The following is a 1,114,976-nucleotide window of genomic DNA, read 5'->3' as shown; positions in this document are numbered from 1 at the left end:
GTTCCTGCTACGCCCATGGTCGTCCTGTCTTTGTGCTTGTGGGCTGGGTGACACAGGCACACAGAGCTGCCCAGAAGACATGAAGCGAAGGGCAGGAATAAATGGTTTCCTGTGGCAGAGAGCTAACAGAAGGGAATGCTGAGGTGCTCTGCCAGGGTCAGCCTAACTTAGTGCATTTGTTAATTTTCTAACAAAAACTGTTAAAATGACAGGAAGGTTAAAAGCATGCTGAAGCAATTTAAGGAAGGGACAAAACAAACACAAGAAAGTCATTGTAATTATCTCCAACTCAGACATTATAAATCCAGGAAATTCGGAAGTAAGATTTAATTTAAAATAACTAAACTGAGATGTGGAAAAGCCCTACACCAACAACACAGAAAGGGACTGCTTTTACAGAAGCTATTCAATAATAATGCAGTGATGATTAACGCATAATAGATACTGTGACTTGAGATCAGAATACAATTACTTTAAATGTTACATTAGATTTTAAAAAATTATAATTTTGCCCCATTTTGACTCTACAGCTTTCAATGGAGTTGAGTATGTAGAATATTTGAAGAAGCTGCATAACAATATTTTTTCCTGGCTAAAAAAGTACTGATACTTAATACTACAGCTATAGGAGAATCCAATCTTAAATTAGTTTTATTTTATAAATATGTTAATGTATTTTCTTAGAATTTCACAGAAAATTCATTCTTCACCCAATCAGTGCTATAATTCCAAAGACACACAACATAGTCTTCCTGTGTAGTGAAGAGACCAAATCACTGCTTAACAGGCAAACTCATCTCACCTTAATGAAGAAAAATGGCTTTTGTAAAATTTGAAAAATTGAATGAACAGCCATGTGGAAAAAAAAAGTTCACCTTCCCCTGTCTAAATCAGACCTTATCAGCAGTTTCAAAGAGACATAAGCAAACCAGGTGGATGGGAAATGCAATGACAAGTGAAATTTAGTGTTGCCAAAGTAATGTATGCAGTAGGAATAATTTATATTCCTAGTAAATTTTAAATTTGCTATTTAAACCTTAAAAAAAAAATAAATCTGGACTACACCTCCTAGAAAAGAGTACAAAAATTTTAAGATACCAAGGAAACCTGTTCTGAAAATGCTACACCAGCAGTGGTTCTTCATCAAAGGGGTCACAAAGCACTATATGCCAAAGATAGAAACTGACCCTAGGGATTAACTAAGTGTAAAGAAATATCTCTTTAAAGAGAGCCAAACGTTTGAGCTGTAAATTTTAGAAAACAAAAATGCAATATCTGCCATGATAAAAGCACCCACAGTAATGATAAAGGTATCCACAGTATCCAAATGTGCTGTAAAAGGAAGTGACTCTTCTTCACAAGCAGGAATTGAAATCTAAAGTGGAACATTGAAAGTTGATTATGAGAAAAACTTTCCCACCCTACACATTCCCTTGTGAAACTCGTTGCTACAAAGTGTTGTTAGAATCAGGAACTCAGAAGCACTCAGGGTAAGATGTGGATACGGAAACTGCTCAGGGTTTTACACTCTATCAACACCAAAGTGTTTTAGAGGGATATAGCCGGACTATTTGGCCATTAACATTATCTCCCTCTTAAATGTCAACTAAAACCTGCTCTTGAGGGGAAATACAAGCTTGGATGGACCAGTCACCAGATTCAGCACCACAAGGTGGGGCTCACCCTGCCACTGGTTCTCTGTGTTTTTGTGGCATAGCCACCTGTGGCTTATTTTAAAAAAAAAAAAAAAAAACAAAAACACAACCCTTTTCTTTGAAACACAGTAACTTTCTAACCATCCACATATCCAAATATACCTTACATACAAGGCTAATTTCTCACATCGATTTCTTAGATTTTGGACACGAAGGCAACAAATCTATTATAATCGTCTTCCATCTAAAGCATGGCTGCAATGGGATGGTGCTTTTTCTTAAAGTGCATCCTAATCACAGATCTGTTTATTTCCTAAAACAAGAAGAGAACACTATATGATGTACTGTTACTTAACTTATTACACAGGTATATAGCATCAGAAGGGGCCTGTTTTGCAGTCCAGTCGTTTTCTTACTTTTTGCTGATTCAGACAACTGTTTCACCTGTTCATACAAGAGATTAGCAGCTTTGGATATTGGCTTGCATTAGTTACAAGCGTGTTTGTACAGTTCCTTTTTCTTTGATATCTGTTGACCAAGGCTACTCTGAAAGTAATAACTTTGCTAAACAAAATATGTCCGCATTCGGGGGTTGCTGGTGATGAGGAATTTAATAGAGCTTTCAATGCTATATGTGAAAGAAACTTAAATGACCATGAGAATAAGCACTTGTCGGTAAAATGAGAAGATTGGGTTCTGCTCCCTGATTTAAATGAAATAACATCTCTTAGCTTGAGCTCAGATTTATGCTAATGTGTTCATCCAGTCCTCAAGAAATCTGCCTTCAAGCATGGATCCTCTGAAATTTTTAGACTAACTCCAAGGCAAATATCCAGCCTCTCAGTGACAGCTTTCTATCTCTTAGCTGGATGACAATACCTGCACAAAATTGCTAAGATGCCATTAAAGTGGGGGTCCTGGGAGAAGACAAGACAGTGAGCACAACACTGCAGTGTCTGGAAGGAAAAGAGACATTGCAGGTTGCTTGCTACAGTCTTGTTGATACAGTACCTCCCTCTGAATTTTTTTGGTGCACCCAGGGTTAGAATGAATCAGCACCACAGCATCAACAGAATATGACTCTCCCCAATAGTGAACACCTGTTGATAATTTAATAGCCTGAAAAACAGCTGAAAAATGAGACTAGGTGCTGGCTGCCAGCACATCTATTCAGAAGTAAATCTTTCCTCTTCAGTGGTAATTCAAGGCATTTACTACTACACTCTTGTTTACAATGGCTTAGCTCTGTTGATATTTGTGTGTGAAAAGAACACCAGAAAAGGAGGCAATGTATTGTCAACCTACTTAAGAGAAGGCTGCCTACCTCCATGGCTGTCAAAACTAGGATTAATCGCATATATGTAAAAACCAAAACAAAACAACAAAACCCAACAACTTAGCAAAAATTGTGGCCATTAAAAAGAAGTCCCCCAACGATATTTTACATGGATGACAGAACTGAGAGGCAAAACCAGATGCTTCGCACCAGAAGAAACACTAGAGAACTGATCTAATCTTGTTCTCATCCCTGAGGAGACAGAAGTGGACATAGCTCTTTTACTGCGGCCTTTGATGAAAAGCATAGAAAGGTCTCACTTCATTTCTAATGTGGAATAAGAACACATATGAAATAATCTTCAGTTCTGTAAAAATATGGATGTCCTTTTACCGGTTTTCTGACCCTCCACTGATGGGTGAGCAGGGGGTTGAAAGGCACCTGCACAACTCAACTGAGTTGCAAAACTTCACCAAGATGCCTGCAGCCATGTCCAAAAGCGCAGTCCAGATATGATATCTAGTTTGAGATTGCTGTTGTGACTCTAACCAGATTTAATCTCTGAAAATTCTGGACAAATGTCCATTTGTGAAATTTCACCAGAGCATATTCTGGAGATTTAAAGGAGGGAAATTCATTATAAAGATGGCACTGACATGGACGGTGAGGACACTGATGCAGATAGTCAGCAATAATGGCTGTACATCATTATAATAGTTGCTTGTGGTTTCCTAAATCAGTAAGGAATCATTGCTTCTCTTTTGGAAGCCATCCTACAAAGAACATAGCCACAAACTTCATCATGGCAATTACAGTTATCATTAACAAAGTCTGAACAGCCTTTGACATGTAGCTTAGTTTAGAAACACAGCACTAAAATAATATCCTGCCCATATGACTTTTTAACAATGCTAGACAACATTGTCTTTTTTATTTATGTGGTGAAATAAAAAAGAAAAAAAACCCAAAAAGTTCATAGAAGAATATTTGAACCATTTTTCAAAGCTTTACAAAAGTCACAGTTCCAGTTCCCACATATAAATCTCAATGATTTGGGGAAAAAAACCCTAAAAACGCTAAGAACATGATACTTCATGGAAAGCTTTGCACAAACTATTGTGACATCTTCATCTATATCCGTCTTTGTTAATTTCTCTTCTTGATAGAAAAGTTTGCATCCTACATTCAGAGTATGGGCATTTACTTACACTTTGAGAGTAGAGAGAAGTTTTCATGAAGTTCCTCATTCCCAAACACTCTCTGGGCCTGTTTGTTCTAATGAAGAACAAGGACAAATTTGGAAGCTTCCAAAACTCCCACCAAAAGTAGTTGTCATTCTCTGGCCAGCTCCAAATGCAGAATAAATTCAGCTTAAGTTCAGGTCCAAGAAAGGAAAGAATTTGTCTCAAAGGTACTGACAGCACACATACATTTAAATATGTCTGGCTAAAGACACTTAAAAATGCACTGCACTTACAAGGCCATGGTTTTCAAACATGGTTTTCAAAGTTTTGGATTAGCCCTCTGAATATTTATTTTGTGTATGGAAGAAACAGACCCATAGCTCTCAGTATAATGGGGAAACGGAGAGTTTAGGGAATGGATAAAGTTAGGCAAGAGATTCAGCTTTGCAAGGTTTATAGAAAAAAAGAGTGCAAGTAAGCAGCAGTTTCTTCTTCAGCATACAGTTGCAAGGGGTCAGCTCGGATGACAAGCAGAGATCATTAGGATTTCAGCATCACAATCAGAGTGATGGGTTCAAAAACTCAAACACCTTACATATTAAGATACTTGGAGGGGAAAAAAATAATAAGGACTGAGACAGTGAAAAGTTTAGGTATTAAAACACGCAGACTCCCTGGTTGATACTTGTAATCAGATTTTGAAAACCATCCCGGAGTAGTATGCCTACTCATCTGTAGCAAGATCTGAACATTCAGCTTGGATATGTTTAGGGATTGCATTTTGAATGTTTTACTGTGTCACTAATTGGGTTTTATTTCTTAATCCATTTCTCATATGGTTATTCTTAGAGGAGGAAGTGTGATTTTTTTTTCTTTTCACTTATTTTGTATTGTGTCACTGAACGTTCTAATTGGAAGTGTTTCACTGAGTAATACAGAGCTGAGTTAGGAATGGATTAGTCACACTGAATATGTTGTTGTTCTCCAGGAAGAGGATGAAAAAGTAAAAGTTCAATTTTAACATATTTATCAATATTTTAAATGAAAAATATTCAAAATTACATTTTAAACTGGTGTCCATCCACAAATCAGTCACTGTGGATAATGAATAAATCTTATCCCTGCTCATTTAAATAAGTTCTAGAATCACTGCTAGCAGAAGTGTATCTTTTTAGGAATGTATGAGATGAACTCTGACCCGTTTGAATTACATGGAGATGGGCCAGTTTTAATAAGTGGATTTTGTTCCTGTCTTTCATTTCCATGAAGACCATGAAAAATTGGACCAAAATACTTGGCTGCCTCTTTTAGCTGGATTTCTACCCGTAGAGTGGGTAAATAACACTTGTGCCAGCAAATGGCCAGGAGCTACAAAATGAGCTGCTGCATGTTTTCATTGGAGGCCAATAAAAATTGAAAAATCAATGACCTCAATGAATTTTTGGATCAGGCTACTTGGAAAGAAAGCATAAAAATAGGTTGGACAATCTTTGTCCAAGTCAGAGTGAGCACATTTTTCACCACTCTTTTAAACAGCAGCAAAGAGGACAACTAGCAAGGCAACCAAGAGCTTTTTCAAAGAACTCATCAGTTGTAGCATAACAGATAATATGACTGAAGGCTCTCTTCATAGAAATCCAGATTTTTATAAAACACTGTGAAGTAATTTCTCTGTTTGCTTCACAAAAGTAAATAATACCATTTAAATATAACAATTTAAAAATACTTTAGAAGATTTTTGTTCCTTTAGGGTAGGATTCATCTCATCTAGGTTTCATTACCTGAAAACTGGTGTTTTGTCTCAGCTAGACACTCTTTGGACACTTCTTGAAGGAATTTTGATAACCATAGAGGCATTTCAGCCTACTGAGGTATGTTGGATTGTTTTGTCCACACACTGTAAAGGGAACAACAGAGGGGAATAGTTTAGATAAGATGCGTAACACTTTAGGCTAATCATGTTAAGCAGAAAGAACCTGGTTCTCCATGCAGGTGAGAAAAGCCTGCTTTAAGTTGCCACACAGTTGCAACTGCAGTGCTGTCTTACAGCTGTGCAGTTACAGAGGAAATGGAATAATCAAATAATAATATAGCAACTTATAAAAGTTCTTGGAAATCATGCTTCAGTCTGTTCTTGTTACAGGAAAGTCCGTTATCTCTAGCCATTTCAAGGCTTTTAGTAACGCACAGTTTATGGATTGCCTTGAGCCATGAGGATACACACCTTAAAAATAAATAGTGAGAGACTGAATTGAAGTTTACAAGCATAGGTGAAAATGTTTTCTTCTGGTCTCATTAGGTAACGGCCTTCCTCAATTTTGAGGCTACTGTCATTTTGTGGACACAAAGGCAAAAGCTTTTTTTGGGAAGGGAGAAGCATTTGAACACCGGGAGAGTCCTGCTAGGAATAAACTTCTCTTTCCATCCACCCATACCAGAGGAAAGATTTAAATGCTCCAGCTGTTTAGGTCTGATCTTCCCTTAGGAAACCAGGAAGGACAGTAACCTCCAGCAATGGAATGGGTGGCTGCTAGCAAGAAATACAAACCTCTTCAACCCTTGCAGTCTGCTCTAGAAGAGAAAAGTGCTGACAGGCCTAGACTAAATGCAGGGTGAAGGAATTAATGGATAGCATGCCCCAGAAAGTCAAAGATTTCTGTTGAGTGGAACAGATCACATGATTGTCACCTTCCTAAATGTGACTTGTGTGAGCAGTTGCTGATGGGAGAGAGAAATATATCACAACACTTGGCATAGATGATATAACTTGCCCACACTCAATTTATTATTATTTCTTCATAATATTTGGTTGTGTTTCTGAGAGAAGATTCTCAGGCAAAACAAGAGAGTACAGGTCATGTTGTCAAAGGAGAAAAAAAAGTAATTACTCTCTTTAAAGTCCCAATGAATAACATCAAAGTCAATGTCTTTTAGAAAATTTTTGTAGCTACACGGATGTTTTAATGATGATTGTATTCTAGTGAATTTTACCATGCATGATGCTTCTATTTGAGTTTTGATTTAGTTTATAACATATCCTCTGCTAACTTCCATCCAGGAAATTACGATTGGTAGTGTGAATTCTGAAGTTGAATATAAAAATTTTTTTGAAATAGAGCAAATGAGTTTTAGGGAAAAAAAAGAAAAAGACAGAAAGTTCATTGAAACTAGATGGTTCATAATGAGGCCCAGTCCCTGGAAAAAGCAGAGTGAGGATGTATATACTACTTTCCTTCACATTAACAGCTCTCTAGTAAGTTATTATCATCAGACCTAGAAAAGATAGTAAAGAAAGTTCTGAAAGAGGAAAAGCAGATAAACTTAGAACATCCAGGCAATACTACCTCCATACTAGGCAGGCAGCAGCTTTTCTGACATTATCAACAGAGATTTCACTTGTACATTGAAATGAACCACATGAGTTCACATTCCATAGGGTGTCTGGTTCAGTATTTACAAGGTGAGGTCTCAGACTGCGTAACTTCCCGTCTTTACTGGTGATAGGGTACTATAGCCAGATTAGACTACATTAATCATCCCACTGTATTTTTAGCTAGGCAACCACAGAAATGCTTTGAAACTAATAAGCAAGGACAGCTGTCTCAAAGGTTTCTGCAAAAGCACGATCCACATATGACATTAGGATGGCTTGTTTGCACAGAAATGTTGGCAGCTATAGCTATTGAGGGTAAGGAAAAAACAAAAATGATTCTATTTTAGCTATGCTGGTATATTGTCTGCATCAGAGAGTACTATTCTAGAGAAAAAGTCACTCTGTTTGGCCATCACAACATTTTACCTCACTAGAGTAAAAACAGGCTGACACCTGATTTTCTCAAACTGGAGAGTGAAGGGATTTTCTTGCCACTTTTTCTTTTTTTTTTTTTAAAGAAACAAAACAAAAACTGTTCTGCAAGTTTCACCAGGGGAAATAAAAGAAGAAAGAAGAGGAATAAATCAATTTTCTCTGTGTTCTTGCTCTCACACCAACACACTAAATAAAGGAATACTGAGGAAAGACAGGTCTAAATCACAGGGGGGAAATATCAAAGCCAAAATAAAATCTTCTGACTGAATTGTAATGTTACCATTTCCCATGCCCTTTCTGGAACATTTTGGAATGAAAGTGTTTCATTCACTTGTCCTGGGTTTTGGTTTTTTTGTTTGTAGGGAAAAAAAAAGGACAAGAATCCGGGGGGAACAATCTTTTCTTGGTGGCTGCAGGCCAGTGAGAGCCATGGGGGAACCATGGGTAGAGAGGAGAGAGGAAGTTGTGCCCTAAGTTTCATATGTGCCACCACACATTTTAATAGCATCCATAGTTATATGCAGACAGCACTTCTTGGATGTGCAGTGGGTGAGGAGGGAGAAGAGGGGGAAAAGCATGGAAACCTGACTGAAGAGCAAGAAAAGCACGCAAGCCTGACTGTTGACTAGCCCATGCTGGCTAATTAACTTACAAGCCAGCAGTCTGACAGAACATAACTTATGAAGAAGCTGTGTGAAGTGAATGCATTTGTTGTGGTAATGAAGTTAGGGGCATTCATTTGATAAGAGGGTCTGTTTAGGGACTGTAAGTCTCCCTGATGACAGTGCAGTTTGGTGGGTGGTTAGAAAAGCGCCAAGCTGCTGTTAAGAGTTGCTCTGCCAGGAATAGTTAAGTGTGGGTTGAAGCAATCATGATTCATGATTAAGTTATGAAAGCTAATCAAAAGTCCTATGGGCTAGCCCTGGACCCCTAGTGTATTCAAAGCCTCTCACAGAAGGTATCTCACAGAAGTCTGTCAGTATGAAGAAGGATGGAGACTAATTTCTAAGGGACCTGAGTGAAATTTGATGGAAAGTGCTCCTGCTCAGTTCTGTGGTTGGTAATATCATTGCCTTTCCATGACATATGCCTGTGAGATTGGCTGGTTTGCTAAGTCTGCTCAAGCAGGTTAGGTATACTTTCAGATGCAAAACCGGATTTGAATAACATATCAGAGTGATTAGGATGCATCAAAAAGTCTTCCCTTGACATGCCCAAGAGCAGAGAGATGCTGGGTGTCCTGCCCTTCTCCCATTTCCCTCTTCCCTTTCTGCAGTCAGATGCATGTGAAGAGTCGATACAGTCAGACAGAGAGGCTACATGTGGGTCACAGTGGGAGATGCTCTCGGACTGGGAAATATTAAGGTGGTACAGCAGGAAACAGGAACAGTAGCTTTAATGTAATCATAATTCATACATTTTCCCTTGAAGCATGAGAATCTGATAATAGTCAGTGCTTGCTGAGCTTTCCAGTTTGACCACAGAGCACGCAAGGTTTATGTGAATCACTGTCAGAGGGCAAGTTTAAATTGTGATAAGTAGCCTATATGTAAAAGCAGTATTTCTGCATCAAGTAATAATGCTGTGTTTCCTGGGAAATGAGTGGTTGAAATGCATCCCTTGTCACACAGTAACACGCACAATAAATGTAATTTTAAATCCATTATAATGCTGCCAAATACATTAAACAAAAATATACAGAGGATTTATCCACCAGAAGATTTACAGATTTCCTGAGTAGTACATCATTATCAGAACTGTCAATTTGAAAATAAAAATTGTCAAACCATCACTGGAACATAATAAAAGCTGTGACAGAAATACACAATAGCTACTAAGGTTTTAAAAAATAAAACCCTCAGCAAACCCACTCTACACACAATTATCGCCTCTGTAGACTGCCAAGGAAGCAGTAAAGTACTGAAGGATACCAAAAAGAGAAACGTGGTATCAAACATAGTTAATATGAGCACCACACCAATTATTACGTGTAAGCGCAATTGAAAAGCAGACTTTTGTGCCTTTAATGGTGGAATCCGGAGGAGCTAGCATCCGAAAGAGATAAAAGCCCAGCTAAAAGATGATCATTTGTTCTCACATGTTTCTAGCTTGGATTTGCATCCCTCATTGGGGTCCTGACTGGTCAGCCTCACACTTGTTAGCCTCCTTGGTTAAATTGACAGAAAGGCAAGAAGTAGTTTTGTCACAGCCTGCAAATGATTTCTCTCATATAGTTTTGGGTGAGCATTTCCTACCTAAAAGCTTACCAGGCTGAGGTGTCCAGATTCCAGGAAGCCAGTCCCATGTCTTTCTTTGATCTGAGAACACTACAATGCCATCTTTTCCTTCCACGTCCTTTATGATCACTTCACCCCATTATTTCCTGATAAACACAAGATCATATTGCAATGCTGTTCCACAAGCCTAGCACTATTGCTTCCTGATTGTCTAGTAATTTAAGCACACCTTTCTCAGCTCCCAGAACTTGTACAGATTTATAAATTGACCCTCCAGGGCATCTGCTAGTTAAAAACAAATCGGCACAAAGCCCATATAAGTGATTCTATTCAGGGTTGATCTGAAATCTGATAGTATAAGATACATACAGAGCTGTCCTATTTCCCTAATTCAGTTTCTTCATCATGCCTGGCCACTCTCTGAAGATAAATGACTATTTATGAAGGAACCTAGGATCATTCACTTTGACATAGTTTCACCACGAGCTCTCTTTCCCAAGAAGCCTTCTTCATATCTTGTTCACTAGTTAAGTCAGATTCACTTGTAAGAAAAGCATGCCCCACTCTCCTTGCCAGAAGACTGACGCCCCTTATCACTTCTCTGCTGTGACATTTTTAAGATACTATACCCACAGGTGTTTGCAAGGAAATTCTTTTGCTCTAGACCTGGTTACTTGCAGGGAAGAGCTTACCCTGTGCTGTTACCGTGTCACTGCTTCACTGGGCTTATGCTTGGATGAGAGTAATTTACTCCATTATTCTTCATGTTAATTACACGTCAACTCTTGGTAAAATTTCATTGACCACAGAAGTAAAAGATAACAGAGGAAGCAGCCAGTGTTCCATTCAAAATGAGAGTTTACAGCTTCGCACTTAGAAGCACAAAGAGATCTGAATAGGTGCTTAATTAACAGATCAGGAGGAGTCACGCTGAACTGCTATGGCTGAGAGCTGAAGCAAGACTATTCCAGATTAAATGGAGCCCTTTATTCAGGGAGGAAAGTTAACCATTTAAATGACTTGGCAGGGGCTATGATTTCTATGTCATCTGAAATATTCATGGTAAACTTGCAAGTCCTAAAAGATCTGTGTTAGGTCCTCTTCTCAGACTTGTACTTGGTAGCAGGCTGGAATGATTATCAGAATATTTTCTGGCTTAAAAAACAATAACTTTACTTTATGGAGGGGTATGGTGGCAGTTTCACTGCAAAACTATTTGAGAAGAACTTGTTACTAACACATCATATTATAACCTTGAAGAAAATAAACAGTAAAATATAGAGAACCATTGAGAGCTTTTCTATAAAATAACTGACCAGACTGAAAGAAAATAAAGGGACTTGTGTTGGATCAGTATTTCTTCAAGAGTTTGGAGATTTGGATGTTAGGGTCTTCCCTCTGGAATTTAATGAAGGCAATGTTAAATTGAGTGTCTCACTGAATTCCTTGTGTTGAGGATCCAGAGTTTTGAAGTCAGCAATTAAATCTGCATTGGCTTAAATGAAACCTACTGAAAAGTTTTGTGTTGTGACACATAACTGAGTGGAATTACTGCAGCGTAGCAAGTTCACTGTGGTTTAGATTAATGCATTTTAGATAGCATTCACTAGTGGCAAAGGATGCTGCTATAGTCAGTTCCTGTAGCTCAGCTGATGCACAATATGTCATTAAACTGCAGTAATTCATTTGTGCATCTTCAAGCTAAGCTTTTCCCGGCTGTTAGTGTATCCTAGATTATGATCAACTTGTGTTATTAGACTGCAACAACTGACCTTCTGTCTGGTTGCAGCTTTATTCAGCTTTATAAGATGCTATTTGGTCTCTTCATACCATGGCTTGTTAATATCATCCTCAAACTGTGGTACTCTATAGACTGATTCAAGCTGATGCCCAGAATGTCCTTAGCTAGCCTGATTATTTATTCTTGCTGGACCTGTACCCCAGACATATATTCCTGTGTATGCCACAGCTACTTTTACAATATCACTATTTATTAACTCCACTTTACAGATGGTAAACTGAAGTGAAGAAGTGTTAGAAAGTGATATTTTGAAGAAGGCATCATACTTACCTCTGCTTCAAAAACAAAAACTGCTGTAGGTCTGGTAACGGAATCGAACTCTCTCAAGCACAAACAGCACTGAAGCCATACACGCACCCTTGTTCATGTTACTGCTGACTTTTGCACAGGAAAATCCCTAAAGCTGAAGCAATTTTTGCAGTATCAACATAATTTGGCTTTATTTGCATGTTGTTCTCCTATCACTTTTGAAATCCTGGCAGCCAGAGATAGGAGTCCTGCTTTGGCTGTGGATATCTGGTCACCCTTGAATGGAGCCAGCAATGCTAATTAATTCTAGCAGTACACAATGCCTTGTTCTGTACTGTCATAATTCACTGAACTGAAGGCAGTGAAAGTTCTACCCCTCTCTGTGAGGTTGCAAGCAAGCACATGATTGGAATATTACTCCATATGTATTTCACATTCTTCTTTAGCCCTGATTTACCTCAAAGGAAAGTTCAATTGCTCGTAATTGGGATAAACAGCAGGTTAATTTAGCTTGCTGAATAGACCTTTAACCACAAAGAAATCTTAATATTTACTGAAAACACCACCAATTTTGTTTATTGCCTTTTAAATGCAAAATAGTTTATATAAACAACTACCTTATCTTCACTTTCTTGGCACCCACCCCCACTCCAAAACCCCAGAAACAAACAAAAATCAAAGCCAATACCTTTCAGTTCCAGTAAGGTTTAACTGCCTAATAGCCTTAAGTGCCTTTGAAAATACCTGGGTTAATGGAAGAAGTGTTTTAATAGGAGGGTTAGTAAATATTTCACACTAGCAGAAAAAGATAGTAATTTAAGAATTCCAGTTGCTCTATTTTAACACTTTTGGAGTAAAGTGACATCTTCAGTACAGATGCCAATTATTTATGTATTCAGCTCCTTCCATCATTGGATTCATCTCCATTCTAGACTCTTGCATAGCATGCTCTTAAAAGAAAAGTGCTAGTGGAACCCAAAACTGGATGGCAAGACATGGCTAAGTGAAAATATTATTTCAGTAACAAGAGTAATGTACTAGAATACTGGGGGGAGGAGGTGGATGGATGACAACGGGGGGGGGGGGGAGGGGGGGGGGACACGACTCAGTAAACACACCCACAGGCTTAATTCATATGCACACCAGTTCATTAAAACCAATTTACTGGTTATCTAAATTTTCCTGTTGGATATTAGCAAGTATTGTGATGGCAGCAGCAAGAGAAGGGTGAGTAATAACCCAACAGTAATCTCCCTAGTGCCTGTAAATAACAAACATTGTTAACAAATGAGTGATGGAGGTCAATGGGCCATACAATCATTAGATGGTTTAATGATATGCTGCAGGTTATCTCAGGGCACAGCGCACTAATGACATTCTCAGCCTTCCCTGCAGCAAATAACCTCTGCAACCCAAGATAAGCAGTCACATTGCACAATACAATACAATAGCAAATGACCCCAACATGAAAATTTCTCTTCTGTTTGACATTTATTGTGCTAGTATCCATCAAAATCTGTCCTGAGAAGAGCACTGTCCTTAAATCTGTTTTTGCTGACTGAGAACCTATTAAAGAGCAGAAACCAAATGTCCTCAGACTTGTGGCTTATGGTTGGAGAAGTAACCAAGTCAGCTGGAGAAGGATACCTAGCATGCAGTATCTTGTCTTGTTTTCCTGGCTGTTTCTTGGTCCTTGCAAAGGCATAGCCCAAGGAGAAGAATTATGAGCACTATGGTCTTTTTTGTGCTGGAAAGCATATTAAAAGATTGTAGCAGACCCTGTAACCTAAAAGTCTTTGAATTTATGAAAACCACTGGGTCACTTATCAATGGCAGGTTTTACAGTAAGGTGGTAACCCAAGTTACCATAGCAGATTTGGCATCAGCGTTTTAGGTAGGTATAAAATGGCAACGTGACTTCAGTGTTACCCCAGAGCTGAAGGGAACCCAGTACCAGGGGCCACATAGTCAGCCAGGGTAGGGAAACACTGGGGGTTTCCAGCCTGACTAGAGCATCAGTATCACCGTACTGTGTGCTAGACCCTACATTACTTACACCAGCAAATAAGAACAGCATTTTCTCTTTGTTACCCCTCCTGTGTGAGTACAGAGAGGTGCCAGTTCAGACCCTCAGTTACTGTGGATGGGATACAGTAAAACTAGAGATGTAAGGCCATGTAAAACAAAGGCATGAACGACACTGTGGCAAAGAAGGGACAAGGCATCCCAGACTTGCAGTTTCTTAGGAGAGGTGCCAAAAATGAAACAGAAGACTCACTTGAATTCTACCATGACAAGGAAGATTAAGTATAGGCAGTATATCTACTTTTTAATTCATTTAAGGTAAGTTAAATATTTATATTTTTTGTAAAACAGCATTTATTTAGTGTTAACAATATTGTAATTTAAAAGAAAAAAAAAACAAAAGCAGTAGAAAAATGGTCTGAGAGCACAAAGGAATGGGGAGTAGAGACTGGAGAACCACTGCATAAGTTACAGGAATTCCCTTTCTCTTGTGATGGGAAGGCTAGCCAGCAAGGTCATGAGCTGGAAACTACTTACTTCCTCTGACTTGTATCACCTGTTAGTCTGTCATTTTTTAATCTCGTAATCAGTTAATGTTTGACTGCAGTAGTAGGGTTCCTACCTATTATCACTGCCTCACCACCCAGTAGTAGTAGATATATATAGCAAAGTCACTTAAAAAGCTGAATTCAGTGTAACCACACTAAATTTCCAACGTCTTAGTATGAGACGAGGATTGTAAACTCTGTAACACAATTGTATCGAAGTCTTAAAATGAAGAAGCAACGTTCTGATGATGAAATACAGTCCTTGTTCCCTCTTCAGAGCACATAGGTACTATGAAATTTCCTTAGCTCAGACTGCTGGAAAAGCCAAACAGAGGGTGTTTTCCACAGTAGTACCCTCTGTTACCATCATCCCGATGAACTATATGAGAAATAATGGACAAAGTTGTAACACAGATCATCTGTTTTTGACAAATGTTATGCTAGACCATTTGTCTGAGAACACCCACGTGCAATTTGCCTGACTTTCTGGGAGGAGGAATGGAGAAAGGAATGTGCACACCTAGCATTTTCCACACACAGAGTTGGTGAGACAAATATAAAGAGGGCAGAAACTGAAGAGACCTTTTTGCTCTCTACATAACATGAAAGGAGGTTGTAGTGAGGTGGGTGTTGATCTCTTCTCCCAGGTCACTAGCAATAGAACAAGAGGAAACAGATTCCAGCTGCATCAGGGGAGGTTTAGACTGGATATTAGGAAAAATTTATTTACTGGAAGAGTGGTCAGGCATTGGAAAAGACTGCCCAGAGAGGTGGTGGAGTCACCATCCCTGGAGGTATTTAGAAGACGTGTAGATGTGGCACTTCAAGGCATGGTTTAGGAGACATGGTAGTGTTGGGTTGACGGTTGGACTTGATGATCCTAGAGGTCTTTTCCAACCTTAATGATTCAATGATTCTATGATTCTATGAATTGAAATGTAACATATGCTGTGGAGCAGACTTGTCCATTTATCAGGCTTCTTGATGGGTAAGATTTCCAAAAGGCTCAGCACTCAATAGCTCCCATTCAGAATAATTGGACCACTTCATTTTGGCGCCAGATAATGTGATTAAGTTACTGAAGATCTCGCTTAATTCACTTGGTCTTAACCCTTCAAAAATTTACTGAAGACCACAAGTAACACATAGAATGTTTTTTTCATGGTACCACAGATTGACAGACCAGCCCATTCTGGTAGCCATGGTATTGCATATGTGTTCCTATAGCCTTGAAGGCCTTCCTAGACCTTCGCTTTGGCAAAAGTAGCTGCCATCCCAGCATCCTTTTGTTGATAATTAAATTAATTTTTGTTGCCTTTATTAAAAAAAAAAAAAAAAGGTAGACCAAAGATGCAGAGAAATGCAACAGAAAATAAATACTTCAGGTGAGATACGGTTTTCTGTATGTCTGTGTGTCATAACTAATTTACTCTGGTGAAATAAGCACAACCTCTTACTGAGGCCTTTCTCACACCTGTAGTACCTCTCCTGCTTACATTCTTTAGGGGTTCATCTAGCACTGCAGTCATATAGGGTCTGTCTCCTTCAATGAGCACCTGCTTCCAGAGAAGTCATAGGAACACCACTCTACTGGAGACTTTGGCTTCCTTGGTTACATTTTGTTGACATCAGCCGAAGTGCAGAAAAGTTATCAGAGAACAATAGACAAATAGACAAGAGGCTGACAGCACGATCACCCCAGTCTTGTTTCCATAGGCTGACAGGCTACAGAGTTGAAGTTAGGCATCTGAAAGCTAGAAAATTATATATCCTGCTAACCGGGAAAAAGCATGTCTTGAGAACTGTAGTTTCTTAGCTGTCCTGAGATTTTTACAGTGCAGCACATGGGGGCACACAATTCACCACTGAAAATCAGAGGCCTCCAAACCATAAAGCACCTTTCCAAGGTTCATTTGTTACACACCAAGCTGGTCACAGCCACCATGAAAGTTCTAGGTTCTTGGGTGTTGCAGAATTAATCCAATTACTTGAAAAACACCTGGGAACAGATGAGAATGTGCCTCCCAAAATAAAATACACATCATATTTGTGGGTATCCACTGTCTATCTCTTGCAAGTGAGATTTCATTCCTTCATAGTGTTAATTCCCACTAAAAATAATGACAGCCAGCAAAGACTCAGTGTCAACAAAATATTAACTTACTGCAAGTGGGTTGCCAGGAAATAAAAGAAGGGCTTAAGGCCAGATAGTCTGCAAGGATTTGACTACCTGGCACAGGAAGGGGAGATTTCATGTCAGAGTATGAACAGGGAATTCACTCTAGACATGCCAGTCAAAACACCTAGATCTCAGACCCAGGAGGAGCCTGTTGCAGCAAGGGTTTTTTCAGTGTGGTACACACAGATGCCCCAAAGCTCCCCCTCACCTCTTCCCTCACTCAGCTTTTCTCTGAGTTGTTTTAATGTGTAGCTAGCATGAATCTTTCAGAGGCCTCCAGAGCCATGCCAAAGCTCTGCAGAGTGGGACTGTGTCCCTGACTGTGCTGCTCATTTAACACCCCTGGGGAGTGAGGGGGGCTAAGCTATGTCTGGAGTACATCACAACAAAATGGAGTGAGGCCTTGGAGTGAAAATGGATGCTTCTTATTTTAAAACTCTGCCTGCATCCCTAATTGTGTGGAGCAGCCTTAGTTTTTATGAAGTTCCCATCCTGGACTTCACCCAACTGTCCAGCTTCTATGACTGAAAGAAAAGTCTTAGGTATAGACTTGACAAAACCCCACTAGCTTATCCCTTTTATGTTGCCTCCCTACAAAGCTGAGATCTGTAATATCTGCAGACCTGCAGTTTATCCCATTTGATTACCTCTAAGTACCTGTTCTTACGTGCTGGAAGTTCCCTCTTTTCTCCCTCCCGTTTCTTATTAGCTAGGTGAGGCATCAAGTGCAAGGCTTGTCTCAAAAAGGCAGATTCATATGATGTTCCCTGATTTTTCCCACTTTTCAGGACACAAAGTGAAACCTATTGAAACAGTCATAGTTTAGTAACAACAGACACAAGAGTTTTGTTTCCCGAGTAGACGACAGCTGTCACTGTAAATGGAAAGGACAACCCAATATGGATGACACATGTATGAGATAGTAAACACGGTAGTGCCTGTGTAGATGTTCCTTCTAATCTGGATAGGATTTGCTACAATAATTTACTGTCCTGCTCTGGAACTCATTCAGTTTTTTATCAAACCTTTCCTAGCTGCAGGGCTTCATTAACTGGGAATTATTTTATTTTTTTGGGGGGGGGGGAGGAGTATGAGGAATTGTCTTAAATGGGAGTTATTCCCTTTTAAACCCCTCAATCTACAGCAATCCATCACATAATTATGTATAATACATTCTAGCGTAACTCAACCTTTGGCCTGCACTACACGGGGGAAATTAACTAGCAGAGCTATTCCATAATAACTTCCGTTATTGCTATTTTGGTATAATTTAACTATTCTGGAATAACTCCCCAGTGCAGACATTCAGTTCCAGAATAAAAGTGATTTTATTCCAGAATAATTACTCTGCTTCGAGGGGGAATAATCATTCAAGAATAAAGTCACTTTTATTTCAGAATCATATATGCGGGCAGTTACTTGGGCATAGCTCCCAAAAAAGTTATTGTAGTGCCAGTTAATTTTCTAATGTACGCAAAAATGTTAGTAGCCTTCAGCAATGCTGTGTCTTATTATACTTATCTTTGTTTACATGCTAATCTGCATAAAATTAAGCACTAAGATTTAAATGGAATCTGTTAAGCTGTGTAAATTTTCTTTTTTACCTTGTCTCACACATAGGCAGTTCAAGATTTTGTAAATGCATATCTAATCTGAAGAAAAAAAGTCTGAATATTTTCTCTGCATAATTTGTATTATATAATCTGTCAGTGCAATCTGAAGTTTATTTTCTGCTGTTCATAAAAATAGTCAAAAAACCGAATAAGCATACATACACACAAAAAACTATTTTAGATTTGGGAACTGACTTGGTAAACATGTAAAATGACGACAAAGGCAACTTCAAAGCAATTATATGGAACAGATCCTCCTAGAAGATAATTCTAGAAGCTATGCTAATGCACATGGAGGTCAGGGAGGTGATCTGAAACAGCCAGCCAGCCAAGGGCAAGTCTTGCCTGACCAATCTAGTTGCCTTGTATGATGGAGTGACTACATCAGTGGACAAAGGAAGAGCTACAGATGCTATCTTTCTGGACTTCTGTAAAGCCTTTGACACCGTCCCACACAACATCCTTCTCTCTAAGTTGGAGAAATATGGATTTGATGGATGGACTTTTTGGTGTATAAGAAATTGGCTGGAGGGTCGCATCCAGAGGGTAGTGGCCCATGGCTCGATGTCCAGATGGAGATCAGTGACAAATGGTGTCCCTCAGGGATCTGTATTGGGACTGGTACTATTTAATATCTTCATCAGTTTTGTAGACAGTGGGATCAAGTGCACCCTCAGCAAGTTTGCAGTTGACACCAAGCTGAGTGGTGCGGTTGACGCACCTGAGGGACAGGATGCCATTCAGAGGGACCTGAACAAGTAGGAGAGGTAGACCTGTGAGAACCTCATGAGGTTCAACAAGGCCAAGTGCAAGATCCTGTATCTGGGTCAGGGCAACCCCCAGTATCAATACAGGCTGGGGGATGAAAGGATTGAGAGCAGCCCTGCAGAGAAGGACTTGGGGGTACTGGGTATAAGCCAGCAATGTGCACTCACAACCCAGAAAGCCAACCATATGCTGGGCTGTGTCAGAAGAAGCATGGCCAGCAGGCTGAGGGAGGTGATTCTGCCCCTCTGCTCTGGTGAGACCCCACCTGCAGTGCTGCATCCAGCGCTGGAGTCCTCAGTACAAGAAAGACATGGAACTGTTGGGGCGGGTCCAGAGTAGGCTACAAAAACAGGCTGAGTGTTGGAGCACCTCTCCTATGAGGACAGGCTGAGAGAGTTGGGGTTGTTCAGCCTGGAGAAGAGAAGGTTGCAGGGACACCTTATTGTGGTTGTTCAATACTTAAAGGGGGCTTATAAAAAAGACAGGCAGAGACTTTCTAGTAGGGCTTGTAGCAATAGCACAAAGTGTAATTATTTTAAACCAAAAGATGGTAGATTTAGACTAGGCACAAGGAAGAAATTTTTTATGATGAGGGTGGCGAAACACTGGCACAGGTTGCCCAGAGAGGTGGCAGATGCCCCATCCCTGGAAACATTCAAGGTCAGGCTGAACGGGGCTCTGAGCAACATGATCTAGTTGAAGATGTCCCTGCTCACTGCAGGGGGTTTGAACTAGGTTACTTTTAAAGGCCCTTCCAACCCAAACTGTTCTATGATTTTATGGTTTGGTGATTCTGTATTTCATTCATAGTAAGGCTACAGTCCAAATGAACCAGAAGTACAAAAGCTGAACCTTGGAGAAAACATTAATTCATTGATTTTCTTAAGCGTAAAGAGTAATAATTTGGGTTTCATGGCTGAAGAAGTTTTTCAGCAGTATTCACTAACATTTTGGTAGTGCTTTAACCAATGCTATGGCAAAAGTTGAAATTTCCAGGTTTAGCATTTGGTTATAGTTCAGACTACAAAGAACCAGCAGAAGTTTGGAGACACATCCCTACCTGGTTAGCCAGAGACTTCATCTGGACTGGTTTGATGTCAAAATAAACATGCATCCCAGTCGAATCCTGACTCTGGCCCAAGTGCAAATTAATGAGCTTTTAATGAGAATTTTTCAGTTCCCCTAGTTTCAGGGATGGGAAACTGGACATAAAAGCAAACAAACAAACAAAAATATTATTTAACCTTAAACAGATTTCTGTCTCTAAATTCAAAGTTTACATTAAAAGAAAAGAAAAAGTAAAGGAAATCTCCTACATAAAAAAATGGGTTTTTGTTTCAATTCAGGTCAGAATGTTAAGTTGGCAAACTAGTATTTATTTGAGGTTAGAAATGTTCTTTCACAGTGATTCTGCTGTCTGTGAAAAGCTTCTGAGCTTCTTCTGTCAGGCACTCAGCACCTGTCAAAAGCAAACCCTTAGCTACTTCTTTTTAATAAACAAAATTATATATACTCTATTTTAAGGGAGTTGGCAGATAGACAGATTGGAGTGTATTTTGAAGAAATAGTAAACTGTTCTTCCACAGTGTAGTTACATCCTGCTTTCACAGTCATTAAACCCTATTCCAACTTTATTCAATCATTTTCTTTCTTTTCTATCAGAAAGATAGCTTTAGACTGAAAATTGCCCCAGTCATGTTGAAAATGAACGAGGACATTTCTGCAAAGTTTGAGGAAATATATTTAGGATTATTCTGGATTTATTATAATAAATTTTGCCTGGATTTTAATCATCTGTTCTTCAGTTCCTTCAAATTTTCAGTGCTATAACCTTGGGATGGGGTGGCTGTATTCAGAATGTAGAGATTATATTTAAATTAATTAAGGAGTTCAATTGGTTTAGTTGGGCTTTTTTAGGGAGAGTTGGCCAGTGACTTCAGGGGCAAAATCTCAAGCCATGTGTATGATGCCTACCTTGTTTTTAAGTTTGTCAAGACACAGAGTACGCCATTGTCACATGACAACCTAAGTTGATTTAAAACACAATTTGGTCTACAGATGTAAAGTAGACGATGCCTTCTGCACATCTCTCCATTCTAAAATTAAACGTATTAATTCAAAATCCATCTCAAAATATCCTACCTGGGGACCACAAGATACTGAGTAGTTAAAAAAAGCCGCTTTACAAGACATGGAGGTTTCATCTGGATAATCAGTGTAGCTACAAGAGTAAGGAAGAATTTATTTACATGGGTATTTAAAACAATTTACATTCTAATCCATTTCATTCAAAGTTGTTTTCATTTAACAGATGGAAACAGTTTTGCAAACAGTGTTTGCACCTGCAGTGTGAGGTAGCTCTTTTTAGCTATACATTTTGTTGACGGTAGACCTACAAAGTGATCTGTATGACATTACGGTGCTCTCTCAGAAGTAACTTTCCGAGTGTTGAAAATGGAAAGCTGACTGAAAAGCATAATAAAATAATACGATGAGCCACTTCCTTGCCAAATTGTATTTTCTATTTTTCACTATGATACCTGAAAGTGGCACATTTGTTTTTACTTTAGCTCTATCATTCAAAAGTAGCCCATTTTTTTGACTTTTAATTGTTTTTATTTTTGCCTGAGAATTTACATGTCTAATTTCAAATCCAAATGAGTTTTTCTATCCCAGATTTAAGAGTCAACTTGATAGAATATCATTATTATTGTAAGAGTGTTTCTTTAAATCTGAACTAGCATTCATTATATTTCATACATTTTTGTTTTTATAAAGCTTGATAATAGTTTCCTATACCAGTAATAAAAGGTAACAAAATCACATGTATTGAGCATATGCTATTCACACAGAGAAAATACAAAGTTTTAGGGTAAAATGAGTGAATAACCTAAGGCTTGTTAAGGGATTTATGGCTCTTTTTAGATGTATGGTTGGTAACAGCCCACTCTGAACACATTCCTGCGCTCATGCCTGATAAAAGGCACAACTAAATCACAATCTCTCTCTTTCAGTAACTTCACTGGGCTGTTCCTGTGCATTGGCAAATATAATAACTGCTGCATTTATACTGCAGACTTCTGGTGGTCCTAGAGCGTGGTGCAGTGATAGAGCAGCCACACATTTTCTTCCAGTGTTTCCTGGCTAGAAATGTGTATTTGTGCTTTATACTTCTAAGTCCAATGCTTTGTGAAGTGTCTGATTTGTTCTGTGAGAACACTACCTGCACAGGAAATCCTGAGAGGTCAGATTTATTGAGTATACTTCAGTTAACATTTGACTGGCACTTCTGCATGTCCAGAGTCAAGCCAAAGTTCTGCTGATCTGACAGGCGGACAGGATGCCAGCATTCCCAGACATGTACCTACATTCCTTCTTCCAATTGGACAAAAATTTCAGCTGGAAAATAAAAGATGTAATTTAGAGAAATCTAAATGTTCCATAACCAAAATAGATGAGTTTGTACTATTCTGCAACTCTTTTTCTAGGTCACCATCATTCTAGAAGGCTTTGAGTCAAGTCATGAAATGTACTATATGTAGGAAACAAAAAGATTTAGTTATATATGTTTAAATGAGGAAAAAACAGATATAATTGGGTGAAGAAAGGGGGAAAAAATTACAAACTTACCCAGAGACCAGAAAGATAAAGCAAACTCCACGCAGACACTTGTACGAGTGCTCCCTTTCATTTCAATCACACACAGATCTCAAGCTTAACGCACTCAGTTGTAGTGCATAACCGTATGCTCATAGGGCTTGTGAATACCCACGCCCAAAGCGTGGGGCTAGAAGCACCTCAGCAGTAAATACCTGCCTGAAACCCTGGCGATGGATATGGGGTATGCTGCTGGTGGATATGGCAGAACTTACCCAATTACTCTCTCTAACAGGGGCAGCACCTCCCTTGCTCCAGTGGCTGCTTGGGCCAGTACCTGCCTCTGGGAGCCCTTGGAAGTGTAAAGGCACTACAGGTCTCTATGAGTGTTTGACAAGGGAATACTAAAGGTTGGACAAGCCATAGCTTCTTCAGTCTCACTTCCAAAGCCCAGCCGGGTACACAACAGGATGAAAGATGGAAGAGACTGGTCAGGTTTGGACACTGACCACTGTGAATTTTTTTCCCCTTATACTTTGAAAGGGATTTGCAAGAAGTGAATTGAGCAGCTGGTTGGAGCTACATTATCAAAGCGCTGGGAAATTCAGCATGTATCATCAGATTTTTGTGAACTAATGTCAGGCTTCCTGAACTGCTCCATTATTTGTGCCCTGTGGGAATGCAGCCAATATTGTGTTGGATTTGCTGGAGCAAATCACAGAACAAAATCTGCTGATGATTTCCTCTTTCATACTCCTTATCTGCCACCCTGTCGCCAGTGATTTCATGAAAGAGCTATCACAGTCCACCTAGATGTGCTGGACACCTGATTTATACTCCATTACAAGGCACCCCCCATTGCTTGGCCTTCTTGCCTTGCCCTTGTATGCATACATGTTTTTGATTAAAGAAAAAATAAAAAAGAGAGGCTAAATTTTCAAAGGTACTCAGCATGTGTTTAAGCCTCTAGATAAACTGTCTGCATTTTCAGGGAGAGTTTGTCTCCTGACAACTTCCACTCATCTGCATTAAGCACCCCTAAAAAATTGTGGCCTTAGGGTGGAGAATGATCATTTTAGACATTCTGGTCCTGTATAGTTAAAAACCAGATGCCTCAGACTGTGGAACAGCCACCCTAAATTGTCCCTTTTACTGTCTAGCGCAAGGAGCTTACTTTGCAGACTATCATACATACAGTGCACCTGCCCTTGCTTCACATCCTGGCTACCCTCGTGAAATTAAAATGTATATTTCCTTTCTCAGATTTCCTCTTGGTATCTCTCCCCCTGTGTCATTGTGTCATACGAGTTGAAGAAGCAGCCTGTTTAACAGTGACACAGAATAACACATCATGTCAAATATATGAAGTATTTTAAGGCATCACAGACCTGGAGGATTTCAGATAAAAAGAAACTACTGTTTTAATCCTAAGAAAAGTTGTAAAAATCCACAGGGAATTTGATGTTTTTACCTGAGATTTAATGGTGCCTCTGATTTCTGTTTAACGCAGAGGCATGTGCACAGCTATGGCTGTAATGTTACGGCTGTAATTGCTATCAGCTTTTCAAGAGTTTTGTTTTGAAAGGTCAGACTTAACATTGTGTGCTTTGGGGATTTGTCACTCTTTTCTTCCTATGGACATTGATGATGGCAGCAGGGTTGAGCCAAAAGATGTCAGTATCTTCTGGTAATTGGCTTTCTGCCAAATGAGAGTGAAGTAAGATTTTCTTTGATTTTCATGTTGCCTTAGCTTCATGGCTTCCCTGATTTTGTCATTTATGATTCTGTGTGGCAGCTGGATACCCAGTGCTGAGGGCTGGTCTACAGAGGGGCTCTGGAAAACTACAGTGAACCACCTAGAGGTTTTAACACAAATTCATATAGAGGGATGAAGGTCAAAGCCCATGTGATGTGCTATTAGGTTACAAGGACGGGCCAGGAACCTCCCATAATATCTTTCTCTTTCTTTTTGCTGGAAATTTATTCCCAGAATGCACTAACAACAGTAACGATGTTAATTAGACTAACTAGGAGACAGAGACACATTTTTTACCCTTTTACATTTTTTTTCTGATTTTTATATTATTTAATCTGTTACTCTGATGAAGACTCATTTTTATTGTGTGCTAAAACACAAAGTTCTCCACAACAGACCACTGCCTAATCATAAGAAAGAGACCCACTGGGGAAAAGGTAATGAGAGGAGGCTCCAGCATAGCCGCAGAAATCCAGTGACTGCTTAAGTATGAAAACTAATTGACGTTTGAGACAAAAAGATAAACAAAGAGGACTTATTAAACTTAGCATTATCAAGGCAGTGCCACTGGATTTGTTTAACAGTTTAGCTTAGGTAAGAAAGAGCAATTCTTTTTATCAGATGCGGGTCCCAAGATTTCCTGCATGACCAGAAAGAATATCTGCTTTGAGAGATAAGTTTTGCACATGAAACAAAAAGGAAGCAACACTTTAAGCCTTTATAAAAGTTCTGGGACTTTAGAGTCACACAAGCAATGGTTTTACAGGGAGGGTGATTTTGCCGCACTCATAATTTAACATTAGTTTCTGGAAGATTTCTGAGGAGTCATATAGAAAAGACGATTAGAAGTTCTTGACTGAAGCTTAGAAAAAACTGTAAAATGGTGTCAGTCTGCAGAATAGAGACAGATCAGTCTCAGCATGTTGGAGAGAAAGCTCAGTGCTCGGTGGACTCGATTACCAAATCACAAATCACACAGAGTCAAAGCAAAACTGAAAGAGCATAAGGAGCCTTAAAAATTCAGCCAAGACTGGACTAGAATAAGGAGCATGAGAAATTGCTTGCTTCCCATTTTGAGCACAAACATAAGTAGCAGCCAATCTTGAGACAGAGCTAAAAACAAATCTTGAAAAAAGCAAAGTTTGTTGTTTTTGTAGAAAATGGATGGAGGCTGAAAATATGCCTGAAACCAGGTTTCACAGAGATAAACTGTAGTGTAGAGGGACAGGAATACACATTAAAAAGCTTACATAGAGGAAAGCTGAACTAAATGTAAATCTGGAAATAATAATGAAACGGCAATTTTCCAGTATATATGCAAAATCCACAGGGCAAAGTCCAAAAATAAATATTTTCAGTAATATTAAAAGTTTGATAACAGGTGAAAAGGTAGAATAAAGAACACAATATGACTTTGTACATATAACTATGCCCAAGAGAACATAAGATCCATGACCCAACATTGTCAGAGATTTGTATATGTTGTATAAGGATCCTGCAATGTTATCCCAGCTATCCAGAAACAATGGTGTCAGGGTCCTTATGCATGAAATGGATATTTTCCAGATAATGCATAACAATTATGCTAAAGTCAGCTAAAGGGTTACAGTCTGACCAGTCTGAATCTAAGCATTTTGCAAGGATTATTATTTTAAATACACCATATCAAGTGCAAGATAGTTACAATCTAATAATCTGTTAGGAAAATTATGTCTGAATTGTTAAAGGATGCTTTTCCTAAAAGGCTAGAAAACACAATTCCAGTCTAATTAGTACTCTAATTAATCCTACCAAATCACTGGGCAGCACCTTTGACATGCACCCTGTCCCTTCCTGAATTGTTGATAGGCAGCTGAGAACTCAGCTACCAGGTAATACTAGGACTTGTGTGACCATAAAGACTATTGTAAAGTTTTATAAACACAAAGAAATGAAAACAAGTTGAAAATGTGTTTTGATGAAATGGACATATGAGCCTGCCATTGTACCAGCAGGTGGAGTGAAATGTAAGAGTGAATACAGACATTTCTCCTGGAGATTTGTCTTCTTTGTAGGAACTGCATTCTGAAGAAGGGAAAGACTTCAGAAAGAAAGAGAAACACCTTCAGCTTATTCCACCACAGTACACAAAGGAAGATGGACAACAAGGGTGTGTTTCCTCTGGCCCAGTCTTTGCCAGCTCAAAAATAGGTCATCTAGCCTGAAACAGAAAGGATTCATCTACAGTCAGTCCTAGGGAAATGTGTAAATTAATCTCTGAAGAGGGGCACCTACCAAACTTCCTTGAGAATAAAGGGAGCCTACAGGACAGCTCAGATTGTAAGTCTAATATGAAGATGGGTAAAATTAGCTGGGATGGATCCCATGAAGAGTTTTGAAGATTCAGATCTCATGAAGGGAGCCAAAGTATCTAACAGCTTTGGCAGAGGTTGCTGATCAGAGCAGTACGGGACTAAAGCCCACAAGGTGCCTCAGGTATCTACATGATGAAAGAGACCTCCAGAGATGTACCCAAGAGTTCTTAATGCATGAACTATATTGCATTTCACTGTGAGAGGTAAGTGTAAACTAATTGCCTGATTAAGGGCACAAAAGGTTTTGACTTACACCAGTAGCTATTAGAGCTTTAACTCGTTTTATAGGCTCTAGAATAAGTGAAACAACATATAATCCTGCTTAGTTACCATGAATGATGAACAAACATCTTCAAACCCAGCAAATTCAGTGTTAAACATGAAAAAGTTCAAACACATTAAGACTTGGAAGCGCATGCTCTTGGCACTAATGAAATTTTGACTTGTCCCTTCGGAATATCATAAAATACCAATGTGATTTCAACAAAACCTCTTGAATATCTTTGACCCAGATGAAATGAAACCATTTTGTTAAAGACAACATGATTTATTTCCCTGACTTCCACTGGCATCAGCAAAGAGAAATTATCTTGCATGGCTGCTCTAATCATGCATGCCCACACCATGAAACTTCACTTCTGTTTTAAGGAGTTCAGTTTAATTCATTGGAACATGTAACTAATGGTATACTTGTAATGCTTTGAAAAATTACTCCTGTGCCCAGACAATAAGTGCTGTCAGCCTGCAGAGGTTACACTGTGGTTTTATAACCCCAGTCCCTTGTTAAGAACAAAACTCAACTTTACGATGGCATGAGCAAGTGCCTCCAAAGTTTAAAGCAAGGTTTCTGCGGGCAGACTCCACTGCTATGCACCCTCCTTCTGAAAGAGTTTCTTTTCTAGAAGCCTTTTACTGTCTATGTCATGCCTTCATTTAATAGCTGTGGCTTCTGTTGAGTTTATTTACTTGCCCCTGCAGCTTTGAATGAAGGACCACTTAAATTTAATTGCTTTCTAATGCAGCTTGAATAGTAAATGTGAGGCTGCTAATTGATAGCTCCTTCACAATGAGGTTTTGTGTCTCACCCTGGCCTGTCCCCTCAGGTGCTCTGGGTAACCTCATTGTTAGGATTGCTAATTCAAAAGGAAATAGATACAGGGAATTCAGATTTGACACTGTACAGTGTAGACTAGCAAATGCGACCTACTTCTAACTTCCAGGGAGGTGTGTTCAGAGGGGAACAAATGTCTGTGCTGAAGACAGAAGGACATGGATTGCACGTCTGCAAGGTTAGGTTGTCATTGCCTACTTATCCCTTACAACCTCATCCTGGTTTGAAATAGGTGTGGGTGAATCAACCAGGAGTTCAACTGAAGACCGAAGCAGATACAGTCACAAGTTCAGCACTCCGGAAGGGTTGTCAAGGGACAACTGGCCAGCAAGAAAAACATCAGCATAAACTTTTCCACTAAGTTGAGCAGCAATGAGCCCAGATGTTGTAAACAGAACTATGACATGATTTTTCTTTCTTTTGAAAAATTCTCAACCACTCTGCCCATGGCAGACTTCACTACCCAGGAAGCCAAAGACTGGTCTTTCGTACTCTTGCCTGGGATGCGGGAGACTGAAGTCTAAGGCTCTGGCCTGAATCAGGCCCTCTCAGACATGTATTCCACTTCCTAGAGGAGTGCCCTGACTACACTGGACCTTAGACTTTTCAGGAGCAGACAACCATCTCACCAATAGCTTTGGAGGAGGGAAGAAGAGTACAGCTCAGACAGAAGGTAAATAATAATTTAGGGACCATACAGATGGCCAGGTTTTAGTCCAAAGGGAAGTGATCTTGCCAAAACAGAAGTAATCATTTTGCATTATTTAAATGGTAATTCAATATCTGAAGATAAAGTCTTTGCTGCAACAAGCCTGGAGAATTGTTCAGGTAGAAGCGGTGGCTACTGAGTGATGCTGCAGGATGTGAGTCAGCACACAGAGATCTGGATGAAACTTTTCATATGAAGTGCTAAAGAGATGCACTGTGCAGTAGCACAGACAGACTGCTTAGGATGCCAATGACGGCTAAAGCACTCGTTTTTTCCCTTTTTAAAAAAAAAAAAAGACACGTAGAAGTTCCTGTACATGTCACACTTAGAGAAAAGCAAGCATACACAGATTATTCTTGTAGTCTCAAGTTTTGCGCTGAATGCTTGATAAGAATACTCTAGGAAAATCAGAAGTGCATATATACACCTTAAAACTATTTCCAGATAGCTGAAGCTATCATTTGACTTATAAAGCCTATTATGAGTTCTTTGCATTAGTATTCCAACAGATATAAAATCAACATCATGATAAGCACTACACTAGATAGTATTCAAACACAATTGTTCAGTTACTTGGGGATTTGGCACAAATTGTACTCTCAAAGAAAAGGGAAAAGGTTGTTCTTTGAGTCATAATATAAAAACTAGTCTGGAAATGACATCCTTATGCTGTGATCATAAGCTCCAAATCCATGGCAGTGTATCCATGTAGTTTTGGAGTCTGCTTCCTGTACTCTGGAAGTGCATAGAGATTTATGTAGCAGCCTTGCTTGTACTGAGTATAACATACAGCACTACATGAAATATTTGCTTATTCAGGTTTGCTGGAGCTACTGATAAGGAACAGCAAGCTTCTACTTGCATATCAGGATTTTCAGTCTTCTATGCTCATGTACAGAATATTATTATTATGTAAGGATTTAACCAGACAACATTTTCAAAGAAAAGCAATAGCCATACATCCTTGCCAGAGATCAGGATTGGTCAGAAAAACATTCAGAGTTTATTACCACGCTTTCTAAACTTTCTGCAAGTCAGATGAATTGCCAGGCAGGTTTTGGTGGTTATTTTTGTTTGTTTGTTTGTTTTTTAAAAAAAGCTGTTCTTCAATAACTATGTTTGCTTTGTAGTTTCAGTGGAGATAAAACAAATGTGCACATGTATGTTTCTGAATGTGCATCTATGCTTTTCTAGTTACTGTATTTATTAATTTCTTCCATTTCTTCCTTTTTCTTTGCATATCTGCCCCACCGTGATAAAAATTGCTGTACTCAAACAAATTCTTCCTGTCTCCTTGTCTTTCTCAGTTCATCCTTTTCTTATGACTTTGGCATCTTTTCTTCTCTGTTGCCATTGCTAAATATTGTTTTCTCTTTCAGGTTCAACTTTTTTGACTCCTTTGCTCCCATCATCACTTTTATGATTCTTCTGTTAAAACCCATCATAAAAATCTTTCCTTTGTTTTCTGTTTTATGTCTCTATCTCCCCTTTCCTTCTTGTAAAAACACTGCCTGTTTTCTCTGGGAGACATTAGGTGTCATTTATTGTTTTAATGCTTTATCACTTTGTTTCCTTTACACTATAGCTTTAGATAACAGAGGATATGTAAAAATATACATAGTTTTGAAATAATTAAATACATTACAAGAAAAAATACAACACAAAAATGAGGAAAAATAGACTGTAGTGAACTATATGGCAAAGGGCAAATGCTGTTAGCTTGTTTTAGTAGTGGACCCTACTGAGCTCCTACCTTGCTCCGCACAACAGCCCTGATAATGCAGTGAACACTCATGGCTGTGTTGTTGTAGCTGTGTGCATGCTGCATATATGCTCTGTATACACCTCTTTCTGCGTGCAGGAGGAAGGAAGAATGAGAAACTATAGGCAACTGTTTAGATCAACTTTTACCTCTTACTACAATATTCCTCTTAAAAATACAAAGTGAAAATGCTGGTCTGGCCTTATAGACATGAGTATTTGCAGTGTGCAGTCCTTAAAGTTTAGGATTTTAGAGGTCCTGCTGACAACCTATCCTCCAGCACCTCTGATTTTCAGCCTCTGCTTTCTGGGCTGCTGTTATCACTCAGCATTTCATTTTAAATTGAATATGCTAATAGGGGATTTCTGACATCAGTAAGTCACAATCACAATAAATCACAGGTATAATCCAGTTGGTCAGAAAATACCTGCAGTATCTGAATTCATTCCTTCCATTGGCAAATACCTTATCATAACACATCATCAGCCCCAGAGTGTAATATCTTTATCAGAAACTTAAGTTCTAAGATGACACGATTTTCTTTTTGTTATTAATGATCAGGTCTGGGTAAATGTGACAGAATATTTCAGGTGAATATTCAGCATTTTCAAGGATGTCTTCTGATTGTTTTCAACCATGAATTTATTGAGTACTGATCATTAGAAATAGTGAAAAATGGATAGTCAGATTGGAGAGAAAACTAAGATTAAATTCATGTTACATGAGGTGGTTTGTTTTTGTTTTGTTTTGTTTTGTTTTGTTTTAAAAAAAGTTATTTTCAACCACTAGGTGAAATTAAATAGGGTCTAGAGCTCAAGTTGTTGCTTGCCCTCCAGTAAGACCTTGTTCTCCAAGCGGGCCCACTCGCATAATAAACGCAATTAATTGAATGACACAATGTGAAGTACGTCTGGAGTTCAGTCCCACATAAAACATCCACTCAGAACAAAATGCCACTGCCTGAAGAGTAAATATTAAGCAAGTTGTTAAAAGAGCATTAATTTATTAATATTTTCTGGAATCTGACTGAATACTTTCTAGTAACCAACAGATTAAACATTACATTTTACAAACTGCTCCACTGCCTGAATGAGTCATTAGATGAAATCATGCATGGTAGTGTACTTCATAAGCTCTTAAACTTTAACTTCCACAGTTTTATCCAGTGAGTGTTTAATGTAAAAAAGACAACATCCTTACCCAGAAAGCCTGTGCCCATTCCCCAGCTGCTGTACATCACTTAGCATTAACCATCCAGGGTGACTGCCCAAACCATTAGGAGAGAAGGTCACATCTGTTTTCACTCTCTTTTTCTGGTCAAAGGACTCTTGTAGCTCTGCTGCATAAAGCCTAAAGAAAAGGAGTGGGAAATGCCCTTTCACACAGACCACCCACTTTCTGAAAAACAGACAACTCAATGACTGTGCACCTCTGTTGGACAGTAAAAGACCAAGAACCCCAAGAGGCAGAACATTATCTTAATATTCATCTGCATCTTCTGCACCTTGTGGGAACATATGCACTTCACAGGCATCTGACCCTCTTGTGCAATAGGGTGTTTCCTGGTAGATCTCCTTAGGTGAATCCTTGCGGAACATACACAGAGGAGTTCCTGATTTCTAGATCAGGTGTAGTTATGAGAAGATAGGTGCCCTATTCAAACAAATCCATCTTCACTTTCTGTATACTATTGTCCTCTTTTGATTTAGTCCTAAAATAGGTCTTCAGAGTCCCAGGTTTCTTCCTTTCTTTCCATGGTGATTGGTATTTTCTGGCATGAGAATTTCAATTGCTGTACTCTCCACTGTTCTGAATCTGCCTTGAGGGCTAAAAGTTCACCCTGTATACATTGCAAGACTCATTTACCTCAGTAGAGCTGTACTGCTTTATGTCAGCTGAAGACCTGACCTACCTTTAAATAAGTTGACAGCAGGCACTCTTTTTAGAAAAAAAAAAAAATTTTTTTGCTACCTTGCTGTACATTGATATGTTCTTTCATTTCTGCAACTGACACCTAAACATTTAAATTCAACACCCAGCAATAACACAGGCAGTGATACTAAAAGACTTTATGTATTCCAAGTAGTCCCTTGGCATAAATACTTGAAGGCTTGGAGCCTAAACGAATACAACTGATGTACATGTATAGGTTTATAAATTCTGTTTATTACATCTTTGTCTGGCCTCTATTTCTTTTCTATATGGTCCTCTGCGTGCAGAAAAAGATGTTCCCCTACAGCTTGTCGTACTTTGGTCCATTTTTGCTATGGCAAGCTGAAATACTGGAATAGGTTTGGTAGCAGTAAATATTTGAGTTTTGTCTTTACAGTGACAACAAACACATTCTAATGAATAATCAAATAAGCAGATATAAATAATTAAGATATTTTCTTGTTATTTTTAGAACATGCTAATTCTCTCTGGATCCTGGCATACAGAACAACAAAATGCTTTGTAAAATCCCCTGTTGTATTATAGAAATGTTACCATTTTTTCTTTTATCACTTGACTTTCAAATTCTTATTCCTTCTTGAAATGCAACACAACAAAGTCAACCTGCCACAGCAGATTTTTAATCAATGACTAATTAACTATTCAGCTTCAATTTAAAACTAAATTTCTTCCCAAAATATATTTTTTTTAAATCTCCTGGATGATTTTTTCCTTTAAAAAAGGGAAGGTTACTTAATTAAACACCACAGGTTTTGCCTTCCAGGTTCTTGTCATTTTTTTGGATGTGGTCTTACTTACTGTGGTAACTGGCAAGCAATTCTGCTACAATAAATCAAAAAGTACAGCTGGGTGCCAAAAGAAAACACTTCCAATGCAGCCCTCCTGTGTAGCCACATGATTTTAACTGATATTGACAAGCAGTACATTATATCTAGGGTTAGAAAATTTAGTTGATATTGAATCACACAAAAATGAAAAATAAATGAGAGCATTTTTCAAAAATAAAACGAAAAAAACATTTTTTTAGAGTTCCCAAGGCTTTTGGGGTGGCCATTTTTCTACCTTCGCACATTCTAACAATAATCCAAAGAGATGCATTCGTCATTTCTGCCAAGAAGGCACTGTGAGCAAGGCACATGATATTTAATAATGCTGGACTCTAATTCTGACCGAGTGTTGTGACTTTCTTTTCAAACCGCTGCAGGTCCTTCATTCATGAGTGCTTCACACACTTTGGCAAAGACGAGATGGTTGAATATATGACATCATTGCTGCTAACACCAGGAAACAAAAGAGGCACATTTGCATGAGAAAAGTGGCTTTTCTGTAGCGGTGAAGAGAGGGAGGGTCATAGGTTCATTCCTCTGCAGGCCATGGATAGTGCTATAAGCTTACCATGCCTTATTCTGTGGGGCTCACAGTCAGCAAATACAGCGCTGGGCCCATTGCTGACTACAAAAAGACCATTATCCCCTGATAATAGTTGTGCTGGCAATGACTTTTGCATCGCACTAGGAATTCATTTCATGATCAACGGCTTTCTGAGAGAAGCACAAACCATTCTGCCTCTTCTTTGTATGGGTTTGTTTGGTGAGGGGAAGGGACCAAGAACAGGGGAAGTTGGATTGGCGACTGCTGCTGTCAGCTAGTCGTTCCCCCCCAAACTACTGACTTCATTTGAACTCTTTATAGTAGCAAATGCCATACACATGCTGTGCAGGGGTAAATAGATGAGGCTTTGGGTCACAGGAGCTCCTCAAAATGCCCCAAGGATCTCAAATCCAATCCAACATATTGCCTCCTGCAGCTCAAGAGGTCCATAGTATACATGGCCCTACATCGACAGGGGACATTTTAGCAACTAAAACATTTCTGAAATCTTGAGTTTCTTTTGAGTATATTTCATCTGATACAGAAGTCTTGGCTCATACAATAGCCTTGAAAAACCTAGGAATTTGCTTTTGGTTCGAGACAAGAAGTAATGATCTGAGACGACAAAGTTACAGATATCTGGAAATATTTTTGAGTGGCTGCACAACAAAATACTCTTCTTAGCTTCAGGGGGAAAATGGGAAGCATGCTGTTCCTTGTCATGACTTGTGTGTGACTAGGAGGGAGAGGACTGCTTTTAGAGATGCTCTGCAGGCTCAGGAAGCACATTCCCTGGTTGTGGAAATAGGCAGAATTTGTGCCATCCCACTTGCTTTCAGCAACATCAGTGTCATTCAACATTGTACAAGGGGTATCAAAAAGACCTGGTGAAATTGCAAAGAGGTACATCTAGGTTTTTTCCATAAAGTGGCATAGTTAATAGGAAGGACTGTAGCTCCTCATGAGATTATAGATCATTCCAGTACTATTTCTTTAAATGGATGTTGAATGGACAGGGCGGAGGTTTCAGACAATTAAAGACATTGAACTCTTTAAAGTTCAAATCAGGCAGCTTTAGACTGTCAAAAGAGTCAGATTAGTCTCTTCTTCCTACTTAAAAGCTGGAAATATCTGTCTCTTCTATACCAAAAAAAGGTCAAAGGTTTTCCCTAACATTTTTACTAGCTAGCTGACCAGACAGCAGCCCAGATATTGCTGCATCAGTAAAGTACTCTGAAAGGGGCACTGTCATCTTAAAACAACAAAAGCTGTATCTAAATTAAGAGTCATAGTAATATTCTAATCTAGTGTCTCAATGAAATAAGATCAGTGATTCCTCCCTATGGATAAAAATCCCAAATGGGCCACAAAATCCACTTGATTTACCACTGCACCCGAGGTGACCCTACCACAACAAACTAGCACATGTTATTGTTGCTGTAATCATAAGCACAAGACACAGAATGCTTCACAGAGCAGGATATTTATATATCCAATGTGTTCAACCGGCTGCTCAAAAGAGCAGATGAGCACAGCATTAGAAAAACACTGGGTGTGTTTGTATGATACGCCTGTGTATATAGTCAACTCAAAACACTCTTCCTCACTTGAACTCAGGCAGTTTCCATTATTTATTTATCTACTTATTTATTTATTTTAGTGGCTATTTGACATCCCTTCTTAAGCTTAGAAAATTAAACCTCCTGCTGCATCATGCAGCTCTCTCCCTGCCATATGGTTGCTCTGATTCATCCCAGCCATCAGCTGGTGCAGTGCACAGTTCAGGGATGTTTTCAGTTTTACCAAATATAAGGGCAGAAGGATTTATTTATATGTTGCTCATCTTTTTGGTGTTCTGGACTTGGATGCGCGAACTAACAACTCTCATTACTCTCCGAATGAATGCTATTTTTGTTCTTTCAGGAGAGCAGTTGACACAGGAGATGGGAAGGAGAAAATGGGCAAGCACCTATCTTTAGGTTGCTTTTGTAAAAGTATTTCAATTCCAATTCTTTTATGCCCAAGGCTGTGAGACCTGTAAATGTAATGCAGCATATTCTCTCTGTTGTAAATTTAACCTAATTCCCTCACTGCAAGTGCAGCTGCATTAAGAAAGAACAGACCATGTTGTGTACAAGTGATCTAAGCTGCAACTGCTAGGGTTTGGTGTTTTATTTACTCCCAGAAAAGTTTATCCAAATGTGTTTTGAAATGTAGAAAATAGATTACATTAGACAGCATTATACACTGGCCTGTTCTGTAACTACCAACAAATCATTCAAACAAATAGCTGTACAGATGGACATGCAGGCAGGAAAAGCATTTTTATAAAGGCACAGGACAGCATTACCACTACGGAGCCTCAATATTCACACTTCCCCTATTGACCAGAGGCAAGGTAATACTTCTCTGCCAAGCCTCAAATCTTGAAGCCCAGAACTAATGCTACCACCAAGGCCAACACCAATATCGCCCATGTAAACAGATAGACCTGCCTTTGTATCCAGAGCTGCTTCAGACAAATGTTGTGAACACATCTGCCAGCCACCAAATTTGCTGAGAATCAAAATATAGTTTACCAAACCTGTTACAACAACATCAAGTCGACCATATTGGAGTTTTGCCCAATCACTAAACAAACCACTGAGAAGAAAGAGTAAGTTGGATTATAACCAGACAAATAAGTGCAGCCGCTGGAAAAACAATGTGTATTTTCACTCTATTTAAAAGCATAGGCCACAGGGTACTTTATCCAATTTAACAAAACATTTTCATGTTCAGAAATATTTGCAGAGGGAAGAAATCTATTTTATGATTAATAAAAGCTGTTTGAATAGTCTGACTGATTAACTTTGTGTAACATTTACACAATACTTTTTGCATACATTTGAGCATTGAAAAGATTTGCGCATGTTAAATTTCATCACTCAAATATGGCCCCGCATGGTTTATAGAATCCATGTAAGGCAACAGGAGGCAATTATCAGAGAATTTTATCTCCTTTATCCTTTTGGAGAGCAGATTAAACATCAGCTATATAACTAACTTTGCATCCTGTTTCAACTAGTGAGGTAAGATATGATTTTGGATGTCCCTACTTCTTTTTCATTGTGTATTCAAGCAAAATAAAAATCTCCGGTCTTCTACCATATAGGATTTACCTTATAAAATTGACTCTTTCTGAAAAAGCAGGTATGTTTCCTAAGCTAAGCAATATTTGAAGGAGAGGGAGGTTGGGTTTCTTGGTGGGATTTTTTTTTTTTAGTTACTGATATAGTCTAAACAGACAAACATCCAAGCATACAAACTCCTCTTCAGGCTTAAAAGAGAAGCAGAGATCTTTGGGGTTAAATACAAGCTAAGAACAATGGCTTTGAATTTGTTAATCAGTTGGATCACTTGAGAGAAAAGGCAGCTGGTACCTCAGGAACAGAGGAATGGCACCTGCAACAAAAGAGATTATAAGATAGCTCTCTCCTGTGGGAAAAAGAGATCGTCAATATATCATCAATTGAACTTGCAGGAATTAATGGGCATGGGTGAAAGAAGGCATAATGTGTTATAAAACTAGTATATCTCTACTCAGTTAATTATTTCTGGTATCCAATAGTGTCATTAATTTTACTTCCGAGGTACTTGTTTTGGAAGTATTTTGCAGGTTTCCTTTGAGGATAAGAACTGAAAAGGCAAAAATTAAATTAATGTTTTGTGAGAAATATTCTTTCTCAGATCTTTGAGTGTATCTGTTTTTCAATTATTCACTCATTCGGGTCTTTAGTAGTTGTTTCGTTTCACACATGTAATTTCCTGGTGGACATTTGATGTGCTTGCTAAAGTATATTACCTAAGGGATGTGTAAGCTCCAGGTCTTGTAATAGGCCAGTGGAGGACAAGGTGTTGTAACAGTTGAGAGGATGTGTTGGCAGTTCTTACATTTGACATCCAGCTGCTGTTATGGGTCTGTTTAGTATATGTTGGTCCATAACAATGCTGCTATAGTGATAAGTTTAAAAAAGATCCACACTGAGGGTTGGATGGCTGTTGAAGGAGATGCCTCTAGGCAAGGGGACACATCTTGCATTTGTAGTGGATTTCAGTGAAAGGCTCTAGATGATAAAGGTGTAATTTATATAGTCTTAGGTACAGCATAAGCATAAGCATGGTGAAACAGACAGTTAAAATACATTCTTCAAGGCAACTCATTAAAAGTCTGCCATATTGTGTAATGCAGCTGTGCCCTCACTGTCAGATATGAAAGGTGAAATTATATGAAAAGAAGTTGGCTGATTTGAATTTCTGAGAGTTAGTGTCCACCCTGAGTACGTCAGGGTAGTCTTAGAGGCTTCCGTAATGTCAAGTGTCAGCATGTGAACAGGTAACATCTGTCACAACTAGAATGATCCTGGTGAAGTTGGTATTATGTTGTGTGGTTTATGAAGGAAGCGTGCTTTGTCCTGCAGCAAGCATGCCCCTTTGACGAGCACAGGTTGGAGGAGGGCAGTAAGAGTGCAATGAGTGGGAATGCAGGGTTTCCCTTGATGGAGTACTGGGGACAGAATAGGAAGTCTTAGGTGCAGGAGGAGATGCTACATAAGATGATAGGAGATGTAGCATCTTCTTCAAGTTGCATCAGCCTGATCAATGTAACCTTTTTGGGTCAAGGTGTTATAGATCTTTGTTTGTTGGCTTAATTGCTATGCAGAGGTGGTGTTTTAAGCAATGCTCAGGATTGTTTTCTGAAACAGGCTGTGATACTACTTATTTATGTTAGATATTTCAATGCTCATTCTTATCCTAAAGTGGTTACTATAGCACCCCAAGGTAAGATTTCACCTAGGCTTGTCAACCAGGTTCCTTCTATAGACTATGGAGAGAGACATTTACCTGCAGAGGCAGAAACATGCCATTCTGTGTAAAGCAGATGGGAAGTACCTTTTGGGGATATCCATGGTACTTCCTTAGGTACCTATAATTACTTGAAAAGACTCCATTTTCTTATCAGACATTCTCTGTCCATTAAGCTTCTCCAAGAAAAAAATGAACTGTTGCTCCTTCACAGGTTGAGATTTACAGGTTTTCTTTTCCAACTTACCAGCATGAAAATGTTTAGTGGTGGTACTCCTCCAAGCTTAAAGCATACAGGATTTCACAAGGAAAGGCAACTCCTCCATAATTTCTGTCAAAACAGCTCCTAACTGTCTTCCACCAGAAAGAGAACTGAAGAAAAACCCACTCACAAAACCCAGGAGTAAATTCCTTATGCTCAGCTGTTCCTATGGCTCCAGGAGAGTGAATGTTTTCAACAGAACTCTTTGATGAGCTGGGCAATCCATCCACAAATATTTACTAAAGAGGTGAGGCTGGCACTGGTGTTTGGTAGTCAGTCTCTATCCAGATGGTCTTGCTTCAGTCTCTGGAGCATTACTGTTGAATTTCTCTTAATTTGCAGTAGCTAGAATTGAGCTAGGGCAACATAAGCTTGCTGCTCATTCTTAGATCCAGGCTATCAATCCTTGGTCTTGCAGCCTTGGCTCAACTCTTCCTTTTTCAACATCTTCCCAGCCAAGAGCTTCCTATTCTGATGGTCTCCCAGAGCTGAGTGAAATTCATCTGGAGTGAGGGAGAAAAGGAATGGGCATCTAAGCACAAGCAGCTCAATCACTGCACTCTTATCCATGACAGATTACGTCAGTCTGATTCCTACAAAATACTGCAGCACACACTGTCTAGCTCTGCCCTGTTATCTTGTCTGTACAGTTTGACTGACTGAAGCATTGTCCAGCAGCCTTTTTTGACAATCATTTCAGGCCCTCTGCAGATTCAAGCAGTATCTGATATGCCTAAACTACATTTTTTTAGACTTTCCTTCCAAAAAAGGCAAAAACCTGACTGTTGCTTTCAATGGAAGCTGAGATGAAGAGAGCCATGTAACCTTAGGAACTGGAAGGCTTCTGTAGTCTGCCTTAATACATCCCTGCAGATCACTATTTCTTTTAATGAGTTTATAATCAACAATCACTATTCCTTTAAAAACCTGAGATGCTCTAAAAGTAAAAATGTCAAAATAACCTCGATCAACCTAATCTGCATCACGTGCTTACTAAATACCAATAATTTCCAGAGCAGAAGTATACCGTACTGTTCCACATCTAATGTTTTATAGGAAAACAGCATATTACTTACATATACCAGAAGTTAGTAGAAAAGAAAACATGGAAGTAGTTGATGAGCTGTTGACTATCCTGATATTCTTGTCAATTGGACAGAGATCTGCATAGTGAAGAAAAATGAAAGGTAATCAAACTGCCAAGCACAAACAAATTTTGCCAGTTTATCTCACTATTGGTGATCAAGCTGCTAATATAACATGGCACTTCAGTTAGCAGTGAATATAATACCATAAGTACCCCAGGCAATTAAAACAAGTGCGATATATTATTCAGTTACTTGCAATTGGCACTTTGAATGACCTGGTGAGCATATAGTTCATACAGTCCATGCAATAGTGGCATTGACCCTAGAAAGAAAACTGGCTACATTTTTGGTGGTTCTCATTTTGTCAACTACAAAATTCTGTCAGGATTGTGTAAAAATCTGCTGAACACAAGAAAAATATGTAGGTGGGTGTTATTAAGAATGGCTTGAAAGACTGTTAATCTAAAATCCAGCTGTTTTTTATTAAAGAATTTAGAAGTATTCTCAAAGCCAGCACCAGCTGCAGGTGTTGCTATGCCATAATTGTGTGGATGCTATGGTAACAGACACTGAAAAATGCCAAGACAGACAGTTTTACATCGCTTTTCTTCATTTGACCATTACATCCACTTTTGATTCATATGCACCTACAAGCTGATGTTTGAGATTCAAGTTCCAATGAATTCAAAATCTGAAAAAAATCCTAATTAAAATATCCATGTTTCACTCAGTTAATATAGAAATGCAGCATACACTGCTGGTCCATGCATTAGATCTCACTATCTACCATCCCTTTATCCTTTAACCCAAATACAACTTTTTACAGCTTCAAAGAATCCTTATGAAAAGTTTTGATAACCAAGTGTGAAAGAAGACATGATTCCAAGATTAAGCCAAGTGGATCTTGGAGACCCAAGAACTGTCCTGTCACTGGTCTACTAGCAAAAATCAAATAAATAAATAAATTTAAAAAGTAAAAAAGACCCAACAAAACTTCATACATGTTCTTCCCTAAGTAACAAATACATAGATGGTAACAAATATCTTGTGTGGCAAGGTAAGGGTTACACATACTTTACATATCTGTTTTGTATGAGGCAAATTGCAGGTCAAATAATGCTCTAGCACCCTACCTTTTAGGCTCTGAAACTAACTCCTCTATCCCTTTAGCTTCACTCTACTTCGAGGGAGTAAAGAAAGGCACTGTTAATTCAGTGTTAAGAAAACAAGAGCAACTAGGCTAGCTGGTATCTGAGCTCAAACAGGTCTGAACAAACCTATTAGCAGTGCAGTTAGGAGGCAGCTAAAATTTAAATTAGATACAAGTGAAGTGATATGGAGTGGGAGAAAGAGCCTAAGTAATTTTCACATGCTGCTGGGATCTAAATTACCTAGACATCTAAATTACCTGGAGTATTTCAGGAATATGATCTAGCATTCATCGTTGGCAGGCTGACGTGCTGCTGAGAGTTTAGAACAAGGAAATGATTGGGAAAAATAATTAAGTGGCAAGGTTTTCTAAAGAAAACATTGGAACAGGACTAGGATTTTATAATTTGGCGATACGTTTTTTCCCCTTGATACTGTACACAAGGTAGTCTGTCTCAGCTCCAAGCTCCAGTGTGCCATGGACCTTACTAAGCTTTACATGGACAGGGGATAAAAGAGTGGAAGAGAGATTAAATATTAAGAATAATTACAATGACCAAGGCTATTTAGTTTAGAAAACAGGACCACCTGAAATAATGAATGGCTTAGGGGAAAGAGGTCTATTACTCCTCCATAACCAGTCCCAGCCCCCTAACACAATTACAAGAGAAAATCTGATTAAATTGGCAGGCAGAAAATGTGAAATGAACAGAAGGGAAAGTGTCTTAAAGCAGCATGTTATCAGCCTATGGAATTCAATGCCACAGGAAATCATTGAGGAAACAGGATTTTAAGAGGGTTATTTGTACCGACAAGTAAAGTTTTGTGCCTACATGAAGTTAGGTCAAACACATAAGTGACTTTAACTATTCAAGGGGTTTGCAAAGAGGCATCTGAGTACATGAATCCAAGGGGAAATCTGCCTTCCGCTGAATTTCACAGACGTCAGATACCAGACTGCCGGTTAGGGCAACCTTCACATTTACAGCTCTCAGGAGCTGTTGAGGAAGGAAGCAGGGGAGAAAAGGACACCCTGGCACTTTGCTCAGACTTTGACTGTAATCAGGATAACATGTAACATCCATGTGAGTTCTTCCTAAAGACACTTAAACTCCAGAGATTTCATACACATGCACCAAAACGCACTGGACATGTGGTGCTTGCCTGTAAAAGCTAGACACATGCTAACTGGCAATGTTGTTCCTCCCTGCTGTTTCCTCAAGGTATAATCATGTACGTTCAGGTATAACACCCCTACACAGAAAAGACTCTGAAGACACCTGGATTTTGTTTTTTTTTTTCCAAATGATCTGCGAGAGTTGGGTAGACACTTGCACACAAAAAATAATTTTGCCAGGTCATGCAACAATGCTGAGAGATTCAAGAAAACAGAGTGAAATTGCCTAAACTTAAAAATTAAAACAGTGTGTTTTCTGTATTATAAGACTTCATTCTGAATAAAAAAAGCAGCATGATGTTGATTGTCTTAGTAAACCACCCTTTTCCAGTACCTTTCAGCTGAGCCCGCAGAAGGAGCCCTCAGATATCCTTTAAAGTAGGTAGGTAACTCTGCTAGCACATTGGACGCCCAGATCCTGAAAAGTTCAACCAGGCTTTCACATTGTCCGTCTGGTTTAATGTCTCATTGGGCCACAATGTCTGGGTCTGGAATAGAAACAGCTCAGCCCACTCACACCAGCATTCAGAGAGATGATGAAGAAAACTGGTACAGGTTCTAAGCGCAAATGCCTGAAATGTCTAGTTTGGGATTTTAATCCATTGCGGCCTTCACTACTGCTAACTGTTCCACTGCCATAGCTTATCCATAAATTTTTATTGTAAAATGATAAAAACAAAAAAAGAAAAAACAAAAGGCAAAACTATAAAGGCGGGTATAAATTAAGCAAACATTGTTGCATTGTCTGATACAAAAATATTAAGTGGAAGAGAAATAGCAAACCAGAGCAAGCCAGAGCTAGGGTTTAAGAAAAGAAAAAAAACCAACAGAAACTGTAGGTCACTAAATAAAAATCTAAAAATGGAACCGAACTTTTGTTGGGTAGAACAGCTACTCATCCCTGCTCCAGCCCTTTTAGTTCAGCTACAAGCCAGTTCTAAAAGGCCCTAACAATTACCAAAACTATACATGGTAAGGAGAAGAGCTGTAGAGCCACCTTCTCCCTTGCAGCAGCTGGAAGAAGGATATCATAAGGCAAAGGATTTCCTAAGCATTTCATTAATATTTTAGGATGTCTATAGAAAATTCCTGGATTTGAGAAATATGACAAGAAAAAGTAACTCAATCTCCACACATATCCCTGTCAGTGAAAAGAGCTGGCCTGTATCCTGATAGTTAGCCCATTTGAGTGGGCTGTAGGAAGTTCAAAACTCTGCTTTTCTGAGGTGTCTTCCTCATCTCAGGGAGGTGGTCTTGTCAGAGCCCACAAAGAAATGTCTCCTTCCCTGGTGGCTCAGTCAATCTTTACATCCAGTGGAAAAGGACCAATTGACAAGACTGTTTATGTAGCTTGGTGGCTAGGGTGCATTCTTCATAAGACTCACAGTAAATGATGGATCTGCCCCACATTACCACATGGCTGCTGGGTATTTTGAACTGTACTCTCAAAGTTTTGTGAAAAGCATGGGAAAGTCTAGATTTCGTTTTGTCAAAATGTCAACTGTTGCTTTTTCTGCTCTTAAAATGGAGGCAATGATATTGTGACAGCTGCAATGTTTCTAAATATGAGATGACACTGACATTTTTCCTCTGCCCTTCTGGGGTGAGACGCTCCTGACCTCAGGTGTGGCATGGGGCAATGGAGAGTGCTTAAACAATGTACTTGCATTGCTTGCATAGCTGCATGGACCAACTCACACCAAACTTGTGATCAACCACATATAACTATTTGCAGATCACCAACATTTCTGAGACATGGCCAGCTTTGTACGTAAGGGACATGTCTATGTCAACCTGTCAGTCATACAATTGAACAGAGAAGCACCGTAATGCTAACTTGGGGTAGCTTTCATTGGCTGGTCCAAGGGTGCTGCCCAGAAAGTTTATGTCCTTACATCATGATGGACAATATGGAAGTCAACAGTTTCCTTAACCGTTGCTCATCAACAGGTAAGATTAATCATTAACAGTGTTGTACCTTGCCTACATGGCAAGTGAGCCTTTTCCCTTTCACACATGCTTAGATTACTTGCCTTCCATTCAGGATTAATTAAACTGATTGATTGTCAGCTTTTATTATTATAACAAAGTTGGTCAGACTTGGTCCATAGTCCATTGTCATTTTATCATCCAATATCCAAAGAACCCTTTGTCACGTGACACCTTCCCGGTCTTCACACAGGATCTTCACTTCAGAGAAAGACAGTTGCAGTCCCACTCCCAGTCTTGTCTTGGCAAGCTGCTTCTTGCCTTTTGTTACTGGGTTTATTTTTATAAGATCTGTTTCATTTGATATTCCCCCTAGTCTATCAGATTTCCAGAATTTAAATGTAATATGTTTGCACAGACTTTAAAACACATTTGCAAGGTGAATGCTAACCAGTTCCAGATTCCTGAGGTGATAAACCCTGTGAATCAATACAAGATCGGCTACCTGTGTGGCTTTGCTTTATGGGAACACAACAGTATCTCCATAATCATAAGCCTGTATATGATTTAAAAAAAAAAAAAAAAAAAAAACAAGAAAAAAGAAGAATGGAAAATAGATGGTGCGGGTGGCAACATGGTACTCTTCTACCAAAATTATTTCCAAATTGCTGAAATGGCAAAGTATTGTCTCATCTTGCCACATTACTTATATCACACCCGACACATAGTCTATTTTAATGTGGTTTTATTCAGGGTTATATTGTTTAGCTTTTGCAAATCAACAGTTATGAGAAAAGGAAAACCAAAGTATTGCACACTGTCTCACATTCCATTAATCCAACTGAAGCGACAGTGAACAGATGCACAACATGTTATTATTCAAGTCATATGATACTTATTTGAATGGGACACTTTGAGCAAGAAAACATTCATAATGCAACGACATTATCGTTGATATAAGGAATATGACTTATTGAAATGCCATGTATTTTTTTTAAAACCAGCTGAAACTAGATAAATTACCAAGAAATCCTACTAGCCAATGTGGCATACACCATTAACTGCCTAAATATGCTTGCACTCTGTTGTTCTGGTTCTCAAGAGATGTTTAAATGTCTAATTCCCAGTGGCATTGCTAGGACTAAGGTACCTATATACCTGTAAAGGTTAAGGTTTCCTATAATGTAAGGATAATATTTTCAGCCCCAAAAGGCATAATTATTACATACATCCTTGCAAAAAACCTTTGCTCTTCCACATCTGCTACATCTCACAATAGCTTTTGTGTTTCTTGTATTTGCTCTTAACTTAGGTGTGGATTTAACTCCCAGGGAAATCAGCAAGGCCTAAACTCAGACCTAAGACTAAACACATGCTAACATATTTTGGATGAGAAAAAAGTACTGAGTTATGGCATTACAGAGGGATAGCTACCCGGTATGGGTTTTGTGGGTTTTCATTTGGTTTTCTAAATTGTTTGATGCATTGTCAAAGTGTCCCTTTTAAGAGCTCTGGAGAAGCATATTTCCCTCTTTTTCTAAAGGTTGCTTTCACCAGTTCCTGCAGAGTCCCTCTAACTATTTAAATAACTACCTCATTTTAATACATTTGACACAATAATGTTCTGCAGCTGCACACAGAAGCCATTGATAAACAGAGCACTGGATTAACAGGCCTCTGAAACTTCCCAACTAAAATTCTAATTTTCTCAGTTACAAAAAAATGATTAAAAAACCCACAGAACCCTAATAAAATATCCATCAGTGCTTTATCATGCATTTACAATACAGATCCAAACAAAATGTTTTTTCAATCAAATTGACTTTCTCAAAGGCATGTAATTGATATTTGACCCTTCTGACACATTTAGAGACACAAATTACCAAGACTTAGGAGATTTCTAAATGACAGGGGAACAGGTCTATTAATGCTTATCTTCACACCTACTTACCTACTACTCAGCTACAGAAAAAGGATTTTAGCATGTTAAACAATTAGAATTCACCTTCAGAGAAGATATGAGCCTATGCCAAGGTTGAGGTTCCAACTTAAGTAGTATTCTTATATTTAAATATCCTCTTTTATATCACTTGAAAGATTATATTTCTGACCTGAACACATCCACTGCCTTTTGTATGCTGCTAAAGATTTCCCAGGCTACTTCCCAGTAATGCCTGATTTCTAAGTCTGAAGTCCTTCAAGGTGGCAAGTGCTGTGGTAGATCTGTATTATAGTAAGAAACTAATTTTTATTCAATTTGGTTAAGGAATTGTGTGAGGAATTTTTTTTTCCTGTGAAAAAATAGCTTGTCAGTTAAATGGAAACTTGCACTAATTATGTTTTTAATCAAATTCACCAGTTTTATAGTAAAAGTCTCACATGTTTCAATTTCAAGCAAAATAAATTGCTTCTGGTTAAGACTTTTGTAGAGGAAAAGCATTACTTCCTAGTTATTTCTAAATTTGCTCCTGATCTAATAAGGGAAGTACAAAAGAAATAAAAGCCAAGAGAATAAAAAATTTATCCATTAATAATTCACATAAAATTGCCCTGCTGGAAGGAGGAATAACCTAAGAGATGCATGTCAGATTACCTTATGCACAAACTTGCCAGATATCACAATGATGGATGTAACATACAAGTACATGTAAGAAACTTTGCCACCCTTGCAGGCAGCTGCAGCACTTTAATGCAGTGTGCTAAATGAAATTTTATGCCCAGAAGATTCCGTTAACTTCTGAGCAATGTAGTCTCAGCAATATTTAAAACTCACTCTGGAAGTCTCCAGCTGGCAGCTATTTTCCCTCACGAAATGTATTTCTCTTTTCCACATTTTAAGTCAATTTTCACTTGCCCCTCTACTGTGGTGGGTCATAGGACGTGGTTCTCTCCTTTACTGATCTTTGCCTCCTGTACCTCCTCCAGTTTTGGACAAATGCTTGCAGCTATCCACCAGCAACTTTCTCTCCCTTTCCTCTGTCAGATAACTCCTGCTTTGGCAGCTTTTTTTCCCAGGTATTGCTTGAGTTGAGGAGCCTATGCACTGCACTGCATAACAGATATAGGGCAATGCCCATCACATGTAATATGGTTTTATTCAGTCAGTACTACTGTTGTTGTTGATTCCTTAATGTATAGTTTCATTCATATCTGCTTTGTTCATCTGTATCATATTTGTTGCTGTACTCTTCTGCTACATGCAAAGAGGTTATGAGAGCACAATGATAACAATTCTCTTTACTTCCATGCATATAAAATCTCAATTTTCTTCCACTGTTCAGAGAAATTCCCTGCCAGGTCTGGGGATGAATGCTTACCAACCCCTAAAGTCCATGGCTACCCATCCTGGCAGGGTCAATTTATGCATATATTTGGCAAAAACAGGTAAACAGTGATTGGGTATCTGCCCCAATCTGCCCCCAAAATGGCAGATACCCTTTTTGCATGTATAGTAAACTTATTGCGAGATAACAGCTAAGAATGGCGATTCATCCTGATGTTCTTGCTCAAAGGCTCATTTGTAGCAACTGTTCAGCAACTCAGCAACTGATGTGTGCCAGAGTTGCCTACCCATTTTCTGCCAAGCAGAACTCACTGATGCATTCACTTGTTCATCAGGATATCCAGGAGCTCCATGTATAGCCTGAGCGTATTTATACTATTTGGGCTGGAAGATGTTAGGTAAATGTGCAACTCCTGTGGTGACAGTATCGTTACGCCTTTAAAATTCCTGTTTAGTTTTCCATTTTTGGAGGAAACTGATTCATTCAAATAAGTGGATTATAAGGCTGGGATTTCCAAAAGCACTTGGCATTGGCCTGTATCAGTTATCTGAACTCCAGGGAAAGTCTTCTATTGACATCAGTGCCACCAGAGTCAGGACAACAAGTGTTTTGAAAGACCCCACGTACATACACATTTATTCAAATTTCTTGTGTAACACTAATTGAAGGTGCACGTATCAGAAGTACTCAGCACCCACAACTGGGAGCAGCTTCTTTACAGAATACAGTCCTTGTCTACAGAAATCAATTATCATTAATAATAATTGGTAGTATTACTGGAGTACCTAGATGTTCTTTCCCACACCAAGTCCTGCACAATAGGCTCTGCCAGAGCACCTCTTGAAGATAAGATAAATCTCCTAGCTTCAGTGGCTCAGAATTGGACCCAGAGAAAGAAACAGTCCGTGATTCAAAAAGCTTATCTTCTAAATAAACAAGACAGACAAAGGCTGGCTGAAAACAAATCTGTCAGACTTGCAGAGACACTCAACACCTGCTGGCTTCTGTTCACTGAGCCAAGCTAAAACAGGGCTCTGATGAGACTACCTGAGTAACTGAATAAAGATGTAAGCACGTGGCAGTGTATTTATATGAATCCTTGGTCACTGTTTTTGTGTGCAGAGGTCCAGAAATATTGCATGTCTTTGTTGAGGGGATATGAGGATAGGATTCTGCACCTATCACAACCCATTAAAAATAATGTACTGGATATTCCCAAGATATCATTGACCACTTTTATTAGAATACTCTTATTTCTTAATTAATATTTTTATTTCAGTTTTAGCCAAGCAAATTTTCTTTATCAGAGGCTACATACAGAACATGCCACATTTGAACTTTTAAATGAAACTAGTCTGGCTGATGAAATCCCATCTGAACAACAGCCTCAGAGCAAGAAAAGAACTGTGGATTCTCCCCTATGTATGGAGGTGTTCAGCCTTTTCAAACCTTGGTAAGAAAACCCTAATCTTTCACTTCTTCTCCCTCTCCTCCTTCAATTTTTAAAAATTTTCTGAGTAAAGAAAGTCTGAGTGTGCACTAAAAAAGTAAAAAAACCCATGACAAAATCTGGCACTGGGGAATTTCTCAGCAGACAGGTATGAAAATCTAAGCACAAAGAGTTCCTAGCAATTTTCCCCATCTGCAGAATAATACACTTGCACCTTTGTGTTCCTCATTGGGCTCAGGTAGAAGAGTTTGACCTGTCGTCCAACTCCAGAAATGTGCTTGAGCTTTCGTTTTGTCAAAGGAAATTTAGAAATAACTCCACTTTCACTTCCATTCAGTAGCAGGATGAGTGGTGCCAGAGGAAGAGAGCACAGGCAAGAAGTGCTGGATTGGTACCTGTCTCTGTGAATAGCTCTTGGTACATCTAGTGAGCCTCACTTTCCTGTCACCCTTCTGGTGGCAACAGAGGGAAAGCATGTCCCCTGAAAGACAGTTCAGGGCTGCTGAGGTGTGAAGTTGGTCTGAACTGCCCTTGCCCGTGAGACTCCACCTCTCTCCACCAACCTCAGAGGGAGCTGACACTGTCTACTAGTAGTCACTGTGAATATACTGCTCTCCCCAAAGGAGTCCCCGGTCAAGACGCTCAGGGGGTCCTGGGCTAGCTGGATCACTGGTGTGAGACCTTAGTGCAGTCTTTATGTCCTACATCCTCACATCTTACCAGCTGCCTCTGTCACACATCCCCCATTGCTGATGGGATACAGCCAATGCAAAGTAACTACAGCAAGAGGAAAGCAGCAGATATAGCATTGCACTGCTATTTCTAGCCCTGTCTTGAGGCCCCTACATTGTACCAGATCAAATTAAGCTCTCCTTTAAGAGAAACAGTCCTTATTAATTTGATGACGTGTGCATACAAAAGTTCTGGATTCCTGAACAACTCCCCCATGCCTCCCCCATAAGCTGAATAATAACCATCTGGTGGAGCAATTTTTAAAAAGTACAGATATGCCAGAATTTGCTTGGCAAGGTTTTAATCAAATTGAGGGAGGTAAACCCGCAAACAACAGTCTCCTTCACTCCACAAGCCTGATTCATCCACAGACACCACCCCTCCTGTGCTCTGGAGGAGGCAGGTGTCCTGTGGGGAAAAAACCACGACAGTGTGTAATTGTTTTGTTAAAAATCATACTTACTGGGAAGCAGGATAAATTCTGCACATATTTGTATTTCTAGCATTTCTCAGCTCCCAGTTCTTGATTCTGAAAACTTCTCAATCTTCTACATTTGTCTCTGTGTGTGTAACTGTAATTATCAGACTCCCCCAGTTTCATTTCTGTTTTGGTTTTCTGTAGTGTAACTTGCTTTTCAAATTTTTATCCAGTGAGTTTCTAGGTGAATATGAACTTTTCAGATTTGGAATAGGGATGTGTATGCACAAAGTCATCTTTTGATAGAGTTTCTTTCACAGTCCCATGTGAAAAAGGATCATTTTGATGCAGGTTGGATCAGGCTCAATCAGCTGGAAAAGATGCAGTGGCTCTACAAAATGTACACTGACATCAAGGCTTTATGCTTTAAAAATTACCTTTGAACAGCTCACCTGTAGACTATTCTGACTCCTTTCCCAGGACTAAGGCTTTTATAGGGCACATTGTAGAGTCACAATTGCAAAAATGCTGTACGCTCCCAGCCCAACTTTGAGAGAGAGAATTACAACATACTCTGGAGTTTCTAAGCCCTCCAGATCTGCTCCTATGCTCACGCAGGCAAGTGTCTGGATTTTTTTTCTGCTGTTGCTTGCTGTTGAGCTGGAATGGGGACGCTGTGTTCCTTTATCTGAATGGGCATGGTCTGTTTTCATACTGTAATGTCAGTGCCACTCCACCCTCCTGAGAACTGGACCCACCCAAGAGCTGGAGCTGTCCTGCACTCATGCGAAGGCATAAGGGTTCCTCTACACCACAAACAAGGCTCCTCTAGCATCGACTGGGGGTTACAGCAATCATCCATCTTCAGCTCAGTTCCCCCCTTTCCAGCCAGTATTTACGCTACTGTTGCTGAATGATAGGAAGGCAGTTAGATGAAAGCAATGGCTAGTCTTTGGTAATTGGCAGCATTCAACAAATACAAGTGTTAGAAAAGATGCTGTGCTTGGCTGAAAGGTCAAACCCCTGCTATCTCTTTATCTTGATGATCAATTTGCCAGAGTTTGCATTTCAAGGATTTTAATCTCTTCCTTACACAAGGGAAACAATATTTCACTTAAGATAGAGGCCCTTCTTCAACACATCTCAAACAGCAAGGTGTTGATTTCAATACCGCATGTCAGAATTAATCAATCTGGTTTTATTTCAAGGTTAGCTAAAGGAATTTTATTGCATTTGAGTAGAGAATTAATGCTATAGAGTAAAAATAGCATATCCACTCAAAGCCAAAATGCTTTGGCTTCTGGAATTAATGAAGAGCCCTCAGCAACCTGTCACAGATTTTGCTAATATTTTGCCTAAATTTAAAAGAATGTAGAAATAATTTGACACCTGAATCAGGAAATGGGGTTGCCCCCTTTCCCCTTTTTTGTGCAATTTTGGGAGATGCATGGTCTGAGCTGCTGGATTAAAAGTCTTTCTTAATATTTAAGTTCTATTAAAAACCTACAAGTAATTGATGAAATATTTTCAGTAAGTCCAATGAGTTGGCTGCTCATCTTGTTTCCCCCATACAGAGAACTATTTGTACAACCCATTGAATCTGTAATCCTGCAAATCGGACTAAATCGCTGCACAAGCCCCATCCACCTTGTTTGTGCTTAGGTACAGTGACTGTATATCAGAGAAATTTTTGTTTCAATGCTTTATCTGAACCCCAGAGAACAAAAGTACCCTCATTTTGTATTTTTTAAGTGCCACTACTTCTGGATTCTGACTCCACAACCACATCGGCATGGTGTAGCATGGGAAGATTTTTACCAGTAATGGGCCCTCTGACAGAGTTATCAGGAAACTCCAAGCACATGGGTAACATTTCCTACCAGAGAAGCAGTGACAGTGTCTGTGCTCATTCAGCTTTTTCCTTCACCCCCCATTCAATTCATCACACTGAATACTCATTCTACTGGGCTGCTAGTTCCTGATAAAAAACAGGGATAGCCCAGGTTACTTCAGGAATATGTCTTAAATCCATTTTGTACTTGAATGAAGAAAAGGATGTTTTGTTTGAGGAGCTAAAAAGTGAGAGAACTTTCCAGGTATCCTAAAAGATGTTACCAGGCTTTGGGTATGTAAGCTGGGAGATCACAGTGAAATCAAGAGAAATCACCCTTGCGATTTATCGTTGACATCCCTGACAGAGCGATACCCATGTTTTTAGAAATGTCTAATGTGACAGAGATTTCCAGGGAGAGATTTACTGGGACTGGTCACAGAACATGGTAGGAACCTTGCAGTATTACAATTTTTTCCTACTACTCCCTCATAACACAACTGTATTCTCAACGTTAAGTGGAGCCAGGTGCTACCAACAGTGCATCTGCCTTGCTAAATATAAAAGCCCCAAGTGGTTAATGGTCTTTTGTATGATGTTCTTCACTTCTGTGTTTGCCTATTGTGAGTAAGTGATAAGGGTAAAAACCTAGTAAATATTAGGCAATTAGGGAGAAGTCAGAGTAAAAACAACAAAGGTATTTCATTAAAAGACTTTTTTTTTCCTTTACATCTGCCTAGGGGAAGTGCTGAAGAACCAGATCCTCCATGTGACTAGATAGTTTGGGACTTGGTTCAGGTAATGTCTCAAATTTAGCTGAAAAGAATTAGTCATTTAGTCCTAGATTTTTTATTGCTAGTAGTAGCAGTAGTAGTAGTATTTTACTGTTTTGCTTTGTTCTTGTTCTGCTTTAGTTTGAAATCAGTTGCATCCCTTTCTTAGTCCAATGCCAAATCGGATATCCTCTATGTAAGTAGTGCATTAAAATGCTTGGGTGAAAAGCAGCTAAAAAACTCTTTCCTTCTTGTATTGATGTCTTTCTCCTCCTCACATACACATCATTTATTCTATAGACTGAAAAGAATTTGTGTCCCAGAAAAGATTAAAGAATTGTATGTGTGCCATAATATTAATCATGCTTCTAATATTATAATAACATTTGGAGAAACTCCCATAACACTGGATCATTTCTAAATTACTATGTTATTTTTCTTAATAAGAGCTTTTATAAAACATTTTTCAACCATTAACAAAAACTGAACACTTGTACATGCCATGAATTTGGTCTACTACAAAAATGTTACTTTTCATTTACAGAAATGTCGGATGCATGATTGAAAAAATGTACTTCTTTGCCATAAGAAAACTTATTCTGTGAATGGAAGCAATAAGTTTTATGAAGCTTCTCCATAGCTTTGATTTTGGCAATATACTCAGCAGAACAAGCTCTGAGACGGGTGCTTGAAAATTGTTGTGTGATTTGGTATACTACTTCTATAGAACTTGTTTAGCATAACTTGCTTAGCATTAGTAGCTAAATTTGCTGAAGCCTTAGGCCGCAAGCTCTGAACTTTCACCTAGATATGTTGAACTTTTACCTAGTTAAGTAAAAGAAGACCCCACAGCTGGTTCAAGCTGGAAGATAAGGAAGCTACAATCATCAACAGAAGTTGCAACCTTAGACATAAGAAAAGAAACAGCCCGCCTAGAGACAATGAAAGGTCCCAGAGAAGAACAGGAAGACCCCAGACCCTAATATTACTATTGGTCCAAACTATCATATGAAGGGTAGGGAAATTAGATTGTAAGGGTGTAATTGCCCAGGGATTTCTTGGTTCAGGGTCCATCTTCGGAGGCACCCAGCTCAAGCTGTAGCACTAATAGAAGAGAACTTTACAGAAGAATTTCCTTTTTGGCTTATGGAACCAGTGGAAACCTAGAGTCAAATCCTGTTATGATGGCTGGCGTGCATAATTTCCATGATACAACAGAGTTCCAAGCACTACTTCAGGAGTTGGCTGAACCACTGGGCTTCATTAGCAATGTAATTGGTCTCTGGTTCAGATGGAAGAATTGCAGTATTCTATGCAGCATGGTAGAGATTACATTTAAATCAGGTTTCTTAAATATGCACATTTAATGTACTTAATTGACTGTAAAATAATTATTCTGTGCTGTATAATTACATTGTGGCAGGGAGCAAGGCTTCTAAACATCTCAAAGGCAAATGATTACAGACCAGAATTAAGACATTATTCTCTCCTAAAATATACAGTAAAACAACAGAAGTGTTTTATCTCCGCAGTGAGGTCTTTGCATCAGACTTGAGGCTATATTTAAGAAGATCCTCTTAACATTTTCTTCCTCTCATTTTCTACCCTTCCTCATGCTATTTTAATTTATCAATACTTACGGAAATACACTTCAAACCATGGGAAGGAATGAGGATTGAAATACCCTTATGGCATCTGTGGCTTTAGCTAGGTCACAATATCTAAAGCTAGTCATGTGAAAATTTCAGTTGGTCAAAGAATCAGGCATCTCCTGAGTGCAATTTGGGACACTTGAGTTGGATGGTGAATGTGGATGGTGTGGCAATATCCCTTTGAACACTGATCTGCGGACTGACCAGAATTAAAGATTGCTTGCATGGAAGATAGGAGAGAAATCTGTTCTCCTCTTATTTGAGAATTTTAGCCTAACCTGGGAGGGGGTGGGGGGAGGGTAGTGTAAGTGGGTGTGCGAGGGAGGAAAGATGGGACTGGGAAAGTCCTCATTTCCCTCAACAGCTCCCACTTATGTGTCTTGCCCATGTCCCACAGGGACAGCGAGGGTTGGTGACTTGCAGGAAAGTGACTTCTCCTTGCACTTGGACAGAAGAACCATTAGCCCTTTTGGCACAGTAGCTGTGCTGCAGACTGAACTGGGACGTTCAACAACACTTTATGCTTCTCCTATCTACTTTTTGCTGGCTTAGAGCTGTCATGGTGTTATTAATCAAACTGCAGCTCCTAGTGAGGAGTTGTATCAGAGGAAACACACTGGGAATCAGAAAATAAGTTTGTCAAAAGCCTTTTTGCCTTATTCTTTACTCCCTGCTCCCCAACCCCCCCAACCCCACCTCCCACCTCCAACTAGCAGAAATTGCATTTTTCTTTGAAATAAGATCCCTCCCTTGAGGGAGAAAAGCCAACTGGGAGCACTAAGCACAGTTATATTTCACAAAAAACTGTAACCGACTAGAAGCCTGATTTCCACAGCCCTCCTCCCCATCTGACACTGGGGAGATGTCAGATCTGACACTGGGGAGATTTATTTGTGAAAGTATCATCAACACAAAGCAGCGTTTCTTCACATAAGTGTTGCCATATTTATTTATAAAGGTCAATAGACTTCTATAAAAGGTTCATCGGGTCTTGTGTCCTCTAACTGGATGCTTGGGGAGGAGCACAGGGTGTTGAAAAACAGTCATATTTTCAACTTGCTTTCCAGCTGGAACTGTTTCAATGCTTCTGATAGTGTTTCCCAGTAGTCACATTCTACAGACCACATCATTCTTACTCCTGAAAGCTTTTTTGGTGTCATTTGACCTTCTTTCACCACCCTGCTAGAAAGACCCACCTTGTAACTGACTAGCCTCATGTTCTGCCTATCAAGGGAATGTGAATTAATGGAATTAGCGCTGCTCCTGCTTATGATGGCTACATGGGCATCTGCATGCTATCATCATGTTAAGAAGAGAAAATTAGCAGATGGAGCAGTGGGAACAGCTGTGTTCTAGGTTAGTCTTATTATGAAGACCTAGTACCTCTTTCTTTCCACTCCTGAAAGGCCTGGGAGACATCAGTTTATTAGACGGTATGTTCCTCTGGGTTACTCTGCAAACAGTGTGCACACCATGAACTGGATGTGATGGGAACATCTTTTTTCCATTACAGACCACAGATGGAGAGAGATCTTTAGAATTGGAACTAGTATTTTTGTTAAGTCCCATGTCTGACCTGCGCTCAGCTACCTCGCTGTGCTTGTAGGTGGCTCACCGCTGCACAGAGGAGTATGGCTTGCCTGGCCAAAAGGCAGGGATATGTTCTCAAAAAATGCAACATTGACATTGAAGTCTAATATTATGTTATAATCACGCAGCTATCAGCCCTGAACCAGAGAAAGCATCTATCCCTTTTTTAGGGAGTTAGACTGGTGAAAACTCTCTCCATCAGGAGGCAGAATCATCTGGAGCTCCACTAAAAATGGGGTGTGAGATCTGGAATGTTAGCAACACTTTTAAATACACAAGGATTGTCATAGGAGAGGAAAACATGATTTATTCTTTTGATTAATAATAAATCATGTTGCCCTTTCAGTAGACATCTTCAATACTTAATATTTGTCACATATCTTAGATAATAGAATACTCCAAATATAACCCATTAGCTTTAAGTACTGGAGGACATTAGCAGAACCGTCTTTTGTATGTAAAGAAAAAACAGGAGACAGATTTGATAAATTATTGGTCATGGAGAATTTGAACAGCCCATCTTCTCCATTCTCCAAATGCAATAAATTTTTTAAGATCAGAGTGTATGTCAAATGGAGTTCATAAAGTGGAAAATGACACTATTTATTCTCATCAAATAAAATGCTGTCAAAATTCATGGCTCTGTGCCTCAGAAATCTGTCTGAATGCTACCGCTATTTTGTGTAACATTTTAGCAACCCAAACGAATAGGGCTATAAACCAAGCTATGCCATCAGAAGTTCTTTTTAAAAAAATTAAAAATCCTAAATTCATAACTCGAAGCAATATTCCAAATTTTTTACTGTTCCATAATGGAAAATAACATAACTTCTCATAATTAGCAGAGATGGGAATTTCTTCTAAAGTCAGCTAAGAAACCTTACCTGGATCAGGACCATCACACACCTTGGAATGAGATGTGGTGACTTTAACCATCTTAACATGCAGACACACATGTGTAATGGCAATAAAATTGTCTTATTTCAGTTTTACCAACATGATATTTCATTGCACTGTACTAGCCAGATTTCTTTAGTATTCATCCAGAAATCACTAGAACAGTAACATGTACTACATGTTCCAGCTTCCAACTATGTTGAGGCAAGTTGGGCCTATCGAGTCCCCAGTCTCATCTATCCAGCTAAAATGACCATTTTGTGATAATACAGACAGTCATCTTGATCCACAATTTTTTTTTGGTGCTTTTTTCCCCTGGAAGTGACCAAGACTGTTTGGCATTTACCATGATTTTCCCTTAGTCCATTAACTTCTGTTCTACTTGTCCATGACCATACCATTTATTTTAAAATATGGGTTTTAGCAGGGGATCATCCAAAAATCCCTCTGCCTACTTGAGAAAGCATCCAAGTTCACTAGATGCAGTCTCTAATGTCATCATCGGTCCTGAAAATAGGCTTTACAGACTATTGTTGGAAAGTGGTCAGAGCAAAGTGCAGTATTGATAGGTAGGGATTGGTGTCCTCTAACTGGTCCTTTTTAATGATGTCACAAACTTTTATTCTCTTCTCACTGAAGTCTAGAAATAGATATGTCTACTGCAGGTGCTCTTTGGAGTGAAGCTGGTTTGCCTCTCAGAAAAGCTTGGATGATCTTAGTAATAGCAGAAGCTATGAAATAATCCCCTCGTAATTGGACTGATGCACAGTGGTGGCTCTATCTTCTGCCTCTGTCCACAGATTCCCTTTTTGCAAATGCCTTTATTGGAAGAATCCAGCTTGAATACAGGTTCATCTAGTTAAAAATCCCAGGTGTAAGATTAATGCCATTGTGGGTAATCTGATGTACCTCAAGAGATGCAGCAGCCTAGTAAAACATCAGCAGAAGTCTCAGCTAAAAATTATGCCCTATATCAGAATGATATAAAATATATAGTCATCCATACTTGTGAGGAGTTCAGCTACAGAGATAGTCAAGGCTCTTTTATGTTTCCTTCTATAATGTAATGCAATGAGCAGCTGGAGATCCTTAAAGGGCTAAATAGAGAGTCGGCTGTTGTTTTTACTACCTGACTCTCTGACTGTAGGTCCCATTTCTCTCCCTCAGTCTGGAGTGAGAGCATCTACCCACTATGTGAGCAAAAACACCAGGTTGGGTTCTGTGACCTAACTTTCTCTCCAGTAATATATATCAATCTGCTACAAGCCCAGAAATGAACCATCACTTGGCCAAGATGCAACAGAAGGGAGGCAGAGCAACTTGCATGAGTGCAATAACTTTCGGCACAGAGCCTCTAGCAGCAATACCTCCTCTTGATGTTAAACAAGAACCAAAGCCAAGTTAAGAAAAACATTTTTTTTTTTCCTTCCAGTTAAAACAGTTTGGACTGAGGCCCATTTTCTTTTTCTCTGCTCTAGCTAGGAATTCTCAGCATTCTTGCTAGAGGAAATATAGTACCTGCGCTTCCTACTGCTGAAGGGTCTGGGCAGAGATGAGCCACCGGTTCCACTGACACATACATACACATACAGATCCGTCTTTAAATTCTCTGTTAAATTTGACTGGTAATCAGCGTGGGTAGTTACCGTCTGATAATTATAAGGCATTGAGATGTTGTTAGCCAGATTTCTCCCATTTCAAGACAATTTTTAATGTTGCGTGACGACAGGCAAGGGATTACAGCCAATTGTGGGCCAGAGGGTGTATAACATACCCGCTAAAATGAATCTGACACTTTTCGGCAACGCAACAGGGTGCATAATGTCCAGTGTGAGCAAATAAGGTTGGGTTCAGAAAATACGGGCCTGTGGGATCACATTTCACCAAACAGAATGCTGCCATTAATATTTATACACTGGAACTTGAGATCTGTGACTCAAGGAAGGACAGCAAGTTTATTATTAATCAGTGAGAAGTGCTGTTTATAGTTCTGCAAAAGAAAAGTAAATCAAATGTCTTCTTTCCACACATGGGCTTTGACAGTAAATAATTATACTTAAGAATGCATATCCTACAGGCCTTTGTAACCCAATGCTACATGCAATAAGGACTTTTCTTTTTTACTTTGGGATTTAAATTCAGCTAATTCAGCTTTTTATGGTGAACTTTCTCAGCAGCACTAGAGACTGAGACAGGGAAAGACTCAAAGCTTAACTTATCAGATTGTACCATGAGAAGAAATTCAAGCTGCAGGGAGCTATTAGCTTGACCTGTCCACACTCCATCACAACGTGCTTCATGTCCTTACTTCAGAAAATGTCATGAGTGTTTAACATATGCTCTCATTTCTCAAAACCAAGGCCATGTATGCTAAAATTAGTGTGCCTTTTGCCATGTGAAAGTGCTTGCACAGTACAGGAACAGAAGAATGCTGTCATGGGTGTGCACAACACTGCTTGCTCAACTGATGCTTCTCCTGACCCACACAGCTCGCCAACAGACTACTGGCTATGGACCAAACCTTTCCTCGTCCTTGTAATACCAGGGTGTTTCCATCCCTGCATCTCACACTGGTAAGCTCCACCTTTTCATATTGTTAGTATACCTGCAGGAAATTATTTTTGCAATTATCAGATGCTTCAGACGCACTCTGACATTTAATCAACTGCAAACACAGCTTATTGCTTGATGTGTTCAAGTGCCATGAACATTATCCTTTAAAGAGCACATGTCTTATTTTATGGTTTAATTGGTTACTGTTAAAATGCATTATATTATCGTATTCATACTTGTATATAATTTCTATTTATTTGCTGTAATTAGCAGATAACATACAGGTATAGAGTATTAGCAGAAATCAAACGTATATAAATTAATCCATTTTAATAATTTACAAATAAAGATATTTTTCTACGTTAATGAAAAAGAAAGAACAGATTCTGAAACAATTAGCAGGTTCTGATGTTATCTTAGAGGACACAGGTGGAGCCAAAGCAAAGCGCATTTTGTTTTTTTAAAAAAAGTACAGCACAACAACTGTTCGGAAGGGCAATGTGTCGGCACCCACTACATTTTTTAAATTCCCAGGACTGAAGTTGTGCAAAAGGGGACTACTCTGCTTTTATTTCAGTGACAGACACAATAGATGGGATTCTATGTACTGCTTTGTCTTGAGCTGTCTTGGATCTCTCTCTTTCAGGAGAGGGGACAGGCTTCAACAGTCTTGTCCATCAAGCTTTGCTGGCTGTGTGTTTGCTCCCACCTCGACAGCCTGTGTAACTTGCAATAACATAATCACACTCACCATGCATAGTAAAGCTGGGAAAGCAAATATTGAGCTCCACTCTAACATAAAGAGATGGTATAATATACACCGGAAGAGACAGATTAGGGCTCCATTCCAATAGTTTCTACATGATGTGCTTAGACATAATTGCGACTTAGACCAGCTGGTCAAAGTGGTGCACAGACTCCTTGTTCTGCCTGGCTCTGGCTCAGTGGTCCTCTGTACTGCAGCTGTTGGGGAATCTATGGACTATTTGTAAGCCTTGCAAAAGGCCATTAAAAATAAGCTGGTTTTCAGTAAACTAAATTCATTTTACATGTCTGATTCAGTATGGTCCTCTTCCAGAATTGCTATCCCTGGAAACTGTTATAAGCAGAAGTGCTTTCTGGATGATAACACAGTGTGGAGGATGCCTGAAACTTGCTGCCAGTGCAATGCTATAATAATATTTAAGACATTAATTCAGCAAACATGCATTGAGACTTGAAGGATGTATCCTTTATCACTGATGTCTGAAAATACAGCTGGGCAAAGTCTTTTCAGAAGATACTATGCTCAGAAATGTGGTTTCATGAATTTTTGGGCTGAAGTTGACAAATTGTTTTGAGGAAAAAATTGTAGGCTCTAACATCAAAGCATTTCAATGTTTTCTGAAGTAGAGTTTTCCACTTTTGATTTGGGGGTGCTGTTCATAATTCAGAATGGAAAAAATCAACAATCTGAAGCCCTAGGAGAACTTATTTACTTTGAGGCTTGCCATCATCTTGCAAATATACTTTACTGTTTCCTGTTGGATTTTTGGTTTAATAAAAGTTTGTTTTCTACCTGCCCAAACCAACACTTTCTTTTTTATTTCACCACCACCACCCTTTTTCACTTTCTGTTCTTTTTATTCATTTCCACTGGCTTCATGTTGCAACCAGGATATAACAGAGTTTCAAAACCTATCAAGTCACAAATGAAAGTCAAATATGCTAATGCTAACTTTAATCATTTTAAAATGTTTGCAGGCAGGATTAAAATGCAGCAATTCCTTTGACGAAGGAAAAAAGGCTGATCAATCCCCGCAGCCAAGCTTATTCACCACCAGCTTTTTTCTAGGGGAAGTGGTTTTTACTCAGCAATATTCTCTCACACATGCAGGCTGGAGACATTCATCGCACTGATTTTGTCTCTGTCCCTTTCCTCCCCCAGCTTCCTCCCAGCTCATACCACATTTCATGGCTGGCTGCAGTGGCTGCATTCTCACAAATCCACATTTATCACTCTCTGCCTACCTATTGGAGCTGCTTCTGTAGTCGCAATTTAGTTATTAATCAGAATCATCTGGGGAGGCACAACTCATCGCTGTTCCCTGTTCTGAGAATTCACCTGGGGATAACATCCATAACCAGATCTTCCAGAACATACATACATGAAAATGCCTTGAATGGTTCTTCCCGCATACATTTTTCTCTCCCACAGGCGTGCTGTGGACCTTCAAGCTCTAGATTATTTCTCTTATTTCAGAGTAGTTCTGCATGCTATTTATTTTGCTATGTAGGAGAATGCAGTTTACCCATCACTGTAGCTCTGATGTAGAAAATACCTTTTCTTTTTCCTTCCAAAAAAGAGAAAGCCAGATGGGTTTTACTTTGAGCGCTTAATGAAATACATTAAAATAGTCTTTAAATAAATGCATTTTAACACTCTGTAAAAGATAATAAAAAGCAATGGAGAATACATTAAGTGGAATATTTTAATTTCAAACTGATTAATTTTGCAGATGTTGACAATCTATTTTGTAACATAATTAGTCAATTTATTAACCACATTATAAATATCAAGAATCACAGGGATAAGAGCATGGCATCCCTCATAGTCTCTGTTGCATTCTGGGTTATATTATTTCTGTTGTTTTAATTTGAGAACTTCAATATACTGAGCTTATTAAATATTACTAAATAAACTGCATATGGATAAAGGGAAGATATGCTAATGATATAAAGATCTTGTGCTCAGTCCTTCTGAAAATATTAGTATCTCTTCCCTGGTCTTTCAGCTGACTGTTCTAATTATGGTTAAAGAGATGAGCTGAACATCATCAAGATCCTGTATAGGAAGCAACACCATGGGAAGTGCTTATGTGCCTGATGCAGATGTATCTCTTTCTCACATTGATAGCAGACTTCTTTTATGTGATGAATTTATATTTATGTTGTGCTACTTATCTGTTGGCATACAGTGGTATTTTCTACTCTTTCATTGCCAAACATGATTCAGATTTCCAGGAGTATCTGTTGGAGCTGGACACCCGGATCATAGAAAGGGGTTTCAGCAAGGCACTCTGCAGAAGATCCTCAGAGACCTTACCAAAATCGTAACTGATTCTGAAAATTTCTGACACCCAAATTGGCTACAGTTTCTCTACTTGACCACATAAGTCTCTCGAGTCTCAACAGCTGTATGGTCACGGCAGGTTTATTCTTTCATACATCTTGTTTTGGAAAACAGCTTTATAAACAAAAAGTTGCTTGTGCAGGTGTTCAGAGAATTCAGGTGTCAGAAACTGGGAATGTCACTGTAGCCAATGTGAGTTTGGGCACATGAATGCATAGGAAACACACTTTTGCCTTCTTGCTTTAAATTTCCTTTGACGCTATATAGCGTAAATCTCATAATACCCTCAGAAATCCCTAATGGCAAAGCTAAAGGCTTCACACCATAAAACCCTTCCAGTCTAGTGTCACAAACACAACTTCACCAAAACCTTCTTCTGCTGATTAACTAGTTTTTCACTTAAACCAGTCATTTAATAGTCCACAAAGTCTGTGATAAAATGCTCTGCTTGCAATTATTGCAATTAGGCATATCTGTCATTTTAAATCTGATTCCGTATGCATCTCCAGAGATTTAATCATTCAAGGTAGATCACCAAGTAGCTGGTTGAATTAATTATTTGAATAATCTACAATTCAGACACTTAATGTTGTACCTACGCATTCCCGTGTGTGCCTGCGTTTTCTACTAGGGTCTATGGAAGTTTGGCAAAGCTACAGGATGGCTTTGCTGTCGGTTGTAACAGTACGAGATAAGGGCACCGTTAATCCATTGCTGCTGTAGCTTCTTCTGTCCCCAGGTAATATGGATTGGCATAAAGACTGTGGGTCTGGGCAGTCAGTTCAAGGCACACAATCAGGAGATGAGAAGCTGAGGCTACATGAAGTTGAATGATCAATTTTAGTTCTTGACTTGTCACTTTTAGCACTGAAAATAAAGGGACCCTGTATCGTAGTTGTGGCTCCTATTAACAAACCCAACATTCTTTCAGGTGGCAAGGGGGAATATTTCAGTCTAGTGGTATAATTTAGAATTAAAATTCACTCAGATGCCTACGAAAGCAGCCACCTAAGGCATTTAAAGGAGCTCAAGGGGACCATCACTGTAACTCTCTTGTTTAATAGTCTTGTCTCTAATACGTCTTTTTAGAAAGGAGAACTGATGACCTAAATCAGTTAACCTAATAAACATATGAATCCCTTGCTCTTAGCCTGCTGAAGGAAGAAACAACCTAAATGCCCACAAAATATCTCCTTTTTGCTGAGAAAACGTGGATGGGAGAATATCAATTAAAGATGAAGGAAACAGAGATATTTGGAGATGACAAACCAGCAATATGCTGCATGGTAGCTGAAAGCATGTAAAACTTGCAGAGGGCAGACCAAAAAGGGAGGAGAATAATACTTTGAATTTGGTGTTATTGTACAGATAGATTTGCAAAATTGAGCCTGCCACATATTAGTGCAATGTGACTTCAAAACGCCATTTTCTTCCTACATCCCATGTTGTGGAAAAGACTGGCAACACTGCATTGTAGCTTGCTTGGTGTAGCATTGGGAGCTTTCTGCCTTCTACTGTTTATCAATATGGTCTCATCAGTGAACTCCTTTCTGAGCTCCAATATTATAGGTAATTGGTTTTCCCCCTGTTGTTCCGGACAAAGTCAACACCTTGTGGCTGTCAGGGTCACGAAAGCCACCGCTTCCAGCTTGCTCTCTGAAGTAGTGTGCAGGCAGCCCAGATGAGATGCATGCAGCTGCCACCCTCCCCTTCAGCCAGGTCCTGCCATTGCATCGGTGGCTGACGATGCTCTGCCTCCTCACTAATACTCATTGCCACGTGTACAGTGCGAAAAGGTTACGCTAGTTTTGGCACCAGGCGGCAAACTTGATGCCTTCTGATCTGAAAGTGCCTCTGCTGATGGACTTTGGAGACCCGTACCTGGCTGTCGTTGCTGTGCCCTGGCACAGGCTCTGCTGTGACCCAACGACTACTAGAGGTGGGCAATGCCAAAAACACTGAAAGAGCTGTTGGCACTGTCACTTGGAAAATGTCAGTGTCCTTCCTCTTCCTCACTCTTCTTCCTCCTCTTGCTTGTAGAAGATAAAGCCCTGCTCTTCCCTTTAGGTACAGAACATTGAGATCAGGAACAGGCAGGGCAGTTCCTGAACTCCACTGAGAAGCTCTGAGTAGATAGTTCAAGATAGTACTGGAAGTACGAATCCTTGAAACAGACTGGACAAATAAGAATGCAGCATCTATTCAAGAAAAGAAAACAACAATCCTCATGATCTTTAAGTCACTCTTGTGATTTGGGATGGGAGAAGACAGCTGACCTGTGATCTGTAATGTCTGGAGGTTGCTGCTTATACTTAATCTTCACTTCCATTAAGAAGAATTTTGTCTTTCAAAATAAGATATGAAAGGAAATTCCAGTGGCTGCTTTCTCCCACATAATAAGGGTAGTAAACCATTAGGTTCATAAAGGTCTATGCCTTAGCAGAGGAGGAGGGATGGATTTCTATTACTGGCTTTCCCTCCCTGCTCTGTTTTTGACTCAATCATGTGCTGATGTAATTTGAACGCAGAAGACACTTGATAAAAGGATGAAGCATTTGCTTACCCCACTGTGCTTGCAGACTACACTGGACTGACAGGGGCATTGCTATTTACAGAGAAGTGGGTGACACAATCCACCCCCGCAGATTTTAGCAAAGGCTCAGGAATGCTGAAGTTTTGGGAGCAATGTGAGACCTCCCCTCACCTCACCTGTGCATCTTGGGGTTGTAGGCAAAGAATATGTCTGCCAGAGCCATGTGTGCCCTTTTACTGATCTGCAGCGATAGAGAGGGTAAGGGCTAATCTGGGAAAATGCAGAGGGGTCTTCCCATCCTCAGCTTGTTTACATGTGTCCTTTGCAATTGTAGCTAATCTTCAAGCAAGCAAGTGCATGTAATAACCCAGTCCTTCCTCACTACAGGGCAAATAGACCGTCTTTTAAGTTCTCACATGTAAAACTTTATTTTTTAACAAGTATTTAGCACACAATTTTTCCAAGTCGTGATGTGCAGCAGGCAGTTCATTAAGATGTATATTCATCTAATTGAGTGTTTTCCACTTACAGTTGAACTAAGGTATCATTTGGTCAAAAGCCAGATGTGAACATATGAAGTGTCACATTCAGAACATCCCAAGTCCTGCAATACGCCCACAGAACTATGTGTTGCAAGGCTGACATTAGCTTGTGAGAAGGGCTCAAACTGAACAGTTATGATCCGCATTTTTACTGTCACCTTATGCACTCCAGAGGCTGTAAACACATGACTCTAGTCAAAGGCAGTCTTTGCTATGTTTTTTTTTTTTTTGCTGATAGGGATAGATTAAAATAATATACATATCACCTTCTACTGAAGCCAGATGATAAATCAGTTGCACACGATCATAAATATATACAACTCTAAAGAGGAATATGAATAGTAAATATATTGTTTAGCACAAAAAAAGGTGGGAAAAAGCAATCTTAAAAATTATGGATGCCATCTGATAAATGGGATTTTGGGGAAGTTCACCGAGCCTGAAATTTTGACAGTAGTCTTAAGTTTAAAACCTGTCCCATAGCAGGTGCATTCTTTACAGCTACTATATATCTATGGAAAGCTGGTGTTTTCTGCGGTGTGACTGGCTTCTTGTTGTATCTTTGTGTTTTGTTTCCTGTAAAGAAAAAGAAATAGAGACTCCCAGGCTGAGATTTTGAAAACAGCCACAATGGGTCTATGTCTGATCCTGTTGAGGCAAATAGAAGCTTTATCTCTGATTTTTGGAAAGGATCAGAGTTGCATTTGCATTGGAGGGCTTAGAAAGCACTGCCCTGTTGTTTGCAATCAGCCCTTTACAAAATTATTACCTGTATTTTATGCTTTACATGTTGTTTCACAACCTTTGTAAAATGATCAGGAGTTTACCATTGGAAAAGGCTGACTTGTGCTTTATAACATGGGAAGAAAACCTACCAAAATGTAGTATGTCTAAATTTAGTAATATTTCCAATCTCTATTTGTCTGGGCTGTCAACTGATAGCTCGTCAGGCTCATAAAGTCACTCATTTGTATGTGTGTCTTCATGGCTGAATCCCATCAAGCCAGCTTTACAGGGTCCTTGCCTAAGAAGCTTGAGTATTTTTCCTGCTTCCAGCAAAGGTGACTCTCAGATGGAGCCCAATACACTTTTCCATAAGTAGTATTTACAAACTGATAGCTCAAAGCTTTTGGAAAAAAAGTTTCTACCATTTATTTTTTCACAGCACTTGCTCAGGTAGCTCTAATCTCTTTGTAAAGATATAATACACAAAAACATTTATTTCAGTATAAATTTTGAGATACAGAAAAACTCCTAAGGAATAAAAGCTGTTCCTTTGCTTCAGGTCAAGCACAAAATACCTATTACTAATTTCTACTTTCTGCGTTTTCCAGGCTATTATTTGGTTCCAGCTTTTCCCTCAAAATTATGCATGCAATTCCCAAGTAGTATGAGAGAAAACTGTTGGGTCAATGGGAATCAATGGGCAAAGAGAAAACATCAGTTTCAATAGGAGCAAATGGTCCAATGGGAAGAAATGCTGACCTTGTTTCTCAAAAAGGCCCCCCACAAAAAAGCCAATGGCAAAGTCAAAAGAACATTTTGCAGGGGAACTAGCCCAGTCTTTGACACATCTTATTTTTTTGCCATCTCCCACCAAAATAAAAAAATTAAAAAGAAAAAGAAAAACAACCAACCAACCCCTGTAGTTTATTTTAAGTGTCCTTTGGACGGCTAAATACTTCAGCCTTCCCAAATGAAGGATGTGATCATCTGAAACATTTCTGTTGCTAAGAAATTTGCTAACACTAAAGCCAGGACAATGTATTCATCGGGTTCTTGCATTCATGTTTAAGGCATCCTCCCAGTGTCCTGTGCCTCCTGTGCTATTGTCAGTTGGCTGAAGGATTAAGCTAATAAGCTGGTTCCTTGCTCTGAAGTGGCTGCAAACAGCACTCTAACCATTTCACCTCTTTGCAGGCTCCCAAGAACAGAGCTGTCTGGGTCAGTGACGTAATAGGGAGTTTCACCCAAGGTAAACAGAATTAAAAAATATTAAGCAGTTATTTCAGCGACCTTACACAGAAAAGTCCTGCAGAACTTAAGTGTTCACCGCTCATCTGTAGCTGGACAGAGCTCCAAACAGTTCATTCAATCAACTAATTTAATAGAGAATGAAAATATTTAAACCACAGTATGAAATGCCAAAAATGTTGAAAAGAAAATGCACAACATGGGTTGTATAAAAGGGTTACTTACAGGTAATATGATTTCCCCATACAGTACTGATTACTGTGGCACAAGTTCAAAGAGTTAAATGATGCATGCTTGAAGAAGTGGCAGCTGATTTTTCCAGAGAATAAGTAAGATACTAGGCTTTTAAAACTGGGGAGTTCACTTGGGTAAGTCTATAATTGGAGAAAAGCACGAGGGGCCAGTAGCCTGAGCACAGGACTGGTCACCAGGAGCACTTGATAAATGTGTATTCCCTGCACAGCTTTGCACATATTTTACATTTCTTCCCTTAATTAGGGGTGGAGAATAATCAAGGCATTGTGAACAAAAATGCATTGAGAATAATGCATTTCAGTCCATGTAGAGTTTTCCAAGAGATCAGCGATGTTCTTGTAATGGCTGAATTTGGACCAATTTCCAGTTATTCCCTGCTAGTAAAGGTATTGTATTTTGCTGAGGCTGGTACACGCTGACCTGTACTTCTGTCTCCACATATGGTGTCCTTTTTCCAGAGAAACTCAATGCTAGCAGGACACCTTGTGATTGATCTTCTTTGAATGTTAACAAGCCAAGAACACACGATTAATAAAATCCAAAGGATGAAAATCTATCTGCCCTCTGCATGATGAATCTGGCCCATAATTCCTCAAATCAAATCCCTCTGTGAAAACAATGGTTGTTCACAGATCAATTTGTCTGTGGATTCAGAGTAAATCAAAAATGAACTGTCCAAAAGCTAAACTTTGAGTCCACTTAATTGAAAAAACATTCCAGTTGTTAGGTCATATTATTCACAGAGTAATTGCATGGCTTGCTTATGCCTACAGTTACAGATTGGCGTCACCATTTTTAAACACTATTTCTAATGAAAGTGGGTGCTTGGCACAGCTGCGGAAATGAGCCATCGCACAAGGATTGAGTTCGATACAGACGTTTGCTGTATGCCCAACCATAGTCTCTGTCAGCCCACTATGGCTTGTTCCTTCAAAGATTTCTTTGTAATGAGTGTTTTGCTCCCAAGCTGGGGAGGGAACGAGATCTCTACCTTGCAGTGGTGGGGCCAAGCAAGAGATCGGTGGGCTTGAGTGAGATCATGTCCAAACCATGATATAAAATAAAATATTTCATGATTGAAATAAAATCACCTTCTGAAGTCTATTCTGACCCACACAGCAAAAGTTCCCCTATCGCTCCAGAGGCAAGGGACTTAGACTTAGCAGTGAGCCATTAATCACAGAATCACAAGTAACTGGCATCGGAAGGGACCCATATGGATCATCAAGTCCAACTCCATGTACGCCCATATACGTCTGTATTTTGAGCTGCAGACACATCATGTCCTTTAAGAGGTAAATCATTATATAAATATTTTAAACAGAAATATATTAATAGAAAAATATGAACAGTTCCTTGTTAGTAGAGTGCATTTTTGTCTACTTAGCTCTACTGCAGCTATTTCAGTGATCTTCTCACTTGCATTCTTCAGAAACATGTATGAAGAAAAACTTCACATTACAGGTCATTTTGATAAATAGTAAATGCTTCTCCTGGGATACTTCTACTTTAGATTACATAAATATAGCCCAGGAAATTCAAAATGACCTGCTAACAGTGCAAGCATAGCAGCTTTTTGCATTTTTGCAAGCCCTTTGCAAATTTTTTTAAATGAAGTATGAGCTGAACTCCAGACACTTAGACATCATTTGGATATTTCCACTGGTTTCTAAGGAGGTAGGCTGTAACTGTTCCAGCCCTGCCTGAGGAACACCAGTCCTGCAAAGCGTTTCAACTGATTCTGCAGCCGACGTGGAATGAGTTGTTTGAGATGGAGGGTGACAGAGGAGGTTCCTGTGATTACAATTAACAAATGACTAATGAAAGGATTTAAGATTGGAGGGTCTCTTGGGTTGCAATTTATTATGGCTGTTATTTTGTTTTTGTTTTTCCAGCCACAAAGAAGATGTTAGGAATATTGCCTTACTTTAAGGGGGGGAGGGGGGGGGGGGGGGGGAGAAAGGAAAGGAAAAGGGCAATATGCAATAAAGAGTTCCTAAAACAATCACAAGTATTCAATCATCTTTCACCATTCTTGTGCAATAGATTTCTTTAACTGTGGCCATGAAGCATGAAATCCAGTAGATACACAGATGGTGATCTTGTTTTAGGATGGTTTTCCCCCTCCAACCCAGGAAGAATTTGGGATCCCAGGCAGTTATACCTATATTGCCTGAACAGTGTAGGAAGAAAGAAGTAAACCTGGAAGAAGAAAAAAAAGCCCTTTACAACTTTGCTGTTGGGAAACAGTGCCCTGGGTTTGTTCCAGTAACTCTTTCATATATAACTTAGAAGTAACTCTGTGAAGACAGACAGGACTTGCACCTTTGCCATCTGGGTGCTCTGCCTGCTATGCTGCCCTGTCTGCTCCATCTCCTGCTATTGCCTGTCCCTGACACTTGAATTCCCTTCTGCTAGATGGAGATTTTCAGCAGCTCGTCTACTACTCAAATAGCCTCTTTTCAAGTCACTAGGGAATTACCACAGGGCCAGACCTTCTCCTCTACCCTCTGCTGCATACTTTTATCGACAGCTGTAACCTCTACACTATTACGCAAATTATGAACTACATCCAACTTTTGAAGGAAAAGTCTGAGCCCAGCATCTTATCTTAAGCACAGGATAGCTTTCTAGTCCTTCTTCCTAGATTTTCAGATGCACCTGATTAAAAACTGTTTTCCTGTCAGTCTGTCCCCTCCATCCAGTATTTGGTATTAGATGGTATAAGCATTCCTCACCTACATTCTCTGTTGAAAATCCTGTGCTGAGACATGTAGAAGCTGCGTCTCTGGTTCCCAAATCAACAACATGGGCATGTGCTCCTAGGGCCTGGCTGTTACACTCTGAGGTGTTATACAAATGAGCAATGCAAAATTGAAACTACTTTTTTTGTTCTGTCCTTCTCCAGGATCATCCCTCTTTAAACTCTTGGAGGGGATTTTCATGCTACACTAACCTGTGCAAAGTCTTCTGTTGTCCTTGCTACAGCGGTGACTGAGTATGAACAAGCACCCTCCGGGGAATGTGTCTACCAGATGATACCTGTCTGGGTCAGCTGAGGATCCAGCCCATGATCCCCAACCACACACCCACAACAAATCCTGGCACCTGCATAGTCCCAGCCAAGCTCTTCCTCAGTACATGTGTACAACAGCCAAGGTACCCTGTAGATCATCTCATATGGTTCAAGCTGAACTATATCAATGCACACAGGGTGAGTGCTGTGCACCCATGGTGGTGAGTAGCCCCAGAACGATCTCTGGACTTTGCGATGCCTCTGGCACTTTTGAGCATGAAGTGCTGTTGGCTAGGAGGGAAAACCTGGCAGGAGGACAGGAAACAGCACTCTGCTGTCTTTATTTAATCACAACCATATTTTGTTCATTTTCATCTGCAGAAACCACTTAATTCAATATGGATACACAGCTACAAGCAAGAGGGAATTAGGCTCACATTTTACAGATCCGGCATCAGTGGAAGTTCATGAGGATTTTGCGAGTTAGCCTGCGCTTGCCAGAAACAAAGAGTGGGAGAATCCCCAAAATGAAAAGCCAGTGTCCAATTTGGCCATTAAAATCTCTCAGAAAAGCAGAAAAGTTTGTACTGCTAAAAATACGCTGCTAGAGAAAAGAGGAGTAAGGCAGAGGAAAGGAGAGCTGAGCCCTAAGAAGCAGGTTTCCAAGAACCTAGTGCAACAAAAACACATTAAGAAATAAACTTCTACTAGGAATGGTGAAAAACAAACATGGGTGATCAGGGAAATGCAGGGATTGATAAAGAAGATAAGTGTGTGTGAAGACGCTAACCTTGCAGATGAAACACTAACCTTGTGTCAATCAGGGAACACAAGGTGCAGCCTTAGAAAAATGCTAGTGAAAATGAAACCAGGACTGTACAAGCTGTGAAGACAAATAAAAGCTTTTGCAGTCATATAAAGTAGCAATCTTGCAGAGGAAACACTGTAAGCTTTGAAAGACAGGGCAAGCATACAGAACCAGGAATCTCAATGACTTCCTTGCATCTGTGCTCACTGGGGAGATTGGAAGAAGCAGGAATAATTTTGCTGCACACAGACAGGGAACGAGAAAAATAACTAACAAGTGAGGAAGGTATCAGAAGAATTAGAAAGGAATTAGATCAGTTAAAAAAACTTCTGATAGTTCCAGGACTTGACAGAAATGGATCTCAGAAGGAAACAGAAACAAACCATTTGCAGACATTTGTGATATGTTCATTGATGCTAGCTAGGGACTAGAGAGATGCTAATCTGACGCCCCCTGTTTAAGATAGTAATGAGGAAGGAACCATGAAAATACAGCCCTTTACAAAAAGGTTATCAGATGTTTTCCAGTGAAATAATTATCTGATCTTGCTGTCTGCTGTGTGGGAAACTGGCAGAGAGTGTTCAATGAATGAAATGCAGATTTAACTCTTTATTTTTGTTCTCTTACAAAAAAAACCCCAGAAAACAAAACAAAACCAAAACTCCCACTGCAACAAGCCTCCAAAGAATAGAAGTTTTAGGTCCAAATTAAGTTTAATCTTTTTTTTCCTCAACTGCCTGTCTGCTGTTATTTCAGAAACCTGGCCTTTAATAAATGTCCTCACAGCCCACCCCTGCTTTCAAGTGGAGACTGCAGTGAAGTCACAAATCCATGATGATGACATCAAACTGTTGCTATGGAAACAATAGCCATGTCACAGATTCAATGTCAGCGTTTCACCAAGATTCAGAAGAGGGCTGTGAATTGCCAAATCTTACTTGAAAGCATGCCCTTTGTAAACAAGTATATGAAACAATAGTTGAAAGATAACACCGACACTCAGTTAGAGACATTTCTATTTTTAATCTTGATGCCTCACTAAAATGTGGTAACTGCCTATAAAACACGGCAGAGCCCTGGTTTGTCTCTTTGCTGGAGAACATGAATACCATCAAACTTGTGCTTGAGCGGTACAAGGAGAATATATTTTACACATTGGATCTGAGATCAGATATTGCCTCTGACACATTGATGCCAGTTTTTTGCACTTACGTTACAATGTGAGATTTTACTTTAAAATTCAGTTCCTGACAACACATGGTTTTATGTTAAGATCATAGCTTTTGCTTAAAATACATTTATGAGGACAAATTTGAAAATATGAACCAACATGCCCTGAAGGAAGATAAGGAGACACCCAAACTTTAAATTTTTTTTCTGGAGAACTCTTTTGTCTTTTAATTCAATCTCATTTTCTCTAGGGCTGGCTTCTGACCTTTTTTTTGTTTGCTGTTAGCAAAACTGCCTGTATGAATTCATGTGAAATAGAACTTGATTATGACAAATAACATACTTGCTCTGCTTACTTTCAGTCACCAAGGATAGAAGCTGACACTTTCTAATACAGTTGTTCTAACTGCTGCACACAACTTTGTTGCTTGGTTCTGTCCTGCTGTGTGACTGCTCTAACCTTGGTGGGTTTACATAATATGTAAAAATGGATGTATAAACCAAAAGCTATGTTTGCACCTTTCAGCTTTTGGGGACTGCCAGAGAAACACAGACAAGCCAGCACAATTATTTTAGTCCAAGGGCCCCTTCTGAATTATAACGGCTTCCTCTGGTTGCTCTGTAAGAATTAGCACCTCCAAAATCTCTGCAGCAATGCAAGGAGGTATCAACTGCTTTCTGCAATGCCTGTTCTGATGGACCCCACAGTGGTCAGAAACAGGGTAGTGTAGAGCTATATCACACCACATCAACATTGCTACCCAGGATTTAGGGCAGATTTAGCAGCTCTCCCTGCAAAACTTTAAGGAGTGTTGGAGTGGAAAGAGTCATTATTTCATAACAGATTTGTTGTGGAGCTAGAAGGACCCTGTGAATGTTCACTTTTTTCAAGACTAATGTTTCTACCACTCCCAACAAATCCTTCACCCTTTTTGTGATGATGGAAGAGACTGTATGAGTTTACCTTCAGAAATACTGTGTTGCCATAAGTAGCACCCTGAGAAAAACAGCTTCTGGGTTCTAAATAGTGCTGCTCCTATTTAAATATTTAAAGCCTTTTAGGAGTTTCAGTAAGAATTTGGTGAGCAAGACAAAAGCTATTTATTGTAACTACATTGCACACAGAGCCTCATCCTTTCTCTTTTCTGTAATACTTTTCCAGCCAGGGTCACAAGAACTTCAGCAGTAAAGCCCACTGTGTTTCAACAGGCTGGACAAAGCACTCAATGCAGTCTTTGATTGTTTGATTGTTTATTTGATAGCTGTTCTTCACTTCGATGTCAGCAGCTCTGATACAGCTGCACTGCCAGATACTATTGTCCAGTTAGGTTTGAACCTCTCCATACCAGTAGATGGTCTAATCAGGATGGCAGGTGGTCATGTAGTCGCCAAGCACACCCTAGTGTGTCCATAACAATGCAGTTTTTGAACAGATTCCACCTTTTTCCATATATATGGATTCTGATCAAAGCAATGGGTGTTTTACTCTAACAAGCTCTTATAAAATGCCAGTCTAATTAAGCTGAGGCAGGAAGATATTTTCTAAACTTATTAGACTTGTTTACCAGTTTAAGTATGGGAAAAAACAAACTCAGTCTGAAGGCATCTTCTGCTGTTGCTAGTTCTGCCAACCATGCCATTGGTGAATAAGCCAGGAACGTATTCCAGCTGTCAATCATACTAATAAGAAGAATGCCATGTGCTATGAACGCTACTGAGCTGAGGTTGGTATCTGGCTTTCCTCAGAGCTTGTTCAGAAGATAGATTTTTTCTTTTTCTTTTTAGAAAACTTACTATTAACCCTCAAATCTATTAATTATTGGCTCATCTAGTAGCTTAGATTTGCCAAAGTTAAATCTTTATTCACTAAACCAAAAGGGTACCAGTTTTACAACATCCTTGGCTATACGCAAAAAGAACAGTAACAGAAAACCCTTGTTTTCCCTTCCCCAAGACTACCTGAAGAGCAAGCATCCTGACAAGCTTTGGAAGAGATGCAAAAACGATCATGCATGGCTATCAGAAACTCCAGTCTGCCTATCCAGCAGTGGCAAAACAGCCAGGCTCTGAATTCTGGAGAGTACTGCTTCGTTACAGCTGTGCTGAAAGGATCACATAAGAGCAAGCGTTAGATCTGTGAGAGAAGCAAAATCAAGCAGTAGATATATGGAGAGAATACAGCGCCCTGAAATGCGGTGAAACATTGTAATTGTTAAATAAAGGGCACGTGCAATTTATTTTAAAATGTAATCTGTAGAAGGAGTGTTCAGCCGTACTAATTTCTCTCAAAGCTTTGCATTTAAGAGTATGTGTTTAGCATTAAGTCAGATTTTCCAATGCCAAAAGCAAAAAGTGACATCGTTTCCAGATGTAGATTTTAGTAGATCATGTCTTGAATAATTAAGGGCTGTCAGATCTGAATGGGCTAGTAATTGAAGCTGTATAGAATAGAATTTATTGCCAAATAATACCAGACCCTCAGTGAAAAGCAGAAATCACATCTCTCTAACACAGGCTTTTTATTCTGGGAATAAGCTTGGAGGTAGAGGTTGAAAACATCAGATTTTCCTTCTAAATGGAAAAGTTACACAAAAAGCTGTTCCTTGGGAACATTCTTTATATGTGCTGTATTATTTGTCTCCCCACATTTCTATATTTTCTTGTTATTTTCTGTAGGAAAATGTATATAAATTATGCACTTTCCCTATGTAGTCAGAGGAGACAGACCTGACCATCAGCTGTTTGTATTCAGCTCAGTGCTGCCCAAAATAGTTTATAGTCGGGTATAAACTGAACCATCAGAAACAGGGTCTCAATCCTTTGAAATGGCAGCAGATCAAGTTCACTGCACAAGCAGGAGCTGAATTTTCAATCCAGAAGGCTGCATCATTGTCAAAAGCTCAATATTATTTAGGTGAGCTGATTTACTAACATGGCATCTAACAAGATTTGTGCTCCAAAGTTTGATTTATACTTTGGATTCATCTTGTCAGACCAACTGTAAATAATATCTGCTAAAAGCAACATTTTAAATGGTTCATTTTTAGTTTGCTTAGATTTCTCATAAGCCTGTAGTAAGGCTACAAGGCGTCTCAAACATCCGACCTGAATTCTGCTTTGTCCTGGGCTACCATGTAGGAAACCAAAAAAGAATGCTGGCAAATGGGACGTGGGTGGCTAGCAAGAACCTGACGCAGCGTCTGCAAAGGCTAAGCCGGTATGCCAGCTCAGGGTAGCCCAGCTCACCTGCTCCACAAGATGGACAGGTCCATGATGGAGGGAAAGGACCAGACTAGTGGCTGGTCTCCCCCTCTTCTCTTCTCTTTACTGACATCTAAGAGCAGGAGTACCTAACGCTGACAGCGTGACTTCACTGAAGCCAATGGCAAAATGGTCCTTAACTGTAGCAGGTCTTTGGTTTTACCCTAGGGGAGAAAACGGCGCAGGAGCCCTTCTCTCAAACTGCCCTACAAAAACCGAAGCGACTTAGGCAACTTTGTCACATCAGTGCCAAGGCTAAATCACAGAGTAAAGAAAGGCAAAAAAGGGCTCTTTCTTTCCCAATCCTGTCAGGCAGCTTCACAAAGTTGTTCTTTCACATGTTCATGCCTTTACTTTTTTATTGTTGGCTAAATCTGAACATGACAATGAAAAAAAGAAGTGTGAGATGAAGAATCTTTTGTTTTTTCCTTTCATATTCTAACTCTAAAAGTGAATGTTAATGAATGAGTAAAATAGAAACACATTTTAAAGATAAGGCAGTGCATTTTCAGTAAGGTTTGGAAGTACAAGTTACAGTTCAGGTACATAACATGAACTTAAAGTAATGATCTGCAGACGGCTTCCCACAGGGAAATCAGTGCTATATATAACAAAGCCAGTTAGCTATGTATTTTTCTGTCTCCAGCATGCTTGAATAGTAGAAGTTCATCAGGGCACAAAAAGAAAATGTAGCAAGGGCAGACAAAGCTCTGCAAATGGCTGCATTAAAAGGCTGCATGTCACAGGACCACATGTCCCATTTCATTTTGGATCCAGTGGCCAACTGGTTAAGCACAGGGTGTCTCTACACTACATTTTCATACCTGTGCTGGACTCAAGCTCCCATAAAGAGACACCACGTTTCTTCAGGTGGGTGGTTTCATTTCAGCAGCTGGCAAAGACAGGTCCTATATGCAGTTCCTGGATGGTGCCAAGTCGCACCAACCCAAGAAAGGAGGAACTGTGTTGCCTCTGAAGTCCATTCCCATGTAATCAAAAGCAGAGCTGGGGCTCAGCATCCTGGCATCTGCTCTAAAGCATCCCCACATCCCAGAACAGCTTCCCTAGCAAAACTCAAATCCTTAGTAGAACGGGTCATTGGAAACCCAACCATTTTTATCTGTGGGATAGAAAGAGATTCTGCAGGTGAGCTGAAAATTCTTCCTCTTTAGTATTGATTGGATGGTCATTTGTTATAAAGATGGTTAAAACAGACAAGCAGACACTACGAATACTGCTGTTTTGCTCTATGAATGTGGAAGCCTCTTTGTCTGCACAGCCTTTATTCCCCAAACAGAGAGGTGTCCAGGTAGATTTGGGGGGGCTATTTTTCCATTTGTTTTTTGTGTTGTTAAAACAGAATATTTCACTGACTGATGGCCAGTTTGTGAAGGCTAATGACATGGTGCCAAATGTCTACACCAGATCCCCACCTCCCATGGTAGGGAAGATAATGACTATACAGTCTGTAACCAGGATAACTCAGCAGTCTTGCTAACTTACCTTGTCAATGGGGAATGTTTATCCTGCACATGCGGGATCAGTTTTACCTCAAGCAGTCTGGCACAGAAGAGTTGATAAATTCACAGCGTGTATTCAAACACTGCTTTCAGCAAAATGTTTACACTTTTATTCTGGGGATGCTCAGATGTGGCTGAAGAAATCTCCACAAAGCGGAAGAGGAGATGGGGCAGTAAAGTACACATTAAAGAGAAGTCATACGTGAATCATGCGTGATCTTTCAGCTGCATAAATATCAAGGCCTTGCTCATTGCACAGTGGAAGGAGTGTCCAGTTCACAGGCAAAATGAATGTGGCTGTACTACAGACGTAGTCTGGACAATAGTAACAATAATGACTATAACTAATAAAAGGAGGCACTACAAACACAAGTAAGCAAATTAGCATGATGTTGCTCAGAGCAACTTCAAAATAGTCCAAGAAAGACGCAAAGACCTGTGTAGCATAAGGAAGGTAAAAGCACCATTTCATCATGCCAAACCAAGAAAATTACCCCCAAAAATTGAATGTACAGCTCTAATTGGTGCAATTGAGAGAGGCAATGAAGATAATCCAGGTACATAATGACTGTGGTGGGAGCATCACAGTGTAACTGCAATGTACTTTTTTTGCCACAGTGTATCATTTCACCACCTCTGTTCCTCTGGAACAAATATATTTATTTGAATTGAAGCACATAGATTCCCAAATCCATTTGTTTCATGCCAAAACCTGCATGCCATCTTCTGTCATTGTGTCAAGGAGCTGCAGTTGTGGATAGCTGTGGTTGTAGGACAGTGTTTGTTTTCAGCTCCATTTCATATCTGCACCCCCAAAATCGGGAATTTGCTCAGTTTGCTTACTTATCTTAACTGGTCCAGGGAGAGCTATGGGGGATGTCCTGCAAGGAGGCATAGTATTTCTTCCCTGAGATGCTTGATGCCAAACATTCTCAGTGAAGGGGGAAGCTGATTTTTCCCTTTCATCATATAAATGCTTCATCTATCATTTTCATCATGTGTAAAATGAAGACAATACCTGTCTTCTTCCCAAAGGCATCATTAGACCCAGCTCACTAGTTTCCTCTAAGAGATTCCCCAGAAATATACAAATGTATTATTATTATTTCACTACTTTCAAGAAATTATGTGCCATCATAAGATAAATACTAAGGAAGTAAGGGAGAGGCAATATAATTTTGTCTGGCATCTTTTTTTTTTCTGTGGTATATGTTCTATAACTAGTCCTGTCTCTGCTAGACACATAGCAGTACGTCTGCCACTACTGTCCTGTGGCATGTTATGTCACTAGTGAGGAGATGTTGTTGAAAATACCTGTTTCTTGCCATATTTTCCAATGGAAATGTTTTCCCCTCTCTTACAGCAACTTTACAAAGATTGTTTTTGTTCATGTTGGGGGAAATGAGAAAGAAAGAAAAATGAAAAGGAGAGAGCTGACATCCCTCCATTATTTTTTTCTTTTAGAAGAGAAATCGTTAGCTTTTGGATAAACATGTTAAAACACTCCTGAAACATTTGTGCCAAAGCACTTTTTCCCTATGAATTTACAAATTTTTTCTTTGAAAGGATTTTCTTTTAAGAGGGCATTTTAAATAAATAAATAAAGAAGCAGACAAGAAAGTTTAACCTGCTTCACTGACCACATATGTGCTACTATTAAAATAAGCAGTATATGTTTGTAATGCTGCTTGATATTTTTCATTAAATATGTACGTGCATTGCAGATCTTTTCTGTAGATCAATGGTAGATCTTTCTAAACTTTTTGTATATAAAATTTTGGGAAAAAGTAAAAGATAAGGGACTGGGAAGCCTCAAGATGCCTACTTCGGCCATTCCTAGAAAGAAACTATGGTAAATAAGGATTTCCAGCAGAATACAGGCATGAATAAACAGAAACAATCTATTTCCATGGAAACAACTCATCTAAAACCTGAACAAAAGAAGCACATGAGTGCTTACCTGACTATACGTCATCTTTAACATTAAGTCAGTGAGGTGAAGCATCCACTGATGGAATGTGGCTGGCTCCCCACAGCAGGAGCACCGCAGTCCCCAGCTGAGGGCGAGCCCCAGCACACAGTCCAAGTATGCCGAGATGGGTGGATATCTCCATCAGAGTGTCCTAGGCCCATGGTGGATGGCAATTAATTCGCTGTTGTAAAAGGGATGGTAACACTAGGAGTATGCCCTTACATACTTCCCTTGTGATTCCGGACAGGGCAGCATGCTTGAAAGACATACTAATCACTGCAAATCAGCTGGGTACTTTGCCTTAACAATTTTATACAACAGCTAGGGAAAGATGTAACTGTATTTATCATAGCAAAAATGTTACAGGCACCCAGAGTGAAGAACACTAGAGCATCTGAATTATGTATTTCCTGCATTAGCACTTTCGTTATTTCCCCCTGAATTGAACTTTTGCGGAAACCTAGAGCAAACATAGAGCAAACAACTCGAGTTGCAAGCACAAATGCATGCTATGTTTGAAGGAGAAATAATGTACTTCTCTTGCTCCTTAAAATAATATTGGATTTTTAAGAGGTTTTATAGACAGTTTACAGGAGCTGGATACCAGCATATCCCACTTGGCAAGGGAGGCAGGCCTCCCTGAGAAACCCCCGTGAGTGGTCTGATGAAAATGAGCTCAGATTTGGCCAAGTGATGAGTTTCTGAGAACAGCATTTTGCATGTATGTGGCAATTTTTTAATATATATATATAAAACCATTCAGAGTGAATATAAGCTGTTCTCTGCATGCATGAGCAGCTAACTGACAGGCAGGCTGAATGTTCACATCTACTGAGGTACATGCTGAATGAGCCATATTCTTCCTTTTTTCACTGCTTAATAAAAAGCACATAAAGAGCCATATTGCTCCACTTGGACTCCTACAATGACTGAAAAATGAGGTTAAGCAAGCATTCGGGGAGCACTGTGATGATTTAGAGGTTGCTACAGACCCAGAAATCTCTGAAGGCCCTGCTGTTTTCTCTCCAGATCTGCAAGCCTGCAGTCACCCCATGCTAAGGCAGCAGGAGGCGAGAGTCCTCCTCCTCTTTAGAAGGAGAAAATACCAGGAATGCCCCAAATCTGGCCTTGAGATCACAGATTGCAGGATTCAAGTATGAACACAGTCACTATCTGGATTCTCCTTGTGGGTTACTAAGGTTGTCCAGTGTAAAGGGCTTTATTAGCTTGTTATGGCCTTTGTGCTAAAAAGACTTCTTTTGTTTTCAGTTCTGTGCTGGATGCACTAGAATATGACTTAATCTTTGTAAGATTAATTCTGGATAACTGTGCTCTTGATTACATTATTTGTCACACTGTACTACTTAAGGAAAAGCAGGCGCTCAGTACAGCTTCTCATATCACAGAGTTCAGCAGCCAAATTTCCAATGCACGCACTCATTTTGTGTCAGCGGAAGGTAACAAAAAAGTGATACTTCCCACTTTTGCAACCAATTTGAAGTGTCTGAGCTGGTCGCTTTGCAGCTGACTGGTTTTCAATGGCCAGGCTGCACGTGACATCTGCATGGGGGAATAGGAGGGTGAGGGATGCTTCCTGTGGGGAGGTGGTCCAGGAAGGAGATCTTGTAGATGCTGGACTCCTCTGTGTGTGACCACTTCAGGCTGCTGGGATTTTGTTGTTCCTAATGACTCCTTGGGCACTCACAACCCTGATTAGTTATATTTGCATTTCTGAGTGTTACATCCTTTTCTCATAGCAGGGGAGGCCAGAAAAACATACAAACTGATCCCATCTGCTTTCCAACACGTAACAACACCTGGCAGTGCTAGGACTCAGAAAAGGATGGAGATCAGTACATTTGGAGGTCATTTCCCTAACTTTCCCCAGGCTTTCACACATATCCTGACTAAGCAAGCAGCATTAGAAATTAAATACTAAAAGATAGTATGGTTACTGTGCTTTACTTTCATAGATTTCCAAGAACTTTCCATAGACAGGTAAGCATTACCTTGATTTGACTGAGAATGTGCCTCTGGGGCACTTGGAGACAAAGTGGGCAGTCCAAAGCTTTAGCAGCTATTATTACTATTTGTTTTCGTATTGTATCACCATCAACAGAGACCCATTCCTGGGTCAGTTCCTTAGTCACTGCATAGTTACAAAACTCAATGACAGTTCATGCGCAAATGAACTCATAACCCAAGTAACAACATGTTTTAACAGCAAATGTATTCAGAAAAGCCTTCTGTCTTTTCTGTTAGGCCAGGAAATGAGGCTTTTTTCCTTCTGTCAAAGGCCTGGCAGGAGTCATCCTTCATTTGGACACATCCATAACAAACAGCTCTCCCTGAGATTGACCACAGACAGTGCAGCAAAAAAATGAATGTTGCTCCTGCACTGAAAGCTGTTTTGGGGTGAAGGGAAGAAGAGGCATAGCATTATCCTGCCGTGTTCCTCACCACCGGGGAGGCCTGCGATGGTCTTTTGAGCACTAAACATTGAGCTGCCTCAGGCTCACTTCTGCTTTCACCTGTCCAGCCATGATCAGGACAGGGCAGAGAAAAGCAAAAGAAAAGTTACCTACAGTATCTGCAAACAGCACTGTATATTTTTTCTAGAAGTTAACAGTAAAACTCTTAATACGACTAGCTATGCATATAAGCACAGCCAGAATGATATCTCAATGTATGTGTGTATTGTGCCAAAAAGATAGACAAAAAAGAAATCCCAGGTGGCCTTGAAATTACAGATTGTGTGCTGGTGGGAGCTTTTAAATTCCTGTGTAAAATATTTCACATTCTGAAGAAAATTATGTCTAAAAATAGGCCTATAAAAGATATGTGATGGCATTGCTCTGTGTGAATTCACGTGCATTTGACAAACATGAGAATCACCAGGCAAACTATAGATTTCATGCAAGATGCTCACAGTCATTTAGTTTTTGTGAATGATCCAAGTTCAGTTCTTACCCTGGAAGAGAAAACATTGATAGAACCCAGAGCAAAGCAATTGTTTCAACATAGTATTGAATCCAAACATGAAAATAAGATGGAAGACCTATTTTCCAGAGCTGTAGGCACACCTAATTAGAGCTCTCAGCTGCAGACTCCGGAGAATCTAAATGAATGGTGAATGATGTATTACTAGAGGAAGTAAAATAATCTGAGGAGGAAGACAAGGCGCAATTTTGTTCTAACAGATTACTTAAAGGTACATAAAGATTATACCAATGTTTAAATGATCTGAAATTCTACCAGTGTAACCAGAAATGTTTAAGCACACTATCAGCACTATAATATCACAGTATTGCTAAATCATATTATAACTTCCCATATGTAAGCCAGCTGCTTTGCACAATTGTTTTAAAGTGCTTGTGACCATACTTTGCTATGGTATGACAAGCTTGTGGTATCTGACAGATGAAAGCTACAGACCTGCATCCAACTAACTAGTGCAAATAAATGTTTTCAGTTTTGAATGGACATTATTTTTGCCCACAGCTTATTGAGAGAACAATAAAATAGTAAGGAGCCGTCAACAGTAACTCAATACTTATGGCTGTGACATAGCTCTCTTGCAGGTGACTGCTACAGGACCGAGACCTCGTTCTTGTGGATGCAGATGGAGGCTGTTTGTGACTTAAAGTGTTCATAAAACACTGGGGGAGCACAAGTGTTCATAAAACACAGATGGGGAAGAGGACAGAGAGACTAAGAATATCCCTGCCAGAATCACATTAGGGATATTCACACTAATGGCAAATAAGTCCACATGCCTCCCCAGTAAAGCTGGGCATTGGCCAGGGGTAATTAGCATGGGTGCCAGAAGCAGGTTGGCGCTGTTGGTAGAGGACTCAAACTGGGCCCCATTGGGTAGCCTTACCAGACTGACACTGGCCAGCTCAAGAGCCTCTTCATGATGCTACACTGGATGATGCAGAAATCTCCTAAATAACTTGGCCAATGGGAATGAAGGCCAGAGAACAGAAGCTTCAATGCCTTTAAAACAAGAGTACCCTCTTCATGACGACTTGCTTAATTTTGATGAGTATCCTGCTCGTCTTTATCCTGCTGTCCTCTTTATGTCTGCTGTCTCCAGCCTTGCAGAAGTAACATTTGAACATGTGGGCTGTTTTCAACCAAGCATGGCAGAAGTGCAAAAGAGATATGAAAATATCTTTTCTTTAAAGCAGACAGAAGAGCAACCCCTTAAGTGCCCTCTGCTGAGGGCCACAACATGAACTCAGCAATATGATTAGGCACTGCAGAAACCAGGGCATTGTGCTTCACTGAGCACAGAATGACTTATGTGTTACTCTGGCAAAAATCGGAGGGCTGCTATGGGAGAGAAACCTGCAATGGCTGCCTTGTGAGACTTCTCCATCCTACCTCCTCTGAACTAGATATGCAGTAAAGGCAATAAACAAGTATCAGCGAGGATGGTGTTGATAATGTTACAAGGTGCAGGCAGCAATGCAAAGAATGGCTAGCCTGAAATCAATCAAAAATAAGTCCAACAAGAAAAACATGGGACAGACACTGATTTCTCCTGACAAGCAGCACTCAAAGTGGATGGAGTGCTGTCACACAAATAATTAAGAGGAAATATATTTGCAAGAGAAGGAAGAGGAAAATAAGTAGATGGAGCTTTAGTCCATTTTAGAGGGATGACCTAAATAAAAAGAAAAAAAGGAAGGTAAATTAAGCCGAAGCTAATGTCTAAGGGAGAAATGCTGACACTGATCTATAATTAATAGACTAATACCTTTTAAAGCAAAGAGAGACCAAATAATCATCTAATGTGATGTCCTGCATTAGAGCTCTGAGGGCGACAGGATTTTGAAATTTTTGACATTCAGCTTTTTTCCACTTAAGACCTAAAGCTGACTATTTGAAAATTCTCCATGAGAGAAAATGTTGAAAAAGTTTGTCTGAACTGAAGAAAATGAATAAAAAATAAATATAATAATAAAATAGTGAAAATTTGGTTTGAGTCACCAAATTTATTTGCAAAAATAAAAGATGGCATCATAGAAGGTAGCATGAAATGCTTTTCAGAATGAAAAACAGACATTTAGCTTTGAAAACATTAAAATGATAAAATTCAGAATTATGGGAAGCTTTCTATCCATCAGAGAACATGTGTGAAATGAGCTTATTTGCCGAGTACTTTGATTCTTATGAGAATAAATTTCCCATGAAGAAAGGTGTTATTCAGATTCTTCTAGGCCCGCCTTTATCCCACATAGGTCAGGCTAGACAATCCTGCCCAAAGCTGACATCTTCCAGCTGTGCAAAGGTAGCCTTTTTAAAAAGACATCTGTTCAGGGCAGAAAAGCATCAAGGGATAAAGAATCCACCATATTCTCAGCATGACACTGAAAGATTATGAACCAAGCACTTAGGAAGCAGTCCAGGGGACCAATGGATCAAAAAAAGATTGACCAAAAAAGGTACAAAATTGTATCCAATTTCTGCAGGTTTTTTAAGAAGAAAAGAAGGCCCCATGGAAGAGGTCTCATGCAGAAGGAGGCAGGTCTTGTCACAAGGATAGCACACAGTGATTTCTGCCAAGTGCTTGAGAAGATGGTAGACCACATCAAGGACTTCCAGTGGAAGGTTTTGCTGATGGCTGAGCTGTGCACTGTGTTGTTTCCAAGGCTACGTCACAATGAGTGAGGGAATATAGCCTCAGGATGGTGCAGAATTCCTGGAGGGTATGGGTTTGGGGTTTTCCCCCCTCTGTCAATGACCAGCAGCAATAACTCATCCACAAAGTTGTGGAGGTGGCTGATGGATGTGAGTGCTGTTGAATCCCCAGAGAAAGCTGAAGCAGCAGGTGGTGGCAAGCAGGGTCAAGAATCACAAAGGTGATTGTCAGGTCATTTAGGGACCCGTTGTGTGGACAAGGACACCTCAGGAAGAGACTTTCACAGCAGCAAAGATAAAAGAAGCTAAACTGTTTTACTTTACACATAAAGAAATGAGAAGCGCCCACCCTGGCACTTACTGAACTAGACAGGAGAGTAAGTCAGGGGTTTTTAACTCCTAATCCTCGTGAATGAGATCACAGTTACATACCCAGCTGGGCATCTTGTGTGCACATGGTTTTCTGTAGGTCTGGCCACAATGTATCCCCCTTGAATGCTTTTTGCATTTAGCCACTCTTCCAGGTTGCTTAATACAATAACAGAGTAACAAAACAAAACAAAACAAAAAAGGAAATGCAAAATATTACGTTTGCACAATTTAGAGGAGTGAAGGACACTCTCGAGTGTCTCTGGTTTTGACCCAATCTACAATTAACTGCAGCATAAAATGTGTGCCAATATAATTGCAATCAGGTTAGAAAATACCGGTTGCTCACCTGTGCATCCTAAAGTAGTGTCTGGGTTGTGCTTTTAAAGCTACATGAAGAGAAACTCAGCTAGAACCTTTTGCAATTCAAAATATTTAGCTGAATGACAAGAAAACGAATCCTTTGCTTATTATTAGACATGATGAAAGATTTCTGAACATCCTGGTTGTTTGTAGTTTTCTTCTGCTCTTTTAATGCAGTGCTACTCTGAAAAATGACTTTGTCAAAAACGTAGCTGTAGCTTTTAAAAGTGAGAAGCGGTTGTGGAGATGCAACACAAAATGCCTTGAAGAGGTCTAATGGTCGGAGGCGCTTCCTCTGCTCTTTCTTATTTCCACACCCTTCAAGGATGGCATCAGGTCTGATGTCCAAAAACTGAGGTGCTCAGAATCATTAGTCTCCCCAGAAAACCTGAGCCAGATTCTCCTTGCTTGGTGTGTCTGTCCTTGGGGCACAATCTGTTAAAATCAGAGGTTATTTCAGACCCTGAAATAAATTTTACTTCTCCCATTAGCTCCAGAGCATCAACAAAGCAGTGGGAGAGTGCAGTGGATGTGCTGGCTTTTTCTGTATGTGCTATCTGTTGAGCACACTGCAAAACAGATGAACTACTACTGCGTTTGACTGTGGAGGCTCCTGGTCCTGCTCTTAGCATCAACTGAGGCACCGGCTATCGCACATCACCAGCAGAATTGCTAAACTCCTGGCTGGCACCTCAGTGAAACTTTGCTGGCAATAGCATTAATTTGCTTCAGGACCCAAAGCTCATACCTGAACCACAGGACCAGCAGCTACCATCCATAGAGAGATGTGGATGGCAGCAGCCTCCCTTCCCAGCTCTGAAAGTCAGGGCAAGGAAGCTAGAGCTAGAAAGTGTGATTGTTGAGGAAAGCAGGGGGTATCCCTGACCTTAGGTGGAGAGAACCAGCATCCCGGGACACACCAGCAATCGCATTCACAAGGCAATTAGAAGCAGTCCATGAGATCTGCTGGAAATTCATTACTCAAGGCGATGTGTGAAAAGGAACAAACAAATGATTCACCAGGAACAGACTGCTAGCAAGGCAAGCAGCTAAGGAAAAGGAACCCTTTTACTTATAAAGGGAGCACTTCTGATGCAGGATTAGTAAGATAAAATAAACATAGCACTCCAGAATGATATTTTGACGGAGCCAATTTTTGGAACCAAATCACATGTTAAGTGGCATGCTTAAGCAGATGCTGGGCAAAATCAACTTAGGGCTGGATTAAAATGATGCTTTGAAATTATTTTAGTGGTTCTTATTGATTAGGAAATGTAATTTTATAGGACAACATTAGGCACAATCAAAATGCTGTCATAAAGATAAAGGTCAGGATATTACTGAGAAATGCTCTTTTATATTTACAATAGTTAACAAAGAAGACTAAAAAGAGTAAAACTAAGCATCTTTTCCCAAGCACGGGCTACTACTTTCCCTTAGTTTTAAGTTAGCAAAATTAAGAGAATTTATTGAAACCACCAAGAGCTGTACACCTCTTCCCCCTTCTGTGAATATTTCTGTTGATATAGCTGTGGAATTTCGTGCTACTATCTTAAATATTTTTCTGATTTCATTTTAGTAGACAGGTGCTAAATTCTGTTTCATCACATCTTGTACTAAACAGTCATGTGCTGAATGTATTTGGCTTAATTTTATTAATTTTGAATAATTAACTCCTCAAATCTGGAAGATTTCCCAGGTTACAAATCCACCTAATAGGTGCCTCAGCAAAGGCAGCTCTGATTTGCAGGGACACAACAAGAACAACATCACATAGGACAGATCCCTGTGCAAATCCTTTCTGTATCTGTGCTCATGTACCCAAAATTTCAGCTGGCATTTCATAGATCTTATTTACCCACTGAGGAGGAGAAGACATGTCCTCTGGTGAGGGAGTCCCAGTAATTAATCGATTATGAGAAAAATGATGGGAAAAACACAGGCAGTGATACATGCTATTGGATTCAAACAAGGGCAAAGAGATGGTTCAAACTCATCTGAGAAAGATGGTCCACCTTCCATTGGCAGAAACAGTAGTTTTTGCACATTGCTAGTGAAAGAAAAGTCACAGAGCAAAATGCTGGTAAAAATTAATTCTGAACTTTCAGAAATTGTTCATCTGGATGGGTTCTACTCCGTTCTCTCAAGTAGTATGAAAACATCGCATTCAGCAAGTTAAAAATATTTCACTTTGATAATAGCTGAACTACATCATTTATTATCAAAATTATATGCTGGATACATGTAATAAAGGAGGTGTGTAAATTCAATATTATCACGCCTATTTTATGCCATGCAAGCTGAAATGAACAGAACTGGAAAAGCAGAAACAAAACACATTCACATTATTGAAATGAAACATTCATGCCTTATCAAAACAAAACAAGAAAATAGAAATGGTTCATTTAAACATTTTCCTGTCAAAAAAATAAGCTGAAATTGACATCCTCCCCTGAAATGTTTTGATTTTAAAAACGCTTCCTTCTCTGCCGGGAAAAAGTGTTCTGCAAAAAAATGTCTGCCTGCTTTCATTGCCAGATACATGCAATGTAGCATTGATTACAAGGTTTTCTTAAATGGAGATCAGTCCTGGTGGATATGACTTGTTCCAAGCCTCTTTACCCCAATTTGGAGATGGAGGCTGAGGTGGTAGCAGAGTCCCTGTGAGAGGTGATTCTTAAAATTGTAGATCTGGACCGGTCAGGCTGTGCACCCAGCAGGTCCTTTGCAAATAGTACAAGAAGGGATCTGAGCATAATGCAATGGTAAATTAAAATGACTGCTGGTGAAAGTGTTTTAACTGCTCTGAAACTACCTGACACTAGCGAGCAGAATATTTTAATATCCACTCCAAAGCTCATTGCTTCCAACTTATAGATAGGCTGGAGGGCCTGACTCAAAGCCCTTGGTAGGTTGGTTTCCATTTCTTGGCTGGAAAGGACTCTGCACCCTAAGAAAACATGACAAAAACATGCATGTTTTATGTGATGCTTGTTCAGCTTGCTGCTCCCTTGAAACTGGTCTTCCCCAGGCACATCTAACCAGCCTGATTTCCCCCTCCCCTTGGCCTATTAACACCAGGTGATAGCTATACTTTCTCAAACACCCAGGCTGAACGTCTGAGAGAAAAAGGTTGCTTTCCTTCCCCTGAGGGCAAATTTCTCCCCAAATCATCCAGAGAAATAAAGTCGACTGAATAAAAATAAGTAGGAGTACATCTGACAGCTCTTTGTATGAGCTCCATAAATTAGTTTATTTCACATCACTTAGTGCACTTCAGGAACGGGAAAGATGAATGTGCTTTCCTATCCCTCTGAGGGGGCTTGTAGCTATAATTAAGAGGGTATTATTGCTGAGGTCTAATTACATTCTTTAAAGTGTGCTGATAAGAGCAAACGAAGAACTGTTTTAAAACTTGATTCCACCACTGGCTTTTTTATCCATGCTAAAAGCAACCAACAATCAAAAAAAACTCTGGTGAAAGCAGATCTCACATGATAGCGTTTTTACCGTTCTTCCCGGCAGGAAGTGTGATGGGAGGGAGGAGCAGAGGAAAAGTAGGCAGAAATTTAGATGTATTTTTGTGCAACTGAAGTTTTCGTTTTGTTGTTTTGGTTTTGGTGGGGATAGGGGTGGGGTGGGTGCGTGTTCCAGTTAAAGAGCTTTTTCATCTGGTATCAGTGGGTTACATTTGTACAACAGTCTCAGTAGGGGCTAGTTGGGTTCATTGCGTGCTAATCCTCATCTGATTAGTACTATTGAAGTCTTCTTTGACCCCTCTTTTGTGTCAACATGTGTGATCAGATCATGAGCAGTTTGAAACCAGCATAATGTGCCTCCTCATTGTCCTATAGCAGGTAGCATACGAAGACTTTACCCTCTGACCGAGGTTTCCACACACTATCAGAGTAAGTAATTCTCACAGCATTTTCCATCCAGATGGATGGTATTCTGCGTGTTCATTTCCTTGAACTCTGATTCTTTGCATGCATTTTTCTCAGACGTACCCAGGGAGTGTACTGCAGTTTACCTAATTTTTCCCTTCTCTTTTTTTTCCTAATGAAATGTTTCTTTGACCTTTAACTAATGAAGGCAGATGACAATGTGCACAAAATGTTTGTCTTAATTGTTTTGGGTGATGTGGCTTCACTATGAAACTTCTTTCAGAAGCTTAATTACTCCCAGCGCTGCATTTAAAGCAAAGGGAAGGTATCAAATGAGACAACGAAGGGAGTTCAGTGGTTTTGATCTTGTTTTCTGAAATCAGGTGATCTCACGCTCTTGCCATTTATTAATACAGATCATTTCCTCCCATTTCTCACAACTGAATTGAGTTGCTGTTTGCATGCTGATGGGGCAAGTAAGTGGGGAACTGTGTTCGTCGCTGCCTGATAATGGATGAACGCTGTTCCTTCAGAGGCAGGCAGTTCCTCTGGAGGCCCTGCGATTTGCCAGAATATATTACATTTTTCCAAGATTATTGCACAGCAGATGATTAATATTGCATGCTCAAATGGCCTTTTCAAGGACTGAAAAGGGAGTGGGGGGACTAAGGAAGAGCCTCAGAAGACTAATTTCCTATCTGCACATTGTGAGAGAAATGCACAATTGCAAACAGCATTTTGTAGCTTACCAGTATAAAAAAGGGAAGCCACTGACCAATATGTAGCCAGAGGAAATATGTCCTCAGTTGCAAAACCAGCAGAGCCCTGTTGAAATCAATGTGGCTCTACTAGTTTGCATCAGTGAAGAATCTAGCCCAGAAACTTTACTGGGGAGGTGCAGCAGGGAACAACCATAGGTAAAGCAGGAGTTTTAGCAGGATGGGGAAATATAGTCCCTAAATCAAGGCCAGTTTGTGGTGTGGACTCTACAGCAGTATGCAAGTGGAAGAAGGATGCCTAGAAAATTTTGGTGCTGTCTGCTCTGCAGTAGCAAAGGACTGTACTTCGTCCCAGTCTGAGTAGGAGAGGTGAGGAAGAGCTGGTAGCTCTCTGCCATGGGCTGTATGGCGTGGAGGAACGGCTTCAGTTGGTTTAGGGTGGCCATGAAATGTGCTAAAGATGTGTATAAGACTACGTTGGCCTTCATAGGTAGCAAAGAGCTCTGCAAAACCCATAGTGGGGGGATGTAATGCTAGTGGAAATGCTTTAGCTGAGTGGTGTAGGTGTAAGAGAGGGTTATATAGATCATTTCTCAGCTCTTGCCTCTCTGGTGCAGCTTGGATCATGTTTTGGCTCTGTTGGAAAGCAAAGCTTTGTGTAAGCACCCCCACATGACTGATCTGGGTTTGGATGGACCTTGGATGGGCTCTGTGCTCTTTACGGCTACAGCAGCAACATTTTTGTAGTGTGTCTTCTACATTTCAGGCACAAGAACTTGAACCAAATTCAGATGTGAGCCTAAATAACGTGAGAAACTGTGTAAACTGATTCACCTCCCCTTTCTTTAGCCCTTCCAGGAGCTATGCTCTGAGCACTTTTGGCTAGCTCTATATATCATGACTCAAAATCTGAGGAGCACATCCAAACTGGAACTGATTCCCCCTCCTTCCACTTGCATGTCCTCCCAGCTGTGCTAGCTGCAGACAGGCTGTGCCATTCCTGAGATGCATAAGTTTTTGATACCACCTTGTTTTGGCCACTGATTTCTATGTCTATTTGGCTTTTACTTCTACTCCCTTAAATAAGCATACTGCTGAAATCAAGGTTCCCTCTAGGGTGATACTGCCAATGTTTTCCTAACTGTCAGAGGGAGAAGCGGGGTGTGTGTGCATGTACTTGGTGTGTACTTGGGTGGACACTTGGGTCTGCTACAAACAAATACAAAGGTTGCATGCAGTGTTCACTATCCTTAAGAGATCAGCCAAAATCACACTTAATATATACACCTGAATGAATGTGTATTATTTCCTTACCTACTCCCTCCTATCCAGGTAGGGTCTGGTAACATATAAGCACCATCCTTTATGCTTCACCTGTGCTGCCAGCTCTGAGTTGAATGTAAGGCCAGGAAAAGTAGTTCAGCCTTCACACTTCTTAGTCCTGGCTTCTCAGGTATGAGTTGAAGAAAGGCTGAGTTCACTGTTGGCTGTGCAAGCAGATTCCTGTCGGGACTTGTGTGTGTCCAATTTTGCATACATTGGACTCTAAGTGTATTTCTACAGGGGTCTTTCTACAGGGGTTACCAAAGCATGTTGCCTAAAGCAAAAAAAAATGCTCAAGTATTTCTGTCAAACAAATGTGATGAGGTCACTATACTTGTGAGGAGACTTTCACTGAGGGTTGGGTTTGGGTTTTGGGGTTTCTTTTAACGAAGCTTCTTCTTTTCATGCTGTGAGTCCAATTTTTTCACAGAACTATTGGTTTGGAAATCCACCTTTTTGTACTTGATGCTTAGTTTATTCACTTGTTTATTGTCTCAGGATGGATACAGAAAACTTAATATAGTACCAAAAAGACCTAGGAGGAATCTGGTTGTAGCATGTGATGAGTGAACAGCGAAAGTTAGCGGGCAAACCCATGTATCCCGTGACCCTTGGCTTCCTGATAGTGTTTCTGTATAGCTAAGCTTGAAAAGATTTTTGTTTTGTTTTGTTTTTTAAAAATCCACATGCGTAAATCGATCGTTCTGAGACTGTTGTGTTACATCGGGGTGGGGGGGGGGGCGGTCAGGACTGTAATCTGGGAGCAATGTTGGCTTGCTTCCTCACCATCAATTATCTGGCAAATATTTGGGAACAGTGAACACTTTCAATAGAAGTTAGATGGGTGAATGAGGGTAGAAAAGGTCATGTTCCAGGTGATTTATTTGTAGGAAATAATTCAGCTACTTCGTAAAACCACTTCTGCATCTGGCCCTTTGATTGCCAAACTATTCATTCTTTCTAATGCAACAAAGAAATGCTTATTTGAAGAAACAAAATAAGGAGTTGCTATAGTAGAGCAGAAGGCAGATAATTTAAACATGGAAAAGCTGCAATGTCATGGGAGATGTACAGAAGCATTCTTTTGTTCCTTTGTCCTTCTCCCCATTGTGGGAACAAGCCAAGTCTTAATAACAAATGTGTTAATTCAGTTTCTAAGTTAGCTATTTGGGAAGGGGTTTTGCACTTTTGGGTGTTTAAGAAAAAGAGATATTAAAATAAAGGGGAAGGAGGCCATAATACAACTTCCATGGTGATAATGTTCTGTGCAGATCAATGAAGAGGATTCATTGGTGTCTGATCACTGGCAATATTGCATGGGGGAGGAGTGCAGGTCTTCTTTCGACTGATGGTAGCACACTGTTTGTGAACAGCACACATTCTTTTGTCCTGTATTTACATAGCTTAATGGAGTTTTAAAAGGTCAAAATCGAAGCAGTATACACTTTGCAGCTGTGAACTATATACAATAGTGTTGCTGCATTCTTAATTGCATCTTCAGAGTGGCGAGTGTTTTATTTCTTCTTCTTCCACCTATGGGGCTTTTGGAGATGAGAACCGCCCATTTTAAAATTTATGAGTTGCAATGGGGACAACAGCCATCTGGCAAGAATGCTTTTAAACCTCTGTCCTCCTTTGTTTGCAGAGGAAGTAGTTGTAAATGGAGTAAATATTCATCACACCAGTACTAATGAAGTTGGATAGCATTTGTTTCAGAGTTATAGGAAAAGAGGGCAAGGAATAGTGCTGGTGGATAATTAAAGACTAAGATTTGGGTTTTGGTGCCCGAAAGCAACTTCTGTTCTACGTTGACTATGTTGAGAGCTGGCTGAAACATACTTAGCAGTGTTTTGGACCACAGCTTGGGACCACAAGACCTCTAACAAGCCCTCAGGCTGTTACCTCTGGAGTGAAAGGCTCAAGCTAGGCAATCACCAGAGGATAGAGACACATATACTGAGTTAGAGTATAAAGGCATCAACTACATTAAGAAACAGGTGTGCAGCATCCTGTGTTTGCTGTAACTAATCAAGCCATCCTAGAGTTGAGTACATGTTGTCTTTTAAATCCTGATTATGGGATGTATTGTCCTTGTCAAACAACAATGTCCAGTATGGAGGGCACCTACAGCAAACTCCCACTCAGCTGTATCAAGTTGTTTCTATCAACTCTTTCCCTGGGCCTATAACATTTGGCATATGAGCTAGTAATGAATCAGCAGCTCTTGTAGAGAGGACATTAGCTCATATTCGTTCTTGCCAATAATTGTTAGCCCTGTAATTGATTTACTTCAGCGTGGTCTATGCATAGACTACACTATCAGCTCAAAGAATTCTGCCATGAAGCTTCTACAGCAAGTCAGACAATCCCCTGAGTTATCCCAGCAGGTCTGATAAGGAGATGCAGTGGTGGAAAGGACCTGCTGTGCTGTTCATTCCCCTTCTAGGCAATCGCTCACCCCCGTGGTTTTCTGCCACGGTCAGAGCACAGACTGCAAGTAGGCAGTTGGTGTTGGTCTTTCTCTGCTCAGCTATTTTTCAAGCTGAAATGAAGAGTGCATTTATTAGCAGTTTTTCATCACTTGTTGCTTGCTGTTAGAGAATCAATTATCAGTGGGATTTCAGCTGTTTATAATATCTGATCACTTAGGTCACTGACAAATTAATAGTTCATTTTAGCTGTAGGGTTTTGATTGTGTTGCTTTGATAACTGTGGGAGCAAAAGGCTGCTTTGTCTTTCTTCAGGAAATAGAGGCTGGCTCCTCTGTTCAGGCTTTTGATAAATTATCCACAATTTATACGGAGGATCTTCTGCATCCCTTGTAACTCTGTAGTGGCTCTGACACAGAAAATGGGTTCCTTCAAGTGTTTTTCCTCAGGGAGAAATTGGCTGGGGAACAGTCACTGGAGAATAAGCTGTTTATGCAACAATTCTCAAGGGGCTACATGGGAGTAACCGTCCTGCTTAATCTCATCGTGCTCTTGGAGAGGTATGTGGCTTCGCAGCAGAGCTCATTGTGCATTTACTATCTCAGGGTTCAGCCACGCAACCCAGGTGATACAGCTTAGCAGGATACTGGGAGTCAGCTGAGGTGCAGTAGCTACGTATGCAACACCCATAGACCCTGCCAAAGGCACTGTAATGCAACTTAACTTAATTCTCATTCCTTGCAGGCCAAATTAAATTATTTCATTGCATCGGCTATTGGCTAAAAACATGACATGTGGTTTTGCCTGTCTGCACATGGTGTCCTGTTAAGGGGTAGCAAATTGCACTCTAGATTAGATCCTCCCAAACTTCCTCAGCATAGTTTGAAACAGCCTTCACAAGGAAAGTTGTTCTGTGACATGCAAGATTGGCCTAGTGCATTACTCTGTAACCTTCTGCTCCAACCAAAAAAAATGTGCATTTTATTTTATGAGAAATAGTGGACAGACATTTCACGTGCACTTAGAGAGTAATCGAGGTGTTAAACTGTATCAGTGTTGGTTAAATATGTTACTGGTTTGTTTTTTGCTTTCATAGAGTGGACAGAACGGAGCTAGCAAAAAAAAAAAAAAATAGGCAGAGGGTAGGAGGGAAGTATAGCCATTCAAGTTTGGGTTTATGGGCTTTTTTTTAAGCCCAGATGAAATAAGAAGAAGGCAGGAGGTCTGTGGACTCCTTATTAATCCACCTTTCATTCATTCCCACTATTGTACTGTCACTATCCTGACTGCACTGCAGGTCCTAAAGGAGACTGTAGCACTAGGGAATGGCTTATGAGATAAAAGTTACTCAGCCTCTGTCCTATTCATTCTTCCTCAATGGACCACAAGAAGACACCCGCTGTAGCTCCTTCCTCCTCTTCCCCCTTTTTTTTCCTGTTGATAAGGTGATATATTTTGCCAAACACAGTGAAAAAGTGGTGTGCAGAGAAACAGGCAGGTCACCCTTTCTGCTGGGACATCTAGGCTGGCTTTTTAACCAAGACTGGAGGGCACCTACTCCTGCTGGGTGCAAATCTCTTCTAGTTCTTTCTTTCCCAAATCAGAATGAAATTCCTCATCAGCTTAATAAGACACAGGCAGTGCCAGTGCCAAGATCTCTTCAATGCCTCCCCTCTGCAGGTCATACCAGGGAACAAGGATGTCAATTCAAAATATTTTTTTTTCTGTTGTCAAGCTGCTGGAGCTTCAAAGCAGTCTCTTACTGTCTGTGCTTTCATGCAGTTTGATGCCTGCGCTTGTGGGGTTTATACGTTAATGCTGGTTTCAGGCAGTCTGCAATAGTTATTTAGCTCATTCCACATAGGGCTAAAACCCTCTAAGAAATATAAGACCTTTTAGTTACTCTTACTTAATTTAGTTCAAAAGATCATCTCACAGGAAGAGAGTAGGGAGATCATTAGTTTCTTAGGTCCATGCGATGGTAGGAATTAAGAGAAGTTGTTCTGCTGCCCTGTGAAGTAGTTAACACAGCACTATGGAGGGGTAGGGGTAAGAAATGGTCTTTTCTGATCTGTTCTTAGGGAAGAATCATTTTCTAAGCACAAACCAGAAAATATTTCTCTTCTGGTACTTCTGAAAACAACTAGTGGAAGCCCTGAACTAACACAATGTAGTGAAAGGCCACAGAGCAGTGAAACACATGTCCTCAAATCCCCTTTCAACCACTTCTTAGAGATCCTAAAACACTGAAGCTCCACAGCCTGGTAATGCCAACTTCAGCATTCAAAACCACCCCTATTTTGACACTTAAAATGTCAGGTTCCTGCCGTCATCTTGCTGTGATTGTGCCATGCCATCATGTCTGAGAGAAGATGGCACAATTCCATCTAAAGACTGCATTTAATCTACTTACGAAAGGTATGGTTTTTCATCCATTTAACTATGGTATCTGGTCAGAGCTCTTCAGAAGGAGTCTTATTTTTTAATCAGTGTTTTGCTTCAAGGACAGGAGGAATTTAAATAAGTGAAAGCTCTACTGCTTCTAGATGTCTTCATGCCATCTCCTTTGAAACAAAAGCAGTAGGTCTGAGTCATCCTTGCAGTATTCCAGTTTTATGCTGAAATCGACGGGGCTTTGCAGGATAAAAGTGGAGTAATGCAGCATTGAATCATCTCAGCAAAAACTTGGGGTCTGTACCATCTACTTATGCAATGCTTTATGGAGTATATTTCTGATTAAACTATGGGTGCCATTACTGTCTTAGATTAGTTTTCAGAACTGCATGAGGGATAACTTCCTCCTAGTTTTCTTGGGATAGCAAGGAAGTGGAAAAGTAAATGTGCAATATTGTCCTTATTTATTTTTAATCTTTTTTTTACTGTGATTTATTGTCTGAGACACTGGATTTTCCCAAGAGCTGTGATTCTTTGATGCGTCTATTCAGTATCACCGTTTATTCTTTCAGGCCAAGAGATTTGAGCTTGTAATATCCAATGTTAGAGTGAAGTTCTTGCAGGCTCAGGGAGTTTATGAAATGGAAGTTCCTCTCTTGTTAAAAGAATTCTGCTTTCCATGGAGAAAATGTCAGGAACATCTTAAAGTCTCTGTTTTGTAAGCACTTTATTTTTATCAATGTCTGTTGAAAACTGTGTAATGGTTTCATATTCTGAATATTGTTTTCTCAGTCTGCAAAGGTTGAGGGAGCGATCAGGACTTATCACACCACCGGAAGGTATTAAAAATATAGAGGGTGACGAGAAAGGCTCAGTCTAACTACTAGCAGAATATAGAAATTAATAATGTGCAGCTTAACAGTTCTGATGCTGTGTCTCTTAGTCCTATCTGTGAAAGCTACAGCAACTGCCTGCCCTGCCATTTAGTCCTCTCATCTACCCCAGCTCACTGCTATTTGTCCTCTTGGCTTGTCCTGGCTTCAGCCTCAGTCCCTAGCCTTCCCCACAGTATCCTGACTTCCAGTAAAATGGGGGTAAGGAAAAAAAAAAGCCTAAAACTATCCAAAAGTGTGGGGAAACTGTTGGAGTTCCCTGTGCAATGCTCCCATCATGCAGAGAAATGAGGTTGTTTAGACACTTACATACAGGCTGTGCTCATTCAAAGATGCTCACACGTCCAGTCCAGGAAGCACACGGATCTAAATCTCTGCCTCTGAACAACAGAGATGATGGAAGTTTCCATGCAAAATTGTTGGCAAATGCAGCCAAATACCATGTGATGGATCACCAGTGCAATCCACCAGTATCGCAAGCCTACAGCAAAAGTGACTGCTGGTAGTTTTTCCCAAATGGCACAAAAATTATGCATGTGATATTCATAATGTCTCCAAGCAGTCTTGAGACTGGTTAGTATGGAAACAAATATAAACAGTTTCTGGTCTCTGCACTAAATATTTGTTTAGACATCTGATTGCAATTTATATGCCTGATAAAATGGATCACTGGGTGTGAATAGATGGCACAGAGCGTACTGTCCTTGTTGCTTAGCTTGAGAGAGACACAGGAAGGTTACTTGGGTTAGAAACTGGGTCAAGCAATCGGCCAAGGAGCTGGGAACAGCAATGTTATGTGCTGTCAAACCCCATCTAACCTGCTAAAAGTACAAGAAGGGCAGGCAGTGATCTTGCCTGTTAATTCAGTGCCCCTGATGATGATGAGACACTACTGAAAACCTTTATCTCATCAACTATATATTTAGGAAAAAAAAAAAAGATATATATAAACATAATCCTATCCTCTAAATGAGGGCAAACTCTAAAAGAAGCCCAGGTATTGTTCTGGGAAATGTTAAGAAACCTTAGCTGAGATAACGCAGATATTTAGAGTGGAGCTTTCTATACCTAGATATAGACACCAACAGTGACAACAGTTAGTCTGTTACCTAAAGCCTTATAATGTATGCTAGTATCGTTTATGTGCAGTAGAAAAATATGAACCCGCTCCCTGAGTAATGGAAATAAATTATTTTAAGCATGACAGTAGAGGTTTGGGTTTATATGTTCTTGAGATTTATTTTTTTCTTTGAGGGACCCTAGTTGTATGTCTTGGTTTTGTTGGTTGGTTGTGGGTTTTTTTGTTTGTTTGGTTTTTTGTTTGTTTGTTTGGGTTTTTTGTTTTATTTTGTTTAAATACAGCTGGTGTTAACAATACTTTGAAACTTGAAAAGATAAAATTAACTGAAACAATGGAGTACAACCTGACTACTTTCATTCCTGAATCAAACAAGAAGCAAATTTTAATTAGACTGTAAGTTACCTAGATTTTTAAAAAATCTTTTTATTTGAATAATGCATTTCTTGTTAACACTCATGATGGGGTTTTGTTTTAATACATAGATTTGCCTCTTTTGACCTGGGAGTTCCTCTGAAATCTTCAGTTTCAATTTGGGCGTCTTCATGTCTGTTGAGGAAGGAACATAATGGTGAAAACAGGCTTTGCAAAACCTCTCAGTCTTGGTTTTCTGCCCAATGATACTCTAGAGGACTTAGTTATATGAATGTGTATGTTCCTGAAACATCAGAGATTAAGAGAAATAGAAATTAGCACTACATTTAGAGGTTTTTCTTCCCTTCAAAAACAGTGCTGCAATATGATCTCCAATTGTTATCATATCAGTTGGCTACGTCTAGTCTACTTCAACTGGCAGGTCTGAAGAAGACCTCATACACAGGAGCTATCAAGGTTCAGCTCCTTGAATTTGCAGTGAATTGAATTTGATGGATCAGTAATCTCATCTGCTTTTGCAATCCCATATCCTTTTGCAAACAGTAACACTGGCCCCCCCTCTAGAAGGATCTTTGAGCTAACGCATGCCTGACCTGTCAACAGTGGGGTCTCCTCTGTAGATGGCTTAGGTGGAGTAGATGGCATAGATGGAGTAGGTGGCATAGATGGAGGCTGCTGGGGCAGTTCTTTGGTATTTTGATCCTGTCTGAATAGAGGGCTTATAAAACATCACCGTTTCCCACAGAACCTGTCCAACAGAAGACTGTTATTTTCACAGGAATTTATGTTATGGGTCCAGTGGCAATATTCACATAAAGTGTTCATTCTCTCTGTGTGTGGATGGCAGGGGACACTGCTTTTAAGACAAGAAGAAAAAGTGGTGGGTGGACAGAGAGGGTTTTTAAGAATCCCCCTCCCCAACAGGAAAGAAAGAATCTTCATTTTGGTTATATCTTCTCATAAAAAATCCTCATGCTTTTTAAACTTGAAATATTTCTTTCTTTTCTTTTTTAGTCCCCTTACACCTTTTGAAGTTTATCAGCATATTGAAAGACAGAGGCTTTCAAGTGTTTGAAGGCTGAGACTACTTTCACTGAAGTGAAGTCACTGGGAGCTTCATGACTAATTTTAGTAAGGAGGGGGAAGGTGAGCAATCCTTGCCAGCTGACATCAGACAGGGAGCTAAGTACCTCCACAATAGCTCATCTGTTGACTATTCACGAATATTTTGCTATCTTTAAATAGGTCCATAAAAGGTGGCTTCTAGACATGCCTCTGAAAATAGAAGGAAACTTGCAAAAAGTTTCCTTGGCAGCTGTTTTTATTTCTTCTTTGTTTGGAAAAACTACCCACTGGTTTCTTGTCTGTTCTCCATCCTGTGCCACTTCTGTCCCTATCCTTCACTTGCATAGCTGCATATGACTAAAGGTCTTTGGTTCTCTGTGATCCAGCTCTTTAAACCACAGAAATGCTGAGTTGAAGGAACCTCTCGAGGTTATCCAGTCTAATCTCTCACTCAGTCTCTCCTTAAATGATATTTGTGCAAGAAACTTAGGAGCATCAATCTTCTTTACCAAGTGACAGCATCTGATGAAAAATTCAGGACATCCGCAGCTATGTGATCACTCCAATTTAAAGCCTGTTCCTCTTGCTTTTCTCCTCTGCTTACCTGTATCTATGGTAGGCTGCCAAGCCTCTCAGATAGCCACTTCTACTTTTTGTTCTCTCCCTCTGTCCTTCTCTCCCTCCCCAGTGAATTGCCCAACTTTTTCCTCAGTTTAAAAGACTTAACTTCTGTTTGTCTCCTCTATAAATTAGTATGTCCCTTTGGCTTCACACAGAGTTTGGTTTTTGGCTTTGGGTTGCTTTTTTTTTTAAACAACTGGGCACAAGACTGTTGGGCACACTGGAAAAAGAGGATAACCAAGCACCACAGAAGATAAGAAGCAGTGCTTTGTTTGCCTTAATGCTGGAGCACTCTAAAGTATAAAAATTATCATCTCCTGAGTCTTCCAGTAGCATACACCAAGATAGCAACTGCACTGCCTGGTGATTATGGTCATAAAAACAGGGTAAGAAAGCTTGCTTGTTCTTTCTACCCATCTCAGAAAAAGAGGACAGCCATACCGTGAGTTTTCCTTGGCTTGAAATGGCTGCCTCTTCCCTCTGCTGTGGAAGATAAAGCCACAGAGATCATACTGGGGCACGTGGGAGGCAGAACGCCACAGGAATAAATGCACTTGCTGCAGCTGCTGCTGCTGAGTTATTGATGCTGGACAAACACAGTTGAAGCACGGATTTCGAGGTACAGCAGACACGGTGAAAGGTGGAGAGGGGGAAGGGTGGGCTGAAATGGTAGGCTTGGGGAAGGAGTCCAAAGCAAAAAGGACTGTGGCGTCTCCTCTGCCAAGGAGCTGTGGTGCTGCTGGGCTTCCAGACAGAGCATGACGGCTAAGACAGCAGCAGAAACACTCATTAGAATGACTGTTTTCTCTTTTTGGACAATTAGCCTGATAATTATGCCACTTATTTATTATAAAAGCCTGCAGTTAATGAATGCTATGCAAGGGAATTAATGACTCTAAATCATTTTAAAAATATACTGAATATGTTATCTTTTTAAATAATAATGTGGAATGTCTTTGTAGGATGTTTAAATAAGTTGCAGATTGCTGTGTCAGGACGCCCTGCTATCCAGACACACTGACCACTGTTCAAAAGCCATACTTGCTTCTTAGAAAGTCAAACATGCATCAAGGAAATATATCTCTTGCCATGGGGCTGGGAGCAGGAACCTGAGGCTACTGCGTGCACTACCACAGCAGGGATGCTCTTCAGCTCTGTAAAAGTGGTGCATGTCAGTCAAGGCCCTGCTAGTGTTTTGCTGCCATCAGCAGCAGGGCAATACGTTGCATGGCTTGGTTTGTGTCCTGCATCTTTGTCAGGTATAGATGGTGCCTTTGCCTACGGGCTGTGGCAGGCCTATTTATGATCTGCTCAGCACAGACTGTCAGAGGCAGTTAAGATACCTTCACCCAAGGAAACATTACTTGTTATTCCCTTGTTATAAAACAAAGGTCATTTGGACTGAAAATACCTCTGTAGCCAAAGTGGGGGAGAGCTTTGTATAACTGCCTGCTGAAGCAGTGTAGGGGCCGTGAGGAGTGGGGAAGGAGCAGAATCTGGAAGCTACCACGGCTACCATCAAAGCACAGATGATAGTTACTGAGTTTGCATGCACAAATCCAGCAGTGTAGCTCTCCAACCCTTAGCCCAGGTTTCAGCTGGCTGATCCAAAGCCCCATTTGGTGCGGTGCAGCTGCATGACCTTGCCTGACTTCACTAATTTTCATTAAAATGGGAGAAAATCCATGAGCTAAAAGACATGCAAGATGAGTGAAAGGGATAGTCAGCAGGTCTAAGGATTCAAAAGGAGAAATACAGACTTGACAAAGGTATAAAACTCTAAGGAAAAAAGCAGGGAAGAAGACGGCAATTTGGCAATGTCAGGCATCAGCCTGTTCTCATGCAGCAACACAGACAACGCCTTCCCTACCCATTGTGCTGGAAGGGATGCAGTGGCTGCCTCGTTGGGGTGGTGAATGTGCCCGTGTTAGCCCATGCTGGATGGCCAGCAGCAGAGCTGCTTCAGCAGTTGCTTTGTTCTCCTACCCTGCTGCCTGCCTGCACTGGTTTATTTTGCCATCAAACTAGTTTCCATCTCTAGGTCCCTGTGCATGCTGAGACAGCAGAGAGAAACAAGTGGTCCAGCAGTGGCTGCTTAGTGCCACACTGCTCTTTTCAGATACCCACAGCCTGCATTAATATCTGAAATGACATGTGAGCCCACGGTAGCTTTATGGAGCTGAGGTTGCTCTCAGCAGGGATACAACTTCAGCGTGGTGGTTGTACAACCCCTGTGCCCCAGCCAAGACTGGGTTTGGGATCTGTGAATCCTAGCTCCAACAGCTATGCTAGTACTCATGCTATGCTTCCCAGCCAACAGTGAGTGATTTGCACTGATTCATATGGAGCAACCTGGCTCCTGGGCAGCTGTGCACCTAAAGTTGCAGTATTTAATACCTCCATTAACTGCTTTTATATCAAAGGGGCAGGATGGAGCACACGTCTATGCATGCCTTGGTTTTGTGATGCTGTGCTATATTTTTAAAGAAGGACAACCTGTTCTGTTCCGTGAAGCAACACCTACTGAATAAGACAAACTAGCCAGGTACTTAAAATAAAGTCTATATGCTTGCCTCATGGTGGCTGACTCCTAATAGACTGAAAACTGTGTAAACACGACAAATCCAATAAAATAAAGATAATTATGCCTTCTGTACCAGGCATTTTTAGAATATGAACAACATGTGTTCAGGAAGAATAAAGCTTCATTGAAACTACAGGGGAAATAATAGCACCTAATATTCATGGGGCTGTAACAAAATATTGTTTACAGATCTCCACTGGTTGTGAAATTATCTATACTGAAGAAACTGGATGTGCTCTATACCAAAGATTGAAGTAGCATAAAACATGCAATATTGTAGTTACAAGGCACATAAAATCTTATTGGATCTGTGATAAATATTTGTGTCTGAGCACTTTTACTATTTTACAAACTACTTTCCCTGGAGAATGGTTAAAGAATACAAGGACACCCTATTCATCAGTTTTAAAGTCTAGCAGTCCCAAGACCAATGACGAGGGTGTAATGTACCTGTTCTCAAAAGTGTCCAATTAATTGTTTAGTTTTATATTGAAAATATTCTTTTTTGATTAAAGCTGCTATCAGTAGATAGATGTACCATCTCTTGGGCTGCATAAATAAAGGTAGAATAGGTCCCTACAGTGATGCTGTTTTGAAATTGAAACCATATATTAAAGAAAACTCCCCATGGGGGATGGGGAGCCCATAGTACACCGTTTAATGGAGACAGAGATACTGCATTCAGCTGCAGTACAACACTCTTAGAAGTTGTTGGTTGGACTTGGAAGAGGCTGTGCTGCACATTTAAAAAGTGTTTACTTAGAAATTCAGTCATGTAGTTCGTGAGATTTGGGGTTGGGGAAAGGGGATATTTGAAGATGGAGATAAGACTCCCTGAGTAGCAAGGAAATGTTTTCTCCAATCATGTATTTTAAACCCTGTAAGGATCTCATCTAGACAAGTAAATTTTTTTTTCATTTCACCTGGCTTTTTATGCATTTATACCTGTAATTTATTAGGTGTTTGTCTGTGTCCATCATTGATCATTCCTGGGTTTAGCCTTTTCTCCCTTCTGAAGAAGTCCTCAACTTTCTTCATGTATGGAAGGAATTTAAAATACTAAAACTAAAATAAATCCTCTCTGTAGATTACTTTCTCTTTTCTTACATCAATTCTCAAGCTTGCTCCTAGCTCAACTCTCCAAAGTAAGAGTTTACCTTCACCTTTTTCTAATAGCATCTTATCTGACAAATTCCTTTTTGTTCACTAACCAGCATGGAGGTTTATCCCTTATTCTTGGAAACAAACATTTCAATCATTCCTCACAGGGGTGCTTGCTCATTACCTTTCAGGTCAAACAGTCTCAGAATGCAGTTTGTGTGTTCACATTGAGTCATCAGTGTGGTTTCTGAAGAATTCATTTGGGGGAGAAAGCAGAAGAGGCTGCTGAGTCACCACATCTGATCTGCCACAGTTATCTTGGAGAGGGGGAACACCTCTGGGCCTGGGGCAAATCTCTGCTGAACATCTGGCTGACGGTATGTAAGAAAACAGAAAGACAAGTTAAAATGCTGCTCATCACCGTGCAGTGCCAGTGCAGGTTTGGTGCAGGGCTAGTGTTATATGATACAAGGAGCTATCAGTACTGCTTGTCTGAACAAGAGAAATCTTCTATCCACCTTTTGGGGAAGGATGGAGTGAGGGAGGAAGGGAGGGAAAAAGAGAAGGAGGGAGTAATATTTTAAGGAACTGATATATCCGCATTGTTTCATGTTGGATGGTTACAAGAACAGCAATATTTGAGGGAAGGTGTTTCTGTTTCAGAAGCAAAGCCAGCTGAAAAGCTACCCAGAAATCTCAGTGTAGCCTCTTGAATTCAGTTCATACAGAGGATTCAAGGACTGCACAACCCTTTGCTCACTTGATGTGATGTGAAATGCCGGTAGTCCGCGCCCAGCAAACAACTAGTGTCCAGGCTGGACATTCCTGAAAAACGCAATCTGTGTAAGGAAGCAGTTCCTTCCTACATCTCAGTAATCAGGAGCAGGGAGCAAGATAGTCTCCCTTCTCCCAGGTGTCACTTATGCCTACATTTGTGCTTTGTCATATGTCTATAATTCCTGCAGAGAAAAGCATCAAAATCTGAATTTCCCATATTTGGGTGTTTATTAATTCTGTTCAGATTTTTAAATAAATAAATTAATATCAAGCTGTAATTTCAAAGGAAAAAGTTGAAATGCATGCTTTGAGTCAAAATTGAAGACAGACTGCTAGACCAACCTTTAATCTCTACAAAATGTAGTATGCCAGCTTAACTCCTTCCTTAATGTATTTGATGCAGAATTTTCTATGCATTGTCTGCAGCAGAAGGCTGGGGTTTTTTGCAGGGTGCAAAAATGGTTTACTTTTTGATCTACAGTGGGCAGGCAGGCATGTAGCAATCAGTTCTTTAGCTGCTAAAGTATCTGAGTCGGTTGATACAGTAATGGAAAACCCCAGGCTAGATCCTTGGTCTGTACCTGAGCTCCAGTGCAGTCAGTAAAGCAATGCAGATTGCTGTCAGGCAGGGGCCTGATCCCTACCCTTTAAACTATGCAAACACTAAAGTTGAAATGTGGTGCTTAGCACTCCCACCCCTTGCTACAGGAGGGAGGGGCAATGCTTCTCAGTCTCGTACCCTTGTTCATCTAGCATCCCTAGGACAACACTGGGGGCCAGTCCTGCCAGCTATTTGTGCACTTGGTAGGTGGGCTGCTTACCATCTTCCCAGTACTCTCTGCAAAGCAGGGGACATGTCTGCTAAAAACGGGGAGAAATATGAGAGCCATCTGACAATGACTAACTGCTGGAACGACACTTTTGCTATGTGTGCAACCCCAGCAAGTACTGCCCTCCTGGGTATTTAGGCACAGGGAATCTCCTGTAGCCCACGCACTCCTTGGCGACATCGCAACCTTGTAAGCAGCCAGGAGGTCACCCATGCAAGCATTCATCGAGACATCTGGGCAAGCCAGAGTGAAGGCATGGGGTCTGGTATGCCAACGGGACATGTTTCTTTAGCCCAGAAGGTCATTATCATGCTCTGGTGTTGTGGAGGTGGAAAATGCTGCTGGTCAGGAAGGCATTACTGAAGAGATAACATAACTGCTGCCTTCCCCCAAGCTTGCAGGCAGAATGGTCCTTAGGGCTCCAGCTTCTTGTTGAGATGTTCAAGGAGCCTCATCAGAGTTATACAGCTTTCTTGATGCTAACTTTTGTTGCTTCCTCTGCTTACGCTCGTTCCTAAAGCTTTTATTGAAGGGAATAGTAAATTAGAAAAAGTTAATGTGCAATAAATTATTTGATTGTGACTATTGCTATCACAATCACATATGCAGGTCATTGTTCTGTTTTGATAGCAATTTTCTGGGAAATTTCTTTGACAAGTTAACATAGTGGGCACTGTTAAAGGCAAGCTGATGGGAGCTCTCGTCCTGAGAATTGCTTTTTCCTGGACAGGAAAAAAAGAGTTTTGTGGGAACATAGCAAGATAACATGTTGGAAGCAAGGGACTGAGATTTCTTCCCTGTAGAATATTATGTTTCCACCAGCAATCATTAAGCAGAATATGAGTGTTTTGTGTTTTCCTTAGCGCCTCGCAAAATAAGAGGCATGTTTTCATCCAGGTTACCAGTGAGAAGAGAGGAAGAGATGATCAGAGACACCAGTTTTTGAGAACACCTACAACAAGCATGATGGAAAGATAGAAAACCCGCCACAAAGTCTCATGTAAGAGAATCAAGCCATGCTTAATCAAAGCTGACACAAAATCAAGACTTTTCAAGGCAATACCTGCAGTAAAAGATAAGTATTCAGACGCTGTCAGTCTCTGCAAACATCTCCTGCATCTCCTGGTGCCACCAGGTAAAAAAAATTCCCCATCAGCAATATGTGATTTTTATTCCACCGTACATGCCGCCAAACAAACCTTTCTCAAAACTTGGCTGCAGAAATTTCTGAGGAAAAGTGAAATATCCAGTGCTTTGGTTCCACAAAGCCATCTCCAAGGAAAAAACACTTGAGAGTGGGAAGCTGGGGAGAAATAAGTTTAGGAAGGGACCACAGAAAAAGGACTGAGATACCAAGGCACAATTTAGAAAAACAGACAAGGTCAAATTTAATCTTTTTTTCTGAAACAGATGTTCACCCCAATAGGTTTCAGCAGGGCTGCAATAAAGTGACCAAGAAAATAATTTGTCCACAGTCCTCAATTATTTTGATGACAAAGGCAGGCCTTGGTGTCCAGAGAGGAAGCAGGCAATTCATCTGCAGACCGAACACAGTCAATGAAAGCAGTGATAGGCTGTTTGGGGCAGAGGTAAAATGACCAATAGAAACTTTTTTTCTTTTTGCTCAAGTTGCTTCCAAAGATATCCTGAGTGCTTTGGTACTCCTTGATCTCTGCGTTAAAATCAACACATTGAGCGAGTGCAACTTTCAGCATAACAAAGCACACATATTGTTCAAAATGCCTATTTTTAAATACTCTATTGTTTGTTTCACGTACCAGATGCTGAGTAAAAGGAGAGGGCTCATCATTTTCAAAAACAAATCAAATAGACCAGAGAAATCTCTTCTGGCTATGAAAAGAGCAGTCCATAAGACTGTTATAAATGCAACTATGCTTTAGCTCTGTGCTCCCAGACTCATTACTTAGTGCTTTCTCCAGACTTCTGTTTGGTGGCCAGTGCTGCTTTAACCAAGTTGTTGGTTACCGCATCTTTTCTTTAACATGATGGGCGCAATGTCTTTAGTGATGGTTTCCCATGTCCATAGGCTTACCCAGTTTAAGTACATGACCACAATTGCTAGTGTTTTCAAACATACTGGATATCATCTGCCTTTGTGGGGGATGTGAGCCTTTCCTTTTTGCCTAAGGTTTTCGGGAGATGCCTCCATTCTACTAAGCAGCACAATATATTATCAGTATAATTGCTGTCATCTTAAAAGGTGTCCTGACTCAATGTCAGCCTCGACAACTTACCTGTTAATTAAAGTCTTGTGTTGTTGATCCTTCCATCAGCTGCCCACTGCTTCTGCTGCCTTTACTACCTGGCAACTTTGCCCTGATAGCTTCACCTTGGGTGGTCACACATGCTGCTTTTCACAGCTGAGGCATCTTCTCACAGTGCCCCACGTTGCTCTAGTGATTGTTGCTGCCTTTCCCTCATATTCCACCAGCCGTTGTTATTTGGTGTATTTTGTCTGGGGTTTCATCTGTCTTTCCCAACAGTTCCTTCTTTAATATTAGAACTATCTTGATCACAAACAATTCCCTCTCTCATTAGGGAATTGTTAAAATTTCCAAAACTATGTGCAAACGACAGACTTCTCAGCAATATAATGTAAGAAATTAATTTCTATTTCTTCTGCTGCTTGATTACTGTCTTGTTTCCTAGAGAAACTGTCTGTCTATTACCTCTTCTTGCCTTGGGCCTCACATACAGGACTGTCCTGCTGGCAACACGTTTTGGTCACTGCTATCAAAAAAAAAAGTTCAAATCTGTTCTTGTGGCATTTTGTCTCTTAAAAATAAAAGAAAAAAAAGTAAGGAGTTTTTTCCAGACTTTATGTCCATATTTAGTTCTGCAGAACTGGACTGTACAGTGAAGGTGTCAGAGTCCAGCTAATATCATCAGAGACTGGGTCCTTGTTGTGGTTATTGGCCACACGTACCTAAGAGCGCTAACACCTCAGTCACTGGGCTTCTCAGACTCCCTTCAGTTTTAGTAGCTCACTGACCATGATCTCAAAGTGATCTTGCATTTTTGGAAAATAGAGTTGATGATAGGTTGTGATTTTAGAAGCAACATGTTAAAGTGCAAAAGCACCTGATGCTTTTTATACTCCTCCTTCAAAGACAGCACTTGCTTTCTTTCAAAGTATAATGTTTGTTTCCCAAAAGGAAATTAAAAATTGTATAACATGTAATTCATGTGATTCACAAACATTTGCATTTTCCAATTATATCTACAAAAGCCTGAGATGCCGGATCTGTGGATGTGCTGAGGAGCACTCAATTAGCTGCTTTTCTAATGTTCAGATGTTAGGTCTCTCATATCTCCCTAGCCTGGTAAGGTCCTCAGGCTATTACCTGCTATTGGTGCTTCGTGTCAGCAGAGAAGTGGTAGCAAGGAGAAGTCCAAAGGCTGGTTGAAGTTCAGGTGCTCAGGAAGTATTTTCTTCAATCCGTTCAGTAGCAGGGAAGAATACTGAATGGAACAGGCAGACCCAGCTGATCAGCACATGGCTCTGAGGCTGGCGTCATCAGCAGAACTTTGGGGTTTTCGATCATGGGGTGGTCAATTCATCACCAGGTCTACTGACATCTGACGGGATGCACCTTTCTCAGAAGGCAAAAAGGGTTTTTTTCTCAGGAGCTAACAGGGCTGATTGATAGAGCTTTGAACTAGATTGGAAGGGGGAAAGGGACAATACCAAGCTAGTCAGTGACAAGCAACAGGATGGCATACCAAAGTTCAAGGAGCTGCGTGATAGTGAGATCCTTCAGACTGCTCCACATAGGGATGGGCACAATGAACCACACTTGAATTGTTTCTACACAAACACATGCAGCATGAGGAATGAGCAAGAGGAGCTAGAACCTTTGGCCTAGCCCCAGAGATACGACATCATTGGCATAAGTGAAACCTAGTGGGATGAGTGCTGTGACTGCTGTGCGATGATGGATAGTTACAGGCTCTTCAGGAGGGATAGGCAGGGCAGGTGAGGCCAGTGGGTGGCATTGTATAGTGGAGAAGCTGGAATGAACAGAGCTTGCAGTTGCAGATGGCACAGCTGAGAGCCTCTGGGCAAGGATTAAGGGACAGAGAAATAACACAGTTGTTGTTTTGGGAGTCTGCTATAGGCCACCCAGCCAGGATGATGACACTGATGTGTTATTCTTTAAGTAACTAAGGGATGCCTCTAAGTCATCTGCCCTTGTCCTTATGGGGGACTTCCACCTGCCAGATGTCAACTGGGAATACCATGCAGCTGGTACCAACAGGTCCAGACGATTCTAAACTGTCTGGACAATAACTTCTTGGTACAGATACTAAGGGAACTGACCAGGAAAGATGCCTTCCTTTATTTGTTGTTTTTTAACAGAGCGTCTTGTGGGTGAAGTGGAGATTGGCGCCTGCCTTGGCCACAGTGGCCGTGAAGCAGTCAAGTTTAAAATCAATGGTGCCAGCAAGACCTCAACTCTGGATATGAGGAGAGCAGGTTTCAAGTCACTCAGGGAACTGCCTAGTAAGGTCACCTGGGAAAAAGCTTTTGAGGGTGCTGGGTTGCATCAGTGCTGGTCACTTTTTAAGTACCACCTCCTAAGAGCACAGGAGCATGCAACTCCAAAGTGGGAAGTCAGGCAGATGAGGCAGAAGGCCAGCTTGGCTGACCAGGGATCATTTCTAGAAATATGGAGAATAAAGAAAGTATATGGCCAGTGGCAGCAAGGTGAGGCAACATGGGAGAACTACAGAGATGCTGTTCACCACTGTAGGGAGGAAATTTGTGTGGCCAAAGCTCAATTAAGGTTAAAGCTGGCCAGTACTGTGAGGGACAATAAAAAGGGTTTTTTAAAATATGTTAATGGCAAAAGGCAAGCCAGAGATAACATTGGCCCATAACTTGATAAACATGGTCACCTTACAAACATAGACACATAGACAAAGCAGAGATGTTCAATGCTTTCTTCACCTCGGTCTTCAACACTGATGGTGGCTCAGGGACCCCAACAGCCCTGGGCTAGAGAACCATGACTGTGGGAATGATAAACTCCCAATCAGCCCTGAACTAGTGTGGGACTTGCTGTTTCAGCTGGATCCCTGTAAGTCAAAGTGGCCTGATGAGCTTCATCTGATGGTACATAAAGAGCTGGCTGATGTCATAGTGAGACCTCTCTCAATGATTTTTCAATGCTCATGGGAATCTGGAGAGGCCCCAGTTGACTGGAAGCTGCCAAACATTGTCCCAGTCTTCAAGAAAGGCAACAGGGGACCCCAGAAACTACGGGTCCATCAGTCTCACTTCTGTGCCTGGAAAAATTTTGAAGAAGATTATTCTGGGAGTTACAGAAAAACACCTGAAAGACAACGCAGTCATTGGTCCCAGCCAGCAGGTGTTCACAAGGGGAAAGTTAACAAACTTAATTTCCTTCTATGATGAGGTTACCCACCTAGCTGACCATGGGGAGCCAGTCAATGTTATCTACTAGAGAGTGTCCAGAGGAGGGCCACAAAGTTGGTGAAGGTTTTAGAGGAGAAACCATACAAAGAGCGGCTAAAGTCACTTGGTTTATTCAGTATGGAGAAGAGGAGACTGAGGCGAGACCTCATTGCGGTCTACAGCTTCCTCACAAGGGGAGGAGGAGGGGCAGGCGCTGATCTCTTCTCTCTGGCGACCAATGATAGGACCCGAGGGAATGGCAGGAAGATGTGCTGGGGCAGGTTTAGGTTGGATATTAGGAAAAGGTTCTTCTCCCAGAGGGTGGTGGAGCACTGGAACAGGCTCCCCAGGGAGGCAGTCACGGCATCAAGCCTGACAATATTCAAGAAGCACTTGGACAACACCCTCAGAGACACGGTGTGAATTTTGGGGTTGTCCTGTGCAGGGACAAGAGTTGGACTTGATGATCCTTGTTGGCCTCTTCCAGCTCAGGACATTCTATGATTCTATGATATCATATGTTGTTTGGAGAAAGAGGTGTTTCAGCAGCCTCATATAATCCTTTGACAAAACAGATCTCTTTCCAGTTCATGAGATCGGACAGGAAACTTGGTCATTTCTTTGCACACAGTTACAGCCCAGCTGACCTGGGATTCTGCCATGCACGGTCTCTGCTTATGGCTTAATTTTAGACCTAGCATGTCAGAAAGATTTAGCATTTGTTCTTTTTTTCTTTTTTTTTTTTTTTTTTTCTTTTTAACATCGGTAACCGTAAATAGTTACACAACACTTGACCCTGGAATGACAATGACCAATGCATTTCACACACTTTTCTTCTTCCTTAGATATTTTACTGTGCTTTTTTTACTTCACGAAGTTGTTTGCACCATTCTCTGCCCCCAGGTCAGGTGTGTATCTGTCCTCATGCTCTAAAAGCAATATACGATAAAAGCAGCTTCAGAAATAACACAGAAATTTAATAAATACTTGCTTTTTAACAGTGATTTCTAAATACCATTTAGGAATAAGATATACATATTTATAAACAGCAATGTCTTTGCTAATAGAAGGTATTGCTCCATGACTGCCTGCCCAAGAGATCTGCAGACCTATAAACCGAGTCTGGTGGTAGGCCTGATGTTCTTTTTATCTTACCCACCTTTTTCTGTAGAGAAAGTCATACCTACATCCACAGCATACCGCAACAACAGGCTGGGGCAATGTGAACTCCATTCATATGGGGAGGAAAATCTTACAGTGCAAAGCATGTATCAGTACTTTTTGCTATACAGCACAGCAGTTCTTGGTGTGGAAGTCTTCATTGCTAGCCTGTATCCTTTGCTGGTGTTTAACATGACCCAACACTATTTGGGAAAGTACATGGCTTTCTAGGTTGTGATCTAATTCTCAAAAAACTCAGAGTTCCACTTTTAGTCTTCTCCATTTGTAAACTTGCACTTATACCCCACGCATTTTACTTACAGCAAAATTCTGTGTGGTGCTCCCTGGAGTCTCGTAAGCTGCTTGTTGCCTCTGCTTTGTAGTGTACCTTTCAAATGAGAGCGCAAGGACTGTGATCCATGATCTAGCCCTCAGCCGGCTTCTGGACTTTCCCCCACCCCCAGCAGAGAGCTTGTTGAAGCCATGGGCTGTCGGACTCAATTATTTGCAAAGCATCTTAATAGGACTTGCAGTTTTCCTAAAAAAAATACCCAAACACCACCTACAAAAAATGCCACTAGGGTCAATTGTCTTTTCTTTAAAATTGGTTTTGTGGAATTCATCTCTCCCCGGGAGATTTGAGGCACTCCTGGAATTACTGCATAATCAACTCATGTCTTCTCTGGGGATTACACTACTATGAAATCAAATAATGTTGTAATCTCGATGCGAAAACCAACTTCAGTCAGCACCTTTGATCTCAAAGATTTGAGTGTGTCACTGAAAGAATTACTTTGAGCCCAATAGTCTTCCAATCAAATTGCAGCAAGCATTGGCTATGATCTCTCCCAAATCTGCAACCCAGGCAAGAAAGGGCCTGGGCAGGTCTTAATGAAAGGCCTCAAAAAAAAGACTTGCATGACATGAGAGAGGTATTTTAGGAACTATTGCTTTCCTCAGGGGCTTTCCATAGGCATAGCACCGCAGTGTGGTTTAGTAACTGCAGAGCTAAAAGGATTACCTGTTCCACTGCTGCATGTAACCATGGTCCAGACCATTTGTGCCCTACAGCAGACCCAAGGCCTTATTTGGAAGAGCTAACTGGCATTTTTTCACTCAAAACAAGACTTTCTGTGCAAAATGGGCTTTCATGGAAAAGACATAATTCTTGTTTCCCTATTTATTTTTTTAAATCTTACAGAAAAACAAAATAAGGAAAATGCACTTTTTTATTGCTTTGGTCAGTCTTTTCTGTTTTCAGTTTCATTTTTCATTGGTAACAAAGAAGGCTGTTTTCACTGGCATTTTTTAAGATGAAAAAAATACCTATGAAAAATAATTGGTGTTTTTCAACTGCCTACATACCAGCGTCCTATAAACGCTAATCCTGCAGCTGAGGCTATTAACCCATATTTTTGTACCCTAGCAAAGCTGTATTGAAATCAATGGAGCAGATCGCATTTGACAGCAAGAATGATTATAAGATCAGTGGCCAATTAGGCAAAAAGACAGCTCAAGACTGTTATGATACTGGGAATTAAAGCACTGTCTTCTTAGGTAACAGAGATGAATCACTGAAAAAGAATCCACATGGTTTTATAGAAAGGAACCAAATACCAGTTATAACATGTTTTAGTGGATCCGGTGGAAAAAAAAATATCTTCTTGACAATGTTTTGTAGAGGTTTCCTAAAAGATTATATCTAGAGAACAGAAATGCGTCACAGCTTTTTGTACTCAGGTTGATATTGGGGTGAGAAAAATACTTGGTTTTAATCTCTACCAGTTTTTCTGTGCATTGTAGTTGCATCTTGTGCTCTACCAAGGGATGCATTCAGCCTGTCTTGCCAACTAGCTTCCACCGAAGTTATAGGAAGTTTTATTTGCTTATCATGCTAGACATAGGAGAACGTTTTTGTACAATGTCTGTGTTTTAGCCACTTCCTTTTAAGTAATCCTTTGCAAGTAGTTAATTATAATGGAAATCTGATAATTTTTTTTATTATTATATTTTCCTGTGGAAAGAAAGGCTAGCCAATCACGTTATTCATCTGTGTTCCCTTACTCCACAAAACTTCTGGACCTTTTTGACCCCTCTAAAGCAATCCTGACACAAGCTTTTAATTTGCTGCAGAGTCTGTGGAAGGAAGCAACTGACCTCTCTGGAAATTACTAAATGAAGGTGATTTGGGGATGAGCAACACTTTGTCAGTCATCAGGGCCACAGTGCAGGAGGGAGCCATTAGAAATAATCTGGCTACACAAAAAGCTCCAGTTGTAGCTTATATTTTCTGGGTACTAAAGCCAGTCTGCTCTCAGATGCAGAGGCATTAGACCTGGCTTGGGCAACTGCAGAGCCCACAGACGGTACAGCAGGTGCTTACAGCATGCAATCCACAGGAAAATGTGTCCCACTGGGTGTTGGGGCTCTCTTGGGCTACAGTTGAAAGAACAAATACCTTCAATGTGCAGAGAAAAAAGAGGCCAAGCTCTTAGCTTGGAAAGTTTGATTGAACTTCTTCAGAATTCAGAATGGAGAAGTTGGATGAATCTTAGAAAGTGATCAGTAATTCATTAAAGGAGCTCTAAATGTTATTAACTCTGAAGAAGTCATGATCTACTCACAGATAGTCTGCAGGTACAAAGAGATGAAATACACCAGAAAATTTATCTGTTGTACAGGAATCTATTTGTTCTAGACATTATTTTTGATATTTGTCGCTTTTTATGTATTTTCCCTTTCATACTGTTTCTTTCTTTTTAAGATTATTTCATATTTGTTTTCTTTTTTTCCTTATTGCGTTATGTGCATGAATAAAAAAAGAAAATACTTGGATGCTTAAACAGCTCATTAAAACCTGTTTGTAATCCTCTGTCTGCAACAAAAACTGCTTCTGCGTTCAACAGCTCAGAATACTGTAGCTTTATCAATCTTCTAAAAAACCTTGTAAATCACTACTGTGGGCTGTCTCCAGTTTCTTGTAAATCAGGTAAATCACAAACCAGATCTCTCAGTAAGATTGTCCAGGCACTTTAACTGTTTGTACAGCTTCTGTCTTCATCCACTCGTCTGATACAAAGCCTTTTCTCCATAATCACTGTGCATACAGCCTGAAGTTTCACCAAATTACTGGAAGGGGCAAGTGACGCTTTCAAAGACCGCATTTTCATGCTTATAAATTTTAGTGGTGTCATCTTGTTTGTGAGATATATGCAGGTCTCCTACAATATCTGTGACATCCATATCCTGCCTTAAAATCACACTGTGCCACAACTATCACAATGATTAAAGGGATTACCTTTTTTTTGTGTGTGGCAAGATTAGAGGAGTTCCATTAAATGGGAGAAGGGCGATGAAGGAGCACAGTTATATATCATGGTCAGTCTCAGGAGGAGGTCTTTAGAGGAGCCCTCCCTGCGCCTCTGAGGTCTTGAGGAGCAACATTTCCAAGGCAAAGGGAGAGTGAGCACCTGGCTCCCACCCTCTTTCTGGGAGAGGATAGAACTGTGTCCTGCTTTCGAAACTGATCTTGTCCTGAAAAAAAGACCTGCAGCGAGCCTACAAAACCTGCCAGACTGACACGACCCAGCTGCGAGGTGATGAGGAACCAGTTTGATGGCGACACTGGGAGTGGCATCACATCCTGGTTGGAGGCTCTCTGGTAATGCACCTCTCTCCATCCTCTTCACCCATCTGTCACCTCAGCTCCTCCCACCTAAGCAATGCTGTAACTTTGCTGCTGAGATTCACAGCATTTTCTTTGCTGTTCCCTTTTCTACCCACCCTCCTGCCCCTGCGCTGACTCTCTTCTTCAGTGTGTCTGTTCCTTTTTAGATGGTGGTTTTGATTGCATCAAACAAGACTTCATTGTTATTGTAGTAGAGACAATAATACCCTTTGTGTGTCTTCTACCTGTAATTATTAAAATAAGGTCTGGGGCTGACTCTGACTCTATAAAGAGTGCAGGGTGATGGTGAAGGGACACAGCTGCAGGGTCTTATGGAAGTCCCAGTGGGCTCCAGTGACTCCATAGTCCTGCTACTTCACTTCCTCTGAAACTGAGACTTGAATACACAGGTTACTGTGCATCTCCTTGTTTGCTGCCCAGCAGAAAGTGTTAGTGAGGATAAGTTTGCAACTCAGAAATCACTCAGCTTAAGCTTTGTACATACTGTAGCTTACAGACCCAAAATGGATCACTAAATTATCTGTGGTTTGCTTGGAAAAGAAAGCAGGGAGAGCATTTTGTGATAGTTCCTGTCTAGCTTCAAGGTTAGCACCGAAGACACCTCCTGAAGCACAAAGAAGAAACTCTGAATCAGAGATGTCACCTTGCCCTTAACATGTCCTGTTTTTCCCAGGCACCAGTACATCTCCCATTAATGTGAGATAGATGGAACAGATGGGCTGCAATGCTTGAGCAGGGACATGGGTTACAAGGAGGCTGCAAGGCTTTGACTTTGACTTAATACTGTTGGCATTGCTTTAATGCTACTCCTTATCTGTCTGGTTTTAAAGGACAGTGAGTCTTTGTAGTAACACCACATCCTAAACTGCTGGACAAAGGGCACCCACTGCTATGTAGTCTTAGCACTTCGGAAAACATTGTAGCTCTCATAAATAAAGACACAATGAGCCATCACCTGGTTTTTGGAAAGTTTGCAGCAGATGAGGATGGCTGAAATCAGAGCATCCAAGTCTTAAAGTCCTTGGTACAATTTTCACTTCTTTAGCACCAGACTGGTAACAGCTTCCGGCTTGTCAGGGATGCTGCAAAGATTAATTCTATGCTTGCCAGTTTACAAGACAATATAAAGCATTATTTTTATTCTAAGTATCACTGTTTAAACTGTAATGCCCCTGAGAATAATTTAAGTGGCTCCCTATCATCTTATGCTTGCATTTACTTTTAAGGTAGATCACATTTACTGTCTCACCCTTGCCCCTAATATTACAAGGCAGGTTTCAGCTGTGGTTTTCAAAAGCAACTGTCTGAGTCTTGTTGTTGGTCACAGCAGAGGGAAGGAATTTGGCGGGGAAGAGGGGGACCCTTCTCTGCTTCCCCTGTCCAGCTTCTTCTTCCCAGTTTCCCAGGCAGTTTTGCTGCCTAAACTCCCTTACATCCCCTGCGCCTACAGAATGGGCTGCGCTTTGCATCCTCCTGCTAATGAGGATAGCAGAAGAACTTAGTTACTCCCAGAGCCATGGAAATAAGATCTGAGCAGCAGCTGTTCTTGGAGTTGGTGGCTCAGCCCTTTCCCTTTCCTGCGTGTTGAAAACTCAAGACCAGTTTCCTATGCCCGTGTGTCTGCTGGCAGCAGGCAAGTTCCTCTCTCATCACCAGAAATGTTTCAGCAAACTTTCCTTCGAATTTAAAGGAAGGTGGGTTTAATGTGTGCTTTTAATGACTCCTTTGCAATGGAGGCCAATTTTGGACTCGGTGATTATTTTCAGATGCTCAAATGCGTTGCCCAGTAGAGGGAGCAGAGGGAGCAGTCTAGCCACTGCCTGTGGACCCCGTACATTTGCAGAAGCACTCAGAAAGGCTTCCCCAGTCCAAGCAATCCTTAAGTGTTTCTCTGCAATCCCACATGTGGGTCAGTATGGGTTAGTGTGTCACTGATCCAAGCAGACACAGTGCCCAGGAAAGAAATAGCCTTTGGCCTACCAGGTCCTGCACAGATGCTGCTGATGCAGCCAGACAGATAGAGCATCAGCTGCTGGGGTCCAGTGCTTAAAAATATTTTCTTAATACCATTTTATTTAAATAATATATACTAATTTATTTAAAGAATCTACAATAATGTTAAAAAATTGTTTAAATATATAGTAATTAATATATGGTCATTACAAACAGAATATTTAATTAAAATAACTTATTATAATAATTACCCTTTGACAAATTTGGATTTGATCCACATGGACAGCATCCTATTTTTCCTAGAGAGCAAAGAGTGGGCATGGCTTCATAAGCAGCTAGAGCATGCTTAATTCTGATCCTAAGGACAATTCCCACCTTATTTTATTTACTTCTGTGTATTGGCCAAGGGGTTTGCAGTACCAAGTCCCCAGTGGGGCTGGCAGCTGAAAGCCTTTTCTGCTTGGAGACTGACCTTGCTTGCTTGAGGTGGGATCGGCACCAATGGCCTACGCTAATGCTACAATAGACAACATAAGCACAAAGTGGAATAGAAGCAGCAAAAATGTCAGTGTCGGAAGACAACACATCATTTTCTCATTACAGTTAGTGCACACCTGCCTCTCACCAGCTTAGTTATGGCTGTGTAAGCCCATTAGGTTGTTGTCTAATAAGTTTGCGATTGTTTATAAAAGCCATTAGATGATACATATTCAGAATATTACTTCATGCATTTGCTAAATAGGAAAACTAAAGATAGCATCAGGTTTTCCTGTAAAGTCTGGCTACACCAAGACAAATCCCCTCCTGTTACAGTAATGCCAAAATCATTAGTGCTATTATATTTAGGTAAATCTGACTTCAACATGATTTTCTTTTTTTTTTTCTTTTGAACTTAAGACAATTAGCTAAACAAAAACTAAACTCCCTAAAAAAGTGTATGTCACAGTAAACTGAAAAACTATTGCATAGTTTATGCAAAGTCATTGAATGAGCCAAATATTTTTTGTTCCCTTGCATCATTTTCATGGATCTAATTTACAGAAATGAGTTCCACTGAAATGAAAATTCACCCCAAAATTTCAGACTTTCATTTATTTAGAAGCAGAAAGGAGGGAGGGAATAATTTTTTTTAAAGTCTTTGAAGAGTTCCTTTCTCTCTGAGTGACAGGAAAAAAAAAAAGTTGCAATTAAAAATCCCACCCACAACAAATATGGAACTAAAGTTTAGAGCCCCCCATTAGGTTCAAGTGTCTTTGGATTAGCCCTCGGGGACAGGCTTTGCTCTGACTTGCTCCTTTCTAATTCCAGAGTGGTTTGAACATGAGCACCTTCATCCTCTGCAAACTTCAGTAAATGAGGTAATTAATCAACGAACTAAATGTGGGCTTTTGTTACTAATTTGTTTTATTTCAGCCTAAACATGTATAAAAGGTGCAAAGCACTGGACCAGAATAGATAATGGAAGAGCATATAGGGAAGCTAGGCTATATTTCTATCTGTGTACAACAACAATAATTCAGGAGCATTTCATACCAGAGGCATGCTTATAAATGAGTTACACAGGCTGAATCAACATTTGAAGTCAATAGGAACAGAGTATGAAAAAAAGATCACGTTATTTCAATTTCAAGAATTACTGGAGAGTAATCAACCTCTGAAAAAAATGTTGTCAGGATTGACACGTTTCCAAAGTGTATCCTGATTTTAGCTAAGCCTTATCTTCTGACAAGCTGGAAATCTTCCAGTTTGTGCTTCGTATTATTAGGCTTTTTCCTCTTGCTTTTTTGAATACAACTATTTTTTTGTTGCACCGTGGTAATTTCAATAGAAGTAAGCGTGTGTTATTCTTCTGGCAGTCATATTCCCTTCAATGACTTTCTCTTAAGTAACAAGGCACTGCAGCAGTATGAATTAAAAGGCTACACATATGCACATCAGGTGGCTCTGATGATTCACAGGAGTGGCAGTTAACAACAGGTAGCTTGGTGCGATGGCTCAACTGCCACAGTTACATTGAGACTGAAAGAGAATACACGTGTGCATTTATAGTTCATTAAAGATGTAGTCTATTTGATCTGTAAGGGATTGCTTCAGATTTTTCAAAAGTATCTGACAGAAAATACCTTTGTTCCCATGAAAGGGATTGGGTTTGCTTTTCAGTTTTTCTTCTCTCCTGGTGCTTTTATTTGCAGCCATTTCAAATCAGAGTTGTCACAAGTGTGATCTTCGGTAAGACACTTGTGTGAGCACCCTTGAGTTCCTCAGCTACGGTGTTTTACATGTTTAAAAGCTCCACAGAGCTACCACCTAGAAAATGAATAGTTGTTAACAACAATCTGAGATGTTAAAAAAAAAATAAGTTCACGGTAAGAACCAGAGCGCTGGCCGTTAGGTCAGCCCAGGGTCTGAACATGTGTGATGATCCTTCAGAAACTTTTCTTCTACTGTGGCACATGCACAAGGGATTTCTCAGGGCACGTGATGTTATGTGCATGGTGTACCCTATCCTTTACAATTGCAGGAGCTGGCGATTTCCTTTGTGCTGCACATAGTTTGCTGCCCTGGGGTTCGCGCCATGGCTGGTGTCTGGTGCTACAGATGCAGCAGATGAAAGCCAGGGAGTTTTGCAACAGGGAGTTTTGCCGCATGCGAAACACAAACTAGAAAGCTAATTAAGCATCACTGGGCTCCCCACTCGCTTCAGCCTTTCGCAGAAATAAGCTTCATTGGGCCTTCCGCAGAAATAAGCACTGTTCCTGGGAGCATAACAGCAGATATTTGCTAGCTGTACAATTAGAAAACTCTTGGAATCATGAAACAGCTTTGTGAAAATACAACTGCAAGCCTTGTTCTCTGCCATTTGACTGCTGGGTGCTTTCTACCATACTAACACATAGTACAAACACACATGCTGAAGTGAACTGAAGGACACAAATTGAAATAAAAGATGTGGAGTTAGTGATGAGAACTGGCTCCTGGAACCTGGACACTAAGCACTGGAATCATCTTGAACCTTCAAAGCCCAAAACAAAAAATTAGCATAGAAGAAGCCCCTGGGGTAGGAAAACAGGAAATCAGGTCTTTTAGGCTTTGCTGGCACTGAGGTATTTGCACACAAATTCTTTGCATCAAGCCAGAAAAAAAATCAGGAAATTGCAGGTCGCAGGGGAAAAGCAATGCAGCTAAGGGGAAAAGATGTAAAACTCAGTTTCCCTTATGTATGCCATTTGGAGTGAGGGGAGCAAGCTGTCTCATACATATGTGCAGGCACATATACCCTTTCTAGTGGTAGAGGTAGAGGAGAGTCTGGGAGGCAAGCACTGCCATGGCTCCTCTGCACATTCATCTCTCCCAGGGGAAACAGCCCCTGCAGCACTGCTGGGACCAAAGCTCATGGGTCCCCTCTCTCTGAGCTGATACACCTCTTCCTTGTTAAGCACAAAAAAGTTCAAAGCCATGATTTAAAGCTCGACAGTGACCCCCTATGAAAACAGGTCAGGCAACTAACTCATCATTAAAAACATTCTTCCCACACCCTCCCTTCTTCATCTCATTCTAAATATATTTCATCTTTATGGGGGTATTAAATACCAACATGCGCTTGTGTGATGCCTTTTGTCGAGGACTCAATGAACCCTTCGGTTTCCCCCTTTCCACTTCATCCAAGCTCCATAAAAAGCCCAGGAAGCATTACTCTAACAGTGTGATGACAGTTTAATTAGATCAAGACTGCAGTGAAAGGGGGAGTATTGGGATCAGAGGTAGTTGTGGATTAGTGGCGGTGTTTGCTGCTCAGCCTTCTTCCAGCCCACCTGCATAGGGGCAGCTTGGGAGCAGCTGCAGCTACTTGCATCTATACCTGCAGGTATTGTGTCCTTTCCAAGGACTAGTGGCTGATCTATATGATGGGGTTACAGCACCAGTCATTTTTTCTTTGCTTTCCACCTCTGAAGCTTATGATACTAAGGTTTGTGCTCAGCACTATCTGAATGAGCAGCAAAGAACGATAATGCAGGTACATTGCAGCCATAATCTCAGCCTCACCAAAATTCCTAGCAAAATTCCCACCGACTTCAGAGAAAGGAAAGCTGTCAACTTCAACTTCCCGTGCTCTGTTTTAAGAATATTTATTCTGGTATCAACAAAGTGCCTTTCCCCACAAAATCCATGACTGTTTAACTTGGAGTTGCAGCCTTTCTTGCAACAGAGACCCACTGTGGCTGTTTTATAGCTCTATAGAGTATGATGGAGAGAAATGAAGCTAGCTGCTGTAAGTAACATCAGGGAGTAAAGTTTAGGCACTTTGACTCCCCCTTTTCCTCACATCTCAGACTGTAATGATTTCCAAGAAATAAAAACAAACTCCTGCTTGTTTTTCAGCACTAGTTTATGTACGAAGGCACACTGGTTCAAGTGTGCACACTCATGAATCCCAGGTGAAGGACATTTTATATACCTTTTCCCAATATTTTATTAAAAAAGGCTAGTTTTCAGCTGGCTATTTAGCAATCTATTTTAATAAAACATGCACTTGCTTATCCTGTGCTTTATTTACTATTTCTTACCATTCAGTTAATGCATTTGTTTTGCAGTATTCTCCATTCTTTGTATTTCTTTTCTAATATTCTTATATATGCATATATAAAGAGGTTTTTTAAAGAGTTTGAGTCTGGAAAGAAATCACTGAGACAATAACACCTTTTTGTCTGATGCCACTACCCGCCGCGTTGTCTCTGTGACACAAATCATCCTCCTTGCTATGCTCTATCTTCTAGAATAGATGTTAGCTAAAATCTTGCTCTAACTCTTGCATTACAGAGGAAATATGGTACAGGGAAACTCTTTCTTACCTTCAGTATTTCCAGTCTTCTATATTTAGGTCCACTTTTACCTTGGTGTCAGCTTTCCTGACCTTTAACGCATTGATTCTCAGTGCACCAGTGCCAAGCAGAGAAGCACTATGTGCCCCATATTCCAGATGGACACCTAAGTACAGAGACTTGCCTAAGGTCACATGGGACTGCTTTTGGGAGATTAAGAACTTAAACCCAAGTCTTTCACACACCAACAACCTACCTCAAGCACCAGACCCATCAGACACTTCAGTTTGCTGCCATCAAGGCCCTGCCTGTCTCTTAATGCAGCCTCTTTCCAGGATATCACCTGGAAAATGCCCAACTCAATGCATGGGGTGCCCACACCCCCACCTCCACCCCTCCAACCATGTTGTTACCCGTTTTAAAAACCAAGTACCAGAAGAAATTCAGGTGATTTATGATGCAAGTTGGATATTATTTCAACTGGGACCGGATGGATTTTCATGTATGTACTGGGTTTATGTGGCAAGGTTTTGGTAGCTGGAGAGCTTCAGGGGTGGCTTCTGTGAGAATACATCAGGAGCTGCCCCCATGTCAGACAGAGCCAGTTCCAGCCACCTCAGATATGGACCCAATGCTGGCCAAAGCTGAGCCCATCAGTGGGCTGGGGGAAATGAATTTCCCCAAGTCAAGTCTGTTTTGCCTGTGACAGTAATTGCTGAGTGGTCCCCCTGACATTATCTTGACCCATGAGCTTTTTGTTATATTTTCTCGCCCTATCCACTGAGGAGGGGGAGTGATAGAGTGGCTTGGTGGGCACCTGGTGGCCAGCCAAGGTTAATCCACCACAATGTAATTATCAGTGCAACCTTCTTTGGTGAGACTATCCACATGACTCCATAGAGGTGCTATGGGTATCTGGGCCGACTTTTGTTCTTCTCTGAGCAAAGATGAAGTTAATTCAGTTAACTCTCGTGTGTCACATTAATACTGCTAGAACTGAAAGGAGGATATAGCCTGTTGAGCTTGTATGATTGCTGCTTTTTGTCTCAATGCAGAGCTCTTGTTTTTATGAAATTTCCTAACAAAAATCTAGCATCAATTCACCTTTAACATCATCTATTTTTTAAACTCCAATAAACGTGACATAAAGTAGAGAGTTAAAGCAGGTTACCTACATGAGTGCTTTGGAGGCACTGAACATCAAGCAGTTTGCCTTTGTCACCTCCCTGCCACTGCAAGCCACCCAAATAAACTTTCCTGTAACTGAGCCAATGGTAAATCTGCAATTCTGAAAGAAAAGCTTCTATCTTTTGGCTTCAGCTATGCTTTTCTTTTGTGTGTATAGCCTATTTATGGAACACTGCTGTTGAACTTGAATGCAAAACAGAAAAGCATTCTTGCCTAGATTGTCTATAAATACCTTCTGGAGGAGCTTAAGGGGTTTTACTGTCGGGTTGTTGTGAAGCCTTCAGTGTGCTGCTTTGCTCAAGTGTTTGTTTATTCCTCATTCAACATCCATCTTCTGTCTTCAGAAAGTGACCTCCTGAAATGTATATCCCACCCCTTTGTATGATACTGCTATTTCTATATAACAAGAACATTGCTGTTGCATGGCCTCCATGAGGCAGGAGACATGCTCATGAAAATTACCTTCTTGGATATAGCAAGGCACAGATGAACATACAGATTTTTTAGAAAACTGACAAAGGAAAGGATCTTAGCTGAAATAATGTCCTAAGTCACCAGACTGGATCAGACTAATGTTTACCTGTCCATATTCCTGTCTCCAACATTGGTCAGAATTGGATACATATGAAGATGATAGAAGAAAATGCACAGCGAAAGTGTTAGAGGATAATTTGCACCTAGGAAAATTTTCCTCATTCATTAGGCATGGATTCATGCCCTCAAGCAGAAAGTTTTCAAGTACTTTTTGAATCCTGGGCTTTGGGTTTGTTTTAGGTTACCTTTTTTTGGTTTGATATCCTGCATAACCATCTCACGTTCATCTTGCTGGGGTATCGCGTGTCAACAAGTTGTGTAGGCTGATCACCCAAAAAACATGTAGTTTCTTTTAGGAGTTTTGATTTACCTGTTTTTCTGACTATTTGAATCTCTTTTGATCTTGAGCTGGAGTTGGGAAGGAGTGAACCCTTCTATGAAATTAATCACTTTGACTTCCCAGTGCATGCTCCTCTGTGGCTTGAAGCAGAGAGGGGCAAGAACAGTTATAAGGCATCCTGCATAATTCAGTCCAAGTTGTATAGGGCATTATAATTGCTCTTTTCTCCTCCTTGTGATTAGGTTGTATGATGTCAGTGAACACTCCTGTACCTTGTGATGAGGTTCTGGCTGAGTTTCACGTTACTGCCCCCACCAGCCTCCAGCAGCGCTGAGGGTGTCACAGCTCTTCCAGCTACCCTTTGGACATCCAGGACTGGAAGGGTTGTTCACAGCAGTCATCATAGTTGAGCAGCCAAATCACAGAGCATACCATCCCAGTCATGAGGCAAAACTGCAAATATTGGTTTTAGAAAATGTGTGTGGAAACGCAAGATTTTATTTACAGCCATGCAAAGGTATGTGCTTTTCCAGAGGTTATTGAAATAGTGAAAACCAAACTCTTAATAGGCCAAGAGCAAATTAAATTTGCTTTCAAATTTAAGGGAACATTCTAGAGGATAAAACTGCAGCCTACACTGAGAGTCGTTTGACACTGGAAATAAGAACATTGGCCATAGCTTTGATAGCAGCAGTGTAATATAGTTAAATTTGCTTGGGTAACCAAACAGAAAATTTCTAAACATAAGTAGAAAATTGCAAGTTAAATATGTTATACTTAACTTTAGATTATCAACCAGTGGCCATATTCACAGATGATTCACTGTTTTTATCTGTTTCAAGTCAGTTGAAAACCAGAGTTAATACATCTCCTTTCTACAGGAATTTATGGCATTTTGACATTGAGGGGAGGGAACACACCTAGAAATAATAAATACTTTGCAAAACAAAATTTAGAGGTACTTGAGTGTATAACAATTTGAGGGTTTTTTCTGTTAACATGTGGTATATGTGCTTCAATTCTTACTTTTACTTCTGTTTAATGTTGCATAATGTAAAATAATTTTCAAGGAAAGCTCCATTCCAGTGAAGTTGAAATGACATAAGAATTTGTCAAACAAGAAGAGTCCTTGGATTGATGCCGCTTAAAGCAAAGCCTGAATAGTCAGAAATCAGCCCCAGAAATGAAATGTTGGCTTTATAAAAAACAGTGGGGAATATTCAATCCAGAAAACATTTCACCCAGTTTTAAAAGGACAAAAATGCCCGCTTGTGAAATTGTGCAAGAAGCTAAACAGGCTGAAATCACCATCTCTTGGGCAATATTATGCTATGGGTTTGTCTGGTTTGGAATTTTTTCTCCTCACCCTGTACAGCTCGAGTCCCGCAAGTACTAAGTGCCTTGTGTATACTGTTGTTGATGTGGCACTCAAGTCGTTGCAGGGTTGGAGGCTGTAAGTAGGTGTGTGCATGTGTGTGTTACCCCTCCAGGGTGCCCAGAACAAAGACACGAAGGTCAAGTCTACCTTGAGAGAAGGTGACAGTAAAAGTGGTATTTTCACCAAGTGTCACCCATTGCCACATTATATTTCATGGGATGTTTGCAAATTCAGGCAAAGTGTCTTCCTGCTCATGCTTCATCACTAGAAATAGTGGTTTTGCAAGACAAATCTTGCCTTCCTTAGAATAGTAGGTTTATGTAGGTGTAAAGGAGAGCATAAGGAGGCCCACTAATAAATCCTCAGTACAAGCCAAAGGCCTAGTAGACTTTTGTGCAACATTTAAGCAAAAGACAGCGTCTTCTGGTTGGCCGTGGAAGTTGGCTGGAGCTTTGTTAATCCTCCCACCAAAGGAGCCAATTTCTGGTAAGGAAATAAAACATTGTATTTCTTTCTGTTTATATTCGGAACACGTCACGTTTAAATTTTGGAGGAAGCTCCAGGACTGGAGAACAGAGAAAATAGTAGCAATAAATAGACATGAAAGGGCGGGATAAAATTGAGGTACTCCAAATAGCATTACTCCCAGATGATGTCAGAGCCTTAATTCTTTAGCTGCTTTCTGATGTGATTTAAATTAGCAGCAGAAGTCAGCCTGTCATTTAGATTCAAGTAACATGGCTAGTGCCCTCAGGCACTAAGAGAGGTCACGTATTGTAAGGCTCAGACAGACTTAGGTTGCCTTCTCAAGACCAAGGAAATAAAACTCCTGTCTTGAAATGCATCTCTCAGGCATTTTGTTACAACAAACTTTGTTTATCTGAACTGCTTCTGAGGGAGGACATAACCTTTCGGCAAAGGTGGAGAAATGCATCAGGAACATTTCCTGGTGTTTTCAGGGCAGGTGGAAACTAAAAGTCAGATGTGACACCTAGCCCCATGCATCTGTGAATCCTTTTTCCCCATGCCTCCTCCCCTTGGTCCAGGCTTACTTGTCAAAGAGAAAGGGACGTTTCATCCAGCTGTTAATGATCTGTGCTGAAGTTAAGTTGGCCACAGTGTGCAGATGTTATTTCAACAGCTTGGTGTGTGCAATTAAATACACACTTTAAAGTGCATAATCTGAGCAGTAGGATTGATTTAACATCAGTGCGGGAACCTTAGCTTTCAGTTTTTGTGAATTATGTGTGTTTGAATTCTGAACCTTAATGCTGTACTAATGTACGCATTTGCATTTAATGACATCCCTAAGCTGAATAGGCCTGCCACCTCCTAAACTCTTAAAAGTTTCGGCTCTGTGAAAACCTCTTGCTGAAAATAGAACAGCAGCTGTTAGGTTTCCTGACTAAAATGCTGTAGGCTTGATCTTGAAAGGAGAAGAAACACAGCATCAACAAGATCTTATGAATCTTTTGACATAGTTTTATGACCATTTTCTTCATATAGTATGCTCCTCATTTCTAAAGTCTAACAAAAGTTAAATAAAAATTGAATTATTTGGTATTCATATTGAAACATTACAGAGGATGCATGACAGAATCACCAAAGAGTTGACAAGAACATAATATTTATCCCAGATCCTTTAAATCTTTTTTAAAATAAATTAACCAAACTATGTAGACAGATCTAAAGGAAGATGTCAGAAACATTCAAAACAGACTGTCAGTGGGGTACACTTGAATTTGCCCCTGACTCTTAGGGGCAGACCCTAATGCCCTTCCCGCTGCTGAGGTGTGCCTTATTCCAGCAGCAGACCCATTGCTTTCGTCGGAGCTGCTGCAAAGCATGAGGTTTTGTTGTCTGAGCTTTTCCTGCATTTATGGAGAGGGTTTGCTTGTGAGGAGGATCATGCCACAGCATTCAGGGCTTGTGATGCCACAGCATTTACTCTCCCAAGTAAGCACAGGGGGGTGCTCACACCAACACTATAGCAACTGGTCTCCTGGGGTGGGAAGAGGGCCACCTCCAGGGAAAGATGTAGAAATCACCATTAACTAGAAGTTAGACTCATAACAGCATGCTCGAGGTTGCTCTTTGGAGATAGTTGTCTCTCCCAAGTACCTGCAGCAGAAATCAGGGAAGCCTAGTCTCCAGCAAGGCACAACAGTTATTTTCCTGCTGCTGCTTGACCTGAACACCATGTTCATGGCAAAGGACAACATTCTCATGCTTTGGTAACCATTTCTCGATGACTTCAGCAGGAATGTCCAAGTGTGGTTGAGGATGTAGGAGTAAGTCCCATCACCATCAGTATGGGCATTGAATTTGACATTTATAAATTTCATAAATTCCAAGAGATTTAAAAATATTTAATTGAAAGGGAAAAAATAGTAATTTTAGTAATATATAAGCACAATTTGCTAACTAGTTGTAATTATTTTTGAAAAATATTTGGTTCAGCACATTAATAGTTATTCTACTTCCCCTTAAAAATTTGACCTAAGCATTACCAGCTTTATCTCAAACTGCTCTAGCCTTGTCTTTAAAAAGTTAATATAAACAATTTCTTCTTTTTAGAAAAAAAAATTAGTAGAATTTCACATCTTTAAAACTGACTTAGTTTTTAAAAATTATTTCACATTTAGGTAAAATGAAAAAATAATCTTTTCCAAGTGAAAGTAGCTTTCAAAGTTCAAAAATACATTGACTCTAATTCTGTTTTTAACAAGCTTTTATAATAAGTTATCTTACTACATGCAAAGATTAGTTGATTTTTAACCTCATAACCACCTGACACATCTTCTTCTTCACAGAAGAAAAATACAACTTTACAGGAATATAAAACATTTCAGTTTGAGGTTTAAGTATGGGCATTAAAGAGAATCCAATTAAAACTGAAAACAAGGGTCTACTAAATTGCCCAACTGTAATAAATTCATTATGTTTGGATAAAGGAAAACATACCAATTTGTAATAAATACACGTGCTTCTTAAGTAGGTTTGTAAAAATAATTAAAGTAGATTAATGTGAGTTCCAGACGTGTTCTCAGTAGTCTGGTGGGTTTAGCAATGAGGAGGTACCAGCACTGCTCAGGGAGGTGGGAGATGTGCAGTAGCAGTAACGCATAATGGGATAACAACCTCATATAAAATTTAAGGCTTCTGTCTAAAAACCAGGAAATAAAAGTAGGAATTGGATGCTTCTCATCATTAAACTTCAAAGACTATACCTTGCATTTCTGTGATTTTATAGCTGCTTTAAATACCAATTTAATGCTAGCTTTTAGCTCCCCTCTTTTACCAGCATGATGCAATAACTGGGGTTAGATATTCCAAAACCTGATGTCCCTATTCCAGCCTCTAGACAATCAAGTTTTCAAAGTGGCTTATCCCTGGCAGTTCCCCAGACAGCAAGGAAAGAAAGGAGGAGCCCTTTTGTTCCAGATACTCTTACAAAACCAGGGTTGCCTTCATGCTTCAGCTACATAGTCCATACTCCAGTAAGAGGCATGGTCAGCCACAAAGTTCATAAGGTTCATAAGGCTCAGACCTGCCCGTAGAATCGCATATTTCAATGCAAATTGATTTTTTTAAAGGACAAGACAGAAGACAGCCAGAATGACTCTTATCATGTTTCCTCTCCTCTCCCCAGTTTCAGGAGCTGATTTTCCCAAGGTTGAGAGGAATATGTTTCTTGTTGGTTGAACAAGAAGGACATGGATTCAGAATGATAAAAAAACAGGATCAAGAGACAAAATAAAACAACAAAAAAAGATTAACCAAAATGGCAGTGATCTCACAGGCCAGGAGAACTACTGAAAATGGCAGCTACGTGCAGTCTTTTCACCAAAAGGGTTTGGTTTGCTAAGAATAATGCTTGAAGTATTTGCATGCAGGCGGTGTCAGAGGGCAGACTTACACAATGATTGGGATTGCGCAAAGAAGCTGATTCATCAAGGTCCAGTGCATTTTTAAGGAGAAAATCTAGAACGAGTGCCATTATTTCAGAGTACATTTCTCACTCACTGAGTCAAGATTCCCAGGAGCTATGAAAGGCAATCATGCAGTTCTCAAGTGATTGGAAATGTCATTATAATGTAAAATGAAGAAAACTTAATCCCCATCACTTTTTCCACAGCTTTTTTCCCGCCTGGACAGATGTTCCTTGTCAGCCTCTTGAAAAATACATGGACCATAATACAGGCTCACCATAGTCACCGCTAACCAGTGGTGTTAATCTAAGTATTAGTTAAAGGCAAGAACAGGAACAGGCAAACTTACTCTAAATAAAACATTGTCATGGTTTAACACCAGAAGTCAACCAAGCACCACACAGCCTTGCGCTCACTCCCCCCCAGTGGCATAGGGAAGAGAATCAAAGACTAAACGTGAGAAAACTCATGGACTGAGATAAAGACAGTTTAATAGGTAAAGCAACAGCAATGCACCTAAGCAAAGCAAAACACTGAATTAATTCACTCCTTCCCATGGGCAGGCAGGTGTTCAGCCATCTCCAGGAAAGCAGGGCTCCATCACGCGTAACGGTTACTTGGGAAGACAAATGCCATCACTCCAAACGTTCTCCCTCTCCTTCCTTCTTCCCCCAGTTTTATATGCCGAGCACAATGCCATATGGTGTGGGATACCCCTTTGGTCAGTTTAGGTCAGCTGTCCCAGTTGTGTCCCCTCCCAGCTCCTCGTGCACTCCCCACCTACTTGCTGGTGGGGTGGGATGAGAAGTAGAAAAGGCCTTGACTCTGTGTAAGCGCTGCTCAGCAGTAACTAAAACATCCCTGTGTTATCAACACAGTTTTCAGCACAAACGCAAAACATAACCCCATACTAGCTTTATGAAGAAAACTAACTCTATCCCAGACAAAACCAGCACACATATAAGTGGCTTGCTAGTCAAGGGGAGCAGAGTGGTGTTCTAAAAAGCAGGAAACAAGGTAAGAAAACATATTGTCTGCATAGTAAATGGTGTAGATGGTAAATAGCCCTGTTCAGAGATTATCATAGCCTTTGAAAGAAAGGGCTAAGGCAGGTTGTGGGACAAATGGGGCTCTGAATCCCAGCGAAAGGACCTCCAAAAGGAGGAACAGCCTGAAGAGCAAAGAAGAGCACAGGCTCCAGATATGTTGCAAAACACAAATCACTCTGGTCCTGTGTCTCCTTGGGATTTTAATCTGCTGGGTACTACCACCTTCCCAAGGCTCCCTGAAGAGTGGAGCTTGGCATGATGAAATGAATAGTTCTAGCTATAGAACTGGTACTCTGAAATTCTGCTTGTGTTTATTGCTCCTCAGACTTGCAAAATACTCAGTCTTGGATTTTCTCAATTCCCATTTAAGCCAGCTCAGCCTACATTCAGAAAAGGTACTTGAGCCAAAAGCTAGTGTGACACAGGCCTCCCCCCGCACCCAACAATTCTTACAATTCTGAAGTCATAGTGACCATCTCTTATTCATTTTTTTATTTACCATTTTTACAGTCCAGTACTTGTCAGTCTAATCACCCTTACCAGGCAAGTGTTTGCTTTATTTTGAAAAGAACAAATTAATTACCCCTTGAGCCCAACTCAGCCAGAGTTTTTTGTTGCCATACCTGTTTTGCCTTGTTTCCCAGTCTAGTTCATCACAGCACAAAGAAATAGCTTTGTACAACCAGGACTACGAATTCTTACATGTGGTGTGTATTTTATCTGTGATAACTGAAAGTCATTACCATTGGTTGGCTTAAGTCAAATAACCTGGGCTCCCTCTAATTCTTAGAGGAGAGGTATTGGCATGTCAGAAAACAACCCTACTTTCATAGCATTAATTGTCAAACTTCTTCTCAGAAAGCCCAGAGATGGGTGTCATGGAGAACTAATTTCCGTCTGAGAAACTGTGGCTCCTTCTAAGTGCTGTGCCACTGTTGCGCAAGTGCAGGGCAGGTCAGAAAGTCTGCAAGATTACTTGAGGATAAAGAATGATTTGCACTAGGGAGAAAGACGTAATGCCTATAAGTAAAAGTCATGTTGCATAAAACAAGCCAGACAGCTTTCAAATCATTAAGGCTAAACCAGAAGTTATCAAAGTCTCTGTCGCCACCTGAGGAATGGCTTCACACATCAGGTGAGGTTCTGCCTGCGATCTTTGGGGAGAGTCATAAGCTTCAATAACCACTAGCAAAACCAGGATCATCTAATACCTGTTAGATTATATAAGTGTATAATAAATCTATATGGTGTGGAATGGAATGGACTGGAACAGGAGAGAAAAGAGAAGAGAAGAGAAAGAGAAGAGAAGAGAAGAGAAGAGAAGAGAAGAGAAGAGAAGAGAAGAGAAGAGAAGAGAAGAGAAGAGAAGAGAAGAGAAGAGAAGAGAAGAGAAGAGAAGAGAAGTATAAATAATTAAAAATATAATAAAAATATAATTCTTATACTAACCCAAGCCTGCTCCTCCCCTTGCCATCATAACAGAGCTGATTTCTCCCATACCGAATGAATCACTTCTGTCACAAACCTGTGACAACGAGCAGGACTCTTCAAAAGGGAGAAAAAGAAAATAAAAAAAGGGGGGAATCTTTCTAACCACAAAACAAGTTGAAACCTGAATTCCTGACTTAGGGCATAATGAGACAATGCTCCAATTTTTTGGCTGCCATGGGAATGGATCATGAATAAGGACTACATATAAAGCCCAACCTGAATAAACCTTATAGGTAAGGAATGATACATTTTAAAAGTGATTGCAAAATGGTAAAACAAGCAGGTATTACCACAGATTTTTCATGAGAGAAACATACTTCTTTGCATTAGCCTCCCACAGAAATATATTGTCCCAGGTTTGTTAATATAGGCATGCTTATGGATGCATTTATAATGTCTTATTCGTTTAGGTGTCTTTATTTTGATTAATTAATCTTTTGCTGTTAGGCTAACTCTTGACATATTTTTCTATTTATTTTTAGAAAGTCCTCAAATTAGAACAGTCTGAAGGGGTGTTGTTACCCCCTTAAAAAATTGCAGTTTCCATCAACCCAAGGCTACTCATGAGTCTGTGTAAATTCAGTGAACAGAGATAACTGAATGCAAAGAGGAAAAATTTAAGAGCAAGCTAGAGAACTAGAAGAAGATGGTGAAGATATCCTTTGTAGTCCAGTTCTCAGATAATACAGTGTTTTGGTCCACCTACCATACAAATAATTTACCAATACTTAAGAATGTAAGAATCATATCGCAGAAGATCTATAGTATAGAAAAACCAGAGTATAAGAAAAAGCTGCGGTGGATCTGCCCATTCCTCCAGTAACCTCCCAACTGAAATACGTGTAGAGCAAGTGAGATGTGGCACATCCCCAGAGCACTCTCACAGATGATGCGCGGTGCATTGCTAGACCTGGGGTAGGTCACCTGGCATTTAATATCTCTTAAAACATTTATTTTTTCTGAATGTGCCCCATCACTTTTTCACATGCAAGTCATCAGCAGCTACACTGCTCTGTGGCTGTGAGTCTCCCAGTCTAATGCCATGTGCCAAGAAAGAGCATTTTCTTTGTTTTGAACATATCCTTGCCTAGTTTCATTTGATGCCTTCCAGTTCTCAAACAGGAAGAGACTTTGATCGCTGTTCCCATTCTCCATGCCTTCTGGTAATTTTGTGGTCCTAAGCCATTTAAAAATAAAAAAATAAATATAATTAAAAATAAAATAAAAAGATGCTCTTTGCTAGGATGCTTTTTCTTACGCACAGCTACACTATAAGGGCTGCATGTACTGACGGCTTTACAGCAGCTGGGAAGGATTTCATGACTGCTGATGTTATGTGGTGAGCCCAACTGAACTGAAGGGGTAATGGGTCTTGCACACTTGTACACCTAAATCATTTATATGCCCTCTTTTTAATATAAATACCTCCCAGAATCAAAATGCACAAATTTACCCAAATCTCACCTGAAGGATTTCAATTTCCCAGCATCTGTGCATTTCTGCATCTAAGATGGCTAAATCCTTAGACTTTGCTGCTTTTCTGGCTGAGCAGGTGGTTCAAGGGTTTTGACATGACCATTTGCAGTTTGGGATTTAATAGCTTCTAGCAGGGAGCTGAAGTAAGATGCCATACTGCACCATCGCTTTCAACTCAGCTCTGACGGTTTGCACAAGCCAAGGATCCGGCCCCAAAGAAGGTGGTTTCTAAATTCATATTTTTCCAAGAGCAGTTATGGAGTGTTTATAAGCCCTGCAAGAGCCTTAAAGCAAATGTGAGAGACTGTCCCTGCTCCTAGACCTCTGCCCATGCCAGGGAAAGCAGCTTTGCTTTAGCTTGTAAAAAGCTCAAGGAAAAACAAAATCACCTCTGTTGGTAAGAGTAGGAGATGGGGCAGGAGTGATTATCCCACAATGCTGTGGGGCGAATGGGAAGAGTCTGGCAGTTAAAAGACTACAAAAGAAACAAAATCACCTCACTTTTAAAAAAACCAACAAACTTCATTATAGTTTATAATACATATATAGCTTAAATTATATATGGTTTAAACATGTATATAGTTTAAAATACAAAATATAGTTTAAAATATCAGAGCGATAGCAACATTAGTGCTCTGACAACTTTTTATCATTTGGGTTTGGCAGTGAGGTTAAAAACAAGCTCGTGCACTGTAGGCACGTTCCGCCTTCCGCTGGGGTCCTAAGGCTCCTGCGGTGAGTGACTGGTGTTCCCCAATGGACTAGGATGCCCTACAGAAGTTGGTGTTCATTGTTTGTCTTTTTTCCAGTGGTACAGCTGCTTTAGCTGCTTTTTCTGTCAGAAACTCCTAATGACTAAAAAAATTGCAGGAGTGTTATTTAAAGGCTACCTGCGGTCGGATTCAAGGCCTGGTTAGCCCACCCACTATTCTCAATGCAAGCACCTTGCTACATATATCGCCATGGATCTCCTGTTAAGGGCTCTGCGTTTAAGCAAATAAGTTATCAACGGGAAACAGGAATGTCTCAGAAATTTTTCCCAGTCATGAAAAATTGGGTTCTCCGGGCTTTTCTGTTCCTACATCCTATGTTTCTCAAAGCGCGGTTGCCTTCCAGCTTCTTCAAGTGCACGATCAGATGCCAAGAATCTGGTGTTCGCTGTGTCCAGAAAGAGCCTGGGTGGGCTCTGGAGGCTCAAATGCAGAGGTGCTAGAGGCAGCATCTCACTGCCCCTCACACTGGGTAGTATTTTACCCTGTAGGTAGCTGCACTTAAACCACTTGCCTTCCAGAGTAAGGAAGGAGAATGATATGAAGAAAAGTCCTCATGCAGCTGCACGAGGAAGGACAATCGTGGCTGTGGATCTCCATGAAGCCAGTTAAGCGCCCCACCACCAGCCTGACAGCAGGGCAGGAGAATGGTTGGTTGCACATTGCCTGTGGTCCAGATCCCCAGCTGCATCCCAGCATGGTCTGCTGCAGAGCCTCAGTGAATCACTCCCAGCATCCCTGTAAACATTTCCCTTCAACAACAGCCCTGCAGGCCGCCGCCGTATATTTGCATTACTGTACAAATACTCTCTGTTGTGCACAATGTAAGAAATCATTGCCCATTGTGTTTCCGCTCCTTTAGCATCTTCTGAAAATAGAATATACACTGAAATATTGTAATGTTGCGCTTCAAGTTTGGGGTTTTTTGATTTCCTTTTTTTGGGGGGAGGGATGCTTTTTTTTTTTTGTGCACTATTTTCAACCTCTTTCAATGATCTGTTGGTGAAGCATCTGTCACTGTAGTTCAACCTTTTGCACCAATGTTGCAGCTTCTTAGGCACTTGAAACGAAACATCTTCTTAGCAGAAGGCTGGATTTTGGCTACCGGCTGGCATACAGGAATTGTTCCACTTACCTGTGAGAGGCAGCTTTTTCTGGGGCATGGCAGGGCCACTGTTTAGCAGCACATGACACTAGGGCAATAAAATAAAAATATTATATCAAGCTGAAAGTGCAGGGTAATTCCAGATGGGCTGAGTGCAATACAGTTCACACTGAGATTTATTTTTCCCTCTGTGCATTGTGCCAGTTTATATCACAGTGGCTTTGGATTTTTCGGTTCACTGAGGAGCCGGCTTCCTGTTTCACTTTTAATTTTTGCATCTGTATTGCTGTAGAAACAGGGATTCCCTTTGGAAATGGTGGCTTTTATTGCTAAAAGCATGACTGCTCTACAGCCACATTCAACCCCTATGATGGTGTGTGTGGATTCATACAACTTACCCCCTTCTGCTACAAAAATAAACCAATCCAGCACCTATGTACTAGTGAAGCTGCACCCCAAAAAGAGGTATGAAAGCATCCCAGCTGTTGCATATAGGAAAGGCCTATAGGACATGCAGCTGTGATGGGATGACTCTGCTTGCCTTTGCAGCTCTGGAAAGTACAAGGAGCAAGCAGGCGAACAGTGAGCTCCAAATGTGTATAGATATATATATGCATGTGTATGTATATATGTATCTCTAAATATATGTGAGAGTGTGTGTGTGTATATATGCATATATATACAGGGAAACAGTACCTGGGTTACTTGGAGAGTAGGTACAGGCAGAGATGGAGAAGAAAACCTGCTGAAAAGTCTTGCCTTTCTGCTGGTAGGGCATGAGTTTACTAAAAGAAAGAGGAAGGAGAAAAAAGGTTTCAAGGAAGAATCCTGGGAACTAAGAAATGCATACATTAATATTACAGAAATACAGGAGTATACAAATCACTGGTTCTGGATGATCTCAAGGTATTGAACTGGTTTCCCTCCCACCTCCCCACCCAAGTAATATAAAAGGGCAAAAAACAACTAACGTTGTAATTTTTTCACAACAATCCTTGAAAAATACATTTGTTTTGATCAACCAAAATCAGCTTTCTGACAAGGACAAAGCCATTAATGACAGAATAGATATTTTCTTTTAAAAAAAGGTAATAAAAAAATCAATTTCTCAATGAGAAGTATTTCAAGAAAAAAAAAAAGCCTGATTTTCTACTATAGCACAGCAATTACTACTGAAAACTCAAAACAACCAGGGACCCATCAATGTATTAGGGAAAGGTGAATATGATATTGATTTTCAGAAGGAAAACAAAAGTAAGGGGTGGAGGTGCTTCCTAGCAAAATAAATCCTTACAAAAAATGAAAAAGCCAATATCAACAGAGTTATCACTGAACACATAAAGGTAAAGGAAGTGTGGCATCTCTGGCACATCTCATAAAAAATATATCTCCATGGAGATTTATATATATGTGTGTGTATGTGTATACACAAACAAGATTATGAAGTCAGTGAGTAAAAGGTATTTGGTAAATGTGGTATTTTAAGATTTTTTTTTTTTCATGGATGCCTATTTTAAAAATATAAACTGATTCACAAACTCTGAAGCCGAGTTATGTATAATACAGAATCAGGTGTTTGCGATCACTCATTAGAAGGAAATCAGCTCTCAAGCATTGACAAACTCTTTTATTTTGTTCTCCTGAAATTTTTCTGCAAGATACTTTTTCTGGTTAAGCTTAGTAACAGTCTCATAAATGCTACGGTTTTGCCATTTTATTGTTTCTTTATTGGCATTCTTAAAATATTCACTTAGCATGTAAGGGAGGTGAAACAATACTGTATCATTTAAGTAACCAACCACATCACAGAAAGTATTAGTATCGAACATATTAATGAAATTTGCCAGTAACTGACATGCTAAAATATGTTTGCATGAAGTGTTTCTTGAAAATTTGCAAGTAAGAAACAAATCAGTATCAATCAGACCATTTGTACGTACTTCATGAAGGAAAATAAGACGCAAATTCATTAATAAATTATTCACCAGCTCTGCTCTCAAGTGTATTGAGAGCTGGCAAGAAGTCCATGGCATAGGGTAATGCTAAATAACAGCACATAAAATGGAGAAGCACCGTCAGGTAGCAGAACGTAGAGATTAGTGGTAGGTCCTGACTTAGTCAACATGCTCATTAACGATCCTAAAGGAGGAGTAAACAGAAACATAATGAAATCTGTGGATACCTGGGAGAAACCGTGCATGCCAGCATCAAAGAAGGGGGAATAATACAAAAGAAATGAGATGCATGGATGTCAAATAAAATAACACTGCATGCTAAAAATCAAATTAAGAAAAACATTGCATGCATACTTAAGAGGAGAACCACAGGCACATCTTAGATTAATTTTGCATCAATTGCCAGGCACCATAGCCAGGTAATAAGCAGAGTAGCTCCATAAAAGTCAGTGGAACAACCAGTGAAGACTGAAGGAAGCATGAGCCTGTTTTCACCAGCTGATGAGCACCCCTTGTTAAGGAAAGTGGCAGAGAGAGCAAAAAGCGGTTGCTGGTGCTGCATGGTGAGATGTATTGTTTGTGTTGCAGAGAGGCAACCTACAGCAAGTCATCATCCTCTATAAGTCACTGCATCGATCACACTACCAGTACTTTTAAAAATTTGTAAATTTACCATGTGAAATGATTAGAGGTGATGGGGGTGAATAATACCGAAGGTATTTTCATAAATCTGTAGCCTTGAAATGATGCACCTAAAGGTGGTATATTAGAAAATTACTTGCAGAATGTTACTTGCCCTGGCTGTCCCACACCCCATACTGAGAAAAGCATTGCTGAGGCCTCAAAGTGCTGTTTTGCCTGCTGTTTTCATTAAGAGCCATTCATGTTTTATTTAGATAGCTTCAATCAATGTGTATCTGTTTTATTTTTCAGTTAAACCCTGCCAGCGTAATCAGCCTCGTCTGCAAATTGTTCTGCATTGTCAGTAAGTGACTGCCTTCCAGTATTGTAAACTTTGTGTAGTTAATTGTTCTTAGAGAATGGGGGAATATTTCTTGGTAGCAGAGTAATCATTTACATGACAATGCAATAGCATTGTGTTTATTTTGAATATAAAAATCATCTCGCATAGTTGTCTCTGGTATTTTTGCTGTTTGGTGCTCTACAGGTTGCCCTAGTAGGGGAAGTGTAGGGGGCAGACACCTGGTTTGATTCTTCAGAAGTAGATTGGGAACAAGTGGGAATGATGGATCAGTTTAGCTGGAAAAACTTGCTGTACTAAGGAGAGGTGCCTGGATATGTTATTAGTTGAAGATAGAAACCAAGTAGTAGGAGTTAATGGCTGTCCTCATGTGTATGGAGTTCGCAGATGGAGTTCCTAAAAGCTGTGTGCTAGGAGCTCTGCTGTTCAACAAGTTTATAAACAGCCTGAAAAGGGACTAATTGTCAAAATTAAAAGGTCCAATAATTATAAAAAAGTTAGTCAGGCTAGTGAAAACAAGGGCTGACCAAAGATTTACCATATTATTTTTGAAGATGGAGAGGCTGGGTAATAAAACAGCAGGTGGAACCTAGTGGAAACAAATGTAAGTGATGCACCTTGGAAAAAGTGACCCAAGGCTCATGAACAAAATGAGCTCTGAGCTGGCTGTAACTGTCAGGAGTGAGACCATGAAAACGTCAGTTTAGTGTTTGAGAATGCTGAATAAGATTGTAGGAGGTTTCAGGGAACAGACAGAGAACAAACAGAAAATACTGTTAAACCCCAGTACAAAACCGTAGTTCACCCCGATTGAACAATGCGTGCTGCTCTGGCCTCTCACCTGTAAACAAAATATGATGAAAAATTCAGAGGAGAGTGACAAAGATGATGAAAGGTGTGGGGCAGTTTCTTCATGACAAATGAGCAAGCAGGCTAGGACTCCTGCTAGGGGTCAGATTTGACTGAGGACACAGGGTAGTCTCTGCGGGACCACAATGCTAGGAGGAGCCAGATGCAGGAGAAACCCATGGGGGTGGCGGGCTGCAGCCTCATCGAGGCTTTGCCAGGGCTGTTTTTATGGGTGCTCAACATCTGCATGGCCTCAAAGGAGAAACAACACCAGATGTGTGGCAGAAGTCCAGAGGGCATTACTAAATCTGAAAAAAAAAAACCTTCCACATGTAGTTGAGAAAGTCCCTGAGACTAAAATGGGTGGGAGAGTACCTGGGAGAAAGCACCATGAGTGCTTGTGCTGTTCTTGCTCCTCCCTAGATGCGTGCTTAGGGGCACAGCTGGAGCGCGTGTGTGATGGTGGGCAGTGTGTGTCAGCTGTTTGCATCCAGAACATGAACCATATGCTGCCTTTAAATCTTCTGAAACTGAGCAGCCTTGCCTCCCTGATCAGACCTTATCTTCAAAATCATGACCGACTTCTGGGACTTCCTTCTGTGCCCGCTTCCTTCTTCTGTGAACCTGAACATGGCTCTTGGGAAGCATTGTGGATTGACAGCTTCAGCAGCTAAAAAAAATAGACATGATAATCAGTGCCAGAGAGGACTGGAAAGAGAAACTGAGAGCTTAATTATGGCTGCAAAGGAATGGGCTCTTTGTATGAGCAATGATAAAATGAAGATAGAGGGAAATAAGTACTGAGCACAGGAACTGCAATCAGTTTCTGGAGACTATCAGTGATTCTGTTTACGGTCATACCAATACAGCCAGAGATTTTTAAAAGGTGCAGCCTAAAAGGCTGCCAAATTGTGCACCATGTGTTCTGCAAAAGCCACAGAATACAAGTAGCTTCAATACAATAGGATAGTGTCAGGGGATGTGTTGCAGTCTTAGTCCAAGCGAGAAACACTAATGTACAAAAAAATCCCTTTGAGGTGATTGTTGTTGTTTGTTTGGGGTTTTTTTTGTTGTGGGGTTTTTTTTTTGTGTTTTTTTTTTTTTTTTAATTTGTTTTCTGTTAATGGCCATAAGATATATGCTAACAGATCCAGCATGGTGGCCTTAGAAAAGAAGTAAGGAGACACTATCATCACTGACACTACTTTTCCACTCCATGAGAATGCCAGACTGAGAATGCAGGAGGCAAATGATCAGCAAACACAGAAAACATAACTACAATTACTTAAAAATTACTTAGGAAAACCAATACAGTACTATGTACATTAGAAAAATAAACCATGCACCTTCCCAAAAACAAGTATAAAACATAGTAAATAAATAAACAACATTCAAAACTCATTGATAGCACGATCTGAATTGGACCTCCTGAAAACTTGGATGGTGGAGTGAAAAAACAACAAGAGCAGCAGTAACAGTGCCCTGTGGTTATTATTAACACATCTATAGAAATGTATGCTCATGTTTAACATTATATACTACGGATAAAAACCTGGCTGGTTATGATGAATGTAGCTGTCTGCAACAGAGAGAGATCGAACTGGATAAACCAGGCGGCCTCTCCTTGCCCAAAATTCTCTGTACAGGAAAGCCAACCATGAAGGGCAGCCAAGTACAGGTATGGACTGAAGAGCTGAAATGCACATTTCTGCCTTGCCCATTATGATTCCTCCAGCTTCTATGTGCAGGATCAGCTCTGCAGCCAGAGTGGACAATTCAGCTTCAACCTCTGTCTAACCCAGGGGCTGGGGTATGCAGGCCGAGGCTGCCAAAGAGTCAAATGAGGGTCCCCACTGGGAGGGTAATATCAACTGCCCTCCCTGAATTAAACAGTAGCTTTATTTCTTTAGGAAAGACTTTTCTCTTTCAATCCAGGTGTAAAAGTAAATATGCTTTTCCTCAAACGTGTAAATGAGACCCAGGGATTTATAAAAAGGGGATGCTTAAGGTCAGAAAAAGAAAAGCCAGCAGTCTGAAGGTGTTAGGTCATGGAGCCAACCTATAACATATCCACGTGTATGTCAGTCCTTGGAAGAACACCGAGGAGCAGGCAACACTAGGGCTTTGAACCCTCCAGGCTAGAGGACAGCCACTTTCCTGATTAAAAGGGAAAACCACCTCAGCTCATCAATAAGATCAGCAGTCCTAGGAGGAATCCTTCGAATCCTTAGTCCAAGACCTTTAATACAGAACAGCATAAGTGTGAACAGCTAGTATTTAACAGCGATAACAAGACAAGCAGCAGAAGTAACTGAAAAAAAAAAAAACAAACAAAACAAACAAAAACCCCCAAAACAAAACAAAAAACCCCAAAAAGCATACATCGCAGTGCAATCGTGTTTTGTCTTGGAACAGAGCGTTGCAGGGGCCAGTGGTGTTACACTGCCCTCAGACTGATCACAGATTTCACGGGTAGAGCTGATAACTCCCTTCTTTGCACACAAATGTTTACCTTCTTCAACATGCAAGTAGACATAAACTACAAGGAGTTTTATGGGCTCTATTTAAAAAGGCTATTCTATGGCAGAGTTTCAAACGGCAGAAGGCAAGTAACTTATAACGTAGATTTACATTTATGATGGGCGTCCTGGATGGATCATCGCAAAGTAGATGTTTTGCTGTTGGCATCGTATTTGACTCTGTTCTCCACTGCCACATCCAGGGTATCCAGTTCCCAGAAACTGTCACGAACAAGCACGTGGCACCAGGTAAGCAACACTGGAAAAACCAGCTGTACTGCAGTTCCCTTGCTGCACAGATCACTTGAGCAAATTGAAGCTAAGACGTACCAGAGGAAAAGGCTATACTGGGTAACGCAAGTGGCTGGATGCTCTGTGCACATTGATGTTCTGAGCTCAAACCACTGCAGATACATCAGCTGAAGTTAGCTGAGGACTGAGCCCAATGGCATTTCATTTTGGAAAGAAAGCTTTTCTTTGTGGTTGTCCTCAGTTTTCAGAAGCAACTGTGCTCTTAAGAGATAAGAACCTGCTGGCAGCTGCCTAGGTTTTGCTTTGAGGACAGAACTGACACCTTCTCCAACTCATTTGTAGCTCAGCAGTTGAGTGCTGAAACAGGAATGTGTTGCTTCTGTTTGCTCCTCTGTCTGAGGGTCTTCATAGACTGAAGTTCTCCATGATGTGTAGTAGTGAAGAGCACAAAAGACCAATGAAAGGCAAAATTCCCATAGCAGTATTTTTTGGAAAATCAGCCTTAACTTTTATGATTGTTAGCAGTATTCAGGGTTTGACTATGACTGGTGAAAGAGCCTTGTGATACAGGGCACATCAATTTGCCAGTCAATTTAGAGGGGCCTGGTACTGGATACAAATCTCCAAAATATATTGAGTGTCACTTCTGAAAAGCAATTCCAATGCTTGGACCTAATTCCCTGCCTACTGCTCTAAGCATCTCTTTAGTATAATGATATTCATATTCTCCAAATCACTATGCTGCTCTCATCTTGGCTCACCAAGAAGCTGTTGTGTATACTAATCTGTGTGGTATGTCCTATACATTAGGGTGTCTGGCTTAATTTGGAAATCTTCTTAAAATGCATACTTGAATTATTGATTGTACAGCTCAGAAGATGAAATGAGATGGGGTGGATTTTAGAGTTATGAATAATAAACTCCTGCTCAGCCAAAGCTATCGAGTGATGAGTTCAAACTCAAAGAGATACTACCACTACACATTTTATACGTGCTAATATCAGGCTACCTACAGTCCTTGCTACGTGTTTGTTCTTTTTCTTAATAGCCATGCAGAAGTAGGGATTAGTGTGTAAGGGATTTAGGAGCACAGTTCCTACTGGCCTGTGGTGAGATTATGCGCCTGAAAACCTCTTTCGAAATCTGCTCCAGATATCGATTGCTGTCAGATTTCCATTTGGCTGAACAGGTGTTCTGAAAGGTCCCTGACCCCCTTTTCTTGTGTGATGGTTGATGTCATTTTATAGTCCAGCCTGTTACCCTTCATGCAAGACGTTAGGCACATCTTGCTTGCTCTTCTTTCCCTTTCAGAATTTGTTTCAGCAAGCCTTTCTCAGCCTCTTTCTTCCCCAGCCCTAATGAGCACAAAACTAATTGGGTTAATCTATAACCATACTTATGAACATCCAAGACTACCCAGCACTGGAGTTGCCTTTTTTTTGCACTGTTACTGTATCAGTACCTTGGTAATGGGGCATCTGGCGTTTCACACAGCCCTCAGGTGTGGGTCCACCGGCCCTCTCTGCATTTCAATCATCTCTTCTGATTTGTTCTGTGCCTCTGCTGGTACTTCTCCGTGTTTTGTTTGCTTTCTCTTCGGCTGCCAAACACTACGCTAACTATCTGAAGATTAGATCTCCCATTTGTCTCGGATCATTTTCCTGTGACCCTATCAGAGGAAGCATTAAAAGATTTATAAAATGAATGTGTGAAACAAGGATGTGCCAATCAACTGTACAGAAGGGGGTAAAAACATTATTTCAGTGACTGCGGATATGAGTTAAAAGAAAACTGAACTTAATAAAAAATCATTCTACTGATTTCTGAAACAGAGCCCAGGAGGCAGAAAGATCATGGAGGAGACCGAAAAGATCAATTGTATGTCTCTGCACAACAACCCATTTCTTAAAGCCCTGATTTTTGGTATAATCCCTTTGGCTATGTTTTGACCCAGTCTTATTTGATTTATGTTTTTGTCTCATTAAATTGTATGCGTGAGGTATCCACTCAAGGCTTCACCTTTATGCACGTTTCACTGAAGGGAGCTCCTGTTGTATTTGGTACAAACCACCCTACCTGGTTTTATTATTTGAAATCTTCAAAAATTGTCTTTGCACTATTGATTTCTTTCTTTTTGGAACCTGATTGACCCCTAACCATAGCATTTAGTCTTCAAAATAATCAGGATAACTTTACCACTGCAGTATAACCTCAAGTGTGAAAGTTAATTTCCTATTCAGTTTAGAGTTTCGCCATTAATACCGTGAATACTAAATTCATACAGCTGCGATCGAAGTCCTGAGAGAGCGCCTTTAAAACGCCAACTTCTTAGCTGTGATCATTTCCTACTTTTGTTTCACAAATGGCTTTAAATCCTCTCACAGTGTTGCAGGAAGAGTGGTTATTTTCCCTTTGTTTCTTCTCTTGATACTGCCTGCCAGGAGATAGGTGAGATAAGTGCTTACAGATGATATCAGCATTACAGCATAGACAGCTAAGAGTACTGCAAAAGCACCGTGCCCAGCAGTCCCCGAGGGGCAATACAGTATTTCTGCCAGTAGCTCGAATTTCTCTCAAGCCCAGCAACAATGTGAACAGGAACCTTACTCTTCTGGACAGCAGCGTAATTCATCCTGCATGTTAATGCTGCGATGGGTGCCGGGGCTGGATTTCCTCTTCTTTTTCTTGGGAGATTTTGGTTTCTTGTAGTGCATAAAGGCTCCTTGGCCCTGGCTGATGGAGCCATGGTAAGTTGCAGCGTGCAGCATATGGCTTCAAGTGCCCTATAGATTAAGGCCAATACATTGGTTTCCTAAGGAGCATGGGCACCAATTATCTATGTGGTGTTGCATTGATCATTTCCAAAGGACATCTTAAGAATGCCATCTTATGAATGCCACAAGAGTAAATCAACAAGCAGCCCAGAAATTACTGTCCACTGCTTTGGTCCTAGAAGTCATTATACCTCTTCTCAACCCCAGCTGCTGCTTTTGCTCTTTATTGAATTTCTCCTGGTTTCCCTGAACTTTTCTGACTTCTACCAGCAGCTGCAACCGATAGACCCCCTTGCCTGCAAATTTGCTGCCAGTCCCAGGGAAACCTCTCTGGTGGCATGGCTTATTTTACTCTGCTATTTCTGTTTGCTGTTGTTTCAGGAATAACTACGTGAAGGGGAATTTAATCACTCTTTCCGTTTAGCCTGTCTGAAGCATACTCAGCACACCCATCCGCTTTAACGTGGCTACTAGATCAAAGCCCCTCCCTTTACAACAGCCAGTTACATCTTCCAGCCTAACTTATCCACACACAAAGAGAGGCTTCAGCCTCTATTTGAGAATATAACCAGAGCTAGCTTTGAGAATTCACGAGTTCAAATTAATGAGAAAAAAAAGAAAACAGCCCAAGTTCTTTAAATATCGGTTCTAGTGACAATTTTTATTTTCTCCCACATTATTTAAGTACTGGAACAACAGAGAGAGGTCATGCTTTCCAAACAGTAGAAATCACTTGAAATTGTACAGGAAGGCTGTATTGTTAGGTTTCAATTAAGCTAAATTATTAATGATTTTTGTGTCTAATTGCCTTATTACCTTGACTACGGACAGATTCAGGTCAGCAGTTCAGATAATTCTTACTCGGGGCCATTTTGCAAACCATGTCTAAGCCACTGGTCACCACCGGTCTTCTGCAACAGGTTTGCACAGTCTTCCCAGTTGCAACGGCATTGTGAGTGCGATCGATCTGGGCATGCACGTCAAGAATGGCAGCTTGCTTGGACTGAATACCACACTTTTCAGGGCATCACCCTATCTGGAACATCTGTGCCAGGAAGTCTTACAGTGTCCCTACTGCCTACACTTCAAGAAGTATTGAAACAGCACCACTGCCTACCGGAAGAGGAGTGCAGCATGAGTATTCCTGCTCTTGAGAACCCATCTTCTGCTGTGCAGGGCTTTGGGCTGAATTATACAGCCTGCAAGGAAATGCATCAACTGCAAGTTAGAGACCAGATGCCCCATGGCACTTTCTGTCCTTCATGCTGCTCTGATGGTGCCAAGCCACTGCAAACCTACTTTAACTGGCCAGTGTGACATGGCTTAACCTACCCCTTAAGTGAAAAAGTTGGTTTTGACATTCCATGTTTTCAAAATAATAAAAAATATTTATTTATTACATTTCCTATGTAATATGGGAGGAGGGCCTTTGTTAGTTTTTTGAAGCTATTCTCACACCTAGAAAAATGGTATTCAAATGAAGGTGAAGGTACATATCAGAGGGAAGGGACTAGAAAAGAAGAAAAAAATATACTGGTTGTCCACAAACCAATTACTATAAATTCCTAGAATTTCACTTGTTATAGAAAGAAAACTCAACATTAATGTAAGAAATGCACTGTTAAGGTACAGAAAGAGTCTTACCTCTGACCTGTATTTGATCCTTATGAAAGCAAGAATTCATGAGAAAAATGCAAGATGTCTTTTAAAAACAGTTTAATTCCAACTGAATCTGCAAAGTCTAAAATACTTTAATTGCATTATGTAGGTACGGCAGGATGTCTCTCCACAACAATTGAAAAGCATTATCAACACGACTCTTTTGGAAATTGAGAACCATAATGCACTCGGTTTTTTCTTCCACTTGCCAAAGGGCCTTCACGGTTTCATACAAGACGGCAGCATAACAGCTGGCCTGCCTGCCCAAGCTAGCCTCAGATGTCAGACTCCCCAAACTGAAGCCAAGTGCTGGGCTATGAGGCATGTGCAGGAAAAGGCAGGAAGGGGTGGGAAACTTCTGCCCGTAACTGGGTTGGAAGCAAAGGGCTTTGGCAAGCTCAGCCCACCCAGTACAGCTGCTGGCATGAACTGTACAGCTGCAGCAATGCTGGGATGAGAGAAGGATCGCACCATCAATCCCAGTTTTAGGTAGTCCTGCCTGAAGCCATAACGAGATATTTCAGCTTCGTCTCCTGCTCGTCTTTGGCACCAAGCAATCGCTGCCTCTGCCCAGCCTGACTTTTGGATATCTACTTCTATATGCGTCTTAAAACTAGCTGTGCTGAGGTTTCCCATGGTAAAATCCTTGGCTGACTAAATTCTGTAGCAGGCTTGTAGCCAAAGCAAGTGGTGGGACAGAAACACATCTGTCCCCATACAATGTGCCCCGCTCTATTGATGAAGAATTTACTCATCCAGGGGTTTTACCAAGGGAAACTGCTAGCTTTCAGACATGTGTAGAGGTAGATACCCAAAAGTCAGGCTAAGCATGTGCCTCGGTGCTGATACCTACTTGGGAACTACTCCTTATTTTGTAATTTTGCTTTAACCCAATGCAAACGATCTTGTTGAGGCTCATGCCTGAAAACGAGAGTGGTAAAAGGCAGCATGCAAAAATATGAGGTGCTCACCTAGTAAGGAGGGATCTCAGTCTGCTTTCCTAAACCAAGGGTGCAGAGGAGATGATGAGAAGGAAGAAAAAAAAATCAGCTTTACTGTCTATTGCCAGTTGTTAAAGAAATCGGTGAGCTCCAATTGTAGGGATTTTAAGATGGAAATGTGGGTTTATGAGGGATGAGTTGAGTTTTGCTGGATCTCTAGCAGGAAGCTAGAGTTTATTTCTATCACTCCATTGCATTTGATTTTTACAGTTGATGTATTTCTGTCATGACAATACTTCACATTGGAAAAAAAAGGTGAAAACCAAACCACATAATACTTCATCAGGAAGTAAAAAAAACACTGTGAAATATATTTTTTTTTGTGGGAGAACTGGTTAAAAAAAGAAAAGGCAAGTCTGAAAAGCATAAATACGTACCAATGAACTGGCCCAGATGACATGCATCTCTGAGAATAAGGTTATTCATTACAGAATGTAATGGCTCAGTGACAGTTGTTTATGGAAGTTCATGGAAATCTGAGAGAAAGCCAGAAAGCAAATAGGACACGGATCTTCAGAAAAAGAAAATGGAAATAAAAGAAAAAAAGAAAAGAATCAGAATCACAGGCAATTACAATTCACTAAACCTAATTTTAATCCATCATAAAATAATCATTTTAATCATTAAAGCTCCACTTCTACCTGGGGGATAATGGAATAATGAGCAGCAAACGATGCAGGCACTGTGGTGCCAGGGTGGTATGTGTGACAAATCCTCCTGAAGAAGGAAATGGATTGGGAACCCAAAATACTGGGTGAACGCATTCAAATAATACAACTTGAAAGAGCGATCTTTTTTTTTCCATGGGAGAAAGCGTTCTAGAAACCTCTAAGGCTGCAATTTGGTTCTGTTACAAGTTTTCTGGTGTAAAACATTGCATTGAATTTGAAGGCCTAAGGGCTGGCCGCCTCTGCAAGTGAAAATATCTGAATGCTGGGGTGATGGATATGGAAAAGAATAGGAGTAGATTATAGAGAGTCTTACAAAATGATAGAGCAGCACAACAAATCAATGCACTTTGGGGTTGCTGTCGCAGGTAAGTTATATCCTTCGACTGCAGAGAATAACTGCTCTTTAAGTAATCACACCTGGGATATGGCATTAAATTGCAATACCTCATTACCTGCCCTTACAAAACATGAAAGAATTTGAGGGAATTCAGACCCAAAGAAGAAAAATTATCAGACTCTTGGAAAGAATGATACACAAGGAGAGATTAAGTAGCTTAAATATATAGCTTATCTAATCAATAATTAAGCAAGGGAAGGATAATGGTTTAAAAATATGTAAGAGAAGGATAATTATTTTGGATGATGCACGGTCCCAGTTCAGCGCAGTGCTTAAACACATGCGCATATCCATCAGCCCCGCAAAACGCCGATGCACGTGATTTCAATGGAGCTTAAGCACATACCTAAATTTAAGCATGCACTGAAGTACTTTGATTAATTGGGGCCATAACCACAAGTAATGGTATGAAATTAAGAAACAGAAAAATGTAGGCTGAACAGCAGGAAAATCTTCCAAACGGCGAGATATATGAGACTGGGGAGTAATCACTCGAGGGAATTGGTGGAAACCTCATTCCTGGATACCTTTCAAGTTTTGCTGGACAAAGTACTGGGAAAATATCCTTTAGGGAATAATTTCGCTGTTGCCTCTGGAGACCACAACTGCACAACCTAACGCAACTTTTCTGTCTCTAGGTTTTTGTGGGCTGGCTCGCAGCATTAAGCCCGAGACATGATTTAATAAGCAATGATAGTGCAACAGGCTGGTGGCCTTCCAAAGCTCTTCCTTGCCTCCCCCAACAATTCATTGGGTTCCTTCCATCTTCACTATATGTAAAGCTACGAGAGAAAAAAAAAAACACCACACTTTAAGTCTAGTGGCACTTTGTCTTTTTTTCACTCACTGACTAAACATTGATTTCATTCTCACCTCTGCATTAAAACAGATATGTAGCAAATAAATATAAAGATATATAGCAAATCTAATTTCAACTTGCAGGGCTTTGTTTCATTCCCAGTGCATGTGTGGTGAATATCATCAGGCAGGTAATTGTATCTTGGAGAATCTCATATCTGTGAGCATCCCAGCAGAGGCAGTATGAAAGATTTGGGGGTTTTGGTGTTTTATTTGTTTTTTTTTGTTTTGCTTTTTTTTTTTTTTTTCATGTTGCCCCTGGAAGAAGGGTTGTTGCAGAAAAGGACTTTCCCAAGGATGTAGCAGTAGATTCTCTGAGGGCTTTTCCCACTGGGGGGAATGATTTTGGTGAGCCAAATCCAAGGCCCGAAACACAACGGCTTCTTAATTGCTTTAAAACCTCCTTTTTCTTAAAGTAAACGCTTGTAGAAGGCTATGCTTCATTCACTCAGACTTCTGGGCGTATTTTGCAGCCTTGTGGGAAAGGCCAGGTGTTCTCTAACATGACTTTGCAGAGGTCTACTGGAAACGGAAACAGTTGAGACAGATCTGTTATAACTTTTAGATTCCTCCCTCCACCCCCCGATTTTCAGCACAATTGACATTCTTCATTTTTGTGATGGTAGTGAGGTGGGCCCTGACTTTGCTATTAGGAAAACAGCATTTATGTTTGTCGGTCCTAGTTTTTCACAGCACATCAATGCACCCAGAATAGCAGTTCTTAGCCTAAAATACACATTCTGTGCCTAGTGATGCAACTAGGAACACGTATGAGCACCTTCCTGACTCATGGTCTGAGTTACCAAACCAGGTTAATTAATTCTTTATCCCACTGAAAAGGATGGTCTTGCAAGGTCTCCCTCATTGGAGATCCTTAAGAACTTGTTAAAGAGACAGCTGGGTGGGATAATAAATGGAGTGGATCTTCCACTGAGGTGGGCTGCAGGGCCTCGTTTGGGCCCTTCTGGCTCTCTTGGCTACATTTTTTTCTTTTTTTTTAATGTTCAAAGCCGGCAGCGCAGTAGTGTCTCCCTGAATACATTTGGTCACTGGGATAAAGTGTGGCACGTTGCATGTGTCAGCATTCAGGCGATTGGAAAATTCTTTGCAATTCTTCTGAGTTTGATTTGTTGGGTCCTTCTCTGCAAAACTAAAAACAAACAATGTGATCCAGGAGGAAAGTATTTACCATGTTCCAGCCAAGCACCATTATTTCCAGAGGTCCCTTATGAGCATTTAAGGTCGCGAACGTTAAAACAAAGGTAGACTTCTTGTGTCCTGTCCCGGATGTCCTCGGCCTTCTGGAGCTCAGGGGATTCACCCTCTCGGGGGCTGTGGGGCAGGGATGGAGTGTGTGCCCCTGGCTGCAGGGCTGCCCTGAGCCCCGTCCCTGGGCTGGGCAGCAGGGAGAGGGTCTGTGTCCAGCAGGCAGGTTGCGATTGGCTGCTTGGCTGGGGACAGCAGGCCAAGCAGCAAACTGGGAGGTGGGGAGTCCTGCGGGGAATGGTTCTGTGCCAGAAACGGTAGGCAGGGCTGCCAATCGCGAGGTGGGGAAACCAGCAGGTGGTGGTTCTGCGCCGGGAAGGCAGGCTGCCATTGGCTGCGTGGCCGGGGAGATCGGGGAGGTACGGAACCCAGCGCGGATGGGTTCCGCGCCTGGCGGGCAGGCTGCGATTGGCTGCCTGGGAGGGAAGCACTGGTGAGGGCGGCCAATCGGGCGGCGGGGGATCCTTTCGGGAGGCGGCTGCGGGGCAGGGGGTGCCGGGGCTGCAGGTGGCCCTGGGGAAGGTGGGGGGCGGCGGCGGGCCCGGGGGGTGGCTCGGCGAGAGCCCCCGGCGGGGCCGAGCCGTGCGGTGCCGTGCCGGCCGGCTGCTAGGTGGAGCCCGCGTCCGCGCAACCCAGATCCGGGCCCTCGCCGCTCCCCCGCCCCTCGGCTCGCCGCCCGCCCGGCTCCGTGCGGCCGCCGCCGGGCCAGGCAGCAGCGCCGCACCGCCCGCCGCCGCCGCCTCCCCCTGCCCGGGCCCCTCTCTCTGCTCCCAGTCCGGCCCCGCGGGGGACGCGGGTGCTGCGGGTCCCGCCGCCCCGGAGCGCCTCCGCCCCCTCCCCGTGTGCGTGTGTGCGCGCCGCGCCGCGCCGCGCCGTGCCGTGCCGTGCCGTGCCGTGCCGTGGCGAGGCGAGGCGAGCCGTGCCGGCGGGGCCGCCCGCCCGCGGCCATGAGGCCCCCCCGCGCCCGCTAGGCACCGCGCGGGGCGCGGCCGCGGAGCCGCCCCCCCACCCCCTCCGCGCCCGCGGAGCCGCCCCCGCGCCCACCCGCGCCGAGCCGCGCCGGGGCTGGCGGTCTCTGCAGCGCGAGGAGGAGGAGGAGGAGGAGAGGGAAGGATCCGGGGTGCTGGCGGAGGCTGGGGGGCTGAGGACCACCCGCTTCCCTCTGCGCGGGCGCCTTTGTGTCCCCTAGCCCCCGTGGAGCGAGGGGCCGCGGGCAGGGGAGCGGATGCAAAGAGCGGCTGGTGCTGAAGAGAAAAAGGGGGATGGTGGAAGATTTCTCTCTTTTTTTTTTTTTTTTTTTTTGGTGGTCTCTTCGGCAGTGGCTGTTCTTCCCCAGCGGCAGCAGCAGCAGCAGCACAGGCAATGACTCTGCCGCATACGAATCGCCTGGCCGGTGGTGCCGGCTCCGGAGACATCACCTTGCTCTGAAGTTGCCCACCTGGAGGAGGTAAATCGGAGCGGGGCTTTGGTCCAGAGGGGTCGGCGACGACGGAGGAGAGGAGGGAGCGATCGTCTCCCTCATCCCCACGCACCCTCCATCCTCCAGGAGGGAGCCTGTGTAGCAGAAGAACACGGTAGAAAAGGAGAGACTTTTTTTTTTTTCATATTTTTTCCTTTTTTTTTAATTTTTTGAAAATTTTTCTTTCATTGAGGGACCTTCCCTGCTTCTCAACCCCCCCCCTTTCCTTCTGGCTGGGGGCTTTGGTACTGTGGCCAGGTCTTCTGACTACCCCCACCCCTGGTTTTAATGGCTGGATTGTGGCAGCAGCTCCCTGCTGCAGGTTGTTGAGGAACTGATGGGGACTTGCATCTCAGGAGCCGGAGGTGACTAAAGGTAACTAACCACCCAGCGGATGGATGCCCACCAGCCCTTGCCTGGCCGTCGGTTGCACCCTTTCCCGGTTGCGTTGGGCTGAAGGGTGCCGGCTGCCCTGGGCGCACGCTTGGATTGAATTATTTTGTAATAAGAACAGTTTCGCTTCGGGGGCCTGGATCCTCCAGGTAACGGGAGCGTCCGTTTGGGTCTGCATGCTGCGGGGGGACAGCGGGGACAAGGGGTGCGCTGGTAGTTGCGAAATGCCTTGTAGGCTCCAGCCGGGTTCGGCCGTGGACAACTAGGGTGGCGAAGGCGGCGGGTGGATGATGGAGACCTGGTAGGTTTTGTTCTTGCTCCCTTTTCTGTTTTTCTATGAAAAGCACCACATTGGACCCGTGGGTTTGCTGGTGTTACACTGAGAAATTCCTGAGTTTCGTGTGTGTGTGTGTGTGTCCCCGCGCCCCTCCTCATGCCCACCTCTTCGCGGATCTCCGTTTCTGTTTAATTGCTGAAGGGTGCCTCGAGAAGCCGTCATTCTCCTGGACAGCAGGAGGCGGAGGGTGGGCGCGGGGCACAGGTGGGGATGGTGCCGAATTGGGGGGTGCGTCAGGGGTCGCAGGTGTGTGGATGCGGGGTGGTAGGGTAGAGGTCTGCGCCCAGCCCAGCAGCCCTGGGCTACAGGTAGGCGCGAGCTTCTCTCTTCCTTGCAGCCAGAGAGGGAAACATGCAGCCCAGGTAGATGCATTGCTGGAGATGTTCAGGGCTTCCCACCTCCTGCCTCTGAGATTGCGTTTGCCGGCTCTAATAGTACAGGGATGGCATTCACCAGAGGGATTTTTGAGCAAGAGGGCCGATATGTGTAGCTGAAAGCAGAAAAATGCTTTTTTTAAATGCCTTTTTTCCCTTTTTTTTTTTGTACTCTAGGTTTATTTGCTTGCTTAATTATTTATTTGCGTTCCCCTGGCAATCATCTTTTGACTGTTTAACTTGGAAATATGGTTGTAAGGCTGATGATTGCTCCCTGCCATGAGCCAGAGAGCTGCTCTTTCCTGTTTCCCAGTCTGCGGAGCCTACGTCGAGCTGGTGCCCTTTATTGCTAATGGAGATGTAGGTACAGTGCCCAAGAAATGTGCCCTTGGTACCTGGGGGATTGCCTTCAGGGCTGAGTTTGATCAGCAGCCTTGTGTCCGGAGTTGTCCATAGGAACAATGTAGCCCCCGCCTCGATGATTTAGTTGGGTCTTTTCCCCACCCTTTCCCCTATAGACATGCAGATGTTTAGTTTTGCAGGAGGGATGGCGAGGTAGAAAAGGAGCTTTTCTTTCTCTCCCTTTCCTGATAGGTGTGTGATTCTTCCCTGCAGTAGTTAAAGCAACTTGTGTACCGCCAAAAGCAATGGATTGTTGTCTGCTTGTCACTGTAGCATCCATCGCTTTAGCCAAAACAACCCACCCCTCGGCTTGTATTTATTTTCCTGTTTAGATCACTCATTAGGAGGTATCAGCATTTCCACTCTCCCAGTCCTGGATCCAGGCAGCTAGCTGCTTAGGAGGAGACTGAGGTTAAAAAAAAAAAAAAAAAGGAGGGGTGTGTGTGTGAAAATGCCATCTGTGCCTTCATATAAGGCAGATAGGTGGTCCGCTAGTTGCAGTTTCTTTCTGTATTACAGCACTGATTACTCCAGAGCGTTGGATCAAGATTTTCAAAGGTGAAAAAAAAAATATCTTTCCTGGAGTTAAAAATACAGAAATTCCATTTTCGTTGTGGAATGCTGTCTCTTAGAGTGCAGCCAATGCTGCCTGCTTAGTATTGAGTACTAGCATGTGCTTTGTAGAGCTCATTTATCATCGTTTCCAGGGGTTCGCGATATGAACAGGCTTCTACTGTGTATTCATTAGGAAAAGTCCTTCCATGGAGTTTTTTATGGGGGTAAACCAGGTGTTGCAGGTTAAACGTGGCTGCTGTCAAAAGTCTGCAGTTGTCACTTAAGAATACCAGACCGGGAAGGGAGAAAATCTGTGCACCCATGCTGATGTTGGGTGGCAAAGTTCAGCTTAGTGTTCCACCATAAAACCCTGTGTTTTTTTTCTAAAGGTGAAACAACTGCTCTCAGATGGCAGGAGTCGGTACCCCTTGTTGTAGTTGAGGTTGCTCCTGTTCCAGCTCCTTATGAGTACTGTTCCCCGATTTAGGCTTAGTTTGCTACAAAGTAACTGTTGTCTTGCTACCTGCTAGCAAAACGTAGGGTGGGTACATATTTCTGGTGTGCCTGTTTCCAGGAGGCCTGAAGTTCTTATAAAGCTGGTGTTGGCCTTGAGTTCCGTGTTATTTTTATTATTCCATGAAATATGAATTATCCTTTTTCTTCTGGGGGCCGTTAGGAGACGATAGGTTTAATCTTGCATTTAATTCCAGAGCAAGCTAAATGGCGATGCAGATTGATGACAGTGAAAACAGAGTCCTGCTTTGAGGGGCAATGAGATTTTAATGGTATTTATTAAGTTTAAGGCTAGCAAGTCCTCGCTCAGATGTTTTGTTTGACGAAAGTAGGAGCTGTGTTTTCAGTTTCTCGGTGCCCTGTGGAGATGACGGAGCAGCTTGTGTCTCAGCCTTGGAAAATCTTCCCTGAGCACTTGCTGGGCCAGTCCGCCTCCTTTGCTGCAGCTGGTGCTTGGCTGTGTGTCCCACAAGTTGGGATGCCATGGGGACCGCGTCCCTCCCTGCGGGGGGTGATGTGGTGGGGATGCTTGGCTTGCCTATCCTGGCGTTAATTGCAGAAGAGAATTTTCTTCCTGCAGCAGGAAAAAAAATTGCCCTGCCCAACAACAAAGCTGGTGTGCTTTGCTGGCTGGGAGGAAAATGCAAGCAGGTTTGTAGGTGAAGATGCAGGCACGCACATTGAGCTGGCTGGCTGATGAGCTGGGTGTCTGCGTGCTGCCCAGTGTTGCAGGGCCGTTATAAAAATAAATAACTATTTAGAGGCAGGTGGACCAAATTATTGGCCAGGACTGGAGAGGAATATGCATGACCTTTAGCTTTGTTCAGCACATCAGCTGGAGGGCCTGATGCTGCCATCAGGGTTTTCTCATTCAGAGCATGAGCGTATGCATCATCAACACAAGTAAATGAGATGCACACGGGAGAGTGAAGTCTTTGTAAATGGAGTAGTCCTGGGAGCGGGTGATTTATTGTTACAGATTTTAATACTAATAGTGTTGGGACTGGTGTAGATTGACTAGGAAACCGCTTCATGTGTGACACAGTATAAAGGATGGGCTGAAGATTGACAAAAGAGGTGGAATTCAGGGAGCAAGAATGGATCAGGGAAAAGCTAAAACATGGAGGATGGGCATGAGGCCTCTTATGCTAGAAGTTGTCTTTTTTTTTTTTTTGAAATTACATTACTTGACGGTTGTGGAAACAGCCCAACACTGTTACTGGAGTGATTTTGACAAAACGTCTTACTCCTTAGAGCATTCTTGCACATCACAAGAGAGGTTTGGAAGAATAACTCAAGAATTATTTTTTTGGAGTGGTAATGATTGTACTGCTCTGAGAGCTAGGCATCGCAGCATCGATGTATTGCTTGGAACAACACTGAGACACTGGGACAGGCCTGTGAAATAAGGATGTGTTTTCCTGCTGCTTTTGATGATGGGCTGCTTATTGGGCTGGGATGCACTTGGTGAGCATTGAAGTTTTGAGGAGACGTTTACTATAGTTCATGTGGACTCCCAGTTCTTCCCTGCTGGTCCCTTTCTCATTCAATAGATGCCTTCCTGCTGGGGTGTGAATGCTAGAAATGCACCATGATGCCAAATTTTGGGTATACATTCGTGCTTCAGTCTCTGCTATGTCTATAGGCAATGCTTTCAGGGCTCTATAGGATGGAGAGCTAGAAAATGTGTCATTTTTAACAGTTGACTCTGCCCCAGGCTGTTTGTAGGAAAGTAACTGTCCCAGGCAAGGCAGCCTGGCACGCTGGCCTCTGGTTGTGTCATCTCCTGGGGTCGTGTCTGCCTTGGCAAATCTCTGTTGCAATCCTCACCAGCACTCAATATCAGGCTCTTTAATCCTTGCTTGGGACATGTGTAAATATGTCCTTTTTTTTGTAGATGCTGAGATGCTCCAGCACTCCCTGATCTCATCCTGGTGCCTGCAGGCAGTGGAAGCTCCCAGCGCAGGCTGCTGAAGTAGGAGGAGGAGCTTGCTTTTAAGCATCTACTTTTAATTCTTGGCTACTTTAATGGCAAGGAAACCACCTCCTACTCAAATCTGTGATGTGATTCCATCAAAGATGTTATCCCATTGCCTGTTTTTAGCCTCCAAGTTTGCAGTGTAATGCTTGCTTTACGTTCCTCACTAGATAATCTCTATAGCGCGCAGTCTGAAATACGTGTGTCTCCTGGGTGCAAGCTAAGCATTCATTTTTAAGACAACTTCTCTAAGGACACCTTGACACTGTAACTTTTACTTAGAAGTCTTTCAGAGAGCCTTCTGATTTTTTTCTGTAAGGTGGATGCATTTAGCCATCACTGCACCAAGCATTTGTAGCTATAGCAAGGTAGCTAGTCTTTTCAGGCAAGAACTTAATTTTAATTGTGTTCTGGACCACTGTTTTACTTACTAAGCACTGCTCAGTGTGGAATTTTTTCCTAGCCTGAAACATCTGTTTTCCTCTGGCAGAGAAATAAGAACTAAACCATTTTCAAATAGCCTTTTTCTTTCTGTCTTTTTTCCTTCCCTTTTTAAACTTTTCATTTCTACTTCTTCAGGCCCACTCCCATCCATGGGAGGTATTGCTGCATCTGCGATGGGGTTCCCGCTGTAGTCAAGGGAGCACTTCTGTTGCCTTCCCTGTGGGGGGGAAGATGCTCGAAAATTTCAGATGTAGTATCTTCTCAAAAGATGCTCCAGAATATCAGATACGGTATCTTTTAAAAAACATTCCCCTACTTCAGCATCATGTTTCTACTAATTGTGTTGTAATGTCTTTGCCAGAGGTGGCATTTCAGGCTGAACAAAGCTGTGTACGCAGGTGAAGACTTGTAATCTGTGCACGCTTCTAAAATCTGCTTATGAAAACAGTCGAAAACTGAAATCAAGACACTTCCATTTGTGACTTGACAGCTTTCGGTTTCAAGGGTCATGAAATAGATACCATTCTGAAGGAAGTGAAGAAGTGCTTGGAAGCTGTCCTAATTAGGCAGTATGAAGTTATTATATATTCCATTTAAATGCCTAATAGTAATAAACTTTTACAAAGCATCTATTGATGTATGGCCTCACACTAGCGGGATTTTTTTATTTTTTTTAAAGCACCTTAGTCAGCATGTGAGTAATTACCTAGGAATTATTTTGGTGGTTACAAACCTAGTGCTTCAGCAGTCTGTAGCACAACTCAGATTCATTGCAGTGGATACCTGACAGGGAACAGCTTTGAAATATTTTACGTGATATTTTGATTACGTTAGATCATAGCTTTGCTATTATTAATTGTAATAACTTCACTGACTTGATTGCAGTTGCACTGATTTATACCAGGTAAGATCATTGATTTTGAGCTTTGCAGCGGAACTATGTGTTTCTAAAACTTACAGTGAAATGCCATAAATACAAAGGATCAACATGAATGTTTTCTTACAGCAATGCAAAGCTGAAATGAAGTGGAATAGGACCCTCTGTACTTTTGTAGAAGTGGTGCGTAAGGTGTAATCATGAATTGTCTTGCTATAAAGTCCTGCGCAAAGGTGCCAGCACTGCACAGCACTGTTCTGAAAGAGGTCTGGTCTAAACCTGGCACCTTTGGCTAAGACTTAAGTGGCTTTATACCAACGGCAAGTAGTTAGCTTGCAACAATCATGCGTACAATGCATATGAGTTTTTACAGTTAGTCCCTTTCCCCCTCTGCGGGAACCAAGAATATAGTTGCAGGGGTGAGGGTGCTGAATGAATGAACGCTGTTTAAAATCAGAGGGATAGAAACATTCTGACTAATGCAGTCTTGGAGCATCCATTTATTATAAGCAGACATATGTAGACTTATAAATATCACAATTTGGGGAACAGACACAGTTCTGATTTTTTTTTGTCAAACTTGGGGAAGTGAAAAAGAGGTATCCAAGAACGATAACTGTACCCAAAACATATGCGCTTTCATCGGTATGTCTGTGTGTGTGCATACATAGGTTTTGTTTGTGAAATGATGGTGCTGATGCAGAGTTTAATTCTGTTTCTGGAAAAACTTCTCTCCCTATTGATTTTCTGATTCTTTTTTGAGTTCTTGAGATGCAGGTGCAGTGATGGACAATAACAACAAAATACTTCTGCACAGGCATGCAGTTTTAAAATGTTCACTGAGTTGCTCTGACACCAAAATAGAACAAGCATGTTTTCAGATATGCTGAGCAACCACACATTTTATCAGAGTTGGTGCCGGTCCTTGCTTGTCTGTCGTAGCAGCCTGTTCCCATTCTGAAGTTGCTGATCCCAAGCCTGCCATAATGAGAATTTTTTTCCCTGCCCTCTGAGTGCAGAAGAGAAGCGTCACTGTGGTGCAGAAGTGCTGTTTGCAGCTTTCTTGGGGATGTTAGCATTTTCCTTCAAGCGAGGAGTGTGTCAGAGTTAAGTACGCTAGCGAACTTTGGGCTGATCTAGGTTAGATGGGGAATTTAGCTCAAAAGATTCCAGCTCCAGGAGCTGCCGAGCTGTTGACTGTTTTTTGTTTAGTTTGTAATTTTTTTTTTTTCCCCTTTTTAATGTACCCGGTGTGTCGTGCTGGCGGGCGCCGGGGGAAAAGGGAAGCGTTAAGCAGAAGCGACACCCCCGGTCTGTTTGACTGGCGGGTCTCGCTGTTTCCAAGCCCTGCAGAGGCACTGCGCTGCCTTGCTATTCCGCGCCCTGTCGCAAACCAAGCCGGGGCTTAAGCCCGTGAGAATAGGGGAGGGACCCGAGCCCAGTTTTTGATGTTCTGCTTGGGTGGGTACCCTGAATACTCAAATGCGTTCCAGTGACAGCTGACCCTGTAAGGAGATTTTCAATAGCGCTCTCAGATTTTTCTCTTTTCTGTTCCCCCCCCCCACCTTGTTTTCTTATTTTTCCTTTTTCCTGTTTTCTCTCTTCTTTTTTCCTTTCTTTTTTCCTCTTCCAAAGACTGCTGGAGGAAAGTGGGGGGGGGGGGGGGGGGGGGGGAACCTAAAGCACCCATCATAGCCATCTTTTTGTATAGATTTCACTGTTGGAGAGAGTTGAGTATTTTAGGGATCCTGTTAACGCCTTTTCTTTAATGCTGCCTTCCACGTGTGTGTATTCCTGACTTGACTCTGTCATTTCAAAATGGTGCAAATTCCCATCACTCACAGGGGGCAGGTTTTTGTTGTTTGGGTTTTTCTTCTCCTGCAAGATATACACTGCAGGTTTTGTATCGAGAGATATTCTCCATGTAACGCAGATCTTTATTTGCCACTTTTTTCTGTGTGTTCTTTTGCATCTTTTGGTTTGTTTATTTCCCCCCCCCCTCCTTTTTTTCCGCTGTAACAAAAGGCTTTTGGATTCTGTCCTAAATGACTTCTTCCAGATAGCCCACCGTAAGTACACAAAACTGGTCTATAATCCTGCAGTAGATGGCTTATCCAGGGAACAGCCATTCTTGTTTCCAGCACACCACAGATTGCTATATTGGGCATTGCACCTCAGTTCAACCTCGTTGGAACTGTGTGTGTGATCTAAAATGTTATTCCTTTGGATATTGCAATCAAGGCCTTTAATCATTTGGAAATGTGGTGTATATATCCCGCTTCCTTCCGAGGGAAATTACGATGTGACTACTGCACTTGCAATTCCCACAGCACAGACCTCTTCAAGAAAATGTCATTTTGGATTATCTTTAATGGGTGCAGGTGTGTGGAGTGGCTGTGTGTCTTTTTTCCCCCCTCTTTTTTACATTTTTTTATAGGAGGACAGTAATACTACAATCACTGCTTTATTTGGTATGACTGCAAAATTATGTGTGTCTCCTTGTGTAAAATTCATCCTGATAGGTGTTTAAAATATAGTGATTATGCTGCATAGAGTGATAACTTGTGACCTTTTGACAAGCGATCCGCAATTACAATCATAATGCACTTTATAGATCTCCTTAAGTAGGTCACCAATTTGCAATGAGTCTTTCTAAAGTCTGTGCAATGCGTTTTGACTGCGGGAGTGGGGAGCGCTTCTCCATATAACATTGCTGATTTTCCAAAGGAAAACCAAAGTGTGACAGGGGAATTATACCTGTGCAAGTATTCTTGTTTAATGAGAAATACAGGTGCACATCACTGAATGCGTGAGCGTATTCCTGCCTGAGCAGCTCTGTGTTTGCAGTGGAGCTGAGATGGTGGGTAAAACTTGAGCACCTGTGCCAAGGTGTTGGCCAGCAGACTGAAGCAGTTGTTTATGCCAGCCTAAACTAAGAAGTTGAAATTTTCCCATTCAAGAGGAGAATCTGGACCTCGCAGTGTCTGGGGGGATGTTTGCAGCAGGGAGAACGGGATACGGTGGGGAATATATCTTAAGAGCTGCCTCGCTGTTTGTCCCCTCCAGATTTGGGAGCAGCAGATGGGGGGTTGTCTTCTCCAATGCCTTTACGCCTGATCACTCCCTCATCCCATGCGAATGAAGGGCAGAGCAGGATAACCCATGGGCCAGGCTGTAAGGGTGAGGATGCCAGCTTTTGATTGACCCTTTTCAAGCTGCAAGCTTGAGCACAGCGAGGGTCCAGGGTTCATGTAATTTGGGGGCAAAGCCTATTCCAGCAGTAGTCATTGTGGTAAAGCTGGAGACTTAAATTAAAAAAGAAATTAATTGCTAAAGAAATAGGCAAGATGGTGAAGAATATCATGGAAGTCTGGTCTGTAATAATATAGATGTATTTTGCAGTAGTAGTAACATAATGTTTCTTTGAGCTGGTTCCTCCTCTTATTACTACAATAAAATAAGTGGCAAAACATATGTTGACCTAGGGGTCCCAAGTCCACTCCTCATTTCTAACTCAAATAGGTCTCTCCTGGGCTGCAGTAGGATCTGTGGTCAAACACCAAGCGGATAATCACGTGTTTTTTTGTTGGTTTTTTTTTTTCCCCTTTCCCCTGTAAACAACTTTTCCTTTTATACTATAGACACTTGTGTGGGTGGTTCCTCGTTGACCACAAAGATGTGTTTTTTTTGTTGTCTTCCTTTTACATTCTCTATTGAATTAGCAGAGCTATGCAGTTTTGTCTGTCACACTTGGGTGGGATACTGCAATGATTTAATTTAAAGTGAAAGAAAGATGTCTTCATTTTAGGGAAAACCATGGCTAAGTGGTGGGAGTAAGCAGGTCTAGCCTCCACCAGAAATCCTAATTAGAAGAAATCCCATGTACGGTTGACCTTGACTATTGAGACAACCCCCAAAGAAGAAAGAGCACTAAAAATTAGTATGCTGCCAGCACTGCACTTTTATTATTTGACATTATTAAGCAAACTTGGTGTGTATTTCTTTTTTGAAGCGTTTGATTAAATGTGTGATCTTATCTTGGTGAAATAGCCCGCTGGGCTGCAGACAGTGGTGTTCAGAAATGAAATTTGTTTAGAGCCTCTGAACAGACATTTATTCAATGAGACCTTTCTTGAATAATAGATGTGACAGTGAGATAGCTGTGCAACGTATTTTTGGGGTTTGGGCTTTTTTTCCTTTGATGTAGGGACTTGCAATGTGATCAGGGGAGACGATAACAAAACTGCACAGGAGTAAGAATAGGATGTAATGTAGGGAAATTATAATCTGTTGTAGAATCAGGCCCCAGTTCTGCTGAGAGTTATTTTTGGGCCAAGCTTTGCACGCTTCGTGACCTCCCTGTTGGCATATTGTTTGGCATATCAAGTGATGCACATACGTATCTAGCTTTGTATCAATAATCTTATCCTTTAGCTAGGGCTTTTAAGATGCTTAAATTTTGTGGAATTAAAAAAACAAACACAAACAAACCAAACAACAAAAAAAATCCAAACTAAAAGAACAAAACCCACAAACAAAATTCCTCAAACAATGATCCAGAGAAACACGGTAGTTGACTCTTGGGGTCGGTGCTGATGTCCTTAATCTGCCCTTTACTTTATAACAGTCCTCTCAAATCAGTGAGACTATGGGAAGGAGGCAGGTCCATGCATAAGGAAGGCAGGATTCACCAGAGGGTGTTCACCTCTTGTACGCGTCCAGCAATGAGAAAATGTGCAATGTAGGAAAATATTCTCATCTTCCTTGTCTTCTTTCATTGGAAGCACAGATCCTGTCGGACCCTCCACTAGGGGAAAATGTACGTTAAATGGGGCTTCCAGTTCTGAAGGATTACCAGAGATGCAATGGTATATATCTGTTTTTCCAGCAAAACAGTCAACTTACTTCATTATAGTTTTCCAAACAGCTCACAGGGATAAGATTTCATTGAACATGTGGACTGCACAGGATTTCCAGCTGTTGATACAGGGATTACATACCTTGCTTTTCCCAAGATGAAGCTGAGAAGGAACATGAACACTTGAGAATGTATTTTTTTGGGGTTTTGTTTTGGTTGGTTTTTTCCCAATAGTGGACTTGTAAGAACATACTGTGGTGATCTCTGAGGGCGAGAGATGTGAATTTTCTGAGCAGCTTAGTGTTCTGCAAAAGAGCCTTTTTTATATAGAAAGTTCTCTTTTGAATGAAAGGAGTCCCAGAGTGCCCTAGCTGTAAAACCGTGTTTTGATCAATCCCCATCTGCCTTGCTGCTCCCCTGCATTGTACAGCTGATGTCTTTACATCAGGTTAGATGGTGATTAAGTGATTTCTCCTTCTAGAGGTAAAACTGAAACCTTCCTTACAGGAGTCGGGAGAAGATGTGAGCTCCGTGCCTTAATGATATACTGAGGTGCTAGCTTAGGACTCCTCCAGCATTTGATGCTCCAGCTGCTCATCTTCCCCACTCTTTGGTTAATGTGGTTGTTTTTCTTAAAAGTTGTAGGGCTTTTAAGACTTTTTGATAACTTTTAATTACGGAGACATTTTTCTTTCCTAGTGCACAGCTAATCCCACCAGATGCCAAACGTAGACTTGCAAGGCTGGGTGTAAAGTGCAGGAATTCATGTGTCTGGGAGCCCTGCGTATTTTGTCATGATGCTTGCCTGAGCTTGAGGGATAACTTCAGCTTGCGAGGTGTTTTGTGTATGTGATATTCTGAGGAATACTGCCTGTAAACATGTAACTTACAGGCGTATTTTAAGGGGCTCTCCCATAGATCTGCAGCTGGATATGAGTTGTCTTTGTAGCAGAGACAGCAAGCCCAGAACCATGGGTCAAAGATCAGCAAACACGATCCTCTTGAGCATCCTAGATGGTGTCCCCAGGGCTGGTTTGGTGCTGCAGCTGCTGAAGCTGCCTGCCATGAAACCATACCTCTGGGATGGTGGTGGGCAGCAGGGAAGGGTAGGAGTCAGGAGAGCCGTGTTTATAACTGCTTTGTTGGTTGCAAAAGGAATGACGGGTGTTCTTGGCTCTGGCATGAGCTCAGTGAGGTGCTGGGACAGGCCATGTCTCATCTCGCTACCTGCATGGAAGCTAGGTCATAATCCAGCTTCCAGAGAAGAAAAAAAGAAAAAAAAGAAAACCAAACCCCCAAACCTTTTCTTTCTGCAGATGAAATTTTCACATGAAAGCACAGCCTGCTAGAAAAAGTAATGGTCCCATTATGATCTGCTTAAACTAGAAGTCGGTCAGGAAAATGAAGATGGAAGTTTCACTGCTCTGAAGTCTACTTGACTTCTACTTTTCTACAGAAGTAACTTGGTCTGAGTAACTCTGTACGTAGTGGTTTCTGAGCAGAGTCTGGTAATTTTTCTGAACTGGGAATGGTAACTTGGTATAATTTTTTTTTTTTGTTTTGCATGTAAATGATGCAGAGCTATAATGTTTCACCTAATTTTGAACTCTTAATGGGACTCTAAAATAAGAAGAAAAATCCATTACAGATAAATTTCTAGGGTGGCTGTTTAAAAAAGGACGTAGCATTTTTTACTAGCATTCTGTTGCTCCTAAAGCTAAGCCAATATTTTTAATTAAAAATAATTACTTGCTACACACGCTGGGTGTGCTGGTTGGGTTGGTACATGCTGTGAAGGCACAAATGATGCTTCTCTTGCTGAGAGATGTAGTGGCCCTTGGCAAAGGTGCATGGGAACAGTGCTGCTCCTGTACCAAGAGGTATTTAATGGTCTTTTTTCCCTGTCTGGAAGTCACCTGTGCAGAACTTGAGGAGTTTGCACAGTTGTGTGGGCTTTGGGCTGCAGTTCCTGCTGAAGGTCCCAGGTGTGCCAGTGCACTCCATGGCAAAAACCAATGCTATGCAAATGCCACAAAGAAGGGAAAGTTTCTCCTTACAACATCACCCTACAACTTGAGGGAACCCACTTGGACAGGCGTTACACAAAACCTATGAGCAGGGGATAATGCCCACACTGGAGGCAGCACAAGGTGTCTTGCTGCAGTGCACCCTAATTATTCCACTTGGTAACACTGCTTACGTTCTACGCCTGTTGAAGTTTTGCCTAATTTTGCTTAACATGCCTAATTTCTGGCATGTTAGAGAGTAAAGACTAATCACAGCTATGCAGTTAAACGTGTGTGTGTGTGCAGTAATAAGGTTTAAAGGTGGCTGTGCAGTTATGTTAAGTTTCCAGCCTCCTCTCTAATTTTCTGCTGATAAGGGAAGAAATGAGGATCCATATGTGCCCTGACGAGTGTCTTCCCTTCCAGTAAAGCAGGAGCTGATACCTGGCTACCCCAGCCTTTTCCCAGCTGGCCTACTCTTACTTTCTTACAGTTTCTCCACTTCTATTTCCTTTTTTTTCATTACACCAGACATCCAGGGTATGTAAAGATGATGCTATTGTAACACAGAGTAATTATTTAAATTAAGTGAGAGGACATCTTTCATTAAAAGGGTGAGATAAAATAATAGCAGGAGCACTGCTTTGTTTAATGCAGGTCTGTGGTCTTGGTACCAAGATTTGAGCAGCTGACAGACACTTCATCATCTGGGAAGGCCTGCTGGGGGCCACAAATTAATCACATCACGATATCTTGACGTTGCCTTGCAATGTTTGTGTTGTGGTGTACAGCTCTAGGTGCTGATGATACTTCATGGCAATAAAGATACTGGCATGTGACGATGGAGGAAGATGAGCAGACAGCCTTTCGGTTGCCTCCATTTTCTGGCTGCAGTGAGCTTACAAAGGGAGGGGATTTCTTTTTTTCTTCCTTTTTGCCTTTCTTGCCACCTTGCATATCGGTTCTCATCTTATCTTTCACTGGCCCGATATGCTAAAATGTAAATGTATTTCCTGTTTTTTCATAATGCTATGGTTTTCTTGTCCTTGTCTCTACACTGCTTTTGTCAGATAAGCGTATAGCGAAGATTCAGTTTTCACTTTTAAACTGAGAAGAAGCCGACTTTCCCTTATTAATTTGGCTTTGGCCAATGCTCTGAAATCTTTGAAGTGGTATGGAAATATCCTTTAGTTTGTGTGCTTGGATGAAGGCCAGCAGAGGTTTCCTTGTGTGGGCTCGCTTTGTTTGTTTTCCTCAAAAACTCTGTGTTGATTCAGGCCAGTTGCTGCTGATACAGTCTTTGGATATGCTGTTTGTAGCTAATTAAAAAAAGCCGCTAATTGAGAGCTGAATGTTGTGGACTTGAACTTTCCTGCATGTTAGCTAGGATAAGAGTTTTCCTGGAAAGTAAAAGAGTGAATCTGCTTGAAGAGGCTTGCAAAGATCTGCGTTCAATTCGGAGGCGCGTATGAAAAGTAATCTAGCGGTGACTTGCAATATTGCTAAAATATGTGGGAAACTGAAGTTTCTTTAAAAAGTGCAATGTCAGTTCACGTGCTTTTAGCTATAAATAATAACTTACAGGTTATTGTTTACATATCATCAACAGGGTCATTGGCTGCAGGTACCAGCAGCAGAAGTATTGATTTCAGTTGTACGAGTGTGGCACAGTGTAATCTCCTAGTGCCACATGATCTGTCTGCTGAACTTCCTTCAGTCCCCGTGCTGACCTTCATCGTTTCATATCTTTTCTCTTTAGACAGCTCTACATAAGAGTGCCATTTTCACTCAGGGAAAATGATGTTTGAACACTCCAGTGGGAAGTTGCATGTGTACAGTGACTTCCCCAAAATCATGATGTACCAATGCCTGTGAATTTTGGAGATACCTTAGAAGTTGTTGCTATTCCAGAAATAACACCTGTTACACGTTGGATATGAAAGGAGCAAAGATACAAACTTTTTTTATTTATTACTTTATGCAGACATAGTGGATGATGCTTGGATACGGCTTCTGTATATTTTCATAGTGACAAATGCTTAGCTTTTCCTTAAAACTTGGCTCCAAATTGCTTGAGCTTCTGCTAGCTGCTTTTTGAAGGGTGTGGTGTTCTTGCGAGTTTACCTTTTTCTCTTCTCCCTGAAACAACTGAACAGAGTTATTTGAGCTGGTCAAGTATGTAGAAAAGCATCCCAGTGAGCAGCCTGCCTGTTCTCCTGCTCCCTGCCCAGTCACTGAGTTGGGCTGAGCCACGCAGAGCGAGATGCTGCCGGAGCTGGAGAGCGTCCACCCGGGGCATATTTGGTGGTCGGCCAGCCGGTCGCTGCTGTAGGCTGCTAGTGGATAAGCCTGAGATGGTTAACAGGCTCATTAGCAAGCTTTTATTGCAGTGCTGAAGTGTGCTGCGCAGGAAGCAGGCATTGTTCTGGCTTGTTTGTTTAGCTAATTGATATTTTTATAATTTTATTCTTTTATTCTGCAGCCCCCTTTTGCTGTGGGATTAGTGTGTGTGGCTTTTGTGGTGTTTTGTTTTGGTTTTGTGGGGTTTTTGGGTGGGTTCTGGTTTGTTTTGGGTTTTTTTGTTGTTTTTAAAAAGGAGAAGGGTGAGGTAGGTTAGTTTCTCTCTCTGAACAGAGATGTCTGTATGCAAACTAATAACTTAAACTGGCCTTCTACCTAATAGAAAGAGGCAGGCACTTCTGAGGCATGATTCCTTGCCTTCTCATGTAGACATTTAAAATAGGTCAGATGAATTGCACCCTAGAAAGCTTATTTCTCTCCACTGACTGTAAAGGAAGCCTAAGGTGACAAATTCAGATGAAGACATTTACATTGTAGATACCTTAAGATGGAGAAGGTGAATCCTGCCCCAGGAAATTAATCTCCTTGGCTTCTAGTGCTTTCCAATTTATACATGAATCTGCGTGATAAGCTGGTACCTGGCGCAGCAAAGCTGAGCCAGCGGGACGTACATGGGGAAGAATTGAAATGGCCCCTGGTCCTCAGAGCTTGTGCCCGGGAGGAGCTCTCACTTACGCAAAGGAGGACTGGCAAGAGTTGAATTGGTGTAAGGCATGTACCTTAAATATCACAAAAATAGATGCGAGTGTGGTGGAATACGAGTGATCCCTCCTGTTAGTTTTTGCGCAGTCCTGTACATTGAGACTGGAACTCCCACCGTGTGCTTTTGTACCTCCATGGCTTTTTTTCCCCAAGAATATGTAGTAGCCTGCAAATCTGAGCAATTGCACTTCTACTCTCCCTTTTACTTTCAAGGACTCAAATATAAAAGTCTGTGAAGGTGCTGAAAAAGCAGATGCTGGGAGACATGTCTGCCTCCACTCATGTGGGAGGGCATTCCTTGGGTAGGTGCCCTGGGATGCTGAGCCTGTTGGCGGGAGAGGAGCTTCCCAGATTGCAGCTCCTGGTCCCTGACAAATTAAGGGTTTATCTAATGAAGCCCTGTCCTATGAACGTGGTCTGCATAGATCCTACTAGCCTCTTAAGACTCAAAAAACAAACACACACAAATTTTTTTACCCGCCTTTCTTGAGTCCCCGAGAGCTGCAGTTTGGACAGATGTTCCAGCGCAAGTTTTGGCTGCTTCCCTTCCACCCCCAGATCAAACCCCTACATTTTGCCATCTGTTTCTGTGGCTGTATGGGGAACCAGGCTGGGAAACAAAGCTCTAATTTTAAAATCTACATTGGGTTTGTAGCTCTTGCTGGGCTGTTTTCGCCTGGGATTGGTTTCCTGGCTGGTTTACAGCTGATTTTTGTGTAGCTGCGTGGTAGTAGCACAAGCTGCGGGACGGTGTGGGGAATGCAGAGCTGCTCAGAGTGTGTGTAAGGTTTTCTCTGGGGTTTTGTTGGTTTCGCAGCCTTCCTGTTTCCAACCGTAGGTGCTCTGAAGGTCAGTCCCCAATATGCTGGCTAAGTCTCTTGCTCTAGGGAACACTGAACACCGCATATATATACATATTGTGTATGTATGTGTGTGTCTAGGCATGTGTACGTATCTATATGTATATAGATATATGTATATATATGTGTGTGTATATATATGTATGGTAATTTGCTAAGCAAGATGTGTTCTGTTCTTTCTTCCCACTGTTTCTAATATACTCCAATAAAACCAGACAGGATTGAACCTCAGCATCATGCAAACTCGTAACTCGCACAGAACTTTGGAGAAAGACATGAGAGCAAACTGCATCTTGCATCTTAAAAGCAGAGCTATATATGCATGGCACACGCCTGAATCCATCAATATTGCAGATACGTAGCACTAAATTCACTCACCCCGTTCCTAATTATTTGGTGCTGGTTTCTTCTCTGCGCTGTTGGTTTTAATTTTTTTTAAGCAGGTGGCTGAATCCTTGAACAGCCCTTTGTTTTGAATTGGATAGAGATGGGGATTTTTAGGACTGTACTATAGTAGCAACACACTGGTGGCTGGGTTTGTCGTGGTGGTTTTTTTTTTTTCAACAGCTGGTATATTTTCTGTGATGCCATTGGTTTTTGGATTTTGCCCTCATTAGAGGACTAAGGGAAGATTTCTTTGTTCTTTAGTCTTGATGCAAAATGGCGTATGTTACTTTCTATAAATAAAAGGAGAGCCGGTAGAAGTATTTAAATACAGCATGTCAGCTAATGATGAAGAAGCATTTAAAACTTCTATTGTTCTGAGTAAGTTTTAAATGAACAATGAAAACAAAGCAGATGTTGCTGAGTGTTTACTTCAGTGTGGCTTAAAAATTCAATTTGTGCTTTACAGTCATAATTGTCAGATCAAATTAAAAAATTGAAGGGAAGCCACATGGGGTTAGATCCAATAAAGGCCTTTATATGACTCATTGCCTCAAAAGAAGTAAAAAAGGGATAATATTACTTGAAAATTTTAACTGCCTTTGCTGGAGATAACCAATTCTGATTCAGGGATTGAGTATGTTCTCTTCAGGGCTACTTGCTAGCCATCGGACTTGGTAATTTTGCTTCAAGTCATCAATTTTGAAGCATATTCATGCCTTGCACAGTCCTATGAAACTATGCGCGTGTTTCATTACAACAACCTCTCTCAGATTTAGGGCATTTTTTACGATTTGTTTGTCTTAACAGTGTAGTCCTGTTGATTTTCTCCAATTGCTGGGGATCTCCATGCATCAAACATCTTTACTTACTTTCGGGTCAGCATTATCCCCCCTAGCTACAGTGTCCAAGCGAGGTGGTTTTGCACAGACCTGTTCCTGAAAATCTCTTGAGGTAATGAAGACACGTGCATTCATTTTGAATAAAATTAATTTGCATAAAAAAACCTTTGAGCAGTCTGAAGGCTATAACTTTGTAAAGTCCCTAAATGTGAGTTCAAAATTTGTTCTGTTCCTCTCCAGGGCAGCACTTGCAGACAGAGCTAGGGTCCAAGGGATTTAACCGTGATATTTTAATGATATCTTAGTTAAATCTTCTTTACAGTAATTTTCCTAATATTTGCAAATTTGGAATCTGAACAAATCCTCCTTTTATGGGAGAAAACTAGGTTTCTGGTTAGAGCTTGCGGTACACTGGGGGCTCTGGTCAATAAGGCTTTAGCATCTGCCTCTGTAAGAAAGAGCCTATTGAGCCTGAATAGCATTGAGGCGTTGCATTAAGACCAGCTTTTCCTACTGAAGGACACACTTGAGTAGACAAGTCCAAGCACTGACTTCTTTCTGAATATCATTCTGTATTTCTGCAAATCTGCTAGTCTCTTGTTGTGAGAATCTTAAATATTATTTTAATGTAGGCTTGTGTTCCCGCTGGTTTTACAGCAGCTGTTAATACAAACTGTTCATGAAGCTGCTCTGACTTCTATAGTGTTGATTTTTAAAAATTCTTATTATTATTTATTTAAAAAATTATTTTTTAAATATGTGAATTTAAAGCTCCATTAGTAAAAATGGGGCATGGGAACTAGCTGGCATCCATATGTGAAAGGACAGTTGTAGCAAAGTAGTCTGTTTATAGAGCAATTAAAAGCTAGAAGATGCACTTCAATAACTCTATCTTAGCAAGACATCAACCTGATTTCTATAGATTGGTAAGGTAGTGTTTTGACAGAGCCACCTGTAGAAAAAGCTTTTTTTAAAGCTGTAATTCTGAGTATGCACAGTCTCTAAGATCCATACTGCCAGAATACCTAGAACGTCTTTAATATGTGGCCTTTATATCTTATGTATTCTTGTGAATAGTATTTAACACTGTTCAGGAGTGGCATATGTGCTTGCTTTTTTCTTGCAGTGTTTTTAATATTTTCACTCTTTTGTTTAAAAACAATCTTAAAAGGAGTATGATAATTACCAGTTATTAACCTTCATTTGCCATTAGTTGTGTTGAAAGCTGGCATCACAAATGCTGTAAGCATTAAGAAACGTTTTAATTAGGTCATTAGATCCTATGTGATTTAGTGATTGCCCAGAGAAAAATGATAACAGGAAGAGGTGTAAACGGGCAGAGTCTTAATTCAACAAAGCATTCATGCAGATGCACTAACAGGGCTTAAATCCTCCCTTGTAGCTGAGCATAGGCTTTGCTGGGTTTGAGTCTGAGAGATTTCCACCTCAAATGGGGAGGGCTCAGCATCTTGGCAGACATCACTGGTGCAGCGCAGCTGGTAAAGTTGGTGGGTTTTGGCTCCATGGGGACCGTTCTTGCATTAGCTGGAAGTGGTGCCTCATGTTGGGAATGTCTGCCTTGGTGCCTCTCCTTTGCTGTGATTTCCTCATTGGGAGTGTTAATCGGTTGGGGAAAAAAAGGAAGGGGCAAAGAAAAGGGAGGGGAAAATGAGAATAAGGAAAAAAAGAAGTAAACTCTGCCTCAGACTGGAAAATGACATCTTGTTTCTCATTTACTGCCCTGAAGTTCAATGGATGCTTTCACTGTGGCAACATGTGTATTTTTATCAATATAATAGAGCAATTCTCTATGCTGGGGAAAAAAAAAAATTTAGTTTCCTAAAGGGCCCATTGACTGCCTGGATTTTCATGTCTTCCAAGTGAATGGCTTATAGCAGGAAATACTGGGTTAGATTTCAAAAGTCAAAAAAAACCTTGGCATTTGGTTGGGGGGATGTCTCTTTGGCCTGCTTTACTAAAAAGGGGAAAAGCTCCAACATACTAGTTTTTAAGACTTGGTTAGTACCCATGAAATGTTGTATTAATGGATTGTAACTTTTTTTTAGAGCACAATCAATAAGATTAATATTTTATCACATATTGTCTTCCCACCTTTAAAAAAATGTTTTGCCAGGAAAGAAAGCTTATTTAATGGTTGTACAGGTCAGTGTGCCCTGTGCCATGCCCTGGTAACTTTTGAACCTATTGCTGAGTTTGATTACCAGGTGAGGAGAGGTCTCAAATTATTTTCATCAAATTCTGCAAAAGCTAGTGCCTAGGTTCTCATAACCTCAGGCTTTTTTTTGTTGTTGTTGTTAACAAGCGGAGACTGGTGAGACTTGATCCTCAAATGATGTATTGAGATGGTGCTTATAGCACCTTCAACGGGTCTATTTATACCACCTGAAGCCTGGCCTTAATTGATGGATTTTTGTACCTTTTGAAGTGATCATAAATTATATGAACGCTTTACAGTCCAAAGTAATAAAAAATCTGAATTGTCACCATTTCTTTCTAATTGTATCGCAAGACAGATTCTGAGTAAAGTATGCACATAAACTTTTAGCCCATTGAAATATGCATATATAATTTAATTTGCATACATTAAATTCTTAGTTTCATTAATGATTTAAGATTCTTTTGCAGTTGGAAGGCTCTGTCACATTTTTTGCTTGATTGAATTGCCTGTTCTATTTAAATCAAGACTTGGTAATATTGCTTGTGCGTTACAGAACGATACTGGTAACTTTGTTAGACCTTTTATCAACATGACTAATTTATAACTGGCTGCAGTGTATTATTAGCTAGAGATATATTACAGTGTAAGGCTTCCCCAGAGTGGAAATTTTAAAGTGCAAGTAAGATGGCAATTGCAGTGGATGTAGGTGAGAAGGTGAAGGAAACAAACCTTGGCGCCTTATATCAAAAGAGCATTTTCATATTATTATTGTTAAAAAGGCAGTAAACTTGATTTGTGGTTTCCCTATGAATAAGAATATTAACTGGTACAACAAATTCAAAGAGTTTTTTTTTTTGTTACGCTACAGCAAAATAATAAATGCAGACTGTTTTAAACAAATTTTAAACAGCAGCATGCTAAATGACTGAAGAGCCTTATTTTTGCCGTTGGCCCAATGCCGGCTTGGAAGCTGCTATTGCTCATGGGCTTTTTCATTTTGCTGGGATTATTTCTTTTGGAAAGTTGTTAGGAGTATTGCCCTGCTAAGACAAGTTAATTTTATTTCTTTTTGAGGCGACTTCCCGTGCCTCAAGTTTACCAATAAGCATCCTTCTGGCACATAGTAAATGTGATTTTAAAAAGGTGGCTCCATAGGAGGCTGTTGCTGTTGGGATGCCATTGGGTTGCATCTTCTCAAAATCTCCAGTTTTTACCAGTTTCTTCTAATCTTCTTGGAAACTGGAGTAGTCTGTCTGATTTTCTGATAACCCAATAATCCTACTTCTGGTAAAGACCAGGAGGAGTCAAAAAACTGCATGGGGCATGTGCTGCTCTTCTGGATGTGTTGTGGTGGGACTTGGCCATGTTCAGAGTTGACTTTCTCATGACAGTGGCTGGGTTTGGTGCTTTTGGAACTTGGGTGGACTTCCAGGATCTCCTGACCCACCTTCACGATGTCGCTGGAGCGAATGCTGGGTGAAGATGGAGCTACTTCAATACCTCCATCTCTTCCTCCACCCAGAAATGCAAATGTATTTCTCCAGAATGGAGCAGCTCACAGAATCCCCATCCAAAATTTAACAAGAACCGTTGAAAGCCTAACCCAAAGCGTTAGTGTCTGGTGGCCAAAAATAACCAGGGAGAAAGACAAGGCTGCAGATTGATTCGAAATGCCTACTAGTGCAGCATCTGTCTTTTTCTAGAAAGAGGTGGAGATACTCCCAAATTCAAGAGGGTGTTTGTCTCTTCAGAGCTACTTTATCTGCGGAGCTCCTGTACCATGGTTTCCAAGTGCTGAAGAAACTAATTGAGGAAATAACCAGTAAGCAGGCTGTGGGAGGTGGCAGCTCCTTTCATGGAGAAAGCAAAGCTGCCATGAAGGAGGGCCTTTCCAGGATGAATGGATGGAGATTCTGAGCAATGGGAAGTCCCTCAAAAGGAAAACAGGGACTGGGGACAAAATGTAAAGCAACAGGTGCTGGGGTAGGAATGGGGCAGCCCTGTGTGTTAGGCCCAGGCATGTGCAGGCTGTTTGGTGGGGTTTTATGATCTCAGTGTTTAATTCATGGGGTGGATGCTTTTTGCATCCAGGTTTGCATCCTGCATTTGATCCTTCTTCCCTGCCTACTGTGTTTGCTGAAATGTGAAGCAAATCTGGACTGTCCTCCCCAAGAGATGGTTGATAGTAAAGGACGTAAATGGGTTATAATTGCCCATGATTACCCTGATCCTGTAGGTGCATGTGTTAGCTGTAGAAAAGAGCGGTCCCATTAAGCTTAAGTGGGACATCTTAGCTATCTAAATGTACACGTGTAGATTAATGTGCTTGCCTTGGTTATAACCTGAGATGTTGGTTAGGGGTCGTCTTGAGTTTCAGAGGTACTGTGATTATAGAGAAGAAAGGATTGAAGAAGGAATAAGAGAGAAAGTGGACAATTACTGAGAACAGAGAAATCATACAGTGCTGAAAAATTCCCTTTTTACTAAGTATCAGATATTCTCAGAGAACATACTGACACTTGCTCTTGAGTATTCCCAGTTTGCACTTTGATATTAATTGAACCAAGGACTAAAATTCCTGCTTTGTTGATTGAGGTTTTGGGTTTTTTTTTTAATTTTAAACTGATTAATGTTTTCATTTGAATAGCACTGCTGACTCTGCAGAAGATGTGATCTTTTAATTAGCAGATGTCAGGATTAGCATTAGTGTTGAGCTGTAATTAGCATTTGTACGCATAGCAAAAGACCCAGGCTCAGCTTGGCAGCAAGGAGAATGAAATTATAGGTAGTGGTGTAACTTGGCGCTTTCCTGCATATCTGTAATGTCTTTTTTGGAAAAGTGAAACCCACAAGTGTCATGATCAAGGCATGAAGTCTAGCAGATTAATTGCTGATAGAAAAATTACATATAAATTATTGGTATGTGTTCTGCTAGTTGAATCATAAGTTTTGTTGGCCTAACAGAATTTAATATATCTAATTGTCACACACGCTCTTAAATTGAAGGCTGCAAAGTGGTAATAGTTTCTTGGCGAGACCACAGCAGCAGCGTACACGGAAACGGATGTCTCTGGGAACGGTATTTTGTAAGTAGAGGAGGCCTAACTGAACCAGGTGACTTTCGGGGCTCTTAGAGTCCCACTTCAGATTAATTTAAAGAACACACGTATGTTGACTTTATGCTCCTATTTGCAGAAGCGAGGGTTTATGTGAACGGGCCCCTATGTGAATGTAGGAGGAAGCAAGAGGCAGTGCATTTATCATAGGTCAGGGCATTACAGAGGGTTCCAGGTAATGTAAGGAATGAAATCTGGACGTCTCCAAGGAAGGAAACTTTTCCTCTCCTGCTGATGAAAAATCGGCATCATCCCAAGTCAATTGAAAGAGAACATAATTGACTAATGTGGGACTTAAAAGCTGATTATCAGTTATTGTAGGGAGATCTATTCAGTAGCATTTTAGCCATATAAAGGAAAAATAGTCCTTTTTAATGCTGCCAGGGTAATTAAGACAGTGGTAATTTCTTTGACCATTAGTCAAACCATTTAGACAAAACTTGGTGGCTCTGCTTTTTGATACATCAAAGGAGGGAAAAAACCCCAAACCTGCTACTTGACTATAGGCAGTTCAGGAATGGAGGTTTAACGTTTGCAGTTTTGGTGCTTGGAAGAAAAAAGGAGCCTTCTGTACAGCACATCTATGATAATGGTCATAAAGTTATAATATAAAAAGAGTTTGTGGTGTTCCAGAGCTGGATAGGAGAGCAGGATCCTATTCCCAGTTTGTGTACCCAGGTCATTCTTTCTGGTTTTGGTTTCCTCATTGCATCTAAACCCCATTGAAATAGGATTAATGATTCTGACCACCTTTTTCAAGTGCTCTGAAATTCATCGCTGACCAGTGCTATATTAATGAGTTGTTTCCTGTTGCTGCTGCTTCTTTGTGTTTCTAAACTCTATTGGAGATAAACAGGACAAAGGAAAAGATAAATGTTATGTATGGGAAGCTATTAAATTATGCTTTAAAAATGAAAATCTTTTGGGAGAAAACAATCAAATCAATTTTTTTTTTCCTTCCCACTTTAAAGCTGAATGTTTACAGGTAATAAAAGTTTCAAAAGCTTATAGCAGCTGCTCCCCTCTTGCATTTCCACCAGGGAGAAGTGATAAAGATTTCGGTATCACCTTGCATGTATAAATAATGCTTGTACGTGTAACCACACCCCCCAAACCAGCCTTTTCTTGCATCCAAACCCCTGCTCGGAAGTGTGGAAACAGCCGTGAGTGATCCTAGGCACTTAAGTTCACTGTTTTGGGTGAGTTTCTATGTTTGCATTTGGACTTCCCTCTAATGCTTTAGGAAAGGAAAAAGAAACGCTATCAAAGGCGAAGGCTTTTCAAGGTGTTGACCTTTCGAGGGAAGAGCATAGTTCATGTGTAGCTGTGTAAACCCTCCGTGATCATTCAGTAAAATAGCATTAAAAACGATGGTGTGTCTGATTTGTCAAATGAAGTAGTAGTACACCTCACCATCCAGCGGAATAAATACAGCTCATGACGGAGGGTAATACTGTCATCATAACATAATTGAAATGATGATATTCCAATGTACAATTCAATAATACTAACCACAGTACTGGAGTTATCGATTTAAACTCAGTTAAAAGCAGTTCACATATTCAGTTCAAAGTATTTCTGATGAATATCAGCTCTGGTAATATGATTTCCTTCATTCAGTAGCAGAAAAGAAGTTTTTATCAGCCTGAAAGATCAGATAAAATGTTAGGAAAGAATTTGTATTTTGCTCCCTTGGCCTGAGTAGACTGACCTCTTAGCAGGGAGAGCACTTCATTTTTTTTCAGTGTACTCATTTCTGGTGCATCCCCAGTTTTTAGCATGCTTTTTTTAAAAAAAGTTATTTGACGGCACGTGTCCAAAGGTGAGGTGTCCTTTTTTGCTCAAAGCAGACGCTGCTAGTTGTAGGTGTGATCATTTGTAATGTAAATGTCTGGCTCCAACCTCTGCGGAACCAGAGGAAAAAGTCTGCGGTAATTACTTGGGTTTTTCCTAGTGTAATTAGCAAGTAATCTGCTGTGACATCTAAGTACAACATGTGTAGTCAGCGCGCGAGTAAATATGTTGTTTAGTGAATTGTAAAGCAATGTTGCCCTTTTTTCAAAGTGGTATTGCAGGAAAGCCTTTTGCATACAATGGCTCTCAAGGCTATTTTTCCCCCGCTCATTCTGCCATGTCCAAAGAAGAGCAATGAAGCTGGTGAATGGTTTAGAGAACAAGCCTTATGAAGAGCAGCTGAGGGAGCTGGGGTTGTTTAGCCTGGAGAAAAGAAGTATCAGGGGAGACCTCATTCCTCTCTACAACTACCTGAAAGGAGGTTGTAGTGAGGTGGATGTTGGTCTCTTCTCCCAAGCAGGAAGTGATAGGATGAGAGGAAACGGCCTCAAGTTGTGTCATGGGGGGTTTAGATTGGATACTAGGAAAAACTTCTTCACCAAAAGTGTTACCAAGCATTAGAATTGGCTCTCCAGTGAAGTGGTTGAGTCACTATCCCTGGAGATATTTAAAAGATGTGTAGATGTGGCATTTAGGGACATGGTTTAGTGGTGGACTTGGCAGTGTCAGGTTTACGGTTGAACTCGGTAATCTTAAAGGTCTTCTCCAACCTAAATGTTTCTATGATTCTAAGAGGTCATTGAAACACGAGAATGTGACGACATAGATAATTTCTTGTGAGGGGAGCTAAAAATATATAGAATTGGCATTTGTTTCTTTCTCATGGCAGGATCAATACTGCAGTCCTAAGGCCAACATCGCTGCTCTTTTTCTTTCTCGTCATCTTCTGTTTCTTCTTTCCTTCCTGTTTTAAATCCACTTTTAAGATGACAGCATGACGATTAATACTTCAAAGATTTAGATCTTGCAGTAAATTTACTAGTTTGTTAGTTCTGTTAGCTATTCCGACAGCTAAGCCTATCAACTGATTGTATACCAGCACTGCTTTTCCTACAGGAGAAAGAGTCTTAGAAGAAATTCCCATGTCAAAGAAAAGAAGATCCAGTGTGCTCTTTTTTTCCTTCCCCCCCGTCTTTCAAGAGTTGTGCTTACCCTTTCCATATCTATAGCTTTTACAAAAAAATTATATTCCCCGCCACCCCATGCCATAAGCTCTACTTTTGTTCATACTTGCTCACACCACCATACTTTTTCTGTGCTTATGTGCCGCCTCCTGCTTTGTGGCAAGTGTTTCACTAGACCTCTAGCAGTCGGAACAAGCCAGCTGTATGCAACCTGCTGAGCCGGCCTGAGATCCTTGCTCTGTCTGAGATTGCTGTGTCACTCTGAGCCTGAAATGTAAGACATTCCACATTGCTTCTAAATGTGATGGCAAGGAAGCAGTTGATAGCTGTAAGCATGTGACAAAAACTTTACATTTAAGTTAGTCCTTGCATTTGACTAAACTTTATTTTTTCCTGTTTGGCTTATTCATAGAGTTACAAACCAGCTTTTTCCTTCAGCAGCATGTCTAATTGGTTTCAGAGGAAGGAAGAAAATGAAGCTGGAGCTCACGGTGAACATTATTCCTCCTTGAAATGTTCCGAATACTTCAATTTATTATGCTGTTCCGGCCCTAAAGAGAAGAGGGCTGTACCCTGAAACACCAAGAAATGAAAAGGGTCTGTACCTGCTTATGGCAAGACCTTGTTTGTCAGGCTACACCTCATTTTCTTTCATCTGTCGCTGCATAAATACCGGGCTGCTTGGGTTGATGGTACCCTACCTGTGCCAAATACAGCTGCTGCCCGACCTGGTTTGCCCTGCCTAGGTCAGGTAATGCTGTAAATGGCTTGGGGAAAGAGAACTCAAACAACAAGATAAGGGTTGTCCTAGAAATGCCTCTTGGTTGGTGACTGAAGGGGTTCAAGCTCAGAGTCAACATCATTAACTCAGCTGGCCACAAATGCAACTAACTTTCAGTTAGGAGTGTAACCTTGAGTGTGTTGTTAATGGTATCTTTGATAAGGCTGTTTTGGAAGAGAATTTCCAATCTCAGACATGCTACCAGAGGTTTTTACTTTTTTTTTTACACTAGGGAACTGTGCAAAAAAGCATTGGGGGAATTTTTATGGTACCCCTCGAAGCAAATTAAACATATGTTTGTGCTTATATATAAAAAACTAATGAACAATGCATTGGGCAGAGTCCTGCTGCAATATGCATTTCTACATGAAGTCTGCAAAGGTGCATCACAAGCAAATTCCTTATATACACTGGCCCCAGCACCAGTCCTGAGAGTGGTTGCATGGGGCACCTCAGCCTGGCCTTAGGTCCATCCCCCAGTCCAGCTGTGCTGGCCAAACGTGGCCCCTGAGCGCTCCCACTCCAGGACTGCTACAAGACAATGCCGAGGCTGTTTCTCCCAGGGAAAATTCACTCCCCTGCAAGGAGTCCTTCTGTCCCTGACATTTCAAATTCCAGCCAATTTAACTCCTCCTTGTAGCTGGGCCTCTTGCCCTCCGTGCCAGATCATTCCTCTGTCACAAATTACCACTGCTGAGCAGTTAAAATTAGAATTTCCCTTTCAAAAGCAAACCTTGCACAGGAATGAGCTTAATGACCATTCGTTTCACAGGGGAGATCGCACTCCATGCTATACCATCAGTGTGCTTGCTTTGTTATATCAAGCATGGAGTTTAAAACGTTGTAGTGAACAGCCCCTTTGCGAGCTCCTGCTTCCTGCCTCCTTGATCGTGGAAGTTAGTCTTTCTCAAAGAGATTTTAAAAAAAAAAAGGGTTTCCTTTGCTTTGCTCTACTGTATGACCTCCCCTCACTTACCCCTGTTTTAGGATTTGTTACAAACTCAGGAAGAACATTTTGAACAGTCTCTAGCGATGATGCTGGTGGGACTTACCTGTGCAGCATCCTACCATAATCTCTTGCCAAAGGTTTAGATGATTAAAACGTACATTCATGGCAGTGTTCAAATGTTGCAAAATTGCTGAATTTTGTGGAGCACAATTGCTATTTGCTGTCACATCGTTCAGAGTTTTTATGAAGTTTTTTTTCTTTGTTAGGACTTTGAAATTTTAAAAAGCACAGCTGATGTGCCCACATCTACTGAGCCCTGACAATCGCACAATATGAGAAATGCCTGCCTAGCAGCATCCTTGTGAGCCTCTTCTCATGGTTGTGCCATGATCCTGCTCTGTAAAAGCACTCAAAAGCTGGGGCTCATTGAAACGATAGCAACGGAAATCAAAATACAGCTCTTGAGGTTTCACTGAGGGGAAACGCTGCTGAATAACAGTGCACCTAGGGATTTAAATGAGTTATTTCAGCGTCCCATCAATTTGGATTTGGTCTTGTTTATTAACGTGGCTGTACAGCCACATTAATTTACTCATGCTTGAGTGAATGAGGGTGGTGAAGTTGCTGGATCTGTCTTGGCTTGGAAATGCGATGTGTTGGGAGCAGAGAGCCTGCAGGTACTATAGTATTGGAAGGATGGTATCATGCAGTGTCTTCAGGCCTCCTGCAAGCCCAGGGATGAAACAGAAGCAGCAATGAACCCTGCAAAAAGAAGCCTGTATAAGGCTGTGAGAATCATTTACTTGAGAGGTGTTCAATGTGCAGGCGAATTACTGTACTGGATGAGATGAGCAAAGGTTTAGCTCTGGGGGGGGGGGAAAGCTGCACTGGTACAAACGGCGTGTGTATAAGCTGCAATGGTTTGGCTGTTTTCACTTCCTGAGATTCATTTATTTGAGGAGGTGGTGGGAAGGAGGTCTGCTTGTGGTGTGGGTGCATGTGCAAATTCATTAGCCTGAGAAAATAACCCCGCCCTAATGATATCGGATCAGTTATTTGAGGAGAAACGCTGACCTTTCCCGTGTTTCGGTGTGCCGGCCCCTCGCGGGAGCGGTTGTCTGAAGGGGTGCTGCTCTGCCCTGCCAGGCAAGGCTGGAGGGCTCTTATCTTCTTCCTTCCGCCTCGGTAACAGCACTTGTCATCTTGCCGCGCATGTGGATTTTTACACAGCTCAGCATGCTTTCCAGCAGACACCAAAATATTAATTATAAAGCTGTAAAAATTAATTGAAACACAGCATAATCTCTGTTAAGTAAGGTCACGGAAATTGTCTTAAAATAGACCCCTCAAGAAACTAGATGAAATCTCTCAATGGAGGAGCTTGGCACGTTTCCTATGCCAGTCCTCTTGAGATGCTTCCTATTGCCATTAAAGTGCATTCAGTATTTCTGTATTTTCCCTTAGAGCACCTGACATTCAGAGTGGCTTTCCTATCCTGCTCATCTCTGCTAACCCATTGAATAGTATTTTGGCCTCCCTTGCCCAGGTAGTGGTGATGGGAGCCAAGCACTAACCCAGCGGTAGGTGGTTCTTTGATTCCCATCACAGATCTAATAATACCTGAATTACCTGTGATGATCTTGCAAGGTTTTAGAGCAGAGTTGGCACAAAACATTTGGTTGTCCGTGCCTACGAAACTGGTCTGGTGAAGTGGTAGAAGGACAAAATCCCATCAGCTTCCCCATGACCGCCGTCTAACTGTTTTATGGTCTTTAGGAATGGCAGCCATGTCTTTTTCATCCCATTTCAAGCCAGCTAGTAGTAAGTCTGGTTAGATTTAGAAGCAGAATGCATGTTTGTGCTAGAGAATATTCTTATTTCATTGAATTGGCTATAAATTATAAATGTAAAAAAAGTTTCAGAAACACTTTTTCTTGCAAATAGATGGCCTGTAACTTCAGTACCGCAATGGGATGCAAGCTAGCATTTTAAGGATGTTGCCAGTGATGTGGTTACTTTAAGAAATTCAGGCTCCTATGTGGTGCGGTAAGCCTTTACTTGCAGAGGCTGTGTGAATGGGATCTCTGATGGTTTGCAATTTGGGTGACACCTGGTGCATTTGATTTTATTTTAAGGTAAACTGCTGTCTGGCAAGGTAAAATCACCTCCTGCAGTCAGAGAAGATCTAACTGGACCAAACAAGCTTCCCAGTGTGTAATAGTGTGACCTTTTTCCATCTCTGGTTTTCTCCTTCAGTGTTATAAAGTCCTTTTCTCTGACTAGAGATCAAGGGCCTGCAGAGAGAGTAACCTTCAAGGTGGGGGTGGGGGGGAGGGGGGAAAGAAATCAGAGCTTCAGGTGAGCAAGATGAGAGCATGGGTGGAGGAGTTGCTGTGTTGTCTGGGTGCTGTGATGCCCTGTGCCTTTCAACCCTGTGCTCCAAAGATGAGCCCTGCTGCAATCGTGTTTGGTCGTCTTTTTTTCTTTCCTGTTGACAAAATCTGTGGGGAGGAAATATGTGTGTGTGAGTCTAACCGTCCTAAAGCTAATAGAGGTTGCTTGGACATCACAGCTAGGTGAGAAATAAGGCTCCATTGTTAGTGCTTCTAAGGTGCTGGCAGCTGCTTACAGAAGCACATCTGGGAAGCAGGTGGAGAGAAATAGTTTCTCTAGGCAGGGCCTGAAAAGAAACACCCAGAGTTTTGCAGGACTGGGACCTACAAGTCTGGAGCAGAAGACTCCTTGAAACACACCCTTAGCATTTAAAAAGAAATGTGATCAGCTTGAGTGGTATCCCTCCTCCTCTTCCCAGAGGGCTATAAATAGGCAAGGCTTTCACCTGTGGACAGTGCATCAGTGCACTGTGGTGGGGGGAAATGTCCTGTAAATGTTGGGAATGGTGATTAATAATATTAATAATGGTGATTAATAGCCCGTCCCTCTTCTCCCACAGAGCTGGTGGTAGGTAAAAGGCTACAGGGCTTTGGTGGGTAGAGAAGGGACCTCGGACCAGAGGCAGCCTGCACTAGGAGATGGTCTCTGCCTTTTGTTTGCTTGTTTTTGTTTTCAATAAAACTTGTGTGGTTTCAGAAGGAGCTTCCTAAGAGAGAGAGGATAGTAGCATTGTGTGTGAATTTTTAATTCACTGATATGATAGAGCTTTAAGAAAAAAACCTGTACGGCTTAGCACTTAATGTTTTTCTGTGATTTTGGTTGATATAAAAGTGGCTTCATGTAGCGTGAACTCCAGGTTGCTGTGGTCTCTGGACTCATGCAGCAGCCAGGGAAGGGAGTATGTTGCAAACTGCAGTGATTAATCCCAGCGGTTTGTTTGTTAGGCTTTGAGGAGGCATGCCTTGCCATGTAGAAGTTGAAATAACTCATTGCAGGAGAAATCTGAAAATCAGACAACAACCTCCTCTTAGATCTGGCTTCACACAAGGCCTTTGAACTGTGCTATATCTATCTCTTTAAAACTTGTGGCTAAACTTTGCAAGAAAAGAGCAATCAAACTTCATGTTGTGATGACAAAGGGTGGACCCACTGTCAGAGTGATTGGAGGCTCAGGTTATCCCCAGCAATTGCCATAATGTGAGTACTCAGCCCTCCTCCTTGCCCTGAAGCCAGCAGACTATAACCCTTTCAGAGAAGAAATGCAATGAGGTTGTGAGCCAGCAGACCCATTTGGAAATGTATTCTTCCTCTGCTGTTGGGCATTACAGCACTAAAAATAAATTAAAAGGCTCCAACGTAGGATATTATTACTAGCTTATGATGCAACTTAGCTGCTGATAGACAGTCTATTATAACAATTCCTTCTGGCTGCTGACAGCTCACCAGGTGCTTGGAAATGTCAGCTACTGCCCGAGGATATATGGAGAGGTTATGGTTTAATTTTCAGGTCTTCCATGCTCTCTGAGTGGAGAGTTAGCTGGGAGTTGGCCCCAGGAGTCTTGCACCCAGCCTGTGTTTCTCAGTGTTTTCTTTAACTACCTCTTGCAGACCTCATTGCTCTGTCAGACTGGTGGGTTTCGGTGCATTATGGTCTCCTGTGCTGGTAGTCACTACTTTTTTGGCTTTATTGAGTCCATCTCAATTTGTTCATACACTGCTACTCCTTTTTTCTTTTTTTTTTTCTTTTCCCTCTTAAGGAAGGACCTGTTCAGTCTTACTGGTATGTTTGGTAACTGTATAATTAGAAAGCTAAAAATAATGTACCAAACCCAGCGGTTTCACAGGAGGAATCCCAGTTTGGCAACACTGGGCTCTGACTCACGTTTGCTTTGCTAAGAGCATTGTCTTTCTGAGCTGCTAGTGTTTGCCTATGTGTGGTGCAGTGTAGCTGAGATCTGGCCATCCGGCCCCAGCTCTGATAATGCCAACATGCTGTGGATGGAGATTTATTACACTCTGTGTTTATTTAGGATTTATTATGAAGCTTACCAAAACCCTACCCAGTGCTCTAAGTGTCTTGGTGTGAGCAGCAATGATACTAATCGAAGAACAAACCTCCCCATCTTTGTCTGACAGCCAGCAAACCTCAGCGCTATCAGCAGTAATGCTTTTATCCTTAAAGATATTACTGCAAGCAGTATTAATTTTTTTAAAAATTATTATCATTTTGCTTCCTTCCATGCAGTGACAGGCCATAAATTCCTCTCTCTCATGCTGGTTTTTATTATTTATTTGTAGTGTGTGAACTCCCAGAATCTGAACCCAAATCAGGACCCCATTAATGCTGGTTCTTTACAGACCCACCATAAGAAAGGAGCTCTGAGGAAGCCTCTTTTACTGCCTAGCTTCATATTTTGAATACGTGCTGTTCTGGGATAGGGTTTAAATTAAGGAAGACGCAAAATAAGAAATAAAGATTTCATACTAGGCTGTTGTGCCAGGTGAAAATCCCCCTGTTGCCTATTTATTATCATTTCTATTGTGTGTCTTCCAGTATGCGCCCTTTTTCATAAGGCCCCATCCCTTAGATTCGTGTGGTCCTAGGGGAATCTCAGCATGTTGGTTGCTTCACCTTGTAAACTGCTTGTAAACTTTAAACTTTTAAACTTGTAAACTGTAAACTTTTGATTATGGATCTTAAATGGTGGCACCCAAATACAAGCAGAAGGACTCCCAAAGTTTTCTTTAATTGTCTGTAATTCTGATCTCCCCTGATCTTCTGGGGGCTGATTTGTGACCTTCAGGCACTGAACACCTGAGGTGCCATCAGGGTGGTGGTGAGTCAGGACTGGCTTTATATCAACTTAAATGCACAGAAAGTTCATAGGGCTTAACTTATTTAGGTATTTACCCCCTTTGTTGTCATTTTAGTCCTCTTTTGGTGATCAAACTCAGTGAACTGCAGAGGAGGGGTAGCTACTTGAAAGTCTTCCTTGTTCTGAATGGTTTCTTTCAAAATTCATTTTGCCTTTTAGGTGAAATAGGGAGTAAATTTACAGCTATGGCTTGTGAGCCATGTTTAGCTTAAATGATAAATCATTAAATTCGCTGCCATTGGCTTTTAAAGGGAGGCAAATGCAGCCCAGTCCTGGGACCACTGAACTTCCATAAATGGTGAATACCGCTAATAAATATTGCGAAGAAAGTGGTTCCAGCTGAAGACTTTTGTCCTTCGTTACAAGTGCTTTTCAAAAACTCTGAAACTAGTTTGCTTTATATATACACTCTACTTTTGGGCATCCTCGTTTCCCAGTGGATTGGCTGGTCCAGTATGCAGAAGGTTTGAGGTCATGTCATAAGGGCAGCAGAGGTGCATCTGCCCACTGGACTGGATGTGCAGATATATCAGTACATGTACCTGCAGAGCAGGAGGTGAACGTGGACCTAAGCAAGCTCAGAACTGAACTGTGTTGTCATCTGCTGGGCCAATGCATCTGCTTTGCTTGTCCTACAGTAAAACTGGGGTGTTGTTCCTGCATGTAGCTTTGTTTCTCCTAGCAGGAGGTCCTCAGGAGCACCGGTTTCAGAATAACCTAGTTGTATGAGTGGGTCCCTGGATGCCAAATGTGCTCCCACATCCCTGTGGGTGTGGTTTCCAGGGAGTTTTTGATAACAGGTTTTGGGTTTGCACGCAAATGTGACTGTTGCCTGTGGGCTGACATTCAATGCTGCTGGCCATATTCATCAAGTGGCTGATAAAGTCAGTGGTGGGTGTCGCCACAAGCTTAAGGGTGCAATATTGCACTGGGATGGGCCCCAAAATGGCCTCTGCTACTGAGAATAAGTCAGGGCCCAAAGAGCAGAGACAAACACGAACTCCAAAACATGGCAGCTTGCCTGGGTTCACTGAGGATGTGTTGGGAAGTTGAAGTCCACGTGCGGCTGAGAGTTTCCCTGCAGGGTGGTGGTGAAGTTGTGTTTTTCCCTGCATTTGAGGCTGAGCTCAAGTAGTTACCTTGGAAGGAAAATAACTGTGTCTTGTCTCGGCTAAGCTTTAGGGAAGAAAAGGAGGGTTGCCGTGCAAGGTGGAGGTGCCCCGGTGGGCAGGGGTTGGGTGCTCTGGATCATGACACACAGTCGAAAACTGACATTTCTGGTCCTATGATGGTTTGCCTTCAGTAAGAGGTAAGAGTTTTGAATTTATTCTCACTGAGTCAGTGAAAGAGGGTATAGCTGTCCTCAGGAGGGAGGAAAAGATGTGTGTGTAGATGTATTTATTGGGGTGACCATGGGTCACTACTTCATTGCCAGAGCACAGTCTGGCTCTTTCACTTTTTTATTTCGTAAAGAAAAAAGCTACAAAACTTTGAAGAGAAGGCTGGGAACACTGATTTGATATCTCAGTGCCTTCCACATCCATGTCGTGCGCAAGCAGATAATCTTTATATCCCATTTTTAAATTCTAATCTGTGATGCTGTAGATGAGGTGTGGGATGATGGCTGACATTTCATCTCATTATTTTTCATATCATATTATTTTTAATCAGAAGCCAGTGCTCAACTTTAAATAAACACTAGTGAGGCAACTTCACTGGTCTCATTGAGTGGTAATATGGATTGTGATGTTATTCTTTGCAGCATAATTAATCGTAATGCCTATAAGTGAAATTTTGACCATTAACTTTTGACACTGTAAACTCATTTTTGGAGAATTGTTAAGAAAAACTTATATGCAGAAGCATTTGTTTGTGTCCAGGATCATGTTTGCACTTGACAGGAATCAAGTGTTTTGCTGCCCAGGCTATAGGTGAATTACTGACCTCCCAGGAATCAGTGGGATTTTTGAGTGATTTTGCAGTCTCTGGCCATTCTTGTCCTCCAGTGTTAGTAAGCTCCTTAGAAAAGAAGAAAAACCTCAGGAGGACTGTGCTATATCAGACTTCTAATTAAATTATTAAAACTTTTCCTTCTTACCCTGTTTTCCAAATTAATTTGTAACTAATCTTCTAACAGAACACAAAATCTGCAGGCCACCTGCAAGAAGAGGGGTTATTTCCATTTAATAATATTTTCTCAACAGAGATACAAAAGAAATGCCCCGCAGAGTTAATCACAAATATCCATTGAGAATAAACATGTGAAATGTTACATCAACAGTGTTCCTACGTATGCAGCGCTCCAAGCTTTGCTGCTATTAATATGTTCAGAAGGCATGGGTGTGCAAAGGAATGAAGATGTTATATGCATATTTATATATACCCACCAACTGTATAACCTACATGCTAGACTTTACATAGCACTGTATCAGTTTCATCCTACTGCTGCCTGCAAGACTGCCCTGGACTTAATTACATGCTAGGGGATCCTTGCAGCATCAAATGGCAAATACATTATTAAAAGGAAGAGCTTGGCAATGGCATGAACTACAGTCAGGAGGGCTAACTGTAAAATTTTGGGTGATGACACACATCTTTGCCAAGCTCGCTTGCCACACAGGTACCCCAAACCATCCTGGCTGCAGCTGTTAGGTCGTCAGAGGGAGGATGGATGGTGTAGCCACCTGAAGTTTATTTAGATAATAAACAGTTCCTGTACAGAAAATCATCCTTAAAAGCTGAGTCCTGGTAATTTCTTCAGAAGAGAACCTGCAGTTGCTTTTGGCCCCAGGAGCAAATCAATTTGCTTGCGAGAGCTGGTGAGCAAGCTGCCTGCTGCTCCCTGTGAAGGAAGCAGTGCTGTGAATTGCTGCAGAGTTGAACTCTGGGAAAAAAAAAAAAAAAATCACCTTTTTTCATGTCAAAGATGGGTTACTTGGGTTACCTGTGGCACAGCAAAGCTACTTTTGCCCCCCTGCCTCCTCTCCCCTCCCCATTTTATTCCATATAAAGCAAGACCCCCTCTGTGGAGGAGAGAAAATTCAAAGCAATGAAAGAACACACCTCTTGGTTCAGACCTGCTTTGTTGGGTGGTGTGTTTTTTTTTTTTTTCCTTTGCAGTTTTATAAACACCCATGTGGGAGCTCAGCTTTAGGTATATCCTATATAGAGGTCTGTGGGTATCTGCTTTACAGACAGGTGCAGCTCTGGCAGTCTCATGGGGCCGCAACCATTCCTAAAATATTTTTGTGTGCTTTTATCTGCAGGAGGAGTTACCTGGGTTTGACTCCTCTGACAGAAGGAAAAAATCATGATCTAGCGGCTTCTAATGCTTCACTGCCCTGCTAGCATGGAGAGTCAGCTCAGATCCCAGCGTGGGGCGTTGCAACCAATGTTTAGCTTCAAGGCAGGAGAGGGGGGTGATCCAAATCATCCCGCTGCCCACTCTGCGCTCCTGGCTGTCTGCGTGTTTCCCCTGTTGTTCAGCATTCATCAAAACGTGGTCCTTGGAGAATGGATTCACCGTGCTCTGCAGGAGCCTCCTGCAGCGCTCGCTGCAACTGGGAAGAGCAGCAGCGTCCCACCTTGGCTCAGCACTCAAGGATGCTCAGGCTAAACTGCTTTTTGGGGTGTGAGGATGGACTTTTACTTGACACCTTGGTGCCTATACTCGATGCAGAGAATATATACATACTCTCCACTTCACCAGCTTGCAGTGATCAAATTCCTGTTTACATACCTGGGTTATGTGCACTGCATATATGTGTTTGCAAAATCTGGGTGCGACCAAAACTGGCATGGCATTCTCCCTTCCTGGTAATAACCCCAAATTTACCTATTTGCTTTTGCAGGTCCCCAGGTGATAACTTAAGATGGTCTCACCTTTTAGGCAATTTGAAATCTAATGTTAATCAGAAATTTTAAGTGGCAGCTTCTGGGCGAGAGACAGGATGCCAAAATCAACATCCATTAAAGTCAACCTTAATTACAACAAAGCCAAGTCCTGTCTGTTCTGACCACAAGCTTTGCATTGGGTTTCCTTTTTACTATTTTTTTTTTTGCCAGTTTGTATTCATAGTGAACCGTGTTCGTACTTGCTTATGTTTTTTAAAAAACCTGATTTCTAATAAATATATATTACATCTTTTTTGAAGGGGGGATTTAGTTTTCTGCAAAATGGAAATCTAAATTCAATAGTTCTTTTTCCTTTTTTCTCAATTTGTTTTTAATTTCTTGATGCAGTCCAATCCTCTTCCTCCTTTTTGTCCAAAAATAATAGCTTTTCCAGAGCATTCTGCTTGCTTGAAATGCTGTATCTACCAGCTTGACCAGATTCCTCTTCCTTGTAATCAGCACAGATGTCATACACCACCTTTCTCCTCACTGGGTCTGAGGCTACAGAGATTTTAATGGGTTTAAAGACAACTTCAGCATTAATAACAGCAATGTTCATTTATTTGTATTGCTTCTGACAGGTTATGCAGATATTGGAGTTACTGTAACATTGTGCGTGCTTCAGATATCAGATGTCCTTTGATAGTTTTACAAGATGTGTTTTGCCTAATTACTTTGTCCCTAATTAATTCAGGTTGTCCTTGGCGTCAGGGCAGCACAGGGTGCACGTGCCGCAGATCCCCAGGAAGGTATTTAAATTCCTGGGCTTGCTGGGGCTTGCAGAAATACTTGCTTTCTCAAATATAAACCAGCAGCATCTCTGCCATCCGTGCCCTGACCGGTCTGGGGGCGCTTGGCTCCTGCTCCTCTCTTGGGTCTTCCCAGCCTTGGTGAGGTGCGGTGGCTCTGGCCCTCCCTGCCAGCCATGGGTGACCCCAGGCAGTGCCCTTCTCCAGCCCCATCCCTTCTCTCCTGGGGTAAATTGTCAGCTTGCCATGCTGGTGGATTTCCCTTGAAAGGGCTTGAGGAAGGGAAGATGAGGTGGGTAGCCTGAAAAAGTGTCCCTTCTTGGGGATTTAACGTGTTAACTGTCATCAGCAGTCGGGCAGTATTGCTCTTATTGCACTAGTTGGGTCGTTGCTTCATAATAGCAAGCACAGAGAAAGTCCTTAAACTCCTGGGTTTTTTTGCTGTTAAGGTTTTTTTTTTTTTTTGTATTTGAGAGTATGTGGAGCAAAAGATTTATTTAAGAATGCCAACAGAAATAAGCAAAGAGTAGAAAATTAAATTAAAATGCGATGGAGGCAGAAGGGAAGAAATGAATCCATTTAAATGAAGGAAAAAAGTGGACTTTTATAATTTCTTTTAATTTTAAGGGCATCAGATTTTAAATATTGAAAATGGGAATAGGCAAAAATTATTTAAAAGAAGAAAAGCCTCTCTTTTTTACCAGTGATGCCAGGCACACTCAGCTGTGTTCACAGCAAGTTTTTCTGTGGGAATAAACTCTGTGTGGTAAGTATCGGCACAGGGCAGCCCGGGTTTTGTTGGCCCCTAGCACAGCACCCGTGTACAAATAAGACTTTGAGCTCTATGGTAATTTAAGGGCTGGGGAACGCAGTAATTACAGCCAGGGAATTGGTATTACACCAAGTTATTTTCTAATTGTACTGTAGTAGACTTGCAGAGTAGAGATTATTTCCAAGCCAGTTCCTCCTAGAAGCTTTCTGTAAGCCCCTGCTTGTGTGTTTGGCAGTAAACTGTGTATTTCCCATCTTCTGTATGAGAAACACAGCTTTTGCAGGAGCGTTGGCTCCACAGGGAAGATGAGCATTTTGGAAGCTCCATCCTGGCATCACTGGTAAGGTGCTTTCACGGAGCAGCTCTGAAAATCACTTACACCTTTCACTGGTATCAATGTTGGCTTCTCCTCATTTTATCTTTTCACCATGTCACCCCTAAAAGGGGCTGCTGCATGCCTTTGATGCCAAGCAGGCAATTAATTACAAGCAGAGTATTGAAAGTTTTTGAAATTTAGATGTCTTGCTCATTCTAGACAGAAACCATAAACTGGGAGGTGAAGGAGACCCAGTGAATCTTAACAAGATTTTGGGGTGAATCTTGCATTCAGCAACACCCTTTGCAGACTTTTGGGTGGACATAGATCATTTTCTAGAGTAAAGCAGAGTGGCTTTTAGATATCCCACATTACAAGGTGATGCAGCTGATGCTGTGGCTATCCTTCTCTCCTGTTTTTTACTGACAGTCCAAAACGGCTTTTTCTCAGGTTAGAGAAAGTTATACCAGCTCCTTCTTCCTGATTAACTGGTTTATACTTCATGATACCATTACAAGTCACATAGTGTTGATGGTAGGCAGCACTCCAAGCTGCATCCCAGGAGCACTGTGCTGGTGGAGCTGAGGACATGTTGCTCTCTTGCAGCATCAAGAGAAGGTTATTTCTCTTGCTTCTCGGTTTCCTGGGTTTGCTTCCATCTGAAGACCCTAAGACAGGCAAAGTTGGTGGCTTGACTGCAAATGAAGTCTGTGCTTTGTTGACTGGTCAGTAGGCTGTGCTCTTCAAGTCCTTCTTGAATTGAAGGAGACGAAGGTAGTTGTGTGCGGAAACATTATTTTACGAGTAAGGAAAATTGTCCCAATCATACTTATCAAGTTTGTTGCTTTTTTTGGTCAACCTGAAGAACCATGTGTCTTAAAAGGCTGAAATTACTCAAAATAACTCGATTTGTAGTTTTGAAAGTCAGTTGTAAAGTAATTTTGTGATCATTTTGCTGACTGAGACAGCTGCATGTTATATTTCTGTTCCTCTTGTCCCATAAGACCTTCATAAAATGAGATCTTCTACCTCATGTGCCTGTCAAAATGACTGCATTTTAAAGTAAATATGAAGACATCAGTGAACATAATTTTCTTTGAGTTCAGTCCAGGCCTAATGGCTTTGACAGAACATCCAGTTAATTTTGCTCTAGGCTTCTGCTGCAATCTATCCTAAGGAAATTACTGGGGATGATCAGATTTCTTTGTTTGTGAGAGATGAATGCTGCTGAGTTGCCTGCTTTCTCCTTGCTGGTGTGGCCACAAGCTGGGGGTCGGCTTACAAGAGAGCTTGCACAGAAGTAGAGGTCCTTCACGTCGAGGAATAGCTGCCTTGGTGTCCTCCTCCCAGGCTGACACTGCAGGTTGGTTTAGTAAGACGTTGGCCCTCTAAATGTGCGTTCCCTGGCCAGCAGTAGGTGCAAAGTCTCAAAGCCCTCCTTGCAGAGATTTGGGGCTGATTCCTCTTGCTCTGCCAAAAACCCTTTTGTTTGTCCTTCCAGTTCTCAGCGGACAACCACAGCACATTGCTTGCCTTGTATTTAAATACCACATGGGTGAATGTAACACATTAACCATTCAGCCATCAGGCTAGCCCCATTTCCCAGCCCCGCAGGCTCATGTGTCGCATGGTGGAAAGTCCTTGCATTTTGCACACCAGCAGTGCTTTGCGTGGACCAGCAGAGAAGCTGATGTGGACCCCTCTAGCCCCGGAAATTTTGTCCAGCTCACGGTTAGGTATTTCGCTGACAACGGTTGGCAGCTGAGCGGAACTGTTGGCATGTTGCAATTAATCCAAAATGGTCTTGCGTTGAATAGCATTTGTGTGCTCTTGGGTGGTGGTTCAGCTGTTTGAACTTTACTGTTTCCTTCTGAAAAGTGGCTTAAAGCTAAGAAGAAATAGGGAGAAAGCTGCTGCTCTTAATAAAGAAAAAATAAAGCGTGTGTGTGCACAATAAGCAAGAAAAATGGAATATGAGGGGAAAGAAGAAATAAAACAATATCCTTTGCTAACTAGGAGTAGGGTTCATGCAACAATTCCAGACCAAGGCAAATCCTCTTTCTTGTCACTTTAACACAGCAAAAGATGCTGCCTTTCCCTCTCCCCAGGTTAGTCCTCCTGCGTGAGCCAGGAGCGCTGCTCACTGCGTGTCTCCTGTGTTCTGTCTTGGCCAGTACAGGACACAAATACATGAAATTATTTGGTGTCGGCAGACTTGAAAACACAGTGTGTTTAGACTCAAAAAGAATATTCTGAACAAACTGGTACGGGGCTTTGATCTGAAACTCCTGTACTCTTGCATTTTAAAAGCAGCAATTTTGTACTTCAAGTCTCAATTTAGTCTTAAAAGGAAAAGGTTGTTTAACCTTAAAAGGAATAAATAAAATGGAGCACAAATTTACTACCTAGCATTGAATATCTTTGCAGAATAATACAGATTTCATTTTCTCCAAAATAGCTTTGGGTTTTTTTCCCCCGATTATTTATAGAAAGTCTTCCTATTTTGTGTTTTCTGTGGAGATAAGTTTTATAACTGGTTCGGTAAACTATTTCACGCTTTCGCTACAGATATCACTGAATTTTAAAATGTTAGACTAAGTTTTCTTAAAAATCCAGCAAATGTAGTCATTTCCCGCAGGAGGCAGGTTTCCATTTTCTCCAGGCTGATACTTCACTGCACTAAGCCTAAGGAGGCTGGGTGCAACCTTGGCCATTCTGGGACTGACTCTGTGTTACTGGTGCTGGTCTGAGCTAGCTGAGCTTTGCTGGATTTTTTGACCTTATTCATCTCCCTGCATATCCACAGGGCAAGCATTTAGCCAGGAATGCAGCCCACCCCCCCCACCCCCCGTATTTACCACTGCGATTTCGGGAGCACCAAGTTGGTTTGCATCAGTATCACACAATCACAGGAATGCAGTTTTCCAGGAGTTGAAAGACTTTATCTTACACGTTATTGAGGTATTAATTTGTTGCTGCAATCAGTTGCTAGGCGGGATTTGCAGAGAGTCCTGAAGGTTGGGAAAAGCTCAGTAGATGCCGTACGCTGATTTTCAGCCCTCTCTGTAAATCACAGGCTTAACCATATAGGTTGTGCTGCACAGCCAGGTATTTAAATCTGCTCAGCCATAGATAATATGTCCTGTTTCACCACTACATGTTACGGCATGCTGAAATCTTGCATAGGTACCTTTTTATCTCAAACAAAAAAAACCCAGCCAACCTCTCTTGAAATGAATGTTTCCATTCCTTTAGTGGCTATGAAAGATGATGTTTCAATCAGAGCCTTGCATTGTGGGTTTCTGCGTTAATGAGATCGAGGGAGGGAACTCTGGAATATGTGAGTGAAAATGTTAGCAGAAATTAGAAATACAGATATTTTACTAAGTATCTTAGTGAGCTTTTTCAATCTCTACCAATTTATCATTGCTTTTTGCTTCCATGTTATTTTCAGTGCCATTCTGGATAGCAGTAATGCAAAGAAAAGCATTACTAGAAAAAAATTGTGGGTTTTTTCTTTGTTTTGTATTATTATTTCCATCTTTTCTTTCTTTTTGTTCTCATCCATTAAATGATAGGAGCTGAAAGGACAGTTAATGTATGAACTTTGAAAAATCCTCCTTTAAATAACATGAAAATTTAATTCTGCATTGCCTTTGGGGAATATTTTTGAAGGTCTGTGGCAAATTCTTGTTGATTTCAGTGGGAAATAGGAGCCTAAACATCTTTTAAAAATCTTTCTGGTAGCACTTAAGGCACTTTACAAGTCAGTGGGATTTGTGCGTTTATGCCATTGAAGCACTTTTGAAAATCACATTTAACTGCTTTGGAGGCAGACCCATTATTGGAAGCTATGGCGATTTGTTTTACAAAGTTGCTTAGGCGCTGCTGATAACCTGAAATGATTGCGGGTTTCCTATTTAAAACAAATTAAAGTCCCCTTCCTTTGGCTGAGGATCATTTTTCACTGCCTTTTCTATTTCGTGGCAGAAGCTGTGGAGGCCCTTCGTGTTTCCAAGAGTAAGGCAGGGCATAAGAAGCTGCTTTTCCCTAAAGTGAAATAGAAATCTTAATTACAAAGACTGAGGAGAAGAAAAGCATTTTTACTGTTAATACAGCGTATGTTATCACTCCTTTGGCAAGTGGGCAGATCAGTTCTTATCTGACTTTCAAAATACATTTGCACTCACATTGATCCAAGGCACTTCTGTGGGGGTGGTTGCAGCCTGCTCGCTGGGAAAGGCGGATCTGGTCCCAGGCTCAGCTGCTTAAATGTACAGAGGCTACTGCTGAACACCCGGGTCAAGGTACGTGTCTGCATAGCCTCGCATGCAGAAAAATCTCTGATTTCCATTTTGGGTGGAGCTGCAGCTTGACATGTATTTTTCCATCCCTTTTTAAAATTATTATTTTTTTCTTTGCATGAGCCTGTACATTTGGGGCAGGAACAGCGGTAAATCTCATAGCAGTGTGTTTGAGAAGGGTTTCGTTGGAGAAATGCTGGATGTACTTTTGGAAGAAGGAATTGTGTCTTGTATCGGGAACATTTTCTGTTTAAGAGTTACCCTGGGTGAAAATTATTCCTTCCTAAAAAAAATTGTCATTTATCCTCTCCTGTCTGCTTTCTGCGTACAACCTGCTTCCCTGGCTGCTGATGGGGTCCAGCCAGAGAAATCGTGAAAGATAGCTGGATGGGAGATGGGTCTCTTGAAAACCTGCCCCTAATGTTAGATAGAGCGTTTTAAAAAAATACGACTCAAACTTTACCAGCTGGAAGTAGTGGTACAGAGTGTGACTATCATTTTCCACCCCCATTAATCTTCCACTGGGGCTCATGGGGATACCTCAAGTCAGAGTTGATGCTAGCCATGTGCCAACCCTGGATTGCACCATCTCCTTGAATCACAGCCTTAGTGTGACATCAATATTAGACTTAAATACAATTTAAAGAACTGGTTTGTAATTAAAAGAACTTTAGAATAGTAAATGCTGGAACAAGCTGGGAAAAAAGAAGAGAGAAAGAAATTTAACTTAGCCTGCTTTAGTTCCTAGGAGAATTTAAACAATATTTGCACCTTAAGTTTAGGAATTAAGGTTTTGTTTTTTGAATACTGCTGCCAGCTAGCATGCTTGGGGTTGCTGTAGGAAAGCTTAGGGATTCACCTACTAAATTTAGCTCTTCTTCGCTCCTCAAGACTTTTGATTTATGTGTGTCTCAAAGCATTTCTGAGCAGTTTTTTCCTGCCTTAAAATACAGGATGATGTAGAAGAGAGAACATAACCCTCCTAAACGCACATACACATTTATCCCCCCTCTCACCAACACTATTTACAGGGATCCTCCAGACCTTGCCAACCTTTTCCATGAGGTTTCTTCAAAAGGGAAGACTTTCAGAGATTTAAATAAATACTTTATTTGAAAAGGTTGTAAAGATAGCAGCTCCTGGAGCAAAGCCCAGCTTTTGCAGGAGTCTGTCAGCCAGGTGTGAGAATCCGTGGGCTGCTGGCCAGTGTAATCCCAATAGAGCATCTCTGAGGCCTTGTGGCTTTGAAGTTTGGGGAAGGAGTCCTGCCATCCCCAAAGAGGCTCTGAAGGTGGAAACAACCATAGTTACTTTAGGAAGGATTCACTGCCTTGATGTTTCGCTGTGGGATGCTCCTGGCATCTCTGCAGAGAGGCTGTTTGCTGCCACGCTGAGGGTCCTGATTTCTCTCTTAACTATTTTTAAGTCTCAAGTAAATGCTCAGTGAGTGATTTTTATAGCACTTCTGGTTTATCTTCCAGACTGTCTGGTGGCATCAGTCTGATTGCTGTGAAATCTCAACTGGTAGTACAAGCGTGTCTTAAAGTAGCAGAATGCCATTGAATTTAATATGCATATGAAGATGTATTGGCAAAGGCTAAATTACATGCTGCTTTTAGAAAATAGAGTGGGATGCCTGTTCTAGCATGAACTGATCCTGAGCTGGTGTAAATTCCCAAGGGTAGCTATTGTGTTTATTGCTAAGGTGGGTGATAAGTTCACATTATCTGTCTTGCTGTGGGAACTAAAGACAACATGTCCCTTGGGGGCTGGCTTCAACTTTTCCTCCCCTGCCATAAAGCTTTGGAGCTGAGCATGGACCTGAGATCTTTCCTGAGGTGGGATGGGTACGGTTTTAGCTGAATCAGACTCTTTTTCTCAAAAAGTAACATTAGCCATTCCTCCAGCTTTTCTACAGTATGGAGAATTATGAATCATTCTGTTAATTTTGATGTACTGGTACCTTGCCTGTAGTGAAATGAACTTTATTGAGTGAGGTTGCTTTTGACCTTTCCAATGATTCTTCTGGTGGTTGTTAGTCCGTTTGGGTGAATGGAGGAGCTGGTGGCCTTGGCAGATCACCAGCTGTGCTCTCTGCTCCATTTGGAGACAGAGATGCTTGTACCAATGTGGCTTTTCATTTTTGCTGTTCAACTTCCATGACACTCTGCTCTCCAAGTGCTGATACAGTAAATCTTTGCTTAGGTCTGTAGTTTTCTAAACTTGTGTGCGGTGCATCATCAGGATGGTGCTAGAGTAATCTGTAAAAGGATGCTTGCTCTGCAGGCAAACATTTCTTATTTGTTTCCACCATTAAATACAGTGCAATATTTTAATATATTTGGCATTGATGCTAACCATCTTGGTGGATAAATAATGCAATTCATCTTGTAATTTTCCCTCCTAAGAAGTAATATAGCTCCCTGATTTAAATACAATCTTCTCTTGAGAGTAATTTGAGTATCAGTTGGCCATGCTTTTATTACTGTCCTCTGGTTTACTGTGAAATGAGGTCGACACCTGAATTTTGTCTTGGGTTTGAAGCTGCTTCTCTTTCAGATAGTAGATGGTGGTGATTCTGTCAGACAAACCCTGTTAAAACGTATTCATTCCTCAAAACAGAAACACAGACAGCTGCTCATTGCTTGTTCATGTCTTGGCTAATTTTTAGAGAGATGAGTTTGTTCTGATTTATTAGCAGCTGTATGATCACTGTCAAAGTGTCTGATTAGTTATTATTATTAATAATAATTTCTTAATTTTAATTCAGTGTTTTATTCATGTTTCTGAATGGCCTGGCATCACTCATGAAGTGTCAACAGAAAATTTAACTTATAACCAATGAGGAAAAAATATTACTCTGAAATAGAGATTTGAGCATCCCTAGCTATAGGAGGAGCCATTTCTTGTCTACTTGCTTATTTTGACCCTCTTTGCTGTCGCAGCTGAGCACGTCACAAATTTTGACATGCAAATCTTCCTGTTATGTTGGTTTACGGGTGAGGAGCTGAGGCAAGGTGATACGCTGAGTCCTGCAGATGCCCTGAGTACATCAGAGTATCCAGCTCCCTTCCCACTTGGCTGTGCGCCCCCCTGAGCCATAGAAATTATTTCTATAGCTGTAACATTAATGTACTGTGCTGGTGGTGGAAAGTGTGATTGCAAAGCAGTACAAGAGCCCTGGGCAATTTATTAACGTAATTACCTGAGCTGGGTGGGTGGAAACTGAGGGTTCTGCCCCCCTCCCAAGGCTTGGGGTACAAGGAGAAAAAACTTGAAGGAAAAAGTCTCTTGGTCTGTGCTTCCCCAAGGGCTAATAAACCACTTTTAACTGCTGCCACCTTCTTGCTAGTTTTCAGTCCCTTTGGCTTTCTAGGAAGCCTTTTGCTGGTGTGCAGGTTAGAAAGTGGTATTCCCATCCTTAACCTCTCCCTGTTAAGACATCTAATCGTAGTTGTCACATGTGAAGAATTCTGAGAAATTTGTTTCCCAGTCAAATGGTGTACCTGCTGAATCTGGTAATGTTTTTTTTCTAAATTCCATTCATTTACTAATATCAAAAGGAAATGTTGCAAGACCAGGGTTTCTTTGCAGTGTGATTTTTTTTGTTGTTTTGCGTTGCTCATGAGAGTAAGTGAAAAGCTGCTTAAGCTGGACTTGAGTCCAAAAGAGGTTCCATTTGGATCTCTTTGTAAACCCTTGCAATAAAGTAATTTTGTGTTTTCCTTTAGATATTTTTGTTCCTACGTGTGGAAAAGAAGAATAGGTCATTGAGATTTCAGCAGCCCTCACAGACCCTAAGGAAAGGTGGAAATTGTGGAAGCATAGGAGGGAAATGCTATGATCTGAAACATGCTGAACTGTTGAGCAGAACCTCCCAGTGAAGCTAGCTGGTAGCCTTTCTCTGCTGGGAAGAGAGCTTTTACAGATATTTAGGGCATGCACTGAACTGTACCACGTGCCAGGAGGATGGGGAGCGGGTGAGGGACAGAGAGGGCTTGTTCCCGTGGCCAGTCAGCTTAACTGCTGGCTAATGATGCTATGTGGGCAAGCAATCTTGATAAGGGAAGATCAAAGAAACAAGATTTTAAGGTCAGTGCCATTTTACCAGCTCCACGCAAAAACCTTGGTGCTGAGCAAGGGCTTCTGTTTTCAGGGCCACCTGGGAAATAGCACTGTATTTTTTTGTCCCCTCCTGGTGGTGGCAGAGCTGGCGGATACTGGTGGAGAGTTAAATAAACCCTTTCCCGCTGAAATACCAGATCTGAAAGGCTATGGTATTTCTCATCTAAACTCATCCATTCAAGCCCAGTTTGAAGGTAGTTTTGTGTGTTGAACAAAATAATAATTCCCCAAATTCTAAGCTCAGATGGCTCAAGCTGAGTGTTAGAAGTCTGCTTTTTAATGTCTTAAGCAGGAATAATTTGTATCCAGAGAGAAAGTAGTCTAGAAATGCATGTATTTAGGTCAGAGCCAGTGAAATACTGATTGTGCTGTGCTGGACAAGATACCTAAACACTTCATACGTTGGAGCTGTGCGTGGACCAACACCGCTGTGGGCTCCAGGGTAGCCTTTTTGGTGGGTGCTTGAGATGACACACAGGAAAGGAATGTTTACTTGATCATTTTAAAATTTTAAAGTCACATGTCTACATAGCTGAGGCATTGTTATGATAAGAATCTTAAAAATTTAAGTAGTATGAAGCATGTATTTGTACAAGATGGGCAAATTTAAACGTTGTTGTTTTAAGGCAAAAGCTATTTCCAAAATTTTTCTTCTTGACGGAAATGTGTAAATATAACATGTATTTCTAAATATAACATTTTTATAAATGACCATTCCTGTTGCCAATAATAGGTCTCATGCAGCACATTGCCATGACACCTGACTAGAAGTAGAAGTTTTTAATAATGTGCAGATAAAGCTGCTGTTGCATTGCATCTTGTGGTCGTTGCCTCCTCGAGTATAAATACACATAATGATGTTGTTTAATGTGACACATCCTGTTTCACCATATTGACATTTCCATTTTAATGCACTATACCTGTCTGGTGAGGCTACCTTTAATGTGCACCAGGAGCATAAAAATCATCAGCAGAAAAGAAAAACAGCCCACTTGAAGAAATGATAGCTAATTTAGCATCATATTATTTCTGGGAAAGTCTTATGCGTGAACGAATGTTGCGGTTTTTCGAAGTGTGCGTCAAACCTCAAAATGTGTTCTGCAGCCAGCATAATAAAATGGCGATTGGGCCATGGAAAAGATGCTGTCTCTCCCAGGGGGAGCATCACTCCTTACTCATTTAGGCTATGGTTCTTTTAAAGGTGGTGTAATCACGGGGTGCTGAGGTTAGATTATGCACGGCCACCACTTAGAAGCTGAATTTCGATCTTTATTGAATTGGGTGGAATATCTTCAACCTGAGATGTGGAAGGAGGGGAGGAAAAGTGTCTAGAGCTGCTAGGGAAAGAGATGTGGAAAGAGCCAGGGCACTTGGGGAATAGGGCTCCCGATACAGGGAGGTGCAGCAGAGTCCGCAGTTTTCATAATGTTGCTGGTTTTTATTTAGCTGTACAATTTGAGAAGAAAGAGGGGAAAACCAGTGATATTTGCCTTTCTTTTAGTGCTCCTGAAGACTACTGAAAGAGTTCTAACTTGCAACACAAAGTTTAATAGAATCCTAGTGCGTCAGGTAAAATACCATCTTTAGATGTCTTGGACAAATAAAATCATACTGCCAGGGTATTCATTTGTGCTGAGCATCTAATTCCCTCCCTGCCCCGTGGGCACCGTGTTTGTATGCTGCAGTATGCAGATTAACTGGAGCTTCATTTTGCTGAAAAAAATCGTCTACATCGGAGCCCTGACAAAGTAAATTCATAACCTTCCCCCCCCCCCCCCCCCCCAAGCAGCGGTGATTGTGCTTTGGGGAGTGTAAATAAGAAGCGACATGGTTGACAGGAGACGCTCTGAATCGGCCCTTGTGTCCCATTGTGTCTTTCACCAATTAAAGGTCATCTGCAGGGCACAGCAGCCCGGACATAGGGGCTAAGCCTATTGTCCACACGATAATGACAGCTGAGATCAGAGGCAGCTGAAAAAATTTGGGGGCCAAACCCAGTTCTCGTATGCCAGCAGGATGAGGGCAGGGTGATGCTGGGAAAGGCACAAGACTGTCCTGCCTAGCAATGCACGGTGGCTACTGGTGCCCAATGCAGCTTGATTTTTTTTTTTTTCCCAAGCTACCACTGGCTTTGTCACTTTCCTCCATCTCTCATCAGGGGGATCCTTTTTGGAGCAGGGACTTCATCTTCCTGTTGGTATTGCTTTGCAGATGGGATCCTGGAGGTGCTGGGGTGATAAGAGCAGACCCACTTTACAATAGCATGTAACCCCAATGGTTTGTTCCTATACAACGTTTCTTTAGAGGATGTCAAAGGGCTTTAAAGGCAGCCACAGTTTGAAGGTTGTGGCACCCTTGCTGGATGAGCTATTAAGGTCTTTGTTTTAGACATGTCAGAACCAAGTGGCAAGATGTTTTTGCTTTGGCGTGCTGAAGTTTCTCTGCCAAGTTTTGGGGTGGGTATGCCATGAGAGTGTGGTGGTGTGGTCCAAGTGATGCTCAGTGCCAAACTGTGCCAGTGCAGAAATCCCTAATGAATGCAGAATTTTGAGGGGTGCAGTGATTTACCCCGTGCTGGGAGGACCATCCCTGATTGGGGGCATCTGCTCCCATGTTTTACTTGCTGTCAGGTTCTTGCATTTTCGGTCTATCTAGTGCTGTTATTTGCCATTCTGGCAATATTAGAAAGCAAACAGTGAAAAACTTGTTTCTCTGCTGGGGAAACCATGTGCCTTTTTTTAGAGGCTCAATACGTAAGAGCAGTGGAAATCAGCAGCTAGAATACAGTCACTGCCCTGCCATATATCTTTACCCATAAATAACCATTGCTGAAGGCAAAAGGCCAATACGGGCTTGATAGGGAGGCATGGTAGGTCAGGGACTGGAATTAGGAGTTTTCTTAAACGTAATGCAGAAGTAGATAGCAGAAGGCTTTCTTTTGAATGTGCAGGATGGGTGAACTCTGACTGTGGTGTTTCTATAGTTTAATGTCAGGTTCGAGTGCAATCTTTTGAATTTGTAGCTGAGATGGAAGAAGTAATGATGCAAACGTGCCAGGCAGCAGAATTAATAACAGGTGTTAAACCGTATTTCAAGAGATGCCACTAGTTGGAAGGCATATTTCTCCAGCCTCTTCAAGCCTGCATTGTTTTGTAGGGGCTTTATTTCATGTTGGGCATGACAATCTGATAGCAGATTTCTTCACCTTATATTCTTTAGGCAACTTCACGATGTTGCTGTTGTATCTTGTGTTGTTTTTTATCATGAATTACATGGGGTTATTTTTTTATTAATTCTGCTGCAGCTCTTGGAATATTTAATGCTAATTTCAGCTTTCATTAAAAATAACTTTCAGCAAGAAAACCTAGCACCCAATGTCAGCAAAAGTGCGCTAAAGCATTTGTGAAGATATGCTGATGAACCTCTCTTGTTCTCTGAGTGGTACTGCTGCCCAGGGGACTGGAGGAGGCTAGGAACTGAAGATGCTCTTTAGCCACAGGTTCCTGCTGCATATTTATTCTAATCGGTGTTTCCTTGGAGAGGTGCGATGAGCTGATAAGGCACCTGTAGAAATTAATGGCAGAGCGACTTTTTTTTTTTCCCTAGTCTGAATTGGATCCTAAGGTGAAACACTGGTTCTTTTGAAAGGATTGCCAAATTCCCATTGACTCGAGGCAGTCAGGGTAGCACAAGCATTTTTTTGTTGCACTGCTTGCAGTACAGTGTTACAACAATTGGCAAAAGAGACACCACAGGCAGTATTGACTTTGGCTGCTGCAGTTGGAAATGCATGGTTTAATAGAATGCATGCCTAAATACTACCTGCAAGAAAAGATAACTGGTGTAATCGTCCTATGCAGGAGTCCCTTACGCTTATCCCTACAAGTGTGTCATGGCCATGTTTTTGGCATAGCTTATCTCATGGACAACAGAGCCTGCAGGGTGCTAAACCCTTGTTAGCCTTTCAGGTAAGCGTCCCAAACAGGCTGAGGAGGGAGCAGAGCTGGATCCATCCCTCAGTGGGTGTCGGTCCCTCGTCCCCTTGCCCAGGCGTGTTGTCCTTCTGATTTATGGTGCCCGCCTTTGGGTTCAGCGTCAGCATCGCTCGTGTCTGCTGTCTAATTTCTCATGCTTGACAACCTTCACGGATGAGCTGGCTTTCCACTTCTTGATCCAGCACACTCCTTGGTTTATTGCTCACACAACAGAGTCTTTTAATTGAATTTATATTTGTTTGGATAGCACTTGTCAGTGTGGCATGAATCTTCATCAGGTTGGCTTGTCTTTTGCCAAGTTCATACGTAACCTTCACTGTAAGCAGTCTGAAACTGGAAGGCTCGTTTCCCCTCAAGGGGAAAGGCAGCTGATTTGGGGTATGGCTGTCTTTTTTCCCATGCCCATCCAGTGCTTTGCACCATCAAGCTCTTGTCCAATACAGGAGACACCAATAAGAGGGTTGTGATTTTTTTTTTTAATGCAAATTGAATATTACTTCAGGGAAGTGTAACTGTGGTTATTTTTAATACTGCCAAAGGAGTGAGCTAAGCCAAGGGACCATAGCTGATGGAAACCGTGGGAGGAAGCGGGGTTGCATGTCAGATGCTCCCCTTTTGCACGTCAGAGGACCAGAGTCTCCCATGGAATAAGCAGCTCCCCCTCTCACAGAGCCTGGGCTGAAAGGCCTTAAGACCTTGAGAATTACTGACACAGGAAACATGGTAACAGTACTGGAAAAGGGATAAAAGAAACAGGACCGTAGTAATTCAGTTAACAATATGTTCAACAGAATACATTCATAACTCTTTCTACTTGGGGACACAATTTGCTTGCTGTATTATGCCAGTAGAGATAACCCTTAATTCCTTTCGTATCCTGTTTTTGAGTCATTTTGTTAAACAAAGGCCTTTGAGTCCTCCTTTGTTGCTGAGAACAAATGGTGAGATTTTGGGGACTGTAGCTACTTTTGTTATTCACAAATTCCAGAGCCTTTCAAAATTCTTCATCATTCACATTCTGGGCTTTACCACACAATCATTCATTATGTCAGCAGCTGCCCGGGGAGTCTCACTTCAGCTCATTCAGCCAAATAATAAGCACTGGGATAACTGCTTCTGCATTAAAATAATAATAAAATAATAAATAGAGGTCCTTGCATGTGCAGAACAATGGGGCTATCGTCTGCTTTTTGACACATCCCTGCTTGGAAGTCAGTGATCAGTTTTGCTCAGCATCTATGTTGAAATGAACCTGGGCATTCAGGAAATCATCTTTTTTCCGAAGGACGCTTCGATATGGCCAAAGTTGCAGAAGGATCTACTTTGGCCTGTGAATCACTGCATAATTTTGCTGATTTCAGTGGGAGTTAAGTTCTGCCCAATTGCTGGGCACTATTTAAACACGTTGTCTTACTTCTCAGACATCTGTTTTATGTTCCAGTCATTTCACAGGAGGATTTGTGGTGCTCACTTGCCATGCCTTTCCAGGTATATTAGCATATATGTGTAGAGGTATGGAGATAACACAGCCCATCAAGCAGAGTATTAGTCATTATGTGGAAGCGGGATTGCAAATGAGTGACCAGCACTGAGAGTTTGTTTTCTTGGTGTAACTGTTTTATTTTTCTAAGTAAGCACATGCAAGGAGCTAATAGTAACGTTAGCACGATGCTTCGTTATTCTTCTTTAGTTAGGATAAGGAATGTAGTTTATGAAGTAAAGTGGGATTTTTCCTTTCCTCTCCTGTGCAGTTTGCACTAGCATCCTGTGCAGATGTATGCAAATTTAAATGTCCGATCCGAGTGCAAGGTATCAGTGCTGCAATCTCCTTGGTAGCTGACTAGTCCAAGCTGGCTTTATACAGACATTGTGCTGTCCCAAAATCTGAAGCGATATACCCTATCTGCACCATGGTCTCGTTCATCTGAGTGGAATTTACATTCTGATTCAGCTGAGCAAAGCAAAGCTGCCTATGGCTTTTCAGGCACATATAGCTTTCGATGCATCAGCCAGGCTGAGCGTGATGTTGCCACCTTTTGCTGAACCCTTCCCGCCTGCACAAAGAGCACCACATGCAACTGAAAACCGCTATTGATTGTGTGGACGCAGCTTGCTCTGTTAGAGGAAGTCATTTAGATGTTTATGGGAGAGGCACGGAAGAAAATCTACTAGTTTTGTGGGTTTTCTTTCTTTTTTTTTTTTTTTTTTATTTTTAAATTGAGAATGAGGACTATATGGAAGCAAACAGATGTTCCCGAAAGGCTGACATTAGCCAATTGTAAGACTGGGTCTGAAAATGTTCAGTAAGGACTTTCCGTCTCAGTATGAATGCAAGGTCTGGACAAAGGTTTCTTATTGTCCAATCCAACTGTCCTCACTCCTTTTCCTAAATGCACTGGGTAACAAAAAAGGAAGCAAGGAGAAAAACATTTAAATTGTGTTTGTGGCTGCTGTTCTTTTTGGTCAAGCACAAAGAGCTTATATTTTAAAATGACATAATTTGTTTTTAAATATTAGGCCAGCAACAGGAGCCACTTGTAACCTGCTGTCTCCGCTGTGCCTTGCAGATAGGGGCATTGCATTTCCAACCCGAACCTGAGCTTTGATCTGCACAGTCTCCAACATTTCTTACCATGACCATGCTGTGGCCTTGTCATTTTTATGGTCAAACCCTTTCTTAGCCTATTCAATTTTTTTTTTAAGCCAAAGGAAATGTCCTCAACTGTTGCACCTTTGGAGGACAGACTGTGCTTTCCTTGGAAACCTGCTAGCCCAAGGGAATCCCCTTTTAGCTGAGAATCCTGTGGCCACACAACTGCTACTTATTTTCCTGCATGGTTTACTGCGGATTTTTTGTGGGTGTGCTGATGGTGGTGGTGGAGATCTGAGCTTCCTAATCCCTTCTGCAACTCTAAACCCAGCCAACACACTTGTCCCAGCCTTGTGAGCCACATTCCTAAATTGTTATGTAGCAAAGAGCCTTCTCTTCTCTCCTTCCACACCCTCCGTATCCCCCAGTTTGGCTCCCAGCCTTATTCTTTCTATTTCCACACCTCCCTACTTAAACCTCTGTAAAGGAGGCTCTCAGCCTTCATGTAGCTGAAGCATCTCAAAAGGGTATAGTTTTCATACTTTCTGGTGGCCTGGGCCCCAGCCTCCATGTCCAGCAGCTCCAGTCTGTAGCTGGTAAAGTAGCTCTTAGTCACTCCACGGCTTCTTCACCTCTTACTCATTTGTCTGCCCAGTCTTTTCTACTCTTTAGGCACAGTTCATGCCTTTACTCTGGTGCTTGTGGACAAGGTGGGAAAAGTCCCTTTTTTTCCCCCAGCACTTTTCTGGAGGAGAGTTGAAGAGTGGTGTGAGTGATGTCTCCGCCTGGGTGAAGTCAATGCTGGGCTTCACCACTGGGGACAGGCAAAGGGCTCTTCTAGCAGTTTGTGGTCTTTTGGGCAGTCTTTGTTAATCTACATAAAAATCCCCCCTTATCTTCTCCAGGACACCCAAGGCATGTTGCAAAGTGAGATGGGCTGCAGTCCACATTGGCAGTTGTAAACATGTTTTGCACTGAAGCTAGATATGCTCAATAAAAGAAAAAAAAAAAAGAAATAAGGCAATAGATTCTGATGGGGAAAAGTTCTTTTGCAAGATTTCCCACTCCTTTTGTTCTTCCAGGTTTTGGGTATGAACTAAAAAACTGAAGTTACACCCGCCTGTGCCATAGCTTCCCAGACCTTGCCCAGCACCCTGCTGCAGTTTCAGTGTTGTATCGGCTTGGCAGAGCCTTGTGCATACATTGTCTGCAGGAGCAGAGGGATGCTCGTACACTGACGTGTGTTCAATGCACATTTTCAAAGCTGGGAATGCAGGCTGGGCACGAAGAGTAAGTCCTGATCCACTTCATCTGTGTTACTCAATTTAATTGCTTAGGCACTCTTTGCAAAATTAAAGACAAGTCTGAGAAGGAACATAATTACACCTTCATGCAATAGCTACACAAGTTATGTAGGAGCTGTGAGGACAAGCGTAATTTCTACTGGCCTGTCCTCTTGACAGGCAGTTTGCTTCTTGTACATGCTGGTGGACACTCCCTAGATTCCCCTGACTACGTTGGCTCAATCTCTGCTGACTATATAAGAAGCCCTGTGGGGATTTAGCCTACTGATGGCTCCATTTTAGCCACCAACCCTTGGCAGCTGAATGTTTCATCTAAGTCTTGTTAGCCTGGGAACTGCTAGGAAATGGTGGTCTGCATGCCAGGAACAGAGGATACTGCCCCATCAGCCTGCAGCTGTGCCACCCCAGGAGGTTGAGAGGCAGGTAGGCGTGGGGGCTACGTGGAGCCAAGCTCCCTCCTTCAGCATTTAACCTGCCCAATGGGAAGCTCACCCTGAAACCTGGACATTGTACCTGGAAATTTGGTTTCCCCTCGGCAAACCTACATGTCAGTCAGGGCTGAGATGACAGTTCACAGAAGAAGGTTTCTCCATTCATGTACCCTCCAGGGTCGCCATTCTGGGGTTTGGGGCAGCTATTGCTCCTTGAGAGGGTCTGGGGTTACAGTGACATAACACACAAAATATGAGTGGCAATGTGTCAGGTTGCAGCAACTTTCCCATGAATTAGGCTTATTATGGGTGCTGGAGCAAATAACGTATCTGCCAGCCCCATTACTGAAATGGACGTGCGACAAGCATGCAGGAAAATAACTCTTTAAAGATATATAAAGATGACTCTGTTAAAACCTATACCTAATTGGTCACAGCACAGCATATGAGCTATCGTTTGAATATCAGCAAGCTGAGAGCTGCTGGAGAAATGGTTGAGTGCGGGGTAGGGGGCAAGGAGCAGTTGGCAGCAAGTCCCCTGCACTCCAGCATCCCTTTTCCCTGGCAAAGGCGGCAGCCGTTGCTGTGGTATGCAGATGTGGCAAAGTCCTCCAGGTAGAGAAGAGCTGCCACTCTGAGGAGCAGCTGCTCCGAAATTGATATTTTCCTCTGCTATTTCCCCCAGCTCTGAATCTCACTGACATCTCTGTGTACGCTGTCTGCCTCATCCAGCCTTCTCATCATACTTGCTTGTTGGGGAGGTGTTTCTATTTTCTCCTTTGAAGAGGTGAGAGTTGAAGGCCTTGGTCTTATTTTTGGGAGCCTCTCTGCAGTGTTTGTTTCCACTTTAATTTTCTTTAGTGTGCTGGGTGACCCATGAAATCAGGCATCCCCCTCTTTTCCCCTGCCCAGCCCCTCCACAGACAAGCTCTGAGCTGTCTCTCCACATCTCCTGCATCTAATGTATTTTGATTATTTTGGGGCATGAGTTTTCATGTTAGTGGAGAAAAATTCCTTTTAATCTTGTATTTCGCACTTTACTTACCAAAGTCAATATTTTTCCCCGTTTCCTGCCTTGGATATAGATACTAGCTGAGTCAAAAGGTGTTGGTTTCAATTCTTGTCTTTTGCAATTCGGTCTGTGGATTTTGATCCTCTCTTTGGTTTCCTACATCTGCTTTTAGATTGGATTAATACATGCCTCCTGTCTCAGCCATGGCTAAGAAACTTCACTGTGGTGTAGGTGTGGATTTACTTTTTCCTGTATTTCTGCTTCTTGGCTACTAAGAAACCCCTTTTCTTAGCACAGCTGGGGGTCTTTGCTGACTTCCAGGGAGGAAAGGCATACCTCCGTTAGTGTCTTTGTTAATCAAGCATCCTGGCTATAATTCTGTTTTGACAAAGAGCACTATTTTGAGGCAGCACCTCCTCTATCATGATCTAGAAGCTTCCTGGCAGGGGTTGTGCTTTCAGGTGGCGAAACCCTACTTTTCTAGGGTCTGCACCTTTGGTTCATTCACATTCCAGTACCTGAGATCACCCGTTACCACTGTTTTTACAGATTCTGGTCCTTGCTCCAGTACCCTTCGCACATCCTTCTCCTTATCATAAGGTTGTGTTTACAGGTGGAAGCATAACTTTTTTCAGAGAAAGTAAGTTATTTTCCTGACGAAAAGTCCTTATTTTTTCAAATGAGAGGTTTGGGGGAAGATAATTGTTTCACATTCTCTAAAATATCATAACCTTTTATTGTTGCAGCTTCACAAAGTATTTAAAAGCAAATCATCATCTTTCAGTAATCAAGGACAAAATGACTCATTATTTGGGTTAATATATTTTAAACACTGGAAAAAAGGAAGTCTGCCTTTTTGCATCCTGTAGCACTTAGATGTAGGGCTGTTGGACTCCTGTGCATGTTTGAGAGCCCATCATCCTTCAGAGATGTCTGACGGGTCATCCCCCTTCTTTCACTGTCAGCTATTTGAGTGCAAGTGCTTTCTTTGTTTTAAGCAAAGGACAACACTAAACTTAAACCTTGCACAGACTGCTTTTTTCTCAGACCAGAGTGGAGCAGCTTTGGCCATAGATCACCCAGAAGGTATTTTGGTTCAGCTCCCTGTCTCAGTTTTCCTCCAGTTTACATGATAATGGAGGCTTTAATTTTGGCAGTACTCTTGGTTTGACATTCCTCTTGCTGCTGCTTTGCCCATCATCAGTGATCTCAGGATGTCCTCAGATCAATGCTGGGCCACTCTTTGCTGAGCCCTGGGTCTTTAGACTGCTTGATTTCCTCTTAACCAGTTGGTCTGAGTTGTTCCCCAAACTGTGTGATCTCCACAAGCTGCAGCATTCCATGGAAAAATGCTGTGTGTCTGTTCTGTAGGACAAAAGCCATTTCTGAAAATGGTCTATGCACATTTGGCCAAATGAGAAAATACCCCTGCGGTGGTGGTCCCAAACCAGGCTAACAAAAGAGGAAGTAGAAATTAAACATATAGATTTCAAAGGAGCAAACCCACCCCACGCTTGCAGTCCGGGGCACTTAACATCCTTCCATTTAACCCACAGACCTGTATTGGCCACATTTATTTAATCCTCTTGCGTCCAGGGGCGGATGTACTGGCAGGGACTCTGTGATCTTTAGCTTTGCAATTAACCCCGTCTCTTGCTCTGACGAGATGCTGGCGGCACATCCCCTCTCCCACTGGCCGCGTGAGTTGCTGGGCTTTCTGGCATCTCCCACCGGGAGGAGAAGCTGCCGTGCTTTCCCACATCTGTGCCATCCCCGGCCTCTTGCCACGTTGTCTGATAACGTAGGCATGATTTTCACCCGTGATCCTGGTGAAATCAGTTTAATGCAAGTGGAGGGCTCAGTCAGAGCTTCATCAGCCCCTGGTTTATCATTCATAGTACATGGAATAATATAACAGCAAGGACAAGGATGAGAGCTGCAAGAGCCACTGAAACCGAGCGGGCAGCTGGGTCAGGATGTGGCCCTGACTGCACACAGCAGGACTTAGGACACGTGCCCAGGCTATCAATAACCAAAACTGTTTTGCATCCTGGCTTTTAGTGATATATTTCTGTAAGAGGGGTGGTTGCTCCGAGTGCTCCCTGTTGGCCTGTGTTCCTAATGAAGGCTACAGCTGGAATCACACGCCCTGAGCTAATGATGGCACTTTTACTGCTGATTTCAGCATTAGGCTAGGACAAGATAATTTTGCAAAGCCTGTGCATGACCACCAACAAGTCTTTAGTGTTACTAAAGGTGTATTTTTAGTTGTGATAAGCTGTCTACATGCAAACAAAGCAAGCAGCAAAATCTTCCTTTCAGTTGTAACAATATTTTTATTTATGTCACTTTTTGTATGTCAGGAAGAAAAAAATCCCATTTCTTCTGCTTAGGTCACTTAGCGTGACAGGATGGGAATGCATAGGCTAGTTTAATTCACATGTCAAAAACTACTATGAGGAGAAAACTGGTCACAAAAGAACAATATACAGGGTATTCAGAAAAGCTGGAGTAACCAAGCAGCAATCTGTTTGAAAGGAAACCTTCTTCTGTACAGGATAAAATTCCTCAGTATAACTATTCTTTGTAAGTTACTCTTCTTGCAGTTTGTGGCTTTGCTTAGTATCAGATTGCCTTCATCTTGCAGGCTCGTGCAACTGGAGTTTATCAGGATTGAGTGACATGAAAATGTTTGCATATTCATAAATTAGTCTTTTTAAGACTTCCCAGGGGGACTCTTAACTATGCTTAGTCTGTTTATCCACTCAAATCCACTGCTACACTGTTTTTAAACTTGAAATCATAACTGCATCTGAATTTCACCGTGAAATAAAATATTGTAAGTGAGGACACATGTTAGCAATCAACACAAGGTCTTTTAAATGAACCCTTGTGCTGCAGGATGGGAGGCAGTTTCCAGGGAAGTATTGACAGACCCTTGATCAGTTGAAGCCCGAGGCACTGAAATCCATCAGTAGGCATGGAGGTTAACGCAGAACAGGTTTCAGAGGTGCTCAGCGCTTCTCAGTGATGGACCAAATTATTTCAGTATCTTAACCGTAGCCGGCTGAGCTTCATCAGGCTGGCTGTGAATTGCATTGTGGGGAAGGCGCAGATGTAAAAGCAAGAAGGAGAATCTGCTTAAATTGCTCATCTGGAGCTATCACAGCTTTTCAGCAGTGTCTGCGTGCCCTCAGGTGCTGACATTTTGACTGGCACCAAATTTTCTGTGTAGAAATGGGTCTTGTTGAATTGTTCCCCTTATCTTACCCCTTCTCATTTTAATACGAGCTTTGGCCTTTCTGTAGGCTTGCTGATTGGATTTGTTCAATTAACAGACTTTCATGTTATAGAAATGAAAAATCATATTTTTTTTAATTTTATTGCAGGATAGCTGAACTGGCCAACTGGGGATGAACTTTTCATTAGATAAGAAGCAATGGATTAAAGTTAGGAGTCATGGCCATGATTCTTCCAGCAGAGTGGAGACCTTGTGCATCGCACTTATTAGAAGTCCAACCTGGGGCTTTTTAAAATAAGTTTCATTTTTAAAGGGCAAGTATACAGCGTTTAAAAAAATTATTCTGACGGCAAATTGCTTTGCATGCTGAAAGAGGTAGTTGTTTTTGAAACAAGCGACTAGATGATTAAAGGTATTTGTTATAGTAGAGAGAAGTATAAAAATCGTAAGATGTGGTGCATTACAATAACAGGGGGAAGCCCTGGGAAAAGTGCTACGTCATAACGTAAAGCACTGCAGAATGGAAGAGCTGGAAACAAAGGCGCAGGAATATCTTTGGAAAGCCTGGTGTAGTTGGCTGAGGTTAGAAAAGGAGGAACACCTCAGCTGTTCTTTTTGAGGGCAGAAGGCAACTTGTAAAACCACCAGGTAAAATTCTCATTTAATATTTTTAATACTTAATAGGACTTCTGTGATTTGTAAAGCTTCAGGCCATGTCTTTTTTTACTATATATATTTTTATTAAATTGAAATTATTTCTACTCCTAAGCCACTATGAAGTTCCTTAATTCATTTGGCATGCCTTGGCCAATACAATAGCGGAATAATAAGAGACACCTCTGATCCTGGTGTGTGCACATTGTACTCTACTGTATAGCAGCCTGCGTCTCGTAGCAGTACTCTCATCTTTGCCTTTAAAGCAATACAATTTAACTTTGCAGGCCCTGTCATCCAGCAGTAGTTTTCTGTCACTGCAGGATACCAGTCGCCTGTTTGCAACTCAGATGCATTTTAACACTTTACCCTGTTAGCTTGCATCATTGTTTGAGGATTCATGTACGAGGGATGCGTAAGCTGAGTTTCTGAACACTGACTTCACTGTCTTGTTTCAAACGCTCAGAGCTATTTTTACCATGGTTACTGTATTTTGGTCCTTGTCTTATGTTTGCTTTTTCACAGATTGAAATATAGGCAAAGGCAAAAAAAAACACAACCCCAAAAAAGAAAACACACACCCATCTTCTGACATCTCCCTATTTTTAAAACACGGTTGGTAGATCTTGTCTTATAGCTAGGTTTGCGTGGGATGTTTTGATATAGTTTTCCCTAGACCACAAAGTTTTATTTCTTTACCCATTTATGGCCAAATTATGTTTGATCTGATGTTTCATTTACCTAGACAGAGGAAGAAAGTTGGAGAGGACACAGAGGACTCAGGAACATGCACAGTTGGAAAAAAATACATGTGTAAGTAAGAGGACTTAAATAGCTTAAAGAAAACAAGAAAAAAGAAAATGAGAGAATAAAGAGAAGCAGCAGGATCTTATGCAGAACATTGGAATGTTCCCATGTGCATGCTTTTTGCTTGTGGATGTGGGAAGTCAAGTCAGTACAGCTGCTGATTTGTGAAGGATCAGAATTTCACCTGTTATAGCTGGGAGTTTCTCCTGGTTTATTATTTTCTGTGTTAGGCTTGTGTGTAGGCTGGATATTTCGGTGGGGAGGCAGATGTTTGGAAATCTGTGCCTCCTTGCTACACTGCAGCTTGTTACAGCGTGGTGTTATTCAATGACTTTGTGGGCAGTTTCACTGTTGCTGAATTTACATTTTGTGTGATTAGATGTGAATTTTTTAGATTAACCATTTTCAAGTTTGTCTTCCTTTTTAAAGGACAGATTGTGTTACTGTTCTTTGAGCTCTAGGGAAATCGTAAAATAGGTTCTGTAAATAATAGATATGTAAAAAAAACTCCATTAAAAAAAAAGTCAGGAACTCTTGATCTTTACAAGATTAAGCTCTCTACCACTGCACACCTGAAAAATGGTTACCCTAAGCAGTCACCAGAACTTTTCAGTGCAAACAGACCAAGTCCCACGCGTGTGCCCCGTTCTCAGTTTCTCCCCTGAAAGTAAAACGGATGTTTCATCTGGGTCGAAGCCCCATGTTCCCAAGCTGGTGTTTGCGCAGCTGCTCCATCTGCAGCAAACCGTCCCATCCAGGTGCCTGGGAGATTTGGGAACATCTGCGCAAGGCTCCGCGTGTCTCTTCTCACCCCACTCCCTCCCTCTGCAGTAGCAGCGATGCTGGATCCCAGCATCCCCTCTCATGTGCTGAGGAGCACAAGTAGGCATTGCGGGCCAGAGAAGCAAAGGAGAAAACTACTTTTGGTGCAGGTTTCCCCAAGGAAAAGCTCTTTTCCTGGGAGCTGGTACTTGGCGGAGAGGCCCATAAAACTGTGTCCAGAAATGGACCTTCACCTTCTTTTCTTTGCCACAGAGCTGTTGCAGCTTGATATGGATCAAGCCCTGGTTCCTCTTTTAATACTGAAAAACTGGTGATCTTATAATATCTGTGACAGTGAGCACAGTTGGGAAAGGAATCCCACCCCAGGAGGTGGCTTTTTTTTTTATCATTGGCTATTTTTAGGACATGTTTTATTTCCTCACCTCAAAGCTAGGTTTTTTTCTTAGAAGGTTAAAGGGCTAGGAGCAAGCAGCAATGCATGGCAGCACGGGGTGTTCTTCTTTTACAATGGTAGTGCTGTTGTGGGGTCAGAGCTGAAAGCTGCGGTGCTTGGCATGGGTGGAGGTGAAGAAAAGCAGAGGAGTGCTGGGAGACAAGGCACCTGCAGCAGGAAGGGCAGTCATTACCTGGCTCAGAGACTTTTAATTCGCAAAAGATGAGATCAAAGGAAAAGCTGTTCGGGCAAGTTGTCTGTTTTTTTTTTTAATGCAAAATGCATCTCCTGGAATAAATTTAGGGTGGAGGAATCAAATGGTAATTTTAATGATGCAGCAAAACGTAATGATGAAATATAGTTCCTCAGGGGCTTGGTTTCATCATAGCGTGTACCTTTAAAAACACAGGCTTCGGGGGTAGAAATTGTAGCATCTATCTGTGCAGGCTTTTATTTGACATGGTTGGGTAGACTATTGAATTCCTACTCCCTGCCTTTAGCTTAGCTGTGTACTATATGTTCTCCACAATACCTCAAGCTGAAAATTGATCTCCAGTCAATACTGTGCGATGATTCGAACCACTCCCGTAATCAGCGCCGCTCATTGAATGAAATTCATCGTGGGAGGTCTGATTATTGTCTCTGCCAGGACTGACCCGACTGAAAGGGCTATCAGACTGTCTGAATTTGGACACTTTGGACAATTGCCATCAGGAATTATCTATGCTCCCAGAAAGGGCTAAATTGAGCAGAGATGAAGTGCTGGTGTTTATTGATTCCTTTTTTTTTTTTAAAAAAAAAAAAAAAACAACAAACTTTTTTCTTCTTTTCCTCCACTCCTCCTGACTAGGTAGAGCGGAGGCAGCTTTAGCTATATGCTCTGGGAATTGAGATAGCATTGCCATCAGTAAAGATGAATCTTTTCTGACCCCATGTCAGATTGTCCGCAGTGCACACCGGAAAATTTCAGGGCTGCTTTTTAAGAAAGACCATTTGTCAAAAATGCTACAGCATGTAAAACAGCCTTACGGTCCTCTTGGCTACATGCTGTGGTCAAGGTAAAACAGAAAAGTGCCGCAGATGGGCTGAGCACTTACCAGTTTGTGTATTGGCCTCAATACACAAGTTCTGGTTCTGCGGGTACAGAGAAGAGGAGCTGAAATCTTTGGGTGCTTGGTTAGAAAGGGGTTCACCATGCAAATGTGGTATCCATTAGGTCACTGGTTGGGACACCCTCGTCTTACGTTATGAAGCTTTCTGGAGCTGTATAAGCAAAAGGGACATACTACACCAGCACAATGAAGGGCTTATTAGCAGTCAGTAATATTTAAACACTTGACACTTGCTTAGGTAATGCCTTTTTTTTTTTTTTTTTTTTTCCTCTTAACCTTTGTACAGGGGTACAGAAAATGGGCATTTTTTTCTCACTTTACTGGTGTGGAAATTTCGGTTATGCTGTTACCACCTGTATCGGGAAACCCTGTTTCCTCCTACAGGTACGCATGCCACTGATCTTTAGTGAAGTGTATTTAAAATAGTGATAACAAATGCAGTGCAAGTATCATAACTGTATCTACTTCACAGAATATTTTTAAAGTTTGTGTGGATCGGGGGATGTCAAGCTTTAATCACAGAAAACCAAAGTAAGGCTCGTTGGTAGAACTACACCGCCATGCACTGTTGCCTGACTACCCGAAAGCTTCATGTAGTAACAGTGCATGGTCCAAGCTTGCTAATGGGACAGTTTCTCTCCCCAGTGACAACTCTTTTGCCTCTGACTCGAGGACCTGGACTGAAATCTTCATTCGCTGCAAAGCTGTCATCGACGGGTATGGACTTTGCTTCAGCTCTGTTTGATGGAGCATGGTGGAAGCTTTAAAGGCATTCAGGGCAAAGTATCTTCATCAAGGGTGTTGTGCCTGTTTGTCACCAGATAACCTCTAGTCTTTTAATAGAGTTAAAGCTTTGTAGGCAGGCTCTGCCCTTGCTTAACGCCATGGCATTGTTCCCATTGGCTTCAAAAGGAGGAAGCACTTAGACTGGGACTCACAAAGGTCCTTAGGAGCGTAAGTCCCATTCATTTCCTGATTTCAGTGGGACTTAGAGTCCTAAATCCCTTTGTGAATCCAAGCTGTAATGCTCTACTATCTAGGCACAAGTATTAACAAGAGTTCTCTTTTTATCCTCTTAGCTTGGTAAGCCTGGAAAGTGGAGCTCCTTATTATCTTCCCTGTGCTCCTGAAATAGTCTGAAAATATGCGTAGCTGTTTAAATATGGAAGTTATCTTCTTACTTGAGTCTGGATTATCTTCTCTTTTCCAGAACTATGAAATCAAACAAGTCTGGATGACCAAGCTCCTTTCTGGGCTGAAACTCTGCAGGGTGGGTGTTGGGTGGAGAATTGGTAACCTGAGTGAAGGGAGAAGAGCACATCAGTGTTTTACCCCCTTTCTGTGCTTCTCCTTTCCACCTGGCTTCGTCCCTTGGGATGTGCATGAAAATCATCTATGTGACAAACCCTTTCCATACTGGTAACCATGCTTTGGAAGAGCTGTGCCATATATGTGCCACAGTATTTATGTGCCATAGTATACACAAGAACTTGGTCCATAGACCCTCTGTAGAAGCCACATACTCTTTGGTGGGACCATAAAAATCAGACGCTTGGTAAGAAGCCTCTAACTGTCATTCTTTCAATGACAAATGAGTATTTTGCATCTGCTTGCTCATTTCCAATTCTATTGATGATGGGCCCAGTACTCAGCTGATGCTAATTAGCTTAGTGCCCCTGAAATCAGGTCAGTGGCAGTGTTGATTTATCTCATATGAGGAACTGATATAAGCTTTCTGGTTCTGGCATTAAACACTTTTCCCTCTGTAGCCATCTTCATCTGTTCAAGAGCGATGTGAGTCTAGAAATTGTTTTGAGTAAAAGAAAGGGCTGTACAATATGTTATGTCAAATGTAAATAATGTATAGGCTTACAGATGATCTAATGATTAGATGTTGGCATATATTCTTGATAGATTATGAATTCTTATCCTATTAATGGATCAACTCTTAGCCTCTGTGATAAATAGCTTTGACAAAAAAGCAAAATGAGAAGATGTATTCTCTTTCCTATGATGATCCTAAGAAACGAAGGAAGTCTAGTTCTCAAAAATCCTTTCACCAAAGTAAACAAACACCCAGTCAACCCACACTTAGCGCAGGGATCTGCTACAGAGGTGCCGCTCAAATCTTACCCTTTACAGCAAAGCATGTTTGCAGCAGGTAAGGCTTTAACTTAACTGATTTTGTGCCAATTTTCAAATCGTAAAGTATAAGGATTCACCATCTTCCACTGTTCCAGAGGGGAACGGGATAGTAATAGTCAGGAAGTTGATGGGAATAGAGAATGTACTGTGGTCTTGCATTTAGGGGCCAGAGATAATGCTGCTGGGCTTAATTTTGCTCCTCCCTTCGTGAGCCATCCTGGCGAGCCAGGATAAGCTTCTCCAGTGAGCACCGTGATGTTGTTTCATTCTCCTGTCATGGATCACTGGTTTTAATGGCTTGTGCCACAGTTTTCTCTACAAACAGGGCCATTCCTGCTTTTATGTCATTTTGCTAAAAATGAGTGAGTCCTGAGTGCTGCATGGAGTTTTATAACGAGAGGTATTGATGAGGAAGGTTATCAGAAGTTTTCTCATCCCTTAAGAGACACATATTCTCCACGCTTGGTATCTGTTTGATTACCTCATATATCATTTGGGTCCTAAAATCCTGAGGGAGGCTCAGAGTACGGCTGCAAAACACTTGGTTTTTTGCAGGGCATTCGGAGGGATGCTTTCCTCTTTCTTGCCGAGTTACCAACTCACGATAGCAGAGAACAACGTTCCAGGAGGATGCACAAAGTACCTCACCACAGCATTTAGCAGTGCTGGCCCAGACATCAGAGAAGGGAGGGCTGGCCTTGCGGTGGGCTCCAGACTGCAACTCAGGTGACCTGTGCTCGCTTGCCATTGATTTTCCATCTGACCTTGCACAACACACACAACCTCCTCCTGCCCCTGTTGGCCACCTGCACCACAGAAACAGCGCTACTGCCTCTTTCATGGTCTTTGTCCTCAGACATATTGAATATATATTGTTCAGGGCAGAAGGGGTTTCACTATATGTGTATGTAGTACTTAGCGGGTGGAAGCTTAGGACTCCACTGGGATTTTTTGGGTACTATGGTAGTGGTAAAATAATGAATGATGTCTTGCATGCTGCTCTCCTCCCACTTTATCACCATTGCCATCCTGACCCTTTTTCTGCCCGTAAAGCTACTATATTGGCCTTGAAATGGTCTCCCATGACCATTAGTCTGTGCAACAATTGATGGGTATCACTGTATCATGTAGCTTATGCAACCGATGGACATTTTGCATTTTTATTCCATTACCAGTTGCAGGTACCTTGATTTGTGAACAGTCCCAGTGTGTAAAATTGTTATTTGCTGAAGCTGTATTAATAATTCAGTGGAGCAGCAGAAAACCTGAAAGAAGAGTAACCCAGCATGCCCTTGAGAAGTTTGAGGTGTTATTCCACCATCAGGAATCATTGTCAAAGCTTCTGCAAACTTAGTCGCATCCTGGCTTGAACGGATATACTGGAACAAAACCTTAAAATGCCGGCTTGAATATCTATAATTAGACTTGCTGGGGAATGGTTTTAGAATACATTAGACTGAGTGGCTCTTAAATAATTTTTTGAAAGCAAATTCATCTGGTTCTCAGAATTGCTTTCTGTAGAAGTGCCAATTGCCATGACCAACAGAGCTCCGGTGACTCTCAGGAATGTATAATTTTAAAAGTTATTAGATATTAATTAAACAGAGCTTCATCGCCTGATGGAATAGCTAAAATATACATTTGCTTTATCATAGGTTGGCAATAAAAAGGATGAATATGTTCTTGGTGGCCAAAGGCACCGCTGTGTATTGCGGAGGCAGCATGCCGCCCCATTGGCTCTTTGGCAGTTTCTTCAGCTCTTCCCTTCATGACTTTGGTGATGAGGCAGGAGCACGACATGGCCAGGTATTGCTTAGGGCATGAGGGGCCTTTCACTCAGGACAGAGGGAATGATCACAATCCCCTTCCAAGAGACAGCCAAAAATTTTATCTTTGATCTTTCATGTTTTTCTTGAGTAGCAGCTTTTCTGAGAACAATGAGCTTGGATCCATCTATTTAATCCAAGGGTCTAAAAGATGAAGCTTTTCCTTCCCAAATTAACATAGAAGAAAAAAAGAAAAAAAAAGAGATGCCTTCTGCATGTCTGTGTTTGACTTTCACTGGCAAGTTCTCCTTCTCCAACTGTTCTGTTGCTAAAACGTGTGCTTGTCGGGGGTGGAGTGCAGGGTTGTAAACACATGATGTTCTCCAAACATCAAGCAAATCTGGCATCCCCCATGCAGTCCCTATTTTGAATCACAACTGATTTTTCTTTAACCTCTCAGAAATAGTTTGAAAATCCATGTTGTAGGCCTGTAAAGGATAAGCATAACATAAGATCCTGTAAGCTTACTTAATTCAAAGTCTTTATGGCTCGTATTCAGAATGGTGCTATAGCACACATCTTCCTTAATTTTTTTTTTTAATAGTAGATATTCCCATTCTACCTTCTCCTGGAATTAACAATGTCTTTGTCATTCGTGATCAAGATAATTCCAGTATTGAAAAATCACTTTTTAAAAATGATTCCACTTTATGCTTGCTTTCTTCCTCCCTGCCCCCTCCTTGTTGGAAGGATTATAAATGTATGAAAAAATGTATGGCTATTCAGGTCAAATTATCCTTCAGCAATGATTTTTTTTGTTTTGTTTCAAGTCTTACTCCGATACCATACGTCAGAATTTTGGAAGCTCAATTTTTCCGATCCTAATGTCACCTCATTTTTTGGCTGCAGGAAGCAACTGTAGCCTTCAAAGGACAGGAGCGGAGGGAGTTTCGTAAGTACAGGAGAAACAGCTGGGATGCCGTGTGCATGCTCAGTGTGCAGATTGTGTGCTGAGACAGGCAAAGGCACTGGATGTAGCTCCACGCAGAAGAGCCAGCATTCTTGGTGCATCCTTGTCTGCTACTCTTCACCATGGCTGGCTTGTTACTCCTGGAGCGTGAAGAACCTAACGTGTGGGCAAGCGTTACGTACCATGCTGCATACCGTCTTCAGCGATGCTGCTGCTCCTTCAGATACCCAAGTGCTGTCCGAGGCGCTGCCTGATGGCAATGCATCCCACCAGCTGCACTGAGTAGGCTCCTTTATCAAGGTGCCACTTGTTTCATGGTGTTTCCCTTTTCCTTGGGCAAGGAGGTGAGATAGCTGAATCTCTTTCAGGGCTGTTGGAAATCCTGTAGGAAAAAAGTAGAGAGCCCTTGGTGGGAAGTTGTCTAGGATCTTCCGCTGTAGCAGATCAGCATCATTGTGCTGATCTCAATTCTTACTGTACCTTCTTTTTATTAAGGTATGAATAAGAAAACCGTAGGTGGTTGTAAGATGTTACTGTGCAGTTTATTTCTCCTAACCTGCTAAAGTGTATCCTTGCCTGAGGCAATACAACATGCTGTCAGATTGTCAGGGTAGAGTTGTAATAAACAAAAAAAAGAAGGAAAAAAACCCTCTTCATTTTGTTCTGGCCTTAAATGCAGCAAGATGGCAAAGAAATCCAGTGTAAACCTTTAGGCAGTCTATGCCTTTATTGCAGCCCTTGAAAATAATCCAGGAAACAAGCATAATTTGGAGTGAGTGGTGAAATGCTGTGTTTCTCTTTAGCGAGCTCTCTGCAGCCTTCAAAGGCAGGGGCAATGACTGGTGGAAAGAGGATTTGTGTGTCGTCGAAGGGCCACCCTTTATCCTAAAAATGACCTGATTGCCTAATTATTTTTTTGTTTCGCTAACCAGCTGTTGTTATAAATAGCAGCGTCATATGGACTGGAAGGGCTGAATGTGGATGTTTTTACATTGCTCACTTTGCATTTCCCTTCTGTACTTCAAAGATTCGTTGTTTGTGGCTTTGTTTTTTGTCTCTCCCGTTTTTCCCCCCAAGCAAACAAACACACACAAACCAAACGATTTTGTCAGAGTTATAAAAATCTCAGGGTTAAGCTGCAGACTTGGCAGTGGAATATCCAAAACTGCTTCTGATTTAGTTTTGTAGGATGGTACCTATCAAGTCCATGATGCCTCTTTTTAAGCAAGCATTATGTACCCTCATCCTAAGCAAATTGCGTGCCAGGTGTTCTGTGTATATGTACATACATCCATCTATATATGTATATGCAGATACGTGTGTGTTTGTATGTATATCCACTAGGAAATTTAAGTAAACTATTTACAACAAGGTCCTTAGCTTGCAATGATATCATGTGGCTAACATTCACTGCACCTTCCTTGGCAGATTTACAAGAGAGCAAGAAATGAGCAGACACCTCTGTGGCAGTGTTTGAGCTTTGTAAAGTGATCTGCTGGCTTTGCCAGCAGCTGCGTTTTCCTAACTCACTTTGGGGCACACCATATGCCCCTGCTAGTGCTCGTGATGGTGCAGGAGCCCTGTTTTGGGGGGGTTGTGACCTAGGGAAAAGGAGGGAGGTTTCGTGTTTGGTTTCTGCTATTCATGGGATGGGGCCACCTGTAGCTTCCTTTTTCCTCTATGGAAGGTATTGATTTGAAGACAGGGTTTTCTGTTGTACATCAGTACCACACTCCAACTTTCATTTGCAGTATTTCTAAATGGCGTAAGGGGTTAAATGCAACCCTGTGTCTGGTTGTAACATGCAAGGAAAAGACTAAAGGGGATTCCCAGCTGTACAAAACACCTGCCTGTGGAAAGGAGGCACCAGGGCTCCCCTACCCTGAAACCATTCCCTCTCAGCAAGGTTAATCTGCTCGGTAGCTGAGGGTAAATGCTTTCTGAAATGCTTCCTGAATGCCAACTGCTCAAGAAGTTTACAAAAGGATGAAATCACAGTGGGTTTTGGTCCTCTCAACCCTGTCCCTTAGTGCTTCTGCACTGCTCTGTAGCCTCATCTCCTGAACCCTATCCCACTGGTCCAAGGAGGGACAGTGGAAGTTCAGTGAGCAGCTTCACAGTATTTTTGTATTCCCTCATCTGTTGGCCTCATATTTTATTCCCTGCAAAGTATTGAAATGCCGAAGATAGTTATTAACATAATTTTAAATCCTTTGTGCTGTTTGTCACAGATGTATTGCTGTGCTCCAGAAGCAGTAATGAATTTATTTTGTCCTTACCATTGCAAAATGTCTGTATGTCTATTTACCTGGGTGGCTCTGCAGATGGGAAGGTGAAGGTTGGAGAACTGCAGCTGCTCGCTGCAGGTTTGGGGTCAGACTTGCCCTCATAGTGAGTGTGTGTTGTGCTCTGTTTACTTGTCATGGTTTCAGCTGGGATAGAGTTAAATTTCCTCATAGTAGCTAGTATGGGGCTGTGTTTTGGATTTGTGCTGGAAACAGCGGTGATAATGTGGAGATGTTTTAGTTGTTGCTAAGTAGCACTTACACTGGTCAAGGACTTTTTCAGCTCCCCGTGCTCTGCCGGGTGCACAAGGAGCTGGGAGGGGGCACACCCAGGACAGCTGAGCCCAACTGACCCAAGGGATATTCCATACCGTATGGCGTCATGCTCAGCATACACAGCTGGGGGAAGAAGAAGGAAGGGGGGGGACGTTTGGAGTGATGGCATTTGTCTTCCCAAGTAACCGTTATGCGTGATGGAGCCCTGCTTTGTTGGAGATGGCTGAGCACCTGCCTGCCCATGGGAAGCAGTGAATGAATTCCTTGCTTTGCTTTGCTTGCATGTGCGGCTTTTGCTTTACCTGTTAAACTGTCTTTATCTCAACCCATGAGTTGCCTCACGTTTACTCTTCCAGTTCTCTCCCCCGTCCCACCAGGGGGGAGTGAGCGAGTGGCTGCGTGGTGCTTGGCTGTTGACTGGGGCTAAACCATGACAAAGAATGGGCTCCCCTTACTTCAGTTGTAGTTGTACGTGCACTAAACTTTTTCAGTGGATCCTGAGCTCTCACTTCAGCTTTCTGATGCATTTTATCTTTCTGGAAGTTCAACTCCCACTTCAGCCTCTCAGATTCAGTCCTGTTCAATGGGGAGCCCCAAACCAGAAAAGGATGCTGTTGGTGACTGGGAAAGCATGAATGCTCTCAATGCCTTCCCCTCAAGACAGCTCAGGTCTTCACAGAAAGCTCTTGGAAACATGTGCATTGAGCAGAAGGGAGCAATGCAAAGGGACTGGATGGGAAGGAGAAAAGGCATCTGGCAGCACAAGAAACAGACAGCATCCTTCTTATGGGGGCGTCCAGTTTGGGAAAGCCAGAGACATGAATTAATTCCTTTTCCCAGGGGCTGAAGCAGAGAAACAGGTAGGTCTCCACTGAAGTGTTGCTGAGTGCTCAGTGCCTCCCAGTGCTTGCCTGCCGTCATCTCACTGGGTGCTGCCAGCTCTGCCTGCTGAGCTCTGTGCGCCTCCCAGCCCCGCTGTATTCTGCTGAATATGCTTTTTCTTTGTGCAGCCGAGTTCATTTTCCTGCAGTGGAGTCCCTTGTGAGGCTCCCTGCCTCAGGAATTTGGCCATCAGCCTTCAGGAGATGCTGCCTGCAGGATTCGAAAATAGCATCCAACCTTCTGCAGGGTCTCCCTGGCTGGGGTAGGTGGACCATCCCTGCACCTTGGCTCCACCAACTTCAGTGCCAAGGTCTACCTCTAGGCACCTCACTCTTATTTACCTGTGTAAAAATTTAACTGGCACTTGGGGTTCTTGGTTTCTCCAAAGCCTAGGCTGCCTCTGGCTGACCTCCAGCCACAGCAGGGGAAGGGAAACCTGGCTGAGCAGTGCCCCTCTCTCAGTGGGGGGAAGGAGTGTTTTGTTCCAGATGTGCACTGGTTCCACGCAGTTCACCAGGGATGTGTTGCTGCCTCCTAGTAGAGCGGAGGAGTTATGCAGGTCCGATTCCCCTGCAGAAGAGCACAATGCTGCTGCCTTCCCGTGCCAGTAAGTTCTTACTTCCTGGGAAACAAAATGGCTAAAAGGAATAAAAAATTTTTGCGGACTTTGGAAGCAAGCCTCTGGCTCAGGGTCCCATTACTTTCTCTTTTCTCTGCCTTACTGGTATTTATGGAGACAGATTTTTTTCATTGTGGAGGAGGTGGAAAGGGGAGGAACGCTCCTAAAATGCTCAGTCCCTTCCTCTTAAATACATGTTCCCCATGTTGTCTCATTTCCAGGCTTAGGCATAATGTAGCTATCGTAGTCTCCCCCTTGGCCTCGTCATGCAGCATAGCATATTTTTGCCCTTAAGCAAGGGAAACAGATGATAAGCTGAAGCTAGCTGTCCTTGTATTGGAAGGGTCGGAGTGGGGCCAGCAATCCCTGCTGCCGTGGGTACGTGCCTGCTACTGACGCCTTGCTTGCCATGAATCCATGCCATGTGCCAGCTGCTTCTTTTCACAGCGATGCAGCATCCTAAGAAGTTGCGGTGTTGGGGAAATGGTCAATGCGCTCTTAGTCCTCTCTTTGCAGTCTGACAATGAGAAGCGAGGAGCTAAAGCCAAGCCAGGAGCAACTAGTGGATGAAGAGCAAGCAAGTGGGTGCCTCAGCCTCAGAAGTACTAACCAAGAGCAAACCCTTTGAAAGTCAAATGTCCTTTCTTCTCCAGTCTAGAAGGCTAAAAGGTCTTGATATCTGTGGAGGGCTCATGGTCCTCACTGGAAGGTGACCTGTTGTGGCCCTTGTGCCCGCTACTCAGTGTCACTTCTCTGCCAGCTGCCCTTCTGTCAGGAAGAAGGCTACCAGTGTGAAAGAACTTTATTGTCCTCACTTAAGGAGCGGTTTATCAGTTAGGCATTGTTTTAAAGCTTTAGACTTTGGCTGGTTTGGGGATCTCCAGTGATGTCAAGTTGTTCAATGTCTATGCTTGTACCTCACCTTCCAGGCATCCTGCTGATATGTCCTTGTGAAGCAAAATGTTACTCTTCATTTCTTGTAGAGGTGAGAGATGACGTATATGTACACAGTTTCTGGGTTTTCTTCAGCTTTCATAGTAGGAAAAGTGCTGACTGATAGATACAGACTCCCATCTTAGACTTCGCTCCCATGGAAATGAATACGGACCTCTGCTATTGACTTCAGAGGATCCTGAGCAACCTTGGCAGGTGAGAATGCACAAGGTATGGTGCAGGTCAGGAGAGGAAATTGGAGGAAAAGGAGTGTTGCTGTATGATATCTGCAAATCAATTTTTAGAGTTGTGTTTTCCCGTTTGAGCGCTCAGCCGAGTAGCCTGCCTTCACCTTCTGTTCCCAAGAAAATAAGAAGGAGAAACCACTGCGTTAGCCAGAAGGAACGTAGCTGCAGGAGGATCACCAAGTGCACCCAGCAGCATTGTCCCTTGTGCCTCATGTTAGCCTGTTTGACATTTGGAGTTCCTGGAAAGCTGTCTGTGTTCATACTCCTTGGGAGGGTTGGTGTTTGCAGAAGTCACGTGAAGTCCTGCTGTGATAACTTTTAATGAGTGCAGGGTGTTGCTCAGGAGGTTTCCTGCCTGCTGTCTAAAATGCCAAACCTCTTGATCGCCCTCAAAGACCTTGCAGCACGTTCAGACTTTCCCACTGCTGAAGTATTCTGCTTAACAAATACCCCCAAAGACAACTTTAGATTAGTATGACTCTGACTGCAGTACGAGGCTATCAAACGATTTCTCTCACCATTTCATTATTTTTCCTTTTGCTCTTTTTTCTAGAAGCGTGGGCTTGTGTCTTGCCTATCTTCCCCTCCACTCCCACGGGAAACACCAGCAGCTTAACCGTTTTCAGAAAGGCAAGTGTGTCCCTCAGTTTGACAAAGTTTGTGCAAATACATATGACTTTTCTAGGGTCAGTAGTGGTTTTGTGGTCCAATCTCCCACCTTAAGCAACTGGATTGAGTACCAAGTTGGACATAGATTTATGTGCTACGTACATAGGAAAGGCAAATAATTTGCCCAGACATCAGAAACTATGATTCCCATGTAGCAGCGATACTAGATCCTCTTTCCTTATAATGTAGCCACTGAGTTTAATTCATCCCTGATGATGAGAGATGTACCGGCTCTTTTCTGTGCCATATCCCTTGCTGTATTCCTGTTGATGCAGTCAGCAACATGCAAGACAATTAAGATTATTTACTCTCTGAAGCGCTGTGACTAAAAGAGAAAGCTGACTTGTAAGCATCTTTGAGGATAAGCCTAAGAACACATCTATCATTGGGGGTGGGGGGGTGGGGGAAGAGAAGCTGCAAAAATGGAAAAACGGTCTAAGAGATCTTGTCTGTAAAACACTTATTTATTTGCCTCTTTTTTTCCTTTTTTTTTTTTTTTCTTTTTCCCCTATTTAGCTGGATGGGATAGTACTTTATGGGCTGTGTTAACTATATCTTGGCTGCAAATTGACTCTGACTTGGACACTGCTATGAAACATAGAGATGAGCCAAAGCGGGATCTTACTGCATGATGTCCAGAGCTGTCGTTGATCTGAAACCCTTGCAGCTTGCCACTGCTCAGGTGGTGGGTGGCTCTCGTCTCAAAGGGGTGCAGGACTCAAGTCAGGCTGAAGCACGTAGATGTTTGGGAATCAAGGGACCACAGATGTGCTGAGCAGGACCACAAATCATGCATTAGCTTGCATTTGCACTGTGCTCTGAAGATGATAAATGCTGTCTTAAATATTCACTTCAGTGTGAATTAAATCCAATAGAAATTTGGTTTAGACTTTATTTTCATAATGTTGCAATTGGACAAACATTTTTTGTGGTGATTTTCTGGTTTTGTTCATTTAAGTATTTATGAAAAATACAGGTAAAAGATTCCATAAAGAAAGAAATTTTGCAGTATTCAACTGACTGTCTTGATTTTCAGTTCTGTGGTGTTACTGTAGCACCAAATCCTGCAGATTCCTTTCCTTTTGTGGCTACAGTGAAGATGTGTATGATGAGGTCGAGAAGAGTAATGTTTGCATCAGGAGTTACCTCTAGTCTCCCACTTTCTGGAGTGGGGCGCAGGCTGATCAGGAATGACTGCATTCGGTACAGTCAGAGCAGGGAGCTGAAATCCTCTGGCTGGTGTTACACAGAAACCCAGGGTAGCTGAGCCATCAGTCCCTTCCAGCCCAGAAATGGGAGAATCTAGGCCAGGATTCAGGGAAACACTAAAAATTAGGCTTTAAAACACAACCTCCTGAATCTGAGACATGCTAAGCCCCCAGTGGCTCCCGTGGGATGTCAAAAGTTGGTTTGGGAACCTCAGCACAACAGAGGATAAGGCTGCTTTATCCAGGTGACTGAAGGCGGTTGGCTTTAGGACTTATTTTGGGAACCCCAGCCTGTGTTTCTGGGGGATTTATCTTCTAGTAGCCCAGACCTGTGTTTGCAGCAGTGAGGATGCTGCCTGCCTGATCGAGGTCTGACATGCAAGGACCTATATGGTCCTAGCAAATGATAAAAATATATAAGGAGGTTTTTTGGTGTTTTTTTCCCCACTCCCAGTAAGCCTTGCTGGGTAAGACAGTTTAATTTCTTTGTGTTCTTCATCCTCCTAATGTGCTGCGCAAAATCTCAGCCTTTAACAGTTTTCACCTTGTTGAATTCACCATGTATATTAGTACAATGAATGAGTCATCTGGCATATTTAAGTGCAAACCTTAGGAGAAGATAGGTCTAAAATTGCCTTTTCTACTGGAAGCTGATAAGCTCGTTACATATGCAAAAAAGGATGTGTATATCACGCAAAGCCAGTATATGACTTGGTAGCGAAGACCAGTCTGAAATACAAAATATATGTAACGATGAATTTAAACACCTTACTAAATCACAGCTGTGCCATTTTATTAGACATTGTTTCATAAACTATGAAAGCTTTAGCTATCATATAAATCTGTCTCTTAATAGGCAGCAGTTACATTTCTTTATAATTTATTTCTCTGATACTGCTCAGCAAAAACGCACCTTCCTGGCAGCTTCGCTTATATACTACATTTTGTTTATCACATCAAGCCAAAATTTCTTGCCATGCTCTCTGCTGGTGCCATGTAAATAACAGAAATACAATCTAGAGGTTGTGAAGATAGGAGTTACAAAGAAGTCCTTGTGTTGCTGGCCCTGAGCAAGGGGTTGAGATGGGCTTCTGCAAGCAGCGTCTCACATTTCTCATCTGGGACCACCCACTGCTTAGGGTTTGCTTAGCGCCAAGAGCAGCAGGACCTCTTACAGCAGTTCAAAATGAACATGATAAATATACATCAGCCATCAGGAATTCTGGTATCCCAGTTCAGACCGGTCGCTGAACTGGGATATTTTATTACCCTAGTGTGATGGTTGCTTGAGTCACTTGTTTGAGATGTGGGAATAGGTGTGAACATCTTTCATAAGTGTTCTAGGAGATCCCAGCTGGCAAGTACCAAATAAATGACAATTTGAGGATGCTGAACATGACCTATGATGCTGGTTAGGTATGCGTACAGACTGCCTTTCAGGGTGGTTCTCACTTCAGTTGTCACCGTCCCCCCCAGCCGTCTGGCATGGAGCAGCAGTTGGCATCCAGGAGCTGTGATGGGTTTGTCCATCCTTCTTTCACTTAGATCATTAGTGTCCCACCACCAACTCCAGTCAATCAAGAGAGTGGTATCCCCCAATCCTAAGTCTACCAAACGTTTTTACATTTTTCTGTGAAGAGTTTTTACTGATAAATCTAACACTGGATGAAAACATACTGCCTCTCAATAGTCTGCTAAATGGCTAGCACTGGCTTTTTTTCATACTGTTTAAACAATTCTATTCTCCCTTTGTCATTTGTTTGATGTTTTTTCAACCAACATTCTTGCTCTAATAAAATATTTTGAACACTGTTTCTCTGTTTATGCTTCTACATATCAACGAAGAAGCACCAGCAGGAATGGGGATAGAGAGAGATTTCTCTGTGATGTTCAGCAGCTGATGCTTTCTGGCCAAATGTCGTCATACAAAAAGAAGAGAAATTTAAAGTTGTTTTTTTATTATTATTTTTTCTGTTGTTCTAATTACTAGCGGTTTGTTTTCTTTTTTTTTAGGTCAAACCATTAGAAAAACTCCTTTTCCATGTTAAGGAAAGCCTGAGCGGTGCTCAGCATTTTAAGAGTTGATGATTACTCTCTTATTCACAGTTGGTTTGTTTTTAGATATAAAACTGTGGTATCCCTTGAGACCTCCTTGTGCAAAACTTCCTTGAAGGAGCACCTGAGAAAAGTGCACTTTTTCTTAGTGCATTTTTTTCTTAATTCAGAAAGGATTAATAATTTACGTCACTTGGGAAAAACACATCAGTTGAAACCGACACGCCTAGAAGATAGTCAAGTTCTGTCGGCTCCAAATGAGTGCAGTTTTCTAGAAGTCAAAAGGGTCTGCAATGTAAGCTTAGAGAGGGTACAGAAACGTCAGCCTGTGGGTTGATGCATCTGTTAGCAAGGACCACCACACAAAAGTTCTGATTTACCCCAAACCAGTCTCTTTGCAATAGGTTTTTCTCACAGCCATCCCATTCAGTGTGTCTCTGTAATTTAAATAAGCAATTTATCTCCTTTAAAAAGTATATGCTTGCCTGGAATACTTTCCTGCATTTTTAATTTCCTTTGCTTGTGTCAGACTATTGATGACATTGCAAAATGAAATGAATATTTGATTGCAGAATTTATAACAAATGCAGGTCTAATTGCTTAAGCCAGTCATGTTTATATATCTGATGCCATCAAACTTCTTTTGGAAAAATACAGCTCAGTTTGGCAGGGCGCTTCACCACATCCTTATTTTTCATCTGCATTAGTTTTATGGATGCTGCTGACACTCCTCAGTTATGTGAAGCTGAGAGGGGAGCTGGCTTGTTTTCCTTCTGCAGCAGTAATGCTAAAGTTTAAGCCCCGTATTAAGGATGGTGTGGCAGCATGCACCAGCGAATCCTGGTATTTTAGAGCATATGTAGAGTTAAGCACATCCTTAAGCTGTGCGGTCGGATGCTTTGCAACACTGAGTAGATGTACCCATCAGCTGAATGGAAGAGAAGTGCTACTAGGAGCATCCATCTTGCCTGAGATTCAAGAAGAAGCTGGGAAAGCGATGTTTTTGCTATTTGGTCAGGTGTCTCAAATGCAAGAGGCAGCTTTGTAACAGAAGGACTCTTCTGTCACGGATATTTAAGCAAGTTATTAAAACACTTATTCTTGTCCTTTCTGTGAAAAATTGTGGTGAGTAGTTGAGAGATGATTTGTTTATGCTGGCGAACTGCAAGTAAAACTTTGTCTTTTATCTTTTAAAAAATTTAGGGTGAAACCAAGCAAGGAAATTTTAAAAGTAAAAAAAAAAATAATTAAGCTGTTGAAAAGAAGTGACCTTCTTAAACACACAGAGAAAATGTGTGTCAGTGAGAGTTGGTTATGTGTGACCTCTGGGAAACAAAAACAAATGACAATTAAAATGCATTTATTTGTTCTGAAGGGAAAACCAGAATTTATTTGATTCTTGGCTACCCTTTTTGTATCGCAATGCACAAGTTAAGGCATTTGATCTTAATTCCAGAAATTTTCCTGAAAAGGGAGGTTTATACAAATTTCTTGGCTGGAGTTGAGCTATTAGCAGCATAGCACCTGTTCTAATTGTGTGGCCATGAGAAGACCTCTCTGTACGGTGGGGTGACGCTTCACCCACATGAGATGGGGTGATGTACATGAAGGCCAGGCTTGAGTGTCTAAACGTTCGTTAAAACTCTTGCAGAGTTATGGAGGAGGATAGCTCCTGAGGATTTTAATGGGATTGTAGGTGTGCAACAGCTGTTGTTAGGTAGACCATTAAAGATACAAGTACCTCATGTCAGAAAAGTTTGCTGGACACGTAGAGCAGCTCTTGCTCCCTTTTGGCTTGGGACGTTTCCAACGCTCAATCCTGGAGCTACTATGAGCCACGGTGTTTCTTTTTGTAAGCTGTTCCACTTTCTGGTGCAAAGAAAAAAATATTTTTAATGCAGAATTCATTTAAAAACATGCACATAAAAAAAAAAAGCCCCTACAGCTGTTTGAAAACTGTTCGGAAGTATGGCATATTAGAAGTAGTCCCAGCTGAAATGGATTATCAGGCAGAGTTCAAGCGAGGAGGTCAAACGTGTAAACTGAATGCAATTTATCTTGTGGCGCTGCAGTTTAACACATGGTTGCAGCAATAAAGAAATAATACCCACATGCACATATTCACACCTAATGATTTAAGGATAACTGGAAAAGGTCTTAAAAGGCATTAAAAGGCTTCTGATGACATCATGCTATCTGGGGTAATAAACCAAAGATGGCTGAAGTCAGTTCCAAAACAGCTCTATCCAGAGATGTCTTTATAAGCCTGCCTTTATATTTCACATCTCAGGAAAAAGGTATTGAACACTAGTATTGCATACTACCTGTTTGAGGGGACACTGGATTTCTTCATGCTACATTTTATTTAGTTTTTTTCACATTTACAGAAATCCTTTAGTGCCCAGGTTAGCTGCATTTACAGATCTTTGAAACTTGTGGGATCCTGTGCCCCTTAGAAAACCCGAAGAAAATTTTGGCAGGGCATGAATGTGCAGTTTCCTTGGTGCCTCTCCTTTTCAGAAAGTTTTATTTTCTGCTTTAGGGGGAGCAGGAGGCTTTTTTCTCCCTCCCTTTTTTAAAATCTTCATCATTAGTTAGAGGACTTCACCCTTAATTTGGATAGCAGATCCTTGCATAGTTGAATTCATGATGGTGTCTGCTTAGAGACCCCCTGCTTCCCTGGTGGCTTCAGATCCTGGTGGCCCAGGATTTCCAAAGCCCATGCTTTGCTGGTGCTGCAATGTTGGTGATCCTTCAGTGCATCGGGACCACATGTGGTATTTTCTTCGACAGGTTGTAAAGCTCATGAAATGAGCTCATAGAAGCTCACTTAAAGGTCATGGATGATGCTTATGAAAATCTGGTTACCCTGGGACTTGTAGATTAGACCATGTTGCCTTGAGACAATGAAGCTTGTTAACAACCTTTAGTCTTGTGTTGGATATTAATATCATCTAAAGTTGTGCATGTGTGTTGATCACGCTATGATATGGGAAGGTATTCTTCTGCACTTTGAAAGATGTTTACTAATGTCACCAAAATAGAAAAGGTGATGGGCCTCCTTATGGAGGAGGAACTGTGACTGGTGAGCCACTTGAATTAAAAGGTCAAGATAATTCTGCATTTCAGTCACATTGGATGCTAAGTTTAATGATAAAGAGCTGTTTTGAAAGATGCTTTAGGTGGCATAAACTCCAGTGAAGTATGTTAGTGTCACATTAATAATAATTATATAGAAGTCTGACAAACTCATCTTGAGCAGCCTCTATTAGACACAATCTAGGAATGAAATTTAAAGTAGAAGGTAATTTCTAGATGCAATTAAAAACTTGTCAGAGAGCAGAAGCAGCCACTTTCTGTCTCATTTTGATTGTAAGCACTATAACAAAGTGGCATTTTCCTTCCTGTAACTTGAGCTAGTGCAGTATCTGATGCAGTTGCATATTTGATGCATTAAGCTCTGATGCTGTTCTCAAAGGAAAAATACCCCAAACTTGTTTTCTGTGGTAGTTTTCTTTTAAGGACTTTTAAAAAAACAAGTCCCTGAAATATCAGTGGCCCTTATTTTAACCATAATCATTTCAAGATGTGATCCCTGCAGAAAACTATTGAGTTGGCGTGTTTGCAACTTTTCCTTATCCTCACATGCCAGTTGCTTGGGGCATAGTAACTGGAGTACGTAGCTGTCCTTCCAGCGCACCCTCCCAGGCTACGTGTTTCTGAACTTTTCCTTTGCTTGTGCCTGCTTATCTTTTATGTTATTGAGGAACTTTATATGTGCAAGAGGTGGAGTCTCCTTCCCTGGGGACATTCAAAACCCGCCTGGACGCGTCCCTGTGCCCCCTGCTCTGGGTGTGCCTGCTCAAGCAGGGGGGTTGGACAAGATGATCTCCAGAGCTCCCTTCCAACCCCTGCCATTCTGTGCTTCTGTGACAACAGCCTTGGGGCTTCTTTGGTTTTAGGCCAAAACCGTTATACTTTGCTGTTTATGTATCCCCATCCACCACTTCCTGTGACCCCCATGTACTTCTGGCCTGGGTAGCCCTTCCTTGTAATCAAGCCATGGATGGACTTTTTAACTGTAACTATCTAGCACCAACGATGAGTTTGTGTATCCCAATCTGATTCTCCCACCTGCGTTCCTAAGAGCCATTAGCCTCGTTTCATGTTAGCAAAATTTGGGGGATAGCGTTAAGGGGAGACCGTCGATGGGGCTAAAATAATTTTTGTATGCTGCTCTCCATGTTTTTATCTTGACACTTCCCACAAGCAGACCATGTAATTGGAGATCTGTGGGTGCTTTGTCCTCATTTCTCACACCACCGGGCTTTTCAAAGAAACTGGTGGGGGCTAAGAAGAGAGAGCTCGTTTTAACTCAGTATTATTGGACTTGATGCCCCACAAAACCTCAGTGCCCATGACTATGCTGGGATCATATCTTAGTTCACATATCACCTGCAACTTGCAGTGACCATCCCTATCTGCTCTCCATGAGGTTCAGTGACATCCCTGTAGGACCATCCCTTTGCGAGTATATTTCCATGGTTCAGGATGCCCTTGGGCTGCAAGCTGTGGTGGACCTTCATGAGTGTGTCCCCAGCTGTGCTCGACAGCGATACAGAGCTGGGGTAGGCGCCTTGCAGCTCTTATTTTTGGTTACGTGTCAGACAGGGCTGCCTGGTGGCCTGCAGTAAAGCTTGAGGGTTAGGCATGTCCCATCATGAAACACATCATGAAGCCAGTGATTTAGATTTTAAAGAAAACTGTTTTGGGAAAGGACAAAAATCTCTAAACCAAAATTAAAATTAACTATGGGTTGAATGTATACACAGGAGAAAAGTTGCATTAACCCTCTTTTATGAGGATGTTTTAAAAAACCCTCATAACATTGACTTAGCATGGCAAAAATTGAGCCAATATATCCTAAGTTTGAATACTGGTGTCTGGTGGGATTTTTGCTCTGTGTGTGTTGTTTTGGTAAAGATTGGAAGAGTTCTAGTGTTGTGTAGTGCTATGCATTTTATGGCACATTTAAATGTCTATAACATAAATAGCTTTACCATCAGAAGACATAAATGTCAGCCTATTGACACTTTATAAAGACACAAATGGAATGTAGCCTGGCAGACTGGTGCTGGTTTTGAGATTTAATAGTACATCTGTATCATTTATCCCAGTGGGAAATAACACAGGATGTTGCCTTGTAATTTTTACTACTGTATAATAAAATGTAACCATAATAAAGGGTGTCTAAGCAAGTAACACAGCAGATTCTGGATTTTGTCCAGTGTGTCTTTACCACTTATCTTAGGTTAGCTTTGCCCCTGAAACTTTAGGCAACATATGATTTTGACTGGCTACAAATTGAATGTGGTTGTCTAATGTGTTACGTATGTATCTGTAGAGAAAGAGACCCTCCTTTGCCAAATGCATCCCACCTCTTAATTAGCTGGTATCAGCAGTGTATTAGTTTGTTCGTCTTTAAATCACTCACATCCTAAGTTGAACTGTCCTTGAAAGGGTCTGGTCTGCATTTCTGCGCTTCAAAAATGTCTTTGCAGGTTGATTGCTTTCCCAAATGTTCTTACGGTGATATGGTGTTATGTGTGAGTAGCCTTTTGATAAAAACTCAAGCAATGATATTTCATCGAAGCATTGTCAGACTCACGCAAATTGAGAGCCGGGATTTGGTAGGTTTATGTTGGTTGAATTTAACTCATCACTTTTTCCCTGCCCAATGCTAATGGGGCATCTTGCACACCTTCCAGCGTGCTCGGGAGGTGCTGTGTCCTGCCCAGTACCGGTCCTTCCCTAGCTGCAGTTTCTGGGCTGTTGCATTGCTGCAGGATGTGGTTTTTTATTAAAGCCATGAGAAGTCTGAGAAAGGACTTGTCATCCATTTAGGCACTTCCACAGGGGCCTGATAATGCAGAAGGGCTCTCCGGGTGCTTTCTAACATCTGGGCTGCAATGTTCTAAGTGAAGAAAAATATGAAAACATTATTCTGTGCATTTGAGAGTACTGCGCATTTGTAAAAAGACAATTAACATAGAAATGAGGGAGGCTTTTGATTCATCAAGTAAATTCAACAGACTGTGTTTCCTTGATTTTCATTTTAATTAGGATTAATCAATTTTATCACCTAAGGCCTTTGCAGGGAATTTACATGAAATAGAAGTCTTTGGTCAGCGGTGTGCTGGTGTAACAGACCCTGCTTGAAGAAATCCAGCTGTGGCAGGTATAACCAGGATTAGATCTGGCAGGACTCCAGTCTACCTTCTCCTCTCGCATTAAATACCTTGCTGTTGCAGGGAACCCTCTGGGTCTTCCAATACCAGGGCCTGGGATTCACGTAGCTGCCTGGTTGCTTGCTTCTAAAACCACTTGGGACCAGTATATTGCTTGGAAGAAAAAACCCTGGGATACCAGGCTGAAATAATGGCTGCTTTCTGCTCCAAAGACAGGCACAAAAAAGTCTTGCTTAACCGCAGCAACTGTTGGTCCTGACAGCTGGGAGCTAGAGCCAGTTGAGACAAAATGAAGCTGACCTTTTTCTCCTCAAACTCAATATATTTCACAGAAGCGTATGGGTTTGGATGGAGTTTCAGAGGTTCTGTTTGATATGTTAGAAGTGGAAAATGAGGGAAGGGAGCCAGGAAGTTATACAGGAAGGAGAGCAGCATCCCAGCGGCCTCGTAAGGGAAGCAGTGACGTTTAAGTGCATGTTCTGCATGATGCAGAGGAGCAGCATGACTCTAACACACCTTAGGTGAGTGTGGCTGTCCTAGCATTGAGCTATGTCCTCTTTCTTTTTTTTGCTTTATATGCATCTCTTTTAAAGTCTTTTTCTTACCCCACCAAGAAAAAAAGATCTTTGAAAACTGTTACAAAACTAAATTAATCTTTCTGGTTTAGTTGCTAGAGGTATTTGTGAGTGGATAAATTTCATCTTGGAAATTGGAGTCATTTGCAAACATGATGGGCATTTTATTTTTATTGTTTTTCTGTACCAGAAATAGATGTCTTGCTATGAATATTTCCATATAACGTGTAAGTGAAAATTTACCTTTCAGTTTGTTTCCTTAGTGGAAAGGATATTATTGTTCCAGAATATACAAAAGGTAAATGTTTTCCTATTAATTATAGAAGAACAAAATTTCATCCATGTGGGGCTTACAACAGTAAGTATCAAGGGTAGGCTTTAAGCTTCTTGTACACTCAAGTAACAGACTTGAAAGCCATTAGGCATATGAACAAGAAGAAAATGGAGACAGAAGGCAAAAAATGCTGAAGGGAAAATCCTACTGAAAGCTCACAAAGCATTTTCAAGCTTATAGAAATGACCTGCTCCGTTCCTGTTACACAGAAGTGTTAAAATGAGAGCAGGCGACCCCTGTCCCCCAAATCATTCATCTGTTATGTCTGTGATGTATTGAGACTGAATCCTTTCCCAGATGCTGCGGATCTGTCGGGTCCAGGGGAAATTAATGGGATTTTACCGTTTGCTTTGAGGAAAAGAGGACTGGACTTTCTCCTGCTGTCTTTGGCAGGAAGGAGCAAGGAGCTTTCCTGTCTGCTCACTTTAAATATTGCGTCTTTTTAAGCTTTTTTGCCAGATAGCCTAACTTGTGTCGCTGCAATATACTGTGTTGGAAAATTACAGAGGTTAATGTACAGCACTGTGATACGCAACCATAATCGTAGACTCTAACGTCTTTTAAATGGTAAACCAAAGACATTTGTAATACGAGTTGCAGTGAATTGCCTGTAACTCTTGCCAGAGATTAGTTTAGCACTGCTTTTAATATTTTATGCACTGAAGTTGTTGCAAAGACTAAAAGCTTCACTCACTTTACACACTAGTGCTTTGTTCTTTCCCTGTACAAAGCACAACAGAAGCACTCTCTTGCTGATGAATTGTATGGCAGGAAGTTTTATTAAATTCCAGTTACACCACCTTGGAAAGATTTTTGTAGTAATCAGTGAAAACTATATCAGATTTATGGTGTCATAACTGGGCCAGGTAGTTAGAAATATAACCTTTTGTAATATCACTAGTTGCATATTAATATATTTAAATATCTAAAACACATATGAATGATGTAGAAGGTTTTGACTTTAAATGTTACTGTAGAGATTTGACCGTACATAATCCCATTAAAATAGAAGAGTACAAGATAAAATGATCCATTTGCAATTATAATTATGCATATTGAGATTGACCATTCCTTAAAAAATTGGAAGTGCAAGGTGGAGAAGGGCACTTGAGCAATCACTCTTTGCTGAAAGCATTGATGGAAGAATAAAAAAATTGAGGGGGATCGATTTGTCAGTAATGTGCACAAAAAAGTATGGGAAGCATTTCTTTGGAAGGTGAAGGGAAGGTAACTCTTTCGCTGTCATGGTTAGCTTTGCTTGGAGAGCCACCACAAAAATACATGATCAAACACAGAACAGCAAGTAACACTATGAACTACTTCAGCTGCTCTTGACGCTTGATAAATAAAGTGTATTAGCTGATCAGCTTGGTATTGGAGAGTCAGCATGGCCTCATGAGTGCTCCACAGAGGAGGTGGGTTTTGTTCTAGCTCCATCAGTGGCCAGCTGTTTGACCTTGAGCAACTATTTTTTTGTCTCCGTGCCTTTCTTTCTGCTATTCCTTGATTGCCTTGTCCTCTTGGAGGATGAGCTCTTCGGGTGAGAGGTTTCTTCGCATTGTGTTGTGTGAACAATGAAGTCTGAGCCTAGCTGAAGCTCAAGGGGCATCTCTGACACAAATTCTAATTGTTAGCTTTAATCACTTTCATCAGAAGAACTTGGTAATGGAGGATGGCAACGTGCGGGATTTGGAGAGATCTGTAGGGTGCATGTTAATTAAGTCACCATAGGTGAAAGTTGCTGATTTGGTTTCATAGGGCTGACGCAGGGGTGCTAATGCCCTGCAGCAACGCTGTGCTGCTTCATATGGGTTTTCATCTCCAAAAGCATGATGCTGGGTGCTCACTCCTCTACTTGAACAGAAGCCAGAAATGAGGTGCTTGGTACGTTTTAGGAAACAAGGCTTTTTCACAAGCCTCGGGCAGGTTGCCTAAATCTTTGTGTGTTTTTTTTTGTGGGTTCCTCTGCCATGAGCATTAATGACTGAAGTTGGACTGCTTGGCTTTTTGCAGCAAAGACAGCTGCTCGAGGGTGAGCCATCCAGCCTTCGTGGATTCTCCTCCCAGCCTTTGCTGTTGCCGAACAGGCAGTGTTTATCGTTGCTCTCCCTAATAGCAGCTTCTGTTTTGGCGCGGGGGTGCAGCAGCACGCCGGTTTGCAGATTAATTGCCTTTCTTCTGGCATCTAGTGATGCAGAGCAGTATACCCTTGTCCGGTTTGGGTGGATGCATTACTCACCATAGCAGAGGATTTAGAAATATTTAGCCATAGGAATGCCAGCAGTCACATTAATAATACCAGGCTATGTTGAAGTATCTACGTTATCCATTTAGCAGCGATCTCTGCAGGTAGAACTCCAGGGTAACGTGGGATGGAGCAAGGGAGAGAAGGTGATTTTGCCTCTCCATTAGCATCTTAAGTGAAACCGCTTGCCAAATTGTCCAGGCGGAGTACCCCAGGGGAAGAACTGGGTAAGAAATGACAAGTGCTTTCTGAGAAGAAGTACTGTGGGTTTTAGAAGGGAGCAGGATAGTCTAGTGGTGTGGAAAGCAGTAAAAGAAAATAAAAACAAGCTTCCCTTGCATATGGGGCAGGTGCTGTACTGCTGTGAGTATTAGCAAGAGTCAGAGATAAAGCAATGTCTCTTTCTTTAGTGTGTTTATTCCATCTTTTAGGTCTAATGCCAAGTCCCTGTAGTTCCTGCAGTGCACCCGCTGCCAGTGAGCGCCGGCTCTCTAGCAAATATTTTGCAAGATCTTTACTGTGCAGGAATCCCTGTATTGTTCCCTTCTTTCTTTAATAAGAACAGCAATTGCCCAAATTACATTTGAAATCTGCATAGAAATAGCATATGGCGGAGGCCAGCTCAAGGTTATATATTTGGCATTTGGGGAGGGAAGGCAAGAAAGATTTACCAGTCAGTACACTCACATTATGATAAAATACAGGTGAGCTGCGAGGAGAGCATGTGCTGAATCCTAAACTGACACAGAAGAGCCTTAAACCACTGTACGTTGTGCTATCTCTAGCCCTTTATGCTCCAAGCAGAAGTGAAATCTGGGGTATCATAAATGAAACAAAGATCTTGTTTTAATTTCATTTTAAAAATAATTGCAATGAGATGGGTGACAAACATTAACTTCTTCAGAGCAGGCAAACTACCATTTCTCTGGTCTATACTGCTGCTATCAAATCAGAGTTATTTTCCAAAAGGTTCTTGGAACCAGGTGGAAGTTTTGCTATAAAACACGAGTGGAGTCGTCTAAACAAATGGCATTTTTCCTAGAAACAAAGTATATGGATGCCCTCATGAGGTGTTGCCTGGTCTGCTCTGCACTTGTAAAAGTGTTTTTTCCTACTGAAATGATATATTTGATCAAAATCCAAGGCTGAAAACAGCTAACATATGGAGACTTTTTCTTTTGTACAGTGAGAAAAAATAGCTGGTCTTATCCTAAGTTTGTCTGTAAATTTCTTAGGTAGTCCAAAGCCGGCTTATTGCTTGCAGAGGCAATTTTGCTGACAGGTAACCTGGAATAGGTCTGTTTGTCTGTTTTTCTTCCAGAGCATCCATACTTGCCTATTAGAGAGAAATCACTCAACCAGCAACACGCATGCTGGACTTTCAAGCCTTGTTTTAAGTTTTAATTTACTTGTCTGACTTCCAAGGTTACTGAATGCAAGCGATTGCTCCTTTACGACATAAATAAGATGAATTATGCTTTGAGGACCAATGCCTCAGCCTCCTTCTTTTCATACTCTCAGGGGAGTACCTGCCAAGGAGTGCATCGAGCTGGGATGAAGCTTTCCTTTTTTGGCATCAGGGATTAAAGTAGGACTATTCTGGATCAGCTGTGCTGTGAAACCAGAGCCCTAGGACCACTTTTTTGGTCTGCAAAGTTTTTAAGGTATAGGATGGTCTAGGGTGTGTGACCGTGGCAGCAGGGGGACAGCTGTGCTGCAGCCCCTGGTAGGAAAGGCTTGGGGACCCGCCGCTGCAACTGGAGCAATTGGCCACAGTTTAACACTAGGTCCTATTTTAATCAGGCTTTATATTTTTTAATTTCAATACACTTCTTTCAAATGAAATGACCTGTGTTCTCCCCTACAGGTTGCAGAAAACAAGCTGGGCTTGTAGTTAATGTTGGGAGCAAAATTCAGGCAGGAGGACTCATTGCTGTTTCCCCTGCATGGGTTTTTTTATTTTATTTTCTAATTGTTTAACTGGGGCAGGATGGGGTTCCGGGGCCCTGTGCTGTCCAGCTTGACTCTGACAAAACTCTTTTCCACCAAAGTTTCATCAGTAGCAATCCGAATTGAAAGGAGCAATTTTTCTTGTGTAATTAATCCTAATAAAACCAACATTTCCAGGAGGCTGACCTGGATCCATGCATTTAATGCTTTTGTCAATTAATATTACATTTAGCATCTAACACTATAGTTAGAAGAAAATACTAAAGATGTAAGGGGACGGAGGAAATTTAAGATGTAACTGCTGAGGAACAGGAATTAACATCCTTACAATCATAATTTATTTTACATTGTTTTCAGACTAGATACTTTATTATTCTGGTGCAGCAACCTCTAAAAATCTCTAGAATAACAACAGTTCATGCGGATCACACTGGGGTCTGTTATGGTGAAGAGACACTCATGTACCTGCACGTGTGTTTGATATCTACTTGTATATCTAAGTGGCTTGGTTTTTTTTTAATTGGCAATGATAGCTTCCACTAAATTTTCATTCAGCCATTGTTGGTTATGTCTTCCTGTATGGAGATGTGCATCAGAGAGAGTAGAAGTTATTACAGGCTTTTTAAAATCAGATCTGTTGACCAAAACAAGTTGTTCGTTGCTGTACCCTCTGGTGCATGTATGGCAGAAAGTTCATGAGTGCCTGGTAAGTCCTCAGAGGCAAGTATAAATGGTTTTTAATTTTTTTCTTTCTCTCTTTGTTTCCAGAAATGCTGAATTCGGTACTCTGCAAAAAATAGCTTGTGGATTTTTAGCACCTGAAGAACAAGCAAAGGTAATTACTGGACCATATACTCTAGCCTCATTTGTTAGCTGTGCTAAAATATTAAGCTCCTTGACCTGATCACATTGCATGAACCTACAGCACCATCTCTGCATATGGGTTTTGTGTGTTTTCAGTTACACAGGCACAGTTGTTTCTTGAGAGTGTTCCTTTATGGAAAGGGAACAGGGGAACAGAGCAGCAGAGCATGAAAATGCTGAAGCGAAATGGTAGGGAATAACACACTGTGAATTTTTTCAGTTCACTTAGAAGTGAAAATAGTAAAAGGGGGAAAAAAAATCAAAGTTTATATGTGCTAACAGGAAAGGCTGAGGACCTCCCCATATTTGCAAGACCACCTAGCGCAGCCTTGCAGCATGTGGGGCAAGTATCACAGGAGGCTCAGTGTTCATCACTCTTGCAGCAGCCTCCCCTTGTTTCCGTGACTGGGTAACTTATGAGGTGGTGCAGCCTGCTCCAGAAGTTGTGAGCTCCTCTGCTGCCTGTGAGCCTGCCGCTTGCAGCTGAGTGTCTTGATCCTCTTGGGTTGTGACATTTTGCTTGGGCAATGCAGCAACAGGGCTGTGGCTCAGTTGCTGGTGTTAAACAAAATGCTGCTCATCAAACTTTCATGAGCCACTTTGCTGGCGGCTGCATCTTGAAAGAATAGGCTCCAAAAGGCGGCAAGGAAAGCTGTGCTGTTCCATACCTCTACCGTCTCCTGTATTTTCTTCCACCTGCTTTCCAAGGCTGAGGGGCGAGCACCCCTGTGATTTTGCACTTTGCTCCTTTTTGGAGCCAAGTGATGTAGGAGTTGGGCAAGGAGGGCATGGCCAGGTTGAAATGTGGCAGTCCTGCTTCAGCTGGTACGTACTTCCAGCTGTATGGTGATCCAGAGGAGGGATCAGGACCCCACGTCTGCCTTAAAGCCTGTGCATGGCTTCATTATTACTGTGGGTAACCTAGGGGAACCTACATGAGTTGAGCCTTTCAGTTAGTTTTTGTAATAATAAATACAATAACTTCAAAGCGAGAAGAAATGTATGTAGATGCTACAGTATGGAAAGCAAAAAGAAATATATGATTCGAAGGTCTCTACATTTGAGTATAGCAAAGCAAGCATAACGAGATTTAAAAACACAGATGCGAAGAGATGCAGATAGGAGATGTTGCAGTGGTCAGGAAAGCTTCTGTATGAACATGTAACATGTTCTTATGAGACACTTCATTTCATTTCTTGGGTTTGAAAAATGCATGTGGGTGACATCTTGTGTTCACTACATCTGCAGTGCCATACTGCTGATAAGTAGCGCGTGCATTTTAGAGGCAGTATATAAGCCAAGATGACAAATGCAAACAAATTATAGGGTGGACCAATGCTGCCTTCTTCATGTATCAGCATTACAATTTGCTGGAAGCCTATCTTCTCACCCCACAAATAGGAGTGCCATCTCAGTTCTCAGGAAGGATGTTGAAACACACTGAAAGGGCTTAAATTTGCAACTTGATTTGATCCCTCTGTATTTTTTTCATAGCGAACTCTGCATACATCAATTTAATGCAAAATTATGTCAGGAGAGGAAAAATAGCAGATAAAGGGAGAAGCTCTAGGAGCAAATAAACGCTTGATCAAAATGCATTAAATTTTTAGAGAACCACACTCTCCTGTAGTTTAGGCTCATAATGTTTTGAATTACCTTCCATGTGCTAATGAATGGGATTCATTTTGTTGGATATTTCCATTAGGATTTACAGTGTCGTTTAGAACTCTGTAAAGCCTTGTGTCACCATTGCCAGCTCATTTTTCTGCACTGGGACTGTGATGTTCAGGCACTTAACATGTACAGGAGGTGTAGGGACTCAAACAATTACTTGATTTGAGTATAAGTTGGTTTATCCATGTCCTAAAGAAAAACTGAAAAATCCGATTTCTTTAAAATAATGGATTTCCCAAGGGGAATAGTGGAAAGGTGATTTATTCTTTTCTCCCCCTCAGTATCCTGCAAATTACAGTAAGACGCGATGTGTTGGCAAAGAGAAAGACTGAGCTGCACTGTTGAGTTTCACTGGTATTTTACTGCTTTTTTATAAGAAGGCGAAATATTAGTCCAACCTATCTGTGCAATGTAAAATTATCTCAACAAATCCAGTTGTTTGTTTATGCTTTTGGTACAGTTGTAAAGAGATTTTTTTAAAAAATCAGTATTTCTTTTTGCAAGTAAGAAACTAAGAATACCCCCAGATTCATCATGGCTAAGTGCTTTCCAAGGGCTTGAAATGAAACTACCCGTGCTTTAATGCATGTGGCTCAAACAGGGGAATTATTCCCATTGGGCTTCTTAAAAGCTGTAGACATTGTTTTAAAGTTTAAGCATAAGAAATATTGTAAGTAGATAAGGGCACGTATATAGCAAAGAAACGGCCGCTCACATTGTTATACTTGATCAGTGAGTCATTTTTGTCAGCTTTTCCTGTTCTCTGTCAGGTGGTTGCACGCAATTCTTTTTTTTCAGCCTATGAAAGGGATCCCACAGAGTCTTTTAGCTCTGTTGATGTTAAGAGCAGGACAAATGCGAGTTCCGTAATTCCTCCAAATTCAGTGGCATCCTTTCATTCGGTACCACACGGCACTAGGTTGCAGTGGCTGAGCAAGGGATGTATCAGATGCATTTCATTGTATTGAAATGATGCTGACTGCTCCGTGTGTGCGCTATCCCCTAGGAAAGGCTTTGCCCCATCTTATGGGAGAGGTGACCTTGGTGGGGGTGTTCAGCCCCACGAAATGGGGGCTTTTTGCAGGTGGAGTGGATTTCATGCTGTGCTGCTGTTAGCATTGGTGAGTGCGGTCCGAAGCTTCAGAAATCGAGACTGTGCTTTTATTCCCTGTGTGGCCAGGCGAAAGTAAGAGATCCCAAGGCTCAAGGGCATGAGAAGCACTTTCTTCTTTTGTTCGCGGTGCCTTTTTTTTTTTTTTAACCAGCTGGCCATGACATTAAGATTTCTAATTAATTTAGAAACCACAGGCAGTTGAAGAGAGTGAGCAATGTAATAACTGGGCCATGGGGCAGAGTAAAAGCACATCAATTATTCAGGCAGTTGCTGCTGCTTATTCCCTTCCCGGAGCTGGGCTGGCTGTCAGTGTGTGTCAGCGATGCCGCTAATGCCCTTCAGAATTTACATGCATAAACAGTGGCCTTTTAAAATCTGCACAAGGATAACTTCAGCATTTCCAATGATAGCTGCCAGCAGTGTGCTCCGTCTGGCGAGCACCGGGGGGCTCCGACCGATATTTCGGGTGCCTAGTTCAAAACTGGCTCTTGGCAGGCGTATCCACCGGAAGCCTCTGCTTTGGAGAAGTTGCTCCTCAAAGAGGTTGAGGGGCAGTCGGAGCCATGGGAAGAAAGAAACAGACCCGCTTTAAAATGCAGATGGTGTCTGAGTGTGTTCTCTCTGGGCAAGTGAAGACCAGCATGTCTTATAATGCATCATCCCCTCCTGCTATTTCCGTGATGTCCCCAAAGTGCATGGTGCAAGGATGCCATGGATGCAACTGGGGTAGGACCCGCTGCAGTTGCTCTACAGGGATGAGAGGTAGGAAGCATCCTCCTCCTCCTCCTGGCTGCTGTGGCTATTTCATGTCTTGCGCTTTGGCTTGGCAGTGAGGAAGTTTGAAAACAAGGAACCTTTTCTCACTGTGAAGAGCTAGATTCACAGGGCTGCAGTGATCATCTTAGATGGGTACACCACAAGTCTCACGTTAGGGATGCCACAGCAAGCAACACAGATTTCTGCATTGAATCAGCAGGGAGACTGAAAACTGGGAAACCTGTTGGATTTTTCTGCTGTGGAGTACAAGCAGAGCACGAAGCCTGCTGGCTGGCTGGCATGGTTATCCCTACTGCTGGAGGCAGTCACCTTGCTTTTTAAAAAGTGAACTAATTTGTGAAGGCGACGAAATAAAATGAGCCTTGCTAATTATGCGTTGTGCCTGTGAAATGACCAGCTTCGGTTTGGAAAATGCTGGCTGTAATTAATGGTGAAAGGCTTTCTTCTCTTGATCTGTGTAGCCATTTATGAATCACTTCTCCCCACGGAAACTTTTAAATCTGTCTCGCTGGGGAGCCTGAGGAGGAACAGGTAAAATGGATTTGCTTTAATAGCTGCGGTTGTAACTTAAACACTTGAAATGATATTAAGCATCGTTCTCCATTAGCATTTCATGTTGATCCTGATGGTATACCAGCCGAGGCTAAGGCAGGATCAGTGTTCATTAAATGGAAGAAACTGAACTCCATAGACAAATGCTTTGGCTAAATGGGGCCTTCATTGCACTGAGAACAAGAATGCAATTAGCTGAAATGTTTGTTTACAAAATCTAATTCCTGGGGAGTATCTTCTCAGATTGCCGCTTACATCTCTTGGGCTGGTTTTGTTGCCAAGGCTTGCAGATTGATGGATTTTGGAAAACTCTGTTGTAGCACCTATAAAATGGATGGGCCAAACTTTGCATAGTAAAGCTGAACACAGCTGAAGAGCAGGGGCTAAGCTGCAGATGTGCCAGGGTTTATTTGTGCATTCCCCCATCTTTTTGACAGTTTACAGTTAGGTGCAATTAATAATAATTATTAGATGTTCCAGATACTAAATGGTGTAGGCTGAGGAGAAGCTGGAAATTGTGCAATCCTGAGTGTTGTTGTTGCTATCCTCCTGTCCGCCATCTGGAGCCTAAACCAGGGAAATCACAAATGGGTTCCAGCTGGGTGAGGATACATCTCTCCCGGGGCACCTGCAAGAAAAGCCTTGCCCTCCTGGTTGGTTGAGAAATATGGACACCCTCAGAAGGTGTCCATCGCAACTGCGATGCGAGTTGTGCTCTGGAGATGCTGCTTCTCCTCAGGTTACAGAAGGAGCCAAGTGGAAACATAACTGCTGTAGTCCAGATATTATGGTTGTTTGGTTGTTTTTTGTTTGGCGGGGGGTGGAGTTTGGGGTTTTTTTTTTTGTTAAATTAAGGCCAGTAACACAGCTGAGAGGTTATACTTAGGTGAAGCAGGAGACAGGGAAAAACTATTCTAGGGAAATGTAAACATGGCTTGTGGGAGCCGGATGAGAAAACTGATTTTGACAAGAAGAAAATGGCTCATGCCACTTTTAATATTGGCTATGCACAAAGGGTGGGGGCTTGGGTGCTTCGTTCTGTGCCTTCGCGCAGGTGATGAAGTGCTGGTGGTGGGGTTCGATTTTGTCGCTGTGTCGGGTTTGTGGAGTGTGGAGAATCAGGCATTTCGAGCATATGTTGATACCAACAAAATAGCACATATTAATTTTAAAGCATATAATAAAACATTGCTTTGCATGCTAGGATATGGTGTGTCAGTATTTATTAGCTCATTTTCTTCTTACTCTGTGCGGCGGCTCTACTTTCTTTGCAGTTATTTCTTGTGGCTTCCTTGCAAATGAATAGGGTGTCTGGACTTATCCATCAGGTGACATTGGGCAAGTAAGCATTTCCTGGGCACATTTGCGTCATGCGTCTGGTGGCAAACATTAAACAGTTACCAGAATAATACAATTTCCTCCCCATTTGCTGAATACAGGATATTAATGGAATAGTGAGTGTAATCTGTTTGGCGATGGCTTATAGTCATGTTAAATGATGAGGAACAGACTAATGAAGACCATCCTGTTGATGGATAAGGGTTACAATTTACCAAGCCCGCAGTAATTGAAATAAAACAAAGCTGCTTCTGCCTAATTCGCAGAGTGGTAGGTGATGCACAGGTATGCCCACACGCGTTGAACCAAGTAGGGCTGTAAAGTGAGGGGGTGAGCTCCAGACCTCTGTGGGAGAGCGGGATGGGATGGGACCACTGCAGAGGCTCCTTACCTGGTTGCAAGAGGTGAAGACTCAAAGTCTTTCAGGCATTTTAGCTGTGACTTATTAATGGGCTTCTTGCAGTGTTGTGGGTCTTGCTGCCTCCTCCTGTGCAAGTGATGCTCCCTGGCAGTGCTTGTCCTCCTTCAGGCAGTGAAAGGGGAATTGCAGGAGTTCTTGCAAGGGGCTTGTCTTTGGGGGTGTGGGGGTGTGTGTGTGTGCTGCTCAGGGTGTCCCTTGGGATCTGATGTTAACATAGCATTTAAAACACCACCTTTTCAGTGTCAACAGTGGAAATGACAGATGCTTTCCTTAATTTGAGAGAAGTGTGTTTGATATTACGTGGTTATGTATGCCTGAGACTCTAATCTCAGTGCAGAGGCCTATCTCCTATGAAACCTAACTGCACTATTAGAAGAAGATCCTGCTAACTTAGTAAGATACATTTATTTGTGTCTTAAGAGGATTTTTTTTTCTGAGGTGAAAGAAATGCTGAACGGTGCCAAATTTGATTGGAAGTGTATTGTTCTTCCCTGTCCCTTCCTCTCTCCCCATGTTGAAACTGTCCTGGAAATTCAAAACACCTCATAAGATTGAGGCACACCAATGTAACTGAAGGCAGGCAGCACTTAACTGAGCTGTAGGGAAATTCATCGTGCAGATGGCTTGAGGACGATTTTTTTTTCCTGTGGAATAGTTAATAGGAAGCGGCATTACTGGCATATTAAAGGTGTAGAAAATCCAGGGGAACGGAAAGCACTGTGGCCAAGGTATCTCCCTTTGATCCCACTCCGCCGTGACTTTAGCAGCCACCCCAGCTGCTATCAGGACTTTGGGGCAGATCAAGGAAAGTATTGCCGGGTATGCTTTGGGATGGAGGAGAGGACCTGGGGCCAGGGTGACCGCAGCTACCCTTTCCCCAGCACCCCCATCCTCTTGGCATCCCACAATGCAGATTATCTTCATATTCTCTGCACTTCCACAGACAGTTACCCTGCTATTAGGAGCTGGGCCTTGAGGTTTCGTACCAGCATGATTTGAATTAAGTCTAATTTAGACAAAAGTTTTAAAAGCTCTCTCCCCTCCCTCCCATGCAAAATAAATTGGAGAGTTTAAATGCACTGTGTCTGGCTTGGAGGCATTTCCCTGTGGTTTATTGCTTCGCTTTTATTGATGGGCTGTGTTTGCTCTCACACAAACTGATTAATTTGAACTCGATGATTTGTTTCACAGAAGTTGTTTGCTTAGGGATGAAGGCCGAATTAAAGGGTTTTCATGGGATGGTAACTTTAGTTCCCACAGACTTCTTCAGATCTCAGTGCCGCTCCCTGCAAAGCTTGTTAGAGACTCAGATAGAGTGACCCTTGGCCAAGCTGCAAAGATGCAACCTGCCAAGTAGCTGTAGGGAGAGCAGGAGGATACGTTAAGATGCAGAGAGCTTTTGAAAATTTCAGAATGTCCTGCCGAAGCAAAATGATGCACCTTTTGAAAAATGTAAGATGATCTGATTCTGCTTGTTAATTTCCAAAAATAAGAACAAAATTGGAACAATCAATCCAATTATATTAAAGTATGAAGATATGCTAAGTACGACATTAGATATGTATTTCTTCACTATAAATACACCCCCAAGGAATCATTCTATTTTTAAGATGAACTTGGTATTATGATAATGTAAAAGAAGTCTATAATTTATAATTCCAATTGGAGGCGAAGAAATTTAACGTGTCAGGTTCTCTATTCATTACCCCAGCAGTCAAGACTAACAGGCTGTTCCTTCACCTTCGCTGTCAATCATTTAGATAGACCAATTATGGATTCAGTTTAAAAAAATGTATATATCAAAAGAGAAAATGCAGCAGAAGAAGGTTCAACATACTAATTTAAAAAAAAAAACCCAACAGGTCTATAAGTGTGCATTTAGTCCTACACTGTATGAACTTCATGGCCAAAACTCTCCAACTATTACTTTGGTCTTTCTGGAGGTGCCATACGGGCTAAGTTGAGAAGCAGCTCTCCACTGTTTGTGTGTTGGAAAAGATCTGGTGGCAGCTGACAGTCACTTCTTGTACCATTTAGAAACACTCACTGCCTGGCAGGTGTTTGTTTGGTTGGTTTTTTTTTGTTAAAAAAGAGAAGGAAATGAAAGATGAAGTCCAATATTGGTATTTGGGTCTTGGTTGTGCAGAGCTGTTCACAGATGCTGGGGGGAAAAAAAAAAAAAAAAAAAAGAGTGCATTCTGGCTGGGTTGCAATTTCTATTAATTTTAAGTGTTAGTTTTTGGAGTTTTGAGCCTTAAGGTCTCCAGTGCAACACTTCTTTAGCACTGAATTTAGAGGGAACCGTTTCCTTTTAAGATGTAGGATATAATTGCATTGACCTCTGTTCTGCCAGTACTAAATATTCGATGTGCTCCAAAAAAAATCCACAGAACTGGAACTGGAAAATCATATTCCTTATTGAGATGCATAAATATAGTCACAGGTCTAGTAATCTTGTTTTAAAGCGGCAGCATTCCTTTGGGGTAAGTTTATTATGACAAAATATACATGGCCAAATTTAAATATAGTTAACCTAATATGATCAGACTGATTTGGAGCGGAGGTAGGTCAACACTAAGTGCTTCTGAAAATCTCATCCCAGCTCTCTAGAGATTAAGGCTCCAAGTGCGGAGCATCAGCCGGAGTCACGCTGAAGAGACAGAAGGGATGTGTCTCAATGGAGAGAGGGTTCAGTTGGAAAGCAGGAGCACAAAACAGACTAGAGGGGTAAGGAAGATCTGTAGCCAGATGGGGAAATATCCAGCTTTGCCCAAGGCACGAGGCTTAGAAGTTAACCCACTTGGTTGCATCTGTGACTCTCTGCTACAGGCAGTGTGTGTATATGGGCAGACTCACTGTTTTTTGAGTGGGTAGGGGCATCCTCTCTTCTTGTGTTTTGAGCAGTACTGCTGCACCGAGGGAGTACAGATGAAAAACTTGAGCTTGCCAGCCCACTTTCTCTTTGGTTTTACTTCTTTTACAAAAAAGGCTTGTTGCAAAGGCAGTGTCCTTGGGATTTGTAACACTCACTGGAATTTCACAGCATGGGAACTCCTTTTTGGTGTAACATTTTCATTTTACTTAAAAGTGCGTTACTATTTTAAGCATTTGAGTGAGTAGAGTCTTGCTGTTGCACATGGGAAGAGGCTTGAGGGGTCTCCTCTTTTTGCCTCTGTGAATAGCACATGCAACTGATTTAGTTAAGGAGTTGAAAACATAAGGTCTAGCAAGGCCATGGAAAGAGTGTCGACACCCTTTGCATGCATGGTTTCCTACTGAAAGAACTGGAGCTGTGTTTCTTTTGAAGTGAGTCTGAGCTTGGCTCCTAGATCACGTGGATGTGATAAGAGATTTGGCCAGATCCAAGCCACACAGCATCAGTCCCTTTGCAGTCAATGGGGTGACTCATTCTGGTATGTCACGCTCAGCTGACCTTGCTCATCACTAGTGCTTCATCCTGCACACATCCAGCCGATGGAGGTGCTTCTCCTGCCAGCCGTGATGTCCCGGCATGAGATGCGTGCAGTCTGCTGGTGCCTTCTCTCCTGTCAGTGCCAGCTGTGTTATTGCAAGCTCCCAGAGGAAGGCATTCTTGCCAGTCTCTATATTTAAAGAGTCACTTTGTCTCCCCTCATAACAGTGGCAGTTTATTCAAGCGACAAAACTGATTCTCCAATGAAACTTTCTCTTGGACCACGTGTTACAATTTTATGAGAAATTTCTGCTATTAAAAAAGTCTAGCATAAGCAATAAGATTAGCCCTTAAAATGCAGCGGCACAGTGCCTTTTAGAAAAGCACACAGCTGCTTTACGTATAACGTGTGCGTGAGTTGAATCTCCTGGTTTGCTTTCCGTGATCAACAGCTTTATACAGGAGCACACACATCTCAGTAAGTGGGTCTAAACCTATTGAGGCTTATCCTTTGAGACTAACTTTTGCGCATCCGTATTATATGAAGCCTGCAAAGGACTGGCAGTACATTTTGTCGGCGTCTGTGTATCCCTGGGCTGGGCCTGGCACCTATATATAAGAAAAAAACCCTGCAAATGCTCAAGGCAGAGGATAGGAAAGAAGCAGCACATTGAGTAAACAGATGGGGCGGGCCAATGTTAAGAGAAGGATGGTTATGGTAAGTGTAATGTGCAGAAGTCACAGTACATCAGCTGGCTAATCAGTGCCGAATGATTTGTAGGCATCTCAGCAGAGGTGAATTTTAAGGAGGTTTGAAGGAGAATAGTGTCATGGCTCTGCAGATTTGTACTCTTCACCTGCAGAAAGAGGGACTCTGGGAAGAGCATGAAGGTTATTATCAGTGGTGCTTTTCTACATATTTTTATATATTCTTATTTTTCTGTGTTCTTTTTCTTATATATTCTTTTTTATTCTTTTTTCTTCACATTGTCCACAGAGTCTCTCTTAATGAGACAGGGTGATCGTGTGCCCAGATGCCACACTACACATGCCAGTTTTTAAACCAGCTGAGATTCTGGCCTGATATTTAGCAGTCGCTTAGTACTTTCATCTTCAAAGTACTGTGTAAACATTAATTAATTCTGCTGGGAAGCACAGAAGAAAGTGCTGCTGGAATAGTTATGCAGACTGCAAAGTTGGGGGAGATGGCAAGGACAGCGTTGCTGGGCTTGGAAGGTCTATACTTACATACATAATTTGGCAAAGGGCCCCACAACAAGTGGTTTCATGGGAGAAAAATCTCCTTTAGGTGCCTGGTTTTTCCACTGAGTGGGTGCTTGGTGTTTCCAATGGAAAGAGGGTATCTCCCTGCTGCTGCTGCCCTGCTTAGGGAGATGGGTGACCTGGGATTTCTGTGCCTACAGCCACCCCTTCAGATGGGTTCAAGCTTGCAGAGACAGTAATGTCTACAGCCAGGCAAATGCTCAGAGGATGCTGGGTGCTAAGGCAGAGAGAGGCCGTGCAGTTGCATGCTTTTCACTTGGAAAATGTATAAACTGCTTGTGGCACAGGCAGATTTGGAGATGCACAGTGCTTGTGGCTCTTTGCATATGCAAAACCATTTTGCCTACATGGACATTGGCTTTGGCAGGAGTGAAAAAGCACAGTGGAACTGTAAAAAGGACCATGAGAAAACCTTTCATCTGCTCTTAAGGACAGTGTCAGCAGCCTTCAGCATGGGCTGCAGTAACCTGCACTGGAGAGGATGAGGAGTGTTCACACACCCCTTGCCACTGCCTTTGCACAGGGAGGACAGCGACAGCTAAGGAGTAACAGCAGCATCATTTCTAGCTGGCACAGTCACCGATGTCTTCCAGCTGTACACCTAACTCCATCTGGCATGAGGTGATCAACACTGCCCATGCTTTGAGACTTGCCTGGAGCACTGCTTTTGAGCAAAGACGCGACTCCACAATATTTTAACACTGAATCCACTCAACCAGTCATTATGTTATTAAAAGGAGCTTTTAAACGATCATGCCTGCTGATGCTGAATTATTAGCAGCAATCCACATGAGCCTTATATGACCTGACTAATGCTGTATCAATCAATTCCAGGGTGAAATAGGTGTCTAGGGGCAAGGAGGTATGCAATTAGTTGGTATTGTGAGGGTAGGTTGGAGTGGGAGAGCTGCTCGGACCAAAAGGGAAGACAGAAGGATGCTTGATGCCAGAAAATACCACGTCTGTGAAGAGACTTTCCTTCCTGGATGTCTGTCGGGGATTGGATGTGAATCTGTGCTTTGGTCTGAAAGCTGGAGGTGAGACATGTCTTCGTATTGAGTGGAAACAGGTCTTTGAACAAAAAGACAGATGCAGGATGACAGGATGGGAGCTGGATTTTGGCTTGACTTCACTGACCTTGCTTGGATGATGAGGTGGGGGGAAGCTTTAAACTTCTCACACAATTCATTTAATAGCACTTAATGCAATGGCAATTTTTAGAAGCTGTGCAAATGCATTTAGAAGTATATTTCTTTTAGCTTTGGCAAAATAGGTAGATAAAATGTTCCTGACTGCAGGTTTACATTCATCGAGATCCATAGGTACCTACTGATAGTTTTCTGAATTTATTTTTCCATTGGTGAGTTAAGGAGCTGAGGAAAGAGAGATCACGGCAGTTACTTTTTCAGTGTGCATGGTCTACACTTTTAAGATAGAAAAATTATCTCTAGAGCTGCACAGCTTTAATTTCCCACTCTTCCTAAGACTGCAGTAGATTAATGCACTGAGAAATATTTCTTTTTAATCTCAAGATATTACCAAGCCTAGGTTTGCATGAAAGGCGAGGCTGGATCTCTTGAGTCTCGCAAGCTGTAATCAGAGATGTTTATATGAAATTTTAGTGGTCCGTCCTATCTTACCATCTCAGGAGTGAAAAAATAAACTTAATGAACCTAGATCAGACAGATTTGTGATGAAGTCCCAAAGAAGAGAGAGGATTTCCAAGTAGCTGTGATTTTGCTGTGTGATTTTAATTTTATGGGCCCCTGTTGTTCAACGTTTTCTTCAGAGTAACTAAGAGTTGCATTAAATATTAAACAAACGGTGTGATGATTCATAAGAGGGTCATGAGCTCCATATGTGAGTTAGAAATTTAATCTCCAGCTGGTTTCACTATAATCCATGTCATATGTCCAGGATCAGAGAACTCTAGTGTCTTCGAATAATTAGTTAGTGATCAAAACAGAAAAAAAAAAAGAAATTCCATTGAAACAATTTTCTCTTAGAAAAGACTGTTTCTTCAAAATAAAATTGCTTGTTAAAGCTCATCAATTTTAATGGCATTTTCTTTTCAGCGGAAGTAAGACAAAAATAATTTGGAAAATGGCAGAATGTCTTCTTGATATTTGCAGAATAATTTTTTTAGTGTAAAATGACTTTCATTTAGAGTTGTAACTTTTACTCTGTTTTAATAGGAAAACAGGAAAGTGAGGCTTTTTCCTTCCATCAAATGTAACCTATTTTAATTAACCTAAAATGACTTTCTTTCTAGAATGTTGTTTCACCAAAAAGGAAAACTTGATTGCTTTTTTCCAATATCTATACATAATTTTTTTATATTAGTTCATGTTAGGGGAAAAAAAATTAAGATCTCCAAGTCTTTTCTTTGGATTAGGAAATTAATTTACCCCCTACTTCCCCACGGAGCCCTGGAAAAATACCTGTCAGCCATTTATCTCTGAGACAAATATACTGAGTTTTTTCCAAGGCCTTGAGGAGATTGCACCCTCCTTCACATGACAATTATAATATAATGCTGGGGGATATCACATGAGTTAAAAACTTGCCCATCCTTTATAGCAGCTACTTACAACACAAAACACACGCACACAAGTCCACTGCTCATCCACAGAGCTTCCCAAGAGGTTTTCCTATGCTGCATGTGGCTTTCAGTCCGCACATAGATGCAGGCGTGGGGCTTAACATGTTGGCTCAGTTGCATCTTGACTTTGAGCTATAAAAGGTTTTTGTTTGGGGCATTTGGAGACTAATTATTGAATCTATGCTCAAGCAATACCTTAAAGGCAGTGGAAGTGGTGGTCCTGTTGCGGTGGGGTATGTTACCTCAGGCATGTCTCTAATTAAGGAGTGTTGCTGTTGCATTTAGTTGATCAAATCATGAAGTGGGTCGTAACGCATGCTTGAACTTAAGAAGCAGGCATGTGGATGCACACAGAATAGAAGTTTTAATGCCTATAGTGTTTACAGAACTTTGAAAATACAACTATACTTGGTCTCTCATGGATGAGGGCTGTCTTTCTTGGTATGTGACTTGGGTCTTACCACTTTGCTCCAAAAGAAGTAGGGTATGGTGTTTCCTGCCAGGATGGGAGGATCCGGCAGGTAAGTAGAGCTGGTGGGATGGGATCTGTGGGGTTACTGGTCCATCCTCCCAGTCAGGGCAGGACTGTTGTCTGTGTGAGACCAACTCAGCGGTGGCTTTGTAGAGCTGTATCTTAGAAACCTTGAAGGATGGAGATAGTACTGTCTCTCTGATGACCTGTCCTGAGGTACTGAATGCTTAATATAAGAGAAATGTGTGTAGACCTGAGTAAATTTTTGGGGAGGAAAGCATAAGGCCCTATTTAAAAAATAAAAGAAAATTAATCTACCTAACTGTGTTAAAAACATGCCATTAGGGAAGCATAAAAATGGTTACGCAAGCAGAAGTTTGGTATGTCGTTGTAAATTAGATAGACAGCTGCAGGATATCGACGGACATATGGCAGGAATGTAAATAGTGTGCTCGCACTTTAGTGACGTCCTGGAAAGCTGTGTGTAAAATTTCTGAAGTGAAAAGAGAGAAGATTATTTCCTGGAAAAGAGAGTTTTTGAGAGAAATAATTGCTAATAAATAATCCATGTCCCTCTGGAAGGTGAAAGTTTTATTTTGGCACTTGCTTAAAAAGCAGCCTCTAATCAGACTGCATTTTCTTGTTTGTCTGACGAGCACCAAGCAAACTGGAGAAGGCGCTGGTTGCATTGTGTAGCTGGAGCCATCACATATCAGAGCTAGCTCCTCCGTGGGACCTGCCTGCTGATTTCAGCATAACTTCCTGGCAGATGCTTTGTGTCTACCAGGATTTTAAGGAAGATGACAAAGAGGAGGGTAAACAGTTGAGTAATTCAAGAGGGAGTGTCAGATTCCACAATGTAAATTCATATGTCAGTGGCCAAAACTCCTCGTTCTTCCACCAAACCGAACACAAGAGTTGCCTGCACACCAGCTGTAGGGCTTGCTGCTACTTAATAGCGACCTTTAAAATAATATCCTAGTGGAATGTAGTACTGTGAGGCACTAATTTTGGCTTATTTTGCAAGGCAGCAAAGCTGTCTAAATATTTAATCCTGTTTTGTTAATAGTTGGCCGTCGTATGTTTTGCTTTGCATAAGGTAATACTATTGAGGCCATAAAAATTCCCAATCTACTGATAGCTAATGTTTGTTTTCATATTATCTAAAAGGTATAGCAAGAGTATATCTTGAATAGCATGCTTGATTTCTGGATGGGTGTCTAGTGACTTAACTATTAAGTAATTCTTGTAAAGTTTGCAGTGGGTCAAATTCTGGTCCTGCTGAGGTCAACAGTAGCTATTCCAGTTTACTTTGTTGGGATCATGCATCTGCCTTAGGGATGGATTTCAGTCCCATAGCTTGTTAATTTTAACTTTAGTCAAAGGGCCAGACTTACTTAGCAGCTTGATGTAAATTTTTTTTTCTGTTAAATAAGACAGTTTCTGAAGAATGCAAAGAAGCTTTTATGGAATGGAAGCAGTGAAAGGAGAGCAAAGAAAATTAAAGATATTCAGACATCACTAACGTTTCAAAGTACATTTCAGAAGGGAGTTTTCTGTAACTGTCCTTCAAAGATGACATGATGGAAAATTTGGTTATTAATCACTGGTGCCATCTCTCTGTGGGGTTCGAGAACATTTTTTTTTAAATAAAGATTAACCTCTGGTTCATTCTACAAAGAATTTTTAGAATTGTAAAACTTTAAGTAACCATAAATTACTTAAAGTGCATGGAGGATTAGTAAGAAAAGAAAAACACTTGAAGCATTGTTCTTTAGGAGGTGAGCTTAGCCTGTGTAGTCATAGAGTTATGTCATCGGTATATCCTTACTGAATAATTGCAAACATATAGCTCAAATCAGTCTCTGGAATCAGCTGACATACAAATATACTATAGGGTGTTTTATTACAGCAGAGCTTGAGAATTGCAAGGCCAATTTTCCATAGAAAAAATTGCTTTAATATGATCTGAGTGCCATGATTTGGTTCATTTGAAATGCTGTAAGTCAAGCTGTTTCCTGATGTTCCTAGCAGGCCTCTGTAATTCCGCATTTATTTATAAAGGCCTAATTTATAATAGAATTTATGCCCAGTGCTTGTAAATAAGAAATTGGAATATTTCTTATGGGGTCTGTCTGCGTGTGGGTATATTTAACAAGATAATTTTCCACTCATGAAGGAGGAAGGAGTGGCTTTTATCAACAGTCATTGCTTTCCAAAAGATACTCTGAAACATGAGAAGTAATCTCTGTTTTCTCCATGCTACCCGCTGGTAGATGAGCAAGGGAGCATGGGCTAGAAGAGAAAATGGAGCATTTCAACACTGCAAGGAGCACTGTAGTGGGCAAACTGTTTCCAGGATAGTTTTGACTTGTTTTCAATCTCTTTGAAATAATGCCTTTAGGTTTTCTGGTGGTAATTTTGTTTTTTCTTAATACTTTTTCTTCTTGGGCTTTTGATGAAATGTCAAAATTTGTGGGGATTTTCCAGTTACAGCTCAGTTTTTGCCCTTCTGGAAAGACTGGACTAGAGATAAAAACAAAGTCAGAGGGCCTGTCTTGCCTTTTTACAGGCTGGAGGCATCATTTCTAGATAGAAGATTAAGGGTGTAAAACTTTTTCAGAAGAGCTTAGCATTCAGAAGCTCCCATTATTCCTGCTATATGTGGCACATTTTGAAAAATGGCTGGAGAAGCTGAGAACTTTTTAAAATTTATCCTTGAATTATTCTACCTATTTTAAAAGTCTGAACTTCTTTTCTTGGATAATACACTAACCTGCTGAGAGAGATGCACGGGGGTGAGGGGGGAAATTAGACAATATCACGTCCCCCCCAACCCCCACCCCACCCCCAACCCCTATAACTTTCTGCAGTGCCAGCTCCTGCTGGCTGGTTGTCTTGATTAACTTATTTTCTGGATTGGTGTAGCTGAAGTTTGCATATAAATTACATGTTTACTAATGCACATTTTCCTTTTCCATTGTTTTGAATTGACAGAGACTTCACCCTCTGGGCTTGCTGTGCTCCACTCTCTCCCATAGAGAGGAAAGCTCAAAAGTCTTTTCCATACTTATTCTCCATTTTAAAATGAAAATGTTACACACCCAAGTTGAGCAGCACAATCTTCTCTAATGCAATATGCAGTTTACACTGAGATCACTTGCTCCTGTGTATAATTTATACGTGAATCATGAATTACGTTTGGATTCTTAGGAAGCGAAAATAAATTGGGTAGAGCCACATCCAATTATGTAATGAATTCCTCATGGTAAAATTTATGTCGGGGATGTTGCAAAGTAGAATGCTGATAAAAGATTTCCAGAAGATTTGTTGCAGTATCGCCTGATAAAAATAGACCTCTGTCCATTTTAGGCATAGAAGAGCCATTTTGATTCAAACAATAAAATATTTAAAGGTGCATGGGGTTGTTTTTCATTGTAGCTTTAGTACCAGTGCATAGATCAAGGAGGAGAAAAAATACTTAATACAGTCTCACCAAACAAAAGCTCTTTCCTAACATGTTGTAAAAAACCTGCAACATAACTCTTTTTTTATGGCTCTAAAAGCACATTCTAGGATGCATCTAATGGATTGTATTTTGAGGAGCTATTTCCTGACCCTGGACTTGACTTTTTTAAACTTGCTGCTAAACCCTGCCTTACCAGGCAAAATATGGCTCATGAGCTTTTATAAGGTCAGCAAACAACTGGTGGCACTGCAAGAAGCATTGGTAATTTCACCTATGTTTGTGGCATTGATTTCTTTTAATAGGTTTTTGTTTGCATTTCCTCCCACATGTTTCTCCTTGTGCCTTAACCTGTTGCTTTTGATTCATTTTTCAGTCAATACTCAACTAGTCCAGGCTTGGGTGGTGTCGTGCATGCATTTTTCAGAGCAGAACATCCCCACTCTTTCAAGAGGGAAGGCCTTCTTCAAAACCCATAACGTGGCTCCTAAAAGCTGCATATTGGTTGCAGCTGAAGGGTGAACAGGTAGATACATCCATGCCGTTAGTATAAAATAAATCTCCTTCTGATGCTGCAGCTCATGTTAGAAAAATTTCATGACAGTGACCAATGACTTGTACCATCTAGACATCAATAGCTATTAAGGGAACACTTCCTTTTCTTTGCTCCAAATTTCCTGCCTCGGCAAATCTCCGTGCTACTTTGCACCAAAAAACCATATGTCTGTGTGGCAGGGAGCTGGCTCCAGCATGGGAAGCAGGAGAGCAGCATCCTAAGAGCTTTGCTTAAGCCACGTGGTATCTTCAAAGCTTAGGATTTATAAAACCAGAAGTCCAGAGATAGGCATTTGAATAAAGAAGGTGTTTTATTTTCCTAAATGAGTAGAACATCTTAGCAGCTCCCATGGCTTAATACCATTTCACTGATTAATTTATCTATTAAGATTGACGATGTGAAACGTTGAAGCACACGGGCGCAGGGGAGAGCCTGGGACTTGCACTTCTAATTCCTGCCGGTTTTCAGAGTTTCCCATGGTGGTTTTAGTTTTGTCAAATGCTTTAAGGGTAAAATCTTGGCCCACTCTCAAGCTGATGATGGGAGGTTTGCCATCATTTTCAACAGGCTGAGGATTTCCTTGAATAGGATTAAAGGGGATGTGTGCCCTGATAGGGTTCAAGGTCAGAGCAAGAAAGAGAATGCCATGACTTTACACAAAACAGCCTTAAACTCTCAGGCAAAGAGCTCTTGCATGGCCTGATGTCACCTCTCCTGACAACACCCATATGGTCCCCTGAAAGAGGGTGCTGGCTCTCCGGGGTCAGCCATTCCCACTACCCCAGTCCCCATATGGATGTATGGAAAGGTGCAGGAGGTGTGGCTGGGGCAACCTCAGAGGAGGTTTCCAACCAGATAATGTGGTCTAGGCAGTCATTTAGGTGACCGTAATTTGTTGTTTGCATCAAGGGCTTTATAATGGGAACATTACCAAACCAAAAGACACGTCTTCTGATGGGCTCTTCCAAAACTCAAACTGAATTATTCCATTCCCCTGTGTTTCCTTTGGTGATGACACAAGTCCAATTTTATCCCATCTGTTTGAAGTGATCTCTGACAGGTCCTGATACCCAGTCCTAATCATACTGAATTTTGTACCAAGTGATTGCCCACTGGGCAGGTCAGAGTGGTGCTGACGGGAGTTGGATGCTCAGGCTCACGGCTCTGCTCTAACTATGGGCTTGTGGGCTTGGTGAAGTTGTCCTGAGCAAATGCCTCTTTGGATATCAAAAGCCAAAACAAAATTAAGCCGAGCTATATGGTTCCTGTGAGTTTACAGCTTTCTCCATAGTCTTAGCTAAGCAAAACTTGATTTTTTTTTCTAAGTGCAAATTCAAGCTGAGACAATAATTAGCATCTTGTTTGTTTGTCTGTCACCTTGAAGGAAGAAAGGTCAAATATAGTCAGCCTGAGAACTACTTTGCCTTTCCCCCTTGAAGCATTTAATTAGATTTTTCATGTAATGTAAAAAAGAGATAGTACTTTGAATATAGCAATCAGAGCTTCGTGGAATGGCTTATCCATTTAAGACATTATTTTTTCCTCCTTTGTTTTCTTGCTGGCTTCATAGCCCAATTTGTAATTTTTCTGAAAAAGTGACAAGTTTAAACACTTAACCCTTCTTGCAAAGGCTAGGTTTCTTCTTTTTTAGAAGGGAAGGCTATAAATCAGCACAATGTACAAATAAAAATATTGCTGTATAAGACAGTAAGAGGCACTTTAGAAAATGCCCAGAATGAAAGTCTCACAGCTTATGCATATTTTCTTTTCCCAGGAATACATGCCTAATTGCTGTATGCATAGCTCTTTGAAAAGAGACATTATTTCTTGGTTTTTGCCATGCTTTTTCACCTGTCTCTCCTGTTTTGGTTTTTTTTTTTTTTTTTTTTCTTTTTCCTTTTTTTCCCTCTCAGAGGACAGGCTTGCTAGATAACTGGAACTGTACATGTTATGCTGTGAGCTCGGTTCAGTGATTTTCATGATGGAAAGCAATTGCCAGGAAGAGAGAGGCAGTAGGCATTGGTGGGTTATGGACCAGGCTTGCTACATGTCACAACAGCTGAAAAACTCAGAACGTATATATTTTTTTTCCTTCAGTCACATCCTGGTTCACTGGAGTTACAGCTGGGAGGATGCTTCCCTTAGTCTCTCTCCTGCAGTGCAGTGGTCCCTCTGGCTGCATAGGGACGGCCACTGATTTTCTTTAAAATCCCAATGCAACTCCTCTGTGTGCCAAATGGACTGATCTACCCTGTGGATATCTTTTACCTACACGCATATACTCATGCACTGTTTCAGCTGTGCATTAAGGTGCACATTTAAACCAAAAAAAGAGGCTGAAACAGCAGAGTGGATTTGCAGTATTACCTGTGTCATGGTATTAAAACTGGAATTTTTCTGAAATTTCTTTCCCGTGTGTGCTGTCCCATCCGTTTTATCTCCCAGACAAACTGGAGTGTGTAACTGCTTCTAATCCAGGTCTTTTTGCTGTCGTAACTTTTACTAATAATGCAAAGCCCTGTAGGGGATTATCCAACCTGAACATTTCAAATTTTAAACTTCAGTAAGTGTTGAGTTTTAAGTAGGGAGAAAAAGCCTTTTGCAGTCATTTTCAAATCAACTTACTATCTGCCCCACCATACCTTCCTTTTCCCCTCCTGCGGTAAAACTGGGGTATTTTTTTTGTGAATGTAAAATGAAAACTCTTGAAGGGGAAAATCTTGCTCATCCTTCCAGTGCATGGAGAGACAGCAAAGCCTAAAAATTCCAGGACGCAAGGAGGACTTTTCAGAATTTCCTGTGAAGAGAAATGCTCCTGTGGACCCTGACCCTAACCAGCATCTTGCAGTCACTAATTGCACCTTACTTTTATATTGGGCACCTAAACCTGCTGGATATAAAGAGGGCAGAGTTGAGGGTCTCATGATTTCAGTCATAGAAGCCACTCTCCAAAATAGATACCATTTTACAAAGGTATCAAAAGCCAGCAGATCTCATTCATAGCAAAAGCTGCTCGGTGGTGAGTTGCTAAAAAATAAATAAATAAAAAGGTAATTTTTATGACAGTTTTGTTTCAATTTAAATACCTAAGTGACGTCTGCGAGGATGCAGAGGCATGCAGAACCAATCGATTATTTCCCAAAACTTTCTTCACAAATGCAGCAGTACTTGGTGTCAGAAATTAAGACACATACCTTAGCAAATGCCCATAGGCTGGAGTCTGTAAAAATGAAGAGAGGAAGACAGATTTACTGTCACACCTGGAAGGGAAAAAAACCCACTCTTAGAAAGTGGGGAAGGCGATAATGGTTTTACTGCAGCCAAAATAGTGCTATGGGGTGTTTATTCTTCCCCCCACCATGGTGGAAATATATTAATTTATATCTGCATAAGACATTTGTATTCACGCTGCTTAGCCAGACCATTAAAATAGCAGTTCAAAAGTCAATATTATATTTAAATGTCAGACATTTGAGATCTCAGTTATTTCTTAGCAAAAGGGCTCCAACTGAGAACAGACTGGCCCATTGTCTCATAGGTGGGAATAGTCAATAATGGGCAAATATGGACTGAATGCGCAGGGTATACGGTGTTTCTTTTATTTATTTATTCAGAATTATTCAACACTTTAAAAAAACCCAACCCTTAATGGGTAATTGATTTCTATAAGCATTTTGTGTTTGCTACATTGATTAGTTGCAATCGTATGAGGCAGTGTATGTTGAAGCACACTTTCTGGTTCTGGTGATGTTTGCCTGTGACTTTGCATTTCATTTCCCTGAACAGGTAAGTTTAAAGTCACTGCAAACATTTTGCCAAGGAAATTGAAGAAGATACCATTTTGCAGTCATTAAAATTGTCTGCTAAGACCATGAAATGGTTTGGTAGAAGTGGTTGGCTTCGAAGGTGGCTCTGGCTGGTTATGCCTGTATTTTCAGTGATCTTCAGTTAACTCATCAGGTTAATGATGAGGAAAAGTCTGTCTGGAGGGGGTAAAAAGTAGCTAGAGGAATATCTGGGTGATGTGGACTCACTGACTTGGTTGTGGAATAAAACATGCACGTTTGTTACTGCAACTCTTCATCTGGCTTTGATGCAGATCTTGTTTCTACTACATCTTGTTCCAGGTGAAAGAATTAAGCAGTCCTACTTACTTGAGTAGGAGCAAGATATTTTAGTAAATAGCTCTCTACTTCATTAAAAGGAGTTCTGCGTGTTCAAGAGTGATCTTATTTATTCTAGAGCAAAACAGGGTGTTGAGGAATTTCTTGGCCATATGTCAAAAAAAGGGAGCAAGGAGGGTGAGAAGCAGTCTTACGCCATCCTTGGTTGTTAGTTCCAGTCAGCTTAAAATGTGCAAATTAATAGTGCAAAGTAAGAGCCAGATTCATATCTGGCGTATGATTAGAGGTGCAGCTGTAATTTGCTTACGATGTATTAAAAAACAAGAACACCTCAAGCTGCATTAGGTGGTGTTGATTGCCAGTTCCCTCTTGCATAAACGCCATTAGATGCCGAAAGTTACAAATTGCTTTAATAACTTTCACAACTGATTGGTAATCACCCTGCAGTTAATGAAATAGGGAAAACACCTATCAATAAATGCATAATTTCCAAGGTGTAGAGACCGTTTTCACAAATTCCATGCTAGAAAGGTCATCTGTTAAGTTTTACTCTTATTCGCATTCCTGTTTTCCTTTCTCAGTTCACAAAAATACACACCCAAGCCACTTTTCCCATGCCTTTTTGTCCAGTGTGGCTTTGTGCATATGCTCCAGTGTTTGACTTCTGGTTACCTCCAAGGAGATCTTTGCAGCTCAGTGGAAGCGATGCTGAAGATAAAGTTTGTCAAAGCTGTTCTTTCTGCGTGTCCATCCAGGCAGATGGGGAATCACGCTGTAAAATCCCATAGCAGTGCACTTACAGCCTTATAGAACCACATGAGCTGGAGAATTGCAATTCAGGATAGACTCATTTGAATGGGGTTGGGTTTTGGTTTTTTGTCCTCCCAAAGTGGTAAGAGTTACGAGAATTGGTCCCATAAAATAGTATTGTCGTTTAAAGATAAAATTAGCGGCCACTAGTTAATGACGTAGGAATTAAATACATGGCACTGCACTGAGTGCAACACTTTACCCCTTGCTGTTGCTAGATTTCGGAGGCATTAATGTCCCTTAACAAACATCTGAAGGTAATTTCAAAGGGTGGGGGAGGTTAGAGAAAAGAGCACAGCGGTGTTTTATAGTTGAGATTGCCTATATATTAGACAGCTCTGACAGAGCGTGTAATTAATTTTCTAAGTGTTTATACTAAAGAATAAATAACTAGTAATACATATGGCACATTATAAATGTTTCAAGTGCACTGTAGTTGGGCTAGATGTTAAGCTATGCCTTTGTTATGGTTTTGAACAGTCAGCATAGGTAAAATTGGCCATTTAGGGTCAGGTTTTCTCAAGTGCGTTTAGCACACGCTTATGAGTCTGACTAAGGTGTCCTGGTTTTGGAAAAGTTTTAACACCCAGGCAGTGTATCAGCAAAATTCAAGAGTGTGGTGGTGGTTTCTGTCATCCTTGCTGTCCTCAAAAAAATCAGCTGATTGCTCCAGCGGTCCCTCTGGACTCAGTATCTAAATGGGTGCTGAGTGCTTTTGAAACTCTGGTCCTTAGCTTTTTATATGTTCTACAGTTTTATGTACAGTGCATCTGAAGAAGAATATGTATGATTCATACACATATACAGGAACCAACACAGAGGGATAATTTTGATGTAAATCTTGGTGCTGTCTGTTTGTTATGTTCTGAAATGTTGCATACAATAATTTAAATATTTATAGATGGTAGTTCAGCTGGTGCTTTGCTTGCAGCATTTGCCTTTTTTCATGTCTCAGTTGAGCCGTTCTTCCTTCCTTCCTTTGCACTGAAAACATCGCCTGTGCCCAGCACTGTCTTTCTGCTTCATCCTCTGGAAAAACAAGCTGTGAAAAACACATCTCAGCGTCTGGGGTCCGATTTTCTGCCCTGGTCACTGAAGCCATACCATGGAGCAGGGCTTCATATCTTTGCTACGTGCTCCATCAGGAATGGAGGTATTTGCTTGGCTTTCTATGGAGTGTGTCCTTTTGGGGCTCCTAAGGCACAGGAGTTTGTTTAAGGGCTCCTTGTATACAGAAAGTAAGTTATGACTATGCTAGATGTGAAGTGATGATTATAAGGGTGTTAACATCTGCATTTTCATGCTGACCACACACAGTGTCTTGGCCTGGCAGTCCCTCCCTCGGGGTTGCTTCAATGCAGCTTCTCTGCACTGTAAAAAAAGGGGCTTTTTTTCCTACTACAGAAGCCCCAAGGTGCCCCAAGAAACTCTTAGGTTTGAGATGTGCCTGGAAAGCAAAGCTGATATAATTAGCCATAGAGGTTTGTGTCTGTCATCAGCACTGGAGGGGGGATTTAATCTACATATATAAAGTTGCATGTTTAGGACATTGCACGTTTTGTATGCTTTCTTTTTTGCTTGTGCTTTAATTCTTCACCGCCTGGCTGGGAGATAGAGAAGCAGTAAAGTTGTCAACATTGAGAAGCGTGGTATAATATTAAAATGCTATAGTTTCCATTGAACAGATGATGGCAAGAAGTTATTTTAATGGGTTTGTTGAGAACTGTGCTTTCAAAGACTCTTAAATTATTGCAGACTCTGCTGCTGGGATACGTATGGGAAACAGCCATTTTAATTAGGAAGATACACTTGGAAATGAGAAGTAATTTTTTAAAGGTAATTTCCTTGTGAGTGTTTTACTGACCACTTGAATTTATTTACCACACAGACCTAGCCATAAAATAGGTATTTATGGGTTAGTTTTTAATTAGAAATAATGGCTGGTAGAGTTGAAGTGATTAATCATCTTCTCCATATAGGCTGCGGTAGTCCTGGTGAAAGACAGTTGTATTGACAATTTAGAGATCTAACTGCATGTTTTGTCCTTAAGCAACATCACCATTAACACAATCACGTTTTGACTTGGAAAAGGAGAAACCAGGCTATCTTATCTAGCAAATTTCACACACAGATGACTAAGGAAATACCCAAGAAAGTTGGATATTTGGCCTTCTGGATGTCACTGACATTCATAAATAAGAGTAATTAAAAGAGTAATCCAGTGACATGGCTTTATTTCTTCCTGCAAATGGCACTTGGAGGGAGTCAACCGGTGATGACAGATTTATGGTAAGAGTATTCATGACAGCAGGCTCTCTGCTGAAACGCTTGGGCAGATAAGTGTGAGTATCGTTTCAGGAAGGATCAGAGATTTTTAATCAGGATTTTCTTTCTTGGTTGAGAACATAGGGATAGAAATTACAAGAAACCCAACTTAACAGCTTTAATGGCCTCAACAGAAAGAGAGTTTGGGGAGTGTAGCACAAGGAAAATTTTGCATGTAATGCCAGTTAGCTTTATTAAGCTTCGCGTTGAGTCATACATCTCCTTTACCCTCTCTGCCCGAGGAGGTTTTTACTCCATATTTTAAAATGCAGTATAGAGGAAACAAGAGCCAGCATGTAGTGCAGTGTACATTTTAGCATGTAAGAAACAAGAGCTAGTGCATATCATTTTCTGGAAAGTAATGAAATGTCATGGCAAGTGCATGAAATAAATGTATTTTTATGTACTCATTTTAGAAATCAATGTAGTGATAAGATTCGGCTTTTTATTAAAGGGCCTTTCCAGAACTCTGCGTCCAAGCGTGAGCTGTCTGACTGCCGCTAATGGCTCTACCTATTTTTTCACTCTGAAGGTATGCTAATTATCTTTACAAGAATCAAGGCACTTTCTTCCTTTTCAGTATCCATAGGAACCCTCTGGGGATGAAAAAGCCTGACATTTTGATTCCCAGCTTTTGTTTTCCTAATCAAAAACAAAGGCATAATGGACAAGAAGAAGCAATTTTGTTCAGTCTTCTCATCACGATGAGTTTTATGATTAGCCCGAATCCCACCGCATTTTATTAAATTGTGCCTGTTTGGGTTTGCAGCATTGCTTCTTCAAGGAGGGCCTGCCTCTGCCCAACTTGTAATAATCTGTTTTCTCATAAGCTCAGTGTTCACCAAGTGAGCCTGAAATTTCTCACTGGCCTGTGTAATTTCTGTGTTTGGTGCAGAAACCAAATTGCTGCCTGCTGGTGTGCTCCCCCTACCCCATCCTGCAGATTTGAGCCCGTCCTTACTAGTGTAGGCAAAAAAGAGGCAGGACTGCATCACACTGCTCGCTGATTTTGTTAACAAAACAGGCTTTGCAAAGCCGCTTAAATTCAATTTGCATTTGGAAAATAAAAACACGGTGTAGCATGGTCCACTGGGAGATTTTTCATGTCACGCAGGTATTTTTTCAGAAGTGGTAATCAAATATTCTGTGCTATACACACGGGGTTTCTGGTTTAGCTGTGGTCCTTTTGTTTCATTTGGGATGAAAGTGAATTGCTGTTGTTGCTTGCCCATTGAAGAAGTCCATTCACAGGACAAGCAAAATGGTAAGCTCCTCTGAAAGTGCTGTTTATTGACTTGAAAACCAGTTGAAAGGCAGTTTTGTCATCCTCTAAAACTTCATGTAGCAGCTCACGTGTATGGCCAAAGCCCCTCCATCTCCCTCCGAGGGAGACCTGCGGTAGTTGACACTGAGCCTAAGCATGTCTGTGAAAGCTACATCATCAGTGATGGGATGAAAAGAGATTTACCGCGTATTTCTCATTTCAATGCCTGCTCATCAGATAAGAGCTGCTTTGTGAACAGCAAAAGTTCCTGGCTTCATTTTGAATGCACAAAAACTGGTGGGATAATTCAGCAGACGTAAATAAAGGTCTCTGGGTCCATGTAGGTACAACTTAATGCCCATAATGTTGCTAAGGTATTTATGTATTTATTTTCGTTCTACCTAACATTGTCTGTGTCTGTCTGCAATGTTTTTCTACTGGTTGTAAGCTAAGAACTTCAATTTACCCTTGTCGAAACCTTCCCAGGCTGAGTTTTCTGGCACTTCTTTTCTATAAAGAGGCTTCTTCTTTTAAATAAAACATCTTTGAATAGTCCTTTTGACTAAGAGATCCCTCATTTCCAAATGCGCAAGGTTTCTCCTCTCTTCCCCCAGAGCACCCTGAATTCAGCACGGAGATGGTGATTGATTTGCATGGGGGTGTAGGAGCGAGCGGCCTCACAAGCCATTTTCTTTTCAAAGGTCTTTAGAAAAAGCTGTGAGCAAGACTTCATTTATTCGTTAGACAGAAATCCTATTTGATAGTTTACAGCCAGTATGTATGAAGTAAGTATGGCTTTCATTAAAGAGGAGACGTGTATTTTATCTCAGCTGAGGGATGGGGAAACATGGGCCATAAAGCCAATATTGTAATAGAGTCTCCCTTTATAATAGCAAGCTGTGTGCTGCACTTCTGAAAAGCCTGGAGTTCTGGGGGCTGAGCTGATCAGAGCTCAGCATGCTTTTTTTTTCCCTGCCTTATAACCCTTGTTAACTTTTCAACTTGTCAAGTACGTGGTGGTTTATGAAATTTTAAAGCTAACAGTGTGCTGTGTGAGGATCACAGCGATACGCTAGACTTTTGAGTGCATCCTGAGATGAATAAATCATGAAGTCACAGAAAGTTGCAATTAAAGAACCCAAACCTGTGTGCTTGAAATATTATACCTGGGTTCACGTGACTTTAAACAAGAGTCAGGGCTGGAAGTGGTCCACACTTGAATTGGAGATCAGCGAAGTGAAAAAAAAAAAAGTATCTGTGGAACATGTGTTTCTTCCAGGGCAGCAGACTGATATTTACTGACCTTAAGTGGAATTATTGTTGATGAAGTCAATTCCCTTCAGCTCAAACAGGTAGACACGATCCCACTGGAGATGGAAATTGCCCGGTCTGGTTTCCTTCTGGAATGGCTTCCTTTTAAGTGAAGATAATCCTTCATTTGATGCTTACTTAGCTGGTGACCTTCCTGTGTTTTGCTGAGTCTTTGTAAAGAAGCTGCAGGTTATATTCATTTTTTGCTAGAATCCCCTATGGCTTTAGCAGTTACATTGTGACTGTGGGTCAGGCAAGTGTTGCATTAACATTTCATCCCATCCCCAGCTCCCCTGTCGCCTTTGAGATATTTCTGATTTTCTGCAAACTTGAGGTGAGTGGCTGATGTGTCTCATGCTTGTGTTGCTTATTTTAGCTTTCCCCTTGAAAAAACGTGGGGGGGAAAAAAAATCCACCATTATGGATCTGTCTTTCAAGAGGGTCTCTGTGGGAGCTGTGCCTTGTCCGTCAGTAGGGACACCCAGCGATTCACATCTTTGACTTCATGTCCATGAGTAATCTCCCTGACTTCAACAGGATTACCCAGGTGTTTAAAATAAGACTGTGTTGTAAAGGTCTGCAGGATTATGAGCCCAGAAAGATTGGTTGTGTGACTAGTCATTGAGATTTTCTTTCAATTTCTCCTTTTATGAGTTTGAAGAGTCAATAAAAAAATAATGCAAAACACATGCATGATTAAGGCAGAGGCTTAGCTGCAGCTATGCCGGGAAGTTCATAGTTAGGGTTTCTGGAGGAACCCTCTCGTGTTTTTTCTTCCTCATGTGTTTGCACTATAAAAAAATTGCGTGTTATGTATCCACATATATGGACTGATAACACTCCATCTAAGGTAATTTTTAACTGAAAGCAAATCTATTTGATCAATCTGGCCAGATCAGGTGGACACACTACTATGCCTTGGTTTCGTGTGGTTTTGTTTTTCTCTCCTCGGTCGTTTCTTGAAATCACTCTTATTGCTGCAGTTTCCAAATAGCTTCCAGCGGTGCACATCTGTATGTGCTCTTTCATCTGCTCCCCAGGGAAAGAAGGATGTGGAGTCGAGTGTTTTGGTTGGGAAGGTTTATATAATCATGCACATGCGTATGCGGGTAATGTATATGTACGTGCTATGCTAGAAACGAGAAGTAAGTGCAAAATTATCCGTACCCTCCGAGCTGGAGATTTGTCCACCCAGAGCAGCTGCCAAGAAACTTCTGCCTCTTCTGCAAGCAAAGTTGACCTAACTGCAAAATTATATACCCCATCACTCCCTGGGTGTCCTGGATGATCTTTATGACCATAAGGGCTACCAAGGACCTTTGCAGTAGTGGCAAAGTACATGACCTCAGCTGGAGCATTTTAAATTTTCTGCAGGCTGAAAAAGGTTAAAAATCACCGGGTGACCTGTGTGTGTAGAGTCCCAGATTTATTCACCCTGCAGTCCTCTGGACCTTTGTGCCAGGTCATCCTCTGGCTCTGATTGCCTTGTGATGCTATGGATGTCCTGGCACCGTCCCTCCTCTTTAGATGCTAAGGGGGTCCATTTGTAAGAGTTTGTATGGGAGATGTTAATACCGGGAAAAGATAATTGGAAACAAACCCACTATGTATACGTATTTCATCTTAATTTCTGAAAATTTATTTTAGATTTCTTTCCCCTGTGAAACATTTTTAAAATTATTATGAATATTAACCTGCTAACAGAACTTCTTTATTTCTGTGAGACGGTATTTGTCTTGGGGATGGAGGCTTATGCAGCTGCAAGATAACATAGAATTTGCATGTACCTAATTTCAGATTTAAAAAAGAAAATCTGTCGAAAGATTTGAGGATGCTGGTGACATGAGAGAGATGTATATATGTCGTAGATAGACATCAGCTGGGAAGAGAGAAGAAGAAACATTTTGTTTTTATCAGTTTCCGTCAACATTGCAGCAAGGAGACGTGTGCAGTAGTGGCAAACACGAAACCTTCAGTAGGAAAGGGAATGGGGAGTCTAGTTTCACATCCTTTCTTCCACAGTGTTTTTCATCTGATTTTACTTCAGCTAATGGTGTGCTTGAACTGTTTTCACTGAGATGTTCCTTAAAGTGGAATAATTTGAGCATGCGGTCGTTCTGCCCTTGTCTCCCCCCTCCCTTCACCGGCTCTTCAGTAATTGCATCCTGGTTCCTATTCATATAGCGTGCTAATTGTTAGAGTTAAGAAATAAGAGACTTGGCAAGATGAAGAAGAATTAAAGTGATTGCCCTTTTGTCTGCAGAAACAATGGAAGCTAATAATTATTCCTGTTATATTTTTGTTGTTAAAACTTCTCTCTCCTGCTCTTGGTTCTGAGACCTCTGTTTTTCCTCTGACAAAAAGCAATCTGATTTGATGTACATCGGCAATACTTCAGAATCCATCACTCACAGCCACAGCATTCCCAGCCTCCTATATATTAACAAGCAGATGTGTCATCCTGCAGACTGCTCAATAATAGATCTTTTTAAGAACTGCTTTTTCCTCTACGGAGTTCAGGTACTCCAGAGCTAGAATTTAAGCACTGCTTTCATTTTATATAGAGATATCAAGAGATACTCAGCTTAAGGTAGAGTTGTATATTTGCATTTGCAGAACATTTTGTCTTCCTTTATTCTCTTTGCAGACACAAGGTTTGGAATGCCAAATAGCTCATCAAGATATACGGTGTGCAAGGAGAAAATAATGTTAATATCTGTCTGTTGTTTTGGTTTTTTTTTCTTTTTAAATCTTCTTCCTTACATTGCTTTCAAAGGAGCCTAAGGAACTCAGAAGTACATGGAACCTAATGTTTCTTTTTGATTTTGTATCATTCCTATAAATTTGACATCAAATTTGATAGGGCCATTCAACATGTCTCACCCTCACTGTTAAATATATAGAGAAATTAAAGCAGCCTTCTAGGAAGACATAATTAAAAAAACCTTAATGACGTTAAGCTTCTTTAAAAAACAAACGAAACCAAAAAAACCCAACAAAAATCAACAAACAAAACCCAACACATTTCTATTCATTCAGCACATGTCTGGACACTGGCTCCTGCACACAGAGTCACTGCTGAATCACAAGTTTTTAAGTCTAGAACTGAACACAGCGCGCACCAGTAGGCTCAGCTGGGAGAGGCGGAGGAAGCCCCTGGTTTCCCCTTGCCTGGATGCTTGCTCCCTGAGGATGCAGGGATGCTGTCCTGGCTGAAGCAACACTTAGGTCTCATGGGCTCACTCCAGCAAGCATCCCCGTGGTTTTTCTTTGCTGCCTTCCAAACCCCTTGTCAAGCAGTTTCTCCTGTCTACACTGGCCAGAACCTTGCAGATTTTGATGAAAGCCAGAAACCTACCTGTTTTCTATTAATTTAGGCTTCTCCTGCCTTCTGCTGAAAATAAACAGGACTTTGACCAGCAGGAGGTGACCCATCTGGAAAAGGGCAAGAACATAAAAATGCATTGGAGGGAAGGGAGAGGGCTAAGAGCTGCTGGGAACGCCAACCAGCTCCCACCCCAAGCCCTTCCCCTGAACCCTCAGTAATTTTAAGAGAAATCAAGCTTTCTAGGACTCTCTCAAAATTGCTAGGTAGAGATAGCAAGGGGCAAGCTGAAGTAAGATGTAAGGCATTCTGGCAACTGCAAAAGTGCTGTAATACAAACAGCAGAGCATGTTACTGTTACTATCCAACTATTACCGAGTTCCTGTATCATCTGGGAGCCCCTGATGTTGAATGGGACCAGATACGCTGGGTGCTGTACGACTGTGGAGCAGAGAGGGGCACCCACCCCAGAGTCCTGCCACTGCAAAGTGTTGTTATAGGCAGGGTGTAGGGAGGTAGTGGGACAGTGATCCACATCAGGGTCAGCCTCAGTATGTCAGAAAGCAATATCTATTAAAAATCGGCTACATAAATGCACTATAGCTGTAAGCAGAGCTGCATGTGTTGATTTTAGTGGCAGTTAGAAGGCCAGGGACGTTTTTTATACCCTACTCAACACATATCTCTGTCTGTAGGACTTCAAAAACAAATGTGGGGTCTATCTTCTGCATTGCAGCAAGGGAGGGGTTTAGGGAAGGATCAGAGAGAGGTTTTCAGTGATGCGTGGCTCTTCTCTGCGTGCCAGTGTAAGAGAAAGCATGTCTATTTAGTTTTCAAATATAGAAATTCAGGGGGAAAAGTTGCTGTTAGTGGCAGAGTAGAAGTACATCTCGGTAGCAGGAGAGGTGATGTTCAAGTTGGAGATAAGCCATGAAAAAACCCCTTTCAGCTAAAAGCACAGCATTTATTCTGGATGTGTGAAGTAGAGGTAACCGCGAAAGAAAAACATGGAAGTGGGATGTGGTCAAAGCAACAAGGTGTGGAAAGGATCTTCATGGCAACGTTTTGAAAGAAAACAAATGCGTCAAGATGATTTTCTGTGAGGCCACAGGAGAGGATGTTGCAGTAACCAAAACCTTCCTTGGAGAGGAAGGGCTCAAACATTTTATGGAGCTGTGAGCTCCATAAAAAAAAAGCTGTGAGTGCCTTCTTGGGCACAGCAAGGAAAATCTGTGCACGTACAGCAGGCCTTAGTATTCCAGGCGTACCCTGGATTTTGGTGAGCTTGAGTAACCTGCTGGGACCACGTGTAAAGCAGGACTATGGCAAGGAGGCCAGCAGTGTCCCTGGGAGTGGAGGGGGAAAGACAAAATTGGAGGGGAATGTGAGTGAGGGACAAAATGCCTCCCAGGCTGCTTCTCGCATACTGGTTAATGTTTCTGCAATAAAACGTTACTGGGAGGAGGGAGAGCTGCATGGCTGGGCTCCCTCGTGCAGGAACAGCATCATTTTGAACTGCAGGGAGTCTGGTGTTTTGAGCTGCGTTATGGCACTCAAGCGGATTTTAACGTGAGACCTTGTGTGCAGTGTGTCATAGTTTCTATTTTGTTTAACTCTGTTGTTTTCATTTTTGAGTGAAACAGTAGCTTCTAATTTTTTTTCCTTGTGTCTACTAATTAGTCACACATCCATCCACTTTCAAGTTGCATTTAACTGCTGAATTTTACCTGCTTTTCCCTAGGCAGCAGGCTGATTGGCATATCTTCCTCTGTCCAGCTGCCAGTGTGCACAAATAATGAAAAAAATCAATTTATCATTCTATCCTTCTTTCAAACATGATTGAAAGCAACCAGTGGGTTCAGAGGTACAGGGTGAGGAAGGAAGACAAATAAGAGAGACCAAAAAAAGGGCAGTTGCATTGCTTTTGCTTCCTTAGAAAACATGCAAAAAAAAAAAAAAAAGTTACACTGCAAAATCTGAGGGAGCTGGAGAAGAATTATTTTTTGTTTTAAAGAAACTTAACTGTTGCTGTGGGGTGGGCTGCTTTTTTCTTGTTTGTTTGTTTGGGTTTTTTCCTATTTAATTTAAATGTGGTGGAACTTCTGCCAAACCTTCAAAGTAATTGATTTTCTTACGCAGTCACGATATTTGCAATTTGATGGGTTTTAAAGCCAAAGGAGTGTTGCCTGCCTTCTGCGACCTGAAAGAAGCTTGCTTGCAAGCGAGGTGTGCGAAGCACCTGTCTTGGTGCAGAGCTTTGGCAGTAGAAAGTCAACTTAAAAATTCCTAATTAATTCTAAAAATTAAGTAATTATGTAAATGTTTGTAATTCTGGGCTGCTCTGAGAAGCTTCGTTAGGAGCAATGCAAGAGCGGGAATTAATTTTACTTATATGTAACAAAGAATGGATGGGTCCTGAGGAAAGGCTGCAAAGTGAAGGAGGGAGAGAGATGCTTCTTCCCCTTTACCAGCTCTGTTTGTGAGATGCCATTTCACAGGGATTTGCTTCCTTTTTGCTTTTGTTTTACGAGGGATGTCAGTGAATATACGGCATGAGATTACGCTTTCATTGTCTGCCATGAATCCCTCGTAAGAATAGGACAGTGTGGAGATGTGCAGCCAACGCTGCATTATAGGGAAGCATTAGAGGCCTCTATCTCCACCAGTAATGACCAATTAATAACCACTGAGATAAACTAACAAGAAGTCAGGACTACTTAGAGCTTTAACTCATTATTTCCTGACCACCCACAGACAAAGAGGCCATTATTTCTATAGTTTTATTTAATGAGTATTTCAGATGAGTACAGGACTCGCTTCACGCCGTGGGGGGTGCTTGAATATTTTGCTTCCAGCCTGTGAGATACCTTTATTAAATCATGTAACTTGAAGAAAATCCCAGATTTCGGTGGTGGCTGGAAGAAGGTTGTTCAATGGCTGCTCAGCTGGGACAGGCTGGTAGGATTTCCGAGAGGACTTGGCACCAGCTTTGATGTTGATGCTCTTCAGCCCAAAGGCAGTGAAATTTCAGGTATGCTTCTGCTTATGCCAAATTTGCTGTGTAAAATGAGGCACAGATCATGCCATCTTCACTTCCATGGAATAGAGTTCATCACTGAAAAGCCCCATAGGTTTTGCTGGGCCAACTCAGTAAGAAAAATAAAGAAATACAGAAGAAGGTGACAGAAGAGGTGTACTCTCATGTCTGTTGAACACCAGATTTTCAAACCAACAGTGAAATGGGAAATTCTCGTATATTTTAATAATTAAATCTGAGAAGCAGGGACTTTAGGTGATATCCTGGCTCCACTTGAAGTTCTGAGTACTTTAACATTTAATGTCCTTAAGATATATATTACATTCTGTATGTTGAGTTTCTTGGGCTTTACTGGGCACCTGGTCTTGTCTCAGAGATGGATGTTTAATGACTGGTACTAATAAAAGTTACTGATCGGTCAGGATGGCAAAGAAGGCAGCTCGGAAGAAGAAAAGGAGGCAGGAAAATCTCAAAAGAGTAAAGAACTGTATTGGACTGGGCAGGCGATGCCGTTAGCAATGAACGGAGAAAGGTAGAGAAATCCAGATATAACGCCACTAAATCCAGTTGCCTTGTTCAATAATAATAAATGCCCCAACCATCAGTTGTGGATAAGACTTTCAGCAGCAAAAGCACAAGTTGGGGGAAATGTGTGGCACCTTAGAAAGCTCTTACAGCTGCTGGGACTGGATTGTTGACACCCCAGATACCTAACTTGTGCTAACGCGGATATTCCTCCACCTGCCACCCTTCTACCTCCATCAGCAGCAATGATTGCTGCTACTGGGAGCCATGAGCATGCCTGGGCAGAATGTGTCCTTTATTTAAAAAAAATCAAGCTCCCGTTTTTATTGCTTCCTCCTGCACAGTCTCACACAATGCAATAGTGTGATCCCTCCAGGTTTTGTAATATGGGCTTCCTTCATCAGGGCTGGGAGGGGTGGTGTTATTAATGAGCTGCTTTGTGTGGCTGCTAAGCAGAGTGGTAGGTAAAGGTAGGTGAATGCCTTTTTGTACTGCCCAGGCATCAAATATAAATGCTTTGTAGTAACAGAAAGGAACAGACAGGGGAGCCCTTGTAAATACATTTAGAAGAGGCTTTGGAGGTGATACAGAAGCAGGTTTATATTTGTGGCTTTAGGAGGGAAGGACAATTAAGTGTTTCCATGCACACCCTGCACTGCTGCTCCCATTCCTGCACCCTGGGAGCCTTGCTGGGTCTCCATGCATCCCTCAAACCCACAGAGAACATGCAGGCCATGGTGCCCCAAAAAGGAAAACGAAGGACAGTGACCAAGAAGTTGTTTTGCTTTGGTGCTGCAGGGAGAGAGCAGGGAGGTTTCACTGGCTGGGCTGCCCACATGTGCTGCATTCAGGCCCCCAGCCCTGCCTTATTCCCCTGGAAGGAGGTGTTATGGGTCCCAGCTGTGGCCCCAGCTGTGCACAAGGAGTTGGAATTTAGCTCTTCTCCTACCAGGAGGCAGCCAGGCTGGATGCTGGAGGGGGTCCTGCTTTACAGCAGCTTGTTGGGGTGCTCCTGGCTGATGATGGTGAGAGGGGGCTGCTGGGGGGGAGGTGAGATACACGAGGCACTGGCTTAGAGATTGCTAATACTAATTGGTAAGAAGAGAAACGTGCTTTTTCAGGGCTGTTTTTGTGAGGCCTGTTAGGCTTTCCCCCTAACAGAAATGGGGTTTGTGTAAAACCAAACTGATGTGTTTGCAGTATAGTCCTAAGTCCATGCCCCTTAGCTGCATCTTTCATGCATGCCTGGCTGGTGTGCGGGGGGTCCTCTCTGCTCCTTTCCACTCCTTGATGCTGTTGCTGCCCCTCCTTTTGCCTAGAACACATGTAATGCTTTCAGTGGTGTTACAAAGGCTGAATGTTCATCTTGGGTATGCAACCCAAAACCAGGCTGTACCCAAACTTAAAATGTTCTTAAATGAGAATTAATAGCTCTTAAAATGAGAGTCCCTGGGTGATGGCTACAGTGTTCCTCAGCCAGAGGTGGAAAGGAGAAATAGGAGATGAAGACTGTATTATTTGCTGCCTCATATTATTGCTCTTTGAAAGGTTTTATAGTGTTTTGGTTACTCAAGAAAAAGCAGAGGCAGGACACAAATAGGCTGCAGATAGCTTTGCGTCTCAGAAGCCCTGCCTTCATTATTATGCAGCGCAAGCGGTTGTTGGCACAAGGACAAATTCCACTGTAAATTATGCGTGATTTACATGAGAAGCTCATTAATTCTCTAACACCGGATTTAGATGGTTTCATTTGTAAAGGGTGTCATTTTAAACACTGCTCAAACATATTGCCTTCTATCTGCTGACTCAGAGTGTGTGCTGAAAGATGATAAACAATAAAGTGTGTATGTGTTTATAATTACATGCACACAGACACACACATTAAAAATGGTATCAATTAGAAGGTATGCTCTGTTTAGCAAGGGTGCCTGCAATCCTCAGATTGGCTGCTTATTTAATGATTTTGCCTGCTTCATCGTTTGCACGTCAGAGACCTTGCAGGTTTTTTGTGTTATGCTTAATGATATGGAGGCAGCACATTTTCATTTTGATTTTTAGTACTGAACCTAGATCCTAATGCTTATTATCTGCTGCTATGGCCCTTGTTTTAAGGACTTCCCCCTCCTGTGTGAGCCTTTGTGCTTTCTCCAGGAGCAGCCACACTCGGTCCTGAACGAGCAGTACAGTTCTGCAGGATAAGCAATAAGCTGGGTGTCTTTTTTGACTTTTTCCTCATATATTCCCTGTTTTTCCCAACTCTGCTGTCATTCAGATGTTTGACTAAAAGAATAGTCAGGGGGGAAAAAAAAAATCCCTCTGTGGAATTACCTGTTTACTGGGGACTTTCTCTCTTGCTCCAGGATAGATATAGCTGATAGGCATACCAGAAGTAGATGTTGCTGCAGCTCGTATGTTGAGATAACATAGTCCATACTTTCTTTTAACGTTGCTTTTGCATTAAGCAGCACGGCCCTTCTGCATTAGCTGAAAGAATTATATGCTCATTTTCAGCTTGTACTTATTGTTTTAATCCAGCATCTGGAGCTACGTGTTCCTTGATATAGGGCTGATGCCAAAATTTGGACCATGGTGTAAGTGTTTTATCATACATTCATGTGCCGTTTGGGTTTAAGTTGCAGCTTATAATTATTTTAAATGGGCAGTTGCTCTTCAGAAAATCTTAAGCTTGACGCGAACAATAAATGCGGGACAAGCTGCCAGACTCACCTTTGAAGTCTCTGGCCTAAGGAAACTGTTCCTTGACATCTCATTACTTTCCTTCTCTTATTAGAAACAAATGTGGACTTCCTACACATAGATGAAATATGGCATGAATTAAGAAATCTGAGGTAGACAGCAGCAAAAGAGGAGAAATTATGCCATGCTCCACTGCAGCTTTGTTTATCGGGATGCAAGTCTGAATTTATTTTTTTATGACTTGTAAGTTAGCACAAGGAAAGAAAAAGGAATTTTTTTTCCTGCAACTATCAATCTACCATCGCATACGCATTTAAACAATTTTGCTACAGGGAAAAGAAAACATGCCTGTCTTAAGTAACCTGAACATCCACAGTGGTGCTTGTTCTTCTGCACGTAGCAGGGTTTTCCTTGCTTTGGGTGAATTTTTTTCCATTGCCTGGAGAAAGTGGTTTTGACTCACAAGGCATGAGGAAATGTAGGACAGGGTTTCAGTGGAGGAGGAGGGAAATCCTGTAGCTCTCTGCTTGTGAACAGCATGCATCAGACCTTCCCTGACCTTTTTTTTTTGGCCCTCAGGCTGAAGTCTTATGTCATGACCTCTCTGCACCGCTTGCAAGGAGTGGATAAATATGTTTTTGAAAATAAGAGTACTGACAACATTTTTTTTTCTGCAGCAAAAATTCTTGTAGAGAAGCTACTTATAAATGTATTTGAGGAAAATTTTGGGGGGGTGGACCCCAAAATCATTATGCTATTTTCTTTTGTCTTCAACAATTTCCTTCTCAGAGAAGAACATCAGAACAACATTTTGTGTAATTTAACTAGAATTGTAAAGGTGATGACTATGCCTTTTTTCCGGCCCCCCCCAACGTATCTTGTACGTAAGATACGTTTAGAAAAACATAGGATGGGATGCACATGGTTATGGACTGCAAATGGCCAGAAATACTATAACAGAAGTAAACACTTGGCAGGAATGAACACTCTTTCAGTGGTGCCACCCTGCATACCCTACATATAAGCACTGACTGTAAACCTTGTGTTGGCTTAATTGTTTTTCTGTAACACTACTTTTTTGAAGACCCAGCGCTCCTCCAAGTATAGCACAAATTCTTCTTATGATGTTGGTTTAGCTTGGCTAAAATTTTGAAATATTTTTTTTTTCTTTTTTTTGGGGGGGGGTGGTGGGGTGGAAAAGTGTGGGTCAGTTTTGTTTGAACTGTCCCAGAATATTGTACCTTCAGAGCGCACTAGTGATTTCAGCCAGCTGCTCCCTTATAGACTGAGAAGGAGGTCTGTATCTGCTGCGAATCTGTGCAAGTATCATGGAAAAATTTATAGGAGCAGTGCCAGATGACACTCTGTGAAAAGCTGACCCCAGCTGTTAATGACGCTCTTCAAGTATCTTGTTGTAATACAACGTTATTGTCCAGTGTAGACAAGCCCTCCATGAGATCTCCCTATCCCCAAACCCATCATGCAATATATTGTCTTTAGTGGAATATTTTAATTCTCCCTAAATTTTTATGAATGTTGTATCAATAGTTCAAAATGCAAGCAGAGTAGCTACTGTTTATTTCTTTGTGAGGGTGAAGGTGAGAGTCGCTTTGGTTTGGGTTATAAACATTGTTTCTGTCCTGAAAAACATACAGCTCTAGGCAGACAAGATGGTGGGATGGGCAAAAGGTGGGAGAAAGGAAGAGTTATCCTTAACTGATGGGGACCCTCTGAGGCAGAAAAAAAAGAAACAAAGATCCCTATTTTTGTAGACTTAAAAGTCTACAAAGTAATCCCATTTGGAGAAGCACAGTGGCATACAGGAGTAAAATTTCCTCTTATTTCTGTAAGGGAAAGCTCTGAGAGTATTTTTTAGCCTATGTTCCCGGTATATAATGGGCCAGGCCTAGCGTTTTCCCAAAATAAAACAAAACACTCTGCCAGCAAACTACTCTCTGTGTCTGTATGTATGTGTATTGATACATACATACACATATATTAAAATAAGAAAAGTATTATCCCATCTTTGCACACTTTTCCATACGAGGATGCTTGGGTTTGGTTTCTGCATGGCGCTGTACATTAGCAGGCATGTATGTAGGTAATTTTGCTCCCAGCCAAGGCACTAAAGAAAATCAGCAGTTAATGTTATGCAGAGTGGAATGAAGCAAGCATGTCACCTGTAAAATGACAAGGTATTAACCTCTTAAGTCAGAGAAATGAGCTGGACAGGCTGGAGTTTTAATCTGACTCTTGACTGTTGTGCCAAATAGATTTCAGCTAAGTGGAGCGAATGTTTATAATTAATTTCAGAGTGGCTTAATTTTTACACATTAAGCAAATTACCATCTTGTTTTAGGCTCTGAAACAGGGAGGCATCTCAGCATGAGTCTGTGTGTGATTTATTTAAAAACAGACTAGCTTAGGGACTCTGAAGTCATGCTTGGGGTTGAGCTGGTGCTTGGCATTTGCGTACTGTGGCCTTATCTCCCTCAAACGGCAGCTTCATGGTGAGGTGAAGTCTGAAACTCTGAGATGCACAGACGAAACTCAAAGGTTATGAGCCTGTCTCTTTTCTCTTTGTGGTGGTTTGCTGCTGGCATAACTCTAATGACATCAGACATATAATGAGTGACACTGCTCTAATAAAGACCTGGAGACTAATGGTGTTTGCAATACCATTTCTCGTCCAGTCTTTGGCTGCTGCTAAAACCTCATTGTTAGACCCTGTCTGCCCTTTCCATGGTTGAACAAACATCAGTTGACCAACAATGGTTCTTGCCTTGGGTGCTTGGGTCCCAATTTATCCTTCCGCCCAACCAGTAGCCAAACCCAGGTCTGCTCATTTTCCAAGGTTGAACAAAATCTGGTTTATAGCCATAGGTGGGAGCTCTGACAAGTTGTGATGTTAATAAACAAAGTGAACAATCTGGTTTTTTTAAGCAAATGAAGAATTACTGTTAAAAGGCCAGGGGAGACTTACTGCAGCACATGACAGACACAGTGATGCTATGTGCAGTTCTCTATAGCGTATGACGTTCCTTGCCTTGGCTTTGCTGGTCAGTAGCTGTTGTGCTACCTTCTCACTGGACCCTCTCCTGCAGTTCACTTCTTCTAGTCTGCCCACACAGAGCAAGTTAATGTTTTCTTTCTGAGTTAGTGGGTATCTTTAAGATTGTTTCTCTTGGGGGCTTTCCCAGTGAATTATAAGTAACTTGTGTTTGTCCTTAAAATCTGGTCCCATTGAAGTTGAGAGAGGGCTGAAAATGATTATGGAGGAAACATGCTAGTTCTTAAAACCCTACAAATAGTGTTTAATTCTCCCCCATCCCCCCTGCTTTTAATTCTTTAAGGTTCCCTAAATAGGAGCTTTTTAAATCAAAGGAGTAAGGAGCAAAAGTGTGGTGCAGAGTTGGTCATTATAACTGACCGGCAAATGTTGGTTGTGGTAACTCAGGTGCACCATTCCCTAACACCCGCTCAGCTTTCTGCATGGCGGTTCCCCAGATGGGACCTGGGGACTGGATGCGAGCTGAGATCAATCCCCAGCCTCTGGCCTCTGCTTGCTGAGGGCTGGAGCTCCACATTGAGCTGAAGTTGTTTGAACTGAGAAATGAAGGCAACGTGATGTTGGGAGCAAGCCTGGATCTTGGGAACATATTGCTCAAATGACCAGAAACTAGGCCAAACCTTGTGCTAAACCGAAGTCAAATGCTGTGTGAGTTTTGGAACACTTTTTAAAAAAAAAAAAGTATTAAAAAGTAAGCTTGAATTGATGATTGACAACTTGTTGCTCTTGTCCTGCTATTTGTACTCTCAGCTTTGTACTTGTGCTGTGCCCCTGAGGTATTGCATTATAGGGAGCTCAGTATGTGCAGTGGAAAGCTGAAAATTTGACCAAAATACCGATGACCTGAAGTGCAAGATTGAGGAGTATTTCTGGAACAAGTAGTGCTGCCATGCTTTGGCCCAGGGTAAAAAAAGAGGGAGGAGGGGTTTTCTCATAAGCTTCTCCTCTCTCTTTTCTAAAGTTTTGCTTGGGATTCTGGCCGGGATAGTTTTGGATGTTACATTATTCATTTTAGTTGGGAACTGTATGTAGGTGCTCCTCCACATCTGTGGCCTCATACAGAGAAAAATTAAGAAACAAAGGAAAAAAATTGTATTGAACTTTCTTGATTTCTGACATGAGATGTGTTAGAGCATGGAGGGGGAAGCTTGCCATGTAGAGCAGAGGAGGAAGCTCGATGAGAAAGAAGGCTGTGCTTTTATTTTTGTACTCTGAAGACATAAGACCCTAACTCACTTTATTTGCAAGGGAAGAGAAAGGATGGTGGGGGCAGGCTTAATTCTGGGATATTTGGCCCAGTGAAGCACTTGCTAGTGATTAGGCCCATCTTGAAATCAGCCTTTTCAGCAAGCACATGATTACTGGGGTTTCATACCTACTCTGAATAGTTAATGTATGATGTCCTTATACGTTATTTTTGTTGCGGCTCATTTTTTTCCTGTAGTGTGGCTGTGCGGGATTTACACACTCTGTTTGTGTTGATGGTGTCTAACCTGAACAGTTTTTGGTATAGAAAGGTTAAGGCTGCTTGTAGGGCTCATGAAGACAGAATAATCGTGCCTGAGACCAGGATTAGTCATGCTAAGCTGTTTGCAGACTAATTTAGCACTAAATCTGGATGACTTTTGTTAACTAGATGCCACCAGTTTAGGCAGCTCTACTTGTGCACCTTGAAATCAAGCTGATGAATTGGTCAGAAAAAGATTACATCGCAGGGCTTCTCCCCTCCAGATATCCTGCTTTCTTTTCTAAATGTGGGCAGGAGAACTGGAAGATATAGCCAAGTGAGCAGAAAATGCAGATCAGCTTCATGCTATTACTGGAGCAAATATCTTTCTATAGGGGGAAAACTGAAAAATTTAGAATATGCTACTAAGGTTTGCATTAGAAATTCTGCACTTCCTTGCAGGAGGTGAAATAGTGCTCTCCTCATGTGCCTGGCGAAGGTGATTGTGAAGAGTTACATTGCACTTGGTTTTCTTTTGATACTGAAACTGGATTAAAAATGTAATGAACGTTACCGGACTTGCTTTCTCCTTTCATGTGTGGGAAACGATCTGACGCTGCTGAGGACAGCATCAAAACTAAAAGAAGTTTTATCTGTCTCTTGAGCTCAAGCCCTCTTCAGGGAAGGGGTTGTTCATCTTTATACAGAGGTGGGATCACTGCCTTCCTCAGCTGCAGCTCTCTAGGTACTGTCACAGTCCTAGTGGGAATTGCTAGATTATTTTTCCATAGTTACATTATTCTGTTATGAGCATGGTTCTCAGTCTGAATTTGGTGGAGCTGAAAACCACTGACAGGGCAAACAGTGAGCAAATATTCAGGGCATCTTGTGGTCAACAGTCTGATGAAAGAAGTGGGCAGGAGTATATTTATGACCCCATAGCCATTTTCACGAACCTAATAAAAGGTTTCTTTGATTTTTCTTTTGCCTTTGACCCTTGGAACTCTAAGGAGCCATATCAAGTATAAGAAAACTTCACTTATCAAAAACTGCTACTAGAGCTGAGAAGTTAAGCCACGTACCTCAGCTGTGAATGTGCTGCACAGTTTTTTTCAGTTTTTCTTTTATTTCTCTTTTCCTCTTGATAGCTCAGCCTTATATCTATATGACTATGATACCCATAGCCAGCGTATGGATATCCTGGAGAACAGCATCTTACTTCTGGTTATTTTTTTCATAAAGATCAGTTAAAGATATGTGTACAGCAAGTAAAACAGTGTGATTTATCACCATCCTCAAGTATTTTTTTTCCCCTCTTAGTTTTTCTGCAATGATGTAAGATGGAAGGAAATATCTTTCCAATTTTAAGAGCTGGTTATGACAAATGAACATTTGCATTGGCCATACACAAGGGAATGATGGCAAGATGGAAGGAAGATGCCACGTGGACCTCGATGAGAAGTACTTTTTATTACTTTAACATGGATGGTGCTCGCTCAGCTTCAGAAGAGAGCTCCCCTGATTGATATTTTTAATGAGCTAGTGGAGAGTATTAAAACTGGCTGCCTATCCACCTACAAGCCCTCAGGGTAGAGAGCTAAATCACTTTAAAGCATTAGAAGTGGAAGAGGTTATCTAACAAGGCATTTTCTCTGGTGTATATGGTGTTCATGTATGTGCATATCACACTTTTTTTTTAGTTTATTTCTCTATTTTCTTACAGAGGAGCATGAGTGACTGTGCTCCCATCAGCAGGCTTGAATAAGTCTTGCCTAGCCAGCAGCCTGAAAACAATATAGCATGCCCAATTTCCTTGCTGGTTTGAGCCACTGAAACAAATTCAGTCTCCTTTATTTTTTTCTACTCTAAGGATATGAAAGGGGAGTGTATGTGGAAGAATGAGTGTTTGTGTGCATGTGCATGGGGCTACGGTTGTACCTGTGTATTTGTTCTATGGGCTGATAAATGTCCAGGATGACCCAGGACCTGGATAGTCACAGGGATACCTGTGAGTATGCTACTTTGTAATAAAAATAAACAGAAAACCTTTGGTAGCAGAACTTAATGGAATCAAGGAAAATATTGGCTTCTAGGTGCTATTTTGAAGTCCTTTTTATCAGAATGGAAGTGGCATAATCAATATGTAGCTCTTTGGCTGTTAACTCCTCAGATTTAGCTGAAATCACGTTAAATGGAATAGATTTTATTCCTGGCTCAGGCAAAAGGGGTTATATTTAACTGAACTCTTCGGAAGTCAACTATTTGGGAGCTGCCAGCTCTTCACAAAACGATGATGCCTGTAGCTGTAACCAAACAAATCATGGTATCGTTTCTTTGTCATTACTGACACGGGCACAGCTTTGTAATGAACTAAACATAAGAAGTTCTGGTGGCGTGCCTCCTGTTCGCTCTTCTTAATCCTCCCATTGAATTCTTTGCCCACATGGCCTTGGGTGAGCCTCGTCATGCATTTCCTATCCTAGAGTATCTTTGAAAGAAACCATCTCCCCTCCCATTGATTTGAAAACCTCTGCTGTAGGCAAAATTACAGGCCAGCATTTTGGGAAGGTCGGGGCTTAGACTGAGTTTGCAGCTGTGGGGAGTATCTGTAACCAGGAGACATGTCCATGGGAGCAGTTTTATTTACCACCACTGCAAACAGCACCTGACAGTTTTAAGTTCACTCAAACCAAGTCAGTCTATATTAGCAATCTACAGGTAAGAAGACCGCAATGATTATTTCTGTTAATTACTGAAAAAGCTATTAATAGGTGGATAGGGAAGGCCTTAGAAGCCAGTATTTCCTATTGCAAAACACTTTTTAAAAATTATTTTTGTTTCTTGCAAAACAACCACCCCACCACACAAACAAAATCCAAATGAAAAACCCTCTTGTGTTCTGGAGATGCTGTCATAATAGAGGCCTCCTAGGTAGCATCTGTTCACACTTCCCACATACTGTGTAAATATATCTACCTCAAGTATTTCATCTTCCCAGAGCTCATGCTTTCCTCTCTTCTCCAAACAAGAAAGCTGGAATCCTCTCCCTCCTTACAAAGCCCACCTCTAGCTTGGCAGGCTACCAGCTTAAGGTTGTTTGGGTTGGGGTTTTTTTTTTTGATAATGCTCCAATTTTAAATTTTGCATAAAAGCTGTAAATGCTTTGGAGTTAAGAATGATCTCATTTTCCCCTTTCCCCCATTCCCCAGGAACATTCCTGATAAGTTACTCTGTCGCACTCTTTTCTGAACAGGGAGAATTTCAGCCATAAATAAAGCAACATTCGAAACTGTAAATAATGTTTGGACAGCTTGCGCTGAGGGCTTCCCAAAGGGAAGAAACTATTTTGTTGTGGCAGTGTATCACAGGGCTGCCCAGTGTCGTGCTGGAAGCCAACGGTGTTGCTTCAGAGCGTGCTGTTACGTGCGCAGAGTGCCTCTAAGTTCCTGCAAGTTGGGTCGTGTTATTTTTTTTCCCCAAGGACTCCTGAAAAATTGGCTTGTGGTATGGTGAAGTAAATCACATTGATTAGAGGAGGGGAAGGGGAAAAAGGAGAATGAAAGCCACCAAATACTAACCGGTGCTAAGACATTCCACACTAAGGCTGAAACTGCAGCCTTATCTCAGGACTTGGTGGAAAAAACCTAAATGGCAGGAACATATGTCAATGACAGATTGCCAACCTTAGCATTTAATTCCTGGCATTTTGTGGGTTTATAGGATTTGCTGACAAAAAGATGAGGGGGAAGGGTTGGATGGGATGTAATTTCCTGAGTGTTCTTCTTGAAGGGAAAAAATCTCAACCTTTCTTCTTTTATTTGAACATATTGGAAACAGCCTGAACAATTGTAGTTTTTCATTAGATTAAATACCTTTGAGTTATGACACTTTCCCTCCTTTAAAAGCAGTGTCCAAAGCATTGGAGAAGTATGCATAATTTAAAGCTTTCCTTATTTGAACTTCATTAGGAGGCAGTCTATTTCTTTCTTCATTTGACACCTCTGAGCTATGTTAAAATGTGTGTGTTTACAAAGATGTGAATAACCCCAGTCTGCCTGTTCTGCAAAAGATGTATAATAAGCGATGTTTTGAAAACTTTTGAGAAGCATGACAGTAAGGATATTAAAAACTAAGCCCTATATTGTACCCAGGTGTTTATTTAGACACTAACTAGCCACAGCATGTGAAAACGTTGTGTACTTCCTCACTTTGCCTTTTTATCTCTAAATCTCTATCTACCTGTTGAAATATCCTTGATCCAAAAGCCTCTAACCTGCTTTTGGCAGGAGCCTTTGACAAAGAACTGTTTTAAGTAATGTAATTGCAAATCCTGCTGAACTCTTGGGAATTTCATCTGGATAGATCTGAATATTATGCACTAAGTGGACAACCTGGAGGAAGCTATTAAAACTTTTGTGGGAAAGCCACGAAACAATTTGAGTATAAATTATTATTTCTTTTGGGTTTTTTTTCCCTTTTGTTTTTTTTTTTTCCTCTCCAGAGCAATTCTGGGAGGAAACATATAGGAATTTGAGGGCTCTTTTTCCTTTGGAGGTATGACCTGTTTCTCTCTTGACCAAGGAAATAGCTTGGGAAAAGGAGAGTGCTGCTCCAATGGAGGGTTTGAAGCATTTTCAGAAAAGGTTCTTCAATATGTAAAATGTCATTTAATATTCACAAAGGCCCTGAGTCTTTTTAAGTGTGCATCAATCTACTGCCATTTCTCTCACTGAGCAAGAGGACATGGAAACAGCTTTTAGGGTTTGGGTGCCAGAGCTTGCAAAGTGCTAGGTTGCACTTTTTCCCTTTTTGCCTCAGCATCCAAGGAAAAGGCAAAGGCCTTATCTCTTGGCTTTGTATCTTCTCAGTGTACACTTTGGTGAATTTGTGAGGTTCCCAGGCATTACAGAAGGAATATACAAACTTAATAGTTTTTCCGTTTATTTCCCCCCCTCCCCCGCTGATGTTGTAAGTTTTGCAGACTGTAAACTCTCTGCTGGTTATGGTGGGCTTCTCCTAAGCTGTGTAAATCTGAGACTACAAAATGTCTCTGGGTCCGAGTTTGTCGATGCACCTTGTAAACTCTGCAGGTGACACCTCCAGTGGAAATTAAAATACTCCATGAGCCCATTGTTTGTTGGCTCAATAGAACCTGAAACTGTTCTAGCAAAATTATATATTTTATAATCTCCATGAGTGAGTTGTTCATTTCAGGGCTCATGAAATTTAAAAGCTAGGCAGGCCAGTCGGCAGTACTTGAAAGCCTGTGAGTCTATCTTTGCAGGTCGAGAGACTTGAAAATCCCTGACAGAGTGTGGATGTCCAGTATAATCTTCATGGAACTGCCATGGAAGGGCTGGGGGAGTTTGCAAAATCTTCTGGTAAACCAGGAGATCATATAACCCCACAATGGCATGCCATTTCTTCTGGTATTCTGTTGGGGCCTTAACACACTGAAATCCGTCCTTCTCAGGCTCATGAGGACTACAAACCCTGTGGTGAAGGCAAGAGGTGTTTTTAATCCTGCTCTGAGGTTCCATGCAACTGCCGCCATCTCTGCTCCATTTCACTTGGTTTCCCCAGCAAAGATTGATTTATTCTCAGCAGTCTTTCCTCTGTGGATTGGGTGACTTAAGCCTGGTCCTTGGAAAAATGCATCTGCCTAAGCAGGTGGAAACCCTGAATAAATGGGTGATTGTACATGTCTCTTCTCTGTAAAATATATTTGAATATCACATATGTAAGCACATACCGTGGTGCTGATGCATCTAGCCTCATGGCGTAGGTGTGAGTGGAGGAGAGAGAAAAGCGTGACTTAGTGCGGTCCACTGGAGTTCAAGAAAAGCAGTGAAGAAATATTTGCTTGCTTAGCCCTGTAGCAAACTCATGATATGAAGTTGAGAGGTCTGTCTTTTTTGGCACGTGCAGGTAGGGGTTTTTGAGGGACGATAACATGCTTGAATGGCATAAATATCACAAGGTGAACTATGTCATGATGCTTACCTGAATGGTGCTTGTATTTAAATCCCTAATTGCTTAGGGGAACAGGCCTGAAAGCCCTTGCTTTCCCCATTTGGGGCAATGGCAAGGCAGAGTTGGTGCACAGAGGGGCTCTAATCTATAGGTGGGTGCTATCTGGGACTCCAGGGCAGGGAATTTTAAGCATTTCCAAACTTTATTCTGTTTTGTTGTATAATGGTGGTTGTGTTCTTTCTGGAGAAACATCTTCCTGGATGAAATCTTTCTCCTGAGGCTTTCGTTAGGATTAGCCAGCAAATGCTTCATTTTGACCATTGAGGACCTAGTCTAGACTCTTGCGGTGGAATTATTTTCCTAAAAGAGACTCACTGACTTTGCTGGCTTGTGTGCGTGCACAGGCACATATGTACATGCATACCTTCTAAATTGTAAATCGCTGTAAATTGCTACCAGCTTTTGAACTTAAGGGGAGGACGGAAGGGCCAACAAAACCAAAACAGGAGAGGAAAAAGCCCACCCTACCTTTCAAGTATCTCAGGGTTTCTTAACAAAACCTGCATGCTTGCAGGGCTCGTTTGGCATTAATGAAGCATTGGCAAATATTTTTGCAGCTGGATTAGTGCTAATGAAAGCCGTTAGTTTTGGAAGGACCTGTGTGCAGAACTGTGTGTTGCCAAATTTCAGGTCCCTGGATTGTTCGGGTCTGGGAGAGTGTGCAGAGGGCTATGGTTAAATGGTTGTCCGGTCCTAAGGCTCTGGGCCAGGCATCCACTGTAGGTGATGTTTGAAGATAATTGCATGTCTAGACCTCTGGCCTACCCTACGATGGCTGTTCGAATGAAGAGATAGTGGATGTTTGAAAGTAGCTTTTTGTTTCTCTTGATGCTATTATGGCCGAAGCGTGTGGTGTTCTCAGTTAAAGGGTAAGAACATGCCGAAGAGTGTGAGAGAAGTCCAGGAGAGCAAGTAATTTTCATTTTCCAGCATTGAGAACTGATGGATAAACGCTGGCCATTCTGCTGTAATCATGAAGGGTTTCACAGCAGCAGAACTGGTGTGTTAGAGGTCCCGGGAAGCAGGACTGGGGCAGCCTGCAATGATCCATGTCATGGCTCGGTGCTGTTGAAGTGCAGTGTGTGCAGGTGGGTATGATGAGGCTGGAGGTGGGAAGGGGAAGTGAAGGGTATAATATTTCCTCCTGCACACTGCTCAGCTGCTTAGTGTGCAACTGATAATTCAGCCTTAATCTAAGTGTCCATCTTTACCCCTAAAAACTAATTTCTTGGTGAAAACAGCAAGCCAGGTACTTCAGAATTTGTCCCTGCTGTATCTCTGGAGCGATACCAGCTCATACCAGGTGGTAGCAGGGTGTTTATTTGTAGAAAGAAAACAACCAAGTTGGGAAACAGTGTTGTTTGGCTTGGGCTTCATCTTTTATATGCCCTGACTCTTGGTTTCTTGTACATTATAATACATAGAGGGTTGTGGCTTCAATTTTGCCCCTGTGTCCTGGAACTGCTGTATGGCCCACTCGGACCATCTGCCTTAAAAGTATTGTCCCTTAATGATACTGCCTGCCTTTGTTTTAGGTTTTGTTCCCTTTAAACTCCTTTTCTAAGAGGATTGCGCAGATAGTGTTCATGGAATATTTTTTTTTAATGTACATTTATTTTGAGGGAATAATGTAAATGTATGGAAGTAGGATGCTATTGTGCAAGAGCCATGATTTATTTAAAGTATTAGAACGGGGAGGGCTTGATTTACAACACTGAATAGTTAATGGGAATAAGTCATAAATTACAACATTAAGCTTACTGGGTGTTTGAGATCCTTGCTTCGTTGTGTGAGTCTGTGGATGGGGGGATGGCAGGTCTGGTTTTTCTGTATGAACCTTGCGGACTTGCATACATTGGTTTTACAGCATTATGTAAATTCACTGAGGCAAAGGGAAACATTTTTAATCCGTGTGTTTTGAAAACATAGGGAATAGAGGAATTTCTTTCCCTCTCTGTCTGTCCCGAACTTCTTCCTCTTTGTCTCTGAAAGCAGCCCTGGTACCTGTGCCTGCAGAGTGCTGCACTGGAGCTTGATCTCCAGGACATAACTCATTGACAGCAGCAGTACACATACAAGGTGGGGAGGTAGCTGGAATGGCCGGTAGGATAAATTGCAAGTTGATGAACTTTACCTTTTTTATTTCCTCAAAGGACAATTTATTATGCAGGTGGCTGTAGGTTTCTTGTGGCTGTAGGGGTCGGCTGTGAGATCCACTGAAAAATGTGGAAGGTAGCTGTAAGCTATGCATGGGGAGACTGATATATATTCACTTTACATCTGAAGCTGTGCCTGGAAATCAATATACTTCTGATCTGCAAAAAATCCCCACTGTTGCCAAAGCCAAGTAGAGCATGGGAGGGAAGACCCAGATGCCCAGCAGACAGGGACTGCTCGGGCAGTACCAGACTTGTTTTTCTCACGCCCTGTTCCTGGGTACCACTGGCAGCCCTGATGTTGGCATCTGGGCGATGAAAGGCAAATGCATCTTTGAAGTGTAATTTTGGGGACAGGAAAATAATGCCACAAGGAAGACTTAGGAGTTTCTGGTTTATGGAAAACTGAATTATTTGCTTCTGATTCTGCTCCCCTGAATTGAAGACCCAGTGAATAAGTACAATATTGATAATGTGTGAATTATTGCCTCTCAAAGTAGAAAAGATGTATTATAGCAAGGATAGTTAGTGATGAAAGCCCACTGGTCATTGGTAAGCCTTTGAATGTTTGAGCTACGTGCACTATCTAAATAATAGATGGTTTGCCTTGGCTAATTATTCTGAGGATGAATCGGTGCAATGCAATCAGATGTCAGAAAAGAAAGCACCCACCCTTGAATGGCAAAGCATAATTGTTATAGACACAATTGATAGTGGCCAGTATTGGACTCATGCTAATGGTTGCTCAAACTGTTAGATGGATTCCGTTCCCCTCCCCCCCTCAGATCTCAGATTTGGTCCGACAGCAGCAAATGTCTTCTCTCAAAGTGTTAGTTTCTTTTTATTTTTTTCCCCTTCCTGTTCTTTTTTAGTCATTTGACAATAATTTAGTACCTTGCTTAGCTTTTTAGTCAGTTGTCTCCCACTCCGGAAAGCCAGGTTTCTTAAGTGCTTCTATGATGCCAAGTTAATTGCCTGAAAATAAGTGCTTGAAGATGGATCAAGTATTGTCTCATCAGCATTCAGCATCCCTGCCAGAGCATGTGGGGGGGGGAAGGGAGGCAACACCAGGAAGGTCTAAAGAAAAGAGACAGGGAACAAAGGAAAGCAGGACAGTCCTGCAAATGGCCCTGGCTAGGGCAAGCCAGCAGAACTCTCCTTGGATGCAGTTGAATCGCTGCTGTACTCGCAGGCTGTCCTGTGAAATGTCATCAGCGCTGCAGTGTGGACATGGGTGGGATTGACCTCCCCTCCCCAAAAATGAGAGGTGAGACTGTGCTTTTGGGTGCCCCCGGTCCTGATTCTTTACAAAGGCGAAAGTTGAAGCACATACCTACCTATTCAGGCAATACTTGTGTTACCACTGCTTTGTTTTCTGTGCCTCTTTATGAAGCAAGGAGTGGGGGCGTCGGTGGTCCTGACTTGTCATTATGGTCAGGATGATATCTAGATAAACAAGCCGTCTTAGAGGTATGTCTAAAATGTGAAGACATGCAAGAGCGATTGTACAAGTTAGAAGTGGGGAGAGCAGGGGAAAAATCACAGCTGGCACCTGTGAGTTCACCTCGCCACTGGTATGTAATGCCTACTGTTTGGTATGTAATGCAGTCAGATGCAGCACAAGACTGGATATAACACGGTACATTTTCCTTCTTTTATTGCCAGGGGTGATATGCAAAAAAAATGAACAAGAGACATAGCCACTGCAATGAAACCATGCTCATTTGAGGTAGGACGGGAAGGTTTTTATAGGGTTAAGCACCCAGCAATCCCTTTTAGGCTTGCAGGGGATTTTGAAGGAGCTGTGGGACTGAGGAGTGAAGATGAATGCCTGACCAACATCAATAATAGCTACTTTGTGCAGCAACCGAAGTGCAAGACAGGTCTTGCTGAAACCCCCTGTGCCTCATTGGTGGGCAGGTGTTGGCAGCTGCCCGTGAGACCATGAATGTGTTTGGGGTACCCAACTGTCTAGCCTTGCTCATCAACCTCGATTTGTGCTCCCCAGATCTGGGGAAAGGAAGGGGACTGCCACCCCCTCCAGACTTGCCAGCACTGCCAGGGCTTTGCTTTATCCTCCTCTGCTACATGCAGCCAGGGCCACTCCCTGGGATTTAACAAATCCTCTATTTCAGGGCCCGTGGGTGTTGGCAGTGCTCTTGTTACCTCCTGCCCCATTCTTTCTCTGATTGCTTATGCTCTGGTGCATTGGACCCTGTTTCCTGAGGGATTTCTTGAAGTCCTCTCTTTCAGGGATCCACGGGGCAGATTTGCCCCAGTGGTGTGTATCTTTGTGCCAGCCCCCTTACCTGACCTCAGTGAGTTTCAATGCCTTTTCTGCTCACCTTTAATCTGCAAGAGCCTCCCTGCTCTGGAGAAGGAGCAGGCTTTTATTCAGATTCATGTGTCGTCAGTGGATTTGTTAACTAAGCTTTCTATGTAAAATCTTTAATAAATGCATTGTCAGCCCTTTAAAGAACCTGCATGACCTTCACATCCCACTGGCAAGGCCCACAGTCAGAAATACTGTTCTTGTACTAGCAAATTTGATATAGGCGCAAGAATGTATGCATAGCTTGTATTAGTCACTTTGGAGAGCACACATATTATTTTAAAACCTTTTCTACCTTTCAGCCCTCATCATCAGAAACATTGCAGTCCTTTATTTGATTAGGCAGCACTGAAAGTAAATAATTATAGTTGAAAGGCACTCTGAAAATATTAAATATTGCTTTAATAAGTGCTCTCCATCTACATTTGTGCCTTTTGTCAGATGTGCAAGCCTCGACTAACACGTCAGCCTTTCTTTACCATTCATCTGTGAATGTTATCCCACTTATCACCTGCATTTTTGAAGGACCTGTCACCGCTGTGTCTGTGCAGCTCTTCCATATCTCATTTGCCAAACAGGTTGGGGCTGGCAATAACCAGAAAGGAGTGTAATGAGCCAGAGTGCCCAGCATGCCTGGTGCGTATATTCAACAGCATCCTGGGTGATAAATTCACACGTATACCTTTGTCAGTGCTCATGCAGTAATGTCAGTTCAATAACATCCCTTCAGGACAATAAGATGGATTTTACATTTATAATGAATGACATAATTTGATTATTGTTGCTAGCAGCAAAGAGGTTTAGAGATAGTCTAGTTCTCAGCCCCGTGAGAAACAGAAATGATGAAAGAAACATTGTGGCATTCCTCAGCACACATTTGATCCATCAATCACCCAGACAAAGTGTGCACTCCTAAACCGTTAAAGTGTGACATCTTCTCCTCAGACTTCTGAGTTTACTTACTTTAAAGCAGCAAGTCAATTAGGAAGCCAAACCTAGGCTTGGAGGAGAGGGGGAGAAGAAAAAACACTATTAAAATACTGACTTGACATGCTTAGGTTTGTTTGATAGGCTAACAGACTGCTAATATTTAATTTAAAAAACCTGGATGCTGTCCAAAGCAAACTTATGAATAGCATAAGTCATATTAAAGCAAACTTTCATTAAGCAACAGCTTTCTTATAATTAGTTTCAGCAGAAGGATACGGTTTCAGAGAAACTATGGCATTTCTTTATTTCGGTAACAGAGCTTTCCGCTAAAGGTTATTTCCAGAGGGTTACTCATCGTGTGGTGTGATGAAATAAATGGGGCACTGATGAATCTGGAAGAAAACCTAGACCAGGAGTCCAGTTCCTCTTCTCTTCCCAACAGTCCCTTGGGCAGGAGCGTTGCAATAAAATTTAACCTCTACGTGCAGTCACCAGGGGGTACTTCAGGGGTGAAGTGTGTTAGTCACAGGGCTCTGTTGGAAATGGCACTGTTAGTTACCAGCTGAATGACTGGGCAGGATGAAAAGTACAAAGACATACAACGTAGATTGGTTCTGAAATGAAATTGTCTGCTTAAATGACAGGCCAGGCTAGTCGAATGGGTGTATTGGAAATAGCTGCTTAAAGATTTGACTGCCACATTTGGTGCTTGCAGCCCTTGTGTGCTCGCGCCCCATCTAGCTGTCGCACCAGTGTGTGCCGTGGCCAGCAGCGGATTGTACGTGCCCCTGGGGTCAGCTGCACTGAAAGTTATAAAGCTTTGTTATCAGAGATTTTGGCCCAGTGTAGTATTTATGCTTTTGCCTTTTGTTTCATAAACTTCATTAAGTTAATTGCTGACGAGGGGAGGAACATGCACAGAAGTATCCAAAGGGAGTTAGGAGCCCAAATATTCTTGCCCAAACTGTCCTCCACTCCTTAATAGAAACACACACACGCAAAAATACAAAATGTATCCCAAAATAATCAGATAACCGTGGTAATGTGTAATTAGTGACTTTTTTTACGTTGTTGTTGTTATTTTAAAGCCTGTGCACTTTCCCAGTAGTTCCAGTGTTGGACCTAGTAAGGTCTCTGCAATGATGAGGAGCAAGGGAGGTTTTATTACTCTTTGAGTATTTATTTTCAATGCCTGTGCCTTAGAAGCCATAATATGCCTGTGTGACAAGTGTTTGTATTTCCTGGGTGAGAGGAATGGGTTGTGGGAGATAAAGGGGTCAATGGGTGGTGTCAGCAAGAAGCGTTGGAGGTGGGCCTTGTCACGAGTCCTGCATCTGCTCCTCAGAGGCATGGGAGTTCATGTTCTTGACAGCTTCCCCTCCAAGGTCTTCAGATTGGCTCTTAATTGGCAAGCTCATTAGCAGGCTCGTTAACAGGAGGGAGAGGGAGCCAAATTTGTATTCTGTCAGCACTTGCTGTGAGGAGTCAGTAATCAAATAGCTTTTTTACAGTGTCTTCTTTGGTGTCTGCTTCTCATGGCTTAGGTTTGTAGGCCTGCTATAAACCCCAATAAATATAACAGCCATTAATAACTGATTGACCAAAAGGATTTATGTAATCACAGGATTACAGATGCTAATTCCTTTCTGCAGTCATGTTTCTGCATTTTATTGATCGGGGAACTGGCTGTAAAACTGATTTAAACTAATAGCATGACAACGCAAGGGTGGGTTTAATGCCACTTAGATGCCAAAAGACTGCCTGGGTTGAGGGATGCTTGGGCTGGTTTCACAAATGCTTGAAGAGCGAGGTGGGAAATGGTTGTGTGTCCTGAGGACAGCTTCTCTAGGAGTTTCGGCCAGCTCACCTAGTAGCCACCTTGGATGAGGTGCCCATACCAGGCTGGTATAAGTCTACCTCCTTGCAGACTTTGAATCTATGACAGATCTGCTCCCCTGTAGATACTTATTTTTTAATTTGAATGTTGATGTCTAGGACCCTGTTTTGTCTTATAAGGTAGTTAGGTTGTTTGGACTTGCTGTTCCCAAATGAGAATTAAAGGGTGTTTCAGCTGAGGAGGTGGGTCTGGGGAAAAGGGAGAAGTGCTGCCCTTCTAGAAGGGAGATTGTGGCTGGGCCATGGAGGCTGGGAGGGCTGGAGCTGCTGGGTGCTGTAATTGAAGGTCATAGAGGAGGACTGGGACTGAGGATGGCAGGCCAAAATAGCTCCTGGGGTGAGTGTGGGTAGTGGCGTACCCCCTCACAGCCTGGCTTGGCATGAGGGGTCTGTCACATGTGGGGCTGTGAGACACCACTTGCAGTAAAGGGGTCACCCAGTCACGACCTTTCCTGCTCCCAAGCTTCTCCAATGGCTATTGTGTGTGTCTCCCCACCACGTTTCACCAGCTGGAGTCAACCCACGAGTCTGAGTCTCTGTCCTCTTCCCCTGTTTGGCGTGGAGTGGTGGGGCTGACTGACACCAGCTGTCAGCTCTTCCACGTATTTGAAACTCATGTTCTTAAAACCCCCTCAAGTCTCTTCCAGAAACTACTAAAGAGCATTTCTTCTGAGGTGTGGTACCCGAGCATCTTTCCCAACTGTCCAAGTCTTTTGCCTGAAATTTGACCTGAATTTTCACCTGAAAACCAAATTAATTTTTTCTAAGATGTTAGTGAAATGAATGCTGGTGCCAGGAAAGTTTGGTTTGCTGAGCACAGGATGTTCCTGCGTAAGTAAGGTGGAATTACTCCAGGTTGCAGAGATGCCATGCATAAGGATCCATGAGATGCTGTAAGGCAGCTTCTTACTATCTGCTAAAGACCCGCAACTCAAGGTAAATCAGAGACCTGGACCAATGAAAATGTCTGTTGGCTTATCAATGCTTTAAGCAGGCTGTGGGAAGTGCCTCTAATGAACCATCTTTTTTCCATCTTAAAGTAAACAAAATTAAGCTGAAAAAACACTGAATAGAAACCATCTGATAGCAGTGGTAGACAGTCAGTGTTTGTAATATGAAATGTGCTCCCAATTCCCAAGGCAGAGGATGCAGGTGCTGCCACGTGTGCAATGCCTTTGAACGCCAAACACAGCAGCTACATCTGAAAGGTATCAAACCCCAAATCTGAGCAGCGGTGAGTGCCTATCAGCTCTGTCAGGCAAAATTTTCTGTGAAAGTGGCTGCTTGTAGAAAACCAGACAATAGGCAGAGATGAAATGCTTTTCATCTGTGTTTCTGTACTGGATGTTTTTCCCCAAGGTCTTTTTTTTTTTCTTCTTCTTTTCCTCTCCCAGAAAAGCAGCACTGACAGCCACGTAGTTACTGTGGATATGAAGAAAACCCAAATAAAAAATAGAAGTGAGCTCGCTGGGCTGATGCCCTTGCTCCCTTGTGTTGCGGCGCAGAGAGCAGAGCTTTTTGTAAAAGCTGTGGATGCTGCATCCTTCCATCCAACAGTAGAAATGATTCCCAAGGGTAGCAGAAGCCTTTGCCGTCCAGCTCTGGGAACAGTAGCCCTGTTGTGCTATTTTGGTAGGCTTCAAGAACCTAGGCCTTCCTAAGAGCAAGGGTTTCTGGATAAGCTATTGCATTTTCCACTCCCACCCTGTTCCTGGCCATATAGCTGCTTCTCTGCTGGGGCTTGTGCATGGGTGGGCACAGCTGAGGGGGAGCTGCCCTTCTGCAAAGGGAATCTCACTTTGTTTGCTTAACACCTCCACATCTTATGGCCTTCCTGGGGCTTAGTTGGTATAAAAAGTAATATCCCAACTTTTTGTGTCTGTTAATTGTCATCTTTTTTTAATTTACCAGCAGCTCAGAACTGAGTCTTACGACTTAAATGTTGTATCTGGGCTCCCTTTCAGGGGACAGCATGAATGAGCAGCAGATGCTGGATTAATGCCTTGTCCTAATCTCCTTTTATTTGCAAATATCCAGTTCGATGCAGATGGCTCTGAACAACAAAAAGCATACACGGCCTGCCTCTGGGGAAAATTAGGTTGTTTGTGGCCGCTGCTGTCTGCGTTATAATCCCCGCTGGCAATTTCTTTTTTTGTCACCAGAGCTGGGGTTCAGTGGCACTTCGAAGGCACAGCACTGGTGAGGTGGTATGGGAAGCAGCACCCCTCTGGGCTCTGAAGCAGGGCAGTGGAAAGAGAAGAGGACTTTCATTAGAGAACAGGAGGTTGTGTTTTTTCTTCTCATCATCCTTTCACCAGCACCATGACAAGGGGGTCAAGACACGCAGCTCATGTGAACATCTCTCCTTGTAGCATGAGATGCCTTCTCATGGCAACGGGCTGACTCTGGAGCTAATTTCAAGCCAGACTGTCAGTTCTCCATCTCAACTGCTGTCATCAAGCTTAGCTGATGTGCAGCAAGGTGGTGCTTATTCGTGGTTTTATCCTCAACTTGTCAGAGCATGATAAGAGAAATCAAATTTTTTGAGAAAGGTGGGGAGAAAAAGCTCGTTATCAGGAGGTAATTAATCATGAAAATCAAATTATAAGATTAATCTTTGTGGCCTGGCTGTGGACTGCCACCAGGAAAATGCAAGAAGCTGCCAATAAAGAATAGACGTTGCAGCAGGAGAGATGAGCCTGAGAGATGAGCATGCAGGCAGAGGTACTGGGTGGTACTGTTAAAATTTGTCACTGCTAGCTACGCAGCAAGAAGTTCTTGCTGTAGATGTCAATGTCACATTGTTAGCCCAAAGTGAAATGCTTTTTTGACTTGCTATCTAAGAAGGCAGGAAATTGCAAAAAAATTAGCTATCAACGAGATATCACTAGGGTACCCAAGCCAGCTTTCTGGATGCTGCCTAGGTAATCTAGGAGCCAGCCTGGCATTTTTTTTTTCTTTTTTTTTTTTTTTTTAATGTAGGCAATTTCTGGGCTATAACGGAGATCTCCTGCCTTCTTATCCCTTTGATGGCACTGCTGCCTGTGAGGCTTGGGTGCCAGGACTGCCTGCAAGACAGTCCAGGGGCGCTGCAGCTCTTGGACCAGCACAGGGAGGTGAGCCCTGAGCAGAAGACTGCAGTGGCTGCAGGTAGTTCAGGAGAGGATCTGATGTCTTTGCCTTTAGAGTTAGCAAAGTCCTTCAGACCTTCACTTTATGTCTGCATGACTGTGAGGGCTGATAGCTCCACTAAAAATAAAAAAATTTAGGCTTCTGCATTGAACACCTTTAAAGGTGGGATTAGTTAGGAAAATTGTTCCTGTAGCAGTTTAAATCATATTGAAAGTATGTGAAGCACAAACATGCTACTACTGTAAATCGTAATTATGATTGCAGTGTGAGACCTGCTTTTGATCAAGTCTATTGTGGCAGCAATAGCAGTGAAGCCATGGCAGGACAAAGCTCCCTTGTCACTCTTTCTGGCACTTGAGTCAGGCTGATTAAACATACTGCAGGTATGTCAACACGTGTTAGATGCATCTTTGACAGAAATATGAATGTGCCTTGAGGCTCCTGCATTTTTCGAAGTATGTAGTTTATCTTATTTAAAGCCTAGAAATTGAAACAAGTTGTGTGCATCTTTTTTCCCCTTTACAAGCTGACAAAATCAGTCCAATATATGGGCCCTCTCCTAAATCCTCTGCCATCCATGGATGTTCCATCAGGTGCGGGCAGTGACGGGACAGAGTCTGACTCTGGAGAGGAAATGGCTGTCTTCTAAAGCAGTGCTTTCAATTTAGCCTTTGCTCCATTTTCCCCTTTTTTCCTTTGTTGGAAATGTTTGTTCTGTAATTGTATTGAAAATTGCAAATGTATTTTGGCTGCATTCTGTAGGAAAAAACCTTGGCCAGTTGTGCTCTCATATGCATGTACCCCTCTAGCTAGATGGCCTGAGTTATCTGAGTGCCTAGCGCATGTCTTTGTCTATGCTGGGCCCTCTGACTTTTACAGCAGTAAGGTTGTTTTGTTAAATAAAAAATTAAATTAAATTTGCTGTTGCCAGATGGCAATTAGGAGATGTCCGGAGTTCATGTAATGACATTTTCTTCTGTCATAACTGCTCGTGCTCTCCAATCCTCTCATCTTTTCATGGCAGACTGCTCCAGGTGGCTCCGTCCAGGTGTAGCATGTCAGGCAGCTGACTTCAGGATCCTCTTGAAAGTAATCTGGTCTTTGCAGTGTTGAACAGACTGTACTTATCTCAACTTTACTTAACCCACTTTTAAAAATACTGTGTTCCTGTCCCTCTCCTGACACATCTCCAGCATTTAATCTGTGTCTCTGAATTCAGGAAGTTAAAGGAGGCTTTGTGGGTGAACGTCTACGTTGGAAGGAGATTTGATTTTTTTCTTTTTTGTTGTTGTTATGGGGCATTTTGTAGAATTGTGCAGTGGATGTTGAATCCCCAGGAGAAAAAGAGACGCAATATAGCTTGAAAGGGCATTGATATTTTGCCATTAGCTCCTGCTGGTTTCATGTGTTGAGACACATCCCTGGGTAGCAAGAATATTGCAAACCGTGTCGCATGTTTTCTGAGCAGGGGTAAAAATTGAGCTTTGGAAGACTGCATGATCCTGCTGCAGAGTAGGGTCCAGTCCCTTAATGAGGTCCAGCTGATGGCCTGCAAGTGGATTTTGGGTGGTCTGGGGAGCAAAGGAGGCCTACCTTGTCCCCAGGGCGGCTGGTGTGATGGCAGAATGGGGATTGTCCCACGGGGCTTGTCCCTAGGTGAGCAGTGGCAATTTGCTGCAAGGCCAGCCACAGGCTGCAGCCACGTGAGCACTGTTGCTCGAGCAGCCGTTGGAGCGTGTCTGGAAGGGATTGCTGCAGGCCAACCCTTGCCACTTCAGTGCAGTCCCACCTCTGCCTGCCCCAGTGCTTTTCTGGTGTTCCTGCCACGGGGTGCATGTTCATACTGACTGATGCTTAGGACAAGTGTCTTGGCACAAGGTTGGCGGTTCTGTTTGTTTTTTTTAGCAAACTGCCGGTGTCTAATAATACCAAGGCTGATAAATCAGTAGTTTGGTACAACAGATCAAGGCAGTGCTGCCTGCTCTAAGAATAACGCCATCTCCAAAGCACATGGAGGACAATTAAATGGTTTTCCAGCAACCTGCTGCCATCTGTGGAAACCGTTTCCTAAAACATGCTGGTAAATGCCTGTGGGAAGAGCCACAAGTCTGTTTGTGTTTGCAAACTGGTACATTAGTCATTGGTCCTGTCTGCAAGGTTAGAAATTGGTAGCCTAGGTGGAAAGACAGTGATAGGGGCAGGGCAGGTACAGAGTGCATGCGTGGGGTAACACTGACTCTTTGGAGGTGGTGAGGAAGGAGAGGCAGCGAGTGCCAAAGAATTGGGAGGTTTTGAATCCTTGGCTCAGCAGAGATGCCTCCCAGAGCATCAGTGTTATTAAGCAGAGATTGGCCATCTTCAAGCAGTGCGGTGGTGGTGTTATTATTAAATGATCTCTGTAGAGATGAGAGGCTGTTATTTCTACAAATTCACTTTAAGCTAGATCCTGCAGTCTCCGTCTGCCTTCAGCAGCTTGGTTTTCTGAATCCCATGGGTTGTGGTGAGAGCAATTTTGTGCTAAATCCTGCTCAGCTTGAATATTGGTGGAATAATCTGGTCTTATTACCCCAAGTTTATATTAAAGCTCTGTAATTAAAAGGGGGAGAGGGATCTTCAAAGCATTCTCCTTTTCATATCGCTATCTCACTCAAGAAATTTATCTTTCCAAGAGAAGCCTTAGCACCGAAGTGTGCATCTGTGCAGAAGGAAAAACAAATACCAACTGACATAAACTCTGTTCTTCCTTGAGGCCTGTGAGATAGCAGCTTAAAATGTGGCATTTAACATCAGCCTTTTCTAAAGGCTTCTGGATAATTGTGAAGGATTCCTTTATTCAGACAAGTCACTTTTCACAGCTCTTCTGCAAAAACTCTGGAGGGGAGGATCAAGAGCGAGAAACCCTTCCCTCTGGTTTGGGAAACACTGCATTAGGAGGTCTGTTTTTAGCATTTGTCTTACCTCAAAACTGATAAGGTTTCAGCTGTCTTGCTCATTTTCTTTCCTTTTTGCTAGAAACTGCTGGGTTCGTGACCGTGAATTCAAAGCTGCTATACTGATACTTGCCATACCCAAGATGAGTCAGGACTTTGAAAAGCCCAGTCCTGCAAAATGATCCATTATTCTGATGACCTCTCCTCATGCGAAGGCAGGGTTAGTCACTATGGTTCATTCTCCATCCTGCCCTCAGGTGTCACTTGTTTTTATATGGAAATTGTGAGCTCTTTGAGGTAGAAACTGTCATTCTGGCTATTTGAAGTTATATCACCCAGGGCAGTGGGGCTCTAAGCCAGGGCCAGTCTTAGTTCTGCTGAAATTATTCCAAGGAAAACATTTTGGTTTACAACTGGAAGGTCTGAAGAAAAAAAATACTTTCAATCATGGTAAACTAGTTCTCTTTTGATGGTCCCAAGTAGTTTTCTGAAAGATCAGGGAGTCAGTTTGAGGCTTATAAGTAGACCAGAATATGTTTTCCATTAGAAGAGTGACCTTAAAGATAACATACAAGTTTTAGTGGTATAAGTGATGAGAAGCACCAGGATGTCAGGGTGGCTGGACAAGGCCAGATCATGTATGAGTTGCAGAGGCATAAGCAGAACACAGGTTCCCAAATCCCAGGTCCTTGCCTTGCCCCACTGTCCATGCAACTTCTCATCACCAAGCTAGGTAAGAAGAAAGCTTTACTTCCATTGGGATATGACAAGCAGCTCACTTTGGTGTGAAGTTAAGCATGGAGAAAGAGAGTTTGAAGCTCGTATGTGCTTACTGGTTTGGGATTGTATGCCCTCTCGCTTCCCTCAGAGAATGCTGAATTGCCACTCTGCATGCTTTGCGTTAAATCAGGTCTTGGGTTAAGACTGTACAAAATCATCCATTTACATCTGGCTTCAAGTTGAAGTCATAAATACTCCTCTGGCATTGTGAAAGAAAGGCGAGGGGGTTATCCCAATTCACAGCCCTCATTGGGGTGGTGCTGACACTTCCCTGAACTTTTCTTGGGGGCTCAAGCTGAATTTCAGATTCATGGTGAAACCTGAATGCAGGTCAGCACAGTGCTGCCTCAGAGATGGCAACAAAACCCCTTGTTTGGTGCTATTTGTAATCTTTTAATTTGTATTCTGGCCTGCTGAGCTCTCCAGGGGGCTGAAATAATGGTGACTGTAACTCAGCCCCCAAGAATGAACCAGTTCCAGCAGGGTCGCTCTCTTCTGTAGCTATTGAGTCCAAATTAAACAATCCCTTTGACCTGTCTTTCCCCCTCTCAGAGGGGCCTTGTAACATGGCACAGACGCAGACAGTGCTTTTAACAACCCAACCAGCACACGTAGGAAGAAGTTTGGTGTAGCTGTGCCCAAAGCTGAAGGTCTGACAGCACCACCCTTCCCTTCTTGCTCCACAGACTGTTTCGTTGAAATTGAGAGTATCTTGGCAGTATGTCTGTTGTGAGGGGCTTAAAAATGGAGCAGAAACAGTGGAAGGTAATCTGATTGAGTAGTATACTCAAAGCAAGGTGCCTGTGGAGTAAGGGGAGCTGTAATCTAGTGGTGGGTGACATGAGAGCTGGTGATTTTGTCTGTTGCCTGCCACAAGTCCCCTAACTTTTCCTGTGTTTCCACCTTCATGACCATTGTGTGCCTTGCTGGCTTGTTTTAATCTCCAGCATGTCACCTATTATTATTATTATTATTATTATTTTATCATTAATTTTCCACAGTGCTTCTCTCTGGATCCCTGTAGCCTAAGTTTTAGGTAGTCATAAGCATTGCTGTTATCCCCACCCTTGCTTGTACTCAAGAATATGTTGTTATAACTCTTAGATATCTCTGAACAAAGCTACATCAAGGCACCCTTTCCCTCTTCTCCCCTTTGCATGGCCTCCAACAGTCCTTGTGCAAACAGCGCGTCTGAGGCTGGGCAGTGCCGGGGTCTTGCTTCTCTGGCCATCATACCTATACTTCTCACAAATAATCTTCATGCGTATGTTTTTGTTTAGTTTGTTTCTTTCTTCTCCCCTCATTTTTGGTGTTGAACCATCAGTGCTTTATTTGAGGTGTTTTGTCCACTAATTGCTCAGGGCTGTTTTGGTCCTGTAGTTACTGGCAGCAAAATGTAAACTTTTTGGATGCATGGGATGTAGGGCAGAGGTGTGTGCCTGCTCCGAGTACTCGTCATCTTTCCCAAATGACTTTTAAATGTGATATTTTACTGGTGTGGATTTTTTTTAGTAAAGAATAAGGTGCGTGGCTGTTATTTAGAACTGGTTTTTTATAGATTATGAATCTATAATATTTTTATAAAGGACTTTTATTAGTAGTAATATACACAGGCTGCAGCTGACTGATGGCCTGATATGTATGAGCTGTCTGCTTCTTACCCAAGTGACCAAACTAAGCTGGGGGAGGAAGCAGAGTTGCAGAGCTGGGAAGGGGACTGATTTAGGATTTTGCACCACTCTTGCTGAGTGCAGTTTTCCACTCAGAAATTTAAGGTGTGCTTTCTCACGGAGGCTGTACCTGCATCTAGGTAAGTGTGTGCACAGATTTGCTAGGGAACATGATACCAGATAACTTGTTTCGGAACACAGTATCTGGGACAGTGCAATGCTAATTCAGGGTTTATAGGCATGTTGCTGTCAGGGGTAGAGTTGTCCTTCTGCTTGCAGGCCGTTTCTGGTGTTATTCTGTCCTATTCCCACACTCTTCCTTTAATTACATGGTAGAAGCAATTGGGCCTCAGGAAATAGGGCTTTTTATGGTTAAAATTTATTGTTCTAATTAAACAACTATGATGGCCAAGATAAAGTTAATATTTTGAGTTAGCGGCTAGGCATCAGTTCCCCATTTATTCATATCCATCAGTACCTCTCTATTGTGGCAGAGTGCAGTTTGGATAAGGTTGTAACACAGCACTTGAAAATGATGAAAGAACATCTACTCAGGCTAAATCCCTGCCTGCCTAAGGCAGTTTTGCAGTTTTGTGGTACTTGGGTGTATTGGCTGTTTTGGCCTTGAGCGCAGTATAAGGATCTACTTCTTAAGAGAGCAGAGTGTTCCTCTGGCTTTGCTGTGGACGCTCAGAGTCTCCCTTCACCATACGCTCGCAAGAGAGCATGGCGGCTGGGGAAAAGGAGTTGTGCCTTTAATGTGGGAGTGGTGTCCACTGGTGGCACAAGCCACCCAAAAGAACTTTTCAGAATTGCCTCTTCCAGCAGTTTCATTGTGAAACTCTCTGTATTTCGTATCTTTCTTGAAATCTCAGCTCCTTCAGTCCTGTTGCTACATGAGAATCACAGCTACAGATTTGGTCTCTGAGCTGTGGAGTGAACCAAAAGAAAGATCAGGCAGCTCTTTTGTAAGGGGAAACATCTCCCCCTCTTCTCCACACCTGAAAAACCTAAAAGGTAAAGGATAATCCAGCCAGTCCTTAAGGGTGTGTGTGTGTGTATTTTTTTTTTCCCTTTTAAAAAAATTCCCAATTTTTGATGCTAAGAACAGTAATATTGGAGAGCTATGCCTGAAAAACAGATGAAACTCAGATGCGTTGGGGAATAGCACTGTGGAGAAAGAACAGACTGAAGATAACATAGACTGCATTTGGCCGACTTGTTTGTTTGGTTGGTTGGTTTTTCTTCCTCCCTCTCTCTTTTCGCCCAGCATCAGGCATGGAGGTGCCAGTTCCAGGAACCAGGCCCTTTGATATTGCAAATTCTTTTTGTTCTGTCCTGTTTCTGTGCTGGCATATGTTATAAGCAGGTGAGTGGAGGCATTGTACCAGGTGAAAAAAAGAGAAAGGATATTTAGCCTTGCATTTGTTACTCAGTCGTTCCTGCATTAGGTGCAAAGTGTATCTTGGGTTCCTTTAAACCTGTGTTAAAGTAATAGGAGCTTAAAAAAAAAATAATCTTGCATGCGTACGTGCACGCTGTTTACTGTTGGTCAGTAAACCCCGGGGAGAGGAGTTTCATCATCTGCTGGCTGAGTGTTTGAAACCAACAAATCCCTCCCCTGCGGAGACAAACCCCTTGCGAACAGTTCATTATCATAGTCTTTGCTTTGCTCTCAAGTTCTTCTTTCCTTCAGAGAAGCACCTATTTAACAACCCTCTTGTGTCAAGGGCCTTGGGAAGATCACTGCCTGTTCCTGGGCTGCGGGGCTGGCGGTCGGGAGGAGAGGGAAGGGTCTGTATGTGTGTGCTGTTGCTCAGCACATTGCTGACCATCCCTTCTGCCTGTTGAAGTGAGCTACTGTGGGAGGTGACAGTATTTCCCACCTCCGTGCTAACCAAGAGCATCGCCGTGTGGGGCAGTGGGATGGCAGCTTTCGCTCGCTTGCTGTACCTGCCCCCTTGCAGGTGGCTGGGATTTGCGTTCTGTGGGAATAAGCATGGCCTTTTGCACAGGAAAAAAAGAAAAATGTTCTTGTGCTTGACCTGCATTGCAGTGGTGCCTGGCAGTTCGCTTTTCCCGCTAATGCTTTGATGTATATTTTCAGAGCGGCTGTGACACTGTGAATGAGGGACAGTGACTGACCTGAATTTTGGTAGAAAAAAAAAGGCAGGCAGTTTCATCAAGTGCCAGAAGAAATAGATAATAGACTCACAAATTATCTTTTATCTTGAGAACCTTACAGTTCTTGTTTCTCTGAACTGCTAGCATGGTTTCCAGTTGTTTTCCCTCTCTGTTGTAAATGGTAAACTCTTCCAAGGAGTAGGGACAGTTATTTCTATGTCGTAGAAGGTGCTAAGATACATTGGTACTTACATAAAGAATGGATGTTTCACCCCCTCCCCACCCCTGCCTTTATATATATGTGTGTGTGTGTTTGTGTGTCTTTCTAATCCTCTGACTAGGCTGTTTCTACAGAGGCAGCCTTTTTATTGCACTGTCTTCTACAGCCATACTTGGACTGGGTAAAAGCTTTTGACCCTTTAATAGCGGTTGGGTGAAGATACTGGATAGGTTGCTATGCTGAAGAGCAGCCTTTCTGCATAGAATCGTAGAATCATTTAGGTTGGAAAAGACCTTTACAATTAAGTCCAACCGTAAATCTGACACTGCCAAGTCTATCACTAAACCATGTCCCTAAGTGTTGCATCTACACATCTTTTAAATATCTTCAGGGATGGTGACTCAACCGCTTCCTTGGGCAGCCTGTTCCAGTGCTTGATAACACTTTTGGTGAAGAAACTTTTCCTAATAGCCAATCTAAACCCTCTGTGACGCAACTTGAGGACATTTGCTGCTCCTTATATGTCTCGTTCTTCAGACCCTTCACCAGCTTCATTGCCCTTCTCTGGACAGGCTCCAGCAACTCAGTGTCTTTCTTGTAGTGAGGTGCCCAAAACCGAACACAGTACTCGAGGTACGGCCTCACCAGTGCTGAGTACAGGGGTGCTATCACCTCCCTACTCCTGCTGGCCACACTATTCCTGATGCAAGCCAGGATGCTGTTGGCCGCCTTGGCCACCTGGGTACACTGCTGGCTCATGTTCAGCTGGCTGTTTACCAACACCCCCAGGTCCTTTTCCTCCAGGCAGCTTTCCAGCCACTCCTCCCTAAGCCTGTAGTGTTGCATGGTGGTGTTGTGAACCAAGTGCAGGACCCAGTGCTTAGCCTTGTTGAATCTCATACAATTGGCCTCGGCCCATTGACCCAGTCTGTAGAGATCATAGGTACATTGGTAGCAAACCTGAGGAAAATGCTACTAACTCCCTCCCCTTTTGCCAACTTACTCAGTTGCCTATTTTCTGTGTTTTCTCTGTTGTGAGTAGTGTTGTGATGTTCCCTCTAGGACACACCTTTCCAGTGAAAAGGGATTGTTAATTTGTCCCTTCTCCCTTGTCTCTGACTGAAAGTCTGTGATTTCACTGTTGCAACCTATCCAGTGCTCAGGTGAAGGTGATGCCAGGGTAGCTTCCCCTCCCTTACATTGGCTGGAGTTGGGCGAAGCGGACTTTGTTTTGTATCTTTGATGCTCCTCCAAACAGTGAGACAAGTTTCTGGGCTTCGTGCCCATCTGTGAGCTGAATTCTCACTTGAACTTCCATCTTCAGCTTGTGAGACTGAAGATTTGTACAGCCGATGGCTACTCCTCCACAGGAAGTGTTGCTTACAGGATGCAAACTCCAAAAGCAGGTTTACTGTTGAAAGATATTTTCAAAATGATTGATTCTTCCAGTTTTGTTTTCTTATTTCCAAGAACCACGTGGGCATTTAATGCTCTCCCTCATCCACAGGAAATGAACTCCCTGTTAAATCAAAGGACATGTGATGGGAGCTCTGTCTCTGTGAAACGCTGCTGGGAAGTGAATAACTTCTGAAGTGGGTTTTGTTTTCTTATTACAGCATGCGCATCCAAGTCCCCCTTTTAAAAAGAGGGAGTGTTTTTGTTGTACTTGTTCAAGTTCCCCAAACTTATCCTTTCTCTGCATGCAGAGAAAGAAGCTGCTTTTGGAGAAGCAGTACTTTTTTGCTTGTATAGCTGTGCATCCCTGTGACATCCAGCCTGGTCCAGTGTTGTACATGGGGGTGCAAACCTGCACAGAGCCTGCCTGGCTATAGAGAGGGCTTCCATTCATCTCCTTTTCTGCTGCTGACACCTTTTAGTTGTGTTCTGCCTTTGTAGGTTTTGCTTAATGTTTGGTATGTCAGGCCAAGGACTATGCCTTTTAATCAGGCTGCAAATCGCTTGGCACTTTTTGAGAATTGTATAATAGTGATTTGCTGTCAACCTCTCAAAGCTGCAAAGCAAGTTAAAATAAATTCTTACCAGAACAAAGGGTGATCACCTTTTGATGAATAAACTCGCAGGCAGTTAACATAGAAACTATAATGTCTCCAGACATCTGTCCTCTCCCTTTTGCCAGCTCTCCATATGGCAGAGTTTGTAGGCAGAGCATAAAAAGGAAATCCCCCATGAAATGTGTTGCTGTGTTTCATGGGACCATTCCCCACCCAGCCGCTGCCATGATCCAACACTGAAATTGGCCCCTGTACATGCAGAATAAGGTGGTGCTTCCTCATAACCAAAGCCCTGCAGGGCTTCAGAGTGCAGAATATACCCACTGACGCAGCCGTGCTCAATGCTCTGCAAGAGATAAAGCTGCTCATGAGCACAACTTTGTTGTGAGGAAGATTTTGCCACTCATGGAGAGAGGTTGCATTGTCAAGGACAGTTAGGATCTTCTAGGTGTAAAAGTAGCTGTTGCCATGCAGATAGGGCACTGTGGATATTTATCAATGTAATTTCCTTGTAGTTTTGGAGTTAGACAACCAGATAGTCCAAAGATTGTTACGGAATACACTGTGCCTCGAAACCCCTGCATCTTCAGGAAGAAAAACAGTTTTGAAAGTTACTTTTGCTTTAAATTGCGATATTCTGCAGGAAGGAAGTTTTAAAAAAAACTCTAGAGCTAGCCAGGAAAGAATATAGGTAGCTGATAGGATGGAGAGGGAGGGAGAAGAGAAAAATAAATAAATAAAAGGTTGCTTATTTGTTTGTTTTTAGTCGTTAAGGGAGAAGTTGCCTCTGATGTGCTCCTGCCTGGATAACTTTTGTCATAAGTTTCTCAGGGGATGATGGTAAAAACTAGTTAGAATATGTTTGCATCCATGTTACCTACTTGTTGTTCCAACCAATGCCAGAGGAGTTCTGTATGCAACTTCCGTGTCTCATTTCCTAAAATCCTGAGCAGCAAAGAGATTGCCAGATTGCCTGATAAATGGTTCTAGGGTAACCGGGTCACAAGGATTTTGTGAGCTCTTGAGGATTAGGGCCCAGGGTATAAACACCTGCTGCTTTTGTGAATCAGCTTCATCACCCTGTTGTGGGAGCAAGTTCCCTGACTTAGGTGGGATGCGGGAATTTCTTCAAGATGTTTCGATTTACTCCTTTTTAACACTGCTGCATGACTTTTGGTCTCATCTGGGGGAACATCAGTGCCCAAGCGACCTGAATCTCTTTGTACATTGTGACTGAGCCCCTTCAATGTTGCTTTGGAAGTTGTGTCAGAGTCTAAGTGATGTGCTTCCATTGTGCACAGGATGTATGGATGCGGAGGATCTGTATTTGGTCCTGCTTTGGCGAGCCTGAATCATTGGTTTCCTTTGCACTACTGGGATAAGGAGACTGGATTTGTGCAGAGTTCTGTAGAAGCAAGGAGGCTTCTCACTAGCATGCATTGTGTTCCCCCTTTTGAGACTGTAAAAGTGCTTGTTAAATTATTGCCAACTAGTAACTAAAGGGGAGGTTGAGATTTGGTAGGCAACTCTGTGTTTGTGGCCCTAAACAATGTGTTGGTTTTACACTGACTTTTACAACGTGAAAAGAAAGTATTCACCTGCTGGTAAGGAAATTAAAGCTCCGGGGGGTGGGGTGGGGGACAAGCAAGGGATCACAGGAGTGGAATTAGGGACAAGAAAAGGGAAACAAATGACTGCTGGCTGCATTGTAATTGAACCTTCTGACCCAAGATTTCTGTATGTCCAAATGTCCTAGGTCAGCCGTATTATAGGTTGAAATCCAGAAGACTTTATTCAGCTTTATTCAGCTGCGAAGGGGAAGTATTTGAATCATAAGACTTTGAGCACAGCTCATTAGTTGAGAGAGAGGATGAAATAAATTGGGGGAGCTATTAACAACAGTGATTAAAATTTATCATAGTGGTACTATAATTGGTACCTCAGCTGAGTGAGAAGTGAAGTACTCCAAACCGGTTGTATTAAGTGTGCATTTCTGAGAGGCTGACGAAGATTTATGGCTTCTTTTCTATAAGTCCCATTTAGTCTCTGTAGCACTACATCTTTTACTGATGCACATAAGAAACAGTTACTGTTAATGACTAGACCATTTCTCTGAAGGGTGTGTTTAAAATCTGATTATTTTGGAGGAGAGGGGGAAGCTTTGTAGATATTGGGCTACCTTTTGTGAAGGCTACACTGTTTTTACAGTATTTCTGTAGGTGTTGGTTGACTTAAATGCAGACTGACTTCTTCACCTAGTGAAGGATGGCAGTCATGTTCTCACCATGCTTTTTGGCCCCCTGCAACCCTTCAGGGCTCCCTGATGGCTTCAAGGCACTCTATCTCAGATAAGGAGGCTTCTAGAAACCATTATTCCTGCCTGCCTGCCTTAAAAGCTGTGTTAGCAGTTTGGGCTCTTGGTACACCTACTGCATCCTGGCCTGTGGTCTGAAAGCAGCATTAGGGACCTCTGTCACTTGTCCCAGGTGGCTGGAAGCCTCCCCCTCAGCACTGGTTTCCATGGAGGGGCACCAGTGAGGATGACTGTTTTGTGCTGTGGGCGTGGGATGGGGCTGCTGGAGAGATTGTGCCCAGTTGCTGTGGGGCCGCTGGGGAGGGTGGCGGGGAGGTGAATTGCTGCTTGGGGGCCACCAGAGTGAGTCTCTGGGGTCAGAGGTTCCCATGGGGCCTGGGGACCCTGGTGGCAGGTGGAAGGAGGCCGTGGGGCAGGCCCCACACCAGCTGGGTGGGCCCCAAAGAGCACATCTGAGTGCCCCAAGGTGCTGCTGTCCCACCAGGACTTTTGCCCTGTCCCCCATGAGGGGGGAGGGAGCAGGGCCGCGGGTGGTGGCTGCAGTGACCAGGCATGGCTTCCCCTGAGGTGCTGCTTGGGGGGTTGCGGGACCTGTGCAGCCCCTTCCTACCCCTGCAGATTCTTCCAAAACCCTCAAATCTCCAACTTTTTAAAGAAATCCCTTTGGAGGCCTTTGACACAGCATTGAAGGTGTCCTCCCCAGCACTCTGTGGGGATGCACTCTGAGGTAGGAAAGCATGAGTAAGGTAGCCCTTTATGTTCCAGGCCTTTTTTAAAAATAATTTTGAAGAAGAGTAAAAATAATTAAAATTTTGTATGAAAAATTGCATATATGTACAATATATGCAAGTTGCATACATATATATTTTTCAGAAGGAGAAGTACCCTTTATATGTCAGTACTTGCTGCCACTGTGATCTTTGAACTTGTAATCTTCTTAAACATCTCCTGACCTTCATAGCTGTCTAGCTGGTATTTATTGTTTTACCGTTGTGTTTATCCCCCCAGCTCTTTTCTAATCCTGCCCTGGTTTTCACCCTGAGACCAGGGGAGTAGCAGGGAGGGAGAGGAAGGTAAGTGCATCCTCAGAAGCCTTTCACCTGGCTGGGAAGATGGGGACATGATAGTGTTCAGTGGTTGACAGGCTTTTTTATCTCTGGATGCATGTTAAAATAAGCCCATGCATTAATTTTACCTGTTTTTGTCCCCACGTAGTGATGTGCTTTCTCCGCACTCGTGTGCGCCCAGCAGGAGCAGTAGTCAGTCGGGTAGAGCATGTCACGAACCTGTCCAGATAGCCTTGTTGAGTTGCCTGAGGTAGTCATAACTAAGAGTTCAGTCTGATAAATCCGCAGCAGAATAATTTAAAAACCAATTTTTATCCTTAAGGTAAAGTATTTTGGCAAATGTATAATGCAGAACATGCTATCAAGGGTTTTTGTAATTATCAAAGCGTAACTTCAGATTTTTAGGGAGTATTAATTAGGAGTTTCAGTCTCCGGTTTTCCATGTTGCAAGGTGATAGAAATGTTTCAGAAAATGAAGAAAACAGCAAGGAATTATAGTTCTACAAGATCAATAGGCTCACGTTGCTGCTCGTTTGGTTAGTGCCTCACCAATATTGGCCCTTTTTTGGGCTTGATTTAGTTTTCTCACTGTCATTACAGCATAGCTTTTCTCTACACCAGAAAGATACAGGTTGCATGTTGTCAGGTTGTGGCGATTTTCACATGGACTGCCTTTGGAATTGCTAGCCTCACAGGCACAATTATTGGCTTTGTGAAGATGAGCTCTAGCTTTGCTGGTTATCCCTGCAATCATTTCTGTTCTCCCTCTGATAACCACACTGTGGTGTTACTGATTATTCCTCTTTGTCCTTTTGCTTGATATGGGAAAACCTTTCCAGATGCTGTTTGGTTAAGAAGACGGAGGAAGATGTTATAAGTGTTGGGGCTTGCTGCATTTCACAGGAACTTTGCCAGTTTAAATTACAGTGATGAGATGTAGGGATGCTGAAGGGCTATGAGGAAGGCTTAGTCCTGGTATAGTCTTGAAGTGTGGACTGCAGGTATTCCCTAAAACTGTATATGTGACAATGGCTTCATTAGATATGGTGAGCCAGTCTGACAGACACCTTCGCTTGAACTGGGTAAAAAACCTGCTGCTGACTGGAAGATTAGTATTCAAAAATGTATCAAAGGTGCTGGCTGTTTTTGCAAGGAAAGGTAGTGTAATGCTGCGGAGTGGAAGGCATGAGGAAGTCCTATGGATCAAAAGTACTATGCTGGCTAATTCAGGATTTGCTCTCTTTTCTTCTTTGTTCCCTTTTCTTTTTTGCTCTCTTTTTCAGACAACGCTGAGTTTTAATTCCAGTTATTGCTGACATGAGCTTTTTAGGTCTGTAGTGTTCAGTTGGACAATGCTGCCATGCATGGCAGGGAAGACTCTGATGACGTATCTCCAGTACCAGTCATCTGTAGATGAGAATAGCAAGACCCAGATTAGGTCAGAGACAGATCAGTGAAAGAACACTGCAGTCTCACACCTCACTTCTTTGAAAGCTAAACATTAGTGCAGGTGTTTCAAGGCAGGTGGGAAACTAAAGTATGTAGAGGGAGCTGAAACACAAGAGTCTTGCAAAGGAAGGTGCTTGACCAGACTGTGTGGCACTTGAGGATGTCAATGCTAGCATGTGCTTCGCTCCCTCATTTTTATTCCCTACTCCCTGCCTTTTTGCCTGAGTAATGCTGAAGTTGGTAGGGATGGACAAAAGAGCATGCTGCATTCCTCCTTACTGCTGGTTCCGGTGACTTTGCTGCCAGGGAGCAGACCCACTGTAGGGCTAGCTGATCTGGTTTAATTGTGGCTAACTTCTAATTACTCAATAAGGAGAATATAATTCTAGGGAGATCTGTGTTTTCAACTACTTTCCACCAATTAACTTTCAGTGATGGGCTGGCCTGTACTTCGCTCAGTCTTGTTTTTACCTACAGTAAAAGGCTTGGACTCATAGTAGTGTTTCTGGGGAAGAAGACAGTGCGTTTGGGACTGAGCCCAGTGGGGTGGAGGTTCTGGGTATTTAAGAGGTGAAGGGTATACAAGCTGAAGTATATTTGGTAGCAGGAAAAAGTGGATTTTGCATTGGAGGAGGATGGGGGAGAAAGGACTTGCCCTTTTGCTGAGGGAAGCGTAATAGAAATATGATGAGGAATCAGGTTCATGGAGGGCCTTCCAGTGACAGCCGTCATGTGCAGAAGGATGGTGATTCCTCCTGGTTCTCATGTCAGCTCATAGTAGGCTGCCCAATGGCCTGACCATTTTATGCAACAGTGATCTAGGTCATAACATTGCACACGTCTTCTCCATTGAGTAGAAAGAAAAGTACTTTAAGTTATTGGAAACTTTGAAGAAGAAAAAAAATCCAGGAGTACTATTTTCTCCAGCAAATTGACTTCTTTTTCTCAAAATCATGTATCAGGCAGAATGTTTCAACACAACTGAAATATCTTCTGTTAAGAGCACCTTAGTTTCTTAAAATGAAATGCCATGAAGTGAAACATTATCAGTAAAAGTAATTTCTAACTGGGTAATAGGAAAAACTAATGTGTAAAGTACTGAAATTGATCATTTGGTTATTTTCAGGAAAACATGCAATTCAGAAAAAAAAATCAGAAAAATGTCATTTGGATCAGCAGTGCTGGGGTAACAGCAAATCTTTATCTTCTGTTGTTCTGGAGGAGACTCTCATATTTCTGATTTTCAAGGAAGAGATGAGGGTAACTTTTCCAGGATATCCCTGATACATGCAGGTTGGTTGAGAAATTCCTGCCGTGCCCCAGTCATGTAAGCCAAGGGGCTCTGGTGCCTCTGAGTGAAATACAACTGTGCTGCTGGGTAACCCAGGATGATTTCCTTGCCTCTGAGGTTATTAACTCCTTCCTCTTCAGGTCATGTGGCTTGTAAAGACTTCAGGCTTGTAAAAACACCTAATTTTCTTGTGTTTGTAGTGGCCTGTGTTTGCTGATCTGACCCCCACCCACATCAGTGGTTTTAATTCCTAATGTAGGAGGAAGAAATCATGCATAACCTCCTTGTTAAAGTCCTGATAGAAAACTGTGTCCCATTGGGGCTCTCCCTACTCTCTCACCCTAAAGCTATCTACAGCTTGAAGTCTTCTGGCGTATAATGCTTTGGTGTAAATTTCCGAAGCATTTGATGCTTAAACTGTTCCTGGTGATCACATCCAATTTACGAATGCTATTTCTGGTTTATTCCATAATGAGACAACCCTGGCTGGGATCTCGTTCTGAGGGCTTGAGTATGATACGCTGCTGAATTATACTGGCTGCATTTGCACTGAACATATGCTTTGGGTAAAGGTAATGTTAAATTGTGCGGTCAGAAGGGACATCGATGCCAGGAGGTAATCTACCCCTCCTTGCCCTCAGAAGACCCGTTCAAGTCTTCCCTCCCTTTTTCTATTATAGTGTAGGCAAAATCTGAATGGTAAAATGTTACTTTGGAAAAAGTTAATTTTAGGTATTGCTCTTTTTGTTGATGATCAGGTTGGGTCAACAGAAGGTCTTGAACTTTTTCTTAACTGAATTAGTTTTCTTTCAGTTCAGACATTGCCTCTTTGGGGTTTCTTTGCTTTGGAAGTGAAACTTATGTAAATGTAAGGTAAGCAGTGGATGAAAGGATCTTAATGTGAAAGGATCTTAATGTCAGATTTTTTAATTTTTTTTTTTTAGCCATCAGTTGGCTCTGTTACATCTGATAGATTTCCCATCACAGGCGATCTGTGTTCTTGCTTGCTCAGATCCACACTGGTGCCAAGTGCTAAACAATGACACTATCTATCTCCCTGCACAATTTGCCAATTTTGGTTACTTTTGAAGCCCAGTGTTCCTGCTTTACCCTTGTAAATCTCCCTTATAGGGAGAACAAAACGAACAGAGGAGTGATTGCTTTAGCAAAATGTTTAGGGCTGATTTCTTTTTGTCATTTAGCCCCTTGTTTTATAAACTAGAGTGCTTACTCCTCTTACAATAAAATAAGTCAAAGTTGTAGTAAAAAGTCGTTGTTTGTTGTTTACCATGAATGGCTTTTCAGATAATTGAATTAAATACTTTATTGCAGTTCCACTTCCAGCTATGACCTTAAATAACAAAGGTTTTACTTGCTGCTTGTGAGGCTTAGGGTGATGTATTCAAAGGCCCTCTCTTGGTTGTGCTTCTTCCTACAGGAATCAGTGGGATTTTGCCAGTGACCTCAGATGAGCTAGCATTTGAGCAGTGCTTTCGAAACCCTCTCCTGCAGAGAAATGTGGTCTTCCTTTCACAGGCAACACTTCAGGAGATACCAAAATTCTCCTCCCTCCCTCCTCCCAGATTAATCCTGCATATCAAACATAGCTACATTTTGGTATTTATAGAGTCCCTTGCAAAATATCACAAGAGACAGGCCCATACATCAGATTAATTATCTTGCTTTTTAGTTGCCAGTGGTGCTTAATTTCTTCTTCGGAATTTAATGGGATTTCTACAGTTAAATTTTTCTCCTTGACTACTGAAACATCTCGTTTTTTCTAGGTGGAAGAACGGCATTAAGTAAGAGTAAAATAAAAAATGGACTTGCATAGTTTATATGCAGCACCACAAACAAAAGTGTTACTGCAAATTTTACTACTATGATACTTAGGGTATATGGAAATGAGACTGTTAACATTATTTCTAAGGAAACAGTAAACAGAGTAATTAAAGTCATTGCAGAGTCTCAGTGGTACAGCCAACCCGTTTCAGTCTGACTGTATTTGATGGTATTTGATTCTACCAGATGCCTGTGACTGAGTTACGTTTACATTGTTTTCTTGATTATTTTTTTTTTTAAAGTTCAATATGTACTTAAAAATGTAAGATGTTATAGAAGTTCATTGTTTCAGTTTGGCGAGCTACAAATAAGAGCATTGTTTTTGAATACAGTTGCTCCAGTCCTGCAATAATTTATATAAAAGATTAATTTCAATCCTTTAATTTCAGGGGGAGTCAAGTAGGAGTAGGATTACTTGGGGAAAAAGGCACTGAGAAAGTTTCAGCGTTTGGTTTGGTTGTGTCCCTGTCTATTCCCCTCCCACCCCAGCCTCCTTCCTTAGATGATACTGCCTCATTTTCTGGGAGATAAGCTTCTGTGCTAAGAACCGCCTTCAATTTTGCTGTGGATCTTTTAGTGACTGTTACTACGTAATAGGTCATTAAGAAGTGTGTTTAATTACAGGCTTACCAAGGCAGGCACATTTTGGATTGGCAAATTTCAAACCAGGTGTATTTTTTCTTTTAGCTGGTTGTTCCTGTTCCTCAGCTATGAGGCGTGAAAAGAGGGCAAGTGTCTCACATTCCTTACTCAGCTGCCCAAGACAATTCTCTTAAAAAGCACGTTTGTCCTGATTGTCCTCGCAATTAATTTCTGCAAGAAAGCACTCAAGGAATTAATTAATCTTAGCCTTTCACCCACCCAAACATTTTATTGTTTAGAAATTTTATAGTACCCTTTAAAAAGCACACATGCTTACTGGAGTTAGTAGCTTGTCTTTTGGAAAAAGCAAGTATTTTGACTCTAAAAATACCTTTTGCAAGAATTAGGGGAGCAGTCTTTTTGGAGCAGAACTGGTCACCACATGGATCTTGGCGATGCCAAGTCATGATGTGAGAGCAGAGGCTTCAGCTGGGAGCTCCTGGTGAAATTCCAGCGGGTTTTAAATGTTCTGTTTAGTTAAGATCCCTCCTGTAGTTTCAGCTGGAAATATCTGGCCTTCATTACACTTCAAAATGGAAGAGAGAAGTGTATGTGGTCTGTATTATACAAATATTTTATCTATCCAGAGTTTCTAGTATAAAATGTTTCCTTTGTATTACCAAGAGAAGTGTTGACTTTCAGCTGGAGCGTGGTGGCCCCTTCGGACTGCAAATCACTGTTATGTATAGTTGTACGATGTTCCTCATTAGAAAGAAGACCAAAGAAGTTGCAGTCTGTCAGCTCATGTTTGTGGGGGGACTGTTGTCTTGGGGTGACACTAGAGTACCTTCACACACAGCTGAGCCCTTATATTTTCACTGGACAAGGATTTAGCAACATTTTATAGCAGATTGGCTGTAGTCTTGCTCTCCAATGTTGTGAAGGCAATAAGAGGGATACTGAGGATATTACCTCATTTCCATCAGGTCCAACAGGAGCTTTGCTATCCCATTTGCTAATGGAGCTTCAGTGCTGATGTAGTAGCTTGGGAAGAGACTGGGTTCACTGCTCACCCTAAAGATCTCCAAAGTACTCCTTTGGAGAGCGCCAAAGCTAAGGCAACTGCAAATTACTGGGGGGTGGGTGGGTGGAACATTTTCATCAGAGATTAGACTGGGTTCAGTTGCTCTCATTGGAAGGGCTGCTTCTGCAGGGATTAAGGCAATGTTAAATATTTACCACTTGTTATCGAAGTCAGCTGGAAGTAGTCCACTTAGTGGCTGAAGCTTCCTTTCAGTGTTGAAGGGCACATGTGGAAATCACCAGCTGCTCTCTACACCTCTATTCTCTGCAAAAGAGGGTTTTCCTCCCATTCTTGGTTGATTGGGTAATACGAGGGAGGAAAGGGGAAGCAGGAAGCAAGCTGTGTTTTACTGTGTTAATGCCCAGGACCTTTCATAACTAGGCTTTGGGTTAGATGGTGACATCTCTTAGAAGAATATAAATAATAACAGAAGTATTTGTGCACAAAATGGGTGCAATAATTAAATGTCTCTCTCTTCCCCCCCAGAGAAGATCAAAGAGGCTGGACTCTTGATTAATGTGCAACAGAAGGCATTAACAGGGTAAAATGTAGAAAAACAGGCACAGGCATTTGCTGTAGGGAACTGTAAATACTTTTTGTTCTGTTATTTGGCCTATTGCTTTTTCTATTATTCCTGTGTATGTAGCTCATTGGAAAATATCACACCTAGAAATTTAGATGCAACATGTATTCTTCTGCATACGTATATCTTACTTTTTTTTATGATGCAGAATGCTGCTTCTGTGTTACTCTCTTGCTTTCCCAGTCTACGGACTGGCTTTGCCTCGCTTGCCTGCTCTTTCTATACTACATCAAGTGCTGTTTGTTTTTCTCCTAGCAACCCACTGGGCTGCTCTATTGTCTCTGGATCTAAGAAGATTTTTTTTTTTTTCCCATTGTAGATATGAATGCTTAAGGTTGACTGCTTGTGTTGAAAAATGAGACAAAGTTTCTCACCCACTAAGACTAATTTTTGAGAATGCCCACAAAAGAACAAATCCTAGCTAGATTTCTTCAACATAGCAAGGTCAGGAGTTTTTCATAGATTTTACGCCTATCCAGACTCTTTCTTAATTTGCATCATTTGGTTGAATAATGTAATCCTCCTAATATTTTCCAAGCCACTTACACTTAACTAATCACTTACACTTATCTTCAGCATAAACCTCATTGATTTTATTTCTCATTGAAAACATCAGTAGTAGCAAATATGATCCTATTAGCTCACAGTCTATTAGAAATAAAATTATATTAAATGTCTTGTGGGGTGTGAAGAGGTTAAGTCAAGGAGAGTCATCTGAGAGAGTCATCCTGGTGTAAAACATAAATCTGGTTTATATTTAAACTACATGTCACCCAGCAGCCAAAAATAGCAATGATTATTAAAACCCAATTTGCTGCTCAACATTAATAGTCATTTATTACATTGTAACAGAACCGAAAGACAATTAAACTTAACTTTTTCCTAGATAACTTTCTTGTAAAAAATGTGTTATTCACCTGGCTTTTTCCATTAATCTCATTTGCCAGTGATTTTTGTTTCATTTGACTGTGTGCACGTGTGCATAGAGTTGTGTGTATGGGTGATTTCTTGTTGTTAGTCTAATTCTTTCAAGAGCAGTACATTTTAAATAGGAAAAGCAATTAACCTTGCTTATACTGCCTGTTAATTTCCTCATCAGCACAAAAAGTGAAGGAAATTACATTTTCTTAGTGTAAAACAAGTAGTATCTGTTACCATCCATTTGAGAAAGGAATAGTAAGCAAGAGCAGAATAAAAAGGCACTGGAGGCACATTTTATAGATAGGAAATAGATCACAGCTTTGCTGATGTTTTCACTGCGATTGCTCAGTCAAATGGCACTCGTTCCCGTTTTTATTACTGCACGTAGTTATACGTGCAAGTAGTGACTGCAGCTGGAGTCAGTCAAAGGCTGAGGAAACCCAGCGTTGTCAAAAGTACTGCTTCCTATTGACAAATGCAGTTGTGAATCTGGTATTTCGGTTCACACGTTGCTGTCTGTCAGGTCCCTGCTGCAGCGGGCCCTGTGAAACACGCCATCGTAGAGGCTAGGCTTTCTGCTTCAGCTCAGCAGTGCTCAGTCCTCTGTAGCTGTTGATGTGTTTAACTTTGCTGTTTAACATTCATATCCAAAGAGCTGTGGCACCAACTGGTCTGTGGAGGAGTGTGCCAAGAGGTGGACATAAGGCAGCCCCGTTCCCCCTTTTCTGAATTGCAGGGCTCACAAAAAAAGAGTTCACCATCATCTTTGCAAGTAAGATTCTTCTCTGGCTTATGCCCCTTTTGGGGAGCAAACAGCTTTGAAAACCTATGCGCCATCCTCCTGTTCCTGGCTGATGTACGGGGAGGTGGAGCCCACCCATATGGGCTTTGGGCTGCCTCCTGATGAGCTGCAGGCAAAGGAGAAATGGCCCCCACCTGCCTTCCCCTGTGCTCCCCAGGAAGAAAACCCACCCCCAAAACTCTATCTTGCTGTGATGGCAAATGGCACTAAACTCTTCTCTCCCTCTATATCAGCATTGGACAATGTAAGTTAGAGAGGTCCTTTACTGCTGGGAGGAGGAAAGGAAGAAAATTAGTGGTGTTTTGAAGGCGGTGGAGCTGGAAGGGAGAGATAGGGTGGATAAATAGATATTGAAAATTATTTTAAAGGCTGCACCCAGATGCATTTAGGAGTATTCCTCCTCTGGTCCCAGTATCGCGCTTCCCTTAAAGATGTGCCGTTTGAACTTTCCTGGAATTTTCTGTCACTTCCTTCGGCTAATTTTCTCCTTGGAGGCTGTCGCTTCCACAGGTTAAAGCAAGACCCAATGCAGAATCTGTGCTGTCATGATTACAGCCATGGTAACATACTTGAATAAATGGGACTGGTATGTATGGGGGAGGTGATGCCTCGAAATACAAGCTCTGCTAATGGTGACAAAGGGAACCTAAATTATGCTGACCATGGTGATAACTTGTCTCCGTTTTCAATGATGTTTTATTTGTCACAGAATAATTGCCAAAGGCTCTGTGGAATGCAAATAAGCATTACGAAAGTATTGTCAAACCCAGGCTTTCAGCATCATGAATCATTCACAGAAAAAAGTATGAGATTTCATTAAAAGTCATGTGAATTTCAAATTAAATAAATATGTTGAGTTATGTTTATTTACCACTGGTTTACTAAGCCTCTGAGCTGCATTTGGGTCCTGTTTTTCAGCTTTTCTCTGTAAGGAGAAATCTACTTGAAAAGAAAGCTGAAATTTTCATTATTGCAAAGAGCTGCCGCATACTGAGAGTTTTGCGATGAAATCATAACTGTTGGCAATACTGTGAGGAGTGCTTGCCTATGTTTTATTTTCCCTCTATAAAGATGTGCCACAAACGAAAACATTTGAGAAAGATGGTGTATTATGTAGGTATAATAAATTTTCAAGAGGATCTTTACACCTCCCCAAAAGTTTGCAGAACACTTGTAGTAATTACTGTATATGATGATGAAATAGATGTTTATTTTTGTAGAACGTAGAATTTGTAGAATGGATTGTTTCAAATGGTCAGCTGTTTATGGTGCTGTGCAGCTTGTGCAAAGAGCTGCATAGATTTACCAAGACATGTAGGGTTTTTATCCCGATGGGGTTTGGAGCGCTGGAGGGGCTGACTGGCTTCTTGCCAGCTGCGAGCTGCTTTAGCAGGTGGTGCTTAACCAGTGAGAGTACCAAGTTTTTCCTGATCAGTTTTCAGAAAGCCCGCTGATCTAGGGGTGGTAATGCAATACAAATATTTGCATATTTTACCACATCCTCAGATGATACCCTGCACCTTTTGAAATTTTGCATGTGTTATCATATATTTGCATACATGCAGGGACCTTGTGAATGTTGTACCTTCCTCTCTTAAATCTATAATGAAGTATATTGCCAAGGATAACCAGCAGGCGTGTAAAGAAAGGCTGGAGCATTCAGTAGCTGTGATATTCATGCGTGCAATTTGGTACAATCTTCTTAAACTTCTGGACCGTGTTTCCAAGACTCTTCCTTTTCTCGCTATTCCTTCCCCCATCCTCCCGTGTGAAGTCACAACATGCGTGAGTAGCTTCACTTTTAGTTTGGTTATCATTTTCTGCTGCAGTTGCTTTGATCCTGGATTGAATGGGAAAACCAACAAGCAGCTGATAGCTTAAGTTCCCCTTTCAACCTTTGGAAAAGCACAAAAGCCTCCATTTCACCTACACAGGAAGAAAAGCTATTATATTCAGCTGGTCTGTATTCGGGTGTGCTCTTATCAAAGGCTTGATTAATCTGAAATGAATTAACTCAGTTAACACTTAAGAGTTATTTTGCAGCGAATCCCATAGCACATCTAAGGAGTTCTTTGTCACTTTGAATTATAGCCTAAACAGGTGGTTGATGAGGCTTGGTTTGAGCTGACAGCGGTTCCTTGCTGCCTCGGCTGCTCCTCTCAGGGGAGCATAAGTAGCACTGCAGTGATACCTGAGAATCTCGGGTGAATGCAAACTTATCAGACATTGTTGCTTGCTTTTAAGGTTTTTAAAATTACTTTTCAGAGTGCTCTGTAAGATATAGAGGAGGACTAAAAGGCAGAACAGTCATAGGTTTTCAGATAATGGATGAAATGAATGTTAATATGCAGGAATGTGCAATTAGGGGCAGAGGTGCAAGTGCTCGTTTTAAACCTTGCTTGGAAATATGGACTTGGAAATACCTTGTAGTTTCGTGCATATGGGGTGAGAGGGTTAGGGAGTCTCCTTGGGAGTTCAGAGCCCCAACAGAGACATGAGAGAGAATGGGAGCAGGGTCTGCAGTACAGAGAGGACATAGATGTGAGCAGGTTGGATGACAAGTTGGTGAGTCCACTCACCCTAAGAAAGCTCACCGGGTCTCTCATAGTGCATCGCATCTAGCAAACTTAAAACCTGAAATGAAGAGTCAAAAGCCATGGCTGCCACTTGATATTTTGAGAAACAAAAGCCTGTTTTCCTGAACTCTGTGAGAACTCTGACTTTATGAGCATTTGCAGAATAGGATGAACCTTCTCCTGGGCTAAATGGAGACAGACAAAGTTTACAGACAACTGAGTTTATGTGTCTCAGAAACATATTCCTCACTTCTTAAAAATGCTCATGGAAAAATCTGCCCGTAAATAACCACGTCCCTGTAGTGGTAACTTAACTGAGTGGCTAGAAGTGAAAGTGCATGTGATTCCATTTTGATGCCAGGAGCGCAGCCTGCTCCTGCCTTGCTCCCCCTGTGTTACACCGTCAGTAACGTCTGTGTGACCTTTTACATGGCAGGTTGTGTTGCTGCCACCCCAAAGCGACTGTGGAGCTGCATCCTGAGTACCTGACAGGGAAAAGGATTTGAAATAGGGTAAAGGTGGAAAAAAGTGGGAAGGGCAAAACTTTTCTTTTTTAGTAATGTTGAAAAATAAAAATGTTTTGCAGACAGCCTGTGACCAAATGTATTGCAACAGTTCTTTTGTTTAGCCATTCATACTGGGAGTGGCAATACAGAACATTCATTTAAGTAAAAGAAATCTTCTAACATTAAATTGCAGTTAATTTACTTCTGCAGAGATTGCATGTTATCTTTTCCTTGCTGGGGTTATTTTTCTTCCCTCTCTTCTTAGTGAAATTCTGAAAATGTTGTCTGGAATAAGTCATCGCAAGAAGCAGATGCTGAGAAGGGGGAATTACATCCATGGTTCCAGGTTGGCCCATCAGCTTCAAGGAGTTTAGTTTCTTCCAAACTTTTTCCCTTGTAAATAGTGGGTTTAATCAATATTTGTTTGAAACATTGTGCTTATTTTCTACTTAGTAAGCAACTTCTGCCAAAGGAGGAGATAAGTGCAAGAATCTTTTCTATTAAGAGTAATATAAAGTAATCCTTGCATCACTGATTTGTTTAAGCTAGTTTTAATATGAGCATTTTCAGGGGTGGGGAGCAAATTGCTGAATGTAAAACGGGATAGAAAAAACAGGGCATTTCTATCTGGCTTTTGCTAATGAGCCCCCTTGTAAAAACGCTCTTGCCCCCCCTGTAACCATACCCCAACTGTCTAGAAATTGCTAGATACCCGAGGAAGGTAGTCAGCTTTTGCCATGTGAGAAGGGTAGTGTCCAGCTTTGTGCAGGTGGAAATGCTCACCTTTGGAGAAAGGCAGTAATGAAGTGGATTTCTGACCGGTTTGGCTTGTGCTGCTCTAAATTCTACTTTGAATTCAGCCTATCTGTTCACTCACCAGATGAACTGGTTTCCTTTTCTTTTTCACCCTCTCTGTAGACTGTTAACAGATGAGCGCAGAAAATGCTCCATGTGCTGCTTGATATCAACTGCTGAAGAACAGACTTGGGTAGATGTTGAGTTTGTCAGTGTATCTATAATGCTCTTTTATGAACGGCGCCTTGACGAATACTTCACTGCTCATCTCTACAGCACAAGGCCTTAGTTTCCTTTGGCTTTCTCCTATTCTGTCAGTGTCACTTTGAGTTGGATTTTGGGAACTGCCAGCATGCAGATCAGGTTCGGGTGATGCTTGGCAGCAGATCAGACCGTGAGGGATTCAGGGCCACCCTATGGGCAGAAAGGTCAGTGAGCTGAAGAACTTTCTTTTAAATCAATGCTGGCTGTTACTTCATGGTTCAAACCCCCTTGGTCAAGTGTAGCCCTTACATTGTTCACTGTGATGGTATATCCCCTTCTTGCATCAGTAAATGTAACGCTCTGCACTGAACAGTTTACAGATCTGTGCTCTATTTTCTCTCTTTGGCTGTACTTTACCTGGAGTTAATCCAAAGATTAAGTGAATTTTGTTTTGCAGGCTGCTTTCTGCATCTCATAGTGCTGCTTGAGAGGGGTGGTGTGACCATTGAGAAAAAGGGTTGGTCCGCTCATTTCCTATCTGGCTGTTCCCCTGCAGATCACAAATGCACTATGATTATTTGATTACATGAAATACAAAACCACCCAGAATTTTGTAGCATTACAGTGTGTTTGATTAATATAGTGGTGCCCCGTGTTGTTAAATAACTCTGGCATTTCTCCAGGCATATTGTGGATTTGTTAAGATTTGTGCATGAGCTTAAGCCTAAGGGGTTGAAGTCTTTGCAGGAGCAGGCTTAAGGGCAAGGTTGTGCCAGTAAGGGTGTGCAGACACAACCTGAGAGGCCGTGTCTCTGGCTTGTTCTACTCTGGCAGGAAGGAAAGTAGGGCTGAGAATATTGGGCCAGATTTACAACCGGAGTAAATGGTGCATAATGCTGAGCTTTCTGTTTTGCACAGGAGCTTTGTGACTGGATGATGCTCTTTCCAGTAGGATAAAATGTTTATTTGTGATTCTGGTGGTTGCAAAACATTAGTTCCTAAAATTAGTGTTTGGACTCTGCAGAGAGCAGGTAAATTTCTTTCCTCATTCAGCCCCAGCCCATGAGACCACAGGAAAAAAAAAAATCCTTGAATCCTATCATGCAGGAATATATAGACAGATAAAAACAATTTGAAAGGGTACTGAGTAAATATTTTGTTGACAATTAGTAGCATAATTAATTTGTGACTTCTTCAGTTTACACCCAAAAACCTTCTACTGCACCACAATGTTATCTCTTTCTAACAGATTTAGATTATCCAGAACTTGATTCAACTTAAAAAAAAAAACATAAAAATCAGAAAGCAAACCTCTACTCCATCACTGCCTGGCTGACCTTTTGCTTCAGAGGAGTGTACCTGAGCTTGGATAGCTTTCCCCATCTCTGTACGCCTTTTCAAATTTTGTAGCACAAAAAGATTCTCACTTTTAAAACTTTACAGAGGATGCTGTAGGAAAAAGCATGCATAAATAATGGCCAGTGGTGTAGCTTGATGTGTACTGGTAGCCTCCTAAAATATAAATGGAAAACTTGATTGCTGTTTAGAATGTATGATTTAAAATATTCATGAGCCTTGTCCCCCTTTGGAAAACAGACTTTAAATACTATCAGTGACCGTTCTGATTAGTCCTAGCTTGAGCAAAGTTTTTTAATTTCTAGGATGTCTATAAAGGAGCCACTTGACTGCATATTGACCTTGGGCTTTTTAGTCACCCCAGTTACAGAGCTGAGAAAAAGCTTTGGAAACTAAATGCTACATTTGAGTGAACAAATTGCAGGGATAGACTACGGAGGAGAGTAGAATGGGAGAATAAAATCTTGGCAGTGTAAGCAGATATATTTATCAGAAAAAAATGCAGCTTCCTTATAGGCTTTGGTTCTGAACAACACGGGGTCTGATTTAGTTGATCAGCAAAGATAGCAGGCAAAACAAAGGCCACTTTGTCATGCCGGAGTTTCAGAAATATACCCACATCACAATGGCATGCAGCACAGTTTTTCATATAGCTTTTTGGCTCAGGCTGGCTTTTTGGTAAGAATAAAAGTTGGCAAAAACAGCTCCTTTGCTCAGAGAAGAATAACTTCTGTTGATCAGAGATTTTTTGAGAGATTTTTAATTAGACCAGTGCTGTGCAGGCTGCAGAGTCTAGGGAGTTCAAAACAGATATGCAAAGTACTTTTCAATTCCTCATATTTTATCATCATTTCAAAGTCAGTGGGGAGCTAAGTCTCAAACTGATGCCATGGTTTAACTCTGTATAGTAGTTGTTTTCCTGCCAAGTTTGAGTCACTGTGGCCATCTAGCCCCTTCTTGAGAGATTAAAATGATGGGAAGCTGGAATACTTTCTCCAATTAAATGAGTGAATGTTTCTATTCAAGCATGGATTGCGATTTCCCCATGCTTTCCTGTAAGCGTGTGGGATGGACAAGACCATTATTTTTTTTAATCCCGTAATAGCTACAGAGCTCAGCTAGGAGTGAGTGACTGAGTCGCTGGCAGTCGCCATAGAAGGTAGCTATAGGGTAAGGGTGACTTTCAGGCACTACTTGAGTTCAAAGCCTGGTCCAGATTAAGTGATGAAAAGCCCTACAGGACACCTCAAACAGGAGGATAAAGAGGCTTTTAAGCATATTGTCAGCAGACATGCTCCCAAACCATATTACTGATCCCACTGCCTGGTATCTTCATATCAGCCTCAACAGCGGAGCTGTGGGAGAAATGCAAAAGGGAGTGAAAGGTCTTAGCAGAAAAGGGAGAGTGTTGCCTGGCTACCTGGGGAAGAACTGGGCTCAGTTTCAGCCCAAATCGTTCAGGACAGGTAGCAGATGTTTACATAGATAATATTTGGCCAGCATGTCCACCTGCATTACATACTGCATAGGAGGTTAAAGAGGTTACCTGGGTGTTTTATCCCCTACACTGGGGCCAGCCAAGCTGGTGTGGGTGTGTTTACATGCATTAAAAAAAGGTTTCTGTTTAAAGGAAGGGGGTGGGGGGAGGGGGTGTTGGGGGGTTTGTGCAGGCCAGGAAGTGCAGCTGTGTCACAACTCTTCAACTGCATTTTCTCCTAAAGCACTGTGCTTCCCATGTGTGCTCACAGGTATAGCCTAGACCAAGTGGCAAAGGGACCTCTCTTGTCAGCAATTTGTTGACTTGCCAGCACACTGGCAAGCGTGCCCTTTCAGGAGCTTGCATTTACTCTTTGGCACGCCTGTATTTGAGGGTTTTGGCTGGGAAAGAAGTGGCTGGAGTGGAAACTTATTTCTGTTTAAGAGATCAACACAGAGCCTAGGCACCTGTTAAACCCATTTTAGCTCTGGAATTTCTGTTGGCTTATGATTTATAGACATCCAAACATTTTCAGAGAGTTGCAGCCTGTTTCAGAAGTCCCATGTACATAGGATACAATGCAATACGTATGGACTTGTTTTTTCTAGTGAACTTTCAAGTCTGTGGACTGTCTCTACCCATGGGCATCATTGTTCAAAACTGCCGCCTAAAGCCCTGTTTTGAGAGAGGAAGCAGAGCATTAGTGATGCACAAATTGGTTCTCTGCACAGGGACCAGTTTTAATTCTTATTGTACGTAGGAACATGCATACACCTGAAAGTCTGGGGGGAAGACATGTTTGCCTTTACAGCTGGTTGCAGCAAAGAAACACAGCAAGACTTGATTGAAAACACCTATCTTGTTGTTTTACTAACTGCATTTTTTCTTCCTTTCTCATTTGTAGGTCTCAGACTCTGGATACTGGCTGTGGGATTTTTTTTTTTAATTATTATTATTTTTGATTGGTTCCCCCCCCCCTTTTGGATGTGAATTGAAGGCCAGCAGTTGAAGTGTTGGAATCAAGGGCAGGAGAACGCTCACCTTGTTTTGTTTGAACCCTCGTTTGCTGGGATACTTTCAAGTCCTCCTTCACAGTCATGTGGTCATCACAGCTGCTGTTCTTCACAATGCTCTTAACACCGTTAGCCCATGGTGAGTGAGAGATGGTGTGAATTTGCCTGTGGGAAGAGAAGAGAGAACAGAAAATAGCAAGGATTTTGCCTATGTCTTTTACCTAATGGTGTGGTTTTTTCCAGGATGTTGATTTCTCTCCCCACTTCCACCCCAGGTCTTTGGATTCCCAGGCTACATTATGACTAGTTAAGTCCTGAAACAAAGAACTCTGGTAACACATAAAAATTTCTGTTATCAAGTTTTGCTGCTGCATTAAGGCAGACTTTCTTCCTCATGCCCAAGCCTATTCTGTTGGCTGTGTGTCACTGGGATTGTCTCTCCTGGCCTCTGCACAGAAATTAATTTCCCTTCTTTGAATACTGCTTAGTACGCGGCTGCGTGTCCCCCTTTAGCTGCAGCTCCAGGGTGGGATCTGACTCATTATCATGTTAGACTGTGACTTCAGCCATGGCAGTGGATGTTCCAGTGCTCTGCAAAAGATGGAGGCTCCCGTAATCTCAGTCGCCCTGAGCCAAGAAGGACAAAAAACCAGTATAGTGGCCTTAGCCTGGCACGCAGTGTAACCCACCCAGCAGTGTGGAGTCATTAGGTATAGCACCATACTGCACAGCTAGGCTCCATCTGAGAACCGAGCTAATGGCTGCTGTGCCGCAGGGATGTATGAGCTGTAGCAGAAAAATTTGGTCTTTTTATTAGCCAGGAAAATGTTAAGTGAAATCTGACATTTAATTCTTTGGTGTAAGATTTTGAGGCCTGGGGTTGGGTTTTTTTTGATATGAGAATCCCAAATGTAGGCCCCAGAAGTAAGTTGTCAGAGTTCATAAGTGCTGAAGGGTTCAAGAGCTCCTGTTTGCAGTGGTGGTTGCGAAATGCTCAGAGCAGGGCTTTGGAAAATCTGGCTGCCTGATTTTCTTGATGCCTAAATGGTAGGTGAGCTCCACCAAGGATCTCATTTTAATTACAGGTCAGTGGGAGCATGTTTGTAAATAACATGACTCCCTGTATGTGGGTTGTGGGCCCCTGCTTTTGAAATATCAGACTTTTTGTGCTTTACATGCACTGTGTATGTGCTGAGACACTAGAGCAAAATTTTATAGTGAAGGAGGAGGTTAAAAAATGAAATATGTATAATTGGCTGAATATACCTATTTATAGAGCACAACCTGTCTGCTTATATCATTTATAACACCTTTGGGCACAAAGGTTATCTGTACTATTGTTCTTCAATCAAAACTCCTTGCTGACTTGAAAATCAGAATGAATATTTAAACTGAGCCAGCCAAGTGGGGTAGAATGAAAGAGGTATTAGGAAAGATGCTCTCCATTCTTCTTCAGGAAAGTGAAATGGTAAATGTTTTGTAAATCTTTATAATTAAACAATATTAACATTTAAAGCAACTAACAATTTAAATATGCCTCTGGCAGTTCTGTTTTAAATTCACAGTGCCTCTGTAGCTGGAAAATCCTGCCTGATAGTTGCAGTAAAGGAAAATGTCACAAGTATCCTAGGAGTCGTATTATGCTACAGATGAGCAAACACCAGAGATGCAGAAACTGGGTGCCTGGAAATATTTCTACCCTTTATGTTCTCCTACAGAGTAAATGTACAGGGTGGCAGCTGTGGTTATTGTAGCAGTCAGTGGTGGTAAATCTGACCACCACACATCTAATGAACACACATATGTTATCTCATCCCTATGAATCGCTAGGCGAAGTGTGGCAGAGGGTCACAGCCACCTTTGAACAGTGGAGAGTGAAGACCTTTGGTCTGAACCAAAGGTCTTGGTTTGGTTCTCCCTGTTTTGATCTCTAAGACTGGCCATGATACAGCTACCATCTCAAGAGTTTGGCCTGTCACCTTTCTTGGGGGAAGCAGGTACTGAGTGCATGTCTGGTTGTTTAAGGGTGGTATGTTCCTGATACTAAATGAAGGAGGAAGACTGCAGTTTAGCTGTGTGATGTGACGTTTGGTATCAACTAGCACTGGGCAGTCAAGCCCATCCAGTCTCCCATGGGGACTGAAGGACATGCGCATAAAAATCAAAATTGTATCGAAGGTTGGAATAAGGAGTCTAATGGGGCTTTCAGTACTTTGAAATCAGAGACTGAATATCTGATGGCTTTCAGGTGCTCTCCCTCGCTGCCCCTCTCCCTGAAAGCACCTGCAGAAGGTTGCCTTAAGTGAATGACAAGCTGGTGGCAATGCAGGGGTTTCTGCTAGCCTGAAGACAGTATATGTGTGTTTAACTACATGCCATAAGCTCACCTTGCGTATAGAAATAGCCCTATTAAGCCCTGCTTCCCCCCACCCTGCCTTTTAATAATCTCCTTCCACAGCATGCCGAAAGCTTTCATATTTTACATTTAACTGGACTCAAGCATTTGGGTTCCTGTTTCATGGGTTGGAACAACTCCTGTCCTGTAGTGATTCCTGGAGTTGATGTGGGCTACTTTTACAGACCGACCCCACTGCATCTCATTTGCTTTTTTAGTTTCCTGACACAGTCCCTCATCTGTAGTCCCTTCATCTACATTACAGACAGATTTCTTAGGCCAGTGATCTCATAAATTTTTGGGGTTTTATTTGTTTGTTTTGTTGTTTTTTGTAGTTTTTTTGAGGTGGGCTTTTTTTTAGCTATCTCATTTCTTGGAATATATTGTGTGTCTTGTGTTGTGATGACAGGTGTGGAGTCAAAGGGTGTATGACTTCAGTGATCTGCAAGACGAAAAGTCGTCTGCCAGGATACTGCCCTGGTACAATGTCATCTGGTTGACACACTGTAGAAATAATGAAATTCTTGCAGGAATCCTTGCAGTTTATTGGTGATGATGCTAATCTGCTGTATCCTAAACACACAAGCACTGTACTGTCTAGTTTTGCTTGGGCTGCTCTGAAACATAGCTCACAAAAAACTGAAACCATGTGAAATACTTGAGATAACAGCAGATTTGAGCAGTGGAGGCTTTCTTTACTGTTGGCCTTCACTTGAATGGAAAATAGCTTACAGCTTGCATAGACAACACAACTAGGACCAGCATGGAAGCCCCCAGAAAGCTATCTCCTCTTCCTGTAAATCCATATGTTGGATAAAACTAAACCTGTTAGACAAAATTAGAGAATTAGCCAAGATAGAAAGCAACAATACCAGGGATGGGGGCGGGGGAGGAACCGTCAGCAACAACAAAAACAAAGGCTGTGCCATCCTTTGCAAGGACTCTGCTATGGAAAGGGCTTTTGCACCCCTGCCTCCTTTTTGCCCCTGTTCGGAAGCTTTTCCCAAAGCATGCAAAGGCCTAAACCCCCTGGAAAGTGCTCTTTGGCTTGCATCCCGCCATGTACACCTGAGCAAACTGATCCTTTCTGCCTGTAACAAGTGGATTTTCCAGAAGCATTTTCTGGAATGAGCAGCTGTTCTCATCTTCCTCAGCCTTCCTTCCCTTGACCCCAAACAAAGCATATTTCTTTTTACCCACAAATGAACACTGTCAAAGTTCACCTGAAATGAGACGACATGACAGGCAGCATCTCCATTTGTGAGCCTTGAGAGATGTACACCTGCTCTGCCACATTGCTGTCATGCTCATGCGTGGCTGAGAGTTGAGATTTAAGACTTCCAGACTGCTAGACAAAAATAGTAATAAAAATAAAAGGATTCAGAACTGCATGCTGTTAATAGCAGGATAGGAAGGATACCATAGTGATCTCTGTGGGGTGAAATTTTGCATTTCTCCAAACAAATAACTTATTTTAGGCTTTGGAAAAGGGGTAAAGGCCTATTGAATGCAAAGATCTTTATCATCCCATCAGATTGTTTTATTACTATTTATTTGAAAATTATTTTTTCAGGATTGTATTGTATGCAGAATTTCACGATGGGCCGTGAAGAGTAGTTTTGTTGTTGTTACCCTAATGCTGTAACAGTCTAATCTAAAATAGGACAGCGATTTATTATTACTCAGATTAAAGCAATAATCCATATCGCCCAGTTTCTGTTGGAGATCATTACAAATGTAATAAAATCAAGAGTCATGGCAATCTGCCTGTTTCTTCTGATGCTAAGTTCTCGCCCTGCAGTTGTGTTGTGAGAGTGAGCTGTCAGTGTCCTGGTTCCTGCTTGGGCAAAGTGTGGTGTCAGTCATGGGGGCTGGTTCCTTCTTGGTCTTGCAGCTGCTTGGGGTTGTTTTTTATATGCTTTAACACTGTATTTGTTAACGGGTTGCAGACTGTTCCCTCCTGATGATCCATAGGATTAGTCATTGCTGTGATTACTTAGGTTTCTTAATCTTTTTCTCCATATATAATGTGATTTTGGGGCTAGAACCACACACTTGCCCAAAGCTAAGCAAGACTGAAGCCAGAACAAGTTAGGCAATAATATAACCAAAACCTGGCTGAAATTAAAGGACAAACAATAGGTATCTGATGTTTTGCTATTACAGCTAGGGCAGGCTAGATGAGAGTCATCTGATACTAGAGCGAGCTGCAGGTGCAGTAAAGGTTTCTTAAATAACTTTGGAGGTACAGCTAGCTAAGTTTAAGCTAAACTAGGTTCTAATTCAGAGAAAGCCTGACAAGTCCTGGAGCCTGTTATTGTTACAAAGCGTAAGACCTTCTACTGACAGTTGACAGCATCAAACTGGCAGGGCTACTGTTGCTGCTGGCCCAACTCTGAACTTCTGAAAAACAAGTTCCCTCCAAGAATTTATTTCTGCAGAGTTGTGGCATAGCTGTAAAGTGACCTTCCTGCATTTAGGGACAGATGCCATCTTGTGTCTCCATATGAGAATTAGTTCGAGATGGGGCTGAACTAATTTATCATTTGCAGAGTAGAAAATGAATTTTGAAGTCCTTTCAAGTCATTGCAGCTGCAAGGAAGAGAGCCTCATATGCTGTCCTGTTTTGACCCTCCACGCTTCCGCTCCATCTTCCCGATGTTTCTGGGAGACAACTGTGGTGAGGGAGGGCTGTGTCTTTGTGAGAAGATGGCGCTCAAAGGCCAGGCTGATCTCTCTAGGCATTAGCGAGTCCAGATGCTGAGCCAGTTTCTGTGGGAACAGGGGAAATATTTATTACTGAACAGCACTGGTAGTTGCCTGGTGACAATGATTCTGTTAAAGCAAGCAGCATTATCTTTCTTGAGGGAATATATGATGCTAGCAAGCTGGTCCTCAGTGACAGAGTGCTGTTTAATGTGAGCTGAACATTTGCCTCACTACTATTTTAATACAGTGGAAATACTGTCACTGCTTAAAATACATACTGTGTTTCTTTTATACTTGTACAAGTGTTATGTTAGCTAGTGAATGGTGGATAATTGCCTTTTACTACAATACTTTTTATACAGTCAAAATGAAATACGAGAGACATGTTTTATTAGTTGTGAAATAGCCAAGTTGACTTCCAGGGTTCTGACTAACTTCATTGTTTTAAAAGATTAATCATCCTTGAAATATTTATAATATTTGCTAGTCTTGGTGAGTTGTATTACCTGCAGCCATGCCACCTTTTCCATAGTGGAACAAGTGACCGAGGAAGGCTTTTCCTGATAAAAGGGGGTGGCTGTTCTATGTATATACTACAGTGCTTTCATTAGCAGCAATGTACTAAAATTGGGAGTATTAAGTTCACCATCTGATGACTGACCAATCTATAAGCTGATAGAGGGTGAAATTCAACCTTGCAAAGACTTTATACACCATTTAATTCTCGCTTAAGCCATTAAGCAGTGCAGAGGTCTGTGTGCAGACTCACTTATTACATATCTAAATTTCACACTAAATAAGGAAGGAGGTTTTAAGGGGATTTTCTGATAATTATTTTTTTTTCTTCACTATTTGGCAAGTGTGTCTGCTCATAGCATCTTCCTGTGTTATGGAGGGAAACAAGATCTTGTACTGTTTTCACTTGCCACGTGTACCAAAGCACGCTTTCCATGGGACATGCAGCCTGTAGCTATCAGCTCAGCTCTAGGTGTGATGAAGCTGGAGCTATAGGATTTGAACTATAGAAGAAGGCTGGTTACCAGGGCCCAAATTAATGCATGGAAGTTATCCTTTCCTGTAGGCTTCTTAACATGTATTACCTACAGCAGCAGGGCATGTGGGTTTCCTTCTGAGCTACAGCAGTAGAAAATGTCCTTGTTCTCATAGCAATAGGAAAGGGGGAGTTGTGTTACCCCGCAGGCCTATAATTTACAATGCTTGTTTCATTTGTAACCATTTTCTGACAAAACTGGTTTCTGATCTCTAGTGACCAACTCTGTGAGCTCAAATTTTTTTTTTGTAGTGTTAATTAAGCCATAAGATGTGACAGCACGTGAATTACAGTGTAGTAATTCACGCCCAGCACATTCAGGCACAAAGATGAAGGCCAAATGGCCTCTGTGCAGCTGAGTGTGAATTATTGTACCATAATTTAATTCCCATTATATTTTACTGTGATTATAAAAATGTTTTTGTTAGTGAACTTATTTAAGAAAAGTTATTTTCAAAACACAGAATTGCAAAGTACAACACAGATCTTGTTACGAAGGGGGTAAGTAGCTTTGGAGAAGAGGAGTTTTGTTGAATCCTGAAAATTTATATTTGTGCAGTTATTAACCTGAGGTAATGGATGGGTGTTGTGGCGCCGACATCTGCTGCCTAAAAGACTGGCCTAACTCTAACTATTCATTTCATATCAGCTGCCAAGCAGTTGCTAAGTAGGATGAGTAGGTTTATTTGTTTCTGACCTGGTCTTGGTCTGATCTGGAAACCTTAGCTTGCAACCAGTCTCTTGAGGCATCTAATCTTTTTCCAGTTCAGGCTAAGCAAATGCATGCGTCAGACACTCTTATTACGGCCGGCACATTTGTGTTTGGTCCTAGCGAGTGCTGAGTGAATAGAGAGGCTGCGTTGCCTGCAGCACTGTGGAAAAGCATGGAGGGACCGGGCTGGTATGCCCGCTGTGATGCGTGTTGGGAAACATAAGCCAACCTGGCAAGTGCCTTGGGTGGTACTGGAGAAGAAGACAAAAAGGCCATGAATGCCTTAAAGAATCTTTCTCAAGATTTCTTTCTGTCTTTTTACAAACCTCTAATACACTTCTTTTTTGCTGAAGACAAGGCAAAGCTCATGCAGTTAAGGTTGCTTAAGGATTAGTGGGATAAAACTCTCTTCCCAATGAACTGTTTTTAAAGAAATGAATGAAGAGCAGCCACGTACTTGGCACATTGTTTGTTGAGATGACAGGATCTCTTGGGCAGTGCTTGGCTGTCTCTTCTTCTTGGGATTCAGGAGGATGTTGAGTTTATTAATCCACACTGATCCTCGTGTGTCTCTCTTTCAGTAGTCCCTGGCTAGCAAGCACTGTTTAGCTAGCCCTGTCCCTGACTAGTCCTTGTCATAGCGAAGCACAGAATAAATAAGCAATAGTTTATTAAAAGTGGGCTCTTCCAAAGCGCTTACTTTCTGAGTAATTTTTACTCATGTTCTCAGCAACTTCTAGCTGATCAGGATATTGGTGGGGCCAGGGCTCTTTCACTTTTGGTGGATATCTGGGGTTTAGGAATACTATAGCGGCCCAGTGAGAAACCATGATAATTTTCCATGTAAGCAGTAAGTGTCTGTGGCATGGTTATCATGGGTTGGCTTTAGATGTAAGTACTTAAAAAAACCAAACACACACACCCCCAAACCAAACAAACAAATGAAGAAAACCTGCCCGACTTTTTAAAAAAAAACACATCAGAATAATCTTTTTATGCATCCTTTTGGAGTTGTTAATCCCAAGCAACCAGGACTAAAAAATTAGTCAAAGCTGGCTAATAGGGGTACAGGTGTCCCTTAATCAATACCCAGAGGTACCATGGAGTACCAGGAATATTTTAACAGCTGCAGCTATCTCTGCATGTGAGAAGACACCTTTTCCCCTGTCTTCCTGGACATGCAGGATACTCCAAAGGGACTGGTGTGGGGCAAGCCAAGGTTGAATGAGGTTGGTGCAGTAGACAGAGAACCAGAAGTGAGCGGCTTGCCTTTCCTCATGGCAGTGAATAGGGGAGATGATTGTGTGCTCATTCCTTGTTTGCTTTTACCGCTTGCATTATTACCTGAGTGGGAAAATGGAGATCTATTTGGGTAATTGCTAACCCTACCTAATACTTCCTTAATGCTAAACTTCCAGATAAAGCTTTTATGTGGTGAAGATGACAGGAAGCTACCAAGGGTTGGAGAGAGCCTGCTGTTCTGGGCTGTGTAAAGGGGTTTAATGGATGAGGCTGTGCATCTTTTCCCCAATAGTTGGATAAATGCAGGACCTGGAGACAGCTTCACAGCCAAAGTAGCTGCATAATGCTAGGGCAGAGCCACCCTTCCCAGCAACACAAGTGGGGAGCCGTGGCCAGGCTTTGAAAGCACAAAAAGCTTCATGTGTCCATCCTTCCCATGCAGCTGTAACACCTCTTTTTTGGATGTGAATATGCCCACAGATGGAATGTCACTCTTGCTCTTTTCCTAATAACTTCAGCTAAGCTTAAACAATTGGATTGGAGTAAAAAAAAAAAAAACCAACAAAAAAACCAAACAACAAATTTCTGAGGGTTGTCTGGGCCTAGTTCTCTCATCCATATAATCTGGGCATGTTGAACTAAAATGGGAAAAAAGTGAGGGAATGAAGTATGGCCACCTTCATTCTCACACCCCCTCCTCAGCTGCTGCTAACCTGCTCCCACAAGATCTGGGTGAATCTGCTGTTTTCCTCTGTTAGAAAGAGCACCCTTGGCCCAGCAAGAACAGCAAGCAGAGGCTCTTTATTGCAAATGAAACTGCTGATTCCCTGGAAGAAATCTCTAACATCCATTTTATCAGCTCCGATGTCATGTTAAATGAATCCTAGAGCCATCTGATGTTTATTACCCCTCGGCACATTCAGTTTTGTTCAGTTGGTTCCTTTAGTGATCGTGATTTCTTGAATTGGTTATGTTGTTTGGTAATGTGGTTTTATTTGAATTTGGAGATCTCCTGCTGTTCAATGAGCAACTCATCTGGGAAAGATGCTCTGGGAAGGGAAGAAATTAAAAGCATGTCAGGGACTTCAGAAGCTTTTTGCCACTTTGAATTTCCCCGATTCCAGGAAATTGTTTGGTGCTGGGCAGCCCCCCCGAATATCCCTCCCAGCGCCTGGCAGGACCATCTCTGTTCTCTTATGAATCTGCTCCAAGCTGTGGGATGCTCAATGGGGTTTTAGCCAACACCACACAGATGCTGCAGTCTGCCCGTTGCAGAGAGCATAGGGCTAGGCTGGTGGGTTTTTGCTTATGGTCCAGTATTGAATGGATACCATAAACTCCAGGAACTGTAATCAGAGAAACATCTACTTTTATATATTTCCTTGTGCTTTGCTATATCGGGCTCCTTTCTGCAGCGCCTGATAGTGTTGGGTGCCTTGCTACACATCCTGAGGTGTTTGTGTCACATAAGATTCATGGATGGGAAAGATCTTCCCCAGTCAGTCTGTGCATTAGAGTGGGCAGAGGAAGAGGTAAGGGCATCATCACTCCCTCCTGTGCCGTAATCTGTAGAAACTGAGATGCCTGATGGATTTTAGAAGCACAGTCAAATTGTTGGTTGTTCTTAAATCTCCAGAAGATTGAGCCATAAATAAATGGCATTTTAATACTGAGTTTTTAGGGTCTGATCCAAATCCCATGGCAAGTCAGTGATTCCATGTAAATGCACTTTGAATCTGGTCTGCTCAGCCCAGAGTGGTTATTTTGTCTTTGCATGATCTTCTCTCAGATCCCTGTGCTTGCAGTGAGTTGACCAAGTTGTGGGCTGCCCGCCTGGCCCAGGAGCTGCAGCTTTGCATTTTGTCCTTATTCTCTTGGGAGACTGTTCTCCTTCAAGCTCTTCTAGGAACAATTAGCACTCATCAGTGCAGCTGATTTAAATGAGGATTTTTTTTCCCTCTCTGCAGCTCTTCTTGCTGAAGATCTGTCTCCAATTTTTAATTCACAGTGTTTTATTTCTATTACTGAAACGCTGGAGGCTGCAGTAAGGGTTGATTTAGTATCAAGAGAGCAGATGACAAAAAGGAAACTAGCTTTGGTATGTCAGCATTGTGTAATACTCCTCTCTCTAGCGTGGTAGAGGGGGAGATGTGCATGTTGGTTTATAAGCAAGGCAGTTAGATGGGCTGCGCTAGTTGGAATGGGGCTGGGAGCTTAGCTCCTTTGCAGTTTAAGGTGTGGATGAGCAAATCCATGTGGCACTGTCTCTACAGACAGAGTAAACTAGGGTAGTGCTCCACAAAGCCAGGGGCTGGTAGTAACTATGCCAGCTGCTGCTTGCCATGCATGTCTCAAAATGCATCATCTCTCTTCCCCTCGCATGTCTGCTCCTCTGCTGGAGGGGAGCATTGGGCACTGATGCTTGCAGGCATCCCCCTTGTTCCTCCAGCAGAGGCAAGGCTCCACTTTGCAAGACAGATTCATGGCCAAGTCCTATTTATCACTTAAAACAATATTTTGCCAACATTGCTGCTCACTTCTATGTGTATGTAATTTGTAGCATGTTTTAAGGAAAAATGCCTACTTGTAATAGTTGTAGGAAAATCCAGGTCATTGAGCTTGTGTGCGCGCGCGTGTATTTATATATATATGCGTGTGTGCTTTAGATGTAATTTTTTCACTGTATATATAAATAAACCCATAGAGAGCTAGTCTATCTAAACTTGGAATAATGCAAGGAACTTTTAACGTGCCTTCATTTCATTGATGTGACTTGAAATCTAGCCTGTCGTTGCAATTCATAATCTTATAGGCATATGCAATTAAAAAATCTTACTATTAGATATTACTCTGGGGGAATTCTGAGGACCAAGAAATCTAATAACGTTTAGTTGTTTTCCTTAATTTGATTGGAAAAAAATAATTTGGCCTCTTGGTCAGATGCCAAACACATAATGAATTTGTATCATCAGCAGACACCTTAGAGTCTCCAAGCCCTGCTAACAAAAGTGCTTGGAAGTCATGTGTTAGAGTATCAGGCAGCCATTAAAAAAAAAAAAAAAAAAAGTACTTGCTTACCTTTATACATGCATCTGACAAAACAGATCTGGGTATAAATTCTGAGAGCTGATGAGCTCTTATTTGTGAGAAGCTATTTTGGCATATCGCTAGTATTTCTACCTCTTCTGACAAAGAGCAGTCGCTGTGAGGCACCACAAGCATGTCCTTGCATCCTGACAGCTACAATCCTTGTTTCAGGTCGCGTACCTGAATTCACAGAGGCCTTAGATTAAAGGGGTGGAAGACAATAAGATGGAGGAGATGAGACACAAAATGGATGAACCTGTATGCTCTGTTTAGTGTCCTTGGGGAACTGAATTAAAAATGGCGCAGGAATCCTGTTTAGTAGAAACCCAAATGGTTTAGACTATTTGTTATATTCTGTGACTTGTAACGCTGGTGCCAAAAACTTCCTAGCAGGCCCCAGAAGGCGGGACTGCTCTGTTTTGATGCCTGGCTTGATGTGGATTCACATTTTGTCCTGTGCATAGGTAATGCTGGCTGTCGCCCATTCACCTATGTAATATCTGAACTCTTCATGTCTTTCTGTCACTAGGGTGTTGAATTGTGGTCTTTCTCTTCTAACCAGCCAGCAGTTCTTGCAAAGCATAGTAACTTAATTATTTAGGGTCTGCACTGATTAGCCTCACATCTTGAGGCTACACAGACTCTCAGCCGTGGAACATCTGGCGACAACCCTGTTTTTTGGGGCCCTAGACCTTGCACAAATACAGCCTGTTTCTTTTTTGGATAGTAAATATATGACAGATGTGAAATTCTCCAGCTCTAGGGAGAGCACTGACATGTTGAACTTCATTATCCCTTGTTCGCCGGTTGGCAAAATGCAACCAAGAATAACTTTTGAGGAGGGCTAGCGTATCCAATATCTCTCTGGAACGCTATTACGGTGGGAAGCTTGAAGGATAAGCTTGGGGCACAGAAAGGTTGATACAAGGAGACGGGATCAGTCTGTCTAGCACTAGTGAAAATGCAGTGTATTAAAAAGGGTAGCTTTTGAAGTCAATGGGAGCTGTGAGGTACAAAGCTCTGTGAGAGTTAGACTTATGACCAGTTGAGGTACCAAGAACATTTTTGTACACTTCACCAGTGTGTGGTGTGGTTTTTTTGGTTGTTTGTTTGTTTGTTTATGGTTTACACTGGGATATGGCAATCTGAATGTCTCATGGACGTGGTAACTGCAGAGCTGCCAAAAGTTCCTTAGTTTTTATAAATGTGTTCATTGGTGGGTATACAGTAATAATGCTTAAAATGCTGCAGCATTATGTGTGAAGCGAAATGCACCCATAAGATGTAGGGTAGCCAGATACACTACCTGGAAAGTAATGGGAATCCTAGTTAAAGCTGAGGGGAAAGAGCTGGTTAGAGCTGGAAGGGAATAATAATGCTAGTTAGAGCTGTGGGAAGAGTTACAGCAAAGGTATTTTTTCTGGGGAAGCCCGGGGGAATGTTTGTTTTGAAGCTGAATATGTGGCTTTGACAACACTTTAAAAAAAAACAAAACTATTTTCACTTGAGTTTGCTGTGATGTCTTGGGTGAGTTGCAAATCCCAGAGCTTCGTGTGTGTGTTCTCTTCTGGTCGGGCTCCTCGTCTGAATGTGTTTCCTAGGGTGATCCACCTCCCCTCAGCAGGCTAAGAGAGAAGGTGCCAGATGTGACCATTTAAGTTAAGCTGTGCAAAATGAAGACCATATATGCAGGCACTACAAGTTCCTCGGTTCTGGAGTGGAGAGTTTGGTTGGTTTCTGCTTTGATTGGATTATAGAGTTCAAAGCAAAGTTTAAGAGAAAATCATGCAAAGAAAGTGAACAAACTGTGAAAGCTATGTACTTCATGCCAGTACAATGATGATATTGTATAGCAGAGGAAGTGAAGGACTTTTCTTATAATAAAGATCCTTAAATAACTTAGAAACATTATAATTGGCTTTCTTTTTTCCCTCCCTCACCTTCATTCCCTTCCCGTTTCCCAAACAAGGGAAGCTTCTCAACACCCATCCCTCCACCTCCCCCTTAAAATACCAAACACAGCAGATCATCTTGTCAGCGGAGAATTGTCACTGTTCCTCAGAGACTGTCTCCAGGGTAACTTTGTTTGCGAGGTCCTCAAGGGGATGCTGCCCTTCAGGCTTTGTTCTGGGAAACAAAGCTTTTGCCTTATGCCTCAAATGCATTGCATTAGAATGCTTTGAATATCTCTGAGCACTCACTTGAACCCTGTAGAACGCACAAGACTGTCATGCCAAAGTGGGGCAGGATTGAATAGGTGTCAACAGGATGTCTTGCTAGCAAATGTAACTGCTTATGTATTAAAATAGAGGTTCAGCGAAGCAAGATACTGGCTTGAATACAGAGGTATCTGGTTTAAAAGCGTGGTCTTTGTTTCAAGAGCTGTGCTGTTCAGAAGAACAGTTCCTCTGTTCATATTGTTCCTTGCTGAGTATTAATTGATGGCCAGTTAAGTAATTGACTCCCTTTCAAATAGAGAGCTGTAGTAAATAATTTATTACTTGACTAGGAGGTTATGTGACGGCTGAGATTGTTGGCGTGGCACATGCAATCTATCACTTTAACAGGCAGAAGGGAACATAGGAAAGCATCTTGCTTAACTCTTCTCCTGCAACTTCAGTGCAGATCCTACATTGACATTAGGAAACTCTTTTCCTGATATACCTGTGTCCAATACAAAAAGACCAGAAAAGTCAGAAAACTTGGCTGTCCTATACTTCTAAGAAATTGTCTGAAGAGATTTCTGTGGTGGTTCTGGGGGGAGATGCTAGTTAAACAAACTTTATCATTCTGAAAAGACAGCTTGTTTCACAGGCAGAGGAAATAATGGAGACTGATTTCTTATTTTTGATTCTTTCCTTCACTGGAGAAGCTAGTAGCACCTGTCTCCACTTCCAGGCTGCTCACTTCCATGAAACTTGCAGAAATTGAATTATTTATGCTCTCTGTCCTTTTTGCCAGACAGGGTTCCAAACAGACAACAGGTTAAAAGTGGTTAGGGGAATACTGTCCAGCAGACGTGGTCTGCGAAGCTCATATTAGCTTCAATACCTTTGGAGAACCAGCCAAAACTAGCAAAAAAATAATCCCTTCTGATATGGAGTTGGTTCATTGCTGACTGCTGCTTCCTTGTGTGGATGGCATCTGCTGGTCCAACTTCTTCCCCTTCTCTGCATTAGAGAACCTGCAAGACTGAGGAGACTCTAATTGTAGGGGTCATAGTCCTCTCTGGCCTTGAATGTCAAAAGTCAGTGTTAAGGGAAACGTGGGCTGTCAGTGTAACACGCAGGTTCAGTCTAGCACTGCAGAGACCTCGTACAGCCATGTGCTTCACGTGACCATTACAGCACGAGTTGTTTTATAGTATTAGCTACTGATTGCGTATAATCTGTCAACAGCACTCATGGCTGAGCATAATGAAGATGCTGTGGAAGCCTTTTCATAGAGGTGGGGATCTGTGAGGCAAACGATATGGCACCATTAAAATTATGTAACGATGCTGTTGAAACGAAACCCTGTAGGGTGCTATTACAGATAGGGCTTCATTTTCACAAAGTTTCTGGACTTGACACTAGTTTCCTTAATTTGACACCTCTTTGTTCAAACAGAATATCAAAATGGCACTTAAATTACACTGTGAGTGAAGAGCTTAATAATAACCATGCAGTGTAATGTGTTTAAATTAAAGCACAGTGTTGTTTCAGTCTGGGGTTTCAGATTTAACTTTCAAATGCTTTTCATCTCTGTATTGCAAATTTGACAGATGCCTTTTATTGGTAGAAGGTTGTAAAGACTATTTTCATTTACCTGACCTAAAGGACACAGAGTTTATTTGCGTTTGGGCGGGAGTTTGCAGCACAGTGAATTAGCAGTAAGCTGATACTTTAGTTCTTGTGTTTTTCAAAAAATAATTCCTCCCAGGCTTTGGACTTTTTTTTTTAAATACTATAATATATTTATACAAAGCTTTTTTTTTTTTTTTGACAAAGAAATCCCATTTTCTATTCAGGAGATCATATGAAAATTTTCACAGAATAATTGGCAACACTCAAAAAAACCAAAATCGTAAAATAGAAACAGAGTAATGTTCTTTGAGACTGCTTTTGTATTCCTTTTTGGATCATAACTTGAATGTCTTCAATTTCACATGTGTAGAATATATCAACTTTGATTTGCAATGCAGACACCCGGTATGCTGTGTACCTTATGGATATGCTTGGTACTATTAGTATTTGTATCCTGTGCTATTTTTATTTTATTCCACCTTTAATTCTGCTGCTAATACAAGCTTAAATCTGCAAAGGCAACAGTGAAAAATTGGGAAATGTTAAAATCCAGGTGTCCTTGGCATGGTGAATCTGACTAAACGGCCTCCTCTGCTGAGGTGCTATAACATTATCAAGCTTGTACTCCAAAGTCTGCTTGCTAGATCATTGCAGAGTATCTAGCACAACATCTTTGCAGGCTAGGTACTGTCTAAGTATGTTTCATTTTTCATGTCATTTAATCTTCCTTGTGACAACATCTATTCCTCTCTGTCGTTTGTTGCTATTTCCATCTGCTTTGTGGTGGTGGTGAGATCAACTGTTTTATCTTCCCTGCAAACATTTCTCCATTAGATTTTTATGGATGCTCTGATTTCCATTTGACGGCTTCACATGGGGGATCTGCGTGAATGCGTCTGAAATGTGGGCAGCGCTCGTTTTTTGGTAACAATGTAGTATTCTTACATGATATATACTGAAACCTCAGAGTTGGCACTTGTAAATGTGAGCGGCATTTCAGTAAGTGAAAGGCAGAAGTTAGAGTGAAGAATTTGAGGAGGGAATAGGCATCTGTGTGTCTAAACACTCCTAACACAGAGTAATTTTTTGCAACTATGGTTTCAGCTACAATCTCTCCCAAAGGTCACTTAGCTGTGAAAGGGAAACAGGAATTGTCATTTTAATTCTGTAAACCTGCCTTTGGGAATGCTGCACAGCAGCAGCACGAATGGGTACTATACCACGTGCTGGATGGGGATCAGTGTCTGAACGTGTCATGGTGTGCTTCATGTGGGGCCCTTCTTGATCACCGGGGTCTTTCTCCTTGGGTGATTCCCAGGTAGGGGAGAAGGCAAAGAAGAACAACTGTAAAACTCTCATGCCCTGGCAATCTCTTGCCCTTTTTGCCTGGGCTCAGAAGGTTTATTCATTTGTTGATTAATCCATTTATTTTCAAAATGGGCTGCCTATTTTCTCTGACTAGTCTTGGATGATGATACATTGAGGAGGCAGTCCTTCTCAGAATAGCACTCTTTTTGGCAGCATTCCTTGCCCTAGGTGATACTTTTCTGCCTGGTGAATAGACTGGTGTTACAGAGTGGTATCTAAAGAGGAGCAACAGCTGGTCTTTGTGTGCATCACTAGAGATGGTAGAGGCATATGGTATCGGGGATACTCTTCCCCAAGGAAGTGAGATAAAAACAGCTAAGCCCAAACTTGTTTTTTGGCTACATCCTTGTGCTTGCTGAAGTCTAAGCTATCAGCCCTGCTCCCTTCCCACTTCTGTGGAGAATAATCTTTGGGTAGGTACAGGGAAACAATTCAGGAAAAATACTTATTTTAAGTGAATTCTGCCCTTAATGGCTCTTATTAAGTATTTGCCTAATACTGAATCAGCTAGTTTAATAGCAAGCGGGGTCATCATCCGCAAGGGTGTACGAGCATAGATCCCTGCTAAGATGCAAATAGTTTCGGAAACATTTGACGTTAAAGACACTCTATAAAAATGCTGAAAACTTTCATAGAGGGAATAATTCACTTGACTCACGATTTAAAAAAAAAAAAATCCTATTTTGAGGTTTGACATTTTTCCTACTGCAGCATGATTCTTCCCATCAGAGCCAGCTGTTGGCTGAGTTTTGGTGGAGACATTTTCAATATGTGCTTGTTAAGAAAACTCTGTACCATTGTGAACACTCAAGGAAATCTCTTATGTTTCATTTGCCCTCAGTGGATGGAGGAACACAGACCCACATGAAAAATGTGATTTGTATATTTGATGGCTAGGCCAGAAATTTGAACAGTATAAGAAGAAAAACAGTTTAAATCATTTGGGCTCGGGGGTGTCAATTTTCCAACTAAGGGGAAACTAACCAGGAGGAAAACTCTTGACTGTTTTAGTCAAGCTCAAATTAAACTATTTTTTCGTCATGAGTCCAAATGAAATTTTATAGTTTTCCCTTTATATTTTTTTTTTAAAAATGATGCTTCAGTGTAACATTCTCCTAGATTATATCAAAATAAACTTCCAGAAGGTACTTGATGACTCTAGAACTGCTTTTTGGGTGACTAGATTATTTAAATGAAAAAAATATTACCATGTGTTAGGCAGAAAAAAACATCTCCTACATCACTAGAGTTGGCATCATTGACATGTGTCTTGTGATATTTTGCGGATTGCATTGTGATATTTAGTGTGTTTCTTAAAAAACTTACTGTGTGGAAATAAGTGATTACCTTAGGCTTTCAACTTCTGTTTAAAAAGAAAAAAACTGTATTGCCTTCAGTCTAGAGCAGGGAGCCTTTTGAAGACATGACCTAATGTTGCTGCCTCTCTAAGACAAATAAGAACTTGGCTTAGGTGATTACTAAATAGCGATGTGTATCTATGAAGTTCTCTTTCACGGTGGGCTTGACTTTGCTGTTTGCTTCTTGTAAGATTCATGTTACTCTTTAACTTAACAAGAATTAGGGTTGCGTCCTAAGAGTTGCGGTCAGCGGAGAGGGACTTAATTTTCTAGAGGCACTGCCTGCATCTTTTTCAACCTAAGCTACATGAGTAATGGCTTAGGCTGTAAAGGACACATGAGGTTGATAGTGGATGTAATTAAGTAATAGGAAAATCTGCATTGCAGAGCTGGTAGGACTGGGCTGTTAAATGCACAAATCCTAAGCCTTCAGTTACTCTTCATACTCCTTGCCTTTTCCCCCATTGCCACCTTCCTACTATTCTTCAGTGCGCCCCTTCCTCTCTCACTAACCAGTTTTCACTCTTGCTTCTCCTTGAATGGCTGCTGGTACATGTGACAGAAATGTGAGCTGGGTCAGGGGGCTGGAACAGCTCAGAAAAGCGATGAGCTCTGAGAGAGATTACAGGGTTTTAAAATAAATGAAAATTAAATTAAACTGCCTGTTTTAGGAGGGCAAGGCAAATGCTTTTAAATTTAGGCATGTGGTGATGTGGGCAACACTTGAGGAATACATTCAGTTGATTTGACATCGTGGGGTAGTTTAGTAATGAATGCCACCGCCTACTAGTGTTTGTTGATGTCAGCGTATAGGAGGTTTTTGGGAGCAAGAGCAAAAGCCCACAGAATGTATAAATAACAAGTAGTGGATGGAAGACAACTTTTTTGTCAGCTCAGAGTATGCTACACACAATAGAAGAGTAGAACATAATAAACAGATTATAAATGGGCAGTATCTAGAACCAAATACATCTGAGGAGCCAAAAGTGAGTGGGTTTTTTGCTTACTATGCAGATTATTTTTCAGTCCTGACTGCTTAAAGCTGGGGTGTGCAGGAAGACAGGTTTTACAAGCACAAGAACCATTTGCTTGTCGTGTCATGCTTGTATGGCAAAGACAGCAAGCACTCAGGTGCCTCGTCTTGGTGGGTTTTGCGTTTTAGGAGGCGATTTGCCCTTCACTTTCTAACACTTTTCTAAGCCTGTTGTAAGACAAAGTTGGTCAGAGCAACTTAACCAGAAGAATGGATGGGGAGCAGCAGAAGGCCCCAAAGGCTTTCAAGACCTGCAGTGTCTGAGCAATGACCTCCGGTGTTCGTGGATACCAAAGGTTACAAAAATGCATCCTTCCATGATACACTTGATAGCTTTGGCTGACTTGGACTAATGTGTCAACTGACAGCCACTGACATGTAAGCAACACAAGCTGTAGACTGTAGAGATAGAGAAATTCAAACCTGAATAATAATAATAATAATATCTTTTTTTACTGTATTATTTCCTACAAACTATGCATACTACTGAATGCAAAGTACATTTGTTTCAGCGTGTACCTGAGTGCAGAACTGTGTTCCTGTTACTGGCTTCTGCAGTCTTGAAATATCAGTAGGCTCCCAACTACTGGGACAGTGCGTTGCCATCAGAAGGCTCATGGAAAAATGCAAGCTCTCGGGGCTAACCAGCTTGTAGGAAAAAAGGTATGAAGGCACCTTTACATGGAGGATAGATGCCAGAAAGGTAGAGGAGTGCAGCATGTGTGTATTTGTCAACATAGATGTCTCTAGAAGTCTATTATTAATTAGAAAAGTGTTCCACTACAAATTATGAAAATTAGCAGGAGACTGATTTCGGTTACTCTCGTTTGCTCTCATTAACACTTTAGCATAATGTGCACTTCAGTCAAATAAAGAATGGAACCTTTTTTGTGCCTTTTGAGAGTGCCTCAAAAAGGGCTTTGATTTATACTCTACTTTTTAGCCTAATTAAAACTGATGATTAAAACATGCAAGTCCCTTAAGATGACTGTGCTAAAGTGATTTTGGTTTTTTTTTTTTTTTTAATAAGCTGAATAACGTTTAACGTTCAGGGTAAAACTGTCTGAAAATGGAATTACAACATCTCATTATGTTTTGTATTTAAACTTAAGTAATTAACATCAACACCGCCACTGATTGCAGATATTATTGTGGAAGATTATACACAGTTACTGAAATCACGTATGAATGACTGTTCAGAAACACACAGCCTTAGGCCTTGCATCTCCAATATTGAATAACAGGGCAGCAGTCCTCATCTCACCTGTCTCCTGTCTTACTCAGGAACTCATCAGACCCAGCTGTGTGCCTGCTGTGCATTTTGGACAGGCAGCCGCTCTGTGTGTGGCGTAGAAGTGCCCAACTGAACTTTACCTGTGTTAGGTCATGTAGTGATGGGAATGAAGGAGCTACAGCAGCAGACATTCGATGTGACATCTTGTGGTTTTGGAGACTAGATCTTGGACTATTTCAGGCTAACTGCCGAATTAAAGCTGCCTTTACATGCTGATTTAGGCCTTAATATTTTCTTGATGACACTTCTCCTCCACCTCTCCTTTTAGAAATCTCAGATTTGCTATTTCTGTTTGAAAATGCAGTCTTGCTTTTGTCTGCATTTATGTTTTTGCTGTTTTGACTCTTAGGTACTGAGGGGTTTACCCTGCATAAACAGAGCTCAGTCCTTCTCCACACTCATAAGGGCTCTTCTAAGTAGTCTGGTTTCAAAGAAGAGCAGAGGCTGTGCAGGAGAAGCTGAAATCTTGGCATGATCTTTATTGTCCTTGATAGCATTATTTCCAGCATTTCTTGGGGCTGCACAGGGGGCTCTTCACGTGCATGGCATCTGTGGAGATACGTGCCGAGGGTGGCAGGAAGAAGGCAGGCCATCATACACGCTTTCCTCCTTTTTGGTGCCATGGCATGCTGCAGAATTCTGCAGGAATGAGCCCCTGGTGATCGGTTCCCAACCCGTGGCTGCTGTATAGGGCGAAAATGTATTTTAAAATGCTGCACTAGCACTCCTGCTTTTTATACGCTCCTGTCGTATTATTTGAGGTGAAGAGGTCTGTTTGGCTGTCACACTTAGAGTGCATGATTTGGTCTGATTTGATTTTGGTTAGTGATTTAGACAAGCCACATCACATGGCTTAGGGATACAAGATACCTCAGTCCTGTCCTTTGTCAGAAGCAGAGTAATCTCATTGCTGGATGGCTTATATGGGAGCTCTGGGCAGCTCAAGTCTCACAAGATCAAACTGAGGATTACAGCCATTATTCCAAATTTTCAAGGCATTGCTCTGGGTCACTTTATCTACATGTGATGGGGGAAGTGGGTACAGTTTGTGCTTGCAAAGCAGAGACAAACATTAACTCTGCTACCATTTTATAAAAGCTCTTGCAAGCCATCTCTTGCAAGAAACATGCATGCATAAAGAGCCAATGCCAAGAGTTGTGTGGTGGACTGGTAGAAGAGTCTGGTGTCCACAGCATCTCGAGTGATGTGGCAGGGTCTGTATTTAACCCAGTGAAAAAGAACAGTGCTTTACCGTTGTAAATTATGTCAAGAATTCACCAGGGGAATGAAGCCTTAACCTTTCTTATTGCATTATGTGGGGGTGTTTGAAGGATTTTAAATAATGAGACCTGCTGAAAACAGTTCTCTTGTATAAACAGAATATAAATGCTGTAAGTGCATGGCTGGTATAATCTTGAGGCTGCTTTAGCTTGTTTGCCTGCTTGACTGGGAACTATGTTAAACCAGACCCTCCACAGGCTGTCTGTTAGATCCTTTACTCCCAGAAATTGCTCACTTGTTCATTTTTGGGCAGGGGTGATCAGATGACTCCTTTTTTGAGGACAACAAATCTATTCTGTGTGCTTCAGGGTCTTCTTGCGGCCTTTGCCATGGTGGTATCCAAACATTTGGCAATATCGCAGGGACCAGGATGACACGGTCTGCTCTTTGCCCAGCAAATGAACTGCGATGACTGGAGGCCATGCTCTAGTTTGGTTATAGTAGTATTTTCTGTAGCTCCAAGATGGATGGCGTGGCCAGGTTGCACATACAAAGGTAACCCTCTAAAACAGGGTGGCTGCCACCAGTTGGCTTGCAGGATATGGTCCTTGGCCTGTCCTAAGCCCTTTGCCTTTCCTAAATGTTGGGAGAAAGTTTTTGCTGCAGCTGAAACCCATGCCAGCATTATGAGCATTAAGAGTTTGTATGTGGGTGATCATGTGCTACTGTTTGTGAGTGTCCTGGCCATGTTTAATTTGCTAGTATAACTGTAATTTCAGTGTTGGGATTGGGTTTTTTTTTGGCAGCATTTACTCTGTCTTGCATACATTATATTCTCACATTGCCCTGTATTCGTGCGTCAGAGGAACGTGGCTTGGCTTGTGCCTACCATGGCAGTTTGCTCGGGTAGACAATCCTGCGTTGGTTTGGAGAACGTCCCACCACTGTATGCAAAACACTAGGAGGTACTTGGTTTTTACTTCAAAAAAAACCTTGCGTGACCACTGGTTTCTGAAGGTGGGTCTGCTTTGCTGTGCTCTGCCTGGGTGAGCTGTGCCCTGCAGCTGCTGATTGGCAGCTGCTCTGAGGCTTCAGTGTAACAGTTGCCACTACATTGAGTAGCACTGAACCAAAATCCCCAAAGGAGACCAGGAAAGATGATCTGGAGAGCAACTGGTCGCCTGGGTCGTATCTCCTACAGAGCTACAAATGCCATGGAGGTAGGGCCCTGCGCTATGCCTCTGGCATCCCTCCAAGGGACTGCCTCTGACCCTCTCCTGTCACCCTCTGGGTTTGCCAGCAAAAGTCTCCCCGGGGCATAGTTCCTGCTGTCTTCCACTTCAACACACCTGGGTTGAGATGCACAGATGAATTTGCTAACGGGCTCTTGGAAAATTTTGGGTCATTGTTTAAATAGTTGGTGCTGTTCTGTGATGTGGACGAGGAGGAAGACAGAATAGGTGATGCAATGAAAGGAATGAAAACACTAATGTGAGGGGGTGCTTTGTGGTGTTTTTTTTTTTGTTTTTTGTTTGTTTGTTTGTTTTGAGAAGTAACCTGCATATTTTCACATTTAACTTCCTTGAAAAATAGGCGGCTTTAGCCTTTTATGCTTAGTAGGTTGCAATGAAATGTAGACGGGTATCTAATGAAACAGAATCTCTAATTTAGTTTACTTGAATTGTTGTCCTTGAAACAAATTATGTTTTCACTCTCTTTTATTTCTAAAAGGAAATCATAATCCCTCATACATTTATCTGAAGCGTAATAGCCTTTTGTTTCTGCTACTCACTCTTCCTTCAGGGGGAAAATAGGTATTAATTCTGCTTAGATTCTGCAGTTAGTTACAGTTTAGCACTCCTTTGTACAGCAAGTGTTGGATTAGCTCAAAGCTCTCAGCTTCATTGTCTGGCACTTTGGGACACGGAGATGCTCTTTGAATAGGTGTAAATAGTAGTTTCTTTGCATGGTAAGTGTGGGGAAGCCTGGATTACTGGGAAGCAGCTTCTGAAACGGGCAGTTTATTCGAGCTTTGTGGTAGAGAGCCCATGTTGTGTTGCTGGCGTATCACGTGTATCCACATTGTCTGCCCCCTTCTCTTGACTGCCAGAGGAGTGAAGAGAGGTGGCAGAAGGGGACATAAAATGCACGTCTTTGGTACTCTGTGGCTCAGCTTCCTTCACATGTTGTGTGGCTCTTTCGACTTTAATATGTGGGTCAGATCCCCAGAGGCAACTCAACAGTAGCTTGCCTCTGACCTCATCCCTTAAGACTAGGGATCAGGGCGATTTGCTGGCCTCTAAGAGCTGGGAAGGTGTTAGTTGTTGGGAGGAATCAAATCAGGCAGTGCTGGAAAACTTGAGAGACAGACAAGTTAAATTTTGAAAGTGCTAGAAAATACCTCCTATTCTCCTAATAATCTTTCTGTGTGCTTCTGAATATAATTAGTACAACATTCATAGCTGAAGAAGAAAGTATCTGATGAGAGATTGCTTTCTTTTACTGTTTTTTGAAGAAGGCTAATGATTTAATTTTCCTTTCACTGTTCCTATACATGGCAGTTAAATAATTTAGTTGTTTTGTTTCCTTATTGGAGGAAGTCTCTGCTTTAGAAAAATGAGATCTGTTTTTACATTTCGTTCTCATAGTAAAAGGAATGTTAAAAGAATTTCAGTGAGTCAATAAAAAATAGCTCTATTACAATAGCTACTAAAGGTGAATTTTAAAATTTATTTTTTAATGAAGTCATGAAAGGCATTGGCAATATTAACAGTGTGCTTAGGTCTCTTTCTCTATTTTTTAATTAAAAATAAATCTTCCTGTTCAATTTATGTTAATGTACTTAGTAAATAATTTGGTAAAGAAAGAGCTGCAGGAATGAGGCTTGGAGTTAACAACCAGAAGGGGAATGCAGTGGACTTCTGTTGTATTGTTTCCTGAAAGACTTTTTTTCTTATCTTCGAAATGTTAGAAGCTCATGGTCATTTAAACAGATCCCCACAGTCAAGGTCACTGTAAACCCTTTGTGCCAGGAGTTAAATGTGCTGTGGACACTCTGAGACTGTCTTGACACACTCCACATTCACAACACTTGCTGCTTCTCATCGATCTCTTCACTGGCTTTCTTTTTCTTCCTGCGTTTTGGTAGAGATTCTTATTGCCTCCTGCTTTATAAGTCACTGAATCATTTCTTTCTTCTTCCTTACCTACTCCCCTCCTCTTTTCAGCTGCCTTTTGTGCAAGAAAACCTGGATAACTTCTTTTTTCTCTATACCTTTTTGCTCTGCCGTCAGTCTCTTCCCTTGTCTCCAGGGTGACCCCTTGCCCTCTTATGCTTGAACTGTTGCTCTTTGTCTCAAGATATGTCAGAAATTAAGTTCTCTGGGGCACAGAGTGTGTCATCTGTGTCATCTTTATTTGCTTGGGAAGGTACCATGGACGTTTACAACAACGCAGTTGTAGTGGTGGTAATGGGGTAAGAGAACAAGAGAGTGGCTAAACTCTGCCTTTGCTGAAAGTGTGTCCTTTTTTATAGTTTTCATGAAATAGCCTGGACTGGGGGGGAATACTGAAGGTCATTAAAAAAACCTGATGAAACACTGTTCCTTGCATCCCTGCCTAACAGGATCTGAACCTATTGGCATTGTATCACTGGCAGGATGCTGGAGTGCCATATTAATGTCAAAAGCAGTGAGATAAATGACAGCCACATGAATTGGGTAGGCGTTTGGGCTCAACTTGAGAGCCTAACATTTTTTTTATAGGTGTGCTTGGGGCAAAAAGGGGGGTAGTATGTTAAAAAGTTACTGAGCTCTGATACGAACTGCTAGGTATGTTAATGTGAACACAAGCACTGCTCTATCTGTAAGGGCTGCATTGCTGGAGAGGGAGTTTAGGGATGCTGTGCACATAGCCTGAAAGGAGATAGACTCTCTGCATATATCAGGTTTTTTTCAGCTGCAGTCCCTTAGCACAAGGGGAGCTGTACACAGGCGGTATGAGCTGCCTACTGATCAGGCACACAACTCCTACTCAGGCGGGAATTTTTAGGGAGGTTTAAGGGAGCTACATCTGGATCCCAAAAAGTAATTAAACACTTCAGCTGACACTGAAATCTATGGGAAGTTAGGAAGTAAATAAGATGTCAGACCTAGAGTGCTTTTGTGGATATCTGTGTTTGGCATTCAGCAGAGCAAAAACTCTTTAAAAATACCAGCTCAAAACTATGTATGGGGTCGGGTTTTCCTGTAATGTCAGTGTGGTACCAGAGGTCATGATGCAGATGTCTTCTTGGAGCTCAGTAGTCTCAGCAGGTGACACAGATGGTGGGCTCTGCCTCCAGAGGCAGCAAGGAAGAAAAAGCATGCTTTGCACCATGCCCAGTTCTTGGAGAGACTGCAATATTTGCTTGATCATGAATTTGTTGAACAGAAATGCTCTTTTTGATGGTAAAATGTTCACCTGCTTTGACTAAGTTATTGTGCTATAACATCACCTTTCTGGTGACAGCAATATTGCTATATTTATACTTTTTAAAATCCTGCTAGAAAATTAGAACTAAGAAAAGTGGTTATTCTTCTTCTGCTGTGTTAGAGAAAACATGGCTTACTAAATTTTTTCTGTGTGGATAATTAGTTACACTTGTACAGCTCCAATAAATGCCATCAAATTGCACAGCTACAACTGTGGTTTAATTTGCCTGAAAAAAACTTCTATTACTTGTGATGATGCGCAAAAAAGATGAATTCTGGGCTGATTTTCACATGCCATGCTTTTTTAAAAAAAAAAAACCAAACAAAAAACCCCAAAAAACCCAAACCCAAAACTAAAGATACCAAGCTGCTTGTCAGACTTGAATCCCACTTGCAGGCTTCTGCTGCACCCAGGCAGTGAAATTGGTAAAGAACTGAAATTGCAGCTGGCTCTGGAGATGTGCATGTTTTTGGAGATAAATGACATTAAGGGGACATTTATGGCCTATCTAATTTTCCACAACTGGCAGCCAGGATATACTGATTTTAAGTAATGTGCGCTTCAGATGATTTTATGTACCAAGCAGGTCTTGAATAAAGTTTGAAATCTGTTTGCTTTTTATTTTATGATGTTAGTTAATTAACAGGTTGCTATATATAAAACCAGGAGTTTTGGGTTGTTCTGCCCTATGGTCAGCTGACAGAAAGTGTCTGGACTTTGCCCCAGGCAAAGTGCAGCCCAGAGAGGGCATTGCAAAGGCATGAGGCAAAGCTTGAAGTAATGGGTGATCTCATTTCCCTGATGAGATTGAAACTTTGTCTTGACAGAAAGCGGGAGACTTGCTAGTATAGAGGAGTTAGCTTCAACCGAATGCTTTGGCACAGCTGCTATCGTAGACTCAAGTTGTCTCAGAGCTGGAGGGGATGACGCTGATCTAAGAGGGAGGTAACCAGCAGGAATATTGAGCTGTGCGTTTATTAAAAACAGGTTTAGTGTGGTGCTCATCACATAAATAGCACTGACTGTATCTTCAAAGCTATAATAAAAGCAATAATAGCTGTGGGGGGAAACATAAGGGAGAGTTTATCAGCAGTAACATTAATAACCCAGGACTCAGGTTTTCAAGCTGCAATTAGGTGCTCAGCAGCTGTGACCTGCTGGAGTTGCCCGTTGCTGTCAATCTTGGGAGCTGACTCCATGTCACAGCTTGCTGATGTCATCCACCCCAAAGGTCTCCTGCAGAAACCGGTCTTTAGTTGCTCAGTGTCAGCTCTGCTTATGCCACATTGCATTTCCTTATGTTAAAAAAAAGCAATAAATTGTTAATATGGCTGTCGTAAATCCAGCTGTTCAGCCAGGCTTGAATGGATGTGATGATCATGATGCTTCTGAAAATTTGTGCTCCCCAAACTGGCAAGGTCCCAGTGCAGGAAGAAATGATTAAACTATTTGATTTTAAAAAACCCTTTTCAGGTAAGGGAATAAAATACTGCAAGAACCTCCTGGGAGTGCTGTCTTTTCTCCATATGGACCTGATAGAGAACAACCAGGTAGATGCTTGCATTTCAGATTTTCCCAGTTGAGTCAAAGTTTGACGGGAGCTGGAAAGGAAGATTATATTTTTTTCAGATGTCTCAAATGTCAGATGCATGGGGTTGAAAATGGCAGTGGTAATTTTAGCTCAGAAGAAAAAGGTTTTGATGATTTTGCTGCTATAACTGCTTCACCTGAGTCTGGATTTGTGTTGTGCTGTGTTCCAGTTGTCAGAGAGGTTACTTTGACCAGAAAACAAAGCAAAACAAAATTCTCCAAAAAAAAACAATGGAGATATCTCTTCACATGCCACAGCTAGTTCCTAAAAAATACATCATTTGCAGCAAGATTTTGCTATGGCCAGTGGGGATTTTTTTTCATATGTTCTCTAAGAAACTGAAATTTATGATAAACATGGTTGTTTTTCTTACAACATCTTCTATTTCTCATATTTAATATTTATTAGAGATGGTTTGTCCCATAAAATCCTAATCTTAAAGGAGCTCAGTAGAGTGTGGCTGTGTGCATGACTGTGACAGTGCAGACTCCCTATCTGCTGAGAAGAGCCAGACTTTTTTGATCATGCCAAAGTGATTTTGAGGGGGAAAAAAAAAAGAAAATTTTCCCATCCTGACTGGAATCAATGTGTAATTTAAGAGTGGGGAAAAGGGTATGAAAATTCATCAGTGAAAATATTGGATTTATAGTATTTGGAAGCACTGCATTTTATTTTCAAAATTTTTAAACTTGATTGAAAAAAAGATTATGTGCTTGGAAATAAAAAAGCATTCAAGATTAATCTTTTCACAGAACAGTAGGCATTGGAAGGGACCTCTGGAGATCATTTTGTCCAACCCGCCTGCTTCAGCAGGCACACCCAGAGCAGGAGGCACAGGACCGCGTCCAGGTGCATTTTGAATGTCTCCAGGGAAGGAGAGTCCACAACTTCCCTGGGCAGCCTGTGCCACTGCTCTGGCACCCTCACAGTAAAGAAGATTCTCCTCATATTCAGGTGGAACTTCCTGTGTTCCAACTTGTGCCCATTGCCCCTTGTCCTGTCATTAGGCACCACTGAAAAGGGTCCGGTCCCATCCTCTTGACACCTGCCCTTCAGATATTTATAAGCATTGATAAGATCATATCCATCCCACCCACCCTACCCCCAAGTCTTCTCTTGTTCAGGCTAAACAAACTCAAGCCTCTCAGCCTTTCCTCATAAGGGAGATGCTCCAGTCCCCTGATCATCTTGGTAGCTCTCCACTGGACTTGCTCAAGCAGTTCCCTGTCCTTCTTAAACTGGGGGGGGCAAAACTGGACACAGTACTCCAGATGTGATCTCACTAGGGCAGAGCAGAGGGGGAGGATAACCTCTCTTGACCTGCTGGCCACACTCCTTTTAATGCACCCCAGGGTACCATTGGCCTTCTTGGCCACAAAGGCACATTGCTGGCTCATGGTCAACTTGCTGTCCACCAGCACTCCCAGGTCCTTCTCAGCAGAGGTGCTTTCCAGCAGGTCAGCCCCCAAGGTGTACTGGTTGGTCCTCTCCAGGTGCAGGACCTTGCGCTTGCTATCGTTGAATTTCATGAGATTCCCCTCAGCCCAGCTCTCCAGCCTGTCCAGGTCTCGCTGGATGGCAGCACAGCCTTCTGGTGTATCAGCTACTCCTCCCAGCTTGGTATCATCAGCAAACCTGCTGAGGTTACACTCTATCCCATCATCCAGGTCATTGATGAATATATTGAACAGGACTGGACCCAGTCACAGACCCCTGGGGAACACCACTAGTGACAGGCCTCCAGCCAGACTCTGCCCCATTGATCACGACCCTCTGAGCCCTGTTGTTCAGCCAGTTCTCAGTCCACCTCACTGTCCACTCATCCAACCCACATTTCCTAAGCTTACCTGTGAGGATGTTATGGGAGCCAGTGTCAAAAGCCTTGCTGAAGCTGAGGTAAACATCTACTGCTCTACCTTCATCAACCCAGCCAGTTATGCCATCATAGAAGGCTATGAGGTTGGTTAAGCATGATCTTCCCTTGGTGAATCCATTTTGACTACTTCTGATGACCTTCTTGTTCTCTACATGCCTGGAGATGACCTCCAGGATGAACTGCTCCATCACCTTTCTGGGGATGGAGGTGAGGCTGACCGGCCTGTGGTTTCCTGGGTCATCCTTTTTGTCCATTTTGAAGACTGGAGTGATGTTAGTTAACCTCCAGTCCTTGAGCACCTCTCCTGTCCTCCATGACCTTTCAAAGATGATGGAGAGTGACTTAGCAACATCATCCATCAGCTCCCTCGGCACTCATGGGTGCTCCCATGAGGGCCTGTGGATTTGTGAGGATCCTGTTTGCCTAAATGATCTCCAACACAATCCTCCTCAACCAAGGGGAAGTCTAACTTTCTCCAGATTTTCTCTCTCACCGCTGGGGGCTAAGATACCTGAAGGTCAGTCTGAGCAGTAAAGACTGAAGCAAAGAAGGCATTCAGTAACTGTCTTCTCTGCATCCTGCATGACCAGGGCACCCAGCTCATTCAGCAGTGGGCCCACAGTTACCCCAGTCTTTCTTTTACCACTGATGTATTTGAAGAAGCCTTTCTTGTTACCGTTGATATCCCTTGCAAGATTTAGTTCCAAGTGGGCCTTGGCCTTCCTTGTTACATCTCTGCATATCCTGACAATGTTCTTATATTCATCCCAAGTGGCCGGTACCATTTTTCACATACTGTAAACCTCCTTCCATTTGAGTTTTCCTACAAGGTCTTTGCTCACCATGTGGGTGTCCTGGCTCCTTTGACTTCTTCACAGGGATGCACCAGTCTTAAGCTCGGAGGAAGTGGTACTTGAATATTGACCTGCTCTCTTGGACCAACCTACCTTCTAGAGCCCTAAGCCATGGGATTCCTCCAACCGGGTCTTTGAAGAGGCCAAAGTTGGATCTCCTGAAGTCCTACTTATTGCCCTGCTTCTACCACGTAGGATCATGAACTCTACCATCTCATGGACACTGCTTCCAGGGCTACCCCCAACCCTCACATTCTTAACTAGACCTTCTTTGTTAGTATAAAGTCCAGCAGCACATCTTACCTTGATGGCTTTTCACCACCTGTGTCAAAAAGTTATCCTGGGTGCTCTGCAGGAACCTCCTGGATTGTGTGCACCTCACTGTGTTGTTTTCCTAGCAAATACCAGCGTGGTTGAAGTCCCCCATGAGAACCAGGGCCTGAGATTGTGAGGCTACTTCCAGCTGCCTGTAGAAGGCCTCGTCGACTTCCTCTTCCTGATCAGGTGGCCTGTAGCAAATGCCCACAACAGTGTCACCCCTATTTGCCTGCCCCTTAATTTTTACTCATAAGCTCTTGACTCGTTCTTCCTCTACTCCAAGGCAGAGCTTGATACATTCCAGTTGCTCCTTCACATAAAGAGCAACTCCCCTACCTCCCCTTGTTGGCCTGTCTTTCCCAAAAATGTATGTAGCCATCCATGACGGCATTCCAGTCATACGAGCTATCTTACCATGTGTCTGTAACTGCAATGAGATTGTGGCCCTGAGACCTCACACAGATCTCTAGTTCCTCCTGTTTATTTCCCATGCTGCGTGCGTTGGTGTGCAGGCATTTCAGAGAGGTAATTGAGCATGCAGCTTTCCCTGGAGGGGTGCACGAGGACCCACTATAGCCATGCACACCTTTGAGGTGGTTGGTGTTCTGACTGACATATTGTAAAGCAGTTAAGGCACCTTTGTGGCTGCTCTGGTTGGCCTGATTTATTCCCCCCTTGGATGTGATGGCATTAGCATTGCTACTTTAGACTCCACACCCTGAGTCCTTCAGTTTAAAGCCTGCCTTACCAAGTTGGCTAGCCTGCTGCCAAAGATTCCCTTGCCCCTTCTAGACAGGTGAATTCCATCTCTCCCTAACAGACTGTGGTTGCTGGGGAAAGTTCCACTGTCATAAAAGCAAAAACCCTCGCAATGGCACCAGCCACGTAGCCAAGAGTTGACTTGCCTTATTCGCCTGTTACCGATACCCATTTTTCTCCAGCTGGTTAAACGGAGGAGAAGGTCATTGGGGCACCAATATTTTTCACTTGCTCATTCCTTTAGAAGATGTTTAAATTAGACATTTTAACAATTTGGAAGTTTTTGGGTTATATGCATTTTATTTTTCCCAAAAATTTTCTTAGAATTTTCGCTCTTGCTATGAACAGATTTAGTTCTGACAGATCACCATTTTCTGATGAAAGAACAAGTTTTGTCAGAACGTTCTGAGCCAGCTCTTCTGGGGGCTATACGTACTGAATAACACTGACTTGACAAGCATACTTTCTTAATCCACGTGTGTGTCAAGTAAACCATAAAAGCAGGTGCATGCTATGCTAGAATAAAATTTCAATTTCTGTGGGTTTTTCCTAACTTTTTGGTATTACTAAGTAACAGTGTAACTTCAAGATGAACCACTAATGGCTTGCAGAACTTTGGTTTTAAACATAATGTAAAAATAGGTGGGTTTGTACACCTTTTTTGTAGCGAGAAAAATGATGAAAACTGGTGTAGTAGTAGTAAACTTTTTGTTAGTATATAGTGTTGTGTGTCATGGAACACATTTATGCTATAATGCATAATTCGCAAATGATTATCTTGTGCGGAAAGAATTTTTACACATGGTAGGCCTTGTAGGATGCATGATTATGTTTCTTTCAGAAAAGCTGCTGTCCTCAAAATTGAAATAGTGGAGGCGTAGCCTGAACTTTTTTGGCTTGTTTGTGTAGTCAACTCTTGTGGTAGATTGAAAATGAACTGACTCTTACCTAGAAAAAATAATTTTAAAAACTGGCTTTAAATCACACCTTTCCCCTCTTCCCCCTCCCTTCAAATAAAGAAAAAGGTATAATACGTTGTAAAGCGAAGTAATGCAAAAAGACTTATAAAGAAGACACCATTTTATGGGTGTCTACCAGTCTTACAGGTGATGATGGCAGAAATACAGCCAGATACAGTAACCCATAGGTGTCTGGTAGGCAGGTGCAACCAAGGCTTGGCCTTAGCCATGCTTTACCATTTACAGGTAGAAATATAGGTGAAAGCTGATTTTTTCAAACCCTTGCTTGCTGGCTCATCTCCTGGATGTGGGCTCCAGAGCCAGGCAGCAGATGCCGTTCCTGCAGCTGATGGCGCTTTCTGCTCATGCTGCACTGTCCTGCTGTGCGAGGTGGTCTCCAATGGCTGCCTGCAGCTTGCTAGCCTTGGGGCTACCCCTCTATGCTAACAGGCACCGGAGGCAGCTGCACAGATACAGATATATAGCTGTCACTTTAGTGGAAATGTGACAGTTTTTAATCATCATTTCTACATCTTTTAAATCACATTGTAAAATGGTGAGCAGAAAGTATTAGAAGGAAGAAACCTTTCCTTTTTTTTTTTTTCAAATACATATTGTTTCTCCTCATCTCAGCATGCAATAACCCTGCCCTGAAAATTTGCAAAGTTTTGTTCCACAAGGCCCTGTGCACCTTTCGAGTTTTGTTTGTCCATGGATTGGCAGTTCACTGGCTTGGAACAACTGTGGGATAGCAGCTAAATCTTCAGCTGACTTCTTGTAGGCTACGATTTTAACCCCTAAGACACTTTGCCCTCACCTTCACACAGTGGAGGCAGCTCCTGAGCACTTATCCTGCAGACAGCAAGGAGGTGAGTGTCATTCATGTAACCTTCATACCTGAAGGGGTGCGTGCGTAGGCAGAAATTTGGGGTGCATGGAATAGGAAATGTAGTCCTGGACCAGGCTGGAAGGTAGTGGTTCTCTTGCTTTTGTTTTTCCCTTTTAAATTTTTTAAATATATTTTTATTACCACCCCCCATGCTAACTTTCAGAGATCATCTTTGCTGTTTTTCAGAAGGCATGTATTTTTCAATGCCCTAAAATACAATGGTACAGAAACTTCAAGAAGCCTGAAAGCCACAATTCCCATGTTCCTTAGGATAGGAGAGAGGGAGAAAGAGTAAGGCAGTAACCAGTTATTCAGGCCTACATATCTTCAGCTGGATGCTACTGTACATCATGTGATTTCAGTAACGTCTGCTAAGCAAAGTGACTCTTTGAGGTTTCTTTGGCTTTATTTCCTCACTGCAATGAAGCCATTTTAGTCCAATAATTTATTGTTTCAGTGACTTTCTTCCTCTCATGGTTCTTCATTGGCTATGTTATTTGAAGACCTCAGCAGCTATTTTCTGAAATTAGCCCAATGATTGCGTCTGTCTAGGCTGTTACTGTATTTCACTACAGCTCTTTATTTTCAATGCATTATATATATTTTTATATAAATATTTAAAACGCTTATAAAATGGCCTTATAAATTCATGCCACTTGGTAAGCTTTTTTCCGCTTTTAGTAGGCAAACCTTGAACGGCAATGTACTGTGTAAAGTAATACCTTGTTAGTTTTATGCAACCTATAGATTTGATTAAAATGTCATAGAAAAGTGCCTTTGGTATGCGTGAGGGAGTGAAGGCAAACCTTTCCTGAATCATTGCGTGGATCTCGTGTGAGGCTTGCTGGGAGAAGCTGTAAAAGCTGAGTGATGTGTATTAATAGAACTGTGCTAGAGATCATGGAAAAGTGTTTTATTATATTCCAGAAATATTGTATCTTTTTTATGGTGATTTAAAATGGCAAGAAGAAAATGAAGTCTTGAAATTAATTTGACTGTTAAAACGTAACTCTGCCGTGAGCTTACAGTAGGACCAGTAGCATAATTAATTCTTCTTACGCACTGATAGAGCTGTTTGACAGCTGCACTGTCTGGCTGGGTGTGGGATAGACTGGATTTGATCAATATTTATTTTATAATTAACCCCTAGATGCTGGCCCACATCCATAAATAAGGGATTTAGAGGTTGATTCCTGCAGGGTTGGAAGTAGAGGGTGGGCTGCAAAAGGTTTTTTGGTGACTGGAAAGCGGAGCAAGATCACACTGTCATGTCGACTCTTCTTCTGTTGTGGTCAGATATCTAGAGACTTTAATACAGTCTTTGGATTAACTGGGCATTGCTCGTTGCCATATGCACCCAGCTATGGGAGCTAGAAGATGGTAGCTTAGTAAAGTACTGAGTATACTGGATTCCTGTGATGTCTAGTATGAGCTGAGCTGAAACTATAGCTTCTTCTGTGCTATTAGGGCTTCTGTCTTCTGCCTTGTTACTATTCATACCAAACAGGTAGGAAGTTAATAATCAGTGAAATCTCTTTTGGTTGACTCAAAAGTTAGTGACTTGGTGGTGCACAAATACAGACCTGTACATAATATTATACTATATATATATATAAAATTCGTGTTCCCATATAAAACAGGACTAACACTATGCCTAAGCAGAGGATAAGGATACACTGGAGCTGAGGTGTCCAGCCTGCCCCCATTTCCACTGCTTTTGTATGAATGCTAAGCCAGGCCACGCTCCTGTGATCACGCTTGACTTCAGTATGACAGCTTCGGAGAGTTGTTTGTTGTGTTTGAATCCTTAGCTTTTAGTGATAGAGGCAGGTAATGTGTGTTGGGCTCCTGTTGAATGTTTCCCTTAGTGATTTTTAGCTTTAGTTGGAGGATTAGCATATGAGATGTGTTCTCCCCGGCTGTCATTGCTACCTCCCTTCAGTGCTATCTTTGAACTCAATGGGAGTTTTAACATAGAGTTCAGGGAAAGCGGTGTTAAGCCAGTGGAAGCTTTGCAAATCTATTCTTTAGGAAATAACTTTTTACACTGATGTAATGATATCTTATTTAATAGAGCAATAGGGTGTAGGGGAGGAGAGAATAACAAGTACTTATCCAGGTTTTCCCTGCACAATAGCTGGGTAGAAGTCAAATTATGTTAATTAGCTCTAATTTCCCCTCTTTCTGACAATCACACTCATTTTTATTAGAAGGACGTTAGAAGACACTTTACCTTATTCTTTCTTCTGTTCCAAGCAGTGAGAACAACCCTAAGGAAAGCATTACTGGGTCAGGCTGAAAACTTGCTGACCCAGTGTCCTGTCTCCAGCAGTAATTAGCAGCAGATGGGGTGAGGGGGAAAGTAGTATGAGAAAAATGGCACATCTGTGATCGTTCTCCTGGCATACATTCTGTTTCTGATGTAAAGCCTTTCTAATCTGGAGATAACATCTGGTTTGTCAGGTTACAGCTACTGGTGGACCTTGTGCTGCGTGAATTTGCCTAGGTCTTTTTGAATGTCTCTTTGGCTTCTACATTATCCTGTGGCAGTGAGTTTCCAAGGTCGTTATATGTAAAAAGACATCACTATGCTTGTTTGAACCTTGCCACTGTAAGTAGTTTATTGGCTTCCCTCATTCGTGGTATTATGAGAAGTACCGGCCAATTATTTCTTATTTACTTTCTTCATACCATTACCGATGTTAGACATTTCAAACATGTCTCTCTGTTGTCTTTGCCAAGCTGAAGAAGCTCCTTTGTAAGGAGGATATTTAGCTTTTGCTTGGGCAGAAGCCATCCCACCAAGTGGTGTGCTGTAGTAACCAGCCTCTGAGTGAAGACTAAATCGGGATTCTTCTGTGATGGGTGCTTCTCGCTAGCATTTGCCCAAACACCAGCTGTTTTCAGCTTCCCCAGCCTGATGCAGCCCTATGAAATGCAGTGGTCCCCATTACATAGTGTGGAGCTGTGCCATGTTAGTGTCGACGTGCTGCCTGACCACCCCCATGCAGGGCCCCAGACTTGGGTTTTCCCTGATTTTGTCAGCTGGCTTGTAGCAAAGGCAGGTCTCAATTAAAAGCAGTGCCGGTGGGATGTTCCAGGCAGCGAGCTCTCCGCTTGTATGGGGAGAGGCTACGTACAGAGTTGCTGTGTTTCAGTTGCCACCACCAAGTCATCTACCGGGTCTTTTTACATGTGTGTGCACATGTGTGTACCAACTCTGTCTCCTTTAGTAGCATGTGTTGCAGGGTTGCCATTTGTGGGGGCTCCCAGCACTGCAAAGAGCCCATGCAACGTGATGGGGAATGTGCCTGCAGAGCAGGAGCATTTGAGCGTCTGGTCTGTTCATCAGCGGCTTTCTAGGCAAAGATTTGGGGAAAATGGATTTATTAACACAAAAGATATTGTACCGTTACATTTCTGATTTGTTTTGTTTTGTTTTGTTTTTTTCTCCTCTTCCATGCCCTTTTCTGTGCTTTGTATTTTTTGTATCCCTTTCTCTTTTTGTTTCTGAAGAAATCTCCATAGCAACCTCCCTGGTATGGGGAGGAAAGAAGCCAGGCTAGGAGAAGCACAAGAGAGGCAGCCTGTGAGCATGGGCAGCATGTGTGCTGTAGTCTGTGCTCTACCTTTGCTAATTCTGTTCCTGAAGTAATGGTTCAGTTTGGTGTATTATCTGGAATATGAAGCATAGAGTACGGCGGTGCCAACGAGACCCACAAGGGGCAAGAATTACAGCAGTGCTAGTTCGAAGGGACATTTGGAGATCTGTAGTCCAACTTCCTGTTCAAAACAGGACTGTTGCCAACTGTACATCAACATGAGAGTGTGATTAAAAGAAGAAAAAGAAAACTGCCATCACCATCAACTAAAGAGCTGTTTGCAAGATCTCAAACACATGAAAAAACTTTCATTTTGAAGAAAATTCTGTTGCAGGAGTAGGGTGATAGAGAAAGGAAGACATGAGTCTGTGCACAGACCTACCTGGATGATAAAGATAAGAAAACAACCATAAAATTTCCTTCCCATTTTATGGGAGAACAGTGACCTCAAGGTATCACTGAGAAGCTGTTGCTGGGAACACTGCCCAAGGCTACCTGGGGTTTGAAAGTGTCCTTGCCCCAGGCAGAGCAATACTGCTTCTGTTGCCCAGAACCAAGATGTGGGAGAAGGCAGAGTTAACTCCATTAACAACTCTGACTCCAGCACATAATTTCTGGAGACATTAAGGACTCCATAGCAGTGAATCCACATGATGCATGCAGGCTAGCCAGGAGGGGTGGTAGAGGGAAAGCTTACTGAAAGACCCAATGAAGGACTGAAAACCTAATGTAGAAGCACACATGGGCTGCAGGAACGCATCGCCCAGGAGGTACAGACCTGCTCTTTCTGTATGTGCAGTGCTAGAGGAGGTTGCCAAACGTTTGACTGCTGTATTTGCAGCTATGCTGAGCGTCAACAGCTCATTCAGTTTGCTCTGGGTTGCCAAGCCAGCTGCTGTGTAATCCCAGCCATGCTGATAAGTGGAAAATATAAGCCTAGGGAAATATGACCAAGCCTTGGTGAGATTCAGTGCACTCATTCTGTGGCTAGCGGGCAAATGCAAGCACGTTGCAATAACAAGCCCATGCAAGAGGAGAGGCTTTTGCCTGGACGTTCGAGCAGCTGATGTACAGCAGTACCACTTGTGGTGGGGTAAGGCTGTAATCTTAGGACAGCACTGGAGAATACCCTGTGGCAGGAGGCAGAACAGACATCTGGGCCCTGTCCAGTATTTGAACATAATATGAGGATGCAACTGAAGGAGGTGAATGTCTACAGGGTGAGGTGAGCATGAAAATAAAAAGAAGCCTCTTCTCTCAGCCTTGTCTCCTACTCCCTCCATCTGTGCAATGCCTGTGTGGCTTCTGAAGCATAAAGCACTGCTAATGCTGGTGGAGAAATCATATTGCACCCCTCGAAACTGCCCCATCCTTGGTGGGCAGCTGACAGCATCAAGAGACCCCTTTAGCCAACTGAGGAGTTGGTCCAAGACCATTAAGAAGGATGCAGAAAAGAAGCTGTTACCGTTGCCAAGGAGAAAAGATACGCTGCTACTTAACTGGTGACAAAAATACATGTTGCTCCGGGTTATGGCAAGCTGACCTAGATGAGTTTCTCAGCTTTCTGACCTCCGGAAGTTATTGTGGTGTTTCTGAGTGCACTCGCCTATCGTGGAAGGGCTTCCAGGCATAGAGATGGTTGTTGATGGCATTCTTATGGCAGGAGCACAAAGATGCCGCAGATCACTGAGAATAGCAATGCCAAGGTCTGTGCGCTCCGAAAGAGGGAACGATGAAGAGCACAGGCAGGCACACCCAACAGAGCCAAGCTCTCTACCACTGATAGACTCTAGCCTCCTCATCTCCTAACCACCATATCTCTGCCCTGGTTCCCTTGCTGAAACAATTGAGGAGGAGAGAAGGAAACAAAAACCAAAAGCTCCCAAACCACTGTGTGGGAAACGACTAAGCTTTTTGGTTGGGCTGAAAGGAAAGGTTTCCTGCAGGTTCTGTTTGTTTATTTATTTTCCATAGCTGTTTTAAATTGCATTTAAAGAAATACAAAAATATCTTTGCAAGGTATTTGTTTTGTTTGGAAGGTATTTCAATGGAGCAGTGTTTGCTGCATGTTTAAAAATGAGAGAGGGAGATATTGTTTGAATATGACTTCCCAGTTCTGGTGTGCCTTACAGACTGCTTTGTTCAGTGTGAATCTGGGCAAATAACGCATTTGATTGAAACAACCGCCGCACACTTCTGCCTATGGCTTTGAAATTAAGTGATGTTGTGGCGGCACCTCTTTATTTAATTCTGCTAATAAAGAGAGTTTAATTTTAGAAACATGGTATTTTGTCATGTCCTTGCCTTGCACAATATACTTGGAAACAAGCTCTGTGTTTACCAGGTTTGCTGTGCTCTGTGTGCATGTGCTGAACAAGGATGGTGATGCAGTAAACATTCACAAAAAATGGGAATTCCCCTCTGACTTAGGGGTCCTGGACCCAAGCCATGCCAGAGGTGGGTTGCCACTATGGAGAAAGGATAATTTCCAGGCCTGTCTCCAGGTGTGACAGATCCATTAACAGGCATCAGTCAGAATAATTTTATATTTGGTCTTGTTTTCTTGTCACCACTGGTGAATGAGGATGGAAGCAGAAAAGGCTGCTGACAAAATGCTTCATGGATGTCAGCTAGGCCTTTGGATGCTTTTTCCTGTACTGCTTAAAGGGTGAGGCTTTTTTATGCAACATTTTTGGGCTGTCAAAAACCCTACCATAGCCTGGAAGAGCCTCTGCTGGGTCTGTTCTAGATCTCTCAGGCTTTATATCTGCTAGGATGGCCTCTCGTGCAGCACTATGGCTGATTCCCAAAGTTCTTTCTGCAAAGAGAGAAATGATTGGGTGGCAAAAAGGCAGGGAAGGCTGATGTGGTGTTTTCCCCTCATGCCCTTGGCTATGTTCACGAACCTCTCAATATGCTGCTGAACCTGTCCTGACTCCTTTGGTGCTGGTGCAAAGACCAGGACTGAGCCAGCTTCTAAATTTGGCTCATGTTGGGCATTCCCTGCAAGGCACGTGCTGGGAGCCATCACTACGTGGGAAAGAAATGGAAGAGGAGGGGGTGAGCACCTTAAAGTTGGTGTGACAGTGAGCATTACAGCCAGGTTTTTTAGGAGCTTATCTCCCACTTTTTAGATGGCTTATTTGTTTAATTCCAGTCAGTTCAGTGAATTAAACTTTTTGCTTCACCTCACTTAACTTCTGTGTGCAGAGAGGCCTAAGCAATTGATATGACTCTTGCTTTTTGCAGCTGTTATTTTCTCAGGCATTTTTTTGATTACTGTTGTCTCTATTGCAGTTGTTTGTTCTTCTGCAAAATGGGAGCAAAGTGCTCCTACTCTGTATGTATTTTATTCCTTTGTCCTCATATGCATCAGTTAAAAAAAAAGGCAAAGAGGAAACAGAGAGAGGCAGGGCTCCCTCCTTGCAGACCTTTGTCTCCAAGGGGCTGGGCTCTCATCCATCTCTTAACAGACATTAAAAGCAGAAAAGCAATATATTACTTTGGATTTACTCTGGAAAAAGCTGATTTTGAGATTATAGGAAAGTCATCTAATTGAGCAACTGAAGAACTGATGAGGCTTGCGATATGGCATCTGTGCCATTTCTGTGCTTGGCTTTTGACATAAAGCCCAACTCGCCCAAGGTGTGATAATATCCTGGCAACACATGCATGTGCTGTTGCACTTGTGTAATGTAAATCTGTAAGTTAACAGTGTAGGACTGCTTCACCAAAGTAACTGTAACCCTAACGCTTTTTTCCCCTCATTTCTGTCTTTTTGACATATTGTCAAATATTTGTCCAAAACCAAACCTTTTGGATTTGATTTGTGGAACAATATTATGATGTACCTATCTTTACTGTAGACTTCTCCTGAAGCCTCTCTGAGTAGCAGCTGATGTGTTCTCTGCAGCCTGTTTATGGTGGTAGTGGTTGGAGTGATTGGCATTCTGTCTTCTCCCTGTCTGCTGGTATTAGTATAAGTATCAAAGAGAGCTGTTTGGTTCCCTTTCTCCTGGGCAACTGCAGGAGTCAATCACCACTCCCCCATGTGAATGGCAACAAAGACAGAGAAACTGTTCGTTGATTCAGAGCAAAAGAGCCCAAGTGGGTGCTTTGATTTCAGAGAAACCCTGCCCTGCAAGGGATCTGCAAGGTTAGTCTGCCAGCGTTCTTCCAAATAGTAACTCCCAAAGTGTTTTGGCAATAATGAAGAGTGAAAGATAAGCAGGCAGCCCTCATGGACAATTTTATGTTAATAACAATGACTTATAAACACCACTGTAAGACAAGTGATAGTCAGACCATCATTAAAATATCTACCTCTGTAGAGGGGCTATGCTGGTGGTAAATGGATTATTGACTTTCGCCTCCTATTTTGATTAAAACTACATACAGGATGTAAGGACTCCAGCAAATCCCAGTGCCTAAGGTGGTAATGTATTCTGTAAATCAATACTATATTAGTAATAAAAATGACCAAAGCATGCATCCATTAAGAATTCATAATAGAAATTTGTTTAGGTTATATACTGTGTGTATTGATTGCTGCTATTTAAAGATGAAGTATGTCTTTCAAGCAGAGTGCTTATATATGTAACTGCCTACATTTTAAATCCATTTATTTTTAATATGAAGATGAACTGAAATAACATAGGGAAATATGTATGAATAGAAGTCAGGATTTTATTGAAAAACATTATGGGAATATAAGTATGCTGAGAAGCCACAAGTAGATGTCCGATGTTGCTGAAACCTAAATATTGGACCTGAGCAAAATAATAAGTAATAGATGTGGCAGTCACGGTTTGCAGCTCCAGGCGTCCAGGTAGCTTAAGTTTTTCATGGCTTTGCTTCTTAACATCGAATTGCTCACCTTTCCACATTGTGGTAGAGTATGTAATGAAACACGATATAATATAGTAATACTGTGCCCTGCTTTGCTCGCGTGGCAGGGACAGATTTGTTGTACTGAGCTGCCAGCAGAATGGAGACCCTGCTTCTACGCAGTGCTGCTGGCTCTCTGCAGCTCCCCGCATCTGGCGCAAGTGTCTGTACAGTCAAAGAGGACTTACGAGACCATACCAGGTTTGGGGACACTTGCAGCACAATGACTGGGAAGTAGGATTTGGAAAATAATGCCCCAGCCCATCCCAGTAGCACCATACCAGGAACGTAAATGCTTCTGTCGTTGATTTGATATTGTAGGATGTACACTGTAAAGACTTTATGGAGCTAGTAGCACCTAAGGCCAGTCAATAAGCTTTGCAGGATTATAATAATTTATTAGATAACCATATAGGAAGGCTGAATTAAAAACAAAACACACGCACACACAAAAAAAACCAAAACAAAAAGCTAAACACACACACAAAAAACCAACCAAACAACCAAACAAAAAAACACACACACACACACAAAAATAACCCCAAAGCAGACAGACCTACTGAAAATGTAGTGCCATACCTATGCCTTCATCCATCCTCCTGAACTTAATCTAGCTGACTGGTACAGGGCCCAGTGCTTCTTCAGCAATGAAGAGGTACCTTCTGTAACAATGAATGGTTGAGAAAACAATTCACATGCCATAGCTACAGTATTTATGTCTCACTGCAGCAAATAAAAAACTGTTTTAGATTACACAGATTATGGTTCATTATGAAAACAAAGCGAGCCTCTGACTGAAATCCCATCTGTTGGTTTGCATTAAGCAATTCCCTTCCTCCTCCTTGCTGTCGTTTATTCCTAGGAATTCTAAGGAGCTGTCCTGGAAAATTTTTTGTCCATTCATGACCACTAGATAAAGGCCAGATACAAACCTCCTTTGCATGGACAAGCTCAGGAGGTATCTGCATAAAAAGTTGACTGAGGGTTCTTTGGGTTTTTGTGTCTGGTTGGTTGCTTGGGGATTTTGGGGTTTTTTTCTTGGTTTGTTCTGGTTTTGGTTTGTTTTTTTTTTTGACTCAGACAGTAAGTTCAGCAGGTTCCATGCTGCCCAATGTGCCTCTCTCTTCCAGTTTTCTTTCTCCCAAATCTTCCTAGATCTTTACAACAGAAAGAGGCTCCTGTGATCAGCAAGCCAGACTGTTTGCACAACAGAGATCTCGCCCAGTAATTCGTGAATCAGGCTCCCGTATCTTCTGTTTGAGTTGTACATATCTTCCAGACAAATGATTTCCAGTTATGATTTAGGGACTTCTCCTGATAAGGAATACATCATATACCTAAGGAAACTGTTCCATGGTAAATTGCTCACACTATTAAAAATATGTACCTTATTTCTAGCCTGAATTTATCTGGCTTCAACTTCCAGCTCTTGCATTTCGCTTGCCTTTTCCTGCTAGATTAAAGAGCTCCCTATTGTTAAGAAATATCTTCCCTCTGTAGATACCTGCAGATTACAGCGAGATTGTAGACTAGTTAGACTAAGCAGCTTTGCTGTCTCACTTGTAAAACTGGCTTTCCAGACTCTACTTGATTGTTTTTTTTACATTATTTTTTAGATTTTCAGAAGTTCTTTCGAAGTTTCTGACAATTTTTTTGAAGTATAGACACCACAATGTACATGTTCCAGTAATGGACGTGTTAATGCCATATGCAGGGCAATTTAATCTTCCCGCTTCTGCTTGTTATTCCCCTCCTTATACTCCCAGAGATCATGTTTGCCCTTTGAGCCACTGTGTAGTGTTCAAATTCTTATCAATCATGAAACAGTCTTGTTTCAGAGCAACTGCTTGCGAGGCTGTGGTTTCACATAATTAACACTTTTTGTATTCCTACGTGGACTTGTATTTGTCTGTGTGAAAGCACGGTCTGCTCGGACAGTGTATAGATCAATCTGCAAAACTGACAAGGTCCATGTCACTACTTAACATTTCATCAATTTTTGCGCTGACTGCAAGTTTGGCAAGCTTTGAGTTTATTTTCTTTCAGATCATCAGGAAGTGTGTTGAATGATACTGGACTGATGAGGATCTTGCTGAACTTCCAGAAATGGTTCAGCGCGGATGAAAATTCCACATTTACATTATTTTTTTGAGAAGCAACAGCTAAAGTATTTTTTCTGTGTGCAGTCGGACACTTATATTTTGGTTTTATAGCCTTCTTCCTGCCCCCCCCCCTCTTTTTTTTTTTTAAAGGCGTGCTGGTAGCAATGTGCTAGTGTCCCAGATTGAATTAAAAACAGCAAGGCGTTCCTAACGGGGTTGTGGGGTTTTTCCAAACTCTAGACAGAAGATATCTAATTCTGCAGAATGAAAAATATTGGGCTGCTTGCTATTATATCTTTCCTAATATCTGATAGAAGAAAAAAAAAATCACTGTGAATTATGAATAAAACTGTGTGCTTCTTTCCAAATGCAGATTGGAGTGAATTACTGAATATCTGTAGGGGGTTGATTTCATGCTTGACAACTGGCTGTCTTTGACCCATACACCTTACCATTTCAAAAATACTGCTGCTTTTCTAAAATTTTTGGAAGCATAACTTTTCTTAATCTCATGGTCCACAGTTGTTTTGTTTGTTTTTTCAGCTTTTATTTCTGCATGTTTGTGTTTCCAAACTGTAATTTGTACTTGTTAGCCACATGGCTGCCTTTGCCTTCATTATTTAAGTGAGGTTAGACTGTTCAACAGAAGAAGATTTTTTCTCATGATTTCAGAGTTGGGGATTTTGTCATCTGGAAACTGACTTCTCAGTTTACTCTCTGCATTTTTAAGCTTAAATCTTTATTTCTGTTTAATTTTGTGTGAAATATTTTAATCTATGAGGAGCTATCCTGGGTAAAACCCTGAAGTATATATGTTACTAGTCAGAACTGTGATCTTACTTTACTTTCCAAGTCAAATTGGTTCATGGCAATTTGGTCTTAGGCATCTGGGGTTTTTTTTCTGGTTTTTTTTTTGTTTTTTTGGTTTTGGATTTTTTTTTGTCTGTGATAAATTTATTTGTTGGAACAGGATCCTATGAAATTATCCAGAGACAGTCTCACTAAAATTTCCTTAACTTTTTATGGTCAAAATTAGGCATCAATACTTTACTGGTTTTGCCAGTCATGGTATGACATGTCCAGCATATACTTCCCTGATAGTAATGCAATGAAAAAATTGCAGAGAGGTATTTAGAAGTTGCTTTGCCTCATCCTTTATCCAAGTTAGGGGCCTTAGGGCAACCCTCCACCATCACAACATCCCGTGTGTTAGCACCTCCACCCAAAAGTAATACGGGCAAACATTGCAGTGCATCAAAAACTACTTTATTTTTCAGAAGGGATAGACACAATAACAGACTTCCTGAGTGAGAGCTTTTGTATTTTGCCCCTGCAAAACAGTTTTTTAACCCTACACAGTTTTGGGTGTTTTGTTACAGAATAGTAGGGGGCATGGAAGAACCGTAAATAGAAAAGTCTGATTTCTTTTACAAAGGTTTTCCCTCACGCTCCAAAAGTACCCTTGGAGGGCAGTGACAGCAGAATGCTTTCCTCAGATACGAATAGCAAACAGGATGATGGAAATATGCAACAATTTTATTCTTAGAAAAAGCAGAACATTCTAGATGTGAAGTATAAATAACTCTAGAAGAACAAGGCTTGAAATAGGTACAGGAAGAAATGGGTATTATGGGTACAGGAAAAAGTTCTTGAAATGAAGCCTTTGTTAGATAAAAGTCTGTTTCTATTTAGAAAGTGCACTTCAATGTACTGTAACATAATTACATTAGAAATTTAACTAATAATCTCCCAGGAAACAGTTCTCTGGAAGTCTTTCTCCATGGCACCTTTTTTCAAGTCTGAGCAATCTCACCCTACTCAGCGCTTGTCAGGCCACACCTGGAGTCCTGTGTACAGTTCTGGTCCCCGCTGTACAAAAAGGATGTGGATAGGCTGGAAGGGGCCCAGAGAAGGGCCACCAAGATGATCAAAGGACTGGGAAGGCTGCCATACGAGGCTAGGCTGGGAGAGGTGGGTTTGTTCAGCCTTGAGAAAAGGAGGCTTAGAGGGGATCTCATCACCATGTACCAGTACTTAAGGGGCAGCTACAAAGAGGATGGAGACTCCCTTTTCACAAGAAGTCCCATGGAGAGGACGAGGGGGAATGGACACAGGTTGCTTTGGGGGAGATTCCAATTGGACACCAGAGGGAAACTTTTCACATTGAGGACAGCCACCCATTGGAATAATCTCCCCAGGGAAGTGGTTGACTCGGCCACGTTGGACAACTTCAAGAGTTGTCTGGACAGGGTGCTGGGCCATCTTGCCTAGACTGTGCTCTTCCTAGAAAGGTTGGACTAGATGATCCCTGAGGTCCCTTCCAACCTGGGATTCTGTGAATCTTTCAGAAAACCTATAGGGAGGAACAGTACAGAAGGATTTGCCAAGGTTTGCAGGTCAGTGCCTGGTAGGGGGTCTTGGTGCCTGCAGGCTGTCTGCCTCCCAGTCTTGTTGGAGGGTACCCCTAACTCTGGGCTGGGGTGCTGGGATTCCTGCCCTGGATGCGATCGCACCCCAACCTCACCTGTCTGCCACACTCAAATAATCCGAGCAAAGCTGCCTAGACCATCTTCTGTCTTGGGAGGTCAAATCTGGGACTCTGTAAGCCTCAGGTCAGTGTTATCAGAGGTCTCCTAAATCTCCCCTGACCAACAGGGACTGTGTGGTTGGGGGTGCTGGATCCCATGTCTCTTCTCACTGATCAGGGAAACTGTCTGCATCAAATGCTGTTGCGTGGTTGAGCTGTAGTGCCCAGGTGTGCCTGAATTAACTTTGACCCCATAGAGAAGGGCCTCGTCTGTGTTGTACCCTTCTGTCTGTGCATCCTCTGGTGTCCCAGCAGCACTGTCTTGTCCAGGGCTTGAAAAAGTCCTGCTCTTTCTGACCCTCTATCTAAAGGGGAAGGAGGGATGGAGTCTTTCATCAGGTTAGTTTGTCGAAAACTTTTCTTTGCCCTTAGCCCTGCTTTCTCTCTCTGGTTTTGTTGGGCAGTTAGATCCTGGTTTTTTGTTGCCAAAGAGATCAGCAAAAGACTTACTTCTTTCATCTACCTCTTGGAGGAGTAGAATTTGAAATAAGATCAATGACCGTGTTTAAAAAAACGAAGGATGGGGGGGAAGTCTTCCATCCATCATAGCTGTTTGCAGTTGTTTTTTCCTGAAGCAAGGTAGATATTTTTTTTAACCATATTTTCGTTGAACTAATGAGCAGTGTGCCCTGTTTGCTACCCATGCTGCATGGCTATCTGTTTCTGTGCCCCCATAGCTCCTGTTTCTAATCTGCACGTATTTCCTCTTCTCTTTAAAGAGGGCACAGACCCTCTTTTTGTTCAACTGTGCACATGGGTGTCTGTGAAGGAGCCCTACACTTTCTTACAGGACAAGTAATAAATCATGATATCCAGCACTGTAGGGACTTTCATAAAACAGTGTTGCCTTTTAACTAGTACCGGGTTGTTATTTTACTGAGCGCAGTGTCTCTGTGCCTATTCATACTTATTATTACTGCTTTTTAAAATGCTTTGTAGACTATTGTTACCCACTTTTGAAGACTAGAGTGGAAAATGAGTGGAAATGTGTATCCTGGTGTCCCCTGGTTACTTTAAACTGAAATTGTAGGGTGGGGAGGGTAGGATTTAGAGCATTTATTGCAGATAAAAATGTCATAAGGTGAGTTTGGCCATGCTGCCATGCCCCAGCTGCTCTGGGACAGCAATGGCAGTCCTAGTAGAGCTGCAGCATAAGCATCACCTCCCTAGTGTGAAGCCCAGGAGCTCTCAGCTCTGTTACAGATCTGTTCACCTGACTCTTCTGGGAGCAGTTAATGTTCAGAGCATTTTGGGAGCCTATAGGTGAGCATTATTTCAGATTTTCATGTGGTTCACCTTGACATGGACAGTATTGTGTGCACATATGTACTATATATACACACATATATATGTATACAGTGTTTCTGAAGCAATATTTGCACAGGCTGCATTAAGTGGAAAATTAATTAACCACAGTGTTTGCTGTGAGCAGGTGGGTGCAATAGGAAACTTCATCACTCAGGTTTTTAGTTGTGTTTCCTAGTAAGTGAACCATTTTGTGGAGTTAATTTAATTCATTAGTTTTAACATTTTGCTATTTGCCACCGAGAAGGGGTATCAGCGGGCAAAAATATGTGATTTCCCTGAAAATCTGCTTTTACTTGGAATGTATTTGCACCTGGAGCAAGTGTGCTTGTTTCAGCTCATTCTCCAAATTTAATTATCCTGTTCTTTATTTTTAAGATTGAGGTGAAGTAAATAATGTTGGCCACTGTTCAGATGAATGTGTATGCTTCTGACAATCTCTTGTTAGCTGCTAGTATATGCCAGGTGAAATCCTTGATCGTTTGAGGTCAGAGGGGAGTTACATCACAGACTTTGGGGAAAGTCACGATTCAGAGGGCTGCAGAGAATGGCTTGCCACAGCTTACTTGCAATTCTTGTTAGCATATCAGCAAAAAGGATCTTAGATCTCATGCCTCTGTTTCTGAGAAGGAGATCATAGATGTCGTGCTATGGAAATCCTCATCCAGCAGCTGGGGACTGGTTTGTGTTTGTAGATTACTCACGGATCTTGCTGATAAACACCCACTGGTGTCTAAAAATCGGTGACCTTTAAGGTGTGCTGAATAGGGGACCCCAATTTTCATCTTTCCATGTAGAAAACCACATTTTCCATTTTGCCTGTTATACATATCATGCATTTATGGAAGTGTTTGTGTATAAATATATATTATATATATATAAAATGGACTGCAATTCTGGGAGGAGGCAAGATCTTAAAGCAGTCTCAGGCTTCTTTATAAAACTTTCACAGAGTTATGGCTAGTGGAAAGAACAAATTCTGTGTTGTTATTTATGGCAGAGACTCAAAGGAGCTGTGATGTCTAAAAGACCAAGAAAAATCACAGTTATTTATTTAACCATCTACAGTTTAGCCATATTACTTCCTGAAGATGGCTAGTCTTCAAGGTCTGGGTAATTTCTTGTAAAATTAACTCTAAAGGAGTCATTCTTGGCCTTCGGTGATGTAAAGCAATTGGTTTAAATGATAAATATTTGAGGCCCCAGATTTTTATACAGGTATTTGAATGACAGGTTGTAATACTTGGGGAGAAATTTTTCTCTTTTGCTGCCTGTATTTTTCTCTGGACAGTTCTTCAGATTTCACACAGTTCTCCTTTCTGGGCAATACAAACTTAAAAATAGATTTACTGCTCTGGTAAACAAGTCTATAAACAGTACAAAGTAATCCTCACTCTGCTGTTCATCATTTCTTTAATAATGCAGATATTTCTACAAGAGCTTTAATGTTCCCCTTCAGAGGCTGCTCAGGGAACTGTAAATCAAAATTACACTTTAACTTTGAGGAGGTGTTACTCAGTAGGAATCTACTATTTGCAGTCACTTTGCTCTTCAGCAAAGCTCCAAATGCATCCAACCTGTCTGATTTGCATCAGCCTTAAAAGGGTTAGTGAACCTGCTGGGTTCACTGGGTCTCTTCCTGACTTTAGGGGTTTGGGGTTTTTTTTGTTTTGTTTTCTTGTAGGGCTCTTTCTTTTTTCCATGTTGTTCTCCTATGGTGAGATAGAAGGCAGATTTAGGCTCTGTTGCATGTGGCCATCCTCCATGGCAGACCATCTCTGACCTCACATATGGGTCTCTGCCTCCTCCAGCTCATCCTCGTCCTGCTTCTTGTAGCTCAGGGCTGCCACCTCCCAGCTCACGGTGATACAAATGACAGAAAAGAGCATGTCCTCAGCACTTGGGCAATATCCATCTGTGGACACCACTAAATCCTTTTGAAGTCCTTTCTGATGACATATCTAAAAAAGCTCTGTTGGTAACAGGAAAGTTATTCCAGATTTGCATTCTTTTAGCAAGGGTAGGAATTTAAGCTAGTGTTTTAAATTGAAACAACAATAAAGTGTAATATTAAATGAAATTATGATTTAATATGAAATCCAAAAATGATAAACAGATTTGTTTTCCTTAATGTTCTTAGGCTAAACACTTGATAGTCATTTATCTAACTGCCTCTATGATAATACCCACTATGGTGGTTTATAAAAGTTTTTATCTGAGATTAAAAAATTAACCTTACTAATGGCTACAGTAGAAAGCTACAGTAATTTAAATTTAAAATTTAAAAATGTTATTACTCAAATTCTACCCACTTCACATTAATTTGTGCTGCATTAGATTTAAGACTTCAAGGCTGTTCAGCAATGTCAGAGTCAAAGCTTCCCTGTTTTGTTTTTGTTTTGGTTGTAGTGGTGGTTTTGGTTTTTTTTTGTTGCTGTTTTTTTGGTTGGTTGGTTGGTTTTGGTGGGGTTTTTTGTTTGTTTTTGGTTTTTTGAGACAGGTTTCTATTGTAACAGCAGTAACTTTGAGTTAGGCAAGTAATAAATGGCACGTGTTTCCTTATTGAAGGCCCTGGTGCAATTTGTGGTATGTGGATTTGTAAAAAGGAGTGCTCCCTGTGGCACAGAACCTAATGCTTCCTTTACTGAGAACACAAGAGTCTCAGTATTATGGACCAGGCTCTGAAGCCCTTATAATTTGAATAATGTCACTGTTAGGCTAGAGGGCAAGTTTAGCATAAGGATTGGTTACACATCTTATGCACGGCACTGCAGGTCTTTAACCACAGATGCTTTCCCTAGCTGTGCACCAATTTCCTACACTTGAAAGATAATTCACATGAAGGAAGACTGTGAATTTAAAGAGAATTCGTATCTAAGTATCTTCTTGTGTGTGCCTTTTGTTACAAATGAGTTGATCCACTGCAAAGAAAAAGCTACTTGGGAATAGCTTTTTCCCATGAGGGGGCCTAAATATTAATGCACTTGCATTCACCTTCCCCTTGGAGACAGCATTTCATTTGTCTGTTGTTCTCAACTTGTTGCTTCTGCTTCAATTAAACTCATTTAAGCAACATTTAGCTCAGGCTGGGACTGTGCTTCTGACCTCTGATCTGAAAGGTAGGTTGTCATGTATTTTTGAAAAGCACGTTAAATTCAGCCTGCCTCCCTTGCTTCTGAAAATTTTTTGCTTCCTTTCTATGACCTTAGCTAACCTTTTCTGAGTTGATTCAACTCTGGCAGCCCATCAGAAACCTCCCTTCGCACCCCACTGCATCCCCCTCCGGTGGTTTAGTTTCTTGGTGAACTACTGAGTTGTCCTGCCTCATTAAAGGGTCCAGGGAGCACCAGAACTGGGTGCAGGTCCAGCAGCTGAACTATGGCTGGAGATAAGAGGGCTTGGCTGTGGGGGAAGCAGGACCCATTCTCCCTTCAACAACAGTGAGCTGGTAGGTTGGCTCACCCCAGACCACTGCCTCTTTAGCAGCATGGAAGGTGACCCTTGGTGATGCCTTGCCTTGCAGTGTGCTCCAGTGTAAATATTAACTGCAGAGGTATTCACCTCTCTAAGTGGAGGATTTGTGAAGGCGAAGGCTTGTCAGAAGAAACGTTTATTGCAGTTCTCAGGGTATTCCCCATCACACACTAGTGAGGCAGCGGCCCATTAGTCCCAGAATATGGGAATGGAGAAGCTGAAAGAAAGCAGATTACTGCTGTTGCACTGTTCTCTTCCACAGGTCTGGTTCAGTTCAATGCCATGTCTCCCTGAGCCAATTTGCCTCCTTGCCTCTCTCCCTTTACATGTCCTCAGCTGCTTCCTACTGTCAGACTCCTCCATTCATAGTTACCATCTCGTTTCTGTGGTCTTGCTGTTTATCACTTCGTCTCCTTTCCTCATAGGGCCTTGCAATGACCCATTTCCCTCATGAACACATATCCTTAGGTGCTAATGCATCCCCTTCACAATTCTTTCCTGTTTCAGGTGGTCTTCTACCAGTCCTCTTTGCTCATTATCTGTGAATTTATTTTCTCTTTTCCCCTATGGGAAGAACTAATCTAAATCTTAGAGAGTCTAAAAGAATCTAACACTTTACTAATGAGAAAACCTTCTCCATACTTTGAGCTAGGGTTTGGGAGAGTGAGGGGAGAGAAGAAGGGTATTTACCAGCTGACCGTGGCAAGGAGATGAGGAATATCAGTGATATGAAGTTTGAGCAGCAGAAGTGCTCCAGGATGTAGCTGTCTGGTGCTTAATCCTCTGGCTGCTGTCCCTGGGCTTTCTGGGCATCCAACAGGTGATGGAGAAGGCCAGTTGTTTCTGCATCACCCTTTTGAGATCTGATCTCTAGGGTGTCTAGAAATATGGAAGAAGGAGATCTGCCATGGAAATAAAAGTAACTTTCCAAGAGGCTTGTGCCTGGGAGCAGAGGCTTGCTTCAGAGGTGTGCCATCTGGGACTCGGCTAATCTTTTCACCGTGCTCCTGTTTGCACCCTTGGCTGTGTCATCTTGGAAAATGCACTGCCTCTGTGTGGGCTTGACAGCCTCTATAGAAACCTCCTCTGTGTTTACTACATCCTTCTCCTGTGTCTCCTCTTCATTGTGGTGGAGGGTGTAAGATATAAATATGCTGCTGAACATCTATTGCATTTTCACTGACATAACCTGGGAGCAAATCCCTAGCAAGTGTCACTTGAGTGTTATAATGGAGGTAGATTAAGTAATTTATGGAACCATAGGATAGTTGACCTCAGCCTCCACAGGGAAAAGCATGAGGTTTTTTTAACTTTTCTTTGGTTGCCTTGGATGGGGTGTTGCATAGCACTGTGTTTCTCTGTCTTTTTTTGTATGCTCTATCTCACCATATAAGAGGATGCTTTTGCAGTTTGTGAAGTCTGTTTGCTGGGTAAAGGGGATCCTTGCTTCTGGTGAAGGTACCCAAAAGAAACTCACAGATTGTTTTGATATCTTCTATAAAATAAGAAAGCCCGAGATAGCCTGGAGGAATGTGGATATTTGATTCACATGGGGAAACCCAGGCTGAAGCCACATTCTTCACTTTGAGGATTATATCTAGTTCTCTTCTTCCTTTCCCTAGCAGATTTTTGAGTGCCTAATGGAGGAGATCAGATGATTTTCCTATTTTTATAGATGAGACAGCAATCAACTGAGGCACAGAGGGGAGAGCTGGGAGTGGAAACTAGCACTGTCCGGCTCCAGCCTTGCGCTGCTGATGGCTCCAGCCATTTGGCCACACTGGCTGCCTTCAGTCTTCACTTCCTCCCCAGGGAGCTCAATATGGACATTGCAAGTGCTTGCTGCAATGTCTTGGCACCAGTCTTCGTCTGTAGGATGCACCTTTAACCCCTCTGCGGGCTGAGAGTAGAAGAAAGGCTTTTCCCTGTCCCGCTAGAAAAGATGCAGAGCTCTTTGCTATTTAATTTGTTGTCAGCATATGTGGAGAAAGTGGGGGAGAGGGAATAGTGTTTCCGTATTTGTATACTCGTCACAAGTTTTCAGACTTTGGACCAACCAGGTTTTTTCATCTTGTCAGAACTAGATTGATAGATGTGAGCAATGAAAGTACTGGGGAATGGGAGTACTGTACATTGGAGGAATGTTTGTTGTCACTACCTTTAACATGAGTTTCTGTTTGCTACTAATATTGTTGTTGAGATCAGAGGCCAGGTATATTTTAGATTAAGGAGAAGGGAGACACAAAAGAAGCACTGAGCTGTTTGCATGCTGCAAATGAGTGCACTAATGAGACTTCATAGGGAAAAGTAGGGCCCTGATTTAGAAAAGCACTGAAGCATGTGCCTCTCTTCAGGGAGTGACAGAGTCGTATAAGGCCTATTGACTCCATAAAGGGGGTTCAGCTCATACCCATACCTGAGTTTGCTTCAGAACTAAGGGGAGGAGAGGGATTTTTTTGTTATTACTTTCTGATTCTTTTTTCCCCCCACAGAGTCAAGGTGAGCGGTGGAAATATTAAGTACTGCAAAACTGCAGACACAGAAGTATTCCTTCAAATTAGTAGGAAACCTCTTCCCCCAGCATGTTGTGTTTGCCTTTGGGAACAGTAAGTCAGGTATTTAGCTGGGCAGACCAAATCATGTGCAGAACTTGTGAAAATAATTATCTATACATTTCCAGCTTTTGTTTCATTGCCCTTAAATATGCACTGAAATTTCACTCTGAAAATTCTGAGCCAGAAGATCATTTTGCTGGGAAAATTGCATATAAAACCTAATTAAAAGCATCATCCCACACTTTTCTTTTAAAAGTACATCTACTAGCATCATGCCTCTAAATGTAACAGCTCAACAAGTCTCTAGCAGCCAAGAAGACACGTAATTTAAAGGCTATTTCAGCATTTGATTAAGCACACAGTGATAACTACAAGCCCATGCCCTGCAGGCATGACAAGAGGCAATTATGTTCTGAGGTCAAAAGCGAGGGGGAGAAAAAGCACAAGATTTTGATGACTGACTTAATTTTCTACCTCCTGAAATTAGCAGAGACAAAGAAGTTCTAAATCGCCCAGATAAAATCCTGTCATTATCTGTTGCAGTTTCACCCTCTGCTCTCACTTTGCCCTGCAGAAGCACAGGAGGATGGTTTTCCACCAAATGGCTGCACTTAGCAAACTGAAGTTGGCACACGTTTAAATGTTAAAAAGAGTGTTTTTCAAAATCTTTAAGTTCTGCCTTCTGTATTTAGATGGCTCTCTGCACATAGGATCCTGGAAAAAGACACCTGTTTTCCAAAGTAGTGAGCAGCCATCAGCTCCTCTTGACTTCACGCCAACAATTAGGTCACTTATTTAGGAGATTAAATAAGGAGCTCAGTGAGAGACTGCAAAGATAGGGAGCTGCTCGAGGGAGAGAGAAGTGTATTAATGAATTAATACAATTGTGCTGTGTATTTCACAGATGGGCTTTGACGTATCTTATTTCATAGCAAAAAGCAAAAAATATGTGCTTCTCACAGGGAAACCAGTAAAAATGTTTAAGATAGATTATCATATAGGGATGCAAGATCAAGAAATGTGCTTACAAGGAGATAAACAGCCAACCTCTAATCCCCCTTTGGAGTATTTATTGCAGAAAGCAGGGTAGAAAAAAAAGACACGCAGAGCAGCTGATTTGGTGGAGGATGGCAGGATGGAAAACACGTGCCATTGCTTTCTCCTATCATATTATATTACAGTCTTCAGCTATTCCTACAGTTTGTCCAGGGTGTTGCATTTCTTTTTTGCTGCGTATCCAGGAAATAAATATTGACTCCATGATGCCACAGTGAGGTGCTCTCATGGTTTAACCCCAGCCAGCAACTAAGCCCCAAACAGACTCTTGCTCACTCACCCCAGTTGAATGGGGGAGAGAATCAGAAGGGTAAAAGTGAGGAAACTCATGGGTTGAGATAAAACCAGTTTAATAAGTAAAGCAAAAGCCCCACAGGCAAGCAAAGCAAAACAAGGAATTCATTCGCTGCTTCCCATGGGCAGGCAGGTGCTCAGCCGTCTCCAGGAAAGCAGGGCTCCATCACGCGTAACGGTTACTTGGGAAGACAAATGCCATCACTCCAAATGTGCCCCCCTTCCTTCTTCTTCCCCTATATATAAATATGCTGAGCATGACGCCATATGGTGTGGAATATCCCTTGGGTCAGTTGGGGTCAGTTGCCCAGGCTGTGTCCCCTCCCAGCTCCTTGTGCATCCCCAGCCTGCTCGCTGTTTTCAGCACAAATCCAAAACATAGCCCCATACTATTGTCTATAATGAAAATTAACTATCCCAGCGAAAAGCAGCACAAGTGTCTGTAAGTGAAAGCTGCCCTTCTGATGGCAAGCAGTCGAGTGATTATGTGAGACACAAAAAAGTGAATTTCAGTGAACAGAAAGCCACATCTAGAAACATTTGCATCTGGCCAGAGGTTCTGTAATGGGAATAAAACATGAGCTCTGATTTTTGGAGAGAGGTGTTTGGTTTTGGTTTGGTATTTTTTTGGTGTACTGGGGACTGACACTCATGCAATTTTAGTAGAGCAATGCTGTAAAGTTTCATGTACAGGAGAGATGTGCAAGATACAGAAAATATGCTCTCACACCTGGTACAGAAACATGTTTAACAGCTTCTACTGAGACTCTGTATTTTCATATTAACTGTGAAATCCTCCACCAGAAGCCTGAAGTAATGCATCATCATTGTTGATAGGGTTGCTGTGAGATTAGGATGCTATGTTTGCCCTAAGACAAACTTCTGTTTTAATCAAACCTTATTGCTGGTAGCAGTTCCTAACGTCTTATTTCCAACAAAACACAAGAGTTAAGATTAGCTGCATATGTAGAGGATTGCTGTTTGAGAAATATACTAGGTTTGCAGGAGTGAATTCCTAGACAGTTAATTTCAGTGATTTAAAGTAGCGTTTTCCTCAACCATCACATGTTTAATGTCTGCTTTCTTTGACAATACAGAATAGTTACTGCAAAAAAAGCATAAGGATTAACAACAAAAATATACTCTGTGAAGGATGTGGGTTGGAGGTTTGAGTTTTGTTTTCTAAAGCGGGAACCGTGAAAAGTAAAGTAGTATTAGCAACCGTCTTTGCCATTCCTGTCCCCTACAGTAGCCTCCCAGAGAATAGGATCCAAATGCCCAAGAACTGGGCCAAACCCAAACAGCTCATATTGACCGTAAACCTAATTTTGCCATTTTCTTGGCAGTTAATAGGAGTCCTCTAAGCACATGGCAGGAGCAAAGAGGGTCCTTGGCCTCAGTGTTCTGCCAAAAGCTGCTAAAGGCCTTCTGCCTCACATGTCTGTGACAGGAGAACTTGATCACAGTAAGAATTTACTGCATTACACAGATTTATGGTGCAATACAAGCTCAGGGCAAAACTGTTTCTCCAGTCTTGGGGAAGGAGGATATCTTACATGATCCAAATCCTAAAGCTATGCTAATTGCAGAAGCCCTTATTCAAGAATAAGTGCATGTCTGTCTTGGGAGTTTGGCCATTAGTCCACACTCTGGCCAATCGGTAAGGATCTGATATTGGAGTAATCCCTGCAAATTTACAGAAATAGGTATGTTTATCTGTCCAATAATACAAATCTAAATGTGACAACTGACAATAATAGAAGGCTTCGCGGAAGTTAGAGTAATGTGTTGGACTGCTGCCTGCCAGACAAACAGATAGAGCAGCCTTGATACCATTAAAAGATACACTGAGAAACATCAGTATGCTTTTATTTCCATAAGCAAACTTGGCGTGTGTGTACCATGTGGAAGTTTTATGGGACAAGACAGCAGCACATTGGAAGGGATTTTTGGTTTGGGGGAGGGTATTTTGGTGTTTTTATAATAGGGCCTGGGGCAAAGTGAGTCATTGAAAGATGCTCGGTGTCAGATGGGCTCTGGATCTGTTGGAGGGTTAAACCTTCCCTGACTGCTCTGTGACCATCACATAGATAGAGCCTTAGTTTATATGCTGAGTTTTGTGGTTGGAAGTAGTACCAGATGGAGCCAGAGGGGCACATCATCCCTGCAGCTGGAAACCTTTTTGGTGGGTGAGTTTTCATTCTCGTGGAATAAGGAAGGGAAGGGGTTGGCTTTTGTTTCAGCTTGTGGCCAGTGTGCTCAGCTGGAAAACAAACATTCAGATCCCAGCTTCACCGTGGATTTCCCATGAAATCTTCTGGAAGGCCTATAACCCTTCTGTGGCTGAGGCGAGAATGACAACCCATAGCTATTTCATATGGATATTTGGGGGATTAATACGTTCACATTTATCAAGCTGTTGAAGATCTTTGGATCAAAGAGGCTGTGAAGATGGGAAATATTATTGCTTGTTGTCATGCAAGTTTATCTACTAATACTTTAGGGCTTTGTTTTCAAGGCATCTCAAAGCGTGTTTCTTTTTTCTTTTGCAAACTATAGCCTGGATTTCTTTTAAAACAGGTAAGATTTCTGAGAACTTTTTAAATTTACTTTACAAGTATGTGCCAGTATTGAACATCCAGGCAGATCCAATGCAAAGCTGAGACTGAACTTTAATCACCCAGTGTCCCATATATTGGCCTTTCCGTGGAAAATAGCACTACAGGGCCCAAACTTTGGGATGGTTGCCAGAGCCCGCAGGCTGTCCCCTGGCATGCTGCAGGCTACAGCAAAAGCCATTAGGCTCATGTTTTCTACAGGACCAAGAAAAGGACCAGGAGCAATCCAGATGTTGTTACATCTGTAGCAGGACAGATGCAGTCTTGCGGAGCAGGTGGGATCCTGGTACTTGGATTGCTCATTGTCAGCAAATTTGCCCAGGCTGATCAGGTACAACACAGGACTGTAATTTTATATATCAAAGCCAACTAGCTTTTCACCTAGTATGCAGAAGTAATAACAGTGCTATAGTTGCTGTTTACCTCTTTCCATAGGGGATTTCTAAAGCCCTGTATAAATGGGATTGTTAGCTTATTTCTGTGATGAGAAAGCCAAGTTGCTGAGTGGAGAACTGATTTCTCTGAGCAGCCGGCAAGCCAGGGATTGGACCCTGTTTCTGCAGACTGTATCTCAATGGTACCGAAACTATCTCAGTACAGCACACGGATGAAACCTGCTGCTAAACGTCATTCCACTTTTAATCCTAGCCTCAGTGTGGAAAGTAAATGTTTGCTGTGTTTCTGTGTTAATCCTTGCAGCTTTCAGCCGTGCCCCGGTCCCCATGGCTGTGGTCCGAAGGGAGCTGTCCTGCGAGAGTTACCCCATAGAGCTTCGCTGCCCGGGAACAGATGTTATCATGATTGAAAGTGCCAACTACGGGAGGACTGATGATAAAATCTGTGACTCTGATCCTGCTCAGATGGAGAATATCCGCTGTTATCTGCCAGATGCCTATAAGATTATGACTCAAAGGTATAGTATTTAATATTCTTTGTTTGCTGACTGTTGGGTTTTTAATCCGCTATGTACACACTAGTTTGTGTGTGTGTTTGTATGAGAAAATGCTGGTACTTAGTCTGTATGTATGTGCACAGAATTACAGCTATCATTGTTAAACTGTGGGTTTAACAGAGTTGGGTTTGCATCACGGAATACAAATAACATTTGCTGTAAGTACTACTAATCAGCCATCTTGATACTCACTGCATCCCAATTTTACCTCTGAAATACCTAAATATCAAGGCTCATAGTGAACGTATAAGTGAAGCCTTTCTCAAATGTACATTCACTATTTTTTGTGCTGTGTTCAAGCAGATGGCCTATAATCTCTCTAAACAATTAATAATTTTCGTTCAGAATAACATTTACATTTTTCAAAGTATAAAGACAAGTCTCCATCATTCATCGTGTTGCCACGCTTAGTTTTAGGGAGGATCCGAATTCCCAGCATTCACACTGGTTTTGCAGAAGACTTGCTAAATTTCTGTATAATAACTATTGCTGTTAAGTGTGGCTACTGTGTCTGGAAAGGGTAACTGAGATACACACCATGGAGTCAGACTCCTGTATTGCAGAGCCAGGGCCTAACAGTTTATTCCAACCTAGAGGTATCCTGGTTATGGGAAGCCTTTAACTGTTGCTGAATTTTTCAGGGTATTTTCTGGCACAAGAGGTGTTGTGGGAAGGATTTGTAAGCTATAGCTCTTGATGTGTTAATTGCATTCAGATTTTCTCCTAATAACTACACATGAATAATTATTCAGTACATTTGGCTGTTAATTAAATAGTAATAGAAATTAGTATTTCAGGGTATTAGTAATGGTATTGACATAGGCAAAGCGTTGCTAACTGAAGTAATGACAACTGTGTTTGCATGGTGACCTAATGGCTACAGCAGTGCAAAGTTTTAATGGAGAATCTTGCTATTGTTTGCTGTGAGACACTTTGCACTAAAAATGGAGTTGTGCGAGCAACAGAAAAGAAAGCGTGAGTTTCTTCTATATTTGACATACTAATGGCTGGTTTTGAGCTCCCTTTAGAATGGCTTCACATCAGGGATTTAGATCTCAAAATGCTGAAAGGCCTAGTGAAAAATGTCCTGGTCACTGCATAGGGCTCCTATAAGCCCATTCTTTAAGTTGAACCCCCTTGCGTAGCTGATTGAAGTCCTGTTCGTAGGTTTGTGCCAGTTATATTTTCAAAACAAACGGAAAAGGTAGCAACGTGCCATCAGCTGGTCCCTTGGATTTGGCATGGTTTTATTGGAATTACTGTAATTCTCCTGTTCAGGTTGTTAGTGGCTTCAAGCAGAAACCCTTAATCCTCTGCATACTGGCAGAGTAAAACCATGTCATTCCCTTCGTGGGCCATTACAGAGTACAAAGTATTAATATTTTCATATATTCGTAGTAGCATCCTCCAGGCACTAGCTTCCAAGCCAAATGGAGAGCTCTGCAATCTTCTGCTCAGTCCTCACGTGTAGCAATTCTGCAATAAACATTAGTCCTTCGGTCAGGGAGGGCACATAATCATATTATCTGCCCACGGTGCTGGGATAAAAATGTACGTTGATTGCTTGGCTCCAGATATCATCACTGTGGACTCAGATGGCTTATCAGAGAATTATCAGGGAAGCACACCTCTGGGGCAAAGCATCTACCCATTTGGGTAGAAAGTGATGCTGTGGAGGATGGCCACTGAGGGGGAAATTTCTTGCAAGGGAAAAGCAAATCCCTACTGACTGAATCTTAGCTGTGGGGCCTTGCCTGATGCAGTTCAGCAGTGAGGAGGCTCAGGAAAGGCTGGTGACTCCTTCCATTTAAGCCATTTGATGATCAGTTTTCATGAAGAAGTGTGCAATTGTGTTATTAATTTGGTACTATTGAGTTTCTTGGAAACAAATATTACCTGGTTCTAGTTAAAAGGCAGTTAAAAGGGGGGAAAATACTCTACTTTGCATTTTTATGTCAGTCAGTCTCATTTCTTTTTTTAATCTCCATTAATTCAAAGAGTTGAAACAGTTTAAAGATAAAACCATTAAAATGAAATATGTTCTTCAGATGCAAACCAGTCTGCCAGTTCACAGCTCCTAGTACGCCTTATGACTGAGTCTCTGAATAAAGTAGTTTAAAAGGAAAATCTTGACAGCCTAGTAGTTGTGGCACTAACTATAGCTTTTTCTTCCGAAAGCTTCTACCTGCAAAATTAATCAATTCAGCAGTATTTGGGTGGTTTTGCAGATGAATGCAGGCTTTAATACAATGAGCTTGTCTTTACTAATGCTGTGGGGTGGTGTCCTGGTTTCAGCTACCTTGAAGAAAATTAACTGTATCCCAGCTGAAACCAGGACAGGTGGGGAAGCAGCTACTGGGAACTAAAGATCCTGGTGACAGTGCAACCGCATGGTAATCAAAGCTGTCTGTGTACAGAAAGAAAAACTATATGCGCAGTGCATGCTTTTTATGCATTGATTAATTATTGCATTCATAAATACACAGTCCCCTTGTAGTTTTATAATAAGTTGTCTAACTGCTGGCAGGTTTTAGTCAGCAATGCTGTACAGCCAACTTAGACACATTATGGCATGGCCGTGGGGAGGGGGAGAGGGAAAAGTGGGAAGAAAATTCTGTGTGAGACAGAGATGATGTTAAGACATGAGACGAGGCTGCGACTGAGCAGATTTATGGTAGATATTAGCAATTGCTCCCTGAGCTCACCCTCCCCCCCAAACAAAAAATTGAACTAGTGTGTTCCTTTCTTCGATATGTTTGTTTAAATTAATTTTGCAGACGAGTACATGGGGTTATTTTGAAAGGGAAAGCCATAAATCTGATGGTGTGTTTGTGGAGCCCCCTGAGCAGAGGGAACACAAGGAGTCCTTACTGCAAGCATTGCCCTGAAAATCTCTAAAATCTTCAGAATATTGCTCTAAGTAAAGAATGTACACACAGCTTGTTAGGGAGCTATTTTATAGGGAATTAAATCTGTGGCCTATTTTGTTTTTTAACTTGCCAGCTCTTCCTTCAAGCATTCAAGCAGCAGCTGCCCATAAAAGCTCAGAATGAGTGCTTTATGGGCTGAAGTTTTTCTGGTATGATTAGAGAAAAATGTATTTCATAGCACGTTTGCATTGGAGAAATGTCTTTTTGAGGGCTGTAACAAACAAATTCTCACCATGCCCATTGTAAACTGTGTGCACTGTACCATAGGAGACTTCGCTAAGTCCTCCCCTGAGCAACTGTACCACAAAATTAACATATCATCCATTCAAACAGCCGGGGTTCTCTTCTAACCATAGGGAGAAGCAGCCTCCCATTCCTGTAAGAGTTGCCTTTGGTTTTATAGTGTTAACGCTGCCATTTAGTCTATTAAAAAACACCCTAAAGAAAAATTTAAAAAAAAAGCTTTCAGCATGCCCTCTTGAATTTCTTGTGGATGCTTTCCACCAAGGAAATACCCAGCTCAGGAAGACAAAATCTGATTACATTTTGCATGCTGGTGATTTCACTGCAACTTACTGGAGCTAGTTGCCTCATAAAAGCACCACACAAATTTAAGGCTGCAACGTGGGCAAAGGAATTAAACATTTTGCCTCTTCCTTCATTCAAACAAATACATCAGTGCCTGCATCTTTTTAAGGCACGTGTTTAAGCATTTTGTGGAATGAAGACCTGCTCACGTAGTTGCCTCTGTTGATGTCAATGGAAGGAAGAAGGTGGATGGATTAGGCTTTGCATGTATGTTTGCAGAACTGTGCACTGTTGATACCACCTTTGTGTTTTAACTTTGTAATTTGAAACAGTCTGTTTTACTAAGCTCGTTATCCTTTCCTGTAGGCTTTAATGTTGAACGTTAAAATCGGGGGGAGGTCCAAGTAGCAAAGCTGGCGTGTAGATACCTATACACAGAACAATTGCATTTTTTGCCTTAAAGGTGAGATCAAAGCTTTCCTTTTGCTTCCCAGAGATCAGGAGTAAAGGGATCCTTGTCTGCCCCATCCATTGTCTGCCACTCTTAAGCTGGAGGAAGGAAAGGAAGGATGGAATAAGACAAAAGCAGCAGGCATAACAGGAGCCAGGGGAGAAATGTTCACAGGTCTCAGCAGCTGTTCCCAAATCCAAAGCAAAATCCCTTCTGCCATTTCAAAAATTGGAAGGTAGACAATGCGGAAAGCTCTTGCTGGAGAACTCTCATATCTCTCAATAACTCGGAGAGCTCAGTTTGCAGAGAGGGCAGCTTGCACAAGTCCTGCCTTTTGCCACGGTAGAGTGTTGCAGAGCTCTTGTGTGCCACTGTTGCCACTTCTGGCTTGGGGATGAGGACTGAAACCTGCTCATCTCTCTCCCCTCTTCTCCCCTGAAGGGAGCAGTGGACTCATTTTGTGTCCCACAGGTGGGACACTTTTTGCCCAGAGCTTCCTGCTGCTCCCAGGACAGAGAAACTGCAGCTCCACTGGTGGAGGATGTGTAGCCTGCACAGTGCAGCAGGACGTGTACCCTCTGCTCCGCTGCAGCTGGTCATGGTGCCATCCGCCCCCAGCAAAGCGCCCTGGTGCGATGTAGGTCAGGGCCCGGCAGGTGGGTGCTGCAGCTCTGCTAGTCTTCTCCGCTGGCTGAGCAGAGAGAGAATTTCTAGTAGCAATGCAGGAGGCACAGCTGGGAGGTACTATATGCCCTGTTGGGCTGCAGTTACTTAGCTGAGATAGTTTCCTTTACGTTTGAGTCTAATCTATGTGGTTTGTCCCCGTGGTTTCAGTGTTGGCATCATTGACAAAGCCTGTAGGTCAAGACCTAGAGTTTTAAAAAAAAAAAGAAAAAAAGTACATTTAAGAGCATAAGACTGTTGTCAGCTGCTCGAAGCTCTCAGATTTCCATATAGTTTCATCAGAGGGCCTGATCCTTTTACGTGAGGAGGGGCACCCACAACTCTCCCAGTAGTCAGAAAAGGATGGCAGCAAGCACTTTGCACAAGGTGGGTGAGAAGAAAAAAATAGTATGAACCAGCTTGCATTACACTGCAAAGATTTTTCATCTCCTGAAGGGCTGTATTTTGTTAATGTTTTTGGTTGATGACCTGAAAAATGCAGGAGTCCGAAACGAGCACCATTATTATTGTAATAATATTGCATCTCATGGTGTGCTGTTATCGATGCTGTCAGCACCTGTGATTTTCAAGACACTTCTCAAATGCCAGTGATCTGCTCTTACGTTGGGAAATAAAGAGGCAGGGTTACCTGTATTTTACAAATGGGATAATTCACGTTGATTATTTGTAAAGTGGCCACCAGTTTTGATGATACCAAGTTTTGGATGTTCTCACAGAGTGTTTTATATTAAGTAGCTCGTCCTGGTGCATGTGGGGAGAATGCTCTGGACAAGGAGAGCTGCAGACCTGGAGGCTCTGTAATGACAAGGCCATCAGCAGGACTGAATAAGCAGACTGCAGGTGAATTGCAGCACAGTTGTGTCAGGCTCTACAAAATTAATGGCATATTTCTCAGAAAACAGCCCCCTGCTTAGACGTTGTCATCACCTGTGACTCAGATACTGAATGCCCCATTTGATAGGAACCCTTCTGCCTTCCCTTGCATCCTGAGTATATTTTGCAAAGACTGCCAAGATAATACTCATTTTTCTAAATTTGTTATCACACAGATGGCATGGGAAGTGCATTTCTGAAGGACTGAGATGTTGCAATGGGAAGCTAGGCTTTTCTCTTTCTGGGAAGCATAAGTCTAGTGCTTTGAGATCATCACATGAAAACCACCAATATGGAAAAATACTGATGTTTCAGTTAAACAGTAGTTGCTGTAACCAGTAGAAATGAATAGTGTTGTTCCCTGGATTCCAATTTTAAAGGCTGGAAAACAAGCCTCACCACTTGGTTAAACAACCTATCTTCTCTCCATGAGAAAGGATATTTTAAAATGAGGCAAAGTCTACTAATCTCATCTGGACCTTGACCCTGTGACAAAGGCACATATACTATTAATAAGAAGGAAAAAAATAAAAAATAATAATTTAAAAAAAACACAGAAGTGCTAGTGGAGCAGTGTGCACTGAGCTTTTGAATCACTCTAAAAAAGGTCGCTACTTCCCAGCCTGTACAGTCTTAATTTATCCTACTGCTTCCTTTCCTGAAAATGCTGTCAGACCCAAGCAGAGGAGTAAATTCTGAAAGCGACAACCCCCTGGAATTGCCCTAGTACTCTAGTAAATCAGGGCTTGTCAGCCCAAGCATCTCAGCTGATTGCAGCTGCCATGGTAACAGATGAGGAGGAGGCAGTAGTTTCTGAAGGTAATTAGGTTCCAAACTGCAGAAGGCTTTGTAGATCAAAAATAATGCTTTAGGCTTCCCTGGGTACCAATTGGTAGCCATGGCCAGCTATAAAACACCCCACTTTAAATAAATAAATAAATAGACAGTTGCATTGTGCTGTGCTGCTGGTTTTAGGTTGCTGTTGGCATGTGACTCCAACGTGCTATCATTTGAAAAAATCCACGCTTAAGTTGAGAAAGCAATGTGCCACACCCAGAGGCCTCCGTGGCCAAAGAAAAAGGCCTCCTTGAAGTGCGCGGGCTGGAGGAAGCTGGAGGAATTAGTTGTTGCCGTTTTCTAAGACTGTTTCAGTTTGTGAGCTACTTTGCTTTCTTTCGGTTTTTTCCCCCCCTCACTGGCCTTAACTGACAAAGAGAAGACATGGGGTAATCTCTGGGATAAATCATGTCTTGAAGTGGCCTTGGAAGTGCTGAACATATGATGTGCTGAAAACCACGCAGGGAAAATCCAGGTTTATTGCTCCATCCATTAGTTTACTAGCGTGAAAGTGGCTGGCGCCAGCCTGTCAGAGAGAAGGGACTGGCCAGCCCTTGGCAGTCTGCCGCATGCAGCTTTTGCCAGTGGGAGAAGACCTACATGAAACATGCTCCTGTCATCTGTTTTTTTCTGAACGTTTGGGGCTTGTTGAGAACAGGGGCTACTAATTTGTACATGGAGAGGAAGCACTGAGTAAAGACAGAGATGTTGCTGACAGTGGCATCCACCGTTTGAAACGTGCTACATTTATAACCACTTTGCAGGAGGTGGGTGAAAGCACATAGAAAGCCGTCCAGTAACCGCAAGGAGGGTGATCAGGGAACATGCAGCTCTAGGCCATTGGGTACTGTTCTCTGCTTTTGCTGAAACAATAAAAAGCATTATCCAAGGTGCCGGAAGAACAAAGTTTAAAGCTGGGCATCTGCGTGCTGCCTATGGCGCCTCCCACACATTGCCTAAATCGCTGAAAAGATGAACATCAAAGATGTTTCTGCTCAGTCTTCTTACATCTTCCTACAACAAAGTGACTTGCCCGGTTGACATGGGGCAGGCAGTGGATATTGTCTACCTGGACTTCTCCAAGGCTTTTGATACGGTCCCCCACAGCCTCCTCCTGGAGAAATTAATGTGTTATAGCCTAGACAAGTGGTCTGTGCAGTGGGTGGGGAACTGGCTGACAGGCCGCACCCACAGGGTAAATAGCTCTTTCTCCAACTGGCAACCTGTCACAAGTGAGGTCCCCCAGGGATCAATATTGGGCCCAATGTTATTCAACATATTCATAAGTGATCTGAACAACAGCATCAAGTATAGCCTGATGAAGTTTGCAGATGACACCAAATTGAGTGGGGAAGTAGACACTCCAGAAGGGAGAGCTGCTCTGCAGGGAGATCTGGATAGGCTGGAGGAGTGGGCCAGCGAGAACCTTATGAAGTTCAACAGGGTGAAGTGTAAGGTCATGCACCTGGGAAAACATAATCCGGGAGTGCAGCACAGACTGGGATCCACCTGGCTGGAGCGCAGCTCTGTGGAAAGGGACCTGGGGGTCCTGGTGGACAGGAAGCTCAACATGAGCGAACAGTGGCTGCTGCGGCCAAGAAGGCCAACAGGGTGTTGGGTTGCATCAAAAAGGGCATCGCCAGCAGAGATAAAGAAGTCATTATCCCCCTCTACTCAGCGCTTGTCAGGCCACACCTGGAGTCCTGTGTACAGTTCTGGTCCCCGCTGTACAAAAAGGATGTGGACAGGCTGGAAGGGGCCCAGAGAAGGGCCACCAAGATGATCAAAGGACTGGGAAGGCTGCCATATGAGGCTAGGCTGGGAGAGGTGGGTTTGTTCAGCCTTGAGAAAAGGAGGCTCAGAGGGGATCTCATCACCATGTACCAGTACTTAAGGGGCAGCTACAAAGAGGATGGAGACTCCCTTTTTACAAGGAGTCCCCTGGAGAGGACGAGGGGGAATGGACACAAGTTGCTCTTGGGGAGATTCCAATTGGACACCAGAGGGAAACTTTTCACAGTGAGGACAGTCACCATTGGAATAATCTCCCCAGGGAAGTGGTTGACTCGGCCACATTGGACACTTTCAAGAGTTGTCTGGACAGGGTGCTGGGCCATCTTGCCTAGACTGTGCTCTTCCTAGAAAGGTTGGACTAGATGATCCCTGAGGTCCCTTCCAACCTGGGATTCTGTGATCTTCAGTCTGCCTGAATGTGACAGCCTTACAGGGCTTGGCTGTCAGATATTTAGTCTTTTTGTCATGAGGCTTAAATTGATTTATTGCATTTGCATTGCAAGATAGTGTATAAGGTTTATTCAGGCTAAATGGACTTATACTATCTTAAGATAACAAAGAAATAATTTAGTTTGAGTAGAAAGATACATGCATGCTCCTTCTCTGGTGAGTCTTCTAGCTAGAAATAATGGCTAAAGGGCTGTGAGGTAAGATGACTTTGAAGTAATGCATCTATATCAGTTTCTTTTGCTTTTTTCTTTCTTCTTGTACAAAAGAGCTCAGTTAGTCTATGCCTGAGGTCAAAACCGGGTTTATACACAGGGGATTGTCTATTCCCCAGGATATTTCAAAGCTTTCATTCAGCACATTTTTGACTGCATCGTTTGTGGAGTCTTTGGAGCTTGAACTTCATGCTCCGTTCCAAGATGTGTAAAACCAGCACTGGCTTATAACACACCCTCTCTGTGTGTATGCCTGGGATTTCTGTACTCCTCTGCAGGGCTGGAAATACTCTCTGCAGACCTCACTCACCTTTGCACGCTTGCAGTTTGGCATCCACAGCCTAGCTTTGCATTTTGTGTGATTGCTCTGCTGATACCAGATGCAAACAGGAAAAAGATGGGTGTTAGGCATAAATCATTCCTTCGCCAGTGTCAAAAATATGGACTGATGCAGTCAGTGTTCCTGGATCATCAGTTCAACATGGTCCTTAAATTTAAGTGTGAGTTTTGTTAGTGGGATGAACTGAAGTTTATTTCAACCTCTTTGGAGAAAAGAGGGAACAAATGGCTTTTATCAGAAGCAGCGACCCAAGAAAAGGTTTTGCTGCCATTATGATTCAGGAGAAGGATTTTATGTATCAGTAAGCGGAGTGCATAAGAGATGCCGGGTCATATCTGTGATGTAAAGGAAGGGCAGGATATGGGATTTATGATTAGAGCCATCTTCTATGCATTATGCATAAGATAATACATTGGTGTCCGTTATATACAGTAGAAGCCTTAATTCAGCTGGGTCCTGCTGACATCGTAAACTGGGAGACAGTGAGTAGTTTATGGGCAGCAACAGAGCCTCCGGACTGAATTATGGCCTCAGCATTCAGTCTGTTACCGGGAGTTGCAGTTCGTAGTAGGCAGTATATTACATGCTTTTACCCAGAGTAGGATTGGTGACAAAGAAGGAAAAAACTTTATTGCAGAGTTGCTGTGAGGAATAGGAGATGGAGTTATGGGCAACAGAACCACAGAAAACTATAAAACTAATGCAAGGGAAGACGGGAGGATTTAGAACTGGGCAGAAGAAAAGATGCCAGAGTGGGAACAGTGTTTCCCCTCACAGTCACTGGTCTGCCCCCATGCCCTGTCCTACCTGCCTTGGGGCAGGAGGCAGCATCCCTTTGTGGACAGGGACTGTCTCTGCCACCCCTTTGCCTTTTTTGGTCCTGATCCCTCATAGAGATGGGCTTTCACCCCAATGCCCAACATTTTTAATATTCTTTCTAGATTTTCTTTGTTAACATTAACTACAATTGCTGCATATTCTTGCTGTCCATATAAATGGCCAAAACCTTCCTGAATCTCATCAAGTCCCTGGTCATGATGACTTCCAGGAGCTCTAAGTCCACACAGATAATAGCTTATTGTGTGAAAAATGATTGCTTTTTGTCAGGTTTTAATTTCATTGCCATCCCTCCTCAGACTGTGAAGACAGAAGCTTCCAAGCTACCTTTTCAATTTCCATTCATTATCTTGTATGCATTTGTCATATTGCTTCTAATTTATCTGCTTTCCAAGGGAGAAAGCTATGATCTTTCAAATATTTCTTCTTATGGGAGTTGTTTTGGGTTTTTATTATGAGTGTGTGAAGGTTCTTGTTGTTTTTCCGTGAGTGCCCTTAATTCTGCACTGCCACGTTTGAGACAAGATGAGCTGTACCGTACACACCGTTCCAGTTCAGGCTGCATCATCTACCTATATAAAAGCAAGAAGATGTTATTTTTCTATTATTATTTTCACTCCCCCCCCTCCCTGCCATAGTGCAGCCTACTCAAATGCTGAAGGTTTTCTTTATTTTAAGCAAAACCTAAAGGACAGAGGAAGGAGAAAAAAATTGTTTGTGATAAATTTGAGAGTTTGAGGCCATTTCTCTTTGGAAAGCCTGCTTCCTCACTTTCTTTCCCCAAGTGGCTTTGATTTACACAGAATGTCCCATTTGACTCAAGAGTATTACAAACCACGCAAATATAATTACGTCCTTCCCCAAAAGGTCTGTTCTGTTCCTGATAAATTATTAGCTCTCTTGGTCACTTGGAACAGATTGTTCCACTTAAATGATTACAGTGGTGGCCAGCTAGCACTGATGGAAAGTAAAGTTTGGTCCTTGATGCAGATCCTAGCAAATATGTGGAGTAAAATATAAAAGCAACCATTAAGTTGGAGCGAGTCAGGTTAGTTCTGGAAAAAAATATAGTGGTTGTTGCAGGTATCTGGGGTCTGAATCATGCATATCAGAGCACTGTGCTTTCATCAGGGCTGTTGGTGGACCGGAGTTGTGCTCAAGTCAGAACCTTGAGTGATTTTCCCATGGGTAACAGAGAATTTCATGTACAAAGGCAGGTGAGACATCTTCACTGTTGATATTTGGGGAAGCAGGGGAGAAATCTTTAGGATCCCTCTAAATCTGCCTGCATTGGAAGTGGCCCTTGGCACCCTTTTGAATTACAGGCAAGGTTGCCAACAGCTGAATGCAGGCATCTAGTATGAGACACCTTATAAAAACCCCAACCCCGTAAGTATACATACACACAAAGAACATAGGTCACCTCCAATGCAGTGGATTAGACTGAGCTCTGGAAAATCAATTTCAGTTGATTAGTTGCACTTGTAGCTAGATGTAAAGAGTTAAAGCCAGGCACCGAACAATGCCGGCTAATGCCTGTTGTGTTGGGCTTCGATCCAGAAAACACTTCAGTGCTTGTGCACGAGAGGAGCTGCCTGAAGCTGGCACAGAGATAGAATTGTTCCAGGAGATCTCTGCAAACTTTGTTTTTGTGGCTTGGATGGCAGAAGCACCTGGTGGTCATCTCTCCAAGTCACTGGAAGTCAAGGTGACCTAAGGGCAACTAAGCAGCCACCTACTTTGCTGCAAGCCAAGCATGTGAGCAGGTGGGCAAGCCAAGGGTGGATCGCATCCTACTGTCACCACTTCCCCAATTTCTAATGACTGCAGTCTTCTATGCCCAGAGGTGGATGAAGTGAAACTGAAGTTGTAAACACTTGTCAATTACTTAAGAACCGAAAGCTCTTTATAAAGAGTAAAGGGAGAGGAAGAGGATGGAGGTCTTCTTTTACAGTGCTTAAAAGGCACCTTGTTGCATCAGCTTACAGATTCAGTGCCAATTAACACAGTGTCCCCCAAAGGTTTTTTTTCTCAAGAGACTTTGGGTGTGAGTAGAAACTTCCTATAACTAAAGTATCCTTCAGGAGGGCCCATATATTTGTGCTAGTATTGACAATAGGTGAAGTAAATTCCTTTATGTCTTAACAGCTTTTCTCTGCAGCTTAAAATTTAAGGGTTTAAAACACCTAAAAGCACCCATTGCAGCCAGGAGCCTGACTTCCACTGAACTGTCACGAGTCCTGGGTTTCCAATGTCCAGAAATTTCTTTTGGAAATGGAAGTTCACTCTTAAGTGGCTCTAGCGCCTTTTAATATTTTGCTCATGATCTAATTTGGCCCTTAAGTATACCAGTTTGGAAACAGCCTGCCTGATATCAAGCTCTGAGTTTTTAAACTCGTATGGTTTAATAAGATTAACTTGCTGCAGTTCTGATACAGTCTTCAGTGAAAGCTTCTTCAATTTAAGAATCAGTCAGAGAGGAAGTAGCCTCAAGCACAAAGGAGGAGTGAGGTGGTGACAAGAATGGGCGTTCCAAGGGCCTTTGTCATCTCACCTTTCAGTAGAGAGCAGAAACCTTTAGCTGCCAAATTAGTGCACCAGGGAATAAAAAAGCATAATTAGGAGATGAAAAACAAATATTCCCTTTTTCAGCTGTCTTCTTTGGTGATGTACACAGATATGCACACCTAGAAATGGATACAGAGTTCAAAAGCTTTCATTTTTGAGACTCTAGAATATGTATTAAAACATGTGGGAACTACATACTTTCTTACATGTCTCCTTGAATTATCAAGAACAATTCACAAAGTTGAGCATGCCCACAAAAATGAATGAATAAGTAGGTCGAATTTGGGGAGTATTCCTGCCAAATCTGTGTTTTGGGGCTTTTCTGCGTAAAATAATTAACTCATGTTTTTTAATCATGTTAGTTTCTTCAAGTGTTTCCTTGCATTTCAGTAGCTGAGCATCTCCACCATGAATTTAATTTCCTTAGGGCTGGATTGGGAAATCCTGATTGTGTAACCTCTTCTCACCCAGGGTTACATCTTAATCCCCTTCCTCCTAGGGAGACACCCTCAAGTTTGGCAAATACTGTGCGATTTTCAAATGTGTACCATATTGATAACACGTATATGGCATCAGGGCCCTTCTGATTTGAATTCTGAGCATGTTGGGCAGTTTTTGTTCTTCCATGAAGAAGAAAATTCTCAGAAGAGTTTCCATGCATAATTTCATTCCCCTATTTCAGCAGGAATAAGGCAGCTGTGAAAGAAGAATGTGAAGTCAAGAGCCCATTGCTTTTTGAATATCACAAATTTTATTAAGGGTGTTATAGGAAGGAGGAAATCTATAGGACATATAGGGCTTTGGTCACAGTCCAGTGTTTTGCTCAGCTAGAAGAGAAACAAAGCTGAAGTGGCTGCAGTGCTAACTTAAAGACATGCTTAGCATTGGCAGCAGGAATGGCTGGAGTGCTTAATCATGAGTATGAGGGCCTGGGGTAAATGTTGGGTAATTTTGAAATCCTTGTGCTGTGACAGGAGCCATCGTCAGCCATTGGTTACCCAGACCTGGTCCAGGGGAGGGTTACCTAGAATAAAATGGTACAAAAATGTTATGACCACACAGGAAAAAAAAAAGATTTTGAGAGACTGAGATTTGCAGGGGTACATCCTTTGTAACCGTGATAAGAGTGTGCCTGTGGCAGCTAAAAATATACTGAAAAGCAAGATGGTCTTCTGCTGAAGTTGTTTGCCATACAGTGTAGCCTGGGTGTCTCTGTATGGATAAAGCTATTGCAGTAATGGTTAATTTGCTTGCAGAGCAAAGAGTAGCCAGCAAATTTTCTTTCTATAGGTTGGCAGAAGTGTACAAGATCTAGTTTGGTACATTAAGTATTTCTTCTATACTTTTTTCCTCTTCCAGATGGCTATTGCCAAAATAGACCGTATACGGTATGATGTTTTAAATACATGCATTCCTTTAACGTGCAACATTTGGCATGTTTGTGTATACATCTAGGTTGACTGCATATATGCAGAGAAGGATGTACATATGAGAAAGTACAGCAACATGTGCACAGAAAAATAGCAAATGACAGCTTTTTTTAAAGTGGAAACTTGACAATTCTTGCCTTTCACATACACAAAGAGTAGAACGGGTTTAAAATCAAGAAGGAAAGCAGAAGCAACTTAACGCCTCTTCAGAAAATTAAAACCAGTATCAACATTCAGAAGACCCCAAGGGTATAACAGCATACTAGCAAGTCCAGATTGTTTTATGAGGTATATATTTGTTGGTCAGTTGTTTTCTTCAAAACCACAAAGCAAGCAAGAATGTTGCACTGCCCCGGTGTCTGTTAAGTCTGTGCTGCTCCACCACACATTAAGGCTGAAAAATTGCTGTCTTAATATCCCACACAGGTGTTGTGACTTTCAGCTCAGCACTTCCAAACGTTTATAACTCCTAATCAATGAGCTGACACTGTGACCAAGTATCCCACTCTTGCCCACGGTGCGTAAGACTGCGGTAGGCAAATGGGGTCCAAGGGAGCTGGCTCCATAATATGCCCAAGAATTTAGCCTTTGCCTTCCAACTGCTTAAATTTTCCCATCTTACACAAGCTTTTCGCTTTATTATCATCTCATTATTAGGCAGTGGAGAAAGCTGTAACTCTTGCTTTAACGCTTTCTATTTCCTCCTGGCTTTACATCTGCTGGATGTTTTTTCTTTCTTCCTAGGAGCTTCTCAGCGTCCTTTTTCTCCCAGGTAATCACTGGGTTTTCTCTGTAACCATGAAACCTGTGCTGTTGTTACATATAAGTAATGCTTATATACTTTTTTTTATGTGGTTGCAGGGACTTTTATGAGACTACGTGGAAGTCTAGGTCCTGAACTTTTCTAGGTGAGCTGCACTTTGCCAACTGCAGTTAGAGTGCCCTGATTTGCGAGTGCTGAGGATCTGCCACATTCCGTAAAGCCTTTGCGTGGCTGCACCAGCAAATACCTTCCACAGGGCTATCACCACCAGGGAGGGCAGCCTCTACTTTCAATGACTTCCTATGACCAGCATTATAATGGGAAGCGGATGGGTAGGCTATCTTTGCACTCAAGTTTGGCACTGAATGGGCAAGCTCTACCTTGGTAGGGTACTTTGCATAACTGGAGAAGAGGTTGCACAGTCAGCTGGTACAGAATTAACATTTTACAAGGCTTTTCTTCTGTGGCTGTGTTCAATCCCTTCAAACTTCCAAGCTCCTGGTAAGGTTGGGCCCTGACTTTGGCTGGGCTGTGCATGTGGCTCTGCCAGTAGTAGCAGATAAATCTGTGTTCATATTCCTGGCCTTGGGCTGTGCCCTGAGATGGGGAAAATCCGGAGCATGGAGGCTCTTCCTGCCATTCTGTCTCAGCTTTGAGTAAGCAGTCATGCTTCGCTGAGGCTCTGAACAACTTGAGATGGTGTACAAAGCAATCTGAGCAGCAAAGCAGAGTGGAAAGTACAGGGATGTATGCACAGGGAGCAAAACCAGATGAATTTACAGGCTGGGAAGCATTGGCCATGGTCAGTGACGTTTCTATCGGTGTTTTGGTGCGTTAAGAGCCTGATTCTGGAGGGGCTGGGGTAATTCAAAGCAGGATCTAACCTATCGCTTTTGAAGGTCCCTTGCTGCGGATTTCAGGAGACCACAAAGAGGAGGGAGAAGGAAGAGAAATGTACTGGGCAATAGAGAGAATGAGAAATGTTTTAGAGTGAAACCTTAATTCGAGGAATTGGTTTTTTTCATCATGTAGTAAATTCATTAGTCATGTGCAGCTATGAAGTTGATTAATTGCTGTTAACTATATATATTGAATTGACGAACAGAGCTTCTTGAAATTTAGTGGCCAAAATTAAGGCCTTGCCAGGCATTAGTAGATTAGACTGCTTAAAACAATTTAATTATTTATCCTGTGCAAGTAGGATAAGATATTACTAGAGTGAGGCCTGTATTGCTCTAGACTTCTTTTAGTATACATGTGATTAACGCTCTGTTTGTAATTCCTTCTAATTGACTAATGGCACGGAGTGGTGGAGGATGGGAAGGACCTTGGCTGAAGCTTAAGAATGTTTCAACTGGGGGAATTTGGGGGGATAAAAAACCCTCAGTCTAGTTTGAGCTAGTGCTCTCTCCCTCTGCTTCCCATAAACTCTATCAGCAGCTGTTTGTAAAGAAGTTAAAGGAGCAAAAGGGAGGCTATTAATAGCACAGTATGTCTGCATTAAAACAGTTTTATGCATATATATACTGCTATTTTTATTGCTGTAGTATGCAGATCAAGTGATGTCCCGTCATGATAGGCTCTGCATATACATAATTCCCCACCTGGAGACCTTAAAACATCAGTGTATTTTTTGTGAACGATCATGTCATGCAGTCATATTATCTCCAAAGGAAATGACTGTGCTGTAAGTGGCTCATCCTCAAGTGCTATCCTACCCAGAAAGAGAAGGAAATAATTAAGATGACATGAATTATGTAAATCAGACTTGAATAAAGAGTGACAGAAGGGCTGGCTTTGACAGCTGGATGTTAAATGAAATTTGTTTCTGTTGTTAGAGATGCATAGACTGTTTTTAAATGTATAATTTATTTAGATTTATTTAAGGGGTGGAGGAAAGAAACAAGAAATCCCTGATGCGGAGAATTGAAATAATGAGTTGTTATACACACATAAATACTCATTACAAAATATTTTATTGGTCTATTTTTGCTGTATTTATAAGGGCATTTTAAGACTCCTTGACTCTGCATTTTACATGCACGCAAATACACGCTGCATTTTACCCAGCAATCCTTACTGCGTGCTTAATTGAGTTAACAGCAGAAAGACGTGAATACTCCTGAATGCTCCAGCATGGCTCTGGGGAGAGAATGAATTTTTCATCTTTTCCAAAAGATAATTTATCCTGAACGGCTGTATTTCAGACTGTGTTTTATTACTCATACCTTTAAGGAAGCCAAAGCTGTAGGTATCAGAAGGCTTTTTACTCTAAGCTGCAAGAGCTTTAGCTATGAAGGCAAAACATCTACAAAGAAGTACTTAAGTTACATTGTAATGGTGGGAGAAAACAGGGGTGGGGGAAAAGAGCCATTTCCAAAAAAAGCCCTTCAGATGGTTGGCTGGGGTAGAATTGATCCTCTGGTTAGGGTCGTGTAGTGCTTTGTCGAAGTGCCCAGCAATACTGCTGACCAAGGATTTATAGAGTGAGGAGAGGAATGATTTCTTCTGTGTTTGTTAGATCGAGTCTTGTCAGAACTAATCTACTATTTGCTCATGACTTTTCCGCTTACACTATATGCAAATACAGGCTATCACTATAAATTTTAATCTTTATAAAGACATTATTTTCAAAATTTGGAGTATTCAGCAGCCCATACTGATTTTTATGGGAACTAAACTAGAGCAGTGCTTAGGACACAATTAGTCCTGAAGCAGGCAACTGTGGTAAAATTTGCCTTCAGGGCAAATTCTTGCCTCCTCTCCTCTCTGATCCTTGCTGTCACTGACTTAGTAGGCTTCACCAGAAATAATATTACACATGTTGTTCTCTATTCTCTTTTTTTGGCATCCTAATATTGTGTTAGAGGTCTTGGGCACCCTTAGGGCAAGTGGCAGAGGTTTCTGTTCTCCTAACTAGCTGCCTTGCCAGCGCTGTGCTTTTGTGTTTCTCTGTGCAAACACCTTCTGGATTTTTTTAAGGCTTATATTTTGGTCCAGTGTAGAGATATCTCTCTTTTTCTGCCTGTCCATGGCATTTACGTTCCTGTATATTTTTTGGAACAAATTGATGTCACTGATCCTTGTGCTGATCCTTTTTGTTGCAGATGTTATTTGATGCCTTTGATTGCTGCTGATAGGCTGTATCTCTGGGTGATTGCCTAATTGCCTCCAAGACACCCACAGTAATATGATCAGGAATTTGTCACTTTGGTCTTGAGAATAACACAATGCGTGGTTTGCTCAGACGTATTTTGTGGCTCTTAGGGAGAACTCAAAACTAAGCCTTCTTCTTTCCTATTTTTTCTGTAAAATCCCAAAGTTGCCTTCAAAGTTGCTCTTACACAGCAAAATGGAGCTAGTTTGCAGTTTGCTGGGCACACAGGCAGAAATGCGTGAGTGACGGTGGCACGGTCAAAAGTTCTTGTCCCTTCTCCACTGCAGACATACTGTGGGCAACTTCAACAGAGGAAAGAGGGCAGCTTCCCATACCCTCCACTCCTCATCCCAGTTCTACCCAGAAACATGCAATGTGTGGATTGCTGGGATAATTCCCATTCTCTGTTGTCCTGAAATGGAAAGCATATACCTGCTCAGGTCAAGAATTAAGTTGCAATAATGGTATTTCATTGTCATGTACCTCTGTTGCCTGTATTGTTGACAGAGAACTGAGAATTTCAGCAGGGCAGTGGGAGCTGAGTTGTACGGTCAAAGCCTCTGGCATTTCTAGTGTTCATACAATTCTGTGTCTTGTGTTCTTTCCCAGAAAGAAGCTGAAGAAAACAGACTTTCCTCAGTTGAGGTGTGCAGTAGATTCTGTTTTCTGAAACAAGAAGTAATGCTATTCAAAAAGTCTTTCCGGTGATGAAAAACTTGATTAACTGTTTGTGTGTCTAGATCTATACCTAGAGGATTGATTGACATGCAAATGACGTGTGAGAATTATTCTTTAATCACTGTTTGCTTGATTATGTTATTCTTCGATGCAAACTGTTCTTTCAGCTTGTCAAGAGAGAAATGCCACCTTGAGATCTCAGCCCTGTGGGCAATTCCCACGGGGCTCAACGGAGGACTCTGTTTCTAGTCATGAAATGCAGGGACTGTTAGCTGAGATTTTACCCACCAGTGCCCTTTCTCCACCAGTAAATGCATGCATTCGGGAGAAGCGTGGGTTCTTCCTATGCTGGAGATGATGACTTTGTACTAGGTGATCACAAGGTGAGGCATCAGTGGCAATGACAGCAGCCTCTCACAAGTGGCACAGTGCAAGGGGAGCCTCTCCCAGATCCTTGGCTGCGCCCTGTGGCTGCATCAGGGCAGCAGGAGAGTTTTGGCATCTTCACAGAAGGAGGGTTATGGAGACCAAACTGGACAGGAAAGCCGGGTGTGACCGGAACCTGCCACATTTTATGTGAAATTGTAATTTGTCCCTTTTCTCTGTAATTTAAAGGCATCAGCTTTTTGACCTTATGGAATAGCAAGTATTGAATAAAACACAGACAGAGCAATTCCTCCTCAGCAAGCCATTTTAATGCTTTGGATCAATAGAAAGCATGAAATGCTTGTCAACGCAGAAGTTCTGGGAAGAATGTGTGGGGGAGACTGACACCATAGATACTAGAGGAATATATTTGTCTCTTGGCTCTCAGAAGCCAAAAGACAGTGATTCAACTAGCATAATAAAAAAATGTACTAGCAGGTCCCATTCAGATTACTAAACATGCCTTTTGTATGCTGAATCAATGTTTGGATGAGTGTTGTGAGCAGGCGGAAGCACCCTGGATAGCCGTTTGCAACTGTTACTGCCCATAACTTTCCGTTTCTGTTCAATTTTCTACTTACAGGTTGCTTGATGTGAAAATGGGTGCTATATATTAATTTTAGCATTAATTTATATGGGACAGGTTACTTGTGAACAGTAAGTAAAATTCTATTGCTGAGAAATATTAGAAAGCCTGGTGTTTGTGACATTCTTATGTATTAAAACACATGGTTACATCAATAGATGCCAAAAAACCATGCTGGATGATCTGTACAGCTTACTTGGTATCCTTTCCACTACCATTAAAAAGATAATGTGAAGGAATGGAGGTGTCTCTATTAGCAGAGTCTTAATTTTAATTAAATGTTGCATCCTTTATATTGTGTAATGAAGATCTTTCTGCACATAAAGGTTTGCATCCGTATCAGATAGCTCTTTCGCTTGACAATTACTTTTGTGTTTTTAGAGAAATTTTGATTGAAAAAAAGCCTCCAAGATATTGTAAGCAACTTTGAGGGAAAAGAGATGTACATGAAAGCCTGGGGAAGGACTGGATCACGTTGTGCAGTGCTGAATGGTTTGGTTTTGTTGGTTTGGGTTTTTTTTGTGGGGATTCTTTGGGGTTTCTCCGTGGGGGGCTGTGTGTGGGTGTGTGTGTGCGTGCACTGGTATTACCTGCTGCGTGCTGTGTACCAGCAAACTGAATTTAGAGAATGGTGAGAGTGCAAAGCATGCAGCAGACACAACCTGGAGGCAGACAGATTTGGTCAGTATTAAATGTGGTGATAGCAGGGATGAAAGTCTGTGTGATTGTTGAGAGAGATTTCTAGGAACGTATTTTGGAAAGGAGCCTGGAGAGAGGATCTGAGGAAGAAAGAAGAGGGGGAAATCTTCTAGGTGAAGGCAGAAGAGCTCACTGATATGGATGCAAACCCTGATGTGGATTGTCAGGCATCTAACGCAGTGATACTCTATGTCCTCTGGGGCATGGAAGAAAATGGAGGCTGTTCCTTACTTCCATCAAATCCCAAATTAGATTGTGCCCATGGGGGAGATGTAATTTAATTATCTCCGAGAACCTCAGCATCGCCAAGACACTGGAGTGGCTTCACAAGCATCCCTATGACTTCACTGTGCATTTGTTATCCTTGCCTGCTCTCCTGTCACACCTCCTGCTTTCCAGTTGATAAGAGCCTCTGCCTTTCCATTTGTTCGATTAAATGCTGTAAATTCTGTGATGAGGGGCAAAGCATTAAATTTCTTGAGCACGTCTGTGTGTCTTATCGTGAAGCTGCTTCCATGTTGTTAACAGTATTTGATTCATATTGAAGGAAAATTGATGATCTGAATCCTCCTCACATAAGGGCTTCATTGTTAACATCTCTTGTTCTCAGTCACCCCCCCACCCCCCTTTTTTTTTTTAACGCCTTCCCATTCAATTTATCAAGCATGCTTTTGGCAATCAAAGGCTAGAAAATCGCTTGCATTCTTGAGGAAGATATTCTGTGTCATTTTATCAAGATGTGGAGCTCCTAATTCTCTGAAGAAAAGCTAAAGAAGTGGGGGCTGTAGCTTAGCACAATCTCCCAAGTCACATTAATGGAGGATTACAGCCAAGGTGACAACAGACCGTTCCTGGTAAAACAAAGCTCCCTCACATGCTCAAGGAGCCGTGGGTAAAATAACCTTTCTCATTGCATCAGTGTTCAATGCCAAAATGCACAGAGCCAGCTCTGGCGCACTGCTCAGGGAGGAGGCTTTGAAATGCCTGACTTCGAAGCCATAGAAGGATTTTGTGTGGATTTAAAAGAATAAGAAATATCAAGGGAGTCGATAGATGAAAGGAAAAAGGCAATTAAAACTGGTCAGATGGCATCAACCCGAGTTCAGATAACCTCCTTCTTTACGGAGAGCAGAATTTCAGGTGGATTTTGTAGGCTGAGTCGGCTGGCTCTGTGTGGGCAGGCTGCTCTCGCCATTAGTACAAACTATATTTTGTTCATGCCTGTAAGATTAATTCAAAGCCTTTGCTGTTGCTTAATACAACTAGTACTGGTCCACTGTTTATGTAGACCTGGTATCAGGACGAGGAGATTTAGGAAAACACAGGGGTGATTAAAGATGCAGTTAGCTGTGGAATGGACCCACGCTTAATTGTAAGTGTGTGCTTAAGAAGTGTCTGGAAGACAGGCTATTTGATGTTTTTCAAATGAGGCTGAATAGATGAATAACCCAACTGAACACAACTTTTTTTGCTGTGTGCCTCTAGTGATGATACATGTGACTCTCTAGTGTTTTGAGGGATTTGGAATTTACTGTTTGTACACCCTCCACTCTAGATGAAGAATGGTAGCATGGTTTTCGGCTCTGTTTTGACAACCAGAGAGAGAAGGCTTGTCATTTTGGAAAGTAGCTTTGTGGGGGCATAGCAGTGAGACTGAATGTTTTGCTGCTTGCCAAACCCTTTAAAGATGGGCTGGTTCACCTAACAGCTCTGAAGAGGAGCTGAGCACTTTGGAGAGTTTGGTCCAGGAACCACGATGGTCATTACGGATAACCTGGTGCTGGATATTTCAGATTTACACAAGCAAGATGCACGCAATTGCCATTTATTGGAAAGAGGATTGAAAATAAAATCATATAAACATAATTGAAGACATCTGTCTGCTGGTTACCATTTCAATTTCAGTACGACTGGTAGGTCTGCCTGCTCTATGGTAACTGTAGCGCACAACAGGAAGGGGTAGGATGGTTAGTTATGCTAGTAGAAGGGGGGGGAATAAGAAAGAAGAAGGAGGGGGGAATATTAAGAAACAAAAAGAAGGGGGGAAAAAATTACTACTCCGGTATCTAATTTAAATGCCTTCAATTATCCCTTGCTTGGCTGCTGTAACCTGACAGTTTTCACTCTGAGGAAGCTGTTTTCTTTGTAACCCCAGTAAGAGTCGAGATTTTTCTCTCGACTTGTTTCTTTCATCGTCAGTGCTTGTCACTGCAGTCCTCCCAGAAAAGCAGGAGAAACCTTTTGTAATGAATTATCAATCACCCTGTATGATTCACTCTATTTTTGTCCTGCTTCTTTCCCTGCCTGCCCTCCACACCCCCCAACCCCCCACCCCCCCCCACCCCCGCCTTTAATGCCCGGGTAGTTCAGCCCCTAACCAGGAAATTCTTGGACATTAATCACCTCCCACCCATCTAACCATTCCATCTGATAGATAATACTGTGGAATAGCTTGAAGGTGTACGGCATGAAAACCATTGGGAAATGGTCAGAAATTGCATTTGGTGGTTTGCCAGCTGGGGTTTTTTGGTGCGGTCCTTTTGGGTTTGACATGGTGATTTTGGAGCATTTGCTTTCCTTCTCATTAGCCAGTTTTGGCTTATGCAAAGATATTAGTGAAATTGCTTTGAGACGCTAATTGCATTCAAGTCGTGAGGTGGGGGGAAGCATAGAAGATCCTGAATAGCCTTCCAGATGCACCTAATATGACAGCAATCTCAAACTAGCAACCTTTTTATTTCTGTAATGTTTTAAATAAAAGTAAACTGATGTTGAAGCTTTTTCTGTTAGTGCTTTCACCCTGTTTTGGTTTATGGTGGTCATAACAGGTAGCATATACTTTGTCCATTAAGGTTTCTTTGTTCTTGTTAGGGTTTTTAGATATTTCTTGCTAATTGTTGGTTAAGTTGCTGCAGCGCTCTCTGCAGAATATCCCGGGATCCAGGCGCTGATCCAGCCTATGGTGCTGGATTGATTTAATCCCTCTGCACAGCTAATTATCTTTTACTTACTGTTTTCAAGATATCAGAGCTAATTACTTGGAGTGCTAGGGAGAGGAGTGGCTTTGGTGTGAACTAGAGAGCACTTAAAATGGAATTGAGAATAATTCTTCCTGCTTTTGTTGTCCATTTGCAATATCACTGCGATAACAGGTCTCTTACTTTGAAGTATTGTTGTAAACTTTAAGTCAGAACCCAACCGTTCCCCACTTTTTGTGCGCTTGCCATGTGCTGTGTATACAGATGCCTTTTCCTCCGATGTAGGTCATAAAGGCGAACTGTCAGGTATGTTTTGTTACGAAAGAGTCACTTATTGTAGCAATGAATTGTCTTCACTAAATTCATTTTCACTCCAACGGCGTTTTCAATGAAAGTTTACAGACACTATAGTTCAGGCAGGCAGCCAACGCAAAAGGGATTTCTGTTTGTATTTCTTTATTTCAGTGCCAAAGGAGGATTAGCTTGTGCTGAAAGGGGGAGAGAGGTGAGCTAGAAATGCTTGACCCGGTCTTTATTAGACATTTGCTCATTATTTTCTTTCGAGTGTTCTGCAAGTCCTCCTTCCCGCATGTGGGCAAGAACAGGTTAAAAACCATGTAGACCTGCCAAAGCTTTACAAATCTCTTTACTAGCTTTGTTAAATCAAGCTAAAAGAAACCCCCTGTATCTTTTTTATTTCCCTTTTATTCCCCAACCCCCACCAACCCCATAGCATTTGGGGTTTTTCTTTCCAGCCCACACATGTGCAAATGTTTGCTTGGTACAGGAGACACATTTTCATAGTTCATTAGCTTGCCTTTCTAGCCCTGGCTTGTCAGTACCCCCGACTCTGCAGTGTGTTCAGAGCTTTGTTGGGTTGCTTGCGACCGTGTTTGGGTGAGTGCTGCAAATTTTCTGTAACATATCTGGTAATTTGCTTGAATGTAGCATAAGTTGGTAGATGGGAACGAGCCTTTGATCTCTGACATTGTGATATCAGCAGGGGAGAAAATAAAAAACACTTCAGAGTCAAGATGTGTTAAATTAGTTGGAAAGTAAATTGACAGAGAGTTGGCAACAAATACATGTGGTAAAATTGCTAACCCTTTGAGTAAAGTATGGGTATTTTCCAGCAGTGGAAAGTAGTTAGCCCTAGAGCTTTTGTCTAAGAAAACTGGTTAGTAAATGCAAGAGCAAAGGCTTAACATTTCTGTTATATATCCAAAAACTTCTTCGGGGATACCACAGCATTATCTTAAGAAAATGAAAGTTGTTAATAGGGCAAGAAGCTCTTCACATCTTATTTGGAATTCTTAACTATTTATTTAAGGCTGCATTTTCTATTAACAGCCTGTCAAGCTACCGTTTCTGCCAAAAGCTCTCCGTGCCCCTCTTTTTGTAAGTCAGTTTGGTTTCCTAATTCCCTTCCCTGAGCTGCATATTAAATGTAATGTAGTTTATTTAACAACCAAAATATTGCACACTGTTGACACTGTCAAATGGACTAGCACAGTAAGGCTTTGAAATCTCTGCAGTATTTTGATGGTAATATACAAAGTATAATCAACAAGCTACGCTGATCCAAAAACATCCACCACCTCCCAAACCCAACCAAAAACCCAAAGTATTTCCATCATCACCTATCAGTGAGCTGGGAATCCCCCTCCTTCGCACTTTGCTGAGGTGGTAAAAGTGGCCTGTAAAATAAGCTAGTAATTTTCATATCCAGTGGCCTTTGTTGAAGATTCTGAAATAGGTATTTAACAAGTGTGCATTGAAAACCTTCTGAATCAGTTCCTAAAAGCCTTCAGCAAGGGTTGTACATTCAAATCCATTTCCAGAAGTCACCCCTCTGGGCAGAGATGCCATGTGATCTAAATAACTTGTGAGCAGATTTCTTCTGCACAAAATCTGACAGCATCTTTTCAGGAGCAGTAGTGGGATGGGTAAATCCTGAATGTATTGCCACAAGGAAATGTAGAACAAAATGGTATCATTTAAACTCAGGCCAGCTCTGAATTAAGGCAGATGCGCTGGACATGGATGAGAGCAGCCAGGGATGGGAGGAAGAAGGAAGATCAGGAGTTAAACCACTTAATCAAGTTGTTGCCCCACAGATGAGTATGTAGGATATGGCCATTCTCTGCAAGTGCACGTGTGGTAGCAGTTTATATGTGTGGTTGCTCCTCAGTCTATACGTGTTTATGGTTTGTTTTTTTTTTTTCTTTTTCCAAGGATTTCTCTGGTTTTAATAAGATCCAACTCAATTAGTGAACTATGGACTTCCTTCCTTAAAACCCCGCGTGCCTAGACTTCCCAGTAGTCTGACTGGAACACATATACCCGAGTAATTTAAACAGGTGCCCATTTGCAGCATAATTACTGTGGTTGTTAATGATAAATAACAGGCTCAGCTTGCAAACCCCAAGAATATCTAATTTGTTTGCCTGCCTGCAATGGATTGTCTTCTGTGAAGAATACAGATGATCCTGCTATTACAAGCCATAAAAAGGAAGTTATTTCAATTCATCCACCCTAGTCCTGGAAGTACTTGCAAGCTATTTGCAGGATCAGGGCCATCATTTGCTTCTATGAGGGCAATTGGTTTTTACCAGCTTTAATGGTATCCCAGTTTTGCAGAGTGGAGAGTAAACCTGCAGCAGCTTTGTGAAGTTTCCAGTGTTAGTGATTTTTTTTCCTCACCTTTAGCAAACTGGCTGGTTTTCCACCTTAATATCTAGCTGATGAAGGCATGTGATATTTAGCCATTTTGATTTTTGAAACAATATTTTTTCACTGTAAAAAGTATTTAAAATACTTTCATCTGAGAGAGAGATTTGTGCTCAGAAATGTCAGCAAAATGTCCCTTCTTTTTAGGGAGTTATTCTTCTTAAATCAGTGCCATGATTTTAGGGGGATTAATGCATGATGTTTACGCATTTGTGTTTGGCAGAACTACTCAGTTAGCAATCAGCTTAGGTTCTTCATAAGGAAAACATGATTCAGGTGAGTCTTGTTTCCTTTTCAGCCATTTCATTAAAAAAACTTATGTCAGAATACTGAAATAATGGTTCACTGTCTATACTCTTTATAATCCCAAACAATTCTTCCCTTTCCCTGTCATTCTTAGTTATAATATGTATCATGGTAAAGAAATGAAGAATTATTATTACAGTGAAGAAATAACACAGAAAAAATAGTACAACAAAGAAAACATCACCACCTTACTGTTAATTTGGAGTTAGGGCATGCATCTTTTCCCATGTATGAATTCCATATTTTTGGTTGATTTGTATGCTTTGCTACCCACAAAAATTATGCAGAACTGAGTAGCAGGAAATGCATTTATATCTAACTGTCTTCCCTTTTTAAATACAAAACCCGTAAAGCTTGGATTTCAATGCATTTTTTTTTCTTATAAAACTCTCCTTTAAGGTATGGCAGACATTGAAAAAATATTACTAATTTTCACTGATAGTTAATCTATTAATCTGAATTTCTTTATCACATCATAGTACTAATCTTAGTAAGCATATGCTTTTATGATTTGAGACCAATACTTCAAACATCTTTGCAGTTTCCCTTTGTGTTTATTAAACTCCATTAACTTTTAAGCACACAAATCCTTTTTTTTTTTTTTTTTGAGATCATGTAGCTCAACAGTTGGTCAAAAAATGTAATAAAAGACACTGCCTTGCATTATATCCTTTGCACTATTGCAGTTCACGATACCATTGCTACTACAAACTTGTGTTGGCATTACACAGGTTTGGTTATAGATGACAAGTTGACAGAGGAAGAGAGGAATTTGGTTACAACTGCATTTTTTTAAGTATGCCAGCCAGAAAAAAGAGATAGAATTTGGTCGACCATTATTATTTTTGTTTTATTTCAGGGAATGGTTTTTCTTTTTGATGACTGAAAACTTGTCTCCCAATAGATACTCCTGGGTACCTTCCAGGGAGCTTGGAGTTGTAAACCTTTGGTCTGCCTAGAGACGTCTTAAAAAAAATCCATAAAGGAAAAAAACCATATAACTATAACATAGCTTAGCATGCAAAAGCTGAGCATTCACGTTAAACCTTCATATATCAGAGAAAACGTGCCTTGCAGGAAATTTAATCTAAAAATTTTTAGACAGTTATATTGCATGCATTTGTTGATACCACATTTGATGCATTGCCTGTGACAGTAGCCTCTTGTGCTAGTGAATATAGTCTTTATTTTGAAACCTGCCTACTAACTGGCGATGGTATTAATTCATATGTGTTAGGAAACTGCTGCATCTTGTTAGATCTGCTGAACATGGAGGAACGTCGGGGTGGACTTGTCAGTAGGGTTGGTAATCCCACTTTGAGTAACTCAAATTGTCAATACAGTGCAAGCGAGCAGTGTGCAGGTGCCTTTGTGGAGAGTTATACTTTGTTAAATATTTCTGATGTGTTTTGAGTTACTTGACTGAATTCCCACTGGGAAGAGCTACGTATTTAAATTCACCTTGGAGTGTGAGCCTGATGTCTTTCTGTTGCTTGTTGCTCTGCTTGCAGCTTCCAGGCTTCTCCTCACCATCAAAGATGTCCAAGTCAAGAATACTAATGATCTGGTGTCCGTTGTAGTTGGAAAGCTTTATAGATAGTTATGCTGTTATCAGTTCTAGCTCCTTCTTGTTTTTTCCCCACCTGAACAACATGATATTCTGCACTTCCTTTGGTGACAGTGATGCTACTGTCTCATATGCCCTGTTGTTAAACAGTCTCCTTTTCTATGTTGTTTATATATTACTGGCCACGCACCCATTTTTAATAGTTCACAGAGTAAATCCATGTTCTGTATCTTTTGGACGAAGCTGCTTTCAGTCGTATCCAAGTAAGCTGCCATTACAGTCTGCCAGAATTTGGACTACTTTTGTTGGACATGTTCTGTAATGGCATAAGAGTTTTGGCACGCTGTGTTGCAGAGAATGATTTCAGTCAGTGCTGTCTAAACACAGTGGATTTCCCATCAATTACACTGCTAAATCTTTGACAGACTCTGCCAATCTTTGGATAAATGCTTCCCAATTCTTCATTTTATCAGCCAAAGGAGGAGAGGGAAATGAGAACTACTTTGCACAGAATGTCCAGTATGGGAAGTGTGTCAAAGTTTTCTTAGCTGACTTTTTCCACAGTTACAAAATGTATGATAGGTTTTGATTGTAGAATAGTCTCTTCAGATGCTTTGCATCAGAAATGTCTGAGTATTGTGTTTGATTATAATTTAAGTTAGTAAATATGTCCTTTTTTTTTTAGTTATTTATATGTATTTTTAAAATGGATGGTGTATTAGGTTTATTTTAACTTTTTAACCAAAGAGCTATTTTTCGATTGAATGAAAAAGGCAAATTCCGGTATATGTAGCACTGAGGATTTCCTTGCCTCGAATCTACGTTTCTATCCCAGGTGTCTTTGAAACAGTGCTTCAGTGATACAGTGCAGGAACCTTCCAGCGTCATGTCCATGACTGTCTGCTTGATTATTTCCTGCTTAGAAATTCAGTTGGATGCTCTGTGGAAGTGAGCATTTAAATGTTCATGGGTTGCCTGGTTGCCTGCACCTTACACACAACATTTTCCTAAACTACTGGACCCTTTCTGCATGTGTGGTACAGTTTCACCAGTGCCTGTACAGTGTGCGCTGCCAGGATTTCTGGACATGCAGTAGCTTCAGCTGGGCTGCCAAATGTCCAGACACCCCTGTGTTCAACACTGTAGATGTACAGGCAGTCCTCAGTCATCTATACAAAATTTCTAGGAAACCTGTGCAAAGAGCAAGTCTTACACTGTGCCCTATTTTCTGTCATACTCAGAATCCTCTCTTCTTTCATTTGTTGGATGGCATCTTCTTGAATATGTTATACCTGTACATTAGATGTGTGTGTGTATATCTGTGTGTATTTTTATAAGTGTATTTTGAAAAAGGTGTGCCCATTTATATACATATACCTATACAATAAGTAAAGTTGTGCTTGAAACTAGGAACTTAGCATTAACATATCCCTGTAGATATTGCTCTGTGTGAATATGTACAGAATTAAATTCTGTTATTAGGAATGGGATTTCATACAGATGTTGTTAACATCTGCACAGAGTGATTGAAACCTTGTTCCTATTAAAGTCATTAACTGTCTACCTATAGGTACTTGGGAATGGTATTTCAATAAGCATAGGTAAGTCATTCAAGGAAACAGGAAAAATGATTGGGGAAAATAAACCTGATTTATTTTATCAAGGCTATTCTAAATTAGCCCTTAAAATAAACATTATTTTCATTGGCTCACTGCAGAGTTAAGTGACCACAAGAGAGAGGAGTCAGAATTCATTTAACAGACCAGTTGGTTGTGGCTTTCAGTGCCGCTGTTACTTGCTTTTATGTGAACATAAGAGTTAAACATAGGTAAATTAATGGAACTGGAGCTGTTTTGAAATGGTTATGCCAAGTGGAAAGAGATGGTTTCTTTTTCAGAGTTGCCTGAAGAGCAGTTTTTCTCTTTTTGGATGAAAACCTAGACCTAGGTCTAACAAAGTGCAGCTTAACACAGGCTCATGGATCTGGCCGTTCCCCTTGCCTTTTGCAGCTCTCTATGCTGCAGACTCCCAGCTGGAGAAAATACACTGCTAAATTGTCAGCATGTGCAAAATGAAAGTTTAAGACAGTCTTCATGCCTCTCCCCTAGCTATTTGCGTCAACCTTTGAAACCCCCTCGCTGTTGTTTTGCTAAACTGTCCCCTTCTGAGGGTGGCCAGGAGGCCAGGATGGGCAGCCTGCCTGAGCCCCTGTGCTGCTGTGGGGTCGTCTCTCTGGGCCATGCTATCAGCTCATGGAAATCTGGGCTGAAGTTTGAGTGTGTTCCCTCCTGTGAATTAATAAGCTGTTACTACTTTACTGTCAACAACTGAGTGGCTTTGAGATTCTTTTTTGGCAGGGATTTTCAGCGTCTCCCCCTCCCACCCATCCTTTAGTTTTTAAAGAAATGTTTTCTTTGGATTTATTTCATGTTAAGGAATTTGTGTTGTGTGCGACAGTCGCTTACAGTGAGGGAATTCTATTTTAATCCCTTGACTATTATTGAACAGAAAAGAAACTTGATCTTTCAAGTTGATGCAGGGAAGCATTAGTGAGAGTAAAAGGATATATTGTTTAAAAACGGCTGAGAAAAGCTTCTGTGTGTATTGCTCTTTCCACCTTTCCTTATCTACAATGGGCTTAGGAGGAGCCTCCTCTCCTTCTTTGGGCTTAGGGGTCTTCATCTTGTCTGCCCTGTGAGGGGCCAGAAAAAGAAGAGAGAGAGAATAGAGGGGAGGGATCTGCTAGCATCCTTTTTGGAGCCTGGTTAATGGCTCAATCCAAAGGCAGAATCCTGTGATGTACAAAGGGGTTAATTAATGATCTGTGCACACAGAGCTGCGGCACTAAAATAGGATTTTCTGCTCTTGATTGTCCACGGTCTTTTTTTTTTTTAATTGTAAGAAGGATGGCCCTTCTCACTTGCTTCCTGCAAGCTTCGATCATGCTGTTAATGCAGCTTCCTAAGGTATGTGCGAAAGCAGCCACAGTCAGTAATTTAGTGATGCAGACACACAGTTGTGACAATATTGAGCAACACCACAAGCATGATTTGTAATGGTAAAGGACTAGAGGATGAACCTGAACATGCAGCACATTTTCAAACCTAAAAGCCTCCAGTCTTTGAGTCAAGTTTATGTTAGCAGATCCTGCTCATCTTTGGATAAGTTTTGGGAAGAGAGATTTTCACAGATGCAACTGAAGGCTGGGGCCTAATTCACTGTTTCATCTATGTGGGGATACTAAAGGAAACTGATTTTGATAGTGCTCTCAAAATGGATTAAAGTCAGTTAAAGGGCTGTAACGGTTACCTCTGACCATCTAGCAGCAAGCCAGTGATGGCCAGAAATGAGTTCTCATGCCCTGTGGGTTTCTGATCAGCAGAGGAATAGAAGATTAAATGGAAATTACAATCCATCTGGAAAGGATTTGTTATCACCCAGGATGGACTGGAGTCAACAAGGGATTTTATTAATTCAATTAATAAAATCTTTTCCCTCTTCCTGCTGAAAAAAAAAAAATTAGATAAGGTGGCTGAAAAATAAGGTGTCAGTGATGGGATTAGAGAGGTTCCTGCAAAATTTCAGTCATTCGCTTTGAATTTAACAGCATTCGAGCTTTCTTTTGGGGCACTAGTGCTTCCCCCGCCTCTGCCCCCTAGTTTCAGGCTATAGTTGTAGACTTTTTTTTTCTAATCAGGCCTGGCCTGTGCCCCTACTTCGGACTATGTAGAGGCCTCTTCTTTAGATTCTATTTCTGGCAGCGTGTTTGGGTGTTTGCCTCCATGTGCCCTTGTCAGCTGCTTCCCCAGAATTAGAGCCCTGCTCCTCCCAGGGTCCGGTCTGCCTCTCCTGCCTGCTAACCACCCATGGCTTGGACCCGGCTGGCTGTAGTCACACAAATCTTACCAGCAGGATAAGACTCGCGTACTGGGTTTTTTAAGCACTCAAAGGTTCATGCTTTCCTTTTATTTTGAACTAGCTCCTTGTCGGCAGGCACACATCAAACTATCTGGGAGTTGCATTAAGAAGTAGGTTTTAGGTAAAAGCTTTATTCGTTCCATCTGTAATGAAGAGATTTGTTGCAAACTCTCCTCTCTCTTTCTTTTGCCACTGACTAGCTCACCCTTTCAGCTTCATGTAAGGCACTCCCTTCCCTACACCCTTTTTAGATCAGGTTTTCTTCATTCCCTCCTTGCACCTTGGGGTTTTTTTTTTTGCTTCTGTGTTTGATTTTTTTTGTTTTTTAAACCACTCCTTGTTCCTCCTAGTGGCCTCCATTGCCACAGTCTTTGCGAAGAAACTGGGTTGTCTTTGTCTCTTTGCCGAGCATCTTCCTGTCAAGTCAAAGCTCCTGATTTTTGTCTGGCTCCTGACCCTAGCACAATTTTGGCTCTGTTAGTTGCTTGTGGGTAAATTAGCTAGTTCTTCCTTCTCCTCGCAGTTCCTTTCCTTTATACATCTCACATGTCCCCCATCAATCACCTTGTGCCAGCCTCAGGCTGGCAGGAGAAGTTGGCACCTCCCGCTTCCCCCCCTCCTCCTGGGGATCCCACTTTTGGGCCATTCCTTTATCCCTGCCGGAAGGACTCGCAGCTTCTTTTTGTGTGGTTTGTGCTCTGCAGGGCTGGCCTGTTCCCTCGCCCACCTCGTTCTGCCCTTGGTGCATCATCCTGCCTGGCAGCCGAGATGTTCCTTCCTCATAACTGCATTGAGCTGCGCTTAGGTGGTCTTTACCCTCTCTGCTTCTTAGTGCCTTACACTTTTTATTGCCTGACTCTTATTTCCTGCTCTAATTCTCCATTAAATCTCTCCTATGCCCTCAGTTCTTATGAATGTTATTCTGATTCAGATATGGTTAGAAAACTATATTTAAGCTTCAGGGGGAAGTTTGGACCACCACCCCACAAAAGAGAAGACTTCCATTATGAGAAGCATTTGGAGGGGAGAGGGTGGTAGTGCTGGTTGGAGTGGGGAAGTTAAAATGACTTTGGAAATCTCAGCCAGCTCTTTGAGATCGGGCACAGTGGTGACACTCTTGAAGATCTCTGTTGCTCTGTTGATAGTCAGAAATATTTAACTTTCCCTGCCTAGGAGGGAGGTCCATCCATTGAAAATTCCTGGCATTCCCACTGCCTCCCCATACCTTTATCCCACCCCTTCTACAATCCTTAGCCAAGCATGACTCATGCTTAGCGATATTATCCAAACAGGGCTGGGGCTCAGGTAAGCTCTCATGACTTTGTGTGCTATTTTTGTACATTGCTGGTTTGAGATGAGAGAAGGAAAAAAGCATTCATGTGTTCATATAGGCATTTAGAGACATGTATGTCTTAACTCTTAGGAAGCGTCATTGGGATCCTTGGAGATATGCTGCGAGCCCACCGTCTCGTAAGCCAATGTTAATGTGCTCTTTTTGCAAGCAGTCTCCATGTTTGTTTGCTTTTTGCTCGGTCAGGGCCTGCACCCTGTGTGCCGCCAGTGGAATCAGCCTTGACTCCTAAGCAGCCTGCAAGTGCTATCTGTAGCTAATTAGAAATCTGCTCTTATGGTCAGGCTTTCCTTTCAGAATGTTAATTAATTTTCCAAACCTCTGTTGTTTGGAGGAATGGGACCACAGTGGCAAGATAAGGAAGATCTGGGTTCTTTTCCAGCTCTGTTACACTTCTGGATTCCCATCCTCCTGCATGCCGATCGGCCCTGTGATAGCTGGAGTGGGGACGTGAGCCAGCCCTGGGAGAAAATGCTCTTGCCTTTCTCCTCTCCATTTGATATTCTCTCTGTGTGTGTCCCCCGCCTTTATTTTGAATTCTCTTGCAGTATCTAATTGATTCTTTATGAGGTCTCTGTGCTCCATTTCTTTCTGTGTAAAAATGTCAGTGCTGTTCAGCACCGTTGCTCTGTGGCAGGAGTCCTTGGGGTCAGGAGACTGGCTCTGGGTTCATGTCCTCTCTCTGTACCCAAACTCCCCCAGGGCAGTCTGTGACCCCTTCTGCCCACACAGCCAGGCTGCTCTGTGACATTTTGGGGTGCGCACTTAGAGCCAGGAGTTGGAGAAGGAAATGCCCATAGCCTCTGTAAAATCTGTAACATGTCATGTTTCTCTCCTTCCACCTGCAACAGAGAGATAACTACTCTTAACCCCTGTGTATCAGATCGGTGTTGAGAGATTTAATTAGCTGCTGTCCACTGGGCTTTGAAGGTGTAAGGTATATCTGAAATATTTTAAAGGTACTACTAAGATTAACCTTGTTGAGTTTTGCTCTCTTTCCTGTACAATTACCATGCAGATGTACACGGTACATGCGCAGATATGAAATAGTTAAGAGTTCTTGTGTGTCCTTAGAAAATACATCTCTTTAAAACATAACAACACATCAAAGTGAATTAAGTCCTTTTGAAATAATCTTTCTTACTGTATGTGTTTAGGACCAGCTGAACCCTCTGAAAACCAAAGCAGGGAGTGAGAGAGGGAGAGGGGGAGAGAGAAAGACACTTATTTATGTGAAGTCTGTCCCTCTGTTCGACTTTGTACAGCCAGAAACTGAAAGAAAGGCTTCACTAGTGTGTCCAAGTTTCTGGTGAATGGCTCCTTTGGGTGCGGAAGTGAGCGCCGTGGATCCTTTCAGCAGAAAGGAACAGTTAATGAGTGTTTCTCTGTTCTGCGCTGCTGGAATGAGACACATCCCTCTTTCTAGGTCACTAAGTTAATCAAGTCAAGGATTTCTGTCTATTGTCCTTCTTATCAGTCACAGCTGCATTTGCATTAGGAAGCTTTCTGTTTCTTTAAGCCTCATTCATGTACTGATTAAATCCCTTTCCAAGGCTGCAGAAGCAAATGTCTAATGTATTATATAGCCATCTCCTGACCCAAGTAAAAACAACATAGAGTAGAATATGTTTAAAAGCAGATGAAAGGAAAAAAAATCATTGCTTTGATTTATCTGATCCTCGGTGATAAAACATTAGGGACAAAACAGGTGGAAGCTTATGTTGCTAATGTGTGATTTTTAACTTGATGCTGGGTAGCGTCAATATCAGCGTGTACCCGAACAATCTGAGGTGGGAAGTGAAATTGCTCTTCTTGAATGTTTGAGTAAGCATTGCTGTAACATCTCACAATAAACAGCAGTAGCCATTGCAATGTATTAGGTAATAAATTGGTCCTGGCAGCACATTTCCAATTTGCAAGGATGATTGAAGGATAAACTTGAGACAAAATGCAAAAATGACTACCGTTGTAACCAAGCAGTTGTAGCTCTTGCTTTTAAAAAAGGTAATGGTCTCCCTATGCAGGTTATGCTTTAGCTTCCCCAGCTGATTCATAGTCTTGATGTTTGGAGGCATAAGCTAAAATATCCATCCTATTGATTATAAATACAGTTGTGGACAAAATAATGATTTCCTTGTCCTCTTGTGACTGCCGCAGCCCTCCCACATCTCAAAGGGGGCACCTTATTGCTTTTTTTTTCTTTTTCCTCTGGATCTCCTGAGTTACCGGGAGATGTTGACCTTAATTTTCTCCCAGTACAATTCTTGCATTTAATGGTGTAGGAGAAATGGCCCTGGTCATCTTCTTACCTTTCCTGTGGCCACTTGTCTGTTTTCCAAACCTTCTTTGACAATGTTGGGAAATACATTTTAGGAAGCAACACTTCGACTTCTTTGTAATAGCATCACCTAGGGTTCCCTGCTCAACAGCTGTACTTACCCTTCCTCATAGATTTTCCTGCAGGTTCCTTTACGAAGGGCCTCTATTGCAGTGCAAGCAATGCCCTGAGGCTTGTTCCATCCTCCCACAGCCTGGTGAGCATGTATAGGTTCAGGTCTTCTGCAGCATAGGAAGGAGTCCTTCTTGTGCTCTCATTTTCATTCACAGTCTCAGACGAATATTCAGTTTCCTTCAGCCCTGCAGAATTCAAGTGCTGTATCCTGAACACACAGCCTCACTCAGAAAGCAGCTAAATGAAGGTCAGCAATGCCAACAGGCAGTGGCAGGAGCAGGGTAAACCTTAAAAGTGGCTATCGCAATACCAGTACAAACAAGGTTGGAACAGCAATGGTTGTCCCAGTGGCTGGTATCTGCAGTTGAGGATTGCAGGGTCTTCTTGGGGAGGAGAAAATCACCCCATAAAACAGGTCTGTGAGCCAGAAGAGGGAAGTCAAAGAAAGCGTATCCCCCAATGAGCAAGACTGGCAAACTGGTAACAACAGATGAGGAGAAGGCTGAGGTTCTCAACAACTTCTCCTCAGTCTTCACTGGCAACCTCTCTTGCCACACCTCTCAAGTGGATGGACCGCAAGACGGGGGCTGGGGAAGCAAGGTCCCTCCCAGCGTAAGAGAAGATCAGGTTTGTGACTCCCTGAGGAACCTGAACATATGATATCTGATGAGATGCATCCCAGAGTCCTGAGGGACTAGATGCAGGGGAGAACTATAGAACAGATATAGTCTAGACTATTATACTAGATATAAGGAAGAAAATTTTTACAACAAAGGTGGTGAAACACTGGCACAGGTTGCCCAGAGAGATGGTAGATGCTCCATCCCTGGAAACATTCAAAGTCAGGTTGGACGGGGCTCTGAGCAACCTGATCTAGCTGAAGGTGTCCCTGCTCACTGCAGGGGGGTTGGACTAGATGGCCTTTAAAGGTCCCTTCCAACCTAAACTATGTTATGATTCTATGAAAACTTCTCATTTCAAACTGGGGGTGGTATTATGAGAGCTACATGCATAGTGGTGTACAAACTGCTCATTTTAAAAGACATTACAGTGCAGTTGGACTAACCTGAAATCTTTTTCCCTTCTCATGAGCCTGCTTCCTGCAAAAGGCTTGGGTTGTCTCTTGCTGAGTAGTTCCTCCTAGGCTGTGGTGCAACCAACCTTTTGTATGCACTTGCTTTTGCATTTTAATGCCCACGAATCTACTCAGACAATCCTCTCAAATACTGTAAGTGTCCAGAATTATGGACAAATGAAGGGCCCTGGGTGGCCGGTTGAGGTACTGAAGATCAGTGGCTCTGCAGTAACTCTCAAATATATACGTACCTACATCTATATCTATATCTATATCTATATCTATATCTATATCTATATCTATATCTATATCTATATCTATATCTATATCTATATCTATATCTATATCTATATCTATATCTATCTATATCTATTTCTATATCTATTTCTATATCTATATCTATTTCTATATCTATATCTATATCTGTATCTATATCTATATCTATATCTATATCTATTTCTATATCTATTTCTATATCTATTTCTATATCTATTTCTATATCTATATCTATTTCTATTTCTATATCTATATCTATTTCTATATCTATTTCTATTTCTATTTCTATTTCTATATCTATATATATTCTGAGGAACTGCATAGTAATCTCAGGCCAATTTGAGGTAGCTGGTAAGCTGTTAAAAGAGGGCTACATTACTTGGTATTTGCTGAGAGCACTTTCAGCTGCTGGAGAGCAACTGTATATTAAGTTAAAAGATGTGAAGAAAAAGCAGCAACTCTTGGAGTTACCTGGAGACCAATTATTCTGTGCTGCAGGAACTTCTACTATTGCAGTGACAATGTAAAGCAATTCTGAATCAACACAAGATCAAATGTTTGTAAATTGTACAGAAAGCTGATTTTTCATTGAAAGAAATGTTTCTGTTGAATCAGGATATTTTGCTTTTCAAAGCTACATGATCAATTTTAACAAAAAATACATAAAATACATTTTAAACTGGAAAGCTTTTTCCTAAATGACAACGTGAATCGACGCATTCCCACATGACATTTTCATTCAATAGTTCATAACTTTCCAAGGGAAAACAGTCCCTCAAAAATATTTGGCTGTGATAAGTGTTTGGATTCAACTGCATTGATAAAGAAACAACATGGTGGTTGTTCCTGTGGATGCATGTGAGTGTCTGAAGAAATGTGGAGACTGGAGCAGCGCAGCGTAGCGTTTGGAGGTAATAGCTCTGCATTCATCAGGCATCAGTGGTAGCTCCATGGGATCTTTACTGACTGAGACCTGCTAAGGATCCGGCTCACTAAATATGCAAGATAAAACTATCTCAAACCTCCAGCGTACTTAGAAGCCAATGACAGACGAACTACAGATTATTTGAGTGGTTTAATTATTCTTATCATTTGTCCACGTTAGCCTGTGGTTTCTAGAACTGCACTTTGATTAAAATTCTTTGATTAAACAGATGACTTGTCAAGACAAATGTTCCTCGCAGCCCTCTGAAGTGTGGTACAGAATCATGAACCTTTTCCTGCTTCAGTTTTCATTGCTGCTTTCTTTCCCACCCACAGCCAAGTGGATTTAGGATGAATCGATAGGGACCTAAACATCTTTTGGAGCAGGGAGACAATGGAATTTCTTAGTAGCTTTTGCAGAAGACCATTGTAATTTTTTAATTGGTGAAACAGTTACAGACTTTTTAGCCCCCTGTTTAACAACAATAGCAAAAAAAAAAAAAAATCACGCAGAGGCCTTGACAAATACGAGCACTCAGCCACTATGTTGTTTTTGATGTTCAGGCTGCATCTGAACAAAGATGTCCAATTCCCTTTGTGTCGCTGTTATCAGGATTTGCCTGAAATGGAGGGCAATATGGGAAAAAGCAGGCAGTGTGAGAGAGGATTTGGAGTGGATGGTGAGGGAGACTCCAGCTTTGTGCCCTTGTAATTATGCTTTGAAGTAATGCAGAGGGATAGTCTTAAAAGCAGATGTTTAAGGGTGTATTGGCACCAGAGGAATCAAGGGCTAAATGGGATTTTCCTGACATGAGGGGGAAGCTTTTGAGAACAACGCTGGACACCGATCCGCAGGCTGGTCTGCAGTGGACCATTTTGCTAACGCTCTTGGTTAACAGCATAGGAAGAAGTTGTGTCACGATGCTAGGACTCATAATTTGAGCACTGACCTATTAGCAAATAATTAATTTTACTAGGGTAGCCAGTTTTACAGAGAGGAGGGGAAAGCTCTGCTAGCAAAAGCCTTCTCTTCTCAGCCTCATTTACTTCACAGTGTTGTTGGGTTGCTTTAGTTTGGATACGGCTATGGCGAAATTGGTTTTTATGAATCAAACATTATTTTTATTAAACAGAAATACTACCCCAGGTTCATCATCATTTGTGATCCTTTTAACAGAGACAGCTAAAGCAGTTTGCTGACTTTGCTCCCTGCGCAGACCTTGGACAGAGGCTGGCTCCTCCAGACAAGGTCCTCTCAGAAGGCACAAGAGTCCTGGATGCATCCCTGATTTCAGAGCATCATTTTGAGCATGAAGGCTATTACAGAGTGTGCAGGCTAGACTACAGACTCATCTGGTCAGGGGTTGTGTTTAAAAACCGGGGGGACTTTGGTCCCCCAGTGGGGGTCTCTCATTGGACTGATGTGAAAATAATCACTCTCGTTGGAAATGATTATGTAATAAGAAATCTCGTCAGATTTGATAAGTGTACAGCTATAATAAAGTAACATAGTGATGTCAGGCCACCAGTGCTGCTGAGCAAATGTGCCATAAGGCCCATTATTTATCTTTCCTTTCTAAAATTTATAGGTGAAAGTTCACCAAACAGGAACAAAAAGCTTTCTTTTTGATGTGAGTGCTTGTCTGCTATTTCACTTGATGTAACAAGTTCCAGGTGAACAGGCAAAATGACTTTCACTCACGTTTTTTTAGATGGAACCAGGTTTTAACACTTACATCATCACAAGAAAGTGCTGACTATTTGTCACATTCAAAAGTGTCCCCTTTAAAAGGGAATAAAAACCTAAAGCAGCCTATGACCCAGTTTTTAGTACTAGGCATTCCAATACTCCTTAGCACAAAGGTAATCGCAGGGACAAAACCACAGTGGGTTTGATTCACTGCAGTGTTCCTGCACTAGGGGACTGGAATTACTGCCGAAATCAATACTGCTATTCCAGTGTACAAACAGAGCCTTGCTGGGGTGAATTTCTTTCCTTGGAAATGAAGTGGGCATGGATTTACTCACCTAGTTGGTAGTCCTCTTAATTTTACTCATGTGAGTAACTGTTCTTGGCAGGGGCATAATAGAGTCTACATTTGTGGCCTGGAGAAATTTATTAGCCTTTTTCTGCAGAGCTATCTGCCTCCCCCCTCCTTTCCAGTGGAAACTGCCTTGTTTGTCACAAGTCATCGCACATCACTGCAGTCCACCGGGGAATGGCAATAATTCAACTACTTGGTACTTGGGTGTGGGTGTCAGGCTTTTCTCTCCCTGTTGTTTTGTGGCATGATTAATGATGTTACTTTGCTTGTTTGAAGGCAGTGGTTAAGAGGGCAGGACGAGTGAAGCCAGGATTGCATGTGATGTAAATGTACCTTGGTTCTTTAGGTGTTAATACCATTCCAGGAGCAGCATGGGTGTGCTTTGAAGTGGAACAAAGGGAAAGCAGGGAGGAAGGAGGAGAGAGGAAGGCAGGAGAGAGCAAGGTCAAAACGCCAGTAGCTGCCCCTGGCAGCTTTTGGCAGCCTCATCTAAAGCAAAATACTGAACAGATCTTGAAAATACTATGCCTAGATGGTAGAAGATGCTGAAAGTTGCTGGAGCAACGGCAGGATGTTTGCTTCCTTAATGTCATTTCCATTTCATTTTTGCTGAGGAAGAGAAGACATCTATTGTCTCTTATAGAAACGGGAGTTGCTCATGTGCTGTAGCGGAGCTGTCTGGGTCCCTGAGCTATCTTTCCAAGGCCTTTACTGGCACTAAATCGTACCCGCAAATATATGTTCAAGAAGAAGAGAAAGGGCTGAGGATGGATGTGATTTGTTAGAGACACCAAGGAAAAAGTCTCAAGATGTGATTCTCTGCATCACAGAGTTGAGAACAGATCTCACTGAAGTTAAAGCAAGTTCGTCGTATAATGTTCAAAGAGGAGAGAGACGCAGAGTTTTGCTTGGGTAGGCACATCAGATCCTGTAAAAGACAGTACCGTGGTGGTATGTCCATGTTCCAGCTGAGTTAGAAATGGCCTGCGTAAGCCCCAAGGGCCACTCCACCAAGCTCTCCGTGCACCAGGTGGGACACATGAAGGCTGCAGTTATGGGTGCTTGAGTGGAAGCGGAGGAAAAAAAAATGGTAACATCCTGAGGTGAAAAGGGTGGCCCTAGGACATTTTAGCCCACTTTCTTTCTTTTTCTCTTTTTTTTTCCCATCCCTAGCATCATTTGGAGTTAACTAAAGTTGTGGTTTTAAATTTGTGTAATTTATTCCTGCTTGGAGACACGTGTTGGTGGTTTAATGTGTCTTATTCAGTGTTATCATGTCAATTAGGAGCAGGTAGAAACTGAACTGATTCTGTCACTCTTAACCAGGGGTTTGTATCAGCTTAACTAAATTAGTTTAATTAAATCAAACTCTGCTTCTTTCCTCAGTCTCCCAAAAAGATGCCTCTCCTTGCGCATATGTGTATGCAGAAGGTGCATGTGTGTGCTAAATGTGTGTACCACCACGTGCAAGCAAGCAACTAACTTTCTAAATATCAACTTGCATATCTGCCTGGGCATTTATAGGTTGCCAATTACTCCGATACCGTCTCTAATGGAGAAATGTAAATCCCTCTATAAATTCAGCTTACTGCTTTGGTGGCTTTGCTGACAGACTAGTAAACAATTTCTATGCAGAGTGTGATTTTCTAGTTTAGGAATGGAGCCACTTAGATTAGAACTCAGCGTTTTAGTGAGAAATGTCTAAAACGTTTACATAACCTATTTACATATGAATGCAAACATTACAGGCTTTATATTAACAGCCCTTGTTGTTGCTCATTACTATGCATAGAAAAAGACATCAGCATTTCTAGTAGCATCTACAAAATTATAAATATGTGATAGAGTAATTACTGATTTGGAAGTCCAAATTATATTAAAATGATTGTAACATCTGTGTCTCCAAAAACCTCTCCATTTGTCAATTCTAATCTTTTATTGCTTAGGCAATAAACATGAGTCTGATGTCTGTTTACACAGCTCTCTATGAATCCCACCCCCCTCCCCCCGCACCCCTCCCCCTCCCTTGAAATTTGGAAAAGAAAGTGGAGGAAGGAGAGGTTTGATACCAAGGTATCGGAAATTGGTCCACAACTGTTTCTTTCACTTTTCTTTACCACTCACCCTCAAAAATATGAGAATTGGTGGTAGTATTTGCAGTTTTATCTGAAGCAACCAGGAGGATCATGCTGGAGCCAATGAGATTTTGCCCTCATGGTAAAAACCACCAAGGGTAGCTCCTTCCAGGAAACAGGGGGATTGGTTTGAGGCTGATCCTCTAGTCTTTTTCCTGCAGACCATAGTCTGAATCAAATTATTGTGAAGCTCCTGTAAGCCAGGGAAGCATTTGGTGTGCTCCATAGCGTGAGTGAATGAAACTTAAACCTTAATGTACTGACCACAATGCAAAGTAGAAGCAGAGACAGGTTCAGATGCCCTTCACTGCAACAGTGCTTTACTTCCAGAGGAGACTCTGTAGGTCTCAGCAGGTTTGGGTAGCAGATTTCACACATAAGTAAATAGTAATAAAAGTAATTTACTTTTTTTTTTCATCTGTGGCTCTCAAAAGACTTTTCAGGAAGGTCAGCAGAATTCTTCCCGTTTTGCACAAGAGCGGAGATGCCCCTGCCAAAGTCACTCCACCTCGCAGCAGAAATCGCAGTGGTGGCCCCTTCACCACTCCCTGTCTGGTCTTCTGGTCACTAGAAGACACTGGCCAAGGGAATTTATTCATGGCTTGCTCAGCTGTAGTTATTTGTAGCAGTGTCTGCTTCCAGGTTTTTCAGTGCTGGACCAAAATTCCAATGGGGGAAGTCAATGAGAGACAATTTGCCTGAAAATAATGCGCTCGCTAGGTACAGTGGGTGGTGAGGCCCTGGGTCCTCTGATAAGCTGAGTGGGGATTGGCAGCATCACGCTGACCTGTAAAAAAGTCTTTGAAAACTGGTATATGTTTTTACCTTGTCTGATGACGGGGAGTGAATGCTTCTTCTGAAGTGGTGTGTTTCCTGTGACACGTGTTCCCCAGTTCTAGCTGAGCCATCCGTGATTCCTCCCTTGGCTTTAATTACAGTGCCGTCTCTAGTTTTCATCTCTCTTTACACCTTCTGCTTACACCACATAGGGACTTAAAGGCCTGTATTTGCATAGTAACAGTTCTGCGAGATGAAATGCTGCTGTATAAATAAAGCATTCATCACACCTGCAAGGGAGGTTTGAATAAAATCCCACATAGTTTTACTGCATGAGCAGTGAAAGATCGGAAATAACAAATGGGTTGACAAATGGTGTGCAGTGCATAAATAGCATTATTTATTTACTCAGTCATGTTGGAGTAAGACGAGGCTTGCTGGCTTTTTGAGAGAGTTGTCAAAGTATTTGTAAAGGCAGAGGCTGCAGGATCAAGCCCGAGCCCCTGGCACCTGCAGGTAGGTAGCCGTTAGCTGGAAAACTGAAGTCTTTCTTTCCCAGGCTGCATAGCTGCAGGGAGTGACGATGTTGGCTGGGACAGAGGGAATTTCCTAGTTGGTCAATATTTTAGGGTTTGTCTTTGTCAATCTCTTTGCACTAAACTGTTTCTCAGCACTGTCCATATGCCTGTACTGGCTAAGTGGGTATACTGAGGGGCACTGTTTCTTTATATACTCTTCAAAAAGCCTGGAATGAGATGAATGCTGTTAAAGGCAGTGATGACATACGGAAAAGCCTCATCTTCTCAACACTTGAAAAAGAATCGACTTTCCATAGATGCACTGCAAAAAAGAAGGAAGAATTTGGATACCACCTATGACTTAACAAGCTAGTCTTGGTTACACTAACAAAGAAAAGAAAATACTGTCAGTCACCTATAATTTTTACTGCCTTCAGGGTTAGCAGTAGTGAGTATATGGAGAGTTTCTTTAACCCCAAAGCTGAGTTGAGATGTCCTCACCCCTGACAGCTTACTGTCCAGCATCTGAGATACCATTCACCACAGCTCCTCATTACAGCCAGGCTGCAAAATGGACCTCCAAAGTATTGCAGGATTTTAAGTCACCACAATTTTAATGGCATTACATGGAACTGAATGTATCGTTTTTTCCATTGCTGCTCTTGTCTATGCGTTAATTGGTCAAATATTCCCCAAGCCAGATAGCAGCAGAGCCTGCCTGATAGTTTATTCTAGCAGTGCAACATACACGAGAAAGGTGGGATGCCATTTTCAGCGCCTACCAAAATGCTTCCTCAATTACTCGGAAAAAGCGGAGCCTGTTGCAAATTGAAAAGGTTGGACCACCACCATAAGGGTGTTCTGCTAGAGGATGGGAACTAAGGGTTTACAGTCACCCATGGAATTCAGCCCAACTCCTTCAGATCCTGAAAAAAATCTGTGGCACTGAACTACTGTAGAGAGCAAGAACAAAGTAGGTGCATGGGACAAGGCATCATCAGACCAGTATGCTCAGCACTAATGGTTCTGATGAGGTGTGGGACTTCAGAGCTTGTGATTTTTAAGCCTGGGAGGTGTCACAGCATTACTGACAGTTAATTCCTAGTGAGTTTTAGACCTGATGCAAAGGCCCCTGTGTCATGAGGCTGGGGCAATCGCTCCTTGGTGGTCCCAGGGGAGCACAGCTGTCACCTCTGCAGCCATGTCTTCGTCTCCTTGAGAGAACAAGGACCTTTATAAATACAACTATAAACAGATCACATGTGGAATTGGATGTAGCAAAAAGTCCAGCAGCAGCTTCATGATCTCAAGCATCCAGCACAGAGTTCAGCAGGACTAAAATCTAATTGGCAGGTTACCCCTTGGCTGGGAAACACAGCAGAGGCCAGTATGTGTTCACAAGTCATTTTCTGGACGTGGTGCCAGTGCTGAAGAGCTGCCTGGCCATGGCCTCTGCTTGGCAATGGACAATTTCTGGGTTTTCTCCCTCATGGAGAAGAAATTTTCCCATGACCTCACCAAAGCTTCCAGGGTTTGTCTGAGCATCTGCAGTCAGTTCAGTGAAAGTCCAGAGGGTTTGGGCAGCTGGTGGGGGGTTTTGTCTGGCTGTTTGCAATTTAAGTGTTTGCTTTTATTACTTGTACAAGGCTGGGGACAGATTTTCTCCCCAAAACTGGATATTTTGGTAAGTCAGAGCAGGGGAGCTGTTTGTGTAAGGGCAGGAGAGGAGGGGCGAGATGAGCATTTTAAGGAGGAGGGTGGTGAGGACGTAATGCATGGCTGATAATCCCATAGGAAGTTGGGCACAGTTGAAATGGGTAAATGTAGCTGAGTGAAAGTGAGACGTATGGGGTGGTCCTTTTTATTAACAGTGTTCTAAAATCTTAATATTCAAGGGAGTCTTTTGGTGGATGGTTTGGGGAGTCTTTTTGGTGACATAAACTGATGAAACTCTCTGTAGATTTTCTTAATATGGGAGTACCCTTGATTGTACACTCCTGCTACCCAGCTCAGACCCTGTTAATGGTCAGCGGTGACTGTAAATGACTCTTCACCCACAGAATTCACTGGGGTGTGGATCAAGCCCCTGGGGAAGAAAAACTATACAGCTAGCAGTATGGTGTGTTTGGTTTTTGGTTTTTTTTATTTCTTTTTTTCCCGGGAACATGTTGCTTTTTTGCTTCTTGCAGTGAAGTGAGTAGTTGATGCCTTCCTCCTGGTAGGGCTGAAGTAATCCTGATGTGGTTGGGAGCAGACCGTATTGCATAGGTACAGTAGGTCTCATAAGGTAACAGGACAGGTATCAGAGGCTACAGTTCTCTCCACCTTGGCGGTACCTAGCAGAGCAGCCTAGCCTGTCTTGAAGAGCATTAATGCATAAAAATATCCTGTATCTTCTTATCCCTCAAATTCAATGAGGAGGAATGTGATAGTGGGAGCCACACTCTCCTGGGAAACCCCACTGCCAAATCTTAAAGCTTCACATGGCTGTAGCAGTGCAGCTCCTTGTCATAAAATGGAGGATTTTATTTGCTTTTATTAAGTAACAGAAGCTTAATTAAGTTTCTCCTGAATGTAATAAAGCGATACAGCTGAATGTAGGTCAGTCCCAAGTAATTGTTACACTGCTTTAGCAGCTGTTTAAATGATGCTCAAGTGTTAAATAAGAATGCTGATTTTTTAAATTTTTTTTTTCTTTTTTAAAGGTACTAAACGGTCTCTTTCTCAGGAGATTGTGAGGTTAACCTTGGCCCTTTGAACCTAATTAATCAATGGCGAGGCTCTCTGAGTGCTGGCTGTGGAATGCTCTTTAATTGCTCACTTGTGCAGTCATTTGTTTTGTTTAACCTGCAGTGGATTAAATTCTGTTATAAAGGTCCTTGCTTCTGTCGTACAACAACTCCAGCCATGCAACAGCAGGCTCTCCGCTCAATTCCTGACCCCCCTGGGGATGTGGGAGGGAGGAAGGGAAGGATGGCTCTCCCCATTCCCCCTCGCCATGCCGCCTGGACCTGCTGTTGTTTTCGTGGGTTTCCCCTATTGCTGTTGGTGAGCTTCCCAGGGCTGCACTCCTGGCAAAGGGAATATCATTAGCTGTTAATATAACCCAAGAATTCTCCAGATATCTCCTTCACTTTCTTTCATTAAATGTGAAACTTCAGAGACAGAAACTTTAATGATTTTCTGTGCGTGTGCGTGTGTAATACTGTATGCTCCGCTGGGACCCCTCTGGCACCCCACGTCTCTGAACAGCTGTCAGGCAGCTCAGATTCTTTTCCAAACTGCCAATCTCCAAAAATATTTCCTCCTCTTATTGAGCATGGAATTTTGCCCGAGTCAGAGGGTCTGCACAAGGTGATGGCAGGATTCAGTGACAAAGTTAAGGCTGCCAAAACATTAGGGCCAGAAATAAGATCTTGTATACCAGTTGTGTGGGGAACCAGGACTGTGAATTTCCAGGCTACAGCAGGACTTTGCTTTCGCTTCCAGCCCCAGTGTATTGTTTTGAGACAGTGTGTTTCTTGTAATGCTTGCCATTAACCTTCAGAAGAAAGCTAGATCATTTTAAGATGTTTCAAAATGGGATGTTAAAATTTATCTTCCTTTTTATTAGATCCACTGCACCAAGGCACCCAGTGGCTTTAGAAATGTAAGTAATGAAAGGCAGAGAACAAATGTGAACTATAGAAATGATTTATGGAGACATCCGATGAATTTATCCTGCATCTTTACCCTTTCATCCATCTCCCTGGACTTCAGCTAGTATGTCTGAGCAGCATCAGTCACGTATTTTAAAGTTGACTTGCCAGAGACATGCTCCATGCGCTGGAATGTGGATTTCCCAGTTTCTGCCCCGCCTAAGGCTCCGGTGCAATCCCAGACGGGAGGGTTTTTTTTTTCCGGTAGAAATATTTGGGTTGGATTACCAAAGTGGTTAGGCACTCTGTGACACAGCCTGCTGTCTGAAAAATGCTTAATAGCCAGCAGCTTCACTGCTCTCCATGAGAACTGAGGAGCCCCAGGCCATGTTCAAACAGCTGGGCCTTCTTGTAGCTCCTCCTACAAGAATGAAGCAATTCGAAAAAATTCAGCTCCAGTGGGAGGCAAAGCCTTTCTGGAAAACTTGGCCTTTGAGTTTAGCTTCCTCAAAGGAAGCTTTCTTACGTACAGAGAGTTTAATTCTGTGAGTACAGCATTAGTCAGGCTCTGTAGTATGAAATAGCTGTTCCTCCACTAAGAAAGTATTCTCCACATCATCACAAAGATGACTTTTTGCAGAAACCCTGTTGCTCTGTTCCTACCAGTTGTTGTCCGACAGATGTTCAGAGGCCATTTTCCTATCACATTTTTTCTCAGGATAGTCTTTTTAGCCAAATCTGGATGTAATTTAACCATATATTTTAAAGGCAGATAAAGTATGTAATGAGCAAATAGTGTCCTTTTTAGGATGGTGACCAGATAGGGCAGGGCAGAAGATGAGCTCCTGGGCGTATAGAGCTGAAAACTGAGATAGATAGATAGATAGATAGATAGATAGAAAGATAGATAGATAGATAGATAGATAGATAGATAGATAGATAGATAGATAGATAGATAGATAGATAGATAGATAAATAGACAGACAGATAGATAGATACAGACAGACAGGCAGGCAGACAGACATATGCTGAAAACTGTCCCAGGAAAGATAAGTGAGGAGGCAGTGGGGTGGTGGGAGGGCAGGGATGAGTGATCCCTGGCTTCGCCAAACTAGTGCTGAGCACAGTGTGAGAAAGCTGTGCTGGAGCTGCTGGACAGATGTTCTCAAAAATGCATCCTTTCATCCCCTCCCATGTTGCTGCGTGCAGCCACGGAAAGTTCAGTGCTATGTTTAGACATTTGAGGAAATTCACAATGGTGGTTTACTGAAATATATCTAAGATTAGGCTCTTTTTTTTTTTCTTTTTTTTTTTCCTTTTTTACTTACCATTTGCTTCTGTATATGCTTTGGCTAGGCAACGCTGGGCTGGGAACCATATGAAGGTTTTGTGATGCTGTGCTTTCTCTTGAGCTTAGAATCAAAGTACAGGCTGCCTTTATTCCAGCTTTGGACTGAAGATCAAAGAGGCAGAATTCGCTATGTTAGAATAAAATAAAATAAAAAAATATCTCTTTTTAATATAAAAAGCATATTTGGTTCATTTCAGGATTATTTTTTGAGGTTTGGTTTTGTTTTGATTATTGTTTGTACTGCTTTAATGCCCGAGACACAGACAGGGTGAAGACTCCTTTGCACAAGGTGGTGTACAAAATCAGGCACCATTTATAGACGCTGTATTAATAGCGTACAACCCTGGCAGGCTCTGTGTTTTACTCACTAGTATTGTCTTTTTGTCTGGACTGATTCAGCCGTGATGTTAAAGGCATAACCTGTAACATGTTGATCCTATGTCGCACTTGTTTGGGAAGCTTTCCCTCCCCCTGAGAGGCTCAGGGGTGATTGCTTCCTTAACTAAAATCTGTAGACCTTTACTTAAAAATCACCTTGGCATCATGCCATGGGTAGGAGTGATGAAGACAGAGGTTGCTCTGGGTTTTAGAGAGTGCTGCATGGATGCTTTCAGTTAACTCCTAAGTTCATCAGGGAGCTGCCCAGCTTTGACCTCCCGTGCTGTTTGGACGTATTAATTTTTGTTTCATTCAGTCATTCAATTATTATGTCAAATTTGAGATGGATTGCAGTACAAATTATTTTGGCCCAAAACCTTTCTTTAACCCTATTTGTAGAGGTGAAAGGCTAACACATTAAACCTACCAGCCCATGAATACAGATTACCTTAGCCCGTTTAGAGACAATATTCTCTAATCTCAGTTTTTGCTTTTGCAGGAATCAGTCAGTGGCTGGGACAGGGACATTGGGTGCTGATGGTAAATGGCAGCACTGCAGTTATTATGGGATGTGTAATTCCTTGTACTTTGAGAAAACATGACAATTAGTGAAGAGGGATGCATTGGAAGTAATACTGGATTTTCCTTTCACAACAGAACAGAGTACCTTTTTTAATTTTTTAAAAAATAATATATTTAAAAGTGTCTGAATGGTCACATTCAGATTTGCTTTTTGCTCAGCCAGTGCTGAGCAGCAGGTTCGTACCTCGCTTTGGTGACCAGCAAATCATCGGCTCCCTGTGCTATGGACTCAGTGGATAGGTAGGTGATGGTAGTCCAAGGGCCTGAGCATGTTTCAGAGCTGTCGTAGAGAAAATAATCCTTTGCCACTTGCTCTGGCTATCCCAGCTCTGGGTAGCTGCATGAAAGAAGAATTAAAAATGGGCTTTAACTCGCATTGACTTGTGCTAAAATGGCAATGAAGATAAAGTAATGTGGAGCGCCAGCTGAAATTCAGCCCAGACCTCCTCTAGCCTTTAATTTGACCTCCTAACCTAAATGAAAAGCCAGATTGTTTTCTGTTCACAGTTACTTTTACTAGTGTTAACTCTGGCTAAACCAACAAGCCATTTACAGGTTGGTTTGTTTTAGGTGTTTACTCTCCTCTCCAGATATCCTGTCAGTGTTTTGTAAAGTGGATTTTTATTAGGGTGCTACAGAAGTTTATGGAGTTGGAAGAAGTAGAGTACCTGTAAAAGGACAGATGTAGTTCTTTAAAAGATGAGCTTTACAGCCTTAAGGCTTGCCTGGTTTGGTTTTCAGCCCTGCAGGCCAGCATCCAATAAAAGACACTAGCCTCCATTGCAAACCTGGCCTTGCTTGTGTCTACAGCTCCTTGGAGTTGGAGCAACACTGTGACTGCTTTAGACATGCTCAGCGCAGATCTCTTTTCCATGCTGACCCAAACCTTTGGTCAAAATATACCCAATGGCTTGGACGGGTCATTCTTTTGGTGTTCTTGTGCTAACGATGAGTGTTTCTTCCACCCGTCTTGCATTCAGGTTCCCTGTCGCTGCAGAGATGCTGTAGCCAGGCATATTAGCACGAGGCACTTGACAGGTTTTCCTGTTGGGGTACACTTTCATTGTCTTTGGGGATTTAATCTCCCCTCCTCACTGTGTTAGTCGCAAAGAGATGGGACAGAAAGAAATCAAAGGAAACTATAAAATGTAAGAATTGTTACATGATGAAGCACAGAGGAAAAAGCTTTCATTGCTTGGGGAGACTCTCCTTTGGAGGGTGATGATGAGCCAGGGCGTCTGGCATCCCTGCTGGTGGGTCCTGCCCCAGACCTCGACTTCCCAAACCGGGGAGTCCCTGGCAGTGGAGCAGATGCACCGTGTGCAGGCGTGCACCAAATTGCCGTTAAATCTGTTAAATCTCGTGAATTTGCTGTTAAATGCTTCTTGTTAAATTTTAAGGGCCTTATCAATGAGTTGAAACAGCATAATTACTTTTTCTTTTTTCCTACATAAAACTGGTATTTAAATTATTTCCAGGACCTGTTTTCCATCTTGCTCCCAGGGTCTCCATAATATATCAAGGTAGTCCCCTCGCTGACCTTTACAGCTCAGATTTGGTTTGGCTCTGCAGGATTTTTCTGCTGTTTGGCTGGCTGGGGTTTTGGTGTGGTTTTGGTGGTTTGTTTTTCTTCAGTTTTGCTTCGCTCAGTATAAAATAATAATCAGAGGAACAAAATGGATTGAGGCTATAGAAAGAGGACTCTTTTTTTCCATCAAACATTGTAAGATTTTACAATAACCATAGCAGTTTAAATGTATCTCGTTGGCATATCTCCACAAAGGCGCTTGGTAAAGCTGCAGTTAGTGCTCTGCCTCTCCATGTATTAGTTTGATCATATAAGAAGCAGCCTATCTGACAGCTCTAGCACCTGGATAGATAATTAAAACCCGTCAATAAAACAACAAAATGCAGTGTGTAGTGGGACTCATCTGTGCTAGCATTAAACACCGCAGATAATTATATCGTAGCAGAGGTTGGAAAGCCAGCTTCTCTGTGCTCTGAAAGATCAATAAAAAGGCCCATTCATAATGAGGAAAATGTTAGAGAAACTGGATTTTCATCTCCCTGTCATTAGATCCCTTGCTTTTAAGGTTTTGCAGAGGCAGAAAAAGATTCTGTTGAGAAATTCTTTGTTTCTAGGAGCTAAACAGGCAGAGGATTTAGCTTTGCTTTTGTGCAATGCATTATTGAAAGCAAATGTGGTGAACCAAAGGCTTTTCTCAGGGCTTGCAGTGCTGTTCTCCCCTCTCCACCCTCCGCTGCCTCCCTTCTCTGCTTGCTTTTTAAAATTTATTTCTTTTTGCCCTTATTTGCAAGCCATCATGTTAACTCCACTTATGAGTAAAATTTCTCTTTGTTTCCTGTTTACTTCCTCCAGGGCATTTGTTTCTTTTCCTTGGTCCTTCCTAACGGGTTGATTTGGAAATATCACATATTGACAGGGGAAAACACACTCCTAGCTGACTTATTTGCTGTGACATCCTCTTTCTTAAAGCAGTCACCCAGAGAGGAGATTTTTGTGTTTCAGAGAAGGAAAGGGATGTCTTGCAGCATTGCCATGTAGGATAATGAATTAAGTCTGTCTCTTCCTGTAAAACCATTAGAAAAGTATATTAGACTTTCAGAAAAAGGCTTAGATATTGATGTCGTGGTGATATTAGCGTACCTAGGCACATGATGGCTGCCTTGTCATTGCAGAAAAAAGTAAAGTTTATGTAAGGTAGGTGTTTCAGTTGAGGGGAGAGGGAAAGATTATCTTTGATTTTTGGTGACTGGTGCTCATGAACGCAGGTGAGCCAGTTTGGTTGGCACATGTGGGCATTAAGAATCCCTTATTATGAGCTGCTGTAGGTGGAGAGTAGCACCAGCTATGAGCAAGGTTTGTTAGCAGTAGCAAAGAATGGGTATGGCAGCTCAGTGCTTTCCGTTGCCTGAAATTTTCCGATCTTTATGGTATTGAAGAGCCTAGCCCTGGACTCTGACAATCTGATTGTGGTTTCAGAGGGAGCAGGCAGGTTCCCCATTTGTAATGGTTTCCAGTATGCCTTGTTCACAGGAGCTCCTGGCCACGGTGTCACAGAAGGCATTGCTCCACTTCAAAAGGGCTTGTCTCTAGAGGATAAGGACCAGGAGAAAGAGGGTGTGTTGGGGATGAAACGGATGTTTGAGACTCTAGGCTTGTTGTGGACCTGTACAGAGATTTCTAGTTGCTCTTCTGGTGTCCCCAGTATGGCAGGTGCCTGCCCCTGTGGTTTTGGCACCCATTTTTCTTCTCTGGAGCAAATGGTCCTCACCTGGAGGGGGAGCTGGAGGACTTACTGGCATTGCACCTGCAATGATTAACACTGAAAAGCTTTTGTTTGGGATTGATCTTTTATTTTGTGCTGCCTTTGCATTTTTGTTCTGGCAAACATATTGCCCCAGACATGTCTAGCCTGATGCTGTTGACATGTCTGTGCTATTAAAGGTTCTGGAAAGGCCTAAAATAAACATCACCTGCCAAACTATTATTTTTTACTTTCTTTCTCTTTTGGGAAATATATCAACAATGTCAGCACTGGAAAAAATCAAAGATGTCAGAGGACGAATAAGTAGCTGTTTATGTCTTAAAGTGTTTCTGCCTCACTATCACAAGACAATCTTTTTACTTAAAAATCATAAAAACATTGCCAGGGAGAAGGAATGGAAGTTTGCTGAAGGGAAATGAAGTTTTGGGGTTGGTTTGTTTCTGGGTTTTGTTTGTTTGGTTTTTTGTTTTAAGTCTGAACCAGAGTTGCAGGCAGAGTTGAGCCCTGCAGCTGATTCTGAACTCAAATGCTTCCTTCGGTCCCACTGCTATAAATGCGAAACAAATGCCACATGAATTATTATTACTGTTTCACATTAAAACTCTTGAAAGTCGTTTCTCACTGGAACTGGGAGAAGGTCTGCAAAAATAGTCTGTGTTTTCTGTTACAGTGTATGTGTTACACTGGATTGACACCTCTCTTCTAGGATAAATATTTTTCCATATCTGAAAACAAAACAGGTACCTTAATAAGTGGGAATAAAGAGTAACTGGAAATAAGTCATAAAGGGCCCCCGCCCCTTATTTTTTTGTGTGTGGGGTTTTTTTGTTTTCTGTTTGTTTGGTTGGTTGTTGTTGTGACTGGGACACTTTTCCCAGAAGGCAATTTTTCCTCTCCAATACTTATACACGAATAACATGAGCTTCTGATTATGAGATGCTGGGTCCTTAAAGGCTGCTGAGTACCTCAGACTGATTTTTAGGAGGGTTTGGGATATTTTCTTTTCCTGAACATACAGAAATGTATGTTGCCATCAGACTCTCAAGTCAGGGTGAAAATGCAGATTTCGGATTGTGCTTTGGTTTCTTATCTCTCTGTTAATCTTGGTAGGCATCTGTGCCTTGGCAAAGCGGGTGTGAGATACTGGCCTTTTAATTTAACACACTTTGCACCAACACAAGCGTTTCTAGAGGAACCCAGGCATTGGCAGGTCATATTTTCCATATCTTGCAAGATGGAAAAGGCAGCAGGCTCTTTGCCTTGCTAGCCTGAATGCTGTGGCAGCACAGTGAGTTATTTCTGGTGAGCTGTGTGGACGCTCTAGGTCCAGAAAAGTGTCCATGAATCCCACCAGCAATTACAGTGGTGGCCTGAGACATGCAGGGTCTCTGAGAAGCAATCTCTATCTTCACGTGCCCACCTTGCGCTTCAGGAAATAACAGGGAGAGAGGAACGATTGCAGGTAGAAATAAGGGCTTCAGGATAAAGCAAGCCAACCCCAAACATCAGGATGACTATAAATTCCTTGTCAGATTTCATGATAAATGGCAATAAGGGGAACTAAAACCACCTGGGGGGCTCCTTTAATTCTTTTGTGTCTCCAGAACTTTTGCCTTAAAATGTTGTACAAACTAATAAAATGGAAGCTGCTTTTTAATAGGCATAAAACTGTCTACCTCGTCCCCCAAATTCAGATTTCTCCCATGGTTCTCTTGTTTACTCGGTGTCAGAGCATAAGGAGAACGAGAAAATACCACAAGAGGTCAGGGGTTGCTTAGGGAGGTTGAGGCATGAGGGCAATGCAGGGGAAGAGAAGTAGTTTCATTAGAAGGAGCTGATGAATCGGTGCTAGAAATAAGGTGCGTGTTAAAAGGTGGTAATAAGAGGTATAGATGGGTGTAAAAAAGGTGACTGTAGTTTTCTGGAGTACAGTTGTGCTAGAGCCCGCGATGCGAACAATTCCTGCCCTGTTGGAGGGGAATCTAGATAGATGCAGAGCTGCTGTTTCTGGTGTAAAGATAAGGGACCTGGATAGTCTTTCTGCGTTTGCCCTACAGAAGGGACAGATTTATACTTGAGCTGATGCAGTGCTGGTTCTCACTGTGAATTGTAACTCCAGTAGTCAGTAAAGGTCTTCCTTCAAGAAATGAGATAAAAAATAAAAGCAAAATAAAAAGAAAGGGGGAGCGGAACCAAGCAAAAAAACCAAAACCAACCAACTAACCAAACGAAACCCCAAGAGATTCTTGTTTCATTGACCAGAAAGGTCAATACCCGGCACTGAGCCTCATGAGTCACAAGAGTTTGGAGCAAGTACTACTAAGACCCAAGTGCCAAGAAATCCCAAGATTCAGTGTATAATCCTGTGATTTACAAAGAAGACCTTATGGCCTAGTTTTCTGGGAATGGAGCAAGGCATGATTACATGGGGGTTTTTCCCCTCCCTTTTCTAGGCTACAGATGTATTTTCTTCTACACATCTCCTTTTCTATGTCACTTCTTGTGTCACCTGGGCCTTTAATCTGTCTGGAAAGAAATATGATAAAACTCAAGGGACCAAGAAGCTGTTCTGAAAGTGGGGAAAAACTGTGAGCAAAAGCACAGCAACCAGAGCTTTAACGATTAGTGGTTTTTACCTCTGTCTCCCCTTAAAATTTTCATAGCCTGATGTCTGACAGTAATAGTTGGTTGAACAGGTATTAAGTTTTTTCTAAGGTTTTTTAGTCCAAATTGCTCTTATCCCTTAAGTGTGCTGGAATGGGAACCTGCACGTTTCACCCTAGGGTGATAAAAGGAAACTCGAAATGCCAAGTGCTGGACATAGTTTTGCTGCCCATATGAAATGAGTGTGAAAAAGAGAGGGCTTTTCTCTGGTTTTGGTGGGATTTTTGTATGAGCCCCTTTTTTGCAAATCGTGTGAGGCACTGACACTGCATAATATCTGAGCTTTTATTGGGGAGTTTTTCATTTGGTTTTCTGTTGTTTCTCCCCCAAGGTGGCACTGACAATTTAATCTCAACTTCCTTCGAAGTTTCCGTGCCTGGTAGGCTCAGTGCTTTGCCATCCCCCAATCCAGGCATGTGCAAGGGGGCTTCAGGGCTTGCTAGAGTTTGGGGGGAAAGCCCATACCAGCACCCTGCCTTCCCTGCTCAACCCTTGTATCATGGTGTTTTTACTCTCTTTGGTGACACCCCAGAAGGCAGCACGCATTTGGGAGGGTTAAAGCTGGTGTTCACAGCCTTTGGCTTCCAAACCAAGTTTTGAAATATTGGTTATGAACCTGGAGCTTTCTAGGTTGCATGTTTTCGCTTCTGGGTTTTGTGTACAAGTTCTTGCATAAAAAAAGGAACGGTCGCAAGGAAAGGAGATTCAAAGCAACCACTTTCTGACAGACGGAAAGAAAGAAAATATGCAGATGAATCCTAAATGTGTCTGTTCCTCCCCCACTTCCAATTCCTCATAATTTTGGATCCTTACTCATGATTTTGAAATGTCTCTTTGATCTATTGCTCTTATTCTATGTAATGGGGCCAGGGTTGTCCCTACAGCCAGAGGGACTATTGATTAGGCCAGTGCAATTGCTTTTTGAAAGGCACATTGAGCACAGTAAAGGATTTTTGTTGAAAGTGAAGCTTTGGATGATGTTCAAAGCCTCTCCTGGAAAACTGCCCACTTGCATGGTCCAAGCTACCTGTGATATCCCAGCCAAGCCACCTGTCTCTAAGTAGCAAGGGTAAGGACAACAAAGTTATCCTTTTTGTTAATAAAATTGTTTTTCTGTGTATATGATAAAACTAGTCGCTTGCTGTGATAACGGTTGTCTTTCAACTAGAAAGCACGAGAACATCCAAGCCCTCTGGATTATGCAGCAAAACAACCCAATGAGCAAGCGTATCAGGTCTTATTAATCTTTCTATAAAATTAAAGAAATTATAGAGCTTAAGGCAGTCACTAATGAATCAATTTTAATTTATGGGCTCAAATAAAATCCTCATTAAGGCTGACAAACTATAGCCTCAGGTAAACATGAAGCATTTCCACTGCAAACCTAAATGAGTTTTGCGCTGGATGTCATGGCTTCTGCCAGAAGAGCAGGAGGGTCAGGGGTCCCATGTCACGTCATAGGAGGCAGCATCTTAGAGTAAGTAAATGCTGTGGTCTAGTCCTTAGGGCACTAATTATATTTCTCTCTCCCTCTTTTTTTCCCCTCTTTAAACAAACAAGCAGAGGACTTTTCTCCATAGAACTGCTGTTTGCTAAGGGGTTTTTGCATCCCCAAAATACACAAAAGTTGTACACAAAGGTGCTTGTACCACAAAAGCAGAGCCAAATATGGGTTTCTGCATGTGCATAAATCAGTCACCCATGGTCCTGAATCATATGTGCCACAGGGAAGCACCTCGCAGGGCCCAGCCCGTGTGTGTGTACTTCTAACCTGAAAGATGCTCACTGCAGCAGGCAAGGTCACTTCCTTCTCTGTATGGCAAGATCTTCAGTGAGAGAAACGTTTGCTTTTGGAAAAAATACATCATCTCAGGAGATGCATCTGTGCTGGGCAGAATGGTTGAATAAAACATAGCCATTTATAATTAATGAAGGTGTGTTGGCTGTGTATGAAAAACTACTATTTTGGTTTTTAGACAGCTTATTTGGTGATTTTCTTTTTTTTTTCCACTCAAGTGTTGCTGTTTTTAGTCTTTGATTTGCATTAAACAGCATTACCCAGGACGACTGTTTTTATGGGAACACTTCATAAATATTTTGTAAAATGTATTTGTTATGTCTGCTATAAAATATACAGTGATTATTTTTGCCACAAATGTTGTTGGTTTAGTCTTTGCATTTTGTTTGGTGGGAATGCTGGTATTTAAGGTTAGCTGAGGTCACTGTGATGGAGTTTGGGTTTCAAGAATTAGAGAACCACATACCTGTAATTTTTTTTTTTTTTTAAATCTCCCTCTCAGTTTGGTTTTAAAGAACCTGCTATAAAAACTGCTTGGAGGGGAAGGGGTTGTGCCACCATGCCTCTTTTGTTTTGGCAACAAACTGATTAAGGCATTGGTGTTTGCCATCAGCCTTTGTGTGCACTCTGGTGAGCTTCCCCGGCTGATGCTCTGTGCTGGCTACTGCATCTTCACTCCTGTTGACGCTGGAGGGACCACTCAACCTCTCGACCTGTTCTTCAGTCTGGGCTGTTTTCTAACTCTCTCTTTTTCTTGCTTTTCAGATGCAGTAATCGGACCCAATGTGCAGTTGTCGCTGGCCCTGATGTGTTCCCAGACCCTTGCCCTGGGACGTACAAGTACCTGGAAGTGCAGTATGAGTGTGTCCCTTACAGTATGTATCTTGATATATTTGCATTTGTTTCTTTAGTAGACATCTGATTTATTGTGGAGACTGGGCCAGCCTTGAGCTTGTCTTTTGTTGCCCAAGGGCAGGTAAACGCTTGGTGACAAACCACATGCATCATATGAGACTGAGCTGATAAGATATGAAAAATTGTCCTCTGTGCAAGGTTTGTGCTTAGGTTAAAAATATCCTGATTGTGCCCCATGTTTTCTTTGTTGTACAGTGACATATCAACTGGAAAACACTTGGGATGCCCCATTAGTGAAAGCAGGCCAGAAGAATGAAGCAGTATTGCTAGCTTAAAGCTTCTTTTTTCAGAGTTTTATGCTTGCAATCTTCCAGCAGTGTGATTTGACCAACCTACGTCCATGTAATTGGTGACATTTGATAAGTGCCTTAAATACAGTATAGTATAGCTGAGGATGTAGAAAGCTAATGTTTTGGGAAATTTGATGTTTGATGGTAGAAAACACTAATTTATAAGCTTCCAAAGTTATGAAGGCAAATTGCAGGCAAGCCATTTAGCCTGAATTTTTGAGGGTAGAAAGACGGTCACCTGGGATTACAGCAATATGGGCCGAACAGGGAATGTCAGAGCTACAAAAAGTTAAGCATTCCTCAGAATTTGCTTTCTGTAGAGACTAAATTTGTTAGGTGCAGTTACAGTCCTACTGTCAAAAATGGCATACCTCAAAAAAGAAATAACAACAGTAATCCTGGGAGTGCACTTTTTGTTAGCAGTCATAAAGGGCTGAGCAGTGAATAACAGCACTGTTTCTAGGTTTTCGGTCTGAGTAGGCCAAAGCCCATAACACCTCTCAAAACAATAAAACAGGTGTGGGAATGGACACTTCCTAGCCACAGAGTTGTGCTGAGAGAGCAGCAGGAGACTTCAATTTGCTGAAAACCGGGATTTGGCTTGAGGACTAAGAACACCTTCATCACCTTGGGCACAGGCTGCAGGAGAGCAAACATGGCTGAGAAATGGCAGGCATGCTGTCCGGAGGGGAGGCAAGAACTTACAGCCCCTTGGGTGGTCCCTGTCCCTCATGCAGGAGGTGGCCCCGTGCCTGCTGCTGTGATGTGGAAAGGCTGTGCAGGGTTTTGCTTGTTGTGAAAGCACAAGGTGAGGGATGCAGCTAAGACCTCCTCTCTAGGCAAAGGGGACCCTCTCTGCTGGGGAACTCTGTCTCTCTGCTGGCGGCAGGCTCAGTGTGTCCATATTTGATCCTCCCTCTTCACAAAAATGTGAAGCTTCTAAATGCAGTGATGGAATATTTTTTATGGAGTGAGCCATTAAACCCATGGAAAAAGTGACGTCAGGGGTTTAGGGTCTGCCCTAGTGAGCTTGTACCAAATTACCAGTTTGGAGCTATTCCTCTCTAAATGAGGTCTTTCATTTTATAAACGATGCTGTGCATGGGGAGGGTGAGGGGAAATCGGTTTCTATTTATCATAGCAGGTTGTATTTCCTTGCGATATGTCATTTGCATGAGGTATACCGTTCCCTCCTGAGACTGGGCTGGTAAAGCAATAGTCATTAGCTAGTACCCCTCTGTAGCCTTTGTGGCATATAAAACAAAGAGGAATGGTGGTGCCTTGTGAGAAAGCTAATATGTGAATATTATGCCCTGAGGTGTTAATCGGCCCTATGTACAAGATGTAAAATAACTCTTGTGCGAGGTTGCTCAGTACCAAATGTACAGTAGGGTTGGGTATGTTTTTATGATCTGAATGCGGGGAGGAAAACAATGACAACAAGCCACGTTGCCTTTGAAACCAACTTTGCAAAGCTACTAAAGTAGTTTTGATGGCTGCTTCCTCTGTTTGTTTATGAATCAAATACAATGCCTCTGCGAGTAGAGTTGTGGGGGCGGAAATGAGGGTTGAGCATGTTGTAAAGTAGGATCACATCTCCTGGGCTTGTTGTTCTGCATTGCCTAGGAAATTTTGGGTTAAATCTTCATGCATTTTTATTCAGTGTGGCACCAGGAAAGTTGGTTGTGGTCAGGCAAGATGTGTCCCTTCATCTGCAGATGTGGAGTGGGAAAACTAGGACTCCTTTTCTTCTTCTACCTCAGTCTCTGCCTGGCTTTGCTACTGCCTCCATTTCTTCCCTCTGAAAACTGTCAGCTCAACTTTGCAGATGTTCCGTGCCCCGTGAGTGAAAGCCATCCAAGGTACGAGTAAGGTGTCAGCTCTGGGCAAGGAGGTCAGCAAGGATATGGCTGGACCAAAGCTACACCTGGTACATGAAATCTGTTTCCCCCTTGATGACCTTGGTGATGCCTCTGCCTTTTGGTCCCCTTGGGTTCTTGTCACCAAGCCCACATGCTTCAGCACCTCTAGGCAAATTTAAGCTGTTGCCCAAGTCCTTTCAGGCCAGCTTGCTTAACATTGCTACCCACACCCAGCTGCCTTGTGTGATGCTTCACTGGAGGAGTGGAGTGGGCTCTACGGGTTCCCAGGTGCTGCTCAGTGCTGGGGAAAATCCTTCCTCAGCCACTGACATTTCCTTGGTGACTTCGTGAGCTGAGCCCTTAATGAACAGTGGTGTCTGCCATATGGCCATCTCCTGAAGAAACATAGCAGTTGCATAACAAAGGAATTAATATTTCAGCAGACAATTGTATTTGTGTGCAATTCCATCTTGCTTCGTCTGGTTAGATGGGTTACTTCTTACGGTTTCAAATTATTCCTTCTGGATGGAGAGAGACAGTTTACCCAAGCACTGGCTCAGCAGCAGAGGGGAGCATGTGTGTTTCTCAAGAGCAATGAGTCATCTTTAAGAGATGCTGTTAGGACTGACCTTAGGCGATTATGCTCAGTATAGTGCTAGTGTATACGTTCCCTTGGAGAAAAATTACAGATTTAAAACTCCTTGGGTATCCCACTCCTCTTGTGATTTCATTTATTCATTTATTTATTTATTAACCTTTCCACCACTAACTCATATAACTTTCAAGAGGAAAGCATTCCCCTTCCCTCTCAGGAGGAGGAAAAACAAACCTCTTCTAACTTCAGTAGTGCATATATTTTAAAATTTCTGTTATAATACCTTCCACACTGCATTCCTGTGTGTTCACTAGAGATACCCCTGACAAGGAGAGTTTCATGAGGCTGCAGTAACTCTCAACATGTGGCGAAGACAACAGATGATTCCACAGATCGCCTGGTCCTCTCCTCGTTTTCCTGATCCTGTAGTCAGTTTATGTGATCGCAGATGTTGTCTACAAAAATGGACAGTCATTCTAAGGGCCTTTTTTTGTTGCCCTTTCATAGTCAAAATGAAAAGCGGGTGATTTCAGTAGGTGAAAAGATACCAGGCCTAACATTACAGGCATCGGTGGCATCAGTTGTCCTATTTTTCTGGTATCAGAAAAAGCCACCAAATTATTTTTGTCTTTCTCAAAGCAGACCTTGGCATGTGGTGTTTATTTTTCTGACACCTGCCTTAAATACTGCCACTTTTCTTCCAAAATACTGACATTACTACCCCAGTTTTCTTAAATTGATTTTTTTTTAATCATTACTGATCCAGAGAGCTTTACCATGGTTTTCTATTAAATATGTACTACTACAGACCTGCAGTTTGCCATTAGCAGAGCTGTGGACACATGGCCCGTTGCAGAGAGATGTCTGAAACTGCATTTTAGGCTGCGTTATGCTGCGTGTAATTATCAGAAACCTCAGTTTGTGAGGGTCCCTTTCATTCAGTACTCTGTTGTTTCCTAGTGCATTCCTTCCCTCTCCCCTTCTCCCTTTACAGAACAGTGTTAAATGGGTAATGGGAGCAGCAGTGGTGGAAGTGGTTTTGTGAAGCTAGGTCAACACTCATTGCAGAAGCACTTCAGTATCTTTTTCTGGTGCTTGTACAGTTCTGTTGTCATGGTGCCGGTACATCTAGGAGTGTAATTGTTCTTATTTCACCTTTGTAATGTGCAAAGGGACTTACCATTTTACTGATGAGCCAGTGCGGAAAGCAGATGAGCAATTAATCCAATGCTGTACACAAGACTGGTGACAAGCAAGCAAAAAAAAGAAGTCAAATTTTGCAAGACCAGTGGCCGTGGGAGAGCTGCTGAGCTAGTTGTCATTGTAAGCAGCCAGATTTTCTATTGATAATCTGATAAATCCGAACCAACACATAGGTTTTCCCTATGCAAATATAGCCTCTGTATGCACGTAACACTTAACAGCTCAAAACATCCATGTTTTAGGAGTCCTGCATGTATGACTGAGATGGATGCAGAGAACGAACAACCCACTCAAGGATGATGAGCCTCCTTCCCTTCGCTGTCCCGAGCACACGTGCTCTGTGGGCCACAGCAGCGGCACTGCCCTTGTGGGTGACAAACCAAGTCAGAGCAGGGAGAGATTTTCCAACATATAAGCAACTACCTCCCACTGGCATTGACTGAAATTTAGGGATTGTCTGCATTTAGATTTTAGTTCCGTTTCGAAACAGGTGCGAGTTGAAAGTGTAAAGGTATTTTTGAGTGCTTTTTCTGTTCATTTCTGCCTACAGACAACCATTCAGGCTCCCAAGGATCCAGTGTGGTGTTGGAAAGAAGATTTAGCTAGCTGAGTTGAATTTACTTTCAGGTTATCCTGAGCTCTCAGTTCCCTTAGTTTCTAGGCTTTGGAGTTCACAGAATAACTTGTGCACTGTTGTCCTCAGAAACAGTCTGTTTTTTAATAGATACTTGGCAAATTTAAGGTATAGGGCAGCACAAAGTGGAAAAAAGGTAGGGCTTCAACAAGGACAAGCCCATTGCTGTGTTGATGGCAAGGATGGCAGCAGCAGGAGGAGCGAGATGGGTGCCTCAGGCATGTTATATCTGTCATGGTTTAATCCCAGCTGGCAGCTAAGCCCCACGCAGCCGCTCGCTCACTCCCCCCAGGTGAGATGGGGGAGAGAATCAGAAGGATAAAAGTGAGAAAACTTGTGGGTTGAGATAAAGACAGTTTAATAGGCAAAGCAAAAACTGCACAGGCAAGCAAAGCAAAACAAGGAATTCATTCACTCCTTCCCATGGGCAGGCAGGTGTCAGCCATCTCCAGGAAAGCGGGGCTCCATCACACACAATGGTTACTTGGGGAAACAAAACACCATCACTCTGAATGTCCCCCCTTTCTTTCTTCCTCCCCCAGCTGTGTATGCTGAGCATGACGCCATATGGTGTGGGATGTCCCTTTGGTCAGTTGGGGTCAGCTGTCCCGGCTGTGCCCCCTCCCAGCTCCTTGTGCACCCCCAGCCTGCTCGCTGGTGGGGTGGGGTGAGGGGCAGAGAAGGCCTTGGCTCTGCGTAAGCGCTGCTCAGCAGTAACTAAAATGTCCCTGTGTTATCAATACTGTTTCCAGCACAAATCCAAAACGTATCCCCATACTAGCTACTATGAAGAAAATTAACTCTATCCGAGCCAAAGTCTGCACACATATCCCACTGTAATGATAAATTGCCTCACACCCAGGAAACAAGTCTTCCATCAGCTTTTAATACTGGGGAGATCTATTTAAAGAGCTGTTTCCTGCAATGGAAAAATATTTGTGGCTTCCAAGGAAGGATGAATCGTCCTTCCTTTCCCTTCTTCTGGGCAAATGGGCTAATAAATGTTACAAAGGCAACAAATACCCTTGGTGCTTACAGAGATTTTCCTGCTTCTTTAATGATAACAAGGGGAAGGAAAACAATACTTGAGCATGTTTCATCTTTTCTTTTCTGAAAACTTTTTTCTTTTTAAACATGAAACCTGAAATCACATTTCCCAATTGCTGTCTTGATGGAAGGAAAGGTCATTTCTTTGCTAGAAATATTCCTTTTATTGCTGACAGAGGAGTAGATGGGCTCACATATCAATAAAAGTGAGGGATGGTAAGTGTGATGTGGGAGCAGAATTCGATAAAGTTTTATTGTATCACAAGTGGACTGAAGTGCATTTAAAAACATTAAATGAAGGCTCACCATATCTGCTCCACTGGACCTTAGGGCCAGTGAATAGACAGATAATTGAATAATGACATTTTTAAGAGAATGCAAGCACTAGAAAGCAAACTGATATTTTCATTGCTCTGAGGTTGCTGGTGGAAAGGGGAAGAGGAGGGAGAAGCTGGGAGAAAATTGCAAACTGAAAACAATTTAATGAGACCACTTTTCCCAAAAATATGGTTCTTAATTATTTCTGGAGTGCTGTAAGGCCATTATGTGGCCTCCAGGCTTTCCCTGTGTGCATTCTCCTGCTGCCTTCCCTATTGGTTGAGAAGCAGTGTTTGCCCACTGAGAGCAGTGCTGTGTTTTGATAAACAAATGGACTTGCCGCTTCTCCAGTTTTCTTTCGCTCTGGGTTTTTGTTTTTTTCTTTTCCCAAGAGAACTTGGTCCCCTGGGGCTCACTGGTGAAAATGACAAGCACTCCCAAGGGGCTAAACCTGGCTGTTGGCACTTTGGTCAGTAATGAGTGAATTCCCCCCTGAAGGCAGGCGTCTGTTTTTTTATTTAGTTAAATAAATGACTTGTGTGCATGGGCTAGGAACAATAATTTAAAAACAAAACAAAGCAAACCAAAAAACCAAAACAAACAAAACCCCAAACCCACCAGACCTAACTACACATTATGATTATTTCTGAGCAAAGACTCTTTACTTTGTATCCTGCTGACAAATTGCCTTTCTTCCAAGGCGTACAATTTCCTGGGCATTGCGGCTAAAAAACCCCTTTTTTGTATTCACTGAAATTCCCAGCTTTGCTTGTTGGTTCTTTATCTGTGGAGGCAGAAACGAAGGATGTATTACTTCCCCTACCAGTCTCCTTTCACTATGTGTTTGTAGGGAGAGTGCACCTATACAACAGCCAGCTGGAAAGCACTCCTAATTAAAATAACCTGATATTACGGGGCTTTGCAAACCTGGAGGCAGAGCTATCCGTGTAGGTGCATGCATAGTTTTCAAGAAGGGGAGGAAAACTAAGCGCTGAGAGCTGGGGGAAATAAACATGCTCAATAACTTGAAAGTAGCCTGAGATGAGGGAAGAAGGACATTTTTGTGAGACACAGTGAAATATATGACAACATGGTTCATTTTTGAATCAGACACGAGTATGGCTTAAATTAAAGGAACAAGGTGATTTCAAGTGTGTGTGCCTGTAATGCATGCTGGTTTAAAGGTCTGCTGTCAGCAGAAGCACTATGGATTTTCTTGTGAGAAGTAGTTAGATAAATGTTAGGCAAACTCCATAGTATGAAGGCCATCACTACCTGCTCCATCTATAATTTCCAGTATGCTCCTGTGAAAAACCAGCTCCTGCTGGCTCCTGTCATTTTGGTGCTTTCCTCTAGGTTGTAGGACACTTCTTCATGTCTCCCACTTGTGTGAAAAGTCATCTTTTCTTCTCTCTTCCTTTTCTTCCGAGTGTTTAGCTGACCACCTCCTGAACTAGTTCAGCACTCCCCAGTCTCAGGCTGAAAATATTGAAATGCCTCTATTCACTGATGCTTTCAGTCTTTACACCATGTGTTGGTTTCAAAAATCCTATCTCCATGCACAACAGGTTGTGGTCCCATGAATCTTTGAGTCACACATGCTATCTTTATCAGAAAAGTCACCACAGTGCATCTGCTTAATTATATTAGATCTGAAATGCTGCAGGGGAAAAAAGAGTTGGAGTCTGTTACAGCCTGGCACCTATGAACTTGTCAGCTGATCATGGGGTATTTTTTTGCACATTTGCTGTCAAAGTCGGTAAGGACATAATTTGATGGACATGTATTAATACCACTTAGAAAAATAACTTGGTTGCTTACCAGCTGAACATGTTGTTATCGAAGAGTCATTGCAGTGAGTAAGTGTAACTTCAGTCATATGAATGTCTGAGAGTCACTTCTCTGCCCATCATACTTTAAAATTACACTCCTAATTAATCATGGAAGTGAGGTAAGCCTTAAAATGAAGTCTGACATTTAAGATGGACATTTGCAAGCTTCGTAGTTGTTGAAGATCTTGCAATCAAGCACAGTGAAAATCAAAGTGTTGCAGGAGGTGGTGGGGGAGAGTTTAATTTGCTTGCAAGGAGCAAGGATGACCTACACCCCTGTATACTCCTTTTTCTCTGTCCTGTTATAAGAATTTCATTACCACCAGACTTTTAATTTTTTACTCCCAAGTAAAATACTTTTTTGCAACATTACAAAATGGCTTTTTTTTAACTGAAGGGTAAACTAACCCATTACATGACATGATGAACTACGAGCAGAGCAGCCAGCAGTGTCCTCTGACAGGCGTCTGAATGGCACGGCGTGTTGGGCTACATGAGGTACAAATTAAACACCTGTGGTCTGAATGCCAAGCCTTAGGACAAGAAAGGTGTCTTTTTATTTACTGATTTTTTTAAGGCAAATTTGGAATGTCCTTTTCCATTCATTTGGAAAACACTGAGCATCTTTTGGTAACGTGGGGACATTGAATGTAGGTGAGAGAAACAGCAGGAATAGCGCAGTCCTTCTGGTGTGAAAGTTTGGGTATTCTGGTGATAGATGTAATTAAGGAGGAGATTAGCTTTTTCTTTTCCAATTAATACTTAAATAGGTGGAAAGTTAAATGGGTACTGGTGACAAGTTTGCAAGAGTAAAATTCACAGGCTGAAGGCAATGTGGGGAAGCAAGGGAAGCATGGAAAGCATGACAGTAGTTTAATATTTATTTTTTTGTTTGTTTTAAGTACAGCAGGGAGAAGGTTTTTTTCTTTCTTTAGAGAATATAAAAAGGTTTCTGTGGTAGAGCAAGAGTCAAAATTCACATCTCTCTCACCACATCACCTCACACTCACAGAGGTTGCAGCATGGAGATCTAGGCTTTAAACAAGTCAAAGGCTTTGCCATAGATATGTTGTATGTTTCTCACATTTTATGTTTTTCTCGATGTCGAGCCCTGTCAGTTCTCCCTAGGGCCTCTATAACTGGTTTATTATAGAAACTGAAGGTGGAAAACTATAATGAATAGTGTAACTTATCTCATTTCATGAAAATTATGAATATAAGGGAGTAACTTAATTCTTTGTGTGACTTCTGTGCACCATTTATTCTTTCCAATCTTGTCCTCCATCAGCTGAATTTTTAGTGAGAAAGCGTATACTGTTGGTTTGGGTTTAGCAGTTTAAACTAAAAGTTGCTTAAAATCTTTCAATCTGTTGCCTGAATGCCGTTGGCCTTTGAGTCTGAATCAAAGGTCATTAAATCACAGGGAAACTTTCTTTCAGTGTCAGCAAACTTTGGGTCAGGTTTCCAGTAACCTGAGGCTCTCTGAAGTCATTAACTTGTTTCGAGAAATTCATCTTTGTCGCACCCATTTCTAGCATAGTCGACAACTGATATTGTCTTAGCTAAAATGGAAAATGTAACCAATACTGGGCAGAAAGAGGAATGAAATTCTGGTGAATTCCTCAGTATAGTAAGAAGCTACAATCCCCCCACCTTGGTGGCTGACGGTTCCACATCCACAGAGCGGAGCATCTTTCTAATGTCCGAAATAGATTTGTGTTTGCTTAACAAAGATGCTGACAAAACAGCATCCTGACCCCTGCAAACATGCTTGTCTTGAGTACCGACGGGAAGAAACCACTGGCTTTAGGTCGTTCGTACCAAGCCATATTTTTCATCTCTTTCTGACAGGCCTGCTACTAGATATTTGCCACAAACTTTCTGTCTAAACGTGACCCCATACTGCCCAATTGTCTCTGAACAATTCTGTTGTTATTAAGAGGAATATCTTTCTTTCCATCTTTAATAACCTATTGTCTAAATTGCACTATTTTGCCAGGCACCCTCTGGAGACATTGATACGGATTTCGTACATTTTATAACAGATCTTCATGGAGATAATATTTATATTTCCAGATTTTATTCCTATTATCCCTTCATTTTTCTCTCAAGAAGTACTGCAAAGATTTCTTTCATTGGTGCAAGCAGTGTAAGGAGATTAAGACCATCCTTGCCAGGTGCTATTATAAATCCACAGAAGAAATGAAATACATTTATTGGTTTTTGTTCTGGCCAATGGGGAGAACAGAATATGTGTATCCAGTGGTTAAGTTGGGGATTGAAGTTCATTTCTTCTAGCGCATGAGGGAGGAGGAGGGAGGGGGAAATTTGAGTGTATTAAGGCAAATCCCTTTAGTGTGTGAAATACACAAACACATCTTTCCAGATCTAAAAATACAGCTTTGAGTTTCTTTATATTAAAAGGGCTCCCAGGAAGAGAGCCAAATGCATCTGAATGTATTACTTTTTTACTCATTTCCTCCACTTTCCTTGCTAACAACATTTCCAGTCGACTTTTAATAATGATATAGGCCTGCATGAAACCGCAGTGGTTGTATGTACCTCAAACTCTGGCAAAGGAGACAGAAACACAGACTGTGTGGCATTTGATTTTGGTTAGCTTCTGTCTCTGTTTCCAAGAGGAGTTAAACGGGAGGAGGATTTATGGGAGGCTAAGGCAAAGAGGCCCTCCCTAGGGCATCCTTGTAAAAAAAAAAAAAAAAAAAATCAACTTATGACTACAGGTTTCCTGTCCCAAACCTCACCAAAAAATGACATGGCATGTCATTTACCTGGGCTGATTGCCAGACTATGCAGAAATGTTCTTAAGGGTTTTTGGGGGTGGGGGGGAATGGCAACAACCAATTCAGATTAGGACAGATTTATTCCAATTGATTTCCCAGATGAATGTATTGCTGAGGGTCTAAACTAATCTCCTCCTCCAAAGTCTTTTTTCCCCTCCATGGGTAACTTAAATATATCTAACGTAGTTTCAAAAAATGCCTTAATCTCATTTATCCTTAATTTCTCTGTTCCGCTCTACAGGCCCACATAAAAGGATTTACATTGGATATTTATCCCTTCCAATATCAAAAGCAAATTCCCTTCCAGATCTCAATTTTCTCTGATAATCCTCAGAGATGTATAATTTTAATTTACCTTGCAGATGACATCTACCTGGTTTCTCTCTCTGCTTCTGTCCAGGTATTATTCAGCAGCACCTCATTAACTCTCTGGTTTTTTGTCTCTTGTGTGGGTTGAATGGTGTCTATGAGTGAAACTATTGTCTTGTCCATTGCTGGAGAGCACATGCTAGCTCAGCAGAGGCTGGGGCTAGCACATTGCTGTGTAATCCAAGTCTTTCTTTTTATCCCAGGAGATGCAGCGCTGGGCCTTTGTCCTTTTTGTTTTAAAAAATAATAATCACACATTTTTCAATTTAAGCTCTTGCAAAGGCTTGTGGGACCACCCAGATGCACACTCCCATACCTGAAAGCTTCCAGAACCTCAGATGTTCAGATTTGCAAAATAATGGTTCTGTTAAACAGAACAGGAGCTATTGTGATCTGTGGGATTTTGAAAATGAGCCCATTATATTTAGGTGCCCTAATGAAAGCTAAGCTCCCCTGGAAATCCCCTTTAATGTCTGTATATGAAACACTCTGGAGTAATTCCACCTATGTTACTATTTAAAGCAACAAATCATGCATTTAAGTGCTATTCTGAATGCGACCTTAAAAGATGGTTCCACGTTTCTGAAGCAAAACTGAAGGGGTGGTGGGAATGTAAAGTCCACATAGCAAATGCAGACTTGGGTTTGAAAATTTAACCCTAAGGAGAAGAAAAATCAGGAAACAATGTGTCGGTGATGTTGGAGATTTTTTTTTAATTGGTGAGTCTTTGCACAAAACATTGAAATTGTAAGAAAACTGATTTTGGTATTTTAGCATCACTTGGGAGAGCAGAAAGGAGTGGCTAGTGGCTCTTTTCAGTATAAAATTACATTATATCACTAGTTGTGATCTTTTCTTATCATAGGCTGAAATTAGTCCTGCTTCAAGTATAATTGCATTTGTATCCTGTTGCTGCTTTGGTATTTATACTTGGGTTGGCAGTGCCTGAAAAAGGAAAGACTGTTAGTCCATAGTCAGTACAGAGCTGAAAATACAGAGGTGCCAGCTATTAAAATGTAGCAGGGAAAATATGTTGGTATCCGAGTACTACCACAGGTTTAACATGGCAAGGTGTGTACGTGGGGAGTGCCTGCAGCACATACAGATGCACCTGAATTGGCTTTGATACGGACTAGGAGATGAGATGCAGAGGCATGAGCTGTAATGCAGGAATAAATGTGCCACGTGAATATGTGTACAAGACAGTTTTACCCCTGGTTTCACTAGGGCTTTTCCCATTGAGACCGCTGGAACGTGTGCTTAAATGCTTGATCAATGTCAGCTTGCATGTTTACATTTTATATATGCTATATGCGAGTAACAGAAGCCTAATTTGAGGGTCATTTTATGTTCTGAGGCTGGATTTTCAAAGAAAGAACAAATGAGCCTTTGTCCATTTAAAGGCTCACTCAGAAGAGTGAGCATGTGCCATGTATGTTTTCAATGAAGACAATAATTAAATATGTTCCAGATGACTCTGATGGGGGAGGATATTAGTAATTATCAGAAAGTGACAAATTTACATTCTGCGGCTGGTACTTTGAAAACAAAAAGTCAGTGTTTCAAATAGAATCCATTAAAATATGTCCTGGTTCAATTGTCATGTTTAAGTTAAATTAATGTCTTAAGCTTTGGAGGGGGTTTTTGGTGGGTTTTTTTGGCTAAGTTTTTTTTTCTTTTAACAGGCTTAATAGAGATATAGTAGTTGTCTTTGAGCGCATGCTTTTGATGAGAACCCACTGAAACACCTGGGATTTTTCTTATTGACTTGGAGTGAATTTGGATGCACAGAGTGCAGCTAGGCAGTATTAAAATCAGTGCAGCCTTGGCTATCAAACAGAGTGAGTCTGCACCTTCAGATTTGTGAGTGGAGAAATCTGTGGTGCAGTGATGAATAGGGAAAGATACTTCCAGTGTGAAGGAAAGGCATTTCTTTCTCAAAGAGGACTGCTCCGTCCTACTGTCTTCTCTCTGAAACAAAATTAAATGGCTATCAAAGTCTCAAAACAGTTATAGACTATATAAAACAATCATTCAGACTTTTCCTTGATACAAGGAAGATTACAGAGCTGTGGTTCAGATATGCAGGAGGAAGATACGAAAGGCCAAAGCTCAGTTAGAGTTGGAACTGGCCAGTTGTGTCACATAACAAGGAGGGCTTTTTTAAGCATGTTACTAGCAAGAGGAGGTCTAAAGAAAACTTTGGATTGATATTTGTTGAACATGGTCACCTGACTAATAGGGGTGAAGAAAAAATGGAGGCATTCAATGTTTTTTTTGCCTCAGTCTTTAATAATAGTGATAGACCTTGGGCTGCCCGGTCCCCTGAATTGGAGGACCACGAGTGTGGGAGCAGTGACTTTCCATTTGTGGACACTGAAATTGTAAGGAACCTATAGCTGTACCAACTGAATGTTCACAAGTCCCTGGGGCCTGATAGAATTCATCCCAGAATACTGAAGAAGGTAGTGGATGTTTTTGCAGGCCCCCTTTCGATCATCTACCAAAGGTCTTGGAAGTCTGGGGAGCTCCCTCCTGACTGGAAGCTAGCCAACATTGTTCCTATTTACAGGAAGGGCAAGAGGGAAGAGCCAGGGAACTACACACCTGTTAATCTAACCTCAGTTCCTGGAAAAATTATGGAGATTATACTGGGTATTATTGAAAGACTTTTAAAGAATAATGCAGTCACCAAGCACAGTCAAAATGAGTTCACAAAGGGAAAGTCCTGTTTTAACTAATCTGATGCCCTTCCATGACAAAGTCGGATGCTGAGTGGATGAAGGGAAGGTGGTGGATGTAGGTTTTTTTCTGGATTTTAGTAGGGCTTTTGATAAAAATGTTGTCCCTCACAGCATCCTTCTGGACAACTTGTCCAACTGTGAGGTGAACAGGAACACAGTGAGCTGGGTGAAGAACTGGCTGAATAGCAGGGCTCAAAGGCTTGTAGCGAACCGGTCACTAGTGCTGTACCGCAGGGCTCAGTTCTAGGGTCAGTTCTTTTCAATATATTTATCAAAGACTGGATGCAGGAGTTGAATGCACTATTAGCCAGTTTGCTGATGATACCAAACTGGGAGATGCTGTCGAGTCTCTTGAGGAAGAAGACACCCCGCAGAGGGATCTAGATAGATTGGAGCATTAGGCATTGATTAATAAGATTAAATTTAACAAGAAGAACTGATGGATTCTTTACCTAGGACAGAGTAAGGCCAGGACCAAGGATAAACTGAGACAAGAGTGGCTGGAGAGCAGCCCTGCAGAAAGGGATCTGGAGGTGCTGGTCAACAGCAGGCCCAATATGAGTCAGCAGCGTGCCCTGGCAGCCAAAGGGGCAAACCACATCCTGAAGTGCATCAAACACAGCGTAACCAGCCAGTCAAAAGAGGTGATTATTCTGTTGTATTTAGTGCTGGTGCAGCCTCACCTTGAATACTATCTGCAGTTCTGGGTCCTACAATTTAAGAAGGATATTAAAGTATTTAAATGCATCCAGACGAGGACAACAAAGCTGGTGAAAGGGCTAGAAGGCACGTCCTGTGAGGAGCAGCTGGGGACTTTGGGTTTGTCTAGTTTGGAGAAAAGAGGCTGAGGGGTGCTCTGATTGCTCTCTACAGCTTCCCGAGGAGAGGAAGTGGAGAGGGAGGTGCTGATCTCTTCTCCCTCAGATCCAGTGATAGGACACATGCGAATGGTTCAAAGCTGTGCCAGGGGAGGTTTACACTGGACATTAGGAAGCATTTCTTTACCAAGAGGGTGGTCAAACACTGGAACAGTCTTCCTTGAGAGGTGGTTGATGCCCCCAGCCTGTCAGAGTTTGAGAGGCATTTGACAATGCCCTTAATAATATGATTTAACTTTTGGTTAGCCCTGAAGCAGTCAGGTAGTTGGACTAGATGATCATTTTAGGTCCCTTCCAACTGAAAATATTCTGTTATATTCTATTGTAAAATATGCCTTGTATATCCTTGCATTTTAATAGCTCTGTTGACAGTCAACTGCTCTGCACAGGCACACAAACATCTAGCAATTTGTTTTTTAACTGTTTGAGGGAAACAGTGCCAAATTGTTAAACTATTTTTGCCATGGGAAGATACTGATGCTTTGCAATGACTCGATAAACGGGGCTTCCAGAGCACCATGCGTGCCCGGATACAGTTGGCCATCGTTGGCTATAATGTATGGCAAGAAAGCTCCGATGAATTGCTTTGCAACACTTCTTCATCTGCGCATCGATACTCATGTTGAAATGGGTTTTCACAGTCAAACTCAGCCCAAATCTTATCAATTATGAATGGCTGCAACAGATGGTATGTATTTTTTTTTTTAAGAATGAGTGATACGTTTCAAATGAGAAACACATGTTGCTCAGCAGCTTTAGCTGCCACTTCTGAGACGGGAACCAGCTCCCTGACCCCTTCTTCCCCTCCACTTGTTGGATAACATCCTATTTTAATAACCCAAAAATGAAGACCATGAAATACTGCATGATGGAAAACTGTGAGCAAACATCAATTCCGGTGTAACAGGATCCTGCTTTTTCTCAGCTCAGTGGGAGCTGCACCTGTCTGGGCAAGGGTGAAATTTGTGTTTGCAGCACAAGTATCGATCAGCCTTTCCCGAGGGGTCTTGGGAGAGGGAGGTTCTGCAAAACTTCTTACCTGAAGTTTCAAGAAGTTTGTACAATGTTACTGCAAGGGGCCAGCTGGTAACCCAAGATCAAAGTGTATCATGAGGATGTTGATGGGTGCTTTGCAGAAAATACTGTGTATTCCTTCAGTAAGCCAGTTTTCCTTTCAATATATATCTGTTGCATTGCTTTCTTTTAAAAATAAAACAATTGCTCTAAATGCAGCAGGTGAAAGGTTATTGTGGAATAAAAGCCTGTCTCTTGAAGAGCAGTCCAGATGACAGCGATGCTGTAATTCATTTGCATCCAGATGACTGCAGCCCACCAATCCTCAGAAACTGGACCAGCAATTTTGGAGACTACATTCTCTAAGCATGTACCTATTTTTTCTACAGACATAAAAGTCTATTCACATGCCTTATCTGGAAACAAATAAACTGTGTAAGTGTCTGCAGGATCGGTGCTTAATTTGGTGGAGAACAGGCTGTTAAAAATCTTCATCGCTTTTACGAAATATGCTGCAAAAACATTTCCTGGCTATGATGCAAAATACATCATTAAGGGACATATTGCCAGAACAAATGAGCCAAAGGTATTTTGTGATAGTAGCCATTAAAAAATAAAATCACAATCATTCGCTTACTTTCTGATTTATAAAATTGCTACACTGTCTTGGCTGAAACTGGGAGTAGAAAGCGTGTATGTTCTTCCTCTGGCCTTTTAAAATTCACACTTAACATTCATAACACAGCAAAATATTCATTTCTGTGTCTTTAAAACCAATCATATTAGTTATTCCCTTGCTGAATTTAGTGCTTATTCAAATGCATTCTCTGCTCTCCTTGAAAAGAAATTTTGGCTCAATTTCTTTAGTGCAAAGCCCTTCCTTAGTGCCTAGATAACACAGTGTTATCTTATTCTGTAATGCTTCCCCATACAAAGCAATCTAAAACCCAAGGAAGCATGCCAAGAGACACTGGGCAAAAAGCCCTTATGTAAAGTTTGGACTTCTTTCCCTTAACAGTGCAGCATTTACACAGCCCTCTCTTCAGCAAAGAAAATAAATAAATCAAAACAAAGGTCTAAAGTTAACCAAGAAGTTTCTTAAATGCTACTTTTTATATTTATGTTAATGGGGAAAAACCATTTTATTTCACTTTTATCAGACTAAATTAGAGGAATTCTGCAGTGCTCTTTGCTAACAGTGGGACAAACTGCTTGTATTGTGCTGTTGGTCAGATCTGGATATAGAGAATTTCCAATGTAAAGCCTATTTTTTGTGCTGGGATTCGGTGCTGTACAGGTCCTCCTTGATCCTCTTGTGGGAGTGTGGAGAGAGTTATGCAAGGCCTAAAGGATTTATTTTCCCTAGACCTCAGGGCAAGAAGAGGCAGATTTAGATACTGATGGCCACCTTGGCAAGAGGTGCACCTCCTGCTACCCAAATCTTGCTGCGTGCAGATACACAAGAGATGCATCTTTCTCCTTCTTCTCTCCCACTTGCGTTCATCCTCCCTATGATGCTTTTGGTCCAACATGGAGCTACTGCGTTTAATGTGAAGTCGGTTATATTTGCCATGCAGTTTGCGGCTGCATAAACCTAAGCAGGCTGGCAGGCTCCCTGCAAATCGGGATGTGTGGGAAAGAGCCCCAGGTACCCACCCAAGATTTGCTGTCTTTCTCATGATATCAGAGTCCATGGAAATTAGGTGTATGAATACCATTACACAGTATAGAGATGCGAGCTGTCTGCAAAGAGATTATTTATCACTTTCCCTCTGCCTGAATTCAGGGAAGTTTCATTGAAAATTCACCTTTCCTCTCCCCTTCTATTCTCTTTCCACTTCATTTCTCACATTCTCGCTTACTCTATCATAAAGATACCTGCACAGCTGTGACTGTGGCTTTACAAGCTTCAACCTCTTAAATCCAAATGCTGTTCTTTGCAGTCGAGCTCGCCTTTCGAAAGCAGGGTCTCTCCTGGAAGATGAGGCTCTGGGAGGATATTGGCTTGTAGAGCATTGGATTTACTGTTAATCGGTCAACTCAGACTCTTTATTTTTTAAGTTTTTCTCATCATGCCAGCAGAGAGTCCCAAAATCTGTTCAGTCACAGGAATGCAGAATTATCCTAACTGAATTCTCCCGTGGCTTTTGTGGTACCAATGGTGTGTTTTACTTTGGTCAATCAATAGGGTCAAGAGGAGAGAGTTTGTCTGGTGTATATCACGGTTTGCCTGAAGTTAAATAGGTAGGCGATTAAATTTTCCAATATTGAACGAGAATAGAGTGGTAGCGTCAGCTCTTCTACAAATGAATATTAAATTATATGATGTAAAAGTGGCTAAAGATGATTCACAGCAATAATATGACCCACTTATGTGTTTATTACATTTAAAAGACAATTCAGGGGTTGATTTCATTGCCAGCTGTGTGGTAGTTAATGATCAGTAAGAAACATCAAACTGAGAACAACTTCTGCTTCTAAATACAGCCCGCCGTGCTGAATTTCCAAAGTACCCAGAATGAACTGTGTATGTGTAATGGATCTAAAAATAAAGAGAAATAGGCTTCTATTGGAGACTAACAGTATATATTCACTATAAAACTATTCTCAACCTACAAAGAAAAATCATATGCAGTAATGATGGGCTTGACATAATTGCACTGACCTACAGCTGTATGACTCCTGATTAATGCTGGCCATAACTGAATGTCCTAATACCAATTTTGAAACCTGTGAAATTAGCAGTAGAAGGCAAAATTGTTACTTCCTCATCAGACTGACATTTCTACTGCAACCACTAGTTTTAAAAACATCAGGCAAGCTCTTTACCCAAGAGGTCTGTCCAGTATCACTGTTCAAAAAATTCATTTCTGGAAACAATTGCACATATGATAAACAACACTTTGAAAATTCAATTTATTGCATAAAGAATTTGGGGACACAGTTTTTCATAAAACAAAATAAATCAATTAGAGCCTTCTTTTCACAGCCTGCAGGTTTTTTATCAAGTGAAGTAGCAATGATTGGTTTTGGTCATAAAAGCTCAGGCATTAAAGCTCCAAAGAAGGATGTGCCACAGAAAATGTTGAATTGGAAGCAGCTAAGAGAATAATTAATGTTACAGGGTTTTTTCCTTTGATTTTAGGTTTTAGTATGTATGTGGCTTGTTAGTTCCATTTAAACAATTGAATATGCAAATATCTCTTGCTCTAAAACACATTTTATTTGAAAAAACAGAAATTCTTTCACATGTTAATTAAAATGTAGCAGCAACCTGATGTTCCTCCTTCACCCAGCGCTGAAGCAGAGACATTTCTGTGGCGATGTATGGCAGCTCTGTAAAAAAAGCATGGCAAACTGGGTGATGTTCTGGGTAACGTGCAAAGAAAACTCTTGCTTTACTCATCTTTCTAGTTGGGAAAGAGTGCAATATGTGGGCCTGAATTTTGGACCAGTGGATGCTCCCGTTGAGCCATTTGGGCAGGCTTTTTCTTGCCTTGAAATGGGATGGAGCGGAAAACAGAATTTCAGCACTGCTGGTTCAACCTTTGAGCCATCCTTTTAGTTTAAACCTAAACAAGATTTGTTTTGGTTTCTCAGGGAGGTGCCTGATCTGTCATGCTTGTGCAGAGACAAAGCTTCCTTAGTACTCCAGTACCTAGTAGGAGAGCTTTTCCAACTTCATGGTCTGCCAGACCCCAAAACTAATTGACCTGGACTTAAAAAACGATACCAAGGAATTGCTGGAAATATGCATGCTCTGTTGGGTGTACCTGCGGCCTGCAATTGAACTAGAAGCTCCAAATGTTTTGCGCTAGGCACACAGAAGTTGTTAAGTGTTTTCAAAAACCTGATCATGTCTCCATAAGGTTTACTCTGCAAGAGATGATTAATGCAGCTTTGTTTGATGGTTATCCTGCTAAAGGTGCTTTGCAGTGGACATCGTGTACTGCCTGCACTATTCCTGCTGCTCAGGCAACTGAGTAATTGTAAAAAGATGAGTGAGAAAAATAGCAAGCTTGGCAGGTGGAGTGAAGTAATAGATAAAAAATAATCTTCCATTTAGTGTGAAGTCATCAGTATTTAGAATTTTTGGACACACTTTCTCTTTTGTCTAGAAGAGCTAATCATTGACTGTTTCAATGCTAATGGAGCAACATTTACAAATCCTATGTCTGTTTACTTGGGGCAGAATTTTACCAAATGTATTGATGTTAGGATTTCATTGTCTTTAAGCAAATTGAACAAATAAAATAGTAAAAAGCCTGTTGTTTGCAGGCCCATGCATCTTTGAAGGTAAGTGTAAAAGATGTAAGCTGTTCTGAACTTCTCACAGTAAATTGCTTTTAAAGAATTGGAATTATATCCGCTGAAAGACATAGAAATAGAGTAAATAAATAGGGTTTGTTTGTCATTTACCTGTGTCCCATAATTTCTTTCACTTCCTTTTGGGTTCTCTGTGAAGTTCTGAACTCACCGGTACTGATGATCCTGCTTCAAGGGATGCCACGGCTTGCCATGTAGCATCCATGGGGAAGGCAAGATCTCCATGGTTATGGAGATCATGTGGACTGGTTACATCCAGTTGTTTTATACTTCAGCTGGGAGTGTTGCAATGCAAGGTGTAGGGAGGACGAGACATGCAGGGTCTTTCATCATTCCTGTTCTGCTCTTGCTAATGCCCTGACTCCCTTGTGTTGGATTTGTATCACCTGGAGGGAGAGATGGCCTTACAGTGTGACGTTGATGCTACAAACTGCTTTTCTACTCCATAGGTATGAGATGTCCCTCTGCATTCCTCCATCTGCTGGATATTACTTTCTGAAAAACTAATAGACGTACTCAACTTTCTTCCTATTTAAATTAGTTTGATAATAATGTATCTCTTTCCTCTCCTCTTCCCTCTTCTTTCTTTAAAATGTCCAGTATAGGACTTTGTCTGACATGGACTGAAGGTTTTTTTTTTTCAGACTGTTAGATATACCACCCATCTTTCCCATTTCCAACTCTAATATGTTGAATTAACCTTGGACAAGTTGGAAACTCTCTCTGTCCCTCCTTTGTTTGCCCTAAAACTGCAGGGCAATAACCTTTAATTGTGATTTTTGCTTACAGTTCCTGAATGTGTGTGGTGCTAGTTGTTAATCTTTTACTCTTAACAAAGCTTTAATTACACATGTGTTTGCTTAAATGTACACATGCAGGAGGAGGGGGGGAACCTTTATTTTACAGACTTTTCAAGCATTTTAATTTTTTTTTATGAAATATGATTTTTCTGTTTCGATTTTCCTTCAAAACATGTATTGAAAACTGCTGAACGGCGGTTCTTATATTCTCTTTGTGGAAACTGTTCTGTACAAGAGACCTCATGTGTAACAGTGTTGAAAATCTAATCAGGAATGCTTCATGGAGCTGCGAAATCACTGCTGGATAAAACATTTTAACAGGGAAGCAAAGCTGTAATTGTCGGAGAAGGTCATGATTGCAAACGCTGTGTTGACTGGGTATGATTTGGATGAATCCTGATGGTCCAGAAAGAAACCCAGTTATGCCCTAACCTGTTGGCAGCTATTTTCTGTCCCAGTTTTCCTCTTGTGAAACTTAGTCTCATATGTTTTAACATATAAAATAAACAGACTCTCAAATTGCTTAGCACTTTTAAAATACAGCCAGATCTCAATATGCCCAGGAACAGACACTTTGTCTTCCAGAAAATATGTCGGAGGAAGCTGACACACAGAGGAGAATTTAGGGGCCCAAGTTCTGGAGGCAGGTAAGCACAGGCTTTATGGATCTAAATTTTGTACTCAGGCATTTTATTTGTTTTGTAGGTCTAACACTTAAGACAGTCAGGCACGCAGTGGAATTCACAGCATGTTAATAGAAGTTTTGTGAGAAAACAGGTGCTCTAAGCATCAAAATCTCCAACCAACCCAGTCACAAATGAACTTTTTTTCAAAGAAAATGTGTACAAATTCTAGCCAATGTATTCCATACATTGCTACTATGAACACAAACTAAGCAAATGTTTTCTCCTGTTTGTAGAATGTACATACTGGGGCTGATCTCAAGGCAGGTCAAGCAAACACAGTATGGGTGAAGGTTGGAAGACAAAGCAGAAATTCTGATTACAGTCAACAAGCCTAGCATTCTGCACACTCAGGTCCCTGGCGTGATGATATTGTGTACAGCAGTGCCATTTTCCACTATCGACTTTGTGAGCGGGAACCTTCCCTGACCTGCTCTATAAAAAAAGTCCATGTTGCATGCAAAGCCCAAAGTCCCCTTTAGATTTATTAACAAAGAAAGCAACAAAAAATAGTGTGCTGAGCCGCTCCTAGGGCTCCTCCCCAAGGACTGCACTGTTCAGAGTTGAAGTCCTCTCTGCACACTAAGTGCTCTCCATTTATCCTGGTGCCAGCAGGGGTAGCAAGATGTGCTTTGCAGAGCCGTTTAACCCTTTCCTGGAAGAAACTGTATCTCACACTGTCTCTCAGGGAGGGTTGGTGTTTCCTTTCATCTCAGTCCTCACAGCATGCATACACTAAATGACTTTTTGTATAATCTAATAGGCAGAATCCTGCTGTTATAGTAGGGAAATTCAGAGTGAAAGGTCCTATGACTCCCAAGCCATTATGTGCATGTCACACATGTCACTGCATTAGGCTACCCTTGCGGTCGTGGCCAGGCAGAGCTGAGAATATAACAGAAGGCCTAACTGGCTGTGCCCCACTGGTATCTGTCTATCTTGGCATTTATTTTCCTGAAGTGCCTAAGCATCTCATTTTGCTCTCCCTTGCTGTGAATGTCACCCCTACGTGGTCTCTCAGTGACCCTGAACTCCAGCTCTTGCTGTCATGTTTTGCACTTTCTTATGGTTCTAGTCTGTGTTTTTTGAAGGTGGCATCTTGGTGATCCTTGGCCTCCTCTGGCATTGCTAGGAAAGAAGGCAGTAAGGTCTGTATTCAGAGCCACTGCAAATTGGTGCAGCTCTTCCCCATGACCAGGTTGGCATCCATCAGTCCTAGTGTAGCTCTGTGGCATGTGTGCACATGCAAAGCCACTTCTAGTTTGGCTTCATCTTGCAACCTAAGAGCCTTCTGCTGTGCAGACATCAGGAATGGGGAGAAGGAGCATCGCTGAGAGCACCATATGCCCTCACGCTCTGTTGTTAGAGACGGGAAGGATGGTGGTACCATTGTACTGTTTACCAAAGGGGCTCTGGCTCCAATCCCATATTATTTCCCTGTGTTTGGTGCCCATTAAACAGCATCTCTGTTCCCATCCACAGCTGCCTCAGACCTCATTCATAATGGGTCACCAGTGGAGACCATGCTGGTGGCATCCCAGCAGCTTTTGCTGCTGGAGATGATGGTTGTCACCCCTTCAGCCATTCCCACCCCTGGGATGGGCACCGCCAGCAGGTTCATGCAAATACAGCTGCCCTGACAACAGGCTGGTGGGGGGAGCTGCTTCTGAACCTTTGCCAGCATCATGGTGGGTTGAAGTAGATCCAGAAGGCAATTGGCACTTTGTCCAGAGCACAGACCATGGCCTTTCCTCTTGGGAACTGACTTGTGTAAAACAGGAGCAGCTGTGTTGTGCACCAGCTTTAATCTCTTGGTGGCTTTCCAAAGTGCAGCCTATTCTGGGAGTTTAACCTTGTAATGGCTGAGGCCCAGCTCTCAGAGGAAGAGAAATAGGCTTTTGACAAGCTGAGGAAGACAGAGTAGCATTTCTTACAGGCTTTTCTCCTGCCTGCTGCTCAATGAATCCAACTGTAGGTTCAGATCTATGGGAAGGCTGTCACTAGGAAGTGCTCGGCCAGTTGGCAGGCCAACACCTGAAAATGAGGCTGTAAGGTAACAAACCTTCTCAGTTCCTTAAAGCAGATCTCCCCATGACCAGACATGGTCTGGATCTCCCCACTCTCAACCAGAGACAGCTGTCGGCAGCCAACAGGCATCCAGGCAGGTAACAAGGCTGAGAGAAAATAGCTCTGGGTTGACTCATGTCCAAACTGACATGTCCAAAACTCATGTCCAAAACTGACAACTGCATCCTCTCTCCTGAGCAAATGTGATCCACAGGAGTTCACAACATTGAACCTGTGGGACTAGGGGAACAGAAGAATTATCTCTTATACCTGATTGGTGTCTCTTTAAAGGGAGGCCACCGTGCTGTGATCCCCCAACTACCCTTAAAAACATCCAGGCAACACGTGCTTGCTAGGCTGCACACAGAACACTGGAAGGATGCCGACGGCTGCATTTGCGGTCGTCATCCCTCGAGGAAAGCATCTGCGTTCGCCCTCTTGCTTTCAGGTTTTCATATTTGGTTTTGGACTATGGTTGAAGCACTGGAATCCAGATTTGGCACCATTTCCCAGATCTGCCACAACTTCCTCAGGCCACCTTGGGTGAAGCAGGTAATATTTACCTGCCATTGTTTGCAAATGAGAATCTTAATCAATCTTTAATTAACCCTGACTATTTTGTTTGCTTAACTTGCAAGCTATTGGGAAAGCAGTCTTTCCTCGTGTTAGCAATGGACTTCTGACTATTTCTGCTCTGGCCCTTGGATATTGCTATAGGATAGTACCATCAAAAATAACAGGACATTTCCTCACCTGGTATCTTTGCCATCATGGCAGTCACACCCACAGTGGAAATGCTGTCATTGGCTTGTTGATCCACAGTTTTGAATAAGTTTTGAAATCCCAGCATGCATAACACAAGCATTCGGAGAAGCAGTTTTGCAACATCTGTGAGGCTTTTGTTTAAAGTAGAATTAAGAGGAACAAAACAAGGTACGTCCATGAAAAAGCTATCATTCCTCATGGCAAAACCCAATGTTTTAGGGAATTCTTTACGTGTCATGTAGTGTTCATATTATTTTTCTAACTTTGAACAAGTATAAACAATATGCTTTTTATTTCTGAAGGCCGTTGCTTCAGAGAATCAGCATGACAAATTGAGAATATGTATGTAGTTTTAAAATTAGGGTTTTTTTTTATCTGTGAATGTGAATCATGAAGTGATTGTTTCATCCCCTTCTTTAGGAAAACGAGCCTTGTTCTTTTTGGCTGGTACTTTCTCTCTATATTTGGTTGTGATGCAGTCAGAGATGACCAGAATTGTAAGCAGTGAAATAAGCTTTCTGAGAAGAACTTAAAATTACAATTCCAATCCAAAATGGTATGTAGCTTTGGATGGAAATTATAAATAATTTAAAAATACCTATGTAGGTGTTGTTTTTTGGGTTTTTTTTGGTGGTTTTTTTTTGTTGGTTGGGGTTTTTTTTAACTTACACATAGTTCTTTTACAGCCCCCACTCCCCCCTAAAAAAAAATAGAAAGAATAAGAGGGGTTTTAAATGTGCTTTTGCTATTTATACTGTGGGTGCTTTCTCCTGGCTCCACTGACACTTCAGGAAGGATGAGACATGTTTAGCAAATGGAGGTATACTGTGGAACACCCAGATCTCTGAAGAGCTCTGACGTACTAGACTTGTCATCTCATTTTTTCATTGACCATATTTCGCCTGTCCTTGCGTTCATGCACGGCTGTGCATATGTCAAACACAGTTTCGTTTTGCTTCATTCACTACAGATTGCCAGATTGCCACAAGCACCTGGTCCAGTTTTCCTCTGACTTTGTTGCATGACTTGGAGCAAACTGTAAAATCCCTGGGTTTTTTTTCCCTTTTGCCATACTGAAAACTGGAGTAATAATATTCCTAGAGAGTCTGTGAACTGAGAATTGCTGTAAGCTAATGGACAGTGAATTAAATACCTGGCCAGCTGTGCCAGGTCACAGATCCTTGCTCTGCCAGGGATTCAGGGTGTTGGCATTTGTGTTGGCTTCCTTACTTGTAAAATGGAGATATTATTTGCTCAGGCACAGTTTGGAGGGAGTAGCTGTGTAATACCTACTTTTTGCATTGAATGGAGTGTCCTGAAGCCATCAGTTGAAGGTGTATTTTGCAAACTGTCAGAGAGGTCCACTAAAAGATCTGGAGGCCAGCAAAACAGGCTGCTTCCAGCTTGTATTTCTTGCCCATTGACCACAACAAGAGCAATGCGGTAGCCTTGCCCAGAAGGTTCCCCATGGCTTAAAAACAGAGGCATCTGCTGGGGTTATGAACTGCTTAGCAGCTCAGCTCAGCAGTGGGAGTTCCTGTAAATCGATCAGATCTGTCTTTACCTATAGATTTCGCAGCTGTTGTGAGGAATACTGTCTTTGCTGCACAGCTGTGGGAGTAAGAGCTGCAGAAATGCTGGCTGGAAGAGATGGATGTGTGGTCACATAAGGATAGGACAAGAAAACACGGGCTCTTCTGGATGTGCCTTCATGCAAGAAGGATTTAGAGATTTTTGCTGGGATGGGGATGGCTTTTCTTTGTTCTGATGCTCTGTGAAATGCCATGCGAAGTGGCATTTCTGTGCCCATTTTGTATTCCTTGCCATTGATGTGTTTGAATGGCACATGTTCTGCTGGTTGGAATCATGAATCACAAAGAAGTTTCTAGTCCATAAGCTGGACCAGCCCGGATGCTGCAGCCCAACAGGAGGCTCCTTTGCTGGGAGCCTAGCCCAGGATCATCAAAACCTCGGTGTGCCCCAAAGGGCAGGATGGCCCTGCTGGTGCTTCCTCCTCCTCCCCGACCCCCATGTCAGCTGTGTCTTCCAGCTGCCTGCAAGCATGCGGTGCTGGACCGGTCCCATCCATCTATCTTTTTCCTTCCCCTGTTTGAGCGTGACACCAGAACAGGCAGCACCAGCTGCTGAGAGCCCCCGGCACCCCCTCCTTTAGCTTTCAGAGAAGGGCAGTCTCTCAGCCAAAGTAATATGTACTCTTCCATCCTTCCTCTGTGTCTCAGGTCACACACACAATCTGCTATTACTAGAAACATTGGTGTTGAACCAAGATACGGGCCATCGCCTTTCTGAAACTACCAAGTACCGGCTTTCTTTAAATCAGAACCCTTTTTTAAAAATGGGTTGGTCTTCTAATTTAGACTAACGACTTTAGAGCTAAAGATCAGGCCTTCTACCTCAGTTAACCCATATAAAGCCATCATGGGGACTTTCTTCTTGTTTCTTCTGAGTTGCATTACCTCAATGAGAACATAGTAATGCACTGAAAGTTTTTAAATTTTTTTATAGAAGTATGCATTTGTGAAATATCATGCCACATGAGCTCCTTCTAGCAGCAGGGTGCCTTCAAGTTTTGGTGGAGATGCACAACAACCTAGAGTTTCATAAGTCTGTTAAGGTCAAACAGTTGATTAAATCTTTGTTAGGTTGTGCCTAAGTTTGATCTGAATTTTATAATGTGCTGTCACTTCCAGAAACACATGTTGTTATCATGTTGGTGTTTTGCTGGTCATCAGAAATCATTGCCTGAGAGGTGAATGTGGAAAAAGCAGGCTGGGTTAGCAATGAGCTGTGGTGGCTACTAGTTGAGATGTATGTTGTTGTGTGTTCTCTAGGTTGTGTTTCCATACCAGTCTTAATGGTGATGTTTCTTAAAAGTGTTTCACTTCAAATTCTAGCCTGATGCAGCCTCTTCTCACCAGCCTTAGGTCAGCTAATTGTGCTTATTTTTGGTCCAACTCTTCTCAGAAGCCCTTCCCTCCTATCCTCAAGGTTATTTAGTAATTTGGTAAGAAGCTGAATCTTCAGAAGCCTCTTCCAGGAGACGCTGTAAGCTATGCTTGAGCTGTCCATGGGCTCAGACCATGGCACACTCCCAATCAGGTCTGCTAGATGAGGCCTCATGAATGCAGAAGAGAATGGCGTGCAATGAAATGGAAGGGCTGAGTCCTCTGCACCACCATATCAACATGGACCTATCACTGTCCCTCTAGGAACCTCTGGCAACATGACCATTTGGTTCTTGCAATTTTGCCTCATCTAAATTGTCCAAAAGAGATTTCAAGTGAGAGAGCATCTGGCTCTCTTCCCTAGACCTCTACAGGGTCCCTCTTAGACCTATTTCCTATTTTCAGATTACTAAAAGCTGGACTGAAAACTGAACCTCGCCCTTAATTCTTTTTCCATTTTGAAGTTAGCAAGATAAGTGTTGTTTTACATAAAAACTGAGCCATACCAAAGTAGACAGCTTTATTGAATTACCTCATAGCAAAATGAGTGTGTTTCATTGTCACTTTTTTTTTTTACTCTAGGAAAATTTGTTTTGTTTTGTTTTTAAATCTATTGATGCCATGGGGAAAATGCTGTATTGGTTATGAAGTAGAGAGAGGGCACCACACACTGACCACTCCAATAATGTGCACCAGTAAATATTGTGCAAGAGCTCAAGGATCCTAATTTTCTAATATATAATATATTAGAAGTTAAGCTGTTGCAAAAGCACACAAAAGACTTCTCTGAACCTTCATAAATTCTTATGCTTTAAATTAGAAGTAAAATAGTCTCTTTTTCATTAATGGTGAAAATGGTAGGTCTTAGTGGTGCCTAATATTCAGTTCATTGCAAATAGTACCAAATTTCTATGTATTCACCACATATATTTTATTGCTGTAATTTGTGGTTCTCCCAAGCAGAATAATATTTTTACTTCACTGAATATACCAGTGCAAGTTAAAGGTCTCAGATGTATTCCTTTAAAGTGACAGTTCATTCCAGCTAGGTCCCTGCTTTATATCAGTACTTATTCATTAAAAAATAAGTATAAAACATAATGTCATCCTTCTTAGTCCCAGACTCTAACAGTGGGGAGCAAAATCCTGACAACCATAAAGTGCTCTCTATTCACACTTGGGCTCAGGGCATGCATTTTTGCAAGCTGCTCTCCTTAATGCGTTTACCTGCATGCTTGGGGAAGTAAATACACCCCGGTGCCAACCTGTCATGGGTCTGCTTGTGCGGCAGCCTCAGCGGGTGGCAGGCTGGCTTGCCGCAGCCTTGCTGAGAGCACCGCAGGGACTCCCAGCTTCATTTCTGCTCCTCGGTCAGCTCTGTGAGTATGTAAGGGTTTTCTGCGCTGTTTGGTACATAGTGATTAATGGGTTCTTGGCGTGGCAAGGAGATGAGTGAAATGGAGGTGAGGAGGATGCTTGTGCACGGCAGAGAGAGATTCGCTCAGGTGGGGTTTGAGGACACCCTAACATTCAGCAGAATCAGCACATTTAATGTTACCTTCTGGTCCATACCTCTCAAGGAGGCAACTATGTCTATCTGTCTTGCATTGCGTAGGCATGCACACAATCTCTCCCATGTCTCCAGCATATCTGGAGCATGAACTGGGGAAGAGGCATGGGAAACTTGCATAGTTCAGCAGGGCATGATCTCTTCTGAAACACCTGCCTCTCAGCTGAAATTTTTGTTGACTCTGAGTACTGAGAGCCAGAGCAAAAGAGAAGAAGAAATGAAGACTCCTAAGCAGTTTTCTGCAATACTTGCTTTAGCGGGTTGTAGATGGAATGTGAGTGTCAGACTACTGCAGAATTGTTTCTTCAGAGTGTTTTGGGAATGTGCCTTGAAGTGTGAGCTATGCCAGTACCTTTGCCTTACACGTGAGTGTGTGGGCATGTGACACACGCTTGGGTTAATTATTTAAATCTTAAAAAGTTGGAAGTCACTCCTCTGCATATGAGTGCGCATATGTGCACGCACACACTTATAGCACACTTGTGTTAATTACTTACCCATAAAAATGCTAGAAGTCATGCCTTGATTCTTTTTTTTCTTCTTTTTTTTTTCTTTTTTTTTTTTTAAATAGCAGATTTTGTTAAAATTTACACCAGATTGTAAAATCTTGTTCCAAAGGACCAGTTCCTGAAGAAGTCTAATGACTCCATCCCTGGAGCTCTTCACTTGCTCTCCAAAGTGGTTGCAGTAAAAATCCCACCTCTCCAGCTACTTTGTACTCTTTGTACTCCCCCAATTCAGAGAGGAGAAAACAAATGTGTCAGTTTGTTGTTTAGCTTCATGGAAATCCTTTTGTGATTCTGATGGGCATTTTAGTACAGCATCCAGTTGGAGACACTTAAGAATAAATACTATTCAGAGAGGCAATTGATGCAAAATCCCTCCTTATCATTTTCTCAATAGCTAAAAAGAAGGGGTGTTTTACCTACCAAAGCGTTATTAAGGGAAGCTCAGCCATAGCAGCCAGTGTCAGCAATATGCCTCGCAATCAAACAAGAAATATGGTAGATACTCCAAGACATGAGATAACTGCCAAGGCTTATTGCAGAGCAAAGAGCTTTTCAAAAAAATGTTTTCTCTGAAGAGCATCAGATTTCACTCTGCTTCTCACAGCACAGACATGCCTTGGCAATCATGATTAGCCTCATTTGGGCCTGTGGAATCCATTATTTTATAGCTAGCCTCATAGCTGGCAGGATGACAAACAGTTTATTCCTCTTTGGAGAGAAATCAGACCAAAAGACAGAGCATTAATTCAGCATTCCCCCACCTAAGACATTTTCCCTTCCTGCTTATTGCTTAAGGCAAGACACCTAATGTTTGCCTTGATGGCTCTGTCAGGCTCTTGACATCCCAAATTTATCTCATGCCTCGATGAGGACAAATCTTTAATGAACTTCAGGCTTTTGTTCCTTTTAAAATCAGGCAAGGAGGGTTTACAATTCATCTGGCAAGGAAGATATAAAGAGCTATGCAAATAATAATTATTCTTAATTAGTTACATTTGCCTTAGTTGCCAAGTGATCTTTCCATGCATTTGACATCCAGGAGGAGGAAGAAGCAGGGTGGTTATCTGGGTCCATTTACCTGACCCCGTTACATGTGGGCTGAATGTCCAAGGGGAGTAGGACCTAGACTCAAATTTGCTTACAAGAGCTCTGGTTAGATTTTACCAGGCAAGGCTATTTCCCAAACAGCTGTTTTGTTGTGGGGGTTTTTAACCAGTCTGTCAGTCTGTCTCTCTGTGCCCTATCTCTGAGTGCTTCTGGGCTGTGCTGGCAGCACCAAGAATTAGGTGTAATGTAGATTTTTGCCCTGGAAACCCACCCTCAACAGCTCAAACCTTGCTGCAAGCACCTCTTGGTCTACCTCTATGTGCACAGAAGCCTTTCTTGATGGAGAGTAGCAACATCTTGGTACTCATTTTGTGCCCAGACCTTTTCCAGAGGGGTACCATTAAATAAATGTTCTTGGAAAATGCTCAGGTCTCTTTCTTTTTTTTTCTTTTTAGACCTGGAGCTGGAAGTAATGCACAGTAATGCCTCTCTCTCCTCTTTATAAAGGAGCTCACCACCTGGATGAGCTTTAATTCACACCTCCATTGGAGGGACTGGATCTCCACATCTTGCTCGTCTTAGCCGCAGGGCTGTGTTGCAAAACGCTGGTGGGTGCTCAGCGTCAGCCCTGCAGTGCTTACCTTCCTTTCTGGATCTGCGCTTTCACTTTTTATTTTTTGTCTTTTTTTTCATTATTATTTTTTTTCAATGGGAGAATGATGTCCAGGTGGCTGATTCTGCTGTAATTTAATGGCAGCTCACTCATCTGCTGTTGTGCTGGAAACAATAAGAGGCCAACTGCCAAGGAAAGTTTGGCTGAATGACTTGTAGCTGTAATTGAATTTCACAGAGTATTTGTATGGTCCTTTTTTCCCCTCTCATGCTAACTCATCTTGCTGCTTCTTTTTAATTGACAAATTTAAAAGGAGAATTCTGGTGCACAACAGGTTGAGAGAGTTGCAGTGAATTAAGAGGTTACTGCTGGTTTTTTTATAAACCAGTGGCAACGGGGGGATGTGCTGCTGGCCATAGCGTCACAGCAGAAGTCTGCCTGACTGATTTTTCTTCTTGTGATGGTGGTGAGCAGTGGCCAGTGCTCTGACACACGTTTTGACTAGCGTAAACAACTTTTTTGTTTCCCAAATTCAGGGATGAATTCGTTTTTCAGGTTGCTTTATCTCTGCAGTGGTGCTCTAAACAAAAAATCTCATCACAGAAGAGACTTATACACATTAAAAAATCAGATATTTCTTCTGAAGATTAACTTTGGCTATAACAATACTTTCTGATTCTTTTTTTCCAGTGCAGTATATTTCAGGACTCATTATGCCTTAAGTGAATTATCTTTACTTGAGCAAAAAATATTTACCTCTTGGAATAATACATTTAGAAGTGCAGCGCAATCACATTCAGTATCTGCTGAAGCTGATGAAGTGTCTGCTTCTTCAGAGAAGCCAGTCACTGTGACTGCCACCTGGAATAATAACAAGAGGAGAGAGGCAAGGGAAGAATAGAAATTATTCACAGAATTTTGCGAAATACAAATGTTTGCAAAACCATTGAGAACCATCTCGCTGATCTCTGCTCTGCACAGCAGCATCCACTCCTACAGGGCCAGGCACATAGCTGGGATTTTACTGTGTAACCCCAAAACCCAGAATCCCAAAGTTCTGTTGGCTTTCTGCAGGACTGATTTTTTTCCCCTTAACAAAATATTTCAAGGCATAGTTTTTCATGTGATTTGGTACCTAAAATTATGAAATGAGGTCATAATATTTAAGCTCCTAGAAAACTGGCCTCAATGGGACAGTGCCATGGGAAGGCATTTGTTATTTCCTGGGTTTGAGGGAGCGTCTGTGTGAGGGCTTGGGCCTCTGATGCCTGTCATTCATTATATGAATGTCTAACAAAAAGATGGCTTCCTCCCAAAATAGCCTGAATTTTGATCTATAAGAGACAAGGCAATTTTGTAGGAAACCGTAACTTTTTTCATCTTGCGGAAACCTCTGGTGGACAAGAGTTAATGTATATTAGTGGTTTCCTGGGTTCTGATGACTGTAAGTTACACTGACGGGTGTTTTAACATTAATAATCCTTAGTATTATTTTAGTGAACATCTATTAAATTTAGTTATTATGTATTAAAAAGCCGACTAAAAGCACTGACATTTTAAGGAAGCCCAAATTAATGGTTTGAAAGGTTTCACAAATTTATCAGATGAATGGAAATCTAAGGGAAAAAAAAAAAAAACCACTTATGAAAAATGACAGCTTTGATTTCTGCAAATCCACAGATACCATATTTAAGGATCTAATTTAGGTTGTGGTTTGTGAAAGCATTTATGGGTTATTGACACTTCCAATCTCCATACTTCACAGTGAAATTAATTAGGAGGTGATAATTTTGGGAATGTGTTACGTGAAGCCATTGTAATGCAACGTACTTGTAGAGCACCTTCATTTGCTGATGCCTGGGTATTATATGAAAAATGTAATTTGGAAATGAGGCAAGTGAGATTATTCCTCCCTTTTATTAAATAAAGGATTAGCACTTCATTTGCTATAAAATGCAAGCATTTCTCCTGTGCAATAAATCAAGAGGGCTTTTTTTTCCCAGCCTTATGGGAGGGAGTATAATGTCTACACGAAGGTACATGCAGTCAAGAAGAGGGAAGTACTCTGTTTACTGAAACCTTAAATTTTCTTGGATATATAAATAATGTTACAGACTAAATGGGTCCCACCATAATAATATAAACCTAAACAAACTAAAACTTAGCTTTCAGAATGGTTTTGGTCTGGTGGAGAACTGCAATGGAGAGGCTTGAAGTTGCATGTGGTTCTTTCTTAACGGAGATTGGCAGCTGTGATAAGGTTAATTCATGGCAGTATAATTGATAAGAATAATTTCTTCATTCCTCTGGCTGGAGAATGAAAGTCTGAGTGGTTTATATTCAAGTGTCAGGTTGCTCTTGGACTGTAAAGCCAGGTAATATTAATGGGGTTTGTTCTCCATTTAAATGCATATACGAGCTTGCCATTGGCACAAGTGAAGATCCCCCAGGTAAAGCCGTGGCAGGGCACAAAGTGCAATCTGTTATGTATTTATTGTACTTCTCCGAAGGAAGCTGACGTTGTTCTTGCACTGAAATGGAAGGAAAACGATTTCTAGAAAACCTGTCATGTTGAGAGCAAAAAATTAGCAATTGTAGTAAAGTAGAATTAGGTGGCAAAAATGGGAAGATAGCAACAGTATGTATTTGCAAAGTAGTCTTAGAAAACCTAATTCTTCCATTCTCTGTGCTTGAATCTGAGCCAACACCCAAGAGGGCTTCCCCTGTTGCATGTTAAAACTTTTCACACAAAAAGCTTGTAAAATAAGTGCTTCACTAGGGCTAACCACACGGAGCTAAATTCTAGCTTGGGGGCAGTTTGATGGGGAGGATGGGGACGGAGGCTGGTCACTGGGTCTTCTGGAACAAGGACAGTTGCAATGACGGGACTGAGACCAAAGACCACTGAATTGCTCTTGCTTCTCCTTTGCCTGGAGGCAAAATGTTAATTGGCCTTCAGCTGGCTACAACTTGCTGCAGTGGGACCCCAGGCTTTCCTAGAAGGACCCGGTGGGTGAGAGAAATAGTGGCATGTGCTTTGGTTTGCGGCTGTGCTGCACAGAGTGAGCGCTGAGTTTGGCTATGTGGTCTCTTTTGTCATTTTAATTATGTGTCAGGAGAAGAAAACAAAGCAGAGGTGGGTACTTCTGCAGTGTTTTGAACTTCAGGTTGCCAAAACAGCTCGCGTCAGATAAACGCTGAGCTAGCTATCTAACTGTTCTTCTGGCAAACCATATGTGCAGGTTTGAGAGTGTTTTAAGTACAGATTAATAAAAGAAGAGTATTTTCATTTTTTTCATTCCCTGGGTTTAGATATATTTATTTTAGATCTGCTGCTGCAGAGTTCAGCTTTCCTCCGACTGTGCTTCCTCATCAGGATCTGTCTACATACCACGTGTGCTTCCCGACGGTAGAGCACCATGGGTTTGAAACACATACAGGTGTGGTCCTCTTCAGCCTCACTGGGTGCTGGGATGGGGAACCAGAGGGACAAGCGACAAGCTGATGACCCTCCTGCAGTATCTGTGTCCCACTCTTATGTTGCCTCTGACCTGTCGACTGCTGCATTTCCTTGGGGACCTTAACCACTTTCTTAAATTTTAGATGTTGAGAAGAGAAACTGCTAAGGACCTCATGTGCCCTATTACTATTAGCGTTTCTCTAGCACTGACTGTGGGGTCCTGTTGTCAATGATCTGCTGTGCTGGACGTGCTGTGAATCTGATGCCACCCTCTCCTGTATATTGCCTAGTTGCCTAGATTACTGCTTTCTACTGTGATAGCTAAAAGGAAGTCTGTTATTGACATGTGCTTTGGTGCCCTGAATTTTGAACACGTCTCTTGTTTACTTTAACCTTCTTTTAGTAAAGGAACACTGAAACTCCAGCACCCGGCCATGTCTTCAAAAGAGTACCTTCATCTCCAAGCAGGCTCTACATGGGCGCACTTTGGGGTGCCTTGCTAGGTTTGCAGCTTCCCAAACATGCTCCTGTTCAACCTAAACCCCACAGATGGGGTGTGGGTGTTGGGGAGAAACATGTAAATTGGGATACCTTTCTGTGGGTGCTATAGGGAAGCCCTCAAGTCAAAGGTTGAGACAGTTGTGGGTGCTTTGCTGTTGGCACAAGGCTGGCCAAGGAGCTTGGGGTCTAGGGAAAGAAAGAAAAGGCTGTAGATCCCAGACCATCCTTATATGAGGAGCCCTGGTGCAAGGCACCTTCCAGACTTCATTTCCTCATTAGAGGGAGCTCAATGCTCAAGTGCGGCACAACAAGGCTCAGGGCCAAGTGGTGAGTCAGCTATGTGATGGTCACCGTCTTCACCATGGGTCATGTGTCAGGGCAGGGCACAAGGCCAGTGCTGTGTTTTGTGTGGATGTTTCTCCCTGGTTGGTTCCCTAGTGCCATGACCGCTTTTTGGCTTCACCTCTGCACACATCTGGTCAAGCTGGTTGGTGGAGGTGAGATGTAGTGGTTGGCCACATCTGGCATGAAGCACCCTCAGTGTAGCTGAGGTGCTGTATCTTGTGCTACTAAGGTCAGCCTCAAAAACCTGCTTTTTTAGTCCTTCTATTTTGTCATTAACTATGTGTTTAACACTGAGTCTCTGTATATTAAATCAGTTTGACCTGTGAAGGACATGAACAGGGAGTGGATGTCACTTATCTGCTATTAAACATCTGTCCTGAAAAAAAAAACAGCTGGCCAAGTATAGGGCACAACTTTTTACTTATTTTTGCAATTGCCTTTTAAAATCCCCCCTACTCAGATAATTTTTTTTTCCATTTTTGTGCTCCTGTTGTGGGTTTGAAGCAGTGCCAGGGAGACTCTCTACAGGACTCTGCCGCTGCAAGCTTGTGCCTTAAATAGTTGAGTGCAACTCAACATGGTGGTAAGAAAATGAGCAGTTAATGTTGTTCAAGTGTTAATTGTGCCAGAAATTAAGAGTGTATTTTCAGAGCCTGAACCCAGCAGTACTAAGAGCATTTAATTAATTTGTTTGTGTGATTTCTCTGAATGGGTGGCAGCAATCTGCCTATTCGCTCAGCTCCAGGCACAGCAGGGGCAGGCTGTAGTGGCCGATGATTGCACACAGTCCTCAGTTTTATTTCTGTCCGAAGAAACTGAAGAAAATCAGGGTACGTGGAAAGCCTTGTTTGTAACTCCGCTCAGACCTGGGAAGCGGTTCTTGATTTCCTTCAGGACTCTGGCACTGTTGAAGCCAACGTCACTAGCCTGCAACCGGCATAGGAAATTGAGGTGAAATACCCTTGTTCTGCTCCAATGCAGCAATAGCAGGAGTGGAAGATCTCACTGCAAGAGAAATAACTGTGTATGCGTGCTTTTTCTGTAGACCCTTGCAGAAAGGTAAGGTGCCTCCTGTGCTATAAGCAGTATTTAAATCCTGTGGACTGGCACAGGCATTGCCAGTAAATTTGTCTGTAACTGGGCAAAATTTTTAAAATTCTTCTAGTACTTTATGAAGACAGTTTTGAGTTAATATGCTGCATAATTGAAGGGATAATCAGACCCTAATTGAACCTTCCTTTTAATATTTCTTAATAAGCTGAATCCTCCAAGCTTCCCATGCAACCTGTTTGAATGATATGATGTCCCAATATAAGCTGGGTAATTATTGAAATTCAAAAGCATTAAGTCTTAAATCAGCAGGAAGAAAATATGAGTTTGGGATACATACGACACAAAGCTCCATGCAGGAGGTCACCAAAACATGTACCATGTCTGGAATTATAAGAGAGCTGGATATGGCACTGACCACTAACAACACATACGAGCTATTCAGAATAAGGGTAATCAATGCCTCAGGTCACTCAGTTCAGCTGGTCGCAAATATATTATCTTCTACAGAAGTTTCTCTCTTTCTGCTTTACAATATCACGCTGTTGTTCAAGTGTATTACAAAAGCTTTTGCTCATTTGGAAATGTAAATTACTACCTTCTATGCTGCCAGAGGTACAGTACACCATCAGCCAGAAGCATGAAGCCATACATTTGGTGATCTGTCATGTTGCTTTCTTGCTTTTGCCAGGGACATTTAATGTTTTTCTGAATATCTTAGTTAACTATGGCCAGCCACAGCCTGGGATGGGGAAAGCAGTTGCTGTGTGGGTTTCTCCAGTTGCTGGGTCTGGTGCCTTTTAATCTTGCTGGCTCTTTCCCTTGCAAAACCAGGTGCTTGCACTGAAATGCATCATCTCTGCTCCCTAGAGTCCTGAAAGCCACATGCTGAAAACATTTGCCTTTGACCTTAACCTGTTATAAGGTAGAAAGGAGCCTGAATCAAAGCCCAGGTAAAAAAAGCTCTTTAAGTTTGGAAACAGTCGTTTTGGGAGCTGCACTTGGCTCCGGATGTATGCCTCCCCACACGGCAAAGTGCAGATTCGCATGTCTAGCCAATGCATTTGCAGTCTTATCCTGAAATCGTTCTTCCATTGAGCCCGCAGGTTCCCATCTGAATGAACGAGACTTTTGAATGCAAAGGGGTTTGCAGTACCAGCACCGGAGGACAGTCATTTGGCAAGTGTCTCGGTCTGGAAGGGGCCAGAGTGAACTCTGGGCAAGCAAAAACAAAGCACGTGTGCATACCTTTGCATTCCTCTCTCGCTTTTCTGAACAGAGATCTCTCAGCTGTCAAAACCATACTGTTTTGCTGGCAAGTTCTCACTTCTCTCTCAGTGATATTTTATGGGGTCTGTCTTCTCCTACACCTTTGAGGTGAGGCCCCGCAGAACCAGCAAACCCCAGGGCTGGGGGTGCAGAAGCTGTTTGGGGCCCCACCATGCTGGAAGAAGAAGGGGTCTGTGCCACAACCGGAGGGGGCTTTCGGATGAGGGCCCCCAAGGCCTCTTGCAGGAGGTTGTTAGCTATAGAAACTGGTACTGAGAGTTTAGCAATTAATAAGTGCACTTCATTTATTTATTTATTCTGACTGCAGTGGGCTTTGTCCAAAGGGATGCAGTCTGTTCAGCAGCATTATTATGCATGGTGAATAATTCATATAAAAATAACCAGCAAGTTCTGGGGTTGGGCTTTTTAAATAGTGCTTAGATATTTTAAACTCGTGAACACTATACATCTTTGGGATCTTATAAATCATATAAGTATTACAATATTTAAAATGTTTTTTTTTACAAGTCCTACTAAAGCTTGTTTCTCCAGGATGTAGGAAGGGACTCTGAACATCCACCAATGTGCTTCATTTGACTCTGCTAAGTTCTTTGTTCGTGTCATAAGGCAATATTCTCCTGCTTAAAGTAGGGATCTCTGTTTTACAGGATTTTGGTGAAATATATGAAGATGTATATTCTATAAAGTTTCTCCCTGGAGTTTTTATTCTAGACATAAATCTGTGTCAGTCATATTTCAGTGTATGGGTATTTCATTTTACTCTGTGAAACTAGTCCAAGGCTGCTCCTGCTGAGATACCTCGAATAGTTCAGGGGGCTTGGTATGTCACAAGTATTCGGGGTTTTTTTTTCTTCTTAAAGATTTTTGTAAAGTTAACATTTATCTGTATTTTGTTCACCTTTGCATATTATCCAGTGTATACCAGGGGAAAGGCTTTATAGAGGTATATATATAAAAAATGTTCACATACTAAAGTAAAATAATGAAGCTTCCTTTTCATATGAAAGAGGTAAAGAAAAGTACCTGGCCAATACAGTACCATTAATCTATTCTCTTTTCTCCTTTCTCTCTTTACCTCTCTCTCTACAATAGAAGTGGAACAAAAAGGTAATTAAATACCTTTCAAATTATATATATATATATATTACTTATGTATAGGCTAAGTTATTTAACAGTTTAACGTTTTAGTTGAAATACTTTGTCATTAATTCTCACTACTTTTTTGTTAAAGTTTATTTAGTACCTCTGCTGCTCAACTTCACCAGATAACTAATTTTTGCTGAAATTTTTTTGCTAGTACCACTATTTTCATTAAATTTCTATTCAAAGGTTTAGATAACTCATTCTTCTCCTGCCCCAAAGAATTTGGAAAGTGTGCATATATACGTATGTGCATAAGTATATCTAGTTATGCCATAAAAGCCTCTTGGAAATGGCACCCCTTTATCAGCAGCTCTGGGTGGCTACTTAGACTCCAATAGAGCAATATACTTTTACACCAATTACTAAATCTGATTTTCCTCCTGTCTCGCTCTCCAGAGGACATTACCAATTTCTGCATTTCTGAAAATAATTGGTTACCCTCTAAGCAGGGAGAGCAAGCGTGGGATCCCATCTGCCAGCCCCGCGTTACCAGAAGCGTGTGGTGGGATACTTCTTCGCACCTCCCTGCTGCCCATCCCATCGTCATGGTTATTGTACTCCTTGTGCCCATGGAGATCAGCATTATAAATAAGGAACAAATGTTCTCCCGCTTGAAGCGTGTGCAGCACCTCCAGGTCAGGAGGGTGCTACCAGGGATGACGAGGGCCAAGCGAGCCGGTTTTGCTCCGGAACATCCCTCCTTTTGTCTCCCTGTACAGCCGGCCAGCCTCTTGGCATTGGCATTCCTGTGATGCCAAGGGTGGCCAGGCACTGGCCGAGCCTCCTCCGGGGCGCTGGGCATGCCCTGGCCCCTCTCAGCCCCACTGAAGTCTGAGCAGCAAAGCACCCCGGTTAGTCAAACTGCTCCTCTGTGCTCCTCTCATGTAACAATAGAAGGTACATGTTTTTAAGTTTGAATTACTACTATATTTAACAGGACATTTTTTAACTGATTAAAATCTAGACCTTGGGTTCCTCTCCAATGAACTTTACTCTTTTCCTTCCTTCTTTCCTTTCTTCCTTCCTTCCTTGTCTTTTCCTTTCAGCATCCATACGTCATTCGTTTTTAATTGTGTGGACTGCATGTTTCATGTGTCCTCTAGCAGCTTTGAAAGCCTCATTTCTAGTTATACTAGAGATCTGTAGACGGGTGTTCCCCCTCCCCCCACTCCCTTTGCTTTAAATGCTATTCTAAGCTGCTAAGGGATTCGCTTCTGCTTTGCTATTGGTACCCTTTAAATACAAAATGTTGCTTGGGCTGTAAGGATGGGAATTTCTTTCTCTTATTTCCATTTCTAGGCTACCTTTCTGTGGGCTGTTTAAATAAACACGTGGATCAGTTCCCTGGGAGTTTAACCCTTCACCTAATAGGTACAGATTCACTGCAGAATATAATCAGAAAATACAAACGCAGAAATCTTTTGGGGGCACATATTCATTTCAGAGTTTACAAAGACACGTGGTCCCAGTAAGTACACCTGCAAAAATATATTTGGAAACAATTAAGAAAATGAGCCACAGTTGATAGAAAAAGCAGGGAAAAAAATCAGTTTGGTGGAGCAAATCTTTTTCTAGAGACAAGGCCAGCAGGAAGGCTAGTCTCCAGCCACAGGGCATTGCTATTGGGTTTCCTCTGATCTCGAGTATCCTCTGTTCCAGAACTAGAAGATATTGAGATGCTTGGGCCAACCACCCCCAGACTGTCATTAACTTTGTTCTTTTGTTTTAAATTCTTTTCCCCTCTGACAGTTTTTCTTTGCCCCGGACTGCTGAAAGGAGTATACCAGAGTGAACACTTATTTGAATCTGACCACCAGTCTGGTGCCTGGTGCAAAGACCCTCTGCAGGCGTCTGACAAGATCTACTACATGCCCTGGACGCCATATCGGACGGACACACTGACGGAGTACTCCTCCAAGGATGACTTCATTGCTGGGAGGCCAACCACAACCTACAAACTCCCACACCGGGTAGATGGCACGGGGTTCGTGGTGTACGACGGGGCTTTGTTCTTCAACAAGGAACGAACCAGGAACATAGTCAAGTTTGACTTGCGGACAAGGATAAAAAGCGGGGAGGCTATCATAGCTAACGCAAATTACCATGACACCTCTCCCTACCGCTGGGGAGGTAAGTCTGATATAGACCTGGCTGTGGATGAGAACGGGCTGTGGGTAATCTATGCAACAGAACAAAATAATGGCAAAATAGTCATTAGCCAATTAAACCCTTACACATTAAGGATTGAAGGGACGTGGGATACTGCCTATGACAAGAGGTCAGCTTCTAACGCCTTCATGATCTGTGGGATTTTATATGTGGTGAAGTCTGTGTATGAAGATGATGACAATGAAGCCACAGGGAATAAAATAGACTACATATATAATACTGACCAAAGCAAGGATAGCATGGTGGATGTGCCCTTTCCAAACTCCTACCAGTACATTGCTGCTGTGGATTATAATCCCCGGGACAACCTCCTTTATGTATGGAACAACTATCACGTCGTGAAATATTCCCTGGATTTTGGCCCACTGGACAGCAGAGCAGGTAAGAGTTTTAATACTGAGCCAAAATCTGAACTGGGCTTTCTATTTTTTCTGGCAAATAGGGGGTAAAATGAGTGAAGTGCACTCCTGTCTAATTGATCTGCCTCTGTTTCTGTAAATTAACCTCCACCACAAGACCTGTGACAAATATTCAGACATTAATATGTGCAGAATATTTTTTCAATCTTAGTATGAAAATAAATGGGGAAAGGTGTGTGCTATCTGTAACTAACCTGAAACAGTCTCCAAATGTCCACGCTCTTGTTTGCATCACAGGGATAGCGCTCTTTCCTCCTTAATTGAATTATCCTACAAACATCAGATCATCTTCCTTTCTGCAGAAATTTTGTCAAAACAGAGAGTGAAAGATGCTGTCGCTGCAAACTGCCAGGGGGAAACTGCCAACCGGCTTAAATTACTTCATTCCGTTAAGCTGGGGGAGTTTGGGCTGTTTAGGAAAGCTGCCGCTAGTTACATACGTGAGCATGCACCCACAGGTGTGTGTCTAGAGTCAGGAGGGGAATCAACAACAAAAATGATCCAAACTGTTGGCGTCTTTTCTTTAATGGTGCTCTTTTTTTTTTAAAAGCATTTAATGATTTACTGTGATTTACTGTACTTTTGCTAAGAGTGCAGTATATGGCCCCCAGAGGATTCCCAGCTTTCCCACCTTTTTTCCTATTAGAAATTATGCTGGTAATTACTTAATTGGGTTATATTCTTTTAACTTTACCAACTTCTTCATTATTTTGCAAGTATTATGTTCACAGTCGCTACTTTATTAGTAACATTACTTAGCTTGTGGTCAAACTCATATGACAATGCAAGAATTCCCAAAAAACCATTTGCTCAGTCATGTTCAAATGGTTACTGCTGTACACGATGTAGTCATAGTTATCAGGTAGTTTCTTGGTCGACTGTGTACTTCAGAAAGGCTGAAACAGTAAGAGGAAAAGCAGAATTGTTATAATTTGGACCATAAACTATTTGATTCCTAACACGGCTATTCCCAAAACATTCTTTTTTGTTAATAATAAACTCAGAATGGATGAGTGGATTCAGGTCTTCAGATTGAGAAAGAGAAGTCAAGAGGTTTCTGTTGCTGAGCTTTTCTTTTTCTTTTCCTGTGTGCAGCCTGTATCCATATAAGAAATGGATCAAGAGATGCTGAAAGAAAGTGTCGATATGAAAATCTGGGGAGGGTTGGAATAAAAGTAGTAAAATGGCAGTGAATTTCTCATTTTTATACGAAAATGTAAGGAAGAGGAGAAGGAAATCTTGAAGAAGCAGATGAAAAAAACTGAGTGACTGTTAAGAGAGAAGCAGGGACGTTTTCAATTATGTTGACCTCGGCAAGATCTCAGATGAACAAAAAATGAAGTAATACTTCTCATTCTTCCAACTTAATGATGAGCACGTATTTTCGGAGTGGTGGAGTGAAGCAGAGCAATTTGTGAGCTATCAGTTATCCCTGAGGAGTGAAAATCAATTGCATCCCTCTATTTCACAGAGTTTCTCTCCTTTTCAGCGAATTATTTCTAGGTATTAGAGCAGGCTCTCTGCTGCCACTTTTTCTTGCGGTGACCGTTGTCAGTAATAGCATCTTTAATAAAAAAAGAGCCATAATCAGTGAAAACCATAGGTTTTATACTTTCCTCTTAAAAAGGAAATGATTCTTTCCTTTTTCCCAGTCTAAGCTGGTGAGATGGGAGAGCAGGTGAAAGCCTTGCAGAGTGCTGAAAGTCTCTAATGTGCAAGGATTTGATTAGTCCTTGTGCCACTCTGGTCTGAAACCCCTTTAGTTTCATTCATGTTTGGATGAGAATTTAAAATCCCCCAGTGCCTCAGATGGAAAGCTGAAGCAGTTTTTGGCTTTGGGTGGTGGACACGAGAGGGTTAAGCTGCTGTCAGGGAGTCTGGTGAGCCTTCTCTGACGTTCCTTTCGTGCAGTTTTTGATGGCTTTGTAATGTGGGCACAAAGCTCAATTTTACATGCGTTTCTCTTCTCTGAAAATTGCTGGGATTTCCTTTTGGCAGAAATGCGTAAGGTTCCCATTACCTCACTATTTTATGGGTTTAGAGGACTTTTAAGAGGATTGCTCTGACATCAAATGAAATTCTCAATGAGACAGCTCGAACGGGCCAAGGCATTTAAAAGTAAGGAAAAATACCTTTGCAGAGGGAGTTTACTGCTCCATTGCCTGCACAGCCTGATTAGTGGGAACATTATTTTACGAGTCAGTCAAACAGAAGCATTGATTTTGAGCTGAATAGGTGAACAAACACTTGCTTGACACCAGGCTTTTTTGCAGAGAGGAGCCAGGAGACCAGGTCTGCATGACTTTCTCTCTTCCAAGTTCACTGCAACACATTTTCTGGTTAGCACCAAATTTCATGCTGCATTGCTTTGTGTGTAATGCTAAATATATGGCTGGCTTAAACCCAGCTCCTCCACCAAAGAGCAGAACAGGAGCTGATGCAGCACTAGGAAAGCAGTGAAGACCCAAGATATTTTTACTTAGTAAGTTATTTATTTTTTCACAGAGTGGGTTTTGGATATGTGTTTCCCCTCTTCTCTTCCAAAATAACCCATTTAGAGCAAGGCAACGTACAATGCAGCCATTCTCCATAGGGTTGCAGTTTGAGTAGCAAAATATGTAAACAATATCTGCTTAATTAGAAAATAAAAGAAAGATTGTAAAATTGATGGGTTGAACAAATTGGTTGTTAAAAAACAATTAAGGGTGAAGTTTTAGGAGAAGAGCTCTTAAAACCAAAAATTGATCGTAACAAGAAAAGTGATATATTTAGCTACCTAAATAGCCAGAAGCATATTTGAAATCGCTGTTATCATACATTTCAAGGATATCTAAAACAAAAAAACAGGTGCTGGGGGCTCCAGTTTGTTTAGAATCAAACATTTTCAGTCTTTTCCCAATCCATCCAGGGAAAATGGGAGGAAGCAGGTGTTGCTTAGCTTGTAGGAAAGGCAGGCATCACATCCTCTCGCTCTTCACGGTGATGAAACGTTTTCCGTGAGTTTTAATTAAGGCTCTGTTTGTGCATGTAGGTTTGGTACATACTTGAGATCTTCACTATCACATGGCTTCTTTCATCCACTGTTTCAAAAAATGGGCTTTTACTCCTCAGAGTCAATGAGTGTCAAAACCAGGGGTTTCTGTGCTCAGCTTCTGTAGCAGCTGAAGGTACCAGGGAAGGCAAAATATTCTGAAGTGAGGCACAAAGCTGGGTTCAGCTGATCTCACAGCAGTTCAGGGCTCTTAACTGAATTAAAACCAATCATTCATTTTTCTCAGAAGTGGGAAAAGCTGCATTTTAAGTATTTGTCCCCCCTTTTTTTTTTTTTCCCTTTCGTCTAGGGTTGTTTTCAGTTATCCCAAAAGCAGTTTTGAAAGCAAATACTCCTCAGTGCCTGCAAACCCAGGAAACCTGTCATTAACGTCTACCTTCAAGAAGTGAACTTGAAGATACCAAAAGCCTTTGAAGCATGTTTTCTTTGAGCTGTTTGGCCTTTAATTGAGTTTTTTGGAGGATGGTTTTCCATAAATGCTCCTGAGCTTTTGGGTTATTTCTGTGTAGCCGCTTTTGAGTTTGCTAATTCGAAGTGATAATGAGAATAGCTCTGCAACTCTAAGCAGTGTTTTCATCACCTTCTTCAAGAAGTTGAACCCAGAAAAATGTTCAGGTTGTTGTCTTTTTTACATGCCCTGCTAGCCATGTGCAGAGAGGGAAACGAAAAGCCGTATCAACAGAATGAAAAATTTTCCGCAACCTAATCAGTCTTAATATTCACCAGAGTTACCTGTTTTAATCATCACCCACTTGTGATACAGTCTGTGTAAACAAATTCAAGAAAATATCAACAAATCCTCCTCTCCAGAAAGGTGAAGTGCTCCCATCCCGCTTCCTGGCACTGAGCTACATACAAACACATGTCTCCTGGCTGTGCATCTCTGCACCTCGCCAGGTGGTCATGGCTCCTGTCCTGGCACCAGGTAGGGGTTCCTGGGCAGCAGAGAGACCAGAAGAAGAAAATTTTGTGTTTTAAATGCCTGAAGTGCCCCATGTCAGTGCCAGCAGCTTTCACACAGGAGTTTGGGATATGCTGGCTGAGCGTTTAGACCAGGAGCAGGGACCAGAGCCTATTCCACAGCTTGGCGGTAAAGTCCAGTAAGGACTTGAACCAGTTTCAGGATCCCTCCATGCATGTTTGGGACTTGGATGTCCTGGCAGCCATTCCCAGTGACATGGGAAATACAGACCTCCTACTTTCGAGGAGATGTTTTGTTCTTCCCTTTTAAATTATGTCCAGGAGACCCAGGCATTACAATATGTTTTTTTGAATAGATGCATGAAATTAGTAAATTGCACGAAGTTAGGAAAATGTCCAATACATAAGGAAGACAATTATATGATACAGGACTTCTAATACAGCCTTATTGTGCCTAACTGGCTTTCACAGATTGCATATTAATGCTGTGGACTGCCAGTCTGGTAATCAGATGTGATATGATGCTTCCCTTCGTATCTGTGATATTTTAAAAACCTCAGAGGGTGCATCTCAAACTTTTGTCCTCCACATTTCGTTAAATATTGTGAGATGCTCTCTTGACATGTGATTACAACCATTTTATTCAGTAAGGGTGGGTGGGGTTTTTTTTTTATCTTTTTTTTTTTTCCTAAAGCAGTTTTACAATGCAGATAAGGTGAACCCTCTGTCCTTATAATATGCTAATTAAGTGCATTTGTGTCTTGGGTAAAAGATGTGGCAGTATGGTGATGAATAAGAACTTTAAACACATATGACACCTCGTTAAAATGTAATTTTCACATCATAAATCTGAGGCCTTTCCTTTGACAGCTGAGTAATGTCGATAGTGGGCAGAGGATCTTGAACGTTTCAAAGCTGTCACGTGCTAATAGGTAGCTGAAAGTGGCTTCCTGCACAGCTCGCCTTTAACGCCCTACAACCTTGCCTGGGAAACGCATCAAAAGGGCTGCCGAATCTTAAATCCTACTTGTGCACAGGATATGAATTGCCATCGCTTTGAGATCCCATTGCGATAAGCCATGCTTAGTATCTCTGAAGTCGAATTCAGGCTGCATTTTAAAAGGCCAGCTGAGCCTTTTTGATTAGCAGCTTCTCCTGGCGGACAAGGGCCATTTTTAGGGCTCTGCTGAGTGTTTAATTGCGGCTTCTCCTGTGTTTTTATTTTCCAGTTGCTTTCCTCCCATCTAGGAGCATCCCTAGCTCTCTCGCTCCCGTTCCTCTTCATTGCTTACAGTGACAGCTGCTGGTTGCACAGTGTTGCGGGAGGTTTTCAAAGAGATCAGCGCTTGCTTTCAGCAGCCTCTGCTAAACATTTATCGTGACTGGAGCCCTGGCTTTTATCCTCTAATATTGGCCCATATATGCGTGTCTCATTTATTCTATAAACATTTCGGTCTCTTTTTGCTATTTAAGATAGAAAGACATGTCTGAGTTTGGAGGTGAAGAGAGCAGCACAGAAACTCTTCATCTTTTGTAACAAAGCTGGCATCTCAACCTGCATTTGCTGGACAACCAGTACCTTAAGGTCAGAAGGACAGGAGGGTATTTCACCTACCTGGGGTATGCTGGGATCCAGACTTGCATTTGTTCCCCATTTTGAGGCCTGATCTGTCACTTCATTTTTATCCTGTTTTAAATTTTCCCTCTTTGTAAAGCAGTCTTTGATTTAAAAATGATAAAAAAGTATCACACCACTGGACACTTTTCTGAAAGTAGGAATTTCTGCTCTCTGTCAGGAAAGCTAGAGTTGGAGCTCTTTCCTCTACCTTCTCACAAAAAATCCTTAAAAAGTGTGAGATTTCTCAGCTTCAAAATGCTCCCTTTGTGGAGCATTTCATAAATATTAATACTGTTTGGTTAGCACAGCGGGAGTATCTTCAGTGCCTCTCCAATACGAATAAATATGTGGTTGCTCCCTCCTCCTAAATAAAAATGTACTTCTCTCAGTAGGACCGTGGAACAGGAGATAGCCTTACCAAATGGAGGTGGAGGAGCCCTCCTTTTCCTCAAGTCACTGCTCCTGCTACGAGGCACCTATGTGAGCCTGCCTGACAAAATGGTCCAGCAGATCTAACCCATCCAGGAGCTAAACTGGGATACTGCTATATTCTCTTTGGAGACTGGATGCTACCGTTGCATACCAAACAGGAATGTGCTGTAAGACCTGCATGCCATGAAGTCACAGCCGGTATCCATGGGCTGGAGTCCTGTTCTCACGGGCTCGCAAGCAGGAGTGCTAGGGACTGGGCTGATGGGCACCCAGGATGGTTGAAGTAGGGGAAGGGTAGTGAGAGACAACATGATTAAGCTAAACTTCACTTTCAAGCTTCAAAACAAAAGGAGGCCAGAGACTTCGGCACTTCATAATACTGTCAAACGCCACGAGGGGGAAAGCACATTGCCAAGAACATGTCTGAAAAGCTGAGGCGGCTGTTCCTGGCAGCAAGCATGGGATGTACTACTGAAGATAGTGGGGTGATTGCATAGGGGGAAAAAAGCATTAACTGTGTATGAAGGATGGCGGCTTTTCCTTTTCTGCAGCGGGTTCTTCGACTTGAGGAGTCAGCCTGGAGTTATAATTAATTGTCGTTTCATTAAGTTCAAGACCACCGGGTTGTCATGCTGACATCCACCACAGCTTATCAGTCTGATGCAAATCCTTTGCACCAAACCCAGCTACGTGTGCCAGCCCTTTGGGTCTGAGCTGTTTGCCAGAGGCAGGGAGTGAGAGGTGACACGTAGCAAATGTCTGAGACCGCTTTTCGCAGGAGGAAGGGACTGCATCATGTACAAGAGACAGCTTTTGAGCACTGGATTTTTACACATGGTTTTTAGTGACAAATGCATTGTTTATCCCTTGGACAGTAGATTTTGCTGGCTTGTGTGCAGTGATGGGGGTCTGCACAGGGTTGGGGGTTTAGCCCAGCAAGAGACTGCAGGATGTTCCACTTTTGAGCTGTTGCCTCTGCCAGCTTCTCTCCTCCCACCCCAAAACAGGATTATAACCTGTCAGGCTTCTTCTCAAGACACTATCCTCCCTCTCAGCTTAGATTATATTTATCCTCAAGGCTGGCCCTATGTGGTGCAAACACCTTCCGCTCCCTGCAGCTCTGCTCTGGCCTGGCTGCATAGCCACTAGCCTGGCTTGGGACGTGGGGTCCTGTATGCTTTCTTCATGTGGCAGCTTGGGTTTTTGCTACTGTGTTTTTAAAATGAGCAGCCTTTATTCCTGCTCCCCACTGAAAATACCTCTAACATTGGCAGTTCGTGGGTCTGGATTGCTCTCTTGCTCATCTGCCACTGATTGTGTTTGTTCTGGAAATGACTACTGTAATATTTTTAGCAGCACTTATTAAGATTTGTCTCCTGAAGTCTAGTTCGATGTTGCTAATTAACTTCTTCGATGCCGCCAGCACTCTGCAGTGCTGCCATGCCAGCTTTTCTTTTTTTTGAAACAATAAAGCCAAGAAAGCAGATGTGGATGCCCTGCCGTATTCTGCTTTAGAGTCAAACCAAGCAGAGGACGCATTGGATGCCCTTCGTACTGCTGGCCTTGATACTCAGGTTAAAGAGGAATAAAAAAAGCTCTTTAGGAGTAAGCTACAAAATTACTGAACTTTTATGGGGAGGTTTTCCAGAGCTTTCCCTTGACTTCAGGAAGTTGTGGTAATGCCCTTAACATCTCCCCATCCTTCAGATGTGGCAGCAAGTCAAATTTCCAGACACCTACGGTATAACTGTGATGATAAAAAGTACCCAAGATATAAATGAGGAATGGTAAGGTCAGCCTTATCCTCAGAAATCCAGCTGAACTCGCATGGTAGGGTTGGATTTGATGGGTTGCTTATAGGAAGGGAATTTAGGTCAAAGGTACAAAAAGAATCTTGGTATCTAGTTTGAAGTTTTCCACATTCTGGAAGAAATGGGATCAGCCATGAAGGGCTAGCTGGCAATGCTGTCAACAACCTGACAGGGAAGATGGGTAGATCCCAGAAAAAAGGTATAATAGGCACTTTGAAGCACACCTTCTTGAAGTACATTTTAGCATTAGTAACTTGGCGAAATCAAGAGAATTGTGTTGTGATAAAAACAAGAATAAAACAGTGTCTGTTTCTTTCGGGTGAGTTTGCCGGGTGTGTATGAGTAAAGGTCAATATAATGAAAAAGTTTCTGGGACAAAATCCCAAAGTTCCTGGAGAGTTTCAGCTCAGCCATTATTCAGATAAATCCTCTGAAGTTGGTGGGAGTTTGGACTAGGGGCTTCAGGAGAGACTCTGCAGTGTATTTCTGTTTGCCCTGGAAGGAATTGCATTTCGCAGTGAGAGGCCTTTTGACATACTGATTTGTGTATAAAGCATCTGAAGAGGACGTATAAATATAAATTGTAAGCTGGAGCCAATAGTGAATATCCATATGAATTTGAGTCACAATGTCTGCCCTACATTTTTATGATGAAAAGACTTTTTTTCTAAGGGTGTGCTCATGACTGGAGAGCAAAGCAGGTGATGAAGGCTTAGGTGAAAGAGATGTGTCCATTAAAACAGTGTAGCAATTGTTCATTGTAACAGGATTTCTTCACTGTAAATAGGATTTTTGCTTTATTAAAATGTGCTGAGAGGAAACAGGACTTAAGGCAAATTTCACTGAAACATGGGATTCGGTTTAAAAAGGCAGACACTGAATAACCAAACTGGGTGTTTCATGTTACATAGCTCCTCAGTTCTGTGTTCTCACAAAGTACCAGCTACTTGAGACTCAAAAGGGAGGGGGGGAAAAAAAGCAAAGAAACATCAGAGCAGAAAACTATAGAAGTTATACTCTGGCCATGACAGAAGACGGGAAAATCAGCTGCCTTTATATCAGTCTGAGCTGGCTTACTGGGGTGCCATTCATGCTTCCCTCAAATAGCTGGAATAAATTAACACAGCCACTGGGGAGATGAGGCATTAGGCAGCTCTGCAATTCTGTTTTCATCTGTCGATGTTTAGAACAGAGACGGGGAAAGGGCTGTCTGTGTGCTGCAGGCAGAGAGAAAAAGTAAAGGCGGCATCAGGTATAGATGTGCTAGCAGAGAAGGAGTCCTTAGTCCATTCGTAGGGTCTTGCCAACATACCATGTGAAGAAGAGCTTTTGTGAGCCCCATGTACTGGTCTCAAATTCAGTTGCCCCTCTGTGTTAAATTATTCCCTCTATCCAAGGCACGCATGAAGAATGCTGTGGCTTGCTAAGGTCAATCAGCCTGAATTCATGTGATATTTTGTGCTTTTATACTGCTGAATTAAGCAAATGACTGGTAATGTTAATGTGAACAATGAGGCTCCAGGAAGAGGGAAATACTGAGGGAAAGCTGCATGGAGAAGAAAAAGTGGGGTTTTTTGGTTGATTGGTTGGGGTTTTTTTTTGAGGTAGAGGTAACAAAATATATTTACTTGACAGGAGCATATGTATACACCAGAGGGACTAACAGCAATTAATATTTTTGGCCTTCTCCATGTAAGTGCTTGCTTTTCTCACTGGACAGTGACTGCCAAGTATTTTCTTGGTGCAATATTGAGTGTGTTACAAGTTATTCACAAGAAATATCCTTGGAGTGACTAGAACAGATTTTATTGATAAAAGTGTTGCACTCTTCACCACAGCAAGTATCAGGATGAGTGAGGAATGCCAGCACCCAATTACTAAGCCAAGGTGGAAAGTGCTCTGGAAAGTTTCTGGTCGATTCATATAGTTTAAGCTGCAGATTTACCCAACGTTTTGTTGGGAGAGGTGCCTCTGCCTGGTGCCTTGCTTGTAAATATAAGCTCTCTTATGGATAAAAAAAGCCTCCTCCTGAGCTCGATGGGAAGTAAATTAAGCTTTTGGGTAGCCTAAAACTGCATAGTCGGAGCATGGTGTGTTGTGCAAGGCTGCTGTACTGTGTTCTCTTCATATAAATGAGTTTAAATTGACTCTGGTATAAAGAGTAGAACGAGAATTAAATTAGATTAATAGATTTTTTAAGACCAGAAGGGACCATTAGCTCATTTAGTCTGACCTCTGTAATGCATTCAATTGGATTTCATCAGCTTCCTCTTGTACTGAGCCTAATGACTTGACTTTAACTAAAGTGTACCTTCCAGAAAGGCACCCAGACAATCAGTGTGTCACTTCACAGAGTGCTTTTCTTGGGTGGATATTCTCTCCCAATGTTAAAGAGGTAAAATAATATTCGCATTATAAATGTTTTGGTTGTACTGCCTGGGCAGCAAGCCTTTTTTGTGCCTTTTTGCATCATACGTAACAAGAAGTCAAAAATGTGCTTCTTGAATTGCACTCTCTGCATCGGTCTCGGGAGGTTGCCTTCTGTGGGAGTTACTGGTAGGTCTGAGATTTTTTTTAGCTTTAAAGATGTTAGAATTTTTGTTATATGGAGTGAGAAATTCCTGAGTAGTCTGAGAAAGCAAATAATTCACTAGCAATGAGAAAATAGCTTTCTGGGCACTAAAATCAAGGCAGCCTTCTGCTTTCAGATGTGTACTTTATGATGAGTGTCACTAAATGTGTCTGTAAACTCTGCTTTTTAATTAGAAGAAATTACCAGTCTGCAGAGCTCGCATACTGCTCTCTTAATGCCACTTCCATTTTTATTTGAACCAGAGTGGTAGGGAGTGACATTTAAACCTCGGAGTTTGTCATCAAGTTCTAATTTTCTCATTGATGAGAACATCTGTCCATTGGAAAGGGCAAAAACTCATTCCAGCAGTTTTTCCATAAGGTGTCAGAAGATTTCATTCCAAATGGGTTTTTTGATTGTCGGTTTGGTTTTTATGATGCAAGGAAATGAACTGTAGAGGATACAAGAAGCACTTTGGTAAATAACCATTAACTGTATTAAGAGTGTTGTTATACCGTGTTTCTCTTGTCAAAACATACTGGCAAATTCTGATGGGAAGAGGCTGTCATTTTCTTAATATGCAAATGTAAATTGGCTGCACTAAAAATGTCTTAATTCAAATTGAAATACTGTGCTGTCAGAATGTATTTTTCCTTCTAACACCATGTTTTGTGGTATTTGGGGAAAACTTCACCTTCAGGCATTTCTTTATGGTTACTGACAACCTGAGAGAGGCTTTATCAAGGCTGTGGCTCATTAGATTAAGTACTGTGAGAGTAGACATGTTACCTGCTCTTTCTCACTTTTTCATTGGAGAGAAGAAACCTTAAAATGAGCATGCATCAAGAAAGACTAGGGAAGTCTTCTCTTCCTTTTACATTGTAATCAGTGACCACAATGATCTTATGCATGTCTGGGAGCCATCACCCCAACGTAGTTGATAGTGTACATAACAGCTGTGACCAAAGAAAAAAGGTTCAGGTTAGCCAAAATGACTCTGAAATGTCTTTGGGGCTAGCTGGTGTAGGGTAGCGCGAATGGGAGTTTTGCACTGCTGGTTTCCATGCAAACTGACTTGCACACAGAAGGTAGCAGGCATCACCTTGCTGAGCCTTCATGTGTTTGATTTAATTTCCCCCTTATGATGACTTCTAGGTTGGGGCAAAATGATGTGAAGAGTTTCCTTCTATAGTCAGTTGACATTATTCAGTGACAAATGTCTTTGCTCTAGTGAGTAGATCCATAGCTGTAAAAACTGGTCCTCTCCAGTTAAAGGTTTTGTTACAGTGACCTTACTGTCCCCTTCCTACTCTGATTTGAAAGCTGATTTTAATCTGCAAAATAATCCTTAAAAATATAGCATGCATCGGTTCATTTCTTTAATTCATCTTCCCTGGAAGCCTTGTGGATACAGAAGCAGCAAACATGGGCTTGTGTGTACCTGAGATTGATCCACAACTTACTGACAAGTGTGTTTAAACATGATTCTCGATTCTGAGCATGGAGTGTAGAGACCTGTTTAGCATCATGGTGCTAACCTGATTCCTCCAAAGTCGCTTTGCGATGTGACCTGTTTCCTTGCTGGAGAAGCTTAGAGGAGCCTGTTGCAACTTCTTTATCATGGATATGAGGACCTTTTGAGGGAGCAGAGGCAGTGGTGTTTTGGGAGGTAGCCCAGGGCTGGCCAAGAATGCCCACACACCTCTGTGGGTGCATCTGGCCACAGAGGTTGCCTGTTAGCCCTTGTTAGTTGCGTCAAAAAATGTCTGAGGCTGTTGATACCAGACAGGGAGCCCAGGAAAATATGAGGCTTGTGGCTGGTTGCAGGTGAGGTCTTAAACAGTAGTAGTTTGAAGATGGACCTAAGCAAAGGGCCAGGGACTCCAGGAGAAGAGGCTTTGTGTGTCATGGAGCTACCAATAATAGTAAAAATATATCTCCAGTAGGTCCTTGTTTCATCCCCTCTGCTGCTTTCCAAGTATTTTTTTTTATGAAGCCAGACCCTTTTCTGATGGCCATGTGTAAGGAGAGATGACATCAAGGAGAGAGAAGGACTTAGGAAGCCTTTCTTTCCACTTGGAAACCACATAAAACAAACTTTTGACTGAAATTAGAAAAAACAAGAGGTGGTCAAGTTTTATGAGATCCCTTAACTTGCATGGCAGAGATTCTGGCCTATCACTAAAGGTGGCACTTCCCATAGCTGGCACGATTCATTGAAAAGACATCTTAGCACCTTTTAGTAAAAGTATTTATTTGTTTGTTTGTTTATTTGTTTAGAAACCTGTAAGAAAGTCCTTTGGACGTTTCTGTACAGGATGTTGATGTTATCTTGTCCCCTCAGTATCTTTATAAACTTCAGTTGTCATTGATTCTAGAGATCTGTTTTACCAGTCCTGGGCTTGTCACTCTTCTACTACAAGAGATCAATCATTGATTTTTATTTTTCTTATTATTGCATATTTAACAATAAAACTGAGTGATGTTCTATTCCCAGCTGAGTCTCCAAGGAATGCAACTGTTTCTCATTATAAAGGGGAAAAAAAGTAATTAAATTTTAATTATTTTCCTTTTGCCCAAATATCTTCACACAGTGCAAATTAAATAAAATTATTTAACCATGACAAGCACTTCTGCCAATTAATCCCTGAGAAGTGAAGCTGGAAAATGTATGCCACACGCATGCAGGCAGTCACACACAGATGCCTGGTAAAAAGAAACCCAAAGGAGTCTAAGACAAGCATGAGTTAACCAGCCCAACGGAGCCATGAGTGGGAGTTTAAGCAATAGTGACATCGTCTGCAAGCTGATCTGAGCTCTTTTCAGCTTCCCATCTGATACTCTGAAGAATCTCTTTCCCTTCTGGCTTAATAGCTAAAGATTAATTGAAGTTCAAGAACTCAGTATTTCTAGTAGCCTTTATACTGAAATTTAAGATGGCTGATTTAACTTTAAATTGATTTTTTTTCTTCAATTTGAGCTTTTAGTATGTGCATATTTTAATCTCAGCTGCACTTGGGTTTCCTGAATTACATGCAAGATTACCAAGAGATATTTATTAGACAAATGTGTTTATTAACAACATAAAGATTGTTGTATTGAATGCCTGAAAACTGGATCCAGTTATTAGAAAAGAAAATCTTTCAGGCAATTTCAAAACATTAAAGAAAAAATTCATCTTGTCTATCTGGAGTTTTATGTACCTGGTTTCATTATCTATTGAAAAACACTGATGCTTTTTGCATGGGCAGTGCTTCAAGTCAAAGTTAGTCCTATTTCTGAATTTCAGCAAAATAAAAACCCTCCCTGAAGTCAGTGGCCACATCCCAGAGAAGCAACTCTTCTCCAGAAAGGCCTTGTCTTACTTCTATAGGGAGGTTCTCATGCCTCCAGGCATCTGGAGGCCCGTGAGATGGTTGCTGGCTGGGTAAAAGCCATACCTGCATCCCTGAGATGTTTATTTAGACCTGTTTGGTATTCAGACTTCATCTTTTGCCAGCTGAAATCAAACACTAAGCATAGAGTCATCTGAAGTTACTGCTAGAGGAAGTACTATTGACAGTAAGTTATGCACATTTTAGATAGAGAGATATATGTGTATATGCGCGTGTGGATAGATAGATATTTGCACGCTGATTAGATATATTTGAAAAAGTAGGATTTGCAAGCTGGCTCAGTTGCCAAGGTGATTTAACTAAATATACATTTATTGTCATGGAAGACAGGGACGTACTCGGTAGCTTTGCAGACAGAGGAGGGTTTTTTTTTCCTTGGACGAAGGTGTTCCAAGCAATGTGCCTGTTCTGGTAGATACAGGTATTTGGTAGATTTCCCTGACTCTACTCAGACATCCAGATGTTATGCAGACCTAATTAATTTGCTTCCACACATCACTCCAAATATAATATAGGGAACTGATACATTTCTATCCCTTTGCCTACTTTCCCTCCCACAAGATCCTCTAGGCAAGACTAGTTGGGCTTTGGGAGAGTAGCAAAGGTCTTTGGCTCTGTTGGACAACATCAGATTGCCAATACTAAGCTTAACGAGAAAGGAAAAAGGTCTAAACCAAACCAAAGTGGGGCAGCAAGACTGTGAGGGAATGAGCAGGTTTCCTGAATTAGGCTCTTCTCCTATGGTTTGCCATGAAGAAAAGACTCAGTCCTAACTCTGACACCATTAGATTGTCTTGATTTGTTAGGCAGTGGTTTTCAACCTCTGATGTTCCCAAGTACAGTAACTGCTTTGAAGAGGAGAGAGCATCAGTCTGATGGAAATTCAGAGGCAGATCTTTGCAGGCAAGAGAGGAGTCATCCAGGTGGCAAATGGGGAGAGTTGGGACACGGCTGCTTTCAGCTTCCTGCTCTACCAAAGTTGAAGGGTTTTCATACCACCCTGGGACTTAGATGTAGAAAACTGTATGTTTACACCACAGCACACCAAACAACTTCCAAAAGAATGTTTTTGGTTTTGTTTAGGTTTTTAAATGTCCCTTTCATATAAGATCAAAATATTTTGTGGGAACTTATCCTTTTTTTGGCAGGAAAGTATCAAAACAAGCCTTTTGGGTGCTGCTGTTGTCACCAGTAATGTTAAATTGTTTTTATATATTTTTATTGTTACATTTAACATGAAACATTTTAGTATTACCCAAGGAAGAAAAAGTAGTTCTATGGAAATGAAAGACTTGGTGACCCTTGAGTCAACGTTGTTTGAAAGTCACAATCCTTTAGAAATTTCAGCTTTTTGTTCAAGATCATAATAATAATAGATCCTCACACATCACAATTTCATCTGGAGTGCTGGTTTTTCTGACCAGTGCTGGTCTGGACTCACTTTATGGCCCTTCAGTCCTACCAGAGCAATGTAAAGCTCTTATTGATCTGAGCCCTGTACCCTGGACTCATTGCATTTTTAGGCCAAGCAAGGAAACTGTGGCTTAGCTACCTAGAGGGGGTCTAACAAGGAATATTCCCTGTCCTTTCTAGCTGGCCCTATAGCTATTTCTTTGCTGTTTCATACTCTGACCTTTTCTGTAGCTCATAACTTTCCTCTGCAGGTGGCAAATGTTAGAAAATCTCATCAGTCCTTGCTGAACTGACCAGGGTGAGTCTTAAGTTTGCTGATCACTGGGTAGGAAGATCAATCACCCATCTTGCACTTTGCTTTGGGGGAAAAGGAGAAAGCGCACCAAGGGAATTATTGGGTGATTTATATATTTGCAGTTCTGGGATGGAATCTTTTATCTTCATAAATCTCGCGCTAGGATAGGTATTGTATATATGCCCAGTGGTGATATATTTGTCTATATAAAAATCAGTGTCTTAACGGTGCACAGGGAGCAAACCTTTGTTTCACCCTAGCTGCATTTGATATCCAAAGTTAACTAGGATTATCCAGTGTTTAATTACATACTAAGATGAAGCTGTGTATATCATCTGTATTGCTAGATGCAAAGGCTGAGATTCAGCTTCAGGCTTGCATGGAGGGATTGGCATTTAGCAGGGGGTGCACCGTGTGCCAGATTTTGTGATGGTTGGGTGCATCACACTAATGACAAACCAGCAAGAGGAGGTGAGATGTGCATGATGTGGTTGAAAATGTCAAATGCCATGAGTGGAGGCATGACAGAGAGGTGGCCAGCAGAGCCAACTGTGAATATGGCCTTTTGTATGAGGCCATCATTTGTTGCAGAGCTAAGCACAGATGACTTTGGTTAAAAATTAGCCTTGGTGCCTTTCCAGGGCATATCTCTGAGTGAGAGGCAGGGAGGAACCCAGGCCCTGCATCTTCCTGAGCCGAGCTAAATTTCTTTCTCAATTTTGTGCTTCCCAAGGAGCACAGGCTTGTTTTAGCTCTTTATGTCGTGGGGCCCTCCTTCTCCAACCACAGTGTCTTCTAAATGCTTGGATACTCACTGTTTTCTAGCTAAGTCATAGTTTGCATCCTCAGGCAGTCGTGATATTTTCTCATTTCATTGCACCCCACAGTAAGTTGATCGCCTGCTATTTTCTGTCCATGTTAGTGCTGTATTGATAGTGTGTCCACACAATCACTATCTGACAGTAACCTATCCTTTGGTTATACATGATTATCAGTTCTGAATTTTCCAGTGCATTAATTTGTCTGTGACAGCCTTCTTAAGCTAAAATTTGAGCAGTGGAACTGCTGACCTAAAATGACCGTAATTTCTTCATCTTGAAGACCTCCTACTCAATAGGAGATTGTTATAGATGAGATCAATGAAATTTTGGTAGACGGTCATCAGCTTGGGGGTTGCTAAGTTCTCCTTTGTTCTGTGCCCATTGAAAATGTAAGATGCATCAGTGCACTGAATCATATTCTTTTAGTTCAGAAAAGCATCTGAATGGGCCAAACTTTATCAACAGAGTTGAAGACCCTTACCACCTTCTGGTGGGCAGAGGATAACGCCAGGTATCTGCTCATCTTCCCATCTCTCCCTTTTTGCCCAGCTACCCCTAGAAAAGAAGCCTACCAACAACTGAGAGAGGAGGCTGACACGGATGAGGATTATTGCTGGTGGCCCATCACTGTGTTGCAAATCCCTGTATTATATGAGAAATCACTGTAAATTGTCAATTTGCCTCCCTGCACAACGGCTTCTTCCTAGCTGAATGTGATTCTTTACCATTTATATCGCTGGTACTGTCCCAGGCTGGAGAGGGCCAGAACCACAGCACACATGGAAAGGTGCAGCACTGCTGAAGGCAGTGAAGTTGCATCTGTTCGCACCACCTAAAGATCTGGCCATTTGTTTTGAAACTGGCTTATCATCTCTGCAACCCCAGGGCATGTTGCTCCTTGCTTGCTTAATTGCCAGTTTAATCAAAACCTGATGTGCTGTTTCAAATATGATTTCTCCTGCTGAACAACTCAAGCTGTCACAGCGTTTCTGTGCATGTGTCTGGTGTATGGCATGAATAGCTAAAATGTATGGCTCTAATTCGTTGTGCTGTGAATCTGAGCAGACTTGAGCTGCCCAGGCGCTGTGGCTGTTGAACAATGTTCCCGTTCCCAACTTATCATTAACCTCCTTCCAGGAGGTTATCCCCAGCGGAGGTGGCAGGACAGAGCACGAGTGCTCATCTGCTCCAGTGCAAAGTCCAGCAGCCTGACTTTGTTACCAGATCACTGGGGGGGCGGGTGTCTGGCGCTATATTCTGCTTTCTTCATTTTCTAAATGCCCCCCCCAAATACATATTTTCACAAAGATAGGCTCTACATTTTGCTCTCTGAAGTTAAACTTCAGGGCTGTCAACTCTGGTGACCGTGTTGTTGAGCTCAGTGATGTTTTTTTTCAGAGCCCCAGCCTCTGTGATGTCAGGATTTTCAGTTCTGTTTAAAAGTACAAAAGTCTTCTTGCATTTCTAAGAGGAAAGAAAGCTTTAAACTACAGTTCCTGAAGACTTTGAGGCACAGTGAGGAAAAGCCTAAATCTATAATATCTGTTATTTCTTGCGGGTTTTATTTGCTTTTGGCTTAAAAGTCCTAGGATATAATCTCAGAATTTGGGGGTGTCTCTCATGTACATGCTTGAGGTTGACAGTGAAATGTCTTCCCAGCACCAGCTTTTGAGCAATGTCATTTCAAGCACCTGACAAACTGAGGCTTTTTCACAGGTGGTTTTTGTGTGTGTGGTTTTTGTTTGTGGGGTGTTTTTGTTGTTGCTGCTTTGGTTTTTTGTTTTGTTTTGGGTTGGTTTTTGGGTTTTTTTTGGTTGTCCTGGGAGGTCTAATCTTGTTCCAGTCATTTGTAACCTTTGTAAAAAGCTTGACTGAAGTACCTGGGGAAAACCTGCTTTGCTGCTCATCCAGCTTGTAAAGCAGAAAGTGCAGGTATCTACCCTCAATCCACAGCACAGATATTTTGTTGCCCTCCACTTTTTCTTGCAATCACTCCTTTCTTTTGGTCTTACCCCTTAACAAAATCTTCTCGTGGTTTTTAAACCTTTGCTTATCCTGAGCAGGAAGCCACCTTTGTGTCAAGTAACAAGCAGCTTGCAATCTGGCCTCTCATCTGTGTGAAGCTAACTGGAGATTTTTGGCTGGCTTCTTGCAAAGGAAGAGCTTTCAGAGGACTTGCTCCCTGAACATAGCAATACAGGGTCAGATGACAGAGTCTCCAACCTGCTGTGAAGGTGGACATGTCTTGTCCTTTTCGTATCGGGCTTTATCTCCTTTTTTTTAGGGACTTTTTCCCCCCCTATTTACCATCCCTCTTTGCTTCTGTTTGATTTGCCTGGAAATACCAACAGCATGATTCCTCAAGTCCAGTAACTTGAGAAGGAAACCCCATCTCTAATTAAGTCGTCTCTGGAGGGAAGGACAATGAAAGCCTGAACTCCAACACAAAGAAGTCGCCTGTGCAAAGAAGCTTAAACTCACTTTGAAGTGGTAGACTGACACAGAGAGTAGCGCAGCCACCTTCCTCAGTGGTGTTCCTCTCCATCTGCAGGGGCTGCAGAAAGGAGGTGGATGTTTGGCTGAGGCTTGCCCAGGGTTCAGCTGGTTTGCTGAAAGACTGATGGCTGGGTTTAGAAAGGTGAGTTTATGCTGCTCTGAAGGTGTCACTGCCATGGTGGGGATCACAACTACTTCCACACTGGAATTTTTTTTTTAATCTCTTTTTTTTTATTTTCTTTAAGCAGATGGTGCTGCTCCAAGAATATCTCTGCAGCAAGTGGGCTCATCTGTAATACAGGTTGCTGAAAGCGAAATACTATCTTCTATCAGATTCTTGTGTATACACTATTGCTGTAGTGGTCACTGAGCCATTCAACCGATGTTACTTCAATTGAAACGATCACGTCACTCAGAGCTTGAATGGCCGATATTATTGAGATTGGATATTCAGTCCCAGGGAGCCAATCCAGAAATCATACCTCCCTTTAAGTGCACCAAAGCCACTAAATGCTATGAGATATAACCCTACACAAAAGGATTAAACAGAGCTGCTCTATACTTTCCCTGATCCAGGGAAGACAAGCATGTATCCATCCTGGGCTCCTTGGCAATGAGATAGTCATTACTATTCCTCAGTGTGAAGCTAATTCTTTAAAAATTGTGACTCCCGTGTCGTCCAGATACCTAGTCAGAAATACTGGCATTTTTTGTTCCTTGCCTGGGTCATGAGAGGGTGAAGAAAGAGCTTCATGTCGCTGACAGAGGCCAGGCTAGCCAGAGAATTGACGCTTGAGTTTGTCAGTTCTTTGATCAAAAGATCATTTAAGAAACCTAAATGCAAGGTTACAGGTTAGTCTGTTAGAAGCTTAGCTTGAGGTGGTGGTCAGGGCTAGCATATATGAATATGTAAATCTGTACATTCGTCAAAGCAACTAAGGGGTTCTATCTCTAAAGGGAAAAAAATTATTTCTTTTGTGTTGAGGTGTTGGGTGATTGTGTCTCAGAAGTGGTGGAATATGTGACTAAGGACGACTTGAATATTGTCTGTGGCAAAGCAAAATATTTGGAACTAAAGCTGTTTATTAATTTTATAGCAGCATATTTCACTGCTAAAAGCAGGAGCCTGAGGCAGAAGGAGCAGAAAGAGTTTGCAACTGGGCTGAGACACACCGCTATTTGGGTGTACTTTTCAGACCCTGTGGTCTCATCTTCAGTCATGCCATATGTCTCCTGTAATCCTTTTTGGGGTCAGACAGACACATCAGAAATGATGTGGTGTAACATGCCTCTTCCCCCTGCATGTATGCAGCTGGATCAACAGGATCAGGAAATTTGATGGTGCCTCGGGACCCTTGCCCCAGCTCTGGCAAGACAGAGCAGTGCCCTTGCAGACCTGTCTGCTGCCCTTGCAGAGGACAGACATCCAGCATGACTCATACAGTGCGAAGGAGGCTTGGGTGTGAATTAATATGTATTATTCAAGAAGCACCAATCAGGATCTTATTGTTCTAGGCAGTGTGCAGACTTATAATCAAAACTGTCATCCAAAGGCCTACAGTAACATCGTGGGAGCTAAGATAAGAATAATCCAGAGACACGCTTGAAGGGCCTTAAAGATTTTAGGTTCCAAATACAGAATATCTGGTATTAAAGTATCATATTTGACCTTGTATGAAACATCTGGTCTGTAGAACAATGTATGGACCTGTGTTCTGCACACAGTTATTTTGGAGTCAGTGGGCTTGTGCAGTTTCTGACCCATTGCAAACTTCTCTGTCCCTGGCCATGTAGGAAGAAATAAGTGTAGGACGGCAGCATGAAGGGAACAGATGGTGAAACCTTCTGTGTCGTTCCTGGCTTTATGAAGCAATGAAAAGGGACATGATGAAGTTTATAAAGTCCGTAGTTGACTTCACCAAAACTAAAATCAGTAAGCTACAGACTTTAGATATCTTTGAAACCATAAATCAGAATTCTGCTGCATGGGTCTTTAAAAAAGAGAAAAAATAAACAAACATCACCATGTTTTGACACTTAGCTAGAAAAACTGTGGAGAAAGACCTAATAAGCAGGACTGCAGTTGTGGAGTTGTAAAGCTATGTTACATGCAAAGGTGAAAAAAGTGCAAAAGCAACACAGCCCCAGACTGTCTTTAAAAGGCACTTTTGGGCTGCTTGGCACTGCTTCACCTTATAAGACTGGGAATTTCTAGAGTTCCTGGTTGAGGCATTAGAAAGAGATGCTCTTTTACTGACTGTGACAGGAACATGCTTAATCTTTGCTATAAAGCAGTAAGGGTGCTCCCAGGATTTGACCATGAAAAATTTTATTCAAAATTATCACTGAAGTGGAAAGGTTACAGATACATTCACAGCTAGGGACAAGGTTTAAAAATGCTTAGCTTTCATTTTCTTTGGGCTGAGGAAGGGTGAGAAGATTCCTAATGATTATTGAAAAAAATCCCAGTGAGGCTTTCTTTGGATGGCTGATCCCGCAGCTTGCCTGTTACCGGCACTGGAGATAAACTGAGGCCTAAAAGCTCTGCTTCCTATGCTGTTACCGTCTGCACCGAAGATGTATTACTCGGCCCTTGCCAGCAGTCAGAAAGTCCCTATGCAGTTGCTATATGTGAGTTAGGGAAACCTGTATTCAGATCCTTTATCTGTGTGCAGTGGGGTGATGCGAGAGACTTTTGAGGCCTTCCTCCTCCTCTCACAGGTTTCTCCATCCAGCTAGGTTAATGATGAACAGTGCAGTGAAAGTAGGTGATCTCCCCTCTTGTCTCCTTCTCTGAGATTGAACTGAAAACATGGATTTTTTAGGAGGCTTTTGACTGAGAGAGAAAAACGTGAAAACAGAGAGGAAGTCTGTCAGAGTTGGATCAATTTGCCCAAACAGCTCAGTTTTTCGGCTGACAGCATTTTAGCACTCAGAGGGGAGTTGTCAAAATCTCTCTACAGGCAGCCATGTCCTTCATGCTGAGACATACCTTATATTATTTCAAAAAGAAAGAAGTAAAGAAAAAAAAAAGAAAGAAGATGAGGTGGCTTAGACTACTGTTCTTTTAGGCCATGGAGAAAATACCCACTCTTGTTTCATTTCTTCATCAAATAACGTAGCATTAATCTCATTTACTGCTTGAACACTTGCTTTGGGGTGGAATCTATCCCCTCTTGCAGGGACTCTGCACTGTTGCTGAAGCTTGGCAGCGAGCTGTAAGCAGAGCCAGGCAGGCCGTACTGCCTGTCTCAAGGCTCCTGTTGCAGATCAAAAGAAGTGATAATGAAGTTAGGGTGCACTGCCCCACTCGGAAAACAAATCACTCTGCATTTTCTTAATGAGAGCAGTTGACAAAAATTCCTGTAATGAAGAAGACTGCTTTAATGTTTTATTGTCTGGCAGTCCTTTCTGGGCTGCAGTCATAGTCACAGAAACCCATGGAAGATAGGTGTTAAGGTTTGCCTGGTATGTGGTCCTATGGCTGTGGAAGGTGGAGCTCATTAAGATTGACAAAAGGATGCACATTAGTAGCCAGAGAAGCAGGCCCATGCACTGAAATTTTTTCTTGGAGCCTTGCAACCATGAATTCCTGGAGAGACTTGTCTGACATAGAAAGTGGGAGAGGTGAGGTCTCACCTGCTTGGAAGGTGGCAGAGGAGAGAGGATCACAGCAGAGGTATAGGCAGTATCAGGGAGGTACGATGTGGGGATGGAGACCATGCTACACATGCAGAGAGATTCAGGCTGGAAAATAAAGGCAGAATTGGAGGGTACATCTGCTGTAGACTGTCACAAATGGAGGAAGGCAAGAGTAACAAATTCTTGGACCGCATCTTGATATTTGAAACCACAAGACACTTAAATTACCGTCTCCAGGATGATGACTCACAGATCTACCTGCCTGCTTTGGACATGTCTCCTACCACGTAACCCACCATCTCAGCTGATTTCCCTGACAACCCCCACAGATGCTTTGCCACTGAAATTTAAGCTCAACATGGCAAGAGCTACTGCCTGATTTCTCATTTCCCCCCACTGCTCCCCTTTCTGCGTGAACAAGAGTGGCACAAGTAACAGAAAGACTGGGTTGTGTCCCAAGCTCTGCTTGCAAGGAGTGAGTGTGCTGTAATGCATTTGGCTTTCATTAAAACCCTTGACCTGGAGCTGTGAGACATAGCTCTCTAAATTATGCTGGCAGGTGGATTAAAAGCTGTCTGAAAGGTGGTGAAGAAAGGATGCAATTGGTGGGAGTCTCCCTGGGGCAAAGAGAGGTTCTGGTGTAGGGATGGAGGGGGTGTCCAAACACAATGCCACTACTGTTCCCAAGTGTGGTTTTATGTTACAGTTAAACTGATAGCTGTCCCCATCCCACCCCTGGCTCTTTTATTCTTGCCCTTTCCTTTGCATCAGATCTGGCACTGCTGCCACAGCAGCCTGAATTTGTTCTGCTCATTGAGCCAGTGGAAAACTAGTAATTATTGTTTTCAGTGGGTCGTTTTCCATCAGATCAGCTCTAGCTCTCTCTGTGCTTGCATTAATTGGCAGATCTGCTGCAAAGGAGGGGGTGGAAATGCCTGGCCATGTCTCAGGGGAGAGGAGACCACTGTGAAGTGGGCTAACTATAACATGAAGCTGCACCCTTAGTTAACAGTGCCCAGCTAAGAGAGATGGGGAAGACAAGAAATGTGGGTGGTAGTAAGAGCACAACAGCAAAGGGCAGACTCTAAATGAGTACAGGCGGGAGGAAAACATCTTAGGCAGGGAGATAGGAAGATTCCTTCCCCCCACCCCCCGCCAAGAAATGGAAAACAAAGATTAAGTCTGACAGTGAGATCTGCTGTTCAGTGTCTGGGAGGGAGCAGTGGGCAGCCCCGAGGAGATACCTTTCAAAACAACATAAGGAATGATTTTGTCTCTGCAGAAGATGGGCTGGATTGCTTTGGCTAGGTTTCCCCAAAAAGCTTTTCCTAACTTCTCCATCCCAAGTCTTTTCAGCCTCTTCTGAGGCAGAACAGGCTGGGCTTAACCCACTAAGGCAGTTGGAAATGTCCTGTTTGACTTTTGGGACAAGAGCAGAGTAAGGACAGCAGGAGCTGGCACAGCACTCTTCATATCAGATTAAATCTTTGAGAGGTGGCCAAGAAAATCTCCCTGGGCTTCGCTGTATTCCTTGTTACTAAACCCACTCTGGGTGGTTTGTGGTTACAATACTCGTCGTCTGCCCCAAGGCTCTGAGGACTGCATTGCTCTAAATCCCTCAGTCTCCTCTGCACCAAAATCCCTCTCCTCCTCCCCATGGTTTTCCAGTGCAGGTGACTTGTAAATTCTATTTCATAGCACAGCGAGCATATCTGTGAGGGGAAGAATAATATATTGTGTTTCTTTAGCCTGCCAGGCAAGCTTTTGGAACACAACTCAAAAAACATGCAGCCCAGCAGGTCAGCTCCCTGTTTTGGGTGCTGGGGAAAGCCAGACCTGGATATGGCCTTCTTCCACATGCTGCCCTGTGGGGGGAAGACAGGAGTCCTTTAACATTGTTTAATTATAATGGCATGTGTGAAATATTTCCCTTTTTTTTCTTCTTCTTCTTCCTCCCTGGCCTTTATACCAGGCTCTTGCACTGCAGGGTAAATTCTGGGATGTGCACTGGAGGATGCAGAACATCACTGGAGCGAAGGTGCTGCTAAATCGAATGGTTTAAGTCATTAACAGAGGGGTGAGGTTCATCTAAACACAAAACACAAATTACAATGTTTGCACAGGTAGACGAGGAATCTCAGTGTAACTTGAAGAAGCTTTTTCAACTCTGACTTCAGCTGGGACATGAGTTTCTGAGTCCTAAATGCTTCTTTGAAAAAATGCAGCTGCCACTAGTGAAAAGCCTCCAATTGCTTCAGCTGCTGTAATACTCAGGCAGTTTTTAACCCATTCCTTTGGCATTATTTTTGTCCTTATTTTTGCCTGTAGTTCAAAGCTAGCCTAGGCCCTCCTGGGTAAGAGCTGTCACATGAGGGGCAGTTTGGTCATCGAAAAAGGCCATTTTGATTTCCCTCCTCTCATGGTTAAGGCTGTTGTGTGTTGCAACAGATTCAAAGCAGGAATATTACATCCTCAGAAGAGACTAGTCCATTTTATTGTGCTTTCTGCTCACACAAACACACTGTCAGGCCCTGCTTTTGGATTTACATGTACTCTGAAACGTGAGGTGTGTGTGTGACAAGGACTTAGCCAAACATCTCCCCAGCTCACCCCTCTCCCTGCATCCTTTATCAAGAGTTCTTCTCAACTCCAAGGTTTTCTTTGCTTTTGGCAGCCCCCATGGCTGAGCCTGCAGGTTGCTTTGGTCAGCACTGGGGAACTCAGCCGCAGCCTGGGACAGGGAGGCGAGAATCTTGCTTCTTGTCTGCAAATTCGTTCCTTGTGAGTTTTCCTGTTGACCCCTGTCTTTGGAAAGCAGAGAAAAAAAATGCACATATCAAGGCAGGTTTTTAGTTAAAAAAAAAAACAAAACCACAACCCAAACAACAGCAAAATCCCCCCCCCAAAAAAACAAACAAAACCCAGAAAAAATCTGCTCATTCCTGCATCTCCTACACTCAGACTTTAAATTACACCTGTAAGATAAGATGCATCAGCATACAATACTGGCATTTGAAAGAGCTGCTATTATACACATTTTATGAGACCTTCAGAAGCAATGTATACCTAAACAATATACACAGCTGCAATATTGAAACTTTACTCCTGTCAAGAACAGTATGGGAGAAGAAGCATTTGCTTGTTATGCTGGCTTTGCACAGGAGCCCTCTCCTTGGCTGAATTGTAGGCTCTCTGTCAATGCCCACTGAGGCTGCCTGTTCCAGTAACCTCCATGTCCTGAAGGAGCCAGCAGTCCCTCTGTGTGCAGCCACACTTGCAGGTACCCTACTTTTCCTGCTGCAGTTGCTTTCCACTGGCGATGGTTCCCAGTATGAAATACAAGAGGCAAAATGGCAAGAAAGCAGAGATAATGTAGTCAGAGAGCACCCTTTGGAAAAGAAGTGGGGTTTGTATTCAGAGGCATGCATGGCTTCAGGGGAAGGATGGGGAAATAACTCTGGGAGGGAGAGAATAAGAGGGAGTAGATGAGTTACTGCTACCCTAAGGAGTTAAAAGGGCAATGAAAGATGAAAGAGAGATGTACAGATGAAAGAGAGCTACTCTATAAAAGTCTATGAATAAATGAAGCAGTGGACAGAATCAGTGCTAACTCTGATGTGTCTGAGCTAGGGAATGGCTTTATAAAAGCTTTATTTAAAAAGAAAGCTTTTAATGCAAAATGGAAAAGGGTGGGCAGTGAGGAAATGATGTTTTGTAAAGACAGTCATTGATGAAAGGCAGAAAAAAGGCTGCTGGGAGAAGTCTGAATATATGACGAGGAATAGGTCTGAATGAAATTTGTTTAATGGCATGTCAGAAGAGTTTGTTAGCAAACCTACCAACTTTTTAATTTCTCTTTCCATATGTTTTTGTAAATGCCTACGTATTATGGAGTTTAAAAACACTCATGAGTAGAGAAAAAGGACAAGAAAAAAATGTACACATTTTGGAAATTAAAGAGGGTAAGAGTGGTGATCCTGGAAACTGCAATCCAACAAAGTGGAATGTAGTCTTCAGTTAGATAATAAATTAGTTTTTTGAAAAAATCCTGTTAACAGTTAGAAGATTACAGAAATGTGGGCAAAAAGGGATGTTTTTTACAGATCAGATCATCACAGACAAACTGGACTGCTTTTAAAAATGAAATCTTTCAGTTACATAGAAAAAGAAAGCCATAGCATGGAAAGTATATTTTTTTTTCTGTAAAGATATTACTAAAATGCTCGGTATGTTTTCCAAAACTTTTCCTTAGAGTATATATTCGGTGTACCTAGTGTGTGCCCATCCCATTGTTGTAAAAGAAAATTATGTGAAGAACTGAACTCAGAGTCTCAGGAATTGATGTTTTGTTTCATGGTTATTAACTTAACTCATTAGTGATCCAAGTGAGCGGGCAAACAGAATGAGTGATTAAGTCCATGGCGGTGGCTGTGTTCAGAGGTGCTGACAGCATGGGGCATAGGAGAGGCAGTGCATGGGAGCACCGCGTTATCAGAGGTACCAGCACAAAATTAAATCATCTGCATGAAATGCTACCTAGGCTCTCTAAGAAGGATCTTGAGAACTGGTGAGCCCATGAAAGACAAAAACATACCGAAAGAGGCTAGAAAATGAGCAAGCGATGCAATCTGACACAGCAGCAAAAAACCATGTTGCAGTGATCGCCTCTGGATGAGGACAGTAAAAAAGGGGACTCTCAACCCTTGAGACAAATAGTTTGAAGCATATTTGTTTAAAAAAGTATACCTCCTGGTGGCTTCTCATTGCTGCTGCCGGAGCTGGATCTGGCATGGGAAGAACTGCAGTTCAGGTGTACAACGGTCCATGCCCGCCATGGTACCACGGGCACTGAGCAAAGGAGCAGTAGGGAAAAGAAAGGACTGGCCAGTCTGGTGGTTTTAGTTACCTTCATGGCGTAGCCAGTGCCAGAGCTCTGGGAGGCGAGGCAACGGATGTTTTAAAAAGCCTTATGTACGCTTCCGGTCTTTTGTTTTCTGTTCAGGTTTTCTCTGTCACAGTGCACAGTAAAGTCTCAGGGAGAAAATAAACAAGGGCCAGGCAGAAAGGTTTCCCATGTGTCTACATGATGATAGGAGTTATGCTCTAAAAAGTCAAATATCATGGGCACTGGAAACTTGGCACAGAGTCAGGAGGGAGGTCTGCCCTGTTAGATGCTACAAACAGTGGGTGTGTTTCCAAAAAGAATGGAGGGGGAAAAGTTTTTAATAGTTAAACAGATGAGACTGCTTTGTTGCTACTTTCCTTGATTAGTCCATGCATTCACAGATTTCTTTCTGTAGTTTTATGTTGTGGCATCTGTAGATGACTAAATCACTCAGGGGCAGATTTTTGAAGATATGCGGATGTTTATTTTCTGTCTGTGAGCATTCAGACCCATTTTAAAAAGAAAAAAAATTTAAAATCCCGTAGGCCAAGCTATTATGTTTCCTTCAATCTTCACAAAACGTTATCTTTATTCTTCTAAGTTATTGGCTTTTTAAAATGTGTTGCGTCTCTTGTGCGTCAGGCCTGAAAATAATGCTGTGCCAGGTACTTTTAGGAATCTATTAAGATCTCCTGTTTCCTCCACCTGAAGAAGGCCATGTCATGAGGTAGACTTTCAAGGTCATATCTATATTTTGCTACCAAAATCGCTGCTACCAAACATCCTCTTAGCATTGCCACAGTATGTGCATATGGCCTGGCTACTACTATGGATGTCATATGTCTGGCCTCATTGAGAGAGGCGACGTGAGCAGAAGACAGGAATTTGTGGCTACCTGCGTCACATTTGCTGTTTGCCCCGTCTCACCTGAGATGGTTTTGATGTTCATGCAGTGTTGGCCAGACCTGAACCCTTGTGCTATGCTACAGAAAAAGCAGAAAAGCGCTAGCCCTTGGTGCCTATTGCTCCCCCTGCCCCATTCCTGCCACTGATGGGGACCCATGGCCATTGACCCTCTCGGTGGCTGGACCTCACCAGCAAGAGGAATAAGGGAGACGGAGTCCAACCTTAGCAATTAGCTACAAAATCAGCAACTTCATTGCACATTACTTTGATGATTGTGTTTGATTGCTGTTTACTTTTTTACCTGGGAGCTGGCTGCAGAAACACCAGATGGTTATAGTCAGGGTGGGATTTGGAGAAGGCCGTGCAAGCTGTTACAATATAAGGCATGCTCAACTTTACATCAATAACACAGACATCTTGACCTTCGGTATTTTGTCAGAAGCCAGCTATTTTATTATTATTTTATTTTTTAAATAACTAAAAACTAAGCCACTTATTTAAAGAGATGCAGCTATTTTTGGAGCATCCTGCAGAATTTGGGAGGGACCTGACACCAGCCACTTCATCTCCTATAGGCATGGGCACCAGCCCAATATTGGTTAGCATGTGGGCAGCTCTTCAGGTCAAAGAGCAGTTGATCAGATAGGCTTGTGGGTTAATAGATGTGCAGGTGGAAATGAGAGTACGACAGCTGGAAAGATGGTCATGCAGGCAAGGGAGGCCATGTCCCACCTCCCAGTGCTGCACTGTTGTCAGCTCAGACCTAACATGCAGAAAAACCAGCTGAAGGACCAGGCGATTTGGAGAGGGAGGTGTAGAGTATTTCTGCCATCTATTTTTTCATTAGGGCTTTCACAGTCCCCTATACAAGTGTTTTTTCTGCAGTAGCTGGAACTGGAGAGGGGGAGATTGGAGTAGCTTATTCTTAGAGCTGGGGCTTGAAGTAAGCATCTGAAACTGCAAAATTCACACAAAAGGGACTGGGAGTTGGTGTCACTTGGCAAAATTAGTCCCGTCAGCCTTTGTGCCTGACTTGAGCTGCACCAGTGATTGTCCTGGTTTCGGCTGCGATAGAGTTAATTTTCTTCCTAGCAGCTGGGACAGGGCTGTGTTCTGAATGTAGTATGAGAATAATGCTGGTAGCACATTGATGCTTTAGTTGTTCCTAAGTAATGCTTACACTAGTCAAGGACTTTTCAGCCTGTCATGCCCTGCCAGTGAGAAGCTGGGAGGGGGCACAGCCAGGACAGCTGATGCAAACTGGCCAAAGGGATATTCCATACCATATGACGTCATGCTCAGTATATAAACTGGGAGAGTTAGCGGCGGGGCAGCGACTGCAGCTCAGGAGCTGGCTGGTCATTGGTCAGCAGGTGGTGAGCAATTGCATTGTGCATCACGTATTTTGTATATTCTTGTACTATAATCATTGTCATTTTCCCTTCTTTTTCTGTCCTGCTAAACTGTCTTTATCTCAACTCATGAATAATACTCTCCCGCTCCCAATTCTCTCCCCCATCCCGCGGGGAGGGGGGAGTGAGTGCACGGCTGTGTGGTGTTTAGCTGCCTGCTGGGTTAACCACAACAGTGATATCAGCTTCAAAATCTTGCATAGGTCCACTGGGTAAAATAGTGTTTTTTAATTGAGTCAGTGGCAAAATCTGTAATGCTGTTGAAGCCAGAAGGGCTAGCTTGACATCCTGACTCAGAGTTTTCTCTGTGTGCTTGTGTACCAGTCCCATTGCTTGGGCTTGCTTCAGGCACCACCCCCTTGCCTCCCTTCCCTTAAACCTCTCAGATGTTACTGTTGCCAATAATAGTAAAAGCAAATAGGAAAAAGTGATTCTGTTGATTAACAAAAAGGTTTACAAGGTATCTTGATCCTAAATGTACAGTTGGGGTCACAGATAGCAGTGGAGAGCCTTCGTTCCTCATATGGGAAGACTATGATGAGTCTGAAGAGCAACTAAGCTGGCATTCATGCCAAGAAAATGAAGCACAACATTTTTTGGTTTGCTTTTTTGTAAAGAGAATATTAAAACCCAAAATTTGATTTATTAACATTGCAAGAAGTATACAGTATAATCAGAAGTCAAGTTTGATATTTTTTTAAGTAGCATGTTTTACACCAGCAGCAAGTAGATAAAAGCTTTCTGCAACTTGTTTCATTTATCACAAGAGAACATTCGATGCTACTTCTTCCTCCATATTAGGTAAAAGCTTTTATAAAACATTAATAAACTTCCATAGTTATTACTGAATTGTAATGAATGTCTAAACAAACTCATAGATGTTTTGTAGTCTTTTATATACTGTGCATGTATCTCCTTTACTCCAGCCTAGCCCTTTAAGCCTGCAAATCATTCTTTTTTGTATTTGGAATCACTTAGTTCCAAGAAGACCAGGTGATAATAAAATAGAATAAATATTTTAAAAACCCTCAACAAGCAAACAAGCAAACAGAACCCCAGAACGGTGTCCTAGCAACGTGCCCAAAAGGCAAAAAAGGCCACCAGCCTCCTGAGCTGTGTTAGGCAGGGCATTGCTCACCAGTCAAGGAGGGTGATCCTGCCCCTCTGCTCAGCACTGGCGAGACGTATCCGGGTGTTGGGTCCAGTCTTGGCCTAACCAATAAAAGAGAGACAGAGGCTTACTGGAGCCAGTCCAGCAAAGGGCCACAATGATGATTAATGGATTGAAGCATCTTTATATGGGGAGAGGCTGAGAGAGCTGGGACTGTTCAGACGCGGTCCAGGGGGCCTTACCGATGTGTATAAATACCTGATGGGGGGACAAAGAAGCTGGAGCCAGGCTTTTTGTAGAGGCATCCAGTGGCAGGACAAGAAGCACAAACTGAAATACAGGAAATTACACTTAAACATTAGAAAAAGCTTTTTTTTTTTTTTTTCTTCCTGTGAAGGTCGCCAAACACGGGTACAGGTTGCCCAGAGACATGGAGTCTCCATCCTTGGAGATATTAAAAATCAGACTGGACACTTGCCATTGGCTCTCATTGCCCTTGGGCTGGACTAGGTGATTTCCAGAGCTCCCTGCCAACCTCAGCTATTTTGCGTTTCAGTGGCATCTTTGATGCAGCAAATGGAGGCCTGTCCTATGGTTATAAGGGCACTGATCCTGCACTTTGAGCAGCTTGGAGGGAGAGCAGACCATCTGCCTGTTTCTGCTGCAGAACCGAACAGCTATTATATGATGACTGGTACTCAGTAATGACATCAAATGGATTTTTAAAATGTAAACGAAATGGGGAAAGTGGGGTAACACGTTATTAGCTATGGGTTTGCCTGAAGCAGACTTCCCATGTTAAAGCACTTAAAAGCAAATACAGAATTTATGATGTGTCAGTAGATTTTAAACCTGAATAACGTCCAGTTGTTGTAATGGCTAATAATGCAAATTATCTGAGTCAGACTCAGCGTAAAGTAATAAATATATCCTGCCCATTCAGACACAGTTCTTTTTTTTCCCCCCTTTCCCATTAATATTTAATCCCCCTGAAGAGATGTTTTCAACATACTATAAGCACCAGCATTCTGCACTCATGGTATTCCTGGATGTCATTACAAAGAAGCCCGAAGACTCTACGGCTGCTCCGCTGCCTGTGACGCTAGCTTGGATATTGCTTGGAGCAACAACAGCAAGTGTCAACAGGGAGCTGTATTAATTATTTGGAATGTGTCTCATAAGAGGAATCAACTGCTTTTATTGCAGCACGAATATTACTTGAAACGGGAAGGTTACTCTAACTGTTATCGTAATCTATGTGCCATTAACTTTCCACGTTTAGAAAAAGAGATTAACAACCCTGTAAATTGTTACAGTAAATAGATGAATTATAACAACATGTTTTTATTATAAATAGAAGTTTCTTGATATAGCTACCTCCAAATTACTGGAGAAGAATTGAGTCTTTAACAACTGTGAAACTGCATGGCGGCATTGGGAACCAAAAAGCTTCCACCCAGGTGAAAGCAATGTCAAGCTCTGCAAATTGATACTTGTGTCTTCTGCAGGTGGGAAAAACAGATGCAGTTGCACTTCATACCATGTTTTCCTTCAAAAATTGCTGTGACACAGAAATGCTTGCTTCCCTCTTAGAGTGAGATTAACAGATTGAATGGGCTTGTGTGAAATTGGTTTTCTACTGTGGCATATGGCTTTTTAACGGAACATTGTGCAAAATATACGTGGTAGTGGTAAAGCAGGTATAACTAAAGTTCACCATAATAGCCATGTCTGCATGGGAGAAGCAAAAGAAATGGGAGTGTTTTCAACTTTTCGTCAGGTGCCTCCACAAAATAGAAGTTACTTGTGAAAAAATGCTCAGTAGAACAAAATACTTGCAAACCTGTTTTGAATCCAGTGCCATAAAACTTCTGTATGTTTAGTTATAGCCCTGGTAGATCTCTGTAGGAAGCAGCAAAACTAAAACACTTATTTGTCCACAGGGCAGGCTCACCATGGGCAGGTTTCCTACATTGCCCCACCAATCCACCTCGATTCGGATCTGGAGAGACCGCCTTCCAAGGGTGAGTCAGTGATGCAGTTTCTGTGCATGTGCATTGTGAACCAGGCACAGGCGCGTGCGCGTATCATTCATTTGTTCATAGATCCTCCCTAGTAAAGTTACCACCCTCTATCCAAGGACACTCCCAGGAGCAAATTAATTCCTGTGAGAGAACTGTATGAGAGATGACTCTGTCCCATGTGCCCCATTACATACCTTGTTCACAAGCTATTTTGCTCTTCCCACTAGTTTACTTCTGCAGGGACAGGTATACCTTAGGTCCTGCCCTCTGCCTTCCTCCTTGCATTCCTACTGGCAGCGCACAGGCACAGGGGGCTGGTGGCGGGATGCGAAAAGGCAGATTTCAGCTGTCCCTCAGGTGAGTAAAGGTGCAGAAGTGGTCATGCAGTGGTTCAGGCCTGGATTCAGTCCCCACTGCTGTTACTCGAGGGTTTTTCTAGAGTTGGTGAGGAGACATGTTCACTTTAGAGGATGACTCAAATTTTAGATGAGCTGATTGCCCTCAGGAGCAATGCTAGTACCGATACATATGGAGTGAGTCTGGAAGAGCTCTGCTAAGATAGGTGCCTCTCTTGAATGGTACAAATAAAGTGATCTGAGTGTGAGCCCTTGACTCCTCTGCCCTATTTGGAGGATCACCCCTTGGCAGTGTTGTGATGAACCCCCAGCGTTTGCCTCTGTGGCCTGGGGAAAAGGACTTGGCCCCAGAGCAAGCCTCTATGCTGGTGCAGACTTCTTACACTTCCCTTAGTTCCTTTTAATTAGGTTGTCAGTATTCACGTGGGATATCAAAATGACCAGCTTCTCCTTCTTGAAAAGGATAATAACAAGGCTAAAATCAAACAGATATACGGAGGGATTTCTTGGTCAGCTCCAAAAATGTGTATGAAATTCAAACAGGGAATGTTTGTAGGGAGAGGACAGCCAAAGGATGTTAGCAGGAAGATGCACTATAGCTTAGGTTTGGAGTTTCTCCTTTCTCCTACTCTCCAAAGGGTGCTACAGTGGCAGAAAGGGTACAGGATTGACCTTTGTAGTGATTGTCACCATTCTGCCCCAACACTGTAAGGCTGCAAGTATGTTTGTGTGCACACATGTTTCTCTAAGTGCTCATGAATGAAAAATGTGATGTGTTAATGCAAGATCAATCCTGATAGGCACACTGTCATTATGTAATATGAAGAAAGCTGTCTTCTAAATCTCACTTGGTTATCCATCTCCAATATTCAGGGAGACAGAAGAACCTTTGTGTCAGTGAATTGCAGCTGCAGTTGCAAACCCTGCCCCTCCAAATGGCCCAGGGTCTTTCTGGGCTAAATGAAAGCATACTGTTAATGCCCTTGGCGTGAAAGGCTCCCTTAGTTTTGATTGAGCTTTTCTACCAGCACCCATGTGGCTAGATCTGTAACTTGATCAATTAAACATTTGCAGGGGATTTTCCCTTTGTAAGTGTGAATGGGTGTTTTTTTGCAAAAACAAAAACTAAGGAATTTACTCTTGCTTCACAGAAGCAGCCTCAGCAGTATTATTCCTTGGTGCTTCCTCTTGCGTCTCTGCAAGAAGGAGCCATGTGCTGGGTGGTGGAGCTTGGTTGTGAGGATGCTGGATTCACAGTCCTCTCTCGAAATCTGTTCTTGGCATGAGTCAGGCTGGTCACATATAATCTCCTGACAGTCCACAACCTCCATTTGGCTTTGAGTGAACTACCCTGAGATTTGATATATGCACTCTAAGCCACTTGAAAACCTCCAGTTCTGTAGGAAAATTTACTACATTGCTTTTTTAGCAGAACACTCCAGTAAGACAGAGACAGTTATGACTTCCAGGACCTTCTTGCTCAAGTCTGTGTTTGATGTCGGATGTGATGATTCAGAACTCACTTAGAATAGGTCAATGTAAATCCTTGCCATGGGGTCTGGAGCAGCCTATGGAAGGCTCAAGGATGCCAGCAGCAGCCAAAGAAGTTGTGCCTTGCTTTCTCCAAGATAAAAGAGCTAAACACTAACAAAAATCTTCAGTGATCTGCCATCTGTGAGGGCACAGCTACCTCTGCAAGATGAATGGCCCTGCCACCAGGAGCAGGGCAAAGTGAGTCAGGCAGAAGAGTTGCAGTGCTTGCAGAGAAGGCAAAATGGAGTTTATCCAACACAAAGTGCTACATTAACTGCTTCCACTGGGGTCTCCTCTCCCCCAGTTGAGAGATCTTAGAGAAAGGGCTGCTTAGGGTGGAAGGACTGATATTACTGCTACGAGCTGGTAAAAGGACTCAAATCCCCTGGGGTAACTTGATAGAAGAGGGGCAGGGAGGCAGCCAGCTCTGAAGGTATCAATCTGTTAGCTGGTGACTAGGGGGTGTTAAAAACATAGTAATTGGTTCTGTCGCCTGGGGGAAGAGCAAGGCTTTCCTCTGGCCCTGGGATCTAGGACATGTAGCTCTACTTACATGTCTGCTGCCTCATTTCCAGCCTCAGCACCCAAAATCCATTAGAGTGTTCTAATAATTTTTTTTCTTCTAAGTGTGTGAGGATTATGAAGTTTTTTGTTTGACTGCATTTTCTGATGCCTTAGAACATGCTCAGGTTATGTCCCAAGCTTCATGCTGTAACTACAAGAGCTATTTTAAACAAAAGAGGGAAAACCACCTGTGTCCTGAAGGTCTCGTTGGTTCTCCACATTTCCAGTAGCTGGAACTCTAAAAAATAGAGCAGCATTATGACAGTCGTCATAAAGCACTAATGCTTTTAGCTGTTGCTTTGATGTTCTTCATTTCCCTTCTGCATTCCCCCTCACACTGAGCTGAACACCAGGTGCAGGTCAATGTTGCACTTAAAGTGGCAAAAAGAAGAAGCCACCGTACAACTTTAATTGTAATAAATGGAAATAGAGCCAGGGAAGGGATATAAAAGCATCTTTCTTTCCCGTATTATTAAAAAACTATACAGCTTTAGTGCTCCTGTGGGTCTATGCAGTTGCAATTCTCAGCTGGCAGATTTATTTGTAACTGCCTCTTCCTTCACCTTTTTAAAAATTTTATCACTGGTGACATTTACACACATTGTTTATGCATGCAGAGCATTTTTACCTGCCTTTCAGAGTCCTAATGCTAGTAGTGAGTAGAATATAAACTCCAGTAGTTTACTAGTACATTAGTGTCATCGTGCATTACAGGGTAATTACTCTGAGCCACTGCTCTGTACAGTAAGGCAGTAATAACACTGTAAATCATTTAATAGAAATGTGGCCCTGAATCAGCATTTTTTATCAAGACACTTTTTACTCCCCGCCCCCTTTTTAATTTGAGGTTGTTTTAAAATTAGTTCCATATACAAAGCACTGCTAACCATTATTTTTGCGCCTCCTCTTAGCCTAACGATCCAGACATGACTACATTATTTTTACGCAACTGTTTACACCATCCACGTGCAGAATAATTCCAGGGGTAGCTGAGACCTGAGGTTGTGATCTCATACTTTGAAGATTAAACCTTTGTTTAAAAACAGATCGCTGGTTACTGACAAGAGCAAAGAATTTCACAGATGAGGGTGATGCTGATACACTGGCTTAGAAAGGGATTTTATGGAATTATATATAGCAATAAATTAAATTTAGTGTTTGGACTCAAATTCTGCCAGGTACTAAAACACAGCAAATAAGTGAATTAAACTCACCAAATCCACACACTAAAACTATTACTAAAACTAAAGCTTTATAGCTTTGTAGAAGCAGATTTTAGCATATATGTGGAATCATATTAAACATGAAATATATGCCTGGCATTTAAAGCTAAGCAATCTGAGAAGCTCTTCTCCCCTGTTGAGCTAGCATTTTGCAAAGGTTTCCTTCACAGATGAAGCTCAGGGAGTAGTCGTCCTGGAGATTGATATGCCTGAAGTCAGTACATTTCCAAAACATGAACTGATAACCAAACCCATCTATTGGTCCCCAGTATAGCAAACAAAGGAGGGATGGGAGGTTTTCACTCTTCTGTGCAGATTTCTATAGCCAGGGAGGCTGTTTTGGCCCCAGTTAAGGCGTTGTGGGTTTTTTCCTGTAAACCTCAGTTGTGAGGTTCAGCCTCTGTACACAGAATAACTCCCTACCCCTTGGCCAGCATGTCAGAGAGACAGCCAGGGGTTTGGCTGGTTACCCCCCCTTTCTTCTCCAGCTCAGTGGCATGTCCCTTTGTGCTTTCTTCCTTCAAAAACTGGATCCATTCTGCCATTTTTCTCCCCCCTTGGCATTTACAATGTCTGAGGGAGAACCATTCCTGAACATCAGAAGAACTGCGAAATCTTTATACCAAAAATAGAGCAGGTTTTTGGATGCACACAGTCTGGGCCTTTTGTGGTTTTGGTGTTTTTTTTGTTTGGTTGGTTTTTTCTCTCCCAGACGTCCCAGAGAGGGTCGATGGTTTTGCAGATGACATGGGAGGATCTGACAGCCAGGCTCATTGCACAGCCCTGGTCCTGCTTCCCAAGTCCAGAGAAAGGGGAGCGCTGGGCAGCAAGGCCCGATGGCACCCCTCACCTTAATTCAAGCCGACACACAGTGTCACACATCCTGTGCTCGCCAGGCCCTGAGACACAAGCTCTCCTGCCTCTCCCTCCCTGGGTCCAGCGCTACGAGAGAGGCACTGTTCAGGACCCTGCTTTGAGCCGATGGTGGCCAGGCACCTCCAGTTTCCAGGCTTTCTCAGCTTAAGTCTCCCTCAAAAAGCCATTCTCTCAGCTCAAGAGTCCTTTACATCATTCCTCTGCTTCTCTCCAAGGTCCCATTTTTACTCATCCTGCTCCTTCACCTACAGCTAAATATTATAGCTATATGTTTCCCCCTTCTTAAGGCAATATTATTTTCCTGCTGTCTTTTTCCTGCCATCCTTCAGGCAGCAGAGTCTGGGCAGAAGTTAATTTTATGCCTTTGAGCCAAGAGAGGACCATGAACTGGACACTGGTTGGGGTCCCTGATGCTCAGGATTCTTATTCCTTTTTTCCCTATGCAATGTTGGGGTGCTATATAGAGTCCTGCTCTTCCTCGATTGTGTACAGGGTTTTCTTCTTTGTTTTTGCTCAGCCTTTTCTCCAAGTATGACCGCTCTCAGGGCTTCCCTTCACGCCTCCCCTGAGCCCACCAGAGGATCTCACTCCCTCCAACATGGGGTGCAAGTGCTCATTGCAGCAAACCAGCAGCACGCACACATTTTCTCATCCCATGTGGCTTTTCAGGCAAGCAGAATATATGAGGCGCGCAGGTAACTGGTGATGCACAGGTTGGGTGGGAGAAGACTGTTCACCATACCCACACAGTCATTTGAACTCTGCTTTTTATTGTGAAGGACAGGCTGATTTAAAGCACTCCGCCTCCAGGCTGGAGATGAGTCTTCAAACAGCTCAGTGTGGCGCCAGGGTGGGGTTTGGGCATTGTCATAGATGCTGATGCAGGAATGCGTTGTCAGGTATGGAGCTCGTCTGGGTTGTGAAGATGGTGGAGGAGTGAGCTCTGATGTAAGGATGTGATGCTTTTCTCAGACTTATCGAGAGCTCTCCAAAAATATGTCGTTGTGGCTCCGTTCTGTACCAAAGCATCCACCTTCCTGGACTACACTGATTTCCCTCAAGCAGGCAGCTGCTCTGAACATGGGCCATGCTCCGTATTTATTAATTCCTCATTAGGTATCATGGGTAGTGACAGCTAGTATTGTAACCAGAGTAGCTAGAACTCCTGGAAATCTTGCAGCCGGCCTGCAGTCCTCCTGCCTGCTGTTACCATCAGCCAAGTCCTGCTTTATGTCCTGTAGCTGTCCATAGTCAGAAAGAGTTAATTGCAGGCTGTTCGCTGTTTTCTTTCTTACTATGGTGTTGAACTGTTGCTCTTAGCTCTTTGGAATGTGTGTTTTCATTGCAGAGGGGCACCTCGGGGCATTGCTGTTTATTTATAAGATAACAGCGTTCACTCTAGCAGAAAGCCGGAGCTAACAAAGTCTCTCAAGGAGTGCTAAACCCTGTATGCTGGTGGGAACTGTTCAAAGTATTTACACTTGAAAATATATAAGGATTTTGGGGTGTGGGGGAAACAGTCTGAGTGATGTTTAGCACCTTTTCTGTTATTCCTAGTCATCCAAAAAAAAAAAAAAGACACTTTTAGCTAGCTTTTTTTTTTTTTAGCAGCTAAAAAAGGAGTTTTTCTATGGAGATCAGCATGAACTGTGATTTAAAGATGCCCTGAAATGTTATTCTTTGTAGGCTGTTTGACACTACCATATGACCTGATAAGCTCTAGATGGACATAGACATCCACCCAGGAGATCCTTTTGGCAGCGGGTTTCATTTTCCGCTGTACTGAGTTGTGCCACTCACCATCAGTGGTGGAAGTTTTCACCCACCTGACAGTGCCAACAGCTGGAAAGCAGAATCCGCTATGGTGGTGCACCCTCAAGCATCACTAATCTAAAGTGAATGTCCTATTACCAGCTTGAAAAAAAGCTGTCGAACCAGTTCAATGTGGCAAAAAGAGCACAGTGCTTCATACGAGACCCTTCTCAAACCTTTTTTCCCCACTTCTGCCAGACTCGTTTTTGGCTACACTTCTCTTTCTGAAATATTTATAGGGCAAATAACTGTTTTAAATGAGCAGATGGGGGAGACATAAGACAAGCTGTTAAATTAATAAACATGTGTGGTGCTTTATCAGTAAGGGAGCCCATTTTGGCATTTCTTCTGGATGATTTGTATGGCCTATCACCATTGCACCTGGTGCAGGGACAAGAAATGGGCACTTAATAACCAAACAATGTGCAAACTCCTTCCATTATAACTTCATTATGTCAGATATAATCGTCTATAACTAGATGTCAAATACATAATTTATGTCCAGCTCCCCTGTGGAATAGTAGCCGTATGAATGAATGGCCCCATTAATGGGAAGGAGCTTTTACTGTAACTTTTCCCCTCCTGGTACATGGTCCATTTTGTCATCTGGTATTAATTCTGAATCATTTCAGGACTGCAGAAAAATGCCTGTTATATTTATATTTGTGTAATGGCAGAAGATGGCAAATAAATCATGTGAGAGATCAAATTTCAGGTCCACTGACTTCCTAAGCCATACACCTGTTTAAAAGAGAGTAGGACTGGCCTGCAGTGCTTTGATTGAGGGGCATAACTGGCCTTCATTTCACCTGTCCGAAGACATTGAAAAGGCTTACGATGTGAGGAAGCAGTTCCTACGGGAGCCCTCTGCCACAGTCAAAGAGCTTAGCCACTGGAAAGTCTTTATCTGCCACTGCAGCCATGCTATTTGCATCCTTTGCTGTATGTTGCATCTTCTTTCGTGTTATGTCATATGGTGCCTACTTACAGAAGTGCTCCATGACATATGTGATGAAGTGTGTCATCATCACCTGAAAGGATAGAGGATAGGATGCTGTTTTTCTAGAGGAGTCCTTTGGAAACTTCCGTGTGTGAGAGCGGGACACAGGATCGCAGTTGTTCTGTGCAGCGCCTGCGGATATTCACAAATTAAATAGGTACAAATTCCTTTGAATCTTTGAAGATCAGGTTGGCATAGATCCCTTTACAGAATTACTTTTGTACATTTTTATGATTTAATTTTTTAATACATGGCTTTGTTTGAGGGTTAAAACTCTGGTAGAGAGCAACTCAGTACTCTAATCTGGGAAGATGGTCTGTTAGTAATACAGCTAGGAGGCCGCCTGTGATACAGCACTATTGGTATATTATTGGTATATTGTTCTTTAATAAGAACACATGTTTTATTCCATTGCGGCTATAGGGGTAATATTTGTTTTACTCTTCCTCAGGTATAAATCTGGAAAATTATGCAGTTAACACCATTTATAATAGTAGATGACTTCTTAGTGTCTGATAGAGTTTCCCATCGCCAGTACAAAATAGTTTTAAGACTAGATAATGAGTAGTACGTTTACCTAACAAAATATTAAAGTTTCCTAGACTTGTGACTTGGATTTCTGAGAGGCATGTATGCTAAAATATTTGCAGTGGTGGAATATCATGCATCTTCTCCTGGAAAATAATTTCTTTATTCTTACCTTTTCACTCTCTTAATTTTCTGTGGTTGTTATTTTTCACTGTGTGTATGATGTGGTTAAAGAAAGTAGACCACCCTTACAAAAGAAATGTAAAAAATCTAAGTTCTGGTTTAAGACAAGTTAGGAAAAGCAACTGTTAAAGACCTGGGCTACTCAGTGGTATATTCTGGCTGCCTTCCAATAAAATGCAGAAAAATTTTACTAGTCAATGGGCAAGTTTAACGTGATCTTGTTGAAGTTCTTCAGAGTCAAGATGTATATCTCTAGAAAGGGAGGCAGCTGATTTCCCATAAAGGCAAATCATGTTAGGCTCAGATATACTGCTGTTGACAGCACTGGGTCAGAGTTTTGTGTTCATTTGATGGCTCTTCAGCTGTGCAGTGGGATTTTCTGCAGGTAAGCAGCTTTTTTACAGCACTGGTTCTTGGAATCATCTTGGGTCGAATCAGAAATTGTTGGAAATGAGAGATTTCCACAGAGTCAGTGGTCTGATGCTTTCTAAAATGTTTGGATTTAGAGCCTGCTTTGGCCCTTGAATTTCCTTAAAGTGGATTGTTGAATTTTGATTCTTCCCTTTGTGTGTTGTTTGTAATAGGGGAATCCTAGTGATGTGATACAGTCCATTCAGGGGTAATTTATGCCCGTGAATCATGTACCTCACTCTTAAAAGACGCTTTTGGAAATTCCAGCCTTAATAAATGCATACTGAATACTGATTTACAGATAAACATTATGGACCCCTGTTGCTAAGATTGTAACTTGGCTGTCTCATAAGAGGCCTCATGATTTAAAAGTCTTTCAGCCAAGTAAATTTGTCTTGATAACTGCAATATTTGCTCAGAAGACTAGGACTGTTATCCTCTAGCTCCAAATGGTTTGTTATTGCTTCCAGATTGGCTCAATGTAGTTTATTCTCATTGAAAACTCACAAGAAGCAGTATTTAAAAGATTTTGATTGCCTTTGAGAAGGGATATTAAGGTCTGTTAAATGTAATTATAAGGGTTAGAGGGCCAGCATGCATGAGGGTGCAACAGCCATGGAGCTGTTGGCCAAGGACATTTCATGGACGGACAGAACCAGCTGGGCTTGGGATAAAGAGAAGACTTTGCCCTTACCCAGCTGAGGATGCTGTTCTTTTTGCAGGTATAGTACACAGGGGGTCTTATAGAGGGCTCTAGATAAAGCCTGTTAATTTGTAGCAAGGATATCCCTTGTTTCGCTGCAGCTGGTTTTTGGAGAACATTGCCGTTGCTTCATTAAAAAATGACCACAGGTATGGATGCTCTCATGGCAGTCTCCCCTTTAGATTTTCTCTAAGTCCTGGTTTCATCTTTATTTCATTATGAGTGCTGCTTTGCACAGACATGTGTGTGTACGTGTCTGTATTATGACCACAAATTTAGCAGTAGACATGCAGCAAAATAATACTGTTACTGAGTAAACAATTACGTTTAATTTTCCAGAATAAAAGGGAATGTGTGCCCATAAATATTCTTCTAAATAACCTGTGTTGGAAAGTAAAAAGAAGATGAGGTTACTAAATTCACGAAGGCCCTTCACAGTGGAATCCTGTGTGCCACTGAAGTGTAACAGGCTTATTTATATTTTATTGTGCTTCTAGATCAAGCTGCATTATTATGGGCTGCATTCCCCTGACACTATAGCTGTTGCTAGGGAAGAGGTACATTATGCTAATATTTTGTGATCATAACTATGCAAGCTGGGTTCTGTACGTTGAAGAAGTTACGGGGGGGAAAAAGTGAAGTTAATGCACCATTTTGATTAGAGCCTCCGCAGATTGTCGCTCACTTTTAGAGGCAAAAAGTAAGCTTGATTTGAGAAGAATTCACACAGAAAATGGGAGAAAACCAAACAATTGAAAGAATTTGCTCACTGAACTTTAAAATTGCTCAGCAGTGGGGGTCTGGAACTGGTGCTGCTAAGAGGGAATCTGGCAGGAGCAAACCGAATGCTGTTACCAGACACATTCAGTGAAGAATTTCTCACTTAATGTGTTTTGATCATGTAAACAGAGTGTTCATCCTTAATTCCTATTTCCTGACCATTTCCAGTGCTGGTGTCTATTATGTGATTTTGGAACCTTCTGATCCATTTAGGTTGATTCACTAAGAGCCTACAATCAAGTAGTAGCCAGGACAATACAGGAAGTAAAATAGCAATGTGATGCATTAGCTTCAGTGTATGACATCAAAGAAAAAGCCTGAGTCACGAGCAAGATACTGATGTCCATGCTGATTATTTTAAAAAATACACTCTACAGACTGTATTGATGAGTATTATAAAAATGTTTACACAACAAGTGAAATAAACAAGGAAGGATCTTGGCATTCCTCCGAAAGCAATGTTCTGAACTGAGTTTCCCCTTTCAAAACTGTTTTCTCATTAATACTGCTGCCAAGGCGTGAAGCAGCCACAGGGAGGGAGGACTGGATGGGTTGGAGCTCGTCTCAATTCTGACATGCCTCGCACCTGGCTGATTTGACCAGAACAGTGTCCTCAGTAGTATCCAAGGTTATCATGGCCATGGCACCTGAGAATAGATAATTTTTATGTCATACTACTGCCTCTTCCATTTTCAAACATTCATTGCACCAGACCTGGGTTTGCACCTACATCTGTTACAGTGAGGATTATCCCCTCTTAATCTCAGCTCCTAAACTGGGGGGGTGCAGAGCAAGCAGCCCACCCAGCTGACATCAGTCCTGTTTGCCAGAATCCCAGCAAGCAGTGACCCTCGAGCAGGGCTGGGAAAGCTGTCGGGGCTTGCCAGCGTCCTAACCCCATTAGTGATTTTTTAACATCAGCTTCAGCCTCTGACCCTGCCCTGATGAGCAGAGCCACTTCTTCTCCCTTCTTCTCTCCCTTCCCTCCTCACTATCCTTTTTGCTCCAACCTTGTACAATGGGTTCTTTGACCCTCAACAGAGCTTTAGAAAAGTTAATATTACATTTTCTTAGTCAAGGCTCTAATAATTCATGTTATACCTGGTTGCACGCACCTAATCATAAAATCCATCGAGAAGCTGTGCTGCCTGGCCTGGGAAGTGTCACTCGCTTGGGCAAATTAAATACAGGGTGAGATAAGTGCGGGATGGAGGGGTGGGAGGTAAAAAAGTAGTCAGCCCTGGGAGGCAGCAGATACTTGATACTGGAGGTGTGGTGTAAAGAGGAAAATGGGAAGAATAGAGAGTGATGAGCTACCAGGACATAGATTGGAGATGAGGTCAATGGGAGAGAAGTACCAGAGTGTGAGGGCAGGCAGCATGGTTTGGGCAGAGAGGATGGGCGCAGAGGGCTTGCTGAGCAAGCCACATGGCTTAGAGTAGATGAAGGCAAGATGAGATGGAAAGGATGGGAAGAGAAAAATGGGGTTTTTAAAATAATACTTTTTTGTAACCTATAGAGAGATTTAAAATCCTTTAGCTTTGCACAATTGAGACTTCACTGCCTCCAGCAACTATGCACAGACCAATCACGTAACATTGACATTCCTGGTTTCCTACCCCTGGCACCCACTCCTACCTGGTTGCTTCTTCCCAGCTTTTGCACCAAGTTGCTGCAATTTAACAGCAAAAATGCAGATTTCCTTGAGCATCATTAACCACTCCTAACCTGTCCCCTTGGCAGTAATATAGAGCTCAACCCAAATGTTGAAAGCAGCCCAGTCTGCTCATACATTGTTTTTAAGTCTGTTGAAGTCTCCTTCTCAGCCTGGCCACCCAGATCTGCAGCTCCTGTCCTCTTCAGATTGGTGTAGCTGTGCCTGCTGGCTCCCGAGGCCATGGGCAGGGATGTTCAAAGTCCTTGGCCTCTCCATAATCCACCCGTGGTTTGAAAAAGCATGTGCCCCCTTATAGCCTAAGGTTTGTGCTTATCTTTAAAGCACATTGCTCCCCCACATTGTGTTTGGTTAAATAATCGCAGCTTGATGTAGATATTTCACATATAAGCTGACAGGGTTGACATTGTGAGTATTTTGCAATCATTTGTTTAATTAGCTGAAGCTCTCTGGGGAGAAGTTTATGAAATGGCATACTCCCAAAGTCTAATTTAAATATGGTTTGCTTTTTTTTTTTTGACGGAGGGCTCATAATGCAAAACATTAAAAAAGGTACAAGTGAACAGAAAGCAACAAAAACCCTTCCATTAATGGGCAGTGCCTCAGTAACACACTCGCTCAAATACAGAAACAAAATTAGGTTGGGTAAAATGACCAACAAGAGGGGAAATTGGAATTTAGTCTGCACAGCTGTCTTGCCTTTTTTCTTTTTTTTTTTCTTTTAACCTGTACTTCTCCTCTGTTTTCTTCTAGTGCAACGCTTAATTAAGCTTCTCCTTTGTTTGGAGGTTAATTCCTTTTCTAATATACAGCTATTTTTACAAAGGTGTTCATTACTGGAGTGAAAAAGGGATGGAGACTAGAGACTGGCAGGTGCTGAGCCCTGTTTAGTGGGAAGGGACTTTTTGCTCACAGTGAAATCTGGAGGACCCTCTTTCAGATGCAGGTCTTCTATGTCAATTCTCCTCTGCTTTATGCTTTCAGTGAAACAGTTCCTGGGATGGACCTGAAGTTTCTGCCGTAGCAGCGGAGCTGTGCTGTCCTGTCTGCTCACTTAATGCACGTAGAGCCGTTTGTGGCCTGCAGACCCTTAAACTCCTATCTGGCTATATGTAACAACCACTGGTTTCTCTTTTGATGCTTACCTGCCCATTGGAATCACTGAGAAATTAAGATCCTAAGTATTTAATGAAATCTGACTTGATCTTTGTGAGTCCCCATGAAGCAGCAGGATCCTGCATGCTTGGTCACAGTGTGCCCTCATCACGTGAGGTAGGCTCTCCTCCGTGCTGGCACAGCAATTCTCAGAGTACCTGAAGTCTCTGATGCTTTGCTGTAGCGTTTGTAGAACATGCAGAGCACATGTTAGTCATATAAAAGTATTTATATTGCAAGAAGCTGGGGTAACAATACTAAATTTTGCTACTGAGCTGCAGTGTTAGGGAGTAGGCAGCACTGATGGAGCAGGGGCCGGCTCAGCACAGGGTTGCCAGTCATGCTTGCATGTCATGCTTGCCCTGGCAAGTGGAATTGAACACAAGAGCAAGAGCTAAAACAGCTTTTAGAGGAATAAAGCCTGTGGAAAACCCAAAGGAATGACAGAATGCCTCAATAGTTAAAAGCCGAACTGCTCTTACTCAGCATAGTCCTGTTGGGAGCAATGTGGCAGGTGACATCTCCAGGCACTGCTCTGCCCACACAGTCCTCCAGCATCCCATGGCATGGTATTAATAAAAGGTCAATCCTTCCAAACCATGGGAAAAGTTGGTCATGACCTAGGAGCCATTGCTTGACATCCAGAGACCAGAATTTATTGTTTTGTTTCCTTGTTCTGGTTGTATGATTAGCCATTTCATGCATTCACACATATATCTAGCTCTGCAGAAAGTGATTTTTTAACTATGGCACCCTCTAACCTTGAAGCTATTTATTTCATGTATTCTTCTGAGGAATGGAAAATAGTGGGTTTGGTTCTGTAGAAGCTCTGCGTTTGCAGAAAAAGAGACAAGGCAATTGTGGAGCTGGTACGTTATTGCTGACCCAGCATAATTAATGTGCAAATATTTCCGAAATCAGCAGCTAATGACAGAAATACATGTCCTATCCTTTCCAATGGGATTATACTTTAAAATACTTTCTTTTTGTTGTGCTCTCTAGGCAACCTTCTTGGTAACCTGCACATGTGGGTAAAACACGTTGCACTTTCTGACATTTCTTTTTTTTCCAGAAGAATTGGCAAGATGAGAAATGGCATTAACGGCTCAAAGAGTATTGACTTTTGCAATCAGTAGCTACTGAAATTAACATATTCCTTCTGTTTTGTTTGCACAGACAATTAAAAATTAGATCCAGAAAACATGCTCCCAGAGGTGTGTTTTGGTGTTTTAAGAGAACACTGGCACGGGAAGGAGGGAAAGTTTGTTAGCACAAAGCATTTCACCCCCATTCATAGCTGGCTCAAAGCTACAAGTCTTGCAAAAATTAATAGAAGTGGAAAAGAAGAAAACTGTAGGAGGAAAAGCAACATAGGAGAAAACAAATTCCTGTGTGAACAGCTAATTAGTACAGACTGCATTCAGCTGTGCAAGAGGTGCTGGGAAGATACCAAGCGTGTTATGTGAGGATGGAGGAACAGAGGCGCACACCAAGCAAGCTAGGTTCTCCCGCCCACTGAAACCGAGTCTTTGAGCATTTCCAAACAGAAAGAGTGCTTTTCCAAGGTGACTTTCCTGTCCAAAATGCTTTCTCAGTGCTAGGCTGCTTTAAGAGATAGTAGTGCCTGTCTATCCTGCCTTGGCTGGCCAGCGTGGTAGCGTCCCTCTCCGGTAGCTCGCAATCAAAGAGCACAACTAGGTTCAGGCCAAATAGCGAAACGCTTGCACTGCTGCAGGCACTGCTGTTTGGGACTCCGAGTGGGCTTTGAACAGATGAACAGACTCACACCCGGCATGCCTGGAAAGGGCTGTCCTTCAACCAGGTAGTACCAGGTCAAAAACACTTGTCAAATACCTGTCTCCTGGGGGTGCTGGGGCCCAGAGGTTGATGCAAGTGAGGATGGGTTGCATGCATGATTTTCAGCTCTTGTTGCTTGGCTACTGCATCCTGTGAAGGGACTGAGCTTTACTTTCTGACTACCTGGCAGCATTTGAAGTGTATCTACCACCTGGCACCTCCCTGTTTCAAAGGCGGTAGGATGGGATAAGACCAAGCATCCATCAACAGCTTGCTAGAAAAGGCAGAGCAGAAGGGACTCCTAGTGAAAAGTCCTGGGTTTTTTCTCTAGCAAAATCCCATTGGGAATGTGGTGGTATTTCTAGGCTGTTTTTCTGATCCACGTTTCCAGCCCAATCCCGAACATACTGTACATGTAGAGCCTCATCCCAGAGGCGCTGACCACTGGCGTGCTGCAGGACGGAGGAGAGAGTGGTCTGCAAGCACCTCAGCCTCCAAGTTATTATTTGGATGTGTAGCAAAACTAGCTTCTGCCCCGAAATCCTTACCCCTCTGGAGGGCCCTAGTATATAAACCAGCATCTCTCAGACTTGAATGCCAAAGAGATGTAAGTAATGAGTAGCTTTTATTGACCGTAATTGCACTTGAATTAACTAGATGCCTGTGTAGTTGGTGGCTCCTGCAGCCTGACATCCCTCCTGCAGCACTGGAAACCTCATTGCTTTGCCTCGCAACAGTTCCTATGCCAGGAAGCTTCAGAGGGCACAGCTCTCCTGGCATGACTCTAAAATAACTTGGCAAGTAAGCTCTGGAGGCTTAAACTCTTTCCCCAGCTGGGATACATAATGATCTTGCTACCTGCACTCTTTGATATTCCCTTTGTTCTCTGATTTTCACAGAGTTATAATTTGTCCACACACCCAAAAAAAAAAAACAACGGGGGGGTGGGGGGGTGGGGGATGGAGAATAGAAGGGAAAAACAAAAAAGGAAAAGGATTGGAAACAGGCCCTGCAATTTGCAGGCAGGGCTGAGAAGCAGCCTTGGCTCTGCTCTTTGTGTCCTCAGGGTGGTAGTGCAGCTACTGCTTCCCCATGCCTTGCCGGTTGGTGGGGGGGAGGCACATCATACATTTAATTCACTGCTTAGGGGTTTGTTTTAACCTGCATCCCCACATTTAAATGACATAGATTCATCTGCCTGTGTGCTTTGTTTCCTGAAGCTGTGTCAGGTCTGCTGGGGTGAGTTGCGGAGGGGGCATTTTTGTGATACCATGTTAGATGAGAGGGTTTGGAGTCAGGGACTGCAAGTCACTGTCAGATCAGCAAGGATTTAGGAAAAACCTCTTCTGCCACTCCATTGCAGCCTCAGGAGACAGGGCAGGGCTTCCTTGGGCAGCTGGCCAAAAGCTACATGGGTGAAGAATTAAAAAAAAAAATATTTAAGTAACTTTTACTAGGTCCAAAGATACTAAGTTTTTTTTCCTCTGTGACCACTTAAAGACCAATGTAGTTTATCGGAAATCTTTAAAGAAGCAAATATTACTGACTGGATGGCTGAGACTTTTCTGTACAGCACTTTTCAAAAGGAAAGTAACTTCACACTGATACAGCAACAGCCCCAAGCAAGGGTGAACCTCAGCCATCCCCAGCATAGTCATTGAGGCTGTATCCCTCAATGCATCTTTTGTCCTTAAATTCCTTTTGTCAGGGTTTGTTCCCAAGGTTGGTGTGCTGCTATTCTGAAAAGTGTGGTATTACAGGAAAAGATAATCACATAGTGGGATTTAAGCTGTTGCAGAAGGGAGTCTAGTACATGATCCACTTAAAATGATGAGTATAGCTAAAAGTCACAGAATTTTACTGTGCACAGACTGTAATATACTGCAGGGCATCCGTCTTTAGTAGGAGGGGTACAAATCTGTGGAGCTTTTCAGCCTTATTCTATGAAATCACTTTAGCGCTTGGGTTTTTCATTTGGCTTTCTATTCTATTTGATTGTGGCCATGTTTGAATAATGTAAGAGCGGAAATTGGTTTTATTGCACTTAATTTTGTCCACAGCAAGATGTACGTTGCCTTGGCATATGATGTAATTCCCAAGCAGAAAGAGATAGGCTTCTCTTCAAGTCAGACTTCGGCCCTGGTGTCTTGGTTCTTAATACACCAGGCTGCAAAGTAGCAGGAAATGGTGGAAATTGCAAGGTGGAAGTGGGTTTAAATGGCGGTAATCTCTAGCCTTGCTTCAGGGAGAGAGCTGTAAATTGCTGCTCTCTCTTGTCTCTTGCCCTAATGCAGGTTGTTGCTCTGCTTTTGTTTGATAGTATTTCACCTTTTCTTTAAGTGGACAAAGGTAAAAAATTATAGGGAAAAGAAAGTTATATATCACTGTGGAAAAAAAAAAAAGTGTCTGTCCAAACACCTCATATTGTTGGATGTGACTGCCTCTCGGGTAGAAAAAATGCCTTCCAAGGGTGGATGCACACAGATGGAGATACTGGCTGTGAGTGAGGGGTAGCTGAAGTCTTTGATTGAATGCAGTTGAGTGAAAAAAACAAAGAAATGTGGTGCAAAATCTCCCAAAGCCCTGAAATCATGCACAGCTCATCCAGCAGCTGTGCTCCAGGTTTGAACCTCCCAGCTGCCACACTTTTATCTTAAAAACCAAAGCAGGAGTCTCAGCCATGTGAAGAACTATTTCAGTAAAAAAAATGGTGTTGTTCACATTTTCTGGTTGCCATGGTTTTTGGAGACTGTGTTATTCACTGCGTTCTAGATATCAAATATAGACATAGCTAATTTCACCTGGAAAAGTGGTGGGATTTATTCTTCTTTTTAAAGTGAAGGTTTTGTCTGTCTGTTCTCGACCAACAGTTTCTTGTTTTTTTAACAGGTTTTGTGTGCATGCATGCAAAAATGACGCTGAATAAGATCAATAGTGAGTCTGTTGGGCTCTGCTTAATAATGCTGGGGTTTAGCTGGAGTAACTTTGTAGTAACTCAATGACCGTACCAAAGATAAAGGGTGGCGAGCCAATTTTTGGCTAAGAGTCGCTGCTTTCTCAGCAGGCAGGTTCAGCAGTTATGCAGCGAGACCGAAGTGACCGTGATACAAACGGCAAAGTCTGAGTTTTTGGCACAGGGGCTGGAACCATACCAGCCGGTTCCCGCAGAGGTCGAGCAGATGATGCCACGGTGCCTTCTTGCTTTAAAAATCTGCAAAACAATGCAAGAAATAGTCTCCTTTTTTTTTTTTTTTTGAAGAGAGATGGTTTATTCAATTGTGCATACTATAATGGCGTTGCACTGAGCTGCATTATCCTTGCTGGTTTGGTTGGGAATTAAATTTCTCCATTCTTCCTTTTAGTGGTACTTGGGATTTAGTGCATTTTTGAACTGTGGATATATTCAGCTTCAAAGGGATTTTGCATTTGCACATGGGAATAGCTGTCTTGTCGTAATGACTGGGGCCTTAAAAATTTGCCATTATCTAAAAAAAGAAGATTGTCTCATAGCTGCACACACATTTTATGAAGACTTTTCTCTTACCCTACATGGTGGAGGTTTTTTTTTGGGGGGGGAAATTATAACTAGGATCCAGGAGAGGCTGTTCAAGTCAGAACATGGTTTGTTTCTTCTGCATTCAATCTCTCCTTGAGCCCAGCACAGTTCATCACTAATCCAGCTGGATTCGAGCTGCAAGCTGCAAGAGAAATGTATAGGTACAGGTCTTACCAGGTGAGAAATGTGAGAGAACAAGGCTGTTCCAGCACAGAATTGCAACTGGCACTGATGCTCCTCCTGCCTTTCTCTACAGAGGTCCTGGCAGTTGCATCCTTTAAATGGGAAAAATTTGGGGCAGGAGTGGAGAGGGAAACACTGTTGACTGCAGATGAAGTAGTACATACCCCAGCATGTTATCTGAACTGGAGGCAGCAGTGGGGATAACAAATTAATTTCATTTTTAGTTTTGCTGAATATTAATTTTCTCTGCTAAAAGCCACATTTTCTTTTGCCTTTGACACCTGTAGCCATTTGCTGCACCAGTGGAAACGGAGGGTAAAAATATCCCTATGATAATTCAGTAGTACTTTACACCAACTGTGCCGTCACTGTGCACAGGCATAAAATGACTAGATGAGGTACAGAAAATCAGTCTGTAAATCCGTAAAAATCCTGGGTTTTCTGCATCTACTGATTTTCCATTGTCTGTATTCATTAACAGAGAGCAAAATGGATGAATTAGTGCTCAGTTCCAGGCAGCTGTTCATCTAACTTCCCCAAGCTGCACATGCTGAGGGTGTTTAGGATATTTTCACTTGCAAAGAAATAAAAAAAAAAGTCCCAGTTTCTGTTATCTCTTTCACTTTCTGTGCAGCTTTCTGAGTCCAGGGAGCCCACCACTGTGTTTTGTGCTTCCCTGAAGCTTGGCTCTGATCGTGTGGCCACCTTTGAACAAAGATTTCATATCAAAGAGTGGCTTTTGCAGGGATCCTTCCACTTCTCCAAATGGTTCCCAGACCTCAGCCACCAACTGTTGTGTTGGGTGTTAAGAACAGCCAGGGAGGTGCTGAGCTCCACTTGCTACGTTGGACCTGCTGGAGCATGTGCAAAAATAGTCTCTAGGTTGACAGCAGGGTGTTTTTGAACATGGAAGAGCAGTGGGAAAGCTTTGAGCCCACTGTGGCAGCATAGCAAGAGGACCATGACTTGCATCCGTCACTTACTGAGAGGTAGAAAGGCTTGATTTATTTTGAGAGGAGCCATCATGCTCTTCCTGCGTCTTTACAAGGATGGGAAAGGCTGTGGATTAGGCAGCTTTTGGCAGAAGATCTGTAAATTTGCCCATGGGTAGAAGGGATTTGAAGGAGGGTTGAGGATGTCCCACTGCCCCAGGTACAGCTGAAGGAAGAAGCCAAGAACCCAGGCAAAAGCCAGATCACACTCAAGGACCTGGTGCATGCTGAAACGAGCATGGAAGGAAGCTGTACGTGATTTCAAAAGGAAGCATTAGCCTTGCTCCTTTGGCCTAAAACACATCGGAGAGTAGCAAAATGAGCAGCCCTGCCAGCAGAGCTGGGCACAAGGGACCATCTCAGGCAGGAGACTGAGAAGAGGCAGCCAGGCAAGGGGAAGGTGCTTGGATCTGCCTGGAAAACACAAGTGAGTAATTTGGGATACAGATGGCATGTCAGAAAGAAAGGCTGCATAGATTATTAATACGGTGGGTGGCTTTCTTGGGAAAGGGACTTCTTAAGCTGTTACTTTTCTCCCTTTCTGCAGCTCGATGCTGCTGATTACAAGAGAAGAGGATTATTATAGATATTAGCTATTTAGACACTAGAGATAACTCACAATGCTGAAAGCTGAACTTATCTCTGATTAAAATTTAATTGCTCCCAAGCTTCCACTAGTTACTTGCATTAAGTTTCACACCATTGGAAAGTGCTCATCAACCAGTGTTGGCTTTAACAGAAATTTGGCAGATGTTAGTGAAGTGCTGGAGGAAATCCAAACCACAAGATCTGCGGCATATCATATGTTTGAAAATTTGTTAACAGCTGAAAGAAAAATCACAAACCTGGAAATGGCAAGAACTGGACATGGATCTCTTCTCATCCAACAGCCAAAAGGTTGGATCGTCACCTGCAGCACCTGAAAGACCAGCACGGGTCAAGAAGTGCTGGGTGTCAGGTATCTTGGTGGGGTGTAAAAGCAGCAGGTACTATATTATTGGCATTTAGAGTGCTTTATGTGAGGAACATTGGTATCTCCAGGGAAATCTTCAGGAAAAAAAAAGAAAACCAACAACCCAGTCTGTTCTGAGGCAATTTAGCAAATTAGCTATGTTTTATAAAACTTAGGTTTTCATCACAGATTTTCCTTCCTCTTGAGGACATTTATGCAGAAACAGGGTCCTTGTTCACTAAGAGACTAATTTATTTCTGTTACATATTTCCTTCCTATTGGTCTTTTCCTATGGCATTATAGCCGTCAGCGCTGCTTAGCTTTTTGTCACCGGGATTTACACCTGGTGCAAGGAGAAGACAAACATGAGTAGCTAACAAGGTTCGAGAAAGCTTGTTCCATTTGTTTTTGTAAGTATACAAAAAAAAGCACTTAGCTTTATATTGACATGGTGGTGTGAAGTATTATGGTAGCCCCAACAGCTGTAGCACAGTGAGACTGCAGTGGGAGATGATGCCTCTTTTAGACAAACAGGAGCTGAATTAAAATTTAGGATGGTACAAGTCCTTTTCAAAGAAATGCTTAGTTGTGTTCTAAAAGAAATCTAACACACTTCATGATTTAGTATCTGTCATGTTTTAATGCATGCAACTATCTTGACAGTGGTTGTGGCAGGAGCTTGTATGGAAAAAAAGTAAATCTCACCTTAAGCCTTTTTCAATTGAAACAGTGTTTGGTGGAGTTTGTGCAAAAGATTAAGTCTAATTCACCCCTCGTTGGGACCGAGCTGATGGGCACAGAGATAGAGCAGGACCTGCCTTGTGCTATTTCAGCATTTGATCCCTTATATATGATTTCATTTGTTCTCTAGTATATAGCAAAATGTATTTCATACTCTGTTGTCCTCTGTAATGCGACCTGGGGTCGGCAGATCTCTGTTGCTAGGTAGACGCTGCTTGGGAGAGACGCTGCATCCCTGTGTTAATCCTGCCTCATCTTTTGGTTCTGATCTGGCTTTTTTTCATCTTCTGGGGGGGATGTGAGCAAATGAGGGTTTAAAAGTTTGGGCCTGTAGCTGGGAAATGAGTTCAGCCTATGCTAGTCTCTTAAGCATTGGCTTAAATAACCTTAAGCCTAGGCTTAAAAGCTGTACTGAATTGGGGACTATATCCTGCCATGCGCTGCACTACCAGGTTAACAAATTTAGTCTGTGGTAGTCTGTTTCCTTAATTTATGTCTTGTATTATTGCTAAAAAATAATACAGTTTTTATAGAAAAAAAGCAAATCAAAATACTTCAGAAAGTATCAATCCCTTTCAGTTCCAGATGCAAAACCCATGAGTGCTCCGTTTCACATAGTATTTTCTGAAGATTTATAGAGTATATTGTGCAAAGCAATTCAGAAATACACAGATATAAATGGTCTTTCCAGCAGTGAAACTTGTTCAAAAGCTGATAAGAATGGAGATTTTTTTTTTCCAAACACCAAAGGCAATCGATTTGAAACTTGAACAGTGACGGTGGCACAGGAGCCAGAAGGTACACGTAGGCTGATGCAGGGCTCTTTGCCAGGAGTGGGGAGAAATAGGGCAGCACAGGCTCTCTTCACGTTTTTCAGAGCAAATCTGAAGCAGATGTTCCTTAGCCCTGAGACATTGCTCTAACCATGAGTGCTAATCTAACCTGACCATAATAAAGGCTGGCCCTGCTTCTAATTCTGTCCAGCAAATGCAAAGAGACATGTACAGAGGTAGCAAACCATGGGAGGGACTTCAGCCATCTTGAGCTATTTAAAGTGTGATGGCCTAAACCATCCATTGGGTTACCTCTGCCATCGAGGGAAAGGGGCACCTCCAGACCGAGATTTGGAAGAGCACATGCCAAAGCTGAGGATCATGTAGATGCGTGACAAGAATGTTTGTCATTTACTGGAAATTATAAGTATTTGAGGTGTGATGTAAATATAGCAGTCAGTGCTCAGCAAGTTGCATTCAGGATTTCCCAATTAGCTTGAGTGAAATGGGGGCCACCATCTTTTAGAGGTTTCTTAGATCTGCCCTCACAAGTGCAACTTCATTAGATTGGACTCCTGAGCCAGTACCAATCCTGGGTTATGGGAAGATGAAATTTAGAGGGAAAGTAAGACTGAGACCCCTAAATAACACGATACTCAAAAGGCCAGTGCTTTTTAAAGACACTGGTTTTTAAAGATACTGGTTTCTTAGTATTTTTAAAAATCAGTCTACTTGTTCAGAGACTAACATAGGGATCCTGTTTATGAAAGTCTTGACCTAAATGTCTTATCCATTGTGTCTGCATTTTGTGTTCCTGTGGGAAAGATAATGAAGTGCAAAAATTAAAGGAAAGGGAAGCCTGCAAATTCCTGTTTGACCTGCTTGTAAGGGCCCAGGCTGCACAGGACTCAGTCCCTACTGCTGGGCACAGCCAGTTCCTCTTCCATCTGCCCCTGCCATTTTGCTCTGAGTGGGACAATGGTTTTCTAAATACTCAGTGCCCAAAGAATTTTCTTTATTTGGTTAGAACTATAACATTTCAAAGGGACTAATTTCAAACAAGAGAGCCTAAACTTGTGCCTGCTTCACAAGCTGCTTCACTGACCCCTGGAGCCGGAGCTTTCTGAGGAACTTGCACTTGACTCTTTGTCTCTCTTGGCATATCTCTGTCAGAACTTGTTGACATTCTCAGGACAATGTTTGGGTAGCTGTCCCACTTTTCAAGGGCTGAAATATTTTTTCGCTCTTTCTGGCTCTTTCCATCCTTGGCCTACCAGCCTGGGAATAAAATGGGCCTTTCTTTACCTGAGAGCTCTTGGAGGATGCTGTGATATGTCAGGATATGTCAGGTGTGCAATGGTATCATCTCGCCTAACACCTCGTGCTACTGCCAGCATTGTAGGCCAGGAATAAATATCCAGCTGCTCTCCCTGCAACCTAAAGTTTCTCTGCATGAATGCAGTAAGACAAATCCTTATCTGTGTCTCCCGCTGACTGACCAAATGATGGGTTGCCTTCACAAAATCATTACCTATCATCATTTGCACTGTTGCCACGTGCTGGCTGTGTGTCTGTTGCAGCTCACCTAACCGTGGCCACCAAGGACAGTGTGGACTGAATACGTATTTCACAGAGAAAACTAAGGATGCCCTGCAACAAGGAAGGTTTAAACAGGGTTTTGTGCCCCCACCTTGCTGCATGGCAGGGTGTCGGGGAGAGATAGGTGACATGAGAAATTTTGCTGGCACAGCTGTTATATTGTCAGCAGCCAGTTGGAAAGTTTTGCTAAGTGAAGTGTATTCTGGCCTATGAAGGAAGCCCTCAGATTCAGGTTGGGTTATTAGAGGATCAAGTGTCTCACAATTTACTTTTTTTTCTAGTATGCTTGGCTATTGTTGGCAAAACCAGGTCTTTGATGGCAGTTCTGACAGAGCCCACCTAACTTAAAGAAGCTCAAATCACACATGTTTTTATGGATGTCAATTTTGGTTTCACTTGTCCTTTTAAAAAAATCACTTTTAAAGAATACAAATTATATTGAGGCAGGTATTTTGGATGCAAATCTTCTATCACATCCTTTGTCATGTGCTGTTTGATCAGATACGGTTAACTTTAATTGTAATTTGTTTTGTGGTGGAAGAAGAGTATATACAAATAAATATACGCAAACACAGCTAGTTTATCTAGCAGTTTTGGGGGCGGGGAAATGAATGTTCTTTCCACCCTGCAATCAGACTTTAGCACTACCCTGCTGGTTATGGCTCTCCAAAGGTGGAGAAAGTGGTAATTCAGCAAATTTTACCACTGGGATGTAGCACAGCAGCCAGAAAGAAGGGTTTTTTTCTACCCTCCCTATACTCTGCTGCATGGAGTTCTGCGGAAGGAAAGGTGTTGATAAATGTTATAAAATGCCTGCAACATTACAAGCTTAATTTGCACTCAGTGCTAGGGTGGGTTTCCTTTGGTCCATTAGACCCCTACCTAGAACATGAAAAGGTTTGTCAGGAGAATTTGAGACATGTGCTGGGGATCCACAGCCTGGGCAGAAGGGCCCTATAGGTGCCCTTCCTGCACAAATGCACTTAAGATAATCAATTCATAAAACCCCATGGCTCTAACAGAGCATCCAAGCGTTGGCATTCCTGGGGCATCTGCAAGCAGATGGAGGGGCAAGACCCAGCTCAAACAGAAAATACCACTGAAGTTAATCCAGGTCTTTAATGGGCTGCCACAGTTTCCAGGGCTACCCTGCAGCTATAGCAGCACTGGGAAATGAGTTGGTGGGCAAGTGATGGTGGTGGTGAACCCCCGCTGCAGTGAAGCCATGGAGCTGCTGCAGGTCTGCACCATTGCTGCCATGTCCTCTGGGCATGGTCACTGCAGGGTTAGCAGGGAGCGATGTCCCACTCCTCCCAGTCCTAATTTTTCCTCTCTCTCTGATAGGATAACCCTAAGAGATAACATCCTGCATCTCCAAGGTACCTTTCATCCTAAGGTAGTCCTTAAAATAGATTATAAATGAGAGCTGAAGGCACTACCCCACACTGTAAGTTGTGGCCACTGGACTTTTTTTGGCAGGGAGGGAGAGTTTCAGATGTCAAGTCAAGGGGGTATCCAAAATTGTTGACATTTGGAGTATCCTTGGTTTTGGAGTACAGGGAGCAGAGAGCTGAGAGGCGGGCTTGAGGCTGAGGAAAGCTCCAGGTCAGGTTGCGTTTGCTGGTAGAGGCTCTTCTGGGAAAGTAAAATAAATGGAAAACAATGGAGAAATAAAACTGGAAGGAGCAGCTTCTTACTCAAGGGGCATATGTAAAAGTGTTTTGTAGGCAACAACAGATCAGAAAAGAGGGATAAGTTTTGGAGCTGACCTGGGATGAGGAAAAGAGCGAAAAACTATGTAAGATCCCCTTTAGTGGAGGTGAGCCAGCGTCAGGCCCAGAGAGCTGTAATGCAGGTTCCACATGAATGAGATTTTATTCAAAGTGCAGGGAGAGAAATCTGGGTAAGAGGGAGATTGGGGGATTTCTGAATGTTAGGCTGAAATTTCAGCAGGGATCCTATCACCTGCGAGGGCTCAGCCTCACTGGCACAATGTTTCTGTTGGCTGAGGAAGGCAAACTAGCACCACATTTCTCACTTGGAGGATCCCTGCAGGGAAATTGTTTCCAAAGGAAAAATGCTCAGTGACACTGGCTTAGCTCGTACTGCTTTCAACCAACCTGGCTGTGCTTTAGAATTTGGATACTATCAAAACGGAAAAAGCAACCTAGAAAAGCCCGACTTAATATTAATTGTAGGAGGAAGGAATTGTTACGCCAGGTTGGTCCTTGCGCTTGGCTTCATTCTCATTTTACACCCTCTGTATCCTCTTTGCCTTGTTCCCCAGCTCTGTCCCGTCGCATTCAACATGCTCTCAATCTGGCCTGGGTCAGTTCTGCCACGGTTTTGTTTTTCATTTAGGCAAACACCACAGGGTGGACTTGCCTCAGCTTGACAGAAAAGGACACATAATTTTCTGTTACGTTGTTATTGGAGTCCTGCATGCTTCGGCTGGCAAACAGATTGTCTAACATCATTGAACAGTATTTGCTGAGTGCAAGAGAGAAAATAAATCTAATATCTGCTTTTAGATTCAGTTCCTTCCTTATGTGTTTTATTTGGTTTTCTTTGCACACACTTAAAATTTCCTTTCTATTAGACCATATTCAGCCTAAGCTGCTTAGTGAGATCTGTTATTGAGTGAGTGCTTGCTCATGTTTAAAAGTTGGCTGGATCAAGAGCTGATTTTTTTCTTATTTCCACCCCTTTCCCTCTGTAGCGGTGAATGGCAGAGAACAGTAGCTCCTCGCAGGGAAAAACATCCCCATCCCCACCCAAAACAGCAGCCCCCGGTGGGCTGAAAGCTCTGTATAGCAAATAAGTGGCAGGTCAGCGTGCCCCAATAGGTACCAGCGTCTTGTAGGCTGCTCTCAGAGACGTTCTTGAATCTGTTTGGTACAGGATGCACGTTGCTATTACTGAAGACAAAGTGTCGTCCAGGAAGCATAATTCGCATTGCTGCCCCTGGAGCTGGAAATGATGCATGTTGCTGAAATAAAGTTGCATCTCCCTTCGTTACAACCCGTTGCCTCACTGGAGTCTGTTTGACCAGGCATCTCGGTCTCTATGAGATTTCTGTGTGCTCTGCTCTGAACAAGAAATGCAGACAGCGATGCTTTAACTGAATCAGTGTCACTGTTTTAGCTCAAATATGAAGTTTAATAAGGGAAAATAACAGCTTAATTTGGAAAGGCATCTTGTAGGCTGAGGGGACTGACCTTGTTCAAGTGACTGCTGCCAAGAGGATTAGGGAGTTGTATGCTGTGCTCAGAAATGTACTGTGGACATGCTGAGCTTGGCACAGAAGATGGGAAGAGTGGTCCCTTCAGTCCAATACCTTGTCTGAGCTTCAGACTTTGCAGGAGATTCCTCAGGGAGTAACCTGGATCGAGAGAAGGGCTCATTCTTTTGCAGTAGGCGGTAATTTCCTCATACAATAACGTAGGAAGTTCAAAGCCTTCCTCATCTTCCTCTTTACTGTAATCCTTGGCAAGTCTCAGCACCTCCCAGGAGTGTGTTGTGGACCGCAATGAATTATGTCCTCTGCAGGAGGAGAAGGAAATAAGAACATCGGGTTGTCTAGTTGGGGTGGAGTTTTCCCCTGCCTTTTCCCACCAGTCATTCTTAGCATCAATATTGTAGTTCTGGATTTTCCAGTTATCCATGGAAAGGCTATAGCCTTTCCCAGCACCAACAAAACACCTTAAGGAAAGGTGAGCAAATAGTTTTAATGTTTGCTGTTTCTTTTGTGCCCCAGAGATTTGCTGTAAGAGACAGCGTGTTTTTCAGGAGACAAAGTCAGAAGTTGCTTGCTGTTGGGTGGCACAATTTCCAGCCAAGACTCAGGCATGGAAGTGTTGATACAGTGAAGGCGATGGCACTGCAGGAATCTGTAGGCTTCTCCTGTCATCAGCGTTGTGAGACACGTCCAAAGAACTCCTTGGGTCTAGGGCAAATTGAACAGCTTTTGATGCTACCTGTTCCTGTCCATAGACTGGATGACTCAGGTTCCCAAAAGAAATCTCTCTCTTTTTCTCTTCTTCAAGCAAAGTCGCATTTTTCTCTGTCTTGGAACAATCTCTGTGGCAGCTGAACAGAGCAGGCAAGCCACTTGCCACTGCAGTGCTTACATCTGTAATTTCTTTTTTGCTGAGTGGCTCCAGGTTGGCATGCAGCGAACTGACACAGCGAACTGTGTCTTGGGTCAATGGCCAGTCAGGCTCTAACATCTTAAAAAAAGAAAAAAATCTAATATTTATTTGAAGGTTTAAACACTTCTTGACTTTCTTAGTGCTGACCATGAGGGTCTGTGACAGGTGACCTTCTTCCTCCCTTTCCATCTCGAGCCTGACCACCATACTAGAAAGTCTGCTATTTTCCTCAGTTCCAAATGAGTTCAGTGTTCTGCTCAGGTTTTTTTAGTATTCTGGCCTGACAGATTTCCTCTCATAAATTATTCTGTCTGCTTCAGCTGCATGCTTTTTCTCATTTACATTTAAGATAATGGAAGAAGAGTTCCTTTTGATGACATAACTGAGCTAGATTTTGGGTTACCATTATTATAAAATGAAAGTTCTGGGTGGATAATGTGAAATATTAGGGATTTTTTAGGGTTTTACTACCTGTAAAGCTCTGTAATGGCTAGAAAAGCTAATATACTTCTTCCCTGCAAATTGATGAAACTTCCTGATGCGTGCACGGAATGTGAAAGGCTCAAGGCTAATTGCAATACAGGTCTCAACACATGTACTAAATGGCCTGCTGTAAAATATTTACAAAACAAAAACATTTCAACATATTTGACGCTGAAGAGGGGGAAAATTCATAATTACTGTAGACTGGTGCATTTATTTTACGTTACCGGTGAGAGCTGTAAAAAGATGTTTAGGCTGTGTGCTAGAATCATACGGCAGCTCTTTAGCTCTGTATTGTAGCAGTAGTTTTATCCTCTCCTTAAAGTAATATCTGTGAGTATGTAAGGGTTTCTCCTCTATTTCAGAATCAGATACAAACTGCTTGACTACTTTTTTTTTTCTCCTGGTTTTCTGTTATGCTTTTGAATCTTGCAGTCATATGAAGATATACTATCATTTAGCTAGGCAGCAGGTATATTTTTTAAGATATGTGGATTGGACTAGGTCAGACTTTCTCTTGTCTCTCTTCTATCTCCTCTTTCTTCACATGTTGAATATATGGTGTTTTTTTTTCTTTATGAGACACATGGTTCTTTTGTTCAAAGTACCAAATTTATGATTTGCAGTGATATCAGGCACTTAATTTTATGGGTGTATATATTATACAAAGGCAAGGAGATTACATAACTTAGAAATCTCTAAGGGATTCAATTTACTTCTTTCATTTCTGTGTCATCCTATCTGCATTTCCTCACCAGTTTCCAACTTCCTCAGGTTCTGCTGATGTTCATGGAGATCCACAACGGCTTTGTTGGTAGCCCAAGTAGATCAGGTGCAGTTTAGACTTCCAGACCAAGAATACATTATGGAAAATCCCTGTTCTGGCACAGCAGCACCTGGATATTCCTTCGTGCATTTGGTGCCTCTGCTTTGCACCAGTAATTCCCCTGGGCATGTAAACTTTAGCACCTGATAAACTGCATGCAAAACCACATGCCAAACCTGGGGAGGCCGTCATGCACCTTCAACCTAAAATACATTGCTCCTCAGCACTACTTTTCACTTACTTTCTTGTAGGTTATTTTAATGTCTGTGTTTTCTGTGGGCCCAATTCAAAGTCCTACAAGGTCAATGGGTATATTCCTCTGCTTCACAAGGAAAAACATGCTTACATTGCAATGTGCTGGTCTGAACTAGCCATTAACAAGAATAATATGAAAACTGACAGATGTAAAGCTAGAAATCAGCATTGAAGGTTTTTCTACCTTGGACTAATGTATTGTCATCTTGTCATCAACCCCTCAGGTAGGAGATTGAAGCTACGTTTCGGCCAAAGCTGACTGCATGAGAGCTGGTAGCCTGTAATGGCGCAGAGCCAGGCAAGTTAGGTTAAACCTCCTTTCCTGATTTTTGGATGCTGTTCCTTCCTACCTGTCAGCATTCTGCTATGACTTTTCAATGGAGATGACTAGCCATGGCAATGTGTCCAGCCCTGGAGCCTTCAGGCTGGAGATCTTTGTCATGTCCTTGAGATGTTGAGGCATATGAATGCATATTCAGCATTGTTACCAGCACCTCAGTGTCCTTCCTCAACAAAAAAATAACCACCGGGGCACAGGTGAGGGATGTTTGCACACCAGGCTTGTTAGGACATCAGCATGGACTTGATAGAGTACCAAGTTGCCAGTGTCTGTAAGTACTGATGTCTAGTATAAAAATGGGAGATCCTTGAAAGTGGTACCCAGTTCATTTCACCTTAAAACTGCTGTATATTGCACAGTTTGTTTATTTCTTGTAAATCCGTTTTGCTGAAGCAAATATGTTTTTCATAATATTAATGGCTCTCTCATTGTTAAAGCCCTCAGCAGAACATCAGATATCTATAACAAATTTAGACACTGGTCCTGTAGTTAAGCATTGTTTAGGCAGATCCCTGAGCCAACATGAATACATCTATTAGAATTGAACTTTACAAAAAATTGATGTTTCTACACGGGTAATAAAGAGTTTTGGAAGGGAGCTAAACAGCGTTTTATGGTTTGTCAGGGAAACTGCTTTATTTCTGAAAGTAGCTGAATATTGATATGCTTACAATGGAGTTTTGTCAGCTTCTTAGGGTTGGCTTATGTGGAAGATTTTTTTCTGTTTAGCACAGCCTTGTTCCCTCCCTCCCTTCCATCTGTCACTCCAGGGGCAGAAAACAAAATGCTGGCAAGTTTGAGAAGAGGGTTGATCTAATCCAAACTCCAAAATTAGATGTGGCTGAGAGGTCGAGGCCGTGCCTGCGCTCTGATTTACAGCAGGGGTCTTACATGAAGGTGCACCAGGGCATGCCCAATGGATAAGAAAAGATAGCCTTTCTCAGCATTTCCCTATTTCTACTGGTTTCGGTGGTCAGCTCTCACCATAGTTCAGGCTGGTTTTCTCATAGGAGCGAGAATAAATAGAACAAATAAATGGCATAGAAGCCAATGCAGTCAGAGACTGAGTGGAGCAAGTGCCCTGTAGAGAAAAATCGCTTTGGCAGCTTTGGAGAAGTATGTCTCTTTTTTTGAATCAGGTTTGAAATAACCAGAGGGTTGTAGCAAGAGGAGAAAATAGATGGGGTTGGTAAAAGACAAAAGGTGAGCTTTTGCTGGCAGGTTTACCATTCCTGTTGCTCTAGAGGATGCTAAAAGTACAGTGTGGGTATAACATCTACTGTACAGACAGCAGGCCCTGCTTTCAGGTCTCTGATTCATGCCTGGGAATGCAGTGTGACCTGCATGCTAATGAAGTCAATCCTAACATGGGTTAGAGAAAGAAGGGTATAAAAAACCCTAACTCCACCTTTGATATTTTGTGTTTTATTCCATTTGTTCTGTTTGATTTCAGCAGACCAGCCGACTGTTGTGGTTTAACCTGGCTGGCAACTAAGCCCCACGCAGCCACTCAGTCACTTCCACCCAGTGGGATGGGGGAGAAAATCAGAAGGGTAAAAGTGAGAAAACTTGTGGGTTGAGATAAAGACAGTTTAACAGGTAAAGCAAAAGCTGTGCACATCAGCAAAGCCAAACAAGGAATCCATTCACTACGTCCCATTGACAGGCAGGTGTTCAGCAGAGCTGCATCACACATAATGGTTACTTGGGAAGACAAATGCCATCACTCTGAACATACCCCCTTTCCTTCTTCATCCCCCAGCTGTATATGCTGAACATGGAGCAATATGGTGTGGAATATCCCATTGGTCAGTTGGGCTCAGCTGTCCCGGCTGTGCCCCCTCCCAGCTCCTTGTGCACCCGGCAGAGCATGGGGAGCTAAAAAAGTCCTTGACCAGTGTAAGCACTACTTAGCAGTAATTAAAACATCTCTACATTATCAACACTGTTTTTGGCCCAAATCCAAAACATAGTCCCCTACTAGCTACTATGAAGAAAACTAACTCTATCCCAGCCAAAACCAGGGCACCCACTCACAGAGTGTGTTTGTACTGGGCATTGGGGCTGATTTGGAAGCCCAGCGATGGTACATGACACTGGGAGGGACCTCAAACCCCTAGCCTCCGAGCAGCTGGGATCGAGGGACGGTGCATGTGGTATAAGGGGAGATGCATAGTAAACACGAAAAGCAGCCTTTGTGATTTTAATCGGCCAGACCAGACAGGAGGGAGCAAGGCCAGGCGGCTTTCTACCCACCTCTCCCTCCGCACCTCTTGCACATGTACGTGCTGTGGGGTCAGGGAGACGATTTCTTGTGGTTCCAGTGTGTTGCCTCCTTGGGTTCTGTTGTGCTATGCCCTCTTCCTCAAGACAACAGCATAACACAATCGGATTTTAAATATTAATACTGAGATCACGAGTGTGTAGCTTGGAAGTACCGAATTACTGAGAATTGAAGTCTAATCTGTCCTTTTGAAAGCTGTCCAATTTCTTTTTTATTTACAGCATTTGAACCATTTCACAAATTGGAAATCAACCATCCAGCCATTTCACAGGCAGATTATGATATGTTTAAAAGAGTCCAAGGCATTTATCCGAATGCAATTGGCCATCTTTCTGACTAACATCTAGATTGGAGATATTACACACACAGATGAACAGAGACTATTTGAAGATGATGGTTTTCTCTTATTAAAGTTGTGTTTGTAGCTTGCAGCTGAAGAAATGTTTCAGATAGTGGTATAAACTGACTGCCTTTGGCCCTCGGAAGGACTCATCATGTTGATTGGAGAGATCAGAAAATGCTAGGGCGTGAATAGTCATTTTATGACTCCTGCACTCGCTTCCATTCATCACAAATGCAGAGGTGGAGAACTGCTGGAGAAGGACCGGCTCCATCTGGCACTGCCTCTGCAGAGTCCATAAAAGTTGTTCAATTAAAGATGCAGAAGTGCAGGCAAAAGGCAGGAAACACACATTAGATGAAGCTACATCTGTTGCCAAACGGACGGGAAAAATTGTTTTTCCCTCTTAGTAGCTACGCATGTGCTTGTTCTGCACAGAAACTAAAAGATCTGTTTCAGCTTGCATGGATAAAACATATATGTGTTTTAATTAAAACATAAAAAAAAAAAAAGTGCAAGTGTGGAAATCTCAGCCTCCAGTAAATCTTTTGAAACTGTAGGCATAGTGCTCACACGTCTGCACTTTAGCATGGTCTGAATGAAAAACTGACAGCACCTGTTACTGAAATCAAAAGTGATTTCTCTAACAATGGGATACTGAGGAATTCCTATCGGGCCTCTCTTTAATAGAGTTTGAAGGATTCAGGTTGGAAGACGGTGCATAAGATCTGCACCACTGGCTCTGATGGATGTGAATTGCGCCAGGGGACAGAGATTGTTTAGGAGGTTAGAAGTTCACTCCATACATTCAGTAATAATATGCAGCTGGTATGCCCTTAAAAAGAGATTGTATGCCTTTTTCTACCCTGTGTGAAATAACATGTGGGTTGAAAAAAAATGGTAGCAGATTTTATGCGTTCAAATCCAGAAATTCAAAATAACTGCAACAACATCTGACAGTATTTTTGAGAACTAGAGCGATTTGAAGCAAGATTGGCTAAAAATAGCTCTTGAACTGAACTCGCAAACCTATTAGATTAGTCCATTTATAATAAATCCTGATCTACTGTCTATTAGATCAGCTCTTCTGTAGTCTTTTCCTGTTTACCAGGCCTCCTATGGGCATAGTTCATCTGTGTTTCTAAAAGCATTACAGCATGATGTTGAAAAATAATGCTCAATTTTTGTCTTGTGCATGATGGTCCGGTTAAATTTCTGCCTGAACACCCAGAATCAGTTTCAAAGTCTGGAAGGAGCAGTATGGCATTAATTCCCTCGTTGGATGGGCACCAACAGGTATGAGAGGTTTACGAAGGTGGATTTGGCAGAGGTCCTGAGTAGGAAAACAGAGCTAAGGCTTTAGGAACTATCTTCTGATGGAAGAGGACAATGGTGAAGACGTCAGCTGATGCTCATGTGCTGTACCACTTAATTTCCTGGTATTGCTAGATATGTTGATGTGCTGTAACCCCATGCCAATGACAGTTAAAACACTGCCTGATGTCTCTGAAGGTACGTGTTTTAAGTGGGATCCAGTAATTTCTTGGAGAAGAATGGGTGAGAGAGGAAAAGAAGAAAAGAAAAAAGTAGCTTATTTTGTTCAAATGACAACTGAATTAGGGACCAGACACTAAGAGCTGTTGGGAGCCAGAAAAAATATTAAACACTCACATACACACAAACACACACAAAAAGCCCCACAAAAAGATAAAAGTTGATATTTCACCAAAAAACAGCCCAGCTGCTGTTTGGGTTCTTATCTTTTCAGGCAAAACCTGGAAGTTTGCAATAATAGCTAGAATGTTTTTGACAAAATGACCTTTCCATAGCAATCTGGCATGTGTAATGAATGGTCGATCTTTGTCAGAAATGTAAAGTTTTGATTCAAAAGGGCTTTGGTAGACAATTTTTGCCTGTTGGAAATCGGTCCCGTGTGGTGGCTGCTTTGAATGTATTAAGTGTCTTGCTAAGAGTTGTGGTGCAATGAGAAAGGAAGAGTTGGGGCAGATTGGGCTTGAGCCTGTTGCGATGATTTTGCACACTTCAGCTCTTACTCTTTGTTATTTAATGTTAAATGGTCAAACTGAGATTCAGATGAGAAAACCCGGTGTGTTAAGTGATTCCAGCTTGAAGTGCATTGAAACAGCTGAGTTTGCACCATGTCTTGGACCACAGCTGTAGGTTTTCCCCTGGTAGAGGGAACTCGACATCTGGCCCATATCCATCGCAGCATCTGCCCAGGCCCAGCAGAATAGTCACATGTGGGCAGAGTAGCCTCAGGCACAAAACTGATCCCCTACTGCAAGAGACAGAAAAAAGAAATCCAGAAAGGGTTCTTTCATTTGACAGCAGTCCGCAAGGGAATAGGCCTTTCTTCTCTCAGATGCAGCATCCTCCTTTTATTTCAGACATTAGGTAAGAGGGAGGAAAAAGAAGAGCTATGTATCTATGTATCACACTTCACATGACTTTTTCAGGGTGTAGGACTACATGCAGTTGTGTTGTTGAAGACCGTGTGCCATCCTGAACACTCTGGTGGCCATTGCTTATCTAATCTTTTCTTCCCACCAATAGCTTTTGCAAGCCCTTTGAAAGTCGCGGTCAATAAAGCTCCAACAACAAAAAACGCAACCCCAACCCTTCCAGAAACAGTGTGCGAACTTTTATGTTCACACACGATTCTGGCTCAGCTTCCCTGAATAATGGCATGTGTGAGCACAGGGGAGAGCTGTTCAGATGTTTGATGTGAGGCCTGCTTGGCCTTCGCCTGCAATAAAAATAAATCATAGTTTCTCTCAAACACGTGGAAGGAGCTGTACATAATTTAGGGGCTAATCCTGCTTTGTTGATTCTGCAGCCCACAGCTCCTGGGTGGCACTGGCATGTGGTTTTTGGTCTTCCAGCAGACATCCAACACAAGATGCTTTTGCAGGGTGATGTCTTTTGCAGCATGGACTCAGTATAACATTGCAATCTACTAATGTGTTAATGACTGTGTTGATGGGATACCTGCTTATGCAGCACTTAGGGATGCTACCGAGTGTGCAAGGCTCCACCTAGGCACTCCTTGACTTCAGTCATCCTCTTCTGTCACCTTACAGGGAATTTGGTGAAAAGCCACAAAAAAAAAAAAAAGAAAAGAAAAAAAACGAACAGAAAATGGGAATATGTTTCTTTTCAAATAATTTTTTTCTCTATGGAGTTTCAGAAAAGGTTCTGAAATACGTTTGAAAATGCCTGTGGAAGACTAATTCCCATGAGATGTATTTATATGACAGGGAAGAGAGAAACAGCTGTGATATAATCCACCAACTGTACCAGGTTTGGGGTTTTTTGTGCCACTTCTTTCAAGATATGCCTAAACCACCTTATTTGCTATGTAAATGCAACTTGCACCATCTTTCAGTAGAAGAAGAAATGATAAAAGCGGATGCTGTGAGCAAAGGATGTGGTTGCCAAATATGAAAAGGGCAAAACTAGCACAGAGGGAGAGAGGGACTTTCAGGTTTTGTATTTTTCGCAGCCCTTCAGAAACCAGCAATGCTCCATTCACCTTAGTGCAGCAGCGACGTGTGTAAATTATTGTGAAAAAAGCCCAGACATGCTCAAGAGGGCACTCGGATTGCTGTATCTCCCTGAAGATGTTGAACCCCTCGGATTAGCTGTACCTCAGTTGCTTGAGCATTGCACCAGCTGCAGCACAGGGACCAGGCACAGGCTCTTGGCCGCCAGCACCCCGGCACATCTGCTTCAGCGTCAGGCCCAGGAACGCAAAACTCACTGAAGAGTGAAGTCATCATGGTTTGCTTGGACCTTGCGCATGAAACTTGGAGTGTGGTCTCTCCTTCCGATTACATGAGTGAACACTGGCTCGTAGCACATAGCCATCAGGCTAAACCTTCAGATTACAACACCCATGGGAGAGCTTGACGGATGTCTTCTGTCATCTGTAACCTAGCAAAAGCCAGCAAACCTCACCCAGGAAATCTTGTCTGCAATTTCTGCTCGAGGGGCACCCAGTTATCTTCATTCATGGGACAGAAAACACAACATCTCTTAAAAAGTATATTCAGTTATTGAGTACACTGGGTCATACTTAGTTGCCAAAATAAAATATGAGAGAAAAGGTAGCTTGGTGGTGATCGCAAATAGCCTTGCTTGCAATCAAAGCTGCTTTTGTAATAGGAAAACACTAGTCAGAGTCATCTGGAAAAGCAGTCCCCCATGTCTGGGAGCACCAGGAAGAGGTGAGCAGAGCAGAAGGTAAGATGATGTGTGCTGGATTTTCCCAGTGGCAGACACAAAGCGCTGGTCTTAGGCCAGTTGTGCACTTGTTGTTTTAGGCCAGGAAAGGGGAGAAGAAGGAAATGAGGGGAAGACAGACAGACAGACCATTATTTATTTAAGATTTTTCCCTACGACCAAATCCCTGTGAGTAAATCCCTCCCATGATTTTCCTTCCACCAAGTGAAATTCCTCCTCCAGATGCCTGAGGTCTGTGTAAAGATTGGGAAATAAAAGAAAGAAGGGAAAAAACTAACAATTTATTTTGCTTGCTAGTCAATGTTCTGGGAGTAGAGAGAGGCTCCTCTGGGAGTTACAATTACTCCCTGGTGGATGCTGGAAATGTTTTGGGGTTTTTATATAGCTACAGCTCTAGTCTGAATAAAGGCAAGACTTATGTCTTCTGCTATTAGTGCCAGCTGTCTGGATAGAGCAGGGAAGAAAAAAGTGAAGTATCACTTTGGGGTGTTTCTGGGGAAGAGATGTTTCCACAGCCGTAGTTTGCTTTCTTGGAAGGACTGTGAAAATACCTATTCCATCACTGTGCTTCGTGGAATCAAAGTCTGCAAAGTCTCATGAATGTTTTGGATTTGAAGCTTAGTAGTAAAAACTGAGCCTTACCCAAAAGCTGCCTTTAAACTCTTGATATGGCAACTCATGGTAAAAACAAGTTGTAGAAGTATAATAGTCAAGGTAATACATTTTTAGTTGTTGTTTTCTAGTGATGATGATTTTTAAAGGTTACTGCTTGTCTATGAGCAAAGACTGTATTATGAAGTATTATATGAATGCTGCTTTTCCCCCAGTTAAAAATTCATAGTTTATTGGCACTCAAAGTTAATCTGGAGGTTTGATCTCTGTTCTGTGCTGTAGGATTTAGGTAATTTTGCACAGGCTGCAGTCTCTTTGTGGTTTTGCTTGGATTTGAGAACCATTTATATGTAAATAATCCTGATCTCTTGTTCCTTCCCTTCTTACCAATTAACTTTGTTTTAAAGCACATAGCAGTTGTGTGAGCAAAATCGGAAAGCAGTGCTGCCTGGGGCTGGTGAAACTGGGTGGTGTTAGCATGGCGATCATGTTCACTGAAGCTCATTACCAAATTGACTCGTTGAATAATCAGACCTTTGAACTGAGTTCAGTGGTATCCCATCCATCTCACTCCGTTGGGCCACTTCTGGGCAGCTACTTTATGTCTTCTTATAATTTGTCCTATGTAAATGGTGGAGGTGTTTATTTTTAAAAGCAGCAAGAAAGCCCAGCTGAACAAGAAAAAAGTTGGAAGAACAAGCCCTCAAAGAGATTTCAACATCAGTGCCAAGGGATTTATGAAAGATAAAACAACTCTTTTTTTTATGGCTAAAGAAAAATGCCATTAAATCCCTTGTGCCTAGCTGCTACAGTAAACTTGCCAGAGCTATTCCAAAAACAACATGCCGTGAGATATTCAATGATTGTCAATGAAAACTAGGCTCAGAAATGCAGCACCCCTGCGTGCGGATCAAGGGGAGCTCCTGGGTGCTCAGTATATGTTTCTATATGCTCGCAAATTACTGTAAGAATGATTTTAAGGGAGGTTTGCTAGTTTTGGCTTTGAAACCGCATCTGCTATATCCACTTGGTACCTCTGTGCCTGTAGCGCACAAGATAGGTCATTTTTCAAAATGGGAAATAAGTTGTTATTACATGGGTAAATGGGAAAATTTCTGCAGGTGGTTATCTACCGGGCTAATTGTTATTATGAAGAAATAAAATATGTACTCATGGCAAGACCTGCTGTAGTAAAAACAGGTAATATTTGCTGAAGTTCTCTACAAATTTTAATCCTCCCTGTAACATGAGATGGAAATCATTGCTTGGTGATTTAGCACAGCTTTGAGCAGAAACTAGAAGAAATCTGTCAACGTCTGCAGGATTTTGCATTGTATTTTTTGGAGTTCATTGAAACCCTGGGCTCATAGTGGAAGGGAGGTGGCATGAGAAGGCTGGAAAATCTGATCAATAAGCTCAGGAGACCTGATTTCAGATCAGTGTCCTGGTGCTCAGGTGGTTTAATGCCTGTTGCGCTGTTGCTCGCCTTTTTGGAGGCTAGGGGAGAAGATAATCCTGTTTTGCAGGAACGGTAGAACTGAGATTTTTAAGCTGAATGTTTTCTTTAAGAATACTGATGCCTCAGAAAATTTTGTTTATCATGCTGCTGAGTTTTAAACTTTAAGGAGAGAGTGTCTCAGGCTTGGAGTACAGTTACCTGAAACCTGAGCAAGCATGTGCTTCAGCTGCCATGTTATTGATTACCCTGGGGCAGAATTGTGTACAGCACCATGGGCTTAAATTACTTAAATAACAAAAAAAACCTTTCAGAATGGAAAAACTCCAATTTTACACTAAAGGTAGGCATCTATATACTTGAAATAGGTTGACTTGAATGAACTCCGATAACAGCAATATCAATATACATTAATAACTAATATTGCACAAATAATGAGCGTGGTCTGCTCTACTGGACCTAGAAGAGAGGGCAGTCTCTGGTCTCAGGAGCTTGCAGGCTGAGCCTGCTCACACAGCTGGATAGTTAAGAGGCTTCTCCTCAGGGCAATAGGGTGATTCTCGCCTTTAATTTTAATTTCTGGCTAGGCTGGGGTTCAAACATGGCTGCCTTTAATGTAGAAACTCCAATTCTTGTTGCTGGACATGGAGCAACTGTGACTCTGAAGCCTTGTGTTCAGCCCTCTGTGCACTGCTGTTTTGGGGGTGAATTTGGGAGGGGACGTTGGGGATGGGAGTGGTGGTATATTACACCATGGAAAATGTTTTTCTGTCCAAACCAGCTGGGTCTTCAGCAACACTAAAAAATTAAAAGCACTTCTGTGCTAGATGTTCCCTGAAAGATGGAAAATAAGATTTTTACACTAAAATGCCAGAAAGAAAAACAGTGAGGGCGTAAAGTACTGCTTTATTTTCATCAGATGCTAGTGCTCTTGGAAAAATCAGTTGTGCTCCACCGGTCATTACCCCTCTGTGTGCTTCTCTCTGTGCTCCGGCTTCTCTCTGAAAGGTGGCTATGCAGCAAGCCTTGCATTAGCTGTAGCTCTAACTGCACCCCGCAGGCCACCGCAGTTGGCAGAGGCGACATCCTCTGGACATAGCCTTGCATCCTTTTTTTCCTTCCTCTCTTTAATCAGCTCTGCCTTTGTTTCAGGAGTATCGACATCAGGGGCTCTGGGCCCGGGGAGCACCACCGCCAGCACCACGCCACGTGTGGCCACCAGCAGCACCAGCCGCCCCACCACCACCTCGGCTTCAGGCAGGAGGAACAGGAGCACCAGCACACCATCGCCCATGGCTGACGTCCCTGATGAAATGACCACACACCTCCCAGCTGCATCCTCCCAGCTGCCGCCGGCCGGCGCGGAGAGCTGTGACCCCATGGAAGCCCGCGATATTATGTGGTCTCGGACTCGGCAGGGCCAGGTGGCGAAGCAGCCATGTCCCATGGGCTCAATAGGTGAGTTGAGGGGCAGGAAGACACAGTGAGCATCGTCCGTTTGCCCATGGGACGTTGTGAGTGTGTAACCAGGTTGCTTACGGGCCCCTGTAGCACACGTGGTTTCATCAGTGGAGCATGCTGATGCCTTCTGTCAGGTCTACATTGCCTTGGTGAGGTATGGCAAGCAGCTGGCCAGGGCCAAAGCCTCAGTATGCTGAGCACGTTGTGGCATCTTGGCAGCCCAAGCTTTGGCTGAAGGAGAGTACAAGCTAATGGCCTTGTGGGGTTGAGCTTGATGAGCTATAAGAGCCTCTGCCTCCAGAAGTTATGTATGATGCGCTGGTTTTGCCTATATTTATAGCCCCTGGGCTCGTTGACTGATGTGTTAATGGCCAATGCTTTGCATGTTTAGGTTGGGGGGCAGGGGAAATCAACAAAACTTACATTTTGAAGCTCTGTGCTGCACTGTTTGCATTTCAAAGGCTGTGGGCCAGCATTTCGGAGCACAGGTATTCCCAGATTGAACTCCTCAACCAGTGTGAGTGATTTTTCAAACTGCAGCCAGCATCCAGTGTGATCAGCAGGAAAAGCAGTGGGAAAACTAAGACAAATCTTTCAAAATGGTTTATTTTTTATTGGATTTTTCTCCTTTTCTTCTACTCTTTCCCCCAACTATTTTCTTCCAAAAGGTTGCTTTTGGAAATTTTTGGTCCAAATGAAAACATGGTCAAATGAAGAATGGATTTTGGCATATGGTTCGGTTTGCTGTATTTTAACAAATGCAGTTTTCCAAAAGTATTTATTTTTCAAGCTAGTTTTGGTGTCCAGCTCTGAGAACCTGCTTGGCAAGAAGAATCAGAAAGAGGAGGAAATTGCCTGAAAATAAGGGCTGGAGGGATCTGGGTTACAGAGGAGACTCTGTTAATTCTCCACTCCCATTTCCCTGGGGAGCCATTCACACCTGTGTACACAAATCCTGACTCTCTCTTGAATTTGAAGGGGTCAGACTGATAAAATATACGTTGAAGTATGAGGGGCATGGAGAGACATCAGTGGTGAGAATAGGTAACGAACATTTTTGCTGTCTTTCCCAGAAGCACTTGGTAAAATTAATGCAAAAACTATCATGTGGTTCCCAGAGAGGGGAAGGATAGTCTGAACCGAGGCTGTGAAAAAGGAAAGAAAAGATAAAAAAGGAAAATGAAGGCTGGCTGCAGGGAGCCCTTTTCTAAGCACAAGAGCTAAGTACTGGATGAAAATAGCTAAGGGGAAAAAAAACCCAACTTGTTGATAAGGGATGGCAATAAGCCTTTCCCATCTCTAATTTCAGTGATTCATGCGACTTGTTAAAAGCTGTGGTATATTAGCAGTGGGCCTCTTCCAACTCCCTTTGAAGGCATGAGCAAACTCTCACTGGTTTTAATCGGTAATACCATCAGACCTAGCCTGTAATTCACTCCTCTGCTGAAAAGTTCAGCTCTGCAGGGCAGAACACTTTATAGGATGCAGAGTGTTTAATCTACATGTACCAGCTTTCTTGCTTGTTAAAGATCTTTAACTGCACCATTTGAGATGCATTTCTCTTTGTCAGGAAGGGCCTGAGGTGCTTTGCTGTCTTTTGCAGCAGGGATCTGGGTGGCCCTTGCCAAACAAAACTCTCCTCTAAAGTCCCTCTCGCCATCTGGGGGTGGACAGTAAAGCCCAGCATTACGCCTTGGTGTTTGTAGCATTTAAACTTTTGTGTGTTTTCACCCAAATGGCTTAATGGTGATTCAGAGCAGTAAAATCTTTGTAAAGCAGCAAGAGAGTCAAGGCACAGGGTCTGATCCTGGGGTGCCAGCTGTGAGGCAGAGTTTGAGATCCAGCTTCGATTTCTTAGTCCCTGGCAACTTTCCAGCCTGGCCTAAGGTAGAGTGCTCTCCATAATCTCCATTTGGCAAATTGGATATAATATCCCTGCACTACCTCATGGGTCTTTTATGTTTTAGGGCCCCATAGCACTAAGATGATGGGAGACTAGGACACTGAGATGACTCAGCCCTACTGAGGTCCTGAGGACTAATAAGCTCCCAGGCTTTGCATGAGGTCGCCGTCATTGTGAAATGAACCCTGTGACATGGGGTCCTGGGGGCAGAATTCAACCAATAACACTGAACACAGTGCCTTTCCTTTTCCAGGTGTGGCAACTTTCCGGTGTCTTGCACCAGATGGGATCTGGGAGCCGCAAGGACCTGATCTCAGCAACTGCTCTTCTCCCTGGATCAACCACATCACTCAGAAGGTAAAACCCTTCCCATGTATTGACCACACCGAGTCTATACACTGACCTTCCTGAGCTTCCTGGTTGTTTTCACAACAAGGAACCCAAAGTGACCAACAGTCACACATAAAGCTTAGTAGCCAGGAATTGCAAGCAGAAAGCAAGACTGTTAAAATATAATGGAAACTAAGGCAAAGGGGGTGAGGGAAAGGCAAAGGAAAGGGACTGGAGAGTGGAATTAAACTAGAGTGAATGACAGTTCTTGTTTGTGGCAAGAAAATGAGGAAGAAAGAGGAGCTGAGTGGACATATGGAAAATACCAACTTATTGCAAAAGGAAACTTTCCCTTTCATGCATCCCCCAAGGATTTTTTTATGCTACGCAAGCACAGGATAAACCCTGCAGTTGAGAAATCTTTACGAAAGAAAGGCAGACACAATATGAAATGTTTGCATTGCACTTCTGACTTTCTGTTTTTTACTTCTGCCCAAATTGTGAAGGAACTGACAGAATAGAAAACAGTGCCGCAGTAATGCTTATCTTCTGACTCTTAAGTCCCTTGATGAATGTTTTGTAGCACTTCATCATTTATCAGTGTTAAAAGTGCATTAACATGTGACAATAGAAGTTCAAGACAAGCAGAGCTTATTTGGTAGCAATATGTTGAACGTTTTTGTTATTAATGCACAGTGGTGCTTTCAGCTGATTTCATTACAAACAGGGACCAGATGTGTGTTTACGCCACAGAGTCTGTGGGCTGAATCCTTATTATAGCAATTTGTGGGGATTTATTCGCTCCTTTCGCCAGAGCGAGCAAGTCCCGGCGTTGCGGGCTAGCTGTGCTGCTGCATGGTAGCAGCCCTGCACTCCCAGGGAGCACTGGCTTTCTGGTGAACAGGATGGGGTGACAAGTCTTTGGCTTTCTCCTCCCTGTCCCCCATCTTAACTGAGGCTCAGTAACCTGTGGATCGCTAGCACATACTCCCCTGATCATCCCTATCTTACTTTATCTGTCTTTATACACGTCCCTTCCCAAAGACGAGGGAAGATAAGATGTCAGCTAATGTGGGGCTGCTGTGACATGGCACAGCCCGCGGTCATTCTGTCCCGTGCGGGAGGGTGGGCAGCTCTCCTGCCATACGCTCAGCTAGCTGATTAATAAAGACTGCCTTTGCTGGCATGAGCAGCTGCGCAGATCTTGTTTTATGACCCACATACTTATCCTGGAGGGGTTAATATTACTTACTTTAGCCATAACCCAGGCAGCTGGGAGACCTCTTGCTGCTCAGTGAAGATGGCTAGGCCGTTAGCCATTAGCAGGGGGAAGTAATAGCCTGCACTGATGAAATCTCCATCAAGGTTAGGCTTATTTTATTTGACACCCCAGCTATCATTTGTGTAACAAATGAGCCTTATTTAATTTGTAATGCACTCTCAAAGCAGGCTAAAATTGAAGAGCCAGGTTTTCAGAAATGCCCAGCAGGTTATAATTGGGACTGGATATTTTTTTTATTGTTATTATTCTTATGGGGGAATTTAGTTATGTTCAGCTTTGGGAACATTTCACCAAGTGGTGGAAAGGCTAGGGGAATCTGCCAGATTACTCTGGATCTAAACTTTTGATGCCTGAGTGGGAATCCACTGGGATCTTGGGATATGTGGCCCAACCTCTATGGAGAGCTGCTACAAAACATCAAGACTTTCCAGCAGTGAATTCTAGGGGAAATAGGGGAAAACCCTGCCAGGGTTGCCCAGGGGCTTGTGCTGGGGTTTACATTCATTAGGATCTTTACAGAAAACACAGTTGTAAATCATGAAATAACCAATAGCTACTTGGTTTCCCTGCCCAAGCAAGAGTCTTGGAAATCATCACTGCACTTACAGATGAAGACTGATTTATCCATAAATCAGGCACTGTTTCCTTTCACCCCTGCTGTAGATGGGACACTTCCCTGCCTGAAGCTTGCAGATTTGCTCCAGCACCTCTCTAATGCTGAAAAAGGAGCCTTCCTGCTCTAAGCCAAGCCAGCTCCTCTTCTCGCTGCTGTGGAGGCAGCTAGATGAAACAGTAAACCAGCAATGCCATGAGGACATGGGGTGGTCGCACCCAGCAGCTCAGCTCTTCTGTGTCCCCAGCACTTGGGTCCTTCTTGGTCACCCATCCCATAGCATCCACAGCTGCAGCACAGCTTAGAAAATGGGTAGAAACATTTCTTTGGCAGCCAGGGTTCATACCTGCTCAGCGTGTCTTTGTCCCTATTCTGCTTTGCCTCTTCTGTCACCTGCTGGGTCCAAGCTGCTCAGGAAGAAGGGTGATGGGTCCCCTGGAGGGATTTCAGCCAAGCGAGGAAGGATGGTAGGGAAATGCTGTGCTCTCTGTGTCTCTGTAGTGAAGTAAGGATTATTACTTGCTTCTTTTCTTTCTCCTGCTGTGCTCAGACTATACATTGGGTGTTTGCCTGCTTGCATCATGGTATGAGGTTTTACAACCCTCTATTAGCTTCCATTAGAGTTATTGTACTTGATGGAAGATCAGAACAAATGTCTGCTTCAGCAATTCATTGGCCTCCTGACATTTACTTTAACTTTATTGTTGGTGCCTACCATGCCCTCGTAACGTAGCAGGAGAATAAACTTGCCAGTGCGATTGAATTATGCACTGTTACCTGGGTTATTTCTAGAGTCAAGCAGTAAAAGGAAGCAAAAAGGTCGGCTTTGGATACATTGCATTGTCCTGATCATGAGGTCATACATTCAGTCTCAGCCTGTTTGTTTTACCTCTTGCTTTCATCAGTACCGTCCTTGGCACAGTGTGTGACTTGCCTGAAAATATATTTTCCTCACCACAGCTTTCAGTTGTGGGTGCTTCCTGGGAAGAGAGGCATCATTATGCGCAGCTTCAAGCCTCTGAAAGAGAGGAGGACTTTTTTGTAACAGAATAGAAAGCATTGTGTCCTTCATGAATGCATGAAAAGCCTCAAACTATAAATCTAAAGAACATGCACCCATGTTCATACTGTCCTCGTGTACAGCCTAGATGACACAGTCACAAAAAGCAGATAAACCTCAGGGTTCAAAGTACCTTCATCAGGTCTTGTAGATCTGCTTGTGTGTGTCTGGCAGAGGGAGTGGGCTTTTGTGGAGAATGCCACCACATCGTCGTGTCCCGGCCCGAGGGTGAAGTTGCAGTCCTGATGACACCATGATGAAATCCTCCACATCCAGGTAGCTTTTGACAGTCTGTTTGCAGAGCACCGTTGTGTATTGATGGAGCAGGTGCTACGGCTGGTGGATTATTAAAGGGACATTAAATACGGTTTGAATTGTTTGAATATAGTAGTTTCAAAACCACTGTTTCAGTGTTCTCCAGCTCTACTGTACTGTATGGAGAGCAGCGACCCAATCCAGCTGTCTGTCTGTTGGTTAACCAGTGTTTGTAACTAGTTAGTTATGTCCTTAGGTATCATCTGATAAAAGAAGAAAAAAAACAAAGGTGAATGGGATGTTTGCCTTAAAAAAGAAAAAAAAAGGTTGGTAGATATGCTCTCGCTCTTTTCCATGAATGCACATATGCGTAATGAAACCTCTGTCAGGGAAAGAAAATGGCCATGCGGTGTCAAAAGTTAGCCCACAGTCCCTTTTTTAGCCTTGCTTACATGACTGCAGGCAGCTGATGGTGCCCGATGAAGGCTGTCAGATGTTTGTCCCTTTAGAAAATAGCATCAACTCCATGGCCTTTCCAGCTGACCGATCCATCTGAATGTCACTGTTTTTAAAAATCATGGTTCAGTCTTTCATACCATCTTTTTCTTTTTAATATCAGTCAGCTTCAGGCTGCACAAAAATATTTTTATGACCACCGGTGTTTTGGCACATTTGCTCCCTTCCCCGCATCTTTCTTGTTTCTTATGAATTTTCTTCCCTAAATACTTATTTTCTGCAACTACTCTCATTTTGATTCTACTGTCCTCTTCTGCAGTCGGTTCCCTCTGCAAAAAGTAGGGCTGAAATAGTGAGCGATGCTGCAGGAGGGTCGTTGTTAGTCTTTCCAGACAAAACTCCCTGCTTCTGTTCCTTGGCATATACAAAACAGGCAGGAATATATGCTTTTTACAACAACTATTACTTCACAGTCTTTTCAGTCATAAGAAGACACGACATAGTGGCACAAACTTGGAAAATATTAGCGAAGTGTTGCACAGTGTGATTTCCAGTATGCCAATGCTTATTTGTAAATCTGGCCTGAGTCCTGCCAGTATGCACAAATGGAAGAGGGGAGCAATTTTTTTGACAGAGCTGGAAAACTATGTTTTGTGTGTTGGCATTTTTGGCAGGAAACATTTTTCCTCTCCTTCAAATTAGCATTCCAAGTCTAGATTTAATCAATTTGTAAAAGACAAAAAAAAACCCAAAAACACTCACCCAAAACAACTGGAAACTCAATTTGGTTTGAACAGAATGTTTTCTTTTATCCCAGAATCCTTTTGGTTTTTTGATTTAATTTTTTCATAATCAAGATAGAAAATTTAAAAGAAATTAGTCTCAAATCAGAGAGATATGTATTATTTTTATTCCGTTTATTCTTCTTGAGCCTCCCCGTAGAAAGCTCAGTTACTTGCACATTTTTTCCCTACTTCTTGCTTGCCGCTCAGTGATAGCCTGACCCTTGAAGAACCTGCAAGGATTGTTCCTGTGCTCCTATGTGACTATGTCAGTGTTTTACTTAAAAAGTATTACATGTTTTGGAAGAAATACCTCATTAAGAGCTCGTCTTCCATGCAGCAATAGTGAAAAGGAAGATGTGGAGAGGTGCTTTATAGATGGGAAGTTAGTAATATGTTCTCTTGGGCAGCAGTGAGCTTTGCTGAGCATTACCTAGAATTAACCAAAAAAGGGTTTCAGTCATAGAATCATAGAATCGTTAAGGTTGGAAAAGACCCTTAAGATCATCGAGTCCAACCGCTAACCTATGACTGCCAAGTCCACCACTAAGCCATATCCTCAAGCACCACGTCTATCCGTCTTTTAAATACTTCCAGGGATGGAGACTCCACCACCTCCCTGGGCAGCCTGTTCCAATGCCTGACAACCCTTTCAGTGAAAAACCTTTTCCCTAATATCCAACCTAAACTTCCCCTGCTGCAGCGTGAGGCCATCTCGTCTCGTGCTATCGCTTGTTACTAGGGAGACGAGACTGACCCCCACCTCGCTACAACCCCCTTCCAGGTAGTTGTAGAGAGTTATAAGAGACCAGACATATATCTTATGCCTGGAGTATTCAGTCAGCATTTGGGACTGATAACAGAAGTTGGGTTTGACAGGACTCTGTAAGAGACACTTCAATTTCAGTGGAAAATGCTCAAAAGGATTGGGGAAATTAGCATTAACGTGTCATATGGCCATCATTGTGGATACCTCTTTGCATTATGCACACAGACAGGATGAAAAGAGTGTCTCAGCACTGTTGCAGTGACTAGTAGCTGCATTTCCTGGGTGGCAATGGACAGGTTTGGAAATGAGCACCAGTGCTAGAAGGTAGCTTCATCACCTGTCAGCCAGGCACAGATTGTCCCAAGGGACACACCTCTGTGTTTTTCGGAAACCTGGGTGTGTGAAATGAGTTTGGGTAAATACTTCTATGTCCCGTGAGTTCACAGACTTTGAGCTTTAATATGCCTTTTCTCCAGCATTTCTTCCATTGTTGCCTATTTTAGGGTGTTTATTTGGTCACCATAGAATTCCTCAGATTTACAGTTTTTAGGATTAGTCCAAGATAAAAGGAAAAGGGTTTGTTACTGGCTAGCCTGCCCCGCTTCTGCAGACCTGGAAGGGGGTTGTAGCAAGGTGGGTGTTGGTCTCTTCTCCCAGGTCACTAGCGATAGAATGAGAGGAAACGGCCTCAGGCTGCGCCAGGGGAGGTTTAGGTTGGATATTAGGAAAAATGTCTTTACTGAAAGAGTGGTCAGGCATTGGAACAGGCTGCCCAGAGAGGTGGTGGAGTCGCCATCCCTGGAGGTATTTAAAAGACGTGTAGATGTGGCACTTCAGGGCATGGTTTAGGAGACATGGCAGTGTTGGGCTGACAGTTGGACTTGATGATCCTAGAGGTCTTTTCCAACTTCAGTGATTCTGTGATTCTATGATTGTAACAGCAGCCTGTAGTTGAATGCAACAAGAGGCGTATTACGGGGAAAGAAAACTCTTGGGTTTGCCTTTGTAGCAGCTGAGCAATTTCCTCCAAGTATGCTAGTTTGCATAGGTGTGTCATCCAAAAGAAAATGTATGCATCAAATATTGGGTAGCAGGGTTTTTTTTCTAATGTATCTGTAAAAAACTCTTACATTCCTGCAGTTTTCTGCAAGGCTTCGGAAACACCATGTGTCATGATACATACTAAGCTCCAGCAATGAACTGCAGGAAAATGTTGAAACCAATTTTATTATATAAAGGGATTTGATGCAGTCATTCTTTAAAGTTGTGAGTGTCAACAGAAGAGGTCAAATTTCAACCTCTGTGCTGATGCGTGGCTTTCTTCAGCTGCTTAGAAGAGCTGGCAGCTGTAAGAATAGGATCTGGTTTCTATGGCATTAGCCTTGTGTATAACAAGGACGAAATCATTCCATTTCTGAATATATGTTATCATTGCTCTAATGGGAAGAACACCACATTATCTGCTTTATTTATCTTATCTATATCATCATATGCTTTAATTCTCTGAAGATGAGCATATGAACATCTTCAGTTAGATTTCATTAAATCAAATGGGCTGTTGCTGTCAAATTGATGGAAGTAAGTTATTCATTTATAACTCAGCTAATTGATTTACAGAGAGGTAGAAGCTCAGCCTGTAATCTTTCCCTAGAATCTCATTTTTATAATAAGCACCAGAAATTGAGGGAACAAGAGAAATATCTGTTTTCTGACTGTTGGAAGCTAAGACAATTGGAAATTTCATATGAAGAACCCAGCAGAGTTGGTCATTGAGCCCAACAGAGAAGTGGGAGCTTCATTTAAAAGTCATCCTGTGTAATTTCTCCTTATCCCTGGCATGTTCCCCATAGATATTCCATTCTGGATCGCAGAGTGGTATATAACCAAAAAAAGACCAGCAACCTGCAATAGTATTTTTGTAGTGGGCTGCTCGTAGAAAGGAAATGGGACCAGCTGCCATGTCCTCAGTCCCTGTGGCACGGAAGAGGAAAGGGGCACCAGACAGGGAAAGCAAAGCAGAGCAAGGATGGCGGAAAAGCCACAGGAGGAAAGAGAGTTTTCCAGATAATTACACAGTGAATTTTGCTGCAGGTGATTTGTGAGTTTTATAACTCAACTAGACAATAAAAGTCTTTTAATAGAAGATTCAGCCTAACAGCCTACTTGTTTTTCCCTTCCAGTGGGCCTCTGCTTGAAGCCTTAAGCCTTTTGCTCCTGAGTTAGTATGCTTTTATTTGCTGAGAATCACTAGCCTCATCACAGAGGTAGTGGCTACTGTGGTAAGGAGCACATCTCCTGTGTGCAAATGCTAAGTGGTAAATTAGCACATGGTTATTAAATCTACATGATGGGAATTGTGAACTTTTTTCTCTTGTTCATCTGGGTTATGTATCTATTTTTGTTCTTTTTACACGGAACAGTTTTGCACAAGGCTTGTAACAGAAATAATCTCTTTGTTATCAAATAATCTTCTGGCATCAGAAACTGCTCTTTCTTGACATGAGAGGCTATTTACATGGTTTGCTTCTTTTTTCAAGTAGCATAGATAAGGCAATGGGACAAGCTAACCAAAGCCCTCCCTAGCATGGGCATCCCATGGAAAGCAATGCCATCTTTTGTTGCCTCTGCTGCCGTGCAAAGAAGCAGCTGCCCCTCAGTTCCAGAAGCACCCTATCAGAAGATCAGAAATTGTTGTGTTGAAGCCAGCATGGTGACCGTATGTTGTGGTTTGGCCCCAGTGGTAACTCAGCCCCACACAGCCACTCACTGCCGGAAGAGAATCAGAAGGGTAAAAGTGAGAAAACTCATGGGTTGAGATAAAGGCAGTTTAATAATTAAAATAAAAACATTAATAATAGCAACAACAATAATAATGTAATGAAAAGAAGAATAACGAGAGAGGTGAAAAGGGTGGAGAGGGGGAGTAAACAACCAAAACAAACAAGTGCTGCAAGTGCTCACCACCCGCTGACTGACGTCGCCAGTCCCTGAGCCGCGGTCACTCGCCACCGGCCAACTCCCCCACTTAATATGCTGGTCATGGCATCATATGATATGGAATATCCCTTTGGTCAGTTTGGGTCAGCTGACTTGGCTGTGCCCCCTCCCTTCCCAGCTTCTTGTGCACCTGACAGTACATAGAAAGCTGGAAAGGTCCTGACTAGTATAGGTGCTACTTAGGGACACTTAGCCGCTACTTAACACACTAAAACATCAACGTGCAATCGGCAACATACCAGCTACAGTGAAGAAAATTAACTCTATCCCAGCCAAAACCAGCACACCATAGCTGGAAAAACCTCTTGCACTTAAACCATATTCAAACACTCTACATGACCAATCCATGAAGACCCTTGCCATAGTTTTTCTTCTTGGGAACTGATTCTCCTCTTCTTTTCTCCTCCTCTTCTTCTCTCTTCTTCTTCATCTTCTGGTAAGCAGTTGACTTGCTTAACACTGTGGGGCTGGAAAGGACTGGAGTAACATCATACTAACAGCTAGGGGCGACCTTTTCCTCTGTTTTCTCAATTGCAGATGAAGTCGGGGGAGATGGCTGCCAACATTGCGCGGGAGCTTGCGGAGCACACAAAAAACCACTTGTACGCTGGTGATATCACGTACTCTGTGTCCGCCATGGTCCAGCTGGTGAACTTGCTTGACGTGCAGCTCCGAAACCTGACTCCAGGCGGGAAGGACAGTGCTGCACGCAGCTTAAATAAGGTAAAAACAAAGGGGCTCGGGAATGGGTAGGAGGGTGAAGAAGGGTTTGGCTCTCCCTGGAGAGCTATTATAAATGTCTTTCTGAATGACTGCCATTTTAGGGCAGTGATTCTTTTGTAGTAGACAAGAGTACCTGGCAGTTTTTCGTTTACAGTGTATTTTATTCTGCTGAGAAACGAAACAGTTGTAAATGCCAAGTGTACTATTGGTGCTGGGAAATGTATACCCTTAGATGTGTAGATATATTAACTCCAGGTACTTCATTGTAGTCTCAGCTCTCATGGCTCAGTATGAGAATAACTCAAGTGATGCCACGGCAATTATTTTGGACATGTGCCAGTGTGAATGAGACCAGAATTTTGTCCGGCATTTCCAGTGTTGAATCTGTCTGTGAAATGCTATGTAATGTGATCCAGAAAATCTGAACCTTTAAAGCACCAAGAGACAGAGAGAGTCTGGACTTTGAATTTTTCATCTTGTAACATTACACGATGCTGGTGTGAAGGTCAAATTAACACTTTTATGCATCAATATAAACAAATAAAAGCAGACAGAAACATTTATTTACACTGGAGATGCATTTACCAAAGGCACATAAGATACCATCATATTTACACTTAAGGTCTTCAGGATACTTTAGTATTAGAGGGCCTTTTTAGTGATGACCTGTGACTTAGCCCAGAAGCATCTTACTGCATGATGATGGTGTGGTATCTGTGCCCCCTGTTTGAGAAGCATTGTTAGTCCTTTTGTCATTTCCAGAACTAAGTGGATTTGCTACATACTAAAGGTTCTAGAAGTTGCCAGCCATGGGAGGAAATAGGGGCTATGGAGTCCATAAGAATATAATTAAAGTTGAGGGTTTCCTTGGTCCAAGACCCTCTTCATTGCTGAATCTCATGTAAACACATGGGATAGGACTTATATAGGATTCAGACAGTGAATTGTGCGGGCCTGGTCACCAGAACAAAGAGCAGCTGAACCCTGTGGCTATGTGCACGTGGTTGTATTGGCCACCCAGTTAAAATAAGACACAGAAATTTATTCTCAGCTGTGTAGCTGCCTCTGGCATTCCTGGCACCCATGTAAGTGAGAACAGAACTTGGTCCAAGGTTATATGGGGAATAAAAGATCCCAGCTAGGCCTGAAATTTTTTGTGTGTCTTCTGAAGAGAAATACTTTTCAGAGAAGTAACATTGTCTGTTTTCTTGTAAGTTTTAGACCTAATGCTGTTTTAAATGCAAAGGGCTTCTGGATTGTTTAAGATTACAGCTGCATGGGAATTGATGTCCTGCATCTCATGTGCTTTGCATGTGCTGTGAATTGGGTTATACTGATGCTTTTAATTAGTGCTTCCAGCTATTTTATAACAGTGTAGGTAATAATTGTATTAACTGTTACATCAGCATAACATTATTTGTTATAATCATACCATGATCCTTTGTTTGAAATGATGATGATGTCTGACAATATCAGGTAAAACCAGTGATTAATGTCACCTACTAACGGGTTTCATGGTTGTAGTCTGCTTGCTTTTCTGAATATGCCCTAGCTGCACACAACATTTTGACATTTCAGCTTTGCAAGCACATATTTTTCATCTTTTTATATCCCACCTTCTGATATTTGTTTCAATTACCTGAAATGGGGTTGTATCGCAAGGGCAGGTATGAGTTACCGAGGGGAGGGTAAGACTGGGCGAGGCAGAGATCCTCAGCTCAGCTGTCACTCCTGGGGTCCTCCTTGCAGGTTCCCCACCCCCACCGCCATCAGCTTTGCACAAGCAGCTCATACAAATCAATTGCACTCCACATTAAAATTCTGGACCACGTGGAGTCCTGCAAAACAGCGTTGCGAGTCAGTGATCCAAATGACAGGCTCGGTAATTTACTTGCTCTCATTCCCCACTTAATTCTTTAGAAGAGCAACTGCTCTGTGTTCATTTAAGAATGCATGAATTCAACTTGGAAGTAGTATTGGGCAAACAAAAGGCAGCAGAGTTACTGCTCCATTTTCCCCTTCACTGATCAAGAGTATTTGCAAAAAAAAAGGAAAAAAGTAATTTGCAAAGAGTTTTGCTTAGTGCTGTTTAGTCAGAAAAAAGAAATAATGTAAGCACTAGCCATTGAATATTCTTTTAATCATTAAAGGAAATGTGCTGGGCATCTGAAAGTAATCACCTGGGCTGTTTTGTACTGGGTTTTTTCTGTGGGTTGTTTTTTGTTTTGTTTTTTTTTTTGTGTGTGTTTTTTGGTTATTTTTTTAACAAGCTGATGTACAATGGATTGAAATATACTGGCATAATCAGAATTTTTAAAAGCCATCATCTTTCAGGAGCCACTTTCCTGTCACTAAAAGCTTTATGCTTTCCACTGAATCAGGCTTAATTAAGGTAATAATTGTTCTATTGCAGTGTGGCAAGACCCCCGAGTGGATAGCTCTGTGATTTTCAGCAAGGCTTTCTTTGATCTCCATTTGTTTCTGTAAAGTCTTTATACTGACCAAGTTTACCCAGAGGAAGATTTCTACTGTTACAAATTGATGACTTAGAAATTGAAATTAGTCATTGCATGATACCTAGGTTTATTTTGTTTATTTCAGAGCCTCAAAACTCTTGGGGACAAATTTGGCTCTCAGCTGTACTAATGGTATTGCACTGCTGAGTTGAGAGCACAAGTTACCCCAAATCTCTGTTGATGTGCAATTCTCAACCCTGGCACTTCAGCAAGAACAAACCCAGCCAAGCCAGTGGCTCTCAGCAGCCTGATTTTGCAAGGTTTGGTTGCACCAATGCAGAGCTTACCAATTCTAGCTCACTGCTGCAGACTGCCTGCAAAGTCCTGGGGAGATAGATAAGTGCCTGTTTGAATTTCGTGACACACAGGGTACCGTTATCAGGTGGCAAGACGCTTGCAAGTACATATCAAGGTACAGCCCTAAACGTGGCTCCTACAGAAAAGGTGGGATACTTTGTGGAAATGCTATTTAGCATATAAAGCATTTAGGCCTAGGAATTACAAAGGAAAGTACAACTCGGTGTGAGAGGACTCGAAAATGCACTCCTGGAGAAGCAGTTTAATCCAAAGGGGGGAGAATGGCCTCAGCTGGAAATATTACATCTGATTCCCATTTCATTGTTATATCCTCTTCAGTGGCCCTTTACTCTACCAGGACACCTGGGCAATGCTCCCTCCTTTAGTGCAATGTGTTATCACACTCGACATGTGCCTGAGCTGGCTTTAAGCAAGCTGACATAGGTGAAGCTGGAGCACTGTAGGTTTTACCTCGAGCCAGAGACCTGAGCAGGCGTATCAGGATGGGTCTGTACAGGTCCATCCTGTATCAGGATACAGTCCCGCATGCATCTTGCTCCCTGGAACTGGTTCTGCTTATCCAAAGCTTGGTTTATACCTCACTGTGCCATCAGCACTGTTTGACTGCAGATCCCACACCCCTCTTATGTAAACAACCGTCAGCCCCATTCTTTCCAGCCTTGTTTGGTGCGGAAATATCATGTGCGATCTCCAAGCTGTAAGCAAAACATCATCTCTTGAGCATCTCTACTTGACTTCAGTGACTCCTACCATCTAACAGCTGCTCTTGCAAAGTTGCTGGTCTGTGCTTTACTTCATGGAAAAAGGACTAACCTGTATTTCTGGAGCCAGTCCTTCCAGCCTTCCACTGCTGCCTAACTTGCATGCTTCCTTTCGTTTGGTTGGTTTTCAGGAGCTGTTTAAGAGAGAAATCAGGTTTTTTTCATGGGCGTTTTCTTCAATTTTTTTTCCCTTGTTCTGTCACTAACTTGTTTTTTCTATTCCGTCTTTAATCTGCTGTCTTTATGGACTCAGCTTCAGAAAAGGGAGCGCTCTTGCAGGGCCTATGTCCAGGTATTTCTTGTGTTTTTAATACACTTGTCCAGTTGTTTGACTGAATGACTGTGAAGTGGGTCTTGTCTCTGTGAATAATCGGATTATTGCCATCTTTGTGGCAGCAAGTTCTAAGGTTAAGGTTACAGGATAATAATCTCATTCTTTACCTCCCCCCACCTGCCCAGTTGCTCTCAGACTTCACAAAAGTTTGGGGCAAAATCTCTGAACCAGAAAGTGGGAAAAACCACAGGGGAGATCTGAGAAGACTCATCCAGCTATCAGAAGAAGCAGGACAGTATGGATGAGTGCAAGAATGCAAAACTCCTGCTCACAAAGGTGTCTCCAAACCAGCTGGGTTTCACTTGCGGCATGTCACTCATGTAAATGCTGCCTGCATTTCCTTAGTTTTCTTTCTTCCCCTCTTATGCTTGCAAATTTAGGAACAATTTGAAACGGTAACAATCGGCATGAGGGAGGAGGTAGGATCATAATGAAAGGCAAAGTATCCTTGCAGAGGGAGGTAGGAAGAAGGAGGGTGCTGCAAACTAAATATAGGATTAGGAATAGAAAGTCCCACAAAGTTTACCCAGCTGTGGCCCGAATTTTGTAGGATTACATTGTGTTTTACGTGAACACAGTCAAGCCCTAGTGTTTTGGAAAGACCCGCTAGTAGGCTTTTCAAGAATGAGGCCTCAGGCTATGTTATTTATCCTGTCACCTTGCCTTATAGCATTTGCTCCAACTACTTTTATATAAACCTGTATACTATGGGTGAGTTAATGCTGCTTTAAGAAATGTGAACGTTCTACCTTCTAATTTCTCTCTTGTGCTTATGAACATTGATGTTGTATTTATGGGTGGTTGATCATTATTTATATGTGTATGTATGACATGCAGAGCTGTAAAAATTAACCCCATGTTTCAGGAGGGGGCTGCCTATACCTGAATTTTCCTGCAAAATTAAACTTCCTACAGTTGGTATTGACTTTATTTTGTGAGCACAAATTTCATTTAGCGTGTGGGATTAGATGGTTTAGATTTCTAGGACATTAAAAATAAAACAGTACCCCTCTGTGCTGGTAGGCTGTCTGTCTTCCCTTTAGATATGGTCATGAGAGAAAGTCACCTTTTCCCTTCTATATACATTAATGGATAAAGATGAGTTATGGAGTTACATGTCTCTTGTCTGGAGTGAATTCTCTTAAGTTCCCAGAGAAAGTAACTAGCTTTTGAAGGAATTTAAGAAAGTTTACAGTGCAACGCTCGCTCCCAAGCTAGCTATCTTGTCTGCTGGAAACGTAGTGGAGCTTGTTTGACCATGGACCACACAATTCTGTCGGGGACCTTGGGTGCTACCTAGCCTATAGTTGTCCTTTCCACAGGCTACATGGGCGTACTCTACAGAGATGATGCATGCTCCTGGTCTTTGTGTCTTCTTTCAAACAGCAGTGAATAGCGAGTTTAATATACTCTACAGAAAGCCTGGCATTGGTAGAATAAAGCCCGAATATTCTGCACAAACTTCATTTTACCCTTAATTTCAAGGACTTCTTCCCTTTCACTTGGGAAGGCTACTTGTGTGTTTAAACATTAATCATGCGCCTACCTCTTTAGTAGAGAAAAACCAATGAAAGCTCATTGCCTGAGCTGTTTAGTATAACTATGGACAAAGCTGGTAAATATGTTGAAGAGGACAGTCCTGTAATGGAGGGCTGGAAGAATAAATTAGATGACCTAACTGAACCTCTCCAGCTCTGCTTTGTTTTGTAAAGAGGTAAAGTAATGTATCTGGACATATTTTCATGCAGTATGTTTCCATTTGGAAAATCATGTAGCTAAAGTCATCAAAAATCTTGTGAGGGAGAGTTTGTCTGTAATAGCAATTAAAAGTGACTGCAGATATTCCTGTTACAGGCCACTTATCCTTTACCAGGCAGCAAAATGTCTGGGCTGGCTAAGTCAATTTAGCAGACATTTTTCAACAAATCTTAAACATTGAAATCCTGGACTTTGTGAATTCAGTGGGAGATGGGAAGTCACTGGGAAATATGCCGCTGACGGCAGAGAAATAGAGTTTTCAGCCTTGGTGACATGATCCCCTTGTGCCGATCCCATTATTGTGAAAGGCATCCATGGCTGAATTTGGCTCACAGGGCTGGAAGTGTACCTTCAGTCCTGTGCTCCCTAGACAAAGGAAAGTACGGTACCAAGTTTATGTGAGAGATGTTCAGCAATTTTAAATGTCAAAAGTGCAATTGGTAAAATGTGGATTTTGGGGAGAAGGAGAGTGACCTGAGATCATAATTGCTAAAATCAGTCTGTCTTCTTTGGGCTGACAAATCTAAGTAAACATGACATCTCCCCTGTAGCGTTTTGGGTGTAAAGTCCTCTTGATCCCAAATAAATGAATATAAATAAATATGTAAAACACATCTGGAAATTTTGAGAGTTATTCAAATGTGAGACTGGGAATGCTGCATCAGATTATCATCTCATCTGTCTGGGTAAATTAAAACATATTGATTTAATTTGTGCTGTGTCACAATATTTGTTGAGTTAAAAGCTCAGGGATTTTATTTACTGGAGTTAGAGGTTACAAATGCTGCTGTTAAATGATCATTTTTGTCTCAAAAACCCAAGAAGAACCAACACGACAGGTGATGTGATAAATGCATATTAATATATTGATCTGGCAATTGCTGGGATTTTTTTTTCAATCATGGTGATATTTAAGAAACTGAGACATGGGCTTTAACTCATGATACTGAGAGTCAACTTAGGCTGAGCTGACCAAGGTGGATACCCAAGATGGATGAAGTGACTAGCCTTGGAAAGGTGCTAAGGAGCGCTTGGACCTGATCCATGGCTTTTTGGAAAGCAGAGTTCTACATCTCTCATGGCCATCTTTCTGCAGTGCAGTGTTCTCTATTTTGGGAAAGGGATGGAAAAGTCATTGTGTGGGAGAATGAGTCACAATGGGTGACGCATTTGATGAGCATAGCTTCGTTTGGTGACTGATGCATGACGTAAGCCAATATGAATTTTCCATAGTTTTTTTCAGAATTGATACTTGTTCAGTTTCCAAAGGCTTTTCTCCTTAAACTGAAGCACTGGAATTGTAGAAAACTCAAAACGTTTGTCTTGTGGGTTGTGAAACTGGGTTTGGTGTTACAGTTTTTTATCATGCCCTTCAGCAAGTGGCATGTTCTCACTGTTTCTCAGCTTCCCAACTTAAAATGCCATGGGTACAATTCCCCTGGCCTCTGGGAATGGAAGTGGGGTAGTAAAGAAAAAAATTTTAAAAAGGCTGAGTGCTCAGTTACTGCAGTAAGTGAGGCCATATTAACACGGAAAACTTAAACATAGGGAAAAAAATTAGAGAATTTTGCTTTAAGATTTAGTAGATGGAAACACAAGCTTTAATAAAGGCTCAGACCATGCCTGGGCATGTAAAGTCTTTTTACCACATGTGTGCACCTGACTGCAAAATCTGAGCTCACCTCCTTGCTTCACTTGGATTTATGGGCTGGAGCTCTGGGGCATCATGAGGCCGATGCCTTTCCCTGTAGTGACAGCCAACAGCCTCTTCCCAAGTGAAACTGTGTGCTGTGTTTGAGATGGAGATCCCGGAACACAGAAACTTCACAGTGTTCCATTCTTTTTGTTCTTTTTATTTTTTAAAGCCAGTCTCATTGGCTTCAAAGCTGGAGGCTGATGAATACGATAGCCTGAGTGGCAGCTTTGTGGGAAGGGTGGAAGGAAGCAGCAGAGCATTGCTTTTGCAACGTTTTCCTGGTCTGGTGGTGTTTGCTGCTCTGGTCCCTGCTATCCTGCAGGCTCTCCTGTAAATCAGCTTGCCCTGTTTTGTAATTCTGGGCTTGTCTGTACAGCAAATGGCAAAGATTAGGGAGGTGCCACCTGCTCCGTGAAGATCACAAGAGCTTCTGTGTGCATGTGTCATTGGAAGTGCTGATGAAGGTGGTGCTGAGCTGCTGGCGAGTTCCAGGTATCACACAGTGGTGGCCGGTTGCAGTCAGAGTTGTCCTCCTGATTTTCCTGGAAGTTTTCTGAATGCTTTATGTTTGTAACATGGGCTGTTTGAATTGCTGTACTAAGCAAAAAAATGAAAGGCTTTCCTCAGAGGATTCAAGGCATTAAGTTTAAAGTTGAGTAGAAGAGACTTTTTTTTTCTTAGCTAACCTAGTAGCTCTCAGCAGATAAAAGGTGCATCTGGGACTTAGCCAGTACTATTTAAAGTGGATTAATTCTGTTTGTCCCACTTCTCTCTTGCTTGCATGGCTGGTCCCAACTTCCGTGAAGACTAAACGAAAGAAAGTTGTAGCTCTGAGAGGGAGCGTAAATTGAATTATGCTGCGTTACCTTGTGTTCTTGTTGTGCCTGTGACAAGAAAGACTCTAACCCCCATTTATATAGAAAGGGGTAAATTAATGAGGATTTTCAAGTTCCTTGTTTGGTCACTTAATTGGCTGTATGACAAAGCGCTCTGCAGTGCATGTCAAACAACTTTCAGAGTCCTCTAATGATTTGCGCATTGCTTGACTCCTGATGCTATTCTGTGCGGTGTGTCAGGCGAGGTATCATTGTTAAAGTGGCTGGAATAAATTGGCTAGCAGTGTGCATACAATGTCATATATTAACTATAGCTACAGGGAGTAATTTTAGCAGCTCTTTCAAGAGATCGAGATGTTTGCCTATCAGCGTCAAAGTGCCCCAAACTTTCATTTAATATAATTAAAAGGACATCTGAAAGAAGTGTGACTCACAGCGGGGTTCTGCAGTTTGGTAGCCCTTTGTTAAAACTCTGTGAACTTAATATACTTCACAGCTTGAGAAACCTGCACTTGATTTGTGTCAGCAAGAGTGAAACTAGAAATCCCCACCCTGCATGTTTCTGCCGCGGTGAGCCCGTTGTTAGGGGAGAGGAGGATCAAAGCAGCAGCTTTGGGTTTGTCACTGGACTGCGAAATTCTTTGCATAAATTTTAAAAAGGAAGGTGACCACATATTCCTCTACGTACAACTGAGCTACACCTATGATTATGTGCCCACAAGCAGCATAGCAAAACTGAGGAAAAAATCTAGCATCTCCTGCATCGCTATGTGCTCATTCTCTACTTTAGGCTGACTCAGCCCTGAAATCTGGTGGCACTGGTAAAAAATCTCAATATAGATTGCTGTAGAGGTCAGTGATTATGTCCCTTTGATTTGGACCGTTGGAGGAAAGAATGAGTCTGACATACTCCCTAGGAGTTCCCTTGAAGGCTATGGATATTCTGTCCAAGAGGCATTTCTTGTTTGCAAGCCATTTTCCTTTCTTGCTACAGCTTTGTTCACTTCCCCAGTGTAATTACTCTAGCAGTTGCTTGTATAGTCTCAAATCCCAAACAGTAGGGAAGCAAATACAGGTGATTCATAAATGCAGTTCTCGGCTTATTCTTCAGGGAAGATCTCATTAGATGAAGTAGATCATATGTTATTTCCTTCATCCCAATCAATTTCTTTTATTTCAGTCCTACAGGTGCCTTCTGACCTTAAAATATTCTTCTTCATATACTAAGCAAAGCAAAACCATAACCTGTAATTTGTAACCTTCTTTTATTTCTCAGATCTCCTAATTTTTTGTGTGCTTCCGTTAGGAGATTATTGGTAGTTCAAGGCCAGGATTGCAAACCTTGCATGCCTAGTGCAAGACCATTAGTGCCATAGTTAAGCATTTTGTAGATGGCCTCATTTTAAGGAAGGTCAGTGCCTTTCTTCTCACTGCAGTAAGTTCTCAGTGCTGCTGAAATTCACAGAATCACAGAATGGCAGGGGTTGGAAGGGGCCTCTGGAGACCGTCTTATCCAACCCCCCTGCTTGAGCAGGGGCACCCAGAGCAGGGGGCACAGGAACGCATCCAGGTGGGGTTTGAATGTCTCCAGGGAAGGGGACTTCAGGCCATTTCTGAGTTAGTACAGTTTCTATAGACACAGCATAAACATTTGCTGTAGAGTTGAAGAGAGAAGGTTGCATGCTCCTTCTTGAGAGCATTCGCTCTCAATCTGTGGAACAATTTTAGAAATTCCTCTGCAATGTCAGGGGAAGATCTCCTCTTGCCTTTGCTGTGAGTACTAGGTTTTGGCTTAGGTCACCAAAACTGATACCATCAGTTGCCAATCACCACTCTGGTACTAGATGTAAACTAGTGTTTTTGGCTTAGTTTTGAAGGCAGAAGTGGAGATTAGCCATAGATAGTCTAATGATTTATTTATTTTTAAGCATTCATTGCAGTTCAGCTACTTTCAATCTAAATATGTGTTTGTCCATTTCATTGAATGTTATAATTGTTTTGTGATGACCTTTTTGCTTTGTAAAAAGCCTTAGACAGTGGCTGGGCTTCCCAGTAAGAAATTGTCTGCAGTGTGCTTATTTATGCTTTAGCCAGAGATAAATTTTAATTTGGAATTAAAAGAATAAATGACAAGGAAAAAAACCATCCAGGGATGAAGGTACTTGTCAGACAGATTTGAAGACACTTTTCAGCTAAGAAGATTTAACACCATCATTTAGCCAAAATGACATTTTCTTTGCTTAGGAAGCTGAAGAAATGACCTGAAGTCCCACAGAGTGGATGACTGTTCAGTTTGATTAGTGACCCCTGTGTAGTGGGATCGGGGCGCTGTTCATTTGCCTCTCTAAAAAGAGAGGTCATTTCCTGGGCTAGTCCCTTTCAACAGAGTAACCTTGACAGAATCGGCTCCGCGCCTGCTCAGGTCTATGCTTTCATGCTGGTCCTCTTCTCCAAAGGGCCCATTGTGGCTCCATCAGGTTCTTTCAGTGTTAATAGGAGTTTCTCTTGTACTGGTGCTTTTTCTGGCCAGAGGCAAGAATCACACAACTTCCAGCAGAACTTGCCATCAATGGCATTGATTGTGCCTTTAACTCAATTAGTTTGGAGGCTTGCAAATATTGATAGCTTAAGAAAACGTTTTGTTTTAGCACTGGGTGTTTCATATGAATACAGAGCAAAACCAGCTGTTCTTGAGCAAAGAAGCAGTTGAGCTTTTTTAAAGTACCACCACCTTCCAGTAGGAAAAAGGGAAAAAGAAAGAAACATGACGTTGTGACCATTGACCCATATCCACATTTCAGTGCATCTGCTTCCTGATGGGTTTTTCATTTTCACTGTGCACTGTGCACCTGAAAGGGTTTGTGTGCTTTTTTTTCTCTGCTGATTTGCCATAAAACCTCAAACTGCTATTAAAAGGTGGGCTACTAATGTTTTTGCATGCTTCAAATAAAGATGATGATGCACTTGTTTTGGAGCAGTACCTGGAGACCAGGCTGTAAGCATGGCCTGAGGGTGTGCCTGTGTGATTGCACCCTTACAGTCTTAGCACTGCTGTTCTCAGAAATGGTGAGAAAACCTTTTTCAATGAGGCTGTGCAAGCAAACACCTTTGGTACAGGGGTAGCTGTACAAGCACTGCTTGTTTCATGCACCAGCCATGATTTTAGTCTACTGATGCAAAGCTGGTGTAGCTCCTTCTGTCCCAATTTTTGAAAGTGCAATGCATGAAATATTCCTGTAAGATCAAGGAAGACAAGTGTTAGCAGTGTGAGACAGGGCTTTAGAAGTTATAAAATGCACATATTTTAATTAGAGATGTTATTGCAAAAGTGGTGTTATAATGCCCTGTGCCACTGTCCTCATTCTTCCAAAGCTGCTATAGGAGGTAAGACCTTGATGTGGGTTCCATGCAAAATAATGTATACATTGTGTTCAGTGTTCTCTTAAGGAGGTGCTTCTTTGTAAAGAAGGGCAAACTGCATATTTGAAAATTACTCAGCTGAAGATTTCAGCCAATATTCCCTGTAGGGCCTGCTGGTAGTCACTTGCCATGAAGCAGTATTTTCTCTAGTCATAAGTTTGTTTGGGGTTTTTGTTCTTCCATCAGCTGCTCGGCGAGAGGCCAAAAAGAACAATAAAGGTTTGGAGAGGTCCTAACTCTAGGAGAGCTGCTGGTTTTCGAAGGTTAGGGTTGCTGTGTTTAAGCACCATAGCACAATGCAGTCTGGTCCCAAATTTGGTAATGAGTTGAGTACGTCTAACATCTCTTAGTGATTTCCAGTGTTAACTCCCAATTAAAGACAGATTTTATATTACAGAGTCTGTTTGTCAAAAAGCAGTGCCGTGGATGTTGGTATGGTGGTACCACTGGATATATATACTCCCCTTCTAGGTTTAAGCTGTGTGTCACATAACCAGATATTCTCACCAGACATTTCTAGGGGGGGAGAAGATAAAAATAGATGAACAAGCAAAATTCAGTTTTACGGAACAAAGTAGCTGTCACAAATGAAGTCAATGGGATATGTACGACTGGCCTTTTAGTAATGTATAATTACTGTAAGACTCCTAATTAGTTGCTTTTGACAAGACATTTTTTTAATACCAATTTGTAAGTGTCTGAGAAATAAGGTTTACATTTTTTTCTGTTTGGTAACCTCAGGAGAAGATCAAGAAACCATGAGCATATGCCCTTATTTGGGGAAAAAAATCTCTCTCTGCAATTTATTAACATTTATTTACATTGAATGTACACTCTGTGGTGCTATATAACCACATAATGAAAGGGATCACCATAATGGGATTTGTCTTCTATTTGGCATCTTGTTGCTCTTCTCTCGATGTCCAGTTGTAGCCACTGCTGGAGATATGAAAGGTCCACTGAGTCTAATATTCTCTGATCCAGGATGATTGCTCTTTATGGGCTTGTATTTAGGCAGTTTGGCTTTGCATGTATATGTACCCTGACATTACAGGCAGCATACAGCTACACCTACATATCTCGGCATAGACAGGCAGATGGAAACTCTTTTTCTTGGCTCCCTTCTGCCGTGCCCTTCTTCCCTTGTTTGATCTTAGGCTACAAACAAGCAAGCTATGCCTTGTGAAAGCCTCCCCTTTATGTCATTTGAGTTACTTTTGTCCTTCTCCCTGGACATATGTGTCCTTCTGCTTGTCTATTCATTAAGTCCCAGCAACCATGGCATTGGTTTGGTGCCATGTTGTGGGTGATGTTGCTGTATGTTTTGGCTTCAAACTCCACATTTTCATTTTGCATGAGGCTCACAAGAGTGCTTTGGAAATTGTTCACCCTGTTGAGCTGCATTTAGAAGAGGGATCAGGCAAGGGAAGGGAAGAGAAGAGAAGAAAACCACAGCAGAGGAAGTCCTTTAGCTTGGGAAGCAAGGACAAGAGTCTTCAGTGAGGTGGACATGCAGCATCCTTTAATAGATGTTGGGTTCTTCAGGGATGGGATTAATCTCACATGACTTTGGGCACCTAAATGGGGATAATATTTGCTGTAGTTCCTTCTACTTTCAGTGAAGAGAGAAACTGGAGGGCATCTGGGCTCCCAACTTGGATGCATGTTAAATTCTTGAAGTTAAGTTCTTGGAAGAACTTTCCTAGCTCCCTTTGAAAGTCCACACCTTTATCAGGATCACCAAGGATCAGGGTCACCTATCATGCCATCATCAGGATCACCTATATTGCCATCAGCTCGCAAGCACACCTATCTCATGCCTTCTTCATTTCAAAGGTCCTCCGTCAAGGCTAACCCTCCTTCCACTGGTCACTGAGAGGCTTTTCTGTTGAGCTGGGCTTTGCTGCTTCTCCTATGCTGCAGCTTCATTAGACCACAAAGTCACTGGAACAGGTGCCAAACCCACCTAAACCATGACGGCTCAGTTTAAATGCAAAGACACAGGCCGATCCTCGTCCCTATGCCTGCCTTCCCACAGTTCCCGCTCCCTTGCCCAACTTTTGCCAATTGACATCTCTGTCTCAAGAGACACTGTTGCTTTAACAGCTGTTTTGTTTCATTTAAACACCTGCCTCAGCTCCTGTCCAAAATGCAAACATTCATTAGCACCTCATCTCCTTGGCTTCAGCCAGCAGCACTCAGCCATAATTAAGGGCTGCACTCAGAAATATAGTGTGGGGAACACTTGATTAATGCACTGAGACAGGTGAGAGGAGTGACCCTCTAGGAAACGCTATGGACTAAATTCATCTCGTATGTAATGCCAATGAAGACAGTCTACCAGCTTTGTTCAGACAGACACGAAGGACGTGACCCAAAGTCCTTGGAAATCTTTCTGGGCCTTTTGTGCCAGATCCCAGATCAAAAGTGATTTGAAGTGGCTGGTTTCAGGTTAGTGACTTCAAGCAGATGGATGCTTATCAGCACCGCGTCCATTGGGTGGGGAGTACCCACTGTGCAGGAAGTGGCACATTAGGCCTAATTGGTGTTCTCCCTCAACCTTTGCATGCACACACATTTAAAAAAATTAAAAAATAAAAAATGCATTAGTTGAAATAATTTTGCTGGCAAAAAATCTTTGCAGCAGATGTTTCACCGTAACACAAATATTTTGACATATGTTTCATGTTTTGACAAATAGGCATTACCTTTCCATCCAGAGCCAGGAGCTGGAACTGCTGCAAAGATTCTTTCTACCATTCAGATATTGATAAAAGTATCCAGGATGTTGTTTTAGCAGAGATTTAAAGACACCATTAGTAGCTGAGCTAAATGGAATAAGGCAAATTGTAGTCTGCGTGATAACATTGAAAGGGAAGAAAAATCCTAATTTTCTGCTTTCTGTTCATTATAGATCTTTGCAAGAAAACACCCTGTGGTGTAGAACTTACACAGCAAAACAGTCAAGCTTTCTGGTCACTGGAAAAGCATACTACCTACTTTTTTCCTGTAAAGAGACAAGCTACCAAAGTAAACTACAGAATTTTATTAAGAGCTACAGAGATCAGTCTTCCAGATTTTAAAACACTGAAAAAACCCCATTTAAATCCTATGGATTTTTAGTATTTCTTCTTGGCTATTAAAGTCAAACATCTTTTTGTGTGCACATATTAAATGTGTTAAGATGATTTTTAGACTATTTAGGAAAATCAGCTTAATAATCAGTTTAAGAAATTGATTTATGATTAGTAAGTTCCACTTACCAGCAAATGAGAAAGGGATTCTAGTCCTGGATTGTAAAGGCTTGACAGCAAAAAGATATTATTTTTTTTTTGCAGTAGCACTAGAGGACAAAATTTTCAGTCATTTCGTTTTGCTTCAGTGGTTGAAGCATGGGTTACTTCATACTTTGGGAAACTAAGCTGTGAGGCTCAGGAGAAATGTTGTCTATTAATCAAGGGACCAGAGCACTATCTGCCAGGGAGGAGAAGATCTGTTTAAGGTACAGGAGACTTTTGGCACAAGAACAAATGAGTTAATTGACCATGAATAAATGTAGGTTGGAGAGTAAGAGCTTTGTCCTGTCAGAAGAGCCCGATTCTGGCAGAGTCGTCCAATAGGAACCATGGTGGTATGAGAAACCTTCCAACCTCAAGGACATTTAGGATGAAGATGCACATGGCAATATCTCAGTGAGATGTCTTCGCTGGGATTAAAAGCACCAGCAGTGGCAGGTCTAGCTGCCTTTGCTTCTCTTTGAGCCATGCTGTAATTGAAATTTTTTTTTGAAGGTCACCTGGATATAGCAGTAAAATCAAATTCTGGTTTGATGTGATTATATTCTTCCATTGCACGTTTGAATCTGACTATGACTGGTGAGTCAGGATGCCCTGCACTCTCTGTGCCATGTGTTGCTGTTGTAACACTCTTCCTGAGGGCTCTGCTGAAGAACGGGCCATGGCATATCTTCTTTTCACACGTCATATTGTACAGGTGTGTTTAGAAACACTGTCAGGAGTAAATACTGAAGTATTTCCATGAAAGTGAGCCCATGGGGGATCCTTTAGGCTTGCAACATGTTGAAATCCCATGGGACTGTCCTTGCCTTGCAAACCAGAGGTGTGAGTTTGATGCCTACATGTTCAGTGTACAGAAAATTGTTAAGGATGGCAACTTCATCTCAAAGGGAAAGTTGGGTTCTGCAGTCAGCGTTAGCTGGCAATGGAGGTGTGTGTTTGTGGGGCAGGCCTGCCTGGTGGCAAGACACTAACCAGCAGAAGAAAGCATGATCAAAGTACGTTTGTTTTTTTTTTCCCTGTTCCTCAGTTCTACACAACTGGTACAGCTGGTCTCATTTGAAAAATGTTACCTGGAAAGTAGTTGAGTTAGCTTTGGTTAGTAACTAAGCGGGGGTTTTAGGTTGAGCAAAACCTTCAGGTTGGGTAGACTCTACTGTAATTCTGCAATCAGGAGGCCAGCGCAGTTTCGTGTGATCCTGGATGTGCATCCAGATTAACCTGTGGAAAGTTCTCCATGGGAGAGCTCTTTGTGCCTGGCAGCCCAGGGCAGAAGGTGCACCGCAGGAGGGGCTGAAGTTGCTACTGCAAGGCTGACTCCTTCCTGAATGGAGTGATTTGAAATTTAGTGTCTTAACTAAATCTCCACAGGCACCTGCTGCTTCTCTGGATGAAGTGGCGTAGCTCAGCTATCTCTGTGTCTTCATGACTGTCTGCCAGAAGTTATGTGGTGGGAAACACTCTAAGGAGTGTAGTCCTTGCAGATACTAAATACCTTCCTTGTGTGCCCCAGCCCTGCTCTTGAATTCTGGTGCTGCAGGTGGCAGCAACCTGCTTCACAGATGGGTTTTGAAATCTATTTTCTGCATGTTACCTTAATGATTTCCTCATCTCCCCTCTGTCCGTGCCCCCCAACGCCTAATTCCTTCTTATTCCAAGCCCAGACTGCTGATCAAGAGGCAGAAAAGTGCTTTCCCAGCCTGCATTTGTAATAAAATCAGCATTTCCTCCTTCTCCTGTCTGATGGGGTAAATGTTGCCTAGCTCCACTGCAGACTGCCCCAAGGGGTAGGGAAAAAGAGGATGGGACTGAGCATAGGTCAGAGGTCTCAATGGTGCCTTAGGTTCACTACAGCCCTTTCTCACTCAGTGCCTCTCCCTTGCAGGCCATGGTGGAGACGGTGAACAACCTCCTGCAGCCACAGGCTCTGAATGCGTGGAGGGACCTGAATGCAAGTGAACAGCAGCGCGCAGCCACCAAATTACTTGACACCGTGGAGGACAGTGCCTTCGTGCTGGCTGATAACCTGCTGAAGACAGACATCGTCCGGGAAAACACTGACAACATCCGTAAGGGACAGATCCCATAAATACCGAGAGCAGCCAGAGGGAGAGTAAAGGCTGGGAAACCTGGCTTTGGTCTTGACCCCTAGATTAACTGGAGAGCAATTTGTTAGATATGTCTTGGCCCTTTGTCTGAAGGAGTTAAAAGTCTTTCCAAAAAAGCCTAAAGAAATAAGACAGCTCTCTACCCTGAAATCCCATGGAAAATGAGCACCTAACCTGCCTTTATTACTCCTGGCTTTGAGGGCAAACTCTATGCGAGAGCAATGAGAGCACTGCTTCACAGGGAGATTGTTCATCGTAATGCAATTGTGTTTCATTTCATACAAATTTGTGTCTTTATTTGGCTGATTGTTGATTTTAATTAAAAAACAAGCATGATGGAAAGCACCAGTGCTCCCACTGTGCATATGTAAAATGAGAACAACTCTTCTTTCTATTTCCATGAATACAGATCCAGAGCACTGATAACATTTACAAAAAGTACCAATTGCCAGTGGCAAAGAACGAGCATTTTCAGATTTTCATTTTAACCATTGTCCTTAATATCCTGAGGTTCTTGTTTACAAGAACTGGTTGTCTTTTGTCTTCCACAGCGAGTAAAATTTATTTACTTTTTTTTTTTTTAATTAAATTTAAAACTTCTTCTAGGCAAAGATTTAAAAAGAAATAGGAGCCCGAACAGAGTCTAGCATGAAACATTATAAATCAATTCCGCTGCTCTCAGATGGTCTGGAACACCATTTTGTAGCTTTGAAGTATTGTGTCGAAGATTATTTTGGTAGAGATTTTTCTTAGTGTCGGTCTCTCTTGCAAACAGAGCTGGAAGTTGCAAGACTAAGCACAGACGGGAATCTGGAAGATCTGAAGTTTCCCCAGAACATGGGCCACGGGAGCGCTATTCAACTGTCAGCAAATACCTTGAAACAAAATGGTCGAAATGGTAGGTCCAGCACCTCCAGCCATGCTGGCCTCATGAATCAGTCATGCTTTAGGCATTGTTTCATGTTTTACCCGTTGTAAGTGTAGTACTAATAGCTATGTTGACATTTAAATTAACAGTAGCATCAGTTGATCATGCTCTTGACTGCAAGCTAAGTTGGCTGACTGGGAATGTAGTACATTGCTAAGTGACTCACAGCCTTCAAAAGTATTACATGCTGGTAAAAATGCATCAGATCCTTAAATGATGTAGCTGTTGGGGCACAGCGCTGAGCCCAGAGAAGTGCTTTTAACTACTGCTGCCTGCAGTAGGAGGCTTCAGATGAGGTAAGAGGCTTGTTTGAGTAAACTGCTTCACAGTGGGACACTATACAAATATCTGAAAAGGGAGAGGGAAGAAATAATAGTTGTAAATATTAATAATGAGCCAACATGGCTGAAAAGGTTGATTAACTGTTATGAGTCTAAATCTTCAGTGCTATTCTCTCTGAAGCTTATGAACCTCCTGATATACCATAAATTAAATATGATGTTATATGTGAATGGTCTTCATACTGCCAAGCCATTTATTTCCAGAGCAGGAATTTGAGCAGACATGTTTGTTGATCTCTACAGCCCCGCTCGACCAACTTCAAACTCCCAGGCTTTCTACTATTGGGCCTAACATGCTCCTGTTTCTGAGTTCCTTTAAAATTTAACCTATGTGCAGGGGGAAGGCACTCTAGTATGGGCTTTGATCACTGCAGGCAAAACATGGAGTGACAGGGCAGTATTACAGCTAGACCAGACGCGTTAAAACTGCCAAAAATTTCCGACAACTGTTGAGAAAGTTTGGTCTGGTGGTTCAGAAAGAAAGTTTTGCCATTGGCTTCCTTGGTGGGGTTTGGGACCTTTGCATGTAGGATTTGAAGATAAGTTTTTCTTTCAGAGGCGGTGTAAAACCCGAGACGTGTAGCAAAGCTCCAGTGGAGCAGGAGTTTTGCTCTGCTAGCAGGCTCTGGAGATTCGTAGGGAAAAGGAAATTCTGTTGGCAGTGAGGAAGGGGAAGTATGTATTTCTAAGCATGGGATCGCTGAAGTTCTTGTCAAATCAGGAGAGCCCCATCGATTTACACCAGCTTAGCACCCACCTGGAGGTCACCAGAGCTAGAAATAAAATTGTCATAGAAGGATTTAGGTTGGGAGGGACCTTCAGAGTCATCAGTGCGCTTCACCTCCCTCAGAAGCTGGGGTGATTCCCTTAGAAACAAAAAAATACCTCCCCACAATTAACGCATATAAAGGCAAACTAATCACATTCAATTCTTATTTATAGTCTGCAAAGTAACATGCAAAGAAGCAGCCAAACTGGATGGTTTCAGATAAAAACAATTGGCTGGTAGCCTGGGTTTTCTGCAGGCTCCCTAATGGTGTTTGGTTTGTTGGGGTTTTTAGTGTTTTGTTTTGGTTGTGGTTTTTTTTTTTGTGGAAGAGGGAATCTCTGATTGGCAAATTAAGAAAAAAAATATATATAGTTTTAATGAAATTTCTGCAATTTTGTTTTACCCTTCATGTGAGATTGGAATTGTGCTGGATAGTTTTGGATTCCTTCTCCCATGTTTGTCCCCATGCTTTTCTGAGGTAGTCTTAATTTATTAACAAACTAAATTATGGTTTCATACCGCATCTGTGCGACAGGCCAGAACGAAACATGTTTCCAAGCATAGCCTGGAGAATGAAGTGTTATGTCAGGTGGGAAATGGGCCACCTGGCCTCTTTTCTCTGGAGCCAGTTACACCCACTGATGCCAAAAATAAATCCACCTTCTCTGTCTTCTAACGATCTGTTTGCTTGTAAAAGTTTGTTTTGAGAGAGGCAGCTCTGCCCTTCTTATCCATGGTCCTCTTGTTGCACCTTGTGGTGCTCATTGGGATTGGCAGGAGGAGGTGAGTGTTCATATGCCACATCTTGGTCCTTTCACGTTTTCTCAGAGAAGTCTTAAAGTTGGTTCAGAGAAGAGATTTGTCATCTAAACAAAAAAACCCTAGTGCGCTGACCTGGGTATCGAACCTCTTACTGCTCTTCCAGGTGAAATCAGGGTGGCTTTTGTGCTGTACAACAACCTGGGCACCTATCTCTCCACGGAGAACGCCAGCATGAAGTTGGGAACAGAAGCAATGTCGACTAATCACTCCGTCATTGTCAACTCCCCTGTCATCACGGCAGCAATAAACAAAGAGTTCAGCAATAAGGTTTACCTAGCTGATCCTGTGGTGTTTACTGTCAAGCACATCAAGGTGAGTGAGTTCAAAAAGCACTTCTTGTATTTTTTCTATTTCTTAAACAAAATGATGCAAAACTTGTCTGATGTGAAGCCCCCAGCAGTCCTTGATTAGATTTTGAATTATACATTTGTTCCTTTGCACTTTGTGTTATTTATGAAGAATGTCTCTTTTACATTGCATTAATAAAAGTAAAGAGAGAGTCTCCTTTGAGCTGATGCCCATTGCTCAGTTGCTGACACACGTCATTCTGTAATTAAAAACTTCCAATATATTAGAATAGACTATAATATTATTTTATCATGGTGGCAGGGGATAATAGAGGAAAGTGGAATTACAGTGAAAGAGGACAGCTAGTCCTCTGGTTAGACAAGCCCAGTCATTGCAATAGTTGATTGCTTAAAGCAATTAATTTCTCTGCTATGCAATGCAAATGAAACAATCTGATTTTGAAGAGCTGGATTTAGTCTATGGCTGAAATTAATCAAGAACAAAGAACTAAGTTTGCATTAGCAAAGAGAGCAGCAACAATCTAACTTTCTCTGGTATTAGCAAGTAATGCTTGAGGTATAAACCGCTGCTGATTGTTTATCCAAAATTAAAAGGTGAGAGTTACAAAGTGCCTCTGGAAAAAAAAGAAATAGGGCATTTAGAAATCTCTGAAACCCTATAATTTTTATTGCATTTATTCATTTCTTCTCTGCAGCAGTCAGAAGAAAATTTCAATCCAAACTGTTCATTCTGGAGCTATACTAAGCGTACAATGACAGGGTATTGGTCCACCCAGGGATGTCGCCTCCTGACAACTAACAAGACGCACACCACATGCTCCTGCAATCACCTAACCAACTTTGCTGTCCTGATGGCACACGTGGAAGTTAAGGTAGGTTTTGCAGATTCACAGGCTGCCGAATACTGGGCAGGAAAAGCGGCCAATGTAACACCATTTTGTTACTGCAAATGGAGCTGAGCAGGGAAATCGCTGTGTGACAGTAACTCTAACGGTAGAAACCATCTGGTGTAAATCTTCCTTCTGCTATATGGTGAAACAGGAGATAGTCACACCTTTGCAAATCCTGTCTTGAGCTCCTGGCATGGGCAGCTCTGAGCTGAGGATGACGAGTAAGCAGAATTAGCTGTTGCCGCATTCTTTGCTTGCTGGTGCAGCACATCTCCTGGCTAGGTCCTTGCTTGTGGGGTCCTCACTGTGCCACCAGAGAGTAGCGAGCACCCTGGGTGGTGGGACAGAAGCATGTAGAGCCTGCCTCGTGGGGTGCAAGGTGTGTGTCCTGCTGGCAGCAGCTACAGATATACTGCTGCACGTGTTTGTGTGAGGTGCATGTGTGGAGCCACTATCTTCCAGCTTCCAACCACGGGAAAAAGATACATTCTCTGCATCTCACTATGCAACAGTGAGCTACACATAAAAGGGAAACTCCTTATACCATCCTGCATAGATCATACGTGTACCTGAGGCTAGTACATGACCAGCTTGTTCTCTTGCCTGTATTTAAGTCCATGGTGTAATTCTGGCTTCCCACATGACTATCCCCACTGGAGCAAAAGAAGTTACTCCTGAAAGTAGATGTTCCTCATAGTAGCAGTGGCTTGGGGAGCGAAGTGCAGCCTCAGCTACTGTAGAAAGAAGGGCCAAAAGATTTTGGCTTAGTGTTTTTCTGTGTTATGGTGCTTCCATTTCATGTGCCTGGCACTGCAGCAGAATCCGTGGCTCTGAAGTAGATACAGATCTGGCATCTTCCACGCAGGCAGAACATTTCAGAGCCACTTCCATGGTTGCATAACCACAAAAGCTATTACAGTTTTAAAAGACCTATTCTCAAATAGTCTTCCAGTGTCAATCCTTTGTATACTTCTGTTTCACTTGATAATCTGAAGAGGAATGTGAAGAGCCACAACAAAAATATATATTAAAGCACCAAGATGCATGACCAAAGCTCTGAAGAAAAAGAAATGAGAGCCTGGCGACGCATTTGCCACAACAGCTGGGTCCAGCTGAGAGGGGCAGGATAGATCTGCTGCCACTGCCGGATGACATATCCATTGTATTCTGCTGAGGTCACTACCAGTCGAGGAGGCGTGCCATTAAATGGCTGTGGCATTACCCTGGGGGATGTCTGAAGAAATGGCCTATTCAGAGCACGTGTTTACAGGTTAATGGCGTTCTGCAGTCCAAGTCTGGTTTTGCCAGTTTCCTACAACTGCTTGAATTTTCAAAAGAAATGTGTGTTTGGCTTGTTTTCACCTGCCTGGAGTTAACAGATATACCTGAGTCACTGAAGTCAGAGGCTGCACCTGGGAAATGCAGATAGCTTTCCACTCCACTGATGTGAATGAGGGCGATCCCTACTGCATGGTGCAGATACAGGCTAGCGCCAAACAAACCCCTTCCTAAACTGCAAGTAGGTTAGCCTTGACTGTACAGCATTTCACCCAAAACTCATTAGACTAGTATTGCTGGTGTTATCTCATCTTGCAGAAAGAGCATGTAAGACCCTTGCTTGCCCATGCTCAGCCAAGAAGTTGGAAAGAGCTACAGCTGGAAGCTTCCCAAGCGCCAAGCCAGCCGGTGGGTGTTTCTGGGTGTTAATGAGTGACCTCAAGACTTTCAGGTCATGTTTTATCATTTGGCTGCAGCCAAAGTATCATTGCTACAAGAGCCAAATTGGCTCCACTTTGTTGACTGTGATGCAACTGGACAGCTTCCTGGCGTGTCCGCTTTAGCGATCAACATGGTCTGAGGGCAAAGGCAGGTGTGTACCCTGCAAACATGTGCAACTCTTCCCTCCAGCTGCTTGTCACCTTTCTCTTCCTGGCAGCACCATCCCACTCTGGTCTGCTGGTGGAGTTGGCTATGTGGCTCTTGGCAGATCTGGGAGGTGGTTGTATGACATTCCTTATGCTGTTGCAGTGAGTTGCTTTTAAAGTCTTGGCAGCAGAATACCTGCTGGCTTGGAAAGGTAGAGGTTTAAAAATAAATGGGGGTTGTTGTCGTTCATTGACTCATAGGCATCTCTCATTCTCATGGCTATGAGACTATGAGAGATGGTTCATCTCTCGTAGGCACGCTTTTGAGCCATTTTTTTGTCTTGTGTCTTGTACAAAAAGGCATTCCTTGCCTCAAAGACCTTTTAGTCATCTTGGAGGTGGAATGATCCTTGGGGAAAGGATGTTGTGTGCTTGCGCAGGACCTCTTACAACAGTGTTCTGGCCAGTGACTAGGATCCCTAAAGAGGACTGTCGTACACACAACAATTGCTAATATTCTGGGACTTTTGCAACTGAAACTATTTTCTTCTATAACTGAGATTTGTAGTTTACTAACTTCAGTTTGTCATTTTTTTGGATCTGTAGGGAGCATCCTTTGGTGTAATCAGTATCCACAGCACCCTACCTAATGAGACCGAACACCAGGGCATCATGGGGAACGGGCACTGGAGTCCTGCTCCTTAATCAAAAGCCAGCACCAATTTAACAAGTGTCATTTCTGGTCATGAATGATCTCCCTCCCTGGTAGCGTGGCAAAAGAACGTGTTCTCTGGAGGAGACCTCAGTGGCTGCTCTGCGAGTTATGGGCTGGGATTTAATTATTAGCAGAGTGTATGTGGCAAGGCGGAGCTGGAAGGTAGCACTGCTGAGGAGGTGATTGATGGCCGTCTGGCTCTCTAGTGTGAAATAGCAATATGTCTTTGTCCAAAGGGGCAGAAAATGACATTGACTGACCACAGCGGCAGGGGTTTATTGGTGTGCTTTAAGAGCAGAAGGTGCTGGGATCAGTTCCAGTCTTAATAGGACAGTACCCGATTAAGAGGAGGAGCTTTTAATGTGAATATACTTTCTGCGGTCAAAATTAGTTGGGCCCAGAGTTTCTTATCCACCCATGTATTTCAGTGTGGTAAATAACAGTGCCCAAGACCAAAAGCCTCACTGGTGGTCCTCCTGGCAAAGGATGACATTACAGCCCTGCAGTGTTTGTTGCCCTTTCGGACAATTTACCAGGAAAAATTAGAACCTCCCTTTAGAGAGAGATTTTAAGACTTGGAAACAAATCACTGTTTTCATTAGCTAAGAAGTTCATTTGGCCTGTGTTATAGGAAAATTATTACAGTCTTATATGTATTTTGTTAAATTATGAGATATGTTTAATGTAAATGAGATCTATGTTAAGTATCTATTGTTTTAATTGGTAGGATATTTGTTATGATCCTTAAATGCTACAAAAATATGGTGGGTCCCATGCCATGGGACAAAGCCCATAGTTAAATAAGCCCTATGTAACTGTTGCAGAATTTTTCAAAACTTACAAGCTGTTTTTCATATAAGCTTTCACTTTGCATCATATTAATTATAGCAGATTCATCTTAAATGTACCATGGGAAAATTATGCCGCCAGGAAACGAGTTCAGAGCTGGTGGGGAAGTGCCGTTAAAAAAGTCACCCAAAACAGAATAGGCAAAAGTACATCAGGGTAGATAAATGTTGCTTATCGGTGTGTAGTGAATGCCAGAGCTTACTCTTCTTTTTTAATATAAATAAATAAGTAGAACAAAAGAGAAGCGGGGGTGGGGGGGAAGAAAGGAGTTTTAACTGTAGCAATTAATTGGAAGTTTTCAGATGTTATTCTGTACCACAAACATGTTACACTGTGCTAATTATTTGAGGAATGGAAGCGTAAGGCCAGCTAAGAGAGAAAGGTATAAAAATATATGAAGTCTAAATGGAATGCAATGGTCCATCGCCTAAAGCAATACAGCCATTTCGGATATAAAGAGCAAGCTGAAGTTATTGCAGTGCTGGCTTATCCATATATTAACACTTGCGGGATTGAACAGCAGCAAGTGAAAGCAGAATTAGGTGCAGGATTGCAAAAACAGCCTAACTGCAGAATTAAATTACTAAAACTGCCATGTAGTGAATTTTGCAAGATAAATAGTTTTGTATCATCAAAGGAGTTAATTCTAAAAAAAAAAAAAAGACATTGCAAAAAGTAACTTATTCTAATATGTTACTAATTAAGAACTGTTTTAATTAAGCAGAAAAGTTATTAAACGTGCTTGCCTTCAATGAGATTTTAAAATTCAAAGTACAGCAATATTTGAGCCTATGTTAGGAACAGATCTGTGACTGATGAACTTCAGGCATAAGGAGTTGTAAACAGCACATTTGGTTATATCTTAGGTCAAATAAACTTATTAGGTCAAGTAATCTATGCCTATGGGGTCGATTCAGAGTTGTACCTCCTAGCAGTCATTGAGATTTTTGTCTACCTGGGCAGTAAGTCTCTCCAGGGAGTTTCATGAGTTCCCCACCCTCAGTTTGACACACATTGTTTTGGGTTAAGTCCTAGTTGTGTCTTATGTTTCCAGTTCTGCTGGGCTGGACGTCTTGCTGGTCCTTGTCTGTGCAGTCCCTGAAGCATCAACCCAGATCTTCTTAAGTAGCCACTTTTGGGTGTCCAACCTAAAACATCTAGAGCCTGGCTTCAGAAAGATGTAATACAAGCCCTTGAATTTGCAGTTTCTTACCTCAGCACTTACAGGTGTCAGAAATTTGAGCACACAGCAACTTATTAGCCACAGCTTTCTTTCCCCCCTGTCTAATGGGTACATATTTGCTTAACACCACCCTCCTTGACTCTCAGATTTGTGAGCCAGTGCTGGTTGCACAGTAAGGAGCTGTGCCACAGAGCATGGGGACAGCATCACCCCACATGGTTTCACAGAATCACAGAATGGCAGGGGTTGGAAGGGACCTCTGGAGATCATCTTGTCCAACCCCCCTTCGTGAGCAGGCACACCCAGAGCAGGGGGCACAGGAACGCATCCAGGCGGGTTTGAATGTCTCCAGGGAAGGGACTCCACCACCTCCCTGGGCAGCCTGTGCCCCTGCTCTGGCACCCTCACAGGAAAGAAGTTTCTTCTCATGTTTAGCTGGAACTTCCTGTGTTCCAACTCGTGCCCATGGACCTTTGGCCTGTCATTGGGCACTACTGAAAAGAGCCTAGTCCCATCATCCTGACACCCACCCTCCAGATATTTATAGGTATTTATGAAATCCCCCATCAGTGTTCTCTTCTCCAGGCTGAGCAAACCCAAATCTCTGAGCAAACCCAAATCTGAGCAAATCTCATAAGGGAGATGCTCCAGTTCCCCTGATCGTCTTGGTAGCTCTCCACTGGACTTGCTCAAGCAGTTCCACATCCTTCTTAAACTGGGGGGCCCAAAACTGGACACAGCACTCCAGATGTGGTCTCACTAGGGCAGAGTAGAGGGGGAGGATAACCTCCTTTGACCTGCTGGCCACACTCCTTTTAATGAATCCCAGAATATTGTTGGCCTTCTTGGCCACAAGGCAAGTGCACAAGGGCACACTGCTGGCTCATGGTCAGCTTGCTGTCCACCAGCACTCCCACGTCCTTCTCAACAGAGACGCTTTCCAGTAGCTCAGCCCCCAGCCTGTACTGGTGCATGGGGTTGTTCCTCCCCAGGTGCAGGACTTTGCACTTGCTCTTGCTGAATTTCATCAGGTTCCCCTCAGCCCAGATCTCCAGCCTGTCCAGGTCTTGCTGGATGGCAGCACAGCCTTCTGGTGTATTAGCCACTCCTCCCAGCTTGGTATGATCAGTGAACTTGCTGAGGTTACCCTTTGTCCCATCATCCAGGTCATTGATGAATATGTTGAACAGGACTCAACCCAGCACAGACCCCATGGGAACACCACTAGTGACAGGCCTCCAGCCAGACTCTGCCCCATTGATCACGACCCTCTGAGTTCTGTTGTAGAGCCAGTTCTCAGTCCACCTCACTGTCCTCTCATCCAACCCACACTTCCTTAGTTTGCCTGTGAGGGTGCTGTGGGAGGCAGTGTCAAACACCTTACTGAAGTCAAGACAGGCAACATCCACTGCTCTCCCTTCATCTACCCAGGTTTCCTTCTCCTCTGTCCAAAAATGTGCGGTTCAAGTGCTCCCTTTGGCAAGCACTAAGCCTTGCCCTATTTCTTGCTACCCATTTCCTTTCTGTCTGAGAGCAAGGTGATCATGAGGGCCAGTGAAGGTAGTGGCTGTGGTATGGTGGAGCCATGTCCCAGCTGTCTCCTGGCACAAGGCTGCATAAAATCATTGGTGCGACAGCAGAAGCTGACAATGCTGTGACCACATTTTTTTCCTGGAACTCAAATTAACAAGCCGGCAGCCTGGCTGGGTAGATTTCTACACTGAGTTTGGCATAGCTGCTGTAGCTCATTTCTCAGGTTGGAGATGCCTTATGAGTAAGCAGAGCTGTGCCACTTTACTAAATCCAATCAGCATGGGAGGGCAGAATGATGGATGCTGTTATTGTCTCAAGCCTCTCCTCCTCTCCACAACTGAATCTCACCTCAACTGCATCTCAGTTGCAGCAATGTCTCTGAGTATGATGGAAGTGCTGGGCTTTTGCCACACGCCATATCCACAGTGGATATAGCACATGGCAAGGTGAGGTCTGTACCCATTTCTCTGTGCACACCTGCCCCCGTATCGTTTTATGCTGGCCATGGGGGTTTCTGCAGCTTGTGCTGGCTGCTGCTTCTGGCAGTCACTGGAAAGCTGTTGCATTTTTGGACGAAGTTTATGGGAAAAGGTTCTTCTAGGAGACCTTCATCTTGCCAAGGAAGGCAGAGCAGGAGGACGATGGTCTGTGTGGCCTGTGAAGAATATGAAGGCAGCTTTGAGGACTAAGGCAAGGAGACGGAAGGTGGCTAATCTACCTTGCAGGAGTGCTCAGGGATCTGAGCCTCATTTTAAACGGCCATAGTCAGAAGACAGTGATGTTGCACAGGGGCTTCAAGTGGGAATTAAGCTCTTTTTATTCCTGGGTTAGGGCCCTGGACAGCATCTACTTTGCAGAGCACAGAGGTGATATGTACCAGGTCCACTGCTGTGGAACAGAGCTGCCTGCCTCCCTCAGTCCATCCTTTGGGAAGAGGAAGGGATCCCCCAGCACATATCCCTCTTGTCCACAGAGCAGGGAGAACCTCCTTGAAATCTCTTGTGCCTGCATAGCCATGGCAGTCAATGACATTAGCCAGCCCAGCTGTGCTGTGAGAGCCCTTGGAGTTTCGTCCCAGTATATGTAGCCCAGCTGATGCTTTTGGCACATCTACAAAACCATTTGCTTCTTAAGTAGCCCTTTGCACTTAGTCACATAGCATTGCAGCCAGGTCATAGCAGTAATCCTCTCTCACCAGCAATGGGGGAGAAAAGGCAGAGGGAGCCCGCCCAGCCCCAAATAGCTACAAATCTGAGAAGCAGTATCAGCAACAAACAGGAGCCCAGCACAGTGCCAGCTCCCATCGGGCACTGAGCGGTCATAACTGAACTAGTCGATGACACTGTGTTTTTATTTACTGCTTGCTTATTCCTCCACCCCCAAACATATTACTCTTTCCATTCCTGGAGGGACAGATTAGGCAAAGGAATGTGTCCTTTGCTGCTGGCAGCTCGGTTTGGCTGATGTTTCTTCTACTGATGTTTTTAATAAGGGAGGAAATGACTGTTCATCTCAGGGAGGGCCATTCTGTCATAAGCTGACATTCCCTGGGATTTGTTTTTATTAGCTCAGCTCTGGTGTACAGGCACTGGCAGAACTGCTCATTGATTTTCCCAGCTTGGATAATATCTAGGCTGCCTACTCACCCTGCTGTGGTTGCTACCAGGGCTTCTGTAACTCCTCATGCACAGGTTTCCACCAGTGCTCTCCTCCTGCCGCTCTTGGCCCCACTGGAGCAAAAGTGGGGCTTTATTCCAAAGCCAGGGAAATCTTCTTTCACTGGGCTTTGGGTCATGCTCATGCCTAAATCATAAATGTAAAACATACTTAATATATAGAAACCCTTTCACTGAAGTGGATTATTTTATTTCTTTCAATTACTCAAGAAGTTGTTCCTGTGCTGAAAATAATCTGCATGTTGTCTTACCTGTGCAGCTAGCATAGCTTAGCGGTAACAAAACTCAGTGGTTTGTGTGTTGGACCATGTAGCACCGTTCTTGAAAGCCATGGTGCATTTGGGCAAGGATGTGTTTGATTGATGCTGTCAGGAAATTGTCCCTTGGACTGACATCTGATATCTGCTATGGGCTCTTCTGGTTGTCCAGGTCTTTGAGGAGATTATCAAGAAGCAAGAGTTGACTGTTATTGACACACTGGTGGTTTCAGATGTATTTTGCATGCCTTAGGGACCCTAGAGCTTGCAGGGTGCTGGAAGGACATCATCAGTGTGTATGTCAAAGCTATTTTATCTTCAGTCAGGGGGTGCTTGAACAGTGCTGGGCAGGGTTAAGAGAAGATTTGCTCCTCTTGCATGTCTCTGCAGTTGAGGCTTGGGGACTGTGACCCAGTTACAAAATCTTAGTGTGCTACTTATCATATTTAACCCTGGAACGCCATGTACCAACTGTGTAAACCAGGTACATTGCTGCCGTATTTGTCACATAGGGATCTGGTGATGGCAAGGATAGTCTCATGGCATTGAGGAGCGATTACCATGATTCCTCCTTTTCCCATATTATTCTGCTGTGTGGTCTTTGGCAGTGCAGTATTTTACAAGTTTCAGTCTCTAGCAGAAGGCAAACTCCCTTTTTTTTGACTTGCTGGTGTAAAAGCTCTGGATGTGCCTGGCCTGGGGACGTTTGAGACTGCCATGGGAAGGATGCCAGTGGTTACCAACTCCTCCCTGACCCACTGGCTTTGCTGTGGTACCTGAAACCGGGCACCCCAAAAAGGACGGAGTGCACCCAGCCTTTGAAATCCAACTCACTTCTTCTGTTAGACTTTACTGGGAAAGTTACAAATTAATTTTTTTTTTCCCCTGAGGTGTTCTTAAATTACTCTTGTTCCCAGTTTGTTGTTATTATTCCTTTTTGTTTGTTCTCTTGTGAGCTTGTTGATTTTGGGGAGGGAGGTTGTAATTACAGAGAAGTTGTTTTTATGGTTGTTTCCCAGCACTCCAGGGATGGGTGCTATGTACATAAAATCAGTATTATCATTACAATTAATATTAAAAAGAAGAGTAGTAAGAGTGATAATAATAATAATACTCATAATACAGTGATGAAGACTGTGTTTCTTGCTGAGCATTGTGAGCTTTGTGAGCAAGTGGCCCATCCCGGAGGAAGACCATGAACCGAGACGGCAGGATCCTTCTCCAGGAGCAAAACCACCCCTAATTCCTGCATTGTGTCTTAAAGTCAGCAGACTGGTCTCGTGACAGAGGTACAGAGGCTGACACCTGTGAGTTTCATCTCAAGTAGGGGACGAAGCCCTCAGAGAGTTTTCCCTGTGCCATGCTAACTTTGTTTTGGGATTGATGAATCTGTGCCATTGACTGCATCTGGATGAGACGGATGCATCTGGCCAAAGCCTGCCTGTTTTCTTTCTCCTTGCATCCGCCCACGTTAGCTCCCTTGCCCTGCTGAGCCAGTTCAAGAGCTCTTGGTCACTTCAGCTTGGCATGGCAATCTAATCAGGTGAGCTGGCGGGGCTGTTCAGGGAGATGTTCTTCTGCCGTTCCCCAGCAGCCTCAGATGAAAGAAAGAATGATTTGCAAGGTGCAAGGTTTGCATTAACATTTTTTTGCACAGAGTTAGGAGGGATGGATGAGCTGGGATGACACCGTCAATGTGCGGCCGCCAGGAAAATGACATGTGCTTCATCTTCTCAATTTTCTGGGTGCTGCTGGAGAAGCTGGCTGGCATAGGCATTTCTGTCATGATCTACAGTAAGCACACAATGATTTCTTGTCTCTCTGTTGGACTTGAGACCCCTAGTTCCTTAGATATTGGAAATACTCAAGAACAGCTGCAAGAGCATTTGGGGAGAGGAGCCCTCATCTCTCCACCTCCAAGTCTCCCTGGAGGGAAAACTTCCAGCATGGGAGAGATGGAGAGGAAAGTCACTCCCCACCTTTCATTATCATTCTACCACTCATGCTGATAAAGCCGAAGAGCTGAAAGGTTTGAGTTGTTTCTCACAGGTGCTGACATAGCAAAGTGTAGATCAGGAAAGGCCTGACATTTGATGTGGCTTTATCATTGGCAAGCAGGCAAAGAAAATGGATAAATTAATCACCTTTTCCCTCCATCTGTCATAAGCTTTTATCCCATGGGGAGGAAAATGTTTCCAGTTTGTCCCGGCTTTTTGAAGTGTGACACTATTGTATTTGCCAGCCTACATATTGCCTAAGTCATCAAAATGCCAGAAGTGGAGGGGAATGTGAATACCGCTTACAACACAGCCTGGTGGACCACAATGCTGGGTTTCAAGCCTCTCTGGTCTTTTTGAAAAGCCCCCAGAGATTTCCAGCCCATTTTCTCTCAGCTCATTGACCCTAACCACTTAGCCCCGAGCAGCCATCTCGTGACTCACCATATATTTCTCATTTCTTATTTACATTTTACTTAGTAATGATATCTCTAATTTCACCGCATCTGGTGGAAACTTGGGGAGTTACAGACAAGTTTTACAGCCTGAGTAAGGTGGTGGGATGCTCTCAGTGTCAGGGTCCCAGCACCCCCCTCCTCTTTCCGGGAGGGATGTGTAATGTAAGCCCAGGAGCAATCTAGCGGTGTTTTACCAGCAGAGCCAAGGCACACCTATGCTGCCCGTCACAAAACTTTGTGGCTGGGTTGCCTAACTTTTCCACTGCAATGGCCGTGTTTACATGGCTTTGGGGTAAAGCCATGTTACAAGTTCATCACAGGGGCTCACTTTCCAGGCTGTCTTAAAATCACTGTTCCGTTACAATTTAAAAACAAATTGGTGTTAAAAGGTCTGTCTTTTTCTCTGGGTACCATTCCAAGGATCAGTCTGACTTCCCAGGAGTTTTAAAATATAGCTCCAAGGTTTGAAAAAGAAAAAAGAAAGAAACTTTCTTTCTCCTTCCCTGGTAAAAAAAACAACAAACAAAAAAAAAAAAAAACAACAAAAAAAACACCCAAACAACCAAAAACCCAAGACATTTAAGCAAACTCTTTCTTTCCAAAGCCTCCAAGCTCATAAGTCTCTGTGAATGTTTAAAGGGAGTCTTTTTTCACTGTTGGTAAATGGTTGTAATGGACTTGTGGTTGTAATCTTCACAATGTTGTAAGCATGAAACATTTTTACACTTGAATCACAGAGTTCGATGGTTCTTTGTACTGTGTCTGCTCCTTTGATGTGTTTGCAAAAGATGGAGCTGCACGCAAGGCTAGCTATGACATCTTTGTATTTTCAACAGCAGCATCATTGTTTCTGGGATATTTCGGGCTCCGAGTCTGTTCAGGGCACCTGCAGCTTGCCAGACACTTCAGAGTCTGTTTTCAGGTTGCAGCTTTCTTGGTGCAAGATTCAAGTCTAGGTCTGTTTAGTCTTTTTGCTACTGGTCCTTTGTGCCACAGGTTGGTGAGTGGATACAAATATTTGGGGAAGGGTCTCAGACAACCTCACTCTGTGTCCGGGATGGATTAGAGTTTATACAGTGTGTGACTGATGATTTTTTTTTGTTTTGCTTTATCTATAGCACAGCGATGCAGTCCATGACCTGCTCCTGGACTTTATCACGTGGGTTGGCATCCTGCTCTCGCTGGTCTGCCTCCTGATCTGCATTTTCACCTTCTGCTTCTTCCGTGGGCTGCAGAGCGACCGCAACACGATTCACAAGAACTTGTGCATCAGCCTCTTCGTGGCAGAACTCCTCTTCCTCATCGGCATCAACCGGACGGACCAGCCGGTAAGAGGCAAAGCAATTTCTACTCCTGCCATAGGATCTTGTCTTAGCGGGTATGGGATGTTTGACCATGCAGGGAGATACATTCCTGTACTGCCTTAATTCCATGGATGAGTCCTCACAGGGCTGAGCCCCTGGTTGTTAACTGGGAGTCAAATGCTGATGCCTGCTGTGATTTCAGAGGCTGTATGTGCGTCGTTTGTAAATAATGCAAGTGTGTATGTTTAATAAGCAGGTTGTAAAAATGTGCTTATACTATATACATCTTTATGTGTTTATTTGCCAGACTGTGTACATACCTACCTTTGCATCTTTGAATATAATTTATATATGGAGAGATGTTTCTATTTTAAAATAGTTCACACACATTTTCCAAGTGAAAACCAAGTTCTTCCTGCAGAGAAGAGAAAAGCAGAGGTCCCTTATTTGTATTAAAGCTCCCAGTAAGAGCATTCCTGACTGTTGCATTGATTCAGCATGGTACAAACACCTTCCCTTGCTCTTTTCAATCTGCACTCAGATTGCCTGTGCTGTCTTTGCTGCCCTCCTGCACTTCTTCTTCCTGGCGGCTTTCACCTGGATGTTCCTGGAGGGGGTGCAGCTCTACATCATGCTGGTGGAGGTTTTTGAGAGCGAACACTCCCGGAGGAAGTACTTCTATTTGGTCGGCTACGGCATGCCTGCGCTTATTGTGGCTGTATCAGCAGCAGTGGACTACCGGAGCTACGGCACAGACAAAGTGTGAGTGGGGCTTGGCACTGCTTGAACCTGGTCAGGAGAGATGGGAGTGGGGAGGACAAAGGGAAGTGAAGAGCCCAGCGAACCTGGCAGGCAAAGGAGACTTGTGCAGACAGAGCTCAGCCAGGAAGCATGCCTTGCCTTATCTCTGTCTCCAACACAGTCTGTGATGATAGAGGACAAATTCCCCACTATGAAATGATTTGCAAAGGTATTTTCTTAGGGAAGTCAGTCAGGGAAAACTTTATCACATCATTGCACAACATCAGCAGAGGTGGCTCACCCAACTTCCCATTTGGTACTGTATCAGCAAGATCATCCTTCTCTACCCAAAGAGTATTTCTCATTTGGATGATGAAACACTGCTTTCTTCTTCCTCTTTCTTTAAGTGTTCTATCAAATTAACAGAGCCTGCAAGCAAAATAGGTGGTGACTGTGGAGTGTATTAGACTCCTTGCAAATAGGAACAGCTACATCATTTGTCATTATGAATATTCTTAAATGTTTTCAGGATTGCCGAAGCTGGTATCAAAGCACAATTTAGATGATCGTGCAACACTGTCTAACGGAAAACAGAGGGAAAATTGAGCCTTTGATTTTCTTTGCCAGCTTTGTTACAATAGAACTAACAATGTGGTTTTACTAACTTTTTTTTAATTTTTGCTTTCTCTTGTCAGGCTGCCTTTCTCCTGTCATTTTAACTGAGTTATGGGCTCAATCTGAAGGCATACATAGAAATGAGCCAGTGGCATTTTTAAAGCTCTTTTTTAGCATAGGTCAAGTCAGGCCATGGCAGCAGTTGATATTCCGTTAAATTCAACTGCAAAATTTTTGCCTGGAACCTTGTTGGTATATATGAGCCTGATTCCTTGCAGAAGTAAGTCTGTAGAGCAGTGGAGCTGCTCATGATCCATCACCATGCCAGCAGGTAGGCTTGGATCCCAGATGGATATTTGCATTGCATTCCTCCCATGAGTAGGAGAATAGCAACCTGAATTTGTATAAATGTCATACTTTGTGGAAAGAAAATGACCCACACAGGCAAGGGTAGGAGGGAGTAAGTTTTCATGGATCTCTGTCAATTTATCCAAAGTAGTTTGACTGACACTGACAGGCCTAGAGGGCAAGGGAAAACTAACACCACAGCTGATTACAGTTTCTGGAGAAGACTGTTTCCATCAGCTGCCACCTGCTTCCTGCCCCAACCTACTCTTCTGTTCACATCGCCACTTGAGCAATATATAAGACCCTATTGAATCAGGTATTGAAACATTCTGCCTTGTCCCTTTAGACAAATTTATTCCTCCTGTGGTGTATCTGTGGAGGACCTATCTCCACAGCAGCCTAAATGGGCCGTGTTGATCCTCAAACATGTTACAGCTGAGGGGCCATGAGTTCAGCTCGCAGGAAAGCCTGCTGAGATGCTCCCACACATCTGCCATCGCTGGAGCTGTGTCTCCACTGGTCCAGTTCACAGTCTGGTGTTTCAGTGGCTGCCTTCCATGCTGTTCACCATGTGACTTCTGCATGGTTACCATCTCAGAGCTTGTAGCACCAGAGCGATCCTTTTGACTTCTCCCTCAACAGTTTGGGCTGCCGACCAAGAAATCCTAGTATTGCAGCTAGTTTGTGATGAAAGCTAACACCAACTTCATTCTCTTACAGTGCTGTATAACTGCTGGCTGTTGAAAATGTCTTACTCTCTTTCTGTGTAGTAAAACGACATCCCCAAGCCCAGGGTTTCACTTTGGATGTGAGACAGCAGTTGGTTTGCATCCACCCTCATCTTTGCAAAGTCCCTCGTGATGCTCTGTAGGGATAACCAGAGTACCAACGTTGGTTGTGGGAGACAGCGGCATGCAGCAGGCTGGCTGTAGAGAGTGGGAACATAAGGCACCTAACCAAGCTCCCAAAAAGCACTCTGGCAGCTTTTCGTTGCTGAAATGCTTTTGGTTCCTGTTAAATGAATATATGGACCTTTCTGAAGCACAGCAAAATAAATATATTCCATGGGATACAGTGCCTTTTCCCAACAGGCCTTGGGTGCCCAAATGTTTCCATGGCATGGGAGGTACAGGCAGAAAGTTTGGCTGAAATTCGCTGGAGGCGGACAACAAAACTTTGCTATCTTTGTGTTGAGGAGGCAGCAGTCCTATGTCTCTGCCAGTAAAGTCTCTCTCCTTCCCCACAGCATAAAGTAGTATTTTTAATGATAAAACATGCATATATAATATTTTGCAAACAAATATTTACAGAGGTTTGCAGAGCCTAAAATATTTATTTATGATCTCTAATTCCAGAGTGCACAATTTTATCACGTTCTCATAGTGGAAGATAAAAAACATACAATATGTTTTGTATAACTATCATGCTCCATCTGGTTGATGGATGATGATGTATTTTTCTGTATAATGTTATTAGAAGGGTAGAACTGATTAGAATTTGTAGTGAACTATATGCCAGGCATACATAATTTGATTGCAAGAAGTTGCTTGGTTTTGCTGGGTTTTGTAAAACATCCACTGGAATATATTGCTTGCTGCCTCCATTATTTATTGCATATGTTTAAGCGGGACTTATGGAGCTGTTAGTGTTATTTGTTTATTGCCTGGCATTTGGTGCCACCGTTCATACATCTCAGAATGATTTGCTTAGATACCCAATGTAGGTTTTTCTTTATTTCCTTTTCCTTTCTAAATTCAACTCTCTTGTAACACATTCCCACATTACATAGCCAGGAACAGGCAGTTGTTCCTCGCTCTGTTTCTTTGCTTATCACTTGGTGCTTGTGATTTTCTGAAGCATCCTATGTCCTAGTATTCATATTGGTGTTTTGGAGTAGCTGCCCAGTAAAGATACTCTCTTGCACTTAATTATTCCAAGGAATGGAACTGATCCTTTTCCTTTTACTATTTTTTTTTGTTTAAAAGCCATTCAAACCGCTCATATTAAGAGATTAATTTGCTTTTATAACCAAGCAGCAACATAGTGACTCCATTAAAAGATCATCCCGTTCAGGCCAGCAGGGACTATTCATGTGAGCAAGCTGAGCCATGTCTGGCCCTTTCCCCCAGATAAACAAGAAATGTTGAATCTCACCTTGTTCTGGTCATAATTTCTAAAGTAAAGGTGAAAAGCAGGAAGCCCCACTGTGGTCCCCCAACATTGCTGAAACAATTCTGGTGATGCTCACGTGAACTTCCAAATGACCATTTCTTACAGGCCAGGTCTTCAGCTGCTGAGTCTTAAATGGCCACATCTCAATTTTTGCTGCAAAAATAGGATTCTGAGATTGCAGTTTTAAAAAGCTACATCATTTGCCTTGTCCTGTGTGTTAATCAAATCCATCCATCTTCTGGCCGGATCTGAGGTCAAGCATCGTGGTGGACAATGCTGTGAAACACAGAGGGGAAAATAGCATTTGCAGTTGTTCTTAGTGTTTGAAAATAACTTTAAATTTTGAAAATTTGAATAAAGTTTGAAAATAACTTTAAAATTCAGAAAAAGCTGATTAAGACTTTAGCAGCATCCCTTTGAGAGGGCTCACCCAAGCAGCAGGCCATCCAAACTTGACAGCGAGAAGCTTTCCATATTCCCATACTGTCCTGAGTTTCATATCAATGCCTCTTACAAATCTCAGAGGAAAATGGCTATGCTTTGAATGGTTCAATATATTTTAGAAAATGTACTTGTAGGTATATTCATCCACTGGTGATCCAATTAATCGTGACAGGAATCTCTCTGTTGTTTCTCCCCCGTCTCCCCCCTTTTGGTACGCTATAAAGCAAGATATACATGGTAAGCAATCCAGCTGTCAGAAAGCAAAATGAAAGCCCAGTGTATGTACACAGCCTCCAAGACCATCAGCCAGCCACCGACATTTTATGCATGTTAATGTTGCTCAGAAAATAGCTTCTAACAATACGGTCTGTCTTGGGTGGCTCCGCTGAACTTGTTTTATTTTCAATGTTTGTGCTGGGTATTTGGAGGAGGAAGCACGAGCAATGTGGATGCTGGACTGCCTTAAGCAGAACCTGTATTGCACCCTTGAAAGGCATGTCTTGTGCATACATATCCCATTACTGCACCCAGACAAGGAGGCTGTATAGCTGCGTGAAACAAACTGCTGAGCTCCCATGAACAACATGATATGTTTAGGGTTCTTCAAATTTTATGGTCCAATGGCAGCTAATGATTGTTTATTGGTTATATTTAATGCACACCAGGGATAGTTTAGTATTTGATTTCTCTTCATGCAGAAAATAAACTCTCTGTAGTCTTTATTACTTGGGAAAAGCTTTAGGTGAATATAGTGACTTGTCATTGTGGAAAAGGAGGAAATTAAAAAGTAAAGGAAAGCAGTGCCACGGAGCTCGTTACGAACACTGAAATCACTTTTGGAAGAAGCAATGGGCTTTTGAGCAGCATTCCCTGCATCTGCAGACTTTCAGATAACCCACTCTGCCTTCTACTGAGCCCTGAAGCAGCTCGTTTGCTTAATGGCAGCAAAATCTAAACTTGTAATGCCGCAAGTCCATGTTCACGGAGCAGCTGCGCATTGGGGGTCAGAAGTAACTCAAGATTAGCAACCGGGAAGTGAGTTGCCTGATTGCTTCCTTGTTTTGAGGAGCTCATTTATGCAGCTCATTGTGCATGTGGGTTTTTGTTTTTTTAAGGGAAGAAAAGCTCAGTGTGGTATTTGTCTGATTAGCAATTTACAGCTCCTCAACGCAATTGGCGGGATGCCTGTGTTTTGATGTTTTGGTCTTAATTTGAATTTTTAATGAGGTATGACTTAAACAGGTTCAAAGTTGCATCTCTTCCTGAAGACCACAAAAACCCCAGCTTTTTTAAAGTCCCTCTGCAGATTAGAGGCAGTCCTGCAGCTTTCCATTTAGTTGCCCAAGACCGAGTGTTATACACGGTTTCATAGAAAGGTGATTTTTCTATTCAAACAAATAAAAAATGACATCACATTTTTAAAGCATGCAGAGAAGCAGAAAAAGCCGCCTCTGGTTTTCACAAGCTGTACTGTTGCTTAGATGAAGCCACCTCTCATTGGAAGGGGACCCTTTTGCTCTATGCCCATCCCCTACTTACCCTGAGGGCAGGACCTGGCTCCCCAGCTGTTTCCCATCCACAGCATCTATCTCTTGTCACTGAATTGTGCTCCACAACCAAAGAGACAGATTTTTTAAGGGAACGGGGTGGAAAATTTCATCCATTTGGCTGGCTGGAAAGGAAGCCAGTTGTTCCGCACTTCTTTGCTCAGCCCGGCACGGCTTTTCCCTCATGCAGTATTTCAGCTTTCACTGATTTTCCCTGTGTCCCAATCTATATGCATTCAAAAACAGCTGCATCAGATGTGACCATATGGCATCAGCTGTAAGGAGTAAAGAGAGAGTTCGTGTCTTTCCTCTTCCCTGAGCTTTTCACGAGCTGACTCACTCTTTGTGCTGAAGGTAAACCAAGTTGCTTTGCAACTGAAGTACACTGTGCTCCTGGCTCCTGTGTGGCAGGGGCTGGGGGATGTTTTGAATGTGAAACTGGCAAGAAAGTTCAGTGTGTTTTAATTTAGAAAAAAACCCAATGAACCCTCTGAGTCCTCTCCTACACACCAACACTCTTATTATCAGCAGGAAAAAGTTGTGGGGCTGCATATTCCCTTATTTATATGTGGCAGCTGAGGCATAAGCACTAGTTACACCTTTTTCCTATGGGATGGGATAGGTATAAAGCCTGAAATGCCGTGTAACGTGTGCGCTGCTGCTATGCGGGCGTCTTTTTTCAGGGATGGGGGAGGACTTTTTACAGGGACTTCATTATCCTTGAAACCTCTATTCCTCTGTCAAATCTAGTTGCAATTGGGCGACATTTCAGCTGTTATTATGGGTGATACGCAGATGTCATGATCGCATAAACCCTTTCCTATAGGAAATCAGACTCAAATATTTTCTAGTCACTCCTGTTGTTCCATTACCAGCTGCATCTAAATCACCTTGAACTTCAGCAGCCACAGAGGAAACAAGATGTCCCTGCAATCACTCTGAAAGCCTCTGTTTGCTTCTCGCATTAAGATTTCGATGCTGTCACAGGAAGATTTTGGACAAACAGCTGCAGAGGCAGTTCAGGAGTGACGGTCATGGAAGCGACAGTATTCTAATTTGTGACAAATAGCAGTGCAACCATATATGTATATATCAATATAACTTCAACACTGACAGGACCTGAAATTTATATGAACAGGGAGGGAAGTGAGAAGCTTTATCTACATCTTTGAATTTATTCATATCTGGGCTTATCCCAGTGACAGAGGTTCAGGGCATGTTTTATTCTCTTGGCAGGTGGCTCCTGCTGATCTCTTCCATGGGGCTGCTGGCACAGATCTTTCTGCCTGTTGCAAAGTCCATTGGAAGGCAAAAAACATTCAACACGTGCACTAGAGCTGTCATTTGTGAGAAATGTTCTCTCTTCCCCCATAATAAATTCATATATACGGTTCCTGCTTGCTTAATTGTGAAATTCCATTGGATGTTTAGTATAAGAGTGAGGTTTTGCATTCTTAGTCCTCCGTATAGAAACAGAGCTGTGATTTGCAGCGTTGCAAACACCACGAGATATTACTATTTTAAACATTGTGTGAAACTTTCTTGGAATTTATACTCGTCTGTCTTGTAACCAGTCACTTCCATTTTATCTTCCTGTCACCTGGAATGAACTAGGAATGGAAATGTAATTTCCCAGGGCCCTTAAAAATGTGGGGGGTATTAAATGCGGTTGAAATTAAGCGATTAATAATTTAGTTTTAGGCCATGAATCAACTTCATGTGATGGCACAGACTATATGCAACCCTCGAAACATTAGTGGAAACAAAACACTCCGGAGGTTCAGGGAAATAAAACGCTCTAAAGGGGAAGTTGCTGAACCTAATTAAACCTCAGCACTCTGTTATCCAGATCATGCTTCCTATTTCCACCAATTTTACTCTGATCTGCTTGCCGGAGAAATGTCATTTCACTTGACAGTTGACAGACAGCTTGTGTTGCATCAGAGCCGGAGAGGGAAGAGGAGCTTAAAGTGAAGAAGCTCCGTGGATGCTTGTCGGACCCCTTCCTTAAAAAAACCCACAGTTTTAAAGAGGATTTTTTCTGACAGATGTAGAAAACCTTAGCAACTAGGCCTTGTGCCATTTTCTCCCTGCTTCCTCCAGAGGTAATTATCTTACTCCATCAATAGCGCTGTCAGAAACTGGGCACATAATTCAGCATTTAAATGAACAAGCGATATAATATTTCCTGTCTCCCACCAGCGTGTTTTGCAGCTCACATTCTTCTCTGTCACTCGCTCACTCTTGATGTATGTCCTGGGTGCAGTCCTTGAATGCCTTCTCTCCCTTGTGTTTCATTACAGATGTTGGCTTCGACTTGACACCTACTTCATTTGGAGCTTTATAGGACCGGCGACCTTGATAATTATGGTAAGAACTCCTAATTAACTACTCCATCTCTTAGGTCAAGAAATAAAACTTTTGCTGTCCCTTTACTCTTTACCTTTAATTTACACAGATTAATTTGAGAAAGGCATGTTCTTCTGTGACCCCACCTGGCACGAACAATTAGACCCTCATTACAAAAGGCCCTTGGCATTGCAGAATACTTGATCAAAATGGGCCAGAGAGCTTTGGAGTGGGCGCTTGCAGAGTTTGGTTTCTACCATTGGACATTTAGAAGTGCCAAGCTCTATTTTGATGCCATTCACTGCCTGCCCCTGTTTTTTTGTATTCCAGAGCAAAGCTTCTTATCGATCATGCAAAAAAGGGAAATCTGGGGTGGGGGGAATGAAATGAAGTCCAACCTGGAAGAGAGGTTTGATGGGGGTTTTTCCTCCCCAGCAGAAGTTGAAGCTTGTGTGACTTCACAGTTAGCACATTGCCAGTGTATCAGCTAACACAGCAATAAGGTAGAGAACCCAACTTCAGAGGCAGCTGGAGTTTTTCTTATACTTTAATCGCTACAATATGGTTTAAATAAACCATCCTTTGTTTTGAATAGACTACAGTTTGGCTAACACAGCAAACCAGGCGTTCTCACTTCAATGCAGACATTGTCCCTGCTTCTCCTGCAACTGGGGGCCATTTCAGCAGCCTTCCACATCAGGGAGGGGCCCGTGCAACCAGCTACAACTGTTGGGATTTTTTTCCCCTTCAGCAATTAATTCATAAAAAGATATCTTCCCTTTTTGATTACATCTCAAACCCTGGCCTGGGCTTTTGGGGGAACTCCTTTCCAGGAGTTGGCAGCCTTGTTTACACTGAGGCAGTGAAACACCATCGCATCTTTTACAGAACAAATTGAACTTTTTTTCCTTTGTATTTTCTTCAACTTTGCATTGTGCTAAGCATCTTCAGGAATTGTGATTTCCCTGCCCATCTCCTCCGTTACACCATAGTTAAAACATATATTCACAGAAGAAGAAGCTTTTTCGCTTCATTAAAATGGGGCCAGCTAAGCAATATGCTTGGAATGACTTTTCACGACTGTACATCTCAGACACAGAAGAGCTGTTACAGCAAATACTTTTAATTTTCCACAGTGTCATTTGAAGCACTAGAGTTGATATTAGAACCAGCCCTCTATCAGTAACATATGCAGTGCCACAGCTTTGGTAAAGCTGTGGCATCACCAGTCCTGCAGTCCACAGACCAACTCACCTTATAAAATCCTTGGCAATTTTCTGCGATTCAGTCTCTATAAAACTGTAGCGAGAGTTAATTCCCTACAGCAACCTATCTGTTACAGAGAAGAAGCTGACTTTCTCCCCATCATATTGTGCCATGTCACGTAACCCTTTTTTTTTTTCCTTCCCCCCACTGCAGCTTAATGTCATCTTCCTTGGGATCGCGCTCTATAAAATGTTTCATCATACTGCTATACTGAAACCTGAATCTGGATGTCTTGACAATATCAAGTAAGTGGCTGGGTTTTTGCTTTCTTTCTTCCTGTTTGTGTCTTTTGCTGTTTATGCCCCCGTTCCTCTCTGAGGAGCGTACAGGGGAACCAACTCTGCCAGCGGCAGCGATAACCAGAGGCAATACATTCAGTTATGGCACTGCAGGGTGGTTTCTAATAGATACCAACAAGTGGCTGATGAAGAAGCACTGTCTTTATTGGGTCTGGCTGCCAGTGGTGGCATTTTCCATTCAATTTTGCATGAAGGAAGCAAAGCTGCGTTTGCTGTCCTTGAAGCAGGTAATCTCCTAGTCCCTCTACATAAAAATAAATCGTGCCCGATAATTACCAGCTAATTATTGCAGTCTCTACGGGGAAGGTGTTGAAATTGTTGATCGTTACTATTTCTCTGTGCTCTGAGGGCAGAAGCCTTACTTCTTTTCAGTTTGTTTTGGCCTCTTCCAGTTTTAATGACCCAAATTCCCCCCAGAATCTGATTAGCTTCAGCAGTTACTGGGGTTTTACCTGGGGATGCCTACATCAGAGGAGGTGCTTGCCAGCTAAGGCATGTTTTGCCCTTGGACTTGGTTAACGTCTGAGCCTGGGCATCTTACTGTCTTGCAAGCTGCTTCATTATATTGATAGAATATTAGTCTCCATCAGTGCCTGTTTGTTCAAGTACCTCTGGCTTTAATTACTCACGTCAAAAAATACAAGTGGGATTTTAGGTGCGGCGCCTGATAAGATGGGGAGCCTCATAATTAATAAAACCATCTAACAAACTTCAGGAGGAGGAAGTTGTCGGGAGTCAGCACTTCACTGCCATCCCACGAAAGGAGAGCGTTGTGCAACATGGCTGGAAGTTGGTTCAACCCTCTCTTCCGTGGTGGGAGTGGGAGAAGAGTCACAAGGGGAGCTTGTTAGGAGATGACTGAATTGCACAGCTGCAAGGCAGTTCTCAGCAAGGTTATTGTTCTTACTCCTGAGCTGCTCTCGCAGATGCAGCTTTAATTGAAACAAGGTCAGTCCCACCTTAAAATTTCCCCATCGGACAAGGCTTGCAATACCATTAGCGTGCCACGACCTGGCGTGGTCCTTTGGGTGAAGTTTTAGTTTCCTAGGCACAGCTTCTTCGAGGGTTGGGAGGAAAGGGGACTGGTGCCTGTACAAATGCAGGAGACCCCAGTGAGCTTGGGCGCTGATTTACCGTGTCTGTCCCCGCCCAGGTTACGGGCAGGCTGCTCTGTGATGTGCTTCTGTTTCTTCTGCCATCGCTCAGCTGTAAGGTGAAATTGGAGGAGCAGTCCCTCCTGCATATCCAGGACTGATCCCAGCATGATGGTCTTTCATTCGGTCTTGGATAAGGCATTAAAGGAGTAGTATATTTAATAATATTTATTAATATGACTACTTGTCATGCATTAGTGCTATGGGATTGCTTGCTGAGAATGGTCTTTCCGCGGTTACCCACACAAAATCTGTCTAGAAAGCCTTGCAGTATGACATTTAAATTAAAAAGTGGGGGGGAAGGGGGGTGACACACACCAAAGCCCTTATAATTAAAGCAGAAATAGTAATTGCCTACTAAATAATCTTGCTTGTGCTAATCTCTAGTATCTTTGTTTAAAATGACAGGAATTTCTACAACTGGTTACATCAATTATAATGTAATTGTAAAATATTTTATAGGTTCTTTGGCAGATGAATGTCTATTCCTTATTTGACTCCATTAAAACGTTTTGAAAACACTAGCAATTAAAAAATTTCCGAGTATGTTGCTGATACCCTTCCAAACATATTGCTTCATTACAAATTATTGTTTTATGCTTGAAAAAATAAGAGAAATATCATATAAACTTGGGAGGACCCCAAGCTCACCCTAGGAAGTTTACCAAAACAAAAATTTCAGAAGGGACTTGATTGTAATTTCTGAATACCTAAGCAGGAAAAGTGAAGTCTCTAAATCCAAGGCACGTGTTTTCTCAATATCAGTTATGCTTGAGTTAGGAGAAGGTGCAGATCTGTAACAGAGAAGGGAATTAACCTTTGAGGGAGCTTTCCTAGGCATGTGAGGGGCTTGCAATCTCTGGAAAACCTTTAGGTAAGATCATAGTCATCTTCAAGGGTAGTCTTCTAGGTAAAATCATGGTCATCTTCACAAGTCATTGGCTCTAACTCAGTTGCAAAATGTGGTTGTGGTACAGCAGCTCTGGAATAAAAAGCCACATCATTTCACAGGTGACCAGGAAGATCCTTTCTGCCCTTACCTCTGTGGCTCTATACGGTTAGTGAAAAGACACCCAGATCTGTTTCTCAAGATGGTGCTTCCTTTGCTGGCTCTCAGTGTGGTCCCAGAGCCTTGCATCTTGTCTTACCGAGGGACTGCATTGGAGGGCCCCTTGCTGCCATCTGCGTGTGACAGCTTTACGGCACATGGGGAGCTGAATGGGAGTTTGTTCTCCCAGTTCATTTCCTAACACTGCTCTGTGTTAGGCTGTGGTGAGGCTCTCGCAACATAAATCCTGAGCCTGTTCAACAACAGCAAAATATTTGATTCCCTATGGCAATGTAAAAATAAAGGCCATAAAATATTTTAATAGGCTGTTAATAAGCGCCCCTGCAATCTGGTGCTTGCCTATGTCACTTTAAAGGTTAGAAATACGTTATGAAGTATAGAAAATAGCCAAATAACTCCACTTAAATTAATGAACTTGATAAAGGATCAGGTGGCACCTGGGATACCTTTAATTACTGCACCAACAGAAAAGCCATTCAAAGGGCGGTGACTGAACCAGATGCTGCGTGGCTGAAAGATTTGTAGGCACTGTTCAAAGTTGTAAAAATAAACTTCCCTAACCTTTAGGAACAGTCCCTATATTATTGTGCCATCATGGGAGGATCTGACATTCTCGTGGTAGAGCACTGGTTACCCAGGGGTTACCCGGCAAGAGATCTGATGAGTACAGAGCTGGTTTATTTTTTACCCACATTAAATTTTCCAACTTAGCCCAGCACTTTCAAGAGGAAGTAGGGTAACCACATATGTGGGTCCTTCCTCCTGTGCTGAGAGCATCCACCCTGTACGGCAAGTTGCTACTGAGCCGATTCAGTGGGTTGCACCCGCTGAGACAGCGAGGTTCGTGCTCTAGTCCTGCTTTTGAGGCAGTTAGCCAGGAGAAGATGTGAGCTCGTGCATGTGGCATATGTTGTTCGGAGCTGCAAGAGTTTTTTGCCTGATGCTGATGCCAGGAGAGCAGAGTAGTTCCCGTTTCACAACAGGTACCATCACCAAGAGTAGCATGCTTTTACCTAGGACCTTTTGAAAAAGTTCAGTTTGACTTCTTCCTTCAATACGTTTAAACAGAAATGTTAAGGGTTGTCCCAGGGTGGGGATGTCTCCTGCCTTTTAAAGATCTCTTTAGTATGAAGCGATGCAGACAAGGACACCAAAACAGCTGCCTCTTGGGTGGTGCATGTAGCTTCTGCCCATGCCTCCCCAAACATGGGCGGGGAGGAGGTTTTCCTTTCCAGACTTTTCCAATGGCTCTTTCTGGGCGCTCAATGTCCACCGTGGCCATCGCTCTTTCATTTCTTCGTGGCTTGTCAGCAAACATAGGTGAGCAGAGATGGGCAAAGAGGAGCATCATTTAGTCTTTGGTAGCTCTGCCCACATCACTTGTATCTTGCTCGTTGCCCATCTGAAAGCATAAGTGGGATGCAAATGGTGCACGAAATTGCTCATGAACACAAACTGATTTACTGACAAGAAATGTATCCGGGAAGGGGTTGTTCCGAGGATTCGTTCTCCCATCCTTTACAAGCTTGCAGGGAAGACAGATCTTTCAATCCAGGGACTACGCAAGCTTTCTGGATGGCAAAAACCTGCTGTGCTGCTTGCATCTATAGCCTGCGAGGTGGAGACTATAGGCGTATCAGTGCGGGATTGATGCAGTCTTGCTAGCAGATGGCTCCTCGTGAGGACATGTTACCAGCTGGAATACTTTAGAGCAGCTGGGAGGCTGTTTTACCGGAGGTTGCTGCCGTATGGAGTGATTTCTGGAGTTGAGCAGCTCGAAGTCTCTCCTTCACGCTTTTCCATTGTGCCGGGTAGATGTTAGATGTGCGAAATGTCTCAGACTGTCATAGACAGGAGTACACTGAATCTTTTTTATATTCACATTCTTGTAGGAAGCCTTATGTGACAAAGGAAAAGACATCTATGTGTGAATAGTCCAGCATGGTTCTTCAGTTTTCCATCCATCAGCTCCTTTCTGGGTGGTCAGGCATGTACTGTGTGGTTGCTTGTGGTCCTTGCATGCCAGTTTCCATCTGATCTGTGCCAGATGCTGCAGCACAACAAACCATCCATGTGTTTCCAGATGCTTTACCCCCTTTTTCTGTGCAAAACAGGGTTTCAGGTTAACCCCATCCCAAATGCCTTTGCATTGTGTGGCAGTACAGTGCTTCTGCAGCCATTTAAATACTGCTCATTCAAGTAATTGTGGCGTTAGTAGAGGGAAAAAGAGGGGGGTACACTGGTAGTAATCCAGATGTGCTCTTCGCCATATATATTGAAATCTGAGGTCCTGTCTGCTGTAGGCTGTTATTGTGCACAATGTGGGGCACGACAGTTACTTGCATGGAAAACTGGTAGGAAATTAGGTGTAGAGAGCAGTTATTTAGTTAACAAAAGGCAGGTTCTATAAGCAGATTGAAAGGATTCATCAACGGGGCTGAGCAGCTGTCGTGCCTGAAATTACACAGGGCATCTCCAAATGGCTGGAGAGGAGATGGTGAAACCTACTTTCTCCTGGCAGAGGCCAGAAACCATCCCTTCCCTTTCTTACAGACATGACCTTTCCTTTGAAGTTCCCGTGGGCACCCAACCCCTCGCCCCCTGGCTCTGCCTGGCTGTGGCTGGGTTTGTTAGCATTTCCCCTGGCCAGACCAGACTTCCTGACATTCTTCTGCGCTGCAGTATGTGGCAATGAGATTTTACTTTATTTACTTTGGAAGGGCGACGCGTCAGCCATAGCTGCCAAGTGCAGTTGCGGACCCACTAGAAAGAAGGAAAAAGGCGAAGGGCTTTGACAGCTTGCTTCTCTTTTTGTCCCATTTTATTGTGTAATTGATTTAGCCAGGGTATAGCTTGGCTTGTGCCATAGGCCACCTGGATGCTTTTTAGAAAGCACAACTTGTGGGGACCTCTTCAAAGAGGAGCGTGTCAGGCTGTAGGCCTGAGTTTGTTGGAAAAGCTCATCCAGTGCGATAGAAACCCACCCAGGTCATCCTGGAAATTTAATTTTCTTTCTTTCAGACAGGGAGACCCAGACTGGGAGCTCCTTTTGTTGCTAAAGAGGCACTATTAATTAGGGCCCCTGAGATAGTTTAATCCTGGCATTAATCACTGTAGTTTTGTTGCAGCCTTCTTCCCTCTTGTGGAAACCTGCTCCCATCCCATCTTCTGCAACAACAGAATAAGCACTATATCAAAAACCTGAAATTCCCTGGAAAAAAATTATTTATTCTGAACATGCAGGAGAGAATGTTTCTAGGTATTGTGGCCAGATTCACAAGAACACACGCTGAAATCACGTCAATGGAGATGATGCAGAAATGTCCTGCATTGCAGTCTTCAGAAATCAATCCCCAAATGACCAAAACAGGCCTCCCTCAGCTCACTGGCGGCCATGGGAACTTCAAATGGTCTGAGACTAAAGGCACATAGCCCTGATTTAATGGATAAATAAATGTTCTCCCAAGTTTCTGATTTGAAACAAAACTCACACCATACTCCTTTATTATTTTTGTTTTCATGGGAGTCTCTTGCTAAGAGGCTTACAGAAATAAATCTGAGAATGTGCAACCTAAAAGCCAAAAGTAGTAGCCAAATGCAAAGACTCAACATTGATTATTACCATATAACAACTCGCAAAGCCCAGTCCAGGCTCTTTTAGGGAGTCTGGCCCAGACTGGGGGAGGTGAGGGGCGAGAAGCATCAGGCACAAAACTGAGAAGCCCCTTTTGAAAATATGCCTCGTTTACAAACCGTTGCCGTATCCCACACTCCCCATATGTTGTATGGGTGTAAGTGATTATCTGCTCATTTTCTTGCTCGAACATATGTATTTTATTTAAAGAGACATGACTAATCCCAGCCCTCAGATTAGCTTGTTGTTTCAGTCCTGCGGGTTTTCTTAAGTCATAAAAAAATCCTCAGAGTTAGGTACAAAATTGAAAACAAAGGTTAAATAGAACTTCCAAAAATCGTGTGCAGAAATGTTTAAATTAAAGCCTTGATTTAACACAGTGGTATTGTGCTGTCAGGAATGGAGGTTGACCAGTCTAGTTTTATTTACTCAGCTGATTGAAATGCAGAAAAAGTAAACATCCTGGGTTTGGTGCAGTGAGGAACAGGTTAGACTTTTGAAAATGCAAGATTTCTTCTCCTTTAGTAGGAAAACCTTACATTACCAATGCAGAGCAATAATTTGTAGCAGGTCGTCTTTGTTCTTTATTCTAGCTATTCTAGAAACAAGTGAAAGTAGGGAGACAATGAGGATTATTTCATCTTTTTGTACTGAGATTTAAACTCAACTATTGGTTTCCAGATCTTTTTTGTTTAATCATAGGATGCTACAACTTAGAAATAGCTTGCAATGCCAAAGGGTCTGGAATTGAATATTGCATTGGGTTCATCTGGGGGACTTGATCTGCAGACCAGCAGAACTTTAATCCTTCATTACTTCTGGATTTGTGGCTTATTGGAAGTGCACACTGAGGGCACGGTGCAGCGAAGGGGTCCAGCCCTTGGGGATGTGCCCATGCCCAGCGTCTGGGCGCAGAAGGCCCAATCTTGTATCTTCAGCACTCTCTGTTCCTGGCAAAGGGCTGAAGGTCTGAGGCAACGTGCAGACTCCTCCTTTGGAGCAGCAAGCTGGGAGAGGAGGTTACGTGCACCCCTGCAGCTTCAAGGAGGTACATGCATTGGCGTGAGTGGTTGAAAGCGTTTGAAACACAAGCCAGTGAATGCAAACACTTACAGGAGCCACAGTGAACCTCTGTTAAACGTGATCCAGAATCCTGACTGGCCATTACCTGTAACATAATGTTAAATAAAATAGCAGTGCTTGTAAAGAATGAGCCTTTTGTTAAGATTTTCATACAGCCCTACTTATAAAATAGAAAGAGTAACTGAGCGGGTTGTTTAAGAACAGGGCATTGACAATCTATCCTTCACAGCCAACTGTGCTATATGCAGCATTTTTGGTCTCCTCTGTCTTCTGGGGACAGCACCTCCAGGGATGCCTTTTGAAGAGGAATCACCCCTGGATTCCCACTCCAGGAAAGGATAATCTGATCCTAGGGAACAAAAAAAGTCCCCAAACCAGTGTTTGGGTCTGGATATACTCGGATGAGAAATTAAGTATGTGTTTTAACGGTGCTTGGGATGTGCAGGCAGCGCATTCTTTGTCACCAGAAAATGGCAAAAGAGTTTTGCAAGGATGACCAAACGATCTGGGTACTTCTGAAAATGAAGAATAGCTTTTTCTCTCCCTTGGAAAACCTTTGCCCATGCAAAGTTTAGATGTTAGCCACAGAGTACTGAGCTGGGCATTAGAAACTGTCTGCCTCACTTTCCTTGCACAGGAGCTCAGCCTATGATCTTTGTGTCTCCTACGGCCTTGAGAGAGAGTACCATGCCTTCACAAGCCAAACAGTCAGCTTAGCATCTCCCTGTATGCTATGTAAGAAACCACCATGCTTCCTAGTCCCCTGGGTAGCTCAGTGCTGATCCTATATAGCCTTCATGTGCATCTCTGCATGAGCAAACTTTGAACAGGCAGCCTAAAGCAAACCCAGAAAAATCACTTGGAATTGGCACAAAATGAAGTATTTACAACCTTCTACCAGGAAAAGATACAGCACATTTAAATTTTGCCAGAGTGCAGAGTTTGTGAGCACCTCAGAAGCAGAAACTCTGCCAGTGCTGAAAAATCATCTGAGATTGCACTTCTGCCTGGGTGCCTTTTTTGCCCAGTGATGTTGGTGGCAGCATCTGATTTTGTTTTTGCAATCTGCTGCTAAGTTTTTCACAGAAAGGTTTGCTTAATATTTGACTGTTTTGGCTTTGGTTTTTGCTTGTTTGTCTATGGTTTTCGTGATGGCTGTGTTAATGTTGAATGGTGATTGTAAAGCACTAATCTTCCCACTGACAGGTGTCGTCCTTTCCGAATTAAAAAAAAAAAAATCAATCAGTGGTTATTGATTTGAGAGAGTGTCCTCAAAGATATTAAATACCTAAGGTCTTTCTGTGAACCCATAAATCATTATTATTGTTTTAAAAGGGCATACATTTTAAGTATTTTGTCAGCAAGCCCTGCTGGTGCTATCTGGATCATACAAATATGTCTAAAGGCTTTGCTGAATCCGTATCATGTGGAAACAATCAGATATGTGGTTACACATCAGTGTGATTTGAATAATCATGCCATGCCTTTGCCAAGCTAGGAGGAAGGAAATAAACAGGGTAAGCAATCCTGAGGGTAATTAATTACTTACAGAAAATGAGATGAGCCTAACAGAATTGCTCTTTCCCATTGCAGCAACTAAGAACCAAACTCAGAAAGCAGGCCGTGACTTCCCCGGCTGAGATGAGGGGAAAAGAGATGATGCTGATGCTTTGCTTTTAGCATAAAGAATCAGGCATAGGTTGCCCCAAATCCTGGGCTTGGGCATTACATAGGGCCAAGGAAGGTTTGGCCTCATTTGTCTGGAAAAAAATTCTGGAATTACCAGTGGAAGTCAGAAGTGGTTTTCAGTCTGTATAAAATTTCCCATACGCCAGGGGGTAGGACCCCAACCTTTACAGATCTCCAAGGCATGTAAAGCCAGGGGTTTCTTCTGCAAATGAAGCTGTGACAGGCCTGCTGACCCCCGAGATGGTTACAGAGGTCTTCAGGGGACTAGCCACCTCCTGTGAAAGATGATGCAGGAGCCAGAAGATGAGGCTTGGAAATGATGGCTTGGAAAGCCATGTAATGAACACCAGCGGCCTCAGGAAGGCAATTAGGAAGACATTTGGCTTCATGCCATTAAGTTGGTAACTTTGTCACGAAATGCAAAGGCAAAATCCTTTAAGCACTCTTTTATTGCTTGCAATTGATTTTTCTCACCACGAAGACACTCCTTGACTAATTAGCAATGAACCCGTTTGCTTTATGAGGGGAGTACTGGACTTTCCAACTCCTTCCTGTAGATTTTCAGCAGTTCAATAAATCAATCTCTTCTAATCCTTGAAATTTAAAAAAAAAAAAAAAGGGAAAAGAAAACAAACATCCTTAGTGCCTCATATTGAGAGGCAGTGGGGAGACACAATAGCATGCTTTATTTTGTGTCTGTCTCATGCTTGCCTGCAGGAAATGTCTGTCTCTCTGCTTTATTTGTGCCATATTAAAATGAATTCCATGGGTCTTTCTGAATGCTTTCAAGGGTGCACCTCATCCATCTATTTTTATTTGGGTTTCATCACCCATAACAGCTACTAAAGGTCCTGTGTACTCACTTTGGCATTTTTGCTCACCAGCCAAACTGTGTTATTTTGGGGCCTGAGTTCTGAGTCCATGTGCTTACTGAGCCTTTTGCTGCTATTGGAGAGATGGGAAGATACTTTGAATTGTCAAAAGAGTGATAAAATAGAGTTAGGTAAATTTAAACCATAAAGGGTTGAATAAAATGGGAACACCTGAAGTTGATTAGTTATGTAGGGCTTTATTAAACGTCCAGTTTTACTCTCAATGTGGCTGAAAAATGACAATTTGTTAAATATATGTGTATATATATATATATATAAAAGAATAAACTCTTTTCAAAACGTAAGAAGACCAGACATTCTTTTTAAATGAGAGAAGAATAGCTGCTTTTTGATAGCAGGCTTTCTCTGTTCAGCAGCGTTTTAGGACCAATCTGTGTGTGAAGGTAAATTCTTGCCTTCTTTTCCTGCTGAAAAAAAAAATGAAGGCTTTAGGATTCCAGGATATTGTTAATCTACATACATGGAAGTGGTTTGCACCATATAATATAAGTTGCAGTTTGTCTGTGCCTCTGTATTGTCCTGTCAGGGTATATTCCGGCAATTTGGTCACCTTGTGTCAAAAAGGTACATGTTAGGGTTTTTACAAGGATAGGCAGCATGAAAGGGGTTTCTGAGCTTAGGATGCACTGGTTTTTATATTCCTTAAGCATCTAAACAAGGATATAAGTAGCTAATTTTAGCAACTTTTTAAAAAAGTATTGGTCTGGAAATATCACAGGAATATAGAAGGTAATATGAACAATCGTTTCTCATCATTGAAGGAGAAAGTACTCTGGGAAATTGAAAGACATCTAACTTAAATGAGATTTTGAAAGAGTTTTACATGATGTATAATTAACCTTAAGAAGTATTTGCCCCAAGGTAAAGTCAGGGCTTTTTTAAGACTAGAAAATGAATTAGGTATTTATACGGATTGGTAGACCATCCACTATCCATCATCTGGGCTGCAAAGAAACACAAGGGAGGTTAGGTAAGATTTCACAGGTTAAAGGAATAACGCAACCACTGAAGATCAGCTTTTTAACTTTAGGTATTTGAAAGTGAAGCTCCCACCTAAGCCATCATTCAAGTTTTCTCTGCAGTCAGTAGAGAAAGGTATTTCTTCAGGGAATGGTGAAGCCTCAACTACCTCAAACAGCTGTTCTTGTGCGGGATAAATTGCTCTTTGGTTGCACCAGTCTCCCATTAACTCTGGAGGGCTCAGAGTCACGCAGTATAAATTCAATGGGCTGTATCCCTTACTGCCAGGAATTGTAAGAATTTATCCAAATCTGGAGAAAGCACTTTAGGTCTAGCGCCTCAAGCTGTGCTAGGCTAGGTTTTCCAACAATTTCTGCTTCAACCTTTATTTGCTGGTACTGCTAGTGAATATATTTGCTGGTACCGCTAGTGAATATAATCTGAGTTTTCCAGTTAGCAGTTCCATTTTCCTGTGAGCTAAGGCTCTTCCAAGGCTTTTCTCTTGTCTAAGTGATGGTTTTTATGTATTACAGATACTGACACAGTATTACTGCAGCACTGATAGATTTCACAGGCTTTACCAGGGGAAAGAAAAAACATTCTGGAGTAATTTTTGTCAGACACGAATTGTTGCTAACACAAGAGTTAAGCTTCTTACAACACTTGAGTTGGTAAAATGAAAAGGAATGATCTGTATTTCATGAGGAATATAAGAGACTAAGTCCTATGGGCCTTGTATGTAGAGATTTGAAGTGTTTGGGAGTTAGGCATCTTTGAAAATCTCATTTCTTTAGGTACCTACTTGCTTTGGGCAGTGGGTCCTAGGCATACCCAGGTTGGAAATGGGTACAAACTGCTCAGGTCTTTTTGACAGTTTTCTCCTGAGCTGCTCTGAACTGTTAGCCTCAAGCTAAAACGCAATCCGAGTTTACTGATTTTACGTTTTGTCTGTACAAAGATGAAACAGGGCCTCTAGCTGCATTGAAGAAAGGCTATTACAGATCACTGAAAAACTTCACGAGGATCTGGATAGCAGCAACAGAGTAAAAACTTTCCCTAATTCTCTCTTTTTAAAAGCTATCAGCAGCAACATTTCAACAGTAAAATCTTTACTGTAAAACCTGAGTGCTTGTGAACACAGTAACAGAAATTCATGCCCTGCTCCTGCCCACATTGCTGGGCTGGGAGCTCCAGGCTGTCGCACGTCTTCATTTAATTAATTGGATCACCAGGGAGCTGCAGGTCCTGTGGTGCTAGTTATGCCACAAGCACAACGGGAACCTGCCCCGATGATCTTGCAGGCGGAGTGGATGAGAGGGCAAAGAGAAGCAGAGGGATTTGACCAACATCATGCTACACAGTTGGGATGGGCTGGAGATCCCTGCTGGTGCAGCTAAGTGGGGAGCCTTTTAATGCCAGTGGCTTTTCTGTGTTCCTGGTACCTCCCCAGATGCATTGTAGATGCAGAGGTCACACTGTCTCAGCCTATGTTTTGCTAAGTCAAAGGAGCTGAGCTTTCCTTGCTGTGTCTTGGAAGCAGGGGTTCAGTTCCCTGCATCAAGCCACCTCCTGTGCACTTGCTTCCTCTTTCCTTCCTGATCCTGATATGATTTGTGCTTTCCCTGTGTGTTGTTAGATGCTGCCTTTGAATAGTAGGGTAGCTCAGCTGATCTCATGTGATTAGCAGATATGGCACAAGATCTAAGGTAAGCAGCTGTCAGGGTGGCAGCTGATGACCAGGGGGGATCTCTGCAGGGATGCCAGCCAAGGAAAAGGTGTGAGGAGAAAATGGGAGAGGTGAATGATGTACTGTGTGAAACCACCTTCCTCTCCTGAGGACTAAATCCTGCTTCTGTTGATACTCACATGGCCCTCTGTGGCTTCAGGTGCATGTGAACAGTGCAGACGTTGTCCCTACGTGGCATTAGCCATTGTGAGGAGAGAACACAAAGCCTCATCATGGATAAACTTAGTGTCCCTCTCAATCAGTAGTTACTGCTGAAAATCATTTAGCTTTAATACAGCTTCTTTCTAACTCAGGCTGGAGCGGGTTCCCTCAAGGGGAGTGGTTTGTTTAGCAGAGTTTATAGCTTGTCAAGTTACTAGTATTGACCAAAGGAGGTGTCAGCAGGATGGACTGGTCCTGGCTATGTTGGCAGGGGTAATGAGATGAACACATTGAGCCAGCCGCCATCTCTGGCACCCATGGTGGCCACTGCAAGGGATTGCAGGTGCAAAAGCTCCGTGCCAGGCGGGAGAGGAGGCCTGGGAGTTGGCCTGCCCTCCCCATGTGTTGCACATCACCTGCCATGCAGGCAGTTAGGTGCACAGTGTGTCCCAGAAGGTCAGGGAGAGTCCCATAGGAAAATGGCTGTGGCTAATCTTGTGTCTCCATGGTGGCAGAAGCTCATTTTGAGTGGTCCGCCTTGGCTTTTTCCTCACTGCAGCAGGCTGCTTTGCACTCTTGCTTGGCAGAGTCCTTTCTTTGTCCTTCCCCATGAAATGGGAGTAAATAGGTCAATGCTTTCTGTCACCCAGGGCTTTAGAAGATCCCAATGCCGTTATCACAAAAAGAAGATCACGCTGCAGTCTGGCTCGTAAGTTGGCAACTTGGGAGTTACACTTATGAAAAAGTAAACGGCAATAAAGAGGTTCCTGTAATACACTACAGCACCGCAGATGGAGAGTGCTGGAGGCACAGTGAAGTTTTGCCACCTGAACACATTAAAGCCTTCTGTGGTGGCTACGCTGGAGCTTCAAAGCCTGTTTTCTCCAGAGATAGCCATGATTTTTAAGAGATTTCAAAGTCAATTGACAGTTGTGTGATCAGAGCCAGGAGGGGTAGCTGCAGCTCGCAGCTAACAATGCTCGCTTCTGTGCCTGAAGCCAGCGTCCTTGGTCATGTCTCAATTTCCTGGGGCAGCAAGCCAGGCTGGCTGGTGTGTACCAGGCGCACCTGATGGCCAGTCCGCCTTTGGTTTTGGTGACGGCTGGTGGGAGATGGGAGGGGGACTAGCAGTAAGCTATATTCCCTGTGTCATTATATTTCTAATGTTGGTGTTCTTGTCTTTATGTCTATGCATTCTTTAGCTATGAGGATAACAGACCCTTCATCAAGTAAGAATGACCTGAATGGCTGATAAATTTCATTTATCAGTGTGGTCTCATGAACCAGCTGTCAGATCAATATTGAAAAATCATTAAAGCTTCTGTCATTCGCATTTGAGGCAGAAGAGCAAACTGTGCAGGAAAACAGTCAGGCATACAGCTAATGTGCAGAGTAAATGTGCTGCATATGTACTGCCAACCAGTTGTCACCGTATTGGCTTTATATTCTTTGATTGGACATTACGTGAATTCAGGGTGAATGTTCCCAAGTTAATCCTGTGTGGTACAGACTTGTTATACCAATAGCAACCCTCTGGCCCACTGTGCTCTGTCACTGAGAGTGCTTTATGATAATAGAAATACAGAAGTACATTTTCAAAAGGTGCATGGGTGGTAATCCCCATGATTCCCGTTCTAGTTAACGGGAGCAGTGCAAGCAAATCTGTGTTTGGTGCATTGGAGACTGTCTCCTTACTCTTGTGAGTACCTAATTGTCCCTAATTGTAAATCTCAGATTTTCAATTACATGAAAACATGGGTGGTTTTGTTTCTTTATTGCTATAAAATTACACTACAGAAAAGATCAACTGTGAAAAAGCAACAGCAAGTCTGTACAAGGAGCAAAACAAAAACCACAAGCCACACCAAAAAAAACCTGCGAAGAAAGCCAAAAATGCCTAGAAATTCCATGCCTTAGGGCATCTGTGCTTTTCCTCCTGCAACCAAAAAGCAATGCGCAGTAGCATGAAATAGAAGCAAATCAGCTTTGCAGTAGACTTTCAGTTTGTTCTTCTGGTGAAGAGTCCTTTGTGTTCATTCTTGCGGCATCATTCCCATGTTCTCTTTCATTGCTTGGTTCTTTTTTTTTTTTTTCCGCGGATACGGGAAGGAGCTATTCAAAGTAATCTCCACACCCTCTTTATCTCCAGGTCTTGTTTTCTGAAGCACAACACTGTAACGTGTGCAGTTTGCACTGTTGAGGGTCTTCTAACCCACAGATTCCTTTCCATCACTGAAGGTAGCATATTTCCACTAAATAACTCTTTCACTCTTGCATACCTCTGCAGCCAAAGGCTCTTTAATCGGGGTCAAGAACTGGCTGTGCTTCAGAGCAGAATAGTTTTCTGATACCCTGGGAATCATTTTTAAAATATTCTGTAAATGCAGAAAGCTTTTAGTTGTGGGGGAGAAGAGAAGGGGGAGGAAAAAAGTGTTTTCCGCTTCATTTGTTGTTCTTTTTTTTTTTAAGAAAACCATATTTGTATTTTTTAAATTGGCATGCAATTAAGACGATAATGTGCTCTCACTGATGGTGGAATCTCGGGGAGAAAAATATACCAAGCGGCTAAAGCTGTAAACTTTATCTAGTGGCTACCTCTCTGAAGGATTTTGAGAGTGCATTTTCAATTTGCATCGTGCTAAATATTTATTAGCGGGATTGACTGGAAATGCTTCAAAGGAGCTGTTCTGCTCTGCTAGATACATAATAGTGATTTTTAAAGAACTGCCTTAATAAGCGGTTACCTTAGGGAGCTCTTCTGGTTGTGTGGTTAAATAATACATAGTTTATAAACTTCTGTGGAAGACTTAATGCTGTATTTTTGTTCTAATACCTAAAGAAAAAAAAACAACAGAAAACACGAATACAACACCAGTGTGCTCCTGTTTGTGACAAGCCCTGCTAAAAGGAAAAGGATTCAAGGCTGCAGCTGCCAAGGAGTCTCCATAGTGGAGACTGCCTGCCTGACCTCTGCAGGACTTATTTTCTCCCCTAAGCTGCTGCTGCTTCATCTTTCTCCTCCTTGCCCCATGCTCTGCTTAGCAGATGGAAGCCCAAATACATCCAAACCCTAGCCAAGTTTCTGCAAGGCTGAAGTGACTTAGGAACGTAGGCAGGTCCTTGTCCCTGTGAGCCCTTCTGCAGAACCCCAGGCTGCTCTGGGCCGGACAAGGAAGCAGAGGTGCTGGCTGGCTGCAGGCTTGTCTGCTTTGGGGAACCGAAGGATTAAATGCTGAGGAAAGGGTGCAAAGACTGGATATCATTGCATTCATTTTATGATATTACACCTAATGATACCAGGGGAAGACAGAAGAAAATCCAGGCCTTGAAGGGAAGGGCAAAGGAATGCTCACAGCACTGTTTGCTGCGAACTTCCTGCTGTGCTTCCCAGCTAGAAGCTGACTCCCTCCCCTGCGCAGCAGCAATTCCTTTAAAGTTGTAGGTAATTTAGCATGTGGAAACTAGGGAGATGTCTAGGTACAGGACCCAGTTCCTATCCTGCTTGTCACACTTCATCTCATGTCCTCCTATTGGAAGATCAGTCTCTGAGAAGTTAATTTAGCAGATGACTAAATTTTATTTAGCAGAGTAACATGGAATATTTCTCCTGCCATCCCAGCAGAGCTTCCTGCTTTCCTGAAAGTGCACTGACATAACTGACATGCAGCAGCCATCCCATGTCCCCAGCTCTGTCTGTCCCAGCAGAAAGTTGCTGGAAGAAAGCAAGCAGAAACTGCAGCCTACCCATATTCGCTTGAACAATATTTGGGGACAAGCAGTGGCTGCACCCCTACTCCCGCTTCCCTCCTGGGGTGGAACAAGCAATAATCCTGATTTTGCAGCCAATGTGAAGAAGGATTGCCCCTCCTTTTCTCTGAGAAGAAGTGTGACAGCAGCTACTGTTTTAGCAAATATGGAGTGTGAGCGCCTATACGTGTGTATATATATTTCCCCTCATCACAGGGTGGAAGAAGTGTGAAAGCATTGCAGAAAGCCTCCTTGTGCAGAGCTGATCTGGCAAGCAGTGAGGGCTTGCCCACCTGCTTGTAGTTGTTTATTGGCTTACAGGCATATGGGAGACTAGCTAAAATGCAGCAATACATGTGTCTTGGTGTTAAGTGTAAAGGAGCTATTCCAGCTGGCACTCCTGCCCCAGTGAAACCAGTGGACACTAAAAAAGTGACATTTAGAGTTGTTGTTTTGGTTGGTTTATTTTCTTTTCCTGTCATTTGCAGAAATAGCATCTACATGTCATTTACATACATACTGCTTTTACGTTAAAAAAAAAAAAGAAAAGAAACATTGTGGTTACAAATATGCTTTGGTTCTGATAAATTTCTACGCTCATAACATTTCCATTTCCGTGTATTTCCTCAAGCTTGAAGATTTGTAAACTGCATCCAGCTTGAAGACAAAACTCCCTACAACTCATTTTGATACACAATTTTCTTTTTGCTAAAACCACAGGCAAAGTCTTCCTGCTTGTGGACGAATGCCTTTTTTTTGTAGATGAAAAACCAATCCCTTTTTTTTTTGTTTTGTTTTGTTTCTTCTAACAGGTCCTGGGTTATAGGTGCAATAGCCCTACTCTGCCTATTAGGACTGACCTGGGCGTTTGGACTCATGTATATTAATGAAAGCACAGTCATCATGGCGTATCTCTTCACCATATTCAATTCTCTGCAGGGAATGTTTATATTCATTTTCCATTGTGTCCTCCAGAAAAAGGTAAGACAGACTGTTCCCAGCGGCAAAAGAGGTGGTAATGGGGTGTTTTGTTGCCTAACAACCATAGCATAACATCATCTGTGTGCCCTGAATTCGTCTCATGCGGATTTATCTCCGTGCACCTAATAAGGGTGGTATTTGGACTGGAAACCAGCAAGATGCAGGGGAATGAGGTGATAAAGGAGATATGTGGCAGTGGCATTTCAGCAGCTGGGGCGCGGGCGACCAGCGTGTTGGAGGCAAGGGAAAAGGCAGCTGACAGTTTGAAGGGCTTTACAGGAGTGAACCTGTTGTAAAAGGGCTTTGCCCGCTATCAGCAAGATTCTCCTTTCCCATATGCCAGTGTGAGACGGGAGCAACTCCACCAGCATCCGGAGGTTCCTCACGTGGCTGAGTGCAGGCAGCAAAATAGAGCTTTACACCCTCATTTGCAGTCCCTGCAGGAAATCACCCTTTTCTAGAGCAGCATATATGGGTTGATGGTATGTAACAAGGGCTGCTTCCCCCACGTTTTTAAAAACTGAAGGGCCTGCGCTCGGCAACAGTTCATTAACCTTTGTATTGCTTGGTCCTAATGTGGGCTTTTGGAAATCTTCCTCAAAGCAAGCACAGCAAGTGCTTCTTGGTGGAACTTGAAGTATGCCCCAATTAACATTTGCAAGATAACGGTGGAGTAACTTCAGTAAATTCTGGGAGAAGAAAAAAAAAAATCTCTGTGCACATATGTAGATCACGCTCACAGCCTCTGACAACCAGTAATAAATAATTGTAAGAACCATTTTATTCTCCACTGAAATTCAGTAGTACAGAGCTCTCCAATTCTGTGCATGTCTACTGGCAATTTTTTATGTTCATCTTTGTTTCAAAGAGCAGTTTCTTTAGCCAGTATAAACATACAGGAAAAGTTTATACAGGGATACATCCGGGGCCCAGTTTCTCAGTGTAAGCAGTGGCTTTTGGTGAAATGCCTTACTGGGTAAAGTCAGGGCCATGCTGAGATCTGTTCTCCATCTGAGAGCCCTGGGCTTGCTGTGGCTGTGCTGTATTACCCATATTTTTCTGTACAGGGAAGGGAGATCTGACCTATGAAACATAAGCAAAAATCATCGTAGCAAGTGAGCTCTGCGAGCGATGCCCCTGGAAAGATCTGCAGAGCTGTGGAAAAATGTCATTCTTGAAACCAAAGGAAGACTTTTGGGGTTCAGAGTTTCGTCCTTGTCATTTCATTTCAGATTTGTGCATTTTGAAAAGCTTAAAAGCTTTATCTAGATGCAACTGCTTGCTGATGATCCCAAAACTTTCAGCAAGAAAGTTTGCAGGCAAGATGATGATAAGAACATAGGAAGCATCACCAGTGCTAATTAGACCTGCAGGTACCTCTTTGACGAAGAGTTTGAATTTCTGCACCATTCTTACTGGTCCATCCTCTCGCCTCCAACACACCTCACCAAGGGGCAGTCCCTAACCTGGCATCCCAGCATGGCATCGCAGCCTCCTTGGCTGTTGGGGTGCTCACTCAGCATGGGAGAACCATTCTCTTTTCTGTCTCAAGCCAGTCTACACCCTTAAACCATCACTGATGACTGTGGGATCTCTCCTGATTTATGGCTGCATAATGGGAAGGAGAATGCAGCTAGTACCTTGCTGTGAGGTGGATGCATCTCTCTGACCCAGTGAGCTGAGGGAGGAATTATTTGAGAGGAGGAAGAAAAAAAAATCCTTTCCTTTCCTATCTGTCATGGACTAGAAAATCAGCAAAAAGCTGCAGAGAGGCAAGCAGTGGGTGGCTAATTAAAGCAATTGAATTATTTTCTCTCAGCAAAGATTGATTAGGCACTCGAGCATATTGGGCACTCGTGGTACTGTGTTTGTCTCAAGCGCTTAAGGAAGAGCCTAATGAAAAAGCTGTAATTTGCTATTTAAACAGTTGTTTCACAGAGTTTTGAAATGCTCATAGATATTCTGGCAAAATTTTACAGCTAACCGTGTGCTCCAAGGAATGTCAACTGGTGTTTTGGACATGCATGGGTTTTTTGGGGGCTTTTTTTTTGTCAATAGGCAACGTGACCTTCTTTTGGCTTTTCAGTACAATCTGCTCATTTTCAGTCTTGTCCCATCTGGTTTCTGGGTGTTGCTGCCCATACAAAATCACATCTGAAGCACAGTCAAAGCTTAGATCCTGCCCTGGCACAAGTCAGCATAGTTCCCCTAGAGCAAAGGAGGTGGCGCTGCTTTACTCCAAGCAAGGTGTTGTCCCAGTTTGATTGCGATGCCCATTTAAAACATGACTGGCTTGCACAGTGCTGTGGAAAAGCAGGTTCCAGCCACCCCTGTGCACTGGGAATATAATCTCTAGGGCTGCTGTTTTTACAGTTTCCTCGAGTTTCAATTTGACTGCAAGAAATAATTTAAAAAACAAAAAATCAATAGCTCTTATATGTTTCTTTTGGAATTTTTCTTCTTAGTCCCCTGCCAGAAGCAATAACTTTTAGTACCTTGATGAGCCAATATGCTAGTTTATATCAAATCTATGAGGATATTAATTTTCAGTCATAAATAGTGTATCTGTAGTTTCGCCCGTGCTCCTTTGATGTGCCTCAGAGGAAGCTACAACCGACTGGTGTCAACGAGCAGCTTTGCTGCATAAAAGCAGTCCCTTACGCCATCATAAATGGTGAGCTCACATACTGAGAGCGTTCAGCTGCAAGCTTCTTCCCTGTGTACTGCAATAGCTATCATTTTAATGAGCCACAGAGGAAAAATCAGGGGCTGTGTTGAAAATCGGAAGGTGGTGGGTTGGAGGAGGAGCTGCCCGCTAACTGCTGTTGCTCTTTCCTTGTCTAGGTACGTAAAGAGTATGGAAAATGCCTGCGCACACATTGCTGTAGTGGGAAAAGTACAGAGAGCTCTATTGGCTCAGGAAAAACCTCGGGGTCACGGACACCTGGAAGATATTCCACAGGCTCGCAGGTAACCCGTGCTTCTTGTCCACGCCCCAGTGGCTTTGCACCACTGCGCCAATACCCTTTGCAGCTATGCTGGGAAGGAAGCTCCTCTCAGCACCTAAGGAGCTGCCTTAGGGTTCTCCCTGGTGCACCTGCAGAGATTTCTCTCCCTCCTGGACCTGAATTCAACATTATGGCTTCCCTTGGGTTGTGATAGAAATTAGTGGCTCTCTGAGAACCTTCTAAATAATTGTGATGGGAATAAAAAGTCCAAATCTGCCTTCCAGAGGCAGGTGAGCCATCATCACCTGAGCTGTCCTGCCTGCTCTCCATGGGAATCAGGAGCTAGGAGCATTTCGTCAGCTTTGCTACATCCCAGTATGTCCTTTAATCATGAGCTGAAGGTTGTTGTCAACGCTGTTGCCAAGTTCAGGAATGATGCTATAACAACCAAGTATTTTTCGTGCTGAAAAAAGACAAGAGTCTTGCAGTACCCTTCACAGTGAAAGGGCTTGCTTTCTGACATTTGGTGGTTTGATCAATTCTTTGCCTCACTCAATTTGCCTTTGTTTATAGACCTCGTAGGAGAATCCATTGGGGTCAGATTATCTTATTAAGTTACTGGATTCGTTATGCGTTGGTCACCTGAAAATTCAGGGTTTTTTGTAGTTTGTGCACTTAGCAACTTCGAAGCTAACCTGTATGTAACAGATACAGATGTTTGGATGAACAGCCATAAGAAATGAAGAAGCTTACTTAATCAATAGAAACAAAACACAAATTTATTCAGTATTACTAATGGAAGTAATTATACATGACAGTTCCACTATTAAATTATGAAAGACATGCAGCGAGTAACAGTTTATAACCTCCCAGGAAAACCTGATTTGAGGTTTATGCCTTGGAGCAAATTATTATTTTCAACGGTTTCCAAGATGTCATCCAAGAGCTCCATCTTGGCATTTACATAGGTCTGGATGTTATGCAGGGCAAATAACATCAACAGAATATGGAGCCTCTCTCCACTAGGCCATCAAATCCCACAGTAATCAATAACGTGCCAAACTCACTATATCCAGCAACATTTAGGTGGCTGATTTGAAAGTCTTTGGTTTTACATAACTTAGCTACTGGGTAAGTGCCCTCCCTTCTGGCAGCAGTCCCCTCACGGCAGGCAAGGTTTGAGGCAACAAGGAAGGTTATTTTGCCTGCAGAAGCTTGTCTTTGGAAGGACAGAAGTGCCTGAGACCTATCGTAGGCAGGAGAAACCTCACACAGGTGATGGAGAGTGGATGGGGACCAGTCTGAGTTGTTGAAAGCATCTGACACTTAACTTTTGAAAAGAGAAGTCCATGAGGAGGAAAACTCCTAAGATCCTTTTTTCTCTGAAAAGCACTTAGGAAATAGTGTGATTAATCCACAATGGATCGTGTCAAAGAAATACAATAGATTAAATGTCCAGGTGAAAAATAATTGCTGTAAAGGTGCATGGGCCTCATGTCACACACTGCTTCCATTTATAGACGGCTAATGCATGATTAGGAGATACCGTTACTACATAGTTAATGAGTAGACTAGGAGGTACTTTTCAGCTGTGACCACATGACTAAGCCTTGGAAGATCTCCCATGGCTAAGAACCCACTATGGGAGGCGCTGGATTTTTGGCAGTTAGGAAAAACATGGCCTGTCACAGTGAGAACCAGCCTTCCCAATTCCCCAGACCACCTAGCGCCACTTTCACACAGCCATGGGACACGTCCATCATACTCTGAGAGGTGAGGTGAAGGAGAGTTTCCCCATGACACCTGAGTTCCCCAGTCATGTTCACACAGGGACTGTGGTTGAACCACTTGCAAGATGTGTATTGGCTGATTTTTTGATCTTTTCTAAGGTTTAGTTTTGGAGGAGGGAGACAGTGGTGTAAAAGCCACCGAGGTAGATACTCCACAGCATATTTGAGAAACAAAACAGAAGGCCAGCTTATCTGGGACACTGTTTCCCCAGCAGCAGAAGCTATATCACAGCCGGCAAAACCACCACAGACAGAAGTTATTCATTTACGGGGTTTCCTCCACCTCCCCCATATTCCCCAAGATGGATGGCAGCTATAGAAAACTTCTGTTTATTCAGGGACACCAAGACATAGATCAAGTCTTCTGTTAAAGACTATCTAAGATAGTCTCAGCTAGCTATCTGAGATGGTACAGAAAGTATGCCTGCTTCTCTGTGTATGTTATTTTTCCATTATGTGGTGCTACATTGATAAATCTGTAGCTCACACAGGTCTGGGTTTCTCTCGTATACAATTTCTATTGCTTTTTTAATTAACATGTAAGCAATCCAATTATGCACTTATTCTTTGAGATAGACATTTCTCTTATGAAGTTAGGCAGGCAGGGTCTGGCACGCACAAGGTGGGTTATAGCAAAACAGCAACGCCTTGCTTAAAGCTGGCTAGAAACAAGTCTCATCCTGAGCTAGACATGTCAATAGCCATCTTTAGTAAGGCAGAAAGAAACCTATCTGCAGCTGCTAAAAATTCATTACCTGCTGTGGTTCATTCCCTCTTCAGAGCCGGATTCGTAGGATGTGGAATGACACAGTTCGAAAGCAGTCCGAGTCTTCCTTTATTACTGGAGATATAAACAGTTCAGCTTCACTCAACAGAGGTAATTATAAACTATTTTTCATATCTCTAACTCTTGTGGTGGCTTTAAGGAGTCTGAAATGTCTTGCCCCTTTACCTCCCTCCCCGCTTCCTGACCTTGAACGGCACTGGACCCTATTCTCCCACATAAGAAATGTTGCAGTGAGTGGGAGGAGGTTCTGTGGTGGTTGTTGCCTTTCCTTCCTTTCCTTTCTCTTTTTTTTTTTCTTACACATGCATTTTCAAGAATTGTCATTCTGGAAGGGAGTTAGGCAAAGCAAAAAAGATAAATGAAATGAAGTTGAAAAGAAATCTCCCTTTTCCCTTGCCAAACTGCTAGTGCCAGAAGCTGCTGAGGTGTCAGGCCTCATTGCTGACGGTGAAAGCGGGCCTTTATGGCACCATACAGCCTGTGTTAAGCATCACGGGAGTCCTGGGCATGTATATATTACAAAAGCAAAAATGAACAGCAGAGCATAGACGTAAGGAAAAACTGTGCTTGGAACAAAATTGTCTGCGCTGATGTTACTATACCTAGTTGGAAGAACTGGCTGATGTGAACTTCTAGACATCTGCAGAGGAAAGGCTATCAGAAGCATATATGCCAAACAGAATGTGGTGCCTGGCAGAGGAGGAAATCTGAACAGCTTTTTTTTAAAAAAAGTCTTTTTCAGGGAGTTGCAGGAAAACGATGGTAAGAGAATACAAGAAAAAGAGCCTCAGAGATTGATTTCTTTCTCCTCCAGTACAATTACTTTATGGCGTAGCCTTGAGCAACCAGATGCCAAATTATGGTTTTTGTGTCTGCCCTGTTGATGCTGAAATTAAGAGGGGGTAGAATTTGGATTACTGGGCCCAGCTGTTCTCTCACGATGGTGAAAATCAAAAGTATTTCCAGTCCTGATGGTTGGACTGCAAAGTTCAACCGAGAATTAAGTTGGGGCTTTGGTTCTTATTCAGTCTTTATTCACCCAGAATTCCCACAGATTTTAGGGTGAGATTTGCCTGAGGATAGGCTTGAAGGATTTTGTCTGTGCTGTTAGTAATATTGACTACTGAGCGCTGGGGAGCTAAGGATATACAATTCAGTTCTCCGAATATTATATATATCACCCAAATCCATGCAAAGGGGAAGTCAGTGTAGTTAACATGGAGGTGTACTTTTCTTCCTCAACCCACTCTGGTGGTTTTTGTGCCAGGATATTTTCACTTTGCACTGAAGATTCATTGATAACGACAGCTATAAGGTGCCGTTGCTGTGAATGCCTGATTTATCCATATGTGTTGCCCTCGCATCTCAGTCTGCATCAGACTGCAGAGCTAAAGCCAGGCTTCACTGGGGCTAGTTTAGACACGGGCCGGTTGTTGCACAAAGGTTACAGCAAGAACCACTCTTTCCCTCGGCCATCTATTACTCTGTCTTGGCAGCAAACCGAAATGTGCTATGCATGAAATGTTCACTCCTTTCGTTAGTGCAGAAGTTGACTTGCTCTCTGACACAGCTGAGGCTACAAAGGGAAATGCTTTAGCAAAAAGAATCTTTTGGGCTCATCGGCAGAAGAAAGGCTTCTCTCCTTTTTCAGTATAGCCTTTTTTTTTCTGCGCAAAGAAGGGAGTGTGACCATAAATTGGGAAAGCTGTGAAGAGGTTTCAAGTGGGAAGTCTTCATACCAGTGTGACGAGAGCCTGTTACTAGATGTGCCTGTTATTTAAAGGTCAGCTGGGAAATGAACAGCCGGGGGAGGCATCTTCAAAGCAGACTTCATCCAGCTGTTTTCCTTGTATAACATTGGATGAGATGAATCACCCGAAGGGCCTGAATCTCTCCAGTGACTACAGAAGCAGCCTGATAACTGTCTTGGAAGGGAAGCCATCTAGGTGGGACACTTAAGTGACTTGAATAAGTTGTACTATTATACAGGGGCATCCTCCCTCTTTTTCACGCGGTCAGGCACAATATTTCTTGTTTTTTTCTTTTCTGGTAGACAGAAGTATCTGCAAAATGGAGGTTAAAACATTTCTTTGGGAGTTAGCATCTCCAAAGCAGCAAGTGGTCAGTTCTGCTAGGAAAATACACCTGACATCAAAAGTAATCCCAACTGCATGGGCCCCCATATATTTCACATTTTATCCTGTTTATTCCAGCTGAAAAGAAACGTTCGTGGTGTAAGGGCTTTGCATAGAGCAAAAGTTGTTTCTTCAGTCTCTTCAGAGAGAGCTGCAGCCTGAACAGACTAGTGGGGCAATGTGGTTTTCACAGTTCTTGTTTTCCTCTTAATATTTTAATATATATCAAGCTTTAAAGGAGCTGTTTCGTTAATATTTTATTTACAAGTGTGCAATAAAAGCTCAGAGGAGTCAAGTGTAAGCCTGGAATTTTATGGTTAGTAGCTTTCCCTGCTCGAGGCTGATACAACAGGCTTGTGTACCTGTTCAGAAGTCCCTCTCCAACCCTCCCAGCCTAGACACCGGTTGTTTAAAAGTATCTGTATTATCCCAAATTAAACATTCTTTGTGCATTGGTATGTTCCCCAGAGCCTTCAAACAGCAGCCCGCTTTCTAAAACAGGGAGAAAATGATCCTTTCTCCTCAGAAGTGCCCCATACTCCAGGTCCTGGCCCGACTACTTCTCCATGTCCTGAGCCAGCACTGAATTTTCATGTTGCTGTCATGGGAGCAGAAAGCAGTGAGACATCCTCCAACTGGGGTGCTTTCTTATTTAAGCCTTTTTTTCCCTGATCACATTCACAGTACTTGCAGTCCTCTGCTGCTTAATAACATCCCAGGCAAGATTGTTGTAGCTATCCATATTCCTGTAGGATGATCAGCATCTCTCTGTACCATCCTATCCCCTCTTCTTCCATGAAGCTCCTGGGCATCAGCCTAGAATATAGTGCCCATGTTAGTGCATGCCTACTTTAGACATGTCTTTTCCTTATTTAGCAGGTATCACACTGCTTATGGCTTTTTTCAGCTCCAGATCCTCTTTTATCTACTACCTGCCCCCCCCCTTGCAAGTAATTTGCCAATTAATAATCTCCTCCAAGTAATAAGAAAAATATTATTTTTCTTATTCTCATTTATCAGACCAGGAATTTCAGGCATAACCCCAAACTTCCTTGATGTACTGTGTTCTGTAATGAAAACTACACTTACCCTTGCCTTCTAAGACATACAGGACCATTTCAGATATTTCTTGAAGGTAATGTCTTATTACAGTTTAGTCCAAAATATTTCAGGCTTTGTTTCCCCTTGCTGCTCATTATGGCTTAGTAATGTTGTGGATTCGGGGTTGTTATACCACTGAAATTAGGAGGAAGGGAACAGAAACCTGCCATAGATTTCCTCTTCTGTTGTCGAATGCAGAGCATACCGGTCCACCTCATGGTCATGGACTCTGTTTCAGGGTCCAGGGGAATTCCTGCTCCTTGAACTCCTTCTCCATAACCTTGTCCAATTTTCCCACCATGGGTCTGGCTGGATATTTCTGCTGTCTATTTCACATCCACCCTGTGCTCTACATTTCTTTTCACAGTGCTGAAAACTTGCAGGGGCGAAAAAGCTGAGCCAAGCTGATTACCTCATGAGTAGAAAAAAGAAATCTCCCTTTGCCTGTAGAGTAGAACTGGTCTTGATACAGGCACTTGGATGCAATGATGAAAAACTGGACCAAAAGGGACGCTTGTAGGGTGGACTATTTGCTAAAACTTACTACTTTGGAAGCTAAAAAGTAGAAGGTATGAAGGGAAAGCAATAGGCAGAGTTTTCCTTTGTGTTAACTTGATGAGGAGAAAGCAGAGCAGATGTCTGCTTGGTTGTAACAGCAGATTTTTCGTACTTGGGCTAAGGACAGTTTTTAAAGAGCTAGAGATTAAAAGCAATTAACAGCATTACTGTTATTTCAATTCTGCTGTACTTGTGCTTTGGTAATCTAATCATGGACCTGGGCTGTACCTGTGGATGGAGCCAGCAAGGGAAATTGGGAAGTCTGTCAGCACGGTGCTGATGGCAAGGTGAGTGCCTTGCAAGGGACCGCTGTAGGCATGAGCACTGCTGGACTCTGGTGGTGCAGCGCAGGCCTGAGCTTTGGGTACGTCCAAGTGGCCACCTCAGGAGCATGAGGTTTGCACCTTCAGAGCATCACTGTCAAAAAGCACTTGGATAGTTCAGACAGCCTTGGTAACAAGCAGTCATAGCATGAAACAGCAGTGTGACTCCAGCCTGTTCTTATACATGTCTTAGGTGACATTGATTACTGATTACTGTCGCTCTTTGGATATGAGACAAACGGGAAAGAAAAAATATCATCATGAACTATATGGTACTTTGTTACCCTTTAGGTTTTCAGGTTGGGGGTGGGGGAGGGTGGGAGGATGATTTTTTTTTTTTCCCCCACAGAGGAAAAATTGAAGTTATCTGTTAAAGAAAGAAGCGTTCCTTGTTTTGGTGAGGCAGAGAAGAGTTTGTCACTGCTGTGAGGCGGTGCTTTGTTATAAGAAAATGAACTGATGGAGCTGTGTATCTCCATTCACGTTAGCAGATAAGGGGAACTGTATCTTCATTCATGGCAAATGTTTACTGTATCTGAACGTTTTTCCCTCTTTGGAGAAATAAATGGGCTAGGGGTAACGCCACCAGATTTCTTTGAAAGTACTGTTCCAGAAGTCTGTTGTGTTGGGTCAAGTGCTGTACTCCCGCTGTAATACTCTGAGCCTTGGCTTACAGACTAGACAGCAAGTTTAATAGTTTATTCCAATAACAGTCTTGCTATACTAACAAAAGTATGTGTACCTCTTGCCTTTGGCTATATGCATATATGCATTATGTCCCCTCACCCCCAAAGCACTGCACACCATCCCCACCACCCTCATCCACAGAATTCTCCTGGAGGGATTTCTTGGTGGTCCACTTGCTGCTTCATTTGTCTGAAGGACGAGAAATATCATGGAGCTGCAAGAGCAGAGCTGTTTCATGAGGGAGAAGAGCTTGGAGCTGAGGGGGAGTCAAGCACAAGACAGGGCATGGTCCCACAGGTGCTTAAGCCAGCAGGCAGAGCTGGGTGCTGGTAGCAGGGTCCATCCACAGCCCTGGACAAGGCGAGGGGATGAGCCAGGTCCAGAGTCCAGCCCAGAGCAGCAGGAGATGTTGGCAGAGGCAGGGCTGGAAACCAGGCTACAACCCAGGTCCAAGGCCAGGCCAGGCAAGGACTGGGTGTCAGGGCTGAGCAGGGGGTGTGGGTCACTGGTGGATCTCACTGGGGCCACTAAGGCCTCTTGGGGTCATAGGACCCTGACAGCTGGTACAGGATTGGAGCCCAGGACCTCTAGCAACTCTTACTGCAGGATGGTGAGTCTTAAAAATGAATTCATCCTTGTGGCCCTAAGGGTCCGTTCATGAGGGAGCACACCCTTTGCCAGCAAACCCCATCAAACAGTCATCACAAAGCCCTAAGTGCCCCAGTATTGGCACACCAGATATTATTCCTGGCTAGGGAAGCCATATTCATTCCCTGTTTATTCCCATGCAAATGGGGCTGAAATGGGGAATGGAAATGAGGATATAGCTTGTCCCTGCCCCTTGCTTTTTCTTCCCAAATGCCTAAGTGTCATTGCACATCTTGGCTTCTAAGTAGTGCTCCAGAATAAATACTTGATTTCCCTTTGCTTTATTATTTCTCCCCTGAGTTTTTATATCAACCACAAAGGCTTAATCTGAAACATGCACAGGAAAAAGGGAAATTATTGCTACTGTTTTCAGAGATAATCAGTTTAATGTCAAATTCATGTGGATTTCTTCATAATGAACAGAACAAATTGAGCTCAAATTCAAACAGTGGGAATCTGAGTCAGAGAGGAAAATTAAAATGAAGAACATTAATATCCTGATTTCTAACCCAACCGAGACCTGATTGTTTCCTAAATGAAATCTCCCATCAAATTCCTCCCACCCACCCAAAAACACAATTAAGCTGTGATTTCCAGGCTGAAATCGTATCTGCGCTGTTAACTCAGCAGGGATGACTGTGTGTGTTGCAGGGAGGCTGGGTGAGGTTTTAAATTATCTTCAGGTGGATATATTATCCTGCATTTTTAGGAAGCAGTTATTTAGAAAACACAGTAGAAGGTGAGATTCTTCCTTTGGTAGGAGACTGTCACTCCAGAAGAAAGGAGCTGTGAGTTAGCGCTGGGGCACTGTAGTGAGTCAGGTTTGGGTCACTCTCCCCAAATCTTCTCTTTCTGCTCCGAGAGAGGGGCTGCCAGGTGCGTCTCAGTGTTCTGAAATGAAGATGCTTTAGTTTATCTGTCTGCAGGGGTGGTGGGTGTCATGTTCGAGACATAACTAGGCAATACAGCAGTGAAAACAGGGTAGAGTTTGCTTTGATTAAAAGGAGAGACAAGCAGAGGAGGAGAAAAAAAATGAAAGAAAAGGAAAGAGCAAAATGGAAAAAGGAAAATCAAGTCAAGAGTCCTCCAGGGATCTCAAACCCCATCCCCAGCACACTTCAAAAAGCAATTGCTGCTCATTGTAGCCCATTTGCAACGCTGACCCTTTGCTGCTGGTGCCTAGATAAAGTGGAGAGTGAGAGGAAATTTGGACCATGGAAGCACTACTGTTGTCATATGTCTCTCAAGATGCTCATTCACTCCTTGATGGATTGATGTGACTGGCGTGACAGACAGATTTCTGCTGAATTTATGTTGCATATAAAACAAATATCAAGCAGCCAAGCTCTGGGAGAGGTAGAAATGCCTTTACTCATATTGATAGGATATTCAGAGGGTGCCATCAACTGATCTATCACCGTCTGTCTAAATGCTTCTTACCTGCTCTGAGTAACACTTACGGCTTTTCTTGTGGCTTAAAGATATTAGAGAATAAATACTTTCTCTGTTTTCTTTCCATTTGTTTTCTTTTTACAGTTGGCAGCAAACAGTGCCCCAGTTTCTCCTGTGAAGTCAGTCAGTTTTCATGTCGTGTTTCAGAGAGATGGTTTTATGGTGTAGGGATTTTTTCATTTTAAATTAGCAGGTTGTGGCTGTACATACACACAAGTTGGCAGGCAGAGTTAGTGATGACCACTGCAATTTTTAAACACACTTTTCGAGTTTGCCAGATCACTGTTTTCCTTTTATTCTTGTTTCTGTTGTACTGGGGTAGACAGGCTCAGCACAGCAGACTCCCAGGTTGTCCAAGATGCCCATGGTTGCTTTCCTTCTTCATGAGTGCATCTGCAGCTGCCTAGAGGGAACTCACCAAAATATTCCTGCATATAAAAATACTTCGCATTCTTGTTTTTTTCCCTGAGCGCTTAACAGTTCAAAAATAATTGGACTAAAGAAAAGCATCTGTTTCCTGCAGACACTTTGCTCTTGTGTGCTCATCACTGCATGACTAGGGATGTGGTGTGGAGCAAGAGGTTTGTCTGTTTAAATCTGCACTCCCCCTGGAGATGTTTTAAATGCTTTGTGCTCTATTTTCAGTGGTGCTTGGGGTTTTCTGGAGGTAAATGCAGAGGACTTCTCAAAGTTGAGCCCAGGATGGCCCTGGTAGGGGTAGCAGCCTCTGTGACTATTCAGAGACCATGATCTGCAGATGTGGAAATCTCATTTCTTCATCATAATTGCTTTAAATCTAAGACACGGCACTTTTCCCCAGAACCTATCCTTTTTGCAATGTTGCTGCTTAACACTGTCCTTGCTCACCATTGCTGAGTCAGGAGGGGGCAAGGCGCTGCCTGAACCTGAGGAATGCCATGATCCTTGCATTCGAGCATCTCCCTTCCCACTGGCTAGCAAAGCCATTAGCCCTGGGAAACTTAGTCTTTGTTTCGAGGGATTAATCAGTCCTGGAGCTTGGAGGCCTCTGGTTTAGCCACAAACAGGAACAGCAATGCCACTCTCCTCCCGCCTCTGGCATACAATTAGACCGTTCAGTTTCTATTCTTTTTCAGTCCACGCTGCCTCTTGAGAAGGGTGTAATGATTTTCAGAGGCGCATAAATGTCCCCTGGCTGTTTGGTGGAAATCAAGGGCAAGAAGCAGGGTGAGAGTCCCTGGCAGCATCTCTCTGCGAATCCAGAGGAAGCCTACAAGCTGTTTCCTAGCATCTTGTCCAGCCACAGTTTCTCAAGCACTGTGGCTTCTGCCCTTCACTGGGGAGATCAGTGTTCAAGAGTGCTTGCTGTCCCAGCAGCACAGATGCTTGTAGCAGTCTTCACAACATGGGGGAGAGCCTGCAAAAGAAATAACATGGTCTATTTATATCAGGACTTTCAAATTTCCATTTTACACACTGTAGGAGGCTGTTCCTACTGTTCCTTTACCTCCCCGTCTCACCACCACTGGTATTTTCCTGATAAAGCTCTTTGGCTTCATCCCTTGTGCCCTTCTGCTTCTTCTGTTCCCTCTCATAACCCTTGCAGACTACACACATCCTCCCCTGACCCCATGGATACCCCTGCCTGGGGCCCATTGCCCAGATGGAGGGTGTATTTGGAGGGAGTAGTCCGCATGCAGTTGCACCAAATCAGCTGGGAGGGATTGCTGTTTGCAAGCCATAAATCTCTGCAACCCTGTTGAACAACTGTTGGCTTGGCTAAATGTCAGCACCTGGCCTCAAAATGACCCATTCTGATAATCACGTATGAAGTAGAGAGAAATTCCGGGTAGATGACAGCAGAGGAGTGTTTTCTGTTTGTAAGGGAAACTCAGCATCCTTTTGGGCTAGCAAATTGCCTCTGCTGTTTTTTTCGTTTTTCCTCTTTTTCTTTTTCCAATCAGACATACATTTTATGCCAGGAAAATTATGATCTTCTGCATCGAAGATCAAAACCTCAGGAATTTAACTCTTATTTCTGCCTACGTGCAAAATGAATCCCACTATCAATTGTCTTCTGGTTTATTTTGCCTCTCTGCTGCCTGGGACCGTTAGCTGAGATTTGTTGCAGTGATTTCAGTGAGTGACGTGACATTCTTCCTTTGGGAGATATTATGAACTGGCTTTGATTTTAGGATTGACAGCCATATAATTGGAAGTTCAGTCATTAGGTGGATCAGATTTAAAGAGGAAAAGTAAGGGCAATGCAATTTCTGAAATCAGAGCAGGCTTTGGGGAGTATTAGATACAGCAGGGTACTGCTGCAGAGCGATCTTAGCATGATGACTGTGAAGAAGGAAGGAAGAAAGCATGGCTGCTTATATAGATTCCTATTAAGTATGGTCCAATTTCCGCCATAGGCAGGGCTCTCCACACATCTTGGGTAAGAGCTCAGGTCTAGTGAGAGATAAGCATAAGCAGGAACAGTTAGGGATAACGCATGTTTGTATAGTCAGGGTACAATGAGGTATAAACCCTCAGAAGGGGTAATGGTGGTAAAAAGAAATTTCCCATCCTGGGATGTTTCTGCTCCAGGAAATTAAGAAGCAATCAGTGAGTGAGCAAATATTTGTAAATTGGTGTAGACTAGCTGTGTGTTTTAAACATGGCCTGCAGATTATAATCCAGCAGAGGTTTGTCATCAGAAGCCATTGCAGAAGAAAGGAAGGAAAAAAGGGACAAAGAAATACTTTCCCTCTCCTGTCTCTGCATAAAAGCCCAGGATGTTTCATTTGGCAGAAGATGTCCCAGAGCTTAACAACCTCATTTGCTGAAACTCCATTTCGCTGCAGTCAGTATTAATAGCTTCTCAATGAATAGATTAGATGCTGCAAGTGACAACAAACCTATTTGAGAGAAATTTAATAGGGAGGTTTATTGAAGTTTATTAACTGAATCCTGTTGGCTATTATAAGAACACAGCTCGATAAATCTAAACGTCAGAGCATTTGTTGGAGGGAACCAGGAAAAAGACCGAAAATACCTGTTGTCCTCCAGCAAATATGTGTGATTTCTCTTTTCATAATTGCATTCATCGTTGGAATAAATTGCAAGTGAACACATGGCAGACGAGGATTCTTTAAATACTTGAAAACTCTGCCTGTAACATAGAAAAGGACATTGCTGAATGCTGGTAAGGAAAGACACAGAGACAACTAGAGCTTTGACTCCTATAAACCTACTTTGAATGCATTTTCTTTCCCCAGGAGTAGAGTGGAATAAGTACCTTAATGCTAAGTGATGTGCAGAACCAGCCAGAATTTACAAACTGAAATCAGCACAGAGAGGCTATTTCAATAACATTCGAGTTAAGGAGGTGAGTTATTTACTATGGTTAGGGTAAGGCAGCATATGTTGTGGGGGTTTTTGAATGGACACTTAGGAGAAGATTCACCTCTAACCATATTGTTGGCATCCAGGCTCAGCTGTGCTCCCTGATAGCTCAGGCACCACAGTACCTTCAGGGAGTGGTCCATGTTTTCTCTGGCTGTCACTTGTCTCTGCAGGGTGGTCTGAAATCGAATACATGAAGTGTGGGAAGTTGAGGGACTTGATTTATGGTGGCTGTGAACTGCAAGATAAGTTGGGTGCTTCAGGAGGCAGAGCAGGCAGGAGTACCGCACCACACCCTAGCCCTGTGGGAAGGGAGCTGCATGGTTGGCAAAATGGGGAGTAAACAGAAAGATTAAGGTTGACTGAAAACACGGCAGTACATGCTTTTGTTATTGCTTCTTTCTTCTGAAAATGAACCAAAACAAGGACAAGAAAAACTACATAGTGGGACTGCTGGGTCAGAGGCAGTGAAACATTTTGTTACGACTCAGATGTGCTAAGTTATTTTCTAAGCTATTTATTTTTGTTTTTACTCCAATAAAAAGATGACATCATACAACAAAGTCAAAGTCAGCTGTCATACAAACCACTCTTTTGGAACAAAATGTGAAAACATTTAATTTGGAAAATACTGATTTTTGTATGGACATTTCTGAAGCATTCAGCTGATTGACTAGTTCATCCAATGAAATTTGTTGACTGATTTGGTCTCCTTTCTCTGCAAAACGGCGCTTCTGCCATTCAGCGTGGCTCTACCACGCTGAAGTGCCTTGAGCAGCACTGCTTTAGCAAGGATCATCTGTCCACATAAGTAACAACGTCCTTGTGTATCTTCTTTGGCTTCAGGTCTTTTCAATCACATGCCAAAATCAGCTCTATCCAGTTACCTGTGTAGGCAAATGATCCCTGCTAAAGCGCTGCTGCTCAAGCCGTTTCAGCCTGGTAGAGCCACGCTGAATTACATTATTTTGCAGAAAGTCTGGAGGAGCAGTTGGATCCATTTCCCTTCCTGTTGGGTAGACCATGCAGATGATTCAAATTAACGTAAATGCCTTTGTGTGGCTTTGTCAGCCAGCTGCCCACAGAAATTACTCGAATTTTGTTCCTGAATGATGCAGTCTAGAGTCCGGCAACATGTGCTTGTTATTATAATTTTCATCCTTTGCTTTCAGCAACTGGATAAATCAAACTTGTGTTTAACAAGGTGCAGTTTTCCCTTACAGTCATAACAACAAACTCTTCCAAAAAATTATTTCAGTGTTGTCCTGCATCAAGGACATCAATTTCTATCTTAGAAAGGGAAGTAAAAGGTACCATTTTGTTGCATACTGTCATTATAATACCTGCTTTCATAGGTACACAAAGCAGCTGACTTGCAGCTATCTGAATCCTCTGTGAGTGGTTACAATGATGGTAAAAATTGTGGGATTTTCATTTTCTGTGTCCTGACTGGTTTTCCTATCAGATTTTCTCAGTTTGCAAGTCAAAAGTGCAACCCTTCAAATCTCCCACTGCACCCTGAGCACAGGCTATGCTTTCTCACAGCCTTTTAAACCTGGTAAGAAAGGCTGGATCTTCAGTACTTGGATCACGAGGATGCCCGATGCTGTGAGAGAGACAGGAGCATCTGCGTGTTATCCAGCTAATACTTTCCTTCTGTAAGAGCATCGTTCCTTTCTCCTTGTGATCACAGTCTGCAAATCCTTCACTTGAGGAAATCTAGCATCAGGAAACCTTGAACTGAGCACTGGCATTGCCAGAAATCTGAATTTGAATGTCATTTTAGGTATCAGACCTGGCCTAGTAGCTGTGTTTTGTGTTGAACTTTAAACTTTGGTTGAATATCAGTGGAAACAAGGAGACTTGGGACTGTAATTATACTAGTGTGGTTGCAGGGAATATTTTTGTAGAGGTGTGAGTTCTGCTGTTCGATATGTTTGCTGGTTGTGCTGATCTCCTCACACTGAACAATGAGATGCCCAGGTGAACCTGTGGGTTTGAAGCCCCATCTTTTTTCTAACCCCACATTCATGCCTCCACGTGTACACAACACGATGGTCTTTGGAAACCGAGTGCTTTTGCTTTCAGTAGGGTGTCTTCGACTAGTAGAACTGAAGGAGTTTCAATGCAGCTGATTTGAAGGCAGTCACCCTAACTAATGCAGATAAAGAGTGGTGGCTGTGTGCTGGGTTCAGGTGCTTCAGGAGATGGTAAAGGAGGGATTTGTATAGGGAATGTTATTGCTGAAATGTAAGGAAACAAGGATGACACGAGGCTGTGGGATTTGCTGGGAGAAATCGGTGTCACACCACAGATGGTGAGAGCCGAGGATCCAGCCGTAAGTGAATAAATAAAAATAAATGATGAACAACTACTGCTTGCTGACAATATTAGGCACATCACCAACACCGAGCCAGACAGCTGCCGAGGGTCACATCTCAAGAGCACACTGCCAGGGAGGAGATTCAGGGCGGTCAATGGGCACCTGCAGCCCTGCTCCTTCTGCTTTTTGGGTCCCCGGACATAGAATCATATAATCATAGAATTTTTAAGGTTGGAAAAGACCCTTAAATTCATTGAGTCCAACTGGTAACCTACCACTGCCAAGTCCACCATTAAACCATATCCTCAAGCACCACGTCTACCCTTCTTTTAAATACCTCCAGGGATGGAGACTTAACCACCTCCCTGGGCTGCCTGTTCCAATGTTTGACAACCCTTTTGGTGAAGAAGTTTTTCCGAATATCCAACCTAAACTTCCCCTGGTGCAACCTGAGGCCATTTCCTCTCATCCTATCGCTTGTTACTAGGGAGAAGAGACCGACCTCCACCTCACTACAACCTCCTTTCAGGTAGTTGTAGAGAGTGATAAGGTCTCCCCTCAGCCTCCTCTTCTACAGACTAAGCAACCCCAGTTCCCTCAGCCGCCCCTCATAAGACTTGTTTTCTAGACCCTTCACCAACTTTGTTGCCCTTCTCTGGACACGCTCCAGCAACTCAGTGTCCTTCTTGCAGTGAGGGGCCCAAAACTGCACACGGTACTTGAGGTGTGGCCTCACCAGTGCCGAGTACAGGGGCACGATCACTGCCCTGCTCCTGCTGGCCACACTGTTCCTGATACCAGCCAGGATGCTGTTGGCCTTCTTGGCCACCTGGGCACACTGCTGGCTCATGTTCAGCCGGCTGCCAGCCAGCACCCCCAGGTCCTTTTCCTCCAGGCAGCTCTCCAGCCACTCCTCCCCAAGCCTGTAGCGTTGCATGGGGTTGTTGTGACCCAAGTGCAGGACCCGGCCCTTGGCCTTGTTGAATCTCATACTGTTGGCTCTGGCCCAACGATCCAGCCTGTCCAGGTCCCTCTGTAGGGCCTTCCTGCCCTCCAGCAGATTGACACTTCCACCCAGCTTGGTGTCATCTGCAGACTTACTGAGGGTGCACTCAATCCCCTCATCCAGATCATCAATGAAGATATTGAACAGGACCTGCCCCAACACTGAGCCCTGGGGAACACCGCTCGTGACTAGCCACCAACTGGACATGCATTGACCTTTGCAGTTGCAGCCCCGGCGCCTGGCCTTTGCTGCATACCCACACGCGAGGCTGCAGAATAAGTCTCTTTGCTTTCTCTCGTGGTATTTTGGGAGAGCATGCTGGTTTGATCCTGTGCTTGCTTTGTTGGGCTTTTTTTTGGCTGTTTATTATCAAGGCCATTTTCATGTAAACAGGGTCATAGTTTGGTAGTCTACCTGTTCCTTCTGCTGGTACCTAATCCGCTCTTCTTAATAGCCCCATTGGTTGCTATAGCAATGATAAAGTGTTATGAAAAAGGCAGGATGATACTTAAATGTATGGCTGGTGTTACTTTTTCCTTTTTCCCTCCTGGGAAGGAGAAACCCCATAACAGGGATTTGTTTGGTGTGTTACTGTTTTATCTAAAGCTTTAACTTTAGGCTCTTTGGAGCCTGAATGCAGTCCTATCTCAGCGTCCTTTGAGGCTGGGAATGTTGCAGCTCTAAAGCAGAGAAACAAGAGCTGAAATTAATGAATACAAGGTACATCTTGTTTTGAAGATGTCAAAGGTTACATTTACTGTGACCCATAAAGAGTGTGAAGTTTGCTGTGGCCAGCCCACTGTGATGGGAACCTACTGCAGAGGCTTCAGAGCCTATTTGGGTTTCTGAAAGTGTTGAAAGGTAGCTGGACGTGTTAGCAATAGGTTTGGTTTGGATTTGCATCAGAATGACTCAGCACTGCCGTCAAAAGTGGCATTTTGATCAGTAAATTAAAAAATCTTAATGCCCTCGGCAGTCAAGGGAGAGGAAGGCAGAAGATGCAGTATTTTTGCTTAGTAGCTGCATACAGGAATCGGTGGCTGCTTTGTTGTACCAAGCCCCCTTTTTTATACACCCCAGAGAGGAAAAATGGATTATTCTATATTTTCAACTTTTTGGCAAGTTTATAGTCAGAATCATGTATCTGCATTAAAAGTTGCCAGAAACTGCCTAGTTTGTAACAGCCCGAAAGAGCCAGGTTTGTGTGAATTTAGCTCACTTCAGAGCGTACCACCCCGGCGAATGTAGGCGAGCGAATTGTTAAGTGCTGACACAGATTGGTCCCTTCTCTCTTGTCACTGGCGAGAGCATCCCCCATGTGAAACTGCCCAGCCGTGGAGGGATCAGCTTGTTCCCAATTGCCAGGGATTGCTAGACAAGATCAGACTGGGGATATATCGAGTGAAATGCTCTTTCTGGCAGCTGCCATTTAAAGACACCTCAAGCTGAAACGTTCAAAAGCACGCAGTGGGTATGTTCTTCTCCGTATCAGATCTCATAGTGACCGAGTTGGAGATTGGGTTAAATCTCAGATGGGAGCATTGTATCATTTCTGAATTTGTGGCTGGCATTAACTCTGGACATTCCTGTTACCTGTATAAAAGTGAGTCCCTTTTTGAATCTTTAATGGCCCTGCTTGATTAAAAGTGGGATGAAAGCAGAAACGATTTTAATGGACTTAGTACCCATGCTGGTGTGAAACCAATGCAAGAAGAGGAATGGTTCCTACAGTCCCTCGTCCCAGATGTACATAAGATTGATGGAAAATACATTAGCAGAAAGACAGAATTGACTCATTTAGCTATTAGTTACATTCAAGGTTGCTTAGTTAAGCATTCATATAATGTTTTCTTACAGGAGACAGCTTTGTTTCCTTATTTCCAAACACAGCAGCTCATCTTGCTTTCCATCAGCATAGCCAAAAATATCAGGTGAGAGAAAACGAGTCTTTTTTTTCCAGCTGCATGTGTTGAGGAGCCTCCCTGGCATGCAGCCCCCATACAGTGCCGCCTTCTACTTTGTCCTGTGCTCAAAAGACCAATTAAGTGACCTGCTAATGCCATATGCCTGGGGCTGGGAAGGGCTGGAGGAGGATGAGGGAGAGGCAGGAGAGTGGTCTGCTCTCCCTTCTACTTGAGCAAGCACGGAAAAACACTGTCCTGGGAACGTCATACACCAGGCCAGCGTATAAGCACCACAGGAGGCAGCTCTGGATGCCTCCACCTAGCCTTAGGTTTGGCCAGCTTTTGCTTTTTTTAAAATAATTAGTAGGTGTAGGCTTTCAGAGAGCTTGCTGCTGAGAGGATTTTTACCAGCCAGAGGCTCCTGGGGCTTATACATCCTTAGAAACTCCAACCAAAAAAAAGAAAGAAAAGGAAAGAAAAATCAGGTAATGAGTTGCAAAGAAGAGATTGTACCCAGCATCCCACATGCCTCAAAAAGACTTCCTCCACCATGCCACCTCCACCCCTAAAAGAAGCAACTGGGGTCTGCATGCCCCAGCCATTGATGAAGGCATTGCTGCCAGGATTACTGGGTTTAGAGATCGGCTTTTCAGTCACTTGTTTGGGTTGGGGCTATCAGATGTTGATGACAACCAGGTAACCTGAGCCCTCTTACAGCCCTGCCCTGTCTAGCTCTAGTTGCCCCACTAGACTTACTTTCCTGGTGGAAAGGTCTTAACGGTTTAGCCCTGGATGTAAAAACCATGATGTGTCCTTAAGTAATCCTGCTCTAGGTCTCTACCGCTGACAGTGGGAATGGAATGACCCTGGTGGCAAGTTTTTGAGTCAGTCATCTCTTTGGATCCCAGAGGAGATTCAGATCAAGGGCCTATAGGGTTATTTTGGTTCTTTAGGTCAGCTAAAAGGTGGGGGCAAGGCTTTGCTTCATGGGTTGATGCCTGCAATATGAATTAAGGCAGGTCTTGGCAGCCACCTGCCAAGCTGTGATGAGCCTGAAAAGCACAAGTCCAGAGGCTGCGACTCTAATGGATAAACCAAAGTGGGAAAACAACAGCTGGCTGAGTGCTTGGAAATGACAGCAAAGAGGTCCAGGAGTGGGGAAACAAGGTGTTTGCGAGGCAAACAGAGGGCCTTGAAACATGGGTCTCCGTGGCCAGTCTTGCTCCTGATACAAACACCTGATGGAGCCATGGTGCTCTCACCTTCAGGGATGGATTTGGGTGGTTGTGCGTGAGCGGTGGTACCAGAGCTGTAGCTGAAGGGAAACTCGCCCTCTTAGACACGAGAAACAGCTGCTCTCTGATAAATGCCAAGAGCCTTCAGAAAGGCTGCATTCTCCATACTTTCTTTTTGATTCTGCTTTTTTGATTTTAGATGTGTTGCAAAGAGCCAGTAAAAGAGATCCTACCCATAGTGGGAGTTGAATGTGCTGTTTTCTGTTAGTCATTATATATATTTTTTTATTCATTTGGCACTTTCTGGAGAGTTTTTCCCCCCACATTGTGTAGGCTGCCATCTTCCTTTCTTTCTCTGTAGCAAGCATGTGGGCATAGCCTTGCTTACACTCCGAGCAACTGGGGAACCACCATAAATGTAGCTTATCTGCTTTCTGATACATTTTCTTTTGCATTGGTTTGGATTTGTGCATCGTCAGTAACATCTGTTCTGCTTTAGCGGCATACAGTTTTCTGAGTCTAATTAGCTGGCTGCTTGTAATCAGGACTATTTCAACTGTTGTCATTCTGAATGTTCTTTTTCCCTTTTTTTTAATACCATATTTGCCTGATTGACCTTTTTTGTTTTTTTGTTTTTTTGTTTTTTTTCTCTGTCTTTCTATCGGGCTGCTCCAGGAGCCATGGCTAATCATCTTATAACCAATGCTCTGCTTCGTCCTCATGGCACTAACAACCCTTATAATACATTGCTCGGGGAATCGGCGGTCTATAACAACCCTTCTGTCAGCATGTACAACGCACAAGGTGTGCTGGAGTTTCTCTCCAATTTTTCTAGTGAGATTTCCATTTTCTGTGGCTTATTTTGGCCCATTTCTTTCTTTTTTTTTCTTTTTTTTTCTTTTTCTACACACACTTTGTGTTTTTGTTTTTTTGAACTGGGCACAAAAAAATGATCCCCTCCCTTTCCTTTCATTTCAATGCATCTTTCCATTTTCCAGAGGCTTTTTTTACATGAGCGGTCAAATTCACTTTGAGAGACCCTCATCAGTTCTACTCAAAGCATTCATAGTGGTTTTGATTTTGTTTTTTTTTTCAATCGCCTCGCTTTTGTGTTGTTTTGGTCTTGTGTGTGTATTTTGTCGGATGTATCCATTCCTCTCTTTTGTTGTCAGCACATTTCCTTGTTAAACCACTCATTTCAGAAACAGGAACACCTTTGAAGGTAAGTGAAGCTAAAATGGCCTTTGCCACCATTCTTGCTCTCATTTGAAATGGCATAGAGAAATGTGGTCTGTGGCGCACCAGGTTGCGCAGGGAAAAAAAGTGCAAAATAAAGCAAAACTGCCCTTCATCTCTAAGAAAAATGAGAGCTGAAGCGAGGAGCGTAGGTCAGCTCCAAGGTGCAGAGCTTAGGTATTGTAAGAAATGTTTTGCCGTTTGCATTAATAAATTTTGTATGTGCTATTAGAAAGCAAAAAGAACAAAAAATAGAAAAAGGTGTAGGGAAACTAGAAGCCCTTGCGTATCCTCCTTTCAGCGATGGAAAATAAACAGGTAGAGTCAGTTGTACCTAATGAGGTTTCTGACATAGGAATCTTGTCACTTACGTGTTCATCTCTGCTCTGGACGTGGGAAGGGACCATGTTTGTAAGCTGATGCTTCTGTGAGAGAGAAGCAGATACGTTTAAGCAGGACCTGAGGAGGAGCTGGGGAGTGAGGAGCTCTGCCAGCTCCTGTCTGTTGGTGGCTCCATCCTGCTCTGCCACTTCCATGGGGTTTTTCTTTTTTGCGCTTGCTTGCAAGGTGGCTGAATCATTACAGAGTAACGCTGTGTTAAAGCTCAAGTATGTCAGCACTCTGTCAGCTCTCCGCTCCCAATGCAGGCATCCCTGTCCAGTAAAGGGTCTCTAAGGAAGGGAAAATAATCATGGTTATAACGCAAGCAGGAAAACCCCCTTTGTACTATATGGCAGCATATTGTTTACGATAGAAATAGATATTGAACTGTATCACTAGTGTATTTTCATTCAAAGCACAAGGAAAGCACACGTGTTCGACCTTTTTGCTGTTCATTAATTTCCTAAACTATGCTAACTTTGTGCAATAAATTTGCTTCCACGAACACTTTTTTAAAAAGGGCTACTGTTAAACATGAAACACTCTGAATTTTAAGAACTTCAGTGTACTGCAGATGTCAAAATGAGCTTTGATGTTCTGTATAGTTTCTTGCATGATAATATTAAGGTTTGGGGGACTTTTGAATCAAGTGGCAGCAGGTAGTGCTGGGTCAGCATTTGGCTTAAGATAAGTCCTGATGTTCAGGTCTGGGCGCATCAACTGAACCCAAGTGATTTGGGCAGAAACGTGACAAAAAGGTTTTACATCCATTTTAATAATCTTGTGTTCTTCTAATTTTTAAGACTAGATTCTGATACAGATACCTGAGCTAACAGCATTTATTCCACAAAAATAGTGTAATTGATTTGCAAGTGCTATTCAGTGCGACACAGCAAGATGGATAACAGAAAAACCTACCCAGGCTTCATCTGTGGGAGATAAAGAAAGAGAGTGGGACCAGTACTGATCCCATTTAAGCCCCGGGAGATTTGCCGTTGACTTCAGAGGGAGCACAACCTATCCCGTTCTTTTCAGGAGGCTGCAAGTTAATTAATGGCTGTAGGACTGGTATAGCTGTTGTTTTTCAAACTGGTAACTCTTTGTAACTGTGAATATTAAGGAGATCCCGCAGCAGAAATGAAGGTTAGCAAAACCAACAAACTGCTTCGGCAGTTCTTTGGGATTTGAGGATGCCGCACTAGCAGGCATGCTAAACTGGTGATAGTGCCTTGTAAAAGTAGACACTGTCAACATCTCTGGGTGTGCCTTGGCTGGGATCGACATGCGGTGAGGGCATTGCTAGCTAACGTCATCCAGCTAGCTCATTCCACATCACTAAGGCTATGATTTTTTTTTGCACCTTCATCTACCACTTCTGGTGCTGGTCATTAGCAGGGACAGGACTCTAAGAAACCTGGGGCCTGATCAGTCCACCCTTTCCTTTCCCCCTCCCCAGTTATGTGTTTTAAAATACCCTCTCTGCTCAAGCTGAAGCTGCTGAGCTGAGTAGAGACTCAGCAGGGGCCAGGAGCCCTAAAAAAACCTTGGAAAGAGGCAGGAAATCTGACCCTAAAAGGCCAAAATCCCATTTCCCTGTGGCAAAAGCGATTCCTTGATGGGACACAGAGCACAGAGGAAGGAAGAGATGGTAGGTGAGGGGTCTGGCACCCCACAGCACATGCCGAGCGCTCACCGCCGTTGGCAGCTGATGGACGTACGCGGGCTCAGTTTCTTGGATGCAGGAGTTTCTCAAAACGGCCTAACTGCTTCCGTGAGAGCTAACCTTAAGACACGGCGTCAATCCCGTTAACAAGCTCTGGTTAAACCCCAGCGTGCCACAGACCGTTGCAAAGTGGGAAGCTGAGAGTTATCACTGGCTCTTCATCTTCATCTCTGGCTCTTCTTGTTTTAACCCTTTCTTCTCAATACCTTCATTTAGTGATGCCATTATTCAAACTACTGTTCCTCTCACCTTTTTTTTGCAAAGTCCATGTAGTTTGTCATGTGTTCGGTTAAAAGAAAGCAGGCTTACCAAAGTTTGTAAAATGCCAGCAGCCCTGTGATGAGCAAAGTCATACTCTTACAAAGCACTGTTACAAAGGATGGACGGCAAAACATTTTTAGCAAGGCAATGGATTTCGGTCTCAGCTGCCAGGGGTTATTATAACTAACAGTAAGTAAAGCCATTCATTTTAAGACTTTGGAAGTGACATTGACAGTGCCTGTCTTTTCAAGCATGACTGTTACCAGCTTTAGACTTTTCTTCAATTTCCAGGCATTATTTCTTGATTTGTGCTGCACGCTGAACGTTTCATAGTGGCATTGGAAAACGTTTTAAATGTGATAATTTTTTTAAATAAAAGTGTAGTCTATTGAATATTGCGCGTAAAGTAATTTTTCTGTCTAAAATGTCAATATTTTTAACCTGAAATAAACCATGTAACAAATTCATGTATTCTGGGCAGTGGAAATTATTTCTGTTAACTCTCTTTTCTGCATATCATCAATTTGCTTTTTACTCATGATTCTCCTACTGTCGCTGTAAGCTTACTTGTTGTTTTTTCTTTCCTTTTCTTCATGCTGTCGTTTAGAGCCCTACAGAGAGACAAGTATGGGAGTAAAGCTAAACATTGCATATCAAATGTAATTTTTTTTTAGTTCACTTTTATTGCATCACATATAGATGATGTAGTTAATAAAGGAAATTCATCTCACAGTTTTGAAATCAAAAGAATATGATTATACATATGTATATATACGTGTATGCGTGTGTATGTATGTGCGTGTATATATATGTATGTGTACATATATATAGATGAGATTAGATGATGCTTTCTTTGTTTATTTCTCGTTTTGTGGCATCGTTTACCCAGCGTAGTTTCTCATATAACTGTGCGTATGATTTTTTTTAAACTTCACATTTTTATTTGCAAGGTCATGGCATTTTTATATGGCGTGTTTCATTGCAGACCCCACTCTGTTCTCACCTGCGATGCCTCCATTTTATTTCCCCACCAAACCCCAGCTCTATGCATTGGCAGCAGAAGCGCGGTGCTCAGCGCCTCAATGCATACGTTACTCAACATGACCATCAGACAGATGCGGTTGTACCTGTCACCCATTACATACAGACCACCCCCAAAAAAGCTCACTTTTCATTTCTTCCCAAGCATCATGACTCAGTTGGAGAGCTTCCACCGTGAAAATCAATGGCTTTGCTCTATGTCTGTGATGGCTAGTTGATTTTTTGTCATAGCTCCCTCGTTTGTTGGGAAACCTGGGATATGGCAGCACCCTCTAAGCTTCAGAAACCTGAAAGGTGACCAACACATTTGGGGCATTTCCCTCAAAAGCAAAAAGAAAGCCTACAGTAGCACTTTCCAGCCCTTGACATGCTACAACTAATCCATTGCAGATATAGACCAAATCCTGTATTTTCAGAAGGTACACATGCCATGTACCGAGCATGGTATGAGCAACTGTTCATCTGAAATTGTCAGCTAATGGCTCCTCTGATCCACTGTGGCTTGTTGGGAGTTGCTTGCCAATTTTTGGCAACGCCCAAAGCCCTTAGCTGAAAGGTTGATATGTTATTTCATGCATCCCCACACCTGCACTCCTTCCAAGGAGGCCAGTAATCCCGAAAAAGAAAGTGTGGTGGCTAAACTGCTGGGCCTGATTTTCTTCTCCCTTGCCCACTCCTGCTGCATTGCTCTCAAAGCGCTTCCCCACCATCTCCCATGTGCTGGGAAAGAGCTGAGCTCCAGCCTTACATTGACAGTGCTGAGACACCTACGGAGATGCCATAGTCAGTTGGAGGGCACTTGAGACCCCGTTACTCCTCGCATGTTACCCAGAGCCCACCGTACTGTGGCGGTGATGGTACTTGCTGTACCTTCCACTGAATGCTCTGCTTTAACTTTGCAAGTGAAATGGGAGCTATTTTTAAAGGCTTTGCAAGACCCCACAGCAGCTGCCTCCAACATGGATTGTATTAGAAAATCCTCACCTGGCCAGTGTGGAGTAAATAATTTTGGCTGCGCCCTTGTGCCGGGCGAGGTAGGGCATTTAGCCCTGTTCCAAAGCAGCCTGCGCCAGGAAGCACTTTGTGCCTCCACGTTGCTAATCCCCAAATGCCACCATTCGGGCCTTATGCCTTTCCCCTGGTAGCCTGCTCAGCAAAAGGGGAGACCGGATTTATTTCTTTTCCTCTAGGAAGGATACACTCCCAAACAAAGTTTGGGTAACGATTAACCTGGGCTGTGAATACCTTTCCCTCAGCTGGGGGAAATCGCTCCGTTCCTCCAAAGCGCCTGGAGCCAGGGCAATTGGGACCAGCCCAGGGTTACCTATTTCTTAGCTCCCTCAGGGATACATTGAGCAAAGCACAAAAGCTGCAGGCCATACCGGCCAGGAGGGGTTAGTCCCTCCCGCCGGCTATTGCCGCATCAAGTCACGTACTTGGCGGCGTTTTCCATTTTTTCAGTGGAAAGACCGTAAGCCGGTTAGCCGGAGCTGCGCGCCTCCTCGCTGCCAAGCCCCGGCAGCTGCAGCAGCCTAGGAAAGGGGTTTGAGCGTGCACGTCCCGCGTGAGTGTCCTGTTTGTACAAGTCACCCTCTCTTGTGTAATGTTTTTCAGAGGGGCTTCTGAACAATGCCAGGGATACAAGTGTCACGGATACTCTACCACTGAATGGTAATCACGGCAACAGCTACAGCATCGCCAGCGGCGAGTACCTCAGCAACTGCGTGCAAATCCTTGACCGCGGGTACAACCACACCGAGAAAGCCCTCGAGAAAAAGATCCTGAAGGAACTCACCTCCAACTACATCCCTTCCTACCTGAACAACCACGAGCGCTCCAGCGAGCAGAGCCGCAACCTGATGAACAAACTCGTCAACAGCGTGGGCGGCAGGAGCGAGGACGATGCCATCGTGCTGGACGACGCCACCTCCTTCACCCATGAGGAGAGCCTGGGCCTGGAGCTCATCCACGAGGAGTCAGATGCCCCGCTGCTGCCCCCCCGGGTGTACTCAGCGGACAACCACCAGCCCCACCTCTACAGCCGGCGGCGCATCCCACAAGACAACAGTGAGAGCTTTTTCCCCTTGCTGACCAACGAGCACACGGACGATCTCCAGTCGCCCAACAGGGATTCTCTCTACACCAGTATGCCCGCACTGGCTGGCATGCCCATGACGGAAAGCGTCACCGCCAGCACCCAGACCGATCCCCCGCCAGCCAAAAGCGGCAGCGGTGGCGACGCTGACGATGTTTACTACAAAAGCATGCCTAACCTTGGCTCCAGAAACCACGTCCATCAGCTACACACTTACTACCAGCTAGGTCGAGGCAGCAGTGATGGGTTTATAGTCCCGCCAAACAAAGAGGGAACCCCCCCGGACGGCAATGCAAAAGGACCTGCTCACTTGGTCACTAGTCTATAGAAGATTCGGCAAAAATTAAGCAAAGAGACAACAAAAAGCCCCTCCGTAACACTCGCTTTAACTGTTCTGAGTTAATCCAAACAGTGGTAATATTGTGTGTACTCCGAAATCTTCATGCTGTTCGAAAGGAAACTCTCGGACTTTTTTTACTGGAATTTTTAGGCCGGCACGGAGAGGACAGTAACTGCTGCCCACCCCTCTTCTCCCCCATCCTCCTTCCTTCCAGACAGACTTCATTATGTTAATGAAAGAGATAGATAACGGCACACTTCGTGGCCTTCTCAAGTTATGCCGTTGTTTGTTTAAACAATCCTTGATGCTGTGTTGCTCTTAATAATGAGGACCTGATTTAAGAGGGGGGGGAAAAAAAAGGCAAAGAATAAAACTAGGCCAAAAATGTGCATTTGAAACTAGTAGCGATGCATCTAGGTGGGAGCGCTGCACAAAAACAAGCTAGCAAAACTCTTTCTTACCAATCCAGATCACGTCATGGGTTTTGGTCACTCACAACTTGGTTTCACCGCAGCGCCCTTTGCTGCGGGAGCAAATGAAACAAAAACAAATTTAATGAGATGGAAGGGAATCCGAGAATTCTGTGCTAAAGGCATATTTTATGTTTTGCTGTATTAACGGATGATAAAAACTAATGGCAGAAAAAGCAAACAATTTCTATGTAATGTACAGATACTAGCATTGCACATATAGTCTGCTTTCTGTTCCTCCAGAACTTGCGTCCCTGTTAATGTAGTGGAAAAAAAAAAAAAAAAAAAGAACTTTTTTCTGTTGTGCTGGTCTTGTAAGTTTGTCTACCAGTAGGAGCAAGGTTTTTCATAACTCCTCCTTTTTTATTTTTTTACTTTTGTTTTGCCTCTTCCACTGCCCCTCCCCTCCATTCCCTCCTCATCCTGGTAAAAAAGGAAAAACTGGGCAAAAAAACCCCAAACATCACTTTCTAAGGACTATTTTTAGTAAAGCCATTACCGTTTCTTTTCAGCCAAGGCAGTCTTTTTATTTCCTCGCTGTATAACTTTCTTCGGCCGGCGTATTGCCGGCAGACCTTTTGACAGACTAGAGCAGGGCAAACTTCCCCGTTGACAGTGCACAACTGATTGTGACGATAATCCTGCGAAGCATCTTTGGTGAGCAGCCCCTCAGCCGGGCCGGAGGGTCGCATCTTGGAGCCGAGAGGGGTTGTTTTTTTTTTATAGTCGTAGTGGGGCTTCTACAGGAGACGGCCATTTCCCTGGAGGAGCAAAGGGCCTTCACGGCTCCGTCTGGTCCCTGGTTTAGGCACTTGTACTGCAGTGGTTAAGAAGAAAATCGATTGATGCATAGTGAGCTAAAACGTACTTTGCGATGATTAAAAAAAAAAGAAAAAAGTCTTTTGTTCATTATTTTTCCTAACAGGAAATTTATTTATTTGACAGGATTTTTAAGTAACATAGGCTTTCTGGAAGTAAATTAGCAGCACGGAATATGAATTCTTTTTTTCTTTTTATCTTTTTTTTTTTTTAATTTATGATCCATTTTGTATGGTCTCAACAGTTTAATGACCTCATTACTAATATTTGTTGTAAAAGTGAAGCTTGTTTGCCAACCAATAAACAACTGATCACGATTTAGAAGATACTGTATGTATGTACTGTACGATTAATCTCTTTTTTTGTTGTTGTTGTTGTTCCTCTCTCCGTTACTGTCTTCAGTACGAGTCTCCACTCCTTCGTGGCATGGGCGAGCAATGCCAAAGAAAGGAGGCCTAAGCTGAGCAATTTAAGCACAAAGGTTACGCAGCTACAGCTGACTAGAAATATCAGGCTAGCAGTACTTGTTTAGGGGCGAGAGCGCCGGTCGACATTCGTTGCAGGTGATTCTAGGTCTGTTTTGTGCCTACTGTATAAATTAGCTGACGACACGCGGATGATTTGAGTATAGTATTTCATGTGTCGTACCTTTTAATCATTGTAATGATTTTTTTTTTAAGAAAATTTTGGTTCTTCTGAGATTAAAAACTGCTGGTAGCATGTCAAAGAGTAAAACAAGTCCCCGTTAGGCCTCCTCAGTCGTTGTTTGCTGTCTCTTTATTTTCTTGCTCCGGGCGTACGCAAAGCGCCATCGCTGTCCTCGGCCACATCACCCTTCCCATCCTGCCACTGCCGATGGCCCGCTGGCGCTTCGCCGCTCTCCTCCAGCCTCCCCCTTCAAATCCCTTGGGAGCAGTTAGGATTGATCGTCAGGATATAGAAAGCCACAAAATAGACTAGAAAGGTTGACAGTGAAAATAACCACCCCTGGACATGCTCAGTACTGATTTTTCAGTATGTGATTTTTCATAAAGCCCTCCCATGCCTTGAGCTTTGGGGTCAGTGCTGCCTCCATCCAGCTCCCATCAAGCTAGGTAAAAGCCAAAAGATTTGGAGCAGGCTGAAGCCCGTGTTAAACAAGATATTGCCAGTGCTGGAGGATGAATGCAGCAGTGGAGCAGCTCCCCTCCATCATGGTATTGTCCTCACGAGGGGCAATGCTGCTTGGTGCTGCTCAGCCGGGGCTTGTCCATGAGGGCGAACCAGAGGGTGGTGGTGTTTGGTGGTATTCGTGGCCTACAGAAGAGTCTGGTCTGAGTTGCCTGAGTCCTTCCAGTGCAGCCGGGCACTCAGGCCAAAACATCTTGGGGAGGTAACTTCATTTCTGACAAAGCGCTAACCGTAGCTGTGCCTCTTGCCAGGTCTAAGTTTTGACAAGGGAGTGTTTCCAATCAGGAGATTGGAAATCACCTGGCTTCGTAGCAAAACAGCCTCTGGCCAGCCAAATGGTACTCTTGCTCTTGATGCTGCATCCCTGTTTCATTTTATTTTTCATGCCAGCTGTGATGGAGCTGGGCAGTGTGTGGTAGACCAAGGCATGCAGGCAAAGCAAGCGTTTCAGACCCATGTGGTCAAACCAGTCCAGGCAGCAGCCCAACAGAGGCTGCTGAGGCTTGAAATACTTGAAGTACCTCTTATCTTGGAGAAAGTAAAGACTCTTTTACTGTATTAGACTCCAAAAAATAAAATAGTTTTCCATTAATACGGCAGGATTAAATTCATGCAGAGGATGAGATGCGCCATAGCAAATATTGTCATGGTAAAATGGGAGGCAGGTGATCGATACGGCATTTACCAGCGTGCCTGGTAAATGTTCTATGCAAGAACAAACCAGTGGTGGATTTGCTATGGGATGATTGTGTCCTACTGAAAAATCTTTGACTTTGTTTACTCTGAATGGTCATTCTTCCCCAGCCTTTCTGTGCATTTTGGATTTATCAGTGGATAGGCTGTTTTTCCCCTCTTCGCCACCCCTTCTCACTCGAGCTCTCTGCCAGCCTCCATGCCTATTAGCGCTTTGATTACAAAAAAATGCTGTTTATTTTCAAGCTGGTTATTTCCATCCCCAGGCTGTTCTGGCACCACAGAATTCACTGTTGGTGCTCCTTATAGCTTTGGAAACAGTTGAATTACAAAACAGAGGGGAAACAGATATTATTAATTATATTAAGCCAAAAATGGTTTAAAACTGTAATTTAGTTTGGGGGAGGGAAGCAGGATGGGGATTATTTTTGTCATGTTTTTCCCCTTGAAAACAGGCTTTTGTTGTGTCAGATAGTTGATTATGGGCATGGTGAAGGTTTCTGCTTGTTGATAAGTACCTCGGTAGATATGATTCCTATGCAACTGGCAATGTAATGGTGTCTTCTGTGCAGACTACAGCACGTAAAACTCAAGTCAACGTTAAGTCTTTGGTGCCTAAAATGCTCCTGGGGTAGGCGGGAGAGCTACAGAACTTCAAGGCATTTCTTCATGCTGAGCCAAGGCAGAGATGTGAGAAAACTAACATCTTGATGAAGCGGCAGTAGCAATTATGGTATTAGATCCATACTTATGCTTGGGGCACATAACTTTGCAAGCTGGGTTGAAGGGAATAATCAGCCCTGTACTGGGGGGGATCTTCTTTTTTAAAGCTTTGTTTAACAACAACAAAAAAAAAAAAATCAAGCATATTTGCCTTAAAAATTTTATTAAATCTTCATCATTCAACTGCAATAAGCATCCCATTTTCAATGAAAACCAGACAGAATAGAGGCACACAGACAGTGCTTGGGCAACGAAAACATCACCCTGATACATAGGTCCCCTTTCTGAAACATGGGACCGCCTTTGGGTAGCATGTGTTGCCAGGCATGTTTGGAGTGAGGACTGTCGATGTCGAACCCTTGCTTGAGGCATCCTTTCAGAAAGCCTTGCTTGCAGGTGGGAAGAGGGGGGTGGAGAAGTGCAAGCCTCCATGCTTTACATTTTCCTGGAAATCATCTTGGGATGCTTTGCACATTATGAATCCCTTTTTTCCCTCACTCATTCTAATTTGTGAAGGACTGGGTTATTTTTTCCTGTGTAACCCCATCATAGACTGTCCCATACTGAGCCGATGCACCAGTTTACTGTGTGATTGCTACGTGTTCTACTGCTTAAGGACACTTGGGCTCCAACGGGCAATGCCTGCCCATTTTCTGCAAGAGGCATGAGCGGCTATAAAGATCTCCCCAAAACATGTGAAGGAGAGACACAAGGGGAAAGACAGGCCAAGAAAGACTATGTAGGCTGGAGGGTTGATGGGGATGAGAGGTATTTGTTATAACTTTGGAGGCACTGTGTAGGCAATATTACTTATCGTGCTGCTGTTCCTTTCCGCCTGTTGATTGCACTCAATTCCCTGAAATCTGTGGTTGTTAACCAATCTTTTTCCTCCCTCCCTGCCCCCAGATAATGAGCAGTGAGATCTTTCAGAGGCCTGGGGGAAACAATGGTGGCAATGGGAGGTGCTGAGCTCCGGAGGGGGTCCTTGCATGTCTCTATGTGTGTCCCTATTGTCTGCAGCCCCCTTCCCTCTTCTCTGGCCAGCTGGCCTCTCTCTCACTCACCCCAATATGCTCTTGATCTCACTAGTTTATAAAGAATGTAATACCCTGCAGACCTACCTAGACAACAGGGATAAAAAGATAGCTCATCTTATTAAAAAGCTATCTCAGGGAAGCCAAAGAGCACCGGCTTGGTCATCTGTCACGCCCTGATCTCCTCTTTACGTTTAGAAAGAAAAGTACTTCATTTTTAGCTACCTGCTGCATTCAGCTAGACTCTATGCAAATTTTATTTAATGAATATTTTAAGGTTTAAATAGTCTGTGCTCATGAACATTATATAAATGTCATGTCGTCGCCGGCTCTCTGGTAATGGTGTGGAGAACATCCTGCAGCATAAAGCTGAAACCAGATAAAACAGGTGATTAATGCTCCCAGGGAAGGCACCAGAGGTCACGTTAACAGTGGCTGTCCTTGGCAGGGACTTTAGCAGTTTGGCTGGGGGAGAGCACCTGAAGGGGTACCCTGGGAAGGCAGCATCATCTCCTGCTCGTCTCCAAAAGTCATTTCGTTCAGCACAGGCAGCTGGTGTAGGGCCAGTTTTGCTCTTCTAAGGGCTTTGGCAAGCCCTAGGGATGCATGGATCATACACCAGATAATACGTGGTCACAGTTCGGGAGGGTTAGTCTGTTTAATGCTGAAATATTAAGACCAGCCAGGATAGCTTGGAAATCTTCCTTTTTCACATCAGAATAGCATTTTACAGGTGCTTAGTGTTGTATTTGGTATGCCAGACAGAGAGATTGTGGTAGTTTTCTCTAGCAAAATGCCAACAAGAACAAAAAAATAATCATCCTAAATATTTGCTGTCTTTTCGTTTCTTCATCCTCCACGTATTTTCTTTTTCTTATATTTCTACTCATTAAATACACTGTATACATGTAAAACCCCAAGGTAAAACCTTAATAAATTTAAAAAATATTGGTATACCGAGCAGTTATTATGTGCTGGAAGCAAATGCCTGATATTTTGACAGCATTGCTTAAAAACCCAAACAACAACTTAAAAGGCACAAACATAGCTGCTGCACAACCTCCTCAGCTGGTGTGCATGGGAATACTTGTACGGATGACCCAATATCTCTGACCGCCACTTATAATCGACTGCATCTTATGTTACAACTTTGGAAAGGTTATTTCCAGCAGCAGGATGCTCGATGGGTAAATTATGGCTATAATAAAACTGTTTTCAGCCTGTCTTCTCCCCCTTCTTTCTGAGGCATCTCAGACAGAGTTTAATTTGGGTCCCCGTGGCAGGAAAGCTCAATGCAGGCGTGAGCCCTGCAGCCATCGTGTCCCACGGGCAGCAAAGGCTTTGCCTTTCAGAAGGCACGAGCCTGTGGTAACATCCACTGATAAATGTTTTTGGGGGATGAATGTTGAAAACCAAGTGGTGAATGAACCAGGTAGAGGATTTCTGGGTATGCCGCTCGGGAAGCAGCAGCGCCTTGGCCCCACGCATCTCTTAGCACTTGGTTGCACAAAAGCTGCAAGAGTGGTGGGAAAATGGACTTTGGGTAGGGGGGAGGGGGCATGTGAAATAGAAGAAAAAGCCCCTAATTTCTGGCAAAGCTCCATCTTTTGGCTGAAATGTGCCAAAAGGAGATTTTCAGGTGCTTTCTGTAGGCAGCTGGAGAGAAGCATGGGGTCGTACAGGATTAGCCCGCGTTTCACAGGAGGCCAGCCTGAGTCAGGCTGAAGGCTTGCTGTGGCTGCTGGGTGCCTGCTTTGGCCAGCCCCTGGTTTCCTCGTCTTCCAAAAAAAAAAAAAAAAGAAAAAGAAAGGCGGTTTTATGGTTTCATACCAAGGACCTCAGCAGCCCTTTTTTGAGAGGGTCCCTCCCTGATAAATAGCTGCTTTCAGTGCAAGCGCCTCAGCTCTGTCCTTGGGTCACTTCTGCCTCCCCCTCCTCCTTGCTTGTGTTGCTACAATTCGTATGTACAGATAAAAGGCCTCATTGCTTCAGGTGCTGTTGATATCAGCCAGAAAGAGTGTTTCATATTATATAGGTGGGATTTTAAATCTTTTTTCCTGAGACACACCGCGCAGCCAGGCATTTTTAGCTGCTAGCAGTTTGCACTGCAATGCAAAGCAGCCCACCGAGCTAGCAGCAGTGGAAACGGAAGGTGAAAATGCATCCCACAGCTTGGAAAAAAAAAAGCAATGAGCAGCAAAGAAAGGATGAAAGTTCCTCCTCTTCAGAAAAACCCCAAAAGAACAGCTAAAATAGCCAAGCAGGGAGATGGGAGAAAAGTTGCTGGCTTTGCCCCCCACCACTTTCCCTGCAGTATTTTCTATGCTGCCATGCAGAGGAGGAACACCTTGGGTGGGTGGGGGATAGGGTAAAATGATTTATGCTTAGAAAATGGCTCCAGGACAACTCTTAATTCTTCTTGAACATGTCTAGCCTCTCATAACCTGTCTCTGAAATATTATTAATTAGAAAACCTGAACGTGTTCACCCCAAATTGCACATGGCTGCCTTTTCCCAACCTGCACGTGTAAAAGGAGGTGTTTTCCTCCCCAGGGCTGCAGTGATTATAGAGACAGCTGTAAAGCAGAGCACTCAGGATGTGAAGCACCCTTCAGATAATGTCTGATAGCAAAACAAATTTGTTTACTCTGTAGTGATTTAAACTGTCTATTTATTATTGGGGGGTGGGAGGGGACACAAAAAATGCAGTTTGCTCAAACAAGCCCTCTTGGGCTGCTACAAGCTGGTGGTTGCAGCTTGGCGCTGGGCTCTCCTTGCTTGAGCTGGGCTAAACCCGGAGGAACAAAGAAGTGCCGTAGCATCACCCTTCATCCAGAGAGCAGTGGGCAGCAGTGACCAATGCTGCTGGTCCTCACACAGTTTAACAAATAGCTGGCTCGTGGAGACAAAACCAGGCAAATCTGTACCACCAGCTTCAGCAAAAAGGGTGGAAGGAGATTCTTGATGGGCTGCTGGCACAAAATACATTCACCTGCTCTCAGCAAGCCTTATCTTTAGAGGCAAACCTGGGCATCTTGTGCTTTGCTTGAGGGTGGAAATGGTCTTAAAAACAGCTGGTGGCTGCTGTGGGGTCCTGCTTTGGGGCTTTATCTGTTCTTCCCTTGTTTTCCACAGAAAGCGGAAGGACACCCAAGCAGGAGCCAGTCTTCAGGCGAGTCACCATGGAAGACAGTGTCATCTAGTGCCCAGGGCACCCGACGAGCCTGTCCCGGTGAACCCACGCCAGCGTGCCACTTCAGCTCCTCTGTGCCTCGGTTTACCCGTCCCTCACTTGGGATTGCACAAAAGGAGAGGCCGGAGAAACTAGCCTCGACCAAAACCCTTGGCAAACCCTCGTGTCCCCAAGGAGAAAACAGCCTGGCTGAGATTCCTGCTGCCCCCTGCATGGCAGTGCCCTGGGACATACCCTCACCGCTTGGTGGGTCGCTTTTTTTTTAAGATGAACAGAACGGGTGAAAAATGTCTTTTGTAATAAGAAATTAGTTTCGTCTGCTCCAAATGTTGGCTTTGAAACTTGAAAACACTTAAAAATGGCTGAGCATGCTCAACCGCCATCCTGAGCCCCTCTCCGTGCTCACAAGCTAGGCTGTATAAAGTCGACCCCGCCAGATCCAAGTCCCTGTTGTAAATACAGGCCTGGCTGTGGGAAGAGGTAAAGAGGGAAGGATAAAAAGGACAAAGAAATCATCCTTAAGCCAGAAGAAGCTGAACTTGCTGGCAGAGTACTGTTGAGCAAAGCTGTTGCTTGTAAATAGGGACTGGTGCACACGTCCAGCAGTGGCTCCGCTTAGCAAAAAGCTTCTGGGGGAAAAGCTGCTCAGATTTTATTGTTTTGTGTAAATAGAGATATTTTTTGGAAAAAATGAGCCTTAGTATCTTGAAGATAGCGTTTCTCAATCAGCTCAGCTGGGGATGGATATATGGGAAACCACGGCGTCTGCCTGGTAGAGGCTGATGTGAGGTCTCGCAGCCAAGCTGTGCCACCACAGCAGGTGCAGGAGGCACCTGAAGGACAACAGACACATCGGCAAAGGACTCGGCAGACGTTTCTCCTTCATTCCTGTAAACAGGGTGGACTCGCTGGGCCCAAGGTCTCCGCTGGTGTAAATACTCAGCTACAGCCCACAGAGGACTTGGGCTGCTTGGTGCAGGTGTGATGGGGTGGGGTGGGCAGAAATCACTAAAGGGATGCAAAGCCCATCAGTGTGGTTCTCCTGAGGCTTTTAGCATTAATTTAAACAAATAAAAGGCGGGGGCGGGGGGACAAAAAGAAACCCTGAAGACTTGTTAATGGTGTTGGGCCAACTGTTCGGCTGGGTAAATGGAGGCATGCATAGACATCTGTGTCCATGTCAGCCGGTGCCTGTACATGCAGTTCTCCTCTGTGTGTGTGCAAATGCGTGTGCAAGACTGTGCCCGGTGTGGGTGGCTGCCAGCCAGCGCAGGTCCCTGTGTCTCTGTAGCTGCATCCATGAGAGAAGAAAAGAGGATATGGCTGTGTATGTTGTACTCACCTTTATATGCCTAAACACATTTGAGAAGTCATAAGTAATGCTGCTGGGTCCAGCTTTATTCGCATGAGCGCGCTGTCCGCATCTCTCTGGGGAGCAAGGCACAGGAGGCAGGGCGGGCGGTGTTAGCTGGGTGAAAGCTGATAATTCTCTGCTCCACGCTGAGTTGCCATCCGCTGTCCCCCGCCGCGACACAACAGTGGCCATCTGCAAACACTCCTAGCAGAGCAGGGCTACGCTCGGGCACGGGTGTTTGCAGGATGCGGGCTGCTGCAGCGTGGTACCTGATGGAAGCAGGAGAGGAACTTTGGGGTTTCTTCTTCATCCTTCACAACAAAAAGCTTACTTATGCCTTAGTTACTCTGAGCCCGACCATGTGGAGTCATGCAGCAGAGAGAAATTAGAAAACAAAACAGGATTAGAAATTGAAAACAGAAAAAAACAGACTTAAAAAAAAATATTTTTGGAAATGACAGAGAATAACTTTCTCCAGACATACAAGACTCTCTTCAGCCTGGCATTTAGCAAGGAAGCAGGGCCAAGGTGGAAGTGTCCCCTCCCCATTAAAAAGCCAGATAGCATAAACCAACTATTGCACATATTTAGCATAATACTGGGGGCAAAGCCCCTATACCTTTGCAAGGAAAGGCCAGTGGGCGATCAACAGAAATTGGAAGCTGCCTTAAAGCACGAAAGGGTTTGTGCATCCAGAGTGGTAATTTGTTTGCCATGGTTCAAGGTAGGCTGCAGGGATGGTCTTTTCCTCTTGGGTACTTGAATACCTCCTCTGTCGTCCAGCTCTGTTACCATTACCACTTAACAACTGCCACTGCTGAGCAATTTATTTATTTCTCAAACTGATGCACAGGAGACACCCTGCTTTCATCTGCCACATGTGGACACCTCTTCCTTTGCCCACTTCTCCAACCTTGTATGGTGTCCCCAGGCATCATCTTGGGGAGGCTCAGGTTTCCTCCCCAGTGAAGGCCTTTTTTTCCAGGGAGAAAAATAATGAAAAATGCAAACAACCCACCCCACCTTTGTGCCAGAAATGCTCTGAAGATCAGACAGTACGTTAAGCAAAATAAATACCTCCAAAAAGTTTATGTGAAAGATTATGATCTTTCACAGTCATGAGGGGACCATCCTTATGGTTTCTAGAGCCCTGAAGGGCAGTGCTAAATCCTGAGCCTGGGGCTGCCTGACCCTGGAGAGGTCTGGGGTCCTGCATGGGATGAAAGGGGGACTGCAGTTGCAGGAAAGCAGGAATTCCCTGGGCTTTTTCACTAGATCGCAGGAAAGCAGAAATCTCCTAGGTTGGGTGGGTTTCGGTTTTTTCGTTGGTGTTTTGTTTTTTTTATTAGAACCCTCACTATTAGTTTCTCTCCCCGGACAATCCCATCATCCGCAGTTTAAACCCTTGCTATTGTGTCTAGAAGAGTTATTCTTGGAGGCATTTATGACAACCTTCAACGTCTCTTTCTCTCTCGCCAACCCCAGAGAGGCTGACACCCAGTAACTAATGGTGACAGTTGTAAAGACAAGTCAGAATGACCCCAAGTCCTAATAAAAATGATGAATCCTGTCCACTGCCTCCGTATCGATGGCAGGCAGGGGATGCGCGGAGGTGAGCCGACAAGGAGGGGGAGGCAGATATACTCACTGAAGAGTGGGTCTGGGAGGGGCTGTTACCACACCCACCCAGCTCCTGGGTTCCCCGGGGCAGAGTTTTGATTTAATCTGTCCCTGAGTCAATAGTGATTGACGTTTCACCTGCTTTCCATATCTTAACTGGACTTCCTTGCTCCTCAGTCATGGAATGAATATTAATACATCGTAATTACTGTACTCCTGGTGATGAACCGGTATGAAAAGCTATCACGGAGAGCATTAATAAAATGTACATTATGAAAAAGAACTTGGCATTGTCTGAAATTAATAACGCACCAGATTTTTCTAATCCACACCTGCTCATTACAGGCTTGCCCTTGAGTTTTCTATTAAAATCACTTATTCAGACTACTTGTATAGCTGTGCCTGGTGTGTAGTTATGCGCTGTAGGTTTGCATTTCAGTACCGCATGAGGACTTATTAATCTGTTACGTCTTTCAGGCATTGATTTTAGTGACATTTATATAACGCTGGTATGACTAAAATGAACTGATTGATTCATGCGTATGGATTAGTTTGTCTAAGACTTTGAGGCTAGGTAGCTTTATCACGCACTGTAATGCCAGAATTCATCACTGTATTATTTACGAGAGACTGAACTGGCTGCATCTCAATAACTGAAGAGATCTTCACTGTTTTATTTATGTATAAATGTTTACTTAATCAGCCACCAATTTTGTTTAGCAGAATTTGTTAGCAAACGGAAATTGTAAACGATAACGTGGTTTCTATTTTAAAATTTATAGCCTTTCATCTATAGCAAAATCCAAGATTTCCAACGTGTCTTTGTCTACTGGCAATCAACAAGCTCTCTTGTATATGCTTTCTGGTAATTGCAATTAGCTGCTGCACTATTTCACATAAAAAATAATACAACCCTAATACAGGAGATCTGAGTGGTAGTGTGTCGAAGTCAACATAAATATCCTGATACTTGGAAACGTGGCTGCAAGTTTAACAAAGGAACAAAGAGCCACTGGCCAGTGCAAAGGCAGGACCCCCACGGCTTGAGGTGCGGCGGGTGTTAACATGTGATGGCTGCAGCTTTGCACTGGATCGAGAGGCAGGAGGACGCCGCAAGCCGAAGCCTAGGGACCAAGTAATGCCACTCGGCAAGGCCTGGCCCATGGACATGCCGGTATGGTGAGTTTTGCTGCCTTCCTTTATGAGAAAATCCCAATTCCAGATAAAATGAAGTGAAGCTGTATCTCGAGTGCATGGGCCATATCCCCTGCAGCATCTTGAGGAAAACCTGGTCAAAGGGGATGAGGAAAGCATCTGCTCACCGTGCGTCACAGCTGGGAAAGGGAATAACATTCCAAGGAGGCTTAATCCCAGGCTCCCAATCAATGGCGTGTGTTTGCTTTGGACCACACTGCTTCTCCCAGGGACCAAGGAATGAAGAGACTATAAGGATTTATTAAATCAAAGAGGAGAATTGCCTGTTAGGAACCATTTAGAAATATTTTTAGTGTGGAAGCACATAAGAAGTGACATGTTAGAGGCATATAAAATAATAAATAGTGTCCAGAGAAGGTGAATTGAGTGCTGCAGTTTACCGTAGGTAATACAGCAAGTGGCGCTACAAGGGGAAATGAGGAGGTAAAGTCCTAAATGTAGTTAAAGGCAATGCATCATTACCCAGCACAGGATTAACCCATAAACTCCCTGACCCAATACACCAGTAAGATGATGTACAATGAGCTTCAGTAAAATATTATACCTTTTTACAGTTAAAGAAAGAAAAAAAATAGCCTGGCATCTGCAGGCTCTTGTTGCAGGGTCAGAAATAATTGCTAGCTTCCTGAGGAACCAAAGAAATTCCCCTGCTGAGTCTTCAGCCATACTTCATGGCGTTGTGATTTTTTTTTAGCCATTTTATTTTTTTAGGTGAAAAATTACAATTGTACTAGGTATGCCTGGGAAATCGCTTACGAGCTGGCAGTGCTAAAAAGGGAGTAAACCTTGCATGTCAGCACCCTGGACTATAGCTTCAAGAGAGTGGGCTCACAAGAGGGGGATGCTGGGGTGTACATGTGCCTTGTGACCATTGAACCGATCCCTGCAGAGCTGTTGAAGAGTTAGCTCGCAGGATGTGGGCAACATCGCTGATGTTTTATTTCCGTGGCCAGTGTATGGCTTGTAAGAGCAAACCCCACATCTATCCCATGAGGAAACCAAGAAGAGCTACCACCATTCTGCCTTGAGTCCACTCGGCACTCCAACTGGTTAATATTTAAAGTCAAGTGCACGCCCCATAGTGCAAATTCACACATTCAAATTAAGGGGATTTATAGGTTGGTTTGCCTTTTCTTTTTTTTTTTTTTAACATGAAACTTCTCTAGGTATGCTGTGGGTCCAAATTATGCTGTCTTCTTCAGTGATGTGGAAATGTGGTGAGGGCAGCTGACTCAGCCATCTCATTTCACCTAGACCTAGCGGTCACCCTTTCCTGGGGCACAGAACTACATTATTAGTCACTTTTGTTGGCCAGCCTGTGATTGTGATATAATGCAAGGGGCTTTAAATGGGGTTTTGTGGGTTTGGTTTTGGTTTTTTACACACAGTGACACAAAATTAATCCAAAGCATTATTACAAGTGAAAAAGTCAGTGATGCTTTATGAGCCATTTATATAAAAGGCAGCTCATATATGCACCAGTTTTGTGGCTTTCAGGCTTTAGGAGACATGTTAAAACCTGCCATCCTCAAGTATACCATGGGCTGATTTTGACCTGAGACCACAGTGATGTGCCAAACCACAGCTCTGGAGCTGAAAGACTTCACCCCCTCTGAGGAGGGCTATAGCTTTTGGATTAGACATGTCTTTGGGATGTTCATGGCTGGGCTCCCTCTGGTTTTCTTCTCATCTAGCTTCTGTCTCTTAACTGTGACTCCCATAATCTGCAGGTTTGTTCATCATTCATTTAGGGCAATTAGGAGATGTGCCTGACAGGGGCTAAAAAAAAAAAGTAACAACAACAAAAGTATGTTGTATGAGCTGCTTTAATCAGCTCTGTGCCCACCTGGGTATTAACTCCGGCCCCTAATTGGAGGATTAACAAGGGCGGGTCTGGGTGGTGTTTAGAGGCCCCTTAGCAAGCCCAGGGGATGCTGGGGGTGGTTTCCTCTATGCAGACCAAAGAGCTGAAGCTGATAGTGCTTGCAGCAAATTTATAACTCCTGGCTTAACTGAAGACTAACCTTTAGGAAGATGTTTCAATGCTAACTGCAGTTTTTGAGGAATGAAGAACCTGTTGGACCCCTTGGTGAGCTGCCCCACATGCCAAGTGTTTCTGCTGATGTACAAGTGCTGCAGTTTACCTTGTGTCTCAGCAATTAGATTTTATTTCCTGTCTTATGCTCTGTTTATCCATGTTAATATCTCTCCTAGATCTTTTTGGGTAACACCTGCTGTGTAGGAAGGTATAAAATTATAGGAAAGGCTGAAAATTTGTCACCATAATGTCACCAAAATGGTCTCAACTAAAAGGTGCTGCTGCAGGAGTCTGATTTTTTTCTCAAGATTCCCTCCATGCATATGAGCTTTTAGTTAGTCATGTTTCAAAATAAAATGAAGGCATGTCTTATTTTTTTTAAGCTGTAAAGCTAAAAATGAAGCTGTTGTGTGCATGCTTCCTTCTGCTTGGATGCACTTGCCAGCATCTGCTGCTGTGGGAAGCTGAAGTCACTGATGGTGAAGCTAAATTCAACTTCTCCAGTGTGTGTGTTGAGGGGGTATAAATCAACATGTGCAAGGTGGTGTGTGGGGTAGGGGTAGATGACCCTCATGCTGACACGATCTGCCTAGAGCTTTGCTGGCCAGGGGGTGCAGCAACTGCACAAAAAGGTCTTAGAAAACCTAGTTTTCCTCACAAGATCCTTTTCCCTTACATGTGTTAGTGGATGGATTCGCCTGGGTTAAAAGCTCGAGTGTGCACTCCCGTTAAGCAGCACCCAAGGGGACCAGTGGCTGCCCGCTGCTCTGTACTTAAGCGGAATATTAAACGGCTTCCTAAATTCGATGAGGCTGTTATGGCTGAACAGCTTCGCCATGTGCTGGCTGCACAGACATCCAGCAAAGAAATCAAAGGCATGATGTCACCAGTATTTCTTATCTAAAATTAAATATCTGTCTTAGGTCCCCAGACATGCAGAGACTTTGTATTAGAAACATATACTGAGAGTTCAAACTCTGAGTCATCTCGTATATATTTCACTCAAACCAAGGGAATAGCAGAGAGAATAAACCTGCAAAAGAGCAATTCTCTATTCTAGCAAGACAAGGGAGGAAAACTGTTCAGGGAAAATACTAGTGGGTTCACAAGCAAAATAATCTTGCCAATGAAATTGTGGGTCTAATATTGTGTACCTTTGCGGTAAAGCTGTGATTTGCTGTGGAAAGTGCAGCAGAGAATAAATGGGTCAACTTGTGCTCATTAACAGTGGAGACAGAGCATGTGGCATTTGAAACAAGCCTGCTTGGACAGAAAGCAAAATAATGATTTTTTCTGAAGTAGTAACACGTTTGTTGTCACAGGTAGCTTTTCAAGAGCAAGTTGCAGTACCATGTGGTGCCATCAGCCAGGCAGGGTTAAGCCAAGCTTTGGACGTGCCAGAGCCAAGGGCTGCACTTCTGCTGCAGCTTCTTACTGTGTTGCTGGACATGCGAGCTGGCCAGTGCTGTGCTCTTTTCCAGCATGTGCCACAAGTGTTTTGGAGTGGTGATCAGGGGCTAAAATAGGAGACGTGATGCTGGAAACTATTTGCCTCCATCTATGCTAAGGGGTAAATTGTGCCAGGGTCTGGGTCACCAGCACATCAGTGGCTGCACTCAGGCACAGTGAATGTCTCTGCATCAGGAGCACTGTTCCTCCAGGGGAGAGGATATTTGGGTTGTCAAAGAGGGCTTTTAAGGTCCCTTTTACGAGTGTTTGCAGTTCTCTTCCCCACCGTTAACTTCTCACTGTAAAGTTTGTCTGATGAATACAAGGTGCTGCTGTTAACCTGCTGGTCTCTTCCCCGCTCTTCTCCTTGCAAGCTGTCACGTGAATGTGATGCAAGTTCTTTTTAGTAGTGGAAGAGATGAAGAGGGACTCCTCAGACACCTCAACATCTCCAAGGGGGTAGGTCCAGAGTTAGCAGCCATTGTAATGCTGTTTGCAATGTGCCTTGAACCCATCAGCTAAAGAAATTGCATTGGAGGCTGAAGAGAGACAGTTGTAAGGGTTGTGATGATATTCTGAAGATATCTTATTTTCAAGTGTGGCAAATGAGCCCAGGGCTCAGCCACTGCAGAAAATGAATGAAAAAGGAAGGTGGACTGAGAAAAAAGTGTTACTTCGTATTTCCTTTCCAAGATGATTCAGACACTGGAAGATGCTTTCCTGCCGCCTGCATCGCAACCTCTTCGGAAGGAAAGGGTGTGAGCATGTGGCGGTTCAGTATGTCTTTGCTTCTAAATGAAACGGGATGCCAAAAGTTAGCCCTTTTACAACACCTAAGCATTTACAGGAGAAAACTTGGTACTGTTTGAGTCTCCTGAAATGCCCATTTGCTGAGCCAGAGGTTGTCTAGGGTCCTCCACAGGATCGTCTCTCTCCTACAGCACAAGAGTCGTGCGGCGTACAAAGCATCAAAAGCATCATGCCAAATCCCAGCTGCTATGCTGCCCCTCCTCCAGGCACAACCATCCACATTTACCACTGAAGCATCTTGTAAAAGAACAGTGATTCATCTAGTCTGCTCACAGCCTGCCTGGAAGTGGCCCACATATTAGCTTTTCCCTGTTTTGCCTGTCTTGTTCAAAGAAAATCTGCTTGGAGACACATATGTCTGTGGAGCACCTGTGGATCAAATTGTGTAACTCCCATCACAGTGTTCAGACCTCCCTCTCTTTAATACCACAAACTTTGTCTACAGGTGTGTTGGAAAAATATTCTTTGTGGTAGCCAGTGGTGTACGTAATGCATTCTGGCTATAGATACTACGTTTCTAGGCTTTCTATCCTGCCATAGGCTCCTTGTAGCGATAGCTTTGGGGGAGCAGAGGCAGATGGAGAGAAGGTGTTAGATAAAGGAAATTATGGAGGACTATCAAGGGAGAAGAAAGTATTTATCTCTATTGTAGAAATCCCACTAGTTATCAGACTGCATCAAAATAAAGAGTAGTGGACAGGTAAGCTTTAATTCTTCCAGCCACTGAATATTTTTTTAATCATTATGAGCTTGTAATAAGTTAATTAAAAATCTTGGTTCAGTAGTCCTCCACTAGGAAGGTGTGTGTGAACTTAACTGCGTCCTCCTGGCCCCCTAAATTTCTGTTCTGCATACATGTTTCACATTAAGGATGCCACCGCTCCACCACTCCTTCTGACTCCTGCCAGGCTCACAAAACACAGACCTCTATCTCTGGTAGCTGTCTGGCAATTCTTCCTTCAGGAGGTTTGTCCTCTGGTTTCATTTTTTCCTTCCGAAGTCTGGAGAAAAGAGAAGTACCAAAAACTGTATGTAAAATCAAAGGAAATTGAGAGACAATTAGGAGGGAGGTGACAGATGAGGAGTAGGAGGAGAACACCATAAGCAATCCTATCTTCCTTTCCTGTAGGGTAAGAAGGTCGAGCTTCCTCAGCACACAGCTGAGTGCTAGTTATAGCTGTCAAGTTTGTATTGAACCTAGTACCTGATTTTTCCCTGTAGTAAATTACTGTGGAAGTCAACAATATTTCTGTCCTTATTGTAGAATCCTGACTATTGGATACAGAACAGACAAAAAAGTCACCTTGATAAAGGCCTCTCCCCTGCTGGAGTGATTTATGAGCAGTACGGTCTTTCCAGGTTGTCTTGTAGCAGGTATCACAGGAAGGAGTCTGATCTCAGTCTCACCTGGCCTGAAACAGAGGTGTGAATATTGCTTGCGGACAAACAGGGGCTTCCCAAGCCTTTTTAGTTTCATAAATCATCTGGACTGGGATGTGGTAGCCAACACTGGTCAGTCTGAGCTGCAGATGTGCAGAGCAGGGAGGCTGCTTGGCTCCTGGGAGCTGGGAAGGGTCAGGAGACTCAGGGTCACTGCCTCAGCATACGGCTGGTTTGCAATGATAATACCTTACAGGAAGGTGTCTTTTTCTTTTTATCACCTGTTGATTAATCTCGCTCCACACTAGTGGTTAATAATGCACCGTTAGTGGAGATAAACTGCCTCACTAATGAACTAGACTGAAGAGTTTGTATACACCATAACCCTTGTGCCCTCTCCCTCCTTCACTTCCATGTCCTTTAGTGATCATGAGCTTTTTCATATTAGTTTCTAGCCTTTTGTTTTTCCATGGATAATTCCAACTAGCCTCCCATCCTGCAGGTGCAATTCAGCCCTCACAGAAAGCTTGGTATCCTGCCAGTCTCAAAATCCAGCGGCGTCATTCACTTACCTTCTGATGTTGAGAAGCGGTGATGCGCCAAAACGTTACAAAATGCCCTAGCTGCCAAGAAATGCTGCCATGTGGCATGAATGGCAGTCCTCCTCTGTTGATATCTGTTGCACCATTTGGAGAAAAACAAGAAAAATCCAGCCCCCCCCCCCCCCCCCCCGAAATGTGAGCCTATTGAGGAATTAACGAAAATTCGCTGTTTGGAGACTCGCAGATGTCATACTGTTGGGAGCACACCGAGGGTGCTATAAAACCCCTTTAGATGACTACAGTAAACATCTGGTACCTTTTTTTAAAAATAAAAACTGTAATTGTTTTAGGCCTTGTCGTCTGCCCCTGCTGGTAATGTGCCTGCGAGGTCTAATTAGTTGACAAGTGACAAAAGAGGCTACTGTAGTGAAGGGGAGGCCAGGTGCCAGGATCATTAGATAGATTGGGCAAGAGCCACAAAAGCCAGCATGTGATGGATACAGGAAAGGTGTATTATCCCCTGCTTTGTTACAGATGTGGGGACATGCGGAAATGAGGCAAACCGATTCACCAAAGGTTCAATGTTTTGCTATTCATCCTGTGTAAAATTGGATCTGCAGTCTTCTGTGAGTATGATGGTTAGGTTCTTTAATAGCTGTTCAGTGCAAAAAAACCCTGACCTTTAGCCTCTATTGAATACCTCTCAATGCTTGTGAAGTTAAGATGGAGAGGACTTGTGCCTGAGTTTAGCATGAGTAAAATTTGTAAAAACTCGTAGCACTGATGTAGCTGTATTCTTGTTTGCCGTCACTGATAAAATCCTCTCTGATGGTCAGCAAAAGCTGAATTGGGTCAAGGCAGAGGGAAGTCCCCTCTGGTTTTATAAATGAGTCTATGGGACAGGATCATTAGCTGAGGACAGGAAAAGCTGACTACATGTTTTACTTGGGTCTTCTCCTTGACTTGTTGCTTATTCCTAAATTAATAAATTTATTATCCATATATTTACGTAGATATAATCTATTAAAGATGTTGCCTTCAGGCAAAGGGGAGATTTGGGCACCTCAGAAAGCTTTCTGTTTCTGGGGTGGACTGGTTCAGCTGGTACCTACCTTTCCATCAGTGTGATGACCAAACCCTGACCTTCTATGCCAGGGCAGACCTGGCCTTCTTGGCTACACAGGGGTGCCCAGCACATGTGAAGCTGTGGGTTCAGGTGCCATATGCCATCTCTTTTGAGTGTGCCAGTTCCAATGTTTGATTTTTTCAGTACTGGATCTGTAGCTTGGATGAGCTTTGCTTGGCCCTTAGCTTAGTTATGACACCAGAGGTAGGTAGTGTTCATGTATGGATTTGAAAAAGCATTTTAAAGAAGCATTTTAGCAGTGCTTAGCACATTATTGTAGATTTGTTTCCTCTTCATTTGTCTTGTCTCCTTTTGAACAGTTAACAATGAAGGGGTAACAAGACGAGTCTTGGGGACAGAGTAACGGTGGGTAACATGAATATCTCTTGGTCTGTGTTTCCCAGCAACTCATGCCAATGTTGCAACATTTTTTCCTGGTGTTCCTGTGCAAATCCACTGGTAGATTCAGAGATTCCACAGGCATTAGTCTCATGCCTACAGCAACATCTGGCTCATCATTACTAGACTCCCCAGACCAAGATGCAGAAGTGGCTTTGATTTGTGTCGAAGTCACCCTGAATTGCAATTAACTATGGGAAGGAGCAGGGGCATAAAAACAGTCATGAATACAGTTATGTAAAGGGGATCATCAGAAGTGAAGAAGAGATCACCACAGTATCTTCCATCAAATTCAAAGTCATTAATTGCTACATTTATTTCCCCATATAGTCAATAGATCCCCCCCATCTCCCCATTGCTCCGTAGGGGTGACATGCTGTGGACAGTAAGGAAAATCCCACCAGGGACAGGGAAACAGCACCTCTCCCTCCTCCTGTAAATCAGGAATATCCCCACTAAAATCAGAGATTTCTCCAGGATAAAACTTTGTAAAGGAAAAAAACCAAAGGTTTTGCTCTCATTTTCTCCTGTCCAGGGCACCATGAAATGATTTTTTTTTTTAATCTAGAGTGCTGCTAACCTTAAAACTGTGTCCATTTTTTTTTTTTAAATTATATAGACTCCCAAGTTCAACTTTTTGCAGCCAGTTAAGTGGCCTGGTTTGGTTTTGGCCTGATAAATGAGGGTAAAAGAAGTGATTGAATCTCCACACCCAGAAACCCTGTGTGTTGCTCCAGATCTCAGTTTAGTTTATCCCCCCTGAGCAAAATGAACAACATTTAGTGAAGCTCACTCTGCCTAAGATATCGCTCTGGACTTACAGGGCAGCCAGAGGAGCAGGAGGCTGAGAGATGGATGGAAGCAGGTAAAATATATTAAAATATTTTAAAATTCTAAAAGAAAGGCTTTCTTCTTTGAGAACAACAAGAATACCTTTCCACAGTACTCAGCTGCCTTTAATGCTTCGGTCCCTTTATTCCTTTGGAAGTGGGGCAAATCCAAAACCCAAACGAGGCGACAACACTAAGCTCTTTTTCTTTCTTTTCTTACAACACAACACAATTCAAGAGCAGAACACTTAAATTTTGATTTTAAGATCACAGGAAATGAGGTGCCATCATCTTTGCATTGCTGGCATGATCTGCTTCTCAAATGAAAAACTGGGATAATGATTATTATTTAAAAACAAGGATAACAAAGACTAAGTAGGCAAATGTGTTGTAAATGCAGAAAAAAAAATATATCCTGGCTCCACCAGGACATGTTTGTACATGTATATATGCACATAAAAAGAAGAACCTACTGAGTTACTCTGTACAAATGAGACTGGCAAGAAGAATTTTTCCCCAAGCCATTGCATATTCCACAGTTCTGTCATGAAAATGTCTTTCCTCATACCTCTGACTTTTTATTGTTGCTTTTCAACCAAAGCAAAGTGAAAGGAGATGAAAAAGATTGAAGAGGGAATGGTGAGTTATTGTTAAAGGTAATTGTTTTTAATGATGCTGGCATGGTGACAAAATTTACCAGTGTGTGCCCAGAATGATATTTGGTGATTCATTTTACTTTTTTTTTTTTTTTTTTAGTTAAATAAGAGCAATGTTTGTAAGACAAGAATGCCTCTTTCCCAACTTCAGGAGGTCAAAGACTGGAAAGAAAAATAAAAAGAAGAAAGAATAAAATGTCCATTTTGGATGTCCTCGCTGGTACAAAGTGTGCAGCGTCCCTGAGCAGCCCTGCATGCCTCAGAAACAGGACAAGCAGCAGAAGCGATGCCATAATATTGGTACAGGCATGGGAGGAGCAACTCAAAAATTGAGCCAGCTGCTCAGCCTGGTTGTGTTGGCGAGTGCATATGGGACACATGGTTAAAACCCTGATCAGTGCAGGATCAATCACTCTAACTGTACTTTCCAATTTCTTATCCGAGTTTTGCAAGCAGCACCTAAATGACCTAGATGCTGGCATGCACATCATTTACGAGCACACTAGTTTTATTTCCTTTTGTTCCAGAGCATATTTTATAAGCTTATCTTATTTTGGAAAAGTTTGCCCCAAATGGTGCTTTTTGTTTTCACACATGTTGCAGCTGAAAATGAAGGCAGGGTTGTGCTGAAAGAAGTGTTCTGCACAATTTTGGTTTTATTTTTTACACATGAAGAAATAGCTTCTCCAAGATTTTTAGTCTTTTTCCACATCTTTCTAAGAAAATATTTGCTTATGAAGAACTAGCAAAGCCTGATACTAACACAGACAACTGTGCCACAGAGAAACAAAATTGTACTTTCTCCTGCTTTGGTGTATGGTTTTGAAAAGCAGGCGTCTGCTCCTCCATAGCCTTGAGGTCTTTATGTACAAATAGAGGTATTGATTGACTGCTCCAAAGCCTAAAATCCCACAGAAATCAAAAGAACAGAAGAGCATCCTTGAAGCAAGACATGCTAGAGCAATTTCCTTAATGGCAGCTGCATTTTCCAAGCTTCCTCAGCTATAAGCAGAAATAAATTCACCCCTGGGACTTCACAGCTTTGGCCATTTGTGGTTTGAAATCTCACGCTAGAAACCTGCAGTCATCTATAAACAAACGTAAGGTGCAGCAGGCAATGCACCACAATCAAAAAAGTACAGTGATTGCTCCCACATGAAAGGTGCCAGTAAAAAAAAGCTATTGCTGGTCCTCAGCTTCGTTTGGCAGCCCTTTCACAGCCACACCAACGCTGGGGCTCTGCACCTGCCTAGCCTCCCAATGGTCCCAACACTCTCTCTCCCACTCATCCAGGAGCCCAGCTCTGAAATTGAAAACATCCAGAGATTGCTGCCACAAAAAGGTGCCAGGACTGAAGGCTATTATTAGACCTCATCTTCCCATGGCAGCCCTTTTACAACCTGAGCGAAACTGGGGCTCTGCACTTGCCAAGCCTCACAATGGTCCCAACTCTCTCTCCTCTTCTGCATGTCACTCCTGCCAGAGCGCAGCTCTGAAACTGAAAACGTCCAGCGCTTGCTCCTACACAAAAGGTGCCAGAAATAAAGGCTATTTCTGGTCCTCACCTTCCCTTGGCAGCCCTTACACAGCCACACCAGCCCTGTGGCTCTGCAACTGCCTACGCTCCCAATGGTCCCAAAATTCTCCCTCGCTCTTCCCGGACCCCAGTTCCAAAACTGAAAAGGTCCACCGATACCTCCCGCACGCAAAAGGTGCCAGGACTAAAGGCTCTTGCTGGTCCTCACCTTCCCCTGGCAGCCCTTTGACAGGCACACCAACACTGGGGCTCTGCACCTGCCAAGCCTCCCAGTGGTCCCAACATACTCTCTCCTTCTTTCTAAGGAGAGCCAGGCTCTGAAATGGAGCATACCCAGCGTTTGCTCAATTGCCCTAAAACTCTCTGTACTGTCTCCTGGAAAAGTGCCTGAATGAGGCTTTATTCTCATTTAATTTTTCTTATATTTGCTTTCTAATGGAAGTAAATTTTCTTAGCCCTCCCTCCCATTTTTATTCAGCACCTGAATTACCCAAGACCCATTAGCCTGGTCACGATAGGTTTTATTTTGTTGTCTATTTAGGTTTCCTGTCCTTAACTCCAAGTACGCAATGTTTTCCCATACCCAGATCTCCAGTTTGACATCTGAGACTTGTTTAATACCCCTTTTCCATGCTGATTTCATAATTTAATTTAATAATTCCTCCAAAGTGGCAGGGTAAAACAATAAGATAGGAACAGGGAGAACAGCTGTCTTATAGGATAAAGTTTTGGTAGTGTATATATATTGGGCTTTATGCAAAGCTGTATGAATGCTTCAGCGTAACCACATGCTGCTTCTGACCTTAGCAAGCACCCTCCATCACAAGCCAAAACCCAAAATTTTTTATGAGGAATATTTAACATTTGGTTCTCATTTTGAACTACTTTTGTGTCAGTATGACCTTTTCCTGTAGGTGGTCAGAGAAGGATCAGGTGGAAGAGGAGAGACATGGAGGTTTCCTACCATCACTTGAAGTGCCCACCTTAGGAGCCTGGGACAACACGGGGTGCACTGACAACCTTCAGAGGCTCTCCACCTCCCAGGAGGGATCACAAAGCCTGGGACGGTGAGGCTGCTGTTTCACACAACCCAGTGCAATGGGAAGAGTCCCTCTGCTGGGAAATTCATTGATCTTCCGGAATGATGTCCCTTCACCCACCCTGACAGGAAGCGGTGATGCACAACCCAAAGATGCTTTTGCTTGACTTTCTGGGTATCAGCTAGACTGCTTATCCTTCCAGCCAAATTAGCCTTTTTCATTGCATTTCTCAAATACACATCCAAGACCCTGCATTTGCCAAATGAAAAAAAGAAAAGAAAAAAAGGGTTGGTGGAGATCTCTCTTCTGGGCTTCTTACAAGGGTGGTTCCAGCACCAAGTGAAAAAAATGAACTTTAAAGCATAATTTTCCACTATGTTTTCAAGTTTGCTCATTTGGCCCTAGCTAAATGTTTCAGCCCAGAATGCCTCCAGCTGCTCCCTTGCCTGTGAGAGTACTTGAATTTAAAAACACCCCCTCCATACACCCTGCGTCTCTGCTGAGAGCCCAGCTCCAGTCCACAGGATTAAATCTGGACATTTTTTAATTCTACTCGTTGGTAACAGAATTGCCTTCAGAAAGCAGTGCTGAACAGCTGCTTAATATTGGTTTTGTGGTGATAGGGAGGCAAATGTATTTTGCATGGGCTAGAAAAAGCAGTTTGTGTCATTCCTAGAAGCCCTTTACTGTGGAAACACAGCTCGGAGTCATTCTTCACAGGTTGGTTGCCAAAACTTCAGCAGAAACAGAAAAACTTGCAAATAATTAGCTAGACTGTCGCTAGCAGGTGTCACTTTGGAATTCATCATTTATGATAATCCTCAAAGATTGCAGAGAGGTGATCTGGCAGGACAAAAGAGGTCCACTGTTCACATATTCCTTTGAAAGCAACCACTTTCCTCAATAATGCACCAGCTCTGCTAGGAAGCAGCTTGACAAAAACATCTGTAATTTTAACTACAGGGTAAAGAAAGCATAAATTTTTCTTTTTAACTTGAGGGAAAAAACAAAAAGGATTCCCCCTACCCTCAAACAAATCAATACAATGCCTTTAATTGGAAAAGGATGCTGTGTAATTGGAATACAGATCCTGCATGAAACCCTGATTCTAGCGTGAGGTATTTAATACTTTCTGCTACAATGAAAGAAGAGAATTAATGGACTTGGTGGAAAATCTAGATGGCATTTAGCTCTGAATCAGAGTCTTATTTTACACTTGGCATTGATAGGAGTCAAAATGAGGCCACAAGCCCAAGACTTTCTCAGCTCCTTCTGAGTGCTAATTCCCTTTATATTCCCATAATCCCTGCTTGGAGGCCTTCCTTTCTCCAGTTCGCAATCACAGCAGCAACTGAAGTAATAAATTATGAAGCCACTTCAGGCTAAATGTGGGTTAAAAATGCATGCATTTTCTCTCTTTTAAAATATGTGGCTATTGCACATACATGTAAGATGTAGCTGACATTATAAAATATATCATAAAAAGGCAGACATTTATTACAGAAAATTTATTCTGTGAATGCATGCTTTATCAAAATGTGCTGCTTGGCCTGTAGAAGAGGGATTTTTTTTTCTCACTGCTCTGATTTTTAAGGCATGCATGTGTAGTAGGGGTGAATTAAATGGGGACAAGATCTCAAAAAATTTTTGCAAAAAGCTGGTAAATTTTTGCAATCTTTTTTTTCTTCCTTTCCCCAATATTAAAATAGCCTGTAAGAAATGGGTCAGGTGAGGAAAGCTTGTGAATAAAAACAACATGGCCAACTCTCTAAGTCCATCCTAGAATTTTTTTCCAAGGGGAGGATTTATTTGGAAGGTGTCTTGCTCATCAGCCACCTCAGAAACCATCACTTCAGAGCTCCTCAGGACTCCTTGGATGTATTAAAAGGGGTGTGTTGCTGTTGGCCTCCAACCTCAGCATTATGCTGACTGTAAACCACATAATACTGCGTGTAGAAGCCATTATTTATAAATATGTGTCTGATGAGTCCTCATGATACCTTCAGAAGTGGATGTGTAAAGTTATGGATATCTCGCTTCAAGCTACGTGGCAAGCAAGGAAGAGAAATGAGGCTGGGATTCAAGAGCTCCAGCTTCCCATGCCTTTCATACAAATCCTGTCATACAAAGATGAGGTGCGAAGGGGCTACTCCTGGAAGTCTTGTCAGAGAGAAGGCTGTGAGTCTAAGCTGTGGAAAGCAGTACTATATGAGCAGCTCCTTGGCTTTGGGCTCACTGGCCAGTTTTATTATAGCCACATTTTTCCCTTTCACTAGCTTGAAAGCAGACATCTAGCGAAAGGGCTGAAAAATTCAGTTTGAGAAAGACTTGAGAGGGGTTTCTCTCTCCTTCCCCTGAGAAAATGCTCATAACAGGGAATTGCTTTATGATATTGCTGGAGCTGCAGAGACATTTCCAGGCTAGGAGAACCCCCTCTGAGTACCAAGGGAAATGGCTCGTGTAACCTGGGGTGGACTGGCTCCTCTCAGACCTGCAGTGTTTTATTTCAGAATTCAATCACGTTCTGCAGAGGCTTGAACTTAGCTTGGCAGAAGAGTGCTTTTGTCCTCGCTCTGTTCTCTCCAAGATGACCTGTAGCTTTATAATCTGATGATCTCAACGGTTTGATAAACTCAGATTTGTTGGTAGCGGATATCATGTATTAGCGATCCCCAAATTGTGCAGCTCCATTTTTAAAATAATTTTGCTGAAGTAAAGATAAACTATTGTCTCGAGCTATAGGGTTTTAATAAAGCCAGTGTATGAGAGGGTGAGGATCCAAGCCAATTATAACCTAATTGACCCTCCTAAGCCTTCTTTCTTACCTAAAAACTCATTCTTAGTCAGTCAGACTCATGATATCTGTGGCTTGGAAAGTGTAATTTTTAATGACCCCTTATCTGCAGCATTCCTGATACAGATAAATAAATGCAGGCATCCACCTCTAGACGAATGATTGATAGTTACAGTGGTCATAATTAGCCGATTAGGGAGGCGCAGTCTGCTAAAGCCAGCAAAATGAACATGAGATGAAGGGGGTCTGAGCACAGGATTTGCCTTGACAGAAAAAGAAATTTAAACTAAGGGAACCCAGTGTTGCCTATTTAATACTCTATGGAGTATGAAAAAGCTTTCCAGAAATAATTCCTCTCCATATATACTGTTGTAAGAAGGAAAAATTAGGTCACTGGCAAACTGAAAACACCATTTTCCTGTAAGTTTTGATGGCTTATTTGGCATTACATGTTGGAAACCTGAGAGTGGAGAAGGGAGGAGTGGCCATGCTGATCAGCTCAGGGGTGGGTGGCCTGCGAGGATGCTGCCAGCACACCTTGCTGGTTGAATCAGGGAAGAGGTGTCCAGCACCAGCAGAGCTCCTTGTATTTGTTGTCTTGGGTCCAGCAGTGCTACAAAAGGATTCGGACAAGAGAGAAGCCAGGAACACAGCTCCTGTGGCATGGTGAGGAATACGATATAGCTGAGGCAGAGAGGGAATTGGAGAGCAAAGCTGGGAGCAGGTAGATTAATCCGTCCAAAGGGCATACAGTGGTTTGGCTGGATACATGACGTGCATTCAGAAGAACAGATTTGCTTCTGAGTGGGAATACAAATGAGAGAAACAACTCCTACCACTCCCCTTCTTAAACACTGCAGCAGGACCCAGTGCACCGCTCCACCAAAGCAGGGCAGTCCCAGCACAGCAGCCAGGCTCGCTGGGCACTTCAGGAAGTCTACTCATTAGACTCATTTGCTAGTTTCTTGTCTTGGAGGTTTACTCTGGTTTTGCTCTGCTCACTCCCATGGGCTCTGCTGGCAGCAGGCGGCCCTTTTGAATCACTGACCCCAGCTGGCTGGAGCAAACATCTGCCACTCCTCCAGACACAGCTGCTTTTGGGGTCAGGACTGTACTATAAGAAAGAGCCTTGCCCTCAGCCAAACCTCGTGCTGTTGCATTTAGGGGATGGAGTGGAAAAGGAGCTTTAGCCTGTATTTAGTCCCTGTATTCCCAGGTTCTGCTTGAAGCCTCCCTGTGGAGGGGGTCTCTCATTTGCTGCTGACTGGAGAGGGCACCTTGGCAGATGGACTTTTGCATAGATTGAGTTAGGCATGTAGAGTTGTAAATGCAACTATCTCAGATTGCTGTCGGCAAAGAAACCATCTTACACTACACACAAGAGGCAACCGCCATAGCCATGAATTCATGTCCCATGCTTCTGCGGTGAATCTGTCCTCTGAAGTCTTTAGGTGACTGCAACAAGTACATACAGACCTCTGCACACTGGCAGGGTGACATGATGTCCTCTAGAAAAAGCCTGGGTGCTCATGATCCCACCGCAACCGGTCTGTGACAAAGCAAGACCCCTTAGTGCTGCTGCAAAGGGGCTGATCGCTCCTTTATGTCCCTGAGCAGTTTCAGGGTGAACAGCTCTGTCCTTTCAGACAAATGCCTCAAAGGCTTAGTGTTTCTCATCCTGCTCACAGAGACACAAGGGGGATCATGCGTGCATATGCTCACATATGTGCATGCAAGCATGTACCTACAGAAAAACTTTCAGGCTTTCTTCTGCCAGCTTTCAGGTGGCATCCTGAGGGGCTGTGTCAGGTGGCACTTTCTCTTTTATTTGTTGGCTTGGGAGCTGTAACCTTTTCCATTCCTGCCTGGTTTCAACACCTGCATTTCCAAAAGAGCCCTATGCTGTTTCGTGCCCAGTGTTATTTGGGCCAGGCAAGCTATCACATTGGGGTCACAGTGAGGGAGACGATTTGGTACCATTGCCTTCAATATTTAACAGAACCCAGCTGCAGCTTGCAATAAAAACATCCCTTTCTCCGTTCTTCCTCCCAGCCCTCAAAACACATTTCTGCAAAGCGCTTGGAAGAGCTCCACAGGGAACAAAAAAGAAGAGGGTGGCAGGAGTCACAGCTTTATGCCACTGAAAAGGTCTTTGGGATTTTTTCTTTTTGTCTCTTTACTCTTTGCATCCCATATCCGACTCTAATTTCTATGGTTGTATTTGTTGTTACCCATTCCTACATGCTTTCTGCATCTGGCAGAGTGGAAATAGTCTAGCCCTCTCTGGCCATCAACAGAGGTCAGAAGTACTGATTTTATTAACTGGAAATAATACGGTTGTTGACAGGAGGAGCCACCCACATCACTCTAGGTGCCAGCCTGCAGCAAGGCACGTGTTTTGGGACACTGGCAGAGCTCGCCCCCCCTGACGGCAAAGGTGGTCTCCTAGACCTCAGCAGCAACTTCGCTGCTCCATCCTGAAACTTTGGCTTCTGCAGCTTCTCCTGCCATATTTTGCCTTCAAAATAAAGCACCTAAGCTATGTCAAGCCCCTACACCATGTGCAGAAAATTGTCAGGGCTCATGGTGTTAATAACCCCTAACTGCCCATTCCAAACCCACCTGGGTCCCCACCTGCACTGCCCACCCCCAGCACACATTTACAACCTGGCCCTGGCCCTGGCTCCAGCCCTGGCTGAGGGTGCTGGGAAGCAGGTATGTGCTAGGGAATGCTTTATGGTACCAGCTGAGCCTGTGGAGGCAAGTACTTACCTTCCCTCAGGCTTTATGCAGATTGAGTGAGCCTCGATGCTGGTGAGTGGAGTTAAAGAGCAGCTGTGTTTGTTGCTGCCTGTGATGGGGTCAGAGCATGCAAGTCAGTGCTGATAGCCCGGTGCCTGAGCCTTTGGACTGATGCTTGCAAAACAAACAGATTTAAGTAGCAGTTTCTTTGTCCTGGGGTTGTAGTGAGTAGTTGTTTTGTTTATGAGTATGATGTGATGTATTGTGGTGTTTATGCAACCAATGAATCACTTGCAAGTGTTTGCTCATTGATCCAGTATGCTTGTTGGGGAAAAAATCTGAGTCTCTTGAGTAAGCTACTTCTTCTCTCAACCCTTTTCTGGCCCCCTAGTTTGTCTCTGTTCCTCAAAACCCCTTGGAGGGAGACAACTCCCACAGTAAGGTAGCAAGGAGTTGGGGTGGCTCATTGCCCTGCTTGCATCTACATTGCACTCCTCTACAAAGCTGAAGACATGCATCCTCTTGCAAGCCCAGTCCCTGCCTTGCATTTGTTACTTTTAACATTGCTGTACTTGGCTTCCATCCTCCGGAAACAATGCCCAGTGCTTCCAACCAGGGTAACCTGTTGCCAGGCTCCCTTGGGATAATCATTCCCTGCATTGCTCAAGTCTGCAATGCTATCTCAAAGGAGGGCAAGATGGCTTTTTACCATGCAGGGCCTAAGATGAGAGGAGTCAGCTGCCTGTTGGGCAGTGGTGTAGGATTAGATGTTGTGATAGGAAATTAGGTTAGAAGGTAGAGCAAGGCAGCTGAGGAGTGGGGAGGGGATCTGCTGTCTAAAATATGGCATTTGAATTTTATCCCTATAATAAATAGACTGGACTGAAACAGATTCATTCCCAAAAGGCAGCAAAACGAGGTGGGTTTCCCAAGCCTTTTTATGTTTACCAGGATCTCTTGCCATGAGCACAGAGCAGCACTCCCTCAGTACCCCTGCTTGTGCTGTTTCTGGAGATGGAGGCTGCTGGGCTGAATCAGATTCCAGCTCTGCCCATCCTACGCTTGTCCCTCTGACTACCACCGGCTCAAGATGCTTCAGAGGAGCATGCAGCCAGCAGCTGGTGTTAGTCAAGAGTAATCCTATCCTACTGGAGGGGGGGGGGGGGGGAGGGAAATCTACTGGGCAAAGGGTGAAATAGAGTAACTTCTGTAGGAGGTAGTCCCAGACCAGGTCTGTCACAGAGGAAAAAGTAGCAAGGTTGCCCAGAAATCAAAGTGTATGGAGCAGAGCAAAAGAAGATGTGTGTGTCAGGAGAGCCCCGGTGTTTCAAAAGTGTGCAGCTAACTAATGTAGAATTCCCCTGCATATATATATATATTTATTTAGCTACAAAGATAGAAGAGGTGACATGTTCTTTTTTCCATGGTGTGGACCAGCTACAGTATTCAATAATGTGATATTAGAGAAAAGCCTTTAGTATGGTCTTTAATAAAATACCCTGACCTGACAGGTAGGTTATTGACTATTATAGAGCTGTTATATTTAATATGAATCTTCTCAGCAATCCCTGGTATTCATCACATTTTTATGAGTAGCGATCGGTTGTAGATATTGCCAGATGTGGTCTCAGAGTGGAGAGCAACTGAGATAAAAATTGCAAAAGCAGCTAAATGATGCATGGGCTGAAATCCCACTTCCAATCAGACCCAGAGCATGCTGTGAAAAGATTTAGTGAGCTACCTCCCAGCAGTTTGAAAGTATCCTGAATGGTTTACCCAGCTGCCCTGAGAGAAAGAGGAGTGGGCAGAAACTGGATAATCTGATCTTTATATTAATTTTATCGCAGAGATTACTTTAAATCCTGAAGCAGCAGATTATATAACCCTGTAATAACTACTGTTGCAACCCTGTAGGGCTGCACAAGTGCCTGAACACAGGAATCACTGATTTTGTCTTGGTTTTGTTAATAACTTGCTGTAGCCAGCATCCTAACTCTTTGCACTGTATGACATGCTGCTTTCTTGCACTGCCTTTGATTTCAGCATTTCCTAATCTTATTCTGTGCAGCTTTGGAAAAAAATTTTTTCTAACTTCCCTGGTACATAGTTTGGTCAGTCCCAATTGCTCTCCAGTGGGGGAGAGGGAAGGGCTGCTGTGATCTTCCCTGTTCTCTTTTCTGTAACTCCACGGCTTTCAACTTCAGTGCTTAAATTTATTTTGCAGTCGTGCCCAGAGATGTCCCCTGTGAAAGTCTTAGCACCATTGCTTTAGGTACTGTACAAGCACAAGCAGTAAACCCTATGTCTATGGGAACAGGAGCTGTAGGGCTCCTAAACAGAAGGGGCAGATTTTCAGAGAGGGGCTGTGGAAACAGCCTCTGCTGGTGTCAGTGGGAGACATGTACTCTTGCAAATCATGAAGTAAACACATTGTCTGATTCCCCTGTGCTGGGGGCTGGGGTACTTTTTGTTTTTTTTAATAGAAGATACTGGTGCACCGCCTTCCTGCTGAGCATTCCTGTTGTCCAGGCTTGTGCTATTGAGTACTGCCTTTGCCATTTGGCTCCTGCACGCCATGTTTCCATACATCTACTTTGAGCCGTGAACACTGTTGTTGCCTCTTTCCAGGCTTCCAAATCAAATCAAAGGGTTATTTGAGCATTGAGAGGAATGAACAAATTTGGAGCAAGAGATGATAAATAAATGGTGACTAAAATAGTCAAGGGGGTTTTTGGCAAATTGGTGGCATTGGCCAAAAAACTTTGGTAACCAGACTAAGCTATTCTCTAACAAATAACAGTGTCCTAAAGAAAGTGCCTGAATATGCCGTGTGGACATTAGGCCAACTTGAAAGAGTTAACATCTAATTGCAGATTTGGTTTCCTTGATTGACAGACAATTTTCAAAAAGAATGTGGTTTGTCAAGAAGTCATTCCCTTCTTCCAGAAATATCTCTTTGAAACCAGGGAAGGCAATTTCCTGCCTGTGATGGCATTCAAGACATGAGATACCCTTGTCTTTGACAGCAAAGGACATTGGTTTCATTTGAGCTTTTTCCCTTATCACTGACAACAATAACGTTGTCAAGTGTGTGATTTGAAACATCAAATTCAGCATGAACTTTTTGTGTAAGCAAGGGACATTGGACATAATAACTTTTTTCTCCCGTCTGTATTGATATATGGGACGTACAAATTGACAAATTGTAAAGATTGGCTGATGTATGTGTATGGTAACTTACGTATGAACTATCAACAGACCAACAAGGTTATAATGAAGTGATCTTTTGAATAGAATAGTAAGTTTTCCTTTGTCAGCATTGGTCCAAGGTAATGATGTGATGCTTCTTAGAGCAAATATAGAGGAAGACTTCATTGCAGACTTGGAAATACTGTCTGTCAAATCACAGTAGCATTATTTTATTTTTATGGAGAAGCTGGATGCATTTGAACCTGACCCAAAACCCCAAAGCCATCTCTCTCTATTCAGAACAAATCAATCAAGTTGAACAACTGATGATTTTGAGTATTTTAGTTTGAGTGCCTAACGAGTAAGACTTGAAAGTCACCTGGAATTTGCCAGTTTTAGACTTACTGATTTGAATATGAAGTCTGTGTTATGTGGAGACAAGACCTTTAGTTATCCTTCCATATACTGGCCTCAAATTTCACTTTGTTGGAGTGCAAGTGCTGCAAGGTGTGATGAGCTGGTTCATTGAGAGGGGAATGGATATTGCCTTGTGAGCCATTACTTCAGTGTGTCTTATGTCAGTCACAGAATCACAGAATGGCAGGGGTTGGAAGGGACCTCTGGAGATCGTCTTGTCCAGCCCCCCTGCTTGAGCAGGGATACCTAGAGCAAGGGGCACAGGAATGCATCTGGGTGGGTTTTGAATGTCTCCAGGGAAGGAGACTCCACAACCTCACTGGGCAGCCTGTGCCACTGCTCTGGCACCCGCACAGGAAAGTAGTTTTAACTCATATTCAGGTGGAACTTCCTGTGTTTCAACTTGTGCCCATTGCCCCTCGTCCTGTCGTTGGGCACCACTGAAAGGAGTCTGGCCCCATCATCCTGACACCCTCCCTTTAGATATTTACAGGTATTGATGAAATCTCCCCTCAGACTTCTCATGTCAATGTGCTAGCCTTTGTGTGATGCATGTAGCTATACAACAGCTGTGGCTAGGTGAACTGTAACATTAGTTTTTAACTCTGTGGTTGATCCTTAGAAGGTTTTAGCTTGTCATGAGTATGACACACTTATCAAAGTTTTGGTTTGGTTTCCTTTTAAAAGTAAATAGGTATTGTCTCACAACGACCCCTCAATAACTTTTAAGGTGCATCTTTATTATTGGAATTATCTCAAACTCCAAGTATTAGTCTGTAGCCTGAGAGCATGCAAATCCTTAAGTCAAAGTCACTTGTCAGGAACAGGGACACGGCAAAGAGCAAACAAGGAGCTGAGCTTATTTCAGGTACACGAGACACTAAAAAGCTCAGAGGAAAACTAAATGGACACATGTTTAAAAGGAATAAACTCATGACAGTGCATGGTATATAATAGTAGTCACTCTCCCTGACTATGCTATTACCCCTGCCCAGCATTTTACCTTTACTGTTGGGGTTAAGTGCAGGTGTGTGCATGGTTGGCTAGAGGTGGAGCTGGCTGATAACTTGTTGTATTATCTTGCCCAGTTGCATTCAACAGTGTGCCTACACCCACCCAAAGCTTGACCAAAGGCAACCAGCAGCACCAGGAGGTGAGTGGGTGGCACTACTTGCCTATGCTGAGCTGCTCCAAAACCCATGAGGTCCTACAGGGGTGTCCCAGAAACATAATTCATTTTTATGTTAGCAGGCAGCAGCCCCCAGCCCAGAAAAGTGTATTAGCTTTATCTTCCAACCTTCTTTCCCTCCAAAGTTACTCCTACCTGCAGCCCCGAAAGAGCAAAAATACATGGCGGTATGACTTCCTTCTAAGAGCAATCTGATGCTGAGGGCAGCATTCTCAGCTGAATTACAGGCAACACCCTGACTCTAACAGGGTGTTTATTTTACTTAACAAAAATTATCCAACAGTAAAAGTATAGTTGCTGCCATTTGAAGTATGACTGTTTGAATAAAAGTTATGGCAACAGTAAGATTCAGCTATGGTATGTTAATTTGAATCTGCAGTAAATCTGTCAGGATTGCATGTCAGTAAGAGCTAAAATACAATTGTTGTAGAACACCGAACTGCAATTTATATGTATTTTTCCCAACCACTTGTGGGCTAGCAATATTTCAGTTCTCTAATCACAATTTGAACCTTTGAAAAGGTTTTTTATACAAGTCAGTAGAAGTAGTATTTTATTAATTTTCTTTGTGTGGGATTCTTTGAATGCAATATAGTTTTGGGGAGGAAAATAGTCTGGGGATAAAAGTCATTGGAGACTACCTTACACTTACTTCTCTTCTCTGAAAAATAGACATGTCTGAGTGTGCAATGAAAAACTTGTCAATCATTTTGGAGCTCAGTGAAAATGACTGTCAAAACGGGATTTTGTTAGTTAGATTTCAGGTGCCAGTTGACCCTGCAGACATGTTTTCTGTAATGGTGTTCTGTGATAACAGGTAGATACGTTTTTAAATAAAAATCCATTAGTAACCTAAACATATTTTTGAAAATAAACTAGCTTGTATAATTGAGTAGAGAAAAAAATCATGTAAACAGCTTTCATCTTGATTTAATAATTAAATTAGTGCTTCAGACTGGCAGCTTTCAGTCTCAAGCATTTTCAGGTGCGGTTTTCCATGACAGTCACCTTGACTGTAGGTTATTCACATTGCTGCCCATCTTCTTGGATGAACCGTGATGGTCACTGAGAAAGCAGAGAGGTAGCCGCATCACGCTTTGAACATCTGGTTAATATTACAGGTAGGAGGAGGTCCTCATATTGTCATTTGAGAGTAGGCAACACATCTGAGGAGCTGTGTGTGAGCATCACCCCGCAGCAGAGGCTCTAAGGGCGATGGAGGAGAGGCTTTGATGCCAGCCCATGCTTCAGCAGGCAAAGGGCTTAGTGCCTCCTAGGGAGTATTCCTATTAAAGTCATCTTTGGCTAGGTTTCCAAAAGAAATGTATTTATGTACTGCCTGCTACCCTCAAACAAAAAAAACCCAACCAAAAAACGAAAGAAAAAACCCCAACCAAACAAACTGCCCCAGATGGTACCTTTTTAAGTGTTGCCTGTTGGTCAATATACCTTAATAATACAATGGAGATTGTCTGTCAGCTTTTAGAACAAAAGCACCAGCTTTGGGCAGAGATGAAGAATTGAATATTGTCCATTCACAGGCAGGAGTTTCTGGAGAGAATTCCACAGGGGCTAAATGCCCTTTACAGGAGATAAACTCATCAGGCAAGGTTTATGGGAACTGATGATTTTGGGTAAGCCCTTATGGATTAGGGATGAAATCTGGGGCCTTGGGATCTCATGTACTCTCTGGTCACACTTGGGCTGCAGTGGGCTCCTGAGAGGGGTTATACCAGAGGGCATGGTGGGGTCTTGAGTTCAGACCCACAGGAACTCCTTTGCGGATGCCCTGGGAGCCACTTAAGGAAAAAGAAAAGGCAGCCAGTTTATTTGTCCTTATCAGGAATTATTTTTCCAAAACTCTTAAATCTTCACTGCTCCAGAGGAAAGTTATATCTGCTGACCGAGAAGAGGAGGGGAAGCAGTAGTAAAAGTTACATGGTTGAAGTTAATATAGCCTTCTGAGTTTTGCAGTCAGATGAGTCTGAGAAATTAAAGCGAGAGAGAGCAGGATGTTCTGTGTGCTTAAGGAAAAGATAAATACCCCTTTGTAAATGTTATGTTGCTAGGGTTTTTGCATTTTACTTTTTAAATTTTGGTTTCGTAAAGTGTTAAGGGAAAGGGGACTTGACAGTTCTTTGGCAGGTATAAAACAAGGCTGAATTAGTGCAGTGAGACCATTGACCATCTGCATAGCCTGGGCTGCTGTGACTTTCAAAGCTAACAGATTTCATGTTAATAGGTTTTGATGGCCAGAGTCTGCACAAGCAAATGAGAACCAGGGAGAACTTTTATATTTTCTTGTTACTTGTGTTGAAGCATGGCATTTCCTGTTTCCTGCAAGGAAGAGGCTGGGTGCTGCTTGCACCAAGGTGATGGCCATCTATCAGCATCTCTGGGCAAAGAGGATGCAAAGATTATCGTGTCCCAGAGCATTTACAGCCCAAGCAGATAGGGGAAAACCACTGAAGAGTCAGCAGAGGCAGAGTGTGAGGAACAGAGTCCCAGTAGCAGTCCCTACTGGCCCCATATCCAAATGAGGGAGTTTCTGGAATCCCAAGCAGGGATGATCCTCATTGCCTTTAATATCGTGTTGCCTTTTCCCTGATAGTGAAACTCCTCTTGTTTCAAGTCTAGTGCCCATGAACTTGTCAAGTCACTCTACAGACATAAGTAAAATCCTCCCTGGCCAGGTACCAAAGGTGTGCCATGGTCATGCCCTGTGTGTACCCTCCACCAACAGGAAGGGCAGGTACCTGCAAGGACACAGGCCACTGACTTTAATTCAGCACGTGCACCAGTGCCTGCTGACAACTGCCTTTCTGACTGCATATCTTTTTCAAAGTAAAGAGGTTGCTGTATATAATGTGAAAAAAAGCCTTTCAGATACTGTTTGATAAAATCTTTGGGTTTCAGAATCATGACATCATCTAGCTGTCACCAAAGAAAGCACAAAACTTGCAAGCGAAGACTCTCCGGTTGCTATTTCCCTGTAACAAGATGACAAGAAAGAAGGAAAGGCATTTTACTGTGAAGTCTCTCAGGCTTGCAAATGCACTCTGCCATCTACGCTTTCTTTTGTTTGCATTGTGCTTTGCTTGGCAGGAGCCTGCTTCGTTGTTATCCTTCCCCATCCCTCTTCCCCTCCTGCTCCAAAGCAACACCACAATCCCTGTCAAGAGTGAGGTGTAAGGGGTGCAGGTGTACGGAGCCTTTGTCCTTGTGTACTCAGACAGAGGAGGGAAAGCCAGCTGAGAGAGGCTGCAATGATGTGTGCTCATACTGCATAGATTAAGAGGGAGATGGAGAGTGATGGGAAAGGAAAGGGAAAACCTTCATAAGATAGGGGACATGTATAATGACACCATGAGATGCAGTCCCAGCAGGTAGCTGCTGTTAAGAAAAGACTTTGAATGTGCTGAGCTGCAGAGAGCAAGCAGGATGGTCTGCTTGTTAGACACCGAGGGCTGCAGCAAGAAGCTGACCAGTTGCCTCCTCCCCTGAACACTCTGGAAAAGTACACAACAGCAGCTGCCTTTTCTTGCCATTTTTTCTACTTGTTATTACAGTTTGCTTTTACATCAGGTACCACACTGCTTTCCACCCCACAACTGCACAAGCGAGCTATTGGTGGGGCTGGAGGTCACAGATGGAGCATGCTCTGCAGTAGGGTCAGCTCTGCTGTCCCTGTCCCATTGTGCAGGGCTGAAGTAATTTCCCTCTAAATATAGCTCTGCACACGTGGTGGAACTGAGCTCCTCTGGCATAGCAAAGCACAAGTGAAGGGAAAGCCAGATGGCTGATTCATGCTGAAAGGCAGCATGAGGGAGAAGACAGGCAATGATTTGGCACAGTTACCAATTTCTTGCCTTGGAGAGGGCATTTGACCTTTCTGTGCCATCCTTTCCACTTACCCTTAGCTTTTTAGGTTTTTTCAGATGGCAATACTGACTTGTCAGGGACTGTATCCCCCAAAAGCGGATAATCACAGCACACAAACTTTAGGCATGTAATTTATGATATATTTAATGAAAGAAGGGAAGCAGATTCATTCTCTTGGAAGTCCAAATCATCCATCTCTCTGACTATAGCAAGCCTTGGCAGGTAAGTGTGGTGGTGACTTCACTCATTTGTACCAAATCTGTGCACTGTAGGATCATCTTGCCATATATAGGATTAAGTTTCCCTTAAATAAGCTGGGGAACATGTGGCCATCTTTATGCTGGTTTTACGAGGACAGACAGCAGCTGATCCAGCAAATAGTTGCACAGGTCAGAGCTATCCCTCTGTGTGTTTGTGGGGTTTTTTTGGGGAAAGTTTGTTTTGGTTTTTCGAGCATGGACCAGCAAGTAGGCAGTGAAGGACTCTGGGCTTAGTGCCATTAGACTGGTTAGTAAATAAAGGTTTTCCCTTTTGTGGAGCCACAGGTCTGACACACAGGTATTTCTCAGGAGATGCTGATACAGGTTTCCTGCTTCTGAACAGAATGAGTAGGTGGATTGGATCTCTAAGACTCAAAAATTGTGTATTTCATATTTGACTTTCCTCTGACATTACCTGAGACCTTAGACAGTTCCCAGACCTTCCTTTTTCTACCCACTCTACCTGGAGGCAAGTTTTCAGCGTCCTTTCAGCCTGCCAGCCAGAAGAGCAACAGCTTTCTCTGTCCCCTGCTCCTCAAGCCAGGGACTGTCTCCAGGTCCAGATTTGCAGAATGCCTGTCCTGCCTATGACTGCAGCTTCATGTCTAAAGCTGAAGCTTCTAAGGATTGCAGCCTAGTAGTATAGCTCTAATTACTCATTTCTTGCACAATAAGCTAGACTCTGGTCTGTCCACAGCTGCTTGGATGTTTTGGGGATGGGAGACAAGAGAGCTGGAAGGGTGCAGTGATCCTTCACTGAATGTTCATATGATAGAAAGAGGGGGAGATGGCACTTAGGAAAGAAAGTTACTATCTCTGCACTCAAGATTTGTCCGTGCTCTTGTGTTGCTTGGGCCAGGCCCTCTCACCTGCCTTGGCACATGTTAGCTTTGAAGCTGCTGCAAGAAAAAATAAAGGGCCGACTATTAGACAGAGTACACTTGGGAAACTACTCTGTGCCACCAAACTGAAGTAATTGGGTTGTGTTACAAGAGTAGGGGGTAGCCTCCGAACACTGAAGTTTTGGTGTTTTTTTTTTTTTAAAACAGCAGTGATTATATTGGGGTAACCACTGAGAAAGCATGAGGAGGGTTACAAAGGGCTGAGATGCTGTTTCCTGCTATAACGCACACGCATTCCTTCCAGTGTACATGTGGTTCATATTTGCCATTAGTGGAGAAACTGGAGCCACCCTGTGGCACGGGCTTCAGGTGACACAAACACCATTACAAGTGACAAATTAAGTGCAAACATTTCAAATTATCACCTTCTTTGTTTGCAGCCAAGAAGACACAAGTCAGTTGGCAAGAAGAACTGAGTGGCACTTTGGTGCTAAACACCCGAAACCGAAGCAAAACAAAAGGTATGCTTAAAACCTTTGCTAATAATACGTGGTAAGCTGAAGCTGGGATTTGTCCTAGGCTGTGGAAAGTGAGTGTAGTAAATTATTGGCTAATTTGCTGATTAGCCACTAGCACCACAGGTGGGACATCAAAGTAACTGTGGCTTCATGGCTGCAAGGTTTGCTGGCTTGCTATTAAACTGCAGCAGATGAGATGAACCCCTCAAAATTTGGGATAGATTAAAAAAATAGAACTTCAGTGTCTTTTAAGCATCCAAATAGAAGCTGCCACCATAACTTGAAGCTTGATTTAGTAACAGGAAGAAAGGTATAGGGGAAATGACACAAACCTGAAGCTTATAACAGCCAGTCCAGTGTTGCTACAAAATTGTGTCAATGTGTTCAGGCCATCCCTAGTCAGATCCTTGTGGTCCCTCAGATCCTTCCCTGGGGAAGGATGCCTGCCTCTGGGATGGTATGAGTAGCAGCTGTCTGATATTTGCCTTGCCAACTTGCAACAGCCCAGATCTGGCTTGCAAAAATATTGTATTGGAAGAAGGCTATTATCCTGGTTTCAGCTGGGATAGAGTTAATTTTCTTCGCTGTAGCTGATATAGTGTGTTTTGGATTTGGTATGAGAATAATGTTGATGCCACACTGGTGCTTTAGTTGTTGTTAAGTATGTGCCAAGTGTTGCTAACCAGTGCTTATACTAGTCAAGGAATTTTCCAGCTTCCCATGCTCTGCCAGGGGCACAAGAAGCCGCCATGAGGGGAAGGGTCACAGCTAAGTCAGCTGACCCAAACTGGCCAAAGGGATATTCCATATCATATGATGTCATGCTCAGCATATAAAGCTGGGGAAGTATTACGTGGGGGGTGGGGAATGTTGGAAGTGATGGTGTTTGTCTTCCCAAGTAATTGTTATGTGTGATGGATCCCTGCTTTCCTGGAGATGGCTGAGCACCTGCCTGCCCATGGGAAGTAGTGAATGAATTCCTTGTTTTGCTTTGCTTGTCTGCAAGGCTTTTGTTTTACCTATTAAGCTGTCTTTGTCTCAACCCACGAGCTTCCTCACCTTTACTCTTATGATTCTCTCCCCCATCCCACCGGAGGAGAGTGAATGAGCAGCCATGTGGTGCTTAGTTGCTGACTGGTGCTAAACCATGACAGCTCTCATGGCAATGTGCGTGTGTTGCTTTGTCTTAGCTGTGCATTAAGGAAGACATGGGGGCAGAAACAGGGAGATACTGCAATGAACCCTCCAAAAAAACCCCCAAACTCACACTGGGAAAGGGCTGGCACAGAGGTAGCTGTATAGATCTGGTATGTGCTATGGGTACGGACAGGAAACACTGTCTTCAGGTGCTCTGGAGTAGGGAGCAATATTGCTGGCTCACTAGCTGATTAAATGAAACAATGCCTTTCTGCAGGAAAATGGGGCCTTTGAGAGGTTCCTGTGCTAGCTGCTGTAGCTTATTAGACTATATTTAAGCAAAGTCCAGAAGTACAGTTTGCCGGCTTGTCTGGCTGCTGAAGATAGCCTTTCTGAGGACCACTGGGCATCTTGGACCAGTCTCTCTATCCCCTTCTAGCAGTGGAAAGCTGATTACACTACAGAGTGTCTCTGCCATCTTCCTTGGAGTCTAAGGGAACTGTAAAAATCTCCCGAGGCCTGCATTCCCCTGCCTCCTGGGCACACAAAAATTAGTGGGATTTTAAACTCCTAAATCCCAGAGTTTGAAACCTGGCTTCCCTGTGCAAAAGATTGACCTGATTATTTGAAGAGAGTCAGACTGCTAGCTTCCTGCAATCCCTACAGAAGGAAATAGTGTCAGTATTGCTTGCTTTATTCATCTGCCACGCTGAGTTAGGAAAGGCTGACCACAGGGCTTGCAAGGCAGGATCCAGGCTGTGCTCATGCATCCTGCTCCAGTTGCAGCCTTATGGATGAATCCACTCACTCCCCTATCCTGGTCTCCCTCCCCTCTCTTCACCTCTTGCTGCCAGGCATCATTCTTTTCATACAACCGACCCTACCACAGTGTAATTGCACCCAGTCTGGTTTAGTAAAACGTCAGACCAAGATTAACTCATTTACCTCTTCTGTCTCTGCTGCCCCAGCCCTGAACTGGTTTGGAGAATGATTATTTGAGATTGTTGGCAAAAGCAAAGGAGGTTGGGGACCAGCGGCGTGTGGGGGGGTAACACAATCCTGACCAGCTCTGGGCATGAGCAAAGCCTCCCTTCACTGAGCTGCCGAAGAGGAATTTCAAACCAGAAGCAATTATGGATTCAAGTCCTCCAGGAAGTTAGCATGGGGAAGACACATAGCAGACATGAACCGTGAGAGATGTATGTTGAGGGTTAAAATGCTGTCATCTTGCTGAGCATTGCACATAAAGTGTGCACATCTGGAATGTGTGGGAGCTGTGGAGGCTGTAATTATAAGTATATGGCACACTGGGTTACTGTGCTGGCTGCTGAGCTCTTGGAGTTGTTTGAGCCTGGACTAAATATGGTGTGATTCATGTTAATGATGCACTTTCTTTGCAGTGAAGGAAGAATCCTATTGTCTTTCATTCTTTGTTTTGGTTTGGTTTTGCTTTACATCTGTTGAATGTTATTATTTTGTCTCCAGTTTGTATTAATTTTTGAAAACTGGTCCCTGGAGTGAAAGCCTGCATAAAGGTATCGTGCCACATCTTCGAAGCCTGCCTTAATGTCCCTGCTTTTATCTTTTGAAGCTAATAATTAAAAGGTAAAAAATGCTGTCTATGGATTTTTGTCACGATGCCAGCCAAGTCCATTTTCTCTCTTGTTGGTAACTGTCTGATCTGACTTGCACCCACAGCAGACTCTGTTTTGGGGTGCGAAAAGTGTTGCTGCTTTTATTTCCTGTCTGGCATGATGAGAATAGTAATGAGAATGGCAAAGCAGTTGCATGCCCAGCTAGCCAGCTACAAAGCAGGCAGGCTGAGTCCTCGATGTACTGTCAATTTCATGCGTTGTGTAGGCAATTAACACTGATGCTGAAATAATTACTGATGAGGAAATATCAAAGGGTTTGGGTGCTTCAGTTCAGATGAACACCAGAAGCTCAGATTGTTATCCAGGCTTGTCTAGGAGTTGTCTGAGTGGATCTTATAACTAGCTTTTTGATGCTGCAAACCACAAAAAGTGTGGGGCTTCCACCCCAAGCTTCATGTGTTCAGACATCTAAAAAGCTCTAGGAGATGTTTTTATGGAGAATGATCATTTCTCGTCCATCTAATATGAGCTGTTTTGTAAGTATCTCATCAGAAGACTTATAACTGTTCTACTTTAGAGAAGTGCTTCATGGGTTTATTTATAATAGGTTATCAGTTGCAAGTTCTGACTCTTTAAGATAATGACTGAATTCTTTTTAGGGTGGTCTCTGGAGCAGCTGAAAATACAGGGGATGAGGTTAGCAGTGATGACAAGCAGAATTTCCCATCCAAGGCAGCACCTGGATTGTTCGATCTCATACCTTGAGGACAGAATTAGCCTATATATTTTCTGGAATTATGGCTATTGAGCCTGTCCCGATAGTAACTGCATTTCTTTGCATGGATCAGATAAACATCTGCAACTAAAATTTCCAGAGAAAACAAGCATATATCACTTAAAAAAAAAACAAAAAACAAAACACAAAACCAACACAAAACCAAACAAAAAACCCCACACCAACCCCAAACAAACAAAAATCCACAAAAACCAACTTTGGTTACAAGTCTGGCCGGGCTTGATCTTGCCAACTGTTAGGGCCTTCTGGAGTCAAACGCAGAGCGGCCATGGTCAGAGCTGGAACCAGATGCATTGATTGCCACTTTGCTACCTCCAGCTGCAGGGCTTAGGGAGCTGCTGGACATTGTAAAGTCCCATCTGTCACTGGCTCACATGGCTTGCGGGACTTGCATGGTGGAGGACTTGGGTAATTGTGTGCAGCTTCTTACATTTAGCCTGACAAGTGTGTTGAGTTGTTTCAAATTGGAGATACTTGAAAAAACTAAGTGGGATGTCTAATATACTTTTCCAGCACTGCTCCTTTGCATCTTGCTTCATTAGGTTAGATCTGATTATTTGTGCTGCAGTGTTTTGGGTCCTGTCCTACAATCATAAATATGTATTTTTCTTATAGAGGAACGCAAGTCACAGTGTTAATGACTGAACTGTCTGACAAGTGTAAAAAGGGGTGGAAAAACAAAACTGAGCAGTGTGAGAGTCATTAAAGGAAAGCATGTTGCCATGTGTAGAGCGCCGCACAGAAGTGCTGCTGGTGGACCACAATGCAGACTTTCTTCCTGAGTGTCTGTCCTCAGAATATAGTTAAATGTGTGCTACCACATGTGTGCTTTAAAGTTTCTAACTGACAAGAATAGTCAAGTTTTAAAATAAAAAAAAGAACCGAAGAGAATGAAAGTAGTCAATGTTTTATGATCTAGAGAGAATTTTGATGTAGAAAAGTCACATACAACCCAAATCATCTATTAAATTCACCTTATCCATGGCCTGCTTGATTTCAAAGGCCTTTGAGTAGATTTTTATAAAGAAAGTTTTAAAAGTCCTTGACTTTATAGGTAGCGTTTTAAAAAATAATGACTTATTTATTTTTTAACAACTGTGCATACCCCTTGCCTCTTCCTAAGGTAACAAACCAAACATCTGGCTTTCAGGTTCAGCAATGCTTGGATCATGATCAAAGGGAAAAGTTGCCAATTAACCCCCCATGCTCTCTACTATGTGCATTTGATGCCACCTTTTTTCCATTTGATTTATTTTATCTGAGCTTGATATTAAATCCCTTACCAAATTCAGATTAGCTGTGGCTTTCCCATTGCTCTGACAGCACATCAAAGTTCCAGAGAACCCAGAAGGTTGAATTAGCCACTGTCTGAGTCTTCACTGAGCTGTTCTGAGAGATGTATCTGTGTAAGGAATAAAGGGAATAGATGATAACTGTGCTCTGAAACTTTCAGAAAAGTTAAATGGGTATAAGGTAAGACTGAGCTAAATTTAAACATGTAACTCACTCTCTGCACAGTACTTATAATAGAGAGGGTTTGTATACTTTATAGAAAAATTGCTGGAAAATAAGTTGCAACAAAGATCTAGAGTAACTTGGAATATCTTCAGTATGTATTTCAGCAAAATGGGATACATTATATTACTAAAGGTAATATACATGCTATTTGTATTAACAACTTTAGAAAAGTAGAGAGGAGCCACAAGGCATTGTAAAAACTACACCCTATTGTCATTGCTATTATGATCATTAGCAAAGGGGCAAACGCTTTCTTTCTTAAGTCTGTCTCGAGAGATAAGCTGTTGCCAAGAGCAGGCAGCAGTGTGGAAAGCGTACAACTGATGCTTGAGTGGAAGAGAGGAATAGGTTACATACAAAAAGAGGAATGTGAATTAAGTCCTCTGGGACTCAAAGTTAAAAGGCTTTGTCTGTGTACAAGACTGGCTTTACCTCACTAGCCCAATAGGAGAACTATACCACAATGGTGCTCCTTCAGCTAACCTCGTTCCTAGGGATGAGTTATTTGCTGTTATGAGGCTACACAGACTGATCACTGAGGTGTGAGGAGCACAAGTCAGAGATGAACGAGCTTGATTTACTCCCATGACATTTTCATTACAACTGTGACCTAGCCAGTGGGCTGGGCAGGGCTTTGCTGTCACTGTCTGGGGCAACTCTCCACATGTCCTCAGTGAAGGCATAGGTAGTGTCAGATGCTTTGATCCCTGTATCATTTGATCTAGTTTATTTTGTACGATAAGGGTGATTTGGTACAAACTCTTGGGTCTAGTGGTTGAAATCAGGATTATATCCCAAGGGTTGATCAGAAGTCAAGGAAGACTGGTAAAAATCTTTGGACCTGTGCCGCACATGGCTAGATGCTTTTTCAGTTTCTCCTTCAAATACAACTGCCACCTCCTGGTGAGCCAATTCATCGTCTTTCCATTCAGGGGATCTTGGGGAGTCATTTCAGAAACGAAGCACAGCTTCAACATGAGAAGAAAAGAGTAAAGGAGAGAGCTGTGGTTTGCTGAAAGGACAAGCCAAGTTATAGTGCGAGGAAAACCTTTGGGACCTTGAGTAGGAGCTATAATAGGATGGGAAGAATTATCTGTAACAGCAGTGTAGATTTATTGACTATTCCTTACCAATGCAGTTATACAAAATAGTAAAGCATGATACAGTGGTTCTGGAAGGCCATCTCTTAAAAAGAAAAAAAGAGGACTTGTGTTTGAAAAGGAAGGAGAAGGTCCAAAGAGAATAATATAAAATATAAAGCCAAATGTGGTCACCCTCACAGCAATGGTCTGATGGAGAAAGACCCTTTACTATAAGAAGCATTGCATGTGTTAGGTGATAGTTATGTTGCTTAAGAAGGTGACCGAGATCAGAATTTGGACCCATGTTTTGTTCTCATGCCTTGTATTTCAATTGTGCCGCGTGGCCAGATATGAAGGCTGATGTGAAGAGGGAGGAGATCAGCTGCCTTTGATGGTGGATGGGACAAGGAGTGACACCTGTAAATTGTAACAGGAGAAATTCAGGTTAGGCACAAAGAAAACATTTCTAACAGCTGGCTGGTACTGCCCTGAACTTGAGCCACCTGCAGAGGTCTTGGATTCTGCAGCCTGAGGTCTCGCTTCACTCAGGTATATTTAAGTGCATGTGTAAATCTAAGTATGTAAGTTACCTATTTGTTTTCAGTGTGTAATGAATCTAAGAATGTTTATTACCCACAGCCTTTGAAGTCTGGACATCTACTGACAGCTGCTGTCAGACTCAGGCTTATGTGGATGGGTAGAAAGGCAAATGCTGAGATAGAAATGTATTTTTTTTCAGCAACCAATATATATCATGGGCCAGCAACGGCCAATATTTTATCAGTACTTAGTTAAAAAAAACCCCACAACTAAAACACATTTATGACACTCATCAATATCCAAAACATAGGGCTGGTGTAGGAATGTGCGGAGAAGACGCACAGGGATTTTTGAACTGGCATCTCTGGCGTTTGGAGTTTAGTTTTCCCCTAATGTGATTATTTAATGCCAGAAAAACTGTTCTGTTTCTTTCCTTGAAAAAGATATTGAAAAAAATCCCTGATTCTCTGTGCCTTGATATTATGCTCAGCTGTACAGCTGGGGTTTTTTTACATTTTTGTTGTAGCACACTATCTCCTACTGACATCACTATCTTCCTCTCTAAAAACTTTCTTCCTTTCCCCTGCTTTATATTAGCTTTTGGGACACATAAATTAATGTCTCTCATATGTCTCCTGCTAACAATAAGTGTCTCCAGACAGTTTCTTTGGACAAACCACATTCCATAGGCAGATCATCAAGTTTTGTTCCAGAGAGGTGTCAGAAGTCGTGCTATTTCACAGTGAAATGTGCTTTGCCCTTTGTTAAATTTTTGGGCCAGATTCATTTGTCCTTTCCAGTGGAGTGCTAAAATGATGGCTCTGAAAGCCAGAATTGATCTAGTATCATCCCCTGAGCCCCTTTCAAAACATAGGGCAGAAGATTTACTTGGCAACTCCTACAAGTCATGTCAGTGCCTTCAACTACCCCTGTCTCGTTTGGGTACTTGGAGGCAGCGAAGGCTAGGCACCAGGTCTGTTCTCAACCACCAGCACAATGAATATGTGGTACTTCACAGAAAGGAAACCCTCTGTGCAGAAAGAATATCACTTGCATACGGTCTCACCACGCACGCTGCCCCAACCCAACTGTCATGCAGGTAGGGACACAGCTCAGCACACAGTAACTGAGATTACCCTGGTCCTGCTCAGCTCCGGGTAAACTTGAGCAGAAATCATTTATGTCTTTCTAATGTCATATCAGCAGACAAATCCTGGGTTACTTTCCAGACTGCTGGATGGGTATATCTCAAGTCCAGTGAATAGGCTGGCAGTAGACAGACCTGAGTGTCTTCCGTCTCTCTCACTGCCTTCTTGCTGCCTTCCACCACCAGTGCCTGTCTCCCTACAGCCTGGCTTGCTCCCCATGCAATATCTCAAGCAGACAGAAGCATGGGCCCAGCTACTTAGCTAGAAACATCCAACTTGCACTTCTTCTGTTTTTCCATCCTGGTTGTATTAGGAGTTCAGTGCCTCAATGGCTTCCAAGAACCCTTTGTTTGCCCCTACTTCTCACCGCATCCTATGAAGAAAGCCCAAGCCCTCACTCAGAATTAAGGATTTCCTTATGCAGCAATGCCCTATGCATATCACAATGTTTATGTGCTGCAGCCAAACACAACCATTCACTTGAGCAAGGGCCACATCCTGAGAGATATTTAGATACCAAACAGTTGCCTATTTATTTGGTGCCTGAATAACTTAAAAAAAATTCCTACCCCTAACTAGCAGGGCACAGATATTAAGCTACGCAGCTGGCACTCCTACTGATTTCACTAGGAGCTCTGTACAGTAAAGCTTTCCCTCCTCTACAGGCACACTTTGTGTTTCTCTCCTAGGGAGCTCAATCGAAAACATCAGTCATTCCCCGCTATAGAAAAACTTTGACACGCTAGGTTTAGAGAATGCACAAAGAGTCTATAATTATTTATTCATTTATGTTTCTTTTATTTTTAATCCTTTGATTTCTGAGAATCACCAGCTAGATTTCCTGGCACAATAATTATAAATACTTTATGATAGTGTATGGATGTAAAAATTCTATTTGAAGTTTTGATGAGAGTCTGTGATGAAATGTTGGTGCATTGTTTTTACTCATCTGGGGACTTTAATGCCACAGTAATTTTCAGAGGATAAAACTTCTGCATTTACACATTCCTTCCCACTTTTCTCAATACTTATCGTTTGCTTTCTCAGCTTGGAGTGCCATCTCCCAGCAGAAAATTCCACCAAATTGTTTTAATGTGGCATATAAGCTTAAAAACTGGAAGGAACAGAGGTAGGTTGTCTGACAAAGGACATATACTTAGAAGAATGCACATATGTGAAACCTTATTGCAACGCTGGCGACACCAAGCAAACAGTGAGCTGAAAGCTACCTGTACCACTGACAAGCGTAGAAGGCTGTACAGCACAAGCGTGCAATGTAACCCACTGTATACAATTCCGTTGAGAAAAAGAGAAACAATCTTCAAGACCAAACTGCTGTTTAGCCCTGAACAAGTCACCACAAAGGACTACTGATTCCTCCACTTTCTCTGCTAGTCTCTAGAGGCTGGGTGACAGCGTTCTTCAATACATGCAACATAAAACACAAAACAAAGTACTCGTGTTACTTGCAGTCCCTGAAATAGAACAGTAAAGCTATCAGCAAGGCAAGGTTGGTTTCCAGTTCTGAATTTCGAGTTGGAGCAGTATGGGCTACGCTTGGAACCGGAGTGTACTGCCTCCCCTGCGCAGCTCTTGCAAAGGGCGTGCAGCAATATCGAGAAGAAAATTCATCCTAAAGGAGCAACTTGGACTAGAAAACTAGAGTAAAACAGTGCAAAACCAACAGCTGGGCAAGCGTAATATGGAGCAAGTTACAGAACATGAGAGGGCTAACCATACACAGACTGTTAACTCCTACCCATTTGTCGCTGAAAAATGCATACAGTTAACTCTAGGCTGTAAAGCCTGTAATTCAAAGATACAAGGGACTCAGCTTTTAGTCATGAGCCTGCTTACACAGCTGAGAAGTCAGTCACCTAAAACAGAGCAAGACCATGCTTAGCAGATGCAGCACAGGAAGAAAACAGCAGAGATCATATGGGCAAAGACAGCATGGTCAGAAACTGAGCCAATTCTGGCTCTACTGGTCTGCATGTACAGCTTAAGCAGAACCAGAAGAGAGGTGACTTCCCTGTAAACCAGGAAATCCATTTACTGACTTGCACACGTAGTTCCCATCTTCTTTCAGAAGCAGCCTTTTGGTAGCGTGCTGTTGAAGCTTTGAGACAAACCGAAAAGTTGAAATGCAGCCCCTGTGTGCCTTTTCTTTCCCATACCATACTAACCCATTAATCAGGCCACTAAGCAATCTTTGCAGCTCATACAAGCAAATGGCTTGAAGTAGGTAGTCCGGAAGTATCAGGAAAACAGGCTTCTGAAGTAGCAATATCAAAAGCGTTGGCAGCAACCAACTGTAGTAAAAGGAAATGTTATCTTAAATATGCACAATGATGACAGGGGTTTCAGGAAAAGAAAAAAAAACCTCTATTTTATTTCAGCTTCTCAAACATCTCATTAGGAATTCTGAGGCAGAGACTAAAGTGTATCTCTAATTAGCTTTATCTTTCTTCCCACAGTTAGAGCTTTTATTACAATTGCCACCTAAACTTAGAAGTTAATATTTACATTTTATTCAGTGCTTGTGATTTGTTTACAATGCTGGCATTTTCCATCCAAGTTCCAGAAAATATGAAGGCAGAACGAAGGCAGAAAGAGATAGCGGACAACCAACTACAGAAACTTTCGAGCAGTCCACATAAGGTGCACAAAAAGGCACCTAAAGTTTGCAGAGCTCAAATGCCCACAGAAAGATGACAAGAAACAGCCTTGCTCGTCTTGTGAATTAGTATCTCCTTCTGCTTATTCCCTGAACTAATCCACCTCAAATGTGCTTTTTTGGTTTAACTCAAGAAAACACATCTGTCATTTTTAAACTAAAATAATAAAACCAGTTCCTCCTTTGAAGTCTTCATCAGCATGCATTATATCCATTTCCAGCACAGTAGCGGCACTGACATTTTTAGATTTTTCACGATTATGAATGTCAAGTTCAGAAAGAAGTAAAAACCACAATGAGTTGATTCCTTTCAAAAACATTATTTAAAAATAAAAGACAGAGAAATTCTGATTAGAATGGTGATAAAGCAGCCAAATCTTGATCAGTGTAAGAAGTGTTATGCAGAATGGAAAAAGAGCCGCTATATATAAGACCTTTAAAATCATGCAGCCAGTTGCAATCCAGGCTGTGGCTGGTGAATTTCTTATGTGATGATTGCTTTCTGTCTGAGTCAGGAAAACTACACGTTCAATTCCATATGCATAAAGGATGGAAGAATCAGAGGCACTTTTCCTTATAAAGTACTTGATTCATTGGACCTTTACATAATTCACTGCAGTGAAAGTGCAGCGGATATCCAGAGAAGTGTCATTCAAGACATTTTCCATTGCCCCATTTGTAAAAAGGCTCTTAAATGAGATTATGGAAATTATGCGAATATGCACACACACTTATTTATGGACACAAACCTTTGCCATTTCTGAGGCATGCGTACTCTGTCACATCTTTTATTTCATGAAGAACATAAAAACACTGCTGCCAAGTTTTCAAGCCATCACAACTGTAAATGAGCTTTTTCCATTTGATCATTAATAAAAAAATAGAAATGGTAATGGGGTACATGCTACTTTCATCTCTTTTAAAAATACCTTTTACTTGATGCATTATGTTTTGATATATCCCAGTCAAATTAAGCAGAGGCTGGCAACCCCATATGGCAATCTGATTAATGACATAATATTATTTATGTGCATTTTAGTACAATGGGTCATTCAATTTATTTTTTAATAAATTCCTACAATGTGAATGAGCACCACATTAAATCCTGCCTCAGTCAAAAATCTCCCATTGAGATTGAAATGACTGAACATTTTCATTTAATGGGGATTGCGTAAGGGCTTTGGGTTAGATTTTTTTTATTTTAAGTAGCCCAAGCGCCATCTAAGGAAATTTTCAGACAAGTCCATACTAGCAAATACTAGTCATTTTAAAGACACTAGATAGCTATTGAAGTGCACATATAGGGACATGAAATCTACAGAAGACCCAGACCTCTTCAGATTTGACAGTTCTCTGGGGCTACTCCAGTCTGCACCGCAGTCCACTGACATCAATTTACCACAGCTGAGGTTTTGATGCAGGCCCTGGTCATTTTCACATTTGCGTGAGCAGCAGAGCCAAAGAACATGCACGCCAGGCAAAGATGCAATACCAAATTACTCTGTGTCGAGATCAGCTGTCAAAGGCATGAAGGCAGAACCATAGTCTCTTTGTATTTCTTTCTCCATACAGCAGATACTAACAGCACAAGAAGAAACTACATGACCTAGCATCCTTCTCCATCCCTCAATCACTTTCAGCAAGTGCTTATACTGTGCACACACAGCAACCAGTCTGGACTGAATGAAATGTTTCTTTATACCATTGACTGTCTGGAATGTTGAGGATCAATCAATTACTTATGGTAATGTAACTTTTTTTGCAATTAGTTCCTGTCCAGAATATTTTTTAAAATTATTTTTATTATTTTTAACAAAACTGAATTATAATAAAATAGTTTTCTAGTCCTTAAAATAGGTCAAATTGTAATATTACCTTGGAGCTTTCTGCTGGTCTTAATAATGCTTCTTCTCATGTCTAACAATGAACAGAATTAGGCCATTATTGAGAGCTTTGAAAATCCAGCACACTAACAACTACTTGATTCATCCAGCTTCTTTCCCATTACAGCAGTTTCAGCAATAATGTGAGAAAGTGAGCTAAAAAGACAGTATAAACACATCGTTAAAATATTTGTTGGAATTCTGAAAATTTTCAAGAAGCCTCTGTAACCAGTGGGTGGAGGGAAACAACAGGCTGAAATGTGACTACAGCATTTGATTTATATATTTTTTTCAGTAAATATATGTTTTGCTCAATTGCAGATACTTGTATTTTAAAGAAACACAATGTCACGGTATCCTTGTATTATCCCTGTAGAAGCTTTTTGTTATGTCTCTTTTCCTTGTAGTTTTAGGCAAAGTTTAGACCTATCTGACACTAAAGATGATTCAATTCATTAAGCTTAATTATAAAGGATTGGAATCAGGGATTGGTTTATTGCTTAAGTGTACATGTTGTGGAATGAGATATTTTTACACTGTTTGGTCTAGCAGCAATTTAGGATTTATTAATAGTTTTGAGATAGATCACAAAATTAGGTTGTATAATTCTTAAGCATCAGACAACTTAACAGAGCGGTTCAATGAAATTTGTTACAATCAAAATATCGACTTAGTTAAAGACTTGAGAATGGCAAGGGACACCTGGAACTTACAGCAAGGTTATACGCACAGATGGGGTTTAAATCAAATCACACATATACACAGACAGACCAACAAACAGCTCTGAATCAAATTACACACATACAAACAGACAGGCAGATAAACAGTTTAAATCAAGTTGCGCACACAGAGAGAGGTTAACCTGTGATTAAAATTTCTCCTCTTGTGAGTTTCATGAATTACTCACTGTTATATGCTGGCATTCATCAATGGACAGAGAGTGAACCTCGTGAAGTCAGGCCTTTGAGTCCTCGCAAAATCATCAATGGATGATTCTTCAACCCTCACAAAATCTACCCTGAGAGGCGTCCCAGCTCATGGGGAGCCACTGGGCCACACAGCCCGCTGCGGCCCCGGAGAGCTCAAAAGTTCTCACTTTTTGATCGCTATTTATAGTATCTGGCGAGGATTGGCTTTGGTCAGTATTTCCCATTCTGGCCCCAATTGGTGCTGGGTCATTCTGGTATACAATTCAGGCAGCAGATGGCCCAACTCTAAGTTCTGGGTGACCCTTGCTATTCTCAAACCTTTAACTAAGTCACTATTTTGGTTGTAACAAATCTCATTGAACCACTCTGTTAAATTGTTTTATAATCACAAGGCACTAGAAATGCAGAATTAAGGGTGAGGTTATTTGCAGTATCTGTTGTTATGGCAGGTAATCCTGTGGTTCACTATTCCTGTAATATATTACAGAAGTAGTTAAAAACGAAGAATGATACTTTAACTCAACTGTTCATTGTAAACTCATTTGGCTGGTAAAAAAATGTTTGTCTGTAATGTGTTATACCAAGTGATGGTAAGCAATATGCGCGGAAGTATTACACAGCTCTTACAGATAGCTTTCCCTACGAATGAGAGGTTGCTTCATTAAAAAAAATAATCTCCAAATATGGAAAAGAAATATACCTTGCAACAAAAGAGTTTTTAATATTTATGAAACATTAATTTTTTAAAAAAGTATTTTCAATTTGGTTAATTTAATGGTTGTAATGCTAAACTAAATCTTGGTTTCCTTAAGATTCTTTAACTGTTTCAGAAAGCTTTCTTCTGTCTAGATAATTTTTAAATTAAAAAATAAACACTGTTTAATGCAAGCAACTAAGATATTTCTGAATTCTCTCCTTCATTTTATTTCTATCAGTTTAGCACCCTAGCCACCTCAGAATATACACCTCCCCTTTTGGGGTAAGAAGAAATGCTACAGACCATTGCATTCAGAAGCAGAAGACGTAAGAGAAAAATCCTAAATATCAGGAGTCTTGGTTTCATTTCCCTTTCCCTGGGGGCTGAGCATTTGTGTATATCATCTGTTTTGCACTGCAGATTGACCGTGCAGCTTCTCAGGAGCCCGTGAAATGGCCTGAACCATGCCTCTGCCAGCCACAAAGGGAGACCGGTCTATTCTTACCAGAGAAGACTGAAATGGAAACCCAGACTAGCTATTCCTGCTTCTGCTATCAGGAACATTGCTACAGAGGCAGTAACACCTCTGAGGTTCATGTTGCTGTCTTCTCCCCCTCAAACCTAGCTGCGGTTTGCTACGATTCCACCTTGCCTTTGGCAGGGACCATTAGCATGTTTTTCCCAAAATCTAGAATAAACAAGGAAGACAATTCAAAGGCTGTGGCAATTCTTCTACCTACTCTGTCTCTGGCCAGAGCCAGCCTTTCTTCCCTGCGCTTTTGCCAAACTTGAACCAATATCAAACCTAAGGGCTTAACTATGAAAATGATATGTCTTTGTCAGGCGTGTTATTTTTCTTTAGCCTTCTGGAAATTAAGCAGATAATTTTATTTAGCCTAATTAAAGATATCCCAAATGAGCACAATAATATTACTCTGGACAAAGAAAAGTAATTACTCATGAAATGGCTTCTTGCAAATAAATAGATTTTAAAAAATTAAAAGATAAAAAAGAAAAACAAGATTTTACACAGCAGATTCCCTCTTTCTATGTTTTATGGGAAACTAAGCAAGCAAGTAAAGCTCAACAGAGAGCAGAAATCCCACTTCTTACAGTTGTAGCAAGAAATTCTCTAATGCAGGGGGTTTCTCATAAAGCCCCCCAAGCTTAGCAGCCAGCGTGCATCTTCCAGTACTTGCCAGCATGCCTCAAAGACTGCAGCGGTACATTACAAAATTGTGTTTCTCTACATCTAAGTTTTCTACCACAGACAGTATTAACAGAAGACAACTATTAATAGACAAAAGCTATCTGTAGAAGGATCAACATCAGCCTATTACTAGTCTATAATTCAAGCAAAGCCAAGTAATCTGAAGTACGTGGTTTTGATCAAGGTGTCTATTTCCTTCTGTAGACTGTACAACCAGCCTGTCATTTTTAAGAATGTTTTTTTGGGCGAATACACACACACACACACACACAGAGCCCTTTTCTAGCCATCTATGCTCACTCCAAGTCAAGGTTTCAGCATGTGCTAAATTGTACCATAAGGCAAATGCCTGACAATATTGTTTTAAGAACTTCTTTCATCAGATGTGAGTTCTACCTGAAACATAATTCAGAGGGAGGACACAGAGATGCTTTAAAGCTTCACAGTGACACATGTGGAAAATAGAAGTTGCATTGTATTAAATACGGCTTATTTCCCTATGCATTAACAGCACAGCTGCATGACTTTCAAGTGCATATTACCCATAAACACACTAAAATTCAGGAAACCCTCAATGTCTGAGATTAGGAAGACAGAAGGGGTGATCATCACCTCCTTCATCTGACCTGTTTTCATGCCGCCAGCCATGGGCCCCAACTCCTAATTACCATGGCAAGCTCATGATGTCTGTCAGATCCTTAGCAGCTACTTTATAAAGTTTAGCAAGTTCATCCACATGATAGTGAAGTTGTACTGGTGCTTAATTAGCTTCCCTGCCAAAACAATGTGTGCCTTATTCCTAGCTTCTGGCTAGTTTTTACTCCATAGAAACAAGTGTAAACTTCAAATTAGAGTTTTTTGCTATTGCCAAGCTTTCTGGCCTTCCATGGATGAAGGAATGAAACAGAACAATTTAACGAGTAAAACAGCTTCTACTGGGACAGTAAAATCAGCATATCAGCCAATATGGTGAACTGTAATTGGGTCTGTTATCTGGTGTGCATTGCCCGGTTTATACACAGAGTCAAGGTATTTTCCTTTATTACATAAATGCGCAGATACAGGTGCAAGGTACAAACCAGCACACTGCTTGTGGAAACTAACAGTTATACACAAGTTATTATTAATCACAGTCTTTAATACTTAGACCAGTTATCCTCAGGGTACTCAGCCCCCTGAGCTGGAAGGCAGGGATGGATTGCAGAATAAACCCCCCCATAATCCAGAAGGAAGCAGTTTATAACCTGCTGCTCCACCTGGACACTCACAAGTCCATGGGGCCGGATGGGATCCACCCTAGAGTACTGAGGTAGCTGGCAGAGGAGCTTGCCAAGTCACCCTCCATCATTTATCAGCAGTCCTGGTCAACAAGGGGGGTCCCAGATGACTGGAGGCTTGCCAAAGTGAGGCCCATCTTCAGAAGGGCCTGAAGGAGGCAAGTAATCGTGCCTCTGTACTCGGCACTGGTGAGGCTGCACCTCAGATACTGTGTTCAGTTTTGGGCACCTCACTACAGAAATGACATTGAGGTTCTGGAGTGTGTCCAGAGAAGGGCAACGAAGCTGGCAAAGGGTCTGGAGAGTAGGTCTTATAAGGAGTGGCTGAGGGGACTGGGGGTGTTTAGCCAGGAGGAGAAGAGGCTGAAGGGAGACCTTTTCGCTCTCCACGGCTACTTGAAAGGAGGTTGTAGTGAGGTGGGGGTTGGTCTCTTCTCCCAGATTACTAGAGGTAGGACAAGAGGAAATGGCCTCTTGTTGTGTCAGGGGAGGTTTAGATTGGCTATTAGGAAAAATGTCTGTACTGACAGAGTGTTCCGTCATTGGAACCGGCTGCCCAGGGAGGTGGTGGAGTCACCATCCCTGGAGGTGTTCAAAAAACATGTAGACATGGCAGTTTGGGACATGATTTAGGAGGCCTGGTGGTGTTGGGTTGTTGGTTGGACCTGATGGTCATTTCCAACCTTAATGATTCTATGATCTAGTACATATTCATTGTCATTCTGTTAAATGATGGGTTAAAATTATTCACCCACCATGTAAGTAACTACGCATGCCCACTATGATTTTTGAGGCCTTTACTTCCTTAATTTTTTTGGTTTTGTGGGTTTCTTGTGTGGGTGATCTCTGAGTCAGTGTTCATGAATTCCCTCTGCCAGAATTACCTTTCCTTTAGTTTCATGTAAGTTTGGCAACACTAAGCAATCCTTCACTGGCCATTAACAAAGCAGACATTGTTCACTTTGGGGCTTTTGTTCTGAGACTGAGATATATGCCATAGTATTGTTAGTGTACAGTGAACTAAGTTAATCTTTATCAATATCAGTTCCAGTGCTGAGCTATAGATACCCTGGCCGAGGACAACACTCAAAGAAGTGAAGAAGCAAAGGCATGGGGAGGGAAAAATTTTTCACAAGGGGGAAGGCCATTTCATTTGCTTTGATAACCACGTGCAAATGAGAAAATCTTGCAGAGGTCCTGGTAACTTGGAAATATGCTTGACTAATTAGCGCCACACACCAATATTTATAGAGAAAGTGTAAAGTATGTGCATAAAGTGTGCAGATTTTATATAAAGATGAATATTTTGCTATAAAAATGATCTCTTTGTCCCCTGCTTAAGAATAAAGGCGATAGCATCATCCAATCAAAGGAAGAAGCAAGAGCAGTTCAAGGGGAGATTTATTTTTATTGTAAATTTCCAGAGGGAATTAACCAATTTTCTGTATTATGATAGAATCAGCATATTGTAGATTGAACCTGTAGATAATGTCAAAGCAGAAGAGGCGCTTTCAGATTTGTGTGCCTGCTGAATCTCAAACACAAAAGGCTGCCTTACTTCTGTTTGCTCTGCAGTTTTCTCATCAATGTGCACATTATGGGACCTTACTGTGGTTGCAATGAGCACTTCAGCCTGGCTGATGAGAGAAGTGAAAATACCCCTTGGACCTCATGCAATTCAGTACTTGGCAATGACTGCCCCTCCCATTAGTGCATGTGTGATGGTGAAAGAACAGTTAGGAAATGAGATTATGGCTATATTCAAAGAATTTTTTGAGCATGGGTACATGTCATGCTGTTCAAAATAAAATAAAAAGTCTTTCATTATTATTGCTATCCTACAATCTAATCCCGAATATGATTACTTCATAAAGAAAAGAAGTTGGCAGGGAACTGACATGAAAATAAGGGCAATATAGTATAGCTAGGAAAAGCAAGAGAGAGCTTATAACCTTCAAATCCTGCTTTCCTACTTCAATTAGCATATACATTTTAACATAATTCATGCAATGTTCAGGAAAATGACACAGTGCCCTTCTGGATATATTTTATTGAAGTCAGCGGATTCATTGCTAGATATAATGAAATAAGCACTAAAGATTATATTTTACTCTTCAGGTTTGAATGAATTTTAGGAAAGGTGGATGCGAATGAATAGGAAAGAGGATGGTACTGAACTACTGAAGTAGCAAGCTATCATCTAAATCTAATATATGAGTAAATTTGATAATGTTACAGAAATGGGATACCTCCTAGTTTCCTACTAGAATTCCCTGTATTTCTTACTGTTGTCCTAGTTTCTTAGGGAGCAGGTGCAGCAGACCACGGCCACTTCTAGTCTTGCGGGCACTAACTAGTACACATCCAGTTTTGTAGAGCTGGAAAGAATGCGTTGCATTTTACATCCAGGAGGCTTAAGAAAAAGGTGAAGGGAAAAACAATGAAGTAGCCCTAGCCTTGGGGCTAAGTACTGCCCCAAGACTCAGATGATACAGCCATCTAGAACCAATTTCACCTTCCAGCTTCAACTCTCGTATGACACACACTAGGAACACTTTCTTATTTAGTCTTCATGATGGAGTGGATCCACAATGATGCTTAAAAATTTCAGTCATTAATTATCCTGATAATGCAAAATGAAGCTGCGCTTTCAACTTCTAGTCATTGTATGTTGCTGTACCTTTGTTTGGTAGCTGGACACCTGTTACTGTATTTCTCAAATTTTTGAATAGGTATTGCTGGACTGCAGTAAAATTGATCTACTTTTTATTTGAAGAAATAGAATACATAAGCAACTATGCTTATAATAGCTCAATTTTAAGGATGTCAATTATCCTCCCTGCAGTTCACCCCTTATTTTTCCAACGACTTCTTAAGCTATAGATATGAAAATTAATGATTCATTCCAGAAGTGGTCATAACAGCACCAAAGTATAATATAAACATTGTACTCCTATTGTACATTGCTCTTTATATATTTGGGATTCGTGTCAGTCTCTTGACTCATAAGCACCATAGGGCATCCATCATGCAACATCCCATTCATCACCCATCATAGTGCCTAGCTCCTTTCTAGAGACATGGTGTCCTCAGACAGATCCCCCACCCACGCATGTACAGTGAACATTCTTCACCTTTTCCCATGCTCATACTGTAATGCATATTTTTTGCAGTTTTTTTAAATAAGCTGCATGCGGACTACAATGATTTCCATCTCTGCAGATTTCTGTAGATTTTATCAGTAATGATTTTATCTTGGTTTGATGGAAATGTCATACAGGCAGAGCCAAGGATGTACCCATCCAAGTCCCTACTAGACTATACATGTATAGCTACAATGATTCTAGATTTACAATTTCATTATAGTTTGTTCAATATGGACCATACTGATATTGATTATTTCTGCTTCGTAAGTAAAATGTCATGGAATACCATCTTTGTACTACATCTTTTCTGCAAAATGGATATAAAAGTACTTTTCTGCTTCATAGAGATATAAGAGTCTGTACTGAAGCACTTTGATACTGTGACATTAACAGGCAACAAAGAAATGCAGATATCTGTTTTTAAACCATGACCATTGAACTTTCTCACAGGAATGGAAGTGTTGAAAAGTACCTACTGCTTTAGTACAAGACTTTATTGGTGGGAAAGCAGAGTGAAAAGATCGGTATTTCTGAAAATTCAGCTCCAAAGGCTTCTGTGAAGAAAGAGTCCTGGAAAGAGAGAGACCAAGAAGAACTGAAGGTAGGGTTCACTGTTAAAAAAGCAGGCAAAGACCTTGTCTTGTCAGAGGGAAGTGAGTGCAAACACTGAGGGAGAAATACTAAATGGGTGTAAGGCTGAGGTTATATAGACGGATGTGGATGCAGCAGACCTGTACTAAGCAGCAGTGAAAAGTTTTCAGGCTGGAAACAAAATTGTTCTTCCAAGCCTGCAATCCTGGAGTCATACTTCCCAGTATGCCCTAGCTTGCCCAAATAAGGAAAAATAAGCATCAGTTCAAATCCCTTGGTGTTATTGCCTGCTGAAATCAAGTCTTTCTACTGGAACCTTCAGAGAGAATCCTTAACAAAATGCACCATCTAAAGCTGTACGAATGAAGTTTCAAATGTGCTCAGCACCTCACATCTCCCTTTGTTCTCAATGGGGAAGCTCTTCTCCATTGTTCTCAGTGAGAGCAGCTATGTGTGCTTTCAAAAGCCTAGCCCATAATCTCAAAAACCCTTTAATTTGCAGGATCAAAAATAGTTTTTGCAATGCATAGCTTTATGGGCAAAAGGAGTGTAATTCATACCAATGCTGGGTAAATAATTTATGCTTTTATTTATTTTAAGATGTGTTGCCTCTTAAAGTAATAAGGAACTCTGCACCTACGTTAATGTGCAGTTTTAGTACCCAGAAATAAATCATAATAAATAAAAGACAGACAGTACACACTCTAATAAAAAGAAAAATCTAAAAAACATAAAACCCCCCATTTTTTCTGCAATGCAGTACATAAGCTTTCAGAATTGCTTTAAGCATGGCAGATGTTCACCAAAAGCAGTGTTTACCATGAAAGGACAGGCACATTTCTAATGTTCGAGGGAACTGTGCAGTGTCCTGCCCCTGTAAAATAGACACACCAGAAGGTTCTTGCAGTCTCTCTGATCAGCAGGGTCATGAAGTCATGCAGCAGGCTAGTAGAAAATACAGGCCCTTCTGTGCTCCAGTTAGTGCTCTGTCTACTAACAATAAACAAATCAATAGTGAACAATAGTAATGAAAAGATGTTTTCATTCTCAGAAGGCATCATCTCCTTGAAAGGCCAAGAAAGGCGGAGACACAGGACTGAAAAGCACTTTAAAAGATTACCTAGAGCCATATCCATCCTCTGCAAAAACGTGTCCAGGCTTTTCCTACAATATCCCTGCTACCTGAGACTCTGCATCATATCCAAGTGGCTGAAGGTCTTACTAGTCTTACCGTTACCAAGTTTCACCTAACACATCTTATCTAAATCGTCCTTTCTGAAGTTCAGGCCTATCACTGCTTGTCCTATCAGTGCAGCAGTCTTTGATACACCTGCAAACAGTTACAACTCTCCTTGATTTTTCCCTTTGCAGGAAAATCCTTTCCTTTACCAATGGCAGAATATTACTTCTTTACAGTGAAACAGAAAAGCCTATCAAATGAAACAGCAGAAGCTACACTAGGTAGGACATTCAGAGTCAACAAACTACATAGAAACAGGTTGCATGGGGAACAATTTGGCACCTAAAGGAAGGCATTCAAGTGCCACAATTCGAGTCCCACAAGGACTGTTTCAGATCTCTTAGTCAGCATATGGAGAAGGATTCAACCAAGCAAGTAACTTCTCAGAAAACTGCTTTCATTCTCCCTTTTTAAGTGCCGTGTTCACATAGGTCTTCTTTTGAACATGTGTTCTCTCTGTACAGAACTGAGTACTCAGGGGCCTGATCTCAGCTGGCATGTCTCGTTGTCATTTTAGCAAAAACACAAACTGTAGCCTGATGTTTGATCCCAGCTAGAGTCAACTGCTTATCCTTGGAGAATCCTGACTGTCCTCAATCAGCTGGAAATATCGTTTACGTTATGATACACAAAGGCTCCATGCTTACAGAGCACTTAAAAAAGATCAGAGCCAATGTTTACTTAATAAACTGATTTTGTCTCTACCTGGTTCCCTCTAGAAAATCCAATACAGTTAGTTTGAAAATAATTTCCTATCTAAAACTTCCAAGCTAGAAACTTTATACATCAATAAAATTGGGGGGTGGGAGGAAGAGAAGACAATTATTTCAAGAATCCAGTGTATGATATGCAAGGTCTGTGAATAAGCGTGCTAATCCTTTCCTGCATTTATTTTGCAGGAACTCAGCACCAGCCTATGCAAATGCACTGTAATTATTCTTGTACTCTGCAAAGAGCTCAGGTGTCAGTATCTGGTGGAAAATCCACAGAGCAGGTAGCTGTGATTTTTCTAACTTGACATGTTCCTGTTTGCTAAGGATTTTTTTTTAATTGGAAATTTCTCTGGTGTGGGAGAGATGTTTTAATCAGGCATCCATCTCCAACTTAAAGATGTAAAGTAGGAAAAAATGAATTGTGAAACTAAAATACTTCTACATGATAAATTTCCAACTAGAACCATTTAGGGAGAATTTATGAGGAAAGATTTATATATTTAACTACCTTATTTTTTAAATTAAGTAATATGTCTTCTGAACATCTTGCTTTTCATTATCACCTAGCAAAATAATCTATCGCATATTGTCTGCATATTGTCTTTTGTCTTGTTATGTGAATAAGGAGGGCTATGATTTAAAGAGAGTTTTTAAGTGAGTTTCCAAAAATAAAAAAGAAAAGATTTGTTACCCTCATAATTAGGTCTGTGAAAGGCAGGTACATAGATTGTACCATATTGCATAAGACAATCTTGCTTTGGGCAAGAAATCACAGAATGGCAGGGGTTGGAAGGGACCTCTGGAGACCATCTTGTCCAACCCCCCTGCTTGAGCAGGGACACCCAGAGCAGGGGGCACAGGAACGCGTCCAGGCGGGTTTTGAATGTCTCCAGGGAAGGGACTCCACACCCTCCCTGGGCAGCCTGTGCCCCTGCTCTGGCACCCTCACAGGAAAGAGGTTTTTCCTCATATTCAGGTGGAACTTCCTGTGTTTCAACTTGTGCCCATTGACCCTCGTCCTGTCGTTGGGCACTGCTGAAAGGAGTCTGGCCCCATCATCCTGACACCCATCCTTCAGATATTTATAGGTATTTATGAAATCCCCCATCAGTCTTCTCTTCTCCAGGCTGAACAAACCCAGATCTCTCAGCCTTTCCTCTTAAGGGAGATGCTCCGGTCCCCTGATCTTCTTCATAGCTCTCTGCTGAAATCTCTCCAAAAGTTCCCTGTCCTTCTTAAACTGGGGGGCCCAAAACTGGACACAGGACTCCAGATGTGGCCTCACTAGGACAGAGTAGAGGGGGAGGATAACCTCCCTTGACCTGCTGGTCCAGGATACCATTGGCTGCCTTGGCCACAAGGGCACAGTGCTGGCTCATGGTCAGCTTGTTGTCCACCAGCACTCCCAGGTCCTTCTCAGCAGAATTGCTTTCCAGTAGCTCAGCCTCCAGCCTGTACTGGTGCATGGGGTTGTTCCTTCCCAGGTACAGGACCTTGCATTTGCTTTTGTTGAATTTCATGAGATTCCCCTTAGCCCAGCTCTCCAGCCTGTCCAAGTCTTGTTGGATGGCAACACAGCCTTCTGGTGTATCAGCTACTCCTCCCAGTTTTGTATTATCTGCAAACTTGCTGAGGGTATGCTCTGCCCCTTTCTCCAGGTCATTGGTGAATATGTTGAACAGAACTGGACCCAGCACAGACCCATGGGGAACACTGCTAGTTACAGGCCTCCAACCAGCACTTGGCATTCAGACCCCCTCTTCTATATACAACCTGCTTTTAAAATCACTTTGCAAATGGGGTCTTCCAGAGTAATTTATGGCAAAAGGGTCACAGTCTATCCTGGATGCTTTGGAAAATTCTACCAGCACCACCCATACCTTCATCAGTCATAAAGTGGCATTCAGGATCTGCTGCTCCCCTTACTTGTTCTGCAGTGTCTCTGCCATCGCTAATAAAGTTAGGCTTTTCTGTGTCTGATGAGATATAACTCCACCTTTCCCCACAGTATTTGGATTCAAGAAAACCAGCCATACAGTGGAACAGGAAAAATCATGTAATTTTGTTTTCCAGCTTAGATACAGCCCAAATGTTTGTTTGACACATGGAAGGGCTAGAATATTAAATATGCTCCACCAGCATTTTGGATTCTGGGCTGAAACAATCTAATTACCATAAAAACAAGGAAGCTGTAGAGCTCCTCAGGCTCTGATCCTGATAAGAGAGCTGCTGCTCTAAGGAAGCCAGACTGCTGTCATAAACTGGATTTCATCAATTCAATTTTTTTGAGAAACTAATTTGATTTTTTTCTCTCATGCAAGATGAAATCATGGAAGTGACCTGAAGCTGAACAACAATAAAAAAAGAGTAGTCATTTGTTGACAGAAGCCCAGCATAGCTGAGGAAAATGTAGAAGTGCCAGGTACTAGAGCTGTTATCCCCTTTTCATGCTGTTTTAGTGCCATTACACAATTCTGACAGCAGATGACAAAAGCTGGTGCTTATCCAAAGAAGAAATCACCCAGGCCAATGGACATGACCTTCACATCCTTGGTTAAGCTAAAAAGAGGAAGACCAAAGGCAATGAAACCCTGCTTCTGAGCAGGTCCTTCCAAACCCTTTTGCCTCTCTCCCCCTACCTTTTATACCTTTGGATCATTTGTGTAGCATTAAGCTAAAGAAGAGTCTTAGGCATGGCTGAAGTGTGCAAATACCACTACGATACAAGGAAAAAAACATGCATACAGAAAGCTACAAGGGGCAACTGAAGCATGGCAGAAGGAAATAACGCATCAGGTGAAGAACTCCACTGTCACAGATCACCAGAATAGCACAAGTCAGCCAGAGGTTGCATGCAGCTCGGGACTAACATATGGAATACCCAGTGATTTTTAGAAGGGAATTTTCAGTCTAGCACACAGCTCAACATTCTTTGTAGATAGCAGCTCCATGGATTTAAAGAATAAATCTTGAGATAAAATACTAAAGCATATCTTTGTTTTCTGTGTCTTTGGAGTCTGCTTCCATAGTCTGTCTTTGAAGTTCTAAGATATACAAATACACAAACTCCATCTCTACTTAGGTAATTTTTCAAACTCTACAGCCTGTGAGATTTAAATGAAGTCTAGGTCTTGTGACTCTCTGGAGCCCCTTTTTTAGAGACAATATTTCCAAAGCATTTAAGTAATTTAAGACTTTGGGTAACTTAAAGTACATAGACTTTGCCGGAACTAGCAGGCTTACAAAGCTTAGATTCTGTTTGAGAAACCCACCATCTCCACACTGCAATCTGTTTTGATCACTAACAACAATTTTCTCTGGTCAAATTGCCCTGTCAAAAGTAGCAAACTAACTAGCTTTACGGACGAGGCACCACACATATCAATCATTTCAAATTGCTGTCCTAATGTTTTTGCTCAATCTGTGTAACTCATCTCAGCATAAAAGTCTCTCTGTTGGTATGGACTAGGTAACCAGTGCCAGGAAATCACAAATGTATGTGAAGAAAGATATGCAGATACCCAGGGGCTGAAGTTAATCCTGAGGATATTTGACACATTGACACAGCAGTGAGCCGAGAATAGTTTTCCTGCCATTTGTCTATTTGTTCATAAGAAATACAGCAGCAGCTCTGTTTGCAGATGTGCTTAATTTATTTAGATTTCTTCACTGGTGATAGAGACTTACAGAAAATTCTTATTTGGAATAATGAGCAAATGAAATAATTCAGCATGGAATAAGCTGTAAATAGTGCTTGATTCCCAGGTGACATATAAATGCAAAAGGAGAGAGTGAACAAGTTCTCATGAAACTAAGCAAATACATTACTCAGTTACCTATTGTTTAATTCACCCACTACAATTCCCCACCTCCTCCCAGTAGCTGCTGGGTCAAACTGTTCCCTTTGATACACTTACACATCTGTTTCAGACAGAGGACCACCTGACTGCACTTTATTACTGCAATCCCTCCTGCTACATACAGAAAGGGTAAAGGTTTCAGAAATTCATAAACTGCCAAGGAACCACAGCTTCCAGGTGAAAATCTTTGGGAGTTAGGGATACAAAGGCATGGAAAGATCTGAGTTGTTAGGCCCTTCTGTACCACTCACTCAGATGAACTTTAGTTCACACACTTAAAAGCCTTTGAAAATGGGATTAAGTGTTTAACTCCCATTGACACTTGAAAACCAGGTCCAGGCTCAGAGAGTGCAAGATTGAGCAAGGCAATAATTTCTCAATATTATCCGTGTTGTTTCTCCTAGTCTGGGTACTCACTGGGGATCTCAAGTAAGAACCCATTTGTTAGTTATAGCTTTCCAAATTGCATGTTGCCAACAGGCAGATTTTGTGAAAGAAGCACAGCACAACAACATATAATCTTGTTATTCTCTTCAGTGGGCGTGTCTCCTAAAATCACGTGGAAAGTGTATGACCAGAATGCTACTCGCTAGTTTTATTGGTGCAGAATTTAATTTACAAACTGCTCAATTCCAATTACCTAGTTTAATTCAGATATTATTGGAGATGAGAAAGCCTCTCTCAAACATTACATCTACAGTAACTGTCTCAATTCCTGCTTTTGGACAATATCATATTCCATTTTGATGCAGTGCATGAAGCAAAACAGCACAACCTGTGCCAAAGGTAACATACCAGAATTTCTGGAGGGCCACACAAAAGTATAGTGCAGTTTAGGTTTTGGGGAGAGAGTTTCTACCAACTGTAGCATTTTACATTCCACACAGGTTTACCTCTACCTCCTACCACACTTATATTCAGTGGTGCTGTTAGAAGATTTAAGCAGCCTGCCAAGACTTTGTCCATGGCTCTCTCTTCCTCCTCCCATTATATACCCCTTGCTTTTCTTTTCAGCACAGAGGCTACAGGGGCTGGGGTCTCACTGAGCAAGAAAAACATTGATTTACTTTGTGAGAACATAATACCTGGTTATGTGATCAGAAAGATTCAAGCAGTCCATCAGGACATCCAGTTTAGGCCCAGCTGAGTCTTTGAACACGCTTGCTCTTATAAGATAAACTTTGTGATTTGGCAGGGATTACCTCACCTTGCTTCAGTCAGCTAGAGGTTAGCTACCCAGTCTGGGCCAGTTAAACAAGCGTCCCATTAGGAACTGATAAGTGTCGCCAAAAGGCCACTAATTTCACAGAATCACAGGTTGGAAGGGACCTCAGGGATCATCTAGTCCAAACTTTAGATGCATTTTGCATTAAGAGAAATCTCAACCAGCCACAGAAAGAGGCCAGACAATTAGCTTAGATGATGTGCCTAATACTGGGAAAAATCAGTTTGACTTTTGGTGACTGAAAATGTTCAGTGGTTCCCACAGTATCACTTGGGACCATCTGGGTTATTCTGCTGTCACCATAGCAGAAAAATAATGGGCCTTTTCCCAGGTCAAGGAAGAAAGAAGCATCTCTTCACCTGTACTACGTCTCTTTTCAAGCTGTTCTTCAACACACCTTGATGTGACTCTGGAGTGTACACTGGGAGGAAATGTCCTCTGCAGTGCTCCACTTATCCTGAAAGCTGTTAAAACTCCCCACTGCTTTGACTGTGCCTGAAATCAGTGGTACCGCTTGCATTAATCATGTTTTTTCATGCTCTTTCACAGTAGAAGATTCATCTCACATCAGGAACAGCACTTGAGTTCAGTACGTCTTGTCCCAGACTCATTGCCAAGTTTCCAGTGCATCAGAATATCATCATCAAACCTAATGACTCAATCTCACTTCCAGTCTAACTCTAAAACATGCTGCACTTCAGAAAACTCAACTCTTCCCTAGTAGCTTTCCCCCATGCCACAAACCTGGGATGCATCTCTGCAAGGCAGAGGAAGCACATGCCTCTAACCACTTCATACACCCTTTTCCTCTCATCCATTAATCAAACCAAGGAAAGAGAATCTTGACAGAAGGTGTCCCAAAAAAATGAAGGTACACTTCAGTAAGTATGCCTGTGATGAGTGACGTTTTGGGGACCTCCATACCCCATTAAACTGCTGTGACTTATGAGGAAGAAATGTAACAAGGGGAAACACATACATGACACAAAATTGTTGAGGCCTTTTAGGCAGGTTTCTATATATCTGAGTTATTACTACATGATGACGATTTATTATCTTTGCCTGTTTTAAGCTGCAACACACTTGCATTGTAATCACTTGTCTGTAAAAAATGCTGTGGGAGAGATCACCACATTCAGGATCAGCTCTGCTGAGTTTCATAGAGAAAAGTGTAATTACAAGAAAGGGCATTGTGGACTCTAAACTGGTCAGGTTGATTTTACAATGGGCATAGGCATCTGTCCACATCAAAGATGCAGGCCTCACATGTAAGGCAAAAGAGATGGCACTGACAGACAAAAATATTCTCCTTAAATCCAGATCAGAAATTTTCCTGGATCAAATCAGTTCTCATCACGCTTTGAATGTGACAGCAGGATCAAAGTCTGGTTTTGGTCTCTCCTTCCATTATTTTAACGCAGATAATCCTAACAGTAGAGCATTAACTACTGTTCACAGAGGCACACACTGACAGTCTGGACACAGCTGAAGGGCAGGGAAAGGAGAAGACGGGTATTTGCATCAGCTTCAGCTGGGCAAAGATTTCAATCCAATATTGAACAGGTTGCACCTCAGAGTTCAAGCCTTGTCATAAACACCTGCTCAGGTTTGGGTACTTCAAAAACACTCCACTGTGCTCACAATACCTAAAATGAGCAGGAACAAATACAGGATGGCTATATAGCTCCTATATAATGCAGTGATATAAAGCAAGTATGCTGCTTAAAAGACAGTTTAGAAAGCTCCGTGTATTGTCCACTGTTTTAGAGTGAAACAACATAACTTGCTTCATCTATAACATAAGCCAACAGAGCTCCAAATTTTGTAGTGCTTGAACAAAAATCATCATGCAGAGAGCTGCAATGAACATCTTCTCATTGAATCATGAAGACAATGAAAATTATTCCATTTTGACACCAAAGAAAAATTCAGTTTTATAAAAACATCACAGGTAAGCCAGTCTCTTGTGCCCCATGTGAATGTCCTAACTTGTAAGCCTAGAGCCTCAACTGTTTCAGCCTCTCTCTCTCTCTGGCCCAGTAACATTTACTTAAAGCTTAGTGATTTTTTTATAGGACAGGCAGCTGAGAAAGTCACACATCATAAACTTGTACACTAATTTTAAGGACGAAGGAGAAAGAACGAAAAAAATTCTATATCTGGCTCTGAACCATGTAAACTGGAGCCCTAAAACCTACCTCGTGCAGTGCTGAGAAACGTCCCAGCTCCTCAGCTCTTCAGTGTTCAGGCATCAGAGAGAACAGATTTTCCACTATAATCTAGAGAACGGTGCTAAACCCCCAATGTGAATTTTAACATTTCCAAAAATCAACATTTTGGATTGAGCAAACTTTGTAAATACCTTCAGCAACCTCAAAAATAAAATTAAAAATAACTTATTAAGAGCAGTTTGCAATTCTTCATTAAGAAGCCTGATATTTTATCTTCTCAGCAGTTCCACTACTTCTGAAAGGGGTCAATTTTGTTGCCAGGGGCAAGATGCTGTCATTTTCATTCTTTTTGAGCAACCTTCCAATCAGGTCACAAATAAACATCAAACACACATACACACACAAGGAATTCTAGACACCTCTGCATCGCTACATCTTTAAGATAAACTACAGAGAAAACTCATTCTTTTCTATGTTTCTAGAGACATGTGCCTTGCCAGTGGATCCTCCCTGTCAGTGGAGCCAAGAGAAAGTGATGATGCTTGTGTAGGCCCTTCAAAAAGCATTATGAAGGGCTTTCAAAACACATGGGCGGAGAACCACCAGAAATGCTGAAGAAACGAAACATTGAGTATCTGCTGATGAAATGAGTAAGAATGCCCTTACTGAGATCGGCAGTAGGGCTTTCGGGCTCAGCTGTCAGTCAGGAATCCACAACTTCATTAGGGGTAAACTTGAAGGAAATGTCAAGCTTTTCACCTTCTCCGCTGACATAATGAAAGCTTTTCACCTCCCTGTTCTCATTCAAGTATGTACAGTTACAGGTGGTTTTCTTTCCTAATTATCCTTGTAAAACATTTTTGCAGGATGATTTCTTTGGTATTGTCTGGCATTTGAATAGCACTTTTTATTTCCTTTTCATCTGTTCAGTCTATATTATTAGATTAGATGAGCATCTTTATGGAGTACTCTGAAGCTATTTCTTCATCGCTAGCTTTTCTTAACACTTTTAGGCATAACAAAGTAAAGGGTGAGCTGTTGATTATAGCACTATAACCACCAATACTATCTCCATTAAAAAAGAGATATTAATGCAACAAACTGACCAAAGGTCAGTTGCAGGATTGGCTCTCCTGTGCCTAAGTATGTCATGTATGCAAGGCTATTGAGCAAACAGCATTCACCTGCAGATTTACGAGTTAGCTGCTTTGGAAATTAACAGAAAATCCTGAGCAACAGCGTAAAAAAAAAAAAAAAAGGAGAAAGGGATCAAATCAAGACAGAATGAAGAAACTGAAAGATCTGTAAAAGAGGTGCTAGGTACCCACCTTACTTTGGCCATTTCTTCTTGGATCCTACTGCAGGAAGCTGAATGTGTACTGCCATTATCCACCTGAAAATATTCTTCCTTAAAATCTGAATAACTATGGATTTCTTGGGAGAAGCAGAAATAAGGAAGTTTTGAAAGGACATGGTCCTTGATTTTACTCCTCAGAGCACATGCAACCCTTTATACACCCAAAGCACACCTCCTTTCACAACAGCTGTAAAAACTGCTGACCACCCGGCACTATAGTCCAGGCTACTAGGCACAACTGAACTAATAAAAATCTGCCAGAAAATACTCCATCACAGCTTTTTATTTACTGGGCTAAATACAAATACTTGCAAACCTTTGTGGCAACATCACTAAACCCAGCAGAGGTACATAGCCAGGCTCTGCTTTGCATAAGACCTACTGTATTTTCAACAAATAAATGTGGAATCCAGGCTTCCACGTATCCACCGAAAGCAGACGAGGTTAACGCTTGCTCAGTGGGCAGCTAACGGGACAGAAGGCTGCTTCTCTTTTAAGGGTATGCTTTCCTCATCACTCATGCAGATGAACTCTGCAGCTATGTCACTGTGTGAACCTACCAAGAGGTGGCACTGGAAGGACACGCTTTGGAAGGAGCCAGGTAAACTTCTGCCCCAGGGAAGGGTGGTGAGAATCAACCTGCACACACAAAACCTCAGGAAGTGCCCATGGTTGATCTGTTTCAACATGTAACTGAAAGAATTTCTACCTAGTTCTGCAAGTTCATCACGCTAAACCTACTTGCACAAAACAGGCACACATAGACCAAATAATGAAGGGTTCTTTTGGTTTTGAACACAGAGAAACACTAAGACGAGTTAGCTTAGATCACACTATTTTCACCCCAAAATTATCAGGAGGACTATTTTGCCATTTTTTTTAAACAATGTTGATAATGAATTGAAAAGAAAAAAAGCCACTAACAAGACATTCGAACTTAGTTCAAAGATGTTATTAGCTTTATGACTCTCTACAAATCTGTGACAATTTCTAAGACCACCAGGAAAAGCAGTCTTGCTTTTAGTGAGTTTAAATCTACTACACAGGGATCCACATCTCCCATGGAGAAAGTTTAGCAATCTACAAATAGCAGAAGAGAGAAAAAAAAATACAAATCACATTATTAGAATAGTACCTGTAATATTACAGACTGCAGGGCACCCATACTTGTGGTGGGTAGCCATATGTGTGCATGCATGTATTTACTCATATACCTAGGCACAGATCTATCAATACATTATCTAAATTAAGATTTAGACACCTTCCCAGTGAAACATTTCAATAGTATCTATAAAAATATAGATCAGTAGTCCTGAATTAACTTATTGGAAATTTGTATTCTGTGGGAAGTTTCAGAGTTGTCTTTCTTTTTGGCTGGTAAAGAACAGTTCTGATTTTACTCTCCCTCCCTCTATCCTTCCCCAGATACTCCACCAAAGGAAAACAACAGTTTCTGCTTAGCCTGTTTTTGTTTGTTTTTACCCAGCCCAACAAAACAATTTATCACAACATATTTAGGTTCCAATGCTGATAGAATTTATGTACACACTTTAGTTCATTGTAAACGAACAAGTTGCTGCAGTTAATGAATCTAATCATAAGTAAATCTGAGTGTGTATATTTGCATGACTGGAGTCTAAAATCAGGTTACTCAAGACAAAAATTTGGCTATGTACAATCTAATCACACATAATAGCTTCTATGTATATAGCATTTAAAGTGCTTTGAATAGTTAACTTCTGAATAAAGAATTTGTGTGATGACTTGTGTGCAGTGGCCCAATCAGTTCCCAGATATATTACAAGCTGCAAGTAGAAGTACTTGTTTTAACTGACATTTCACATAAGGTTGGTCATTCAGTTTTATCACAAGGAAAAAGTTGTAACAGCTTTTACAGATGTTTACTGAATATTGAGCAACTCTGGAGTCTTTAAGTGACTGCATAGTTTTGCAATTCAACATAATCAAGAAGCAATTCAATTACTAGGTAACTTAATCGTGAATATCATAATTGCAACAGCACAGTTTTAAGTTGTCGTGAGTTCATTATAATCTTCACCTAAATTGCCAATGTACGCTTAAGTGTGGTTTACTGTCATTGGGCAGTAAGAGCTCCGTTGCTGGATTTATTGGCTCGGGAAGGGAGGTTTGTTTGGGTTTCTTCTTCCAATGGACAACACAATGGAAAGAAAAATTAAGACCCAGTGCAAAAAGATTAAATGCTTCATAAGTATCTGTATGGCAAGCAGATAAACTCTCATTTCTTTTGCCTTTATGAAGGCAAAAAAAAAAAAATGTCTGAGAAACAACTTGAACTCACCAATTTGTTCCAACAAAATGTTATCAGAGTCTGTCACATTTCAATTACCTGTATAATCAAATCATAAATGAAAAATCGCACAGCATTCAGAATACCTCTAATGTTCCAAGTCAAAATATATTTTTTATAAAGAGAGGTAACTCACATCTTTACGCTTCAAATTGATTATCCCACACTGTACCTATAATTAGATATAACTAATGCAATTTAAGGAAGAGAAAACTGATACCTGAAACTAAACACTCTAAGAAATCTTGTTGTCTTCCAGTCAGTTACCAAGCAGAAAGTATATTGTGTCCCTAATTTATTATTATTATTATTAGAACCATCAGACTCTTAATCTATTCTAAGGACATAAATACATTTTTAAGGTAGTATTTCCCAGCTTTATTTCAAAGCAACATATCGGCTGGATTTTTGCTGAAGTAAAAAGTGTAGAACTCCTCCACTATTACTATAAAAGGATGAACCAGAAGAGGTAGATTAGGACCCAGCTGAAGACTGCTGCAGTATAGCTAACCAACATTATCTCATTTTAGGTGCTTAAACACTTGATTCATAATGGAAGCTAAACCAAAATAGAACCATGATTTTAAAAAAAATGTAAAATCTTTGTGGAGGTTCAAGTGACAGGTGCTATGTAACCAAAGCAACACTTGGCATCATTTCAGCTAACATCTCTTTCTTAGGACCCCCAACTAATTGTTGCACTATGCAGATGACAGGACACACAAATTGAAATCATTTCCTTCCACCAAGCCTTTGGGATTCTCCTCTAGTATTCTCAGATGATCATTTATTCAGTTAGGCCTTTACCCACACACAGTTTTTCTATTCTACAGCTGGTATTATGGGTTTCACTCCCTTCATGCTAACCTCATGTCATAGAATCATTCACCCAATGGGTTAAGATTGACAAAAATACCACAAGTTAGCTGTTGAGACTCATACCACAGCCTCCTTTGCTTCATCCATGATAGCAGCAGTGTGAGCACCACATGCCTTCTAGCCTCCCTAACAGAAGTATCAGACACAGCTATTTCCAATCAGCTACTCAAGTGGGAGGTTGAACGGAGGTTCCCCACCATTAGGACTACAGTAACAGCATTGTAGCCCTCTCCAATACTAAGTGTGAAGGTTTCCTCCTCTTCTTAGCTACCTTGCAAACTATGCAGAATTCTCTCCTTCTTGTGCACCTACCCTCTCTCAGCCACACCAGGAATAAAGGCTGAACAAGGAATCATTCTGTTCTCCTCTGAGCAGCAGCTGCTGTTGCTACTCCCTGCTGCCTCCCAAGGGCTCCTATGTGGTAACAAAACACACCACATAACCCAAGGCAATGAAGCAAACAGGGCTATCTTAAAGTGTAGCTCTCTGAAGGAACAGTACATGAAATTTCAGCACAACCACAAGAGTGGTACAATTCATGTGTCATGTACTGGTCATGCCTATGCCCCAACACATGATTTAGTGTCAATTGTACAGAAGAGTCATACTTATGCTTTTTACACATTAGCAACATGGCTTTTATCTCACTTATTGCTAGAAGATAGTAACTCTATGGACCTTCCCACACACTAGGAATTATGATCATCTCTGTCTAGTTGCCCAGAGCCAGAGAAAAGTGACACAAATACTATGAACCACTTGTTACCACAGCAAAACCAGCCTTACAGGGAGGCAGAAGCAGGTAGGTCCTGTACTTCAGATCTACCCTTGGAAATCCTAAGAAGGACCAGAACTTGGTAAGACTAGATTCAGAAGACTCAAAAACCACAGTACTATGTTACCACCAAACAACAAAAAGTCTTAATGCTGCTGGCGCTGAAAGAGCTCCATTCTCTAGAAGTAAGCTTCTCTAGCTCAGGAACTTTGCAAGCCTCTGCTGCAATCTTCCAGACAACTTGCTGTGCTGTTATGCTACTAGCTGGTGGGCCTGAGCTACTGTGGTTTCCAAGGACACATGTGGGCTGAAGACATCACATGTACAAGCCGACATACCAGTCATTTAAACTTATTTATCTCAATTTTTAAGCCCTGAAATACAAGCCCACTATGCAACAACACTTCATATTGAGCATGATTCACCCACCTATATGGAAATGGTCCAAGACCACTCACTTCTGCAAAGGCCACTGAGCAGCATCTTCTAGCAAATTACTTACCAGCATGAATAACTGAAACTCTTGACATCACACTGAAGTACATTGATGCCTGGTTTCGTCACTACTTATAAGAGTAGCAGCATTCTGAGCAGTACGTTCACAATCTTCATTTCACGATCAGTATTGCATGCAGACCTCCCTTCCCACACAGTGAGAAATGGAAGAGGGAATCTTGTTACAAAGATGATTGTCATACAAATAGTCCTGAGCTCTTCTAAAGGCACAGCGTTCATTTTAAAAGCCAGTTCTAAAACATCAAGAGAAAAAGCTATGTTTTTCTACACGTAGGTCCACATTCTATGAAATTTAACAGGAAAGAATGCTACTGGCTTGATTTTTAATTTCTTCCTTAATGCCAACTGCCCAAAAGAAGACTGCTTTAAAGAACTGATCTGGGTTTGGCAGTGGGGCAAACCATTCAATTACAATTCTTCGCTTGCAAACATATGCCCTGAACCAGCATTCAGGCTGAGGTGTTTTCTGAGGGTGTTTATAGTGTTGCCTTTTTACTTTGCAAAAGCAAAGTAAACCTGACCATTCAAAAAGGAAAACAACTGGGGTGGGCAGCAGCCATTCTGTAACCTTTACTGCAAGCTGGGGTTCAGCAGTTTTCCTCAGCTGACCCACAATTTCACACGGTACAGCCAGCAGCTCTGAGTAAACACCACTGTCTGCTGTCAGGCCCAAATCTAAAGCCTGCCAATTCATGTGTGAGCTGCTATTATGCAGAGCTTTAAGACCAAAGAGGCTGACAAAGATTTTGTATGTATGTGTGTGTGTATGTGCATGTGTGCATGCATTTTGAGAACCACAGGTGAGACATACAGAATCACCCTCCTTGCTGTAAATCTAATGTTAGCATTGGGCAAAATGCATATGAAAACCACATGTGTGACAATCAATTACAAAGTTCAAGAAGATGTCTTTAGCCTTCTTCTGTTTCAAGGCATCTAAATGTTGCACATTTAGTATAAGTTCTTGTTTCTACTAATTTATCAACAATCTTCCGAAGAGGAGAATACAAGAACACCTTTCTGACTAACATTCAGCATCCACAAGGTCCAAGGCATACTTTGGATACCAAAACATCTCAATACAACAGGTATGTCCACTGCTTCCCTGTGTCCCTGTGTCAAGAAGTCATAACTCATTGCTATCAGGGCTAAGCAGCTAGTAAGGAAGTACTCAGCACCCGTCAACGCTTTTTCTGCTGGACTGAGTTCAATCCCATGGACAACAAGGTAAGAAATATAAGAACATGTAGGTACACCCCCCAAGCTGTTAAGAGAACCCAGAAAATCCCATTTGCCTTCTACCAGAGAAGAAACAAAACAACACAAACACAAAGCAGCACTATATGTGCACATACCGTTGAAGAGATGACCACAGACGTATGCAAAAGAGTACATACTAAGATATAACAGGTGCTTTTTAGCAGCTCAACCCATTCTGGAACTATGCTTGCTCACATTTGGTGCACACATAGGAACCAAGAACCTTCAAGAATTTTACCTCAGTTATAATTTCTTTGTTCTGGGGGCGTGGTGTCCCCCTGCCAAATCTCTCTTGTTATACCACCAGAACAACTTGGCATCACACATTGATACATGGGATACAACCAGAACACGGTGCAGTAATATAATTTTCTTGTTATATAAATGGGGTGCAGAGGGAGAGCAGTAGAAGTGTCCCCTGGGAGAAAGAAAGTAAACTGGCATCAAAGATGGAAGAACTATAGAAGACTGTATTGCTCCAGTATTTCATTTGGTGATGTTATCACTGAAATTCTCAGGAACTGCAACTTGTCAAACTTTAATACCCTTTGCCAATCATGTGAATGAATTGACCTTAACCTAACTGAAGGTCACCACTCAAAAAACCCCACCCAAAACCGGAGACTGCAATTAGGGATTATATGCAAAGAAGAAAAGACAGATGTAGAGAAGTTAGCATTATGCTTTTAAAGCTCCCACGTTGATACTCAACAGCTGGTGTTGAGTTTTAGTGGACACATCTTTGGTTTGTTAATAGCAGCAGTCATAAAAGCCCTAATGAAGCCCAATGTGCAGCCTGACCACACAAACTAAAATCTTGTATTCTTGTTTCGGCACCTTGGAAAAAATCACATTTGTCCTGTATGCTCGGATTTTTAATTATTATTTTGCTGGGGGGTTAAGTTCCTATTTTGTTTGCTTCTTCCTGTTACTACCCTTCACTTCCAGTATTCTCACATCCTGAACTGTCAAGAATCAATGTGTAAAAGCTCTCAAACTTGATTGTCAAAATACTGAAACATTTTCCTTGTGTTTATCTTCTTTACTCTCCGAGTGTTTGCAATAAAACTGCTTCCAAATTCAATGTTTGTCTTTAAGAGGCTGTAGTATTAGCTAGAGAGGCTCAGAGTGCAATTCCGGTGATATTACATACTATGAAGCAAGCACAAAAGAAATCCAGAGCTTTCTATAGCCAACTTTTTACTATGTAACTCAGGAACAAACATTTTTTTCTCTCACTCCCTCTCTGAGACAGTTCATTAAAAAAGCATCAGAAATTGCTTGCACTTTTTGTGATGGATTTTGTGTTCATGAGAACTGACAGATAATGCTGGTAGCTGCTGTTTAGTCTCTGGGATGTTAGTCTGCTCAAGAAGCCATCCCAATTCCCAGTTCACCAGTCAGGTTTATAAATTGGGCAGTGGCGAGTTGTGTTAAATGGAAACAATCTCAACACTAAGGTGTTCATTGCCACAAAATACAATCTCTGACCTATTGGCACCAGTGATTTAATAGGTTCTTCTCCATCCTATTGCCACAGATTTTTAAATAGGCCTTCCTTACAGACCAACATCAGAAGAGACACAGGGCACTAAATTGACAGCCATATAAAAACTGCCAACAGAGAAAGTACTTGTCATGATGCCATACAACAGCGACCTGCCAACATACACTTGTTAAGGAAAACATGATGCTTTTATCTCATTCCACCGGAAGAGCTGACAATTCTACACAACTATCTCCCGTAGAAACACCAGCTTCGGGAAGCAGAGATCACTGCTGAATTTCACAAGACATTTAATGGAATTAGATGACACAGTGACATCAGGAGTCATCGCAGGCTAACACTGGAATAACTGGGAGTAGAGTACAACCATGTCCTCATGCCTAGGTTCTTCCTTCTGACGCACTGCAGACCTGAAATCCCCCCATCTTCCTCCTCTGGCAAGTCTAGCTGGTTTCAGAACATATATAACGCAGGTGCATGAATTCCAGAGAGAGAACTATACACAACCAATCTCAAAGTCACCTTCCTGAAGCCTGAACTGACTTTTACCAGTGCTGAAAAATTAAAGATTTGAATACTTCACATGAACAGACACCCATTCCCATGGAAAAAATGAGGTGGAAAACAGTGTCTCATTTTAGTTTCACAAATCAATGACAAACCAGTTCACAGTCATGTTAGCCTCAATTATTCTTACAAAAAACACAGCACCCATTGAAGGTCAGGTAAGTAGAAGAGAAGAAAGAGGGGCAAAGGAAATGTTTCTGGTTTTACCTAACCAAAATATTTGGGCATTTGTTTTGTATCCTTTTAACAACCAATTTAGATCAACTTGCTCAGCCTATCCTCTTGAAGCAGTGACAGCTGAAATAAAGCACTTCAGCTACTTGTTAAGCTGAGAAGAAAGAAAATGCCCAGCCAGGTGTTGCAGAGAACTTGCATGCCTCTCAATCCCTCCTCCAGTGAGTGTTTAATCAGTCATATAGAGCAGACCTCATCCTGAGGACAGGAAATCTTTCTTTCCGGGCCCTGAAAAACCATACATTTCCCTCCTGCTTCCACCTCAGAAAGAGCAATGGAATTTCTGGGCAAGAGGCAATCTGGCAAGTCAGCATTTCTACAGGAGCTAGCCGCACAATGAAACTAAGCACGCTGGACAAACCCAACCACTTACAACTGGGCAAGAAAAATATCTCGTTACCTAACTCAGCCTACCCGTAACATACACGCCAGTCACTACGGCAAGCAACTTGCTTAAGAACTGCCCACATCACTTGAACAAACAGAAGCTTAGAGATGCATTAGGAATGATAATTCTGCCCCATTAACATTCACACACTATGATTTATGTTAACTGCAGCAGAACTTCAATGGTATCAGGCTCTAAACCACAGCACGGGGTGTAAACGTTCTTGCAAAATGCACTTAAGATGTTCTTGCCTCCTGAAGAGATCTAAGAAATAAATCAGTTAATGTTTATATGGTAGTGAGGAGGTAGAATAGTGTTTGCATGGACCTTCTCTCCTGGCTCATCAAAGCCAGTCATCTACCACTGTAAACACAGTGGCATAATATCACTACTTTTAAGTGATTTAGCTCCATTTAAAAGCAGTTTAGCAATCCCATTGTCCCCATCACACAGACACAAGCTCACTGGGAACCTGTTCCAGAAGCTCACTCCCCTCCCTCTCTACCAGTTCCTGGTCTAAGCTAATTTTCAGTCAGTCATGGTCTTTCCCCCCACTACCAGGTGCTGTCACAGGACTCAAGTAGTTAACTTCTTTCCCTAAAATTTAGCTCTATCTACTTCAAGACAAGCCTATTTTGTCTCCAGTTCACAATATTGTAGGTTAGAAAGTCACCTTTTCTAGTTCCCCAAAACGAGACAGGCTTTCCCTCCAATCTTTTGGCCCCTGTCTGGAGTCTACTTTCCTTGATCAAGAGACCAGAATTGTGCATGCACACACACTCTCCACACAGCCCCTTTCTTCCATGGTTTGTCTAGTAATCGTATCATTATTAAAGAACAAAATGATACACTGGGAAAAAAGAAGTAGTCTTCAGTTGTAGAGCACACGGTACAATTCCTAGCAATCACTGATGATCTTTCTCTCCATGAACCCTTCACATATACACTTACTCTTTTACCCATTTCACTAGCACAATGTTCCTAGTGAGTACAGTATGACCTTGGGCATATCATTTTGGGACAAACAGGATTTTGATAGACTTGGTTAAGACTTTTGTATTGGAAAGGAGGAAAAGGCTGGGAGTGACTTCCTGAAAGGGAAAAAGCTTCTCTACACAAGCATTTTGAAAAGTCTCCTCTGAAACCACCTGTATGTGAAAGCTTCAACTGAATCTTGTTCCAGAACTATGTCTCTGCACAAACAAGGCGGTGTACACATGGGCTCAGACCCACTCAAGAGGACAACTATTTTGCCTTTTCTTTGCATAGCAAAATTTAAGTCAAGCAGTGGGTAAGCGCATATAGGATGGGTTAGCACCAGGAAGACAGATCAGAGCATGGATAGGTGTAAGTTATCTAACTACTCAAAGGAGTAGTTTATGATCTCTTTTTTAGAAAATTATTGTTATCTGCAATTGACTTCTCAGGAACCTAGGATCCCACCACAGCATATAAATGTTAGCTACTCCCTTCAACCCATACCTGAGAAAACCACATGAGAAGGTGTCAAAATTAAAGAGGAAGTGTGAAATGCTGCTTTTAACCCCTTGTAGCACTTTAACACTAGAATGCAGGCTCCCATGAGGTACTCCTCATTTACACATAGATACCACAGAAAAAGTTTGAGCTGGTGTCTCACAGACACTAGAAATTGCATCCTATTTACACTGTGCAGGCACAGGTTCATGAGCCTTGCACTTTTTCTTTAAAGTAAGCACTCAGTTTATCCAGAACTGTGCAGTGTGCAAATTCACACAGCTCTCAGCCAGTCTATAAGCTACACGCTGCAGTGTACTACTGTTCTCTGAGCTGGAATAATTTTGATGAACACCGTACAAGTGACTATCGGGATTGCCTACGTGTCCAAACAGGATGTATAACACTCCAACTCACAGCTCATCCATAAGGAGAATCAGAGCTGGAAGGGAACTCAGCAAGTCATTACTCCCACTTCCTACATGGCAAAGAGTAGAAGTGTTTCATTTGCTTGCTCATATTTTATTGCATAGTTGAATATAATAAACAGTGTTTGCCTTTTTCCAGAACTGTCCCCTTCACCTAATTTAACTTTTTAGAAAAGAAGGGAATGTTCCTTCCCTAAGAGTACCTGAGAGTGCTCTGCAGAGCAACGATGATGAGAGGCCAGAAGATGAAATGTAGGCAAAGCTTGACTGTGGCATGCAGTCATGTAAGCCCTGGAAATGATGAAAAGCAAAATGATTTTATAAGAGATACAGAGGCAACTGCTTGGATTGTGTGCAGCCCAGAGCAACTGAAATCTGCTAAACTAAAGTGGAATGGAAAGAAACTCACTGAGCAGTGTGGAAGTTTGTTTTTAAGATTCCCATTTAAAGGCTCTTTCACTCAGCAGATCTAAGCATTCCTTCTTTAGAGGCTTACCTTGTCTCAGTGCACTGTTCTGTCCTTCTAGAAAACAAAGCCATACTGACCAGAAGTCTTCATTTAGTATGCCCTTTCTAAAAAAAAGAAACCAACCAACCAGCCAGAGAAGTGCAGCGACTGACCAACCTAGAGACATGATAAAAAATGGCAGGCTCTGTCCCTGTTTATTTGTAGCATACTCAACACTTCTACTAGAGTTCCACTGCTATGTGGGCAACACACTTCCAGTGTTTAAAGTTAAGAAGCTTTTCTTAGTATCAAGCTGAGATCTCTGTTGCTTCCAATTATATTAATTACTTCTTGGCTTTAGCTCAAAGAGAGGCAAAAGACAATTTTTCATTGCCCTTCTCTTGTGAGTACTTTATACGCTGAAAAAGATCTCATTTTTAGATTGAACAAGCAGTTTCTTTTCTTAAAGGCAACATTCAGTAACATTTACAGCTTATCGTTCTTGGTAAAAATGATGTCACCATGGGACTCTAAGATGAATCTACACATTCCTGCAGTACTCACAGGAATGCCTAAACCAGTAATCCCACTAGGTTCTCATTTTCGTTAAATAGATTAGAATAACTACCACTGCCTCTCCCACCTAATATAATTCAGTCCTACTAATACATCCCAGAATAGTAATGACTGCATTACCTGCAGTGGCATCACCTTGTTGCCTTTATTATGTATTCCAATACTGCAAAGAGATTGTTCTCACTATGTATCCCAAACCATTTTGAAGCTGCCTGAGATTCCAAGGGGTCACGTGTCTGAACAGAAACCAAATGGCTGAACGCCTTCAGGCTCAGACCTTCCCTGAGGCCTCAGATGATTGTTTTGTACCACTCAACTCTTTGCAAAGACAAAAAGCAACACAAGAAGTCACCAAAGAGAACTAGAAAAATTCATGGCAAAAACTGATGGTGTGGCTGGAGGCAACTTTTAGCAATGAGTCCTGTAATTAATGATTATTGCACTGTCACTCACAGCTGACCACTTCTTACTACTTGTCAGCTCCAGTTTCAGTTAGACAAGGTCCAGAGCTACCAGTCAAGTTCACCTGACCATTTCTTACTTCTCCTGTATGTCCACAGAATGCATGGAAGCAGATGTCAGGAAACGTGTGTTCACTAATAAGGAAATCAGTTCTCTAAATACAGTCCATTTACCCGACTGAGATGAAACCAGAGCTTCACAACTGCCATGTTTGCAATTTAATTAGCTCCCTGCACCTTCAGTCCCTTCTTCCACACTGCAACAATTTCTCCGTGGGCTCAATTTAGAGAGCAGTCGAGGTAGCTGCGTGAAATAGCCTCCAGTCACGCTAGAGACCAGCTAGCTCCATTTATTCTGCTGAGACCAAATAAATTGGCTGGGAATCTGTCAAGTGTTGAAAAATTGTCCACAACAGTTTCTCCTTATTTTGAAGAATGCATTACTCATTTGACCTAGGTTTTTAAAATCAATGTGATTTTTCAAAATACCAACAACATACACATACAGTCTTTATTTAGAGACAAAACTTATAATCCAAGTATTTCAACAAAACGTTATCAGTTTTCAGTGACAAATTAGATTCAGTAATCTGGAAGACTCTGTTCTGTCAGCCTGTAGAGTTAGATGAACTTCTGGAAAACAGCTTTACCCCATGTCTGATCCAAACTTACATTACTCCACTCAGAATTTAGCAATTGGACCCTCCTCAGAGCACGGACCAGAGTGCTCCCAGTTTCACGACAGTCCAAAAAGCAGGATGCTCTGGAAGCAGAGGCTGTTACAGACCAAATGACAACCTTTTTCCAGTCACAACCTTTCCATGTTCCCACCTCCACAGCAGAAACTTTACAGAGAGTGTTTCTCTGTTCTCTCTGCAGAAACACCGCACTGGACCCCAACTCAAGAGCAAGCCTTAGCCCAGAATCCTGACAGGTTGAGCAGCATCCTCTGTCCAAATACACTCTCATCTTGCTGTACCAGGAAGCTATAGAATTCCACGGTCAAGAGCTTTTTGTGCATCTGTGTTTGTGACACTACTGTGAAACAACCGAGTGCTATGAATGCCTTTTTATACAGGAGCAATGACACAAAAAACCCCAAAGGGCTTGTTCACATGGAAAAACTGTTCGGATCAAGCAGATACGGAAACCTAATAGCATGATCAGTACCTTTAAAAGCCTGTGTGGAATGGCAGGTGACATGAAAAGCAAAGGCTTTCACATGTTGTAGCTTTTCTGCAGGAGAATTAACACAAAGTTGTTCATTCCTTGGCTACTCTGACATCATTCATGACAGTTTCCCATACAAAGACCAAGCAGTGACCTGCACAGTCATAAGAAATCCATGCCAAAGCAGGTCAAATGCCAATATTCCAAGGAGAGGCCATCACCACTAGGCCATCTTTCAGTGCAGCTCAAGCGTATGCCGATTTACTCCAACAGTATGCAGAAGGTTCACACCCTTGAATTCCAAGAGCAAGGCTGCCTCTTGACCAGGATATTCTCTGTGTGCTGCTCCAGGCAGGTGAATACGGCTCAAGTGAAAGCAGTTTCACCTCCTGAAGCCTCTGATTTCCACTGTAAATAAAATTCTTAGATAAAAGGCTTGTAGTTAAAGATTGATTTATACTGATGGGAGTAGAAAAATCAGACGGCAGGTTCTGTGCAAACTCCGCAAAAGGGAAAGGGATCAAGGCTTACATTTGAGGTTCTAGTTGTAGGACTGATTTTCACACTTTTCTGTTAAGCAGCATGTCATTAAAATCAGAATTTCAATCTGGGCTTCTGAAATAATAAGAAAGGTAGGCAAGAAACACTACAATACACTTTGACTCCTCATTATGATAATGCAAAGCATTTAAAGGCTAATTTGCCTCAACACACTGCAAAAGTAAGACCGCATTGACACCATAGCAGGGCCAACTGAGACCTGGAGTAGCTTTGTGATCTGTCCTGAGGAGCAGAACTGGGAACAGGGCTATAGCATCTGAGGGACTATACTGAAGGAAAGTTTACTGTGGACTTGGGCTTGTTCCTACTAACTGAAGTAGATGGAAGACAATTTCTGTGTGTATTAGTTACAACGGATAAGAAAATTATTATCAAGTTCAACATACGGGCTCCATAGTTCATAGAATCATGGAATCATAGAATCATTAAGGTTGGAAAAGACCTCTAGGATCAAGTCCAGCTGTCAACCCAACACCGCCAGGCCTCCTAAACCATGTCCCAAAGTGCCACATCTACACATTTTTTGTACACCTCCAGGGATGGTGACTCCACCACCTCCCTGGGCAGCCTGTTCCAATGACTGAACACTCTTACTGTACAGACATTTTTCCTAACAGCCAATCTAAACCTTCCCTGACACAACAAGAGGCCATTTCCTCTTGTCCTACCACCAGTAACTTGGGAGAAAAGACCAACCCCCACCTCACTACAACCTCCTTTCAAGTATCAAGTATTTCAAGGTCTCCCCTCAGCGTCCTCTTCTCCAGGCTAAACACCCCCAGTCCCCTCAGACACTCCTCATCAGACTTGTTCTCCAGACCCTTCACCAGCTTCGTTGCCCTTCTCTGGACATGCTCCAGTACCTCAGTATCCTTCTTGGAGTGTACTGTACTCACCAGTGCCGAGTACAGGGGCACGATCACTTCCCTGCTCCTGCTGGCCACACTGTTCCTGATTCAAGCCAGGATGCTGTTGGCCGCCTTGCCCACCTGGGCACATGCTGGCTCATATTCAGCCAGCTGTCAACCAGCACCCCCAGGTCCTTTTCTGCTGGGCAGCTCTCCAGCCACTCCTCCCCAGGCCTGTGGCATTGCATGGGGTTGTTGTGACCCAAGTGCAGGACCCAGCACTTGGCCTTGTTAAACCTCATACAATTGACCTTGGCCCATGGACCCAGCCTGTCCAGGTCGCTCTGCAGAGCCTTCCTACCCTCCTACCTTATAACTTGCTAATGACTAGCACTGGTAACAAGGCTTAGAGAAGTGGATCTGAAGGACTGGACATGAGAGCCCTCATGGATCTGTTTCTACTGCTAATCCATTTATGTGCTCATGCTTTGTGTTGGGCTGTGCCCAAACATGAGATAGCCTGGTGCAGGAGCACCAGTATCAGGTGGACTGTAAGCAGATCCATCTCCACATGGAGCAGATGTCATTTCCACTGTGGGTTCTAAAAAGAGGCAAGTTAGTATTTTCAATGCTTGCTCAGGCCAGCAGACAATGAAACAAGAGTCCAGTTCATATTACATCCTTTCCACCATTGAATAACATCTACCTAAGAATGATTTTTTTAGGTCACTTCAGTCCTTGTTTGGTTTTAGTTAAATCAAGACTGAACGGAGAGTACTTAATATACAGAAATTTACTGCCCAATACCATTGCCAAGCAGAAGAGAAACTTATCCAGAAGCTTAATTATGATCACAACAAATCCTACACAAGATTTCCTGAGGCATTACCACAGGGGAATAAGGTTAAAATCACCAACAGTGATAATTACAGCTTACAGAGAACTCCAAAACAGAAGCATGCCTTGGTCTATCCATCACCATCAGTCTCAGGTCATTGTAACTGACAGGACATGACCACATGGAAGAATTAATACATTCCAACACTGCTTCATCATAAGGTGCTTGCATTATTTAGTTCAAAGCAGATGCAGAATAACAATAATTATTTTTTCCATAAGTCTTCTAACAGAAGGGGTCTTATTATTTCTTGTTAGTACATGTGGCTCTCTCCAAGAAAGGAGCGTAGCAGGCAGTAGGTTGAGTCCATATCCAACCTATTGGCTGATGTAGTTGCCAAGCCACTCTCCATGATATTTGTAAAGTCATGGCAGGCAGGTGAAGTCCCTGGGGACTGGAAAAAGGGAAACATTGCACCCATCTTTAAAAAGGGCAGAAAGGAGGACCCAGGGAACTACTGACCTGTCAGCCTCACCTCTGTGCCTGGGAAGATCATGGAACAGATCCTCCTAGAAGGTATGCTAAGGCACATGGAGGATAGGGAAGTGATTCAAAACAGCCAGCATGGCTTCACCAAGGGCAAGTCCTGCCTGACAAAACTAATGGCTTTTCATGATGGAGTGACTGCGTCAGTGGACAAGGGAAGAGCAACGGATGTAATCTATCTGCATTTCTGTAAGGCCTTTGACACGGTTCCCCCATAGCATCCATCTCTCTAAACTGGAGAGATATGGGTTTGATGGGTGGACTGTTTGGTGGATAAGGAATTGTTTGGATCGTCGCATCCAGAGTGTAGTGGTCAATGGCTCAATGTCCAGATGGAGACCAGTAACAAGTGATGTCCCTCAGCGGCCCGCACTGGGACCAGTGCTGTTTAACATTTTCAGCAATGACTTAGCGAGATCGTGTCGACCCTCAGCAAGTTTGCAGATGACACCAAGCTGAGTGGTGCAGTTCACATGCCAGAAGGATGGGATGTCATCCAAAGAGACCTGGACAAACTGGGGAGGTGGGCTGTGAGAACCTCATGCGGTTCAACAAGGCCAAGTACAAGGTCCTGCACCTGGGTTGGGGCAACCCCTAGTATCAATACAGGCTGGGGGATGGAGGGATTGAAAGCAGCTCAGTGAGAAGGACTCAGGGGTATTGGTGGACAAAAAGCTGGACATGAGCCAACAATGTGCGCTTGCAGCCCAGAAGGCCAGCATATCCTGGGATGCATCAAAAGAAGCATGGCCAGCAGGTCGAGGGAGCTGATTCTGCCCCTCTACTCTGCTCTGGTGAGACCCCACCCGCAGTGCTGCGTCCAGCTCTGGGGTCCTCAGTACAAGAAGGCCATGAATCTGTTGGAGTAGGTCTGAGGAGGCCACAAAAATAGGCTGGAGCACCTCTCCTATGAGGACAGGCTGAGAGTCTTGGGGTTGTTCAGCCTGGAGAAGAGAAGGCTGCGGGGAGACCTTATTGCAGCCTTTCAGTACTTAAAGGTGGAGTATAGGAAGGATGGAGGCAACCTCTTTAGCAAGGCCTGTTGTGACAGGACAAGGGGTAATGGTTTTAAACTAAAGGAGGGTAGATTTAGTCTGGATATAAAGAAAAAATTTTTTACAATGAGGTTACTGAAGCACTGGGATGGGTTGCCCAGAGAGGTTGAAGATGCCCCATCCCTGGAAACATTCAAGGTCAGGCTGGACGGGGCTCTGAGCAACCTGATCTGGTTGAAGATGTCCCTGCTCACTGCAGGGGGGTTGGACTAGAAGACCTTTAAAAGGTCCCTTCCAACCCAACCCATTCTATGATTCTATTTCAGCCCTGATTAGCATGCTTTCTTCAAGCTCTAATTTTCCAGAAGTCTGATAACAGAAAGAACCAGCATTTTCCAGTCCTCATAGAGAAGGGATGCTGAGGTATGCATAGGTGAGAAACCCAGTGGGGTGGGGGTGGAAACACCCTATCCATGGGAATGTAATCTTAAACATCAGTGAGTCCTGAAGCAGAGTCATTTATAACACATCATTCCTGATCACTGATTCCTCCTAGGTTACATGGCACTTGGTAACAAATCATCCCCTTCATCTCCTCACAAGAAGAAGAAAGATGTCACTTTCTATACACTTTTTTTTAAGTCAGTGTACAGTACCTTTAGTCTAGAAAGTACATTTGGTCCCTTAAAAATGAAGCCTCCTTGCCCAAGTTTTGGCAGGCTCTGAATAAATTCTCCATCCACTTAGCTCACTTTAAAGAAAAATTACAAAGCACACACTGCTTGTTTGTCTATCAAATCATTAAAATTATATGTGAAAAACTTACATGGCTGTTGAAAATACATGATTAGGTTTTAATAAATCCTTTCCTGATGCATGGATGGAGTAGTATGCATTCCCAAAGGGTATGTGCATACCATGTCAAAAAACAGAGGAAGAGATGGGAAAGAAGCCTGTCATTCCCACGCCTGCTATTGGACTGTCCAGTATTCAATCTCAAGAACTGGGCAAGAGCCAAAGAAAGATATGCCTTTCCTTCCATCTCCATCCCCTTGAAAAGCCTTCTTTGGTTCCTTAGAGCCAAGATCATACTCTGTGTGATGCAAGAGACTGCCATCGGATTTCTGAACAGCCTTGGGCAAATTGCTTTCCTGACCCTTATGTAAGCTACTTTCCACTGCACAAGTGTTGTCTTGTCATTCATTGCATAGGCAGGGCCTACACCGGCACAGTCTTTAGCTGCTGCCCTAGTATTAATAGTGGACAATAGTAATCTGTCCATTTTCAAGGAACCCAGACTTCTGAGCAGCTGCTCACAAAAACTTCCACCCCTACACAGCAAGTACTGATTTCCCCAGTCAGTGAACTTGGTTAACTATTTAACTTGGTTTGCAGACCCAAGTAGCTCAATCTCGTACTGAGCTATGAGGTGTGGTGTAGTGCTCTGATTTTGCCATGGAGCTCACCCAGAAGTATCTTTCAGGCTTAAAACAATCAGAAATTCGAAAGCATGAACACAAAGCTAAAGTAGAAACATTTCTCTGCATCTATGATCAGCTGGAAACTGTATTTCTTGGAGCTGTGGATTGTCATACATCTAGGTAGAGGCCAATAGTGTCCTGCAAAGGCCCCACTGTAGACACTACAAACTTCAACTTCTGCACAGAGTTCTCAGGTTTGCTTCAGCTACTACACAGCAGACATTTCATTTTGACCACCCATCTCCCTGCCTCAGACATGCCTAGAGCTTCCAGTCCTTCACAACTTTCCCTGTGGCTGAATTACCCGCACTCAGTGTCAGGGTCTCTACAGTATACCATGCAGATAAGCACCAAGTGGAAAAGTTAATCTAAACACATTCAAACTATTAAAGGCAGCCTGAGTGCCATTTGAACCACTTTTTTTTTTTTCTCGGACTGATCATTGATGTACCTAGGTGTCTATCAATGATCAGAATTCTTCCTTCTTTTGTCATTAAAAGGCTAGTGATGAAGGGGATCTGAACATATTCTTTCTGCAGCTATGCTACAGATGCTCAGCTTACCCAAGGACTAGAATACAGCACTCAAAGTCTCACAAAAATAGCCCAACACCCACTACATATGTATTCTGTACCCATTCCAAAGAAGCCAGTGGTTTTCTGACCTGGGAAGCAAATCATGTAGAAGACAAAATTCAACCTTTCAGTATACCACCATCTGAATATTTCTCCTCTCTTTTCTTAATTCAAAAGTATCATCTGAAAAATGGAGAAATTAATTCCTGTGCAAATAGGACTTCCTTCTCTTTGCTTTTATATGCCAAACATTTCCCAGAGTTCTCATTGCTCTGAGAGCAGAGCCACAATGGATGCCTTTAGAGAGAAGGAACCAGAAATTTCTTCAACACTCCTCAGTTCAGAGATAGTACAAGAGACATAGTGCTGTCTCCTAACATGCTCTTTTTAACCCTCTGAGCGCACACGTATGGAAGGTGACTGTAAGCACTGGCAGTTCCACTATAGGGAAACTATAGAGAAGAGTTTCTGTATACTCCTAGAAACTCTAGAATGGACAGTCCCGTTACTGGTCCAAGGTGAGAATAAAGATTAGAAGATATTTTTGGTTACGTTCAGAGAGATATTAAGGCTCAGTTGCCTAAAGACCTAAACCTTGTGGCACCCCTAATAGTGAGTTTATGTGTATTTGGAACATCTTGTGCCCTAGTTAAAAACAAGCTGCCAAGCACAGCTGTTGATTCTCTACAGGGAAAAATGTTATTGTTCATGGGGAAAAAATAAAAACATCCAAGAAGTGTAAAAGAAATGCAAAGACAAAACTAGTATTAACTAGTTGCCTGCTGCTCTATTCAGTAGCTCCATCAAAGCAGACATCACACTTGGATACTGCAGTTTGGTTTCAAATCAAAGAATTGCACTGAGAAAAACACTAGTGACCAGATCAAGTAAGCCATATTAAGATAGGACTTCAGAAATAGACACATTTACTTTTCAGAAAGTTGAAAGAGCTGAGCAAGGAATATACAGCCAGGCTGGATAGGGCCAAACCCAGTGTAACAGCACGGGCCACCTTCCAGCAAATCAGAGCAGTTTCAATGAAAGGTCAGAGTAAATGGGAACTTCCATCCAACCTGCCATTCGACTTAACGTGATTTCTCACAGCATATCAAGATAAGCCACAGAATGGTCTTGCACATGCAGACCAAACCACATTCTCTTCACCTAAGGAAGTCTTTGCTAATGAGAACTACTATGATTAGGCCTCATGTGTTCCTGCATGTGACTGCCAGGCACTAGGACCAGTCACAATAATCCTCCTACAACCCTGTCTTAGACATTGGCATGGGAGAGACAAGGACCTCCCAGGGACAAATGAAAGACGTATTTTGGAAAGACAGCAGTTTGCTGGACAGTGTTCTGGATACATTTCCCTTATTGCAGGCTGAACCCTCACAGCTGAGTCAAGGTTAGATTCCTAGAAGCCAGGAGGAGCAATAAGTCTGCATAATGACACATCTGCCTCATTTCAAGCACTCCTCAACAACAGACATTAAAGCCCCTAAAAGCAAAGAGGTGTTAAGTGCTGCAAAGCACTGTGGGATGCTTTCTTCCAGCAGGAGCCAAAAATGCTATTTTTTGGTTGCCGCCTGGAGCACTGCATGCTTATTCCCATTTCCAGAGAAATTTGAAGGATACATGTTTCCTGTGCCAAAGTCTTCAGTTCTGGGTACCCTAGCAGCAACAGGTGGTGCAAGAGCTCAGCATATGAAGGACTGGGAAGAGAAAGGTGGCAGATTTAGACCCAGTCCTCCTGTGGTCACTTCTCAGTTAAAAATACAAAACAAATACCAACACACCCAGGAATGCCTTAACACCACCTCTGAGCTGGTTTCCCTTTTGACAGACCTGCATGTCCTTAAAAAAAAAAAAAAAAAAAAAAAAAAGAGTACTGTAGGGGAATAGACAGGGATCGGCGACCGGAAGATTACGGGATGTGACGGAAAGATAGACTCCTCCCCATAGGAGTGGCAGGAACAGGAAGCGCAAGAGCTATATAAGCGTGTGACGCAGCTAAATAGACGGACATTTTGCATCCATCATATTGGTGTCTGTGCATCACTGTCCCCAGGGTGGGTAGAGCCCTGTGTCCCAGAGGTATGCGGCCCAAGATAAGTTCTCCCGTAGAAGCGTACAGCTACAAGTACCTGCACTTACTTCTGGCTATCCAAGGTATGTACTTCCGTCTGGATTAGATATATGTTCAAGTCTTTTCCTTTCAAATAGTTGTTTCTTTGTATTCATCTTTTAGTTAAATCCCTTGGCCTCACTGTCACTCTGTTGTCAAGCAGATACACCGACTGGGGTTATTCGCTGCCTGGAGATGCAACCAGTGGGGCTGACAGAGCTGAGGGACAGCTCTTAACCTCTTCTCTGTCAATCTGGTAAGGGCATTTTTAGCCACTGTTTTCATAAAAGCCAAAGATCTTCATAAGGGCGATCTGCTTCCCAGGCTGACTCTTCAAAAGTTCACAACTGAGTCTTTCTCCATTATCATTTCAATACAGGTGTTTTAAATCTACCCTTAGGAATCTTCTTATCAAGCCCACAAATGAACCCATGTTGATCAGAGACACTGTACAGTGCTAGGCCAAGTTCTTCTTGTCATTATAATTAAAAGCTGCAGCTCTTTGTTAAAAACAATGGCATGGGTTATTAGCCATTCTGCACCATAGCATAAACTGATACCCTTTAAATGGATATGTTTTGCCAAATACTCAGGAGGCTGGGTTTCTTTTTAAGTTAAAGAGCACCAGTCACTATCAAAGATGAGATAATAGTACAGGCAGCCAGTGGATAAACTGAAGACGACAACCAGAAAGCTCCCCGGGCCTCCTGCTCACCACAGCATGATTCCCTGCCACTACTTTAGCACTTGTTCGCTGATTGTTCAGAACATCCGTTCTCAGGCAGGCTTGCATATAGAGTTCAGACAGCACAATACCCAGCTGCACAGGTGGACAGCATGTAACACTAGATACAAAACTATAACTCAAATTAGCTGGGTTGTATGATAAATTGTCAATGCAAGCTCAATGTGTGGCTTGTCAAAATACTCATTTTAAGCACAGCAATTAATTTTCTCTTAAAGATATGCTGCTGTTTTCTGTCTGCATTTGAAATGCAAATGGATTGTGCTTTATATTCACTATTGAATTGCTTCGTAAAATAAACATATCGACTTCCAAGCCAAACCCATGTGTTCTGTGAGGGATTCCAAATAGGGAAGGATTTCTCTGCCCCATTCTTTAAGAGATAGATTTGATCATGTCACACAGGTATTAGCGATCCATTGTTGGCTGCGCAACACCCCGAAAAGCCAGCTAGGTACCCGCATGTAATCAAGGTGCCTAGTCTTTGAAAACACCCACGTTAACATGAATTATACTATTGTTTTAATCGAATAGGTGTCACAGGAAACAGAAGCAAATGAGGATCCGGTTGTTGTAAAAACACACTACAGGAAAAGTTCTTTGCACCCAGGAGTTCTCAAAGAAACCATCAAACCAATTTTAAGGGGAAAAGAGTCAACTGAAATGGCAGAAGTAGGGAGATAATTAAACAGCATCAACTAGTACCTGATCCACATTCCCCTGACTACAAAGGCTCGGCAGCTCCCCTTCCACATAGAAGCAACCAGCCATTGCTTGAAAGCTGAGCATTTGGGATTAAACCCAAAACACCTTATCCATTTTAAATATCAGAATTTCTCGAGGAATGTAATGATCTGCAGCCGTGGCAAATGCACCATGGCAAACTATTTGGGAGATCTATACTGAGATGCCACTCAAGTACCTGTTGATAACATCTGACAGAACACTTCATCAAGCAGTTTGTCAAGTTTTATCAATACTCACACGTAATTGCAAATTTAGCTTTTCAAAACCCTGAAAAAAAGATAAGCCCTGCCTTTCTTAAAACCAGCACTACCAATTGAGCATAAGGGGACCATAGTAAGAGAAGGACTGGTTGTTCTATTTGTTTGTTTGGCAGGCTTGGATTTTAAGAGAGCACTAGATAGCAGCCAGCAGTTTAAGTTCCTGTTAAGGTTTGTTTGGTTTTGTTTTGTTTTTTTAAAAAGTCTGCTAAATCAAGACATTACCCGAGACTGTGTTTTTAAACTGAGCTGTTACACATACTAAACCGTTACCATGAAGCTTTTGTCTTTCCTTGAAAAATATAGATGCACTGTCATACAATTTCCAAATGACTTGTAATTCCTGAGTCACTTTCATCCCACCGATTTCAGGGTTAACTAAGTTACAGGCTTTATGCAAAGGTCATCAGTTTGCACGCAATATAGATGTTAGGACATTTTATTGGAGTTTAGGGATAGAAACTGTCTTTTACCTATTGATTTGCAAACTAAGTTCTACTCTTGAAAAGACTACATTTTCTTTCACAGCTGAAAAACTGCGGCAATATGCACATCAACACTTCGTGGTGTCAGCTACATACAACTATTACTATGGAAGAACTGTGCTTCAGTAGTTTTCAATCTGGACTTCATTCAGCAGAAATCGTTTTGCCTTTTTGTCTGTCTTGTGTTTGACGTACACTGAAACTGTTTACTTAAGAGCCCGTAGAAATATAAACAAATCCATGAAATACATCAATAATTATTGTGCCTGACCTCTGGCAAATGATTCTCCTAAATGAAAACCTATTAAAACCTGTTTGAACGAGCGCACCCTGTAGAAGAACATCCAGCAAGGATTAAAAAAAGTCTAGGATCAAGGATTCAACTAAAGCCTTTGGTAAGTCGTGCTGCGTCCCATTAGCTCTGTAGTAGGGTTCTCATTCTGTTTCTCTGCTTGAATGTCCTCACACAATCCTATAAACAGCATCAGTGCTCGGCCATTTCATTCCTGTCTGCCACGAGTCATATAGCTTGAGATGTGACTGCGTGCTGACCATGCTGACCATGCCTCAGCAAAGCACTGAACAGCATGCTGAACTTTGAATGCGCAGTCATTTCCATGGAGTCACTGCTACCTTGACCAGTGGAGACCAGAGATCTGCTCAGGACTCCTCCTATGAAAAGCACGAAAGTCATATTTTAGCTGGGACCATAAAAGTCTCCTATCCCTGATCAGCCAAGGGAGATCTGTAATTCACATAATTCACTCTTGCCATCAGGTTACTTGGTCATTTGAAGAGCTTTGGAAGCAATGGTTCCTTGGTCTGCTGGGAAAGAGAATTATGCCTTATCTGAAACATGCTGATTTGTTGAACTTAGGAAGAAGGTCTTGATTTTCACATACCAAACAATAGCTTTGAGCGCATTCACTGTTGTTTCCCAGAGCTCTCCAACAGAGGAACTGCAGGCATACACATGCACAGGAACAAACTGCAGTTGTTTCTTGAGAGCTTAAGAGCTACTAGTTATTATAAATTATACTCTTGCAATCACATGACTCCAAGAGGTTAATAGATTCAATCTCTATTCAGCCATACAAACCTAGAGATCTATTTCATGTAGGTGGAGTAGTTTTCCTCACAGGTATGTTTGAAATGAGCTTGTGTTAGGGGTACTAGCTCTCCATGGGAACCCTGGAGCAACTGAATGTTCAGCTCTTGTACCTGGCCAAGACTAAAGAATACCAGGACACTCCTAAAAAGGTTCACGTTCACCAAGACAGGGAGATGTTTAAGTAAAACATAGCACTTCCCAAATGCAGCTAGCAACTCTAGAAGACAAGACGTGGTTATAGACTGCTGATCCAGGAGAACAGAATAATTTACCACCTTGCTTTCCTGAGGAAACCCCTCTTTCATCTTTTCCTGTGCTCTAGCCGTCCTTTCCCCTTTTCTTTATTTCCTTTCCCTTTAAGAATTTAACCCACCCTTTCCATAATCTTACTTTTTGTGCAAGCAATTTGTGCTCCACAACTTACTTTCCTCTGTGGAATCTGCTACAAAGTAGCTAAGGCTAGGGACAAGGACAACAAATAAAAGCCCTGGGGAGAATTATCTCTTTGAAAGCGGTGTAAGAACAACTTCCATTCTAGTCCAGAAGTCTCCTCCTCTACAGAGCTGAAAGGATAGTTAAATTAAAAAAAAAAATTGAAAAATAACCCCACAGTTTGTACTGCATTATGCTCTGCATTTGAATGAATGAAAATACAGGAGGATGCAATGCCACCTTTAACACTAATTCTTGGAGCAATGTTTAAAAAGCAATCCTCCTGAAAAGGCAAGAAAATACAAGGATCCCCATGAATGCGTGATCCTGTATGAAGTTCATGGAAATAAATAGAGCAGATCACCAGATCTAGCTTCAAGGCACTCTTTAGCTGAACAAACTTTCCAAACAGAAAGGGATTGAGATAACACTCAGATTCAGCTGTGAAGCACCTATCCGTATCTACAAACTGTCACAGGCAGCAGACTTCAGTCTCTGGCAACATCCTGATATCTCGGTTGATGCCACCAGTTAAGTTAAACCAGCATGGTAAATAAGCTGTTATGTAGCAAGAAATTAAAAGTATACCTCAAAACACAGCATGCCAGCCTAAGGCCTGCACATCAGCAAACTGCACAGTACCTACCCTGAAAGCCTCAATACACTGAATATTCTTATAGTTAAGGATGGACAACCATTGCTCTGTGGATGAGGAATGGATTTAAGCACATGTATTAAACATTTTGTTAAACTTCAGCCTGACCTGCTGAGATGTATAAACAGACAGCTTCTGCTCTGTTTAATCCATTTAAAATATGTCTGACACCTTCAATGCTGTTAACGCTGATCTTCAGTTACATTACTTAGCTCAAGTGACTGAGCTAACATTCAGGGTCCTACACATATATAAACTGTCTCTGGTAAGAAAAAGTAAGTACAGGAAAGACCTGCTGACTGAGGGACTGGAGCTGGGAAGAGGTCTGGAAGGCTAGAAATCAACCTTTGTGCTAGTGCTATGTGCGTGCAATTCCACCACCACCCGGCTGACTATTACACAAAAACCTTCTGTAAAGCGTTACTTTATATCCTTCTCTTTTCCCAAATATTCTCATTAAGCAATCTCAATGCCCTTGTAAAACCAGAGCACAACCTGTCTTCTGTCACAGAAGCCACAGTGCAGAGATGGATTTGTTTTCTGTTGTGTCTGTTACCTCTTAGACTGTGCTTTGTGTTCCTTCAGATACTTTAATTGGGCCTGTAATTAGACCCCCACCTCCCTAGCTTTATATACCTTTTCCCAGCTTCCTTTTCAAAGTGCTAGATCCCAACAATATTAGCATTCTCCTCTGGAACCTCTTGAGATCCTAGCAGTAATTTCATGCACTAATAATGTTTTACTGAAAATAAACAGAACTAAAACATTGGTAGCCTGGGAATAATCAAGAAGTCACACATGTCCTTATATACAGCCAAACTACCTAGTGACCTCCGTAATTACATCACTCATTAACATTTTCCCAGCCAGCCCAGCTTCCCTCTGGGTGATGGAAAGCATACCTGTCCAGCTAAGGGACTGAAAAGGTGTGACTGACAAAGGCAATGAAACCTAATGGGATAGAACCCAGGTGCCATAAAGGTTTATGCTCACTGGAGTGGTTTTGTTGTAAGGGCTGATGATCAGATTCCTGCAGCAGGAAACTGGTATTTATTCTGGCACAGGTCTAATATATGTTTTAAAGGATTCAAGGCATATCTCGCATTCTTACTAATTACAAGTCAATGACTACCAAACCGTTCTGGACAGAGGCATATGAGGCTCCACTACTGCCTAAAATAAGATAACTATTCCTCTCAAAAGCACTAATGCCTCCATGTCCACATCCCTCCTTCTTCACAGGTGGTATAGAAACCTTGGTCATGTGCCAAGGAATGGGCAATGTCACAATAATATTTTTAAAAGAAAACCCAAACCAAACAACATACACACACACAAACCACACACCAGAACTTTAATTCTCCAAGCACTGATACATTCAGAATGAGACAGACTCCTTTCTTGTTACATACAGCAAATCTCCTTGTGCCAGCAAAACACTTCCAGTAATCCTTACAGCATAGGTGCCTGGTGGTTCTTCTCCAAATTATAAATCTTGGCACATCTGCACAAAAAGAAGAAAGGAAAAGTTACCTTTTTAGCCTCAAGGCCATCTTCCTAATTGCAACAGGAACTTCAAGGTGTCAGAGACTACCAAAACAGGGAAACAGATTGCTCGGGGGGATGTGGGATCTCAGTTACTAGTGGGTTTTAAGAACTTTCCCAAACAAATGCACCAAAAAAATACACAAAATGTATCCTTTCTCACATTAGAGGAAAGGAGTACCTGGCCATTGAGATTCATCCTTGAACAATTTTCCTGTGATTTCATGTAATTTCCAGAAAAAAAGATTACTCGGAAAGGGACAATATATATTTTCCCCCAAATTATTCTTTGCTTTCCTAAAGCTCAAACGTAAGACATTTCAGTCTGAAGGGTTCATCTCCTAAGGATTAACTTTCTACTCTAAGGTGGTCTAATGGAGAAAGAAAAGCTACTCCAAAGTTCAGTTCATTCCCTGCTTTCTGAACATGCAGGTTGAATCAGCCTCTGGCACTTATCTCTGCCCAAAGACTACTGGCAGGGTCTGGTTCACTGGCTTAGACCAAATTCTAACTGTAAGCACGGTTAATATATCTCTTGGTCTGGCTGAGTTAACAGGCAACTGGAAAGAGTTTGTACCGCTAACAGGCAGAGAACAATGTAATACTCTACATCTTTAAGCAAATTACAGTATTCTTAAAATATTCTAATTCCGTTATATTTCCTTTGTCTTAATCACAAGTGAAGTTGCTCGTCTCCATTTCAGTGAACTGCTGTTTTTCTGAATTTGCTGTTACACTAAAATGGAGTGAGTGAGCTTGTGGGTTTCATCAAGGTTTTCTATTTTCTTTGTTTTTAATGGCACGTTGAAATCCACAGAAGAACAATCACTTGCTCTCATTATGGTTCAGTCTTTGATTACAGCACTACAGAGGTGCTGTAATTTAAAAATTACTTTTTTAATGGGAATAAGTCAACCTCATAATTTATTGAATCCTCAAACTCCAACTACAATGGCAAACACTACATAAGCTAAATCAGGATAACAAGTTTCAGTTAGTAATATAAACCCACAGAAAAGTAATTATGCAGTTTCAACAGTTGTTCTTGTCAGGGCAATGGAAACCATCCAGACAAATCTGAAATTTACACTGAATTTTGTTGAATTCAGCCTAAGGACCACCCCACATGACAGAGTCGGAGACCTCTGATCACGGCTTGGGGTCAAGTCATGACAGAGGATGAGCGCTTCAGGAAAAGCTGCTAAAATAACCCTCACATCCTAAACTTCATGGATGCATTCTCATTCCCATTGGGAGAAACTGGATTTTCTTTCTCCTAGACTTCTCAGTATCATTAAGTACTCCCATTTCGGGTATGAAAGACAAACCTCCAGTCTGTCATTCCAGCACTAAGGACTGGGGCACAAGTGAGACAGCTTTCCTTGCTGGACAACAGGCGTGAATGAACCACAAGCAAAGAGACACACAATATTCTATGTCATGCTATATGTGAAGAGAGTAGGAAAGCACATGTCCCACAGTTTGATAAATTGTGGCCCAACAGACAAGGGGTTGGGGTAAGACTCCAAAAAGATGTCAACTCAGCTCTGTCAAAGACTTTGCGATGACCGTGAGCAAACTTGTTTATCCTCTTTCCCCTCTCTCTATCGCAGCAACTTAGATTGCAGCTTCCTTAGGAAAAAACTACATCTTAGCATATGGAGTAAGAGACCCTCATCTTAATTGGATCCTCTAGGCGCTACTGTAATTACAAACAACGATAAGCAGGGGAAATGATCAAATAATTAATGTGAAAAAACACTCAGATGCGTCTTATAAACTATTCAAGCAGCTGCAGTTATTAATAACTTCCTAGATTATTGAAACTAAGCCAAAAAAAAAAAATTCAAATTTTTTATTTTATACCACTTCCTTCCATTACCATCACCCTGTAAGACAGAAAACACTACAATGGCACATTTAACATGAGGGAGGACACCACCACTAAATGTTGCCTTTGGACAGAAAGCCTTGCAGGGGAATTTTTTCCATTGCAATGATTTGCAAAGTCGTAATAATATTTCTATGTCCATATTAAATTTTATAGAGGTTATTTTTTTATTATCAAATATAAATTTGGGGCCTCTATTACCTGCCATGCTGTCTTAAAATAATTCCAAGGTTATGCTGTCATCGCATAACTCTGCAAATTTGTAACCCTAATTCAGCACTAGGAATATAACGCATAATGTACAGTAAAAGAAACAACATAACGCCAAGAACAATTTTCTACTACAAGAAGCTGGGAAGTGGCTGAGCAGAAAATTAATCTTTCATATTATACGCACCAATAGTCCGTAAGTGAAGATCATACCTCTATCAACTGCTTGAATGATAATGTCTCTTGTGAAGCCATTTCTGAAGTGTCAAAAGACAACAACAATAGTTTTCTGAAGTCCTGAAGTCAATTGTTTGGCTATCTGGAAATCACCATAACAGAGAAAACTGGTTTTTGCCCATGTTCACTTTGAACTCAGTGTACCCAGCCTGGGATCCAGGTCCTCTACTCTCTGCTTTATTTGTGAGATCAAAGACAAAGCATTCTTAGAAGATGCAACTTTCACACCAATACAGAATAATAGGAGAAAGCAGCAATGAAGCTCCTTAGTTCCCAGATGTTAAGAAGAGCAGGGAACTTATTTGTACTTTGCATAACCAAGACTGTTAAAAGGCCAGGAACACCATGCAAAATATCCACAGACACATTGCATGGCAAGCTGTTTGTTAAAACTCAAGTTTTGCCACACCGTGACAGACCTCGTACTAAGCATTTCACAGCCCCATGACTCAGCTTTCCATACAATAAAGGGGAACAATGACTCAGACTTCTCTTGTAAAGCAGCCCACGACACACTGAGGAAAAACACCACGCATGAAGCATTATCATCACTGTATCATACAGAAATATAACTTCATTTAGTGGGAAGACAGCAAGGCATGCAGAGATAGGAGAGAATCTGCTAGAAAGCACCATGTTCAGCCAGTAATACATATGCAGAATAGCAATGGACTACAAAGGTCTAAATAGACTCCAGTAAAACAACCTCTTTTTTGAATACACCAATCTATGAAAGCTACAGACTTCGCTCTATGAAACAACATGATCTGCATCATGTTAAGAGCTCTGTCTGTGCACAAATATAAAGAAGATGTCTCTTTTATATAGGTTTCTCCAAGACAGAAATAATTTAAAGAATATTGACAGGTTAAAGTCTGTAATAATTCACTGTTTTACAGAAATTAACAAGCCAAAATTTTTAGTTGCTGCACTGGGGATGGCTCCAGTTTTTAGCAGCCTAGGTCTCATGGCTGTACATAAAACATGCTAGAAATGGACCTCAGAACCATGTCTCTGCCTCCATCCCAAGTCAGGAAAAGCGCGATTAAGTTGTTTTTCATTATCATGCACAGATCCAAACTGCAGGAGTAGGAGGGCCAAACGCTGACCAGCCATGAAAATACAGGGAAATCTCAAAAAACAGAACTCAGGAAATGAAGCACAGATGAATGGCTTGTGCAAAAAAATCCTCTGCTCAAGAAGACAGCTGAGCAGAGCCTGGTCACAGCAGTAAGAGAGCCTGCCGTCTTACATCAGAAAGGGCACTTTCATGCATTACACAGGACAAGGTTCTATGCTAATACCACTGTTTCCTGTAGTCAAACACTTAACGGAGGTTAGCTAACAACAAAAAAAAATACATGCAGTGAACCCTAGGCAGAGACTTGTTAGCAAGTCTAATATTAGTTCTACTGAAAACTACTAACACCGGGAAACATTTCAAATGCATTCCCTACACTTTGCTTCAGAGTCTGCAGCTTTACTGTACTGATGTGTAGGCTATGAACATCCACCCAAGAAATGGCACACAGCAGTACTACCCTTTCCCCCTGAGCCACATTGCAGAACTACAAGGAAAATGAAACACAACAGGACCCACACCATGGGTCTTTTATTTTTGGCCTATAGGACTTTTGCAGCATGAAAAAGATAGCATGAAGGCAACAATTTGGGACATGATATTTTAATATTTATAATTATTCAACATTTTATTTGGGAAGCTTATCCAATTTTTTTCCTTCTTTTTTTCCCTGTCCTTAAATGGATCCTCGATTTATAAAGCACAGAGCTCATTCTCTGTACAGACAGACAAAAATCACATATATACAATAAAAAGCAACAGCTGTCAGGAAGGCAGGTCCATAGTGCATGTAACTATCATATACCCACAGGGATGGAAGGGTCTTCAAGAAGTTACAGGGCCAACTCCCATCTCAAGGCAAGCTCAGTTTTGCCTGTCATTCCTGATCAATGTTTGCCTGACCTGCAATTAAAGAGCAGCCACGGAGACTTCAGATCCTGACCAGAAAGTCTACTCAACCTTCTTTTTCTGTTGGAATGCTTTTTCTTAACTTTTTCTTCCAGAAATGTAAGCCTACAAATTCCCCTGACATCCACTACAAACATGGAGTATAGTGTGTGGTTTTCCTCCTTGTTTTAAAAGCAATCTTATTTTAAATATGTTGATATTCTAATAATCACCATTACCCTTAAAATGGAGAAATGTAGCTAGCAATGGCAATACATCTCCCTAGAATCCCAATGTAAGATTAAGCAGTCACTGAAATATTTTTTTGGGGGGAAAATGTCAACCCTATTTACAGCTACAATATTTTCACTATTGTTAACAAAGAAATTTGCACATAAGGGTGTTGCCTTTTACAATTAGTGGTACTTACTTTCTGGTCAACATGAGCTCAGTTACAAAATCTATTTCCATAAGACAAAGATAAATTTATACAAGGAATAAAGTAGAGCCATTTTATGTTATAAACATACTGCAACCAGAAGTTTTTGTCCTGCTTTCAGCAACAAACACCCCAAAAAGACATCACATCTTTAGATATTTGAAGAGATCTTTAAAACTCAAAAGCCAAATTTTCATCAGAAATAAGTAGAGCCAGTCAACTTCTTCATTTGAGGGAATAAAAATCCTCCAAAAAACTGATGAGAAGATCATAATAATCCCCCTGCTTGCTTTGCCTTCGCTGCATGTCTTCCACACAGGGTTTCAACCGCACCTCTAGGGCTCTCTGTAAATTCTACATGAGGTTGGGGTCCCTACAATGTGTCCACCTGTCACAGAAGAGGTCAAATGGTGTGTTCCCTCCCTGCACTCTGCAGAGCCCTGTGGTGACCTTCCGTCTTCCCAGTGGTCTGAAGACTTCTAGCCTTCTCTCAAAGGAAGACAAGTGTCAGCTCTTTTTAAGGGACTAATTCATGTATGCAAGAAAAGTAAATCTATGGATATGTTTGTATAAGCAAGCTCTGACTCAAAGTAGGGAAAAGAAGAGTGAGATTTCCTGTGAGGTTTACTGTAGATCTGAACAGAAACCAGAGTTAAGCCAGTGCTCTGTACATCACAAAATTCACCAGTGATAATTGTAAAACATGGCATCACTAAAGCCAAAAAAGCTCAATGAAGATTAAGGAGACAATTTTTAAAGAAAGAAAACAACAAACCCAAACCCATGCTGTCAATTCTCCAAAGGCTCTAATAAACCTGAAGGCAAACAAGCAGTCCAAATCCTGCCCCTCTGCAAAACTTAGAGCAGCAGATTCTGGGAATTTGTCACATATGTTGTTGTAAAACAGCTAGCAGTATGTCTCAGAGCTGACTTATGTCTACACAGAAATGACAGCAGGCCTTGCTCAGCAGAGTTTTTGCTCTTGAATCCTCATCAAAATTCTCCTGGTCCAACTCAGTAGTCTGGAGCCAGGAGCATTCATTGTTTAGATGAGGTCCTTTCTCTAAGAAGTATACGCTTGGCCTGTTTAGCACAATCCTGTTCCCGCGGCAAGGCAGGACAATAATACCCTCGTGCAAAAGGGAGAAAGATAGTGAAAGACAAGCATTCCAATTTTGAAGTAACTCTGCTTGGAAACGCATTTGCATGTGTAGGATGAGTTTTAGCACACGTATATTTATCCTCCGTAAGTACAAATTCAAGAAGTTTGCTTTTACAAAAAGACCACATGGGGAAACACAATCTTGCGTCAAGGGCAGCTCTGCTACTGCCAGCGCAGGGGCACAAGGGCCAGTCACTGAGACCCAGCTCTCCAACTTTAGCATCCCAAGGGTTAAAGTCTGCGCCCACGTTGTATCCACTGCATCTATAGTAAACCTCTTTGGGACAAGAGCACTTACCACTACAGCAATGCAGGCCCTCAACAGCATTAGTAATGATATTTCAACATCTCAAATGATGAAACAAAATTCCAACAGTGCCCAACATGAGAACTGTGAGTTTTTGTGAAAATCTGCACTCAGACTCTGAACAGTGGCCACATCAGCCAGGCTCAGTCAGCCACTAGGAAAGGCAGCATTTGCACAAGAAAGCACATTCCCTGCTGAATAGAAGGACTTCAGCAATTTACTGGCACAGGAAATGCAGTATTGAAGTCAAGGGTACTTATTTATAGCTTAATTTATGTAAAAAAATATAGACAACAGAAACTCTGTTTCTTTCCTAAAATGACTTTTGACACGTGTCCCACCTGCATTTTAAGTTTATAGAGCTCTTCTTTCAATATGACACCAAAATGAGGCTGTGGGAATTCAAGATTAGTTTTCAGTCAAAAAATTCTGTGGGACTGTGGTTCACAGTTCTACACGCAGCTTGCAAACATACTCTGGAAATATAAGACCCTAAATAACAGATGATATTGCAGAGCTAGTGGTTGCCACATGGCGAGATACAAAGCCGTCAAGGAAAGAAGACATTTTGTAAAAAGTAAATAAAAATGTAGTACCAAAAATTGACTATATTTATTTCATACCCCCATAGGATTTGGTTTCATTCCCAAATGTTGCTATACCAATAAATCCTCCTTCCGTAGGAAGTTACAGCAACACAAAGGATAGAGGAAATGACACATAAACAATCTGTGTGTTGACAAGAAGGCAATTTTGTAATATGTTGTTATTTATGGCCAACACTTAAGCAGATGGAAGATGCATCAAAATGAGAGTTTCATTTAGAACATACAGGCCAGGGAGAAGTCTCTGCAGGAGAGGCACACCATGGGAAAATATGAGGTACTTAACAGCAAGAACTGCATTACAATATTTTTTTAACTTAAAAAAAACCACATGGTAATGTACTCGAGCCGAGGTAAAGGTGCAACACAGAGAGGGTCTCCCAAATAAGCAGTGAAAGGAGGATTATGGAGTGAAGCCTTTGCCAAAGGTGCACCTACCCTGAGGAGCCCTCTTGCTTCCTGAGGGAAGCGGCAGATGCCATGGCACATCCTGCTGGAAGTCTGCTATTTTGCTGTTCCTTCCTCCAGTACAGGTGACATCTCTCCCTTTTACAGGTGCAGCCTCTGAACCACAGTCATGATGGCAAAAACAGGTGCAGAACTCGGCCCTCATCCTGTGCACTATCTGACTAGATTTGCATTCATTAGTCCACGATGTTCATTGGACATCCCAGGCGCTGGTTCCCTCCAGTGCTGCTTAGAGCACATGGTGATACTGTTGGGGGAAGGAAGAGACTGGCCGATGAGCAATTTCCACCCATAACTCTGAGCAACACAGCACAGCTCCCAACGAATGCGCTCATTTTACCTGCATTGCTTTCCATCTTATTAGCTCATGCATGAAAGGGGAAAATAAATTAGCAAGGAAAAAATATTTATGCCTCATCCTCTCCCCCTACTATTTCATTTGATTCTAAATCAATTTGGAAGCCCTGCTGGCATCAGGGCCCTGAAGCGCTGACAGCCTCAGGGAGCTTTTAATATCTGAGAGTCCAACTCTCTATTTTCCTCTCAACTGGCAAGCTCCCTTAGTCATACCATGGGACACAAGAGGGAGCAAAGCAGTTTTAGAAGAGCAGTCATTTTCTAATAAATGATTTCACTTCCCAATCAAAGTTGAATTTTAAGAGTTTCCCACCCACCGATGAGGCATCCACATGCAACGGTAGGATAATAATCTTCATTCCCCCTCTCCCACACCCACTGGCAATCCAGCTTCTCATGTCACATGATTGTGCTCACCAAGGGTCAGGTTTGTAGTTTGGTTTCCAAACCTTTTACATGCTCTGTATGTTCCTTTCTGCCTCCCTCTGCAAACTCTGAGCTCATTAGCCAATTTCAGCTGCATTTGGCAGGAAGGAAAAGCCCTCAGAAACATTTACGACTTTTGCAGGAATCAACAGCAGAGTGAGTGAAGAGGCCATTTAAGACCCTGGCTGGGGAAAAGGCTGTCTGATGAATGTTCCCCCGACCAGGGCCCAGTGAACCTACATGAGAGATGTGCCTCAAGACACAAACCCATAGAAAACTAAAGTTCATTAGCTCTGCTTCTCCCCGAGCTATTCCATTTTTTCCAGGCTTCCTAGAGCTTCATCCAAGTTCCATGATGCTAATCACAAACTCAGCCTGCAATATTTAGCAATAATCTTTATGCCTGGCAAACTACTTATATGCAGTGTGGGAAGCAATGGACGGGGAGCCAAGAGCACCATGCTGGCAATAAGTAACATTGCAGAAGGGCCCCAAATGCAAGTCAGTCTCCTCCCACCTGCTGGCTTCTGGCCTCTTCCATCTTGCAGAAAATGTCAGACAGCAAGCCCATGCATCACTAAAGTCAAAGCTGCCTGAGATGTCCTCCCTTCCCAGCAACTCACTCTTATACCTGAAGCATGTTGATATAAGCACCTGGTTTCCTGCAAAGATGCACATAACAGAGTGTCCTGGTTTTGGCTGGCATAGAGTTAATTTTCTTCCTAGTAGCTGGTATAGTGCTGTGGTTTGGATTTAGTATGAAAATAATGTTGATAACACACTGATGTTTTAGTTGTTCCTAAGTAATTTTTATACTAGTCAAGGACTTTTAGGCTTCCCATGCTCTGCCAGGTGCACAAGAAGCTGGGAGGGGGCACAGCTAAAACAGCTGATCCAAACTGGCCAAAGGTATATTCCATATCATATGATGTCATGCTCGGCATATTAATTGGGTGGAGTCCCCTGTGGGGCAATGATCGCTGCTCGGGGACTGGCTGGGTGTCGGACGGCAGATGGTGAGCAATAGTATCACTCGTTTTTTCCGTGGTTTTCACCTCTCTCTCATTTTAGCTTTCATTACAATATTATTATTGTTGTTGTTATTATTAATAATAATATAATTATTAAACTGTTCTTATCTCAACCCATGAGTTTTCTTACTTTTGCTCTTCCTATCCTTCCCCTCATCCCACTGTGGTGGGGGGAGTGAGCGAGCAGCTGTGTGGTGCTTAGTTGCTCGCTGTACAGCAACAAAACCACAACAGTCCTTTTTGGTACCCAACATGGGGCATGAAGGGTTTAAGGTAGTAACAGTTGCTGGTCACAGCATTGATTAGTCTGTTCTCAACAATAGTTTACCTGATTTGCACCACGCTCTTGTTTTTGCTGTACATGTTAAAGACTGGTGTTGTTGTTTGTAGTTTGCTGTGCTCTGCAGTAATTAGCGCTGTTTTGCCTGGCAGGTTTGTTATTAAAACACTGGCCTTGAGCTTTATCTTGTATTTGGGTTTCGTACTGAAGCTGTTACTGTACTTCAGCTACCACCTCATGGAGACAATTAGCAATTATACCGCGTCCTCTGAGAGGTTTTTTATGGAGGAAATACAAAATGGCACCTTCACTACCTTCTTCTATGCTGTCTCCTCCTTCATTGCAATAACTTTTCAGTATCTTAGAATCATAGAAACATAGAATCATAGAATGTCCTGAGTTGGAAGAGACTCACAAGGATCATCAAGTCCAAATCCTGTCCCTGCAAAGCACAATGCCAAATTCATACCAGATCTCTGAGGGCATTGTCCAAGTGCTTCCTGAATAGCATCAAGCTTGGCACCATGACTGCCTCCCTGCGGAGCCTGTTCCAGTGCTCCACCACCCTCTGGGTGAAGAACCTTGTCCTAATATCCAACCTAAACCTCCCCTGGCACATCTTCCTGCCACTCCCTCGGGTCCTGTCATTGGTCACCAGAGAGAAGAGATCAGCACCTGCCCCTCCTCCTACTCCTCTTGTGAGGAAGCTGTAGACCACAATGAGGTCTCTCCCCAGTCTTGTATGGTTTCTCCTCTAATCCCTTCACCAGCTTTGTGGCCCTTCTCTGGACACTCGCTAGTACCTTTATAACCTTAATATACTGTGGTGCCCAAAACTGCACATAGCACTCGAGGTGAGGCCGCACCAGCGCAGAGCAGAGCAGTCTGTATGTACATCCAGGGTGGCCGTGCCCCAGGTGAAAAATCCAGCACTTGCCCTTGTTAAACTTCATACACTTGGTGATTGCCCAGCTTTCTAGTTTGTGTAGATCCCTCTGCAGGCCCTCTCTGCCCTCAAGAGTGTCAACAGCTCCTCCCAATTTTGTGTCGTCAGCAAACTTAATTAGTATTCCTCCAAGCCCTGCATCCAAGTCATTTATGAAGAGATTAAAGAGTACTGGCCCTAAGATGGATCCCTGTGGAACCCTGCTAGTGGCTGGCCGCCAGCCCGATGTAACCCCATTTACCCCTTTCGAGAGTAACCCCTTTGAGCCCGACCCGTCAGCCAATTGCTCACCCACTGCATTACACAGTTGTCCAGCTGTGTGCTGGACATTTTGTCCAGGAGGAGACTGTGAGAGACAGAATCGAAAACTTTACTGAAATCCAGAAAGATCACATGGACTGGCTTTCCTTGGTCAATTAGGTGGGTAACCTTGTCATAGAAGGAAATTAAGTTTGTTCAGCAGGGCTTTCCCCTCGTGAACCCGTGCTGGCTGGGACCAATGACCACGTTGTCTCTCAGTTGTTTTTCAATAACTCCCGGAATAAACTTCTCCATAATTTTACCAGGCACAGATCATCTTGATCATCCTTGGGTAGTTAAGATGCATCTATTGGTTTTTCTTGGGAATATTGCTTCAGTTTTGTCTAAGGTTAATAAGCAATTTTAGAATATCATCCAGAGGTCTGCCCTGAGGCTTGATAGTTATGAATGGTAGGTTATGTGGGGTAGTATGGGCAAATGCCTACGATGGTGGGCACCTCTGGTGTTTTAGAACTTCACCCCTGAACAAGTGCAGAATCCTGAACAATTAGTAGAATATTTTGAAAAAGTATGCTGTTACCCTGGCAATTCCAGAGACACACAAATCATTGCGACATGCTGGGGCCTGGCCCATGCCTACTGGGCCCTGTTCAACAGTATTCAGTACCCACAAGGGGAAGAGAAAGTCACTGGATCTGAAGACAAAACAACAGGCACTGCAGCCACTCCAACCCTGGTGACAGGCAAGGGTATGTGACCTGCAAGGAAAACCAGTCACTCGGGGGGTTCTTCCAGGAAAATTCCTGCTCCAGTTTCCAGTGAGCAGTTCCCCAGACAGGAGTAGAAGCGCTGATTTTAATTCTGATCTTAATAAAGGGACTTTTGATTCACATTTACAAGAAGTGAGTGACGAATACTATGACCAGGACTAGAGGGGCCCTACCTCCAGCCAGGTGGAGGAAAGGGATAACCAGGTTTACTGGACTGTGTGGGTCCGATGGCCGGGCACGTCCGACCCACAGGAGTATAAAGCTTTAGTGGACACCGGCACACAGTGCACCCTAATGCCATCAATCTATACAGGGGCAGAATCCCTCTGTATTGCAGGATTGACAGGGGGATCCCAAGAGCTAACTGTATCGGAGGCCAAAGTGAGCCTAACTGGCAATGAGTGGCAAAAGCACCCCATTGTGACTGGCCCAGAGGCTCCGTGCATCCTTGGCATAGACTATCTCAGGAGAGGGGATTTCAAGGACCCAAAAGGGTACAAATGGGCTTTTGGAGTAGCTGCCTTGGAGAAAGAGGGAATTAAACAATTGTCTACCTTGCCTGGTCTCTCGAAGGACCCTTCTGTTGTGGGGTTGCTGAAGGTCGAAGAACAACAGGTGCCAATCGCCACCACAACAGTGCACCGGCGGCAATATCGCACCAACAGAGACTCTCTGATCCCCATCCATGAACTCATTCACCAACTGAGGAGCCAAGGAGTCATCAGGAAGACCCACTCATCCTTTAACAGTCCCATATGGCCAGTGCAGAAGTCTAATGGAGAGTGAAGGCTAACAGTAGACTATCGTGGCCTGAATTAAGTCACTCCACTGTTGAGTGCTGCTGTGCCAGACATGCTAGGACTTCAATACAAACTGGAGTCAAAGGCAGCCAAGTGGTATGCCACAACTGATATTGCTAATGCATTCTTCTCAATCCCTCTGGCAGCAGAGTGCAGGCCACAGTTTGCTTTCACTTGGAGGGGTGTCCAGTACACCTGGAATCGACTGCTCCAGGGGTAGAAGGACAGCCCTAACATTTGCCATGGACTGATCCAGACTGCACTGGAACAGGGTCAAGCTCCAGAACACCTACAATACATTAATGACATAATCATGCAGGGCAGCACAGCCAAAGCAGTTTTTGAGAAAGGGAAGAAAATAGTCCAAATCCTTTTGAAGGCCAGTTTTGCCATAAAAAAAGTAAGGTCAAGGGACATACACAGGTCCAGTTTTTAGGAATTAAACGACAAGATGGATGTCATCAGATCCCAATGAATGTGATCAACAAAATAAGAGCCATGTCTCCACCAACTAGCAAAAAGGAAACACAAGCTTTCTTAGGCATTGTAGGTTTTTGGAGAATGCATATTCCAAATTATAGTCTGATCATAAGCCCTCTCTATCAAGTGACCTGGAAGAAGAATGATTTCAAATTTGGTGGGGACCCCATGACAAAAGATAAATTGAAAGGATATTGTAATCAATGGTGACCACAATATTGTTTGGAAGATAGTGAGAAGTGGACAAAAAATGGGCCTTTATAATATAATACCATCTTGCAATTGATGTTATTTTGTCAAAGAACAGAAAAATGGGAAGAACTTCCACATGTGGATTTGGTTTTCACCTTAAGGAGTTACCGGGAGACTACAAAGACGTGTGGTTTGGTGGATTCCAACCATCAAAATGCAATATATTTGGTTAAAAGAAAAATAGTGACTCTTGTTGTACAGGTTGTAAAATCAGGAAAAATTGTTTGGAAGAAAGCAAGGAGGGTGTTGAATTGCTGGTAGCACCTTCTAAAGCCAATGAACCTGAAAATTCAGATGAGGAAGATATTGTACTGTAAGACAAGCAGTGGGCCCAGAAGGAGGCCCTATGTATGTGCATGCTCCATTTACTACCTCAGATTTATTAAATTGGAAACAGGCAGTCAGGTCTTATCGGAATAACCCAGAGGGGATGTGTAGCATTGTAAAGACTGTAATGATAACTCATAATCCTAACTGGGGAGATGATAAACAGGGTCTTTCAGACTATTTGTTTACCCATGCGGAAAGGAGGACAGTCCTAGAAAAGGCTAGAGAAGGACTACTCGACCAATGTGGAGGAGTTCCTAATGTTGACACATATCTCCCAAAGGAAGATCCAGGGCGGGGCCCTAATACAGAGGAGGGATTAACAAGATTGAAGGAATAGTAGAAACTAATTATGTATGGAATCCAAAATGGGTTAGAAAACCCTAAAATTTGATAAGTTATGTGATATAAGACAGAGAGACAAAAAGACCCTATCTGGTTTTATGAAAGAATGCATGAAGTAGCTCAAAAATGGAGAAATTTGGATCTGGATGATGTTGGTAATAAGAAATTAATATGTTTTTTGTTATCAAATCAGCATCAGATATTAGGAAGAAATTGTGAAAAGTGAATGACAGTATGATTTGCTAACAGCCCATGAAGGACTGCTTAGTGTTGCCAAATTTAAGTGAAACTAGGGGAAAGGTAATTCTGTCATGGGGAGATCATGACCACTGACTGAGAGGCCACCCACTCCAGAAACCCACAGACCCAAAAGGTTAAGGAAGTAAAGGCCTCAAAAATCATAGTGAGCATGCATAGTCATTTACATGGTAGGCGAAGAATTTCAACCAATCATTTAACAGAATAACAATGAATATGTATTAGATGATTAATATCTTGTGTATAAATAACTGTTAGTTTCCACCAACGGTGTGCAGGTTTGTACCTTGCACCTGTATCTGTGCATTTATGTATAAAGGAAAATAACTCAAGTCTATGTGTGAATTGGGTGATTCACACCAGGTAACAGACCCAAGTTTTTGGGACAAGAAGATCACAAGGACCCACATGGAAAATACGAGGGGCAACAGGTACAGGTTACACCGGGAGAGGTTCCATCTTGATACAAGAATTTTTTTACAGTGAAACAATCAATCACTGGAACAACCTCCCCAGGGACGTGGTAGCACGTCCATCACTGGAGTTTTTCAAGACGTAATCTGACAGCGTGCTAGATAACCTCATCTAGGCTTTCTTTCCCACAAAGGGATGGACCAGATGATCTTTCAAGGTCCCTTCCACCTGGGCTGTTCTGTAATTCTATGATTAAAAAAAAAAAAAGGGTCTGTCCACTGCGTCAGTACCCAGTCCCACGCGCACACCCACACAGCACTCATGCTCAAAATCAACAGGCTGGGGAAGTAGCCAGGACGAGGGAGGGACTCCTTTTCTTTTGGTGACACAGATGGCTGAAATTCGCAGCAAATTTCAGTTTTTAAGCATATTTTGGAAGTCGTGTCTGAGCTTTGTTGTGTTAATAATTGCTAGACAACAGTCTTTATGTGCCTATAAAAACAACTACCAAGAAAAACAAGTTTAAAATATAGTTCTGGTTTGTCTGGGGGTATTTGCAAGCTCAAATTAAATTTAGCCAAAAAGTATGGCTGGCTAAAAGTATAAATGAAAGTGGTCAAATAAACTGCTTTAAAAATGGAGTGTTTTGACCTTTCTTTTCAAAATATTTTTCTCCTCTCTGAGAAGTATTTGCTTTTTGGTTTTGGTATAGTGCATTATTACCCTCTCCTTCCACTGACTGAAACACTGTTTCACCTGATACTTTCTCCAGGTTTTGGTAGACTTTGAAAGCCTGAAGTTTCTGTATTAGAAAAAAACGTAAGAACAAAAATTTCTCTGTTCAGATCAATGAGATTTTTTTTTTCCTGAGTAGAAATGAAAATCTGCAGTTCCGTGAGAGTTTGTTTCTTTCCCTACAGCTCTACAAAACTTTGCATAGTTAAACTGCAGATTAAGCTTGAAAGAGTTATGACTTTTGCTTTGTAAAAATGCAAGTAGAACTTTTTTAGGTCTGAAGCCTAAGAGGGCTTAGCATGACTTAAGGGAGTTAGCTCATTGTCAGTATAGAGACTGCAGAGATACAGATACGGCGTTAGTTTAAATGCGCAAGTTACAATAACCGAGCTAAATGAACAAGTTACAACGGTATGTTAACAGCTAGAGTGGAAAATACAGCTTGTTAAAACGGATTGGTTAGAAGCCTTGCCAGATTTGTTTTGGCAGTGAACACACTGATAAGCGCCCACAAGGTGATTTACAGCAACACAGCCACAGCGATGCTGCTGGTGTCAGAGAAACATTTCACACAATAGCCTCCTAAGAGGAAACTGCCCGATGGTACAGTAGGGTGCTGTCCCTGAATCAGGGTTCTTCAGCTGCTGTGCAAACTGCCATCAACACACCGAGCCGAGATATTGGTCTTCATTGTCGGTCTGCAGAGCAGGGTGCCAGCAATTAACACCAGCCCACGCACCTTTTAGAAACACTTGGGGTCTTTTATACAAGACGATAACAAAACAGGAGTTACATTAAAATATCTGATTGGTTACTTGTACAAAAGTTCCTCCATGCATGTCTTTTAGTTTGGTTTTTCTGGTTAGTTTGGTGTGCTTTTTAGTATAATAATTGCCTAAGGTAAGCAGAGGTCATACCTTCATCCCGTCAGCTGTCACTGAATGAGGGTGTTACTTCACGTCCTGCTGTGGCTTCTTCCTGAACAATGGCTAGTCCCAAGGCAGGTATTCGCAGATCTTTGTTTTAGGAGCTTTCATTTCTCTCTATTCAAGGTTTCAAGGCTGACCATCATGGTTGTTTTAACCCTTCGATATCAAGGGCACATCACCAGGTATTGTTTATGAAGTCAGCAGCAAACCAAATATGCAAAAGAGGTTAGCATAGAATAAAAAAAGAAGCAAGATTAGGGTTTTTTTCATGAGTTCCTTTTCTCTGGGTTGATGATTATTAAAAGCCTTGATTTGCTAATTATAAAGGTTAACCTAATTTTAAAACCATGAAAATGAATATGGATTAGACACTGTAAACTACCTTGTCTCATTATTCTACACATCTTGATAGCAACAACTGCTTTGTGTTCTACAGGGTAAAAAGAAAAAAAAAACAACCCAAACACCACCATCCCCCCAAGAAAGTCAACCTGCCCAACTCACCTCTTCCATGGTTTTCCTAGAATAACCTCGGAGGCTCCTGCTAGCAGAAAGCAGGGTAAAACCCACCTGGCCACTGCCCCTCTGTCCAAAGAGGGATCCCCCACACACACCATGTTAAGTCTTCCACAGGAAACAACGGCAACAGAAAACAGGTGGCCGGCACCAAAGACAGGAGCAAACGTGAGGAGGAGAGGTGGTAGGGAGCGGCTCTCCCCTCCGCCTGCTGCGGGGCTGGGCCGGCGGCAGGGGCCAGCACTGGGTGGCCCACTCGCCCAGGCTCCTGAAGGCGGTGGTAAAACCTAGCCCCCAAACAACAGAATAAATAAAATATTTAATAAATTAATTAACAATTTCTCTCACATATCCCCCCCTAAAGATATTCTTTTTACACAGCTTCTCAGCCTCTCTGTAATAACATGTCCATGATTTTACATAGTTGCACTTCCCTGTCCACGGAAATAGTCCTCTTAAGCATTAAGATGTGAATGGGAAAAATCACTACCACAAAAAAGGCTCTGAGGCTGTCTTCACAAAGTTCATAAAGACAAAAGGAAAATATTAAATAGTGACTGCCTTATGCTCGTTTCTAAAGCGTGGCTTAACCCAAACCAAGAGATCAGTGGTCTCGCGTTGAACCTGCAGGCATTGTAACAGCTGCCATTTGTATAAAGCAGCACAAGGGCATACTTGGGCTGCCTCTTGCAGCAGGATAGATGTGAAAAATAAAATTTAAAAAAATAAAAGGGGGGGGAACACTTCTGCCCACTAAATAACCTATACTTCGAATAAATGACATTAAATACCTAGCCATGAAGCTGGCAGAGAAGAAAAACCACATTATTGTGATGCAAACAGGATTTTTTAGGTTATTTTCGCCTCAAAGCTTTCAAAACATACGCTGTCTCCTAGTGCATTTCCTTGTCATAATGTCAGCATTAGCCAGACTACTATCAAAATATTTACCAAAGCTTTTCAGATGGGGGAAAGAAAAAAAAAAGAGAGGGATCATCTCTTTGCTCTGCCCATCCACCCAGCATCTCTTCTTGCATCAGGCAGCAAGCTTGGTTGCTTCCTTCCCATCCCTTCTTCGCGGCTCATCACACCTGCTGTCCCAATTTTTCACATTTAAAATGCACACAGCAATCTTTTGAGGCTGAAACCAAGGGCCAGGATGTAGCAAAAGCAAGCTGGTGTAAATCCAGCGGTGTCATGGAGCCACAGTGATTTACACGAGCTGTGCCAATGGCTTGCTTTGCCTCCTCCAAAGCGCAGCACAACTTGTGTGACCATAAAACAATAAATAACAATAATAAAAGTGCTCTGCACACGTTCTAACTTGAATAATTGCTTTCTGTCTCTCTCCATTCCCCTCAAAGTCTCAGTAGGACACAGCTACCCCCATTACTTGCTTTGCTAACCCAAAGAAAACCAGGCTTTTAAAGAGATACATCCCCAGAGACATTAGGAATGTATTTACACAGCAAAGCAGAGGCACCTTGGCAGCAAATGCCAACATCCCTGTGCTGCCTGGAGAGATACAGCAGGGAGACAATAGCACCAAGGTAGGCTCTGGCACGTTAGCCAGGTATGAATTTATGAGGCAAACCAGAAAGGCTTTCAGCACTTGCCTTAAACCTCTACCTCGTGCTCCTTCACTGCAGCGTAGCAAGCTCACACACTCCCAGAGCAGAACCAGTTTTTTGTCTCAGACACCAGTAAGTGCCCTGCTGGCTAGTCACACCGGGGCAGGACAGCCACCTTAGTCACCAAGATACATGGCCAGCTTACTGAAAGCATTTGTACCCTGGTTGATAGTGTCCTTGCTGGTGTGTCTTCACTGGCTACCTTACCCATGTCAACACCGGACACTTCACGTTCGCTACGTCCTGCTATAGTCACACTTATTTTGTTAGAAAGAGCCAAAACGAAATTGCCTAAAGAGTCCAGGCAGAGACGATGGTGTTGGCAGCCCTGTTACTCACCAGGTGCCTCACTACTGGGTGTCATTGATTTATGAATAGTGACAGAGGAGTGTGCTGGTTCACTCCTCAACTGTTTGCTCAAGACCATCCGGGATCATGAGGACAGAAGTGGTATCTGCAGCTCCAGAGGTCTAGGTTCAGCTTAGGACCTTCACAGTTGCTCAGTTGTACTTTAATCCTTCCCCTTCTTCTGACATAGCCTGTGCTTCCTGACCTGATCTCCCCCATAAAAGTGTACATGCACGTAGTGAAAGAAAGAAATCAGTAAAGAGCCCTGGCAAGCAGAAAAGAAAAGAAAGTTGAAGGGCTAGAGGTTCATGGAGATAAATATTGCAGAGGAAAATCAGACTGATAAGAAATGGTGCAAGGAGGAAAAGAAACTGGGAAAGCCATGTATGGATTTATACTGAAATGCGCAGGGATATGCAAGGTGGATTGTCAAAAGCCCTGTGCACTGGTCTGGCTCTTCTGTTTATCTCAGTGATAATGCTCTTACCAATATCAACACTTAGGTCAGTGGTAAATAGTTTAGGAGGTCCCCAAAGGGAATGTGGAACACAGATTGAAATGAGAGTGCAAAACTGGAGGAAAAGGGGCTGGGGAAGAGAAAAGAGAAGAGGAAGAACAGGATCCTGATATCCCGAAGAAAATGGAATTTTCCGCAAAGCAATAGCAATGAACCATGTGAACTTGGCAAAACAGAATTTGGCAGCCAGAGAAAAGAGCTGAGAGGTAGGGAAGCCTCTGTTTTACGATTATATCCTCGAAGAAGAACTGAGAGACTGATAAAAGGGTACATCCTGCTTCAGACGATGCCAAAACTTGGGTGATGATATAGTCAAGGAGAAAAACTAACTGTTGGGATGTTGATAAGAACTAAAACTAGGTGTCCTTTAGGTGAACTCTCCTCATTATAATACTAAAAATCATGCCCATAGGCCAGAAAAAACCCCACTCAGATAGCCACTTACTCTGTGAGCGTGCGTGGTAAATTTAAGGGAAGCTGCACCTTTAAGGTGAAGTGAGAAAGAAATTAACCAATTATTAGCTGAGGCGTGTGAATATTAGCTGTGACTGGCACATTTAGCTGCATAAATGCCTTGTAGTTCCTTCGTGCGGTGTGCTAGCTTTGTGGAGTTACCACCTAGAACCAATCTGCGCAAAAAATAATTGAATAAAATACCTCTGCCCTCTGTGTAGTTTGGTGTTCTGCATACTGGGTGAACGAACCCGCTTTTCGGGAAAACAATCCCAGGTATGTTAGCAGGTATGTGTCCCTGTGTGATTACACCTGCTCAGTGACATGCTGATAACTTTCCTCTCTGTTTTCCAGAATGGGAAAGTCCATACCTATGCAACCATGACAACAGCACACAAATACAGACTATCTGCACAATAAAATATGCACTGTAAGAAATCAATATGCACTTTTTTGAAGGCAAAAAATCCCCTACGAAGTGTACAGCATGAATCCTGTCAGTCACTGGATCACCAGTATGAAGTCGACCACCACTATAGGTTTGGAAATACTTCAGATGTTGATTCACATTCGTTGGGAACATCTAACCATTTTTTGTATGTTTAAAACAAACAGAGAAAAGAACATGCAGTAATACTAAGCTGTTGTTGCTCCCTAAACTTGGAAAATTATTGATGCTTTTAGTATTGTCATTGTAGCTTCAAACTGGTGTAAGCCTTAACATCTGAAATTACTGCATTTATCCATTCACCAGAAAAAGTGACAAAAAACTACTAATGTGATTCAGCTTCCTTTGAATACTGTTGGAAAACAAAAGCCACCTCTCCCAAGGCGGGAAACACTACAACAACTGAGATAACGCAGTTTTCCCTCAGGCTACAGAAGGACATCTGTGAAGTCTCAGAACAGCCTGGCAGTCGTGGCTTTAAGGGCCAGAAATGATTTTCTGATTGCTCAAATCCACCTGCAACTGGTGTGAAAGTACAGCTCCGCATTAGGGAGAGATACGTAAAGCGGGTCAAACACACCTCAGACAGGATTTCTTCTAGGACCTTTTGTGGGAACAGCTTTGCTACTCTGTCTGTAATGAGTTATTATTACTAACCTTCATATTGCTTTAGCATCTAGAAGCTCCGAGCAAGATCAGGGCCCCAGTACATTTTTGCAGAGCAGTCTGAGACAGAATCCCTGCTGCAAACCTCTCCGGCTGAAAGCCTGGCCCGTTTCGGTGGAGCCACACAACACTGTGAGCCTCTAGGGATGCTCGGCATAGAGTGCAGGACTCCAGATTTGCACCCTGCATTGCCTTGCAGAGCACCTTTCTCCCCAAGACGTAGCTGGTACGTCAATAGACTGACTCCTGTGATAGCAGCTTTGCAGAAGGGCAGCACTGGGCAACACAGGTAATTCTCATGTGCACAGAAACACGCAGTCAGGTAGCTAATACCATCTGCCCCTGACAGCCTTTCACATCACAAGTGCTTCCCAGCAGGGCAGCTCCAATATCACCACACAGTTTCTCCATTATCTCAGTTTCTCTAAAAGCTTACAGAGCTAACATCCCATTCAAAAGCCTTGCCTAAGGGCTCGGGGGGCTCGGGGGTGAGGAAAAGAAACTGGTGCAATTCGCAGGTCATCAGCTGCGGATCAGCAGTGAGAGACTGAGCAAAGCCTACTGCTTCTCCCGTCCTAGGATGGGAACAATCTACGGCTGCTTTAGAGGCATAACATATTGTCCTCGTTCAAAGTGGAGCCTGCCTGTACTAGGCAACATGTAGAGGCTGATGCATCCGCTTGCATAATAGAACAATCAGTTTAGCTGCTGAACTTGTAGCTTTTATAGACAAAGACTGTAGAGACCTGTTGTCAACGAGCTACCACAGGGTGCTTTACATTATAGTATCTCTGTACAGTAAGAGTTACCATGGCTCCCAGGATCCTATATTGCTGCTTTTAAATATCACCATGTCAACTAAAACTCTACAAGGAGTTGCTGTGTTTCTCAAGGGATTGGAAGTCCATGCTTTACGGCACTAATTATGTCTTTTTTCCTGCCACTGGTACCCAGTGAAATGCAAACCAGGAATGGCACCATGCACAAAATCGTGCTTTTGGTTTTTCAAGTCACCATGATTATCTCTCATGCTTTGTCATTTTTCCAGATAAACAATGTGGCATCCTTCTCTGTGAAGTATAGCTAGCACATAGTGATCATTTTTTACTAAACAAAGGGCAGATTGTTGTTATTATGACAATACAGCGAAAAAATGAAAGGGTGGCTACCGAGTCTGTGTAAGCCCTCCTCATTCATCCCCACATCACTTCACATTTGAGGCACAAGCTTACTCAAAAGGACAACTTCTTTTAAAGCAAGAGATGGGCTGGAGGGATGTATGGGGCACTACTTGCAAGACCAGGAGATTAAAGCATGGGAGCTCAAGGAGGGTTTTTCAAAACAGCTCAGCTTTGGCATAACTCTGCTTTTAACGCAGCAGTGATAAGACTCCCATTGTCTACAAAGTAGGAAGTGCTACTATTGCACTTGGTGAAAGAGGATCAGCAGCACGCGATCTAAAAATGCCCAGCAGTTTTCAAGTCCTTTGGTACCAGGAAAACATGTTTTACCACTTCTTACACATCTGGTCGGGAAATGTGGATTTGGGAGGACTGCCTTGTTTAAAGCTCAGAGTCTCACTGAAACGCCTATATTAAGACGACAGGACCCTGAGCTGACCTTCAGCTACTAGTATATCATAAAATCCTGAGAGTCAGAAACCCTAATGGGTTCTGGCACTTCACAGCAGCTTGTCCTCTTTTTTTCTCACCCTTTCCTAGACTAATGCCTGTTGCTGTGCTCCAGGAAAAGGCCCTCTGTATAGGAACAGGGTGTGACATTACGTTTTGTCCTTTGCCATCTGCTTGGGTAGAGACAGACTAAATGAAAAGCTTGGAAACAAATGTCCTTATCCTATGTGCCCTTATGGGATAAAATCTTTCCTTTAGTTTTCCAAGCCCAGTGACTTCCTGGGGTGAAACAACTCTACCCTTTGCTGAGTCTCTAGAAAAAAGGCACACGAAAAACTGGGAAAAAACAGCAGAGCACTGTGAGCAGCAAGTGATTTTATACTGTAGCCAGCTGCAGGGATGGTGAAAGTCTTTTAATGGCAGTATAGTAAAGAGAAGATCGAACAGAAATTGGTGGGAACAATCTTCCTCTATTCCCAGCTCTTCATCCCACTACACAAAGATGGGAAACCTTGATCAGCATAAAAAGTTGTAATAACTGGAATAGCTTCTGCTCCTGGAAAAGCTCCAAGTAATTGACTTGGAGTGGGGGTGGGGTGTGTGTGCAGGGAATAAATACAAGAAGCCTATTTGTTTTGATATATTAATTAATCTATCCAGTTTCTGTTGAAGACCAAAGACAAAATTTTGGTCCAGAAAGGCTGGTGGACAAGAAAGCTCACCAGAGCAAAGGACCTACAAGACAAAGACAATACTTTTAAGCCACAAACTTGGGGAGTGTGGTGGGGGGACAGCCCAAACCACAAGACCAGTTTGCACCTGGTGAAGGTACACTTTTTGCTCACTGTCACAGATGCAACTCCTCCTTCTGCATTTGCTTTCTGGATGGCAAGCACACACGAAGGAGAAACACAGAAAGATAGCAAGGGATCACAAAGAGCCTCCAAGAGGTCCACCATAAACATGTGCTTCCCTTCTAAGCTCAAAAATGCTGGAGAGACCGCATCTGCTGGTACCACACCAAGGTTGGGGATCAGTTCACAGTTACAGTTATGGATGTTCTGGCAGGTGCAAATAACTCATGCCTCCCTCCTTCACAATGGATGAACATAGGCACACAGTAACAGTAACCCCACACTTGCAAGCAGCCCAATAAGATGCACAAGAGCTTTAGAGGCAACCAGGTCCACCCATAATGATAGATTTGAAAGAGCATGGCCTGAGCAGACAGCTCTAGATAACATGCTCTGCAGCCTTAGAAACATAAAGGCCACCACAGAGGGTGGTCTATAAGCTTGGGTCAAATTATATCTATGCCCTGGTTTTGCCACAGAAGTTACTTCTGGGTACCTCAAATTCCTGAATCAAAGGTTTTCTTTCTTTTCTGTGCTGTTTTCCCTGTGCCATTTCCAACTGCCTGATCAGCCTTTACAGTTTTTTATTTGTTTGCTTAAAATGAAATGAGCCTAAGGCTGTGCTTGGTTTCTGCATATTTTATTTGATCATGCTGTACTTCAAGTATTACATCCCTTCAACGACATCGGGCCTTGGCAGCTCTGCTGGAGCTCTAGCACACAGAGAGGACATATTCACTGCCTCATGTATTTTCAAAGGAATTTTTCCTCTCCTTTCTCTGAGAATTATGCAGGAAGCTCAAGCAGAACCTTCATATATTCTGCAGAGACCTTTAATTATAAGTTTCTAAGATGTATCCAGCTACTATATGGTGTCATCTGAAGACAAAGTAAGAGAATGAGAACTTGGTGCCCCTTTGCCCTCCCACTTATACAATATCACTTTGAGTGCTTAAATTAACACTGTATGTCTGCCCTTAAAGGAATGTTCCATCTTTAACTATGAGGTGTGTGCATTCCCAGTGTCATATAAGCAAGCCTCTGTTCTCAACCTAAACTTGCTTTAGGGTAAGACTGCTTGCCAATGCTTGCTGAAGTGACACCCATCTACAAGAAGGACCGGAGGGAGGACCCGGGGAACTACAGGCCAGTCAGCCTGACCTCGGTACCAGGGAACATTATGGAGCGGTTCATCCTGAGCACACTCACCAGGCATGTGGAGGACAACCAGGGGATCAGGCTGAGCCAGCATGGCTCCATGAAAGGCAGGTGCTGCCTGACCAACCTGATCTCCTTCTATAACCAGGTGACCCACATAGTGGATGAGGGAAAGGCTGTGGCTGTTGTCTACCTGTACTTTAGTAAAGCCTTTGACACTGTCTTCCACAGCATCCTCCTAGAGAAGCTGGCAGCTCATAGCTTGCACAGGTGTACTCTTTGATGGGTAAAAAACATGGCTGGAGGGCCAAGCCCAGACAGTTGTGGTGAATGGAGTCAAATTCTGTTGGCAGCTGGTCACAAGCGGGGTTCTCCAGGGCTCAGTTTTGCGACCAATCTTGTTTAATATCTTTATGAATGATCTGGATGAGGGGACTGAGTGTGCCCTAAGTAAGCTTGCAGATGACACCAAATTGGGTGGGAGTGTTGGTCTGCTCAAGGATAGGAAGGCTCCGCAGAACAACCTGGACAGGCTGGGTCCATGGGCCAAGGTCAATTGTATGAGGTTTAACAAGGCCAAGTGCTGGGTCCTGCACTTGGGTCACAACAACCCCAAGCAATGCCACAGGCCTGGGGAAGAGTGGCTGGAGAGCTGCCTGGTGGAAGAGGACCTGGGGGTGCTGGTTGACAGCCAGTGAACATGACCCATCAGAGTGCCCAGGTGGGCAAGAAGGCCAACAGCATCCTGGCTGATATCAGGAATAGCGTGGCCAGCAGGAGCAGGGCAGTGATCGTGCCCCTGTACTCGGCACTTTGTGTCTGCCTAGACATCAGTTGCTTAAGAAAAACGCCTGCTAGGGCTCTTAGCTGATACCAGTCACAGTCTAGCATTAACATTAGAGAGGCTGTTAGATCTCTGGTGTTAACCTAATGTCTGACACATGGTGAGGTTGCACCTCTGATACTGTGTTCAGTTTTGGGCACCTCACTACAAAAACAACATTGAGCTTCTGGAGTGTGTCCAGAGAAGGGCAATGAAGCTGGCGAAGGGTCTGGAGAACAAGTCTTATGAGGAATGTCTGAGGGGACCGGGGGTATTTAGCCTAGTGGAGACGAGGCTGAGGGGAGACCTTATTGCTTTCCACAACTACTTGAAAGGAGGTTGTAGTGAGGTGGGGGTTGGTCTTCTCTCCCAAGTTACTAGTGGTAGGACAAGAGGAAATGGCCTCTTGTTGTGTCAGGGGAGGTTTAGATTGGCTATTAGGAAAAATGTCTGTACTGACAGAGTGTTCAGTCATTGGAACCGGCTGCCCAGAGAGGTGGTGGAGTCACCATCCCTGGAGGTGTTAAAAAAACATGTAGACGTGGCAGTTTGGGTCATGGTTTAGGAGGCCTGGTGGTGTTGGGTTGAGAGCTGGACTTGATGATCTTAGAGGTCTTTTCCAATCTAAAAGATTCTATGAAACAGCACTGCTTAGCTTTCCCCATTAAATTAATTAGGCATCCTACACATGCGATATAGTATCCTTTTAGCTTGTCCCCATGGGAAGAAAAAGAAGTTTACTTACCTCATACTGCATGGAAGTAGAGACCAAATTTGACTTTGACCCATTCCCATATGAAATCAAGACCACTCCAGAATGAGGTCACTGTGAACTTATTGTTAAGATTGAATCCTAATCCTTCCTCGTGGAGCACACTGGCAAAAAGAAAAGAGCAAATGGAGTGGCCTTTGCTTTGGCAGGTCTCAGCAACAGGTCTGACTGGCAATACCACAACACCAGTTTTGCACATAAACTCTGACAGCAAGCTGAAAATCCACCTATTTCAGAGAAGGCGACTGTGGATAAGGGCATGGAAGCTGGAGAGCACAATGGCAGCTGCAAACTGCAGGTTTTTGGGGGTCAGGTGGGAAGGGTATATCAGTTGCTTCTACCTAAACAGCCCTCTGAACAAAAACCATGTGATCTAGCTGGTGATGAACAACCTGTACTCAGTGTTACTACCCTAGATGCTACTGCTATATAGTGAAGTCTGGCTTTATAAAATATGTCACTTAGAAATATGACTTTTGCCTACATAGCCAGGCTAGCATAAGTGCTCATATGGGCCCAGCTGCGCTGATATAAATACTTTATACCATTATATTTGTGTTTCGCTAGGGTATGCAGTTTACAAGTATAGTTAAATTAACTAGGCTAGTTTATGCAATATCTGGGATATTGCCAAAATTATCCTGTGACAAAACTAAGTGCTAAAAACCAAGAGGAAGGAGAAGCAAAGTGACATGCCCAAGGTTACTGAGTAGTTCAGCTGCAGAAGCAAGAATAAGCTTGAATTCTCAAGTCTTATAACAGTGTCTGCCCATCACTGTCAGAGTCCAATACCCTCTTTTTTTTTCTTTTTTTGTCAGACCAGGTTTTTTTAGATAGTTCACACACAGAGGATGATATGTTTAATATAAAATTTACATTTTGAAGATAGTTGATGTTACACAGGATTTCTGATTTAGTGGAATGAAACTAGACAAACTGAAAACATAATACAAATGTAAGTTACATTTAGCAAAATATAGCAATTGCAATACACAGTTCAATCACAATACCAATGTGATTCCCACTACTGGTCTCTGTAATGTGCTGACCACCATGACAGCAAGCATCCCCAATCACCAGGAAGGAATACGTGGGTTGAAGCCTGCTCGAACCCATTGTTGTCTTTGGAATTATTTTGGTAGTTGTCCATATTTTTTGAGTATTTATTGGATTGAACCACAGATATACTCCCCCCATGCTGGTCTGGCTAAATCAGGGAGACAGCCACAATCTTTTAATGAGCTCAGGGAGAAACATTGACACCACTAATTGATCCACTCAACTGTTAATAGCTATTTAACTAAAACAAAGGCCACCCCCGGGTCCCCTTTGTGTTGAGATGAACTCAACTTTCTTTGCAACAGCTGTGGTCATTCACACCTTGCATTATTCCCTGAGTTTCATGGGCATATTGCCCTTGCCCAGCCTCATTGAGCCTTTTTCTGGTCAGTCACAATCACATATTGCCATCTCATTGTTGAGGCTCTGCCCCAGAAGTGAACGAACATCTGCCTCCATCCTGGTGTCCAGGGCTTTCCCAGTATGATGTGGTGGATGAGGTGGGATTCTGGCATGGGCAGAGATCAGGAATGCTTTCCTCCACTTCAGACAGCAGAGGTAGTTCAAGTAAGGCTTACAGACTGAATTGTCACAGTAACAGATCACAAAAAACATGTTCAGGATGAAGTTAATCTCAGGCTATAGGTACATTTATCCTCCTTTTGAGCCCAACAGCCCTTACCTCTCTTTCCGTAAAACAGACGGAGATAAAGCCTATGGCAGTTACCTTCACTTAATCACTAGATCATACAGATGGTGAAGAGGAATGAGTCAACAAATCACAGATACTGCCAAGGTGAAGAAACAGAAATAGTTTTAAATGTCAAAGCAGACTTTCGATAAAATCCTGGTAGCTGGGGTGAAGAAAGCTGAAATCCTGGGAGGATGGGAACACAATACATACAGCTTTCAAGCAAAACAATGGGGAGATCAAAATACAGTGGAAAATGCGTGAAGACATCAGGAGCAACTTTGGGGGAGGCAAAGGTCTAGGGACAAAGAAAAAGAAACAGACAAAGAAAACCTGTCCCTCATCTTTTCCAGTTTCTAGCCCCAGTGAGTAACTGTGCTTCAGCCTTGGAGGCAGCAACAGTTACTTTAACAGCCAACAGCAGAGGGGCTACCTATCAAATATATATAATTATATACATGTTCCTTTTCCAGGCTGAGTATAGGTGGCCCATCCATCTCGGTAAAGGCCAGTGATAATTGTCTTTTTGGCAGGAATGGTGCCATGTCACGATACTGAGCCCCAATTTGTCCCTACTTACTCTTGCCCGCATTATCACAAGCTCTTTGTCACCCTCAGCAGCTCCAGGGAGGTCCAGCTCTCACCTTAGATAGATAGAGGAGAAATGTCAGTTTCTTTAAAAATCATTGTATAACATATTTACAATCAAACACTAGGATTTTACATCTCCAAGTTAAGCCAAGCTTTCAGGAGCTCTTTGCAGGAGTGTGCAGATACACTATTGCTCACATACATTCAAGTAACTGGAGATCTTAAAATCGTTTCTTTAGGCCAAAGACCTGAGATTAGGAGAGACCAAACAACAAGAAACTGTGGAACAGACCTAAAAGATCCCACTGCAGGGTGCAGAAATGACATTAAAATCCAGTGTATTACCATCATCAATTAAAATTAACAGCTAAGAGTACCAAAACCTTGTTTTCTTTTAGAGTAAACGTGATCCATATGTTAGATTCAGATGTATTGAGTTAATTCAGATATATCCTGCTTTGCATCAAATACAAATCTATACCTGTATTTCACTTTACCTGGTGGTGTCGGACAAAGAGCAAAGATCTTAGATTAGTCCAATAATCTGAAAGTCCACAGGAGACGCAGAACTGGTTAGGAAGAAGAGTCATGTATTTTAGAGACTGCGGAGCTTTTTCTTTATGAAAACTTCGGTCTCAGCATTAGTACAGATCTTATAATGTATCATGCAGTGGGGTGAGAGCTATTCAGTATTTTCCTCTTTCACTGGAGTAACTACAAACTCCTTGTAATACTTGAAATCTAGTGACACTTCTGAAATCATCCTGTTCATCTCATCGAATGCTATTGTTGAATTTCCAGCACAAAAAAAAAAAAGGAGAGAGAAGATTTGAGAACAGTTCAGCGCTCCCAGATTTCACTAAAACTAGCAACTGCACGTTGCTCTCTTTAAAGTAAAGGAGACGGACACTTAGCTGTTTCACACCATATTTGACACCAGCTGACCACCAGCAAGATCAGGTGAAAAAATCAGTAGGGGCCATGCCAGTATTGCATTACCCAGCATTAAAGAGAGGTCTGGAAGGGAGCTTAACTCATTTATAATGCAGGGCAGCCTAAGAGAAGGTAAAAAACCCTAGGAAATAGGGTTTCATCAGTTCTGCTGCTCAAAAAACTGTTTATTCCAAGTTACACATCCACAAATAAAAGTTTCAGTGGAAGGTCTGGTGAGCCTTGTTACCTGGATAACTCTAGGCAAAAAGAACTCTGCTAGAGGTACCTGCTTCCTTATGGGCTCCATTTGTTTGGTGTTGAGTTGAAATGACCTGAAATTAATTTCCTTTTTACATTCTTGAAAAACTTTGTTCTGTATTCTAAGAGGAAATGCTGCCTGTTTGGGAATGAGACCCTGCATCTTCAGGCATAACAAAAGGATGAGCTGTAGCCGTTGGGAACTGGGCACACCTGCAAAAACAGCAGTCCCATCCTCCATGTCCACCCCTGCCCCCTTTTGCTCACAGCTCCACAGGGAAGCTTCAGACATGCTCACAGTCCCATAAAGTAAGTGCTTTTCCTCCCACCTTCTACTTTTAATTTATTAATTTAATTTGACTAATTTTGTTTCATGTGGCTTATTCACTTTACTCCTGCCACTCCTCATTGGGTTAATTTCTTCCAAAGGTAATGCATTAGCAGTGTTTCTTCAGGAAGGGGAAATTTTATCTGCTATTGCAGAGGTTCCCAGACCCTACTGCTCAAAACCTAGCAGTGGTATTTTTATTCACAAAAACAAAACTCAATTAGAAAGTTAGCCATTGCATTAACAGAACAACATGATTTTGGCATAACTAGAACAAAACTGTAGCTAAAAAGCTTATGTATATAAAGAGCTGGAATGTTATGGAATTACGTTGTTGCCATTACAGAGTTGAATTTCACACTATGTTGGCTGCTGCATCCAGAGATTAACTATTTTCTCATTTCATGTATTTTACAGAGGCTCAAGCTGCACTTTTTAGGGGTTTTACAAGGAAATATAATAAACTTTTATTTCCAGTTTAATTGAAAATATGAATAAATGTAGTTATAATAATAAATGCCATTAGAAATAGTAGTTGTTGAGAGCTAGACTTGAGTAAAATTCTTGATCAAGAAGTAGAACTTAAATTCTTCTTGATACATGAGCTAGACCTAAATTGCAGGATGTGAAAACAGTATGTAAAACTATGTGGAAGAAAATACAGGGAGAATGACCATGAGACAAGAGGGAGGATAAAAACAGTATCCCAGTAGCAGATGACATTCACACACAGTACAGCGCCCAGTATTTTCCTTAAACCTGTCCCAAAAATACACACAAAAATGGCTACAGCAGAAACTCAGGATATGAAACACATATCTCGTTGCCTTCATCACTTCGAACGTCGAACACCGTAATGTGCAGAGACCACGTCATAAATGTTTTTCCCTGCCCTCTTGTTATAGAGTTTGCATTTAAGTGTTGCATTCTGTGGACTGGGTAAAGGACGTGGCCTCACTGCGTAGATCAGCACGACACCCTGTAGGTTAGTGTGCAGGAACTCCCAGGTTTAACCCTCCCTGGTTCACTTCCTGATGTCAATATATAAAAGAGCCATCTCATTGCATCTGAAGTTGAGTTACTCCATGAGTGGATGAACAACATAAAACCCTGAGCTGGGTCTGAACTCAGCCTCACACTTTTGGGCTTCCAAAACTATCTGGTGGATTTAGATCTCTAACTTTCCTGGATGGCTTCAATAATAGCCGTCCATAGATATTGCAATCCGATTCTAATACAGTCTACTTTATGTGAGGGAAAACAGTTAAAGCAACTTTTTTTATTTAGTTTATTGAAGCTTTTAACATTGTAGAAGCGTGTCACATTTCAATGCATTTGCAAGGTCTACTCCGTGTACGTAGCTCAGAGATGATGTGCTAAAACATCATCTCTGGGGAAATAATTTTTACTTATGCATTTACTTATGAATTAAGATTGAATGATTTTGACTTCAGGGAGGAAAATATGACCATAATAGAAAATCTGTTTCAAAATGCTGCAATATGACTTGGATCTCTGAGGTCACAATGTCCCTTCCCAGAATAATTACTGTCCACTCTCATCTGGAGGGAAAAATAATTGATTTATGGTACATGGTCAATAGTGTTCTACCATTTATGCTATTTTATATTGTGAGTACTTAACAAACCTATATGGCAATTTTGTGCTCAGCATTGAACTATCTCTGCACACCCATGCAAAATAGGACCATTACCTTAGGAGGCAAAGGCAAACTGTCAGGTAAACCAGAGGAGTTGCTATTAGTTTTTATGATAGAAAAGCACTTCTCTCCACCAGTAGCTTTGATTTTTCAATTAAGATTGGAAACTCCTCCTTGGAAACCACTGCTGCCTGTAATCCTTTTGATTAATCAGTATCCATAATCCCATAATTTCTGTGTTTTGCACCTTAAATCAACTGAGCACTTATGTATTTTGTTTCTTCTACAACATTTTCACATTCTGGGTCATGCTTCAAAAGAACTAATACATGAGAAGCAGTACCCTAAGAAAAGGGACAGATAATGCTTTAAGGTCAGTCTTCAAGCCATAGCATGGAATGAATTTAGCATCCACTGTGTCAATGGAGGTCTGCATTTTATCTGTATGTAGGAGATGGATGTGTATTATTTTATACTAGAACTCATTACTGATTTTATTAGGATCATTTTACAAGTTTTCAGAGGGGATGGTTCTTTTCCCAGTATTGTTCAGTGCCTTCTGGGAGCTGATAGAGGGAGCTGTTATCACAAAATATCAAATGCCAATAATGCAGAGATAATGTCCATTATATCTCTCACTCACTTCCACTACAGGACAGACATGGATTGAAGTTCTGTGCTCTGTTGGGACTGGGAAGCGCAGGAAATACCGAAGGTAGTTGCAGGGAATACAACGGTGAGACTGGCATGATGACAGAGATTTCTGAGTGAAGTGGAGCAGGCTGAAGCAATGCTCAGAAACCATGAGAAATATCATGTCTGATTATTATGGCTGTGCAAATGATGTAATGAGGCATTTGAGAATGAAACTGAATAGCAGTTGGATAAAAAATTAATAATCAGCATGTCTGTCATCTGTTAGAGGTCCAAGAGAGGGCTGCAGAAGGCACTTATGTTGTCATATGCATCAGAAATGTCCAGATACGGAAATACACACTGACATAAGATGGTGCAAAGAGACGCTAGAGTAATAAGTTGTAGGGAGTAGCTGAGCAGCTGCAAAGTGGAAAGCTGAGAATGGGGCAGGGCCCTATAATGCCTAGAAATCCAGTAGTCCCTGAGATACTAGCAGTTACCAGTGTGACAGGGATCAACCATGGACAGCAGCCTATAATGGTAAATTAAACCCCCAAGAAAACTTAGCCATTTAGGGGTTCAGCTGAGTCAGCAAGGAATACATGAAGTTCCTATATCTGCATTTTGCATTGGACCACACTGCTGGTGGCTTAGAAATCCAGCTGCCACGCTGGCATCAGTTTACAGCCTGCCTGGTATCCAGCTTTACTTCCACTGGCTTAGGTATGATCTCTTAGTTGCCCAGAATACTATTTCCATCTCAGGTGCTAAAGACAAGAAGCTGCCTCATCTCCCCTTCGAATATATCCCCATTATTATTTTGAGATGTTACTAAAAATACAGAGGAAAAGTTCTACTTTCAGAGTTATAGTTTTAGGCTGTCTGCAATCTTGGGAAGAAATAATTGACTTAAATGCAGATTTTTTTAAGGCATTCAGCATGAACATGAGAGCTGGGAACTTACTGTAACTCCTCAAAGTAAAACACAAAAAGCAGTGTAATCCCAGGACTGCCGAAGCTGAGACTATATACAATAAACTTGGTCCTGACCCATGGATATAGGCATGGCTCAGGATTCAAGTTTTCACAAACTGTGTTATAGCAATGACGCAATTAAAGAAAGTGACGGGTAAAGGATGAGCTTTTCACAAAGGTAGCTCAAGATTATATTCAGTCCAGGTTATCTACCTGTACTTTAGTAAAGCCTTTGACAGTGTCTCCCACAGCATCCTCCTAGAGAAGCTGGCGGCTCATAGCTTGCACAGGTGTACTCTTTGATGGGTAAAAAACATGGCTGGAGGGCCAAGCCCAGACAGTTGTGGTGAATGGAGTCAAACTCTGTTGGCAGCTGGTCACAAGCGGGGTTCTCCAGGGCTCAGTTTTGCGACCAATCTTGTTTAATATCTTTATGAATGATCTGGATGAGGGGACTGAGTGTGCCCTAAGTAAGCTTGCAGATGACACCAAATTGGGTGGGAGTGTTGGTCTGCTCAAGGATAGGAAGGCTCCGCAGAACAACCTGGACAGGCTGGGTCCATGGGCCAAGGTCAATTGTATGAGGTTTAACAAGGCCAAGTGCTGGGTCCTGCACTTGGGTCACAACAACCCCAAGCAATGCCACAGGCCTGGGGAAGAGTGGCTGGAGAGCTGCCTGGTGGAAGAGGACCTGGGGGTGCTGGTTGACAGCCAGCTGAACATGACCCATCAGAGTGCCCAGGTGGGCAAGAAGGCCAACAGCATCCTGGCTGATATCAGGAATAGCGTGGCCAGCAGGAGCAGGGCAGTGATCGTGCCCCTGTACTCGGCACTTTGTGTCTGCCTAGACATCAGTTGCTTAAGAAAAACGCCTGCTAGGGCTCTTAGCTGATACCAGTCACAGTCTAGCATTAACATTAGAGAGGCTGTTAGATCTCTGGTGTTAACCTAATGTCTGACACATGGTGAGGTTGCACCTCTGATACTGTGTTCAGTTTTGGGCACCTCACTACAAAAACAACATTGAGCTTCTGGAGTGTGTCCAGAGAAGGGCAATGAAGCTGGCGAAGGGTCTGGAGAACAAGTCTTATGAGGAATGTCTGAGGGGACCGGGGGTATTTAGCCTAGTGGAGACGAGGCTGAGGGGAGACCTTATTGCTTTCCACAACTACTTGAAAGGAGGTTGTAGTGAGGTGGGGGTTGGTCTTCTCTCCCAAGTTACTAGTGGTAGGACAAGAGGAAATGGCCTCTTGTTGTGTCAGGGGAGGTTTAGATTGGCTATTAGGAAAAATGTCTGTACTGACAGAGTGTTCAGTCATTGGAACCGGCTGCCCAGAGAGGTGGTGGAGTCACCATCCCTGGAGGTGTTAAAAAAAACATGTAGATGTGGCACTTCGGGACATGGTTTAGGAGGCCTGGTGGTGTTGAGTTGACAGTTGGACTTGATGATCTTAGAGGTCTTTTCCAACCTAAATGATTCTATGATTCAATGAGGAAAGTGTAAATTGCTGCTCTGCCAGAAATTTGAAAGTGGAAAGGGTGTTATCATTCATTCACTAGCCAAAGAAAATGGCCAAAAGCTGACAAACAACATTATCCCCTTGCTCTGCCAAGACTGCGATTCAAAACAGATAGTGAATTATTTGGTGAGGGAGGGAATATCTTTATTAATATTAAAGAAATTACACTAACATCTCTTTTAGAATTCACCCAACAGGCAATGACCAGAGCTAGCTGCAGTGATTAAAAAACCTCATTCGTATCTAATGATCACACAGAGTAATAATCTTATTGTAAAAGGCAATCAGACACTTGTTCACTCTTCTTATCTTTTCTCCACATTTGTAGTTATTAAGGAAGGATTTGCCTTTGATCATCTTTTCTTGTGCTGCCCTTTAAGTCATTTCATTAAAGGGCTAGAGTTTCCTGGATGAATGGCCATTTGTCATTTCCCCAAATCAATTTTGGCTCTAGTCAGTTGAGACCTTACAAACATTTTCCTCAAATGTTTTTCAGAATTGCAGTAGTTACAATGCTGTACTTAGATAACAGTTTTTATTTTTATTTTATTTTAATAAAATAAAAAGAAACTGCCAGAACAGCTTTTTTTTTTTTAAGGTATAGAAATCTTAATTTAATTTTTGATTAAAAAAAAAAAGAAAAAATATTTATTGACTCTAGTTTTGTCTGCACCCCCAAGAAGTCTTCATTAGTTCAACTTTTCAACCTGATTATTTCTCTTGAATTGCCTCCAGAGCCTGGGCTCAGCCCATCTGTTACTGTTGAGCTCTTTACTACCTCTATTTCATTTCATCTGTCTACCACATCTGCTTTTCAGGCTCAAACCTGACCTGTAGACTTTTTGAAAGAGCACGGTATTTCAATAAAATAAGTGCTATGCTAAAACTTCTTTCTTCATGGGGAAGACTGCCACCTCCATTGTCTCAGGAAAGCACAAGCTGTTCTGGTTGTTCATAAAGGAAAGTCACTCCTTAAGTGGAGGGCTGAACTTCAGCAGCTGAGCTTTTCTTTGGCATTCAGATTTCCCTGTGAGCTGGTATTACTGCCATCCTAATGATTAGGGTGGATTTCAGTATTTAGCAGGGACATTTGGTGGTTTTTTTTTGTTTGTTTGTTTTTTTTTTTTTTTCTCCAGACAGAATCAACTTCCCAGTCCTTCAGTGGCACAAGATGGAGGGAGTGCCATTGGTCCATCCCCATCCTATGCCAGGACTGCTTCCCTTGCAACTACGGCACATTTGCTAAGAGGTATAACAAATTTAACACAAACCTTCACACAGAGATGTCGCATCTTTTTCAACTAAGCCATGCATCCTCATCCAGCAGGTGTAATTTACTCCCCTTTTACAGTGATGGTATGGAGATGAAGAGACACTAAGGATTCACTAACTGTGTCTTAGCTCTTGGGTACATAACCAGATTTTCACAGTACTTTTTAGGCAGGTAATTCTCTTGCACATGGATTTGCAGAGTTGTTAATATGTCAGTCATTAGGTTAACACCAGAGATCTAACAGCCTCTCTAAATGTTAATGCTAGACTGCGACTGGTGTCAGCTAAGAGCCCTAGCAGGCCTTCTTCCTAAGCAACAGACAAATGCTTGGCCGTCCACCATCCAGCTGAACCCCCTGTAGGTGAGAGGTATTTCTCATCTCTCCAGAACAAGTGCTTGCTGTGTAGTTTGGACAGGGTGGGTGAAGATACAGCCTTGGTTTGAGTTTGGAGATCATGACAGATGATTCCTGCCCCCAATGGGGTAAAAGCACACATGCTGCTCTAGTAGTGGGACGTGACAATTGGCATGCAGCAGCAGCAGGACTTTACAATCTTCCCTGCCACCAGCAGCCCTCTTTGGTGAGCCTGTGCCAGAGAGGAACCCATCAGAGCAAAAGACTTTTCATGTTGAGCTTGAGTTCACTGATTCAGGTGGGGCCTGTTACACATAAGCACCAGAGTTACAAGGAGAGTTCAGTAACAAACTTCAGAAGAAAAGATCCACAATGCAACAAGAACCAAGCTTATACTTAGAATTTGCTGATGGATTTCTTGTGACCTAGAGAGAAGACAATATTCTTCAGGCTGTACACACAGCCAATATAAAGTCAAGAAGAAACCTTCAGGCTGATAGAAGAAGACTGTACTTGTCTTTTTTAAATGCTGTCATCTTCTGAAACGTGGAAGGTTCAAAAATAATTCCCCAAATTACTCTGGAAGTCTTTTCTAAGGTAGCTGTTTCTTTCTGGTTGTGGAAAGCATTCAAATTCCCTCCACTGGGAGTTGGACCTGATGACCCTTATGGGTGCCTTCCAACTTGAGATATTCTATGATTCTATATACCTATCACGTTCTATGTGAACTGACCCTGTTGAAAAGTGGGGCTGTCAGGGTTTGCTCAGGGTCAGTCTCAGCATTGTGCAAGCCACAACACTACATTTTGGTCATCTAATCAGATACCTCCATCAAATACAACCACAGTTTTTAAATGTGATTGCATTGCTTTGATTTTTGCTTTTTTAATAGTAATTCACCTAAGTGACTCCCATCCAATTGACAGGTGCTTCGTTCAATTTGGGCAGTTCAGTTCAATCAGCATTCAATTCTCTTCAATGAAACCCTCCAGAAGCAGGCTGGCCAGGATCTGTGGAATGAAATTGTGATAATAAATGCCAGTCTTTTTGAAAGAGGTCTGAAATGCCTGACTGCCAAGACAGAAGGCAGCAGAGAGCTGAGTAATTGAACCTTATAACAGCCTTTCTTAAATCCACGATGATGTAGCTACCAAGCATCTCAGTGAAACAATAAATACTATTTTACATGGATCCAAAAAACCACGGGATCCAAGGAAATGTTTCTTGCAGCCGAGTGGGCATTTCCCAGGACTTGTTGGTTTTATTACCTCATCTGTGTCCTTAGCTGTCAGCAAAGTAGTGCTGAAAGGTCCCAGTTTAAAGCAGGCCATAGCAAACAGAGATTTACCATCTATCCAAAGCTTGTATAAATTTACTGTGGGCAAAAGCTCAACAAAAGCTTATAAAAGGGGTACCTGTGGCTTCCAAATTAAGCCATTTTCTCTAATTAGCTTCCTTTTTCACAATTTTCCTTTTTTAATCCATTATTTAAAAAATTAAATAAAAAGCTACAGTAATACTGTGAAGGCCATAAAATCCATGTGCTTAGACTGAGCAGGGACTTGAAACATTAAAATTTTGCTGGAAGAGAAGTATAAACTTCTAGCTCAACTGCAAAGCACACAAGGGAAACCAAGCAATCTGATTGACTTGGATGTAGTTGTGAGAAACCTTATACATTTGCCTGGCATTAATTTCCATCAGTTATATTCCAAAAGAGTCTGTCCTCTCCTTGGAAGTTAATTCCCAGCATAATTGTTCTTTGTTTACAAGCCAGTTTCTGTTACCCCCTCCAGCTGACAGCAAAATCTCATTTCATCTTTTCATCTGATAGAAATCATACTGAAAGCAACCAGCATGGAACTAGTTTATGGCAAATGCTGTCCTTGTCATTAGATTATCATTGCAAAGAGCAGGGACAGGCAATTTGTTTGTTAATGTTAAGCAACTGCAAATAAAAGACTACTAGGACTAGTCTGTAACAGAGGAGCTCTAAGCTAATTATTTTAATAAGTAGCTTAGGAGGAGTGAATAGCTTTAGTAATTATAAATGGGCTACAGAGCAAAGAACGTGGTGCTCCTGTGCCCTGTGCTGGGCTCAGCATGAAATCTTGGCTCTCCAGAGCCCAGTTCATCTAGCTGAACTTTAAGATCTCTCTACAGCATTGGGAGAGCTGTGTACAGAGAGTGCAAGGTGAAAATCCTGTTGGATGCGTCTGGTCCCAAGAGCATCTCAGCTCTCCCAGCTCTCTGTCACACAGGCAAAGGATACCTGCTGCAGCTTCCCTTGGGAGCATGAAGCATAAACTGGACAGAAACCCACAGCCTGTGCCAGGCAGCAGAACTATCCCCTCCTTTATTTTCAGCAACTTAACATTTCAACTAGTTCTTCTGGAAGACAGCAATATCCAAGGATCAGAAAGCTAGTGGGTGAGGGGAAGCAATTCTTTCTCCTAAGAGGTGGCCATTCAAAGCCAAGGAGTTTACAATTTCTAAATGGGCAGCCCCATTTTTGTATCCAGATTAAAGGGCCAAATAATGAGTCCTTCAGACCTAAACAGAGGCCTAAGCGCTGTACTGGGAATAAACCCTGTCTTTTATTTCCCTGGACAGAAGGCACACTTCTCTGGAGCCAGTAGGCCAGTGCCTTAAGCAGATCCTGCTCCTGGATAAGCCTTTATTAGGGAAGGTTTCCCTTTGTCCTCTTGGCTGGCAAATTTGTATATGCTGAAATGAAAATTTGCCCTGCGTTGGGCACGCGCTGTTGTTTACCTCAAAAGAAGGGTGATCATTGCCCATGGCAGCGGACCTATTTGCACATCCATTCTCAGCAGCAGCTCTGCCGTCTGGAAAGGTTACAGCCCTTCACCTACCCTCTTGCTGCCCACTGAGGCAGCCACTGCTGCTCCCTGCTGTGGATTACCCACCTCCAGATGTGCCAGCTGAGCCACTCGAGTGAGATGAGTACTCCCTGGCCTGTCTCAAAGTCAATCCTGTTTGAATAGCCACCCTTTTCTAACTATATTTCTCTTGGTTGAAGCAGGGCAAAGGATACAGTGATGTCCAGGTGGGAGAAGGTATTGAACAGGGTAGATTGTGATCTTTGTGTACAGCATCTGCGGCCCAAGGGGGCTACCCAAACACACTCTCATTCAACTTACACGCATTTGTCTCCACAAAGCAGTGAAAAAGTACTGTGCTTCCAAATAGTCCTCTACCCTGACTTAATTGCAAGGGAGGAAAAATAAGTTCAACCACAAGGACAGGTAGCTGAATCACTCACAACTTTCAGCCTGCAGGGATGAGCCTGGAAAACCAGGGAGGTTCTTTCTGCTACTAATACACATCGATCTATTCACTGCATGCTGAAAACCTTCAAGCTTTTATTCTGTACCAATAAACTGTGAAGTCATTTAGGTTGTATGAGATATTTACCCCCTTATGTCTCTCCTCAGAATGCAGAGAAAATATCTGTGAAAAACAAAGGGTCTCACAATGAGTGAAACTCAAACTGAACTTAATAGAGCAGGCCTGGAAAATCTTCAGTAACAAGTTCTCCATAAAGGTATCATACAGAGGCAACATGCATGTAACACAATATTTTGAGTTGGCTTGTTTGCTTTAGCAAAGAGAGTTATTATCAAATTATTTTGAAATGTTTACACTGAGGATGAGTGTTCTCTCTGTTTGTTGTCTGCAAAATATAGTCACCTTTCTCTTCATGCAGAGGTCTTGATTTGTACCTGTAACCAAAGCTAATGATACTGACCCAAAAATAATTCAGTGGAGTTGCTTAACAGGACAATAACAATCAATTCCTTCGAAATAGCTGGAGAAATTAAGGGCTAATAAACCACAGGAATTATGGATCAACTAGGTTTTAAGTGATCACCTAGTAGTTGCTAAGCCTAATTTACATACAAGAGGAATATCATATTTCATCACCTTCCATCTTCAGGTTTAAGAGCTTCTCAAATCCTTGTTTATACCTGAAGTATCACTGGCACATACATTAAAGCTGACAAAATCCATTTACTGCAGCAAGGTATTCAAGTTCATCTCCTTATTTTCCCCAATCATGTTAATTTTCTTTTCGTGTTCTTTTTTTATAAAATGAAACAAGCAAACACTTTATGCTCATTAGTCTGAAGTTCTTCCACAATCGTTTATGTGCACTTAGGGGCTGCACTTGTAAACATTGCTGGCATTCAGTCCAACTCTACTTTAAAATCCCCAGCATATCTCATCCTCTGGACGCTGTTCTTCTGTATCTCACAGAAAAAAATTACCCTGTAAACCAACCTGTCCTCCATAAACACATATCCTAAAAAGATGCTCAAAATCTTCTGAAACATTCAGCCATTCAAAGTTTAAATAGTAATTTAAAAAAAGAGACCTTTGTCTGAGGCTTCCAGAGATTAATATTCAAGGACAGTCATGCATCCTTTCCCACCCTCCCTCAGACATGGGAATAAACCCTGGGGAGAGACCCAAACCTTTTCCAGCATACTCATCTTAATCCTGATCTTTTCCCTAAGAAAAGAGGATCTTCCTCCACTCGTGTCTGGGAAGGAGAGACAGCAGAGCTTTACCTTATACTTTATTCTTCGGTGTTTGACAAGACACATGCTCCAAAGACAGCTCAAAACTGGTCTCGTCCCTCTGCTGGGGCCCCAGGTCTCATGAAACCAGTATCCTAAGGCATCTGCCACCTTGCTCAAATGTGTCTGAAATAGACCAGTTCAGACAGATGGTCTTGAGGAAGGACAGGAGAGAGTCAGACATAGAAAGCAATTTCATACTAGCCTCATACCTTCAACACACAGGCTTTAAAAAAAGTCCCTTCTCTTTAGGGAAAGATTATTTTCCCCCCACGTAGGCATATCCCCGCGCAGCCATTTACTCTTCAGAGAGCCTGTCAGAGAGGTCAGACTGGCACATCCCAGAAGACACCCTAAGAAAACTAAAGGAACCTTTAAAATAGTGTCAATTCATCACCGAGTCTCAACCCCCTGACTAGAAAAACCACAGCACCTTACAACAGCTGAAATACTGGACTGAGTCCCTCACTGCTGTTAATTATTTGCCCTCTGTTGATTTATACTTGCTGTCATCTGCTCCAGTCTAGACGTATTTTCAGTGCTGCTAAGAACACATTCCTGGTAAAAAGATTCAGAAATTCCCTGTGGTAAAACAACCCTTTTTTATTCAGCTATCATATCTGCAGGTATAAACCCCGATGTTTCTGCACCAGCACTCATGAGCACCCCATGGCCATCCCTGGCATCACAGTACCACCTGAGTCCCTTTTCAGGAGGCTGCTCACTTTCTTCCTTTTGCCCAAACTCACCTGGCCCCTGCAAGGAGCTCTGCTCATCTCTTCTGCATTTTTCTTTGGCTTTTATTCCTTCAGAGGAGGGACAGCTGAGAAGCCAGCAATCAGGTGGTCCTGAAAATGAGTCATTGTTGGAATTTTTCACCCTCGAAGATCTGTAAAGTAGGTTAAACCACCTTTTTTTTTTTTTTTGTCTCCTGATGGTTTTACTTCTGTGTGGATGAAAGCCTATAAGGCACCTGAGCAGTGGGCATCTGTACCACCCATATCGCATACCACGCATTGCTTTGAGCATGGACCTGACTCTAGAGCCTTACACTACATCCTCTGTCCTATTAACTGTGCCCATCAATCCCCATGGCTCAAAGCACTGGTGCATTCCCATCTTCTCTATCACTTCTCTGCTGTGTCTCTATCGTAGAACATGGTTCTCCAAAACATTTGTTCCTGTCTTAAGCCTGAGCTTGCCCCTTCCCCTCACTTCACAAGCCTTGCCGGGACCTCTCTCAGTCACACATATAGTCTGATGGCAGCATACAGGGGCATACCTGCACTGTTCCATGCTGATGGGCTGCTTCAGCTTCCTGGATGATTCCTAAGCAAGTGGGAGAACACCAAGGACACAGTTTACTTGCATAAATGGTGCTAGTATGGTCCAATACATTTTATTCAAAAGGGAAAAAAACCCAAAACAAAACAAAAAACCAATAAAAAACCCCCACAAACCAAAAGGATATTTTCCTCCCTTAACTGTTCTTCTTTTTTACAGCCAATTTCCTGCTTCCTTTTCCTTCTTTTTTTTCCCCCTCTGCTTTTATTCAGAGCTCTGCTCTTCCTGCTGTCTCAGGAGCTGAAGCCCATTATGTTCAGTAGATCTATCTACATGTCTAAAGATAAGCACCAACAAAACTGCTCATAAAATCAGCACCCTGAAGAGATGAGATCATTTCACACATGCTGTTTGTTTCCTGTTATACTGGGGAATTTACAGTGGCTGCTGGCCACTATAAATACTGAACTCGCAAGAGGTATTTCTCGTATACTTTACTGCAATATTCACAGCTACATTTTTGTCCTAACAGTAATTTCATTTGTTGTAATTTGGGTGGGTTTTCATTCCTAATTAGCTGTTGTTATGATTGAATGATGCAATCCTTGTTCACAAACCAGAGCTCAGAAATGAAATACAGAACAGGGTAATAGCAGGAGGATGGAGGAGAGCCTTACCTACCAGGAAGGCCAAGTGATGGGCTGGGAAACCAGTTAGCCATGGCATTGATTGGTGCTGCTCACTTTAGTGGTGTGAATGGACATGCTCAATCCTCCCACGCTTGTGGTCAGCACCCTGCAAAATAAATTATTTTTTAAGACTTATTAACAAAGACATACATCAAGAAGAGTTCCTGAGCAATGTTTTGGCAGAACTTGCCTTTTGCTGGTGGTTGCACAAAATTGCCCATCTAGTAGTGAAGGGCGAGGCCATGGAGCTCTACAAACACATGTGCACTACCACCTCTGCAAAACCCTCTACTTGCAGTCAGGGTCTCCATCTGCACAAGGGCACATGCACAGCAGAAGGAAAGATAGGGCTTGTGGAGAGAAAGAACATCCCAGCTGTCCCCCAGCCAGTCTTGATTTACTTATGGTTGCTGAAGGCCATGAGCAAACATTCAAACGCAAGCTAGAAGTGAGAGCATCTCTCACCATTACTCTGTCAGGCCGATGCGTTCACCGTTGTTAACTGGAACACATGCTGTTATTTCTCTGCTTGCTTATTTTCATGAGACCACTGAGAGTTCTTAAAATTTCTCAGCTGGAATCCTTTTCAGTTGTTAACCTTGATTTTAGGAGGGGACTGAAACCAGGAGTCACACAAATTCTTCATGAAAACATGAATCCTGAGTCTTATTTTGGAGATGCCTTTTAAGAAAATTATTGTACAAGTCAGAAGGTCTCCATCATCCCAGGCTTGAGGTGAAAAGACTTTGTTGACAGCACTCTACCACTCTCCCCTGCTTTTGCAATACTGTTGCGTCTGCTACAGTACTGATACAAGGCATGTTCTCTTAGTCTTGTCTTGGTATTTCTACCTCAATCAGATAATAAGAAATGCAAAAGCACCTTCATATATCACTCAGATAACTAAAGTAGGTGTTATTGCCCACAAATAGTACCTAGTTTCCCCTGAATTCTTTTTTCTTTTCTTTTCTTTTCTTTTCTTTTCTTTTCTTTTCTTTTCTTTTCTTTTCTTTTCTTTTCTTTTCTTTTCTTTTCTTTTCTTTTCTTTTCTTTTCTTTTCTTTTCTTTTCTTTTCTTTTCTTTTCTTTTCTTTTCTTTTCTTTTCTTTTCTTTTCTTTTCTTTTCTTTTCTTTTCTTTTCTTTTCTTTTCTTTTCTTTTCTTTTCTTTTCTTTTCTTCTTTTCTTTTCTTTTCTTTTCTTTTCTTCTTTTCTTTTCTCTTCTTCTCTTCTCTTCTCTTTTCTCTTCTTCTCTTCTCTTCTCTTCTCTTCTCTTCTCTTCTCTTCTCTTCTCTTCTCTTCTCTTCTCTTCTCTTCTCTTCTCTTCTCTTCTCTTCTCTTCTCTTCTCTTCTCTTCTCTTCTCTTCTCTTCTCTTCTCTTCTCTTCTCTTCTCTTCTCTTCTCTTCTCTTCTCTTCTCTTCTCTTCTCTTCTCTTCTCTTCTCTTCTCTTCTCTTCTCCTCTCTTCTCCTCTCCTCTCCTCTCCTCTCCTCCCCTCTCCTCCCCTCCCCTCCCCTCCCCTCCCCTCCCCTCCCCTCCCCTTCCCTTCCCTTCCCTTCCCTTCCCTTCCCTTCCCTTCCCTTCCCTTCCCTTCCCTTCCCTTCCCTTCCCTTCCCTTCCCTTCCCTTCCCTTCCCTTCCCTTCCCTTCCCTTCCCTTCCCTTCCCTTCCCTTCCCTTCCCTTCCCTTCCCTTCCCTTCCCTTCCCTTCCCTTCCCTTCCCTTCCCTTCCCTCTTTTCTTCTCTTTTCTTCTCTTCTTCTCTTTTCGAGAAATCAGGCAGTGAAAACTAGGTATTTTAATCAAACTAGAAAAGGTGTGTGTTTGGCAAAGATTTTGATGTCATTTTTGGCACTCCATGGTTTGGATGCTGTGGGTTGTCATTGTATTCTGCAGAAAAAGCTCTAAGCTAGTTTTTATGATGCACTAAGGTCAGGATTCCCATGATGCCACTGCCCCCACCAGGAGTCATCAAGGGTGGCTAAGTGGATCAAACCCAGGTAATTTGGTGCCTCATTTTTCCTGTTTATCCAAGAACTGCAATTTCCACAAGGCAAAATAGAAGTATTTAGAAATTAAGGTCTTTAAGAATTCAAGTAAAAATATTTATCTTTTCCACTGGAATATTCCAATACTGACATTTCCACACAAGGAAAAATAATCCTTGCTGAAAACATTTTTTTTTTTTTTCAACCAGTCCTACTAACTAGCTCTGGGCACTGTCTGCCCTTACCTAGAATGAATATTATGGAAGGTCCTTTTACCTTAGTTTCAAACAGATAAGTTAAGCTGAGCTAAGCTAATGGTAAGCTTTCCTCAAATGTGGCATGCTTGTGGAGGAGGCACATAGTAAGTAAATGTGGACACACTTGTTCTGTTTCAGACCTAAAAGAATGCTGCTTAATTAAGTAAGAGGAAATCATTTCATCTCCAGCAAGATCCTCCCTCTCTTGTGCTCTTCCTATTTCCTTTTGCCCTTCCAATTCCTTAATAACAGTTGGCCACACTGGTGTTAAGAATATTCCCAGCATGCCCAATGGCAATACTGAGGAGATCTATATGCTGCTATTAACATTAATTGGCAGCATTGCCCCTGATGGACAAGCTATTATCTTCCTAAGCTTTAGTTGTCTCAGTCTGAATACTTATCTTTATCCAACTGGTAAAGTCAAGGTCCCACTCTATTGTTTTCTCCCACAGAGGGTGATTTATTTGATAATACAGTTTCAAACACAATTTCTTCCTAAATTATCCTATCCATTCCATTATTTCTTTTCTATTATCTTGAAACTCCAAAAGACTGGGTAAAAAAATTAGGTGCCAAATTCACTGTAAGTTTAGAAACTCAGACTGACATCTCTAAATCCCTTTGATGAGATTCTGTGATGTCCTTCTGTCTTTCCAATTAACTTGGAGTGGTGCAGTGGTGATAAAAAGATTTGGTCAGTATTTGTCTTCCAGATGTTCCGTAGATACAAGTATCTGTATTTCATCTACATTTACTCTTTGTTGCAGTAGCAATGCACATATTTTTATTTGATAAAGGTCATGCTTACTTCCTTCCTGTGCCACAAAGACACACTCTCTGTGTGAAGAGACCGTCATGATTAAACAAAAATATTAAAATAGACTGGAACAAGTACTAGTCAAAGATGCTCTTGGGGAAAGCAGTTATGTTTGTGTTATCAGGACTGCCAAGTCTTTAATGCTGTGATACTGTCATCACAATTCAAAGCTAAGCCACTTCATAAATATTAAATTCCTAAGGAAATGGAAATTCATGGTGTACTAGTTTTGGAACATTATTTCCACCTGTCACTTAGATCCTGAATGTACAGTCTCTGAACGGCAGAAGACTTTTCCAATACGAAGCTGTAGGTGTCAAGATTTTCCTTGTAGCTCTGTATAAGATGATCAATTTTTGTTGCTCTGGTTTTCTTCTGAAAGATATGTAAACTGCTTTCCTCTTGGCATCATCTTCCGCTCACAAGAAGAGATCTGGGGCGGGCCCTGTTCTGTTTTTGCATATCTTAATTAACATCTAGCACCCAAGTGCTAGCAAAAATGAGGAAGAAACATTTCCCTGTTGCCCAAGGAACATGTATTTGAGGCCAACACTGTCAGTTGACCAAAGCTCATTATCTGACAACAAGGCCAAAAAGCAAGTCAAATTTGTCTGGCTAGCATAATAGCAAGCAAGCTAGAGGGTGCATCCTGCAACGCTGTACCCTTGGCCTTGTTTACTAGACTAGACTTCACTCAAGACAAGCCCTTACAGAACAGGCATAATGGCTGGCAATTTGGCAGCTTGAGACCTATGCAGAAATACCTATGGACCATCCCAGAAACAGAAAAAGGAGTAGTCCGACGGAAATGTCCTTTTGTCTTCATATGTGTAGAATTACTCATAGAGGGACCTCTGACTTGACTGACCAGTGTGTGAGCACCTGCCTGAAGGCCAGATCTTAAAAGCCATATAGCACATGTGGTGTTCACTAAAGCAACCCCTGGGTGTAGCTAGTTTGTTCCTCTCCATATACTCACCCTGAAGGACTGACTCTATTTAGCTATGTAGAGCTGAGTGAAACTCTGTTTCTTTGTTACTACCTTAAAAGCTGTGAAATGAAGCTTTACTGTTTCTTCTTCTATGGGGTGAGAGCCCTTCTCGACTTTCAGGCAACAGCTTGCAGACAGCCAAGAAGAGATCTGTGTGTTCAACATCTTGTAATAACTTGAAATCTTTGCTTTGCCTCGAACTTGCAGCTTTCTCAAGAGCAGGGTCATTGCACTGAAACAGAAGAGAGCAAAGCTCCAAGCTATCAAGCAGAGTACAAGCAGATTAGGAAGAAATGAAATTCATCAATACAGTGCCCTCTTGGTCAAAAGTTCACTGAGAGAGAAGGGAGCTGTACGATGCACCCATCTCCTCTTAATTGGCTTGGAGCTGGCTCCTACCACGCTCAAGCAGATGTGGTGTCAATAGAAGTCATGCAAAGGCAGAAACTTTTAATTATTTTTAAATAGCCTGCTTCGTCTTGGGGAACTGTGGTTAGGACTTGACAGGGAGAGACATTTAAAACAGAAAAGGAGAGAATTGGCTAATATTTGCTGGAATAAATCTCTGAATTTGCTTCCAAAATTTTTGTGTCCTGTGTTTATTAATGCGAAAGGTAAGTTGCTCAGCAGCACATAAGAAATAAAAATATTGTGAACATTTTTGCAACCATGAGTATTTGGCACAAGCATTGTGCGATTACGTCAGATTTATTCACATCCTTTTCTTAACTCAGAAAAAATGTATCTGTCCAGAGGGAATAAAAAAGGCACCGTACAGCTTATCACAAACCATGAAACAACTAGTTGTATATTGGATATTTGAACCATTAGTTATAAGGCAGAATTTAGACTGAAATACCTTCACATATACATGACAATCATTAGTTCTTGAGCAGTCATAATCTCTCCTAGATAACTGATGAACAAACAGCACCTAAGGCTGTTAAACCTGTTGCTCACTATGAGTAGGTCTGTGATGGATAACATTGGTTAGGATCATTTTCATTACCTTCAACCTTCCAAAAGGCTGATATGGGGAAGCAGAGAGGTACACACACGTTTGCTCAGATGCAGTTGCTGTTCCCTGAGCCTTTCCTCCGTGTTTGAAAAGGACAGAGCATGGCCAGCATAGAGTTACTGCCACAGGGCAAAGAGGTGTTCGCAGGCTGAGTCTTGGGTGGCAGGGAGAGTCCAGGAGACATTAAAGTGATAGAAAGAAAGGAAAAAAAAACAAAACTGAAGACACAGAAAGGGACTCTGTAGTTCTTTTTGCAACCAGAAAGCAGCAAAATATTGCTGGTGAGAAAGGAATCCCTCTGTGAGGACACCCTATATAGGACAGAAATATTTTGATAAACCTTGTTTATTGAATTTTCTCTTTCAAAATGTTACAGTTGTTATTCCATGTCTAACAAAGCCTCAATGCTGAGAATAAAAGCCCTAAGATGTGTCTAGGATCTGCTCCTTTAAAGCCACAGTGCAGGAAATCCCATCTTAGAGACGAGTCCACCTTGGAACTGATCATAGGCTTGTGATATGGTCGCATGGCAAGTATGAAACTTTGCGACAGCTATTTCATGTAACAATGAACATCGCTAGGTCTTAGCATGGACCAAAATGTGCCATGAATGCATAATTGCATGTTGTGAAAAGCTGAAAACAACTTTCACTCTACCATCCTGTTAAGAGTGCTTCCTAATGCTGATTCGGCATTTCTCCCAAATATTTTATCAACCCAACTTCCATGGCACTGTGAAATTAAGTCACAATTGATACCCTCTTGTAAAACCCAGCCCCAAGTCCTACATTGTCCCAGAACTTCCAACCAATAGGCTTTAACAAGTGCTACTGTTGGCATAACTCAGTTCCCACTGGTGTTACAAGGCACTTTACCATTGAGTCCAAAAAGAGATTAATGAGACTAGCGCACTGAGCTTTCACAAATCCCAGCCTACCTTTGTTTTCGTTCTTATGAAGCAAGAGAGAGATCAGAGGAAATATTTGTTGCTAATCAAATATTGATTTATTACAATAAAAATTCTGGCCAATTATGACTACACGCCTGCTGTATTTTTGCAGGGCTCTTCTTGGTACCTGTGCCCACTGAGACTTAGTTTAGCACATCAAAGCGTCTGTCAGCATCAGTATTTCCTCATAGCTCTAACAGGATCAGTTCAATAGTAAGCTCCCTTCAGCACACATGTGTAGAGCTGCCTAAAATCATCCTAACAAAATATTCCTCACTAAAAAAAAAGACAAATTTGTGGAGGAAGGGAGAATAACATAGATAAAAATAGGAAAAAAAAACTGGCAGCTAGAACCTAACTAGCTTGGTAGAATTAACGAGCACTCGCTATAAAGCCTCTGTAGATTTTTTTCTTATTACAAATATCCTCCTTTCAGAACTCGGAAGTTACCTGTAATATTTTGCTTTTTGGCAGCACAATGTAGCTCTGTACCCCGCAGAGCTAAGTGTCATTTCTCCAAACATCCCCACACCTTTAGGCAACACAGATAGTCCTTCTGCAGTGCATGGACTGTCTTGTCTATCCAGATCGTGTAGGAGGTGCTCTTTCCCTGCAACGGGCTCACCGTCTTTGTACCGTATGAAGCTGCCAGCTGTGCTGAGGCACCCAGATGTGTCTTAGATGATCCAGAGGTACATCCAGTGATGCCCAAACCCAGGCTTATAGCTCACACATCTGTTGTGTCCTTTCAAAGATGACCTTGATGACATGCCTGAAACTGTGCCAAGAGCACCCTTCACCTAAAACATCAAGTGCAGCAGCATGCCCTTAAGTGTTTGCAGAGTTAGGGCATTGCTGGCTATAAAACATAACCATCCTCAAAGCTTAACTGTTTCATACTATAAATAACTGGTCTCCTTTTTCCCCATGACTGTTTGTACATTTCTTCAAGCTTTTCAGTTTAAAATAAACACAGACAAAAACAATGCATTTGAAGGTGCCAAACTGTACATAAGGGAAAGGCATGTGCAAGAGTGCAAGCTATTCCTGAAAGTCTGACAGTCACACAATGTTTTTCTTAGTTTAATAATAAATAATCATAACATTCAAAGCACACGGGTTGCATTAGTAGGAACAGGATGACACAGAAAAATGCTCAGGTTTTTGGCTGCCGAGACTCAGTTACACAAACTATTTGCTAGAACTGATAGCTAGAAGGAAGATGGGGATGCATCTTCTTGGATCATATGGGCCTTTCATCTAATTCCTAATTACTACAGGTGACCCTCTTTTTTCCAGTCTCTTGCTTTGACCCATTTTAGTTGATAAGGCTTCTGGAGTTTTGCAGTAAGGATTGTTGTCAGGCAGGCATAGTGAGAAAAGTCCAGTGACTGCAGCTGAGGACTTTCTAACCCAGAAAAGAACCCAATACCTTGGCCAAGGTGGAGATGAGGCCAGGAGTCTGAGCAAGAAACATGGCCCAAAGGTAGTCCAATGGTCAGGGACATTCGAAGACCGTCAAGAAAGGAGCAAGGCAAACACAGACTCAGAAGCAAGTCTAGATTAAAAGAAACCGTGGAGAACACAATACAGCTGAGTCCGAAATAACAGACAGGTAAGCCAGTCATGAGAGAGAACAAGCCTTCAGCAGCTTGCAAGAATAAAGAGGGATCTAGAGAAATGCAGCTACACCAAAGAGGTGGGTTGAGCAGCCAGGAGAAATTTCTCTTGGCTCTTAACAGGAGAAGTTGCATCAGACTTCCAATGGACAAGAAAGACCACATTTTAGGCTCTCAAGTTCTTAGTTTTCTCAAGTCTTGGAGTTTTGTAGATCAGGGCATCAGCAGATGGCTTCTGGCCACTTTGGGCAGGATATTTGTTATGACAGCTAAGTAATTGACCCATCAGGGCCAGGCTGTGTTGCTCTGGTTGTATTTCAACCCAAAGAATTGTGTTGCTGTTCTGCTGAGTTTTGACTTGAAGGCAAACACACTATGATGCACTTCTTCAGGTCCCACATCTTCTCACAGCCTTTCTGGTGTGTAAAAAAGCTGTTTTTATCTCTCAGCTCTCATTCTGATGCTTATATACACCTCCACTTTTTTGAGCTGTGCTTGCTTTGTGACCTGCTGCTCAGTCAGAAATTTGGCAGGTGATTGCTGCTTTCATATGAAGAATATTTCTCTTATCTTCAGCAAAACTGTCCTGGAGATTTTTGTCTAAATTGCACCTTTCGCATGGTTTTATCTATCATTTGGGTTTAGCCAGGAAATCCAGATTATAGTAACAGTGCACACTGCATAACAGTATAGGTAAAACATTCCTGCAAGTGTGCAGGATACCTATGAGGGAGTCTTGTTCCTGAGAAGGCAATGGGAGGATTTTCACTAGTGCTGGACTACCTTCTGGGTCTGGATTTCTCAGGGAGTCTGAGGAGCTAATGGGCAATGAAGGGTACTTGCCTCAGACAACAGAGCCCATCAAGGTGTGGAGGGGAACACTTTGGAGGGGGAGCAAGAGAGGCAGGAATATTTTTGCCTCCAGAAATAAATGTTCAGAGTAATATCATATTCTAACACTGTGGTGGCCGCTGCTGGAAAACATTTTCTTGCTTTTTAAACGTGAAAGTCATTGTATAGTTACATTTCATAATCATGCACACCTTATATTTTTAACATTGCTGGGAAGACTGCTTAAATATCTTAGCACAGAGGGGGTGTTTGCAATAATATTGTCTCCTGAAGAGACTCAGCCCACAGAGCTCAGGATGGTCTTTGCTGCCAACTCTCCTTTTAGCAAATGAATTCCCATCTGTAGGGGGTAGGGGGTGTGCTGGAGAAATTTCAGAGAGGGATAGTAAGACATTTCTCCACCAGAATTACACTTAAATAAAATTTGGTTTAAATTCAGTATGTCTAACTTAACAAATACCATATTCTCAGTTTTGTTAACTAGCTTGTCACAGTTATCAAAGTTACACATACACACGTGCTTTGTATAACTTTCCTTTTACATATTAAATTGTATTTAAAATACATTCAAAATATCAGAATTTGAATGTACTTAAATTACATTCTACATTTAAATTCTGAGAAAAGGAATAGTACAGTAAAATCCAGATTCTGCAATCAGTGCCTTTTACAGTAGTTTCCCCCTACTTTTCATACCGTTAACGCTCAGTTGTACCTTCCGTGTGTTTATGAAAGAACATATGTGCACTATTGTACACTAGATGTAGATAACACTTCGAATATAAAGCTGACCAGACAACAACTCTGTTTGTATTTCATGGTAGCTCTGAAAGTTTTGAGCTGTAGTGTGGAACATAACAAAACCCCACTGGATACTTTTTTGCAAGAACTGAATCCCATAGTTTTGGGCTCCCCCCTGCCACCTGAAAAAATTTAAACTTTTCTTGAATGCAGCTTTATGGCTACTGCATTCATCTAAGCTGCACAAATTCTTCTTTCTATTCCTTAGTCTGATTCAGGGCAAGTTTTCACCCTGGGCGACTGCAACTCAGAGGGTAAGGATCTGAACCTGAGTTTTTTACATCCAAGCCTAGTGTGCTAAACCCCATGAGTTTAAGAAAACAGAAAGATGTGGAAACATCACTGAAAGCAATACACAGCTCAAAAAAAAGTTATGGTGTGATATGACATCATATTCTGGCTGAAACCAACTCAGTCAGAAGTGTTCCTACTGGTCCCTCTAAGGGACCTGTAAGCATCAAGGGTGGTTATTGAATTGCAGACCATGAAATCATTTCTAGAACAGAATGCAGGCACCATCTTCTCAGCTGCAGTAGATCAGCATAGGTCTATGCATTTATACCAACTGAGTATCCAACCCAAGGTATCCACCTGTTTCTGTTAAGCCAGAGGATGAAATGCAGGTATTCTGAAGATGGAGTATGCACCCTATGGTAAGTATGAATAGCCCACAAATGCTGCTTGCCTCCCTTGTGCATTCACTTGGCGGCAGATTTGTAGTGTCCATTCAGGAGCTGGCCCAACTTTGAGAAATTTGCCTCACCATGACTCTCAGCTGGGTTTAGCATTTCAGTGAAAAGCAAATACAGTCTAATAGCTGCCAAAGTTTGTTGGGGAAAAGACTCCACATTCTGCCTTAAAGTAAGCTACACAGAATGAAAAATACATCTCAGGGCTTTTGTCATTTGTTCATGTTGTATGGACAGGAGTCCTTACCATGCTGGCACAGGGCTTGGAGGAACACGGTTTTACAAAGTCAGAGTACATTAGAAAGAAAATGGATAAAATCCCCTCATAGTTTTCTGATAAAGAATAATCATACAGCATCTGCCTTCATGTCTATAGCTGCATTACAATGAAGGAGACACTCAGTCTCTCAAACATACATTGCTGGCATTTCTTATCACCTCCTACCTCTCAAGCTGATCCTTCTGCCTCAGCTAAGTAGTCTTCCATTGACATTTTCTGTTCTTTTTCAATGTTGTAGGAATTTTTGATGACGTTGGCTGTTATGGAGCTTCCAAAATTCAGATCTTGTTTAATATGAGGACAACCTGACTTTCTGGTATCTTTTCTTTTGCATTTATGCTTAAATTGTGCAGGTTTTCTGAAAGGACTCAGACCCCCTTAATGGAGACGGATTTCTCTGTAGTTCCAGTCTGCTCCTGTAAAGCTCAGAAAGCATGGCTGGGGGGGAGAGGAAGGCTTTGCTGAATATGTACCATTTCTGAAATATACACTCTCATTTACTTACATAGAGGTGAGGTGATATTGCTGAAATATTTTTAAAATCTCAGCAAATCAAAACTTTGCACTTTAATCTCATTTTTTAATGGGCCCTTCTGTCTGTGAAGCACCAGCAACTTTTCCTCCTAATTTAATCCTAATTTTACCTCCTTTATTTATTTTACGTAGCTGCTTTCTTTTAAACATCACCTGTTATGAGGAAGGTTGTTAACCTGCTACAGATCAGTTGGATCATTATAGCTCCCTCATCTGCTCTTGGTAATATTACAACTCTGGAATTGGTACTAAGTCATTACAGTCTGCTTTTCCCAGATACTTCCTTCTGTCATGATGCTGTTACAACACTGCCAGGCAGCTTTCAAGCAGTCCTGATTTATATGATGGGTTGCAAAAACAAAAGGCAGAGTTTCCATAGGAACGTCCTGCAGATCCTAAATGTGACCAAGCCTAGTCTGAAGGATGCAGAAGATAATGCCTCCCGACCATCTGTGCAAAACTGATTTTGTCAAAGACAGCAGACCTGACTCATCTGCTCATGCTCCTCTGTTTGCATGCATGGGTGTGAATGGACACAGGATCTACACGTGTCTACAACTACAGGTATGTATATATGTATCTATCAAAAGCCACCCTACTCCTCTTTAAGTTCCTAATGGCACCAAAAGAAAAATATACAGGGATTTTGCAAGGCCGCAGCTCCTCAGCTTCCTCCTTCTTCATCCCCGTGCCAACTGCTCATAAGCGCAGTCTTGCACTCTCGGTGAGCAGAGGTGGTGTTAGCAGCGAGGGTTAGCTGGTGCTCAGGAAGGGCAAGAGTGGCCTGAAGCTTCCATGCTGCGCTCACTCCTCTGAAGGGCTGCAGCATTAAAACCCCCAGGTCACAGCATTTGCTGCAATATGAAATACTCTCCCCCCCTTTTCACTTTAAGGTCACCGTCAGCAGAAAGCAGCAATCACAATTCCTTTAGCCAGTAATGATTCCCTCCCTGTACTCTGGCTAACTTGGTAGTAAGCCTCTGTGCTGGATCTTAATGTATACCTGTGATTTAAGGCTACTGTCTTACTTCTTTGCTAATCGTCAGTACTTCGTAACTGTCTTTGTGTTTGTGTAGCATCACCAGCATCTGTTTGGATGGTGTTGTAGAATAGGGTAAAGCATGGTCAATAAATCTTCAAAGACTTTTTCCTATTCACCATCACAGAAACATTTAAAGTGTTGACAAGCAGGAATCAAAAGACTTCGATTCAGAAATGCGGGGCAACCATTAAGAACATACTTAAATATAGGTATATATTTAAATGCCCTCCTGAACCTGGGCCTCAATATTTGCAGATTGAATCTGAGCTGATTAGTACCAATAACCATGCTAAATTTCTGCTGAGCCCATAATAAGTTCCTCCCTAATAGTGTGGCAAGGGAGTAGCGTACACTCACTCCTTATTCAAACACTTATTATTTTGATTCCAGAATTAATTAACTGGACTGTATCTTAATCATTCCTACTAGTATCATACAGATGTAAGCAAGCTATCATATGATCCCCTACCAGCCTGATATATTTCAATTTAAGCCTAACTTAATAATTGCAGTACCAATTAGTTAAAATGTAAGTAGGAAAAAACATTGGATGGAGACATCTTATTTTAAATATAATCCATTAAGTAAAAACTGCTATTCTAATTAGTAATAATGTAGCACAATTAGGAAATAAAATCTGATTGGTACATTGGAATTTGAACTTAATTAGTAACTGCTACTCTAATTAGTAAATGCAATACGTTTTGTGCAGTGTTTTGTCAGGGAGAAGTGCATGTACAGTAGAGATCATGGTAAGGAAAGAGGCATGAGGAGAGCCGAGGTGAGTATTGCAGAGAGGAGGGGTTCAGCCAATGTCAGGTCCGACGTCCCTCATCTGAACGAGTACTGACCTTACGGCAGGAGAGGTTCAATCTCCCTCAAAATACTTGACGTGAAGGACAATTTGAGGTCACCTTCGTGCAATCTCTTCCCATGGTTAATTACTTCCAGTGCCCAGATGGAGTGTTTCACTTTGACATCTATAGTTTTCTGTTTTCATATCTGGACCAGCAAATTTTGCTAGACTAAGGAAAATAATTGTGGAAGTCAGCTGGATTGGAGACCCCAGCATTTTGAATTAGGAAGATGCAAAGCTGTCCTAGACACAAAGGCACCAAAACTACCACAGGTCTGTGCTCTTATGAAGGGGAGGATATTGGAGGAAGTAGCTTGAGACCTAGCTGGATTGATAGCCTTCTCAAGCAAGATATTACAACATTTCTTTTAACAGGAGAAGGAGGAGGGGGAAGAAAATCATTTGGCTGTTGTTTTCGTTGAACTAGCTATCATAATTTCAGCATCTCTTTCTTGGAAAAAAAGCTCATTTAACCCCCTTGCTATGTACACATGCTTAACACCATTGTCCATTGTATTATTTTGCATTTATTGACGCTGAATTCTGCCTGCTGTTTTATCAGCCAGTCACTTAGTGTCTTCAACACTTCACTGGTAATTTTAATTTTGTGTTTCTGGAATAGCATGTAACTACCAGGGAATTTTGTCGCTTCCCAACCACTGTTTTTACAATCACCTGTGACTGTGCAGAGCATACCAGGTCCCAGGACTGATCATTACTGGATGTCCATTTTATGGACTGGCCGTTTATTCTTCACTTCATTACTTATCTTTTGACAGAGGAAAAAAAATTATATTCAGAATAAATTAATTGCAAATAATTAAAAAATAGGAACAGTATATATAAATAAATTAACCTGTTCTCTTATCCCACGATAGCTTTAAAAGGCTTTGGTGAAAGACTCTTCATCAAAAGACTTTCAAAATCCAGTGCTTTGTATTGATTCTCCTTATTAATATATATGTTGCTACTGAGAACTTCAAGAGATTTGTACGGTAATAACTTCCTTTTATAACAACTACATAGAATCCACACACACACACACTGTATCATATTTATCCAAACATCAACTCATTCTACTCTTAATTACTGTTCACACCAGATGCTCCCAGAGTTCACTTCAAAAACATGTTATATTTGCCACTTTCCACTCTCCTGGTACCAAGGGCTATTCAAGGAGTACATGAAAACAACATGGCTGGTAGGTCAGCACTTTCATACTTGAATTCCTTCACAACTCTTGTGTGAATATTAGGTTTTGCAATTCATTATTAATATTCTTGTTAATATATTTGGAAACCTTTTCTATCAGTAAATTAATTTGAGATAAATTGTCAGAAAAGCACCCCAGAAAGAGACGCTGCAATGTGGGAAAGCTCCCTCGGTTCCATCAAAATGAATTTTTAAAATAGCTTTTTATTACATAGTCTGATCTCCTCTGAGTGTCCCCAGTTGTGTCTCAATCATTTATTATTTCTACAGAGTAGATGGCAATATCCCTATTTCTGATGTGTTTCTTTTTGGGCAGCTCTTCTTATTAGAGTTTAGCATTTAACCTTCCAGAATTTGGGTGTGTCTTTTTGTGTGTGTCATTTCTATCTTTCCTTAGTGGCTTCTTTTACTACAATGTTTGACTGTAAGCCTTTTAATTTTTTTTTTCTGGTGGGTAATACACATTTGCTCTGAGTCTGCTTAAAGCATTTATGCTGTAATATAAGAATTTGTCCCTTTTGACTGCCCCTTTTATGTATTTATTCCTGCTTGGTTTGCCTAGTTGTCTAGAGAGTAAGTTTTTTCATTCTTCCTCATTCTTTTTTTGATTTTCCCTTTTGAAGTTGAAAATGAAGCAGCAAATTTTCTGTTCGTGGATGTGAAGGTGGAGAAGTAAAACACTAGCATGCATCCGCTGCAGACAGTGCAGATGTTTCCACTGGTCAATGTCTTCACAAATGAGTTACACAAATATCATTCAGGAATTTGATCAGGATGACTAGGTTGGCTTTGAGGAGAGGACAGGGACCAGTTAATCATAAATGGTTCCCTGAAATGCTGTTTTTCTGCAATTTTACAAAATATATGAGGGTAATAAACACCAGGGAGACAGAAAAGACTCTCAAGCTGAGGGCTAAGACTGGTACAAGAGCAAATGTGTTTAACTAAGTCATGAATAAATTAAGGTTGGCAAGTAGAAGATGGTTCATGTCTGTCAATGACAGATTTCCAGCCAGAAGAGTATGTTAGGAAAACATTAACTACTTTTCATAGGGGCATCCCTAAATCTATGGGAAAGATGACAAGACTTGCTTTCTGTGACAGCAAGGACTCAGTCTGATAACTGAGAAAGATCTTTCCTAAGTGCCTCAGGATGTTTTTGTGCCCTTCTCTGTTGGATTAGAGGATCTGCCCCTATGAAAATCTTCCGTGCTTGCTCCCCAGCTTGAAAGGCAATTCAAGACCTGATTCTATTTAGGCCATGACTTTGGCAGCATAATTCACCACTGTGAGGAAAAAACAAGAAAGAAAAAGGCTGTCTTTTTTTTGTACGGGAACTGCCATTCAATAATTTCATTTGATGTTCTTGGCTCCTGAGTTATACGAACAATCAACTTCCTCCTCTCCACCAAACTCACATTTCTACAGATTTCCCCCGTATGTCCCCCCAGGCACCTCTTTTTCTACACCAAAGAGCTTTAGGCCATTTAATTACCCATTACAGAAAGCCGTTCCATACTACTGATAATCCTTATTGCCTTGCTTTGGATGTTACTCACCTCTGCTAGATCATTTTTGAGCTAGACAAACTGGAATTACATGCAGTGCTCAAGATGTAAAAACACCATGCATTTAAACATCAGCCTGGAGGGATTTTCTGTTCTCTTTCCCTAATAATTTTTAGCATAAATACTAACGAGGACTGAGCAGATGCTAAAGCTTCAAGACCTCTTTCCTTACTGGCAGTAGTCACTTTAGAGCTCATAACTACATGTGTAAAGGTTTAAAGGGTTTTTATAACCCATGCAGGGCTGTTGTTTCCAATGTGTTTTTCACATCCTGTGGAAAAAAAGCCTTTGAGTCAGCCCTATTGGCAAAGTGTCATCTACAGCATAGACTTCCCTGCCTGATACGTACCAGAAACCACTCAACAGATAGACAGCAGCATCTACACAGTGCTCCAGACAACAACCTGGATTCAGGGTATTTCCCTATTGCTATACCTTCTCAGGTTTCCATTCAAGAAAGTCACATAAGTATTGGCTTAATACCACTCTTGTTAGCTAAAAATTTAAGCACAAAGCTACCATTACACACCTAATAAATCCTTTTATCTTCAGCAGGATTTCAGCATTTGCTTGAATTTAAGTAGAAACTTAGAAACTTTGGCATTTTGCTGAGTGGAGATGCATTCTCGAACAAAGATTTTATTGAATGAATTAACTAAACAAATCCATATATCCTAAATCCTAGGCTTTCACTTACTGGAAACGGGTTGATTGTGTGCATTGCTTAAGAAATGAACAGGCACTAAGGTTGCCCATCAGAATTATTTTATGCCAGCAAGTGCAGATGCTGCCTTATTTGTCCTACACCTTCTCAAGACACGAGTGCCTCACCTGAGTCAAACTTCACAAAACAAGAGTCGTAGACCAAAAGGAGGTCTTGAAGGTAGTGGCAGACCACTGGGTGAACACATTGCCATTACCAAAATTGAATCGAGATAAAACATCTGCCTTTTTCTTGAAAAAGCTTCTCTGACCTTGGCTTAATGCCATGGGATCCCCTTGAGGTGCATGTATATCAGATTAACCATATTTGCAGTTTTAAAAAAAAAGTAATTAGCAAGATTTAGATTTGCTCTGATAAATCAGTATTAAAGTCCAAATGCTGCCCTGCAGTTCTGTCTGTCCTTTGGTTGGGAAAAGCAAGAGCCATTTCATCTGACAGTTTGTGTTTTACCAGGGAAACATTTCTTCCTGGTCTTATTTCACTGCCGAGGATGTGGAAAACTGCACCCTGATTTGGGACTTGCTGCGGTATGGAGCAGGGAGAGGGTCTTCCTGCAGGGTTGCAGAGCACTGGCACTGCAGTACAATGGTGTTAGGCATTGAGAGCACAAAAACCTTACCAAGGAGGAAGGCACTGCTGTGACTGCCAGCTGGCAGCCTGCATTGGGTTACACATGGGTATACAACTATCAACCTGTTTTACCAGTTTTGCATAGTGCCTTCATTTCCAAAACCTCTCCAAACTCTTTTTTTTAATGATGTAGCTTGACAGCCTCTAATACAACAGGGTTTGAGTCCCTGATCTCAGCTCTTAGGTAAAAATAATGATGCAAAGATCTAATGGGTAATCAACAGGTCCCTGCCAAGCTGGTAAAGCCTTTCTGCAAACTGTCCAGAAAAGCAGGGGTACAAGTAAGTGGGGTTAAGGGACTTGGTTAGAGTCACACCCTGGATTAGTGTTTGAGAGAAGAACGTTTCCTGCCTGTTCTGGGCTATACTAATTGCATTGCTCCTCCATTTGCATGAGCCAAAATTACAGTTTGTTTCATACAATGGACCTGAAATAAGCAGAGCGTTCACAGTGAAGGGCTTGTACCATTAGGCCCTAGAGGATAAGTAGTGTTTATTCCTAGAAAACGATGGTCGTGTCCTCTAAATGCCCTTTGCTGTGATATATTTTGATTAAGCATCCTGAAGAGCCCCCTGATGAAGAGTCAGCCTGCCCTCATGCCGCACTAAACATTGCGAGAACATCTTGGCTAATTTCAGCTGTCAAAAAATTAACTACCTAGTCACAGCAGCCACCGGGCTACGCTGCGCTCAGGGAGATTCAGGGCTCAGGCAGACTTCATTGCCCCCCCGAGCTACCTGCTTCCCTGCAGGAGAAGGTGATTCATCCTATCCTAAAATAGGCACATAAACCAGGGATTTGCATCATGCTCTGGTAATACTCTTCTCCCCTCCTCAGCTCTTGATGACTCTCAAGGGAGTCCAGATACCCAGCACTGACTGACCCCAGGGTCAGGTGACTACAATAACTTAAGATAAATCCCATGCAATGAGCTTTTTCCCACCACAAACAGCCAACTGTCTAAAACAGGCAGATCTTCAGAAGAAAGCTTTGTGGCTGTCAGGTCTGCTCTTCTGTGCAAGACAAATGCCATCCTTCCTTACAGACAAGGTTTGCAAGTAATTGCATTTCAGACAAGATTTTCTATCCTTATCTGAGCCACAAGGGGATGTTCTCATTTCAACATACGATGGAGTGTGGCTTTGCATGTTCTGTGCAGAGTATATTTGACATGTTAATTGATGCCATTTGTTAATTAAGAAGGATAAATGATGACAGGGAGAGGGGAGGAGATCTTACAAAGAATGAATAATAACCTTGTTCAAAATCAGGTAATAAGACACTGAGATAAAAATATGTAAGAGCTTGCAAAAATGTCTAAATGTTTTCATGAAATCAGGTGCTGCCTGTCTTTTCCTTATCGCAGAAATGTCAGGGAGCGAAACTCATCAGCAACTTACAACAAGTGCTCTTTGCTCAAGGATTTTCTAGCAGAAAAGGCCACACATCCCTGAGTTAACCAACAGCCAGCCTCCTGCTGTGGCGTGGATGAGCACTCACCACTCCCTTTCTCTACGCTTGCCGTTACCACAGCTACCACCAATGCAGAGGACACGGCCATGCCATCACCAAGCTCAGCCTGCCCAGACCATGTTGGACCCCAGCTTTGCACAGGGGAGACACCAGGCAGCGGCAGCTTCCCTCAGCAGTGAGGAAAAAGAAAACAGAATCGGTGGCGTGAGCTCAACACTGATCCCCCTTTCAGATGCACCAGCAGCTGCGTTTGGGGCTTGTTTTCCCTAAATACAGTCTGTGTGCTACAAAAAGCCCCTTAACAGCGAAGAACAGAGCAGCGTCTGTTAACCAGGAGGGTGGCTCTGCAGACAAGCAGATCCAAAAAAGCCTTGGGTCTACCTCATTTCCATGCAGATGCAGGTCAAAGCAGAGACAGGAGGAAAGGCCAGGCAGAGGCTGGACAGGAAAGAAAAGCAATTTGCAGCGTCTGACATAAGGACCATGAAGAAAGGCTGTCACATCGAAATTCCTAGTGCCAATTCCTCTGAACCAGGACCCCCCCAAGCCTGGTATTTTGCACCAAGCAGGGCTTTTAACACCTATCAAGAGGCAGACTGCCCTTCCTTTCCAGCATCATCTAGACTTTCCTACCCAGTTTGAATTAGCACTTCTGCCTCTCCCTCTTTATTTCATCGGTCCAGGCTTGTCCCAGGGGTGGTCTCATTGATGTACTGCATTGCCCAGGCTCATCTCCGTCTTTCTGATCTTGCCCTCTCCCCTCTCCTGCTCCTCTGCACACCCAGGAGAAGCGCTGATACCTACGTACACATCTGTGTGGAGTATAGCCTAAGTCCTTGCATCTGGTACAGGCTAGAAAAGCTACACAAGTATGGGAGTTATTTGCTGTGGTCTAGAATGAGTATAAGATGTATGTCTCCTATGATGAAAGTTGAGAGAGTTTACAGAGGATCTCCACATCCAGGAGCTCAGCAGTGAAGCTGCATTTTCAGAGTAATCAGCAAGGCATCCAAGACATCTCGAGTTCCTGTTCCGGATCCTCTAGGGAGTCTGGGTTGCACCTTCAGCATGTCTCCTGCCTTCCCCAGCACTCAGTTTCCCTTGGGGTTGGGCATGGGGAGGCAACAGTGAGCATCCCTGCAACCCTGTCTGGGGCTCTGAGATGAGCACCAGCACTGGGGCAGTCACAGGGGTTTCCACACGCAGATAGACTGCAAAACTGCTAGAAAAGTTCATTTTCAACTTCCATTTTAAAAAAGATCTGTTAAAAGTTTGGGGAGATGATTAATCCCAGCTCCAGATTGGTGCAAGCTGACTGTTTGTGGGTTTTCTTCTATTTGTTTTAGATTGTTTACTCAAAGTATGCATTTGTTTACCTTGTTGTTTTCCACTCCCTGCATCTGTTCATTTGTTTAAGTATGAGCCTCCTCATTTTCCACTTCTGTTTCCTCTCATTACAGTGGAGCATCTGCTTAGCACTTAAAAAAAATAATCAATCAAAAATAATCTTATACCATGGAGAAGAAAGTTTTAATAAAGTATGAGTGAAGACTTATTATTGTCGGCATAATCCCTTTTATTATTACTATTTGTTTAGGCTCCAGCTTGACAACAATTCTGGATGCCCTTGACAAACATTTTTTGGGGGACAAAAGAGGGGACTATGACCTAAAAAAGGATACAGAAGAATCAGCCCTCCCTGAAAATCAAGGAAACAAGATTATTCTCTTTCCCTCCCCTCTGCAAGTCATCTCAAAACTAATCTTGAGGTGGAGATAGCCTGCTAAAGTTTTGGGTCTTCCCTGCTAGCCAGAAATCCCAAGTCAGGGTGAGCCTTGCTAGCTGTGACCTGAGTGCAAAACCTCTGTGGAAAGCTCAGATGGGCACATCTGTGCACTGCTGTCCTGGTTTAGCCCCAGTCAGCAGCCAAGCACCACGCAGCTACTCGCTTACTCCCCCCTGGTGGGATGGGGGAGAGAATTGGAAGAGTAAAAGTGAGGCAACTCCTGGTTTGTAATAAAGACAGTTTAATAGGTAAAGCAAAAACTGTGCACAGAAGCAAAGCAAAACAAGGAATTCATTCACTACTTCCCATGGGCAGGCAGGTGTTCAGCCATCTCCAGGAAAGCAGGGCTCCATCACGCATAATGATTACTTGGGAAGACAAACGCAATTACTCCAAACGTCCCCCCCTTCCCCCTTCTTCCCCCAGTTCAGCTGTGTACGCTGAGCATGACGCCATACGGTATGGAATATCCCTTTGGTCAGTTGGGCTCAGCTGTCCCGGCTGTGCCCCCTCCCAGCTCCTTGTGCACCTGGCAGAGCACGGGGAGCTGGAAAAGTCCTTGACCAGTGTAAGCGCTACTTAGCAACAACTAAAACAGCTCCACATTATCACCACTATTTCCAGCAAAAATCTAAAACATAGACTCATACTAGCTACTACGAAGATATTTAACTCTACCCCAGCTGAAACCAGGACAACTGCTCATGGGAAATGCAGTGTCACTGTCACCTCCACCAGCTTCCCCTCCTTGCCAAAACTCTCTTGTCTTTCCTTTTTCCTTGACCAGGAGCTGCTGGGGGATCTCAGTGTCCATGCCCCTTTTCCTCCCAGGCACGGAGGGTATCTCCGCACCCCTCTGCCTCCTTGCCTGTGTGGCAACCGCAGCTCTCACGGGTTACTTGCACTGAGGAATCTCATCTGACCAAGTGGCATTTAGAGGAAATTGTCTTGTTGATTAAAAGAAACATGTAATATCTGAGGAAAAGATATCAAGAGCACATAAGGGAGTGACTCAAGGCCGAACGTCACTTGCTGACTAATGGCTGCAGGCAAGAGAAATTCATTAATATAATAACACAAAGTTTCATTATAACATTGGGGAGTTTTGCACGAGTGATTAAACTGAGCGGCATGTAGATGAACCTCTGTCAGCTTTTGCAGCAACTGCCCGATTTGCCTCCATGTCCAAGTTTAGGTCTAAGAGGTGATCCTATTTTCAGCAACCCATCACAACTGACTTGGTATTGCACATACCACACCCTCAGCTTGGCCTGACACTCCAGTTTATCTATTTCATTCTGCATCCACTGCTTTTAAGGAGTTTTGAACTGTGACTCATTAGAGATTTCCTCAAGCAGAAGCATATGGGGTGAGTTACTATTGGTATTCTAAAGTAATAAAAACATAATATTCAACTTGCTCCCTAGGATCCTGTCACAGACTGCACTAAGGTTTTATTTGTTAGTGACAGAGATAATGGTACAAGTTTGGAAAAATTCATCTGCCCTAAGCTGTACCTTCTGAGGCCTAGTGTAGTGGGGCCTTGGCAGGGTGTGCAGCTTCATAGCTCACCTCTCCTGGCCCTTCGGGTCACCATGAGCACAGCCTGGACATGGCTTTTCACACCAGCACAAGGCATCATTAGGCAAGAATGAAGAGGGAGCCCTCAGCACTGCATCCTTCTGTGTTTTTTTTGCACCAAGAGGAACAATTTTGGCCCTTTAGTTTGCAGCAGCCTGGAAAAGCATGAGTTCCTTTTCACTGTCTCTCCCCAGTGTTATTGTAATCTGATAGATCTTTAAAAAAATCAAATCTAAACACAAGAACACCAAAAACCACCCACACAGAAACACTGCTCGGACATTGTAGCTTTAGGAAAGCCCAGTGCCTACGTATGAGTATCCAGAGGCAGAGCATCTGGGTTGAGTTGCAGGATGGACCAATGCCTTGTGAATAAAAATAAATGGCAGCAATCTTTTGTGCCTGTTCCTGCCTGTTTACTCAGACATTTCTTTCTCCTCTCACCAGACATAAGACAGGGCAGAGTTTCTACAACACAAGATAATGCTTGCTACATAAAAGTACTGTTCCTCTAATTAGCAGAGATATTCATGGCAGTGAATAGAGAAAAGCTTTTTTTCCCCTGCCCAATTCTGCTGTAAAGATATGATATCATTTAGAACATCACTTAATTAAATATTAGAAACGAGGACACTTTGGAATTGAATAATTCTTTTCTCCGACAATTCTTTCTAGTGTTCAAATATTGGTCAGAATAAAAAAATTCTAGCCTTGTCACAGTCATCTGGTATTTAATTGGTTTTTTATTTAATTCAGTATTAAAGCATGAACTTTGATTAAAAAATTAATTCATTGCTCTCCAGTGTGGACAGCTCACAATAAGTAATTGTGCAGAAAGAAAGAAAACAAGCCTGAGCCTTTGTAAAGCCCAACATCTGATCTCAGTATCATCTATCATCCTTTACAAAACTCTAGCTGACACAGGAGGTACATCTTTTCTATGTTAGCATTGAAAAGCAAACTGAAGGTAGGATTTTCAAAGGCACTTACTTCTTGCTGCTCTCTCTTGATTCACATTGAAACCACCAGTAAAAACCTTTACTCCCTTCCCAGAGACCAGGGCATGCCAAGCATATCCAAGCACCCCACATACATAAAAATCAATAAATGCTTCTATCATCTTGATTGTGTCAGGTCAATGATGTGGAGTCCCAGAGGTCATTTTGACCAGTTAAGTCCACTGGGGGTACTCCTCCCTTCAAGTTGCCTCTTTAGCCCACAGCACAGCTCTTCTCATGGTGCCGTTTGCTCAGGAAGCAGAGGGATCCTGCTGGTGCCTTTTTCTCCTTTTAGCTTTTAGCCAGCTATGGAAGTGGGCAACAAGGATTTCCCAAGGCAGGATAAAGGACTAGTGCAATTGTTTTGGCCTGCCGCAGTGCATAGGGCAACACCAGCAGCCATGCCAGGGGCTTGGCAGAGCTACCGGGGCCGAGCTGGGTGACTGCTGGGAGTTAGTTGCAGGAGACGGCAGGGCATTTGGGGGCTGGCCCATGGAGTCGTCATTGTGCTTTTTTAGACAGCAGGTATGGGCATGAGCCAGATTTGTTGAAAAGTGACAATAAATCTTGTACTGACACCAGGAATAGAGGGCTTAATACATGCATAGTGTGTTAAGAGGATACATGAAGCAGGCGATGAAGAAAAAAGGCCATCTCAGGTACCCCAGCAAGCAGAGAACTTGATTTTGGAGAGTCGCTGCTGTCCTCATCCTCCCCTTGCAAGTGTTTTGCATGGATCTGGCACATGGATGCTGGTTCCCATCCCTGCTCCTGCATCGGTGATGTCCTGCAAGCAAGAATGGTTGAAGGGAAGTCGCACGTGTGAGATTGTCTTAGCTGGAAAAAACCCTGACAGTACACACCCCTACAACTGTACTTTTAGGAGAAAGGTGTGGCTTTGGCCAAGTGTTAAAACCGGGTTAGCAAAGACAAGGTAGGTCATGATTTCTTCTTTGTGTCTATTGAAAACTACAGACTCTCTTGTTTTACTTGGCTGGTTATTAGATAGTAGATAGCATGCTCTGGGGACAGCATGTTTCCTAGTGAGTGGAAGGAAGGGGGAGAGCAGGGCAGAAATGTATGCTACAGAATCAGTAGAGAGTTAACAGACAGGGAGATCAGAGTCTTTTCATTAGCACCAAATAAGAGCAGTTTTGAAACACATGAAACACTTTGAGCCTTTTTCCGCACCATCTGTTTCGTCCGTCTAAATTCTGATATTAATCATCTTTACTCCTTGTAATTCCCTTAGGAAAAATCTACTGAGCATGTTTAAATCTATTAAAACTATGATAGTTATTAAGAGTTTGTACCCAGTGTCTTCTGCCTTATGGACCTGATGACAGGGAGAGAAAAAGAGTGGTAATGATTTCTCCCACCTCTATACCTCCCAGTGTTATTTGTGGCAGTAGTGGGTATTGGTGTTACAGTGACGTCTCATCGTCTCATGCATGCCCACTGCAGTGTACCAAGCACTGTACCAGCACATCATGTTTCTCCAGAGAGCTTGTGTCAAAAGATTAAGAAGAGATGCAGATGTTGTTACAGCTGGTTTAAGGAGGACAAGGACATAAGCGAGAGAAGAACAATATCCATGAAAGCTCTCAGTCACTCTCCCATTTGCTAAAGTACATAAGCCTGTTCCTAATTTTTAACACAGGCAGATTTACCAGGCTGCCTAGGTAGGCGTCAGCCACTTGGTCAACTCTGGACCACATCTCCCAGTATATCAGAGAAGATTTTCTGCCTTCATTACCCTGTGCAGATAAACAGAGGGAGGCTGAGAACAATGCTGGTACCACAAGGAGCCAGGGAGCACCTGATACACAACACATCAGAAGGACTTTGTATTTCAGAAGTTTTCACAATGTTCATCTCTGACTGCAGCACAAGGAAATACTGAAATGGTTTCCAGCAAGTTTGCGTTGTGTTCTCCAGCTGCACCAAAAGACAATGGATTTTTAATGACAGAAGAACTACTCATTTGTCTGGTCTGAATTATCACACTCTGCCTCAGCTTCCTCACTTATATAAGGAATACCAAAATACTTTTTCCTTTATCAGTAATGGATATTTATTAATGTGCATAAACAGCTGTCAAGCCATGGCCAAAGACTGAATTAGGCTACCAAATCCAAGCCAGGGCTTGGACTCAGGTTCACTGAGCAAACAGCTTATGCACTGAAGTTAACACCATTGCCGGCACTTTGTTTACATGCCCTTGCTTAAGCCTATCAAACCTACAGGAGATGTCAGAAGAAGAGCTGTGCTAGCCCATCTGGTAACTCAAATCCAGCATACCGGGATGTCAGCTGCTGCACCAGACTCTGGGTTGGTGTAAGGGCAGTTCAGGTGCATAGCTTTTTCTGCCCACTTTGCTCTAAGGCTGGCAACTTGTGTGGGTTGCAATGTCTCAAGCCACCAGGTTTTCTCCAACACAGACTGCAACCCAGAGCTGTTTCACTTCATACACTCATTACTAGAGCTATCTCAGGCTTCGTTTGCGTGGGACAGAGGCATAGGAAAGTTGAGTACATCCAGGTTTTTCCAGCCAAACACTAACATAGAGACAGTTGCACACACACCCAGACACACACACACACCCCCCGGCAAAACTCCTTTCGCAAGCTTAACAGGCTCCATCCAGGCAAGTGCTTTAATCTGTACTGGTTAGTGACTCCCCACTGAATAAACTTACTTCTCCTTGAGGGAGTTGCCAGCCTAACTCAATTTATGTGCCTAAACTGGCAAAACCCACTGAAGTGTAAACAGGCCATCTAGGGTGTTCAGAAATCCATTCCTGAGTAATTGGTTTCCATAATGACTCACACACACAAGTACAAAACATGGGAAAGCTTCCCTCTCAGATTTGCTCAGAGTACATGCAGCTTTTCACCTGTGATGAATAATAAAAACCTCTTCCTTTTATTTTTTACCCCATCTTTCCCCCACTTCCCACCCCTGAATTATTCAGGCAGGGAAAAAGTGGAATCTGGCTGAGTGCCATGGGCTAAAGGATAAAAAACACACACACACACACACACACACACACACACACACACACACACACACACACACACACACACACACACACACAAAACGGACATGCAGAAATGCCATATGGAGAGCAAACAAGCTGTAGCGACTTTCTTGGGCTGTATCAAACATTCATGGAAAGCAGGCTCATGGACATACAAAACCAGTAACAATGAACCCACCAGCATCCTGGCACCTCGAGCATTCTGGCACATTCTGGTTTCTCCTTCCAGGCCAGATGCCTGTCAGCCCAGCAGCCCAGACCAGAACCAGGCTGCCTGGTGGGCTTCAGCCCTTTTCTAAAACTTGGAGCTAAAGCAAAGAAGATGGGTGCAATGGTGTAGGGGATTTCTTCACATCCAGGCCTTTTATATATAGAGGAAAGCAGACAATGTCAGACCTTCAGGTAAACCTAGCAATCTGTGGACTACATAAATTAAAAGATGGAGACTAGCATCTTGCAACACCAGTGTCAAATTTTTACTTTTGTGCCTTGAACACAGACCTCGTTTTTTTTCCAGCGTCTGAGGAGCATGTTCATTAGGTACTTCCTGGAGATTGGCGATGGCATGTGTTACCGAATTACTGACCTCAGACATTAAGGAGTCATCTTATTAGAAGCCAGCCATTCAACCATAGCAAGGATCTTGAAGGATTTCAGCCTTGAATTTTCATTTCACAGTGTATTTCAAAGGAAAAATGGGACTTCCTATACAGATAGGTGGAAGAATGAACTATGCAAGACATGATTTTTCCAAAGGACAATGATCTATTTAAAAGCACCGCAAATATGCTCAGTGGAAATGATTCAGATTATGTTGATGTGACTACTTAGGAAAGCTAAACATGCACAAGTTTTTGCATCATCAGTGTTTTCAGCTTTAATCTCTTAAAAATAAAGGAAAAAAATGGCAATGTTGTCATTGCTTGAAAGAGAGCGGCTGTATCCTGATTTTGGTATTCTTTGCTTCTCTTTGAACTGTTTTACTTTCTCCTACATACTTCAAATCTCATAAAAGATATTTTAAAATAATAGATGTAATTGCCCAGAGGTGAGATGGAAAAGAAAGAAGCAAAACAAGAGTTGTATAAAGACTGAGGGCAAGAATAGCTGGACATCACCTATAAAAAACTCCTGGTCCCCAGTAAAAAACAGTTGAAAGCTTTAAGAAAGGGCTTAAATGTTGCAGAAAGCAACTTAGGTCACTTGCAGTAACTACCTGAAGGTGAACATTACAGCCATTTGCAAGAGGTTTGGAGAGCACAGAGAATATTTACAGCTATGTCGGGGCTGAGTTGAAGGCAGCTGGAGCTGCCATCCTCCCAACCTTGACCCACTGGGGGGCAGGGGTTTTCCAGGGTGGAAAAAACACTCTAGCACAGACCTGCTGCTCTGATGTCCCCTCTGTACTTTCAGCTGGCTCTTGTATCTCTCACTTTCTCAGGCTACAATGTGTTCCTGTGATAAGTTAAATGGTGGTCTATACCTTGTGCTTGGGTGGTTGGGGGAGAGTAAATATGTGTCACTGGATAAGCTGCATTTCTCCTATACTTTTAACAACCTCCCTTATGCTTAGCCCATTAATCAATCCAGTATATATGGGCATACTTCTAGTAATCCAGACATCTGAACAGGTCCAACTGCTAATAAAAAACCCAAACAAAATAAAATAACAGGGATAAAACCAGAAAAGATTTTTTCCTTTGTCCACATGTGAAATTGCTCCAACAAAACCATATTTGTTTGTGGTTTACTGGTCAATGAATTGGTATTACAGTGCTAGGAAATGTTGAGCCAGGAATGCCAAAGAGAAGGCAAAACAAAACTCATTCCATCAACTACCTGGGAAGGAAAGCTTGAGGAGAGGAGAGATGCAAAGGGAAGATTGTAGGTGTGGATGGGGATCTATGAGGTACCAGGGATGAATGGAAAGATGAGAGCAAGGAGGTAGCTGTACAACAGGGGCAGTGCAATAACACGTTATTATTGATCATGATGCTATTTTAACCCTCAGGGTGTTTTGCTCTCTCTCATTATCCGTGAGAATTTTTCCTCACAAGCAAGCACAGGCATTTAGACACACATGCACATCTTAACTCAAGAGCAGCATCCACCACCTTATCAGAAGCGGTCTGTATCTTTGGATCAGCACATCCGTGGTCATGTTCTAACATCATGCTATAATTCCTTATTTTGTCCACGCCAACTCACCTTTTCCCTCTGACATGGAGGGCTCCTGAGCACAGCATTATATACCTCCTGCACTCTGGGAACACACTGTGCTTTCATTTTAAAACAATCCAACCCTTCCACTTGCTTTGGTGTTCTTTGCTCAATGTCACAGCAAGAGCAGCTTCCTGATTAGCTTGCTACATATTTATAATTAATTTCTCTTGGGAGGATTATAGCCAATATTATTACCAAATACATTTCCTAAGTATTGAATCAGCATCGGTTCCAAAAAATACATGTGATTTATTTTCTCCCTAGGGAGAAGATATTTGTAAGTAGCAGATTACTGACATGCTGCAAACAGAAAGCAAAACACAATAGCAATTAATATAGCATTGTGAATGAAAGCCCACTTGCTGCTGAAACCTCTCAATGGCAGCAACTCAACAGTGCCTGTGTCACGAAAACTACCACAGGGCTCAAAATACCAAGAAGATTAAGACTAAGAGTATGGCATTTAAATTTGCTGCAGTGGGTACTATACTTTTATTCTACCTTTGAACTTCACTTAGCAGGCAGAGGTCCTGCCCTACAACAGGTGCTTGAGTGCCGCCACCAGGGGTGAAGGGTAACGCATACCCATAAGAAAGCTTCATCGATGTTTCAGAGAACTGAGGCCTTTGGATGGGATAACTTTCAGAATAAATTTTAATTTTTCTTTTTTTAAGCCTTCATTATTTCAGAGGGAAATAGAAGAGAGATATTCCCCCCAGAAAATCATGAGGTTCCCTCTCTTCCCCTGCTTTCTATATTCTTTTCCTTAAAATTCCCTCAAATCTGTGAGATTAAAGCTTCTGTTGGAATTGTCCTCAGGCAAAAGTAGCTTTTCCCGGGAAAACTGGCTTCTAGGGAAGATATCTTTGACCACCTCTGAGGCAATAAAGCAAATGACCATGGCATCATCTAGTATACCTCATAAGTCAGTAATCTCTTAATACAAAGCATAGAAAAGTGTCTCATGGTCCTCATTCAGTTCAATAGCAATTTGGCCCTATCCTTCCTTGTTGAACCATTCTGTGAAAGGAATAAAGGGATCTTGCTTAATAAAAAAATACTCACTGGCTTGCCAACCCAAGCCACAGGTGCTTGCCAGAGGCATCTTTGTGAGCACAGAGAGAACCATAGTGTCACAGCAAAGCTTCAGGTCACCTTACCTCACAGTGATGTCTCCTTCAGCTGCAGCATCCCCACAAAGAAGCCTATTCCCCTTCAACCCTTGAAGAGAGCTGTGGATCTCCCCAAAGCTGGTTGCACTGTGCAGATTTGGCTTTCCCCACTTTCCTTCAGCACAGCACTAGGTCACATCCCAGCCTTTTTTGTAGGGATCCTCAAGGAAACGGTTTGTGCACAGCACATCTCCCTCAGATTCGCCTTTATGCACAAAGCAATGCAGGGAGGAAAGGGCACTGCAAGGTGCCTGCCAGCTGACTCAGTGGACTTGAGTCCTGTAACCCTTAAGTCCCTCATTAGCTCCAAAGATGATACAAGTGGATGGTAGCGGTGCATCGGGATGAATAGGTCACCCTGAAATGCAGGAACATGGCAGTGTTGGGAAAGGTCATCTTAATGAGGGTTGGGAAGTCCCTGCTCATGGGTGATTTGAAGATCAATTTCTAATTGCCAGTCCAGGTGTCCTGGTTTCAGCTGGGATAAAGTTAATTTTCTTCCTAGTAGCTGGTACAGTGCTGAGTTTTGAATTTAGTATAATGTTGATAACACACTGATGTTTTATATGCTACTGAGTAGTGCTTATACTAAATCAAGGACTTTTCAGCTTCCCACGCTCTGCCAGGTGCACAAGAAGCTGGGAGGGGACACAGCCAGGACAGCTGACCCAAACTGGCCAAAGGGATATTCCATACCATACGACGGCATGCTCAGTATATAAACTGGGGGGACCTGGCCTGGGGGCAGCGGTCACTGCTTGGGGATGGGCTGGGTGTTGGTCAGCAGGTAGTGAGAGGTTGCATCATTTGTTTATTCTGGGTTTCGTTCCTCTCTCTCTTTTTTGTCGTTTTCCTTTTCACTACAATTTATTATATTTTTTATTTCAGTTATTAAACTGTTCTTATCTCAACCCATGAGTTTTCTTATATTTGCCCTTCCAATTCTCTCCCCCATCCCATCCAGGGGGGTGGGGGGGGAGGGTGAGTGAGTAGCTGCATGGTGCTTAGTTGCTGGCTAGGGTTAAACCGTGACAGCAAGTGTGACCTCAATTGCTTCTCAGACAAAAACTTGAGGTACTGGGCAAGAAAAACTGTTTTCACTGAGAAACTACCAGCAAAGGCTTTTGGATCTTCCCGGCACCACATGGTCAGCAGGGCTGAAAAGGAATAAAACAGATCTGCAAGAGGATGGGAAAAGTCTCTCCATCCCTCTCCCTTTATTCACTCAGCTGTAAAAACAGCCCTTAAACTTTTACTACATGAAAAATGTAATTTGCAAATTTGGTAAAACATTTTGCAAGCCACTGAAGGGAGAGAGAAGCAGATTAAAAAAAAGAAGTGTGATTTTCCTTATCTCATTGTAGCTTTTACAATTGTTTCTAAGGGTGAACACAGGGCTGGCGGTAATTGGGGTCTATGTGTGTGGGAAACCTGAACACTGCTGAGAACTCCCCAGGGATATCCCAGTTGTTGCAGCATCCAAACTTCCACTTAAGGAGAGTGTTTCTGCCTGTGAGGATAACACAGCATAAATCGCTAACCTGAGTCCACAGTGCAGCTGAAATAAATATGCTAAGAGATAGAGAACTTTCCACTCCACCTCCAGCATAATGGCCTGCAAGGTTTTTAAAAACTTATTAGTAACATTAAAGTGTCAACAGCCTTAACCTTTTCAGTACTGATTGCTGAAGCAGAACATCCCACTCCACTGTTTGCAGCCTGTGGTTGCCACCATTTCCTTCCATAAGCCATGCATTCAAAAGGATGTCACATTACAATTAACTATGCAGGTCCGGACTACAAAAAAAGTGCTTGGATGGCAGGGGTAAGTGAACTATTCACCTCCAAATTATACTAGCAGGGCTGATTACTGTAACGCCAATTAAAAAAACACAACAGGAAGACTGTTCTTCCCCTTTCCTGACCCGAGAGCCCACATTGCTTCATGCTGTCTTTCTTTTGATAGCAACAAACTTAGAATCTGGCTCATAGCCAGATTTGTGAGGTTTTTCTTTTTTTTTTTTAAGAAAACTTGACACAGTAAGGAAAGTAGCTTCTTGAAATACACATGTACAACCACCTAGCTTTTGTCATATGGCATTGACTACCATCAAATTACAGCTATTAAACCTGGAGATAGAGAAAACTTCTGGCCTTGGGTCTCAAGTGTTAGTGCACTAGTTGGGAAGACACCACTGTAGGAAAGGCTTGTTCTTCACCCTGCCTCCTTTGAAATTGGGGTATTAGGCCATGGGTACCTACAGTCTGTCCCAGTAGGACCATCCTTACACTCTTTGGGACACACAAGACAGAAATCACTGGACTGCTGATTTGGCTCGAAGCGTTTTCTAAAATGCCTCAAAGTGTTATCTTCCCCTTGCTTTAACTAACAGAGCAGATTTTCCAGTTCATGATGTCTTGGGTTATGGCACCTGCGTTCACTTTGTACTATGCGGTAAAGGCTGCAGCTTATCAGAAGCATACAAATGTACATGTTTCTCACAGTTGTGGCAGGTACACAGGTCCACCCCCGGAAACGGGGGCTTTTTGGCACGGTGATCGCTGGCTCTTCCTTTTCCCGCCCTTTGTGCTTTGCCGTGCCCCCCTGCCCCCAGCCCGTGCACCCTTCAGGAGGGGAGGGAGGAGAGGCGAAACCCCCAGCAGCAGCAGGCCCGCAGCCCGTGAGGCGCCGCGGTTCAGAGAAGCTTCTGGACCATGACCAATTGTGGCACAGCTTGGACCTGACCCGGGGTACAAATGGAGCGCGGCCGGAGCCCCCTCGGAGCGGCCGGCTTAGGGCAGCGGGGCTGTGCTCGGAGCCTCTGCCCTTGGGCCGGGTCGGTGCCTGAGGGAACGTCCCGGGACTGAGCCCCTCGCCTGCTTCTGGGTGAGTGATTCCTTCTGGATACATCCTTCAGTGAAACCCCCCACCCCCAGGGGCGAGCGGTTACACCTTCTGGGTGGCCCGGAGAGGGAGAGAGCTCCTTTTGTGAGGGGATCAGTGTGGGTGTGCGCACTTTGGACCGTCGTTGTCGTGTGTAAACGTGCAGTAATAATACCCTGACTGACAACTCGAGCCTGTCATGTGTTAAATGTTACTGTAGGGCTGATTGAGTTCAGTTTACCCCTGTTTCTCATTGTTTTTTGTTGTGGTTTTGGCTGTTTTGTGAAATACTTGTTTGAGCTTGTCCTTTGTTTGGTGTACCTCCGTGACAACAGCCTAGCCTGCAAAGCAGGGAGAACTCAGGATCCTTAAGAACAATTTAAACAGAAAAAGATCTGTGAATAAACAACTTGACTGCTTGCATGAAACGAATGAACGCCTGAATTAATGAAATTCACAGAACGGTGGGGGTTGGAAGGAGCCTCTGGAGATCATCTTGTCCAACCCCCCTGCTTGAGCAGGGACACCCAGAGCAGGGGGCACAGGAATGTGCCCAGGTGGGGTTTGAATGTCTCCAGGGAAGGGACTCCACACCCACCCTGGGCAGCCTGTGCCCCTGCTCTGGCACCTCACAGGAAAGAAGTTTTTTCCTCATATTGACGTGGAACTTCCTGTGTTCCAGCTTGTGCCCATTGACCCTTGTCCTGTCATTGGGCACTGCTGAAAGGAGTCCAGTCCCGTCCTCTTGACACCCACCCTTTAGATATTTATAGGTATTGATGAAATCCATGTTGTTGAATTTCTGTGATGTTTGTTAGCGCAGAGCAGGAAGGTTGCTTGTTTCCCCAGAACTGTAACCCTGAGTATCTCCCAGCAACAACAGCACATTTTAAACTGGAATTTGAAGTTGTGAATGGCTCATGTTTGAAACAGCAAGCTGGTCCTCATGGAATCAGGAAAACAGGGCAAGAATTACATGGTTTCAGAAACAATGTATTTTGGGTTCTCTACATTATTGGTCTTTGATAGCAACAATTCAGAGTCATGCATCTGAGCTTCTTTCTTACAGCGTAAAAGCAGCCTCATGGCCAGGATGACCCCAAAGCTTTGGGTCTTCCTAGCTCCTGACCACAGTTGTTGCATTCATAAACGACTGCAGAAACATGTGGGGATCCCTGTGGGGATGTAGGTTTCTAAAGGTTACCTCTGGCGGGTATTACTGTAGGTCTCTGCTCTCCAAGTGGTAAAGCTATTTCTGCATTGAGTTCCTTTGACTTAGATACTTCATATTCCATTTTTTGTTTACCCCTCCAGCAAGTAGTTGTGGGGACAGGAGAATGACTCGCAGTTTGTGGGTGCCTCGGCGATACCCACATTCTTTTTGCAATGTAGTCTGACCTCATTAATGTCCAGCTTGTAACATCCAGTTTATTCCATCATGCATAAGTGAAGACACATTCTTCCACGCATTCACTGGGGGATGCCCTATTATTGTATGAATTTCTAGTCAATTTTATATACCGGTGCCTAAAACTTGTTCTAATTATTCTCAGCTTTAATGAGGAAATGAGTAAATATTCAGCATATTAAAGACAAAAGGAACATGGTTCATATGCAATCCCTGTCAAACATATAAGTTACTCCATATAGCCCCATCTCATAATCATAATTATAATCTGATTGTTTGAGTCCAATTATTTTAAATACTCCTAGAAATCAGTAGAGATTCATCCCTATAAACCTATTTGACCCCTTTTCTCAATGAGGCACAATTACACACATAACAGTCCTCCATTAACCTTTAACATAGGTAGGAATTAGCCGTCAAACCTGATGTAGAAGTGATAAAAAGTTGCCAAGCAGCCTCAAAAAAAAGAAAAAATCCATCTCTAGAATGAACCAAATACCATGGCCCTTTCAGGGAACAGAAGTTAGCCTGACAAGGTGGATACTAAAAGATAAGAGAGGCTTTATTGATCTTTCATTTCTCTCTACCGCACCATTGTTAATTGCAAATGTTGAGAGGAAAAGTATTCAAAGTAAGCAAAGCTTTTCTACATTAACCTCAATAAGTGAATTAAGCAGCAATACTTCACATAGAATTGGAGATCACTAATGGGTCAAAAATGCAATTCATTCTTGCTCTGGGCAATCAAGACTCTCAGATGATAGACCTCTGCAACTTACTGCAAGCCTGATAATTACTACCCATTACTCCAATAATCAGAGTTTGACCTCAGGGACAAGTGATACCGAAATCCTATTGGATTTCAGTGGCACTAGGGCAGCAGCCTCCACCAATGGAGCTGTCATCTGAAAAAACCCAGCCAACAATTCATCCTATGCACTTGAACAAGGCTAAGTCATTTCAACTGCTTCCAGAACAGCAAGGGGTTAAATCCTTCCTGAGGCCATCCTGTTGAAATAATTAACACTGCTCCAGATTTATCATTAACAACCACAAGAGATTCTTTTCCTATTAGCAGTAAAAAAACCCATGACCATTCACAGGCAGCTGTATTTCAGCAATAAGGGTATAACTGATATTGAAAGTTTCCAGTTTAGCCTCTGAATCACTCCTTAGGCATTGCAAAGCTTGAAGGAGAAAGAATAATTCTCTTCCTACAGAGGTAGGCATTAAGAGCAGCTGTGCAAGGTCAATGAAATAAAACTGGTGGAGAAAGAGGTGCAAAGCCTGGAATTGCAAATATAATCTTATTCCCTACCCCAGTGCAATTTGCTTTTACATCATGCAGGATTTGTCATACCTGATTCAAAGGTCCAGTGATGCCAATAAACTGCCTTTAACAGAATCCATCACCTGATGCTTTGAAAGAAGATAGAAACACCCAAAACCTGTGAAAGTACTTAAAAAAAAACCAAAACCAAACCTAATTCCTAGGAAGAAGACAAAGAACAAATCTGCAAAAGTATATTGCAATCTAGGAAAGTTCCTGCGTCTCATCATACTCGCTCCTGGGTTTGCTGTGTTAAGCACTGACTCACCCCAGCTCTCTGAAGGCTATCGCAAACTCCAGGACTGGGTGCAGCATATGAAGAAATAGGTGTGCTGCCTGACCTTAGCAGAAGGGAAGCTTTAATAAATGGTTATAGGAAGCAACTGAAACTGAAAAGCAGCGCTTATGACAGCTGAGTCGTCTGCTGGTGCCTTTTCTCTGTATGGCCATGAGGGAGGCAAAAGAAGACAGGAAGGTTTTTCTGATTAGTTTGGTGATGACACCTGACAAAGGACTTCAGTGACACACATGGGGTGAGTCTGGACTGATTTTGTGCTTGGTTTGATTGTCAGAGATGAAAAACAGCTGCAATATGCATTTTAATGAGTTTTACATTTTAAAGGTCCCTATAAACTGGCATGTTATGGTACTGAGCTAGCAGGGTCAGTTCTATTAAGATAAACGCTAATCTCTAAATTAAGGAAAAGTTAACAGTAGCTACGTCATATTTGGGTATATACTTTAAATTTTGGTTTGAGCTGTGAACGGCAGATGAGCATTTCTTGTAACTTGATTCAAATTATTTTTGTCACCTTGCACACAGATTAGATCCTTGCATTTCTGCCCTAAAAGCAACTTGACAGCTCTCGCACTTGTTGATGTGCAGTGAGCTTGCTCTGTCCTTTCCTCAGTGCCCTAACTGAGCCTCACAGCCTTTAATATGTTTATCCTTGCATCATACCTCCAAAATAAGGGAAAGCTATTATTCCCTCTTTGCACAGGTGAGAAATTAATGCAAAAAAAGGAGATGAAAGGGTAGCCTGTCAAGTCTTTTTAAATTAATGGGAGTTAGGCATCTAAATAACTGGGTGAATTAGAATATTAAAGAGTCATCTGCTGTCAGGCAGTAATTCCTACTGCTGTGCTTCGTTTCTAATATACAGATTTGAAGGTCTACCTCCCCCTTTGCTTTACTTCTTTTTATTTTTTTATTTTTTTATCTTGCAATCTTGGTTTGTGCCTTGTGTCCAAAGAGCCAACCTCCCCCCACTTCTACCTGCTGCTTGCAGCAATAAGCCTACAAAGAGCACACTGCCGTGTTTTAATGGATGATGTTGAATGCCTGGAGCAATTGTCTGTGACCATGAGAGGTCTGGGACATCCTGGCATAGCTCATCCAAGTGGTCCAGGAGAAGGAACACAATAAATCTCTGGTAGATCAGGGAACTGCTACACTTCTTCTCTGTGCAAATACAAGTGATTCAGAGGTGTCCTATCTCACCTTCTAATTCTGCAGATATTTTGCTTCCTTGGAGTTGTTGTTTAAAATACGCAATGCTGTGCTTAAAATACGCGCTCTTGTGTTGTGGTTGCAGCCCCTTGCAGCAAAACCAATGGTGTCCTCAAAGGCCACATCTAAAAGTTTCTTGCCAGCAGTATCTTAAACACAAGACAGCAAGGTAACAATACTAGAATTCTGCTGTGAAATAATTTATACATTTACATCTTTTATCTTTGTCTGACACTGATCTTGTGGGCTTCTATATAGCGGAGTTCTCTACAAAATCGGTGACATGAATATATAAGCACCATTCTATCTAGCCCCAACGAGCTAGTTCATACATTGTGCAAACCAGTGGCAACCTCCACTTGAGATGGTCATCAGTAGGGTTTGGTTACGGAGGCATTCTTGCTGACATTCAGAAAAGGTGTTGTTCACTACAGTAAGCTGTGTGGGAAATCAAAGAGCTGTTTTACATCTGCCTATGTCAGTGCTGTTTTGTGTACGTGACTAACTCCCCTGTCAATTTCTTATCTCCAGCGTCCCAGTTTCATCTCCCACTCTTAAATTGTCTCCCTGCCAGTCAGTTATGATTGCAGAAAAGTCTTTCAAAATGGTATTATCTCTTTTGAGATCAACCCTTTACAATGGGACAAGTGGGGAAAGCAGGCACAGGATGATGGGAAGTCTCATGGGAAGAACAACTGAAAAAACATGTTAAAAAAAGTTGCTTATGTCATTCGTTCCTTTCATACCTGACTGCTTCTCTTCCAATAAGTAATCACACCAGGCAGGAGACAGGGAAAGTTCTTATTAGATCTCATGGCTCTTCAAAACATAAAACCTGTATAGCGCAGATATAATCCATAAAGGGCTGTAAGACAAAGAAACACCTTGGCACAACAGGTTGCTCAGCAACGTGGGTAGAAGCATATGTAGAAATCATGATGAAAGCACATAGCAAAACCTGCCCAGAATTGTCTCTTCCACTCACAAATTGCTGGTAAGTGTAATAAATCCCTTTGGCAACATCTGTGTTCCTCCCTTCCCATTTGCTGTCTCTAACGGTCTCTTTAGTGCTCTCTTCCTCATCACTCCTCTTGAAAAGGACGGCAATTCATTGTGCGAGGCCAAAACCAAAGGTGACTCAGGAAACTGTTCTTTCACACGTTTGTGATTTTTTTCCCCAGTTCTGTATGTTTGTTGGTATTTTTCAGCTTCCAACAGTTTCAGAGGCCTGCATTCATGGTTTATTTTTATCTTGTTTCCATGGCTTATAAAGAAAGGCATGGTACCTCATCCTGCCAGGTAACATGAAAACACTTTTAAAGGCATTTTGCTTCAAAACTGCTTTGTTCTTTCCTTGTGCTCTGCCCTTCATCCCACTGCCAAACTGGTTTCCAACTCAAAGGTAGTCAGATTCAAGTATTGGGCAGCAATGTCCTAGGAAGTCCCAGGATTTACACTCCATATTCTCTGCTTTTTTCAGCCTGTGGTGCTGTGCAACTACAATAGGGTGACGCAAGCTGTGTAGGACACTTCACCTACAATTTGTCTCCCTCTCCATCTCTAATGACTTACCTCCTCCTAGCCTTTATGTGTGTGGCTATACATGGGCACTGACTGATGGGGGTCATTCCTGATTTGCATCAGTGTAAGGGATAAGAGGATCAGGCTCAAACTCCAGCAGGTGTTTCGGGGTCTTCCACACTGTACTAAGTGCACAGTGATTTTATCAGCAAGTCAGTCACACATGTCTAACCAGCTTCCCACTAAGTGGTTGTTTTAGTATGTTTTGGCCCACCTAAGTATGTAATATAATTAGGAAAATGATCAACTGAAGTGTAGGCACAGGTGCCTCTGCTTGTTGTTTATCCATGCTGCATAACATTTAAAAGGGAAACAGCAAATGTGTGTGTGGTGCAGCCTGTGACAGCCCCAGCCTCACCATGGAGGAAAATAGTCTTCTCAAAAACAACACACAGAGGTGGGTTGGTCCCAACCTCTGCAGAGTCTTCTATCTTGTGGATCCAGTGCCCTAAGGAAGGCATCTCCACTTCTCTCATTGTTTCACAATGCAGACAATCCAGATGGGACCAGTCTTTTCTGCACTTTGAAAGACAGTGTTGGGTCCTTGCTAGTATCTGCCCATGAAACTTCAGGGATGGTGATGCTGCCCTTGGGCAATGGGTCTGTGGCATGCTTACATAGTCCTGCCCATGCTGAAATCCATCCTGTGGTTACACTGTGACTGCTTCCTGCCCCACCTAGCTTGGGAATAGCTGGTCACTGTGCTCACAGGGCTGGAGAAATACTACTGCAGCTCCTCACTGCATCCGAAAGGATGGGTCCTCAGGGCTGGGAGCGATCCGCTGTGATGACTAGCGGAGCAAAAACCCAAAACAGTTTTAATCTAACTGTATTAACTACAACAGGGAACGTCTGGAGTAGATGACTTCTGGACTATAGAGTCCCACCAGTCTGCTTTCTTCTCAAACTCTTGCACGACAAAAAAACTTGATTCCTTTGAAAAGAGGACAGAGTTGCCCTTTATACTGTACTTTAAAAATGATCTTGAGATTAAAAAGCAGAACCTATTTGCATTTAGATTCCAGCAGGATAGAATGCCATGCAGTTTTTTGGGACTTGTTCGTATTTAAGTACCCAAAGAAGTTCTATTTAAACTTGTGAAGGAGTACTAGGTAATGGGTCATGGCCTCTGATTCAAGAATGTAAGCTGAGGTCCCTTTTCAAACCTGCTGCTAATAGGGGGAATGAAGGTACAAGAAACAAGACCTAGTAGAAAATCCAGACTGTCCCTGACACAGCCAGTGCAACTTCTCCCAGATCAGTGATGCCCCACTCACTTTGGATGAGACCAGCACTCTCTAGCAGCCCTGCTCCTGGGAGAAGGCATTTATAGCACTGTTACTTTTGTCTCCTTCCAGGTACCAGCAGTGGTTTTCAGTCTGCAGGAAGGTACCTGCACAGAGTAAAGAGGCATTGCTTTGTTCTGCTGGCTACTAACTACAAAAAGGAGGGATGGCTGCAGCTTGAATCGAAGACACAAAGCAGGAGGTGGCAGATATGCCAGCCTCCCTTCCTGGGCTGTGTCCTTTTAACTGTGGCATCTGTTGTCAGCAGGCAACATCAGCAGCTGAGATGAGGAGTAACATGGGAGAGACTTAATTTCTATTCACTGTCATATATTTGAATAGGAAATTGAGTCTGTTTCTCTCATCTTCTTTACAGGCAGGATTTCTGTTGAGCTGGCTATGAATTTCAGACAGCTTGTTTAACATGTTCCATGCTGACATCTGGGTCTCCCTTGGTCTTTCCTTTAGCTCCGTCTTCTATTTAGTGCTTTGAAAAAGAAAAAGACAGTCATTCAGAGGCAGAAGCATGTTTGAGCAACTCTAGTTGGTTGATGTCCTGGGGCCAGAAAGGGTGACACAGTGGTCAGCCAACAGGGAAGCTGAGGATCAGCTCTGAGATCCATCTTCAGCCAGCTTGAACCATACAAACTGCCTGTAATGTCCCACAAATGCTCTCCCCAGGGACATCTTTGTTTTCCAGAGCACCCCCAAGATGCTTTGCCAGCTTCCCCACAGCCTGCGATGCTGAGCCTCTTTGGGAAGCTGCTCTCCGTAAAAGATGTCTCTCTCCCTTGTTCATTCCTATTTAGAAGCTGGTTGAGGAGGCAGAAAGACTGAGTTTGGGAACAGGGAACTGGAAGATCTGGCTGCCTGGTCTCAAGTCCTGCAGTGTCTGGACAGTATAGGAAGGAGTAGGTGGGAGAAGGGCAGCTCACGTGTTTGGGAAGCTTTGTACTTGCCCTCCTCAGCAACAGCCAACTCCCATATGCTCGTCTCTGATCCACCCCACTCACCACGAGCCTTGACTTCTCAATGTTTTATTTCCACATCTATCTCTGTGTCGGTGTGACACACACTGAGCCACTTAACAATGAGCAATTCAGTAGCTTATATGTGCAAAAATCTCTGATCAATTTGATTTAGAGAAAAACATTGAAGAAAACTTTGATCCAATTTTAAAGGTCATTTTATTTGTATAAATGCATAAAACATTCAATATAGCACCTGGGATCTCCAGTAACTGTATGTAACACCTTTAGTGGGAACTGCATTGGTTCCACACAGGTTACGATACACCGTAGTATTAAATAGTTCAAACCACATCTGTGAAAAAGATCACAATCTCAGAAATGAGCTGTTGAGAGGACTGCAGGGAGAAGCTTGTTCAGGACAAAATAGACCAACCCTTTGAAAGCCAGGCCCTGATGTTTTCTATCGGCATTGCAAATGTGACTGTAATTGGAAGCTGTCAGCTCCTAGGTAATGGTGGCAAATTAAGGTGATGAACCAAGGTAAGAAAGTGAGGCGATAAATGGAGACACACTCTGCTGTCTGCAGGCAGACACAGTCAGTACTACTTGAGGGCTGCAACGCAGAGCACTATTTATAACAACACTCATTTGGAAAAGTGCCTAACACTACACCAGGTAGCTTTAGGTTTAGAAAAAAAAACCAAAAAAGGGAGGGGGTATATTTTCACACTGAGTTTCCTTAAAGTTGCTTTTCCTCCCCTCCACCCCACTGAATTTTCCCTGCAGCTCTGCTATGCCTTGCTCCATGATGCCAGGCAGGTGGCTTCACACCCAATTTCACTCTTTGTCCTCCAACCCTTGTTTCTGCAGTGCATAATTCAGGCCCTATATTTTCTCTTTGCAAACTTAACAAGAACCGCAAATAGAATGATGGCTCATTTTCCTCCAAAATCTGTTTTAAATACACACTCACACATGTATAGAGGTTGTGGTTCAGGCTAGTATATATCTCACCAGGATCTTGGTTTTCTGAAGGAGGATCTGAGGGTTTTTGAGACACAGCAATGTAGAAATAAAATAGGAATACCTTCTTATGCTGCTTTGAGTATTTTGTCTCAGTACTTGGCCCAAAAAGAACCTGTTCATTGTACGATAACTGTGCTATGGCTGGATCACCTGGGATCCCTGCTGCAAGTGAAAAACGAGTCAGCAAACAAGGGAAGAGGGACCCAAACAGGCCAGTCACACTTCACGTATTGCCACCCAAACACAGCCTTCTATTTCCAAGTCCAAATTGTGCCCCTGCTGATATACGACATACCTTTGGCTGTACACCAGTTGTTCTGCAGAGGTGCCTCGCACTTTGCATTAACCATGGAGGGAGCCTAAATCCCCAGGGGCTAGAGTATTATTAGATGGCTAATACTGGGGGGATGGTTCCTACCATTTTGGCCAGGTCCGAGACCCCTGAAGCTAATCAGAGGCTTTTCTCTGGCAGTTTGGGCTCACACATCAGTACCATAGTACGGTCCCATCAGTTTAGTACCAGCTTTATATTGCAGCAAGTGTTTATGTGAGGAGCGAAACAATGGAGTCGGGCTTTAATAGGGAAGCTGATTGCCTGGGCAGAAATGCTCTCCTCCTCCTAGGGTGGGACCCAATGTCACGTTCAGCCTGCTTTTTTTATAGCTGGCAAAGCCTCTCAACATGGTAAGGTTATAATATTTACAGAGGAAAGCTAGTGAAAAATTTATTAACGCAATAAAGCACTAATTTCAGGGTGTATTTTATTAGTAACAATAGTTGTGTTTTCATATTACAAGACCTACGTTTACCAGCCACTGTCATCTCCTCCCTAAGGCTGGCATAGGTCAGGGATACAATTCTCATTTTACATGGTGGTGTTCTGACATACTTCTCTCCACTTACATTGATTACGACTAATTAAAAGTTTATATCATAGAAAGACCAGATAAAATGCACTTTAAAGTCATTCCAGAGCTTATGCCAGCAGTAGAATAAAAGCCTTTCTTCCAGGCCATGTTTTAGGTTCAGACTGAAGAGTGTTTCCTGCAATATATTACTATACCAGATGTATTTTGGGCTTCCCTGTTTTAAAGTGATTTATTAAGCTCAGGAGGAAGTCCAGCATTTAGTCAGTTTTATCCCAGGTTGGCTACATATAGCTAATGGTGTAGTCCCAGGGTTTTGCAGATGCATGTCCCCATGAAGTGGCTACATCTCTCTGCAAGGGTGACACAGCAGTAGCATGCTTTGTGGAGGGGAAGGAGCTCTCAGAAAAGGAGAGGAAAGGTTTTGCCTTGTCATGCAAGCATGTGCAACTTCTGTACGCCAACTGGCCACAACAGACTGCGACACCGGGATGTGCCCCTAGGGGCCTGTGGGAGATGCTGCCCTCACGCAGAGCAGACCCAGCATGCACTTCTCTCCCCTGCATGATTTATTTCATTCCTCTCCTGCTCTGTCTTAATACCTCAGCCAAAGGTTTAAATCAGCCAGGGCTGGGAGTGTCCCACCAGTCTCTGGGAAAGAAATAATGCAGCCATGCTTTCCTGGGGATTTAGCATACAGGTGCTTTGGGGAGTGTATTTCAGCTGGCACTGAGTGTCAGTCCATGGAGAGAAGCGAGTTGTGGCTGCTGCTTTGATTTTAACAAAGTGTTTTTGCTGGTGGAGATGACAGGCCCCAGAGCTGTGGCTTTGGCTTTCTGTGCACATTTACATCTCAGCTGCTGCCTCAGGGTATCGTTGTCTTCAGGTGGAACCTATGTTCCTTAAATCCTTCAAAGACATCTGGAAACCGCAAGTTATACTCAACACCGAAGTCTCCCCAGTCTGTCTTAGGTTGAAGGTCAGACTGGGGATGGCATGTGAGGGTCTCTTCCAGTCCTAAAAATAAACTTCCCTTGTGCTTATATCCTCCCCTTCTTTAAAGAAAATGGCGCATAGATCTCAAATGCAGATTGTTCTTCCTTCTCCTAATTTGAGGAAGCGAACTGCCTCCTTCCTAATTTGGTGATTTCTTGTCTCTTGCCCTACGGGCTAGATGTACAGCATGAATGTTTCAACAAGGTGTTTTGCTTGCGTGTTGTATGTACATAATCCCACAGGCTGAAGGCAGCTCATCATAAACCCCCTCAGTTACTGTTTTTTATCACTATATGCCAATTTCCTGTTTAATTTAAAGTAACTCTTTCTTAGCATGTTTTACTTTAAAGATGACATAAACTTCCTATAATAGAGCATGCTGGCAGTGAAATAAATCAATAAATAAATTAAAATAAAGGCAAAACATCCTCTCAAATGCATAAAACTGCTATAACTTCTACCATTACTGTTTTAAACATCAAAAGTTACACCAATTTCTGACAGCTTTCCTTGATTTACTGAAAATATTTAAGTAGTGCATATTTTATAGCACTTGCTGCTACTGAGCTGAGTTTCAAAGCATCCAGCCCGCATTGCATCTGCCTGCTTGAGCACAGTGAGAGAGAAGAGCACAGCCTACATAAGCTTGGTTAGTGGGCACATTTTCCACCACATCATTGTCCATGATATAGCCAAGGGCAAGCACAGGGTAAAAAACAAGTTGACCTGTCTCTGACCAGGGCCACTCAGAGCTGTCCCACTTTTTCCTTGCTGGACTGACACAAAGAAGGGAGATGTACTTCCTTTACACCGCTGCACTCAATGTCCCATGAAGAAAGCACTGTATTGGATCTTCCTGCAACCTATCTGCAGTGGCAGTAAAACCCGCCAGACCTGAGATGGGATGTCCAACCTGTAGGCATTTTGAAGGCTGACCTAATCCACAGATCACTGAAGTCAGTAGGATGGTTCTCATCATCACCAGTGATGTTTCCATCAAGCTACAATACAGAAGAGAGGCTCAGATTAAGGAAAAGTAACAAAAACGGCAATTCAAGCAGCATAAACTCTACAGCTCCCACCCCATGAGCATACTGTGCCCAGGAGAACTGTTGTGCAGATTTTGTGGATGGGTATAATCCATGTTATTTTTTCCTTTTGAATTTTTGTTTTTATTTCTGCTGAGGAGAGTTTCTAACTATATTTTTCTTGAAAGACTGAAAAGTTTTCAGGCTGTATGTCTTGGGGTGAGTGTGGATAGACTGGAAATGCTGCCACAATACCACCTGGGAGATGTACTTCATGATCATATTCTTCCTAGTTCCCCCCATGTGGCCAGTCCATACCATCAGAAAACACATCACCCGCAGCTTCCACCAGAAAAAAGGCATTTTTCTGTCTTGCGCTACCATTGTGATACTGAAAACTATGGCTCTGAGACAGCACAGTCCTGATGGAAATTTAATTAACAGACTCCATACAATTACTAATTAGAATTACTACTTGTCTTCATATGCAAGATGCTCAGAAACCACAGATGGCAGCATAAAACTCAAAAAAGATGCCCAAACCCCCAAAACAGAGCCTCAGATTCTCCTGTGCTTCAGTAATTTGGTGCAACAGAGCTCACGTCCATTCATTCCCTGACACCTTGCAAAGCAATTCATGCTCCTTCAGAAAGGCTCCTTCCTCCTGGGAGGTACCTGCCCTCACTCCTGCCACTGGTGCTACAGCAGAGGTGGCCAGACCGGTGCGAGCAACACGAAGCAGGCAGAAACAGGTGCAAGGATCCATCCCTGTGTCTATTCACAATGAAGAGGAAATGGCTAGAAATAGCTTTTCAGATGCCTTAGATACCATTTTCCAAGCATAATTACTACACCTGCTGGAGGCTGCCCATCTTGACATGGGTGAACGTACCTTTGCAAGAGCAGCTAGGAGCCTTGCCAGCTCTTTGGCATTTCTCACAGCAAAAAGTGCTTGCTCCAGCCCTCCTGTACCACCTCCTATGGAGCATCCTGCTGGGAAATGTAGCAACCCCACTGAGACAGAAACCAGTGCTGATTCACCACATAGGAACAGCGCCTTGGTGCCAGGCATGTCTATAATTGGCTGCAAATATCCCCTTCCAGTCTGATTTTCCTCTGGAAGAGATAGTTATGGGATCTCACTGTGCATACCCTTGCCTTTCCACGCAAAGGCTGGTTTTTAACCTCTCTGGCAATTTTTATCTAAACACAACAGATGGATCTCTCATAGGCACTTAGATCCTACACGTGTGTGATGGAGTCAGGTTGTAGGTAGGGAAAAATTCCTCTCTCTCTCCCCTTAGCCCCTGGGGAAACATCTAATGAGCTTTATTAAGCATCACCATATCTGCCCAGATAAAAGGCAGTGGAAACCAAGCTTCATTACTTCCAGCACGTGCAAAAAAGCAACCTGGTTTGAAATACTTATTTGCAGTGGTCTGGCTGGGCAGCCCACTCCTGGAAGGACTTGCAATGCCAGTGGATTAACTCTGTGTCACAGGTCCTGTGGATTATAAAGATGTTTTGCCTCAGAGGGTGGAGATCCTTGCTTTTGCATATGGACCTCGTCTTGACTTTCTCCACGCAGAACTGAGAGGCTGGGATTTGCAGTGTGATGGCAACTAAGATGTTTCTAAGAAATCCCTGATGTAATGCACGACTTGTGTTTATTTGTCCTGATCCAGCAAAGGGCTTTACCAGGATAAAAGGCTGATTGGGTCTGATGGACCACCTGCACATATCTAAATAGAAGTGGGGGTCCAAGGCTGTTGTTCTGCACACAAAAAATTTCTGTGCACGGTAGAAACTCCCATGTTGCCTGCATCAGTAACATGTCTGTGACTCTGGAAAATAAGACAGCCATTCATACACAAGATATCCAAATACTGGAATATGAATATGACTGGAGTGTAAGGCTGGGTTTATTGAAAGCCTATTGCAGGCAGATGCTCTGCAGACTTCAATGAATACTTTGCATTTCAGTTCTTTTCAAATGCAGCTCTGTAAACAATGAATAGTCCCAGTGTTAATGACTGGCTTGCTGTATTTATAGAAAGCCAGATGTTGTTTAGCTATGGTGGGATTTAACAAGCGGTCTAAGAACTGGGGGTTTGTTGTGTTGTTTTTGGTTTTTTTTTTTCCAAATTCCCAGCCACGAAATCATTCAAGTTTTGTTGCACCAACAGCCCCAAATGAAAAGGCATCTACTCAACACTCAGCAGCACCAGCATGACACAGAACAAAGACCTGATGCTTCTTCTAGGATAAGTTATGCAACGTGGAGAAAGGAGATCCAAGTTCAAATAGAAACAATTGCTGTAACCCTGCAGTGAGTCCTCATAAGTCAATCCCTCTCCTCTCCTACTCTTCCCTGCTTTGAGCACAAACTCTCTGAACAGAGGGAGGGCTCCCACAACAGACATGTAGCAGTCAGGCACGTTGGGGCTCCATATTTGGCAATGTCATTTTTTGGCATTGCTACAATACTGATAATAATCATAGACCTCTTTCCACCAACCCAACTAGCTGTGGTTGCTCCCCATATATTTGCTGAGAACAGAATTTTCATCCCCACCAGCTTTGGGTGCCTGTTGTCCATGTCACACGCTCTTCTTCCAAGCAGCTAGGCCCAAGACTGTAAGCAGAGAGACGAGCAGAGAAGAGGACACGGCAGAGTAAGCAGACAAACAGTGAAGGAGAGGTAAAGAGACGTCCTCCTGTTTAATTTTCCCCCTACTGCAAGAGAAAAGGATTGCTAAACAAAGGCAAAGGTCTGCTGGCTCTGGCATGGACTGGTTCTGCATGCTAGATGTTGCTTTGATACATGCTGATGAGAGACTGATGAATATCATCTGTTAAAACCCTAAACCTTGACTGTACAAGACAACAGTCTTCACCTTCACAATCCTCAGAAGAGGTAGCAAGGCTCCACGCTGCTGGAGCTGCAACTGCCCACAGCGCCCAAGCAGCATTTTCTTTGTGTTGCTGCAGTCTTCCTAGCACACCAGTGCTTAACCAGCTCTGCTTAGGCCAGGGCTAACTCAGACCGCTTTCCAAAATGCCGCTTCAGCCTGAGATGCTCTGTTACTTGGGAGGCAGCATCACTCCATTTGATAGTGGGAAGCCCATTAGCTCTCTCCATCCTTCTCCCACCCATGGGGAGTGAAAGGCTGGGGTCTCTCTACTTTTGACAGTGGTCTGCCAGAGCGCTTCCTCTCCCCTTCGAGACTGCAGGAAATTTGGCTTTTCAGGCACAAATCCCAGCCTTTTTGTTTATCCTGATGAGGAACTCTGCTCTGATTGAGAAGGGGCTTTCATTTTAAAAGAGCTGAATTTTCTGTGGAGAGGAGCTATTGTTATTTACTGGCTTCTGCAAGTCTCTCTACAGCAGGTTGAGCTCTTTTAACGATAACAGTTACATATGCCTTACCTGGGATGTGGTCAAAGGAGCTCAGTTTGCAGAAAACAGAAGATATCTCAAAATGGACAGACAGGAAAAAAGAAAAAACAAAGAAGGAAAAGAAAGGCACTTCAGAGTCCTGGCCATGCCTCAATATCTTGATCGAGCACGTTGCTTTACCCTGCTAGATCTCAGTTTTATAGGAAAAGATTCCATATTCTTTTAAGGTCTGGCACGGCAGCATTATGTCTTAGCTTATGCGTTTTTCAGCTTTAGGTGACACTCTTGTGTGTATTCAGTTGTTCTACTCCCACTGCAAAGCTGAATCAATCTTAGTGCCACAGTTAAATACTGCATGATATAGTGTGCTATCAACAACTGCATAAACTACCTATTAGAAACGTATTAAACATTCAGCAGGAAATTGACTGTTCACGTATCTCCTTGTAATAAGGATACCTAAATAATACATCAGTCATTACCCAAATTATCTAAACTTAGTTAATTGCACAACAATGTGATGATGATTCTGTGACTGATGATTTTGATTAATAGAGTGCAAGAATAAAGTATGACAAATATATTTGAAAAGATTGGGCTGGGTTTCCATGAGCAAATGACAGGGAAGTGTTTACACTGGTGTTCCCTAATCCCTGCCAGGATGTAGGCTGTCAGACCTGTGACCTTTTCTATAGTAGGTAGTTCTCTGTTCTAGTCATCACAATTCCAGTGGCAACCTCAGTGAAACAAACTCTGTGCACTTCACTCTTAGATAGCACTAATTTACTTGGCTAGATTCATGCCAAGGACAGACACATTTTTTCAGATCTGTTAAATTTTTTTTTAACAGAGCTGAAAGATCCTTTGAATCCCAAGATGATAATATGTGTCCTGACAGTGGTCAGACACCTCACAAATAGGGACATAGAAAAAGCAGAGATGTTTAATGCTTTCTTCGCCTTGGCCTTCAACACCAATTGTGGGCTCAGGGACCCCCAGAGCCCAGGGCTAGAGAACCATGACTGTGGAAATTATAAACTCCCAATCAACCCCTAAGTAGTGTGGGACTTTCTGCTCCAGCTGGACCCCTCTAAGTCGACGGGACCTGATGGGATTCATCCGAGGGTTCTTAAAGAGCTGGCTGATGTCATAGCGAGACCTCTTTCAATGATTTTTCAATGCTTGTGGGAATCTGGAGAGGTCTCAGTTGACTGGAAGCTAGCAAATGTTGTCCTAGTCTTCAAGAAAGGCAACAGGGGACCCCGGAAGCTACAGGCCCATCAGACTCACTTCTGTGCTTGGCAAATTATGGAGAAGAATATTCTTGGAGTTATTGAAAAACACCTGAGAGACAACGTGGTCATTGGTCCCAGCCAGCACGCGTTCATGAGGGGAAAGCCCTGCTTAAAAACCTTAATTTCCTTCTATGACAAGGTTACCCACCTTGACCAAGGAAAGCCAGTTGATGTGATCTTTTTGGATTTCAGTAAAGCTTTCAATACTGTCTCTCACAGTATCCTCCTGGACAAACACATAATGCAGTTGGTGAGCAATTGACTGAAGGGTCGGGCTCAAAGTTTTATCGTAAATGGGGTTACATTGGGCTGGCAGCCAGTCACTAGCAGGGTTCCACAGGGATCCATCTTAGGGCCAGTACTCTTTAATCTCTTCATAAATTACTTGAATGCAGGGCTTGGAGAAATACTAATTAAGTTTGCTGACGACACAAAATTGGGAGGAGCTGTTGACACTCTAGAGGGCAGAGAGGGCCTGCAGAGGGATCTAGACAGACTAGAGAGCTGGGCAATCACCAACCATATGAAGTTTAACAAGGGCAAGTGCTGGATTTGCACATGGGGAACAGCAACCCTGGATGTACATACAGACTGGGGAACGAGAGGCAGGAGAGCAGCTCTGCAGAGAGGGACGTGGGGGTTCTGGTTGACAGCAAGTTGAACATGAGCCAACAGAGTGCCCTGGCAGCCAAGAGGGCCAACCGTGCCCTGGTGTGCATCAAGCCCTGCGTTGCAGCTGGTTGAGGGAGGGGATTGTCCTGCTCTGCTCTGCGCTGGTGCAGCCTCACCTCAAGTGCTGTGTGCAGTTTTGGGCACCACAGTATATTAAGGTTATAAAGGTACTAGAGAGTGTCCAGAGAAGGGCCACAAAGCTGGTGAAGGGATTAGAGGAGAAACCATACAAGGAGCGGCTAAAGTCCCTTGGTTTATTCAGCCTGGAGGAGACTGGGGAGAGACCTCATTGTGGTCTACAGCTTCCTCACAAGAGGAGTAGGAGGAGGGGCAGGTGCTGATCTCTTCTCTCTGGTGACCAATGACAGGACCCGAGGGAGTGGCAGGAAGATGTGCCAGGGGAGGTTTAGGTTGGATATTAGGACAAGGTTCTTCACCCAGAGGGTGGTGGAGCACTGGAACAGGCTCCGCAGGGAAGCAGTCATGGTGCCAAGCCTGATGCTATTCAAGAAACATTTGGACAACACCATCAGAGATATGGTGTGAATTTCAGTGTTGTCCTCTACAGGGCCAGGAGCTGGACTTGATCCTTGTGAGTCCCTTCCAACTCAGGACATTCTATGATTCTATAGTACAATTTCCTTTATTGATGGGGTAGCTTAATCGGTTGATTATTACTAATGCACAATACCAGAAAAATCCCAATTGTTAATCTGTATGGTACTCTAATTTTGTTATGAAATGCTGGATAGGAAGCCAACTCTAATGCTTTAAGGTGTGATACAGTTTATCAGGGTGTTTTAAAATGTCTGACACCATTTTGAAATAGATACTGTCTTTCATATGGCTAAAATACTGGGAGAATATGTACTTACCCTATAGAATGAGGGGATCAGTCCAAAGAGATGTTGGGAAAAGAATTCTGTTCATTGAAAGATACCATGGGGATACTCTTCACCATCATTGAATGAGGCCACAGATAGTAAGGCCAGAACGAACTGTTCATGTCATATCTGGCATTTGTAGGACATGATGTGGAGCATTGCTATGACTCATAGCTTCCATCTGAGCTTCGTTACTCCCCTAGAAGTCTGTCTGCATTTTCAGAATATTTCAGTGCTTTCATTCTGAAAATACAGAACACCTGGAAAGCAGAAGAATAGGTGGGAAAGGGAAGCATGCCTTGAGTTAAAAGAAATGCAGATGATATCTGGAGGAGTTTGTAACATTATAAGTGAATTAAATATTTGCCCTGTATTGATAGCGTGTCTGTGGAGAAAGAACATCTTTAAAAAGAACCATGGTCCTCTCATTTTCATCGAGGCTGATTTATGCTTTTGTTGTCTTTAAGCAGGGACCTAGCTGATTTGTCCCTGCTGTGTTTCAAGGGGAACATTTTCTTGTCCCATCTTCCCTAGGGAGTAGTGAATATTAATATTAGGCCATACCCTGTTACTGTTCTGAGGTTTTTCCTGAGGTGGGAGAGTAAGCCCTTCTCACTTGAGAGCTGCAGATTCTGCAGGAAATAGATTTTGTCCATGGCTGGGCCCAAGACCCAGAAGATGTCAGGACCCAGAGATGGGTTTTCTGTCCCCATTTGGGCTCTATAAAATTGCTTCATTTTGCCTACACCCAAAACTCCATTTCCAAGACATGAAGAGGAAAGCAACATGTGTCCATAAGGAAATGCATTGGAAATGGCTGCAAGTGAGGTCTCCTACTGATGCTGGCCACCTTGTTGGAATGCAAGGATTTTTTTTGACAAGGTTTCTGTCATAGTCCTACGCTGTAGGCAGAAAACTTGAAACGTCTCCCTCTTCTTTTTCTGTCTCCATACTGCTCAGGCTTTTGCACCATCAGAGGAATGAAAGTGTTTAACTTTTAAACATGTTGAAATATTAAACAAAGTCTTTCCTGCTGATTGTTAATACTGTATCAAAGCAGTTTTGAAACTGCTTCATAATCTCTTACATAATGCTGTCATGCTGTTCATGTCACTGATGCTATTTCATCCTGATAGCTGCCACTGGTAGGAGGCTCAGAAATGTGATTGTAACCATTCTCAAATGCATTTTAAATAAATTTTACAGATTATTCTTGGGGAGATGTTCTTTCTTACATTACAGGTTTTTAGATGGAAAGCAAATAGAATGCTCCAGTAAATCAGTCTCCTTGTCTGTGCATTGCCACAAAGATAGTCCTCCTCTTCCTCCCAAAAAGTTGATCATACTTAAAAGGGTTGCCTTTTGCTGGAGTAGGGTTAAGGAGCTGGAACACAAACTCTTCCCATGTATTCTTTTCTTGCATATAGATGGTTCAAGGATTCAATCCTGTATGGTATCTTCCACTGCAGCTAACTGGTTCAAAATAATCCCCGTGTACCTAGAGAGGAGTCTGTGATTGAAATCAAGGAGTGCCCCCCCACCCCCCAACTTCTGGTAGCTGATGAAGGGATTGATTCATGTGGGATTAGGAGATCCCGCTTCATCTGAGTTAGATCAATAACTTGGATAACATCTTTCCACTTGAGTGGCCGTATCAGAGTGCGAGTGTGCCTGGATATAGGAAGCCTGTGCTTTTTTTTGAGGAAAAAGAAAGAAGAATTATTTAAAAAGGATCCAGCTCAACCTGTTATGCAAAGGCATACACACTGAAAAAGCAAATACCTTTTGCCAATTAAGAAAGTGAGATATGGGCAGGAGAATCTTTCTACATTATATCCTTCAAACCTCAGTGTAAGAAAGAAAGAAGCATATCCTAATGTCTTTTGGGAGAGACGTGCTTGACTGCTTCCCTGAGGAGAATGCTTTCTGGAATTAGCCTTCAGGTAAATATACCTTTTGGCATGTTAATTTCTACCTGGAGCCTTCATGAGCTAAGGGGTGTTCTTAGTCCTCACTTGGAGAATGGTACGAAATACTTGTGTTTTAGAAGGTGAGGAGTCAGGGAAGAAAGAGGAAGAAAGAGGAAGAAGCAACAGAATAGGGACCCCCCTTCTCCCCATTTCCGATTTGGTAGTGTATTTAAAATCCAGCAAAAGAATATAAACCCTGAGATACTTCTGCTGCTGTTTAATCAAGAAATTATGATTGCTGTGCCTGAAGGCAGGGTCAGCCTATTTGAGAAAATGCTGTCATGTTTCTTGAAAGTCAGTGATCTTATTTCCTTAATCAAAATCTGTACAGACTGTTTTAAAGTAGTAGTGAGTATTTGGAAAGAGGAATGTTCCAGTTTGGGATGTCACGGGAAATTTGGTCTAAGAAATAAATGAAAATGCTGTGGTCTGAAATTAGAACTGCCAGAGTTTGGAGAAAGTTATTTCATGAGTGCAACAACAGCCAAGGTGGAGGATGACTGGGAGGCTGAGAACCTGCGTGTGTAGCTGGACTAATCAGAATTTTTTCCCTAGGATCACGATAAAGACATTTCTGCCAGAATCCTAATCAGAAAGCTTTGGCATTTGGTCTACTTTTTTTTGCTTTTCTATCAGTACTTATTAGTTTTGGCAAATTGTTCTGATCCAGTGACTCAGCTGCACCAGACATCTCCCTGAGTATGGAATAATTAGTCAGCTAATTGTTAAGTCTGTCCACTAAATTCAGTAGGAGGACTTCCTTCTGACTTTGTAAGATGCTGGAATAAGCTCCAACCAGTCTGACCTGCTTGAAGGCCGTAGGTGTCTACACAGCTTGCTGAGCCAAAATATGAGTTTATGCCAGACTCTTGTCTTGTTGCTTGGGTGTTTATCTTTTCTATAAAGCATTCTTTCTTTTCCTGTTTGAAATAGTGCTTTTCTTACTTTGTTATTACTGCATTGATGAAAGTACACTGAGGTTTTGCAGTGCAAAACCCATACCTATTGGAATTCCAGTCATCTGAGAAAGAGACGGGTATATTTACCCTATAGGGATGTGATGAAAATCGGGTTATTGGTGTTCCTGCTAGCACTGTTTGTAAGCTTACCGTTACGCATGTGAATACAGCTTTATAGGATCAGGGCCTTAAGACTTGAAAAGTGCTTTAGAAGATTTTTGAAGGGTATTCATTACAGCTAATTGTTATTGATAACAAAAGAAGGTCTAATCTACATTAATGATAGGAAGCTGACAATCCACATCTTTCTTTTCATATTGCTTAAGGAGAAGAAAAAAATTAGGATCTTTAAAAATAGCAGTGAATTTTAAATTATATTACATCTGTCACTATACCTCAGAGCCTGATACTTGTTATGATTTTTCAATCTTGATTTCAGCTTTTGCAGAGGAAATTCACAGAAGGGTTTTATTTATTCAAGGTTAGGATGGGCTTTCCAGCTCCAGCAGAATAGTGTTTCACTGTTAGCCCACTCCTGATCACCAATGCAAGTGCCAGCCTCACAGCTGGCTCCTTCATGCACGCACACATGGAAAGCACAAAAAGTTCTCAGGCTTATTCCAGCTATGCCTATAAATCTGTCTGGAAAGGATTCTTCCCCTTCAGCAATTCTGGTGATTAATTAGCTAGCAGGAGTCTCTGCAATAGCTCAATCACATCGAACAAGTGGTGTCACATTCCCTTCCTAAATGTGATTATTGCAAACGTCCGTGACATAGCAGCAGGTTCCTTCAGTGAGATCTTTTACTGCTGCAGAGATTACAGAACATTTGCTACTTTCATTCACTACCAGGCACCTGAACATCTCAAACAATTTCATCTGTAAAGCCAGGGAATATATACATAGTTTTAGGATGCATTGGAAACTTATCTGCACTATTGAGGATCACAAAATCAAATATATGCAGGATCAAACTGGACTTACAAGATAGATATTTTAGAGATTACATTTTATGACTGATAATTCAGTCTTCTTTAAAATGTTATTCTGCTGCCTAATCTTGTCTGCTACTGCTTGCTTGCAGACACCAACCTCTCCTCATGAAGCTAAATTTTTTTGTTTCAGTTGTGCAGGGCAGATACTCCCTTAAGATACTTCTCAGGGCTCCCTCACTGTTTGGCAGCAGCTGACCCCTGCCTCACATTTAACTCTCCAAATGCTCATATTTGGGGATATCTGGGGAGAAAGACATCCTGTCCAAGAACCTGTGAACTCAGAAAGGTGGGTTAATTATTAAGCGATGCAATTAAATTATTAGCTTCTAATAATATCACTATGTCTGAATTGTGAACTGGCTGGCATGTCCTCCTTGTAATTTCAGCGTGTACTCAGTCTCAGCAGGATCATACCGATGCTGGCATTTATAAAGGAAGTTGCCCTTAAAACCTTGTTTGGGGTGCTGGTGGAGTTTAGCATGGACATTTGCTTGTGTATGTCTCCTACTGTTGCTTGGCTGGGCACAACTTGTCAAGCACAGGAACAAACCCTAGAGAGCCAAGTGCTTACTCTGCAAATACAGGTACAAGTGATTTCCTATTGTTTTCCTGGTGTTGTGTCTCCACGATGCTTAAAAAATTTTGTCTCTGGTAACCTGATGCTTAACTTGATCGTAGTGCTCCCTTGAGACCCCCTGTTTATCTTTTAATAATACAGAGAACCATAATAGAAACAAAAGACAAAGGAACTATGCAACCCTAAGGCAAGTGTTATACTGGGACCAAAGCTGGGAAGAGAGCTGGGGTCCTGCGTACCCTAAACCAATAGTCTCGTGCGTAAACTGCATGGCAAAAATGCAGCTCTGGTGTCTGACAGGGCTTAGAGTTAAAAGATATAACAAGAAAAAAAATGTTTGATTTCCTCTGTTATAGAAAATCTTCCTAGGTGTAACTGTTTCTTGGGTTATGTTCTGTTGCTGCTACATTCCTCTGTGGAAGATGGTGCAGGTTTTTTTACACTGTGGTGTGTGGTAAAGATGCTCAGTTTTAGAATCTTTTCAGCCTTTTCTGACTTATATTGTTCTTCTTTTTGTTGGCTTTAAAGAAAGTTTCAGATAAATTTTCTGATAATGCTGTTTCTATCCTGGAATTGTTGTTCAGATCTACCTGCTCTACTGTCATTATCACTAAATCTGTTTACATCCTGATCCACAAATGTCACATGCTGATAGTTATTAAAACTGGAGATAGGGTCTGAGCTGCCTAGCAAAGAAACCAGTAGGAGATTAGCCTCTGTTAGTGCAGTTCCAGACCAGAATGCATAATTCAAGTGGAGATAAGTGACAAAAAATCAAAAGCAGATAAATTCATTTTCAGTTCGGAGGCAGTGTTCCTACTTCAGATGACTCTAGGAGGGGATTTCTTGGTTAATCAAGAGAGGTGCAGAGCAAGACCTCTCTCAGTAACTGCTGTGAGCCTAGTAGTATGACATCTTGCCTAGACATGTGCTCCTTGTGATTGCCCTGATTGCTCAGTCAGTGAGGGCAGACACCTCTGACATGTTCCTGTTTGGTACCCACAGACCTCCAGGATTTCGTTGCTGCTCATGCAGGATGTGTTTCCCTCACAAAATATTTAGGGAGCTAGAAGTGCATATTTGTCATGTATATGTTACCATTAGGATATTGAGAAGGGCTGATCCTTGATCGCTACAGGGCAAGGCACTGTTAGACAGGGGAACATACAGTCGTTCCTGCTCTCCTACTACAGATGTTTGAGAGGCATGGTGTGCTGGTGTAGAGATCATCACCTGAGAATTACAGTCCTTTGTTGTAGTCTTGACTGTTATACTGAATTGCTCTTCAACGTCTCCTTATTGCCTTCTCTTTCAGACCTTGAATACTGCAAACAGCTGGGATTTGTTCCTGTTGCGAAGCATGGAGTGGATATCTTTAGAGTCAAGAGGAAGGGACAAGAACTTGTGTTGGAGAAACTAATTCAGCTCTTAGGCTGTACATATTGTATTTGCAATAGAAACCTGACTGACAGGAGCAACAGCAATGTCCAGCAGATATCTAAACACTCTGGGGTCAGGGCTGCTTGTGCAAGGTGTTTTGAAGTGCAGATGAGACAGAGGAAAAGTAATGTTTTCAGAAGTGTGGGCAAACCCAGTCTCAAAAGTCAGGTATTTATTTAAAGGTAAGTATAGGGAAGCCAGTAGCATGCCTGGTAGTACTAGACAGCTAAGGAAACTGTTACTTACCTTTGGATGATTACCTGTATCATGGAGGATTTCAAACATCCTTACAGAAATTGGGCCATTAAATGATTTTGTGTTCTAAAATGCTGTTTCAGAAGTGAGTTACGCACTTAATCTTGTAAGAGTAGACCAAAAGCCAGGGGGGTCGTGGTGTTTAAGTGCCTTGTCCCTTTGTAAATGCTACCAGTAATCCCTTGGCCTCAGTTTCCTTAGCTGAAAAAAACTATGATATGCTAATGCCTACCGTCTTCCTGTGAGGACTTGGCTTTGCCATGGTTAATTCATTCCTGTGTTCAAAGCACAGTGGGTTGCAAAATTATGATTATTAAAGCCAGCTATTAGAGAGTTTGTCTTCTTTGAGAATATTGATTTAATCACATCTCTGTGTATTTAAAGTCTGAAATGATATGATGTGCAAAGATCAATCTATTCTATGTTTGTATCTAATGAATAATTATGGAGTCTTCTCTGTTCTTTCTGTAATGAATAAAAATAAATGTTTTTAGTCAGGAAAGACAAAAGAAAGTGCTTGACAAAGGAAGTTCACCAGACCATGCTGCATAGGCTTCTAACTTTCTCTTCTCTTTCCAGGTGGACTTTTTTCCTTCTTTTTTCCCCATCTGTGTTCTAGTCAGTGCAGCAATTTTTTCCTACCCTCCAATTTCTGTGAAAAAAGTGACTTTGTGAAAACAAACAAACAAACATTAGGATTACTGTAATTCTTCTTGTTCCTTGAAGGACAACTGTTTGAACTTAGGGTATGTTCTTTAAGGAGAATGGTGCCCACAAGTTTGGTCCTTCTAAGTTAACTTTATGACTTAATTTAGTATTAATACTGTTCTGGTGTGATAGAAGAGTAGAACCACATTTGTGAGAGGAACGACTGAAGGAACATCTGCTGAGGGCTGCTTGCTTAAAGGCGTCTGTGACCTTACGTGAACGGCCAGGGATATATTCCTAGAACGTATTCTGTTCAGGAAAACAGCTTGTGTGGAGGATGAGTTACCCCAGTGAGATGCAGAGTAGCTGTGGCTTAAACATGTTCCGGAGCCTGGGGGTCAGAAACTCCCCACTGAATATCACCAAGTCATCCATGGAACTCTTTGGAAAGGGGGATAGGTGGTTACCAGCTCGGTCTGTAGAGTAGTTAAGGCCATACATGAGCATCTGAGACTCTTGTGGCTGTCTCTTGTGTTACCTTGCTCCTCACCAAGGCTTTTTGCTTGTGCATTGATCAGAAAATTCCCTTTCTCTTACTTTTGAGGTACTTGGATGAAGCTTCATGTTTAGTTCTGCGTCCAGGACTTCAGGGTTCCCTGGGTGAAGGGTAGGCAGCTTTGAGAGATGGCATCAGACCTCTGTGGAGTTGATACAGCTGGCGCACAAATTCTCAGCCCAGCCTGTGTGTGCATATGGAACTGGGGCTGATGTGGGCATCTTGTGTTTCTGAGAGGAAGGGAGAAGTTTCTGTTCAACGTGGGCTGAAACCAAACTTAAAAAAGAAACAGAAACCCATGAAATATCTCTGCCTCCCAACCCCAGGCCCCTAACATTTCCTCAGCTGTGAACACTGTTTTGGCCAGCTTTCTTAATAACAATTTTGATCCACCCTTAAAGAGAAGATGTGAAGGATTGGCGTGCTCCTTTGGGAAATGAAAAATACTTTCAGGTCCAGTGAGAGCTGATTTGCTTTTATTAGACTCACTTCTCTGCTGAAATAAACTATGGCATGATGTTGCGAATTGCATGTTACAGTATCACTACCAATAATGTCAACACTATTAATATAAGGTCTGTAATTCACTGCATCATGCCTCATTATTTCATCTCTATAGATTGTTGTTGGGAGTGTAATAATTTTTATGTTTTATTAAATTAACTAAGAGGTCCAGCACTCCATTATATTCCCCAAAATAGAAGATACTAAGATATGCACTGCCTTAAAGGTGTTACATTGTTATTGTGAAGTGACAGATTACCTGTTGGAATGCTTCCTGTGGAAGGATATGAGAAAAATCTTGCCTTTAAAATATTTCCATGGTATCACAATGGCTCTCAAATATGTGCTGCTTTGTGCAGACCCTTATAGACAGGACACTGGAATTACATTTTTGTCAAAGTAGTAGTTTCTTTGTATCTTACCAATTATCTGAAATCATTTTTACTTCTGAAGCCTGCTGGGCTTGTGTTAGCAAACTTGCTTGCTTTGTGTAAACACACAGATGTGACCGGAAAGATAGTTTTGGCTCCATTTTTTGACACTGGAATGATTATCTTTTACCCACTTTATATTGTATGAATGTGTCCAACCTTCATTTAATACTCATTTCTTACATTAGGAGGCTGAGGTGAGTAGAGTATCGTGGGTATATGTTAAAGTTGTTGAGATGTTTGTACCTGCCTGCAATATAGTTGAAATTCTTCTAAAGGACATGCATTTTCAACCTTTCCCCCATACTCGTTAGGCATACTCTTGATGTTTTCTCAGGGAATGATTTACTCATAGGAAATTTCTCACCTACAAAATTTCATTGTTGCTGAGATGTCTTTGGTCTTTGACTTGGTTCTAGATATGAAACAAAAGGAAGTCTGTTCCCTTTAATCCATATGAGTGCAAAACCCATGGGCTTGTAAGATTTGAAGCCTCTGCTAAAGCAAAATGGAAATGCACAACCCCTTTAAGTATGCGTAAAATTACCCAAAAGCCTGTACTTAATAGTAGATTTCCATGCATCATATGTACTCCTTAAGTGCAGGTTTTCTTTTAAAGATATAAAAGTCACTGTGGAAACCTGCTGCAACAGCTTTTAAACCATCAGCAATGTATTAGTGTCTCTTCTAATAAGGGCTAGTGACAAATCAGGTGAAATAATTTGAGTCTTCTAAGAATCGTAGCAGCAGACCTGGAAAGTAGGAGACAACAGGCTACAACAATTAGTGTCTCTAATAACAGCCTTTGGGTTCAAAGAGGTCAGTGGGACTGTTCCTCTTCTACAGAAACTACTAGTTGAAGTTTCATTTACCAATTTAGTTTAATAATGAAACTTCCTGCAGTGTCCTTAACAAGCACAAAATTTGTAAGGTGGAGGAGAGAGATCTAGCATTCAACCAAATAAAGTCACTTTTTCTATGGAATTAGGGTGGAACCAGAATAATTTTTTTATTTACTGCTCATTATTGTTTATGCAACTGCATTTCTATATGTAAAACAAGGAATCAATATTTTTTAGTCTTTTTCATCACTGAATGCTCTCAGGAGAAAGACAGTTTCACGTACGTCACTTGAACAAATAGGCTTACTGTGGAATCCATCCCAAATACCTGAAACTGTTGTTCATTTTTAATAGCAAGCAAGACTGATCTTAAAAATAAACAGTAAGCTAACTGAAAAAAAGTTGTCAGTTAACCTCATCACTCCTTCCCAGAGCTGAGTTTTTTCCTGTTTCAGTTCGACTGCAACTGAGACAAGAACCAGAAATGCTAATGACTTGCTGTACATTGGGGATCTGGCAAGAAGTCCTCATCTGCAGGCAACAGTAAGTCATAAAGGAAATGCCGTGATGCAAGGGATTTTTCTTTCTTTCATTTATGGTTTGATTTCTGTCATCATTATTTGATAGTCATAGCTGGATGCCACTCAGGCTTTAAAAACAAAGAGAAGTAAGCCTGAAGCAGATCTCCTTCCACACTGGGGAACTTCAGAACTGACTTCTCACCAGGCTTGCTCTTCCTTTTGGATGTGATTGGAGAATAGACTTGCCTTAACAGGAAAAACGAAATGTTTTGAGACTTCCTTTCAGCATACATGAGGACGAAAGTGAATCCTGAACAAATAGAGTTGAAAAAGTAACTCTATTTGTTCCCTCTCCTCACCAGCCATGCTATTTCCTACGTCCCTTCACTGCTTCCCTGCATCAGTCACTGTCTGTTCCCTTTGCTTTCAGACATGCTAATGTCTCTCTCACGCTACTTATGAAACATCCTCTACATCCCACCTACTTCTATCACTGTCACTTTTTCTCTTGTTCCAGTATCCCTCTTTGTTTCAGCTCCTCGAGCAAACTCTGCCATGGCACGCTTTCTTAGCTCTTCATTTCCATGAGTACATTGCATCTGTCCTCTGCTTGCTGTATGGGCTGCCTGCTCAACACTGAGCCAGCCGGTCCCAGCTGCTCTTTGCATCCTGAGCCTAGACTGCCTGAAACTCTAGGATAAAAGCCATGTTTCATGTCTTGGTTCCTTGGGATCTTCTTACTGAAAGGGTGGATTTTCCATCAGGAATGGAGTTTACATCTGAGAGTTAAAAGTCAACACCTCCACTTTTCTCCCTGCTACACAGATGCAGAGATTAAGAAATGCCTCTAAAAATCTTCACTTTTTCCCCATTGCAAGGCTTGTCCCTCTATGTGATTGGCCCAGAAACACACAAGGCACAGAAGACCATAAATACCTCTAATAAGACTAACAGACTAATTTTCCAATTTCAGAGGAAAAGGGACACAGGATATAGGTGCTACCTTGCAACTTTCTTGCTTTTTTTTTTAGGAATATTGTCAATGTTGTGGCATTTGGTGTTTTGTACTGAAGGTCTGTACAAAGAATGCTGGGAAAGCCGGTGGTTTTTTGGTGCTGTCAAGTGTTCTGTGACATCTTTAGTGGGGTTCTCGGGCACTTTCTGGATATGTGTTCCCTGGCAGATGGTGTTTAAAAGAGAAAGACATGGATGAGTCAATTAAATTGTTCAATCCTCAGCCCCTAGACTCACAAGTAATGATTTCTAGTTGTGCTGCTGCCTGCTGTTTGGACATGAAGCTTTGATATTGTGTGGAAGAGAATACCACTACAACAGCATAGCATGACCAACTGAGGAGCAGTATGCTGCAGACTCCCCTTCAAAAGTTTGATTCAGTCTGTTTTGGAAGCTGAGATGGAGGAGTTCAACATCCAAAACCTCCTGGTCTTTTTCTGTTCTCGTTTTCCCCATTGTCTGTCTTGCCTTTAGCAGGTGGGACTTCAGTTCTCTCACTGAGATAGTTGTTCCTGAAGACTCTGCCATTTCGTGGTGGTCTTGTCTGTTGACTGTCCCTTTACTTGGAGTTACCCCTTTGGCAGGACAAACCCAAACTGTGTTGTAGGTGAGTACCCCATGCAGAAGGTAAGACCTAACAAGCTGGAAGTTGGAGGAAGTTTGTATTATTTTCTCCACATTGAAGTAGAAAAGCTGAACTGCAGAAAAGTGAAATAACGTGCCTGCTTCTGCAGTAAGCACTGGTCAGGAATTTGGATACAACTGCCTTATTTCAGCTCTAAGCTTTATTTTCTATGCCATTTTCTCCCCCTCTCCCTCCCTTTATCAGCTCAGGGGTTTTTTCATAAAGAAGGAAACATTTTCTGCAGTGTTACAATAATACAAATCTGAAATCTGAAGAAAACCCATACCTATCTTTTCCTGCCCGATATCCTTGGCACTGTGACATCATAACCCCTGTGTATCCTGTCACTAAAACAAATGTATGAAACAGTTCCACTTCTCCTCTTTAATTGGAACTAGCTTGTTTCAAGGAGCTGAAGAGGCAGACTACTCACAAAGGTTAGTGTGGAGAAATATATCATTGTCTTGCAGGATGTTCTAAGTGGGTCTCTTGAGTATCAAGGTCAGAGTTTATTTAGCAGCAAGTTCTACTTGTATGAATCATCAATAGTGTTTCTTACACAATTTATCAATGCCTGGCAATTATGCTTTATTCTCTAAAGAAATTCTACACTTTTTCTCAGGAAATGGTGCATATTTTTAACTCTTTATTGTCCTTTCCAATTGTCAGTTTCTTTGACGCAGAAGAATGTGTATGAGATAGCATTGTGTGTTGTTGAGCAGGTTTTAGGTCAAAAGTCAGTCTGTATCAAAACCAGGACTTCTTCAAAAGCAAAGTTGATTGAGACAGAAATAATTTTCAGTAAAAACCTGTTTTTCTTGATCTTCTTTGCTGTAGAAAACATGGTCTTGGGGCAATAGAATGTATAATAGTTTTTTTAATTTCTAAGGTGGGAGAAAAACACCCTCTTTATACTGGGAAATGAAAAAATATTTTAAGCAGCTTAATCCATGCTTCAGTGAAATCGATGGACTAAGTATTTCTGAAAATTCAGGATGCTTTTTTTCAGTTTGGTGAAGGAACTCGAAAGAATGAACCTCTGTTAACTGCCAGACTAAATGTGGCTGGGCTGTTCTGGCTCAAATTGCTCTGAAATACCAGCTGCTGGCACCTCCTGTCTCTAGAAATGAGCTAAAGTGCTTGAACTGAGGGTGGATACAGTAAGTGCAAAACATGGGTAGTAAATAATGAACTCCAGCTCACTGAGTGGCCAGGCATTTTTTCCACAGCTAAAGGAGTATTGAAAAAGAGAGCAGATAGTAAAGTACAGGCAGCATTTTGCACACCTGTAATTGCTTCTTGGAGTATAATTCACCCTCTCTCTCAAAAAAAAACCCAAAACAACACAAAAACAAACAAAAAAACCCCATACCAAACCAAACCGCCCCCCTAAACCAAAACCAAACAAACATGAAAAAAACAAACCCCCGAAACCGAATCATGCAAATAAACAAAACAAACACATTCCCCCCGCACTGATTACTTAGTAGGGGAGAGACACCTCAAAAAGGTTTTTGTTTCTTTATACAAATAAAACCCAGTCTCACTATCTTTCACCTTTTGGTAGCCCTAGTACATAGTACTCATCTGTCACACGCTGTGCCTATGAGACAATGCTCCCAGACAAGCTCCTATGCTTTGGTGTAGTGCGATGACGTGTATGGGACGTGGCGAGGATGCATGTGGCCTTATGTTACGTTTCTGGAGGCACTCAGTGTTTCTGATACACCTGTCTGGTCAGAGCTTCCCAGTGGCTCATCAAACACTTTATTTCTTGCTTCTCTACTCTTACAGCATCAAAAGAATGTGACCAACCTAAAATACTAACCAGCTGCAAGCTCATCCCCCACCAAACCATTTATTCATTTATCATCCACCTAACATTTCAAGCTTCAGAATGTGTCTTCAAGCTTCTCCCTGCAGTTAGGCAGACTAGCTATTTCCTTTCTGGGAAAAGCTCAGATTCCCATTCCTGAATTCCAGGAGCGCAGTCTTCAGTGCAAATACGAAAGGTCACAAGACCCCCCATCTTTCTGTGGAGTGCCTTTCCCAAGCTGTGCCCTGAATTGTGGCTGAAGCTTCCCCAAGCTACCTCTGGAGATGAGGAATGCTGCAGGTTAGATTGTGTCTGTATATGCTGGAGAGGCTCTTAACCCCAGAGAGCTTATATAGTTAAGACAATCAACGAACCAAATGCAAGTATGAAAATATGGAATTGACTGTCACGTTAGTGGCAGAGCTACGGATTCCTACCCATTGTGCCAGCCTTAAAACTACCCCACCGAAGAAGCTGCTGTGATGTGGTGGGTGTACAGTCAGGGCAGAGCCAGGATTCAGACCAGCATGTAGCTGAGAGTAGAGTTGAGCTGAGAGCAGAATACTCTGCCCTGCATGTAAGGAGCTTCTTTGTGTTCAGTAGTAGCAGGGGGCTATGCTGCCTTCTGATCTTCTCTCTGTTATTTGGGATTCAGAGGAGTGTTGCTAGACTTCAGTATTAGGTGCAGCAAGCCATCCAGAGCTGCACTGTGGATTGGGCTGCAGGGCAAGAAACTCACTTCCATGTTTCGTACAAGCTGTGCAAGTTATGGGGTCTTTGCTGAGAATTACATGGGGTGGGAAAAGGAGACACAGGGGGCTGTGTGTGTACTTCCCTAGTTATCCACTGGGGAGATGTGTTTCTGTTATAAGCCGTCAGGAAATAATAACCTCACTGGAGCAAGAGGAAAGGGGGAGAGAGCTGACTCACAGGAGTCCTGGGATCTACACTTCTCTTTAAAGTAGTCATTTCACTTAAGTCAGCACAGAGGAGTGTGTCTGCCCATGTATTTTGGTCAAAAGTGGCTTGTTTCAGTTTGGAAGACACATACTTGGAGATGATTTGTGAACTGTGGTTGGACACCCACTCTTTTTACACCCACTTATTTGAACAATGTAATATTTCATCAGAAGTGAAATCAAACTGGTACAACAGAGTGTATGTTGGCAGACACTGGACATGTCTCCTCTGTGCACAAGTTGTAAAGCAGAAATAAGGAGTTAGATTTGACAGACTTATCACCAAATCTGAAGGCAGTATAACCGTGTCAACATAGCACTAAACCTGGTGTAATTAGCTTGGCAAGGAGGCAGAGTTTATTTTCTTTGGCCCTGTGCCATGCTGTCAGGGCAGTATCGAGCTAGCTATTGAGCTAGCATCTCCTCAGGGACTGTGTGGAGCAAGTGAATGTGTGCAAGAGTTCAATGCAGTGGGGGTTTGTTTTGTGGCTTTTTGCATTGTTTTGTTGGTGGTAGTCTGTTGGGTTTGATGTTTGTTTTGTTTTGTTTTGTTTTTTAAATGTGTTATGGTCAGTGAAGCAGTAGGAGGAGTCTTTCCGGTGCTCTTGGCTTCACAGCTTGCTGTGAACCTTGTTCTCTTCATCAGAACAGGCCAACGTGTTCAGGCTATAATACCTAAGTTGCACAGAATTTCTGGGGAAGGCTTTATGAAAAACCTAAAGTAATGCTTTTAACTTTTGTACAAGCCAAGAAGGCTGTACATGTGAGAAAAAGCTTTTAAGAGGGAAGAGGGAAGAGCTGCACCTTTTGAGGAGGTCACATTATTTTTCACATAGAAATGGTAAAATTGGTTGTTCTAGAATGCTCCAGATGATACACTGTGTAACACCCCAGTCTCCAAGGTAGAAGGTGTTGAGGTTTTGATTAGCAAAAGTCTCATCCGAGATTATCCTGCAAGCTTTGGGTACTCAAAGGACAAAGGTGTCTACTAGGAGTCCACACTGTTTGATGAGCATTCATGAATTAAAAGAGGGTACACTTTGTTCTCAAGCTTATCCCACCCCTTTTTTTTTTCAGGAAAAAGTATTATTATTAGAAGGGAAACTGTGTTACTCGGTAGAAAATGTACTTTTTATTTTAGAAGGGAAACTGTGTTACTTGGTGGAGAATGTCCTTTTTGTTTTACTTGATTATGAGTTATTGAGCCTGCTGGTTGCCTTTCACAGAGTTTATTAAAGCTGATTCTGGTTCCATCATATGGTTCCACCATAGCAGAAGGATTGTAGACTTGTTTTTTGTTTATTTTTACTGGGCAATTTTAGAAAATAGATGCAACAGTCACATCTGTGAAAGTACTGCTGGTGGCTTAAATGATGTATTGAACAAGTAGAAATAGCACAGCTGGGTAAGTAGCAATATAAATGGTGGTGGATCAGGTGAACAATGAACAGTGGAATAGAACAGAGGGAATCTTCCCAATCACCTAACTTCTTATTGATCACATTTTCTCCCAGGCTACTAATGGCTGCTTGAACATGTTCCTACTGCTCTGTAAACCTCCTTGTCTTGTCACAACTGTGGGCTTATAAAAGTTCAGGGAACTATGAGTTTTAATATTTTCCACAGAGAAAAGAAATTATCTTGGCAAACGTTTAATTGTAATGAAAAGTCACCTTAAATGCAATTCATGGGCATCTGGGAGATTTTGTCTCCTTCTTTTGTACAAAATTTTACTTCTCTAAGGTATTCCGTGAACAAAACAGTTTTCACAGAGATGATAACATCCAGTGGTGGTACATACCTGGTACATGCTCTTCATGGTTGGGAACGTAGAACTTCTGCCCTCTTCCACTGCTAAATCTCTGAGCTTGGTCACTTATCTTATTCTTTCCTACTTCCATTTCGCTCTAATCAGGGAAATTTATAGACCTAGACATTGCTTCCCCCTCTCCTTCAATACTGTTTTATGAAATGCTGATAACACAAAATCCTTAATCTGTCTAGGGACACTCTGAGCTAGATTTTTATGCTCATAGTGCCCTTGGTCTGGGACAGAATTCAACTTCAAGGGATGTCACCTGTCTTCTAGGTATCTTAAGTGGAAGCTGGAAGCTGCATATTCAAGAGAGGTGCATCCAGATTGTGTAAATAATTCAAAACCACAAACCCAAATAAATGCCTGAAGAGCTAGTCATCATGTTCTTATGAAGGCAGTACTTTCCTTCTGAGTGCAGAAAAACATCTGCAGGTTCAAGTGTAAATGCTACTGCATGACCAGCCAGCTACTCTAGGAGCAGCAGAATGAACGGAACCTACTTTGCTATTGCTCTCGCCTTTGTGAGTTCACTGGCATGAATTCACTAGCCTTTCCTCTGTGGAACCATCAGCCCTGTTTTTCTCTTCTCTAGGTACGTCTTTGCTCACAGACCTTGAAAATCTGTTTCCCTCTGAAACCTCTCTCAGATCTTGTTTAATACATCCTATGGGCTGAGAAGTTATTTAGGGTAGTAGGGACAGATACTGTGATTGTATACTTCTCTGCTACTTAGGGTGTGGAGCAAGAAAATAATACATATAATGAGATAGGAGCCAACTTCTTTCACTCAGTGTATACAAACGTTATACACAGTACCTTTGTAACCGTACCTTTACGAAAACATTTTTGAAGTATTTGTGTTATAAAACTGTAGGAGCTAAAAAGGCCTTATTTTCTTATTTACCTGCTTCTTTTATGACATGCTGGAGTTAGTGACTTTAATTCCTAAGGAGTGCATGTCTTTATGATAATTTTTCTAAATCTGCTGGAGCCCCAGGGGACGGACATGGGAGACTATGGCTCTGGCATTATGTGGTCAAGAAGCAGACTGGGTGTCAGAGCTCTTGGGTGAATTGCACAGGCGGAGCCTAGCTGAATTCTTCTCGAATGGAAGGTGTAAGGAGGTGTAAGCACCTTTCAGTTGAGTTTGCCCTGAGTTTTCCAGATGTATTCAGCCTTTATGCCTCTGTTTGCTCACCTACTGTTTCCAGGCACTACATTATAACTATACAATCTCTGTTCAAGCAGATAAGTAATTTCTTCTGCAAAATACAGCATCTTGATCTAGTGGTGAGGCACTCTATTTGAAAAATCATTTCTCTCGGAAGTTAAATTTGTGAGACACTGGACTCTTCTGTTAGACTTTTTTCACAAAATAATTTGACAAAGCTGTAAATGTTGGCAGATTAGTGTTTTGGATTCAGTCATTTGTTGACTCTGCTCTCACTTTTCTTGCTGTTTTTACTTTCTTTTCTTATTGAAATAATCAAAAGGGGAAAGTCTGGAAAAAATAGTCTTTGTTGTATTATATTCCAAAAGAGTAATCTTTTCTCTCTCTCTCACTTTTTTTTTTTTAAAAAAACCAACTTTCTGATATTTTCAGAGAAATACTTTAAACATTTGTAACTGGTCTAATAATTAAATCTAGCTCACATCCTCCCCATACCATGTGTTCCTGCTATCTGCAAACGAAGGCAGAACAAGATGCTTCTGTGCTGTGTGCCAGCTCTCTGGGTGCAGGCACACAGGAAAGAAGCCCTTACTATCCCCTGCCCAAGGGTAATGTCATGTGATGGAGCCTTCGCTAGAGCAGCACGTTGTGTGAATCAGCAGTAACTGGTGGGTGGGCAAAAATTCCCCAACTGCTGTTGTCTGTAACCAGACAGCATTGCTGAACCAAAGTGTTGTAAAACCTCCATAGCAAGGAGAACAGCAAAGCCTGACAGAGGCAGAGCTGCAAAAACCAGCCTATGCAGGTACCTTCATCTGTTCTAAGGCTTGCTATCTCCTCGAAACTTAGGAAAACCACTAATGTTGTCTTAGTCCTGTGCAAGAATCCTCTGACCTGTTTCAGTCTCCCTGCTGATGCAGGTGAGGTGCCTGTCCCCATAAGCCAGGTCCTTTTGGTCTGTTCTTTCCTAAGCTTGGCATAAGAGCAGTGTGACTCTGCGTGGAAACGGGAAAGCAGTATCTTCAACTTCCCTCCTGCCATGCTTCTTAGGAGATATTTTATCCGGAGCTGTTGTATTTCTTTCTTGGCTGCTTCCTAGCAGGCCTATGATGAAGCTGTAAATGCAGAGAATTAACCCTGTGTCATCACATTACGAACATTTCAAGTGACTGTTCCAGAGAGTATATGGACTGGTCCCACGTCTTTAGTTCTGTACACTGTTCTAGAACAGCAACTCCACATAGGAATTAAATGGCCTGACTACTGTTGAGAAGGGACCCTGCAAGTGCAATCTAAATCAGTCCTTCTTCCTCCTCAGTTGCTCCTATTACCTCCTTCGCTCAGTATCTAAACTAAACGTGGTGTGTTATTGGAGGGGATGAGGAACTGTACTATTCTGTGGGATACCAGAGATGTCTGAGCTTTAAACAGAGCCTTCTCTAGGCTTTTTTAGACAGTCAGTGAAGAGTGCCTCTCCTCTATGCATTCTAGCTTGTCTGAAGTAAAAGGTCCTCTGGAAGATCATGTCTTCCTGTTGTCTTTCAAGACCCTAGAAAGCCTTGCCTTTCTGTACTGATGCTTGAGAGAGAATTTCTTCTATGCCAGTGCTACACATGTCCTTCTTGGCATCCATATGCTGTAACCATGCCAAACCCTATGTCTTGTGGAATTGCGCTATGAATAACTGCTGTAACCTGGGTATTTTCAATCTGAATTCCAGACAGTTGGCAGTTGTGAAATGTTAAGCGTCATGATTTCTCTAAAGATACAGCTTAAGCAGTTATAAAGTGCAAGTAAGTGGCTCTGAAGATAGTGGAGATAAATATTAAGGCAGAGGATGCTATTGTCACCTGTTAAGCTGGTGATATTTTGCAGTTTGTTGTGTTGATTCCATCAAGATTCTGCAGTGGTCTTTGCTCATTTGAATCAATGGTTGGTATCAGGCTCTCCTGTTATGCAACATAAATCAGTAATATCTCTCCCTTCAAGGGAAACTGTGCAACAATTTATTGCCTAGTAGAAGGAGAAGTAAATTAACAGTGTTGACTGTAACTGCAGCTAAACACAAGGGAAATCGGTTTGCCATGAAAACATCTGTAAAGGAATTATCTTGCTGAGAATCAGGTATAAGAATTGCCACTTTAGTACACAGCTAGCTTAGATGAAAAGTTGAATTGCTGAGCTTCATTTCTTATACCATGAAGTAATATAACATAGGTCTAATGCAAACACATTAACCGAGGACCAACTTTATGATACCCAGAGCCCAGCTGCTTGGATACTTCCCTAAGCAAAGCTGAGCTTACCACATACAGCAAAACTCCAAGCGCCGTGGTTATTAAGAAGGCAACTTACACTCTTTATAACATTGCAGGAGTCAGAAGGAGGAGGACCTTTGTACTTCAGGATTGATGAGACTGTCTGACTTTTCGGAAGAACACAAAAGAGAATATGTTGCAGTGTGAGAAAGGAAAAAAAAAAGTGAGGGCTGGCCTTGAGGAACCAGTTGTCCTTCCTTTAAGCTGACAGGGAGAAATCTGGAGCACTTGTGTAGGACTTGCAATCTCATTGAGTCTAGTGAGGCAGTGCCCCTTGCTGAGCACCTCAGATAACTCTGACCTTTAATCTTGCTGGAAACCACCTGCAGCTGATCTAGCTATGAACGAGTAACAAGGCATTTGTTGTAGGGGATTGAAGATGAGCTGAAATGTTGGTCAGATTTCTCCTGTTTGTGCCGTTGCTATGGAAACAGGTATGTTTGCTAACCCAGTGGACCAAGTAGGTGTGGGTAGACCTTTGACGTCTCTTAATTTTACCTTTTTAAGCTACTGGAGGAACAGGAGAGAACAAAATGTTTATAGGAGGAGGCAGTAAATAGGATATTGCTACCCAGGGCTCAGGCCAGAACAAAAGGGAGAAAGAGTTTATTTGCGCAAATGGACTGATTATTTTGAGCATGCTGCAGCCTCCTGTATGAAGTGTCATTAAACCTCTGTAGGGTATTTTTCCCTCCCCCACTTTCCTGGGAAAAAATGCATATTGACACCACCTGGAAAAGTTGGGGTGGATGTCCTAGTGCTCTTACGCATGCTCAGAAAGTCCCAGGGTACTACTAGCTCAATTTTAAATTGGTTTCAGGACTTCTTTGTAATATGGAGCCTGGTTCATTTCTAGAATTCTGTTAGTATTTCCATCTGACAAAATCTGTGATATTATTAGAATTTTAGGGATTCCTGATTGTTCTTCATTCCAGGCTACGTTCTGATTTTTGAGGTCTTGATGTGTTTCATACCGAAGGACTTAAAATTTTTATGTATCATGTTGAGAGAAACTTTCTGTCTTGTAAGATTTAGATGGGAAAGAGGGGGAGTCCGGGCTGATTTCTACTGTGGGCCCTGTTCAATGTAGTAAGTATTATACAGACGGTTCTAAAGAATTGGGCTTGATGTCTTAGGTCTGATTTTATGCTTCTATGAAAGTAATCCTGATTGTGCATTCTGTATGCATAAATATATAAAATGCAGAATATCATCTCTGCCTAGAAAACATCCATGTCCTTTCTCTATGATGTGGCTGTGCAGAGTTACTCAACCCAAGCTCTTAGACTTAATGGGTAGTGGTGTGACTTTGCATAAGGCTTTTTGATGGGAAATTATCTTTTAAATTCTCTCTGAAGTCATCAGTTGTTAAAATAATTTTAAGTAGTCATTAAGTGCTTCATTAGAGTGTTTTCTTCTTAAGATGCTTTAGTTCTATTAAAACTGAATTGTGCCTATTTTTTATTATCCATTTTTAGCTTCCTTTTTCCTAAATGGACTTTGGCTCATGTATTTTTGAGGTTTAATATCAGTTCAACTGAATGCTCTTGAGTTCCTGAATTAATTCAATCATTTTCTCTTAATGACCATGAAGAGTTTTTTTAAGCTAGAGTGCCATTAAACTCAAGCACTGTAGTGTTTAGAGCTAGCAATCATTGGGGGAAAGCCTACAGGTAGAAAATAGGATTGGAAATTGAACAGAACGTATGACGGGTTCATTTGCTGTGAATCCAGAGGTAATCACCTGGAGGCTACGCGGTCCAAAGTAATCTAAAATCAGTAGTTTGCTGAAGGAGAGAATACTAATTCTTTCAGGATATAATTTTCCAGTGGTATCTACACCTTTGTTTTGGCGCTCAGTTCTGCATTTTCCTCTTGAAGTCTCATTATTTCTTCATTATTTGTTGCAAATAAAAATCTTATATGCTGTGAATATGCTTGCACCAGGTTTGCGTGCAAGGTTTTGGTAGCGGGGGGCTTCTGTGAGAAGCTGTCAGAAGCTTCCCCTAGATGTGATAGAGCCAATGCCAGCCAGCTCCAAGATAGACCCACCGCTGGCCAAGGCTGAGCCCATCAGTGATGGCAGTAGTGCCTCTGGGATAACATATTAAAGAAGGGGGGAAAAAAACCCCAACTGCACAATTGCAGCAGGAGAGAAGAGTGAGAGGAACAACTCTGCAGACACCAATGTCAGTGAAGGAGGGGGAGGAGGTGCTCCAGGTGTCAGAGCAGAGATTCCCCTGCAGCCCATTATGAAGACCATGGTGAGACAGGTTGTCCTCCTGCAGCCCATGGAGGTTAATGGTGGAGCAGATATCCACCTGCAGCCTGTGGAGAACCCCACACTGGAGCAGGTGGATGCCTGAAGGAGGCTGTGACCGTGTGGGAAGCCTGTGCTGGAGGAGGCTCCTGGCAGGACCCACGGAGAGAGAGAAGCCCATGCTGGAGCAGGTTTGCTGGCAGGACTTGTGACCCTGTGGAAAGGACCCATGCTGGTGCAGTCTGTTCCTGAGGCACTGCACCCGTGGAAGGGATCCATGTTGGAGCAGTTCATGAAGAACTGTAGCCTGTGGGAAGGACCCACGCTGGAGAAGTTCATGGAGGACTGTCTCCTGTGGGAGGGACTCAACGCTGGGGCAGGGGGAGAGTGTGAGGAGTCCTCCCTCTGAGGAGGAAGGAGTGGCAGAAACAACATGTGATGAACTGACCACAACCCCCATTCCCCATCCCCCTGCGCTGCTGGTGGGGAGGAGGTAGAGACAATAGGGAGTAAAGTTAAGGCTGGGAAGAAGGGAGGGGTGGGGGGAAGGTGTTTTTAAGACTTGGTTTTATTTCTCATTATCCTACTCTGATTTGGTTGTTAATAAATTAAGGTAATTTCCCCAAGTCGAGTCTGTTCTGCTTGTGATGCTAACTGCTGAGTGATCCCTCCCCGCCCTCATCTTGACCCTCGAGCCTTTCATAGTATTTTCTCTCCCCTGTCCAGTTGAGAGGGGGAGTGATAAAGTGGCTTTGGTGGGCACCTGGCATCCAGCCAAGGTCAACCCACTATAATGTTTTACATAGCTGCTATTTTAACTAAAGAAAGCTCAGGTGGCCTTGGCATGCTGACACATTCTTTTCCTACTGAAGCTGGGGAAAAAAAAAACCTAGACAGTTTTTTTCATTGTGATATTGATAACTTAAGTCAGCAAATGTAAGAACCCTCTAAAACTCTATTTTTAGTTGTAGAAAGCAGGCATTCTTTATTGCAGTGCCGGGTGCCCAGGGGATTGCTCCACCTAGTGTGTATGCCGAGTTGCTCTACTACAGGGGTTATATGCAAACAAAATATACATATTCATTATATTTCTAGGAAATTATTATCATATTCATACTATTCTTGGAACTTATTAATATACGCAAATGTCCTTAATGCATGCACATTCATGTTCATTGGTGGTCTTCCAGGATCCTCTGGTGGTCCTTGATAGTCTTCCTCACTACATCTGCTGGTTGAACTCAGTCTGTGGGCATGCTCAGTTCATTTTTGGATTGGTTACACAATTCTTACTGATACTAAAGGAGCTTATTCTAGCATATCTTCCTTATTTATTCTACTTAAGCATACAGTGTCTCCTGACTCCCTTCTATCTAATCACATATAGCAAGTTCTAAGACTATCTTATTCGTACAGTATTCCAAGTATTTCAAAACTTAGCTATGTTGCTCCAATTAGAGGAGGCTGCATGTTCTTTTGAAGCCAGTGTCAGGTATCAATATCTGTACCCATGAAAAAAGTTTTGAATTGAATGGAAAGGGGGGTATTGTTTTCAGGACAAATTACACTGTCTTAGGACAACATGAAATTAACTAATATATTTCTATTTTTAAAGGCATTAAAAATAATGTGAAAGGGTGTTTGAAATGTAAATCCATTGAAAATGTAAGTTATTTATTTCTTCAAATTACTCAAAATTCTTTCCTGTTCATCTTTTGCTCAAACATATTTTTAGACTTTTTGACATTACCTAATTGAAATTTTCAGAGTGGGGGGAAAAAAAAAAGTTTAACATGTTAACCTAATTCTGGTTTAATTATTCTGTCTCAAGCTGTGCTGTGCGGTTTATGTAAACTGAGGAGAAAAAGTTCCCAGATTGTACTACAATCCTGAGTGGTAGGGGCCACTCCAAAGAGGTGGGGGTGATATGAAAGGTGTTGGTTTATCTCAATCACAATGAACAATTTTGTACATACTTGGACCAGGCAACATTTTCAGAAGTGTCTGGCCTTGGTTTCCTGTCATTGGAGTTGTTGAGATTAGGAACCCTGGCAGGCTGCTGGTGAGTGCTTTGAGAAGTCCATTTATATGTGTTCTCAGAGTAGAATGGCTTCTTTCCATTGCTACCACCGTGTGGGAGAAAGGCGGGTGGTGCTGTGGAGAAGGATGTTCTTAATGCAAGCTAATGGATTTAGCCTGAATTGAATCTTAAACTAAGATTTACCTTCAGTTAAAATCTTAGTCATGCCAGAGCAGTTTTTAATCTTCTCCTGGATTAGCAGGCAAGTAAAAAACGAAGCATTTACCTTCACAGCTAACACATGTGAAAATTGCAGATTGCTTTGCTTTCCTTTCCTTTTAAATATAAGCTATCTGTCTGGATTTTAGAGGACCTGGGTTTGTTTTTTTGGGTTTTCTTGGGGGTTTTGTTTTGTTTGTTTGATTTTATAGTGAAAGTATGGCTTCTGCCCTTTAGGCTAAAAACAAGTTCATGATTTTAAGGTGTTATGTGCTCCCCCAGGACACTCAGTTTTCAGATTTTCTACTTGATACCCCACTCTGTCAGAGAGCATTCCTGGCTAACGTGTCTCACCAGAAGATGTTTCTTCTTTAAATATCTGCTCTGAAGGGTCATCACACCCAGAAGATGGTGATAACCTTCATAGCACTTTTAGTCAAGATAAAACCTAAAGGAAATGTGAGTGTATTGATGAAATGCAAAATAGACAGAGTCTGTGATGTTTATAGTGACAAAAATGAAGAAAAGGGAAAGAAAGAATGTGCTTCAATTACTGCACCTTTCAAAGGACCTTGTGATAAATCTCTGCCTCTCCCTGCATCCACTTGGCAACCTGGAGCTAATGCCAAACTACCCAGGGCAGGAAGTTTGCTCCTACTGCATACTCTGTCTTCTTTCTTCAGCAAAGATGCTTTGCTGCAGCAGAAGAATTTGCTCGAGGGGCTGAAGTAGGGGTTTGTTCAATTTCTCATTTTCTACTCCAGATTGTTGATTCTTTCTCAGCATGTACTTTTGACTTTTTCCTCCCTTGTCTGTTAGTACATTTTGTTTTCCCTGGAAGGGTGACCTGCTGCCCTGGTTGCCCTGATATACATACATCTTAGACATCACTGTACTATTAGGAAGGTGTTTGCCTGCTCTCTTCCACTTGTAAAGCCATGTGTATGAAGACTTGCCCTATCCTAAACCTTGTGATTCTTATCAAAGTAAATAGACAACTTCATTTTATGTAAAGTTTATGGTATGTGATGCTCACTCATGGTTTCTGAATGTGACCAGTCTCTATGATAGCTCTTGGGGTGGAATGGGGAGGATTTGGGGGAGGGAGGAACTAACTCAAAATATGAGGGCTACTGCTGTAGAGTCCATTGACCCATTCAGGTGAGGGGCCTGCATACACCACCATTGTCAAAACTTTTCACTAATAAATTGATCGTACGCTTGGTTAGTAGAGACATGGAACTTTCTGAGCTGTTGTTATTTAGTATCTTCTCCCTATGAGATTTAAAAAAGGCCTGGTGTCCCCCTTCCTTACTGACAGACACATGTATCTTAATAAAATGCAGGCAGAGAGCTACTTCAGCAAAGATCCCATGTTTAACAAGCTGCTGTGCACTTAACAGGTATACTTCAGCTTCCTTTGAGAGCTTTGAAGTAGAACAAGAGTTGCTTTAAGTTGGACAGCTCCATTTCACTGCCTCATGTTAGTACAGCATGAACACTATATATAACTTGTATTAGAAAAGATTCTAAACTTATTGCATAAAACTGGCAGTAACTGGGTATCTTCACATGCTTTGAAAGTAAAGCTAGAGCCCCAGCAAATGCTCTGCTACCTGTGAGAGACACAAAGCCCTATCTTTTTAGGCTGCAAAGAGGCAGTGCTATTCACTGGACAGCATAGTATAGGAAAAACTCTTCTTTCCTATAAAGGCTGCAGGAGCTGTGCACCTCACACTCTGTCTCAAACCATGGAGGAAAGTCTAGCAAGAATCAATATCTAAAAGCTGGAGTATCTTGAACTAGGAATTGTGTTTTGCAATTCCAGTAGGTTCTGTGACATAGCCCCTGGAGCTGCTGGTGGAAAACTGATTGCTGTCAGTCTCACTAGGGCAGACTTGCCTTCCACTTTTCCAAACAGGAGAATTTCCTGACAGGCTTTTCAGGCTCTCAGCACCTAGCGGCAGGTCTTTTTCTTACAGTCCATGCAATCTTCCTCTTCCCTTGCTTTCCATCAATCTCCATGGGCACAGCAATGCCAGCCCGATTTACCATTTGCCACAGGCAGGTTTACGGTGTTTGTAATCCCCATCCCTTTCCTGACACTGTCTCTCTGACATGGTTTAAACTGGTCTGAAGATTTTGGTGTTCTCTTGTATCTCACACCACAGGCCAGTGGGATTAGTTGCCCCAGACTGTGTTTGCAGACATACCAAGCCATGGACTGATGCTATGAGATGTAGGTGAGACAGTTTTATAGCGAGTTTTGGGGGCAGGTACTTTTTCTCCATCAGCCTTGTCTGTGTGTCTGTAGCCTTCTAGAGCTGTTTGTGATGGAGGCTTCCTGTTGCTGTTTGTGAACACAGCATTGGTGAATTAATTTCAATGGAATAAATGGGCCAGAGATACGGGAGCTATACAGGTACCTGAACTCACTCCATGCATGGACAGCAATGCCTGTTAGGAAGAGCTGCTACCTTTAACTTATAAACGCAATAGGAAAAGCTAAAAAGTTACTGCAGCATTCAAAATGTAAAGGGTTAAAAAAGGCCTACTCGGCCAGTATTGCTTGTTTGCTTTATTTTTTTCTTAGGAGTGATTGAGGGGAAGAATGCTTTTGAAGCCTTTGTTCAAATTAGAGTTTGAAAAAGAGCACAAAATAGGCAATATGGGCTCACACTGCTGGAGTTCTTGTTCCTGAAGTGTGATCATGTTTCCTTGAAAGGAGTTAGAAATAAATGCCTCTTAAAGGGCTAAGATGATAACAGCAAAATAAACAGAGTCTCTGCACTGGGTGTTGGCTGTAATCAGTAACTTTGGTACTGTAGAGACAGGCAGAGCTCATTGTCCATCACCCACACACAGATCTGACTAGCTTGTACTAACCTGTTCTGGGATCTTTAAAGCTTTACTTTTAACTGTGCTTTTAGCTGTTGGTTTATTGAAATGCTGCAAAAGATTCTGCCTTGTTTGGACAGGCCATGCCCATAATGTGCGAAGGAAAGAGGAGAGTGAGAAGAAGGAGAAGCAATGAAGGGGGAATGAAAAAACCTAGAAGAGAAGAAATTGTTTCTCTGCTTTGTTATGGGATCAGAACCTCAGTGAGGCATCCATACCAGAAGCAGTGGAAAAAACATTACAATTAAAGTCTAAGAAAATGGCGGAAGTTGTACTCTTTCTCCCTCGTCCCCTTTATTTCCTCTCAGCATCCTGCTTGAATTTTTCTTCTCACCCGTTCCACGTGAAAGATGCTGAAAAGAGATGATGGTAAACAGAGCCTGTTTCTACGGTTGTAGGTTCACCAGTTAAGTATAGGTTTGGCATATGCTTCTAGATCCTTTGATCTGAGAGTCCATGCTGTTCTCATTCAGTAGCTGTGCTCTAACACCATCTGAGAATAGATGCATACAGCCTTTTGTTTCAGCTAATGTCGCATTTTTATTTTTATATACTATTTTATGTCATGGGTTGGGATCTTATCCCTTGGACAGTTTAGAATATAGGCATTAACCCAATAACCTCTCTATATTTCCCCTGCATGCTATTCTTATGTAAATAGCAAATACAGTTATTTAATAATGAGCAACAAATTCAACAGTTGACATAATAAGCATGTAAGCTAGTGAGTGTTGCAAAAATTAAGAAAATCTTGCACCTATTGTGACTCCATTTTTGGATAATGACTTTGTTGTTGGGGAAGCTAGTGAGACAGACAAAATTCTTCAAGATGATGTAGCAGCTGGCAGGGTCTCCATGGTTACATTGGCAAGAGATCTGGGAAACCACCAAGAGTAGTTCATTGCTCAACAGTAAAATGTCATAGGAGAATACTCCGAAGATGATTTTAAAGAGACGCTTTAATTAAAACAATGGAGAGAGAAGAGGAAACAAGGTTTGTTTAGGGGGGAAAAAAATGTCTAAAATTGAATGCAGGCAATGAAAAAGATGTGTCTAGGACTTCTTTAATTGCAGGTTTGTGACTGCAATTTTTATGTGAGCTGTTTCCTCTGCTTATTTCATGTATTTGTGTGGCCTGACAAGGTCACGGAAATAATCTTGTCTGAATGCAAGCAAATTGTCACAGAGGTAGTAGCTATCCAGATAAGATTTTTGCCTCATGGGACGTGAAATGTCCCTTGCTTCATGCTCATGCAAGGGAGGGTTCTGTGAGATCTCAAGACATTGCGCTTCTCAAAAAATTATAGTCTGTCTTAAGAATGCCAGGCTTAAGCAAAATATCTTCTTAATAAAAAAGAACAGCAAGCTACAGCTGGTTTTATGTGGGAAGTGGATTAGGACCTGTATATAAGGTTTTCTGTATATAAGGTTTTCGTTGTGGGAATGCTAAGAACAAAAGGTAAATGGCCCCCTTTTAAAATGCAGTGTAATTTTTACCAGCATTGTGGCTAAAGTTCAGTATAATGCAGTGAATTGCCTCTTTTCTTCTTTAATACATAAACTTAGAAAAAGTCATTTTGAGCATCGCCTGGTTGAGTTTGAGTTTCAGGCAGAACTCTGTGCCTATGACTATGCATCCAGATTAAATACCTGTGTTTTGCAGCCCTGCTGCAGAGTTTCAAGGTCCAAGTCACAATCTGGTGCCACATGAGAGGAATACTAAAAGAGATCTTTCTCCAAAGGACATCTTTCTCCAAAGGAGATGCAAGCAGCAGTTGAAGATAATCTCACAGTTTGAGCAGTCTGGGATGTTTTCAGTGAAACAGAAAATACTGATTTGCCAAAAATGATTTGCCAAAAATGATACTTTGTTTCATTAGTTTGTCTACTTTGGTGATGTTTTGAGCTGTAGATTATCAGAATATCAGACACTATGATGGGCTGGTCTGGGATTAGGGAGACCCAGTCTCTGAAGCGGGCATGATAGGAGACTGACCCTGTGATGTACCCATCTTATGAGTCCCTGAGGCATGGGGCAGCTGGCTATTTTAAAGATGAGTCTTTTGGTGTTTCTTGTCAGAGTTGATCCATCTTCGACAACTGCAGATCACTGGTTTATGGGGCCTGGCTTTAGTGGTAAAGCACCCATCTAGATGGGGTGTGGGAACCTGGCAGCCCCTCCCCCAAGAGGGCTCTTAGCCACTTGGCCCCGTCTCACATACAGCTGTCAGAGATGGCCACGGATCAGAGCTTGGAAAACTCTCAGTTAAGCAATTGGAATCTCTTGTGTACTTCTTGTGCCTGGCTCACCCTGGGGAATTCAGACCTCCAGGAGGATGATGATGGGCACCTCCATTAGCGCACTGACATTTCCTGGAGTGTTACATGTGACATGATCACTGTTTTCCTTTCCACATGAGAGGGAAAGGCAGGGGAGGGGAGGGATCTGAAGTGGGAAGGGTAGGATGTTCTCATTTTTACCTCCTTCCTAGTCTGCCATATCCTCCCCTGTCTGTGATTTGTCAGACCCACAAACTGTCCCCAGGATTTTGGGCTCCAAGGAATGACTCAGCCTTTGGATTCGGTAACATGAGAGGAACAATAACCCGAGTAATGCTTTGTGAAATTAAGCAATGCTTGACTTCAAATCCACTTTTTCAACTTCAAAAGCCCCATGTTGGAGCTGACCTAAATCTGAAAGGATCTGCTTGGTATTGCCTGATGGTGTCTGCTGCCAGCATTGAGGGTCTTCTCACAGTGGTTAAGGGACTTAAGTTCTTTGGTGTGAATTCTTTACCACCACTAGTACGTATTCGGCTGAGAGGACTGAGATCAAATAGTTACCTGATTGTATGCTGTACAGGGATGTGTGTGATAAGCATTCATCCATCACTAAGAATTTTCTGACTTAGGTTTAAACCTCCTTAATAGTTGTGATGCATATATTTAAAACCAGGAATTTAATGTTTCTGTTACAATTCTGACATGGGCTTATTTTAGTAGTTTTGTAGTCCCTGGGCAGTGGAAGGAAAATTCTGGTCTTGTTATATCCTAATTTTATTGTTCTGAAGCACTTAAATACCATTACCTTTCCCACTGTACTTATCCAGGGCTTTTAACGAAGCACTTTATTTTAAAGTAGTGTAAGTATTCCCCTTGGTGTGCTCAATCCACCAAATGTTGCTTACAAGTTTGCTTCCTTGTGTTTCGTTGCCTGTCCATTTTCTGCCTAACAGATTACACATGGGGCAGGCCATTTCTGTCTCCAAGCTGATGACTTAGCTCACAGAGCTCCTTCTCCAGGACTGGGGATTAGAGGCAGTATGATAAAGCAAACTAAAGCAGATATCTAAACAGTTTTTCTTTTTTTTTTTCCCCTGTTTTTTCTGACTATATCTTCAGAACCTCATTCAGAAAATCATTAAAGTGAAATGAAACCTCATATTTATTCTTTACTTGACTCAGAGGGAATAATAAAAATTCATACAGAAAATTATTCATCTTATTCAATATTCGTAATGTCTCAGCTGAATGTCAGTCCAAACTTTCTTTCTTTCCTCTGTACAGTGGTCTCTGAGTCTGTTTGTCAAGATTGCTTGAGCATTTTAATTTAACAGCTCCCCTGCTACTTCAGAGATCTTAACATCGGTGGATAGTTTTGACTTCTTTTGCTCTCTTTCTGCTCTGTGTTGTAGTTTCTGAGGCCTTGCCTGCATGTGTGGAAGTTTGTTGTATGATGCTGGGGAGGGTGGCCATTGCTGCTGGTGTGGGCCTCCCTGGGCTCAGTAATGCAAGTCATTGTATTGATGACAGCTTTCCTAACATTGCCTTTTCCATTTCTGTTGCCCTGGCTTCCTTCCAGAAACAGAACTATTGGACCCCTCTGAGCGAGGTGATATGGCTGTGAGTATTACTGGTGCTCTTGAGAGCTCTTCCCTCAGGAGACCTTCAGGGCAGATCCCTTAGCTCTTCTCTGCAGGAGAAATGGAACTTTCCATACTGCCTGTGTGTGTCTGACCATCCCGGTAATGAGCGTTTCTCTGGGGTTGAAGTGGCCTTTAGATTTGTTTTGGAGGGGGATGATTCTCTTTTTCATTTGGCAGCAGTGCCAAGGGCAGTGGCCGATCCCAGGAGGACTGTTTTGAAATGACTGGCCACTTACTGATCTTGCTGCTTTTGCAGAGCAAGGCCACTGTGGAGCTGTATTCTCATAGGGATCCAGTGGCATTTCAGTTACTTGCAACTTGTGGAAACCAAAGGCTTTTTTTTTTTCTCGCTCTGTAAGTTTGCAGCAGGTTAAGGGCCCATGTTGTTATCTTAGCAGAATTCCTGTTCAGTAAAAAAAAAAAAACAAAAAAGTCTGCTGCTGAAATGAAATGGGCAGAGGCACCCCATCCCTAGAGGACAATTGTTTTTCTGGACCAGCAGAGATTATTTTGGATGTTCTTTCTGGAAGCGATCAATACAAAGCAGATAATGTTCTACCATCAAGAGTGGGTATGTATATGCTGGGACAGGGAAACGTTAAACAGATGCTGCTCACTCCCACTGCCCTTAAGGACAAAAGCCAGAAGGATTTACAAAAGGAAGAAAAAGGGATAAGCCTCTTGAGGTGGAATCTGGTAAACGTGACAGACTGTACCATAGATTGTCCTTCAACCATAGCGTCCCTGTTTTAATAATTCAACGGGATTATGTATGTTTTGAAAAAGTCAGTAGATTTGTGTGGTTGTTTTAAAAACATCTAAAGATATGATCACAACTCCTCTGCTTTTCTTGTGTGCTTAAATGTGGCAATTACACCTAAGCAGGACAAACTAAACTGCAAGTAGGAAAGGCTTGACTTTAACTCTGTAGCACCTAACTAGCATCAAGGGCTTGTGGAGTACTGGCTTACTGAACGACATTTTGCAAATGTTTGTTTTGATATTCCTAATTAGAATTAGCATATTATTGGCAGTCAACCCTGTGTAACATTTGGAGCATGATCGTCTAACTTCCCTTTGGTGTTTTGTTGTGCATCATGTTCTGCCAGGAAAAGAAGTAGTCTGAATTGAGAGCCAGTGTCTAATGTCTGCCTTTCGTTAGCTCAACCTGATAATTTCTCTGGGCATTATTTCTTTTTCTGATGTCATATAGTCGAGTCCATCTAGCAGAGGTGTAAATCAACTTGTAATACTACCAGTACTAGTATTGAGTTACTGGGCTGATGGACAAGGAGTTTCTGTTTAAGCATGTAATACAGACAACATTCAGTGCTGTTTTATCGGTTCTTATGGGTTTCACTACAAAATGTTGCCCTGTTTTATTAAAGCATTCTATCCCAGACCTGAGAAAAGGCAAGACCTCATGGGACTAATGTGTAGTCATTTGCAGGGTCGTCATTTCAGTGTAGTGCTACAGTGTGTCTAGTTTTCCGCAAACATCTTTTCTCTCTCCTCCAGTATTTTTGTGTAAGTTGGGCAGGGAACAGCTTAGGGTATTTACCTAGCACTTCTGGATGCTGAGCAGTCCAGACCAGGCAGTTGCTTTAAACAGACTATTGCCTGTTCAAAGTTGCACAGAAGTGGCCACTGTGCCTATGCAGATCAGTTCTACAGTGCATGTACAGAAAACCCGATCCTCCAATTTTCCAGCCCAGTTTGAGATTGCTGAACATGAATCTGGAATATCTACAAGAAGAATAGTTGCCATATAATTTGCATAAGCTGGGTCCACTGCCAATACACACGCTGTTATTTCTGCTTAAGAAGCTGGCAGAAGTGGATTTTTGTACCTAAGTGCTTAAAGACGACTCTGAGAAACATGCAGAGACCAAAGAAGTTTCACCCAATACCACTTGCCAAGCACGCTACCATTACCTGAGTAAGGATCCGTGAGTATGAACTACAAACATTTTTAAGCCACTGTAATTGAAACTCTCACCTTACTCAGAATATTGGTGTTAGGGCCTTGTCACATAAATCAACTGTATCTGTATCAACTCAGGATTAATCCTGAGCATGCAGCCCGTGCACATGTACATGTAGGCCAGGTAAATCAGTAAATGCTTCGGAAAGGTTGGTGATCTTTGGACTCCCTGCTAGGTCCTGTGATGTTCAGTATGTTCATAAACAATGTGGAAAAGGTGGTGAGCATCAAAGTGATAAAGCTGGCTAATGTATGAAGTTATTTGGGTTTTCAAGGACAAAGACTTGACCGAAGGTCTACAGAATGATCTCACAAAACTGAGTAAATGGGCATTAAAATAGCAAATGAAATTCAGTATAGGCAAGAGGAAAATGACACACTGGGCAAATCCAGTGCCATATATGGCCTCTGAGTGAACAGTAACTGCCAAGCAGCAGTCCTGCAGTTATGAAAGATAATTGCATGACAACATCAACTCGGAGCTGGGAAGTGGTGTGAGGGCAGGGGCACTTGGGCATTATGAAGAAAGAAATGAAGAGCAGCACAGATAGCATCGTGCTGCACCTTGAGAAATGCATGCATTTTTGTTCCTTTGTCTCAAAAATAATTTTTGAGAGTTAGGAAAGTTACAGAGAAAGACAGCAGAAATCAGAGTTATGTACAAGGTTCTGAATAAAGAATGGCTTACTGACCTGTATGTTTGGAAAACAAAAATTTGCCGAATATACAGGAGAGCTACATATGCTTAGCTTTATTATTGCCAAGTTGCCAGAATGAATCAGTCAGGAGGTTCATCAAACCAAGACGAACCTGAAGGCTGAGGAAGTATTTGGGGGAATATATCTTTGATTCCTCTGTTCCTTCTCCTCTGTGGGCATCCTTCTCCAGCCGATATGGGAGAAAAGTTACTGTGCTAGGTGGCATCCGGGCTTTTTTATATTCAAACATCCCAAACTCATTATGTTTAAAGTCTTTATACATATCACCTAGGATTTTTGAGACGGGGTTATTTAAAAAAAAAAGGGCATGGTGGGGCAAAAAAAAAAGTGGCACTGAATATCCAGATGCAGTTGAACAGCTAAATATATTATCTCAATTCTTTTTTCATATCAGTCTTCTACCAGGCAAAATGTACCGTGGGCAATACAGTCAAGTTACCCCTGCCATAGCACTCCAAGCTACCATGTATTTTCTCTATCGTTTCTCAGTAAAACACAGGTTATTCAAGTCTTTTGCTGTTTTCTAAGTCCTACTAGTCTACTTGTTGATGAATTTATTTTATTAAAAAGAAAATTCAATATCATAATCACATACAGTAAATGTGCCTTTTGGCAGAGATACAGATCCTGGGTTTTGATGTGATAAAACTAGGCTGAATAACAGTGAGAATGGTTAAAGGAAACATGGCAGGGACAAAAATGTTCTGAGGAACATGAAGGAACTCTGAGCAACCTAATATTAAAGTAACCACCATGTGGTCTATATGCACATGGAACCTCTCCTGACAGACAGAACAGAACTTCTCCATAGCCAGTCTTACCCTACAGAACAGGAGAGCTCCTATTTTTTGCTGTGCTGGGAGAAGCTGAAGAGGCAGAGTAGAATAAGTGCCTAGATTCCAGTTCTAGACCTTGTTCTGCAAATCCTCTCCTCATCAGCCATCTAGTCTTGTTAGCACTGGATTTTCTGGTCTCTGCATGACCTGTGAAAGGAGGTGGTGTTACAAGAAATGTAAATTAAGGACCTAATTCATCATTAATATAACCAGCATATGGATAGCTGCAAAGTTAGCATAATGAACCTCACTGCTGACTCTTGAGCATGTGGAAGGGTGTCCCATTAGCCGTTGCTGCTGATTCAGTATCTTTCATTTAAATCAGTATTAAAACATGTTTATGTAGAACAAGAAAATTGTGCAGTATATTGTTTAGAATAGACTTTGTTTTCTTGCCTCTTTGTTGAACTCATTATTTGGAGTGTTGGTGGATTAAACCCCAAGCCACTGTGGAAATAGATAGAGCCAGAAGTGCAAGAAGAATTAAGAAAACCAATGCTTTCCAGTCCTGGCCTAAGCGAACCTCTCCAATTATGGCTCAGTAATGAGTTTATTAAAAAAGATGGATGAGAGCAGTAAGTGGTGAGATGGAAGCTGTTTTTCATAACTGACCTTAGCTAAATGTAATTTGAATGGACATACATAATGTTAACTCAGAGGATTTAATTTTGGTTGGGATAATCATGATTTGGGTACTCCATGCTCTTAATTCAAGATACTAATATATTCTGTATATTCTTAAGGGCCTTGGACATAAAGTTTTGCTAACAGATGTGCAACAGATTGAGTTGGGAACAATCTAATAGTAGTCAAAAGAGCTGCTTTGATTGTAATTTATAACAGGTATATAGTTTCAAATTTAAAAATGTGTAAGACACTCTGACTTCTAATGCTTGTGATTCACAGGCAGTTACCACCAGTTCCCATTAATGGAAAATTATGATGATTTACATAATGCTAATATCTATTCATTATTTAAATCCTTAATTATATGTGCAGCCGTGTGGTGCAATAAAATAATAAAAGGATAATAAATGCAGAAAGTAATGGTTCTTTCAAGCAACCTGGAAGTCAGGTGGACATTACATTAAAAGAAAGAAGATAAAAATCATAGTCGTACCACCTCTTGACATCTTGTGATGGTTACTGGAAAAGGGAGGACTTCTGTTAATATTGCCTTAAGATTTGGGTCCTGGCTCTACTGCTGACTTTTGCAGTATTGCTTCAGATCTCTGGGTTTTTTTCTCTCATTTGATATTAAAACTTTCTCAATCCCATATGAAAACTGGTCGTTGCTTAGAAAATCAAATCTTGACTTGTTCTTCTCCTGTTGGAACTGCCTACTCAGAGAGGTCAAAAGTACATATGTAGGTTTTCCTGGCCTATGATTCTTGTTTGCTGCTTCAGATTTCTGAATGAACCTCACAAGCTACAGGGTATTCATTGGTGGTCTGTTGTGACCTTTTCCGTTAGTTTTATATAAGGCTCATCGGTCCTGTGACCACCTGCTTAGAATTGATAATTTTATTATTTTCCTGTTAACTAATTCTTCATGAATACAAATCTATGTTGTATTGGAATTTTAATCTCAGTTCATATCTGTGCTGACTTTTCATACCAGCTGGAGCTTGCAAATGGAATTGTATTCTACCTAGGTTTATCTTGTGATAACGGAGGTCAACTAACCATTGTTGGTTTATTGTGGGTGGTGGGATTTTTGGGAAAGGTTGTTTTTTTGTTTGGGTTTTTTTGGGAGGTGACAGGTCACTTCACAGGCAAGAATATTCCTGAGAACAATTACTGGAATATTGACCTTGTACTAGATTAGTACAGCAGTGCTGTTCCAGGATAAGAAACAGATGATAGGACATTAATATTAGGTTGTGAAAAAGAGCTCTCTTAGGAAAAGTAGGAGATATCTCAAGAGTTGCTCGTCAATTTTCAACACTTCTATTTAACTCCAAAACATAATAATTGACAAGTCTGTGCTTGTCAAATATTAATGGTTGAAGTCCTTTCCTCAGACACAAAGCTACTATTGCAATTAAGTAGATGAATAGCTTCCAGGTTGTTAATGATACACGAAAGGATTGTGTAATTGGTACTGCCTTTAAAATTCAAGAGTCTGATATGTCACTGATGTCAAATGGATAACTGCTGTTGGCACACCTGTAATGGGATCATTACCACCTTATTTTGCTGCACAGCCAAGAAAGATGAGTATGTGCTGTTTTGTTTGTTGGTCAGGCGGTTACTTTTGCTGGGCTTGTTCAGACTGGTAGTTGCTGCTGGGTCTGGTTCCTCTCCACTTCTGGAGGAATACATGTTATACTAGCAGTAGGGAAGGTCTATGGCATCTTTTTGGTACCAGAGTGTACAGTCTCTTGTACAGGCGTTGTTCTCTTCAGGTCTCTTCTTTGGGCACTGAAATGGCACAAGGGAAAAATGTAGCTTTGCTAGATCATTCCCAAGTACAAAGTTTCACAGCATTCCTTTCACAACAGTCCTAAAGAGACAAGAAAGTTTTGCTGTTCAGTGGCAGGGGTTATCTTGGAAGGCTTTGTCTTTATACAAGATTATTACCACAGGCAGGGACACTTGATTGTTTGCCTGCAAGAAATGCTTGCTTTGCTATGCTGTGACTTGGGAGCACATGCTGTGGAGGATTAGGAGGATGTAGCAATGGCACTTCCCTTGACTGAACAACTACCCCTGAATGCATGCCTGTCATAGGTTTAGCTGGCACCACTGGTTTCATCAGATGCGTTCGTGCTTTGCTATTAACTTCAGTGGGTCTGGATTAGGTCTCAAGATACAGGGATGGGTCACTTGAGTTTGATTTATGCAAGTCTGTGCAACATTATGGTAGACTGCAATGAACATCCTGAGGACGGTCTCTCTTTGGCTCCCAATAAGAAAGCAAGATGCAATATTTGGCCCCATCTCTTGGCTGCTTCTGGCCCCCTCCACCACAAATGGAGTCTTACTCACAGGTGTTAATTCCTGTCAGCTACAGAGACAGCAGTTGGAGCATGACTCTCCAGAGACCCTGCAGAGTTTTGGAAAGTCCTTGCCTTGTAGTCCTTTTACAGTGATAATGCCATTAGCTACCATTTGTTCCACTTGGATGGAGATTGTGCCCCCAAAGCTCCTGTATGAGAGAATGCTCAGATCCCAGAGTGCTTGCAAGCAAGCATCAGCTGGAAGATCCAGTAAAGCTGTTTTTGCAAAGGTTTCTTGAATGTGGCTTCAATATCACAACTAAATCCCTCCCTGTTAATTCTTAGAAGAGAATCCACTGTTTTACTGGGTTAATCATATACAGTACACAATGGTGTCTATCCCAAGTAGTAGGAGCTCAGAGACTGTGTTTTGGCCTGTATTACTCTCAAAGCTAACAGTATATTGCTTCTCTGGGGCTGGCCTTCTGGCTGCTGTTGTCTTCTTAACAGCACTGACGGTGCTGAATGGGAATACACCAAATCTGGAAGCTTTTGAGAGTGTGATAGGTAAAGATGAACTGAAATGGATATAAATTTAGCTTTTGTTTTACTTCAGTGAAAGAGATAGAAACGCATCTCTAGAAATCTTCCCCACTCTGACAGCTTTGTGGTTCTGTGCTTCTGGTGGGGCTGCATGAATAGCCTGTGAATTGACCCTGCAGCTGGGTGGTAAGTACAGTATAAAGAACATACCTGATGGGTGAGCAATGCCTCTGTACAACAGATAATGCAAATGTGCTGTAGTTGAGAAGCTCTTGAATGCTGCAGCAGAACCCCCTAAATTTCTGTGACTGATCTTCTTTTTGTGCCATGGCTGCTGTGTATTAGATCTTTTTTGGAGCCCTCCTGGAGCCACTTGGAGAAATAGACGCTATAGACAGCTTCTGTTGGTTTGATCGCATCACAGTAGGAAACTGAAAGCACCGGATAATTCTCAATAGAAAATGGTCTAAGAGTCTGTAAGCTTGCCTGTTACAAATGGGGCTTTACAGTGAGAAAAGGAACAAAGACTACCTTTCTGCAATAATGCTCTGAAACTGTCCTCTCTGAGGTGAAAAAAAACCCTGCATATGTATCCCTGCCGAAGTCTTATTAGAAAAGACTGCTTACGACTGGCTTGGCTGCAGCAAATTTCCAGTGTACTTTCAAATAACCGTCTGCTTTATTGTGGTTGCACTGGCTGCCAGAAAGCTTGACAGCAGATTTGTTGACTGATATTTCCTGGTTTATTCAAACATTTTATTTTATGTTTGCTCCAATCAGCCGTTGAGGAATGGATTAAGATTCCAGCACCATAGGATTGCTTGGACGGAAATAGGAGTTCAATAAATGTCATCTTTTGTGGCACTAAATTGACTGTTTAAAGGGCTAGGCCTTTGGTTCAACCCTTCATTGAACCTTGGTTTCTACTGATTGAAACCTTTGCTGATGACTTAGTGTAGAGAACGTATGTAGTGGCCAAATCTTTCTGATTTCCCAGGGCTATTTAGAAGCCTGTGTCCTATTTTGAAAAGGGATTTCTGCACCAAGCACTCTGAAGTCCTGATGTCCTTCATGGAGCTTTGAGCTGTCTTGTGTCACAGAAATAGCCTTCTAATATGTTTAGGTGCTGAAAGCAAAACTTCACAGCGATTCAGGGATCAGAGCCCCAGATGTCATTAGAAAAAGCTGCCAGCTGTATGCAAGCACCAAAGGTGTGACCTCTTTAAGTACTGGCTTTCTTTTCCCCTAAGGCCTTCAGGGAAGTATAGCTGGGACTGGTGATTCATATCCAGGACTGACCCAGTTCAAGTAACTGTCATCGCTTCACTCTTAGCCCTCTTAGATTCTTTCTAACTTCCCTTCGGGTTTCATGTGCATAGCACTTGCTAAGGGATGGGGAGACCTAGCCAATCCTTCTTCAGCTTGAGGCGGGGTTAAATCCCTGGTTTTGCCACTCTGGAAAATACCTTGATGAATAAACTGTTCTGTCTAAAGTTTCTTTACCTTCTGTGAAGGAAGTTAGTTATACTCTCAACCCAAGCCCTCTCAAAGTATTTCCTCCAATATTTTTGTATTGTGGTGGGCAGACCACCTCAAACATCCTGACAGATCACTTGTTTGTCTGAGCTTCCCCACAAATTTCTACATTCTTTCTTCCCCTCTATTCCCTCTGCCACAGTGGACTTTTAGAGGTTGCACCAGAGGATTCTCAGCTTTGCCCTGGGGCATCATGCCTGTTTCCGCTGCAGCATAAGATGATTTTAAAGGTCATTTCACCATGATGCTGTGGCCTGTGTTCTCCTCCAGGAATAAAGATAAGGTGTAAACAGAGAAGTCCATCTGCAACCCATTTAAAGGTTACAGGGTTCTTTATCTTGTGAATGAGAGACTTCTGGCTGAAGATATCAAAGAGAAGCTCCCTTTTCATAAGGAGATATGGCCTTCCATGGAGTAAGCCCAGAAAAGGAACTTACCATTTGTGCTTAATTTTTCACAGTCACTTACTTCAGCAGTAGAGAAAATGAGAAGGGATTGTCTTAATCGAATCCCTCCCTGAGTCTCAGCTCCCGAGTTGTGGGAAAGAAAAACACATTGAGCCTCCATCATGTACTGAGGTTAGCCTAAGTCTTTCTATGAATATATTGATCCTTTATTTTTCCCCTGAGCTCTAAGGCTGATGCTTTTGAGCTATATAGACCCTGCTGCTTAAGTCCTCTGTGCCTATGTGGTAAATTTGACATAGATGCTTTGAGGTAGCCAGACTGTAGCAGTGCATTATCTCTTACCTGGGGTGTCCGTGGTAGATAGGCAGTGAGCTGAGGCTTATCCCGTCATCCATTGCTGCATACTTAACTGGGAGTTCTTTAGCAAGCAGTGGGAGTGCTTCTGCATTGCTCCTCTCATCCTTCTATTAACAGGGAGAAACAGGACATGAAAAGCAATTCAAATCTCTGGTCCCTCCAGAGGGTGATTCAGCACACCTTTTTTTTTCTTCCACTTTCTCTCCATTTAAGTGCTTTTAACTAAGCACCTGAAGTTATATGGGGCAAGTCCAAGCCTGAGTGTCCTCCCTTTTCATGTGACCTCTGCACAGGCTGCTTACATGAACAGTCTTTGCACTCTGCTGGCCTTCTGTGCACCATCTTGCAAAGCCCTGTGCCTTTCCCTCCCAAGTCCTCGTTGCTGTCTTTTGTTATCAGTCAGGCTTATATTTCTTGTAAAATATATGTTCTACTGAGCAGTGCTCGTTTTACCTATTCACACAGGGATAATTCAAAATTGCTCCAAAAATATTTGACACCCTAAAGATCAAAATTTGTAATGAGATTACTGCTTCCACAGACAAGCTGCTGTTAGATCACTTCCCAAGATCTTGCACAGTATTCACAGAGCATAGCAAAGACAGGGCGGCCAACTGGAATAACACAACTGCCTGTATGAATATTCCCTTCTATTGGCAAACCTGAAACTCCCACCAGGACTGGTGTCTTTTATCAAAGCACTGAGAAGGGAAACATATTGCTTGTAGTGGAGGAGCAGAAGTAGGAACCTAAATAAAGCAGAGAGAAATTCCAGACAGCATTTTTGCAAACCCTTATTATCCAAATATTTTTAGCAAGTGAAATGAGGTTACCTCCACAACCTCCTCTTACTGTTCTGGCTGGGATCTGGGGAGCAGAGCCAGTGGGACTGACAGTTGGCTACTTTAAGATGCTGCCAGCTCAGTTTACTGCAGAATATCAGCTACAAAACTATCCTTCACTCATTCCTTGTTGTTCATTATTTACTAATTTCTTGAGTAAAGAAATGAGAGGTCAGTTTTTGGAGACCAGGCTACAGAATTGCACAACTGCCATGCTACATGTAATACAGTTCATTATCCAATTGTGTCTTGCACCCTTGATATCAGGAAATGTTTTACGAAGTAGACAGTAACATCATTCGTTGTTTAATTACTTCCTTCTAAAAGAAGCTGAGACATTGCAAAGCAATGCTGGATCTTTATGCCATTACACAAAACAACCAGAGGATCCAGGGAGCTTTTCTGTTATAGTAAGTGTAGGAAACCCATCTTTGTTCCCTCTTCTGTCCCTGGTCAGCAGAGGACCCTGTGCCTCCAAAACCATGTTTTCTTGTAATAGTTCTTCAGGGAAAATGGCACTATTTAACAGTACATTTATGGTTCCTCAAATATGTCATTATAATCCTGTTCATCCAGTTAGCTGCAAACAGAATCCAACAATTAGAGGAGGTGTGTCTTCTAGAAATGTGAAAACTAGGGCTATGGAATAAGTGGGCACTGGTTTAAGAAACAAAGCATAGTTTGTTCTTTATGTCACCATGCCTGAGAATATATTTAAAAATGGAGCTCCCAGTATTTACTCTGAACACAAGTGTGAAGATGTTACATTAAAAAAAAAAAATAGCACATGACTTAACAAAGTCTGGAGGAAGTGGATCATAAGAATGTAAAGCATTCACATTACGAAAAGCTGTGTCTGAAAAACATTGTCAAGAGCTCCTGTGCAAGCTAATAAAAGACAGTGAGTAAATGTTGGAAAATGTAGAGAGATTTGCTTGTAGGGTGAGAAATGCAGTACATGTCAGAAGGCTTAATTTGAGCTGTACGTAATGCAAGGTTCTTCATTAATTTTAATCACTTGAAAATGGACTTTGTTCAATTTCTCTAGTAAGAGATTCCTAGAAGGTAGGCTTTTAAGTTCTTATTTAGGTACTTAAATATATAATATGAAAATTGGTGAAAAATGGGAGAAAATGCAGGAAACAACCACAGAAAATGGACTGAAGGCTGGAAAAACTGCACGGTGGTGAGAGATTTAAAGAACTAATCTGTTCAGCTTACAAAAAAGATTTGGAAGTGACCTGATTACAGTCAAAGGACCTTTATGGGAAGAAGAAACCAGGCAGTAAGGAGACTTTAATCTCACAGAACTGATCTCAGTAATATCTCCATCATGTCTTCCCAAGACCATTAGGTGGTAGAATTGCAACTGACTGGGAATTTTCCAATGAGATGGTTTTGAACTGAAAACAGAAGGTACCAGTTTTGAAAATACTTTTGATTGGAAAAGTTTCTCAAGCTCTGAATAGAGTTCCAACCAAAACTAGCAAGTCTTCAGCCAATAAAATTAATGTAGTTGTGTGGGGTGTGGAAAACAAAGTTATGTGCTGTTCACAGCACAAAATGCATAGGAGATTTCCTACTGCCTTATGAAACGGAGTGTGTCATCAGCTGAGCTACCTGCTGCTCTGGGAAATAGCTCTTTTGCCCCTTTCTTTTACCCTTTTATTTTCCCCCTCTCCTTTTCTATCTTGACCTTCCCCCTCCCCTTTGCCATCAATAACACATTCTCACAAAAAACAATTGTTTCTCAAAACAAAAGCACCCTTTCAAAAATATCCATGCTGTCCAGATACAGGACAGAAGATCTCTAAATTCAAAAGGGTTCCAAGGTACGGCAACTGTTTCCTGCATAGCTGTAGAGAAAATGCCAAGGTAGCTCTTCATGCTGGTTGTTGCACTGTAGTTAAGAGTAGCCAGATTTCACTACTTCTGCTACAGGCTGCTGTCTGTTAGGCTCCTAAAGCAGATGTTCCAATGTCATGTAATGCTTGCTCAGTGATTCTTGTTAACTCAAACCACCAGTTGCGCTCTACAGGAGACAGCGTTCTTTAGAGAAAAATTTCCTATTCAGGTGGCTTCTTCAGCATTTTATTTATGCGCCAATGTTTCAGCAAACATCTTGCTTCTGCCACAATGTAAATAAGATGTTTTCCTTGAAAATAAAATATTGATTGATCTAACAGGAAGGACTTGGGTGTATATCGCATAGCAGCTCTAACCAAGAATAGAATGTCTGGGAGAACAGAAGTAAATAAAAATTACATGGTATTTATATAAAAAGAAAGGTGTGACATTCTGTGAAAAGCAAAGACCATCCTTGGGAGGAGACTGGCAGCAAATCTAGTTATTTAATTGTCCTGGTTTCAGCATGCAAAATAGGACAGATTTGGATGTAAATATCAACTTAATGTCTCATTTCAGGAGGGTTTTGAGTGATAAAACTTGTCATCTGTGAACTAACAGCTATCATGGGATGATAATTTTTGATGAGAATTTATGAATTATGAATTCTGCCTTTTGACACTACGAGTTAGAACAGATTAATCCTGTTTCTTACTACAGTAAACAAGGAATGTTTGTTTCTCAGTTTTACATCTTTTGCTGATGTATTATAACTTTCTTCTCCCTATGGAACTTTGTTCCAAAATGAAATATTGTTTGTCTGTTAGGGCACCCCAAATAAAGGAACCCTGTGCTGTGTTTATAGTTTAGCTCTTGAAACCTTTTGCATTAAGACACAGTGAACATCTAGGTTTGAGTGACTGCACTCTGGTGAAGCTAAAGCAGCTGTGAAGGGTTCAGCTGCGTTTATTTAGCAGTAGGGCTGATGGTGTAGAGTCAGTCTGGGCTAACCTCACACAAAGTCACCCTGTTCCCAGCGGGTTTTGCAGTTTGTAGAACCTTCAGTTCAGACAGTTTTGCTGCAAGCGGGGAGCAATTGCCAGTTTCTGCAGGCCTCCACTTACTGTTTTTCCCAGTTGCAAACATGGTGCTTCTTGCACTCTAAAGGAATAAAAGAATAGGATAAGGATTTCAGCAGAGCTACAACATTACGGCAAGATATGCCAATCAATCTGGTTAAAGCAATGTGTGCTGCAATTTTTCAAGGAACCTAAGGGAATTAAGTGCCCAATGGCCATTGGAGAGCAGTGAAAATAGGGTACTTATGATCAAGAAGCTTTTGTTTAAGAGATTTTTCTTTTAATCAAACATAGCACGTCTGTCTGACTTTCTCCTTGTTGATCATCCTGAGGCATTATTGTCCGTAGTGCTGAGCTCAGCTAGCTCAGTCCAAAGGGGATTACTTTGCAAGACACATGTGTTGGAACTGCAGATAAAATAAACACCAGTTTTGCCTCCAAAATGGACATTATCACTACTGAGCAGGGCATCACAGGAGGCTTTTTTTGACAGCGCAGAACAGCGACCAGAGTTCCTTACAGTCTGCTGCTTTGCAAACGATTCAGGGAAAAAAGTTGCCTCCAGCTGTAGCCAATACAGTCAAGAATTAAAGATATAGTCTCCTCATCTGGCTGTGGCATTTTATGTGCTTAGACTACAGCAAGTGCCTTCCCTTCACCACCAACAGGATGAAGCTGCACTGCTTTATCTTGTACTTGATGCAGCCTACTGTCCTGGTACAGTTACCCTAGCTGTACAAGGTAATTTGGCAGAACTGACTGCTCAGTTTTCTGGGTTTTCCCCATATAATTCTTTTGTTGCAAATATTTCTGTTCAGTAGCATCTATAACCATCGGTGCTTTAAAATCTATAAACCCAACTTCCTAATGCCCTGGGTTCCTTGATTCCCTGCAACGTTTATGCTTCAGGAAAAGGCTTGGCCTAATTTATAAATGTTGGCTTGCATCCTCAATATCATCTGGGATTCCTCAGCATCTCTTGCATAGGAGCATTAGTCAGGAATGTTACTGCCTTGGCAAATCTGGCTTTACCACATAAGTGTGTTTCCTCCTAAGTGCCACTTTGAAGCATGCATTTTAAATTGCACATGGTTAAGGTGTATATAAGGAACTGAGTATCAGGCAGTGTAAGGGGGTTCAGCTCCACTGCCTTGGTAAATTTATGTCTGTTTATCTTAAATGAGAATCTAGCTCACAGATTGCAGCAGAACAATAGGATGGTTTTCTTCTTGTTTGTTATCTCTTTTCACTGCATAACAGTTCTGGAAACCATTCAGAAAGAAATACCTTTGCATCATCACTGCTTTTTGAATGTGCATTAAAATAAACTTGCTGTGAGATCACAGACCATTTTGAAGAGAGCTTTGCAAGTGAAATGAAATCTCTGGAGGGCTGCTTCTTTTAAATTAAACTCCCATTTTTGCTTAACCACAACAGGAAGAAAAAAATACTATACCAGAAAGAGTATGAATACCTGGGGTCTAGTCCTATTGGAATCACCCCTAGCATTTTTACTTCCTTGATTAAGCTTTTTTCCTTTCTTGTGTACGCTTTGAAAGAATTTAAAGGTGGTTTCTCTCGGGATTGTTTTTTTCTTGGGAGTGTAGCTAAAAGTGTGGCAGGAAATGGTCTTTATGCTTTAGCAATACCCAGTTTCCCGCAGCCCTCTCTTTTATTCCTGTCTTTCTGTGGAAAGTTGCTGGTTTGGTTTTGGTTGCTTGTAAGTATCCTTCTTTCTGAATGTCCAAACTAATCTCCTATTGAAGTTTGTCAACTTGTCTTTAAAGAAGTAGTCTGGAATTTCAGTGTTGCTATGTGAGTTTTAAAAAAAACCTGTTCCAATAATTTTTTTTCAAATATCTTTGAAAAACAGTTTAGTGGGGATCTTTGTGTTTTTCCAGCAGTTTTCTTTCACCTTCTGTATCAGCCTCCTTTCCAGAGCTGATGATAATTAGTTACAGCATCCTTTCCTTAACAGCCTTAAGAAAACGTATTGGCATCCCAGTACCTCATTACAGGATTCACATCAAGGCATGGGTGACCTTGTCAGCTTTGTCTACATTATGGAGGCACTCTAAACTGCCTGAGAGACCAGAGCTGCACAAAAGAAAAGGATGACTCCAGGAAAAAATGCTTTCGTCTCATCCTTGCGTATGTCCAGTCAGGAGCGGCAGCCTGGAAGGTCTGGAGCCATACTTGTGGTGAGTGCAGCTGTCCCGTGTGATTTTGGGCAAATGGTTTAGGAGAGTGTGTGCCACTGAGTGCCTTGGTGCAGCTCGAATTACAGACTGGGTTTGTTTCATTCCACGGGAGCTCAAGGTGTTTCTTAAGTCTGTGTTCTTCTGTGTTGCACTGCCCCATAAATCATGAGAAATCGTACTACTTTATCAGGCTCTTACAGTAAACAGATTTTAAAGGGATTCTGAAGTACTGCTGTGGTGGTCAAGGTATTGGACAGAGGATTGTATTTCATCTGCATTTCAAACCCTTCTTGGAAAGGAAGGTGGAATGAGCCAGTACAAAAGTGAAGCCATTAGGTCCTGATGTCTGGGGTAAGATCTGCATCTCCAGAAAAAAGACCTAGAGATTTACACAGCTTGGGAATAGCAGCATTGAAGAATTTTGTAAAGCACAGATATTATTCATGCTGTCAGCAAGGCAGTCTTTACTTCCTCCTGAGGTGACCTCGAGTGATGTGGGGTCTCCTGGCACAATGAAAAATAGGACATGGCAATTACACTAGAAGGATACCTATAAGTCTTTGCTTTAAAAAAGTATTGGGACTATATCTGCTTTAGTGACTGTAGAGTGCCTGGGTTCTCTGGTCATGAGTAGCATGTAGTAGGAAAACTAAATGGCACTTTAAAGCTCAGATCACAAAGGTCTTACAGCGTAGAAATGGTTATGCATCCTGAGTAAAAATCGCCTAAGAAGAGGCCAGATGTTTATCTTCCTTCTCTGTTGTCTATATTTATGTCCTTTGCCTGATCAGAACAAGCTAAATATTAAGAAGAAACTCAGTGACAATGCCATATTGCAATGAGCACTTACTGAACCACTTAAAAATCATCTACATGGCTTTTATGAGAGAGGATTTTTTTCCCTCTTAAATGTTATGTTTTCCTGGGTTCTATTCCAAAAGAGCTTTCCTTGGACTCACCTTTTGTAACCTCTAATAGCATCCCAGTCCTAAAATGCACAGACTCCTCTGTCCTCACTGTCCCAAGCTGAGCTGCTTATGTCCAGGACTGTACATTCCTAAGTGACACTGTGCCTTAGGCTGGGGCAGGTTGCGGTGTAACAGGTGAGCATACAGAAGCAGACTGTTTGTTTTAGTGTGAGGAAATGACTCTGAAATTACCATGGGGTAAACTTGCCTCCGCTTGAGCTGGCACTGCTTTGCTACTTATAACTCTTTTTTTTTTTTTTTTTTTTTTTTTTTTTTTTTTAAAAAAAAAAACAGCTTGAGTTTTGAAAGTTTAATCTATTAATATGTCCATGACTTTCCATCCAGCCCTGACTTCTGTCCTTCTCTGGCACCTTTGAACTCACAAATGAATGGCAAAATTATATTCTGGTTTTGCATGGTGAAAGAAATGGAAGTCAGCAGTTATTTGTTTAGGGCTAGTGGAGGCTGCCTGTATATGTCTCATTTCTTTGCTGGCGGGCAATTATCTTTATTGCACAAGACTTCTCTCCAGCTGTGTGACACAATCCAAGCAGGGAAAATAGGGTATGATTCCTCATGGTGTGTCAGCTGCATGCTTCCTTTCCAGTAGCATGCTGTTTTCTATGAAGAAATCTGTATTCATACAGACCTGTTTTTTAACACTAAACCAAAGCTGCATGTTCTCAAAGCTCCTTTCTTCATAAGCCAATTTAATAACTATTTTGATTGTTGACAATTACACATTGTGTATTTGGTGGCATTGCTGAGGGGTGTCTTGAGGAACTCTGAACGGTCTTTTTGTTAGACCTAAAGCTTTTGAAATGTACTGGGAAACTTTATTAATAAAGTCTTTGAATATAATAAGACTTTTAGTGTACGTTTACTTATGTTATAGCTTCTCTGGTGTCCAAATGCTGGTGAAAGTTTAAGGTATAAAGCCAGGTTTATGAAAGAACTTGCTTGGCATTGAGACTTGATGTAAGGGTCTAGGGATTGGTTAGCTTAGGGACAGTAGGAGAGCTTGGATATGGATAACTTCTGTGAGAGTGACCAACAAGAGACACTGAATATTTTGAATGTGCTCTTTTATGTGTGCATCAGCTTCACTGAATTTAGCCAAGTGCTTCATTTCTACCAGCTGAGGTACATGGAGCCTTACCCATATAAGTCCAGAGCCTTTGCTGGCAGAAAGGTTCACAGAGAATGTAAAAGCATGGTTTGCTGGTATATGTTGTGCTGTTAATATGGTTCATAACTTCATGTGCTCCAGCTCTTTGTCCCAAGATAGTACCAGCTATTGGGTATGAGTGCGGTGTTGCAATGTGGAGTTCACAGATCCTGGTGTTGGTTTTGGGGAAGGAGATACCCTGGAGCCATTTTGTTAGATCCATGAAGAACCAGCCCACTAGTGCTGGATGTGACACTGAAGATATGAACCATGTGCTTGCTTCCAGCCCACTGTGTCCATTCCTGTTCTAATGGTTGCATAGGTGAGTGTATGAGGTGTGTTATAATCTGGGTAGTGATCAGACCTTTCCTTCAAAATTCGCAAAGATACATTTCCTCTTGGATAGGAGCATTACAACTGAGCAGAAATACATATCTAAACTGTAGCAAAACGAGACTTGAGGTATCAGCCCAACTTTGCAATGAAGTCTTCAGCAGGAGGTGGAAAGTAGAAGACATATAACTTTGCTAGCTCAGGTTTAATGAGCTAGCTGTTTTCATTCCATCTCAGGCTCTCAGTATCTGAACGAATGATCTATCCTGTGACTGTGCTGTCAGCTGCAATCAGTCATGCTGTGTTTTTAATGAATGTCACATCATACATAGACATAAGTGACAGTAAAAAAAATATCCCAGTCAGGGTGGAGAGATTTAGGTTGATTAACAAATAAAACGGACAGCCTCTTGTTATTTGTATGGGACATTGGTATGGTATAGATACCTGTTTTTGTTTATTTATTCATGGAAGTACTTTTTCTGTCCCTCTGAAGTGTTGTTTTGGGTCCTTATCTTGTAAAACATGAAAACAGCAGATACCTAATGAAGCAGGATGAATGAATCAAGGGCAGAAGGTGAGATGAACTGGATAAAAACTTGTTAATGAGGAGATAATGGTATTCTGGAAAAGGTTGAAAAAGAAGTTTGAGAAATTAAAGCCTCTTTACATTATGTAGTAAAGTGTAGATATTTTGAAATTTCCTTTATAAAGTCTCCTATAGTCTTTTCCACCCAAGACTTATGAAGATTTCACAGTGAGTTCCTAACTTAGGGCAGTTAGTCTAGACTTATGACAACACTTGTAAGCAATAAAAGAGGTTGGTCTGAGTAAGAACAGTGTGCCTTCAATGCTAGGATTCTAAAAATCATTGTACTTCTGGACTTAAAAAATTACTGAGATATTTAATGTATGGCAAGTATGTTTTGTCTCTTGGAAATTTATATTGTTTAGGAAGTGGAATGATTTGCTTTCAACAGCATGCTACTTTTTTAGCTGAAACATTGGATTTAAGCATCAGTGTGCCAGGATCAGTTTGGGTGCAGCAGAACCCTTGTATTTGGTTGCACTGCCACATGCCTCCCTCATCAGTAGTTCTCTATTTCAGAATGTCTTTGCACAGGCTTTATAGAGAATGGAGGGTGACCATGGCGCTACCTTCCAGGTTGTGAATTAGAACTGGTTTAAAATATCAATGGTTTCCAAAGGACTTATTTTTAAAATTATGTATTTTGTTGGTGGTGTTTTCTAAATGTCAGGCATTTGAGGCAAAGCAATAGTTCTTTAATTTTCAGACATATTTTCAATAAAAATAAAATTTATCATTTTATCTGCTAGAAAAAAAAGAAGTAAAACTAAAACCAGAAAATGAAAAGCTATTAGGCTGGGATCATTTTAATACCAAGCTTTCTACGTTCTTTCCCCCTGTATTTTCATTATGTACACAAGTCCCCTTTTCCAACTTAATTATTGTCTAGTGAGGTAGATACTGTACTGCAATGTAAAGGATGCAAAATCTTTGCTGTGTAGCATAACTATCATGTAGTCATTGTTAGGTAAACCCCAGATAATTGCTGGGTCTATTTAAGATCTGCATTTTAAATGTCATTATAATAACTAGGGAAGAGGAGAGCAGCCTGAGTTAGCATAACTTTGTGGCAGGGGTGTTCTGCAGTTGCAGAAAAATTAACTAAAATAGTCCCACTTGTGTATTGCTGCTATAAGAAGAATATCATTAGATGCTGTCATTCATTCAGAAGTGTTTCTGTAATGAGTTCTTTAACAAAGGTTGCAGAACTGGCTAAAGGAAAATAAAAGAACCCATTGTTCCACTTAGGAAATTGCAGACAGTTACTTTTGTGATGCTGGTGAAACAATAATTCTCTATTAGAAAAAGAAGTGGATCTCAGATTAGAGGTTTAATTAAAAAATAAATTAAAAGGAGATGAATTGCAAGGGTAGTAATTTTCCAACTCTTCAGCTTCTAAAGGGAATCTCCAAATTGTTGCAAGATGAAGCCTGCATGGATGCTGGCCTTGTAGCGGTAGGCACTATACTCCCTGCCCATCCTCTTTTTCTCACAACAAGCCTGAAGCCACCGGAGTAGCAAGCTACCTATCGAAAGATTATGGGGTGGGTCAAGCTCTTACTGGGGCTTATGGTCATCGTGCCATTGACTCTGCCCTTCTCCCAAACACCCTGTGTTGACAAGGGCAAACAACGACAAGGGAGACAGCAGTAACTGAAAATGCGTCTTGGAAGCATCTGTTTTTGCTGTAGATCTTTCATGTTCAGAATGACACTGACATTTCTATGTCTTCACCCCCTTTATTGCAACAGGCCAGGCATTCTACAGGCTGAATTAGACTGTGTTTAGAACTGCTCACCTGTCAGGTTGCTTGAGTGAAAGTTGTTATGCAGAGTGTCAGAGCACATCTGGACTTGCAATGTATAGGTATTATACTTGTCTTGCTGTCCCTGGCTATTATGCTTCTCACCTTGAAGGTGCTGTGCCACTGCAGAGAAGCTGCAGCTCTTGTGAAGCTACTTGAAAAGGTTGGGTTTTACCGTTTAGTGCCTTAAAGCAAATTAACACTGATATTGGTTTACCATAGTATGCTGGGCTGCAAACCACCGTGGAGCTTCTCTGTAGGCAGCCCCATAATTTCAGGAAGCAGCATTTTCTGGGAGGAGGGGCAACAACTGCTCCAGCCACCACTAGCATCTAAAACTCTTGGCACTCCTGCTATATTTGCTGTGGTTGTGCATTTTTTTTTTTTTTGCATTGTAAAGGGAAGCTAAGAGACTTGAAATAGTTTTTGTAGTGAACTAAAAAGTCTGTTTAAACTGGTACTCTTTGGGGGCAGTAAAGCAGTCAGCACAGTGCCGGGGAGTGTGTAACTTATGAAGTGGACCTGTACCACTGGTATGTGAGGGACATAGCTGTGGAGTCTTACCGGCTTAGGATTAATTTCAGCAGAGGCAAGGTTAATTCATTACTGTGCGTTTTGAAAATGCTGTCTAGATATGATACTTCAGAGGCTGGACACGAAAGCTAAATACAGTTAGAAATGTTGTGTGCAAAAGTACCTAGCTATTGGGACAACTTGCCTAGGAGTGTGGTTCATTCTCTATCACCCACATAATTTGATCAGGATGAGGGTGGTGTTCTGAAAAACATGCTGTTGTCCAGCACCAAAAAATGAAGGACTATTGGGTCAGCCCAAGTATTCAAGAGACCAGATGAATTGGCGTAATGGTATTTTCTATTCTTCCCTTGCTTATCTCTCTTAAAAATGTGATTCTTTATCTTTGGCTGGAGATTGAAATGGAAAAAGATTAGGAGAAACATTTCCAGAGGACAAAATACTGGGAGGTTTGATCTGCTCATAAGGTCTGTGCACTTCCAGATGCAAGATATACCCAGCTGATGGGACAGCCTTCCAGAAGCTGGCAGGCAAAATGGTCCAGGGGATCCTGCCAGGATCATGCTGTTCTGGTTGGGTATGGACAGGCTGCCCTTCATCCAAGTGCTTGTTGTCTCCGGCAGGCTTTGTGATATGCTGCTGCTGTCCCTGCAGGAAAGAGCTTACAGTGACAGTGCTGTCAGCAGGGTCTCATCTCCCCCACCCCAAGGCTTTTACTCAAGTAGGTCATGGCAAGATGAACCAGGGAAGGCCTTTGGAAAAGAAGCATTTGGCAGGCCTGTGTTGGAGAGCAGCTCCCAGTTGTGCTGAATGGGCTGCTGTGGCGGTGGGACGCATGCAGGTCCCTACCACTTTGTGTTGGCTGGCTCAGAGACTGCTGACAGGCTCCTAGTCTCTTCCAGAGGTTGCTTTCCTTCATGCTGCTATGTCTCCTGTTGTGTGCCTGCCTTAGCTGAAGCTCTATGGCAGGCACTGAGATGTGGCGGCTGATGGAATGCATTGTAGGAACCTGGCTGTCAGTAGCTCAAAAGCAGCATTTCTCTGCAACAGAGAACTAGACCAACCTCAGATATATCTTTTTATATCAACTCCTTTTTTTATAGGGTTTTTTTCTTTGAAGGAAACATTGAAAATTCCCACCAACACTCAGCAAAATTACTGATCTTTTGTTTTAACGAGCCAAACAGGCATAAATTAGGGGCAGCGTATGTCCAATGTTTCAGAGAGCTTCCTCAGCCTGCCTTGTGAGATAGGACTGTGGTTTTTATCTGGCTTTTGGGAGGGCAAGAGCAGTTTAACACAGACTTTTCAAGTGTAGTGATTTTACCCCATCAAGTATACCCATATTTAGCAATTTGTTCTATGAAGTATAACGATGCTCTCTGCAGCACTTCAGTGTTTCTAGATGATGTTTGGGCTGTGCAATCAGACTGTCATTAGGTGGTTTACAGTTCAGAATCACTCTGACAGCTGCAATTTTGTGGCTGTAGTGACAGCAGCAAAGGTAGTTCTCAGCAACTCCTTTTCTGACGGTGTGGTCTTAAAATGAGTGTCTGAACTTTGGCCAAAGGCCCTGAAGGAAGAATTTGTGCATCTGGCTGTATGCTTTGGTACAGTCTATCAGTGACTGTGGATGCTTGTCAGACCTGCATCAGTATAATGGCTCTTGTTACCTGCTGTATCACTTGGCAGTCGAGTCCTCGTTTCTTGCATACCCTCTTTATCAACCGAAATAGATTTCTTTGCCTGAGAGCAGGATGAGTAAAGCCCTGTCATGCCCCCTGTGCTGAAAACACCAGCAGATTCCTGCTAAAAAATGCAGTTAGTCATTTCTTGCTTGGCAGAATACCACTTAGTAATTTAGTTCACTTTTGTCCTGTTATCAGCAGCATCAAGGGCGATATAATAGTAGCCTGACTATTTTCTTCCAATTTTGCTATGAAAGAATACGCTCAAAATTTTAACCTTATAACATTAAGAAACAAGTACATGATTTCCATTCAGGGACTCAGGAGACACCTGATTAAATGTTATTATCATCATTTTCACTTGATAATAATTTTTACTATAGCTGGATAGTAGTGCTGACTCTTGAGGCTTCAAAAATTATTTCCTTTTTCACTGGAATTTAAGCAGAACCTTTGAAAAGGCTTTTTGGCATACAGACTTCTGGCCATATTTCCCATTTTGGAATGACAGTCCAGATTTTACCCTGGGTACTTTGTACTCTTGTTTTGGTTTTTTTTTTTTTGTCAGGTAGTGATTGGGTGGGCCGAGGGAAGCACCCTGGTCCTCCTCAGGCTTTTCAAGGTGGTATTTGCCAAACTTCTTGCTTTTCTGGAAACTTTTGATTTAGCTGAAACTGACTATTTCTGGACACACATGTTTAATTGAAAATGTTTTTATGTATTCTGCTGATTGCATGAAAATAAAATAAAAGATGCAATGGTTTCAAGCCAGTTCCTACTGTAACAGGTCCATAAAGAGTTCATAGAAGATCACTTGATAAATTTACCCAATGTACTCAGTCCCAGTAGTCTTTGTGGAAGGAACATCTTAAACTAGGTAGGCTCTTTACCCATGGTAGCTCTAATTCACAACAATATCCAAGTGCTCTCATAAACGGGTTGTTTTATTGCACAGACTATGGCAAAATGGAGTCACCGTTCAGTTGTATTATTCCATTAAGCCAGAATTACTGAAGATGCAAAGCAAGCAAAGCATGAGTTAAGGCAAAGCCATTTATTAACACTCCACAAGTTTCTGTTAATGAAAAGATAAGCACATTCCCTTGCATTTGCCATGGTTTAAAAGTATCACAGTTGCATTTGATATTAAGGGCCCATTTATAAATATTTTACTGCAGTTCAATAATTGATAAAGTGATTTACAGCCACCTTGATAACACATTAATGCTTGCAGAGTACATTATGCTAACCGTATTAGCTGAAAATATGTTTTGTAATTGTAGTGGTTTGTCAGTGCATCATCTGTTAAGCCTTTATTGCCAAAGCCTTTTAATTGTTTCTTTGGTTTGTTATTTGAAATGGCAAACTATTTATCTGAAGAATGCCCAGCCTTTTTGCCTTTTCTTTTTTTTTTTTTTGTTAGTACAAGTGTGATAAAGGTGCTTCTAATAAATGCAAAGTAGCGGGCTGTTACAACCTTTTTGTGGTCCAGCATCACTGGGTTGGTAATGCATGAAAACACTTTGCTTCCCCATCTTTGGAAAACATCTTCCACAAAAAAGCCTGGTGAATTCAGAAACTGCTCAGCCCAGCTTCTTCCAAGGTCAAAAGGCCCCCAAAATAAGTATCATAACCTGATTTCTTCTTTTCATAGTCTTCTCATTGTACCAGGAAGATGATATGTGGCAGCCTATCAGCTGACTGCTGAAATGCCTCCAGGATCTCCGCAGAGAGGGTTTATTGTACCCCAGGAAAGATTTTTTCTTCTGTGTCATAAGGCTGTGGGGAGGCCAGCAGGATTTTTGAGAAAGGGAGCCATTAAAACAAGCATGGTGCAAAAGGCAGTATTTTTTTTTCTGCATTCTGTTCACCTGTGAAACTCATTTCTTCAATTAAAGATAAACTGGGATATTACAGGGATAACTGGATTGTGTACTGGCATGAGAAAATACTAAACAAAGGAGGCTTTTGGAAGAGGTAAAAGAACTTCTACAACAGGATTCACCATCTGTCTATTCAAAGTTGGGAGGAAGCCATCCTGTACCTTGGTCCAAAAGTCTTCCTTGCATCTTGTTCTGAGGTACCTGGCATTAGCTGCCATCAGAGGTTAGGTGTAAGACTCGGTGCTCATGGTTTAACCCTTTCCTGATATTTTTACCAAAGCCTTTGAAGCATGTTGGCTATAATAGTATTCCATTCTGCATCCCTTTGCCTCTGCATGTATAGGCAGAAGGGCAGTCTGATGCATCTGAATGGCTTGCTGAGAAGGTGAATCTTGGTGATCGCCATCAGCTGAAACCATAAAACAACACGTATATGTACTCACAGGGATGGCTGTAATAGAAAAGATATTTCCAATAATAATAATAATACTTTCAGTGCAATTTAATTATCTAATTCATCATCATCATGTTCAGGCTGAACAGGTTTTTGTAAAGCCAATCTAAAACAACAGCAGCTGTTTTCTCCATCACATTCATTTCGATTCTTCTTAATCAACCTTAGTCAACATCTTGACAGGAAAAAAGAAAAAATGCTATTGCACAGCTCACTGAATGTTTTTCTTTTTAATAGCGTTAGGGGTAAAATACTGGGTCGAGAAGTGAGTCTTATGTGGCACAGATAATGTATGTTTGGGGCCAGGTCTTCGTACTGCAGTTCCTGCTGAGAGCGCCGAGTAAATAAAGTGACAGAATTTTCAGACTTGGCTTTTGTGGCTTTCCAGGAGATCAGCTCAGGGCTGTTGGGTGCCGAGCTTGTTTGAAGAGCTGATCCTTTGTAAAGTTTGATCTGGTCTAATTTTAGGCATGCCAGTCAGCAAACTTGTTTCCTTTGTGAAATAGTTGCATAGCATTGGTTTTCAACTGTGATATTCAGCTTGTATTTTTACTATCGGAATATCACCCGTTATTTGTAGTGAAAAACTTTATGTTACACTAAACCATTCCTTTAGCTATCTGACATTCATACCTTTCAAAGAGTACTGTGGATTATCATCTCTCTTCTTTTGTATTTTTGTCTTTCCTTTTTAAGTTGAAAGTCCTCAGTTATATGAACATCATCTTACTTGGTGACTGTCTTTCCAGGTTTATAACTCTTGGGGCTCTTTTGAGTATTCCTTCAGCTTGCTCATTTTTCATGAATGGTTTGTTTCCTATCCATTCTTGGGTGAAGTTGCTTCTGATTTGTACAAAGGTAGTTTGAATCAAGAAAAGGGAGGTGAATGCTCTGCATACTGAGATGCCCTCAGGCTCATCTTTGTGTCCACCCTCCTCACACCACTCAGTGCAAAGCATGAAGGGAGTCTTGCCATGCCTGTTTGCAAAGAGTTCTAGAAACTCCTCTTCGATATATGAGGTACTTGGCATATGGTGTGAAAGCTTTTGTAAGGTGCTCATTTTGTAAGGTCAGGAAGGTTGCCTCTTATGTCCTAAAGCTTTCCTTAAAATGTTTGTCATTTTACATGTTGATTTGAGAAATGCCTGTCATGATGAACTGTTCCCCATGGTCTCTACTAAAGAACTTGGCTTTTGCCAGTAATCTTAGACTTGACAGTGAGCTAAAAGGGGCTTGTGTCCACTCTGTGCTCTCCAACCTTAACCTCTGCAGAGTTAGCCTATGAGACAGCTGAGTACCTAGGGGGTTTCTGTATCACAGAATGTCTGAAGGGGCAGGGAAAAAGTGAACTTTTAGAAAAGACTTCTAAAAACTGAAGTGTAAAAACTTAACTTTAAAAAAAGCCCACAACAAAATAGCTGAGAAGTGTCTTAATGGGTTTATTAAAGACATTATGGGATAACACCCCCTGAGGTAGTGTGAGACAACATCCTCCATTTTCGGTACAGGGAATCTGAAACGCTCATCTTAGAAACCTCGCGCTGATAGAAGAGCTCATAGTTTTTTTGCTAAATGTTTTTGACTCTAAAACTGACGCATCACTGGAACCTGATGGTCTTCAAGGCATACTGGCAATACCTTTCTAGGAATGAGTTAATTGGAAAGGACAAAAGTCATGGACATTGGTCAAGCATTACAGTGCCTACATTTTAAAAACAAAGTAGAAGAAATGTTCAGAAGTGCCAGAGCACATCAGCACACAGCCTGTAGGAAATTTGGAAATCTTAATACTCGTGTGTTCCTGGCTTTGCACTAAGGGTTCAGCTTCTTATTTGTCACTTGAAAAATTAATGATTCAGCCTTATGGTTATCGAGGATTCTAGAGGAGTGTTAGAGCTATGTGACAGACATAGTATGTGTTATAGGTTTTGTTATCCAGAAAGGTGCAGGTCTCCCATAGGTTCTGCATTGTTTGTCAGCTGTGTGCAGATGTCCTTGGTACCTAGGGTGTGTTGCGATGGCAAACACCCACCTTAAGGAACCTGGGTCACCTGACCAAATGACACTAAGACTGAAGTCTGAAGTTTATTTTAGAGCTCTGGGTGTAATATTCTTGGATTGAAATTATCAGTAGATTTCAGGATAAGGATGGGAAGGAAACCAGAAGCCTGTTGAAGGTGTTAAGATCACATTATCATAACATTGGGAGTGTTCAGTTTGCAAACCTGGATCTCTGAAGGTGTAAATGAACATCTGGTGCCCGTGCTAATTGCAATGATCTAAACTAGGTGACTGTGATTTGGGGAAGGAGAGATTAGCAAAGCCCTGCAGTAGCGCTATTGATGTCTAAAAGTGGTAATTTTAGAAGTGTTCCTCCTTGCATGCAAAGACTTTTTGTGTCTATTAACTTTTAAATCAGCCAGCTTACTTGCACACTATGCCTGCTCTCCTACTATTGACATGGCTTTGGTGTTTAAAATCTGCATTGCTAGGGGGATTATTGATTTTGGGTCCTTTTTATTTTTTTTTTTTGTGATTGGCCAACCTGACAAACCATAAAGACAATGATCCCAAATTTCTGAAAACTGAGTGCCCCCTTTAGGAAAATTAGATCAATTGCATCTATGCGTCTGAAGGCTATTCAAATGTGGCCAAGAGAGTTCCTTTTTTTAGGCCCTGTCTGTTCTGATTCCATCCACCATTTTAGCTAGTATCTCACGTTTCATAATTGTCTATATTTTTTTTTGTTATGCTTTTAGCGGATAAGGAAGATTAGGTCAAAAGTTCATCAAACCCCTCTCTGGTGAAACAAATGTTTGTCTGTCATAAGAACCCCACCCACACCAAAGTTCATCTTCTAATGTTACCTGATTCATTACGTGTTTTCTAATCTTACTGTATTTGTATATTTGAAAATATTAGCAGAGGTGAATCAAAAAGAGGGAGAGAGTCCTGACAGATTTAAGAGGGGTTTGTATTACTTGAGCACGTTACGCTTTACAGAAGAATTGCATTCATGCCTAGATTCTGACTGGAGCAGTTGTTAAACCAAAGAAGAGGCAAAGCTGAAGGAGGTCTAGTTTTTGGTATCAACATTGGTAAGCTAATTATTTTGAAGAAAGAAGGTAAAGGGACTATTGATCTCAAACTAAATGGATGCGTGGTGGCTGCTTCTACTGCCTTGTATTATTCAAGCAATATTTATGTCCTTTGGAAATACAGCAGGGGGCACAGATTTGATTACTCTGTTGCTGTGGAGACTACAAATGTATGTAGCTCAGAAATTTTCAATTCATTTCTGTTTTCAAGGCCATGTGACTTTCCTACAAAAGTGAGGGTCTTAGGAAAGGCAGCACCCTTGCAGGAACAAAATCCTGTGAGGGGGGAACAGGGCTGATGCCATGCAGAGAAGTAACAGGACCTGACAAAGACATCTAATGAAAGATAAAGTGGGTGAATTGTGTTTTTTCCATCTACCTAGCTCCAGTGAAGCTATTTTATAATGAATTAGTTATGGATTTGGTTCATCCAGGGCATTGGGTGACTGCCACAATCCTGAGTGGCAGCTGCCTTGTTGGTAGATGGGATTTACATTGTCAGTGCTTAGCAGCTCATGGCCTTCGGAGTATTACAGTGTCTCAACTGATTTTGCTGGGATGAACAAGAGAAACTCAGAGAAACAGAAAAACCTGTGGAGGAGATCTGAAGGCATCATGGAGCCGTCCAACCCTCACATGGTTGACCTTCAAGTCCTGTGTCGGTGGGAGTGAATAAAGTCTCCTGACAAGAAGGCATCAATGTGAATGGGGAGAAAGACTGCCCGAGTAACCAATGCTGTCTTCTTCCCTTTGCTTGGATTGATGGTCTGATATCCCCATGTAATGTGGATGCACACCCAGGGACATATATCTCAGCTGTTGGAAGGAGACAGATTATTGAACTGGGAATTTGGCTATAAGGGGTGCAGATATTGGGGTGTTTGCCAGTGTGAGCTGTGCAAGGGCTAACCTGATATGTGTGTGAGCATGACAGGCACAGCCTTTATGTCGTGTTGTAGTGGAGCTGCTAGTCGTGCTTTCTGCATGTGTGTAGCCATCACATGGAAGGGCAAAAGATTAATTATTGAATGCATTAGTAAGGTCTTAGGTAGTAGATTTGAGACAAGATTCTATGTAATGGCATTCTCTGACATGCTGCCAGTGTCACGTGCAGGGACAGATGGAGCTGGGGAATCTTGGGACGTGGCTCAAAAGGAAATTGCATAGGGGAAGGACATCATATCCATTATAAAACTAGGCAGAAATTGGAATGGATGAAAGCTGTATGGGGGGAAAGAATTGATGTGGAACCAGCCAGGTGATGCTTGAAATTGGGGTGGGGGGAATCTAAGGGAGTTTTAAAAACAAAGGCAGAGGAAAGTTAAGAAATGTAGGTATGTTGACTGGAGAAACATCTTTTCAGGAAGACACTAAGAATCTATAATTTTAGACAAAACTAGGATACAAATTGGTAAAAATGAGAGAGGGAATAACAAAAAAAAAAAGTGAAGTCTCAATTTATCAGGACGTGGAGACACAACCAGCCTGACCCCACATATGTGTGGCATTCCTGAGAAGACAAGGCAGTAGCTAGGACAAATGGGAATATCTGTTACAATTGAAGATGCTGGTATAGCAGCTATTTTAGAAACCTGGTGAAATGTTTAAAAAATGGGATGCTGCTATCTTTAGGTATATAATCTATAGAAAAGATAGAGCGGGTAATTCTTTGGAAGTGAAGTTGCATGCTAAGGAAAGCTTGCAGGAAGCAAGCTATCAATAAGTATCTTTATGGATTAAAATTCTCTTTGAGAGTAGAGAGAAATCCTTGTAAAGCCATTGTATCAACTAGTCAGAGTAGCTGTGAGATACATAGATCAAAGAGTTTGTGAGGGAAGAAATACCATGGTAATGGGAACCTGCATGGGATACATGCGGAAAGATAGCAAGACAGCATTTTTAGACTCAGTTAATAACTATCTGAAGCAACTATTCTGCTGGATGTGAAGGGAGAAAACTTGATACAGCCCCATGTAAGGCACAGAATGTACTTCAAATTATAACTGTCAGAGCTTTATCTTGCAGTAGCGTTCAATAATGTGTCCTTGGAGGCAGCATCATGCAGTGGTCATTTCTCCAAGGAAAAACCCCCCACAAAAACTAACAAAAGAAAAAAAAAATCACCAATCTAGTTTTTAGCTTTTGAACAGAAATAAGGAAGCTCATTAAAAGGGAATTTTCAGAGACTGTCTCAAAGCAGGTGCTATGTCTAGGATTAGCACAAAATGTAAAGTATGAGGTTTTTCACTGCTTGTGTTATACTGTTTAGGAGACTTGTGACAATGATGCCTTTTAGCGGTTACTATATTTAAATACATGACAAAAAGAGTCTCCATCCATCCTAAAATGTTGACAGTTAAAGGGGAGAGTACTAGGGAAAGAAGGATATTTTTAAAGGGATATTTTTTATTCTTTTTTTATAATGAAACGAACACATGGGCTTCTTGGTAAAACTGGAGCTTGTACAGGGTTCAGTTAGGGTGGAATATATCTATCATAGGAAATATACCCTTTAAAAGGAAGAGTTGCTAACCGTGGTAATGCTTTTTATCTTTGCTTTGTGAAGCATGAGTTCCAGAAAACTTTGTAAATTGTATTTACGTTATAAACTGTACCTGTGTGAGAAAGGCCGTGTTCAGAAGTAGTTGTTGTGCTGCACTTTCTCTCTCATGATATACATTATAATGCTCTCTTTGGCATGAAACAAACTTGATATAATGTCTCTTGCAGAGGAAGGATGAAAGACTTGAGGAAAAAGAACCGATAAAATGAAAGGGACTGACTATTTCATTTTGTGGGTGTAAGTTATTCCTGTGCTAGTTGGGATGGCACAGCAATTCTGACCAGATTCTGTCCATTTGTGATCCGATATAGCTGCCTTTTTGCTAAATAACCTAGATGTGTAGTTCTGAGCTACAAGCTGTTATGTTCTTTATAGGTGTTTTGTTTTTCTGTCTAACTAATTTCTCAAACAAAATATATTTTCTATGGTTAAGTACTTTGTTTTCAAAGGATTTGTGTGTGTATCTTATTGCAGTTCTGAACAGGTTATTCATACATCTATTGTAATGGATGTCGCTGTGTAAGTGACTTACCCTCCTGTTTTGTTCTGTAAATCCCACCTGCAAATCCCCCAGTGCAGTGACACACCCCAGTGTGCTGCCAGGACCTTGGGCGAGGAAGGGTCATGGTACCTCAAGGAATCTGAGCTGATGGTGAGGATGGAGGCTTGGCAATCTGAAGCAACCATCAGGCACACACTGTGCTTTCACCTGAAATGATTTGTGTTTGGTTTTTAGGTTTGATTTTGTGTGTGTATGTTTGCCAGAGGTCAACTTTCCTCTGAAAAAGTGTTTCTAAAATGAAATTCAAGAGTTTAATGTGGAGGAAAGGTCAAGAATTACTTTTTTGGGCTGTGCTGAGGCAAAATAACTCAGAGAAATAGACTGAAAGAGAATTAAAGAAAATGTCAAGTAAGATTTCCTACAATGAGGTTCATTAGTCTCTCCAGGGAATGATAGGAACCCTGTGTTAAATCCTTTAGGCTAGAAACGAGGAAAGGATTCGGTCACTGCTGCTTTCTCTTCTTTCAGTATCATTTGGCTCCATTTGTCAGAGTTAATTCAGTACGTAAAGAAAAAACCTCCTGCCTTCTCTTCATACCAAGGACTCCTTTAGGGCTGAACTTGCTCCAGCTGCAGATAACAGGAAATAATGCTACTCCATCCGCGTGGAGTGGTATCTGTATTTTGTCTCTGGTCATCATTTTAAAGTATAACATAGCTTTCCATGTGGAGGAACAGAAGCCTTTAGAGGCAGTAAAACAACCAATTAAAATAAGATTACACGTAGGCAGTTTAGCATTGAAGATGACAAAAATTATTACAGATCCTGCAAACACAATTAGCAGGCATACAAGGTGAAAATAAGTATTTCTGGCGTTGCCAGGCTGCTTGGATGTAGCGGAGATGTATTCTCCGCAGGACTTTGAACCAGCAGCGTTCGCCATGTTGAGCATGCTTTAAGTTTTGTGGTCAGTTGGGGAACCATCTTGAGGATCTTGAAGACTGGAGCAAAACCACAAGTAGTATGGCCATTGAGGATTTTTTTTTTCTCTTCCCCGAGATCCATGCCTTGCATGGAAATTCTTCACTTGGAAACCAAAAAGTAACATTATCTTATCTGTTGTGCTTCCCCCTCCCCCCCCCCCTCCCCCCCACTCTAATCTCCTTGTGATGGAAGGAGAGTTTTATACTAAACATGTGAAGATGATTATAATAAATCCAGAAAAATAGTTGCTATGGCTTCACCCAGAGTTCATTTGTCAGGATTTATATATGGAATGATCACATAGAACAATCTTCCATTGAGGCCCACTGGCTAGTAAGAGGTAACTTCTGCTTGACCACTAGTGGAACTGTTAAGAGATTACTGCAAAAGAAGTAAAGGAGTTGCATTTTTGGAATGAGGTAGTTTCCTGATTTGTTTGCTTAAAGGATGTTTAGGTAGGTGAAGGGAGAACATTATACAATGGGCAAGTACAGACACCATTTGATACTCTTATTTGGCTCAGACATGGAGTGGATGTAAGCTGGCACAAATCCCTTAAAAGATAGTGAAAACAAGCTGATTTACATTTAAGGAGAATGTAATCCAAAATGTGTATCCAGGTTTTATATGGATTTTTTTGTGAGAGGGAGACAAGGAATCCTGAAGACCACGCTGAATGTTTCTGCATTGCTTTTCTACTTCTGCATGCCTTAAAATATGATGTAACTAGGATTATAACTCTGTGCTATTCTACTCCCTTGTGTATGACGCAGCCTGACTCCTTGACGATTGAAAGGAATACTACAAATTCTGTTCCAAAGTGCCAAACAGGAGGTTACAAGTCCATAATAATTAAGCTTTCACCCTTCAACAAAGTAAAGTAATTAACATCTTGTTATAGAAGAGCTTTAGCAGCTGAGGGCTTACCCAGCTGTGATTTTTCTGAACACGATGAAGTTGAAGTAGGTGATTAATACCTGTTGTATGTAAAGGAATGACCCTTAAACAATAAATGCTACCAGACTTCTAAGAAATCTCTTAATAAAAGTAGCACCCCTATACAATGATGCAGTGATTTGGACTGTTTCTCCAGGCATGCTTTTGTGTAAGGGAAAAATAACAGCTGGAAGTAAAAACCAGTGTTTTTTAAATATATCTCTCACTGGGTAAAATCTGATGCTACTGAAGAGAATATACATAACTGTAGCTCTTCATCCACTGGAAGACATGTTTAAAAAGCAAGCAAAGAAATGGAAAATTATCTTTAGGTATCACATTGGATTTTACATGGAGCTCCTGGGTTTTCATTATATCCCTTTTTCTCATCACCAAGTCAGAGAGAATGCCAAGGTTTGAAAGCTGGGGACCATGCTTAGCTAGTCTGATTACCTTTGCATGGTCAGTGAAGGAAGCTCACTGCACATTTAGGCTTCAAAGGAGTGATTTTGAAGATTTCAGTATGGTACTGAACAGAAAGAAGCCTAGAGTCATACTACAGCCACCTTTTTAGAAACTTAGGTAGGCTCTGAATAACATTCCTCAGGGCTCCAGTTTGAATCCTAATGACTTAGTCATACTTTCTAAATAAGCAAACCTTATTTTTTAGAGGTTTTGAACACTTACAAATAACACTTTTGTGAAAAATACTTTGATCCAAAATCTGAATTATCCTAACTGGTACTTTTCCTACCTTCACGCACAGGTGAACGAGGAGAGGTGGTCGCAGCAGAGATGGAAGAAACTACATGTATTGTCAAGCACAAGGACCTGTGCCTTGAGTAATTGCTCCATCAAGAGAAGCTATGGATGGCCTGAATTCCCTGATATTTTCTGTTTCCTGTATGTGGTAAAAACCATGTTAGTAGCATCTGCCTGGATGCACTTTTGTGTCTCTCTCAGTAGGCTAAGCTTGGAAACCTTTTATCTAGGGAGGAGGTTCTGTATAATGAAAGAAGAATCCCTATGTCTGTCCTGACTGTGATTCAGAGCATTGCTTGAATTACTCCTTAGTCTTTCTGGATTTCTCAGTATCTGGGAGATATTACATCAATCATGTCACCATATATAGCACTACCATCACTGAAAACTAGAGTCTGAAATGCCCATATGTCATCTAGCTAAGATTACGGTGTATGTTTATTAGCTTGCCAGATTTTATGCCCTATGTTCTGCAAAATGTTTTGTGCATGCCAGTATTATTCATTTGTGTACTAATGTTTTAAAATGCTGCACGCCTTGGAAAGGGCTGGGTGCTTATTAACAAAATGAAGTGTGAAGCAGAAGGTTAACTAAGCAGGTGCTGTATGAACTGGGAAACAGAGCCACTGGCTGCTCAGATGCAGACATTTGGTCCCTGGCTAGTGAGCTGATGCAAAGCACAGATGCAGAAGTGTCCTGGTTTTCCTGGTTTTGGCTGGGATAGAGTTAAATTTCTTCATAGTAGCTAGTATGGGCTATGCTTTGGATTTGTGCTAAAATGAGTGTTGATAATGCAGAGATGTTTTAGTTGTTGCTAAGTAATATTTGCACTACTCAAGGACTTTTTCCACTCCCCATGCTTTGCCGGGTGCACAAGGAGCTGGGAGGGGGCACAGCTGGGACAGCTGAGCCCAACTGACCAAAGGAATATTCCACACCATGTGGCATCATGTTCAGTATATAAAGCTGGGGAAGAAGAAGGAATTGGGGGATGTTTGGGGTGATGGGGTTTGTCTTCCCAAGTAACCATTATTCTTGATGGAGCCCTGCTATCCTGGAGATGGCTGAACACCTGCCTGCCCATGGGGAGCAGTGAATTAATTCCTTGTCTTGCTTTGCTTGTGTGCGCAGCTTTTGCTTTACCTATTAAGGTGTCTTTATCTCAACCATGAGTTTTCTTAGTTCTACCCTTCTGATTCTCTCCTGCATTCCACTAGGGGGGGAGTGAGCAAGCAGCTGTGTGGGGCTTAGTTGCTGACTGGGGCTAAACCACAACGAGATGGAAGCACTAATCCTGGAACAAGTCCTGCATTTATGTCTGTGACAAGGAAGCAAGGAAGTATTGCTTTTTATATATGGAAAGTGTGTGAGTCTCTCCAAGGAATCCTTTGTTTGTTTCTAGGCAGAGAAATGATGAGGATGTTGTACTTCTGAGAGAAAACAAGAGTCGGGATTCTGATCTTTACCAGGATCTCCATAAGCCTGCAGCCTTTCACAAACATTCATCAGGGCTCATTGTCCTCCTTACGTTGTCTGGCGATTCTTCCTTAACTTATGATATTCGATGGTTTAAAAGCATATGCTTAAGCATCTCAGGCCACTGTGACAGGCAAGTCTTGTGTTTGTTACCCGTGATGGGAATATTGCCCCTGGTGGTAATGTAGGGGTGGAAAGGTCACTGCGCATGAGCTATTGAATTTTAACTCGGGTTTTATGCACTTAGTTGTCTGGCTGTCTCAAGGCTTTGGCTGACAAAACTAGTGTCTAGATGTTTCTGCTATATTCTCCAAAGTAAATGTTGATTTCTCTCAGTTCATACTTCAGAAGGTGCTGTATTCCTGTTCAAGGCTGTGTCTTGATTATTTCAGCACAGTCTAATGCCCCATTGCTCTTAACAGATACAGGACAGTATTTTCCTCATGAAAAGCCCAAATATACGCTTCTACATCCATGTCTTTTGTCTGCCTTGCACTGGTTCCATATGCGTTTAGCATTTGAATGCTTTCAACATCTTATCCAGGCAGGTCCTTTGGTTTGAATTTACCAAGTCATAACAAAAAGCTCACTGTCACAAATCAAGCTTCCTCAGCTGAGCCTGACAGCAGGGACCATAGATTGCAACTCATGCCTTCATTTCCTAATCCTAGCCAGATTGTGTTAGCAAAAACCGGAACATTTGTCAAAGAAAAATGGAAAATAACAATATCAGACATGTTTAATGGACACTTTACTACTTTATTTACAGTACAGGGGTTCAGAAAAACTATGGATCAATAGCAGAATCTAACCAGGAAGACCTTAACGTAATGGAGAAAAACAAAATAACAGCAGTGTTGGACAGTGGAACAACAATGAAGTGTACAAGCAGGAAACTCACAAGGCCATACGTAATTATGGAGTGATTAGTTCTGAAATGTTGCATATGCCAGAAAGCAGTACATATAACTAGGAAATACCATATATAATCCTGTTAAATTAGATGGCCACTCAAAGAAGGCATGGCAAACAGGGCTCTGCATTCTCTGAGATAGCTTCTTCCTAGTTGATTATTTGTGTTTCCCCAGAATAATTCAGTTTCACTCTGAACTTGAGAAACTTAAAAGGATCCTGCAGGTTTATGTTATCAAAGTTTAATATTAACAGAAAAAACTGAGGCTGTGGTCACAACTTGGAAACCCTTTGTATAATGAGGGATGCTCAGTATCAGCATGCTGATCTCATTTGTGTTAGTGTAGGGGCAGCGCCATGTAAAAGAAGTTTCATACATTTTTTTGTGGTTTGATTTTTGAGTGGATTCACTTACACAATATCATGAAAACTTACAGAACAAGAGTCTGGGCCCAATTTGCCTGCCTCTTTGCATTACCGGCTCAACAGGCCTTTGGGTCTCTCTTGCATGCATGCTTGGTCTTCCCACCCCCCTCACCCCCCAGTCCCTTAAGTACTCTCTCATGCGCTTCCGTATGCCTAATGCATCCTTTTAAACTCCCCGAGTTAAAAGCCTGGCTATTAAGTAGTTTTAATTCACTGGTTGGTGTTGTATTTTCCCTAGGCCTTGATGCATCTATGCAGTGGTTTCTTGACATTTCTCCCATGATGTTGTGAACACATTGTTCCCTTTGCAGCAACTTTTTGTGTATTTAACAACCTTTTAGCAGTTGCCTTACAGTTTATATCCAGCTTTCCAGTCCTTCCTTACCTGTTTCATAGTTAATTTTTGTTGTCCTCTAGCCTTCTCCTGCTTTGTCCATATCCTTTCTAAAGTGCCAAACTGTGCTGAGTATTTTTGCTGTTGCCTTGCTGCTGTTGAGACTAGGAGCACTGTACCTATTCAGGTACTCTCTTTACATCTCCTGCTGTAGCGTTTGCCTTATTCATGACAGTTCCTGTGTTTTGAGTTATTTAGAGCTAGTTGGGAGTCATCTTATCTTATTGATAATGATTTTCTGTGGAATCGTGCAGAATTTCAGAAGAGTACTTTGTATCCTATTGCCTGGGCTGCCAGCATTGGCGCTGGGTAATGCTGGAGTAGGAAAGACCTTTCTGGGACTCTTCTGGATAGTCTGCCGTTTTGGGTGGAAAATGACAGTGGAGAACCTTGAGCCGTTTTCTGTAGAGAAATGTAGAAGCCGAACAACATATTTTGAGCATGTCAGGGATGCATAAACATTAGTGCTAGGCTTGCAAACTTTTCTGGATTTTGACTCTTCACATTTTTTAAAAAAACCTTATTAGAGGTCTACTCATATTGTTGTGCTTCCATTTAACTTGAAAGGTGATTTGAAGTCATTCCTGAAAAGGAACTTTTCTATCCCAAATAATTTTTGTGTCTTGTCAAGTTTTATAAAAGTAGCTTTGTCATTAATGCCGGGGCTGATCCAGTATGCAGTCTTTCAAAACAACAAAGGAGATGAATGTTAGGTGAAAACTTATTTACTAAATTTTATTGAAATTCCTATAATAAACCTTATTGCAATTAATGGACTCAACCATCAATCTGCTTAAATTTTCAGTGAAGAATTTCCTTGCAAATAACCAAGTGTAAGAATTAGCCATTATGTGTCAGCAAGCACTCTTTCTTGTGCCTGTTTTGGTCAGTTTAGCACACAGAAACCTAATAATTTGCGGCGAAGTCAGATGCCAAAGAGTTAAAAGCCCCTTCAGGGACAGCAGACCTTAGGGTGAGCAAAGTTCAGAATGCAGTCAGTGCTTTTAAATCAACTGTCAGTTTGCTCATATGAAAACTCTTCTGTAAATCTAAAAATTACTGGGCACTTCTAAGACTAAAATCTCAACTTACATGAAGAAAATAAGTAACTTGATGCTTTACTTGAAAAGTACATTTTTTTCAAGTGTAAAATACTAAGATACTGTTCACAATTTCTTCTACAAAGCAGAAAATCACAAATTATGCGAAGATGTGTCCTGGCTGGGAAAAAATCAAAAGTTGACATACCATGTCTTTTACCATGATAGTGTTCTGCTTCAGAAACACTCTGTTGAGCCCTGGTGCTTTAAGTCCATGAACCTCTTAGAGAAAATTGCAGCTCTGTACTAATTTGGAGAATTCAGTACTGCTACCTGAGGTACGTGGGTATTATGCTGGCTGGGGATGGGACTATTGATTTGTTTCACTGGACCTCTGGGATGTCTGCAGTATTTTTCCTGTCACTCAGATACTCCACACTGATGAGAACTGCAGGTAACAGAAGGGATGTTTTGTGGAAAATATTTATTTTCCTGTGAACTGGAAAAAACCTGGAATTTATTTTTGTATAATTGTCTTTGTGTAAAACTGAAGGGATCTTCTATTCTGTGTTCTGCTGAAAAATTGTTTTTCAATGTGTGTATATATATTTTTTTTTTATAAGTTTGTTTAGGAAAGCAGAGCAATGCAAAAAGTAGCATGAGACTGAACTGCTCCCACATAGCTCTTCCAGAATTATCTATGATTCTTAATGGAGTCTTTTACCAAAGTACAAAGGAAAGAACATTTGACTGTGAATTCAGTCTTGATATCCTGGGAGAGATAAGAAAAAAGAGTTCTTTTAATGGGCTACGTAATTTCACAAATCACCTTTCACATTAGTAACTGGCTTGAAATGAAGGGACGTTAATTATATGGAACTAAAAACCACAGATAGTTTCAAAGTAGAGGAGTCTCTATGGAATGTTAAGTCTTGGTCTATTTCTTAGCAGAAGCCCTAAAAATGCTGAATATTGTTCATAAAACAATTTAATAATGCATTCTCTATGTAAGTCCTCCAAACACTGGGGAGAAAAGTAACCTGTTTTCATGAAAAAAGATGATGGCATTCATAGAATATAGTCCAAATTGCCCAGGAGAGCTTCTCTTGTTAGTTTTGTTTTCATGTGCACCAGTGTTAAGGAGGGAAACCTTAAGACTGTTTTCATGCTCTGGCAGAAATAGACATTTTCAGTTTTCTCCCCTTAATATCATGGTTTCTGGATATTAAAACCTGGGAGATTTTTTAAAACGCACATTTTTATTAAAAATTGCCACTCTTCAACTGTGGCAGAAAAATGCAGTGATGTTTTACAGTTATCCATGATTTTGTGATAATAAATAAGTACCTGCTTTTTAAAAAAAAAGAAAAATGTTTTAAAAGGTTTTGAAACGTTGAATAGTCTAAAATTCCCTGCTATTGCCATCATAGATGAGAGGGAAGGAGGTTTCATCCATTTAATTGGGTTTCTGAAAGAGTGCAAGAGTCAGTGTAGTTCCTGTCTCCATAATCCCCTTAAAGGGCTTAATTTAAGAGCCTGGCACATTTGAGGCAGGATAATTTGGAAGTGTAGGAATTAGGAATAATACAGGAAAACCCCTCAAAAATCTCCATGGGAGACCATACTCTTCCTCTGTGTAAAACAAGTCAGGCCCAGCTGATCATTCCCTTGCCATGTCAACCAATCTCTAAATAAATACTGTCTAAAGTACAGTCAAAGAAAACATCACATCAGAGAGGACTTCAGCAGTGCCACAAGACCCCGCCAGAGCCCCCAACCTTTCCAGAATATATAGAAGTGAATGCAGCTTCTCCCATTTCTCAGTAAACTTCCAGGGTTTGAGGTCCATCTCCATCACCTACTACAAAATGAAAGGTCCTGGTTTTCCCACCCTTGTAATGATGCAGCAGTAGTTCTTGAGTACCGGTGATTCAAGCTTTACTACTTCCATCAAATCTGTGGGGTTTTTTTTGTTCTTTTTTTTTTTTTTTTTTTTAAACCTGAAATGGTACTATTTAGCTATCCATGTCCGTGTTGCCTAATTGTGGTTATTCTATGGACCTAACAAAGTGGTAACAAGCGTAGAGCTTTAAAGCCTGATGTTTAAATATTCACAGAAAGCCTGCAGCTTTTCTGTTCATTAATAAAGCTGGGCTTGCCTTTGTAAGGACTTGAGCTGAGGGTTTTCAGATACACTGAACATACTTCGAGCTGACTGTATGTATGCAAACGTAGCTATCTGACATCCGCATTTGCAGCTAAGGAGTCACAATGCTCAGACTACTGCAGGCTGTGTGTTAACCTCTTCCAGCTCCCTCACTCCCCTTAAGTAATTCATGTGTTTGATCTTAATCAGGGAGGAGTGCAGATCCTTTGCTGCATTTAGTTGGAGGGACAGATTCCAAAGTGTATTTAGATATTAAAGAGGTACTGCTTCATCCTAATGTAAGATCTGTCTCGAGAGGTGCCAGACTCTGTCACTAGGCATCAAAGTTCTCGTTAGAAAAATCCAAAACCTGCCTTGGCCTGCTGAATCATACCTGTAGCCCTCGTTTACAGCCCACGGATAAAGGTTATGCACCCCCTTTTCATGATGCTTCAACTTTGTAAAGAAAGATCAATGCTGTACTTAAATGGGCAAAACACAATTCCTCTTACTTCATGCTTTAAGGCAACCTTATAGAGTCGCATTGTCATTGTTGGCCCTCCTGTACCAATAATTATCATCTGCAGGAAAGCTCCCATCTTTTCTGCTCTGTTAGTGATTTCCTGAGGTCTCAAACAGTATGCAGTGTTGGTTCTATGGAAACATGTTTCTGCAGTCTAAAAAGAGAAGAAAAAAAAAGAAATTTATTTTTAAAGGTGCCATTCTGCATTAATTAGAAAAGCATTTATGCACCTGACTAAGGAAAAACGGCAGATAAAGAAATTTAGGAAAGAGGGACTGAAGGTAACTTTCTGGGCCTTGGAGTTTAGATTTCTACTGCTGTAAGGAAAGAGGTCACAGCAGCTTGCTCCCAGATACTTTTAGCTCTGTTTAGAAACCAGTGTTGTTTCTTGTTCCCATTACTCCTACTGTTGAAAAGCTTCGCAGGTTTAATGGTTAGAGTTTTCCCTATAGTTTCTGTCCTCACCATCCCCTTTTCTTTATTCATTATCACTGTTCATACTGAAAACTGGGCTACCATTTGTTCAGTTTGGGGAGAGATGTTTAATCTTGACTCAGTCTTCTCTGGACAAAAGTACTTTTCCCCCTATTTCCTGCTTTCTACAGGTTGATATATTTTTACTAATTTTTCTGTTCAAGATCTAGCATGATTTGAGTCTTGGTAATATTCACATAAGCCCCACACTTTGCTTGTCAGTCCCTTTTCCTCTTTTTGTAGGCTCCCTACTTACTTTTAATACGCTTAAATCTGCTCAAGTCTGCACCCTAGTCCTACAGATTTTCTGCCTTGTGTGAGAGGCGTCTTAACGGAGACGAATTCCTTCACATTTCAATCCTTGTACTTGTCAGACCAGTTGACTTCACTGGTCTGTTTTTTTCATTTCTTAAAATGAGCTCTTACAAAGTTGACTTTACTTTTTTTTTTACTGATTTTTCTATTGACTTTAAACTAAATTAGCTAGGTAGCTAATGGTATATCTCTATAAAATGCTGCATTTTCTTCTGTAAACCAAAGCTATTTATAACCTTAAATATGAAAAGGGGGGTGTAGAGCCCACAGAGGCTAGTTAGGTTATATTTAGCTTAAAATGACATTACTTTTAGCCTAGAAAAACTAATCTTCTTAAGTTATACTCAATTGAGATTTTTACAGGGACATTGCAAAGCACCTTGGGATAGATGCTGAATCGTCCTGAATTGCCTCTAGGAAATGCTTACCTTTGTGGTCTTTATGGGTTCTTTGTAGGAGGAACTTAGAAAGACTAGCTAACTAAGTAGCAGAATATCTAACTTTGAACAGTCATCAAAGTAGTGGACAGTGCAATCCTGAGAGCTCTGGGAAATGTAGGAAAAGAGTTTGCAGGCTCGAGGTGAGGGGTGCATGTAGCAGAGCTAGGCTTCCTCTTTAGCCAGCAAAGGGTTTCTTCAAGTACTTCCCACTGGAGTTTGGTTTGGAAGGAAAGTTCTGAATGGAGGGAACAGTGGAGTCTCACTCTTGTTTTTTTCCCTCTCTCTGTGTCAGATTTCTTCCCAGATGAAATTTTCATCGTGTGCATGATACGTACAGGAATGCATTATTAAACAAGACATGGCTCCGCTGAAGTCCTTCCATCCATCTTTACTCGTGCTGCTTCAGTCGAGCTCTTTTGATTGTTATTTAAACATGGTATGCCTGTGACCATGATTGTTCCCAGGCTTTGCCTGTTCATATATTGTTTGTTTTCTCCACTTATTATTAAAACTGGGAATAACTGTACCTCACTGGGAATTAAATAGCCTAAAATCAGGGTGTAAAAATATAAGGTATAATGAAACTCAGAATTTAATTTGTGGTTAACTTCATAGAAAAAACTATGTGTTAGTAGAAGTTCAGTTCAGCAGATCTCCTATGCATGTCTGTTGGCTGACCAGGGTTTGCTATTAGCCCTACGCTCCCTCAGAGGGTTAAATGCATCTTTTATCAGCAGGTGGGATGTGGCAACTAGGTATCTCATTTGCTTTTTATTTTTAACATGCAGATACTGAGCCCTGAAATTAAATGAAAGGACCTGTATTGAGGGAATTGGCTGTCAACGTGTGATTTTTGTTTGGTTTTGTAAGGTAGTTGTGTGTTCTTTTGTTATTTTGGTAGAACTTAGCACCATTTTCATGTGCTTGTGAGTAGAATTGCTAAGATAAATTCTCCTTTGTGAAAAATAAGTGTGAAGGAAGTATTCTACTGGGATCAAATAATGTTTGAGGTCAGAAGTGACCTCTGGAGGACTACTAGTTGAACCCCCCCTGCCCAAGCAGGGACACCTAGAGCCAGTTGCCCAGGCCCGTGTCCAGATGGCTTTTGAATATCTCCAAGGTTGGAAACAACACAACCTCTCTGGGCAACACCTGGCAGAGCTCAGTCACCTGCTTAGTGAAAAAGTGTTTCCTGATGTTCAGATGGAACCTTCAGATGGAATCAACAGGAATCTGAGCAATAAAGTGATAGATTTTATTGTCTAAGAAAGTATGAGTAATTATTTCCACATAAAAATGACTGCAAATTTTCCCCTCAGAAGATGATTTCTAAAAGAAAATGAGTGAATTAAATATTAGTGATTTTAAAAGTTTGTCCTGGAGTTTTCTGGGTACTGTTCTTATTTAATGTGATGTTGAATACTACTGTTCCTGCATGCTGCAAGAGTTCTATGAGGACATGAGGCCAGAGGCTCATTTTCTGCTCATTGTTTGATTGACCATAAATTGAAAAGTTCAGAAAAAATTCTTTACAGACATTGAGCAGGATTTCTGGGTCTTGCTAAACGATATAGCAGAGACTTGTAGTCTAGTGCATAGGTTGACACTTTTGCTCTTTAGGACTTTCTGGCTGTCTATGAGCTCCTAGGTGTAAAGCGGGTTTTGTGGCCAGCACTCTTGTGAGGGCAGTAACCTCCAGAAGAAGCTCCCTGAAATTGGAATGAAGCAAAGCAAGATGCTGGCTTCACAGATGATCGTAGCAGGCTTTCTCTTTGGAGCAATGACCAGGAAGGATAGAAGTTGGCTTCTTGATCCAGCTGCTCTTACAGGCACGTTCACTTCTTGATACAAAAAGCCAGATTCATATGCTTAGCCAAAGAACATCAATGAATGGTGTACAAAAGAGTAAGGATAAAAACAGCACCTATTGTGAAGTTGGAGCATAGAGATGAGTGGAACAAATGAGACCTAAGGCCTGTCTAGTCTGGGCTTTTGGCTGTAACAATGGCCGTCACCAGATACATCAAGGGAAGGTGTCTGTCCTTTTGCAGGACACAGCTGTGGAATAACCTGCTCTTACATGTATCTCCTCATATTGTCTTTGACTTAAGGCTTCAAGCAAGAATTTTAATAACCTCACCAAAACTGTTGTTCAGAATTAGTTATTTGGTTTCTTGCTTCTCAAGCAGAAGTACTAGCGTGTGAACTTGTAGTGATGCATAGCCCCAGTGGGAAACCTTTCATCGCACCATCGAGAGAGACAGTAGAGTTTCCTGTACCATCTGCCCTGCCAGGGTTTAATTACGTACCCACGATCTAGACTTGGCTAGATGAATTGTTTAGCACTGATACGCTGTGATGCTTAGAAAGCCAATGGGGAGACACAAAAGGCTTTAGAGAGGCAGTTTACCCTGCAGCAAGGCTCCCAGAGGGACTTGGCTCCATCTCACATGGTGAATGAATTCTTGATTCTCAGCTGCATCTTTACTGATAATTGCATTGGTTTGCTGAGGCCTGAGTAACCCCCCGTACACTATACTTGTTGTATATGTGCACATTAGAAGAGTGTGTAACATGTGAGACCTTTTTCATTAGAATATACAAACAGCCTCAGTTCTGCTATAGTCCTCTTCTCTGGATGTGGTTTAATGGAAGCATCACTGACCTAGGAGCTAAAAACCCCAGGATAGATATGGTCATGCTTTCGCTACTGACGGGTGCTCTGGCCTCCAGCAAAGCACTTCCCCCCTCTATCACCCAGATCGGTTTGGCTGGTCAACCTGCTGGAACAGGGCTGCTCTCTCACTTATGTGAATAACTTCTGGAGACACTTGTCCCTATGTTTTTTTTTCCTCACACAGATGTTTTTTCCTAGACTTCATTTTTCAGCCTTCTCAATTTGCAGTTCTCTGGAAATTTTCCAGTGCAGGTGTGGACCCCAGCTGAGTAAATATCAGCCTTCTGATAATGGGCTTTCTTTTCTTCATTACCTCTGCTGCCATAATTAAGTATTTTTGCTTGGTAGAAATGAAACACCCTAAATGTTTGCATAGTTGGCAGCACCAGAAATGCTGGATTCAGCCAGTTCCTTTATGTGCAGTGCTGAGAACTGTCTTAGGAGTATGTGCTGCCCTTTAAAACAGAAAATATGTGTATTGTCTTTCCAGTGACAACATGATATTCCCCTTTCATACTGCAGAAGTACTTTCTCAGAGAGGCTGGGGGAACTGATGAAGTGGATTTTGGTTGTATGGTTATTTCCTCCTGTAGCTGAAGGGCTGCTTCAGGAGAAGCATGCCAATAGATGTAAAATATTTTGCAAACACAATCCTTTTCTGAATTTTTTGCTAGTAATGTTAACAGAGCAGAGCATAGGTAGGGAGTTCATTTGCCCCTGTGTCTGATTGCTGCTACTTACTTCCACATCTAGTTGTGCTCAGTGGTGGGGGTGGGGGGAAGTGCCTCTTGCTGCTTTGGCCATCCCGGCTGGGTGGCAGCTGAACAAAAAACATGACAGTGCTTCGAACTCCTCCACACATTGCGCCTGATTCAGCCCTATAAGTGCTCCTTAGAGCCTCTGTCAGCCCGAGGTGATTAGGGAATTTTCATTTCAGAGGTCTATACTGCTGTTGCCCAGCCCTAGGAAATAGGTGATATATTTAGTTGCAGCAGCTTCCTGCAAAAAGTGTTTTATAGTTTCTGTGGTTGTTGATCTGTCTTGTTGGGCATCTCAAGCTTATTATAGGGTGGTGGGGGGTATGTTCTCTAGCTTGTGTCATGCGGATTTATATAAAGAACATATTTTGAGGATTCTCCTGGGTGAAGTGGCAATGTCAATGTTGTCTGCAGTAACTGAGGCAATCCTTCTTGTCCTATGCCTGCTTTTAATTTTTCTCTTCCTTGCTTGACAGTAATGCTAGCTTTGACAAAGCCATGTTTCCTGAGCATACCCTCTGTTGTCACTGGCCAGATCTAGGCTGCATAACGCAGAAATGCTTCTCTGCTCCTGGGTCTACTTTTACTTTTAGACTCAGCTCTTCAAGATCTGGACAGCCATAGTTACATGTTTATTAGCGCTGAGAATCAAAGTTGTCTTTTGCTGAGAAATATGTCCGCTATGGAAAGCTAACCTTTTAGGTGACATTTTCTTTAGGGAAAAACCAAAAGGAAAAAATGTATTTTGGGTTAGTTTGAAAAGAGTGTCTTTCTGGGCCTGAGCCATTGTCGTGCCATTGAACTATAGTGCTTAAAGCTCCTGTTGTTTTTGAAAGCCTAGCTTATGGGTTGACTGAAGTCCTCAGTGCTTGCCATGGTGGCACACATTGCCTGTGGTCCTCACTGAAGTACCGCAGAAGAGAAATTAGCTCTAATAGTGCCTTGCACAGCAAAGGCAATGTCACAAAAAGGCCATATCAAGGTTACATGGAGAAGCTTAAAGTTGCACTGCATAGATTTTGAGTGCTTAACTCAAAAGTGTGTTTGCGCGTCATTTCCTCAGCTTCGTTTATTATGATTATTTGTAGCACTATAAAACACTGAAATTCCACAATGCAGTGTTGCACAGACATCATGTGCTGGATGTACAGCACAGACCTTTGACTGTCACAGCTGAGGAACTGGGGGAGACTCTGGAAAAGCAGACCCAATTCCTCTTTCAGGACATGTATGTTGGGATCCTCATAGCCAGTTTGCCCCAATCATTGATTCAAACTGGTGTGTTTTTTCATAGCAGTTTTCCCTCCCTGTCCCTTGATTTCTCTTCATTACCCTAAGCTTGTTCAGTTCACCCATTTTTGTGCTCTTTTAAGTCTTCCCTTTACAGGTGACTGCACTAGTTTTCCTGGAGCTTCTCAACTAGCATTAGTCTTTGCAAACCTCATCTCTTCCTCTCTTCAGGTGCTCAGTCCCACTCCCTTGCTATAGCTGGTCCTGGTTTCAGCTTTGCTTTCAGACAGCTGCCTTTACTTCTCACAGGTTAATCCCACTGCCATGGGATACTGCTGTACAGTTGCTGATTTCCTAGAAGACTCAACCATGTTACATCATAGGATTATTTTTTTTCCTGTGATGCCAATGAAAACTTCATATCTTCAAAACTACAGCTTCAAAATTGTGAGGCCCAGTTCTACAACATTATTGCTGTTCAGTGAGAAAGTTGTTCAAATCTGATTTGTTTATTTTTAAAAGGGGGAAACAAATATGTTTTCTGTAATGAAATCTGTTCCAAATTTTCAGAAACAATGGGTTTTCTTTTCCTGAAGCCCCACCTCCATAAAACAAAACAAAAATACCCCCAGCTCTAGGTAGACATGTAGCAAACATAATTTCTAGCAAACCAGTTAATTTGGCAAAGCTGTAAGTAATTGAAAACAAGGTCTTATAATGAGATATGTCAGACAACTTTAAACGCTCGTATTACTGCCAGTTCCATCTATATTATCCAGCGTTCTTTTCATGCTGTTCTGACCTTGTTCCTTTTTTAATGAATCCAGATTTTTCCCTTTCCTACTGGCAGGGTCTTTGATTTCAGTGTCAAAGAGTGAAAGGTACTTTGAAAAGCATTCAGTTGCCCCTGACAAACACCCTCTCCAAAAAGCAAATGTCAAGGCTAAATCATAATGTAAACAGAACCATTTGGTACCGTACTGTTTTGCTCTTGTTTAGATGTGATAAACATATGGAAATCATTATACAACCAGAGACCATTGCCAAAATATGTGGATAAAAGCCTCACTCTGATTTCACAAACAACAAATGCTTCCCCATATCTTCGCAGGCAGAGACTTAGAGCTAGGTATGGAGAAAATGTTGCCAAAGCCAGTTGCTCAGCCATGCTTCAAGTTCCTTTCATGATGCAGCAATAAGAGAAATATTATTTTTTCCATGAATGCTCTTCTCACCTAATGAAACTGTTTACCAGATTAGTGCCTCATTAATATTTTGATACTGTTTTATCATTTCATGCTCTTTCAAAAGGGATTGCACTTGCATGGGTAATAAGAATATTTTGTCTGACATTCTGAAGATATTTTTCATATTCTTAAGGAGAGTTTGGGGATTTTTCCTCTTCCTGCTTGTGTTGGAAGAAGACATGACATTTAGAGACATGCTTTTCCTAGGTGGAGGAAGCAACTGACTGTGGGTAATTCAGAAGATCTAATTTCTTTTCCTGATTACAAACCATTTCCCTTTTCTTGTACCTTGATTTCCCTCATTGGTAGCACGGACTGGACTGCGTTTTGTTAGCTGCTTTAAGAACTCCTAACAAGAGGGAATACGCAGGAGTTTGCTGCATCTTCCTCTGAAGCATTTTTCCCTGGTATTTATCAGATATAGAGTAGGCTTGATTTAGTGCAGGGATCCATTTATGCCTTGAATAATAGGTTTGCATCGGGCATATGCCCTTCATTGTTGAAACTCATATTTGGAGATTACTTCAACACATCCAGATCAAGGTGAAGAGTTTTCCTGAGCCTATATTGTCAGCTTGGGTTTTTTTTAACAGTCACTTAATCAGATAATGCAGATATAAGCACAGGGACTGAGATAGGAAGCGCGTGCAGTAAATGTACTCTTTTCAACTTATCTAATCTTCTGAACAAAGTACTAGCATTGTTGCTCTAAGAGTGGGTATATTTGGCAGACTCTTCTGCTGAGCCTTTGTCACATGATGTGTATTTGCTGGCACAGTAAGCAACAGTACCAGCCTTCTGATAATAGTGCACAGGCACCGTGTCTCAGAGGTCACTTGGTGTAACTTTGCATCCCACCTTTTTGGTGACCATTCTCACAGGGAAACTGCTATGCAGGGATCCTTTGTATTGTTTTTGTGAGATTTTGCCATCACAAGCCCAAGTGGAGGTTTACAGCAGCTGATTCCTCAGTCAGAACAGAAGGGTAGGTGGCACTCAGATATAAACTTAAGCGAACTGCATCGGTGCGTTTGGGAGTTCAGGAGACTAGCGCTGACAAGTCTTTTGGCTTTGTGGCCCAGGGCTAGAAAGGTTGGGAGCCCATAGCCCACCAGTCCAGCTGATGCAGAGCAGCAGAGGAGAGCATGTAGAGAGAGGCTGTGGTCATGGGATGTCTGTTATGGGTTCAGAGACTGGTTAAGCGTAGCAGTATCCATAGGGAAGGGCAGCCATCATTCTAGTAAAGAGCATACTGAGGGTGAAAGAATTTGGATCTGTTAGCTGGTTGAAGGTGGGACAAGATCAATGTTGTTATCATGTTTTAGCTAATATCTTCTGCATTTGAAAGAAACCTGAGCACAGACTGATTTTTTTCCAGTGCTGGTTGGAAAGCCTGGCTTTTGTGTCTGCTCTAATTTCTGGCTGGGTTTGAACAGATGGTCTTTGTATTCCCAAGGTGTTCTTTACTCCGAGATACGGCTTCATGAAGAGCCTATATACAACCTGTGCTTTTCTTTCCAGGAATTAGGCTTTTGAGGTGCTGCTGTTCCTCTGCCTCTTATGTTCAATGCTGGTTTTGTGAGATATGTTCCATAATATGAATATTCCCATCAACAGAGAGGAGCCAGATGCTTGGAGAGGCTTCAGTGTATCTGTAGGAGTGGGGAGGAATAAACAGAAACAGCTGCACTTGCAGTTATCTTACTGATATCAGTACATAGGGGATAAATACATTTTTCCCCAAGGAGGTTGAAATAATACTAGTTTCTAAATTAGTTGGTTTACTTGCTTCCTCAGTTGCTTTGGATCAGATTCCCAAGATGTACACAGCAATGTACTTGATGTCTGTTTGGAGCAGGGGGCTTTTTGGTTTTCAAAGGACACCTCTCACGGGGTCTGCCATCAGTCAGGGGGTCGCTCAGTGTGACTGCATTTCTGCTAGTGCTCCTTGTTCCTGGTCTCCTGTGTATTGCTTGCACAAGTAATCCTTGTGGATAGTGGTGGGTGTGATTTGGGGAGTCTGGACCTAAAGTTTAGCTGGGCTGGGGCTTCTGTGCTATGCATGATGCTACTTTCATGAGTCTGTCACAAGCTTTTCTCTGTCTAGCCATGCTTCCTTGACCAGCATAGGTAGAGATTTTTAACACAGGACATATTATGAGAAAATGACACTGCTGGGTAAGAACAATGTTAGGCCACAGCGTGTTAGATAGCGTGGATTCGTTACTTGAGTCCAAACCCACCACAAAGAGGGAACCCTTTTGAGCAACTACCAAGCTTTATCACCTTGTGGTACACATTTTCAGTTCCAGCAGCAAAAAGACTTTTGTTAAAGTGCAATGAAAAGTTTGTTCTGTTTGTGTTCTGTTGGCTATAGATTCTATCGTTTCATGAAATCAAAGTATATACTATATGAAAGAGCTGGGTTTAGGAAGCTATTTATTGCCTTCAGCAAGCTTATAAGCTTCTCTGAGCAATTTGGTGACAAGCAGTGTCAGCTAGAAATCCCCAGCCATGAATCATCTGAAGGTTTGCTTTTCACTGCAGGCAGCATCCACTCCAAGGTTTCGGAGATTTGGGCTAGAAGGTGAGGTGGTATACCTGGGAGACGGGTGTCTCAAGGGATTCATCAGCAATCTTATTAATTTTTTCCTTGCATGTCACTCTGTGGGATATGCATGCCTCTGCCAGTAAGCAGATTAACTTAAAAAACAAAAACAAAAAAAAAAAAAAAAACAAAACAAAAAAAGAGAGAGAGAAGAGAAGAAAGTACCTCTCCCATCCCCAGGCTGCAGGAAACATTTGGAGGCAGAGTGTAACATCAAATGCCTGAAGTGAAAACAGATTTTGGTGATGGTAACAGCATGTCCTCAGGTGTGAGAGTAATTGAGAATGGCTGCATGTGGTGTGCATGGCGGTCTCACACAGTTCCTCCCTTTGCAACCTTTATCCTGCAAGCTCTTTGTCACTGGAGTAGTCTACATTCATGTGAGCAATCCTTTTGTTGCAGCAGGGTTTATCCTGCCAGCAGGAGCGACTGCCTACCTGTATCAGGCCCTTCACTTGATGTGTTTGCGCTGAGCTTGGTTCAGGAGAGCATGTAGCTCAGCAGTGCGGTGGGTTAGAGAACTCCACGCTCACCCTCATTGCCCCAGAGGGCTGTGACAGGGACGTTACAGGATCACACAGCTCTGTTGCTTGTGCTGGGCGGAGGAGGAAGCTTAACGGCCCTTGCTTTCCTGTCCTGGAGAGCAAAATGCCAGAAGCAGGGAAAACCAGGAGACATGGTCCTCTCCATGCTACCTTAGAAAACAAGAGGGACCCACCAAGCAAAACCACCTGCGGGAGCACAGTGGGTGAGTGGGCTGCTGCTGTGGCTCTGTCAGCTGCAGTCATAGCTTGCTTCCCCCCTTGGAAATGCAGATGACCTTAGGGAGAAGGAGGCTTCTAAGAAGGGAAAGCTGTTACACAAACAGTAGCTGGAATTCTTCATGCTGTTTCCTAGAGGGGCTCAAAAATCCTTATATATACTGGTGCTGAAATACATTGATAGTCAATGGAAAAGAAAGGACTTCTTTTGGTTTCCTGGGCTTTGAGCTACTCTTCCCTTGTCCACTGAAGAGAAATATTGTCTTTTTATAGGATAAAGGGAAGAAGTAAGTGTAAAGTTTTCAGAGGAGATCCTTTATCAACAAGAGTTTTGGGTTTTTTTTGTGGAAAAGGTATTTCAAATATTTTGCCAGAAAGATTGAAACCAGCTTGGCAGGTAACAGTTGTTTTTGCAGACCCCCTTGTTTAGCATCAACTGGATTGAGCTTTTTGTATGCTAGACATCTCTAATAGTGTTTTAGACTCCACTGGCTTTTTTTTTAAAATTCTTTCTTTGAATAATAAAACAAAATGGAATTGTAATTTTTGTCTTCACACTGCGTGTAGCAGTGCCTTGATTTCAGGCTTTTGATGTAACCTTCAAAAGAGAGCTGTTGCATAGGACTGATTTCTGAGTGATACATAGTGTATACAGCTAGTTGAAGGTATGAATGACCTCCACCTAATTAGCTAGCGGGGATAACGAATGCTTGTCTTATCAGTATATTTTATTTCGGTTGATGTAGTTATCAAAAGACATACAAAGTCACATAATTCTGTAAGATCGGCTCATTTTTCTCAGCTTATATAACCCTACCATAAGCATCCATTCATATATTTTCAGTGAAGAACTGCCCAAAGGCCCAGGAAGTACATGCTGTATCATATGGTGCTTGCAAAATTTAATCAGAGTGTTTTCATGTAAAGGTCCAGTACCTAAGTAGAAGAAAATACCAGTAATGGGGGTAGAAATGAATGCTAAAATGAGATCTGAGGCTGAGAGCCACCTAAGATGCCTCATACTGAACGTCTTGCATTGTCATTACAGGGTTAACATGTATTCCTGCTGTGAGGGGGAAGGCAAAGGAATCTCCACCTGGACAGCGCTTGTTGGAGTGTGAACAGTTTTTTAATAAGCTGCTGCTGGTAATAATGCTCCAGAGTAAGGCTGGCAGTAGGAAGTTTTTAAGCTGTCCTGCCTTTTGAGTTTTTATCCTGCAAGTCTTTGCTGGGTGCCAGTGAATAGTTTGTATTTTGATGGTTGCCATAACTTTGATGCACCTTCCTCATACATAGCTGACCTGGGCTTGTGAAGAAAGAACAATGCCTCCTACATGTCCTGGACGCTGTGTGCATGTCAATTTTTCATGGACCGTCAGACCAGTGTGCTTTGCAGCAGCAGCTGCATGCACGTGCTTTATCTGCACATGGGCGTGCTGAGCAGCACAGCTGGATTTCTGCAAAACGAGGCAGTAAGCCCACCTATGTAATGAGTGCATTGAGTCTTGTGTTAAAAAGAATTTGTGGAACTAGTAAGTTTGTTTTACAGTGTGGCCTTTTTTCTGATGCCATCATCCTGAAAGGTAGTTTCAGTCTCTATCTCATCTTGGAGAGCAAAGATGATAGATCAAAGCCTGCATGAGCTAAGTCAAAACCTAAGTAGGGTATGCTTTTCAAAAAAGTTTTTGTTTGGTGGTGTGTGTTGGAGAGAGTTAATGAAATAGCTGTAGGTTAGGCTTCAGGAACCCTGAGAAGTTAGGGATCCAGATTCTGAATCTCTTACGTCTGCAAGCCTGCCATTAAAAGTAGTGGAATTGTGGATGCAGTTTCTGAAAATGAGACTGCTTTCTGGGACCACTAAGTCCAGGCAGCCAAATTTGAAGCACTTTATAGCTGTGGTCAAAAATATGATAGTAACTCTGAGTTGTAGCCTTTATTAATTGTATGACGGCTTTAAGATTATTGTAGCATAAGTAGAAGAGAACTAGGCCCAAGAGACCTAATTAATGAGGTGCTTTGTTGCTTGGCAAAAATAAATGAATTATACATATGTAAAGATAGATGTAACACTTTGCCATTTGATCCAGAAAAGTAGCCCCTCTGTTAATTGGGAAGTATAAAAATGTGAAGACTTGTTAGGCTAAAATACATGTAGTCTAAGTTTAAAGAGTATTGTAGTACTAAATGCTTTGATAAGACATTTGCAGAGTTAGGCTATCATAGTGTCACTGTATGACATCATAGTGCTGCTACAGAAGTAATGTGTGTGGCTAGTTCATAGAAGGGAGGATACAAAAATGTGGTTCCAAGCTATGTGTAGTATATGAGTTGGAAAAGGTTATGAAAATAGCAAGGTGAAAGGAAAATCTGCTGGCACTTGTCTCTCAAGCACAGGCTTTGATCTGGGGCACAGAAGAGCAGGTGAAAGCCATGGTTGTGCTGGATACGGCATCAATGGGGGTGAAGACAGGAGCAGAGCTTGGGACCCTTGGTCATTTCTGTAGAGTCCTGCAGCACTTTAAAGTCCCTCTGTGGATTCGGGGCTCCTTCTCTGGGCAAAGGTTATGCCTGGTTTTCTTGCCTGTTCTTTTTTTCCATTTCAGATTATTCCCTTCTCTCTTGTTCCTTCTCAGTCTCTTGCAAATGTTCTTGGCCAAGGTAGTGCCTTTTCACATCTTGGTTTGAATCTCAGCAGGGCAAGAAGTGGTTGGCGTTTTGTTTATACCAGTACTATTTTGTTACCCTTTGTTTGCTTGAGCCTCTTTTACAGCCAACCAAATTTACTGCCTCCTCCTTGCTGCTATTTTCCTCTTTATTGGTTTCCCTTCCCCCCCGTCCTTCCCCTATGGCTCTCCGTTTTCCATTGTCTTTGTTCTTTATTTCCCCCCTAAGATCCTGAAACAGCTCTGGGAAGATGAAGCATTCAATCTTATTTTCCATCTCCAGCTAGCGCTTTATTAATAACCCATATTTATTTAGCACCTAGAGCCTGCCAAACACACACATTCATACACACAAAGCCAGTCACCAGTGTTTGCTGTCAGGATAATGTTTTCCCGGAGGCTTACCTCCTTCTGCCAAGCCTAGCTAAATGCCTCTTTGTGGAAAGGGAAGAAAAGTCTGCTCTTGTTGAATGATGTTTATGCTCCAGCATCTCCCTGAAGAAAAATGAACATGGGTCAGAAATGATCCTGGGCCCCACTATTCCTGCGGCAGAGTAAGCTGGTTGGGAGTGTTGTATTCCCAAGGTGAAGAGATGAGTTAGAACTGGCTGCAGACCTGAGATTGCAGGGTTCAGGGCCACGGACAGGGGCAGTGAAATGTCTCAACATGGTTCACGGACCTCCCAGTTGCCTTAGGAAATGTCTGAGACCTTGGCTCTACCAGGGTTGGGAGGCTTCTGGGTTGAAGCTGGATACTTCCTATCATATGACAGTGAGGGAGGATGCAGCTTCCCCCAGACTGCTGCCTGAATCTGCATGAAGATCCAGTGCAGGAAGAAGCTGGGTGTCTGTGCTGGGAGAAGTGCAGTCTTCTCAACCTGTAGCAGACCATGGGGAAATGCCACAAACCCCACTTACACGGCAACATTTGTGGATGGCTAAGTCCAGCCTGGCACCAGCAAGAGCTGTTATCAATGCAGAATTCTGAGTAGCAGCTGTAGCAGGGCTGACTTCAGGCATATTGCATGGGCTTTTGTTCAGACCTGGAGCCTAGAGGCTATAACTTGGAACAGCTCACTATGCCAATATGCTGCCCCTGCTATTAAATAGACCAGCCCAGGGTGTGTTCCCTAGCCATAAGGGTAAAGCGGAGTGGCATGGCTCAGTCCATAACCAGTTTGCTAAATCCTCCTCTCTGCAGATTTGATGGCCTCATTCAAATTACCAAATGGGAACAGATCCTGATAATGCCCTAGTTGTGTCCTAATACTATTTGGGACAGTCCTAACTGGCCTGGCCAAATCCATGCCCAAACCATTCCAATAGCTACATCATTTAGATGGTTTTGTGTCTAGCTAGGCCTCTCTTTCTTCCCTTTAGTAGCATAGATACTGCCACTGAGTCCTAGCTTCCAGAGCAGAGGCAATGTAAATCCTAGATGGAAGCACCTTCCAGTAGGCCTTAGGAGGCTGGAGCTGAGCATCACAGGCAGAAGTCAGCCTGAGGTGGTGTGCTGGTTGTGCCTATGGACAGCGTGATGAACCATGTCATCCTTAGGGTGCTCGCCATCGGTGAAAACTGCCTTCGGCTAGCAGAGCTTCTGCAGGTGAGTTTCTGAGCCATGAAAGAGCTCATAGAAATAAGCACAGAAGTAGGGTCAGCAGGTTGGCTTAATCTCTTGTCACAGAATCATAGAATCATTTAGGTTGGAAAAGACCCTTAAGATCATTGAGTCCAACTGTAAATCTGACACCGACAAGTCCACCACTAAACCATGCCATGTCTTAATGTCTTTTAAATACCTCCAGGGATAGTGACTCAACCACTTTTCCCTGGGCAGCCTGTTCCAATGCTTGATAACCCTTTCAGTGAAGAATTTTTTCCAAATATCCCATCTAAACCTCCCCTGGTGCAACTTGAGGTCGTTTCCTCTCATCCTATCACTTGTTCCTTGGGAAAAGAGACCAACACCCCTTTATAGGCCATGCATGCTCCATGGATCAGAGAAGTCTCTGCCTGCATGTTTATGGAACTGCAAAATAAGAAAACCTAATCCCATGTGAGGTTTGAACATCTTCCAGTAATCCAACTAGATCCCACTGTTCTGGACTGGGCTTCAACAGGCTTTAAACGGTAGGCTGCAAAGCTGGTTGGTTTGTGAGGTTGAATCCTGTTATTTTCTAAATGTCACTGAATACATGTTCTTTGTTGTCAGTTACTGTTGAGAAATTGGGGTTAGAAATGTGTTAAGTCTCACCAAACAGTTGGGCTTCCAATTCCCTTTCTTTTTCCCTCTGATTTTTTTGAGTGTGATGAAAGTAATGGAGTTTTGCTTGTAATTAGTTTTGAGAGAGAAAAAAAAAAATGGGGGAGGGAGGGAAATCAAACCTTTGTTTGCAGTGAGAAGTGCAAGGGAGGTTTCTTCCAAGCAACATTGCTGATCCAAGGATCCAAAGCTCAAGTCAGGTGTGAACCTCAATGGAGAAACAAGAAGTTAGATCAGGATGAAACTAGCTCTTTTACAAATGGTAGCACACAGCAAAGGATTCTTCATAGCAGAAATACATGTATTTTTTAATATGTTCCTGTCTGTTACATAGTATGTGAGTTCAATGAAATGATTCACCTTTTTTCTGATTCTCTGATCAGTGGAAGATTCATTGTAACAGCCACTTGGAAACTATTCTGTTTCAGTGATGGGACTTCATTTTCCTCATAATAGTCATCACATAGTAATCCTAGTGGAAAGTGAGGTATAGTATAAAACTATAGAGTAGTGTTTGGACTATCAAATGCCTAAAATGCTTTTATCCATCAAAAAAGAGCTTTCAAGTTCTATTTTTACTACCAAAGTCCTATTTCTATTTACTAATAGATGTGCCCCACAGCCTTATCCACTGTCCCTTTGAATTAACAGCAAAGACTTACCCTGACTTCAGGAGGCGCTTAAATGGAGAGCCATGTCCATCCTCAGCGTCTAAAACAATCCTGTTGCGAGACGCAGGTGTGTCCACAGCCCAGACTGTAGGCCTCTTCTCTGAAACACAAATGCTGAGTTACTGCGTGTGTTATGCAGTTCCAGATCTGCCACTGAACAGCTGTGCTAAGGGGGCACAGTATTTTTGCTCTCTCTGCCCTCAAGCCTTCAACTTCTAAGGAATTACTTTTTAATGAACAGTGCTGTTTTGTATACAGTTTAAAATATTAAAACCCAGCTATTTTTCTGTGCAGGTATAACATGTTAGTTTTCTGTAGTACAGTCACGTTTCTTTTGTGCTTGCAAGCATCTTGTTGCCAGTACTCCAAGGAAATGCAGTCACAGTGCAGAAAAAAGTGTTCAATTAGTCTCTGCATGGTTTTGTTTTGTTTTGTTTTTTTTCCTGCTTTTGTCTCTGTATGGCGTACTCTACAGAGGGGAATCATTAGAAAGACAATGTAGAACTTTGGAATGAATCAAACTGCAAACATTAAGCCAGCTTAGAAAATTGTATGCAAACCTTACTGGAGTTACTAACTGATGTTTTGGAGGATAGTTTCATTAGTATAATTCTTATTGACACTGTTACATCCAAATTAGCAGTTTCTGTAATGAAGCTGGTATCACCTGCCACTTCCTATTGTGTTGAGTCTCTCCCTTCAGACTATATTGTTTTTCTGCCTTCTGAGATCCTGAAGCCCATGGCTCTATTAAGTGTCTCCAGTAGATTGACCTGTTATTCGGGTTTTTTGAGTTAGTGTAGTTAGCTATTTCTGTTTTTCTTGTCAGTCACATGTATAATTTAACCAAGGTGACCTTGGTAAGATTTCCAGCTGTGGAATGGCAATTAAAAAAAAAAAAAAGTAATAATCACTTCAAGGACTATTTGAATTCACAGTGTTGTTGTTCGACTTGCAGAGAGCCTGCATAAGGTTGGTGTTAAGAATGTAAAATATTTCACGAAACAAACAAAAAGTTTTGTTTTTTTAACCAGTGGGACATTTCTGATTTTCTGGGGATGAGCCTGGAACTCATCAGGGATCTATAAATGTGTTTCAGTTCTTGACAAATCCTGACAAATTTAGGACGCAAGCACAGGAAACATGTTTAAGAAATGTATTAATGACATCAATCATTTACCCCATACACAAAATGATGATGATATCACCATTTTTTTTCTTTTTGGGAAGGAATTATTTTTCTATTTCTTCCACCACACATAAAACCTCTAAACTAGGAAACAAGTGCTCCTAGATTTCACTGCAAATGATTAAACAAGTGGATCCCATTAAAGAAAACATTCGGACATCCTGCAACTCCTTCCAGTTTTCAGTAAAGGGGGTAGCTGCGTTTAGCATCAGAACATGACAGTTAACAAGTTTCATATATCCTATCATCTATATGTTCTGATGGTGAGCTAGATCCCTGAGCGTGTGCCTTATGATTCTCAATGTTCAGGTCCCATCATGCGATTCAAGCAGGTGTGATTGCCAGGCTGTTTTACAGTAACTCATAAGAACCTGATGTTTTGTTTTTATTTTGTTTGTGGGGATTTTTTTGTTGTTGTTGTTTGTTTGTTTGTGATTTTTTTTTTTTTTAAGAAAAAGATATTTCATTAGAGGTATTTAATTTTGAAGACAATTCAAACACACTATAACAGACAGCAATGAAGGGAAATAGCAGATAATCACAGTCGACCATCCAAGGTTCATTGAACACGCAGCAATTGAATTTTTCTTCAACAAATTGTCTGTAATAAATCAAATGATAAACAAATTTACAGTCTGGTAAAAGGAACGTTTAAGCTATTGTGATCTAATTAATGTTTGCTATTTCCATATGCTGGACTTCAGTGAGTTTTGCGGCAATCCAGTTTCTGGTCCATTAACAGCTTTTCTAGACAAAGCAGAAAAGAACAGTATTGTCTTCAGCTGGCAAAGCTGCGATCGTGGCTAGTTGGTGCCCCTGAACATGTTCCTTACTGGAATTGTACTGTGGAGATGAAACACAAAAACTATGTCAAGGCAGAGGTCTGCCGGTATCCAGGGGAGAGACTAGGAGTTCACGTTATAGAAATCCAGGTAAGGCAAAGGGAGTGAGTGTGAGGAGTGAGGGTGGTCAGCAACACAAGGACTTCTGGAAAGGTGATAGAAGATTCTCCACTGGAAAACCATCTCAAATCAAGGTCGGGTGTTTCTTGCAATAATATATTTCTTGGATCACTAATAAGTTATGGATTCAGTGAGTGAAATTCCATGATGTTACTTAGGGTGGCAGATGTCATGAGTTCACAATCCCTACAGCCTTGAAATGTGAAGATACATTGGGTCTCCTAGCCTTATAAGTGAACTGTTGCTCTACTCTCTTACACCGGAGAGCTGTTAGCATTGGCTAACCCCTTAGGGTGAGGGATACCTAATCACTCTTGCAACGGCTGCTACCTTACCAAAAGAGGAGAAAGCAGGGCTGTAGCTCCAATGCTTTCTTCTTCTCTGTGGGAATAAGTAATAGATACTAGTCAATACTCTTAAGTTGCCTTAAAATGCAATCAGGAAGTACTAGAACAATTTGCTTCCTTGTCCCTGCATTTAAAACCTCTTAGAGGGAGCCTTGGAGCCATAGTTTGGTGCTGTATCCCAGAGCTTTCCCTAAATTAAGAGAAATTAGAATTGGAGAGAAGGTTGGTATGGCCTGGTAGAGACTATTCATTCAGAGAATAAGAGTGACTGAGACAATGAACACTTGTATATTTTAAAGTTCAGCAAGAACAGCATTTTGCCCCTTTATGGCATTTTTGTTGCTTTTGTTTCTCATTCCTGGCCAGAGCTCAAACCAGAAAAAGGACTGTGAGAGTGAACAAAGCTGATGAAACCAATTTGCCCTAGTTTTGTAAAAATCATAATAAACTCAGGCTGCCTTTAATTGGCAGTTTGGACAAAGTTTCTTTAGAAACCTATTGAGCTCTTACTAATTAGAGTGTAATCTTTGTGTGAGTAGATTATCACTGAGGAACAGCTGTACCTGCCGATTTCTGTTCTGAGGCGGTGCGATGGTACAACTGATGCTGTGTCACTTCACCAAATAGCTTTTTGGGAGGGAGAGGATGAGTTTGATCTTCTAGCAAAGAGGGTGTGTTTGTTTCTTAAGTGTTTATATAAATAAAAGATGGTTTTTCAGTGAAGCAGGCAAAGGAATATTTCTTCTTTTATGAGATCATTTAGGGAGCAAGGGTAGAAAGTAGGAAGTGTCTTGCAAAACAGCTGCAGTAAATAGATGCCTGATCAAACTACAGATTTTTTTCCTTCCAAACCTTTTGTGATGAATGCCTGTAGGTGGATTGGCAGTGGGGCAGGACTGTTCACATTTTGGGCTCTAGGAGGTGTGATTCAAGAAACAGGCTGCCTTAGTTTTGGCAAAACTTGCCCTTATTTTATGCATTGGAAAAACAAGCAGAACTCTTCTGTTTTATCCAAACCTTTCTGTTTGTCGGACTGTCCTGGGCCTCTGTGCATCCATCCTGTCTGCCTGCCTGCACCTCGTGAAACCTCAGCTGGGTGGGTGCAGAATTTCTGTGATGTGACCAGTCAGCCACTTCCAAAACGTATTTTTACTTGCTGATGGGTGCAATATGTGCTCCAGATATATTGTAAGAACTGTCACCTAGTCTCTGGATAGTAAGAAGAAATGTATTCCTAAGTAGCACTGTAGAGGATTTTCCCTGAAAGTTTTTGCTAGAAAATGACGGGTTTGTTTATTAACCAGAAATTACAAAATCAGGTTTTTGTGTTCGATTAGGTTTGCACCAGAACATGGGGCAGCAGAAAATTATACATTTTCAAGTGCATGGCTGGATTTTTTAATAGTTTTACCTGGAAACTCCCAGCGAATACATTCTGTAAAATAGTTACATTTTGTTTTGGGGGCTCATGTTTTACTGATGAAAATGCAAAACTTCTTGAAAAAACAGCCTTTTTTAGCTTTCAAGTCAAGGAAAGGCTCCTTTCAACAGCTCCTTTAGACACTGAGCACTGGGTTAGATGAGCACTGTCTTCGTAGCAGAAACACTTGAGGCACAGGGAGAATGAAATCTATTGCAGAGATGGGATTTTGCACCTAGTACTTGAAGTGGTAGTGTTTGCTTCCAGAGTCCTGAGTCCTTTGATTATAAATACCTGGGTGCAGTTCTACTAACACCTGCTCAGCAGTATATGAGTGTATTTTCCTGCTCCAAAATCTTAGTATACAAATCTCCAAAATTAGGTTTTCTTCTGGAATGGTGATTAAATTACGGTATCGGCTAAAAACTATGAATTCATAGGCAGTTTTCCCTCACCAAGAACTTTTCTGTCTTTAAGGTTTTTGACATTTATTTTTTCATTTTACTATCAATTTTTGCTACTTTCTATCATCTCTGTGGCCAACTGATAAAAAAGCTTTCCTGAATAGCTTTGCTTTTGTTTTCTGGTACACCAACATCTGCTGACAGGAAATTCTGGTGTGTTTTATAATACCTTTGCACCACCATGCCTCTGTATAGTAATAATTTTTTTGTTTTGTTTTTCTTATCTAGGAAGGGAGCTTTCTTTCCTCTTGCTTATACCTGAGCTCTGATGACAGTCTTAGAACCTTTTCTGCCCATTTACTTACCTTCTCAGTTTTCTCAATGTAAGCAAAGGTAATTGTTTGCTTCCATATTACAAAGTTGGCAGATATTCGGTGTATCTAGTTTAAAAACAACTAAAAATACTGTCCAGAGGAATTCAAACCCAAGGAAGCGCATACCTGACTCCTTAATTGTACCTTGTTTGCTTACTGTTAGTTTGCTTCTGTTGACAGAAGCCAAGAGGTTTTCATCTTCATGCTGCTTTTCATGACGGTGTGATCATGTCCTGCTGTTTTTGTTTATGGTGCTGTACCTCACTTTTCAATTATGGGTGAAAAGGAGACATGGTTTGGCAGTTAATGCAGCATGGTAGTACTTAAGAAAAAAAAACATTTAATTCCTTAATCTACGGTAAATCTCCAATGTGACCCTTGGCAAATTAGATATACCTTGTCTATATTTAGGAACCATCTCGTGTAGCTATATCAAACTGTGCCACTCCAGAACACTTTGTGAGCTCCACCTCAGCGTATTCACTTGGACTCAATGATCTTAAAAGTCTTTTCCAACGTAAATGATTCTATAATTTAGAAAGGTACCATTGGCAGCATACAATGGTTGCATGAATGGTTACCATAAATAGAGAATCAGAAGTAAAAGCAATCCAAATGTAGATGTGGCCTTTACTTCTTGCATTTCAGTTTTTTCAGTGCAAAGAACATTCTGAATGATTAAACAAATTCATGGTAGAAAATTCTGTTGAGCACTTTTGGACATAAGTAGAGCCTCTGGCTCAGGAAGTCCATAAACGACTGATGGCTAGAATGTGGAAAGGTAAATTGTAAAAGGGCCACTGTATGCTTGTGCTAGTTCTCTCCTATGTATCTTCTTCTCTCTACTCCTGGAGACAGAAAACTGAGGTAGATGAATTTTTGGTGTGTTGCTATGAACGTTGCTTTTGCTTGCAATAATAGCTTTTGAGGGCAGAGTTTATTGGTCGTTGTTATTATTATCTTCATTGCCATTTCTTTGTTTCAGTCTTCTGTGCGTCCTTTGGTGTTACTGCATTAGTACTGCTTGGAGTGTGTTGAAACAAGAATTCCCACTGCATGGCAAGTCTGTTAGTTTGATTTCAAGGACAAAGAAAAAAATGAAAGTGAAGTTATTTGTTGCCTTTTTTCCTAAGGACTTGTAGAGCTGGTCAGAGAAGCCTGCCAGGGAGCAGGATGGCCTAGAGTGCCTGACCCTTGCATCTTCCCAAAAGCACAGTGAGATGCACTGAGCATCCTCCTATTGATCCTTCTTCCAACAACAAAGGAAACCTGATTTAGTCCTTTAAATATGGAAGACCTTGCAATATCTGGCTCAGTCTGCCTTTCTGGAGGGGTCTGTCACATAGCAGTGACCAGACTGGCAGTTTTGAACGACCATCCTGAATATTTTCTGTAGTGTGTGACCATAGGAAAACATGCAACCTAAGCCATAGAGGTTACGTCTGGAACTCTGTCTAATGCTCAGTCAGAGAAAAGAAGGGGTGGTTCTTTGCTAGTCCCAGAGAGCAACTTTGCCTTCTACTTTTTACTCACTAGGCCCGTGCAACTTCTGGTGCCACAGTCGGGGGATTTCAGAGGCCAGCTGTTAGGAGCCTGACGATAACTTCGTCAAAACAGCAATTGCAAAAATAGTCTAGGAGTATGAGGGATGTCATCTCTTCATCAAGTACACTGTTTGCAGCATCTCGAGTCACAGAAAGTGCTAGTGAGACAGAGCCTTTTCAGGGACTTCTGTCTGTCTTCCAATTTTTTTTTCAGTGGGTTGGGCCTCTGGCTAAATACATTTGATTCCTTCTGTAGAAGGAAAGATTGCAGACATGAAAAGCCCCAACTGAAATAGGCAGCGTGTGACAGTTTCATCTTTCTAGCCTATTTTTTTATGATGTGACTATCTTTAATAACAGTTCTTCAGAGACTCATAACCCTTTGTGTGACTTACTGTGGTTATCCTGCATGCCACCTGTGCATGGTATTAATTAAGACAAGGGGATACAGTGCTACAAAGCTGAAAAATTAACTTTGCCAAAAGGTAATGCAAAGAAAACCAGCAAAACCCCCACATGTTGCCATTTGAAAGTTGTTCTGAAATTGGTTTATGACTTTTTTCTCAAGAGCTTGAAGGAATATGGCATCTTAAAGATAAACTTACAGGTTCAATTGCCTGCTTAGATGTACAATCATGCATTTTTGTCCACTTGAATTAAATGTGCCTAAGGGACTGCGTTTATTTTCTGCATCCGTTCAAGCACACGATTGAAATAAACAGCATGGTCCTAGCAACATAGCATGCTAGCTATTAATCCACTAAGTACCCTATTAGTACCTGTCACTTTGGATTAGCAATGAGTTTTTTATGTTCATCATGTATTTAAGAATACTGACTTTTGGATGGATTAAATCTCTCTTATTCAACTAATTCCCAAAAAGCATCCATCTGGAGAACTTTATGCCTTAGAAGTCTGTTTCTCAGCAATAAGTCCAAATAAGATGGGCTTTATCATCCCAGAGAGTCACTCAGGATGAGGTAATGGGAATAATAATTGGTTTATAGGGTTTTAAGTTTTTGCTGCTAGAAACCTGCTCATACATAAATCAAAGACAGATATTTCATTTCTGTCAAGCATTTAAATTGTTCCACGATTGATTAAATGTCAGGCGACCTAATAATTAGTGTACCTGAGTATCATTCAGAATGTAAACTCCTTGGAGGAGGATTTTTCTTCTTCCCCTCTCTGTATAATCACTATCTCAAGTCTCACAGTGCATGATTTGGGCTCTTTAACTGCTGTCATAAAAGAAATAATAATGTCTGCAAAATTCCCCAAACTAATACCATATTCTCTAGTGATAATCTAATCACTGCATCTCTGAGGCATGTGACTGTGCTATTTTGAAATGGTGCTTAAAAGGGGCAACTTGGGCTTTTATGTCATTAATTTTTCTAACCCTTTAGTCCTAATGTACATATGAAGTACATCTTGCCAAGGCTGACTGTTTGAGACCACCACTTGAGCCGTGTTACCCCCAACAACTTATTGTAATATTTTTAATTGAGAGGAGTGGAGTGTAGATGGCAGACATAAAATAAATACACAGCTCACAACCATTAACTTTACAGCATTGTGAAACAATTTCCTCTTTCCAGAGGAAACTGTTGAACAACAATCCTGCAGGCTCAAGCCTTACCTTCGTACAAAAAAACGGAGACAAGGTGGATTGCACAAACGAGGACAATGCAACTGCTGTACTATGCAGCTATCTGCGCAAGTGAGATGGGGAAGCTTGTGGGCTGGTTATTTAGCTCTTGCTCTCCCTGCTGTGGCTGAAACTGTTGGAATGGATTTTGATAGTATTTCTGCTCATGGTCTCAGTAAGAGATATCCACCGATCGATTTTCTTTGATCAGCATCGAAGAGCCATTTCATCAAATTTTCCTCACAAAAATCTCTGTGATTCTGGGAAGCCAGAATCTCCCCACCAAAATGAAGTATTATTGCAAAGTGTTGATTTCTTAAGTTTGAAGTCTCTGGCACTTACTGAAATGTTGGTGAATAAAAAGCCATTAACTGAGGATCTTGGGCCTTTGACAAAGAATCCTTGTCTGGACAATAGTCAATATCAGGAAGAACTTGTGGACACCTTCCTCCCCATCCAATATCATTTTAGCTACTCAGTGGAAAGTCCTGGTGTTTGCTTTGTAACTGAAATTAGTGGGAACAGCAAAATCCATTTTGCTAATCAATTGCAAGATCCAAGGGAGCTTTTGCTTTGCGCAAAATTATTTTAATTTTAGGCTTTGAGTTAATAAATTTGAAACAGTATTTTGAACAAAAAAACAGTTTCCAGAGAATCAGCAGTCACGATTTTGGTCCGGTTGAAGTTACACTAGCAGATTAGTGGTGGGATGAGAGACTTGCACTGGAGATGGTGCTGGGTCTGTCTTCTGAAGTCTGAAACACACTCTGTTGGCCCTTTCCAGCCCCTGTGTGACTCCAGCAAAACAAGGTTCCTTCACTGTGAGTCCTTTGGCCACTGATAAGAACCCATGCTTGTGGCAGAATAATATGATTGTATTCTCCAAATTAGCTTTAACACCTAATCTAATTTAATTAAGCGATTATATTTTGTCAGTAACCTGAAGGCTTAAGAAAACTGAAAAACCCTCCCCTAGTGCTTTCAGATTTCCTTCCCAAGATCTAAAGGGATTGTTTTGTTGTTATTTACGATTGGTATGTCTGCATCAATGACATGTCTGGGTTGCAACTTTGAGGGTGCTCAGAATTTCTGTGTACCAAACAAGCCTTTTCTTCCCTAGCACATGTTTGCAATTTCCTATCCCCTACCCATTTGAGTCAAGCTACTGTACAAACTTGTAAATACTGCATTTTGGGGGATAACTTGCTACATGTGTTTTCTCAGCCTCCAGGAGAATACGCTTTCAGCCAATCTGCAAGCTAATTACTCCCTCTAAAACATCACAAGAAGTGCAATATATTCCTCTCTAGGCAGCCTAAATTTCTGCCATTTAGCTGCCCTTTTTGTTAGGATAGTAACAATTTCATGGTTGCTCAGTTGCTTAGCACAAATGCTCAATTTCATTTTTAGTTTGTACAGATAAAAATAAGACAGATAATAAAATATATATAATCATATATAATCAAACAAACCATCTTTTCTTAGGCTTGTGTGTTACATGTGCTTTTCATGTCCTGCCACTGTTTATATTCCATTGTTCTTCCTATATGCCGTTCTTACAGGTTACCTGGAAGTCTTTGATTTTGATCAGTGATGAACTTTGTGGTACAGACTGAGGTTGGGATTTTTAAAGATACTTAAAGACAAAAATATCTCAGTGAATGGTGAACTGGATCAAACATATGGGATGTGTTTTCCTCTTCTGCTCTTCGTCTCTGTAGTTTACAAGCTGTATGTGTATGGTTACATACAACTTATGTATTTATGAAATGCCTAGCACCAGCATTAGTAGAAAATGTAGAACTCATTGGAGTGTGACATTGTTCAGCTATCTGGTAGTTTCAGAACTTCCAGTCTGATTTATGGATATATGGATATCTAGGCTTACATTTGGGACAAGTTTTCCCTTGTGTTTCAAGATCAGTCCAGAACGTGCATCAGGAACAATGTCCAATGAGGGGTGTAAGTACCTTGAAAGTCTGCCTGGCATTTGGAATGGATTTGAGAACCCTGAGCAAGGTGCATGGGTGGCCTGAGGAGAAATAACTTGGTGGCAGAGTTTTTCATTATTTATATGACATCCTGCTGCATAAGCAGGTTAACCTGGGGCAGTGAACCTAATCATGTACCTCCCTGTGCTGGCTGGGACTACCCTGGGAGTCTGTAACAACACAGCTTCAGCTGCCAGGGCAAGGTTTCAGGCAGAAGAGGTAGACATTGACTGAACCGAGGCACCTCCTGGACTAGGCCCCAGTCAAGTAGTTAATTTTATTTTAATCTAAGTTATGGAATTAGGTAATTGTGCTGAATCCTTCTTATGATCTGCTCCAGAACAGAATTTCATGAAGCTGGCTTATTAAATTTTCTTTCTGTTTTCTGAAAGAAAAAACAGAAAACTCTTTCCTGGCACTCACCTTGTAGTCAGACCTGTCGATCCAACTCTGTGGAAACCTGCAGAAATATTTTTGAGCTGTCTATGTCTGGTTGCAGAAGCCAGGACAGGAGGAGTGCTCCCGGCACATGCATCAGCACAATTCATTTCTCCCCAGCAATCAGCTGTATATTCTGGACATAACCCAATTAATCTTCCCTGATGGGGCACTTCCTATTCTGTTTTTCCATTAACTCTCTAAAAGGTTATTAATCTATCTGATCCTTTGTTTAGTCCCAAAACAGCTTGAAAAAATGCTGCCTTGTTGTTTTTTGTCTGTGTTACCATGGCTGTTGCTTGTTTCAGAGCTTATGGAGAATTCCACAGAGAAGTGCTTAACTGGACTACTGGCATCAGAGAGATATTTGTGTATTTGAAGGATTCATTTACAAATGCAAGGGGGATAGCCCTGAAAGCTGTTTTAATCAAAACAAGATTGACAGGCATGAGAAACTTGTGGTAAATGTGAATGGGAGAACATGAGATGGCCTCTTTACACATCAGTTATGGTTATGATGATTTCTGTCACACAGCTTGAGTTATTTTTTTCTCTTACTTCTGCCAGCATTACATGTTAAATTCCAGCAGGGCAAATGGATTATGATTTGTGTAAGTATGGAGAGGAGTATTTGGACTGAGAGTAAAGTGATGTGATAATGGAAGGTGGCAGGAATCTGGGGATGGTGTGTATCCTGTTGGATTTGGTCAGAGATATCTGTAGAGGAAGGCAGACATCACAGCAAGGTGAGGCACAGCACACGGGGCTGAAGTTTTTGTTTTGTGGATATATTAGGTATTTGGTTTTGGTTTTGTTGTTGGGTGTTTTTCCCCCCTCAGTTGCAAAGTGATTGTCCTGGATTAAAATGATGGTGAAAATCAAAGTCCATAATAGAATATGTTTCACAGATTGAGGAAAGAAAGGTGTCTGTGCTGTCATTTCAAGTTCACATGCTGCATGCATTATAACATAACATAGGTGAACAACACTGTTACTGAGTCAGATTGATGGTTCAGTGGCATTTTGTTTGACACAGGTGGAAGTGGCTCTCAGTCATTGTAAGATACAGGCACTATAGAGCTATGCCTTCAACTCTCTCACCTGCAGTAACTGCTTGGATCTCTTGTCCTTCATCTGGCCACTTTATACTGTCTGTTTTAAAATGCCAAAGGATCACAGGGTTTTCTGATGGGTCCAGGAACCCACTGTGCAAGTCAGCTCCAAGGGTTGTCCCTCAAGTCTATGTGCTGTCAAAGGAGCAGTGCTCTGAGTGCTGCAGAGATGCCCTGTGAAATCCCTGTGCACATGGGGAAGCCTAGAGCATCAGCCACCGTCTTGCCCTGAGGGCTGTTTGCTGACATTGGAGGCCTCTCCTTCCTCTAGGCTAGCTTTGAGAGAAGGTCAAAGCTGCTTGGATTTCCTCCTCTTTGCCCTCATTATTTGCATTTTCTGTGCTGCCAAAGGTACTGCTTTTCAGGGAAATGATAGCTCATTTCATCTTGCAAGCAGGAGATGGACTCCCAGCTCATTGAAGTAGCTTTGAAAACAGTCATCCTTATTTGTAGAGACGCTGTGTGTACTGGCTTCTGGCCCATCACGCTGTGGCTCTGTGGCACCACCATATGCACATCTACCTCTTTTTCTTATCATTTCTGTGTCCTTGGTTTGGTCTGTTTTTGGATCTGGAGTGCTCTCTCACTGTGTTAGCAAACCTCTGGCGTAACGACACCCTCATTTGTAGTGGGGTCTCTAGATACCATTATAGTGGAAATGTTTCTGTGTGTGCTTCTTTCAGTCTGGTCACTTGGAAAGCTCCAAGCCCATTTTTCCTCCTCATTAAAAAGAAATCACTGGTAACGCTGCATCAATATGTAGCAGCAGCAGCAGGAACAACAATCTCACTCCAGCAAGGCCTGATCTTCCCTTGCAGCAAAAACAATCAATTTGTTATCAGAATTGCAAATATTTGATAGCTGTAATAGCTACACTGAAGAAATTGACTACACTAATAATGTTTTGGTTTTTCTGCTCAGTTTTTCTAAAACAAAACAAAATGAGAATACCAGCTCCACCCCACACCCACCCCCCCACCCGCCAAAGAGAAAAAGAAAAGGTGGTGGTGGGAGAAAAGTCTAGGACAAAGAGAGGCAGGGAAGAAGAATATTTTTAAGGAACGTGTCAAACACCAAAGGAGAATTGTGAAAGCCAACTGAAAGTTTCCCAGTACAATATGCTAAATAATATAGGGGAGAGCAGCAGGAAGGCAGCAAAACCTGTTCTGCCCTGGGACTAACTCTTCTTAGGTCAGCTAGAAAGACATTACCCCAGGCACTTTGTACCATGGGAGTGATGGAGCTCACTCTCGTACCATAGCCTGCCCATGCAGCAATGTGTTCTGTCGGGAGTAGCTGAAGTGGTTTTATACAAGGCACTTCCATATCTGTCTGTAGACACACATTTGTGATAATCCAGCCCAAAGTAAAGCGTTTGCCTTTGTTATACAGTAAAAATATTTTACAAAGTCTGGAACATCTGGGTACCTGTTGACTGCATCCAGTAGGCAGAGAATGGAAAGTACTTTTCCTTTTATTCAAGCTCATTCACTAATTGGTAATAATGTCAGACCATAAGAACAGAGCCAGACCATGGCAGGGAAGGAGTAAAGCATTCGCTGTTTTCAGTGGTGCCCAAGATCCTGAAGTGTCATCTTAATAACCAGACATGTCATTTAGTTGTGAGATTTCCTATTATTTTGAAGATATTTCTATTAGATCCTTTGGAGATAGAGTGCAAGTCCCGTTTCTTCTAGGAAGAAATTACTATACAATGTAATAGCCCAGGTACACAGGAAACAACTGCTGAGTAAAGAGATTTTGACTCCAGTTAGGTGCTGAGCCAATTTACCTTTTTCTCTTGGTTATACAAACCTAAGAAACCTGTGGACCTTGCAGTGCAGGAAAAAAATAGCAGTAAACCGTCATAAAATCTTTACTTGAATTATGTACAATTCTGTGTTTTAACACAATCTACTACAGTATGGCCTGCTCCTGCCTGGGAGTTTTGGGATACTAACTTAATCCTAGTGTGTGATAATAGTAATACATGCCTTCCTGAGGCAGCAGTGACATTTTAATTTTCCAAATATAGATCAAATAACACTGGGTAAAAGAACCAGTGCATTTCATTTCTTAAATATGTTTTTGAGCAGAAAGTGGAGTTTTACTGTCATTGTATGTACTTGAATAACCCTAATGTTTATTTAAGAAGATTTTAATTGTTTTGAGAGTTTTAAGGAAGAAATTAATGATTTTTTCCAGATATTAATAAGTCATTCCTGTGAAGTATAAGACATTTCAACCTCAGTAAACAAAATCATACCAATGCATTGAATCAGTTTTTGTTTGTTGTGAAACAATCTCTTTCAGTTTAGAATGTTCTGAATGAACACAATCATAGGTGTTAATCTCTAAATTTTCACAGAAAATCTTTTTTTCCTATACCCCTTTTTTTCCTTGCCCTCCTTTAAGCATATAAAAAAAGAAACATTTTCAATACTTAACTTTATTTTAACTGGACATATTGTGATAATAACAATTTCCATTGCAGCAAACAGGAAGGTTCCCTGGCAGAATGCACAGTCGAAAGAATGATGGACAGTTGCATGCCCACCCTTGAAGCTGTAAACATCCTGAATCCCCATCCCAGAGGGACATTTTTTGTCAGGTAGGCACATATCAGGATCTTCACTTTTACTGAAAAATCAAACGCCCATCAGTTTTTCTCGCTTTAGGTCATCTGTTTTGAATGGCAGTAAGCAGAATCTCAGTCCTCTGCAGAAAATGAAGAGTATACGGTGATTAATGATGAGAGGTTTTAAGCTCACAAATCAAAAGTTTAGTTCTAGGAAGAGCAAGTAGTGACCAAATAGCAAACTACACACATTTAACGTAAAGAACCATGTCAGAAATGAGCCATTCCGCATAGACTTGTCAGTGCCATACCTCTCATGAACAATACAGATGCTTCTATCCCATCTTCCAAGATCTATATTTGTCACCTGTTTATTGCTGGCAGTATTTTGATAACAAATTTTGTGCTATGTGTACTTATGCACATTATTGGTCTTTCTAGTGCTTACATTTCCCATTTCAACACAGATTTCTGGGAAGCTAAACCATAATTCAGTTACCAAGACTGCATCTGCTAACCTTGAGATGACAGAAATGAAGATTTCACAGAACTCATTAAATGTTTGCATGGCTGAAAGAGTATGAACGAAACATGTTTTGCAGAGAGAAATGTTTGGGTTTTTCCCATTAAGCTTTTTCGGAACATTTTATTCTCTTCAAGAGTTCTCCCTGATGAGAATAGGGAAAAAAATCTCATAGCTCAGAAGTGACTGTACTCTGCTTCATTGCAGTCTGACAATCTTGTGTCTGAGGTTTCCTCCCTGAGCACCATTTTCCCATTTTACATTCACTCATCTCACTGAAAAGTTGATTCTGAAATTCAAACCAACTCCAACAGGACTCAGTGCACCCATGCTGGCCATTTTTAAAACTTCCTACTCACACCGCTAGATGATGTTTAACTATCTCAATGCGTCTCCCATTGCTGCAAGTCAGGAAGGTACATGTAGAGAATGACTTGGCTCAAGAAGGGCCATGGTGAAGTCTAGCAGCACCACTGACAGTAAGAAATCACTGTGGAGCTCCAGTGTGGTTCTTCTGTAGCCAAATTAGGCTACGTAGCTCTCATGACTGAACATAATCCCATTTCTTGTGGCATGCTTCTTTCATACTACGGTGTGAGCAGAGAGGGTGTTCCCCACTGCCCTATCACCCAGGAACTCCTGCCACTGGATCTGTGTCCTTTGCTTTGCTCCTCTGAGCCAAAAAGAAAAAGGACAGCATCTAAAAATATTACATTCCTCTGCTAATCTTAGATTTAAAAAAAAGATGTTTGGGGTTTTGTGGGGTTTTTTTGGCGTGCATCATATCCGTAGCTGTTTGCTTCTGGGGAGTGGCATTCTCAAAGGCTTGTAGTGACATTTGGGTTTATATACTCCTTGAAAGCCAGTGGGTGCTGACCGAGAGTCTGATTTCTATAGATGTTTCAGGAAAACTTAGTTATTATTACTTTGTCTTAATTAAACATACGAAGCGCAGTGCACTGGGTGTAGCCTGCATGTCCCTCACACCTCTCAGCAGCGCTCTGCAGCAGAGGCAGTTTTCTCTGTGCATTGGAATGGGGAAACTAAGAGTTAAGAGCGGAGGGACATCCTGTCTGCTGAGCCCAGTGCAGGCTGCATGTCTGCATGGCACCAACCCAGGGCCCAGCTTGCTGAGTTATGCATGCAGTGCAACTTTGCTGAAAACAATGCCAAGGAATTGGAGCAGACGTCCTGGGATGCAGATAAATGAGGTATTGGACTCTGATCTGCATGAGTCAAGGCAAAATTTTTCATCCCAGGCACACTGGGGACTTGAATGCAGCCTTCTGGGATCTGAGACTGGTATCCTATACATCCTCAGGTTGTATAGGGTGCAAGGAGTTTGCTTCCCACGGGTACAAAATTATGCAAAACATACGCAGGCCCCAAAGTCTTCTGCTCTGTCTGATACCAGGGAGGCTCAATACGCAGAGCTATTGGCCTCCTCTGACTCTTGTTCATGTGTGTTTGTCTTGGGATTTTTAAAGTAACCCATGCCACTGACGTGACAGGAATTAGCTGCAGGGGTAGAAAAGCCCTAACAACTCATATTTAATAAATTGCAGTTTTCCTATGATGCAGAGTATCTTACAGTGCAATGAAATACCTCCCTTATTGGTCTGCTAGTCATTAAATAATTCCTCCAACTCAGTTTATGTCTTTCTGTTGCCAGCTTGGAGACTTATATTGCTTTCTCAGTTAAATCATCGGCTCCTAATGATCCAGCTGAATTTTTATGCCCAACCTATCCCCCAGGAGACTTTTATATACACTGTAATGATACTGTTTGCTTGGGCGCTGGCAGTTAAGTGTTCTAGCACCTCGTTTTACAGCCTTTGATACATTTCTGAGAAAGAAAGCGCTTAGGCTATTTATGAGAATCCAGAATGGCAGTTGTGTTAAGGCTGCAAACACTAAGCACATGCTCAGCTTTATTTAGATGCTCCAAACTTTACTTGAAATTAAAATTCATCCCTGTATTGGTTGGGTTACATCTCCCTTGCCATTGGTATTGGTGCATTAGTGATGCCGTTGGTACAAGCAGCATGAGTGAAGGGGCTGGATGTTAGACACTGGCAGCTGTATGGCACGGGGGGGTGTCTTGGCTTGAGGGAGCCTGGAGGGCCCCTCACTGTGCCCCTTCAGCATGCAGACTCTTTGGGATGGCTCCCACAACCGGCCTGCTGTACTTGGTGATGCATTAAGTGTGAAGCTGAACTAAAACAACCAAATGAGCCATTTTAGGTAGTTTATTTCTTTGAAAAATGTGGTGTTCCTAGACTGTCAGAAACAGAAATGCAAACATAAATTGAAAAAACCCCCACAGTTTTAATATTTTCAAAACAAAAGGTTGTGTCATTATGTTTAAAAATAGGTTTCATGTATTTATTTTTAAATATAAAAAGTAAACAAAGCAAGTTTTGGATGAAGCACAGTATTTTCTTACTTTTTGCATTAACCACCAAGGAGAAATATTTTTAGTGCAAAACTATTTTGTTTAGGATCGACATCTTTCTGCATGTGCTTGCATGTACGAACATTTTAAGCCATTTCCAGTCCAGTTACTGAACCAGAAAAATCAATGACTAGCCAAGCCCTTGCTAGGAGGCACCAGCAAACTGATCAAGGTGAGGGCAGCTCTCATAGCTTTGCTTGTTTCTCTTCTCCGCTGAGATTCTGGCTTGCACCTCGGGGCCAGGTACCTGCTGTGGGAGCATTGAGTCACTGCAGGTACCTCCTCTTTCTGGCAGGGTGGCCGTCCTTTACTTCTGCATCTGCTGAATTGTTTATCAGACTTTCTTCTTAGCATTGTTCCCCCTGACATACCGCACAGGGGTTATGGGTTCATCTGTCCTGCCATGAAGCATTCCAGAATAAGACAGCTACACTATCTGGTTGCTCGCTGTTTCCGGGCAAGTGACCTGAGTACAACCTGCGTTTCTGCCTGTGGAGGGTTGGGAAGCAAGAAGCTGAGAACAGAGATCCCGTCAGGCAGCCGAGGTGCGGTGGGTTGGATGTGGCTATGCTGCTTGTAAGGGGGTTGGGGCAATTGTGTTTCTCCCCACTGTGACTGTCCCCTGACAGCCTGGCCCAGGGACTGGCTTTTTTTTGTTTTCCACCAAGACTCAACAGCTCCTGCATAAAGCTGGAAACATTTTTCTTGCTATCCAGTGTTACAAACCTGCTGGCTGTAGTCTAAAACAGGTAGATAATGTTCCTCTTTTTGATTTCAGCTGTCTGTGTTTCCTTTTGGGGGGATGTACTATGCAAAAAGAGGTTTGGGGTTTTTTTTAATTGCTTTTTTTTTCTTTTTAAATCATTGAAATGACTTGCTTCTTCTGAATGCTGCTTCTTTCTGAATGCTGAGATCATTGTACAGGCTAAATCCCTCTTTCAAAGGCTGAACTCAGCTGAATTGCATCAATGCAATTCAGTGTGCCCATAATTTTGAGGACATACTGAGGTGTTACAGAGTAAGGTATTAACTGAGAAAGATGGCAAAGTTTCATGGAGTCATGTTTTGTTTCAGGACAGGAACGTATGTGCTGTGTGTTTGTAAAACAGTAGTAATTGGTGTTCTCTGCAGGCAGCAGGATTGAGATTTCTGTGAATAATTTAAATTTCTTCTTAAAACTCATTATTTCCCCTTTCCTTGTGTTATGGTTTGCGCTCTTCATTTACTTGGTAGAGTTCCTTGGTGTTTTGAGAAATGCTGTGTAAATAATAAGCTAATGATTCCTATTCATCTAGTCTTGTTCATGCTGTTTGAGATCATTAGGCGGACACTGGGCCGCCTCCTACCCGCGTCCAATTGCTGTGTGATTTCTAAATAATGATTTTGTGTCATACAACTTAGGTTAACAGAAACTCCTGGACTGCAAATATGGTACTGATACTTTGTATTTGGTATTGTAAACGTGTCATGAAAGCCTGTCTTATATAGTGCAGTCTTTCTCACACTGGAATTGCAGATCTTAGATGATTTGCAGTCGCCATGTTACAACATCTAGGATGAAATTTGCACGGCATCAGTGTTGTGCTAGTTCCCATTAAAATTAAAGCGGGGGGGAGAGGGGTTCCTCTGGCTGCAATTAAAGCAGCTGGGCAACACTGAGCCATAGGGTTAAAGGCACATCCTTCCAATCACAGGTAACTCAATCAAACCCGTTCATACCCTTGTTTCTTTACTTTTTGAATGGATACCACATGCAGCTGCAGAGGAAAGAGCAAAGCAAGCCAATTTGATCATCTCCTGTCACTGTTTGCAGCGACATAGCAGTTTATATTTACTAGCAGGAGAGGAATATTTTGGGATGTGAAGTTGTGCCCATCAGAAAATATCCTTTTAATTATATCGCAACGATTCATTAAGTTGAGACCATAAATCATAAACGAATAACTATAGCCCAGAAACAGCCAGAGGAACCTCCTCAGAGTCTTGCAGTACTAATTCTCCATCTGGAGTGATGTAAGCTTTCAAGCTGAGTATGTGCAGTGGGTTTCACTCTGATTATTCAGATACCTACAGGTAAAGTTTCCAGACTAGTGGGGGTGGGGAGGGGAGGATTTGCCAGACAGGGAAAAACTTGGAAGACAGTATTTAAGTTTTTTTTAAGCTCTCCTTTCTTAAGAATTGTAAGCCTTTACTCACGAGCACAGAAACAGCATTTCTGTGAAAAGGAGGTTGCTAAAACTATGTGCTCTTCTGTTTGAAAATGCCTTAAGTCAACTTCTGCACATACATGCCATTTCATGCGTGAAACTGTAGGTGACAAATAAGTTGCAGGCATATACCCTTCTGAAAAATGAATCGTGCGATATCCCAAAAGCACCGGTAACAATTTGTTGTCACTATGAGACCCAGCCTTTAGTGAATGCTCAGCTGTACTGTCATCCAGGGGGTGGAGGGGACGTGGGCACACTGAGCAATGTCCCCAGCTCAGACTAAAGGTACTAAAAAATACTAAGTGATTAAAAAAAGGAAATAATTATTTTTCTTAGGGCAACCCATGGTACCTTACCAACTGCTGACCAATATAACGTGGCAACCTGTGTTCATCTGCTCCTGTAAGGCCTATACCGTGTAAGAACATCCTTACCAAAATTATACATTCAGAAGTTGGTACCTCGGGTGGATGGGGGATTGCCTGCTCCCTGCCTCTCAGCAAGTCAAGGGAAATACCGAAAGTGCAGTAGGGCCATAGACAGCTGCAAAAGCAGAAGATGGCAGGTTTGCTGAAGGGTGTAAGCAGGCCTAAGGAAGGCAGCTGTCCCTCCTGACAGATGTCAGGTCCCTCAGCCACATTTGTGAGCAGTTTCCCAAGGATATGAGGCTCATGTGGCTGGACAGGCTGTTTGCCTTTCTGCCCCCTCAGCAGCATTTGAATTTGCTTGCCACTTAGAACCAAAGTTAGCTGAAGGGCAGGGATTGTAAAATAAAATGCTCCTAAAAAATACCTGAGAACTCATGATGTGGTGGAGGAGAATGACATCCAAATTGATGCCTCCACAGTGGAAAAGAGGGCAGCAGGAGCCCAGCTAGTTTAATTAGGCACTGGAGAATCTGTACGTGAGCACGCTGCAGGAAACCAGGCTGCATAGTTCACAGACTACTTGTTATTAACAGGGTAGCCTGCAGGGGCTCTGAGCTTGCAGTGAAAGTTTGTTTATAATGCAACACATTCTCCCTCTCAGCTGTAAAGGAAGTCTGGATGGGGCTTAGAAACCAGATTTAACTCTTTGCTGGGGCCAGTCTAAGCTCAAAACAAAATACACAGCAAAGATAAGCCTCTTTTCTTCTCCTAACCTTGCTGGCTTGCTCCTATGGCTTTTCCTTGTCTCTGACCTGAAAATTGTTTCCTATGAGTTGTGTGGGTTGCACACACATCTATGAATGTGATTGGATTTGTCAAACTGTCTTCTCAGAACAAAAGAGCTCCTTTTGCTCAGGAACCCTATGATCCCCAACCTGATAGGAAGAGAGAGATCAGCAAAATCACCCTGTAGGTTAAAGATCCTGCTGCCCTGAGGTTTTAGAGCTACTTATTTTATTTATATATAAATGCATAAATATATACATAAAGAAAAAAATGCATTTGAATGTGCAGAGGGTAACCAATCATGCAGGCTTCGGTGATCCTTTTTGATGAAACAAAATTAATTTTAATCTCCCAGTGTTTGTATGAGAAGGAGCAGTGGTATTTATTTGGCAGGTGTGTGGGCACGCGCTCTCTGAAGCACACAGTAAAACAAAATCTGTATTTACAAATCTGAGGAAGCCTGCACTGCAGTCAACATATTAAAGTTCTTTCAGCAGCTCGAGAGATGATTTGCATTGAATGCCTTAGCCCAGGTTTACTGAGACAGAGAAAGGTGTTGACACAATATGTGTTTGAAATGTTGCTTACACTTTCTCACATGAAACTTTGGCTGTTTTTTTGAAGTTTGCCACATGCTGAGCTGAAGCAAAAAAATGCTTAAAAAAAATTACTTGTCAGATGCTTTGCTAGATGAGAGAAAAGATAAGAAAAACAAGTACAGTATGCAGAGGACTGATTTCCACCCATTAAAATCTTAAGTTTACAGTCTCTTTTTCCCAAATTTAGCTAGATGTAGAAGATCAATATCAGAACTCTGCTAGCAGTGTTAGCTGCTGTATGCTCTAGCTGAGCATAACATGATTTTGGAAAACTCTTTGGGAGAAGTCAGGAGCTGGACTTCAAAGAGATCTGTATTCAGTGAAGGTTGTACCGTTTAAGACTTAGAGAGTGCTGCTTAGCAGAAGGAGGTAATTAGAAAGCAGAAATAAATGCCACAGCTCCAGCTCTATGGAAAACTGTAGAGTGCCATCACCATGTGCAGCAGGCTGCAAAATGAAGAAACCTGTACGGTAAATAATCGTTCAGAAAATCACTGTGTTAAGGGATAACGGAAGGGAGGGATGCTCCACCCTCTCATTGCTCATGATTTTGTCCTGTGGAAGTCCATGGGAAGACAGGTGAAAGGGAGGAAGCGGTTTAAAGTCCCTCTGTATTCCCTTTGGAAACAGGAGGAAACAGGAGGAGAGCATACGTTTCCCCTGGGCAGGGGCAGCTTTCCCTCTTCTCCTCCTTACCCACTTTCTTTTCCATGGAATCTCATTTAATCTTTGAATTGAGTTTGGATGTTTTCCATAAGATGTGCATCAGCTCCAGTAGAGATCAGGGGTTGGTAGAGGTATAGAAGATCTGTATTACTTGGCCAGATGAGATGTGCATGTTCTTTCAAAAGTTAATAGTTTCAGGTGAAAAAGTCTAGGAAAAAACTCCACAGATAAATAGTGCAGGCTGTGGCCCCTGCCCCTTTTAACTAGCACAGCCAGTTTCCTGACACTCAGTAATTCTGGCAACTCCAATTTTTTTCCAGTGGAGCAAGGCCCACCTAAATCATGATCCAATTGTTTGCACGAAGGATGGAGCTGAGGCCCATCAGGACTAAGGGAAGACAGCAGCAGTGTGTTGTCCCCTTCACATTCCAAGATGTAGATCCTAAACAGACAGTATGAAGAGTTAAAATCAAGTGGATTAGAGAGATGGCGGTGAGGGGATTCTCTAGTCTGAGAAAGCAGGAAGAGGGATGACAGCAAGATGATACCTGCTTCCCTTGGCTCTATTGGCTCCCTGTTGTGTAAATTTCCAATGGAGCCAGGAGGCTGCAAAACAGGCTGGATCACGCTCCCTGCAGCTCCTGTTGTCCAACAAATCAATCCTAGTGGAGAGCAGGGACAGAAAGTTGTCTTAGTAATAGAGGCCTTCTCCTGGAGAAAAAGAGACAATTTACAGACAGGTAGGAAAACACTAGAAAAGTTGCTGGCTTTTTGCCATCCTTCCATACACTTGCTTATGAAGCCAGAGCATAGTGAATGAAATAGTGTTTCATCTCTCTGCTTCTTTTAACTAACACAGCCATTTGCTGAGACTCAGTAGTTATGTCAACCCCGTGGGTTTTTTCTCTGAAGCGTATCAGGCCCATCTCTGGAAGGCCAGAAAGCCACCAGGCCTCAGAGGCTGTGTTCAGATCCAGCTCCCTAAACTAACCCTTTCTAGCAAGAAAAATGTCAGCTTTTGCAAGGCGAGTCACTGCTTTCTCTGCACACAACACCAAAACATGTAAGAAGTGACAACGGAGCTGATGGGAGCACACATGCTGTCCTGTGTTACTAATAAGCAGTCAGAGGAGGTCTGCTCTTGATTTGCAGTATCTTTTGTGTTAGTCAGAGGAAATGTGATCTGGACAAAGATTTGGGTTCTTGTTTTACATCCTCACGCTCACTTCCCACCATTCATATGGGCTCTGTATTTTACATGAAAGGTAAGTAGTGCTTATATTTTCTCTCCACACAGTGAAAAATAGGATTTCCCTGGTGCCTTGAGGTTTCCCACGTCTAACTAGACTTTTATGGGAAAGGAAAGACAGACAAGTTTAGTGACTTCTGAGAGCTCCTCCATCCAGACAGCTTTTTGAGTAAGGTCTTTGTATGAGGTCAGAGTTTGCATGACCTACCTTGCTCTTTGGATCCTTCAACTTTAAATACCCTACATCAAATTCGATGTGAAAGTTATTGAGTACCATCTTGTGTGGCTTAATTTATTTGTTTTATTTTGGTCTAAGTTTAAATGCTTTCAGGTGTTTAAGTCACTTCAACTTTGGTCTCATCTCCTGCTGTGACTCCCATGCAAATGTTTCTTTGGTGGAAATCTTTTCTTTTTAGTGCTTTGGCTACACGGGTGACAAAACAGATGTAAAATGTGACACCAACCATCAGTCCAGCGCCAGCTCTACCTCTTCTGGGTTTTCTAAGCCTGGTTGCCACTGCTGAGTGACTTGAAAGTGCTAAAAAGAGTGGTTTTTCCCATGTTCCTCTTGCTCTGGTGAGATTCATAGCTTTTGTGGTTCCTTTTGAGCACTGCATATTTATCGAGGTCCCTTTTATTTCCTTACGTTTTGCACAAAGTACTGCAGCTTTAAATTGTGCTATCATAGGTGACAGCTGGGCCTGGTTCAGTTCTAGGGCAATGTAAATAAACCTCTATATTCCAACAGAGTAAAAATTATGTTACTACTCTTTTTCACAAATACACAAGAAGAAAAGCATCTATCACAGTGCAAAGATACTTGTACATGTTTACAGCTGTTCTGCTGCAGCATGGGTGCTTCCCTCCACTTGCCCTAATTCAGTCACTCTTTGAGTCCTTCGGTGTTGAAGCAGAGCGTGCAACTTGCCTAACCTACACCCCTGCAAGTATGGCATCTATTCTAAGCTAGGTGGCTCGGCTTCCGTATTTCGCAGAGATCACTGCACCTTGCGGGCCTGTCTCTACAGAGATCCTGGGCAGCAGGCTTAGAAGATGGGTCAGATTGCTCTCTCCCAACATTAACAGTTAGGATGGGATCCATCTCCCCAAACCCTTGGTTTGCTGGTTGCATAGGGGGAGGCAAGTGAGTTCAGGTTCAGGCATAGACTCTTTTAAAAAACCAATAATTCTACTGAATGAAAAAGGATGGGACTGTTTCGTGACCTGTCATTGTAGACTTGAATACAGAGATTCACTTTGCCTGGGGACCTTGTAGGATTTGGCTTTCAAAGAAAACTTTCTGTAAAATGTGCAGGCTTTCATGTTTGATTTTTTTTGAGGGCTTTTCTCCTCATTTCCTCAGTCAGAGGTAAGTGGGTTGTCCTGATTCACCAGGAAACCACCTCTGAGAGGGACATTAATAGTGAAGCTTATACACACAGTGTCCCTGTTCAGAAAGAGAAATATAATCACTAAAACAACAGGCAACTATACACTTGAATTTGATTGCAACCTAAGCTGTAAGGGGCAGTGGAAATCTGGTGGTTGTACTTGCAAGGATCCACTATAATGAAATTAGTGGGCATGTGACAGAGCCAGGAACAGGAAACTGCAGGACCTGAAAATTTAATCAGCCCAAAGGCTGTCTGTGGAGTTTGTTGGTTCTTGCAGATTCCAGTAGCAGGTACTTGCCAGTTCAGGTATTGAGTAAAGCAGTATTCAATGACTCCAAGTGGCAGAAGCTGCCTATTTTCCCCTGTATGCTGCTACTGTAGTGAGATTCTTGCTGGTAAATATTTAGCACTGAATGTGACGCTTGTGTTGTGTGCTTTCTAGCTAGACACACATCTCCTGTGTTTGCAGGTCCCACAGCTGAAGGAGCTGCTCTTTTAAGCCTTCATGAGCTGCAGCCTGGCACTGTGAGCCTTCCCCTGGTGGGGGGCCTGAGAGCAGGTGCCAGCTCTTGGGAGAGCAGATAGACAGATGGTAAATTCAGCCAATAGTCCTGACAAAACTGTAGAATAGCGTAATTAAAATGAAGTTTTAAAATATTCCTGTATCACTTGGATGGATTTTTTCATCTTGCACTTTGAGAATAACCTCTGATCTTCTGTGGAAATGCATCTTGCATTTAAATGGAGTCTACATGTTTCCCTTGGACATACAGTTTTGGCTAGAGCTTTCTAAAGAAAAATAAAAATCAGATAAAAGACCCTTATCCTGTGATAATGGTTCTGTTTCAGTGATGTCTTTTAATTATGCTAGCTGGCTGTGTAAACTTAATTGCATTAGAGGCTGCTAATTATCTGATTAGGAAATGCTTGGCTGTAATAACTTATTTTAACTAATCGACTGTATGCATGAGATTTTTAATTTTTTAGCAACAGCTGAAATTTCAGTTACCTGAAATTGTTAAACTTTCTCAGATTCATTGTCATTTTCTTTTTTTCTTTGTTATTTTTTAAATCTAATATGTGAAACATGAACACATCTCTCTGTCCTGAATGATTGCAGATATTTTGCTGCTTGCACCTACCATGTAAGTGACCACATCTCTGTTGTCACCCATGTTTGTTGTGGTGGTTTCCTTTTTTTTTTTTTTTTTTTTTGTCCTCTTCTTCCTCTCCAGCAAATTTATTTCTGCTAGGTGATCCATTAGGACCTGAGACCTTTTATGTAGAAACTGAATTGTATTTAAGTAGTCCCAAGAAGGAGACAGTGGGATATTCTGCTTCTCTGAACTATATGACATAGTATGAGGGTTGCCAGAAACTGCATGAGAAAAGAAGATGGCACAGAGTGAGCATCTTCTGGTTAATGAATTTCAGAAGATCTGGTCCTTCAGATCATCTTGCAGGCCTGGATTGTTTGGCTGAATGAGGGCTGTCACATACAGCCTAGGGATTGTGGCCAAGTGATACCATGAGAATGAGAAGCAGAGATGTGAGCGTGACTGATCTCATTTCATGAGCTGCTTATGCTCATTCTTGGGAATGCATTGAATTATAAATGTGTAAGCAGAGTCATGGCTAAGAACATTTCTGACCAACTGCCCAAGCTAAATCAACGTGTTTGTTCCCTTAGTTTCAATCGATTTTCAAGGAGTGATGTCCTAAAACACTTCTTGCCCTTTTGAGCACTTTATGCCAGGGGGATTTTGGAGTCACTGAAGAAATGATGATAAAAGAGATGAGATGAAATGAAAGAAATTTGAGATGTTTCAAACTCCCCTATTCATTTAACCTTTTGAAAGTGGCATAAGAGCTACCCATATGTTTTTGAAGTTATGGAAAACATAAAAATACTTTGGCATAGAGCATGAATTTTTCTCCATACTTTATTTAAGATAACTTTCAGTCCTGATTTTTCAGTGCTGGTAATGCTGAACAAAAGCTGTGCTCAGACAGTGAAATATAATTGCCTCATGCGGCAGATTGTTTTTGCCTCTGATTAGGAGCCAGAGTTGGTTTAATGCCTGGCTCTGCTGCTCAGAAGTAGGAGCAAAGTAATGATAGCAACTGGAAATGTTTCTTGATGCTGAGAAAACTGTCTCTGGAGAGGTGATGTTACATATGTACTTGAACCTTCCTTGATACTTTGTACCTGAGGAAGGCTGACTTCTTGATCTGTTGGTGTAGGAAAATTTCCATCGGAGCTTCCCAGATGTGGTTTAGTCTTGTTCCCATGCCCAGCTCTTGCTTTGAGTCCTGTCTTCCTTTACTGTGCACTTCCTCTTGGATGCATCCAAAATCTGTTTCTGTATATTCCCAAAGCAAGGCAGTCCTTCTTATTAAGCAGGTGGACAAGACATACATGCTGTTGAATGAGACCTGTGTCATCCTCCCACCTCCCCTCCAAGACTTCCCTTCTAAATAGCTGTGCCCAGCACAGTCTCCCTTCCTTTTTATGAGTATGTTTACTCCAAAATAAACCATTCCATTTGTTTATCCCCTGCAGTATCTAACTGACAGGAGTTTGCTGATGACTAAATGAAACCTCAGACCCCTTTCATCTGCTCCTCCTCACCCTACCAGTGTTGCAGGGCATGTAGCCCATGTGGTCTTACAGCAGCAGCCAGTTGGAAGATTTTTCTGTGTCCAGTAGTGCTGAAAGCCTTGTGATGTTCCACCTTGAGGTGGAAGCGGTGTTGTCATGCTAGGACTGAGTGAAATGCTGTGACATCAGTTCACAAAAGCTCTAGTTGGACCCTGCCTGGCTTCCTTTGGTTCTGACTTTATGGCTGTGATTTCTTTTGGATGTTTTTGCTCTTGAAGTCACTCACATAAACTCCTGTCCAGTTTGCCAGCTTGGCATTTTATTTGAAGCAAATGAATTAACAATAAGTGTTTAGCACATTTCCCTCCTTCACCAGGTTCATAGCTGGCTTTCAGTGGCCTCAAACCTGGCTTGCCACAGGTTCCTGTCTCAGTGGGAAGGCAGGAGCTGGAAGCGGGCTCCTAGAAGCAGGGGTGGCCAGCATCAGAGATCCAGGCAGCTCCAATGGGTGCTTCAGACCTTTGGCCCTATTGGACAATCTGGGGCATGAAAAAGGTGATGCCATCACTCTCTTGTCAAGACCCAGGAGCCTCTGTGTTGGATTAGGGGTCAACCTAGAGTGTTCCCTATGTGTAAGGGACTTTGGTCAGCAGTCATCATGCAGCAGGCAAATTGGAGATCAGATACAGAAAAGAGACTTCTGGAATTGGTGAAGGAACACCTGAGGACAGAGAACCAGGGGTGGCTGTGTTTTCTGCCCTTATTCTAGTGGCACGAAGTGGTAATCGTGGATTTAGAAGTTCCCAAGCAATTTTTAAATGGGTCAGAGCTGCATATACTGATGCTTTGGAAAACAGAAAGTGTGGGAGATGAATCTCATCTTCTCTCACCTTCCTGGCCTAGGACAGCATCCATAGGCCTACAGCAATGGCAAAGGATGAGGGAAGCTAGGCTAATGTTGTGTTAAACGCTGGGGCTTTGAATTGCTCCTTGCGGCAGAGGTTAGGGTGGGTTTGCCTTCAGCAGAAGGATCTCCAGGCTCCTGCTGAGGTTCCCTGAGCGCATGTGATTTCAGATCTGGAGAAGGGCTGGTACAGCCCAGCACTCTGTGCAAGGCCACCAGTTTCTGTGCTAGCCTGGCTGGGGGATGGTGCTGAAAGGGTGAGCTGCACAAGCAGGTAAAGCTGGGGACAGAAAGAACCAGAGGAGGGGAAAGCCAAGAGGCAGAGAAATATGGCTAGGAAGAAGGGGTTAAAGTACAAGTTACTGCTCAGCCTTCTGTCACTCTCTGAAGGGCTTGCAGAGAGCAATTAGGAACTGGAAAGCAGACCTCTGTCCTGCTGTAGTCTCAGCTTTTGCTGCCGGGTGCTGCAAGTTAAGGCAAGCACTGCCACTTCATATTTAATTGCTGTTTGTTGAATAAGGCTTCAGCTTTTTCTTTCTCCTTGTTGCCACCTCCAGTGTCTGCAGGTGGAAGAGCCAGAAGAAATATCTTCAGAAGCCCCTAGCATGACAGCCCTGCAGGGCTGGTGATAAGAATTAATCTCAGCATATTTATTTTTCTTCTGCTGCCCTTGGAGGGAGGGGGGAAATAAGGGGAAAGGTGTGTGAGGATACTGTGAGACAGAGACACTTCTGCTTTTTTTTTTTTTTTTTTTGCCTGAAGGATTAGTATGGATATTAGCTGTCTGATGGGAGAAAGTACATAAATGGAGACGGAAGGAATTACTGTGGAATTTTTTCTTTTAGGGGAAAAAGAAAATAAATATTTTGATGGCTCTTCGTGGTTTGCTCTTGGATGTTTTCCAAGGGAGTGGTGCAATCTATAGTGCCAGATTATGCAGGCTCTTGAAACAGTTTTCCTTATCAAAACAAAGCTTTCTTCAATTCTTTACCAAGATTGCACAACGTAAACATGTAATGGCAACTAAGTATAGATACTCCCTGTGCTGAAGGTAGCCAGAAAACTTTCATTTGCTCTATGGATTTGCATGGCTGTGTTGAATATTATTTCCATCTTCAGAGATGCGGTTATTGTGAGTGTTTCTCTTCCCAGTATCTGATAGCATTAATGCCAAGATTAGCTTTCTCTTTTCCTTCCTAACAAAAAAGAGAATGATGTAATAAAAAGCAAATTAATATAGGCTGCTAAATGTGAACAGCCAGCTATAAATATCCAAAACATTTCCTGTTAATTACAGTTTTGAGGCTTGACTTGAAATTTTCTGGGTTTCCTTCTAAAATATTAAAAAAACTGGCAGTGATGGGCTGGAAAAGAATCTTAAGGGAACTGCTGCTACTCTTCATTAATTTAAGACATGATTTTTTCAGTATAAGATTTTCAGAGTTTAAAGATTCAAGAACATATATTCGATGGAGCCTGTGATGTCTGGCCCTCCACGTTGATGAGGTATAGGTGAAATCCTCCCTAAAAAGTGTTTGTAAAAGGGTACTTGTAGCCAGTGCAAAGATAATAGTTTTGGAAGAAACAAATTATCTGCAGATGTTGAAAATATGATTAATCATGTAGGGATAGATTGGAAATTTGCATGTTATGAAAATCGCCGATCTAATTTGTTCCCAGAGGATATATTTAAGTATAGCTCCATTGACTTTAATAGTTACTTGACACTTGAGAGTAGTGTCAGCAAGAGGACAATTGAACCCAATTTCCTTAGCGTAAGCAAATGCAGGAGAATTTATGAATCAGCATTTTTTTTTCAGATTTTTGTTATGAAATTGTAGTTTTACATATCTGTCTCAAATATAACTTTTTCAACTTATTTATATTTCTTTTTTACTTTATGGTGAAAGGCAATGAAAAGGAAAGATGTTTTGTGTTGAAATTAGTAAAATACAAGGTTTGCACACTTCACTGGCTGAAGCTCAATACTCAGGATGATGCCTTTGAGTCCTTCAAGACGAGGTGCGGTTAGCGCAACCAGGAATGCAGTGTAGCGATGCAGACCCCAAAATAATAATCTTGTGTTGGTAACTGACTTGGGCCTCAGGACACAGTTACGGGGGAATTTATGATCTTGTTCATTAGAGTGGGACAGTTCCTGGCATCCACCTTCCATAAAATCACCCTAATCGCCTTTCTCTGGCTTCCCTCTCAGTGTAATGTGACGGGCTGCAGGTTGCAACAGTGCTGTACTGGGCTGCTTTTACTGTCACCCAAGGCAGTGGTTAACCTTGTTGTAGTTGCAGCCACCCCTCCTTCTGATGATGCTGTTGCTTACAGCATGGAGGTTGTTCAGGGAGAGGGTTTGTCCCAAGTTCGATATAAAAGAGCTGCGTGTTATCATTTGAGTACTATTCTTGCTGAAGCTGAAGCACTTCAGTTTGAGATGGCTCCAGACACGTGGGAGAGGAGGGGGAAGTCAGCTGCCTTCCTCTGTTTAATTGTTTGGCTTCACGTAGCGATGAATGTTGTCATGTGGGCACAGAGGAAAATGTGCATTATATGTGGACTAAACACAACTGTTAGGCAGCAGAGGATGTAAAGCATCATGACTTTAAATCCTGAACTGTGAGAAAAATCTCCATAACCCTGGATATTTACCACAGCTGGAGCTCTATACCGCTCTAGCTCTGTTTTCATCAATCCGGATATGGGGGAGAGGGAGAAGGGTCAGATAGATTATTGGTCTTTTGTGCCTTGGTCAATGTACATTTCTGCTTCACTGAAACATTTTGATAAATGAGAATCATCTTTTAACTGGTCTTGAGATTAATGCTTATATTTAGCTTGGTTTTTGTCCTATTATGCAACATGCAATGGAATGCTGCCCTTCGAAATATCTTGAAGCACAGTGCAGTAAGCAAGGAACAGTTTTGTGCATATGAGACAAAAGATAGGTCTTTGAAGTTGCAGACAGTCTCAGCCTTCGTTTCGGTTTATTCTAAGAAGCTTTGGGTGTGCACTGAGATGTCAGTGCATGACTTTGTGAATTTGATTTATTTTTAAAAAACTTCTTGTAGAGGCTTAAGTAAAATAAAGTTTCTATTTGATGAGTTAGACCACCTTTTCTTAAGTCTAATTGATTTGTTTTGGAAAACAACCTAAAAAACTCCAAACCAGCTGTACAACTAAAATGAAATTCATAGGTTTTTGTGCATACAGTGATTGGAAATTCCTCTGTCCCTTGCTAAAAGTTTCATAAGAAACTTGAAGGCAGTGAGAAATCACACATGTAGACCTTTCAACAAGATCTCAAACCTGAAAGCTTTTAAGAAGACAGGGCAGTTATGGCATGTGAGGCATGCAAACATGACCATTAATTTAGCAGCATAAACAGAACTTTTAAAAGGTATAAAATAGGGATAGGACTATGATCTGTTTTCACAGTAGTAAAAGATTGCCAGTGGAGTTCCTCAGGATTTGTGCTGGGATCAATGCTGATACTCATTCATATTCATCTATTCGTTCTCAATATATGCATAAATGATCTGGAAAAGGGGCGAATTGCTATTAAGGGCGTGAATTAGTGCCATCAGCAAACGTTATTCACCACAGTAAAGAAGAAGGCTGACTGAAAAATTATGGAAGGATCTTATGAGACTCTGTGGCTGGGCAATAGATGAGCATATCAAATTATGCATAGATAAATGTTAAGTGATGCATGGGGGGAACAATCCTAGCTTCACGTAATATATGATGTGTTCTGGACTGGCCATTAGTCCCTGGCAGGCAGATCTGGGCTTATGACAGAGTTCCCTGAACACATCAGCTCAGAGGTCCAAAAGCAGAGCAGTATTGGAAAAACTAAAATAGAAAGGGATACAAAATCGTGGTGCTGTACAAAGCTCTGGCCTGCTTGCATCTTGAAAACTCTGTGTGGTTCTCCTCCCTTAATCTCAGAAAGAATATGGTGCAGCTTGGGAAAGATTCAGAGAATGGTAGTGGCCCAACAGAGGTGTTGAGGGAATGTGATAGTAGGTAACAACACTGAGTGGTATTGGAGGAGTGACAAGGATCGATTAAGTACAGTCAATATAAGTACAGTTCAATACAAGAACCTATGAGCCAGGTTCTAAAGAAAAAATTAAAAAGCTTTCATTTGAGGTTTAATTACATTCTAGAAGTCTGTGTAACAGGATGTTATGAATGCTAAAAATGCCATGGTTTCTGTGAAAGACTGGTTGAGTTCATGCAGGAGGTAAATTGTTCCCCAGAGTCCTGAGGAGGTTCACTGATGCAGGGAAGTACCAAATATGACTGATCTGTTCTTACCCTTTTACCTAGACATCTGCTTTTGGGTAGCTGTCAGTGAGAAGATACTGGTTCAGATGGACCTTCGGTCTGACGCAGTGTGTAACTTTTATGTTCTGAACAGATGGACTGCTTAGTCTCTCTGATATTTATAAATTCTTACTGCCTCAGAAACTTGGGGCAAGAAATACCATTTCATCATCCTTCTCTCTAAATTGGAGAGATATGGATTTGATGGATGGACTATTCGGTGGATAAGGAATTGGCTGGATGGTCACATCCAGAGAGTAGTGATCAATGGCTAAACATCCAGATAGAGATCAGTGACAAGTGGTGTCCCTCAGGTGTCCGTATGGGACCAGTGCTGTTTAATATCTTAATCAGTGATATAGTGGGATCAGGTGCACCCTCAGCAAATCTGCTGACCGGTGTGGATGACATGCCTGGGGATGCCATCCAGAAGAACCTGGACAAGCTTGAGAAGTGGGCCCATGTGAAGCTCATGAGATTCAACAAGGCCACGTGCAAGGTCCTGCACCTGGGTTGGGGCACCCCCTGGTATCAATACAGGCTGGGGGATGAAAGGATTGAGAGCAGCCCTGCATGGAAGGACTTGGGGGAACTGGTAGACATGAGCCAACAATGTGTGCTTACAGCCCAGAAGGCCAGCTGTATCCTGGGATGCATCAAAAGAAGCGTGGCCAGCAGGTTGAGGGAGGTGATTCTGTCCCTCTACTCTGCTCTGGTGAGACCCCACCTGCAGTGCTGCGTCCAGCTCTGGGGTCCTCAGCACAAGAGGGCCATTAATCTGTTGGAGTAGGTCCAGAGGAGGCCACAAAAATGATCCAAGGACTGGAGCACCTCTCCTATGAGGACAGGCTGAGAGAGTTGGGGTTGTTCAGCCTGGAGAAGAGAAGGCTGTGGGGAGACCTTATTGCAGCCTTTCAGTACCTAAAGGGAGACTATAGGAAATATGAGGGCAACCACTTTAGCAAGGCCTGTTTTGACAGGACAAGGGGTAATGGTTTTAAACTAAAGAAGGGTAGATTTAGACTAGATATAAGGAAGAAATTTTTTACAACAAAGGTGGTGAAACACTGGCACAGGTTGCCCAGAGAGGTGGTAGATGCCCCATCCCTGGAAAGATTCAAGGTCAGGTTGGATGAGGCTCTGAGCAACCTGTTCTAGTTGAAGATGTCCCTGCTCTTTGCAGTGGGGTGGGACTACATGACCTTTAACGGTCCCTTCCAACCCACAGCTTCCTATGAAATATAACTTCCATCTTCTCCATCCCTCTCCTGTCCTCACCAAAGGATAAGTGAATTGTTTAAAGGCTTCTAGAAAAGTTTGAGCTCTGCTATACTGATGTAACACATAGCTAAACCGCCCAAGAGCTCTTATTGCCAACAGCACACAGACTGAGGAATGAACCCAGGGTGCACAGCTTAGCAGGGCTTTTCTTGGTGAATTGGGATACTCTCTGGGTGTTTCTCCAGGGTTACCTTTTGTCTGCTGTAACAGGGGCATACATTTGATCTCCTCCTTGTACATAGGAGCTTGAAAAAGCTTATGTCACACTGGAAAGCTGAAATCAAGTTAAAGCATGGGTAAAAATCCCATGGGAGGTCATTCTGCAGGTGCACACCTCTTACACATCTTTATATGTGGGTAGGTGTTTTATCCATGGGCCCTCAGTCACAAGAATTGTTTATGTGGTGACGCAATGTTATCTGGGGATGCAACATCACTAGCAAGTGACATTCTCTAAAATACATTTATGTTTTGCCCTTGTGTTTTAGCAAAAAAAAAAACAAACCCACTTGCTTCTGACTTTCTGCTTTTGAAAATGATCAGTAAATTACCTTGGTGTTTTAGCCTTTCTTGGAAGGTTGTGGAGTGTTTGTGTATATCATTTGCATGTGGCTGTGATCTTGCAATGCCTGGGTTTGCAGAAGTCCCTGGAAAGAGCTGAATAGATACTTTACACCTTGATGTAGAGGAAAAAATGTTGAGGGATACTTCTTATCTCCTCTGGTAGTGACTCTGAAGGAAGCCAGGAGGTAGTGGGGACAAAGGGCAGCCTCATATTTTTAATTAGATTTAACACAAGTGGTAGTGAATTGTTAGTTTTAATTTGTACTCCTTTAATTAAAATCTTTAACCTCAGAATCCTGATGCTTGTTCAGAGAACCTCATGGGAAAAACCGAAGTGAAATTCTGTCTTTGATTTCCTTTTGTTTATGACAAAGCATCTAAAACACTGGGGTCTGGGTAGAATTCTTCTTCCTGCTGTCGAGGTTGGTTTTATCTGGCTAATAGGCCAAAACAGGGGCCTTCAGGGATAGCTTGAGATGTATTTTAGACCTGGAATGCACAGCAAAGACGCTCCTTTAGCTGTGTTGTCTCTGCATACTTTGATGTCATTATGACAACCTTCCTGTCTGATTTTGCCTATGATTACATCCAAATTGCCCTCCTGGTAAAGTGCACTATAAACTTTAATTGAATTCTGCTAAGCTTACCACACTCTCAAAGGCAGGAGGAGACTGTAATGGCTTTTTGTGTGCAATGTAGTTCTTTTTCTCACTTCTCGCCTCTATTTTCTGAATGCATTTGAAAAGTTTGCAGCTGTTAAGAGAAAGGTCAGAATAACAGAACCTGCCTGCATTGTGGACTCCTCGTAAGCTACTTGCATATAAATTGTATCCTCATAGTGTCTTTAGACATTTGATCTGAGAAAGTTCACGTACCTTCTGGCCATGCCAAAAGCCATATACCACTATAAAAGCATTAAAAAACATGTATGAGCACTACCAGAAACCTGGATCCCTGTGGATCTTACCTGGTTCAAAAATATGTACATGATCTAGGTAATGGAAAATGCCACAAACTGCAAAAGAAGACATGCCCAATAATAACCTTTGCTGTTCTGAGCAGACAGCAACTGCAAACTTTGCAAGCTCTTTAACCCTGATTGTGCAATGAAGGAAAAGGGGAGACTAGCAGGCTTCTGTGAAACTGAGAAGAGGGCATGTTTCTGTCTGGCAGTAAAGCCAACCCTTGAGACTTGATATTAGGTACCCCAGATCTCACTAGGAGATGGCAATGACTTCAGTGGCTTCCAGGCAAAGCAGGGCTACTAAGCTACCATGAAGGAAAGAAGGGACCGCACCCCAAAATGCTGATACGTGAACCAAAGGCCAGAGGCTGCTGGTCACCTGCTCAGAGCATCTTGCATGTCCCTTTGTAGGAACTGCCGAAAACTGAACACTCTGGATTTGGATTAAACATCTTTTGAGAAGAGAGGTCACCAACGTCAAAAGATTGTTGGAAGAAACACCCCACAGGCATCAAGAAAGCAGTAAAGAAAAATCCATCTGCGGAAAGGAGTCTCTGCAACCACAGTACTGAATCACAGACAGAGTAGAAGTGCTGAAATTCCCCTAGCTTCCTTAGAAATTGAGGTACAGCTTGACTGCTACGCTAACCTCTTTGGAGAGGCTCAATGTTTGATGTTTAAGTGGTTACCGAAAATAAGGCAAATGTTGATTTCTTGCTTAAATTGGCAAACTGAAATGAGCGCCTGGCTATTGCAAATAGATTTTTAACTCCTGAGAAGGAGACAAGATTTTCTTTCATATAAAGCAACAACTCTTCATGGTAAATTTCTTTGGAAGAAATAGTCTCATTTTTGTTTATGATGTAGAACTGTAATAGGGTATTTCAGGTAATGCTGATCTTCAGCAATCCTTTGCTCTGGTCAGGGATCTCATCTGCTGAAATGCCCCTATTCAACTCATCAACAACAAGTAGGTAGTTCAGACTGATCCTGGGTTTTTTTGCTAAATTTCTTGTGTCAGTCATCATCAATATGTGCTGTTTCGTTCGGTTGGGTTTTTGGGGGTTTGTTTTTTTTTTTTTTTAGCAGAAAAAAGAAAACAAGGTAAAACAACTGCAGGAATTATTTTCCTCTCCTTTGATTGTGAAATTTTCATTTGGTTTCTAAAATACTGTTGCATAAACTGCTGCGACTTTCCTCTGCTTGTATTCAGTCGAATAACAGTCTACCTGATTCCAGAAACCTCTGTAATCTGTAGTGTCTCATTTAATAATGCAGCATAAGTAGCTACTGTTTAGCATAATTTGTTTCCTTTGTTTCCAGTGCCCTTTCCTGATTATGTTAACAGAATCATACTTTTACTTTCGCACCTTTGAAGTTCTTACCTTGGAAGCTGAGTACATCTGCTTTGTTAATTCAGTGTAGGTGACAGCAGGAATGGGCCATGGCCCATAGTGCACCAGTTACAGGCGGATAAAACAGACAGTTTCTCATTAATATGAATAAATCAGTTTATTACAGTAGGGTCTGCAGTCTGCAATGAAACAGGGCTCCCTAGTGCCAATTGCTTTGTTTATTTTGGAAAAAAAAGCAGCCTCAGAGCAAATCAGCTGAAGAAGACAAAAAGCAGGCAGGGAATTGGATGGGAGAGAGGTCACACATCTGCCATTAGTGAGGCTCTGATAATAACCGAAGTCTCAGTGCAATGTTCCTTTTCCAGGCCAGTCTTTCCCTTTGTTTGCTTGTTTATTAAATCAAAGATCTACCTAACATTTCTATATAATTTCAATCCCCACGATGTTAAACTGGCTTTAAAATGGAACTGAGTAAAGGCTTGAGTTGGCATTTTGGATTTTTATTTCTCCTCATTTTACTTGCTGACTTGGGGTTTTGAGCTCTCTATTTGGATGCTATTCGGATCCTACGACATAGCTGACTGATGTGGTCAGGAGCTTGATCTTCTGATCTGCTCTGCGCCTTACATAGTGCTCCTCAGAGTGACCCTGCTCTGGTGTGACATGCTAAATGTTATTGCCTGTCTCTTTCCAGGTGTCCTATGGGGACTGTAGGTTCAAATTTAACCTGTCTCCTTCAAAACTGACTTATTTTAAATTTATTTATTGTCATGAATGAGTGGAATGCGCTTAATGCAAAGAGGACAAGCAGCAACATGTTTTATTGAGGTAGAATAATAATTTGACAGGGTTCAATAAATTTGATGGAATTTAACAAAGTTTAACCGTGGTTTACCAGGGTTCAATCAGTTTGATGGTAAGGTTCACTTTATTAATTATTGCATGGAAGAAACATACAATGGAAAATTGAGTTAGAATCAAGTTGGAATGATTCACGCAGACTGGAGACACAGAAGACCCTCCTGTTGAGTCATGAGGTTCAGAGTGGACCTCCTTGCTTTCTAAACTCCTGATGGAGCTTAGGTGGGCTGGGTCCAATCTTACACTTGGACACGGTTTATGTCTAATGGAATTATCTGTACAAAGTTTGTAGTAATTAATATTTAATAGCTACATAGTTTAGTAATGTTTCATTAGTATGAATTCAGCATGCTATGTCACTTACCAAAGATCTGCCATTGGCAAAAGGGGTCTCTGCCTTGAGGAGCAACCTTGAGGGGCATCGCAACTCAAGGGGAGATCACCACCATGCTGCCTAGCAGGAAGAGCTCAAAGAAAGCTCACTTTAGCCTGTCATATTTATGGAATAAAGTGGTTGGCTAGTAGTCAAATTACATGCGATGGAAAATGTACGCACGAGACTCCTTGTACCTACAACTTTTTGTTCCTTGATAAATGGGTCTTGGGAAAAGCCACCCATTATTCATGTGTTAACTGCGTGATCTGTGCTCCAAGCTCATACACATCGATGCACACTGTGTCATTCTACTTCTTTGTGGGTTTTTAGACAACGCATTGAAACTAGAGGAGTTCTTGGCCCAGCTACAGCTCAGACCTTTACCTTCTTCGGAGTCTGTACCAAACTACTGCTAGTTTGATTAAGGGGTCGAGTGCATCTGTCATGTTTATGAGCCTGTACGAGCAATGTCCCAACAAATTATGGGCTGCCTTCTGAGTTCGGAAACCATTTCTGTTCTCATTTGGTCTACTAATTCCCTTTAAAACAAGAGCCAACTGTCCTGTTTGGGTACCTCTGTGTCCATGTTTTGGGATTAAAATCTCTGTCTAAAGATAGCTGAAAGTGTGAGTTGATTAAATGTAACTGATCCAGTATGTGTTGAAGGTGATCAAATCTGGATTCTGATGCGATGTGAATGTAGTTGAGCACAGTGATAACATGGTTTACCTTTCCAAATCTGCAGTATTAAGAAAGGCTAAATAGAATAAAAAGTATTAGGTTGCTGTCTTACAGGTTGCTTAATGAAAGCTGGCCTCAACTATCCATGTTTGAATAGTTCTACATTCAGAATGAACAAGCTTGCAACAGAAAAGACAAATGTTTTATCTGCAGTCATCTCTGTCTTAGTACCGTGTGTTAGAGGTAATTCTTATAAATCTTAAAGGATATGCAAATAATTGCACCCTGTTTAGCTTTCTTGGAGGTACTATGGGCTTGCTCTGCGCAGTACAACCTTGGCCCGGACTTATCAAAAACTCTTGGGCACCCAGTGCGGTGGCTGCTTACTTTGAGTTAAGCACACATTATTCAGTAGGACCTGGGTTGGTTTGTATCTTGCAAAGTTAAATACTGTACTGTTGCTGACTATGCTTTTATTGTGCAACTCCTCAGACATGGTTGGATTTGATCCTTGAGAGACACCTGAGGATACAAAAGTACAGCTGCAAAAAATTACTTTTGTTCTGTGTTTTGTTCCCACCCGAGGGAAGAAAGCTGGCACAAGGAAGCCTGCAGAGCTTTGAGTAGGACAGATATCTGGTTGTCTGTGGCAGATGCAAGAGAGCAAATGGGGAAACTGGGGTAGAGAGGGGACAGAAAATAAGGGGCAATAAATGATGCATGTTTGAGAAGTACAGTTGCTTTCCTGATGATTTCGCTCCAGCCCCTAAGCACAGATAATGTCTTTTTTCCTGAATGGTTCCTATGAACGTGAAGTGGCAATTACTTATTATACACCAGCCATTAGAGCTGGATGCTGATACAGAAAAAAGAATTACATGCTTCAGCTGGAGATAAGCAAAACTGTACACTTCTGCCTTCTCTATCCCATATAAAAGGGTAGAGAGGGATATTAGCCAGTGAAAAGGCAGGCAAATGTTGGAAGTTCTGGTTCCTCTTATTTTGATAAATCGAACTTGGACCATGTTCTATACAACTTTCTGGAAATATTTGAGCGCATTTATTGTCTTCCCAGATGTGTGTGCTGAGACACTTCCTTGTGTGTTGTGCTGCAGAAGGTGATTCATAACTCCCAATCTAACACAACTGATTTAGTTTCCTTGTGCACAAATTAGGTTAATTTTTCTCCATTGAGTAAGAAAGAGAGCTTTGGGAAACACACTTTGTATTGCTTTCTGCAGAAATCTTTCTTCACTGATTGTGTGGGAAGCTCAAGGAGTCTAACTTCCTAGATTTGCTGGTTTAGGTGGGGAATGCTTGGCAGTGTTCATACTGTTTCCCCTCCACCTCCTAGCATAGAATAATCTGTTGTTTGGGGGCTCCAGCTGAAGAAAACCTCTACAAACTATGCAGTGCTGAAGTAACCTTACATTTTTACTCAGGTGTTGTCCTGAAGAGTCATGTGCTTCTCGTTGTATTCTGTATGTGTTCCTTCCTAAGTCTTATACTTTAGCACCCTCCAATACTGTATTAAGTAATGTATCTAATATCTCTCACTTATGGCTCGTCCATTCCTTGAGTAGAATTTCATGTACGGGGGGTTTATCTAGGATATTTTTGTTCTCTTAAAAAGAACGAAATGTGTGAGGGTTTATAGAAGGACCACACTCAAACTCCAGCCAACCAGATTCCCCTCATATATGGCTTGCCCAAATGAACCAGTGGTCTCAGAGGTGTTTTGATGAGCTTAGGCTCCACAAGGAGGGTAGTGTTTGTGGGTAGTGAATCAGCAGAGAAGCAAGGAATTAAAACTTCCAACCCAGCAAAAGCTTCAGCACACACCGTCTCATTAATTGACATAATATTATGCTACTGATACTCTGGATGTAACATTGCATTTCTTCTCATAACTGAGAAAATACCTTTCCCTGCATTGCTTGTTGATCTCCCTCTCAGACTGAGTTTGCTGTATTCACCTGCACTTTCCACTGTGAACTTGCCACAGTACTAATTTCCATCACCTGTTCCAATGAGCTTGTTTTCATTAGATAAACAAACAAACAAGCAAAAAACAACCGGAGACAAGCTCATGTGCCCCAAACCTGGGTAGCTGCTGTGACAAGACCCTGAGGCTAAAATTGTCCTGACAACTGTTCTCACTTGTGCTCTCTTTAAAGTCAGACCAACCCAACTAACCAGACAGCTGTCTCAGCTGCTTACCTGTACCTCACACCTTGCCGCTTGCATGTGCACTGTCAGCTTGAGTTATATCAGGAGATCACAGACTGTCTTTTCTAACACTAGAACAGTCAGTCTTGAATTTTCTTCAGTAGGGGAACAAAAAGATATCCGAGCATGAAGGATGAGTTCAAACTGTTGTTCAGAGGTCTGTGTCATAACATTGATTTGCTTCACTCCTAGATTTCCTAGCCCCTAAGAAATTCAGTTGTGAAAATGATATAAAAGAAGCATAAAAATGCTTGTGTTTTCCTTCTTGTTCTCTGCTTGCTGACATTTAGTATGTGAGGAGAGGGAACAGTTTTGATGCCAAATGCATGAAGAGAAAATACTTAAAATTGTGTCATTTAAGTGCTGAGCAGTTGTTGTTTTCCTTTTTTTTTCACTTGTAAGGTCAGCTTTCATGGCAAACAAAAATAATGCTATAAGAAATATGTAGATTACAAAGTACTTAGTGATTAAGAGGAAAAAATGTTATCCTGAAACACAGATTAAATCTTTCCCCCTAACTCAGTCTTAGAGAATTGCAGACTGTGTTTCATGTGTAGGTCTCCATAAGGGTTCTAAAACAAGCTAAGGCTGAAGAAAATTCTTACAGGAATAATACGATTCATTGGACTCTCTTGATTTGTCTGTCCTGTGGCTGTACATGGCTTTTGATGTATTTTCAGCTTTGAATCGGTTTGTCCATTCTTACTACCATATACCATATAAACAACATTAGGAATAAAGGCTGTCTGTCTTTGCCTGGTATGTACATCCTGGACCATGCTAGAAACTGCAGGAACTGAAAAAGTGGAGTGACTCAGGTGTACAACTCCAAATAATTAAAAAAAATCAGCTAAGGGTAATATTTTACTGTAGTGGATATATGAGTTTTTCTAAAGTTAGTGGAATAGTCTTTGTGGTAACATCTTTAAGGTTTTATTTGCAACTTGGAAGCTACAAATATTGCTACATAAAAATAACACTACTCCTTCCTGCCATGATTCTCCTATATCATATGGACTGTCTTAATCGGGTTCCCATGGAACTCATGCCTCAATGTAAATGCTGAAAGTGTACATGATTTTAGAAGAAACAACTGGAGAAATTTATGGGGCTAATATATGCACCTCTAACTTGGGAAGTCTGAGTCACAGATCCTGTGAGACTGAGGGTGAGGAATGTGTAAGCCATGTCCAAGTTAACCTTGAGGGGAAGCGATGCATTCAGAAATTGCTATAAGAATGCAGTGTTAGTGCAAGCATCCTTTGGAGTAGGACCAGCTTGCCTCCAATGGGTCATGCTGTCTGGGAACCTGTCCCCTCTCTCCCTTAGCTCTCTAATGGTGGACAAATTGAAAAATAAACCGGTGTTTTCTGTTTTACTTTTAATGCTCAGTCCTTGGGTCTTGCATTCCAGGAAAAGTGTTTCCTGCTTCTTTTGGTAGCCCAGAGTAGTTCTTGTGCTCGCTGAAGCATCTAGCTTCTGATTATTCATGAGCTTTTAAGTCCACTGCAGAACAGATGTTAAATGGTTTCTTACCCAGGAGAAAGGATTAGATGGCCAGAGAGGGAAACTGATAGCCCAAGGTTTATGTAAATATTGCAGCAATTCCCACCACTGCACCAGTGACAAAGTTTTACACGAACGCATATGTTACTGAGGAAGGAAGCTAGCCAGCACCATCAGGCTTCTCTGCAGTTTGGAGGTGCAGGTTTAACTCCACACACATATACAGTGTTTTCATGTGAAGGTGAGCAAGTCAGCCTGCCTGTGCTTTTAATTCTTTCACTGGCAGTGTGGGGATACGAGCATCAGGAGTCGTGCAAGAAACAGGCTAAAGACCACAGGGTGCCCCAGTGCTATGCTAACGGATATGTAAGTACCACGTGCAGTAATAGGCAACAGTAAAAGGCTCTTCTGTTTCTGGTACGCAGAGTATGTTGTCTGCTTCTGCGTGTGTTCGATACCCATAGGGATAGTATTCTTTAAGAAATCATAGTAATTTCACTCAGTAGATTTGGGGCAAAGGTTACAGTTGAGTTTAATTGTGATAAATGAACATTGTTTTAGCAAGGTGGACTATTACTCTAGTTAGCAGGTTTCACTGACAAGCCCAAAAGGAATGTTTTAGGGAGCTTGCAGCAATCAAAAGGAGGATTTTTCCAGTGTCTTGGCCAAGTGCGAACTCAGACTATAATTTCAGATGTCAATTATAAGTTTGTTGCTTGACTGACCACTTTATTCCTTTTTGTTCTGGAGACATTTTTTCCCTCAAAGATAGCTTTATTTTTGGCATCCTTCCTGAACATACTATGCTCCCACACTACGAATGTGTCCACAAGCTCTGTTTTTAAATAGAGGTTTTAAGACAGCTGCTGTTCTCACTGGTGTTTGCAGTGGAACATAGATGCCCATTCCCTGCTGTGGCTGATGTAATACACAGCCTGTGTATTACAGCAGCACAGCCTGTGTCTGCCCTGCCTTTCACTTCTCTCAGCGGCCACAGTAACTTTCCTGCATCAGCATACAGGGACTTTTCTGGTAGGAGGGTGTAATTCTTCAATCTGTGCTCCTTTTTCTTCAGAACCTCTGAATCATAAGGTCTATTAATCCCTTCTCATCTTGAATGATAAAGCTGTATTCTGTTTTGCGATCTCAAAGTCAAAGATTCAGAGAAATCGGGACTGGAAGAACTGCAAGAGTTGTTCTAGTCTCTGCACTGATGCAGTGCAGGCCCAGCTAAATCTATTACCCTTCACAGCTGAAAAAGAATAGGGGAACTTTTTTTGGAAAGTATAGACATAGATCTTGAGATCTGTAATGGCAAACTTTATCATGTTCTTGTATTCTTAGAGCACTGCAGTTACAGCGACATTACTGTGATGTTATTTGTGGCAGATGATCCTGAAGACCCCTTAGGCCTGGAGGTGCCCAAAGCAATCTGTTCTGTTGTTTATCCAGAACACTCCGTGGAACTTACCTGTTGGGGATATCATAACTGCTGTTGTCACCTTGACCTTTGCCAAGGGACATCCACAGCTTATTTTGTGCAGTTAGGGCAGGAAGGTGATACATTTTTGGGTACCGCTCACTTTTATAGACACTGATAAATACTTACAGTGGTAACTGTAGAAATATGTTTAGTGGAAGGGGAGAACACCTCAGTGTAAATCATTTGTAGCTTTGCTGGTTTGAGTTGATCATGTTCTTTTAGGCCGGCTGGGAATCTGGGCTTGTGTGCATGACTGCTATATGTATTTCTGAAGAACCACAGTCTTCACAAATGCAGGGTTTTAATTTTACTAGAGGTCACTCCCTCTTTCAGAAACTTCTGGTTCTAGCAGAGCAATTTCAGAAATAGGCTTATCTTGGATACTGTGCGTGTGAAGATGGCTCTGATGATGTAGGTCATACCCCTACCCTCTGTTTTGCCATTCCACAGATTAACACAGTGTGCTCTGCATGCAACGTGCAGGGGTGTATATCATGCTAATAGACAGTGTTTGCAAAAGTTGTAATTCACATAGGCAGAGTCGCAGCAATGAATTAGTGCTTTTGGCATTTGGGAAAGAAAGCCCATTTGAAATCCAGCTGCTTGCCAGCTGTGGCTATTCATAGCAATTATTACACTGGCTGTTTTTTTCACTCCAACTTTTCATTTAAAAAGTGTAATGAATTATTTTATTGCTGTCTTAAAAGTCTATTTATAATCCATTCATCTTGTGATGAATGTGTGTATCTGATTCTTGACCTCTCTTTAGTACTGTACAAAGCAATGTTGCTTAGTTTAAAGTTTTCTTGGCACAAATGTGAGACAATCACATTTCTTAATAGCTTGAGTGACCTTGACTGTTCACTCCTGTACTTCTAAAATGTGAGTTTTAATGGGTATTTAATATATAAACATTTCTTATTAAGATTCTTTATTTCCTCTACATTTTAGCCATCACTACCTTTCACTTGTCTTGGGTAGCAATATCTACAGAACGACTGGGAATGCTTGGAGGATTTGCAGTATGGTCAGAATCTTGCTAGTTCATTCTTTAAGGCACCCACTGTGGGTTTTGATACCTAGGTGCATAAAGTAAGGCATCTGACAGCCATATGGTCATGTTGTTGTTGTTTTAAACTGGCTCACTCTGGCAGCTACAATAGCAGTGACCACTTAACTGCAATGACACAACAATTGTCAGTTTATGTTCTGGTCTGTCCTGCTGTGGCACCACTGCTAACAGCACCTGAATTAGCCCAGAGCAGGTGATGGGAACAGTCACTGTCATTGCCATGCTGTTGGCAAGCCTGGAGCCTAGCAGAAGGAGCAGCAGAGGCTTAAATGTCCTAGATGGACAAGAAGGGGCATTTAGATTCTTGAAGCATGTTTGTGGGACTGGGCATTAAACTCTGAAGTATTTCCTCGTATAAATAGAGGCCATTTTCTGTCTTGTGTTTGTAGGACCTGGCCGGTTCGAGATCATGCCTAAGAATTCTGGCTCTGATTTTGAAAAACTTCTTTTCCATGAGTGCCTGCCTGAATCATAAGAGAATTGCATCCATACACAAGCAGTAATTGAAGGGGACAGAAGAAAATGATGCTGAACAATTTATAACGGGAGGTTTGAGGTACAGGAAGGGGATCTTAATCACAGAAAGCTATGTACATATCTGTGCCTTGTGCAAGGGCACATGTTTCTGAGGGCAGTGGGTAAGATTCAAAGCTGACCTGACCACTTGAGCCCTTGTATGCACTAGAAGATCTAGAAAAATATGGCATGTTTTCATTTTTGCTGTCTTTGCTCCCCGATTTCCTCGATTCTAGAGACCTGCACAGAGTCTTTCTTTATGGTCTGATATGTTGGGGCAACTTTTTTCCCTTCCTTTGTCAGCCTCTTTTTGATAGCAGAGTGTGAAGCACAAAGGGCATCTTCTGGGGCACCAAAATGCAAAGAAAATTGCTCATCCTGTCTTCTTCAATTCCATTCATGACCAAAAGTATTTCTATGTCTGAAAATTACTTTTTTTTACCTCCAAGTGAAAGTACCAGTCCAGGAACATCAGAGAGTTAAGTATTAAGCAATGAGGAACACATATGCCTGTGCTTCTTTCCAGTCTGGGTGACTTCATTTCCCTAGGGAACATAAGGGCAAGCAGTGTGTCAGCACTGGCCTTCAAATCACCTCGCTTTCTCGTGAACCTTCTGGTAGGACTTGGACTGTCTAAGCAGAGTAAAATGGACAGCTTAAGTGTTACACAAGGATGCAGGCAATGAGATCCTAACTCTTTGCATAACTAACTCCTACTGCATCAATCTTATCTTTAACTTCTTTCTCCCCTTGCTTGCTAGATGTCACATTTTACTGTTGTGATATATTTGGTAGAGTAAGTTTCAAGCTTTCCAAAATGTCATCCTAACTGTACTCGATAGCTTTCTTTTTATCTGTTGCCAGCTAGGAAGAAGGAGAAATGGCCTGCTAAAGGTAACTTTAGGGATAAGAAACTGAGAAAGTAAAAGTGAATTACTTGCATATGACTTACCAAAGAACTAATGGGTTGGATAAATGGGTGCAAATGCTTTAAGTGTGTGAATACTGCTAATACAAATAGCAGCTGCTTGAGTTTCTACTTGAGTTGAATGTGATGTACAGCAGTTGGAGTCATTAGCTACATGAAGACTTACTTGCAGAGTTACTTATTGCTCCTTCTGCAGTTCTTTCAGTCCTCCTGCATAGGCTTATGCACGGGCTTAATTGTGGTGATGAGTGCAGGAGTTGCCTGCTTGAAGCTGAGCAAGCATACTAGTCTGTGGGGCATCAAGAGTAATGTAATATACATACTGTGCATTCTGGTGTTGGTTATAAAGCAGAAATAAATATTGGTTTAGTATGGCATTTAATGAATTTTCACTCTACTTATACTGTGTTTTCAAAAATACACAGGTTACCCCTTCTCCAAAATCTGTTCCCAATGTGTTATTTCATGTCTTGAACTGAGATTGTTTAATCTCATTTAACATCCTTTTAGAAAAACAAAATTCTGTGTGAAGTTTGAAGTAACATTTTATTTATTAATTATTCTGTATTTTCTAAGGGGTTTCAAATCACAGAATCACAGAATGGGAGGGGTTGGATGGGACCTCTGGAGATCATCTTGTCCAAGCCCCCTGCTTGAGCAGGGACACCCAGAGCAGGGGGCACAGGAACGCATCTAAGCAGGTTTTGAATGTCTCCAGGGAAGGAGATTCCACAACCTGCCACTGCTCTGGCACCCTCACAGGAAAGAACATTTTTGTCATGTTTAGGTGAATCTTTCTGGGTTCCAACTTGTGCCCATTGCCCCTTGGCCTGTCGTTGGGCACTACTGAAAGGAGTCTGACCCCATCATCCTGACACCCACCCTTCAGAAATTTATAACTATTCATGGGATCCCCCATCAGTGTTCTCTTCTCCAGGCTGAACAAACCCAGTTGTCTCAGCCTTTCCTCATAGGGGAGATGCTCCAGTTCCCCTGATCATCTTCATAGCTCTCCGCTGGACTTGCTTGAGCAGTTCCCCGTCATGCTTAAACTGGGTGGCCCAAAACTGGAGTCAGTACTCCAAATGTGATCTCACTAGGGCAGAGTAGAGGGGGAGGATAACGTCTCTTGACCTGCTGGCCACGCTCGTTTTAATGCAGCCCAGAATATTGTTGACCTTCTTGGCCACAAGGGCACACTGCTGGCTCATGGTCAGCTTCTTGTCCACCAGCACTCCCAGGTCTTTCTCAGCAGAACCGCTTTCCAGCAGGTCAGCCCCCAGCCTGTGCTGGTCATGGGGTTGTTCCTTCCCAGGTGCAGGACCTTGCACTTGCTTTTGCTGAATTTCATGAGATTCCCCTCGGCCCAGCTCTCCAGCCTGTCCAGGTCTCGCTGGATGGCAGCACAGCCTTCTGGTGTATCAGCCACTCCTCCCAGCTTGGTATCATCAGTGGACTTGCTGAGGTTACACTCTCTCCCTACGTCCAGGTCATTGATGAATATATTGAACAGGACTGGACCCAGCACAGACCCCTGGGGAACACCACTAGTGACAGGCCTCCAACCAGACTCTGCCCTGTTGATCACAACCATCTGAGCTCTGTTATTGAGCCAGTTCTCAGTCCACCTCACTGTCCTCCTATCTAACCCATACTTCCTTAGCTTGCCTATAAGGGTGCTGTGGGAGACAGTGTCGAATGCCTTGCTGAAGTCAAGATAGACAACGTCCACTGCTCTCCCTCCATCTACGCAGGCAGTCACACTATCATAGAAGGCTATCAGGTTGGTCAAGCATGATCTTCCCTTGGTGAATCCTTGGTGACTACTTCTGATAAATGCCCAAGTTTTTCAAAGCTGTTACCTGATTTTGTGGATTTCCAATACAGGGTTTGATTTTTTTTCCAGATAATTCTGGGTCTTTGGGTGCTATTTAAAGTGGCTAAAAATTCTCCCTCTCTCACACAGACATCTAAGTACTTTCATGGAGTTCTAATCTCTCTGTGATATTTTTGTCCCAGGGTGCTGCCCAGTACTTAGAAATCTGGTCATAAGATCTAAGAATAATATTGTTTGGAAGGACCTTTGCACCTTGGAAAGTTTTGCTAGTAATTGTTGTAAAATGATTATATGAGTTAGGGATATGTTTTTACTTTCTGTTATGTAAAACAGACCATGAAATTAATATTCAGACACAGTAGAGTAGTCCTTTTCATTACTTAAATGGGCTTAATTGGAGTTATAGCAATTTTAAATGGCATACTAGCAGCACTATATAAATTAGGTATGCATTCCTATGAATAATACAGCCATTATCCAATTCCCCTTCTTCCTAATTTCATTCTCCTTCTTGAAAGAAGTTAAAGCTTTTGTCACCTACTTAATACAAATGATATTTTGCTCTTAGGAAGGAAATAATAGAAGGATAAATGGTGCCAAACTGCAAGACAACAGCAGGAAAGAGAGTAGGAGCAGCAGTGCAAGTCTTTTGCAGTAAAATGTGCCTTGGGTTTGACCACGGTTTCAGTATGACGGGAGACTGTAATGTGCCATGACCTGCTACATTTAACAAACAATAGCAAGGTTTTGAGTCAGCAGTAAAACCTCTTTGTTGCTCTTTCTAGTCATGCTCACATCTACTCCTGTGCTTGCTTTCCTTCGTATTTGAGCAAAAGATGTCTGAACATATCCCCTCGTATGCATCCATTGGATAAATACTTTCTGAAGGTGCAACGCAGCTCCCACAGTACTACATTTACTAAAGTATTCCTCTCTGCCTGTCAATGGTGTGCTATGTGGTGGGTTGGACTGTGTTAGTAACTTTGAGAGAAAGGAGATGCATCCTTAAGGTCAGCTAAAACTTTTGCCGTTGACTGTTAGTGATTTTGTGTTGCTCAATTAGTAGATTAGCAACCCCATGACCAGTAGATTAGAAGATGGGGAACCCAGGCAGAAATCTAGCTGATGAGGGGACTTTCAGATGGAGATGCCACTGAATTAAATTTACTTCTAGTAGTTGCTTATTTAATAGTGTTTTTAATTGATGATCCAGTATCCCTGACCAGAGCAGTTCTTATTTTCCATGAAAAAGGCCCTATTTTTTTGGACTTTAAGAGGCCCATCAAAATGTTCCATTTCCTCAGGTGAAAGTATTTACCACTTTCTTATCCTTCAGGCAAAGCTTGAAATAGTTCTGCTAAAATAGGAAGTTACCCTTAAAGACTTCCAATTCCTTCAAAAATGCTTTTCACAAAGGAGGTATCTGGAACAACTGGGCAATTTAACTTTTAATTTGTATTTAATATTTTATCCAGCCTCTCAAGAACCAGGGGAAGATTTTAGGACCCAAATGAGAATTAGGTTTGCAAAGCCTCTCAGCTTTCCCTGGAACTTGAAAGTTTCTATCTTTGAACCTCTTAAATATCCTCTCTTAACAAATATGCTGAGTAAGCATATTCTTTCAGCTTGATTGAGGGCCAGATTTTAGGGTCAGAGATATTTTTTTTAATGGCTGTTTTAGCATTTTTGATACTTTCCACTCTCATAGTTATTTAGAAGTGTGCATGAAATGGAAATGGATTTGAATATTTATCTTGCTTCCCTTTCCTATTACTTGCCATGCATTTTATAGGATTAATTTTTCCTTCAGTATTTATGATACATTCCGTCTAACTTCAGTTCGGAGTTGTTGCTGTAACTGAGACTTAATGAAGTTTCTGATGGTGAATATAGATGCATTCAAATAAAACATTTTATTGTAACATATTCCAAAACTAACTAGTGGTATTAATTGCACCGTTAGCGATTCAAACAGCAAACTGAATTTTTAGTTTGTATAGCTTTACAATAAGAGCTAAGTAAATCATTGATAGAAAATAAATTAATAAAGTACCTGAAGTTTCCTCTCATGGATTATGTGGCAATATTTTTGTGTTTTCTTACCTATATTCAGTTGAACTTGTTCATAGATACTCTTTCCTGTATACACTTGAAGTTGTTCACAGATATTTTTAATGAATATTTCTAAGAATATTTTCTTGATCAGCAAGTTTTTCTGAGCAGTTGATTGCAAGTAATTGGCAATCAAAATGCAAGCTGTGCTGATTCATTTTTATTAGACACATCGCTTATAACAAGGTATTTTTTTCTCTCCCCAGATGGAGGTTCTAGTTCAGAAAAAATATTGAAACAGAGATTTCAAAGGGACTTCAGAAAATGATTAAAGGTAAGTATGTTCCTCAGCACTTTACTGAGTCCAGAGTATAATGAGAGTAATACTTTAAAGCAAGTTTCTGCTATGCATAGTTGTGTTTATGAGTTTTAAAATACACTTTCCCTCTATGTTCTCCAACATTAAATGAAAACTTGTTGCTTCCATAACATCCCTGCCAGGAAATTCACTCGCCAGAAGTATCTGTAGAGAGGGAGCAGAAAATGAATGTGAATGCAACCACAGCAAATGCTGTTTTTATTTGAGTGAATAGTCAGGGGAATAGGAGATGCAATTCCAGCCTAATTACAGTCTAAACAATGTATGTCATCCATGGAACTAAAGGGTTTAGAATAAAGGCTTTTTTATATACATTAGCTAGCCACCCAAATATGGAATGAAATTGATCTCTCTTGTTGTTGGGTTTTTTTTGGTTTTGTTTCTCTCCCCCCCCCCCCCCCCCGCCCTAGAAATAGTCATACAAGACAAACAGATCTTTACAGTCTCAGTTTCTTCTTCTTCTGTCAGAACAAGAAATTTTAAAAAGCAGTAGGACTGAACCAAATGTACATACACATATTGACATATATGACCACCTTCTTTTCACACTATCTGGTTTTGTCGTGCCGTTTAAGGAATGTAATCCACAGCACTGACAATGACATTTGTCGTGTAAACCTGAAAGACAGTTTGTCATATAGAGGGGCTCAGACCTTGTTAAAATCTCATTGCCAGCCAGGGTCTGGTGACGGAGATCTTGGTACAGGTAACGAAATTTCACTGTAGGGTCAGAGCTTGAGGACAGGGATAGAATTTCTTCTGCCACCTGCCAGGGGGTAGATCTACTTTGCACCCTTGTTGTGAAAAGACAAGGACGTGTGGTGGGCTCTTTTTCTGGACAGCACAGGGTAGGAACTGCCCAAGCTCAAGGCTGCATTTAGGTTTCTAACCAGTGGATTGGCAGTTCAGGCTACCACCTCCAACTGAACTTCACAGTGACTTACCTCACTCCCATAAAGAAACTTCATTTTAAGTATTTCTAAAAAGACTCTAATTTTTAAAATTGAGCATAAACACATCGTTCCAGTGACCTTTAATGTAACTTATACCATGTGTTTAACTATACTAGAAATCTAGTCTTATTTTGGAAGGTTTTCTCAGTTATCACTGGATAGTGAATTTTTGCTACCAAATGTCTGGTTATTACGTGTATAGTGTGTGAATGATACATATTTTCATAATAGCTGGAGATATATTTGCAGTACTGTGAAGTTTCACTTGTAAAGTTTGAAATTGTAATCAACAAGGTGTTTCTTAATTTAGACAAAGGAACCATATCAAACACAAATATTAACCATTGTATCTTTCAGTGATATTTTAACGTAATAACAAAAGATTTGAAAGTAAATCACCAAAGCCATAAAACTAGTATATGCGTGTCCCATGCTGATTGTAACACAGCTTGTTTACTGAGGAAAAGGTAAGTCTTGCTTACCTGGCAGAAAGCAAAGAAAAGAGAGTTTCTTTGTCATTTAACAGGTATGTCTGTGCAGACTTTATAAGCACAAACACATCAAGTGTATCTAAATACTGGCTTTGCTTTCCATCAGTGTTACCTGATAAGGGTACGAGGGTGGATTTTGATTCATTATATAAAAAACTTCAAACACACCTTCTTCAGTGCTAAGCATTGTGGTTAGATACACAAATAGGTGTCACTTGCAAAAATACCTAAATACAGATGAATGTGAAACAGTGTGAGGATTTTACAGTCTGTTCTCTGCAAGAACATGAAGAATGAAGAAAAGCCAATGCGAGTGCCAGTGGTTTGTTGCTAGGAGAGGACTGGGAGGCAGTGGTCTGGGCTCTCACCTCTGCTACTGATCTGCTGTACACAATTAGACATATCATTTTCTCCTTCATTTTGGTAAATCAGCCACATCATCTTAGGGTCACAATGAGGCAGTAAGCTCAATTCATCCCTGCTGCTTCCTTCTTAAATGAAAATCAAGGAAAGCAACCTTCTGCTACAGTGTGTGGGGTAGGTAAGAGATACCTGTGCTGTCACTCTCCGTTTTCTGTTTGTTCCTCCTGTGAAATACAACCCACATTTTGAGTAGGAATAAGGAGACCATTGACTCTTCCTGGGTGTTCTGGGTTTATTAACAAAGTGGTTCTGAATAATAGTTTTCCCTCTAGCCCCGAGGATATGTAAGTTTTCTTCTTTGTTTTGCCCACAACCTGTATACCTACCTCCTGACAGTGGTCACAGCTGTCTATGGATCAGGGTAGAGTAACCAGATCTTTTGGGTCTGGAACCATCCAAGTCAGTAAAATCTATATACCTCAGGGGTGGTGCATGAATGTTGCCAGCCTATTGCAAAACCAACTCCCCAGCTTATGCCCATGTGTAGCTCCCTCTGCATCTATTTAGACCACTCCGTGAGGCTGTGTGTGTTAAACTATAATGTGTTTAAAGAAATGGCATGTGTGTTAAGAATGTAATCTTTTAAGAATCTTTTTTTCGGGGGTGGAGGAGGGTTGGTGAGAGGACGTGTTTTAATGCTATCGGGAAAATTGAACTTAAAAGCTGTGTGAGACTTCATAGGTACTGGGACAAGACTTCCCCTGAAAGTAGCAGGTGTTTAAGGAGTACAGTATCTCTTGGAGGTCCACCCCTGTAAGCATGGTTGCCAGGGTTATTGGACATAAGCCAAGAAGTCTATAGTCCTTGTTTGCTAATGTTTGGTGCTTCAGGGATTGTTATTCTTTCCTGGGGTTTTCACACATAGCAGTTTGTGACAGAAGGGCACAGATTCCCCAAATGGTGTCTTTTGGGGTCTCAGTAGCTGTCACATCTCAGCAACCCAGAGCGCAGTATGGGCTAATTTCTCCTGGGAGCATTACAGGCTGAATTGGTAAGCCTGTGGTGATTGTTGTTTCTGTGCTGCTCCCTTTTGTATCACAGTACAATTGCAACCCAGGAGTTCATGGCATGATGACATGTACTAGACCTTCAAACAGCATAATACACTCAGCAACTCTAGAAAGTGGTTGTTCAGCAGCAGCAAATGAAGTTCGTCACTCAATGACAGCTACGTACACACAAATTGTCATTGCATTAATTGCCATTATCTCTGGAAACCTATCAACTTGTCCGGCAAATGGCTTTTGCAGAGGCCTTGGACAGCCATTAAATTCAGCCTGTTTTAGATAGCTTTTGTAACTCACCTCGCTTAGGTCAACAGCAGGATTTGAACTCAGGAATTTCAGGGCATTTGTGAGCCATGAAAGGGCAAGGGTTGTTATTCTGAAGCAGAAGCATAAATGACTCAGTTCAGCCAACCAGTAGAGGAGGAGGGAGACCACACTTTCCATGGTGTGGATCACAAAACACAGAAGCTGTAAAGCAGCGGGAAATCAGTGTGAGACCTTTTCCGCCTTCACGCCATGCCCTGCTGTCTCAAACTCCTTCCTCAGTCACAAAGGAGATGGCCCATAGTTAGAGGTCTGCAGAAGTCATCTCTCCACACCTGTCAGCCCTTTCACTGTTCAGCAGTCGGACTGGTGTTTTGGTGAGATGGACTTCAGCCAGTGAAACACATGCAAAAAACTTCTGTACGTTTATTAAACTGGTTGACCAGGTGGTGAAAAGCTCCGTACTATGCTGAATTCCCTAAGAGGAGACTAATTTGACTAGGAGTCCCTAGTTGGGGAGCAAAATAACAGAAGGGGGATTACAGGAGACTTTAAAATTAAGAGAAATGTGAAGAGGATGAATGAGAATCTTTAGTTTGTGGCTCTTTGCCAAGTGAATGGACATCAGGTTAAAGCAAATAAGAGGAAGACTTTCTCTACACCAGGTATAATTAAGCTGTGCATGCAACTTCGTGCTTCAGGATGCTATGGAGTTGGCATTAGAAAAGTTTGTTGTCAATCTATGACCAGTAAACATCGTGGTCTCCATCCTCTGAGGAGATTTTTAAACTGTGCATGGCTAATAATTGGAGAAATATCTCTCTCAAACACAGTCAGTGCTCTGATCTGCATTCCTGTACTGGTTTTAGCTGGGGTAGGGTTAATTTTCTTTATAGTAGCTAGTACAGGGCTATGTTTTGGATTTGTGCTGGAAACAGTGGTGATAACACAGGGACATTTTAGTTACTGCTGAGCAGTGCTTACACAGAGCCAAGGCCTCTTCTGCCCCTCACCCCACCCCCCCAGCGAGCAGGCTGGGGGTGCACAAGGAGCTGGGAGGGGGCACAGCCGGGACAGCTGAGCCCAACTGACCAAAGGGACATCCCACACCGTATGGCGTCATGCTCAGCATATACAGTGGGGGGAAGAAGGAGGAAGGGCAGGGGGGCGTTCAGACTGTTAATGCTTGTCTTCCCAAGTAACCATCATGCATGATGGAGCCCTGCTTTCCTGGAGATGGCTGAACAACTGTCTGTCCATGGGAAGCAGTGAATGAATTCCTTGTTTTGCTTTGGTTGCATGCATGGGTTTTTTGCTTTACTTATTAAACTGTTTTTATCTCAGCCATGAGTTTCCTCACTTTTACTCTTCCAATTCTCTCCCCCATCCCACCAGGGGGGATTGCGCAAACAGCTGCGTGGTGCTTGGCTGCTGGCTGTGGTTAAACCACAACAGTCCTTTTTGGCACCCAGTGAGGGGCTTGAAGTATTTGAGGTAATAACAGATTTGATTGGAATGAGCTAGATTGAATTTATAGCTGTTACTGCCCTTTAGCTATTAGCCATTTGGTAATTCCTAAGCATCAGTACTGGTTTTTGTCAGAGATGGCATCCTGGGTAGAATGTTTGTTCTAAATATGTATAGTTACTTCCATAGTTTTAGGCAGTTTTTGATCCATTTGTGAATTAAGATGTGGGTTCTGCAGCTTGGTGCTTTGTAGTTTAAGCCTATCAGTACAGAACTCTCCAATGATGTTAACTTATTTCTCAGCCAGTAGACTTGGCTGTAGGCTTATTGGTGAGGAGTGGGACAAGTGATTTAAAGTAAATTGTCCTAGAACCGTCTTATCTGACCTCCAATGCGTACTTCCTGTTGCTATTGCAGCAGGATCTTCATGTGAAAATGAAAACACAGAATTTCATCTAAACCTTGTGTTCTCCCAGAGTACTTTAAAGCAGGCGTGATTTTACATTCAGAACACAAAAACCTGATCCATTCAGTATTTCACTTGAGCATGTCATTTATTTTCCATCTCCCTCTGAGTAGAGAAAGGTACTACGATAATAAATGAAAACATAAATTCCCTTGAATTGCTGTTCTCTTGCTTTTTATAATGCTGCTGAGATTTTTGCTAGCCTTGGTTTCTATTCCTGACTGCCTTTCAGTCTATCCAGTGACATTTCTTAAGGGTTCCAGTTGGCATTAAGAAGAGGAGAAAATCCTCTCAAATCCAAGAGGCTGATGAGGCTCTGCATCAGAATTTTTTCAAAACCAGGTTGATTTCAGACTCAAGATGGTATTTCTGGCTAGATATAGTAAGAGAAAGCAAGCCCCTCTGCACAGCTAATTAAATAGCATTCTTGCCCACAGTTGCCAGACATAAAGATCTGCTTAACATAATTGGGAACAGGGACTTACATATTTTTTTAACTTTCCTGCAGTCTCTCTTGCTGGGTTTCTTCTTCATGGACACAATGGATACTTAAACATTGATAGGGAGAAATGGAGTGATTCAATAGCTGGTGGGCACTCAGCAGGACTTCATTCAGTTACATTTGTAGTCCTGTGCGTTTTTCTTCTTTGTGTATCATATCCCAGGTAGTTGCTTTTGGCTGTTTTGGAAAAATGTGTTCAGTTTGTACGTTGCTTCACAATTTTTCCATGAAAGTTCTTGATAACTTCCTGCTTGTGGAACAGAACTAAATGTCAGAGCCTCAGCGTCTGCAATGAAATACAGTTTTTGTTTTCCAGGCGGGCCTGCCAGTGACATAGAAATGCTAGCAGCACAAAGCAACTGTTGTGACACAGCTTGTTAGGAAAGTAAATCTGGGCCTTGGGCTTTCACCACTTCGGGCTCCTGGTGACAGTTGTCCAAGTGGCCGCTGCCTGACTGGTATGCCGTTAGCTCACAGCAAACAGGCTCGATACCCAGTGAGTGCCCGTAACAAGACTAGCACAGAGCAAAGGCCTTTCAGATGTGATCAGATGCTATTACGTTTCTGGTTTTACCATTGCTGTTCCAGTGAGCAGTTCTTAATTCTAGACAATGTAAATGGTGTAGTGTCATAGCTGTTAGTGCTACTATGAGAAGGAAGAGCTAGCCTTAAATATCTGGTGCCTAGCTCTTTCAGTGGGCAGTGCACAATTGACAATTTCCTTTTTAATCTCCTTTAATACAGTAACATACCCATGTTTACCGTAGGTACTGAATGAGAAAGCTTGACTACTGATAGAGAAGTGCCTCTAGTAACTGCCAACAATGTTACACTGCTGTAATCCACAGTATGGTGAACGAGGTAAACAGAATTGTGCCATTGCTCACGAGGCAAGAGGGGAATAATGCTTTCAGTAAGTGGTTTTTTGGGAAGCTGTGTTAAGATTCACCAAGTAATTTTTTAGATAAATGACCTCTTGCCATTTCAACTCCATAGAGTGAATCAAATGACTGTATGTTACCCTTATCTTGCAAAGCTGAGTCAATCATGTTGAGGGCAAAAAGTGTGATTCTTTGCAAATCTTAGGAGATACATCAGAAGTCTTTAGACCAAAAGGTTGTGTTCTGAATTAAGGGATGGAGCTGCATGCTTTTTATTTCTTAGCTGAAGTTTCTGAAGTATTTTTCCTAGCAAGTGATACTTTTTGTACAACTGAGGTGCCCCTTGAGGGACAGCTCACAGCTGTAAATTCTGCTTATAAATTTCAATTAACCTTTATTTCAATAGATGCTGATTTCTACTAGGTCAACATACACTTAGGGAACAGTAAGAGGCCTTTATACAGTATGCTGCCTTATGCAATACTTTTGATTAAGCAAGTAATTTCAATTACCGTCGATCTGGCTTTATCAAAAAGCTCTTCTAAGTGTTTATCTTTTTTTTTCAGCTTGCAGATGCCAGCAAAATAGCATTGGAATTTTCATACTACACAATATTTTCTGCAGAAAAGCACCACCATAAAAAAAACAGGGAGACAGCCACGTGTACACCAAGGGCCAGATTAAAGACAGGAAAGTATCTACATGTCTTATAGGCATATAAATCCTTCTCAGGGTCTGAGCCAAACTCCCTAAGTCTTTTTAAAAGCCATTGGCTCCTTAAGGCCAGATTTTTAGCAGTATTTGTAAGAGAGTTGTTGGGTAACTCTGAACTTCGGTCAAAAAGCATTAAGCACTTCAAGATCTAGCTAGTCAGACTTTTGGAGGATTTTCATAATATTAGGTATTTAGGCATTTTTGAAAATTCTGCTACTGTCTGTATCTGCATCTTTAAGCCCTTAAATACTTCCATAAATCCAGACCTAACATCTTTAGGCTGCATCTGAATGTTAGACTTCAGCATTAAAATTTTCCCAGTGAAACTAAATAAATGTCCTACTTCTCAGAAGTCAGCAGGAGCTAGGCAGAGCTTCTGAAGGTCAGACTTTGATTAGTAATGTGCTTAGCTCCCTGAGGTTTGTTATTTAAGGTTTGTTACCAAGTTTGTCTTGAATAAAAGTTGCCTGCTTTGAGGTGCTGCTTGTTACTAACATAGTAGAAATGGTAAGGCACAGTTAATAGAGCAGTTCTGGTTTCTCCTCTTGGGAGGGTGCTACACAGTATTGTTCAGAGGCTGGACAATCATGGCTCTTTCCTCAGCACTGAGCATGAAGGGTAGTCCTAGATACCTGCCCTGAGCAAAGGGTTTGGAGCAGTGGGTTTTGGAGGGAGGAATCCCCTGGGCCTGTGCCTTAAGCGTGCTGGTGACGGGAAACTTGTGAACCCATCTTTGATTGTCCTGTGTTGCCAAGCTCATGGACTGCAGTAGGCAGCTCCTTCCTGAACAATCTGACTGTTGCAGAAAACAGAGGCATCTAACCTGGCCTGGCCAGGCAGCTTAACTCCCGGTAATTGCCTCTGTACTCTCCCTTGGGGCATAGGGCAGCTTCTAGTTTGACAGCAGCTCAGCCAAGTTAACCAATGGCTGCCACGATCCTACTGTTGAAAAACTGGCTTGTGGGTATTTGATCTCTTTTTGTCTTTTCTCTTATCTGATGATTTGAAACAGCTCTGTCAGCACAAAGGAGTGTGCAAGGGCATGCTGCTGTGGGAAGCAAGGACAAAGATGAGGGTGTGACCACGGCTGCCAGTAATTAGGACAGTTTGTGCTGCTTGGCTTCACACCTGGCTTCAGTTTGCGTAGTTACAGCATGGGATATAGCCATGCATTGGTGCCCCAGGTTGCTGATGGCAGGGTGGTGCAGCGGGCCTGAATCCTGTGTTCAGTAGGGGGAGAGCAGGGAATGGGCCCATGTGTTCAGGAATCTTTAGTCTCTGCCCACTCTGCAGGCATCAGCTGAAGAAGACTACAAGACTGGGAGGCATTTATGTATTATGGTGATAAAGGCAGATGAGATTTGAATGTGTATTGAATGTTTGGTGAAAAAAATATGTGACACCTCTTCTTCCTGATAGCGTGAGTGTGGTGATAAGCCCCAAGGGAGCATACCATTCTCTGATAGCAGCATCCAAGATCCTCCCTCTGCTCTGAGGGCATTTCATTTCAGAAATATAAGGATAAGAATAAAAGCTTGCTCCCCACCTTCCTCCCAAAGCAATTCCTCAGCTCATAGCTGCCTGTCCAAAGCTACGTCAGTAATACTCCAGTATTCAACCCAATAAAAATTTTGTCAAAGAAGCATAAAGTTTCTGTCAGATCTTTTCCATTAAAAATCATTTTTACAGCAGTGAGCTGTAACAAGCACGCAACTATGGAGTGAAAGTGTGAAATGATGAGAAATTTGGACAGTGTTATCATCCAGTGGGGACTCAGTGGCAGGCCACTTAGAATGCCTCCAGCATATGGAGCGTGACAACCAGAATATTTTTCACAACAGATTATAATGTAAGAAATTTATTACAGATCTCAGAGGGGAATAGCCCACACCACTGATTCTAGTCCTTCCTCTCAGATATATTACTCAGATAATATGAAGTCATAACTCCCTGTAAATTATTTATGAGCCTGGCCCACCTTAGATTAAAAAATATTTTCTACTGGAGACTTGCAGGGTTAATATCTGTAGCCTTGTGCTTGATTTGCTGAAACGCACAGTTATTTCTGTAGTCACAGGAGGCATATAGCATTTGCTTTGTCTGGTAACTACACAGCCGTAGCTGGTTGTGAACTGATCAGAAACATGACATGCAACCATGACCAGAACATGGAGATCTAATCGTAGAAAGCTCCTGTAGCCCTGTAGGTGCAGTAAATTTATTCAGTGAAAGAATTTGCATCTTGGTCGCTTACTAAAATGAATCTTGATTTGTAGGATATCACTATTTAATCTTTCATGATGGATCATGACACCAAGAGCATCATGACATGAACCAAACTTGGCATTCATCAAATTAATTCCTCATTTTCTGTCCAGAAGTCAGGAATGTTGATAATTTGCAGCATAGTTGTAGCAGACTGCAATGCCTGGGAAATAGACAATGTATGTCAACTAGCAGTTCTGTGGGTGATGATGCATTTGTGAAAGAGCACACTATTCAAAAAGTGACTTAAGAATATAAGTAATCTGCAATAGTGGCTGCCATTGTGAATGCAGAGGGCTACCACAAACAATGTGTGAGTTAGTTTAAGAACAAGGAGTGCTTTCCGATCTGCACCAAAGTTTAAGCTGTTGTAGACTAGCAAAAAAATGCTGGAAAAGTAGCAGATTTTTACAGTTATAAAAATCAAAAGTTTATGTACAGTGCAGAATTAATCACGGAAGACTTACCTGTCCATGTGCTTCAAGGTTAAACAAATAATTTGGATAAGAAGGAGGGTTTTTAACAGAAGATAAATTTAGCCACACCTGTCTGCAGTAGTATTCCTTCACTTCCCTCTGAACACCTTGTGACTAGTCATTATCAGACACAAGACGATGGGTTTGAGGGCATACTGGTCTTACCCAATCTATTGTGTCTTCTGTAAACTACTTTCAGGCACCTTTGTACCTCATTTAGCTAGTAATCATAGGTTATAAGGAGGGGAACAGAATGACAAGGCAAACCGACACCCCACTTATCAACATGCTCTGCTAGGGTCCCTCTTTCCTCTTATTGCAAGGAAATAGCTGCAGAAGTTCATCCCTTCCATTTTCAGTGAGGCTTCATGGGTACACTGACTTTATAGCTCAAGTTGTTCCAAGAAGCAGCGCGTACCCTCATCTGCAGCAGCAGTGTGGTGGTACCAGTGCTGCAGAGCTCAGCAATGTTACAAGGCTTCTTATTACCTCTCCTGTGAAGGGAAGTAATGCTGTGAAAATCATGCCAATGCTGCACAGGTAAGCAAAGAGTAAAATTAATCAGTCAAAGCTTTCATCTCCAGCAAGGTTTTGCTTTTAGTTCTGTGGTAACTCATAAGCCATAATGTCAGTCGTTTTGAAAACTGAAAGAAAATGATAAATCAGAGACCTGTCCCAGAGTGAAAGTTCACAGTGAGGAACTGTCCTGGTTTCGGCTGGGATAGAGTTAATTTTCTTCACAGTAGCTAGTATGGGCTATGCTTTGGATTTGTGCTAAAAACCAGTGTTGAAAATGTGGAGATATTTTAGCAGTTGCTAAGTAGTGCTTACGCTAGTCAAGGACTTTTTCAGCTTCCCATGCTCTGCCGGGTGCAGAAGCAGCTGGGAGGGGGCACAGCCACTTTTACCTCCCTGATTCTCTCCCCCATCCCACTGCGGGAAGAGTGAGCAAGTGGCTGGGAAGGGCATAGTTGCTGACTGGGGCTAAACCACAACAGTCCTTTTCTGGGACCCAACGTGGGGCTTGAAGGGTTTGAGGTAATAACAGATTTGATTGGAATGTGCCAGATTGAATTTATAGGTGTTATTGCTATTAATTAGCTATTAATTGGCAGACTTCTGTGCTTGCCATGGGGTTTGCCTGCCTTACTGTATATTATAGTCTAGTTGTCATTAGTGGCTGCTTTTTGCTTTTTGTGCTTCCTGTACTGACTATCACCTTACTTTGCTGTGCCTGGGAACATTTTGATAACAGCAATGGCAACGCTGTGTGATGCTTAGTTGCTGACTGGGGCTAAACCAAAACAGGAACGTCACTGGCGTCTAAACCATAACTGCCTGTGCCTTCCAGGTGATTTGAGAGCTGACGGCTAGCTAGACTCTTTTCGCATTCCTGTGTCATCTGAACTACCCCTTTCTGTGCTGCAACAGTCTGTCACATTCTGGGACAAAGCAATGCCTGAGCAAGGTGTGTATTTCTGGGACTGGCACCTCGTATCAGCTCACTTGCCCAAATGGTGACCTGTGACCTAAGTAGTGGTAGATTTTACTGGGTTAAAAAGCATTGCTACCCACAATCCTTCTGTGTATGACTTAAGATTCTTTATCTGTTGTGAAAGAAGAAAATAAGTATCCTAAGTGACTTGCAATAACAGTGAAATTAAAGGAAGAAGTGATAAAGTAAGATGTAGGTAACTGCACAGCACATTAGCTGAACAGTTACAGGTTGGAGGAGTTAGCTTGTGTTACAGAATGCTTAGGAGAAAGTGGCTGACATAAGTCTCTTTGGCATGATTCATTATAGAGGGATTGTGTCTTGGTAAGATCTGGTACAGCTATATATATTCTGTGCATCAAAAAACATACTCGATACAAAATGTGGGATATATTAATAATATCTAGGGTAGGAGATGTTTAGCAGTGAAATAGGCCAATGAGTTATGTACATAAAGGAAATTATATTTTTCTTCAGACAAGTTGAATTGTTACTGTTTTGCTAGTCAATTACAGAAGAAGGTGACCAGGTTAATAAAGAGGTACATTTTACCTGAAGAAAGGAAACCTCGTCCATTTTAATTAGAAAGAATGGACAGACTATTCCATGAACTAGAAGGGGATAAAATGAATATAGTCTGTATCCCTAAGGCTATCTTGATCCCTTAGGGAAGAAGAGAGGAGAGATTGAGGAGGAGGGCTACAGTGCTCCCAGCAAGAGGGGTGTATTTTAGAGAGCTCCTTCTAGATATTACCCAAAGCAAAATGTAGTCATATGTGAGGACATATGTCTGGCAGGCCAGATGTCAGGGCAGGACAACAAATCAGTTGTTAAGGGAGAGAGGAACTCTTGATTTAATCGTAGTATAAGAAGGTTGAGTATGGTCATTCTTTCATCACTGATGTCCTTTACAATTGTCTAGCTGAGATTAGTGCAACTCTGACTGGACAAGACATTTCTTTTGGTTCTACCAGAACTATGAAAGGGTCCATCCACAAGCATACTGCACTCCAGCACTCCCTCTTTTCACCCACAAAGGCCAGGTGGAATCAGGTCAGGGAGTGAGAGAAGGCAGAAATGTCTCTCTAACACACTCTCAAGATATTGTGGGGTTTGCTTAAAACTGCTTGGCAAGGACATTAGACTAGAGCGTATGTTCAGGTCGTGTTGTAGGACTTAAGCATCCATCTGTGCTTTTCCTCAATCAGGTCAGCACACTTACTGCTAAAGTGGGGCTGAGACCTGAAACTAGAAAAAACTGGGTTTTGTGCCCTCTTCCAAAAGGGGGATTTGAACAAAAGAGTTTATTTTTACTGTAAATTGTGTTGTTTGGTTTTACATCCTGATCTATTGATGATTTCATCACTTGAACTTCTTGATTTATTGGTTTGATCTTAATCATGACCTTAATGTGATCATCACATTGTTCCATCCTTAATTACCTTGGTAAAATTGTAGTATATTAGTTCAGTGATGTGTTAATTTAAGTGCCTCTTTGCTTGCTCATCCTCTTCAAGAAAATTAATTTTAAAAAGTCAACAGAACAGGTTTCATCTGTCACATTTTGCAGCATAGATGTTGCATTCAGTGGGTACAAATAACCTTCAGTAAAGAAGATTGCAAGTCAGTGGTTTCTGAGACCAACTTAATATCTGAGTCTCTTGGCCTGACCTACTAAGAGAAAAAGCATTTCTGTACCAGAAACTGTATAGCAGGACAAGGAAAATAAGCCACTCCTTAAAGAGATTTAGCAAAGAGAACACCGGCAGAACTACCCACGTGGGGTGACTTGTATGGATTTAGGGTCCTGTCCTAGAGCCGGGCAAGGAGTAAGGCCATTTCAGTGAACACTTTACAGGGCTTCAGAAATGAAGACCTAGTTCATTGTGTTGCTACGAGCAACTTACAGGTTGTATCCCACCTGTATGTTGCTTCCATTATGAGCAGAGTCCCAGAGGAGGATTTGTGGAGGACATTGTCTAGACCTCCAAATGCCTTCAAGCTGCTGTCTAAAGCTGCTTGACTAAAGCTGCGCTGCTGCTGCCACAGCAGGGTAGATCGGTCAGCTATGGGTGGCAGGACAGCCCCTCTCAGTTTGGTGCTGCTGGGAAAATGGGTGAGAGGAGGGAAGGGAGGGTACTGCTTGGCAGTGGGAGGCAGAAGATAATGCTATTGAGGCAATAAAGGTATGTTATGCCTTAGATGTGGCTAAGGGGAGCACAAAAACTGGGTGCAGCCAGCTTGAACAACAAGGTACATTTTCTCAATAGACAGGTGTCTGCTCCACCTGTGTGTGCTGTTAATCACTCTGATGCTGTCCAGAAGACTATACAAGTTACTCTGCTTTCTGCTATGTAAGATAGCGCAGTTGTATCTAGCATGGGTATCTCTACAGCCAGAGAAACAGCCCCAAAGTATTTTTGAGAGCGGCATTATGAAGCCATGAAAAGCCACTTAGCTGAATGCACAAACCCACAAATGCAAGTGCACAGTCGTGCATCTGCTTTACAATTGTATAAGCCTGCTGCTATCAGCTATTTCAAATGAATGTGGGACGACAGGCATCATTGCTCTTTCACAAATGGACACTAAGGCCACTCAAAAATCAATAGAAAGTAAAAGGTGAAAAGCAACTCTTAGAGAAAATATAGTTGAAGCTGCTCCAGAATTAAGGTTTGACCAACCACTTCTGTAGTGATTGTATGTACAATATTTCAGCCTGCTCCACTACAAAAGAAGTTGCAAAAAAATATTTGGGTTTTGTGCTGTCTTGTGTTTGAAAACTCCCTGTCCCTGTCCTGGCGTGTACACAAAGACAGGGCAGCATAGTTACATGGCAGAAAGTAGTAGCTTATCCAGAAATGGGCACTGAAATCTGAAGTTCTAGTTTGAACATTAGAAGCCATTTTCTTTGCATTTGTTAACTCTCTGTATTTTCAACAGCAGCATGGTCCACTGCAAGGATTTATAGTGGTGTTCCATTAATATTTGTCTTTTCCTGTAAACCAAGCTCAAACATTTGTATGCTTATGAGTAGCTGCAGAGGATTTAAATATTTTTTTTTCAATAAGCTCACATTTGTATGTAAAAACTTTGTGGTTTTGGATGATCACTTTTCATGCTCATACTTATGGGAAAACGCATGTGCTAAAATAACTTTCAGGCTTCATACTAAAATACCTGTGGAGACAATATCACTTACAGTGGTGTGGTATGTATATTTTCTATGAAAGTTTTCCCCACTTCTCGATTTTCATAACTTATTTTGGGTTCCTTGATACTTGTGAGTAGCTTTCTTGTAGTATGGCACCTAAAAGTAGACACGGTGCTAAAACTAGTGTGGAGCAGGGGAGGAGGATGAGTTTTGTACCACATAGACTTGCCTCATTTTTCTGTGTCTTAGACATTTGCCTTTTCACGTCGCCATTTTGCTGTTGACATGCTCAGCTTGTGATCTCATCTGTGCTTATTAGAGAGCACTTTACGCATGCACAGAAGGCAGACTGAGGGATGGGGAGAGCTTTTGCCAGTACTTAGAATCTGAAGTTATTTACCCAAAGTGGAATTTGTGTACAGAACTCTCCAGGCCAGATTTTGAATCCATCACTCCAACCATAAATCATCTATTCACAGGAGTGGAAAACTGGAATAGGCACCTGCTGTCTAATGGAAAATGTTTTTCATTCATGCTCTAAACAACATTGTTTGTAGCTTTTCACCATCTTGGAGTGAATAAGCTCAAGCTCTATTAAAGTGTTAGTAGAATTTGAGTAACTCCATGTGGGTTAGATTTTTGTTAAACTTCATTTGAATGCTTATGCATTTTTTTCTGCTATATTAAGTAGACCATTTAATGGATTTTGATTGGAAATGCAGCCTGAAGCCTCATTACTTGAAAGCTTTATAGATACAAGAAGTATGTGTTTTCAGGCTATGATGGAGAAAAATGAGCTTTCTGGTTGGAGGCTGGTGTTTCCAAACTGAGAGATCAATAAATTGTCTCATGTTTTTACGACAGACCTGGAATTTCAGCTCTGCGTGCCCCGAGTTGTGTTTTGTGGATAATACTCCTCCAAGGAGAATTTAACTGTCATAATCGATGAGATGTGGCTTTCAGTCTGCTATTGGGCACCTCCGTTTGGGCAGGACATCAAAGTAAGGTTATTTATTGAGATAAAAAAGCACCAGCGTGTGCAAACTGTCACCCCCTCTTGCTTCTGGGTGTCTAGTTTATATTCATTCTAGTGGAGGCACTCGATGTGTCCTATTTTCCAAGAGCCTTCTTTCATTCTTCTATTCTTTTTTTTTTCTCCTGTCCTACATACTTAACATGAAAGTCATTTAAAGCATGATAGTTTAGCAAAGTGGGATCAAAGTGAAGGAGGATCATTTGCTGCTTTCTAAGCAAAAGGAGAAAAGTGTTGTAAGCAAACAAGTGCGATGTCTGCTATTCAGTGCCACAGGAGTGCTGCTTTCAGAGGAAATGCCTTCTGTTTGAAGGCATCCAGTGGTGTCCATAGTCAAGGCTGCCTCTTGGGAGGAAAGAAGTGGTCTTAATTAGGATGATGCCAGCAAGAATATAATAATGTTGCAGATACAGTGTCTCTGTGACTTAAAATTGCTATGAAGTTGCCCTTCAGTGGTGTGCTGAGAAAAGCCTTAGTAGAACTGATTGATTGTGTTGAAGAGAATGGCTGCTGCAAAGCTAATTTTTTCCTTTTGCTGAAGAACTCAGGCTTTGTGTCATGTTTTCAAAAGCATCAGTTACCTGTTTTGCTCTGAATGTGTGTGACAGAACTGAAAGCTTTTAATTTGTGCTTGTGCATTGGTACAGTGAGAAAGTGCCTTGCGAAGATGTTGCACCACTGGCGAGTAGGGACTGGGTTCCTGCCGAGGAGAGCTGGCAGTCTTCAGGGTGTACTGGAGTTGGCTGATGGTCATGTGTAATTCAAAACTTAGGGCATTCTGCTTTGTTTCTAGAAGCAAGAGTTTCTTCAGATGTGTTTCATATCTAGGACAGGGCTATTCTGCAAGTTGTCACGTTCTCCCTAGAACAATAATTGTGCAACTTCTTCCTCAAGCCCAAGCTCCGCAACCTTCTGTTTGTCTCCACAGCAGAATGGCCCTGCATTGGTCCTGTGCTGCAGATGAAGATGTAAGGGGGTGGGTGGCTGATAAGCAGGGCATTAAGCCTTCTGTTTGAGCCTAGGAGTGGGTTGCACATGGGCAGCATGTGCATCAAGCAGCACAACTCAGGTCAGTACGGAGAGGAGCTGAGCTATACTTGTGTTTGGAGCAAAGTGTCTAGGGACAGAGCTGGGCGTCTTCTGCAACAAAATGCTGCCTCTTCCACAGAGCAGACAGAAAGAGCTGCAGGCTCCATATTTACTGCAGAAATCATGCATGTCTCTTAAGTGCGTGTAGGTCATTAACAGAGTGCCATCTACTGGCACAAGGTGTCTTTATTGTCTGCATCTTTAAGACATGAAATGAGTACTGCAGCTCCCATTGAATGGCTTACAGGTGAGCCGTAAATGCAAAGTGCCAGGCTAGCTGTAACTCTTCAGCTGGCCACAGCTTTTATTACTTTTCCAGCCCTTACAAATTCTATGGAAATCCCCATGTGCTCTCTGTGGCAGAGCTCATGGACTAGAGTCACCTCCTGCTACTTGAAATAGATCGATGGGCTGCCTGGACAAAATAGGTCAATGGATATTGTTGAGAGACCCTGTTTAAGTGGTGTGGTATCTCACAGAAGGGTGTACACACCCAGTTAGCTTCTGCCAGAAGTACTGCATGTGCTGTCACTCTTCTGCATGTCCTCAGGTGTCAGGTAGGCTCCCGTGGGTCTTTATATTCTCAGGTGGAGAAGCTGGGAAATCAGTTGCGGCTTTGAAGGAATGCACAACAGGAAGGTTTTATTATTGCCATTTAATTATTTTAATAAATGTTTTTAATGAAATAGGAGGCACATTGGTGTAATCATCACCAGGATGTCCCTCATTCATTTAATTTTCATGCACAGCAGATTGCTATGCAGCACAGGTGCAGTTTCAAAAGATGGCAGGGGCAAAGCCTGAGCAGGAGGCAGGTAGGTCTTCTAGCACTTGGGAAAAGCAGGGTATGATTGGGCAATTTGTCATCCAGAGTTACAATAAAAAGTGGCTGGATCTATTTTGTTCAGAAGAGAAGAGGAGGTAACTTGCATTTATTTTTGAGAAGGGGGAACGGAGCGTTTTAGTTGCTCGCATCAACAAATGAACACTGAAGTCCTCTGACAGAGCTCTATAAGGAAAATTTGTCCTGCTGCTTCCCTTGATTAGGAGAAAGTAGTTTTTCTGCCTTGCAAAAATGTTTGACATATAAAAGGATATATAATTAAAAAATCCATTCTGCAGTAAAATAAAATGAGACCTTTACAAAGTTTTTCACCAAGAATAAAGGGCACTAGGATGAACTGGGGAACCTGTTCCAGTGATGGAAGCCTTATGCTCAAGCCCTTTTTAGAACAAGGAACTTGAACTCAGGCTTGGACAGATACCCAAGACGTGATGGTTCTTCAGTGGGGTCTTCGTCCCTGATGAGTTCAGTGTTCATTCACTCTACAGCAGGCTCTTGAGAATCATGTTGACAGCAGCTCTCCTCACAAAAGAATTTGTTACTTTTCTGCTGGGGAAATCCATTTCCTAAAAGACTTCCATCTGTCTCGAGCACACACTTTATTTAAACATCCAAAATATTGAAATAAGAAGCTGTTCGCAGAACAATCGTCTTATCATAAAACACACCCTGCTAAGAACATGATTTCTATTTCCATTTAATGTGAGGCAGTGCTCCTCATTATTCTCTCTGCACACCGAGCTTCATCTAAATCAAATTGAACTGAAAAGGACAATAGTGCCATTGATTTCTAGTACTAAAAATAATGCATAATAACCTCACTGTACTGTCAAATCTGTTCAGTGAATGAAATTGCTATCACAGAAGATGTATCATTATTCATCAACTTTATTATCCTTACCAAGCAGGCTGGTATCTTCATTCAGGTCGTTTCTATGGAACTTGACTTGAGCAAGAAGTGACAACATGATCTGTGCTTCTTGGTCACCCATGCATATCCAGGAGGTGTTCAAACATCTTTATATTCACATGAGAAGAGCATGGAGGTGGCTCTCTGTTGAATGCGTTACTGAGGTGCATAGCTAAGGAAAACGGCAGTTTAGCTGAGAGCAAGACTAGAAGAGGGTGTAGACATGTGTTTGAATATCTTAAATCTGTGAGCAAGTGTGCCAGGAGCAAAGATTCCTGAATTAGAAAAATACATAAAAAGAAGATTAAAAGCTCAACTAATTTGCTATATACTGTCAAATACGGTATCAGCTTTTTTGTGTGTTTTTTTTTAATGAATGCTGCAGAGGAAACCCTACAGTACAGGGTGCCAAGAGTCATATTCTGGGACCGGGAGTCGCAGTTGTGTTGGAGGTTCAGCTGGCATGAACTGGCTTGGGTTTGCAGATGGTGTCTCTCTTCTCTGAAATGTGCTATCACATGGTTCAATGCATGGGTGCGTGTTGGTGATGATTATTTTTGGATGATAACTGCCTAGATCTGGAGGGGCTTTTAGCAGTCTTGCAGCCAATAAGGGCAGTCCACGGCATCAGCAATGTAAAAATTGTGACAGTGTGACACACAGGGAAAGTACTGGCAGGCTCAGTCCAGGTTCTGCTCAGAGAGAACCACCAGCAAGTACTGACACCAACAGCAGGGTTTTGGTGGTTTGTGGGGGGTTTTGTTGATTAAAAAAACCCACCAAAACCAACAACAACCAACCAAACAAAAAAAACTAAATAAAAAAAAACCAAAACAAACAACCCCTCTTGCACGTGTTCTCTTCCCACACACACTTTTGTTTTTTCTGAACTGCTGAGCAATTTGGGTTGGAATATATTTCCTTTCTGTGTATTTGTGAAGTGTCAGGGGTTCATTACAAAGAGTTCTTGATCTTACCACCTCTGTAGCCTGTACTTTGTAAGAGTTCCACAACTTACAGCTGAAATCCAAAACTGCTCTCCTTCTTCTGCAAAGGATAGGAGCTCTTGGAAAGATAGCAGAGCTTTAGCTAAATGGGAGGTCTAGGTGGTGCACAGCCAATTTAGGGGCTGCTCTTTAGCAAGAAATTTCTTCAGCTATCCTTGTGGCATGGACTAATTCGACACTGAGCTGACAGTTTGCTTTGCGGGACCTATGTGACACCTGCTGTGGAAACATGCTTCATACAGCAAGGCTATTAATAACCCAGCTCTTATGAGCTCTTGGCCACAGTCAGAGGCTGTATTTTAATAATAACCCTAAAATATGTTTTGTTTTCATGTGCTTGTGGAAGGTTGAACCTTTCCTATTGTCAGGGATTTCTAAAGCCTTAATTGCTTTTCCAACTAATTGCCCCTGGAATGAGCTCAGGAATTAGCTTTTTGCTAATGGGGAAATATTTGAGCCGTTATGGCTCTGAAACTATTATTTTTAGACCTAAATTAAGGTGGGGAAATGAGATGCAGGTAACAATCAAGGTTTCAACATTATTATATTAGAATGCACTAGGAATTACAGGATTAAATACAGCCTAAAATGAGCCCAAGGACCTGTTCAAAAGGAATAGAGTAGTCTTGAGATGAAATGCCGAGGACATTCTCACAACTACATGCCATCTTGATGTTATTGATCCTTGTTTTAATGCAAAGGCCTTGTTGACAGGCCTCGTTCCATAATAATTTCACTAGTTTATATGCTAAAAGGACTGGCTTTATTGGAATCATATGGGAAACTTTTAAAGTTTATCTTTTTCTCTCATCTTAAAGAAAAAAATTGAGAAATTGAATAATGACCTAATTGGTTTTAGCAGCTGCTCTGCCAGCATGTGGATAATTCATGTGGTATGGCTTGTCATTGGGGGACCTTAACCACTTTTGAGCACTTTAAAGCTCTCAGAAGCAATACAGAAATACCTTGCAGTACTTCTGAGGCATATGCAAAATACAGGTTTCAGCAGACACAACTTAAAGCACAGCAGTTGTGAGAGTGAAAACTGGAGCGTAGCAAATTAGCAGTTTTATTTTATACGCAAGTCATTTCTCAAAGATGGAAAACTATGCTAGAAAGACACAGCATGTGATAAAAACTAATGTTGTTTTTATTCCTACGAAGAAACTTTCATAGAATGGTTATTAGTGTTGCAATTCTCATTACTTACTGATTTGTTTAAAGGACTCTTCTTATATGTGATGGTCCCTCTGGCAAGGCAAACCACAAAAAAAACCAAACAGATCCATCAGTCAAAAAGTCTTGCAGTTAAAACTAATCATTCTGCTTATGTAGGTCCCTCAATCAGCCTTCTACCACCACTTTTCAATTTGTGGGGCCTGCGTAAGCTAATATTTTGAGACCCTGTAGAAATGTAACATATGGTTCTTTAATTAAAGGCTGTCAAAATGCATATGTGCAACAGGACCTAACTAAGATCACATTGGGGGGAAAAAAAAATCATCTGAACCTGAATGGAAACAATTGTTGTTTGTTTTGATGAAACAAATGGTAAATTCCCCACAAATTGGTCTCTAGATCTTGCCTTGCTTTTTTTTCTCTCTTGACTCTCTCTTTACAACACGAATGGGGCTGTTCTCTGCTGGAGACCACAGAAATCCTCCAAGACTTCTGGGAGAAGATACGTAACCATTCAGCTCAGAGGCAGGAGAGTTAACTGGTCCATCTTGGGCCAAACAGGTGAATCTGGAGCCCTGCTCTTCTTTGGAGGAGAGGATGGGGGAAGAAGTGAAGGTCCAGGTGCTGAGTTGTTCCTGTATCTAAGATCTGCCAACACAGTGCTGAACATAGTAAAAAGGGAGGAGACACACTCCCGGTGTGGTGTATATACATGCTCAAGTACACTTTGACTTTACTTAGAAATACAGATGTTCCATCAAACTGATCCTGCTGCAGAGCAGAAGTGGGGGCTAGCCAATGTATGGAGGTCTTCTCCAGGCCTTGCTGTTGGAGAGGCTGTGGTTTGTGTGGTGGCCACCATGGGAATGTGTTTTGGTTCAGCTGATCCCTCTCCAAGAATTTCCCCCATTTAAGCAGATGGAGCTGTTCGGGGTTCCTGGTGAGAGTCGTCTGGCTGAACTGGACTTTGCAGCAATCTCCCAGCCCTTCCTTCCATGGTTCCAGGCAGACCATTTGTGGGCCCACTCCGTCGTGTGCTGGGGGTGGCTATTACTGCCTCTTCTGCTGTCAGTGTGTTCTCATATAAATGCAACATTGCGCTGTGAGGGTGGTAAGGCTTTGGAGCAGATTGCCCAGGAAAGTTGTGGATGCCCCGTCCCTGGAAGTGTTCAAGGCCAGGGTGGATGGGGCTTTGAGCAACCTGGTCTAGTGGAAGGTGTCCCTGCCCATGGCAGGGGGGTTGGAACTAGATGATCCTTAAGGTCCCTTCCAACCCAAACCATTCTGTGATTATGTGAAGACCACCATTAACTGCTTCACCCTCCATAATGAGATGCTGGCTGTACTGGCAGTACACCACTTCCATCTCTAAAGGATAAGTAACATCTTTTCTGGGAAGTCTGAGAGCTAAAGCATATCTGTCTCTGACAGGGGCAATCAGATTTATATAATTTTCTGACAGACAGTAAAGCTTAAAGCTGTACAAACAGGAAATATGCTGTCAAGTACAGTTAATATTTTAGAAGCCCAAGGTTTTATGATCCAAAGCACAGACCTCTCTTCTTATGAAGATGCTGCCGCTTTCTCCTGTCTTTTCAGAAGCCCCATGCTGCCATCAGACAAGACCTCCCATCCCCCCAACCCCCCATAAATCTGATCCCTATTAATGGTGATAAAAAGAAGAGCATTTTAATGAGGGATCTGTTTGGACTAGACTCTACCATGACTGAAAAGCTTCAGTGTATATATGACAAGAGGCAGCACCAGTTCTCTGTGGTTATAGCTGGATCAATAAGTATGTTTTAAACTCACTAATGTGGGGGAGACGATATGAAATGAGTTAAAAGCTGAGGTTGGGTCATGATTTTCCAGCCAACACAATGCCCTGAAGGTGTCCAGAAACATTAAGGCAGTTCCTTATTACAGTCTTACGCTCTTTCAGTAGAATAATTTAGTGGTTCCTTGAGTTTTGGTACAGTGTCTCAAACCTCAGGTTTTAGCTAGTGCATGTAGGTACCAAAGCCATGAGGGACGTGTAGGCTGACCGTTGTCTATTACAAATAATTCTTACACCCCTGACCATGTATGTCTTGCTAGTAGGGTTAGTTGCTTTATGCTCGTTAGCTCTGTGTTGCAAGTTGCAAAATGTGATGCTGGAATATGTTAGTCAGAGAGAAGACTGCTGAAGGTGACAGCAGCAAACTGAGGTTTGTGCTGTGGAAGCGCCCATCAGTAACGTTTTTTCACTCATCATGACACCACGCGCTGTGCCTGGGTGGTCTGACTGCACACTAGAAATACACATGGTACCCCTGATGTGCACTGGGGGCTGCTGAGCTTTGGGGCCCAAACTGAAATGTTTTAATGGGGTCTGACTTTAAGTCAGTCATAATTTGGCAAAACCAGCTTGTGCAATGCATTTTGTTGAGAGCCCACAAAACCGAAAGGATCTGGAGATGTCAAACAACCTTAAGACACTTGACGTGCCTGTTAAATTTTTTTGCTCCTTGGACTTTGTAATCAGAGGAGAGTTTCTGTAGGTGAAGTGGGTTCGTCACCCAAGTATTAGCGCAGGATCAAAACCAGCAGGCTTTTGCAACACATTCTCTGCCCTTGATATGGTATTGTCCCAAAGCAGCATTCGCACTTTTCTTTCTGTTGGAGTGTGGCGTAGGATGAGCACAAAAGCTTGAAGGGCACAGTCTCTGTCCAGGTGAAGAACACAAATAATTATGTTTTTATTTAAAATCCAAAAAAGTGAACCTGTTGTTCTGAGTAACACAGCTTGTGCTCCAACTATAATTCTGTAGAAAATTGTGCTACTTTAGGATATTTTTGCTGGAGGCAGGCCTTAAATCTAATTTCCCCTCTTCTTATTGTTACAAAATAATTGTACCTGCTTATTCGACATTCAAGTGACTCCTCAGTGTAAGCATTTAACCAGGGATGATGGCTTCAAACTCTTGTTTAAAGATGACAGATATCTTTTCCCTCTGCAAACACAATATACTATTTTTTAAAAAGAAGTAGTTTTGAAACCTGAATGTCTCCTTAATGCTTTAATATCTCTTTTATTTACATACTGCACTAAAGTAAAGAAACAAGTAGGTAGGAAATCAGCAAAGAAGGTGGTAAAAGGAGGAAGAAGACAGAACTAGATTATCAAAACTACTTTAAAAATTTTTTCTCTCTTCAGATGTAGATATTCCACATGCCCAGTCCCTATTTATCCATCCAACAGGAACTGACGAGAACTCATCATTTTGGAGGTTTGTCCATTTGAGTTAGGTGCCTTCATGCACTGTTTTGTGCTGAGAAAGCGGGGCTAAATAGGTTTCTATAGAGAAAAATATAACTCCCGGAGTTGTGATGCTCCTCTAGCAGACTGTTTAGGGGGAGCAGCCAAAAAACCCAAACCCAAACCCCAAACAGATTACAGGAGGAAGATGAGCAGTTGAAAAAATCAAAAGAAGCCCTTCAGGAATTTTACAGCATAGCCATGTCTCATTAAAATGCTCTTCCTTGTATTATCCTTGCATTTAGTACAGTAGGAGTTTTGTTTGATGTTGCGGTGATTTATGAGTGCTTGTGAAATGACAGAGAAAGCAGAATTCTGGTGAAAGGAGAGATGAATGATTGCCCTTAAAAGACCCAGGGATTCATAAGAGTAGATTTACCTGGCAATACTTTCCTAGTTTGCAGAGCACTAGTTTGTTGAGTCTTTCAGTGGGATACAAGTCTCTGATCATCTCTGTGCTGAATGTATATTTGTCTGGGTAAATGTTTTGCTTAGGTTTCAGATACATTTTTGGTTTCATTGGGTTTTTTACTTGGTGTTGGTGGTTTCAGTCATCCCAGAAATTAGTGGCTCACTAGCAATCTCAGCATGTTACATGGTGGAGATGGGATGCTATTACGTCTGTATGGAACCTGCAGGGCTCGCGTACAGAAAGCTGTAATGTTAGTGGAGCCTGGTCAGCTTAGATCAGGGGAAACTTTTCCGCTTGACCCAAGTGGAGGTCTGTTGCCTTACAGGAGTTTTTGGCCAGATCTTTTTATCCATACATTTTCTGTTTACCTTTGATTTTGTTATATATCCCTCTGTTTATAATTTGCTTGCTTAGGTTTTTTTATGGGTACATTAAAAACGCCTTTTGATTTTGGATCTTCTACTGCTTTCCAAATAATTCACAATTCCCTTTCCATCATGCAGTTATTGGACATTTTTACCTCTAACATACATATAGTTTCCATGGGTTTCATCAGAAACTGCAGGACGTCATAATGTTTAAATATAGCCCCCCTTAGTTGTAAGAAATAGGTCTGAGTGTTAGGAAGCAATTGGACTCTCTGGATCCGTTTTGTTTATGTTAATGACAAGCCTGCTCCCCTGATCATCTTTTGCAGGAAATCCAGGCTCCCAAAGTCTGAATCCAGATGCTAATGATGTCCATTGTTTTTTTCCTAAAACTGAGTGTGTATCATACCGCAGTAGCAAAAGCCCTTCAGTTATTACTTGATGAGATTCCCTGTGAGAACCTGGCATGAGTATATTTACCGCTCCCTATTTCTGATTACCAATATTCTGCAACATGTTAAAAATAGTCCAGAGGCTTTGGCTATATGTGCCCGACAGTATGTTAAGCCATGTTTAGACTTATTGCAACACTGTAATCAGAGTTCTTGTAGCCTGGGGGAATTTTTTCTTGCATTTCTTAATTTAATGAAACATTTCCCATGAAGTTTAATTATATGTTAAGATGGAGAATTCCTCCTGACCCTACAATAAGGTGTACAAACCAAAGGACAGTTTTCAAAGATTTTCTTCTGGGACATCATCTTGTTTAATAGACTGGATAATTTAACAGAGATTTTAAAATTCTGGGTTTTTGTGAAGTCTGTTTCTATTTATCTCCACCCAACCTGTTGGAAGCAAACAAGGGATAGGTCTCCATGATGGACTCATTATTATTAGAAATGAAGACCACATCTACACTGTCTGCTCTTATCCAGTAGTTGTAACACAGTTTGCATTGGTGCAAAAATCCTGACAGGTAATCACTTTTGGGGAATTTTCCATTTTCTGTTTGAGGCCACGTTAATCAGGTTGTGTAGTGAGTTCATGCCCCATCTGTGTGCACCAACAGCACTGGACAGCCTGACTGTCTGTTGGAAACTTTAGGTACTGTGTAATATAACTAAGTGTGCAGTTAGCTATGCTTATCTTAATTAAAATGCTGAAGTATCATGTGAAAGCTCTCTTGGTGTTTTGAGAGAGTACTGTTGCAGTTATTTCACCAATAATGGAGGTATTCCCATATTTCTACTCAGTGGAATTACACTTTTTCCTCTTTTTATGTGAGGGTGACAGAAATTATGGATTGCTCATTGATCCTTTGGGCAGAAGCTATTTCATACTGCTCTTCAAAGCTTTGCATCTCCTGGAGCTTGTGTGTGTGTGTTACAGTTTGCTCTTTAAAGAAAAAAAAAAAAAAAAGAAATGTGACACAAGATCTGTACACAAGCACACTGAAGGAATTTCATGAATTGCTTTAGTCTCCTAGCTGGCTTATGATAGCACAACATGAAATTCTAGGAAGAGTGGAGTCCCATCAACATCACATCTGTTCAAATTGCTTGCTTTTTAGCTTCTATACTGAAATTCATAAATATGAAAGGGAAGAAGGCTCACAGTTCTGTCTGATATGCAGCACATTTTATGGTGCAAAAATTTACTGTAACTATTTTAGTCAAATACGTTATTCTGGCATGACCTGGATATAAACACAGTAATTTTACCTTTTATATAAACAGTTTTGACATCAAAAAAAGGTTTGGTTTACAGTATTTCTAGGCACAGAAAAACCTGCTATAAAAGGTAAGCTCCCGGCTGTGTTGATTTCAGTAAATTCACTATAAATTGTGTTTATAAAGCAAGGAGGCTTGGAGCTAGCCCACCTCGCTTTCTCCCCGCAGGTCAGCTGCTCACAGCAGGAAGGGAAGTATTAACAGGCCACTTGAAAGCCAGTTGTCCCTGTGGAGATGTTGTTTCTCCTCCATGGTCTGCTGGGCGTATGGGGCCTGGACTGTTGATTGTAGGCATTACATTTCAGTGGAAGGCTGAGCTTGGATCTGATTGTCTCTGCAGCATCATTTAGGGGTAGAAGTTTTGTAAGTGAGAAATACCAGACGAAGTCCTTCACTTTGAAAAGTTATCGTAGCTCATTGAGTGATTTTCATAGGCCGCATCACAGGAGCAGGTTTGCTTTACAAAGTGTGTCTGTGCTTTGAAAGTTACTTGTTTGGTGCCGTACTTAAATATTGCTTTTAGGTTCAGCAGATCAGAGCCTCTTTGACTCTACACTGCTCTGAGCACAGCGTTCCGATCTCTTATGAATTTATCACAGTTCTTGTGCTACTGTTTTTCCTGTGATCTTGTCTTTCTGAATGAAGTCAACAAAATCTGTAACCCCCAAAGAGATGTTTGGAAATCACCTTGCACTGAACACACAGATTAGGGAGGGAAAAAAAAAAGGTAAGAAAGAAGGACTTGACTTCCTTTCTTTTCTCATCTCCTTTAAAATCTGTGTCTTTTTTAGTTTTGTTGGTTTGATTTGGTTTTCTTTTTTTCCTTTGATTGGTTTGGGGTTTTAGTGTTTTTTTTTTTTCTTTTATGAAGCCAGTCTCTTAATTTTACAGCCTAAGTTGTAATTTTGAAGTAGTTATAGTTGGCAGTATGGGCATGGATAGAAATATACAAAGGATTCATATGATTCCAGGAAAGAATAGGTAGTTCATTCTCACTGTGCCAGTAGTTGTCAGAGAATACTGATGAAAAGTCTGTTTTTCATACGAAAATGAGCAGGTGTGTCTGAATACACAAGGTAAACTAGCCTGTTGAATAATATGATCCTGATTTTATGTGATCATTTTTCAGAGCAAATCCTCCTTTAAGGTTCTTGCGTAGGTCGTTTCTGCTTTTAGCTCCTGTGCTTCAGAAGGATAAACACTGAGTCATATCTGTTGGTGTTTGTATTTGTAGTTTAAGAAGAACTGATAATGAGAAATATAACTTTTTTCCCTGGGTTAGCACAAGGGCAAATGCTGCATTGACTTACAGATTATGTATGCCTTTTGATTGAAAATAAATAAGACATTTTTTTCTTTTAAGTTAAATAATGTCAAGCTCCTAGTAACTATTACTAGTTTTTGAAAATTAACATTACGATGGTTTGATATTTTACTTAAAAAATGAGAAAATTTCAACTGAAATATAATATAATCCTTGCAAAGTATTTAGTTGGGTGAGAAGATTTTCTTCATGTAAACCAGAAAGTCAGCAATGAACATACAAGTTCTCTCTTTTTGTAATAAAGCCTGCTCCTGAATGTTGAGGTTACCACTTTTTTTACTTAAAAAAAAAAAAAAAAAGCAGGCATTGGTGATCCATTTGCTGTTTTAATAAACCTTTTGTTTTGATGCATTAAAAATGGCTTTACAATTCCAGATCTTTCCAAATATGCCATGAACAGTGAGTGGCATACTTCATCTTGGAACTGGAGATCATCATACATTCTTAAGAACCGGGAAAATATCCCAGTGGTGGTATCATATTTTGCTCATGAGGTACCAGGACAAGTTAGTTATTTTGTGCTCATTTATAGTGTATTCAGATCACTTACTGGCACTAGACCAAAATTTCATCAGCATTCAACACTGCTCCTGAAGCATGAGAGAAAGAGATGCTGAAGTGGGTAGGGAATAGATACAACTGAACCCAGAGAACACCTTATTTCTTAACCAGAATGTGGGTATTCTCATACCACTAGCTGATCCCTTCCACATCTCCTTTTATTCTACCTGGGTGCAAAGAGCATGCAGGAAAATACGTGGCACTGGAAAAAGGACATTATGCCAGAACTGTATGTAATGACTAGTAACTACACACATTTCCTTATGGCCATGGCATATCTCCACTGTCTGTGTTAGGAATCCACTTGGCGTGTGATTCTTTCTAGAGTCTTTCTAAAGATATGGGATGGTCTTTGTATCCTGTCTAACTGTGGGGTCTCCAGAGGCCAGTGAGCTCAAGGATACATGCAGTGTATTCTCCCCTGTCCCTTCCCAGTGTCATGGAACAGATGAAAACCATACAGTAAACATAATTGCATAGAAAGGCTGGCCAGTGCATCATGGGACAAGCCCAGCAGCAGGGAGGAGTGTGGAGGGGGAAGAGCAGGGAGAGCTGAGGGCACACTGAACAGGACCAAGAGCAGGTTTCCTGGGGCAGCGGCAAGGGTTTTCCAGCAGAGACACTGGATGGGCAGGATGGTGCATTGTGGAGCAGGTTTGGAGTTGGAAGGACCCAGTGCTGCTAATCAGATGTGCCAGGCTGCAGTGAGTTTTGTGCCTTTCTTGGCAAGTCCGAGAGCCCATTGGCGGGGGAGGGGGCAGCCTGTAATAAATACTGAACAGGTAGCAATCAGTGTAAGAAGCTAAGAACGTTCTCTTCTTCAAGGAAACTTTAAGGGATTACTTCCTAAGGAGCAATGGCAGGCAAGTTGCACATCGTTGCTCCTAGCTGTGTTTTCTTCTAAATAGTTACAGACCTTCAGCGGAGAGCTAGCAGGGGTTAAGGTGTTCGGCAGGGATGTGCAGCTTGCGGATTAGAGCAGAAGTGTCCCTTTGGCATGCTTGGTTCAGCGGCTAGGCTGAAAACATTGGAAAGACATTTAGAGATGAGGTCTGCCACCAGCTGTGTTGCCTGGGTTTCTTCCCCCCCTAAGACAAGCTTTTTTATTATTGCTAATTTTACAAAGGGTGCTAGCAGCCATTATTTCCCTGTCTGCATAAGCAGAGAGTATGGAAGAGTCAGATCTGTGTCTGAAAGAGCATGCAGTCAGTACCTACCCAGAAAAAGATTGTTGTCTCTCAGAGTAGTCAAAAATTGAGAAAGGTGCTTTGCTAAATATTTCAGATAGAGGACTTGAACCTTAGTCTGCTGAGGCCTCAATTTTCTAGTCTCGGCTGGAAAGCATCCCTCCTCTCGGCTGTTTTTTAAGTTATTTTTGAGCTGTTTTGTTAGCTGCAGTTTTAAACTTATGACACAACTACTTCTGAGAAGGGAGCCTTGGAAGCTGTTTGAAAATTGGTATTGCAAACCTATAGGACCAATAATTGAAGTGGCTTCTTGAAAGTGGTGAAAGCATATTAGCAACCCAATTTGCCTAGGATTTTCAAGTGGGGTAAAAAAAAGGCACTCCTATTTTTGTCTGTGATCAGTGCCTTGAAGATAAATGACTTTGCTTCTTGCTGCAGGCCAGTGTACATAGCCTTAGACACTATAGAACATTTTTTTGTTTTGTAATTGATTTTTTATTAGAAATTTTCAGAACAATTTCAAACCCAAATATTTTCTCTCTGCCCTTTTATTTCTTACTTGCTCTCTGGCTGATTCGGCTGTCAGTATAGTGCACTGACAAATAAATCATTATCAGGGCTCAGTTCCCCACTGCACAAGAGTCGTGAGTCCCAAACTAACCCTGCAGTCATGCAAAGGTCCTTACTTCACAGCTTTATCAAAGCTTGCTGACTTTGCAGCATCCCATAGTGAAGGCAAATGGATGACATGAAGGCAGTATCTTCTGTACCCAAAAAAGGCCTAGAAACAAAGGTGCCATACAAATACAATATTTAACACAGACAATGTGACTTCTTTTGCAAAGCACATGGTGTGGTGGGTTAAGCCCTGCAGAATGAGCTGGCTGACCAATGTGGTAGGATGCTCTCTGTCACCTCGAACAAGAAGATTTGTGTAATCCTAGCTCAGTTTCACGACACAGTTGCTACGTTCTTGGAGTGAAGAGCAGGTTTTTGTGTTGGGCTTTCCTACCTATGTGATTTCGTGCATATGGTGCAAATAGTGCTAAGAAGCCATACTTGAAAAGCCTGTCTTTCTGACAGTTTTGGGGTCAATTTCTGCAGCTCAGGGCTTGCCTCAGGGCAATGGAAGGATACAGTATGTATTGCAACTCATAACTCCATTGACAGTCCTTGAGGGTTTTGCTAGAACCTCAAAAGATATTCGTTTGTTGTTAAATATTTTGCCCTTGCTCCTTTTCACAAACATTAAAATTTCAAACCTCGAACCCTGCAGAGGAAAGCTTAAAAATACAAACATGTCTGGTGAAAGTAGACGAAAATCAGCAAAGACTAAACTTCAACTGATCATATGGTACATAAGCAAATGAGTATTTGGGAATGTTGTGTGATGCTGTTTCAGCTTAGGCATGCTAGTGCTGATTTTATGGTGTCTGTGGGTTCCTGTGTGCTGTAATCTTTTAAAGTTTTTAACCTGTTGCTGTACTGAAGACATTTGTAGCGAGCAGAAGGCATCAGATGTAGGATAGTGAACTTTTGAACTGCCACTAAAACAAAATGTGATAAACTGTAGAGCGTAAGGTGATGCTACAAGCAGCCTTGGATATCTCACTTCATTTAGGTTTTTAAGGGTAAGAAACAGATGAGAGAGAACCTCTTTTTTTTCAAGTTACTTTCCTTGCTGAGGCAAATAGTAAATTCACCTTTCAAGACAAATTAGAAATCAGTCCTAGCCATTTGCTCAAGGAAGACCAAAGAAGAAGAACATGAACATTAAAAGTGTAGAAATGTATGCTAATATGACTGTAAGTTTGCAGAAAGGAAATCAAAATAAAGCAAGAGGGTACAGAGGGAGAGCAAAGATGTAAAAAGACAAGCAATCTTCAGAGAGTCCCTCTAACAGATACCATGTTTACATTGTTAAAAATGGGGAAACTAATCTTTGTCTGCATGTTATCAGTAGATGGGGGTTTTAATAATAAATTAGCTATGTGATTACTCTTTTCTTTCTCTTTGCAAAGAGAGCAGCTCTAAAAAGAGAAGGAATATTGCTGCAAGGAAGATGTTTTACTAGTAGAAAGCAAATAGAAAGTCCGGATTTATTATTTGTTTTTATTTTGTGGGGTGTTGGATTTTTGTGGGGTTTTTTTTGTTTGTTTTTTTGATTTTTTTTGTGAGGGTAGGGAGAATCGTTGTCTCATGATGGAGTAGTCTGCATTTGGCACCCATCATGCAGCATCGCAACTTCTATGGCATTAGGAGATCAGGTAGCAGTGTGAGTTGGAGTAAAACTATAATCTCCTAATCCAAGTCATTGGTTGGGTTGAAATTGGTGGGGTCACAACTGATGTAAAACTGAGTGTGATCAGCAAAAAGGGAGGTAGTGGTGTGCGATATGATCATGCTTCTGTACCTTCTGTGACTGACTGCAGTACTCCAAAAGACCGATGGCTGATGAGTGGTTGTGTCTCTACTGCACGATGCCTTTCAGTGCCCTTCTCCTGATCATCCATGCTTGGGAATGTAGGAGTGTTGTGGCTCCCTTGCTGTCTGTTACCCAGGTCTGTCTTAGGGGACAGTCAGGATATATTCCTCAGAAGTAGAGCACACATGCAGCCCATGAAAATTGCTAGGAGACCTGTTGAAAGAATTGGGATGGCAACATGACTGGAAGATGGCGACACTCATGTCAAACTTGGTGAAAGAAAAATGCAGCAAAATCAAAACAGAAGGATGTGGCTTAGGAGCACAAATCCCATTCTGCTGTTAGTACTGCTTCTGTCCTACATTTTTGAAGTTTTACCTAGAGGTACATAATTAGATGCCTGAAAAGAGGTTTTAGGAGCCTGACCTTAGGTCCTGTAATTGACATTTTATGCTTTTGGGCACTTAAGGAAGGAAGTATGCCTTGGGATGCATTCCTTTTAGGGTGACTCTCTGTGCCTGTTTGCTATCTTACTTCTGATTCTCATCCTGCTCCAATATTGCGCATGAGGCCCTTTCTTCCCTGTAGGAAGAGATAGATGAGCAGACATGTAAATGAACCTTCTGTAACTCTTGCACAGGATTTCATAGTCTGTCACAGAGGAGCAATCGTCTGTCACATTAATATGGTTCTTATTACAGTATTTATGTCAAACCCCCTGTCTTTCATCATTTTCATTAGCATGAAAAGTAAGGTTTTAACAACTAGGGTAATAGGTAATAACGTAGCATTAGAACATAAATCTAGTGACGATACAGATACCCATGAAATGACAGGGAGATGTTATAATTTGCTTCCAGCACTTATTTTGGGGACAGATTTGTGTAGGTGGCTTAATTTTTAGGAAGTATTTGCTATAATTATCAGAACTAACAGGAACTCTTGGCAAAGAAGAAAAAGAAATCTTTGGATTGTAATTAAAGATGACCTAGCAGTGACAGTTACAAATGACCAGCTTTCCAGTGGTGCTTAGCACACATTCACTTCCTAATTCTGACTGACATGTGTCTAGATGTTATAGTTACAAGAGGGTTCATTGCCAGAATCTGTGACTTTGGTAAAGGAAGGACACCTTAAAACCAGTGTGTCTTCACAGGCACAGGTAGGTTAAACTTTAACTGAAGTGAGCCAGATCTTTAAGTTAAATACTTTAATTGTTAGAATATGCTTTATGACTGTCAGAACTGTGAAGCGCTTTGCAAAGCCAGTGAAGCCCCCCTTAAATAACCACGGAAGAAACTGGTCAGTCATGAAAATTGAGCTAAACAGCTGAGGGAAAGGCAACCATTATTTGTTAGTGTAAGACCATTCAGTGGAACTGCATAAGGTAGGGAAAATAGAAAAGGGGCAATTTCCCTATAGAGTAAGGAAAGCAAAAGGACTTCCATTATCCAAACTAGTACTCGAATAAAACCTAAAACCATTACAGTTAATTTGCAATGTAATGGAGTGTTTAATGGCTTTCAGTGGTCAGGAATTTGGGGTTAGAAAGAGCATGGGTAACAGTTTTAAAGGCATCCAGGTAATTTGCAGCGTTTGTAGACTGCAATAGTGTTGTGGTGCCGAGAAACCCCACACTGGCATCATCTGCTCTGGTGCCAGGCCTGAATGCAACGCTGGGGTCTCTTAACAATGCTGCTGTAGATCTAGAGAGCCCCGAGACTCTCCACCCCATGCATGTGCATTAAGCAGGCTCGGCTCTGAGCTATCTCGAGGACCGTACACAGTCTGGTATAGGTGATGATGGTAGTTTGCTTTCACTGCTGACCTAATGCTTGCAGAGGGCCATTGTAACTTCCCACATGGCTTCTCACAAGGTGGTTTGGGAGCAGGCTCCATCACTGTTTTCGGCATCACTTAGATTTTCCTGGTTATGGCTTCCACATATGTTGTGCCTCCTTGAGAAAGAAGCTGGCAACATGAGGTCTCTCTGCATGAAGATGGTGAGGCTCCATAATGTGGGATGTGAATTTACCGTGTGTGAGCCTGCGTGCAATCTTTCCCTGTGTGAATCCCCGCACCCAGCAGAAGGAGGCTGCCTGCCACCATAAGAATCTGGCCAGCAGGTTCAGCAACTGTCCTGGGAGTTTAGGCTCCATCTCAGTGCACTGAACTGTTCAAGCAGACCTCTGGTTAGTGACGAGGTGTATTTGTCAACTGCAGCCCTTTTTTCCTGCTTATAAGTTAGTCACTTGCATAACTGAGCTGATTGTTACTGGTGCTGACTTGTGATACAGAACTTCTTGTCTGGTAGAGATCAGAGCAATCTGCAGATGAAGGTGAGTGCTCTCATCCCCATTTAACTGATGAGAAAACAGCAATGAAAAACAATTTCTGAAAAGCAGCAGAGCTGATAGTTAGCCATTGGGAATAAAACCCTGTCTCTTACCATCCCAACGGATGCTTCATAAACTTCAAGTGTGCATAATGTGCAGTTTGAGACATGTTTTGATATATATCCTTTTGACAGACAAATCATGGCCTATCTTTATGTTTCCGGATAGGATGAGCCTGATTCTTAAAATGGGATTTCCAGTGTGACTATTCATGTTCACAAAACAAAATTCCACTTATTTAAGTATTCTGCAGTAGCCGTAGGTTTAAGCACATACTCTTGCCTGGTAGATTGTTCACTACAGCATTCACAGAAAGAGTTTGCAACCTGGAATTGGATACAGTCAAAGTAAATCCGTGTGAGTAGACAAATAATTGTCTGTGCAGTAGTTACCATCACTTTACCTCATTTTCAAAACAAGAATTCAGTTTCACATGAATAATGAACTGTCTTTTGTTATCTCTGTCATCTTTGTTTCAATGCAATAGATAATTCATGAACATGGGAAGCACGTGGAGTCCAGGCTGTCAGCTGGTGCCAGTTGTTTGTTCGTGGGGAGAAACGGCTCAGAGCCTGTCTCTCCCAAGAGTCTCTCCCTTTTGAAGTACACACAGAGAAAAAGGAATGGCTGCATTATGTGACTAGAGAGGTCAAGAAGATGGCCAGTTATGCTGTCAAGCATTCAAAGTATCATGTAGCACAGGCAGCGACTTCTCCATAGTCCATTCTGAAACCAACTGGCAGTTTCAAGTTACTCTGATAGATTAAAGTTAAATACTTTTAGATTTGCAACAGACTGATGCAGCCCCTGCGCTCTAATTATGCTAGACCTAGCAACCGTGACTGTTTCCCTGGGTTAGAAAACTTCTCCTTGCATCTGTTAACTCCTGCCCCTCTCCACATTCAGGAGGGTCACACTCGGCACCGTAACAGTAACCTTTGGGCAGCATGTGCCTGTGTACGCAGGTATGCCAGTCTGTTGAGGTTTATACTTCCATTCTCCAGATGCATCTGCAGGGTGACATCTGCCTACTAATGGTGAAAGACAAGCAGGAATAAACGCTGCAGGCTTTTTTGTAAAAATGCTGGTGCCTCTATATTTACGTAGCAGCATGGCCTGATTATTCAGGAGCTCTGAGGCTTATCCCAAGATGATGATTTTTACATCTAAAGTAGATTAATGGAAAACGACAGCCTCGTGTCCATCCAAACACAGTGTGAAGTGATAATAAGTATAGAATTGCTAGTCAGTAGGGTCCCGTGTCACATACTCAGACTAGCTAAATTATGAATATGTAATGAAATTACGTAGAATTGAGACAGATGGCTCTAGCTTTTTATAAATGCATGTATCTTCACAATCAGATAATAATGCCAATGTGTGGAAGATCAATTGGGATATAACAACTTTGAAAATGAAAATCATTTCTCTGCTTTCACTTTAAGATGTGCATTTAAATCAGAGTCAAGCTTAATCTAATTAATTTTTTTTTTCATCATGAAATTAAACAAGAAGAAGAAAAGAAACCCCAGGAAAAAATACAGGGACATTTTCATCTTATTTTGCTTTGAACTGTAGTTATTTATCCTACCGCATATAATGAAACACCGTCACCAAAAAGAAAAGACAATTATTTTCTCTCCAATAAATGTTAAGATAAATTGATGGTTCCCACTATAAAAAGGACTAAATGAAATTCTTGACACCTTTCCAGGAAGATGTCATTTTGTTCCTACGAACTCTAGTTATGAGGAAGCTTATAATACGGTCCACCTGTTATTGATAGGGATGTTTAATATTTTAGTGACTATTTAAGGTGCAAAGTCCTTGAGATAAATCAACCTCTCCTTCTCTCTCTTGATTTTATTATTTTACTTGAGGTACATCTTTCAGACAATTGACATGATTGACTAGGGACATGGTGTAAAAATTATCATTTGAAATAATGTCATTACCTAAAAGTAAGGAATTCTGAGAACAAAATAATTATGAAGCTCATTAAATTCACAGTTTCTGCATATTGCAGATTAGTGAAAGAGTAATGGCAGCAACTCAGCACATAATTTTGCACAGTGGTTGTGAATTACTGCCACTTCCTTTGAATTTAAAATCCTCGCCAGTGTAGATAAACAAATATATCTGCCCCTCGTTTGCATGGGATTTAGGCTCTCTTCAGGGGAAGTGGAGGTGGCTTGTGGTTTTCTGGAGTTGATCAGCCAAACTTTGAGTATTGGTTATCATGAAAAACATAACAGCTGAGATCTGATATTTTAGGTGAGTACCAATAAACAAAAAGGGTATTACAAGTATGAAGAGTTTATAGCCTTTTGTCTTCAGATGAGATTTCTTGAGTTGAGAGGGAGGAAATGGGACGCAGAATGGAGAAGCAGCTTTCCTAGAATGGGTAAAAGAAGTACTAGGTGGGAGTACTAGGAGTACTCTGTGCTTCATGGCTGTCTGCGACGCTCCCATAGGAGAAGCTTCAGGCAAGATGGTACCTTCTGTGGCTGCAGAGATCCTGAATCAGCAGCTGGCACAAGGGAAGGTAAATCAAGTTTAGCCCGCAGTTTGGGGCTCAGCGCATAAATTGCCTTGATATCTTCTGGAGAGCGAGAGAAGATGACACATGAGTTAATGCAGTGGCCTTGCATAAGTATGCAATTTGTACTGCACTGAGGAGCAAACAAATGAGATTCAGAGCAGCTGAGTGTGAGTATTTTGTGTATCTATTGGAAGAAAAAGTATGAGATCCCTTTTGCATTTAGCACTATCTAGGCTCAAGAGACAGGAGTTTCCTCAACTTAGTGTGTTTTTCTAAGGCCTCCCAAATGCAGTGGGAACTCTTAATTTCAGCAGTCTTTGCAGGCAGTACGGGTACTGCTGTGTATTGGCTTGCCGCAGAAGTGGGGCAAAAGCCCTGCACCTCTCAAGCAGGAGGGCACTGACGCTCCCAAGGGAAACCCTTGTTGGTGGTGTAAGAATTTCTGCCTCACGGGCTACTGGCTGTAGAGCCATCACAACAGGAGCGCCTCTCCTCCCACAGTTTGCTGCCTCCTCAGTGCTTCTAAAAATCACTTATGGCTTTCTCAAGCTGAGTTACCTAAAGCTGGAGACTCCCTAGTAACACTTAAGCACCTTAGCACTCTGAGCAGGAATTCTTTTCATTTGTCTTTCAAGTGGAAGGATCACTAACTGTCTAAAGCATTTCTAGTGGTATCAATATTTGCTTTCAGTCTGCATTCGTGTGGAGTGCTGGAGAATCAGGGATGCAATCTTAAAAGAGCCTATTGCTTTGTAATATTGCCTCAGGAGAAAATTTTTCTGTGCATCATAACTGTTATAATTTATTGATCAGAATGAGTCAACTTTCAAAGGAGAAGATAATGCCATACATTTTATTTATTATACTTGTGCAGCTGCTAAACAGCTGCACCACAGCGAGCAAACTCCTTGGCAGTGGCAGGTGGACAGTGCTCTGTTCTCAAAGATGTCAGATCTTTCACTTTCTGTTGATGCATTTTAGAAACAGAACAGCATTTTCCACTAGAGCAAGTCCTCATCTGCCTTACAAGCCAGAAAGGATGGAGAATTCATGGTCCCTGGCACAGGCGTGGCCTGCAATCCAATTTCATCTGGTTTGTAACAACTTAGTTTTCTGTGCTGTAGCAGATTAACACTATCAGGGGCATTAAAATATGGTTGGCCAAAGGTGTTAGAAGGAACCCTTTGCTCTCAGTAAGGAAAAGATTTGCCATTTCTATGGTGTAGCAAGAAGGAAAAACATAAGGGAAAATCCTCATTTCGGTACTTCCACTAGAGTATAGAAAAGCATGAAGAGAAGTTTCTCTTCTGACCATGGATTATGGGTGCTATTAAAGATAGGCTATCCTGTAGGTGCAATTCCCATAAACAGATCTTACGATTTATGTCTGTGTAGTGAGAGAGTTGATCTACAGGAATTAACAGAAGGTCTCAAAGCACATCTTACCACCTGTCTTTCAATGGCACACACTGTTTCTGACATTTCTCATGCTTCAGCACAACTAAGACGGACCCTTCCTCTCTGCCCAGTCACTGATACTACAATCATTTAGACAAGGTAATGGGTCATGGAGCTGGGCAGACTTCTGTAGAAGATGCTGCTGTGGGAATCCCAGAGCTATGGGACTTAGGGTGCCTAAAAGCCCCAAACCAACAAAAGCCTGGGTTTACTAGGCTCATTTGAAAGTTAGGTAGAAGGGGAGAAGGCAGAACTCATTCTGGTCTGGAAAAGGTAAATAAAATGAGTTCAGGAGAACCATTAATATGGTATTAAGTAATTGTCCAGGGCTTTGCTTTCCTTTGATACCATGAATATCTGTTAGTAAAGGCTAGCACTAGCAAATACCCATTAGCAGAAGGGAGAGTGTCGTCCTTCTCTTTTTTTGTACCTACTTTCTAATACATGCATGCATGTCTGCACGTATAGATTGGAGCTAGTGAAGCTGCATTGTATCATACGGGTTTCTGCATCTTTTTGCAGTGGAAAATGTGGTGTGTTTTTTTCCTTTTCTTTTTCCATTCCGCACCACGCCACACACACACACACCCCCGCCACAGCCTTAGCTCCAGCTTTAAAGCTATTCAAGTACAATTCAAATAAAGGAATATGTTAGAATTGGAAGATAATTATAAAGCCAAAATCCCTCACACACCACTGGATTCTTTCCCTCCTGATGTGGACTCTGGATTTGTCTGTGAAAGCAAAGAAAAAGCTTTCTTTGGTGCATTGTCATTAAAACAGTTAGAGTCTGCAAATCCTGTACAGTCAAGACAACAGCAGGATTACGTTTGAATCCTAAGAATGAACAATGTGTTCTGCTTAATTACAGAAGTTACAGAGGAAAAGGATTTATAGACCGCCCCATCCATCTCCCCTCCAGCGCAGGACCGTTCTTTCCTGAGTGCTTCTTGAGTCTTTTTCCATGCAGTTTTACATGTGCCACGTGATGGATCATCCACTGCTTTACTGGGGGTCTTGCAGCAGTTCTTAATTGGTTCAAGGGTGTAGTAGAGCCCACTAGTTTTAAAATGGCATTGATTGCCAGCAGATCATGTTCTCAGTGTAGACCTTGGGAAATTGCTTTACCTTAGCATGTGCTCATCCAGGGCTGTGAAAGCTGGATAAAAAGACAAGTAGGTGCCTTGTCTTATGATCAAGATGTTTTCCCTGGAACTTAGTTTTCACCTTAGTTTTCTCTGTTTCATTGGAGAGCTTGTCCTCATTACTTCCTTCTGAGAATTCAAAAATAGATCCCCCCATCAGTCACGTTCATAACCTCTGGTTTCTTTGTCTTTCCCTCCTGTTTTGTTAGTGCGGACTTTACCTGTAAAACGGTCCTTCTCTTTGACCACGCTTCAGCTGATAAGAAGCTGGTAAGAAATTTCCTGTTGAAATACTGTATTTTGAGAAAGCCCATTGCAGAAAGTTTTGGAATTCTTAAAAAAAAAACCCAACCAACAAACAAAAAACCCACCACCAAAACAAAAAACCAAACTTGACTTCTTTTTACTTTGGTTGGTTGGTTGGTTTTTCCCTAGAGAACTGAAAACTTTTTCTTTTCTTTAGAGTTGTGGGCTTTTATGGGTAGTATCTGGTGTTTTCTTTTTTCCTGAGCAAAAGGCCAAAGGTTTTTTTTATAGGTAAGACTTTTCTCCTTGTCTGTAGCCAATAGCTTGCACAGATTTGTGGGAAGTTGAATGCCTTCTCCCAGGTGTCAGCAGGTTAGATATAAACCCTTATTAACACATCCTAACTCTGTCTCCTCCTACGTGTGTCACTGAGAAACACATGACAAATTCTGGCCAATGCTTTGTCTTGCAAGCCCACTGTTATCTCTTTATCTCGTCTCTTCCTATTGTCATTCCAAGGTCTGTTTCAGTATTGTTTCTTTCAAGCTTTTTTTCCTTCACTAAGGATATAATTGTTTTGTTACTTTTCCCCAAGCACTCACCTCATGAAGTTGTTCAAGGTATTTCTGGCAATGGCGTTTTAGTGGCTTCCCCAGCCAAAAACTTTGATGCAAATCCATCAAACTGTGGAAGTGCTTTTCTCACAAGTCTTTTGGCTTTCCAGTTTTCAAAAACTGCAGACTCTCAGTTTTTTGTATAATCCAGAAGGCAAAAAACTCCTAATTTGAGGAAAGCAAAACCAACCCCCCTCCCTAAAACCACCAACCCATGCCATGAATCCAAAAACTCCACATGCTTAATATATCCCAAGAAAAATAGTTGACATTTTCTGAACAATTTCTGCATCATTCCAGCTGACTCAGATTTTGATCTTGTGTTTCTCCTCTCCCTTCTCTCCCTGTAGAGATGAGTCTATTATATTTTTGCTCCCTGACATTCAGTGTCCTTGACATTCACATTGAATACTGTCTGTAGAATGTTATTAGCAAGATGCTTATTCTCTTTAAAGTTGCTCCAAATGTATGAATAGGAACGTTTGCAATTTTGCTCCTTCATGTGCTTATGCTTTTGGAAACACCCAAAGCCTCTTTATGCATATAAAGGGCCCTTGTTGGTTTGGTTCATGCTTCTCACCTTTGATTCCATCTTCCCAGGAATGCTTTTTCTTGGCAAAGCCAGGAATTGGCTCAAAAAACTAGCTGAACTATAAGATGAGGATCCACATCATTTAAGATTAGCTCTCTGAGGTATGTGTTTTGTCCAACCCTGTGTGTGCCTATGCTGGGCCAAAAAAGAAAAAGAAAAAGGCTCTTCCAGAAGAGAATTCATCACAAGCTAGGACTGGATGGCCTGTGTCCCCACTCTCTATTGAAGTAGCCTAGGACAGCTAATTTATACGAGAGCTAAACCTACCTCAGACATTTTGTCTTGTGTTGCAGCTTCTAAACTGGTCCCCAGATTTCCCTGTGCTCAGTCCTGTGATTGTGCCACTCTCGAATGATTTCAGAGAAGTATCATGATGAAAACAAGAAAAGCCATGGACATCCTAAGAGTAATATGTGAATTTTATGGAATCCTTATGTAAATCAATGCAGTTTTGGTTACTCTGAAAGGTTAAACAGACACCCAGCTTAGGCCATCTCCCTTTACAGAATCACAGAATGGCAGGGGTTGGAAGGGACCTCTGGAGATCATCTTGTCCAACCCCCCTGCTTGAGCAGGGACACCTAGAGCAGGGGGCACAGGAACGCATCCAGGCAGGTTTTGAATGTCTCCAGGGAAGGAGATTCTACAACCTCCCTGGGCAGCCTGTGCCACTGCTCTGGCACCCTCACAGGAAAGAAAACTTTTATCATGTTTAGGTGGAACTTCCTGTGTTCCAACTTGTGCCCATTGCCCCTTGGCCTGTCATTGGGCGCCACTGAAAGGAGTCTGGCCCCATCATCCTGACACCCACCCTTCAGATATTTATAACTATTCATGAGATCCCCCATCAGTGTTCTCCTCTCCAGGCTGAACAAACCCAGTTGTCTCAGCCTTTCCTCATAGGGGAGATGCTCCAGTTCCCCTGATCATCTTCATAGCTCTCCGCTGGACTTGCTTGAGCAGTTCCCCGTCGTGCTTAAACTGGGTGGCCCAAAACTGGAGTCAGTACTCCAAATGTGATCTCACTAGGGCAGAGTAGAGGGGGAGGATAATGTCTCTTGACCTGCTGGCCACGCTCGTTTTAATGCAGCCCAGAATATTGTTGACCTTCTTGGCCACAAGGGCACACTGCTGGCTCATGGTCAACTTGCTGTCCACCAGCACTCCCAGGTCTTTCTCAGCAGAACCGCTTTCCAGCAGGTCAGCCCCCAGCCTGTGCTGGTCATGGGGTTATTCCTTCCCAGGTGCAGGACCTTGTACTTGCTTTTGTTGAATTTCATGAGGTTCCCCTCGGCCCAGCTCTCCAGCCTGTCCAGGTCTTGCTGGATGGCAGCACAGCCTTCTGGTGTATCAGCTACTCCTCCCAGCTTGGTATCATCAGTGAACTTGCTGAGGTTACACTCTCTCCCTACGTCCAGGTCATTGATGAATATATTGAACAGAACAGCACAGACCCCTGGGGAACACCACTAGTGACAGGCCTCCAACCAGACTCTGCCCTGTTGATCACGACCATGTTCTGTTTTTGAGCCAGTTCTCAGTCCACCTCACTGTCCTCCTATCTAACCCACACTTCCTTAGCTTGTCCGTGAGGATGTTATGGGAGACAGTGTCGAACACCTTACTGATGTCAAGATCCAATAACATCCACTGCTCTCCCTTCATCTACACAGGCAGTCAAACCATCATAGAAGGCTATCAGGTTGGTCAGGCATGATGTTCTCTTTGTGAATCCATGTTGACTACTTCTGATAACCTTCTTTTCCTCTATATGCCTGGAGATGACCTCCAGGATGAACTGCTCCATCACCTTTCTGGGGATGGAGGTGAGACTGACTGGCCTATAGTTTCCTGGGTCCTCCTTCTTGCCCTTTTTGAAGGTTAGAGTGAAATTTGCTTTCCTCTAGTCCTTAGGCACCTCTCCTGTCCTGCATGACCTCTCAAAGTTGATGGAGATTGGCTTGGGAATAACATTCACCAGCTCCCTCAGCACACGTGGGGGCATCCCATCAGGGCCCATGCATTTGTGAGGATCCAGTTTGCCTAGGTGATCTCTAACCCAATCCTCCTCAACCAAGGCAAAGTCTTCCTTTCTCCAGATTTTCTCTCTCACCTCTGGGGGCTGAGATGCCTTAGCCGAGATGCCAGCCTTAGCAGTGAATACTGATGCGAGGAAGGCATTCAGTAACTCCGCCTTCTCTGCATCTCTGCATCCTGCATCACCTGGGCACCTTCCTTGTTCAGCAGTGGGCCCACAGTTTCCCCAGTCTTCCTTTTACTGCTGATGTATTTGAAGAAGCCTTTCTTGTTATCCTTGACATCCCTTGCCAGATATAGTTCCAAGTGGGCCTTGGCCTTCCTCGTTGCATCTCTGCATCCCTGTAAAACATTCGTATATTCCTCCCAAGGGGCCAGTTTCTTTTTCCACATACTGTGAACCTCCCTCTTTCATTTGAGTTTCTCTAGAAGCTCTTTGGTCATTCATGCAGGTCTCCTGGCTCCTTTGCTTGACTTCTTCCTCCTGGGGATGCACCAATCTTGAGCTTGGAAGAAGTGGTTCTTGAATACTAACCTGCTCTATTGGACTCCCCAACCTTCCAGAGCCCTAGCCCATGGGACTCCTCCAAGCAGGTCTTTGAAGAGTCCAAAGTTGGCTCTCTTGAAGTCCAGGACTGTAATCCTACTTGTTGCCACCTTTACAGAGGTACCTTAAGCTATCTAGGAAGATAGAAGATTTGCTCATTCCTCTAGGTTATCTTTTCGTGTCCCAGCAGAACAAAATCCTGGGACAATTCTTTATGACACCAGCTGCCATGATGGGGGAGTATTTCTTTAAAATTTTTAGAGAGCCATTTACTAGAGTGATCAGTCAATAAGCAGGGAAAGAAACTATCAGCAGCCTGAAGTATAATTCTAGGGTTGCACTCTGACAGAGTGGAAGAAAATAAAATGCTAGTGTAACAATCTGTGGAAGTAGCTGGGATCACAAAGCAGCCATTTTTTCTATAAACTGGATTAGCCAGAGGCAAAATGCTTTTATCACTTGCTGATTGCGAGACCTTTTTTTTTTTTTTTTTATTCAGAAAGCTTTAGAAAGTGGATAAAGAGAAATGTTCTGCTTTGAAGTGTTCAAATATCAGTTCCTGCAGGAACTCTCCAGGGATTAGAGTATTGTTTAGCAACTCCCTGATTGGGGGACTTGGAAACCTGAACTGCAGGACTGCATTCATGCTAGAAAATAGTTATTATTGTAGGCAAAGCAGCAGCAGTAGCTCTTGGACCAGGTTTCTTTGACTTTGTAAGAAGTCCAAGGCACCTTTAGAGAAATCATACCTTGGATTTGGGCTATAGTCAGCATCAGTGTTGAAAAGTTTGTAGGACTTCATTCCCTTGCTGAAGCAAAGGGGTAAGTCTCTTCCCTGATCTTCTTATGACATGTTCTTATGTTAGTAGAAACTTCAACCGCAGGAGCTGTGCTAAGGCAGCACTTTTTCCCCTAGCTGTGGTGTGCAGTGTCCTGTGGTGAGGCAAAGTCACAGAAGCCTTCCTTGACTTTTGTTTCAGTAATTTTCTCCAGAGCTCTTATTCTCTATCAATGTAGGTCATCAAATAAGAACCCAGAGAACTTGTTCCTTAGTGGCATCCACCCAAACCAAGGCAAAACTTGGTGGTGGTAGCTGAGCATCACTTTGTTGTTAAGGCCATAGCACTACAGAAGCTTGTAGAAGTTATGTTTTCATAGGTCTGGGAATCTTCAAGCTTTGCAACCCTAAAGTGGTACCCCACAGTACCAGCCTCTGATCTGCTGCCCTTGATACATGGGGTGACAGTGCCTTCTGTAGCAGTTAAATCAAGATGAAACATGTCTTATCAGCACAGATTCTGTATCTTCTACAGCCACTTGTATTTGGTATTGTAGGAAGGATATTTATTAGAAAGTAAATGCACAGGCTCTATTTTTGGTACTTCTTGAAGAGCATTCCTTTGTCAGTACTTTCTTTGGCTTACCCAATATGCTCATCTTCACATGGAAAACAGTTTGAAAAACAGTGTTTCAATATGAGTATAAAGCATTCCTCAGCTGGCTGATGTTCTTGGTAAACTGTCAGCAGCAGTGTGTACTGGTGATATCAAGAAGGTATATGGAGACTGAAGACTGAGTTATTGTTAATGATGGGAAGTGGTTTTAAATAATTTTATTTACTTAATATAAAAACTACTCCTTTAAAAATAACTTGTGTATTGTATCATGACACACAGCAACGCAGACACTCCCTAGTTTTTATGGTTTCTGTCACCTGTTTGCCAGCTTGGAGATTGAAAAATGGGACAGCAACATGTTTTAGATGGGACTGTGTTTCCTGAGAGCACCCCCTGCCTTCTATCTCATTACAAATGTGGGCACTTCCACTACTTTATGAATGGTAGCTGCTTATATATATCGTAAACAGTGAGCATTCCCACTGATGTAAGTTGATCCAGTACCAACTTTAGTCCCATTGCAAGTAAGCTACAGGCAGTGTGGTCATTTTGAGTAGGAGACATTAATCCAAATCGACTCACAGCTTAAACAACTTAAACAACTCACAGCTTAAAATCACTTTTAATTCCAGTCTGACCCAAGGAGCTACTGACAGATTTTAAAAACTCATTCTAACATTTTACATCTTTGGGTAGCTTAAATCATTGTTTGTTTTGTTTTAGTGTTTTTCTTCTTTCTAGTTAAAACTCCTGAAAAAAGTGAACCCCTGCTAGCTTAGTGAAAAACCATCTCCTTTCTTCATCAGAACTCACAATAGTCAGACCCTTGTGTCTTCTGTGAAGAGCGTAATTGTTTTAAATCTTAGGTTGGATTCAGTAAGGCAAGTACAACTACTCCATTCCTTAAAAACAAAACAAAGCAAAAAAAAAACCAACCATAAACTATCATAAATTTTCAAGTCTGGTATGTGACAGGTCTGCAATTTCAGAAATGGCAGTTTTACGCTTCTGGGAAGCCATGATCCCATGGTGGCAGCCTTCCCAGCATCAAGTATTCCTGTCTTGTCAAAGAAGCTTTGAAAGGAACAAATGCTATTTCATCAGTATCTTGAAGAACTCTGTTAGTTGCATTTTGTGTATGCTTTCAATAACATAGAGAAATTATGTTATATGATGGCCTAGCAATTAGAGGGTACAGTTGGCTGTCATCTTTGTAATATCGCCTCGCTTGTGGCTGTCTAGCTGCCAGAAGTTTTCTGTGTTGCTGAGCACAGAATTTCCCCAAAGGCAAAATCCCATCCATCTTTTATTCCATACCATAGACAGGACAAAGACTTCGTTCCAAGTTGTGCTGTCCCTTTTTTAGGGGGCATATTCAGAATTCAAAAAATTAGTCCAGAAGAGATGAGCTTCCTGCTTATGGTGCGTGCATTTATTCTGAAGGGCTGACGGCCAGTTTGCTGCCGTTCAGCGATCTGTGCTGTGGTGACGTGGATTTTTGCCACACGCAGATTGTTCTGATGTCTCACGGTGTATCCAAAGAAATATAGTTTAAGAAAGCAAACTCAACACTGCTGCTGTTACGAGTTTGGATGTGTAGGCATCTCTGTTACATGGTTGTATTTTGGTCTTACAGCTGATGGAGAAACTGTATAGCTGTGTCCCAACTGACTGTTACATAGTGTCTTAAAATGCACAGGCAGATTGATTCTATAAGGGGCAATTTCCATTTAGCATGCCTTCCTCTTCTCATCTGGATTCAAATGCGAGACAGAAAATTGCAGTCTTATATTACTTATTTCATTAAAAGAAAACCCTTTGTTATTGGATAAGTAGTGTCTTGAGGTCCTATTCATTGTTTGATGAATATATGTACAGTTGCTGTATGCCACTGATTCTCTGTGCTGGTATTTTCTGATATTTGTTATTTTTGTATGTAAAGAGTTCATCAGAGAAGGCCCGCCTTGGATAAATGTAACAAATTATTTCAGTGACTGTTGTTAGACTGTCTCTCTCTTTCCTCTGTAATAATATTTAGCCCTTTTCAGTTAGCAGTATACTCTCTATATAGCTACAATTCATTGTGCACAAGAAATAACAATCGAGGAAATATTAAGGTGGTTCCTTCTTTATCACTGGGGAATCCTAGCCTTAGGGAAGCATTTAAGCAGCATTTTTTAAAGTCTTATTTAGAATCTAATTATGATTTTTTTTCTTCTTTCAGAGGCCATGTGCAGGGTATGAACTCAAAGCAGGGGAGTATGCTACTAATGCACTGTGAGATGCACCTTGGTGGAGCTTACAGGAACATCCCTGGCAGTGTGCAATGCCTGTAGCACTGGGGACTAGGAGGTCTGGGTGCCACAGGGTGACTCCAGAACCCCTGGAATATCACACTCCCAGCAAGATGTGCCTGTCAATAATGATCCAACAGGAGAAATATATGTTGGCTTTTCTAAACCAGCAAGCTAAGACTTGCCTTCAGTTAGTGTTAATCTGAGGTCAGTAATCAGTGTCTGGCATGCAAGAATATTTGTGAGTGTCAGTGACAGTCAGACTGCAGCTGGATGACCTAGAGAGGTGTGAATGGAGCTTCAGAGCTGCTCAAGCTACTCAGTATCTTACTTCAAGTGATGAAAGGTTTCCCATTCCTAATGTTAGCCTCACCTTTGTTACAAAACCCTATGTCCTTCAGAATTCTCCGCACCTCACAGTGTTGGCTTTCAAACATTAAGGAACTCGTGCCTTTATGTAGGTGATTCATTCCTTCCCTATCACTGCTCTCCTGACATTTGAAATTGGATTTTGCAGAGGTACCACTTGCCTCTAACTAATAAGAAATGTTTGTTTCTAGCAGGAATGATTTTCTATTTTGCTCCTCTCCTCTCCCTTTATCTGCCCCCTTTTGCATTGTTCTTGCTAGTTTTTGTCTTCATTTTTGTCTTCTTTCTCCCCACACTTTTCTCTACTTTCTCCTCCATTCTTCACACGTCCCTTCGGTCTCCTTTCACAGACATTTCTGCGGCTCAGCCCACTCGCCTGAATATCTCAGCCTGGAGCTGATCAGTGGCTATATAGACTGCAGAAAAGAAAGCCCAGCTCCCTCCTGCCGGCTCTGGCCTGCGCATCACCGTCAGCTCTGGGTCTCTTTTCCAGAAGCATGTTAGTTTCATTGGCTTTTTTTTTTCAGTCAAAAATTGGTTTGATTGATTGACACCAGCGCATATAGTTTAAGAGATCCTGGTTCAAGCTGTTGTCTTCCTATTTCCAGAGGAGGCTTATGCTCTGGTCATTATTTCTTGTTAGATTTTCATTTTGTATAAATAATTAAAGTCTAGTTGAAGCCAAACAAACTCTAGGCCAAACAAATTATAGGTTAGGCATTCACTTGGAACAAGGAGACCACAGGGACATTAATGAATTAGCCACTGGGCTAGCTGCCACTCTGTAGTCTTTGCTGGTTTATTTTTCGAATGAAACGTTTTTTTCCATTATGCCCTTTCTTCTTTTCCCAAAGTGCAGGAGAAATAAATACTGTGTTTGTGAATGGAGAGTTCCTTTCACCTATCCTCTGGGTGTAGGCATATGTTTCTTAGGAAGGACCAGATATAGATTAGCCCAAGATCTGGGGAACACTGTGATCTTTGCTCTGTCCTATGTGAGTCTCAGGGAGTTATGTTTTTCCAGCGGGAGTTGGAGGGTGTTAGGAGGGGGATTTCTACTGAGAGTGGAGTAGAGTAGAGCTGGAGTCTGAAAACCTCCCATTGGTCTTATTTGAAGAATGGGTTAGAACAGCAGCCCAGATCATGAGATGGGGCAGGGCAGAGAAATGCAGAAATGGAGATGAAAGGTGAGTGATGGGGAAAAGCGGAGGGAGGGAGAGAGACTAGCTGAGTAGCTGGGATGGCTACTGTAGACAGCTGAGGAGGCCTAGTAAAGGAGCAGGCAAGACTCAGGATCAGGGAAGATGGAGATACTGAAGTGTGTAGGGACTGGATCAGAGCACTGGAAATGGAAATACATCACTGTGGCACATGGGGCAGCAAAGAAGAGGGCCTGGTAAGGACTAGAGCTTGAAGCTGCATGCAGATGTTATCCCGAAAAGAGGGTTCATTCACCCACTGTGCAAAATGCCAAACTACACACACAGTGGAGGTATTTCATTCAAGTCATTTTTGTACAAAGATTGGTGCTAGGTGGTAGCCCACACAGCTAGCACCCCGCTCCGAGAAACTAGAAGGCATTTATGCAGTTAAATGTGTCAGTCACAGCTAATATTCACACACCTCAACTAATAATTGGTTAATTTCTTTTTCCCTTCGATGTACAGGTACAGCTCACTTTTAATTTACCACACATGCTCAGGGAGTAAGGGACTTCCTAGAGGGGGGGATGTTCCTGGCCTATCGGCCTGATTTTTAATATTATAATGAGGATAGCTCCCCTACTGGGCACTTTGTTTTAGTTCTTGTCTACATCCCAATTAGTTGTCCTCCTTGACTATACATTTTAGCACCCCGTTCTCAGCAGCTTCTGAGGGGGGATGTTTGCTTTGATCAGTCTCTCGGCTCTCCTCAAGGATGGAGTTGTAAAACAAGTGCTTCCCTATCTCTCAGTTCCCTTCTCTGGCCATCAAATTCTGTTTTGCCAGGCTCGCATTGTTCATTGTTATGTCTTTAGCGGACAGTTCCAAAAATTCCATTTTCTTAGGGATATCACAGGCACTGCCTGGCAACACTTCAGGCTCTGCTTCAGTGTGACTTGGAGTGATTTTCTATCCTGTGCACTTCAGGGCTTACAGGGAGAAGGAGAAAGGCAGCTCACTGAGATCCCGCAGCCCTTCTTCTCACAGTGGGCTGCCTTGCTGCCCAAGCATCCTTGGCAGCCTGCCTTTGTTAGCTGATCTTGTCAGGCTCACACTAGCACCTTTCAGAGCTGAAAGAGATCTGAACTGTATTGCTCCTTTGTTTAGTAGGAATTACAGAGGCAAAACCAAGAGCAGCAATACTGAAAAGCAACCCCCCATTACCTTCCTCTTTAATATCACCTTTTCCTGTGTGTGTGTGTTTGACCGTGACTTTCAAAGGATAATTCATTAAAAAACTTTCTTAGAAAATGTAGCCACATGAAGTGATTTGCAATCTCACTTCATTCAGGATGAGAGACTTTTATCAAGTCTTTAATTTATCTCAAAGTTTTATTCCATCATCGCTCTATTTCCAATTCCACTTTTATACTAACAAGGCTTTCTTTTATTTACATTGGTGAAGCCTTGAATTCATAAACTGTCAGAGTGATTTTAATGTAGAATAAGGCTTTATCACTGCATATAAATATATTTAGCCTGAGATTCATTCTGAGTAACCTTTTGTGGGCTCAGAATAAATGCAACACTTTTAATGCGTACATACCACTAGATTTAAAATGAGAATTATGATACTCATTGGCATTGTTAGAGAATGGGAAGAAATACAGGGAATACTTTCCCAGTGTTTAAGGCTGCACCACTTTGAAATAATAAACCATTCTCTCCTACTTCAAAGTAATTTTATAGTTACGTTTAAAGAACACTGCGAGTTTGTCTACTGTGTTTGTAAGTTCTATAGTCAGCCAGAAAAAGACACTTTGGAAAATGTTTTTTATTCATTATTGTTTATTTTAAAATACAGTCTGTGGACCATGACCAGCATCAAAGCCTTGCCCTGTGCTCTGTGCTGAGCATTGCTAGATAAGGAGTAGTTCGTGGCAGAGAAGGTATGGCTGGATATTCCAGGCAGAAAACATTTTCTCATTCTTCTTCCCTGTTTTGCAAGTGGGATATTTTCACACAAAGACATTCAGTCTCCTCTTTCAGTGTCTCATTACCAACTGAGAAGACAGGTTTCTGAGGGACCTTAGCCAAGATCACAAAATAAGTTTATGGCACTAGGAACCAGACCCAGATTCCCACCACATCCAGCACGCACGCTGACTTGGCTAAAGCTTTCCTTGAGCATCTTGCCTGCTGCTGGATTTTTCCTTTGGCTTGTTCAATTTTATTAGCAAACTTTTTTGTCCCCTCCATGAGCCAGATACTGCTGATACTACCCTTTCTCTTGGAAAAGTTTGGAGAAGTTATGTCTGGCACTATTAGCTCTGCAGGAAACCTTCCAATCAATTTATCAATTGTGCTGTAAAAGAACTGTGCAACTGCTGTATTTTTACTAGAGGAGTGACGCAGACAAATTTTATCACAAGATTCACTCAATAGCTGTTTCACCAGGAACTAGGAGTGCCTTTCAAGCGAGAGCGCTTCTCAGTTATAGATAACCTGTCTTCTTCTTCGTTTTCTTGTCACAAGAAATATATGGTAACTAACAGCTTACATGAAATTGTTAGTGGCTGAGGCTTTCTGACCTGCATGGAAGAAGCAGAGAAAGAGCTGGGGGAACAGTGGGTGGGTTAGCAAGCCTATGCCTCCAAGGTGCTTTGGTGCTGTTTAACGGAAAGGTGAGTTCAGGTGGAAAGTAACACTGCTAGGATGACATTTTGTGTATGGGGGTGGAAATAGGTGGTCATATCCATTTTCTGTGTATGAAACATTGATGGTGTGCAGCCCGTGGTGTCCATCAGCTTGGGGATCTGTACCCAGTGTCTAAAGGTCTGCAAAAAGCAACAGAAAAAAGCAAGTGTTATGTGGATAGGCTTAAAGTGAATGCCCAGGTTCTCACAGGTTCTGTGGAAAATGCCTGGCGGTGCAGATTGGAGAATATTGGAAACTTCTGCACATGTACACACTGTCGCGTTTGCACGCAGGATACAAAGGTGTGAGTTGCATCTCCTATATATGTTACATCCATGAGTGGGTGTTTTGTATTTAGTACATCTCCATGGGCCAGCACTTTCTGTGCACACTGCCTGTGGCTGATAAGGTGGGTGGTTTACATGTGCCCCCCATGTACTCGAACACACATTTTCTATAGACAATACCTAATCTTTCTTATTATTACGGAGTCAGGATCACTGAGTTTTTCTGGGTCAGACCTCATCATGATAAATATCAGTGATGTTCCTCCAAAGTCAATGTACTGGCACTGATTTAAGGTTTGACCTCTTCTTACCTATACTCTTGTGAATGTGCTTCTGTCACTAATACACTCCACTAACTGCCTGCTAGATATATTGGAAGAGGTTACCAATGAACTTAATTCATTGGTGCTTTTTTACAAAATGCATTTCTCAGACTATTTTTTAATTACCTTTGTTCTCTCCTTTCTGGCAGATTGTGCTTTTGATGTGTTTACAATCATGTATTTTTCCTTCAAGGAAGCGTTTGGAATCTCCTTTTACTTCTAAGGCAAGCTGTCAGCTCTAGGGCTGTTACCAGTTTTGCACTCTTTCTTTGCATAGTCTTAATTTAAAGGACAAAGTCTTTTTCTCCTTCCTCCCTTCCTCCTTTCCTCCCTCCCTCTGTCCCTCCCTTCCGTGGAGTTTTTTTGGTTGTTTTCTCTTTTTTTTTGGTTCCTTTCCTTCCCAGTAGCAGGAGCTTTGTTCTGTGATTAGTATCCTGATTGGCAGATAATGCAATTGAGCCACAGTCCCATAAGTGCAAGAGCTTGCTCATTACCCATTGCATCTGTCTGTATTTCATAGTATTATAAAGAGATTTTATTTTGCCTGGGTAAAAAAAGCCAGTTAATTGAATTCATGCTAAAATATTTATTTTCCTACTTATCCTATCCAACACTAGCAGATGGCTGATAGGCACATGGTGCTTAAAACTTTGAATGAGATTTGTAATGTTATAAAAAAAAATCTGGATGGCTTTTGATTCAGCCTTGATACAAAGTGGAAGATTTCTGGGTATTGCCTAGTTTGAATTCAAAGTGTAGCTGGGACAAGTCCCAGTGACAACAAAGAACTGGAAAGGTTTTCTACCCCCCCCCCCCCCTTATTTTTTTTCTGTATGTTAAAGCCAGTTGGGAGTGTTATGGTAATCTCACCAGATCACTTGAATGTCACAGAATTTCATCCAGAGATTCCTCTCTTGCAGCATCTTTCAGGTTTGATTTGGCATAGCTGTGAGTTTAGCTGTAGGCCACTGGGACAGTTTCTTGGCTCTTGGCACATATAGCCAGTGTATTTTAGTGGAATCTTGACATTAATAACTAAAAACACCACTGTGAAAATGGTTTGCAAAGGAGTAGGGCCAGTTACTTCCCTAGAGCAGATTCAGAAACATTTTTACTATGCAAAGCACAGAAGGCATGTGTAAGGAGTTCAGATGCATATCTCGGTTTGTGCCCCAGCCCCAGCAGACTACTTGGAGCACATTCAGAGCACAACAAAGCATAAAAGTTGAAGCAGCTGCAGGAATAGGGACATGCAATGACCTCCGCATGCTATCTCACTTGGTGACTAAACGTATTCCTCCTCTGCCTCTGCTGGCCGTGGAGGAAAGTTTTACGTGGTGTCACCTCTTTTGTTACCAAGCAGCTTTCGGAAAGTTTTTCTCTGAGGCTGTGCACAGTAAGAGCCAGGTAATCTCTCTGTGGAGGTGCAAACAGAGACACTGGGACACTCTCCTCATCACTGTTTCTCAGTGGGGTTTCCTGGCACCACACAGAATAGTGAAACTCCAAAAAAATTAAAAAAAAAAAATGCTGTCAAAGTCTAAACATATCTTCAGCTGAAGTGTCCCGTTAATTCTGCCAGGAGATTGATGTTTATGCCCTAGTTTTACTCTAAAGTACAGAGCTGGCATTTTTTGACTTCTGACAGGCCCAAAATGGCGGTTACTCCGAACAGGAGGACAGTGGTGGAACCAGCTCTCGTGCAGAGTTTTTGCAGGCAGCTGAGGATGTAACATAGGAATCTCACAGGAATCATAGGAAGTCACAGGAATAGTGGCTGTGTCAGATCAGTCCAAAAGCCTGTCTTGCCTAATACTGTCCCCACAGCAAGGGTCCTTTGCAGATGCTCAGGGAGGGACTTTAGCAAACATAACATGTTTTGAATGACCTGTCCCTTGGAAAGCTTCCTGGCTTTTGGCAGTCACTGGCTAAGGGGCTGCCTAGACCAAGGGTTGCAACCGGGTTGCTGTATTTAGTACTAACTGAGAGACCTGGACTCCGGGAATTTGGCTAATCCATTTTTTAATCGTCTTATTTTTCAGCTTGTGTAATATCCTATTTTCAGCTTGTGTATGGAAGGATACCTCTTGTTTCTTTTGAACTTGCTGCATCGTCGTTTCCCTGGATGCCTCAATCTCACTGATAGGAAAAGCAGCAAACAATAGTTTCATATTCATCTCACTCACTCACGATCTTACAGACCTGTATCAAAATACCCTTCTGCCATCTTCCCTCCAAGCTCAGCTCTCTGTATCTGTACAGCCTCTTCTTAAACAAAGCAGTCTTGATTATTTTTGATATCCCTCTTTTCTAGTCTGTATCCTTCCTGAGGCAGAGTGGTCAGAACAGTGCTCGACGCCTTGATGCCAGTGCACCGGGACCATAGAGGGAGATGTAATGAGAGCGCTACAAGTGAGCGCATCCCTAAGTCTTTTTCCATAGAAGGAACACAGACATCAGCAATAATCACCCCTGTTTTAAAAATCAGCTACTTGCTGAGCCAACAGGTCATCTTGAGAGATTTACAATGATATGATTTTCTTATAGTGTAGGTAAAAAGTCTTAGATATATGAAATGAAAGATATTCTGAACTGCCTTTAAATTCCCTGTACTTAGAATAAGAAGCCCAAAATCGTTAAATACTTGAGTCACTTATTAGGGACAACATTTTTATCTGCCATATCTTGATTTAAATTGAATGTGTCATGTGGCATTAAGCAAAATGCAAGTTGTATCTTGAAAGACAGCATAACTCATAGTATAGCCAAAAGCCAGTTGATGGCTTACTTATAGCCAGGCAAATCTAATACCCTGCTTAGCTGTAGGGTGTGTGATTTTCTGTGTATACTCCACACTCATGTAATTGTTTGTTGTAGAGGATGGTGAATTTGCCAGTTGCCGTGAGCTCATTTCTTGCCTTAATTCAGTTAATATAGATGAATATATTTTTAAGGATTCTTTGAAATGTCACTCATATTTTAACAGTTTTCTGAATATAATCTTCCCATGCCAGAGAGAATCTGTGGAGAAAATTACTACAGGCCAAGATATTTATTGAATTACAGACTATTTATCACTGGGTTTATTTAAAAAGATCCATATGAGGCTTCAGATTTTTTGGCCAGTCTCAGAAAGATATACAACTAGATATGAAATTTCTTGCAAAGTAAACTACCTCATAACAAATGGCTTTATTGAAATTTGCTCAGAAAGATTTAAAGGCAAATGCCAGGAAAAATTATATTGTAACCATAGTCTGGATTTTCTGTCAGGAGAGGAGACAAAAAGCATATTTCAGAAGTAGTTTCAAGGATTAATATGAAAAATAATGTTAAATCTATGTATATATATATTTTAACTGAGTAGGAAATGCTCTCCCAATCAAGAAATAAAAAATTAATTGTGTAACTTTCAGTTATTTGACACACATCTAAACAAAACACTAGAAATAGTATAAATAGTTCCACAAAATAAAAATTATAGTAATAGTATAGTTTTTAATAATTCTGAATAAAAAAGCTGAAAATATTCTGATCAGTTCACAGGCCTTTCATAAATACCAGCATTTGCTGACATCAGAAACTAACTGTTTTGTGGTTTATTACCAGGGCAGGTTTTATAAATGCCTTTAGGAATAAATCACCAAAATCATTTACTCGTCTTCAAAGCAGCAGAAGGAAATAATTGACAACAAAATAGGAAGGTGTACTTTAGACAGCTTAATGATATAAAGTTGCAGAGAATGACTTTACCATTAAAATGCCTTGGGAGTCTCAAAGTTCTGATATAAACTACCACTACTGTTCTCTTAAAAATTATTTTTAAAAGAAAAGTGCTTGGAGTTAAATGTAGTGTAGTCACATTCATGCACACACACAAATAGGAAGCATTTAAAAGATTTGAGATAATTCCGTCTTTTGGAGCTTGCTTAGCTTCTAGCTTTGCTTTTGAATGCAGCACAATCCCTTATGTCAATAGCACCATGTAAAAGGGCCTTCCAGGTGAGTGTAAATCAGTGTATGCCTGTACCCTTAATCAGATGTAACACCTACCGGTCAATTACATATATCAGTAGTGGAAAAAGTGTTACTGTGTGCTTCATTTTTGTGCTAGAAAGAGAAAATTAAGAAAGCCTAGGGGTGGGAATTAGAAGAGGAGCCCACGATGGGTTTCTCCTTTCACTTGCCCTCTTTATGATGAAGCAGCTCCAAATAAAACAGGAAGCTGCTCTACCTGTGAATGCCCATTCCTCATGCAGAACATCCTTGCTCCTTGATTAATGGCACATTTCCCCATGATTTATAACCATGCCTACATTCCAGTGGCATCAGAATAACAAGGAAAACAAATGAGAGTCAGAATTATTAACAAGGAAACTATATAGCTGCATGTTGGGTTTTGCTCAGATTCCAATAACCACTATCAACGTAAGAAGCAAAATATGTCCAAAACACAAAGGGCCAAGTGAAGGTTCAGCAATGACCAGTATAATCCACACTGCATGCCTGGCTTGAGTCTGAGCCCATGGCTTTCAGTCACCAGCACTCTTGGCACTGCCCTTGCCGCATCCTGCCAGTACAACCTGCGTTGTGTGCCTTGTCTGGTGGGACTTCTGTATTCTCCTTCTGCTCAGCATAGGAAATATTTGTAATTGGAAACTGAAGGGCCGTAAAAGAGAGCATGGCAAAGGAGGAGAAAGCAGCAGTGGGAAGTAAAGGAAAGAGGTAGATTGCTTTAGAAGGAAGGAATGGTTTTAAATAGTATTTTGATCCCATTTTTGCCAAGGCACATGGCAGAAGGATGATAGCTGTGTCTGATCCCTCTCAAACCGCCTGGTGATGGTTCCTCTACCCAGGAAGCCGTCCCTTTTTTTTTTTTTTTTTAATGTCTGATAAATCTTTCATATATTTATTTCTCCCGTAGTGTAAGTAGTTACCTAGAACATATTTTAAATCTGATAAAATGAGGTAAGCAGTTAGCAGTTGCGATATCTGCCTACCTAAAGGTATTGCAGCAAGCATGGCAGAGGGCATGAGATGGTGCTGACTGCAGCTGGAAACGTTGCCTGTGCTGCTCTGCAGCTGAATTCTAGTGGAGATCAGTATCAGCAATTGCATATGGACATGACTGACAGTTGCAATGGTAGCTCTAACCTTCTGCTTTGTTTGAAGCTAGCTGTGCCCCCCACAGCTCTTCATCATTTAGCAAACCTGAAGAGGTGTTTCAGGGGGTTTTCAGATGTGACTTTAACAGGGCATTGATATTCTTCTACTGGATGCTCAAACTGATATTTAGACACAATAAAGTGGAATTTTAACACGTGCTTGGGTGGCCTGAGTCACAGCAGCCTACATTGCTGCAGGGTGCCTGGGTGCACACTCCCGCTTACCTGATTACCTGCTCTGCAGAGATCTGGCTTGCTGGGAAAATAAAAATTGGCATCCAGCTTCAAACAGGAGCTGGGGACTGAAATTGTATTTAAATCCAGTGAGGTGTCTAGTAACATCTGTAAGTGAAAAGACACCTTTGAGATGTGCTCCAATGTACCTGTCCCAACTATTCTAGACACCTGTCCTTAGTTTCATTTACTCATGGGACCATGCCCTCGCTGAAGTGTCTCTTATTTTGTGCCCAAGCTCATTGTACCAGTAGTGGACTGGGGTATAAGGGCTCCCAGGGTACCCCTCAAAGAAGTTTCTGTGACATTTCCCTGCTATGGGAACGTGCTGGTTTTGGCTGGGGTAGAGAATCTTTTTAGTAGCTAGTACAGGGCTATGTTTTGGATTTGTGCTGAAAACAGTGTTGATAACAGAGGGACATTTTAGTTACTGCTGAGCAGCGCTTACACAGAGCCAAGGCCTTCTCTGCCCCTCACCCCACCCCACCAGCGAGCAGGCTGGGGGTGCACAAGGAGCTGGGAGGGGGCACAGCCGGGACAGCTGAGCCCAACTGACCAAAGGGACATCCCACACCATATGGCGTCATGCTCAGCATATACAGCTGAACTGGGGGAAGAATGGGGAAGGGGGGGGACATCTGGAGTGATGGCATTTGTGTTCCCAAGTAACCGTTACACGTGATGGAGCGCTGCTTTCCTGGAGACAGCTGAGCACCTGCCTGCCCATGGGAAGCAGCGAATGAATTCCTTGTTTTGCTTTGCTTGTGTGCACGGCTTTTGCTTTACCTACTAAACTGTCTTTATCTCAATCCACAAGTTTTCTCACTTTTACCCTTCTGATTCTCTCCCGCATCCCACTAGCGGGGAGTGTGCAAGCAGCTGCATGGTGCTTGGTTGCTGGCTGTGGTTAAACCACAACATGGAAGCAGGCTCTGTACTTGTCACTGGTGTTGCTGTAGAAAAAATCTTGGAAATGGGTGTGGGGAGCCCCTGTGCTTTGTCATCTTCAGGGAGGCCCAATGGGTGGCCTTAGAGTGCTTTAAGGCCAAAGAGTGGCTTTAATGTGGCATTAGGTTTGGTATGCCACCTAGGAAGGCCATCTGCAGGGTGCTTTTACGGTACACTATTTGCACTGGCACTGGGGGTCCACAGCTTTGCAGGTGTAGAATTAAGTGCCTGTGCGGAAATTTCAGACTTGGAAAATCAAGAACTAATATTTTGGGGAACAGCTTTGTTTATGATGTAATTTAGAAGGAATGGAGCTACTCATAATTTTCTTGGCTGAATTAAGGGGAAGTAAAGCTGGAATAAGAGAGGAGAGCAGGATTTGTTGTTTACCACTGCTGGTGCTGTCATTGCTGACCACAATCGTACTGGGAAATGTTTTGATGCTCCAGAGGTAAATGCAATACAGTAACCACTCTGACCTGTGTTTCTTCCTGTTTGAACATTACTCAGACCTTCAAAATTATTTTAACATCAAATAAGTCTTCTTCATCTGTGAATTCAGTGTATGAAAGATGTTTGTTTATACACAACTCTGTGCTTTGTTTCTGATCTTTACATTTCAGTCTAGTTTATTTATATTAATTTTCTTGAGAAGATACTTGAAATTTGCAAAGGAACAAAGAAGGACACATGCCAAAAGTTTGCCTTCAACAATTTTTTTAGTTGGTGTTAATTTTTGAGCCATTATTCGAGCAGCTGTTCAGGTCAGGAGAGTTCAAGCATGCTTCTTCTGTGCCACTTGTACTCTGAGACTGCAGTGAAGGAAGAGAAGTCTGCAAGTTATTAAGCTTTTGGCAGTGCCTTCTAGTTGTATTAGGTTATAACTGCATCAGTTGCACGATTAAGTGGAATTGACAGGTAAGCAAAATGAGAACAAAAGGCTCATGCTGTTAGAAGCAATGTCACCGTGTCATACATACTGTACACGTATACCAATGCTGTCTCTAAACATGCATACAAGAGAAAGAAGATATGAGAGGGAACGTCTGTGTATTTGTTGATACGTGTTCATGTGTGTTTATACAGTTTGTGTGTTGTATACATTGATGCTTACCTCATGTATATGTGCCGATTTCTGCATGTGAAAACCAATATGCCTGTGGAATTGTGGCTCGGGCAGTAGCGGTATGCTGGAGATGGAGCATAGTGATGCCCTCATACAGCCCACTGGTCTGTTTACTGGCTTGAAGTTTTATGTACAGGCATTTTTCCCCCCAATTAAATGGTTTTTGGAAAGGTATTTATCAAACTTTTAAAGGTTTTGCTTCTCAGTTTTCTTACAGGCTCTGAATGAATCCAAGTAAAATAGGAAGATTAAATACTAAGAGTAGAAATTACTACAAAGCCACAAAGCATGTGGCTTTGCTTTCTAAATAATGAGTATTCTTTATGTATGTTGTATAATTCTATAACTTTAAAAAATGCTGTTCTAAGTTCTATAACTGGTTAAGAGAGCTTTCACAAATACCCAGTGAGTATGACACTTAGTTTGATATATGTTGGTCTATAACATATGCAAGGGAATGGAAATACCTCAAGTCGGCAAGGCCGCCTGTCAGTGCAAAGAGTCAAGGAGGTACCTGGTTAGGCTTACAACCAAGAGTCAGTCAGAGAGACTGAAGCCGGACAGCCCATTTTGGGGTTGCAAAAGAAGGAGAGATTGTATCAGGGCCGGACCAAACTACGTGTTCCTTGCGCCAATCCGTGGCTGGGGAAGGCAGAGTTCTGTTCATCTCTTGTTTCAGAATCGGTCATGCCACGCCTACAGGTTGCTTTCAAAAAATCTCCGCTTGGCTGAGAGCCGCAGGACATACCACATATCATTGGAGGGTTGTACAGAGGTGGCAGATGGTGAGGTTTCTCAGAGACCCCACCATTACGTTGCCAGGTGAGACCTGAGCTGAGAATACAACAGGGCAAACTGGTGCTGTTGGTTTCCTGCTTGTGTCCTTCCTCCTGTATCTTGGGGTCTTAATTAACCAGCAGGTGATGAGGAGGACTGCCATGCTGCCAGTCACAGAGCAGGGATGTGACGCCTGAAATTCTTGAGTGTTGCCTGCAGGTTTGGCTATTCCATGTTATTCTCTTGGCTCACATGGCAGTCCACGTTCCAGTCCTCTTTACCCATATGAATATCAGTGTGGTCCCATGTAATGGCATTTGGGAATGGGAGGAGAGTCCAGTTTATATTTTTAAAATATCAGAACTTATATAGATATGCACCATATATGAATGAAAGTGAGAACATGAAAAAGCAGAGATTGCAAGTTAGGCATTGAAAGTAAAAAAAATGTTCAGGAGATGTCCTGGTTTTGGCTGAGAAAGAGTTGATGTTTCTTCCCTGTAGCTGGTATAGTGTGTTTTGGATTTGGTATGAGAATAGTGCTGTTATTTTAGTTGTTATTAAGTAGGTGCTAAGCGTCACTAAGTAGTGCTTATTCTAGTCAAGGACTTTTCCAGCTTCCCATACTCTGCTAGGGGCACAGCCGGGACAGCTGAGCCCAACTGACCAAAGGGACATCCCACACCATATGGCGTCATGCTCAGCATATACAGATGAACTGGGGGAAGAAGGGGGAAGGGGGGGACGTTTGGAGTGATGGCATTTGTCTTCCCAAGTAACCTTTACATGTGATGGAGCCTTGCTTTCCTGGAGATGGCTGAACTCCTGCCTGGCCATGGGAAGCAGCAAATGAATTCCTTGTTTTGCTTTGCTTGTGCATGTGGCTTTTGCTTTACCTACTAAACTGTCTTATCTCAACCCATGAGTTTTCTCTTTTACCCTTCTGATTCTCTCCTGCATTCCACTAGCAGGCAGTGAGCGAGCAGCTGTGTGGGGCTTAGTTGCTGACTGGGGCTAAACCACAACAGGAGATAGGATCACCTGAGTAACATTCCCTTCTCTGTTTCTAACCAGTACTGTCATAAACTGTTAATGGTTGCTTTCACAGCGAAAGAAGCAGTGGGCTTTAATACTGGGGATTCACACAAGATGTTCTCATGAATCCTAAAGAAGAGTGGAATTTTGCATCCCTGAGATGCCCAAGTTAAGTATATTTAGGAAATATATGGACTAGCTTAAACCTGTCTCGTATTTCCACAGGTATAAAATGAAAATGCCATTCAGCTTTCCTGCTACCATATATAAAGGATAAATCTATGCATATCATTCACTCATAGGCACTTGGGAAGGTTTCTTGTGCAGCTTTTGACAGCAGTCAAAAGCTTTATGCTGCTGCTGGATAGGGTGTTTTCATGTCTTCCTATTTGTAGTAAAAAAAAAAACACAAAAACATAGAGCCAACACCTCCCATTTTGCGATTATTTAACATGTGCGCAAACACATGAGAAAGAACTGTTGCTTTTATTTAACTTCCAGAAACTTATCTTCTTAAAAGCGTTCTTTCTGAATTTTCTGATCACGTGGCCAGAAAATCAAGACTGATTAAAACTCAGGGGGGCAAGGAGAAATATCTTCACTAATTTCTTTTCCCTAAAATAAGGCTATAGATGTTTAGTATTGGCATATCTGTTTGTGGATGGTTTGAAGCTGGCTTGAGTGCCTGACACCGAGGCACGGGAGCTGGGCAGACAGGCTGTCAGGGATGCGTTTCTGATTGCAGCTGAAGTTAGTGGCTTAGATTCTCTTTATTTCGCTGAAGCCAGAATTTCTCACAGGTGTCTGACTCTGCAATTTCATATCTTGGGATGCTGTATTGATTAATATTGTACAAGAGATGTGTATCTTTTTTTCCAGCAAGCATACCTGTACAAGTCAAATATTAATGCCTGGGGTATTCTGTAAATAGCGTTCATAATCCTGCTCTGAAGCAACTTTCTGTGAAGCCATTTTCTACTCTGTTTCTTAGAGAAAAACAAATATATAACAGAACTCTGAAACTCCTTTCCAATATTTCATTTGCCAGCTTTCAAGCGTCATCCTGGGAGCAATGAGACAAGAAAAGAGTCTTTTCTTCCTTCAAGGTCTGCAGTGAACACTGTAAAGCCACGCACAATGGATTTGGAAGAAGCTTTATGTATTATGACAAGCAAGTGTATCTCCAGGGTGCTCTGCTGTTGTGGAATGTAGTTCCAAGCCAAATCATCCATTAAGTCACTGAATGTAGTAAAATTTCTCAGGTTCCTAGAGATGAAAAGCAGATGAAGAGACACCCGTGCCTCAGTTCTTACAAATGCAATGAAGTAAGATTATCAGCTTAAATTGCCCCTATTAATCAACAGTGTAATCTTGCAATGATAGCTTCTGTGAATCTGCAGAGCTTTGGAACTGCATTAGGTGGAAGGAGTCTGACTGGCAGTTTCAGGGTCATGTACTCAATCTGAGTCTCAAACTGTTCCAGCTGAAAAAAAAAGAGAAAGCATATGCACTCCTTGCTCCTGGAGAGGTGTTGATATGCTTAGGAAATGCATGATTATGATGCTGTTTCTACACAGGGGAAGATTCTTTTTTTCTCGTTTTCATCCTCTGCTATCTCACAGTCTCTCTTTTCTTACTAAGCCCTGAAATTCAGCCTTTCAAAATTTGCTGTCCCTACCAAAGGAAGAGATGTCTCTGTGGCTCTATTATTTCTGTCACCCTGAAAATGATTTAACGTTGGCATACCTGCACTGATGTACATCCAAACACTTGTACATCCATACCTTCACCTTGCCTTCCAGTACTGGTTAAAGAATAGCCTGATAAAGGTTTTTAAAATGAGAATAAGCTGTCTTCTCATGGATAATCAGAGGCCAGTACTGCTGTTGGTACTTCACTTGCAATGGTGACCATCCAAAGGATATTAAATAGCTTCTTTAATCTTTTTTTAGTTTGCTGTCAGTGTGTATGTTCTTGTCTGGGTACTTTTCATACCTGTGATCTGCTTAGATTATGTCTTTGACTTCAGAGGTTGTATTTTGTTAATCAGCTTTCATAGGAAAGGAACACATTTCATTTAAAAAAAAAATAATAAAATTGCCAAGTTAAATAAGGATGAGAAACAAACTAAAAAGTGCAGCAGCCTGACTGGGAGACAGAAATTGTAGAGCAAAACTGATATCAAATACTATGAGAATATCTTAGCAAAAAACGCACTGCAGTATTTTCCACGTGCCTTTAGGTAGAGTGCCTTCCAAGGAGGAGTCAGTAATTCCTGTCCGGGCAAAGTTTGCTGTCTGGGTTTGGATACTCTTAGAGAGAGGTGAAAGAGTGAAAACCAGTTGAGGCTTTTGCAGTTAATAACACCAGAAAATGACAGACTGCTAAGCTCTGTGCCCGGACCTTAATCTTGGTGGAGAGGGAATACTTGGAGAACTGAACCTCCAAAGATTGCAAGGTCACTTAGGCTTATGAACATATTAAAGAGTCTACGTTAGGAGCTGTAGAAAGGGGTAGCTGAAAAGCATGCAAGGGGGGGACCGGGGGGTAATTCCCAGTGTGTTTTATGTCACATTGCTGCAAGACACATTCTCCAGTAGTAAAATGCCCTGCAGATGCCATAACTTGCTTCAGCATATGACATCCAATTTTGCAAAGTCTGATGACAGGCACAGAATTAACTTGGGCTGCTGCTGTAGGCATGCCTGGGAGCTGCTTACCAGTTCCAGCTGCATGTCAATATATTTGTCCAATCTTTTTTGAAAGAGAAATAGCCGTCAGCATTGGCATTTGAAAAGGCACCAATAAATTCAGGTAGAAACTGAACAGCCATTTGAGTAGTTTCCCTTGTATCTGAAGGTAAATGTTACTCTAGGTTTTTTATTAAACTCAAGTCCCTGAAGACAGGAAGGAAATATGTGGGATGTCTATGACATTCGTTAAGGTGCTCTTTAAAATAATACAAACCCAAGAGAGTTAATTACGGAAAAGAATTGCGTGTATTTCTGTGGTGGGATATTTCTGTTGTGTGTAAAATTCTGTAGGTAGAATTTAGTTCTCTTGAAGTCCGTGATGTGACTGAGAAGACCTATGAAGTTATTTTGGTTTTCAGTTTTACAGGGCTGTCCTCTAAAGGGTTACATGCAAGAGACATGCTTTGGAGAAGATTCTATCCTCTGGTAACTGCTCCTGTAAGTGGAATTACTTTTTTCTGTATATTACTCATATAATTTGCTTTTATGATCTGATTTTTTAAATGAAAAAAGTCAAGCCTTTTATCCTAAAGAATAACACAAAGTAATCCAAAAGAAGACCTCGTAATACTTTTTGCATCCACCCTAACGAATTCTGATTCAGAACCTGTGCAGTGATGTTATCCTGATTGGTGGGAAATTGGTGAAGGAAATAACCAATTTTCAATCAACGTAATTGGTTGCTCAGGAGGTTTGAAATCTAGAGAAATGACACTGCATCTTCTGCAGCTGTGTTAAAAGATTTTTCTGGAACAGCAAATAAATTGTTGGCAAGAATCGCACGTTTCCAAAAATATTTACACTTATGAGTAATTGCTTGTAGAAAAGTCACTTGACAGGTATTTTAAAAATCATTAATGTTGTAGTCTTTTCAGTCATTATTAAAGCTCAGTAAGTCCAAATTCTATAAAAGACATTCTAAAAGAACAGCAAGTTCAACCCCCTTAGCCAACAAATAAGTCTCTTGATGGATTTCCGTAGGTTTTGATTAAATTTTATTTGTTTAATGGGGTTTCGGTTCTGTAGTACAAATCCACAGTGGAATGGTAGACAGAACCTCGTTCACCCCATCTTCATCTCAGTGTTAAGACGTGCTATTTACATTGGACCACCATTACGCAGTCCCATGTATAGTTGACAATGGTGATGAGCTAGAAGCAGAGCAAATTATGAAATTAGAAAATTAGAAATTAGAAAATTAGAAAATTCATTCTGTATAGAGCATAATCTCTGATACACTCTGGTCTTGAGCTGGCTATAAATCCATCCAAGCCCCAGAAGTCAAAGTGGTTTACCCAGCTGGGAACTTTGACCCAACTTTGTAATACATCATGCATTTTGAATGCATGGCCTGGTGTTTTCCCACGCTAACCTGACTCCACTCAATAACTAAATATATTAAGAAATAGTAAAGAGATTCCCATACAAAGCCAGTGTAGCTCTCTTTTGGCTGGATTTTAAAGGTGTATAAGGAACAGAAATGGAACTATCTCCTTACTAAACATGCCAGTCTGAACCAATTCTGCTGAAGTGCTTCCTGCTTAATATCTGCCTGTGAATTGAAGGTAACCCAAAGCCGCTTCCCTGAACAAGCAAGGTAGCTGCTTCACTGCAGTAAAGCTGGGCAGCACAGCTGAACTTGTGGCACCACCTCCAGCTATTATATGTACCCATATAATAGTGGTACAGTCTTGCCACTTCCCTGCCTCTGAACTGTGAAATTGCAATTGGATATGCGTGTCCCAGGGGAGAACATTGCTGGATATACATGGTTGTATGTACATATCCTCACGCATTCTCCCGCTTCAGATTCTCTTCCCTTATAACAGCCAAGGCGTGGAATGGCCGTGCTGTACCTGGGCATAAAACATTTTTGCCTTGCTATGCTTCCCAAGTAGTTCCTTTATCACCTTGAGCTGTCCAGTCAAGTGTAAAGAGAAGTTTCACTACCCAGCTTCTAAAATTATAGTTTCCATCTATTAAAAGAAAGAAGAGGCTCAAAATCCTTTTGAGAGGATAAATAGCACAGAATGCTTTGATTCATATCTGTGTGCTGGAAATTTCACACATCAAGTAAAATACCATGAATACATCATTATTTTGACAGCTTTGTGAAAAAGGAGGCAAGAAGATCGCATTGCATGGATTTAATTTCTGCAGTTTTACAGCTTTGTGTTTTGAAAAAGAATCAAATCCTGCCGTCAGAGCAGAGCAGGTGGTAAACTGAAGGGCAACGTGGAGATACTATATAAAGGCCTGTCAAATCTCATACTTGGTGTGCAAACCCCCACCAAAGGCTCCCCAGCCAGAGCTCCTGTGTCTCTCACCTTCTCAGAGTAGTATCTTTTGTCTTTTTTTGCAGCCTCGGCACTTCTCCAGCTGCAGGGGGATCACAGACGAGGAGAGGCTAGATAGATAGCCAGAAGTGAGTTTCCCACCAAGACTGTTACAGGCAAAAGAAAACAGCTTCACTTTCCCCACTGGAAGACAGTGGGATGCCCACCACCACTATGCCACCCAACACAAGACACTTCATGGGTCAGCATTCAGGTAAGCTGAAAAATCTGTCTGTAGATGTCAGGGCCAAATGCAGCGTTCATTTAGCATAAAGCTAAATTTGAGTGAAAAACGCGGTAGTGTCAGTGTGGCGTGGACAAGGAGGAACATCCTCGCTGCAGTAGAGGACTATTTATGTTGAGGTAGGTAAAGGAAGACTGGGAAAAGGGTCCTTTGCTTCTCTGAGCAGTAGTACCCTCCCTTGTTCTGTTACTGTTCACAAGGCTTGCCCACCCAAGCTTTTATGCAACGTGTTTGTAGAAAGCCATAACTTTTAAAGCACTGAGTATTATGATACTATTATTTTTATTTCCTTTTGAGTCATGGATTTGGGCCTCTCTTTGTAATCACAAAATGAGAAATATATTTCTAGAAAGGAAAGGCTTTTTTCCCTCTCCCATACTACGACTCCAGGACCTCAGCCTTTAGAAAAATGAAAGGTGCATGCATATATTTGGTTAGGATTTTTAACATAACCACATTCTTCACCTTTTGCTCCCAATTGCCTTAATTTCCTGTTCTACTTGATCTGAGGCAGTTTAGGATTGTAGCAAGCATGTCCTTTCTTGTGGAGTAGAAACCTGACCTTGTTTAAGCTTTGGCATTGACTTAAAAATGCCCAGTATGTCAGCAGTGATATTTCAGTATTTTTTGCTCCTGTGGCCAGCAAAACACAAAAATTGCAAGGATAATGCAAAGTCATAATTAAAAGTGAACCTAAATTTTGTCAAAGCTCAGGAAACTTTTCAGTAAAGTTCACATTTTTATGGGCTTGTTATTTTGTACAAATCCATGTTCTTCTTTCCTGTCACATCTCAAGACCTTTTTGTAAGGAATCACTGTCTCTTTTCCCCCTAATTTAAATTCTGCTCTGTCTGTTTCGAATATTAGGTGTGCCTTAGCAGTGAAATTATTTTAATGATGTGGCTTAGTGCTCGTATATATTCAGGCAAGCAAACATATAATGGTCATTCTTTATAATAAGGGTCTATCTATAGTATAGGAAGGGTAATAAATGATAGAATGAAAGCATAGGTGGCTCCGGTAGTGGATGGTGTGTATTACAGAGGTTATTAGCTCATCAGCTGAAGATGTCGTAGACGGCTGCAAGCCAAACTTACAGGCAACCTGCACAATGGCTGGACTCCATAACAACTGATTAACTATGTATTAACATGCATATTAACTCTTTATCAACTCTTTGTGAAATATATATGTTTGGCACTATTTAGCAAGCATGGCTGTAAAAGGAGGCATAAAATTTCCTTATAAATGGCAGCATATGAGCTCTTATTTTTGTTTAAATGTAGAATATGATTTGCAAGGGTGCCTGTGACACCTGAGATTTAAATCCTGTTTTCAGAAGTACCACTGTGCAGTGGTTGTCTCATTTCCAGTCAGGATTAGGCATCAAAATCTCTTGGTCAGCCTTGCATATATTGCCGTGCTTCTTGATAGTAAATCAAGAAGCAGTATTAGGCAGTGTTGATTTTAAGCCCATGGGTTTTCCTAGGATTTGTATGTCTAATCTACCGGTGGAGGGGCTCAGCCATGAGGGTTTGCTGGGAAGCAGCGAAGGGCGTAGTGGGAGAGCCGTGGCCAGGAATGCCATGACCCTGCTTGTCTCAGGGAGGAGAGCATGGCCAGACTGTGGAGGCATAGGCAAGTGTGGAAGGGGATTACCTGAAATTCTAGAGTGGGCATGGAGCACGGTGTTCGAAGTCTGAGCTCCCACTGAAAGGAGGGTTGAAGTTAAGGTTGTGTTTTTGTAGCAACATTTCATTCTTACTCAGGTAAGAGTTACCTCCATACTCAGTTATACCGGACAAAGTTCTGTTGAATTGGCTGGGGCAAGAGCATGTGGGTTTTATTAAGGGTAAGTTTATTCTCACATTTTCTGGTCTGCCTCACCCAGCAGATTTTCATTGTTCCTCTGCAAAGGTACCTTTCCCCAGTCTGGTGCAATATTGCTCAAAATACTGGAAGTCCTTTCGGGTCTTCTGGTGCATGTGCTTCCAAGGAAAGATGGGGCAGCTCCATCTCTGATCTCTGCCCAGCTTGTAACCCTGTCCCAAATGCAGCAACGTGGCTGTAGTCACTGAAAGCTCTGCAGAGAGCTCTCAGAGCTTGATGGGAGAGAGCAATTTTGTTATGTACATACCCCATTCTTACACTTTATCAAAGCGTTTGGCTGCTGGCCAATTAAAGACCTTGGACTGGATGCATGTATTCAGACCCAAGATGGGTAATTCTCAGGTTGAAAACAGGAGGTCTGCAGCAATTTTACCACTTGTTCCCAGCAGCTGTAGATTCCAGTAGCTCCTTCTTTCCATAGATGATCACCCTCCTCCCACACTCCAGGATAAGAGTAATGCTAATAGCTGCAGTATTATCACCCGTATCTTTTCTTAGGAAACAGAGGAGGCTTAGATACTGGTGTCTATGGGAGGATTTGTGGTTTCTCATCCTGCAGCCAGCTGCTGCGATTTGGAAAAGTGGGCATAAAAAAATTGCCAGAAGTGAGGCAGGGAAGGGACTTCCAGTGCTCCAGCAGAGCCAGATGTGCCTCAGCCACTCCTGAGAGTTGTCTGGGTAGCTGTTCTGAAGGTGGGGAGAGAGACTGCTGCACCTTCTTGTAGCATAGTCCAGTGTTTTACTGCTAACAAGTTTGGTTTTTTTTCTTGTGAAATGCGAGTGTTTCTTGTTGTGACTTAAGGCTGTTATTTTTATCCTACCCACCCTGAAAGTGGAGAATAGATTGCTCCCTTCCTTTTTTCTGCAACCTTTTATGTACTTGATTACTGCTGTTATATCTCCCCTTAGTCTTCTGTCTACTTTTAGTAGTTGTCCCTGTTTCATGGCTTCATTTTTTCCAATCAGCAGGAAAATTCCCTTACATAAAGTGGCTTTGGATCAGGCCCCTTGCTAAATAAAGCTTTGTATTGAAAACATCGTTTTAGTAGTTCTGATGTTGTATATTGTGATGGCAAGCATGTGTTATTTAAAATTATGCTTAACGGGCAAAAGTGTCATTTGGAATAAAGACAGTTACGTCCAGGCTGCTTAGAATCATTATTTCTCTTTAGCTCCACAGCACTATTTTTATTATCAAATGTACCACTGTTTATGGTTCTTCAGCAACCAACACTGTAACCTTTCTTAAATTATCATAAACTAACCTTCTATTGACCAGGGACAACAAAGCTGGCATAAGACTGCCGATGCAGAAACCTACAGTGTTAAGACTTAGGTTTTTTGCTAACAGAGTTGTTTATCATCAGATGTTTCCAATAATGGTTCTAGAAAGCATTGATTATTTTTCTGCCTTTGCTTCAATTTATAAATTTAGTTTACCAGAGAGTGAGAAAGAACAAAGCAAATGTATGGGATGGTCTAAATGACCCTGGGTAACTTTACTGATTTGTTTTGCCTGGGATTCTCTCTCCTGCTTCATTTAGGCTTAGATTTGGGGAAAAAAATCTGAATAAATACAAAACCAGTCCAGTTTCTTCATTTCTTTTGATACTTTCTTCATAACACAGAGAAAAGGGAATAAAATTGCATTTGTGTAAATGTTAGCAGAGGAAAGGACTGGGCTAGATATTTTGTGGCAAAAGAGTTCAAGGATCGCTATGGTTCATGACCACCCTTCTCTTGGCATAGCTGTGTAGAAAAGAGAGGATGCAGAGGGCGCTTTGACACTTGTAGTCTGCCAGGCCATAGGGGCTTTGTGATCTCTGGAGTATGAGAATACATGGGGGTAGCACTGGATGGGAACACCTTGAGCTAAAGGCAGAGAATGGGAGCTGGCTGTTTAAAAAGACCGGGTCGGCACAAATAGGTTCTGCAATAGTTGTGGCCTGACCTTTACTGATGTCTGAGGCAGGTGTAGAAAACATTTGTGAAGGCTGTGCCAAGGCTGCCTGTGTCCTGCTTTGTCATCTTGCAATCTGGCATAGCCCCTGCTCTCACTCAGAGCATCAACATGAGACTGCAGAACCTCGGCTTGGTGCTTAGGCTGGTCAGCAGAGCCCTGTTACCTGATAAAATCTGTATTCCTGGTATTGCTTTACACGGGTTTTGCAGCCAAGAAAGATGTACTTGTCTACCTTGTCCTGGCTGCTGCTGTCTGGCAGAGATGAGCCCACCAGGATGAAGGGGAGAGAGGCCTTGCCAGGGTCGTGGCTAGCTGGGAGAGGCTGCCAGCAAGCAAGGAGAGCACAGGGCAGCAGAGCATGCCTGCTGCCTGCAGCACACACTCAAGCCCAAAGGGGATGAGGAAAAAAGGGGCCTGTGAAGTGTTTTTCCATGACAAGATACCACTGAAAGTTGCTGCTCTGGAGCAATGCAAACTCTCACAGATAAAATTAAGGAGTCCCAAGATCAGTTTCCAGACTGATATGTTCAATTTTTCTTTTAGTGCAAATGTTCTTTGTTTTTGTAGGGGATATCAACAGACCGAGGTATTTTCTGAACAGAGCTACTAACTTTATTCCCAAAGGGTGAAAAGCATATTCTTAGATGACAGTCCTTAGGCCTGGAGAGCTCAGGAGAACATAAGGCTGAGCAAGTTTATGAGACCATGCTGTGCATGGTTGCATGTTGCAAAGGCACCAGATAAAAAGGATTCTGAAAACTGGAGTAAAAGTTATAAAAAAATGGTTATTCAGGTTGGGGTCCATGGTCCTTCTGTGCGAAGAGTTTAGCAATTCACATTCCCATGGTCTTTGGTGCTGAGAGTAGATTAATGTCTCCAGAACCAGGCTCAGGTTGCCTTGGGATAAGCAGATGGAGGAGAGTTTGCTAATCCCCTCCTGCCAGCGTTAGTTTTTTGCCTCTGGTCTTTTAGAAATTCTCATGGGTATACATCTCTAAGAAGGTCTAGATGATATACATTCCCAAGCTGTCTGGAGTAGGTCCTTTTCAGAGCACCTTATGAATACAGGGTTTGACAGATATTTTAGCAATGTCTCTGACTGTCTCCCTGCTGAGTCATTCAGGAAGAGAACAGTTTGATTCCTCTCTGTACCAAAGGTGGGTTGCACAAAATCTGTGGTGCACAAACAATATTAGATAAGCAGGAAAGATTCCACATGTGAATTGTTAGTCAGGTTACAGGTATTTTGCTGAAATTTCTCTTTTCTTTCTTCCCTCATCAACATTAATAAAGTATGTAGTAATATAGTTCAGCAAGTACTGAAATTGAAGTTCAGTATCATGCAGATGCCTGACTTGTGGCTAATTGTGAGTGCCGTCTGGGAACATTTATAAGGATACCTGATGCTTTTGAGCCTCTACAGTCCATTAGGATATAAGCACAATGCTGGCTGTATTAAGGCTGTATTTAATTTTACATAACTTAGACTAAGACTTCTCCCATTTTGCTGGATTTGATTGCAGCGGATCAGAGGTTTAAAAAGATAACACAGGCTAAAAACATTAGGCCTGTGGTCTTTTATACCTGGCTTGTCTTTACAGTGGTCCAACAGAGGGGTTTCTGCATGCTGATGGAAGTGGGAGTCAGTATTATTATATGTTAAAAACCTCAGAGATATGGGAGAGTTTGGAAGTTACGAGCTTTCGTTTGCCTCATACTTCCCTCCAGACAGATTGAACCTGAAATGATTTGGCATGTGTTCCTGATCCTCTGTCATTGATGGATGCCACTTAGTGACACATTTGCATGATATTTTGAGTGGGATAAATGGATACTTGCATCCTTTCAGAGGCTTTGACTTTGGATTTTTTCCAGAAATGTCTTGCTGTTGTTCTTAGCCCAAACCGTGAACATTATTTCCCACATGGTATGTCGCGAGGTCCTGGTGCTATTTATTCAGAATGCCCTTTGCTGTGGCCTGCAACTTCTCTCTGTGTTATGCCAGCACTGAGGAGGGGGTGGGGGGTGTGTGAGAAGCTCCCAGTGCTACCCGCTCTTTGCACAAATTTTCAGAGAGGGTGTGAAAAACATGCTAAATGAGATCTTTAAACACGCACACTCACATGTGGGGAAAGCAATATTGCCCTTTCTTAAACATGGAAGCTGTAATTATGTCTAGGTGGAGGGAGTCCTGCTGGCTCTCCTGCATGCTCACCTAAGTGCCAAGCAGGATCTCTTCCTAAATGAACTGATCTTTATCTGACTGTTTACGGTTCTTGTGCCATACTCATTATTTATTTAATGAAACGTCCCAGTAAAATAGAACAGCCATTCATAAGCCCCTGACAACAATCATGAAAATTGCCTTTGAATTTCCCTAATTTGCTTGTGAGAGACAGAACAATGGGAGAGAATAATTGCAGTTATTAAAAGAAATTGCTGCAGGCAAAATATAACCCATTTTAAAACCAAATCCAGGAAAACAGAAAGGGGAGCAGAAAGGAGAGCCACCTGGTAAGATGTCTCATGCTCTCTACCTCCTTTTGTCTGTGTAACGAGAGACTTCACCTTGCTTTTTTTCTCAAGCACTGTTATTTATGGGGAAAATCAAAGCATTTAGTACCAGCGTAGTGAAGCTGTATGCAGCAGTGCCTCGCCTGGCAAAGCCATTGGAAAGCTGTTTTCTTCCAGTCTGCTTCATGACAATGCAAAACTATTCCTCTCTGGAATCGAAGTGTATTGGAAAACAATATGAGGAAAACTTGCTCTAGCATTAACTACTGTAAAGAGAGGAGTTTAACTCCTTCCTGGGCATGAAATTGAATGCTTGTGAAACTAAGAGGCCTGTAGGATTTTCAGAAGAACACAACTGGCTTTTACTGTCACGTCACCCCTAATAAGATTTGTTGTCTTTAGTCATTTAGAGCCAGGTTTTAAAGAACCTGGGTTCCTAAAGATGTATCGGTAAAAGCCCTGGGGATTCCCATTAGTCCAGACCCATCTGACTTTGCACACGGAGAGAGGTGATGAACCGCTGTCGGCCCTTGGCTGTACAGAAAACCTCTAAGCAATGGCAGAAACAAATAGAACTTTGACTTTTATGTGCCTCAGAAACCAGATGGCATTGTAAGAAGAATCCATGCTTAACACAAGCAGCATGCTTTTGTCCCAGCCAATTCAATAGAGCTTTATCCCGTACAACTGAGCACGGGGGTAACGCTCGTCTCTGAGTACAAATGAAATGTATTTGGCTCTCCCACTACTTTATAAGGAGATAACAGAACAAAGGATTGATGCAATTTGAGGGCACAAACCCTCATTTTCTCTCCAGTCCTCCTAAATAGAAAGAATTTCTTGTTGGCCTGTGATCTTTCCTTCTGCAAGTCAAAGCCCTGTGAGTTCCCACTGCAGGTAATGGCAGTTTACTCACAATTTTTCAGCTGCATGCAACACCCCAAATTGGCCACCTAGTTGTAATGAAAAGCAGCCTGCCGACACAGAGGTCCTTCCAAAGAAGCCTGGCTACTCTAAGAGGAGAGCGAGAGACTGTGGTAATATTCCTGCATTGCTGTTTCACTTCATGCTTTGCCACAGGATCAAAACAAGGCAGCAGAGACCACTATCAAGTGTTTACAGAAAATGGCTTTTTGACAAAAATGATTGGCAGGCAGTGACTGTATCAAAATGTTAGCAGGAGATAGTGGGTTTTCTTGCTTTTTTGCCCAGGCAGCTAGCAGTCTTAATTGCTCTGAAGAAAAAGAAAAAGAAAGTCTTTTTCTTCTCGTGGTATTTAGAGATGTAAATCAGTATTTTAACTCCATGCCTCCCTACCTAATTTTCCTTTATCAAAGTAAAGGTGGATAAAACTTCCTCTTAGTTGCCTTGCTGTAGACATTGAGTAGATTCACTAAATGTCTCTGTTTTGCATTGATTTAATGTGAGTGGAATTTAACCTATATTCAACATCTAGTACCTGAAGTAATTTTCCCAGGTAAGCACAGAATATTGAATCGTCAGTTCGATCAGTGTTATTCAAGGGAAGCTGAGAATCCATATTCATAGCAATTCCACCCGCTGTTTACCTTGATACACTGGGGTTTTTTATTCTGGCTGTAGAACGAAATTCTGTTTTGCCATCCGAAGAGATCTCAGCAAAAGTGCAGTAGTTAAAGATTAACTGGATTGCATTGCAAAAAAAAGGCATAAAACCTTCCAGGATTTAAAATCTATGGGGGATTAAATGTGTCGACTTGACCGACATTCCAAGCCATTCCTTCCTCGCTGCTTGCCACCTGCCAGAGTGCTGCAATTCCCTGTGCAGAACTGTCACAGGCTGGTGATGCTGCAAATAGACACGTGTTTATAATGTTGTCACTGTATAAGAAATGCTTGTCGCAAACCGAGGCCACGACAGGAAAGAGCCTCCTAATAAAAATTAATTCTTCATTTCTATAGCCTCCATTCCCTTTTATGTGTTAGGTTTAGGCCAGCGTGCAGGAGGGAGCAGGAGTAGATGGTCTTAATGAGGAGGTGGCTGAGCACCTTCCCTGAGCACACCCTGCAGTGAAGCTAAATCCCACTTATCTGTTCTGCGCCTCTCGGGATGAATCCTCACCTTGGACATTGCTGTTCAGTGATTTAAGATGGAAACTTACTGTATCTACCAATTACCATAGGGATACTCTTCTCATCTTGGTGCTTGAAGTTCTAGAAACATTTTCTGGGAAAATGAATGCCCAAACAGGTTCTCTTTTATCAAAGACCAGAAAGACTTCTGGTTTTATGAACATAAATCTAGAGGATTTAATCAAACTTTCCTGACATTACATTTTGCCAGCTCCATGTCAGTGCTACAAGCTTGTTTTGTGTGTTAGTTGATTGTCCTTTAAAAGTGAAGTTACCCTGCAGTTAGTGAATATATTGTGCTTGGTAGTACTTGGAAATTTGCTTTCTGTTCGCATTAAGTGATAAAAACCTCAAACTGAGAAACAAGATTTATTGCAGAGTTTCTTGTCCTGTTAAAGGAACTGAAAAATGTGGAATTGTAAGGAAGGGAGAGAAACAATGGGGTGGGCTAGTGAAATTCAAGCTTTTTGTAGGTTGCACTGCATGGCTCCAGAAAGACTTTCCTGTAAAGGTAGGCTTGCCACCCAGACACACTTTTCTGCAGAAATGCAGCAAAATTTGAACACACACCACCACTTCTTCCCTGACAAGTGCTTTACCATGTATGTACTTCTTACTGCATTTTCTAGAATGATGCCAAAGACACTTATAGAAATATGCTCCATGACTTTATACAGTTTTGGTAAATCCAAATAAACTCCTCCATAAATATTGGGGTGTATTAGTCCAAGCCTATGGCAATCTAAGGCTGATTTAAGAATACTGCAGTATTCCTAGTGCTTATTTCAGCTTGCTAAAGTATCTCGTTGACTTAGATCTTTTCTCCGTGTTTTGGATTCCCGAGTGTTTTTTATGAGATTTAATAATTTCCTTACATATGTTGGCACAGGTGATTTGACACAGCGAGTGGGCTCCACAAATCAGCAAAAAAACCATTCCTCTTTTCTCTATAATTCCTGTAGCTGTGCAGAAGGAAATGGAGGGATGAAGGTGTATTGAGTCTGTAACTTCTACCCTCGCTGCCTTGTACTCTGGAGTGGTATTTCTAGAGTTATTGGAGAAATCATGTTAAAAGTGAACAGAAGTATATAATGGAGGAATAATCTCGGAGGTAAAGATTCTTCTGTCATCCTTTCTATTTTTATAGGAACCTTTGCTGATTTACTTGCCAGATGGAGGCAGACTTTCTGTTCTCTCTCATCTTCTTTTTAATTTGATCAGACAGCTACACTGTGGGGTCATGCACATGGGAACACTAAACTGTAGTCTCAGACCTTGTTTGCAGTGCTTTTCCTGAATACACTAGCTCCTAGCTGATCCAGAGCTATTACATGGAGCTTCAAGCCACAGGTAGATTTGCTATGAAGCTGTTCAGTGAATGTCTTTCTGCAGAGTGTGAATGTTCTTGTGTATGTAAAACGATAGGTGCTAAAGAGTTGTGGCTGTTAAAATATGCTTTCTGTTGTACATGGGTAGAAGGCAAAGCAGTGGCAGCTCAAACACAAGAGTAGGATATTTTTAGTTTCAGGAAGAGCAGTGCACAGTATGTGCAACTTGTTAAACCAAAGTACATCAGTTTGAAATGTGAAGGGTATAGTTTATATAAATCTGTAGAAGGTACAGGGTATGAATAAGGAAAAACATTTCCTGGTAACATTGTTGAATTTAGGGACTGCTTTGCAACACAAGAACAAGCTTTGGACACCCTGAAAATTCTTGTCTTGCATTTTACAGAAGTGGTCGCTTCTACAAAAGAACATAACTTATATTTCACAGCAAATAAAAGCAGTAACAAAGCAAATGCAACCCTCCATATCTCCCCATACTAATGAATTCATCAGACCCTCTTCAAAACTGCAGAGTAATGTGGGTTACTGCTTCCACTGCGCCTCAGCCGCTAGGAGTTACAGCTCCTGACCTTTAAATGTTAGGAATAATAAAATACATTACTAACAAGTAGTCAATTAACAAATAAATGCCCCTCTGGTAAATCCAAAAAGTAATGTTTTGAAATACTGCCACCTTCTGATAAATTTGGGACGGAGAAAGAAGTTATAAGGTATTTGTCAAAGTTTTTATCAACAGAAATAATTCAGTTCCTGATTTTAAAATGTTAGAGCAATGTTGCACCATCTGTTTTGCAAGGCCAACTTTCACTATATGCGAGACTATGTATACAGTAGTATGAAGAGGTGAAGAAAACGCAGTATGATTTCTTACAAGTGATGTGGGAGACGGTAGTAAACTTGTCTGAAGTAAGAAAAAGCTTTTACGTGCATTATATGTGTCTTTAAGGATTTACAAGCACAGAGCCTATGTTTTAAGTTACAGAAGTGTTAAATGCATTACAGAATTGCAGCTAAAATGTTGGTATGACCTGCAGGATGACCTTCGCCGGAGGAGAAATACACGTGCTTTGCATCTTAGAGAAGCGGACTTCTCTACTCCTGTGTAACACCTGCCTCTGACATGAATGTGTCCAAGAAGGGTTAATTTCTTTTACCATTTTTACTTTGCTAACATTCAGATGATACTTGTCTGCATACCACCTTTGTGTATATTTTAATTATCCAGATGGTGTTTTATGTGTCCAGCCCCATATCATTACTATATTACTTACACTTGGCAGTGATACTTAGAAATAACTTTCCCCAAGCTGGCTTTTTCTTGCAAAGTTCATCCAATTTCAGCTTTCCAAATGTCCTTTGTACTGTGGCAATATATATTGTGTACCTAAATGGCTTGCATATCATTTAAATTCCCTTGATGGGGAAAGTCTGCTTGGCAAAGAATTAGGTGTTTAAAAGAACGAGAAATTAATACAAAATCTAAGCTAATGTGACCTTAAAGTTATAATTTCAAACTCTCAGAATTTAGGCAATCCAAAGGTTCTTAAATTTCCTTTCATCCACTTGAATTTACCCAGGTTCTTTGCTGGGCTCCAGTGAGGTGGGATGCCTGTGTCACGCTCTCACCTGGCGGGTTGTTATGGACCAGGCTGATGCCAAGGGCCTGCCTGCGCCACTTCTTCCCCAAAGGGTGCAAATGGGGTGTGCCTGTATTGTAGGCACAGTGTTTTTTCCCCAGTAAAAATGGGTATTTTGAGATGGTGGCTTGAGAAAGCAGGTTTCTCCTTGAAGTGTTATTTGGGATAGTAACAGGACTTCCAGCAGCAAAGGGAGAGAGTGACTAGTTCTGAAGCCACAGCATTGCTTTCTCGTGAATTCATCCTGTTCCATAACTCTCATCCCACCTGGAGTAATATGAGCAACACCTAAGGGACACACAGTAGGAGCAGGCGGACTTGAACATATGCATTGCCCGGGCAGTGAGGCAGTATCAGGGCTTGGGCAAGGAAAGCACATTGTCTGGGGGGATTGAGGCCCTTCCCATGGTCAGTGTAAGTGTTTTTACATTATATTTAATCAGATTCTCAGATTTCCCGCTCATTACATGACCTTTATTTTGGCTTGATTTTTTTTTTACTTTCACTTTTCTACTTTGGTAATACTTTCACTCACCGGCTGCTTTCAACCTCATTTTAGGGAAGAGGAGTCTTAAGTGTGCTGAGTTACTGCAAACTTTCTGAAAAATATGTAGTCAAGTAAAGACTCAAAGTCGTACCAGTGCCCCACAAAAGGGAAAGACTGAAATTTGAGCTCAGCTGTGTAATTGTACACCAGGGAATCCATGTGTGAGAGAGATGTACTGAATGAAAGTACTCAGAAACCAAACTCCAAAAACTCTCCTGCTTGTGTAATTACTTGTAGATTGGCTTTGACAACTCCAAAGCAGGTAAAGTGGTTTGTGTTTAGCCAAGGGAGCTGAGTCCTGCGGCAGGACTTGTACTGCAGTCTGGCTGGTAAGGGCAGGTGAATGTCATTCACAGAGGGACTCTGAATGACGCCAGTAGCGTGCCAGTTGTGTCATTAGCAATTGAAAATAAGAACCATTTTCTTATCAGAAAGGTGTATAGGCCTGACTCCTGAACACTTAACACAGCACCTGGTGGAGGTGCGCTGTCATCCCAAGATGATCTTCCTGGCTAGTATCTAAGTATGGGTTTCTTGTTTCAATTTAATACAGAAAAATCTCTTCTGTTGAACAATGAAAACATTGTCTCTTGAGTTTCAAATAAGGGACTATCCCATAGCGGAGATTTAGAGCTTCACAGACTCTGCTAGATGCAAATGACAAGCACACAGTGAGATTTGATAGCAATCTCCAAGTGTTTTTAAAACAGATATTAACCATATGTACAGTGTACATGTACAGTGCTGTTGTATACTGAGCTCAGGAGAAGGCAAGTAACATAACTGCCTTCAGCATAACTGTCAAACAAGGAAAGCTGTTAAAACTACATAGAGGGGGAATGCGATGAGAGCCCTGGAATGGAGAGGCTAGAGAAGAAAAATTGGCAGGGAGTATCAAGATATACTTTTAACCAAACTTTTCACAGAAAGAAGAATGACCCAGATGTTTGACTGTTGTAGTTCTTTTTTTTCAGTGAAAGGATTTTGTACTGCTGCTGTGTAGGAGAGAAATGCTTATTTCCCCTGTGTTATTTTACATTTCAGTTTGGAAAAGCAAGAGGAAGCTTTATTTAGCCTGTTGAGTCCAAACCCACAGTAATACAGCATATAAAACTTACAAGAATTGAAAGGCATACTGAGCTCACATTTCAGATAGTTTTCAGGATAACTCCTTGGCTGTTATAACCATATGTCATACTAGACATAAATTATTAGAAATTATTTGCTACAGTCTGCATTCATACTACCTCCCGGGGACCTTTCAGATTGGATTTATGGAGAGATGTGTCCTGAACCTTTCTTTCTAAAGAAACTACAGATAGCAGGACAAATCAAGTTTTGATGAAATAAGGACTCTGGATTTGAATTGCTGACTGATACCTAAGAGTTATAGAGTGCACCTTCCAGGGGCAATTACGGATAACTATCCACAAGTATAGTTGTATCTTGCAGCAATTCCCGCTGGAAGTGGAGGGATTATTGTTTGCTTTATGATAGAGGCAGATGCCACTGAGTAGCAACCACTTAGCTGGTTCCTCTCCTGCAGCCGTATTGTGGAGACATGGCACAGGAGTGAGAAGAGCCTTAAGGATCTTCCATCCAGGTGAGCTGAAAGCTATGAATAAAAATTGTCTTTAGGTAAGGTCAAGTGATGGTCTCCTGGGCCTTACTGCTTTAACATAAACCTGCAAAATGTAAACAAATGTCATGTTATTTGTGGCAGTTGTATTTGTATGCATCAATGTTCTTTGCTACACTGTGGTTGTTTCCAGCTTTCATTGACTTGTTCTGGTGCTCCTCACCCCCTTTTTCGCTACAGCCCTTGTCTGCTTGTGCTGTAAGGCAGCACAGCACATCAAGCAGCTCACAGATCATTTGCAACAGAAAAACTTTGTCCATGAGGTGTAGGTGGCTTGCTCTGAACATTGTAGATTTTACCATCACTTTTCCTTTCTTCTCAAAGTTGTCATTGCCCTTTGAGGAAAAGTCTTGTGTGAATCTAAAATGCCATCTATCCTGTGTCTTCTTACCCACTTCCTAAGTTCTCATCTGCCCCAGATGGCCTTGGGTGAACAGTTCTGACTCCATATACCTCAAGAGTGTTGGCAGCCTGAATCCCGGGTGGCTGCAAATACAGGGAGAGCAAGACAGCAATGAGCGGGGCTTTAGCCCACTGCCTGGTCTGTATTACTGGAGCCGCTGGGGATAAGATGTAGCAGCCTGGCTCTTCATTAAACTCTACTGTGCACTGCTTTGTGCTTCTAGATATATTATAAGAACCTGGCCCTGTGTGATGGGTGAAGGAGTCTGATAGGGAAAGCTTTTAGTACGGAGTTGTGTGAATAGAGGAATTCCATAATTATCGACAATGACCAGCACAGGTGACATTCCTTTGTAGCTAATAGCTGCTGATGTGAAAGGCCCTGAGGCAGGGCCTCAAGCTGCTTAGCTAGCAAGTGAATTGCTAGGCTATTTGACCTTCAGTTCATTCCTAATATAAAAGGTGAGGCTATGAAAAAACTGAGCACAATGTTCATAGGGACTTCTTTTTGGGCCCTGGAAATGCCAGAAATTTTGTATTTGGGACTGAAGCAGATTTCTCATGTTGGCAGCAGGGTTTGCATCAACTCTTTAGGAAGATGCAGAACAGTAAGCATCGCTTGCACCTTCTAGAGGGGAAGCAAAGAAAGTCTTATGCACCTGACAAAGTGTAAACAATTATGGCCAAATTCTGCAGCTGGAAGATTATGGAGATTTCCACCCTTGGGCCCATGAAGGCTGACCCATGATAAGTGGGTGGATTGAAAAAACAGTGGTGCTGAAAGAGATGGTGGCACCTGGGCTATCCTTTCTGGCAGTGTCTCCATACCTGAAAAATCCTTCTTCAACTTTTCTAGCAAAAAGAGATGGGAAAAGGTAGGTGGTTCTCGGTGATTCTGCAGGCAGGAGAATGGGGCTTGTGACCAGGAGCAGGAGATGGTGCAGCTATTTGCCAGCCAGACGCTGCAGTGGTGTTCCCTGGATGTTGTTTTTATTGGTGATTCAGAAATGGGTCATACTCTGCACATCTGGTCTTGCCAAAGCAGCCAAACTGCCGCTAGCAGTGCGGCACCACCCTGATCTGTTGGCATGGGATGCAGCAGCCAGGTAAGGCTCAGGCTGTGCCTGGCAGACTCACATGTCACAGGCTGAGCTGAGTAATCTTGATTGACGCAAACTGGTTTTAGACTGAGAACATGGTTTCTGCAAATCCTGACGACTTTGTAAATTCAGTTTTGGCCGACTTATTTGGCGGGATATTCTAGTGGCCTCTAAATGTTCAAGCAAGCAAAAGCCAATGCTTTGTTTTCAAAGGACTGATTAAAACACTCCCCTGTGCTGAACTTTGAGTAGAGGTTGTTCCCAAAGCTTTTTTTCTGGTTACCAGCTCACCATAAAATCCATTATTGCCCACTTTTAATCCTGACTATCAAAACCGTTTGTCTCCACATATTGCCAAGTGAATAGCTACAGATGTTGTTTATTGTGCTGAACACAGTGAGACACACTAACAAATCTACTGTAACAAGAAGTAACCCATTACAGTAAGAGAAGACTTTGTGCTCTGAAACATATCTTTAGACTTCCGTCTGAAATACGACCTACTGTTGTGTTTTCTGCACAGCTAGCAATTTTACTGTATGACACAACAAATCTCAGTGCAAAATAGCTGGGTTTTATTCTTTACTAAAAATTGGACCTGCTATATGGGAATTGGGCTGAAGGAGTGGACTCTCTGCTGCAATTGTGTTTTCATGAAGCTCTGCAGACAGAGCTTTTGGTACCATCTTATTCTCCACAGAGTCATCAGATTTACAAAGCTAAGCCATACCATTAATACTGTATGTATGCTGCCCTGAAACAAAAGCCACGGGACAAGTTCTTAGCTGGTGTGAAGAACTGTAAAACCAGGCATGACATTTAAAATAGTTCTTTCCTGTCTCAAAGATCCATCCCACTTTGACTTCATATTAGATACCTGATTTCTAGATGCCAGTGGCCTCTGCCCAGCCAGACCTGTCTCCCTCTGCTCTCCCATCTCATCAGAACACCGTACTTAGTCTCTGCCTGGTTTTCTTGATAAATTCTGCTGTCTCATTTCAACTGTTGACTCAGCACCTTGCTGAAATTCAGGTGGATTTTTCTGCTGGGCGCACAGCACCTCTCTGGCACTGTAAAAAGTGCAAAGTCCCAGCTTCCACCACTTGAAGAGCTACAACTAAGTAAAGAAAACAGAGGCTTTATAAGCCTGGGTTTTTTTCCTTAAGAACGTAAAGCTACTGAAATCAATGTCTGCCTGTCCTTTTTATACCCCTTCCAAGCACTGTCCAGTAACTTTTGAGTCTATTGACCAATTTCACCCAGAGCTGACACAGAGGACAGAGGCCTTAAAGACACTTAGCTACTGCAATATTATTAAAAACCTCTCTGCTTTACCTGATTATCTATAGCAAAGATTACTATATGAATCTGCCTGGTGTCACACACTAGAGAACTCACAGAAGGAGGCACAGTCTCCTTGTCTCAGGGAAGTTTTGCATATTAGACACTAGAGGTTCCAAAATACAGACAAAAAACCCATAGCAAGATCAGAACCGGTCTCCTTCTTAAAGTTCCAGTGTGGGCAAAATAACAGCGTTTTCCCTCCTCCTATGGGCTTTTTAAAGCTTTTTTTTTTTTTTGAGGAAGATACCTGATGTAGCATCATTCATTTCAAGTGATAAAACACTGCCAAATTTATAAGCTGCTGAAAGCAACATCTTATAATAGTCTGTCGGGCAACCTTACTTGGTGGTCTTCCCAGGCTTGGCTAATAAACGGATTAATAGTTGTCAGTCTCCATAATCCAAATTGCAGCCATGTCTCTGGGAAGAGATCCTGCCATTTCAGAGTTAGGCTGCTGGAAAAGCTTCTCCACTGGACCACCATTCTGGGAAAGAAGAGGTGCTAAAAAGAAGCCATGATGTTTTTGCAGGTTTTTAAATGTGCTGCTGTTAAGGGGGAAAACAAACAAACAAAGTCAAGTGCAATTGCTCTATTGCAGCACTTGCAAGTGCTTTTTGTGTTAGTAATGTCTGGCCTCATCGCAAAAGCATTCTGTCATCATCTCTTGCATTCTGTCACTTCTATTACCTCTGTGGATTTCACTGTGCTTCTATTCAGGATTCTGTGTTTTGGAGAAGTCTCAGGTATAAACCTCTCTAGTGGAACCCTGTGTGCTTAACAGTTGACATATCAGTTTGCTTCTATGAAGTGAATATTAAAATTAATGTGAAAGAGTAAACCCTAAAGATTAAATTAAAATAACAAAAGAAATATTACTTACTGAAAGGAAATGAATTGACAAAATTAAACCACAGACCATGAATTAGATTTTCCATGGAGCTCAGCTCCTATTAAGTAACTGTATAAACAGAGGCACTGAAGGGCTCAGTCTGTCTCTGCTCCTATGCTTTTCTGTGGGAGCAACTGGGCATAGCTAGTTTTTAGATCTGGCCATTTTGCACCTTTTTATTTGCACGTGAGTTATTCACCCGAGTTCATCACTAATTGGTGAGATCCAGCCAGTGGGACCTAGCACAGGTGGTGTTATGTGCAACATGTGATAGCTTTGCTGTTGTGAGGTAGGAGTAGGTCCCCTCCAGAAACTAGTTTTGTTGGGGAAATTGGTCCATCAGCATTGGTACAGTCTTAATCTTGAGCAACTCTATCCCTGGTCCTGACTCTGAAAGTTTTAGCAAGGGCTGTAGTCTCCTTGCAAGGTATATTTTGTGTATTTTCCTGAAAATGAATCGATTTACTGTTCCTCTTTATGCATCTCTTTCAACTGGGGCCCTTGATAGTTCCAGTATGATCAGTATTACTTTAATGTGCAGCAGATACAGTTCACCTCCATGCTGCAAAAGCAAAACTATTTCCTAATTGTACTGGGGACTGTGAATTAATTCCCAGGAGCTTTGTTCCTTCCTACTTGGGGGGATGTCCTCATAGAACAGCAGTCACAGCATGTGGGAGCGCTTGGTTGTAATGTGTGAGGGCCAGGTGGACTAACAATTTAGGAGTTCTAGGTGGATGCTTGAACCTCAAGGTGAAGCAACATGACCCCAAGATGAGAGGGTGTGTGAGGGGCTGGGGAATATTTAAGCCCAGCAGGGTGAGTTGCTATTAAATGTGCCAGTGAAGGGGAACTATTTTAATAGGGAAATCCTATAGAGAAAAAGGCTGTCTGAAGGTGAAGGTATTCCTGCATTCAGGTTTTGCTACTTCCATTCTTTTTTTATGGTAATGAGCAGGCCCTTTCTTCATTGTGGCTATATTTGTAAAATGACAACTTGGAGAAGACAACTAATATCTGTATGCAGTCCTGTGGTTATCCCCCTGCCTCATCTGTTCTTGTCCTATCCCCTTTCACAGAGGCCTGATCTGTAATCCAGCGCTGTTCCCTGTCCTGGAGGTTCATTTCCTAGTGCCATGAGATGGTGAGTGTGCTAAGGAGCTGGCATGGACCAGGTGGACATCGCTTGGCAGGTATGTGCATGTGTGTGGCACTACCGTGAAGAGCTCAGACTCTTGGGTGATTTGAACTGGGTAAGAGCTCTGCGTAAGGAAGTGCAAGATCCCATTTCCTGTCTGCAGTGCAGAAATTGTTAATTTGAGCTAGTGGCTTGTGAAGAGAAGAAAACATGTTTCATTGCCTGGTCTATATTAGGTGGGCATGGAAAAGAGGTGAACATCTGTCATCATGCAGGACTGAGAAATGAAAGTGCTGAGGCAGTCTATTTATCCCTAGTCTCTCCACTCTGCCCGCTTCCCAAAGCATATTTGCATTGCAATTGTAAGGACTGGGTGTAAAAGAAAATGTGGACTAATATCCTATAATCGCCCTCATCTCATTCACAAAAAACTAATATTAGTAATAATTCAACCCCAGGTCATCTCATGCAGTGGGTAAGTTTGTGTTCCTTAAATAAAGTGCCATCTGAAGACTGACGCTGAGCTTTAAGAATGCAACTTCTTTCAACACATGGATAAATAACTACCTTGTCCTGTAGTGCAGGCATCAGCAATGACCTGGTATCTGAGCTCTGCTTGGGCCAAGTAGATTCTTTCTTTGCTTGCTTGCTAAATTTTCCAGAAATGTCTGAAACATTTCTGATACAAAAGACTGGCGGTGGGTCTCTTATGCTAGAGAGAGCACTTCTGTTCTAATGGTGCTGAATCCCTGGTTCTAGTTATTTGACCAGTCTGGCTGGTCATTCTCCAGTGTTTGGAGAATGATAATCAGCTGTGGAAAAAAAATTACTATTCCTGTGCAGCATCTGCAGATTGTAACATTTTCTGACAGTGACTTCACCCAGTTACATCTTTAGTCTGTCCCTGGAAAGCCAAATTTTCAAAGGAGATATATTTTTCATTAATGGCTGTCACACAGCAGTGAGTGTGATTCCACATAGGCACATTATATCAAACTTACGTTATTATAGATTTTGGTGGGAAACACATTCTGTGTAGATGTGACTTACTAAATTATCTGTGTGAATCAGTAGGTAGTAACATTGCGCATGCTGCATATCTGACCCAGTTGTGAATATAGCCAGTTTAAGGGCTGATGTGTTTAGCGTAATAGCTAATCTGTCTCATTTAGCAGACAATGTGTCTGAGCTTGTATGGGATGTATCTGACTTGGTGAGTGGCATGTCTGACTCAGCAGCTGGATAACGTTAGTCATTCTGGATTATATCTTTTTCAGGGGAGAACATATATATATACACACAGGTCTTTATATAGTTTGTTAGCAGATGATCGAGCACACACCAGAATGAATCAATCCTACTTAGTATGCAGAAGGGTTTTTCCCTGTGTGCCATTCCTCTCACTAGACCATTATTTTACGTATCAGCTGCTGGGATACATTTAAAGCCTAATGGAAACCACTGACTTCCAAGTGATTTGGATTGGGCACTGTAAGCAAGCCCAGCCCCTCAGCAGGCAAGACTGAATGTAGGTAAAATCCATTGTGTACCTTCCTGCCCTGTGGTCCCATAAGGTGTCCCAAAGCAGCATCTCTCTCTCTCTCTCTTTTTTGTTTTGTTTTGGTTTTCTTTTTTTTTTTTTTTTTTTTTGCTAGAAAGCTGTGTTGTATTTACCTTTGAATAACATGAGGTGGGAAACTCATGGCCTCGAGGCTGATACAGCCTACAATTTCACTTATTCCACAGTCTGTTGTGGTTTGGGTTTTTCGCTTGGTTGATTTTTTTTAATGCATTAGCACTGGATAAAACAAAAGTGCGTGAGAGTGTGTGGCCGGCAAAAGCTATTTGCAAGCTTTCTGGGGTCTCAGCACAGGCAAGGTTTCTAGCCCCTCAGAGAAGTAATTGTAGCTATTTTCTGATCACTGCATACTCTACCATCCCTGCTCTAACTTAGTCTTCTACCCAGTCGGGGATCAGCACACAGTCTTTCAACAGCTCATACTCTAGAGGATCAAATATTTTTTCTTAAAAGGGTGAGATATTTGGCAAGGTTTGGAAGGCTGGCAGTGCAGCGCCACAGGCTAGCTAGTGCTTAGTACCACGGGGGGGGGGCGTGGAGGGAGGTGCAGCATCACCAGGACCGCGCTTCAGACCGAAGAATGGCAAGAATACAAAAACGTGGCTCAGAAGAGAAGGGCTGCCTAGTAAGATGAGCTGGCATTCCTAGAGGAATGACAGGAGAGCGAATGCTTATCTATTGAGTTAGCAGGATGCCTAATGGGAAGGGAAACCGATCATCTGATTAGCATTGGCACATTATTCTTCAGCAGCAGGTTGCCTCAGGCGATGGGCACGGAGCTGTTCATCCCGCACAGGTTTCATGTTGCTCTGCTCCGTTTAGCTTCTGCTTTGATTTGCTTCACTTATTTCTCATTTGGTGGAAGATAGAATCACTAAATCTTGAATACAAGTTGCTCAATGGAGGGCTGCACTATTTCTATTCTTTGTGGGCATGCACAGCTGCACACCTGTCCACCTGTGCTATTAGTATGTTTGCTCTTAATGTTGTGCTGCTTGCAATATCAATGGGAATGCTCTCACTCTTGCTGGCTTTTTCTTTTTTTTAAGATGAGTCCCCACTGTGCAAACCTCCAACTGTGCACGCTCTTGGTGAAGCCACATGAGTAACATTGCAAGCCCAGACACAGCCTGCTGGTCAAAATGCTGTGAGTGGCAGAGCTGTTAGTACAACATTGAGAATCCCAAGCGTTGGTTTATGTTACTCAGCCACTGTGCTCCAAGTTCCCTTTTTTTCTCATGTGAGAAATATAGTAGGCTTTTTTTCTGATTACCACACACACACACACACAAAATCTCTTGATAGGACAAGTAAAATGTTGCCTGAAACAGCACTTTGCCTGTTTGCTCTTTCTTGCAAAAATCTTTGGTTCAGTTCCCTTTAGCATGTAACCATTCCCAAATAAAAGATACCTGTGCTTTGTCTATTTGTTTTGAATGAAACTAGGAATGGGAATCTCACTTCCACCTTTCCTGAGTGTCCTAATTTAGAATCCACTGTGTGGCGAGCAAATAGCACAAGCGAAAATAATGCTGGTTGTGGGCCTTTTCTCTAAAACATGTTCCTGAGTATTTGAAGCAAATCAGAGCACTTCCTCACAGGGGAAAGCATGTGTCAGGAAGAAATATGCACAGGCTGTTTATCTACCTGTCTTGGACTGCTCACTGAGGAATGGGGATGATTTGTGATACTGTTGATTTTCCAGCATTTTCAGAAGTGGCAGCAGAGAGAGCCCTCTTGAGTTCAAAGTCTTCCTAAAATTTGGGCATAACATAGGTTGGAAGTGGTCTCAGGAGGGCTCTGGTGTGACCCTTTGTTCAAAGTAGGTCCTATAAAAGCAGGCTCCTGGGGTCTTGTCCAGTTGAGTTTCAGTTTTTCCAATAATGAAGATCCCACAGCCTCTCTGAACAATTGTGCCAATGTTTGGTCATGCTTAATTCAGGATATCTCCTCTGTGTTGCAGGATTAGTAGCAGAGGAATCAAAAATAGTTACCAGATACCAGCAGCTCTCTGACATGTCTTCTGTTAGTGTTGCAATGGTCCAAGCTTCTTCAGGACTGAAGGCAAACAAATATATATCCTTAAGTTTTCAGTGAGATCAGAGATGCCAACATTGGCTATGTTGGAATACAACATCCCGTACATAACCTGGTAGGTACATAATGGGGGCTTGTCGTGTGCTTGTAACTCTCCCCTGAGCTACTGTTGTCGGTCTCTTTGAATTCACATGCTTATTCCAAGTTTTATTGGAACGATGGAAAAAATTACATTAAAATAGTCAGGTACCTTTGACAGCTCAGTCAAATAGCGTAACACACACTGATAGGTTCCTAAAGCAGTGACTAGCAATGGGGTTCTAGTGTATTTATTTTATAGTATCTGCAAACAAACTGTGGATTGCATCATCTAAAGGTAGGAGTCAAAGAAACTATGATACTGTTCTCAAAGATTTCATTAATCAAGACGATGTGTCTTTTAATGTTTCTGTATTTCCCTTTCATGAAAATAATCAGAGTAAAGCTGTGTACAACTTCAATCCATTCCCCCAGCAATAATTGACTTGAGCCATAATTTTGAAGAGGTTAGTGATGTGGGTTGCCTGGTTTGAGAAACTGCAAATGAGCCTGATTTCCAGAGAAAAGTTGATCATACGCCTTCTGTAAACTGTGTCCGTATAAGTTGAAATATTGACTTCTATAACTTTGATTTCCCTTTTTACTGGCAAATCTTTTAAACGGGAAATGAGTCTTTTTTTTTAAATCTGACCAAATATTGCAGTTCAGTTACAACCGTTGTCTACAGAGGTAATCTGTAGCACTACAGACATTGTCATGTGAGAGATTGCTGCAGCACAAAATCAGTGCTGAAAATATTCATGCCCACCCTCTCTTCTAGTGTTGATGTGAGTCAAGCTTACTATAATTAATTTGCATGTGGAAAGCTGCCTTTCTGCCAAGAGAAAAGAAGATGATTTTGAGTTACCGCAATTATGTCATAAAATGTATTTATCCAGAAGCCTGCCTCTTGTAAAGTCGATGTCTTCGTACTGCATATTCAGTGTATGTCCCTTTTGTGGTTTCCACAGTGTAGCTGCAATAACTGACAGCTGAAAACATCATTGCAAGCCTGTCAAATGTGCTGTCTACATAACTGGTGATAATCTAACTATTCTTCAGCTTCACATATCAAACCACTGGGAACCGATACTTCAGCACATGTTATTGGCAACAGTAGGTGGAATTCTGTTATGTGGCTTGAGCATCAAAGACCTGTGATGCTGATACAAATATTAACCGTAAATCAAACACAGCACAATGGTGGCCAGAGCATAAGCCAGGATCTTGCAAACCAGACCAGGCCTGCTTAGACCTTACTCGCGGGGATCTTCCATTGGCTGACAGAAGTAAAGACTGATAGGCTGGGGCTCTAGCAATGATCTGTTTAACTTAAAACTGGGAAGGAGTGATAGAGACCAAACAAGTGATGTGTGAGATGGCTGTGTGCTCTGCTGAGTGCGTTCCTAGTTGTCTTGCAGCCCTGCCACACTGCAGAGGCTGGTGAAGAGCAGAGGATAGCTCATCCCTGGTTAGGCATCATCGCTGCTGCTCCCATCTGGCTTCTGTTGTAAAATCTTCAGTGATGGCTGGGCTTGCACTTGCTGTATTAAATGGAGTTTGCAGGGCTGACATTTAAAATATCCTCAATTTAGAGGCAGCTTGTGACATTTTTTCTTGCAGTAAATAGTTCCCAATTGCAGAAAGGGCCCCACTGCCCGCATTTTGGCTGCTCCTGGCGCCCACAGTGAACGCAGCAGGGGAAGCTGTCTGACTCCAGCATCCGTGTTAGCAAATGAACCAAAACACTGGGAACTGTTGGTGGGAGGATTATGAGGAAATGTCTGGGTACCTCATGCAGTCAACTTGCTTGACTGTTAACTTTATTTAATGGCTTGTGGTCCTTCTCGATGCCACCATCATATATCCTGTTGCCTTTAGTGACTCTTCCGGCAGAATTGCTCTGGTGACAGGCTTGGCCAAGTCTCTTTTCACAATTAGATCCTAGATTATTGCAAGTTTTATGTGCTTTTGAAGGTCTGTGTGTTGGGTTTATTCACTGTGTTAAATGAAGATGATGCAAAAAAAGCAAACAGTGCTGAGCTGTGGGGCAGAAATCTGACTCTAGCTAACTTTACCTGGAAAACCTTGGGGGAAGGGCACTGCAAAATTTTTTTGCGATTACATGGAGTTTCTCAGCAGGGAGTCAGCTAACAATATCCTAAGCAAGCCAGCAAGGAAGAAGCATAAAGCCAGGAGCTAAGCAAAATACGGAGATTTCATTATAAATTAGTGTTGGAAATTAGAGCCAGGCTGTAAAATAACCACAATTAAAATTGAGAGAGCAAAGAAGAAAAAGCTTACCTAGTGACCTGTGCTTGCTGCACAGGCTTAGAAAAGAAGCTGTGCTACTTTAACATGACTTGCACATTACTGAAATTCTTAAGAAACTAAAGGAAAACTAGGCGACTGATTCTTAACTGATGAAAATCAGCATAACCCAGCTGATATCAAGGTGGCTAAACTGATCTACAAGGGCTAAACACGTGCCTCTAAACAAACATCTCCCCACTTACTGTGCCAATGTAGACAGAGAAAATGAAGCAGGTTTTTTCTAGCAAGCCTATGTGCTGATCCTGAACTATATGTCTCTATTCAATGGATATGAGCTGTTTAGGAATAAAGACAATGATCTCAAAGTTAACTCCAGGGGCAGAGGAAGAGATACATAATGAATGAGATCAGTAATCAGTACATGGTGATTTTTTTTGTGATTGTTTGTTGAATTGCCTTCAATCAATTTATTTTACTAATATGAAACCAAATTGTTCCCAGTTCAGGTTTCTTATGAACATTAAAAACCTAAAATGCCAAACCAACAAAAAAATTAATACCAGGATTTTACACAAGAGTTCCCTGGAAACAAGTTCAAAGGCAGCCAAATAAAACAAGAGATTAAAATATACAAAATACTGCAATTTAAAAGAAAATCACTGAATTATTGAAACACCATAGAAGAGATGTCACAGCAGTGCTTCTAATCAGCCTGATTAAAAAACCACCACACTATCTTCCCCCCCACCCCTTCTTTGATGTCAAGAAGTGTATTGTAAACTTAAAATGATGTATGTAGTTCAATCAGATTCATCTGGAAAGTTCAAAGATATTGTCATTTTCTGAGCATTTATGCTTTACCCTATGTGGTGGAAAGTATGTTGCATGTATATGCAGTGTAATCCTTTTAATACTCTGTTGTTGGACTGCAAACAGAAAACACTCTTCTGCAGAGTGAAAAAATAAGCAGCCCCTGTAGAACATCTCCGTGCTGACCTTCGCTGTGCTGTGCCCATACCCAGTGCAATCAATTCAGTAAGTGTCTCACCCGCAGGAGCGCTTTGCTCTCCCCAATTGATTATTTTGTTATAAATTTGCATGCGGCCCTTGCAAGCTGATAATTGCAACATCAGCTGGCCGACTGGCGCTCCAGGGCAGCCTCTGGACTCCTGCTCCCTGAGCGAGAATGACATTCTCGCCGCCAAAGAGGCACACAAGGCTTGTGACGGCAATTTTGGTGAATGGTGTGCTATCTGGTAGCCCTCACTGTGTGAAAGTGTTTGGGCAGAGCTGCCTCCACGGGATGCTGCTGTCGTTGTGGTGCTCCATACGTAGGGGCCCAAATGCGTGTGAGGGGCAACGTGGTCCACGTGCTGCCAGAGGGGCTCTGTCAATATTGGTTCTTGCAAAGAGAAGCTCATGTTTCAGCAGGCAAAAGGGTTGTTATGTCCCTACTGGAACAGACCAGGTTTTCCATGCATTAGATCTTACATAACACGGAAGGAGATCCTTTTTGCCCTGGAAGGGAATTCTCACCCATACTTCTGGCCAGCCAACCTATTTTAACAGCTTCTGCCACTGATGGTGAGTAGTGGTTGTAGGCTGAACTAGGGCAAGGACCTTTCGAAATGACTTGCTTATTGTGAGAGTTAGGCACGCCAGAGCTTGGAACCTCTGTTCTAAAAATTCCTTATTTAAGTATATGAGATGGCAAAAACACCGTCATTCCCTTTCTGCAGAAGAAGAATCAAGCTGCAGACCAAAGGAGTACTTTGAGGCCCGGTGAAGTAGATGGAAAGGCAGCATTAAGTTGTGGTAGGCTTTAACAAGTTGCTTAGGGATTTTGTGCTTTTACAAAGGGCTGATCTTGGCACTGCCAAGAAGAGATTCAGAGCCCTGCCTCCAGTACAGACAAAGCTGAATTTAAAAACTATTTTAAAGGATTTAAGCCTTACAGATTTTCCTTTTCATCACTTGTGATTTTTGTAGGCAGAATTTATTTAGATTTTTTTCTTTCCCCAGAAGCACTGTATGAAGAACTATGAAGAACACTGTGGTTCTGCATCTTCTCATGGAAACTTTCAGTTTATTTTGGCATTTCTGCAGAGTGGTGGCCTGTTCAACAGGCTGCAGAATGGACCCTGCTTGCTCAAGGCCTGTCGCAGGGAATAAACCCAACTGGCATAATTTGGGCTACATTTATTTACAGCGGCTGAAAGATGTGACCCCGATCTTTGATTACTCTGGTGGAGCAGAGTGCTGCAATGCAGGGATTTTTCAGCAGTCCTTTATCTACTTGAATTACCTGGCCAGCTGCAAGTTACAGAGGCTGTAAACAAGGAGAAATTGGGATGGCAAACCGATCAATTACAGAATATTGAAAAGATCAAGGAAGTGGCAGCAGTGCTGCTAAAGCTAATATGGAAAAGCCTTTCTCAACCAATAACCTCATTCTTGTGACAAAGATTATAACAAGATGGAAAATGGCACAACATGAATGCATTCTGTTGGCAATGATTGCTGTGAGAATTGGGACTGTTCGTACTTCACCCATTCTGTCTGTCTTTCCTAGATGCTGTATCACAGGCAGCCCAGGCAGAAGGTGTTATATTTATTATGTCCCCATCTCTTTTCATCTCTTGTAGTGAAACCCAACATTAAATTCTGTCTCCAGCTTCCACTCTTTTAAACAGGCAGGGAAACGTGACAGCGTTAGCTTCACTCAATCTCCAAATTAGTCCAGCAGAATACAGTTCTTTCTTTTTCTGAGAAGGTCTGTGCCATGGGTCTCCAAAGTGGTTGTTGCTACCACATTTTCTGCCTTATCTTGTACAAGGGGCTGCCCTGTGCTTTTGGAGATGGGCTTGGTTTCATTTCACACTATGCAGCAGGTTTAAGGCCTTAAAAGAGAAGAGGTCTGGAGAGAGAGCAGGATACCTTTCTGGAAATGGTAACATTTACCCTGTCTGTCCAGGGCCCTGTAATTAAAAAATACATATAAATAAAAGAAATTTCAGCACATTGCAAGATTTCTATGTTCAGCTCATTAAATCCTTCTTTCTTCTGTATTGGAAAGGCTTCTCTGAGCGATTGAAAATGCTCTTTGTATCTCAGAGGTTGTTACCGGCAGGAGGTGTGGAGGCAGAGTCCAGCTTTGGCAGTCATGGGATCAAACTTGCCAGGTCAGAACTGTTTTATTTTTGATACATTAGTGCACGTTAAGGTCATCTGGGTGAGGTCAGAGCTGTAACTGACAATAAAGAAGTGACAGCTTCTTACAGGTGCCTTTGAATAGAGCTTATGGTGCAGCTCTTCTCTCTCTGTGTGAATGTGTCAGCATAAACTGCTGCTGTTGTGGTGGCAGCTCACCTGAAAGATGGTTTTAGAGTTTGCCACCATGCAACTTCCTGCTGCCACCTCCTAGATAACTGTACATGCAAACACAAAACACACGGTCTAAGGAATGACGTAGCTTTCATCTCCTAATGGGCCACTTCCCTTGTACTCAGCCCCAGTGTAAACTGTGCATCCTGGCAGGGTTGACTGGAGGGTGCAAGCCCTAGAAGGGTTACAGTGAAAGCTTTTCTCTCTTGCAGGCTGTTTCTTGCCCCAGGGTATGTTACACCTAGTGAAGTCAAATCTATTTTATTTCAGCACTCACTGCTGGCTATGTGATGCTGTTGCCTGTAACTGGGAATGTCAAAGGAGCAATGGAGTGTCGGCAGCAGTCCAGAATGGATCCGTGTTCTGTGAGCTGGCAGCGCTGGTTCCTGGTCTTCAGGGCAGGACCGTGAGACCCAAGTAAAGTCACAACCTGTAAGTGCTTACACTAGCTTGTGAGCTGCTTGCTGTCTTGAATCTCTGGTAACTGCTCAGTTCCAGCAGACTGGAGTGGAGAGGAAATGCTCACAGCCTGGGACTGCAGCCTGTGCTCCTGGCCTGGAGGAGCTTAACTACTGCCAGCTCCGGATCACAGGCAAGCAGATAATCCAAAAGAGGACCCACATGTTCACAAAGACAGAGGAATCCTGCTCTAATCCATTAGTGTCGCAGGATATAAAGCATAGGTGAGTATAGCAGTTTTCAACACAAAATTTGAATTTTCTTTTGCTTTGCCTTCTGTTCTCCTTAGCGGAAATTCCTCCACCCTCCTTAGCAAACCAAGGGTCAGGACTTAGAGTCATAGGTGCTCCTTTGTCTTCACTTACGCCCAGAGAGCTGCAGAGGGTTCTTGCTGCAAGGCTAGGGAAGTCCTTATTAAGCAGCTAGGGAAGAAAGAAATTCTTGTCCTGGTGATGAGAGAGAAATGCCTCCTTCTGTGGAGGTATTCTGCTTTTCTTCAGCCTTAGCAGCATCAGGTTGATTTGTCCCCCTCACTGTAGGTGATCCTTCTGCAGAAGAATTGTTAAAATCACAGCTGCTGTTTGAGAGCCCTTTGAAAGTTTATCTATCCCTTTTTGGTTATTCTGCAGATAGGCCAAGACAACAGCTTGTTAGTGTTTAAATGAGCCCATCCATATTTTTGCATTAAATTCTCAGTCATTTAAGCCTTGTGTCTGGTCACTGTAATGTTATGATCTGCTCTCTAATTCAAGGCTTTGCTTTTAAGCCTAACTAGAGTGGAACACTATTATGTGGTCATTGCCTCTCAAAGGAGGGATAATTTTGAACCTAATATGCCATTTCGGGCTGTGTGGTTTTTTTTTTTTTTCCAGTGTTGCTACTAGACAGTGAGATGCAGGAGGACTCTGCATCATTTAAGTGAAAAAGAGGGATATCAGAAGAAAATTAGGAGGGGAGTGATGTGTAGTGGAGTGTGCTGTATTTCTGATGCTTCTCTAAAAGAGGTTGCTGAACAGCCTGTCTGTCAGGTCCTGTCTTGTTGGAAATGCATACCACCCTAGCCAGGGAAGGGTGTGCACTAGTTAATTTGTCTGGGGATTCAAAGTACCCTGTAAATACAGACTCCAATCTAAATGCTGTTGGTTCCAGCTGACGCAATATAACCTGATGCTATTGACTCTCTGCCTGCCAGCTAAAAATTACAACTCGCAGTCCTCCTTGGCTCTAATCTTTCTGCTCCTGTGTTCAGATGGCACAGATCTTTTACGTCTCCCTCTAGGGCAGGCAGACAGGCTGCCTAAGTATGTGGTCGCTGTCCTTGCAGGCAAGGGGGACTCCAGGTCCTCAGTACAGCCCAGCTCCAAGAAGCCAAAAAGTGTGTGACTCTGGGATTTGCTTTTTCCCCTTTTATTTTTTTTTTGGGGGGGGGCAGTGGAGGTTGTTTTCCCCTCTTGTTTGCATTACAGCTTATGTGTACTTTATGCGAACCAACAATATGTATGCCATAAAATTGCCAGCTGATGTGCAAGCCAAACTGCCATAGTGATCATTGGGTTGTATTTTTGTAACTCACTTGGATCCAAGGTTTGCAAATTTTATATAAACCTACTTTCCAGGAGATCCACACACAGACAAGTGCCACCATTCTACTAAATGACTGGGTGTTGTAGTTTAACCCTGTCCAGCAACTAAGCACCACAGAGCTATTCACTCCCTTCCTGCTCCCCCCCACTCTGCCCCCATGGTGGGGTGAGGGAGAGAATCAGAAGGGTAAAAGTGAGAAAACTTGTGGATTGAGATAAAGACAGTTTAGTAGGTAAAGCAAAAGCCGTGCTCACAAGCAAAGCAAAACAAGGAATTCATTCGCTGCTTCCCATGGGCAGGCAGGTGCTCAGCCGTCTCCAGGAAAGCAGGGCTCCATCACGCGTAACGTGTTACTTGGGAAGACAAATGCCATCACTCCAAACGTCCCCCCCTTCCCCCTTCTTCCCCCAGTTCAGCTGTGTATGCTGAGCATGACGCCATATGGTGTGGGATGTCCCTTTGGTCAGTTGGGCTCAGCTGTCCCGGCTGTGCCCCCTCCCAGCTCCTTGTGCACCCCCAGCCTGCTCGCTGGTGGGGTGGGGTGAGGGGCAGAGAAGGCCTTGGCTCTGTGTAAGCGCTGCTCAGCAGTAACTAAAATGTCCCTCTGTTATCAACACTGTTTTCAGCACAAATCCAAAACATAGCCCTGTACTAGCTACTAAAAAGATTCTCTATCCCAGCCAAAACCAGCACACTGACTGCTTCCCTCAACAGCTCTCTTTTGATCTCCTAGGATATAACTCAACTATGGCTTCAGGGGAGAAGATGACAGTCCAAAATGAGCTGAAGAAAACTCTCTGGTATATCTCCCCTCCTCTGCGTTACCTTAAAAATTGAATTTCTGTTTATTCTGGAGAGCTTCTGTTGCTCTCTAGCCATATCTCTTAACAGGTTTCTCAGAGAAGCATTTTTCTCGATGCCAGTAATTTAAGTCTTACATGCCCTCAAGTTATTTTTTAATTAAAAGAAAAATAGAAAATTCTTGGCCTGAGTAGGGGGCTTATGCTGTTGATTGACTACAGTAAGGAATTTCCTAGGATTTTTGAATTCTGTACTGCTAGATACTAAATCAACCCTGTAAGTATAACCCTGACCTGAGGCTGGGATTTTTAAAATGAGTTTCTTAATAAGAAAGGGAAGAAATAAATTCAACTTTGAATAAGCATAATGTAATTTCCTTTCACACAAATTACTCCTTTCTTATAGCACAGACATTCACAATAATCTGTCTAAACACTTAAGTTGTATGCAGCTTCGTGTTGCTGGACTCAGCTCAGTCTTGCCTAAGAGAGAACCCATTACTAGAGCAGCTTAATTCATACATGCTTACCCTGTTTACGCTGCCATATCCCACCAAATGCATACGGCACACCAGCTCCCCTCCTTTCCCTGTGGCTGAGCCAGGACTGTCTCTGTAGTAGTAATCATTTGGAGCTGTGATGGTGCCATTCAGCTGGATTTTTCAAGAATTTGGCATAATTCTCTTGAATTCCCAAAGTATTAGGTTTTCTCAGACATGAGGGAAACTGAGGATGAAGGACATATAGCCTAATTTACACAGCCAAGAGCTAATCTAGTCGCTCGTTGAGCCAGACACAGGGATTTGGTCCACGCAGTACTCACAGCACGCTCTTCCCCTGCTGTGAAGTGTCTTCACCACAGCAATGCCTATAAGGGCACAGAGTTAGGGACTCTGTGGTTAGAGCATTCCTGTTCATGTGGCTTGTGTTGGTAGTTCCCATGGGCACAGGGGGCATCCTCCAGTCACCATCTCTGGCCTTTTCATTTCACGGTGAGATGGTCTGGTTTCTGCCCTCTTCTAACCAAATACTCTCATTAGGCTTACTAGGGAAACTAGGGCACATCTAAAGGGTTGCCATCAAGCAAGAAGTCACAGTCGGGTTGTGTGACTTTACCTCCCTACGCTTGCTGCCCACATATGGATGCATAGGTACTAACCCACTAGTGCGAGTAGGTGAGAGGCTGGCAGCAGTAGAGGGGCAGCAGGTCCGCCAGAAGCAGGGGCTTTTGGGAAATAAACTAGTCAGGAAACAGTTAATGGTAGAGCTGTTACCTACAAGGTATTTGAGAGCTGTTTTCTCAGCAGAATGGGCTGACTTTGCACATCTGGCAGGGGTAAAAAAAGCCTGAGATCATAATTTCACTTGTCTGTTTTCCCATATCTTCCTCTTCTTGTTTTAATTTTTGTTTTGGTGAGGTTTTGGGTTTGGGTGTTGGGTTGTTTGGTTTTTGGGAGGGGTGGGGTTGTTAGGTTGGTTTTTTTTGTTAAGCTGACTTTCTTAGCTGGGAACAGGCTAAGTAGTACATCCAAAGCAGCTCAGCAGCTGGTGAAGATAAAGCCAGGGCTGTCAGAAAACGCTGAGCAGAGGTATTTTTGCAGGTTGAAATGAAGGATGAGAGACCCATATTTGGTTTAAAAAAAGAATTAACCTTGAACCTCCCCACAAAGTCTAATTTAAGCAGGAACCTAATTTGAATTAATAAAAAAAAAGGGAAAAAACATAATTCACTGAACTCTTTAATGCAGCATCTGCAATTCCTGATTTGGGGAAGCGATGAGCTGAGTGCAAGAGAGTGGTGCTGAGTACAGACATCACCTGCTCAGGGGACAGAAGCAGAGAGACCATTACCTTTTCCCAAAGGTCTGTGCCTTGTCCCCTGTCTGGTGTGCTGGATTGATCACCAGGTGTGTTATTGTCCCCCTGAAAGTGCTAATAGAGATTATTCTTCGCAGTAAAGAGGGATACCTGTGATGGCACCAGAGGCAGGCTTGTTACATACAGGGTTAGATTAACTCACGTCTCTGTTTAAGATTTTGTGAGGTCCTGGCAAGGAATAAGATTCCCCGTTAATCCCTGGTTTAGCTAGAGCATCTCAGCATGAAGCTGCCTTGCAGAGGTGACTGTTACTCCACACAAGAAGTAGGTGATGAGGGAATGGAGGATTGAGGAGGAGAAATGGCATAAGGTTCAGCCCGCATAGATGGCCAAGCAAAGAAAAATGCACTAAACTGATTGCAAGTCAGGCAGAAGCACATAAATGAATCCAACTTCAAGGCAAGAACCTATAAAAATCTACCCATAGCCCTTTGCCTCTTCATCAGTCCATTCTCCTGATGCTTGAAACACTTTTCTCCACTACTCTCTACTCCCACCACTTTCAAATAACTAGAGAAGGGGTGAGAGGAATGAGTTTTGCAGTGAGCTCTGAACATGTCTAGAACGATGTTAGTACATGAGCTGGTGAACCCCCGTGTTTGGTTTTGCCTTCCTGAAGTTGTACGTTACTCTTTTTTCTGTGCTGGAAACTTTATCTGAAGTATATTTTCATGATTAGTGACTAGTGATTTTCCCTTGGAGAGAGGTGGCAGCTCTCCTCCAGAGTCCCTGCCCGTGGTGTGGTGCCTGGCCAACAAGGTAGAATGGGATCTCAGGGGAGGAGAAGGAGGAACTTAATCTTTTTTTGAAGCACTGCAGTAGCAAAACCCCTAGAGAGGATTTTTATTTGGGGCGCTTGGTTTTTGTTTCAGGTTTGGTTTTTTTTTCAGTGGAAAACTGTGCTTTTCCCTATGTAATCAAAAGCCAAGTTTGCCTCAGCAGTTTTGATGGAAAATTTTCACGTAGGTCTTTGTTGAAAAATACCAACACGTCAGAATTATCCCTTTATCTCAGCAGAAGCACTTTCCAGAAGGGGAACATCTCAGGTGATGAAAAACACAGCAGCTTTGCCACCTCGGCTCAGTCAGGCAGTTTTTTGTTGATAGAGAATTTCATCTAAACAGACCCTTTTCATTAAAACTGAAATGCTTTGTGGACAGGTTTTGGTTTTTCTCCAGTTTTTACTGATAATTTTTCTTTACATACTTATATGCAGCGCTTCATTGTGCTTTCTGTAGTGACAGTATGTGTAATGGTACAGGATCAAGTCTCTGCTTTGCCCTGACTTAAGCTAGTCTGTCCTGAAATGATATAGATGAAGCCAAGTCATGATATGAAAGACTCCTACTTCTGAGGCTGCCAGAGGTATTAGACTCTTTGCGTCTTCCATCTGGAGCAAGGAAGTGAAATTTTGAAAGAGAAATATTGGCCTGATCCCAATTTTGCAGAATCCTTTATGAGACTGGTTCTTCCCTCCCACGGACTAGAGAACCCTAGAAAGCTAACCCAGAACACATGTAATTCTGCTACTGACTACAGTGGGAAAGTCTTGCTTCTTCCTGACAGCAGAATCTTTTTGAAAAAAAAAATCTTAAGATATAAAAGCAAAACTCTTAAGTGGTGTGAAAATGTGTAAGCTAGCATATTTAAAAAAAAAAATCCAACCCAAACAAACCACAAAACCAAAACCCAAGAAGGCGTGGGAGAGGTGGAGAGCCTTGCCCAGGGCCCTGTGCAATGCGTGGTGTGCAAGCCAGCTGCCATGCTTGAGTTTCTGAAGGGGCACTGCACTATGCCATGGAGCCTGGTGCAGGGGCAGCCATGGCAGTGCTGATCAAGGGAGGTCAATGGCATCATGCTGCAGCCTGGCAAATGATGGTCCCTTGGGCTCCCTGAGCAGCACGGTCACATCAATGATGCACCATACTGCAATTAATAAGCTTGGGCTCCCAGCAGAGCTAAACAACAAGGCCAAGCACAGTGCTGGCATACCTTTTCCTGCTTTTGGTCCAAAAGTTAAGTCTGCATTCGGCATGCTGCTCCCTGGCATGGTTCTAGATGTGCTGGATGTTCCAGCCTAGTGATGTAGCCACTGGACCATGCAGTCTCTCCTACTAATGGTATTGAGATGAAATGCCCTTAAAACATATCCTACTCCCCCCTCCTGTCTGCTAAAAGTACCTGGCACAGCATTCACTGTCAGAGTTCAAACTGCTCCTCAAGGAAAAGGAAGTATTTTTAAAGAAAGTCTGTAAATCTATCTGCTGGCTGGCTGGATTTCAGCTGATTTAAAATCCAGCTTTGTTTTTCTAATCTGCTGGGTTAGGCTGGCTGAATGTAGTGGCTCTGCACCCTTCAAAATCTTTAGTTGCTACAGATGGTACATATTAGATGTTCAGCATAGGAGTTTTCATTTTCTTTTGAGGAACTGTGGCCATTTCACCCAAATTTCAGCCGTGAAGGGACACATCTGGGTAGTCTGTAGGTGCATCTACTTGCAGGCTCTGGGAAATGTCTGCCTGGTGTGTGTCCTTGTAATCGTCAGTATTCAGTTGGTACTGGGACCAGTGGCACCTCCCTGGTCAGCAACAGATGTGTTTTGCAGAATGTTTGTTTCTCACCTGGTGGCTTCTAGAAAGCCCCAGGGATGCCATAAAAGGAAAATTTTTATACAGCAATGGCTCTTCTTAAGGGATATTTGTGTATTTATATCACGTCCAGCATGGACAAAATATTAGTGAGGAGTGACCCAGCCTTTGGCAATGGGCTATGACATACTGGTAAAAAACAGCTTCCTGGGAGCCACTGGAAACATGTTCTCTCTTCTTTTTCCCCAGCCACATTCTCCTAGCTCTGCTCTCTGCTGATGAAGAAACCACCTATGCAAAGGAGATTGAAAAGGGGATTTACTTTGATTAGACCAAAGTCTTTCCTAGCATTTTCAGTCACAAGCATGGTAGCTTTAATGAGCAGGAAAAGAAGATAAATGAGTCACAGACTGACATGAAATGCAACTGGAAAAGAGTAAAAAGTTCTTTTGAAAGCAATGCTCTAAATTACGTCCCTTTATAGCGGTCTCTGTGTTAATCTGCTCAGTCCAAGGAAGGTAGCTTTCTGCAAATCTCCAAAAAATGCCAGTTGAAGGATTTCAAGGGGAGGAAATCAAAGCTTTAATTGCTGGGATAGAATTGAATCCATATTCCACCCAGTTCAGGCTGGGAGAATTTCCCATCAGATTTCTTTTTTCTGTGACCTCTTCGTTCACAGCCTTCAACGATCTCATGCCAATCCCAGACCAAAAGGAAGAGAGGTTGTGAGCTTGTATTTTTAACACAGGGGACTAAGCAAGTTTTATAGGTCATAAATAGGTGGGGAAAAAGCCAAGCACAGTTTGTTCTAGTTTACCCAATGGAAGCTTTGATTCATCACTTATTTAGGAGTATCACTTATGCCTATCACCTTGTTGCCCTGCTATGCAGAATTAAAACTAAAAGCAAAAAAACATATGCAAAAGTCTTGACATTGTTTTTATATTACTCACTCTGTCCTTCATCAATTGCGTCATGAAATATTGATAATTAATATTATTAATATAGAATTAATTATTAATAATGATAATTGGTCAATGAAAAACTTAATATGAGCTGGCAATGCACACTCACGTCCCAGACAGCCAATAACATCCTGGGCTGCATCAAAAGAAGCGAGGCCAGCAGGTCAAGGGAGGTGATTCTCCCCCTCTATTCAGCTCTCATGCAAGCCCACCTGGAGTGCTGTGTTCAGCTGTGGGTCTCCCAGCCTAAGAATGACATGGGCCTGTTAGAGCAGGTCCAGAGGAGGCCCACATGGAGGATAAGGGGGATGAAGCACCTCCCCTGTGAGGACAGGCTGAGAGTTGGGGTTGTTCAGCCTGGAGAAGAGAAGGTTCTGGGGAGACCTGATAGCAATCTTCCAGTACGTAAAGGGGGCCTACAGGAAAGATGGGGAGGGCCTTTCTATCAGGGAGCATAGTGATAGGATGAGAGGTAATGGTTTTAAAATGAAAGAGGGTAAACTAGATACTAGGAAGAAATATTGTATTGATGGACTGGTGAGACACTGGAACAGGTTGCCCAGAGAAGTTGTGGATGCCCCATCCCTGGAAGTGTTCAAGGCCAGGGTGGATGGGGCTTTGAGCAACCTGGTCTAGTGGAAGGTGTCCCTGCCCATGGCAGAGGGGTTGGAACTAGATGATCCTTAAGGTCCCTTCCAACCCAAACCATTCTATGATTCTATAATAATTCTTCTTAGTGTTCTCTTCCCACTTGGACAGATAGCCAGCAGGCCCAGAAAAGTCCTCTTGGCTCTCCAAAGCATTTCAAATTCAGACCAAAGAAGTAGAGAAGGGATGTTTGGAAAGAGCAGCTGTTTGAGCAAAGAGGCAAGGGTCTGGCTTTTATGGGGGACGAATGGTAAAGGTAGTGTTTTTACCTGAGGCCAGCCAGTGGCAGAGCCTGGAGTAATGATCAGTCCAGACTTTCTTTTGGGTAACAGGAGGGAAATCACTGTTCAATGTTATTACGATGTGGTTCAGATAAGAGGTTGCAAAGGCATAATTTTGCTAGAATTTTATAAAGCAGCAGTTATTCCTTGTCACAAAAGGTTACATACATAGGTTTTTAACATAATTGCAGTGTATGTGCTAATAAGCTATAGAAACAGATAGCACACAGTACTTAGAGTTTATTAAAGATCATATAAACCTTATGGAATGTGTGAGCAAGTTTTGTTAAGATATAAAAGGGGTACAAAAATGGCTTGTATCACCTTTTCCCAAAAAATGAAATTGTGCCTCCTATTCATCTTGTCCCTCCCGTGCTGGACTGTGAGTATGTCTATCTCTATTGTACGTTGAGTGCTGCATGAAAAGCATGTATCCTGTCTGGGAACTACCATATTGGTACTGCACGTAACATGGAGATAGGGGCTGAGGAGTGTAAGCTGCAGAGTCCTTAGTACTTGCGAAAGTCTCCATAAAATGTACTGCTGCTTCACAGATGTATTTCCCAGGATGTCCTTTTGAGGATAATAGCAGGGCCAAAAGGGAGTTGATAAGACCTGTGCTGGAAAAGCCTGCCATCAAGGCTTTTTGAGATGGGAGTATGGGAAAGTCTGGTCTATTTTTTACAGAATTTTGATAAGATGTATATTCTTAACCCCAGGAACCTATGTGCTGCTTTATCTTTCTGGTGCATCTCACTCAGGTTTGGATCATATTCCCACAGACAGGTGTTTTCCTGTGTTAAACCTCCGAAGTATTTAATCTTGAGACAAGATTGTTAGTTCAGTTTCAGTAAGGCTCACAGCAGAACTGTGTTGTTGAATGGTATTTCATTATCTGTAACAATAATAACTGAGAGGAGAAAAAATTGTGGGGACTAGAATTTGATAAAATTATCTCTGCAGCTGACCGAAGCGTGACAAAAGACAGTGTGTTTAACAACATAATAAAAGTTGCATGCGCCTTTTTTTCCTCCAAGTGAAGGAAGACACACTGTGGTGTGTCTGAGGATTTACTCTCCATCTTCTTTGAAAAGTGGTGAGATATAAGCAGTACTTATTTGCTACACTAACTGCAGGCATGTTCTCTGGCCATGTCACACTCTTGAACCCCTGGAGGAGAGGTGCCATTTTTTGACACCAGGACTGTGGTTGCAGCATAAAAATACAATAATTTTTGGTTCCGTGGGAGAATAAAAATTATGGCGTTGATGAATCCAGCAGCTGTGAAAACAACTCCCATATCCTTCTTTAGGAAAAAGTAGAAGAAAACATATTTATTCTGAATCAGCAAGCTTGGGCATTTAGTCAGGTTGTAAGAGAAATGGTAAGACCAGACACTACTTATCTTTTATCATTGTTTAAAGACAGGTTTTTGCAAATTGCTGGTCCACTCCCCCATGATAGGTAGGTATATAGATAGATAGATAGAAGGAAAATCATTGTGGAAAATATGTTCTGCCGCAGTAGCATATAATTATGTGACAAAAAATATATCAGGCTGTGCTGCAGGCAAGACACTGTGTCTCATTAGTGTTTGGTGGACTTGATCACAAATAACATGTTTCAAAACTGCCAACTCCCTCCAATTCTTCTTCTCTGCTTATACTCACTAACAATCACGTTCAAAATTAGCCAGTTCCTGGAAAGAGACTTCATCGGGCCAGCCCTGTTTCTAATAATTTACTTGTGGAATTAAAGGGACATGTCCTTCAGCAGCTGCGTTCTGAGGGACTAAAAGCAGGCAGGCTGTTCTCAGTGAGAAAGTAGTCCTTTTTAACCAAGTTAATGATACCAAATTGCCCTGTGTGGTGTGTTATGATAACTGGCTTAATGCAGTTTTCAAAGATCAGTGCTGGCCATACTAGGTACTCGTGAGATGCACAGGCCAGAAAGCACTTGCGTTCCAAGAGATCCCATTTGAGATCCAATATTTTCCTCTGGTGGATGAGACTGAATGCAACAAGAGCATTTACAATGAGCTGTGGATCTATGCCTTGATGCTGATACACTGCAGGCCATTTATGAAAAAAGTGAGCAATCTGCAGCTGAGGGTGCAATCTCATTGTTTCTTATTTCATCTTTGACCACCTCAACAGCTGATAATTGAGGTAATTTGACACGGGGTTTTTTGTTGTTATTAGGATTCGAGGGCTGGAGGCAATGGGACTGCAGTGGAATCCATGCTGCATCAGTTCCTCTCAGGAGCTTTGCCTTTGCAGTATTGCTGAAATGCATGCAAGTGTCCATCATTTAGTCCCTCGCTGAGTTCCCATCCATTAAGGCAGTAGAAAGGAAACAGAGGTTTGTTTCTTGATATCCACAGGCCTTTCAAGACACACACCGTCCAATCATTTTCAGTAGAGTCGATGCATACTGATTGATTTCTCATACACTTTAGAGATTGTTTCTATTTTCTTGAAAGACCAGTGTATGAATTTTAACATGCCACATATTTGGTGAGAGACAATAATAAAGCATACTACTTTGACCTTTTCAGTTGCCTGCACTTTAATTTACTGGCTATTCTCATTCCCCTTTGTTTATGGCCCCTCAATATAAATGGCAAGGACAAAGTGGACTGGACAGCTTGTCAAGATGCAGATTATTTAAAAGCTAAAGCCTGTTTTTTTCATTGTGTTAAAAGTTTTTGGTCTTTTGTGGGTGATATTGGACATTAAAATGATGATAGCCCGTTCCTAGCAATAGGAACACAAAATGGCACAAGTTCAACTTCATTTGTAGCAGCTTATGGGCCAGCATCCAGTTTCAGCAGTTGTGGTGTAATCTGGATTAAGCCTTGTAGGAGTTAACGGATTTTTTCTGAGTTTTGAGAATGAGCCGATGTGATTTGTTTGAAAGCGGCTGCGTGGGTGCTTGCCTGCCCACAATTCTGACTCCAAACTGCTGGCTAGTGGGAGATCAGGTGAAAAATAATCCCATCGCTGCTTTTCCCCCTACCAGGCTGATTTGCAATAGCTAACCCCGCTGCAGGCTGTGGCAGATTTCCTCCAGCACACAGTCATGAAAATAGCAACTTTTCTGACTGATGCGGAGAGGTGAAAAGGGGTAATGGCTGCCTGTGATCTTTCTCCATGCACTTGTGAAATACAAGCCACAGTCCAAACTACAGCTGGAAAGACTCACTAGGGTTGCTTGTTATCAGCACACCACAAAACTTCTGATCATCCTTCAGCTCGGTGAAAGCCTAGAGGATATTTTTGTGTTGGGAATGGTATAAGGAGGACAAAATGGTCTGTTAAAAGGCTTGTTTGCGCAGGGACGTTCAGTGAGACTGCAAGTGGGAAATAAGAGCGACAGCAGAATCTGGATTTTTTGTGGCAGAACTGTGTGTATAATAGACCATTTCAGTTTTCTGGTGGTTTTGAAAAGCTGCAAGTGGGATCTATATATTAAAAAGAAAATGGGTGATGAAAATGAAAAATAAAAAGCAGCGGCTTTGGTAATTTGGTTTGTTTCATTTGCTCTCCATATAATTGTTTTGATTTCAGACTTGCTGTTACATTTTTAATTTTTATGTCTCTGTAGGACTGCAATAAAAAATACAACCAGGGGAATGAGGAAGGGTAGCCAAAGGTTTATTACAGTCTGTTGCTCATTGCATAGATTTGTAGATTGTTAAGGCAGAAGGGATTGTGATGATCTTCTAAACTGACCTGCATGCATTAAATTTTACCCACTGAGTCCTGCACCAAGCCTAACAACCTGTAGCTGAACTGACTCAGAGTTCCTAAAGTATGTATTCAGTTTTGATTTTAAAACTTCAAGATTTAAAAAGATCTAGAGGTCTTTAAGATTTAAGGAGATAGAGAACATCCTCCAAGACCTCTGGGTAATCTCCTGCCAGTTAGAAACTCAGTTTAAAGAAAAAGCAAATGGAAACACGTGTCTCCCTTTTTTCCATTATTCTCAGTCCAGTTTGCAGTCTGTAGAGGTAGGAATCACGTGCCTGGTAGACTGAAGAGTGTTAGAAGCATTAGAAATGCTCTTTCTGCTTAGATAAATTAAGGCAGTGGTGAATTACTAACCTTTCCCCTTACTTTTCAGAAAGCAAAGAGGAAGCCAAGAGGAAATCCTACCTCATGGATTCATAGAGCCCAACATCACTCGACTCTGCTCCCAGAATGGCATGGCACAGGCATCACTGTCTGGCAGGTGCTGACTGCAAAGATGCCGCTTAGCTCCAGGAAATCAATGGGACTTGCTGTGGAGTGAAGCGTTACCAGTAAGCTAAAAATCTCAGAATGAAAGGATGCAGGTATTTGGTAGAGTTGGCTGAAAATTTTCCATCCTAGTGCTTTCCTACGGAAACCTGTGGTTTTGATGAAAGCCTTTGTTTTCCTCCAGCAAAAGTTGTTGTGCATAACTTGAATGTATCATTTTCATTTGTCCTTTGAAACGTTTGGGGCAAGACAAAATGAAACTTTGTTAAAAGACAAAGCTCAGCAAAACCCTTGAATAAATTCAGACACAAGGCATGTGTCTCTTTCCTTCTTATCTCTCTACAGAAAGAGATAAATCTCTATCTACTTAACTTTTATTAGTTTATTTAAGTTTTTTATCAGCCAGCTCTAGTTTTCTTAAAATATATCAGGGTTTTGTGGATATTCGCTGAAGAACTGGGCCAAAAAAAGGAAAGAGAATTCAGACTATGAGTTGTTTTTGAAATGCTTGATAGTATAGTGAGAGGGAGCTCAGACTATGGTTTTAGAGGTACAGACATTTCTCCTAGTTTTCTCCAGCTACATAAATTAGCTCAGCTCTTCTGCAGTCATGGGATCAAATTCCTAGCGGATATGAATCAGAACAACTCTATTGCTATGAGTCAAATTTACATCTGGAATAAAATGACACAGCTCACTTCATGAAGTCAGGTGGACCAGATCTGCAGGGTTATAAACCTAAATTCATTAAGTTACCTGAGGCAGATGAGTGGCAGATTTGACCTCTTTGAGGTTTTATTGAATGGTCTGAACCATTGCTGAGGAGTTCTCGCCACAGAGCTCAATAGCTGAGAATCTTTGAGCAGGGTGGCTTGGTCTGATGTTTCTGAAATCAGTTTTTGGAGGTGTTAGCTCTGTTAATGCTGTTCTGCACAGAAGAGCTGAAAAGGGAAGAGAAAGGAACGGTGCTTGTTGATCATGCAAATTATAGTCTAAATAGTATAAGGATACAGGAAATGACCTGCAATCTATACATTCTCTCCTGGCAATTTTATATTTTCCATTCTATCCAATTTTTTTCTCTTGGATGACTTTTACTGCTGCACCAAGTGATCCACAGACACCGTAACGTGCGTGGGGTGGAGGGACAGAAAATCACAAGTCTGACTTCGTGCCCTGACTTACAGAGATAGCTCAGAAGGGGGAGGACATTTTTTTCCACTGTGGTTTCTGCTATGTGTCCAAGCAGCTGCCTTCTGGTGCTTCAAAGGGGATTTTTCACATTATAGATATATACCCATTAATAACTGTTCTGAGACTTTGCATCCACAAGATTTTTATAGCTATTAATCCTTAATGAAGATCAAAGAAATATCGGGAGAGAGAAATTATTTTCTTACCCCAGCTCCTGACTCCCTCATTGGCCTGTTCGAAGAGGGCTTCATAATTCTCACTGGTATAATGTTTCCACAGAGCCCCTCTTAAAAGATTTCCCAACAGACAGTCCTGTAGCACCTGACTGGACACCCTTACATTAACCCCTCTAGAAGGACTCTATCAGATACATTTAAGATAGAGACATAATTCTCTGCTGAGTCCTGCCACCATCCCCTGCATGTAGAGATACCTTTGTATTTCAGTCACTACTGCCTCTGAGGAAATAGGATAAGGTTATATATAATTTTTTTTCCTACCTATGGCAAATAACAGTAAATGCCATTGTAGCAACAAGAGGCAGTCATGGCATGTCAGCAAGATTTTATTCATGTCCTTGCCATCCCGTCAGAAAGGTATGGGTTTCCAGCTCTCAGAAATAGAGCAGCAAAACCCAAATTCAGAAAACCACTGAAAGCCTGAGGGACCTGATGTTGGGTGCTTTTTTTTTGTCTGAGCTCACATTACTGACCATGCAGCTGAGTTGCACTGTGTTTAGAAAGTCCACACCTCACTTTCAATCAGATTGGTGTCATTTAATTTATTCATTCATTCTTTTCCCATGTTTGAATGAGGTTTTGCAGCCTTTCCATTCCATTCCCAAGTTGAAGCTATAGATTTGTTGTCTGTATTTATAAGCATTAATTTAGGCATTTGCCTTTTATATATTGTCTTGATTAAGCAATGCGAGGAAATATTACAACATGACAAAATCTCGTCTCAGAAGAAGTCCCTCATTTTCATTGGCAGGGCTCAGAGAAGGTATAGGAAAGATGATTATAAGATGGTTGTTGATGCTGTCCTTTGGCAAATCTGACCCTGTGTTTGTCAGAGAGAAAAAAAAACAGAAATAAATGAAACACAAGATGGCAAATCGTATAGAAGGGGAGGTGATGCTCAGAAGCTTTCTTGACTGGTGTGACAGTCCTTGTGCTATACCCATTAAATTTCCTGCAAGCCTCTCGCAAGTCACTTCTGTATAATATCCTTGTGAAAGAAAAGGATTGAAAAAACCCCTTACTATGAGGACATCTATTCTTCCAAAGTTATTCCTGCTTTTCTGACCTCTGCTTTAAGTAGGTGAGTTCCTTTAGGTACATTTCTGGAAAGATTTGCTCTTACCCGTGCTTGCAGAATGATGTTGTATCCCATCCCTTGTATAGTAGCTCTCAAACCGGGCTGTGCATTTTCTATGATAGTACCTTGTTATCCACTGAATTCCTTGGAGAATTTCTTTGGAGGAAGTTACTAGCTAAGATATACCAGTGCTGCTGGGTTTCAGTTTGTTGCATTCTTTTAATGTGCCAGATAACTTGGACTTAGGAATAACAGCACCTATTCACTTAAGAGCATAGTTTTTCAAATGGAAACAAAATTAAGGATATCCTTAATGAAGGCTGCTTGGCTGCTTCTACCTTCTTCGTGGTTAAACTGAAATCTCTATTAATACAAGATGCAGCTTTATTACCCAAAATGACTGCTGCTAAAATGTGATTATGTTACTACTTTTGCACAGTAGTTGTCATTCTCATTGTCCCATATGATTGCGTGACAACTATTTTGGTACGTTTGGTGAAGACTTAGAGACTGAAGAGTCCCTTCCTCCCCCATTCCTGAATAGCAAGAGATTGGCATGTGAGTTCGAAGAGTCTTATGCTTTTTAAAGAGTTTATCCCATGGTTTTGAGCTTGGTGTACGCTACAACACACTTTCATGCTCTTCAGAAAAACAACGGCAAGAATATTTTTCATATAATTTCCTAATTTCATGGCTTCAGAAGCTGGAATTATAAGAAATAATACCAACTCTCAAGCCCTGTAATAAAATTAGAAGTGTTGGTCAACTACGTAATCCATGTTGCTTTTCAATAACCTCTTGCTGTAAAGTCACCAAGGCAGATAATCAGGGTGATGAGATAAAGCATGTGTTCTGCTATAGTAATATAGTTTGAGATTCATTTTTTCTGATTCATGAGGATTTTTTAGTGTATCTTCAAAAGAAAATTATTTTACCAGCAAAGTTGAAGAAAAAAAAAGTACTTCCCACTCAGCTGACATTAGTAGTCGTGTTTGCTTCACCTGGAATGCTACACAATATTCCAAATTTATAGTGACTGTAAACAACAACTCTGCTTGTTTTATAGCTTTCCTGGGCTCCAACAGTAAAACACAATATCTCTATCCAGTTGGAAATACGTGTTATAACAGTTTTATGGTGGGGGGTTAAAGCTCTGATAAAGATAAAATAGAGTTTTGCTTTTTTGTGTGACCTTGTCATTGAAAAAGCATTGCACTCTAACGAGATATAATTTAAAAGACCTCTGGGAGCAAATTGAGTTTACTGAGATATTTCTAAGAGTAATTACTTACTGTGAGTTGTCAGTGCGCTCTGTTACAGTTCCTTTCCTAGCAAATGTAGATATCAGGGACTGTGTAGAATGGATTAGAGCTCCTACCATTAATGTTTGATGGGAGACAGTAGTGAAAAAGATGGATGCTTATATAACTGACATTTCCAGCATTTATGGCCGCAGACTAAAATGCCAGGCACATAATTTCAAGTAAAATGGCAGACCCAACTCAATAATATTTAATGGTGTAGTAGACCTTGGCTAGGAGAATAGCTAACGAAAGTCATTGCGCTGCATTTATCGAATTGTTAAAATGAGTTGAATAATAATTGTGTTTTGCAGGAGTTTTGTTTTAGAAATTTATTTCTGAGATCTAATACTATGAAAATAAATTATTTATCATTCCAGTCAACACAAAATATAGGAAGGACTTTGAGCTACTTAACTGATGGCAAGATTTTTACACTGGCTTTGTCCTGGTGTTTACAGCACAGAAATGTATTCAGTATCTCAGGACACATTTTGGCAGATTGGATGAGATTGATTTGAAAATGTAGTGAAGGATCAAATTACCACCCAGAAGAATCTTCCTTTAGTAGTTTGACTCTTTACAAAGTCAGACATTTTTGTCTATAATCATACCTCCAGGAACGTCAAGATTTAGATTCTGCTTAGGATGTTGTTATATCATAGAGATAATTGCATGCCAGGACTATGATATCACTGATGATGTTAAGAAACAGAATGTTGACTTCTTTAGTACCCTTCTGCTAAGATTTTAGAAAGCCTGGAATAAGCAGTAAGGACTTGAACGGATGGAGAACCTCGAATTGATGGAGGTCTGTAAGAGTATTGATACCAGGTCTGCAGCCACAAAGTCTCCCAGGGCTCTCTCCCAGGCAGTTTCTCCATGTGGAAGGCAGAGTAAAAAGGTGGACTGGAAGAAGTGTGCATGCCCTTCCATTTGTAGCTTGTAGGATATCCGTTGAAAAGCCAGTGCAGCAGTGTGTCAAGTTAGGTCTTCCAGCCAAAGCCAGACAATTGTGCAGGCTTTCCAGAAATTTACAAATGAAAAATGGCCAGTATATGCAGTCAGGTTCAACAACAACAACAAAACCCTCAAATTGTTACTTTTTGAAAGAGGATTTTGAAAGCATTTTGTCTCTTCCAAAATCCAAATATCTTGTTCTGAGAATTCTGCCTATAAAAAAGGAAAAATTGGGATTGGAAAGAAATAAAGGAGCTTCATTTTTCAAATGTCAAGATAGTGTCTTGAATTTTTCAGGTTAAACCAAAACCAGATACCCTAAGTAAATAAACAGAACACTGAATCAGTATATATACCTGTCTATCAGCATATATCAGCTTCTTTTAGCTGTATATGGAAGAGTCATCAAGTTACACCTCTCTAGCCTTAAGACTTCAGGAGGCACAGCAATTAAGGACATGAAGGAGATGGTGGGATAGAGATTCCCCAAACAGCCCCCTGCCCTTGACTGCATCCTTAACATGGCCTATGCAGCCTGCCTTCACCACAGTGTCCTGCGCCCCTGAAGATGCCTTTTCAATGGCTAAAATCCCCTCAGCCCTCAGCAGGGCTTGGTGGGAGACAGCCCATCCCACTTGATAAAGCTTCAGAATGGGCTTTAGATTTTTCTTTGTGGACTGTCTCCTTGAGGAACCGTTTTAACTCTGTTCCACCACTGACTGAGCTTTTTTCCCCCTTTTTTATTTTGTTTTTACTAGAGGCATATAATTACCTGAGGTAAATGTAGGAATTTTTTACTTGCTGTATCCCCAGTAGACCTCTTTACTAGCTATCTGAAAAGGCTGAGTCCTGAATATCTGAGCTGCTTTCTTTCAGTGAAAGCTATGCTTAATTTTCTTGGTTTTTTGGTTTGAGTTTTTTTTTTCCCCAAAAAGCCACGCAGCCTGCTTGTTATGGCCTTGCATATAAATTTATCAAAGCTGCATTACTATCAGTAGGCCATGCCGTAGCTCTTAGCAGTACTTAGTAGGTCTTTCTGTTCTGTGCAGAATTAAAACTGAGCTGGACAATAGCTATATTTCACATCTGAGAAGTGGACCAGGTTAATGCAAAACTTATGGAGACTTTAGCCTAACTGCAGAGTGTTTTAAAATAGTTTAAATATGGGAGGAATGGAAAGGCTGATGTTAATAGATCTCGTAGGTAAGGCTACTATAAGCCCCCAAGAAATGGTGTGGTGGAAAGTTTCCAGATACCACAGAGTTGTAGGGGGCATCTCAAGAGCAGGGGTTAGGTGCTTCTTTTTGTCCTTGCTTGTTTGGTACTCTAAGAATCAGTTTGCCAATCTAAGCAGCTTTCTGAGCTGGTACAACTCCTGGAGTAGAGCAAATGGTGGTCATAAGTGTAAACTCCTATCAATGGCAAAATTTCCTCTCACTTTAACAAGGCCAGGATTTTCCTATAGTGTGAAGTTCTGGAAATCTAAACTAAACCACTTTTGTTTCAAAACTGTCTTCAAAAAAAACAGCAAAACAAACCGCAAAGGAGTTGGAAATTCCCCCCGAGAGTGTCAGCAGACACACAGAAGACATCTCCAGGGTCTCTTAATTCTCTGGATCCTACCCAACTTCTGTTGAAGTTAATTGAAAAAACTCCCATTGACTTGAAGAGGTTTTGGATCTGGCTCAAACGGCTCTTAGTGGCAGCAGATTGCAAGAAGGAACCCCACTGTGCAATTCCAGCCATCTGCATATGGGTAAGCATTTGATGATACAAATGTATTTGCTTGGAACATGTCATGAGGCACTTCGCTTCCAATTAGGCAGTAATTCAGGCTGAAGGAGATCTCTCCCTCTCACCTGAGGCCTTTGTTTGGAGATCTATTTGGAGCTGGTGATCTATAAAGTAGCAATGCAAGCTTATGCACATCAATGTCACAAGTTTCTTCTCTCTGTTCTGTGTATGTAAAAAGATAAGCTAGTGCTAGGTTAAGCTAGTGTTCAGACTTCTACATCTCTGCTGGATGGATGTAGAGCTGTTTGTGTGAGACAAGACAAAATGTCGTCATTTCCATCTCAAACCTGTGCTCAGTTATATCATTATTGTTATCAATTCTTTATTGTACCAACTCTGGGGTTAGATAAGAGAACTGTTTCAGAAACAAAGCAGAGAAGTATACTGTGTGCAATATATAAACACTCTCTTAATTAGCACACACAGCTGTGTGTTGCCCTTTTCATCTAAAACTGGTAAAGAAGGGGAATGATGTGTGTGGAAAGCATATTTGAAGGATGGTTGTCTTCAGCATTATTGCAACATAGCAGAGAATCAAATGAGGTTTGATGTAAAACACAGCCAGAGACTGTATAAATTGCCCCAGCTGATTAGGAAACAGTGAAGTTGTTAGCATCCTGGAACATGATGCGCGTAACAAAATTGCTCAATGGTGTGAATTTGGAGGAGAGCAACTGAGCAGCCTTATTGCATGCCAGGCCTCAGCAGTGTCCTGTGTCTGCTTTAATCATCAATTACTCTAATGCTGGGGCAACCCACCAACAACTTAATTATTGTCTGGAACTCCAGGCCATAGGTGGCTCCTGTAGGCTACGTTACATAGTAAAGCAAATCGACCAGTGCACAGGCTAGAATGGACTGTGCCTTTGTCTCAGGGTGTAGGTGCTCCTTGAGCTTGGGCTGGAAGTGTCTCAAGGTTTTACTCTGTCAGACTCCATGCACATGAGGAAGAAGAGACATTCCCTAGTCAGGGAACCCATATCACCAGGATAAAAGGACAGGCAGCAATATATTCTTTTTTTTAGGTTAGGTGCAGCTGTGCACTGTCAGTGCAGGCAGATGTAGCAAAAGGCACTTCTGGTTATCAAAGTCATTTATTTGCCCAGGACAGCAAGTCTGAGAGCTGCCTAGATTTTGCACCATGATGAAAATCAGAGCAAGAAGCTTGCAATGGAATCTCGCCCAAGCTCACAGAGGCTCCCAAGAGTATTTTGATAGCTTTCAGTCAGTTTAGTCAAGCCCTTGGTCTGTTCTCCAACCAAGTGTTTGTCTGCCTCCAGGCATGAGAGCCTGCTACTGATCTCCTTTAGGTGCTGGGCTAGATTGTGTCCTTAATTGGAATTTCCAATATGGATAATACAGACCTATTGTTGCTTGTGAGTTTTTGCTTATATTCAAATTCAGCATCCATGGTATTGATCAACGGACATTTCAATAAGCATGCGTATAAGCAAGAAGAAACTCCTCTGCAGGAGAGAACCTTTAGCTCAGCTCCAAAGCAAGGTTGTGATCATGAAGCCAGCAATACGATAGTTCCAGTTTTTCTGTGGACTACAACTGTCCTACAGTACCAGGGCTCATAGGTCATAGGTGGGTGTGATTTAAGGAAATCACTTTCCAGATGATGTATGCTACAATACCCTGACAAGGACTGAAATGTTATATTTCACCTTGTTGCGGTCTGCTCTTCTGGGCAGGGACAGTGTGCTCCAGCAAGCCCCTTGCCCACTCTTGCAGAGAGTTTATCAGTTTACAAAGCTCTGTCTACTTTTTACTTAAATGTTCTTAAATACTTGAAGTGCCAGGGCACAAGGTATTGACCAAAGGTGCCTTTAGTGAGATGGGCAATTGTGACAAAGTGGTGTTGATAATGCCCCATAGAAATGGAGTGGAGCTAACTGAGGTTGAGCCAGTCTATGTGAAAGAGATGAGTTTGTGTGATCTAAGCAAGATTAACCAAAAGACCTTCTGAACACATTGAGATGGTGCTAACTGGAAAGAATGGGCTTAATTTGGGGCTAACAAGACTGTGCTGCCCCAATAGGGTGCTGCTCCTTGACATGTGTATTGGATAGGGCCATGCATGTCCTGAAATCTCATGGTAGTCTCCATGTAGCAGGTTGTTTTGTAGAGAACTGTAGCAAACTGCAAAAAACTAAGAGTTAATACACAGGCCAGCAAGTCTAAGTTATTAAAATTCCCTTCAAGATAATAGATTGGAGGAGCTTGCCCATTGTGCTGAAATGCCCAGTTAATTTGAGAGCCAAACAGATGGGAAGTTTTGAGAAGGTAGGAGAGAAAGGGAGGTAACAGAAGCTGCAGTTACACACACAAGATCTGCTCTGAAATAACAGCTATATATGGAAATGATTTGCAGGATATTGCCCATATGCTTCCCAAACCTGCGTCCTGGCTGCCGGGTTTTCGATTACATCCCCAAATGTTGTCACAGTTTTTGTAGCGCTGTAGCTGCAAGGGGTTTTGAATGTGAAGCTGGGCAAGCAGCAAGATTAATTTCAATATTAAAAGCTGATGATCTTTAAAAAAGGCGTGCAGCAACATCAGTCCACCATGGTTACAGATCTCTCCGAGAGCAGGCTGCAGGAGAGGTTGCCTGTCCATTGGTAGCTGAGCGGGTCATACCAGCCCACAGCAGCCTTGCCAGGGGCATTGTGCAATGCACACACCTGCTATCCTAGTGGCAGAAGAAATGTCAAGCCCCCCTCATAAGGGCCCTGTGCTCGTCCCCCTATCTCAGCTACATCTCCTTCCTGTGGCTCGAATGACTCCATACTCCCTACTCCAGACTCATCAGCTAGCTGGTTGCAACATATCAAGATTTTAGGTGGTTGTTTAGATTTAACTTGACTAACTGCTTTGACAGATGCTTTTGAACATCTTGGCATAAAGGATGTAAAACCCTCCTCCCTGTACCCACTTTGTGGCACTTTAAGGACTTGTTTGGCTGTTCTTCCTTCCTTAAAATCTCTCGGATCTCATCTTTCATTCCCATGTTCAGTTGTGGGATTATTTTTCCTTCTGCATACATGCTCCCCTCTTCTGGAAGCAAAAACGGAAATGGCTACTTTTGTGTGGACCCCCTCAAACGCTGTGGGTATACAAGAATGTTAAAGGAGCTTTAGAAGGAACATGTATTCTCACATGGGGGAAAAGCGAGGATGCAGACCTCTGGTCTGTTGAAATCCCTGTATAAGTCTTCATTCTTCTGTTTCTTATCTGTGAACAGGGGGACAATGTCATTAACCTCACTACTCTGAGTGGCTGGAAAATAAAATATCAAATCTTATTCATGTACAAAAAAAGCCAAAGTGATGCACATTGGGGAAAAAGATCAGTCATAAGTGTACACTCAGCAATGGGTCACCAGCTACCTGTTGGCCTTTCAATAAGATGATGTTGGTGTTAAAATAGGTAGTTCTGGCACAATGTTGGTTTAATGATCAGTAGCAGTCCTAAAAGCAAGTGTAAGGTTAGGAATTATGAAGAAATAAACAACTGGGAAGAAGTCATTATTATAGCGCTGTATAAATCCATGACTCCCACCTCTTGAGCACTCTGTATTTCTGGCAGCCGTACATTTGAATAACATTACTGGAAAAGATCCAAAGGAAATATCAAGGACAATCAAAACATGGAGGAACTCCAGCACAGGGAGTGATCAAGGAGCTTAGGACTTTTCAAGCTGGAAAAGCAATGGCTTGAAGACTGTGAAATGAATTCATGGTAGAGAACAGTTGTTCAGTGTTTCTACCAGGACTTCAAGTACTGGAGTTCAGTGAGGAAAAACTATCACAGGAAGGCTTAAAGCAATTCAAGGAAGCATTTATTTACAAACCACATTGTTCGGCCATGGAAACTCTTGATGCAGGGTGTTGTAACTACTGAAAGTTTATAAGCATTAAAAAAACCCCAAACAAACCAAACAAACAAAACCCCCAAACCAAACCACTGGAAAAATCCACGAGAGATGTGAAAAGCTAAGTCTTCAAACAATGACAACACTTCTGTGTCTAGGGTCTCCTGAGCTTTAAGTACTTGTACAGGGGAGGAGTGTTATTGAAGTCTGTTAAATTTCTAGTTAAATTTCCTGTGAAGCCTTTATTTTATCCTTACTCAGGTCTGTAAGAAAGCTTTTTCTTCTTTCTATCAGCATTATAGAGAGATGGTTAAACTGGTCTTTTCCCTCTGGGAAGGTCTATGTGAGGACTATCTCACAAAGAATGACTGTGACCTTATGTTTGCAGGGTGGATGGTAATTTCTTTACTTCATGAAGGACTTTCTTGAAACCTTGTCCTATAGTTCATAACGTGTGAAACTGATCCCTTCTGAGGCGCGTTTTTTCCTATAGTTCTTGAGTCTTTGAAAGGAAAGTTGAGAAGTAAAATACAACAGATCACAAAACACTTACTACTCACAGTATGATTCAGCAGGAAACAGAAGGGCAAGAAAAGAAAGTAAAATAGAGATCTCTTGAGAAGGGGCTGAGTAGAGGAGGCAGGAAAGAAGCTTCATGTCTTGCAGGGAGTCCAGAATCCCTTGCTTGTTTATTGATCCTATTATAACCTGAAAAGGCAAACTGTGAAGTTGGAAGTAACAAACACCCAAGGACTCTTTGCAAGCTTATCAAATTCAGTCCATCTCATGCAACTTGGCACCAAATTAAGGCTCTTTCAGACTAGGGGAGTTGCAGATCACTCATTGGCAATAGTGGCCGGTCTCCACCAAGTAGATTACAGTTTCATTCCCTCTTCTCTCTCAGATGAGTTTTGTCAGATACTTCCGAGCTGCAATGTGGTAATTAGGTTTCTGGCTGCTTTTTAGCCTGGTCTGGTTAATAAAACCATGGGCTAGGACTCAGGAGAACTGATTTATATTCTGGGTTCCGCAGCTGAGAGCCAAGAGGTCAATCAGTTCCTCATGTGTGTCAGTTTCTCCAGCTGCTAAACAGAAAAGAAAACACAGATGTTTTATAAGTGCTTTGAGATCAATGAGAGTAAAGAAGTGTTAGGTAGTCTCTGAGCCAGCCCCCTGCACAACTATGTGCCCCTGTTGTTTTAGTGTCTAGGCAGGGTGCTGCTGTGCATCTGCTAGGAGTTGCTGAAGATGTTATACCACTATCTGATTCTTATTTTCCCTTTCTCATCCGGATACCTGCCCTCACAGTTGTGGTGTCTCGCAAACCTGTGCAAGATTCCTGATCTGCTTTCAGTGCTGGCAATGATGTAAGTGAATCTGTACAAACGCACACAGCATGGGAAACAAACAGGAGTGGGAAACAAACAGGAGTTGGAAACTACCATGCTGCTGGAAAGCTACAACCTGATTGCCATTACTGAAACTTGGTGGGACGAGTCCCATGACTGGAATGTGGCTATCAATGGCTACAGGCTGTTCAGAAGGGACAGGCGAAGAAGGAGGCGCAGAGGCATTGCTCTTTACATGAAGAAATTGATACAGTGTGAATAGCTGGCCCTGAAGAATAACCACAAGCAGGTCAAAAGCTTATAGGTAAAAATCAGAGACTGAGGCAACAAAGGGAACCTTGTAGTTGGTGCCTAACTACAAGCTGCCTGGCCAAGTGGAGCAAACTGACGAAGCCTTCTTCCTCCAACTCCAGGAGGCTTCATGCTCACAGGGTCTCGTCCTACTGGGGCACTTAAACCACCCTGACATCTGATGGAAAAGTAGTACGGTGAGGTGTAGGCAATCCAGGAGATTCCTAGAACGCATCGAGGATAACTTCTTAAGCCAGGTGTAGGTAGACACCTCTACCCTAGGGGATGCAATACTCGACCTGATGCTCACCAGTGCAAGTGAGCTCATCAGTGGCATCAAGATTGGAGGCAGCCTGGGCTGCAGTGATCATGCATTGGTGAAATTCACACTCCTGAGAGACACAGGAAAGGTAAGGAGTATAGTCAGGACCCTAAATATTAGGAAAGAAAAATTCCAGCTCTTCAAGGAGTTAGTCAGCAGGACCCCCTGGGAAACAGCCCTCAGGGGCAAGGGAACAGAAAAGAGCTGGCAGAAATTCCATACAGTGCAAGAGCTCTCAGTCTCCAGGTGTAGAAATCAGGCAAGGAAGGGAAGAGACCAGCATGGCTGAGTTGAGACCTGCTCGTCAAATGAAAGAGCAAGAGGGAACTGCTCAGGCAGTGGAAGCAGGGACAGGTATCCTGGGAAGAGTATAGGGACGCTGCCCGGTTGTATAGGGATGGGGTCAGGAGGGCCAAGGCACAGCTGGAGCTGAACTTGGCAAGGGATGCAAAGAATAACAAGAAAGGCTTCTACAGGTATGTCAGCCAGAAAAGGAAGGTTAAAGAAAGCATACTGCCCTGATGAACAAGAATGGTGACCTAGTATCAGCAGATGAGAAGGCTGAAGTACTTAAATTTTTTCCTCAGTCTTCACTGACAACCTCTCTCTTCACCCCTCCTGAGTAGATGCACTGCAAGATGGGGACCAGGTGGATAAAGCCCCTCCCACTGTAAGGGAAGATCATGTTCATGACCACCTGAGGAACCTGAACATACAAAAGTCTATGGGACCTGACGGGATGCCTCCCAGATTCCTGAGGGAATTGGCTGGTGTAGTTGCCAAGCCACTCTCCATGATATTTGAAAAGTCATGGCAGGCAGGTGAAGCCCCTGGGGACTGGAAAAAGGGAAACACTGCGCCCATCTTTAAAAAGGGTAGAAAGGAGGACCCAGGGAACTACTGACCTGTCAGCCTCACCTCTGTGCCTGGGAAGATCATGGAACAGATCCTCCTAGAAGGTATGCTAAGGCACATGGAGGATAGGGAAGTGATTCAAAACAGCCAGCATGGCTTCACCAAGGGCAAGTCCTGCCTGACAAAACTAGTGGCTTTCCATGATGGAGTGACTGCGTCAGTGGACAAGGGAAGAGCTATGGATGTCATCTATCTGCATTTCTGTAAGACCTTTGACATAGTCCTCTGCAGCATCCATCTCTCTAAACTGGAGAGATATGGGTTTGATGGGTGGACTGTTTGGTGGATAAGGAATTGGTTGGATGGTCGCATCAGAGTGTAGTGGTCAATGGCTCAATGTCCAGATGGAGACCAGTAACAAGTGATGTCCCTCAGGGGCCCGCACTGGGACCAGTGCTGTTTAACATTTTCAGCAATGACTTAGCGAGATCATGTCTACCCTCAGCAAGTTTGCAGATGACACCAAGCTGAGTGGTGCAGTTCACATGCCAGAAGGATGGGTTGTCATCCAAAGAGACATGGACAAACTGGGGAGGTGGGCTGTGAGAACCTCATGCGGTTCAACAAGGCCAACTGCAAGGTCCTGCACTTGGACTGGGGCAACCCCTGGTATCAATACAGGCTGGGGGATGGAGGGATTGAAAGCAGCCCAGTGGAGAAGGAAAAGGAGGTACTGGTGGATGAAAAGCTGGACATGAGCCAACAATGTGTGCTCACAGCCCAGAAGGCCAACATATCCTGGGCTGCATCAAAAGAATCATGGCCAGCAGGTCGAGGGAGCTGATTCTACCCCTCTACTCTGCTCTGGTGAGACCCCACCTGCAGTGCCGTGCCCTGCTCTGGGGTCCTCAGTACAAGAAGGACATGGACCTGTTGCAGCGGGTCCAGAGGAGGCCACAAAAACGGTCTGAGTGTTGGAGCACCTCTCCTATGAGGACATGTTGAGAGAGTTGGGGTTGCTCAGCCTGGAGAAGAGAAGGCTGCAGGGAGACCTTATTGCAGCCTTTCAGTACTTAAAGGGGAACTATAGGAAAGACGGGGGCAACTTCTTTAGCAAGGCCTGTTGTGACAGGACAAGGGGTAATGGTTTTAAACTAAAGGAGGGTAGATTTAGACTAGATATAAGGCAGACATTTTTTACAGTGAGGGTGGTGAAGCGCTGGCACAGGTAGCCCAGAGAGGTTGTGGAGGCCCCATCCCTAGGGACTTTCAAGGTCAGGTTGGATGAGGCTCTGAGCAACCTGATCTAGTTGAAGATGTCCCTGCTCACTGCAAGGGGGTTGGACTAGGTGACCTATAAAAGGTCCCTTCCAACCCAAGCCATTCTATGATTCTGTGAATCTGTGTTACTTTGCACTAAAATTAATTGGGAGCACTTGCATGAGCCACTGAGGTATGTTAGCTGTGATGTGTTATAGCCAGTCAGGGTGCTGAGATCTTAAACTACTCCAGTGAGGTCTGCCAGAGAACACTTACCTCAGCCTTTTTTTCCATATATGTGTGCCATTAGTTTTATGACAGGCCTCTCAGCTGATGCTGGAACAGGCTTTAGCTCTCACAGCTTTAACCCTTTACACTCAGCCATGTTTCTCCAGTGACAGTCTTCCTAGGGGCCTCTAGCTAAGACTTTTTTTACTTTCTTGTGCTCCATCTATGGTAAAATTCATATTAGTTTTACATATTTGTTCTGCTTCCTATTTGAAAGCAGGCTCTGAGGAGAAACAGTCAGGGAGCTGCTTAGCAGTGTAGGGAGCTTTGAGAACATCCATTGTATGAAGTAGCTGAGAGAAGGAGAGCTGACAAAACCCAAACTTGAAATTTGCTGATGCTTCCAAACACATCCAAAAAGCTGTGGAAGCTCAGAGTTGAGTTCTGTCAAAGTGAAGGTGCTGGAGCCATGGTCCAATCGTGAGGTGCCAGAGCTGTCTTGAAAAGTTTTTGCCTGGAGAACTAGCAGCAAAGCAGCAGAGGGCTTGGTCCCGGCTGCCGCATGACCCTGGAAACATAGGCTGCTTCTCCCTCCTCCAAATCAGAGCAGCAGGGAAGGTTGAACTTCTGTTCCTCCTCATTTGAAGCTGCAAATGTCAGGGGGCACTGGTGGGTGACAGGCAAGGCAGTGCCAGCACATGGTTTCTTGTCTGTGAAGGCAAAACTGGACTTTGCTGCTCCCTAGAAGAAGGGTGATGGCAGGGCTCACCTATAGCAGACATTTTTCTCTACAGGAACTCAGAGGCCTGTCTTGTATAGTTGTTTGAGGAGAGCTGATTCATTGTATGCCTGCAGCCTAGGCTCGAGGTAAATGTCTATGATGGGCAGAGGGGATCCCTTCTGTAGCTCCACGGGGTGCTTTCTCAGTTGAAAAAAAAAAATGGATTACTCTGTCATTTGTAGTCATCTACTGAAATCAGATACTAAAGAAAAATTGAAGTTTAGTGATGAAAGAGAAGACTGGGACTGAAGTTCCAAATGTTTTCCTGAACTTATCAGGGTCCAGTTACTGTTCAAACCTGGGAGAAGTCTTGCATGATTTGTCCATGGTGACGGACATGCATATTATTTCTTCAAGTATGGTATGTTCAGTGAAAGATTATTGTGTCTGTGGTATTTATATAACTGCTTTTTCCAACATTGGAGCTTCCTTAAATTTTTTCTATACGATTACCTTTGTGCCTCCCTGCGTTATAGCGCCTATTATTTAACAGGTAACTGGAGGCTAAACACCTTAGTATTATTCTGTACAACATGCAGGTTTCAAACATATTCTTCTGAAGACATATACAGACGAATACCCACCAAGCTGTCTCCATCTTCCTCTGCGAAAGAAATAAATTCCCACTGAGAAGTGATGAGAAGCGATCCTTGCAAAGAGACCTTGCAAAGAGACAGGCTGAGTAAAATGCAGCAGGACATGGGAGTGCGCTCATTGCTCCTCATTAGTGGAGGAATCTGCACGGCACATCATAGCACACACAGACTCGTGTGACAGCTAGTGTGCCTCCATGCTATAATACAGTCAAGCTGGGAGGACACAAAAGTAAGAAATCTTCCTTTATTCTCCTAATATTGTTTTCAGCAGGTTTTAACTTGCACAGTCTCTCAGAATATACTGACAACTGCTTTCAAAGATGAAATCTTAAGTGAGATCAAATTGCTTTGTGCAGGAGGATTTTGTGGCCACATTTTCAAGTCATAATTTTAAAAATCTGAAGCCAAAAAGCATTTCTTTCCAAGTTATCTGTTTTAATGTAAAAAAAAAACCCAAAAACCAAACAAAACCCACCCACAAACAAATCGAAGCCTGGTCTCTCTTCTACAAAAAGTAATAAATGCTTGGTTTCAGCTAGTGGTTTTTTTTTCTGAGATTCAGTAGTGATTTATTCAGTTACAGGAAAGTATAAAGCTGCTGTTATTTACAGAAAAGCAAACAAATGTTTGTAGTAGAGTCATAGATTTCTGTGCCCAGAAATGTGTCCAGTAAGCACTGTAAAGCATTGATACATACACCAAAGCAAGAAAACAATACAGGCTAACAGACTGTATGGAATAGCTGCTAAAAAGCTTGTAACGAGTTTTGCATAGTATACATTTGACCTTAGTAAATGCACAAATAAAAATGCATTAGGAAAACCTAGGAAGTATAAAACATCTATATATTGTCTGCTCTGTTACTATGGACCTTTATCAGAAAAACGTGTGTTTATCACAGCCTCCAACTTCTAATGACTTCCTTGGTACAAGCGACCAGGATTTCCATTCTTCAAAACAGTTGTCATCTTTCCAGTGAAATCCATAAGGAATGTACCTTTGCAAGACAGATAAGCCAATAATTAGAATAGAATAGAATCATTAAAGTTGGAAAAGAACTCTAAGATCATCAAGTCCAACCATCAACCCAACACCACCAGGCCTCCTAAACCATCTCCTGAATTGCCACGTCTACGCATTTTTTGAACACCTCCAGGGATGGTGACTCCACCACCTCTCTGGGCAGCCTGTTCCAGTGCCTGACCACTCTTTCAGTAAAGAAATTTTTCTTAATATCCAGTCTAAACCTCCCCTGATGCAACTTGCGGCTGTTTCCTCTCATCCTACTGCTTGTTACTTGGGAGAAGAGACCAACACCCACTTCACTACAACCTCCTTCCAGGTAGGTGTAGAGAGCAATAAGGTCTCCCCTCAGCCTCCTCTTCTACAGACTAAACAACCCCAGTTCCCTCAGCCGCTCCTCATCAGACTTGTTCTCCAGACCCATCACCAGCTTTGTCGT

General features: G+C 42.1%; 1 protein-coding gene across 8 annotated transcripts; it reads left to right on the top strand.

Moving 5' to 3' along the window:
* The first annotated feature begins 152,793 nt into the window (after positions 1-152,793).
* Positions 152,794-670,576, top strand: ADGRL3 (adhesion G protein-coupled receptor L3). Of its 8 annotated transcripts, XM_064450192.1 has the most exons (24): positions 152,794-153,545; positions 243,028-243,094; positions 330,695-330,942; positions 388,957-389,170; positions 446,971-447,080; positions 487,595-488,395; positions 521,159-521,239; positions 560,794-561,099; positions 563,259-563,362; positions 572,087-572,272; positions 576,121-576,159; positions 589,093-589,276; positions 590,091-590,213; positions 592,279-592,487; positions 593,179-593,355; positions 605,025-605,234; positions 605,752-605,972; positions 613,381-613,447; positions 614,846-614,937; positions 631,921-632,089; positions 634,934-635,059; positions 637,608-637,704; positions 655,034-655,162; positions 660,615-663,482. In XM_064450192.1, the coding sequence occupies exons 3-24, from the start codon at positions 330,888-330,890 to the stop codon at positions 661,421-661,423; spliced, it is 4,509 nt and encodes a 1,502-aa protein (XP_064306262.1). In that variant the 5' UTR covers positions 152,794-153,545; positions 243,028-243,094; positions 330,695-330,887; the 3' UTR covers positions 661,424-663,482. The 8 variants fall into 8 exon arrangements, with proteins under 8 accessions (XP_064306262.1, XP_064306261.1, XP_064306258.1 ...); XM_064450191.1 differs by lacking the exons at positions 655,034-655,162; positions 660,615-663,482 and adding an exon at positions 669,480-670,576 and having other exon boundaries at positions 152,795-153,545; XM_064450188.1 differs by lacking the exon at positions 655,034-655,162 and having other exon boundaries at positions 152,795-153,545; positions 593,182-593,355.
* Positions 670,577-1,114,976: the final 444,400 nt, after the last annotated feature.

Source organism: Phalacrocorax carbo, chromosome 4 (assembly GCF_963921805.1).
Source record: "Phalacrocorax carbo chromosome 4, bPhaCar2.1, whole genome shotgun sequence".
NCBI lineage: Eukaryota > Metazoa > Chordata > Aves > Suliformes > Phalacrocoracidae > Phalacrocorax > Phalacrocorax carbo.
Note: the sequence above shows the minus strand (reverse complement) of the source record. Positions and strands in the feature narration are given on the sequence as shown.

Excerpts from the sequence above, each read along its gene's own strand:
- ADGRL3 (XM_064450192.1), top strand. The coding sequence starts at position 330,888 with ATGTGGTCATCACAGCTGCTGTTCTTCACAATGCTCTTAACACCGTTA. Across the intron at positions 330,943-388,956 it reads CTTAACACCGTTAGCCCATG|CTTTCAGCCGTGCCCCGGTC; the intron begins GTGAGTGAGAGA and ends TAATCCTTGCAG. Across the intron at positions 632,090-634,933 it reads ATTGTGTCCTCCAGAAAAAG|GTACGTAAAGAGTATGGAAA; the intron begins GTAAGACAGACT and ends TTCCTTGTCTAG.